Raw genomic sequence first — 1,153,433 nt, forward strand, 5'->3', positions numbered from 1 at the left:
ATGAAGTATCTGCGGTGTCTGACAATCTTATTTTGGCTCAATATTAATTAATTCAGAAAACTGAAAGCAAATGAAACGGGTTTCATCGGTGTCCTTCACGCATGTCAGAAACGGTGCTTAAAATCGCTCGAGTTACATAGCAGCAAATATTTACCGACGTGGTTACAATTAGAATAGTATAAAATCCACTACTTTGCAAGTTAAGATTAATTTTCCGTGAATGACTTGGTTTTATCATCGGTGTGTGACGACACCACCACTCATGGGAAATTATAATTAAAAAATAAGACGAATCTGGGGCACTAAGAGTGGCTGGGACACGTAGCTTTACATCATCGTCTCCCCTTACTTTGTTTCACAATCCAATGTAGATGGGAGTCAACTCTCTTATTCAATGGCTAGTATTTTCCACTGCTATGCATCTATAAAAGTTTCATTAAGTCAGGCCTTTCTCGATTTGCATATGAAAAGCAGTTTCTATAGTGACAGCTTGCCATTATGGTCTGAATATTCTCGATTCCTAAAAAAAGTGCTAAGGTACGTCAGAAGGGCGGCTAGGCTGTAAGCAGTAGGAGTTCAAACTCCCCTGGTGGACAGTCTTATAGCAAACATACCCTTGATGGACACATCCTATAAGCTTTTCCTTTAAAAAAAAAAAACTTGCTGCAACCTTGCTAAGCACAACCAATGCCCCAGTAATATGGAATTTGTGAATTTTTTTTAGCATTCTATTCACTATAATCTGAATGAATACCAAAATTGTGTATCTACCTCCATGAGTAGGTAAATGCCAGGTTTAATTTCTACCCTTCTCTTTCCTTATTTGCAATTTCATTCATCAACAATTCTTCATTAGCTCTATGATAAGATGAATCTAGAATTCACAATTGAGTCCTTGAGAAACCTGTCTGGAATATGGAGAAATAGGGCTTGAAACAATAAATTCTACCCCTTAATTTTGAGTGTTATTTGAACAATACACATATTACAAGAAAGAAACGATTACTCCTCTGCTGATGGTATTGCATAATATTTGCTTAAAAATAATATTAAGCACATCTCACGAAGGCCTTTCTGAGTTTTACTCATTCCATAGCGCCCATGGAAGTGTATCTTATTACAGTCAATCTGGTGCTATTAGCAACACATCAATACGAGAAGCTGCATAAGGTTACTTTTCGTGCACTTGAATTTACAATGAGTGCTTATTAACCATTTCCATAGGCTTAGAGATGCTGATTTATTACTACATTCTTGGACCTGATAATTTTGCAGGTATCACTGTTAAGAAAAATTGGAAAAAGCTGAGAGACTGCTTCCGTCAAGCTGTATCCCGACGAGTGACTGAAAGCGAGCAAAAAAATTGGAAGCCTTGGCGGTATGAGAAACAGATGGCATTTTTACTTCCATCAATGACATCAAGAACGTAAGTTTCAACCTAGCCAATCTATTAACATAACAAAAATTTATGGATAATAAATGTTCCACAGTATCTGCACATCAGAGTTCAGTTACTTAAAAATACTTGATGCTACTCAATTATTTATAAGGGTAAAGTTTGGCAAGCAAGTCAATTAAATTATATTTCTTGCATTATAGGCATTTATCTTTCACTTGAAATGTAAGCTATGACAGTGATGTCTGAATTTTTTGGGTATGCATCCACATGTGTTAATTTTTAGTTAACAATTTTGCTGACTATCATGTCGCAGGTGATCGATTCTGGTTCTCGTTTTGTTTACATGCAAGTGGTTATCAGAATACCCAAATTGTGTTGATCGGCCTGTCTCTTCCACTCTCCTCCATGAATTATTGACAAAGGAAGAAACTAATTTGGGACAACCAACATGCAGTATCTGGACCACCACCCGCATACAAATAAGACAAACACAGGACACAATCACCTTTGACCTAAAGGTACTGACAGAATAGCAAAACTTTTATCTAAAACCAACGGATGCAGAGGCATACCATAAAAATTCAGGCGTTAACTGGTCAACATCGTGGAAACCTAAGAGCTAATGTTGTGAAATATGTGGATTTAGGGGGAAGGCTCGCCCTCCCAGACGCTTAAAAAGGTAGAAAAGATATTTAATGCGGTTATCAATATGTTAGTTTTGTTATGTATATTACGAAGCCTTAATAATTTAATTTCATATCAAAATAAAGAGAATATTTCACATAGTAATTGTTGTACGCTGTTTTTAATCTCAAATATGAGGAAACTGATTGCCTGTCAGGCCCTTGTGGTACCCCACCCCCAAGAAAACAATCTGGCCTTGATCAGTGAGAGAAGTTTCGGTGGAGCTCCTTAATGCATCTGATTACAATAAATGGCATGTTATGAAAAACGAGAGTTGACTGTAGTATGAAGTAACAGATAAGAAAATAGGGGTGGCCAGGAGCAGAGATATATCCTACTATCTCTGGGGAGACATTCTGGCGACCATAGAGAATATTGTATTCCTAGAATAAGAGATTGACTCAGCTCTGGCACCTCTTAGCATCATATTTTGCATTATAACATTAGTTTAGTATATTTTCCTGATAAGGGGACTATGTTAGATTAACATTATTATATAGTATATGTGTATGTTTTCATTGTTAATGCCAAGTTGAACAATTTGAAGTTATTAGTGCCAGCATTAAGTCAGAAAAATTATTTAGTGGCAGCTCAATAGGTGTTGGGATGCATTTTGGGGGAGCTCATTTGAAGAAGGTAAACTCAAGGCCAAGCATTGCTGGGAATAGATAGGTTTTAACCAATTTACTTCCTCACTCCTAGAGATTAACTTTTCCTCATTGAATTTAAGGGAGGTAGATTAACTATGTATCTATTACTTCTCAGGATAGACTATTGGTTCATTCAATGGGGGATGGAAATCATCCAAGAGTAAGATTGAAAAATTAGAATTTAAAGTACTCAATTTATGTTATAATTTCTCAATATGAATTTACCGGAATTTAAGAGACTAAATAAAACTAATCATGGTTAGACTAAAACATGAAAACTAATGGTTAGACTTAAACACGATAAAAAAGTTAAATTCAGTTTTTCTGTTTACTCTTTACTGCACCTTGGCTCGTAAGAATTGAGCACAGTGGTTCTTAATAATTGAGATACAATTAGCAGAAACTTTAATTTTATTAATACAGATAAACACAATTTGAGGGCTTCCTTTAAAAAGTGGGAAAATTTAACGACAAGATATTTATAAAAAATCATAAGTAAGAATAAAGAAGAAAACTGTTTCCAAGGAAGGCAGGTACCCTTTATTCAATTTTGATGCTTCTCAAAAATTATTTTACTGAAATATTCAAAACCTACGTTTGCATTGCAAAATAATTTTTTGTCCCCCAAGTTGATTGCTTTGGCTAAAGAAAATGCTCTTCAGAGGCATGAAAGAAAGTGAAATCATATCCACAAGGTATTTGTCCATTTTTTCAAACATCAACTCAAAAGCACTTAAGATGAATTTCTCACCTTACATTATTCTACCGATTAAGGTATGTTTCCATGGTGTACAAAAGGGGCATTCTGGCAGCCTCCCTTTCAGTCTAACTAAAATTCTAACAAACTAACTCCGTTTTCAACATTCTTCGCCTAACCTTTTATATTTTTACCACTAACTGTTTATTACATCAATATTTTACATGAATAATTGGGCATTTTTTGACGAATTCACCCGATCAACCGACTTACATAGGCAGCCAAGGACCGAACGGTTTAGAGTTGTTGCACCACACCCTGTTCAAAAATCCTATCAACACAGTTGAACGACCTTCAGTCCTATGACTCTCTCTCCATATATGTATATCTAAAGGGGATTTGGCTGACGTAAATGCATGCATTTCTATGGGAAGTCACACTCAATTGTGTTATAGTCAACTCAAAAAATGCTATCATGATTAACTACATATAATGGTAACCTAGAATAACCATGTAAATCAGTATTAGTTGTATGATGCTAACTGCCGATAGAAACGTTGTGCATCCCATCTGGGCGCTGTCTCAAGTCTCATTTTAAAAAGCCTAGCCCCTCCTGTACATATGTTTTAATTACACAATATAATTGTATTTAATTAAATTTTACAATTTACTGAGGATTGCAGGCTTTATTTTACCTAGAAGTGCAAGGTAAGGTTTATTTTCTGCATTTATGACAAAGAGGCACGTAATGTAAATTTCTTGTATTTAATTTGTAATTTAAGAAAATAATATCAGTTTTGATTAAGACTGATAATTAGGTTGTGATTAGAAAAGTTTTTTTTTCTAACATAAATTTTGGTCTTAACTACACAGATTTATCTATCAGGCAACTTTAAGTACAATAATATCTGTTTTTCTTAAATTTGCAATAAACAGGTTTCCTGAAGCAGGACTTTCACTTTCATTTGGATTGTCACAGTTGAGGTTCCAATGAGCTATGATTTTTCTCTTAGTTACAGTATGCCACCTTTCTTCCCTCATAGAGCCATGGTTCTTCATCGGAATGGTCACAGTGAATGATCTTGACATTGAAATATTTCACACCTTACCACAACTTCCCTAACCTAGAAAGTTTCCATTTCACCCAATGGTTAGATTCCTGGCCTAAGGTTTGTTTTCTTGTCCAGAGTAATTTTTTCCCATGGCAATTCATTTTAACTCTTCTTAGAGGTCATAATGGACCCAAATATATAAAAGCACCTTCAAGCCAGGAAAATCACTAGACAAGGAAGTTAATTAGCTTGAAGCTATATATCCATTTTTTGGATGTTTCAGGAATCGTGTCAACTATGCCCAACATGATTGTGAAGGGACAAGTCAAGATGATCTCCCTCAGACGGAGGCACCTGGCGGACAAGCTTTCGTAATTGAGGATGTTATGACAGTACCAAAAGTGAAGAAACGCAAGAGCACCTCATCTGATGTGGATTGTGTGGTTGAGTACTTGGATGATAGTAGAAACAATACCTCCAAGCTGGATGACTTAGATCTGTTCTTTGCGAGTGCTTGTCAATCGACAAGGAAGCTTCCCAGGAGATTCCAGAATCTAGTAAAAAGGGAAATTTTGGACTCAATTGCAAGAGCAGAAGACCAGAATGAAGAGGCAGATTACAAATATTGAGCAGCATTGGCTAATATTTCCTAATTGAGTTGTGCAATAAAATGAAACACTTATTTCCATGAATGTATTGATTGGCGTGTGCAGACCATGGTGGTGTTCAGAATTGTGACTTGACTGCAATCAGGCTTATGTCTAATATGACGGGATGACAAATGGGTCACATGTGTTGCTTATGGTTCATTGAATTTTGTATATCATTGAAAACAACAATCACCCCTGTATACTCACAAATGTTCTGGTAAATTCATTATTTAATTCTAGCAATAAAACTAAGCCTGTTCCACAACTTAGGGCATTGCTACATAAATTTTTCTCATTATTGGAATTGTAAGAGAAAAATTAAATATTATATAATTGGTATAATAATGATAAAAAATCTTGAGAATGAGTTAAACTGGCCAAAAGGATATTGCAATTGATAAGGGAGAGAAAATCTTCTGTCACATATTAATGTACAAATAAGAGTATGTATGAAGATGTCATGATTAAGCGTTTCTCTGCTCATTCTACCAGTGTTAACAGTTGCTATTGAACTAATGCTGATTTTATAGAAAAAATAAAGATCAGAATTTCTCTGAAAATAAAAATGTATTTTTCACAATAAACAAAAATGTGTACAGAAAAATATCATAAGCAAAGCTGAAGAATGACCGATCTTAGTGCCATTGACAATTCAGTGCATGTATTCCAAACTCTTCTACGATAGGTCGAATAAATTATTTGAATACGTTTTTCTTAAGTCATGCAATGAAAAATGCACCTTATATGAAACAGAAATCACGAAAATTGGCCACATAATTCTTGCTAGAGCCTAACATTACATTCCAAACATGCAGGTGAACTAACCATTAAATGCAATGATTATTCATTATCATTACATTTAACCCTTTCCCTACGAATGACGAAAATATGAGGCAGGACGTTTCTTGACCCGGGAGACATAAGCAGCAAATTTTTGACGGATATTTCTACGCAAGCGATTGAATGCCAAAAATATGTACAAGTTACCTAGGTCTCCCCCTTTTACGTCGGTCAGGGGTTCGCAAAGTCTTAGTTCTGGAACTCAACAAAGCGGGACAGGTTGTACCCTCGAAATCTGGGAGCTGGTACCCAGACCTTATCTTATAATACCCATCTTTGTGGTAATGGTCATTCAATAGGATAGTTTCCTATTTTTTTAAATTGCCTAAATTGAAAGATTATTACTCCTGGAGTAAGTATTTCACGCTTTTAGATTTTTAAATGATGATACCCATTTTTCACAATTAAATGATAATTGAACATTTTCAAGCGCACGAAAATGCAATGGCTAAGTATGAATGCTGGGAAAAGCCCCTGTGACGTCATTCTGGTTTCAGCTGCCACCATGTGAGGCCACCTTGGTGTGAGGCTATGAGCACCACTGTGATGCAGGCTGCTAGCAGGTAGCGCTTGGCTTAAATGAGGATTATTAACCCTTAAACAGCGGAGTTTTTTTTCGGAGTTTTATTTTGTTTTTCCGTTATAAACTGCTTAATTACTGCCCAAGCATTCAGAATAACGCTTAGTTTTAAAGTTCTGTTGATTCGTTCTTGCTAGAGGGGGTGTGCCCATATGGGCACGCTAGCCGTTCCGGCCACCGGTCTGCATTCTGCAGACGAATCGCTCGAACCATCATAATTGTCATTTTTATTGTGTGATACGCCATTTATTTTTGCATTTACCTATAGTACTTCTTTTATTTGACAATTTGAAGTAATTTCATATCATTATACTTTATTTTTTTTCGGTTTAAACATTTTTTTGGCTATCCATAGAAATTAACAGTATAAAACTCAGTTTTGAATACAGTTATTGAATGAAAAAAACATGTTATCAATGAGTTTATTAACAAAATTAGTCCTATATTGCTGGTACAGTCTTTGACAACTATAAATTGGGTTTTTAATTGCAGAGTATGATAGTCAGAATTCCATTAAAGGCAAATACCTGGGCACTTAGCATATTCTGAGCGCGCGCGGGAAGATTATTTTTCACAAGAAAATCGGCGTCTATGAAACGGGACAAATTGGTTATCTCTGTCTTAATACCTTATGTCATCAGACTTTCTATGATTAGTTGCACTTGATAGGGAAGGTTAAATACGACCACCAGGTCTGGGAAAGGTACATCTTCGTTACAAAAACACTTGTGCAATCTCTCGCCTAAGGCTTCCTGCGGTATATTTGAACTAGAATTTTCCGTACAGATCCAGGCATTTACAATGACAGCCTCAAGGAGATAGCTTCATGTGGACCATCACTATTTTTTCCTCTGATAGCATTCCTGTACCTGTTGATATTTTGATCCGTGGGATCAGTTCCGCCCATCTAAATATTGTAGCTAGAGACCATTGCTGGCTGCCTAACTTGTACAGTTTTTGAGGTAACACGTGGGAATCTCGTGACCTTTGTGAGTGGGTGTACACATTGGCAAGGTGACTTGAAAGTCACTACCGAATAGTCATTCTATCTAGCAGCAACAATATTCCTTTCTTTCTCCCGTGCGAAAGCATGGGAGCAGCAGGGCTGCTTAGCTAGCTGTTTTTTCGATCAATGGGAAACTTTTGGGTATCCTTTTTCTCAGAACCCTCCCAGTGCCCTCATATCCTTGAGATTTTAACTGAATTATGAGAGGGAAGCTAGTAAACCAATTGTTAAAATAAATGGAAAACATTTATTGCTTGCTCTAGTAAATTGTCCAACATGATAAGCAAATACGAAGAGAATTTACCTACGAATTTATGGTAGTTATTTTTCTCTTCAACACTCAGTCCTTGCTATGTGCTGAAGTCCACCAAGTAATCTTGAGGAGTATTCAAGCACTCAATACTATATTTTAAAGCCGAAACTTTTAGGTTCACCCCGTATGAACTGTTTGCAGCCATGATTGCCAAAATTATTATCATGGATTTATGGTATTTTAGCTCGGGGGTTGGCACATAGTTTTCTGAACAAACGTACCGTATCATATTTATGAATGGCCTAAGTGTGCACATTTTTTCGCTGTTATCGTAGTGATTATCAGCTGCACAGTGAAAAACCCTCATTATATTTTGCAACCTTGTGAATGGCATTATACACCACAGTGTTTCGGACATCATCGCCACTCTCCCAAAAATTCTCTTACTGCAGACAGCAATAACCACTCAGAAAAGAATTGAATAGAATAAAGAAAAATAAATTTCTTCCGTCATGAACATTTCGGAAACCTCAACTAGGAATTTACCGGAAATTCAGTGAAATTCATTTCGAGGAATATATTCTCAGCGGATGACACGTCATCTCGTGCTTATGTGTACGTCTCGGTCATTTTACTGTCTCCTCCATCCTGCTCGGGACAAAACTGATATAGGTGCAATGGTTGCTTGTTAACTTTCGCCTTGATTGTCTCCTTGCGACTTACAACCAGGGATTGGACTTAGTTGGAAAATTTGACCACGAGTTCAATGTGGTCGATGTGATCAAGGTTCAATCAATCTACTTTTTATTGTTACGAAGTTTATATGCGATACAAAGCGGTTCACAATGAACTTCATCATTGTATTTATCAAACATCCTTTCCCCTTCCACCATGCCCTTGATTTTTGGGTATGTATACCAGTGGTAGAAAATAGCCCTATCATTATTCATACTACATATATAGTTGAGTAAAGTATAACGCAAGCACGATGAATAAAAGTGTTGAATAGTAAAAAATGTATTTTTTATACTAAAAATTAATGGAAATATTACAAAAAATATTGATGCCTATAAAATCAAGTGACATAAGAAAAAAATGAAAGATTGACAAAAACTTAGCGTTTTACATCGAAATTATTTGATAACAGACCCAATAACAACGTTTGTAGCGAAGGACACCCGCCAAAAAAGGCACCCCCGGCTACCGTTCCCATATGGGATCACCCAAAAATAAATTCAAATTCCTTGTCTCATACGAAAGATATTACTATGCTTGCAAAAGAAACCGAAGTTGACAACATTCATTATGAGGATAAGATTAAATACTTAGCCGAGTATAAAAAATAAAAAGGAAAAAAATCGCATTTACTGAAGACACATCGCCATTTTTTCTCTTTTGCCTCCTCGATCAGAGTGAGTAAGAATACCTATCCTGCCACAGTCAATTGCTGGTATAAATTCTGGCCGTAAGCACACGAACCGAATAAAGTGATACATTGTAATCATTTTAGGCGAAAACAGCATGCTCTATAATGTTTGGGTTAGAATTTATACGAAATTCTTTAGACCACTGCAGCTGTGCCCATATGGGCACGCTAGCCGTTCATGGGTTAATACCCTATCAAACGAAGGAAACTTTCCGACCTTAGGCAATTCTAATAGGTGATTATTAAGAGATGTTTTCCTGAGCTCTGTGCCACATGCGCACATTGGTAATTTCAGATGATGTAAAACTCCTGACTACTCGTATAGCATCTAGGTTCCTGTGACGTCACTTGTGGCATCGCATGGGTGCCAATCTGGCCTTTTTCAAATGAGGTTAAAATTGACCCTTGCCATTCGCCATAACATATTCATCTGAAATGGGGTTTCTAAAACCAAATGATTTGTATATTATGAATACACTAACGTTGGGTAACGAGTCGCAATCAATGCCTTTCGTTTTCTTTGATGAAGGAAACTACCCTATTGTTCATTCAGTCAGTTTTCGAGATAAATATTTGTGCCTTTACACAAAAAATATAAACTAAGAAATGAATTCTTTGTCTTTTGAGCAGCGATTACAATGTTTAACAAAAATTCTACAATAAATATGAACTTATATCTCGATTTCAGTATAGACATCAACAAGGAAATTGTTGCTGAATTAAATGCATTATTTTGACAGTAGAGCTTCAATCAAAATTTCATAATCCTCAGAATAAAATGAGGAATTCAATCTGAAGTCTGCAAACGCTTGCAAGCAACAATTATCCATATAGCTAATTCATATGAACACAGCATGATTGACAGCAAACCAATGCCGTAGGTAGGGTTAAAACCCCGAAAGGAGGGAGCCCAACTATCCTTGGAGTCCAAGGTAATGCGAAGTCCCCGCTAAAAACGGTCAAAAAAGGTTGGTGCTGAGAGTGCGTGACTATCAGTGAGACCCTTCTTAATGAATGACCTGCAAAAATGCTCCTTACGGAGAGGACGGAAGAGTCTCTTGGGGCTCAGTACAACAGTCAGGCTAATGCGAGAACTCCACCATCTCAAAAGGGTTAATGTTATCATATTCCTCATTAATCATACTTCTGTGTAGGATAGAAAAAAAACCCTTGCTTCAAAGTTGTGAAAATGTAAAATTACTAAGAAATACTATGTGGGAGAAACATCCCCACAGCAATTTGAACAGCCCATATCATAATACCTAGTTATAGCATGTTTTCTATGTATACAAGATATTTGCCTCTCTTAGATGTACTAGACAAGAATCTCAATTCATTTTACTTAGCTTGACACAAGTTAGGAATTATCACGCGTTAGAAGTTAGTCTTATATTACAAGCAGCATCAAAATGTTAAATCTTCAAAGCTCTCAATCAATTTCACTGATTGAGGTTCCTAAAAGAATTGAAATGAATGCCACAGTGATGAAAAACCATAAATATGGTCCTCCTACAGCTATTCATTGGCAGACAAAAGAAAATTTCGTAATGCTAAGATAATTTATGAAAGTCCCTTTCAATGTGTATTGTTTGTAATACCAGAACAACTATGATAAAAATGAAATATTAAGTATACTACCATACTAAGTTTTGAGCAATTAGCAAATAAATGCTGAAAATGAAGTAAAATCATATTAGATACTAGAAAAAACCACAAATAGTATCTCATACAACTTGAAAACTTAATAACTAAGGAAATGTATAAATTGCGTATGTATTCTTGTTTATAGCAGTGAGGCGATTCCATTGGAGGCCAAATTTTCTAATACAAAAGGTGTTTTCACATGACCCTTCTTCAGTATCACAGGCAAAATGCTTGCCAGCCAACAATTGCTTAAAAAAGGTCACACAGCTATATTCAGAAAGTATAATTGGATATTTACTCAGAGCTGTACAGGTGATACATGCATAACATGATTCAGTGCTCCACAGGAGGCAGTTGAATCCGTGAAATATCTAGGGGTTAGACTCAATAATGATCTATCGTGGAATAAACATATTCGAGAAATAACCGGTCAAGCTAATCGTAAAATGGGTTTTGTTAAAAGAATATTAGGAAAGTGCGACGACAAAGTGAGAGAAATTAGCTACTTTTCCCTCGTTAGGCCACATCTGGAATACACCGCCAGTGTTTGAGACCCTCATGAAAAAGTCTTAATAACAGAGTTAGAACGCGTGCAAAGAAGAGCTGCCAGGTATGTGAAAGGTCATTACGATAGTCTTGTTAGTGTAACTGACCTCTTAGATAAACTCGGATGGGAATCTCTGTAGATTGAAAAATAGACTAAACCTTTTAGATAAATTCAAGAGCAGTGTCTTTTCTGACGAAGTTAACCATATCTTGCGGACGCCAACGTACTACGGAAGATCAGATCATATAAATAAAATAAGAGAGATAGATTGCAGAACAGACAGATTCCGAATGTCATTTTTTCCACGATCAATAAGAGATTATAACAGCAGCAATAGAACTCGTAAATAGATTGCATGACTTGTAGTGTAGCCTACTAACCTATGTAAAACTTAATGCATGTTTCTGAATTTCTATTCTATATTCTATTTCTAACAGCATATAGTAGTATAGTTTGTTATTATACGGGACGTTTTTTGGACGGTGTGGTGTGCATGTGGGAGTCCAAATGCATGCTGCATGCTGGTGATTGATCACCCCCTGCCAAACACCCTAGAGGTGGCTCGCAGGGTATTATGTAGATGTAGATGAGAATTAGATTGCCCCACACTGAACTCTCAAATCACAGAATTCATGTCAGTCTTGTTAATACCATTGCTATTAGACATTTTTAAAAAGTTCATTTACTACTCAAAGTTGTGTTTAGCAGCCACTAGGTAGGCTCACCGAAAATGTAATTTTGTGCATTTGATGCCATAATGGGCAGTAATTGCTTACATGGACCTTGATGGCAGAATATGATGAGATATGTCCTTTTCCATTATGCCAAGGAGTGGAAAACATACATATTGTAAAAAGAAAAAAATACGACTATTCAACCAGGGGCTATATACATTGTATAGATACACACACATACTTATCAGCCAGCCTCATGAATTTCTCTGGTCCATTTGTCACACAAGCTGGTGATACCAGCTCTTAGGCGAAGAGCTGGTATCACAGTGAAAAGCAACATGAGACTGCTTGGCTCCCAGCAGCATCATAAGAAGATACAACTACATATAAATAACTCTTCTGCAATCACAGATTCCTCCACAAATTTCATGTGGGTGTTGGCATAGTTATTACTACAAGGGTAATCCCAAAAGTAATGCCTATTCTACATGCATGACTCGGCTCGTTCAGCCAAATCACTCAGCGTGAACCCATTCTTAACGAGTAGCCTAAGTCTACCCCTTGCCATATGATGCAAGGATTGAAAGCTTAAGAACACTTGAGAGCCAGCGAGTGCTGAAGCATTGTGTGGGAATAATTCTAGCAAAGCAGATAATTACCAAATTGATTTTGGCAAGTCGGTGAATTCCAGAGTTGATATCCAAGGCACTACTATAGAAGGAGATGAATTTAGAGTAATTGAAGATGATTTTTCACCAGTAAGGATGATAACATGTTTACTACTCACGTTTTGTAATGGATAAATTAATCTTAAATTAATCACTTAATCGTGACTTACATGATCACTCTTTCAATCCCTTGAAGGGGACTGCTTCAACTAGCACTTGAGTGATCACTTAAAATGAGTTTCAGTGATAGCTCAAACATTAGTTACTCTTATCACTAATTTGACCTTTGGGTACATCCCTCTTCAAATAGTGTTAAAATTTTGCCACAATCAAAAGCAGGTATAGAGGGCAATAAATAAATCATAAAACAGGTGCAGAAAAAATGATTAGATAGAAATTGACAAATAATCAGGAAAGGATACTATTCTTTGCCCCCATATGGTTAATGCTTGAGCTTACCCTCTGAGGTGTGGAAAAATGATCAGTGAGATTAAGGATGAAGCAAGATCCTCAACATCCTTACACAGGTGAGCTTCATATATAAGTTCTATGATATGAAAATCAATTTAAATAATTGGTCTTTAAGAGGACGAACACAGTAGTGAAACTGCTTTCAGTGCGTAGCAGCAACTTGTGTTATTTACAATATTCCACCACGAGAAACTGGAATCATTCACCATTGCAGTCACAGAAACTCCACGTACGACATTGTTAATTAAGTTTAATTCTTGCAGGTGCAAATAGTCTACTATCTCAATGTATGGTTACAGATACCTACGCAGTTGAACAAGTAGCAGCCAAACCCAGACGAGAAACAATCAAAACATCTCCTAGGCATAATGAATAGGGCCACCACAGTTTTTCACAGAGAACAGAATCTACAAAATTGAGTTTACTAGCAACTACTAAATTGAAATACCAGGTATATTTCCCAAATGAAGGCTGGAGTTATTCAATGATGTAATTTTCCATTGACATACCAGTATAATCATTGTGAAAAATAGCTTAATCTGATATTTGTACTAAAATGACCATAACCTCATACACTTATGAGATTCACTAAGCATTCAACTATTTCCCTGAGTAACATCAAAATACAACTGGAGAACTAAGAACGGCATAAGTCAGAGCTTCAACGAACTAAGAAACAGCATATATCTCATATCACCAACAACGTGAATTGAAATTCCCATCACTTTCGATTATATAAAATATGACTTGAATCCTAACGAAATTAAAAATGTTCCGTACTGTTTGAGAACACCAATGCAAGAGCTGGAAGACTAATTTTTTCTTCACAGATTATCGGTTCTTAAATCGTCAGCTCATAGAAAGAAAATCGAATTTCAAACGCTAAGAGAACAGAACTAAGGTAAAGACGGTCTGAGGAAACGGAAACTTAACGCAAAGCAAAGAATAAGCTATTTATCACTTTTTATGGTTTATTGACAAAACAAATACATACACTGTATTTAACGGTACGATTTCTGGTACCTAGCACGAGCACCTGGACCACCGAACTTCTTAGGCTCGCACCGCCTTGGATCTGCAACTAGCAGTGTTCTGTCGTATTGAATTAAAATGTCCTTGATTTCCTTCTTCGATGCCTCGTCAACATCTGCGGAAAAGAAGGGATAGCGTAAGGAAAAGCAGTTACATTGAAACTACGTTTGGTGTTCAAACTATACTTACATTTCTGGTAGTAAGAAACCAATGCCTTTGAAATAGCCTGCCTGATGGCATATATTTGGGCTACGTGACCACCACCATTAACTCGCACCCTAATATCGACTCCAGCGAAGCGTTCCTGTAACAGAAACTTATGTTAATAACGTCACAATACGCGAGTACATGCCGACCACCGATGTATGTAATCAGTTACACGAGGGTATATCATCCAAATTCATATTCGGGATAATTTGACTCATCACTGTTACGAACTATGTGTAATTACCATCGATATTACTCACCTTTCCAAGAAGAAGGATGGGTTCCTGTAACTTATACTGAAGAACACGGGGTTCTATCATTTCCAAGGGACGACCATTAACTTTCAACACGCCATTTCCTCTTTTACAGTAAGCAACCGCTGTGGCGGTTTTCTAAAATTGCAATGGATAGAGCAAAATGTTAACACGACGAACTTAACAAACATAAATATCCACACATGCATACATGTCAACGGGCGCCGAACACACTTCGCCATGTGGTTTATAAACGCGTTTCACAAGAAAAAACTTACCTTCCTACCGAAGACCTGGACGGCCTGAATAGGCTCCTTTGGTGTCTGAAATTAATAAAATGAGCAATAGAGACAAAAATGAATTACAAAAGCTACCGTTAAAAACATTCATTTCTCAAAGATTTCAATGCTCACCTTACTCATTTTGCCAAGTCGCTGAAGAGGTACAGGAAACTTGCTAACCGGAAGAGCAGATGGGTAGTCAAAACACGATCATCAGTTTTTAGTAATTTATTTATAAAATTTTTAAAAGAATAATTTAGCCAAATATTAACCTCTAATATTAATTAAAGTTTATTTTTATAGTGATTTATTTTGAAAATGCATTATGGAAACAATAAAGCTATGAAATGACCAGTAATAGCTAACACCCAATGACAACGCTGGAAAATCTCAAGAGAATGGCGCGAGTTTTAGGTGGTTAACTTTCGTGACTACATCCTTTGATAGAATTTCCTAGTTAATTGGCAATAAATTCGGGTACATAAATTCTACCTCACTGCAACGATGAGTAGAAAAAAAGTGTGTACTAAAGTTGCTTTTGTTTAGATAAACATCTGATATCCTTTTAGTTAAGTTGAATTGTTCCGTTTCGTTAAAATGGAAAATCATGCCGGTTTGGTGGCGGCACAATGCCAGTAAAAGTAACAACAAGTCCCCTCAACAAATATTGGTAAATACATAATGCTTAACTATGTTCGGAGATCATTGCTCTTGTATTTGTTTACCATCTGGATAACATCCATTCCGAAGAATCCTGAAACATTTGTACTGCTGATGACTGAATGTTGTTTCATTTTACAGTGGAAAGGACTTTTTTTCGTGGCCATCTCGACCTTCACCCGAAAGTTTTTACTTCAATTTTTACCTAGGAGTCGGCAATCTTACAGAAGCCTATCTTTGTCGCGGGTATGTGGTAAGTATATTTAGCATTCTTGTTTAATGGGAATGTGAACACTTCTTCATGATAAAAAGTTTTGAATGATTAAAGATGACTGCAGGGATGCTGTCATGAGCTGTTCAGCATTGTTTGAGTGGCATTAGCTGCAGCAGGAGGGGAGGGACCTCATTGAAAACGACCAGTGTGCCGGCACCAGTCAACTTCAAGGACTAAAGAATGTGGCCAAATAGGGTAGTTTCCTTCATCAAAGAAAACGAAAGGCATTGATTGCGATTTTTTACCCACCATTAGTGTATTCATAATATGCAAATTATTTGGTTTTAGAAATCCCATTTCAGGTGAATATGTTAATGGCCAATTTTAACCTCATTTGAAAAAGGCCAGATTGGCACCCACGCTATGCCACTCCACGTGGCGTCACAGGGACCTAGATGCTATACGAGTAGTCAGGAGTTTTACATCATCTGAGACTACTAATGCATGCATGAGGCACAGAGCTCTGGGAAACATCACTTAATAATCGCCTATTAGAATTGCCTAAGGTCGGAAAGTTTCCTTCGTTTGATAGGGTATTAATAATCCTCATTTAAGCCAAGCGCTACCTGCTAGCAGCCTGCATCACAGCGGTGCTCATATCCTCGCACCAAGGTGGCCTCACACGGTGGCAGCTGGAACCAGAATGACGTCATATGGGCTTTTCCCAGCATTCATACTTAGCCGTCGCGTTTTCGTACCCTTGAAAATTTTCAAAAGCATTAAATACGTACTCTAGGAGTTATAATATTTCGATTTAGTCTATAAAAAAATAATAGGAAACCACCCTGTTAAAGTCATGGTGTGGTTCAGAGGAAGTTTGTAACCTCTGGATGGACTGTGAATGCAAGTTCTTACGTAGATGAGCTTGTCAGGTTGAGCAAAGGTGTCTTCTGCGTGCAACAACAATCGACGTTTGTTGGAGGCATCACCACTACAATATGCCGTGCCACACCGCCCAGCTGGTGAGGAAGTTTTTGGCCAAGCACAGGGTTACTACATAGCCTAACCCCATGCAGTCCGCATCCGGTACCATATATTAGACTTCTTCCTCTTTACTCAGTTCAAGCAAGACTTGAGGGTAACTGAAACAGATCCACAGATTACGTCTAAGGGGCTATAACAGCATCTCTGAGGGGGATACTGGAAAGCAAGTTTGATAAGGCATGCATGCTGTGGGAATCACTGTATATGTGTTGTGTTGAAGCACAAGGGTGATACTTCTAAGAATACTAATGTTTTTTTTCTGATCGATTCGATAAAAAAATTAGAATGAATTCAGTCCTTCTGATTTTTGATCCTACCCTTTGGTGGCTGTTATTAGGGATTTAGGAAAGGTAAAGTCAACTCCAGATCATGTGCAGTGATGAGGACCCTAGCAGGTAAGAACTTAAGTTTTTTCCTGCTGGTCCTTTTACTTCTTAAGGACTTAATTTAACTTGGAAGTGTTACCTTACATAATATATTTTGAAAATGCATTTGATGGAGGTAGCTGAGTTGTGTTGCAATACATTCATAATTTTGCATAGCTATCCTATATTGTTCCGTAGTTTGGACTGTTTGCAAATAACTGTAAATGGTGAAATAAAGAGATACTTTACATTATGATCAATGACGCTATTTCAGTGACAGTTAACCCCTTCCACTTAAATTTATTTTGTGAATATTGTGCTCCTATCCTCCATTAATTTTTTCTGTGGTCCTTTTTATATGAAATGGCAGGTAATGAAATGATATTTTGTATTTGCAGTCAATGTAGAACAGTGAAATAAAAAGTGATCATAATTTTATTTTATTCACAAACTAATCTTCTTCCTGTAAGAACATGGAGAACACAGCTCTTGCTACTCTAATAAAATCATTTTATTCCTTTCAATGTATCATATTTCATGAAATATGAGTCCTTTATGCAAGATGTTTAGTTAAACTTTCAAAACATTGACATTGTTCCTCTAAATGGTAATAAAATTATGAAAATCTGATGACGAGCTACACACGTCATTTTGCGATTTGGCATCGTAAGTTCATGACAAGTTCAGTGCAAGCAGTTAATACCTCAAAGTCTCTTTGAGAAGAAATGGTAGTGCATAGAGATTTGGTAATTGCAGTGTTTTGAGAAGTCGGTTTTGAGGAGCACAATATTCAAATCAGGGTGGCCGTTCTTCTGAGGAACTTGAAAAGTCTGGAAATTTCCTTGTCTAGAAAGTCATGGAAAGTCGAGAGAAGTCATCATTATTGTAAAACTCTAGTAGTGATTTTCCTTACCATCTTATTATACATATATGTATATATAGTAATATTATTTACATTTTAACATATATACTGTGCTAAGCTCCTAGCACTTTAAACATTCATGTATATCCATTACATATTGAGTCCTCTCTGGCTATTAACACATTCAATGCGGATGATATTTTCACCGAAACCTCCAGTGACGGATGGGTGATTTTCCTTCATAACTGTGGTCTTGGAAGTAATACAACAGAATTTGCAATTTTTTTTGTTTCTAATTCAAGCAATTTGTAAAAAACCCTAATGACATACATGTATGCCACCTGTCACCAGTAATTGACAAGTCACGCAACCCGCATTACACACATGCCATTTTCCTTGTATGAAGGAGTGAACTTTTCATATTTCCGTTTATAATACTTCTTCTACCATTGATTCCTAAGGTTAATGACGGAAATATCTTGGAATTAGTCTTTACGTGTATTTTTTTTGTTTCAACGGCCGTAGATTTAATTTTTTCAAGTCACAGAAGTAGAACACACAATGAACGGCAAGAAAAATATAAATTTATGGGATAAACATTTTTTTAAATCTATACCTCAGAGTTATTGCAAAATTGAAACATTTCAATAAAAATTCTCACAAATGTTTATGATATATTTGAAAGCAAGGCCTTAGATAGTGCCCTGGTTGACCTTCACATTCTGGGCAAATTGCAGTCACTGTCCTACGGATGCCTTCACGGTTAGCGGAGAAATGAAGAGCCTGCATCATTCCTAAAAACCTATCACGGCACATTTTCTCCCGAATATCGGTACTCACACTAATTCTGACCTCCAATCGTTAGAGATCGTGTTAACCCTAATTGCGCCCATGTGGAGAAGAAGGCCCAGCCAAGTTTCCAGTTCTCCCTGTCCAACAGCTTCCAATCCATTATGCCCTTAGTGAAGGCCCTTAGTGAAGGCCCTTGGTGAAGGATTTCGGAGGAAAATGCTTTCTGCATTTTTCAACGTCTATGAGAGGATTAATTTCAAAGAAAATATCATTTGCAAGTTGAAATAATCTCTGGGAGTGCCGCTGGTAGGGAGGGACTCCAACCTTGAGCCTTAAAAATTATCCAGCAAAATAGTACTATTAGTGTAATGGAGTATTGCATATGTGATTAATATGTTAGTTTTTATGAAAATTAAGACTATATATGTAACTAACACTAGAATGTATTAATGACCTACAAAATGAAAACACCATAATGATCAGAGGACAAGTAATTGATGCGGAGCAATGACTGAGAAAATATGATGTAAAATTAGGAAAACAACCCAAATTATGTAAAAAACGTAATTTGCAATAATTATTTTAAAATTATTAATAAAGTACGACCTTATGGACCCCATGGAAACATTTTGGAATAAAATAGTAAGTTTTGAGACGGGAATACACGTTATTAACAAAAACTAAGTCTGATAATAATTTTTGTGGTTGCACATATGATATGAATAAATTAAAAAATAAGATAAAAATACTATTTCAAGGGAATAAATAATGGTTAAATGCCGTAATGCTTAAAATACCTCTGAGTCTATTTTTTTCCGCAATTTCGTTTACAAAGCTAAGGAAACAAATAAACGAGTAAAAAAATACAGACCAATACTGTAAATAATGTAGTGCAGTGTTGCATACGCCATTAATATGTTATTTTTTTATGACAAGGAAGAAAATCTGCAACTAACCCAACACATATGAATAACTCAGAAAATGAAATAAAATCGAAATGAATAGAGGATTGGTAATTGACCTAGGGAAACGAATGAGAAAATATGCCGTAAAAGTAGAAAAAAGACCGAAAAAAAAATCACCCAAGACAAACGTAATTTGCATTAATAAAAAATGTTCCTAGCAAAAGAAATTCAAATATAACATCATTAACTGAAGCACCGCACTAAGATAATTTTTTTATAATGTAGTGAGTATGAAACGGGGATAAATATCTTTAATAAAAAAGTTAGTCTAATCATAATTTTTGTGATAGCGCATAAAATATGAATAAATTAAAAATGAAGGTAAAAAAACAAATTAAAAAAAAATAATCCATATGTAAGACATGATTATGATATTTACGATAAGAATGATGAAAAAGAGACAATGAAAATGAAAAGAAAAATCTCAACCAGCCAAATTGTTCCAAAAACAGCAGTAAAGTAAACAAAAAAACACTAAAAATGAAGGAACACGTAGAACTAGAAACGGACACTTCCGCAATGGTGTAAGGTCAATCTCGAACTGCGGGAGGGTGAAAAAGTAACGCTAGGCGCGCTCGGAGCACCCTAGTGACCAGCGGAAAAACGTACTCCCAAAGACATACATTTATGTCATCCGCCTGAGTGGAAAAGCCCTCATGACATATATATATGTCATCCGCACTGAATGTGTTAACAACCTGGACAGTCCCAGGCAGTGGTGGATCTATGGGGGGGGGGGGGGGGGGGGGCTAAGGGGGCTGTAGCTCCCCTTGGACATCTAATTTACACTAGATAGAATGGTAATTTTTGTTTGGATCCGCAATACTTCAGGGAGTTTACCCTATACTTAGCCCCCCCTTGTCCCCATCCTGGATCCCCTACTGGTCCCAGGCATCTGTGTCCTCAGTGATAGAAAATTCTCAATAGAAGAAATGAAAATACATTAGGGAAGCAGAACTGGTGGTTCTTTCACGTAACAATGAGACTGTGTATCTAAGTATGTAATGGTCATAGGATTATAGAGGGTGGTGGGGAGGAAAGTCAATGAAGGGTAGCTTTAGAATTAGAAAATGAAATTAATTATCCTGGGACAAGTGTGTCCCTTAGGAACATACATGATCATAAACATTTTAGAGCCAAAATATTACGTACAATGTGTAGGTTTACATGAAACATCGATAATACAGAATGCAACATAATGCTTGACCAAATATGTATAACAAAATGTTTATCAGTAAGGCAAATGAATGAATACACACATAAATGAATGATTTTATTAACTGTAGAACAATATTCTGTTCACTTACAATATTTAATTCACGTGTAGCAATATTTCATTGTACACATTTCTGTTTGAATTGACTTGTATTTCTACCTTTTTATACATTGTCCCACAATTGATTCCATGCTATGCAAGAGGTGACATGGGAAGACTTAACATAGACAGATGTTCGATAGTGTGGTATGTATAGGTAAAGTTATTTCATGTGACGTGTTGGACATTTATTTGTTCAAGCGTTTTATTGTACATTTTGGTGTTAATATGTGGGAAGTTCTGTTGTCAGTAACTTGTATATGAATGTTGTCTTACTAAGTAAGCACCTGCTTTGTATTTTTAACCATATTAGTTTTTCAAAGTATGGTGTCACATGTTCATAATATGTGATGTCAAAAATATACCTTTTGCAGGAGTTCTGAATCCTCTGGAGTTTCATATTAGTTCATTTGTAAGGTCAGAATATACCACAGAGCAATAGTCTATATGTGGGCCGGCCCACATATAGACTATTGCTCTGTGGTATATTCTGACCTTACAAATGAACTAATACAACGAGAGTATCAACTAATTTTTGGCGAAGAAGGACTGAGATAAGGTGTCTAAATAGTTTTAACTGATATAGAGTCTAAAAGATCCTATGTGAAATAGATTTTATATATTCATACCATGATAAGGTTTTATTTAGTGTTACTCCTAAGTTAGTTACACTATCAGAATAATCAATTTGTCAGTGGGGCGTGAACATCAAGCATCTTTGTTACTTTTTTGTTGAAAATCTCAACTTTGGAACTTTGGAATTAACACAATAAGAATTAAAAAACTCAGTCCAGTTCAGTATTGGGAAATCTTCTCGGAGCTTACAGTGATCTCTGTGACCTATATCTTGTGAACTCAACTCTATAGATATCTAAACATTCAACTTAAACTAGCACTTGATGTAAGAAATCATGTTTAGAAAGAAATGAGATTGGATGCTGGCCATATTCTAAGACTTCATCAATATCATCCACAATAAGCAGATCGATGAAAGTACTTTTTGCTACATTATGAGTAAGTTTGAATTGTAACAGCGAAAGCTCACAGAAAAAAATTAGATCATTCAAATAAGCATAATCGTATGGTTTATTTAGCATATCACAGTTGAAATCACTACACGACATAACATTTGTGTATAATGGTAAAAAGGTCAGCCAACAGGTCTCGAACCCTTCACTCAGGTAACCAGATTTCAGGGGGAGATAAACCACCCCTAGTAGCACTTTTCCGTACTTGCTCACCAGTGCTGCAAACATGCACCTATTCAGGTTTGAATTGAGCACCTGTGAGGGCATTTAAGATTCGATACGTGAGGGAGTTCAGGGCGTAGACAGAGACACCACCACCCACTCTTCCAATCCTGTCATTACGAATCAATGCATATCCATCCAATTCAACTGCAAGTGAGCATATTTTAGTATTCAAACATGTCTCTGAGACAGCAATTAACACGTTGCATACCGGGGTATTTAAATTCCTAGGAATGCCGAAATTGGAAATATGTGCCTATTTGGTTTAAACGTGGTTAAAAAGCTAATGTTTAGAATATAACTTTACCCAATCAAACGTTATGATGCATCAATTCATTATGAATTATGAACAACAACTGAAAACATACTAACGGATACGTATTGTACGCTTTAAAATTGTTTAGGTTGATGCGCCTAAATGACGAGAATCTTCGTCATCCGTCCGGATCGTTCGGGAAAAAAATGACGAGAATTCTCACCATCCGTACGGAACGTGTTAAGTGGTATAGCTTATTTGAAAAATGCTCTCTAAATTCATCAATATGGCAGAACGGTGACTGAGCATTCATGTGGCAGGCCTTCATCAATTCATTTTGGTCACCACTCATTTTGAGAATATTGAGAGATCCTCAGGGCAAGTAATTGTTAAGAGTTCTTCCTCCTCACCTTTGCAAACATAAATTCTGCCATTTACTATCCATAGGAATTTAAATTTACCTGCTCTCTTTAGCTCCCTTGCTTGTGCACATAGTTTCCTAGAGAATGGGATGCGAGACTTGTTGGCATAAATACGGCTGCTATGTTCTTTAGAAAACTCAAGATCCATTGTTTTGAAATTCCACTTTACTCTCCTACCATTCACCAGGTCTTTTGCTATACATTGTTTTAAAAAGCGTACAATTACTGTGGGAGGCTGTAAGGTGCCATTACGTGATGTAATAGCATAAACATAATCAATATCTAAACAGTTCAATGTGATGCCAAGTGCCACCCCGATTTGACAAAAAGGGCTGTAAGTGATTCACTGTTTGTTCGAGAGCACCATGGATCTCCATCCCTTTTCTTAGTGAGTCTTGCTTAAGCTGGTCAAGATAGTATTTAAGCTGACTCATTTGCAAGTTAGCATGAACAGTATCACATTAAATTATCATATGCTCATTTATAGCTTGTATGCCAGCATGTAGTTCAGTAACTGCCTTGGTATTTTCCTCAATAGGGTGGTTTCCTATTATGTATTTTTAATTGCCTAAATCGAAAGATTATTACTCCTGGAGTACGTATTTCACGCTTTTAGATTTTTAAATGACAATATCTATTTTTCGCGATTAAATGAAAAGTGAAAATTTTCAAGCGTGCGAAAATGCGAAGCGTAAGTAGGAATGATGGGAAAAAGTCCGTGCAACGCATTTCTGGTTCCCCCTCCCGCCTTGTGAGGTGACCTTGATCGAGGCTCTGAGCGCTGATGGGACGCAGGATGCTAGCGGGTAGCTGAGTACCTTACTGGCTGGTAGTGCTTGGCTTAAAAAAGGTTTATTAATACCTTATCAAACGAAGAAAACTTTCCGACCTAAGCCAGTTTTAATAGGTGATTATTAAGACATGTTTCCCTGAGCTCTGAGCCTCATGCATGCATTGGTAACCTCAGACGATGTATAACTCCAATCCTCTCGTGTAGAAACTAGGTCCCTGTGACGTCACGTGGAGTGGAATCGCATGAGCGCCAATCTGGCCTTTTTCAAGTGAGGATAAAATTTGACCCTTGCCATTCGTCAAAACCGGTATTTCAAAAACCAAATAATTTGTGTTTTATGAATACACTAATGGTGGGTTACGAATCGCAATCAATGCCTTTCGTTTTCTTTGATGAAGGAAACTTCCCTATTGACTCCTTCCACCTTAAAAGAGTTTTCTTTGCCTCGCCTTGTTTGTCATGGATAGCCTTCATCCTTGCCAACAGCTCCCTCAGTAGAGACTTGGTTTCCCCACTAGCTTTGGGTCTCTGGTTTTTAGGAAGCTGCTCTCACAGGGGTGTCATCCACTTGGGAAGATCTCACACATGGGCGTACCTAGTGAGGGGCAAAATAATTTAAAAACTAATAAAGAACTGTTAGTTTCCTTAAAATGTTGATTACATTCACCTTTTCCATGCTTAAATCTTACCTACAACTTGAACAACCATGGCTTGCCACCATCTAGTTTTGATCCTGGGTATGCCCTTGATCTCACATTGGCAGTACAGAAAATGCAGTGCCAGGACCTTTGTTGTTCTTCATGAACATTTAACTCCACCTTTGTAACCTCAGCGCAGGTTTCGTGATACACTTCTTGACATTTACCAAATGAAATAAGTTTCCAGTGCTGTTTGATGGCAATGTCACATTTAGCACAGGTATACCAATTCAGCATTCCATGACGAGAGTGAGTTGCAGATATGTCCTTTCAGGATGAAAGCTAACTCAGAATTGTATCTTAACTGTGGTTTGAATCTGCATCCACTGCAGGGAAGCTGTGTAAGTTGTTCACACTATTCTGAAACTACTGAACCAGAGTAAAGTGGAAAAGGATGATATGGGAGCAAGCATATAAAAGTCATAAAGATGATATTCCAGCAGAGCTAATCAAATATGCAGGAGAAAAGGTCTTAACTGTATAAAACTATCTGCTATATGTACTCGACAGGAGATCTTTTGTCAATTGGTCATCGGTCAAAATTGGAAGGTATCCATATTATTCGTACTTAATCATTCTTTTGGGACAGAGAGGTTATAGCCAGACAGAGTGCTATGGAGGTTGAAGCACCGGCTGAAATGTGTGCAGTTTTGCTAATAGTCTTGCTTGCGACTGACAAAACACATTGTTATGCGCTTTTTGTGAAAGATTTTTCTTAATAAATATTTATTTTAAAATCTTGCAAAAAATCTCATTTTCACTAGTTTCAAGTGGTTTATGCACCTCGGGAATTTATCCACTTTGGGAATTTAATGGGGATGAATCACTTGTATGAGACTTAGCTCCCAACTAACTATCCCTAAATAAATTTCTGGGTATGTATCAGTTATAGAATGATGCAATTCGAAAGGATCGACTGTGAGTAATTATGAAGTCCTGAGGAAAGCAGATGAGAATCAAATCCTTATGAAAACATCAATAAGAAGACGGAACAATCTGCCATATCGTGAGGCACGATGGTCTGATAAAGATAAAGATCCAGGCTGAAGAGAATGGCAAGAACGTGAAAGGAAGGTGATAAAATATATGGAGCAGGTAGTCAATGATGTGAAAAAGAAGTAATATTCAAGTGTGAAAAGATTACCCAAGAGAAGAGTTTAGTTTAGAGCCGCGTCGGAAAAAATATTATGATTGTTGAACAGTGACGATGATAATGTGCTTGTTCTGTGGAGAATACCTAATGTTGAGTTTCAATCGGTGCTTCAATGTATGCGGGAGATTGATCCTGCGGTGGTGACTTCTCTGCAACACGTCTGCTCATCGTGACGGGGTGGCGGTCTTTAAATGGCACCTGTTGTAGTTTCAGGACTCCCGCGAGACAGCGCTGGCACCGCCTCTCCTGGCGTGGGAGGCCGGAGTGTCTGCTCCTCCATGACGATCAGTTCGCGTTCGCCACTCGAGGCTTGAGGGGCTTTCAGTTCTGAGGCAGTCCAAAGGGAAACAGTCTCGCTAGTGTAAGATCACGTGGTCTGAGACCTGGCGCCGGTATCACGGCATAGGGCAACAGGTGATCCCGAGTTTTCTCCAGAGCCGAGAATTTGGATTATACCGCTCATCATTCTTTTGTGACCGGCGCAAGCGCTCCTACCTAGCTAATTAAAGCTGTGAATTAGTGATATTTCCATCTATTTCCCTGAGTGGTGTGCGGAAATAATTTTATTATATCAATCGGGAATAGCGGTGAGGTGATGAGCGTTTGCGGTCCAAAATTTTCGGGAGACCGGCAGTGATTGTTCGCAATTACTCTTCCCTGGCATTCGGGCGGCCTCCCCTTAAGAATTTTTGGTGAATATTCCTCGCTGTAGAACAACTCAAATTTTCGAGGAAGAATTAGGAAATTGTTACGTTAAAATTTTGTTCTCCTGATTTTGTTTTTCATATAAATCGTTTTTGTATGGGATGTACGTTTTTATACGGCACATGACATTTTTAAGGTTTTCCTGACTCTGGATACTGATTAGTGGACTTAATCAGTGTCACGGATAAATTGACTGAAAATAAACATTTCTCTTCCAAACCTTACTTTCATGCCGGTGATTTCGACGGCTGTTATTCATTTTCTTCCATATACCCTCCCCCAGCTGTTATTTGCCATCAGAAGTTAGTGGCCCAGACTTATCGGAGGGGATTTGTTTACCGGAAGCCGGAAAAATCTCAGCCGGAGAGTGTAAAGAGAGAAGAGGCGCTTATCACTTATACGTCGAAGAACTACCCCATCCCGTTGGAGCGGCGCGGAGGCCTTCTTTTCCTCGGGTGCTGCCGATGCATGGAGCCGGCTAAGGTGAGCGGTCAATTGACGACCTTCATCTTCTTTTTACTGCTGTTAATGAGAAATCAGGGTGGCCGCTTTTTAGGAAAACCTGGAAAATCTGGAAATTTCATTTTGTCTGAAGAGTCTTAGAATACCAGGCACAATGACGAAAATATATATTTGCTCTGACTGTGAGTACTAATTGTAAGAGGAGGTTTTCTTTCCGCATCCCCACGCCGCCTGGGTATATATTCGGTTGTTTAATATATCCTTGAATATGTAAAATTACTTTTTATACCTGGAACTGACTAAAATTTTAAGGTTATTATTTCACTGCTACCAATCCTTTTTATCTCCCGTAAAGACGGATTTCCCTGGACATACATAAGATCGAATAGCCAAGAAAGTCTAAAAATAGCCAGATAATTTGAGTAAGATACTTGAGTGGCAACCCTGGAAATTTAAATAAACAAACTTAATAACATTTCACGGAGGATTTGAGGAGGGAGAAAAGGGGGTGGGGGTGGAAATGAACTTTTCCAGAGAAAATGAGGAATGTTTTCCGTCACAAATGGCAGATAGTTTTTATGTCGTTTCTACTTGGTTTTTGACTTTCGGAATCGAAGGCCGTTGAAGATGCGCAGAAAACTATTAATTAATCAAGGATAACATTTAGTCCATTTAATCAACGAGCGGGAGGAGGGGGGTCGAGGATGTTTGGATGGTACAGTTCAGGTGTACCCCCTCCATGTGAACCCCTCCCTCATCCGAAATGCATTACTTCCTCAAAGGATACATCCTCGGCAAATTTTCTGGCCGTATCCTTGCATTTTATCAATGGAAGTTTTAAGATAGCTGTTTCTTTTTATAACAACATTAAATAAGGGACCCACATTCATAGGCACATTTTTAATATTGGGAGTGAGACATTACATAAAGGAAATTGTAAGGATTTTACACGTAGATGCTCCCTCGAGAATGACTAATGAGAGGAAGCCTTGGTCGTTGTCGTTAAATTTCTGTTAAGCGTTATGAAGTTGGTTTATTTCAATTTCACATTAACAGGTAGATTCGTAATTTTATTTTGGCCTCTATCAAGTCTATTTAATCAATGATATTTTGGTCAGAGCCATGTGACTCCCCACCTCTAATTGGATAATAAATTATGATAAGTATTAGAATAAATTTGGAAATTGTAAACCCGGGTGGTTGGAAAAAGGATTATGTCGCTGGCATTATTGGGCTCCTTACGAAAGACGCCTCAAAGTACTGAAGTTAGTATTAAATAAACTCTAAATAAAATATTTTTATGCCAGGTCTTTGATTTTATACCTTTATTATGACATTAGTAAAGAGAGAACTGCATTAATAGCAAATTTGTAGTAATGGAAGTGACACATTTCTGTATGGGAGTCGCCAGTATTTGATCCCCTGCGTCGAAAGACTAAGATAACCTCTACGCTAATCCGTCCGCGATTGGTGGAAATTGATGGGCTCCCATCTAAAAGGTGTTTTTTTTTAATTTCATAATTGAATATTTTGGCGGGTGAGGTTAAAAATTGTGCGGCGTTGTCGTATTGATGCAGGTCTGCCAAACTACAATTTCCTGGACTTCAACCGTAGATGGTAGCATTTAAATTATTCGAGCGATATGGTATTTGGAAACCGCCTTACAAATGCCGTATTTTAAATAAATGCTAAAGTGCATTGAATTTATTACAGCGAAATGTCGTTTTCTCTTTCCGGAGTTCTAAGACGTGTTCTTTGTACTAACCAGTCATTTTTCAAAATTTAACAGCCGAGCAATTCTTATCGCCTCTTACCAGAGTATTTTTCCCTTTCTTGAGTTATGTAAAAGTGAAATCGAAGTGTTTAATCAGAATTTTTCTCGATAATCATCAGATACCCCGAAATGTTTGAACGTCTACGTAATACCCTGCGGGCCACCTCTAGGGTGTTTGGGAAGCTTTTGAGTCTACTCTCCCTAGAAAAATTGGCCTGATAATAATCATGCATCATAATGCGTATTCACTTCTTACTAAATAATATAGTAATTGATTGAGTTCTCTTAACGTCATCTTCTCGTGAATTTCACTCAGAATTTTTATCTGCATGTAGGTATTATAATTTATTTTGCTAAAAAATGTTCGTTTTTTAACTCATTACGCGATTTCACCTGACCTCGCATCTCCCCTAATTTAGTGATGCCTGCGATCCTTATCTAACTAATTTATGCCTCTAAGCCGTTTGTAACGCTTAGCTACATGTTTAGGGGTTTTAAACGATTTTGGAAACTTGTTTATGCTCGAAAGAAGTTTATTGTTTCGCGAGACTTGACTGTGGACGATCTGCTAAGGAAACATTATTTTCAAAAGTCCTCCCGAAACACGATATTTCATATTGATGGCGTTTGCGACCCACGCGTGGGGCATGGTGCAAATAGCGACGAGCTCTGGAGTAAAATCTTATTGAGGGGGAAGCGGTGAAATATGTCGCCAGCGTACCGGAGAAGGGATGGTTCTCGGCAGGGAAATCTCGTGGAGTTTTCTTTAAGAGAGCACGGTGTTCCACCCGAGAATATTGTTCGTTCCGTCCCATGTGGGAAGGCACCCTGCTGGGAAGTTGACCGTTCTCTATGGCCCGTGCGACATTACGTGAAGCCATTGCGACAGGCGCGTCACGCTCCGAAATTAATACTCCGGCTCCGTGAGGACCAAAACTTAGCGGTCGTGCTGTTCGATCTCTTCCCTTTAATTCCTCGCAGAAAAACCGTCGCTGAAACCCGTTTTCTTGTGAGATACTCTAATAACTTCTGACGTTATGTCTTTATCCTCGTGAGAAAGAAGCGAAGATTTGTATGGGAAGTTTCAAAGTTGAGTTCATGAGTGTGCTTACGTGGGTGTACCCCCTGTGGGAAAGGAAAAGTGAAATATCCAACTTTTCATTCAATTGGGACTCATGGAATTATGTGAAGTTCGTACGGCCCTGTCGTTTTCAGAGAGATTGGTCCTCCTCTCTCCTTGTAAGACGTTATGTTATTTATTGCATTAGGTTTTATGTGCAGAAATAATTTCTGGAATTCATATGATGAATTAACTTTTGCTCGTTTATATGTCATCCATTTTGCAAATGGAGGAAAGAACTATGAACTTTTTTTAATATGGGTGTGTGTTCAAGCGCGTCTACTAGTTGTTAATTTACTTAAGGAATTGACATTTGTATATGAACTTAACTTTACCGAGTAATCATGGTTAGGTTGATTTTTATTTAAAAAAAACTTATGACCATGGAATTAGCTTAAAGTTTTTTCATGCGGTTTTTAATTAGTTACTGAGTAATGGATATAACGGGCATGAATAATGATGGTCCGTATAATTTTCATTTATAGGTATATATTTTACTTAGAATGTATTCCTCGGCATATGGGTACCAACTGTAATTGATTTGATTTTATTGAATAAATATGCCAGTGAGTATCAGAGGTATATGTCACATTTCCTTATCAGAAGCACCCATCGGTTTTGATCGCTTTCGTCGGGTTGTACAATAAATAAAAACGCGGGATTGTGAAATTCAATATATCAGTTAAACCAATGAGAAAAATTAAAATTTCCACCCTAATTTTATTCTATTTTAATGCCAATTTTTCTATGTAAATTATTCCTTAGTTTGGATTTAATTGTATTGCAGTGCATCTAATGGGTCGAGCTACTTATGGGTCGTATATCGCATTAATTTTCATCGCTGTACTAATCGCATGGCTGGAAGGATTAATATCAGGGTGTAATATCTCCGACATATCGCATGTCGTAGTCCATGAATCGTGAGATTTGCCCACCCCGCCTACCGCCGCCGCCGCCGTGGCTTTGGAGGTGCGCTGGGAGAAGTGGGAGTCGGAGGACAGGTGTGCCCCCATCCCCTCCTTCCCTAACTTGCATCCCCTCCCTTTGAGGCGTAATTTCGTGACTCACACACCTAGGACTTCTTGAAGGTGAGAGAAAGTAAGGTCACGGTAAAGCCTTGTGCATTGAATCTGTAGGATCAGCGGGGGGTTAATGTGCCATCGAGATCATTGCCTTCTGTCACCAAAATCGGAGTAGTTACACATCTTCGCTTGTACAATGGGGGTTTGGGGCCTCCACCAAAAATTTTGGGTTTTCAAGACTCACTTAAGGCGGTTTTATGTTAGTGTAATATCATCATCACTGGTCAACAATCCTAGGATTGGTTTGACGCAGCTCTCCACTCAGTTCTCCTATCAGCTAATCTTTTCACACCTACGTATTTCTTCTCTTTCACATCTCTCTTTACTTGTTCCATATATTTTGTTCGAAGTCTTCCTTTTCCATTCTTGCCTTCCACTTGTCCTTCGACGATTGTCTTCATCAGGCCATCATGTCTCAAGATGTGGCCTATAAGGTTGTTCCGTCTTCTTATTAAGGTTTTCATGAGACTTCTCTTCTCTCCTACCCTTCTGAGGACTTCCTCGTTACTAACTCGGTCGATCCATTTGATTTTCATCATTCTTCTGTAGCACCACATTTTAAAGGCCTCTATCCTTGCTTTCTCCGCTGCGGTCATTGTCCATGCCTCACTTCCGTATAGGAGCATACTCCAGATGTAGGTTCTTATAAATTGTTTCTTTACTTCCATATCATAATACAAAAAATAAATAATTCGAACATATTAATATGCACAAGTAGTAGATTGTTTTATTCAATTTTTTTATGAAAGGGTTCACGGAGGTCATTAAGAGCCTGAATCGAAATACCGGTAATATGGTGGGTTATAGTCTACTAAGGCTGTGAATTTCTCTCGGGCTTCCCACCGGGTTAGGCGCTCCATTTCTGCCGACGTTTCGATAAAATACTTTTTCATCGTCCTCAGGCCTTGTTGATGAAGTATTTCTCCGAAACGTTGGCAGAAATGAAGTCGTCGGGAAAGAGTCAATTACTTCTACAGCCCCTCATGTTTCTTCCTTCCTCAATGGATCCGCCTCTCCATGTCTTCATCTTCGTAATACCCCGAGAGCCACCTCTAGAATTTTTGGCAGGGGATGGCCAATAGGCCGGCCCTTATTTTTCAGAATTGAGAAAAGTTATGTTTTCCTACTCTGATCCAAATTCCAAAGAAACTGATCCAAATGAGGTTAGTATTCACGTGTTAAAATTTGGTTACTTTAAAGGAACGGCCAAAGGGCCCTAAGTACTGAGGACCTTCAATTTAGTTTTTTGGGGAAGAACAAGTATCTATATGTATCTATATAGTACTATCAAAGTATAATACGTGAAAGTAAAGTCCTTTCTTTTGGACCGAATTTCTGTTTGTTTTTGACCTATCCCTAAGCGTTTATTAGATATTGTCCGTCGTAATGCGATCCACCTCCCAGGGCGGTATCCCATACCCTGGCGCCGCTGAGATGCAGTCCGCGCCACTTGTTAGAGACTTCCTCTCAACCCCCTTCCCGCACTCTGCAAATTTTTAAAAATTTATTTATTTCCCACTACCCTGTAAACAACACATAACGGCCTTTACAAAGGGGGCTTAAACATTAACAAAGCGCAACACAAACATCCATTCCCTGTTTAGGGATCACTTACCCAGGCGGGATTCGAACCCACGACCTATGGGTTGGTAGGCGAGGATATTACCCCACCACCATCGAGCTTTGCTCTTGATGGCAAGATCTAGCCTCTGAATAAATGTTATTATGTTAGAAAGGACTAAACATGACAACATTTCCAATAAAAAGTGATCAATTTATTTTAATTCAGATCCGAAAAAAATATGCAAGAATTTTAACACGGTCCCATTATCATTGCATTCGTTTTGTATTACGAGGTATCCTTGGTGGATCCCCCTCCCCAGAACAAAATACTGGATACGGCCTTGCTTTTGCCCCCCCAGAAAGAAATCCTGGATCCGCCCCTGCATATTTATAAACATAAAATACATTATCTCTGTATTTCTAATCTTCCACGGAAAAACCATATTTATAAATTGAAGTGTCTTTGCGCACGTTAGGGGTTGTGCTACGATGAAAATTTACGCTTAGTAATAAATTTTGAAAACTTTCTTCCTCCTCGTGACTGACTTAAAATCTTAAATTAGAATCTCACCCCTCTATTTGCACATTCATTTTCCTCTTGAGGACCCCCAATAATTTGCCAACTGTTCTTGTGGTCAGGATGTTCATCCCATTCTCGCGTGGGCACATCAAAGGATACAGTATATTTTCAATGTATTGAATAGCCTCCATCCTCTTCAGAGAATTTACTATCTATTAAAATGGAGTCTACTATGGCAACTGAAAATATCAGAGATTACTGTTTCATTGATTATCACCTGCAGTGGACTGCTTGACTCTCCTTTCCATATTCATTCAACCACAATACCTCTCACTCTGAATGAGATGCATTAAAAATGTCTAATTATTGGAAGAATCACCTGAAATTTGAAGCGATTCCTAATACTTCACTCTTATTTCACGCTACGTTTCTTCCCGCTGCAGCTTCTTCAGCAATTCCTGAGCAACTTTTCTACCTTTTTGATCATATTGATCTATTTCACCGATAACTGCATTTCGTACTCCTCTTTGATCGCGTTAGAATTTGACTTCATCATCCCAAGCACACTTATCCAAGAGATTAACGGCACTTTTTTCCTCGTGCATAAAAAGCTCAGTGGCTTTGCTCCTTACAGACGCAGTGTCGAACAAATCAATTTTTGATACGAAAGGCTTTCTTCTCTTCATCTCCATGGCAGTTCCCGTTCTCTTTTTATGCTGTCGCACGTTCCTCCATTATTTGTGTATTTTTCCTAACTTTTAAATCGCCTTTATTTCCGTATTCTCCTTTTGTTAAAAATGAAACACATTTCTGACGGTTTTTCTTGCACTAAGTCTAATAAATTTCAAACCCCTATTTCGAACCCGGCTGAAAAAAGCACACAGTACTTCTCTCACTGTAAGTAACTTTGAGCCAAGTATTTATTCACTTTATTTTCCAGTCATTTTAATAATCTGAATTTAGTATTGATGTAGTAATTAGCCTTTCCTTGTTGACCTAAACTTAAGCTGAACGTCACGAGTATCCATGATAAACTAGTTATTTCGCTACTAGGATATTTTGGCTATCTCGATGGCCCATTACCGAACTGAAAAATAACTTTGAGTTTTCAAGAAATGGGAGTACATCATTAGTACCATTACCTTCCTACTTTTTCCTCGCGGTGCAGATGACCTCAGCTGTCGGTCATCTCCTACACCTAATTCGTTTTTAGGTTTTCATGTATCTACTCCCTTTTTATGTTAGGGTTCGTATCTTCAACCACTACAGTTTATTAATTTTGAAGATAATAATTCGGTAAAACACATCGAAGACACTGATATTATTTAACATAGTCTGGATATTCTGTAAAATTGTTTGGATTTTTGGTTGATATTTGAGTAGCCACCCCATAGCCCTTTTATGTGAGCGCGCAAAGCCATGTTCTGTTTATTAACGGGAGGCAATAATTCTAGACTGGCATGGAAAAACCCTAGTTTAATTCGAGAGTGGGTACTTTGTTCGTTCTCAACAGAGTTGATTGGCTTCTTCTTGCATCTGTGTTTTTTTTCACCCTCGGCGCCAGAAATGCGTCCATGTCTAATAGTTACTCTCTCTCTTGGCTCTCGTAGCTTGACTTTCGAGTTGAATGGGCACTTATTTTTCTCCTGTGACTGATGCCTGCTCTGGTCCTTTCGCAACGAGCATTTTAAAACCGAATAAAGATCGCGGGCTCTTGATGGGTTCGTGATTTTTTCCAGCCATTAAACGAGCGAGTAGCGTCCCTCGAGTTGCGAGCAAGTGACTCAATTTTCATTCTTGCGCTCTTGTTGGTATTCTCTCTAGGAAATCTGTGCTCTTCGATCGAAGGCTTTGATTGCGGCGAGAGGCAAGGACGCTCCGCCGTAAAAATATGTGAGCGCTCGTAAAAACAGTTTAGAGACGTAGCTTAGACCCATGCCCCTTGCCGCCACCGTTCTCTTTCGAGCAACTTCGCAGAATTCTCTCCAAGGGGACTACTAAAACGAGGCCCTGGTGCCTCCCTCAGAAACATTATTTATTTATTTTGTTACTTTGGGCTGGGCGCTTTTTAATCGGATTTCAAAAATGTTCGCTGCGGGGCGAGGAGTGCAAAGCAAACAATTTATTATTAATATTTGCAATCACGAACAATATCATTGAAGAGTTATGAATTTGACAGGTTACGTCATCTCGAACATAAATTTAAATTTACAGCCCTAATTATGGCTTATATATCCGTGAAATTCGGTTAGCTCTGCCATAAGCGCGGCTTTTGTGAACTCATTCAAATGCGTAGTGGGTGACAACATATTCAGTGGCCTACTTGCCAACTCTCCATGAAAATAATCGTGATTCTCTCGAAAGCATTTCTCGTGAGATGAAATCTGTTTTATCCTTAGGTCTTCGCTGGCGGAGCGTAGCACTCCCGTTTTAACACCGAAACTGCAAGCGGACCATTACCTACTTTTCTTGTGTTGCGAGGTCTAGCGCTATGAAACCTATATTTAATTATATCTATTTCTGCTGGAGGCTTTCGCAGCGCTGGATTGCAGCCTCTCCATAGTTTTTGGGTTATCTGCGTCGAAGTTATTTTCAAGATGACGTTTAGTGGCCTATGCTGGCCGCATCTTTAGATCAGGTCCAATTATATATTTTTATTTTATACTCTCAATAACTTATTTTCTCATGCAAATATGCAGCTTAGTCCTCTCTTACGAGCAACATGTTAGGCGATCACAAGCATCAACGGCGGATGTAATGAAAGGCTACCCAGGCGGGATTCAGACCCGCTACTTCTGTTATGGCTGATGAGGACTTAACAACGCCACCACCGAGTCTGGTATTCTATAAACTTTTATTGTAATGGAAGCAAAGAGAATATGAAGCCACAATCACAATACCACAGATTTTTTAAAAATCCTTATAGGTGATTCATATTTTGCCATATTTTTCATGGGAATGATTTAATTCTTCTCTCTTAAACAGTTAATCCTCTATATTATTTCTACTGTATAGATACCTTTTTCTCAACTTATACGCAACCAAACTCTACAAATGAGGTACCAAAATGCACAGAATTTATCAGAGAACATGTGACGGCATATCTTACTTCCTAAATATTTGCTATTGTTTCCTAAAATTGGTTTTAAAAAATTAAAAAAAATAATCGATAAAAAAAAAATAATAATACATTCCGGCAAGATTGTACTCATCCCAACAATACAGTTAACGCCGTCGGATCCCACCATGCCTTTTAATTTGACTCGCAGACAATTTCCCATTAAGGTTTCCTATGCGATGACTATTAACAAGGCTCAGGGTCAGACTTTGCGAAGAGCTGGCTTATTCCTTCGAGACCCTGTATTCTCTCGTGGCCAACTTTATGTAGCATTCTCTAGGGTAAGATCTTTTCAAAATATTTTTGTAAATATTAAGGAAAACGCTAAACAAGTATTAGCAGAGGATAGTGTAATTACTTCCAATGTTGTGTTTAAAGAGGTCCTCTGGCCTCAATTTGTACATGAAAATTCCAATTAAATTTGTACATAAGACCCTGCCTTTTTTTTTTTTTAATTAGAAACGCGCCTATCCCTCTGTGGACCTGAATTGAAAAGAGCGGGGGAAGCCCGCTGGGAGCGGGCGCATCACGCTCGTGACAATTTGTTCTTCTTATCCTTTAATTTCCTATCTTTTACATATATCATTTTACTAACAGTTGCATCATTATTCATATAATGTAAGTCATATTTGCATGAGTATAATTCTCCATCTGAAGTTTTATGGCTGTGACTTCTTTTGATAATTTGCGACATTTTAAAAGAGTTACTTTCTAGGCTTTTCCATTCTCTATATCCCTCGAGGCACAAAGTAATAAGCTGTGTTAGTTTAGCTACTTTAAAAATATACAGGAATAAATATTTCCTCAAATGTAACGGGGCATCGTGACGATAGTTTTGTCATACCGAAGAAAGAAATGAGAAATAAGAAATTTATAAATACCGATTCTCCCAGAATTAAATTATTTCCTTGATAGAAAACGGTTTCCTTTTCTCTTTAGAGTTTCAAATTCTACTAATATATTTTTTAGACGGAAAATGTCTTCAAAGAGTCAGTTTTGGCAATTCAGAGTAGAATTTGTAACTGCTGGTAAAAAAGCGACCTTGTAGCTAGGGCTATTAATGCCGATGAAACTAGCCATAATTTTGAGTTTTAAATTGAGCAATTTTTACGATTCAGACCGAAATAGCGGCGCCATATTTTTCAGCAAGCTTGAAGTAAAAGATATTTTATTGGAATTTCCTTCTAAAAATAATACAAATCAATGTGCATAAAAAATAATTGAAGCTGTCGGACGATCATAATAAGGAATGGAGCCTCCACGTCGTTTCGCTGTGATCAAAAGACAGTCTTTCTCCTCGGCTCTTTTCTGAGAGCTCATTCCCTCAGGCTATTTGGAGTGTCTTGTTCCAAGCACCTTAATCTCAGAGAATGAATCGGATCGTTTGCCGATCCCAGGTTGGGACCAGTTGACCGGTTTCCATCAACCCTGATGGGTGTTTATTATATAAACGTGTATTCTATCTTATTATCATCGGCACTAAAGTGGTCTCAGGCCCATTCCGTGTTCGAATGTAACTCTTTTATGGCTGCTGCTGAGACTGTTAGAAACAAAACTTATTTATTTTCAGATGGTTGAAACGTGACAATTTAAATTAAGGCGTTTGAATTAAAATACTTCTTAAGTAATTATCCACAGCTTTAATTTCATGCGCGCCAAACCAGGTGTCGATGGGTGACCGTCATTTCCAAGGAGCAAAACGAGCAAAGTAATGTCTCAGTTGCTGCGGGGAAAAAATACTTCTGGGGTGAAGGATAGGGATTGAGGGTTTTGTATACGACACAAAACAAGCTTGCCAGGTACCGAAATGTCAACAGAAACCATGAACACAATCATGGTAAATGGCATTTCTTATATCTTCTTCAGGGCTATGAGTGATAATGGTTACAATAAATTGATGCATGAAGTCGTTAAAGAACGTGAAAATGTTTTTTTTTCACATTTGTATAGTAAAAATATGAAAAGTATTCAATTGTATCTACATAAACGAAAAAGAAGAGACAAGAATTTTGAAAAACATTATTTGCACAAATTTGTTTATTGTTTGTACTAAACTAGTACAACATCATAGTTACCATCATTTTGGATTTATTAAATAAAAATAAATTTTAATTAAATTGTCTGTTTCTTACATTTTATTGCAGCTATTTTGTTTTTAGAGATATGGATCATTCCTCTAAATAATCGATATTAAGTGTGTAAAATACTTCCACGCTAGTTCTCTGGTGTTAACCCGAGCGAGCACCACGTCATTCTTGACTGCAAGAACCCCCTCTCGGATCTCTTGCCATTCACTTACCTTTCCCTTGTTGATAGCCTTAACCCTCCCCTCTCCCTTCCGCTGGAATGCCCCATTCCAGTATTTCATGAAGGAAACTCCAATCTCTGCGTTCTCTTTTTCAAGCGAGCATCACTTTGCCACCCTCACTACGCTAATGGATTTTTTTACGCCGCTCATCATCTGTCGAAACCTCACTAAAAAGCATTCGCGCCATCTAATCTGCTGGCGGCTGAGCTCCTCGAGCTCAGAACATGAATCGCTTTTAATCCATCTGTTTCGAGCGGCGTAGAAAATTAAATAAAATATATCTAGCTTACATGGACGGCTGCTCACGCATTCGATAAATTCTTAGTTGTCTTGCTCCATTTGATATTTCATATCACGAAACGTATTCTCAAATGTTTTGTTCGAAGCTCTTCACATCCCTTTCATTTCTAACTGCTTCCTTCCCATGTTAAATCCTTACTGTATCAGACATCGTTATTAGATTACTGACTGCAATCTCTATCGTCATAGATTTTTACTTTTGCCTTGTTTTCAATTCGGTCAGCTTTTCGAGGCTACTCGATGGGTTGAATAAAACCCATTCGACTCGAGGTGGCATAAAGAAGAATGTTGAATTTATTATTTTTTTGCATTTTCATTGCCTTTATAAATAATTCGAACCATTAGTAACTATGACTGAATCCAATTAGGCCCTTGTTTGTAGTTTAGAATTCAAATTCTACTGACAAACATCTTCGTGCTAAAATCACTTATGGTACAGAGTGAAGGAGCGTTAAATGTACGCCGATCATGTACTTCGTATTTTTATTATTATCTTGGGTGAAGCTTGCTCTGACATATTTGTTGACACTTGTGGCAAGAAATTTTGCTATCATCCGATGTGGACCTTGTTTTAATTGAGGTAGACCAGATATGAACGATAAACATTTGAATAATTTGCAGTGGATCGTCAGTAGAATAACCCTAGCGAAGATGGCATTCCTGAAACAGAGAAGTCTCTTAAAAGCTGGGAATAAATGCGTTGATTTGAGGGCACAATTCAACTGGACTCACATTTGGGATGTCTTTATTGTAGTGAGGCATGGATCATGTCAGTATCGGAGAAATCAAGATCGTCAGCTTTCCAAATGTGGAAATAGAGAAGAATTTAGAATATCAAATTGAAATCGTGTTAGAAATGAGGAAATTCTAAGAAGATTAGGAAGGAAGAGAATTCTTTTGAAAACATTGGGTTGAAGACGGGGTAAATTAATCGAGTACATCGTTGGACACGATGGTCTGATGCAAGGGCAGGTGGAAGGTAAGACCGCCAGAGAAAGGCTTCACATGACATAAATAGAACAGATGATGAAGTATGTTTAGTAAAAGAACTATGTGATCGTCAAAAGATTACCTGATGAGAGAAATAAGTGGAGGTAGGTACTTCAGACGAATCTTAGGATTGATGACTGATGATGATGGAACACCCAAAAAAATAAATAAATTTGCCGCCATCCAATGGAGACACTGTTTTTTTCTGGTGTCTTACCGAATTGCATGCATTTATTTTGCGGTGTTTTGCGGTAAAAATCACCGCAAGAGCGTGTTTTATTTTTCATGCGAAAATGAAGGTCTCTCCTCCCACACGCCTTTGCGGAAACTGGCCGGGTTCCATGCGGACAGATCGGCCGCCGCCCGTGAGTGGGATGAGGGATTCTAATATAATTGCCGCTTCCCTGTGCGCCAGGGCAGTCGGAAAGTGGATATATCCTTTGGTTCTCCATCGGCCTCCGTCGGATGGCTTTTTAAGAGCAGGGGCGGATACCCAGGGGTTTTTCTCCGCGCTTCGCCGAACCCACTCCCGTTCATCACCGAGAGGCGGCGGCGGAATGTTTTGACTTTTTACCATTGCTCTTTTTGCCATCGCTCCTGCTTCGCTAGTTCCGTGGAACGAGACGGAATCCAAAAAGGAGGTACTGGAAGGATTCATCTTCAAGGCGAGGGCGCGCTTTTGAGGTTGGGTGATAATAAAAATATTGAAGGGAGTATATTACAATGAAGAATTCTCTAGTCGGCCTCTAGATCTGTTGTCAGCCACTGCGCATGTATAATGAATGGGTTTTGCCACTCTCGTAGTTGAAGGGGAGAGCGATCCTAATTACTTAGAGAAATAATCTAAAATTAGGCTTATTACGGAAATTTACATTCGTGATGCTATAATCTATCAAATTCACAAGTTTTCAACGCTAATCCATGTTATTTTAAATATTATATAGACAATATTGTGAATAACTTTATTGCTCCCATCTCATCTTCAGGGTTTCCGGTGACCGGGGAAACCGGGAGAATCGGGAATTATGCGTGAATTCTTCATGAATTTTTGCTCCAACCTGGAATTTCAAAATCTTTTATTTTAATTTCATTTCACAAATTTTGTCAGTTCAACACCCATTTTCTGGTTAAAATGCGCTTGCCGTAATTTGAAATACAGTAGCTTAGCACAATTTTATGAAAAAAATGTATTTATCTATCTAAGTCTTAAAATAACAACGAATGCCTTGAGTTACCAAGTGGGGCATTCATAAATTAAGTGTTAAATTTCCATTTGTTAAGGGCAAGTCTTTAAATTAGGAACATAAAATAATCCATAAATATAATATTACTCATTTAAAAGTATTGATAATTTTGGGTGTTTTAAAATTCTTATCGATCGCAGTAATCACGTGATATTAACCTGGATTTTGTAAAATTTCCTTGGAGAACCTGGAATTATTCATGAATTGTTTTGATTTGATTGGTTGGATATCCTGATCTGAGCGCTGCGGGCATGTTTGAAAACCGATTTAAATGCGCCCAAGGAAAAACCAAAATTGAGCTTCAACGGGACGGACTGGTGTCTCCTCTATGTAATCCCATTGGATAAGTATGAGTCGCGGCGTCTCGTCGGCTCAAGAGGCGTTATAAAGGGAAGTGCGTGAGGGCGGGGTGAGGATGGATGGACGTGGGTGACAAAAGATGGCGCGGGAGGCGTGTAATGAATACCCTCGATCTTTCCGATGCGAGGTGTATCCCTGGACCGAAAGGGGCTGCTTTGTTAGAAGTGTGGGAGGACGTCCGCTGGTTTGGTTTCCACCCTTCTAAAGGGAGGGGACTTCCTTCTAAAGCCCGCTCTCCGATATTCACTGCAATAATTGCTTCCTACCGACCAAATGTTTGGAAAAATATATCGGTTTGACGGCGGCTTCAAACGGATATTTAAATACAGTAGAACCTCGCTTTACGATATTAATGCGTTCCGGAGGACCGATCGCAAAGCGAATCCCTTCGTGTGTTGAACCGGCATTATTTCTGGAAGAGGAATCACTAACATCAACGCGTGTAAATGTTGCTCAGATAAAAAAGTATTTCATTAAAAATAGTAGACGGAGAATAACATAATTGATGAAATGCTGTGGGAGTGGAAATTGGAAATTTTCAAATGCATGCGCAGAATCGGCTGTGATCTAATGGGATTCCGTCGTAAGTTGGACTCATCGTGTAGAGTGATTTTACTGTATTCCTACTAGATCCGTTTTATTTTAGAGCTCTGCCCTGCTACTCTTTGTCAATTTGAAATAAATATTATACGCAAGGTAATAATGAGAAATTTCGGCCCTCCTAGTACCTTGTGCGAATTCTTAAGTTCTTCTTGCTTCCCATGATGAAGAATTTCTGTCGAATTATGAGCTCTTCGTTTTTTTCCAAACACATGTTAACCTTTTTCTTCTACCCCACTTCATAGATTTAGTCACTTTTTTGAAAATACCATTTTCCTAAAAACTCAAATCCGTTAATAATCTATTACCCTGTAAGAAAAATATTGATAAAAATGTTGTTATTGGGCATAATTCCGTATTCCTTATCTGTTCAAGATTTTATATAAATTCAATTAATTTTCGTGGTGTATTTTTTGTTTTTCCAACAAATTTTTCGCCGTGTATTTAAGTGAAGAAATAAGAAAAATTAGGGAGGATAATGAAATTATAAAAACGATCGATAATGATAAGCATGTTTACTTCCCTACATTCGTTTGATGCTTATCTGAAGGTTATAGTGATGCACGAGTGATAAAATTTAAGTGTAGGGAATTAAGTTTTCGGTGGGAAAAGGTATAAAATTTTAGGTATCAATGTGCATGAAAGATTTTTGGTGGAATGCCCCATAGCCATCGAGGGAATGGGCCGTTATTTCGTCAAAATACTCGTCTTCTGCCCTCCCATCACCCTAGGCATGCTCTCCCAGTTCACCCTTTATTATATCTTATCATGTTTATAACTAACCATATTTCATTCTGTATCAGCCTTCTTATAACATCATCGAGAAATTCCTCCTCGTTTCACAAGTCCAATTATTATCATATGTGAAGCTCTCTGTTTTCCCCTTTTTACGTCTCTCCTAAGCTCCATTATACTATTGGCATCAATCTGAGGTAGCGTAATTTAATCTCGTATTAATTATCAAATGATGGCAATTATTTCCAAACCTCGTAGTTTTGCAAAATTCGTCCCTCGTGAAATACGAGTGATACAAAATTATCGTATCGGCCTTTGATTATTTGGAATGAGAGTTTAAATGATTGTAATTATTAAGTATCTTCTGGTAGTGCGTGGAAAGTTAGTTCTTGCTCATTCGCGATAAGAATCTTCACATACATACGACCCCATGAGTGGTGTCAATAGGCGAAACATCTCTGGAATTTCATACCAAATATCTAATATTTATTACTACCTACAGATTAAAAATTTATTTACAATGTTCTAAACTCACATATTGGATGGCGTGATTTCCATTCCTCTACTGATTTCAGAGTGCCTACTCGATCCACACGTTCGCATTCGTTACTCCCTATGCCTACCCTTAGACTATATCTCGTCAAGCTCTCACTCCACCGCCGCCGTTACTCATTTATGAATTCATTGGCGGTAATATTGATCCATTTTTCTGCCCTCAAACTTATTTATCAATATTGCCATGTCCCATTTCCCACCGAATAAATAAACCTCTTTCTCTTCCTCCCTTTCCACTGTCTGGTATGTGTTATCTTTACTATTTTTAGCATGTACTCTTTGTTTTGATTGCTTGCATTTATATTTCATCTTTGTTAGTGCATCACTGTAAATTGTTGGGAATGCTGTATATGAGAAATTACTTAAATAAATAAATAAAAGTCCTTGTGGGCAAAACATTGCATTGAATACGAAAGTTAAAAAACGGGGACCTGTCGAAACCTGGGCCAGTGTGTGCTGCACTGTGACTAATTACTAAGTACATTTCTTCTGTCATCTTTTACCTTTAGTTGAGGCCAATATCATTAATACCGGACGCGGTATTCGGATCTCGTTTTTCGTCGAGCTCGTGAACTCCGGAACAACACCCGATTAGTGCCTTTCCCCGTTTCCTTCCTCCGCCCTTCGCATGTTTTGACTTTTACGCACCCGTCTGCTTTATATTTAAATTAATTCCGTGTTTTGCTCCTCGAGTAAAGCCGTTCGTCCCACTCTCCCTTTTCTTTTGCTCCCTGGACAATTCTTATTCGTGCTGGACCACCGAGTCGTGTCACGCGACCCATTCGCGCCGCCTCTTCTCCACGGTTCCTTTTTGCTCGTAATGTCTTCATTTAAAGCCAGTCTGGAATACGCTGGAAGTATTTTCCATATTCGATTTTGGATCCGGTTTCGTTATTATTTCAGCACTTCTTTGAGTGAGCTTTTTATCTCAAATTTCGAGTATCAGCCACTCAATTGGTTTTACTTGGATTCCTTGCATTCCCCTCCCCGTCATTTAGTATGAGTGATTGAAAATTATGGTTATTTAGGGTATCCAAAGGTCCCCGAAATACAGGAATCGTTATTGAAGTTAAACCAACGCGATTGAGCGAACTTTTGAGAGTATTGAGTCATCTGCCGAGAGTATAGGATTTTCAGAGGCAAATTTCTCCCTGTCCTGGACAGTGGGCAGTGTGAGAGGATGAAGTATTTTTCTTACGCTTTCAGTCATCGTAGATGGGCGGAGGACTCATATCAACGCAGTCGTCGTTATAGCGTCCGGGAGGGTTTCCAGAGGAGGAAACCAGTCCGCCTATGTGCTCCAACGATTTTGGTGCTGTTTCAAGTTCTATCGGAGATTTAGGGTGGAGGAGAATTAAGAGCGAGAAGGGAGGAGAAGCGAGTGAAAATATGACTAGGCGTGCAATTGGAAACGAGTGAAATGTACGCAGGGGACGAGACCTCATGAATCCTCAAGTAACGAATGCGTTTACGATTGTCAGATTGAATAATTACACCTGGATCGCGAATCGATCCAGAGCACTTGGTTGTATCCGTTCATTTCCCCATCCAGGATTCAGATTTATTGGTTTTAATGATTAAATACTGATTTTTTTTGGATTTCCCTATTATAGTCGACCCATAATTACGGCAATAAAGTGGTTGAACAGAGAACTCCAGCATTAAACAGCGGATGATGATTTTACAACGAATAAGATTATAATGTTCCTCCTTGTTTTACCCTCATAAGGTATCCTAGGTAGTATACTCTTTGTTAATATTGTAAAGTTATTAATCCCTTAGGCCTTTGAAGATACACTGAGGGGCAAGATTATATAGACTATGGGTAGAAATAGTTCTTATTTTTGAGAAGTTAATTCTATATTTTGATGGAGGCTAAAATTAGACTCCCCAAGAGGACAAAATTAATGGGCTAGTTATTTCAATCCCTTGAGCTCAACGTAACTAACTTCATCGTCTCTAGGAGGAAAAACTTTGAAAAGTATATCTAATGATTTTTTTGTTAATGAACTCTCTGTACTACTATCACAGGGAATCTACATATAAATTTATGCTATACAAATAACTGTGGTTAGAGAAAAAATGATAAACTTTACTGCATTGCTAGAGTATCAGTGCCAAGTTTGGACTAATCACGCTAAATTGTATTCGTGTTATCGAATAGTTCGTGTTGCCGACGAAAGTTTAATTTAATTAATAAGAAAGAGAAATTTAAATGGATATTTTCTTACGTGGAAGCTCAAACATAGGAAATAATTGGCGAATGAACCGCTGTCATCGATGCCAGTGATTAAAATCCGCCCTCACCCATTCCTTAAATTAGCGTATTCTTCTAATTAGGCCAAGAGTACGAATGAGTTAGGGCATGGAATTCCAGTGCATCGCCTTTCTGGAAGCAAGGGCATATTGTATCAGATTCGAACCATTCTTGTGCTTTTGATGAATAATTTCTTCAAGTTTTTAATAAATAAGCTTCTAATGATGTTGCTCATTGTGACTGAGCAAGTTCAAATAATTGGATATCAATTATTGTATTCACGACCCATAAGTACTCACAATTAGTATTTTTGACCTTCCCATGAGAGTTCTATTTTGCCACCGTATGAATCAGTAGATTGATCCATAGCATCCCATTACAAATGCTGGGCTTATTTCCACGTTTCTTACTGCAGCTATCCTTCGAAGAATTTAATTTCTTTCGTTCTGTAGTTCAGCTATACTTTATCCTTGGATATAAATAAAATGCTTGCTCCCACAATATTCTCGGAGTATTTTATTTGGAGCACGAATATGTTAGCCGTCGAACCAGGCTTTCATCTCGGCGTGCTCCTGATCGTAGATTTTAGCTCCACGTTTAATCCATTAACCTCGTACTAAACGCCTTATAAATCAAGAAAGCGTGTGAAATTGTGAGAGCGAGTAGAGCTGAAGGGGACATTTTAAGCAAGACTTCGTTCCGTTGAGGAAGACCAACAGTGAAACCCATCCTAAAAGGATAAAGTTAAACTATCGCGAGTAGCGAAAATTTATATCGTGGGTATTTTTAGGGCAAGTTAAAAAACGTATTCCCATATATTATCATATTTACTTACTTTACTTGTAAATACACCAATGGCATTTTCATTAGGTAAAATATTGTATGATGTAATCTCTGGTTTTTCCTCAAGTATTTTAACGCATCACTAGGAACCTACATTACTTAAAAAGTGCGCTATTTGTATTACGAGGAATGAGCATTGTTTGCAGGAAATAAGGGATTAAGCCCTCAAGGTAAGACAACGTTCGTTAAGACCCAATATCTGGGAACTCTAGCTCAGCGTTGAATTGAGGAGAAGATTTTTATAGCCTGTGTATAAAACACTATGTTCCACTCATCAGAATTGTTGACGTTGATTAAGAGATTAAGAAGGACATGAAGGACGCGAAGAGTTTTGGGATGCGGCTCAGGCGAAGGAAAGAGAGGGTAGGGGACACGTTACTCGACATTTACGGGGTACTGAGAATTGAATAACATTGAAAAAATATGATGGTTAGAGGAAACGAAAGAAGCGAGACATGGTGTTTGGGGTTAGATTAATGGGAGGGGTGGAAGAGGATGGAAAAAATGGGAAGAAGATTGATTGCCATAAGTCGGAAACAAATTACTAAGTGATGCAGCTAGGTGTACGGGATAATAAGACTCCTGTATAGTATTTACTAAACCATTGAAACCGTTTCCGGGACAGAAGCATGTATTAACTGCTATTGAACTGCAATTCAATATTTTACAATTGAATCAATTTTTCCTCCCAATGAAATAGCTTTCCTCCCGAAAGTTTAGTATCATTAAATACTCTCATAATTAGGCTTGATAAAATCTGTCGCTAAAGTCTATAAGACGTTACTTGATATGAGGTATGACTGTCTTTCATTGTTTTATGCTCGTGGACCGATGAGCGGGGAGCCTGCGTTGGGTATATAGGTTGTGAAACTGTAGTTTGAAGGATGAATGCGACGTATAACTATGGATGAATCTAAGTAAGTCAGCGTATAATTTTTATTCTTGGAAAAAAGATATTCTTACGGAATTTTTAAAAGGACTGGTGGGGGTATTGAACCGCTTGCTAGATGAGGTAATGAGAGTAGCATGCTTACAACTTGTTTTCATAGTCTCTGTTAAGGAGAGCACAGTGGCAGTTATGCAGCATGGTGGCTTGGGGTATAGGAAAAGGTCGGAATTGGATGATGGTGGTGCAAAATGACCTAGCCGTCGACGCACCCTAACACTCAATACCACCACTACTAACTGGATGAAGGAGAAAGGAAAGCGGACGAAACCGAAAGTCTGAGAGTAAAAAGCTAAGGTGGACACCATTCTGGGAAACCTGAAAAGTTGATTAAAATTAGTTTATTGGAGAGTTTAACTACTGTTTGATGTGGTCTCATTTTACTACACTTTCATCTTGATTCAGCCTGTGGAGTATCATCTTGAAAATTTGAATATTTCAAAACACTCTTTGTGTTTCCTTCAATATGGAACATGTATTTAGCTCACTCCGAAAAGCTCAAAACAAAAACCATAGGAATGAGAGAAGTTCTTTGAAATGTTGAAATAAAATCTCGCCGAAGTCTTAATCAGGCACAATAACCTCATGCAAAATATTATAGAAGGAAACATTCGTGGCAAAAGATAGAGAGGACGACCGAGAACTTCATACGTTGAGTATTGGCGATGGGAAAGGGATGCGCCACTTACCATGACATGAAGAGAAAGGCTGAAGGTAGAGTTTGTGAAGTCATGGCTGCAGCAACAAGGGTAATCTTCTGAAGAGAAGAAGTTTTAACGGCATTCATATGGCCCAGAGGGAGTACTGGCGGAAACCAATCCTGTTTTCCTAACCCGTCCCATGTATTTGAATATAACAGTGCGACTGGAGAGGATTTTATGGGCAGAGGGCAGGTGGGAGAAAGCTCTTCGCTAGATGTCGTTGTCGGAGTTGTGTTCAGGAGAGGACCGATGCATATCTAGGACCTTGGGGATGTACATTGGTCGACATAAACTTAACACTCGGGGACGTCGCTGAATCACATTTTATGGTGGACAAATTATTCTGATTCCCGAAAACGTATTAAGGCAAATTAAAAAAAATATTTTCACTTTACTCCGGTGAAGTATGCAATGTATCCTGTTAGTATTTAACTAGTATTTATGGTATTCTTATCGTTTTCCAACCTTTCTGCCTTATTTCGATGGAATATTTATAACCTTGGGCGAAATGGTTGTTGCATGCATGTATCGTAAATCACTCAAAAGTAAAGCTATGAAAATACCACTCATACAAAAAGGAATGTGTAAGTATATGTGCAAGTTATTGACGTTGTGGTCTTTTATAGTTTGAATTGTACACTATATTAATATTTGCAATGATAAACGAGCCTCATTCGACAGGAATGAGGCAATGATATAGGGTGAAGGTCCTCCGATCGCTTTCTCTACAGGTTGAGGTATCTGTTTACGAAAATAATTCGAGCGATAATCAAGTTCCGACTCTTCAGTTAAGGACAATGGCTCTTTTGATCAGTAATATCCATAGATTTTCTATTCCATCGAGTCAAGATAGGGATGCAAGGGGACGAGGTTATTGTAATATACTGCAGAATTGCTAACACCTTTTCATTTACCTTTGCGCAAAATATCAAGCCTCAAAGAGGCTACAAATAATGACGTCAGGAGTTTTTGAGGAAATTCTTAACATTCATAATGAAATGAGGGAGCTGTTAAAATTTCACTCTGAACGTTTATTAAACAACTAGCATTATTTCAACACATAGTGTCGTTATCAAGGTCCTACCTCGATTATGACACTCTATGGAATTTTACCAGCGTTATCATTTCAATATGGATACTCAAAAACGCTATCGAGCCAATGAAATACCTGAGGTTATGAATCACTCCTAAGCAAGTAAATTAAGCCACCATGCTGGGACAGTTGTAAGCTTGAACTCCTCGTGATGGGAAATTTCATGACTTTCAGAACTCCGTGGAAAATTGCAATTGGCATAGGGGAAAAAGAACTTGCCGCCTGCCGCAAGAAATCTACTTCCTAGAGCTAGGTGAGCTGTTAACATCACTCATCAGTCCAATCGTCATGGTGATACCCTGAGTGAGTGTGATTGGTTTAATGATGCCTATCTTCTTCTCATCCATCCAAACCTGGGCTGCAAATGAAAATGCTATGATAAAGGTTCCTTGATTGTGCCTTTTCAGATGATTCTGTGGTGAGGGGGCTTAAAGTCTGTCCGGGCTGTTCTTCGTTATTTGTTTCCTCAATAGATTAGAGATTCCATTCCCTGTGAGCCCTGAAAATTTTTTTTACGAAAAGTTTATGAGTGTTGCTGGCAGATTGTGAACGTGAGATGATACCGGAAGCTCAAATTTTATACTTTTTGCGGCCCAATTAAGATATTTTTGAACCATAAAATATGTGTACAAAGATGGAAAGGATCCAAAATATCAAGATTGAAATCATAACTCAAAAGAGAAGAACTCCTCTCAGTCAGTGTTATTACCTGAACGTTGGTTTGAGTACGTAAAGTCAGACCTCATCCCTGACTACTAAGTCGTACTCAACATGGGAGCCAATTGCTTTCTCAGGAATACTTCGCTCTACAAGGATATTTTGTTTTGGATAAAAAAGAATGAGAGATAATAAAATAAAAAGCCTAGAAATTTTAATCTAATTTAAAATAATCCATAGTTTAAGCATTAAGTCTCAGCATCGTTATTTCCTTCCAATGTGAGCGATAGCAATGTTGTCTCACGATAATGAATCTGGTCTCAGTTTCTCAGATGAGGTACATTTAAATGGCGAAAGAAGCATGTGTGAAAGTAGGTTTTTTCTTTGGAACGCTGCCATCGCCTTATTTCAGCACGCTGACGTTTTTATGAACTGCTGTAGTTTAAGATCTCGTGCAAGAGGTAAAGCCTAAGGACTGAAAGTGAGACGGAGATTCAGGGCAACTATTGCAATAGCTCAAGAAACTTACCTTTTGTACCTGGTAGCTTGTGCCTATAAAAATTATAAAATAGATCTAAGGTGAAATTTTTTGACATATTTTACCCAGGATAATGAGCCATAATTACGGTATAGTGGAGAAAAATAAAATCATGCCCTTTAGTAATCATTTCAAGGATTAGGAGAGGGAAGATTGATGCAATCATTTTACGATAAATTTGATGGAGGTAAATTGGATTAGCCCTTCATAGTTGAAGGGTATACTCGGTGTGTACTATAATGGAAAGTAAAAATTTACCGGAGAAGAAAAACTGATTTGGACGACCATTAAATGGGGAGAGGCGTTAGATAAAAAGCAGGCTTGTTTTTTGTTAGTGTGAGTGCTAAAGAGTGGAAGACTATCGGTAATGCCTGAATTTTAATTCTTTTGCAGTCATTTTAGTCGAGGAATAATTTTACAGGACACAAAGGAAAACCTACAGCTTGGTAGGGCATAGGATAAGGTGAAACAAAAATTCAATTTTTTGATTTAACATGTGACCCACACGCAATATTTTTTGGTAAAAATATAAAATGTAAAACTTGAAAAGAATGTGCAAAGGTGGGAGCAATTAATTTTTATTCAATATTTGTACTCTGTTAATAGGTCATGATGATAGAAAATTCCAATTAAGACGCACTCACATTTAGGATTATAATAAGTACAACAACGGATGATATTTTGTAATCGGAGTCCGTTTCGCAGTGATTCAGCTTAAGGTAGTAAGTATTATTTATGACGGCTTGAAAAATAAATGATCAAACACTATGAAACGAATTTGCAGATCATAACGAGGAAGTAAGGCGTATTGTACCCTATTTCTTCAGGCAGAAAAGGGGTTTGATATAGAATATTACTTGATCATCTTCGCTGATAGATCAAATCAAGACCTCAATCGATTCGTATTCTCTTAGCAACAGCTGTATAGCTGTCGAGCGTACTAATTAATTGCTATAGCAGTCATCATAGATGTGTAAACAAGGCTTGCATTCAAACGAGAGGAATTTTTGGCTTGCATTTAAGACTGGAATCGAAAGATCCCAGATCAGGTGATCCCTCACGTCTCCCCGTCCGTCGCGTTGTGGAAGGCCGCTGATTGGCTATACCGACGCAAGCGTTTGTTGGTGTACTGTTTATTTTGATTTGAAAGCTTATGGAAATTGAAATAACTCTCGCGGGGAAGGAAAGGTGTTAAATTTTTAATACAACTCATTGATCATAATTTAATTTCCCAAAATGTTCTATTTCCCATAATTACTAACTAATCTAATTAGAAGAAATTAAATTTAAAAATAAATTAAATTAACGTTAATCATTTCAATGCTGTCCTCATATTTTAGCTTCTGCGCAGTATTCATTGCCTCTGCATATATTCACTCTGAGGTCATCATTTCATCATTGGTAGTGAAAGCTATTGCTGATGTTTCCATTAATGAACGGCGAAAGCATGCATATCGTTCCATAGTGATCGCGGCATGCTCCGCATTTATTCATTTGTCTCCAATCCGAATAGCTAGAATCAATAAGCATATCACGTTTCCACATTGCCTTGCCACTGACCTTCTGGTTTAGCCCCTTGTGCACCCTCCCTCGGGAGTGACCGACTGGGTAGCGCAAAAGCGACGAGTCCCACGCGTTGGCCGGGTACTCGTTGCCGCCGCAGCATCATGGGGGCGTATTTATTATCTCCTCGCCGGGGAGAGACGCGAAGCTATCATTCTTTATTTCCTTAGCTCTTTCTCCCTCTCTCTCACTTTCACTGGCCATCCGAGGCCCATGGGGGACACATACAACGACCTCACCTGTTGCACGCTGTTTACGCTCACGAATGTTTTCCCCCCTTCTCATCCTCTTCGCCGCCGTTTAATTTTTATTCATTTTTCCTCAGCGACAAGTTTTCCACGACTCGACTTGGCGAAGTGTCTTCGAATTCCTTTACGTTCGAGCATTCTCTCGACCGGCTTCTACGTGGATACCTATTGAAACCTATTGCGGATACACGACCCCCCGTACCTCCAGCTCGTAAATCACTGCTTCAGCGATAGTTTTTTTTCCTTCTTTTTCTTTCGACGAATATCGTCGTGGTGTGCGCATAGGATGCCAGTCGCACTATATCAGGTTCGGAAAAGAATTTAAATGGATATATTGCGGATTTGGCGCGGGAAAGTGTCAAAGAAGAAGTCAGAATTTATAATGGCAATTCGATGAAAAAATTGTGATCTTGACGTACTCGTTTGATGATAAACGTTATATCCCCTCGGATTTTTACTCGTGGAATATTACCTCATGCGCCTATGCCTATTTTTCTAGACAATTTTTATAGCAAACGCAAAACTTCACACTGCAAAAGCCGTTGGCATGTAAATTTATTACTTTTTGTAGAAAAGATCGCGAGGCATTCTGTCTAGGGAAGCTAGGATAGAAATATAAAGCTTAAATTTCCGAAATAAATGCCAACCGTGCACTTCGTTTTATATGTGCAAATCTCTTTGATATTTGAATTTCATGGCTCCCATGTCCCAGTAGAAAGTCATACCCGGAAAATTATTTATTCGGCTCGTTATTTGCTTTCTTTCGTTTTCAGAACAAATTATATGGAATAGATAGCAAGCGAGAGTGGAGTGTGTGTCTAAAAACAAATTGATATGAAAAAGAAGTTAAGAAATAATTTATGCATTTATATTTACCGAAGACATTATTATTTATGTGTTCGAAACCATAGCCATAATGTATGCTACATGACTAAAAGCTCGATGAGCCTAGAGCCCCACCCTTATGGGCAATGATTCCACTAGCAAATCAACTGTGTTCATTTAGTCCTTGTATCAGCATATTTTCTCCCTCATTTCAGCGAGTGCATTTCATAATTCCATACATTAACTTCTCCGATCAATATTTATCTGAATCAAGAAAAGTACCTGGTATTTAAAGTCATTAGTTATCGTTGCATGATTTTGTGACCATTAATTGAGGAAGTAACATACTAGCCACTGCCGACTTAAGAATATGAGACATTAATACTGACAGCATTTCGATTATGAATCATACTTTCTCTATGCGAATGTGTTCTATACTGCTCAGACTTCTTATACTTGGAACATTTTATATGCTGTTCTTACTTATACAATTGACAAATATTTGTACCAAATGGTGTAATAATTTGGTAACTCGTAACATTTTAAACGATTTAATTTTTCCTGGTGAATTAAATTGATTAATTATTCTCGTTTGCAACCAGGTTAACTAAGTCGTATAGGCCAACTGACGACTGAGTTAACCTGGTTGCAAACCCAAGAAGATTTCATCATCAAATTTTGTTAACAAAATATTTTCAATTTTTCTGATAACAGTCAAGTGGATGTTTCCTAACTTTTCTCGCAGAAATTTCTTTCTTTCTTGCACACCTCATGCTATTGTTTACCCCATATTTTATAAAGACTAATTAAAAAAAATAAAGTTGTTCTTATAATGAAACATCCAGTGAAGTAAACATTTCAGTGGTGAGAAAGTTTAAAATTATCAATTTGACCCGGTTCACGTCCTAGTCCCACCGGCATTATGGTGGAAAGAACGCTCCTGACGTTAATACGGTCACTCTGACGTATTCATAGTTTACTGTACGTTTCGGTATCAATAGAAACATTTCGTTGCGTGGGACTCGTGAGCCGCTACCGCACTCTCGAGGCTTGGCAACCCACGCAACGGTAGTCCCTCACCCATGCATCCTCCCGCTGCAATGCCATTGCCAAGGGCTATTTTTCGTTCGCCCGATGCTGAGGTGCGGAAGTCGAGGTCTCAGGGATATCGGATGCCCCTCTTGATCTTCGTTTCTTTTATTTTGTTTTCTCTGTTTCATTCCTTGCGGTACAGAGTATACTTAATCCCGCCGGGCTCCTCCCCAATGGACCCTGTTGGGGAACGAATGTGTTTCCGGAGTGAAAAGGATTTTCATGGACTTCTTCGCAGAAAATTTCCGGGAGGGCGCGGTAAAGGTCGTGCATTTTTTTCGTGGTGAAAAGGACGATAGACTGTTCGCGGAAAAGCATATTCTCTTGAGTAGGATGCTATTTCTCTGCCACTGTTCATAGTGGCGAGATATATGCATCGCGTAGGTAATGCCAATGTTCATCGATTCGGGTAAATTAGGTACACAGGATGAGGAAGGATTGTTCGGGAATGGTGATAGTGTACTGAGAAATATTTCCTAGTGTGTCTTTATTACTCTTCACTAATGGGGGCAGCGTTTCATTCATCCTTTTCGCAAGGAAATGGGCACTTCAGAATATAGTTAGAGCGGTATCAAAATAGCTAGGTGGATAAACATGCTTATCTATGCCTACTTACTAGTCACTTTAGGTGCCCGGGTTCAAGTCATGTCAACTGGTATTGCAGAGTTTTGAGAGGAACGCTGTAATAAGTCGTCTCGCGGATGGGGCGTTTAGACGTAGTTCTCTCTCGTACTTTGTTAAAATCTGGCTTACGCCGCGGTGTGACTCAATTTCTCTCCTTTTATTTGAGGTGCCGATCCGAGCGAGGTGGAATTCAATTATTTATATTTTTATTTATATTCACTGCCCCGAAAACAGCGTATATTAGGCCCTTATATTGGGGAAATTTAACAAAAAACAACGTCGGACGATCTCTAACAGCCATTCCTTCTATAGGGACAGTTCAACCTGGCGGGACTCGAACCCAAGGCCTTCAGTTTGACTGTCGAGGACTCTACCCCGCTACCATCGTGGCGGGCTTTTAGTACGCGACGATGGGTATCGCATCAAAAAATATGGCCGCGAATGTTTTTAAAGTTTTCCTAACATTATGTAGCCCTAATTGGTAGAAGGAAGAATGTTCAATCCGTATTTCCTCGGCCAATTTCTTTACTCCCGCTGTATATCCTTAACAACATAGATACTTCGTTTCACGTGAGAAATACCTATCTTCGGGCCTGAAGACATCACCGGGAACCTCGGGAAAATATCGTGAGAAAATAAACGAAGCGGAGGAAATCCCGAAAAACAAGAAACATCAGTAGTAAAAATTGCTGTAGGTTAAGAGTGTCAATAAATATGACCACCTGAGGGTATGGGTCATATTCATTATGTATTTTGATTATTCAAAAAATTGCGATTGTTTTAACAAATTACTCCCAAGCGCATTGTGTTGTAAACCAAGTTGGGATATAATGAGAAGGAGAAAAATATTAATCGTTAATAACTCCATGTTAAGAACTAGCACCTTACCCAGAAGTACAAGGCTATTAGGTATGAAATGGATAATACTTTGCTTCTTTTCGAGGAATTTCTCCTATGACAGAGGATAGCGTTGGTGAGACGGATTGAGTGTTAGCTTCTCTCTCGTGGAGTTCCGGGGTTCGCATCTCAGTGATGCATACATTCTTAGTATTCAATTACCAACCAACGGGTTGATATACTGCAGCCTTCCATTTCTCCCTATCCCAGCCGAATCGGTACTGCCCTTTGTTCCTTCTTCCCAGAATTTTCCTGACCTTCCCCAAATACATGTCCCTTGGTATTACTCTTGGAACTCTTGCTTCAATTTTACCCTCCATTATGCTCCCCGAGTAATGGCTATCTCTATTGACATAGCCAATCCACCGGGTCCTACCCTTGCGTATGGTGGTCCACGGTACCCTATCATCTCCAATGCTTCGGTATATTGACTCATCATTTCTCATCCTATCCCTACATTTCATATTCGTCATTATCCAGCTCCAGGTCTCAAAGGGAAGAAATATTTCCAAAAGTTCAAGTTCCTGATCGGTAGAGTAGCACTGCTCGCCCAAATGTTTTCTCGTATGATTGCATTGCCTGCGGCCTTAAGATCTTCAAGAAGGGTAGCGGCCATTATGTCTAGCATTCAAGTCCTTGCTTTATCCTTAGTGATGGAGATGTATTAAAGGTGGTTCAATTTCAGAGGTTTTGTGCGCAGGGGATTCCAAACACAGTACACTCATCTGTCGGATGGGTATTCAAGATTTTGTCCCTCCGGCGCTTTTCGCTGAGAGCAGACTCACGCCGAGGTCAGATAACTCCACTTCTTCCCTCCTCCAAGACGCAATTGACCTTAGTTGTCGGTCACCTTTCGCCAAATTGCTCACCATACGCAGTAGATGCAACTGTAGTCATTTCACAGTGCTACGAGGAAGGAAGTAGAGACGGAAAACTTTCCTACCACCTGTATTTTTCTAACGTAGTAATTTTCGTGTTATGCGAAAGTCCAGACATTACTTCAGCCTCCCTATTACCTTTGAAACAGAATGTTTAATATTTAAACCCTATGTGTGGTCATGCTGTTACAATTATGGCATAAAATAATTATTTCTTTCCATTTTGAGTTGTTCTTGACTACTGCTTTTATGATCGAGAACTACATTATTAAGGTGACCGTTAAAAAAACTTACTTATTAACCTTTAGCCACCTTTTTACTCTTTAGTTGGTGCATCTTTGACGCTTTTAATTAAATCAGTTGTAGAAATTATTCGTATAAAATAAATGCATCTTAGTCATGTTATAGTTCTGAATTTACTTCAATAAAATAGTGAAACGTCGCTTTAAGATTATTCAGTGATATTTTTATTCCATCGACTCTCCATAAAATAATTCTGAAACACTTTTTCCGCAAAAGGGAAGTTTTCTTTATTGGACATACCTATGGGATCGTTCTCTCTATACCCCAAAATCGAAATTAATAAAAGGATTCGGTGGGTGGAAGGAAATAGTAAGTTGCGACGAAAAAAAATCTTCCCCACTAGTTTCCCCATCTTTCTCCCACAAGTTTAACGTAAGATAACTTGAAAGCTGTCGCCCACTTCTTGTGAGTTGATGACGTCATCATAGGTCAGATTCCTGTTCTCGTTCTGTTAGAATCTTTCACTGAGGGAAGGAATCGCTCACAAGAGCGAAAACAACGAACCCCACGTGGCCCATTCAAAAAGCCGAGGAGGGGCGGAGAAGCGGCGACACCTTCGGATCGAACTCGCTAAGTCTTCAACTTATATGCGAAAGGGTTGAGACCGTCGATTATTCGTCTCGAATCGCTCAAGAAAAACGTGAAAATATGGGCCTATTTATCTTTCAAATTCAACCACAACCAGCAGTAAAATTAATTGGTGAACCAGCCAATTCCAGAGACATAACCAATTGGGCATAAAAATTCTCGCATAATCAGCGGATATCCAAATAAGAGACGCGTTACGTATTCGCGCGTGATTGCGTGCGAGCATTCTCATTCGCCGGATCACATGTCAGTGCTTTCTTTCCTGCGCTGTGAGATCGAGGGGCAGGTCTTCCTTTTCATAGTCCGTCCGTATCGCGGCGTTCCATCTCGCATCATGTTCGGACCCTCCTCCTCGTCTTGCCACTATCTCCAAGTCATCTCGGACACGGCGCGTCCGTCCTCTCTTCTCTGGTTCGGCCCGTCACAACCGCCTCACCTTGCGCTAAGTTAACAGCCGTGCCTTTCCAGCAAACTTGGCCGATTCCGCTGAGGCTGCGGGGGCTTCAAGGGGTGGGTAAAGTGGAAAAAAAAGGAGTTATCTAGTCGCAATCCCGCTTCCGCAATCCGAGAAATTGTCGATAACGCCGATTGCACGCGATCCTCTGCCCACATTTTTTGCGTTAAACCTTTTGCTTTTCCGTATTTTTGTTTTGAAAGTTTCTGCAGCTTTTTTATGTATTACTGCATCTTAGCAAATTTGTGATGTTAGTTGGGGAAGGGTTGCTCTGGTTGATATAAACAAATCATTAATGATAAATGTGGTACTTTCTCAGTTTATTTTTGCGAATTACTCTTGCGCTACTGCGAATGACATGACAGTGGATGGCCTTCCTCCGAGAAAGTGTTCAGCAAAGCGTGTACTGTATACTAGCTGTTAGATGGTTTTGGTCTCAAATGAATTTCGCTACCAACTCAATATGTATATTCGAATTTTTTGTGTGACAGTTTGCGAAAGTTACTCGTACATCGCAGCTCCATTCAATTATCCGATGGATCGACAATACTTAATATGTCCTTGCTCTTTTATGAAAAGAAATAATTGAAGGCAAATAGCAAGTCAGCTACACTTGATGGGGATTCGCTTACGATATGAATCCACGCCGTTTAGTAAGGGTATCGTAGTGTCGATCTAAGACTGACAGCTTGAGTGTTCGTTCTTTGTCCAACCTAACTAGTCTTGAATTTTTTTTCACTAAGTTTCTTCTTTGCAAAAAAAATCACCAGTTTATCATTTATCATGTGTGCCATTTTCCTCCTCTCAAGGAGAAGAGTATTTTGTGTATTGGTACCTTAATCATTACTGTACATTACTTTTCCAATACATAATCACTCATGTACTGTTGGGGTGTATCATTCCTTAAAAATTACTATCAACATTTTTCATCAATAATTTTCATTTTCATTAAAAGAATTAAAGTAATCTTGTTCCGTTCATGCCATTTAAACTGCGTTGGTAAGGTATTGTAAAAATGATTATCTGGAGTGTGGTGACCTTGCCGTATAACCTGGAAAACTAGAATAGTTCGTACGCCTGGTGGAAGTAAATGAATTTCTGACTCTATCTTGGTCCAAGCATGTTACTGCAATGTTCAATAGAAAACCTTAGCTAAGTGTAAATATAAGCTCAGCTCCGAAGTAAATCTTGAGAATTTCAATGTGAATGATATTCTTGGGAGGGAAGTTAAAAAGTATAAGCAAATATATAGAACTTAACTGTATTATAATTTACCCTCATTGCCGTATTAAGACATTTATTAATTTCATCCCTTATGGAGGGGCACTTAATTAAAAGTTTTAATTAGTTTTACAGAAAGACAGGCGCCTCTTGCTGCATTTATGATATATCCGAAGGCTATGTGCAGAAAGTCTTTTCTCCCCCGCATTTATCGCCTTAGTTTTACGGCGCGATATTAATATCTCGAACGTAAGTGAGATTAAACATCCTCAGACTTTCTCACTCTCGTGAACGCCACTGGTCAGGGTATTGTAACCGGTGTATCAATTTATTTCCTCCTATTTGGGTCAAATGGGCGAGATACCCGCTTATTTCCTGATTCCCAGGCGTGGGCTGAATTTACGCAGCGCATATGCCGCTACTCCGAGAGTATTGAGTGTGGTCACTCCTCCCGAGATACTCCTTCCCTGGGGGAACAATTTTATCGAACCACTACATTTAAAAGCTAATTTGTACGCGGGCGCGTGTAAAACTGTGCGCAGAGAAGGAGAAAATTCGCTTTGAAAGCGTGACTGCGTACAAAGTCACTTGTTCCTGCAGTGCATCATTATTATTATTTTTTCGCCGCTAATTTTATCCTTTTTTGAAAATTTTATCACCTTTTCCTTCTTGGCTAATAAAACTCCCTTCCATCGGATATATCTTTCTGAATTTATCGCCTGTATTATAAAACGTTATTCCGACGTAAATTTGTTGCGTCCCTGTCTGAAATTAGTTATTTTTGCCCCATGGACCAGCGACATTATTTTGCTTTCGCTTATAAATCCTATCAATCAACGCAAACGACTTCCGTCCTCGGTTAAGAATAATGGAAGACGGGAATTTACTAACGGATAATGTATTAATGGATATTGAGGCTATTCGCCAGACTAGTCGCATCGTTTTAAAAAGCGAGTATGATTCTTTAATTTTGAGGAGATAAAGGATGAGAGAAATGTTGTTGTTCTCTTGTTTCCCAGTCTTCTATTAATGTTCGTCTCGTCATTGGTCGGTGAGTTTCCTGTTCAGCCAATCGTATCATAGTGTTCCTTTTCAGCCTAATAACTATCTCCGTTCATTGGTTCTTCTTCTTACCTCTATCTCCCACATCTGTATATCAGGCATCTTTCTTCCACTGTCCTCTTTTCGCACAGTGAATTTATTTCCATTGTACTATGCTACTCTCATTATTTATGATTAATCAGTCAAGTTAACTACTGGCTTATGTTCATGTAATTCGATTGATTCGTTTTACTATACTAATGGCTATCAAGCATTGGAATTTCCCACTCTCTATCTTCAGTTTATTATTCAACGAATTGAGGTAATTCAGAGTAGGTATCTAAGCTTCCCAGGGGTATTTCTAAACAATATAGCATAATTTTTTTAGCATCCCCAATGATACATGTCACCCTCATTTACTCATCAACAATATCGATAATAATTTTTCCTTTCCCCTTTGCCCAAAATTCTCATTGCTCATAACTTCAGCTAACAACTACTAGCTCGGCATCTCCGTTAGCTATCTACGCCATATATTGTTACAAATGTCGTATTTTGTCATCGATCGCCTTTATTATTGATGGAAATGGCAATTTCCATATTATTTCTTTTTATAACCCGTAAAACATCGCCATTATTATTTAGAGTGATCTCTTTGCATAATCACGATGCATTGCGACTCTAGTCATCTCTTCTCACAGTAGTAGGTAAGGTCGAAGTGACATCCCTCTAGAGCTCACATCCTGTTCTACCTAAATTATAAGGGCGTCTCATTCATCACGAACCCTGTGGTTGGTATCGAGCAATAACAACCAACCTTGGATGACGAAAATCCTCGTATCGAATAAACGGACCGCCCCGCGTTTGGGCTGATCATGATGGAGTCCATATGAAGTGGTTGAGGTCACATGAACAACGGTCGTAAGGCGCCACGAATCTTCATCCCTGGTGATGACGCCATAATGATAATTCTTGGACGCCATGCTGTGCCACTGTTTTAACCGTTTCATCCACGCTGGCGTGCACACCCATGCCTCTAATCCACATGGTCACCGTACCGTTCTTTACCACCGTGGAAACATAATTTTCCGCAAGGAAGGAACTGTGGTTTTGCAAAAGTAATGGCCTATTCTGTGGTGCCATAGTGCTTTGTGTTGGTGTTTTCATTGATGGCTGCCAACTAAAATATTGCATTTTTGATATTTGGTGGGAATTAGTTTGAAAATGAATGTCTTCAAAGCAAGATGGAAGCAAAATATCCGTTGTTGGTGTTTAGATGAACAGGGTGGTGTTATGTAAGATTTTACAGTCCGCTTAAAATGCTAATAAGATCTTATCGATATCCAATTCTGTAAAAATTTGGCGGGTAGTCATAAAGGGTGCGCGTTTTTCTTGCCTTGGCATTTGTGTTTATGATATTTCTTGGCATCAATAATATCCATTCTCAATGTGTCAACGATTTGATCGATGGATTTTTCTCATTTATAGGAAAATTCACCAAATCCATTGGCACATTAATGGCTTTGCCTGGTTTCGCTAATAGTAGGGCCCTCTTCGCTTCTATAGCGCTGAGGTGTATTTCCCTCTCCCGTTCCTTCCGCACCTTTCCTCTCCCAGAGGCGTCGTCGGGCTCCTATCGCGGCGGCGCCTCTTTCCTTTTCCCTTCCTCTCCTCCCCCTCCCCGGGTGATCGGGCGTATAAGCCACTGGCTTGGTTTCCCGGCCCCCGTGCGTTGTATCCTCGAAGGGCTCCCCTGAACCCTCATGCGTTCTGTCATTGGATCCTTTCAACTTCTCATTTTAATGAACTATTGGTGTAAACCTCTCCTGGAGAAATTGTGGTGAAAGTAGCGGATAGAAAATTGAATTGAGACGCTTTCTCATGCGTCTAAAAATGAATAGGAATGCTAAAAAAAATATGTTATTGTGTTTATAAATACCCCGGGAAGCATAGATACCTACAGTGCATCACCTCAAATAGTTGATAGTAAATTACCTACAAAAATAACTCTATATTCTTGCTAGTTAAAAGCATCCCGGGATTCCAACAGGGTGGCTATGATTGCCAACATTTCGGAGGGCCTCTCACTCTCCGTCATCGGAACAGGTGAGCTTCGTGACGGTTTTCATAACAGAGAGAGAATGGTTCTGCGAAACGTAAGCAGTCACAGAGCCTGTCAACCAGTTGGAATCCCGGGAATATTTTATGCTTATAATTTGCCGGGAATTCATTTGAACCTTCATCTACTAGTAAGTGCTTACATTTTTATTTCTACTTGTGTTACCTATTATTGTCATAATTCCCCTATTTATTGCTCATAACCCATAATATCACTGTTTTCATATTATTATTTAATATGTACTCGTAGGAAGGAGACCGCTGAAAAACATACTTTTGCAAAGCCGGAAAATTTTCGCGACTCGATCCTTAAATACACCCTAGGATTACCACACCTACCCTACACACCCTTTTTTATGATTTCATAGCCGCTGTGTGTTAAATGCGAGCGTTGAAGTTGACATTCGAGGGAGCTAAGCGGCGAGACGGTAGCAATGGCTAAAAAAACACACGTTAATGCGATGAAAAATGAATGCTTACGTGCTGGTACACGGGCGAGAAAAGGGAAGACGGAAAGGGAGGCAGAGTAGCGAAAGAGATTGGAATGAGATGATGGATGAATGACGTTGCTGCCTCCTCAGACTCTTGACTCCTTGGCTTCCTTGAATGTATTCATGCTTTTATTCAACGCTACATAAGGCCCATCTAAGAAAGACGGCTGCCTTCGTAGAGGAACCCGCGGAGCTGTCCGTAGCGGGATAACGGTTGCTGGCTACTTCCCTCCGAAGTTTTCTGCCGTTGGGAATCAAGGAAAGTGAATGGTTACGGTAGGTCTTTGCGTCGTGGACTCTACGGTCCTTCGATGCCTCGCATGTGATATCGGTAATGCAGTTAACCAGCCCCTCCAGACCAATGGCTCGTGCGGTCTAGTTTCAACGTGATCGGAGCAGGTCCTCCATGATCGATACGGGATGAATTCACGGCCTGTCTCTTTCTGGTCTCTTCGCGTAATACAATGCGTTGGACTTATTTCTGTCATTAAATTTTTTGTTCCGTTTTTTTCATCATTTATACTAGTGATTCAGAATATGTTATAGCAATTTGAAGTAGCCCTTTATGAAGAAATCTTAATTTGAAGTAGTTGTTTGGGAAAATCGCAATCGTTTCGTGCGATTTTCTTTTTCTGCTGTTCTAATGACCTAGTCATTTGTTGTATTCAATAATAGGGTAGTTTCCTTCATCAAAGAAAATGAAAGGTATTGATTGGGATTCGTTACCCACCATTAGTGTTGTCGTTTGATAAGGTATTAATAATCCTTATTTAAGCCAAGCGCTACCAGCTAGCATGGTACTCTGCTACCTGCTAGCATCCTGCGTCGTATCAGCGCTCAAAGCCTCGCCCCAAGGTCACCTCACTTGCGGCAGCGGGAACCAGAACGACGTCACACGGAGTTTTCCCGGCATTCATACTTACCCGTCGCGTTTTCGCGCGCTTGAAAATTTTCACTTTTCATTTAATCGCGAAAAATAGATATCGTCATTTAAAAATCTAAAAGCGTGAAATACGTACTCCAGGAGTAATAATCTTTCGATTTAGGCAATAAAAAATAATATGAAACCACCCTATTATTTTGCCTTCACACATAGACGGATTTAGGGGGGGGGGCAGACGTTTAAAAAATAGACAAGATTTTTATTCTGCCCAGTCACCATTACATTCGTTTTGTTTTGTGTATCACGGAGACTCAATCATTTAAACCTCAAGCTCAAGTAAAAAGACATTGGTCATTCGCTAGTCAGCGCTCGAAAAAAAACATCGCCCAAGTGCAATACGGTCTTGAAAACTGTCGTTACTATTTGCTACTTATTAATATTTTCATAAAAATAACTTATGCTATAATGAAGAGAATATTTTGCACAGTAATTGTTGTATGTTGTTTATAAACTCAAATATGAGAAGACCGTTTGTCTTTCAGACACTTTCAGACACCCAGAAAAAATCCTGGATCCACCCTTTGCTTCACAGCAAGCATTGAGCCTGAAAATGGGTATTTGCGCAAACAAAAGTTTTTCTTTCCTTTTGTGTTTTGTAAGATTTCATTTGATTTGCATGCGTTCTAATTAAATTGTATCATGCTCGAGAAATCAATTGATATGTTAGTTCAGAGATAGATATATTCAATCCTTTGTTAATGGAAGGGTGTGATGTAAAGGTGTGGGAGTTGATAACTCGCAAAAAATGTATTCTGAAAAAATGTAGCTCTCCCCACCTGCTACCGTGAGGATGTAGGGGTAATAACGGTGAGAAAGGGCTACAGAGCAATGGAACACAAACATACATTGACTGGAAAGTTAGGCTACAGAAACCGGAGAAATGGAGGCTGGGAAAGATGTTCTTCCTAACTATTTTTTTTTGATAAACATTCCTCTGAATCGTGATCAGCGATTGGAAACCACCCAATAGAGATCAAGGCTTCATTAATGGCGTTCTTTTGATCTCGCGTTTTTGAGTTCACGTTGCGGTGTAAATTACGTCATTTTAAAGCCATTATTTGATCTGCTATTCAAGCGCTGGCGTGAGAGATCGTAAATAACTGTGAATTTCAGGGAACTGGGCTTCTTTCACTGAGTTGTTAAGGCTTATACGATCTTATACAGTATTCAACTATTTGGTACAGTTTGCTAGAATTATCCTACGAACTCAAAATTATATTGTTCAAGCTAAAAGGCTAGGTTAAATCGCAGAATTTATATATGATTCCTGTGACATTGTGGAACTCAAGTTTAAATTGGAAAAAATAAAGACTGCGCTTAAGATTAAAATATTTATAAGCATCCTTGGCTCTGTATTTAAAAAAAAGATGTTTCAGAGACCGGATCAAATATATTTTGTTGGGACAGGATATCATAACATTTTATGAAAAATTTTTATTTCATGCTGAGCCATGTGCCAATAGCCCTTAAGTTATCGGTATGTGATGAGTTAACGTCTTAGTACCTCCTAGGGTGAAATAAAAACGTCGTTCATTCACCTGAAATCGAAAGAGTGTGAGTAGCGATGGATGATCATGGATCTTATAAAACAGCGATGGCTTCGAGGTCCAGGAGTAGCTTAGACGCGGTGACTCGCTCGACAGGAATTGGCTACCTCATCAGCTTACCTGTGAAAGGGTCAAAGACGCCGATTTTTTGCCACGAATAACTCGGGAATTAGCCTACGGATCGAGAAAGGGATAATAAGGGTATCTTTATTTTTTAATCTATCGCAATCGACATTATAAGAAAGTTGGCGAAGGTTCCCACTCTGAACGCCTGAAAATCAAGCGAACTAACCGCTGTCATCTATGTTTGTAAATAACCGCTTGTTGCGACTAGCTTGAAAACGCTGCCCCCGGCAGTGACTTTCCGGCCCTACCTCCATGACCGGTGGATATCTCACAGCAGTATAATGCATCATGGAGCCGTGAGCCATTAATTGATGTTAATAAATCCGCCTTTCCCCCCTCGAATGTGATAATTTTGCTGAGGTCTCAGCACAAGATGAGCCTTGGCTTCCCTTCTTCAAATCGCCCCTGGGCATGATAACTGTATTTGTTCCATGCAATGATTTAAGCGGAATTTCCTGTTCTGCCCCTCGAAGCTTGGGAAAATATGAGTTGCCCGTTTAAACTTCCGTGTGATGATTATTCCGTTGCCGTCGGCACTCTTATCACAGTATATTGGATTGCTGGAATAGTTTCTAGGGCTTGAAAAAATGATATGCTTCAATTCTTCAGTCTGATCTTTGGCTTTCCTGTTAATCTAAAGACCCTTACTCCCTCCGCGGGCATTGCGCTTAGTGTGTCACGGAGGTGAAATTGAATCTATTTTGCTGACGGCGAAATCGTTTGTATTTTTTTCTGTTAGTCTTTTAGTAGTATGTTTTTTACCCGTAAGTACGAACCATCCAAGCGTGTCCATTTACGAATGGCGTTGTGCGAGTTGAGGCATTTATTAGTCTCGGTATTTTCCTATGTTTATGTTGAAGACGTGAAGTTACTCCTGTCAAGGAATACATTTATTCGGTAGAGAAATCATTGATATAAGCTTCCCAGTATTTTCGCCTTTTTTCTAGATTAATTAATTTCGAATTCATCCTGATGCTGTCCCGGTACCTACCTTAGTGATTGAGTCGCTCTGAAAGCAGTTTATAATGCCGTTTTTTCTTCATATTTAGCGTTCCCTTTTCAAAATACGTTGAGATAGCTTTGCTGAAAGTTTTTAGGCCATGGAATGCTTGTTTCCTCTCAAGAGTAAAATCCAGCGTTGTCATTTCTTGGAGTATAAGTGCTTACTCCGTAACTAACCTTTGTATGAACAACGTTGTCGGTGGAATGCTATTTGTATATTTTGCTCTCAGAATACATTTTTTGCGAGTTATCTTAATTTTTTGTCAGTAGCTTCTTATACTTGACCTATCGAATAGTTTGATACTAGCGTAGTCGCAACTTTTATTGGTCGGGTAGCGAGGATTTCACTGATCTTGAGTCCCTACCATGTTCGGTTCTTATTATGATTAGATTCATGAAAATCCCTCTCCCTCCCCCGTAGTCCAAGGCAACAGACATTACGAATTTGAGTGACATGCATGGATAAATTGCTGATTTTTCATTTAGGTACAGGCCATGTAACCGGATACGAATGTAGAATTAATTATAACATTAAAATTTTCATTTAGAGATATTGAAAAGCTTTATTTAGCATTTGATTTTGAATGAATTGAAAATTTTCTCTTTTTAAAGGAATTAAATTATACATCTAGTCTCCATACGCTGTATCATTTCCGAATCAGTCTCTTGGAGTATTGCCTTTACAGTGCATTCTCCCCCTTACTTATAGAATACTTACTAATCTTTTACAAACTTATAATTTGCTATTGAAATAGTAGTCAAGCTATAGTATAGACCTCCAGCGTATTGGCATCCTTCTCCATCAATGTCCATGTTTCCGCGCCGTAAACCGCTACGCTTCAATCTAGCCTTTTCTTTCCTCGTACGTGAAGATCCTCACGATAGCTTAAAATTGACGTGACCGAGACGAGGATTAGGTTTCAGAAATTACGAGTGCTATAATGAGAACATGGAAGAAATGAGAACAATCTGCAAATGCGAGAGTCAAGTCGAACCAACCTTGGGATTGACGACTAGGTACGTATGACGAGCGCAGTGTCGAGGGAACAACCCTGGATGAGAAATGAAGGTGGAGCCAAAAGAAATCCTCGTGAAGGAGTTCCTTCCGTGAGGCGGCGCTGCTCCTGTCGCCGGCCGGGAAACGAGCCAATCTTGACCTCGCGATCTACCTCCCCCAGGCGGTTGCCCATCCCTTCCACTGGTCAGGTGTATTCTTATTTATTTATTTACTTATTCCACACCAGCTGTGTGTCCGCGGGTGAAACGTGGCTCGCACTGGAAGTAAATTATCGATGGATAGTTCCACCTATATTTGTTACTTTTCCGAGCTGTAAGGGAGAGTATGTTGTTCATGCGTCTGCAGATATGGGGAGGGGCCGCAGGTATGCCAGCCGGGAAATCATAGGAATTAAACGATAGAGTACTTCGAAAATGGGTAAATGGCGGACGGACATGACTGTGCAAGGCATTGAGGTAGGTGATAATTTATTTTTTTTTGTGTGGTAATTTTAACCTTATAAGCGACTAAACCGAAGAGTGATCACATATGCGATCGTTGCTACGTTAATTCAGGGAAACTTACGATATGGTGTTACACGTATAATACTTCTATCTCACCCTGAGATTTCTTTTTTTTAATATTGGGAATGTCGTTTTTTTAGTAGAATCTCGGAGAAGGTAAATAAATCCAAGTTTCACAGCATTTTTATCACATTACGCTGTGATCACTCTGAGTGATAGAGAATTAAATTCACCCTGATGCCCGATAGATGCTCAAGTAAAAGGAGGGGAAAAATCACAGAGTTATTTCAACGATGAAATGCCGTAAATCTTTGTACTTCCTTCAAACGTCGTACTGTCGAGGCTTGAGCCGTTTTTCTTTCAAAAAAGTATTTTTTTAAATCATTACTGCGTTAGTTTAATTGTGGGTCAAAGGTATCGAAATACAAGTTTGATCTTTGTAACATATTTCAAATAGATATCTTACAAATATTTAGATCATGCTTATGCAATATGACTTGGGGGTCAAAATTCTTCAACTGTTCTTGCCCTGACAACATATTTCATCTAATTTGCTTCCACAAGAATTAAATAACTTATCCAAAATTTTCCATTTCCAGATTCGATTGATCCAAATTCTCCTCTTGCGGGAATTTCCTAAGATTAAAGCCCTTCATGTTGTATGCATCACACGAGATTTCAAAATTCAAGCCATTTGAATCAGTGTACTGAATCTTCTACGGAGTGAATCGTATATTCAGATTTTATCATTTGAGGGATTTTGAATTTGTATATTGAGTGAATCTCAGTTTATTTTAAGCTCCTCATTGATTTAACTCAATTTAAGGTCATGCAAATGCATGATGGGCGGAACAATTGCCTGATGCCGGGTTAACCAAATTCTTATTACTAGAATTTACTTACTTCATGCTGGAAAAGTATATGCCTCGATTGAATATTGCTGAATAATGTGTGGTCGTGTTTATCTTTTTAAATCTCATTGCCTCCATAAATTTTGCCTCCATGAGTTAAAATTCACTGCAATCGGTACAATGAGAGTCGTGGAAAACCACGCATAAGTCTCCATGTGCGTCAGAGTTACGTGTGCGTTTCTATGTATTTCTTATGCTCTTCTTTTATTGGCTCGATTTGAGTGGTGGGCTATATCCTTCCGGGACTTCTCAACTCCTCGTGCACACCGGTAAGGCGAGTCGGCTCTTCGCTATTTGCACCCTTCTGCGAAAAGCCGTTATTCCATTGTTTGCCCTGCGAGGGGTTAGCAAAGGACATGGAAGCAGATGTTTATTGCGGGGTGTGTATAATAACATCTTGCGGCTCCTTCGTGCTTTAAAGGGGCGTAAGAGATCGTTGAGACTTTTGAGTTGAACCTGCTAAGGAAAAGCGAAAAACGAATTTTTTTTACCGCGTATTGTCGGGGAGTAGAATATGGATGTGTGAATATCGACTCTATTCGGTATCCATCGAAACACTTACTTTCTCTGTGCCCATTGCAACACAGTGTATTAACAGCTGATGGTTGCTTGATTAATAACTCGCCTCCGTCGCGTAGTTACCGTACAGTTCGAATGACTCAAAGTTTACATTCATTGACCTTTGTTTTTAAAATCCATACAAATAGGCCACGCTGCGAGAATTGTATTTATTCCCTTTTCAAAAATGCATGATTAAACTCTCAATCTATAATGAAAATAGAGCTGTAGGTGTTTCTCAATAGTTGGACATGCACGATTTAACAAGATTTTACAACTTTGTTGCTCTATTAAATTCATGTTAATTTATATAAAACTCTACAAATTGGCATTTGGTCGTCATTAATTGCAAGGGTCGTTAAATGTGCAAAATTTACAAGGAATCATAGAGGGCCAGCTTGAAATTTTTTTGCGTTTAATCAATATTTATTGTATTAGCTAATTTTTATTAAAGATTAGGGTAGACCCGATTCTTACTTCGATCTCTAGTCGGTATGGAATAATTTATCCCTCTTTAAGCAATTAGAGATATGTTATCCAATTATGCTGATATCATCCTCTTCTCGCTCTCTTCTCGATCTCTGAATTATTATTGACGAAATATGCCGTCAACTTTTCCACAAAAAAGTTTAATTTACTGATGAGTCATACGTATTGGGGCATACGTACTTCCTGTAATAATCCGGGGTTAAAATATCTTGTAAGTTTGCTTGAACGGTAAAAAATGCAAACTTTTTGACTTAGTGGGTATGAATAATTTGTTTGTACATGTAAATTTTAAATTTAAGAAATTCTGCCAGAAAAGTTATTTATTTTATCAAAAAAAGAAGCCTCCAAAATGTTGGCAGCAGAAATGCCCCGCTATGTCATGAAATTTCTGGGAGATACGATAACTTCAAACCTATCGTGGGGAACACATTTAAGAAATATTTGTGGCAAAACTCTGAAGGAGATAAGATTCTTCAAGTTTATTGTGGGAAGATTTTCGGACGAAATTAAAAGAGAGCTGCTATTTTGCACTCACCAGGCTACATCTTGAATGACAAGCGAGCATGTGGGTTCTGGCGCAGGAATGCTTTATGCGTGAACTAAATAAAATACAAAGGAAAGCTGCGCGATTCGTCAAAAAACTGCTACGGGCGCACAAAAGGCGTTATACGGTTATTGTAAATATTAAACTCAGAGCCGCTAGAGACTCGTAGGCTGCGTGCAAGCCTGTCGAACATTTAAGATTAGGTCTCTTTCAGAGCGGCCCGGAGAACATCATATTTGAACATCGCTATATTTCCTGGTTCGGTAGAAACACTAAATTATGAGAGATGTTTTGCGGAACGGATAGGTATGGGAATTCGTTCTTCCTTTGGACAATAAAGGACTCCTATAAATGCTAGATGGAACTTCATACGCGCATTTACCTTTTTTTTTGTTGATGGCTGGTGTCCGAACACCCCCCGTCATACGCCTGTTGAGGTGGTTGCTGCGTAGTATTTTGGTGCATGTAACTGCTTCTAAATCATACCAACGACTAGGAAATATATAGAAAATTTTACCATAAATATTAATTTTCAATCTCAGGAATGGGTTTTCCACTTACGGGCCACGGAAGGAAGGGTTTATCACAAAAGTTAACTAAAATTATTCATTGAAACTCGTGTTGGACAGGAAATTCCTGCAAATAGTATTTTTTAAATTTATATGTTTCTAAAGATTAGGAGAAAAAGGGAACTGTAGTACATCGCACATCAGAGTAGAACCTGCGGGATAAGTCGTCTTAAAACACAGCAATTATGTGAGGTGTGGAAAATGGAGGAAATATTCGTAGCAAGAATTTTCTTAGGAAAATTTAGAGATAAGCGCTTAGGTTTTAGGACATATTAAGATGGGCAGAAGGACAAAGGACATTAGGAAACTAAAAGTTATAGATTGGGAATGGAAAAATGTAGGGCTGCAGTGTACTAATCATAGAATTGTGGTACTAAGAATGACTTAATGTTTCTAAAAGCAATTTTTACATATTCGATGCGTTTCATGGTAATACTGCCTATCTTCAAATTTGCAAGTGATCGGATAGAAGAGATACTGCGAGTGGTTGTGAGAGAGTCTTGTTAGAGGGTGCTTCCTAGATGGAGGTGTCTATCTCGTTGCAAATCTAGGGAATTTCCTTGAAGATAAAGGCAAGGATCAAAATAGTACTTTAGTTGAAATATTTACGCGATTGGAAAAGTAAGTGATTTTGCTACCACTTTCGATTTCATCCCCCGTGTGTTGCACTACATTCACACAGCTACGATCTGGATACAGAATTTTTATTTGCGTAGGGTCTGTATTTTTCTAAATAACTATAAGTTTTTTGGCTTGCTATTTCTATTGCTGCTAATGCTATTTGTTTGAATTCTCCGATGCCGGAGAGGAAAAAAAATATATTTCCTAGATCATAGAACTATTAGCCAAATATCGCTTGCGGCAAAAATACTGAGCATAATTTACAGACGAATGGACACGAGGGTGAACCATTACTTGGGTTGAGATTTGTTGGTATCCTTGTCTGCATTTAGTTTTTTTTTACCTCAAACCTTGAAACTTGTTTTTCCTTTTGAAGCGATAAGTTGGAAAAATCAATTGATATTGGGGTGAATGCTATTCTCGTTAGCTAATATGATCATTTTCTCTACTGAATTTGGTGGCCCTCTGGTGAACATTTTGATGAAAAGTCTACATCCTTAGTTCTTTCTAATACCCCGTAATTTTTATGGCATTAATTCTGATCTTTTAATAATGAGAAGAAATGTTTAGTCTCGGGAGGAGTTTTTTCGCTTGTTTAGGCGGCAGGCTATTTCTTGGAAGTTGAACGGCGGCTGAAGTGACATTTTCCGCTCATAACCAAATGTTCAGAAATAAAGAGCCACTTTACCATGCATATTAATTTTTAAATTTCGGGCTGGACCTTCTTCTCCAGTTCAGAGAAAGTTGGCACTTGCAGGGCAGTTAAATTAACAGCATTGTTGAAGCACTTGTCGGTTTGGGAGGTCCTCTTTGTACATTTTCTGATGTGTGAGTATAAAGTAAAAGACATTTAGGAGGTGGGATCCGTGGAAACCAGCTCGTCTTTTCAGCATTATTATTATTTTTTTATGAATGGGGATGAAAGGCTCTTACTTTGAGCTCTCATTGATCCCAATAGGTACTAACTCCATAGCTTACTGGTGTTGAACCTCAGCAGCCTTATCCCTGCCGAGAGGAAGCCTATCTCCTATCTACCGTCACGCAGTTTGCGATGAGGAGATAATTATCCCGCATAAAATATAGTTTAATCTTTTTCAAGGACGCATTTAGAGCTAAATAGTGACGCCATGCAAAGAGATAAATAACTACTGCGATGTGATTTGTGTTAGCTAAGCAAATTCTTGTCAATCTAGGGGAAAGCAAGGTGGAAGTTTAGTAATTAAGTAAGGGGGAGTTTAGTGTACCCAGTACATAAAGTGATATAAGAAGGTACGTAGGGACTTGAACGCGTGGATGGACATTATATTACCTTCACCTTTACCACATTTTCAAAAGCTTCATTAATTTTAATGAACTAGATATTCATTCGCGTACGAAAGAATCCATCCATGGGAAAATATATTTCTTTAGGCAGTCACAATATTTCACTCCGGCTTAAAACGATACATATGCACTGAAGCACTTTGCTTTTATAACTTTGGCTATGGACCACATCCTAAAACATTTTTACAGCGGGGATTAATAATTTCTTTGGGAATAATTAAATACTACGTTTTATTCGGTGAATAATCAGCCAATTGAGAAGCTTAGCAAGCCTATTCTTTATAATCTCATGGAGCTTGGAATTTGGGTGATTTTATTCTGATGTAATAGACTGATATTCGGCAAAATCTGAATTTGGTGGAGTCTAGAGAGAGTATTTTTTCATCGATTTTTTTAAAATTCTGAATATATATGTATTTGCCGGGCTCCCTATTTTCATCATCCTTCAAGATTTGAATTCAAGTCCAGAGGACTGATGAGGGCTATTTGGAAGTGAATATAGACATTAGTCACATTCCTATCGAAACGTTTGACAAATCTATCTTCATTTAAGCCGACTGGAAAAAATCGATAATGTAGCTATATAAATTGGCTACCGGGGTTATAGGTACCACGATGTGTCTTCTCATCCTCCAGGATACCATTCAACGTGTTGAATAAAATCATTTTGGTTCCTCAATTCCTTTAGCTTATTTTTTTTTAATTTCCCGTATCTTCCTCGGCGAATCAACTATGGTAATGTATGCAAATTTCTTCGGCAATAATACTTCGCCAACCTCTCTATGTGGATCGATTTAAGAGGGCCTTGTCTTTTCAAAAGCATCCAATCATTAATTTTCTTCGGATTATTGCTCAAATACATGGACTCAAGAGTTTTTTCTTATACCTCTCGTCCTCCTGAGGTGGCTAAATCAGCACAAAAATTATAGCGTCGTGTTATTCAATGATCATTGGAATGAAAGTAAATAAGTGCCTACCAAACCAAATTGCGTATTCGTTTTGCCAACTAGATTAATATCACTTTAATCAATTTCGGTATCATCTGTAATGTCCTTCATTAACCTTATTTGTCGGTTTAGATGTCGTTTTAGGTTATGGATATGTTGTAAGTAAATCTCCCAAAGATGGGTGCTTTTGATTATAATTTAAAAACGAGTAAATTATGTTGCATTGCATTTAAGCTGTTGGATAAAAATACTTGGAATTGTTGTGGACTTTTATAATTTGGGGCCATTATAAAAGGAGATAAAATGACTTTGGGGCTGAAAACATCTATGAGAATCTTTAGTACGATAGGTTTTGCGCTATATGAATTGGATATCGAAAGGAATAAAATTTTGAGACTTCATTGATTGTAAATGGTCTCAAATTGTAGTCAGTCACTACTTAAGGGTGTTGCTATGGATTTTAATTTGGCTCAATATTATTAAATGAAGATTGATATATGTGATTTAAATATTTTCTGCCGCCTCTGTATTTTGTTTGCGCTTTGATAGCCTTTCTTTCTCCCTATGTTGCTTTTCCCTATATTTGCTTTTATTTATTCCTTAATGGTCCTTTGAAAATACATTTCATTTGGGTTTTTGGAATATTTATTAATGCGGAATTGCAATCAATACCATGGGAATATCTTACTTACTCTTTCCTAGTAAAATTTACTTTCATACATGATTTTTAATTAGACCTTTTCATTGAATAGCTTATAGTATTCTCCAGCATACTTTTTTACATTCATCTCACAATCAGTTATTTTTTACAATATGTGTATGTGTCTATCATTGGATATAGTGCAGCTTTTCCTTTTCGATTATCTGAAAACCTTGATTCATCGCTAGAAAGCGGTATTTTGGTCGATACCATAAAGAGGATATATTGATCTATATTGAAAGATGAAAGCATCAATTTAGTATATCAATTGTGTATTAATCAAAAGTATTATAACGCTTATTGACGGCAGTTGAAATTTTTCGAAATTTTTTACCCGCATTAGCACCGTGGCATTTACATTAACAACAGTTTTTAGTATTTCGGTGATGGACACAGTTTCGTTTTTCTCCTACAACTTCTCTTATGACATTCATCCGATTTCAAGGCGAGCTCATGGCATTATTTCACTGTTTACTCGTAAAGATTTTACACATCTCGATAGACCATTCGGTACGTATTTAGATAAATTTTGAGAATACTCTGCCGGTGTATGAGGCAATATAAAATTTATTGCAGCCAAACCGCATGCCTCGGCGAAACAAAGTTTGCGAAGAAAAAATATTAGATGGAGTACTTTCAAGTTTTATGGCATAACGCGAATATGGTGGATATCAGTCATAATAAAGTAATAAATCGATTTCTTTTCAGTTTCAGCGTACAGCGTGGTTAATCATGAGGTTAACCACGATTTAAGCTTAAGGTTGAGGTCTTCGTTGGATGGCAGTACATTCCTAAGTAATGATATCCCCCGGAAAACGTGAGCTGAGTTCGTGGAAGTGTAAACTTAAGAAGAGAAAATGTCTGAAGTTATCAGAAGCATAAAAGGACTTACTTATTTGGGATTTATTGATTTAATTCGGATTCTTACAGTATTTATGGAAATATGTATGAAAATATAATCCTTTTAGTTGAAGCTAAAGCGGAGCACTGTAATTTATCGTCTTATTTACTGTTTATTTTTTCACTTATTCCTCTGAAATTATTTACGAGTGATGAAATTCATATTTTTGTTTCATCATCGGAAGTTTCTACCGTAACTAGCATGTTTGGGGGCATTTACAGAGAACGTTATGTCTAGAAAAATTTGATTCCAGAGGAAGGTGAAAGATATATTCAAGCCTTACAATCAAAATACACCAGGGCCCGTAGGTTTTATGAGTACCGCTTATATGGCATGGTATTGGTGCTATGTGATGCCATCCTTGTATCATACCATCCAAACCCTAAAAAATTGCCCGTGGAAGAGCGGCAACGTAGGAAGGCATGTTCTCTGCGTGTGAAAGGATATTTTGGGTGCCATAAAGTTGTTCTCTTATGATGAAAATCATGAGGAAGCGCTTACTCGCCGAAGAGCATCGCGTTATCAATGATTTTGTTCGTTTTATAGGGTGGTTCCGATCAAAAGTGAGCCACTATGGGGGTAAGAGGATTGCTTGCCTACAAATTTATTATGTAAAGTTCCGTTACCAGGAAGTAAAGCCAATGCTTTTTGAATCTGCTTCGACTTTTTTTTGCGAAATAAAAGTTGCACTGGAGTTCACTATCCCCATTAAAGCATATTTTGGTCATTTATGCCAATATTTTTTTTTACCTTAGTTGATTCCCTTTGCTATTATGTACGTATTTCTTGAGCATCAATGTTCATAATTGGTAGAAGCTAGCAGTGTAAAATTAGTGGTCAATATTTATTTGATTGAGCAGTTTGGAGCCGTTACAGAAATAAGACAACATTTTCAATAATGCGAAAGTAATACAACGAATGAAATGGCCAGAGGGGATTCTAACGATAGAATAATGATCAACATAAAAATAGTTAAAAAACATAATTCAGAGTAATTAAGGACTGAATAACTTTTTGATGTGATAATGAAACTTTTATGAATTATTGTCACAATATAAAAGTATTAAAAACGTCTACGTATTCCTCGAAGGACGTAAAGCGACAAATAACTCATATTTTTTTCTTCGAGCTTGGAATATAATGGTGACAAATGAAATTAGCAATTTAAAGGAATCTTTTGCGTAGAGGATCACTGTTTCCCCATATGATTGAAACTGTATTGCTTCCATCGCTGAAACATAGCTTTTTATAGTGGATTAAAATACGGCCATTGTATGTTATATTAGGTGCATAAATATTTGTATTGATTCCCACAAAGTTATTGAGTGCGGAACAATTCATATTATGCTTAGAAAACGAATAATTTATAGAATAATAACGAAAAATACATTTCAATAATGAGCTTGGCCCTCTCGTTGAATGAAACAAAATACATGGAACAGTGGCTATGAATATGTATGTGTTGGCTTCATGCATTTTTATACTTTGTTCCATAAGATTTTCAGCTCATTAGATTCGATGATAATTTCAGGGGTAAATGGCACGGCCGGAAGAGCTTTTATTGGGGGTCCTTTAATGAACATCTGCAAAAAGGAAGAATATTACAAGAACTTAGCATATTTAATCTAGTATTTGTGGAATAAAAATGTGGACGTTCTTCATAATTACCCTCCTGTATAGTAAAGTGGCCCTAATGCATTAAGACCATAAAGTAATGGCACGAAGTGAAACCTGTTATATTTATATATCTTCTACTTGCATTTGTTATTATATAATCCAATGCGTCTAAGGGTACATGATCGTGCTTTTACTGTATAGTTCACCAGATTTATTTAAATTGAATTCAAATAGAGGCCGCAGAAATTTATGATTGACCCTATAGGTTTCATCAATCACTACAATTCTTCGGCTTAAGTCTCATTCTACCTTTTTCCCCAAGAAAATTTATTTGTCTTTATTTATGTGGTGCATTTCCAAATATGGGTATGGAATCCTCAGCGCGTTTTACACTCAAGGGAGAATGCGTAAACTGTTCGAGAGCAAAATTAGTTGTAGAAGGCATAAATCTGTTGAATGCAGTCACTGAAATGACGAAGAAATGACTTGTTATTTGTTATAAATATCTTATATATAAGCCTGGTGGAATACGCTGAGCTGAATCTTCGTCATTCATGTTCGATAGCATTGTCTGTTTCGCGGCGATGCAGAAATTTGTTGAATTTCGACGGCATAAGTTCCCCGAAAATCTAAGGAATGATATTGGAATCACCTTGTGGATAATGTTAGGTCGACGGGGAGATAGCAGCATGTGGGTGCTCCTCTAGGCTTGGATCGGGGTGAAAGGCGTGGAAAGTTCGTGAGTTGCACGTTTGTGTGCAGACGCAGCGACTATGTGTATGAGAGATGGAAGTAGAGGAAGGAAGGGAGAAAGGGGTCGTTTTAATAATTCATTACGTGACGGGCGCAGCCCCGCTAGAGAGAAGTTGAAAGACATAGGGAAAAGGAAGCCCATACCAAACTGGTTCCTTCAGCTTGCTACGATAAAGACTGACGAATGCAAAGTTTTAGCGGCTCCATCCCTTCCGATATAATGCTTATAGGCCCTGGAAGATACGCGTAAGGTGGATGGCTGCTCTTTCGATATGAAGGAGCGGAAGGGAGAGTATGGGTGTGGAGACGGAATGAGAAACAGAGGGAACATGATCTCAAATTGCGATTTAAGTCTGGTCGAGTGCAGTTCTTGGTTACCTCTCGTTGTCGTGGCACATGATGGAGTCATCTAAAAGTACCGGCTTTTTCTGGGGAACGGAAAGTCGACAGGGAGTTGCCATCTTCATATTTACTGAAACCTCAGCTCCTGGATTGCAGCAACTTTTTATAGCTCAGGGAAGCGGTGGGTCGCAGTACGCACCTAGATTTTTTTATTTGAATTTTTATTTGCATAGATTGAGGTAAATTATCAAACAGATATTACAATATTGGAAAAATTAGTTTTATTGATGACTAATTCAATGCGATATCGATTTGGATTGATTTATAGGTCCAGTATGCATTATAAATTAGTCTGTAAATGATGCTGTATCCCTTTAATTAAATTCTTCCATCCTACCTTCCAACTTTCGGTTTCGGACTTTCGTTTATAAATGGATAAAAGCCGCGCCTCGTCGAGATATCTTCCAATTGAGGTCACTCATGCCACGATTAAAGCCCAAACTTGATTCCTGATGTATCCCATTGTCTGGCTAGTCTCGCGTCACGAGGAAGCTGACAGGTCATTGTGGTCCGCATTGTGCCCGCCTACCTGTCAACTTCAAAGCTATGGAAATTGGAATCCAGTATCGGACACGGAAGTCGTGATTTCGACTACGCACCTTGATTTAAGGCGTGAGCGTGGTTTGGGGTGAACCTTCATGCTTCTCGAAAACGTGAAAGCCTCGATGGGAAATCCTTGGTCGGGTAGTGGAACTAAGCTTTTATACTCAAACATGGAAAGAGGGAATAATCTGCCTCTGGAATGGAAACTTTAAGTACATTTGTGATCTTACGAAGAATTACACGTAGGAACTGATTCGAAGTGTTTTATATTCGTCAATCTCGGCGGGATACATTAGGATTGGCGATAAGGTTGTTGCATCTTTAGGCAGATATACTCGGCGGTCTCACTGTTGGAACACCATGGTTGATGGTTGATGTGCAATTTCTGATTTTCTGTGGTAATGTGATCCACGCTAGGGTACTTCGGAGGGAGCACGCCTGCTCCGTTCTCCGAGCATACCGACGCCGAAAACAGGCTTTATTTTTCTGTTTACAGCCATTTCTACTTCTTCCTCTTCTCCAGGTTTAGTATGTTAATTGGTGGAGTCGACCGAATTCTGAGGTCATACCACTTTGAGCGAAAATTTTGGAGAGATACCCGGCGTCGGCTTTAGTCACTGGCCCACGGCCTAACTTCCAATCCGACGGACGAAGTGCTCTAGTTGTAGTGCCCTTTCTTCATAACCAACATATTCTTTCAGTTTAAGTCCAAAATTGGTGTGGAACTGGCATTAAGTTTAACGTATAGTTTACTGATAACTGGTATTTTATTTAGAGTGCCGTTGATGTACTCTTGGCATTCCTGAATATTTCAGTATAGGTAAGAGTTGTTAATACAGTGAGTTGGTGATGCCTCTAATTATGCTTATCGACCAATATCGGTTTTTAGTAATTATGAATTTGTAATTTCAGAAATTGCTGAATATCTTTCTCTGGTACTTTTGTCTGATACTAATTCTTGGACGCCATGTACTGTATCGATAAGAATTCACATCACTGTATTCCTGTACTGAAGGTCTGATTCGGAACTACGCTAATGTGAGGAATAATTCATTGAGACCCCTGTCCATTTTTTATTCGTTCCGTAAATCACATTAATGTTATTACGAATCCGATGGGACGTTTTTATTTTTTGTCAACGTCTGGGCGAGGGCGCCGAATCTATCTTAGCACTTTCACTATAACCTTTAAAGTGGTTTGCAAGACATCAGGTCTTTTTATCAATACGCCGAACAGTTGACTAGAGCGTACGTTCTAGAACGCGACACTATCTCATGCGTATATGTATACTCATGAGATAGTGACCATACTCTTATTGTAAGTATAGTATGAGGAATGCTGTCTATACTGCCATATGGATATGAACTGTAAAACAAGCATAACTCGGCCTAGTGTGGCCTAGTGGTTTTAACCCAGGAGTCTGTTGCATTTGCCCTTGTCCTAAATATACAAGGTGTTTCAAAAAGAATATACGTATCACAAATTATTTTGTCTAAACTGTCACTCGTTGCGCTTTGGCTCGGTTAATGAAGAAATGAAAGCATAGTCTAGTTTATATTAATGAGGCTAGATGTTAGTTGTCTTCTGTTTTACTTTGTTATCGTCATATGTTTGAAATAGCTACCTCGCAGAAGAAATAATTATGTGTCCTCGATTTTGCGAAGTGATATTCCGTGATTACAGTGAAAAGACGTTTCAGGTTGAGGCACCAAATTGATCTTCCAAATGGATGGAACATTCGCAGATGGTATAAAAAAGTTTTTAGATGAAGGATTTGTGCGAAAAGGAAATTGTCCTGGGCGCTCACGTGTTTCTGAAGAAAATGTTGTTCCAATTCAAACTGTTTTCCAACGCAGTCCGTAGTCCAAGTTCCAAGTAGGGAGTTAGAACTGCCTACAAAAACACTCTATGACTTCATCCTGTGGGCTTTCGTTAAAGACAACGTTTATTTACCACCACTACCACAGCACCTTGATGAGGTGAAGAACCGGATCAATAACGCCATAACATCAGTCATGAAGGACATGCCTGTTCGAGTAAGGGAGGAATTTGAATATGGTTGTAATATTGTTCATGTAGCTGATGGAGAAGAAATTGAACATCTGTAACCAGAACTTTAGAGGTTCGTAAATATGTGTGTGAATTTTCATATTCCTATGTCTTAAAGTATAATAAATGTATGAATTCGAAATAAGTATATTATTATTGAAACAACCTGTATATTTTCTGAACATTATTTTGTGCGTCTCAGTGCACTACTTTGGCGTATGAGAAATAAAATGAGGCAAAAGAAAGAGAAAGTCACGCTTGAAATCCCTTTAAAAATTATTGAAGATATTGTTCCGACGGCGTTGTTTATGCGTCTCCGAATAAGTATTTTGTGTTTTAAGGTTTAAGGTTTTTTCTCCAGAGTACATATTTTACTGGATAATTTTAACGAGATTGCCTGATTGATATAAATACATACAGGCATTTTTCTGAATTGGATAGAAGGTTAGTAGAAATATGGACTGAGGCTAGCTATATTTATTAATTGCGATCTCTTCGAATTATACGATGGAGCTAATGAATAAATTGCTTCTAATTATTACAATGATGTGCACATTCCTGCCTTTTCTGTAATGATTTCAGTTTTTAGTTGCCTTTTATACGGATGAAATATATAGAATTAAATAACAATTTGTGCTAACAAAACTCACCGCTCGTAAAGAATTGGATTTATCGGATTGCTCTATCCTACGTTAACTGGCTGCGTGTTTTTCAAAAATTACCTTTCGATGATAAAAGAAATCTCTGACGATTTTAATTACAAAACCTCGCGGGAGAGGTCATGAAATAGTTCCGGGGTCACCCAGTCTTCGTACGTGGGAAACGATTCAAATGAGAAACGCCGACTCAGAAGGGCGTTGTGGGTTACGTACTTGCGAAACTTTTTTAATTTTATTCTCGGAGCAAGAGAAAAAGCTGACCGGGTGAGTTTGAATCGTAGAGCTGGAGGTGATGTCAGGGCTTATCCGCTCGCTACCTCTCTCCTCCATCGTGAAACTTCCTTGCCAGATAGCCTCTAGTAGCAGTCGGTGGCTTGAAAAAGACTATCATTTCCAGTCCATCTTTGCGGTGAAAGTAACGTTTGTGCAGAGGAGAATGCTTTTCTGAAATGAACTACTGTACAGTTTCTCTGATATTCTAAGTATTATTATATGTCTCACTGCCAATATTCGTCCCACTGTCCTGCTGCCCCCTAGTACGATTGAGGGAGCTCCTTATCCTTTGCTCACTGGCGCAAATATTTCGCGCCATTTTCGACTAGTCGATACCTCACGTAATAATTCGTTAAGGGATTACCAAGATTATTTTCATCGCTAAGGCACATAAATTTTAATTGCTTCTATCGAACGTGCTTATACGGGTACAATACAATTTGTCATGTTTTTTTTAGTGCTTTAGTAAGGTAGATATCCGTGTGATCAGATGCTTGATTTTCTATTGAAAGGCTGAAATGCATTATTGAATGCTTTATGAAAACGATGCGAGAATACGGAAATACTATAAATCACGCAAACAATAAAATACATTATCAATGGGCTCAAATAGTTAGTATTATGATAAGATTGTTAGCGGAGGCTAGGGAGTCATTTACTGTCTGAGCATTACGTAAGAGGAAAGCAGTAGTTCTTGAAGCTCGTGCAGAGTGAGGGTTAGTGATTGGCACTATGCGTGAAACCAAAAAGAATAGGTTCATGAAGAGCTTGCTGGTAGGAGAATATATAGAAAGGCGGGAAGGGAACGGCGAGAATTTTATTGATATATTGGTGAGTGAAGGAAAGTTTTAAGATGAGGTAATGGGATCTCTTTTGAAGAGAACTGCGACAAGTGTGCGAGGAAGAAGAATTAATATAAGAGTCCTTACGAACAAGATAATAGAGGTAGCCGCAGATGGGGTTTTAACAAGAAATAATATCGGCAATGATGACTAAGAGAAATCGATTACGAACGAGCGTGCATACTACATTCTGTATCTTTCACGGCATAACCTCATTCCTGGAAGTACCATTTATGCCAGGGATGCTAAATACCAGGGAAATATCAGGTAATCTCATCAGCTAGTTGTCAGGACAAATAGTGGACACATGTTTCGAAGTACCTACTAAATGGATGGATTCCTTAGAAAAAATACATGAATTTTGTAGAACGTCGATATCCCGTCCAATTATTTTGTGTTCCTGCACGCTTTTGTGATGTATATTATATCGTATTCTTATCGTATATTGCATAATCTATTTAAATATTTATATATTTAATGCATGTATGCATTATTATATTTTCATCTAAGTTAATTCTTAATTTTTCTCTTTCTAGGTGAGTTTCACATCCATGGATACATCTCGAGTTTCTCGCAGTGAAATATTGGTGGCCTTACCTCATTCACAGATAAGTTGATGAAGTCAAGGACCCTTATCGAACGGGTTACTGCGTCTTAGATGCCTTTATGCCTCGAGGATCGGCCTACTGTTTTCGTTTTTATTTACCATCTTGTTAACAATTCCTTCTCCTACTGTAGGATTCTTTCTTAAACAGTAAATGAGTAAATAAAATTCCATTCTATTCATTCCTCTTAATCGCTTACATGAAATACATGATTTAGGGGCGGCGACTCTTTAAATATTTAAGGGATTCTTCCCTCTTACATTGCTTTTTAAAATCTCACCCCCGCTTTGTAATTGCTTCATCAAAGCATTGTCTCCTCCATATCTCATCTAGAAGCTTCAACTCCTCACCTACCATGTCCAGCGCTTTGTCATTCCACCTCTCTGTTCACTTAACCTTCTCCATGCCTTTCCACACCCACATCACGAACGCCGTAAGTCATGTATCGTCCTAGAAACTTTTGGGGTACTTGAATGACGAACGAGAGAAAAATGTTTACCCAAACGCTATGACTTCCAAAACGAAACAGCAAAGCCGCTTCATTATTGGATAAAATCTTAGTCTCTTCCTAAGCCTTCTATTATACTTACCCAAAATTTTTGAACGTAACCTCCCCGGTCTAAGTTAGTCTATCCAAACCTTCTGTCTCCTCGGTATCTTATTTTAGAAGCTGCCTCACCTCACCCACTACATCCAGCACATCATCATTCCTGTTCATCTCTGTCCACTTCATCTTCCCCATTATCGTCCTCACTCATGTTACTATCGCCACTTGTCTTTTCTCGTCTTCCTTTTAGGCTGGGAACCGATAGTGACTCGGAGGCTGCGAGGCTACTTTGATTGCTCGAACAATTGAGAATAGATATATTTAGGAGCGATATGGAGAGCATCATTTTAGAGTTCCACTATAAATCCAGGTCCGACAGAAGTGATAAATTAAGAGAGATATATTGCCGAACGGATAGATGTGGGAGTACGTTTTTCCCCCGAACCATTAAGGACTTTAATAAATGCTAGTCGTAATCTCGTTTGAGCATTTGCTTTTTATGTGTAGACGACTGGTGTCCTAACACCCCCTGCCGTTCGCCTTTTTAGGCGGCTTGCGGGGTAGTATGTAGATGTAGAAGTGTCTATGTTTCTGCACCATTTAGCCTTAGACTCCAGATCAGACTCTTCACTAGCCTCTTATTTACACTCTTACATAACGATCCTCTCATAAGTTCTTTCTTTTACGTAGCATATGCGGAAAGTATTTCTTTTGGCCGGCGCAGCCGCGAAACTACCTTCTTAACACTTGAAAGCAAGCGTGATACCTGAGGTAAAGGGTTATTGTCTTTAACATTGATGCTGGTGAGGAGGAGGCAAACCATTGATGGAAAGGTTCTTCCTTCCCCTCCGCTATCGAGTGAGCCACTGTTTCTTAATGACCTTCCTCTCGCCGACGTCGAAACGTGCGTGCGATCGCTTCATTTGGATGCCAATGGCTGCGCGCGGACGCAAAAGCCGGGATATGGACCGACGAGAGCACGAGTGATTGGTCTTCTCTAAATAGGCGCCTCAAAGGTGCCGCTCTTTCTCAACCTTGAGGAATTCCGAGCGTCGCACGGCGGTGAAAATGGTAGCAAAAAGGCAGCCATCGGATCAAAAACTAAAGTTACAATTTTAAAGATCTTTTGTGCTGGGTTTATGAGAGATATAATTTTCATTATAATTGGCCGTGAGTGGGAATCTTGGCATGCTGTCGATGTAACTATCTATAGTGGAGGTTACCGATACTTGAGTGGGCGCGCGCTGCAAAACAACATTTTCGCGCCGCCAAATTTGGATAAGCATTGTGTCTCTTGATTTTGGCCAATTTTCATTTCGTAAAATATTTACAGTATGGTGAGATAAGCAAAATTCTGTGCAAGAAATTGCTCTTAAATTGTATGATTGATTGCTAAATCAGTCCGTCTTTTTTGGCTTGGCATTCACTAATGTTGCGTAAATATCAATTGTAATTTTAAATAAGCTTTATGTTAAGTCGCTGCTGGATAAATATTCCTATTTAATATTATAATTAGAAGATACTGTTTTCTCATATTAAGATGTGCATCAAAAGGAATGGAAAGTTGCTGAAATTGTCTAGAAAAGTCGGGGAATTACAGCTTGATATTCGAGTGAGTACCAATGGTGGACATTCCAGCAGTAGTGTCTTTCTTTGCCTGGCTGCATAAGGCTTATTGTTTTCCTTATCACCGGCACAAAGGTTTGACATCGTGTATTTTTTGCCTTTTGCAAAGAACTTGTGATTCATTAGGTGAAATCAGATTGAACTTTTTCTCTTGACTCCGGATTTTGGTTAATCGTTTGGAGCTCGGAGATTTACTGGGAATAAATTCAAATAAAATTATTAAAAAACACACATTGAAGGAGGATAAAGGATAATTAATTATGCGTTATGACTATGGCATAATCGCTAAATTTCTCATAATGTCTATATAATGTATTTTTAAATTACATTTTAATTAATGATTTAAAAAAATTTAAAATGCTTTTAGAAGTAGAGGAGAATAAGTATATAGTTCCGGACGATTATCTAGGATAATTATATAGTAAAAGGAATAATTTAACATCTTGCGATAATTTGGCAAATAAATTTTTTCATAGGAATTCATTTTATGAGGCGACGATGATTAGGGATCGAGGTAGTAGTGTAATCGAAATTAAAAACTAATTTATTTTTCAATATTCGATGAAAATATCGTAGCTATACTCTTAGGTACTTACTGTTTTAATGCAAATCGAAAATACGTTTCAATTTCTGTGAATAGTAGCGGTTGATTTTTGAAATCATGGTCATAAAAAAATATTAGTTAAAAACATGCCTCTAATATACAATCGCAATTGTAGCTGGTATTTAGAGTGAGTCTCTTTGGGGTATATGCGCGGTATGAATATTGAGAAAATAATGCCTACGTACTTAAAACATGTTTTTATTGATCACACTTGAGCGCCGAACGTGGTAACATGAGAATAATCGCTTCATTGCCACGGTAATGGGCTGGTATTACCTTTGTGTTCACTGAAGTAATCAGTTCAGTGCTTCTATTAGAGTACATGTCATGTACATTATTAAGGATATAGCCGACATAATATTTTGCATTAAAAATTTTCCTTTTCCTTTATGACTCCATAAGGTTTGACTGATGGTGACGATATCCTCTGCCTTAGCAAGCGAAAAATCTTTCATAATCGCTCCCATTATCGTCCAATGTTTGACCTACGTGAGGTCTTAATGCTTTCATCGCGTAAAACAACTTCCGCATGTCAAATATGCTTTTAAGGAGTCCACTTAAGATTTAAAAAATTGTGTTTTTTTTTCAAAAATTATTCCAGAATTCAAATCTTAGAATATGCATGTTATCTCATTGCATAGTATGTATGTACACTGATTTTGTTTTTGACTTTCCAGGAGAATGTTTGGTCTTCAATAGGCGTCATTAATTGGGTTAATTATTAACTTCGAGCTTAAGTATCCGTTAAGTATTTTTAGAGTAGAATGGCCATTGCATTCGATTTGCACGTGCAAGTGAAGAAGCTTTACAGTGGGCTTTTGTGTGCAACTTTGAAATCGGTGGAACATAGCGTACTTATATCGTTTCCTTAGCGTACAAATCAAAATGAAGGCTCGTCGATGTAATGAACATTTGACAACTTTTGAATGAAAATTTTCCGTTTTTCATGTGATTATTAAGGCATTATTTTCTAGCATTGGAGCTGGTATTGAAACATTATGTGACTCTGGTTTAATGGATTTTAATGGATAAGGAATCGGAATAATTTTAAAATCAAAGTCATAACATTAACTAGGTCATAGGTGCTTGTTTTGTGCATTGCTAGTGCTGGCACCCCGTTTTTAAGGCCGTTTTGTGCTATTAATGGGGAGGTTTGAAAAAGTAAATAAATAACTTGGGGAAAATACCCGCGCTTTTCATCAGAAATTTTTTTAAAAGCGATATTGCCTCAGAATTTAGGTTTAATTTATGTAAGAGGTTAATTGCTCCCATTAACATTATTGTAAATAAATTCAAAATTATTAATATATGGCAAATTACTTGGAAAACTGGTATTAATTTCCCATACTGATATTATCATTTGTTATTTTGGAAATAACTCGTTTTTTTGACATTTTTGGAAAGTTATTGGTCATTCTCTTCCTAAATCCCGCATGCATATTGTTTATGAGATTCCTAATTGTACGTGTTGTATCCCGAATGATACATTTATTTAAAATGATCATGCATTATAACACTCACAATCATCTGCTTTGTTTCCGTCCTTAGGGAATATCACCATCCTAGAATATTTTACTCTCATTGGCGATAGGTATTGAGCAAATATTGATCGCAGACCATGTCAACAGAGGCGAATTCTTTATTCCCATGAGTGGTTTAGCGAATGCCTACCCGTTCTCTTTCCTATATGCTACTCCTGACTGCTCTTTAGGTAATTGAACTTTACTTCCCTTTATATCGTATTTTATTGCATCGCATTCCCAGTACTCCTCCATTCCTGGTCGTCTTAAGTTATGATCGTGAGTGTCATACGATAATGGGCCCCGAACAGTCGATATTGGCTGGTTAGCAGATTTGAATAGATTCGCAGTGTCGGGTGGAAAACGGCAATCCTGAACCCTCCCTCTAATTGCATAATTATCTTTATCGAACGTAAAGTACAGTCTCAAGATGAACTATTAAAGGGGATAATATATCCGTGGCGAATGATGCGTAACAGATTTACCATCTCGATCCACTTAGGCGTTTTGGTTTTACTTTATTTTCGAGCCGATCGGGTCGTACATGCGCAGATTCGTTCAAGAACAGCCACCGCCGGTGCTCGAGACCGTTTACCGACGTAATAATTCCCGGCAACCGACGCGACGCCGTTGGGCTCGTAGTTTTGCGTTCTGCTTTCCTACTGCTTGGTGGAAGAATTTAGTTTTTCGGGATGCGTCGATTATTGTTGGTACTAACTTATCAGTAATAGTATTTCTAATATAATATAATACTAATGGCACATTCATAATTAGTAAATTTTAATGAGTTACATGAGAATATTTGTTATTAAAATCAATTTTAATGGAGTTTTTAATTGGCTACTGATTTCAGATGTTCGTATATAAATCTTTCTCACTGTTAATAAGTTGTAGACAATTCCTATTCTTCACAGAGAAAGTGCTCAATCTATTTTTTCCCAGAGGGATCCCATTGTAAAATTTTATCTTGAGTACTTACTAATGGTGATCTTGAAAAGTGCATAGGTAATGACCTAATTTGTATTTAGTCTTGAGTGATTATCATTGCAGAATGTACTATTTGCCAAAGGATATGTTATTTACTGCCTCGGGTTTTTAAATGCCGTAAGGAACTCTTGGAATTTTTTGTGCCAGAGGTCAAATAGGACTCTCCGAAACAAATCTTTATAACATGTATTATATTTACGGGCGTGTTATTTCATCTGATCATTTTTAATCTAGATTTTATTTAGAAACTATTCCATTTTGCCGTCTAGAATGTCGTTTATGGATTCTGGAAACTATGGAAGGAAAGCTTCTGCTATATTTCATAGCGTGAATGGCGAAGTTTACTTGTCGAGGCTAAATTTATCAGGCCAGTATTATTTTTAACAGGCTGCGAATGAGACTTCGATTTCATACTTTCTATTGGTTCTTCTCGTCCCTTTTTTGCGGGCTAAATGTAGTCGTCTCATTAATATTCGAGACTCAACTTACTAATGTACCTAATCGGCTTGTATGCAGGACTTGGGGCTGATGAGTCAACTATATATCGGATAAATACCTATCACTGTTTAATTGCAAATCTTTTAATATGGTGCACACCTTCCTCAGTGGTTTTATTCCCATACCAGTATCGAACCTTTAATTTAAAGTGCTGAACGAGAATATTACTTTAACCGATATCTCGTTATAGCCATGGGAGAGAGTAGACCCTTGTTGGCCAAGGTCGCCTTCTGCACACAGAGCTTGAAGAAAATCGAAAGTGAACGACGTGGAATCGGCCATTGGGATGATTTTATGGAGCCGGGTGGTAAACCATGCCCTGGAGGATGATGCACTCGTAAGAATATTTGTAGTCTTATTTTCGTGCCAACTTCGCTTTTCGTCGTCTGTGTAGAAATAATGATCGCGAAGCCGACAATGATGCTGGAACTGCCATAAAGCTCGTTCAAGGTGAACCACTGGAGTTGGCATCATTCAAAAATGACATAATTATGGGGGAACTGTCTAATCATATGTTACAATAAAGGTTTAGAATACCATCGTTGTATCTTAAAGTACACCATGACATTGAGTTGTGAGATACATCTTCATCTTAGAGCAATAAACCATCCGCTTTTCCCTCAGGCTCGAAAGTGGGGTGGCTGAGAACTAGCTACGGAAATTAAGGGTGAGCGAAAAAAGGATTTTTGATGTGGTGAGGTCTGTGGTGTGCTTTTTTGATTGATAATCTATACCTATTTGAATTTTAATCGTGTGAACAGGGAGACGCCAATCTAATGTATTATCCCCTCTATGTATCATTACTGCTCTCTCTAACTTAACGTGTGCCTTTTGCTTAGTGAGCCTTGTAGCAAGTTAAAGTCTACCTTTAGGATCTAGCCAGGGATGATTCCTCCGGCTTTAGATAGTTCCCAATGTAATCACGATCTCGGAAGAAACATGAGATATTAGCTTGCTTTTAGCTGATACTCAGAGGTAAACCTGAGACAAGGCGTTGACGGGTCGATAGTTTTTTTTAACGTACTCAAGTGCATTTTTTTTGGATAAAGTAATTTCAACCATGTGAACAGAAAATTTAAATCACTGATTTGTAATTTGAGGCTCGCCTTCATAGTCAATGACTAGTCATTAATGAGTTGGAGACTGTTCCCCATATGCATGAGTTAACTTTTTTCACTTAAATATTAAAAATACTTTAGTCACGTAAATCTTCCGTAATGAAATGGATGTAATTTCTCTGATCTGGGTTCATATACCAAAGGCTTGAGATTAGGATTAATATTAAACAAATATCATCTTTATTCTATGTTTTTTATTGTGACTCTTAGTTAGTTTAGAATATTAGTTTCATAATTAATATGCAATTAGTAACCCGTTCGGAAAATGTTTAGAGTGCTTTCCTCTCGACATCAATATCGTAATATAATTGTGCCTTCGTTGGTATTCTTTTCGAATCGCTTACGCGATTTTCTTCCTATTCGATTCTCCTGGAGTTTATGTGATTAAAGCTACTAAATTTTTTCACTGCTTTAAGGGCCAGGTCTTTAAGGACTTCATTGTAGATTTCTTTCTATTATTAATACTTTTTCTATAAAATAAGGTATTCTCCTAACTGGTGTAGTTAACACAGTTATGTTTCGTGGATTTGGTAAAAATAAATTTTGACTAACAAATTAATTTTCTCCTTATCTTAGGTTGAAATTTATATTTTTTTTGCCCCTTTTAAACTTCGTGATATTGTATTCGCGAGACTCCCAACAGGCCACGGAATGTTGGTACATACTTACATATATACTGAGATTACCTACTTTCTTTGTAATTTGGGTGTGCTGTGAAAATTATTGTCTAGACTTAAATTACGTCGTTTGCATGGGGTGTACCTCAAATAAAATATTGCGAGTTTCAAGGCTATAGAGTATACTGCAAAAATAATGAACAACTTACCATGCTCCAGCAGCGGACCTCTTCTTCTGCGGTCTTCTTCTTTGGTTTCGGTTGGTACCCGAATTGAAATCGGTTCGTCGTAGGTCGAGAACACGAACACGCCCTAATTCCCCAGGCATTTCGTCATTTCGGCAGTGGAATCAATTTCTCCCCTTGTTACTAGTTTTGACGCATGAAAAATAATGTCCAATCAGAATAGATGAATTCAAAACTTATGTTGTGACAACTTTGGAGGTAAAATAAGGTCTCTAGGCTGAGAGATGGCGTGACAAAAAGCGAAAGGAAAAGAAACAACTTCGAGCGGGAAATTCGTCTCCTCCCACGGTTCATCTCATTTGCATTGAGTGGAACATATTTCCTCCGCCTCCGTCCACAATGCGTGGCTCTGAGAGATCATCAGAGAGGCATCTGACCGGACGATAACGCAAAGGAACGTCCACGACGATGAATTACCGAAAGGTTTGGATACGGCAGGAAGGATTTGTGACTGATATGCTGTAGATATTAGGATTACTACTTAATTGTTTGTCCTCGTGAACCAATTCAGTATATTCTTCGCTCTATTAAAATAAATTTTCCTCAAATAATATTTTTACTTGGTCAAAGTGGTGGCCGTGAGCGTAGAGTTCTTGGATAGCGATCGAGGGATATCGGGCTCAAATCCCTATTAAGGCTTTCGGACACCCTAAATGAGATCCTCGAAGGAAGGATTTGTGACTGATATGCTGTAGATATTAGCATTACTACTTAATTGTTTGTCCTCGTGAACCAATTCAGTATATTCTTCGCTCTATTAAAATAAATTTTCCTCAAATAATATTTTTACTGGGTCAAAGTGGTGGCCGTGAGCGTAGAGTTCTTGGGTAGCGATTGTGGGATATTGGTCTCATATCCCTATTGAGGCTTTCGGACACCCCTAATGAGATCCTCGAAGAGTGAGGTGGCCCAAGGAAAGGAACTGTCCCCGTTGTTCTGAATTTTTTAAGTGGCCTCCCTACCCTGTGGCTTGGACCGGGGTGAGCTCTGTCCTCAGCGACAGGTGGCACTCTATCCTTGGATTGAATATTTGAGTGATTTTTACCCTATCATTTCTCAGATCTACCATCGACCACTTCACCGTTATCTTTGCCCAATTTCTATCGTGTTTTTCGATCCCTTTCATACTTTTTCTTTGAATTTATATTGATATACGTTTCCCCTTGCAACCTTGTGAGAGCAAGTGAAGCCACACATTTAAAATTAAATATAGAGAATCGTTAACTGTCAGGATGTATTAGTTTGATGCTGTACTGCCACTCTGAATATGAATTTGAAGCGGAAGGATGCGTTGTAATCGTATGTATTCCCCTACGGGTGTTATAGCTGCCGTTGATCTCACCGCTTCTCTTTTCCTAATCAAGTTGCCAAGGGAATATCATGTCGGTCAGTTACGCCCACGTCCGTCTTCTTTCCCTCCCACCTCTCGTTCCCGTCCTCCTGTATCATCGGTAATTAATTCTCCCTCCCCCTCAGCGTCGTACTCCGTCCTCCCACTCTCCTTCCGACCCGTCCCATTCAAATCTTTCACTCCACTCCACCCTGTTTATGTCTCCTATTCCTCCGTTTCTTTATGCCGACCTGACCGTGAAAGTGGCCGAAAAGTTATTCGCTGAACTTTAACGACGGTGGAATCGTATCAAAGGTAAGCGATACCTTTGTACGGTGACCGCGAATTGTTTTCCCGTATTTTAATTTGAGGGTTTCACTTCTAGCCATTCAGTTTATGCGCCTCGCGAATGCCTGCCAACCGCCTTCCTCAAATAATAACTCTCCTTTGGTTCTCGGTGAGTTTCCGCATCGCTTGCGTCTTTAATAGGTGTGCGATGGTTTAGAACAAGAGTAGTTTCATTTGAAGATAGTGTGTAGCGGTGTGGGGAAAGGGTTCATGGCGAGCAGTTTTGCGAGCGTTCTTTGTCGAAAACTCCTGCGGACTTGAGCTTCTATACACACTTTTGTTTTAGGAATATGTTATTCGGAAATCGGAGGGGCATGAAAGAAAATGGGTTAACTATGGTCGACAGCAACGTGATTTTTTTTTTTTTTTTCAGTATCATTATAATAAAGGTTGTATTCAAATTAGCCCTTTAAATTAGCTATCATCAAACTGTCGAAGAATATGTCGGCCGTAGAAGAAATGTTGGTGATAGCAGTTGGTTTTTACCGGAGGAATACATCATATACCGTAGAGTTTTTAAAAAATATCATCAAGGTCCAAGATATATCTGGCAAAGCCTAAGGTATGACGGGAGATATCAGATAAAAACACCATGCAGATGTTGACTGGATGCATGTTTACCGGATAGGATGAAACGAGAACAAAAATCCGTTTCTGTTCCCCGGTAATCCTGCCCTTACTGGTGTAGACCTTATAATCATAGTATTCAAAAAGTTAGGGCGCGATTTGCTTATTGCTCCAGAGTCCTCAAAATTTTTAATTTTCCTAAGTCATTTGGTGACTTACTTTTTTTTACCTTTTATGCTGATAATACTCGTACTATGTATTTTTGTTCTTCAGCATTCAAAGAGGTAAATCCTGCGATTTTTTGTGGAAAAATCAACAACGGGCATACCTCGATGGGACCAGTTAGTTTGCAACAAAACTTTAGGCTCCACAAAAGCAGTTTAAGTGCATTACTGGTGGCACCATTTCTGGAATGATGTAATGAAGTATTTGTAATAGCATTTCTTCCTGCAGTTACATTTTCGGTCATATTTATATGATGTTATTATTTGTAATAAATTTTTACACTTACCTTATCTCTTGTCGCTGACTGACTAAGCAAGACGAGACTGACTAAGCATGATGATGCAGTGACTGACGAATACGGTCGTTTCTACACAATGACTTTGTGGATTCCACTAGGTATTGTTGTTTTCGCCGAATATGTTATCTATCAGATGAAATAAGTCGTTCATTAAAGTGTCTATGGTACTGGCACCCACCCATGGCTGAAACAAAAATTCTCCTAATTGAAGGAAAACTTGCTCTCGATACATTCAACCCCCTCCTTTTTACCTGCATTAACATTTCATGCTTTTGTTCAATCCGATCACCGCTCTCTGTTCTTGTTACTTTTTAATATAGTCGTATAGCATGGTATTGTGTGGCCGTAGCCATCACTGTCTGGGAACAATGTATGCTTAGAAAAAAAGGCCACTTATAATATTAAAAATTAAAGTTTGGTAAAGGGTTCGAACAGTTTGAGCTATTTGCGTTACTTTGTGAAGTAAATATAAAGCCCTAAATATGCAAAGTTAATGCTGCACAAGTTTGGCAAGGGGATTGGTTGAATAAAAAAAACTGATACCTATCTCCATAACCAGCAAGATATATATTAATTAAATGCTCGATAAATATTAACCATTCACTATATATTCCCTTCACAGCCTTACCTATACTTCCTTTCACCTGTTCATTTCTTTTCATCCGAGGATAGACCAAATATTTTACGCCGTATGGCATTGTAATATGTGGTCAGACCTATCACTGCCTTGGTAGCACACGAGAAAAAGGTGTCTCCTGTCGCATTCCTTGGAAAAAAGAAATCGAATCTCGGTTCTCGCCCAACCCATCGCTTTTTTCATCGAGTTCTGTCGCGTCCTTGGATGATTCGAACATACGTGTCGGTGTGTCGATTTTATAAAAAAAAATAGCAGGCTCCTTTTTTGCTACTCGGTTCGTTCTCACTCTAACAGGAGGTTACTTTTTCTGGTTCCGTGTCGTAGATGGTATGTAAAACGATCTAATTTGGAAGGGAATCTTCGGATGTTGCCCTGCTGGTTTGGGCAGTAAAAACACGTAATCTGTCAGTGGAAACGGAATTTCCGACGCAGCTGACGAGGAATACAGCTCACGTGTTACGAATAATGGAATGAAAGAATTTTTTTGTGGCCTTTTGATATCTCATCACTGTTTTGATTAGCTCTTCAATTATAAATGAGCGTGCATCAACCGAAATTTCATGTAAATTTAGTCATCTCTACCTATTTAGTTCACATCTATTTTAATCCTCAATCGCATAAAAATTTCAATATCTCATCTCATAATATATCGGTTTCTTATTGGATTTATGGTGAGTTTGCTTAAATACTCTGATGTTAAATCTACTTCATTTTGGCCAAAATAAAATATATTTATGGATCGTAGCACTTTTCCACAAGGTTTTTTAATGCGTACAACGCGTTACGGCTCACTGAGCCATGACCTGGTACACCAGACTGAGCCATCATCAGGTACTGGTGTACCAGATGATGGCTCAGTGAGCCGAAACGCGTTGTACGCATAAAAAAATCTTGTGGAAAAGTGCTACGATCTTTTATTTATTTAAATATGTCTAACTTCCACCAATTGAAGCCTGAATCTTTTGAACTTATATATTTATGGGTTGACTTTCTTGTGCAATTTGTGTTGAAAGTCTTGAGTATATATGTGGGAAAAAATATACTTTATTTATTCATCTCCGTCGTCCCGAAAAAAGCGGATTACGTGCCGTTTTAGCGGGGGAACCCAATAAATAACGCCGTAGGACGATAGCAAACACCCATATCCTGAATTGGGACAAGCCACCCTGGCGGGACTCGTACGCGTTAACTTGGCAGAAGAGGATTTTTACCTCGCCATCACCGTGGCCAGTCGTAGATGTTTACTTTTTTAAATAGCTCAGCTAATTCTTCTACCTGGAATATATTACGTCTCAGATAAAAATGAATGAAGTATACTCTTTCTTGCGAGATTTTATTTATTTTTCTGCCGTTTGTTTATCGTTACCGCTTCAAATGACATAGGTGATGAAAAAACGGTGTCATAGCGGAACATTACTGACCTAGTCTCAGGAATTATCATTTGGATTTCAAACACGCTGTGTAATCGTAAAATATTCGACGTTAGCATTCCTTTTCATCGTTTTCATGTTCCGCTTCCCTGGCCGTTTGTGTTTTCTCTCGCTATCCAATAGCACAGTATGTTGTTAGAAAGCGCTTCCTTAGGAGATGATGACAATTGTTAAGATTTTCATGCAGAGTTATTTTTTCGGGTTAGAGCGAGAAAAACTAATATATTCATGTATGGCATGCAAAACTATTTTTTTCGGCGTTCTTATCATTGATATATTTTTTTCAAGTGCAACGTAAATCGCGCCACGTTCGAATATCCTTTGATAAAATTTAAAAAAATATATGAACCTATCTACCGTCTTTGCGGCATCGCCGTGATCTGAAGCAATGAGTATCTAAAGTCTTATCTGAAAGACTCAGATTGAATGCTTGGACATGACGTGATTCTGGAATCTGGACAGAGATTCTTGGGAGCGGCTTGCGGTTACCGAACTGGTTTATGTCTGGCAAACAAATGGCTTATTCGTGTTACTTAAGAATATTGATGAAATTTTTTCTTTTTTGAGTGCATCGTTTTCATGAGGAAAGGCTCTCTGGGAATGTTCTGAGATTTCTCTTCTTTCCTTCTTATCAAAGCCGAGTTTTAATGTCATACGCATCAACTTTGTAATGAAAACCAGTATGGCAGGATGGCTGTAACGTCTGCTAACGAAGTGTTTATGCTCATGCATTCAATGTTTCTTGGGTCTTCATCGAGTAATATCCCTTCCATCGAGTAAGTGCTTTGCTAATGTTCCGTTGCGGATTCATGCATTTTTATAGCTTCTTAGGCTTTGTGGCAATCTGCAGGATGCAGTGAATTCCGGAGTTAGCTTCCACACAAAAGATAAGAAAGAACCGGGCGCTGCAATGCCGAGGTATTGCAGCGCCCGTATTAGGCTTCATTGGGCCAAAGAGCTTAAGATTAGCGTGTTGATGGTGATTATCTCGTCTCATCTGAAGTTCACCTGCTCAGCATATCAAATATTCACATGATAAATTGCTCTATCCCTTAAGTGACGCTAAAAATATTCACGTGGACATTAATTTTAAAATTAGGATAAACATTCATGTGGCATTCCTTGTATAAACACCCTATTTGAGTGAAAAATGCTAGCTAACAAGGTAAAAATTAAAATTTGCTAAGTGTTCTCAATTGAAAAAGATTTCGTAATTTCTTAGTAAAATTGATGAAGAATGTGGTTAGATGAACGCTATAGTTACACGGCCTGACAGCTATATGGACGGAATGTTTCCTAAAACTACTCTGCCGTTTAAAATGTAGGGGAGATAGAATTTTTTTCTGTTATCCCATTAACCATGGACCAAAATGCTCCTTCGTTGTTTTTAACTCGCGGAGCTAGGTATGTTAAGGTTCAGCTTCACCTTTATAATGGCATGAGTCAGCAATAAATTGTGAGTGAGGAACGAAAAAAGTGAGTTTTCTTTCCTTCATCCTGTTTCCTACCAATTCAAGCTAGACACTTCAGGCAGAGATTCAGAGGAACTTAATGTAAGTCAGTATAGAATGTACTGAAACTTATACTGAAAAAACAACAAATAACCTTTTTCGGGAAATTTTCTATGGCTAGTGCCCCCTAATTACATGAAATTAGGAGAAAAAGGATTATATGCGAAAGTAATAATTAATGAGAAGATCTCATCCCCGCTGGAAAGATAAGATGCATCTGATAATAATAGTAATACGTCTTTATTGGGTGAGATTGGGACTAGAAAGTCCCACCTTTTATCGAACCCCTCGTCAAGCATAATATTATTGCAGCTTAATACCTTGCTAAGTTGCTCTTGGAATTACATATAGTCAATTCTGGCAATTCTGATTGGTGAGTCAGAGATAAATAGAGCGGCTACACGTCGCCTATCGTAGTGGGAAGTGAGAAGCTTCCCTTCCGAAGTTAAGCAAGGCGCGCCTATTCCCCCGCTAGGGCAGAGGAGGCGGTGTACCTTCAAACTAGCCCACGACGCCATCCATATCCCATCGCAACCGAGGGGCCGGAAGCGAGAAAAGTTGTACCTACCTGCCGAAAATTAGGGACACCGTTCTTCTTGCGCAATGCGATGACTATGCCATCACGCCTAAGGAATGCTGTCGCAGAAATTTGAAATAAGTTATCTCCGTGTCGCCAGAATGTTTCTGGCCTTTGAAAGCTGTGTAATTATTGGTGATTGGCGCGACTTTTGGCATACATGCTGCTTTTCGGGGGTGAGTCAGTTTGGTTACAATATAGAGTTGGAATCATTGGCCTTATTGTAGAATATGCTTGAACGGAGCATGGCGTAAGAGGTTAGGTAAGCGAGAAAGTTAAGGAAGGGTGTTAGTTTTGTGAGCATAAAGGTCGTGAAAATGTGCCAGTCTGTAGGTTTTCATATAGAAGAATGGAATAAGCCGATCGCCTATAAAATTTTTAATGTTAAATCATATCTATTTCGCCCAGAGCTTCTTCGCTCTAGTCTCAAATTTTAACGACTGTCATAGTGAATGGCACTGTCCCAAAGATTTTATTTCCCATTCCAACCAATATCAACTGTTGCATCTTAATAAAGTCATTAAATGTCTGTGGGACTGCACAACGGCTTAAAAGTCAATATGGTTGATGTCATCACATCAATTGCCGCCGCCGTGGGCTATTCGAAGTATAGAAACTTCTCTCTCTATTGAACACTTCTTCAAATTCTTACTAGCTAAATTACTATGGCGCGGAGAAGTGCTCAACAGGGTTTGCGAGAAGAGAAAATTATTAGTTAAGGTAAAAGGGTTTTTGATTGGATATAAGCTGACGGTGAGAGGGTGCGGAAGACTGTGGAAGTTGGGAAAGTGTCTAGTGAAACAGAGACAACGGTTGGCATTTAGATTGGTCGGAGATGGTTGAGATGAAGAAAGGAATACATTATTCAGGGATGCAAAGCCCTGAGGACTGGTGACTTAAACTGGCGTTTACGATTCCTGTGAACCGTACCACAACCAGTGGATTAACTCTTGTGCCAACTACCTGCCTTTGCGATGAAAGCCGTGAAGGAACCTGCAAGTGATCAGTTTCACGTTCAATTGATTCATATGCTAATCAAGGCATTGATTTTCGCATTACAACATGTTATCGATCTGTTAATACTCTGTGTCTGAGAGACGTCTTGCCGTTGTAGAAACATGTCCTAAGCAATGCATTAAATATGAACCTGCGGAGAAGAACATTGAAGTTGATGAAATGCGCAAAGGGAGTTCAAGCGTAATTGAAAATGATTTGTGGTGGAAATTAGATTTTAAGAAATAAAAATAACATGTGCCTGAGTGAAAACAAGATGGTTTGGTAGGGAAGAATGTCTTTATTAGGATCAAGATGTGTTGTAGGGAAAGATGGTCGAGGCAAACTGAGGAGATGAGAAATGAGGGAGTGGCCAGGTAGATTTGAAAGGGTTGGGTTCACAAAAAAAAACTTTTAAAGCTTAAAGGAAGGAAAAAACCTTTCGTCCTAAGGTGGCGTGGGTAGCTGGGGCCAGGTCCGTGTGCTTGGAATTCTTATCTGCTTCATCGGGTGTAATCTGAAATGCTCTCCTCTTTGGGAACCCGGTAGTTTTCCAATTAGGTCCAGGGCGACGCTTATTATAATGCCATCCGCACTATTGTCGGCGAATGGTAAGATAGGAGGAGACGTGAAGGAGAGAAAGGGAAAATGGAAATTAAAAGAAAATTTTCTAGTCGTGTACCGTATAGGAGCCTTGGAATGCATTAACGAGCTACCCTTAAATGGTGGGCGCCACTGAGTCTCCGGTGTGGATGAAAACTAATGGAAGATGGGTGGCAATTATCCAAGTCGTAATTGAAAACATGATACGCCTCTTATAAAAACAACGTGATATAGAAGGTATACTTTTCGTCGGCGGTTACACCTTTAGTTTAAGGTGACGGATATAAGAAAAAAAGAGTCCCCCAAGGTTCTGATTTCTGTTACGAGTGACTTATTTATTCGCGAGGGTAAAATTGACTTTACGAAGTATTAATTGGGCATTAACCATTAGATGTCATGTGAATTCTATTAGTTAGCTATAAAAATGAACAATACTCAGTCAAAATAATATGTCTTCACGTGCTTCCTACTTAGTTTTCAAGGAAATTAAATGTTTAAACTTTTTAATCCCCTTCGGTCCATCTTGTGATTTCTTTCCTCTGACCGTGTACTTTTATATTAAAAAAGAAAAAAATCTGACTGAACAGTTGGTTGAGGTCGCTATGTCAATCTCAACGCGGAAGGACGAGTTTGGTCAGCGGTTTGGAAAAAAAAACTTTTTCAGTGGAAAGCGCAAACATAATTTCTTATCGGAGTATGTGTTTAGGAGAATATCGTCCTGTGCCGCCTACCGTGTTTCGAAAAACATCCATGAAATCACGAGAGGATAAAGTTCACTCATCATTATAAATCAGCAGCGATGATGAAATCCCTGAAAAGGTTTGCCCATCAGCCGGGGAAAATTCTGTGAAATCCCAGTGTATAAGAGTTTTAGTGGATCGCAGTAGTGTACCCAAGTATTTAAGAAATGAATGGCTGCATCTATTTTAGTAATTTTGATATGATTTTTATTCATTTGATATTACTAATAATTTGAATTTCGCAAGTATAATTTAAAGTAGATTTTCACTGCCGGAAGGATTCAATGCATTTAATTGATCAATATGAGGCTCGAGTAATTGTTAAATATTAAAAAGAATGAATCAATGGCTGTAAGAATTTATTCCTTGCTTTAACTTCTGCTGTGAAGGATGTACCAAACAAGCTGAATATTTAATATTTTTCATCAGTTTTTAAACAAGAAAAAACTGTCTCGGAAGGAAATTTCAAATATCCATTGAACCAAGGCATACATTGAATTGTAGTCTTCTGACCTTGAGAGTGAATTAGAGGTTTACCGCGAATTCCAGAATTACTGTGTTGAAAAATTTGCTGGATTATTTCCCCCTCGATTCGTGCCGTATTTAACTAATTTTACCTATTGTGAATCATTTGGAAGACTATATTCTTTTCTCTCCTGGGCTCAATTCCAAGAGTCCTTGTTTGTTAAGTCTTTCTCAAGCAGCGCATATTATATCCTAGCGTAACGTGCCCTCAGCTCTCTTGGCTGCGTCAGCTCTTACTCTTTTGCGTCCCTCAAGTGTCAGAATTTCCCGACGTAAACTTGTTGAGCTGCACATGCAGGTCCCATAACACTCAGCATTAAGATTACGGTACCCTCAGCGAATATCTCCATCCACTACGCGCCCTTACCTTTCACTTTGCCCCCTGGCGTCTGCCCCGATATTGCCTCTCAGCTATAAATGGGTAGGCAGGGATCTCAAAACAATAAAATTTAATAGCGTTCTTAAATATTTCACGGTTGGCAGTGTTGAATAATTATGGTTATCGCATAAAAATATATTATTCAAAATGCATCTTATATGTAGCTTTATTTTTTTAAATGGCACCTGCGAATATTTTAATTTGGAAATTACATTATCATTCACTAACTCACTCTGGGGTCTCTACCCGAAGGTTAGTTTGGATTGGTGGAGGTTGAGGATACCTCGGTTTATCCCACAGGCGTAGGAAACATTAACTTTCCATTATAGGGGACCAATTCCCTTCCCTGAGCTACTTTCTATTCAAAAACTTCTGATTCGTCTGGTTTAGAACCGGTAAATTTTGATCTGCAGCCAAAGCCTCTGATCTATTGGGAAACCATGCTTCCTACCACCGTCAGGTCTTCACGAAAATTTATCTAAAGACTGATTAGGGCCCGGTAATTTTTATATTGCATGAGTAATTCAAAATTCATCTAGGCGTGAAACAATAAAACATCTCTTGGGCCGACCAAACGGAAATGTGGCCTACTACTTTTATGGGGCTATACAAGCAGCATCCCTAGCTAAGGTAGTGCCCGAATTTTTGGAACGATATTGAATTTGAGAGGACGCGCAGTGGGGACTTAGTGGAAATATTTAGCATCAGACTGATTCATGCAAATACATGATCGTTATTTCTTTCCAGAGGTCTTTCTGACCAGCAATTCCCGTTTAAAACTTTTTAAAGGAGTCCAGTTGGTCTCCTTTAAATAGTGTTAAACGAGTTACTATTCCGAAAAAGGGGAAAAATACGGCCGTTCGAGAGGAAAAAATACGTCCTCGCAGTGAAAGACTCGGAGGACTTGCACTTTTTACGGGGAATAAATACCGCGTTAGCCGTATCATTCATAGTAAGTAGTATAATTATACTTACTATGGGTAAAAAAATTTCCTCCACATTTGAGTAGCGCCACTTGCTCTCTCGAACAAAAATGGTACTCTATAATTGTTTGCTAATTTATTTGCCGTGCACTCGAAGACTGAAATAATTTGCAATGCTTATCTTCTAAAATGCTGTTACCCTCTGGGATGGTTTTTATAAAATGTAATAAAATACAAAGAGAACGAGATCATTTACATTTGTCTTTTCTATTTTATATTTGGAATTTATTACTCTCTGTCATTTTATTAATAGATTGAAAAGAAAACAAAAAAATAGTTTATTACCATGCTACCCTGCTTCCTGTGTGTGGATTTAGAATAACACACTACAATAGAGAAAGTCAAAGTTTGTCCAATAGCATAAGTGGCGCCGCTCCATTTCGTAGGAAACTTTAATGTCCCTTGGTATAACCATCGAGTAGTCCACATTCTTTGCACCCATCCTTTTCTCATTATTTTCTTTACTCCCACGAAGGGATGCCATTAATGAGAGCAAAAATGTTCAGAATTTATTTCGAATCGATGAATCCTAATGGAACTTTATTTTATAGCCCACGAGTTTTCGAGAAACGGTAGCCAATCGCTAGCCTCCTCTCTCATCTCCTTCGACCCCCTCTCGCCTCGAAGTGTGACAGAAACCGGGACTTCCCTTCGTCTCAAGCTCCTCCTTCCTCTCTTCATTCCCTCGTCCCGACTGCCGTGATTCTTCTGCGTCTGTTTTCCCTCCTTGCCTCTTCGGCTTCCCTCCGCCTACACGGCCGAACTCGAGACAGCTACCGAGGTCGCCCACGGGTTGCCCGCTGCTGGCGATCGGAAATTCGTTTCCCTAACGAGGATCGTGTCTTTTGTCGTAAGTTGCAGAGGCTGCTGGAGAAATGTGTCGTAATTTTGGAATATGAATCGGAAGAGATTCTAACAGTGATCGATACAAATCTCGAATATGGACAATTTTAATATGTATGTTGGGATTTTGATGATTTTGATTAGTTGCTCCATTTTGTCGTAAATCGATCGAGGCAATGCCTACAGTGAGAAGAATTCATGCTGAGGAGTTTGAGAACTATAAAATTAAACAATTTTCAACTTACGGTGGATAGAGTGTGTCATTACTCAATTTACTCGCTGGTAAAGCTGTTCCTTACTGAATGGTGATGGGATTCTGTCATAAGCAGGGTCATAGATCAGCCAAACAGGTATTTCACCCTTGGAAAATATTTTTTAGAGTGCATCAGTAAACCTTAAATTGCATTATGATGTGACCATGGAGCTAAGAGGCCAATCCTTTGTTTTCCTATTTTAGTTGATGCTTTTAGGTTTAGATTGGGCTCCGTTTTCAGGCAAAAAAAACTTTATCCATCAATTGCCTTCGTAGTTACCTTTTTCGTCAAGAGCAGATGAAGGAGAGGCAATTGGATATAATTTAAAATTTCTGTTAAAGCTTTCTTTAAGTGTTTACATTGCTCAAATCAGCGAGCTCGTGAGTTGCAGTAATGTGCGGGTAGAAAACAATTCTTGTGTTGCGTATGACTGGATTTTTGATTTTTTTTCTAGTTGCCATTATCATCACTTAAATTATGTAATGAGTTTTCATGTTCTTTCGTTTGTCTAGATTTTTTTCGATTTTGCCATTAGGCTATTATTTCTTACCGTGTTTTCACGTGAATTTCTCTCGGTACTTCCCTCACACCTCCTTACATATTTCCTTTCGTTCGTCACTGTATAATCTATTTCAGCTATTGATTAGGCATGTGCAGCAAATTGAAAAATACTGAGTGAGTTAGGAGTATCACTTGGGCACTCAAATATCTATTTTAAGGGCATGAAATGCTATTCGTGAAGTCTTCATGTTCTTCAAAATTATTTAAATATTCCTAGGTAATTATAACCTATTTTCTCTTTGGACATTATTTCTTGGGAAGTAAAATATGGGACTATAACTTTTTCCAAACAAGGCGTAACAGATAAATTTATAAAATAATGTGTAATGAACTCAGTTCTTTTCCTTGCTCTACTGTAATTATGTTTGACTTGTGGGAATTCTCTGAAAAATTAAGATGTTATGGATAAGCACGGGATATTCTCTTTGATGGATTTTAGATTTCGTTTTACCTATTCCATACCTTATTCTCTCAATTCTATGCGGGATAAACGAGAATGAGTTATTGGTGGAAGTGCCAGAGTGAAATTGAGGGTTCTTGTTTATATCATACTGAGGCTTATCGGAATTCATAAGTGAGCTTTTCAGCCCCACTTATAGATATAAACACGCATTTTATTTCGAGAAGAATTCACTTGGACCCATTATATAAGGTCAGTTCTTTTGTCAAAGTGTGGTACAAGGGTGAAAATTAAGTTAGTTTTTTATCCGTCTGGAAAAGTAACTGCGCATCTAGAAATATGAACTATGTATGAACTGGGGAAATATCCCGTTGTCGTTGCACTAAATTGCAAGTGTAATTTACTTTGCGAATTCATTATAATTTGAGGAATGACTTATCAGGAAGAAAAAATGCTGTAGTTCTTGTTCTTGCTAATGCTGAGAGAACAACCGGGATGCTTTAGTAATGAGGATGCCAATGGATAAAGGGAAGGGTGAAGAAATCGAATGTACTTTCAGTTTCTAAGAAGCTATATTTGGGGGCGTTATCATGCTGAAACGGCTGAAAATATATTCAAGTGGTGTTAGGTTTCAATTTATTTTTCCGGGGTTTCCCAAACTTAAGCTATTCTTTTGAGGCAAGCCGACCCTTAATATCAGAAGCCATAAACATCAACAACAATAAATCTTTCTCGCCCACCTGTTGAGTCGGTGGTTTGGTTCAGAACCAGTTGCAAAGAAGAATTGCTGCGGCCAATATATCTGCTCTGACGCATCCCACATGAAATTTTTCTCTTATCAGATTTTCCGTATTCCTTTTAAATGAAAATACAATTTTAAGTAAAACTTCCGGAAAATTCTGTTTTTACCCAATTCTTTGGTCAGTTAAATTGGCTTTTCTATCAGTTGAGTCATCGTATTCGTTACTCCATGAGTCGAGTAGTTTGTTTACTGAGTACCGAAGAAAATTATGGTTCCTTAATATCAATAGTTAGATCCATAATTTGACCTCTCTAAAAAATTAATGGTCCTAGATAGCCACATAAACTCGCACAGAAAAGCATATGGTGGGTTTGGTTGACCGATTCTAACAAACTACAAGATAAGCAAATGCTTTCTTTCAGATTAAAGAATTTAAATGCACGATGCTAAATTCACTTCGTTCGACCCTCTCAGAATATTTATCTCAATCTTTTAGCCTGCTGTATCATAAGATTTTCCAATGCTAAGGAAATATATAATTTAATTTGAATCCAGTGCAATAATGCCACTATATTGAGGTTGAAAAATGCTCTATGCAATTCTCTATGCAGTTGCCACAATGCAGAGGTGATCTTGGATATGTGCTACATATTATTTCAGTTTGGTGGCCATCGTTGATGATTAAGGTTACTTCAAATGATATTTACATAAATATATCGTTATAATAACTCAGTGCCAAATGAGAAAAGGGGACATGTGTAAAAAATTGAAATTGTGAATGAGCTGAAAGTGATCGGATATTATCTGGACTAAAAATTCTTTACTCTAAGCATTTTATCAAGTAGGATATTTCACATAGCAAAGATGATTCACTTGCGGAATACCGTACCAGTCACTTACGAACAAATGCGTAGTAGTGTCTCCATTCCAGGCACATGTGACTCATCTAATTTGCAATGATACGCGCAATGTCAAAGTAGATGAGAAATAAAGGACACAACTGTACAAAAGACGTACGTGGGGTATGAAGTTTTATGAATACAAATGAGGAATAATGAATGCGAACGAAAAAGAATTGCAATCCTCGTAACCCGAATCTTAAAGTCGCATGGAAGGAGATAGATCTAAGAGATATAGAGAAGTTATGAGGACAGGAGATATGAAAAATCTCGTCTTCCATGAAAGTTTGGCGTGAATTCTGGTATTCGAAAATCACGCCATTTAAGTAGTAATATGCGAGAAAAGAAATTGCCATTTTCATGACATTTCAAATATGTTATATGCATGAAATTTCAAAAATACAAACTTGTAACTGTACTATAGCAAATGGCGGCCACAAATTATAGACTCGTTCCATGACGCCTGGGAATTGCATTCGAAAATCCGCATTTTTACATCGGCTCTTAAAGTAGTTCTGGTAATAACGTAGAAAAAAGTTAAATACTGCTACAATATGCATGCCATTTCTACAAAGAATTGATATAATATCTGTTATACTATAAGAATCATGGTGAAAATAATTTAGACTAGTTGCAGTTATAAATTTTGATGCAGTATGAAATAAATAGTTCATTTGAAGAATATCGGTTCAGTAAGTACGTGAAAATGGCGCTAAGGTCCGCCCAAATAACTGGAAATAGCATCATCTTAGCACTGTAAGGATTGAATTTTCTGTTTTTCCGATACCTAAGTGCCCTACGCTCTTCTTTAAATCTCGATAGATGTAGTCCAGGACGGTAAAACATTTTTTTTCCATTCCATTCGCGAAAAGTATCTTTTTTGGATCGCGCAGTCGCGTTCTTACCTCCTTAAGGGGGCTCATTGCCGCGATGCGCTGAGCATCGCTGCGGACCATCATGATTTCCTTTTTCGTTACTTAACCTTAATGTAAATACTTTAAGGGAAGTACTAATTTTGCAGTTTATTAGAGACATTGATCAATTTAGCGTTGGAAGTTGGGCAAATATATACCTAAAATAACGTTTCCCCCAGTTTTAAAAGAATTTTCTGCACTTACGACCCCAAACATGAATATATCACTTAATAGCTGCAAATATCGTCCTAAATAGTATCATTCATTTATTTATCTACATTCATTTGATACATTATTAAAAATGCTTACAGGTATTTCGAAAACTTTTACTGCTGTTTACACCGTGCTATCGGCAAAACTGGAAATATGGGTTTGTGTACTCTATTGCGTTGTTATGCTTATAAATTTAGGAAGTAAGGAAATAAAACTTTGCTTATAAATTTAGTTTCAGCGGAGAGGTTTACGGGATATGAACCGCGTGTGTCCATTTTCGAAGACGACAATTTCGCCTGCACTTCTGCTGGCTTTTTCAGGTCGATGAAGTGAAGGTTCCGTAAAGCTCTCCTCTGAATCTTCACCACTCCGTGGAAGCCTAAGCAAGGATATATAAAGTGTTGTTAGAAGTTTTTATGCAAGAATAGAGGGCGAATTACTCCTATTCCTTTTTAAGTGTTACGCTTTCCGTCGGGGTAGTGTGCCAGCCAATGAGTGAAAGCGTTTGTAGGAGGCCTTTCCATTCTTCCCAAAGGAGACGGCAATCTTCGCGTGCGCCCCTTCCCCGCTTGGGTGCTCGTCTTCTTGCCGCCCCTAATCTTTAACGCGCTCTCGCACACCCCTGTCCAACCTTGTCACCCGAAGCATCTTCCTCGGAGCCTTCCCGTCGGTGATATATCACGGGAGCGTCATCCCGTGATGACGCAGTGTGGGGAGGTAAGGTGAGAGACTTCTCCGATGGTGGATAAGAGGGGTGGCGTGGGAAGAGGAGTAGAGAAGTATTTTAGAAGTCGTCGGCAGTCGAGGTCCGGTAGTGTGGCCGACAGACATCTCGCAGTCGCCGCGCACATCCTGGCGTCCGATAACATCCCAGAAATCCTTCCGAAGCTTGGAATGAAACGTACCTTCCTGGTTCTTGGCGGGAAGACCGTTGAAGTTGTTGGATAAGGCTATTTATGATTGGTTTTCTTGTAATTATGATATGCGTTCCCTTTAAAAACCGAATATTCGTGGGCTGACGTATCTAAAACGACCATCTTTTTATGGCTTTCACTCGTATCTACTAGTGGCGTATGTTCCCATCAAGATAGTTTTACATGGTGCACAAAAACATCAACATTTTACTTATAAACCACCCGGTTACCAACTTGTCTTTTTTCAGCTCGGTTTGATGCGTTTTCCTCATTCTATCTATAAAGCGTTCCTTCCGTTATTTCTCAACACTCTTCCATTAGTCGTGGTTTACTTCGTGTTATTGTATTAATTCTTTAGCCTTTTAAAATGTTCATACTTACCGTTACTCAATGAATCTCTTTTTGTTCTTTATTTGCCAAACTATCGGAAGCCTTCCTCCATCATACTCTTCTCCTGATTATTGCTCTTCAGATAGGATTGTACAAATTTGTGCAGTGTTTTCCCTTTTCAGGGTTATAATCTTCTTTCAGAAACAATCAGGTGTTTGCCATGTATTCCAGTTTATATCCACCTGCAACTATCATTAATATACTATTACTTGTTTCCTGGCAATAAATTATGCTTTTCTCAATGCGTGCAGAATTATGGCCTCCTGGACAATGTAAAGAAAATCTCGGTCAACTTTAGCTTACTCATTGCGAAAAACGATTTATAATTGACTGTTCAGCATGTTTACGTGCTACTTAGCTTGGAAAGCTCTTTCTGTTTCACTCAAATAAATTCACGTATAAAAACAACGCCTTTTCCAACCGCCTTGAAATGCAGAAGCCCTGTCATGGGCTCTCGCCTTGTCGGGAAATTCTTGGACTTAAGCATATCTGATATGGGAACTGGCGCTGGAGCAGCTTATGCAGTCTGGGCAGCGGGCACGCTGGTTAATGAAAACTTCAACCTGAATAGCCACTACGCGGAGGAATGCCCGAAATCTTTTGCTGATCGGTTGATACGCGCGGAAACCGTTGCGCGATTGATCCCGTCTGTTCCTTATCCTTGCCAGTCCTTTATCCTTGTAGAGGATACGGAATGCTTACGATACACTGTGGTCGCTTATCCTCATTCCCATCCAAGCTATGAGGGAATGCTATACGAAAGCACCACCCTTGACACGACACCCAAGGTTTTGGAGACTCTGTGGTTCACGGTTCTTTTCGATCTCTGAGAAGATCGAGAGGTAAGGAAACTATGCATGCGTAATGTAATAAGGGGCGTGCTGCAGAGTTTTGGAGAGTGAGCGGGTGGGGTGGAGGGAAGTAGGGGAGGAAGAGCATAGTTGGCAGGCGGATTGAAGCACGGGGTGACAAGGAATTCGAGAATGGCTTGTGTGCGTGCCTGGAGGAGCCAGCGACGGCAGAGGTGACGTGACTGCAAGAGAGTGTTGTGTGGACTTGGCTTGACTTGGCCCCGCCTTTTTTCCAACTAACATCCTCCTTCACAATGTGCCATGGTAGCCAAAGCTTTCCAGCTTTGCTCCCTCGCCTGAATTTTACCCATTAACATGAAGATATCACAATTAATGGGGCAATACACGGCGAATCCTAACCTTCCACTTTGATATGCATGACGCTAATGATACGATCGATGATAAAATTTTTGTTTTCTTCCCGGCGAACAATTGGAGTAAAGTTTTCTAGGGTTTTTCACCGTGTCAGATCCTCCATGTCTCCTTCCAACGTTTCGATGAGCAACTCGGCCATCGTCATAAGGGATTCAGGAATCAAAGGGAATCCCTCATGACGATGGGCGAGTTGAAATCGCTCGAACTCGAAATCGCGAGTTGATGTTGAACTTTACCCCGATAGAATAAGTGGTACAATTCCCCCACTTTTAATCGTCACCCCTCCGGCCATGGTTTCAGCACATAATGTCATTCTGACACCTTGATATATTTCGTTTCCAAAAAGTCCATGACGATACGCCTTCATATCATTCCAAAGTGAGTTAATAGAACCAGAACCATGCGATTACCTAGAATCCTCATACTTGCGAAAGGCTAGATATTGTGAGACGCAGGCCTAATTTAGATTTGGATGGTCTAACGTATGCCATTTACCTCTAGATAGTCGTTTCTTTGCACGTAATTTAATTTTTGACCGGTGGATATCTCCTAATTATTTTGAATCTAAGCAAAAATCCACATTTCATTCTTTTCCTATCGCTGAATCGAGCATTTCTTTGCCCTTCAGTATATCCTTCATTAATTTCATTCGACATCATTTAGCTTCTACGTTTTGCCTCTCCTCACTTAAACTATCCACCTCCTCGATCAAATTCATTGACAACTGCTGATGCAATAAAGAAAGTTTATATTGAAATCGCTTCAAATCTTATTATAATTTAGGAGTATGGTCATTACAATTTAGTGTTTAATGTTGGCAAACGGAAATATAACCAGCCGGTAAAACTTCGAATATCTGGTGGATATAAATTGTGGCCAGTATGGCTGAAAGATTTCAGAGTAATCAGTGAATCAGGGCTTTAAATGGTAGCGAAAATTTCCAATTATTATCGATTTTTGCTGTTTCGAATTTTTTAGTTGTCCATTCCCATGACTTGCAGAATTACCCATACAAAATTTTTAAGGAATTAAGATAAGTGTTGAACTCCTATCATGTTTATGGTCGCAATGTTCCCGCGACTAGTTATTTGTAAGAGTAAGCCGACCAGTCTGTATCCCGTGTATCACGTGAGTTACGTTGTTGCGTCATGTATATGTATTGTTTCAATAAACCTTTTTATCAGCTACCAAATGGCATAGAATAACTTTAGAAAAGTTTATGGCCCCAAGCATAAAAAAATTGCGTACTGATACTGGCAGTGTGGAATGCAGTTTAGTGTTTTATTCAATTTGCTTTCTAAGTGGATTCATGGACTATATTCAGCGTCCCTGAAATATGCCATATCTGTTAAAGTGTAATTGTCTACGGAGAACGGCTACATTCTCTCTTAGAAAGATTTCAGATGGAAAAATTTCCTGTTTTTCATGGAAATTTCCATCAAGTGATACCATTCTTAAAAAAGAAATGATCTAGTTGAAAATTATATTGCTGTCTCTGAAGAGACACATAACTCGAGCATCTTTCTGTGGTCATTTACGAAATTTAAGAATCATTGTCACTGTTGTCAGCCACCTCCTTAGCGTGAGGAGAGCATATTTTTAAATCCGTGGCTATGGGTTCTAACAAAACTTCTGAGGTACTAGCCCGCAAGCCGCGTCTTTAGGCTTGTGATAAGTGTTGGAACAGCAGCCGTTGGCAAAAAAGAAAAGATTGCCAATGAGGAAAACTTTTCTTTAGCACACTGGGGTCCATTTTTAGAACTATTTTTTTCTTTGATGTGATGATCCTCTCTCCTATCCGCTAAGATTTTCATACTGGGTAAAAAGGCTAGCGGATAGGAGAGAGGAATGGTGAGATGCGTCAAACCAATCTTAGATTTTTGACTAACGATAATGACTGTGATCATGTTGCATTATAATATAAAATTCATGTGATGCAAATACCCAAGCGGCTCTCTATTTTTTGGCGCTTTAGTTTGTTCCTAGGCCTTAAAAACGGCATTTTTATCTGAGCAGAGAACCGCAGCGTAGTGCGTGAGTTGTATGCTCGTACGACTTCACTGAAATTTTCTGTCGAGAAATATTTATTACAGTATGATATATCCTTATGTATTGCATAATAATTCATATCACGTGCCGATTGCTTTGTATTGGCACATATGCCTAGGGATTATTTTTCACCACGTTTTTTACGAGCGAGTGGATTCACGGACTATATTCTGCGTCCCCGAAGGATGCAATATAAGTTAAAATGGAATTGTTAAAGGAATACGGCTGCATTCTTCCTTTCATTGCTTTCAAATGGAAAAATTTCCTGTTTTTCATGGAAACTACCGTCAAATGTTATTATCCTTAGAAAATAAATTATCTAGTTGAAAATTATATTGCTGTCTCTGAAGAGCGAAAAGATTTGGTGCTTTACTTCTTCTTCACTCTAACGGTATTACTTATGTCCGTTTTTCTCCTTTCATTATTTTGTAGACAAGCTGGACGTAATTCATGCCTGTTGGTTTCCGCACAGTCAGACAAAATTTTTCATCATCGGACAACTGCCTTATTCGGGAACGTTGTACTATAAATACTCGGGCAATAAACTTATGCTTCAAGGAACATCACTTAGTAGGATAATCTAGTTGAAGAAAAAATGAGCTGAAGTGAAAATATTAGGCGTTTGTAAAGTAGTTTTCTAATGTGTGGCGTTTTTGAAGTCATTTGCGTGTGTAGGAAATATTTAAAATGGAAAATTTATTAAATTTTACTGCAACGAAATCAGTTTTTGAATAAAGTAGTTTGCAATTTAGTGGGTGATTGTGCGAAAAACTCAATTCTTAGTGGAGAAAACGATATGCTGCTGACTTCGACGTAGAATTTAAAATGTTTGTACTCGTATGATGAAACTTAAATATAAAATGTGTGATTAATGTTTGAAATGAAAGTACACGCACTGTTCATGTGTAAATCCAGTATACATGCCAATCCAATCGCAATATTACATCGATTACATAATTAGATCATAGTCTTAAAAGCATACCTTCAGTTCCTCCTGTATTTTTTGGTGTCGTTTATCTCGCTTAAAAAAATTTCTTTTCGAAATCTCCTTGGAACTTCTCTTTGGAAGATGAGATTAATAAATGATTTAGTTTGAATCCCCTTTCATTTTTATTAATATCAATATTATTGCTATTTCCAGATAGTTTTTTTCAAACCAACACTGAGAATCTTCTCGTAGCATTTCACGGCCGGTAGACCTAACCTCTTAAATTCGATAGTTAATTTCTCAGCCGTAAACTAGGATATAAAGAGCAAGGAAATATAAAGGTTGAAATGGAGGAAAGGTCGTTGGGTAAACGTGGGGAGAGAGGAAGATGACAGAGCTTATGGATGTAATGAAGCCACAGAGAGGCAATGTATCCGAGCTTTATAGAGAAATTCTATCGACATAAAGAGATATATACATTGGATATTCGAGATCCTTGGGAGCGAAGACGAATGATATGACCCGAAACTCCAATTTCAACCTACCAAAAATGTCAGCAAGTGGCAAGATGCGTTAAAAACTTCCACGAGAGAGCAGAGATATTTACGCAAATTTTCCAAAATTTTAGCTGGGTGTCGTAAGAGACCCGGAAGTTACGCGATAATCTAAGATTGCTTGAGCGGTCGTCCTTGAACCGCAATATATTTATAGGTCCAACAGAAACGATAAAATAAGAGAAGTATTTTTCCTTGTGGATGATTGTAGGAATAATTTTTTACCCCGATCAATAAAGGACTCAAGTAAATACAAGGCCGATCTGAGGCGGTCACATTCCTCATAACGTGCACCTAATTTATTTTGTATTCTATTACTGGCCAACGGTATCCTTTAACTTCTCGCCATATTTCCTAATATGGCGGCTGGAAGGATTTTTATAGAGAGATAAATACATTTGCGGCTGTGGTTTTTGGATTTCTCATTTTTCGGAAACTATTTGTATCCAACCGACCGCGAAAATACTGCTCCCTCTCTGAGTCATTAATGACGGTCGTTGAAGTCACTCAGGGGTTATTGGCCCTCGGACCAACTTTGAGGACAACCTTTATTGATTTTATTTCGAAAATGGCATTGGCGTCTCAAAGCCGCTACACTTTCTTTACCGACCTCCTTTCTTGTCTTATCCTCCCCGCGCCAATGTTTCTACGATTGCGACAGTCTAACTGTCCATCCAGTTCGACTGTCAACCAGAAATCCATTTTAAGTCGCTTTTCCTGTCTCCTCTCAACCGTCTCATTCCAAGTCCTTCTTGCGGCTATTCTTGTCGTAACGAACCCTGGGTGCGTTGTCTTAGCCGAGCTTTAGCGGTTCCTAGAGACACACATTCCGCCATGACGTCAGCGTTCCCGTTGCACGAGCTCACAGATGAGCCATGCTTTCGAACTCGTCGCCTTTCGCTATCTTCTACCCTACCCTTCTACCCTTCTTCTATCAATACCGCACCTTGAATGACTTTTTATGGACATGCACTTTGAATGATTCTTTATATGGGAATATGAAATCTCAGTCCCGGGGTCTGCCGAAATGTGAAAACAAGGGTACTGAATAGAAGAGGTTATTACATCCCGTAGAAGCTTGCTTTATTGTTGCCACTTCTGGTGTATGCTATTCGGTTTTCAAAAACTGTCCGTAGCACGGCGAAGTGAGTAGAGCGATCTATTTATTCACAACATTTGCAAAAGAGTACACTCGCGATGGATAGCATTAAATGGTATAAATTTTTACGGAATAAATCATCGCGAACATACTTTTGGGCTGGTATTTCAAGATATGGCTAATTTATCCGTATAATTTGGATCGCTCTGCCTTCAGCGATATAAAAATTACAGGATAAGAGATATTCTGATGAAATTTGTGGATAATTTTGAATTGAGCTTCATAAATTGGCGTTTTGGAATTAATAGCATATTATCTTATCCTTTGTGATTAATGCTTATCACCTTGTATTATCGTTTCCCAGAAAAATAGCGAGGAATGCTGCCATTTCACGGAATTAATTAGATTTTCTTGCTCGCCTTTGCCACATTAAAATATCTCATTCTCACGATGCTTTGCGTTACCGAATACAATAGCTTGACGACATGATAATTAATGGAAATAAACTTGTTGCTAAGTGATTTAATGACTACTAAATGCCCCGTTTTAAAATTAAGTACCATCTATATCCGAGGTTTCTTTCAGTGATGAATGCGTAGTTTGAAATGTGAGAGACTTCTTATTGAAGACTTTCTATACTTCTTTTCCTTACGATTTCTTCTATTTTATCATCAAGCATTAAATCGGCATCTATTCATAATTTCCTACGGAAAGTTTGTATATTATCCCATAGCATTATCACTAAAACAAATTTGCAAAGATCTTGAATAAGTTATATCAATGTAGGTATTTGAGAAAATTAAATTTGATTACATGTGACAATGTACTATTTTTCTGATGTTGGTATTAACACGTTTTCATCAATTATCGCCATATCTTTTTTAACCTGATATGGCCTTAGAACGTATGAGCCTCTATGATCAGTGAAGTAGTCCGGAAAGTCATGCGCTCGATCGAAATCACGATTATAGCGTTGCACCTGTATCGCGATTTATGCACTAAGGTTACGACCGTAATGATTCACACCAGGACAGAGGCGGCACACAAGCGTCGAGTCGATCACTGGCGAGCCATATAGCTCTCCGAAAAATGTAAATGTAATCCGATGTAGCGCCCATCATCTCCGATGGAAAAAAATCAACTCGAAGACCGAATCCATTCTCTAGAGACATCTCCTCGCGTCTACCGCGTCCGTTCCCGCAAAGCCTCCGCTGCCAGCTCCCGGCAGACAAATTGCATTTGGCATCCTCTCAAGGGTGCCCGTTCCTCGCGGCCTACGACCAAAACGGGCGACTTGGGCTCCGTCATCTAGCCACGCTTAGGCATACATGTCCGTGGCGCCGACCGCTTGTTGAGACCCGTCTGCCGCGGCAACTCCAGAAGCTCTCTCGTTCCCTTGATTTGGTGTCTGCTGCCTTCGGAGAAACTCATACAATGGGGGCCCTTCGGGAGTTATTCCAATGCCAAGGCCTTTTCTCATTTCTATCTGGACAGCGCAAATTACACTTAGATTCTATCTGAAATTCCCATCATATTCTGCGTGCTCTTTTGTACCCCCTTGCTCTTTCCAAAGGCTATCCGATGTCCACCGATGAGAAGAGATCTGACATTTGCTAGTTTCTCCTTTTTCGTTTTCTTTCTTACTCCTCGTCTTCCTTTTATTCTTTTGATTTCCGACCCTTGACTCTTGATGATTATTTACACTAGCTATTCAACCAACAATGTTAGTTTGGTTGGATTCAAGGACACGTTTTTCCCTCTAATCTACCATTCTAGAAAATCCATGGAAATTATATTCCGATTTTGTTTCTGAAAAGTATTTAAAATAATTTTCCAAAATTTACGTATAATATTAAATTTTGATCCTGAGTGTGAAAATTTAATGCAGTATTTCTTAATTTGAAAGAAATTTTCATGCTGTACATTACCTAGTCAAAGATAATTAAATAGATGATTTTGAATCCTGCTCTTGTCCATTTTGGTTGCCCTTTTTTGTGAAATGACTATAGACCGTGACTATTTGTGGCCAAGATCCCAAACTTACCCATACGTATTGACTTAAAGTTAGCATAATTCTGCTTGTCAAACCGAGTGAAGCAGAAACCTAATTCAGTACTGGGATGGCTCAGAGGGGTTTTGTAGCGCTAGATATTATCCACGTCGTATTCTTCACTAAATGGCACCCGTCACTCTTCCTTTTTTTCATATGTTTTCAAGAGGCACTGAATCGTTCATGATGCTGTCGTGGTTTTGGGCAATCATGTGAGAGATTCAAACTGGAGTATTTAAATTTTTTTTCCAGTTCCAACCTTTAAAAAGCGGGAAGTTAAATTTGATTTCGCCCCACGTGATCAATATTAATAACCCTTCGACATTAGCCGCTCGTCTTTCGATTCGGCCCACGGGCCCTCAATATTTTTTTTTCGTTTGTCAAGAGGATAGCTTGCCAGGTGTCATCCGTGTTGGTTTCATTCGGCCGCCGAAAATAAAAGTTTGCTGTCACTGATATCCCTCTCGCTCTTCCAAAGCTTTCTCCTCGGTCACCGCCTTCGTTATCCCTTCAATGTCCTGCTTCCCATTCCGCATGAGGAGTTCTATCTTCGATATTCCATCCGTTCCCTCCCCCTGTCGTGCCTACATTCCTTGCCCATATTCTCCTTATCTTTGGCTCTCACATATCGACAAACATCGAGGTCTTATTTCACGGGAAGAGCTGCCTAACGAATCCTCACATCGGAGACCTTTTCTGGAACACATCCAAATGCAGCGCGAACGTCTTCAACGCAGTTATCTTTTATCCATATATAATTATGGCTCCAAATTTCGTCGTTGTTATCAAAGTAGCAGTTTCAGTTTAGCCTTTAAATTCCTGTAAAAATTACCTCGAGTACTAGGAATATGTATTGGTTTATAATCATGATGCTGTTCTTAAAAATTTTAAGTCTTTAGAAGAGACTAAGTGCTGTAAACTTTTTACACTACAAATTCGATAGGTAATAGTGATAAATTTCTAACCTGTGATGAATATTTTTTCCTAAGCTTGGTATATACCTGTTAGAAATGCCAATCTTCTTGAATAACTGCGTTAATATTGTTTATTTTCACTCTTCATAATTGGACGTTCGGATTTATTGGGAAAGTTCTTTGGTCTGTTGTATTCTGAGTCAACAGCATAAATTCTGATTTATTTTGGTAGAATATTTTGCATTGTATCAAGTGGTGGAGCTTTCAGATAATTAAAGCCAACGTTACCGCTTCCGTCTCTGAACTAACCTTTTCCCAATAATTACGAATTTATCATATTTCATATCGAATTCGCTGTTTCACATTCGCCTAATATTTAAATTTCTTACACCCTGGTTTTTCTAGTCTCACTGCCTCTCTATCTAGTAGGATCAGTACGGAATGAATTACTTTGTAATTTTTGGATAATATTTTATCCACCGTACGCATGAAATAAAAATTTCGCTATCTTTTTTCAGGTGAGTGAAGTTACTACTGGTTTGTCTTCGCATCCCTGGATTTTGAAATGATTACCTTATGGTGAGTTATGAAAAACTAGTAGATCAGAGATTTAAATCTGTAGATATTGGCGTTCAATTCTGGCAAGCGATTTCGTAGTGAGTTTGATAGTTTTAGCAATTGGCTGCTCCGGGCCTCGCTAATGCTGTTTATGAAATATTTTGCGTCATTTTATGTGACAGTTTATATTTGGCTCCAATTAACTTATGGGCCTAGTCTCATTGAGTATTTATTACAACGCCTTTTTGCTGAACTCTGAGGAAAATTCGCTTCGGGTGCATTCGATTAGATCTTACTAGCATTTAAGAAAGTAAAAAAATGCTTAGTTATGGCATAATGAGAGCTCTGCCAGTAAAAATTTAAATAAAGCGATATCCCTTGAAATTCACTCTAACGAATACCTAATAATGACTTCTAAAGAAAAATCAATGGAAAATATTCATCGAAGTTAGGATAAAGGAGTCCCAAGTGTAGTGAAGGGTTATAATGGTACTGCAAAAAAAAACGAAATGGCGCAGTTAGAAATTAACCTATATTTTAATTTCTAATTTTATATTTTAAAATCTACTCTAGTCTAGTCTAATTTAATCTAATCTAGTTTGATTAGTCAGTATTCTGACTAATGTTTTGTATGAACATAAGCGTCATGTTAAGCACTGTCATCTCTGGTGCTGAGTGCAGCCCAACCGAAATTATTTGTAAAATTCCAAGGGAGGAGCCGTCGGAGTTAGAGAATTAAATCACTAAAATCTTTTCACTAAAATGGAATTGAGTATGAAAAATAAGCTGCAACTCCTGCGATATTACGGGCTCTTTTTTTTTAGCTACATGAAGACGAGTATTAAAAAAGGAATTTTCCTCGCCTGAGAATCCTTGTTTAATCTATTGGTGCCCTTTTGTCCTTTTTATGCCGTTGCGATGGGAAAAACATTCTTTGATATGGGATTAGGGGAGAACAACCGCTGTTGCTTTTATATTTTGCGCACCACGTTTGCTAAATCGCTGGAATTAAATGCTGAAAGGAGCTATCCGTTTGGAGTTCTACCCGACTACCATCTTTTTACTATTCTTTCTCTTTTTCTCTGCCGGTTGCGCGTTTCTGATTTATTTTTCCCGTACACATGGCACTGTCTTCTCCCTTGAAAAGCGATACCCAGTGGCTGCAACCATAGCGTAACTCGTCGCCCTCAACCGCCGCTGCTCCTCATTAGAATTCTTTCCGCGGCGCTCATACCTCAGGGAGATGCGTCTCACACTCTTGAGACATCCACGCGGCGTGTACGTACCAACGTGCCGTGAGCTAGTGTCTTGTGTGAGTGAAACGGCTGGCAGGCATTAACGGAGATGTCTGGGGTAGCTCCCGGAGCCGCCACTCCGAGCTTTTGCCTCTGCCCACGGTTGCCAAATCTGTACTTTTACTTTTCTTAAGTAACAGAATTTAGGAAGGTAACCGCAAAACGAATTGACATGCCATTTTCACACTATTTCGGCTATCTATAAAAGTTTGTAATATGTTGTTGTGTTAGTTAATTCTATGTATAAAATTTTTATATGAAGAATAAAACTAGAAATTATAAGGTGTTTACTGAAATGGTTCTCAAAATGTGAGGAAAATGTATCAGCCATGCCGGGTATAAATTTAATTTTAACGTGAAAATTTCAACAAGGCGCTGATTATCACTTAGAATATGTGAAATAAATGATTGGGGACCCTTTTTACAATTGGATTTTCGGCTCTGAATGATTTAATACTGTAATAATTATCTAAGGACGTAGATTTATTATAAAATAGCGCTTCTCATGATATGTAGGTGTTATAAGACCTCATTTAAACAATCGTTGTCGACAAGTATACATATTTTGAATGTGATAAATCTTACTATCATCGTAAATAGTGTCTAGTAGTGTGCTTATTTCTTTACGTATGATATCTATGTTTTTCTTTATATTCATTCCTATTCGTTCTGAGATATTGCTATATCTCTATTTCTGTGAAAAATGTACAGTTAACCACGGCAAATCAGTTGGTAAAATGTCTTGGAATGTTTCAGGGAATATATCTCCTTGGAACTTTGAAGTCAAAGATTTTAACTGCTGCATTCTGGAAGTAACACCGATCCCTTCAATTCCAGTGATATTTAAGCATCAATAAAATTATTGTATCAAATTGTAGCTGATGTTCTTTTCATGCCTTATTCCGTAAACACCCTTTCCGTGGACCATATCTCATTACGATTACCCACGCATTAAAAAATGTATGAAATCATGCTGATTGATTTCCAAAAGCGCGTAAATCACTAAGTCTCCCTCTTAATGACTTCATGCTGTTCCCAAAAAATATTATATATTCATGGCCGATCACATCGGTCGATTATGTCATCGAGGTTTTCCCCGGTGGAAATTCTCACTTATACGACTCTTCCCATTATATATGATTTCCATTACATGTATGATTATATTTGGCGCTCTAAGATTTTCTTTCCCAAGTGGAAACCCGAGAAAATGTTTATCTACTCTTCCCATTGACTCTGTAAAAATTCACCGCTTATCACTTCCCAGTTGTGTTCTAAAATTTATTTTTCAATGGCTCATATAATAGAGGTTAGCTAGAGAGCTCTGGTAGGGATCAAGTCCAAAATATCAGCATTATTAGTAGGGCATTATAATCTTTTTTGCTATTGAATCCATATTAAACGTCGCTTTTGTATCGAGCTTTACCGAAAGTCCTACTTTTACTTAGTTTAGTGCGATGATAAAGGAATTCTAGGTTTTCTTCGGCACAAAAGTATTTTATGATGCAATGGCGACGGGAATACTCACTATAATCATTTTTTGCCCGCAAAAAATTCTTGTGTTCACTAGGTAAAATTTTCTTGCTCCAGTCATACAATGAGGTGTTTATAATCTTATCGACGGTGTACTTAGCGTAGTTGTCTGGTCATCGTTACTTCTCGGTAAGCCCCTGACTCCGTTGCTTCTTGCGTATTCCTTGCATCTTCTCTCTTGTCCCTCCACATTCCTCGTTCACCGAGCACGTCGGACATTGGCGTGAGGCCAAGGTTTCCTTTGGTGAGGAAGGATGGGATGGAGAATGGAGGGAGTTTCAAATCGTATGTGTATGTGTGTGTGTGAGAGAGAGCCTCGGATGACAAATTAGTAGAGTTTATGTGGGCGTGCTTTCGATGGGCGCACAGGATGGACGGCTTGGAGGTTGGGAAGATTTTTCGACTGCTCACACCCAAGGTTTTTCTTCGGGGCCTTAGGGATGGGTCGAGGATGAAAGATGGGTTGAAATTCGCCTGCCAATAAATTTTCTTGTCACCTGAGCGATGACAGTGCATAACGGTGTAATAATTCGTACGTCATTTTCACCTACATTTCCATGTCCGGTTTTGCCGAGTGAAGAGGTCCCTTATTGCAATAATTGGTTGCCCTAGAGCGTGTTTCTTGCTCTGAATTTAGTCTACATGATTCACGTGTGAAATATTTGCTGGTATTGGCGATATAGATTGGCTATATAAAATATTTTTCCGTAATACAACGACTAGTCAATGCGTCATAACCTGTAAATATCCTGTCTGTGCTCTTTGGGTTTGATATTTCTTGAGTTGTCCCTGCCGAAGGAACTTGATGTTTTCTTATTATTAAATATTGGTACAAGTAGGCTATTGCCTTATGGTTGCATGAGATTTAAAAAAATGAATGAAAAGTCTATCTTAGAGCATAAAGGGACAGAGAATAAACCTATAGGATTCAAAGAAATACAAAAATACAAATAATATTTTCGGATACCGTACAACTAACAAATGAAGTTTCAACCAAATAATCAATTTTCAAACTCATCCTAATAAATGACAATGACATCAACCAAGAATCGATGAACGCACACTCTTAAAAATTTTAGTATTTGCGGGGTAAATACTAAAAATATCTTCAGATAGGTCGTTCCTATATGTAACATCATGTGTATGATTCTCTGTAAATGGTACATTCTTGGCTCGCGTGAACTATGTACCTGACATGTGCCGCCACCCCCGTGAAGTATTTCCTCTTTATTCACATTTTGCTGTGTAGAATCAACGGAATTTACAAATTTCTGATGAACTGGTAAGCAGCTTACGTCGAGAGCTTTGTTTAAAAAAAAATGGAATTTATTTTTGCTTGAGGGACCTCGGTTTGGTGGGTTTCGGTTTTTTTGAGGCTGAGCGATAGAACTTATCTTGCATTTGAAACGGTGCCAAACTTATAAGATGGGCATGTAGCATTTTCGCAGGTTAGCTGGTTTTTCAAGCGTTTCCTTTTATGGGCACAATTGTAGTTATCTGATGGTATCACTCGTAATTCTATGTACAAGTAACCTACCCTCTCAATAGCATATCATGTGTGTCTAACCACGGTTCCTTGTATATTTCTCGCTATTTCCCCATACAAGCATTCTCTCAAATTTGTTTTTGATTTTAGTTGTAAATTAGATTGATCATATTCCTAGCCGTAATCATACTCCGTCAAGCAATAAACATCCTTGCTTCAAGTCCAACATTTTTGTAAAATGCTTACTTCAAGGCTGTCATGACTATGAACAACAGTTTCTCTTCCAAAAAAAAGAGCGATCGTGACATCCGAGTAATTATGGCTCTGATTGTGAGGAAAATAAATTCGGATCGGAATTGCTTTATACATATTCGCTGACCAGGACGAAAATTTTCTGGTATACGGATACGCTGGATTTCCTTCTCCAACACCTGAAAGGTTTTCATCGTGCCGCTAAAACGCTGGCGACTTTGAAAGTCTTCTACATCACATTCAAATCCAAACATTTGCCTTGCGAAAAATTTTCCCGCGGATGGTAACTAATTATGATGCTTTGTTAGTTGAGTAAATTTAATATGGATACAGTACATGCATGCATGCCTAAGTTTTGTCCAATTCGTAAGAAATTTCATAGTAACCTCATATAGTAATCGAAACGTTCTAATGCGTGTCCTCGCCAATAGCTTTCTCTTCAGTTATTTTTTGTTTCGATAGTATAGCATTACCAACTTCGCTTAAGATTTTTTTGACTGTGTATGAGACATTTAAATCGAAAAATAGTTTTCTGTAATGAATTATCAACATAGCCCTAAGAATAAAATACCATATTCTAACAGTAATGTCGAAGAGCAAAACTAAGTACTACGTATGGCTACTGAGTAAAGTCAGAACCTTTTCGAGAATGGCATTTCCCAGTCTGTTATGTGCCTTATATTTTCCAATGACTTTTGATATGAGTAATAGAATAAATTTTAGAGTGGGTGAAATACTTCTAAATACATTTGTTGTCTACGTAAGAGTTTTATGCACATTCCGAAGATATTGAACTGGGCGTAGGATTCAGCTTTTGCTATTGCGATCATAGATATTATTTCTTCCGTCTGCTTAAAATTTTGTCATTACGTTATAAAGCTGTAAAACAAAATATCGACTCTCAATCGCAACTTTTGTCGCTTATCGGTGACCTCCCACCCAGCCGCATCTCGATACGATCACCCATTAACGCCCAGCGCCATACTCTCTTCTTAGGTACCTGTTCGTGATTAGATTTGGGCCGTTCTCTGTGGCCCGAAATCGCAAATCATTCAAGGAATTCGGTTGGTGGAAATGTAAGGTGAGTTACGACGAAAATATTTTCCATTCATTTCCATAGTGAAATAAAAAATAATAAAACGCAGAAGTTGCCGCCACAAATTCGTGAGTTTGCGATTCTATAGAGTTTTGCATCATTAGCTTGATTTTGAGTGATTCGTTTGAGTGATGTGGCGATTAGAAATTGGCGACGAAAAAATATGATTCCAAAATAATGAGGAGATATTTCGGTATCAGTCCTTCCTCAAAGTCCTACGAGTCCCACGAGGAATTCACTCCGTTGCCTCCGCTCAAATGTTAATAGCCTATTCTGGAGAAGGTTTTTAGCGGCTTTGGTCGAGACAAAATAGCGGAAGCCGTGCGTGAGAAGTGTGGAACACATCAGTGGAAGGGGGAAAGGAAGAACTCCATGTTTCTGCTAAATGGCTTCTTGAATTTGCTGGCATGTTCCTACCTACTCATGTAGTTGGTGTATCGGCGGCACTGAAGGTGATTTTTCCGTCACCGGGCAGAAAATTTCGTAAGAAAAATATTAGTCGTCGAGTCTCATCACCGTTTAAAAAGGCTAATTGTACGTTTATTTGAATTATTGAGTGAAAAATGCATTGATTTTTGCTCGTTCTTATTCTATACTTGTATTTTTGGAATGTTATGTTTTGTAAGGAAAGTTTCCATTCTATCGGTGGGTTTGGATACTTTCTCTCTGTTCTCGCGCATTCGTATTCGAATGACTGTTTTCTTTTTCATTCAGAATCCTGGAGGTTTTTATCCAGGCAAATTTTTTTTTTGCTTTTTGTTAGTGATCAACTTTTTTAGCATTTAGTTTTGCGTAAAGAAATAGTTGATTGCATTCAAGGCCTAGGGAATATTAATCTCGCTTTAATAAACACTATTTATTATGTTAATCGTTGAATAAGTCTAAATTCCAATCCTGGGATAATTTCCTCTTTTCATAGTCACCTTGTTTAAAGAAGAAGGCACTTTGGGTATATCATTAATTCAAGATTGTTTGGCCGACTCATGTCCCGCTGCGATCGACTCTGACGCGTACGTCTCTTTTCTTTGCACTCGAGATTAATACTCAGAAAAAATAATTCCTCACTACCAAAACATGGCCCATTGTCTCACTTATCGAACTTAAGTTGATTTTCAGGTAAACAAAACAATTCACTTATTAATTATTTACCTTTTAACGTAAAGTTAATGGAATTATTCGATATTCCCAATGTGATGATAAAATGAAAACCCTACGCTGATCAACGTCTTGATCAATCATGATATATTCGTGTATTATGTTTGATAAGATCTTGTTGCTATCGCAGGTACCAATGCGTGTGTTGGTGTGATATCTCGGGAAAATACTTTCAGATCGCTCATTGGTAAATGCCTTTGACGTCACTTGCAGAGTACTATGTGAGTGATGAATTATTATGCCTTGAGTAAACCTTGTTTTTCTTATGAGTTCTGAAGAAAATTCAATTGCAAGCGCATAGTCCGACTTTGAAAAAAAGTTGGTGGGCAGGTAATAAAAAATGGGCATATGTAACAAGGAATATACGAGGGTGGTTTGAAAAGTTCGAAAAAGTTTGAAAAGAAAAAAAAAGAAAAGTGGAATAGAATATGAAAAATGTTCTTACATCACTGAAACTTATTTTATTTTTCAATGTAGTCTCCTTGTAGATTACTACATTTGGTCCTTCGATGTTCTAGTGCCTTGATGCCATCTAGAAAATGAGATTTCTCTAGGCCTGCAAAATAGTTGTCAACTCCGGCTATCAGTTCTTCATTTGAAATGAATAATTTTATCCACCAAGACCACCGTGAAAAAAAATCAGTTTTGGGAAGACGGAGGCACATCAGGTAAATAAAGCGGAAGTGGCAACAATTAATACCATAATTCGTGTTATTTTGCCATGGCGACAGAACATGTGTGCTGGCGCGCATTTTATTGATGGAAGATGACTTTCTTCCTTACTAAACCTGGCCTTTTTTCGCGTGTATTTTGTTGTAATTATTCCAAAAGGTTAGCATTGTATTACCTAGTAATTGTTTGCCTATTAGGAAGAAAATCTACAAACAGAATCCCCTTCAGATCCCACTGATGCCGTGACCTTTCCAGTCGAAAGAATTGTCTTTGCTTTCTTTGGTGGTGGATAATCATTATTTTTCCACAGATTTGGCTGTGTATTTGTTTCTGGGGAATAGTAATGCACCCAAGTTTCACCTGTGGTCACAAACCGGCGCCAAAAAAACTTGTTCGTTTATCCTAAAACGGGTCAAACATTGTTCCGATATGTCCACTCTCATGCGTTTTTGATCCAGCGTCAAGAGTCGCGGCACTCATCTTGCAGATAATGTTTTCACTTCTAATTTTTCAGTTAAAATATAATTTACCCTTTTAGATGACATCTGGCAAGCAAGAGAAATTTCACCCACTTTCAATCGGCGAACCTCCATGACCATTTTGTGCACTTTTGCAATGATTTCTGGAGTAGTGACACTTATTGGCCGACTTTTGCGCGGACCATCATCTAAGCTCTCCCGACCAAATTTAAATTCATTTGTCCTCTTGGCAGTAGCTGGCTATGAAGGAGCAGAGTCCCATAATGTATTCTAGAAATCGGCATGAATGTCGTTTGCTTTCATACCTATCTTTACGAAGTACTTAATCACTGCATTTCGATTTTTTCCATCTTCACAAATCACTATGCGGGAACAACAAAAAAGCCAAGTCACCGCCACAGTTTTCTTCCGCGAGAATTGACGTGGTTTGTGTTTACAGCGAACAGTCCTATGGATATCACATGAAAAGCTCGTGGCACTAGTGCTGACAACTCGTGGTCATTCCGAGAACTTTTCAAACCACCCTCGTAAAAGACGTTTCCCTAATTTTATATACAGTGAGGGAAAATAAGTCAGTGGAAAGAATTTCTTAAGCAATGAATTGAAGTCGTAAGTGCATAAACAGCGTTATGAAATGGGGTAATTTGTGGTCTTTATATTATTTCAAAAATTTGAAATTATAAATGTATCGATACAAATGCGGAGGTTGAGGATGAAGTTAGATGAAGCCCTGTAAGGTAGGGGTTGCACACGCAAGGATGGGAGAATAGTGGACGAACGCAAGGGAATAGGTCTACGCCCGGCTGCGATACAATAAGAAGGCAAAGAGGCTTAAACGAAGAAAAAAGTTCGAGGCCGTCTGATGAGAAACAAAAGAAGAAAGGAAAAAAATCCATGGTGCGTGTGCTCGTGAACCACCACAATCTGCTTTGCGTGTTCCGAGAGTCGATTGTTATTTCGTTCGTCGTTCGGACGTCCACTCTGCTCCCCTGTCCTACGGCGGTCGGAAAGTGAAAGGAAGGGGTTTACAGACCATGGGAAGGCGCGAGTGAGAAATTCGAAGTCTGATACGGGACTGCAACACGGAGTGTCAGGTGCTTGCCTGCTGGGGATTTTGTTCCTTTCAATAATCCTCTTTTTCGAAGTTATTATTATCGATAATATTCGTTGTGAGGTAATGTGAAGATAGAATTGTCTGAATCATTAGTGCTTAAAACAACATCTGATGTGGACTGGAACTGCGTTGATCGATTAGTTGGAGCTCGTCGAAAAGTTTGTAGAACTCGAGCAGCAACCGAATATCGGCTTATCTGAGTTTTATTTGGCAAATTGCAGATAGAATGTGGTGTGGCTGAAACTGATTCTTCTCTTCCAGGACTAGAAATATCTTAATTACTTTCTGTACTAGAAGAGGGAAAATTTTTTTCTCTCTTCTAGTACAATCCAGCCTATCTAAATTCGGGGGACTATAAATTAAGGTTGTCATCCAAATCAATTATTAGTGCTGGAACGAATGCCTGAAGACAGAAGAAATATGAATTTGAACTGTTTTTCGTAATCATCTTACTCTTTCTATTTCAATATTTTAGGCGTGGACGAATTTACGCTGAATCACTATTTGTATGCGTGATATGTGAAAAATACCTTGTTAAAGCTAATTTACTTAATGTATTAGTACCTTCAATGATATTATGAAAGCGTTGTATAATTATGACAGAGTTTAACTTTTTGAAGTGTCCAGCAAAAATAATTAGATAAAAACGTGTTTTATGCTTTTGTTAACGAAGATGAAAGCCATTATAGCCTTCATCATACACCGAAAGATAATTCATCTATTTTTTTCGATTGTAATGCGTTAATAGTTGTAGCCTCGACACCATGATTGTTGCATACTTTTTTTTTTAAAGAAACAGCTGCTCTATCTCACACGCAGCCACAGTTTGGAATCAAGTCCCACTATAATAGGTTTCTAAATACAAAACGTATCAGTTAGGTTTAACCAACAGCGCCAGTTCAACCACCCCTTAAGAGCATTTTTAACGAATTCACTCTCTGGCGGTCATCTATATTAATTATTTTCTTTCTGTATCCACTCCTTGATGTATATATCAGTGGTTTCTCTATAGTCGTGATTTATTGTTGAGTGAATTAATTTTCTATAATGGAGGACCGAAACATTTACATTATTAAATATTTTGTTCTAACTTTTCCTATGAGATTCATCATTGTGTTATTGCTGCTTCATTTATGAAGTTCTTGAATGAAGCTGTTATGAAGCATTTATGGTGGGGAAATGCAATGAAAATAAAAGCGATGCAGTCATCGGCGAAGCAGGGCGCTTGGTGTCCCATTAATTTCACGTTCGTTGCACTTTCGTGCATCTGCAAATCCCTATTGGCCTCAAAACGCCTCAATGCACTGAGAGCATGAGGAAATGTGGTTTTTCCTCTGTAAGGGGGGGTTTACGTGTGTGATTTTTCTCATTACTCTGCTTTTGTACGGGTTCCTTGTACCCTTTTTGTCTTGGTTTTTCTTTTTGGTTTTCTCATAGTTAATTGTGTATTGGCATATTTTATGCGTTGGAGTTGCCATCGAGAATCTTTTTTTAACCTCTTCTAATTTTCGATATGGTTGAGAAAATAATGGAGTATATATCAATTGTGAGATTCTTTCCCGGCGTATTAATTGAGTGAAGTCCTCTCGGGATTTCCACCGGTTGATTTGATTTATAGGCACCAACGTTTCAATGAACGCCTCGTTCATCGTCCTCAGGGTGAATAATAAATTTTGACTGATTAAAGAATGTTTATAAGTAACTAGCTGACCCGGCGAACTTCGTACCGCCTAACAATCAATGAACTTACAGTTTACTTACACCATTTATAAATCAAGAGCGGCTGTATCGTTTTTAATCATGTTTAATTTATTATAATAAAATAAGGATACAAATTCAATAAAACTACGTAAATGAGTACCAAAATTGCTTGTCAGAAAGACATTTTCTTTATTGAATCTACATAGGGTGAATCGGAGCACGTTTTTTCAACAAATTTTCTTACGTTTTAGCTTAAGAAATTTTGGGCATTGTGGTTTAATAAAGCAGTTCATGAAATAAAAATTATACGCAATCAGTTGTTGGCTATTTGCGTTATTAGCTGTAAAAAAATGTTTTTAGGTCCAAGTCTGTTGCATTCACTTGGCCCATTCAGGGGGCAGGTTGACACGACCCTAGACCGACGCTTGACTGATGCTCAAAATCGTGCAAGAAAAGCCCCTATGAAGCAGCATTCGCATTAAATGACTTAAGGCGCGCAAGTTTTAGTATCTCTGTTTGGAAAAAATGCACTGCGTAAACGTACTGCATGCGTAAACTCACCACGGTGAGCCCTACACATTCGGGTTTAATGTCTTGCGTCAAGCACCTTCTGAGAAACAACAGTTTTTGTTTTGTTATCAGGCGCAAGATGAAGCGGATGAAGCTAAATAAATATAGCGAAGCAAAGCAGTGACGCAGCGAGGGGAGGTTTTGGGGGATAAACCCCCCCCCCCCCAAGAGCTTAGAGAATTTTTTTAATGAAAGATTATGTTATTAATATTAGGGGGACGGATGACTAACAAATAAAACATATTTAACTATTCACACAGCCACAAAACTCACTATTTTGAACCATTTATCTTAAAAAATGTCTGGGGGAAGTGCCCCCACACTTCCCGCTTACCTTAGCGAGTTTTCTATACCCTACAGACCCGTGGTATTAGCTGCGCCCAAAACCCCCTATCCTAGCTACGCACTTGAAGCGAAGGAAGAAATACAGAGGATGGTTTATCGACTCGTGAACATAGCACGCTAAATTGACCATGAGAAAATCATGGGTTTTCATTAGCACATGAGCACAAACAACACAAAAACTGAAAGAATGACCATGCGATTTTTTAATCGTTATCACGAATGCAACACGAATTGTAAATTGAATACGTTTAAGCTCAAAAGGGCATATGAGTTGAGATCATGGAATCTACGGAATGAGGACTTCCTAACCTTTGAATTTTCCTTTGAGTAAAGTTGCGTGAATCACATTCATCACCAATTTTTTTAATGACCAAACACGTTCCGTTGGATAGTTATGGTTGGTTTAGGCTTCGAAAGATCATGAGCACAGAAACTACATTTTTCTGTAAATCGTGCCTTGGTAAGCCAGGTACGTCCAAGGACTTAAAATATTCAGATAGGTATTTGGTGATTTCGTCTTCGTTTGTTACACATTTGAAAGATTCGAATCCATGCAGAGTACGAACTATTTGAATTTACCTCGTTTTAGTCATCCACATCTTCGTTCTTGCTCGCTAAATCAACCATCTTTGATTCTTTTGGTGATCAATCATATTCTGGAACTCTTTGTTGATGAGCTCACCTCCCGCTGAAACTAATTTGCAATCATTCCAAGGAAATTAGTTAAAACTACTCGATTCGTCGACAGGAACACGGACATTACCGTTTATCAACAATTGCTTGGAGATTTGTTTACAAACACGGTAGTGAAGTGTCAACTCGAGCTGGGCCACGGCTGGGCTTACAATCAGCTCGAATTAAATTTTAAAAATGTTATTTCAATTTAATTAATATTTTGAATATATTTAGTAATTAAAATGTTATATTGTTACTAAATTCAGTTATTAAATTGGTAAAAACAAAACAAATTATTTAATTTGTAGTTTTGACCGACTTATCAATTGTTGTGTTACTATAACTCCTAAAAGCATGTCCATAGGAAAGAGATGAATTTTTTTTGTGAAATTATCCTTTTTTTAATGGCCTATATGTTAACCCCGCCTGAGACGAATCCAAAGAACCAAATCTCATTGAAATCGGTGCAGCCGTTCTCGAGTTATAAGTGTTCTAACTAACACGATTTTCGACTTTCTTTTATATATATAAGTAACTATAAACAAATTGCAACAATTAAGTTATCCCTGATCGGCCGGAAAAATCTGAATTTTTATGAAACGGTGGGGTTCTATGATTTTTAATTTTCTTTAAAATGGGATTCCACGCATTGCTAATTTTGTATCCAGTGTCCCTATTGAAATTATTTTTATTAAGCCTAATTTCAATGGCCTCCTTAGCGAGCCTGTCCCAGAAGTTGTTGGAACGGCAGATTAATTTGGCGCTATCCCATTTAATTTGGTGATCCCTATTAATACTATGTTCAGCCACAGCAGACTTATCAGGCTGTCCAAGTCTGAAATGCCTCCGATGCTCCTTAATCCTGGTGGCTATCGTTCTACCAGTCTCCCCCACGTAGATTTGGCCACATTCACTGGAAATCTGGTAGACGCCAGGTGTCATTAGGCCAACGGGGTCTTTTGCCTTCACTAATTGGTCCCTCAGTTTACTAATAGGTTTATGTATTGTCTCTATATTGTATCTTTTGAGAATGTTCGAGATCTTAGTAGATACTGTCGACATATATGGCAGAACGGCCCTGGCTACAGGCTTAGACTCTTCTTTCCCACCCGACAAATTTTCGTTAAAAGTTCTTTTCATGGCCAAAGTGATCTGTCGGTCACTGTATCCATTTTGCCGGAATGTTCTCTTCAAATATCTCATCTCATCTGGAAGACTTTCCGTGTCCGCGATGGCTTTGGCACGATGTACTAAGGTAGAAAGTACCGCCGCTCTGTGAGAAGGGTGGTGATGGCTGCGAGCATTCATAAAAATTCAGATTTTTCCGGCCGATCAGGGGTAACTTAATTGTTGCAATTTGTTTATAGTTACTTATAAACATTCTTTAATCAGTAAAAATTTATTGTTCACCCTGAGGACGATGAACGAGGCGTTCATTGAAACGTTGGTGCCTATAAATCAAATCAACCGGTGGAAATCCCGAGAGGACTTCACTCTATATATCAATTGGCTATTGGAAAATCCTTTCTTCACCAATAGGTTCCCTACCGCTACTTCAAAAGGCAGGGTAGCACATTTACGCGGATTTAGGTTTTTGTTTTTTAGCGTATTTTTTCTCAAAATTGTTTTGAAGACAACAAGTACACCTGAGCGCAAGGGGAACGTTTTGCTTACCTTTAGCTGAATTGATTTTTTTCTCGAATTCACCGTAGCCCTGCAAAAATGACTAGTTTGCCAAATTCAAGTGTGTAAACTCGCCCCGGGTTAAACTCTCCCCCTTGCCAAGGCGCTTACAATTTTAATAATTTAGGTTTGGAATGCGATATAGGTCTATGATTTGATATAAGTATGATATAGTCTTGTATGTTAGTTGTAAGCGATGAAAATTTATGTCTATAGAACTAAGCATCTAACTCTTATGAGAGCCTGCAAATAGTGTACATGTGTAAAGGTAACATATTTTTAGTATCCCTGCGTAGCATTGACAAAAACAGTATTGTACGACGCTATTGTGTTCATTTTCATACAGAGCAAGGTAATTATCATTAATAATTATTGAAATTTGCAAATTTATCCTAAAGTCATGTAGATGTTTCAAAATTATCGACGATACGTAAGAATACTATGACGTCATACTGTCTGAACTCACCTTGAAAAGTGTGTACACAAGTCCCTTCGTCATTATTTCTTCTCAGCTGAAGCTTGCATGATGATTATAACTTTTTCAGAGGTGTATGCAATGAAAAATTACCTATAATTGATCATTATCTCAAAATAATGCATTATCAAGTATAAGTTCCAAGTTATGGCTTACGGTAAATGGTAGACTATTTTTACGTCGTTACGGCTGAAAACTGGATATTGTCTCTTCAAACTAAGACCCTTGTGAAGATGGGGCTGCTTAAGTTGGATGAAAGCTTTAGAGTAAAAATAGTCTATAGATTTGTGATTCGCTCTAACTTATGTTTTTTTATTTGAGTAGACGTAACCAGAGTGTAAACGCGCCCCTCTCTCTTCTATCAAGATGACAAAAGTTCATGGCTCGGATGTAGCATGCTGCTTCCTCCCGGAATGATTTTTTACCGAGGACGCATGCGATCCAGTTTTATTTGATCTCGTGGTTGCAATATGGACTGATTTTCGCTGGTACGTGATCCTCATTTCCTTTTGCATTCCATTTCGCGAGGGGTGGAATCAGTTGACCATCCTACTCGTCGTCGGAGGAAAAAGGCAATTCACTCTCGTTACGCGGTGAGATAAAAAAATGTGTGGAATTTCTTTGCGGCTCTGCATTTACCTTAAGAGTTCGGATGGAACGTCTGCGATATAAAGGGTTTAAAGCAGATTAAAAAATGTGTAGGTGAGAGAAAGACCCATTTCCCGATTTCTTTGCGCTTGTTTTGGCTGTAAATTTCCTTTGCTAAGGACAAATCATAGTATAATGGATAAAGGGTGCTTTTATCTTGCGAAGTTCTCACTACATGTTGCTTACAGATGTGTGTTTACTTTTCTCTTTTTTATAATTCCTTCGCGGCATGTGATGTTTAAATCTTACGGTTCGGTTTATTCGGCATCATTTATCTGCATTTACTCTTGCCACCTTTTCATTACCTAAAAATGTTTTATGAAGCCTTTAAATATTGTAGTTATAGTTAGTGAGCCAGCCGAAAAAAGCTCCGGTTATGGTTTTGGCGTTTCTTCGTCATCATCTCTCAGGTGCCTGTACCTGATGGTTGCGCCGTGACGCCAACACTTCTCGTACGAGACAATGAAAAACATTGGGGTTTAAAAATGTATTAATATGTCCTTATTTGAGTGATTCTCCTCAATAATTCGCCTTCTGGAGCCGAATATATATAGTCGTTGCATGGGTTGGCTATAGATAAATACGACCGGCAGCACCGCTGGTAGCGTGCTTATAAAGAATGGTGTCACGGGGACCACGGCTCTTAGTCCCTTACGATTGATGTGTATGAAGTGCCCTCCGCAAAGCACACAAGCTGCGATGGCTGGAGTCTCCTATCCAACGGTATTTGAACCTGGTCTCACCCTGTTGAAAGCCAATACTCTAGGTACCACACTTATCCAATCATCACTAAATACGTTACGCTTTCTCACGTGGGTGGTTTATTGTGTAGTGGAGGGACGCCTCCCAGTCTGCAAATGATGTCATAGGAACCTGGGTCGAAACCGAAGCGGAACGGCCTTCGCTAGCTGGCTGCCACCCCACCACCGAACCCTTTTTTTTCTTGCTGCCCTCTTGTCTCTTGGAATCACGAATCACCGCGCGCCGATGGCCAGGCACTCTCCTGGCCGCGTCGACTTCCTCTGACGAGCCCACATTTTTCATTCTCTCGCAACCACTTAGCCCGCTCATGCGCATCTCCATGCGTTACCAAACGATTTTTCTGTTTGCAAACGTTCGCAGTGTCCTGCTTATTCAAGTTCAAGCGGTTGCTAGCATAAAAGTACGGCGCTCGGTGTGGGTGCTGGGCAAGGGATAGCCGAGTTCAACGTTGAAATCATTTGAATTATCAATGGCGCATGAAACGAAACAATCTAGGAAATTATTTTATTAGTATAACTATATTATTTTACCGGTTAAGGCAGGTTTTCATGGCCAATTATTCCGGCTGGAGGCCATTATAGAATTCCCGCCTTAATCCACAATGAGGTATATTCCCTTCCATTTATTAAATTCTATTATCTTCCTCCCTTCACCCCGCCGAATAAGAAGTCTTATCTCTAACACGGTTTTCACATCCCCTTACGGTTCAGTACTTGCTCCATCCAAACCTTCTATCTCCTCCATATCTCATCCTGAGGTTTTATCTTCTCCTGCACCTGTTCGAGCATTTCGTCATCCATCTCCCACTTCGCAAAATTTACCTTCTCCGTTCTCCCACTCACTCACATCTCAAACACTTTACATCTCTTCACGTCCTCCTTCTGCATCTTCCACGTTTCCGCCCCGTCAAGCGCTATACCCAAAATTAATATTGTGAATCGTCCAAACTTTACTTTGCCAAGGCTGCACAATTGTTGTTGAATTTTTGATCTGTACGTCATAGCAATTGAAACTCAGCGTTTAGTCAGTGATCAATGAGCGCGCCATAGAGTCATCTCGTACACCGTTCATCCACTCGTCTAAAAAAAGTACCTCCAGACGTCTATGCCGTATCACACTCGGCGCGCAGGAAAGAGGTACTGGTAATGCAAATCTCAGCGCAATTTGCTTTAAGGACTACCATTTCGTTAGAAATTATTTTTTTCCTAAGAGTTTTGGAAAACTATATCATCAGAAATAGATAGTACATCGGTCAAATGGTGCTTATTTTTTCTGTCACTGTCTTTGAAACTTAGAAACAAACATCTTTGTTTTGCAACCCGAAAATATCTTCTGAGAATTATATTCTGACATAAGTGTATTCCTAAAATCAAAGTATGCAATATATCAGTTTTGAAATTTGATTAACCGTTATTAACTACATTGAGACGAATTTAATGCTATTACCCTGTGACGAGCTTTGAGCATGGCATAGGTATCCAAGTATAGTGGAATTGTCTTTTTTAACTCCTTGATGGGATGGGATGATTATTTGATATCACTAAATCAATCACGCCTTTCCTTCGCACAAGAGGCTTTTTATGCATATTACTGAGAATTGGAGTAATGTGGATAGTCAGTATTTCAAGAAAAGAAAAAGGAAAAGAAAATTCAATTGGACGTTCCACGCTGTCTCTTTATTGTCGACCATGGTTTTAACACCTATTTCTGACATTAAATAGGTGAGAACTGAAAGTACGGTCGGTAATAAATTGTAGATTTGGATCATTCGTAGTAAATTTTATTTTCCTTTATGGTGTACTAAGTAGTTAATCAGGAATCGTTGGACAGTACCATATTCCAATAAAATCATGGAATGAATTCTTTTAAACAGGTATTGATAATTTTCAGAATTCATGAATAAGCTCAGTCAGAGGCTTGAATAAATTATTATTATTAAATTATTCTACCGGTTAAGGTTGGTTTTCATGGAGTACTTAAGAAATATTCTGGCCACCTCCCCTTCCTTCACGTACTTCCCTCTTCAATTCACAATGCGGCCTACCCCCTTTCATTCTATTTAAAAATCCTATTCTCTTCCTTCCTCTCCCACGTTTACCTAACATTTTACCCTCTGAAACTGTTTTCAACATCCCCTCCCCGCTAAAAACTCGCTCCATCCATACCTTCTGTCTCCTACGTGTCTCAATTGATTGAATCAATTGATTCCTTCAATTTTTCTTGCACGAGGAGATGCGAAAGATCGTCGGTTGCCGAATTATGTTGTAAAAAATAGTCTGTTACTGCATGCCTTGAGCTCATTTCTGACCTTCGTCATTGCTCTCCTTGTTGAAGAATATCTGTTGCCGACAGGGATATAAAAAAGGATCCGTGACCACGGACCGTGAACTATTTCCGCCTCAATTTCCGCTGGGTTGCGTGTCGCTATGTGGTCATTTGCAATTGCCCAGTAGTTGCCTTTGATAAACAGAAAGGAAATAGGAATCATCATAGTATAAGCGTTGTGAGACAACGAAACCCACTGAAGAACCCAATGCGTATTGACATCCTTACAAAATTTGAAAATCTTAACGTACTTGTAGTTGCAAAACTTTCAGACTGGCTCATTCCTGCGTCAATATTTTTTGAATTATTTTTTCTGTTCATGTGAGTAATTTTGCCTTCTAGGGCCAAAGTAGTTTCACCCTGCTAAAGAAATCTTTCAAAATCAGGCCCATTTCTTCTTTCCGATTTCACATTTACTGCGTAATCAATTTAATTGTATCTAATATAAAAGGTTTCGAGTAAAATGGTGTAATTGTAAGAATGACTGAGTGCATAAAATCAATGTCTAGGTGCGTTGTCAGTCTATGGTTTTATATAATAACTTATAACACCTTTGAAAAAGCCTGTATATGTTCTGGAATCGCTCTTATAACTACTTTGTATTCAGAGTGAAAACATTAATTTAATTATGGTTAGTCTTTTGATAATTTTTGGTTGAATTATGTACAAATTCTGAGTCACATGAGCTTAGAGGTAGAGTGGAGAGCGAACTTCTTTTCGCACATCGTTGGGCATATGGCCAAAGGACCATCAAGAGATATCCCGAGAAAGATATTTTTATAATTCCTTTGAATTTTTGTTCCTATTTAGCTGTGTAAGTTTTTTTTTCCTTTCTTCCATTCTATTGGTTTTCGGGAGTTTTACCAACCCTTGACTTAACGCTTTTGTGGTGGTGTTTTGAACCATTCTCAACGTTGCGTTGGTGCAATATCCATATCATTCCCGTTAACTATAAACCAAAAATCTATGGAAACGCCTTTAATTAACAGGGCGATTGGACGTGGAGAGCATAAACTCCCTCAGATTTTTTAGTGGCCTCGTCCATGTTAATAGTATTTCGTAATGTAGGTGAAGATGGAGAGAAAACTTAAATTTATCGTGAAATAGAACCAAATGAGTGCTAATTCAATAATTGCTTCAATGATTTGTTATCATGTTGCCAGAATTGCTGTATGTTTTCATGTAGGCCTATGTAATTTTTATGGGAGCTTCTTATACCTTCAATAATACTGTTTTTTCCCAGCTTTTTCAAATCTTAGCCACTACCCCTTAGTGATTCAACGCAAAGGTTGGTTTTGATGGGAAAGAGTAGAGCTCACTCCAGGATTACGGGTGTGTGAATTTCACAAATTCTGGTTAGAAGAGCCAGTTCTCCTCCACTTATTCCTTGTAAATCTCTATTTCAAAATGGCCTTTACATTGTTACGCCCACACTTCCATTTCCATGGTACCTTCATGTAATATACTTATGGTATCTCTTCACCAGTAAGTATTATACGTGTGTTTTTATTTATAATCCTCCTGGGTTTCAACTCATTGTCAGATTCACTTCGTCATCATCTTTGAATCCGACGAATATTGGTTCGATTATGAACGGATTTAATCGTTGCTGATATTTAAAGTTTTTTTTTCACTTCAAGCAATTTGAAAGCAACCATGCCACCCTGACGATCGTGATTATTCCATGGCACCTATTTCGAGGCGAATGCTGTCATACTTGTACGTAGTTATGGTCACCGCTCGGTATGTAAAGCTCATATAGGGAGGATGAGCATTCTTCGAATGCTTTTTCCCCTAACATTAAAATTTGCAGATTACTTTGGTCCATAATCGCAGAGTGATGAGTTGTAAAAGCCTCTTGGTCGCGGTGCTTTTATGCTCCCATAATAATACCGGGAATTCTTCTTACAGGTAGTTATTGCACGATTAGAAGTTTTTATGGGTCATTTAATCCCTTATTACTGGTGGAGTAGACAGATATTGGCCCCTTGCTCATCCGAGAGCACTTAATACGAAAACTTTGACCTCGAAATACAGTATTTACATCGATGCTATCCTGGTAAGTCCGGTTTTAAATGGCATGTTTTTAGAATTATCAACGACTATTTTTACTGTTTTAGTGTTGATGTTTGGTTGAAAACTAGTTCTCACGATAACCGATTCTCCTTCTGCAATCTTCTACTAGCATTTGCGAAATCATTTAATTTTTTAAACGAGAACGCTGTCGTAAATTGACTTGTAAATTGTACGCCTATTCTCTCTGAGATTGAGATAAATTTTCTTGTTAGTTGGTCGCACAAATATGATATGCATGTTATTGTGAGTTTACATAATAATTGTCACTGATAGTTTTAGTTTCTTCCAAATTGTATAGAATATTTTATCTATGTTTCGAATCAACAAAATATGCATCGAGAATTCGATATGGATGCGTGAAAGTTTCGTGGAGGAATCTCAACGCTTATATATTCGATTTTTTTTCATTTTACATTCAATTCTTGTTGAAATCCAACTGTGTTTTTTTGGTGTAGCCAGTCACTTGAAATCCCTTGATAAGAATATCATACTAAAGTTTCTAAGATAAAAATTTCAAGAGTTGAATATAGTTGCATATATTTTTATCGACGCTATGCTTTTAAATATTTATTAAACATGCTCAGTGACTTCAATGCCCTAAGTACGAGTCTTACCAATGCATAGGTCCGATATACTGAAATTCATGTTAAAGTGTATTCCAAAAAAAAATGAAAATAAGTAGCTTAGTGCAAGTGATTTTTAGACTTTTAGATGGATCAAAAACAGAGGAAACGAATCTCCTCATGTAGGCACTAACAAATTAGACTTAGGTAATCCATATACGAGCGATATCTACTGTAATCTGCACGTAAATTCCGATTCAAAATCATCTCAACCGCCTCCATGTTGTCTTTCGGTTATTTAACTACAGCGGGTTTCTCTGAGCCGAGTTATTTAATGACTGGGAATGTTTGTCTCTTATGCTATGGTTTCTGCGCCGACAATAGAATGCCATTGTACGACTCACCTCGTGCGACTTGTCAGGCCTCAGAACCCGCTCTTCCTCCTTAATCTGGAGTATCGGAGGGAACACGCTTCGTGCATGTAAAACCTATCGTCGAAGAAACAATGGAATATCACATCGAAGAGGTTTCCCTGAGGAAATGTACGCAAGGAATGAACGCACCCAAGGATGATGACGAAATATGTGCGTGCTTCTATGTGAGCGTTGTCTGGCTCTCTTAACGAAGATGGCGCTGATGTCAAGATGTTTCCCATTCTACCTTAATGCTACTCTCTCCCTTTGAGTTTGTTTGTCATTCGAGTTGCTGTGTGGGGGCGTAACTCAAAACTGCGTCTCTGTGAGATTCTGTGGAATTCTAAATCGTCTCACTTTTTTCTCAGCTTGTAAACGCCGAAGTTTTTGCACGAGAGTTCTTCTTGCAGTAAAGTTGCCAGAAAAAACATGAGAACCATTTCTTCGCAGTTATTGAACAAACATGATCGTGCCACTTATAGAAGCTGACTTTTCCAAAGAATTCCAATACTTTTCCGAGTTATACTTGAAGAGTTATTGCGCGAATAAATCCTCATGGGTAACATACTCAGTTACATCTCCCCATTCGTCTGTTGCTTAGTTTATTTCTGTAAGTAAGGTTTTCATTTTTTCCGGCGACTTTACTTCAAGAAAATCTCTCCCGAGCGATTCGGCGCGGCGGAAAAAACGAAACCTGAAAGAATTATGGGCTGTTATATTTCAAAAACAATATTTTTCAGGGTTTTATAGAAAATCCTCCTCTCTTATCTGCTATCCTCTTCAAGTTGATGTATTTCTTTTTTTCAAATCGCAGTAACTTTTTCGGGAGTGTCCGTTGCCTTTTTTTAAACGATAAAGTTATCATGTCTTCGTATTACGACTTCGACTTTTTGACTTCTTTGATCTCTAACTCTTCTTGGCACATCCTCATTACGTACTCGTTCGATCCATTTCATCTTTATAATTTTTACGTAGCAATTCATTTTAAATGCTAACTACGGACCACCTTGACAATTTATTATCATTTCTTCGTACTCCGTTTTCGTTCCGAGAGTCTATAACTAACCTTATTACACCTGGAAAAACTTGAGCAGGTAGGGCAATTTAACTATTAGTGCAGCACATTAAGGGAAAACGAATTCAACAACAAGCACATCAGGGAGTGATTTACGTTAGCAAAGGAGGCGTTTATGAACAGGAAGGAGCTCATGAGAGGACCGTTATGTAAACGTTTCAAGAAAAGGTGAGTGAAAAATCTGACATGGAGTGTAGCGCTGTACATTGTTGAGATATGGACACTTAGGAAGGAGGACGAGAGAAGATTGAAGGCGTTCGAGATGTGGGTGTAGAGAAGTATGGAGAAGGTGAAGTGGACGGAGAGGAGGAGAAACGACGAAGGTTCTTGATGAGGAAACGGAAGGTATGGATGGAACGAGTAGGTACTTAGCGGGGAGAGAATACTGAAAACTTTGTTAGAGGCTAGAGTGCTGGGTAAACGAGGCAGAGGAAGGAAGAGAATAGGATTTTTAGGTAGAATGAAGCGGGGTAAGCCTTATTATGAATTGACGAAGGATGTCCATGAGGGAAGGAGGATTGCCGGAATGCTTCGTGAATTCTCCATTCAAACCTACCATAATCGGTAGAATACTTAATAATAATAATATGCTACCTCCGCTCCTAGTTTTCTAATTTTTATGCGCATCTTATATAAAAAAATGAGAAATTATTCAAGGAAATAGGATAGGGGGGAGGAGGGGGGCGCGGAGGAAAAAAAATGAAAAATGAATAGGCCCAATACTTTTTTTCTCCCCGCGTCACAAAACTCGTTTTCGTGGTCGCAGGGGAAGATTATGAGGGCGAAGGAGGAAAGGGAGACTTATGCACGGCGGAACAAGGGGTTGGAGGGGTCCGGAGGATTTCGGGGTGGAGGAAACAAGAGGGGAGGGTGGGTGGTTGGCACTTTTCCTCTCGAATGACCGTTCCCCCACTTTGGCACCTCGGCAAGGAGGAGGAGGGGGAGGACTTGTGCGCGACGCGGTTGGTTTTTCATCGCCGGCACGGACAACTTCGGTGTCCGATTAGGGAGGGGGGGGAGGTGTCTCGGGTTGGTCGGCGGTGGGGGGCACTTACTGGGGCGGAAGGAGCGGGGCGAAGACGGTTTGATGAAAGACTCTTGAAGGAAACCAGATTTTCTCGATGTGCCTCACGTGTATGAGCGTTGTGGCTTGGTCGAATAGAAGAAAAAGGTCTTGCAGGCGGCATCCCCTCTCCGAACTCTTCCCCAGCAACCATGAGATCTCTGGTGTAACCTCTTAAAGTGAGCAGAAGAATAAGATCTTGACCTCTTAAGCTAAACGAAAGAACCAGGTGTGCCTGACTGCGGAGCTTTGCATCTCGCGGCACCATGTTGGGTTATTGTCCTTCGTTTTAATTCCCGATTACCGGCGCTGACCAACGGCATTGGCAAAAATTGAGAGAGATATCTAATTCCCAAGTTAAGCGGACACATACCATCCTCTCGATCGGCCTTTTTTGGTGACGGATTTGCCGCTTAAAAGTTAAGTTAGAACCTTGAAAACTGCAAGGCTAAAATAGCTCAAATAGACCAGTGTTAGCATTTGCCTGTATTAAAATTTTATTATTTTATCTCATCATAATCTTTGATGATTATTTTCTTTTTCATTATTGTTACTATGTTTAAGAAACAGGATAATTATCCTGTAGGTTTATTCTACATACTCTGAAAATTTTGGGTTTGAGAGAATAAGTTTTAAAGAAGCCTAAAGGAGTTTCTATTTGCTTTTAACGTCACCAAAATATACACAACACGACGAGGCGAGAAGGAGGGATAAGTCAACATAAAAATTTTGCGGCCAAACTAGATTTTGATGGGTGACGGTTCATACTTTAACCGTGGTGCTCTTGTCTGTAGTTTACATGTTACATACAGGGTAAACATGGGACATGGGGTTTGCAGAGTGAATCGAGAGAGGCCAAAGATCCAGGGCACCTGACGAAGCACTATGGACCCCCCTCCCTTCCATGTTATCTATCTAAGATACCAAATTAATGTGCTGCTTAGTACTTACAATTCAATATTTAGCTTTCTACTTTTTTCTTCCTTCTCTTATAATACCTTGCGAGATTTGCCAGTGACTTATGAAGTATTACGAAAAATGTCTATTAATCTGATTCCACGACATTATTTTCTTTCTGTACCATTATATACCTTACAATAGGTTAAGATGCATGCAGCTGTGGTTCGACATCCAAGCGGAAAGTACGCACAGAAATTTTCTTTACGCAAGCAATATTTCTGAAGCCGTGTGACATTATTTACTCTAAGTATATATTCCTAATACACTATTATGAAACAATTTTACATTATCTCCCGGTAATTTTACCTGTTCACTACATTTTCAACATCATTCACCTTCTTTTTCATTGCTGTTTTGCAGCTCTAACCTGTGCGCCATGTTGGCTCTCGTCATATGAACATGTTTAAGTTTACGCAAAGATGAGATTGTGGCGATGAAGCAAGGATCCACGCGTTCATTGACCGATTATGGTATCAATTGAAGTGAATCGTACTCCAGTGAGCCGAAGGAAATGGGTCGGTGCCCTCCGCATGCCTTATGTACCGTGGATTTCCTCACTTTATGCCGGGAAAAGGATATTTTATCTGCGAGCTGGATGAAAGTGCAAATTGAGAGCGAAAGGGACATACTCAAGGTTGCACTCTTGTTTTGTGTTATCCGCTGAACCAAACTCATTTTCCGTGCGTGACTTCTTCAAGCGTAATGGAATAGTAACATAGTCAAGGTGGTGGGGAATACTAGCATTTACTGTGGGTCCATGGGAGAGTTATTTGGAACATTGATTTTACTGTGGATATAAGGTTTTGTTATTGCTACGCGGCGAGAGATCTTAATTGAATGATAATATCGAACATTTAAACCCTCTAAATAATTATCTGTTATTGTTGCGATGTTGTTCACTTCAAAAAAGGCCCCAGCTAGTCAACGTAGAACTGTCCAGTTACTTTTGAAGTTGCAATTCTTTACAAGAATATCGTCAAGTGGAGGCAAAAGTAGATATGAGGAGAAAAAATCTTCCGCATTCAGCCATTCTCTTGTAAGTTTAAAATAAGATGTGATATTTGGTTCCCCCATTTTAATAGTTGGTGACGTAATTTGAGTGCTTGTCTATTTACTCGAGATCAAGAAGATCTTTCACTGATGGAAGGATTCGCTCTTATCAGTATTTAAAAAAATCACCACTACAAGCCGATGCACAAGACGGAGGAGTAGCTGCGACGCGGTGAAGCGCTCGGCATGATTTCGTGAAGTCATCAGCTTATCTGCGAACGAATTAAGGCCGTCGATTTTTCGCGGTGCATAGCTCGAGAATTATATGGTGGATCGGAAAACGGACAGCTCGGATCTATTTATTTTTCAATCTCTTTCACAAATGGCAAAACAATTGTGAACGAGGCCACTTTTCCGTTCATTTACGGTGGCATTTATTTTCTTGTTAACTCAGTCATTGACCTCATGGCGCAGTTATGTCACGCGATGAGCTTCCTAAAGTTTATGTATTGCTTATTTTTCTATAAACTAGCCTTTTGTTGCAACGCGGAAAGATAAAATGCATTATCCTTAGCGGGTCCTTGGTACCATCACCCAGAACCGTGAGTTGCCAACAACGAAATACTCCCTCTTGCGCCCTAAGTTTTCATCTTGCGGTCACTCTCGCTCTCTTAGCCCCTTTAAGGAAATGCAAGCTTGCCGGGAGCAATTTTTTTTGAGGATGGACCTTTCGCATTTGACTCTTCTTCGGTGCTGAGAGAAGGGATGCTGAAGGAAGGGGAGGAATTTCGTGAGAGCAGCTGCTCACACCACCCCCTACACCCCTCCAACTTTCATTCTCTCACCGCACCCCATCCCGCCCCCTCCCACTCCAGCCAATGTTGTCACTACGGGCTCTCACGCGAGAGATGAAGGCAACACCCTATCCCACCTCGCTGACCGCTCGGCTGTGTTGACTGGCATATGGCGCGCGAGTCAATGTAGGCACGCGAAGTGCTCTTTCTCTCCATAGCTTCGTGGGTTATTGGAGTTCTACCCTTGAGAATGACACAGTAACTGTCGAAACTAGTTGGGTTAAATAAAAGTTGTGTGGAAAATTATTAAGTCATTTTTACTCCCACTGATATCAAGTAGGTACCGCTTATCAAAGCTAGTCTGTAACTTGTTTATTCTGCATAGCTGTTTTCGCATTTCTGTCGCTCACTGCCGTCGTTACCTTTTTGTAACTTGTGCTGTATCTCGGCCACTGAGGATACAGTCTGTACTCTCGGTGGTCGTGGCTATAGACCTTCGCTTATACGAAGTATCCGGCATAGGATAGTGTCTTTTCTAACGAAGTTAGCCATATCTTACGGACGCCAACATACTACGGAATATCAGACCATATAAATAAAATAAGAGAGATAGACTGTAGAACAGACAGATTCAGAATGTCTTTTTTTCCACGATCAATAAGAGATTATAACGGCAGCGATAGAACTCATAAATATATTAGATCACTTATAGTGTAGCATACTAACCTATGTAAAACTTAATGCATTTTTCTTAATTTTATTATTATTTCTAACAGCATATGGTTGTATAATTTATCAGTATGCGTGACGTTTTTTGGACTGTGTGGTGTGCATGCGGTAATTTTCACACAAGTTAATTTAACACTCAACGACCGGTAGTATAATTTATTAGTACGCGTGACGTTTTTTTGGACTGTGGTGTGCATGTGGGAGTCCAATTGCATGCTGCATGTTGGTGATTAATCACCCCCTGCCAAACACCCTAGAGGTGGCTCGCAGGGTATCATGAGGATGTAGATGAAGTACCTGAGCTGATTCTGCGCGCTCTTCAACAAATTTCGTCGATTTTGTTGCATCTGGCACATTATGTCTTCAATAATGTCATTAATTCTTATTTGCAAACGAACCGCATTTTTGACATAGCAACATTCACATGCGCCGATGCTCGATAAACTAATTTCTCGTCCGGAATCAATGCATATTCAGCATACGATGGATGCGCTTTACAATTGGTCCTCTGGAACGCTTGTCGCAAAGCGAGGGTCTTCTTGTTGGGAGCTCTAACTACTATCATATCGGACGTAGGTCGTAAAAAGGCTCACGAGAGGTAGATAATAAGAAATAGGAGTAGAAAAGAAGGATTTACGATGCCTTACTAATACTGCAACGGAAGGTAATAACAGTTGTGGAATACCTTTAATAATTAGATAGATGTTTTCACTCGAACGTTTGAAGGCATAAAAGCGTTTCAGGCTTGATTTTGTGGAAGTTTACCATATCCATGGTAAACACACAAATGGTAATTTCCACACTATTTAATTTAACACTCAGCAACCGGCCAAGATTTCAGCACTTTGTGAAATACCTTGAAAATGACACAAAGTATTGAAACCATGGTCGGTCGTTGAGTGTTAAATTAAATAGCGCGGAAATTACCATTTGTGTTTTTATCATGTTTTGATTTTTTTCCTACTGTGTGATGGTAATTATACATTTGTGTTGCTGCCGTAGTCATTTATATTTTCTTTAGCTTGTTATTGGTTTATGCTTCAGTGATAAGTGATGAATGCAGCGACTTATTATTATAAACGTAAAATTATTCTAAAGTATGCAATGCATGCATGACGTCAGGATGTGAAGCATTGTAGAAAATTGTGTAACAAATTCATGATGCTCATCAGTACACATGGCGCACAAAATTACTTCTGGGAGATAACATTTGTCTTAGATTTCCAGTTTTTTTGCCAAAGAGACCGGCAAGGTTTAACATCGGAATAAACAACAGTTATACATTTATATACATATATCGCAATGAAGGTTTCGAGTGGTATGATTTCTTTCTGAGTTATACGCTATAAATTTAATACAATGTTTAATTGCGCTACCGTTCAGTATTTTTCATGTCATAGACTACATAGAACTGCAGACAACGAAGTCCTGGTTCTCCATTTTTCATTATTTTCTATTATGACAATGTGTGTAAAATGAGTAGACCTATATTTTTCTTTTTCTCGATCGGTAGCCTATTTCCTGAGCTATTCTTAGCGAAAAATCGACGGTTTTAACCATTTCGCAGTTAATTTGATGATTTTTCCGACTCCTGTCGAGAGAGTCTCAGGTACTCCTCATCATTGCGCATCGACGCGTGTTTCGTCGTTTTTTTTTCACTCTTAGGAGGGATTCCTTCATTCAATGATTGCCTCTCTCTTAACGAATTAATGAGCTGAAAGTGTATTGATGTCACAAGCTCATGAAAAGTTGTCGGCTACTCTCGCGATTTTTTATTTGAAAATGATTTGAGAATTTCGGAATGAGGGAGATTTCTTTCGTCCTTGCTCATCTTCTTTTCATCTTCCGAATCGTAACAATTTCGGTAATGAGTGCCCGCTCGAGTTATTTCAAGATTTCTGAATGAGATTTCCAAGTAACTCATCAGAGAGTGTCGGTGTAAATGTTTCGTTTCTATTTTGTTATTTTTAAATGCACTAATTAATGGAAAAATTTGTTTTTATCTGGAGGAAAATACGGGTATCAGTGGAGGACCGTCTTTGGTTTGGTTCTTTTGATAATGGTGCGGGAAACTTTCCGCACCATCCAGTGAGGACTTAGGCAGGTCCGTCTGTTAATTTCACGGCAGTACGGGTGGGATTTGGGTAAAAACGTGTTTCCATGTGTTCATCTAAAAGTGTAATCAAGTCTGTCTTGGTGCCTCGCTCCCCATCTCTCATTCGCCCTCAGAAAGGGAACCCTTCGGCAAAAACCAGTCCGAAGGATGACCTTCCCCCGCCCCCAAAACCCTTCGCCTGGCCGACGAGGGACGGAAAAGAGAAAGGAGATCGGCTTGCATTTGCTCTCGTATTTGATTTCACCGTCGCCTGGTCAAGACCCTGGAGCACGATGTATCATTTTTTCGACGGAATCGAGACAGTATGACGCCCCGGTAATTGGAGCATCCACGTCCATGTGGCGTTGCTGGTTGAATTAATTTTATAGAGGAGGCACGCCGACGCTGAAAACCTCACATCTACTCTTCAAACAGAGATGAATTTGACGTTATATTGCTTCCAAAATGCCTTGATTGCAACATAACTAGCGCTCTAGGCATTTTCGCTCATGTTTTAATGATGGGCATCGCCAAGATTAGTTTTCAACTCTCATTTGTATGCCAAATGTAGCATCCTTAGCTTAAGTGGTAATCCAAATTAGTTGTAATGTTTAAATTATTATCATAATTTTAAATTGTTATTTTGATTTAAGCGCCATACTCTAAACTCCGATTGAATTTACGTGAGACTCGCCGAGCCATTTCATGAATGCTTTGCAGGGGGAGTTTTTCCTAATTTCTGGCGTGCGATACGTACTCCAAAAGCGCACCTCATGATTAACGAATTATGCACACAACTAATTAGTTAAAAAAAGACACTGCAATATTTATACTGAATTTATTTTCGCATCAATGTGGAATAAGGCGCAAATATTCATGCAAGTGAAGAGAGCTCCAACCAAGCGTGCCATGCTCCATATAACACGTAGCTATGACAAAATACTGTTATAATGAGCCAAAAATCTGTCAGCGGTATATGATTAATGATGAGATTTATCAATGGAAGGTTAGAATCGAAGAAAGGATTCACCGCGAATATATAAAGTTTAAACGGAGCTATGCAGTTTATATGAGAAAAAATACAATGCAAATGAAAGGACAAAAAATGCTAGTGGGAAAAAAAGAATGTTGATAGTCGTCTTTGTGAGTGCCACTATTAATTTCATGAACTGCGATAACATTTCTATTCCTGATAGTACGAGGACATTTTAAAGCCCTCTGTACTGCTGTTGTCTTCTTGTTCTATTAATGTTAAACAATCTATTGACTTCGCTAAATTAATGGTTGCGCATGACAATCCGACATGGCATCCATTTTCTTGAAATTTTTAATGTGAAATTTTAGCTTGAGGGACTTAGTCTCAAATCCTCTCTGTTCGCTATATCAGTAATGTGAGTATAAAATTATTTAGGCCAAATTTCGGTCGGATATTACGTAGCATAACCGTTGCCGTTGCAAGTGAAGTCACCCCTACACGTTTTGTCATGCAATCCTGGACGCTTGATAGCAATTTTCACGAGAAAACTCGTGTCCGTTTTGCGCTCTTCGCTTTGGTTTGGTTGTAAGAGATGGGATTCCTTACGATTTCACGCATCTTCACTTTCACGGTCCATTCCAGAGTTAAGCCGTTAGATCGTTCTCCACTTATTCAGGATTTTCCCTTCAAGAGGGGACTGCCGCCGTTTCGGCTTCACTTCAAAAGCGTACCTAAGCTCCCATGCCAGAAGTCCGGCGCGCCCCGAGGCTGCAATCGTGCCTTTTCGCTTGTGCCGGCCCGCTATTCCACGAGATCCTTTTCCCTGACGCTCCAGGTATTATTCCCAATAAGTCCGATCGGCTCGAAAATCTCTTGCCTTCGCAAATTTCCGCCCGTTCGTAATTCGGAAGGGTCATTACCGTCAAAGTCTTAATTTTGTCCTGGATTAGTCTGGACATAACATCATCATGTCAACAATCCTAAGATTAGTTAGCCCTCCAATCCACTCTCCTTATCTAATAACATTTACATATTTACATATCTATCCTCTTTTGCATCCTTAATAACTTATCCTATAAAACTTATTGGAGGCCATCCTTTGCCTTTCTTTCCTCCCAATTGTTCTTCGGCGATTACGATGAACTATATTCATTGCTTGCATTTTTACATCTTGGAAATTTGGAATTACTATAGGGTCGTTCACACTGAACGGAAATCATTAATAATTGAAAGAATTCAGTGGACAAAAGGGAAAGATGAGAGTCGACGAATAAAATTCGAGGAATCAAGCGAAATGGAGTGTAATTGATTCATATTGGAAGATGATTTGCAATTTTCCACAAAAATAAATTTAATCCGACCCGAGTTTCGATGTTACTACATCATTGACCTTGAAAATGATGTAGTAACATCGAAACTCGGTCGGATTAAATTTATTTTGGTGGAAAATTGCAAATCATCTTTCATTATCGACGAATAAAAATATTCCTCATTCAGACTTTCTCGAATAAGTTACAAATAAAAAATACGCATAAGTTGCTTCACTCTTTTCATGATGTGCAGATGTCATTACGGTCTAAATATCTGCATATGGCCTAGACTGCGCAAGTGAGGGTAGCGGACGGGGAATCTTGGTGGGCAACCATTGGCCGAGGAGTGAGATAAGGCTGTCCCCTATCGCTGAGGTTTGCGGATGCTCAGGCTTTGATTAGCTAGTCATCGAAGGGGCTGCAGGCTCTAGTAGATGCGTTAGACAAGCGCTACGAGGAGCATGGCGCAATACTTAATCACTAGAAGGCCAAGATAATGCGTTTTTGTTGAGCATCGCGAGCCAGGAATGTGAGACTAAAAGTCGGTGGGGAAAACTTGTGCAGGTAGAGCAATTGAACTATTTGGGCAGCTCATTAGAGGAAAATGGTTACTTCAGTAAGGACATCAGGAAGAAAATTGCGTTAGGAAAGGAGGCGATCATTAACAGGATGGAGCATATGAGAGGATCACTATCAAAGATTTTTTAAGAAAAGGTTAGTGAACAGTCTGATCTGGAGTGTAGCGCTTTACGGTCCAGAAACGTGGACATTTCAGGAAGAGGGCGATAGCGCAATTCCCTTTTCATACCATGTAGCAATCCTATTCACTTTATTCCCCTTCTCCGGAACCAAGTTTCTTACCTCTACCACAGTTTTTAACATTTTCGCCCCGCTTAATACTCGCTCCACCCAAACCCTCTGTCTCCTCCGTGTCTCACGTAAAAGTTTTCCTTCCTCACACATCACGTCCAGCTCTTCATCATTTCTCTTCCTCCCTTTCAGCCTCATCTTTTCTACTTCTCTCCACAACCCATATTCAAAACGCTCCCAGTCTATTCTCGTCTTCCAGTCTTAATCCCCACGTTTCTGCACCTTATAGTGTTCCAGGTTAGTGATTGATGTCAGGGATTAAAATAATCTACCAACAGGAGGACATAGTTTCTCGAAAAAACATCGATTGAGGAGCTTTCTTCTATCCCCTACGTTTCATCTTATACTTAATTGAGATGGCCTCCCCTTACGTTTTACAACCTGCAGCGGGGAAAGTCCGCTCTCCTACGATTGGCACAGTGATTTTTCAAATCGGGTTTTATTCTCGCCGGCGATGAGTGCATCCGTTGACCTCCGTCATCATTCCAAGGTTGTGAGGTAACGGAGCGGCGGCTGTGTCCTTGCGGAAGATTAATGGGTGCATAGTTTACCGGCATTGCCGACACGGAACGGAAAAGGGGCTCTTAGTTGTGCTTAAGAAAATGCTTTAGCTAATGCCGCATAAAGACCGAATATCTCGTTCATATCTTCCGAGCAATTTTAATAGATGCGTAAACCTCAAGCCCTAGAATTGGAATACGTCCGCTTCTTAAGTAGCGTGCGATTTATCTCATCGTGTAATGACTGGATTCATGCGATATGATGGGTTCTGGTTCATTTCTATGGGCTGCAGTTATCATTATGGGAGAAATTTTGTCGGTACCGGCAATGTTTTCATAATATATGACTATTGGTAATATATTATTTGGGATATTGGAAAAAATACGAGTTGTTTGGACGTACTGTAGAAGCGATCATTTAGGTCAACGTTTTTTCCTTATTTTTTGCGTCATAACTGTCCCATACTAATTTATGTGGCTGTATGTGACTGTCCATCATTATCCATCGTCTTCAGTTTTGTAGATGGTGAGCACAGAAATATTCTTATCAGAGGATAATAAATTATATCTATGGATTCATCAGGAAATTTTCATGGGTACTTTATCCTGCGGATAGTTTAATCAAAAGGAATATAGAATGAATGAGTAAATGATATTTTACAAAATGGAAAAGCAATACTTCATTCAAATATATTTGCATCATATACTCACACACCCAACTAAAAGAGTGTGTCGACCCTAAAAATTGGATGGCGGTGACGTCCGGGGGTATTTTTGCGGAGCACGCCAGTTTTGATGGTCTACACGGCAGGAATTGGTCGTTCAAGATTAAAATTTGATTCCATTGGCGGAGGAAGTGCTAAACTTAGACTAAATGTAGAATATCGTATTATGGAGTATATTGTGGGAAATTTACCATCCTATTTTGAGCAAACTCGGAGCCGGTGCAGTGATGTGGACTAGTTATCGGTGTCTGTATAATTTTCCGGAATAGTCGCCTCCCGTCTCAATCGTGAGACCTGTACAATTATAAGATGAGGGAGGGGTTTTCACCTTCGTCATTGCGTCATTCATATTTTGCTCATTGTGAGACGGCATTTCTTGCGCCTTATTGCCGGTAATGCTTTGAAAATTCATGTTTTTGGAGGGTATATTTACTTCTTTAACCATGGTGGTTTTCGATAAATGCCGAAATGAAAGATTTAATATTTTGTAATAAATTATCCGGCCTTTACTTATTTATTAATATTATTTCTGAAGATTTATAACTAATACTGTGACAAATGTAGTTCGTTTGAATTAAAGAAAGTACTAGAACGCTACAGGACGAAGCTTTCCGTTGAAGATTGGAATGTACCTGAGGGACGTTATTCATCATGGACCACCAAAGTTTAGTTTAACTCGTCATTGATGTTTTGGAATAACTTGTCTTGGGAATGTAAATAGGGCTCCATGCAAATTCAAAGGTCCCAATTCCAAATTCAACCCTGGAGTCATATTTCCTGTTTTCATGTTTTTACTATTAATTCTTTGGAATAAAAGGCATATGATTCGCGGAGTAGATTTTTGAAATTCCTCTGACAACGCATTCCTAGCTTTCAATACGTATTCAGTCAAATTTCTCTTATTAAATGTAGCGTGAAAAATATACGCAGGAATAAAGACGGGAACCGGCCACTAGGCATGAAGGGAAATATGTTAGACCGTAAAAATGTCCTTCCCGTAAATTTCTTGATATTTTGAAGTCCCAATAAAGAACATTTACCGTCAGTTTACAGTGGGAGCGGGAATCCCTCTCCATTTATTTCCTTCTTCTTCGATGGCCATAAAAGTAATTTCCACTTTGAGTAGTGCCGCTATTATGAGTGGAATGGTGTTTATGAGTAGAAACATTCCGAGGAGAAACTGGAGAAACACTTGATTTAACTTCCCTCGAAATACATAAAATACTACGGAAGATCAGATCATATAAATAAAATAAGAGAGATAGATTGTAGAACAGACAGATTCCGAATGTCATTTTTTCCACGATCAATAAGAGATTATAACGGCAGCAATAGAACTCGTAAATAGATTGCATGACTTGTGGTGTAGCCTACTAACCTATGTAAAATTACTGCATGTTTCTTAATTCAATTATTATTTGTAACAGCATATAGTAGTATAGTTTGTTAGTATACGGGACGTTTTTTGGACGGTGTGGTGTGCATGTGGGAGTCCAAATGCATGCTGCATGCTGGTGATTGATCACCCCCTGCCAAACACCCTAGAGGTGGCTAGCAGGGTATTATGTAGATGTAGATGAAAATATTACTTAAGAATTGAGCAAAAAAGGAAGGTTTTCCCTTCACTTACATTCACAAGATCTTTCGATTTTCCGTCAACTAGTCTCCCGGGTGGGCATCATGGCGTAAGCTGGTTTTAGTGAGCAACGCCTAGGAAGAAAGCGGAAACAGCAGTAATGATATCGGGAAGAGTATTGCGTTATCGAAAGATGCATTGGTCTAAAGGAAAAGCCGAAATAACGTGGAAATGGTAGAAAGTTGTTTTTAGTGCCGAGGGAGCAGGATGATCGAGTGAATTTTTGTGAGTGAGTGGCTTTTTGAGTGTTACTGATCTGTGTAAATCAACTGATTAATATGCATTTTTTAATAGCGAGGAATTTAGAGTTTTGAGGAGTTTAACCAAGTATCTATCATGGGGTGACTGAAAAGGTTTGATTAAGGTGTTCTAAATTTCAGCTGTAGGGTTTATTTCATTGAAAAGAGATCAATTTTATTGCACAATATTTTTATATGTTCATAATAGTCCTTCAGGAATTTCTTATATACTTACCTAACTACCATTACTTCCATTCTTCAACGTTGTGTTTGTGACGAAAGCGTCACGTGCAAAATTTAGATGTCTTCAGTTTGCGCTAAACGCTTCAACCATCAGCGATTGCAGTTCTTAGATGGCAGTCACTGGTATTTTTTCCAATCATCAGTATACCGAATGATAGTGCCTAGTGTAGAAAAGTCACTCCTTGCCGGAAAGCCCTTGGCGTCTAATCATCAGGGTTCTGCATATGCATTTCATAAATCTTTGCCTTCCAGCAGATTATGAGCGGAACATGGTGAAAATCCAGAATCTCCTCCGATTAAATACGCTCGAAATATTCATTAAGGTAATTTGTTTGGAAAATACCCCACAGCAACATAATATACGCGCGCATCGCTGTCAGCGTAATAGGTCAGTCCCCTTACCAATCTCAGCGTCCGTGGAAATATCGTGGGGTTCATTTGCATCGTAGGGGTAGCGACCCCAGATCACCCTTCTAGCCGCCCCTCGATTCTTCAGAATAGCGGCTCCCTGCTATTCCCAACTGCGCAGATTTAGAATTTGACACAGCGACTGGAATGAAAGCGCGTTGCGAAAAAATGACTGCCCGAGTGGCGGAGAGGTGCTCCGCGCTGCTGAATCTTCCAAGCATTCACGCGGTCGCGGTCCGTCGGGCATTTCCATAGCTAATCGGCCGCCTCATAGTCCTCCCGCAGGGGTCTGCTGTGGTTTTTATCATTCAGCAGAGGCGATAGCGGTGCTAATGCGACGGAGCGACCGAGGATCCTTTCATAATATGATTTAAATTACGCAAACCTCAAAAAAAGTTAACCACACGTACCGGTAAGGTACTGAAATTGACTGAAATGAGTGAATTAAAACCTCAAGTCATCGCTGACGGGTCTTTGGATGAGCTCTAAGTTCGACGGCTACGATTGGCATGGCTAAAAGAAGGTGTGCCTTTTACTCTCGGCAAGTTTTTGTGTGGAAACTCTCTCTTGTTTCAGGAGCTTCTTTATAATGTTTCTCACGACCAAAACTTAATAGGATTGGATAGAACCCAGCGACTCCTGATTTATGCTGCGAGATGATGGGTCGTTAAATTTCGATGCCATTCTTCATTATATCCCTCTGGCAATCTTCGATTTATTACATCATCTTCAAGATCAGAAGGGAGTTGTCATGTCCTTTTATACTATGCTTGTGAATGTATCTATTTTTTATTTTCGTTGTTATTTTTCGATGCATGCTGAAATGCATATTGTTGTTCCGCCTCAGAGATACCAAATGTTTTCAATGTTTTTTTGTCCGCATATTTTGTGGAAATTTGAGAAAGATACTATTATAGGCTAAGTCAGTCGAGCGAAATTATAGTTGAATTGAAAGCCGTCGGTTGAAAATATCTACACTGCTTTGAAGGATGCTTTAATGATGACAGTCATCTTGCTTATTTCTGTCTCAGCCATCGTATTGCATTTTTCTTTCTTACCGCAGCATATTGCCGTGCCAAAATTCGGCAGGCCTCCTGTGGTCCGCGCAAAATTTATAGCTGTCACGCCTTACTTAACACACCTGTGATAATTCTCATGAATGGGGCAACAGTAAAGTTACTGGCGCCACTCCGGGATGTGGTGCGTTCCTCATGTATTAAAACCTCTGTGTGGGTGTGAAGTGCCTTGTTTTTCTCGTTATTGCAGTTGCCCATGATGTAGCCGTGAAAATTCGTGTGAATATCTCTTCGAAAAATTTGCACCAAGTGAAAATTGCGATACCTTTTTTTGTTCAATGTTTATGTATAGCTGAAAATTTTTATGCATATGGGATCGCTGAAAATATCATCTGTGATCGAGAGTTTCTAGGTGTTTTTTTTACGGATAAGGAGCGATAATTTGCCAATGAAATTGAAAGTTTGGCTGGAAATTCAGATTTCTTATGTTTTGGGTTCATTATTGATGCCTCTCCAGTCTCATATCGAGCTACCTACAAACATCTTTCCTGAAGTCTTTAGACATCCTCAAATATTAGAAATAACCGATCACTCATTGGTATCGCTTTCTATCTCTGCTGATGAATACAAAGATACTTGCGTAAACAATCCTACTAACAGCGTATGTACCACGAGAGTAAATCATGACACGCTTAAAAATTCCGTTGCGAATGTTAATTGGAATGTTGTTTCTAGTGAAAGCGATGCATTTTATGCATTTTCAATTGTGCTGCTATCTCTTCAAACTAGTCTTGAAACAGCAAAGTATGGTGTATCACACGAAAAAAGGAGGTAAATTGAAACCGTGGATTACTGGAAATCTCCTACGAAATATTGAGGAAAATATCTCCTCTTCAAAACACACAGAAAATATACAAGCAATGTTAGTATATAAAAATGAACATCACAAGTGTTGAAACAAATTGTGCGAAAATGTGCATCTCCTCACCAACTGTCTACCTCCAATTCTTGCCATCTTCTGTATCCTCCTCGCTGACTCCCATTATCTATCTATCAAACTGTCTACCTTATCCTTCTGCATATTTTTCAATCTTCCTGGGGGTCGACTTCCATCAGGGTTTTCTGTCTAGACTTACTTTATTAGAGCCTCCTGCTCTCTTCGATCGTAAGTAAACCTTTGCAAATATTGAAAATAAAACGATCGCTATTCACACATTGCGCTGCGCACATTTTTTAAAACCAATTAAGATGCACCCAATGTGACAACATAAATCATGCCTCTACGGGACCGACCTGGACCTCTTTAAGGTAGCCCCTTTTCATTTGCTATTTGCTTCCTTCGATGGCGTGTCCGTTTGTCTGTTTCGCCTTTCTTTGTCTGTGTGTTTGAGAGCAAGGCTGCGTGAGTAGGCACTTTTCCAACGCCCAACTCATTTCAATGCTCCTCTGCCGGCATCCGCCCCCAGGGTGTAATGGACCCCTTGATTCCTCTTCTTCTTCTCTCCTCCTATCCCCAGGCGCTATTTTTTTTTAATTTTCATCACTTCCACTACTTCCTCCGTCTATACCTGTGTCCACTGATATTAAATTGTTGCAGCGTGGTTATCCTCTTCTATTTGCTCGCCTACCTCTTCGTCCGCATATTCTCTTCCATGAAAAGCGAACGTCGATATGTTTGCATGACACCTTGCTGATTTATGCCCTATCAGTTGGAAGGGACGAGGTAATTTTCTATCAGATTATAGAATTGAAGTTGACTATCTGAGTCTATCCATATTAGTTACCATGCTCTCGAGTAACTTAGCAAGTGTAAAAAGAGTAAGATTTATCGGGTTAAAAATATTCCCACTCCTATGCTCCGAAACAGTTCACGCGGATGTGAATTCAGCTCTCATAATTTATTTGAAGTTTTTGTCCTTTCTGAATTTCATAAGTTTCCTCGGTTTTAAATTTAAAATAACTGTAATGTAACTGAGGGCCGGTTTTGCTAGATGTATTTTCAGTTTTGGCTCTGGCTATCTTGTCGTATAGGTTGGATAATAGAAAATCTGCATAGCTTGGGGGAACATAAATTATTTATTCCTTATAATCATATTCGAGCTAATCCTTTCGTATCATATTTATAATTAGTTCCGCTATTAATTATTAGGATATTTCGCTTATTAGCTGTAGTCATTGAGGATCATCTGGTCAGGTATTGTACCTGTTATCGCTGTTTGTTGGTAAAGCAATTTAGAGTAAATTGAAGTAATTTTTATCGGATAAAATCTACGTAATAATGCTGAAATTGGTTGAAATTGGTCTTTGGCGATATTTTGGCGAATTTACACCACTAGAGTAATTTATTCTTTTCGATTTAATTCAAGGCTGTTTCATAACCTTCACTGATTTCCAACTTTTTTCTCTTTTACTTTTCTTATGTTGACGGGATGAATTGCATGTTATCACATTTCACAAAGCTACTTCCAAATTCTCTCACCATTATTTGCTCTCACGGCCTTGCAAGTCACTTCGAATTCATATCATGTTTCTCGCCGCCTCTTATGTGAAGCGTTCCACCTCTTTTATTTAGAATCTCCTTCGTCCCATTTCGTTCCTCTTGTATGAATGACTCTTAACCGCGTTGGCAGATTTCTCTACCGAAGTATTTGTTTCCGTTTTCCACTGCATATGATCGCCAATGGCAATTGGAAAATATTTTACGCGAAATTCTTTCGCGCGATTTCATAGCCAAAACAATCGGTATGTACTCAGTGCGTATCGTGCGGCAAAAGATTTTATGTTAGCATCGCTAATTGATTTTAAAATCAAGCTTACGCCTAGAATTGACTTGTGTCTTTATTTCGTCTTCGCTCAGTACTTGTTCGAATACATTCTATGATGAGTTTGTTATTTTTGTCCCCACGTGTAGCCATTTTGCGCTCGCTCTGTTATCAAAGTACATTTCGTTGCTGTTCAAGTTATTTCAACATTGTGTTTATGCCGAGGTGTATCATACTCCCGTCAAGAGTATTTACTAAGGGAGATTGGTTGTTATATATTACAGCGGTTAGCAGATTATGCCGTTATTTATGAAGAGTAATTTATTATGAATTAAGTTTGGAAAATTTCGGAGTGGAGGAGGTGAATGTGGATTTTGCATACGCTCACTTTAAGTTGCCAAGACGGCTATCATTAAACTAGTCTGTCTCAGGATGGTGCGCTACATTTGATGAGAACTTCACCGATTTCCTAGGAAAGGTCACAAATTCTTCGAAAAAATTCTCAAGAGAGTTTTAAGTTGAACCCATGCCAATGGAAGGGTAATTGAGTACTTACCGACTTAAGGAAACTTGTAATTTTTTTCTGGTCGCTGCTGGTTCATGTATCTTCTCTATTTTTTTGTTGTTGCACTATTTATATTCTTTGACGGCCCTTATGCGTAGATGGCCTGTAGTGTGCATGATAAGCACGATACTTCTCGTACAAGTTTAAAAAATCTTGAAAACATGGATGAAAATTTCTTCTTCAGCACCTTTTTTGACGCAATTTCCATTTAATAACTTTGGAAGTAATTTTCGTCCTGGCAGATCATGTATTGCACGTGTTTTTATTAACTGCATTCATAAGGATGTATATTCTACGGAAATCGGAAATTGAATGGCTGGAAATGCATATAAAGGGTTATTTTAGGTATATGGGTAATATTTACATGTTATAGAAGGATTTCTAATAATATACTCGTTATTTGTGTGCATCAAAAAATAATCTAAAATAATTCCTGACTATAATGGATTCGGCAACAACGCATATTTTGTGGCTACATTATTATATTGTAGGTTAACCCATTATAACCCAATGTTGCTTCTAGGCATCATCAAAAATGTATAAATTTTCTGCTCTTTTTAGGAAATATCTAAACTAAGCATTATTTTGTGGTGTAAATTGTAATAACAAAATATTTAGAAGCCACGATAATTATGATTGAGAGCAAAATTTTCAAGTTTTCGAAATGAAAATTCTTGAAATTTGATTTCTCCCAGAAGTAGCTCTGGGTTGGAAAGGTGGCACATCATTTTTGCCAAGTATCTTAAGAGAGCATAAACTAGAGATTTGATTTCTGTGTTAAAATCTGTTAGTTTTGTCGCAGCATCGTGTAAAATCTTTGGCTTTTCTTCCTCCCTTTCCGCTCTTATACCCCAAAATTCTCTCTCGTCCATCGGATGCTTGAATCGTTTAAAAGGATGCATGACTGAGGAATGGCTGTGAGAAGGAGGTATGGGAACGATTGTGGTTAATTTCGACGGAATGAAGTCGTTTTCTCCATTCAGTCGTCTCATCCCCTTCCGATCTGTCTCGATCTTCTTTCCCATCCTCGAGCCTTTCATTCGTTTCCCTTTTTTTTCCTCTTTCCTTTTCCTCCCTTTTGTGCTCTACCACTCTGTTCCTATCTATCCCTCTGCCTCTGTTTCCTTGTCCAGTTAATTTTCTATTTCCTTTTGTAGCTCGATCATTTACGCCTGCTCCGAAATTTCTTCGGCCTCATATAATGGTGGTGGATCGCAAACGGACTGGCCTCTGTCCTCTCGGATTGACTTCTCTGGATCGCCCTAAGCGCTGACAATCATGGTTTATTCTTGATTCAATTGGTGGAGTGTAGGATTTCTTAAATTTTCCTGAATTTTATTTGTCTGTATCTCAATTTTCTCTTGTTGATTTGTTAATAATGCGAATATTAGGCATTTGAGGGCTAAGTAAGGGGTAAATTGCAGTTGATCATATTTTGGATCATTGCTGTCTGTTTATTATGCTTGTACTTGCACTGTCCATACTAATCAGAGTATGGGTAAGGATTAGTGCATTTATGGTTTATGCAACATTGAAATGACATGTATTTAAAGTATGGTTCACTGTCGTAAATTCGTTAAGGTATTGCAAATAACTTAGGTTTCAATCATTAGCCGTTCTCACAATCGATGTACTTTAAATTTCCAACTAAATATACCTATGAGATTTTAGATTCGGCGGATTAAGTTTGTTGTGCTGAATGCTTCATACGCCCATGTGACGTCAAAATTAATGTATTTACAACTTTTGACTACACCAAGTATCATAGATTTTCTAATATAATTTCCCTTCAATCCATTATAAAATTTGTATATTCGATTTTTTTTACATCATCATCATCATTATATTTCCATCTCCTGTATTTGGGAAGTCCAGGAAGTATGTAATTTTCCTCTCTGGTATTTGCGGATGAAAAGGAGAGTGATTTTCGAATTCTTTTGCTTTGGAGCCTCACCCTTTTCTTTATTGTCTTATTCTCGGCACCGGCATCCGGCAGGCGTCTTCACTTTCGTTCGCCCGACTTTTCAGGCTCTCATTATGTTTTTTGTAGAGCTATCTTCTCACTATCTCCTCTGCGATCCGTCTCAACTCAACCTCCTTAGCTTCTTACTTCTCATCCTCTCTATAGTGATTCTCCGCAAGCCTCGCCCTGCTAACCCATCACGATTATTTTACCACACTTTTTTTGCAAGCTGGAAAGCAAAATGGAGACCGGAATTTGTAGAAAATTTTATGGTTTTTAAATGCCAAAGCGTGATATTTTCTCATTAGCAGAGACCAATGGAGTCAATTTTTAGCTTCCAAATTGTTTAAATTGAATAACTTTCTTGAGAAACGAGCCAAACTTTAAAATTTTGACAAGTTTATGTAATCTCCTTCGGACGATGGTATCTCTGATGGTATCTCAAATCATCGTTGATTCCAAGGTATCTTTTCTATAATTTTTAACCTTCTCCGTCTCATTCTTTCAACCCATATTCATGCAAAGGGCATCGAGAAATTATTTTATGCGCAGTGACTTCAAGGTTGAAATTACGGTACTCGAGCGCGTATTGATAGCAAAACTAGCGATAGATTATGCACTTCTCGCTAGGTCAAATAAAGTTTTTCACATTAGTGCGTGAGGAGCATAGGCACTGTCCCAATTTTCAATTGCTGGAGCCTCGTAAATGCTTTTAACCCAAAGACGATGAATCACTTCCTCTCGGCCGGTCTTCTTTCGTGACGAATTACTCGTTTAAGACTTACCCTATCATCTTGAAATCTTCAGGGTATATGTCTATGGTTAGCAGTGCCTTACAAACATATGCAAGTAACTGAAATTTTCCCTTTTTTTCTCAGATGGAAAATTCGTGAGATTAGAGATACATGCAAATATTTACAATAGTCTATCTATAATGTACTCTGAAATAGTTAAGATGATAGCGTAAGTTTTCAGTTATCTATTCGTCGCGAGAATTATCAAAATAAGAGGGAGCGATGAATGCTCTCCAGAGACCTCCCGAGATGCACTTCCGGCCGCTGTTGAAGGTGTGAAATAAATGAGGAGTATAGGTTTACCTTTCCTAACTCTGAATTTATTTTTAACCATTGAAACTTTTTGATGAAACATTTCCCTTGCTATTTGAATTTTGTGAGTTAACAATGGAGTAATTTCATTTTTGTAAGAACATAGAAACAAGCCCATAGAAATCACATAGATGACTTACAAATACATTATTTTCTGCGTTCTGTACATCAAAACCGATGACTCCAGCTCTTTCTGAATGCTTATGCCATGGTACGGATTATGCCATTATCAAAATAATTTCCATGAATTTGTGATATATTCCTCGGCTATATGACTCAGAAATGGTATTTTTTGTAATTTTTGGACTAGTAATTCATATTTATGTTTAGCAATAATTTTATCAAGTAGAATATGCTGAAGGACTTGTTTACATGCATTTTAATATTACCATTTTTTGGAGGCTTTTACTGCTCAACTTTGAACCTTGGTTTACGCCATAACGTGTGGAAAAAAGATTAAAATGTATTTTAATTGTGATGTGATTTTTGTAATGCGTTTCACGGAATTATCGTATATTTACATAGACTGGGACTCAAGCAATCCGTCTTATATATCCCAACTCTGGTGTGATGTTCGTGACGAAATTGTCAGGGCATTAATATTGTTGACGTGAGTCTGCGTTACCTTTATCACTGTTGAAGACTAGTGTTAGAAGTGGCAGGAGACTGATCTGCCACAGTGACGAAGCCATTTCGAGGCCTAGAGGCCTGCTAGAAACAGTCTCGGCGCGGGAGAGAAAGAGATCTAATCAAGACCCTCAGGTTGCGATTCGTCGAAGACGCGTAAAAAATCTATAATGACAACCCATTCGAGTTGACTGCAGGGGATGGAAGTGATCGGAGTGGTCCAGCACCACTTCATCAAAGGCGGTGGCGGACCAAATACACTTGAAAAGAATGTCTACTTTTTTTGGGCGGCTTTTTTTACCCGCTCCATTTTTCCGCTATGCGGATGGTTTTTATTTTTTATTTGCTACTCGTTATTTTTTTAAGGTCTCATAGCCTAGAGGCGAGAATTGCTGCGAAGCGTCACGTCGCTACCATCGGCCACTTTTAAATGAAAAATATTTTCCGGTTTCACACGCCAGTTCTTCCGTGGGTGCGCAATTGTCGCATCTACCCATTTTTGCTTTAAAATGCATTTTGGCCTCAACCATGCAATTAGTCCGTTACGCATGCTTAGTTTAATACCGGCTTAATTTTAATGATTTCCGCAGTAATTTCTGTGGCATTCATCCAACAGTCTGTACAGAACTTATCTCACAAGAATTTTTAGAAGCAATTGCTCGAATCATACCACAGCTCAACCATTTTGAATCAGAAGATATTTTTTCAGTTGACGAAGACCCCAAACCATATGTCAATAGAACTTAGTGCCACTAATTAGTCGGAATGAAATCTAAGACGCTCTGAATGATTTTTTTCGTGGCTCTACATCTAATAAACCTTGGTGGGCTTTCGCTCTACCCCTGGCGATAAAAATTTTTCTCAGTCAGTAAAATTTAATGTCTTCCCAGATGGAAACCAAAAAAAGTAAATATTAAAAATCCAATTCCAATTGAAGAATCGCTGAGCAGCTTGACGATAAGTACGTTGTCCACACTGCCGCTTCCAACATAAGGGTCGCATACTCTTTCTCTCCTTCTGACTTGCTGGTTTGAATCTAGTACGAAAGATTGTAGAATGTAATTAATTGTATCACTCTTCGCGATATTTTATTTTTTATTCGGTCATTATTCCCATAAGACAGGAGAAAGACGACAGGAAGTGTCCTGGAGCTAGGTGTAGATAGTAATGGGAAAGATTAAGTGAAAAAAGAAGAAACGAAAAGTTCTATACATGGTGAGAAAAGCTGTAATTCATGAAATAAGATAGAGGCTCTGAATGGAGAGAGTACATGCGGCGCTGGCGGGTGAAATCATAAAACCCTGTAAGAGGGTATAATGCTAGGTAAGCGGATGTGGAGGAATTCTACGTAGTACTACTCGTCGAAAACGTATGCCATCACCTTAAAATTTGAAGGCATATAATAATTCAATAGTATTTCCCAATGACTTAAATTAGAAAATTATACCTCAGTGTAGGAAGTCACTCAAATTTATTCTTTTATTATATGAGAATCAGGCAAATGCTTACAGAGGTAAGACAGGTTTAAGAAATACAGTCGTATTCAACAATTAGGAAGTGGACAAGAATATGGCATTTTGAAAAACTGACACAGGTTAGATTGGAATATGCAATTTCTAGCTCAGCAGGCGAGAACTAGGGCTACAATAGCATGGACAACCTTCAGGAGAAGAAGAAAGAAAAATGAAATTTTTAAGTTAGTAAACCTCCACAAAAAAGAACCTTTTCGATTGGCTCTGCGGGTTCGATGCGTCCCCATAAAGAAGGATGTTCTGTGCTATCAGGGAGACAGGTCGGGTTGATTCGTAGTATTTTCCATTTAAATCTACCTTTCATCGGCAGAATACGTGCAATAGGTGTTCTTTGGTCAGTGACTTCTCGCTTTAGCTCATGATCTTCCTTTTCTGCGTTAGATCGGCAAGAGATATGAAATCGCTCTCGTATCGGAAGCCTCCCCTCGTGCCCTCCCACCGATTTCTTAATGTCTGTGATTTCTTCGACGGACAGGGAGGTGGCAAAGGGCCTATAGCTATGAAGGATTCGCCCCATTCGAAGCCCCCGAAGCCCGAAATAATTGCCCGAGATCGGATATCTCCGTGCAATCTCTAAATCGTGAAATCTTCCAGAACTACTCACATTTTCCTAATCTTTTTTTTTTCCCTCTGCCTCTTAGCCACATGGTCACTCTCTCGAGGGCCATAATTTAGGGAAACTTGTAATTTGGCTCCTGGGTATCTCCTCAACAATAGCACATTCACAACACTTTCCTTTGGATCTTCTCCTAATATACTCTCCTATGGCTCGAAATCGGTTTCGTTCTATTAGCATTTCTTTTTTTCAACAGTTTATTATTTGACCTTGAGGGAGTACATGGGGAGATTTTCCGGAATTGGATCGATTCCTTCCCATTTAAATGACTGGGGGTTTTTAAGTGGAAAATCAACTATAATCTAGAACAAATGATTGCTAAATCCTCTCCTAGCTTCTCATTCAGATTGAAATTATGTAGAAGATAAGTAATAATTGTCTTGGGACATTATCAACTCTTTAATGCTAAGGAAAAAAATTAAGTTTTCACATCAGCGTGTTTTTATTCGTAACTTTTCCTAAGGCAAGTTATCATCATGATTTTGCAAAGGCAAACCTTGGAACATTAATCGTCCTGCCTTCATATCCTAATGATTATCGAGAGGATCTTTCTCCACATTGATTACCGTTCAAATCTCATTTCCCTGGAAATCACTGGTAAATCTTTCGTACAGACGCACGTGCGGCTGTAAATTTTATGATAATGATAGCTTTTAGACCAAATTTATATGATATATTTTGCTTAATGACAGAAAATCATCATTAAGAACGTTCGGTTCAAAAAGTTTCTTTTGCACTTGTATTTTTTTAACTTAAATAACTTAGGCTGAGGCTTGAATGCTAATTATTATTCTCGTGTAATTAAATTTTTTACAATACTTTTCCAGTCGTGTAGTTTTTTAAAACTTCCTATAACGTCCTTTAAAAATCTTTGTTAATACCTTACGAAATAGTTTTTTTCTCTTGGTTAAACGTTTGTGATTTTTTATCACTTTCCCCGAGCCGAGGAATTATATTTCTCCACTTTAAATGTCAAGAAATATTATTTCACTGTTAATTCTAATTTTCTCTATGAAGTAACCACATATTACGACCCTTTTAGTTAAAATTCGGCGCTTCTAGCGGCTTCGCGGGTGTAAGCATTAATTAATTCATGTCACTATTTATCGTCCCCCTTGCGTCGCTAAAAACGCCTTTTTTTAGATCGATTTCGAAGAAATATACCTATTGTAGTCGTTCTATTTTATCAAACTGGACAGAAAAAACTGCTAGTTTCATTGGCGCCACGTTTTCTAGCTTTCTTTTTAAGGGAGCAGTAATAAGCCATATTGCCAATGCAATTCCTCAAAATTCAGCGGAGATTAAATATTTCAAATTAAGTACAAATAAGAAGATCTCCTTAATCGTGCAGAGAAAACAGCAGGGTTCTATATTGAATATTATACCCGTGGTCAATTTTTAGAAATGCGCATTCGGTTGTTCCACAGCTCCTCAAATACCGGAAAATTCCCCATCTTATTAACCCATTTATATCACACAAAGCCACTCGTATGCATATTCATTGAGCACTTTTTGAGATACACACTAAAGTTCCAAATTAATTGAATGATTTCGTTATAAGTGACTTATTATTATCATTACATATCCTGTGAAAATATTGATGGCCATGGCAAAAGGGAATTGTTAAGTTCAAGGGTAATCGAAAGTAATAATGAGATAAATATTTATTTTCCACCGGCAAGAAAAGTTGCAGTTTGCCATAAGTTGAAATATGGGCTACAGTCATTCCACCTTTTATTATCAATGTCTTATATCACCGTTGGACTGATCCATGACTCCATGTCACAAGAATCGCAAGCATAGGTAATGCATAGGGAGAATCATTACATGATTAATACACTTAAAACTTTCGGAAACCTTTTTCTGACAGCATTGACTCGAACTTTTGCTTTAATTAACTTCCTTTACTACTTCAAAAAAAAAACTTAAATAAAATTTCAGTTGTAACTTTGCTCATATAGAATACTTAATGCTAATTTCATTGACCACTACCATTAGCGAGGTATGGACCAATCGTACTCAATATATGCTATGGAATCTTTGCATCGATCAGGTTTGCGGGAATTTTACTCGTGCGTTGCGTAATTCTTTCCGCGATTCTCGAAAGTGCTCCGCGGTGAGGTCGAGTGAACGTTTTATTCTCTTCCCGTTCATATCTTTTAATGTTCCCGCATGCAAATCCACGGCGGGCTAATGGGGGGTGGTGAGGGAGGAATGAGAGAGGATACATTCACCTCTCCCCCACCCTTCCTTCCCCTGGAGAAAAAAGAAGAAGAGCTGAAAGCGTTCGCTGGATCGCTTCCCCATCCCGCTTCCCGACCGTAACATCCATCTCATTCTCCCTCCCTTCCGCCCCCACATCCATTCTGCATATCCTTTCCCTCTTCATCCTTCACTCTTACTCTCTGTCTGTCACTAAAGGGATGAAAAAACCCAACATACGGGTTTGAGTTTACTGAAACGAGTGGTTGGAGGTAGAGCGGAAGAGGGAGTGAATGCTGCAAGATTCGTGACGAGTTTGGGAACTAATTTTGACCGGCAGCACCCGAGTAAATGAAATTAAGAAAGAGAATTTGAGGCTGCAAGCGCAATTTTTGTTGAAATTGGAATCCGACTATTGGAAATGGGTATCCATTTATAGGGGAATGCCAGTAAATATCAGGGAATTTTAATTTTTTCATGGAAATATCTGGTAAAACTCAAGGAAATATCACATTGGCTTTAAAACTTTCTGTGGTATCTGTACATAATAAAGCAGCGGATGCAATGAGCCAATTTTTCTGCAATAATCTAAGCATAATTGCCCCTGTTCTTTCGCATTTTGTATTCCTTTAATCACCCAAGATAAGCAAATGTTTCCTATATAATTTTGTTTAAATGGTATAATAATTTGTTATTTTGGGCTATAGACTTATAGTAAGTGTTGTAAAGAATATGCAGAATATAAGGGAAAGAATGCGAAGTGTTACAGGTGCTTGTACGTATTCCTGGAAAGCATCCAGTCTGTGGTTCGATATTCGTTGCGAGGCATTTTTATCTTTAGTAATTAATGGTAGGGGAGCATGGGACCTATAAGGTAAGCGCTTGGCTTCTGGTCGGAGGATCCCAGTTTCAAATCCCGGTTGAAGACTTCGAACACTCCCAAAAAAGTTTTTATAAGTGAGAAGAGGCGAAGGGAAAGGAACTGCCCCCTTAAGCTGAATGTGAGAAATTCACACGGCTGAGGCATGGTCTAGAGTAGTCTTTACTCTTTCCTAACCATACCAATCTCCGGGTGGAATCACTAAGTGATAAGGGAGTCAAAGAATGACTATTTTCGATTGAAGTTTACTTCTCACGGAACTGCCTCATATTACTGTATCCTTTCTACTCAACTGATAGGAATCTCTTTGAGTATGCTAAACAATAGATAGAGCAGCTTTAGTACAGTAGCTTTGCGATCGATCCGGCTAACTATCTGAGCTAATATTGCGCGCGCCTTTTAAAAATTTCAGCGATTTTATCTCCACTCGTGCAATGTGCCGTCAACTATGAAATTTCTCGCCTGATTTGTTTACAACTCACATAATGAATATAATAACTGATATAATTAGTTGTTTCAGGCGTGAATTTATGGAATCTACTTAACATAATGAAAGTGAAAGAAAACTTTGTAATTCCACATAAATATTTAAAACACGTCTTAGGTTCATCAAACAATGACGTGCCACGTCGAAATCTAGGTCGTACATTAAATATTTATGTGGAATAACAAAGTTTACTTTACTTTTCATTATACCTAGTGATTCAAGTATACCGGGACTGTCCACGGTTATAACCAGACCATCTTTTCCGGTTTAGTCCACAAATTTCCACGGAAGGGAATGACACCTCGGTAGCTTTGCTGGCTGGAGCACTCACCGAAAATAGTGGGATGCGTGTTCGAATTCCAGTCTAGGGTGGCATTTCGCGCATTAGAACATGCAACCATTTGCGTGAGCTGATATTTTTGCACCGGTTATATCCCCGGAAATAATGTCGTTTAAACATACGGTGGAATTCGCTTTACGATAGGACCTCCGGGATGGATACATACCGTAAAGCGAGAGTCTACTGTACCTTCCTTCCATTCTTTCCTCTCCTGCTCTACCGACTACCTCTCTCGTTCCCTCTGGCTCTAGAAGGCCTTTCCCACTCTACGCACCATAGTCCGCCTCCTTCCAGCTTCCTTCTTCTTCTTCTTACAAGGTTGTCTGATCCCAAAAGATGCAAATTGTACTCGCCCATCCTCCTCCCTCTCCCCGAACTTGCCCCCCCTCTCTCTCTCTCGTTTTCCCAGAATTCTCGGTCGTTTTTCGTGGGACACGTAGAGAGGAGCCTTGCAGCATCGTTAATTCTTTCCTTCTTCCAACTTGTTTTGTCATCCCTTTCTCCTTTTCCAGCTCCCTTCTTCCTACCAACCACTTTCCTCTCTCTTGCTTCCCTTCTTTGCCATTGTTATCTCCACCTTGTATATGTTAATGCCACTAAATGCCTTGTATCTTTGCTTTATTCGTCGATTTGATGGAATAGATTGTAAATAGTACCTCCTTTGCTTTTTAATTTGACAAGACCTCCTAGAAGGAATACTATGGTACCGTGGAGTTACGTTTCTTCGATTTGGTTTGATGCTTTGTTTTATCCACAGATTTGATAAAAAGAAGTTATATATACTTTCTTTGTATGCTTTGGCTAGACCTCCGAGGGATAATTTGGAATTCATTTTAGGGTATTGGTATAAGTAGGAATTCTCATTTTCAGTGAATAATTTTTGAGTGATGTTGGTTAAGAGGAAACTGCCTGGATCGATACTTCTAAAACGTACAAGCAGAAAAAAGGATGTGAGAGTGCATTTACAAAAACTCTGCTTGGCAAGAGGCTGCAAAACATGAGTAACAAATTCCACCTGATGCTGTTTTCGAGACAATTCCGTTTTGGCCATAGTGTTAGCTTTTAATTGTTGACTGCTCTAGAGAGAGCGCATAATCTATGCCTTCAGTGCCTCAGTCTTCGCGAAAGATGGATGTTCAGCTCTGTCATCATTTGTATGTAAATAATTACATGAATCTATTGAATGTTGATGCTGCCAGGAGTGGGGGTTTGGGTATTAAATGAGTTATCAATCTGTGTATTCCTCGTGCTAGGAATAATCAAGAACAAAATCAAGGTTTACCTTAAAATTATAATTGAATGTACGTATAAATTCTTGTTCAGTAAAAAATATTTTTATGCGTCATATTTTGGAAGGTTGTTTCCCGTGGTATAAGTACATTTTTACCCTTAATTGGCATTTTACGATTACCTTGTCGTCATTCAGAACACTATGCACGGTACACTTTCGCCGCCAAACTTTTGTAACAAAAAGGACTTGTAACTATCTGAAAACGTTTGAAGAAATTTTATTCCCTGTCAAAGAGTTCTCGTGACAAAAGAAAAATTATTTCTGAGAATGGTCGGCAAATATTATCCCTTAATACTCCAGCCACCTTGTGAGCGAGCTTGACTCAGGAGGGACGCTTATAATCTCTAGGCTTTGAGGAAGTAAGTACCCGACTTGAAGCATGAGTTCGTCACCCTCCGCAATTTAAAAGACTCAAAGAATTCCTGAAATGCGGAGATATTTCTTTTCCCACAACATATCCCGTACTATAATTGTTTTTTGAGGAGTATTCGGCACTATATATACCTTTAAACCTTTTAGAGAACATTATACCGTAATCAAAAATAAATTCCAGCGTCATGGCTGAGTAAGCAAAAATCTTATGTATGCTTCTCTTAAGTAAATATTTGGACTTCTATTTATGTCCTTGTCCTCCTCATCACCTGCTTATATAGCCCTTAATTTGTGTGACGGGCTCTCGCGTTTGTATTTGCGAAGCTATCATATTCTCTATCATCATTTTTTTTCGTTCCATTAGCCTCACTTAATCGCCTGGCTGTCACCTATAAGTTGTCCGTGGTGTTTATTTGATGCCCAATTGGTGGTTATTTGATGCCATTACAATGAATTTGCTTCTCCTTTGAATTTTTAATATTCATCTTTCATGAGATTGATAAGGGCATTTCAGGTCGGTTCTTGCATGTTTTTTCACTGTAGACGCTATCTACCTACCACAGGTTCACACATTATGCCTGATACATATGCCGATATTATTTTCAAGTCCATGAAGCCTGTTTCTTGGATTCGTGGTGTAATGCTAGACTAACCCCAAAGTGTATGTATATAATCTAGGGGATATCTCACGCCTCATCATTCTTTCTTTTCACCTTTGATATTGTGAAATGAGGCAGCTAATATCAAATGGCTAACTTAAGGATATCAGCTAGTATTAGCTAATTAGTATGACGCTAGTTTATCAGATAGATACAGGATTTTAAATCGGGTTGGTATTTAACCCGCAATTTTTTATGACAGACCTCCTTTCTTTGTAAATCAATTGTGTGATTTTTTCATCGCATTTGAAAGCTCTGTAAGACCGGAATATTGTGAAAGGCTTACCTAATAAATCCAGCGCCAATACTTACACAGGGTTTTCGCCTTCATTTTGGATACTATTTCGTTAAGTGTTTATATTTAGGAGAAGGCATTTCCTCTTTTTTTCGCTGTGTATATTGAATGCCACCATCTTCTACTCATTGCATATTACCGTATTGAGTATCCGAAAAAATGTATTCCCTCACTGTATCATAGAAAATGAGACATCCTGACAAACTGACTTTCTTGTAGTCATCCATAAAAAGGTACAAAGTTTTGACTAAGTGCTATATTTTCATTAGCATAATGAATGGAGTATGTTAATTTTTATCGTCCTGGGGTTTTCTAGAGTTTTTGAACATTCAATTCCCAGTATATTATTCTGATACCTGTACAAAATCACCATTTGCCGCCATTTTACTTAATTGGTTTTATATTTTAGCTCAAATATCGCTTTACGGTATTTTTATCGCATCTAATACGATAATAATTCTATCTACCGTAAAGTTCGTGTATCAAAATATCTGGAATAGTGTGAAACTAGCCTAAAGTATGAAATGATGCACAGAGGTATCGCACTATCCACTAATTTTAATTTCATTAACTCTACGACGTGTTTCGATTGCCTTGCAATTATCATCACGTAAGTACCTGTAGGAGGGTTAAACACGTGTAGAAGAGTTTATTAAATTTAAATTAAGTCGACAATACGATATCTTTATGTATCATTATATATGCTGTTACACGATATCTCTTCGGAAAAAAGTGGACGTCTAGCCTGAAATGTCTGGAGTTTTCGGTTAATACAGGCATTCATCATTACTTTTTGGCGTTGCAGTTGAACTATTTATTTAATAAATTTATATTTTATGAATGAATTTTTGGAGTAAGAATGGGGAATATTTTAAATTTCGTATGTCGATGACGCTCGGAACTGCAGTTGGTGTATCAAACGTGCACTGCATTTGCAGTTTTACTGGAGATTGTCGTGATTATCCCCTTTGGCGGCCGCAGGCAGGCAGACCACGGAGGATAGTTATGCGTTAATTGTCCCAGCATCCGGCAGGCTCCGGAGACCATGTGCAGGAGTCGGTTCATATTGCGTGACCGTTGATCGCCTCAATCTTCCCTCCTTTCCTCCGTTAAATGGCCACCCCCTTTCCCCTCGTGGCATTCGTCCATCCATGCCAGCCTCGTATCCTCTCATTATCTCGTCACAGCAGTTCCCGAAGAATGGGATAATTTCTCGCCTTTCTTGGGGAAAAATCAGGCCTCCTGTGAGAACAAAATCTCAACTGAGTTCGATGGAAACCTTCATGGATTGATTTTGTGAACGAAAACCATGAAATTTTCGGCTCCGTGAAGCTTGTCTCGTGCGTCGCAAATTGGGGAGGGACGAATATTTTTGGCACGATCCTGTTCCCTAGCAAACGGACTTATAAATATGCAGGTATTTCGACCGCTTCCTGTTGCGGAACGAAAGATTTAGCTCAGAGGAAGATTATCCCTTCTGATATTCTTCGTTTCTGATATTCTTTGTGGTTTGATGCCTCTAAACTTACCCATTCGGAAGCGAGTACGGGTTGCTGCACGAAATACGTTTGCCAACTGTGGGAAAAGTTTTTCATTCCGCTGGAGTATTATAGGTTGACCATCTACCGCTTTCGTAGATAACCTTAAAATGTTTTTATTAATACCATTGCACCCGGAAAGGCACAAAAGGTTAAGAAAAATAGAAAACTAATGCAAAAAAGATATCTTCTGTACAATCCAAATTTGTGAAATTTTCTTATCTTCTCGCGCGTGTCGTGTCTTTCATTTTGTACATCTTATTTCCAATATGTCATTCTGTTGATGCTGCAGACCTGCCCAAGTTTATGTTGTAAAGTAATTTTACCTAATTTTTTTAGACAAATATTTGACTTCAATCTCACATTCATAAGCGCAAATGGAGATGAATATTCCATAAAATGCTTGTTATCAACCTATCTTGAATTTTGGTAAACTATCCCACTAAAGTCAGTAAATTTCGTGTTCCTTTTTCAGTGAAAAGCTCAATGAGTCATTGATTAAAGTCATCTTTGATTATTCTTCAATTCGATTTCTCAGGGGAGTAAAAATACTCCGTTTCTATTTTGTTTCTGGTGAAACTCTTCCTGTGAGTTGGGGTCGATCATTATGATAATATCTCCTTACTTTGCTGGTTTATTTACATGCTGACTTAAATGGGTGGATTGTTGGTAATACTTGGATAATTAAATAAGAATATTTCTTTAAGTTTTTTTCAATTGATTGGCAGTAATGCTGTCTTCTGATCGTGGTAAATTTGAAACCTTCTCAGTTTTACATGTCCGTCCAACGTTTGAAATCCAATGTATTTGATTTACTCAGTTATTTTTATTATTTTATTTTACAGGTGAGTGGTCCCCTTCCTTGCTGTCGCATGTCCTAAATCAAAATATGTAAGTACGCTTCCTATTAACGTATCTTGCATGATATTGCAATACGTAATCTCGTAATTCGGCTGTGTCACGTGTAATGTGCGTCTCATTTATGTGGTAAATACATTTCTCGTGACGATTGATAGGTTTATAAAAGGGTATAGTAGTGAGGCCTGAAAAATGGTTTTGGGTTGAGTAAGCAGGTATCCGTTGCCCTATTTCGTCAGCTTATTGAACCGAAAGCTATTGTCTTTTCTGTTATCTATTGGTCTTCTCTGGGAAAGGTCTATTATACCAAGTATGCTACTTTGTTATCGCTGCTGTACAGGGACTTTGATACTGCTCGGCAAAAAGTCCACAGAAAGTCAAGCGCGCCTGGTTTAGATGTCTGTGGACAGAGGCTGTCAGTTAATGGAATGAGAAGATTATATTGTTATTTTAGGCTGCTGTTTGAAAGACCATAGGTAACGTCCTATCGTTTCATAGAGTGTACTGTTGATATCTCGCTCGAAAAAAATGTTTCACCTTTCAATCAAATACGACCACAGCGAAAATGCAGTATCAATATTAAATATTTCGAGCTAAAAAAACATAGGACGCGTTGCACAACTATAATTTACTTCCACGACTATAAGTTTACATAGAGCCAATCCAACATCGAGGTTTCGATGTTTAAAGTAGCTGCAGTTGTCATAAAGTGTAAATCAAGCCAAGAGAGATGTAGTTTAACCTTACAAAAAGGCCTAACACGTAGCTTCCGAGATTCTAGCGGCTCCCAGTCTAACTCGTGTAAATGCTGTGTTACGCTTTCTATTCGCCCGTTGCAGTTTTTGACGAATCGCACAGCTTTCCTCTGTGTTCCTGTATTTTAAGTTCACAGATTTTAGTCTTTCATTTCTTTGTCGGTCTGGGGAAAAATTACTGCACCTATCCGTTTGGCAAAGTTTTATTGTTTTCATCGGACCTAGAAATATAGTATGATCTTAAGACGATGTTTTCCGTGCCCCTCTGAAAATCTCTATTCTCATTTGTTCAAGCAACCTTAGCACGTAGCCTCCGTGTATTTACTCTAGCGGCTCCCAGCCTAATTCGTAAAGTTTTCTCTCCGCTCGAAGCAGTTTTTAGCGAATCTCTCAGCTTTCCTCCGTATTTAGTGACTTTCACGGATTTTAGTCTTTCTGCGCTGGATCTCATATGCTCGCTGCGTGTTCAAAGTATGGACTGACGAGTGAAAATTTATTTTAAAAATGGCATGGTTTTTAAACCCCTTCACTTCGATTGGAGGCGCATTTGCTGCTGATCTGCTGTTGACCATTATTCAAGCGGGTGTGTTCCGCAGGGAAATGACTTCCGCAAAATGGCCGTGGGTGGAGTGATGCTTCCGTGCAATGAACGGGGAAAACATTCGGAGGGCTTTGCCCCTTGCAAGATTTCGCCTGGATATTTTTTTACCGTCCGTCCAGTCCCAATCCCGTGTTTTTCCCCGTGAGCCCTTTGGGGCCTCTTGCTCGCAGAATTCCTTCCTTCGCGGTCGTCTTTTCTGAGAAGGAATAAATCCGTAGAAAGAGAGAGGACCATGTGAAATTTTTGATTTGGACCCCAAAAATCCCAATTCCTCTTCCTTCCTTCTCAAACTGTCGCCCACTATCGCTTCCTAATTTCCCCTTGCCGTCGAACCTCATGGCCCGAAGAGTTGTGTATCTGCTTAACTCACCAATAGCGTGTAAATTTATTATTCCAGGACCTTGCCCTATTGAACATACATGATTTGTGCAATGTGACTCTGCGGTGAGAACAGAAAACGAAAATAGGAACTTCCAACCAATACTATAGTGTGCAATCAAACATTGGTTACAAAAATACGTTAAAATCTCGAAGCGGATAGATTGACCATTTTATAAATTAACACACCATAGTGCGAGTGGTGCACAGGATAGAATAATTAGCTTAATATCTTAACCTTCGCTCGCCCAGGTAACCCATTATACCTGGTATTTAATTCGGTTTAATAGAAATCAATGAATACGAGAAATATATCTGAGATTTCAAAGGCTGAATAACTCCGTTGATGAAGTAATGACTACCTCCAAACAGTTTTCATCGGTTACATAAAATTTCGCTTACTTTTTCAATTTCTTTTCAATCAATCAATACTTAACCTAATAACTGTCATAAGACCAGTAAATTAGAGTAAAGCCTGGGTACTGGCAAATGACTTTGCCCATATTACGTCCACAAGCTCTCTACTTGCATATTTTTACCAGAAAGTATGACCATTTTTTGGCTTTGACCCTCAGTTTTTTTTGCCTGCTGAATACCTTCTGCTATTACTCATCCTTCACCCAATCCCGTTTTTTATGTTAAAAGAATTATAAGAACATATTTTATTTCAATTCTCAAAAAAGAGAAGAATAGCCTCGAGCTCGCTAAGCTGGACAGATATAATTTTCTCGGCTTCCCACATCAGTGCCTAATTGTTTTTCTTTCGGAGCGAAGAAAGAGGCCGAAAGACACACTAAACTATTTAATCGCTACCCAATTATCTTTTGAGCTCTCTCACGCGAAGAGAGCCTCAAAGGAGTCAGCCTTGTGCGAGGTTTAGAGCCCAAGGCTGCTACTCCAAAATTGTCCCTTATCCTCTAATTTTTAGGAGCGAAATATTTCTCATCTAGCGTGCCTCCGGGTAACTTTGCGATTAATTGTTTAAAAATGACAGTTATTGAACAAAGCTATTCTATGATTGCAGTAATTTTTCCTTAACATTATTTTCCTCGAATATTATGAAGATATATACTTTTTGAATATACGAGTTCATATTTCCCAAAAAAAACACCTGAAAATAAGTGGACACTCGCATGCGTTATTAGCATTTAAGTGCTGATAATATAAGTTTAAGAATCTTATAAATGTAATTATGTATGTACTTTTGTTTTACATAGGATGAATCTAGCATCGTTAGTGCTACATTATATTCCTTCGATAAATATTTATTGATAATTTAAGTATGAAAAATTTACATGCTAACAATTTCAAAATATAATGATATTCTATGCATAGAGCTGGTTGCAGTCAGTGGAGTTAAGCGACTGCCGAACACTTAAGAATTCCAATCATTATGAAATTATGAAATATGATCCTCAAAGGAAAATTATTTTTTTAATTTTACGGAATGTTCATGCGCAATATGCTCGACGCTTTTTCCGTTATTTTAATAATTAAATCAGTAAAATATCGGCTATAATAGCCTTTAAGTAAATCACTATATTTAGCCGCAAAGGTAGTCGTAGAAATTAGTTTTTCCTCCGAAAAATAAAGGACTTCAATGGATGGTGTGCTCAACTCAGGCAGTCAAGTCTCTCACTACGCGCACCTAAAATATTTTGTTAGTATTCTCGTTCAGGGTAACGGCTGGTGTCCTAACACCACTCACCACACACCTGTTGCGGCGACTTACGAGAAAGAATATAAATATAGATGAATTTTCGGTATAAATACAACAATGGTTCAAAAAATAGCTTTTGAATTATGGCGGAATAAATCGTTTACTTACTCGCGTTTGAAGTTACATTTAGTGGTGTAGCCACTTCAAAGCATTTTGGAAAGAGCGAATACTGGCCTTTTTTATTGTGTAATTAATTGAATTTTTGTTATTTTTTTTTCTTTGGTTCATTGATATGAGATTGGCCGGTGGTGTTTCTGTTTTAAATTCGTTTTGAAAGATAACCAAGTTTTTTGTTTGGTCCACATTGTTCTTGACCAGTCGTAGACAAAATACCTGTCACTAGGGATGTGCGAGTACTCGAAAATTCGAGGCGAGTCGAGTAGTTGCAACTCAAATCGAGTGCTTCGAGTAATATTACGAATGTCGAGTTGAGTTGTCTCGGTTACACAGCAGTCGGGGCCAGTATGTTAAGAAATCTGCCGGCAGGAGGCGCTATGAGAAAACCCATGTAATAATATCGTTTTTAAAGTCGGTAAGTCGTTGAAGTCCCTTGGGCTAGGAGATTCAGCTTGCTGTGTACGTATCAGTCAACCACTACAATAATCGACGTGGGCTTCTATTACCTTTCCGTATCCGCGGCGGCCGACCGTCTTCCGACCCGGCTGCGTTATCGGAGTGGATCGCTGTACCGATCATACATTCTTATGCGATACTTTTGTACCTTAACCTACTTTCATTACTCATACGCTGTGAAAATGCGTAAAAATTGTTAATATTTCTATGGAAGAATGCAACTTTTAGGTTTTAGCAGACAATATCGGCTTTTCCAGGTGTTTGACGTCACAAATAGGTGCCATCTTTTAACCTTTTTGAATACTACGTTCTTCTGTTGTTAATTTTCGGTTATTCCTTTATTGCGTTTGGTTTTCTTCTTGAACTTACAATAAAAGAGTTACGTTGTTGACGTTACGTTAGTTGATTAAACAAAATAAGAAATGAAGAAACCATTTTTTGGTTTACAAAGCTAAAGCTAAGGTCAATAGTTCGTTCATTTATTGTCTACGAAGATTCAAGATCCATAAAATTCGTCTATATAACTTAATAAAAATTCTTAAGGTTCCCAAATCTTGCAACTTTGGTGATAAAGTATTTGTCCAGCCGCACAAGTAGGTTGCGAAAAACAATTTTCTGCAGGTAATACATGGATACGTCAAAACCTGCTGACTGAGCATGTGGAACAATTGGTTTTTCTGCATGATAATTTGAAAGGAGCGAATATTACACGATTAATTTATATTATATTATTAAATATATTCATATAATATTTTTTGAAACTGTGCAAATGCCGTTAATGAGGCCTCTTCTGAGTAGTTTTAATACATGTATTAATTAAATTGACGACATATTATTACAGGTTAATGCATTTCAATTGTGCTTATCGAACTGTTTATGACACATAAATCTTCATTCATCTCCTAATTCTGACACGATTTACATCATCGTTTCTCATTATCTTTTCCTTTTTACATTAAGCTATGCATTCAGAATAGAAAATTGGGTATAGGAAAAATGAGAATATGTTGGAGCATGAATTGCTGCACTGGTTCACATTTGCTGCAATTGACTCGACTCGGTTCGATACTCGCGAGTATATTTCAACTCGACTCGATACTCAACTCGAGATCAAAAAGCACTACTCGCACATCCCTACTGGTTGCTATGAGTTGAGTTCTATATTAGTTTGAGCAATGAAAGTTTTTTTGCAACTGGAGTTCCACATTTTAATGAAACTAAAAGTATAATTATACTTTACATCACCCTTTTCAGCGTTTGAGGTACCCTTCCGGAGTGTATATTGAAAATCCTATAACGCATCCTAAAATCGCATTTTTATCGTATATATCCGACAGTCACGTTGAAGCTATGGTTGTGCTTAATTCAGTTGTGAATAGCGCAAGTATAAATTCTACTTGCAACTTTGTTACTTTGTATCCATAATATTCCAGGGGAAATTAGTTTGCACAATATTTAATGCTTCCTCTTCCTCATTTTAAATTTTATTTTCGTTTTATTTCAATCGTAGTAAATACCTCACTGACAATGAGGATAATCATATGGTGAGCGGAGTGAATTTGTGGGACCAATTACAATGTTTGAACTGTTAATCAGAGTAGAAATTAGTAATATATTTTATGTCTTAAATACGTCATTGAGTATGACTCACTTGCTTTGACAAATAAATTTGTCAGGCCTATTATGCATATTTTCACTTTGTATCAGAGTTGTAATTACCAGAGTGTTATTAAAAGATTCTTCATTATAAACATTCGTGAGCTCAGAAAATAACACTGATGAAGGTTTCACGGATTCTCCATTGGGTTATTGATATTCTTCCAGATTCTTCATAAAAGAGTATTCTAATATTTGAGTTATTTTACAGTGTAAATAATTTAGTGATACCTCATGGGAGCCTTTAGAATCGATAGAGTAGATTGAGAAGTAGCCAGTTTTTCAGATGGGTTTCCCGGTTCGATGCCCTGCTGTTAAACATCCTTTGAGGAAACTTGCTCCGTTGATACATGAATTCCCTCGCGCCGCCAAGCGAGTCGAAGGGGAGAGTGGTGCTGAGCGCGCCGAATATTCAGATCGCCTCGACTGAGACGGGTTTCTTTCATTGTCTGCCGCCCCCTCCCCATCCCCTGCCCCTCCCCTTCGCAACCAGAGGGCCGCCGTCTTCTGGATGTCTGGCGGGAAATAACCTGCCCAAGAACCCATCCTCTCCCCCCGCTACGCCTTTGAAACTGGCCGAAGCTGGCATGACACGTGGGACCGCTTCCCTCCGTTTTACTGAAGAGGTCAAAGCGCATTGCAAAGATAATTAATACAACTTTTGACCACTTTGCGTCACGTGGTTCTTTTAATGTTTCTTGAGTGCTAGTCTAATTAGTATAATAGCCAGTGGTTGATGATGATGAAATTATAAGAAAAAAATGGCCGAAAGAAGAAGATATTTTTTGGCTTGAATGAAGATTTTGTGTTTTTTCCTATCAATTTCAGATAATTTGTTCGTAAATAGTCGCAAAACTAAGGATATGACGGTTTAAAAATTGAGTGCACTGCAAAAAAATCGTAACATAATTTTGCTCGATTTTTTTTATAGCAATTACTCCTTACTGAATACGTGCTGAAGAACTCCTGATTGGCGATTCACGCTCGAAATATATGTGATAGAAAAGAAAAAAAAAAGCCTATCTTGTCTTTGGTTTAAAAGGCTCGCTCAGTCGATCAACCGAGAAGACAGATGGTAGTTACTTTCTTCTCTCTCCCCCCAGATCGTTTTTCCTTTTGTGCGGGCGGGGGCAGTGCCATCCCCGAATACGGATTCCAATCTCCTGCCGGCGGGTCTCGTGGGGAAAAACATCTAGTGGCGGAGGTTTGCGCGCTTGATCTCGCGCGCATACTCTGTGATTCATTCAGTTCACACAATGGTGCAGGTTCCAAGAAAACCTTCTACTTCCACATGCTTGCCTATTCTTCTGCCACGCTGAGGAATACCGTTTCTTATTTCCCCCGCAGCGGCTCTGTATACAATTAGAAAGCAAGGAAAAGAATGCTATACGGGGCCATGTACTTGTCTCATGTTCTACTTGGCCATGAAAGAAAGTCCTGGCTTTCCACATGTCGATTATTCGTTCTTGATTTCAACTCAACTCGTATTTTTGTAAAGAAGTCCGGCTAAATCTGATATAAATTACCAATAGATGTTTTTGTAGCGAAGCGTTTCTGTTGTTGTAGGATGGGACCTCACCATTAGGCCGTTTCATTGTTTTCTTCTTCAATCAGATTGAGCCGATTTTCAATGTTTTAACTGTTAAGAGACGTCATTGTAGCAAACTCTCCTACTTAATCCAGGACTTTATAGCTGAAGCGCTGATGAATCTGGTCGTTTTTACTGTGCTTCTCAGGTGACAATTATATGGCAGTTGAGAGTGGAAGAAAAGATGAATCGTATAACTTATTGCTTCATGACCCCTTTCGAAATGACAAAATCACATGAAATTTATTTTGATATTTGTAAAAAAAAACGTTTTTCTTCGATAGTTTTAGAGTGAGAGAATTATGGAAAAAGTAGGCGAGAATGACAAGTAAATTATAATTATGATTTAGAATGATTCGACTCCAATTTTTCAGTTGACCATTTGCTAAGAACATATCTGTGAACATGTATATGTTTTTATTATTCGCTCAATTTGGATGATTTAGGATCCTTCCTTTGCGTATTTATGTGAGTTTTTAGTTGCTACCTATCCACATCAATCACTTCAATACCTTTACTTTAGTTTAATACTCTGTGGTTTTACGGAGAATTTTTGGGCTTTAATATAATTAATGATGTACATATAGTCTAAGGACCTCATTCACACTACAACTCTCTGAGACTGGATAAGAATTTTTGTTACCAATTTTAAAGGAATAAATGCTAAATTCTGGCCAAGATATAGTAAATAAATTGTTTTTTTAAATAAATTTAACGACAATTGTTTTAAACGTTTCCTCTAATTTTTACGTCATCTCCACCTTCGTAGCATTAAAAAAATGATCTCCGTCATGCCACTATGATGAGAGTTTTACGTTCCAATCTTATGTAGTCGAATGTTATTATTTTCCAAGATGTAATTATGCCATCTTATCAAGAAGGGCCATTCGCCAAGGAATTTCTCCCATTCTGTCCCCTCCTCCGATTAACTAAGCGGGTTCATTGAGTAAATTTTTTAAATTTATAGTAATGGAATAAGTTCCCGTTGCATGATTTTTCAACGCATAGTTTTCAAATTTATCTTCTTTGTTGTTCCCCAGTCGGCTCATAAAACTTGAAATTGGAAGTGTACTGGTGTTGTGTAGCTCCAAGAAGATTTATTAAATTTGTCTATGAAGCATTTAAAAATGTTTCCATCTACGCATTGACTTCGTAAAACTGTTGGTTGGAAACACTATTCTTTAATAAATAGTCAAACACATGATTAATTTCCGCGCGTGCCTCGCTACGGTTCTCTTAATCCGTTTCCCCTCCCGAGGCCTCCCACTGAAGATGGCCATTATTCCGTGAGCTCTTGTAAAAGTTGTCTCCTCCTCGGATCGACTCTCATACGGATGGTGCACATAAAGCATCGTAACCAATGGCAGCCGTATTTCACCTGAGTACCTCCGTCATCCGTCTTGCCTTTCCCGCCGAGGCGACCGCGGAGCCAATTATGCATCGCCGTCGATTCACGCCGACCCGCCGCCTCCTCGAAGACCATGCATCTCATTCAGACGATCATGACCCCGGCCTCCGCGAGGGACATATTTCCCCGCTATTTCTGTGGCGCGATACCTTTAGGTTTGTCGTGCGTCGCCAGCATCGCTTAGAGAGGAATATTCTGGTATTTGAGATTGTCTCCTGTGTTCTTTTGCCGAGAATTACATTTTTAAAACAATGTCCAATGAAAAAATCGCGGGAGAAAAACCGATATACTACCTCGTACGAGTTAGTACGTAAAAGCCTACTTCCTTACCCATTCAATCCGCCTCAAATGGAAAAACATTTATTATATAAAAAAAAAATTTGACGGTGAAGTTCTTAAGATCCCGGCAGGTTTGAAGAGAATCTATTATATTCATGTAGCTATTCCTGAGCTGGTTTAAGTTGAACAAAATTAGCGTGTTAATTATTATATGAACACAGGGTATCTCTAAAGTGGGAAAAAATCATTTCACTGAAATTATCGCACTTGCAGCTCACATATATCTATTCAATAAAAACGTCACTTCATGTCGAGTTCCGTAACCCGACCCAAATCGATCTCCTAATCATATTTAATATCAGTGGAGTGATGAGAATGAAATTTTCACGCATTAATTAAATTCGACACTAGTGTATCGTAGCTCAACTGAAACTGCTTTCGTCCATCGTCTATTATTATAATTCCACGGTAATTTGCAACTTTTTTCTAAATACTTGCAATTTGAACTTTCTCATAAAGGAGTTATTCACTCAGACCCGAATCGCAATTAAATTAAAGGAATCGTTACATGGAAAAGAAAGGTAAATTACAGCGGTTAAAGAAAAGCTCCCTATTTAGCCATTCTCTCAACAGTTAAAATTAAGAAAACTCAACAGCTGGTGCACATTTCTCAAGTGTTGGTTACATCTTTAGAATTTGGATCATTTACTTGCTTAGGGATAGCCTTTCACGGAAATAATGAATCACTCACAAAGAGTTAAAACAACTGTAAGCCACGAGTGACAAACGCGAGGTGGAGAGAAGAAGATGGGAGGTGGTGATTCGCTGGACATGACTATAAGAGTGCGTGACATCATCAAATTCTCTGCGAAAGTGTTAAGACTCGATTTTTCGCCGCGAACAGCTCGAGATTTTGGCAATGGATGAAAAAAGGAAACAAATTCTGAGCTCCTCTTCTTTCAATATCTATCAAAATCGACATTATAAAGATATTAATGAATGAGCCCATTATTTTGGTTGCTGTATTATTCAAGATCTAGCATTAAAGATTCTTTTTCTATATGCATTCATAGATGTTCAATCTTTCGTCCTAGAGCCAAGATAATCGGGTAAAATTAAATGGACCCCTTCTACTCACGTAGGTTACTTGGATCCCTTCCACTTCGGTCAACGGAGATATGATGGTACGAACTTTGGAGGAGGACGACTTGATGCGTCAGGGTATTAGGACATTCACAGTCGTTTCGACCGACAAAAATAATTGTAATATTATTATTTCTTTGTCAAAATTACGAAGAGTTGGGGCAGACATTGTGAGATTTGACATTCTCTACGAGCATTTTGCTTTTCACATTTTGCCGACACATCAGTGACGGATTATTTAGCATAGTCAAACAAAATAATGGCACACTAAAGCAAAATTAATAAATTATTAGCTAAATAAGTTGGCAAAATTTAGCAAAAAACTGATCATATAGAATTCACTTGCTAAAAAACATTACATATAATAATAGTTAATAGCCTAAAGAGCACATTAAATGGTACCTTACTGGATCGGTCCGGGGCCGTAAGACGGTGTGTAAAGGGGTATATACATACGAACAAATAAGGCATCATTGAAGTGTTAGTTTACACTAATTATGGTGCTTTAAACTTTAAAGGTGTACCAATGAGCCATGCTAAGAGTTGAAGAGTTGATGATTCATCGCATCTGTGCCTGTCAGGCACACGCAGCAATTCTAATATTCCGCCTTAAGGAAGGTTAATACGGGTTGGCGACTGGGAAAGATTTCCTCCGGATCGGTAACCGGACCGCGGACCTTTTCCTTTCCGCAAAACATTTCGCTATCTAGGTTCCTTGAATCCCATGGAAGTGTCATGCATGACAATCAAGTAATCTGTAAAGCGTAGTGGTTTGCGCAGTGGTCTGGAAAGTTATTTTTCCGTGGTTCCATTTCCGGTCCAGGGGAATATTTCCCGTTGCAATTTTTGTGAATTTCACCACCGTTCACTGGGCAGACTTAAAATATTCCAGACTGGCGACTTTAGCCAAGAGCTGAAATTCATTCCGAGAAAAAACCTTTTAATTCCTCTGAGGTTGGGACTGCTATTATTTAGTCCTATGATATACTGATGTAAATCCCTAATATATATTTGACCTGATGTCTTGATTACTTAAACATGTATGAATAAATCACGATTTCACTACTTCATTTTCTAAGAGTGCGTTTGAATTTTCATCATTTCTGTAATGCAGTGGATTTTTACGGTTTGAGGATTGTCCATTTCATATGTGAGGCGAATCGGTGAATACCCAGTGTCCAACACGGCCTGATAAATGCATGGAACAGAGCAGGGAAGGTACTCTAGTCGACACTCCCCACGGAATAGTTCTCGTTTGTCACGGGTAACGTAGACTCCGGTCGAGGGGGCAACCCGCTCGACGCGTACGTAACGAGGTGTTGCATACCGTGGGCGTCCTCCAGCGGAAGAATTTAATTTGATGTCTCACGTAGGTGGCGATGCGACGGCTATGTCCCCGTGGTTGGAAGGACGACATGATGTCACCGGATCACAGCACTAGCCTCCCCCTTCCCTGCGGGACCGGTTCAGTGACCTTTTTCCCGCGATAAATACCGGGAACGCATCGCTTTCCAAACTACATTTAGAACTACATTTCATACATTTCAGGGTTCTTGCCGGTCAAGGAAGTCAGGGAGATAAAATTGGGACGCAAAGCCTAAAATACATCAGGGAAAACTACAGAGGCGCAGCAAATATATGAAAATCATGGTTGAAGGCGCAGAGCATTGCAGCGTACGAGCGGTTGGGTGGGCGTTTTGTTCTCCGCTCTGGCGACACAGGGTAGCTCGGATTTGGCGCTATATGAATTTATATATGCTACTTATTCTAGGAATGCTGCTTGACTGAATTTCATATTATACCTTGCCATATTTGTCCTCAAAATTCCTACATGCAACTGCTTTGCCATTGATATAAAGTTTTATTTAAGGTAATTTAAAGCATTCAAACTGGAAGTAGTAGAAAAATCTAATAAATTTAAAATGGAAATTTAAGTTTGAATCCTGTATGCCAAGGTGATAGGCGGTGAAATTTTCTGGCGTTGCTCTTATAGAAGTATTACATTGAATCCAAAATTTCAAATGTATTTCCATATATTTTGACTGAAATTCCTTAGAAATGCATTATTGAAATATTGATTGGATAAGTACATGCAGTTTATTGAATTCAGGTTGGCAAAGACTTCGATTATTCATGATGATATAACTTTATTTGACTAACTGTAAGTTATCAAATACGTGATAACTTACAGTTAGTCAAATTGTTTTGAAAGTTTTTAGAATCACTCTGAGCATTGAGATACTCGGGTTACTTTCCTCATTTGATAAATACTGACTTTTGTTTCGATACCGTGTCAAATTCCTAAGGTTCTGAAGTCTCTTTCCTCCCTCGAAAGGGGTTTTTGAATGCACCATGTAAAGTGTTTATTTTTAGCTTAGATACGAAATAACGTAATAACGCTTCATCAAAATGGTGCTATGAGTGATGATTAGCAAAAAATCGCGGTAAGGGATATGCCAAAATTGCTCAGTGACTTTCGCTTGCATTCTTATCGAGCGACGCAAGAACTAATTCGCGAGGAACTTTAATCTTGGGCGCGGCAAAGGTCCTTGATGTATCTAGTCAATGCTACGCTCAGCTGGAGCGGACTTCACTCCGTGGATGACACAATCGTGCTTAAATCATACGAACACTGACATGGAAATTAGCAGTTTTACACTTTTTGTATCGCGTACTCCTTTTGAGGACGTAAATCAAAAGGGAAGGTGTATCATTTTTCAAAGCTGACGCTGCATTCGGTTTTAAGATTCATTATTTTTATTGCCGACGGAGAAAGCCTGGATTAAGTTCCTGTGGAATAACATTTACGCTTGTGAATTTTTAAGCCCTATATGATGAAACACGTCGGAAGGAGCACCGACGGGATCAAATGTAAAACAATGGGGTCGTTCACTTAGATCCGAAATCGCAATTCATTTAAAAATTCGGTGGATTGATGGGAAAAATATTTGGCGTCGGTTTAATGTTTTTCAATCAGCCATTCTCTCGTAAGTTTCATATACCAAAAACGCGAATGTTGCCACCAAATTTTCATGGTTTGTTGACGTAATCAGAGATATGGCTCGTTCAAGAAGACCTGCTCATTTCGGGAATGAATTGGTCCCAAGTGTGTAAGCAGCATAGAACCAAATGAGATAGATGACCGAGGCCGGAAAGACAGTAGATTTCCGCGGAAAAATATGGGTCTCTTTATTTTTAAAAATGTTTCTTAATCGAAAAAAATGGCGAAGGAGCCAAATGATGATTTTAAGGATAGCTCTTGGTGGAGGGCGTGGAGAGTGGTTTATGGAATTAGGGAAGATTAGATGGAAACCTTGTCTCGGAAATGATCAAATTGAAGGGTTCCTAGATCCAATATCTCATTCGATGATATGTTGGATTCTGCAATTCCATCCGAAAGACACTCAAGAGGTTGAGTTGCACATGAAAAATGTCATCTCCACCGGGGCTCAACCTCAGGCTTCATTAGGTCCATCCTGGGCTTTCCTGTGCGCTTCCCATGCCTCGTTCAAACCCTGTATCACAGTCGTCATTTGATCCTAATGAAATATACCATCGCGTGATTATGCCATGACATAGACCTAAGATATGCTACATGGTTGTGGTACTAAGATGTGCTACATTGCTACTTATGTATTGACTTATGCATAAACTATGCTGGTAGGAATTTAACTCACCACACATCGCTGTCTTTCATAACAGTTCTTACATCTGGAATGCTGAATTAAAAAACCCTTCTGATTCCTCTGACGTTGGAACTGATATTATTTAGTCCCATGATATAATGATGCATAGTCCAAATATATTTGACTTGATGTCTTGATTACTTATGTATGGTTTTGTGCCCATTTCAGAACTTCTTTCTAAAAGCGCTTTTACGTTTTCATCACCTCTATTATGCAGCGTTACAAACGGTTTAAAGACTAAGGACATTTCGCATGAGAAAAAACGTTATTCTTTTGCTTAAGAACTTTAAAGCCCAATCCCATGAAACGCATCGCGTCATGTTGTGTTGGAAAATTTAGTCGTGTTGGTGTTTTTTTGCTAAAAATTGCTGAATAATTGATAGTTTTTGGCTCCCATGTTTAATTAACCACGTAAAGGCATTGATAAGTTGAAAAGCAACTTTTATGAAGCTAATTCAGATATTGTAGGGCGTTTTCGATCTCCCTGCATGATTTGTTCCCACGGTCGGATGAGATAAAATTTTTCCGGCATGCTTGAACTCTGCACTTGGCTGGATTTTAGAATTTTTTCTTCTCCCAGTTTATGAGTCGTAAACTTCGATCTAGGTGAAAGTCGGGGAGAACTGTTACGAGCTATGAGCCAATTCTTTGGATAGGGAACCGTTATCTGAACATATCTTGTCGCTCAAACCGCCGGAAAAATGGACGAGTTGCTTATGTTTGATAATACGACCAGAACGGTCGTGAGGAAAAGATTTTAAATCTTTGTACTCGTTTGACTTCTGAAGAAACTATGGAAGTATGAATAATTCATGTATCATTTTGTGAGGTGCAGGTAAGGCGTGATTAAAGTTGGCCTTCACTGCTGCGTGCCAGTTTCACTGCGGAAATTTTATTGCGTCCTTATCTAGCTTCTGAATGGAACAGCCAATTAATTTATCCGGACACTGATTTTAAACCTCTTTTAATTAATTGGAAGTGGCAAAAGATTAGCTATTAATCCAAGATTTTTATTAGATTAATAAAATTCTCGTTGTAGCTGCTACAATGGATATTTATGGAGCAAACTCTGGGATTGCACGACTGAAAGCATTTACATAGCGGCCTTGTTATGAACCATTCCGTTTTTCGTACTTCTTAAGAAAAATAATCAACTATCGAAGGATATACATTTTTAATGTTTTGTGGCACGGTATCCAAATAATAATCGGCATATATTGTTAGTCTTACACTCATCGCAATCATAGTTGGTGATATCCTCAATGCCATGCCAAATATGATATTGCGCGATGTTCCGTGACTGTTTCGATTAAACCACCTTCAATACAAATACGATTGCTTCAATAGAAATATAATACTGCTTCCTGTAAATATCAATATTATGGATAGACCGTAGTACATATTTTCATGACTGCGTTTTTCATGAAATTTTATCGTACATTTTTTTGTTCTTTTTACTGTTTCAATTATGTTGAATATGGGCTGTTAATAATAGAAATTCCTTCCACACCGTTATCGTAATTGAAGATAGTTGGTAGTGTAAGTACCTGTGTAGGAACCCATTTTTCCGGCTGCAACTATTTTCTAGTTGACTATTTTGAGGGCAACGAATTGTCTTTCAAGACCTCCAAAGTGGATTACTAACAAAGGTAACCAGACCTGTGTGCAGTTTAACAAGCTGTCAGTACTAAAGCATAAGAAATATCCGATTTTTATTTATCTGATTTCTTCCGCTGTATGATTATGTGGAACCTACATCATTTAGGTACTTGACGACTTTTTCTAAATCACATTTTATAGGAAGGGACCTAGTATATTTCATTATAACTTTTTTTCTGTCTGCCAGCTAAATTTTAAAAGCCATCTAAAATGAACATGACACTGAATACTTTCGGCATTGTTATTCCGTATCCGTTGCGTATTATGGTCATTTAGTATATGGAAACAATCATTTGTAAATATTTACCCACTATCACTCAGTGGTTCAACCCGGAGGTTGTTATGGTTTGGTGAAGGTAGAGCTCACCCTAGACTGATCCACCAGCGGATGAATATAAAAAATTATGGGCGGTCCTTATAATTTTTTCCGCGTGGGTAATGAACCGTGGCATACCCTATCGTTTGGTTTGGCGAAGATTTGCCGTGATCGGAATCATCCTTGGAGCTGGAGCGAAATTCAGGCTCTTCGACAGTACTTTGCTGTTTAGGTTGATGACCAAATGTTTGGGGTTTAATACAGGAAAAGTCACCCTTGAGGCCGCCAATTTTCTATATTTCGTCTTCCATTCTTTTACTCTCTGTTAAGGAGTAAGCCAATCATCACCGTCGAGGCTCTTTCGTTCTGCTCCCATTTCTGGGTAATATGGCTGTTAGGCGGAGATGAGGTTGTAATAACATCTTTCCATTCCCATTTTATTTTTTTGCGAACACGTTCACAGATCAGAGGCAAGCCTTCAGGATACGCTGGACTTTCGCAAGTCATTACTGCCTACGTTTCCTTGCCTAGATTCTTGAGTACGCTGATGGAATCACTGGTAGTGGAAAGTGCCGTATCGATACGCTTCTTTTACATGTTACCGAGATAAGCGTACAAGATGTGTCCCTTGATCCGGAGGGATTGTTCACTTGCTGACATCACTGCCGTCGCTGCAAAGGCATTTTATAACTTTTGACAGCAGTCTGTAGATCGTGCCGCGATTGGCACTCCTGTGAGCTGGCACGAGAGAGAGAGAGATGGAGAGAGAGAGAGCGAGAGGTAGGATAAGGATGGTGTGATATGTGTGACGCTGTGAACACGATTCCCGCGACGCGACGACTTTGTTCGCCGCTTGTTCCGTCTTAGCTGGCGTCGTACGGGTTCATCGCGCGGCGGTTCACTCATGTTTCCTCAAAGCGCTTCGTGTACTGAATGGAAAGATCGGAGGCTGGTGCTTAAAATACATAAATCTCAGGTATCGAGAGTGTGTCTGGAAATACGGTGTTGAAAACGTGTCGTCTCTGCTAGATCCACCATTAAACCTTTCAGTAATACATTATTTTCTCCCCGTTCTCATGAATTATATTTTTGATATTTTAATTCATATTTGGTCTCATGAAGACTTATGCCAAAGCGTTTCGTTATCTTTTATACCGTAACTTTTGTGGCCTCTATTCGTTATTACCCAGATGGCACAGAATCCTCCGTATTTAATTCGTATGCAGATAGTATCCATTGACGAAAAGCGACGGAGCGGTAGTCAATGGATACTATCTGCATACGAATTAGATACGGAGGATTCTGTGCCGTCTGGGTATGGACAGATATACCTTTGAGGGAGTAAGAATCCCCTAAATGTAATGTCTATTTTTTGGACATATGACCGAAAGGGTTAATGGCGTGCGTAGATACCCCGAAAGCCTCTCCATTTGAAAATCGGTAAAACTAAAATGCATATCATCAAATTGATGATCGCAGGTTTAATTTCATTGAAATTTGGAAAATTCATGATGGAAGGACAAATGTTTGTGTTTTCCACAGAAATTTATTGAGATCGCGCCTGCATTTCATCGCTCTGCTTCTCGCTCTGCCATCGTTTTGTCCCTTCATCATGCGTAAGATATCATAGTTATTTCTCACTCATACTTTGTACAATAACTTTTTAAATCATTTATTATGTACAAAGGATATACACCTAGTGGCCATAGTTCATTTACAATATCTTGAAAAATCTTTCAAGATCTTACAATAGGTAACCTAAAACCTGATCAACGTAGGCGCTCAATGTCTAAGTGATAAAGAGCATGCATAAAAAGTTATTTTATGTTAAAAAGAGCTGATTAACTTGTTATTACAATGGAAACGAAATAATAATATACTAATGGTCAACGATTTTATTAATTACAAATATCATAGGATTCTGGATACGAGAGCACAGAACCTATTCTATTCCATAAAATTCTTTTTAGCGGCCTTTTACGTGAGCTTCAATGGATGGATAAATTCGTTTCATAACTTTTTATTTGTTTTTGTTGCTAATTTGATTTTGAATAGCTCCACGGGGACGCACAAAATTATTTTGTTTGACAAAATTCGCCAATTTTCATTCTCGCTACCAATCGGCGAGTCCATTAAACATTTAGGCATTTTGGAAAAAGTGGCCTTCGCGAGTTATGTATCTGTCGCGACTAAGTTATATTTTCTTCATAGAAATTGAATTGCTTTTACTCATTTCCTTCCCTTTTCATGACCTTGAATCATTCTTGTCACGGGCACCAAAGTGTGAACAGTCACCTGCTATTGACCTCGCCTTGAAAGTACACAACTTATGTTTGCACGTGTGAGTAGTTCATCGAAGTCTGTCTGCTTGGTCTCCAGTCTCAAGCGCGTCTGTGAGAACAATATTTTTTCGTATGGAGACAAAAAAAAGTGAAAAGCCAAGGAAAAAGAAAGAGAAATGTCTGGGTCGTGTGTTCGACGCGAGCGAGATCTTATCGGCGAATGGCTTCGGCCAAACAATACGCTTACATTGTATCGCCTTCGCCGAAGGAACGTCAAAGGACGCTAGAACCCCGCCGTGAGTTTGATTTTGCGCCATTTTCCTCTCACTAGCTCCCTTCATCCTTGTCCTGCAATATTCTTAGAACTTACCTACTAGATCCAAGGAGCAAATCGATGCCCAAGTCTATTGCTCTTCCCGACGGACCTCTGATTATTTTCCGCTTGTGCGATGTATTTCGGTCTGCTAGTCTAGAAAATTAAATCTTCTATCTTCGATTCATCCTTAAAAGCGGTTTAAATTTGTTCTCTGGTTTGTTTCGAGAAGTCATCCTGACATTTGGCTTAACCGATTTGCGGACTTAGCAATTGATAAAAATTAGAAGAAGACAGTCTTTACTTTTAAGCCATTAACAAGAAAGATGCAGCGTCGGAGCGACGTTTGTGTGCTAAATCAACGCCACCCAGAGTAAACTAAACCAAGAAATTTTTTCCCCAGGTTACTTACCAGTAAGTAAGTAAAGTTTACTTTAGGTGGCGTTGGCTAAATAGCCTTAAATAAAAAACATATTGGAGACATACATAAATACTTAAATTTCACTTGGCTTTGCTGATTATTGTTAAATCATGAATAAATAGAATAAATTTTGTCTCTCAGTGCAACACAATTTGAAAATACTTGAAAAAGCATCCTAACCATCGCACAGTGGGCTAGAATCGAAAAAAGCTGTCGTTTAAAAAGTTATTGTACAAAGTATGAGTGAGAAATAACTAAGATATCTTACGCATGATGAAGGGACAAAACATCAAAAACGATTTTTTTGAGTTAGGAAGGTGAAACTTTGCATATATATTCTCAACTAAATTATGCATAACTTTCCATATTATTTTTTTCCTGTGTTTACACGTTAACTATATATGTGAGGTCAAAGTTGAGCAAATTTAGCGAAAAATGACCACCCTCGATTTTTTCTGAAAATTGCCAACTTTATCCTCGTGCAGTGATTTCATGAATAGTTTTATCGTAAAAACTGTTACATCATCATAATTGGCAAATTGTTTTCTTCAATTTGAAGGGTTTTTAGAGATTTTATTTTATCAATAACCATAGATTTATAACAAAATGGCGGAGTCTGTTTTCAGCCCATTTTTATACATAAACGTAGAAAAAAAGTAGACATTATCATCGACTTACACTAAGTAACTTATATTATGTCGTTCTTTGAAGCTTTTATATTGTGAATCTGAAGTCAAACCTTGCACTAATTTGCAACCCCGAATGTTAAATCGTTTTTTCGAGCGTGCCGTCGACTCGGATTCTGGCCGCCGGCGGCGGAGAGTACGGCGACGCGGCAAGCGTGTGGATGAAATATGGCCAAATTCATTTTCATATCTGGATGATCGTTATTATAGTAATAGAAAATAGTCACTGGAAAATAAAATTAATAAAGATTGATGAGAATTACACATATTATAGAATCGCGGGGCACTGCAAGAGGTATACTGAAAGACTTCTTTCTTTGAGTTCATTCCATATTCTACTAAGGCTAAACGCAGGGAAACGTGCTTCCATTGTTGTCAAACAAACTCTCTAGGCACTAGCCGTCAGCTGTGTCCCATGGCCTCCACTTCCCGACCGCCCCGCCCCCATACCTTTTTGAAGGACTGCCGACAAGGGTCGTTTTATGGCACTGTTGAAATCGAGCCCTTCGACCTTGTTTTCGCTGTGGTCACCTGCTGCTGCATGCATAAAACGATGCATCGTTTTAATCTCTCAATTAAGCGGCCAGATCGAAAATAATTTCCCGTTTTATACGTAGAATTTTCAAAAAAACGGTTGAGAAACATTTTTTTAAGAGGTGTCAATCACTTGTTTATTCGAGAAAATCTAACGACTTTACTCTCTGAAGGATTATGTGAACGTACTTGAACGTCCCAATAATAAGTATTCCTGCGTCGTATCAGCGCTCAGAGCCTCGCCCCTAGGTCACCTCACTTGCGGCAGCGGGAAGCAGAACGACGTCACGCGGAGTTTTTCCCGGCATTCATACTTACCCGTCGCGTTTTCGCGCGCTTGAAAATTTTCACTTTTCATTTAATCGCGAAAAATTGATATCGTCATATAAAAATCTAAAAGCGTGAAATACGTACTCCAGGAGTAATAATCTTTCGATTTAGGCAATAAAAAAATAATAGGAAACCACCCTATTACAGCGAAATGATAACAAATGTATGGCTAGGTGAAGACACTAGATGTTACAAAACACGATATTATCCTCCTCTTTAGACTTCTCAGTGAAAGGACTGAGACAAGGAAAAGGTTATACCATGAGGAAATCATTGGTAGAACGCGTCATTTAGGTAAGCGGCTCAAATCGCCTGACATCACACGTTTTAAATGGGCTTTAAGAAGTGGGATGTGTGCACACGTATAAATTTCACAAACCAAGGATATGGCTAAAGGCCAATGTCCGGTTCAAAATATTTAAAGATTATATAACTGGATTTATTTCTGACCACTAGAGAAGTCGGACGAAAAAGATAGCACAAATTGGGATAGTCATTCATACCAAAAGCTGGGTAATTATTTTCAAGGCGTAACCACATAACGAATGGCATCCATGCTCTTTCCTGGGTATCTGTTGTGAGTTATTTTTAAATAGGTTTCATATAATACTGTTGCACTCCGAAACACGGAGCAACATTTTCGAACTAAAGTGTTAATGGTTAAACTTGGAAGAAGAAAAAAACCGCAACTTGAAAGAACCCCACGAGCCTATGAACTTTCCTGGGCGGCTCGAATGGAAGAGTTAACAATTAAGTTAACGATCAAAACTGACACTCAGATCGCTGATTGAGGTGACGCATTCAAGCATAGCATTGGTATCATATTCATAATGAACGAACTTCTTCTTAATCTAGAAAGAGATTAGGCAGACATCTTGCATTTGGAAAGATTAGGATTTAGATCCAATTTTTACATACAATTGAAACAACCGTCCGATTCATTTTGCAAAATTAAACAGTCATTCAAAATATCAATTCTTGCAATGATCTTAATTTCATCGGCGTGCAAAAGGCAGCTCGATTTAATACGGCCAGGTAAATTGTTAATAAAAATATTAGAAATAAATGGGATTAAAATAGACCCTTGAATCACGCCAGATGTAACGTTTACAGTAGAAGAAAGAGATTTTTCAACCACAATTCTTTGCGATCTATTGCAGAAATATGAACGTAACACTTTAAGCAGACTGCCACAAATGCCACAGGAACTAAGTTTATGCAGTAGATAAGGATGATATTCGCTTATATATAAGCAGTACAGGTATGAAAACCCAACTCAATTGACGAGGTAAGCACATTAAAATGAGCTGCTGGATTGGTAGCAGTCGAGAGGTGGGGACGAAAACCGTGCTGTGCACTTAAGAAGCTTCCATTATAATGAGCCGGGCATTGAGAAGCCTTTCAAAAATTTTGGAGAACGTGGGTGAAATCTAAATTAATCTTTAGTTACAGGCATAGGAATTGTGTTCACTTTTATAAACCGGTACGATTATTCCATATTTACCTCGCTAGAGGTAGGTGCGATGCTAAAAAAATTGTGAAGAAGAATGAACAATGGGACAATGAGTTCATTGACATTGGGCATACGATCTGTTCCGGAAGAATAACTGTTTCTCGATTCTTGTAGAGCCATGTGAATTAATATTATATTTCATGGTGAATTTTACGTTTGAGAGGGAGTCCAATGCATTGGTAGTTAAGTGTGGAAAGCTTTCAACGTCAAAATTAAGTTGTGACGTCCTAGTCTTTTTAAAACGCTAAATAAGTTTATGCTTTTTGCTGTTTTTCTTTTAATTTGCCAGCGGTAAACCTAAGCTGTAAGCTACGGTACCTCGTTGATACACTCTAAAAAATTAGGAAATATTTTCGTGATTTTGGGGATCCTCAATCGATTCCAGGCCAAGGAAATTTTTTTTCCGTGTAAATTTATCGCAGTTTGAAATGCTGATCTATTGGCTCCATTATTCAAAATCAGGTCATCGATCAATCTTGTCACACATGTCAACATTCAGAACCCTTTTTACAAGCATTCATCGGACTTGACAATGCGTTCGTTCAATTTTATCTTTCTGTCGATTTTGATAGAGATACAGCTTTCAACATTTAAATTCGCTGCCGCTTCGATCTCCCTTTCATGATAGCTGTGTTTCCACGTTCTCACTACCCCAATACTGTTTTATCATCTCCATACCCGCTTTATACATTTCCCTTTTCTCTCTGACTACTAACACTTTCGCCTGAGTAATACGCAGTCACGATCCACTATTGTTTTTATCTCCGAACACTTTTTTGGTTTTACAACCGACAAAAGTGATTGACTCCTATTTTCCTTGGTCGAGGCCTGGCTTCAAACCGTGATACTCGAATTATACATGGGTGTTCACTTAAAAATCCAGGGTAAAAATTCCCCAAGAACGGGGATCGAACCACGAACTTTTGGATTTCCGGACCACTGCGCGGACCAATGCGCTATCCAAGTTCATGGTGCTAGATGTTCCCATGGCTGCCCAGGGCCATTAATGTGAATGTCATCGCCAGCGCCGTTCACATGGTGTCATTATGGACTATCGTTGGTACTGCAAAAATGAAGCGCGTTATAATAGAACTTTGAGGCAGTTCAGCTCGCATTTTTCTCGGGTGAAAAATGAGCAGGTACGAATTTCCTTCCTCTTTCTCATACTCTATTTCTACTCATGAATTATGCACGTATTATATATTTATAACTTATTACATATTCATTTCGTTCAGTAACGGTTCATCTTATGTCCTCCGAGCATTTCGTTTTCCACTCTATTTCCTGATGTTTTTTCATTATTGTTTAGAGACGGTAATATTTACGACTTGTAACCTATGAGTAGGATTCAGTCAATCATGTGCTTGGACAGAAATGGAAATGAGAGTCTTGATATATACTTATCCCTCACTCATCTCTAGTTTCATAATGATGCAAATTTAAACTAGATGCTAACTAATCATGCAATGTCTAAACTAGATCATTGTTATAAGAATTTATGTACCGGCTTATCGTTTAGGCATCGCCCATAAGAGCTGAAGATATTTTTGCCCAACCTTAAACATCATTTCGTTTACAGTAATTGAAATCAATCAACCGTTTGTCGCTAACTAATTATAACCCGATTTTCGTTTTCCTATAGAAAAAGGTTTTGGAAAGCATTCATGTCTGTATTCCCTGAAGGAAACTGAAGAATTGGCGGAGCATACGATCAATAAGGAGCTTAGTTATGAATTCCCAGGGTTGTGGTTATTAAAATAGATTTAGTATATTTTTTTGGATATCCTGTTTTTCCTCTTTCAATTAACCTTGTAAAACAACAGTTCTGTGACTATGCTACCCACGACACGAATTCCAACTCGCCATCAAACATCACTCTTATTACGGCGCGCCGCGGCGTGATATACTCTTTTTACCTCGGGCAAACACTCATATACATACGTCTCTTCTTTCTTAAGTTCTGAAGTTTCCTAGCGGTGCGTGGAGATGATGCGTGAAATATATGCAAGAATATCGTGAATGACGCCACGAACCTTGCGCGAGAGCAAGAGAGATAGAGAAGGGAAAGATTAATCACGGACAGTTTTGCCGCGTGGCTGCACCCTCCTCACCTGGATGAAGACGAGCGGAAGCGAGAAAATCAGTGGAGGAGTTGATGCGAGGTCATTAATAGTCACCGAGATTGCTTATGAAAGCGGCCTCTTGAAGCTTTCCTTTAATCTAAGAACCTTTTCTGGTCCATCTCCATGTGATTTACCTTCACAAAGAATTTCACTATTCCATAAATCGTTCGTCGTGAAATCTACCGTTGTATGGAATGAAATTCCTAACGATATAAAAACTTGCACGACTGTGGAATTATTCAAGTACAGATGCTAGAGATACTAGCTACATCAGTAATCAAATTATTTATTTTCACTCAAATGTCTCAGTTACTTTAGGAGTGTGTAATGTCATATCTGTTCTTTATAATACATTATATTACGTTTGTTGTTGTTTTTACTTAATGTAAATTGACAATGTCATGTAAATATGCTTTTGTAGCCTCGAACTGGACTGGAGTATGGAACCCTCCCGTAGAAATGTTATATCTACGTGCTATTGCAGTATTCAAACAGTCTATTTTTTCTTTTATGTTTCAGCTGTTTTTGAGGCTATATTTAATGTATTTTTCCATGTAAATTTTGTATTACGTAATTTGTTCTTATTTAATTACTACTCATAATGACATTTACGTTATGCATTTTTTGCTTTTAGGGGTATGTACCCAGAACATGGAATACATCTCATGAACATCCGTGGCACTTCGCGCTTGCACTCTTTTTGAGCTCTATGCGGTTTTTCTTCTTGAGTGTTTACAGCGAATGGTTTGCGATCGATAGATTGGAACCTTGAGTCTTTTGAACCACATCATGAGGATCATCTTACAATATCAAATTTTTAAACTTTCATTCATATCAGCCACATATTGTGGACATGTATAATCATATCGTCGGTACTGTTTCATTCCTTCCCCTAGTTTTGTCATTAAATTTAGGAATTTTTTCCTGCCATCAGGTAGCACTAACATGTGCACTGTCAAATCGGACGCAAATATCATGGTAATGCTGTCCGATCTGGTCTGATTTAATCTTCTAATCTCCAATTACTATCCCAGATATGACGCAATTTTTTAATTTTTTAAAATGTCTTATTGGAATGTCATAATTTCATAATTCTCTGTAAATATTAGAATGCTTAGTTCTATTGGAATGTCAGTTTATTTATTCCGATTGGTATTACGTTATTATTGTCTGAGAGTGTACTTAAGTGTGGTCATGGAGGAAAATGGCGAAGATCAAATCGACGGAGAAGGTTAGTAACGAGGAAATGCTGGGCATGATGGGCGAAGAAAGCTCCCAGCAATAAGAGATGAGGTAGAGGCACCTAGAGGAGAATGGAATCTGAAAACCGTGATAGTGGTACGGCTGATGAGTAGGAAGGGATGAGGGCATGGGCGGAGTTAAGAGTTTTATGTTGAGGGAGGCTGGGGCAACAATCCTGCCGGGGTTTAGGGGCCATGGAATACCTCCCAGTGAAACGGGGGAGTCCTCGGGACCCTCCCCTGAAAATTCGTTTAAATTAGCCTTTGAAAACAGCATTTTCATTACAAGATAAGATCAAAATGTAATTGAACTTTTGATGATTTTGTTCTCATTGCGCTTGGATATACAGGTTTCGTACTTTTTTCGGACAAATTACCATTTAAGTTGGATGAGAGGGGCAGGCCCCCTGGTCCCTCTTCAGAACTCCGCCCATGAATGAGGGAGAAATAAAACTGCATGAAGGAGATAATTTTATATTTATTACCAAATTTTGTATTCATTTTCTTTCCTATATGGATATGATTATAGTAGTTCCTGGGACCTAGTGGCAATTTCTTTCAAATTTTATGTTTTGCCGACGGTTTTTAAACACTTTCGCGGGGTATATGCGCGCTCTTTTTTTCTTTGATCTCATCTCTTTATCCCCAGTGTTTTCGTTTTTTTTCCTCGTCTTCTCTTTTCGACGCTCACCACCATCCATCATCCAGGCCACCTCTCCATGTTTTCCTCTCTCTCTTTCCTTTTCCGGCCTTTCTTCGATGTCTACCAAGACAGCTATTATTCTCCGGCTATTATATCCAACTCCCCTCCTCTTGTATTAACCGCGCGCCCGGTTGAGTTGGCCACCCTCGACCTCTCCATTGTCGAGAAATTCGGCTCCGTTGCAAGATATGTTTGGGCCGCTCGTCAACGTCGCAGGAAGCTTTTTTTTAAAACAATCAGCAAGGCCCCTCTCGTGATTTCGTTTTCACTCATTTTTACTTTTTGTTTCATCATCCTCTCCTCATCCTTTTTCCTTCGTAATCCATGTACGAAAAGGAGCCGACGCGTCGCCTCCTTTTGGTTTATGGATTTACGATTTCATTTCTTCCCATCTCCCTGTTTTAACCGTAGTTTTCATGATCCGCCGCGCCCGCGTTTGCTTCACAATCGGTGGCAATCGGCCGAGTCGCTTTTCTCATTATACCATATCCGCCCAGAAAATTCTCTGCTTGCGATTATGAACATATTTAGGTACGTTGCTCCTTTGCTCATCTTTAGTGACGCAGCGAAATATTTTGGTGATGAATGAATTTGTTTCTTCAGAATGACCTGTAGTTATACAGCTACATTGGGTGGTATAACGAGGTCAGAATCTCATGTTGTTCAATTTATACGAGTGACCTTGATAATCTCTATAGTTTCAGGCTCACCTTTGTGGAAGTTCATTCCAACAAATTAAAAGAACAAACTATGTATTAATCCACCAATTTATTCTCGCGGTACAGCTAGTTTCGACGAAGCGGCGTCATCCTGTGAGAGACCTTGATAAAAAGGACGAATATTTCAGGGCAAGTGTATTTTTGGATGAAGTAAATTTAAAACAATGTGCACAATTTTTAGATACTTGCATGAAATTTACAGGCAGAAAGCGTTCATTTTTAAATTTTCGTTTCGCTCCTGTTTCTCTCCGTCAGTGGACTAATTTCAACCGGCTCCAAAAATGAAAAAATAAGTTCATTAACTTATTGCAAGCTTCATCAACGTTGTATTGACAATTCGACAGCAAAAAGAAATGCGGATTTTCTTCAAGAGCTTCAAATGCTCAGCATGGTAGGATGTAGCCATATGGCTACGGTGGGCGGTTTTGGGTTAATCTCGGAGGAGCTTTACCTGACGGATTATCAAGGAAGGGAACTTGAAAATTATTGGCACCTGGGGTGAAATATGACACGAAAAAAGCATTTGGATGAGTCGGGATTCTAATCTGGATCTCTCGTTCATTTACTTAGTATTAGCGGTTTCATAAAATGTCACCGGAAGTTAACCAATTTTCTTACTTGTGAAGGGAACTTTTTGAGTGCAACGAGTTGTAGAAAGTGATTACGAGACCCCAAATTTGAGTGATTTCTAAACCCTTTATAAGATAATGTACCTTCCAAGTAACATCAAAAATCTATACATATTCAGCTCTATTCAGGAAAGATACGTGTTCTCTTGTGCTATAAAGTTTAATGGCGAAATATGTAACTACCGCAATAATTACAGATGAATAGAAAAAATGTTCACATTTTCAAAATGATACGTCTTGAAATTTAACTTCTCCCAGAAGCTGTCCCGGGTTAGGATTGGTTAACAAATTCTCTCTCATACATTAGCGAAATGATATTTGCAGCCATAAGGAATTTTATGCATGAATAAATAAACATCTGCTACCCGTTGCGACGACGACGCGTCGTAATCATGTCAAGAGCATCATCTTTCGGTGAATTGATAAACGCGTGGTAAAATATCTTTTCTTGCCCAGAATTTTATCTTTGCCATTCAGACTCACTCACAGCCCTGACTAGACACTGTGTTTTGATGGTTCACGGAAAGGGAGGCCGTTTTGTACATCGCCCGCTCTTCTCCGCACGTTACACTCGTGGCTACCCATCTTGTATAAAATCAGCCCGGCAATCTTAGTTCCCTTACCGATAGCATCTCTTATTTCCACGCCGCATTGCGCTCGTCAGATTCCCAAGGCGTAACGACACCTTTACTCCCATTTCTTAGTCTTGATAACATTGCATATAAATGCATTCACCGTGATAATTTAGCCTTTTATCTCCGGGTAACTGATCCCATTGATGGGAAATTCATGATGATTACTGGATTCAGCATCGTTTTACCAATTTGAAAGTTGCACCCATTCGTTGGCCTAGGGGTTTAATAAAAGCGAAATGATTATGAAGCTAATCGCTCAAAATAGCGAAGATATACAGCAAATCATCACCAAGAATGAGAAATTTGACAAGCAAAAGAATCGTATTAACATTATTGAGTCCTATGATTCGTGGGATGGTACTTTATTACCCTCCATCATAGTCTCTCCCTACCTATTCCTTTACTCCTTTGATGTCATTTCGGCTCCCGTGTTAAATTGCTTCTGTACCTATTCCTAGATTGGCATCGTTATCGTGATATTTGAGTATTATTGTTATTCACAAGCATTTTTTTTCCACATGTATTGCTTATTTATACGTGATGTTCATCTCCACGGTCACATCAACTCAATGAACTAATTGTTATGCCAGCCTACGTTAGGCTTCAGGGTTGTGTAGAGGGTATTATGCCAAGCCAATATTTCCTTAAAATTCAATCATCTCAATCTTGTAGGTAACCTTAGTATTTAAGGGGAGACGTTCCCGTATGTTATGACTTTACATATGCATAGACACACAAAAAAATGCTAACGTGACTCCTGGAAGGCTGAGATATAAATATGATCGCTTAAGTTGAAATAATTATTTCGTTTTTGGCTTAACAAACATTTAATGGTGGTTTTTGCTGCCATTCATCTATCATATTTTGGGGCGAAAAAATCATGTAGATATGTAAGAGGTAGTGCGTCTACTCCTTATGCTACTATGTATGTAAAGTTATCTAGTTTTTATGCATGATACAGTAACCACCATTGTCACCTAGAAATGGTAGTTATTCATTGTTATTTGTGATTTTCTGGATGATTAAATAAACCACGTTGAAGATAAATAGTGTCCTATAGATGCAAGTTGGAATGAGCACAGGTATTCATTAAAAAGTTGTCTTCATCGTTTCCGGCTCGCATTATCTTCACATGAATGCAATCGTTTCTTATTGTTCATAAATCTATTAATGGTCTCCTAACCTTTAAAATCCACGTACAGTTGTCTCAGATAACCTTCCTTGGAAATTATCACGATGTTTATCTATATTTCTCCCTTGGTCTGGGATTGATATGTCAAGTTTTACGATCGATACGACCGCACCATCAAGAAGTTAAGTGCAGAGTCGCGCAAAACCGGACGGAGTTGACGAAGGATTCATCCTCGCGCATCGTTATGGTTGGCGTTCCAATCGGCAATTATTATCGCAGTGAAACTTATTGTGATTTGCCATCGGCCGTATCTTCTTTTATTGGCACTGAGGAAACCTTTCTCATTGCCCTGATATTTTTTTTAATCCTTGCTCTCAACTGATATCTAAAATTTCAATGGTGAATTGAAGAATGAAAGCAGGTAATTAATCCTTGCTTTCATACTACTTTCCATTGTCGCACCTTACCCAATTAAGCTGGATGGAAGCCAGTTATCGTGCTGTATTCTATTTTTCCATAGAGTTAGAGTTGTAATTCAAGTCCATTTCATTACTATGAAGCGGGTAAGGAATGACTTCCTTGTACATGTACGATTGCATCAGTTAATTTCAAGGGCGAAACACGCATGGTTATTTGAAACGTTTAAAGGTTGCTTTGGGACTGAGTGTGCCAAAGAATCGAAGAAAGCGATCATTTCATTGGATTGAGAAAATATCTGGTCCGGCGCATAACTGTTTACCGTTTACCTTTGAATTTTGTTATCGTATGCCAATATGGGATGAAATATTGCCTTCGATGAATTTTTTTTCATCTCCTTATTTTTTCTTTTTCTCTCTTGTTTTATCGGGATCAAGCTCATACTTTCTGTTTCGTTCGGGAAATCTGAGGTATGAATTATATGACAGCTGGTTGAAAATCATAACAGGTAGTCTAGTGGTTGGAAGGAAATTACTTTGCTTATCTACAAAACACACACTTTATTGCCGACTAGTTTCGGTTACACTGTACCATTTTCAAGACTAGTGATACACATAAGAATTTGCCGGGATATATACTCTGTGGTCAAAATCAAATGTGGTCACATCCCAGCAAATTCTTATGTGTATCACTAGTCTTGAAAATGGTACAGTGTAACCGAAACTAGTTGGCAATAAAGTGTGTGTTTTGTAGAAAAGCAAAGTAATTTCCTTCCAACCATATAATGAAATTCTACAAAGTAAAGGCCTCAACAATTCAGTGCAGGTAGTCTAGTGATTATGCAAGTCTTTAATATCTTCCTTTTTGTGTTGGCATAAAATTCAACACGCTAAATTGTTGACCCAATATGTTCTATGTAGATCTTTATTTTGAGATGAATGGAGTTAAAGGTTTTTTCAATCCTTTGGTTTTTAAAATGGGAAATGAATTTTAACATTACTGCGAATTATTGATGAAAAAGTGTGAGTTACCTTTTCAGGTCAAATGGGAGGTCAATTCAGTTCTGCTTTTTATTTCTGCTCGAATTTAAAAAAAATGATTGATGCATTACCGTCCATGGATTAGAGCTCAAACCCTTCCTACTCTTTGGCCATCCTCTCTATTTTCATCTTATTCGTATGGCAAGTCACTGAAAGTTGGCGTATTCCAATTTCATGTAATGTGGGCGCGGTTATAATAGGGTGGTTTCCTATTATTTTTTTATTGCCTGAATCGAAAGATTATTACTCCTGGAGTACGTATTTCACGATTTTAGATTTTTAAATGACGATATCTATTTTTCGCGATTAAATGAAAAGTGAAAATTTTCAAGCGCGCGAAAACGCGACGCGTAAGTATGAATGCCGGGAAATCTCTCCGTGTGACGTATTTCTGGTTCCCGCTGCCGCCCTGTGAGGTGATCTTGAGGCGAGTTGGGCGCTGATACGACGCAGGCTGCTAGCGGGTAGCTGAGTACCCTGCTGGCTGGTAGCGCTTGGCTTAAATAAGGATTATTAATACCTTATCAAATGAAGAAAACTTTCTGACCTTTTGAAAGTAGAGAAGGGCAAAAAAATGCATCGCAATGCAGGAGAATCGTAGAGAATAAAATTGTTTTCGAAAATACTGAATCACAATTTCAACTGAAAACTTGAATTCTGGTGAATTGAAGTGGTCGCCGTGAGAACTATTATCTCATTCATTTCCTTCAATAATTTAAGCGAAAATTAGAAATATTAGCGTTAAATTTCCAGTTATTGTAATATAATACATTAAATGGATAAAAGGGAACCCGTGTCATTTTGATACTTCTGGAGTTTTTACATAATACCTACCCGTAATCATACCATTGACCTCCATATTCCAAAACATCACACGCCTCATATGAACAAATCATTTATAGTAACCGCCTCACGAATATGGAACTCTCTCCCAGCCCAAATAAGAAGCAGTACAAATATCAATAGGTTTAAACATAGCGCATATGGGTTTCTAAAGAATGCCTCCTTAACCCCAAGTTAAATTTCCTTTGTTTATATACACTTTCTTATGTTCATATTTCTTGTTTATATTCACTTTCTTATGTTCATATTTCTTTTGTTTGTCACCTTAAATTTTGTAATTAGTGCGTTATATCTAAGTGCGATTATTTATTTCTTTTTTTTGTCGAAAATATTGTATTGTTTTTTTTCATGCACTGGGCGATATGCACTGTTCACATTTGACTGTATATATAAATATTTATTTACTTTTTGTCTTTTATTTATCTATCTCAATGTGAAATGTAAAAAGCTGTACTTATATTTTCTCATGGGCCCCAGTGCCTACGAAAATAAACGATACTATTATTATTATAATATTTATATAATATTACATTTTGTATTTTTTCCTATGTCCTCTATGTGTGTTTACAGTAACTAAGCTTTCTCATGAGTAGAATAATGTTATAATTTTCCACCTATATGATATTCGTTCAATATCTCTCGTACGAAATAACCACCATGAATCCTGGAGACTTTATTCTCGTATTTTCCTAACTGGTGACAATCTTAATCCACCTGCGAAACCTGCTCGCTTGATCGCGTTAATCCAAAAAATATTTTTTTTTACCCTCATCGCTTTCCCGGAACACGATACAGTTAGCTTGGGAGATAAGGAAATCGAGATCGAGAAGAAAACAATAATCGACGCATTGACGTCGAAACTCGATGGTTACAAGGAGAGATCTGATCAGGAGATGGACATCGAATAGGTTGGAATGGAATAGCAGCTAGTTGTTTTTACCCGCAGTTTGGAATGGTACACCATCCAACTGTAATCTGCAGGGTGTTTTCCGCAACGAGAAGGAGACACCAGGAATGAAGGCTAGGGAAAAAATAAAAGCAGCTCAGTTAGAGCGAGATGGCCGTTAAATGGGATTTGTCTCCGGTCATATTGGACTGCTGCCGCATAATATTTTTTTTTCTATCCCGTAGCTGCGAGTAATCTTAGTTCTCACAGCCAACCTTCCGGCATTCCCCACCGGAGTTAAGTGCGACAGAGGTGACCGGAATGCAATGCCTCGGCAGTAAACAAAGGAGCGAAAAAAGTAGTGGTAAGAAATCCTTTCCGAGAAGTGAAACTTTATCGGAGATTTCTTGGTCTTATGACTGTTCGCACTCGGTTCTAGGTTTTCGTATTCAGTGTAGTTTATTCCGCAACTAGATTTTTTTTAGTTTCTTTTCCCTGGTACCCTTTTGTTTTTCTGCTAGAATTTATTGTTTTGGGTCACTCCCAAGTTTTCCTTCCCGCTGGTGCGCTAGCTAACTTTCCCTTTGCAGGACTAATACTTTCCTGAAAGGGAAGTAACCATCAGTTATCGATTTCAAGGTTAAAACAGGTAGTGAGAAAGACAACAATATTGGCGGCAGTAACAGAAGATCCATTTAAGGTCGGGATAGTGTCTTTACAGAATATATTCCAATAAATATTGGAATGGTCAGCCACTGGTATTTTCTAAGTTGCTAAAAATAATTTAGATGAATTTTTTTGCTTCAAATATCGTTTTCTTATTATTATAAATTTATGGAATGGTACTGGAGCCGAAATGACCGAATATTGCGGATAATTTATGACTAAATACTAGAGGAGACTGGGAACCATGATTTATTGGTTTTTTGCTTTTCCCATAGAAACAAATGTGTGTCATTTGTTTCTATGGGAATTCATCAGATTTGGATACCTACTAACACTACTACTGCGTGCCTAGTAGGTTTCCTCATTTCTTCAATTACGTACTTAAGTGTCCACCAAGTTCTTTATTAATATACCTGAGGGACATTTGTAGATTTGTAAGTGGCTTCCATGAATTTTCCCTCCATTTTTCTCAAAATACGCATGAGATTTAGACAGTTATTCTATGCAAATTTTTAAAGCTGCGAAATATGTTTCGTACCTGCTCGCGAATATTTTATGTATATTATATCTACTTCCCTTAGCTCGGTTATTTTCCCAGCTCTTGTCTTCTACGATCCTTCCTGTTTTCGTCTTTCTGAATAGATTAATCTGTTTTTAAAGGAGGTTATTGATCTTGAAGTTAAACTTGTAATGGTGGGCTTCGCATGTAGAGAAAGTAATATTGCATTAAAAATCCTCCATTTCCTTAAGTCGTGTATTGAGCATTAATGTATGTAAACTTGTTGCATTGATCATCGCGATTAGTAAAAGTGTATGCGTGGAATGCTTGAGAGTATTTCTTTTATTTTCGCCCTACCACTTCCCCCCTCTCTCGCCCCGCCTGCAAACTCGTCCAAACGCTCCATCTCTCTGCGGACGCAAAAAAACGGCGTGAGTCATACAAGTTTTCAGCCGCACGCGCAGAAAAAATTTAAGACGCGGCCGTAATAAGTTGGAATAACGGGATGGAAAATACATCATCTCTGCGAAACCATTGTGCACCATGAAATCCTGATAGATTCATCCTGGACGAGTGAGGCTTCCTGCCCCTACCCAAACATCTCCCACCGCCTCGCCCCTCCGTATTATCAGTCAAAAAACGCAAATTTCGTGAGCAGGCAGGCAGCGGTCAAGCTGTCGACAAGAGAAGTTAACGTCCGGGAACGTAATGGCGTCAAATTCCCGCAAAAAATCGAAACGGCGCTCTCTCTATCTCTTTCTTGGATGGGTCCAATTTCGTCTCGTCCTCTTCACTTCCGTAGCGTCTAATCTTCCTTTCTCGTACTTCTTTTTCTCCTGTTAGGTATAGGGTAGGAATTATTGTCGATAGAAAGGCATTTCGTCCAACATCACGAAGACGGCATTGTGTCTTGAAAAGTGATGACATGATTTATCGCGTCTATCACATTGCAACATCATGTGGTGTAGTTGCCCTTTTACAGCGACATGTCGTGATATATTTCTGTCCGGTCATTAGGAATATCGCCATGTTATAGTGAGTTTGGTACATCGCGATATAAAATTCATTAACTCATTCTTAACTGTGTGGTATTCTAGTATAAGGTTCCTAAGATAGTTCACTTTTACACATACAACTACTTAACTGTGATGAACTATGACATATGACCTTTTTAACAGCTAAATCAAAGGCTTTATTTTGTGAATAAACTGGGAAAGAGATTTGAATCTATATTAACGATACTGACGGTCTCCAAGGGGATAGTAAGCCGATAACGCTAAGATTTCAGTATTTTTATGAATGTTTTCTTTTCAAAATTCTTCGGAAATCATGTGAAAAACGGAAATCAATGCAAGAATAATAATTTGCATTTATTTTTCTTTCCAATGATATATTTCAAGTATATGTGACCATTATCACTAATTTAAATGCGCAAAAGAAAAAAGGTCTGCAGGCACCAATAACGAACTTTACGAGTATTTCTTATGGAAATGATTCAGGTCCCATTTTAAGGCCTAATGGGCCTTGCAGAATAATATTTTCACCGTTTAAACCTTCCCTTAACTTTCAAAAATATTTAAAAACCAAAATTAACTAAATCGGTCCAGCCGTTCTTGAGTCAAAGTGAGACTAACGCACAGCAGTTCATTTTTACTACATAGATTTCATGAACATCAGTTCATTTTGAATAAAAGTCCTCTCTTGTCTTCAAAATTTTTAGCCTCAATGCTACGAATTCTCAGGTGCAATGCTTAGTTGAAAGTCAGCGTAATTTCAGTCGCTCGCTTAGAATAACTTTCTGAAAGTAAGCATGTAAGTTGAGGCATATTCGATGAAAGTGATATTTCTGTGGTGCTTTTAAACAGAAGAATTTTGGGTTTCAAGTAGAAATTTCTGTAATGCGCATTGGAATAACTGGATTTGAGATAAATTGGGAATGATTTCACGCGTTATGACGTGAACCATTATTACCAGTAATCGTGAAAACTTTCCTTTTTTCAAGCTGTTTGTCACGTAGTATCATCTTTCCTCCGCAACAAATGTCATTTACGCTCTTGCCAAGATATATGTAACTACCGTCGAAAAGCTAAAATGCTATATGCTTTTAACCTATCCTTGTGCTTTGGAGTTTCTCTGTGAACCTGAAGTCAAAGTGCGGACACATAGGATGTAATTTCCTGTCTCCTGTCACTTTCTCCTTTTTCGCGAATGCGAAACTTCCATATCATTTTACCATTGCTTAGGAGTCAGTGAACCTAAAAATCGAATACTTTAAGGAAACGTATAGGGTATGATTACCTAGTATCTGTCCTTTTTCCCCTTTTCTCACATTTTTTATTGTTTCAATTTGTTTCTTGTTGTTTGGATATCCCTATGCGGAGAAATAATGTGCAAATTATGTACCTCAATTGATAAAGTAATTTATTACAAATGAATAGAATAATGACTTTGCTATACTGTTCACTACCCTCGAATATCTTCCCATTTTGATCCTTCTAATCAATTGCGTTCGGCTCTAAAGATGTCGAAAAAATTCATTCCAATACTCGTATTCATGTATCCTTGTTCGCCATTTTACCTTCTCCCGTGGATGAGATTTCGTATACTTGGTATATGAAACTGGAAGTTACCTAATTTTACCATTCAATACTTTTGTGCAAGTAAAGTGGAAAAAAGTAATTCATGGTGAAGATACATTATGAGGATAATGATACGTTTGAATTGTGCATTCAAATATAGAGCCGTAGGTTAGAGTTTATTTCTATCGCTATTATTTTTTTCGTGTTGAAATATTTCCTTCTTCATACAATCCTATAGTATCATGTAGTATCCTATTTTCGTTGCCGTTGTATCCTCGAAAATCAGCATTTGGTGGCTCCTTCTGTCCAAAATTAATGTTAATATAGTAATATTTTGTAAATGTATTTGATAAACCTTTTGATATTATTTTAGTCTATTGAGGGGTTTTTATAGAATTTCTTTCGAATTTCTATGGAATTGCTGAAAACTTATCAGTGAAGAAATGAGTTCACATTCAGTGGACCTTATATACCAGTGGAACAGCTGCGACTCCTCGGGCTTAGTAATGTGGTGGTTTCTCCTTACCTTCCGTATAGTAGGACTACGGCTGCTAAAGTAAATGTTATTTCGCTTTTAGGGACAATGGTGTCGCTGCATTGACCTCTGAAGTCTCCACATGCGAAGAAGAGCCTTTTCCTCTGGGTTATGATAGTCGTAATAGCTTGCGACCTTCTATCGCCAAGTCACGGAATCTTAACAGTTTTATGTACCTTTTGAATGGCTTATGTTACCCAGAGATATACCAGTAACACCTTGGAATGCCGTCGCTTTTTGTGTGCGACTGCTTATTCGACAAATAAACTCACTTATCCTGTAGCCATCCTCTGTACGATTAAGAGGTTGACCCACCATCCGCAATCTGTTGCTTTACGCACTCGGTTGCTTTTAGCAAAACAGAGAAACACGCAATTATGAAAAGCCTGAATTGATCTGGTGTAGATTCCTAGAAGAATTCCTGAATATTATTCACTAGGATTAATTTAAATCGTTTAATTATGAAAATGCTCGCAGCGAGCTGAGTGGAGAGGTGCGTCAATCCAACCTTCGGATTGTCGACTTATAATGATTATGACCCTCCAGTAAAACAATTAGGTGAAAATATGATTAGCTTTATAGCATTATACCTCCTTCCAACGGAGATCATATGCCATAAAAATAATCTAAGGTAAGTATTCGCCTCCCATTCTTCTTCTCTCAACACAATCCCTAGGTCGTGCTCCTTCGGACGAGTCCTCTAACGATCGTGGCTGTGGTGCTGGAAAAATATTTCTATTCAGACTTTTTTTATCCCTCCCCATCCGTGAATCTTCCTGGTTCCATTCAGTCTCCCTTTTCCGTTTTAATTTTTCCTCGGCACCTAAAGGTTTTCATCCTACCCCACACCCCTTTATTGAGGCCGCGTATCAACCTCGTCCCCTCGTCGTGAGCATCTTCGCTGCGTCACCGCCTCCGCTTGCATTTGTCCCTCTTCTTCCGGGTTCCGTTTTTCAAAAAGTGGCAACGCGCCGAGAGTCGTCGGGAGAATCATCAGCGGCCCTTCGGAGTTCTCCCTCGAGTGGATGCACTGCATACCGATCCCTACATCCATCTCATGTTCCCTTTGATGTGGATACAACGGCAGTAATAGTTCAGTGACTTTTTCGCTTCTTTGAAGTCTGCATACAAAAATTAAGTAGAGTACATGTTGTATTAAAAACTATTAGTGCTGCAGAACTCGCTTCACCTGCGGATATAAAATGTATGGTTAAATGAATAATTTGCAATTTCGCTTTCCAAGAAAATACTTATTCGAGATTTTTGTGATGAAATAGGCACATAACGTAGCCATATTACGCATACAAAGTCGAATGTATGCTAATGCCTGATATGAGGAAAATAATGTTTACTGATATAATGAGGATTTAGTAAACGAAACAGTAGCCTTTTAAGTACTTAAACGTCTCAAGCTCTTGCTCTTGTGAGCGAGGAGTACTTACATTAGAGTAGGAACAGATATGCTAATCGGCGAAAACATAATCTTAAATTTGTTTGCACGAATATTTGATTCGTCTGTATGTGATGGGATTTATTATGAGAAACGAATGAAAGCAAAATGTATCCAATACACCTTTAGGTCACGATTTAAAAATGGTTTAGGCCATCAAGAAAAATATTTCAAGATTTTATTATTCTACTTCTATTCATTTAATTCGCCAGTAGCAGGATGGTTACTCAGTGAAATAGAATTATCTCGATTTTATCGGTTTTCGCGAGTATATTGCTCTTTCCCCAGTCATTCCGCAGCTAGATTTTATGGGCTTTCCATTGCACAGATGTCATAGGGAGGAGATGTAATCGTGTTTATGAACGAGTTGTCTACGCATCACTTGCGTTTAGGTAAAAATTGTTTGATGTGGAGAGTTTTTCGTGGATTATTTCACCTATACGTAGGTGAAATGAAGCCCTTAGTTATGCACCAAAGTGTGCATTTAAATTTAAAAGAACCTTTCATTAGTTAAATATTTCTGTTCATACATTTTGAGCACGTACGCTTAAAATAGGGAGGACACGTGTGCAAAGTTTCGCGCATATCTTTGCGTAGACGAGAATCACTCCATTCAGCTCTACCTCGCTCTCGGAGCTTGTTTACCTTTTGTTCGCTGCCCCCCACTTTCCACCGTAATCATTTCGCCTCGCAACTTCTTCTTCACGTAGTATTCTCAACCGGATTCCCTTCCCAAGCGAATCGGCCGACGACCCAACCCCATCCACCCGCATATCAAATTTTCCACGGTGAATCGCGGAAAAAATGCCTCATTCTCTCCATCATCTCATCCTCCCTGTGAGCTAAGGTGGCGAAGTGGGTGGGAGGGGAAAGACGTGGAGGAGATTCTTGTGATTTGAAAGTGACGAGCGAGAGATGAAATGAGTGATGAGGGGGTGGGGTCGAAGTGGTCACTTCCCTCCCTATGGGCCCGGATTCAAACCCCGGCGGTGGCAGAAATTTTTCAGTGGTTGGCAGATCTCTGCTTGATTGCTTTGTGGAGGGATTTTAAAGTACACCACTCCGTCCGCTCTGATGTGACGTTAAGCCTTGGTCCTTCAGGCTGAGCAGGCTAATTCCGACGCCGGGTTTCTCTCCACCCTTTTTTCCATACCTTTCCCTTAGGCGCGAAGGACTGTGTTTTAGGACTCGGTTGTTGGGCGCCTATTCTAAACGTATTCTGAGGTAATAATTGTTGGTAAATATGAGTAGATGTGTGAAATTAATTATTCATGATGTAAATAACTTGTTTTAAATCCACTCTGTCATTCATATGTCGACTCTTTCAACATAGTAGGTACTAATGTCATGATCCGTGGCCATTGTAAATATGTTGAAATCCGGGTCGGTTTATAAATGAAAGTGTGCATTATAACAAAGTTATTTTCATTATCAATGTCGCATTGTGACAAGCATTCACAAAGCCATGCCTGAAACTATTACTTATAGGACTAGAATTACATATTTTCTGCTGTCCACAATGAGTTTAATTCGGAGAACCTTAGTCGTCATCCATTTTCGTGAAATAGGTATGTTTTCTTCTTGGTAAACCCTTCATTAAAGACATAATTAGTTGAAATATTCAGCACTTAGCTAGCGATTACATTTTAATGTGAGTAATTGAACTTAGGAAATGAAATTTAATTTCAAATTATTGTTTTTTAATGAATTCTGGAGTTTACATCAGCTGACCGAGTCTACGGTTTTCCATCATGCCTTTGAATATCCTCATCTTCTCAAAGTAATCTCGAACTGTGAAGGGTGGATGTTGGTTAAACGGTAGGCATACAATTGGTTTTCGGGAAAGTAATTGGCCATATGACCAATTGAAGAAGGTAATTGAATATGATATTGAGAATAGGTAAATGAATTGTGTCGGGCTTAATCTAAGATTATTAATCTGGTTTTGGTCAAAATTATATCTATTCTCAAGTCGTAATCTACGATACATCACTGCAGCCAGCGTGGTTTGGATTAAACTACAGCATTCATTTGCTAGTAACCAGGGACGCCGACTTACAAAAAATATTGGGGGGCCCAAACCGGGATCTTGCCCCGGGAAATTTTATAAGTGGTGAGATTTAAGTTTTTTAAGCATTTTAGAAGGGTCATATGATAAAAATTAGAACCCTGATAACTCGAATCTCGATATCTGGACAATCCGGGGAAAATCAACAAGCCTGACACATTTTTTCCTCACACCTATAACGAATTTTTGAGGGGGCTCAGGCCCCCTCAGGTCCCATGGAGTCGGCGCCACTGCTAGTAACACAGAACGTAGTTTGGTGACATGCCCACGTTTTAATTCTATCATAATTTTGGTATCATGAACTTTTTATCCATTTTTTCACGAATCCAATAATTCTAGTTGTAGCCATTTTTTTCGTAAGCTCAAACAAGCATCCGCATTACAGCTAATGTAAAAATGCGGATATTCATATTCAAACTCTTTGAAATATATCATAGAAAGCCCAATGTATTTCAGCGCCGATATATATTACAAATAGCGGAAGGTATCCCGAAATTTTAATGGAATATAATTTCTTGGTGGCACCTCGTGAAGATGACGCGTCACTTCCTCTAGACCGGTATTTTTTCGCGACTTTATTCTAGCTTGAAAATTAACCTATTATCTTGTAATGTTCAGGATATTTATAGTTAGACCTCGTCAACAGGGCTATGATTTAAAAATTAAACACAACGATTTTCTATGGGGTAATTTATATATCTGAGATACAGGAAAAATTTGGCGGGTGTCTACTCGGAATTTTTCGTGAGATGATAGCGTTAGTGTGAAAGATATATTTTTTTGATGTGCTAATTACGGCGTTCAAAGATTTCCAATCTCTATGACTTCCGATTCTTCCACAGTTCTTTATCCAATCCTATTCAAGTCATTTCTTTCTGCACCTCGTTGGTCCAGCTTTTTCTTGGCGTGCCTCGCCATCATCGTCTTCTCTGCAACATTTGTTTCGGGCGTCTTTCATTTCCGATTAATTGCACGTGCCCGTACCACTTCAATTTCTGTGATTTTATTTCATTTTCTAATGCTCAATTCCCTGATCCTTGAGATTCTAATTCTTACTTTTTTTGATTTGTCGGCTACTCTTCGCCTGAAGTCCATTTTCGTGGTCAACAGCAGGTTTTCTGATTTTTCGGTTAGCATCCATACTTTCCTGCTAAACAAATAAATAGTGAAAAGAGAGATAGAAAATTTTTCCAGTTTAGCTGGTGTGACGTGTCCTCACCTTCCTGATGCGTCTGCCCCCTCGCGGATTTTCTTCGAGTTCAGAGAGCGTCGGGCGTCACCTCCTTCCACCGCTCTCTCACTCTCTCTCACTATCCGCTCGCCACTTATTCACTGGGTCCTTTCACTCGCTCCTGGAGCGGCGGCGTGAGCGAAATAAGAGGTTTTATTAACGCCTCGTGGTCGTCATTTCTCTCACGATTGCTTTTTTTCCCTCGTGCCTCAGAAGTGCCTCCCATCGTTCCGCGAGTGCTTTTCCTCCTTGTATCATTTTCCGGTTCCTTAATATCGAGGGATTTAAAGGGCGTGGTGAGTTCGACGCCGAACTATGGTTTTAATAACGTGAAAAATTGGGGTTGCCAGCATGTAAGCATGTAGTTGTGCAAGTAGTAATGTCATGAGTAAGTCTCCCAGAGTGTTAAAAGAGGGTGTGTTAAAGTATATGGTCACTAGTTTGGTTCTACTGTGTATATTTTGGCAACGCGTATCTAAAAAATTATGAAATAGCAGCCTATAATTTACGATAGTTGTTATATTTATGATGGTGAAACATAAGTTAAAATAAAATTGCAGCTGTTTTATGCTCTTTTCTAAAATTTCAAAAATTTCTTTCTGAAAATTAATTTCAAAAATAGCAATCACCGCTTAGTAATCAGTTCTTTTATTTGTCATTGTTAAACGCATTTTGTGAAAATATGGTGCGAATTCCATTTAAAATTATGTTTATATCGAAAAGCGTAGGTACAATTATTCAATAATTTTCATGGTATTAGTCATCATTATTCTCTCAGGCAAAAGTTTACGTGAATTTCCATGTGGTCCTATGGTGAATTTGTCGAATTGATTAAGTTTAGGTTAATCATTTTAGTCACTCACCGGTATTCTACTGCTTTTTGGAAAGGATCTAGCCAGCCACCAGGCCTGCTAAGAAATAACTCGCGTCTAAAACCAGTTGTGGAATTGATTCGAGCGGGTAAGTTCGTGACCATGAGCTAAGGACGGAGCGTGAGATTTGGTGGCGAGAATTATTCTGTGGGCTTGTATGGAGGTAAAATGTGTATCTGTTTTCCCTTTCAGTTTGCTGGGACGGGAATCGTTTCCAAGTGTTCGACCAAAGTGTTTATTAAGTTTGCTGTCGAAACGCGGAGAATTGGTAACATTCCGCGCTCGAATCTTGGACGCGCAAGAGAAATTTTCAGAAAGGGGTCATTTTATTTCCGTTGGTGATTCGCAAATCATACCCGCAGTGTTACTTCAGTTCAATTCCACAAGCACTCGTAGTATAATTATTTTGAAACAAGGCTGAGCGAGAGGAGCGCTTCTGATACCGCGTGCTTACTCCCGGGATTTATTTTCAGCGAATTTAAATCGATGCTCCGTGATTTAAAAATATAAAAAAAAAGATGCCTACTCCCGGGAACCACAAAGGTTGACGTAACATTTTTGCATCTTTAGAAGGATACACCAAGCCTTTGATGACGCTTACTTGTGTCTAAAAATGGAAGTTCTGCTTTTACTTGTTTGGAGCAAACCTCGAATATCGTGCTGGTATTTTCTGGAATAAAATATTTAATAAAATGGTTGTATTACGAATACGAATGTTGCGCGATTCTTTGGAAACCTCTGTAGTCTGTGGTTCGTAGCTTTTCGATGCGGTAGGCCTTTTGAGGCGATAGTCTTCGATTGAGCAATTCAGGACTTACTTATTTAGTTATGACTCTGGGAATATTATAAAAGAAATAATTTTTTCGCATTTATTTTAGTCTTCAGCCTTAACCATTACTTTTTTGACGTATGTTTCCGAGGCTCACCATTAGGTGTGAGACATTAGTTTCTATTAACTTAAGTAGAATCTTGTGGTAAATATTCATTCTATCTAGCTCTTAGGTGCGTATAAGTCGCATCCAGACTGAAAATAATGTTGTGCTATCAAATACAACGCAATAATATATTAATTTAACCCGTAAACGCCTAGCGGTACCATACGGTACCAGCTGGTAGTGCAATATTAAACGAACCTTTTTTGTTATTTATTGTAATTTGTTCGGGATTTTGAGAGTTTTAAACTGATAAGCATATCTATAATTACGTTTTTCAGAAAAGTTAACTTTTTTAAGCAAGATTTGACATTTTTCGGTAATTTTGGATGAAAATGACTCTTTATTTTTGCGAAAAATAGAAAATATTTATCGTTTTTGGCATTAAAATGTGAAATTCGAAATATTTAATTTCGATTTCTGGACCCCTTAAGGGGCTAGCAGTACCACACGGTGCCAATCTATGTCTTCAAGACAATATTTGTGCGAAAGCACCAGACTTTAATTGACTTTAATGTTGAATATTACGAAAAAGTTCGAATGAAATTTTTAATTCAGGCGTTACCCGGTAAAGTTAATAGAATGAGCAATGAGTCCAAAATTGGTAAATCAATCGCTTGCCTATCCGTGGAATGCAAAATGAGTTCGCTTCATTAATGACCCAACACCCTGATATCAGGAAAAATATCCATTTTCGTGGGTTTCAAATATCTTCGTGGTTACTAAACCCATTTTTGGTGTCAGGTGATTCAGGAGGACGAGAGAAGACTTCGAAGAAGCGTTCGAAATGCGGGTGTAGGAGAGTGGGAAAGTGCACGGAGAAGAAGAATGACGAAGTGCTACACATTGTGGGTGAGGAGAGGAAACCTATAGATGAAGTACCGAGAAAACATGGTTTTTATGGAACAAGTACTGAGCGGGGAGGAGGTACTAAAAATCTTGCTAGAAGATAGAATACCTGGCAGGCGGGGATGATGAGGAAAAGAATAGCATTAATAAACAGAACGAAACAGTGTAGGCCTAATTGTGAATATATAAGTGAAGTATATCATGGTATGGGAGAAGGCTGTAATAATTCGCAAATACGCCATGTAAATCTTTATTAACCGATAGAATACTTAAATACTCATATAACTTTACTTCTCTTTTACCGTGCACGAAGGACACAAAGAAGAAAAGCATCATGTAACTGAAGGAATTGTCAAGGGGAAGTGAAAAATGAAGGGCTGCAGTTAACCAATCGTAGGTTATAGTGGGTACTATGAACGAATGAATCTATCGTTTATTACCCTAGTATAGCCTTGATACACATATTTTGGAATTCATTGTTGTCGAAGAAGCCTTTAAACACGTTTTCTCTAGTCACCTCTAGTCCCTACTAGCTTCGAATGCCGTGGATTACAATATTCCGCATTCATTCAATTGCCTGAATATATACACCATATACCAATTTATTAATTCATGAACTCTCTAGGGAAGGGAAATTTGTGGTCAACTGAAACTGCCGAAAGAAAAGGCCGACCGGGGTCAGCCGTAACGAAAGTGTTAAACGCAACATTTCGCCGCTCTTCAATTTTTTTCATTCCCTTTCGACATAGTTTTCTGTGTAAGATGAAGATTGATATCTTGCAATCCCGCTGCTCACATGTTAGCTCGCTCAGCAGGCCACTTCCTCAGTTTCGATTCCCTTTCATTTTCACGCGTCCACAATTTTTTTATCTGTAATTTTCAAGCTGCTTTTGGAATATAGCAGTTATCAAGTTGTCATCTCTCCTATAAAAGCTGTGCTTTTCTTTGCAAACATATGTTCGACCACGAATTTCATGCAACTATATATGTTATCTCTTTGTTTGTGTTGTGATACTTTGCTGTGGATTGCCGGAAAATGAAAGGGATCGCTTCTTACCCACTCAACCGGTCGTGTTTTTTCTTTTTTGTGACTATTTTGTTAATTTAAAACTCAAGCCATTATGCTGCAATTTTCAGGGCGCGTAGCGTAAACCTTAGCCAACCTGTATTATAAAGTAAAAGTACTGCATTTTAAAATACATTGAGTGAACATTTCATAATCTAAATACTGTAAAATACTTTTTAAGGAGTACACATTATTACGTAAAAATTGCAAGTTGACAACTTGATCTTTATTTAAGAAAGTACTGATGGATTAGTCTGCTGCGTCCCCTTGCGAATCTATCTGCAGATGTACGAAATGTGCGTAAAATCCACTGCGGAAAAATCATTTTCCTTGACCAGGATTCAAACCCGGAACTTTAGAATTCGCGGCTGGTGCAAACTCCGCAGAGTAAGATATCGTTGAAGGTTATGACGTAGAATGCATGATACTAATTCGAGAATTTCGTGTTCAAATCCCGGTCAAGGCATATAACTTCTCCTCTGTAGAATTTCTCCACATGATGGCTTAAGCTTTAACCGAGCCATATGTCGCGCACGAAGACTGGTCGAGCGGTCGAGTGATGGCTACTCCTGAGAAAATAGTTTCGCTGAAAGCTTTCATCATCATTAGATTTTTTTCTCCGTGAATGGAAGAAAATTTCCTCGTTTTCGAATCCCTGAAAATATTGTTAGTGTCCAAAATATTATGAGAAGTATGCAAGCCATTTCAGGCTATGTTAAGCATCTGGTCACATTAACAGATAAGAAGTGATATTTATGCAAGTCGATTTTTGTTTTTAAGAAGAGTAGAAACATATCCTAATTAATATTTGATGAGAACGATTGGCTGAAGAAAAATTTTACATTTATTTTATCAATTACTCTAGCTCACATTTGATAAATTTTGATTAAATATTGTTCTCCGGCATGAATTGGTGGAATTTGTTGATCATTGCGAATTGAAAGCGAGTAGTTTCTTAACTCCACATAATTTATTTCAATGGGCATTGTTTCGACTTAGACATCATCATCAGGCACAAACACGAGTTAAAAAACACTCAGATCTGAGAGGCTGTACCTGCATATCTAACTATTCACCTTCGGTATTGACTTTTTGGAATCCCATAATCCCTTGCGCTCATCTTTGGTGTACCGCAAGGGCCCAGACATGAGCTGTGAACCTCGATGTTATCGCCATGAAAATTAATGAACCTAAATAGAGAAGTGGTGACCTTGCAGTGACCCGGAAAGCCAAAGGTTTGGCACTCGGTTCTGGAGATATTTTTCCCATGAAAGTTGATGTGAAGTAAATACTATGTTTTTTTACCTTGTTATCGTAATTGCTTTCAATACGTTTTGCGTCGAATCAATGGTTGGTGAAAAAAATTATATGGAACGAGCGTGCTGCGCCCGCTCCCAGCGGGCTTCCCCCGCTCTTTTCAATGCAGGTCCACAGAGGGATAGGCGCGTTTCTAATTTGAAAATTTATAAAAAAAGGCAGGGTCTTATGTAAAAATTTAATTGGAATTTTCATGTACAAATTGAGGTCAGAGGACCTCTTTAAACACAACATTGGAAGTGATTACACTGTCCTCTGTTAAACGCACATGATGACTCATACTTACGAATCAACAGGAGACTTGAATGTGGAATCAGCCGCATTTTGATAAAAGTTATTTTAAGAATCCGAGATATTGTTGCAAATGAACAAATGTATCAGTTTGTGCGCCGTTAACGTCAGGAATATTTACCAGTTTTTTTTGTTTTTTTAATTCTTTAAAAACCAATTTTAGGAAACAATAGCAATATTTAGGAAGTAAGATATGCCGTCGCATGTTCTCTGATAAATTCTGTGCATTTTGGTACTTCATTTGTAGAGTTTGGTTGCGTATAAGTTGAGAAAAAGGTATCTATACAGTAGTATTAATATAGAAGATTTCGAAGTCCTCGCTTTTCATTCACACTGATACCTCTTACTTCCGGTCGGAGATGTAATCACTCACTCTCAGACATTCGAAGCTTGAACTTCATCCGATATGCGTTTCGTAATTCACTACTGGGCGGTAATGATTCACAAGCGCCACTTTGACTTGCTCGGCCCATTGTTCCCTATTGCGCCATAGTATCATGGTGCGTCAGGGGAAAGAGGTAAGTATGCGGTTAACTGGGTGTGAGAATCGACTTGATGTTTCACAGGAGAGTCTCTAAGCACGCCCCGCAGGCGAATCAGAAGAGCACGTAACGTCGCTTTGTGCGCTCTTCCGTGTCGGCTGATTCACGGGTACGAGATTGACAACTTCAATGAGTCATTTGCAGCTTAGGGTATAGGTTTGGCGGTATCTATTGGCATTAGGAGGAGGTGACACGACAAATGGTAATAAATAAGTACTTTCAGTTTCTTTTGCGGTAATTTTGTCTTCGAGATGCAGAAAAAGTTATCCGTTAAAAATTTGTGAAAAAGCGCGGTAATGTGTTGATACTGTGGACATTATCACCTGCCAGAAATTTTAAGATTGATCTGATACAGGTGTTCACTCAGTCCTATCTGCAAATCTTTTATCACCTACACATGACTTCTTCACATCCATCATTACCTCTACCTTGTATTTTAACCTAGGCCTTCCTCTCCGTTCTTGGCATCCACTTGCCCTTACGTGGAAAATTACTCGGGATTTCTATCGGGTCAGGTTCTCCATCACGGTCGATGTTTCGATAAACGAGTCATCCATCGTCGTCAGGGCATGATGCCCTGATGATGATGATCGAAACATCGGCCGTGATGGAGAAACTGACCCGGTGGAAATCCCGAATAACCTTCCACGAAACAATACGCCGGGAAAGCCTGCGATCATTCCTCATTTGCCCATCGACTTCTGTCTTTGTCCGGCCTTCATAACTTAAGATATAGCTGATTAAGTTTTTTCATCTTCCATGTAGTTTTTCTAGTTTCTTCTCTTCTTAAAAATTCCTCATTTCTCGCTCGGTCAACATATTTGATTTTCATCATTCTTTAGTTGCACCTCAGTTCAATTGCCTCCGCCTATGAAGTCTCTGCTGCTTTAAATATTCATGTGCACCACAATAGAGAACTATAATCCAGATGATAATTCTGATGAAGTGGAATTTGTGATAAGAGTTGAAGTGCGTGCGAAAAAGGAACAATAAGAAAGGAAGATTTTATGATAGCAAAGGTTCTAGCTGATAAAATAGCTAAAGAGTCCAAATTTTCAGCAGAATTTAGCATATATTCACGCTCAGCACTTAAACCCTAAGGCTTATTTACATTGTTGAGAGTGGAGCTCGCCCCAGGTTAAGTCGCAGAACTTCACACATCGGAGTGTTGGAGCCAGTGCTTTTCCCTAGGCCAACTCGCACAACGGGGACTGTTGTTAGGGGTGTCCAAAGACCCAGCACTCATCCGTTAGTTGCCTCATCATTTGCCCACTAGCTGCCACGCATCCTTTCATCGATTAGCATTTAGGTAAACAGGTGCTCTTTCCGTAGAACTTGTTAGAAGTGGTTACTGTTATGCATGATTTACCATCTCATTGCGTGGAGACAGGACATTCGTCTAGATCATGGTTTGGGAACCAGCAGCCCTCGAAAGAGTTCATGCGCATTTCACTAATATTAGCTATACGTTATTGAAAGAATTCACGATAACTTCTAATATGGAGAGCCAACCCATTAACTTTAGTGCGTTGATTACTAATTAATTTTGATATTTTCGAATTTACAAATGCTTTTATCCCTTAGCAATGCCAATGTCAGCATGCTTCCCAAGGGCTTAATAAAGGTGCTAACTGTTACCAAAGGAGAGTCACTTGCTTACCTTTCCATGCTCAGGCGTGTACGACTTTTTTGTGCATAAGATATCAGGAAGGAATACGTGCTGAATTTTATTTCGGAGTAATATCTCAAGTGAATATCAGTGACGTAATGGTACTCGTTTTGAGTAATTAACTGATATACCTCATAATCAGTTGTGCGAAAGGTGATGCCGGCTACTTTTTGCCTTCAAAAGCATAACCCAATACATGTCAACTCAACGAAATGCCATTCGATGCTCGGTGATGATTTCTCGAGTCGATTCTCATCACTCTCGGGCCATTCTGTGGCGGCCTCATCTTCAATCTGTGATGTGTCAAATTAACAGACGCGGATAACGGTGTTTCTTTTTCGATGCGATGATGAAAATGTGAGCATTGGGGTCCCCTTGTCTCATTAAGACTTTCGAGTGGGGAATTCTCCATTAGGTTCTCTCAATTTTCCTTGATGTCTTCGAATTAGTAGTTCTGAGAAGCTTCACATGAGAGGGAAAATTATAGCTAATGTAATTGCTCCGAAATAATTTATCACTTTTTTTAATAACGGGGTATGTCTAACAATTAATTAGATTTTTTTATTACGTAAACCCGTAATTCTGTTAATTTAGCCATACTTATACTTCCATTCGAAATAGCCGTTGGTCTCAGAAGGAGACTTAGTCACAATTTTTCATGCGTTTCGTTTCTCTTTTCATGTTTGAAATTGTATGTGGTTGTTTTATTGTTTTTGTTATTTTATTTTCTCTGCTATTGTTAAAAATGAAACAAAATTTTGTTTGCGTTGCAATTATCAAGTAATGTAAGTTTTCAGCTTCATGCTGTAATTAATGTTTTATCCCTCTCTAACTCTTATCTAACTCTTATCGCAAATCAAAAGTACTTTCCTAGAAAGGAGAAATTAGGAAGGATATTATTTATATTTATTTCTTAGATATTCCAGTGCCAGTATTACTTTTCATGTTTGTTTATAAATTCTTCAGATCGTTTACTGCAGAATCACCCTTGATTTATAACTGTTATTCGAATTTTATCTCTCTTCACGCAGCTCTTATATCCTTTTATTAAGCACCTACGCACCTCTCTCGCCATAGTTTTTTATATTTCGGGAAGTAGCTACTTAGCACTTATCTCTTATATCTATGATTAGTTTACCTGTTAATTTTGGTGTGAAATCAATTGACTCGTTCAGAGATAGACGCTCATGAATGAAAGAAAACTCTCACGAAACTGTGAACAATTATGAACCTCGCGATACAGGTGTGAGGAGGAAAGGTTTAGCAAAGACGCGGTGACACTCTCGATGTGAGCACGTGAAGTCATCGTGTCTGTAAAAGGTTTCAGTGCGTCAATTTTTCCCCGCGAATACCTCGAGAAGTTAGCGATGATTTAGTTCAAAAAAGTGACTTAAGCTCAAAAAGCTCAAAGAGTTTCGAGCTCAAGCACTACCAACAGTAAGAAAAAAATGGTAAACAAGTTCATTTGCACCAGTGTCATTTCCACGAGAGTTGGTGGGTGTCACATGACCGCCATCGATCACATTCCTCCTGCGCACCATTCCGCTGTCCCTCCCGCGCCTCCGCCTCCGTGGGAGGAATTCCTACGCGTACTCGGGCACATCAGAACGCGTGTCCTTCGGCAGGGGCGAGTTCACGCATGCGACGACACGTCAACAGAGAATTCGGAGACCCGAGTCACCTCAGCAGCGGTGAAACGACGAAGAGCCGTTCCTCAGCACCAACCTCGCCAAATCCTCTTGCATTGTACGGTATTTGCAGTTGGCGACCAACTGATAAGGTCATTTGCGGCATGAGGGAAGGGTTTGGAAGGATGGAGAGAAACCTGGCGTTAGCATTAGCCTGCTCTTAACGAAAGGCACCAAGGTGACCACAGCTTAGCGTCCCATCCGACGGACGGAGTGTTGTGCCTGAAATGTCCTCCACACAACACTCAAGCTATGATCGGGCCGTATATGAAAATTCTCTGCCACCGCCGGGATTCGAATCCCAGTCCACGGGGTGGGAAGCCAGCATTTTAGCCGCCACAGCAACTCGAGCCCCCTCCTCTTACTTCCTCCGCATTAGCTGGCGAGGACTCGCATCAATCGAGCACTTGCAATAGAAACCATCGGTCGTGTTTTGTCTTCATTTCGTCACTTTTTTTATTATATGAATATTCTACTGGTTGATGTAGGTTTGCATAAAGCATTTTAGAATCACTCTGGCTGTATCCACTCCCATCTTGGACTAACGTAAGTCTCTGCAAGGATTTCGCATGATAAGGACCTCGAGGACATTGACGACCTCGCTGCTACCCACGACACTCCCCCTTTAAGGGCCGGGTCCCAAGATACCATCCGAGGCTCATTTGATTAAGCTCCATGTTTATAGGGAAGAGATAGTTGGTAGTGTTTCCCACCTGCATTCCTACAATGTTATTTACGTGTCACCATCACGTGGACTATCTATCGTCTGGCTCCTACCCTTCGAACCATCTGGCATGGGTGTCCCTGCTGGGAGTAATGGAGAATCCCTCCAGTGAAGCTGTAGGGGTCATAGGAACGCGCAGGCCTTTCCGCCGCGACGAGGTTGTTGCCCAAGGGAAAGGTTTCTTCGTGCATTACTTGCAAATAACTTCAGAGGGCGCATGCCTCCCTTGATTAGCTGTATACTGTATTTTTAGGTGTCGGATTACTCGTTTATAACTCTCACTGTCATCTTTAAATTTGCAAATACATTTATCATACGGAGTATACTTACATCAATTTCTGTTTCTCCAATAAAACAAATTGTATCTAAGAAAATGCGGATGTTAAATGTTTAAATTCGACCTGCAGGTAAAAGTTTGACAGAGTTAGTCCATTAAACTACAAAAAATTCATGGTGATACTTTAAGTTCTAATTGTGTTTCCTACCACCAAAAAGGAGTTGTCAAGCGGAAGGTATACGATTTTAACGTTATTATCTTGAAATTTCGAGGGTAAGTAGAGGATACATTTGCCAATAATAACCTTTATCTCAGATTTAAAAAAATACCGCCATAAACTTCAATGAGTTCGTGTTCAATTACTGCTTGCATACATTATACAAAATTCAGAAAGATAGCCTAAACTTTTAGTGAATATCACACCAGAATATCAAGACGAAATACGAGTGGGAGTAAGCTGAGTATAGATGTAAAATTTTACTTCTGTGATAGCTGCCCAAAAATTTGATACTAACATCAACATAGAAGTGTTTTAAGAATGCCCAATCCCTTTTTGATGGTTTAAATAGGGAAAAAAAAGGTTAGCTGTTGGCAATAAAGAAAGTTTCATCGCTTTTGATTAGTGAGAAAATCTCCTCACAAATATACTTCATTGTATTCAATTCATAAATATTTCATTGTTACCCCCTGGCAAATATTTTTAGACCAGCCAGTTTTCTCCTTATTGCCGCTTGCGATGTATCTATTGTCATTGATTCCATCTGTGCTAAAAGTCGAACTGCTTTAAATTTTCTAATTAATCAAATGTAGGCCGATCAGGTCCTTCATAGATTCGTAGCTCTCTGCATGTGCTGTCCTCATGCGCGAGTAGAGCAAAATATTTGTTAATTGACGAGTGGGTCACGAATAATATGCCGGTAGAACAAGAATTATAAGCACACACAGCCCCATTGAACGTAAGAGTTATAAGTCTTCTTAATGTTTTCCCTAATTTAGTCTGGAGGAGGAATAAAAAAACCTTATAAGGAATAATCTGTAGATCGATTGATCTCCAAGCACATTCGCCATGCTTCAAAGCTATCGGCGAAAAATAGATATAGCATTCGGAGGAACAAAAAAAGCATTTTACCTGCTGTTTTAACCCGCTTATTGCTAAAAACCGGCAATATTTTGAAGCCGGTGGGCGGGAATAGCTCTTCACGCACAGTCCATTCAATGAGATATTCCTTATCTCTACGGAGCTTGTGAACGCCGTCGCGACGTATCGCCCGATATTTCTAAAAAGGTATGACATTCCCTCTGATCATTTCCTGCCAACCTTGCGACTTAATTTGAATGAAGCTATCTTTAATGATCTAGGTTGCCGTCCCAAATATCCAGGTTTTTAAGATATTCGTGGTTACGTCTAAAAGGTTTTTCTACTTTTCCTGATTTCGAGCTCCATTCCGCAGGTGTTCCGAAATTTTTGGTAAATCGAAGGGGAAAGTGGCCTGCTCGTTTTCACACCAGGCCGAACCTGCCTTGAAGTGACCTTTAACTTTTTTTTAGACTGAAAACATCTACTTTTTCAGAGAGAACGCCTGACGAAGACATTGGCGAATGGAAATGAGCCTAATTTGAATAGAAAATGCTCTTTCGCTATCAAGTATAATACCAGGCATCCGCATTCGGGCTTCTTTATGGCATAATTTGGAGAAAATGTCATCATTATGTAAATAGTCATCTAACCGAGGCGTTTTCTGATTTTATAAAAAATCCCTATGCCCCTCTATAAGGTCTTTTTGCATTGGAATGTTTTCGAAATATGCGCATCAAGGTAGGACTATATTTCGTTTATCATTGCCGTCAATAGCGAATCACCGCCGTTGGGTGAGAGTTTGGATAGTTATATTGTCTTAATTATTAAAAGGATATCAATATTGTTGCATAAATAAATAAGATAAAATTATTCATGATGCATTTATGAAGTTATTTTGCAATCTAAATGAATTCTAGACTCAAATATTCACTTCTTTTTGTTTTCCATTATATTTATTTCATGTAGTTGATTGGGATTTTCAGGTCCCTTTCAAAGGTGCTTTAACGGTGGCTATCTCACGCGAAAGCGCGGAATAGGAATGATGGAAATATAGTAACATGGATGAAATGCTTGATTTGATTGATGAGGGGAGAAATATGGCTTCAAGAATTTTAGGGCTGAATCAATCACAGGGATAAGCAAATCGAGAGTTTCTGGGGTAATTAGGAGAAATTATGATGAAAATAAATTAAGCTTTCAAATTTCATAATATGAATATTGTTACACCACGATACGTACTATCCAGGTGATAAGCTGTATCAATACCTGAGGGTGACAAGATGTACCGAAACCCAGATATTGCTATAGTTAAAATTCATGTAGTGAAATCCACAAGTTTAATTTTGCTCCATGATGAGATAAGTTTTTTATGGGAATTTTCAAAAAGAAAAGTGTGCTGGATGAGCATGTCAAGAGCGCATGTTTAATAAGGTTGACAGGGGCGGATCCAGGAATTTTTTTGGGGGGGCACAAGGGTCTGACAGGTCTTCTCATATTTGGGATTAAAACAAAATGCAACAATTACTGCAGAAAATATTGTCTTTATTTTGATATGAATGTCATTAATATTAAATTAAATGCTTGAGGTTCCGTAATACACAAAATAAAACGAACGTAAAGATAACTGTATATAAATATCTTGTCTATTTTTTAAGAGTCTGGGTGAGGAACGTGCCCCCGCGCCCCCCAAATCCGCCTATGAAGGTTGATGGATGGAGTGAAGGACATATAATGAGATGAGTGAGAAATTTTTAAACAGTATACGTCCATCTGGATATTGTATACACATTTACACAGCCAGCAAGGCTTATCTTTACCAAAATTTCTCCTTCGGAATACAGGTCACAAATCTGTATCACAATTAGACTCGAGTTGTTACCGTAACGATTATTTCTGAAAGCCTGGGATTTAAAAAATGTTTTTATTTATGGAGAAATCTACGTAATACCCCTCAAACCTTCTCAATTGGCGAGTAGCGAGTTGTTGGGGCACCAATCGGGGAGTTCTCAAAATAGGGAGATAGTGGCTCGGGAAATACTTGTTTTCGTCCTCCCATCACGCTTATCGTTAGTCCTCTGTTTCATGCTCTTATTAATTAACATAATCATTAATATAATTCTTATTATTTAATTCATACAATTCATTAACGTGCTTCAGTTAAAAGTGGTATCTGTCTCACGCATTTTTTAGTAAACCCCACAATTTTAAAAATTTTCAACAGGCTGTCTTATCCTTAGACGCAGAACTTGTCCATTCTGTATGCTTCAGTGTGTGATATTTTCCTAGAGGCTCATGACCTTCCTACTAGGCAAGGGAAGTTACAACGAAATAAAGTCGGGGAAAACCAGGTAATTCAGATATTGGACAACGGCAGCTGCACTTTGTTTGCTCGAATATGCATAAAACATTAATTATGTGTTCTTACTCTTGCTTACCTTCCTAACTATCAAATATAAGTATATACCGCTCGTAATAAACATAGAGATAACTTTAAGAAATTTAGATCTCATTCAACAAATTTGGGTGGCTAGGACTTTTAAGAGCTTTGACGCACACTGTTTTGCATTTAATGCATTTAGTTAACAATAAAGAATTTCAAGGTTCGGAATATGTACCAAGGGTGAGTCTCCTGCAGTCGCGTTGCATTCCCTAAAGATGAATGGGGACTGCTTGTCAAGTCGCGGCATTCTTTCCCCCCCGCCATCATGAGAGTTTAGGGACGATTTTATTGCGGAGACGTTGGCCTGAACACGATTACGATCCATGTCATAGCCGGGGACGGTGGGTGGGCATCACGACCCTCAGCGCCAAATACGGAAGGACTCGGAATAAAGCCATTGGTATTGCAACATTGAAGAGCACGTCTGCCATCGGCGTGAACTCTCAGGATGCCTTTAGTCCATTTAAAATACTTATAAGTCCTTGGACGGTGGGCTTCTATGAGTAGCTTATTCCCCTTGATACCATAAGCCGAAAAATGTGTAAGTAAGGGGTCTTCAACCTTTTTGAATGCAAGGGCCAAAAATCGATTTCACATCTTCCGGAGGGCCACAATGCTTCACGTCGCTTTACCGCCGCATCAATAAAAAATATATAAAATTTCAAAGTGCAATAATCTTTATTGGTAAAAAAATTCAATCAATCGATGCGATTTTTGACTAGTGTGTCGATATTTGGTTCACGAAACAATATTTCCTTTGGTCTCTAGGGGCCGCAAGAAATTAACCTGCCGGCCGTGGGTTGAATCCCCTTGGTGTAAGCGTTGCAAAGAAATTCAGGTGGTAGGATCTCAACGAAGAGACGGAAGAGAGCAAAGAAAACAAATAAAATATTTTATTTCATATTTTCAATGCTGTTATTTATCAAAAATTGAAAACATACTGAGCCTGCATGGCCTCATATGACCATTCGAAGAATTGACAAGCGTAACAATCCGCACTGTGCATACATATATAAAATATGAATTGGGCATTCACAATTCTGAAAACCATTTTTTAAACATCCAACAAATATCTCGTAAAGACTCATTATGAAAAAAAGACAAAAAATATAAAAAATAATATGGGAGCTTATAAAAACATGCCACATGGCAATTTCGTAACCATTACTTACGGGATTTTCTCTACTTCCTATGATAATAGTTCCTTCAATATTTGCAAATAGTTCCACGGTGCACAAAATATCTTACATTTTCATAATTTCACCCATACTGGAGGCAATCACAACAAGAAAGTTGTAAGACGATCACTCTATTTTGTTGGAATAGGTACTTGCGACGTATTTGCGTATTGAAAACATTTGAAGCAGTATCCTGTAAGTAGTGAAGCCGCTAATGGCCGAAATTATCTCACAATAGAGAAAAACTGCGATGCCGCAACAAGATCATCCTTTTGAAGCGATCTAATGGAATGAATCAAATGCGAGTTTTGTGAAGGCTAATTGTGTAAAGTAAACAAGATAAAGCAAAAATTCTCAATTTGAAATACCTTTTCACTCGTTAATTTCTTTTTCGGTTTACTCCCACGGTCACAACCGGTACTTAGAAGGATTCCTTCCCTTAAATTATCAGTCAATAAAACGAATTTAATATTAATAGGGTCATCAAAGAATGATTTCTGTCAAAATATGAGGAGCCAGGAAAGTATCGTAACGAGAACACGCGAGACCGCCCAAATTTCTCAACTATGTTTTCATACATTTCTTCATCCATACTTTATCCTCCATACTTAATATTAATGTCACGCATCAAGTTAATTGTGGTGGTGCATATTATCTTAATTTCAACCTGATTTGACTTGTTTTATGCTATTTTTGTTGATAAAATACAAATTTTGTGTGTGTGATAACCTAAGTAGTAAACATTACAATTTTTCTCCATCTTGAAATAATTTTGGCGGCTAATCGTCTTCAATGATCGTAGTGTATTGCTTCAAACAATGCCGGTTACTCGTATCCGCTCCTGCATATTATTGTTTATCATTATTTGATGCCATTCCGCTACTACCGAGTGCTAAATCACCTCTGCACTTGAAAAGAATGGTTACGAAAGATCTAAGGGAAGAGCTGCAGTCGTTGCATTCCTCGGCCACACACAGTGCTGTGTAGGTTGCTCATAGTGCGTTATTTGACCATGTTTGGGAGTAAAACTTGAGTCTTAAATGGGAACAGCCACCTCCATCATCCCATTAAGTAGTCCAGCTCTAACTTTTATGCTTATTCCCGTCTTCTGGGGTCATTTTAGTCCCCCTCCGACTCGGGGGCCGTATCTTTTTGTAAATTACCCGTCTCTTCCGCCTTCCACAAAACGCCTGAGTATTCCTTTTCCCGTGGATTAGCTTTATCTTTTTCATGCTCCTTGGCGCGTTCCCTCTGCCCCAAGCAGTGAATAAGTCTCATTCTACGATGATGGGTTCTAAGCAGGGATGGCAATAGAAATTTAATGTGCGTCAAAACAAGTAAAATTTCAATAATTTTGTTCCTAGGAGCGAAATGTAGAAACGAAACGAAATCGATTAAAACCGGGGGAGCTGAACTCAGGGTCGAAACGAAATCGGAGTCATAACTACTTCGGGTCGAAACTAAAATAAAACTCTGGAGCAAAACGAAACATAGATAATGTTTCGCACCGGAGGGACCTCGTGCTTCACCTTCAAACAGCTTAGTTTCGACCCACACACCGAGTACGAAGCATGGCCTAATGAAGTAGAGGTTCGGCCTACCGCCATTAGATGCATGGGAAACTCATATTTTTATCACTAACAGGAGAACGGTGAACACAATCTGGCCATTCGATTTTTAAGCTCGATTTTTTAACCTCTCTACAAGTTTGTCAAGCTTAATGGGTCAAAACTATTCCCTCTAATCTACCTACACTCAACTTCTGGGATCGACACTTTGAGCAGCAGAGTTTCGATTAATTTAGTTTCGTTCCTGGGAGTAAAGTTTCGTCCTGGGTTGAAACTAAACTCCTTGATGAATTTAATTTCTCGCGGGAACGAAACTAAACTTAGGCCTCGTATTTTCATTTCCCTCCGGGTCGAAACAAAACATTTTCGTTTCGTTTCACTTGCCATTCCTGGTTCTAAAGCCTGAATCACACGATCATTTTTTTTCGTCGCGAAAGTGATCACTATCGAGATCACTTTTCCCGTCGCGAAAAGCAATCGCTCTTGTGATCATTTTTCTGAATCACACGGTCACTCCCGCCGTCGCTTTTCGCATCATTTCCAATATTACAGCTCGTTGTCATAGGACCCACATCACGAAATTATATAGCGTGTTTGTTTATTTATGTCATTCCCACAATTGTCAAACGTTGCGCTGCAATCGCTCCATAGGGGAATGCGTTCCGATTGGCTGATATGGGGTTTTAGTGACGGTTTTAGCGACGGAAAAAGCGACCGGACGAGTGATGAAAAATAGCGATGGGAATCCTCATCGCGATCGCGAAAAACAATTGCCGGCGACGATCATTTTGCGCAGTGATCACGATAGTCGATGATCGTGTGATTCAGGCTTAAGGAATATTTTTCGGATAAGATTCACGTGAAAGTTGTGAAAAATCTTACTTCTCCATTGAGAGGCTGGAGTTATCACATTCCCGTAGCACCCATGCCACTTCATCGTGAGAATTGTCATAATTGAAAGAACATAAATCGAAATATATCACTTTGTCTACGATCATACACGAATGAATGGGTTTCACTCAGCGCGAAGTTTTTCCATGCATGACATTTTGAAAGAATCTGAAAATAATTCAGTGCTGAAGCAATGACGGATTAAGGGGGGAGTCGCCCCCCTCCCGCCACCTTTAATTTCCAGAAAAATTGAAAAGCTGCCAATCTTTATGGTGGATCACCAAAGAAACTTTTTATTTTGCTACCTTAAAAAAATGTTTTAAGATGATTGATGAATATCTTAAAGCCTCCTGTCTCTCTGATCAACCATCGACCGACCGTCTCTGATCAACCGTTCCAAACGCCTCCGAGTTAAGTTGCTCCTTGGGAATACATGCCTACTTGCATCCCACTTTGATGATCTCGAGTTCAAATTTAGTCCATAATACGATCAATCTCCGGACATGGCTGACTCCTATTAATTTTCAAAAAGAAAATGCGCAATATTCAATTGTAGTGAATTTTTAGGAGCAAAAACTGTCGTATGAGAACCAATTACTTTATTTATCGTGTAAGTCGCACTCCCATCTTGTTTATGTCAACTGAGAAAAAAAGGTTCAAATTTGTGTGATTTCCCGTGTATTTGAAAAGATAAAGATTCAAGAGGACCTTCTCAAATTGGTTAGATGCGCAAATTTTTTGGCTTCACTTGAGGAGAGAATGTCAGGGTTCCGCTGTTTAGAGTTCACTGATTGTGGCAGTGCGGTAGTGGAATCCGTCTACGGTAGCGTTTCCCAACCTTTTTTTTCCTCCCGTACCCCTATATATGTATAACACTAATATCGCACCCCTAAAAATGTAACGTGCAAATTTTGTACACATATTTCCTGGTTAAGAGACACATAGTTCCGAGCGTCTGCCATTACCGATTATTTTCGGCTTACCTCCTACTGACGCGTTCGTCGCGTACCCGCAAGGTGCACGAATACCACCGGTTGGGAATCACTGGTCTACGGCGATTTTGATCAATGGAAAAATTGAGTGAGTCTATGCATCTATCAATTATTATAGATAGGTTCCATTGGATAAAAGACTCCTATAAATCCGTTGCAGCTGACAAGAGGGAGACTCGCTTCATTCACTACGCATATTTATTCGCCTCCCACCTCCTGTCCTTTTCTTCTTCAGAAAATCAGGCGATTTCGGCAATTTCCTCCCTCCCCCTTACCTCAAGACTCTCGAAGACTCATCACGATTACTTGCATTCCGTCGCCTAACTATGGTTTTACTACTGTCACTCGCGACCATTTTGTTTTCACGCTTTTGAATCGCTTGTTGACTCATTACCTGGATTAATTGTTTTTTCCTCATTTCTCCTTTGTCATCTCGTGTACTCTGGCATTCAAGTTGGAAAATTTTCATTTCATCCTAGAGTTGGACGAATCGTTTTCTCCACTTTTTCGTATCATCTGCCACTATTAGCCCCAATATCGGTTTTATGACCAACTCCTGTGCTGCCTCTTGTCAGACAACCCGATTCTACGTGCATAAATTATTATTGATTAAACTTACTTATCAATTTGCATCCCTTATTAAATATTACCATTTTTCTCTTGCCTTTTGTCCACCCATCTAAATTTCCTAGCATGTTGTCTTACCCGTTGACTTACGCGTGCATGGCAAGAGTTGGCGATGATCCTCGCCTATCCGTACCAACCTGTTGGTTGAATCATTGATTGAATGGCACAAGTCAGTAATGGGCATTTCCATGAAAATGTCAACTTTTTCTCTCAGATTATAATTTAGGCTGGAAATATTTTATCTTGATAAATCAACAGCTAAATGATTTAATTTTATGAAATGAGTATTGGAAACATTATGCAGAGCCTCATTAAAAGTTTTTCAAATTATACTTCGGTTCACAGAGTTTTGAAGATACTTGAAGTCATTACACGGAGGAGGTTGACCTGACAGTAATACTGTCACATGTTAATTTTGGGCATATTTTAGAAGGTATTTCGATGATTGATTTTGTTCCTGCACGTGAAATCACCTACACCAATATTTTTTGATCGTGCTTAGTTAGAAGTCTGATATTTTTTTATATTTTATAATTTTATCGAAATATCCTATTGAATAGTTTTCTCTGAAGGCAATTCCGTCACAAATAGAATTACCCTAATATAAACGGCTATTTTTCTGAACGTAGTTTTTACTTTACCAATTTTTACACTGTGTGTAATCACTCATAGGAAAATCATCAATGTTGATCCTATGAGAATGACAAAGTAAATAAGTACTCACCAAGCGAATCGCTCAGTCATGCATAATCTGTTTCTAAATAATGGGAATTTCCACAGCATTTGCTCTATCAGACTCATCATAGACGCTTAACCCGTAGAGAATAAGTGATTCTCTCATCTTACTGGCGACATGTGACCTACCTTACGGGTTTTCACTAGCGATCCCAAAGTTTTCAGGCTTCTTCGAAATTTAGATTTCTCATACTTGCGGTCGAGTTCCCGCTCAGCTTGTCTGAGCGGCCCAAACGGAAAGCGATTCTTACCGTCGCACAGTGGGCTAGGGAAAAGGGAGTACAATATTAGGAAATGACATTTTTCGTGGTAAAAACCTGCTAAAATATTCAAAATTCCTTGGCAATCAATGAAACGGATGTCAATTGCCATGTAAATTCCTCGTTTCTTAGGCCTGCAAACATAACAAAGCTTTCTAAAGAATGGCATTTTTCTGTTTTATCGAAAACATTACAGATTATGTTCCTGCTGACGCTGTTAGGCTAAACGTATCCTGTGCAAATTTCCGTTAATATTTCCTTTTAAGGAATAAGTGATGGAATGAAGATAAAAATCTTTATTTTACTTCCAGATATTCGGGTCAATTTTACGTAACTGCTTAGTTTATTACGCAGTCAAAGTCATGCACGGATTAGCCTTTGCTTTTTTTCATTTATGTTTATGCAAATTTTGTAGTTTCTTCTCGGTTTATGATATTCAGAGGATGCATTCTGTAGAAGCAATGTCTCTATGTACGCATCAGACATGATAGTATTACGAATAATCAATATGATTCGAATATTTTTAAATGAAAATTATAGTGATCGTATTTTTGTGTATGTAACTTGGCGTGAATGCAATTGTAAAATAGCATGAAACTATTCAGTCTTAATTTCGGCCTTGTTGCGTGAGAAGGTAATTTTGCGGAACCACTCATATATTTTACGCTTGGCAGTTCATGCTATGGAATTCTCGTTTTCTATGTAATGCGACCGATATACTTTGAGAATTTAAAAACATCTTGTTATTTATTTGCGCTTTGTTCGTGATTTTCCTACTGCTTCCATGGCCCAATTGAAAGTTGAGTCCTCGAAGGATTACGAGTGACTGATTCAGCTGATAAATATTTTAAATTTCCGAGTGAGGTACATAAATTTGCGCATGGTTGCCTGTAATTCATGAAATAGCTAGGTGGATTTGAGGTAGCTCTAACGCTCGTTGAAAATAAATTCATTCTTAGCGCAAGGTCGATTGGTTTCGCAAAAGTCTATGTTTCTTAAACGTCAGCCTGCCTTTGTTTGCAGAGGTGGTACAGATTGGGCGTCTGACGCTGGAGAACCAGGAATTCCGTTCGCTTTCGTGCTTTAAAATACCGTTGGCCATCGAAGGTTACGCATTCCACTGTTCTGTGTTCCATTTAGCCGTGAAAGTGGTATGATGTCGAGAGAATGTGATTTCTGTTATGTCTTCTATGTTCTTCACGAGAAACACGATACTCTCAGCGGAGCGCAGTGATACACGCCGAAGTTCTGTTAGTTTCGTGCGGTTTGCGCGTATTCATCGTGTGGTTGGTGACTTCGCGAGATTCAAAAAAAGCATTGGGCAGGTGTATCGAGGTATGCGCTCTACAAGGTTACTTTCTTGTAAATTAATTTTATCTGGAAGAATTCAAAGTTATAAAATAGTCTTAAGCAATGTCCAATGACACTTATGAGTTACTGGGACCATTGAAAAAAGAGAAATGTCTGTTTGAGAAACTGATCGCAAGAATTCGACTTGATGCAATAGTCTTTAGAGGACACATCATTCCCGATCAATATATTTTTCTTGGCGTATTATTTGTTTAAAACTTACGCTATCGTATTGAAATTTTCATCGGAAGTAGAGTGGACCTTCGTGAATATTTATTTTCCTCTGCCTCAAATTAGAAAATTCTTCTATAGTATTTTCCCAGGTATATATTCCTTGTATTTAAGATACCGATATCTTATGAAAGTCTATTCTATGTGTAAATTCTGAAATTTTGAAGCTGATAGAATAAGTCTCAAACGAATTATACGGTGCGTGAAAAAAACATATATAGTAAGATAACGCGTACACATTCTTGCAGTTGATCATGCAGAGCATCACTCCTTAAACAAAAGACTGTTAACTCATAGGTAGTAGTGTTGCCGCGAGACTCGAGACTTTCTCGTCTCGTCTCGAGTCTCGTCTCGAAAACGAGACGAGACTCGAGACGAGACCGTAGGGTAGAATTCGAGACGAGACTCGAGACGAGACCACCTTTTGACGAGACGAGACGATACTACCTCCACGAGACTCTCGAAAGTCTCGAAATTTAGATACACGTCCTTAATTGATATTTGGTATAGTTTTATGCCTAAAACTATATCCTTCAGTTAGGACGAAATAAATTTTACGTTTTTCTTAAGCATTATATTTTAAATACAGCTGAATAATAACTTTTCGATAGATGATCAAATTATAAACTAGAATATTTGCTGAAAAACCAATTTCTGAATGCATGAGCGACACTTATGGAGCAAAGTAAGGGAGTGTTAATGGCTGACTACTTTTCCTTGTTTCCCGGGATAATTCATTTGGAAAATTGGAGCCTTATTTTAATGTAAATAAGTTCGGGCTAAACTCTCGAGAGCAACAGCACTGTGTTACAAAAATGTGTTACGTTGGGTGGTCAGCCCCTTGCTCGGTATCTTTTGCTTTGGGTATTTCCTGCATTTATTTCCTCTTGATTTCTTCAGGACTCCAAGGTCTTTCTTCATTCTGCACTTGTGAAAGCATCGGTGTATCGTAAACAAAAGACTGCATTATACAAATATAAAATTAGGACGCATGACGAGACTTATTCCGCGTCGGTAAGCAATACCGCACAACATAATAGATAGTTACGAGAACGCCAGAAATCGTGTACGACTTTCGTAAATTGCTGTTTCCTTCTTCTTTCTACCGTTTTTTTAGCAATCCATCACAAAATTCACGTTTATATTACTTCAGTAATACATATTACTGCGCCCTTCATTTCTAAATTTTTCCTAAGATGGCAACGACAGTATAATTTTTATTACAGCTGAGAGGAATCCTAAATTACCTCTATTTCGATCGCTTCAACTCCAATGGTGAAAGGTTTTCACACGCCATGCTAACTCCAAGTTATACATTAAGTAGGAAAAATATATTAAAATTCTAAAATTTTTACAATTAGTGAATTTCATGAGAGACATAAACGTGTTTATAATTATATTCATAAAATTCATATATAGTTATTCAAGCTGAACTCCTCTAAGATCCTGCCAACTTCATTTTTTTCTTAACTATGAAGTCTGTGGTGCTGTCATCGGCACTAAAATCTCAGTAAGCTGAAGAGTCATGGTATCCTCAATTTTTTATCTCACTCATTTGAAGATACTCGGAGAAAATGAAAGTCGTGCCTCAGCATTTTATCTTTTCTGGGAGAAAAAATTCGAATCGGTTCATAATTGGTAGAGTGTATTTCGAGGTGGTATTAGTATCTTCGTGTATTGCTATCTCATTACTCTATTGGACCTCTAAGGCCATGTCCGGAAACATTTGATCCGCATGTAATTGCAAAACAATGTGGCTCGCGCGGCTGTCAGCAAATAATTATTTCAATATATTGCATATTGTAAGAACTTAGATCGATTGAACTTTGATAAGAAAATGGAGAGAAATTTGTTCTTAAATTTTTTACAATTTTAATAAATTTTTAAAATTGGCGGTGAAAAAATGTGTCGTACACAGTTATGCCACACTTGTAATAATCCTGGAAAAGCCTGTGGCGGCGGGCAGGAGGCTGCTGTTGGCCGCACCGCGATGCACAGAGATAAATATAGTATCAATTATAAATGAAAATATTCGAATTAAATATGACTTGCAAAGTCATTTTACGAGAATTTCAGCCAAATATCCTGTTCAAAATGATTACGTGTTTTGACTATGGCTACATGCTTGGCTGTTTTGACTGTTTATCACTATGGCCATTTCAGATTTTTTTAGCCAGGGAAGGCAAGAATTTCAATGTTATTGAACCGTACAATGTATATATTTTTCTAAACTAAATATAAATGTGACCTACACATCTAATTTTATTCGATCGCAGTATTTTAGGCATAACGAATTCCGATTCTAGAAATGTAAAACTACAATGTCTTCACGTGAGACAAGTGTAAAAATATTTTTACACACATAAATACAGCAGAAATTAAAATGACAAAAGCTTTCTCGGACACCAAGTGAGTGGTTGTTGTATAAGTAGCCAAAGTTTGTGTCGGAATGCCACCGTCGGGTGTTTGAATAAGAAGACGTTCTACTGACAGTATCTTTTTCTTGTCTGAGAGATCTTCAAATTTATCATTCGCTAGGAAAACACCAAAAATTAAAACGTATGCCCCGAAATCGTTTGTATAAAGTTGCCTTTGACAACTACATCGCTATCACCGTTCAACAATTCGATAATCGAGCCTCCGATGAAGTTTTCCGATGGGTTTTCATATAAATGCCTGTGAATGACTTTTTCAGTGTAATCGTCCCGTATAATAATCTAATTTTCGGAAACACCGGATAATTATAATACCTACATTAATACGAACGTTTATTTTCAACTTATTAACAAATTTTATAAGTTATGAATGTACCAGTATACCGGTATTTTTTCGGTGGTACAAACGAGGGAGTACTATTATTGCTATTTAACTCCTCTAGCGTGACTTTAAATGTGGTCGATCCCTTAGCGTGCGTCTGCGTCTTCTGAATGCCATGCTTCAAGCGTGAAAGACACACTGTATGAGTTTGAAAGTTTCATTAGGTATTCCTATCTCTTAATCTTCCATATATGTACTTTCAGTGAGTATATATGTGAGGCATATCTGCCTGATTTCGGTCTGTGCCTCTTAATTCCTCCGTTTGTGTGGTCGACTTTTTTTAGAATATTTTTTCCAGCTGATGCCAGGATGCTTCCTCTAGGAGCGGCGACTGGTGGACGCCCATGAAAGATAGTCCACCACTTACGCTCCGATTTATGTGCTTTCTTAGCGATTGTATGTTCAATGTGGGGACGCTGAATGCCTTCCTCTGTGGTTCATTATCATCTCATCTTCTGTCTCATCTTTTCCTTTCTCTTTCTTCGTGGCAATGATAGTGAAGGCTTGGACCGTCCAGGCATTGTCACTCAATAGTTCTCGGAGCCTCGAAGACCTGCCAGCATATGGTATCTTATTTATGACGTTGGAAGCTGAGGGTTGGAGTTTTTTCATGCTTACGTTTGCTTTGGTGGTTTTATTTTTTTCGGCCTTGGGCCCCTTCCGTATCTGAACCCCTTCTACTAACCAAGCCTTCTAGCTCTCGTGAGTGGTCCGATCAGAGTGTGCTTGACTTTCGGGAATAAAAGAGTGCAGAATGTTCTGATACCACTTCAGAAGTTTCAACTGGATACTCCTTTGACTCCAGGTTCGAAGATTTATAACATCTTATTTTTCGGTGAATTTTCAAGAAAATAATTGGGAAGAGATCGGCTGTGAAGACGCGCCTCTAACCTTTGCGTGTGATTTAGTTGAAAAGAAATATCGCCTATTCGTGTAAAAAGGATCCTTGGAATTGGAGTTATTTTTCGATGATGAAATAATTACAATTATAGTGACTGAGACAAACCGCTACGTGGCATAGTTTCTTTAAAACTTACAAAGAAAATTCCAAAGCAAAAAAATGCGCTTTCACTATAACATTTCGCCTATTAGTGAATATTTGAATCATAGAGAACAAAATTATAGCAGGACATAATTTATAACAGCACAAAGGACGGCTCTCGGATACCGATACGGAATGTGCTCGATCGACCAGACGGCATATTTTGCTCAACAAAACGCATATATTGAAACATATAGGGTTGAAAGAAGAAAGTGTGCAGTGAGTGAGATAAACATAGAGAGATACGAGACAAGATACAGATGTAAAACTGCCCAGGAACCTGGGTTTTGAGAAACCCCACAGACTTTTGAACTACTAGACACGGCATACAGGGAGCAGGCAAAAGTAAACGACGCTGAAAATTGTAAGTACGTATTAATAATAATCAATTTCAAACAATGTTTAAGATAATATATTTTTTTGAATTTTTCTGGTGATCGATTAGGATTATGTCTACATTCCATTTTTAGACATTTTTCGTTTTATGTTACTATTTTATTCATTGATTATCAATAAAATCAATGATTTTAGCACCAGTTTGATGCAATTGGTGTCCAGATAAATATGTGCTTGCAATTTATATTAATGGCTTTCCTATTTCTAAGACTATCGATTAAGCGATTAAGCACGCTAACGCATGAAAACGACGCTAAATGTACTGTGGGGGAAACGAGACGAGACGAGAGTCTCGCCCAAGACTCGAGACCGAGACGAGACTGGGGTTCACGAGACGAGACTTGAGACGATACCAGAGGTCAGGAAACGAGACTGAGACGAGACTTGCGAAAGTCTCGTCTCGTCTCGTCTCGCGGCAACACTAATAGGTAGCTAAAATATAATAACGGTTAGTGATTAGTATTTTCCTCCATGTAAGGGTAGAATCAGACTAGGGTTTACCGTGAATAAATAAAGACCAAACAACACTCAATAATGATTAGATGAAGAATAAATACAGTGAAAGCAGAGTCAGAACAAAACAATTCGAATGGGAAAAGAAGAATATGCCGTCAATAGTCCTAGCGATTACTGCTACTAATTTGATGAGTAAATAAACTATTACACTCCCTGACAGTACGAGGACAAGTGGTAAAATTGCGTTTCACCGAGAGCTTGTATAGAGAATACCTAGTTCTCTTCTCTTGCGCCAGTTCTAAGCCAGGAAATGGATTTCACATGCGTCCATCAAAACTGTTCTAAAAAAACTTGCGGAATGAAGGGGATGGGAACACTCCTATTGCCAAAAAGAGGGAGCGGGACAGAATACGAAAAAAAACCACGAAGGAGGAATGGCAGCTTTTCAATTAGCCCAGGTGAGAGAGGCGTCATCTTTGTCTCTGGCCGTTATTCACACCATCCATCTCCATTGTTTTTTTTATTTGCCTCTCTTCCCCCGTCTTCCCATCCCCCTGTCGCCTTATTCATCCTTCGCCCCCCTCCCCCCACTTCTAGAATCGCTAACTTTTTCATACACTCACCGCACACCATTTCCTCAACGCTCTCGAAACTCATTCAGACCTCGTCGTCCGAAGATGTATGCTTTTTTTTCGTTTTCATTTTCTCCTCTTCTCCCAAAGACGCGACAAAAAGGCTCTTTCCTCTTGTCTCCGCACAGATCCTTCTTCCTCGCATGCAATCTTTTTTTGCCTGTTAATATTTTCTTCTTTTGGCTCTCCGATGGATTTTTTTGCTCAGCCGCTTTCCGATGCGTAGAATATGCTTACGCAACCTATCACTTGGCGTTGTTGTTGCGGCGTTTGAAACTTCGTGTCTCCCACTCTCTTCTCAAACAGGTGGCTCTCTTGGTCCAGAAATCGCAATCCGTTAAAAGAATTCGATAGATAAGAAACGAAAAGATGAGGGACGGAGAAATTGGCCTCATTCAGCCATAATTTCATGAATTTTAAATTTTGAAAAATAGATAAGTTCCCTTCCACTTGTCATGAGTTGACGTCATCAGAACTCTGGTTTATTTATTCGTTTATGGAGAGGCACTCACCGTGGGTGAGAATACTCCGGGACTCAAGTGTTTTGGGGTAGTTAATGTAGGTAAAAAAATACTGAATGACTGACTCACGTATATTAAAATAGAGAATTCTCCATTCAACCGCCGCGCATTAAAATAGTTTATAAAGTCGCCACTCGCGTTGTTGGTAGCAGAGCGATCCCAGTTTCTGCGATAAATAAGCTATAAGTAGAGCTAATAACCATATTCATAATTGTGGTGACATGATCTACCAAAATTCATAGCTTTTTCTCGTATATTTAGATACAAGATGCTAAGTAATTACAAAAAATAGATCGCTCCTCGGATCAGTGGCGCTGCGAGGGATAAACCAGCAGAGGAATAAAGCAGTGGCGTTTTGAGGGATAAACCACCCCACCCCCAGGAGCACAGAGAAATTTTTATGTTAAATCCATTTTACTTAATTGATTTAATATTACTATTAGAATAGTGTAAGGATTAATGAAATATCCCTCAGAAAGCCGTAAAACTCACTATTTATCCTGAAATTTTTCTGGTGAAGGTCCCCGCACCTCCCACTTACCCTTCGGGGTATTCCATACCCCATACACTCCAGTATTAGTTGCACCTAAAACCCCTCCAAGCCGTAATACCTAGCTACGCCCCTGCCTCGGATATGTTTGAAAACCGATTGAAATACGTCCAAAATGGAAGCATAAATAAAGTTTCAATGCAACGGACCTGGACCTCTTCTACGTAGTCATCTTGGGCCGACGAAAAAAGCACCCCGGCAGTGAATATTTCTCGGGTCTCTCTCTGGGTAAGGACCTCCGTACTCCTATGGAGATCGTATGGAGTATGGAGGTCGTAACGTTGCAACGTTTCGATTTGCAGCTCGCCCACCGTTCTCAGGGACTGAGGAATCCAAATTGGATTCCTCAATCAAAAGTTCATTTGCGATTCATTGAATTCCTAAATACCTGAGGACGATGGGCGAGTTGCACATCGAAACGTCGGGAGGATATGTGCAGGACCTTACCCGGAGTGAAACCCAAGAAATCTTCACTGCCATTGATTGCCGGGGAAAAACCAGACACTGCAAAAAAGCACCCAGATGGCCACGGGTGCTCATTTCAAACGCGGAAGCCAGTTCGTGGGGTCGCGTTGATATCCATTAAGGGAAGATGTGGACCTAGGGTGCACTGGAAGGAGCCAGAAACTCGTCCGTATGGTTCTAAACGATTCTGGGTGGGCAGGAAGAGGATGTTGCTGGTCCGGACTTATATCCTCGAGACTCAATGTCTATGGATTATCGGGAAATCTCACTCCGAGAGCACGCTTGGCCTTCCTTCTTGGAGATCAAGTTCGGGCAGCAGCTGTAGTAACGTTCGAATGGGTATCAGTGAGCTGTTACAAAATAAGATCTCAGCATGGAGATTAGGTCCTACGCGTATGCAAGGGTTCCGATGCTGAATGGGTAAGGGAAAGCGTATGGCTGAAGTATCACTTTCCCTACTCACGGCTGTGGGTGTAACAAGTTCAACCTATTATTCTAGTTTCACCCAAGCCCATTCGGCATGGGAGTGTAAGATTTAGAATTTTTTTCGGAGATTCAAGCCCAAACTTACCTGTAAACTGTAAAAATTCATGACTTATTCTTTCAGCCACTCTAAAACCGCGCATCGGTCTTGAAATCGATATCGGAGATATTACGGTAGTTTATATAATCTCTTGAGAGGACAGACTTTATTTCTTTTTGCTGATTAATTTCAAAGCAAATTTGAACCTTCCTCAATTAATGACTTTTGTAAGTCAATTTACGCCGTTTTATTTTTTTTCTTTTTTTCATTTCCATAGTAGTGAAGTTGTTCCGAGAACAGCTTTTCTTATTGAGTCCACCTTTGTAAGTCAAAATAAATGTAAAACTCATCTTTTCTGGAGGAATAATGCGTTTATATGTTATTTAGTCTGCTGAAGAGGAGTGCCATTTAGCTATGGTATTCCCGTGATTACATCTTTAAAAGAAGTGTTTCAAGGTTATATCTTTCGGTTTAGGCGACTTGAGTGGTCACGGCGGACTAAAAAATCATTTTTATATACAAAAAAAATAGCTAATAGTTGGCTATTGCGTGATGGTAGCATTGAAATAATCTAAACGTGGTTTAGAATTTAATAGAAATTTAGAATTTTAAAGTTGCTAATTTAGAAAATATGCTTCAAATTCTCGCTCGTGAATGTTAAATGAAGAACCGAAAGCAGCAATTCGACTTTTCAATTTACTTACAGTAAAATTACAAAATTAGAGCCTGTGGAATGCTTGTTCTTTTTCGTGTTGGAGTCATTAAGAAATATATCATATTGTTTCATTTGTTATGTCATATTGTTTCATTTGTTCATATGTTATTGTTTCATTTGCTTCCTTTTTTCTCGTCAATAATGATATATCTTAGATTTGGCTGTATTTGATCGTCTTAAGACTCCCAGCCAAACACCTCAGCGGTGGTTCAAAGGGTTTAATGTAGATTCAATAATTATTACAAAAGTTGCTCTCCTTTTACCCTGTCTTCTCATTTATAGAAATACGTGTTAGCGAAACTGCTCTGCCATAAATCTTGTTTTTACGATACCAACGAATATTTTACATTATATCGTAATTTCAAAGCGTACACCTGTAAAGAGCGATTTCACCAGTTATCAAGACTACGTATATGCCTTAAGTTTCTGTAAACTCCTCATGAGTGATAAAGTAACCCTTACATGTATGGAGGAAAGTGCGATTTGTTCTATTAAGTAATTACTATTACCTAATTTACTTACGTAAATGCACTATTATTTTGTTCAAGGTCAATGAAAAAGTAGCGAAAGGCCTGGCAAAGTCAGAGAATTCATAATTCCAGATGCTTTAACAACTATGGCAGTGCTTTTTCCTCCATGCCTTTTTCCTTTCCGCCCCCATTTGTCTCTCCTTTCATGGCTTTCATGCCGCTCCATGGCGGACTCTCCCGAGACAAAGCGTCGATGCCCGTTCATCATCAGCCTCCGACGTCTTGGGGTCCTTTCCGCTTTCGGCGATGACTTTCCGATTCCTTGCCCTCACGATGTGACGGAATCACTTCCTGATTGGGTGTCGCCCTCTCTTCACATAAAATGATGTGGGTGCCCGCTAAATCAATCCCTTCAATGCAATAAACTTTCGTCAAAAATGCTCGCTAAATTTCTTCCGCCATTAATTTCTCCTCTTATTATTATTATTGTTATTAGGGTACTCTCACGAGTTGAGGTAGGTTTACATGGAGCATTTTGTAGATTACTCCGACGTGCCTCTCCTCTCAACTTGGATTTCCCTCTGAAATTAGAAGTAAGACCTGCTCCTGTTCATTCTATCTCTAAATACTATTCCCTTTCTTCCCTCCCTCGCTTACCTAACATTCTTCCTTCCAATGCTGTTTTCAACATCCCCTCCCGGCTAATTACTCACTCCACCCAAATCTTTCCTCCTGCGTATATCTCCTAGAAGCTTCCTCTCCTCAGCCACCATGTCCTGCACTTGGTCGCTTCTCCTCCTCTCTGTCCACTTCACCTTCCACATTCACCTCCACTCCCACATCTCGAAGGCATCCTGTCTTCTCCATCTTCCTTCCTTAGTGTACGTGTTCCCCCTCTGTAGAGCGCTTCACTTTAGACCAGTCTTTTCACAAGCAATTTCTTTGAACTCTAACACAACGGTAAATCCTTAACCGCGTGAAACTTTTTCACCCCGAATGCCTATCAAACATCTTCATTCATTCATGCATTTTCATATTAGCAAAAATTTATAGGCCAATTTATGCAAGCTCAAGGAAGGAGGAGTTGATGGGTTGAGTGGGTAAGGATATGAAACTCTTATAGAAGATTAGTGTGAGCTATAGTATTTGGATGCGGCAAATACCGAGAGAGAAGACTATAATTCAATTCGCTTAATAGGCAATGATTTTTGCTAAGGAGGTAAGATCGCGACTGCTCGATAGAAAAAATAGTTTTCACCTATGTTATCGAAAACATGTTTTGCCACTATGGGCGACATCCATTGAGGTCAAAACTAAAGTAAGGGTACAGAGATTGTGGGCAATTAAAACCTTAACTTCCCTGATTTGACCAATTATTACAGGATTTACGTACTGATAATTCGAAAAGTAGTCCGATGGCGACCCTAAGTAATATTTTTATCATATTTATTTAGGACTAATGAACATGTTATCGTTTTTTCAAAACGACACATCAAATTCATCTTTGACACGTCAACATTTTTCGTTTTCCTACCCTAGTATTGCCGTAATAATCTGAGTGAAAATGTGTGTATATTCTTCTCAGCTTAATTTTCTTAATTTATTTTCTTTTTTAATGTTCAGTTACCTGGGTAGTACTAGATGATCACTATCAAAAGATATAGTAAATAATGTAATGGTCTTTAATAATCTGCAAATGTCTGAGGTTGAAGGTAGGATAGTAAACGGAGATTAGATAAAGGAAAGCATTGATTGAGGTGCGAGACAGGGTTGCCCATTATTGCCTTTTCTGTTTAACACGCATGCCGAGGAAATAGTGTGGGAGGCATGGGGTGAGTTAAAGCTGAAGGATTTATGTTTAAATGAATGAGACTCACGGATAATCAGGCATTGATCAGTCACTCGGCCTAAGGGTTGTAAGCACTGGTTGGAGGAGAGGAAAAACGACACCCACTCGTCGTCAGTGCACATAAAGCCGTTGTCTCATTCAAAAGCGGAAACGGATTGGTGCGTTATGATGCGTCTCTCGGTCATAATTTACAATTTTAAAAATATTGATGAACGAACTTGATTCTTTCCTTAAGTCCGGGTTTCTTTCCTTTCTTGCATCCCAGACTGGGCCGGGGTAAGTCCCCGACGGCCACCCTAATGGTCGTGGGCCCGAATCTCGCTTGGGTGGATTTACAGCCATCCAGAACATGGATGTATGTGACTTTCAAACAAGTTGATTGTAAGAGAAGACTATATAGTCTTAACGTTAGTTAGTCGGGACATTATTATTATTATCTAAATCACTGATCAACCCTTCCGTGACCGTACCATAAACAACTCCCAAAAAAGCTGTGTTTGGTACTCGGTTACCCCAATGCTTTTTTTCGTGAAAATAACAGGAAACGGACTGATGCGCTAGGATCCATATCTCGATCATAATTTCTAATTTTTTTAAAGAGTTCACGTACGAACTTACTTCTCTCCCCAAGTCCTGGTTTCCCTCCGTGCGTGGAATGTGAGGTTGCCATTGTGGTCCTTCCTCGTCGTTGTCAGGGCACCGGCTCTTCCTTTCGCTTCCTCTGTCGAGGGAGACGATGACTCTTCCATTTCTGTGCACTCACGACGAGTGGGTGTCGCCGTCCCTCTCCAATCTATTGATATTGGCGGGTCAAGGGAGAGGGTGGGTGGGCGGGCGGAGGCGCGCGGTCCCATAGGCGTGCCCCTCCATCGTGAGACCCGCCGGCTCTCACGTATACTCCAGCCCTCATCATTGTGATGCCGTGATGTTTTTTTCTCCTTAGGAAATACTCTTTGATCGGTTCGAGGTCCATTTTATATCCAAATTTATCAGACCATACTCTTCCTGCATCCCATCTAAACGCTGCTCAACCCTTCCGTGAATGTGAACTTAAAACTCCCAAAAAAGCTGTATTGAGTAGTCGTATGCCTCAATGTTTTTTTTCGAAAATAATGTTATTTTTTGTTTTTCTTTTACTTGCCCTGTAAATATGTGTACTTAATGCAGGTAATATATTAAGATGTTGGCCAGAGAAACTTTTTAACTACCCACGTGCAATTTTATTGAAAATTTTATAATACGAGTGTAGCCTTAAAAATACTGTCTTCTTAAAATTCACCAAGTTTTGTTTATAATTTTGTTTTTGATTTGCTTGAAAATAAAGAGACACGTATATATCCATTTTCCTAGCCACCGCTTGCTTATTGACGGCCTTAACTAACCTGCAAAAAACTTGAAATTAATGCACAATAGAAATGGAAAACATTTTAAGGCACAAAGATATACCATCTTCTTCCTCACTCCGCTTAAATTTCATACAACATTTTTTAAGGTTAACTGATTCCGTCGATGCTGACAATTTTCGTTCTTAAAGGTAAAATTCTTAATTGGTAGTTGCGAAAAATGCCTGTCGTGATCACCATATCAAATACTTCAATTTGTAATAAGGAATAAGCTAGTTATCATTCCAGTGAAATACTTGTGCACGGTGGTCCCATCTACCGCATTGCGTGCGATGACGGCTGCCTATATTTTCTCAAGAGGGAATTTACCCGAAAAAACTTTCTTCTGATTATTCATCTAAAAGGAATTGCAAGCGCTAATGATCTCCAGATCATGGTTGACCTTTATCCAATTGTTGTTGGATGAGTTTAAGTTACGAAGTCGGTAGAGAGTCTGAAAGTTTGTTCTTCACGGAGATGGGTACAAAAATGCTTTTGATTATTCTGCGGAAACCTGAGATTGTTTGCTCAGGCACCACAAGGCCGGGTCATACTATCCTCATTACCATCACATTTGAACTTATGAAAATGATCTAGAGATTATTCTGCCTTGGTAGTGACGTTCTCTTTTATATTGTCGCTCGGTATATCTAAAAGAGGAATTTTGATTGAATTTCATTTTGAGATCATTTTTTTGCCTTAAGATTCCGTATGGAATTGATTAAGGAACCTAAAAAAGGAGAGTTATCCTCGTTATATAATTATTGCGGAGTATTTTGCTAGAAATTATGTGGAATAGGAACAAAATTTGCGTTTGGTATATTTTTCTGGCTATTTTTCAAATATTTTTTTTTACACCTGACTTGCAGATCTCAGTGCCGCAGTACATTATGTGAGTATTACAAAATAAATCATACTTTCCAACGCCAAAAGATCCGTTGTTGAGGAACGAATGTTGACCATGAGAATCGCATTGCCCATTGAAACTATTTTCCATAGTTGATGACGCATGTGTCTTTCTATATCGTACAGCTAGCGTGTAGGTGTAGAGATGCCATTCGTGAAGTTTTAGATGCATTGTGAAGAAGATAACTGGGGAACGGCAAAGAGATTCAGAAAATATTCATGGAAGAGGCGCGCCATTCTCATCCGATGCTCTATTGTTGTGCCGAATGGAGTTTTTGAAATGGAAATAGCTGCGATTCTTATCTTTGACGCCATGTAAAAAGTAAAATAAAAATCGTATCGCGGCTGTAGCACCAGGAAAAACGATGACACGGTCTGAAATATTAGATAAATTTCTGAGGCCACTTATTAAACACTTGAGTGCCAGAAAAAATTGTTTTGAATATAACATAACGATTTATAATCCCACGGGAAGTCTGAAAATTTTCTCTGGGAATACTCTAGTGAAAGGTTGTCAAAAATTCTTGATAATTCTAAAGAATTATTCCGCCGTTTTAGTTTCGAGCTCGAAAAGGGTGGAAGAGATGTATCCTGTGGCCGTGGAAAGAATACTTATTGTATTGCCCCTGGATCAAATTTCGGGTTAAGCCTAGGGACTCCCCCAATCAAAAAGTACCCCAAGTGCGAGGAGGTGACCCATGGAAAAGGCCCCCCTTCCCAGAATGTGTACATAATATCGCACGCCCGCCAGGGGTAAAACTACTCTCAACTATTCATACCAACCTCACTGGATTGCTATATGAGTGATCGGTGAAATATATTAGTACTGTACGATATTAGTGGACGGAGAGGAGACGGAACGGCGAAGTGCTGGATATGGTGGGAGAGGAGAGGCAGCTTCTTTACGAGATACGTAGGAGGCAGAAAGTATGAATGGAACGATTACTTAGCGGGGAGGGGACGATGGAAAGAGTGTTAGAGGTTAGATTGTTAGGTAAAAGAAGGAGAGGGAGGAAGAGAATAGGATTTTTAGATAGAAAGGTAGTAAGAAAGTAAGGAAATGAAAGGGAGTAGGCCTTATTGTGAATTGAGGAGGGAAATCCATGACAGGAGGGGGGACTGCGGGAAGGCTTCGTGAATGCTCCAATTTCTTCATGCAAACCTATATAAACCGGTAGAATTCTTTCATAATAATGTGATATTAATCATTGTGTATAGTATGGCATCCCTAATTAATGCTGCACTCACTCGAGATTATCGTGTTTCTCCCTCCTCATCTTTGTACTTTGACTCTTCGCGGCAGGAGACGTACCTATAGGCCGATAGCGATAGAATGGGCCTGGGTTCAAATCCTGGGTGAAGCCTCCCGACGCCTCCAAACAATAATCCTCGAAGGGCAAGGTGGTCCAGGGAATGAAACTAGGCCCCCCATCGTGATTGTGTGAAATTAACACGCCTCTGTCTTAGCTAGGGGTGAGCTCCACCCTCACATGTTCAAACCAGCTTCAATGAGTAATTAATTGGTGAAATTTGTCGTTAGTAGATTATTTCAATGTCTGAGTTTATCATGCAACCAATATTTTCGTGAACCTTTGTGAAGCGTCCAGCTTTGTCCGCTGTATTGATTTTCGAAAATGTAATACCGGCTAAAAGAAACTACTGCAGACTACCTAAAACATTTTCATATAGTGTATGAATGTTTTCGATTATGTAAATGAGCATTGTCGAACTTGACTGCGTTTTTGTGGCTCTACCAACGGGTCATTCGAGGTGATTTCTCTCGAGATCGTTGAGCATCTCCCTCCTTATCTTTTTGCTTTGACTCTTCCTGACGGATAGATGGAGAAGGGAAAAGCGAGAGACAGACCCGGACAAGAAGGTGGAGAGGAGGTAATCGACCCTCGGTCTCAGAGAGTTCATTGTGTTTGGAGCACGAGCGGAGGTACAGAAATGAGGAAGACGTGTGCGGATGGAGAAGAGGAGGGAAGAAAGCGAGATGGCTCTGGCCTTTGTCATCCACTTCTTTCTCTCATGTCAACCACCGTTACTCGGAAGCCTTGACACTTTCCCTTCAATGTCTCCTTCTTTTCTGTTCGTTTTGTGACCGTGATGGGATGGACCTTCTCTTTCTTCTTAAATTCTTCTTATTCTTCTTTGTAGCCGTATCCGAATTTAGTGCTTCGCCAAGATAGCACGTTTCAGCCTTGCTCGTGCCTCTAGCATGCCTCAGTTGTTTCCGAGTGCACTCGATGCCTGTGCTTACATCGAAGTTGTTTGCCCAAGTATCTAGCCTGTCGCCGGAGCTCGCAGAATCCATTGGATTAGGCTTGAAGAGCGGGCGGAACTATGAAGTATTAAATCGGCGGATCGAGAAACGTAAAACAACAGTACAGTCTCTTTATTTTTCAAACTATCGCAATCGACTATAAAATAAAATTATGAAAGGCTTATGAATATCCTTGAGCTACTTTTATAATGCAGACTCACTTTTATTTTGCACACAGGTAAGATGGATGGGAATGGTTTTTAACCACAGAATTGTTCCAATCGTTTCCAAGCGGCGAGTATACTTTTTACGAGTTAAAAAAGCAAGAGCCTCAAGAAAATTACTTGAGTCGGAATAACTATTTAAATCCCTTGTGGCCAGGCTGCCAGCTCATCTAATTAGCAGTCTCTCTTTCTTTCTTTCTTCCTGTTGTTTCTCGCGCTGTTTGCGTTGGCTCCCGCTCCACTGACCCTTATTTGCCTTTCATTCGCTGCTTCGTCGTCGTCTTCTGCAAACAACAGGGTCTTAGCCGGCGCGGCATCCGCCGCTTTCTCAAGAGGAGTTTTTTTTCGAATTGCGCGTCGACCACGTCGAGTTCACGGCCACCGACTCAAATATTTGCCCTTCCTCGGTGCCCAATAACTGCTGCCTGCGAGGCGTTCGAGACGAAGGGTAAGGCGATGAAGTCAAGCTGTTGGTATATTTTATTCTGTTTGATCGTGATAATCTCGAGTCTCGTTTCCCCAGGAGTTCCGTTTTAGCTCAGCCTTGCCAAGATTTTTTGTGTAAACTTGGTTTTGAGAATTGAGTGATTCGCGTTTAATCTTTCGTCCATGGTGCGGAACTTCATTCCCTGTAATGCTATCTTTCTTTTAAGAGGCTTCGCTTTAACGGAATCGTTCACTAATTTTATTTTATTATTAATTTTGATAGTTCGAAATCTAAATAGACCCTTATTCTCCGTGGGAAGTGGGAGTGGCTCGATGAAAGGAAGTGTACCCACCTGCCCAACATATGTGAAAGCCACGCGCCTGTGGCTTAGTCCGGGATGAGCTCTACTCTCACCTATCCGAATAAAATTCCGGGTTGAATCACAGAGTGAGTGAGCTGCTGCGCTTTCTTCTCGGAGTGAGATAATTTTGTGCTCAATGATTGAACTCAGCGCTTGAAGCTCAAAACCTGTGGATTAAGTTCCGTCGGCATTATTAGATAAGTAGTATTGCCTACTTTTATATGGAATTATTAGCTTAACAGAAAACATTTTCCGTGGGTATGGTGCGGTTTAGATTTATTTATGTCTCTTTATGCCATTTTCGAAATGCACGTCAGATGTACCCTCAAGAGCAATAGAATCTTGAAATGTAGGGATTTCTGCCATATTAATTTGGAAATTACGCTTTTTGAGAGCTCACCCAATAATGAGTGAATGTGCTTTTACATTCATTCCTAGTTTCAAAATCGGATCGTAAAAAAGAAATTAATGAATAAAAACGACTGAGTTTCCTCCGTTTTCTCACCGATAAATGCTTACACTCACGACTTGTCTCACAAACTTTCTGGTTTTCAAATGGAGAAATTCCCATAAATTTCTGTAATGGAGAAATTTAGCACTATTATCTTGCAGATGTATGTGTTTTTTTTGCTTCGGATAGCCGGGTGATTACCGCCAGTTTTCTATCCCGAGCTCGCTCTTAGTGCCCGTGAAATATACTTATACTGGCTAGCCTATGATGGTGCTGCTAATTCTATCGCTTTGCCATATTTTTAACGCTCCCTTAACGTCGATTTTTGATGGATATTCATTTTGATATGTGTAATGATAAGTCTTGTCTGCGCTCAATCAGTTGAATGTATATCCTAGTTGAAAGTAAATCAAAGGATGCCACTGTTATTTTGTAGTTCTTTTTTAATATCCCCTTTTTAACTTTCTGGAATGGATGTTAAATATATTTTTCTACTTGATACACTCAAATGTATTAAGCAGAGGATTAGTATATCTCCACAATATGCATTATGCTCCGTGTAGATGATCTTTGCTGCACGCTCTCTAAATCAGTTAGTTAGGCTACCTCCTGAGAACCCGTAGTACTGGCGTCGCGTCGTTCTCCAAATGATGTCTAGCAAGGAAATAGTCGCCCATTTTCCTTATTCGTCATCGCAATTTCCATTAAATCTTTTCAGGAATCGTTTCTTGCGAGCAGTCTGCCCCGTTATCACTTTCTTTTTATTATGCGTGATGCAATTTTTTATCAGTTTTTTTTTTTCAGTTTTAGTTGTCATTTATCCCTCGTCTACAAACTTATTATACGTATTTGCATATTTTGTTCATTTTTGTTGCCGGCCGGCTGACACCGGCCTGGGAGCGAATTCCAGTAGGTTTCAAAATACAAGTACTTAGTTCAATTATTGAAACACAGGATAATTTCACTCTAAGAGTAAAGCGCAGCAGTTCAGTTTTTGGTATGTACTTGAATTATTATTCTTTTTATGTGAGAAATCATGTTAATATTAAAAAAAAATATCATCTCCTGGTAGAAAATTAGCTAAAAATATAATCAGCTGTAGATAGAGCAAAAAATGATGAAAAAACTGGTAAGTGTGATTTTTTTTCTTCTTTATGCTTACAAATTTTCCCTCTTTGCGTATAAAAATTTGTGTTTTTTTTCTCTGTCATTCTAGTAGAAAATTTTCTGTACGCTGTGCACATTTTCCGAACTCAATGCGGTCTTATTTCCATACATATCAAGGTAGCATTTTAAAAGCTGTGTCATGTCATGAATTTCTGATTGCTTCGAATATTTAAACAGTTCCGAATGGCTTTAATTGAATTTATCACCGTCACCACTGTCGCATTATTTAGCAGTTGCCTCAATGTAAATTCTTACGGCCACCTCGCCAGTTGAGTGCATCAGATGATGCTATCCTCCTGAAAGACTATTTTGGAGCATCCGCACTCCTTGCCGTATGTATCATTCAAATGATGCGGAATATAGATGCAAATCTCACTTCATTCCTGGTGAGCCTTGTAAAATTGCAAAAAAAAATGCAAAACTCTATGCTACTTGTGAACGCGGTGTATTCGTCGAAGGTCTCTTGGCCACCCTTTTGAATATTTCATTTATTATTTTTACTTCGAGAAAGATATGCCCCAATCGAGATTATTTGTACTGCTGATTGCGTGGAGTTTATTTCCGCTGGAGCTCTTTTGACTTCTAAGTAGACGTCTTCTGTTAAGTAGCTGTAGGTGGGTTCTCTTCTCAAAGAGCATTGATGGGATGGAGGCAAATGTTTCCCGAGTTTTTCCGTACGGAGAGTGTAATCCACGATATCTTAGACTTAACGCCCGTGGCCTCAGCATTGACATTGACCAACCTTTACCTCGCAAGCTAGAGTGCGGTGCTGTTGGCGAGTGTTTTGCTCGTGACTGCGCGTAAACCAAGTCTTATTGATTTGTTTGCCTTTGAGCTCGGAGTCTTCAAAGAGTTGTAATACTTTAAGAAATATTTACATATTAAAAATAGTAAAAAAATATTTTATTGGCCCTACGCGTCAATTTGGATTTTCACATTTTCTCTCCTCTGTCAGACACGTGGATAATAATTGTCATTAATGAGATGAGCTATTTTTGGCGGTTATTATTCAGGGAGGGATTTGGTTTGATCGCATTCACATTTTATCTTCAAGACTGACATATTCTTGAAATCATCGTCTAATAGACTGTTGTGCTCTATTTGCATTAAGAATCGCAAAGAGATTCATTTGCCAATGAATTTTTGTATTTATTCTCTTAGTGATGCTGTTTCGAAGGCCTATTCTTTCGTTATCTATTAAAATCTTTCTCCATACATTACGTTGCGTAAACATATATTTTTATTTGGAGCTTTTCCAATGCTTGCAAATTGAAATGGTAATGATAGGACATTATAGTTTTCACATCGTCATGTGCCGTGAATCCTCATTATCTTAAGATACAAAAGGGTAAGTGAATGTTTGATGATGACTTTACAGATATCGGTTTCGCAATCTTTTGGTTTGGTAATGTTGACTTATAAATGAGGAGGCGCTGTATGTGGTGCAGAAAGGATGAATACATTCTGAGGTACTGCATGGTTTGACGATATCATATGCCACATTTTTTGTCACAATTGTATTAGAAAGAACGAATGATGCGGCGATTTTAATTCAAGTAAATGCAAATTTCATGCAGCCCTTTTACCAACGAAGTGTCTTGTCTTATGTCGTGTCTTTTTTGTCAAAAAATATATAAACCAGCTATTGCCGAAAAATTTACTTATATTGAATTTAAGTTGTTGTCATCCTTGATTACATTACCTGGTTAGGTTTACTTATACTTTCTTGCCAGACCCTTAAGTTTCATATCTTCCTTTGTTCATTTATGCTTCCTGTCACTCGCTAATAGACCTCCCTCGCGTATTTATAATTCGAATCGTTTTCCGTCTCATTGATTATTTTAAAATTTTCGGAAAAATACACACTACAATATTTTCATAGGATTAATGTCTATTAAGTTCTAATCATAGCACCAGATTTAATGCTTTTCTTTTACTTACCACAGCCGAGTATACTTCCTTGCCAACCTTTTTAGCTTACTCGATGGCTCTTCTCTAAAAGCTGGTTGAGTGTTTTCCAAGAATTTGAGAGGAAATGAAACAAATGCATGAAATCTGTGAAATTTTTTCACGGCGTGTACATGCAAGCTAAATACTATTACAATGGTGTAAACAGTTGTATCGCGTTAGCTGCAGGTAAGCAGGAAGTTTTTAGTTTTATTCGATTACGTCTTTCATATTATCGCGCCTGGGATCGATAAGCGAAGACTCTTTCGTCTCGAATTCTTCCCTCGATCGCTGTTCAACCACAAACACTGCTATCGCGCCGATAGCGTAGCAAGAATTTCTTTGACGCGGCACGGCGGTGAGTCACCTCCCTCCCGCATTCCCTGAAGCCGCGTCTTGGACGCTGCACTCTGGTGAATCGCAATGAATTCACGAGCGTAAAGACGCCTTCGTAGGCACTGGACTCAGCGCCAAGCCGAACAGCTAGCCTTATCATCGAGACCAGCTGCGTGATTCATTGGATTTGAGATTGGAATGGGGAGTTGGCTTCGCTGAATATTTTTTTTTCTATCGTATTGTTGGGGGGATGTGCATTTGGTTGGCAGTGGGAGGGTGACTCAACGCCTAGAACGACTCGTCGGAAGGAAATCGTGCATGAATGGTAGAAGACGTGAACCTGATCAATTATCGGTCCCGTAGTGCATTTCGCCATTCACGTTCCGAAGAGGAAAAAAGATCGCTGCTTCTCTGTTATGTTGCTGAATGAGTTCAGTGTAATCGCTGGCGGTGTAGGTGCCGCTCGTATATTTTTTGGAGACTAATTTGTAATGCTGGGAAAAGGACGCAGGAATCAGACAAGATTTGTAAGAATGTGGGGAAATCCTTTCTAATTAATATTTTGAGGACTGGCATGCATTTCGTGGGGTGCTAGGGACTTAAGTTTTTTTGGACTGACATGCCTAATGTAGCCTCGGTAGTGTATTGTAATCATGCACAAGTGTCGTAATACTGCTCTTAACATTGTGACCTGTTTTATAGGTATTCTTCAAGCAAGTCTCCACTATGTGGATAATTCTAGGTGAGATCACTTCCCACGCTAATGTTGAACAATGAAATAAATATCATATTTGAGAACATTAGCTAAGTATGTCGTTGCAATGGTTTGACAACTTTCCAAAATTTAGTTTTACTAAAATGAGATTCTGCGGAAAACTATTCCTTATCTTTATTCTGGCGAAAATTAAAGAGTCAGGAGCGCCTCAGGTTGGAAGATATTTATTGGTAGGTGAAAATATGCCATTAATGTAGTGATCTCGCAGATACTTGGCTGTGACCATTAAAAAGAAACTTTTTTTACCGGTCAGATTCCTATTTCTTATGATGGCTCTCTGGTATATGCATACGATACTCCTTCTCAAATATCTGTATTCTTTGAATGATTTATCAATTTAAGCATCTAACTGATACTGTACCTACTCAATGATGACATCAATACTGCGAAGCAAACCAATGGATAGCAAAGGGACCTATGAATTTTCTAGTCCATTGCATCAAAAAAATGCAACATCATCTACCTATTTTTCACTGCAAACTGAAGTGCAATTAAATTAGTTTGGTCCAGTTTTGTCTAAAATATCCCTGTGATATATGAAATTTTTACTTTCAATTGTAAATACGGTATAATTTCTTTACTAACTTCGGCTTTAATAACATAATATGGCCTTATTTATTTTTGTGATTTTCATTTCTTGCATTTTAATTGCGCATTCACCATAATGGTTTGGAATTTAGTGTGACATATTGTTTTAAGAAAATTTACTCACACATCAAAGGCGGATGATAACGATGAAGCGTATGTGGGCCTATGACTGTTTTGGCTACGACTATCTTGTTGACGCTGAATATTTTTCTACCTTATGCCAGCTATTTCTTTTATCTCCTTTTTGTTTGGAGAGGGCACAGTGCTGAAACGATGCAATTCAGCAGCTTAATGTTTGAATTCTCCGGAGTGGAATGCGTGAATCACCCCAAAGGCGTGTAGATAACCAGGAGACATGTTTATCTCTGTTTGCTGCCATATGAGTTTTCTCCCATCATTGGCCCGGAAACTCTTACGACAGCTTGTTCTTGCCTTTGTTCATCGGAATACAAAATTCTGCCCACATGACCTGACATGATTTATTTTTTAAACGACCGCAGCAGATTTATATCGCAATTTGAATTCATAGGCATCAACATTTGGCTCCCTTTTCATTGTCATTGAGCACTGTTCCGACGAATGGGATATTGGTTATTGTTGGGGACAATATTCCACCTTCAGAAAAAAATTGTCGGTTTTTCGAGGTAATTATTAACTACGTTTGCTAATGCGTAACTATAATAGTTTGAAACGCTGATCTATTTGATAAAACTCCGTGCGCTGATACTCAAGTGGAATTTAAATTACCTCGTAATTTGTGTAGTTCTCGTTAGTGTGAACTTTTTGTATGAAGTTTCGTTTTCACTACTGCCGTGGAATACTTATGCAAATGTGAAATTATCTTTTATTGCGATTTCCTCTTCTATATGAAGTTTTACTCTAGCTCAGTACGTAGCATAGAGCGTACTGTCAAACGTTTTGATACTTGCACTTTTTGTCCTCAGGCTTGAAACAGCACCTTTCACCTTTAATTAGGAAATGAATAACACCAACGGAACAGCCTTTACGAGATCCATTTATTTACAATGAATGAACACTAAAGGTGTAGCCGGAAAAATTAATTTTTTAAAGTCTAGGTTGTTTTGAAACTTCATTAATGAGAATAAGCTCCGTCGATTTCATGCGGTGCTCAAAATCTATACACTGTTTGTCTGTTTGTAGCGAATTCCTTTACTTAATAAATGTTAGAAGAGAAATAATTCATTTTTCTTAGCGTTCAAAGCATTCTTTAAAACTTATATTCCGTGCCATCCCCGTAATTACATTTATATTAATGTTTACATCTTCATTAATTCGAGGAATTTCCGTTCTTATTATTCTCTTCACATTGATTCCGTGCGTTAAATACTCTAGACATCAATTTAGTGATGTTCATTTGAAAGGACTTTGATGTAATATCTGGTTGCGATAACACGTAATAAATGGAATCAGTATGTAAGATTTTCGTGACTTCTTGGTATCTGTTGGGTGACACTCGAACTAGTACATGCCAAGAACTGTCGTGATGTTGAAGCGCTGAATCGAGTAAGCCATTAGCTTATCTAACCGTGCTCACTTCCTCCTTCGAGCAACCTGCTCATCTATCCACGGCTTATCTTCGCCAGTCTGTAACCTCCTTCTTCGGTGAAATAGTGGCTTTGCTCTCACGAGTCCTTTACCACGTCGCGCCGTGATAACGATATGTAGCAGTATTTTTTGCCTCATGTAACAACACTTAACTTTTTAGAGCTACAATTTTCCTAATGTGCACGTTATGTAATGCTGCCTTGCTTAAAAGAGCGATGGCCGAAAAAAGAGGAAAAAATGTATTTGAAAATATAATTGTTTAATTAATATGAAATACTTCAAAATTTAATCGCCATTTTGCATCACTTTGTCCGCGATAGACTTTTAATCCATTAGCTCGGTAAAATTAAATTGCATTTGTAAAATTACTTCAAGTTAAATTTTCTAAAGAAAGGGTGATCCCATTTGGTTCTAAATTAGAATACATATTCTATCTATTTTGATAGATTTTCCGTATGTTGATCCAAGCTTCCTTGAACGCTTTCGACATAGTTTGAGATCGTACTGTACCTTCATCGTTTTAAGAGTAGTAGATCATGTTTTACTTCGCTCATCTCGCTGTAAACATTCACCGCAATCGGAAAATTCCATCCTCAAGTTTTCACTCTTATTTTCTCTTGTTTTCCGTCACAATATCTGTCAAAATTTCTAATAATTGGAACTTTATATTAGTAATTCACGAGAATTCGGCGTTAAGGGGCAGCTCACTTGTCAGGCGCGCAAAAGAGCACTTACACTCTCCTAATATTTCGTTGAAGAACACTATATAGTCGTATAGGTTCGTATAGTTGTAATGATTTATTTCAAATTGTCTCAGAAAAAATGTTGCTTTTTACGTATTGCAAGACTTCCTCAGGCCAATCAAATTGTTTGTACGATTGAGTTCTTTTAAAATACACTAATGAACTCATCGCTGGAAATTTGGTTATTCATTCAGTTCTACATATTCTGCGTAGGAATGTCAGTTCCTTTCTCCAGGTCACCTTGAATGTAAAGTAGTGTTTTTGTGATATTCCTCGCCATTACGTGGGGTGGTCTTTTAGGCACAAAAACTATTAAGACCGTTTCACACGGTACACGGAATGGCGCAATCTGACGTACGTGCGAAGGCGCAATCAAAATTGCGTCGTGTAAAGCGGTGAATTGCTAGAACACATGCGAGAATGCGTGGATGCGAGACGGCAAAATAGCCCCTGTTTTAATTTCGTTCATGCATTCGTGCAATTCCACGCCATTTTAGAAATTAATGCAGCTCTAACCTGCGCAATTCCGTGCCCCGTGTAAAACGGCCTTTACAATTGCTTTGCGCACGATATCCCCTCCATGCACGCCCCCATTCAACTTTACTTTAATAGCGCCATTGCCGAATTCCACGCCCGTCTCTTGTCACGGTGTAATCTCTCTTTTGTGGGACCGTGGGCGCAAGATTGATATCATTCCTCCGTAATTGAATACGGTTGCATTCGACCTTGGGGGAGTCACCATTCGACCTGCTTGTCTCGCCGTCCCGGGATTCCCTCCCTCACTTCTAAGGAACCACCGTAATTGACGGAGTGGCTATCAATGCAGGGCCTCAGCGGGGTACCTCTCGCTGGCCAGACGCCTCGATTTTTCGCGGACCAGGAGGAATTGCCTCCGAGCCATTCGGTGGTCCGCTTGAGAGGCCGCCCTGCAGTCACCCGGGGGTGACTCTGATTGATTCCATTCGTCTGACACCGCCTCTGGCGAGCTGCCAAGGTCTACCGCCGCCGCTTGTCCGTCTCCCAGCCGTCCATCCCTCGTCCCCGCCCCCAAATAGGCCTTACGAGGCCGTGGAGAACAGTCGGAAGGACCGCGGTTGGCAGCGTCTTCCCTTAACATCAAGGCCGTAGCCAGAAAACATTTTCGGGGGTGGGGGGGTTTATGGAATAGTAGACAAACATAAAATTATTTTTATAAGATAAATAAAATAGCGTATACGGTTAAATATACATATTTATGAAAAACACTTTAAGGAAAATATAAAAATATTATTATAAAATTGAATTCAGCCTTCTAGCTTTTATTGCAGCGACCAAATGAAATAACTCCTCGGTGTCGATGTCAATTCTGCGGTCCCTCAGGAGGCTCATAAGTCACTCACCTCTCTACTAATTCACAGCACTATTATTTCACACGCTGCACTACAACTACACACACTGCACCTACAAATTCGCTCAGATAATTATTGACTTAAGTCGCATTGGACTACTAGTGGTCCCTGTGCCGCTATATAATATCGTCGTGTGAGCACCAAGCGAGCATAAAGTATCTATTTAATTTTTTTCATTTCGGGGGGAATCAATCCCCCTTGATCCCTCCCCTGGCTACGGCCTTGTTTAACATACACTGGAATCTGCATTCTCCTCACTTCGGTAATGGAATGCACCTTGAGATGTGGCAATCTTTAAACCGTAAACTGCCATGGATGGCTTTCAGTTGTAGCGAGATGGTATTGCGGTAAAATTTCAAGCTGCAGCAACTTAAAATACAACCTAGCTCTTCAGAAAATGTCAGTAACACTAATTATGGTTCAAAAACGCTTAAACAACTCAATTAATGCTTCTAGAACTGTTGAAATTATATTAAAATTAACGTTTTAGATAAATAAAATATCAGCCGTTTGCCATACATCGTAGTAGTGCTCAAGATAAACGAAACGCCTTTTTCATATCATATTAACTGAAGAAATTGGGGATAATATAAATATCTTAATTTATATATGATAACCACTAGCATGAGCCAATGACAATCGGTCACATTTTGTCGGATGCTGTAACCCGACGCGGGTTAGACCGATTGTTTCCTAAAGATTTCGTAGAGACTCGTTTGTTTGCCCTCAGCTTAGTTGTAATAAAGTTCTCCTCAAACTGCTTGAATCTCTGTCGTTTTAATGAATCATCCTTTGATATGTGGTCTGGTAGATGAGGGTTTTTGAATCATAACCGCAACTCAACAGTAATTACTATTTATTGAGGGGAATACGGGTGTTTTCTTCCATAAACGTTCTTTTTATTTTTCCATAATTGTTTTCTCGAAAAATACTTTAATTTTCCATCGTATGTATTCTGAGGACATATGGCATTATTCTTTAATGCACGTACTTTGATCCTCTCCATATTAATTTGTTGTAATATTACTCGATCCATTCAGCTCATCTTGTATTATATTTGGATTTTTTGCTCGTCTACCAATGGAATACTTGGTCGTATGCACTTGCGGTGAATTGCTAGTTTACGCTGCCCCTTTCTTAACGCTGGCGAAAGGCCTTGCATATTCCCCGCCCATTTCAATTACATGCTCGTATGAAAAAACATATTGCGGATCAGTAGAGCCTTAAAGCAGAATTCTAGGCGTCGGCTGATGCATCGGTGCTGACATTCGTGGGTAAATGGGATCTGGGATTTTTTTCTGTTGCGGGCATAGTAGCCGGGAATAAGATGCCTTTTGGCTCCAGAGGTGTCGGTTGCCATGCACAAGGCGGGAAAAACGTGGTGGAAGACATTTTTCAACGACGGATTTATCCTCATTTTCGTACAAATTATTACTTTTATGCTGAAAACTCATTAAACATCTTTGGTAAATTTCAAGCAGCACTATCAACTACGAAGTATCTCCCTTTAATTTCAACCATCTCTGGTTGTACATTTTGGCATTGTGTTATCTTGAAAGCCGAATAGAACACTTGCAGTATGCAATTGAATCGCAACCAAATGGTAAACCAAAAGTTACAAGAGTATCAATATCAATACTGTTTACGAGAAAATCAATTAATCACTCCACTCATTCACTGAGTGATACTACCCGAAGATTGGTTCAGTTAGGTCAGGGTAGAGCTCACCCCAGATTGAGGCACAAGCGTGTGAATATTACGCATTCAAGGTAGGAGAACAAGTTCCTTTCCTTGGGCTTCCTCCAGCGTTGAGTAATAACAAGAGGAACTCTCGCTGTTAGTTCGGTTTTCCAACTCAAGGAATGTGGTTACAAGAAAAGACTTCGTCGGGGAGTAAATATTGGATTTTTTTTTAAATCTCTTTCACGGTGGAGTGAGCGACCCGCGGGCGGGTGACCCGAATCGACCGCCTTCCAACTAAACGGATTAGCCGTCACCCACACCTCAACAAGAGTGAAGACCGCACGTGACGGGCTCGGAGTCACTTGATTGGCTTCCCCGTCCCCAATCGACTCCTCGCTTGATACTCCACCTCTGTTCTCGCGGGATTCACTTTTAAGCTCAGTCGGTGTGGGAGTTGGCGCAGCGCGAGGTGTGCAGTTGCGAAAAGGCAGACTCTCGAAAGGAATCGCCGCGCCGAAAGGATTACGATTGTTGTAGCTAGTTGTGTCGCGTTGTCATATCGATCGTTCATCTCTCCACGCTTCGCATCCACGTGTTTGGCTTGGATCTCGCTGATGTATAAGCTTTTTAAGTTAGCTCTTTTTGTAATCATCCCGTACTATTCGTGGATGTGTGGTGTCGTGATGTGATAAGTGCATAATATCCATGGATATAAGTAAGTGCAAAACCAGCATTCCATTGCGATCATAACCGAAACTGAACGTATATGTACTTTGTCTGCGAAGAGGGTGTGAAACGTTCTAAATCCGGGTGAGCAAATGTGGCTGGCCCAACATGTATTTTCTTCATGTCTGAAGGAGAATATAGTTTCGTTGGAAAGTTCCTAGTTCTTACGGTGTTTTGGAGTGATATTTTTTGTTGAGAAGATCTAGATTGAAGGTCTGGGTAGAGAAACATTACCTTAAAATACTGGGAGAAAAACTATATGTGACCCCTTCTCTTGTACTCGTGATAAGTTAAGTTTGTGATTATTTTAGAAAATGTCATTTACCTGGAGACTAAAGTTATTTGTTTCGTAATTCCTGTCGAAGTTCATGTAATAAGTGTAAAATCAGCTATCCCACCATTGTGTTGCTATCACAAGCGAAACTGAATACTTCGTTTTCGAAAGACGCTCTAAGTCCTGAAAAAAACCTGGTTGGCCGTACAAGTGAGTTTTCTTATTATATAAAGGTGAATATAGTCGCAAAGGGCAGCAAATTGGATCAACGAGGTGAAGTGGAAATGTGTGGAAAATAAACCCATAATGATGCCCTGAGTGATACTGGTGTGTTTCACCCTAGGGGAAAACTTATGAACTGGGTGTGAGAATGTATCTGTTTTTATGACCTCTGTGGAGATCGAACTGTCTTGTGATCGTCGTTAGTTTTTCGCCCGTGACTGTGTGAAGATTTTCTCGGTTTCTTCCTGCTGCTGGAGACGCCGGATTTTGATTACTGGGTTGCGGCGTGAAATTTCAATCACCGCTCACTCAGGTGAGAACTCCACTTACCGTAACAATTACGTTATGCGGAACCGCCGTATTGCATCCAACCAATTGGATTATTTAATGAGACCGTTCCATGGCGCATATTCATTTATCCCTTGTAACTTTGTTTCCTCCATTATCTCGTCTACCATGGCGCTAATTATCCGCCCAATAAAAAAAGCCACCAACGTAACACAGAAGTGATTCATCCGCCTTTCGCCTGGGCAGTTGGAAATTATAATTTATAACACTATTTATCACGCTCACAATAGGGTGGTTTCCTATTATTTTTTTATTGCCTAAATCGAAAGATTATTACTCCTGGAGTACGTATTTCACGATTTTAGATTTTTAAATGACGATATCAATTTTTCGCGATTAAATGAAAAGTGAAAATTTTCAAGCGCGCGAAAACGCGACGCGTAAGTATGAATGCCGGGAAATCTCTCCGTGTGACGTATTACTGGTTCCCGCTGCCGCCCTGTGAGGTGACCTTGAGGCGAGTTGAGCGCTGATACGACGCAGAATGCTAGCAGGTAGCAGAGTACCTTGCTAGCTGGTAGCGCTTGGCTTAAATAAGTATTATTAATACATTATCAAACGAAGAAAACTTTCCGACCTTAGCCAGTTTTAATAAGTCATTATTAAGACATGTTTCCCTGAGCTCTGTGCCTCATGCATGCATTGGTTACCTCAGACGATGTATAACTCCTATCTTCTCGTTTAGGAACTAGGTCCCTGTGACGTCACGTGGAGTGGCATCGCATGGGCGCCAATCTGGCCCTTTTCAAATGAGGATAAAAATGGACCATTGCCATTCGTCTAAACCGGTATTTCTAAAACGAAATAATTTGTATATTATGAATACAGTAATGGTGGGTAACGAATCGCAATCAATGCCTTTCGTTTTCTTTGATGAAGGAAACTACCCTATTCGCGTGCATTTTACAACCTGTTAGGTTAAGTCTCGCCTCCATAATTCAGTCGGCTAACATTTGGAATTTCTGATAAAAAATAATTTTATTCGTGTAATTTTAAATTGGTGGACTTGTAATTTTTCTCATTATTCATTTGGTGGCCTCTATTTTCCGTAACTTGCAATAATATTTGGCTCATAGATTTTGGTATGGGTTTGCATATGCAATGAATTCATCGCCTGGAGCCTGATTATGCTGGGAGTTACAGGAACACTTGCTATCGATATAAAATTTTAATATCGATTTTCTTTTTTCCACTAATTGGATACAATTGAGTTTCTTGAAATTTGTTTGCAATTAAAATATTAATCTCCTACGTCTATATTTCGTGAAGCCTTTAAGAAAGCTCATAGTATTCCTATTCAGGCCCCCTCTGGCTTCATAGGTATCGCTCAATATTATTTTAAAATTCGTTTTGTGATATTTTTACTATCATCCATACCTTCAATTTATAAACAGCAAAATTAATTTTTTTCATTGTGCTCCCTTCTCCCACGTCTAATTTTTTCATTACTTTTTGAAAATCTATTCTCAAAGGTAGATGCTACATCCTTCTCCTCTGCCTCCTCCGCTGCTTATAAATGTTTATAGCCACGTTTTTTTCCATTTATCCCTAGTGAAACATGCGAATGGGAATTGTATTGATTTTTTTCCTCTCCACCTAGCGCGGTTTGCGCTCCATTGTCTCTCTCATTTGAATCTACTGCACTCGAATCGGAAAGAGACAATTTTAGTATACTCTGCGTCATTCACTATTTCACTAAACATATTTACCGATTGCATCTTGGAGACATAATCCATACCACCTGTCCCAGCAACGTTAAAACTCTGGAGCGCCCTCAAAAATCCTTCACCTCTATTGCCAGTCACTGTATTGCAAACTTGAGTAACTTATTCCACTCTGAATCCTGTCGATGCAATAAATCCCTTCATTATCATACGACCGAAAAAATCCAAGATTTAAAATTGTTTTTCTACCAATGGCTGTAATTTTCGCTCCAAAGAAAGATTTCCTTCTACATGTCCCAAGCCTTAAAGCCCGCAGTCTCTCTTACTTGCAGTGACCTTCTACACCTACCCAAATTTAACTTTTCCCTCCCTTTTTTTTACTGAATCCCAACACTGTATGACTCATTTACTTCTGCCCACCCTAACAAAACCTCTCCTACATCTATCACTGTTTTCCTCCCGTATCAAAAAGTCATATCTACCTTCATAATATGACTGGATTCACCTCCATAGTTTGTGATTGTCAGGAAATTATTTTTGCCAAGTTTTCTTGTGTTTGTGCCATGTAGTTGCTTGTTCATTAGTTTCTAGTTTTTTCATTATAAAAGGCCAATTCTGGCTGTTATAGATTATTTAAATTAAATAAAGAATCATAATAGCTTCTTATTTATTAATGTTAAAAGGCCACTTTAGGCTGTTTTAGATTATTTGAATAATATAAATAAATATAATTCGCGAGGATATTTATGTGCTTGGCGTCTCTCAATCAGTCCGGCGTCAATATTGCATTTTTTCCGATGATTGCATTCTTGTAGTCTCCTTCCTCACCGGATGCGTTCGTAATTGTCTCGGTCCACGGCGAAGGGGGTTCGGTGTAGGGTTGCGGCTCTCTCCTCCTATCGATCTCACCGCAGCACACCCCCGCAAAGACCCTTTCTCGTCACACTCTTTTCTTTCCCGTTCCCCCCTCTCCATCGGAGACCGCATCCAGCTGACCACACCGGCCCTCCCACGCCGCCGACTGCGTTCGGCTTCTCGTTAATCGAGGCGGCGGATGGGAAGCGGTAAACGAACCCTCCCGCCAAATAAGCCCTCCTCTCTATCCGAGGACGGCGGGAAGATCGGTCATTCATTTAGCGGAGGAAATGGAGACGGTGTTTCCCAAGATAGTATCCGAGTTGGCTGTGTACATCTTCGTCTAACCGTCGCAATAGCCGGAGTAAATCAAGCTCAGGCGTGGAATGTACAACTGCTAGTCGTAATATTGTAGTCTGGAGCGCTTTTCTCATTATTACCATGCTTGATGATTTTATTCGCTCTGTCAATGGTTTAACCATGTCATTTTTATTTCGATTCGCGGTAAAAAGATTCATTCGCGGCGAAGGCCTACCTTTGGCATCTACGTATTAGCAACTAATGTGTGAATAACTATACACTGGTGAGTGTCCCTAGACTCCATGCTAGTTGCATTGCTTGGAATTTGGAGGAGGCGTCTGAGAGCTGAAGATGCCCAGTTGAAGAAGCAGCAGGAAAGGGTAGTGAAGGAAGATAGAGAAACCCGGCGTCGGCCTGCTTATAACGAACATTCCAGTGCGTCAGATGGAGTGCTATTCTTAAAGCGCCCTCCATAATGCACACTAGCAAGAAGCGAGCAGACTCTGAAAATTCTTCTCGTCGTGATTTGAACCCGATACCTCCTGTAGGGAAGCCATTACTCTTGCTATCAAATGACCCAATCTCCCCTGAAAATTTATAGAAAATCTTTGTGAAGCTGGGGGAAATGAGGCACTACCAGTATTAATATTCACTGTATTCATGAATTAATACCCGGCCGGTTTCAAAGATACCTATTGGTTCAGGTATTGCGTGTGTTCCTGCACTCTCTTCCACTGACCATTGTGGATTTATTTCTTTACTTCTGCGCCCTTAACTTTGAGTAATATCGTGGTAATTCAGTGAGAAATGAGGCGCTTAGTAATTTTGAGTACCTATTTTTATAACTATTTAAATAGGGATCGTGGTAGTCTAGTGGGTGGAGTTCTTAGCTGCTAATATCTGGGGTTCAAATCCTGCATGATATCTTCGAACACCTGAGTGAAGACTACGAAATCAAAATTGAGAATTTAAGAAAGTTATAGAACGAATGAATAAAAGAGCCGCGAATATATAATTTGGCTTTAACAATTTCCTGCCTTAAAATAGTTATATCCAGTTTCAAATACAATGTTTTTTAATCAAATTTTAAAAATCATTAACGTAATAAAATTATTGAATATGATACTAGTATTAAAAAAGCATATTATTAACGAAAAAATGAAACTTGTGAAATTTTAGTTGGACCGATCATACCTTTCATAGAACTAGCATTATCGACTTATTGTTTAGCCGAACTTGTGTATTAATCTCATATTTTTGTCCTTTCAGGTAAAAAAATTTTCATCCTCAGATCTTCCTCTCGGTCACTTAGTAAGTAAAATTTATTTTTACCTAAGGATAGTGACCTGATGAACCAATGATTAAATCCGTGAGCCTTAATAGAAAAATAAAAATAGAAAAATAGAAATCTTGCTTAAAATATTAACTTATGCGTCGATTTATAACTCCAGTCTCAGTAGTTTGTCATAGCCTTTATAATAATTACTAAGACGGTAGAGAATACTGTGAAATATCATCCGAACTATACAGTAGCATTTGACTTCTTTCTCTCTTGCTAGATGTTGCATTTGATACATATTAAGTATCTTCTATTTACAAATACCACGCATTTAAGCAGTAAATGGAGTCATTCAGGCTGAGAACTTGGCGGGCATTATCCAGGTAATCAGATGCAGATCTTCCCGCCCTTCTAGATCGCTCGCTTCTTGAATTGTCAATTACCTATGAATTAATCATGATCCCACAGGGAATCAGAACGGTTGTATATACTTGTATTCAGCTACTAAATGTCTTTTCCTTACCAGGAACCCAAGTAATGACGGATGAGTTTTAAAAGAATTTAGTGTGATTGATGCATAGGTAAATATTTTATTGCTATAGGGCACTGTCCCTTAGTGTAACCAGGCACGTGAAACACATTTCAATTCATCAATGTTCCTGGAAACACAGCTACAGAAAGAAAGCCATCTTTCAATTAATGTTGCACAATAAAAATCAATTAAAATTAATAAATCGTATCATTTGCTGTTCAACAAATTTTACGTAGTAGTAAAGACTACTTACGGACCACTGTTATTTTTAATAAATGTAGGTATGAATTATTGAAGCTTCGTCATCTAGATTGTAATTATTCGTCGTATTGGTAAAAACGTTTACGAGTAATTATAATCTAAATTACCTACGCTAAATAACTAGTATAAATTATTTTTAATATTTTAAGAGTATTGTACGAGAGTATGCACGCTGATGACTGTGCAATTTACAGCGTAGTTCGGATATTGCATGTAAGTAAAAAATAGGAAGATTGCATAGTGAGAGAGAATATTAACCTCTCATGAACGATTCTTATCGCATCAAGGTTGATTGGACATCGGCGCGTTCTTTTTCTCTCGGTGTGGAAGTACCTCTCTTGTCACTTTTCCGCTGGCCAGCCAGACATCCTGCTGATTCCTTTCAATTTCACTCGAGCGATGATGTGCATGAAGTGTTTCGCGTAACGACTCCCGCCGGCGCGTTCCTTCCAGCTGCTATTTGTCCGTCTCGTAAGAGCTACTCGTTGCTCTGCGCGTCGTGTTTATGGTTTTAGCCGAGTCACACTGGCTTCTCAGCATGCTTAAGAGAAATGATCTCTTCCTGAGATGTAGGAACACCATAAGAATTTCTATTCCATCTACCGCTAAGCAGGCTGGAAAAAAAGAAGTTTGGGATTTTTTGTACGATCTGCAACATTTAACAAGAAAATGGAAAACCGCCGTTCCATAGAAAGTATTGCTATATTTTCATGCCTGTATTTAGACAACGGCGCATTTAAATGGCAGTTGAAATCTTTTTCATTGAATTCCAATCATTTTTTAGCGTTGTTGCGAAGTTTCAGGTATTTAACGAGAGAAACCTCATTTTCTATTTTTTCCACTTTTTCAATTTGAGCCCGTTGTACATCGGTGAGAAAAAAACTTTCAATACCGCTGCTTTGAATCCTGAAAGATTCTTTTTTGGTGAATGTGCATTTTATAAGTTTTTCGAGACAAATGGAACTATCCGCATATTGTTAGTATTTCTTTTTCTAGTTATCTTAAATGGAACTATGAAATTTGCTACCCTTTCAAGTATCATGATCTAAATTCTTAAATCCAAATTTTGGGTAGTCTATTGCTCCTAGAAAATTCAATCGCTGTTCTTCACCTCTTACTTAGTTCGTAAAATAGTATCGTGTATAAGCAGATGGAAGGGTGTAAATATACTTAATAGTGATTCCTTGTGCCTAAATAGATAATATTTTAACAAATATTTACTGTTATCGGAGTAGTGTGGTAGTCCATGGCTTCCCATCTTGTGCGAAAGATCCAGAGAAAAAATCATTCGCCTTGACCGGGATCCCGGTCAAGGCGAATGATTTTTTCTCTGTGGATCTTTCGCACGATTGTGCATTGCGGGTGACTCCCGTAAAAGTTATCACCGCGGCTAGTCCCGGTATACTTTAAACTGCCCATCTTGTGTTCAAATTCCGGCAGTGTCCGACATTTTTCAGGGACTCGCAGATTCCTGGTTGAGTACTTTATGGAGAGCATTCCATGCACAACGCTCCTTCCGTCGTACGAGACGTTAAATCGTGGCCCTCTTGGCGCATTTATTTTAGAGAAGCCCAGTGTCTGGTTTCTCTCCATTCTTCATTCCCTTGTAATGCATTACGGTATGACTTCAGCTTTCGTAGGCCTTCTCCAAATATCATCAAACATATATGAATCACATTCAATAGATTTTTATTTATTTTTACGTGTTTTTGTGACTTCAAACTCTTCTACTGTTTTTAGGCTTAGATTTTAGTTGTTGATCCATTATATCCAATCTATTTCTTTCTCATTCTTATACAACCATGAAGCATTAATTAGGAATTAATAAGGGTGGAGAGAAACCAGGCGTATACATTAATATGCTCTTAAATAAATGCGCCACTAGGTACCTAGCTTAGCGTCCCATGCGACGGACCGATCGCTGTAAGCATGCATCACGGAGCCATTAAATATCTTTTCTTACCTTAGTACCGCATAGTTTGTGGAGAAATAGAGGCGTCGGGAAATTTTAATTCTGTGTTCAAATTATTACAAGTGCTTTATATAGCTTTGCTGACAGAGTGTTGTCATTTTATTTTTCTTTCTTCTCATGTTTTCAATTTTTTTTAGAAATGCCTCTATTCATGGATACAATAAAATCAGGTGTAAATTGAGGATAGCTTTGAATTTGAATAATTGATGCTCTTCGCATCGTTTTGTTGTACCTTTACATGTATTCTTTTCAAGAATTATAGGATCCGAATCCTTTTTTTACTTGATATCGAAGTTTTTCATGTTTTTCCGTGCGAAAAGGTAAATTTATTCACTAAGATGTTGTGGCCTTCTCGAAGTTAACGCTTATTTTTGGTATTCTCCCTATAAGCGTCATTATGTTATGCGGCGTCGCTTGAACTTTGAGATTAGTAAATACATTGGAAATTATTTTTGATAAGTCCTGAGGTGTTGTTTTGAGTTTTAATGCATCACATTTCAATTTATTTAGGATTCTATAGCAAAAATCTCGATAAAAATATTTTTCCTTAAGTACAAATGTTGATGGATGGTATTTAATATGATTGGCTATACATTTATAACGAGATTCTAAGTTTTAATTTATCAACTCCAAGCCGCAAGGAAATACTAACGTTTTTAATCCATAAAAAAATCCTTTCTCAAAATCGAAATTTAATCACAGTTTCAAATTTCAGTCATATTTTCCTAAAGCCCAAATCTCCTTTAACCTTTTCGTCAATTAATTTCTCAGGTTTGATGGACGGTGTTTCGCAGTTTCCAATTATCATACAAATTTAAAATAGATAAGGGTATCTCCGAGATGGTTTTTCACTTACTCAGGTAACACTCAGTCAATGAAATATCATGTAGGGTCGTATTTTTAACAAATTTATCATGAGCCATAGGATGTAGGTACGTTATATTTGATAAAATGTAAAGCAGAATTATCCTGTTTCCCCGTCTCGAATATTTAGATGAGTTCCCACTGCGGAAGAGCGCGGAAAACCAGGGAAAAACAGGGCAACAGGTTTAGACGAGGAATGCCCTTCGGGTAAAGTTTCCCAAGAGTTTGGGAGTGCTCGACTCATATAAAAAATCAGACGACACTGCTGTTGCATTCAGTTCACGCACGAACGGCATACTTTAAAGCTCTTCATTTGACTCACAAACGACCTCCTTATAAGGGATGTAAGATAGATGGATTCTGTTGGTTACGAGTGAGGAGACAGTGATATCGAAAGTGATTCCGGCAAACATTACCATTGATTCCATTTTAGCGGTGTCGAAATAATTGTTGGGGCTACTCAACTATGGGATGGACAATTGAAAACGTGAGTCAATAAATAAGAAACTAGTTTAAAAAACGCAGTAGGTTACCAGGCTCCTAGGCGGCAGCTAGGATTATTAGATGAGTACCGGTTGGTTTAGTATGAAAAAGCAGATGTTACCGGCGGTGATTTTTTTTCGTCTTTGCTAACAAGAATCTGGTTGTGAATAAACCCTTGGAGGGTCTTAGAATGTAAAAAAATGTGATGGAGTGAGAAATACAAGGAGCTGCTACATGTTAATTTTTTGTCTTTTCTATTCCACGGGGTGAGTTGTGAAAGCGTACAAGTCGATGGGAGGGTGTCGCGTTCGTGTAGCGTGGTTGTTGGGAAGCCGATCATTGCCTCTGCCGTGTTGTGACAAAAAATATGTACGAACTCTTTGGATAGAATTCTGAATGGCGCTCGTTGTTGCCTATAGATAAGATTTGAGGAAAATATCGTTACAACGTTGCATTTTGCCTGAAATGGTATTGCATGATGGGGCTGTTTAAGAATCTATACGACGAACTTGACTGTTTTATTTCCGCTGTGACTTTCATGATGGATACCTTGAATATCTGTCTTTAGATATTATACTTTACCATAGTAATCTTTTAGCCAAAATTACCTTTAAGATTCTCTTATCTAGAAATGATTTTCCTCTTAACCATTGTAAATATTTATAGTTTTCTGACGTCATTGTATACCCTCATTGACGCATCCGTGATCAGACAGACTTTATCCATACCACTATTTTTCCACACCTCCTTCGACTTCATTGCTTGTACGTTGCAGCAAAGGGTACGGCACTTCGCAAAGGATCTAATTTAAGGATGAGTTTATGATATAAAATTGTTTTGTTGGTTAATAATTACTTAATTTAGAGCAATATTTCGCATACTAATATAGAAATGTAATTATGAAATTTTGAATTAAATAAATCATCCACTGGCAGAAGATTAATTGTATCGACGAAATCTAAGATGCGGGTCCTGAAAACCCATACGACACACTTCATGTGCCACTACGATTCTGGTAGGGTGAACTCTTGAGACCATTTTAAAGCAAATTAAATACATTTTAATTGATTAGATAGCATTTATTCAGTACCTCAACATGTGGTATGCCCATGGATTAAAAAGTTATAATGGATCCCAGTTCCTTTCCATAACGATTAATTACTCTTTTACTCATAACTTCCCTTCTTTAATTTCTTTTCCTACATATATGCACTTTTGCCCGTATATGGTATGTGTTCTTTGTGTTATCCTAATTAGTTTTTTGTGCAACTTCTTTGGTTATTTTTCTCATTGTTTTTTCGATCGCCTTTTTTTCTCTGTTTTGTTTTTTTTATTTTAAAAATCTATTTTCTCTTTTCAATTTCTTTCTCTCTTTTTATTTATAACTTTATCGGTTCTTCGATATTTGCAAATTATTCTTCCGCTCTGACTTTTTGCATACAGTTTGTAGAATACAGAGACCCGTATTTTCGATCCGTTGCCTACTTCTCAAGCGATTCGCGACAAAATAATCACCGTTCTTAGCCCTTTCACAGATACGCTCATGACGTCACAAGCTCAGTTCTTGTGGATAACCGCTTCTCAGCTGTTCCTCGACCTTCTGAATGGGCCTCTTGTGTTTCGTTGTACTTCACACTCTTGCTAGAAATTTCTTTCCTCAGTTAAAGACTCTCCCGCCGTGGGTAAATGAAATAGAACTCCAATTACGTCACTGAGTCATGAAAAGTGGGCGGCAATTATCAAGTTTATTTTTATTTTAAATTTATGAGAGAATTTAAGAATGGAGAACATTTGTTTTATCGTCGCAACATATCTGTCCCTTCCATTTACTCAATTCTTTTTATGATTTGCAAATTTTGGGTCTGAGTGAACTACCCCATTATTTTTGTCATTCCCTCCTCCTCTTTTTCATCCCCCTCAAACGTTCACGGAAACTTGTCTCTCTCCTCCACCCGCGGACGAAATACAACTCTCACTTACCCTCCTCCTCCTCCCAACCCTTCTTCTCCTCACTGCTTTGCGGAACTCTTCATCCCCTTTCGAAGGCACGTGCTATAAGCCATGGAGGTCACTCACGGGACTTTATCCCACCGAAATGTTCCATGCTTGCTTTAAATATACCTACCTGACCACTAGTTGTGCTCAAAGTACATCGCAAAGAAGAGACATGTTAAGAGGGGGCTAATCACTTCTACTCGACCGGTTTTATTTTTTATTTTTTTTCCGCGACGTATCACTGGTTTAAAAATAAGGCTTTCATCTTGAAATATTTAAGGTATACCTAGTTAGCTCTTGTCAACATTTGACTATATCCCAATCATAAAAGTTTTACCTATGAGAAACTTCTGAAGTAAAGTTTTCAAACTTGAGAAAGGCAAACGTGAAGTGCGGTCAAATCTGTACATTCAAAAATTTCGGTGTGAAATCTTTAATATTATTAAAAATACATCTCGCTAAAAAGTGGGGCCCATATCCACATACTATCCGCAAGCCGTCCTTCTTTGATAACAATGAAAAGCCATCTCCGGCTCCTAATTCTGAAACACTTTGCCTGTTACTGTGGCGGTAGACTGTCCTAATTACTGGTCTAATATGTATTAAAACAACTCAGTTTGTTTTTTTATCCGTGATAAGTTTCATGCACTGCAAATAAAGTCGTCAAGCCTGGTCATTGGAAAAGTGATTGGTTCAATAATTTTTTTCTTAGTTTTATTTCGCAATGGATCAGTTCACTCTGACCCAAAATAGCATTTCGCTAAGGAATTCGGCAGAAAGATAAGTTACAGGTTTAACGAATAAAAAACTTTCCTTTCCCAGCCATGCTCTCATAAGTATAATATTAAAAAATTGCGAAATTTTGTCCAATTTTCATGAATTTGAGACGTCATTAATGCGGTGGAAATTGGGCCGTTCAGATAGAATCTTACATTGTTGAAAGGAATAACAAGGTAGTAAGCTCAAACGAACCTAGCGAGGCTCACGCACGAGGCCGAGAAGTAGTTGAGAAGCAGCGACCGGCTCGGCATGAGTTCATGACGTCAGCAACTTTTTTGCGTGAAGGTTAAAGACCATCAATTTTTCGTCGCGAAGTAGAAGTAGGCGACGGATCGAAACGCGGAAAAATATGGGTCTCTTCATATTTAAAACACTACCACAGTCGACAATAAAATAAAATTGTTGAACGAACCCATTCGATATTCTTCATCGAAATTCGAAATTTCGTTCAAGATCACAAAAGGTTTTTCGTGTTTTATTTTTCGGAAATTGTATTCGAATATCCGCATTATTAAGGCCGTTTTACACGGTATACGGAATTGCGTAATCTGACCTACGTGCGAAGGCGCAATCAAAATTGCGTCGTGTAAAGCGGTGAATTGCTAGAACACATGCGAGAATGCGTGGATGCGAGACGGCAAAATAGCCCCTGTTTTAATTTCGTTCATGCATTCGTGCAATTCCACGCCATTTTAGAAATTAATGCAGCTCTAACCTGCGCAATTTCGTGCCCCGTGTAAAACGGCCTTTACATAGGTTTTTATGGCGGTACTTGCCCATTAAAATCTAGAATTTCGTTCAAAAGGTAGTTCTTTATTTTTCTAATCCTGCAGCGATCGACCGGAAACATTTAGCAACGGCGTCGCATTTGCAGAGGAGGGCAGTACAGCCATATTTTTTCGCCCAAGCTCGCCGTGTCCTCCCCCGCGTACCTTCCCGCCCCGCCTCCGCTGTATTTTTTTCCTCCTCCCCGAGCATTGGGCATCCGATTCCTCCCGCGCACCGCGGCGACATTCCGCTCATTCGGGCCGGTTCTTTTTCCTCCCGAAACTCTTCCTCCTCCAGCTCTCTTCCTTTCTTCCCCTTTGGCCCGTCAGTCCCTCGTCTTCACCCGATGCTACCCACACCACTGGGACCGCCGCCGCAGAGGAATGTGACTCCACCAGCGCATAAATTAATGGAGTCGTCACGGCAAGGAGGAAGACGAGGGCGAGAGGGCTTTAAAGGGAGCTCCTGCTGCTTTGCCCCTCTTCCTTCGTACTTTCATTCCTGCACTTATTCTCCTTTCTCTCACTCGAAATGGTCCAGGGACGAGAAGTAACTGAGTTGGTCCGAGAAACGGAATAAACTCTTATTCCCGAAAATATAATAATGTGATCTCGTAATTGTTCGTCATCGACTAACGGTGACTAAATTCTTTTAGTGTTGTATTTTTCGGAAATTTTGGATTTTTATTAATAGTGTTTGTGGCGGTTAATCCCCAGAATTACAGGGAAAATGTTGGCTAATGCTAGAATACACATGTATTTTGACTCGACTTTATATAATTTTCGTTTTAGATTTTAAAACCTACGGAAAAAAATATAACTTAGGTTCATTAGAGGACTGTTTTCTGCATTAATAACAAATTTATGCTATAACTGATGTCAAATACCATTAGTTGCATGAAAATGGCGTCACCTGTGACTCAAATAGGTGGGGAAAAATGTTGAACTGCGCGGTGGTCCGGAAAGCTAAACGTCTATGGTTCGATTTCCGGTCCAGGGGATTTTTCTCATGGCAATTCATGCATATTTCACCGCCGCTCACTCGACAGGCCTAAAAATATTACCCGATATAGAACATCTACCAAATAGTACAATTAAAAAAGTAAGTTATTGGAAATCTCTGAAAAACTGCTTGAAACTGCATCTATTCTCTTTTTTTAATTGTAATTTTGATTCATACATAATTATAATTCCTAAAAAGTAGGGATAACTATCGGTGCGGATACATGGACACTAAGGGTGGCGGACGAGAAAAGCCTGGAAGCGTTCGAAATGTGGGTGTTAAGGAGAGTGGAGAAGGTGAAATGAATGGAAAGGAAGAAGAACGACGAAGTCCTGGTCGTGATTGTTGTGAAGGGGAAGCTTCTAATTAAGGACAGAGGAGGTTTTAACGGGGCGAATGCTGAGCGGAGAAGGGATGTTAAAAACGGGGTTAGGCGTATGATTTTTAAGGAATAATAATAATAATAATGTCCACTTTATTTCACAAGCGAATTTAGGACTACATAGTCCTCTGTTACAATTAACTTGTTTGATAATCACATACATCCATGCCCTGGATGGTGGTCAAACCACCCAGGCGGGATTCGAACCCGCGACAACTAGGTTAGCAGTCGGGGACTTTGCCCCGGCGCCACCGAGGCCGGCAAGGAAGAAGGGCGGAAGGCAGAGAATAAGATACATGAACATTGAAAGGAAGACGGCCTTATTTTCAATGAATTGAAGTGAGAAGTCCAATTTAAGTGGGGGGACAGGCCGGTATAATCTGCAATTAGCTCCATGTAAACCTATCTTAGCCGATAGGATTATTTTTTACTGCTGTACCACCATCAACCTTTTAAATCGGGGTTTTTAACGTTAAGTTTAAACGTGCACGAATATCCATGCCCTGGATAGGGTAAACCTACGCAGGTGGGACTCGAACCCACGATTTCTTGAGTGGTGGGCTAGGTAGTCTGCTGCCACCGATGCCAGTGGGGTAAAGTCCTTTGTAAAATACTTTTAAAAAATAGTAATAGCTATAAATAAGTCCCGTTATTTTTTTATTGAAGCCCCGCCCATCTCCAAAATGATGGTTGGGGGCACAATCCCTTCCTTCAAACTGATTCGTGAGGGAAGGAGGAGAGCTTTAAGATGGTCAAGTTTCTTACTTTCTTCTTGCTTTTTCGTCCTGTCTCCCTCCATTCCAACCCCACAGTCTCTTCTCCCTCCCTTGTTCTTTTTTTTGCTCGGGTGATTCCGCCAAATCTCCTTTCCTTTTCGTTCGCCCGCTTCTGGCTTTGCTTCACGACTAAAGGAATTGTACTCGAAAAATAACTGTATTCTCCAAGAGCGAGGAGCTCCTTGCTCCGCGAGTGGAGTGTACTGAAATGAATATCAAACATATTTACATAAAGCGTCGAATAGCTCAAGCTAAGACGGCATTGATGGCAAAAATGCAGCTGTTCAGCTCTAAGAGTATAAAACCGTCGACACGAATGAAATAAGTTTAAAAATCCCTATGAGTAGTAGCGCTCTATTGGGGAATCGACGAATGCAGGGTTCTTTAACCTTTTAGTTCAATGACCGCAAATAACTCCGCAAAGAATTTTTTGTGGTTATACGACTTTGGATGAACGCATGGGGTTTCAATATCTTCCCTCACCTATGCATCAATATAATGAAATACATTTGTGTGCCTTATCTCTTCTTATACGTGAACCTTGACGGATGTAAAGCAATTTTTCATGTTGTGCGTACAATATATTCATAAGTAGTTTGTGAAGGACTTCTTGGAAGCTTTATAACCCGTGTAATAAAGATTTAGTCGAGAAAAAAGTTAAACCTCGCCAAATGAATGCACCAATTTTTTTTCGTCTACCAGCAGCATTATTTTTTGAATGTGAGGAATATTTCCTCCTGGTGGACCTCAGAATATTCCGACAAATGAATTTTTTAAATTATTTTACCCATCAAGTAGACTGACATGTGGCGCTACTTCCTTCTGGATGGGATAGGAACGCAATTGAGAAAAAATAATCGAATTTGAAATTGCGAACCCATACCTAATTGGGACAGAACCTAGCAGGGGTTGGAAACTGGTATTAAAGACATTGATTTCTCTCTTTCAATGACAAAACATAAGAAAATTAACTATGAAAACATTCCGCAATCATCTCTTTGACATGTTTTTTTATTACTCCTACTTTTACACTATAGTTATTCCTTATTTGCGCTCTTCCAATTGTACTGTTTCTTTATTCCTTAAAAAATTAAACTGTAATTTATTACCTATTCTGAAGAATGGGTCCAATGGCCGTAAAAAAATATTACCTGCCATGGTACCCCGACTTCATAGGCCTCAGTTCATCAGCGTATTTTCTCTTGAGGAATCAATTCCGAAACGCCGCCGGGTAGAGTACAGAATTTTGCTTTAGAGTGAAAGCGTCTGCGGTTGTTGAGGTTATACTCAGCACCTCCAAACTCGGCTTACTCTCTTTTTTTCAACCCGTATTACATAAATATATAATTAGAAAAAAATCATGTTTCTTATTCCTTTGAGTCGCTGTGATAGTATTTATGATGCGTGCACGTGCTTTCAGTATAGGATACGTGAAAGACCTGAAACCAATTTCATTTATTGTATCCTCACTCACAGTTTTCATTTCCCGCTCTTTCATTCTGAAATATGAACTGAAATGGAAATAAAATTCACTTTGTATCCTCACTGAATATTTATTAACACCGAACATGGTTAAGGCACTGTTATCTCATTATTAAGGTATCGCCTTGATAATGGCACGGCAGTGTTATATACAGCAGTAATCGTATTCCATTTTATCGTGGTTCTTCAGAGTTAAGACTGAAACTTTAAACAATCAACAGGAATCGTTAAAAATGAAAGGAGATAAGTGTGTAGGCATACCTTCTAAAAATATAAAGACATATCCGAACTTCAAAAAATCGAGAAATGTAATAATTCCGCTACTAATATAATTTCATGTATTGAGAAAAAAAAAGCTCTCATATCCATATCTCTGTCGTGTGATGCTTCTATTTCGGTAATTTCTCTGTGAAATAAACTGACTCACTGTTTGCGCAATTTTCCTAGTGGCAGTTAAAAATCACACCGAGACGAAAAATTAAATTTTTCTAAAACTAATCGCAATACACATGGATTTATGAAGACCAATTTGTATTCACCTCTCCATTGATTGCTGAAATAACCCTGCTAAAGCACAGAAAGTGGAGATGTTGAAAATATTCTCGTTTAGATATTATTATTTCTTCTTTACCGACGAATCAGTCTTAAATTGACTTAAGGCTTTATGTTTTAAAAGCATTCACCCGAAATCCTGCGTTTGTATGGCTGTGTAGAACTCTAATAGTAATTAATCCATATTTAATCGGGGAAGAATTCCGTTCCACCCCGTAAAACGTCCTGCGCGTAAAATAGCAAAATTTAAGTTTTGAAGCATTGCGTTACTTCTTTCACAGCCTTAAACTATTTCTCTAAAATATTTTGTAAAAATCATATAATATGGTATACATTTCGTTATTTGCTCAAGAAAATAGAGTAGGGGAAAAATTTGGAAAACTTGTATTCTGACAAAATTCACGAAATAAGTGGCTGTTAATCACGTAATCATTTATGCATGGCGTCGTGAGCACGGAAAAATCGTAATTTGCGGGGAAAAATGCCGTTATGAGAGCCATTCAATATCTTTTCATTACCAAGTGGACTTAAATGTTAAAACTTATCCAAGTTGCATCCAAAAATTGAATAGCATTCTCGTCAGAATTATTCTCAACAAAAGGAGAGGGAACGAAGTTGAAGGTGTTACTTCGTGGAATCTCTCGATATTTCATCGCCATTGTAATACCATAATCGTCAGCGCATGCGTTCAGTATGTTAATGTTTAAGCGGAATCCGAACCATGATTTCATCTTACATCACCGGGGTAAACATCCTTAAATGAGAGCATTATTTTTCAGCCCGACGCAACACTTCGTTTCGACTACTCGAGTCGCCAGAACCTCATTAAAACCGCGCCATCAACAATTTTGGGGCGTCCCATACATTTCCCCGCACAGGACCCCATTTGCATCGGCGCTGCAAACTTGGTCAGCAGCTGTGCACGGAGGGAAAAGAGGTTGGTCGCCCGCACGCCCCTTCCGCTTTTGACTTTCGTAATTTGTTTCCAGAGCTATCAATCCTCCTTCGCCCTTTGTGTGTGTGCCTTTTCAGCGGGACCTCGCCTGTACTGCGTGGGAGGGAAAAGCAGCGCCGTCTCCCGGGATTAAAAAAAATAAAGGGAAGAAAAAAATGAAGGAAAGAAGGCGAAAAGTATATGGTGCCCGTTTATGTCCGAGGCATGAAACTGCCCTCTCCTCGTGCAGTCGTTCCTTCACTCTTTCCGAGTCAGTTTGTGTGTGTGCGTTTGAGTGTATTCCCTTTCGTGAGGTCCAGGGATGCCGTAATTATCCTTCTGTAATAAACTTATCACTGTAATTGGCGGCAATTTCGTTCCACCCTACCCCCACTCCGACGCGGTGATTACCGCCCCGCAGCCGATTGACGACGGAATCTCCGCCAGGTCGTGCGCGGGATGATTTTTTTTCCGGCGTTTGTTTTTACCGAGGGGTTCGAAAGGGAAACTAAGGATGGAATCAGGGCGATCACCTTTCTGGCGCATGCTAGCCGGACATGGATCGGTATGCTGCTGGCTGTTGTTTGCTCTTATCCTTTTATCGAGGATACAGGATGCGTCTCCTTGAGGAGCAGCGTACATCGGGTAGGTGTCGTGGCTAGTGTGTTGGCTTTCCTCTCTATACAACGAAATATATAACTCATCCTGTACCGGTGCTGCGTAGCTTGGAAGAGTTATTTTTGGTAAATGTGTATTTTACATATGTTTATTTTATTTTTATTATTTGAGAAAATGTATTTATTCTTAATAAAAAGAAGAACAATATGGTAATTTCCACACTTTTAATGTCACAGCTCAGCAACCGACCATGGTTTCAACACGTAAGTGTCATTTTCAAGGTGAAAAATCCAGTACTCTTTCGGTATATATATGACAATTGACACTTGCGTGTTGAAACCATGGTCGGTTGCTGAGTTGTGACATTAAAAGTGTGGAAATTACCATTGTGTTCTTCTTTTTATCATGGATATAAAGAACTTCCACAAAATCGAGCCGGATACGATTTTATGTGTATTTATTCTTATTTATTTATTGTCACGCCACCGAAAATAGCGCCTTTGGATAGGAGGATTCATTGTCATCAATATCAAAATGTACACGAACATCCATACCCTGGATTGGGGCAGCCTACACAGGCGGGACTCGAACGCGCAACCTTCGGTTTGGAAGGCGAGGATTTACCCCGCCGCCACCAAGAAAATTTGTCCGTACAGAACTTGGTCCGTGTCGCTAATTCTAAATCTCTACATTGGAACAATGAAATTTCTTTATTTACCCAAACATCATATCTTAATTCTTCCATTCGAATATGAGATTTATCATTCTCTCTTGAAATATTAATGACCGCCCTTCTCACTTATCCTGATTTGGTGAAATATTCTTGATTTTAAGTGAATGAAAGGGTCTTCATGAGTTTAAGAGCGTAACCGGGTGCCAAAAAGAAGAATATCATATCAATATTTTTAAAATTATTATTCGTAGCTGACCATGACTCTTTTTATTGTCTACTTCTTTGCTTTTTACTGTAAAGATCTAAACGTTTCATGCAGGCCCTTCAGGGTTAATATTGTCTGAAATTCCTTAATTATCCTGAATTGGGATTTCTTTTTCATAAGAGCTGTTGGACGTAGGTTTTGTTGAAAGTCTTGTCATAATTTAATTAAGTACGATTTATATTGTAGTCACCTTTAGGGCCGTTCATTTTTTGACACTATGACGCTTAATGCTCCTGATTTAATGATACGAGCGTGCTGCGCCCGCTCCCAGTGGGCTTCCCCGCTCTTTTCAATGCAGGTCCACAGAGGGATAGGCGCGTTTCTAATTTTAAAATGTAGAGAAAAAAGGCAGGGTCTTATGTACAAATTTAATTGGAATTTTCATGTACAAATTGAGGTCAGAGGACCTCTTTAAACACAGCATTGGAAGTAATTACACTATCCTCTGTTAAACGCACATGATGACTCATTCTTACGTATCAACAGGACACTTGAATGTGAAATCAGCCGCATTTTGATAAAAGTTATTTAAAGAATGCGAGATATTGTTGCAAATGAACAAATTTATCAGTTTGTGCGCCGTTAACGTCAGGAATATTTACCAGTTTTTTTTGTTTTTTTAATTATTTAAAAACCAATTTTAGGAAGCAATAGCAATATTTAGGAAGTAAGATATGCCGCCGCATGTTCTCTGATAAATTCTGTGCATTTTGGTACCTCATTTGTAGATTTTGGTTGCGCATAAGTTGAGAAAAAGGTATCTATACAGTAGAAATAATATAGAAGATGATATTACGCATAATGCGCCCATATGGGAGGGTCATCTTTTCAGGAGTGTAAGGCTCGAATTTAATACTTCCATCGCGCTTGAGCTCGACTTTTTATTGATGGTTTCATTGCCTATGCCATTAGCACCGGAATCGTTTCCAATAGCTCCGTTATAAATACTCAAGAACTCTTCCAGAAGGTATCGTGATAATGGTGTATTCCGGTCTCTTACATTCGTTCCTGATTAATCGGTATAATCCAACTGAATTGGATATCACCGCAGGGCACTCAGTAGCTAATACGTTATACTGTCTGAGCAAATAAAAATATTGAATTTTAATGCTAAATGCTTTTTATGACTGTTAGTCGACCGCTTGTTACAGGAGGAAATTTAAGCAATATGGGCAATTATATCCTTCAAAAATGAGTGTCTTAAGACTCTAATTGTTATATTTATGTCTTTGACATTAAACAACATGTATATCCCAAGCATTTACTCTCCACTCTATAATCGCGCAAGTTTAACTGGGGAAGAAATCATTTGCATTGACCGGGATACCCCGAACTAACCACTGAAGTTGCCGACGAATTTTCCTTTTAATGATTTTTGGTGGCATGATCGGACACGGTGGTTTATGTAGCCATGCGTACAACTTCACTACGGTAGCGTGGTAGTGGCAGGCGTAGCGCTGCATACCACGAAGCTAAAGTCGAACTTTGGAATCTGAATGCGCTTGCTGTTAGCATATTTGGAAAATCACCGCGGACTATCCAGTGCTAAACCTTATTGCAGGTACTGGAAGTGAAATCAAACTTCTTAGGTGCTTGTGAGGACTACATATCTGAGTAAGAGTTGAATGTAACTGTAACATGAAAACTTGTTCAGCGGCACAATATTTGTGCGAGACATGCAGGAATACTTGCAGGATATCAGTCATCTTCCCTCATTTTCAAGAGTCACCCAATAAGTATTCACGTTTACGTCCAAATATGCTCAATAGACTTATCTTTTCTCGAGCGAATATTTATTAATTAAAATTTTCTTTCCTCGATGAAAATTAAAATTTTTGCTTACTTCTTCTAAATATCGAGCGTTATGGTCACAGAGACGAAATCGAATCGCTGGAATATCAAATGTATCGTCTTCGTGCAAATATTTTTTTTTCATAAAACCATCAGAAAGGTATGGTTCTCGTTATGGGAAGCTGCCGCAAGCCACTGCTGTTATTTCCTTGTTGAATTTTAGAATTTTCTCGTGGTAAATTATACTTAAATAATATTTTTATCCGATCTTTAACTCGGTTAATTATGATACCTAGTGGATATTTAAAATACACAGTGTTTTAACAATGACGCTAATCCGCACTGTCATAAAACGTCAAATTTCACTTTTCAATGAAATTTCACTGCATGTAATCATAGTCGGTGTACTTAAGTACAGATTGAGCTTCCTGAGAGCAAATCTAATTCCTAGTATTAGCTCTAGCGCGCCATAAATCTTTACTTCTCTCGAGTCTACGAATTGGCTAGTGAAAGGTCTAATTAGGTGCTCGCCCTTGCTCGGAAAACCACTGGTCTGTTGGGTATTGAACCGGCACCGCAAACGGTTATTTATGATTTGGATGAAGCAGCGTTCGAGGTGGTTTAATTTCCTCATTCTTCTTTAGCTATTAAAACTTGTTAACCACAACTTCCATACAAATATGGTTAAGGATTTCTAGCTCCTACTCATTGTTTCCAATTTTAGATCGTTGAATTAATCGTGTCTATAAAATGCAATAATGTCAATGTCAGTGCACTCGGGACACAACAAGGAAGTTTTTTTAAGTGAACGTATGAAAATGCTATTGAGCATTATAAGCTCTCATGCATATAGATCTTGCATAAAAGAAGATGTCTACTCAAAAACGTACAGCTTGAAGTACTTGCGTACAAAAACGTTTTTCAAGGCAAATTTCGTTTTCGATTTATAAGAGCACCATGATGTTACTTTTGCGAGAAGAAATTTTGGGGCTGCTTTTTATGACTGCAGTAGGTAAATCTTCGAATTTTGTGCAGATCTTTTATTTTCTTATTTTTAATTTTATTACGTACAAAAGATGAGATGAAAATTCCTATCATTTCACGTGAACTGACTGCTGTATCTCATTATTTACGTACGTACCAAGCAGGTGACGTTACGCGCAGAATGGACTCATGGAGGTCACGGGAAGAAACTGCTTTGCACATGTAGTGCCATGGTTTTGGGTGTAGGGGAGACTGTTGTACCTTGGACCACAAGGCGTGGTGCCCGGGAAGGCGGCCATCCCGGGTATCTTTCCGGCGCCATAAATTTATGGAACGGGGCCGGGCCGAGTTGCGTGTAAGTGGGATGTGTGGCCAAATGAGAAAGCCCGGCTCCGTGGAGTGGTCTCCCATTGTGACGGCCGGCATCAATCAGCACTGCGGAGCCCAGCGGGTAGCGTCGTTCGGGACCCCTTTCGGGGACCTTGGTCATTTCTCCACAGCCGTACGCCATAGGTGCTAGAAGAGGAACGGCCGAGTGGATGAGAGGGAATCCCATGAATGGAAAGACTCAGGACAGTGGGATTAAAGAGTCTTCTCTTTAGTATGGAAAAATTACTATCCCTCTCAATCGAGGGGGAAAAAGGTACGGCCAGCGATCGTCTATATGAGTCTCTTCATCTTTCTTTTGCCTCGTTTTCTCTCCATCTGAATGTGCGATATTGCGATGCAACGTCCGATTCGATTAATATAATGCACTGCTGTTTGAGGTAAAGGGTGAGGGAGCAAAGTTACCGCCATACAATATTGCATCATTTGTTGCAGCTGATTAAGGGTGAGTTGGATTCATGTTGTGGTAAATTTGGCAAACTAAGGAAAGAGCTTTAATTCATAACTACATGGAGAGATTTTTCATGGGCAATTTGAGGGTCATTCGATTATATGAAAAACTGTTTTTTAGCCATTCTTGTCTCATGAATGGAAAGATTCTTGATTGTGAAAATAAAGAACTCTTTCTGTTGTAAGGGAAAATGACTCTCCCTTTCTATCGAGGGGAGCAATATACAACTAGTGATCGTCTAAATGGGCCTCTTGACAAATCTCATCCCTCGTTTTCTATCTATACCAGGCTCTGCTCTATAGCGGCAAAACATCTTAGTCGGCGACATTATGGCTTCGCTTCTGCCGTTGCTTGTCGATCCGCGACTTCGTTTTTGTAGTGAAAAGTGCAGAGCAGTGCAAATTTACCGCCATACGGTTTTAATGTATCCCAATATTCTGTGAATTGATAAGTTCCTTTTTATCCCTCCATAGTCAATATCACAAACGTGAAAGGACAAACAAAAGTAATGCTTATTGTTAATTGATTGAAAATATTTACGGTTATTATCCCTTAAATCACGGTTGAAATGAAGCAATGTCCGAATATATGAAATGGATATTGAAAATACACTTGCCGTATTCTCTGACGCATATGCATCAGGAGGAAGGGTACGATTAATTTAGTTATTACCAAGATCTGAATGGCCATTTCTCTTCACTGCCAGTAAAGTGAGGAAACATTAAATTAAACATGCTCTTATTGCGATCGGCGTGAATCATTTTTGTTTTGCCTGAGCGCTCAACTCAATCGCCCCACAAATTGCTTTTTCGTTTTAATATTTAATCTTATTGGTTCTTAAAAACGTATAATAACCTCATTTTCTTTGCTATTGATTAAGTGGGGATACCTAATGGAATATAATAACAGCTGGAAATTAGTTAGATTGCATTTTCCTTCATGATTACCACTGATCGATCTTATTTTCCCCATCCTGATTTAGTCATTCATTTATATTGAGAAATCCATTGCCATCCCATTGTCTTGAAGTTAACACTAATTTATCCTTTTGTTTACAGTCCGTTACAAGTCCGTTCTATCTACTAATTAGTGAGTGAACTCTAAGTATGAGAAATATTGAAAAAGGAAATGGATGGGTTTCTACGGATGAATGTTAAAAGCCGAAGTATGGGATACATATATTTCGTCTTAAGTGGCTGGACTTAAGAAGATTCCCTTTATGGATGCTGCGTGATTTGGCCGAAAATATCGTGGTCTATTGGCGTTGGGATGGGTCCCAAAGTGGGAGACAACCTATTCAATCTCTTTCATTATCATGAGAAGTTTTATTGCAAGCCCTTACGGTGTTTGTCACGTGTCCACCAGGGCCTTTAATCAGCGCCCACGCTATTTTGGCCCGCAATAAGCCATGGCTCTCGTCCGAAAGGTATTCGTGTCCTCGTGACGGTAACAACTAATCGGAAATGAGATGTGAGGAAACGGAAATGGAAATAGCTTTTTTTTTCAAAACTCCCATTGTTCGGTGAAAACGGTCATCGTGAATTTAAAAAAAATATTTCTTTAGCTTAAAATGTTTTCTTGGAGTGAGAAAGGGATTGCATGTGTAAAGCGCAACCTGGTGATGGTTGTTCACGTCGAGCCCTTGGGAGATATTCAGAGGCCCCAGTTTCAAGTTTTGAATTACTTTTCGGGTGAACTTGTGTAACCTTAGTGTTGTGTGTATTATTTATTTGAGCCTTGGTTCCATTATATTGAAGAAAAGTCATTCGTGGAGTACAAAATGCATTAATCGCATTACCCAACTGAAATTTCTGCATTATAAATGTCTAGTCCTACTTTTGTTAATTTGATTCGCTCGTAAGAAGTACATAATCAATCAGTATGAGTAGGATCTTAAGGAGGGTAGCAAAAAAGTGTAAATTGGTTAACAGCGTGCTATTTATCATTATTTTCTTCCTTTACCACGTTCCAAAATTGTTCTTCTATTTCGAAGCCTGTTACTAAAGTGTTACATGACTCGAAATATGCAGACTTAGTCCCATCATAACTGCAAACTTACTCCTCTTACACAGAACTTGGTAGACCATATCAAGTATTTGTGTAGGAGTATTTTTTTCTGGACTCTCTTCAGGCGCTTTTAATACATGCTGTATTTGATACCCAAACTATCTGGTTTCGTTATAGCACGCTCCCGTTTCTCGATTCCTGATGTATGCACAGGATGGGAGCGCATGGGAAGGAAATCGATCATTGTCTATTTCTCAATCCTAAGGAGCCTAAACAAGGTGTGGTGATACATTAGAGCCTACCTCGAAGGAAAACATACGAGAGAGAAGAAAGCTTCGGCCAGGAAATACATTTATTTCGATAGGGTTGGAAAACGAATCAGCCTGCTGCTAGACACTAGTGTTTCAATTGGCAAAACCTGTTTTTTTTTTCGGTTTCGAAGACTATTGTTACTCTCACTATTTTCATTACAGAATCAAGATGTGAATATTGAGGCTCAAATACTCTTTTACGTAGCATTACTGAAGTACCATGTTTCTAAATATATTAGTTATGGTTTTAATATTCTACAGTTTAACGACCTATATTAGGTATTAATTTTTGTTTAAACAATCCATGCGTATTAAATAGTTACCATAGAGCGTAATAGGAGTATTTCTTTCTGGACTATCTTCAGGGCCTTTAAATACTAGCTAAACTAACTAACTAGCGCATAAAAAACTATTAAACAACAATACTCTTTAAATGCTCTCACTAGGTTGTTTAAAATTTCCAACGTTCTCTTGGTTTCCAAATAAAATGATTTTGTTCCCCAAGATTAGCCAATTTTCACAATGCGCGCTGATTTAGGTCAAAACAATATTGTTCCTAATGTTGATTTTCCTTTTGGCTACCTCATATTGGCTCTGTTATCGAAGTATACTAATTTTGTACAACACCTTCAATTTATTTATGATTTTCGGGTACATTCTCGCTATTAGACATAAAAAATTAACTGCAACATCCCGTTGCCAAATTCTGTGGGCCTCCTAATATTTGACATCGACTCTTACTAAAGAGAAGGTTTTAATGGTCTCATATGGATATATAGAAGCTATGAACATTGGTGATCTCTACAGAAGCACTCGTGTCTATTAAGTTCTTTTAAACGTCTTTTGGAATTACTCGCCAGCTTAAGTGTAGTCAAAAAGGGTGGTAAGTTTGGTGGCGGGGTAATTTATTTACATCCAAGTATTTTTGTTTTGAAGCAATATATTGTATAATTTTCTAGACTATTGCGGTCGGAGGGGGAGCTGAGGCCCCAATCCCCTCATAATGCTCAAGATATGCGGTTTTAAGTGTTCCTCTTCATGTGAAAAACGAACCTCATCCTCTTTTTAAAAAATTGAAAATTTGTTTCTAGCCAGGATCGTAATAATCGTTGTCACCAATTCCCAAGTAAAAATACCACGTAGCAATTTGATAATCCTACGTTCTGTGCCAGCCTACTATTAAGGCCGTTTTACACGGGGCATGGAATTGCGCAGGTTAGAGCTGCATTAATTTCTAAAATGGCGTGGAATTGCGCGAATGCATGAACGAAATTAGAACAGGGGCTATTTTGCCGTCTCGCTTCAACGCATTCTCGCATGTGTTCTAGCAATTCACCGCTTTACACGACGCAATTTTGATTGCGCCTTCGCGCGTATGTCAGATTGCGCAATTCCGTGTACTGTGTAAAACGGCCGTTAGACAGGCAATTTCATTACTTACCTGTAGTCAGAGGTTGGTGATGTCATTGTGCGGTGTACTTAAAAAGATAGTGGCTGAAAGTCGCCCAGTCCTAACTTATAAAGTATCATACTGCACTGGTTGGAAGCACAATGGGATGATTCGTAAAGAATATTCAAGCGTGGCTACCGTGGCGCAGGGATTGGACGCCCACGTCCTTCTAGTGATGCATCTGCATTCCTTCCCGTCCCGCCGAGGCGACCGACCGTGCGAGATATGTCCATTGTTAGGTTCTCGACGGATGGCAATCAAAAAAGATGAGGGACGTATAAGAGGAGAATGGGCGTGCCAATGGTCGTACGGCACCGTCAGGCGAGGCGAAGTTGGTGTCATATTGGATGGATGACAAAGCTGGACACGGAGAGGGCAGGAAAACATTGAATCAGTGCATCAAAATATTTATTGGCAATAATAAATAGCATTGAAAATTAACTGATCACGTTTTCCTGTATTGTGGCGTGTGAAAAGAAAAAAAACGAAGAAAAAAACAAGTTGTGGAAGGCTACACGGGATTTCCACCGGGTCAGGTTCTCCAACTCCATCTCGGCCGACGTTTCGATGGGCGAGTTGTCCATCGTCTTCGTCATGCCCTGAAGACGATGGACAACTCGCCCATCGAAACGACGGCCGAGATGGAGTTGGAGAACCTGACCCGGTTGAAATCCCGTGTAGCCTTCCAAAATTCAATACGCCGGGAAAGCCTACGATCAAAAAACAAGTTATTGATCAAATGAAAAAATTAAGCACGTGGGTCCAGTTTTTACATGACTGACGCCGCTTCCTACAGTGTATTTGAGAATAGCGTCTAAACTATTAGTTTGTTCTCAAGTGTCATTGCAATAATATACTCATAATGCATGTAATATTCGGAATATAACTATGCGTATAGTACAATTACTTACAATTATGTATTTTAAAACGATGTTATAACCAATTGACTGCATTGCTTATTTTTTTTGTATTCGATCTCAATTTGAACCTTATTCTAAGATGTTACGCAAGGGATTAGCATCATTTATTTGAGCCTTTCAATATTAAATTGTGTTTTTAAAGTGTTTGTACTGGTTTGAATTGTGAAGCTGGATTGGTCCTGAATAAAAAAGTGAAATCGAATTATGGCTAATTTGCTTTAGAATTCTTCAAGTTAAACGCATCTTTAGCCTCTTCTTTAAAAAAAATAAATTTTCAGTTCCACTTCTCTTTCTTTTAATATGGAAAATTTTAGCATTTTAAAAACAATTTGGGTTTTAATTAGATTTAATTTATTCATTATAAGTAGAGTGGCAGCGAGCTTTCTCTTCTTATTTGCGTAGTATCATCCTCATGAAATCATCTCGGGCGTTCTTTTTATGTTTGTTTATTTTTTAATGATAAACTTCTTAAAATACAATTGGGAGATGGAATTCGAGGTTTCCTCGAAGGAAATGAAAAATATGCAGTTATTCCACCTTATAATAAGATTACTTGGCCACCAAATATTAAAGGTAGCCGTTTACTTGGGTTAATTCTCCAATCAATTACGGAAATACTGTTTAATACGAAGTTTTCTCCGGTTAATTAGAGCCGTTTCATCGAGCCCCACATCATTCCCAATTTTGAACCCATTTTCCCAGTATTTGCCCTATACTTGAAGATATGCAAACTTTTAGACATTAGAGAGCAATTTTTACATTCTATTCCACCAATGAATGAGAAGGAAAGTGCGACGACAAAGTGAGATAAATTAGCTACTTTTCCCTCGTTAGACCACATTTGGAATACGCTGCCAGTGTTTGGGACCCTCATGAAAAAGGCTTAATAACAGATTTAGAACGCGTGCAAAGAAGAGCTGCCAGGTATGTGAAAGGTCATTACGATAGTCTTGTTAGTGTAACTGACCTCTTAGATAAACTCGGATGGGAATCTCTGTCGGACCGTAGATTGAAAAATAGACTAAACCTTTTAGATAAATTCAAGAGCAGTGTCTTTTCTGACGAAGTTAACCATATCTTGCGGACGCCAACGTACTACGGAAGATCAGATCATATAAATAAATTAAGAGAGATAGATTGCAGAACAGACAGATTCCGAATGTCATTTTTTCCACGATCGATAAGAGATTATAACGGCAGCAATAGAACTCGTAAATAGATTGCATGACTTGTAGTGTAGCCTACTAACCTATGTAAAACTTAATGCATGTTTCTGAATTTCTGTTCTATATTCTATTTCTAACAGCATATAGTAGTATAGTTTGTAATTATACGGGACGTTTTTTGGACGGTGTGGTGTGCATGTGGGAGTCCAAATGCATGCTGCATGCTGGTGATTGATCACCCCCTGCCAAACACCCTAGAGGTGGCTCGCAGGGTATTATGTAGATGTAGATGTAGATGAATGAATGCTGAATACGTACCCTCTTTCATCGTCCCTACCTAAGCTAAGAGGGGGCTTACAGAAATGTTTAGAATTTTAAACTTACTTCTAGAGGATCGTGTACTTGCTTAAGTTATATAGTATTTCCCGTAATAATTGTTTAACTATGAGATTAGAAGGAAATTAAAGAGACAATTTTATCCCTTAAGTCTATTTTTTTACATTTTAATGTCCATGTACGCATATTTTCGGAATGTTTCGGTTAAATAGAGCAGACGCTTAGTTTTGGCAAATAGCACCGGTCCCGATGTGTCCCAATTAACCGAAACGCGCTATACAATAAACTCATAGCTTTCATAATAGAGTTTTTAAAATGTACGTTTAACATTTAGGCACCCAAATGTTTTTGATAGCCTTAACTATATTATGGCTCTCCACGGGCATTGATAAGTACTCTTCAGAACAGATGATAACCTTTTTAACACCATGGGGATTTAATTTTTTTATGGCAATGTAGCATTATCGGAAGTGCTGAGTTCAAGAGGCCTCCTGAGAGAATGATTTGATGCTAATTACCTCACTTGTATTTTTCGCTGGAAACACTGACTTCTGCTCACAATAAAATAAATCATACTAACCAATACATCCATCACAGCTTCTATTTAATTAAGTTTCGCCTTGCTGGCAAATCCGTCTCTCTAGTTTTCATCCTTCATGCTTACTTTTTACTTCCATTACCTCCATAGAGATGGCATGATAGCAAATGGGGCTTCAAGCAGACCAAAACATAGTTAGATTTTGATAATCTCTAAGATTATGCCCGTTCACTCAATGCTGGTAAAAATCCTTTTCCTTTATGTGACGAACGTCTCAATTAGAATGACTTTATGGGAGGCATGGTACTAATCGAAATAGTATATCGGAGAATAATGGATTTAACAACTCGGAAAAACCTCTGTCTACTTATTAGTTCTTGTTCCCCATTAGTAGTTTATTTTCTAAGGTTTCTATCGAGATTGCCTGATATGATATGGCTAGTACTCGTAATATTCGTCTCTCTCAAACTTGTAAATGTTCTTGTACTCTCTAAACTCGTTCATGAGAGTCGTCCAAGTATTCAAGTTTGGACCATGTCCAAGGCTGAATTCCAAAAGAAGAATGGCCCATAACGTAGTCATTATGATTCCCATTACTCGCTTCACCTAGGTCTACACTCTTGAGAGATGATAAATGGCTTTCAAATTTCCTCTTTCATGTTTAAAATTACCTCAGTTTTAACTCAAAATACCTCTAAAAACCTTTCCCATTTCATTTCCACTCTTAAAATCCCTTAACGAGCGGGAACTAATCTCTCGAAGGTTACTTCTGAGATAATCGTTGGGAGGCCCCATTTTCCTCATAGGTCCGCAGAAAGAATGTTTTTTGTTTTAACTTCCATTAAATGTGTGGTGGCGCCTCTGCATACCTAGTTGATTGTCTCCAATTTTTTTTCCTTTCAGAGAAACCCGTTAGTCCCCTCCCCAGGTACAGCAATACAAGAAAAGACGCTAGCAAGACAAATGGCTAGGACGGCGATGAGCTTAAATTTTAAAGCCACCATTTCCTTGTCTCCCAACCGCCAAATGAATACCTGCTACAAAGACAATAAATTCCGTGTTCAGGCGGATTGTCGGCGTCAGAAAAGGGGAGGGAGTCGTGAGTTTGTGTTTCTGTTGTTTTTTGGAGGAAAAATCCATTCTTTCTGTGAAGAGCACGCCTTGGGAAAATCCTGGCCTTCAAAAACACAACGCGAGCTGAAGCGACAAAACCTTTGTTTCTTTAAGTGTCCCAAACATATTGCTGTCCATTTGAACCAATGCTAGCGGGCCAATGTTAAATTTGAACGAATCCTCACGATTCGAGATATACGTCGCCTCGCTTCGCTATGTATTGCCTGACTAGCAATATTCCCTCTGCTTTTCTCAGTCCAATGAAGAATTCTTCGGAATTTAACGAAGAAAATTATCTCCGTATGAGAGAGGAAGATCTCATAAATAAGTAAAGATTTTTTCAGGCAGTTATATCCAATATTCTTCGTAATTAATGTTATTTTGAATGCAATTATCAATTGATTCGTCTTATGAGGTAATTTTAATCGACCGTTGTCATGAGAACGAATAAAAATTTTTGCGTATCAACAATCAAACTGGCATCAATCAGGTATCAAAAAGGTACCGTCAGTCAAATCATGGAGACTTTCAGTATTCAATTGTGTTTTGATCTATCTGTAGTCTCATTTGCTTTCATGCCAATACTTTTGAGGTAACGGAAAGTAAAACTACGCACCATTGGTGAAAATTAAAAGGTGACAAAATTGCTGGCCGAGAGATGCATACCTAGCGAAAAAAGCAGAGACAATTGAATCATTTGGTATTAGTCCAGGAAATGAAGCTCATAAAAGTGAAAAACCTTGCAATTTTTTCAAACTGAATCGATTTGCACCAAAATTTGGGATTAGACTAATTATACCCCCTACTTCAAAATCTATATTATGCCGAAGGGCGCTTTTTATTTTTTAGGGGTGAAAACTACCCCTAAAACCTGGAAGTTAAAAAATTATTTTTTAAAGCTAAATACGTGTAAAATTTAGTTTAAATTATATGTACAATTATTTTTTTGTTTGGAAAATAATTTTAAGGTGTTTCAACCCATAATAATTAACCCTTATTGGGGGTTTATGTAAAAAAGAATTTTCAAACTGAATCGATTTGCATAAATATTTGGGATTAGACTAATCATACCCTCTTCTTCAAAATCTATATTATTCGGAAGGGCGCCTTTTATTTTTTAGGGGTGAAAACTACCCCTTAAAGCTGAAACTTAAAAAATTATTTTTTAAAGCTAAATACGAGTAAAATTTAGTTTAAATTATTTGTATAATTATTTTTTTTGTTTGGAAAATAATTTTAAGGCGTTTCAACCCATAATAATCAACCCTTATTGGGGGTTAATGCAAAAAAAATTATTTACCCTAAAAATAAAAATTATTTATCACATTGTATCTTCTTATTCACTTTCTTACTCCTTTTATTATGTATTCACTTTTTTCTCTCATGATTTTAATTACAGCACAGAAAAGATATAACAATTGGATAAACAGAACAAACTTCGCCATGGTGACATAAACAAATAAATGCACATTTATGTAGACATTACATGAAACACAATCAAACGGAGACTGTATGGCTTCCAGTCTTCCCCCCACATGCATGCTCACAGGTCACTGTGAGCGAGAGCACACATACTCACATATGTGTATCTATACATACATCTTATGGGTATGTGTGTTTATTTTGTAGCAAATTTGAGTGTATCGTTAGCTTCTAACGTAAAGTACACAAAGTATATGCTGATTATGAGGAATATTATGCTCTGAATTGTGGATTTCGAATTTTTCGAAAATAAATTTGATTGGTATTTCAAACATAGCTCCTTTATTTTTTATGATAGAAAGTTCATTTAAATTGTATTTTGTAGAATTTTTACTGACTACAAGTTCATGTGAATTAAATTTTTTTCGAGTCATTAATTTTGAAAGGGGAGGGATTTAAGGGTTTAAATAAGGTGGAGCTCCCTTGGAAATAGAGGTTTTAACTATCAATATCTCACCAAATATTTATTGTATAGAAAATTAAAACACACCAAAATATTTAAAAATAAAAAAGCTACAATTTATTACTCTTGCATTTTTTTCATATCTCTAGTTTTTTTGGAGTTATTTTGAAAAAAAGAGCATTTTTAACGAAATTGTAGAAAATGACTTTCACTTTTTCCTCCATTTTTTCAAAATTTAGCGTTGTAAATTAAAATAACTTCTAGGATCAATTAACAATACTTAAATAAAGAGAAATACTGAAGGGCATTGATCAATTTTGTCTAGTGTTGTAATACGGTGTTGTTTTCAGTGATTTTTTCGTACAAAAAAGTAGGGACTGATCTTATTTTTAATCATAACTTGCTCAAATTTCATGATAAAAAATATGTTTTTTCATTATAAGAAAGTTTTTTAAAAACAATTTTAAACAGATTACATATTTTTCCCCGAAAATTACATTTTTCCCGCTATTTGGTATTGAATGTTTCAAATTTAGCGTATGAAAACAATAGATAACCATCAACAAGTTGTAGCTCGGTCGGAATTGGTCATAAAGGAAATATAAAACAAGATTTGTATTTAATTTTGTACAAGCTACAGCTTTGTTATTCACAATTTCCTAATAAAATTAATACTTTTCAAGTTATTTGCCTATAATCGATTAAAATCGTTGATTTTTCCGTCAAAAAACAGTTACTTTCATTCGCAAATAACTCGAAAAATATTAATTTTACGCAAAAAATGGTAGGAACATTTTATTCTTAGAATTCATTTTTCTATCGATTCCTGTGGTCAAAATATAATTAAAATTTTCCACCCCCGAGATGGGGTGGAAACCACCCCCAGGGTAAAAGCGCCCGTCGGCATGATATAGATTTTGATTCTTGGTATATGCCCTACTTATTGTGAAAATTTCAAGAAAATCGATTCAGTTTGAAAAAATTGCAAGCCAAAACGCTTCATTTCCTGGACTATATGTCTTGGTTTAGTGTTAATGGAAGTCAACATTTCGATTCGGGAGATTTGAGGACACATATCAAAAAAGCTATCTGGCTCAGGATCACTTTCTGTATGCGATCTCCATTCTTATGGTTGAATGAATAGAAAGAAAGGATTTCCCTGGTATAATCTCTTTTCCCGGAGGTTTTCGTTGCATGTGTTTCTTGGGGCGGGGGTCTCCAAACTATGGCCCGCGGTCACATCCGGCCCGACACATGAATCCATCCGGCCCGCCCAACAAATCCGTGTGTGTTTCACAAACGGAATTACAATTCTTACAATTGGCTCATCAAATCTGAAACCTGAATTTAATGAAGTAATGAAGTCAAAACGACAGTATCATTCTTAAAAATAATTTGATTGCATAAAACTTAAGGCAGGAATTCATTTAGTTTACCCTGATTATTTCCGGCAAGATGTTTTTTTTTCCATGTGTATACTCTAATTTTTGCGGAATTAAATTACTGGCTCTGATTTTTTATTTTTTATTTCTTCGTCCAGCACAAATATGGGAAATATATAATTTGGCCCTTTAACTGAAAAGTTTAGAGACCCATCTTGGGGCATCGTAGTGCTGTAAGAGGAAATGTTGCCCACGGACCATTTTGTCGTCGAAGAAAACTCGCCGTGCATTAAAAGCGATTTCTTTCCATCCTGCGCGCTCGGCAGGCCGTAAACCAAAGCTCCAAACGGGCCATTTCTTTACTTTATTTTTTTTTAATTCACGGTGAGGCCGAGAAATGTTCCAGTTCATCTCCGGCCCAAATCGTGATTCCCCTTAAAGATGGCATCCAAGCACGGAAAGCGAGAGCTACCGCGTCGTGTCATATTTTTTTTCGAAGTGTAAATCACTGCTTCTTACCCATCATTTTAGTAAAATACGATAGTTTTCAATTACATAATCCCCGAGGCTGAACGTCTTGGAGGAAATATCTCCTCCTGTGGACTGCCCAAGTTGTATTTCTCGGCATTCCTGATGTAAAATATCTACCCCCAGCGTCCATACAATTTTGTGTTATAATCAGTCCGGGACAACATAGTTTAGTTGATGCAGGCCTTAGCCTTTAAAATATATCTATAGTTGATGGCTTTTACAAATAGGCTGCGCATATTAGAGATTTATACAATTATTCATTATGATATGAGCGTCACGCATTCTTCGACGATTAAGCCAATATTCTTTTCAGTCGATTTTTTTTTCCAGGGCGTCTCTTTAACGATGAAGTCCGTAGTAAAATTGATTGCTTGGATAAAAAATTGCGCCCTTGTGGCTTTGGGTGGTTATACGAAGCTATTGGGTCTTGGAAACCTTACCTCATTTCTAATTTAAGTGGAGTTTTCTTTGTGAAAGTGCTTGTAATCTGTGATATATTGCGTCGTACCACAGCATCTACAACGAGTATCAAATAGACAGCCCCGAAAATTTTGTTTCGTTTTCCTGGAGTTTTCCCATTCGTATTATTTTTATGAACAATATTGGGTACTCCCTTACACTTGTTTGAATGAATTTCTTATTGCTCTTTTTTATTTTTTTACGCGGTGCGTTATTTTACGTATTTTTTTCGCAATTGTGTGGCTTAAAATAATCCGCATATATATCAATATAACTTTTGGTGAAATGGATCAATATTATTCATCCTGAGCACTGCAGGAACAAGTGACTTTGTACGCAGTCAAGCGAACGGGTGCAAAGTAAAATACACCAATCGGGAGGTCCGGTTTCGGATCCCGGCTAAGTCAAATATTTTTTCATGGGGAACTTCATCCGTTGGTGTATTTATTATTCTTCCTTTTGGTGTCCATATTAACTACCTTGATTGACGTCGACATAATTTTATATAAATGTAGACACCAAGATGATGGAGGGTAATGGGAATAAAATCGTTTTCGCGGTGATACATATTATCATTGATTGTGTACATGCGATAGCATTTGGTACGGCATATTCGCTCAAATTATTCGATTTTCTTAGTGGTAAGTTGATTTGGTATATGAGAAATCATGCTAAATTTCTCAAGGTTTTCTATTCTTCTCCTTTCTAGGTTAGTTGAAGTTCACCAGTCTTCAGCCTCTGTACCTGAATTTCAGCATTTGAGTAAGGATAATTTTAATTTCTCTTTTTTTACTTTAACCTTTCGTGTCTGTATAAATAAAGGTATCTTCGTCCATAATTCGTTTACATAGTGAGCTCAACGGATTTTTCTATCGGGCAAGATACCCGGTACAAATGGAAGGGTTTTAGAGGACGGATACCTCCTGCTCGGCCGGTCTTTTGTGATGACGGATTCCTAGCTCAAAACTCATTCTATTATTCTACGGTGAATATAAATTAAACTCTCGTAAGTATTTGTGTCAATATACGTATTGTCACGAGGAAAAAATATTTTTTTCTTAAAAATTTTTCCTCATGGCAATTCATGTATATTTCACCACCGGTCACGCGGCAGGCTTTGAAATATTGCATATTTGTCTGTATGTCTCATTTGAAAAAAATTCCTCAGTACTTTATTCCTAAGTCTAATCGAGTAATTCGTTACGAAAATATGCACCACGACCGGGGGAAGGACGTTAATTAATTAGGGCAATGTGATTTTGGCATTAATTGGTCGCCTCTAATTTATGCCCTAATCGTAGTGCATCGTTCTCCATGGTGACCTACCTCACTTCTCTTCAGCAACAGGTATTCTGTTCTTGCAAAACCATGGCTGTAAGTTTGATACTCTGATCCTCATGGACCTTCTAATTTGGAGAGACTTCTCACTCGTCGATTAAGCAGTCGAGTTATTTACTATTGTTTTAGCATTTGCGGAAATAAGAGTGCATGGCTTATGCTTTTTGCATTAATCCTTAAATTAAACTAGTATTTCAAAAAAACCTTAGGTGTTCAAGTGTCAGACTGCCATGAAAATTCGAGAATGAAGACCGAGTGTTTATAATGGTTATCCGTAATTGAGTTAAATGGAAGTTAAACTTCCGCAACCGATTTAGAACAGTTCATTGCTTTTTGATCTCTTTGCAGATTAGATATGAAAGCCTGATGAAGACAACCTTCCATAGCCAGTTTAATGGGAAGAAAGGCAAAGAGAAAACGTGGAATGATGACATAGGATATGATGTAACATTTCTAATTCTGCCGCGTGAACGGCGGTGAAATATACAAGAATTGGCATGAGAAAAAATTCCCCTGGACCGGGAATCGAACCACGGACCTTTGGCTTTCCGGGGCAATGCGCAGGCCACTACGCTATTCAGGTTCTTCAATTCCCATGGAAATTAAACCGAGGCTCATGGTACAAGGTGTTAGGCCCGGTGGGTCCGTGGTTCGATTCCCGGTTCAAGGGAATTTTTTCTCATGGCTATTCTTGCATGTAGGACAGGATATTATGCATTATAAATAGAAGAATTATGTAAATATGAAGGTGTTGGCTGGTAGGAGAGTGGAGACCTGCGTCAAAACAATCTTCGGTTCGTTGACGTCTATGATATTCATAGGAATACTCCCCGAGCAAATTCCTGGCTGCGTGCCTGGTGGTGCTGTGTGCATTCTCCGAAAATGAGTCTCATTGGGGTATGCATATATGCTTGCCCAGTGTGGTGTAATGATGGCGTGGGTCATCGATGTTCTCTTGCGAAGCTGTGCATTATAGTGTGTGGAGGCGTCTTCGATAGCGCGTTGCCGAGGGACGCACGTCCGACGATTTCATCGTCTCCTTGAGGCGCGGATAATTCCGTCAACCACCGTGGTCCCTTATCTTACCGGGGGCGGGGCAACACAGGGTTCACGTCCCCTGCCGCGGAGGTGGCGTTCACTCAAGGCAGAAATTCTCGGAAGAGTCTGCGACCCCTCTTGTGCTGTTGATTTATTTATTGAAAACGTCCGATGGCAAAAAAATCCAAATGCCTGTGGGCTGTTTCAGCAATGTTTTGTTCATCATCATCATTCATCATCGTTACTAGTAAACTATCCTAAGATTGGTTTGACGCAGCTCTCCACTCAAATCTCTTATCAGCTAATCTCTTCACACCTACGTATTTCTTTTCTTTCACTTTCTTCTTTATCTGTTCCGTATATTTCATTCGAGCTCTTCCTTTTCCATTCTTTCCATTTACTTGTCCCTCGACGATTGTCTTCATCAGGCCATCATGTCTCAAGATATGGCCTATCAGGTTGGTCCATCTTATTATGAAGGTTTTTATGAGGCTTCTGTTCACTCCTACTCTTCTTATTCGTCATTGCTAACTCATTCAATCCATTTGATCCTCATCGTTCTTCTGTAAGATCACATTTCGGGGGCCCCTAAACCCTTGATTTATCCGGTGCTGTCATTGTCCATGTTTAAGTTCCGTAGAGGAGCATACTATAAATGGTTGTTACCGATTTTTATAGTGTTTGAGAAATAAGGAGGCCTATACTTTTCCATTTTTCTATTCTTCGACAAATTCTCGAGATGTTCGCGGCGAATAATCGTCGGCCTAAATCCTTTCTCACATGATGACGTCAAAAACTCTTGCCATCCGTGTCACCGCGTTTCAGCCACACCTCGGTCTGGTGCATTGGCCTCGCATGGTTTGTTGTTGCTTACATTCTTGTGAGCGATTTCTTCCCTCAATGAGTGGTTCACCCTGAACGAGTTAATGAACCAAAACACGTAAATAATGTGCGTGCCTAATTTCGGTCTCCCGCCAAATGATTGAATGCAGTTACTTCATCCTTTTGCGCAAACTGTTTAACTTTCATCAAAATGGAAGATTTTATTAGATGCGGTAATCGTGTGTATTTTCGATTGTGTAGAAGCTGTGTTTTCCGGAAATTGTTTGGCTTAGATCCTCAACTCTAATAATCTACTATTGAATCGAAATCCCAATCAGCCTCTTATCTCATTTTACGATATAATAGTAATTAATTTATGGTCACAATTATTGATATTACGTCTCCTTTCCTTTGATTAGCTAATAGCGGTATTACCATTATTGCCATTGCCATTTCAAAACCAATTTGATTATTAAAATATTATAGCTCCACATATGATGAAAAAATGTCATAAAATAACTCTGTGCATCGATATTTGATATCACAGCCATTAATAAACAGTGATACTAATTAAATATCCCCTGGTAAATTAATAGTAACTGGCGTAACTTTGGCCAGTTTATGTTTTCCTATTCTCATGCCAAATAAGCTGAAAATTAATAGCTTAATGGTTTCTTTTTTTGCCGTATATAGTTAAAGCTAATTTTTGAAATGATAATTTAACCGGTAAATATCACTGGTAAACATCACTTATCATAAAATGATAACAAAAAGATATTGCCGTGGTGCTTGTGATATTTTGTCACAAATCGACGCTTCCATACGGAAATCGCAAAGCGTATTGCACAATCGCAAATGTATTGCACATTTCGCGGAGATCTTTGCGTCTTCTCAATGGTGCAGTGTAAGTAATTTACCACTCCCCCCACCTAACTTCATGGTTGACTATTCACTCGCGCTTTCGTCGATAAGTGGGGTAGCGTGATGTGTATTTTTCTCCGCGAAAAGAAAGGAAAAAAAAGGAAGCGCATAACAGCCCACGGCTCGTGATTTTCGATCCTTGTGCTTTCCGTCAGCGCTTGTCGCACCCTCTTTGAGTTCATACCTCCCCCATCTCTTTCCATCACCCTGAGGTTTACCTCACCTGACAGAGCTGGGCTCCAAGAGGTATCCGGTTCTCCGGGTCTAATTGAATGAAAAATCACCGTGAGATTCCAGTCTTTGGCGGATTTCCTTCGCTTCGCGGAGGAAAGAAATTGCCTGGCGAATTCTGTAATTTTTCATGAGGTGATGCGTGGGTAGCCTATTGTGGATAGATTTTAGGGTTGCTGGCCGAAGAAGCCGGATTCACTTTCATACTTCCAGCCGTAGATAAGGTGGACGTGATTTTATACGCACCATCTTGTTGGAGAAACACTGGTGGTTCAAGTATCCTCGGTCGAAGACATGCCAAACCCACGTCGTTAAGCTCATTGCTTGATCACGCTGATATTGGTTTGAATACTGTATTTAATGACTGTTGGAGCTTTTCTACAAGAAATCACCAGTCTTACATACCGAATTTTTTTTCATGAAATCTTCATGCACAGTTTGAGTTTAGAGAAAGAAATGTTTTGAGATTATGGTACTCCGTTGATTGTACTTAATTATACCTTGTTTATTATGGGCAGTACTTACCAACGGGTTATATTTTTAATCAGAACTATTTATTTCTTTCTTCTCAGCTTTTGTCTTAAATTTGATTGCTTATAGCAGATTTTTTGCTACACTCCGTGAAGTGTTTACTCTATGATATTCGCTCATTCTTGAAATTTCCTATTCCCGCAGCGATTTTTTCATTTTTCGTTGGCTAACTTTGAATCGTTTGCGCATACACACTTTTACTCTTTTGTATGTAAAATTATCCATGATTTTTCTCCTAGATGTATCTCTTTGAATTACTCATTACGGCTTGCTTGGCAGTCATTTCTGCATGGGAACACCTATGGGAGAGAATAGAAAATACTTGAAGTGATTTATCGAAAAGAATGTTTTGAGCTTTTGGATGTGAAAAACCGTGAAAAATGGAAAGATTTTTAGTTAGGTGAAAAGTGAAGGAAGAGATTATGCTTGGTGAATTGAAAATGAAAAGGCTAGACCTAATGCTGATATCAGGAATTAAATCATGTACGCGCTATTTCTGAGATCGCGAATGTTTCTACTTCCATTCAATCCACCAAAGCGGGTAGATTATGTCTCTTAAAATTTAAAATATTAAATCATCATCAGTTAATTTACCATTAAATCTAGGTACTTCCTACCTCTCTGGATGCCCTATACTCAACAAGCCTTCTCACGAGAGAAGAAATAAGAAAGTGAATCACGAAATCGAGAGATAAATGAGAGGTTTCAAATGAGAATGGATAAAGGGAGGGGAAATGGTTGTAACAGGGGTTGTGGGAGGAGAAAAAAGCCGCCTCTGGGAGGTGGCAAAGGAAGAGGAAATTGATGTTTTTGGGGGGACTGCCGTGCTTCGAAGGAAAGTATGGCCACGGGAAACCGGAGTGAGGGAAATGCACGGGAGAGAGAATTCCTGTCAATGTTTTTTTTCTTCCTGATCTCCCACTTCCCTTACTTTTTATCTTCTTTAAACCCTAGAGTTCAAGGTCGGGAGGGACCAGGCTGGTGACGTAGCTTGTGTGTTGCCTTCTTATTCACCGGGCATTGGAATTCGCTGACGCTTGATGATTATTAAAGGTTTTATAGTGGTTATGGTAGGTTTACATAGGTCATTTTACGAATCACCTCCCTATTTTTCCACGTCACTCTCTCCGTTCTACTCAACACCCACATCTCGAGCGCCTAGTGTATTTCATATTTTTCCGTCCGTCTATCTTCCTCAGCGTCCAAGTTTCCGCACCGCAACGCGCCCCGCTTGAGATACTTTTTATTTATTTTTTGCAATGTGGCGAAATTGGTAGCCTAATATGGCTATGTAATTTTTTGGGCTCTCCTGACTGATAGTATACATATATAAATGAAATCATCTCGGAATGATATCCGGGTTTCCATTTTCAACTACTAACATTTCAGTGGCGTGCTGTACTATCGTTATTTTGGGAATAGAGGTGTAATTTCTGAAAGTTTGCGGCGCTGGTTATCAAAACTTAGGATAATTAGTTATTTTTTTTATTTCTTTGATAAAAATGACAGGAGACGCCGTCGAAACGTTGAAGTTACAGAGTGAAGGTCTTCCCTTGCAATAAGGCCTATTTGAAAAATATAATTTTCATTTTAGAGAAGATTCGGCGGTGAAATTTTCAAATTGGAGTTGCAAGTTAATGTTGACAAGGGCCTTCAGTATTTACTGAGGAACGTCTCCTCCTTTTATTCATTCCCCATCCTTTAGAGCCACATCTCTTTCATCTCTAAAGATTCGCCTGGTTCTTGTTTCCTGATCTTAGTGGTTTTTTCAAATCAAGCTTTTTCTACCTTGCCTAATAATCCTTTCAGTATCCCCATGTATTTCGGGATGGTATAGCACTTTTCCCACTCTGAGAAAGGAAACTGAAATAACATTTTACTTCCACCAGAAAATTGTTACTCATTTCTACGACCAGTTTCACTTTATCTCCCTGCCACCTATTTGCACGTATCCACTTATATTGTTTAGGGAAAATGCCACAAGTTAAACATTTTTATTTCATGTAATTTATAAATTCTATTACAATTTTTACATTTTGCGTCTAATTCGGTTTCTTATCGTTTGTGCTGTCGATAAATGTACTTTGTATTCAATTCAACGGTGTGAAATATCGTGAGATATACATAGGGGAAACAGGATTAAAATTGTCGTTGGCTAATTTTGTCATTAAATTCTTTTTTCTCTTTTGCCTCTTTAATTTCCTTTTCCTAATTTCCCCATGAGTTCAAGGTCAGTGGGATGGGCGGAAGAATCTTGTAGATGACTGGGGGAGAAGAACGGTGAGGCCAAAGGCATTCGGCTGAGAGAAACCTCTCAATTATTCATTTTTTCGCCAGTTCTCGTTAGTTGCGTGTTTCCATATTATTTTTCTCATGGAAGAATAAATCGTAATTCGCTTTTGTTTATGTTCGGGGAAAGTTTTTCAATGTCATAAGTATGACTTTAGCGGCTCCTCTTCACTCTCGAGTTGGTCGCTATCTTGCCATTAATGTTTACATCTCATAGAGTCTGCGACCTTTCGAAGTATTCTATTCATACTTCATTTTTTGGGCGAAAAAAGAGAATGAAAGGAATGAGTTTGTAAGAGACTCTTTATATAATTCAGTTACTACACTAAATGAATAATAAGACAATTTAAATTTTCCGTTCCGTTTGTTTAATGCAATGCACAAAATGCCATTTTATGATAGAAATTTATTCCTTTTAATACTTCTCTAACGTTTTTAGGCGCATACTATATGACACTTTTTTGGTGATTATTTTTATACTGTTTCTATGTTTTTGTTTACGGAAAATTTATTATTCATATTTCGGTTTTATTCGGTTATTATTTATGTAAGAGTTTCTCACTATTGATTAAGAAGCTATGTAGGGGAGACCGGGGCACGTTGGCCCGATTTTTTTACATTTTTAAATATTTTTTATTTATGCATAGTTAACTTTATGAAATTATTGCTAAATTATAGAACAGTCTTTCTAAATCTGGATGGCAATAAATAAAATTGAATAAATGACTAATAAATTTTAAAAAATAAATAAATACTGGGCATATGACAGGTGGGCCAATCTGCCCCTACATCGGGGCAAGTTGGCCCAGCGGCTGGGGCACGTTGGCCCATGTATTTTTTGATAAGCTGAACTAGTATGATTTTAGGAATTCAAAATAAAACTAATAGTAATCAAGAAATATATTTCAGTTTATGTAACCATTTTACTAAAACAACGGGAAAGCTTTAAATAATTAGGATTTCTGGCGTGCTAATACAAACCAGTTGACTTTTGTGACTGTCCAGATACAAAGGATCAGCACAATTATTGCTCTTGTGAAATAGTACGCGGATTTCATTGTTCACACATGTCTAATGAGCACAACGCTTGCAATTTGTGCACTAAATACATTGTGCTTCGGGCTGACCGTCGAAAAAGGCACACTTTAGGCACAGTGAATCTTCATCTTCCTATATCGGACGCGCGTATTTTATTTTTTTTAGCTCCAGTTGACATGCGTTACATTGTGATACTATGTTACGTTCGAATAGATGTCTGTCTTCACCACTGCGCTTATAGTTTAGTAGCCTCTTTGAATTTAATTGAGTCTTTGTGTCTAATCAGTTCAGACGCAACCCAACGCTCCCAAAGACGACTAATCGCAGACCCAGCGGAACCTCTGGAGTTGACTATTGATGAAAGCTTACCCTCAAATGTAACAGAAAATAATCCATGTAAGTGAGGAAAGGGTAATCCAGCTTTCGAGCTCAATTTAAATTGTAATCCAATTCTTCCTACTGTAACGGTTCAAACCGCGAGAGCCGCCCGCTCGCCTCCCGTTCGATATCTCCCCGTACATGTGATTGTTAACTCTCCACTCCCCCAAAATAGAAAATTGCCCCTACGGAGACTTACCGTATCCGGGCTTAAAATCAAGTTCCCCAATTGTTCGTGCCTGCACGCACACTCACTTACAACAGGATCTAAGGAAATCGTGGCAATAGCAAAACAAATAACTTCAATGATATCCCTTTTACAATTGATTTTAATAATTGAACTACCAAAGGTTCCAAAATTTACACTTACACTAAAGCATTCCCAACACACACAATAAATCCCCGTTCCAAAATCCATCGGCGTCACCTCCAACATGAAATATTCACCTTCGGCTTCTCCTTCCAAAAATGACAATAGCACTTTCTCAATGATTATCAAAAAATTGATGTTTCAAACAACAAAATGTACTCACGCTCTTTAGCGAATAAGCAACGTAACAAATAGTGACATCAAACTTACAAAAAGAACTTTCCGTGCAAAGCAATTATTAATTGGGCGTTACTGTTCAAATGGCCACCCGTTTTAACTCGGGCTCAATGATCCGCCAAGTGACACTAACATTCAGAAAGTATGCTCAAACTTCACCACGTGCCGCACTTAAGTCTTGCAGGGCCGTGACTAAAACCAGCCAACAGTAAATTCACTAGGGCCTTATTATGGGGAGCACACTTGGGACTTTCAAAGGGGGGAACCATCTGGACACCAAAGGATCTATTTGGGCTTTGGTAATTTCCAAGCTTACTTCCTTTATCCGATGTTCTCGCCACCCCTGAAGAGCTGTCCGCGTATCGGCCTCCACCACGTGCCGTAGCTTCTCTGCTGCTGTTTGCCACCGCACGCCACTATGACTTATCTTCGTGTCACACCGTGAGAGAGAGAGAGAGCTATCCTTCTCGTCTCTCTCTTTTATAAATTCTGCACTACCCACAATCACCTCTGGTGCACTTCAACGCCCTCTTTTTTCCCCGGCCGTAAGGCGGGTTTTCAAACGTATTCCGGGAGAGAACCACTGCGTCGCCTCTCCCGGAAATCCACTCTCACACCATGTCACATCCATCAAACAAAATATACTACAATGGAAAAACAAAATAAACCCTTTACATAACTTCAGGATAGAACTCCGTGAAAAAAATGCTAAAAATGCGAGTGTGCGCGCAGACGTAACCCCCCCAGCCGCGATGTTTTAAATGATGCGTCGGGCCGGCTCCGGTCCGTACCGCTACACTACTGAAGAGGTAATCAAATGCGTAAGTCCACTCGACTTTTTTTCATTTTTCTCGGATAAACTGCTTGCACATTTGCATAAACAGTGACTTATATGCTAACCAAAAAAACGTAAATCTAGCTTTGGAGAAGGAGGAGCGTATGACATGATAAAGTTAGATAATATGACATGTAATGATACTGTCATGCTACGATAAATTCCCTAATAAACGTATGTGTTGGTCCAAAAAGGTAACAAAACTTAACAAAAGGTACTTCCCCACACTCTTATTGGCAATCATGCATTGTAACCGATTTGTAACAGTATTAAGTCGTTTACACCTGAATGACAGCTCAATTGATGATGCAAGTGACCGTCTATTCAAAATTAGGCCATTTTTGACGAAGAAATACATAGGACGGGGCTCGTTGGCCGGGGTGGCCAACGTGCCCCGTCGTCGCTGGGCCAACCTGCCCCATCGCCATGTTTACAATAAATTCTATTCGTTACAAAACTCACTGAAGCAATTTAGATTGTGTGCCACACTGAAGTTATCCTGAAACTATGAGCTTTAATTATAGTACTCAACTATTAGGCCCAATTTGATCAAAACTTAAATAACACACATTTAACCTGGGAGTAGAATTTTACTGAAACACGCGCAAATACAATTAATCGCTATAACTTGTCAAAAACTGCTCCGCCAGTCATAATGGTGTTGTGAAGAAAGGGGAAGTGTGCTACCAACCTTCTGATAGATTCCTAGCACGATTCAGTATCTATTGTATGAATTAACTCGACTGGGCCATCCTGCCCCTATGGCCAACGTGCCCCGGTCTCCCCTACTCATTATGTGGCAATATCAGGGACATTTTTATATTCTTCGCGAAGAATTTTACTTCTTTCATTTCACTATACGGAATCTAAATGACCAACGCTTTAATTTACGAGAATGAAAAATTAATAAATTTAGTTCGTCTTTAGGGGCACAGATAATATTACGTTTAGGAATCCTAAATCCAAAAAGTGTTCATATGGGAGGTGATGATTATTTTGTGCATTTATTGTGGTACGAATGATGTCGGTATAATGGACGTCCGGGTTATGAATCGAATTGAAACAAAAATAGTTCTTACGACACGAAATCGGCAAAATTAGTTAATTATGATGATCTCAGGTTTCAATTTGTTCAATTTGCTTATTTGAGCGTTGCAAATTTTTTAGTGCATTGGAGCCAGGACAGAGATGCATTTGCCAGAGTCGCAGTCGCGTGCCCTGAATACCGCCGCGGCTCCACCGCACAAAGAAAAGATTTATTCGCTCACTTCAGGGAGCGAGTGGAGGTGGGAAACTTGACGTAGCTCGTGTTCCGATTCCTCTATCGGTGGTTCTGAGGATAGATTTGCGTTACGTTATCGCACTAAAGCGCGATTTGCTTTTCCCCCTTGTGTGGGCGGACGAAGGATTGCGTGTTGAGAGGGCAGTGAAAGCAAATGCCCATTGCCTTGTGAGTTGCCTCGTACGCGTGTTTTCAGGAGTAAAGACCCCGGTTCAGAATAAATGAGGGAATAAATAATAAGGAGGTGCAGTTCGACATTATCTTCTCCAACATGTTTGTATTCTTTCCCAATGATCGCTTTTGAGAGCTAATCGCTGGAGGACTCGATGGAATTGTTTTCCACGTATAACCATGGACCGCTGCTAAAAGCGTACACAAAAATATAAAATACAAAATTGACAATTGTTTGTCAGCCCCATGTAAATTGTGGCTCTCAAACATGAATAAATTATTGAGCCGTCTCGAATGGCATTACTTTCCTTTCAATCAGTCAAGTTTTTCATCTTCCTCCACGTTCGTTTTACCTTCTCTATACTCCTTCATAGCCACATCCTGAAGTCCCGAAGGCTATTCCTGTCGATTCGTTAGCCACTCGATGCCATGCAGACCCGTTCTGGACCCCTTCCCAGGGCGGTGGATTGCCATAGCCAGAGGGCGCCAGCAGTAGGCAGGGGTAGGACTACCGGGGTGTGGAATACAATACATAAATTATGAAAATTTAATCCTTACCCTCTTGAGATTGTATTAAATTTACAAGATTGAAATATGTTAATTTAAACTGCTCAATGTTGGTATTCTGACTGGAAAATTTGTCAGTTTCGGAATGGGAAGGCGCCAAAGATTTACAGGCTGGAGGGCGCACCGGGATACGTCCCGGCGGCCCAGCACGGGTCTGATCTAATACCCATGTAATCGATTTCCTTGGATTGCCATAAAATGAATCAATTTGAGTTTAAAGCTAACTTAAGCCAATTATGTATTGCATGCATATGTCAATGCTTTTACGCGTGAAAAGATTATCAAGAAGAAGTTGTAGTACACGCTGTCGTAATACTCGTCCCAGTCGGCCACCATGGAGGGTATGCAAGCGAAGGTAAGAGATTTCCTGTGAAAACATCACTTGACTGGGACTCGGACCAGAATTTCCTAGCTCGATATGCTAACTGTTGCACCACCAAGTCCTCTTCCCTGGAAGTGAATAGACTAACCATTTAGATAGCTATCAGGGCACAATTTATGTGAAAAGGTAAAAATTCTTTAAGAACGAAGGATTTTTAGTTTTGCAGTTCGCTACGGTTGGAAAAGTCACGTCTTCAGTTATTAACTTAACAAAAATACTGTCCATTAAAGTGACATGAAATATAGGCGTTGGTGAAAACTCAACCCCATTGCTAACTAAATACCTGCCATTGAGGTAACCCTCAGTGAATTATTCAGATGTGGATGTTTTCAGATTAAATGCATGAATTGTTGCATCGGTCACGTTTTTAAATCGATTTCTCGAACCGAATGACCTTTCCGTAGGAATTTTCTTATGCACTCGAATAAATGTGTTAAGGCCGCCATGCACGGCGAATGATAATGCGAATTGTCATGCTGAATGATCACGTGATCATTAACAGGATCATGCGAGAAAAATAAAACATGTTCTAATGTTCACTGAATCATCATGCGCATGAAGGTTCATTCGCGAATTTTTCCGTTATACACGGCGAATGATTTCATTCAGCATGATGATGCGCATGATTATTCACCGTGTGTAGCGGCCTTTAGATCACTCAGATGTTACCGAGGTATCTAATAAATACTCGAGCTCCCAGATAGGTATTCCAGTACATCTACATACTACCCAGCAAGCCACGTAAGAGGCGTGTGGCAGGGGGTGTTAGGACATCAGCCGTTTACACATAACAGGGAAACGCGATTAGCATTTGTGGTTCATTTATGGTTTATAGCAAGTCATTTATGGTTCGGGGAAAAACGAATTCCCATATCTATCCGTTCGGCTAAATTCTCTCTTAATTTATTGCTTCTGTCGGACCTAGATATATAGTGGGGCAGTAATATTATGTTAACCGTGTCACTCTTAAATTCTCAATTATTCAAGCAATCTAAGCCTAGCGCGCAGCCTCCGAGTCTCCAGCGGTACGCCCGTAGCAGTTTTTGACGAACCATGCAGCCTTTCTTTGTATTTTATTCAGTTCACTGATTAAATCTTTCTGCACCGGATCCCATATGCTCGCTGCATATTCAAGGTGCGATCGGACGAATGCGAAATAGCACCTTTCTTTTACTTTCTCAACCGAAATTCTTCCCACAATACACTTGACGAATCCTAATTTCTTCAGGGCTTTGCCGCAAATATTCCTTATATGTGTTCCCCACGAGAGGCTCGAGGTTATCGTAACTCCCAGGTACTTCACTTCGTCTGTTGCCTTTATTTTGATACCATCCACAGCATAAACATGGTAAAAGTTGGACGAACTCTGCAAAAAATGTACCGCCGTGCATTTGCTCAGATTAAGTATTAGTCCCCACTCTTGGCTCCACAGATGAATGTTTTTTTAAATCCGATGGTAGAATTTCATAATCAGAGTGACCACTAATTTCACGATAGATGACAGGGTCGTGTGCAAATAAACTTTTTTTAATGCTAATTCGGGAGAAGAGGTCATTAATGCATTTAATGAAGAAAAGGGGGCCGATCATGCTTCCTTGTGGAACCTGATGTCTGCATATCATCAATAAACTCTCCTAACTCTCGCCCTTCCCGTTGCGGAAAGGGGAAGAGAGGATTTAGAGGACCAAATTCTCTTTTTCCGGCGGACTAATTAGTCTGCCATCAGAGCTGATTCCGTCAAGGAATATTTTTGTTTGATCACTCAGAAAGTCGCGCGTCCCAGTTTACCACTGTTTCGTTAAATCCGCGTGGCTGTAATTCGTATAAAAGTTTGTTGTCTGGTACCGTGTCGAAAGATTTCTTAAAATCTATAAATAACGCGTCAACTTGTCTTTTCGATTCTCCAGATTTGAGAACGTCTTCTCGGAAGCCGTTCTGACCTCCATTGAGTTGCGACTTGCGACTGTCGAAGAAAGCCGTGATATTGCTAACGACGATATGCTCAAGTATCCTGCATATCATCAGTGATAATGAAATTGGACGATAATTGCCTGGGTCATGTCTGTTTCCCTTTTTGAATATCGGTGTAACGATGAGAAACGAGGTGTACGAGAACAGGCCATACTACAAGGCATTTAAATTTCATAAGGCATTTATAGGAGGGGAAATCTGTTGAATTAGTCTGCCGATGAAGAGCTAGGGACATGCACTTACTAGATATGTGTAAAGAAGAATACAAGGAAGAAGAACATCATAGAACTGAAGGAGCTAGCTTGGGAAAGGGAGAAACTGCAGTATAAGAATCGCAGGATTCGTACTCGAGGATAAGATAGGTACTCGAGTACCAATTTGTGTTTATAATACGTGTCATTTATTATATTGGTTATACTCCGGACCTTCCTGACTCTCCTAGCCTCGGAGCTTGGACGTATTCAGGTCATGAGCAACTGATGTGCTGGCCAACCGCGTCTTCCTCGCCGGCCAAGAGGTCGCGGCGGGCACCTCACGACCTCTTGACCTCTAGCGCTGCATACTCGTCACTTCAACCTCCCTCTCGCCCTTCCCGTTGCGGAAAGGGGAAGAGAGGATTTAGAGGACCAAATTCTCTTTTTCCGGCGGGCGCCTTTCATCTTGCCTTTGCGTCTCGCCACGAGGAAAAAATATTGAAGAGATGGGAAATCCTCCTTAACCGATGGGAAGAAAGAAATATAATGGCTTTCTTTTAAGCCTTCAACTCGGGAAGTCTCTGTTACCCTGAACTTCTTGAATTTTATATTCATATTTTATTCCTCTCCGGCTAAGGCCATAGTATTTTGTGCTGCCAAATCTGCCTCAGTAGGCACGTGTTAGAACACCAGCCTTTAGCTTGAGTGAGAGAAGGAAAAAAAATGTGCGCGTTGCAAGAGATTGGACTGCCTGAGTTTGATCTAGCGTTCATACCTATTCTTTATCCAAAATATTTCTTTAACTTCCTCATTTTGTTGAAATCATAGTGTTTTTTGCAGCGATGTCTATATCTCGGAGCGTCGCGGCGCCACGAAGTCCTAGGTAGTGATTGAGACAAGTTCTGATTCTCACACGGAGTACTTGCTCACATTTATGGAGTAATCGCAGAGGCCCATTGGGCAATAAAAATCATTTGGCTATATTCTGAAGCAGGGGTCTCCAATTTACTAGGCCACGAGGGCCACATTCCAAGTTCCGAATCGCCCCGCGGGCCGGATAGCAAAATTTGCCGATGTCTGAAGTATTCGTTACCAACGTCTACTGAAGAATCCGGTGGCGTATTTCTTATTTACGAACAGTTGAAGGCGACTTTGACGTGCAGTACAGCGCTGCAATGCTCCTAGCGGCATCTCGCATAGTTAAACGAGCGAGAATCGCGCGCTACTTGAAACGAGTGCGCGGGCCGTATTTTGGAGACCCCTGTTCTAAAGAATACGAATACAATTGCTCTAACTATATAACTGAAGATTTCAGGCGTAACCTTGTGAAACCTTTCCATTAAGGAAAATGAGTTTAGTATTTCACTATCCATATATATATACTTTGTTGTCAAATTTCGAAAATTTGACTTTTGGCTAGCTATGTGGCGCCTGGAATGGTTAGAAAAAGGCGCGGTACTTCTCTATCCTTTGTTATGACCTTAATTTTCTGGGAATCCCACGCTCTCTCCCTAAATAATCCTCCTGCCGTGCTTGCGGCGCCGGAGTGTCTCAGGCGATCAGCTATGGCGATCTCCGAGTCAAGGCAGGGAAACGGTGCCGACCTCGTCCCCCTCGCGAAGATCATTTCTCCTCTAATTGACGAAATGGCTGCGTGCGGTTTACGACTGTTGGTCTTTGGACTTCTCACGGGCGCGATCAAAAAAGGCCGTCGACGGATCGTGTCCATATTTGGTATAAATGCATATCAAAGAGAAAGTGCGCTTTCCGGTTCCTTTTCCTTTTCGGGGTTCCTCTTCGTTAATTGAGGTCCATTCAGCTCTTTTGGAGGTTATATATTTTTTCTTCATCCCGAGTAATTCCCATTACTTTTTCGATCTGAGATTGCGAGTGATGAAGAAAAATTGTAATGAGTCCGATGCATCCGTAATCTGCATGCATATTTTGTCTTAATTTTTTTTGTTTTAATTTTCTCAGAAGTTCAGCTGTTTTTTTAAATGAAATTATTTCAAACCCGATGTTAATATTTACGTTACTCTTCAGTGCTTTTTTTATGGACAATCTCTGAGTTTTATGTTGTTTAACTGCAATTTACTTTTTAAATTTCGCTCATGTTTATAGCATGATCAATGGAACCCTTTCAAAGGAGTTTCTAAGATAGGTATTAAGCAATCATGTATGATTTACTGAATATCTTTATTGTTTTGAAGGTAAAAGGCAGTCTCCAGGGTTAGCACTCGTGTAATCCGTTTATCCCTCATCAACCAGCAATTATCGCGGCATTTTGCGTTCCTTTCGGTGCTAAAAGTTACCTGTCAATGCTTTTGCGGCCCAAATTCTTTCGATTTTGATTTAAGTTGCTCCAAGGGCTTAGGTCCTTTGACTTACGTATAAGTCATTCCAGAGAAAATAATTAGCGGAGTTCCCACAACGCATAACAGCTCACTTCAAGGTCGCTTCACCTTGAGCATCAGTCTCTATCATGGTGCTAGCTTTGCCTGAGTTCATGTTAGCTCTTTGAGAGTTATTTTTACGATTTAAGTGGTCGGAACTTGTTTGGGACGAGTTTTTTTACTTGTTCCCTCGTCTTGGAAGAGTTCTTTCATCACCTAAGTCATTAGCCTTGACGGATCTTGTGTATTTTGCATGTATGATGTACTTCATCGCGTTCTTGGATCATTTGACCAATTTTATGATCGAAATGAGAGAAAACAGTTTGATTACTTGGCGCAAGGGGAATACTAGCCTAATTCATGGATATAGGTGTACCATATTCTCGAATTAAAATTGGTGCGTGTACATTTCGATAGTATGATGGGGGAAACTTATTTCGAAATGCATTCTTTTATGAAAGCTCGTAATTCTCTAAAGAAGTTTCTATTTTACTGGTTTCTTTTATTTTACAGTAATGATTTTCAAATTATTATTTTTTAAATTAATAAGTGGTTGTATTACATAATTACCTAATTTTTAGAATTGATGTAATCCGAAAGCCAGCGTTGCTAGATTTATTGCGGAGACTTTCCCTTTTTAATATTATATTTTATCAATTAATACCAAACTTATTCAGTATGTACTCATAGAAATACTCATTTAATCTTTTAATAGTTCATCGTTCATAATGCATTAAAGTGTAGCCAATGGAGCAGAACAAAATTGTGAAGATAATTGAAAATTGGGGTCGTTTCTTAGCATCTACTTCGAGGTACAAAATCGAAAATTATTGGATGCAGAGGTTTCTAATTATTTAAAATATTTTCCATCAGAACTGATGGTAATTGGTGTGATTTATATCGTACCAACCGATCTCCAGTTTCACTTCTAAGACTGTATAACAGGCGGGAAGACCGGATTCATTGGCTTATTGAAGAGGTGGATGGAGACTTTGAGTTTTCTCTTAGATTCAGAGCAAAAGAAAAAAAAATTGTCTCTATTCCTAAGCTGTTCGTCGTGGACTTGTGGAGGAAGAGAGGTTCTCCCGCATCCGATTCCGATGCCTCCGTTACACCGTCATTGTAGAGAATGTACTGGAGAAAAATAAATTAATTACGATTTAGGATGCTTGTTAATGCTGTCACATGAGTTCAACGTTGATAATTTATAGGTATAGAGGTTTCTAACTATTTTCTAGTAAAAGTGGTAATAATTGCAATGATTACGACGGGGCTGAAGACACTTCCAATTTATTCTCAGATAAAGCGGAAGAAAGTGAGAAAAAGGGAGAGAAAGTGCGGGTAGCGGTAAAAATAACTTACAATGTAGGCGACACGAATTTCGCTAAGTGACAAGATTTTCCCGTCCAGTGACAGAACTTGGATGCGGCAGATAATAGAAATGAACTCAAGTTCTACTCTGAGTTAAACCGAAAACGGGAAGCCTTAAATCGTAAGCCCCGAGTATAATACGTGGGTGACATGTGACGCGGGAAAACTCATTTATTATAATCCTAATTTGTTGATATTTACGAGTTGTTTGGTGATGGAGAGTTAACCCTTAGTTACACGCTAAGCGGGGATTTTGCCGTATGCTTCGAAAATTCTAAATAGCGCGCTTACTGCGTATGGATCACTGTTGTCACACTTTGGTATTCTATTTCTGTACTCTTTCCTCGACCAAGAACATTATCGCCTGCAATTCCTTAAGAAAAATTATTCAAAGCATTTATCAAGAAATTTGCATATTAGTGTGCTTTATTTTTGTTTATAAATGAAAGAGAAAAACTTTTTTTGCTTTTAATTATTAAAAGTTATCTAAATGCGTTAATATACTCTCAGATTTTAATGTATATTTAGGAAAACCAAAAACATTAAGTGCGACAAAAAAACGGCAAGCGTGTACTGGCGCTATCATCGCGAGCGCGTGTAGATAAGGGTATAGCAGTTTCAGTGGCTTCGAGTGAAAATTCCTCAAAATAGGCTCCGGTGGGTGGGCCAGATGCATCTACTTGATACCCTTCTCGGCACCTGCGGGGTGTATGGTAAGGGGTGAGTATTTCTTCCCAGGATACTCTAAGCTACATATGGGTGCGGCCATAGTTACATGTGCAATTATGTGGCAGGACTTAGCTCTAACCTGGTATGCACCATTCATTCTGCTACCTACGACAGTCAGGGGCGCCGACTTATAAAAAATATTGGGGGGCCCATATCGGGAGTCTTACCCCGGGAAGAGGTTAAATTCAAAGTGTGTCTCAGCACCGTAACACTATCATAATTCACACCACTTGTTTTCAGTTAACCTGCTTACTACCTTAAAATTATTTGTTTTAACACATTATTGAATGCATTTTAAAAGGTATCTATCGTCAAACATGGGAAAATACCAATATATTTTTGTGATTTTCCCAAAGCATAATATAACTTAATTATTTTCTTGAATTATTGAGGGGGCTAAGCCCCCCCTAACGAATCTTTGAGGGGGCTCGGGCCCCCTCAGGCCCCATGGAGTCGGCGCCACTGACGACAGTACTTAGGCCTAGATGGGCATGGATCACATGCGAATGGCGTGCAAGTAACAACCAACTCATAGAAGTTTTAGATGGGGAACTTGAGCCCCACGGGATTTAAACAACGGGTCATGGGAAAGAATCCGTCTGTTTCTATTTTTGAGCGGCTCATCTTGGACTTAAGGAGAAAAAGACGTTCTCTCGCGGACTTCCAGAGCCGACCCCAGCGTCCTACCGTCATATCCCAAGGCACTTAGCCGCGTCTCAAGCACTTGACGCCAAAAGCCACTTCACCCCTGCGAGGCATTCATGTGTATGCGTCTGGCGCGTTAAGAAGCATCTATTCGTTCTTCTGCTTTTTTATTGCTCGTCCGTGCTTGTCTTCTGCTTCACCTCAAGGTCCGCGGTGTCCCGCCTTCCGCCCGCACATCTCGTGGCAGGAATGTTTCTCGTCATTTATGAGGGCTGAAATAAAAACTCTGAAAGCGTCGCCCTTTGTTTAACAATATCGTTAGAGGTTCTGATTACTTCATTTGTCGGCAGTTGATCCCCATACCGAACATGTGAAGTCAATAGCGGTTCGTATCTTTCCATGTGTTGAAACAAAACGCTTGATGGTGATGTCCCGTACTCAATCCTCGTGGCAGTAAAATTGGTAAAAATATTTTACTGAAATAACGTTAGAATTGATGCAATATCAGCCAACACTACTCAAGAGATCTCATCACTCCTCTCGACCCTTCATATGCTTTCTTTGTTCGTGTCGAATTATTCCATTCAAACTTAGGTTGTCATCTTGCGATCTTCTGGGTACGTAGTGGATCTTTTTAATATATGCCTCTATGTCAAATATAAAAATATTACACCTGAAATTAGTGATGTCAAATTTTCAAATTTAAGAACAAGCAATGCTTGGAATCTTCCACTCTGTATACTTTGCAAATTGGAATATAATAGCGTAAATTTTGCAAAATTTCCTTTGAGTTATATTTTTAAATCTATTATATTTTATATAAAAACACCCCATAGTCAAATATTATAATATTTCATTTTAAGTGTAGAATTACAGCAAAATAAATAGAAATCGATCCCTTTTTTCTACGTTAATGAAGCAAATTCATGTTTATTGTTTTATCGGTACGGTGAAAGAAAGGCATAGTATTAAAATCGACTCGCGTTCAGACGGAACGATTTCACCTTAGCTTCATCATTTGATCTCGGGTAGGAAAGAAACAGTTGCAAGTATTAGGTATCACAGTATTATACCGATCTACATTTCGTGTATTTACATCTATCTCGAGTGATATGAACAATTTTGAGATTTTAACTCTTTTATAATAGCATTACGTTTATTCCTCGCTTGTCAAACAAAAGGACGCGGGTTTGAGTCCCGCTTGGATAGGTTGCCGCTATCAATGGCATAGTTGTTTGTGCACGTGTAATTATTACATTTATTGAAAACCCCGACCTAAAAGATCAATATGTGCTGTTTACGGGAATAGATAAATAAAAATATTAGTCTACCACGAAACTTTTTGCTTCTATGAATTTTAAATAAGTTTACAGAGTAAAGAGTGCAATGGGTATAGCTCATTTTTAATTTTTGCCAAATTTTCTATTTCAACCTCTTTAAATATAGAATGGGAAGTAAAATATGGATGTGATAAAAAATTAAGTTGATCGTTTAACATTTGGAGGTCGCTCAAAAGCAATAAATGCGAGATAAATTTATATTCTCTCGGATTAAAATGAAACTTTGGAGTTCATTCGGGCCTAAACTCACTCCGCTTATTTCATGTATTCAACTGTCATCAAGATATATCTTGTTATAGTGTGGAAAACAGCCGTGCGCTCTACCAGTGCAAATAGGACTGCACCTGGTGTTGAGAAAACTTTTTCCCCGAGAAGGTTTTCATGTAATCTTTGGCAATATTTTCATTGATACACGTACCTTGCCAACTTCAGAAAGGTAATGCATTTGTGAAAGAATTTCACCTTTTGAATCAGTATATTTGATGTATCATTATGGCCATAAATTTAAGGGCAACTGTCTTAAAGCTTGATTTCGGCCCTTGAAATGTTATTTTTCGCGAAGATGTAAATGGCGCCAAGTGACAAACTCTTAAAAAAAAGGCGAAGCAAAATCACAATAAGTTTGAGAAGTAAAGGCGATTCTTATTTTTAGAGGAAAATTTTTATGGCATACTTGTCTTCTTTAAGACCTCTTCGAGAATCCTATAAAATATTGAGGCTATTAAATACCATGCGGTCGAACCCTCATCACGTGCCACCATTTCCTCCGAGCTATTTCACGTTTAACTGCAAAGCTGTTTGGAATGAAATCCAGGCGGGGGACTGCATGGAAAGCCATGATTCCAAAACTTGGTCTTAGGAGGAAGATGAGCGGTAGAGATAGTAGGGTTTGAATGCGTGCGAACCTAAAGAAATGTTTTCTTAAAGACAGGATTGAGGATCAGCTGGTAACCTAGTGGTTTGAATTATTGGTTCCCATTCTTCCCATTCAAGTCCCTGGTTCATATCTCGTTGGTCGCGTAGATTGAAAATCTCCCTTGCAATTGGTTCCCAATTCAATCTGGATTGAATTGATCAGCAAAAAATATTCACATGTTATTAGTTGCGCACCGGTATTAGAGTTTTATGGTAACGAGTAGCAATGGTCAGTCAGTTATTTCTGATAAAAAACTGGAAAGCTCTTTCGGGTTTTCAAACCTGTTGATGATGACATCGTAATTTGAAGCTACATATTTTAAGTTTTGAGGAATCTCATGACTGATTTGGTTAGAACAATCCATGAAATATCGTACTCACGCAGGCAACTCTTCGGTTGAGCAGCTTAAAAAATAGAAAAACAATAGAACTTGACGAAAGCTAATAATTAGCACAAGAAATATCACCCTCTTTATTTCGCCATGAATCCGTCCATGTACGGTCACTCGACTCTTGCTCCATAATCATAGAAAACTTCCCCGCCCCATACGCTTCTCTCGAGTTCCATTCATCTTTCGTATAGTTATAGTCGATTATCCTCTCCGTGGATGGTCGTGGGGTCACGGCCGGGAAAGTGGGTAACTTCCCTCTAGGTTAGAGGTCTCATCGACTTATGGTCAGATGTGGTGATGGTGCTGCTTAGGTTGAAACTTTGCTTTCAACGCATCATCAATATCAAGGTAGCAACACTTATTAAAAACCTGGGAAGCCGCGAAATGTCAAATAAGTCTGGAAAACAATCTTTACTGTGTGATTCATACGGGGATATTTTTCTCATCCCTTTAAGCAAAGGTGTGTCTTCAGTATTTTAACATCCTATATATAACTTATCATTCATATGATACCAAATAACTGTAAAAATCCATTAAATCCTCACCCTAATTTTTCTTCACTTGCTTTCGCGTTGCTCATTATTGTTGTCGTCCCTAGTTATAATTTTTATCACCTACCAAAATGAACATGCTATTGAATTAATATCATTAAAAATCTGAAAATAATTCGTTTGTAGCCTGGTAAGTCGGTGAATTTTAGATTCAAAATGATAATTGATATATTTATTCAGCGGTAGGGACAACACAATAATGTATAGAAATTAATTCATGTGATAATTCTCAAAGCTGCCGCGTTAACGGCGATGAAATTCACAATAATATACATGCAAATAAATTACTGTGGCGAGAAATATTGACTTCCAAAAAGTAATCCTCAACACTATTTCACTATGTAACTACTTTATTTTGAGTGAGGGCAATTTCATCGTTGGCTTTTAAATGAAAAAAGTTGGGAAGTGAATTATAGAGTTTAATACTGATTGCTGTGGGACCTAAGGAAGGACTTTGAAGTTTTATTGAATCAAATTCAGATCAGTCGTTTTTCTCGCATAACAGTCGTATCAGCAGTCGTTTTCAACACACAAAAGCATACTTTCCCGATAAAATATTCCAATAATGTGAAAAGATGATACAATAGTATTGCTAACCTAACTTTTTAAGCAAAATTCGGCAGTGACTCTTGTACTGTGAATTTCGTATTGATGTAGTAATATTTAATTGAATTAAAAATATTCATTATCAGTGGAGAAGAACCAAAATAACAATGCGAACGAGACCCTTTTGAGAAAAATCACTCTGTCACGTTTTTTATGATTGGATAAAATCAGGAAAGATATCGCGCATTTTTTAAATTTGTAATTGTTTTAAAGAACATAAGGGTACGTTATGTAGTTTTTAATTATATTTTTGATAAAGCTTCAAAGCCTTCTGTTGTTTTGTTGGGCAATATTATATATTTTACATATAATTTTTCTTCGAATCATCGCCTACTTTAAATGTCACTGTTAACAATTGGTAGCAATATTATGTTAAAAAAGCATATAAGAATAAACTATTATCATCTATCAATTTTTAAATTAGATCATCTGCATTTTTCAGCACTTGAAGATGCATGGACTCTAGAAATCAATCAGTAGACGAAGAGCAAACATGAAGTTAATGGAAATGGACAAGGTCGATGCACCCTTCCTTTTGCTGGCTGGGCGGGTATTTCAAATTGAAAAGACCGCTCGGGAATCCTGAGCTAGAAGAAGGTTGAAGATCCCGGACTCTTCTAAAAGAGTCAGGATAAACGGTGGGAAAGCATGCGGCGCCGTCAAGAACCAAATGGCTGAGTGATCCTTAGCAGGAACCTGCAGCTCTAGCTGAGAGCACGATGTGTTAAGGATGCCACTGTTAAGTGCGCTAGTACTTGGAAGCCGAGGGTAGTTTCTTTTTTCTTTCGAGTCTACAGCGTGTTTGCGTGTCGCGGCGATTTAAGAAGCAGTGCCCCGATCAAACAAGCCCGCACCCCTGGGGGGTCAACTCTAGAGATGCCGCTTAGTGCGCGGTCTCTTTACGAGCCTCGCGGGAAGGTATGTATCGCGGAGGGAGGAAAAAATCCAATCCTGGCAAAGAGGGAAAGAAAATATTGTCCGTCAAAGTGAGGAGTGATGTGTTTCGCGCTTGAGACGAGAAACTATCCGGAATATTCGTTTCTTGTTGCTTGTGTAGTTTGCCTTGCCTGAAAAAGTGTCGTTGGGAAAGTTTCTTACTCTCTTAAAAAATGGGCATGGCTAATTTTGAAGAAAATGAATCATTTACGAGTAGTTTGGTTTCAGAGATAAGTGCGATGCGATATTCGTGGCTAACGCTTTTATCAAGAGTCGTGTGTTCCTACTATTTTATGTTTATTTGTATGCTGTGAGTTCAAGACAGAAAAAAGCTATTTAAATGAGGTATCAATGAAAAATGTCAGTAATAATTTAGAGATTGATTATTCGTTAAGTTTTCCGCCCTCATTTTTGTGTTTGAGTAATCAATTCCGATTCATAAATTCAATCCCCTCTTATATCTGCTTCGATGCATGAAACGTAGAAAATTAGTTGTTGGTCAATTCAAGACATTTATTTTATCGGGCTTCTAATGATACGTAAAATTAAACATTTATTTTTATCTGTGTACTCGCTAATATCTTTCATAGACTATGAAAGGCTGACATAATACTCAAGTGAAACTTTGAAATATAAGTTTTATGGCAGATTTAATGCTCAAATAAATCTCTTCCAAAGCTATAGAATATATTTAGTTCAACCGATTCAGGCGTGATGTGGTGGAAGTTCGACGAATTGAAATAAAAGATAGGATGCACTTTTTCACAATTATTTAAGTTCAGAACTATAGTATATAATCTACACCAGCGAATGGGCAATAGCGCATAGTTGAATAAAATAATATCACGTTTGGTGATAAACCTCGTTAATGCCATGTTAAGGTTCTGCACAGCATGCACTATAAGTCGGATTAAGGAAGCGGGAGAAAACGTTTTCATCGGACTTAAGAAATGGGGTTTTATTTTGACTCCTATGCCATGCACTCCTAGTAAATCATCATCCCCATAATCTCCAGTAATCCGTGGTTTTCATTGCTGTCATTTATCGCCTGGCGACTGGGTACGGAATTAGTGGCGTGGTTAAAACGTCCAACGCCACAGGTGGTTACTCTTTTAATGATTGCATGTAATCACCGAGGACTTGGTGCTTGCAGAACACCCTCGTGCATCCCTGTCTCTACCTCATGATCTTATGCGGCACTGGATGTTTCTTGTCATACATAGAACGGGTTACTTTCAATAGTTAGGAGGTTTAATACATGCCGAACGCTTATTTTTCTTAGAGTAAATGCGGTTACAATTTTATGAATACAACTCTATTGTAATTTTACGGTGTTTTCTCCTTTATGATTGCCTTGAGACCATATTATTGATAGTTTAACGTCAGACGTTTGTTTTAATTGCTGAATCCTCTTAATCTTCTTAAAGATGCAGTTCCTTTTTGCCAAACTACTTTGAGTAACTTTCTCTTTTGTCTGTCCTCAACAATCTCCCCTCTCCTCCCATCAACAGCTCCCTAACAAAATCAATATCATCATATATATATTATTACAGAAAGGTCTTTTTATACCATTCCTACAGTGATTACGCATCGTAATAACGTATGACGTATCATTTTAAACGATGAATCACAGGCTTATGACAAAAAACACAATCTCTCAATCTCAAATTTCACTATTTATCGATTAATTTGACATATAAATTCATATTTTATGCCCATTTCTCGCACGAATTATATCCACTCCTAACATTTTTTCTATTCTAAGATTTTAAAAAATGTTTAAAAACCCGTTAAATCCATAATTAAACCAAAGACACGTAACAAAAGCAGGCAAAAATATTAAAAATAAAATCAAAGTAGCATGGAGAAACCCACCTATACCGTTTCCTTAACACATTCCCTGATAGCGTGAAAATTAGAAATTTTCGCACAGGTCACCAAGTCAATAATTAAATATCAAACGTTACAACTGTACATATTAACCTCATACATCCATTTTCAATCACTCTAATTTTTATGTTCTACTTTTTTCTCCTATCTCTTGTTCAATATTTTCCTGTTCCACTCCGTCCATCTTTCTCTCTGCAATGATTGATGCAATTGATTTTTTTTTCTCGCGAAATCTCGTAGCTTCCATTCTTACTTTGGTTCTAGAGAAAGAACAAAATAGATTTGTTTATCCCTGACCCGTCGCGTATTTTCTCTAGGCCATTAGTAAACAAGGTGCACGTTAAAACTGTTCCCTTTTTCGAAGTTTTTACGCGGCAGGTATTACTTAGGGTCATAAAAACATTTTTTCCTGTCTGTTATTATTTTGAGATGCTTGCCTTTTTCCAGGAAGATATTGGGCTGGTACTTTGATCATATACTTCCACTTGATGCCGTTGAAGTCTCATTTAGTGGCCAGCTAGAATTATTAGTGACGACTCCAAGTCGATGAAAAAAAATCTAATAGTTTGATGAAGCGCACTTTTTTATTTGATTTATGATAACGGTTATTTTCTAGGAAATTTCTAAAGAAGAAGCTCGAGTCTTACACAAAATTTTTAGTGATTAGTGAATAGCTGAATGAAAATTAATTTAGACAAAGTATATATTGACCGAGAATTGGCTGAAAGGATATAGCTTTCGTTAATCATCGCATTAGAATGCTTATCTAAGCTTCACATGGTTTCAAATATCGGTTGAAGTCCTGGTCTATTCCTGAAATATTTTGGTTGAATTTTATTGCTTCCTTCACTGTTTAATCCTCGTTTACCTTCGGAAAATAGCATATTTTCAGGTTTAAGACCGTTGTGTGTGTGTGTGTGTGTGACACCGTTCGCCCTTGTGCGAAAAATCCACAGAGAAAAAATTATTCGCCTTGACCGGGATTCGAACCCGGATCCCGGTCAAGGCGAATGATTTTTTCTCTGTGGATTTTTCGCACAATTGTGCATTGCGGGTGACTCCCGTAAAAGTTATCACCGTGGCTAGTCCCGGTATACTTAAATTCGTTAAAACCGTTCGCCCTATCCTTGACTCCCTTGCGACCCATTTTTATGCCAAAAATATTGTTCACCATAAAGAATACGTATAACGGTGCCTTTATTTATTGTCAAATGAACTCATATAAAGAAATGTAAGCACTCGTATAACTGAATGAATATTTCGCTCTTACCAGAAGATAGTGTTTATTTGCCAGTTTGGTTAACCCTTAACCAGTGACGTGCAATTCTTGTTAAACTACCGGTGACGTGCGGCCTGGGAGACCGCAATGAAACAAAAATTCGTAAAACGTTGCAAAGTCATTTTTATTGCTTAGTTTAATATTTCATTGATTTCTCAACTATTATAAAGCTTACATTTAATATTATGCATTCCCAATACGAACCAAATTTTTCAGTAAAAATTGTTAATTGAAATAGGATCATATATCTGATATCGAAAACACCTGAGCATCAGATTTTACTTCACTTGGGTAATTATTTTTATTATGGTACTTTGTTAATTAAGCACCTAATTATCCACGTTATGCAACTAAAAATACTTCCTTACATATTATTATTATTCTTGAAAAATCACTAGGAATTGTTTTTAACAAGATAGGCTGAAAAAGCTTAGTTACTTTTTTTTATAAATTGCCTCCAATGTCTTTGAGCCTCCCATTGACATGTTTATGGCTTATGGTCATCTTATCTTGTTATATACCTCTAGCGTTCATTCTCAACTCTATCCCCTCATTCTCCTCTGGAAAAAGGTCACCTTCAAAGCTTTCGACTGCTTCGGCTATTTCTAGACTTTTAATTATAAATTAAGAAAAATTACTTCATTTTATAACGTGGAAAACACCTGTATCAGTTTTTGTTTACTTCATTTAATTTTAAGTTTAAATTTCTATCGATTTTTACAGAACAATCATTTCTAAACATATTCTCCGTTAATTAATTGACAATTAGGAGGTAGATTTGTCCAAAAATCGTCTTATTTTTACTCGTATCTGTATGAGGAATATTTGTGGCTAATTTTTGCTTAATTCAAAGATATGATTTTAAATTGCCCAGTAATTACTTCGCTCATAAGACTCTCTTTTTAAGACCATCACATTAAGTTTGACCCACTCCATGGTGAGAATTTAGTCCAATTTTTATTAAGATATCATATTTTCAGTCAAGTTCTATGATTGTCAGGTTAATATTCACTTTATAAAAATGTACTCTTAGTAATGGCCGTATCATAAACAAAAAAGCCTTTCAGAGATACTTCGCATGAATATTTTTAAATATAAGATAATAGTTCAGGAATGCATTACGCATGTATGTATCGACGTTTTTATGCTCACAGTCTTTTATGCATAGTTCATTTTTATTTGTTACTAGCTGACCCGGCGAACTTCGTACCGCCTAACAATCAATGAACTTACAGTTTACTTACACCATTTATAAATCAAGAGCGGCTGTATCATTTTCAATCATATTTAATTTATTATAATAAAATAAGGATACATATTCAATGACACTACGTAAATTAGTACCAAAATTGCTTGTCAGAAAGACATTTTCTTAAGTGAATCTACATAGGGTGAATCGGAGCACGTTTACGCGGATTTTTTTCAACAAATTTTCTTACGTTTTAGCTTAAGAAATTTTGGGCATTGTGGTTTAATAAAGCAGTTCATGAAATAAAAATTATACGCATTCAGTTGTTGGCTATTTGCGTTATTAGCTGTAAAAAAATGTTTTTAGGTCCAAGTCTGTTGCATACACTTGGCCCATTCAGGGGCCAGGTTGACACGACCCCAGACCGACGCTTGACTGATGCTCAAAATCGTGCAAGAAAAACCCCTATGAAGCAGCATTCGCATTAAATGACTTAAGACGCGCCAGTTTTAGTATCTCTGTTTGGAAAAAATGCACTGCGTAAACGTACTGCATGCGTAAACGCACCACGGTGAGCCCTACACATTCGGGTTTAATGTCTTGCGTCAAGCACCTTCTGAGAAACAACAGTTTTTGTTTTGTTATCAGGTGCAAGATGAAGCGGATGAAGCTAAAAAAAATATAGCGAAGCAAAGCAGTGACGCAGTGAGGGGAGGTTTTGGGGGATAAACCCCCCCCCCCCAAGAGCTTAGAGAATTTTTTTATGAAAGATTTTGTTATTAATATTTGGGGGACGGATGACTAACAAACAAAACATATTTAACTATTCACACAGCCACAAAACCCACTATTTTGAACCATTTATCTTAAAAAAATGTCTGGGGGAAGTGCCCCCACACTTCCCGCTTACCTTAGCTAGTTTTCTATACCCTACAGACCCGTGGTATTAGCTGCGCCCAAAACCCCCTATCCTAGCTACGCACTTGAAGCGAAGGAAGAAATACAGAGGATGGTTTATCGACTCGTGAACATAGCACGCTAAATTGACCATGAGAAAATCATGGGTTTTCATTAGCACATGAGCACAAACAACACAAAAACTGAAAGAATGACCATGCGATTTTTTAATCGTTATCACGAATGCAACACGAATTGTAAATTGGATGCGTTTAAGCTCAAATGGGCATATGAGTTGAGATCATGGAATCTACGGAGTAAGGACTTCCTCACCTTTGAATTTTCCTTTGAGTAAAGTTGCGTGAATCACATTAATTACCAATTATTTTAATCACCAAACACGTTCCGTTGGATAGTTATGGTTGGTTTAGGCTTCGAAAGATCATGAACACAGAAACTACATTTTTCTGTAAATCGTGCCTTGGTAAGCCAGGTACGTCCAAGGACTTAAAATATTCAGATAGATAGTTGGTGATTTCGTCTTCGTTTGTTACATATTTAAAAGATTCGAATTCATGCAGAGTACGAACTATTTGAATTTACCTCGTTTTAGTCATCCACATCTTCGTTCTTGCTCGCTAAATCAACCATCTTTGATTCTTTTGGTGATCAATCATATTCTGGAACTCTTTGTGGTATTATTTTACAAAAGGTACAATCCGGATTTCGCCTTCAAACCTTCACTTTCCTGTAGTGTTTTTGCCTCCTGATTAACGTGGTGACATTCATTCCTGGCGGAAATCAATAGTTTTCGAGATATTTTAACTTTTATGGATAGCGATTTTCGGGTTCTGCGCATGCGCGGCCATTTACGATCTTCACTTACTCACCCTTTACTTTACGCACTTCACCTTCTGCGCATGCGCAAACATTACCATGCCGCCCAATTTAAACTTTCATTCAATTTGGTCCTTGTCGGGACATCTGGGCAACCATAAGCACTGGAAGGTAAGCACATTTTACCCACTTCTACCTCCCACCCTACCAACTGGACCAGCTCGAAGGATATTTTTTTCTAGTTGACCAACTCGTACATGTGCCCGGAAAGTGATTTACCCGCTTTACCAACTGGACCAGCTCGAAGGATATTTTTTTCTAGTGGACCAAGTCGTACATGTGCCCGGAAAGTGATTTACCCGCTTTACCAACTGGACCAGCTCGAAGGATATTTTTTTCTAGTTGACCAGCCCGTACATGTGCCTAGAAAGTGATTTACCCGCTTTACCAACTGGACCAGCTCGAAGGATATTTTTTTCTAGTTGACCAGCCCGTACATGTGCCCAGAAAGTGATTTATACACTTCTACCCCCCACTTTGTTATGTATTGGACCATCACTAGGGATATTTTTCTCTTGTTTACAATTTCAAACATGTTCCGTGAAACTAATTTACCGCCATTCCAATATGGCCGCGCATGCGCAGAACCCGAAAATCGCTATCCATAAAAGTTAAAATATCTCGAAAACTATTGATTTCCGCCAGGAATGAATGTCACCACGTTAATCAGGAGGCAAAAACACTACAGGAAAGTGAAGGTTTGAAGGCGAAATCCGGATTGTACCTTTTGTAAAAATTTACCCTCTTTGTTGATGAGCTCACCTTTCGCTGTAACTAATTTGCAATCGAAATTTTCAAGGAAATGAGTTAAAACTACTCGATTCCTTGACAGGAACACGGACATTACCGTTTGTCAACAATTGCTTGGAGATTTGTTTACAAACACGGTAGTGAAGTGTCAACTCGAGCTGGGCCACGGCTGGGCTTACAATCGGCTCGAATTAAATTTTAAAATTTTTTTTCAATTTAATTAATATTTTGAACATATTTAGTAATTAAAATGTTATATTGTTACTAAATTCAGTTATTAAAGTGGTAAAAACAAAACAAATTATTTAATTTGTAGTTTTGACCGACTTATCAATTGTTGTGTTACTATAACTCCTAAAAGCATGTCCATAGGAAAGAGATGAATTTTTTTTGTGAAATTATCCTTTTTTTAATGGCCTATATGTTAACCCCGCCTGAGACGAATCCAAAGAACCAAATCTCATTGAAATCGGTGCAGCCGTTCTCGAGTTATAAGTGTTCTAACTAACACGATTTTCGACTTTCTTTTATATATATAGATTGTAATAATTATGACAGAGCCTTATGTGGCGGACACGTCAAGTATTCTTAATCATGCTTAAGGGAATGCCAATTATAGCACCATCAAGTGGAATCAGTACGGGCTTTGTTCTTAAATGTGTATTTATTTGAATGCTGTGTGCCAAACTGTGGCTTTTCTTTCTTATGCTACCTCCCTCTCGAACTTTGTAGTTTTAATGGCATACTATTAAATTGCCTTTTTATAAGCCCTCAAGAGTCAAATGAAGTATCGGCAGTTTTCTGGTTACAAATTTATGTCTTGAGGACTTGAGTGTGGCTGTCGGTGCATCAGGCCATAAAAATTAAGCGCCGCAGGCAGCCGGTGAGGATGGGTGTCGCGCCCTTTCTGTTGATCAAGCCTTCATGCATATGCTAGCTCGGCGACGAGATCTGAAACTCACTCTCGAGCAGGATTGTGCCAGCATCCGAGTTTTCGGAGCCATATTTGGAATCCTATTCGCCGGACGAAACAATAATGCACCAGAACTGCAGGCCGATCTCTGTAAACCGGCCACACAGTAATCCGACACGTCCAGTAGTGGCGGATTTTGGGGGTGGGTGGTCACATGGGTCATGACTCCCCCCAATTTCGACAAAAGAAATTTATTTTTGGTAGCTTTGGTTGCTATCATGGTAGAATTTCTGATCGGCCCTCGGGAGATCCGGGTTCAAATTCCGGCTAAGCCAAATAATGTGCTCGTGGCGAATTACGCCCTTGGTTTAAATGAAGATTTTGCTTCTTTTCATCGATATTTAGAAACTTAGGGGCATAAATTCTATCTGAAGATATCAATTGATTTTTTAAACAATACGCTGCTCTAGTGCGAATTCGGATCCGGAACTTTTACTCGAGTACTTCTATTCCCTCCGAAAAAATATTATACAAAACGAGGGACCAATTGGGGCAAAGAATCTCTCTGAAGATATTAATTGATTTGTAGAAATAAATACTGCTAGAGTACGAATAAATTTGGATCCGCAACTTTTCCTCCCATTATTCTTCTATCGGTAATTAATCTCCGAGAAGAATTTCTAAAAAACTGGGGATTATTTGAGGAAAAAGTTCTCTCTGAAAAAATAAATTGATTTAAAAGAATAAATACCTCTTTAGTACGAATTTTTGATCTGAAACTTTTTCTCAAGTTTTCTCTTCTCTACGAGAGGGTATAATATAAAATGAGGAATCCTATTGGAGACTCGAGATGGTGTGTAAAGGGAGTTAATGTGGAGTTTAAGGAGTTGCTTAGCATATCGGCCGTATTCTTTGCGATTCTCTTCTCACAGCTACGCAACCCTTCCGCTCGCTGGACGCCTCACCTTGCCCGACTTCCGCGGCATTCATTGCCCCTCAGCCGCATTGCAATGCGCCAAACAAGCTCCATCCAGCTGTGGCCCCGCCTTCCTCCTTCCTGCCGGAAGCCCAAAGCCGAATGGGCGGGCGGGCCTCGTCTCTTACTGTCTCCTTTCCAGACTCGGCCAGCTTCTCATTCGATCGAGCTCTCATTCACTTCCCTCGCACGTGCATATGTCGTTCAACCTGGCTGTTTACTTGAGTGACGAGCTGTGGCAGAGATTTTGAGGAAAACATGCTTTCTTCTCCTACTCACTCTCTTTTCTTTGATCATTTAAGAAATTGAATCGGCTTTTCAACAATCTTCTTTTATTATTTATTCTGATAGTGTTTGGAACATAAAGAGACCCGTATTTTTTATGGATATATATAGAATTTATAGATATAATATGTACATGTATGTATATATATAAGTATGTGGCCGATCAAGGCGAACGAACAAAAATTGTACTTTCACCTTCAGCACTGAGGATAGCGGATCAATCCGCTGAAACGTCTGAACGTTTTTTCGTGAGTGTTCCTTTTTTACGTGTGTCTATGTTTTTATTAGTACAATTTTTGTTCGTTCGCCTTGATCGGCCACATACTTATATTTTCGCTTAGTGCGCTTTCATCAAGATTTTATATGTAGAGATATAGAGATATATAAAAAATCGCATCTGAGGTAAAATTTTCAAATTTGAGGTACTGGAAAATGCTGAACATAGTCTCTTTTAATACCCTGAAAATTTCAATGTGATAGTAAAATATTTTCGGAGTAATACAATACCAGTAAAGGCCGATTGTGAGGAAGGTATGCACTATGCACCCTCTTCACCTGGACCATACATTTTTAGGAATAATTGAGGAGCCTAGAAGCCAAGGCATACAAATCAACTTTTATAATTTTTAAGATTAGTGCAGATAATGGTTAGTGCGGTACACAATATTGTTGCGGCAAAGTACAAGGAAGTCACTACATATATATACTTATCAGTGATTCACTTGTCTTAGTTAAATGAGACATTGCAATATTTGTCTTTAGTTTTCCATTTCCGACTCGTTTCGTTGTTACAAACCATTATCAAGTACCTCGTTTTTTGTTCGTAACTAGGAGAATTGAGTGGAGATAGGAGAATTGAGTGGAGAGCTGCGTCAAACCAATCCTAGGATTGTTGACCAGTGATGATGATGAACTACGAAACTCGTCGTGTTAAAATAAATCCAGTGGAAATGTTGCAATGCCTCATTTAACTAATAACTTCCACCACATCGCGCCGTATATAATACAAGAAATGCTAATTTATTCTATAGCCACAGCAATATTGTGTACCCCACTAACCATTTTCTTCACTTAACTCCGAAATTATAAAAATTTTCGTCCTCTAGGGTTATACTCTGAAAGTCTACCACTTAGAGTCCTCACTGAATACGCTCCTTGATGCACAAATCCGCTGAATCTCTTCCCTGACACGATCCTCTATTCGCTGCTAAGTCGCACGTGCGTATTTCGCTTCAGCATACTTGCCAAACCATAAATTCAATCTCCTCCCCTAGGGCTCATCTTTGGTCGACACTTTTTATCCGCCATGCTCTCTTCCCGGAGGTTTCTTGCCGTCTGGAATTCATATTCGTGCGGCTAGCGGAAGTGCGGGTTGAAAAGGTATATATACATATCTGCTTCGTTGAGGGGCGTAACAAACCTCATGGAGTCCCCTCGTAAATCCTTTTACCCGTGTTCGTCTCTCAACGCGCCGGGTCGCCGCACAACGACCGATCTCCTGTTACACATTGGTATGCATTTTTTTTGCTGCTCAAAATCCAGTGGATAATGCACGTGCAGACTTCGCTCGGTGAAGCCAGTTCGAGTGGTTGCAGAGTGGATTTCAATTTTTGGCGCGTCTCCTAACGTTTGCGCGCCCCGTGGTTAAAGTGAGAAGATGGGGTGGAGCCATAAGAGATCGCGTTTAAGTGAGAGGAATGGAAAAACGGTGATGTTTCCGCGGCATCAGCGTAGTATAGGAACTCTTAAAAGGTGAGCAAGGTTCATCACAGCATTTTCGCCAACAGGGCCATCTACCTTGTATCACAAAGCGTATAAAACCGTGTTTTTTTCGGCGAAGAGGTAATCGAAACCTGATTGAAGTCTAAATTTAAACCTTGCGGCTGCAATATGATGCCAATAATCTTATGGTAACTTAAGAAATTAATGCAAAATTATAATATTTGAAATCAGTTACACTTTAGGTATTCGAAGGACCCTTTAAAATCGATATTCCCAAATTAACTCATTTGCCTTCTATCAGTCTTATAATCATGTATATTTCTTTATTTCAAACGTTTTTCACTTAAAGCAGTAACGCCAACTTACAGGGAAACATTGAAGAATATATAAAAGACCACAAAATACAATAAAAATATATAAATCAATAACATAGTATCCTGAATTGAAGAGAAGATATTTAATTTTTTAGGAGATTGAATATGGTTTTTGTGCGGATACTTACGTGATAGATAAAATGGATCGCCTAGCTGAGACTTTTTAAGGAGAAAGAGAATTTTTAAGGAGAGGTGATATGATGGTGTGCCTGGTGAGGGATATCCTGCGAATAGTAATGTGGAGTTGAGAAAACAGGGGGTAGAGTTGATATCCTAAAGTTAAACAAAATAACAGACCAAGACACTCTATAGTCGAGTCAGGGGTATTATGAAGTAGTTTTACATCCATCTATACAAAGATTGGAAAAAGATGAAAGTGTTACTTCGGGTGGCTAACTTCAGTAAGTGGACTCCTGCAACGATTTTATTTTCGTATATCACCGTCAATACGATGGCGAAGTCAAATAATGAAACATGGGAGCTACTTATCCTCAAGTGATTCAATATGACGGTTGGATTAATTGTTTCTTAATGACAGGTTATGGAAAACCCTGATACTATAGCAATTATTGCCGACTAAAACCACCAACACGTAATTCCTAAAATGTAAATATGTAATAAATATGAAATACATATATGGTGAAAGAAGACAGCCCCACATCTGAGGACAAATTGAGGAAACTTGTGCGTCCTTGTGTCTATGTTGCTCAGTATTGGCAAAAACTTGAGTGCGTCGGCACCCCATTCGCTGTACGCATGCAAAACTCTATGCGTTTTTACCTCTGGGTTGGGTCAAGGGAAATGGGATGGGTAATGGCCAGCCACCCCTTTCTTCTCGACCACTCCATCCTCGCGTACGCTGAAAGCTCGACCATCGTCCAGGGTCCGCGGCGCCGCGGAGGAGAATGTTGGGAGGGGGTGGGGGAAAGTTGTCACGGTTGTAATTTCCATGCGGGCGTCCGTGAAACGTGACCGAGGGCCGCGTCACGTTCTCCATGTATCGCATCCCAGCATCATCATCATCTTCTTCCTCCTTGAGAGAAAAAAAATATATTTTAAAAAGGCAAGGTAAGTGGAAAAAATAAACCAGGCTCTTTTTTTCATCCTACCTTTCTTTCCATAGAGCCCCTCTACTTTCTCGGGAGGGAAGTTATCTCGTCGCATCTCGTTGCAGAATCTCATACCCATGACGGGCTGCATTGAACAACGTTGGTCAAAATGTTACCTCGGGGTGACTAACTTGAGAAAGTGGACTCCTGCAACAATTTTATTTTCGTACGTTACCGTAAATACGATGGCGGAGCCAAATATTGAAACATGAGAGTTTATTATCCTCAAGTGATGCACAGTTACAGTTGTATTAATTAATTCTTAATAACGTGTGGTGGAAAAATAACTAGTAATGTAGCCATTATTACCTACTAAAACCGCCAAAATTTCATTCCTATAAAGCAGAGAATAATATTTTCTCTATTTGTTGGTTCAGTCTTTTAGTGATAATGCTCGGACTCGACCAGAGCAAATTATGGATTGCGTCCCTGCAACTTGTGCAGATACGTAGACTCGGATACGGGCCTTACTTATTAGGTGATGTAGCTGATGCTATGCGCAGAATGTCGGTCTAATGAATGAAGAATAAAAATGGCGGGGAAAAAGTGGGTTAAGAAACTTATGGCATAAATAAAGAGACTAGAAGTAGATGGTTATTATCGCCAAGCAAGGGGAGTTATTTTGTGCTGTTTTAAAATGGAAATTGGGTCAGAAGCCAAGATGTATTAGCTAGATAAGGTCAGGGAACACTTACGTCGAGATGAAAGCAAATCGTTCACAAAAAATAAGTTCGCAAAGGCCAAAGTTTTAAGGGAGTTAGTATACTTTCTTCGGAATATACCGTAATAGGAATACCACTTTTGAATCGAATATCAACTCAACGACCCTGTGCCTATTATTCTATTCCTCCTAGAGGAAACCAGGATGTGCAAGCCGCGGGAGAGCTGTACACAACCTGAGGAACATTCTCAGCCGCATACCGCCGCGATTTAAAATGCGTGCTCGCGAGCTGCTTATCCATGGTCTCAACCCATGTTTCCTTTCAAAAGAGCACCAATCAGGACGAGGAGCGAACGGTAACTCTCGTGTTCACAGAACGGTCCACGTACCCTGAGGCGTCCGGAAACGTCGAACGAAAAAATGACGCCGGAGACATTAATCGGTCCTCACACCATTTCGGCTTGCTGTAGCAACGAGGAAGCCATAAATTTCGAGAAGAAATGCTCGTCGGGGGTGTTCTTTGACCGTGTCTGGAACTGTAGCATCCGGTAGTCAGTTCAAGGCCCACCAAATAACAATATTCACCGAGGCACGCCGCTGAAATGCTTTGAGAACTTCTCTATGAGCTCGAGTTAATTTTTTGAACTACAATAAATGCATCTGAGATTTATTTTTTAGTAAAAGCTAAATTTTATGACCAATTTTAGGACTTTACATCTGGATGAGTTCTCCATTTAGGCTCCCGTTTCGATGGAATGCTTCTTCTGCATACTTGGGGCTTGGATGACGCTACAATATCTATTTTGGCGTTAATCTGATCTCTCCCTCGTCATATCGTACCATAAAGAGAAGAGAATTTCTAAGCATGATGTGTTGGTAAATTATTTCAGCAAAACGTCAGTAAGTACGGATAAATTGATCCGCTGTGAAACCTGTAAGGAATTCACTTCATCCATCCGCTTGAAAAACCTCAATTGTTTCCTAATGCTTACCGTGGAAACTTTTTATGTCAAGTTGACTGGGTGCTCAGGAGGGAGAGGACTCTAAACCCATAATTGAGGTACGGTGTTTGATGGATAAAAGAAAGACCATACGAGAAAAAAGAGTTCATAATGCCAAGGATGAGGAAAGATAGGTCATAATCGTATTGAAGGAGAAAATGAACTGATAGGTACAGACATTTTGCTGGAGGAAAGCAACAGGATGAGTTTTATGTGTTCTTTATGTTCAGTACTTACCATAGATTTCCTTTAAAATTTCTCGCAAAACTAGATTTCTCGCTTGTGCGTCATCACCAGGAATAAATAATGAAATTATAAATAAGTCAGCGAAGACTGCACCTATTGCCACTAGTTAATACTTAACTTGTTCAGCACTCATTCTACCCATGACCGCAAACGTGGTCCATGCGATATTAAGGCATGAGCATTTAAGTGTTGAGTAGGTTTACGTGTACTTGGTAATGCTCAGCTTGCTTTAATGAAATGTTTCATAAGGCTGATTATTTTTTTATGGTTTAAAAATGCGATATTCTGAAGAAAATAACTCTCTTATGCTAATATGTTAAATGGGAATTGATTCTCGTCTAATCCGTGAAATATTTTCACGTTATTTTTTTCTCTCATTCAAAGATGCTCAATTTCCCGTAAGATATTGTTTTTAAGGCTCCAATTAAAATACCATACCCAGTGGATAGACTGGATTGAATAGCGATGTTGTTCAAAACTTTCTGAAGGAAAGTGCTTCATTCGAGATTTTCTTTTAATTTAATACCGCGTCGGGTGGCTCTGGAATCCAGAGTATAAATATTGACCATAAAATCAGTGTATAAGTTTGAATTTTCAAGCAAGAGGGGACGCGGCGAACCAAACACGATCTTTGCGTAGGAAATAACTCAGACGTGGATAAACTGCAGGAAGTGTAAGATCCCCTCCACGAATTCTCGTTAGATTCGAGCGATCGCTTGAATGATGGTCGAAGTGTAAGCGATAATTAAACGATAGCCCTTGGGGGAGGGAGTTTTCATCGTTACAGGCCACCATTTAACCCGGACGCCGCCGGAGTCCCTCACTTCTTTCATTCCTCCATGACCCTACCCTCTTCGTCGAAGCCCCATGTTGCTTCCTGGTGTTCAGTCGGGACATGCGCGAATTCGAAGAGGGTGGTGAGGATGAAGGGGACTAATGATACATCTCGCTTCGCTGGGACTTCAATTAAATTAAACTCGAGAAACTCGTTTCACGTGTTTTTTTCTCAAGCATAGCATTAGTCAAATTCAGTGAATATGCCTAATTGTTATGCGTATCTTGTACCTTACATTCTTTCACGAGTAGATATCCGCTACGTATTGTATCCAAATATGAAAAATAAAAAATATTTTCTGTTAATTTATCGGTTTTAAAAGCAACCAATCATCACATTTACATTGGTATACATGTAATTAAAATTCAGTTTTCATTGATGATTTTTATGTCGAACGAAATACCATATTGTACTGATTCCTGAACTCTTATTGTTGTTTTTTATTAAATTGACCGTGAACCTTAAATACGTATTAGCGTTGAAATGAATTAAAATACTTCCTGTATTTTTTTCGCCCGTCTTTTATGGTCTTTTGCCATCGATAAAGCCTTGTTGTATATTGAGCGTCTGCTTTGCAATAGCCTTTTTTCATTGACGATATCAAATTTTCTTCAGTTATTGATGTCATTCATTTTTACAATTTTAAGTTATAAGCGAAAAAAATTCGATAAAAAGTCCCCTCCCACATGACTGGTGGTTTGCAAATTCCTCGGAGTGGCGATTGTCGTGGGAATCTCGGAAAATATAGAATTTTTGGGATTTTGTAATTGGTGGAGAATTTTCAAAAAAGCCAGCAAATTTGTGTCAGTGAGGGAGGGATCGGAGTGCGATAACCTCATCATTGTCTTTGTCGGGTTTCAGTCATCGAAAAAAAATGATTTTTAGTCATTTATGACTAATATTATTTAAGAAATGGCGAAAGAACGTTTTTACCCATTTCATGCAGTTGAGCGTCCTTTAAAGGTTTTTCTTTCAGCGTTTAATTATTACTAATATATTACGAGCTTGACACAAATTGAATAATGGCATGATATTGTTCCGGGAATAGTTGATACTTGGTGGTGTGTATTTTTGTGCGGAAGTTAGGAATATTTATCCAGATGAAGTCAGGGAAACGTTTTTTTCTAAATGGCAGCAGCTATCTTAGAACCTTTCCATCCCTATCAGCTCGTCTCTTTTCCCGCCATCTTCTCATCTTCACATCGGCGTGTTTCTCTCCATTCTTCCCTTTTTTCCCATCACTATCATGCTCCCCATCATCAGCACGATCATTTGCGGAAATCGTAGCATGCATGTATGCCCAAACAGTCGTAATACATAGTTCATAATGCTGCCACTTCATGGTGATATGGCGCTGTGGTGCCGGAAGTGGAAATGAAAAGTTGAATTTGGCCGAAGCGGATATTTGAAAAAAAAAGCAACTGTAGAATAATTTTTCCAGCGAGGCACATGATTAAAAATAGAATTCAATGCTTAAAGCGTTATTGACGCCATTGTGAAACGTTCTGCTTTCCATTATCAAATGGAGCACCACTGCCGTTGGGCGCTTGAGGGTGACACAGTTGTTATCATCACTTGTGAATGCACGAATATTACAAAAGAGGATCCTCAAGTTGTCCTCTAAATGTGTTGTCATTGACCGCACATTTAACGCTTTCTAACTCAGAGCTGCTTCTAGGAGAAATCAAATTTCAAGATTTTTCATTTTAAAAACTTGAAAATTTTGCACTCAATCATAATTATGGTGGCAGCTAAATATTTCGGTATTACTATTTACACCAAAAGATAATTCGTAGTTTAGATATTTCCTAAATAGAGCGGAAAATTTATGCACTTTTGATGTTGCATAGAAGCAGCATTGGGTTATAATGTGTCTAATGAATAATAAATGCATCGCAAAGTCGCCATTCGCTTCGCAGACGGACGAAGTGATCCGAGTTTCACGGGGAAATAAGGTATGGTTAGGAGTGTTAACCGAAATTTATATGCAAGGTGATGTGATGTATCAAATTCAAAACTTTTCAGTGCTATTCCTCGCAATAGCAAGCATTTTTCTGCAAAATATTCGAAAAAGTGCATCGCATTGCACTCATCACTGCGCTGCGGACATTTTTGAAAACCGAGGTGGCAATAGAAATCGGCCTTCAATGGGAAGGAATAGGGTGGTTTCCTATTATTTTTTTATTCCCTAAATCGAAATATTATTACTCCTGGAGTACGTATTTCACGCTTTTAGATTTTTAAATGACGGTATCTATTTTTCGCGATTAAATGAAAAGTGAACATTTTCAAGCTCGCGAAAACGCGACGGCTAAGTAAGAATGCTAGGAAAACTCCGTGTGACGTCGTTCTGGTTCACGCTGCCGCAAGTGAGGTGACCTTGGGGCGAGGCTTTGAGCGCTGATACGACGCAGGATGCTAGCAGGTAGCAGAGTATCCTGCTAGCTGGTAGCGCTTGGCTTAAATAAGGATTATTAATACCTTATCAAACGAAGAAAACTTTCCGACCTTAGCCAGTTTTAATAGGTGATTATTAAGACATGTTTCCCTGAGCTCTGTGCCTCATGCATGCATTGGTAATCTCAGACGATGAAAAACTGCTATCTACTCGTATTGGTCCCTGTGACGTCACGTGGAGTGGTGGCATCGCATGGGCGCCAATCTGGCCTTTTTCAAATGAGAATAAAATTGACCATTGCCATTCGTCTAAATCGGTATTTCTAAAACCAAATAATTTTAATATTATGAATATACTAATGCTGGGTAACGAATCGCAATCAATGCCTTTCGTTTTCTTTGATGTTGGAAACTACCCTATTGGGCCTTCTCCTAGTACTCCCCTTGAGTGAATGCATGCATGATTTGTGCGATCGTGGTGAGAATAATAATGAGAACGAGGCATTAGGGATGACGTGAATACGGTCGCGCAACGTCTCGCTCGGGCAGCCGCGAAAACACGGCGACGCTGCGTGCGGGCGGAAATGTTTTTAGTCGACTCCTTGGAGAGATGGCGGTCGGTGTCTGTCACTTTGGTCTCGGGCCTCTCACTTTCCACCCTCCCCCTATCTCTCTCTCCTCCTCTTAGCTCGCACTTCAACACCTCTTCGAATTCGTCCGGGACAGTTTCTTTATATATCTTTCTCCCATTTTTCGTTCTTTGAATACGATACAACATTCTTAATCCCGTTTCTGATGAAAGGATGTTTGGAACATAATCTTCTCGACTTTAAGATAATAAACTCCAAGAAAATCCTGTGAAGAACTTGTTTTATCTTGCAAACTTTCATCAGCACCATATGGATGTGTCCATGCATGTACCCCTTTTTTGTGATTTATTTGTACCTTTAAATGGTTATAAAGTTCGAGCGCCGGGTTACTATCAGTCATAGGCTTCCAGTTTGTATAAAACATATTTGGGCGGGCCTCTCATCAATAATGTGTGTATTTTTTATCTGATGAGAAGTATAAAGAAAATTAAACTGTTGTGATTCAAAAGGAAGACTACCCGGGTTATTTCGCAAAATACATGTAAATCTACTTTAATAGTTAGAATCTTTGATTTAAATAATTATCTCGAACGGTTGATGACATTCAATATAGTTACTTTGTCTATACGCATTTTTAAGGCTTCTATAACGATTGCTTAGTTTTAAAACACCAAGAAAATACCCACTGTAGCAGTGAGTTTGTTTATTTTGAGCGTATTTTTATGCCCTGTACACTAGCAATTATACTGTAGAACAAGTATGAGGCTCTTAAGTGTTACTGATTTGAAGCCTTTAAATATGCACTATTTTTGTCAGTCTTTGTCTAATTATCGGCATCATATCGAATCAAGGTGGTTTCAACGTTGTGTGAGATTCTTGTTACGTGTTAGCTTTAAAAAAAACTGCCTTGTCTCCATTCTGGAACACGTTTCAGATTACCGGGTCGCATAGCAGTGTGGTAGAGGTCCAAATCGTCCGTGATGAAGGGGACGAACGCCCACACAATTGGGAGCGTTTTGCGGGAGAGCAGTTGGAGGCGACTGGCTGTCTGAAAGGACGCGTGCTTGCTTGTGTGCTCAGTGTAGCGATGCGTCGGCATTCGCACGCGCCCCTCCCTATCCGGGCCACCGGGCTGTGTCGGCGCGTGCCTCCCTCCTTGTGCCCACGCGACCATCCGCCCGCTCTGGAACCACCCTCGCCCCGTGGCGGGAGAAGTCCTTTGTTGCGTGCTAGGGCGCTTGCCGACTGGGCCACCCCCTCGGAAGCACCCGAGTGAATCGGAACGAGCCCTCTTCACATGCACGCATCTACTTAATACCCCGCAAGCCGGGCGTGAGGTGAGGGATTTAGAAAAGGGGAAGAAATGGAATTACGCGTTGAAGTTACTTATTTGTCTCACCTTATCAAAATTTACTTAAGCCCATTATTGTTCGGGCGACAAACGAATTCCCATATAACTCTCCGTTTGGCAAAATACCTCTCTTATTTTATCATTTCTGTCTGACCTAGGGGCTAAGTGAGGTTCTAAATGCAAGGTGATGTTCTTCGTGTAGTTTTAGGATTCGAGGAATTAGATTAGGTGTCATTTACGATGTTTTCTACAATTTACAATGGTATTCAATTGTTCAATCTATGGGAATTTAAAATTGACTTCACTTCTCCATTCGAAAGATGCAAGCAATAAATAAATCGCGAAAAATCAGGGAGTCCTATCGATAAGCAAACGGTTTCACAGATTTTGCAGCATTGTCTGAATTTCAACATATTCCTTGTGCAATAATATTGTATCATTTCCTTATTTCAGGACTGGCCTTTGGATTCCGTTTAAATAGTATTGATTCGCTCCGGTCAAAAGACTGCGAAGAGCTCTTGAGTGATTTCAACGCGCGTGCATGTTTCGTCGCTGGCTCCGCTCGCTTAGCTGATCATATCTTCGAAAATATATTTGGGAATTTTTTTATAGGTTTTGTGGCTATTTTTACTATTGTAAGTCATTAGTTAATTGGGATACTTCTTAAAATACAGTAAGGAAAATGAGTTAAGCGAGTTTAAATTCTTCTCGAGTTTTAAACCGGGTTGGGGTATGAATGATGGATGTTGACGTTTCGTTGGAAGACTTTAGCCCGGTCAAATTAGCCCAAGAAATAGGGGTAACCCTTGCTTAAATTCCCAACAAGCTGAAAATTTACAGGGCCGTTAGGAATACCACTCTAATAAAATCCTGAAAAGGTCACATTGATCCCAAGTGTTCAAAAAATTTTATTCAAGGTCAAAGGTCACAAAATAGGTTTTTTTAATATTTTGGTCGAGCGATTTGTCAAGGTAAAAAAGTTTTCAGGCCAAAATTGTAGATCAGGAAATTATATGCAAATTGTCACGATACTATTTTCTCTAAGATTTACCATTTCTGAGTAAAAGCCAGTCCAAAGTTAGCTGGAACTGTATTCTCCGTAATGTGCATGACTATATTGTTGCACTCTCCGAACATTATTGCTCAGCTCCAGCTAACTTCCGAGTGGCTTTGTCTCAGAAATGGTGAATCCTAGAGAAAAAAATAAAATGACAATTTTGTAGATAATTTCCTGATCTAAAATTTTGGTCGGAGAAAGTTTTATCGTAAAACTTACCGTATGGTTAAAAATGCAAAAAAAAATTTTCGTGGCCTTTGACCTTGAATAAAATTTTTTTCACGGGATCAATGGGGACTTTTCAGGATTTCATTATAATGGCATTCCCGGCGTTCCTGAAAATTCTCAGCTTGTTGGGAAATTATGCAAGGGTCAATGCCTATTTTGACCGGGCTACTTTGCCAGCATCGTCAGGGATGATGATGCTTATGTCTGCCGTTTTTTTCTCGTAATGTAAGATAAAACGTGTTCTAAATTGAAATCACATTTATTGGTTATCATAGTAATCAGGTTAAGTTTGAAGTTCTTTGATATAACTTTTAATTGCCGAAAATACTCCAAGAGCAATCTCTTCTTTTTTGTGCCTTGTCATTACTTTCTCCAGCACCTCTTCCTTAGTGCCTATTCGTGACTCTCCCTCCGGGCTATTGGGTGTGTTAAAATCCTGCCTCGGTCCCGCTTCTATCGCGGCATCTCGTGGCTTAAAACCCCATACACCTCTATTCAGGCCACATCTCGAATATTCCACCTATTTGTTCGGGTCGTTAAGGAAATGGTGTGGAACCTGAACTTGAATGTGAGTACCATGCTCTGATCTTTTTTAATCTCTCTCCCTTTATCTTTACAAAAACTTTATGCTTTTCGGGGATCAAGAAAAGAAGCATTTGTCGGGACGAGAAAGAGAGAACATTGTTTTGTAATGGTGCAGACGTATATTTCAGTCGTAATTCGCTTTCTATTTGTGTTGCAAGACATGGGTGAAAATCAGACTGAGGACTATTTCTGTCAATATGAAATTGACCAGGAGGTGATTAAAAATAAGGTTGCATTTGTGCCATTCAGACCGCAGTAAATGAATGATGAATGCTAAGTTGTGATTTAGTCCGCTCCGGATAGCATATTTTGGTAGCGTGTAAGCATTTTTCAAAGCCAAAGAAATGCTGCTCTCGAAAAGGTTATTATGGCGTGTCGCGGGTAACAGTACTGAAAAACATTGAGTAGGGAATAAGGAAACACTTCAGAAATTTTATGCATAAGAGAAGAAGATTGGACATGTAGAAAAAAGTCATTGAATGGGCTAATACGGAAGTGCTCGTCATATGCATCAATTGAAACAAAAACATGTTGGTCCAAATACACCCCGGGCAGTGGGGTCACATTATACCATGCTTAGGGCTAAACTGTTGGTTTATATTTTAACCAATTTCAGAATTGCTAACTAGAAATGAGATAGAAATGTTGAAAATTTTCATCGGTAAACGTGTTCTAAACGAAAAAATATACACGCAAACTTTATAAGCGAAAATCTTGAAAAACTGGACCAAAGTCACCTCGGTTTACGTTTTTTTTAAGGAATTATACGGCTTTAAGGAATTTTATGAAAAAATAAAATTCCTTAAAGTTGACTGTACAGTGTGCAATCTCCATTGGTGCGAATGATATTGTTTTTTTCAAAAGACAGAAGCTATAATTTAAGGGGCCATTTCTGGAGTTTCGTACCAATGGTTGTATGCGTAAGCCAAGCTCTACGCAGTCTATACCTCCCCTTCTCATTTCATCCACTGAAAAGATATCTTCCATCTGATTTTCTCCTGGTATGAGTTTACTCGCCAAGCTTTCGCGACAGTGTAACAGTGTATTATGACACAATTCCTAATTCGTTACTCGAGTTCTTTCCTTTTCCGTCAACTGCCGTGAGGATTAGAATTCCCGCAGCCCTTATCTGATTTCCATCTTCGACCTCATGCAAATTGTTACATATTCCTAATATTTTCAATGTCTTGTGTTATGCTTTCCATGCCGTAAGGAATACAGGTTCTCCCGTGCACGTTCCTTTCTCGATTCAAATCTCCGACCTCATGCAAATTATTACAAATTCTGAAAATCCAGGATTCCGGTTCCATTGAATATTCCTCGCCGCCGCGAATGGGTGTCGTAAAATCTCGGGATTGAGATAAATCTGGAATCACGGTATTTTAGAAGGGCGAGGAAGTTATGGATAGGTTCGTACGAGAGTCTGGATTCATGATAAGAGGGAAATGGAAAGGTAGTGGAGAGGCAAAGTTTTTTTTTACGCTTCACTTGTGACCACGTGACCGATTTCTCACCTGTGTATTTTTATTGGATTCACGTCGATGGATACCTGCTCGGCGAGCCGAAGAAAGATTACTGTAAGGTAAGGTTTGGCTTGTTTCACTTCCATATCGCACCGCTCGGTAGGCCGCAGTCATTCATTGGATCAGCCGAGTGCCCGACAAATCGCCGTTGTCTTTCGAGGTGACCCGAGTATTACGGGGCGATACAAATTTTGAATGGGCTCGTTGCACAATTTACTTTTGCTGTCGCTTTTGGTGGAATTTGGAAAATAATATGAGCCGTATTTTTCCCTTTCTCTATCCCCAGATTACTTGTCGATCTATCCACTGCGAATAATCTTCAGCCATAACCCTTTCGTAAGTTGATGACGTGACGAACTGCCAACAGGGTCGTCGCTTCTTCGCTGCTTCTTGGTCTTGTGTATGAGGCTTCGTGTGGTTTGTTTCTGTTTACTCTCTTGTGAGAGAATCCTTTTCTCATTGAAAGGCTCTCCCTCAACGAGTTAATCAACTACAACTCTAATGACGTACCCACTCTAGTAAAGTGGGCAGCAACTTATTAAAGTACTTGCTTAAGTTTTTTTATATTTTAAACTTACGATAGAATGACGGATTTTAGAGGTTTTTTTTTCGTCACACCTTATCTTTCCCTTCCATCTTCCGAATTCTTATAATAAATTGCGATTTCGGGTCTGGTTGGACGACCCAATTGGCCCATGAGAGGTGATCCGTTAAAAATCGTAGGGTGTGCCACCATTCTGGAAAGCTTAAAAATTCGGGGAAAGGGAAGGATTTTCATTTTGCTCGTAATGCCGTCGTGATATATCAGGCAGAATCAAAAATGTATCCGGTAAAAATACGTTTGCTATATAATTCTAATGGTGATTTTTCCTTCCCCACTTACGTGTAGGTTGTACTTCTGTCCGTGATATTTGATAATCCTATTCCCAATGCGTCATTTGCACGAATCTTCGTTGCTTTTAAAAGCACTTATTTTACTAACTTACTTCATTTACTTAATTTTTTCTTTCTGTTTGGACACAAGCATCACATTTTATCATCACCAATATATCATCATCATTAGTCAACAATCCTAAGATTGGTTTGACGCAGCTCTCCATTTCTCTCTCCTATCCGCTAATCTCTTCATAGCTACATATTTCTTCTCTTTTACATCCTTTATAACCTGTCCTATGTAACTCATTCGGGGCCGTCCCTTGCCCTTTTTCCCTTCCACTAGTCCTTCAACGATTGTCTTCATCAGAACATCGTGCCTCAAAATGTGGGCAACTAAGTTGTCCCTTCTTCTGCATAAGGTTTTTAGGAGGTTTCTCTTTTCTCCCACTCTTCTTAGCATTTCCTCGTTACTCACACGGTCAATCCATTTTATCTTCATCATTCTTCGGTAGCACCACATTCCGAATGCTTCCACTCTTGACTTCTCTGCTGCTGTCAACGTCCAAGCCTCGCTTCCATAGAGAAACATACTCCATATGTAGCATCTGATGAATCACCAATATATATCTATATATAAACTATCCTCCCCTGAATCCCTAGGAAATGTGAGGAGGTAGTTTTAAACCTGTATTAATGATTCACACAAGCAACTATACTTGATACAAAGAGCATCAATTTTAGTTGCCTCATAAAACTGGATATTTTCATCCTCCATATATATTTTTCTACCTTTCTCGCTTCAATCAACCATATTTTCTAGTTTGATTCTAACTTCTCCGATGATACTTAAATTATTAACATCCTGAGATATCAAATTAAATTCTTTTGGCATAATTACTATATATCAGAGGCAGATCCATGGGGGGGTTGAGGGGGTTACACCCCCTTGGGTATCCAATTTACTCTAGATAGAATGGTAATTTTGTTCGGACCCCACTACTATCGGGAAGTTATTTCCACTTAGCCCCCTCCCCCCTTGTCCCTATCGTGGGTTCGCCACTGCTATATGTATATTTATGTACTATAGCCGTATTTTTTATACTGCAGAGGTGCAATATAATATCTGGCCTACATTTTTTTAATATTTCAAGCCTATCTACTGATCGAGATGTCTTATAACTGTTATTTCAGTTATTTCATAGCATTATCAAATATAATATATATTTATCAGTCTTAGAATTCCTGGATATTTAATTCTTTCTCCAATATTTGAGGTTTTGTCTCTATTTTACTATAGAGAGTCTTGATGAATTTGATTTTTTTAGTAGTTAATAGGTGATAGAACGCATTGTTAACTTACCACCAAATATTTAGGCAAATCGTATTAGGTTCTCGACCAAGCAATCTCCTTTAAATTGAACTGGTAAATTTTCCAGTATTTTATCAATAGTAATGATAGAAATACCAAAACTATATCTTAATTTTTATTCAAATTTTCCCTCGTATAAACTCAATGCAAGCAAACTTATCTTTGATTTGTGATATGAATAAATACACAACGAGGGCCTCACCGTGACCTAAATACCCGAATCTACAAGCCTAGAGGCTGGAGGATTTTTTTTCGTCTAACGCTGACATAGAAAGAATACGCCGGTGAGAGAAATAGAAGCATGAGGTATTATGGTTTTGTAGCCACAGGAAATGGGACGTTCAAGCGCGATAGTTAATACGCTCGCCTCTCACGTCGTGGGCGTCGGCCTTACAATCCGAGTTTCAAAGGTTCCATAATGTTCGCGGAATGAGTGAGAGAAAGTCGAAGCTGCTTTTGCATCCTCCATCATCTCTCTCGAATAGCTGATGTCTTACTTACGGACCCAAACCTAACGTTCGTCTTATTTCTAAAAATAATAGTCAAAACATTGTAAAGGCTATGGTAGGTTGTCATGGATCATTTAACGAATCATTCCAGTTCGTTCCCCTACCTATGTTGAACTTGCCCTATTCTCTATCGTTATATCTATTAGCTTTAATTTATTTTCCTCCTCCATCCTCCACGCTTACCTTACGTCCTTCCTGTTTACATGTTTTTCAGGATCCCCTCCCCAATTAACCCTCGCTCCATCCAAATCCTGTGTATGCTTTGAATCTTCTCCAGAAATTTCCCCTCCCCCAACCTTGCCTGGATCTTCCTGATTTCTCTTTGTGTGCATCCATCCCGCCATCGCTACTATACTGCCATTAAAATGGGATCGTTTACCAGTTGTCATTTATTTTTGATATTGAAAAAGTGGGGAACGTGGCATCTTTGTGGGTAGACGGTTTGCTTACTGATCGAGCGGTCCCGGATTCAAATGTTGAGTGAAGCCGTAGAATAAGCAGTAGGATCCATCGAAGTATAAGGTGTTCCAGGGAAAGGAAGGGACTACCCTGAATTGGTGACATTCTATTTAGATGTTACCAGATCATGAAAAACGAATGGCTACTTAAGCGTTTTTTTTTTATTTAAGCCAATGAAAGAATAACCGAAGGAGGAATATCTTCTTCGCGTCATAACTTATCTTTTCATTCCATCTATCGCATTTTCTTAATAATTTCCCATTTCTGGAGATATTGACGTGCATTTGCTACTATAATGATATTCATTCATATTTGCTCCTATATGATGAAAAAGTTCCACCCTCCTCTGCCGTTAAATGCTCAAAGTCAATATTTTCAGATTCGTCTTCTTGTTTTGCATCCTATCGGTTTTTTTATCCTGCTCCAGGTATCTTTTTTGCTCTTAGTCCATTCTCCATCGCAGTATTTAAATTCTGAACGATTTTTTATTTAGTAATGTATACTTCAACGTGCGCAGCCCATAATTTCTTTGTAGCAATACTCTTCAAGAGCCATTTCTCTGCATTCCTTCAAATAACTATCATAGCGATGGCTCAATCCTTTCCTCTTTTTTTACCTGCAATGGATCTTAGCCACCTACTTTCGGTACTGTTTTGATATTGTTCAGCATCAATTTCAGTTTAAACTTTTTTTCTCTCGGATATTTGGCTTTCAAAGCTCTTCTCGCAATTGAAAGAACCAAGGTATAAAAGTCAAGCAGCTCAATTTCCCGATTGAACTGATTCCCGCTTCATATTACTATGTAACATATATTTCCTTTTCAAAACGTTTCCTGAAAATAACCTGCATTTCCAAGCAGTTTTTAAAAAATCATGAAATAGATGCATGCTTTATTGCAAATTTCCGCCGCTTCCTCCTTTTTTTATTGACGAGAGTTTTGCTGTGCTTGCGAAAACTTTGGAAAATTAGCTAACACAATGCAGCATAAATTCCCAAAAAATAACTACGTTTCTTGCTTGAGGAATGCCGTGAAATGATGTAAATGAATGCTTTCAAAGCCCTAGCATAAATATTTTATGCGGTTTGAACTAATTAAATGCAGTTGATTAACATTTGTCAACATCATGGATGGATTTTCATTATTACTGCCGCTTTTCACAATTTATAGTCCATGCTCTAGTACTTGGCGTTAATACCATTTTTGCATTATGGAAATTGTACGCATAATTCATTTTTGGTCCCTTTCTGTCTATTAGCTCTTGTTTTCTTAATACTGAAGAGATCACTGTAAAAATACAAAATTTCGTTTGACCCGTTAACGTCAGGAGTGCCGAATTCGGAACATACCTCCAGAATCATTTTTCCTCAGTAGCCGTGACGGGAATTCCCAATGTATGAATTAAGCACATACCTAAATTTTAATCACTTTTGAGAAAAAATAAATACAAAATGGGTGTGTGTGCTTTCTATGAACTCCCATAGTTGAAATTTGGGAGGAAAACATTTTTTCGTAGGTAAAAAAATTGTTGTCCAGAAGGGGTTAAGATCATGCAGATCTGCTTCTAGAAAAAAAACGAAAATATGGCTAATTTCTCAAGTTGCTTTATTTACAATCAATGATATAAAACTCCTAAGCAATCATCATCGATTGTCCACTTTTGACAACCTTCTTGGACACAAGGTGCGAAGCTGTTATCTTTTCACTATTTTCTTGGATATTCTCTGTCTCCACCTATTTCGCACTGGTCTTCGCTTGAAATTTTGGCTATAAATAGTATTAAGTTAACGGTTGAACAGCCTTGTTTGTGGCCTTTTTTTCTTTTACCGGTGGGCATCTTTGTCAGGAAGCGCTTGGCTGGAGATATGAGGGTGCTAAGAGAGCGCTGGGGTGTGACTGGCTGGGAAGCAGTTGGCCCCCAACGGCGATCATTTTAGGGGCGACGGTTACACTTGCCGCTCCTTGGAGCGAGGAGACGCAAGGATGGTGTGATGACGGCGGGTGTTGAGAAAAATTCGGTTATAACCTCTGGAGACATTTTTGACGTGGCGGCGCGACGTCTATCTCCGGGACCAGCAGGCCGTCTGCACGCCCCGCCTAGCAATTCTATTCCACTCGTAGAACGAGCAGTTATATTACCTATGTTATGCTTTTAATAATAACATTGGATAGTAGAAATCTGATTTTGGATCATTTTGTAAGAGCTGGAGAAAATAAAATCCCAGTGAAGAAAGTATTAGGAAGAAGTTATTTGGAGGAGGCCACCGACAGCTGTAGTCATTTGTGTTATGAGGGAAGAAACCCGACGGCTTCGGCATTGGCCTGCTCTTAACGAAATATTTTAACCACCAAGTTTTAACGTCCAATCCGATGGATGGAGTGCTGCACTGCTCCCTTCAAAGTACTCAAGTATAGATCGAGTAGTTTAAAAAAATGTCTGCCACCGCTAAGATTTGCTCCCGCATCCACTGAGTGGGGAGCAAACACTCCCGCCCTTACACCAACCCGATCCAATGCTGGTGAAGAGTCTGTAGAAGAGAAGTAATCTGTAATGTAGCTCATCATGGTGAGGATTCGTTGACGCTGTGGAAGGAAGACGTTAAAAGTTCGAAGGCGTTCGAGAAGAGGGCACGGGTGAGAGAGAGAAGATGAAGTAGACGGAGAGGAAAAGTAACAAAGAAGTTCTAGATATGGTGTACTAAGAGAGAAATCTTCTTACTGAGATACGTAGATGACCGTTTGGATGGCGCTGATACTTAGCGGGGGTTATATTAACCATGTTAGGGGGAGGAGTATTAGATATGAAGAAAAGGGGGGTAAGTAAGATCATTGGATCAAATGAAAAGAACCAGGCCTTATTGCTATATGTGAAGGAAAGTCCATTTGGCAGTGTAAAAAGGCCAGAGTAATCCCAAAAATGCTCCAATTAAAGCTATCTAAACCGATAGGTTGCTTTAAACTGGAATGCATTACGATACGGAAACTTGAACGCTAAAGACGGATGACGAAAGCAATGGAAGGAGGTCGTTAAAAGACTGGAAGTCTCCGAGATTATGGTGTGGAGGAGAGTGAAGAAGGTGAAGTGGACGGAGGGAAAAGGAACGATTAAGTGCTAGACATTCTGGTCCAAAAGAGGAACTTCTTGAGGAGACCGGAAAGAGATAGAGGATCTATAATAAGTGAGGACTATGCTGAGAGGAGATACTGAGGAGGAGGTAGGAGGAGAACCGTGGTAGTAGAAAGAACTTGCGATTTGATGGGTAAGGATTGGAAGAGCACGCGTAGGATTTATGGATAGAATGAAAGGAATGATAATAAATGAAGATAAATAAATGAAAGCGCAAGTCCCACTTAGGAGGGAAGACTGGCCGGGGTAGTTCGTAAAATGCTCCATGTAAACTTACCTTAACCGGTAAAGTTATTTAATAATAATTAATGATACACAATGAAGAAAGGTATGAAGTTTGGAAGTGAGAGTGAATTATGTTTTATTTTAGGTAATTTCTATTGTTGTAATTTAACTGTAAAAAAATCTCTAAAAATACGTCACCAAAACGGATTGGTCAAGGGGAAATTATGTGCCCTCTAAAACTCTAGAAACCGAGGACGGCCCATCCGAAAGCAAAGGAGTGTTTGAAGAAAGAGGTTCTGATCGTGCCGTGGGAAAACGCGGAACCACTGAGCCGTGGAGAGGAAGGTTTGAAAGAATAAAAAAGTGTGAAGTAGTGGGGGTATGAGTTGAAGAGCAATACAATAATTTCCCTCGAACCACAATTAATTGAACGCGGCGGCTATCAGCGTTCGGATATGCATTTCTCCTCGGTCAAATGAGCGAGGCCATGCAAATATCTCCAGCTATACCATTATTTGTCTAGTTCCTGATCAATTCTCGGAATATTACTCGGTACCCTGCTGCACTGCTGCATTATAGACCTGTAAGATCTGTGGTTGCTTAAATATCGCTTTTATCCGTCGCTCATTAGTGAAACGCGATCATCTGGAAAGAAGAATTATTTCCGGGGTGGCTACAGTTATGCCTCTAATAAAATTAGAGAACTACGGCGAGCCTTGTTTTACGTGGCTTTCTTTAGTAATTATGTTTCCTCAGATAGAGAGTTTCATGAGAGTTGTATTTTGTTTTATTTGTCTGTCTACATCAATGTGATCACCAAATTGAAAGTTGATAAAGAAGACAGTTGCCTCGATATAGAGTCCTAACCGTATTTACACGCGTAACAATATCTTCTCAGGCTCCACTTCGGGTGATGACGCACCTTTTTCGGGGAAAGTGAAAGTAAAATCGAGCTTTATAATTTGAATTCCCTCTCGAAGACCGTTACATAGTTCAAAAGTGTATGTTAGCTTCATAGCCCTCAACAATGAAATCCTTTCAATCTGCTTCAGCCTGTTTGTTTGATATCCGTATCTCTCTTACAGCAGGGAGAGCTCGGCGTGAGAAACGATTTCAGATGTTCTCAAAGTTTCTATCGTGTCAATAGGCTGTCTTGAAATATTTATTCTATTTTCTGTCCAAAGAGTGAGGCCAAATACCTTTCAGATACGGTACCTCAAGAATAGATCGCTCCGACCTGTATTATGCCGCTGGTGAATAGTATTTATCGCACTATTACCCTATGACTGAACTATCTTGCTTCTGACCAGCAGTAGCAGCTCAAACATCATTCATTGATCATTACACGAAATTCACTGCCACATACCATGCTTTTGGGTTTCACTTTGTCAATGTATTTGCAAAAATACATTATTTACCTCACTAATGAATGAATACCATCGCATTAATCTTTCGCAAAGAACAAACAAAGATATACGCAATTCGTAATATCGGAGAAACCATCTCATGTCGAAGGCCCTTAGCGTTTCTTGACTATTCCGGGTTGGAGTTGTTTGACTTTATACTCTGTCTTATGAGAATATTTCTCGCACTGGCGCTTAAATTAAGGCAGGAAGAAACGAGCTGATATCCATGCACACACCTTAGTTATAGCTCAGACGGGTCTATAATTTTATCCAATCTCCATGCGAAAGAACGTGATTTACTTTCACTCTACCGAGTCAATGTTCTCATTAAAACGTAGCATTGGGGCGGAATTTGAATAATTCAGAAATGCATGTGGTAAAATGATGGCAAATACTCTTGTGAGAAAAATCACGGTAGTACAAGAAATTATTTCTATATATACACCGTTTGAGCAGCAGTGGCTGATAGCATAATTTTGAATTGCCCGAGGCATTTTATTTGAATATATACCTTTCAATTTGATTATCAAGTTAGTAAATTAAGTTTATTTTGGGGATCAAATTAATTCTCTTCAAGATTAAAGTACCTATTATAATAATCTATTTGTTCGGAATATTCTTGTCTTGACTGCTTTCCGACGTGACGATGGTTACCTTTAGTGCTTAGTTATTAAAATTACTTATTCATTCGGCGGGAAAGGAATGTGTGAGGACTTTCGTCGATTCCTTGAAAATTTCGTATAGATTAACATTAGTTAAAAACTAGAATTAGCCGTATCTACTCTAAAAAAAAAACTAGAAAGATAAATATGTCAAAAATAACTCATTTTGTCATAGATTCTAGTGTTTTATTATTATTGTCTACCCAAAATGGGCTCGTTCAATAATTATTTTTCACTATCGTTCGTGATGGAGTTTGAAAAATAAAGAGGCTCGTTTTTTTCAGTTTTCGATGCGTGGCCTTCTTCTCAAGTTATTCGCTAGTAAAAATCTACGGCCTTGACCCTTTCGCAGATAGTCAATGACGTTAATAACTCACTCCGAAGTTGTCGCCGCCTCTGCGCTACTCTTCTTCCTCGTCAACGGGCAGCGTGTGGGTCGCTTCTACTAACACCCTAATGAGCGATTCCTTCTCTCAGTATGAGGTTCCCTCCCTGATCAAGCAAATGGGCCATATCTTTATCGTCATCAACTCATGAGAATTGGGTGGAAACTTTCGCGTTTCCTTCTTTCACCCTTACGAGCGAATAGCTAAATGGGGATGATTGTTTTAGTTGTAACTAATTTTCCTCTTCCATCTACCGAATTTAAAAAATGGCTATTTTGGCCTCAGTGAACGACCCCATTGCTATGATTTTAAATTTATCTCTCGAGCGGCTGAGAAAGCACTAGAAATGTATGCACGAAAAATATAAATCCATCAGAATTTGTAGCGTTGTATCTCCCATCTGCGATGGCCGGAAAGTACTTACCTACTTCGCTAACATCCTCGAATTGATGGCGTTGATGCGGGCGGTACGCATCCCAAAGGGAACCTAATTTCTCCATTTCGGTTTCCATTTCCGAATCCATCACCCTCTCTGTTTCCTGTGCGCGCCTCCACTATAATTTCCTAATTTCGCTGTACCAAATGAGACGCCCAAAACTGTCCGCGGACAATTTGACCCGCTGGCCGCAAAGCGGAGAAACGATTGAGGTCACTGGCAGCGAATGGGATGGAAAACTTGGTAAAAATTGCTAGTTTTCAAATAGCCGAAGAAAGGGGGCACGGGTGATATCAAGGCGTGATGTTTTGTTCAGCTAGTTGGGTTTTAAGCCCGATTTCTTTGCGATTCTATTTTCACTCCAGCCGAGAGAAACTTTTTTCTACCGAAATAAGCGTTTCAGTCTTTTTTTTTCTAAAATTGCACGGCGTCACCCAGAAAGCTCCATTTCTTTATACGATTGGCCCACGATAATTTGTGGAAATTTATGAGTAAATGATAGTTTCACGAACTGGATCAACTGAGGATAGTAATTACGGTTCTTTCCTACGATTTGGCTCACTTGCCATAATGAAGGTGTTTTTCAAGAGCGACCATCCTTCGAGGCCAATACTCAATGCACAGCGGTCCTTTGACAATGTATTCAATACGGTTAAACTGTTCTCGAATATGATCATCTAAGTTTCCTTCTTGCTTGGGCATTAACATGCGATAGAAGGCGAAAATTTTCAACTCTTCGGTCTCGTCCATTCCACTAGGCATAGGTTTATCTCCATCATTCAATATTTTAATAATTTTGTTTCGATTCGTCTTTTATGATGCGATTTCGTTCGATTAGTTATTTGCGATTGATTTTTTCATCACCTCCAAAACGTTTATCGAAAAAAAAATCCGTAACGTTATGGTATTCTGTATTGCTATTCGCCTTTTTTAAACAGCTTTTGAACGAAATTACATACTCACACCTGCCACAATTTTACTGCCAGCTAGAGTACTTTTTATCGTCATTTAATCACCGCAGTGAAGAAAATAACTGGTTGAGTAAACGTGAAATTAAAATTTAAAACTATTGTTGTTATATTCATAGTAAAAATTTTGTCCTTTAGCAAGGTCTTTACTTTTTCTGGCATAAGAGGTAAATCACGTCTCGAACGCGGAATAAACTATGACTATCAAGATACACATTAATTTTCTTCATTTATAAGTAATTGCTTATTAAGTCTATGGTATTCTTATTAGATTATATGCCAGCGCCCTTAATGGTAGAGCGATTTTATGTTTTGCCTCTATAAATCACTCCGCGATTAATTGAATTTATTTCCTACGTGACTCACCATTCCGACACGGTTTAACGACCCAAGTATACGATCGTCATGGGGAAATTTTACTCCGTATGCAAAAACAAATAGGCGTAACCCCTTTGATTAAACGTTCTAACGCGGTTGCATCTTTTTTGAATTTATAGCCTATTCATGTCATTCACGTGAAAACCCTCGGAAGTTTTTTGTCCAACGTTATTACCCTGCATTCGTGATCTTGGGTGCAGGTTTTTTTTTACCACGGTCTTTCTAACTTTCATCGAGAGTGGCGAGCTTTTGATAGGCTGAGTTCTCCGCCTAAGATTGTTTCCGAGAGAGTCGTGCGTTTTCCGCGCGGTTTATCTCCAAGCGGCCGGTGGCTGTCACTTGTTTCAGCTCGCGATTTGATTTAGAGGGGGCGCTCCCGCGCAGAGGCAATGAGGCGGAGTCGGCGCAGCGCGTAGAAAGGGAAAGTTAGAGCGGGAAGGGTATGGATGGGAGGTCAATTGCGTATGCATTCACGTCTGCGGGTACGATCTCGCGCGGATTGGAGGAAGCACGGCCGCAAGGGTTAAGAGGTCCTGCCGCGGAATAATTTACTTCTTCGCGGATTGATTGATTCGGGGAAACTTTTACCTATTATTAAGGTTATGCATTTCTCTAGATAGATTGTTAACCGAAGGAACGGGATTGTCCGAATGGAATTATTTTCACTGGGTCGGAAGGGTCTCGGGAACTTTACTCCTGGGTCGTAAAAAATATTTGACTTCCCATATCGATCTTAACTTCTCAAAGACCAAGGGAATTCGACATGCGCCTTTTTTCAATTAATTCAACTTATATTCTTTCAATTGTTTTGACAATTGATTTGGTACTTGCTTATTGACTATCGAAGTTAAATGTACAAGAAACGGTGACTAAAAGCGTTTTCAAAAAGATTTTGTGATTTGTTATGGGTTAATTCTGTATATTTTCTTTTCTGCTTCTACTTAAATATTCATCCTAAAGGAAAATTACTCATCTTGGGTTTGTTTTTATTGATCATCCCTCCCTCGTTATCTCTCACATATTTTCTTATCGTTGGAATTGATTTCTACATTCTTGCTCTTTTTTTAAAAAACGATAAAAATTCATGTTCATTTACCTAAGAGAAAAATATTTAATTTTTCCAGGAAATTGCTTTATGAAATGCTGCCTATTGGCTCTTGCGTAAGATTTTTACCAAGGCTCCCACGATCTCTATAAAATGATATCCTTCAAGTGACTGTTTTTAGTACGTGATGAATGCCGATCCAGGTTCTGTCAGACATTCCCACAGGCTATTGGCTTTGTAGGTTCCTATAAAAACTCCATTTTTAGTATTTTTCCGTTGATTAAGGTTGATTGCCTGATGGTGATCTAATGAATTTCCCAATTTACTTGAACTTATAACCCTCTCACGTATTACTAGCTCTCCCATAAAATGTTTTATTCCTGTTGGCACTTTGTTATCATACTTACATATGTCGCACTTTTATATGTCCAATATACCGCAATTTTTTTCAGCCTATTATCTCCATGATGATATAAAAACATACAAACTTTGTAATTCCACACTTAAACCAAATTTACACCGACGTAAGTGTCGACGGATAACATCATTCTCGAGGTTATTCGTCGAAACTTAGGTTGGTATAATTTTGATTAAAGTTTGGAAAATTGCAAAAGTCTGCTTATTCTTCCATCATCATGATTGAAATATTCCACTGATAAAATATGAGTCTATTGTTTTTGCTCTTATCTAGATTAAGAGTATGGTTTCTCGCCTTAACCGGCGTAGTTGAAGGATCGGGAAGAAAATGTTGTAATACCTTTAAAAGGGGGAAAGGAAGTTTTGGGAGTGCAAATATATTCTCATAGAACTAACCGGACCTATCGATCTATCTCAACCGGCTGACCACTGCTAATAAAAATTAGAAAATTTCTCCCTTATCGGAATATATCTTCCTTGAAAGAGAGCCTTTGTTTTAGGGCGTGACGGATTTCGGTGGAAAGAAATATTGCTATTATATTTACTCTTCATTCAGCTCGAAAAAATATCCTTAACGTGAGGACCAGGCGTAGATGAAGGATATACCATAGACCTATCAAAAGGAATGCGATAATAAGTACGATCGCTATACCACTATGTGTACCAAGTTATGTTTTCTTTAAAATGAAGCATCTCCGTTTATTCTACATTAAATTAAGTGCCTCGAACGGTATCCTCAAATTTTTTAAATCAGAATTCATTATTACAATAGTTAAGGTGATATGGTGATTAGCTTTAATAAAACCCAGGTAGGACTGAAAACACCGAACGCCAATTACTGTCAGAAAAAGTAACTGCCTACGAAACTGGCTTTTCGATTGACTTGGCAATCATATACGGGGAGGAGAATAGAAGTCAACCAGCCAAGGGCTAAACAAACGAGTCTTCACTCATTCTCATTCCCGTAGATTAGTGAACCGGAAAAACCGGTTTCCAGATATTTATTTTTTACAACTATTATTGGCATTTCGATTTTCCTGTGTCCCAACCGTTTCAGAGCTTTCGATGATGAGCAGTAATCATTTGATTTGAGTCACATTGGCAGTCTGCCGAATAAAATAAGTTTTGGTCAGTCAACCTAAATTCCTCCATCTGTCCTCACCGACCACCTAGTATGCCTGGTAATGTTTCTTCGATCAGGGAAAATAACTTAAAAGGAGTTCCGGTGAGGGCTCGAGGGGGGAACTCGAGAGGTGTTTTGAAAAGCATTGAAGAGTTGCAAAGGTGAGGGAGTCCGTTTTTATGGGAAGATAACAGTCGAGTGAGGTCGGTTGTCGAGCCCACGCGCCGTTTTAATGCCCGTACAAGTCGGGGGTGGTGGTGTTTCTGTGGGGGTTCGGAACGTATGGGGCACGCGCCCGTAAACCACGGAGCCGTGACTGAGGCAACTGCCCGCATTTCCTCCGCTCCCGCCGCGCCGGCTGCACTCGGATGGCTTTGCGGCGACACCTGGGGGTCTGGTGGACTACTCTAAGCTGGTAGAAGGGGGGAGAGATTAGGGTCTCGGGGGGGTCGTTCCTGGGGAGGGGCAGGTGATAGGGGAAGGGGGCACGGAGGCGGTTGCACTTAGGGGATGGAGGGGTTGTGTTAGAGGGGGGGAGGGTGGAGGGAACATCTGCTCCCTATCAGGGGCCAATGGCGGGAAACGGACATCGTATTGGGGTAGTGGGGTCTCCGGGACCCCCCACCGCACCGGCAGGGTAGTCTGAAATCCCTAACGGAATCAAGGGGTCCGCTTGGGGATTGGTTTGCGGAGTGCAAAACCCTTTTAGTCGGCACGCAAAACCCTCGCCAATGTTTTAAATGAACGGTTTGTATGAGATCCTCCAGCAAGTCGTGACAAACTGTAGTGAATAATCGAAATTGAATTTTACTTCCAAGTGATTTAGATTATTCTCATCGCAAATTAATTCTTTGATTTGTAAAGGAAATGGGTCTTTGAAAAATGCTGTTTTGTTCTAAGAAAAAAAAAGTCTATTTCTCTATCATTCTTTACCCACGTGGGCGGATGTTGATACCAGATGTTTCTGGATGGTTCTGTTTTTTTTACCTCATAAATTCGTGGCATCTATTTGCGCGTTTTATTGTGGTTCATGATTTTATAATTTCTATTAATTTATCAAAGAAAAATACGTTTTTATAAATTCTGCCAGTTATATAAATTTAGATGTTTTTAGTTTTGGTTCTATTTTGCCTTGTTATACTTTTTTATGGAAATTTATTTTCATGTGAAACAGTATCTTTGGCATTATTTAACTAATTAGTCCTATTGATCAGAAATAAAGGGCAAAAGTACCTCCAGGTCACCCATGAAAATATTTTGTGCTAACAAAAATGAGTATTCTACTCGAAAAGAATACTGTAGCAAAGCTTTACAGCCAGTGAATAATGAAGGAAACACTTTCCTCGGAAACTTTGTTAGGTAATTCTCTCCATTATTAGCAATTTTATTTTTTAAATATTCTATGGAATTGTAAATTAAGTTTTCCCGTCATAAAGACTTACTGGTCGTAACGTGTCAACATTATTTAATTTTTTCTCGCACTATTTACATCTAGAATATTTGACTTTTCAAAATAAATGTCATTTAAATGGCATTTCTTTCGTGTGTGCAAGGTTGATACAGGAAGTATTTTAGCCGTTCGTACTCGCACTGTATCTTCGTAAGTTACAGCATAGGCATAATTCAACAGTCAGCTATTTTCCTCTTTTGGGCCGCAGGCACACCCGATAACGGAGAAAATGAGTGAGAAATACGATCGGAAAGACTCACGTACGTGGAAACGAGCGCATCGGAAGGCTTGACAGCTGAGTCAACGCCTTTGATTTGCACAAGTTTGGCTGACGCCCCGCGTGGTATGGGCGAGGCTTTTAACGGTCGTCTTCCCGCATGGAGAGGGGGGAGCTATCTCGTAACTGTGGGCAACATTCAAAACGACAAACTTGTCTCATTGACTTCGTTCCCTTGAGAGGATCCTGGTCAAGTGACTCGATATCTTGTTCTATTTATGCCTCTCTCACCAAAGTTCTCTGATTAATAAAGAAATGTACCATACGGGTGCATTAATGCTATTCACTTTTTAATTAGAACCGCACAACCAAGATGTTATAACATTTACAAGTGCAACTTTGATAATTTTTTTACAGCAATCCATGCCAAGTCCTCGATTTAAAATAATAAAATTGCGAAGGTAAAATTTTGCCTCATGAATATACATAAATAATTTTACTTATCACGGTTGCGGATGAAATTTTCATAGAATTGTGAAATTTACCTTTTTTACTCAATTGAAATAGAAGCCAATGCTTTGCCGTTTCTTCTTCGCAAAAAATCGTGAGAAATTAATTGAGATAGCGGCACTGATGACTTTTTGACGCAGGTCGATGAGATTATTGTTAAAACACTGAAATGAAAACTTAGGATTTTCTAGCTGATCATGTCTTTAACAATGCGTATAATCGAAAATCGTAAATTACGAATGTAATAAAATATTGTCCCGGAATGAGATGGAGGGCTGACTTATTTCAAAGCCTTGAGTGTTTGGAAAAGCGCTGAAATCGCTCTGCCTCTACGAATTCCACAGGAATTATATGTTTTTATGTGACCCAGGCACAAAACTCAGAACAGAATTTTAACGAATTCCACAGGAGTAATTAAATGTTTTTTCTGTGATCCAGACACAAAATTCAGACTGTAATTTAAGTTGCTACCACAAATTTGAGTTTGACTCTTGCCATATTCCTACATGGCGGGTGCTTTCGAAATCTCTCAATCGCCGTTTTTTCATTTACTTAGGTCATACTCAATAATATTCATTTTTGTATCATGTATCAAAAATAATAATGTCTACAGTTTCGTGGTGTAAATCCTAGCATCTCTTAGGGATACTGTGATGATGCGGAAACCAAATTAAATAAAAAAGTGATCTAAGACATTAAAAAATGCATTAAAATTGTGCTTTCGGACACTAATATAAATTAACCTTATTGTTATCATTATTATCAAAGGAATATACCGAAGAATGTACGTTCTCTTGCAGCTTCTTGCAATGAAAATGAAGGGTCAATATTTTGAAATATATATTGCCGTCGAACTCTTTACATCAGGTTTCTAGATATTGCGAAAGCTTATGTGAACAAAAACAGAAGCCCATGTCAGTAAATATTTGATAACAACTTGGAAAGAAACAACCGGAAATATTTAATTTCTCCATTCTAGTACTCTTCAGATTATGCACTGTTGTTCTTGTAAAGGTCTCGGTTACCCAACGTAATCTTTGAGTGGCCACACTACTCACTCATTATAATGTAACTAGAAAAACTAGTAAACTAAACTAGTAACTCGGCTATTTTTATAGCGGGAAACTTTCACGAGAATTACTTTTTTCCTCTCGATTCATCGGTTGATTTTTTCTCAGTTAATTGGTTTCAGTCCTTTCTCTTATTCTCCTGTCAATGCCTTCACGCTGCCGTTAGATTCATCAGGTTGGATAAGGTAAATTTAAAATGTGCCTCAGCAGCAGGTTGCCTGTTTTAAACCCCCTACGAGGTGGATTTTAACTCCCAAACATCAGCCTCCCGATCTCCCAATCCCCAACAACGCTGTCTCATATAGCCAACAACGGCTTAATTTCCCCCTTAACCGACAGGCCACTTCAAGCCCACCTCGCACGTGTCGCTTGGCAATCTAGGATATGACAGCACCACGCACAAATACACGTGCGTTCTGGCGAACTAATAACCGAGAGGAAGATCTGGAGAGAATGCAATTAGTCACCTCGTGAGTGGCAGTCGATGAAGCAATGGGAATACTCCCTCTCTCCTCGGGAGTGAAATTATAACTTCTTGGTCCGAGCTCAAAGAAACGACATATTCCCGTTTTTTCACTTGTTGCCACTTATTACGGGTCATACGAGATGAACGTGCATTTTCTCGTTTAAGAATGCATCAGCGCGGGTGATGGATAGTTCAGTGGGAAGCTATTATGCACAATTAGGAGTTCAGTCTTCGGGTTCTCACTGGGGGGCTATTTACGTATCATAAATCTTTCATTCAACGCCCATCATGATTAGATCTTAGGAATAAGTTCATGTGTTGGATCAGTACTGCTTTTCTGAGGTATAGTTTCATGTACCGTCTATATCAGCTTTGAATAGGCCCAAGGTTTGGCGAAGTTCTTCATATACTGGGTTGGAAGCTATTAGTATCTTAGTAGTTACATTACTAATACCTCCTTCCATTCAGGAAAGATTAAAGCTTTTAAAGGCATTAAAATTCTCTGGAATAAGGGAAAACTAAGTAAAATGCGTCGTACGTTTGTCAATTAATGGAAATTTACTGTTGCAAAGGCGATTCCGTAAGTTTAGGTAAATATCAAGCTCATTCATGAGCGTTTATCTTTTGGTTTTTAACCATCACCTTTAAATTTTAATTATAGTTTTATTGTTCACCAGTTTTATCGATAAAAATTGTTTCAAATCAAACACTTTATAAACTTTACAATCATCTAAATAACTTTGAAATCATAAAAAATATATCGAATTTCTTTTTGTATAAAGGCTCATTATTTGACGCGCAGAACATTCCAGGTATTTTTATAGTGCAACAGAATCCACAATGAGGAATAAATGATCAAAATTTCGGTGTTTACTATTAATATTTAGCCACCAAAAATCAAGAACTATAGTGTCATAATTTATATAATACGGGTCAATGATTGGAATCTTATGATAATTCAAAAGTTATTTTTTATTATTATAATAAAATACAGCATTTAACCGTCTCTTAAGAATTTTCTGTTTGCCAAGCGTTATACAAGATATTATGGACATTTTTTTCTGTTCGTCTACTTTGTATTCGTTAAGGACGTACTGTTACGGTGATGTTATTCTGCGCACTAAGTTGAAGGGAACGGGCTGCAACGATGGTAATCATCATTATATATGAGGTCTTTTCTACTCCTTCGAATCTTTAACCATCTGACAATGACAAAAGAAGTCATGATACCTTTCTGCAGAAAATTATATTAGCGACAGATAATAGAAAATGCTCCGTAGAGTTATCAGAATATGTATATTCTGCGGATCATTCCAAATCATATGAGCCATAAACAAAATTTTAAACCAGGGGTCTGTTTCCTACGTACTAGTATGCAAGTTGCACTTATATTTCATACTATTCGCTTCGCTTGTATCTTACATATATATTTCCCTTTTGATCCATCTGAAGTGGTTCCTTTTGTCACCCTTTTGGCTGCTTACCATTTCAGTAACTGTAGAATAATGGTTGGGTTTTAAGTTTGGGAAGAGAATGAATTGCCTATTTCCTTTGTTTGTGGAACACCTTTTCATGTAAACGGCCAAAGCGGAATTCCATAATTAGGAATATTCCACCCGTTTTAGTGAATGCCTCCGTAGTCACCGCATGGTCAATGGGAGCGTAAATTACCCATTTTATAGCTTCCATCATCAATAAGGTAACTACAATAGCCTTCTTGGGCTGGACGTTCCTCTCTGTGGTGGCATCGTAAATTATATTAGAAGGCATTGCCGACGGATACAATGGACGTTTTGAGCGCGGAGCTAGTAGTTTTATGCAGACTTAACTGATGATCACATCCTTAGCTGTCTTTTCAGATCACCGTCATCACAGGTGCAGCATCCATTCGAAATTAAGGGTATTCACCGTGAGAAAAATCACTTGATTGCCCCGAGATTGGGGGCCAATATATTCCATATGGTAAACCAATGAGCCAGCGGATTAACCAGGCTTCCGTAGGCATTAAATCCAGCAACTCTATTATTCATTATATTCAATTTTTACAGGTGTATGTAGCTCCATCAATATTTTGTGTTTATACCAGAAACATGTATAATTCTATTAAATCAATCCCCTAACTTGGTTTTACTGAATCCGTGAACTCTCGGCGTCATGCCAAGTGTCTCAGATAGTGCTGTCATCAATGAAACCATCTATCTATTTTTCGCAGACTACATTGATACCCCGATTGATTATAAGTAACCGGTGGAAAACACAAAGCTGTGTTTTTAATTTTATAATACTATATATATGATACTAAATATGTTTAGTATTTAATGGTATGACATTGCATTGCACTGCTTTCCACGAAATAGAAGTCTGCCTAAAAAACGCTATACTTTGAAAATTTCTTGTCACCCTAGTAAGATTTGATACGTGAGTTTAACTTATTTCTTAGTTTCAGTTTGCACAACTCTTCTGATTGTGTAATTTAATTGACCCCTTGAAAATTATATACTTTTACACCTATTTGATTCTTTTTGTTTCAAATCTCTTCTTTACTGCGCCCAAATACCAGAGTATTCGCTCTTCCATCAATTGCTTCGTATCAAAATCGACGAGTTTGAGTGAGCAGTGATTGACACTCAATCATAGAGAGAAGGGTATTTATCGTGAAAATATAAAGGTCGAGGGAAATCCCATGAACCCCTCTTCCAGGCCATATATCTACCGTTGAAGTCTCCCGAATGTTATTGTAGAGTTTGTATAGAGATGCTGCCGATGGAAAGGGAACCCATACGAAATCGTTCGTAGAGCCATAATTATCCTCATGATCGACATAGGTCTAACAGCCCTTCCGAGATTCTGATGTGTAAATACTCAAAAATAACAAAATACTTGTTTTATGTCACCTATGGAATCATCGTTAGCTTAATAGACTTTGCAGCGAATATTAGTCCTCCGATAAATCTAAATTTGAGCAATAAAATTTGAAAATTTCGTAACTTATATCTTATTTTTTACCAAAAGAAGCGAAATGTGTTATTAAGCTGTATGAATTTCAGACAAAGGTGAAAATTAGCAAACACTGTAAATTGAAGTTGAGCGAACGCAGACATTTTACTTAGTACTTTTACTGACGAATTCATGGAACGAAGGTAAAATGAACATAAATATGCATGTATTTTTTCATTGTAGCGTGCGTCAGACTCTACCCGATTTTTCATTATGCAATTTTCCCAGATAGCTTGTCAATATTCCCATGCAGTTCGATAATTGCTGTTTGGTCGGAGGTTAGCTCTACCCTCATCTACCTAATCATAATTCTAAATTAGAGCACTGATGTAGATAATTATGTAAATAACAGAGTAAAGGGCATGCCATCATGAACCAGTCACATTAGCATTGGTCTATCAAATCGTTTCAATTCATTTTTCGTAAATTTTAACTGGTAGGATTAAGAGGTTAAGAAAATTGAAACGAAGTATCGCCCATTTTCTTCTTGTGTTAAAAATTGTCACTCTAACAAAATCCGATTCACTTCTCAGGGTCATATCGTACTACATCCTCGGGAAAACCGTTTTTATTTCATTTCCCCTGTGGCTATCCCCCTCTCCAAACCCGGATCCTTTTGTACCCTCACTTCCGAAGACCCTCACTCATCTCAACAGTCATCCCCTCCTCACTCGAAGTGGGGGAAGGGGATATGCGGACCCTCATACCCTACCCAACCCCACACCATACCTAAAGCAGCCCTCATTTCCCCCTTTCAACCTTTCGTGTCTTTCCCTTACCCTCCCCCCACCGCCTTTCCTACCGGGTACACAATCACCAACCGAAGTCGAGCACATGCGGTTCGGTTTTTTTTTTTTTGAAAGTTCGATTCCCGACTGGGAGAAATTTCAAATTTCTCCCTCACACTCCTCCGTTCCCTTCCCTCTTGAGTGGTTGTATCCCATTCCCATGTCCCTACTGTCCATTCTCAGCTAACTACTTGCTGTAACCTCTCTCATCCCCTGCTCTTTCATCTCCGTCTCGTCTTCGTAGCTCCGTGGCTTCGAGACTTTGCCCATAATTAGAGAGGGTTTTCCGATAGAGGAGCAATATCTTCATGAAAATTTGAAAATATACTCTTCTAGTTGAACTTAATCGATAACGGCCAAATAAATAGGTTTACCTAACTGCATCCTTTGGGAATTGCATTTGAAAATACGAATTTATGTATAGGCTGTTATGGCGATGTTCGTATAAGCATACAAAAAACGTTGCATAAAAACTGAATGCCGGATTGGGAAAAAATTATATAAATATCACTGTTCCTTTAGAAACACGATAAAATTAAACTTAGTCTTGTCGCCCAACTAATTTTTGAGTTATTAGAAAATCCATGCTGCAATTGAATTCAAATCAATATGGTTTCATGAAAATGTTGCCACGATAGGCTCAAATAGCTGGAAAAAGTGATTGCTTGACAACATATGAAATAAATCGTCCAAATCCTCGGCGCCCCTTATTTTGATTTTGAATCTCAAAAGAGTACTTAGTAAATGCCATGATCCACCCGTCGGGTTGGTATTAGTATTTCAAGCCGTATCTATGGTGGTGTTAATGCGACATTCGTCGATAATCCAAAAATTATTGCGTCCTTCAAACATGTTCGTCGAAACTAGAAAAATACCAGAGATTTGCCTACTGCTTATAGAAAATTTGAGGTCAGGTAAACTTAAACTTTATGTTTCAGCTGGAGCTAATTCGAGTTTGGTAATGAGGTATGTATGTATGCTCTGCGTACTCATCGTTATGCATTTGCTTTTTCATCGCCGAAATATCTTTGCATGACACCTGCTTTCCCAAGGATTTTAAATGAGGATTGATGATAATGAAAAAAAAAACTTGTCAATTACAGACCAGCGTCAGAAATATTGTTGACGTAAGAACTTGAACTTTTGAGAAATGGCCGTGACAAAAGAGTGCTGTTTTTCAAAACTATATTAAAAAATAAATCTATCCAGAGGTGCTTGATTGGAATTAATGAAGGAAATAAAAAACATGTTTGGTAGGAATGCAAGTTTAAAATTTGAAACGTTCCTTTTTGGTTTCCATGCTAGTCATGAATATTGTTAGAGTGATGAAATATATTTCTAATAATTTACAACTCTGAAACAAAGAGACCAGGTGGTCTGTTAGGGATTCCTCCGTCGTTGGCTCGAAAATTAGCTGACGTGAGTTTTTCATTCTTATGAACGTGAACTCCTGCTCTCTCGCTCTCAGAGTTTGCGAAAGATTTAATTCTACTAAATTAACGCTGAATGGCCACTTTTCTCAGTTGAAATTTATGCCAATTTAAGTTGATAATTATTATAAAAATAATCAACGTTTTAAATTTCTAAATATATGAGATGCCGTTCAGGTTAATAATGGATTCAGAATAGTTATTAAAGAATCTGTTATGATTTTATCATTGCTGGAAATTGTTATGATTTTCTAGAGTCGCGTTGTATATTAAAAATACCGCGTTTGTTAGCGAAAGTTATCGTGATATATTTTGGAGTTTCCTATTGATTTCCTTCAGCTCCATCACTATTTATCCCTCCGTAGCGCCCAACACCTCTCCAACTCTTCGTTCAAATCCCCTCCACCCTTTTATATCTCCCTACCTGCTTCTCTTTCCCTTCCTTCACCTCCCTTACTTATTCGTATCCTTGTTGGTCTCGGGGTCATATCTAACTTCCATAAAGGTTCTCACGCCCTTTTTCAGGTTTCGATAAGTTCGGATAGGTGATATTTGAGCGGCTGTGAGACACTTAACTAAAATATTGCACGTATATGATGAAGATGTTATATTCCTTATGCCTACCCCTGCTCTGTGTATTCTTAATTCCTCCTTTAAATATTCAACAAAATTAAATTTATTTTTACCGGTAACATTGATTTTTCGAATTTTTCAATATTTTAAAAGCCATTTTTTGTTACTTAAGGGGAATTTTTACCCATTTCCATCGTGAAAATGACTTCAATTAATTTCCTCACGCTCAAAAATTTCAGTATTTTGTATAAGAAGCTTTAATATCATTTAATTCAATTTAATTTAAATATTATTCTTCCTTCATTACGTAACTAACATTATATGCCCAAACAATGTATTCTGCTAATTCGACTGACTTTCGTAGTATGCGATCTTCATAGTATTACTCAATTACTCCATAACCCTTATCGACATTGGAGTTCGTCAATTAATGTTGGAATTTACTGCTCAAAATTTGCTATTGCCTGGTGGCTCCTGGATGCAAATTATTAAGAAAATATTTGAAATTTCGAAAGAAGCTTTAACAACTCTGATTTTAAACCTGTATTTTTTTACATTTCCTTTCAGATATATTTGTCGAGGAATACATTCCATTTCGAGATGCCGGCTGTTTTTTTTTTCTCATTTATAGTGTGGAAATTTTAAAGTAAAGATTTTCCATAGTCATTTTTCTCTTTCCCACGTCCCAAACACTTTCCTTTTCCCTTTTTGTGGGTATTTCCCTGGCTCATCTTTCAAAGTCCTCTTATTTCTCCTTCCCACAAGCCTCGAACCCTTTTCCCACCTGCCCCTCCGTCACCCCGTCCATAGTATAATCCCTGCTCCACGTTTCCTTCAATCTTGTTGTGGCCATTTCTTTTAGTTTGAGCAATCCCTTCTTCGTTGGACACGCCCTCACGCGTCTCACGCCCTCTCAACTCCATCTTACCATTGATTCGCGTTTATTCGCTCGTAAGAATTTACACCCAGGAAATACAGTTGATACTTTTTTCAAACTGGCCGAGGAACGCGAATAGTTTGGTGAAGATCTATATTTTTCCAATATATATTGTGCCGAAAAGCGTCTTTTAAGATGGTTTACGTTGAATCCTGGTTATGGAGGAAGATGGCGTGTGAAAGAGGTGGTTTTATGATTTTATAGAGCTAGAAGCCCAAATCATGCGTTACATTCTCCACAAAGTTTATGGTCTATTTTGTATCATAAATTTGAGTGACATTTTCGTAATGAAAATTATATTTTCTGAATTTTTTCATAATGCAGCTAAATTAATGTAAAAGTTAATGTCAGAACCTTAAGTTGGAAGATCTGAAGCCAATAGTGCCTTATAGTCGATAGCTTAAATTAAGCTTCGAGATTAAGCAATTTTGAAGTTAAAATTATCACTCTGTTTGGAGGATATTATTCGTACAAAAATTGACAAAGCTGTAATATTTTTTCGACATTTTTGCATAATTATTTGTTAGTCATACATAATTCTTTAGAATGGGTGAAACGATTGTAAAACCAAGAAAGTATCTTGACATCCCGAGCTTTTAGCAGCGGGTGATTCACTTTTATCATTGACAATTTGATAAGTTTATAATATCATAATCTTAGCTGCTCGCGGTATTTTTTACTGTCTTACGCTTCCTTCACCACAAAGGGTATATTAGCATTATTTTTGACTAGCCAAATCGTGAAAATTCGCGTTATTCCATCGCAAATGCAGCTTAAACTTCCTTTTTATGGTTAATTCTTTTTCACCCTCCGCTCATGTCGGAATAAATTACTATGTTTTTCGAAACCCCTACCCCTCATCCATGGCATTGTATTCGTCGTTTTGGGGTCTGATTATGATACATTCCCACCTATATTCCTTAGCGATCTGCTCTTCTAACCCTAGAGTTGGTAATCATGGAGGTGGTATTCCGTCCCCCTTGTGAGGCTCCTCACCCTTGTCGTTCGAGCGCAGCTACCTGCTCCGTGGTACCTACGCGAAATACGCCACTCCTCGCTTGCCTCCCTGGAGTTTTGTCTCACCTGATTTTCCCACCGACCCGCGAACTTCTCCCCTCTTGAAGTATCTCGCTGTTTGCTCCACTTTCCCACCCCTTCCACTCTTTGCCACCTCTGTCTTACTCACCTCTAGTGGGCCGTCCGTCCCTTTGACATTTCTTTCTCCTTTCCCCTATCCCCGATTCCTCATATCCGGCCTTACCTTCCACCTCAGCTTTTCCCACCCTTCAGCCCTGCGGAATCAGTTGGGATGTGGTGAAACGGCACTTTACGGAAAGAAAAAATGCTTCGTGCTCACAAATGAGCCTTCTCTGAGAGTACCGCAAGGGTCGCTCTGACGATAAGATTCTGCTACTTGAAGCAAAGGCGGTTCAGTGCCATGGAAAACATGGAAAGGAATGTCGTATTTACCTCATCTACTGTAATACATTGGTTTTAATTTTGTATTTAAGTTAGTGCCAACCGTGGTTAGAATTCCGATATGAGTGATTGCGTAATGAGAATTCTTAATCGTAATAAGAACGCCCGTAATGTATCTGCGGTTACTCAAAAAATCATTTTATAGTTCAAAATCTCGGTCCATGAACTCAATGCTTAACGAGGGTTCTCCTGAAGGAGTAATCGTATACTCAAATTGATTCTCACGCTTTTTAATCGAATTAAACATGTTTCACCCTTTTCCAAACTTACATCGTATATTAATCATAATTTTGCAACTTGCCTTTTATTATTTTTAGTACCAGTGCTGATTATGAGCGCTATTTTTTCTCATATTGATTTGAGAGGAAGGATATACCAAAAATTACACAGTTTATCCCCGTATCCTAATAACAGTAATGCTTTGCCATATTTTTTAACTTGTGGTATTACTTTCTGGGGTATGATGTGTAGTTTTATCGTTTTTGTGAGCCAGGTTTTGCTGGCGTAATTCGTATATTTATTTAAAAAAACATTCTTCTTAAAGCATTGAATAATGATTAGTATTAGTACAATTTTTCTGATAGACGGCCAGGAAATATCATGGGTAAAATGGAAAATTTTTAAATTACAAGTTACGCCAAGTGGACCCTGCCCCATGGCTTTCCCGTCGTTAAGATTCCTTTCTTCTGTTTTCCCGCCCTTTTTCACTCAGATGACTCCCCTCATCCTTCCATCGCAACCCCTGCCATTCACACTCCGTCTCCCCTCATTCTTGTCCCCATCCCATCGGATCCTCGGTCCCCTACTCCTCACTATACACCCCTCCCTTTCACATACCCTGCTACTCCGTCTCTCGCCACGCCAGGAGCCGTTATACTCCCGTGGTCCACGGCGGAGGTCAGAACGCGTATTGTGCGTGCGTGGTCGTTGTCTGTCCGTGCGTGCAAAATGCGCGTGGAAATCGCATCTCGTCCTCGAAGGAGTGGTCGCACTTTTTTTTCATCTCTCACGGTTTCCATTGTCTAGACGTTTTTCCCACGTTCGCCTCTCGGGAGAGCGTCACCGTGATATGTTATTGGCTGCTGATTGATTTTAATTAGTCGTGAGATTTTATTCGAGAGGACCACATCGGACTTCATTCCCCAATTATATCTCCCACGGGTATTCTCGCCTCTTTCGTATTTTTTAATGCGTGAAAACTGACGAAAAGCTCCTTTCATACGTGTTTGCCAGTCGAGTTGACGTGATTATCCCGGCTTCAATCGCTCCTGCTATTTATCCTTCCATTATCTTATTTAAGGATTAATTAAGGTTCATAACGAGATTAGCTCATGATCTTGTTTTGGAAGGGGGAAATTTACTCTTCGAATGGAAATGTAGATTAGTATTGCCTTTGGACGCAAAAGAAGAATGACAACAGTTTGCGTACTTGAGGCGAAAGGAAGTATTGAGCATAATTATTCGAAGTTGGAAATTCAAGTATTCTTGAATTGAAAGAAAAAGATAAACGAGAAAGAATGAAGGGACTAAGGATTTTATGAAAGAGTTTATTTAGAAGTTTAGTTTACGCATTTAGGTATTCCATTAAAGTCCAGAAACTTACCAAGCTAAGGGATTTTTGACGAATTAGTCTGCCTTGAGTCATATCTAATTTTACCGTTTTATAACATGCACTCTGTACACTGTAATGATCTTGAATCCCATTATTATTCAAATAAATACCTGCTAAGTTTGTGCATTTGCTTGCAAATGTCTTTTTACGTTGCAGACAATTTCGCTCGCTTTTGCTGGTGTCTGGAATCAAAAATTTACTACACTATGTACATATTAACAATTAAATTAATTATATTTCTTTGGTAAAGTTGTTGAGGGTTTGGTCAACTGTTAAATAAATTGTGGGGAAATATAAAAAGGAAAAAGAAGAGTTCAATAAAACTATCGCGGGTAGATTAATCATGCATATAAAGGCATTATTTTAAACCTGGTTATTATAAAGCATTCTCTGAACTTGGTGAATGGGTTAGATAAGCTTTTGGTAATGTATAAAAAAATTGTATTTAACTTTGCTAGTTAAATACTTTTCCAAATCACAAGCGCAAGCTTCAAAATATCTTCTAACGTTACCTGAAATGTTAGGTCCTCAAATGTGAGATTTACTTTTGATCATCATGTGCATCATTTTCTGAATAATTTTATACATTTGGAAGGGATACATGGTAAAAAATTCTCCACATCTGATATTGGTGAATTCTAAGATTTCCTATTGTTTGTTCAAATATAAATTAGGTAAGAAAAGCTTACATGAATATAAACGTGGTATTCATACCCTGCTTCATTCGTTGGGGAAGTATCTTTTGCAAAAAAAAATCAGGGATAGGTATCCTCAAAGGTTGTCCCTCGAGGGGCGTGGATGAGTGTGAGACCCCTTCTGCTCTCCCCCTTTTCCCCACCCTCCGAATTCTAGCCAAATTGGACCTAGTATCGAATCGTTCGCGGCGGAAGCAGGTGAAATCAAGTGTGAGACCGGATATCGTGTGAACATTTCTTTCCGCCCAGAGGTCAGAGGAGGGACACGATATTCCGGTGACCCCCTGCTCTATGCCACGCCTCGTGTGAAAAAAGATGGACGGACCTGAAGAAAAAGATCGGACCCAAGGAGTCGGTACGAATCGTTACAGGTAGACTTTTTAAAATGAAAAAAAAAATTCGTAGGAATGCCAGTCCCGTGGACTTAGAAACTATCGAATTTTCCCACTCTTGATGGGTAGTCAGTGCATTTGCGATAGAGAATCCTCTGAACCCACCATTCTTCTCATCCGCTTTACCGATCTCCCCCATCCATGCGTGAACCCTCACGAGTGCCTAGCAAAACCGTCGTTCACAGCACTGAAAAAAGTTTAAGGAGCTTGTATTGCGTAGAGACCCACACTGAAGGGATATATGAGGGAAAAGGGGATCGGGTTGGTGTGGTCCCCTTGGCGCTTTTCGTTAAGAGCAGGCTAATGCCGACGCCGGGTTTCTTTCCACCATCCCTTTCACACCCTTTCCTCATGGCGCAAATGACCTCAGCTGTCGGTTGCCTCCTCCAAATACCATGGTATTTGGAGGAGGGAAACTATATATGGGAAACATATGGCCATAAATTTCCCAAGTAGGGGATCGAGGTATTTGGCGCAGTTCATGTATTTTGTATGCATGGAAATTCCATATGTGTGATTATTATTTAAGTATTCTACCGATTAAGATAGGTTTCCATGTAGTGTTTAGGAATATTTCGGGAAACCTCCCCTTCCTTCACGTACTTCTCTCTTCAATTTGCAATAAGGCCTACTCCCCTTTAAACTATCTAAAAATCCTATTCTCTTTCTTCCACTCCCTCGGTTACCCAACATTCTACCCTCTAACACAATGTCATGTGTGGATATATATTCTCATGGAAAACACATAGATTTCGCATGCATTTTACCTATATATTTTCCGTGTATGTGAGAGGTATTGATGACGTATGCAAAATTTGTATATTCCCCGATATCCCCTTTATATAGGACTTAGTTCGGGACGTGAGGTCACTTCTCCGGAAAATCTGGAAATTCAGGGAATTTCGAACAGATTATGGAGTGTAAGATGATCACTTCTGGAAATACACGAATAGCAATTATACAGTGAAGTAAATATCCACAGTAATGTTATTATACCTGTACCTATCTAAGTTTCAGAAACTGAGAGACAAATTTAAAATACCTTTACCTATCATTACGTCGATAATGTGTCTCCGTGTCTGAAAGTAAGATTATGTCTCTCATTGCGAAATCATAGGGGAGAAATTTTGTAGATACTATTGGTAGCTCGATAAACCTAAATTAGGGGAACACGAAATTTTTTTGCGTATCATGAAATCTTAATTTGCTTTGGATCCGATTGGACATTAATGATGGCAGTTGTTTGGTTGAAATGGATTGCTTGACAAAAAAATCACGTAAAGGTTTAAAGTTGTAATGTATCGCTTCCAAGACGTCAGCCAAAAGTAAATTATAAATATCACTTGCATACGATATCTTCATGAAGTGAAGTGATGTAATTCAATTAAAGTCGGGGAAAAGTACAAAGTTCTTAATTTTCTACGGAAGCTATATTTAACGCACCCCGGCTGACTTGTGGCCAAACTGAACTTGTGTATTTCTTTAATAATTCATAAAAATTTCCTATAATAAATGCTTGAATTATAATCAGAATAACTGGATAGTAAAAGCGTGAGAAAAGTTATTCATATCGTGGCTATGAAAATTTAACACATATAACAGTCCCAACCTCATCTCATAGCTCTCCTCACCCTCCGTAAGGAAACCATCGCCTAGAAACTCCTTTCCCTCCCCCCTGTCTTTACTTTCAATTGTTGTACCGCTCCTCTCCCTGTATGCACGACCCTGACTACATCCCCTCGCCCTTCCCCACTCTCACCCCTCCCAGCCCTTGACAACGAAAATGCGCTCCTATTCTCAACGGTCGCCGCTAACCGTTCTAACGTGGGGTGGGATATATAGCGCCAGTAGTCCCAGGTATACGAGTGTTTTGGGATGGGGGACGTAGTATATCGCAGACTTGCGGGGGGTCGCCCATTGGCGGCGTATCGCGGCGGCGGCGGAGGAGGGGAGGTGTTGGCGGGGGGAGAGGGGAGGTAAGAGCGGGGGGAGGTCCGGATGCATCTGCGTAGGGATGGGGCGAGCCGCCTCTCGCGTTTTGTTCAGCAGTTCGTATCCGAATGGCGAAGCGGCAAGACGTGCGTATGTGGTGATAAAAGTTTCTCCGGCGGGTGACGAGGACTGGGGGGGACATTCGGGTTATTCAAGATGATCCCGCAGTGAATCTCCGTTACGTAGATTATTTTCTAGAACAGTGTACTAGGAAGCTAGGATAAGTGGTGATTATATCTAGTGTTTTCCCTTAGATTAGGCAACTATAGGCATAGTCTTTCGTATCTCTCTAGAGTTAATTTCTTGTGGATCGTCATAGTGTACTTTAGTTCACCTGTCTTACGTATAAATTGTGTATTAGGATATTTTAGAATTAGGTTCTTAGGATCTGATGTTACTCAAGCTCCTTAGTCAGTAATTGTGCTACGAATTTAATTGATTTAGGACACTGACCACTTTATTTAATTTAGAGTCTTCATCGTATTGGAATCACAGTGTGTGTTTTACTAATTAGGCCCCTCGTAGGAAATACCTTCAGCTATACGTCTGTGAAGAATATCAGTAACTTCAGTGTAATTGATCAATATTTTCCTCTGGAGAAGATACTACTTGCTGTTCTTGTTGAACGTTGTGAATAACTGTGGACAAATCGAGCCCATATACCCATCGATAAGCTTTGAAAGGAACATTCAATGAGGAAACGCACCTGTGCCATAAGTTCCCTGTGTTGTCATTGACAATTATATTCCATCGGAGAGAAGACAATTAGCTCCGGGAATTTCTCCGTGTGAATACCTGTGTCGTTGCGCACGCATATCCTGCTGTTTGCGTAAGAATAAAAAATAATTAAGCTCTCGTGACTCGTGTGCAGAATCTTTCCGCACGCCGGCCGGCGGTGTTGTTTCTGACTCACGCGGGAAGTGTTGTGTTCCACCGGGTGACCTCCGCACGACTGACTGACTGTTCACGCTACTCACTCTTCTGGGAAGCTCGGCCGGCTGCGTTCCTGGATTGCCGGTGAATCGTCTCCGGCGGGCCAGCGCCAAAGTCGAGGGCGCGGAACTAAAGGGCACTCTCTCCTTTTCGGCGAAAACGTCCCCGATTTCTCGCTATCATTGATTCACTTACTTTCGGTGACGTATTCCGGTGAGTTAAAAACTTTTATCATATCAAGATGTTAATGCTGAGTATATAGTTTGATAATTTACTGCCACGGTGATTTCGTCCTTGATGTAATGGCAAGAACGAAATCGGTACGATTTCAATCGATTCAACGATAATTACGGTCTCATATAATTTCCTAAACTCGTTAAAAATTTTCACTCTGTTTAGGCTCTTGGATCTAAGCTTGCATTGAGTGCCTCTGGTTTATCAGAAGCGAGGGCGCTTTCATCTTTCCTATTTAAATGTTTGCTAAATATTTGTAATTTTTAACACTTTTCGCTTCGAATACTGTTGAAAATTAAGGTCTATCATTATTCTGCCGAATTATGTCTTCCAAAACGCTGCAATCCGCATCACTTTTATACGATAAATAATTTCTTATTTTGTTTCTAGATGTTGAATCGCACATGTGATAAGTGAGTCTTGAGTTATCCTGTAGATATATGTCAAATTATGTTTTAAAAAATGCTCTAATCCGCATTTATCTCTATTAATAACTTTTGTCTTTATTTTCCTACCCGTCGATTTTGCCACTTACAATTTTCCTAGATATTTAATAAATCTGCATCTACGTATTTTTCCTGCCTATCACTTCTTAAGTTTAATTTTTAATGAATAATTACCATTTTAAATTCATGTGTGTGCAACTATAATAGCCTAGAAGATAATGTATTTCAGATGATATTTTTTTGTAAGTATAAGTTGAAAAAAGTAGTAAAAAATTCGACTGCCGACTCTCTGACGTCACGGTGGTCGCGTCATAAATCGTGACGTCACAGTGGGTGTTGACCGTGACCTCGAATCGTAACGGGGAGACGCATTCCCAGTCGAAAGTGATGACGCGCCGGCTGCTCAGTGGCCTCCTTCGTTTTATGTGCGTTTATTCGGATTTTTGGCATATAAAATACCTAGTAAACAATGCAGTTAGTTACTTACTTCAGGTACTGCATAAATTTCCTTTGTACGAAAGGATAATGAATGTGTTTCATTGCTGTGAAGAAAATCGCAGAAAATTAATTTCTTGTTATCGCGTATCTGGAAGATTATGGATGAAAAAATTCGTGCACCAGGTGCTGGCTGATGGGTGGGTATTGCCAATTGAAGTTGGGCTATTAAGTAGTTCTTTGATAACTCACGAATGATTCACAATCGATGAGTTTTTTAAGCCAATAAATCTGATGAATTTTTTTTCGTATGGAATTGTCTTAATTGATTTGAATATTTATCCGTAGGTAGCCCAAAGGGTTCTGATAGTATTGTAATGGTTTTCGACTGATTTTTTTTCGTGAGTCTTGGAGCGGTGTAGGAAATTTTCACCGAAGGTACATTTCTCCAGATGTATCTTTGTTCTCCCAAATGTACGACATTTGTTTTCTTTTTATCCTTAATTTTTATATTATTGGATTGTTTTATTTATTTCTGTGGATACTTCAAAATTATTCTGAAGTGCTTTTGCGAAGGATGAAGCGATTCTTATTGGATCAACTATTTTCATCTCCATCGTATATTTAGTTTTAAAATCTGCCCTTAATAATCAAAATTCTAATGCTAGTCATTAAGGATTATCTTCCGTCTACGAATTAGCGAATGATGCAACGGTTAATGATATTTTCAAACTTGTCGCTAGAGTACTCATTGGATCAATAAGTAGAAGTCCTGGATCGAGGATTAATTCTTTGGTGTTGGGCATTGGTTATTTGTATATAAGAAAACTCATTCAACGTTTTTAACTACTTACCGAGTTATTTCACACCTGAGAAAGTTAGCTAGTTGCAAGCACAGTGTCAAACCTATCTATGTACTTCATCTCGCCCGTAAAATATGTGAAGAACTCTTAGTTTGATTAGGTGTGAATATTAGTACTTACATCGTGAGAGAACTCATTTCTCATCCTATGATTTTTCACTTTGAATGAAGATATATCTCCGACTGGACGAGGATCTGGCATGAACAATGAACATGCGTTGAGAAAAGCCATGTTTATTTTCCGTTAAATATACTCGCCTCCATCCCCCAACTCTCTCCTCACATCTGTATCCCGCCTTATTGGCGATTGTCGGGCTCTGCTCAACCACCTGTTGATCATGCTTGGATCCCACCCTTTCCTTCGTCATATCTTCTCTACTCTCCCCGCAAATCAGCGCCTTACAACAACAATTTCTTAATTCATTACATTAATAGCAGCATTCGCTTGGACGACTAATTGCATGTTTTATCTTATTCCAATCGCATTTTTTTTGTTCCTACTGCAATTTTACTGCGTTTTTTCTTCATATTTCATTTTCTTCGCAACATTTTTTATTTTCGCGGCATTTTTCGTTTGTAAATACGGTTTGCGTTTTATTTATTTGCGGCAAAACCTTTCATCTTGCAGGGATACATTATAAGAGTTATATTTGTAATTTATATATTGATAATTATTAACCGTTATCAAATCTTTTCCTTCTATTCATGTGTATTGTTGCTTTAGTCTCGGGTTGCATGGATCGATGCACTCTTGTTGGAGCTCACAACATTTGCATGAATATTTGCGTGTTAATTTTATAATTGTAAGTCTTTTTATGACCATGTGGGTAACCTGTTGCATACCGGTAGCCACCCCCTACCAAATACCCTCGCGGTTGCTCGCAGTGTATTATGTATGTATAGAAGACCGATATCGTAGCCGTAAAAAAATTCACCTGTGTGAGGGGTTCCTTTCGAGGGAGGGATTTATTCCCGAGAAGGTACATTTAGGTAGGAGTAAACTTAAAAGTGTCGCTCCGAAAAATTTGGGACACTTCGATTAACTTCTTGCGCGATGTATGGTCCAGTATACGAAAATAATAAACGACGTTAGACATCCAAAAATATAATTGCGAGCTAAATCATTTTATTTATACCCATATCAAAACTTTCCGATTTTAGTTTAGTCCTTAAAGATGATTTTGTGTGAAAGCAGACTCAGTTGATGATCAAAAGCTGCATGCATACAATTCTCATCATCCACAGTGCCATCCTAAAATTATTTTTTATCAACATTAAGAGTTACTTAATGCCGTTTCCCGGGTAACCTAATTTTTATTCTAGTATTTCGTATCACCTTTTATTCATCCTTTGATTGAATTTAATTTTAAATAAAGGCACATCTGTGTTTTATTAAATATTATTAGCCGATAAAAATTGAGTGATACTTCAAAGACGAGGTTTTCTCTTTAGAAACTCCCTTTTATTCCTGAATTTATGATGGTATCTGAAATCAAGGATGTCATTTGCGAGAAGAGTAAAAGTTCGCTCATTGTTGAACGTAAAACTGTAATTCATATAGTCATCGGTGTTACTCAATCGAAAGGGCATGTCGAGGTATGAGTAGGCGAACACAAATGAGTTAAGAAAAAGTAATTGGACCAAACAATGGAGGGTGTTGAATGCATATTCAACCGTCTAAATTGAATTCTTACCCCTCACTTCATTTTTTCACTCTCTCCACATCCATCACCGTAGAGAAATGGAATTTTGTTCTGAATTATAAATGTCAGTGCCATTTCCATAGCAATTATGGGATTTCGTAATATTCCACAGAATGTACGCTTAGCCCTGTCTGAAGAAAACTTTTTCTTGCCATTACTAAGTATTTTTTTGTCAGTGTCTCCTTGACATCTTTTCAACGATTAAAAAAATCCCATTGAGTTAAAGGTATTACTTATCGACCAAATCCTCGATAGATAATTCTTTTAATGGAAAGAAAATATATCTTTATTGCTTGCAAAAATGCCATTCCTTTTTTCGCAATCTGCTTTCAGTTGCCACTTTGAATTAGATAGTTAGATTATTGAAATAACATTATACCCCTGTACTTATATGGTGGAATCATTAAATTGTACACGGTTTATCATCTCATTCAATTCGTTGTTGATGGCAATAAAATTCTTGATTCGATGCCAAGGGTTGTGACTTAATCTTAGATAACTACTGCTGCGTGTTACAAAGAGCAAAATAGGCAAAGAAAACGCGTCTTCGTATTCATTCTCACTCCGCATATATTAATTGATGTATTAATTAGGAATTCCAATGAAGTTCCGATAATGATGCAACGCATTGTTTGGAATAATTCGTTAAAAGTTGCGGTATTAACGTGAAACAAAAGGGGGCATCATGGAGAGTTGCTATTTTTCGAGTAGATTAATATTATCAAACTAATAGGAATTACAATCAGAATTGAAGTAACTTTAGGTGTTTATTTCCCTCTCAGAAATGGAGTCACAATTACTGGAACAATTCCAAACCGACCGATCTTGATGGTATTTTTAGTTACCTGTACTTTGGCTCAGATGAAGTGCATGTTATTTTAAGAGTAAAATTTGGAAGGAATACTCGAGGATAAAATACCTCTTTCAGTCTTTCATGCCACTATTGACGTCTTCATTGTATGATCTCGATTATAACTGTTACTTGCTCAATTTATTTTCTCAATTGCTATAATTATGTTCATGTTAACTATAAATTTGATGCTAGCTTTTTAAGCGTGCATACTGACTCGAAAAAAACTAAATAAAGTGAATTATGAATAAACTGAACAATACAGTTATCTCCTAGCTCTTGCTCTTTGGTGGAATTCACTAGCAATAAGTCTTGAGTGGATATTTGAGCCTTACTCAAAGCATTTTACGTTCTGGAATAAGACGCGGTTGCTTTGATCTCTTTATTTATGACTCATATTCTTTGAAACTGGTGGCACCGAGGAAATTTGTATTGAGATTATATTTTTCTTCTTGTCGCTTTTCATCATAGAAGAGGTATAGAATGATTCTTGTTTCGCCTCGACGCTCTCGGTGAGAATTACCCTGTCATCTTTGTCCTCAATGGCCATTCATCTTCGAATCGGCTGAGTCCATGAGCCTTTCAATCGACTCTAGTATCGCTCATTTCTCTTCGCATGCATCTTCAGTCCCCTCTTTTTCATTACGTTTCATATTACGTGTCTCAGATCTCCAGTGGAGGATGCTATGTATCTATCTACCTATGAAACTCGAGCACTTGGAATGATCTGAAGTGGATATTCGATTTTGCGTCTGCGTATTTTTATTTTGGTGTCAGTTTTATCTGTCACTTTCATACTCTTGAAAAATTAATTCACAAAGTAACCATATATCCATAACTTCCCATTATTTCTTATTTGCTCACCACCCAGTGACCTTTTTGTGCTTTTATATTCCAGTTCGTTATGGAGTTATCGGAATTCCTTTCGTTTAATGTTTCATTAGTCATTCAGTCAGACTGACTAGCATCTTATTCCATTTTCTACACATGTTCTGAAAATTTACATTAATAATTCCATTTTTCCGTTGACTGCTTTGCAGTTCAATCTTTTTGTTGTGCTACTAAGAGTGATATAAAGTAGATTATATCATTTGAGAAGACATTTAGAAAATTATTCATTAATATTATTTTTTCGATACTTCTGTCAACTTTTAATATTCTCCGACATCTTGGGGAGGACGCCCTTACCTGAGGATGTTAAAATCAATGTCCCAGTACTCCCAATCTCCTCTTTTGATCACGTTTTATGCTCTTTCTACATATTCCGGCAAGTATATTTTCCGATCATTATTTTAAAATCAGAGCTAATTTTTACGATGCCTAAATAATATCAAATTTTGCCCTAAAAACTGGTTGTCGAATTCTTTGTCGTTCCGAATTCTCTGAAGCCTCAAAATTGTTTATTCCAGTATTTTTACGTCTGATTTGCAGTCATTTCAAACGGCAAAAGACTCGTTTCATTGGTTTATTAAATGGAGATTTTATTCCCAACGGATTGAAATTAAAAGCTCATTTCTAAATATGAAATCCTTTTAGATGGATGATAAATATCTTTCAGTTCGATTATTAATTTTATTACTTGGCACGAGCCGCATTTTGTTATTTTCTAGGATGTCTCAGTCATACTGCTGTCGATGTACTTGCCTCATATTGTCCGCAATGTTTGCGATGCCCGCGGTCGGGTGTCATCGTGATTAGGTGCGGTGAAAGACGGTAATAAATTCAGTATTCGCGGTGAAAGGTTTTGTGGCAATGAGTAACAGGCGTTGAAATTTCCGGGGCCGCGCAGTGACGCATTGCTGAGCTAGCTGATAGGAAGGAGATCCTTTGCTTCCAAGAAGGTTGTTATTACTCACACTTGAAGTAAGAAATCTCCATTTCAAGAATCGTCTGTCTTTCAAGTATAAATTTTTTTTGCCTCGGTGAAGGCACTAATCTCAACTTTGAAAATTTAGTTCCACTTCTGTGGAAATTTTTCTTATTTGAAGCACAGGATATTCCTGAAAAGGTTCCGCCCAAGTTTCATGTAAATATCAAGGTGTTGAGCTTTAAACAGGTAACATGTCAGAAAATGTAGACGAATACGACAGTGTGAGATGCTTCCCATTTTTTATGTTTCTTATAAATGCAATATTTTTTATGGATATATGCAGCGGTGACTTGTATGAAAAACGCCGGTATACAAGGAAATACAGCAAGTAATTACAGTCGTAAAAGATTAAATATTTGCGAAGCTGCTATTTTTATTTACTTACGCAGTCATTAACGGCGAGGAGAATAACTGTTAGTCCGGCTAGGACAAATGTCGGAAAGCAAGAAAATTTAAATACTTATTAATAAATAGTGGCACTGCAAACAAAGTGACTTTGTACGCAGTCACGCGCACGGGTGCAAAGTTAAATACACCAAAGGATGAAGTTCGCCATAAAAAATATTTGACTAAGCCGGGATTCGAACCCGAATCTTCCGGATCGGGAGATCCGGCTAAGTCAAATGTTTTTTCATGGCGAACTTCATCCTTTGGTGTATTTGATAAATAGTGGTTATGGCTTATTTTTTAATTTTGTCAATAATAATTAATTTTAAAAAGTGGACCAAGTTACATCATTGCCAAGGCTATAAGGTAATGTCACGGATTTTTAGGGCCAAAATTCACTCTGCTTTTACGTCCGAGTCACCGTTTTCGAGGAATATAATATTTTATCGCCCAACACGGCCGCGTGCTCCCCCATCAGTGGCGGATACAGAAAAAACTCGAGGGGTGGAGCAAAAGATAACTTGAGTTACCTTTACTTTTATCCTGATATGTATCCGCCACTGTCCCCCATAATCGCTAATTCGGGTGCTCGCGAGCCGTACTAACGGTCAGACCGTAGGTTCTGCGCCCCCCATTGCCTGACGTTCTCCTCGCGACCTTCTTGGCAAGGACCAAGGAAAAAAATTCTCGTAGACAACTCCGGCGGAATGTCAATTGTTCGCAAAACTGTGAAAACCGCAACAGCTTTAACTTACTAATGTGTGTATTAAAGTCATGCCATATTATAAATTTGTTATCAAGATGAACGTTCAAAGTTTTTTATTTTGATTGGGAAATTACAAAGAAGCATAGCCTTCTCATTGAAAAACTATATGTTTAACATTAAGTCGTAATAAACGCTCTTAGTCCGAGTGACTAGTTGTTGTAGTTGGAAAAGATAAATATCTCCGAAACCAGTTTTTTGATCGGCTTTGACAACTATCAAAAGGGAAGAGAATAAGTGCTATTCCGCCGAGGACTAGACTAGGAGTGAATTCACCTATGTATTTTGTGAATTAACCCTTTTGTTCTCGGGCTTTTGCAGGTGTCTCCGCTGAAGTGACCGGTCGATCTCCCACCCATCCTTGCTGACGTTTCGCGTCGACGGCCGCGCTGATTCCTCCGGGATGAGCGCCTCGTGTGACGGCGGCGGCGCCTTCCGCCGCTCCCGCAGCCGCGTCTTCCACGAGTCGGAGTGGGCCGAGGCGCGGCTCATCTCGCGCCTGCGCACCGCGCCACACCACTCCCTGGCGCTAAACTGCAGCGCAGAGGCGGCCATGTCCCCTTACGCCCGGCCGCTCCTCGAAGAGGAGGAGGAAGAGGAGGTCCAAGTGGTGCACACGAGCACCACCATCACCGCGGTGACCAAGACCCCGGTGGCGGCGAGGGGGACTACGACTCCGGTGGCGGCTAGGGGACACGGTTCCGTGGTTGAGAGGACGGCTGGCGAGAGGACGGTGGTGGAAGTGTCGGGGCGGGGCGTGGTGGTGATGGGTGAGGAGGAGGAGGAAGACGAGGAGGACGTGGCGGGGCTGATGCTGCCCCGGGCGAGCCTGGGGGGGCGTGGGGCGAGGCGCGGGGGCGAGGACGAGTGGGGAGGGGAGAGGAGGTCTCCGAGCCACAAGAGTCAGGACTCTGGTTTCTCCGACTCGGAGCCGGAGGCAAAGTCTCAGGGGACGGCGACGCCGCCCGGAAGCGGGGCCGGGGTCGAGGGTACACTGCCGCAGGAGCTGTCTCCGCCGGCGCACACGTCCACGCCCAAGGCGGGCTGGCAGTTGGCGTTGGAGAGGAGCGAGAAAGCCAAGGAGGTCCCCCCCAAGAGCGGTGCGGCGGCGGTGGCGGTGACGGAGGACAGGGGGACGCCGACGACGCCCCTGGGGACAAGGGGGCCCAACGCGAGGGCACCCACGAATCTCACGCACTGGTTCAACAGGTGAGTTGGAAAGAGCGCTTCACTGATATTTTTTTGCAGGCTATCCCGTATCCATAAAAATATTTCGAGGTGTCCCAGGGCTCAATTTATAAAATTCATTTTTTAATGAACATTTACAGGTATGTACCTGTATGCTCTGGAACGCATACCCACACATTTTACCCACACATGATTTTCAAATATAAGCCACCCTCCTGCTAAAACTTCCGAATATATAAACTTGTTGCGAAAGTTACGATGAGGAATCATTTTAAACGAGGCATAAAAAAACGATGACATAACCCATTTTTTTCTGAGAGGTGCCGGAACTCCGTTCTGGTGCGTTCCGGCATCTATGTGTCCCCTGGCAACAACATATGCCATTTTTTTATTAAAAAGATATCTTTATTTAAAAAACCAATATGAAATTCAAGTTTCCTCTCTGGGTGATACGAAAGTGAAAATCTTTCCCCCGCGTCCACCGAATTCTTTTAACGAATTGCGATTTCGAATCTGAATGAAATACCCCATTGAAACGATCGCATCTTTCAACTCTGCCTCTCCCGGGAGCCCCACGTGCAGTAATCATCTGTCATCTCGGTAGCCATGGCGATGATTCTCGCCTTGGATCGGCCCGCATCTTCAAGTAGCCTGCGTCCCTCATCCTTCATTCCGTGACGTTCACCTCTCCTGCTTCCTCATCCCAACAGCCTTATTCCACCCTCTCTTGCGCCGGCCTGGATTCCAATCGGATCATTGCCTCATTTCACTCAAGCCATTCACTCTCGTCATCATCCGAGGGGAGAATCCTTTGTGCCCACACACCTTTCAATCCCAGTGGATCCTCCTCTCTTCGGCGCTTCTATTTATTCCTTCCCTGCCCATTACTCTCTCTCTCTTTCTCCTTTCTACATTATCTCATCCTCCTCCCGCTCCAGTTCCACCCAGGCCATCGAACTTGATGGAAATAATTCCAACCTACCTTGACCCAACGTTCTCACTAATTTTTCGAGCAATAATTTGCGGTAGTGATAATATATTCACGGAAAGATTTTTTTTAGTCTCCAAACAGATGGCTGATCGTTTTTTGTGGCCTATCATTTGTTTGAAACTAAGGCTATCATCGTGAATTTTCTTACAATATTACGTAGACCCTTGTTGCCAATTCCGTGCGTATAGTATGTCCAAATTTCTTACTCTTACTACAGGCTTGCTAATCAATCAACTATGTGCTAGTGACTATATTTTGCAGCTAATGTAGTTTTCGCTTATTTATTTACTTACCTATAATTTTGAAATCCGTTGTTTCTTGGACTCCATGGGTGCACTAGAACTCTTATTCCTTGAATTCCCTTAATATCGTTACATCATTTCCTATTCATGATACATTTGCCCGAAGGAGTTTATTGCGAGATAATATTGACTGATTGACAACGCTATCTGGAATTAAAAGCAATTCTATGACACCATGAACACATTCTCGCGTCTTGGATTACCACATCATTATTTCTTCTCAATCTTCAACCTAATGGCCATGCAATGTGCTATACAATACGATGTGCTCCGTCGAAGAGTACCCGTGAGCAACCGTGGTTTCTTTAAGACTGGAATCGTATTTCATTTTTCTTCCACCTTTTGGCCTCTATATGTCCTTTGTACGTAGAGGCCACAATAAAATTTTCATCTATGCCTTTGGGATATATGTATGGTGTTTCAAACCCGTCTGGTGAACCCGGAAACAGTCATGGACGAAAAAAGGATAGCTTTGATTTATTAACGTGTAAGAATGATTTTTTTCAAACAGAAGCAAGTTTCAAACGTGGTATTCTACTCACCTTTTCAGTGAGAGTTTTTTTTTCGATTCCCGTAGAGCTCAGCCGTTCTCTTCTATCCTGTCAATGGATTGTGCACTTGGTTTTAGTTCGTGGTCGAGGCTTCCTTTTGCGTTGCTTATTTCATTCTTACGAATCCTTCCTGGAAGCAATAACGTGAATTAGGGCCGTACTGTTTATTTTTGCTGAGTATCTCCTTTGTTCGGCGATGAGGAAAGTATGCTGCGGCCGATTGGGGTGGTGGAGAGGAACTTCCAGTTCTTTTTTTTTTGCTCGAAAATTATGGTAGTCTCTTGTTCGAGTTTATACGACCCCTGTTTGACGAATCCCTATTATCCGCTGGAAGAGGAAAAGGAACGATTAGTTACTCCATCCCTCGTAGCGGAAAGCGTAATAAAGCTATTTTAATATTTCGAATCATTTTTCCAATAAACTTTGCGTGAAATGCAGTAATTCGAGATATTACTGTCGAAATGATCTGTAATAGCTTATGAAAATCGCTCGGATTTTAAGTACCTAGACTGACCCGAGATCTTAGCCATTCTTCCCCTTATTAAAACGCTAATAACTTGTTGTAAATGCTATTTATATCGTTTTTTTCTGGACTCCTAATCAATTTCAAAATTTTCAATGGATATCATAGGTTACGCTTTGTCTATTAGTCTATTTATTTTGGTTGCACTAAATTATATAGCTATTGTGATGTGTTCGGTGAGGATGCTTTTAGTTTTTTATCGCATTTTCATTTTTACTGAGAGGGTTGGCACAAAATTGTCGTGGCTTGTCTGGTAAATAATGAAAACTACCCCATTGATGCCTAATGTAGAATATTTTGCATTAATTTTCATGTGCTAATAACATTTGTTCTTTCGCATTTGTTCATAATTCGTGATTACAAGCACATTTGCATATAAAATATAATGCATACACTATAATATTTGCATAAGAATGGAATAAGTATCGAAATTATATGAAAGCCAGAGCTTTCTTTCCTCATGAACTGGTCTCAAATCCTATAAATGGGATAGTTTTTTTCCTGAAGTATCTCGAACCCTGTTTTTGGGCTCAATTCAAGTAGATATAAGACTATCCATTCCATGAGACCTTATGCGGAGATTTCCCTAGTTGGGGTACTCTTCAGCAATAAACAGCTCCCTTGGATTCCTAGGGTCCGAAACTTTCACAACACATCCGCTCAGTTATTTGGGAGACAGCTGCGTCTGGCACATTGAATATTCGTTTTTTCATTCTAGGGGAAAAGGGTTGGATAGACTTCCTCCTCTTTCGGAGCAGAAGAAGGCAAAGGTTTCGAAATATCCTTGAGCGCTTAAACGTGGCGCAGCTGACTACAAAGTGGACAATAGGGAACCCCTCCCAAAAAAATCTCAAGGGTATCCCTATTTACCTCTATGCTCTTGTGAAACACCTTAAAACCGCAGATGTGCACCTCATAGATTATCATCGGCCCTTGCTAGTATAGTTTTTACTGCTTTTCGTTGAAGGATTAGGTATCTTTCCACGTTGTAATCTTTGTGATTATCCAAAAATGTATTCATTCTTGCCAAATTAGTCTTTCAACTTCGGCCTTCGTTAAAAATAGGCCTTAGGGTGTCTAAGTTGTGAAACCTTTTTCATTATATCTGTTTTCTACTGTGTAAATATATCTATGTCTAGGCTTTACGAGCCATCGCAGTGGAGGTGGGCTGTGCTATAATAAGGTTCTTGTCTGAGTGGTGAAAGAGACGAATTATTACAACTTTTCACTCTCCGCTGACGAGGAACGGTTATCACTTCGGCTTTTTCAGCTGATAACTGCACTTCCTTCTCTTTCCTTTTCGCCTCAACCTTTGTTATGATAACCCTTCAAGGAAACCATGCCGATAGCACGTTTTAAACCTTCAAAAGACTTCCTATTCTCTCCTCCTACCCCTCCTTTCCACTCCTGCAATCTGCCAATCAGAGGTTATCCTCCCGATACTCTGTTGCATTTGACGACGGGCACGTGCAATTCCTTCCGTGCCTTGTACTATCCAAAGAAACGCGCGTCGAAGTCTCCGTAATTGCGTTGATGTCGCGATGATTTTATATTGGTATTGGCTTTGAATACCGTCATGGTCAAGGTTGTGGGTATGTTCTGAGAATTTCTACGAGAGTTTCCGACATTTTCTCTCTCTCCCCTAGCAGGCACATAGCAGTTTCAGTCTTTTTCTCCATAATTAATAGATACGCGCCTTTAAGTCTCCGTAACATGCCCTATTGCGCTGGTGTCGTAATTGTCTCATTGTGGTCACGGCTTTGAATAACGTAATGGTCAAGGCTATTGATATTTTCTCAGCATTTCTACTATAGTCTTCCATAGTTTCTTTGTCTCTTTCCGTATCAGGCAACCTCATGTTCTCATAATAATATCCTCGTCCTGTGATTCTTGGGTCTAATATTCGCCACCATCAAGTTCCGCCATACACGCATCGCCCCTCTTCAACATTTTTAACGTACTCTTCGTAGAAGTTTTGGCAAAAACAGTCAGCAGCAAAAACAGCAGCAGGACCACGCGTTAAAGTCTCCGTAACACGCCCAGTTGCGTCAGTGTGGCTATGAAAGACACGGCTTGAAATACCATCATGCTCAAAACTGATTATATATACTCAGTACTCTGTGAAAATGTTCCGCAGTTTCTCTTCCTCTCTCCATATCAAACAACCTTATACCCTCGCTCTGTTTTCCTCATCCTTTACTAATTAACTTTAACCATTAAGTTCCAAGTTCCATACAACCTCTTCTTTATTATTTTAACGTTGTCATCATAGCCGTATCATTTTAATGGACCTTTGAGCGTTAGTAGTAGCGTGCGTTCAAGTCCCCATACTCGCTCGCGTCGAGCTGTAGCAATGACAAACAACTTGTAGGTCACGGTTTCGATTTCGTCATGGTCAAGGCCGTTCACATGTTTTCAGAATTGTTACTGGTATGTTCCCACATTCTCACTATCTCTCCTCAGTTCAGATCATTCCATGATCACATCACATTAAATTATCACCTTTTTCTGCTTTTTGAATGTAATATTCGTTACAATTAAGTTCCACGTATCATATGTTGCTCATCTTCTATACTTTTTTGAGTTTCATCTTTAGCCGTCTTATTTTTGCTCGAATTCTGGAATATTACCATTAGATTATGTGAGGACGTGAACAGATTCGAAGCTTCGATTACTTCACCATGGTGGGATTTGGTCCCAACATCAACTCGAACTATAAATATCTACTCACGGTTGCTGATTATGAATAATAACCGCGATCCTGTTGAATTCTTGTTTTAATAGGGAAAATCTTTTGTAACTTGAATTTATCTAGCCTCATCTTCATCCTAAAATTTTCATTTATTAGACTTTAAATGTCCTAATTACATGTCTTCAAATGCTTAAAAAATGCAGATCCTTGAAGACTAAGCCAGCGGGGTCCAGTACAAACTCGTAAATATTAGAAGATCCTCAAGCTGTGATGTTGGGATTACACCTCTTAAGCTGGGACGAATATTTTCCTATAGCAACGCATCTCTGTATGTATGATCGACGGCTGGACTCAACTTCGAGTGCAGGTGGACGCTGGTTGAATACCCTCGCCGCTTTGCACGCGTCGCCCATGGAGGAATTTTCGCCGCCCTCGGCCATCGGCTCCCCTCCCACATGCCAGTCGAACACCTTATCCATCGGGCGATACCCTTATCCCGACTCGAAGTCTGCCCTCCCTATCCTCATCATCCTTCACACCCGAGGTGATTTAGTTTCTCATTAAAGCGTCTCCCTTTGTGTGGTGCTCTAGTCTACGCGGGATGCCGTCAGTGTTGACTTCGCTCCCGTCACTCTCCGCCGTGGAACGTTCCTCGTCATCGCCCGTTCATCCTCGCCTCCTTCCATGCATTACATTTCCTCAATGCAGCATCATTTCTCCTCTCTATCGCCCTCTTTCAGTTCATCCTTTTACCGTTCATATTTGCTTTCGAAGATATGGATGGAGCGAGTACTTAGCGGGAAGGGGATGTTGAAAACAGTGTTAGAGGGTAGAATGCTAGGTAAACGAGGGAGAGGAGGGAAAGGAATAGGATTTTTAGATAGAATGAAAGGGAGTAGGCCTTATTGGTGGATTGAAGAGGGAAGTGCTTAATGGAAAGTGGGGCTCCCAGAATTCTTTATAAATACTCCATGGAAACCTACCTTAATCTGTAGAATACTTTAATAATAATTTGCTATCGGCTTTGCCTACCTCTTCTGACAATGATTGTCGCAAGGTTTGATACATCACTACTCTGATTTAAGTGAAAAAGAATAGTAAATTGGCTGATCCGCCAATGCGTTTTCATTTCCCAATGAAATTCTTTTCCTCTATTTCTACACCTCCTGCCACTCCGCCTTCACCTATCTCTTCTCCGCCTGCTATGATTTTTTCTGGTTTTCACCCATTTTTTTCGAAATTGTATGAAGTTATCAGTTAATTGGTAAAACATCTTGTGCCTACCGTGGGCCCATAATGTGTGTATTTCAATTTTGTGTTCCGTGGGTGATGTATAGCTTCAGGAATTTGAACGCCATTCAGACTGAAGTTCGGATTTTCCTTCTATTATGTTTATGGAGCACTTATCATCTCTCAATAGCACGCCGTAACCCGAAGAGATCTGGGTTAATTTGCGGTGTTCATTAATTATTACTCGAGGTAATCCAGGTGAATTTCATCCATATTTTCATTTACTCGTATGCTGAGATTTACATTAATTACGATCGAATACAATGGGTGCTCAAATCCCTCGTGGTAGGTTGATTATTTTATCGGTCTTAATTGTCTGATCCCAGTCTGTACATCATTAAAGCTTGCTTCTCTTCATATTTTCTCCAATCACCTTCTCTCTACTGTTACCTTCCTCTTTCCTTTCGCTTTTTGCTTCTATTTCAGCTCGCTCAGAATTTTTTCTTTTACTCCTACTCTCCCACTGGTCAACGAAAATGAGATTTTTTCAGGGTCTATCCTGATTTCTCATAGCGCGGGTGGCTTTGCCGAAAGTTTTTTTTGTTTTAATCTAACCCCGTCTGTTTGTTTTACTTATTTCTAAAACGTTTACTGGGTGATTTTCCACCCTTCTGTGCGATTGTGTTTATTTTGGGCCCCCAAAGTTTGTCTTTTCAGCCTATAACCATTCGTTATTTCGGTATAAAACGTTTTGATCATCATCGGGGAGTATTATTTTTAACTGGCGCAGTGGTGCGCATCAAAAGAGGCCTAAACGCTTACTAATTTTCTAGCGGTTTTTGAGTGTTCCGCGATTCGCAAAAACTGTGAGTTGATTTTGAGAGCGTTGATGCTTTGGAGAGATGAAGCGTGCGTAGCCGAAGATTAATGGTAACTGAATGCTTTGGACTATGTTCCCAAATTACTGAGCGGAAAAATTCGCAAATATTTCGCGTCTCATAATAATGCAACATTTGATCGGTCAGTGCTCTTTTTAATGAGTACTTCGTAATCTATTGTTATCTTTTGTAAACGTATTAAGCCAAGTTGAGCCAAGATTTTCGTTTTAGTATTTAATGTTACCTGTGTTCCAGCATTTACTTATATAATTGATTCTATGTTTATGTGTTTCTATAACCATGAATAAAAGTTTTCTGCAGTATTTTTACAATGTTGAGATCGAAGTAAAGGATAACGGAACGGCTCTGCCTTTTTAATCAATACATTTTTATTTTTGTATGAAGATTTTCACAGCTTCTTTTATCAATGTTGGTGGTTGCTTTCGGGAAATGCTGCGAAGTAATGTAATGTTAATGTTACCTACGCAGCATTTCCCGAAAGCAACCACCAACATTAATACATTTTTATGTCGCGTTATACATTATTCGCCGGATAATATGTACTCTGTGCATAATGGTGTTATGAGGAAAAAAACATCTCCATCACAAACTTCTCTGAATAGAAGATTAAGAGAGGCGTTTATGTATTGTGCGCATCGTCGACTGTGGTTACTCAGCGTCAGACATTAGTGTCATCTTGGTCGAGGTGCTCTGGAGCCGAAAGTATGGGCCACCGTCCGTTCGTTAGGAGGCATCGCACCCGTTTGACTGTCGCAAACGACATCGTTCGTCATCATGTCGATAAATTGATGTTATTTTTTGAGTAATGTATCAGTCGGATGGCACAGAATTCTTTCTGGTGGGTCGTTAACTTCCGTGTCTCACAGTATACATAGTTGGTGATGGACGCCCAGCTTAACACTTTGGCTTGAGTTGCTTAGTTTTTCCCCGCTCAGAATGAAGGCTGCGTTAAAATTTTTCAACATCGGGCAGCCGTGGTGAGTAGCAGCCTAGTTTAGTTATATAATTATATTTTTCGGATATTCATTCTATCTTTTTCCAGCCAATATTTGTGCTTGGCTTTGGTTTAATTTTGTGAACCTAGTAAATTTAAAAATTTTACCGAAATACAACTCGCTCGCAAATGATTAACATGTGTACTTGGACAAATTTTCAAAGTATGAAAAGAAGGAAAATAATTTTTGCGATAGCTGGAGCAGTAACAATTCTGAGGACTTTGAGGTTAGAATGGATACAGCGGGAAAGTTATTTTTCGAAAGATTTGTTATTGGGTTGATTCATGGTAATTGGAGAGAACTGAGGTAATTCGTGAGCTCTAATCCCTAGAATAGGACGTAGAACAGTGATATCCTTGGCATACTTCGTTTTGATTTAGCTGCACCCGTTACGAGCCTAGTTCTTCTACCCTCTCTAACCTTACCAGCCGGGCCTAAAGGGGCTAGGAAGCTTGGCTATCAGTAGCCCTCAAACATAACTTAACGAACTATGTAGAATAAATCTCTAAACCCTCAAACGATTTTGTTGTTTCAAAATTACGAAATAAAAATTGATATCACTCCCTATTTGTCTACGCCGAGTTAGATATATGTACCTACCGCCGATATACTGTTTATGAGGTTTTATTAATTGATGAACGAAAGGCAAGAAAGAAATCATGTTGTTCCGCCATTGTAGACTGATAGATAGAGTGACAGGTGTTTAATAGGAATATTTACACATTATTTCCCGGTTTTGATGAATTGCAAATGATGATAGCCATTTAAAACTTACAGCGGAGGTGGCGTACTATTAAAGTAATATTTGAAAAATGTAGTATTAGAGCGTCTAGGAATTGAAATCGGTCAGGATAATTGTCTTAGTTATTTGTACGCCATGTCGGAAACCACTAATTTGAATGGTGTTGCATCATATTTGCACGTCTGAACCTATTGGAATGGTATCGTGCCATTCCGTCTTCAGTTGGCTTTCATACAAAATGTTTTTCCCGGAAAATTCTCTCTATCAGTCGTAGATATTCCCCCCAGTGGCGTGTCTCGGAACAAAAGGGAAACTGAATGAAAGGGAAGGTGGCCGAACGTTTCTGGGAAACCCACATTTCGTGCCGTCTCATTATATAATTGTGGTGCCCGGTTTTTCACCCGGGGTTACCTTCCTTTCCAGAGACGCCCGAAAGGTCTTGATTACAGAGACCCAGGCGTTCCCTCGGGCTATACCCGATAGAGACGCACCCTGCCCCGCGGAGATTATTCAAGAAAATTTCAGCTCTTGGTTTAATCGCGATCATTGCTAAATTTAGCTCTTGGCATAAAATATAAGTAGTATGAGAAAACAAATACAGTGACGATTGTCCCATCCTTTGTTTCAGCACAACACCGACCGATATCCACATTAAAAATGAGATTTTTCAACTTTTCTTCTTTCATGAGTTCGAATAGCATCAGTTATTGAGAGACATATGGTCACTTAAGTTTTTTCTTTGCGAGAAGAATCTGATCCCAAAAATTCTGTATCTAGTCAAGTGTGCTATAAGGCCAATGTCGAATAAGGTATCCTCGCGATAGCTCACGTCCTATAGATGCCCATAATACGAGAGGCTAAAGCTGTGAGAGGGGTTATGAAAAGAAACGGAGATGGTGAGTGTATGGTAGACAGAATGAACAATATAGCGTCTCAGCATTAAAGTGCGATTCTGAGCCATCCGAAATCAAGGTAGATCTCAAAGAGTATTTCAACGGTGCATGCTACATTTAAATTGTGTCCTGGAAAATTACACCATGTAAGTTAGAACATTCTCGCCATGTGTTTCGGCTCCTTCAGCCTTCCATGTTGGTAATAATTGGGCATTATGTCATTTCATTGACGATTGTCTAAAAGGGATATCCTTCGGTAAAACACTAATTTAGCAAGAGAGTATTTGTATGTCCAATTCAGAACGTCGAACTAAATCGTCCAAATCGTTGTGCTGTCTTTTGTTAATAAAATGCGTGGATAAATTACAAATTTTAGTGATTTGAATACGTCCTACAACTTTGCCAGAGTAAATTCATCGTCGCACGAATTATCACCAGGGTGTCTTGCCCCTCTCCTCGAGTGCCTCACCGAAGGAATTTGTGAAGTGGGGGGTGTTTCAGGTAGCTGCCCATCCTCTTCCATGACGCTCTTTCAGTATGAAGGAGCCGATTATGCTTGGTCCTCTTTGGAATGCAATTTCGCTCGAGTACTCTCATGGCGAGAGGGGGTAAAGCTTTCGGCCTTTCCGGCCATTATTTTTTCTTTCGTCTCTTTTCAAATTGCAGCCCACGTCGTTCCGCCCAAACGGAAGCCAAGGTCGACGCTGAGTCCATCTCCGTGCCTTCTACGCTAAAGCCTGAATCACATCATGGGCGTACCCATGGGGGGGGGGGAGGGGGAAAGAGGGGCATGCAGCTCCCTCCTAGCAGCGAAAATAAATTTTGTTCAAAACAAAAGCCATGAATAACTTTTCCTTGCGAAGAAAAATGATATTAGTATAAGACATGGGACTAAAATAAAAATCATTATTTTTTCAAGCAAATAATTATAAAAACTAATAAATTGCTGTCATAGTTTCCTTAAAATTTTGGTTTCATTAACCTTTTCTGCGCAAAAAAGTTACAACTTGAACGACTACAGCTAATTTTGCCCCCCCCCACCCCCTAGTTTTGAATCTGGGTACGCCCATGAATCACACAATTATATTTTACGTCCCTCAGAATGATAGCTCCAGCTATAGGTTTTTGGGGACCTAAAAAGTGATCGCTCGACCTATCATTTTCTGATCATCAAACGGTCATTCCCACCGCCCGTTTTTCCATCGTTTTTATCCGTCACTTTCCGTATTTACAACTGTCATTCTATTAAATGCGAATCGTAGAGACACTGTCGCTGTTGGAGGCCTTGAGTTCTGTTTGGCTGAAGGACGGTGCCAGATATGGTTTCAACTACGGAAAAAAATACCTGCCGCGTGATGGAAAAAGGGATGGAAATCCCATCCCTCGATCCAGAGACGGTCATTTTTTCCGGCATCGCTGAAGCGGTCGCTGTAGCTGTCCCTCCAAAAGGATGGAAAAAATGATCGTGTGATTGAGGATTAAGATATCTTAAAAGGTGCCGCTTTTATTGTTCAATCATGCTTGCCTCTCCGAATAAATGCGAGTTGCAAACGCTTTGTTCGTGTTTTAATTGGATAAATTGGCTGAACACTTTCTTCGCTTTGAGCTAGCTTGCGTGCGCTTTTGAATATGAAAACTTTTTTGCGGGTATCGTTTACTCCATCATCACTGAAAAGCAGCTCAACTTCTTTGGAAGCGTGCTGGCTTCACCCGATATTTTACTCAGCAAACCTATTTTTTCGTTGTGCTTGACACCGCAACACGATCATGTGTATTAACTTGCGATATGGGATCTCACCTGGGGTGAGATACAGATTCACTGCTCTTAGAGGGTAAGCTTGCGTTTGGTGGGTGGTTTTCATAAAAATGAGATAGAATTCAATGGCTATCGGAGTACCATTTGAGCACGAAATAATCAATGTATCGTTTAATAGCTTCTATCACATTAATCTCTTATTTTTTTATGAAATCTTTTAACGAAAGGCATTGAAATTCTTTTTTCATCAAGTGCCATCAGTAAATTAATAATAGCTATAAGTTTAATCTATCGTTTTGTCATAAATGTTCTGAATTTTGATCTTATAACGGGAAGACCTCAGAAGGTGGCCTTCAATGTTTCGGAATGTTGCGCACGAAACCGAAATAAAATTTGTGACATGTTCAGTCATTATTCAAGTCAATTGATGCGTCTAAAGGAAAGCGAGTGGAAAGGCGTAGTTACCCCTTTCGCATTCGGGCTGCGCGTAGGTGGGGCTCCGTTCCCAAGTACGGTGGTATGTGAAGCATCCGAGATAGCAAAAGAGTAAGTGCACCGGACTGAAATCGGAGAAAACTAATCCAATACGCTGAATAGTTACGCATTAAAAGCGCTCAAGCCGGTTCTCGGAAAAAGTAATTACTGTAGTTAAATTCAAAGGCAGTTGCGGCGACGCCAAATCACGTCTCGTAAATTTTTGTTCATGCACCTCGCCTCTTTTTTTATGGTTCCTCCCCATTTTTTTGTCATTAACATCACGGCCTTTTAAATCTCAGAGGCAGATGACGATTTGCTAAATGCGATTCATGAAAGTTGGCATGCTATTGGGATCCCACCCTCTAGTAATTCAAAACCGCCTTATTTTATCGTCTTATCCTCTCATCTCAAGTGTTCCGCCAGCATCACGGAACGTAGCAGCCCGTTAAGTCATAACTTACTTGATTTATGGCTAGATTCATGTCTTTAAAAAATCAGCAGGTCAGATACTAAGTAAGCTATTTAATCTCGAAGTTTGAGCTAATTTTGTTAAGAGATCTGATTTGAGATCGTGAAATTGAGTTTAACTTTTGAAACCGATATTTCGATCCGCTGCAGGGATGCTAGGTGTTAGCCAGCGAGTTAGTGATCTGGCAGGGGAATTGATTTTGGATGGATTTACGTAATGCATTGGTTTGGATGGATTACACGTTAGAAACCTTTCAGATCTCCCGATTCAAACATTTCAGAGGGGTATGAGGGTTTGAACCCCTTCCGCTCCCTGTGGCCTTGCCGAAAAGGGCCAAACGCACAAATCGTTAGCCTCAGTGGCCGCGGAGTCAAGTCCTCGCCTGCTAAAGCAGAGGTCGCGGTTTTGAGTTCCGCCTGGGTAGGTTTCCCATACCCAGGAAATGGTTGTTCGTGTATTGATAATTTTTTGAAAAATAAACATGTAAAAGCCAATAGGAATTGTTTTCGGTGGTATGGAAATAAATTAAAAAATACATTTCTCAGATTCACTTTGGGATGAATTGCCATAAATCTACTGCATTGGGTTCTTTGAGTTATCTTTGTTTTCGATTGAATGTTTTCAAGCATCATTTTTTTCGACCATGCGTGTTTTCCATTATCCGTGGCTCGGATTCATTTGCCCGGAAAAGCGAGACTTGAATTAATTTTTGTGCATGTGATGAAATTCTGTTTTTTTTTCTCCGCAGCTGCCGGGTATCCAGGCCGTCGCCACGCCAGGACCCCGTGGCCGTGTGGCTGTCGGAAGTGGCGGCCCTCTGCGAGCCCGAATGCATGGCGACGTTGCAGAGCAAGTCGCTGCTGCCGCCGGGAGCCGCGGCCTTACCGGGTGGGGCCGCAGCCATGGCCTCCGACCTGCCGGCCCTCACGCTCGTCGCCGACGCCAGGGACGCCGTCCGGTCCCTGCAGTTGAGGGCGCACGTCATCTCCGCCGAATTCGTCAAGCTGTGCCAGTGAGTTTCCGTCGCGACGGCGCTCTTACTTTTAACGTAAACGAAGAAGGATCCGCATTCCTTGTCGGAGAATCTTCACGGTGAACGTCGCCTGGACTTTCCGCCGATTAACGATCTCCGATTCTCCTGAAGCTTCCATGGTGAAATATCCTTTGGCTGCTGATGCGTGAGAAAAATATACTCACTCATCACGAGCCTTTAAAGTTCGGGAAAATTGAAGAGATCCGGAGGCAAGTCCGGCGTATTCCACGTATGGTACGAAAGATAGGATCTATTTGGTGTGATATATGGACTAAGGGATTCACATCCTGTGAGCCCGGGTTAAATTCCCGGCGGTGGCGATGATTTATGGCTGGAATCGATCCCTACTTGGGGAGCTGTGGGATGAGTTGGTGCTTCAAGGCACAAATAGTCACAGAGAACCCTTTAGAACCCCTAGACTTCATGAAGTTTGACTTGCAAGCTGTCGCTCATCATCCATTTGGGATGGAAGAGGAGTATTGGAAGAGCGGACGGTGAAGGATGACCAGCAAAATATGGTGAACTTTATCAATTACCCTGTTTCTTAGGAAAACTATGGAATCATGATGGAAGGATTAAAGACCATTTTTTCAATCATTTCTGTGTGGAGGGCGCTACAAGTCCAGTGCTCTCCAAGTTGAATGCTACTCTTGTTTTTGCCTTGAATGACTTCATTTAGAGCAGGCTAATGCTATCAACACCAGGTTTCCCTCCCGTCTTAGTCTATTTTTATACCACCTAAACTAGGTGCACTAATTTTTAAAAGTTATCTGGCTTGTTGGTCATCTCCCCAAAATTACTTACTAACCTTGAGGCAGATTACCCAGCAGAAGACTTCTCTGAGCAGCTCACCATATGAGAAAAGAAACGAATGTAGATGGCCATCTAAGCAGCTGACTGAAATGGCTGAACTCTCCTAAAAAATATTTAATTCCCCCAGCTGCAATTATTGGAGCAAGTCAATAATACGTTTTTTTTTCATTTCCCAGGCAAATGGAAACTGGGTGCTTGGATCAAGCACCTCCACTCATCCAGAGCTTAGTGGGGCATATGACAGAGTTTGTCCGAGATTGCCATGGTGGTGCCGATGTCCATCCCAAAGATTGTTGCAGTTCTGAGGAGTCATCCCTTCTAGTTGCATGTGACAGGTTACGCCTTGCGTCGGCACCCTCTCTTGCACCCCTCGACCCTGAGGTGCTAGCGGGCCACATCGCCAAACTGGGCCATGCATTCACGCACGTGGTGGATCTTGTTCTCAGCAGAGAAATTCAGGTTTGTACCTTGATGAACTTTTATACAGATAATCTTCAATGCATTTTATTTTAATTTATCTTAAAGAAAATGGTACACATACAGCATGATTGTCAATTTAATGTGTACTTACAGCGATGAAAAATGAAACAAAGGAGCTAATAAAATTAAAAGTCAAATGCTAACTAAACAGCAAACTGATACATTGGTCGCATCCTGAGTACATATTTAGTAATTTATTGAGCTATTTTGAATTAAATGGTAAGTCAGTAAAAATAAGGCTATTGAAGGCCGGCATTTCAATGAGTAACTCCCTCATATTCATCAGGGCTTGAGGCTGATTGAAGTCTTCAATTGTCTTACCTGGTGCCTAACCAGGCATTATTTTACAAAGCTTTTTATGATTTTGAGGGGCAACGGCCAAGCCTTATTGATAAACCATTTCTAGTGAGATGAAGAAAGATAGAAGTTGAAGTGGAATAGGCGTTGGATGGATGACCATTCACACATAAACCCTGGTGCTCCTGTCTGCAAGTAAATGACAGGTTAAAAATAGGGTTGGCCTAATGGATCAGGAAAGGTTGAATTGCCTCTGTACTTGACAAAGGCTCTCCCAACTACATGTGATTAGCATATGTAATGTGTATGGAGGAATGATATCGCTTCAATGGTAGCATTTACCATTTTTCATTAAGTACAGTAGAATTTCAGTTATTCATTTTTCAATTAATTATTTATAGGATTATTCAGCTATTTCTTCTTGAGTGTGTGCCTCAAACACTCCCTTTCCAACCATATTCCATTCTTCCTATCCTATCTTTCTCAACCTCAAAACAAATATGTAGTTTCCTAATGGAATGGGTATAAAATTTTAAGGACATTATGCCACTTTAACCAGAAAAATGGCATTGTAAACACTGTATTTACTCATTGTACTTATAATCATAGTAAATTTTTCTCAAAATCTTTTATCATTTTGCTCTCTAACTCATTCAGGTTTTAGTGACTGTGCTGGAAGATGCTGGATCTGAGCTGGCCCAGCGCTCTGCTCTCACTGGCCTAGCTGCTCTTGGACTTGAAGGTGCTCATCTAAGTCGTCTAGTTGCTCAGTGTGGTGGAGTCCGAGCACTTTTAGCTGTTGCAATTGACTCTCGATCTAGTCCAATTAGAGCTTCTGCTCTGAGAGCCCTTGCAACTATATGCTGTGTGTCTGATGCCATCAAAGAATTTGAAAAGGTGTGTTGTACAGTAATTCCTTAAATGGCTAAATAATTTAGTTTTTACTCCATGCATTTTGAATAAACTGTAAAATTTATTTATACTTAACCCTTTCGCCTCAGCAGTAAGCATGTTATGAGAAGTTAAAAAAAATCTCATTTTACTGCAAAAAATTTAAGTTATTTTCCCATTATTAAATTAAGTTTTTGAGTCCTCGGTTGATACATAGTTACCGTTAAAGAAAGCATTATTCAGCCCCTCAAGGTGTCAACTGCTTTGGTGAAGGAATTAAAATATCACATCAAATTGCTTTTCTATACAATGCATTAAAGCATGATTTTTGGAGAGGTTAAAAAAATCAATGTAACCATTCAAGTCGATGTAAATATACAATGACACCCTTCTCGCTAACTAATGTTTCTCCTACTTTTCTCTTAGGCTGGAGGAATTGAAATAATTGCTGATATTTTAATGGACAGTGGTCGAGAAATTGCACCCGGGAAAAGGTGTAGGCCAGAACCAGAGGCATCTGAGGCTGCTGCTGTTTTGGCCCAGGTCACTGCTCCATGGCTGGAAGAAATAGATAGTGTGGAAGGACTTGTGGAATACATCAGACCTATAGTCCATTCGCTCTCTCGTAAGTAGAATCCTATCCACAAATTCTCCAAATGATTAGTTCCAATTTCTTATTTTCATCCATAATTTTTAAAATGAACAAATCGCTTGAGGCCATTTTCTTCTTTTTCCTGAAATAGATAAAATCTCTATGACACTTAGTAAAATCTATCAGAAAGCTTAAGGCACATAAGCAGAAACCCTTTTTTCACCTGGATTAGTCACATTTATTGAATGACAGAATATGGGGGTTTGGTACAATTTGGTGAAATCCAACTCCTACCATGATTATGTCACCCTAACTGAGCACTCTTAGCCTGACCCTTGATGTGTTAGCACCACATCATTCTTTAGTTGATGAAAGGCAAGCAAGAGAACTGGTTGTTACACCATTGTGAACTGACGGATAGAGTGGCAGGTGGTTAATTGGAATTTATTAAATATTATTTCCCAGTAATGATGAATTACTGGTGAACATCAGGGATAATCTATAACTTCCACAGGAGTTGGTGTGGTTACACACATGAAGGAATAAATGCAGTGAGAAAAGTGATTTCTGGAATAGGGAGAGGAAAAGGCTTAAATATGACCATTCAAGGAAAAATAGCAGAGAGGAAAGTGAAAATAATGAATTCTTTGATAATTCTTTTGGGGAACATACTCAGAAAAGAGGGGACATTTCTTCCTGGAAATATTCATCTAACAAAACATGGTTAAAATTTTAGACCAGTTTTGTAGATGTTTTTCTTCCAAATTTAATTAGCATTAAAATTTCCTGTCTTCATACATTATCTTATATCTATTAAGATCTCAATTATTCCACCCTCATGCCCTCAATTCCTATTCAATCTCACTCCATGGACTCCCAACCTCACACCTTAAGCTGACGAAGGTAAACATACAATGGAAGTTAAACTTAAGTGGTAGGTGGCAAAGGGAAAGGAACTGACCCTCTTACCCTTAATTTATAATATTCACTTGCTTGTGGCTGGCACTGGGGTGAGTTCTACCCTCACCGATCCAAACCAACATTTGGGTTGAGTCACGGAGTGAGTGAGGGAGGTCCTCGCTAAATCCCTTTCTCTTTCATGACTCACGATTGGGTGGATATTTCTTCCTAATGGCACTGACCACCCTGCCGACCATGACGTTCTTCCATTCAAAACCGAGAAAGGCTGAAGTATGCTTTCCCCACAAAGTTTCATCCCCAAGGTGTACCTTCCTTGACACTCATGGCTTTTCTGCACATTTAGGGCCCATGAACTCCTTAATGCACTCCAAAAGACAATCAATTCTGTCCCTGATTTTCATTGATAATAATCTATACTTTAACAGTAAAATTCAAATTGGTCAAAGTTGAATTTTAGGAGAAAGATTTGGGATGAAATTCAGGTACAACATGCAAAGTAAAGTACTAACTTTATGGAGTTTGCTATAATTCTTTCATTGAAAACTGCATTTCAGGCCTAGTAGAAGAAACACGTTCCACTGAAACCCTGCTGCTGGCAGCTGCTGCTTTGGCAAACCTTACATTCATGGAACCCCGAGCAGTGTGGCCATTGGTGGAATGCAGTGGAGCATCAAAACTACTAGCTGCAGTGAGGGGAATTGGACCAAGGGTGCCTGCCTCAGTGTTCCTGCGAGAGCAGGCTGCAACACTGATAGCGAACATGGCTGCAGTCCCAGAAACAAGGACTCACTTGGGTGGCAGCGGAGAGGGAGACGAGGGGAATACTGTTGCCGCATTGCTGTCATTCTTACAAGTTCGCCTATCTCCTCTGCAGAGGGTCAATGAAACTGCTGCTGCTGAGAGGCTACAACAGAAAGCTGCTATTGCATTATCTAGGTATGATCTTTAATATCAATTATTTTCTAAAATGGTTTACTTTAGACTAAAAATTATGCAAAACACTCATCTAGTAGCCCTAGTAGTGCTAGATGAGCGGATTTGATTCAGTGGGCGATTGTTGAGTGTTTGTGCAGTGGAGATATGAAAAACCTTGAGATAAAATGTATTTTTTCCTTTTAAAAATTAAAGTATTCTCATGGAGTTACACCCATAACAGAAACTGAGAGTAAATGCATTTCTCTCTCAAAGTATTAGAAAAATGATAATGATAAATAAGCAATGATTAATTCATATGACAGCGAGGATTGCAATTGCGAGTTCTTAAGACTTCAGTTAATATTTTTTTTATTGGAACACTGTAAGTGTTCCCTTACTTCTCATGAATTAAATATGGATTTATCCTTATAAATCACATTTTTTTCAAGCCATGAGGTGGAAAACAGATAAAGGATTTTCAGCAAATATTAGCTATCAGATCTTCCTAAGCATTATTTATGCACTTTATTGATTTGTTTCCGATTGCATCAAGAAGGATTTAAATTGAAATCTGTACAGATGCAATCACTGCAACTCGGCTAAATGTATCAGAATTGGCTGTCTCCTTCCTGTAAAGAGATTGATTGTGATTATTTTAATTTTCAGACTATGCAGTGACCCACTTGTTGCAAAGCAAGTAGTTGAAATGAAGGGAGTAAGCCAAATTGTGAGGCTTTGTGTTGACGAAAAAGAGAGGAACCACAGTGATGGAGTTTTAGTTGCTTGCTTGGTAAGTCTTAAGCTCACCAGTGTTTTTGGCCAGTGCGACTGAATTAACCTATAGTAGAGCCCGAGAAGAATTCATGAATATTATTCACCAGGAAAAATTTAAATTGTTTAATATTCACTAATTTTGGTTTGAAAATTATTCTGAAAATTTGATAATTTAAATGATGCTACCGCAAATGGAATAGAATGTTGAATAAATTCATAATTTCTCTATACATGATCACTAATTTTTAATAATGACTGAATATTATGATGAATGGGATGTTCTAATTAAATGAACCTAAAACTGTGCTAACTTTAATACAATTAAACTGACTAGAACTCATTTATTTACAGGCTGCCCTGAGGAAAATTGCAGCGAATTGTGGTACAAAAGTGATAGAAGAGCTGGGAGCAATGGATTTGGTGGAGCCACGGTTGCTCGATTCTTTCCTGGTGTACTCTTCACGACAAGAGAGCTACGTTTGAATAATTATTCATCACCAGGCTCTATTTTAGTTCCTAGCCCTCAATTTCTCAGAGCCATCACATCTATTCATTTGTAAATACAAGTTTGATGATCCTATCCCAGGATGATGCTTTCATTTCATCACTTGATCAAACTTTCATTTTTACTGTACATATGTATTTCTTTTCTTACTCTGTATCATTCTTCTTCATCATACTAAAACCTTCTTGTCTCTTGTGTCCTATTGTTGATATAAACCATATTTGATAATAATTACTGAAGTTTTATTTGAATTTTGAAATGAGAATGATATTTTGAAGCTACATCTGAAAATTATAATGACCTCCTATGGGTGAGTGTGGAATCCTCATGAGGAGATCATTTGGTTGCTGATTTAAGGGTCCCAGGTTCAAATCTAGGAATGCCTTACCCTGAATGTGTGAAATTCACATGTCTGTCGCTAAGTCTGGAGTGAGCACAATCCTCACCTATCCTAGCCTACCTTCAGATTGAGTGAGTGAATGACAAGTTCATCTGGCAGACTTATCAATCAATTTATAAATCAATATATCAATCATTTAATAATAAACTGATATTTCCTCCTCTAAAATAACCAGAATAAGAATTTAGAAAGATACTACTTATTAAATTACATTTAATAAAACTGAAAATGTAGGAAAAATGGTAGAATGGCAGATGCAAAGGAGATGGATCGCAAGAGTGATGACCTCCACCCTCAATCAAGACCAAAAGCTTATGGTGAATGGGAAGAATAACAAGCTATGTTCCCTGTCTCTGGCACTTGATTCACAACACTCTTGTTTGTTTTCAAATATGGTGTCGAAGTTAACCCCGCATGTTTTTTTTTCTGCCATGGTGACAGGTGGCCAGGTGATGCCAACCACTCTCCTTACTCTTTAGGCTTGGCAGAAAAAAGTTCTATTTGTGCTATGTACTTGATCAGGAACAATTCAACCTTCATTTGAGGGAAGTAAATGTACAAAATGGCTCCAACTAAAATACATATGGATTTAAGGTTCTCATTTAGGAGGGGAAAAGGAAATAAAATGGCAAATGCGGTGATATCTGATGAAATGCCTTTCTACCATAAATTTTAGGTAGGTATTGATAAAAAGGCATATGCCAGATTTGAAAAGTCTTCATGACATTCTAAGAAATCAAAAAACAATATTTTAGGTAGCATTATTTATTTTTTGCTACTCCTTGGCAGTGGCATAGCCAGGGTGGTCTGGGGGGTCCGCACCCCAAAATATAAAAATATAATTAATTTTCTTCAGGAAATGTAACTAAATACTGGAAAATCATGACCTTACAAAATATTTCTTTGAAAAATGAAGTTTTTTTCGATTATGAAAAGTGCTAAAGTCAGTTCAAAACCCTCTACTTATTGTTAGTACCCTGTCTTTAAAAAATTTTCCCCCTGGTTTTGCCTCCTCCCCCACCACCCGAACTAAATTCCTAGCTACCGCACTGACATTAGCCACTGATATTCAGGGGCGCCAACTTATAAAAAATATTGGGGGGGCCCATATTGGAGGTCTTGCCCCAGGAAGATGTTAAATTGAAAGTGTGTCGCAGCACCGAAACACTACCATGATTCACACCACTTGATTCAGTTAACCTGCTTAACTTTACCATTATTTGTTTCAACACTCATCGTTGAATTTATTTTAAAAGGTAACTATCGTCAAGCATGGGAAATAAAAATCACCAATATATTTTTGTGATTTCACAAAGCATAATATAACTTAATTATTTTCTTGAATTATTGAGGGGGCTCCGCCCCCCCAAACGAATCTTTGAGGGGGCTCGGGCCCCCTCAGGCCCCATGAAGTCGGCGCCACTGCTGATATTTAAATTAAATAGAGTAAAACAGTAACTAGTCCATTTTTCAGTCGTTTATGCAGAAATTCACTGAGTAATTTATGCTTGCATGTATTTAGTGAGAATGAGCTATTCATTTTTTACTTTCTTTTAACTGGAATTAATCTTACAAAGAGCATTCCAGGATGAATAGATGATTTCAGCTACTCTTAAAATGCGGCAATGTATTTTTACGTTTTCTGTGAGTAGGTCACAGCTTTGGCTTCAAATAATTTTTTCATTCCTTGCCATATATGGAACAATATGCCTACTTATAGAGAGGCTAGAAGGGTTTATTTCTTGTTTATTATGAATGAATGGAGAAGATTTTCTACAAAATAGAAATAATAAAGACGTGATGTTTAGAAAAATAGATGACAAATATATTTTTTGATGAAATTTTCACTAAATACATATCATAAAATTACGAAGAACCTCAAAAATGAGGAACAATCTTTGTGTACAAAGTTATATAAGATTATAGATGGCTAAGTCATTTTCAAAAATCACAGACCTTATCACAGAAGTACATTTACATAGTGAGGATTTCCACCATAAGAGTGAATACGTAATGATTAAATGCTCTTGATTATTAAGGCTTGGCTACATTATGCATTACCATGTTTAAGTTAATGTGTGAATACTGAACATACATGAAAGTGAAAACTCTCCTTGTAATTACCAAACTTGTACAATAGTATAAAGAGAAAATATTACCAGTTTCAATTCGGTATACGTGTTTCTGCAACTGCATTTCAGTTTAAACTGTTCACAAGCATATATATGCACTTGAACATGTTATTGTACCATATAATCATGCCTTTAGATCATTAGATTTTATTTTACCCTTAATGCTTAAAAGTGATCCAAATATCTCTAAGATAAGGTATTTCTACAAGCTGGTAACTTTCATTCAACATACCTACACTGACATAAAAAGGCACAGTAATAAATTATGATCCTCTCGTAGTTTTACACATTCTATAAATCTTGATATAGATTTTTATCATAATTGATCTAGTGAAATATTTATAAAGTCAACACCTTGAATTATTGGAAGGCATAGGAAAACCATCACATATTTATCCTGAGGAGTCAAAGCAACTACACTAATTTACTTTAAGTTCATCATGTAATTTCATACATCGAACAGGTGGTCAATTTTAAAAAGGTCTAAAAAGGAGACCATTGTAAAAGAGAGGAAATTTATAAATAAGACATTGCTTCACTTCATAAGTATTCACTTCAAATGCTAAAAGGAAATAACTCATATTATTCTCATCAGGAGAATTTGGATCAGGAAACAGATTCACACTCGAGGGGAGTATATCTTCAAAATTAGGATTCATTCGAGAATTGGAAGCTCACTAATTGTAAGATATATATTCACTCATAGCCATCCCATAAACCTAGTCATGATCACAAAAAAATACAAAACACAACTAGCAGAAAAAATACCAAAGATGGGTGGCATTAGTAATAGGATAAAATAAACATCTACCATCACTCCAATGCATCCCTAATGTCATTAATTAACAATGGATTCTTTTTTCATGCTTAACATATGGTTCCTCTATTTCTTTAACCCACTATGGTTGTTAACTAAATGATTACTGACTAGCAGCTGGAATATATATTAAACTAGGAGATAACTGATTAGTCTGTGATCAGACAGTAGTCAAAATTTATTGATAGTAATTCGTACTTAAAAAGTAATCTATGAAATCCTCACTCTCAGTAGTTAGTACAATAAATTTAGAATGGGGTGAGAAATACACTTTTATTTACAATAACAAGGAAGTAAAGAGTTGCAACAGAACAAAAAATTTTCTCATGTAGTCACAACAAAGGGAACTTATGCATCCCAGTAATAGGATAAAATACTGGATGTATGCATTTCAAAACGAAAGCTTTCACAATAATTTTTCAAACGTTAATTACATTTCAAAAAAGGCTATTCGGGCTTCCAGCCGGGTGGTCTCCCTCCATTCGTACATTTGGTTAATTACATTTCTTTGTGCGATACCTAGAAAATTTCCAAAGGTGATTTGATCATCCATAAGAAAGTTTCACATCTTTCACATGAAAAACATCCACTACAGTTTCTTTGCATGGCCTTAAGTCCATATCAAAGTAGCCCAAAGCACATCTTCCATCTGGAGGTTTAAAGTAGTCCAAGCCTCTTCCAATTTTTATAACCCAACCATTGCTCAACCTGAAAGTGTATTGGCACATTAAATGCAGTAAAATTCATCACTTATGCAAAAAGACAAGATATCCTAATTTTAAGTGCCGTATCTCAGTAAATAGTCAATAGGTTGCATTGAAATTAACTGGAAATGAAAGCAAATTTGTTTCCTCAATATCATCAGCAACTGATCTCAGACTAAAATTTTTAACACGTCATTGTATAGAAAACAGTAGGACTTTTTACCCTCAGGAAATTGTACCACCACTTTAAATACTATTTTCATGATATTCTCCATATATTGGACCATAAAACAGAAGGACAGACACTTATAGATGCATATCCTAGAACAGAACTATGTGATTATTGCTTATTTCAATTTATTTAATAAAACTGATTGAGTAGTTACCGAGATACAAACACTTCAGACCCGAAATACAGAAAGACTTTAAACACGAGTGTCTCAACTTCTTGCTACGACAGCAGACAACCAAATTTGATCAGATGGAGCCACTTTTAGAGAAGAAATAGGCTTCTTGATTCCCATGCCAATTTACAATGGCTCAGAAAGCGAGAGATCCATGGCCCGATCCCTCGCCATACAAATTCCTGAGCATTTGTGCATTGGGTTAGAAAGTCAGAAATGCGTGTTTCGATTACAAGTGCAAGGGAATTTTTTCTGATAAAAAACATTGTGAAGTGAAAAAATGATGGGAGAATGAAACTAGGAACCCCAGAAGGTGTTAACATTCAACCCTATACTTACAAAAAGCAATTATTATAATCTAATTCAGACAACATTTATGCAAAAAGGACCACTTGGCATTGATGGTGAAATTTGCTTGCACTTCATGTGGCTTAACTTAAAATATATATGTAATGATATAAAGTTCTTGTTGAGGGATTGGACTAGGAAGAACCATGGAAGAGGTATGAGGAGAGAAACAAGTCCAGTTAAACTATGGACACCAACAAGCAGTTGAGGATCTGCAATGCACACACAACCAAAGGATCACACATTTATTCAACGTCTACTCCTACATGACAGCCTAAAATATAACAACTAGTTCACCTATAGCCCAGGGGTTGATCTGGCCACAAGCTTCTTCCTCCTGATACTAATGGAAGTAAGCATTCATCTTATATGAAAAATTTCCTATTTTAACAATAATTCGACATATCTGCCCCTGTTCACAGAAGCTTGAGAGGGGTCAGTATCCTGTGTCAAAGTGTCAGAGGGGTTGCCTGAACTATCCCAGTTATTCTAAAATCAACTTCCGGCAAAAAATAACACCATAAAGATTTTAGCGGGGCCAATAAAATACTTTTATACAAGGCAAATGATTTTTCCTTCATGGAAATTTTGCGCATATTGTTTACTAGCAGGTGACTTCATAAAGGTACAATACCAGCTACTCAACTTTAGTTCCCTTTAATTATCTCAAAGTATTATTTATTAGAGCTATATATTGAGTTTGAATGAGGATGAGCAAGGCAAACATTATTTAGAGTATTATTTAGTTATATAATTGGTAATATATTTGATATTAATTAATTAATTAAAATATAACTAGAAAATAACCTAGGCCAGTAAAACATTGGTGGGTTGAGATGCACTAATTAAGTAAAAATGAGAACAACCGATTCTCACAATTAAAACATATCCTAAACGGTTCTCAACTTAATTTCAGCATTCATGTCAGTCTGTATGATATAATCACGGAATTCGATCAACATCAACAGTACCATGCACACTGACAAACACTTTTCAAAAGGTTAAGTAAGGGGAAATAACACAAGTAACAATACAAACAAATTCTTACCTAATTTGTCTGTCGTGAAGGGTATCTGAAAAGTCGACTTCTAAATCCACGTTGTACTTCTTCAAACTCGTTTTTGTCATGTCTAGTGAACTTGCTTGATCTTTTGCGCCGCGATCACTAGATGTGATTAAGCGAACCTTCCTTAAATTAGGGCAGGTTTTTACCAGCAGTTCACATAGTTTTACGAAATTCTCGCACTGAAATGAAACAGCATCAACTGTTAGACATTTAATGACAGTTTTTAAGCATAGTTAAAACACGTCAAGTTGAAACACATCACCTGATGAAAACTTCTAATGTAGGGATCCTCCACGGACACCTGAGAAATTTCCTCGTCTAGAAATCTTCCGATTAGGTTTTGGTAACTATGGCCAGTCGAATCATTTTCAATTACTATCTGCTCGTGGTAGCTCCCTTTTTCTTTCTCTTGCTCAACGTAATTCTTGAGTTTCTCGGCCCTGTCCATGAACCCCTCCACTTTCTCCCTGAGTTTAGCTTTCTTCAAAGCGCAATTCGAGCCTAAAATTTATTTATTTTTAATTAAATAAGCATTAATTTAATACCATAAATAACATGTTCACTGGATAAGTAATATTACCTTTCATCGCTTTCATTAACAACTCCAGCCCCTCTTGATAACACACAAGTGCCTCAGTATACCTCTTGCCAGAGTCTAACTTGACAGCTCGGGTGATAATTGAAACTGCAGCACTTTCAACGTCAGTCATGATGGATAATTACACACACAATTCACTCTCTAAATGACAAATTCCATAAAAACATTAACAACACAACTTCACGGATTCGGGTTGACTTGTACACAAATACATGTTTTCTTGGCGCAATTTCGCATTTCACTTTTAAGAATCATGATATTCGAAAGTCGATTGTTTCCTCCAACTCTCGCTTTCCCATCGTATGAAGAATTGTCAAGTAATATCCGCAAGTGGTGCTGTTTTTATAAAGGTGTCTATTTGAAAACTACATGAGTATACTGTGGTAGAAAATACTTGCCTTAGGAAAATTAACCGTACCAACGTCGGAAAAATGGCTTGGCGTGATGTGTTTCTGGCGTGTTTACTTGTGTTTTTGAATTACATCAATGCGGTATGTTGACATTTTATTTGGAGGTTCACTTGGTCTAATAGGGAATAAGCAATTAGCGGAGTTTTAGAATAGTATCTTAAAGCCTGACTACACGGTACATTAGCACGTACGATTTAATGTGTAAATGTCACAGTTTCTTTTTTTCCTTATTCTTTGTCAGAAACTGATGGCATGACATTTACTTTTCTTTAGCTGGAAGTTGATTATGATGGGCAGATGACTATGAAATTGGAACACGCTTTGGCGAATGACCCTAACCCTGAATTTAAGGATAGAGGTGTAATTGACATTCTAAGTATCAGAAACGCTGCTGTGGTAATGAAACAAAATGTTTTCACTGACGAAGATAGGAATCAGCTTAAGGTAAGGAATTAATTGTCTTTTAACTGATGCATTAATGTTAACATTTTACCTACCCGAAGTTCCAAGCTTAAAAGTCTAATTACTGATTTTCGAAATGAATTGGAATTCTAGGATAGTGAATTTTTGAGTATGTTGTACTGTACAAGGAGCTGTGTGTAGACTCATTTCATATGAGATTACCTTTGATTGATAGGCAACGGTTTTGGATAATTAACTCAAATGAGTTACAAGCATTTTCAAAGAAGTATCGTCGAACTGAAAAACGGGTAATATTCCTAGAAAATAGGTTCCATTTCTGTTAACCCGCACTATTGTCTGTTTCAGTGGTACGGCAAACTTATTCTCCCTTTTATCATCCTCGTTGAGGTCAATAGGATTTTCTGCAAGTTCTTTATCAAAAGAACTAAGTCTTTACCATCCAGTGGCAAATCAACGGGCTTTTCAACTTGTAAAATGAAAGTGAATGTTTGTATGTCCTATTTACCTTTCATTCAAATCCACAGTTTAGATACAATCAAGCTGAAATTTTGCGGGCAAGTAAATCACTCATCATCATCAGTCAACAGTTCTAAGATTGGTGTGACGCAGCTCTCCATTCCTCTCTCCTATTCGCTATAGTCTTTTCACAGCGATACATTTCTTCTCTCAAACATCCTTTATAACCTGTCCTATGTAACTCATTCATAGCCATCCCGTGCCCTTCTTCTCTTCCACTTGTCCTTCTACAATTGTTTTCATCAGGCTATCATGCCTCATAATGTGGCCAAACAAGGTGTCCCGTCTTTTCCTTAAGGTTTTTAGAAGCATTATCCTTTCTCCCGCTCTTATTAGCACTTCCTTATTACTTTCTCAGTTGATCCACTTCATCATTCTTCAGTAGCACCACATTTCGAATGCTTCCATTCTCGACTTCTCTGCTGCTGTCAACGTCCAAGCCTCGCTCCCATATAGAAACATAATTCATATGTAGCATCTGATGAAATGTTTCCTTACTTCTATGCTTGTATTCTCAGCTCTAAGAAGATTCTTCTTCTGTTAGAAAGTCCTCTTTATCTGCACTACTATATGTACTGACTATTTCTTTGCTTTGTTGTTGGTAATTCGGCTTTGTACTGTGTTAGAGGGTAGAATGCTAGGTTAACGAGGGAGAGGAGGGAAAAGAATAGGATTTTTAGATAGAATGAAAGGGAGTAGGCCTTATTGTGAATTGAAGAGGGAAGTGCTTGATGGAAAGAGGGGCTCCCAGAATTCTATTTAAGTACTCCATGGAAACCTACCTTAATCAGAAGAATGCTTAAACAAAAGTAACAAAACTCTTTCACCTGTCAAGATTTTGTTTTCCTAGCTTAATGTTTGTCCTAGCGTCCTTTCTTTTGGTGCACACTAATATCTTAGTCTTCGTTTTGTTGATCTTCAGTTGACATCTGGCTATTGTCCTTTCCACATTTGTCATAGTCTTCTTCAAATCATTCTCTGTCTCAGCTGTGACTGTTATGTCATCTGCAAATCACAGCATATGTATTAATTTTTGTCAGTGGATATTGACTCCTATAGCCTTCTCCTTGATATCATTGATGGCTTCTCAATGTAAATATTAAAAATTACGGGGACAGTGCATACCCTTGTCTTACTCCTTTTCCTATTCTTGCTTCAGCACAGTTGGTTCCACATTTTATTACAGCTATTTGCACAAATATACAAACTGCTTATATTTTGCATATAATTTTTACAAACTGTGCACTATTCCATAGTCATTGTAGAGCGCACCAATTTCTTTCAGAATGGGGTCATCAACTTGCATGGGTCATCGATTGCTATAAAAAATATTTTGAACAGGTAAAATGGATACATTAGCTCGCAAAAATACCTAAAGGTTCTCCATTCATCGTCAAAAGAAATAAAAAAATTGACTTTAAAATTGAGAAAAAAATCTGAGCCGACCACTGCGCGAAGACACCTGAGCTCTGCCGAAGCAAAGCGTGACATCAAAGGTGCCTAAACTGCCGTAAGGAGTCGGGAAATACAATGAGTGCATGCTGTAAACATTGTTTTGAGGGAGTATTTAGCCGCTCATCATCGCTTGTGTATGTGCTGTTATTCTTGGTAATTTTCCAATGTTATTGTGCCATGATTATTACTCGTGATACTAAAAATGTGACATCGGGATGATGAAGTACAAGCATTTCACTTCAAGCAAAATTAAATCACACCAAATAATGAAAACTGGTCAGCAGCTTTTGCTTTTCTTAATTTTCAAATGCAGAGATAATGGCTCAATAGGGGGAAATTTTTTTTGCTACTTACCTTACTCTTCTCTACTGCATTATTTTAATGGATTGCAATTTTATTCATACTAAGCGACCCCATTCTTTTATACTCTATTATTTTGATTTGATGGTAATAAACATGGTGATAATGCCCTGGATTGAAGTCTTATGAGCTATTTCATTGTAACTGAAGTCCTTTTAGTGGTCTGTTACTAACTGTGATAAATAAACTAACTAATATTATAAACTGAGAGAGTTACCACTGGATTTTGATGCAAGATAACGACCTAATCCAAATTGATTATGTAAAAAGCTCAGCCTTCCATCTTGATATTTTCTATCCCATAGAAAATGGGTATGTCAGCTTTTTTTAAGTACATATTTTTGCTGTTGCTTCATGTGTGCTTTTCCAATGATGTCAGATGTCATGTTAGCACTTCAGTATTAATTCTAATCTTCATTTTTATCTCAGGCCCTTTCTGAAGCTGATGGATGGTATTTACTGAAAGCCACATTCACTAGTGGAGATTCAAAAGAGGCTAAACTTAGGACATTTGTGAAAGGGGTAAGTTTATGTACTGTCTCTCAAATTTGTGATTGTAATATGACTTCTAAACATGAGTTTAACCTTAATGTAATGTCTGGGAGAAATATCTGATAAGACTTGTAAACATAACTCAAGTTTACCATTCCCTACACTGTCCACTTTTGCGGCCCTAGAGATGGCCTCCTTACAGCCACTCCTACCTTAACTTTCCATCATGTTAAAGACTTGTGTTTGAAAATAATTCATCACTGCTAGAGCCATTGTCCAAATGAAGGTCGGGAGGTTAGATCTTTATTTTCACTTTCTAATGCTAAACTCTCTGACCAGAGGCTGGCAATCTGATCAGGGCTTATCAACCCAATCAGCAACTACTTACCTCATCATTTGCTGCTAGTTTTTACTCCAGCACTGGGGCTGTTTTGCAGAGTATGGCTCCAGGAACATCATTTCTACACTGAACACAATGAATTTCTCACTATGAATCTTAGGAGTCCTCATTATCATGTTAACCATCAATCTTATTTTCTGAATACTGTAAAATTTCAATTTTACGATGTAGGATAATATGAAACAAAACTGTCTGTCCCAACAAAGAACCTATGCTAAATGCACAATTCATCTGGAAACACAAAGTTTCAAAACATACAATTCATTTTTCTAATTGCTCACGTTGACCTCAATCTCCAGTATGAAATAATATGTAATTGCTTTTACAAACAAGGTTGAAAAAAATTTATAACCGAACTATACATTTTTATGTATTAGTGATGGCAGTTTGTTTTGTTTAATTTTAACCAAATCTCGCATGGGATGGAAAATCTAGAAAATTTTAAATACCCAGAATGATAGACAGCAAACATTATTGTAAAAATTATGTTATGCTTCTTAAAACTTCTTTGTGACAAACAGGATTATCACTGACATTATGATCACATTCATTGCTATTATGTATAGTATTATCAAGAGTGAAATTCTTCACACCTTAATGACTGATTTCTGTGGTGGCTTACTCACCATTTTCTTGGGTCAACCTCAATTATGGAAATACCTGATGCATACATTAAAAGGAATCGACTCTCCATATTCTTTGGAAATTTAAATTTTATACTGTATTATAAAATTGATTTCAATGCCAAGAATTATTGAGTTTAGCCAATTATCATTATTGTGTCATATGTAACAATTCCAGGAAAGGATTGGTGCTTATGTTCCTCATGGTGCTTTATTGGGAGTACAGTGGAAACAGCAGAACTCTGAAGCATAAGCATTTGTTTTGCAAAATGAGATATGTTACAAAGAAAGACAAGTACCTTTAAGACACGATACTTATATAAAATTTATGGAATAGTCTATGGCAAAAATTAGTGTCAAATAAGACCTTTGATGATTGTGAAATGGTTTGAAGATTTACAATATGTGAATAGAAAAATTGCTCCCTAAAAAAATTATAATGTGTATGTATTTTAATTTGTTTAGTCATTTAATGCAATTCGAGAAGTACAATTTTTTTAAAGTATAAGAATAGCCTTCTGAAGTTATTCATATTGCTTTCTGTGGGATATTTAGCCAGTTTTTTATTAACCTGTAAGTTGCTGGCTCTTTTAAGTAGCGAGATAGATTGGCAAATCACTGGCTCTTTATCCACATGGGTTAACATGTTCAGCCCAATGGACACAAATGTGTGTCCAGGCTGCATTGGCAAGACACCAAGGAAGGTGTATTAGAATCTCTGAAAAACCCATTCATTTTACAGAAATGAACCCTAAAATATTTTGGGTTGAATGGCATAAAGCAGTAGAGGCTCTGTTGGTATGGTAAGAGTATAATTTCTGTTCACAGAAGGTACTAGCAGCAAGGAAAGTTGTCAATAGGGAGGGAAGTTAAAAAAGGTTTTAATGGTAGAGGTGCACAATATGTCATTGTTAGTGAAACATTTGCTTATGATTATTTTCGTTCCATTTTGGGAAATGCTGCATCTGATATTGTGAGTCATTTTTGGCTCATGTTTTACTGCTCCACCTAGAGGCATTATCAGCATGTCTCATTCTTAAGTAGAAGAATAAATATTTATTGCCCCATTGTTGTGCCAATTGGAATTTTGGCCCGAAAACATTGACCATTATAAGGAGTCAGTAACCCGAACTCATTTTTTTTTGTAAAAATGGGAATTTGGTATGAACCAGACCTGTCAATGGCTCCAAGTATTAGACATGGAATATAGTCCTTTATTTTAGCTTACACTCATGTATTTTTTAACATAATGTTATATCCAGGGATTGGGGTGTTATGTTCGGCCACCATTGGCATATCCCATTTAAGAAGGTCCATTGCCCTCTTGCATTCTTTGATCCTTTTTGTATGGTTTGCTTGTTCTGGACCATGTAGCTTCTGCCGCAGTAGTATGGATCCTCGAACATACCCATCTATTGATGGCTATCCTTTGGCTAGAGTAGAATGCAGCATAATTGAAGGGAATAAATGTACACAATTGATAACCAAAGCTGCAAAAACTTGAAAGAAAATGTTTACATATTAGCTAATAATGGCATTGCTTCAAATTTCAGTGTGCGCTGTATGAGTCTGGTCTATCTGACACTTTAACCGTGTCATTGGATCACACAGGGTGGCCAGTTGGGATTTCTATGCTGACTAATCCATCTCTGTGTGATGGACGAATTGTGTATCCAAGTGATTTAATTAGTTTCAACACCACTGTATTTATTCGTCACATGGAGCAAGGACCAGTGTAAGTAAATGTCATTTTTATCATCCCCCCTATTCAATTGGATACAAGTACTCATCCAAAAAAATGGCATGTGAGTTGTTTTATGCTATGTATTATGAAATTGAATTCCTTTCAAGAAAAAAAATAATTCTAATAGTATCCACGAATATTCGAATACTTTGAATTTTTCACCATTCACTGACACATGCACATCTTTGGTAGTTGACTCGGAAGAAACGTAGAGATGTAGAAACTAGCCATTAAGTGCATGCAGAACCATTTTAGGAATGTTGACAAATTACATCAAATTCGCAGATAAGAGTGGTGAATAGTTATCGTTCGACGTGGGGAACCGAAAACGATCGGGGAAAATATCCGAAAACCACTGGTTTCCCCCTCAAAACCCGCCAAAAAAGTTGAGAATGGCGGGAAAAAAATCGACTAATGAGGTACCTTCTGTGAAGCATTCAGCTAAAGCTCCCAAACCGTTCCACTAATCAGAAAGATCATCACAGATTCGAAGATATCAAAGATGTGAGCTTCCCCTGACATCAGTTTTGTTTCTTTATAACAAACGACAGCTCTACAATGACGAACTAAAGTTGAAAAAGGATCGAAATATGTATTAAATTGTAGTAAAAAAAAAAACGGGCGTCTCGTCGGAGACTTCAATGATGGCACATGCAGGCCCCTGACAGTACGCATACCATCAATACACCAACATTCAAAAAATTATTTTCGCCGCTTCTCATTCTAAGCTCATCCAGGATGAACCCACAAGATGGAACTCCCTTTTGCAAATGATGAGGTGTATTGTGGAACAGAAGCAAGCAATAAAATTGGCTGCCTCTAGCCTAAGTTTTAATGTTGACGTAACTCCACCACAGTGGGATGCTATCAAGCAATTGATTGATGTTCTGGATGTTATTGAAGGAGCATCATTTCTTGCTAGTGGAAGTTCAGTCGCAGTTTCTTAAATTATCCCCCTTGTGAATAGCATTTTTAATTTCTTAGAAAATAAGGTTTTGCATTGTCATCAACAAGGTTATGTCAATGATTTGCTGTTTTCCATTAAAAGTAGGTATGAATTTCTGGAAAAAAAAGAATCATTCCCTTTGACATTATTCTTGATCCATGGTTCAAAAGCAGTGTATTTCAAGATTCAAATAATGTTTAGATGATAAAAAATCAGTTTGCTTTGGATATAACAAGTCTGTCTAAACAGTATCACCCAACAAAAACAGATAACTTGGGAAAAGTGCAACCAAAAATTACGTTTTTGCCTTATATGCCTTTTTATTTATACATTCATCAAATGAAATAGAAGATTAACATTCAACATCGTCAAAATTTGAGATTTTTGAATATTCGACCTTAGATTTAGTATTCGAATTCAATATTCGAGTGTGTGTAATCTGCTATTCGACCCATCTCTAATTCATTCATACACTTTTTCTTACAGTCCCTTTCATGATCTTGAAATAATGTCTCAATTTCAAAATGCATTTGTATTGTGTGTATGGTTTAATCCTTTGAACAAATGACAGTGATCGATTGGAGGGCTTTTGGAGTCGATGAAAAAATTATATAACACTGTATAAATATGTCAAGATACCTTGAAAACTGCTTTCATTTTTTTAAGTGATATGTTTATCTTTTTTATTGTGAAAGAAGAATCCAGCTTTGTTCTTTTATAATCATCTCTTTCAATTTTTATTTTGCTCTGATGAGGCATCAAAATGCCATAAAATGATAGTGTATAATATCTAGTAGTCGTATTAAATCGTTGTAAAAAAGTATGGAACAATTCATTTAACAGCTCGCAATCAATAAGCCCGTTTAACTTGAAGAACCTTACCAAACTATCAAGTACTCTGCTATCCGTTCCTTAATCCAACATGCTCAATAAAATAAGAGTAGAGAGTTCTAAATATTTCACAATGCCTTCAAACTTTTTCTCTTTTTTTCTCAAAGCTTGCAATTATATTTTTTGCAATTTTTTACTAATTTTCTTCTTTATTTGCATCTCACTACTGGTCAAGATGCATTCTACTAGAAAAATTTTCGCACAAAAGGAATACCACCACTTAAGCTTGTTTTCTTTTGGTTGTATTATTATGCTGACTTCCTATTTTCAATGAGAGAAATTCAAGCTTTGAAATATCACATTTATTTTTTGTCATCCAAGTTGGTGATGGATTATTGACTGTTTATCTGTCCTTAGGATGTTTGGTGCTGGTCCAATGGATGGAGGCACATAAGATGAAATAAATGTGGTCATTTTATGTTTTAGATTCTTCTAGCTTATCTCTGTTAAGAATTGATCCTATTCATTGATTTCATTCCTAGAACATTGATGGAATAGGGTTTGCTTGGTGCTGAGGGATGGACAGCAATTCCATAGAAGCACAGATGGAACAGGAATTATAATGCATTTGATTTCATTAACCATTAAGTTTCCCCTGCTGCACTAGACTCCATTAATGGTATTTATTTGTAGGCTGCATGTTTGTGATGAACATGATCCAGCTATCTTACTTGGCTTTATTATTCAATAATTGAAATAACCTACCATTAGTTGTCACACATCTTTCTGATATCGAACCACTGAGATCATTGTGATGAACTATGTACTAGTCTTGCTGTTCTGTCATCATGCAGTCAGTGATGCCAAATAGTGTAAATTGGGAGCTACAAAGAGTGCATACATTTATTATTTCTGATAATTGCTTTCCACTAGATAAATATTGACGTGAAATTCGGAGTGTATGTGTCTCTGCATATATATTAATAACATTAATAAATGCTTAACATTGATGCTTTTAGGCTTCCCTGTGGTTGATGTTGGTAAAATTTTCTCGGGTAACATCCTGGGTCAGTTGTTTCATCCCCCCCTCAGTCTGAAAGCTTAACCAACATATTATTAATATTAGTGTATAGAATGCTTACACATAAAGCTTTTAGAGGCTGTATATTACCATTTAAGTTAGTCTTCATGAAAGTTTAACACATCTTTCAACCCTGTAATGGCTGCAGCTCATGTTGCTTATCTCCCTATTCTTCCTAGGCCTGACACCGCAACTTATATACAAAAAATTGAACGGGAGAAGGAAGCGAGAGAGCGAGGAGAAACTAAGGACAATCGTTCTTTCCTGGCCAAATATGTAAGTAATGATTCTTTTACCCTCAAGTCTGCTTGAAATAATACCAATTTGCAGACTTGGGTCTTATTAATATTACTCGTGAAGTTTGAAATGCTATGCAACAAACTCACTAAGTTTTGTGTTGTGATAGGTAGGAGAAATCGGAAATCTTCAATCACAGCGGAAGTGCTTGAAATTTTTAATGTTGAGTAAATGCTACTCTCGGGTGGTCCTTATTTTTCAAATTTCTTTTGGGACGCCCCCTCATTTTATGCCAAATGGTGTAAAAACATATCCTGTAAAATATTATTGCAATTGGATAACAGGAAAACGTGCCGCATTGCACTCAAAGTTAGGAAATTTTGGTATTTTCGGCAGTTTTTTGGATATGAATGGTGATAAGAAGGTGCTGGTATTTTTCAACTGATTTCCTATGTTAACTAACAATACACTGGACATTTGGAAAGCTGCTCCTAAAATATTTTCCTTGGCATGGCACTTTTTTATTGCATGGCAAGTTATAGCCAACAATATGTTCTCATAATGACCAAATAAGAATATTTGATCGGCATTTATAATTTCCATTTCCAAATTCTACCATGCCGGCACTACATATACAAGCTAGTTTTAAAAATTGTCTTTGACGTGAAGATCAGGAAGTCGTCGGACACTAATGTTCCTCTGGTTCAAATATTTCAAAACCTATGGAGAATAAATCACTAAGTCCAAATAATACCCTGTTTGGGCAATAAACAGTGATAAATATAGCATTAAAGGTTATATTGACGAATTTTAAAGTAAAAGAGAAAGAATTTAAAGAATTTAATGGTTTTACGTGGAGTGAGAATGATCAACAAATGTTGAGCGTATGCAACCCGCGTGCCACCAAAAATGTCTGCCTGGGGTGGGGCGCGCTCACTCTTGTGGCCGTATCTCGGGAACCACTGGTCAAAATTGGAAAATATTTTAGGAGCAGCTTTCTAAATGTCCAGTGTATTGTTGGTTAACATAGAAAATCAGTTGAAAATTACCAGCGCCTTCTTATCGCCATTCATATCCGAAAAACAGCTGAAAATACCAAAATTTCTCAACTTTGAGTGCGATACGGCACGTTTTCCTGTTATCCAATAGCAATAATATTGTACAGGATATGTTTTTACACTATTTGGCATAACATGACGAGGCGTCCCGAAAGAAATTCGAAATATAAGGACCACCCTAGTGCTACACATTTCTCATTTGTAGTACTTACTCAATTATTATCAGTACCTGAAGTATATAGGACATGAAGTGTTTTATCTGAATAAATATATGTCATTTGAGTGAAAATATCTGGTACATGAGCCTGGAATACCAGGGTGTGGCATGGAACAATTAAAGTGTCAATCTTGTAAAGAGTAGAATGCCGTAGGAGAAGAAGAAGGCTGCAATTTAAAATCCGCCCAATCCACTTTGGGATTTTGCCTGTATTTTTTGTGCCTTTTAATCAAGCCACATTTACAACTCATCAACTTAATAAATACTTGCATTTCGTCAGGTGAAGATTGCTCACAATTTAGTTGTCCTAGTAGCAGCCTTTTTATGTACAATCCAATGGCAATACCTTCAATCTTCAACTATATTCTTTTAAGATTGTATTTTGATATAACTGATGCAAATTTGTGGATGTTCTTGACAATGATCACCTGAAGGCCAAAAAAAAATTTGAATTCCTTAGGAAAAGAATAGGATTTTTAGATCGATTGAAAGGGATTAGGCCTTACAGTGAATTAAAGAAGGCAGTGCTGGAAGGAAAGGGAGGCTCCCAGATCACTTCTTGAACACTCCATGGAAACCTACCTTAATCTGTAGAATACTATTTTTTTTAATGGAGCTTTATTAGTTTTTGATAGTTATATCATTATTAAATATGTGTAATTTTTATCCTTGCAAGTTGCTTCTCTGAATAATCAATTACTATAAATAGCTCTTGTTCTGAATTAAATACTCATTTCCTTTTAATTTCTCAACTCTGGAACATAGTCGTAATATAAATGTTGACCAATTGAGAAGTGGTTGTTTTCCATTTAAGTATGTGTATTTTCCTTTGCAGTGGATGTATATTGTGCCAGTGGTGATATTTGTGCTGCTAACAGGAGCAGTCAATCCTGAAGGTGCTGCCGGAGGTGGGCGGTAATGATATACCAAAGTTTAGAAATTTCAATTTTTGGATATTTATTTTTCCATCGTGATTTTAATGAACATTTCTCCATATCTTGTTACGTTCATTTTTGGTGAAATGAAAGACTTTTTGTGTAGTGACTTGCCTTCATACACCAGATGTGCCATCACTTCATCCACAAAGTATCAATGTTTGTTGATTAATTTTATTCGTTTTCATTCTTCATTATGAATAAAGTTGTGTAATTTAGGAGAAAAATTCAAGTTGTTCGATTCTTATCTAAAAGTGTGTGTGTGTGTCTGGGAAATCTTCTAAAATAGCGGATGTTTGCTTTTATTTAAAATGATGATTGCATGGGAAACTTTGGAATGGGAACATGGAAATGGAACCATGGGAATTCTGTCTATTCAGGTAATATTTTTCAATTACATAATACTTGTTTCAGCTGATGAGATACAACTAAAGTAACTTACAGATTAATGTTTCAGATCAGTATTAGTAATTTATGTGAAGGTGTGCTGATGGTTTGTGACATTATTTGCTGCAACATGAAATTGAACTAGATTTTTCTGAAAAGTTGGATTCAATTTTTTGGAAGTACAGCAAACTACTGATTATCCAGGCAAATGATGGGGAGAGGCGGTCGGAAAACACGGGTAATCCTAACGTTTACTTTAATTTCTTGTTATATTCATAATTTACATAAAATTATTATTTATGAACATAGTATGTTATTTAAGATTGCTTCCTGGACTCATTGAGAGCTTTCTACACCTAATTTTGATCTTTTTAGCGGTGATAATGTGATTTTACTCGTTCTCCCACTGCTTCATGCACTCCAGCAAACTGTCTGCATTGGTGAGCACCTGGCTGTCACTCATGCCATCTCTGCTTCCTTCGTCTCTGCTTCCACTTCCCCCACTACTTTCACTTCTTCTGTTCTCTTCCTCTCCTGTTTGAACTTGACTGGTTGCAATGTAAACATGCCTGTGTGTGACGAAGCTCCAGTTCCTGTGGGTTGTATTCAACCGCATAGGAAGCCACGGAAATAATTGTACATTTGCGTTATGAAAAGTACATTTAAAGATCGTAAATAACATTTTTCTTAGTTTACTATTGGTTAACGATTGAAGAATCTTCTAAAATTAATCAGGTTTTTTTCCCACCGCTCATCGCCTTTTGCGATGCTAAATCAGACACCCAAGTAAACTTGAAACATCCCTTGTCAGAAAGTAAATTAAACAATGCTGTTCTATGCAGGGAATCTAATGGAAATAATAAGCCTGGTGTAGCTTTGCATTAAAACGCAATAATCCTGGTGCTTTTGCATCAATTTTTTTTTTTTTTTTTTTTTTTTTTTAAGATAGTGGAAAATATTGAAGGAACGTGAAACTTGTGCATGGATAATCTGCAACACATATAATCTGCAACACATGTAATCTGCAGCTGGATAGTCGGAGTTTGCTGTATGGTGAATTCTTTGTCTGTATTTCTCCTTTATTCTAAACAATTTTAAAGTAGGAGTAAATTGAAACTATAAAAAATACGGGGCAGTCATGAGAATACGCAATGGTAGTGGCAGCATTATGATTTACCGAGTATATACAGTGAATAAGCTGTCGAGCTAATTGTACATCTTTTTTACACTTTTAATCGTGAGATTTGGTAAGAATGCATTTTTATTGAAGTCCTTAACTTTACAAAATGCATTATTTATACTGTTATGACCAGCAGCTAACAGTTGAAACCATTTTGATACACTTGAAGTCTTGATGTTAGCTGTATTCGCCAATTCTCCTATGTGAGGTGTTAGACTGAAAATTAGTGCACCAGTTTTTCATCTGAATTACAAATATTTACTGTAGCTATTTATTTTTGTAGATGTGAATATTCCTCCATAAGGGTTGAAATCATATTTTACTGCATATCTTGTTACCAATGATATATATTTCTTGTTAAGATGATAGAAAATGGAAACATTTGAAAATTTAAAGGTCAGTTAAAGAAAGTTTAATGAAAGGAAAAAGTACTCTCTACTAATAAATAACTAGTAACATAAAATCTCTCTGGTATTTGGATTGGAAATAAGTTATTACATATTAAGATTGAAAATAAAGCCATTTTTTAGCCAAAGCCAAGTTTATAGCCAAACAATCATTTCTGTCAATTTCCTAAAAATCATTTAAAATTGACAGTGATCAAAAACTGGCCTTGACTTCATTTCTTGTACTTTGGAAATCTTGAGATGATGAATTGACAATTGGATGTTTATTTAGACATATTTTCAAAGAAAATACAAGTTTTGAGAAGAACAGTATGAAAAATGTATTTTTAATCCCATAGCAAAATTTACATTCTTTTTATGGCGATTTATAAGTTATAAATGTGTACAAGTAATTCCATAGTGTTCACAGCCATCTCAAAGTATAAATACTTCTTACAGGTAATACTAGAATGAAGACTAGATTATTAAGAGACAAATACATGCATACAGTTACAGGACATGCACAAAATTTCATCACTTACGTCTTGGCATATATTATTATTATTTAAGAGTTGAACTATGGCACTAAGTAGAAATGTGCTGTACCAAAAATTTCCTAAGTCTTAAATATTTGTTTCCTAAGCGGCTGTTAACACATTTCACTTCAATGGCAGGAGCGCTTATTATTCCATCTTCTCACCACTTTCTTGAACTAATGTGAAATTATATTAATCACTCACATTGAATTATATTCATATGTATATCTGTCTTGTTATCAAAACTATATTCACTGGGTGGACTAAACACTCATCCATTTGATACTTATTAGGTAAGATATTATAACCTGACTAGGTCTCAGTCTAGAAGGAGAGAACATGAGCAATGATTTCTGCTAAATGGGAAGCATACTTTCATACAATCAAAACAAACAAATATTCCAAACTCAAAATTAACAAAATATTAAATGTCTACATTCTTTGACATTTTTCTTAAGTTCCCAACCTTTGATGGAAATATACACCACATTGGATGACAGGTAATACATGTGTAGTGGTGGCCATCAAATGAGGATTGAAGAATTATTCTGAAGAAGCATATTAGGAAGAATCAAACATGTAGCTGTTGAGCTGACTGAGGTGACACCATCTCATGGTATTGGAAGTTCAGGTCCTCTCCAAAAAGATTGTCAGAAACTATCACTTCTCCATTCTCAATGTCAGAAATCACTCCTGCTGGGAAATTTTCATCAGCCACTATAAATGAAGCCACTGTACCATCATCAAGGACAAATAGGCCAGACTCTTCTACCACTTCCCTTTTTGATACTGGATTCAAGAAGTCAGCAGGAAAAGGGATGTGTCCTGTCATTTGAGAAATTAATGGTATAAATTGTTAGTATAGACTATGAAATAACTTAGAAAAGTGAATGGATTGCTTGGGAAAAAATAGATGTGTGGGGTGGTAGAGAACCCTGGTTTGCTGAAATTGCAGGCATTTTCATTTGAATGTATTACTTTAGTCTTCTTGCATATTTAAAAACTATATGTATTGGCTAATATGATGGTAAGAATGAAAAATACTTCAAATTCATTTGGGAGAAGAATAGAGGCTAAATTCTAATTGGCCTGGTCACATTCATGTTTGTTGTTTAATTTATTATACTATTGTACCTAAACTTTTAATACCAAATGGCCATTTTTAAAGAATTTTATCATTATTTTGTAAATATGTAGTGCAACCCTACATTTCCCTATTAATATAGTAAAAATCTTGGACAGCAGCCTTGTTGGAGGGAAAGATATGCATGATCCAATGACCAGTAAGGCTATTCTGGCTGGAGTAACGAGCGTGGTTTGATAAGTCTGTCTCTTTTCGAATGAAGGATTTTTTTTCTGCGAGAAAGGTTTTTATTCTCTACATAGTCTCCTGGGTATCTGCAGTTAGGGAATTGATTCTGGGAATTAATTTTTTTTTCTTTCGTGATTGGTTGATGAACCAAATTTTACTCAGCAATGACTACCTATTCAATGGAATTGGTGCATGAAAAATGACATTCAAGTGGAAGTCAATGTCATTCTGTTATCCATTTGGTCTCATCATTTGGTCCCTTTCATTAGTATTGGCATTCTGCAGGGATATTTCTTACTTTCCTCGTGCATCTATTTCAGTAAATCAAGTAGAACTCCCATTACACTAGCACTATGCCAGGGAGGATTACTCAGGTGCTATACCAGGTCATATCTAAGTATAATAATAATAATATAATAAGTCACAGAATTAAAAAAAAATAATCATCCTCAGTTATCTGGGAGGTATTTTTTCTGAAACATTTGCAACCATGGGTAATGACACCAGATGGAGCTCTGACAGTTTACACTGGCTTACCTTACAGATGTGAAAATGTTTACCATTACTCTGAGTAATAAGGTCTTTTTTTTAGCCGTTCTCTTAATCTAAAAAAACTCTTACCTGGATCCCGAGAATTAATTGTGAAGGAGCTAGATGCTGCCGCTGAAGCTCGCTTCTGCTGAAGTGGAGTCAGGTACTGAACCTCCACCTCTCTCTTCACTCCTGAAAGAATTTCTTCTGCAGATTGCTCCAATGACACAATATGTGGCTTAGGACCATTGTGAGTTACGGGGCAGAACACCTGTAAATATTTATAGTTATTTTACAAATGTTTGTGTCAAGCAAAAATTACTTCATCCACTAGAAAGAGACAACGCATGTGTTTTTAGGCCACTCTCACAAGGGATGTTACTTGCTCTGGTACTCTTGAGGCCTAGGTCATTGTTTACTCTTACCAGCTGATCTCAAAGTTTTTATGTAGGTGTTTGGATTGTCTGCAGGTTATGCGTTAGTAAAACACTTCCCATTTTCCTTGACATAGTGGAACTACAGGGAATGCAGCAATTAGTGGGGTATGTTTCATGTAGAGGTGAAAAAAGGAAAGTCATATGGAATCGTACCTTTTCTTCTTGCAAACGGAATACAATCAATAGGAAAAATCAAGTGGCTGAGCAGAAAGCCCTTAGAATAAATTCTCTTTTCTTTTCCCATTCCCAAATGATTATCGCACTATAAAGTAGACCACCTATAGTAGGTTGATTACGGAATTGCAAAGATTTGTTCTTCTATTTTGGAATTCATTTGAATCAGGAGTAGTGATACATATATAGCTGGGTTTTGCATGTCGATTGCAACATTATTCTGAAAATGATGACATCAAATAGACTGCCTTTCAGTATGCTGCCATCTTTTAACAATTACCAACCTAACCAAGTCATACATATTGACATCACTGGTCCAGATCTATGGGTCGTTGGAACATACATATGCATGTATGTTCCAACCAAGCCTTGATTCTCCACTTTGAAAGCCAAGGTTTTATCTGGGTGAGGTCAAGGCTTCCTTCACAGCTGTTTTTCATTATTTTATCTGTACTCCCATCCTGAGAAGGAAATGTAGGAGTTCAACTTCATTACTGCTTAAATTTTGTGATAACCACTCACTTCAACTTATGTATGAAGTTGGAAGCTAATTGTTTTGTGAATACTGCTACCTTTCTCACTCCAAAACGTCTAATGGGTATGTACATATGTATATGTTTTGCATGAGACAGTTTTTTGTGGTGTTGAAGCCTATTTACCACAATGCTGTATTTGATTATCCATTGAATATCTTTGGAATTCTAATTTTGTTGTAGATTACTATTGATTTTACGAGTGTTCAGTTATTGCCATTTGGCATCAATAGTTTTCTTAGTATTTTGCAGCTACATCCTGAGCATGATATTACGTATACGTTCTTATTATCTTACTTGTGGTACATATATCCTCTTGTCAGAATTCTCCTTGTTCTCTTCCATGGCCACAGTTATGTCCCCTTTTATATCTTCCATTATAGAAAATTCCATTTTAGGACCCAGCGATGTACAGTTGACATCTGTTGTATCTTCTGTCATGGTGATTGACTCCACAGCCAAGGTGGTTGGAGATGATCTCCCTGATGTTTGAGGATGGCAGCATTGCGTTTGAGCCCAAAATTGCTCCAGTCTTCTCTTTCTCTGTAAAAAATAAGGAACAGTTAGAACACCCTTTCATCACAGCTCTTAATAACACCGTGAAGTTGGATATGTGTAGTATGCAAGATGTAGATATGAACAAGAGTTACAGTAAAACCTCTATGTAGTGAACCTTCTCGTATCATAAATCTCCATACTTCTTATCACCCCTAGGGTCCCGTCAGATTTACATGTAAATGTATAGGCAAACCTTTTTGTATTGAACCTCTTTATCTCATAAACTCCACTTATCATTACAAGGTAGCACCCCCAGGACTGCCTCACTACCTCCGAAAATTGTACTGAGACAACTAGAGACCATTAATGCAGCTGCGATTACGTACGTGGAGTGACATGTTTCACGCTTATTTTCTTTTCTTTTGCACCTTTAATATGCTGTAATTTTCACATTTACCATTAGTTATGGCCATTTTGTTCCATATGAAAGCATACCTAACAGTAAATAAGAAAAAAGATATCCAACTACCCTAATCATTTTAAGTGACTGTTGAATTAAGAGAGATCACATCGTTTTCTCTTGAATCATGGTAAAAATCATGTGATAGCACTCGCTCAGAGTTATCATTAAATAATAAATATATGTTCACTAATGCATGCATATTTGTTTATACGCATAAATATAATGGTAAAAAGACAGTAGTGCCTTTCATTTCCAAAGGATATGAAAAAATGGTGCATATCACTAAAACCTCTCTATAGTGAACCTCCATGCATCAAAATGTCCAAATTTTGGTCCTCTCTATTATGATATAAAGAGGTTTTACTGTATTTGTAAAGGTGCACTTTTACCTTAGTGTCCTTTTCAATTGAAGGTAGTGTTTATTGTCTAAGCTGTCTTTCATATGGTGGAGCTATGGGTGGGGTACTATTTAAAGTCAATTTAAAAATCCATAAATGGTTGCAATGTTTGGAAAATAGTTATTTAAGAAAGTTTCAAATTACCTATGTACTGCCAAAAGTGGTGGCACCTAATTTTTTAATAGAAGTGCAGCCTGAGCCATACTTCCTCCTGTAGGCCCTTCTGAGTCTCTTCACAGTTTGGTAGACATAGATGGGGCTCCGTAATGTTTGTGAGCGTGAATTTTCGTGATTTTATGCTTAATTTTGGTTTTTATGCAATTTTTGTTTCTTTTTTTAACTTATTCCAAGATTTGGAAAGGTTTTTCAATCGTGTTGCTACTTTTTCCATGTCGAACCACAAATAAGCATCTTTTTTTTACCAATTCCGCAATATATGTAATTTCATTTGTTTAAAATGCTGAATTCTCACTGCCACATCGCATCATTCTTAAAATCCCTATCAAATTATAGAAATTACTGATAGCCTACTCTGAATACTTAGAATAGAATGCATTCAGGGAGTAACTTAGCAGCTGCTTGTATTGAGAGTTGCAGGCGAAACTGAATAGGTAATTGAGTGAATATCAAAATCTGGTGTCACACCTCTTTGACTATGGCACTAAAGATGTGGTAACCTAAACTGCTTATGAAAATATGAATAATGACTCCATTCTTAGTGTTTGGAACTTCAGTTTTTTTCCGCTTTGAACTATGGTTGTTTGCCTTTTTAAAATTGTCACCTATATTTTGAATGTTGTAGAGAAACTGTCACATTGTTTGCTCATATTTCTAAATTCTTGGTGATTTGATATTTTTCATTATCACAGTCTAATTGAATGACTGCTTAAAATTAACCATTTTCCTGTTTTATATAAATGGTAATATCCTGTGCAATTCTTTTTAAAATCTCTTGTAATCTAAGTAACATCGTCATCAGAAGCACACCACTGGTTTTAAGGAAAAGTGACTTCTCATTGTTCATAGCTATTGCAGACCTTGAGGACCTATCTTCCTGTATTTCCTTTTTGCTGTGGCCAATTGCTTATGTGACATCGTCCAAAATTAGTAGTTAATTGGCATAATTATCCACTACCTAGAAATATAAAGAAAGGAAGCTAAGGCCCCTTGATGTGCATTTGTGGAAGATAGTCAAGTAGTTGATCACTAAGGTTGCTGATTATGAGCATCCAGTGATTAGCAACCCTATTAAGATCCAGGTGATGTCATGGGACCACTATAAGCTAGGTTGGATATCACATCAACTCCTATGAATAATATGGCTCCATTCAGCTGCTACATCTCATGCTCTCTACCAGGGTGAAAAGGAGTCATGGACATCACTATACCCAGAATGGAGAAACAAAACCACGGCAAGGAGACCTGAGGTGCCCATGGTAGGAAAGCCCAGAAAAACTTGCCAGAGAGGTAAGAGTCCATTGTCATCACCTCTTAATTTTTCTCTTCTAATTGGGTCACACCTAATTCTTTCATAGAGAGTGGAGGGAGGTTAGGGGGTGCAAACATAGGCCCTAGAATTTTTGGAAGATAGGCTCTTAGATAGCGAACTCCTTTTAAAAAATTGCATTTTTCATAAAGTTCTAGCACAAAGGCACTGAAAATGAGGGCTAATTCTATTTATTTTTTAATGTAATGCTATTTTTTCCTCCGCCTAAACTGTACCCATGTTTGGTGGGTTAGGAGAGGAATTTGTGGGGAAGGAATAATGTTGCTTCAGGGCGTATTTACTATTTTTTCTGTCAATTAGGCATTCACTCTATTTCAAACTTTTTAAGTGAGGGAAGGAAAGATTGAGGCATGGAGCTGTGGACAATCCTTCTCAAGAGCGGAAACAATTAATGCTAATAAAGGATGAAGGCTTCCGAATGAGAAAATAATTCATTATTACACTTATCCACTTCAACAATTTCCTACATTAGCCACAGAGTTCTTATAAAAATAAGTTTCCACCTTATTTTATTTGCTCTTTCCATTTTTATTGTTTTATTATAATTTTATGTTAGGGTACCTCCTAAACAGACTTAAAATTGTATTAAATAAGTATTTCATGTATTATAACCTCATGTAGAAGGCTATTTTAATTCCCAAATTATTTTAATTTTCCAAATTAGAATTTTACTGTAAGTCATATCTACCCTTAATGATTCACATATCAAATGTGTAATTACTTAAGGAAAGGTGCCTGCAATCTTGATGCAATTACTTTTTCTGGTTCACACATTTGAATTCTATTGATAGAGCTTATAAATAATAAAAAAATATCCTTAATGCTTCAGTTTAATATACTTGTTCCTGGTTTTTTTACTTAGAGAATTTCGCAAAGCATAAAAATGTTCTTAAATCTAAAAATATATATGTGGAAAGCTATTTTCCCTGCTTTTTGTTTTTATCAGCACCAGCCCAGGTAGAAGTCACTGGAAGGCACAATGATTTTCATTTTTCACTAAGCGATTTCAGTCTCATCCAGTTAATACATTATTTTCTACTCTTGTATAAGGTATCATTAAGTAATTATTATTATCCTTTCACATCACTTCTCATTGTCATTGGTTGCTTAGCCTTCTTTTTTTCATAGCCTTATCGTAATGCAGCGATAGAATTAATTTTCTTATCACTACTTACAGTTTATTCACATTCTTTATTCTTCCTCTTAATCTTTTGACGTACAAAAATTATGAAACTTCCGTGTTTTCTATCTTTCATCAAAATCCACAACAACCCATTATTTTTTTCCATGACAACTTTTATATTTAAAGTTATTGAGGGTTTTCTATTCCATTTATAACATATGTACATGCAAGTAATTATTTTTGATTATTTATTTAATTATTATTTTCACTTTAAGTCATTTTTATTTGATTATTCGGGGAGAGATGATTGATATCCACAAATTTAACTTACCTGGGATTCATTTTATAATTTGTCATGGTAATAGAATTTACTTCATTCCTTTAGTTTTCATTTTTCAATATTTAAAGGTTTATCTGTTAAACGATTCTCAGTTAAGTTAGAAAAACTTGAAATTATTTAAGAGTTGTAGTGGGTTATTGAGCTCTACTACCCTCTAGCGCTATGTGCCTGCTACGGTAAGTGTATAGCATGAGTGGGGTTTCACGGAGATAGATTTTCGTTTTGACAGTGCATAGGTAATTCTCTCCGAGGGCTTTTTTCAAAAATCTGGTGGTGGTGGACATTTTTCTGTTGAATGTCGTTCCCATCCTGTGTGGTGTGTGGGTAGCACTGCAAGTACAAAATATCTGTCCGTCGCATGTGACGTTCAGACCCTTGGCGCCTTTAAGAACAAGAGAAAGCCGATGCCAGCTTTCTCTACTCCCCATCTTTTTTAACGTGCTCAGAACGCGCAATTGAAGTTATTTGTCGTTCGCCTTAACACAGTACTTGAAAGAGGATTCAAATATTGGCGAATTCCTTATTTCCGCCATCTTTAATAATGATATATATGCAGGGGTGCCGACTCATAAAAAAATATTGGGGAAGCCCATACCGGGAGTCTTGCCCAGGGAATTTTTATAAATAGTGCGTTTAAAAGTTTAATTTCGAAGCTCTATTTTGTATCCCTAGACTGAGGTTTGTGGTGGTGAACACTGTGCTTTATCTGGTGATGGTTTTCCGGGTCTCAAGAGACGTGTGATAAAGCATGGTGCTCATTGCAGAAAATCATAATAATCAACAGTTTCTAAACTAATTTATGCAATAATCAACTGCTAGGTATGACCCTTCATCGCCAATCTAAAATCACTAAGTTAATACCAACGCTGGGTTTTAATGCGCCCCTTACCGTCGGGTTACGGTTACCCCTTTTGCAAATCCCTAACGTTCAAAATGTGTACTAGCTATCCATAAAAATGATACGTCAACCCTTGCCCAATTCTTAACTTGTATATCACCATTTACCATTAAAAAAAGTATATAACGGTTACAGCGAATTTAAAGTATTTGAAACCCATTATTAAATGCAAAAGGAGTTACAAGGAAAAAAAATGTTGAGTTATTAATTCCGAGCAGGGGAATCGATCCAACAACCTTTACTATGACGACGTCGTACTAACTCCACTACGCCACCACGGCTTCTGACATTAAGATTTTTGTAATACATAATAGCAGACCAGCAGTGAAAACCGGAGCAAGGACACAAAGTGTGCACACGAAATTAATCATTAAATCCATCAAAGATCGAAACAAAACGATAAATTTAGCAAGTAACCTCTCCCTCTTTGTTCATATATCTTCACATGGAAGCGAAATATGTGCAGTGCGTGAGCAAGGAAAACAAATGGAGTAAGGGAAACTAAATTTTCTTGAGAAGCAGAAGTGGCGCCACAAACTTTGTCCTAAAACTTTTGAAAGTGACTGTACATATGTCAACCCTAATACGTTAAAAATTTATTAAGATCTTCAATTTAAATTATCGAGAATATAGCGTAAATTCCAGTTGAATTAGGACTCAAAATTAGCAATAGAGTAGAAAATGGACAAAATATTTAGATCGCCCAATGAGAGGAAATCTTAAAGCTCATTTAGAGACCTTATCTCATAGTAAGTGTATTCCTATGCTAACATGGAAAAACAGCCTTTTTGCTCCACAATGATATTATCATAATATCCTGACACTTTTACATCTCCTTGTTTTATCATTAAAACCTACTTTACGCATTCATTAAAAGCCAGAAAGGTTTGCAAAAAGTAGGACAAGGAGTGTGGCACACTATGGAAATGTGGACGCTGAGGAAGGCAGAGAAAGGACTTGAGACTCAGAACCCGAAATGGTTTCTTCCTGGGCTATATGCCAATGTATTTTTAAATCTTATAGGTTTTACTTAATCTCATTTTTTCAACCTTTAACGGTGAGATCCCTATTTCGATTAGAGGCAGTTGCAGATTAAGGGGTGACACCCTCCCCCATGATTTCTGGAAAGGTTGTAAAGATGGCAAATTTCAAGGGGGCTCTCCAATGTAAATTTTTATTTCACCAGCTTAACATATACTGTTTAAAACAATGAATGCATATCTAAATGCCACTCGATTGTTCACATAAGACCTCAGGTGCATTCTCGCTGCACGGTAGTGCATATTACCAAGGCACTGTGGTAATGAAACTCCCCAAAATAGGGACCTATCCGCCCCTGTGAAGAGGTATTTCATCCTCCCCGGGATGCCTATTAATGTAGTGCACCAATGGAGGAGAAGAAAGAAGGTCAAATAGGCGAACAGACAAAGGAACGAAGTAGTTATTGTTATGATGAGAGAGGAAACTGCTTGAGAAGATAAGGAGGATAGGGAAGAAGCGTTTCCTGATGGGCAGAGCGATGGTGAAAACCGTTTAAGGGGAGGATGCTGGGAAGAATTCGTAACGCGTAGGAAGAATATAAGCCCTATGCGGGGTAGAATTCGCGATTTTATGTGGGAAGAGGGAAATGCCAGGATGATAAGCAAAATGTATCAAGTAAACCTAATTTTAAAGGAAAGGTAAGCTCGAAGCTTATATTTTGTTTGACTAAACAATAGCAAAGAAAGGTCCTTGAACAGAGTAATTCTCAAGGACGCACAGTGGGCTGAAATCGGAAAAAGCTGGACAAAACCTCGAAAATGGTTTTTTTGAGTATGGAAGTTGAAACTTTGCACAGTTGTTGCCAACACATTAGTGCATTTTTTGACGCAAAATATTTTTCTTAGGCTAATTTTTTGTATAAAACACATAGCCTCAAAGTTGAACAAATTTGGCGGAAATTGCCCGCTTTGAATTTTTTTCGAAATTCAGCATGTTTAAACTAATGTCACACCTTTAGTAGTAATTCAATAGCAACAAAAATTTATAAATTTGTTAAACGGTTTGTTATCATCGATTACCATCAACTTTCACGACTTAATTGTTGTATTTGTGACCAATACGATACAAAATGGCGGACCCTGTTTTTCGTCGAATTTTTGTGTTTATGTAGGATTTTAAAAAAAGGATCACCGAGTTACCTCGAGATATTTACACCACATATACAACAAAGTATATAGATTATGATAATCGGAAGTACAGCTGCGACCACCTGCGACGCCGAAATTAAGATCGATTTTTCGAACGTGCGGCACCGCCCGGAGCTGGCTGCTGGCTACGGGAATTGCCGTACTCGACGGATGTTGGATAGTGAATCATTTTAAATAAATTTATTGAATAAAAGCTATGATATATTATTACTACATTTATTTTCCTTTTGTTGTAACCCGATTTCTTTACTGTCTTGTAATATTTATCACCGATGCAGTACAAAATGGCGGACGCTAATTTCAGTAACATTTTTGCCCGTGTGTGGCTGTATAAAAAGGAGGACACCGAGTTGCTCTCAGATATTTACATCGTCATTGCATCAAGCCTTTTAGAGTCTTCATCCACGGAAATAATCTGCGACCGTTGGCAACAAACTAAATAAAATCGATGTTTTTACCGTGCCGCGCAGTCCGCGGCTGCTCCCTGGGCTCATGGATTGTCGTGACGCAGCGTACATTATAAAGCGCTATGAATGCAAAGCCTTTGCTGAGGATGTATTTAATGTTATTATTAACTGTATAGGCTTTTAGGCTTCTTTCTCAGTCCTTCCATTTTTGATAAAAGGTTATCAATGAATATTTAAATGAACCCTATGTACATGTAATAGCATCACTCCGAGTCGGTTGATGAACTGTCGCTTTCACTTCGAGGCTGCAGGATTTCTGGGTCATCATCATTTAGTAACAGTAAATTCCTCACTTATATCGGCATTCTTCGGGATTTCTTTGTAATTAGGGGTGCGGCGTTGGATATTACTGAATCTGAGGTCAGGAGGAGCCGACGAAATAAGTCATCGTTGGTAGATATATTCTAGAGTGCTTCCTGCTAAAGCTTTCTCGATATTTTCTGCTATCTTTATTGCGTGCTTCAATTGCTTCTTCACATAATATCCCTAGAGGAAGAATCATCTCTGTAGCTATACCTGCTCCGTGTATTAGGACCTTATGAACGGTTTGGGGCACCTAGAACTCCTACCTACAAATATTCCTCCGACCTAGGCTCTTGTTGCCAAACTTGATTATACTGCGAATGCTCATAACTGCCGTCGAAACCATATTTACAAATCAGAGTGCACTTCAATTCACTTCTTGCATCAGGAACAGTTGCCACGCAAGCTAGAATCGGTGAGGCAGTGTGCGACAGGAGAGTTTGTTGATTGACTTCGCACGATATTTCTATAATCTCTATGCCATCAGGGTACGCAGTATTTTTAGCAAACCTCACTCTTTCATAGTTCGGGTATAATTTATGACCATGGCTTTCAGCTATTTTCCGAAGACACTTGTTGTGGTTTTTCGTCAGGTGCATCGATATGATAACAGAAAGAGCCTCGTCTTCTGACATTATGGAGGAACCTGAGATGGGTGTCTTCCATTTAGCTAGGACTCTCCTTGCTCTGCTTGGAATGGTCGTTGTAATGTCCTTCACTAGTTTGGAGGCCGCCTCATCTCCTTCCTCTCCAATTGTCATCGATGCTGCGAATGATAAAGTTGCCGCCGAGTGAGAAGATCTAAGACTTTCAGTCTTCCTCCTCTTAGTTCTTTCGCTAACTTTGTCATTTTTTTCCGGGCGTCCACCAGATTATTATGGGATCAAAGTGAGTAAAAAATCGCCCTTAAATCCATTGAGATAATGCAACAACTCAGGTCACTTATTAATCGCATATACTTATCCAAAGAATTAGAAGCTCTTGTCAATTCTAGAACGTTTTCTGGTACATATATAGGTGCTTTCAGCCGCTCAATATTTCTCCTCAAACATCTTTCATTGTTTCTACTGCAGGCTTCCCATTTCCTTTGGTAGCGAATCAAAAAATATCGTGTAAGAAAGTCACTAAGGCCCTTCGTAGCTTCAATATTACCTTGCGCGTGAAATTTTTTCGTCAGATATTAGGTACATTAAAAATTCATATCTCTGCAAAGGATTTACATCCGGATTTGACAACCTTTTTATGAAGCAATAGACGAATTACCTCGAGACCAGACATTTTTAAAATGCTCCAAATTTGTTGTTCAATTCAACACTGGTTCTATTTCAGGCGAACGAGTTTCCAATAACAAGTAACATACATGAAAATTAAAGAAAGGGTCAATTCTAGAGGCGTTAATGGTAAATAAAAAAAGGGAAATTTCTTATAGCACGAGGCAAATATAAAGAACTACAAATGAAAATCTCTTACCAGTTTGGATGATAGATGCCTGGTGAATGAGTGATTGACACCGCCAATGCAGTTAAAGCAGAAAACCGATGATATTCCGCGGAGTTCTCAATATCTAAAGCGCGTGTATCCAAGTGCATCCAAAATCACCACAGCAAAACTAACCTCTTTCACTGTATATTCAAAACTAAATTCATATATGAATTTCTTTCTGGAAACGGAATTTCCGAAAAAAGGTAAAAGGGACCGCACACGAGCAACGTGGGGTCATAAAAAGACCCTTTTCGCGACTACCGCATGGGGTGGACGGGCAAATACCAACCAGCTGCAGGCTGGTCGCCTGGTTGTAAAATCTATTTTGTCTTTGAGGTTAGAAGCAGGCTAATAGAGCCGTTTTACCCATCCAAGGGGTAAAATGCACGAGCGGAATTGTCAGAGTTTCAAGTCAGCTAGTTTGTTTTCAGGAATTTTCTAAATAGTCACTAGTCAGTAAAAATGGATAGAGGAATGAATTCATTTACCTAAAGTGACAACAAACCAACTTGAAATGAAATGGTAATAATTATGTTAGAATAAAACATACCCACAGCAAATATTTCATAGCGCTTTATGATGTACGCTGTGTCACGACAATCCATGATCCCAGGGAGCAGCCGCGGACTGCGCGGCACGGTAAAAACATCGATGTTATTTAGTTTGTTGCCAACGGTCGCAGATTATTTCCGTGGATGAAGACTCTAAAAGGCTTGATGCAATGACGATGTAAATATCTGAGAGCAACTCGGTGTCCTCCTTTTTATACAGCCACACACGGGCAAAAATGTTACTGAAATTAGCGTCCGCCATTTTGTACTGCATCGGTGATAAATATTACAAGACAGTAAAGAAATCGGGTTACAACAAAAGGAAAATAAATGTAGTAATAATATATCATAGCTTTTATTCAATAAATTTATTTAAAATGATTCACTATCCAACATCCGTCGAGTACGGCAATTCCCGTAGCCAGCAGCCAGCTCCGGGCGGTGCCGCACGTTCGAAAAATCGATCTTAATTTCGGCGTCGCAGGTGGTCGCAGCTGTACTTCCGATTATCATAATCTATATACTTTGTTGTATATGTGGTGTAAATATCTCGAGGTAACTCGGTGATCCTTTTTTTAAAATCCTACATAAACACAAAAATTCGACGAAAAACAGGGTCCGCCATTTTGTATCGTATTGGTCACAAATACAACAATTAAGTCGTGAAAGTTGATGGTAATCGATGATAACAAACCGTTTAACAAATTTATAAATTTTTGTTGCTATTGAATTACTACTAAAGGTGTGACATTAGTTTAAACATGCTGAATTTCGAAAAAAATTCAAAGCGGGCAATTTCCGCCAAATATGTTCAACTTTGAGGCTATGTGTTTTATATAAAAAATTAGCCTAAGAAAAATATTTTGCGTCAAAAAATGCACTAATGTGTTGGCAACAACTGTGCAAAGTTTCAACTTCCATACTCAAAAAAACCATTTTCGAGGTTTTGTCCAGCTTTTTTCGATTTCAGCCCACTGTGGGACGGCGCGCGGGTACGCTGGAGGCTTTCTTTCTTTGATCTCTAATATCAGGGGCGGTCTGGCAAGGTCGGCAATCGCCGAGGGCCCTAAGCTAAGGGGACCTCCAAAACTCGCGTCCATTGTGAAGCGTGTATGAAATGTGTAATGCTAAAAGACTCAGATTATTTTCGCCAAATTTTTTTGCGATATGTATTAAAATTCTGAGTTTGCATTAGTTTCTTTATTTACAGTATGCTCAGTGTAAAGCTTTATATAAAAAAGTAAATAAAACGAAGGTGTTATGAAATAAAAGACCTGATGCTTTTTTGAAAGGGTTATTTTAGAGTTTCATTTTAGATTTCAGTACAGTTTCAAGGATCAAATTCACTAAATAGATAATAGAACCGTAATGCATTATTCAATTTTTTAAGCTGTGAAGTTCTCTCTTTTAATTGTATTTTTCCTTACGAAATTGCTATTTTTTATTAACCTTAATCTAGTTATTATGAGCCAGAATAGCGTCAAAATCAATTTGCGGACATTCAATTTCCTAAAATTTTGCGGGGGAGGACTCCCGAATCCCTCGGTAAGGGGGCCCCACTATGAGCTACAGCCGAGGGGCCCTAATCACCCCAGACCGCCCCTGTCTACCATGTTAAGTTCATAGGGGAAACGTATCCTGGACCTTTTTCGGCAAATACTTCTGACCGACCAAATTTATGCCCAAGCGCAGGCCATCTCTTTCATCGGTTGCTATGAATGAGGATAGTTTTTTTTCCCGAGGAATCAGCGTCAAGCCATTTCGTGTAGAAATGATCACGGGCGAAGCTCTAAATCCCCCTTTTATTTGGAATGAGTCATCGTCTTGCGTACTCCTGTGCCTGGTACGTAGCCTTTATTTTTCTATTCCCGTCAGTCCCTCACGCACTTGACGGGGGTAACTTTTGTGTCTGCTTAGGGGGTGAATAGTGAGGTGGGGAAGAAAGGTATTAAGATAAGAGTGCTCAGTTTTGATCGGTAATAACAGCCGAGTACCTAGAGGTTAAATGTTGCCTTCGCGCTCTGTTAACCATGTGACCACGGACCGCTGCGGGCAATATTCCCACTGCAAAAAAGAATCTAGTCGTTGCCCTAAAAGATTCATTTGAAGAGAGGGCAATTTGTCAGATTCTATCATCATTGAACGTAAAAATGAATCGATCGTATCTATAACTCATATAGTGATGCCTGTATTGATATTTGCGGATCCAGAGATGAATTTATTTTGATATTGCATAATGTATAATCGAGTTCATCAAACGCATAAGATTGGTTAACACGGGAACCATCTCGCCTAAGCCACTCCCGCATGCATCCGATATTGCCGGCCTCGGTGGCGCCGGGGTAAAGTCCCCGACTGCCAACCTAGAGGTCGCGGGTTCGAATCCCGCCTGGGTGGCTTGACTACCATCCAGGGCATGGATGTTTGTTAATGTCTAACAAGTTAATTGTAAGAGAGGACAACTTTGTCCTAAATTCGCTTGTATAATAAAGACATATTATTATTATTATTATATTCTATTGCATTTCTTTCTGCTATTCTCTCCCTCCCCATTCTCTGCTAACCTCTAACACATTAAACATTCCATCCCCCTTCAGTACATACACAATTCATTCACACCTTCTACTCCCTCTCCACATCATCTAGCTTCATAGCATCTAGTGTAATACTCTCGCTAATCATTTCCCGCTTCTTTTCCATTCTGCCCGTCTCCATTCAATCGGCAACCACATTCGATTGGTGAGAGCGGCCACCGCTCCCCTCCCCGAAATTTCTGGAAATATTGACTTTATAGTAATCATGAAGTCGGATCTACAATCAAAAGTTTTTTTATTTCAATATTTTATGTAAAAATGATTAAAAAATAGCGATGAATATTAAAAGCCACCTTTTAACGCACATCAGACGTAAAACGCATTATCGCTGAGAGGTAATGCATACCACCAAGGCGCAGCGGAAAATAATGAAACCCCTAAAACATTGGCTTTAATCTACCCCAGTTAAGAGACCTTTATGAATACTCTAATTTAATCTTATATTTTTTTGCCATGAATTTCATTAAATTATGGAATAGAAATCCCATTTAAATACAATTTTCACAATACTTTTCGTTGCAAGCTACTCGTGAACACTGCACTTTTTGGGAGAAATCTGTTTATTGTATAATGTAGTTATAAAATAGTAATATACCCCCAAACAAAATTCAGAGATCATTAAATATTTTCAGTTGAAAACTATGCAGAAATCGTGAATTTATCGATTTTTACTATCGTAAAGAGACACTGTTGACAGATAATACCGCGGCACAAAGTATATGGAGAGTCGAATCGTGGTATTATCGTGGGTGTACGTAAATTTTTTTTTGTCATTTCTCTAAAAAAATGCTCGCCAAAGACGATGCATTTTCACCGAAATATTGTCTGTGTAATAATATATAATCTACTATTATTATTATTATTATTATTATATATTACTATTTTTCATAATAGAAGGTATAGTAACATATGTAGTCTTATTGGATCCAAAATCTGTAATAGGGTTGTTCACCAATTTTTTTTTACTATCTTAAGTGAAAGTGCACACCGAGAGGATACCGGCGGCAGTTTCAGCGCTTTTCTATTCAAAAATTTAATCCCAAAAAGGGTAAGCGAAAAGTGTGGAATCCGAGGGCCGGCTCAAACGCTCCGAGAGCGCACGATGGTTGCCGAAGGCATGCTGACGTCACACACAGCGAACTTCTCGCGGAACCCGTCAACCCCGTCGAAAAACCTGTGACCCTGCGTCAGAGAAGACACAACGAGGGTGAAAATGGAGGAAATTAGGAAGAAGGCGTATATACTATATTGCTTTCTACCGCTTTGTAATTCTACCACAATAAGAAATCCGGGAAAACGTTTTATTGCTGTGCCTCTTAATTCTCGTGTGCGAAGGAAATGGTTAACTACAGCAATGCGAGATGACCAAAAACATCAACGGCAAGACATCTTATTATTGCTATGAAGGTTATTTTAATGTTAGTGTTAAATTTATACTAAATGCCAGCATTACAACGTCAGTTAACGTGATTTATTGTTTTACCTGCGGTCTTCCAAAATAAGTCGAACGGACGAAAACAATTTTAATTTAAGTTATTTGAAGGGAAATAATTTATGAAGATTAAGAACAATGTTTATGCTACTATTCAATGAACACCGAAGTTAATTGATCCTAACTTAGTCTTAGATTTAATACACTAGATATTGCCATACAGTAACCAAACATAATGTTTATTGATGAAATATTCTCGAGCACATTCTCAGCCGAGAGTTTTGGAGTTGGTGAAAACAATAATATAACTGACTTAATAATGAAGTTACCCCAAGAGGTACTTAGAAATACCTAATGATCCAATGTACGTCGTTGATTTGCCCTCTGGAATATTTAAGATTGCCACCAGAGACATTTTCATCACCATCATCAAAATTAAATTAAATGACAACTTAAAGAGGTTAGGAGACCAATTACAAATCAGTAAGACAAGAGTTTCTTCTACTATCCACACAATTTTACCTCTTATTTCACATCGCTTAAAAAATTGAATATTTTTTCCGAAGCATAACAAATTTGATCTACCTTTGTCTTTTAAGCAAATTACAGCAATGTACAGTATATAATTGAATGTTTTGAAATTCAAATTCAAAATCCCTCTGATCCAATAAATCAAGCTTTGACATGGAGTGAGTATAATAATATAAAAATGTAATGCTATCAAGTATTTAGTACCTTGTGAACCAAATGAATTTGTAAATTTTGTTCCGCTGGGTATGGCGGAAGAATAAGTGACAAAAATTATTTTTCCTATGGTTTCTTCTGATTTTGTGCTCAGGACAAACTCTCTCTTTCATAGTGTATATATTATTCTCTTTTAAGTTGGATATAGCAAACTGCTGAATCGCCGTATTCTTTTCTGGCAGCGCTGAAATAGTTATCAACCCTTAGACCCATAGCACACGCCGATTTTGGACGGCCGTCAACATTCCAATGGTGAACAATGGAAGGGTATGGGAGCTTGCACACTGACCGACCGCGTACCGGCACCGGTAAAAAGTCGGTTAGCTACCGGCCAATGCCACTGCGGATCCCCTGCGCCAGCTCAACAACAAAGCAACTTATCTTTTGACCTGTGAAAATCCGGCGTGTGTGCAAGCAGCGCTTCACCGGTAAAATATCGGCCGGTATTGTACCGGCCATCCAAAATCGGTGCGTGTGCAAGGGGCCTTATAGTAACATTCACAATAATAAATATTTACAATAATTCGCCATTCCATATCATGATTCAGACAAATCTGAGACGAACGAAGGTGATTATTTTACGGTATTAGTTCCCTAATGTCACCTAAGTTTTTATAGGCTATAAATTATCAAAAGCCTTTATAACTAAAAAAACGAGCATTGCGTGACATGGATTTATGATATAACGAGTCGATGGGCGCTTGAATTCATCAAGCGGGTTTTGGAGAGGAGTGGGAACATATTTGTGTCACGTGCGTTCAAGTATTGGGTCCATAAGTTGCTTAAAAAGGGAAAGAAAACACTTACAATATCGTTGTAATAGATGAAATAGACGGAGGATACGCTCTTTTGCTCTCAACAATACTTAAGATATAATATGAAATGTCTGGAGAGCCATTCAGCGTTTACTAGGGGATAATTCGAATAAAAATGGAAGCCAAGGTTGAGTAAATCGTAACAAAATTAAGTATTTGATGCAAAATATACTCATCAGTACGATTAACATATTTAACAGTGCTATCATAATTAATATGCATTGACTCCTAACTTGCCTGCTTGACTCCTTGAATTTCCGGAGCGCTAAAAATGTCATTACTGCGTATTTAGATATTTTTATTGCCTTGCCCTCTATTTATTAATGATGAAAAATGAGCATCGGAGCACTCATATTAGGCACAGTATTAGAATTAGCCCTCACAAAACCACAATCCGAAGGCATTTCTCACTACGGCATCCACAAATTCAAGCACGGCTCGGATAACGGCGTTCACCGAAAGCGTGCAGTCAGCGAAGTAGCTGTGTGTGACGTCACAGCCATTCGAGCCTGACTTCCCGCCGAAACTGGCCGTTTCAAAGGCGCACAAATTTCAACGGAGCACTGAAGAAAATGTAATGCACCTATTGCAGAAATTTTTTCACCAATGTGAATTATTAGCCAAAACTCACCGTTATCATCTACTTAAATGGGTATTTTCGTTTGAGGTTAACACCCCTATTGCTGTAGACCCCTTTCAGCGGAGGATATTGTAAGGACTTTGCACTGGTCGGCAGTGAAACTGTTTTGCAGCCGACAGAATTACCGACAGGTAGATGTGTTTTTGTCTCTCTGGCCTATAGTTTCAACTTTACAATTGTTGCGCATAGAACTAGAATGTTTTTGTTGTTTTGGGTCGCCTACTTCGCACGTTGTTTTATGACCATCCTTGTCGCATCTAGTGGGCTGGGTAACCGGCAGACTTGGTAGGGTATCTGAAGGTGTAGGGGAATTCTTTAGTTTGGAAATATAAAACATAGTTTTCGAGCTTTTTAAACGTTAGGTACCTTCTATGTTTCAATAGATTTCTTACTTTTGCCCTTAAAAATAAACTGAATGATTAGAATGTAAAAGAATGTACTGGCAGACTCTACTCTGTACTCTCCTCGATGAACCCAAGTAGGGGTTGGATCACCTCTGAAAGATTTTCTCCCACCACCAGTAACCCGTGCCCCCCGCGCGGTCAGTCCTCTTAATTGATTTATCTCTAAGGCGCGCTGTGACCACTAATCACTCTCAACCCACAATCCGGGCTAAAAGACATTTAGTGGGGCTGCAAAATTTTCTACCTGCCTCGGTAGAAAGAGAAGGCAAGAAGGGCAATATCCCCGAGAGCAGAGGGGTGAAGCACGGGCTCAGCCGGGGGTAGCTCCCGGCCACAACGAGGTGTTCCGTAGGATCTACTTGTACACAGGCTCATCCGTATTCTGCACAATTTACCTGGTAGATAAGGACGTCCATTTTCCATTCAGTGCCCAAAGCTGCCTTGAGCGCAACTGTCTATATTCCGCACATTACCCAAAACCCAACTTTCTGGACCACGAGCGTCCTAACTTCGCATATTTCTGCTTAGCCATCGGCGAAAGGTCGTCTATTGGATCGTTATTTTAAGGTATATAGTTATATATGTCTGGTATCTATAGGCAGAAAACATCTTGATTTTTTTGTGAAAAAAGTTTTTGTTTGTTGGTCGATGCATATATTAGACAAGATCGACCATATACACATAGAGTGTTTAGCGACAAAGACAATAGACAGCGGCGCGCCGAGCGTGTGTTGGTTTCCGCGGCCGTGTTATATTTCATTTCTTTCAGTTTATCATGCTGTCTAATTCAGTTTCTCTAATATGTCACAAGTAAAATAGCATCAGTTTAATTGTAACTGCTATTTGCACATCCATTAACGAAATTTAAAAAAGAGCCCCCGAACATTATAATAGCTGATGAGTCCCGGGATATCTCGGATATATTGGGGAGAAATGTCGGCAATGCGTGATACTGCGTGTTTTCCGGGAGTAAGTTAGCCTTTATTTGGCCAGTGCGTCATGAATGAACTGCGTGTATTAACTTCAGCTTTAAAAAACAGTAAAATGATTACGGTGTGTTTGTTTTTATTGAAAAGCGGTATTTTTATGTGATACTGGATTTCGGAATGGAATCCTAACCAAGGAAACAGAGCACTTTCCCTTTACCTCGCAATTTCATTGTTTTATCATAGCAGTAGATCAGTAATTTTTCTTTTTAAGCCATTATTACGGCGAAAAACGAATTAAATTTGCACGCATTATAAAGTGTACGACCCCACATTGATGTAGTAGATCTTATAGATCGTAAAGAGTTTTTTCAAAATTATACGCAACATTTTCGCGACTTCTATCGTGTCACTAATTTTGTATTTATAAAATCCAAACTCTTCCTCATACCTCGAGGAAATTTTGCCCGAGGACGTTTGAATCGAATTCATAACATTCGCATGCTTTTTAGATTTTTATAGCTTTTTTAAATTATTTTTTTATTATCCCATTTCGGATAAAAGAAACTTTAAAAGAAATAAAATTTTACTGTGAGAAAATTCGCGGTTTTGAAGCATCTCCCGTAGCCAAAGGAAAAGCATTAAAAAAACTAATAAACTTCTTCGGCATTTCTTGTCAAAATTATCAAAATTTGCATTGGCGATATTTCCCTGTCATATACCTACCGGTGATATAATTACTGCGGGTGTACCTTTGGTGACGTGTAGAAATTTCAACTGGTCATTAATAAATTATTTTATTGCCATAACGATCGTCAGTCATCAATTTAGAAATTGGTTAGACGCAGCTCTCCTTCCATCAGCTAGTCTTTTAACATTCACATATTTTTCCGTTTTACATTCCTCATCATTTGCTCTATATATCTCACCTGAGGCTTTCCTCTGGCGTTCTTTCATTCCACCTGTCCGTCGATGATTATTTTCGTCAGAAAATCGTGCCTCATGATGTGGCCGATTAAGTTGTCCTCTTTATTTTATGAACAGGAAAAATTCTCGCACAGGTGGAATGCAGAGGTCAATGCGTAATATTTTGTGAAACCCAGTAAAGGCGCTGTTTGGGTCATGGAAATGGGTGATGTGGTTCGTACAATAGCAGTCCTACGCATTAGAGTTAAGTAGATTATACAATAGACAAGTACTTAGGATTCGAAGGAGACGCGCAGTCAATGGTTTCTTGAAATATATAATTGAAAATTGTGATTGAAAAAATAATACCTTATTTTATCCTTCTATATCCAACCCTCTCCTACATTGGGCTTTAAGTTTAAAAAGATACTCGGTTATAAACTTTACTTAAACTTTTACTTACCTGTTCAGGTTACATTATTGCTTTATAAAATAGGTACTTGCCATGATAAAATATCATGATAAAATCTCTATGCATTTGAATTACATCGACTCGATCTCCAAGACGCCGGCGACAAAGTTTTAACCCGGTCACATTTTTAGGAGAGTCGAAGAGCGAGGAAAATACAATCGTAGGTAAGCTATCAAAGCCTACTTAAATTTTCAATTCGCCTTCAAAAAAATTTTAATTTCAAGGCATCACTTTTTAATACTTCCCTCGAATTAAAGTATTATGAACTCATCTAATCTCTCTTTTAATCTAACGTTTTAGAGGTGTGTAAGTTTCCTAGTATTCATTTTCGAGGAATCGCTCGCAGAATTAATATGATAAGAATGTCAGACCCACCAAAGGGGATCGTATTTTCGGAGTGAATCTCTCACATTCATCACTCTCTCTCATTTGGGTCCCACCTCCTCGCATGTCGATAGTGGGACGGTTCAAGCTCCAGGCTTTTGGTTTTGGGAACCGATCCGACGGAGGCATAAAAACTGTGGTTAGTTAATAATCATTACCGATGCAGTGCGTGGTCTATCCTCCTGAGTGGCTATTGTCCAAAGGTGCCCAGCGCCGTGGCGAGCCTTGCTTCCTTTCTTGAAGTGAGGGTTGATGGAGAGGTTGTGCCGCACTGAATTTTTCCACCGATCATCGTTGGCCTTGTAGAAGGGGAAGTGCTCCCTGCGGGGAAAAAATACCATTATCAACGTCGGTTTATCCAACGGATGTATATTCCGTATTTTATCCAAGAAAAAAGTTTCAATTTCAATACACTAGATAGTGGATGGGGCACAGATAGCACAGGTAAGGGGCTAATACATGATGAGTGAAAAGATAATAATGTAAAAATATTAACGTAACGATAGTGAATCTGCGAATTCTATAAAGCGGTAGTCCTATATCAGATACGCCTAAGACTATTTTTGTCGACAAATGTCGAGTTTATGATGACGAAATCGCCATTTTCCATAAAGGAGGAACGGTTACGATTAAGCTGCTTTCGTAGCTGAATGCTGTTTTTAAGGAAAAGTTATTATTTTGTCTAATAGTCTTAATTATGAATTTCAAGATACAAAATTAAGCGTTTTTTTTATTATGTTTAGATATCCTCAAGAATGCAAAACTGCCCGGTGAAACGCCCACCGCTGTGGTATTTCAGATATGTGCTAAAAACAGTAACTGTGATGATATCTACGGTTAAATTTGCTTTCTTTCAACTTTTTAACTAGCTCAAAGTGCCAATTATTATTTTCAAAGTGTCTAGTTACCTAATGTTATGAGTTCCTTTACAGCTAATTTTGATAAAACTTTTTAAAATTCTTCGAAAAAAAAAGGTTGATGTACGATAATAATTTATAAAGTGGTTGATGTACGATAATAATTTATAAAGTGCTTTTACTGTTGCTATCATTCTGTTTAAATAATAGTTTAATCTAACTGGTTATTACCCTCAAAAACCAATGAGTAGATTACAATTTACACTAACAATTTTGAAAATGTAATGATTAAAGGAAAAAAAATATGGAAAACGCTGTCGTTACCGTTATTTTGACTCAAGTGACCTCCATCTCTAAGGTGTAAAATTTTTGTAATGCTGCGGAACGATATTACTTAATTAACCTAATTCTGAGTCAGATATGGAGCCCTAAAATGAGAAATAAGCAGGAAGTTTTCTAAAGGGTGAGGAAGATAACGAAAGATGTGAAATGGACGAGCAGAAAGATGAATGAAGAAGTGCTAGTAATGATGGGAGAAGTAGGGAAACTGCTGGATGCAATATGAAGGAGAGAATGTGTGTATGTAGCATCTGCTTCGCGGATTTTCGTAAGAATTCTTTAATGTGTAAGAAGCTTATCAAGACTGACTTAGCCTCTTTACGGCTCACAACGGGGACTAAAAAGTCGAATACAGAAAGTCACATAAAGACCAAAACATGCGTAATGCCCATAACAAAAGTAAACTGATTATATTGAGAATACGACAAAGGAAAATAACAGCCGTTCTGAGCAAACCTACATCTAAGTAAGAACCTACATCTGGAGTATGCTCCTATACGGAAGTGAGGCATGGACAATGACCGCAGCGGAGAAAGCAAGAATAGAGGCCTTTGAAATGTGGTGCTACAGAAGAATGATGAAAATCAAATGGATCGACCGAGTTAGTAACGAGGAAGTCCTAAGAAGGGTAGGAGAGAAGAGAAGCCTCATGAAAACCTTAATAAGAAGACGGAACAACCTTTTAGGCCACATCTTGAGACATGATGGCCTGATGAAGACAATCGTCGAAGGTCAGGTGGAAGGCAAGAATGGAAAAGGAAGACCTCGAACAAAATATATGGAACAAGTAAAGAGAGATGTGAAAGAGAAGAAATAAGTAGGAGTGAAAAGATTAGCTGATAGGAGAACTGAGTGGAGAGCTGCGTCAAACCAATCCTAGGATTGTTGACCAGTGATGATGATGATGATGATCTGAGCAAAGAGAAGGTAATAAAGACCGTGGTAAGGGAAGAATGTTGGGTGATTGAGGAAAGAGGAAGGAAGGAAAATGAGTTCATAAATGGAATTAAGAATAAATATACTCCCTTAAACGGAGTTAAGAACGGATTGTCAATGCACGAGAGGGAAGAAGCCAAGGTGAATAACATAACTTACCATGTAAACAAACTTTTAAACGGTAGATTCATTTATTAGAATAAAGCTACTTCTGAGGGGAACATTCACCCTGGGTAATATTATCACTTTATTTTCAACCGAACAAAATTTTTAATTACTTGCATGGCCGCATGGAATTAGCATGGCCGCGTAACTTTTAGAGTTGAAATTTTGACCATTCGGTGAATATTTTGTAAGAAATTATTTTCAAAATCCTGGGGGGTAATTCATTTTTGGTTACGGAAAGAGATGAGTAATAAAATTATATCCGAAGTCTATCATGAACTGCATTCTAGTTTAACTAGCTAACTGTCGATTACAATTGGAAATACAGGCGTCATTATTCATAAAAAGCTGCCCACCAACTACGAAAAATTACGTTTTCACTCAGAAATTTGTTAATTTCTTTCCGAATCACTTGAATATCATTGATGGAAGGGGAGGGTATTTCATGCTGTGACTCATTTTCAGTGGCTATTGAGTAATTTTTATACTGCATTAGAACTTTCAAGATATTAGAATATTTCCTGCGTGAAGTAAGAGCTTGCTTTGAAGTTCATCAGCAGTTCCAGAGGACGCGTAGTATATTATTGTTCTGACCGGGGTCTAAAATTCACTATCGGACTTATTTATAAAGTATCCCAATAAGCGAAACTTAATAATAATATAAAGTTAAACGCGAAAAAATTCCCTCAATTCAGGAAACTGGACCTTATTCTTAAAATTTATGATTAAATTTCCTTCAGTAATTATTCACTGTTCGAGAATGAGTTTGAGGATCGTTTTGACCATTTTTTTAGGAGATAAGGTGTGGGAGCGTACAAATAATTGTGAAAACAAGGCACTATGTAGTTATTCCGTATTTTATTCAAGAAAAAGTTTCACTTTCATTGAACAAGGTAGTGGATGGTTCCGAGAGGGCATAGATGAGGGACTAATGCGTGGAAAGTGAAAACATAATAATGCAAAAATAGTAACACAATGAGAGTGAATCTGCGAATGCTGTTTAGCGGTAAACGCGTCACAAAAACGCCCAAGGTTATTTTTTTCTTCAGATGCCGAGTTTATTATAACGAAAACGCCATTAACCATCAAGGAGGCATGGCTACAATTTGCGAATTCACTCCGTAGCTGAATACTGGGAGTTTTTTTTAGGAAATGGTAGTATTGTGTTTTATAGTCTTAAATTTGAGTTTCAAGGTATTTAATCGTTTTGTAATTCGGTTTAGACATCCTCAAGATCGCAAATATCCGTGACATTAGTGATTCGCTTAAAAATTTAGTAGTTATTCACAAAAAAATGCTTGGAAGGAAAGAAGCTACATAAATACAAACCCAAGAAAAATAATTTTTTATGATGAATTTAGTAAAGAAAGAGAATTTTAGAGAGGGTTCAAGGCTTTAGACAAATCTTCATCAACAATTCAGTTCTTATAAAAGCGTTATCTTAGGATATCAATTTGCGATAGTCATTCGATCCATTTGCGATAGTCAACTGTGCCATCATTTTGAAACTTCACTGATTGATTCGGTGCCGGGAAAATGCGCTCCAAAAACACCACTACTCACTTTTGCCCGAACATTAATCTGATTGTATACAAGAGAGAGTATTTTTGGCCGCTTATTTTTGAACGTCCCTCCCTATATCGCACTTTTTGAATGCATAAAGTGAAAAAAATGTACATAATCACATCGAAAAATATCTCTCGGCCGACGATAGTGCTGTATTGGCTTTTTTCTTTTGTTTTCAATTTTGGCTATTTATGTATGGGTGGAAGCTGTGCAGAACCGGTAAAAATACCTATAATGGCTAACAATAAGTGCTAAGATGGGTCGTAATGGCATTTGTTCCCGAATATTCTTGGTCGCAACTGAAGCATTTCTAGTTTATCAGAACAATATTGCGAGTTTGGTTGCAGCCTTTATTCGTCACACTTTCCACACACCTTCATTCGTTTCGGTAAACCAAAAAAATATTAAAATATTCGCGTTTCATCATAACCAAAAGGTGAATAAAAGTTTAAAATGCTTGACTCTATATTCCACAATCCATTTTTAAACAAACAACCTACAGTATACGCTCCCTAAAAGGTACCTAACATCAGGGGCAGATTAATTTCGTTGTTTTAAGGTGATCGGTTCATTGCCTTAATTACCATCTCTTCGTTTTCCTAGAAATTAGGAGGGGGTGGTACTCCTCCTTAATCTTTCACTGTATGATATGGATGGAAAATTATGCTTCATATTAACATTTCTTTATTAAAAGGCAGGGAGTCAGATATATCAGTTGCGTTATATTTCGCTGTCGAAACTGCAAAAATTATTTATCTCAGGTCTGAGTAAAGGGTCCACGATCAGAAAGGTATCAGAGTTGGTAATTACGCGAAGACTGTTTTGTCAACTTGATGCACGAAATGTGATGTCTCATATAGGTTTTTACACACAATAATAATTTCCTCGAGCACAGCTTTTCTATCCTAGTAGAATTAGAATTCAACCCCCCTTATTCGAAGGCTTTAGAGACATGTTAAGAACGTCTCCTGGTAAGCTATTGCTTGGAAGAGTAACTCGGTTGCTTTTAGACTATTGCGTCAATAAGCTCATGCAGTCGATCGATAGCACTTGACCACCTTGACGTAGACTTTAGACTATATTCATCGGTCTGGCCTTTTTCAAAGTGATAAAGAAAAACAGACCCCCGCAATAATCCCCCGAGGAAAAGAAAGAAATAAATACGGACGCTGCAAATTTTCCGTTTCCGGATAAATTACATAACTTCCAGATTTTTCTTACGTTTCGCAAGAAAAATCTTGCATTACGATTAATTTTTTTTATATACCCTCCACCTCAAGATTAATTTTTTTTGGTACTATTGAAGAAATTATTTTAGTTCGCGTGCTGGAGGGAGCAAAAGATACGTTTATAATTATGTGACTAATCTGTTCAATGAAGCTTGCTCGTATTTTCAGTGTCCGTGTTCATGCGTTCTAAGAATTCGGAAGAAGCCCTAGATTTATTGATTGGTTCAATGAATTGGATTCATTTGTAGCGAAACTCGTTACATGAAACAAATATTCATAAGGTGAGAGAATCATGAAAAATTACCTAGGGCATTATAACTTGGTTTTAAATTGGTTTGCCACGTTTTGCTAGTTTAATGTATTAGAAATCTACGTAGAACCATCGGAATTTATGTGTTTATTAATATTTTTATTTCAATATTACTTCAACTAATATGTGATCGAAAACATGTTTTGATAGTGACAACCAAATAGATGTTAACCAATATTGCACTCATTGAAGAATTGAATGATATTCCTGATGATGTATAAGCCATTTAAATAGGGAATTTCCATAGGGAATAAAATTCAAATGTTTACATTTTTGTTTCCGAGAGTTGGATCATCCCTTCCTCCTCTTCCCTGGATTAGCCATCCGAAAAAGGGTAGAATATTTGGTGGTCATTATAATTAACGTATTCTACAGATTAAGGTAGGCTTCCATGGAATGCTTAAGAAGAATTCCGGGAGCCTCCCCTTCCATCATGCACTTCCCTCTTCAATGCACAATAAGACCTCCTCCCTTTCATTCTATCTGAAACCCCTATTCTTTTCCCTCCTCTCCCTCGTTTACCTAACATTCTACCCTCCACCACTGTTTTCAACATCCCCTCCCCGCTAAATACTCGCTCCATCCATACCTTCTGTCTCCTCCGTATCTCATCAAAAAGCTGCTTCTCCTCACCCATCATGTCCAGCACTTCGTCGTTCCTCCTCTCCGTCCATATTCTTATACGATTATTAAAATGTTAAACAGCATCGAAATGGGGTTAACGTAATATTCATTGGTTATGTTATTATATTCAAACAGAGGAGGACTAATTAAGCTGTCGTCTTGCTGTCGCGGTATGAAATGTAAACGCGGATATCGATGATATATGATTGCAATGCCAAATCAAGTGGAATTTTTCATGGAAGAAACGGTGACTATTATTCCTGGCCACAATTACGACGTACAAATGTTATTTTCTGATATGTATCCGCAAAATTATCATTATCTCCTTAGAGCCCGTGGACGAAAACATATTTATGTGTATTTAAAATCATAAGATAACAAAAGCATATTTCTTACTCACTGGAATGAAAAGTACTGCATGATACAGTAGCATCATAATATTTTAATAAAATTAAGTAGGTTCTCTTGTTTGTATAAATGCCATGTAAAATACATCTCAAAAATTAACGGTAGATTTAATATATATTTCAATTACTGAATATGAACGACTCAATTTATTCAAGTAGGAGGATTTAAGGTCCTGTAACATAGAATATAGATTACAAAGTTCCCAATACGTTCTTAAGGTTCAGAGAATATTTAGAAACAAAGTTCGGCATCTCCTTTATTATATCAGCAGTAATTGATAATGAATGTGTATGGCCATTTAAGGCGAGATTAGGAATTCCGAGTCCTCACACAGCCGTTGGCACCTGGCACCCTTACCCATTGGAGGAGAAAGGAATTGATACTGTAGTCAATATACCAAAGTGTGGCGCACGGGCCCGCTGGCTACCTGAGTCGGTCTCATAGTTTTTATGGTTGGCCCTTTCCTCCCCCCGGTGATCTCGGCTCGCGGACCGACTCAGGTGGCGGGCCCCTGTGCTGCCCTACGGTTTACGGACTACAGCATATTCCGGTAAACAGTTTTCGTATAAATGTTTTTAAATTGACTTTAAATCCAACTCATACTTGGTCGCTATCTTATTATTCTGATATGTGTGACTTATTGACTATTTCCAAACGTATAAAGTGAAACTATTGACTTCCAGGCATTCGCGAGCACAAACAAGGTAATTCCACTATTGATTTGCCTTGTATTACCTTTTTTCTTTATAATAACACCAATTTCATCCATTGCTGTCTCTGTGGAATATGAAAGGCCCTTTCTGCCCTGTGGAGAGAGGTGTACATGTACAGGGTTTAAGCGAGCTACCACTTGCGGTCACAAAGCAACGTCCTTCCTCGCTGTTTAAACACAGACCCCCCTCTCATTTCACCCCTTGGTCGCTTATTCCCTTCGCACCCCATAGACTACCGCTTTACTCCCACGTTTTTTAAATGCATACCCCCGCCGCCTCCCCAATCTAAAAGTCACCGGCCACGGACCGCTGCCTCCACCTGTCTATCCGGAAACTGAATTCGCCCAGAAGAGGTCTTATTGGCGGGAAAGGGTGCAGCTTGTGCGTTGCGGTTCACTTACGGTGTCATGGGTCCGGTCGTTTTTCGAGCACCGGCTCTCATCTACTTTAGAAGAGATATTCGGTCGGAATAGTCAACTTCCATAAAGAAAATAAGGTCACGATATTGAGGTTGGTCATACAAAATGTGTCGTTTAAAGGTGGTTTACTGCGCAGAAAAATTCCTATCCTAAATACCTAAGGTCTAGAATTAAAATTTTATCGACTTGTATTTCTTTTCTCTGCAGTGAAAATTTGGTTGTTCGCAAGTAAATTTCATTATTATTGGCACAAAAGCCTGAAAAAAGATTACTAGACAAGAAGCATGGAAAAGCTGGTGTCTCGTACTGCCTACGCACTCACCGAGATCTTGAAGACCGGGAAAAAGATGATACGCAAATACGATGAACCAGGGTTTCGCGGGCATTTGTGTATTTAGTGATTGAGATTTAGAGGGTTAATAATTGAAATTTCTCTCCCATTTGTGAAGGATTATTATTTTTGTCTCGTAAATATTTAAAGTTAACAGTAAAATCTTGTTTTAACAAGTTAGTTACTTTATTTTATTGAGCAAACAATTATTAAGCTCTGCTTCCCGATTTGTCTATGTTAAATTTATGAGACGTACTCTGAGAAAACCTCAGAAAAATCAGCGTATTTACGTAAATCTCGACTCGAAGCAACTCACAAATTATTGATACCAATGGAATACATTAAATTTGAAAGACTGAGTAGCCGGTTTTAGGCATTACTCATCACAATCCCAATGGTACGGTATTCTGCAGCATTGCATGAATGAAACTTGAAAGTTATTTAGCTAACTATCTTTGAAACCTTAACCTATATATTCGCATACTACGATATTCCTATTATTTATTTTCGCTCATAATTAATATCTAAGCTCTCTCATACCTCCGGGCTCAATATGAAACACAATATTTCATTTTCTAATGATCCAACTCTCAGTTTTCCGAATTGACTGACATTTCGCAAAGTTAGCCAAAATATTGTCATGACGAATGCAATGCACTCAGTAGTAATTAAAGTCAAATTTCCCTACATATTTTTAAGGAGTATATAAACGAGCAACTTTTTTTCAAAGCAAGATTTTTAGGACTATTAATATGCCGTATTTCTCTCGTTCTTTTTCTGATACTCAAATTTTAGTACTTAAAAACTCATGAATATTCCGCAAAAAAGAACAAAATACGTATATTACCTACATACTGATGGGCTGGGGACCGATCTTTATCAGATAATGATATTTTTGATAACATTTTTAACTTAAGACTTTGATAAACGAGGAATTTCTTTCAATTAAAAATTCATCACCGTAGAGTGCTGTCTCGTAAAGCATTCATTGTTAAAAAATAACTGCTACGAACGATCGATTGACTACACACTAGAATACAATGCTAAAATTGGAATTTGACACTGGAATCAATATAATGGGTGACTTTAGAAGAAACATATTTTTATAATGCATTCTGGATAATTACCAGTTTCCCCTTGTTACCAAATTGTTCCTGGCTCCATGATCTACTCGCGACGATTCCTTTTTTCTTTGTATCCTGGAAAATTAATTGAATTTCGCAGGCATGAAATGGCCACCCCACTTGGCTGGTGGTCATAACAAGATACTATTCACAAGCTAGGGAAGTGAAATATTCACTTTACGGCTTTGACTATAGAAAAATGGGCAGTAAATGAGACAATGCAAAGAACTTTTGATGATATGAAAATTGCAATAATGAACATGTAGTAGTAGGTACCTGTTGACTACTCCACTATACTGAATTTATTAATTGTGAAAAACAAGGTATTAAGCCTCGAGAGTTGATTAAGTTCAGAATGGCGAGCTATCTAAGTTAGGAGCAAATATTGAAAGAATGCAGTAACGGGTGAACCTTATTCTGTCGCTTTAAATTGTCAGCGCTTAGGACTTCATTGCCATTCGCACCTCAGGTATTTCACTATATTTGTCTCAACACTATTCCCCTTGGATTTAAAGCTTTTCGCTCATGTTTTTCGTGACTCGCATAGATTTTTTCGTAAAAATTATGAGTAGTACGGTCCCTTCATGAGCATATTTTCTAGCGGTACCGGTGTAGGATTTTGGTGAGGGAGGGGGTCTGGTTGGAATAAGCGTTTCGAACCACAGGGGTGAGGTACCGAAGATGATGGAGGGAATTCTTAACTCTTGTCCCTTTGATGGAGGCGCGTGCAGCAGATGTCGCTGCCTGGTCTCCGAAAGGGGGAGGATTTCTTAATGCGCGTGACCCTTCGAGTGAGGACTGCCTCCGTGCCTGGCACCACCTATTGACCCACCAAGTCACCAGGGAAGCTAACACAGTACAAGCGCCCCCCCCCCCCCCCCCCGCAATCTTTTCTCTCCACCAGCGTCCCAGTCCCCACCCACTATCTGCAGAGAACCCCTGCAATCTTGCCCACCATCCTCGGACACTAGGATTACTTAGCCATTTAGGCGGAGAATGCTGATGTCATTGAAGGGAAAGTCATTGGCCCGTTGAAGAGGTAGCATCTCTCCCGCCCGAACGGTCTTTTTCCACGTGCACTCATTGTTTAAACTTAACGCTACCATTTTGAAAATTTCAGGTTATACATATTTGAACATTTTTAACAATACCTTTACTTCAAATACGAAGATTTTACCTCATTTTTTTCTCCGAGATAAAAATTACATGCATTAGGCACAGCAGTGGCGCAGCGAGGGGAGGGTTTGGGGGATAACCCCCCCCCCCCAGAGCTCAGAGAAATTTTAAGTTAAATCTATTTTATTTAATTGGATTAATATTGCTTATGGAATAGTGTGAGGATTAACAAAATATTCCTCAGAAGGCCGTAAAACTCAACATTTTGAACCATTTATCTTAACTTTTTTTCTTGCGGAGGGCCCCCGCACCTACCGCTTACCCTGGAGAGTATACCACACCCCAGGCACCCCAGTATTAGTTGCGCCTGAAACCCCCCTAGCCTCGATTTCTAACTGCGCCCCTGAGGCACAGCAAAAAGGTTGATAAGCAAGCAAGTTTTCACTTTATTTTCGGGGTCCACTATTGCATTGAACGAAACGTGGAATGAAGGAGACTGAGTTATTCCCTGCTGAAACGTTTCCAGCAGGAGGAACAAAATACCCTGAAATTTGCAATTGGATAGCGTGATTTTTAAAGAAGTAATAGATATTTAAATATTATTATACCAGTTAAGGCAGCTCTACGGTACTGGTGGAAGATTGGGGTCAAGGAATAGGCGTTTCGAACCCCGAGGGTGAGGTACCGAAGATGATGGAAGGAACTCGTAGCAATTGTTCCTCTCATGTAACCGCGCGCAGCAGATGTCCGGATTGAAAATTTGCAAAGTGCCTCGGTCATGCACCCCTCCAAAATTGGAATTCCCTTTTCTATTCACAATAATGTCTATTCTCTTTCATTCTACCAATAAATCTTATTCACTTTCTTTCTCTCCCTTCGCTTACCTGACATTCTTCCTCTAACATGTATTTTTACATGCCCTCCCTTCTTGGAACTCCCTCCATCCACATCCTACCTCTCCTCCGTGCATCATCCAACAAGTATCTTATAAGTCAAGGAAAAATGGCATAAGTATGTGGTCGAAATCATTCAGATCTCGGGGGTGAATGTTTTTTTTTCTGACGACTAATATTTCTGGGAGGAATTATGGATTAAAGCGAAAGTGGTGGAATGTTCGTATGGTAAATGATTACTGCCTCAAAATAGCAACTTAGGAGCATAGGAGAATTAATGCATAAATTGGCACAGATAAAAGAATCAGTTGTGGAAAATCCCTTCCTTCCCTCTCTCTCTCTCTATGAGGACGTAATTATCAATCGTTGAATTAAATAATTTCATCAATTTTCCTATTTCATCAATAAATAGTTTCCAATTGATTTTATTATAATTGAGGGGTCAATGCGTTTGAAGAATGAAGAAAACTTTCTCTGCCTCAGAGAAGACGATTTCCCCCCCCCCCCCCCTTGAATCCACGCGATATAGAATCATAGGTAAAACCATAAAGAAAGGACTTTTTTTCTTTCTAATACTTAAATTTACAGCACTTTAAAAGGTTCTGATACATATGTATTATTAAGGCTATAATATTTCGGAAATTTGAGGGAGGAGAAGGATGAAAAGGGAATGCTACTGATGGATGAAAAAATGGGATTGGTACTTAGTTCGAATGAAAAGAGAAACATCAATAAAAAGCATACGCAGAGAGTGAAAGAGACTTGAGGGACTTGGCCAGGTGGCCAGTCCGCAAGTGACATCTCGAAAATGGGAAACAGAAGGTTAACAGCTCGAGGAGGGTATGGTAGTGCGCAGAACTTGATGAGAATCTATTTGTGAATACCGACTTATGGATGAAATTATATTTTTTAAACCTATTAATCTGCGTGCAGTTGGAAATGTTGTATTTTGGGTCGTCGAATGATCTATTTCAATCGTAAATCATTGTAGAATATATATGTGATGACGATCTTTCCCCGAGGAAAATAATAAGCAATTGTCTTCACCATAGCCGCACGTATGTATGTACTTCTAGAAACGCGACCACACCGTATGGATTTTGTAGGCTTGGAAATAACGTTTACCTCTGGGAATTGCTAGGTCGAGGTCGTCCCAATCTAAATTTAGACGAGGTTGTTTGAATTTTTGTACTTCTGAGCCACTGGAATGCTCCAATAAGTATATATATAAATCAATAAATATTTCCGAAAACATACCATCTTGACGTGCCATCATTCCCTACTGCTGCTGCGGGAAATAAAGGAAACATTCTGAAGGAATTTTTTTAACTTCAGTTCACGAGTTCGGAATTCGGAGTTCGGACCTCTCTTTGATATGTAAAAGGAATAATTTTGCACCAACAAGTGGAAACAATGTCTGTTTAGTGTTTTATTGTTAAGGATCGATCAGCTACGCCGATTTTAACTTTAGAAGGACAATAGATACCTTCAATTCATGTCAAAAACAATAAATTTAGCTTTTATCAACAATGAAAACGCACTTCTTTCATATCTGTGCTAATAAGAGTGTTGCATTAACATCCATCCTGGACGACCTTGAAGGCATGCAGTACCCGCAAGTGACAGGTGAACTCTATGGTTCCTTCAGATTGTGATGATTCCAATGGCATGGAAAATCGTAATAATGTGGTAAGAGTGATTATTCGTATTTACCTACTATTTAGATGTTTACGCCTTCATGTTCCGAATGTAAATTTCATTTCATATGGTTATAATGTAGTTCATATTGCTTGACGCAAGCAAATTATCGAGAAGAGACGGAAAATTTTACCTCAATCAGAAAGTTTATCCATGAAAATAACCACCGAAACAATAAATGACGATTCTATAGGAGATAGATAAATAATGGTAACCCGTCCGATCATCACTTCCTGAAGATATTCACGAACTCATCAACGAACGACCCAAGAACGACCTGACTCCAATTAAGGCCATTTACATCAAAACCTAATACTTGTACATAAAATGTATATCTAGATTCCGGTAATGATACTGGACGTTATGCCTTAGTTTCGAAGACCCCTTGCTTTCAAACGACTTCAATGTCATCAGGGACGGTTAAAGCGGTAAGCTAAGTACGCGGCCGCGAAGGGCGCCAGGCAGAAGGGGGTGCCTAAGCGCTCAGTCCAATTTTAAGTACTAAACCTACAACATCTCATCTTATTTTTTACTTGTATTTACGGGGGGCCCATATTGTTCGCTTACCCTAGAAAATATATAGAACCGACCCTGAACGTCATGGTCCCCTGGTCATAGTTGGTTCTTATGGCTATGGTAGAGGGGTAGTCTTTAAACTGGGACGCGAGAATCTTGCGGAATGAATCGTCTATGGAATCTGCCCATGACATAGGTCTTTCAATATCGGAATTGGGCTCGAAGCTAGGATTATGAAAAAATGACCCCTTTAACTTCTTTAAATTTATGAAAAAGTAAACTAGCTGCTGCGGAAAGGATTCTCTTGGCAAGAGGTTAAGCGGGCGGTCGAAAAAATGAATTGGAGAAAAATTCATCACTGTGCTTACTTATGAAATTAATAGTTTCTAGTAAGACAAGAGACTCGATAAATTTACGTACTCTTGAAAGAAGTGCGAGTATCGTTATATTTCTTAAGGAAGTAGTTAAAAATCAAATATTAAAAAAATAGCATAACTTACGATATCCAGTTGTATATCCCGGAAACAGTGAGTTCTCCACTTTCTGATAGAGCCTGTTCTATCATTTCTGTGTAGGTGAATGGTGGCTTTCGAAGAGCGTTGGCACAACCATGATGATTGGCATGCGAATTGGCTGAAATAAGCGGAGACGTTGAAGCATGCATCCCCGTGGTGCCGTTGACGTTCCCTAGTGAGCGACGGTAAAGGGTCGCACCAGGCCCTCGACGGACTTTACCGCTGAACATCTCTCCTGAGTAAATTCTCGAGCCGAACATACCTCCGGGCATACCTCTTGCTCCAATACCATCTGTGGATAAACGCAGATTTTATGAGTACTACACAAAAATCTTTAACACTTAGGTTTCATCATATCAATAATTGCAGTAGTGAAAGAATAAAAATATTTCCGTCTTCTATTATTTTCCTTTTCATTGGTGAATTTACAGACAAACTTCCATGCGATATAGAAATACCGACAAATGCCTTAATAATTAAAATCATTATTAATTATTGATAATCAACGGCAATCTAACCTCTGAAAGTAGTTTTCCCAAATTCGTCGAATTCATTGCCTGGGTAGTTGTGATCATGGCCAACACCGTCGACATTGAACATGGAATCCAGTCTGTAGTTCAGGAGCCACATAAGATTGTTATCCTCATTATCCGTTTCACTAACATCGTCTGCCAGTGGATCTTTATCTACCGGAGCAGGCACTCCACTATTATTTAAAATGAATTCTTTTCCTAGCCCATGCCTTCCCAGTCCATTCCCTTCTATTCCTTGCACGATATTCGTCGTGCTTTTCCCATTGTTGCAGTCTACTGTTTCGAAATTATCAAAAATATCTGACGTTAAGGTCAAATTAGTGTTTTCATCGGATTCATTCCATGTTCCTTGGACAATTACTACTTCCAGCCTCGTTGGTTGGTTTTCACTATTTAATTCTGAAAATGATATAGTGTTATTAGCGTCAAGTATAACGATATTTTCTTGGGAAACTTCTTCTTCGTGGCTCAGTCGGAATTCATCATAGAGCCTTGAGGTTGATGTAATGTTCTCTTCCTGTCCTAACGATGGCCCAATCATTTTAGCCCTCCCAAGCCTTCAGCAGAAATTAAAGGAAAAGTTAATAACACGAAATTCATATGAAATCTTCCGGATTCTTCAGTCAAATCCAAACATGGCTCAAATCTAGAATTTGTGCTAATTCAGGAATATGCTCCCAAAAGTCGGCGCACAAACGGATTTATTAAAAACATACCGTTTTGAATCCCATGGGTCACTGGTGGAAACTGCACCACTAGGCTCACTTTTAATTCACTAGTTTCTTGGTCCGTTTTCTGGGTAAAAACTCCGTTATTATCACTATTTTAACCTCAAATGCACCTTGATACTTCAGAATTGTTAATATGAGGTCTAAAGAGATGTACAGGGCCTTTTAAAAGCACTTCCCTTACCATCTGCCGCACGTTCGACAGAACGGTATTACGAACTTCCCTCGAATGAAGCAGACGACATTCAAGTTAATTTCTTCTCAACGATTCAGCGTGACGTCATAGCAGGGCGCTGGTGTCGAGATTATATTATTAAATGGTCAGTGAATGTTTGTGGGACGGTTAATGATAAAGTGACTCATGATTCAGTTTTCTACGCGTAATTACGTGTAACAAATAGCGTTTAGTTGTAGTTTATGGTTGAAATTCAAAAGTTATCTGTGGGAATACATGACTGGAGATGGATGTTGATGAAGTGGAGCAGTCTCTCCTGCAGCAATTTAGCTGTATGGGGACAACAGATAAGGATGTCTTAATAACACAGTTAAAATTTATCGTGGGAAATCAGCTAAATGAAGCTACGGCTGCTTTTTTTCTTGAAATGAGCAATTGGTGAGATTTGAAATCGTCCATTCGATAATCCTCTCTTGATCGTGTTTACCTATTTTTTATTTCGTCCCTGTTGATGATTACTTGAGCTGAGATTAAAATTTACTTTTTCTTAATTTCAGGAACTTGCAGGCAGCTGTATGTTCGTATTTTGACTTCGAATCCCCAAATAAATTGCCATCAATGGCGTTCATTAAAGATGTCACGATAGGCGAGGGCGAGAGTGTGCCTCCATGCACCAGGTAAAGCGATAAAATATTTTTTGCTTTATTGAAAGGTTTTGATATTTTTTGCCTATAAGTAAACCTATTTTTCGCTCTTTAGATTCACCAAAACATGGAGGCTTCAAAATTCAGGCGATGAGAGTTGGCCCCCTGGGTGTTGTTTACGATTCACTCATGGGGACCAACTCTGTGCTCCTGATAGTGTGTTAGTTAATGTTTTGGAACCGGGGCACTTCACGGATGTTAGCGTAGAAATGGTCAGTCCTCAAGAAGCAGGCATATACCAAAGCAAATGGAGGATGTCGACAGCCACTGGCACATTTTTTGGTGGTAAGTTATTGCAAGTTGCACTTATGTCATTCAAATATAGTACTTCAGTTTAATTGCTATACTGTCTTTTATTTCAGAAATAATTTGGGTTATTCTTACCGTGGCTGAAGGTGGCACGTTAGCTGTGACACAGCAATTATGCCATTTGAGTGAGCTAGGATCTCAACCTAGGAATGAGGAATCAAGCATAAATCCTTTTGGTTCCCTTGCTCGAACAGCTGTATCCACTAGTCTTAGCCCTTTTCAGGTATGAGTGTATTTTCTTATTCCTTAGTGAAAGTAAAAATTCATACTTTTAGGGCCATTATTCACCCAAATTTCGTTATTTCTTGAGTGTCGAACGATCCTTAACTTGAAACAGTACTATTTATATGATCATGCGAATAATTTTCGATGCTATCGTTGCCCCATGTACGTACAGAATTGTTTGTATTTATTTGAAATGCCCACATTAACGACATTATTATGTGGAAATGATAGTGAAATCTTTATATCCTTCGTTTTTCTCAATTCATTATTTATTTTTAAAAATATGTATTCGAGTAGATGGGATTTCAAAAATGTGAAGTTCATTACATATAGTACATTGGACCATATAATACACGTGAGCCTACTTCATGTTCTGTTCAGTTCGATAGTGATACCATAGCACTTTTCGGTACGTAAAAAATTATATTTCTCTCTCTATCGTGCATATTTCAGATATGAATGCATCCTTAAGTCTTATTTAATGGTTGCCAACCATTATTTCCAGTGGTTCTACGTCTCATATTGTCACGAAATCGTTAGTGGGATATTGAATTAGTATATGCGCATGCAACTTGTTTGAAGGCATTTTAATCATTAGATTGTTTGAGAATTTTCCTGTCATACCCAGAAAACAGTATCAACACATCTCATTTGATACCAGTTCCAAATTTATATTTTAAATATCAGAGTAGATTGGTGTGTATCTATAGATAGACTTATAGTAGGTAAATCTCCTCAAGGTCAACAAATTCCTCTCATGTTGCATAACAAGCACCTATATGACAACCACTCTTTTGCTTGAGCTGATAAACTTTTATGAACGTTTTTGCTCGATTAATGTTTAAATAGTGTGTCTTCCAAAAGACAGCCCCAACTGTGATGTCTGAATCTCCTGCCATCTCGGGGTGGAACTAAAGAAATTTTGATATCATAGTTTTTGAATACTGTGTTGGCATTTTGGTTGAGAGAATTAGTGTAGATACTTGGATATAAGAATTTTGTGGCATTTGATACTGATATTTTGAATATTGGGCCCTTGACAAAATGTATAAGCAAATTATTAAACGTAGGTGTCATTATTTTCCTCAGATTTTTAATTTTTGTTTGCAATGACCTTCCCAGTATGTGTTTTTTCTTCATTTGAAGGATCACACTGTAATTTGAGCCTCAGACACAGTGAATTTTTTTAGTTCCGTCTGACATTTATGATATAAGAGTTTGATATTTTGATCATAACCATCTTCAGATCATTTTGCCATTTGTGTTTAATTGTTTTGTTTTCAGTGAGCCTCAAAATTTGACTCTCAGCAAAACAAGGAATGTTCATGCAAAAATTTTTGTGCCATAAATTGTTCTTACCTTTGACATGGATTATGAAAGCATGAGTTGAATTATCAGCTTACTTTGACTTTTGGGAATGAAGCCCCTACATTTCCTCTGTGAATTTCCTCATCAATGACAGTCACTAATATCCTTAAAAATAAGTTGTCTTGCCTGGAAACAGCAATGCAGTGCAAAACTGATGCCATATGGCATTAATTTAATTAGCAATTATAAAACATTGGAAAATTATTTAGATGTTTTTTCAGAAAATCCAGTCATTTAGAAGCATGGCCAATTGAGGAAGAAAAAACGGCGCGACCGGAGTTTAAGCCCCTTATTCGCCAATTGGCGTATTGGCGGCGGTTTCTAGAACTATTTTTCCCGCGTGCTATGGTTACAAAATTTTTATCAACAAATCATAAATTTTATCAAATTTTATTTGTTATTAAAGCAAAAACCGACCCAACCCAACCCAAACAAAAAAATAGTTCTAGAAACCACTGCCAATACGCCAAGGGGCTTGAACTCCGGTTCACCCAAAAAAACTGTATATTATTATTAATAGTATGTATGGTTTGAAACCTTTTCTAGCCAAAAGTAGACATTAAAATTAGGAAAAAGTCACCACTGCCAGGTTATTATTAATTAAGACTCTGCAATTCACACTGTACATCTCTAGTTTTAAAACTGACCATTTGAATGTTAAAATATCAAATTTGTTATTATTATTCTGCAAAGTTGTAATTTGGTGGCATAAGACTCTATTTCTTCCCCAATGTCAAGAATAAATTATGTGGACAGTGATTTTTGTCTGGAGAAAATGCTATTGATGCATTCAAAGACATATCCATTGTTTGGATATGTTTGTAGTGGAATGGAAATGGTGCGAGGCAATTGGTTCAAACTCATGCACAAGTGTATTAATTACGTAGCAGAACAATTGGAAATATAATAATGTTATTTTCAATTAAAAATCAAAGTACACCTTTACTATTATTCCTTCAAGTATATATATGTACTTCATGCGTACAATAACTTTTCTCTCTCGGAAAGACTGAATTTTAAACATTATCTCCGGTAATGATTAGGCTAAGTGATGCCTGTGAATGTGTGGGAGTTTAAGTATACCTTGAATTGACATAAATTGCTAACAGGAATGGAGGGCAGTCTGGAACATTTTCTGGAAACATGGTTTTCATTTGTTTAGCATATTTATTTTGGCGCATCAATGGTGTGTTGACCCAAGGAACAATTTTACTCCTGAGAAAGTTTCCTCCCTTACAATTCTCCTGGATCAAGTCTGTAAATTGGTGAAGAAATAACATATCAGATGGTGATATTACTTAAATTACATATATCTATCTGAAATGCAAGTTAACATCCTTAGTATCAAATGAAATAAACCAATGAAAATGTTTGCATTTGCACAAGTCGGTTTTTTCATGCAAATAACACCTACTGCTGTCGGTGTTTACAAAAAAGGGGCAAGTTCCCTCGATTTCCCATGCATAATGTCTTCATTCCTAATCCAATAGTATTCACATCTACAGTTGCTACTACTCTGTACCTGGTTTGCAAATATTCCGTCTATAATTTAAAAAAATATAAGATCATAATTGCAGTAGGATGAATATTTTTGTATTGGTGTCATTCATGTTAGCAGGATTGCATTTGCAAGAAATGGTTATCACTCCGCAATAGCTTGACTGAAATCACCCGAATTGGAAAACTTGTTTCTTGCTCTATTTCCATGTTGTGCAGTTGATGAACTGAACCAAGTAAGATAGCTAATGAAGTAATCCATGAGTTAAAACTGGTCAGTAATGAAGCATATAAGCACCCAATTCTTAGTACCACAATCTAATGAAAGCTATCAACTGATCAATGCAGTGGTAAAATTTGGTATTGACAAAGTCTTCGCTCACTACCATTTCATGGAAATATGTCGATTTGTCACCAAATATGATCATACAGCTGTATTGGCGTAGTGCAATTGATAGCATTTTCAGCAACTGGATATAATGTGCTGCTAATAGCTGTTTGATTGAAGGTGCAAGGTCTCTTCTTTCCGTTCTCCTTCTTCCAGAAATACTGCTGTTCACGTCTGTAAGTTACTTAAAAGGACGATAAGCCCTTGAATTCTTCAATGAGGCAATAATAAGTGCAATTACATGATTATGTGATGTGAATGGGCATAAAACACTCACACATGGTTTAGCAAATGAAAAAAAGTCTAAATTTAAGGCATGTTTCTAGAAGAAATTTAGTTGGAATGTAAGTGCAATATGCTTGTTCACTATTAAAATTCTGGTGGTCTCGATAGCAACTATTTCCAAAATGGGGATAAAATAGTTGAAATAAGTAATTTGTGAAATGGAGAGCAGGAGAAAAGAAGTGACTGATGAAATGAAGGAACTTCACCGAATTTTCCTCATTGTAGTCTATGTATAGAGATTTTAGCTTTTTTTAATTGAAAAAATAGGCACAAATACACAGTAGTCCACAAAATCCCTTGAGTGACATAATGCATATGATGTGTATAATGCACTTCCCTCAACCTGTACACTTTCTGGAGCTAGCTTTCTGGGATCACCTTCAAAGATGTCATCATGGCCCCTTTTAGGTCTCGTACGGAGCTGTATCAGTTTTCCTTGAGGTCATGCTAGAGGCGAGAGAAGAGGAAGAAGTCGGGCTGTGCCAGATATGGACTGTTGGGGGTTTGGCCGTGTGCGATTAGCGAAGTGAAATACATCACTTATTGTTAGTAATGTTCCACAAAAACTGGAACATTGCTAACAAGGGGAGACCACATACCTTGCTCTGCCTTTTTCAATGCTGTATTTATTTATGGCCTTCGGAATGGTGGACACATCTCTAAACTAGTAGTGGTTCCATTGAATGGGCCTTAGTTTGGCTGTAATTAATTAATTTTCATGTGTTACTTTTCAGAGGCCATATATAATTTCAAAACATCACATTCCTAGACAGACGGGTCAGGTGGGATAGTGGTAGCGTATATGACTCCCACCCAGGGGTCTAGGGTTTGAGGCTTCGTCGTGGCAGTATATTTTTGTTGTCTTCATTGTGATCATATGGAGTCAAGTTTTTCATTACTTCTAATTGCAGCAAGCATAGACATGAGACGATTTTTTTATCACCTGACTCGTCTGAGTAGGAGTGGGATGTTTTGGAATTATATACAGCCTGTGAAAAGTACCGCATGAAAATTAATTAATTACAGCCAAACTAAGGCCCATTCAACGGAACTACTACTAGTTCAGAGATGTGTTCACCATTCCGAAGGCCATAAAAAAATACAGCATTGAAAAAGGCAGAGCAAGGTGTGTGGTCTCCCCTTGTTTGTAATGTTCCAGTTTTTGTGGAACATTACTAACAATAAGTGATGTATTTCACCCTGTTGATATGTGGTTCCACCAAGTGAAGCCTGAAAATTTGACGTTTAGCAGTTATGTCCTGTTTCCATGAGATGCCCTCCCTCCACCCCCTTTATTAAGATAGCATTTGTGTTCGGTTACCCTGATGATGAAACGACAAACCGTTTGTCCCACATAAGCAACATTGTACGATCCACATGAGACCTTGTATCCCCTTTGTCCACTTTTACTATGTATGTCTGTTTTGTCCATAGGGTTTGACAGTATTCTCTCCATATTAATTGGATGTGTAGAATGACGCTGTATTTTTCCCTCAGAATAAATTTTGCAATTTGGTAGGACAAGGGATTTATAAACGGTATTTTGCAGCTTCTGTGTGTATATTAGTGCTGTATTGTATCCATTGTTGGTCACTGTTGTTGTGATTGTGTTTAGTTCTTGTAGGAAATTTTCCTCTGTTAGAGAAATATTCAATAGCCTGTGAAACGTTGATCTGGAAAGGTGGAAAGTTCGTGTGTTATGGAATGCTGAAAATCTGAGGAAATCGCTCTATTGGTGCATGTGTTGAATTTCTAGGATACTTTCTCCTCCCCACCTATAAATTTCTTTGAACTAGGTAAGAGTTACGCTAAATATATAAACAGATATATTGCGACTATAGCAGGAAATCTAAGCTTGTGGATTTAGGGATAGCAGCCAATGCAATGCAGGTACACCTTAAATGGGATATTCTAGAGAAACTAACCCTTATATTAGGGCTTTCACAGTGAAAGCATTGTAGGCTTCTAAGGATTAGCCTTTTTTGTTTTACCACACATGCAATGTTCTCTTTTATTTATTGTATATCATATCTTGCGATTTATCTGCTGCTATATGGTTATTAGCAAAAAAAAATTATTTTCAGCTCTGTTTCGTCCAATATATAAAATTATTCATTATTCATGTGTGGAGTAGGGAAAATATTATTTTGGTAACTATGTACTTCCTTTTCTCTACTAGTTATGTCAATGTTGATGTTAAATAGGTCAATGATAGGGAATGGGAACTCAAAAAGAGTAGATACTCATTACAATTTTATTAAATATAGTTCAGAGTCACTCCTTTGTGTAAATAGCCATTTAGCCATGTTGGGTTGTAATAATGTTCTCTTGAGGTTTTATTTATTCTTATAAATATGCAAATTTTTTGTAAATTGCATTTTGCAAATTGCATAAAAAGTATTTGAGCCTACAAGTTAACTTTATGCCCTTCCTTAAGGGTGGTTTGTTTATCAAACAATGGATTCTTAGATAATCTCTCAGTACCTATCTCCGTCAGTTATTTTTGTATTAAATACGTATTTGACGGAGGTAATGTACTGTTCTAATTTGGGGGGTACCACATTACTTGTAGTAGGGTTGACTATTACAGTAAAATGCAGTACTTCATGTTTGCATACATGCTTACTTTATAAATATCATGTAATTTATAGAAAATATAGTAATCATTAGACACAACATTGCCAATTATCACTACACTTTTATGATAATGTACCTATTATGTTGCTATTACGGCCTTCTCTTAACAGTTGCTGGTTTTCCTCTTCAATACCCCCATCCTCATATCTGTCGACATACGATAACATATGGTAATTTACCTTATAACCTAGGTATCAGTTAATCCTCTTAAGAATCGCCTTAATATACTTTCCTTCCTTCATGTGTGAACTAATATGTACCTTGCAGTAGCTAACTTTAAGATTTGTAATCTTCTTACAACCTTTTTCTGCAGAGTAATAATTTTGGATTTTATTTAAAAATATTTCAAACTAAAATAAAAATCTTCATTTGCAGGAATCAGTACAGCAGCAAGATGGGGATACTAACATGACTTGTTGACATTATTGTGATTTATTGCACCCTGAGAAAGGGAGCTGTAATGTGGACATCTCAGACACGTCAAAATATTTAAAATTTTGACTTGATTGTTAAGCAAAATAAAATTCTAAATGATTGTGTGAATCAAGAAAAATAATAGAGGGTGCAGTGTATTTATTGCGTATGGTGCAATTTCGGCATAAATTACGAGTGTAATTGCAAAGCCTGTTCACCTGAGATAGGGAGTGTGTTTCAATGAGTGCGTGTTCTGGTGGCCTCAGAAAATTTTGTTCCAGTTGTGAGTAAAAGTGATTTAATTGTACAGGAGTTTGATAACTATTGTGTTTTTTTGGGTGAAGAAAAAGATATTGGATCATATGTGTACTTAGCCTATCTCTAACATATTGTTTTTTTAATTATATAGTTTGTGGAAATTAGTTGGTTTGGTTTTTAGTGATGCTTTACTCAAAACGTAGAACTGAAGTTTTTTCCATTTAGTTTTGTTTAGACAATTAAGTTTCACTAAACTTTGTTTTACAAGTGTTGTGAACAATACTTCATATGAATTTATGAAAATGCCCAATCAAGGTAACAAACCTTATCATTCAGCAAGCGTTTCTTCAAAGAAATATTTCTCTTTTCAGCTCTAATACAGCATTTTATTTTTCATCTTGCAGTTTTAAAAGTCAGAAATCTTTTTTATAATAGTAATTGCACTTGGTTAATGCTTTCACTATAATGTGCATTGTGTACATAATGTCTCCCTTGCTGTAAAATTTATCTGTATAAGTAATGCGTAGCCTATGATGATGAAACTGAACTTAAAGATAATTTTTAAAAATCTAGAAAAAATTCTCCTTCTTATTCATCAAGTTCCTTATTGATAAGCACAAAAATTAAAGCATTATAGGCCAGATTGTCATAAACTTAAACAAAGTAATATGAAAAGCCATTTTGAAGGTGCTTATAATTTTGACTAATTCATTGTAATGTTCTTACTGAGATAGCAGAGTTGTCCATTAAATAGTTTTCCTCATAATTTCTGTCACATATCCCACCCATTTTTCAGGGAAGAGAATTATATAAATGAGACTAGTTCGACTTTAATCTTGCATTTGATTGATGTTTTTGAGGGTGTTTCCGTTGCATATTGGCAAGATATTTTAAGGCGATAATGAATATATTTTTATGCAACTAATATTGTTTTCTCTAATGTATGAAGTAACTAACATATAATATTTGTTACCATGCTGTTCTTGTACACACTAATGTATGTACTTGGTAACACCTGCCAAAATTCTTCGCCTCAAATAATTTCTAATCATTTTCCAGGATTGAGTACTTGATTAGGCTAAAGTCAACGTATATACATGTATTTGGCTTCAAGCCTTAGTCCCAATTTTTAGCGTTTCCATTTATTGCTGAATCATTTACCACAACAACAGGCAATAAGACAATAGGAGCATATTCAGTGGTGTAGCAACAGTTTGGCCACCAGGAAATTGACCTGGAACTCCAACTTTAAAGATCTTTGAGAGACTTGTACTTTTTTAGGATAATGCTATGACATATTGTTAGTTGGAAGCTTAGCATGCAGGGAGTGAATGATTCAAAGGGTATTATGGCTTATTCTAAAATTTGCAGGTTCTAAGATAGCCAAAATGGGTCCTAAATACCATATCTCTGTCATCACTGAACTTGATAGAGGTGATAATAATATAAAATAGGCTCTGCTATACTTTACTGCAGTTTCCCAAGCTTATTGTTTGTATGGGAGTTGATATGTTGCCCTTTGGTGATGAAAGAATTGATGCGTCACTACTGACAGAAATGTATGGAAACAAGAGAAATCTTAATTCACCCTCATTTTTAAGCTCAAAGTCAAATGGTTACTTGTGTGTTTAGCTATATTAGAATATGAATGTTGTCTTCTTTCTAGAGCAAGTCGATATAGAACATGTCGAACTCATCACAATGCAGGCTGATCCTTTTCTATGTCTTTGTAAACTTGCACTTAAGTTGCCATTTGTCCATTATAAGAAGACCAATCAAAAAACATGTATGTCATTCAGTAGGTGGTCTTCATGCTCAATATTAGTGACCAGAAAAGCGCATTATATTCTCTGCTCACACAACATGTCTTAAGAATTTTCATCGAATTTGTTGAAGTTAATAGGCTGTTTATTTGTTTCTAAATGTATCCAACCGGAGTACAGTTGTGCCATGTATACTCTGATAGACAGTTTGCCTTCGTCATAAGTTAAGCAGTGAATTATTGAATGAACCTTATGTTCATTCACGGGATCATGCGAGCAAAGTAGAACATGTTCTAACTTTCACTGAATGATCATGTGCATGACGGTTCATTCGCAAATTTTTCCGTTATACACGGCAAGTGGTTTCATTCATATGATCTTTCACTGTGTTCAGCAGCCTCGAGAAGTTCAATTTCTTTTGTACCCAGATCCTAAACTTGGCAGGTGTTACTGTTTTTATTCTATCCACTTTTAACAATTTTATTCAAGGGATGTGCTGTGAACAACTTCTCTGCCATAGCCTGGTAGGAGGAGTTACCCCTACGTGATTAATTAGTATTCGTATGGCCAGAAATGTTTATGATCTAAAAGCACCCTGTGGATGATGTACAATCTCATATTTTAATCAAGTATAGCAAGTGCAAATACATTGCAATAAAGAAACTTTTCCAAAAATATCAAGCTTTTTTTCTTAGTGAAGGCATGATCTGGATTTAACAATTTTAATAACTTTGGTGCCAATAATTTTATCCTCAGAGCACATTGTGAATGCACCTTAAAACTATTTTGGATTGTCTATGCAAGTGATAATTATGGTAACAATTGCTTCTCCAGCCATCATCAGGTCTCCTGAAGCCCATGTATGGAGCCCCAAATTAAGCGGAAATTTGAAAGTTGAGGGGACATCTCTATTATTGTGCGTGAATGTATGAAGTAACTTCCCAAAAAATTTTGAGTTCAATCAGACAATATTTGACCCTGCTTCAATGCATTCAAAATTCATATGCTTCATTTTTTTACGATGTCTCCCTCCCAGGGGTCCAAGTGGGTTTGAACTTAAAAAGAAAATGGTCTCACATTATTAAACCGTCGGTCCTCATTCCAGGACAATGGGAATAGCAAAAAAATGTAAGAAACTAGTTTTTGCCATTTTCATCACATGGTTATACATACATATATACTTATTCCTTGTAGTCCTATACGGATGCTGTATGAATTCGTCACTACTTATTTCATGGAGGTACAGCCACTTGAAAAACACAAAAATTAGTAATTTTGGGGAGTGCAAGGAATACAGCCATTCTTATATATTGATATGGAGGACAACAAATTCAGATTTGGTCAATAATAAGGCTAGATTGTTGAAACTTTCATTATCCTGAAGTGATTTGTTACTACTCACTACTTACTGTAAGAAATCAATTGTAAATATTTTGAATTGAAAGTTGATTGTGAAGCATTAATATGGTTTTACAAATGCTTATTAAAAAAATAGACCTTTGCTAACTTTCGTAATTTCTTTGCAATCACGAAGAGTCTAGAACAAAAGTCACAGATTTAGCACTGCACAACTTACTAATTTCTCTTAATGTTGTTGCCCTTCTATGAAATGCTTTTCCTCCTCCAAAAATATTGATACTTATTCATCTCCAATAAATTCAATAGTATTGGACATGTTAAAATTCGTGATTCATTTTCCAAATGCTTGTTGACTTTTTTGTAAAATGCTGTAATTCAGGCCACAAACTTGAGCATTCTTTCCGTTTAGATGTATAATTATCATTAGCAAATCCAATACTATATTCTTCGACCATGGTCAATATGACTGCTGGCCATGGCCACATGAGGTGACACCAGGCTCAGGGGCGCCGACTTGTAAAAAATATTGGGGGGGGCCATATCGGAGATCTTGCCCCGGGAAGAGGTTAAATTCAAAGTGTGTCGCAGCACTGAAACACTACCATGATTCACACCACTTGATTCAGCTAACCTGCTTAACCTTATAATTATTTGGTTTAACACATTGTTGAATTGTTTTTAAAAGGTAACTATCGTCAAACATGGGAAATAAAAATTACCAATATATTTTTGTAATTTCACAAAGCATAATATAACTTAATTATTTTCTTGAATTATTGAGGGGGCTCCGCCCCCCCAAACGAATCTTTGAGGGGGCTCGGGCACCCTCAGGCCCCATGGAGTCGACGCCACTGACCAGGCTTACCCATCCCTGGATCGTCAACCTGTACAGGAGGTTGGCTCATCAGCCCCTGACTCGTATGTGTAAGGGGCAATTACAGATAAGTAAATTTGCTCCTCTTCACCAGTAGACAGTTGGATGGATTCACATTACTTAGATTCAAAATTATCAGACTGAGGAAATTTTTTTTCCATTCAATCTTCATTTAACCCACCGTAGATTAATTTTCCACTTCACCAATATGGACCTTCCCTTTATTATTTGATTGAGTGCCATTGAGTTTGACTAAGCATTGTTTCATGCCGGAGGTTATATTGGATTTTTTGTTCGTAAAAGGTGCTGTTGATTCTTCCCAGGCGTTAAGGATGAGTATTGTAAAGTTTCTGTGGGATTTTAGGATACCTTTCTGAAATTTTGGAGTAACAGGCTCAATTTTAAATGGCAACGATAGAGAAATACTTTCATGCTTACTCTCTCCAATTTTAATTTCAATCATGTCTCATTTTCTTCACAATTTTGAACACTATCCAGCTCTACTTTCATACAACTGTGGACTTTGGCCAAAATGGAATCAATATTATGGAGGAGTAGGGTGTCCCAAAAAAACAGAAAGTTTGAAAGTTGAGGGGGCTTTTCCATTTTCCTATGCAAATGCATGAAAAAACATCCCATAAAAATTTTCAGCTCAATCGGACAATATTTGACCCTGCTGAAACGCATTCAAAGTTTGAATTTTTGAGTTTCCCAAATTTCATGCAATGCTGCCTAGCTCTAAGGGTCTTGGGGGATTTAAAATTAGAAACCTCTGAAAGAAAATGCTCTCTTATTATTATACAGTCACAATTCGGATACAAATGCACTGTGAACAACAAGCAATATGAAAAACTAGAGTTTTTTGCACCTTTTTTCATGCATTTTCCTATGCCGCTTAACAACTAGTAACAGATGTTGCCTCTGAGCCTCATCATTTGTCAATTTTTTCTTGACTAGAAAATATTTTATTAATTGAACTCCTCTCTCTGCAGTATCATTAACAACCTTAAGGTGTTGAACTATAGATAGGCCCTTCTGATAGTCTACATCACTTTTCCATGTGCACGGATCTCGCAACAAAAATGTTGGCGAAATACCAATAATTTTGAAAAACTTCACAGAATTTTTCGAAGCGAAGTCAGTGAGAGTCAGCTCACTAATAGGCCTTTTAGGCGGAAGAGTAGCCCGAGGTGCGTCATCATCAGACCCCTCATTGTCTCTGATTGCTTCCGCAATGTCTCTTTTCTCGTCGTCAGAAACCATTTCATCGAAGAGGGCCATACAATTCAAGTTTTTGAAAGTTTTAACCATAGATGGTTACAAAACTTGGCCAAAGCTGCTGCGTAGTGAGGGTCTTTCTACCGACCAAGGACTTTTAAGTAGCTCAAGATCCATTCTCGGAGCGCTCAATGCCATGGGACAGGTGTACCAATGTTTCATAAATGCAATTGCAATGAAGCCACACAATTTGAATAAATTGTCACTGTCATGTGTCGGCAAACGCAATTGCTTGCCAAAAATCTACGTTTTAAAAGCGTAGAGCTCCTTATTCATCCACCGTGATTTGTCAGTTGGGCCTGGGGGGCGAACCATATTCTTCTCTTTCTTGGGAACCACACCAGCCAACCACACTATACACAACTCCAAAAGTTGATATCTGGTGATTTTTCCGGGTATTCTTCTGCATTTATCCATATCCATACAAAGGATAAACGCGGAAGAATACCCGGAAAAATCACCAGATATCATCATAATCTCCACGGAAGCCTACTTGGAAACTCCAAAAGTTCTTTGTAGTCGTCTCGAGGATGGTGGTTCTAAAATAATATGGGGCATAATTTTAAATACTAATCCTGAGGATCACCCTGAACATCCTGACATTTACCATTTATGAACCTGCAGCTGAAGATTACAAAATTTGATAATGTCATCTACATTTGAAATATCCTTCAAACAGCCTCTTGTCGTCTTCATTGCTTGGAAGTAATTTCCCATCCCAGTGCACTGCTAAAGGAACTTGAGGGTGAAAGTCTTGCTTGATAAGCCTTACTGTCTCGGTCCTTTTATTCACTCTTATTCTATGTAGATGAGATTTGGAAGATACTAAATGGATTTCATCCCTTTTAAAACCCAATGCAGATGCTGTTGCATTGGCGACAGCCTGGACTATCATAGACCCAGCGGCAGAGGACGTCTGAGTCCGATCTAGGGAAGCAGTCACAAGGCTGTCGGATATTATACTTACTCTACGGCGCTTTCCGGACCTTGTCCGGAGTTCAAATTCTGTAAAAATAACAAAATGTTCTTTCTCCCTTTCTTCCGCCATATTGGTCACCCTTCCCGCACCCGGAAAAAATTACCTTCCTCCGAATCCGACGAGCTTGTCGTACTCTCTGCAGACATCTGTCGAACGAGGTCAACTTTCTCATCTAATATTTCCTTTTCTTTTTTATGCCGTTTTTTCCTTAAAAAATCCTCTTCTTGAAGTCTCTTACGCTTTTCCTAAACGCTTACACCACTTTATATCAATACCATATATCCTTTTCAATCAGTTTTTATAGATATGTAAAACAACTTGTCCTCCTCCATAGTAATGTTTGAAAGGGCATTTTTGCAGCCGATGTCAAACAGACGGTCGAGCACTTTGCTGAATTCCTCTCTTGCGGACACTGACTTCTCACTAGTTTTATTTTAATCATTCCCAAGGGCACAGTAGTTCTCGTAAGCTGTCAGGAGCTTCTTAATGGCTGCTCGAACCTCCTGCGTAGGAATATTAGACTTTCCCCACACAACAAGTAACTCTTTGATTGCAATCCTTGCTGCATCTGCCGCTGACATCGATCCTGGAGAACAGTGTAGGTTGTAAAAGAAAACTTTGAGAACTTCACCTTCACCTTCAGCGTTGGGAGTTTACCATTGCCGGGCAAATGTTTGGACTCATTACCCACCAACCACACACTTGTCGCACTTCGCATAACCGGCGTACCCTTCGACTTCACGCTCATTCTGGCCACCGCCGAAACAGCCTCGACCTCGAATCACAAAACAATACCTCACGTTCTCAGTTAGTGCACAACACTAAACTCAACGAGTGACTGATAGACTAAGCCGGGATACTTTTAACATAAACAGAGCGATGTTCCGAAAGCGCATAACTCGAATCTCAACACGACGCGGTGGGGCAATATGCACTCGACTGGCGCCTGGCGGCCGCAACGGCGAGCGGGACTTGCAAACACACCGAGTTGTGGCTATGAAGCTCATTTTGACTCAAGTGTTGCTGTCAACGACTATAGAGCAAGAGGAGATGGTTTGAACTTAAAATTGGTTGTTTTTTAACACTCGAGCCTCCTGCAGGGTAGGCAACATTGCATGAAATTTGGAAAACTCAAAAATTCAAACTTTGAATGCGTTTCGGCAGGGTCAAATATTGTCCGATTGAGCTGAAAATTATTATGGGATGTTTTTTCATGCATTCGCATAGGAAAATGGATATGCCCCCTCAACTTTCAAACTTTCGGTTTTTTTGGGACACCCAAATGGAGGAGGAATCTCTGGTTTTCTGATTTGCCCACAAAATGATGGTGCAGATGTATATATCACACCTGGGAGAGACAAAACTTTTTTCCTCATAAATTGAAGAGAGATACTGTAATTATAGTAGTTCTTTGTGTATCCTCCCACAGCGTTTCAAGTGGAGGGTTGGCAAGGATAGGCAAGAATTCAGCTCACCGTAGACCTAGCAACAGGCATGTGATTCCACACACAGAACGTTGGAGAGACTGTTCCTTTCCCTCCTTAAACCTCGAGGACTTGTGCTTCCAAAAGACTAGGGGTTTCCACTGGCTTCACCCAAAACTGTTTTGGCCAGAAGCCAACCACTTCCCCAAATGCTACCACGCTCCCGAAATGATGATTTTTCAAGGATTTGACTTTGTAGAAAAGTAAATTGCACAGTTTGAAGTCGCCATAATTTTTTTTCTCTAAGATATTTAGAGCGAAAATGAGAGGGGGCTAGAATGATAATTAATAAATACTTATTTAACTTAAATTCTATTTAAAATTTTTTAATAACTATGTATGCATGAAGAAGGACTAATGTACTCATTACATAATAACTTAGAGAATTTTCATCACAGTATGAATATATACTAGCAAAAAAAATTACCTTTGGGGTTCGCAACCATCGTGGATCTCAATGAGCAACAACAAAACAGCAGACCAGTCTTAATTATCAGGATCATTATGAAAACTTGGTGGACAATGGTATAGCTAGCTGGTACTTACAGTCCATGGTACAGCCTGTTATTCCTCATCTATTTACGTATATAGCAAAATTGACAATAAAGAAAATTAAGCTATGATATGAAAATTGCTAAAATGTGAATGAATAAAATTATGAACAGGAAGAATATTTTCTAGATAAATCAAGCATTAAGTGTGCACTTCCTCTAGAAACATACCCTCCCTATATATTTTACCCTAATGTCTTTGCCAGGGCCTACTTAAATACACATCCCCAGAGTAATCCTAGGTGCATTTTCATGAAAACATATTCCAATCAGAGATCCGTTCAAACAGCCATCTGCATGTCCAATTTAGGATGTGGTTGGTAATTTTTTAATTCAAAATCCTCATACTTGAAATCTTCTATTTTTTCAACATCTCTCTTTATTTTCAGCGTGGGAAAAGGCCTTGGTGTACGCTCCAACTGCTTTTTCAAAGCATCAACATGATTTGAGTATATGTGACAATCCCCCATTGTGTGCACCAGATCTCCAGGCTGCAAATGAGGTAAAAAAGTTAATGATATAATTAAGAAATTTACACAGGTACTAGATTACGAGAGTTTATCTCCACTTACCTTGAGTTTAGTGATGTGTGCAATCATGTATGTTAGTAGAGCATAGCTAGCAATATTGAAAGGGACACCCAGGCCCATATCAGCAGATCTCTGATACAACTGGCACGACAACTCGCCATTAGCAACATAAAACTGCACAAGGCAGTGACATGGGGGAAGAGCCATTTGAGGAATATCCACTGGATTCCAAGCACACATCATTATCCTTCGGTCATCTGGATTAGTTCGAATAGTTTCAATGACTTGGGCAAGTTGATCCACACCCTCTCCAGTATAGTCAACATCTTTCCCTCGGTACTTGGCACCAAAATGCCTCCACTGGAAACCATACACAGGACCCAAGTCACCTGCCGAATATAGGAGCAAATTCTTTGCATCAGAAAAGGAAAAATTAAAGAATCAAAGAACAAGAATCAATATCATAGGGGCCCAAAAATTAGGGGTATGTAATCCACAATGATCGTAATCAGCAAAACAAAATTGTTCGACTCAGATTTTGACAAAACTTCGTAATTTTCATCCTATCACGTAGTCATGAAACAATGTACAGTGCAACCTCGATATAACGACACCCCACGGTGCACTAATAAACACTCGCTATAGCGAATTGTCGCTTTACCGGAGGTGGAGCAAATAATAGCCAATATACCTGTTGCGAACAGATATACAGGAACAGGAGTGGTGCGGCGACAGATAAACATCTATCCGATAAACGTAAGCATAAATCCAGACGAAAGGCGATGTTTTTTTGCATCACTAAATTTTCTTACTCAAATAACGACTAACTATTCAAACAATTTATAAGCGCCGCACTGAATAAAAATCATGCAAAGCATTGTTTCGTCAATCATTATATTTATCGAACGACAGTTTACCACATAAATTTGAGACTGAGCAATCCATTAACTTCATTTCTAACAGATCGCTAGCAATTACAGAGGTTAAGGAGTCTTGATGAAAGTCTTCCGGCGGTGAAACCCTCGCTATGGCGAGAGCCAACACCGAAAGGGTCTCGTAAAAACGAATTTTTTAACACGCTCATTATAGGGTCAAATGACGGTGCATCGGCTATATCTCGTAATAGCGGGGGTGTCGCTATAGCCCGTACTCGCTTTAACGAGGTTCCACTGTAAATGTTTACTTGGTAATTTCCACTGGTTCATTTCTCACTACCATTTGGAGTTAAGTGAAATCGCAGTTTTTCATATTATACTTTTCATATCTTTGAAGGCACTCATACATTCATTCAGTCAGCCCTGAAGATGGAACACGACTCGAGTTCCAAAACGTCGGTAGAATGGAGAGAGACCACCCCACTGAAAGCCCGAATAGCCTTCTTTGAAAATAAATTTTCTCAGACTTGTTTTTCATGTTATTCTTATGAAACTATGCACGTATATCATACAAAGCATGAGAACTCCAAATAATACTTTAAAATATCCTCTAAGGTATTGAAAATTTTCTAAACCCTCACGTCTCAAACATTTGAGAAATTTTATGTTGAAAATATAGTTCTATAAAAAATGAAATATTGACCAAAGGCAATATGTTAATGAGGCTGATTACTTCTTCTAGTAATCTTAAAGCATAGTACCTTCCCCTGCCACAAATTGTTAGAAACTCCCCAGAGAAGATGGGCACACTCAAGGAAAGAAGTAAAACTGTGGGGTCATTCCACGTCAAATCACCCAGAAATTTTCAAAATGACACCCACCGACTCGGATTTTAATGAAATTTTTGTCACTAGCTACTATCACCTATCTAATGACCCATGTAAAATATTTCCTCTCTCACTCTCATAGTTTGCAAGATATGAGGAGTCAAAGTTTGAGATGTTTGCTCAGAAGTGGCGCTAGTGGGAGTCAAATTCCAGAGTGCAGGGCACAGCGTAAAAATTCATAACTCAGAAACCACATAATATATTTGAATGAAATTTTGACCCCTTGTCTATCCAAGTGCATAGCTTCCATAGTAATGTCTTTTATTCCCCTTGCATTGTTATGTTAGCCAAAATGATGTCAACAGTTGTTAATTAACCGATTTTTTTAGCTCAAAAACATTACTTCATATTTTCAGAATTATCACCAAAAGGCAGAGCAGTTAACTCATCCAATTTTTTTTTAAATTGAAGGTTAATATGTGCTCCAATATACTGTGAAATAAAAATGGTGGTGTTTTGACTGCCACTATGAGTATTTCAGGTTTTACTTTTTTTTCTGCCCCCGTGAGAGGGATTTTGGACACGTACTGTAAGACAATAAGTATAAGTGTATCCATACCTTCATGAGGATATATTTGAAATATTGGTCAGTAAATCTAAGACCAAACATGTAGTCTAGTGAATGTGGCTCTTGTTCATACAATTTTTTTAATAACAATACTTGGCTTGTGGCAGCTGAGGGGAAAAGAGTCCAAATGGCTCAGAAATGTGAAATGATGCTTTTTCCTGGAATTTACCCATTTTTTCAAGTGTTTAGCATAGGGACAAATTGGTATCAACATACATTAGACTCTTACTGTGCATTAAGAGGATAAATGGAAATACTAATTTAAATAAAATTATTTAAATAATACACTTCAATGTGTTTAAGGCATCTCCCGAACATCTCTGGAGGCTCTCTCGGGCAACTAAACGCTTTACAATACCACCAATTCCATCACATGGGGATTTTACATGGCTTGTAGCAAAGAATGTCCATGATGCCATTAAAGAGAAATCCTGGTAATGCTTGCAAAGATTGAGAAATTTTTTGTAGTTCTTGTACCGTCCTGCACAACCATCACTAAAGTAACTCAATTTTTTGACTAACGTAAAATTTTCCTTCACAAAGCAAAATATTATTCTTTGGGTTTCATAAACAAAAGCTACATCATGCTCCAAATCATCTGACAAGATGCATAAACTGGAAATAATAAGCTGTTTAATCAGGTGATCTCGAGTTTAAATCACAACAGGGTGTACCGTACAACTATCCCTTGTCCAGTGATACCCTTGTGCCTCATCTTTGATAACATATGAGTAGTTCTCATTGAAGTCAAGGAGAACAACTGCATCATGGGGTCCAAGATTTTCTTTCATTTTGTTAAGGTAGTTTGCCTGTACCTTCGTAATAAATGAATGGGGCACCAGTTTTTCCACTCTTTCAATTAAAGTTAATCGGTACTCATCAAATGTCGCAGTGAAGTTCACCAGTTGAGATCTGTCACGGGAAACCCACTGACTGTATGAAACTTCATCTCCGGGGTCACATTCTTCAAGCTTTTTCAGCAGTAAGCTTTTCAACTTTTCACGTGAAGGGCACTGAGAGCAATGTCGCAGTATACAGTCCCTATTTTTTCTAGAGCACACTAAATAACCAATTAGGTCCTGGCTTGTTTCCTCTATATTACAGGCATTAAGCAGTAAGTTGACATTTTAATGAATTGTGCAAACACACACTGAATGCGTTCCAGGAGATCCTGCTACCACAAACCATTTTGGACCTAGGTTGCAGAAGTTAGAAAAGCCAATTTTAATTCTGGGGAAGTCAAATTTAAAAGTGGAATACAATTCCTTCAAGTTAGCAAGTAATAATCTCTTCTGAACATGTACATTTTTGGAGATACTAATGGAATCTTTCTTTCCAGGTATCATTCTGGAGTACTCTTCACTTTTATAGAAAGTCCTAACTAATTGTAATGTTTTATATTTGCCTTCCCTTTTCTCAATTCAGGTGCAGCCAATTTTCCATTGTCTCTGAAAAGTTCTCTTGCTTGGCGGGCAGTGTACTCACTCACATGAAACTCTTCCATTACTTTCTTCCTGCTCCATGAAGTTGGTACCAATGATAACAGATGTACCTTTCCTTGACGAGTGCTTGATGTGTCAACTTTTTGTTTGATTAAGTCTATGAGCACATCCATATCATGAACTTTCTGAAGTAGTTCTTTTGGCAGTTTTGGGTCATCCGTTTCTGGAGATAATTCTTTATCAAGAACTCTTTTAACTTTCCTTTTAAAATTACTGCATGCTGACTCTACTTTCCTTTTAGCTAGGTTGACCTTCTGTGAGATGATATGCCATGAAATTTTAAAGGTGACTCCTCTCTATCTTGCAGCGTTCTGTTAAGTAGCTCAGTTGATTTTTCTTGGGATACTGTTGTTTCAAAATTCAAAATACTATCATTGCTGTCACTATCTACTTCTTCAACATCGGAAAGCTCATTTCCAAACCTGGAGTGTTTCTGTACTTCCTCCCTACATGGCTGGCATATTTTCATTCCTGGCACTAATTTCCGAAGAATTGGGATTTTACAGGCCTTTTCTGCAAATTCAAGACTTACATTTCTCAGTGATTTTGATATTTTCTTCTTGTGGCTCTTAAAAGGATCAAGACAATATATTTGGTAGGTTTCATACTTTTTCAAATAGTATATTCTGCGATGTTCGCAGACATTGGATAGGACTTCCCCAGGTACACCACTTCTGAGAGATAACAGCTGTTTTTCAAGCATACTCATGATCTCAATTTTGTTCAGTTGCACCACTGGTGTGTAGCTTTTTTTGAGGCAATCAGATGCAGTTACTTTTCCAATGCTGCACAGTTCAACAATTTGCTCATTTTGAAGCATAGTGGAGACACTAACCTTTTTTAATGTCGAAGTTCACAATGAGCAGCTTTGCCTAACTCATAGCACACACAATTAATGTACAGGTAAAAATACACTGATCGTACACACAGAATAAACTTGGACACCCATGGAGCATCTTTACACAAGAAGACTTGGCAGAAGACTAAAAGTGGTACCCTAGAATCTATTTTGATTTATCATGCCCTCACTGTGATACATGGTAACATTTTATTCTTCCTAATGTAGAGGTTGCACTTAATTCTCTTATTCCTTGGGGAGATGGAATAACACTGAAAAGTGATGCTGAATAGGTGGGATTGTATTACCTTCTCAAGTTTGTCATGTAATACAATCATATGTGAGGCAGGGGAGAAAACAATGTGGCACATAATGTCAGCATTATCTCTCCCAGTGAAATAGAAATTTAATACTCCAGTTGCCATCAAGGAATGTGGATATTGATGACAACCTGCTGCATATCTATAAGTAATACAATTGCTCTGCCAGCTCTTCCATCACCAAGGGTTTGGAAGACCATACTTCTTCTGTGAAAGTGAGGCTAACTTTGTACAACTCCAGTTCAGTGGGACTCATTTAATCACTTTTTCACAGATCTTAACAAACTTGAACATTGCATGTGCTTATGATGACCACTGGTTTTTTGGATTAGTGATTTCTAAACACGAGGAAGAACATGATGTGAAAGTGAAATTTATGCACCCATATGGAAAATCCCCATGTGATGGAATTGGTGGTATTGTAAAGCGTTTAGTTGCCCGAGAGAGCCTCCAGAGATGTTCGGGAGATGCCTTAAACACATTGAAGTGTATTATTTAAATAATTTTATTTAAATTAGTATTTCCATTTATCCTCTTAATGCACAGTAAGAGTCTAATGTATGTTGATACCAATTTGTCCCTATGCTAAACACTTGAAAAAATGGGTAAATTCCAGGAAAAAGCATCATTTCACATTTCTGAGCCATTTGGACTCTTTTCCCCTCAGCTGCCACAAGCCAAGTATTGTTATTAAAAAAATTGTATGAACAAGAGCCACATTCACTAGACTACATATTTGGTCTTAGATTTACTGACCAATATTTCAAATATATCCTCATGAAGGTATGGATACACTTATACTTATTGTCTTACAGTACGTGTCCAAAATCCCTCTCACGGGGGCAGAAAAAAAAGTAAAACCTGAAATACTCATAGTGGCAGTCAAAACACCACCATTTTTATTTCACAGTATATTGGAGCACATATTAACCTTCAATTTAAAAAAAAATTGGATGAGTTAACTGCTCTGCCTTTTGGTGATAATTCTGAAAATATGAAGTAATGTTTTTGAGCTAAAAAAATCGGTTAATTAACAACTGTTGACATCATTTTGGCTAACATAACAATGCAAGGGGAATAAAAGACATTACTATGGAAGCTATGCACTTGGATAGACAAGGGGTCAAAATTTCATTCAAATATATTATGTGGTTTCTGAGTTATGAATTTTTACGCTGTGCCCTGCACTCTGGAATTTGACTCCCACTAGCGCCACTTCTGAGCAAACATCTCAAACTTTGACTCCTCATATCTTGCAAACTATGAGAGTGAGAGAGGAAATATTTTACATGGGTCATTAGATAGGTGATAGTAGCTAGTGACAAAAATTTCATTAAAATCTGAGTCGGTGGGTGCCATGCCTGGGTGAACTGACATGGAATGACCCTGTGATATAAGGAGAATTCATAATAGAAGAAAAACAGTGGCTAAATGAACAGCTATGCGGCGATGGCACTAAGTGTACAACTTAATGGGAAATGGACAGGGGGAGAATTGCCCCTAAGCACGATTGTTGGGGGCCTATATCCCCCCAAGTAAGCAGAGGTGTGGCTCAATTTTTAGGGCACAACCCAATGCTTTGCAAAATTATTTGCAAATTGGGCAGCGCTATTCTGAATGCTATGAAAAATTTTACCAGGAGAAGATGAAATGCTCCCTCACTCCTTCATATAGAACGGAGTTCACGAAAATTAAATTTTCCCATTTATATGATCCAGGGGCACAAAGATAGGGTGGAAATTGCTACCCCCATGGCATGCAAGTTCCCCCTCCAAAGATTGGGAGGTTGTTGCATTGCTGAACATCACACCTAAACTGGTAAGGTAAAAGCAACTGGGAACACACTTCATTAAGTCCCCATGAAACACTGTTGGTAGTGGGAGTGCTATCACAGGGTTCCCACTCCCACTAAATTTCACAGTTTTTTTCAGGTTTTCACGGTCTTAATGTCTCCAAATTCATGGCTCGTTGATGAGCCATATTAGTCAGAAACATTGATCACGTTGAGAAAATTGAGGGATTAGGTTGGCAGGGAAGTGAAGAAGTGTCCAGGGGCGGATCCAGGATTTTTTTTTGGGGGGGGCACAAGCAAGGCCATATCCAGGATTTTGTTCTGGGTGGGGCACAAGGATACCTCGGACTAGAAAACGAACGCAATGATAATGGGACCGTATTAAAAATCTTGCATATTTTTGAGGCCCTGGGGGGGGCACGTGCCCCCGTGCCCCCCCCCTGGATCCGCCTATGGAAGTGTCTGATTTATCGCCAGGGTTTATGAACACTTAGGTTACCTGTCTTCCAATCAAAGGTCAATGTGTCGTCATTGCACACGAACTGATACTTGCGCTTCAAATGTACATGTGCAGATAGATTCGTGGACAGTGTCTGCGCGTGACTGACCTTGAAACATGATCGACGTATCGATTTTTCTTTTGATCTGTCAATCGTAGTTCTACAATCAAGTTTGAGAGATTTTTAAGGTTTTATGACGCAATTCACGGCTTTTTCCAGGTTTTTCACAGTATTCAAAATTCACAGCTTATTCACGGTTTTAAGGCTATCACGGTTGAGTGGGAACCCTGTATCATTAAGTGATCTTAAAGTGAAGAGAGTGCCATTAAGGATGCTCAGGGATAGGGAAGTGACAGGGTAGCCTGGCATCTTGGTAGCATAAACCTAAGGCCTGTCGCTCAAAAATGTTTACAATGAAGTCTTCACCCAATCACTCTGCAGGTGGTGAATGATGGTGAGGAGGCAAAGGCCCAGGAAGAACTTTTATTTCCCCAGTTGAGGCATGGAGCCGAGGCAACACCTGCAATACTGACAGAGTGACCCAAGTGCAATGGGACTCAGCAGTCCGTAGGGCAAACAAGACTTGTGAGTCTTTAGTGGATATGACCCAATGGTTACTTCACTAACTAGCCTTTAAATGTCTCTTCCAACTTTTCTTCTAATCTAGGAGGGTTGAAAACGAGGTGATGAGAAGTTACCCAACCCATTTACATCCAAGAACACCCTTAATTCCACCAACATAAACTACACACCATTATCAGATGGTCTCTGAAACTTCATATGTTACCATTGAGGCCTAAATGCCATGACTTAGCTCCATTACTAACATAAATGAATCTCAAAACTAACTTATGATGATACTAATTAAAAATTAAAAAGCTGCGATAACATGTTCATGAGAAAAGGGATGGAAATTTCAATCTCTGGAGCATTCATAGAGAACGATCATGTGAAAAGATCTTTTTTCCACCATCATTGGAGCTGTTCAGGCTTTTTAAAAAAAGATAATTTGCATAGAAAGTATAAAATAAATTCAAAAACAATAATCCATCATTTGAAGTTAGGCCTTACTGACTTACAATAAGGTTTTAATCTGAGAAGACTCCTAAGGGAGTGCGCCATTCTCTTTAAAAAGTTCACTTAAACTTACACTTCACAGTAATGTACCACTAACATAAGTTGAATAACTTACCTACTTCCCGATCAGTGAATCCCATTTTGTCTAAGAACTCTCTAGAGCTATTTCCATCCCAAATGTTGATTCCTTTATCATGGAGCTCCAATGCATTTGTAGATCCATGAATAAACCAGAGCAATTCTTCAGCAACTCCTCTCCAAAACACTCGTTTAGTTGTTAAGAGAGGGAACACACCTGAGATGAAAAAGGTAAGTTTCTTTGTCAGCAATGAAGAATGATGATCATTAACTACTCAAATGACAATCAAAACAGTTTTTTCATCTCCCACCTGACATTTCCATTTCATAGTAGTCACTCTGATTTCAGAGTAGAGCACAGGCCAACCATCAAGGACAAGCATCATGAATCATCAAATAGGATGGGAGTAAAAGCAACTTTTTAGTATTCCACACTGTTTATTCACCAAACCAGTTTCAGCACTTACTGTGCTCTAGTCAAGGGTAATCCTGATAATGGCACATTAAGTTCTGAAACCACTTGGGACAGAATCAAATTCACACGTGAAAAAGAAGCAAGTGGTAAATTGAATTTCCTTGATGTGACTATTTCCAAAAGTGCCAAGTGTCTTGAATTTGCTATTTTCAGAAAAACCACCACCATGGATTATGTAATCCCCTCTGACTCCCGCCATCACATTTCCCAAAAGTTATCGACATTTCTCGTCTTGATAAATAGACTTCTGCCCTCTCCAAAGAAAATTTTAATAAGGAATTGGACACGATTAAAACATTAGCAACAACAAATGGGTATAACAGAACACTTGTGGATAAAATGCTCATTAAAAAATGCTCCCTAAGAGCACAAGATATGTTACTCAGTCAAATGGAATCAAAGGACAATAAATTTAAGTGGAGTAAATTTACTTATTATGTTTTTTTGTCACAGAAAGTAAGCAACCTCTTTCCCAAAAACCTTTTCAAGATTGCCTTTTATAACAACAACAACATGAGAAGAATATTTAATAACAAAGAGAGAGAGGTGACCCATTGGACAACAGTGGTGTTTATTTACTGGAATGTAATGAGTGCCTTGCTGCTTATGTTGGACTAACGGGCCGCACTTTCTGGCAGAGAGCAGAGGAGCATAAAACGAGTTTCCGGACTTGCAACCTGTCCCAGTCCCACTTTGCACAACACTTATGGGAGGAGAACCACAGCAGTTATTTCATCCCAAGAATTCTACCCTGGGAAGAAAAAGGTAGAGGAATGGACAAGAAAGAGGAATTGGAGAATAGGAAACTCATCAAGAAAAGTCCTCTGCTTAATGACATTCTATTTGAAAACCTTCCCCCTCCTAACAGCCTCTTCAACCATTATGGAAAAACCAGTACCTCCCCTTACTGACACCCCCATCATTGCCTTAGTAAATTCTTGGCCAACGATCTTCCATACCCCGCCCCTCTTCAACTCTCACCACTCTTTCACAGCAACACATCACCTCCTTGAGATTTTCCCAAAAAAATGATGTGATACATACTTGCCAGGACCACCCCTCACATCCTTATGAGATTGGGTGAGGGTCGGCTCAGCCCCCAGTCCCCCCTAAACCCCCACAATTAATGGATGCCCCCTGAGAGATGTATGCTAAATACATGTGAACATTGCAACAAGGTAATTGTGTCAAAATTTGCAACAATATGAAAGATAAGCTGAAACAGCTGTAATATTCTTTCTTCAATTTTCCTCCCAATTACATGATAAATCACTCTGATGGTGTGCAGGATGGGGACAGTTTCACCAATTGAGAGGCTGGGGTTTGCTACCAGCAGTAAAACTGTACCCATCTGACACACCAACAGTGTTTCAGGGTTTAATTGCAAAGATCATAAGAGAAAGAATTTTTTCCAGCAATTAGAGCTTGCCTTTCTTATTATTCTCTATGTAATTATGACCCTAATTTTTCATTAAAAAAAATACATTGAGCAACTTGATACAAGAATTCCCCATGTAATATATCATATTATTTTTAGGTGCTAGTTAACATCAAGTTAATTATTCGAAAATAATGTTTCACTTGTTGAGGTGTACACAATATTCACTCCAATATTTAAAAAAATTTACTTTATATACACTATGCCTTTCCATAGGTTTTCATTTCTTGAACTAACCCACGATTCCGAAGTACATAGTAAACAGATAAAATCTAACACAAATTTTACAATACATAAAGCACTTACCATTCCTTAATGAGAATCTCATTTGAGTTCCAAAAACACTTATTGTTCCCACTCCAGTTCTGTCATTCTTCCTGCACCCTTTTGAGATTATATGGCGAATCAAATCTAAATACTGATGTTCTTCGTGTCTATCAATACCATTGGTGTGACAGCCTGGAATGATGCCATTTAGAGAACACAATTATTGAAGGAAGTTTCTTGGAAAGTAGTGGTAAGCATGAGTTCACAATAGAATTATATTCCAAAAATAAGCTGGTTTATAGGACAAGAGGATTGGTTTTTTGCTATCACGGAGAGAATTGACATAAGATATAAAAATGGAAGATTAGGTAAGGAGTAAAACAGGGCCTCAAAATAGTCTTCTAACACTTGAAGTTCTTCCCAATAAATGTTGCTTAAGATTAATGAAGAAAATAATTTTGACCCTCCGAAACTGTAGAAAATGAGCATCACTCCTGCAAAATACTATATTATGAAGTTATCTCACAAATAAATGGAGAACTTTTTCCCAAAGAACTTCAGGATAGTGAATTCACCAAAAGCAACATCAGGACAAGTTTGACAGACTGCCCCGAGGAGCTAAGGGAGACTAGTGTTTACAAGTGGGGTGTATTGATTGCAGGACATTGGGCACACAGGAGGATCATGAGAAGGAGAAGGGGAGGAAGATGGATTGCAGCCTAAAGGGCTGGAGATAAGAAGACACCAAAATAAAAAGGAATTGGCAAACTAAACTGTTTTCCAGAATGACTCTTCTCTCCTTGATGTACTCCTTCAGCTTAGGCTTCACCTCTCAACTTCCATTCCATGCCCTCAGCAAATACCAAACCCCTGACATGCAGCACATAATTTGGCATGGACAACTCACCAGTCCCTGGCCTACACATTATTATTTTTTTTACAATTTTATTCTCAAACCACCGAATACAACTCAAATTGGCCATTTTACATTGGGGTATTCAACAATTTTAGCAAGTAAACGTACACGAACAATCATGCCCTGGACAGAGAAATCTACCCAGGCGGGACTCGAACCCATGACCCCTTGCTTGGAAGGAGAGGACGTTACCCCAACACCACCGCGGCCGGCATTATTAACTTTCTCCTGCATTCCTCCTCATCATAATGCCTCATACTCTTCCCTCCATCCTCCCTCAATTTTTGTCTGAACTGCTAGGGAAACATTTGTATCTGGATGTTGATGACCCAAATTTAAATCAATAGTTGCTGCCAATTGAATTAAAGAGTGGAAAAGCATATTGATCATATAATAGGGTGGTTTCCTGTTTTTTTAATTCCCTAAATCGAAAGATTATTACTCCTGGAGAACGTATTTCACACTTTTAGATTTATAAATGATGATATCCATTTTTTGCAATTAAATGATAAGTGAAAATTTTCAAGCGCACGAAAACGTGACAGCTAAGTATAAATGCTTGGAAAAGCCAGCGTGATGTCATTCTGGTTCCGGCTGCCGCTTTGAGAGGCCACCTTGGTGCGAGGCTATGAGTGCCGCTACGATGCAGGCTGCTAGCAGGTGGCAGGGTACCCTGCTAGCAGGTAGTGCTTGGCTTAAATAAGGATTATTAATACCCTATCAAACGAAGGAAACCTTGCTGACCTTAGGCAATTGTAATAAGTGATTATTAAGACATGTTTCCCTGAGCTCTGTGCCACATGCATGCATTGATAATCTCAGATGATGCAAAACTCCTGACTACCACTGTAGCATCTAGGTCCCTGTGACGTCACCTTGAGTGACATCGCATGGGCACCAATCCGGCATTTTTCAAATGAGGTTAAAATTGACCATTAACAATCGCCAAAAAAGTTTATAGAATTTGTCTTAAATAGGCATATCTGCTCCCATCCTGATATATACCAGAAAATAACAACAGAAACTTAAAGAGTTTTCTTTAATTTTTTCTTAAGTCCTCAACACATGTCCAGACCATGATCAGAGAGTGCATAAAACACATTTTGGAGATGCTGATACAAAATGCAGTTTAAAATTTGCAATTTCCAAACCTATGCATTTTGGCTAATAGAATTATCATTTAAGTATTCTACTGATTAAGGTAGGTTTGCACGGAGCATTTACGATGAATTCAGGCACTTCCCCCTCCCCACCTGGACTTACCTCTTTAATTCATAATAATGCCTACTCCCTTTCCTTCTATCTGAAAATTCCTATTCTCCACATTCCTTTCCCTCATTTACAGAGTATTCTATCCTCTAACATTGTTTCCAACATCCCCTCCCGCCTCAGTATACTAGTTGTATTCACACCTTCTGGTCTCCACATCTCATTAAAAAGCTGCCTCTCCTTACCCACCATGTCCAGCACTTCATTGCTCCTACTCCTCTCCATCCACTTCAACTTCTACATTTCTTTGCTTTCTCTCCCCTGTCTTTCCGCATTCCCAATGCAAATTCTTCTATTTTGTTTCCATCCCTCACTGAAGCGTTCCAGTCCTCCATAACCACTAGATGTTTCTTGCCCGTGGTTTCCCTTATTATTTCCTTGAACTGTTCAGACACCTCATCTACTTCTTCCCCCCTATGATTGTTAGTGAGCACAAAAACTTAAACCACCACAAGGTTGGTGGGTCGTGCCTCAATTTCTACCGCCAGAATCCTATCACTTCCCTGATCTATTGCTCTCTTACCAAGCTTCCCATTTAACACCATTATTTTATACCTTCCATTTTATATACATTTGGAGGAATGCCCATTGTGGTGTTACACGGCAGCAATTCTATCTTTGGTCCATGGATACAAAAGAATCAACAAATAACATATAATTCTGGGGGTTGTTCAACCAAATACATATGCTGTACACAGCAGTATAGTACCTAACCATTTGGTGATGAAAAAGCTGGCACATTGGAATAACCTCGGAAGTTATAATAATGGGGTTTACAATAGGCATAACGATAAGGATAACTACACATGCTTCCCATAAAATAATTACTCAAGGCAAGCGGATTTGACACTTCAAAAGATTCAGAATGGTCCCATTATTCTCCAAAAGAAATCCAGCATAAGAGTATTTCATATAAAGCATGCCACCCAATCCTTGATATTGATAAGAGGTTATACAGACGATGAGTTCTGCCAAGGAATAATCAATAATTACCAGAAAGTATACAATTTAAAACAGTAACAGGCTGTGTAAGTTACTTGAGGCGGCATAAAGCTTCAGCACAGGGAAAATTATTTAAGCAAATGATCAGAAAAGAGACGAATAAGAAGTCAACATGTTACCAAGGTTTTATAAAAAAACAGCATGCACAAATGGATTAGGTTAAAAAAAGGCTGGAATGCACTGTCACACACATTTTTATACATAATTATAAGCAATAATTAGGGATTTAGTATTATTACATAAAAATATGAGATTGGCAATAGGAGGCGTATGATTATTTCCTCGCTGAGGCGCGAAATTGTATCACATCACAGCATCTGGTAGCACAAGCTATTTCAAGAAATATCTTACCATTCACTGTATCCCCTTCGATTTTGGTATTACAAGAATCATCAACGATGATTACTGGTGGAATGGATGAAGTCATTTTCGATTGCTAGGTATAAATTAACTTAAAATGGTGAAATCATACGATAGAATCACATTCGCCTAAGTTAGAAAAGGCGGGAAATATATGTTCATAGCGCAATACAATCGTCGAATGTCAATTTGAATGGCCAGTGCTGCCAGTCGTCGGAGCATAGCAGCACCATCGCCGTTGTTTTGGTTTCTCGGGGGAGGCGAGCAGTTGGTTTTGTTTAAATGAGTTCTAAACATTCGGCAACTTATCTAACCTTAAAAATGTCTTCACTTTATATCTGCCGAAGAGATGCTATGGTAGGCTGCTTCAATCAAAACGTTTAAAGTGGATATGAAAGACCTATGGGTGCATATCGTTGGTCGTTGTGTGGGAAATCTCGTACTCGGAGATAACTTGTCAATGACTCTGTTTATATAATATCTGTTATAATTCAGAGAAATGGCTGCTATCGGCAGAGATGAGAGAAAGAATTATATACTTACTACGGCAGGTTTGTAATTACTGCTTGGGAGATCGGCCATTGGACTTCCACATTTCTCACTTCACTATCATTAAGTTTTATGCACAGTGATATCACATGCATTGATATTAATATTACAAAATTAGTAGTCTTAGCACAGTTGCGATCTGCATGCCTTCATAACAACTGCTTTATCGACGTACATAAAATGCCAATGATAGCCGTTAATTTTTTCCATGACTCCTTACACATGATCGTCTTTTGTGACATCAGAGCAAAATTGTTGTGCGAAACTACTTGTGTTATTATTAGAGTAATTAATTTAGGATGTCAAGATTTTTTATTTACCTTGATGGGAGAGATGGACACTGGTGCAGTGGCATATCCCAGAATGTCGCTCTGGGGAGGGTCCAAAACCGGGGGAAAATATAGAAAAAAGGGTACTAAGTAGAGTTTTAAACTAATTTTAACAACGTTCATAATGGAAAAGCTTCATTTTGCAAAGAAATATTTTGTTAATTCATGATTTTTCAATACTCTGTTTTCTTTTATGATGAACCCTATTGGAAATATTCAATTCCGCTCAATTGAAAAGTGACATATATCAATTGAATAAATGGAAATTCAATATAATATGGGAAAATTCAATTGGATTCCATATATTCAATTGAAATATGTCACTTTTCAATTGAGCGGAATTGAATATTTCCAGTAGGGAAGTGAAGTAATTATGTTTTTATATTTCGGGAGAGGGGGGGTCCCCAGACCCCACCTTCGCTATGCCACTGCATTATGGTAAGCAGGAATATCCTACCTCCACCAAGAGTTGCATTGTTACATGATTGTAGTACTTTCATTTAATTTTACAACCCATCTCTCATATCATCGCTCTGCATAGACCCATTGATATTTATTCAATCCCTGTCGTCCATTTTTGCCTCTGAAAACTAAATCTGATCTTTCCCTTATTCTGTCCATCTACCCAAAGAAATTCTGTATTAACTTTCCTTTGAATATTCTTGCAACTTTTAGTTAAGTACTCTTTTCTTTTGGCGTGGTTGTCAATATGTTTTTACGGTATGAATGTTAACCACACTGTACTACAGTGGAACCTCGTTAAAGCGAGTACGGGCTATAGCGACACCCCCGATATTACGAGAGATAGCCGATGCACCGTCAATTGACCCTAGAATAAGCGTGATAAAAAATTCGTTTTTACGAGACCCATTCGGTGTTGGCTCTCGCCATAGCGAGGGTTTCAACGCCGGAAGACTTGCATCAAGACTCCTTAACCTCTGTAATTGCTAGCGATCTGTTAGAAATGAAGTTAATGGAGTGCTCAGTCTCAAATTTATGTGGTAAACTGTCGTTCGATAAATATAATGATTGATGAAACAATGTTTTGCATGATTTTTATTCAGTGCGGCGCTTATAAATTGTTTGAATAGTTAGTCGTTATTTGAGTAAGGAAATTTAGTGATGCAAAAAAACATCGCCTTTCGCCTGGATTTATGCTTACGTTTATCGGATAGATGTTTATCTGTCGCCGCACCACTCCTGTTCCTGTATATCTGTTCGCAACAGGTATATTGGCTATTATTTGCTCCACCTCCGGTAAAGCGACAATTCGCTATAGCGAGTGTTTATTAGTGCACCGTGGGGTGTCGTTATATCGAGGTTGCACTGTATTTTAGTGCTCAAGGAGTGCTATCTTCAGCTCGCATTTAGTTGCACTCATTATTTACTCTGTTGCATATAGGATTTGAAGTATATCGTGGAAGTTCTTTAAATTCTGATATTTATTTCTTATGTTCCGAGTTGTAAAATATGATCTTGATATTTTGACTTTGCCCTTACGAAAGTGGTTTCCTTAAATCTCTTGTGTTCAGCATTTTTAAATTGTCCTTTTTATTATCAAGTAAAGCTCAACCAATCTGTAGTGCAAGGCAAAGCTTGGAAACGATTTAAACTCTGGTTCTCACAACTTGGGAGGGCATGATTGATTTGTAGATACATATTTAGAAATAGACCTCATCTAGTCTTTCTATGGAGGGATTTCTGGCAGAAGACTGAAAGTTATGGGACATGATCACTGGAAGCTGTTTTCTCACCACCATTGCTTTTATTGTTAGAACAGTCAAACAGATGTCTCATTGACACAACAAAGCAGAGATTTGGATGCATTTCAAGTCCTATATCAAGAAAACCTATGTTATACCTTCTGCAAAGGAGGCATTTAGCTCACATTAAGTCTGAAGATTTTTATGAAATACCATGCTCATGTGAGGAATTCTGTTGGCTAGAGTGGACACTTAATGGCAGGCAGAATACCAGAGCAAAAGAAAGCCAGTTAAGAGTTGTGGGGTAGGGAGGCAGCCGTCTCCTGTCTCCCTAATTTCTGAAAAAAATTGAATAAGTGGTAATTATTAAGGTGGCTCCTATTTTATATTTCACCAGTTTAACCTACAATGTTTAAAAGTTAATTATGAGTATCTGAAAGCCACTTGTCTATGAGTATGAGACCTCAAATGCATTAATGCTGAGAAGAATTGCGTATCACCAGGATGCCGAGGAAAGTAATGAGCCACCTCCCTCCCCCAAAAATGGTCTTTTCCATCTCTGTAGAAGCCATTCCTGGTGGAAGCATACAGGGATTCACAATGGCTGAGAGCAGCAATTAGAATTCTTGGAGAAGAAAAGGAACATCAGAATAAATAATGGCATAAGTGGTAAAAACATAATGATGGCAATATCTCTCATTTGAGACATAGCCACCTAACATTCATCTTTAAAGCAAAAGCAGTAGGAGAGAGGCTGGCCATCTTCATCAAGGATTATGGTGAAAGGTGTTTGGAATAATATTACATCCACCAGAAACGTTATAGATGGTGACTGAACACCTGTGTGATCTACCATCAAATTATTGAGAGATAAAGACTCACTTAGTCTGAAAAAAATACCCCTTGCGAACTGGGATGAAGGCCTTGAAGGTACTAGACAGAATGAAGGTAATTCCTCACTTATTATGTTGGATGGTAGAGACAGTAGAACCAAGATAACCTTATTGTTAACATTAACTTTTTCTGATATAGTTAAGGTGGGGTCATGTGAAGTGTTGATCAGTATATTTTATTTCATTATATATAATATTACTTGGGGAGTGTGTAATATAGTGGGTAGAATGGTTGGGTGCCGAGTGAAAGGTTCAAATCCCGGATGAAGCCTTCAATCAGCTCCAAACAAAAATTCTTATAAGTGGTGGTCACCCCTACCTTGAAAGTGTGAATTTTGCATGCCTGTGGCTCAGAGTTCATTTCAAATATCTTTGCAACTGAAAGGCATGCCCAAGTTTATTTGGGGTTAATGGCGAAGGACATGTGACTTCCTGAAAACCAACATAAATGCGATAGGCAGAGCATAACCTCTGTTAAATTCAGTCACTTTCAGACCTCCGTGTATGCTTCGTAAGGTAGTTGTGTTGCCTAGTGGGAAGAGGGTTTTTAACACAGTCTTTCATTTCCATGCACTGGAAAAGTCTCTTGAGAAAACATGGCAATGCCTGCCTCTGTCTCTCCCCCTCCCACATCCCTAATGTTATAGGTCCCACCTCTTGCTGCCCGAAGCATGCTGAGCTTGCATGACTGGCCAATCGCAAAGATATTTGAAAAGGATCATACTCTTGTATGACCTCTAAACTTGCCTAGCTATACCAGCCTTTGAATTGAGTCACTGAGTGAGTTATTGGGGAGCATATATCACCGTTGGTTTCCTCAAATGTGGGCTACTATGCAGGTTCAGCATTGGGGCGGATGGGTTTACTGAGGGATAATTTCATACCCTCCGGAACCCTTTGCTGGTATCCTCAAAGAAATTCCCCTTGACTGCTGTTGATGTGTAAATGCTATTGCAGAAAAAAGCAATAAAGGTTGTCGGTGGTTTCTACTTATCTACTGAAGCTGAAAAAATTCATTTTTGATGGTTCTGCAATACCAGTGTTAATATTCTTGTTACTGGTTGTGTAAGCTGTAATCATGAGATGTATGAAACCATTGCGAAACAAAGGTCTTGTCCAGTACCAATGTCATGTGTGTATAATTTTTGTCGGTTGTTCAAGGTAGTAGGAATATGTCAGATAAGTTAATGGTATATTTTGAGAGCAAAATGGTTAAGTCGTATAGGAAAATGTCATCAAACTAATCACAAAAGTGATGACAAACTCATTCCATTTAAATAGAGTTTCTTGGTGTGCTGAATACCCACTAGTTTTGTGAGCATCTGGTGGGTCAATCACTGAATGATATTAAGTGAGATTAGTTTTAATATAGGTTAATAGGATATTTAAGTAGGTTCTGAACAAATGGTCTATGTATTGTTACACGCTACTTAATGATTGAGTATTGATCGAGAATGAATAACAAGTGTTATTGTCTTTGGTCACTTATGCCACTTATGAGATTTTTGGGCATGGAGAAAACAATGGAACTATATCCTATTTGCAAAATTCCAATCATAACCCATATAAGATCACGGGAGTGGCCACCACCAAGTCAGAGGGGTGGCACAAGGGAAGCTTAGCTTCCAAGGTGTCAAATTGTTGATTTTCAAGGGTGCTCAAGTCAGTGTTACGGTCTCCATATCCATATTATGAATTTGTGGATGTCCAAGGGTCTTTCATGGGTTGAATATTGCTTAGGAAAGTTCTGTTCCATCTGAACAACAGGCATGCCTAATCATAGAGTTTTCAAGGTACAAAAGTCACTGACTAGGCCCTTCAATCCTTTTCGTCAACTCGATGATCCTTCAGAGGCTGAAGGCCATGGAAGTAAGGAGGTGGAGTACCATCTAGCATATCTTGGTACCATTCCATTTCACTACCAGCAAGTTAAACTCAAGGTTTGGATGGGTCCTAATTCCAATGGTGAGGTCCATGGATGCAATTTTTTTACCTGCAATGGCTATGCTGTAGTCGAAGGTCGTTCACAAATGAACCAGACTCTGAGAACAACCAAGGCCCCTGATCACAGTTTTTAAATTAGCTCAATTTAATGTTAAGGTCCACACATCAGTATCTTGAAATTGATATCCTCCAAGGGTTTTAAAGGGAAAAGGTCACCAAATTATGAATATCACTCAAGAAATTGCATCATGCAGTGGCTACCTCTAGGGTCCAACTGAGTGGCATAGTGACTGACGATATCATTTCTGAATTAGCATTGTGAATTCATCATCCCTGCAAATAAAATACCTGAATCCATGATCATAGCACAACCCATTTTGCTGGCACCGATGTGTGATTCAAGGAAACCTGTGCATAAGGGAGGGTGAACCAAGAGAAGGGGCTTCATCATCTGCATTGTTATAATAATAAATAATAATAAATTTTATTGATCCTGAGACTGTTAGGTTACAAGTATAGGACAAGTCAAATATAAATCTTAAATCATTTGTTACAATACACATACATATATCACAACATAGTACAATATTATACTTCAGAAACCCGCTTAGCACATATGAATTTATCTTACAATAATCAATTTCCTAGGAATTCATTTATATCATAATGACACTCATTTATCAATAATAAATTTACTCTTTTTTTAAATTTTTCCAATTTCTCCATTGATTTTATATTTTCGGGTAATTTATTGTAGCATTTCAGTGCCATTTTGTATGGGCCCTCAAGGTGTAATTTTGTATGGCTTTGTGTGGTGTGAATATTTGTTTTACACCTTGTGTTATTGTAAATGTGTATATCGCAGTTCTTCTGTTGTGAAGGAATGAGGTTTTCAGCTGGGAAGGGTTGGAAGCATCCAAAAATTCATTGAAAATTCTCTCTTTAGTACATGTTGAATCTAAAACTAGTACTGTAAATCATCCAGACTTTTACATATATTTCCACTTGCTGGCTCTGGTGGCAGCGGGGTAAATTCCTCATCTGCCAAACTGAAGGTCATGGGTTCGAGTCCTGCCTGAGTAGGTAGCTCCTATCCAAGGCATGGGTGATTGTGATAGTCCATTGTTGTTGGTCATTAGAGTCCCCTGATGTTAAGACCATTGTGCTGTTTTCAGGATGCTGAAAAAAATTTAAAATTAAAGTCACCACTGTGGCTGTTTAAAAAAAAATGTTTTGCCATAAGTTTCCCATAGAACCTCTCACAGGCTTGATGCTCCTTTATTCCTTCTTGAAATTTCTCCATATTTTATCCAACATAAAGTGCTGCCAACTCACATTTTAATAGACAGATGGATTTTGCATATGATCTGCACTGATTTTGTGCAAGATTTTAAAAATGTATAATTTCAACGATTTTGTTTCTACCCACACAATGTGTCATAAATTATGTAATTAGATGACTTTGTTTGTTTTAAAAACTTTTAACGAAGCAACGTTTACATCTGATGATACTTTTTAAACTGATTCCTAATCCAGAAATAACACAATTTATCTGACGATGGGCATTGCTTTATGATCAGTCTTCTGAAATGGGATAAATATTGTGAATTGTGAGCCTACTGTATTCACTCTGCTAGTTCATTTGTTTGAAAATTTATATTTTAGGTGAGTCAGTATATTCCTGAAGTTTAAATAGCATCCTCAATTTTCTCTCCTAATGTCTATGTATAATTATTTTCTTAGCAATATTTGATCTGTTTCATACTGGCTCTGTTCTTGTTTTACACATTCTATTGGTGAACTAGATTGTTGTTATTAGGCAGGAATCGGACAGTGGGGAATTGTTTTGAGGAAACTGCTAAGAAAGTGAAAAACAGATATTGCAACTAACTGAAAATCGAACTAGGATAATGGGCTCATTTTCCAAATTTTTCTTATTGTTGTTTTTGGTAGTTTGAAGAATACAGTGACCTGTATTTTTCTGGTTTTTGATTCATTGCCTATTTCTTAAGCGACATATGTGGCAAACATTTGATATCCTTATTCCTTTTGCAAATAAGATGATGACATCACGAAGTCAAGTCAAGCCAGCTGCCACACTCTTTACACTCTTTCTTTGTTTACACCCTAGTGAGCGATTCCTTCCCTGACTGGAAGGTTCTTCGTGAACGAGTAAAAGTGAACCAGAGCAGTAATATGTTGTCACCAACTAATGAAGCGTGGGCTGCAACTTTCAAACATTCTTATTTTCAACTTAAAAAGAGAATGGTTAGATAGGGGAGATTTATTTTTTTATGTAACCTATCTTTCCCTTCCATCTACTGAATTCTTTTAACGAGTCACAATTACTGGTCAGAGTGAACGACTCCATTGAGTCTCTACTGTACATACACTGTGGATAGAAGGGAAACATGGATGAGGGTTGGGTAAGAGAGGCCACGCTGGAGAGTAAGGAGGGGGGAGGGTCAAGGAAGGTCGGCCTTGCTACTTAATTAAACAAAGAAGTACATATGTGCCCATTAACCTTTAAGCTCCTACCATAATTTTATTTTCATGAACCATTGGGTACAATGTTAACACAGTATTAAATCACATTTTAACCCTCTTTTAGGCAAATTAACTTCCTCTTGGTTAGACTTTTCAAGACCATTGTCAGTCATTTATGAGGAGGTCAAACGTGCAAGCTAATGTGATTTCCCAATTCAAATTCAGTTTCAAGTAAAATAATCAAAGTTATAAGTTTTAATGACTTATATTTTATGCTTTTGTAGTATTGAGTTTCTATTGTTTCTACTTCATCTTTGCACCATTTTATGCTCTGCTTCACATCTGATGTTCAAGTTGTGGTATGCAAGATCAGTGGAATTCATGAAAATAAATCCACCGCTATCAGAAATTCTATGTTTAGAACTTAGCCATGAAAACTAAGGATCCTGTATTCTATACTGATCTGTACATTTGCTGGAAAGTCATTGATTTGTGGTTCAATTGTGCAGTAATATTGGCTTATTTTCTTGTAAAAACTCATTTAAACAACTCTTTACATTTGATCATATATTCATTTTATGTTTTGTGGTTAATTTATGATAGAAGCAAAAGAATATTGTTTGTAATATCTACTGTCTTTGATCTGAAATGGACTATTAATTTTTCAGGAAACTACTTCAGGCTCACTTTTCCCAGTGAAAGTTTGGAAGCTTGTGAAAATAATACGGACTTGAATAATTTCTTGGATGATGGGAGTTGTTTCTCTCTTTGTATTACTATTGATGAAAAGAATAACAAGAAGAATTTAGTGCTCAGTAATCAGGCAAGTTCATAATGTAGTGGTATACTGCAAGTAGCAATTTCACAATAAGGGATGAAATTTACGTGGCCCTGAGTTTGCAAAAATATTTTAAAATTTGATAGTTTAGAGGTAAGTAGATTTTCAGCAACATTAATATTATCCTGAACAAAGCCACACTTAATATTTTAAAAAATAAAGGAAGTTTATTTACCTTTCCGTGATGCCCGATGAGTTCCGAGAAACTTGAAGGAGGGCCGGGCCCAGTGCCCTTGATTAAGCAATAAGAGCAGCGAGTGACTTCTGGTACTTTCCCACCCATTTCAGAGGGAGATCTTAGATCTTATAGGTACTGCATGTTACTCATGGAGGGTTAAAAAAAGATTTGATTGTTTTTTGTTCAACTCAGACCCACCAATGAATCAATTTTTCAAAGGAAGCCTTTTTTTTCTACTATGCATAAAATTCAGTGAGTATGTACATTTAAATTATTTGCTCGATTAACAATGCTTAAAAATATATATACAAGAATCTACATATCTCAAGGATAAATCAGGAAATTTTTGGCATCCTTTAGAAAAGCATTAGTTGATGCAAGCAACCTAGGATTATCTGGTTTGACGTATAAATACCTTGCTTCACATGAAGTGTTGCCTGCATCCGGGAGAAACTATGTGAAAAATGCGACTTCCAGGTATGGATGAAAAATAGTGTGGTACAGTGGAACCTCGTTAAAGCGAGTACGGGCTATAGCGACACTCCCGCTATAACGAGAGATAGCCGATGCACCGTCAATTGACCCTATATAAAGCGTGTTAAATAATTCGTTTTTACGAGACCCTTTTGGTTTTGGCTCTCGCCATAGCGAGGGTTTCACCGCCGGAAGACTTTCATCAAGACTCCTTAACCTCTGTAATTGCTAGCGATCTGTTAGAAATGAAGTTAATGGAGTACTCAGTCTCAAATTTATGTGGTAAACTGTCGTTCGATAAATATGTAGTTAATTTTGGTGAAAATATTGTGGCATTAGCATTCGCGAATGCTTCATCTTCTTTTGATCCTCGGGCGGCAGAAAGCAGTCGGCAGCATACCCGCACGTCCGTGAGTTGCGTGAATAGAAAGCATTTGATGGCAGTCACCATGGCCAAAAAACACCAAACACGTCTAAGCAAGAAAGTAAAAATAAAGGAGTAATATGAGAGTGTCGAAATTAATTTATCTTCCCATTCGCTCTGCAAAATTAAAAAAAAAAAACAAAAGCGCCCAAGAAATGCAGACGATGAAGAGTTATAAGGAGCTTTGTTCGGGTGGTTTTGCCCATTCAAATCTGCGGGAACTTCTGAGAAAGGGGCTACGCCCAAGCCTAAAGCGGAGTATTTCAGGGATAGATTGCGAATCAAGAATGTTAAGAGTGCGGAAGGATGATTATACTAATGCGAAGCATTATCTCCCCTCATAATTGCTGGTGATGCCTGCGGTGTAAACCCGAAGTCGTGGAAGAAAGGACTCCGAACATAAGTATCTTTAGAAGTATTCCCCGCGTCATATAACATAGACGAAACGGAACTTTTTTACATACAACTCCCCGGCAAAACTCCCTAGCAGTATGAGGTATTTCTTGCAATGATGCCTCTAAAGGTAGGTAGTGCGTCTTAGCGATGATGTAGGATGTACGAAGAAATGATACTCAGCATGAATAGTCCGGATTGACGTATTTATTCTCCGTTGCGGATTTACAAGGGTGAACTATTCGCGTCAGTGGTCGGAGTCATACTGGCGCTCTCTTTTGTCACGCGGGTAGCCGAGCATCCCCTGGTGGCCGTTGGAGGAACTCACAGAACAACTAACTCTCGTTTGCAGTGCCGTGGTAAACTCTGTGTATTATTTCAAATAAGTCGTGAGCGTAACACACAAAAAGAAACATTTTTCAACAACGGCAATTTTAATCACATCATTTTTCAAGCTTAGCAAACTTTTTACCATAGATGATGAAGATATTACATTATCTGATAGAAAAAGTCTTCCAAGGCGGGAACGTTATACAACCTTCCACCGTTTTCGCCTGTGTAAACAAATGTAATGCGTTATTTCACTTCACAGCCGCTTAACGTACAGAAACAATAAACATACACCAATGGAAACATTTGAGGCATTATATAACCGCGATACTGTTTTATCACTTAATTTTTGAATTTTCAGTGGAAAATACCAAAATAATAGATTGATCACGTAAATGAACTAATTAAGTGCATATAAAAATGGCTTCGTCAGTTGTGCATTGGCATAATGATTGACGAAACAATGCTTTCCATGATTTTTATTCAGTGCAGCGCTTATTAATTGTTTCAATAGTTAGTCGTTGTTTGAGTAAGGAAATTTAGTGATACAAAAAAACATCGCCTTTCCTCTGGATTTATGGTTACGTTTATCGGATAGATGTTTATATGTCGCCACTCCAATCCTGTTCCTGTATATCTGTTTGCAACAGGTATATTGGCTATTATTTGCTCCACCTCCGGTAAAGCGACAATTCGCTATAGCGAGTGTTTATTAGTGCACCGTGGGGTGTCGTTATATCGAGAGTGCACTGTATTTCATTTTTCCCCATCTTCTGATAGTATTACAATTTTCTACACATCATAAAAGTAAAGGTAGAAACTTATTGAACCAATATTTCCCTAGAATTCTACAATGTTTCTTAGTTTATAAATGGGTAAAGACTCTAATTACCTCTGGTCAGAGGTAAGACTTCTCCTCAAGAATAGAGAAAGGGTCCACATGACTATGTCCCAGTTACCATAAGAAAACTCTAATTATTTGCCTCTGTGGAACACCAAGTAAGAGCCAACCATTGGAATATATGCAAATAGATTCATTCGGTTTACAATTATGTATAAGTGATAAAAATCTGTAAAACTTATTTTTTTTACTCCCTTAAATCTCAACCAGAAGAAGATGCATAATTTTATTATTTATATTTTTTCATTCATATGTCCCTTGCTCCAACTGAAAGACTAATATTTAAGGACTGTCCTGGTGGTATCTTTGGCTATAATTGGGCATTGATGTGATGGAAATTAATGAGAGAACCAAGGCACCTACTTTATAGTTAGGTAAAATATGTTAAATTAGGTTTTATTTGCACATATATTTTCATAATATTTTATAAAGACCTATATGTAAATGCTGTATGTCAAGTTGGTTTGATTACCTCTTTGTTAATGGATTTGATTGAATAATTAGCCAATTATTAATTAACTATCAATTAAAATATTAACTTTATTGACATGAATCATATATAGCTCTGATTACATTTTCAAAAAAGGAATCGTTTATGAATTATACTGCTGAAAATTATTGTATATGTTGCTACTAATCACATAAACGCTAGTCGAACCATCAAATGTTAAATATGTGATGTGGTGCTAAAATCAGTGTATGTATGCCTATTGAATTTTCATTCTCTTGCAATGGGCACCAATATAAGGTAGGCAAATATTTGTGATGGCATTATTATTTTAAGTGTGAAGTTTTCAATGAGAATGTTGATGTTTTTAGGCAATCAACTTGGAGAAGAAATGCAATGCTTTAGTATTTTTCAAGCTGAAACCTGTGGTAATAACAGGAGATAACATTCATGAAACTGTGTTCATATCATCAATGTTTGATTCTCCAATATCAACCCTTTATCACACCATTCAAAAGGTGTTTGCACCTTCTGTTCTTAAAGTAAGTCTGAAATTTTTTCTAGCTTTAAAGTGTGAATGTAATTACTTTATGCTTATAATCCTTTTTGTCTGTCTCAGGATGATAATTGGGGGCAAAGTTTTGATCCAAAATTACAACAAATAATTAGTCAACTGGAGCAGAATTTGAAGAGGGTTATTATGAAACAGAATCCTCAAATTAGCCAGCCAGTGGAGATTTTGAACTTACCAGGTACATATAGTGTGCATATGTCTTTTTCCACCCTGCTCAAAAAATAATTGATTACAGCCTTTATTTAAAATTTGAAGACGTCAGTCTTCAACGTGTCAATGACACCAAATTTCTTGGGCTCATCATTAACGAAAATCTGTCCTGGGACTCTCATATTAATCATATTTCATCCTCTATTGCATCTGGATGCTATCTCATTAGACGCATGATGCAATTAACCGACTCACGAACAGCTATCACTATTTATTTTGCTCATATCTACAGCAGGCTAAGATATGGTATTTTAGCCTGGGGTCTATCCCCTAAGGCTGTTCGTATTTTTAAATTACAGAAATGGGCAGTCAGAATCATCTGCAAAGCTAGGAAACGAGACAGCTGTCGCAATCTTTTTAAAAAGTTACAAATCCTTCCCCTACCTTGTATTTATATTTATTGTGCTGCGATGCTTATAAGAAATCACCATTCTCACTTGACACTTATAAAGAATCTTGATATTCATAATCATAACACGAGAAGCAGAGACAATTATGCTGTGATACAACATAACCTTTGTATTTTTAATACTGGTCCTGTCACCATGAGTTGCAGGATTTATAATAACTTACCTGCCTCATTAAAAGATGAAAAGGTGAAAGGAAATTTCTCCTCTAAATTAAAGATGTACCTTTTAAACAATACCTTTTATTCTATTGAGGAATTCCTCAATTCTTAATTGTTTTGTTGTAACTGTGTAACATTCTTTTATGTATTGTTCACTCAGAATCTCTTGTGTAAGTGTTTATCCTTTTTGACGGGTCCTATATATGTTTTTGCATATCTTTTGGCACCAATAAATTTATTATTATTATTATTATTATGCTTTTTCTTAAATTTTCTTCAGTTTTCACTGAGTAGCTTAAGTGTTAAGAGCACGGGTTTTCACCAAGGTAACTCTTCACTATTGAATTGCGTTGAGAAATTTTCTCGTGATATGACAGGTTGAAATTATTACAGCCTTTTGCAGTTTGATGTAAGTATTTGGATGGAGGTTGAGTATTTTGAAACTATTTTGTATGTGTTTTGGGATGATACCGGTAGCTGAGATGACAATTGGAGCTATATAAACCTGTTCCATATTCCATATTCTTTTTATTTCTATTGCCAGATCTTGGTACTTGTTAATTTTTCCTGTAATTGTCTTTTCGATGTTATGCGACAGTGGCACGGCAATATCAACTATGTAGCAAGTTCTATATTTCTTGTCAATCAACACTATATCTGGTCTATTATTAACTATAGTTTTATCTGTTTGAATAGGCAGATCGTAATAGATTTTAAATTCGCCGTTTTCAAGCACTGTTTCAGGGTGGTACACATAATATGGGGTCTTAGTATCTATTAACTTGTGTTGGTAGGCCAGTTTTTGGTGGATAATTTTTGCAACTTGATTATGTCTACTTAAATATTCTGTATTAGCTAGCATCTTACAGCCAGATATAATGTGCTGGATTGTTTCAGGTACTTGAAAACACCTTCTACATTTGTCATCTGTTATGCTTTTATCACCAAGGATGTACTTTGCATAATTTTTAGTGTGGATGACCTGGTCTTGTATTGCAAGCATGAACCCTTCGGTTTCTCCATAAAGTTCACCCAATGACAACCATTTGTTTGATGAGATTTTATCAACATATGGTTGATTGAGGTCATTGATGTGTCGTCCATGCAGTTCCTTCTGGGCCCATACTTCTACCTTTCTATTTAATAGAACAGCTCCTGTGTTGGTTGCTTCATCGGTCGTGCCATTTTTTAGATTTAATGGTGTTAATTTGTTGTCGGCATATACTATTGATTTGTGAAGCTTCGAACTGTTTGATTTATCGTAGAAGAAATGTTTTAGTCCATGAATTTGGTTTTTGAGGAGCTGTTGTAAATCTATTAACCCTCTACCTCCCATATAGCGGGGTAGCGTTAGCCTTTCTATTGCAGCCTTTGGGTGGTGTAAATTAAATTTTGTGAATGTTGTACGTATTGATCTTTCTATGCCTGCTATTTCGGTTTTGGTCCAGTCAATCACTCCAAATGTATATGTCAACACGGGTACCGCAAACGTATTGATGGCTTTGATTACATTTCGTGCATTTAATTCTGTTTTAAGGATGGATGTTAGTCTTTTATGGAATTCAGTTGTTAATTCCTTCTTGATCTGTTTATGTTGTATTGATTTTGCTTGCAGGAATCCAAGGTATTTGTAGTTCTCATTTGCTTCCATGGATATTATTGACTCGTCATCTGTAACATTGAAGTTACCATGCTTGATTTTCCCTTTTTCTATGTGAAGCAATCTGCATTTATCCAATCCGAATTGCATTTTTATATCCGCGGAGAACCTACTTGTGACATCCAAAAGGTACTTGAGCTGTATTTCATTTGAGGCATAGATTTTAATATCGTCCATATATAGAAGGTGAGACAAAGTAAAACTGGTGTTTGTACTATTTTTTATTTTGTATCCATATTTAGTGCTATTGAGGGCATTTGATAATGGGTTCAATGCCAGGCAAAACCAAAGTGGACTCAATGAGTCTCCTTGGAATAAACCCCGTTGTATATCAATGGTTGGTGTTATAAAGCCTTTACCCGATATATTGACCATTAGGGCTGTTTTCCACTTTGCCATAGTTGCTTCTAAAAACTTAATGATGGTGCCGTGGATTTTGTATGTAGTCAGAACTTTTAAGAGCCAATTATGTGGGACACTGTCAAACGCCTTACGGTAGTCAATATAAGCAACATGAAGGTTTCTGTTATTTTTGCGTGATTGTTGTAATACTACAGAATCAATTGTCAATTGCTCCTTGCATCCCATATGGAACTTTCGGCATCCTTTTTGCTCTTCTGCAAGTATATCATTCTGGTCAATATGGCTATATATTTTATTTGTAATACAAGACGTGAGTATTTTGTATATAGTAGGTAGACATGTTATGGGTCGATATTGTGTTGGATCTTCCGTATTCATTGTTTTGGGCTTCATGTATGTTATCCCTGTTGTGAAGAAATCAGGGAGGATTGTTGGGTTATTAATAATATCATTAAAACATTTGGCTATGGCTCCATGTAGAGACGTAAACTGTTTATACCAGAAGTTTTGAATTCCATCAGGACCTGGTGATTTCCAATTATGTGCCTTTCTTAAAACTATTTTGATGTCCTCGGTTGAGATTTTAGTAAACTGCATTTCAACTAAATTGAGGTGTAAGTTTTCTTCGTTTCCAATCCAGCTTGCACTCGAATTGCTTTCTGTTGGGGTCGACCATATTGAGGACCAGAAGTTGTACACTCCATCCTGATCTGGCAATTTACCTTCGATGTCAGTTGTTGCAGATGATCTCAGCTTCTTGTAAAATGATTTTTCGGAAGTTTTAAATTCCCGGTTTTGTTCCTTTCTATTGAAAGACTTATTGTATCTTTTAAGGCGCCCAACTTTAACTGCTAGTTTTTGTTTATTAAGTTCGAGCAACTCTTTGACATACCTGCTGTGGTTTTCATTAGCTACATCTATGTTGAAATTTTTGAAAACACATTTAAGTGATGATACTAACTTTCTTGATCTATTTCCATTTTGATATTGGGTCAATTTACCAATTTGCTGCCTTAGATGTTTTATATCGCTCTCTAAGCGTTTTCTCCATGGTGGAATTGTTTCTTTTCTTACTGGCACTGTTTCAGATCGGGAATTCGGTTTGATTTTGAAGCCTAAGTGTTTACTAATGGTGATAGAAGCAGCATAAATCAATGTATGGATGTCGGAAATATTGCTTAAATACTGGGTTAGCTGTGGTAGGATATTATTGACCATAGCGACGGTTTGCATAAACTTCGTTGATGTATTAATTTTTGGAATTTTCGGTCGCTGGCTGGGATCTGAACCGTAATATTCTATTACCGTTTTGGTTAGCAATTCTGATATTTCAGTCTCTTCAAGATTTGTCGTTTTGGACTGATTGGTGTCAATATGTTCTTCTTGGCATTGGCTATTGATGATTCCTGAGTTTCCTGTTTTAAAAGTTTCGTTCCTAGATTCCTCTGCGGGACGTGGGGTTGTTGACGGTTCAGCTTCGCTAGATGTAGGTCCAACATTTAAACTGATTTCATCCTCATTTATTGGAGGGTCTATAAGGCTACTTCTGGACAATTCTTTGCTTACTTGATGTTTTATTTCTTCAAGTATTGGAACTGGTAAAAGGTTTTTTAATACAATTGCACGTCTCTGGTCAGCTACTCTTTGTTCGGTGACTACACATTCTGGGTAATGCTCTTTAAATTTCTCAAAAATGTATTTTCTATAACTAGTTTTATCTATTTCAAGCCGGGTTATGGTGTAATACGCATGCATGACACATTTATTCATTTCGGGAGTCCATTTCATACGCACACGATTTTTTCCTGCTTTAGTGGTCCCTCGATTTTCTACAGATGTAGATTGGGAAGCATCTAAAGCAGGTGTTTGCAGGTTATTTATTATTATTATTATTATTATTATTATTACATACTTTTCAAGCTCTAGCCCCTTTAGTTGATGTAGTCAGTGAAGCGCCTCAGCTTGCTTTCTTTGTTCCCATCTTATTTAAACGTATTTAATCTCTTTCTCTTTTAAATGCAGTGTGGTCAGACTTTTCTGTGGCTTTCATTAGGGAAAAAAAGAAATGGTCTATTAAGGAGGTGGACACTTGGGAGAGATTACAGATGTTAGATTTCACAAATGGGTTGTAAATTTAAAAGCCATTCCTGTGTATATTTTTTACCATGCAATTGGAGTACCACCATTTATTTAATGTTATTGAATACACCAAGGATGAAGTTTGCCATGACTAAATATTTGATTTTGCCATGATTCAAACCCGGATCTCCCAATTGCCTGTCAGAATTTTAATGCAATTTTCATTTCACTCTCACAATGGAGGTCATGCTTAGGAAGCATGACCTCCACTGCATATGAAGCCACTTGTTTCTTGCAGAGCTTTAATGTTATTCTTGGCAAAAATTGCCTTTCAAAGTTAGGTGCGATCGTAGTTGGTCCCCCTGATTGGCGCACGATAAACTTTTTGAAAAATGCTTAGGAAGCATGACCTCCACCTTATGTGCCACAGTGTGGACTTGTGACGTCAACACCTTGTTCGGTAAAACCAATCCCGAAGTTCATTCTGCGAAAATGGATTGGTGGTGTAACTGGCTAACACACCCGAACGGCAATCAGGAGATCCAGGTTTGAATCCTGTCAAAGTCAAGTATTTTTTTCATGGCAAACTTCATCCTTTGTGTATTTAACTATGCACCCGTGTGCATGACTGCATATGAAGTCACTTGTTTCATGCAGAGCTTTAATGTTATTCTTTGCAAAAATTTCCTTTCAAAGTTAGGTGCGATCGTTGTTGGTCCCCCTGATCGGCGCACAATAAACTTTTTGAAAAATATATAAAATTACTGCAAAAATACAATTTTAATACAGAATTTTATTTGCAGTTACACAAAAAAATCACTGAAAAAACAATTAATTTGCCTTCGATTTTGGACGATTGTCATCATCTACTTCATGATCTCTGTCCCAAGGGGTATAAACTTTGATGATGTCATTCTTGAAGACTTCAAAAGCATCCGGACCCACCAAGTGACCCTGGTATTTTTGCCAAACATATTCGAAAAGTAACAAATCAAAATAGTTGGCTTGAACGTGGGATGATGGGCTTGAACAGGTGCAGACACCGTGAATTGAAAAGCGGAAATGAAGTAACGGTAATCCGCAGGATCTGAAGCTTTAAAATTAGCCAATCACAGAGAAGAAACCTATCCAGAAAATAGTTCTAGACACCGCCGCCAATCCACGAAATGGTGAATAAGGGGTTCCAACTACGATTCACCGCAAAGTTATTTATTTTGAAGTAACATGTTTTACAGCCCACTATTCAGAAGGGCTTTGATCTGTAATGTAGATGGGCACATTTCATTTACTTACAACTCTGTATGTATTTTATGAAGCTTTTCTCTTTTCAGGGCCACATAGATATTTGATGAAAATTGTGTCACTGAAAAAAATTGTGGGGGGCTACATATTTTTAAAATGCACACAATTTACTTGCAGGGAGAGGTGATTGTTGCTTTTTATCTTGGGGTGAGGAATGGCACCTTCAGCATTTAGGGGGATGGGTACTACCTCTGTTAAGATTGAGGTTTCAGTTTATGTTTATGAAAACCCTTCATTAACATATTAAGGTTCAAGCTAGTCTTGTGCACTTGATGTGAACGTCCACTTCATGGCTATTTATTCATAAAAATTTAATGTATGCAGTCTAAATCTTTGATTTTCTTGATCTCGTATTTTTTTATTATCTTCTTCATTTTAAATATGTATCAATTTCTCATTGAGACTATTACCTTCTACGTAAATTATTGTATTTTTCCTTTTAATTCCCTCCACTCCTCACATTTAATGTTGTAGATCCTTGTAACAACTTCGGTCTCCTGCTTTCATTTTAGCAATAATCACAATTGAAGATGAGCTTCAGTTTTGGTCTGCTGTTGCTAAAGCTACTGATTTGAAAGAAGAAAAATTAAAGGCTCAAAGTTTCATGAATATATTGAAACTGGTTGATAAAGATGTTAGGTAGGTGGTAAAAAATTTCTAACTTCATTAAGTTTTCTTAAACTCAATTTATTTTATTGAGACCGTGGTTTATAAAACTGTATCTTTTTGTTGTAATAATGAAACCTAAGTCAAGTTTTTATTGCCCAGATCAGTATTTAATTACTGTTTAAAATTTACTTGATAAAAGGTACATATTGTGTATTTGTTTTGCACCACCATGTTTGTTTGATTTGTTAAGTATCATCAGCCCACGAGACTGAAACCCTCAGTTTTATATTATTTTAGTTTTTTATGTTATGAGCCTTAAAGGTTTGCAGTAACTTAAGCATTTATTGCATGTAACTTTCATCTTTTAATTTTCTCTATTTTTTCAATCCAGGTCTTTGGAATCGGTGTCCTTAATTGACGGAGAGAGAATTATAGATGACGTACAGAATTATCTGGATGATCTCTGGAAATTGGAAGACATGTATTATCCTCAGCCACGAATGGAGCACTTGATGGAAATAATAGGTGATTAATTGTTTTGAGAAATATTTCCTCTGTCTTCAATTAAAGTTACACTAAAAAAATCTCTCAGTTTCAGATTGTTATTGCCTATATTTCAGAAAACTATTGGCTATTAGAATATAGATATCCCTATAATAGCTAGTGTAGACATAGGCCAGAAAATCTGGTCTGTGGGCATCAAATCTTTTTTCATCATGACTATTATTCATCAAAATTTCATGTTCAGCATCACTTTTCCCTCATAGCAGTAAGACATCATATCAGATTAACTGTCACATTTTTTCCTTGCACAGGTACTGAAGTAACTCTCTGTGTTCAAACAAAATTCAAGCAAAGAAACCTGTGGAGTGATTCATTCATGGAAATGGAGGAGCTTATGAATCAAGTAGGTATCAAGTCTGGAGGACTTTAAAATAGATTCCTTCCCTCGGATTGAATCTGTCTTAGGAGCAGGAGAATACTTAAATATAGAACAAGAGGGAAGAGAATGGGAAAATACCCAAGCTGCCCAAACATGAAGGACCTTACGATCCCCACATTGTTATGCCAATGTTTATAGTACAGTCATGGGATAGCTTAATATTACCCTTTTAGTTGTAGTGGGGTGACTAATCGGTCAGGAAATTTCTTCCTCTATGAATCTTGTTCTTAGTTATTTGGCAAAGAAAACAGTATGAATTCATTGCTTAGTCCTCTTAAGTGTTGAGAGTATCAACCCTTTATCTGCGGTAAACAGTGTATCCGTATGAATGTACTGGTGACTGCTGGAAAAACACTCATATGCATTTGATGTCTCTTTTTTCTTGTCTGCTCTCCCAGGCTCGTATTATCTTTATGGCTCAAACTCTTTCATTCATGGATTGCCAACCTTCCCTTCTTACCTAAACTATAGTCCCTTCCTCACATGTTAGCAATCACATTCCATTCATTTCAGGTACTATCCTGCCCTTCAATTTTCCTATCAGTGTGCTCTAGAGATGTGAGAAATCAAATTTACAGAAAATTTTTAACCAATGTGGTTAAATATAAATGGATATTCTTGGTGTTTGGTATAAAATTTAACCTAAAAGTACAAAGAAACTTCATATAATATTTCTTTTGTAGCTGTTGGCTGATGATATAATTTCACGAAATGATCTGGTTTAATACTGTCCTCCCTGTGTCCTAACTGTGTCCTCCCTGTGGACACTCTGGAAAAGGTCCATTAGGGAATCACGTGGGTCTTTCATAAATTTTTGAAATCAAACTTAAAAGTTCATCAAAAAAGACGTGGCATTATACCTGGTGAAAGAGGCCGCCAACATAAAAGTTGGCAATGTCATCAGGTTTTGAATAAACTTTTTATGCCCCAAACATGTGAATGTTTTAATTAAAATAATCATGTTGTTACTCATGCTAGAGGGTGAACTCAATAGGCGAACTCCTAGAAAGTTGATGCATGCCACTAATGTGTCAGTTAAAAAATTTGGTCCTTATTACTCCACTAAACATATGGTGTTAATAATAATAATAATAAATTTATTTCACCATTGGCAAATTATACATCTGCAAGGCTAAAGTCAATATGAGATACCAACATACATACATGATTGAATATGAGATACCAACATACATACATGATTGAAAATTTTCCAGGTTCTTGGGAATTCTCAAGATAATCATTTCACTATATGTACAAAACATTAGAAACAGAGCTGAGAGGGTTATAAACATACTAACAGAAAGTATGGAAAATTATAGGCATTCAAGTTGCCATCTAGAAAATTTCCTTTATAATGCATCCTCCAGGTATTCATTAATACTGTAATAGCATTTTTCAGCTAGGAGGCTTTTTAGTCTCCTTTTGAATTCGGAAGGTGATTTGCAATTTTTTATTTCATCGGGAACTTTATTGTATAGGATCGAGGCAGAGTGGTAGGGACCTTTTAGGCAGAGAGAGCTGGAATATTGGTTGGAATGGATGTTATTTCTAGAACGGGTGAGGTGATCATGGTAGGTAGAGTTTTGAAGATAATGGGAAGGGTTTGCTTTGACAAAACAGGCACATGTAAGGATATATAAAGAAGGGAGGGTGAGGATTTTAGATTTAGCAAAGAAGATTTTACCGGGAGTGCAAATAGGGACATGGTACATAGCTTTAACCTGGATCCGCCCAAAATATTTTTTTTGAGATTAATAATTCATATTCTAGGGGAATGGTAAAGGTCTCATTTTTACTACATTCTGAAAATATTTCGTTGCTCGGTTGTGTAGTTTCCGAGATACAGGCTGTGACATAAATGTCACATTGGGCGGATCTGTTGTCTTTTGGTGCAAGGTAATATTTCCCCAGAAAAAGCAAATATTTTTCGCATTTGAGCTGCACTGTTCATTTAAATGATAAAAACACTAGAAAAACATATTATTAATTACGTACACTATTTTCAAGCTTTAGTTTAAATTTAAAGTAAATTGTTTAAAAATTTAGCAATAATTTTCAGAGTTCCATTGCCCGCGATTCATAAATTTTTCGATGTAAATTGTGATTTTTTAAGATGTAGAAGTGTTTTGGATTTTTTCAATGCTATTTCACAAGTTTGGGGTACATTTAAATTTATAATGTTTATATTATAAACTTGTCAAATACACATCAAGAAATATTATTTTAAATTTATATATAAATTTAAGTTTTGGGCAGTATTATGAAATTACAGAACCTTGAATTGACACAATCAATGGATTTGTTGAAGGTACATTTAAATAATATTTTTACATGGCTAATAAGTAAAATAGTTGAAAATGAATTTCCCAATTTTGGAAAATACATAGAATAAATATACATGTTTGAAAAATATTCTCACAACATATAAGGGTGTTATACCTTATAAAATTGAATTAAATTTGAATCAATTTGTTTCATATAAACTAAAGATTGCTTTAGAGTTCAATGCCGGTGTATACGTACCATTTTGAGTGGTAAGTAGTAAAGCAATATTTGTCCATATTTCATGCATCGCATGCAGTGCATTTGACGGAAGCGCAATGTTCTCCAGCACGGCGACGCAATCTTTTGAGACTAATTGATCATTAGCATCGTAACATATTTCACTGTCTGCCTCTGTTGAAAATGACGTAGTACGGCGGCTATACTTGCCTTTGCATCGGTGTATGGTCAGTAATGTTTGCATTATTACACGCCTGATCTCTAATTGTGACATGCAATGACCAGATTTCGCTCGTGAACAGATTGTGAACAGCTACATCCAAAAGTCGAGGAAAATATTCCACCATTACCACCAAAACTGATTGTCCTCCGCCGAATGAATTACATGCAAGGATGGATACCAAAATACTCCACAATCATACTCCTGCCAAAAGAGAGTTTTTTCAGTGGGAAAAATCCCTCTGAAACGTTCTTTCAATTTAGTGATCTACGGCGAAGCTACCACAATATGTCTATTATGTCGGGCATCGTATTGTCTGCACAGTGAAAGTATCTACTCATCACAAAGAACCTATTCCTTCGCTAGGCTACGGTAACCATTGAGTTGTGAGCACCCCCAGAATCTTCCCAGGAGCATCGCTTGGATGGAAACCAGTTACAACCTCATAACAGTAAAATCCCAATGAAAATTTTCATCTCCTCTTTACTGATGCTAGAAGATGAAAAAACAATAGAAGTAGTATAATTATCTAATTCTGCCATGAGAAAAGAGAATGTCATCCGGAAAAACTATTTAAAAAATTTCTACACCTAATTTTTCCCTCTATTCAGGAAGATCTGTTTCGGGGAATAACCTATTTCTTACAAAATGACCTTCTTATCGCAAATTGGCAGCTTCTCTTTTTACTTTTTTCTATTGGAGAAGTGATGAAAGCTTCGTTGACTTCGAATCCTTTTCCTTACATCTAACTGGTACCGAAATACTTCAGGACTTCTCTTGAAATTCATTAGTATTATCATTATCAAGCTGCAAAACAAGCTCCACTCTTGCCCGAAGTTGTCTTCCCGTTAAATTTTCCACAAGTCCACCAGCCTGGTCATCTGCAATGTCCTCATCAGTGACAATTGCTGCTTCTGGTAGCTCAAGGTATATTGTACTTCGTCAAAGTCTTCGTTTTCCGGAAGCTATTTGGCTTCACACAGTGTAATATCTCTGAGATATCGATATCCCTAATATTTAAAAATTTAATTCAAAAGTAATTACCGGAATAAAAGTTAATAAATGCAAATTTATCGACTAATTGATAAATAATAAGTCTTTTGGCGGGAATACGAAGGAAAAAACGTTGAAAATGGAATAAATTCTAACTAGAGCATAAAATTCGAAACTTTGAAGATTTGCATAGGGATCCGCCCAATGTGACATTTATGTCACAGTAACATTTATCAGAGTATATTACAGAAATGGAAAGCAATACCAAACATATTAATGTATTATTAATAATTTTGTATCATTATGTTGATACATACCAAAAATTGTCGCTGTAGCGCATATAGTTAATGAAAAAATTAAATATTTACACAAAGCGAACGTCCATTTTTAGTGTCTAGGGAAGGCGCATAAGTACCAGGGGTACTCAAAGGATAGGTCTTCACTCTCACTTGACAATTCTTACCTTGAATTGAAGCACTTAGCTTCCTCTTTCCAATAAGGTATAAAACACAACAATATACCGTGCCCGAACGATGCAAGAGCCATTACAGTGGAGCGATACAGGGTGTGACATTTATGTTACATTGGGCGGATCCAGGTTAATGGCTTGTTTTTGGGCTGAAAAGGCTCTTTTTGCTGCAGGTGAGTTTCCCCAAAACAGAATGCCATAAGAGATATGGGAATGAATTTTTGCGAAGTATACCATTTTTAAAGTATCCATTGATACAATCGGATACAACCTTCTAATCATAAATATACCCACGGAGATTTTTTTGAGTACGACCAGTACGTGAGGTGCCCAATCAAGGTTGGTGGAGATTTGAAGTCCAAGGAACTTTGTGGTGTCAACATCAGAGGATTGTGAGATTTTGTCTATGTGAGGGATAAGATCCTTTTTGAAGGAGTTTTTATGTAGGAATTGGAGGAAGACAGTTTTCTGGTTGTTAACTATCAGTTTGTTCCTTTTACACCATTGATGCATTTCATTGATTGTGAGGTTAGTCCGGTCAACAATATTTTGAGCATTATTTGCAGTAATGATGGTCGAGGTGTCATCCGCGTAGAGAGTGATTTTAGAATGAGACAAATGAGTAGGGAGATCGTTGATGTAGAGCAGGAAAAGTATAGGGCCAAGGAGGGATCCTTGAGGCACTCCCCTTGTGGATTTCATGGGGCTCGATTTGATACTTGAGTTGGTGCTACTGCATTGATAGCATACTGTTTGATGCCTATCTCTTAGGTATGACATGGTCCAATCCTGGACTGGACCAGTGATACCAAGAGCATTTACCTTATTTTACAGAATGTTGTGGTCGATCAAGTCAAAGGCCTTGGTGAGATCAAAGAAGATTCCCACTGTGACTAGTTTATCATTGAGGCCCTGTAGGATATTATTTATCAGCTCAAAAGAGGCCGAGTTAGTAGATTTTCCAGCCCTAAAGCCATGCTGGTTTTCATGAAGTAAGTTACAAGTAGTTACCGTTTAAGCGCGTGTAAGAGGCGCACCTTTTTTCCCAGGTATTGCAGCCGAAAATGGGGGTGCGCCTCTTACACAAACTTCTTATCTTCCCCCCTCCCCTTCACCAGTTGCAAGTTCAAGGGGAACTGAGTGGCCTTGGTTTTTAGCGTGAGTCAGTCATCTGAAACCCTGGGTCAAAATCAAGCGGCAGGCAGGGGATTTTCTCCCTTAGTGACGTATTTTTAAAATGCTCCTGTTTGAATTTCTTGCAAGCATCGCGCCGTCACGTCGGTACCCCAGAGGTGAACATTGAAAAGATCGCGCGGGGTGATTCGCTCCGGAGCGCGCGCTAAATTTATTGCCACGAGTGGGCATCCCGCGGCATTTATATTGCATATAGTAATATTGGTGTCACAACCTGCGGTTGAAAAAATTCGAACGAGTGTGCTCATTGTTGGACTTAATGGTGGATAGAAGAAATCGGAAATGCTTATAAGTGAAGAGCGCTGAAGGAGAGGTCTAGGGGAAGAGGGCTCCCTCCCCTCCGTATTTAAAGGTACGAGCGAAGGAGCAAGGGAAGAACACGTCCGATCTTGCATGTGACGTCGTTGCCTTTAAAGCGAAGGGGCGAAGGCGCAGCAATGTGATATACGCAGTTTGCGTTGCCTGAGTTTCCAGTCCGTCTCGTCTTGTTTGAATGCGCATATGCTACGCTTGTTTCTTCCGAAATTGTGCTGTTTGGACTATGTTGAATATTAGTAGCCTTATTTTAGCTAGAAATCTTTGTGTCAATCAATTAGAGCTCAAAAAACTTAAATGCTGTAAGATATACGTCGCGTCAGGTCTAATTCTTTTTAGAACCTCGTGCGTGTCATACAATTGCTGAAAGATGTCGAGATATCTTCGAGCTCAGAAGGTGACTCACGTAGCATTTGACCTCCAGAAACTCGGGGAATTGAACCTGGTAGACCGAAAAAGGTAAGTTGGTGGAATGGGGTAGGGATGAAACACGTTTCCATTGTTCCCCTGTAACTTGATATTTTCCTTTGGAGTCTCGGAAAGGAAAAAAACGGTAGAGGCATTAGCTGATGGCGAGCCGAGTGTAGTTCCGTTAGGCCCCTTGCACACACACAGATTTTGGACGGCCGGTGAAATATTGGCCGATATTTTACCGGCGAAGCGATGCTTGCACACACGCCGGATTTTTTCCGGTCAAACGATACGTTGCTAAGTATTTGAGCCGGCGTCGGCGATCCACAGTGACAATAGCCGGCAGCTAACCGGCATTTTGCCGGTGCCAGCGTGTGGTCGGTACGTGTGCAAGCTCCAATGCTCTCCCATTGTACACTATTGGAATGTGGACGGCCGATATTTTACCGGCCGTCCAAAATCGGTGCGTGTGCAAGGGGCCTTAAATCTACGACGTGGTTATTATCCTACGGCGCTGAGATTGCCCCGATTGTTGTTCAATCTCTTGGGAAAGCTCATGCCATTTGCCTATCGTGTTTTGCCTTAAAATTTTCCACGGCTGCAATTCTACTGCAATACTCCTGCGAGAGCTTTTAAACAAAATTGTTCGTGAGTAGGACAAGCAACGTAGAGCGATGGCGTATGCAAAGAGGATCGGAACTCTTTCTACTCCCTCTTATGCCGCCGCAGTTATCAAAATTTCCTCTTTCAAATAGTATTGAAAGAGGACATTTCAATAACTGTCGAAATTCCCGGCATACGTCAGCAACACCGCACGATTGGATAAAAAAATTTTTTTCTTTATAGCTTCGATCCTCAAAATAGGGGTGCGCCTCTTACACGTGTGCGCCTCTTACACAAGCTTATAGGTAAATAGTTGTGCAATCGCTTGAGGAACACTTTTTCAAACAGCTTTGAGAAAACAGATAAGATTGATATGGGTCTATAGTTATCTGCTTTGCTGTTTGAGCCTTTTTTGTGCACAGGGATTACGCGCGAATGTTTGATGGTAGATGGGAACTGGCCTGAAGAAAAGGAAGAGTTTACTATCTCAGCCAATGGTGTAGCAATGACATTAGATGCCGCTTTTAGTATGGGCATAGGGATATCATCAAGCCCTGCGGAATAAGAGTTATTAAAAGAATTTATAGTCTGTACAATCTCGGAAGGAACAGTTGGAGAGAGGAACATTGTGAAAAATTTTGCTCTCCGCTTCGGGAATCGAACACTGAGACTTCCCTTCTGCAGCTACATGCGGTAGCCACTGGGCTGTTATCCGCTTGATTAATACAAATCAAGTACTGTTTTTGGAGATGAGAAATGGTATTCCTACTCATCAGTATCATAACTATATGGGAGAGGGTTAAATATTCTGTAGATGGGATGAAGATTCAATAACTCTTGTCTCCGGTATCTACATATTATGGTAGTTCCTGTACAGTTTGTGAAATAAACTAAATGGCTTGTAAACTTTCCAAGACAAATATGAAATGTAGCCAAATGTTTTTTCTAAAATAGATTCATGTTATTAATCAACATTTTGTGTGTATTACCCAGTGTATTGTGCTGCTCAATCTGATTCAACCCCCCCTCCCCAGCCAATTTACATCACTGGTATAACTCATTATTATTTAAATTGAATTCATAAATTACTGACAGCCAATTGTGTAGTATGCCAAGCACACTGTCAAGAAATTGTATGCTGATCTCCTTCTCACCAGTTAAAATTTTAGTGGGTGGTACTGTATAATTCAGTCATGGCATGGGCCAATATAATTGTGCTAAACTGTCAAAATTTATTTTTCAGGCCATTTCAGTGTGTGACAAATGGATTGAAGGCTGTCAAAATCTTACAACTTTATTTTGGCCTAATTACAAGTTTCATCCATGGAGAGGAGGTTCCTTCACTCCTACTTTTCTTGTGAAGCTGAAAACAAGACTTCAAGAAGTAAGAAAATCATCTATGTATTTTTACCCTTTTATTGGAGTCAAATACAAAAAATGCCATCCTCTTTCCACTGGCCGCCGTTCATGGCATGGCACACGGCATGGTGAGCCTGAAAGCGGCGTGAATCTCACGTTGTCTTACCGTGAATAGAGCCCGGCAAAAATTCGTTTCATCTGAAAGTGGCCTCTATGTAGCACTGCCTGCATTTCATGCCGTATGGTGAAACGGTCAGGCCGGATTGAAATGGGCACCATGGTGACCACGGCGGCCGTTGACAGTGCCGTGCCGTCAATGGCGTGATTCGTCGTGCTTGAAGACATCCATAGACACCTACACATTGTTATTTGAAAGCATGAAGCACTAGCAGTTGGGGGAAGGGAAGGAAGGAACAGAAAGGATAGGAGGAGAGGGGGTGCTAATTATTAGCGGACGGATCGTCGGATATTCGGTGTTCCACTGAGCTTGAATGCAATATTAAATCATTTCAACATATATATCTATCATATATAGCTAGATTCAAATATCCGTGAATGCAATTGTGGTTAGTTATGCGTGCTTCTTCCTCTGCCTTTCTTAAGAGATTGGCAACAGCTGTAATTAATATACTAAGCAATTTTGTTGAATCTAGCTGTTACCTACCTTCCCTCGGCACCTGGGTGAGGGGCATCAAAAGGGAGCCCTTAGCTTGAAAAATTTTAGCCAAAATGTAAGTTATACATTACTCATGGTTATATCACAGCTATCCAGCACTCGGTTAGAAAAGACTCATGATTGGTCGTGATTCGTGCTTGAACTGTTTTTATCACAGATAAGGCTTTAAATATCAAATGAAGGAAAGGAATTTTAAAATGCCGAAAACCTAGTGTTACCGATCCTACCAGGGCGAGTGAATTTGGGTCAGAAGGATTTTATGTGAAAGACAAAGCATTACTGGGTAAATTTTGCGATAAAAGACTTTAATCTGTAAGAAATGACTCTTTGTTAAAGGACATCAGTAGCAATACACATAAACGTGGGAAAGAAAGGGGACCCGCAAAGCGACGGCTGTCATTTGAACAGATAGTTACTCAGTCAAAGAAAGTGAAGGAGGAGAAAGAGGAGTTTGTTGTCACTACTACTGAAGCATTTTTAAATGCTGGCATTAGTGTAGAGAAACTTGATAATCCAAAAATTTGGAAAAGGCTCTCTAAGTACATACATGAAGGGTAGTGGGGATTTGCCGTATGCCGATCGTATTTGATGCAGATCGTATGATTATAGGGAAAAAGAAGCAGGCAGAGCTAAAATATTGTGTTATTTTCTAAATTAATACAATGAAACTGAAAACAAATTTCAGTACTCTTTTTGTCAATTTTTGCTCTAGTCTTCCTCACAAAGACAATTAAGTGAAGTGTTCACGGTGCACCTTTTCTTGCTTGAACCATATAAATGCTTGAACCATTGATATACCTTGAACCAATATAACTTAAACCATTTCCTTCATTGGGTTTTATCAAAATTTTTTTAAGTTGAAATTGTATTAAATGTTATGTAAAATGCTTAAAAAAGGGAAAAGAAATCATGAAATGCGTACCAAAAAATATTAAAACACCTAGGAATGTGCAAACATTGTAACATTATAATAACACCGCCAAGATTTTCTATAGCACCAAAATCACGTAGTTTTCAAATGAATTTTAGCAAAAAATAAAACCACTTTCACGGACCTCTACTCATTGGGAATTATTTCCTTCCAAATGATATACATAAATGTTATGAAATGGTAGGTGAGGAAAGCCTCCTTTAGGTTATTTTCACAACTGGGAATTACTTGAGTGCCCTTCACCTCCCACGAGGCCGTTGACTAGAAAATATTCGGAGAGTTCACTTGGAGAGGGGCTACATTTCAGAAGGGAGAGCATTCATTATGAGTCAAATTTTAAACTTGTATGTGCACCATGATCAGTCATTATGTCTGAACGGAAGACAAAAATTTTGCTCCTCTTCTATGATAGGGAAGCAATGGATTGCCATCTAATTGTTATTTTGATATTTTTTTATATTGTTTAATCATCCACTAAATGAAAATGCCTAATATCTAATGTTGCTCTAGTATACATTGCAGAAACAATAAATTTTGTAATTGCTGCCATTTTGTGTGACGCTAAGTTGTGATCTTGAATCTTCTCTACCATGTGAATACAGTAAAACCTCTATGTAGTGAACCTCTCTACATCGAAAACCTCTATACATCATACCAACCCTCTGGTCCCGTCAGTTTTACATGTAAATTTATAGGCAAACCTCTCTATAGTGAACCTCTTTATATCGTAAAACCTCTATATATCATAGCAACGAGACACCCCCGAGACGGCCTAATTACCTCCGCATTTCGTACCGAGACAACTAGAGACCATCAATGCAGCCGCGATAACGAACATGGAATGACATTATCAGCGATAAATATTTCACGCTTATTTTTTTCTTATACACCTTTAATAATTTTCACGTTAACCATTAGTTTGGGCCATTTTGTTCCATATGAGAGCATACCTAACAGTAAATAAGAAAAAGGCATCCAACTCTCCTAATCATATTAAGTGGTAGTTAATGATGATGATGACAGAAGACATTGTTTTCTCTCAAATCATGGTCAAAATCTTGCGATAGCAATCGCTTTCATTTACTTATGGCTTTATTTTCTTGTAAGTGCCTACATACAATGTTCAGTTAATAAAAGAGGCGACCAGCGCAGCTTATAATCACTTGCTGGCGAAAATATTTCAACCAACTTCACTCCCATCCATGGAGACAGAATTACTCGACCGCATTGCTACTTCTGCTTCTAAAATGAAAATATTTCATGAATATACTGCGACTCGAAATAAATCAAATACAATTTTGCAATTATTTCATTCCCACATTTCCCAGTGTAGCACTTTCTTACTACCGCCTTGGTAATTTTTTCGATGCTTTCGTGAACGATCGTAGTTTATAATTTATTGCGCTTAGCGACATATGTCTTGCCTGCGTATTTATGCCGCAAAATCTGACTCTTCCATCGGGAGTCCGGGATGTCAATTTCTAGCAATACTGACAAACATCAATCCATGCGCGACAATGTTAGGTGAAGGAGACAGCTAATTAGCTGATATGCGGTAGGGCAATGAAATTTCTTACGTTGCCGCCGCATTCTAAAGTAGTTCGCCCAGCATTCTCGCCGGGAAATCACGTCCTTTCGCAGACCTAGCATTTTTGTGTGCCCCTGACAGATTTTTTCTTCGGAACTCTACTTGCATTATATTTTGGGGAGAGAGAATTCAAAGAAATTTTCAAAATTGTGCTCAATTTCTTGTCTATTTTTTGCAGTAGTCACATGTTTATTTATATTTTTATAATTTTTAACAAGTCACATGTTATAAGAATGATAAATCAGTTCTCTAAAAGATATTATCAGGAGTATTTTCAATTATTGCCCATAAAATATAAAAATTACTTAATTAATCATAGGCTGATGATGGATTCGAGAAATAAAAGAAGGCGACGACTTGGCATTACCACATAATTAGCAATTTCTCTAGCCATCAACGAGGGCTGGCAGAAGGAAGATGTAGCAGTGAACTTTGGAAAGCCATCATTCACCCTGACATCTATTTTAAACAACCAAGGAAAAACATAAGAAACTGTCTATCTAGGCCGCACAATTAAAACACTCAGGCAGTGAAATACGAGGATGAAGAAATTATGTTGAGAAATATAAAACTATTGTACTTTCCTCCGAAAACTATTAGTAAATTGAATAATTTCTTAGGTCAAAAGGCATTAACGAAAACAGCAAGTGATTTATTTATAGTGAAAATGACATTAAAAAGTGCTCATGTAATTGAAAACATTATTTCGAAAGAGTTTGAAAAAAAAATTAAGCAAAACGAATAACTAATTTAATTTCTAAAAAGGCCTCTTTAACTAGTTACTTTACCTTTGTGTAATCCTTTTCCTAATGTATAACTGTAAATATATGTTTAAATATAGTTATTTAATGATTAAAAAGACAGTAGCACCTTTCATTTCCCAAGGATATGAAAAAATGGTGCCTTCCACTAAAACCTCTCTATAGTGAACCTCCATACATCAAATTGCCCAAATTTTGGTCCCCTCCATTACGATGTAAAGAGGTTTTACTGTATATTGTCGTGGTTAGTGACTAATGATAGGAAGGCTACATTATATAGCAATTTTTTGACAATACCTAGGAGCTGAGCTAAAGAGGCTGATATTAAAACATTGAAATGACTGTTTTATAAGTATTTCCCTCTCTGAACTGGTAGAATCAACATTGGGCTTGTTCACCAATTTTATTATAATTTTTGATCGTAATAGAATTTAAAAAATTTAGATACCTCAAGCATTTTCTGTTTTAAGAGCAATCATCTTCTTCTCAAGCTATTTGCAGTGAAAATTAGTTTGGCCTAACCTTGATCCTAATCCTAACCCTAACCCTAATCACTGATAAATTAATGATATCCCTGATTCTTGCGGAGTGGCTCACTGCTTTTCTGCTACTCTTCAGCCTTGTATCTCATGTTATTCTTTTTTTGTCTAGTTAGTGATTTATTCCGTCAAGCATCTGATCTCTTTAAGTGAAGTAATGAACTTAAAATACAATGACATCATCAATTCAGGAAAAGTGGGTGGCAACAATCATGTTTTCTAATTTTAAACAATCAAGAGAATGGGAGAATGGGGGTTATTATTTTGTCTTCACAGCGCATCTTTCCCTTCCATCTACCCAATTCTTTTAACAAATCGAAATTTTGGATCTGAGTGAGCAACCCTATTATCAGACACTTCATGAATCTTTGTTTATAATTTATTCTGTTAGATCTTACAGGTTCGAACGATGCATCGTCAGCTTGTAAGACTGCTATCTTCAAATGAGCAAGAGAATCTTCGGACCAAGGATGCCTTTCTCCCTTTTTCAGGTACATGTCTTGTCTGTCAAAGTTGCAATACATGCTGAGGACTTGTTACTTGTGATCTGGAAAATTTATGTAAATCGGTATATTCCAGCTTATTTGATATTTATAGTTACTGTGTAAGTTTGGTTTAATGATTGCTCATAATCCCCATAAAATTCTTCCTTTTATTGGGTGTTCATTATGTCCATTGTTTTCTGAAATCAATCAATTGTCTCATAATTTTGGGGTAGTGGGAAGTCTGGTCCATTGGCCCCAATGAAACACTGATAAACATAAAAATTGTGAGTTATTTAAATTTGCTCAAATTTCTTTGAAACGTTGCCTTAAAATAATGCTTCATGTCATAACTTATTACCAACATCCTAGGTTTGAATCCTGTTCAGTTCAATCCATACACCGACCCTCTTTGGCAAGTAGCTAAGAAGCGCTTTGAGGATGTGCTGGCACCTGCTGAAGCTAAAGTTGCCTCAAAGCTCAAGAGTCAATTGAACAATTTGGCTCCTTCCTCACCATTGCAGTTATTTCAGGTAGTAATGCATTTATTATTGCTTTAACTAATATATGAAATAAAGCAATACTGCCCAGGACATTTTTTTCTTCTGAAAAATGGCTAGTTGGAGAAAGGTTCCCTCATGGAGCTCTCGTTGGATAAATGTGGAAAAATAGCTGTGCGCTTGAGTCTTCTACCTTTGCGGAGTTGCCTCTCAGTGTAAACATTACCCTGAGGAATAATCATCTGCCTTGACCCATACTCTAACCCGAATCTTTTAATTTCATGCCCAGTGCTTGAACCAAGCTATTGCTTTGCTGTCATGTATAAGTCAGAGCATATATCAGTGGCAGATACTCGTACGGGGGATGCAATGGAAGCATGCCCCCCCTTGCGGGGCTGCTGGTATTGCCAAACATTGCAGAACCACAACTGTAACCTTTTTATATCATTAAATGGCATTGTCTTGTTCATGTGTATAATCACTTCAATTAAAACTTTCTTAAAATAGGAAAAAAATTGGTTTAAAAAATTTAATAATTCTTTAAATGTTTGATATTTAGCTAATAAAATTGGTAAAATGATTCTGTATAGCATTGATGATCCGTCACTCCATTGAATGTTCGTTGATTTATCTGTTTAAAATCCCACAATTTTGCCTTCCAGCCCTCGCCCACCTTCAAATACTCAGTAATCAAGGTGGTACAAAAGAATTAGAAGAAACCTGACGTTTGAACTATGGCTAAAACTAAGGATAATGATCATGAATTCATTATCTGGCTCTTTCAATTAATCACTCAGGCTTTCCCTTCCATTGGGATTGATAATCAAATCTCAATTGTTTTTTATTTGGGAAATTATTGCAGTAGAACCATGATATTACATGTATGGATGTTATTTAAACATTTGTAAATGAATGTAAAAATTTACAGACAGGTTTCTGCGTTCCTCACAAAATTTACATGTTAAATTATAGGTAAACTTTTTTACCAAGAAAAAATCACAGCTACGGATGATGTCAAACCCATGCCAGTTTTCATATTGATCGTTGAATGTTGAAAGAATGACAGAATAGAGAAGAGATAAGGGGTGAGTGTGCATAGGGAATGAGACCTAGAGAGGAGAGGAAGCCTATGCTCCGGAATTTTTTACGTCGTGATGAGGCAATTGTATGAGTTTACTAAAAAAACTAAGTTCATTGTGATTGACCAATGTGGAGTAGTTGGGACTCACCATAATTTTCATTTTGATATAATTTCTGTTGTTTCGTATTTGGTATGGAAATCTGTGTTCAAGTAAAACAAAAACTTATTTAATGTGTAAAAAAAATATCTATTCGTGAATCAACAAGATATGTGGAATTAGAGAAATAGATGTGCGTTATTCCCAAACTTTTCAGAGAGGTGAACATGTACTTTGAGGCTCTACTGTGGTTCTTAATTATCTGTCCAGTATAAATTATTTAAATTCAAAGGATCCAAAAAGTCTGCTTTGATTGCATTTTTAACCTCTGGTCATCTAATCATCCAGCCATCCCTTTCATCCAATGATAGTTAAACCTGTTACTGAGTAAGTTCAACAGATTCAGGCTTCAATTTGTGGAAGTTAGACATATTTAAATAAATAAAAGATCGTGGCACTTTTCCACAAGAATAGTCTGTGGAAATATTCTTGTGGAAAAATGCTACAATCTTTTATTTATTTAAATCTGTTACTGAGTGTTACCTATCCTTCATTCTCTGGTAATTTTTGATTTTCCACTTGTTCTTTGTTGGGTAAGTGGCATCTTTAGTCTATATTTTTCTGTGACTCTAGGAGTTCAAGAGGTATTTAGGAGCCATTGAGAGGCCTGCCATAGCACGTGCCCTTTTGCCCCTGAGGGAGAATCTTCTTGCTGCCTTAATGGATTACATCACCAATGTGGAAGCAGAACTCCGCAGAAGTGAATCTCAGTCCTCTGGAGCTCAACTGGCTCTCCCTCATATGCCTCAAATTGTTTCAAACATCTATTGGGCTCGTCAACTGGAAGCAAAGGTTAGTACAAGTTATAGGGATCATCATTTCTTATTATTATGGTTGTTCAATAAAAATATTTTAATCATAGTCAATATCCTCATTATAAATTGTAAGAAAGACTGAAATATGATCATTCATATTGTTTATTTCCATCCAAGGGTGAAACTTGCCATGGAAAAATCATTTGACTCATCCCTTTGGGAGATCTGTTTGAATCCAAGTCATGAGTCTATGGCAATTTATGTGAATTTCAATGCCATTCATGAGGCAGGCCTAAAATGTTTCACATAACTACCATATGGGGATTTAATGCAAGTTTGAGACTCTCAAAGTTTTTTGACTTCTTGGAAGTCCTCTCTTCTTTTGTTCTGACATCTTGGATGGACCACAAGGACCTAGCACCCAGTACCATGAGTCTTGGTCAATTGCCTCTGGACTTCAAGAATATGGATAGCTTAGTAGTTTGCACAGTAGCCCATAAAGCGAAAGATCTGTGATTCCATTCCTGATCCTGGTCAATGTTTTTCTCAGGGCAGTTTATGTGTACGCCAGAAGATTTTTTAATGGTGAATTCATGGCATGATTAAATTTGCACTTTGCATTTGACTTCATACAAAGTCACTTCCTTTATACATAATTGTAATATATAGTGGAAGATCAATAATTGAGAATGCTTGGGACTGGACGCATTCTAGATCAATGATATTTCTGTTGAGCATATTAGTAACCTGGGTGTAGGCAACACTGTAAATGGGAATATATGTAAATATTTTTTTTTTGAGTGTGCATTAGCACAGGGTTGATTGATTTAAATCACTTCGATTTAAATCATGATTTAAATCATGATTTAAATCACGATTTAAATCACTCGATTTTTATTTAAAAAAATCAGGTGATTTAAATCATAATGTGATCTATACGTTTGATTTTTAAAGAGTCAAGAAAAGGAAGCTGTACGTGTATAATTTTGATTTTTATGTTTTAATTCATACAATGATTTGACAATTATCAGCACAGTGGTAGCTGTTAAATACAGTGAGTCCTCGTTTAACGTCACTTATCATTCCTGAAAAATGTGACGATAAACGAAATGACGTTAATCGAAACATAATATCCCATGAGAAACAATGTAAAAAGTGAATGTTTGCTCCTAGACCTCACAATTAATACGCGAAAAAATTTAAGCGTATCATATCTGGGGAATTTTTTACAATGGGAATGCCAAGCTATGGCATATATACGAGTTCCTGTCTTCATTGACGACAATAGCAGCAGTGACGTAAATCCTTCTCCATTTTTGTATCTCCCCGCATTTGCTCTTCGGCTTCGTTATGGTGGTCGCCCAAGCGAGCGTCGCCTGGGCATCATCAACGCTGAAACATCGTCGCAGTTACAGGAACCAAAATTATAGTGAACACGGCGAAAAAAGTGGCAACAAAAACTCCAAGTTACACACGGAAAAATTCCTTGAAATGACTTTTTAGGTTCCTGAAAACCATTATGTCAAGTAAAACCTTGCGCACCTACCTAAGAATTCATTTTGCAGAAAATTTTGCTAAAACCGTAATTGCAATTAACAATAAACGCACCGTTTTCCACTTCGTTTAGACTGACTGTATTACCGCCCACAAAACGAACAGCCTGCTACGTCCGCCGCTTCGCGTTTTTTCTCGCGTGAAATTTGAAAGCCTTGACGTTATCGCGAAGCGAAGGTGCGATAAACCAATGACGGTCTCAAAATTTTCGTGACGTTATCGCGAAATGACGTTAAACGGGGTGACGTAGAACGAGGACTCACTGTATAAATGATACTGTAGGAATGCATGTAACATGAAAATTTTTAAAAATCTTACATTTCAGTTTTTTAATAGAAAATACAATTAGCGCAAAGAAAATCATCAGTAAAATTGACAGATAATAAATTGAGCCACATTTTATTCTAAGAAAAATTCCATGACCTGCGTCAATTTTTAATGAGAGTGAGTGTAAGTGAGTAGTCGGTCTGTCAGCCCAAAGTAAATGTGGGATCAAGGAAAAAATTGTTTTTTCTTCTAATTACAAGGGGAAGGCAGTGCACTATGTCACATAAATGAAGGCACAATAAAGGAAAAAGACAACATTCAACAATTAGATTAAACAAAAATTTTACAACGAAGTTGCATATTTTACAGCATGAAGAGCAAATATAAGTTGTCATGCACTATAATGATTTAGCCAATTACAGACAAAGTGAGTGATATAGGGTATTAATAAATACCTCATGTCACTCACTAATCATGGTTAACAAGTGTTTTTATATTGGGAAGTTCGTATATACAAAGAGAAAACCATGTACTTATCATATAGTATTCCTATCAACACTGTGCAATGAGGACACCTACATTGGATGGCTATCATTTAAATGCTTCTATAAGACAACTAACGTTGCAGCTTTATTGTGTCCTAATTTATTCTGCAATTTTGAATGAACTAAGTTAAAAGTGGGTAAGACTTTCACCTCCAGCTGATGATGCTGGGAAAATGAAAAGCTGTTCAATTATTCTAACGATAGAATTTCCTTGGTGCTTATCTGGTTTAGAGTATGTTGCCTCTTATTGTTTCTGCAAACGATCATTCTCCAATATGCTGCCCAAAAAATTAGTTTTGCAAATAACTGAATTTTTGGTGAATGGAGAATCATAAAGATACTGTTACATTTTGTATTTTTGGGTATTGGAGGGGTGAAGACTTCATATTGCATCACATAGCTAGTTGGGGCCAGAGATCACCTTACTTCGTCTCCCTCTTGATTTCTTAAATGCTGAGATCACATTATCTATACATTGTACTGCTTTAGCATTGCCATTTCAACCCATACTACTGGTTCATGGCTCACAGTCGAAGGCTTTGGTTAGAATACTAGTGTATCCATTGAAAAAAAATTGTTTTCTGATTTAACTTCTAAGCGTAGGCACCGTACAAAGTTACAATAACAGAATTTTTCTAAACTTCATATGCTTTAGAACCGCGTAATATGTATAGCACATTTGATACTTCCAATGACAATTTTGTACTATGCTGGCCTAATTTGTAATTTGATACCATTTGCATTTCCATAGTTCTCTCCCCTGATTGACTAAATGTTGTATCAAGTTTAGAGTCTGTTGCCTCTTATTGTTTTAGCAAACGATCATTCTCCATTATGCTGCCCAAATAGTTAGTTTTGTAATTAACTGAATCTTAGATGGATGTAGAATCATAAAAATCTCATTTAAATCAAAAAAATCCGATTTAAATCAAAAAAATCAGCAAAAATGATTTTTTTGAAAAAAATCATGATTTTTATCAACCCTGCATTAGCATCAGTGGAAAGGTTCAAGTGAATAGAAAGGCCCAAAATCCACATTTTCAGGATTTAGGGGGGAGATCATCTCCCTGGGCCACTTTTCACTTCAAGCATTTTTTATTGAGGGTCCAAAGGCTTCACCCAGGATTTAACTTGGGACCCCTGTGTTAGTCGTCAGCCACCCTCCCCATGAGGTATTTATCGTATGTATATTTGCCTATTTCCTATGCACCTGCAATACTTCAAACAGTAGTATTTTTGCCTCATAATGAAACAATATAAAAGAAGATGACTTTTTGTACCAAAGTTAGTGCATAGGTGCATCTCAAGCTCCTAAAGTCAGTAGTGCTTCATCTGGTTGTTTCAAATTCATCCTCGGCATTTTTTCTCATTACCGTTTGCAAGGGCGCACCTGGGATCAAAACTAGACAGGGGGCAAGCCGTGGTCGTTCAAGTCTTAACATTTTTGCTTGGAAAAGGTGAATTAAATCAACATTTTAAGAAAGTTATAACTGCACTTAATTAATTTATAAAATTATTTTCTTGAAAAAAAAATATTTTAGTTACATGTCTTATTCAAATATCATTTTTCATGGAATAAAAGAAAATTTGTTGAAAACTTTGGTTTCGTTCCAGTCCCGATTTCCCTTAGAGACTTTTGCGATTTTTGCCTCTTGGGGGTGGGGGTGGGCAGCTGCCCCCCGCTGGGTACGCCCATGACCATTTGTTATATAATGTCAGACAACTTCTGTGGTTGGATATCCTGCCAGGTAGGCACACCCCTTGACATGCAGAAAGGGAAAGCATAAATCCAAAGCATAAAGAATTCTATGCTATTAATCCTCATGGTGCAAACCTTGGTATTAAACCAAACCCATATGGTGCTGGGGTTGGTGCGAAGGCTTCCGCGGTGCACTGGTAATGTAGGCTGCACTTTCCGGGTTACACCGCATTGTAGTCGTGTTGGAGACAACAGTTTCTCCTGCATTCCAGCAGGCGTCTTCAAATATTCTTAAAATGCAGCCTACATTACTTCTTGCTGGGGTATGCATTCACTCGACGTTTTTGGTTTACGTACGTACGGACACACATAATAATCAGTTTTGTGGAGCAGAGTATTAGGTGATCTCATGTGGGGTATACAGAAATCATTTTTTCCATTGTTTGCTGTTACATGTGTTGTATACCATCATCATACCTGCTTTGTTCCTTTACCTAAAAATCCTGCTATGTGACCATGAATTCCAAGTTTCTCACTTCTCTGTGTACTATCCTTACCGAGCAATGACTGGTGGCGTGCAGGTAATGAAATAAAGAATTCTATCAAGGTGTGATTTTGCCATGATTATTGGTACACCTAAAATTTTCTAATGAATCCCTTAATTTTACAATTTTGCTGAGTAATTTTACTGATTTCATATGGGCCTGCATAAATATTTTTACCACAATATTTCCTCTGGATGTGCGTGTAGGTGGTTGATGTGGAATCTACCAGCTCAAAAATACTGACTGACCTGAAAGGCTATAAAGATCTTCTTGCTAAAGCTAGTGAAGTGTTGAAGGAATTGAGAGAATACTCTCAAAACCTTTTTGATGAATGGGTGCGGGACATTACGTATGAAATGCAACAGAAAACACTAAGGTAGGTGAAACTTGGTTTTCTATGGTTACAACTGGAATTGACTTTAACATCACCACTCATTTTTTGTTCTCATATAAGTAACTCCTGCTTGTATTTCTTTTTCTCCTTGCAAGTTGGGGGACTGCTGTTTATATAGCCCTGAATGGCTTCCATTTATGTTTATTGTAGAGATGTGCGAATAGTATCCGCGAATACTCGAATACCTCGAATATTAGAAAGTATTCGATATTCGAGGTTTCGAATAGTTATGCGAAAAGTACCGCCTCGAATACCTCGAATACTTTGAATTTCGCGTCATACACTGTCGCACGCACGTCGTTGGTAGTTGACTCGGAAAAATGTAGAGAACTGTAGTCATTTAGTGCTCGCAGCGCCGTTTTACGCAAGTTGACGAATTACATCAAATTCGTGGATTTTAGCGGTGAAAAGAGTTCGACGAGGGGAACCGAAAATGGTCGGGTGAAAAAATCCGAAAATCCCCGATTCCCCCCACCAGGAGAACCTCAGTGCCGTGGGATAGCATCCTTAGGGCATTTCCCACGATCCGCTATCCCCCTCCATTCAGCACTCGCCTCACCCACTCTGAGGCTTTCCTCTTCTCCGAAATCAAACAAAAGGTCCCAGCTCGCGCAGGGATCGCATTACGAAGACCCCTGCTTCGAAAAAAATATCGAGTTACGAGAGCAATAAAAACGTGTTTCTCGCCCTCCCCCCTTTTCTCACCCACTGACCTTTTTATGGCTACCTGCTTCGAAGTTCCCCATTTCTGGAGGTCAACTGCTGTGTGAGTACCGTGGGATACTTACATTAGCGCATTTCCCAAGATCCGGTATCCCTCTCCATTCAGCACTAGCCCACCCCTCTGAGGATTTCCTCTTCTTCAAAATAAAAAAAAGGTCACAGCTCGCGCAGGGATCATATTACGAAGACCTTAGCTTTGAAAAAATACTGGGTTACACGAGAACAATATACGTGTTTCCGGCCCTCCCTTTTCTCCCCCACTGACCTTTTTTTTCCTACCAGCTTCGAAGTTCTCCATTTCTGTGGAGGTCAACCGCTGCATGAGTCATCTATTAGCACAAAAGGTGTCTAAGGATGACTTTCGTCAATTGATGTTACACCTTTATTGAATTGAAATATTAGTAATGTGCGCGTAATTTCAAAAAGAATAAGACCAAACACGACGTATTTCTGAGTTTATTTAAGCATTTTACGCAAAGAAATAAATGTCAAAATACGACGGAGACTTAGCATTCTGGTGAAACTCGATATGAGCAGCAGAGCTTCTCGGAAGTTGATGCGGTATTTTTTTCTGAAAGCATATATCAAGTTACAATTAATGAGTGGTGCTATAAATCTTTATTGTTACAGTCGCAGACAAAGGGATATTTTCACAGAATATTTGGTTTCTCCCTGATAGCAATTCCAATTCATCTCCTTATCTCGTGAGAACTCCCAAAGATGGACTGAAAATAATTGAAGAAAATCCGGTGGAAAAGAGCTTGTATTTTGCAAAATGCCTCAGATTGTCAGCTAGCACTTGGCAGCAGGAGTGGGGGTAAAGCGATGTTAGTTGAATTAATTATATGCCCAATTGTTTCCATAAAATTAAAATATTCATTAATCAGCTAAATTCCTGTTTGAATCATTTAAAGTAAATCAAAATTACTCCCCAAAATCTTGTGTTGCCTGCTGCATAGGCAACCGAGTCAAACATTCCAGCATTCATCATTTAGTATTCGAGGTATTCGAAATTCGAGGTATTCGAATATTCGAGCAATGATTTAATATTCGAATTCGATATTCGAATTCGAGAAATCTGCTATTCGACCCATCTCTAGTTTATTGTTTTTATATGATTCAGTATAAAAATTTTCAAAAATTATCATCGAATTTAACTTCTCCAAAATGATGAATTCAGTCTTTTCAGCCATCCTGTAATTTCTCCATCACTAAGTGGCCCCTCAGCAAAAGCAGTTGCCAACTCCTTGGACCCTCCATAATTTTTGATTTTCAAAGAGTGTCCCGAGTCAATTTTGACATTTTGTCTAAGAGCAAACTGAATTGCAATTTTTGGTAGTGTAAAATCAAGCCTTTTTTTGTTGCTTGAGGCTGAAGTCAGGCATTATGCCCATAATTCACAAAAGTTCATTCATTTTCACAACTCATCCATCATTAGTTTGTAAGATAGTTTTTTTATTTTGTCTTATTTTTTTGTTATTATTTCAATGTAATGCAAAATGCTATCAATTCATTGAATACATGTAGAGTTGTGAATTAGAAATAAGTGATGAAGGCTATTTGGTGTCTCCCAGGAGATAAAAGGTAATGAACTCTCAAACTCCACACCCAATCTGCCTAACCAAGAGTATCTATTCCTATCAATCAAACCCATTCAGAAACCCTCCCACCTACTCAGGCCATACCCATTGCTGGCCCCCTTATTTTTATTTTTCCAATTTGCATGTACATACATAGTTTTTATGATCTCGATGTTGCCCTGACTTTTGAGCCACAGTGTGTATGGCATCAGGCGGGCTGGGTCGTCACAATACTGACATCTATTTCATTTTGAAATCCACTCAGAAGACCTAACTTCTCAAAAATGCTAGTTCTGAGTCTTCTATGGCATTCATCAATATCTGCTCACCACTCATTCCTTGTTACCTCACTCAGAATTTTTGCCCCTTCAAAAATGGAATCTTAGGCAGAAGCTGAAAAAACTTACTCAGGACCTCCATATTATGATAGCCTTAAACAAAAATGTCACCATATTTCTGGTCCGATCAAAGTTTTTACGGGACTTTCTGATGGATTATTTTGTTCTAAACTGATCAGTACATACTTAAGTAAAAACCTGAATACATTCTAGTTTATTCTGGATTGTATTATCAATGGTAACTTAACTTTAAATTTTGTCTTAAACTAGAAAGTAAATAGTCATTTTATAGATTTTTTACTGCTGTACATACCTATATCCATTAATGCTCTTTTTTATCTACTTTTTGGCCCTCTTAGCCTCCGCACTGATGAGCCAGTGGTGACTTTTGAAGAAAACAATCAATTCATGCACGTTCAGTATAATAAAAGACTGGTTGGACTTATTCGTGAAGTGCGACAATTATCCCTTCTTGGTTATAGAATCCCTCCAGAAATTAAAGCTATATCTGAGAAGGCTAAGAAGTTCTCCAATCAAGCCAAGGCTCTTGAACAGGTTAGTATTTAATGATGGGTTGAATTCAGAATTCGACTGAATCTGAAATCATTCATCCAAATCCTTATTTTCATTGAATCCATAATCTGAATCTCAGTTACTTTCTGATAAATATGTCTAATGGAAATTTCTCTGAAGTTCAGTAGGTTTGCATGTGCTTTTTTTCATCTTGTTTAGGTTGCTAATTTCCACAACACTATTGGTGACAGAATGATCCCATCTCAGAGGCCAATGATGTTGAAGGCAGCATTAGAGCTTTCTCAGCTTGTCCGTGGTGAAGGCAATGCTATGGAAAAAGTGACTTGGAGTGATACCGCTGCTGTTAGTAACTATCTCAACCAACTTAAGTCGGCTGTTGATAGATTGTCAAAAGAGAATAATCGCCTTGCTGCATATCATTTGGAGATACAAGAAAAGGTAATTTACAATGTCATCATCTTCAATATCTATTTAAAGTTAGCATTTACTTTTTATGTGCTCTTTAAAGAGCACATAAAAAGTAAATGCTAAGGAATTAATTTGTATGTCTTAATCAACCCAATGTGTGAGTAAGGAGACAAACATGTTTGCATTGCTTGCCTGATAAGTGCTACATATTTTCTCTTTTAGTTTGATTTCAAAGCTTTAAATTATAGTAAATTATTCTTGCCCACATTAATATTTTCCTTGCAATAGTAACACATTTTTCTCCAGTAATCATAACATATTTGGTAACCATGAACTTTTGATTTTTGGAATGGAACTTAAACCTTTATACGCCCAGCATGCCTGCCCAGGCTCAGGAAAATAGCTCCACTTGGTGCCTGGCGTGCCAGTAGAGGAACAGTAATTTAAAGGTGTTCAAATAAAATATATTATTATTTTATATTATAATCGTATGTAATTAAATATAAATAAATGACACTCGATATGCAAGAATGAAGTGTGCGGGGAAAAAATTTGTTTTGTTGTTATTAAGTCATGTAAGTGAGGTATTTTCTTTCATATGCCTAAAAAATGGTTTACAACTGTGTTAATCACATTAATGAAAGTTTCATAAGGGAGGTGTGAAGTACATGGAGTCATATAGGGTTACTCAGTGTACCAAAAGGTAGTGGTGTATAATGGAAGTCGTCATTTATACAGGGGTTGCATAACCGAGGTTCTATTGTAATTGCCAACTGTTGACCCTAATCATTGGATGAATCATTTTTGAAAATATGATATTTAAGGCCTTTTTCGGAATCCCTTCCACCTGTATTATTTTGCCTGAGTAGCTATTATTCAGGTGGGAGTAAGAAATACTTCTACTGATATGAAACTTTATTTATTGTTGCTGCTATTTTTACGTATTTGTGGAATAAATATGATTACATGTGATTTAGTTTTAGATTGGATTTGTTTTTTATTTTTCTAGGCAATAGCGTTAATGTCTACAGATCTGCTTCATCAACAGCATAAGTGGAAGGAAGCCATTTCTGAAGTAAGAAGTACAATGAATCACGTGGAAAATCTGGTAAGGACTTGTCAGTGTTTGATTTATTTGTGAGATACAAGGCTGTAGCCAGAAAAATATTTCAGGAGGGAGGGAGAAGAAATTCATTTTGGTGGGTGAAGTATACTCTTGTGTTTTTTGTGGTGAGCGTCGTGGAAGGCTATGCAGGTTTTCTGCTGGTTCAATGGTGACATGGCTGCAAACATTTTGGAAACTGAGTGGGTTTCCATCAGGCCCGTCGCAAGGGCGGGGCAACCAGGGCATTTTGCCCTGGGCGCAGCAAGTTGGGGGCGCACCGTGTTCGCCGACTAATTTTTTAAAAAATTTTTGACTAACAACGTTATCCGCTGTGTGGCGCTCTCAGCTCTCTTCAACACAATGAAAGAGCTCCGAGTCTCCTTCACGTCGCAAAACCAAGACATAACATCGGCTCGTGTCTTACGCGGTCGGCAAAAGTTTTTTTTACCGAAATTTTTAAATATCCTTGTATGTTTTACTTTCATAATAAATAAAATATCTTTATTATGAAAAAATGTGTTCAATTATATTTTCAAATCTCCTGATAGCAGATGTATTAATGTTATGGGGGGGGGGCACGATCCCGGTTTGCCCCGGGCGCCAGATCAGCTAGCGACGGGCCTGGTTTCCATTTGTGGGGCTGATTTGTGTTTCAGTTAGCTTAAATGGGTTGAATTGTTGATTGTAAATGCTTTGCAGGAAATGATTCAGATGCAAGGAAGTAGAAGACGGGTATGTGACGATATGCTGCGAATTAAAATTCTGTAATTTTTCAAGTCTTCTCGCTAACATGGCTTTAGATGTAGATCATAGTTATTACTTTTTCTGTTTCTCATTTAATGCAAGGTTATAGAATTTATAAGACTTTGAAAGCTAAGCTGAGATGCCTACGTATGAAAAATTAGCTTTTATTTCTTTTCACGTTCAATATTGGTTTGCAGGGATCATATGTGATTAGAAATCAAGTTTTCTCTAATTACAAGGTTCCAGTGGCATAGCCAGGAATTTAGGTCGGGGTGGGGTCCAAAACCAGGGGGGGAAATTTTTGAAAAACAGGATACTAAGTAGAGGGTTTAAACTAATTTTAACGCTTTTCATAATCAAAAAAACTTCATTTCTTAAAATAAACATTTTGTAAATTCATGATTTTTCATTATTTTGTTTTCTTTTATGAAGGAAAATAATTGTGTTTTTATATTTGGGGGGGGGGGGGGTGGAAGTATTTTAAGTTATTAAAATGCACTGCACAGGAAAATATTACTGGAAATATAAAATTGCAGCAGAGCATTACAATACTGAATTAAAAACAGAAAAGTGATTTCTCCATAGCTTCAAGGTGGCTTAAATATTTGCTTTCAATCTGCTGTGATGAACTCTAAAGAGATTTCCATTGAAAGGGATGAGGAAGCAGAGGCTGTGATACATTATGCATGCAGTTAATGGTTAGGTGTACTGAAAGAAGGTCTGGACGACAAGATAAAGGTGGTCAAAATTCATGCGACAGTCAACTACCTTAATGACTATATGTACAAGGTAGGAGTTAAATCTGAAGAACTATGTATGTGCTTTAGAATTCAGTAGTAGTGCGACATCCTGTGGACCTCATATAAGGTCCTGTGAAGTTTCAAAGAACTGAAAAATGTCCACATTGTGTGTGCAACACTCAATTCCCAACTAAGATTTGATGTGTGGAACCTCTATTCTGCAGCACGATACTTTACCCACTATACCACTAGAACAATAGTGCTCTTAAGCAGTTTCAATGTCCAAAATGTGTGTTGTATTTACAGATATCCTAATGAGAGGAAATTCCATTTTAGGAGAGACGTTGGCAAAAGCACTGTTCAGAAGTGCTATAAGTCTATTTACAAGCAATTAGAAAAAAATTAATTATGCTTAATAATCTTCTTACAGTAGATGATATCATGACATTTTGGTGACGTTTATTTGAAAGTGGTAGGCCTTGGAATGTATCTTCGAAACATTCTAGGGAATGAGGGGGATCTGAACTCGACCACCCCACTTGCTACATCCTTGGCAGAATTGCTTATACTCATTCTGTTATAGTATAATGCATTTGAAACAAATGTATCTTATCATGTTATCTAGGGGCGTGCAATTAGGAACTCAAAATTTGAGTTTAATCACATGTGGCATTCATAATCTCTATTTACAAAAAAATTTCAGGGTTTTACCAATATGAAATCCTGGAGAATACATTGGGACCGGCAATTTTATAAAGTTCTTGAATATCAATACCAGATTGGCTTGTCAGCATTGAATGATCATCTCCCAGAAATTAAAGTTGACTTAGTTTTTCGGTGAGTATTCCAAAGTTATCAATATGTTTGAAAAATTACAGCGGAAGCCAGTGGCAGATTAAGGTGGGGCAGCTGCCCCCCTGTAATTTCTTGAAAAATTGAAAATATGGTAATTGTCAAGGTGGCTCTCCAATGTAAGTTTTTATTTCACCAGCTTTACAAACAAAGCTAAAAAATAATTGATGAATATCTAAAAGCCTATTGTCTTTGCCTATAAGATACATTAGCACTGCAAGGTGTTGCATAACACCATGATGCTTCTGAAAGTATTGAATCCCTCCCCTTGGTACAACAACCTTAATCAGCCCCTGGTGGAAGCTCCTCATAATGTATGCTCTCAATAGCTGGAAAATTAGTTGATATTTAGGGTGTTTGTAATATGTGATGGTGCTGGATGAAGCCCTACAGTTCACATAGTTATCCGCACTTTCCATTTTTATTGCATTTCAATGCTGTTTAATCCACAAGCAGTTGCAGTGCACAAATGGATAAATTTTTATGAGTAACTTTTCTATTCATTTTTGAAACCAACCAGAGTTTCTCAAGTCCTCGTAACGTTATGTTTTCTGAGTAGTAATCTAATTTCACATGCATAGGAATCAAATTACTGCAACAAGGAGTATGTACTTTTGTAAACCTAAGTTTTATAATATGTAATAACTTTATTATGTATTCAGTTGGTCAAGTGTTAACATAGAACATGGTCAGAAAGATTTAATATGGACAAAAATCTATCTATGTTCACATACAACCAGTGGCAATTTTGGAAATTTGGGATGTTCAAGGCTCAAAAACAGCTATTTTAGGCTAATTCTTAGACAAAAAAAAGACAAATATGCCCCAAGTTTAAAACTAATTTTTAATTCAAATCATGATAGTAGGTAAATTTACCTGAAAATTTAGCTAAAAATTTTTGTTCTTATAGTGATAACCTCCCAAAATTTATAATTCATCTATTGTATGTTTCGACTTAAGTTTAGTAAAGCTACTATTTATCATCGCTCTATAACATTTGTCATTACCTGTCTTTTATTTTCTTAGGAAGATCTAAGAAATCAGATACAGTAAAATCATTGTTGCTAATGATGATTTTGAATATTTGCATTGTCAGAGTTCTTTGTCTGATAGAATTATTAGAGTTTTGGATAAAGAAATGTCCAAGAACCATGGCAGCTGCTTTAAGACAATAATTCTGTTGTTAAGTTTTCCTTAACATTGCCATTTATTTTTTTAATGATTCCTCCTTCTTAGAAAGAAATAGGGTAGTTTCCTTCATCAAAGAAAACGAAATGCAATGATTGAGATTCCTTACCCACCATTTGTGTATTCATAATATAAAAATTATTTGGTTTTAGATATCCCAGTTTAGACGAATGGCAACAGTCAATTTTAACCTCATTTGTAAAAGGCCAGATTGGTGCCAATGCCTTTCCGCTCCACGTTAAGACGTCACAGGGACCTAGTTTCTATACGAGTAGATAGGAGTTTTACATCGTCTGAGATTACTAATGCATGCATAAGGCACAGAGCTCAGGGAAACATGTCTTAACACTTTGCGTACCGGGGTTTTGAAATCCCTAGGAACGCCGAGATTGGAAATATGTTATTATTAGGGCGTAATGCCTTTGGTTTAACCATGGTTAAAAAGCTAATGCTTAGAATATAACTTTATCCAATCAAACGTAATGATGCATCAATTCAGTATGAATAACCCACAATAACTGAAAACGTACTAACGAATACGTATGGTACGCTTTAAAATTTTTTAGGTTGACGCGCCTAAATGATGAGAATCTTCGTCATCCGTACGGAACATTCAGGAAAAAATGACGAGAATTCTCACCATCCGTACGCAACGTGTTAATAATCACACATTAAAAATACCTAAGTTCGGAAAGTTTTCTTTGTTTGATAGGGGAATAATAATCCTTATTTAAGCCAAGCGCTACCAGCTAGCAGGGTACTCAGCTACCTGCTAGCAGCCTGCGTCTTATCAGCGCTCAAGCCTCGCCCCAAAGGTCACCTCACAAGGCGGCAGGGGGAACCAGAAATACGTCACACACACTTTTTCCCATCATTCCTACTTAGCCGTCATGTTTTCGCGTGCTTGAAATTTTTCACTTTTTGTTTAGTCGCGAAAAATAGATATTGTCATTTAAAAATCTAAAAGTGTGAAATTCGTACTCCAGGAGTAATAATCTTTCGATTTAGGCAATAAAAAATAATAGGAAACCACCTTATTCATAGGCAGCCAGGGTCAGTCCATTATGTATGTACTTAATTTTGCATTGTGAATTCCTTATTTCTCTGGTGATACTCACTTTTGATTTTTATGCAAAATTACCCTTTTCCTATATCTCTGCCATTTTGGTACTGATTATTGTGGCTGCTTCTAGTATTTATTTTGCTAATACAATGTAATTTCAGACAGCAGAAGCTGCAATTTCAACCACCGATTGAAGAAATTCGCACCCGTTATTATGGACAGATCAAGAGGTTTATTTCCATTCCCAGCACATTCCGTGGCGTTGGAGGTGAAGAGAACCTATTTTCAGTTATGATAGAAAGGTAAGAATGGTGAATTTTTACATGTGGTGCAAAGATATTACCAGCTACTTGTGTGTACTCTTAATAAATTGTTGCATTGAAAGAAGGTTTTTTTTACTGAATTTGTACAAATCCATGACAAATGTCATTTTAAGAGAGCCCTTTTGTAACTTTATGCATAAAAAATTATTTTCAACACATTTAGAATTGAGAACTTGGATACCAGTAATGAAATCAGTGCCCTTTTATCCATAATTCAAAACAGTCCAGTCAGCTCTAGTAAATTGGTGAACATCTGTCATTTTCTGTAACCTTGGAGAATTTTATCTTGTACACATTTCTTTAATTGATAATCATGTCAGCATAAATTTTAGTTTCATATTATTTTATCTTGAGCATTATGCTTGGTTTAATTTCAAATCTTGGCCCAATTATACTATAAGATATGCTCATCTTAAACTTTTATTTTGTATAACTTCTTTCAGGAATGCACATTGTTTTGGAAAGGTGTTTGAGAAAGCTGAGATCTTGCTTAGCAAGCTTGAAAGCGTCAAAGGAAAGTTTTCCCATTGGGTGGCTTTAGGAACTGTTGATGTTGATCGTCTTGTCAGAGAAAATTTACTGACCTGGCAAGATTGGGACATGAATTTTAAAGCTTCCAAAGCATGGGAGCAGCAGATTGCCAAGCTACCATGGTATGCATACATCTAAAAGTTCTGTGTAATAGACAGTGTTGAATCTGCAAGAGACTTAGTCCTCTTAGACATATGTCAACTCCCAGATCAGCTTCACTATCTTAATCTGATTACTGACAGACATATTGCTGACTTTGCCAGACTTAATCCTAAATTATTTGCCGCTGGTTGGTTGCATATGCAAATAATGTTTTTATTCTCTATTACGTTTGCTAATAACTAGTGAATACAATTGATATTTAATGTTGCATGCCTACTATGAACACCGTCCTCAATATCAAAAATATGATAATTAATATATCGATGGCTAAGTTCTAACAACACGTATCTCAAAATTTGGCCGGTTCGAGACAGGCATCTTAAACAAAGTGTAGTGACATTTAAAAAACAAAATTCAAGCTAAAAATGACTTTTTGTTTGCAAATGTATGCTTCTTTTTTGGTTTTATGAATTTTTGGTCTTTAATTTCAATGTACAGTTAAAAATATAAATCATTGCTTTTGCTCTCCTGAAAAGTTGATATTTTTGAGATACGTGTTTTTAGAACTTAGCCATCGATATACTTTACATTAGGCTTCAACAGAGTATATTTTTGTAATTTTATTAGGGATGGACCAATACCAGAAATTTCCGATAGGTACCAGTTCTACTCCCCTGATACCATAACCTATACTACTAAATTCTAGGAATAATACAAACTCGGCATTTCACCACAAGCACTTTAAGCTGGATCGAGCAACTGAGAAACCAGATTATGGAAACGACCATTATTACACCCTATGAAACTGTCTCTGTCTTACAATTAGATAACTTTACTGATGGCATTTGGTATCAGAGCATTCTGGTGACACCTCGTTTGACTGGCCATATTGGTGGTAAAAATCTGAAATTTGAAAATATTGTAAAAGCACTGACTTTACTTCCGATATCGATGCTACCAATACCATAAATATCAGCCAATACTTTATATCAGTGTTGGAATAGGTCCATCCCTAAATTTTATGTTTCTTTGCATTAGACATCATGTCTAAATTGGTGGCCTATGGGGCAATGACCTGGTCGAATTTAGGTGGAATGACCCAACTATATCAAGTAATTGAGTATTATAGGGTAGATGTCCCTGGGCTAATGCTCTCCTCAGTAGATGTGTAGCAGGTTGTTGCCACATCAGAAAAATTTGAGGGGGGGAGGGCTTGGGGCCCCCAATATCTTTTGTATTGTAATAAGTTTTGGTCATGTACATGAGAGACCATTCTATTACCTTCTGAATTCCGGCACCTACATCTTACCCTTTGCAGTAATGAAGAGAGAATTGAATGCTTCTGTGTGAATGTGTTGCCAGTAAGAGCAGATATTGAAGTTCATAACCGTCGTTTCTGGGATTTATTGGCATCTTCTCTCCAAGCTGCTATTCTTCATGATGCAGCCAGAGTAGAACAGTTTGCCAATGGTGCTATTGAGGTATTGCAGCATTCATCGCCATCCCTCAAGTTGGAAGATGTCAATATGGCTAGTGCTCGCCATGCTCAGATACTCAAAGAAGCCCCTGAGGTAGGTTATTTCTATTATATTATCTGTGTACCTGTACAATAATTTAGCTTAAGCTTTGTATGTGGTTATGTTATTGTGTTAATTTACATTTGTTCACTTAAACCCATGGGCGTAAGGGGAGAAGGGGAGGGCCCAATGGGTCTGTGCCCCTCTTCGCTAAAATGAAGGAATAAATAATTCAAAGGAAAGATAGAAAAGTCTGCCTAAATTGTCTAATGAATATTACTGAAGCAACCATATGGGCATGATCACCTTATGTTACAAAGGCTATGCTCTGCATTGAAAATAAGCGATATCAAAGGCAAAATGTTGATTTATGCCATGTGTTTTTGCAAGTATGTAGTCACAAAAATGTCTATTGAAAAGAAGACTTGGCACACCTGAAATATTCCAGTAAGTCTATAAATACAGAAGAGGATGTCTGTTTGTCTGTTCACTATGCATTCCATATGGCTGCATGGATTGCAACCAAAGTTAGTATGTAGGTGCATCTCATTTTTCCAAAGCCTACAGTGCTACATCTGGTTGTGTCTGACACGTCCTCTATGTCATTTTCTCATTACAGCTTGTTGTGTCATTTCATACAACATCTATGGTTGGTTATCCTGCCGAGTAGGCACACCTCCCTGGTGAAAATGAACTGTTCACGAACCGTTCAAAAAGCATTAAACGAAGCGTTCAGAACCTGTTCACTAAGTGTTCATGAACTGTTCGGGAACCGTTCACGGACTGTATTTTGGCCCATTGAATCGTGACCAACCGTTCCAATAAGCTGTTCAGCAGGCGTTTCCCAGCTGTTCATGAGGTGTTAAGCTGTTCATGGAGCGTTCTGTAACCGTGCAGGAAGCGTTGCACGAAGTGTTTAGAACCTGTTCCCGAAGTGTTCATGAACTATTATTGTACCGTTCACGGACTGTATTTTGGCCCATTGAACCGTGACGAACCGTTCCAATAAGCTGTTCAGCAGGTGTTTCTCAGCTGTTCATGAGGTGTTAAGCTGTTCATGGAGTGTTCTGTAATCGTGCAGGAAGGGTTGCACGAGTGTGCAGAACCTGTTCCTGAAGTGTTCATGAACTATTATTGTACCGTTCACGGACTGTATTTTGGCCCATTGAGCCGTGACGAACCGTTCCAATAAGCTGTTCAGCAGGTGTTTCCCAGCTGTTCATGGAGCATTTTGTACATGTTAAGGTAAAGTTTAATAAGGTGTTCAGAACCTGTTGTTGAAGTATTTGTGAACTATTAAAGAACCGTGCACGGATTGTATTTTGGCCCAAATGAAGTGTTGCGAACCGTTTAAATTTAGCTGCTTAGGTAATCTACAGTTATAACTTTTCAGGAAGCTGTTTATGGTCTGTTAACAAAATGTAGTTTGTGTCAACTGAAGCGTTTCATGCCAATCAAATAGCACTGCTCAGAAAGCACCCTCATGGAATTGGGAAAGCATTCTCAAGCTTTAATATAAAAAAGTCATTGAGTATATTACCCTGATTACATTTTTTTTTTGCAATTTATGCAAAATTCACAAGGTATTCATCACGAACAGTCATGAAAAAGGAATGAAAACTTTTGAATTCCAGAAATTTCCAAACATATATGCACTTATTTTAAATGTATTACCTTAAAATGCATCTCAAATTTCTATCACTCAGTATACTTTTACAAGTTAAGGGAGGGATTCATGAAAATAACTACACAAGTTTTCCAGACAACTGTTTCTAATGAATAAATATTTATTTTAGACATATTTATACATGGCACACATTTTTATACACGGCATTACAAATCTCTCATCTCACACTCCTCATACTGCCCTGAGGATGGATTTAGGGCAAAGAGTTTACCGGTCTTTGGGTCAAGGTATTGCCTGCAATAATGATATGAGCTATCAATATAATTGATCAAGATATTCCATGGTGAGACTGATCTTTTAATGTATTTTTTCGTATCGCATTTGCGCAATTATTGTCACGGCCTCGCATGCTATTGATTACAACACAAGGCCCGGGGATTTTGGGGATTTTGTCGCGCTCCGGCATACTAGGTAGCGCGGAACACCCGTCCTTGAAGTGTTACATAATGCCCTAACATGTGTTATATTGAATTTCTCAATAGGAGGCCTCAACATCGACGCAGTCGGATGTTGACTATTCCGGTTTAAATGACGGCTATGAAAATTTATCAAGCGATGAGTTCTGCTTAGTCGAGGAACATTCACCTTCTCAATTTGACACTATTAACTCCACCCCCAGCCAATGCCAAGTCCAACCCGAGGTGGAAAGTGACAGTAATAGATCATCGATATTTGACACTGTCTTGTGTGAATGCACCTCTTCAACATCAGGAGATGCCCTGTTGATGTGCCTCGCGTTAGGTTTAAGGCATAATTTAACTTGGGTAGCTCTAGTGGACATTTAAAAAATGGTAAATGTCCTTTTTGGGAAGCCATTGGTTCCTGCTACCAAGTATTTTTTATTGAAATATTTTGAAATGGGGAAAGAGGAAACTTATTTTCATTTTTACTGTCCTTCATGTGAGGCTTATTTGGGTAAAAAGAGCAGTAAAACAGCAGAGAGAAACATTAATTGCATTTGTGTGGAAGTCATTAATACCTCAAAGACACCATCATATTTTTTGTCCGTTGGCCTAAAGACTCAGTTGGAAGATCAGTTAACAAATGATAAATTTATTAGGATGCTAAATTATAGATTTGAAAGACAGAAGGAGAGTGACAATGCTCTAGAAGATATTTATGATGGTGCAGGATACAGAAAGTACAGTGCTCCTGGTGAGATTCTATCCTTTCCTCTCAACTTCTCTTACACTTTCAACACCGATGGCATTCCAATGGGGAAATCTTCAAAGAGGAGCATTTGGCCAATTTATGTCCAAATAAATGAGCTTCCACCGAAGGAGCGATCTAAGCATATGCTCCTGGCTGGTATTTGGGTTGGGAACAAGGACCCTAATATGTCCATATTTTTGAAGCCATTTGTAGAGGAAGCTAATGTTCTAGCTACCGAAGGTGTCAACTGGACACTGAAAGGTGAGGCAGTCAATAGTAAAGTGATACCCTTATGTGTGAGCGTTGATTCAGTTGCCCGGTCAAGGATCCTGAACATGTCTCAGTTCAATGGCTATTATGGATGTACACTATGCTACCACAAGGGAGAATTCACGAGGAAGGGAATGAGGTACCCCTTGTCATCAACAAGGTATCCTGACAGAACCCATGAAGACATAGTGCAGGGTATGGTTGTTGCATTTGGCAAGAGGGATGAAAAAAATTACAGGAAAAGGTTAGTGAAAGGGGTTAAAGGCCCAACACCTTTGATGCTGCTGAAGCATATAGATCTTTGCGTAAGTTTCCCACCTGACTATATGCATTCAGTGCTCTTGGGTGTTGTGAGGAAGCATGTAGATCTACTGGTTTCATCGGTTGGAAGGAAATATTATATTGGTGGGGAAGACAAAATCGCTGTCATTGACAACTGCCTGCAGTCTATTCATCCTCCCCATTCTATCACAAGAACCCCCAGAGGTCTGAAGGATATGTCCCTATGGAAGGCTTCAGAGTGGAGATCGTTCATAGTTTTTTATTGTATAGTTTGTCTTGATGGAGTTCTCAAGAATAAATACATAGCTCATTTAGGAATGCTCTCAACAGCCCTGTATTTATTACTTCAAAAGTCTGTCAGACCAGAGGATGTTGTCATAGCTAATGACCTCATCATGAAATATATTTTTTTATTTCAAGAGTTTTTTGGGAAAGAACAAATGGTATACAATACACATCTATTAACACACCTTGCTAAAGGAGTTTTAAATTGGGGTCCATTGTGGACAGTCAATACCTTCCCATTTGAGGGTCAAAATAGGTTTCTGCTTCAATTGCAACGTAGCCCTAACCAAGTTGCCTGTGAGATAGTAAGAAAATTTATTACCTTTAATGCCTTCCCAAAACTCTGTGAAAAATATTTGCCATCAGAAAGTGTGTTAGAATTTTCTGAGGAAATGATTGATAAAAGACTTAAGTTTCTCATCAATGTAGGTGAAACTGTACTTGTTGGCAGAGGTACCCCTCATGCATTATCAACAGAAGATCTAGAGTGCCTTGCAAGTAATAGCCTCTATTTACAAAATTGTAAGATCTATCATAAATTCATTTACAGTGGGATTAGATTCTCCACTGCTGAGTATGCCAAAGGTTTAAAAACAAATGATTCTTTCATCTTTGCCCAATCAAAATATCTTAACATTCTGAAAACTATTTCTTCAGAAGATGAAAGTGGTGAAAGGGTAGTTGTATTTGTTAGAGAGGTAATTATTGACACTGCACCTTTATTGAGAGCTGAGCATATAGAGATAATGCATGTTAAAAGAATAGTTGGGTATGGAAGATTACAAGTAATTGTGCCTAAAGATATTAAGTGCCAATGCATGTATATGAAAGTTAATGAAAATGAATTTATATGTAAAATGCCGTTTGGATGTTATGGTGATTGAAATGTCTGCTTTGAATGTCAAACAGCATGTCAAGGTGTACTTTTTTAAGGATTGCTAATTAGGTCAGGTGCAGGTTAAAATAATGTAAAATGATGTGAATTATTACCCAAACATGGTTTACAATGTATGTTCGAACTCAAAAAGTTACCTAAATGCTGTGCACAAACAGAAAATGCTCATATTAAGCTAGAAATTCTTACTTTGTTAGCAGTAAAAATTACAGTTTCATGTTCCCTAAAGGGGACACTGTCTGAGGATGTTTCTGTGAAATAAATGTTTTAGCCTAAGGCATGTCAACTGAAAACAACTTGACTAATAAATTGTCATATATGTTGTGAAAATAAATTGACTTTACAATTATTGAGATGTTTTATTTGTATAATCATCTGTAGTAAGTTGTAAGAGAATATCTGATCCAAATTTTGCTTAGAAATTTATTAGCAAAATGATGGTTGTTTCCCTTAATTCACGATGATAATTTAATGATCATCATTTACTTAAAATAGTGAATAATGGATGGCATGAATAAAATATTACATTTAGTAAATGTGGAGGTGGTGTGCTGAATTTAATGATCTGTCCAGGACAGGGGCACAGCTAGGAATTAAGGCTGGGGGGCAACTAATACCGGGGTGTGTGGGGGTATGGAATACCCACCAGAATAAGCGGTAGGTGTGAGAGTAATAAATCGCAGAATTGTAAGATAAACGGTCCCAAATGGTGAATTTTACGGCTTTCTTAGTGATATTTTTATTAATCCTTACACTATTCTGTTAGTAATATCAATCCAATTAAGTAAAATGGATTAAACTTATAAATTTCTCTGAGCTCTTGAGGGGATTTTATCCCCCAAAACCCCCCCCCTAGCTGTGCCACTGGTCCAGGAAGCATTCATGGCCAACCATGCACAAGGCGTTCCGTTCATAGGCCGTTCGTGGGTAGTTACTATATTTGAGCTGTGTAAACAGTTCCCAAACACTTCATGAACGGCCCAGGAAATTTTTCAAATTGTAAGAGAATATCTGATCCAAATTTTGCTTTGAAAATAATTAACAAAATTCCTTAATTCACGATGATATTTTAATGATCATCATTTACTTAAAATAGTGAATAATGGATGGCATGAATAAAATATTACATTTACTAAATGTGGAGGTGGTGTGCTGAATTTAATGATCTGTTCAGGAAGCGTTCATGACCAACCGTGCAGAAACCGTCCACAAGGCGTTCCGTTCATAGGCCGTTCGCGAGTACTACATTGGAGCTGTGTGAACAGTTCCCAAACACTTCATGAACGGCCCAGGAAATTTGTAAACCGTTTGCACAGTACGTGCACAGCTTATGAACAGTTAAGCGAACAGTTCATTTTCACCAGGGCTCTTGACACACTCTGAAGGAAAACATAATTTATAGGATTCTATACCTAACTATTAATCCTCTTGGTTTAAACCTTTTTGTTAGGCTATGAATACACACAATGTTTTTGGTCTGGTCTTGTACAGACACACATTATGATCTATGTTTTGGAGCGGTGTATAAGCAGCCCATGTGTTGAATATGAAAATTGTTTTTACCATTGTTTGCTGTTATATGTATATGTTTGCCATCCTAGTACCTGCTTCATTTCTTTGACTAAAAATCCTGCCATGTGACCATGAATTCCAAATTTTCCACTTCTCTGGGTACTATATCCTTCCCGAGCAACACCAGGTGGCCCACTAGTCTCTAATATCAGTCTAATATATGTAATATATGTTCTTTGTAAAAAACAATTGGTGAAGATTTTTAGTCCTCCCTTAAAAAAATCTCAATAGACTGATTCAGCAGTAATTTTCATTCAAACCTTTTTTCCTTCCACCATTCCACCAACATGTCCAACTATTGAGGAATATTTCTCGGGTCTCAACCATGTTAATTCAGGCATATTGGCCTGTTGCACCTGGCTATCCCACCTTATCTTACATTTCTAATCCTTTGTATTCTTTTAATTTTATGTATACATGGAAATTATATTTATATATTATAGTCCATATTTTCCTTGTAACATTGTATAGTTAGTTTTATGACAGTTGGTACTCTTGAATAGATTTCATACATTTTAATGTTTTTAATGCCATATTCTAAGTAATGAAACTGCCTTTTCCCTGACGATATCACTAAAAATTGGCAAAAGTTTGGATCTTGAGCTCAAATCTCGCACAAGATTCAAGATATTTTCAACTTCTTGCTCAATCTTGCTCAACAGAAGAAATCCCTGCTCTTATAGCCTTGCAATTGGGAAGGATTTGAGTCTTAGGAATTATTTACAATTGAGTATTTTTTCATTTGAGCTTCCTCTGAACATAATGGATTTGTGGAAACTACGTTAAGGCATTTTTACTGTACTTTAATACCCATTAATTTACATTTCTATTAGAGTACTGCTTTAAGGAGAAAAATTTGCTGAAGCATTGCCTAAATTTGCTCAAAAGTAGATTCTTATTTTGAAATGATGGACTCTCCTCTCTGTATTTTCAGATGCATGCCTTGCTTCTTGAGACTGAAAAGAAGAACAAGACTCTTGCGAGTTGGACCAAGGAAAGAGTTGACAGAGTGAGGCATGTTGCTACACTCTGGGACAGTGTTCAATCTCTCTTGGACAACTATGAAGTCATCATCAGCAAACAGGTTTTGATTTTGAATCACGGTTTTTATTCACTCTTCCTATGCTATTAATCTTTAAAGTTCAATTATAATATTATTTCTTCAGTAATAGCAGCTAATTAGGAAATATAAATTTTCCCTTCTACGTGTTTTGCAATGGGAGTAATTTTGTTGTAAAAATAAAAGAATGTGCTTGTATTTGATTAAAACTAGTTGGGGCATCAGTGTTTCATTTTCAAAAATATATACAGAACACTAGCCAGCACCTGCTTTTATTTATTTTCATATGTTTTGCCGTGCATTAAAACCTCAGCCTTGTAACATTATTCCCTTATTTCAATTAATTTTTCAAGAGACCATAATTTTTGCATCTTTATTTAAAGGGAGCTAAAGAGGTTACCCACCCTGGCATTTTTAAATGGTTATAAGTTTAGCAAAGCTGCATGTGCATTATGTATTTATGATAGCAATGGAACATCGCAATAATGTATCAAATAAGTCACTTCAATGCTCGTGTAAATGTTAAGAATTTAGAAATTACTTAACTGTTAAGTACATATTTAAAATTAGAGTCATGCAGAACACTTTTATGGAAACCTTGTGTTACTCCATACATATTTCTATTAGAAGCTTGTTATGTTTAATATGGACATTCCTACATACCTTTAAAATTCATGTGTAAGGTGTGCTACAATGAAGCACCTCACATCTTGAGTAGCAGATGTAGAAATCACCACAAAAAAGACCGCTATATAGAAGTAGAGAAGTAGCGAGGTAATGATTCACCATCGGGTGTGGTCAGGATCTATGGATGAAAGACTAGGAAGAGGTACTCTTTGAAATTCAATGTGTAATGATATGGCTTAACAGTGACAGAAGTTGTTTATTTGTACAGTATGTTAAGGTGAAAGCATAGTTATCCCACCACATATGCTATGCCTACAATATGTGCCTACTGTAAGCTGTTACGTACATATATTCTTTATGTAGGAAAATATCTGGCCCTCTGTCTTTTACTGATTAATTGTCTTCTCTTTTTCCTATCCCACATAACCAGTATATTTCCTTTAACATGGATTTTGGGAATCCCTCTTTCTTGCAAATCCTCAAGTGCTTTGCTGTTCCACGACTGAATGAATCAGTCTGTCAGTGTAGGCTGCTTGATTTAGGAATGTAAGAGGCTCTAAATAGAGAGGTGCTTGCAATTATAGTGCACTGTGTGTGGCTGGAGCTTAGTAATTAATTCTTTATCAAGAGGCGTCCAAATTAAGTTCTATAGGTCACAGTTTAACTGCACTCACTTGAATATTCCTGGCATTAGGTGTTATATAGCAAGGAGGAAATAATGAACTGATTTGTATTAGAAAATTTTCCTTTTCAGTTGGACACTCTTAAAGCCTGCTTAGTTGGCCAAGCTGAAAATCTTGCTGGTGAAGTCAAGCGATTTGCTTTGAAATGGGAGCAAGTTCGCCCACGAGAGGAGTCGCTTGTTAATCTAGGTGCTACGGATTCCAGCCAAAAACCATTGCAGAACACTCTCAATCTTCTCAGAGAGAAAAGAGATGAATGGAATTCACTGATGGAGACTGTTGAAAAACTAAAGTATGTTGGCCTCTTTATTTTAAGATTAACTGAAATTCCTAAATTTGTGTTTGCTAATGATGGCTAGTCATTTAAGGTCATGATGGCATCATCATGAGTCACAAAGGATGTAATTTCATGGGACTATTATCATGTCACCATGACTACCCAGACATCACTTGAAAATTACATCAGGATGATGTCATAATAACTATTCATTCCACCTTGGAAATGCTCTGAAGATTAAAGATGAGTTGAACTTTTAAATGGCGACCATAGAAGGCTTATCCTTTGACCTGGTATGGCGGAGAGATCTTAATTAGTAGTATTTGTCTGAAAAACACTCAATCTTATATCGATGCCTGCTACTTACATGATTTTAACATTTTACTGTAAATAGTTGTTTAACTTTATAATTATCTTTGGGTGCATTCTGCCAACAGAGCAACTTTAGAGCTGTTCCTGAGCATTTTTGGCTGAATACAGGTGCTCAGGGGATACTGAGTGCGAGCAGTTGGCAATATTTCTGAGTAGAAGAAATTATACCTAAGTGCTTGTAGTAACATAATGACCCCCAAAACTAACTTACTGCTCCATATAATAGCAAATGAGCTCCTAATTCAGTAGAATGAGAAAATTTCAAGTTAAAAATTGGTTGAATGCACCCTGCATCTAAGTTTATAAAGGATAAACCAATCAAATGATAAATGCAGTAATACAAATATTTTTCAGTTCTGACTGCAAAAGTATGGGGATGGAAGCTGTTGATATTCCTGAGTGTTCAGAAGTTGAAAATGATCTCAAGAAATTTGAATCCATGTGGTCATTATTTGATGAATTCAATACAGGTTTGTATATTTTAGCTTTTCAGTTTCATGACACCATATTTTTTTCATTTTAGGATAGTACTGATCAGTGACGCAGCAAGGGGGGTTTTGGGGGATAAAACCCCCCCCAGAGCTCAGAGAAATTTTTAAGTTAAATCCATTTTACTTAATTGCATTAATATTAGCTATAGAATAGTCGAAGGATTTGTAAAATATCCCTCAGAAAGCCGTAAAACTGACTATTTATCCTAAAATTTTTCTGGGGTGGGCCCCCGCACCTCCCGATTACCCTGGCCGGTATGCCATACCCCCAGACTCCCCAGTATTAGTTGCGCCAAAAACCCCCCCTAGCCTTAATTCCTAGCTGCGCCCCTGGTACTGATTATCCCCCATACAATCGACCATTGTTTGAACTAACTGATTATCAATCCCTCAAGGAGTTCACCTGCTCTTACTCTCCCTTTCCAGCTCTGTTCCCAAAGTAACTGTAACTTTTGACCCGTAAGGGGGAAAATGAGGTATGTGGCGAAGGCAAAGTAGTAGGCTGAATTTTATGCCCTGACGTTACTCTGTTATGAAGCAAAATGTGGTGCAATTATTGAGTATACATTCATCTAATATGTGTGAGAATGCTAAGAGGAGACAACACTCTACTATATTAGACTATTTTTACCCAGCCACTTCAGTTTCTTGATGAATTCTACATCAGCTGAAAGTGATATCATGGTTTGTAATATGTATTAATCAGTTATTGCTCAATGTTACATAAAATGCAAAACAGTTTATTGTTAGCCATATCAAATTGTTAAAATGAATGCCGACATTAGTCATTGCACCAGTATCCAGGGTCCCTGATTTTTCTCTTGTCTGAGTGCACTTATAACCTTTATTAAGGTGTGGATTTCTTCTCAGCTCAAACAATTTTGATTTCATTTTTCAATGGCGTGCCCCTGAACTATGTGGGCATTATTGCTGTAAGTGCAATGAAGCAAATATTCTAAGGAATCAAATTTGCTGATAATGACAATTTGGATAATTAATATATGATGCTGTTGGTGATTTTCCCATCATATAGTGGAATGCATGTAATGGCATATACTTGCACATCATTTGACCACCAATTGTATCAATGAGTCTTAAATTATTGTAAATTCAAACCTGGGTCACTTTATGTGAAAAAGTAGTGGTGTTAGTAAAAGTTAAGTATCCAAGAAACCCTTTGCATTGGATCTTGTAATCTTCATCATCATCATCTCTGTGATCATTGATTATCGGACACCCTGTCGGCCATTGTTTAAAGATCTACGAATATTACCTGTGCCCTGTCTTTATATATTCACCATACTTCTCAAAGTAAAGACTAACTTCCAAGACTTTGTCCCAAACGCCAGCATTCACACTCATTATACGAGGCAGCACAAAGATTTGCATGTCCCCTATGTACGGACTAAAAGTGCTGCCTGTGGTGAACAATTTATGAGTCTACTTTTGTACAATAAGCTCCCTATGGAGCTAAAAGATCCCATGAGTCAAGGGGTATTTAAAAACAAGCTGAAAGACTTTTTACTTTCAGGCTGCTTTTACTCTATATCAGAGTACCTGTGACAGTAATATTATATATGCTCACCTCACTTTGCTGTTTGTGCCTTATATCTTTTATTTGTACCCAACCTGTGTTTTTGACGTGCCTTATACAATTTATGTATTGCATATAATTGTCTTTCCGGCAAATAAAGATTATTATTATTATTATTATTATCTCGTCTGAGATATCTTCGTACTCATAGTCAGTGTTCATATTTGCATTTGAAATCTGGGGCCATACATTCATGATCGAGATAAGTTCTTCTTTCAGCTTTTCTTCATCAATACCAAAGAGTAATTCTCCTATTGTCTTCAATGCTTTGGGAGGAAGATTTTCTTGGAATACGAATCTTTTTGTGTCGGAACAGGCCAGATCCAAATAGAGCAATTTCTGCTGCTCAAAATGGCTTTCCATAGTTTGGATAGCTCTACCCACAATTACGAAGAAGAACTTTATTTTAAATTCTTCTTTGAGAAATAGTCCAACACTGTTGTTTTCAGCTAGTTCTCCTGCCATTTTCTGTACCTTCTTTTTTTTCGCAGTTATTGCTTTGCCATATGTCATTGAGAGTTTCATTGGTCTTTACTCTCTCTTCAAGTATCTGCGTCATTTTCAAAATGAAGTGTTGGGCAGCTTTCAACGTTTCAGCAAACTTGTCTCGTAGGCATTTTAGTCTGCTAAGAAAAGACTCAATATTCCTCCATGCATGGGCAGTCTAGATTCTTTCTTTGGAGATAATCCGATAGTGGCATAGTGATTTTGAACACTTGAAAGAATACCATGGCAACAACTATTTTTTTCGAAATCCAGACACTTGTTAAGTAAAGCAGTTGCTCCTTGTCTCACTTTGGCGTTGAAGTCAGCTGAATGTGAAATTTTGAACAGAGCCAATAGTAACTCCAGATAGACGTGTTTAGGTTTGCCTGCGTTTGAAGACTGTTCTTCAGAAGAGGTCCAGCAGTCATCTGTTCTGCGGTATATTTTCTTTGCTGTGTTGCTGGCAGACAAAATTGAGATAGCCTCGGCAGACTCATTCCACCCCCTCTCCCATCACTTGCTGAGGTGCCATGCTGGTACCTACTAGAAGAATCATAGTCCACTCTTTAGTAGCATACAGTTGCAACACTCAATGCGCCTGGTTGGCAATATCAACGATAAGCCCCTGTCTTAAAATGATCAAGATTGAATTGCAATAATTTAAATTATTGTTTTGTTTACTCAAGACGGTGTTGATTATGCTGTTAAATGAGACATCTATGAAATCAAGCTAACTGCTCAATGTTGATATTCCGACTGTAAAATTTGTCAGTTTTGGAATAGGAGAATAGGAGGGCACCAAAGATTTCCAGGCTGAAGGGCACACCAGGATACGTCCTGGTGGCCCAGCATGGGCCGGGTCCACTCTAATATGGTATCCATTATGTACCAGTTAACAATTATTGTCATAATATTTTTTGTTCCAGCAAATTCTTTGGAGTTACTGCTTTGCTTTTACATATTTGTCAGTTATGAATTTTTTTATTATCCCTATACGAATCCATGTTTTTTAAAATTCTATTTATTAAGGTGTGATAGTGTGAAATTTCAGTGTATTTCACCATATAATATTTTAATTCTTGTGTGCAAGAGTGTCTGAACACATTCAATTCAGAATGCCATTTTTAAACGTTTTTCCAAGTATGGGCTCAATTTTTGTCTTATCTGAAATAGGTTGAAAATCAGCTCAGAATCAGGCTGCACTCAATAATAGAAAGAAGCCAACTGATGGTCACTACTATGAGAGTTTCTTGTAAATTTGAGGTGAAGAAAGCTCATACACATTGGATAAGAGGACTGATGTGGTTCTCACAGTAGTCCATAATCCAACAGTCGAAATGGTTGATTACATATATTTATTTTTATATTAATCCCTTCCATTGCTTGTTTGCTATAGCTATGAAAATTTTCAGGTCTTCAAAAGTTGGGTGAAGAAGAATGGATAGTTTTTCGGAGTCGGAGCTACAAATTCGAGGAATTCCTTCTATATTGGTGTGACAAGCTAGATTTGCCTGAAGGTGGTGCAACATCGTTGACAGTTAGAATCTATCAAGAGATTGAAAGTCATAAGGTGACAATATCATTTTTATTTTTAGTTGGTATGTGAATTCTTTAAAAATAAAGATTTACTATGTCTCCTAAAATGCTCACATTTCCTGGATGACATGCCCCTGTATTTCTTTGCGTATTGAGTCAAATTATGGTGAATCAAGAAGTTACATATGCATTAGCCTTTACTTAAAGCCTGAGTGTTGCCTGTCTTTAAAAAGTTTTAAGTGTTACTGGTGACTTTTGTTCTTCTTATGACTCATAGTAGAGCTGTTTGATAGGGATATTGTAAGAATACTTTGGAATTATCTATTCTTTTCTGAAATGTGACACTGCTATATATGTATTTGCTTCTTCATTGAACCTGTTAACCCTTGAACGGCTAGTGTGCCCATATGGGCACAGCTGCAATGGTCTAAAGAATTATGTATAAATTCCAACCCAAACATTGTAGAGCATGTTGTCTCAGCCATAAATGATTATAATGTTTCAATTTATTTGGTTTACAGCCAGCGTTTTATACCAGCATTTGACTGTGGCACGATAGGTATTCATACTCACTCTGTTCGAGGCGGCAAAAGGAAAAAATGAAGAAGTGTCTTCAGTACATGCGATTTTTTCCTTTTTATTTTTGATACTCAGCTATGTATTTAATATTATCCTTATAATGAATGTTGTTAACGTTGGTTTCCTTTGCCAGCATTGAGATAAATTTCATATAAGACAAGGAATTTGAATTTATTTTTGGGTGATCCTGTATGGGCACACTAGTCGGTCAACGGAGGTGTCTTTTTTGATGGATTTTTATGGCTACAAACGTTTTTATTGGGTCTGTTATCAAATAATTTTAATGTAAAACGCTAGGTTTTTGTCAGTCTTTCATTTTTTCCTTATATCCTCTGATTTTAACGACTTCAATATTTTTGCTTTATTTTTTGTAATATTTCCAAAAATTTTCAGAACAAAAAATACACTTTATACTATTCTACACTTTTATTCATGGTGCTTGCATTTTACTTTGCTCACCTTTCTATTATTAAGAATGTTGGGGTTATTTTCTACCACTGGTATACCTACGCAACAATCAGGGGCATGGTGGAAGGGGAAAGGATGATTGATAAATACAATGATAAAGCTCATGTTGAAGCGCTTTGTACCACGTATAAAACTTTGAAACTAGAGATGTGCGAATAGTATCCGCGAATACTCGAATACCTCGAATACTAGAAAGTATTCGATATTCGAGATCTCGAATAGTTATGCCAAAGGTACGGTCTCGAATACCTCGAATACTTTGAATTTCGCGTCATACACTGTCGCTCGCACGTCGTTGGTAGTTGACTCGGAAAAATGAAGAGAACTCTAGTTGTTTAGTGCATGCAGCGCCGTTTTAGGCAAGCTGACGAACCACATCAAATTCGAGGGTTAAAGCAGTGAAAAGAGTTCGGCGTGAAAAGAGCAAGCATTGGTAATCTCAGACGATGTAAAACTCCTATCCTCACGTGTAGAAACTAGGTCCCTGTGATGTCACGTGGAGTGGCATTGCATGGGCGCCAATCTGGCCTTTTTCAAATGAGTATAAAATTGACCATTGCCATTCGTCTAAACTGGTATTTCTAAAACAAATAATTTGTTTATTATTAATACACTAATGGTAGGTAACGAATCACAATTAATGCCTTTCGTTTTCTTTAATTAAGGAAACTAACCTATTGTGTACATAAAATTAAAATATTCCATCAATCAGCTAAATTCCTTTTTGAATCCTTTAAAGGAAATCACAATTACTCGCCAAAATCTTGGGTTTCCTGCTGCATAGGCCACCTAGTCTAACATTCCCTCATTCATCGTTTAGTATTCGAGGTATTCGAAATTATTTGAAACTATAAAAAGTAGATTTTTTAGCATTCAAAATATAGGTACACTTGCTACTGTAATGTGGTGAAGCCTGAAATAGTCGATCATATTGTGACGATAGCATTTCTTTTTCAATTAACATGTCTTTCGTTAAATTTTCTACTTCATTAATCCATGTAATATAAAAAATGATAGAAATCAGAATTCGACACACAAATTTACCGTGGTCCTTTTTTAATCAAAAAACAAAATAAAACTACGAAAATTAACTCCGCTGTTAAAGGATTAAAGCTTTTAATGATGCTTATTCTAAATAATCCTTATTTCTGTGAAACATAGCCTTATTTGATTTGGATAGTTGGGACATATATTAACTTTAAATTGTATCCTAACCCTAGTATGGGGTGCCCTATTATTTGCAGGAATGTGTATTCCTGGTCAGGAAACTATTTCATCACAGTTCATCATAGTTTTCTTGTGCCATATTTACTCTATCATTTTTATGCATAACCACCCTCCTATTTTACATGTAAGTTGCCTATTTATCTAAGGTAAACTAACCACTTTGTTGATAATTCTTGAGTTGAAAAAATATGTATTCCTAGTAATTTTTCATTCTTATCCACAGGACTTAATCCCACTTCTCAAGTATATTAGAGGTGAGACATTCAGTGAGAGCCATTGGCATGAATTGCTGAAACTTCTTGGTATCCCAGAAAAGCCAGTGGAGTCAATCATATTTGGTGACTTTTTAAATGCAAGACTAGCAATTGTGGAGCATGTGGAAGCTCTGAAGGTAAATATCAATTATTGAATGACCACCTCAGAGCATGGAGTCTGATAGATGTTCAGTTAGAAAAAAATTATCTTACAAATTTTCAGATATCTTTTTTAGTAGAGGTAAGTAAGTATTTGCATTCTCTGTAAACTTAAATTTTGGAGCAAAGGCATAAATTAACAGTGAATTAGGTATATTGGTAGTAGATATTTATGCCTTTTTTCTATTTAAAGCTATAAATGACAGATTGCAGAAACTCAAACAGTTTTTGTTACACTTGAAAATGGTCATTATGAGCACCAATTGTCACAATGCATGAAGCTTGTAAATACAGGTGAACATGGAGGCCATCGGAAACATCATCCAGCCCCTGCTGTCCACTCCAGCAGTTATAACAAGGCTGTTTAACCAATTGTGTACTGTTTTTTCATTGAGGGGGAGGCCCTTCTAGTGACTACATAATTGAGTTTACTAGGTACACATAATCTCAGTTTTCATGAATTCTTTCCTCTACCTGCATAAATGCTACGTCTATATCACCTCTTTATGATGAGCAACCTTAAATTGAAGCCACCAATTTTCTGGTTAGTTATTTGTCATGAAGGGGTTTTATTGTATTTTTTTTTGTAGCCAGTCCTGTTTGAATGGTTTCATAATTGTCGATTTGGATTGGAGTTGGGCTGAGGAAAACCTTATCTATTAATTTTTGTGTGTACATATTATGACTTGAAAAAGTGTCAAAAAAACCTGTACGTTGATGACTGAGCATGAATGAGTGAGTGAGTGATGTGGTGAAAAACACGCCTAGAGGAACATCAGAGAACAATTCCACTGAGGCAGTCAACGAAGCCCGCGGTAGCCTAACATGCAGCACTGGATCACACAATCAACGGTTTCAAACAGAGACTCATCAGAGAAGTTATCAAAATAAGAAAAGAGGAGAAGAACAATTTTGAAAGGGACACCAGCCTATAAATACGTCGTATTTGGCTACCCGTAATCTGGAAAAACACTCGACAACCAACTCCTTTAACCTCCCACTCCCACCCCGACATGAATACTTATATATACATATATGAATAAAAATTGAATATATGAATCAGGTTCCCTTGACCAGCATCGGTCGAGAAATGTTGGTACCACCCGAAAATTGATGTGGCAACATAGCCCAAAAGTTTGTTATCCAACATAAGGAGTATCCCCAAAAGTTTTAACGAAGATTGACGTGGTGTTTCCTTACCACTCCACCCCATTTTTGTACTTCGTGACCGAGTGTTAGCAGCTGGGAAAACTCTCCCATCACCCATGGTAGAACATGAAAATGTTTCTTCTCCCCATTCTACCCCCCCATTTCTTTTCTCCTCTCTGAAAATAGTAAAAAGGAGGTGCTCATGAGAAATTAGGTCAAAAGGTTACAAGGGGGCAGGGCATAAACTCTCCCCTTTAATTGTAGGCGGACAAAGCTGAGGAGAGGAGGTGGGAGACATCAGTAAAAATTTATTTGAGGACAGAGAGTAGGTAGGATATTAGAGGAAATAAAGAGCGAATATTAGAGGGGAAAGTAGGCTCTAAAACTCTGCCTGCCTTATAAGCAGTGATCACAGTCACAACCAGACACAGCTGGTGACAGAACAAAAGGAAGTTCTAACAAGGAAAGTCCCTCAAGTGTCACCACCAGATCTTGTTCAAAATTTGCAAGGTGATAGGGAATGGAAACCCACGAGGTGTAGTTTCTGTTTCAGTTGCCAGTGCTCAAAACGTGAGAGATATTAATGACAGAAAGTGAAAGGAAAATGCCGAAATGTATGCAACCATCTGCGCAACAATAGATTGTCAGTGCTCTTCATCCTAGCAATGGAGTATAAGGGGCTATTTATGCACTGTGGGTTGCATAAATTTAACAATTTTCGTTGAACTTTCCATTGCTAATATCTCGAAAAGTATTGAGTGTTGGCAGCTGAAACAAAAATACACCTCATGGGTATCCATTTCCTATCACCTAACAAATTTTGATAGAGATCTGGGGGTGGCACGTGAGGGACTTCCCTTGTAAGTCTAATAATTACTATTTTCTGCCATACATCCCTTCATTGAAGACAATTTAAATTTCAAATCATTTCCTCTCCTCCACTGTTATCCCTTCTATAAAATTGCGGTGTGTACAAGTGGGTGTGCATGTGTAAAGAGTGTTCATTAGTTGGGCAAATTGTATTATTTCTATTTTGTTTGGATTAGTATGTTCAGGTCTTATTGAATGTCAATGGTGCCCACCAAAAATAAAAATAAAACGTTCTTTGTTTTAGTAATGATAAATCAGATAATTTTGTTTAGTTCAATAATTTTGCGTAAAATCTGCATCTTCGTGGTGACAAAGAGAATCATATTTTTGTGTTTCCAGTGATTGTTGTATTTAAGGTTTTGTTATTCTTGAGTCATAATTAAAGTAGATGGGTCAACCTCCAAGTATTTCGATACCTTTTCCCATGTTCACGTATTTCACCCCTGTCCTTGTTTGCCCAAGCATCTCAAAACCCTCTATCTTTAAATTTTCTCTGGTCATAACTTGCCTCGCTGAGAGGAACGGTTAAAGTATGCAATGCAAATTCAGTATCTTCGATAGATTATCATTTATCATTTAAAACTTTTTCTTGTCTGTTTGTAAATTTTTTATATGAAATAAATTTTGAGCATGATGTATGAGTTTCTGCTAAAGAGATGGTGTGGAATGGTACTCAGGCACAGCTTGGAAGTTGAGTTACTTCCCATCCATATCATTCTTTGCATATTTATGTACTTATGGATGCTGCTCATTTTACTTTAAAGCTTGTATTCTGCATTTATACTTACCTCAATTGAAATTTATTGAGAATGGATTGATGATTTTGTGGAAGACATCCTCAAATTTTTTAATGCCATATTTACTGCACTCATCCTACTGTTTTAAGACTGAATTTGAAGTAATTGAGCTTTGATTTTTTTATTTGAGGAATTGAATGCAAGATCAGCCAGTGAAATCGTCATTCGGCAGGCTCTGAATGAATTGGATATTTGGGATGTGGAAGCAAAATTTTCTTTGACTGAACACAAAGATTCTCAAGGGAAAATAGTGTATATTGTAACTGATTACAAAGATATATTGAATAAAGTAAGTATGGAATAGAAGATAAGATATCATTTTACAATATGCTTAGATTGGAATTGTTTAATAGTTGATGCCTAATTATGTAATTTATATGCCATGGTTAAGTGCCTCATTTTCTAGTAACTTTCATTGTATTTCCTTAAGCAAATTAATTTTTTGTTGGCTCCCAATTTTATTTGTACTTTGAAAATTTATGTGATGGAAATTTCATTGAATTGCAAATATGTATAATATTTCAGGTGGGCGATCATCAGTGCTTACTGCAATCTGTCAAGAATAGTGCAAATTTTGAAGGATTTTCTGATCGTGTTTCAATTTGGGAATCAAGACTTTCTGATTTAGATGACTACCTGCATCAGCTAACCATCATTCAGAGAAAGTAATCTCTCTTTTTATCTTTTTGTTCATTTGTCACGGAGTTTGGAATTTACTTTTAATGATGAGATCCATCCAGGCCATGAGATCATCCTGTGGCATTCTTTGCTCATAATCCTCAGGCCCATAGATTGGCTGGCTAACACTTCAAGGGTTGTCAATGCATATTAATCTCAGTTGAAGTACTCTTTTTCCATAGTCCACCCTGTTTTACCCTATTGTCTGTCAAATGAATTTATGAAAAGACTAATGCCGGTGAGGAGCTAGAATGCTGATGATGCAGAAGAGTTCTCAGGCTTCCATCCGGGTGATAAAGACCATAGCTGCCGATGCTTCTACAATAGAGTTATCCATCACATTGAAGGAAAAAATAAGGAAGGTGCATATTAGTGAGCAACTTAGCCTACCCTTGAAGTGTCAGCCGGCCAATCTATGGGCCTGAGGAGTAAGAGCTGGCCTCATATGAGCAAAGAATGCCACTGGATGATCTCATGGCCTGGATGGATCTCATCGCTAATGCATTCCTTGTGTCCATTCAGAGAAACATCCAGAGTAATGACAAAATGGAGGCCTATTTTTCAACACCTACTTAGATATTGTTATTATTCTATCATTATATAGAATTAATTTAGGTACATAAGTATGTATTAGAATTATGTTTCCATTCTTGGCACTTCTACATTTTAAGGAGAAATAACATCATAAGACCATGATTTGAAAGTCATTTCCATTTTTAAAGTGATGACTGTAGGAACCACGGTTGTTAGAAGGAAACATGTACAAATAGCGATGCATGCTATAAATACACCAGAAAGAAAACCCTACTAGCAATAATTTAATTGTCAATTTATGTAGGCAAAAAAATAAAATAAATATCAAATTGATTAGAATTGATAGTTTGAGGCATGACTTGGTGAAATTGCTTCATGTTAAATAATAAAACTTTGTAAATTTCTCATATGATTTCAATAACAACCAATTTCATCGGTGAGCAACATCGTCAGGTTCGAATTCAGGATACAGGGAGAGTACAACCTTATATTCATTGAGTACACTAATGAATACACATTGATACACTAATGAATATAAGGTATAATTGTAAGATGACTCAATGAATGTAAGGTCATACTCTTCGTGTACCCTGTATTTGAACCTGACGATGTTGCACACCAACAAAACTGGTTGTTATGAAAATCATATGTGATTAAAAATTTTTTTTTATTCATTAAGATTGATTGGACCTTGAATTAAGTAAGTTTGTTTAATACTTGCAACATCAAAGTTTTGGTTTTAGGATTACTATCAAACTATTTTTATCCACTCCATTATTTCATATCTGAAGCTTTGGTGTAAATTATAGTGTTGTCAGATAGCAAAGTACACGTTTTGCTGCCTTTGGCTTTCATGTGGCATGAGCAGCTTATGTTAAAGTGTGGATATTTGACTGCATTCTTTACCTATTCTTCCCTAAAATCTTATTCTTGCCTACGTTAAACTCTTATCATTAGGCATAAAGTCATATCCTTACCAAGCTGCTCAGCCATTTTTTCCATATGAAACAGATGGGTCTTTTACTTTGTGCTATCCGGGTTGAAATCCAGATGACAAGGAAAAAACTTCAATTGTAACACAGGGTTACAGGTAAGCAAAATCTTGAACCCGATCATAAAGCAGATTGATCAATCAACTCCACACTGGCGCTTGTGTGGTATTATGTATACAATCTGTCAAACCAGCACGAGAAGCCCTGATGTTGATGGATACCTCTTTTGTCAAAACATCAGCAGCTAAGGCCCTCATCATGAGGAAGGAAACTCAGGAAACTTTATGTGTATTTATTTTCCGGGAAAAAGTCTTGTCATGCCTGATTATGTTTGTTCCACCCACAATCTTTTGACAGGTGGTTGTATTTAGAGCCCATTTTCGGCAGTGGTGTGCTGGCAAGTGAAGGTGCACGATTCAGTCGGATTGATTCCGATTTTCGTTGGGTTGCTAAGGAGTTAGCCCAGGAAGGTTTTGGAGGTAGTCGAGGCTCTCGAGTTTCTACTCTCTGTCGAATTCCCGGCCTTCGACAAGTTTTGACATCTTTGGTAGATCAGTTGGCACGGTGCCAAAGGAGTCTGAATGAATTTCTTGAGGTGCTAAGTTTAACTTAAATTGCATTTGGCACTTAAGTATTGTCGTAGGCACTGTGAAAATGTTTGGATGTCCTCAGATGTGAGAAGTTGAGAAATGCAGAGTTAATATATTCATCTACTGATTGTTGTTCTTGCTTGAAGCAGCACTGCTCTTCTTTCCTGCAAAATATTGATAACTTCTTTTCTGCATTTTTCTGTACAAGAGGTTGAAAGTAGTAGCACCAATTGCAGAAGAAGAAATCATCACAAAAATCACTGGATTGCATTTTTAATCACACATGTATTTAGAAATTAAATATATTTGATATGTCACATTTGTGCTGCTTCCTCTGAGATGTTTTCATTTCTCTCACTGCTCTTTGGGTGTAGTGTTGCGTTCAATTTGGCCACTTGAATTTTTGAACAGGGTTTATCCCACGTAAAATTTAAACATTCTACTCTGTTGAAGAAATTTAAAAACATTTGATAAATTTCCGCACTCTTACTATTCTAACCTTAACTGGTTTTAAACATTTTCAAATCTGTTTTTAAGAGGCTACTCTCAAGTAGTTGCCTTATATATGTGAAGAAAGGATGGGTGGGGTTGTTGTGCAAACATTCCATTTCCCTCTCCTTATTCCTTTGTGGCTGTTTCTGTTGCCATTATGTTTGCAAGGGTCCTCTACATATCTGCTTTAATTGTTAGCCCAAGCACTTGCTTTAATTCATTTGTTTCCAAATGCAAATACATAGTTGTTAAATAGATGTGCCTATTGAATGATAAGCTTGAGAGACATCAGATGCACTTGTGTAGGTATTTATTTATTTTTTGCTTTTCTCTCAAATGCTTCCGTAAATTCTCAACTGTTTATCGAAAAAACTGACCAAAGATTCTATTAGAGTGAGATGTTGGGGTCATAAGTTTGAGAGAATGAAAACTGAATGCATTTCATGGTACTAGTATCATATCCTAAGGGCCTAGTTACATTCTTGAGGTGTTTTGCATTTTTTGTGCCATGGCAGTCCTGCACTGCCTTCTGATGAATCCACCAAATGGGTGGAAAGTAATGATAAAATCTCATCTGTACCTTTGTTTATGATGTGCTTATGGCAAGCCTCTCAGTAATCACCTTTTTATTATATTTGATGCATCCTTAATCCCATGCCTACCTATCTTCTCATTGTAAGGGGATCAAGTTGTTTTTTCATCTTTCACTTCCTAAAATAACCTTAAGTCATGATCTCATCACTTAGTAATGGGAATGGGCTGATTATCAGCCAATATAGTATGCACTTAGCTTGAAAAAAGATTATGATTCTTTTTATGGTAAAAGGAATGAATTTGACGTTATGAGCTTTTATTTTTGTAGCATTTCCATTAATGAATTATATTCTACTTTACTTTCCAGGAAAAGCGGTCTTGCTTTCCCAGATTTTATTTTCTTGGTGATGAGGACTTGCTTGAAATATTGGGGCAGTCTATGAAACATAAGGTTATCCAAGCACATTTGAAGAAACTGTTTGCTGGCATCCACTCTGTTGTGTTTGATGAAAGTGGCAATCATATTGTGGCAATGAAATCCCAGGAGGGAGAAATTGTCCAACTCAAAAACCACGTAAAAGTTTCTGGCCAAATAGAGGTAATTTTCATGACTAATTTAATGCTAATGTTGGTATTAGAGATGCGTTAAACTTTCCATAGTGAATAAATACTGCTGAAAGTGGTGTATGCTGCATGTATTTATTCTCTTAGAAACTTATTCATAGTTACGGACAAGGGATCAATCCTTCAACTCTCCACTCTTTTCCATGCTTCACAATTTTAGCTTTATAGTCTCATTGTAATTTTAGGATCAGACTTTTGAAATGCCTCTATTTGCTACAAAAACGAAGAAGGTCCCTATAGGATATAACATTAAACGGCGCACAAAACTGAGCCTGCAGCTCTAAAAAAAAGCTGGTCCTTTAGCCAGTCATTGAGCAGCTAAATGAATAAATTTAAAATTTTAGGTGAGATTACAGAAATGTATTTTCAACATCATCTTTAAAGCGAGGAATTGAGGTAGCTGTCAAAATCTACTTAAACTATTACAAACCTTCTAAATTCTTTCCTTTACTTATACATGTTCTGTGCAGCAATGTTAATTAGATATTACAAACCTTAGCTGTCTAGAATCCTGATGTCCATGATTACCCTTGAAGAAGTAAGATGACCATGCAGGTAGACAACACAACCTATCTCCTATGCTGACCCTGTCAATTTGAGTTGTCTTCGAAAATAAATTATCATTACATACAACTAAAAATGGTAAGGCAGCAGTTAAAGCAAAATTATGAGTAGTGCGTTTTGGAAAACTTATTTTTATAGATGAAGGTAGTATTTCAATAAACTCTATATGTAATTTGGTAACATTTTCTTCTTTCATTGTGTATCTCTTAATCTGTATTCTGTATATTAACATACATTTTTTGAGTCCATTATATATGACCAAACATGTACACCCATGTCTCGTATAGCGCAATTTCGATATAGCGCAAATTCGTTCCTCGGGGAAACACTGCAATGCAGTGTAGCCTAATCAAAAATCTTAAACGCTCTCGTGATAAAACGTGAACTTGCGCTAAGTACACACGAAATTTCTATCAATTTACGCATATTAATATTATTTCTTGCCTCAAATCTTCTTTTTGATTTATATATTAATCGAAATTCATTGCTGCGCAATTGCCAAAAGTATTACTCGTCATTGGGTCTAGATAGCCGGCCTACCGAAGATTTATCTCGTCTCCTTAACAGAATGATAATAAATAATTTAGATCGTTAATTAAGCGTGGGGCTAGTGGAAATGAGTTTTTTTCAGCAATACGGTTTGAGACGTATTTTTGCCGTCGTAGGTTACCGGGCGATTGACTTCCAGGTAGAGAGTCTACGCTAAAGCCTTCAAGGTCATCGGTATTCACGGGGGAGAAATGGAGCGGTGACCGAGTTGCGCATGAATAGCATCAACACATAAAAGGGTCCGCTATAGAGTCTTAAACACAATGGCTTCGTTCCCTCCCCGCAGTCATAGCCCTTCTGCGTCTCAGGAATACAGTTCAGCAGAAGAAGGTAATTTAGATAGAGCCATACGTCAGAGTAAAAACCAAGAGAATATGGCAAAAAATAGGAATGCGTGTAGAAAAATCAAGAATTTATCAAGAAAAACCATTAACCTAGAAGAGGACTTGAGAGAGGTCAATTGCTTTGAAAATGGAGAGCGTCAAAGCGATATTGCACGGAAGTTTAAACTCACGATGCCTTATTCTGAATAAAGACGAAGCTAAAATATCAGTGACCTCAGCCGCACCAACTTCAACCAAGCGGTCTACACATACGGAAAGTTCATGGTGAATCAGTACAAAAAGACGAGAGTAGTAATCGCTCCGAGACATTAAGTGAAAGCTCCGGTTGGTTCCAGAATTTAAACGGCAAGCAGGTATTTTCAGTGCGGCGATATCAGGTGAATCTGCAAGTGTTGATAGCGCAGCCACCACAACATTTTCTGATGAACTCCAAGCTGTTATTGAAAGTGGCTCCTTTCCCCCTCAACTAGTTTTTAGTGTTGATGAGACGATATTCTTTTGGAAAAGAATGCATTCTCGTTCATTCATTTTCAGGGAAGGAAAACCTGGGTCAGGTTTCAAGGCATTTAAAGACTGTTTCACGTAGCTGCTAATGACTCGGAGGACTTCAAATTAAAATGATTTATCATTCATAAACTCCACTAGCTATGAAATGGCATTTAAAGTAGCATTTTCCTGTCATTTCGATGAGCGACAAAAGGGCCTGGGTGACACAATAGTTGTTTTTAGACTAGTTTGAAAAATCATCAACTGCCGGCAACGCATTACGATCCCCTGAGATAGCAGATGTTAGCCCACCTGCACGACAGGATGGAATTTCGAAAGCACGTAAGCATTTTTTTTATCGTGAATAAAAGTCTTTGAATGCGTGAATACTATCTTCAAAGATGTTTTAAACTATATATATTTATAGAAATAATGTTTTCTAAGGCTTTTTATGGGAATATAGATGTTTAGAGGAAATTCAATACAGGCGGTCCCCGACTTTCGTACACAATGCGTTCCCGAAAACTTGTACGAAAGTCGAACCATTGACTTCCATACTAATAAGGAGTTACGTTCCAAAAGAGCGGAATATACATACTAAATCCTTTTTTTTTCACAGAATTCATTTCGATTGACTTAATTTTAATAACATGTTAATAAAACTCCTCAAATCATCTAATTTCTTTCGAAAATACGCAGAAAATGCAAATAAAAGTTTAAAAAACAAGAACTCCGTTGGCTATCGAGTGATACTTCCTCTTGGGGTTTAAGTTGACATTCCACTTATTACGTCCACTCTAAATAAAAGGACATACCAAGAAGCATAACAAAATGTATTTGTTGAACCCGCACTCTGGATACCTTTTAATTTTTACACCAAAATTCGATATTTGGCAGGTGACTTTCGTGATCGCGTATATTCCGCATGTAATTCAAAAAAGACGAACGGAATTCGGGTGATATTTCGTGCAATATCGTTGCTGAAGGTTTACATGAATTAAACAGCACTCAAATGAAAAAACACAATTAGAAAGAAGCTCTTACTAGTTTTATTGAAAGTTATTCGATGATGTCTAGTCAACTTCTTTTGAAAAATATCTTCAATGAAGGCTTTTTTCTTCTCTTGATAAAGGAGCCTGTAGCAGGCAGTCTCTCTCCCAAATAAATCACCTAGATTAGAGTCAATTACCAACAATTCCCTTCATTATATACGTTCGTATTGTTCGCATATACTGCTGATACTGCCATCTGAAACAATTGAATGTTGGGATGCGCTATAAACATCGCGGGAATTTTAAAAAATTACAGACCAACGTCCGAAAGTCCGAATTTAGCGTACGAAAGTCGAGTAAAAGGTGTCAATTTTGAACGTACGAAAGTGCGAATTGTACGAAAGTCGAGTGTACGAAAGTCGAGGACCGCCTGTACCCAAGACCTATGCTACCAGGAACGCATCCCTATCATCCCTATGTTAAAACGCTCTCGTATAACGCAAATTCGTATAGCGCAAAGACCCCAAGGAACGCATCCCTTGCGCTATACGAGACATGGGTGTACCTATGTATATTTTTAAATTTATTTAACTCATACTTTACCTAAAGGAAGTAATTGATGTGAATTACTTTTTAGGAGTGGCTCAGTGGTCTTCTTGCTGAAATGAAAACAACCTTAAAAAACCTGATGAAAGAATGTGTTCTGCACTGTGGAGACCTTCACGATAATATTCTCGATCCTCTGCGCTACCCTTCTCAAATCCATTGCATTGCGGAGTACATTGTATTTTGCCAAAGGTGTGAACGCTCAATTATGGATGGCTCATTACCAAGCCTTGCTTCATCTCTGAAGGTGAGTTACATTTTGTATCTGGCATTTTTGGATTAGAGAGGGAGACATATTTTGAAAATGCTTTCATCTGAATTCCTCTTTATGATTATTTCAATTCTTTGATTCTTTTGTATAGGCCAAGATTGATGCTTATACCAAGCTAAAATTTAATCCAAGCGGTAATAATTCTGCAACTACGTCTTTGTTTAATATCAAAGTTAAAGCACTTGTCCTTGATGTGATTTACTTTTTGGAAATTGTTGGAGAGTTGATTAATAGCGGAACCACTTTATTGAGCCAATGGTCTTGGCAGAAACAACTGAGGTAAACACTATTTGAATTGTTTCTTTTAACATTTTTTATGCACATTTGAATGAAAAATATTTTAGGGTAGGGTAGGGATAATAGTTACTTAATATATATTTTCATGTTTTTTGTATATTTCAAACATCAGTTTGTACTGGCTGCCTAAATATATTTTGGACTGAATCTCAAAGTGAATCTCCTGTTTTAGCTTAGCAATGTTGAGTTTCCATTTGACATTGCCACCATTAAGTAAACTCAAATATTTTATGTAGTTCATGCTATGCAATTTTTATACAGATTTCACTGAAACTACATACTACGTATTAGTATACAGTGAATACCTGTAGTAAATAAAATCTAATTCATTACATGTTTTACTTAAATTTAATAGTTTTAGTTTGTGCACTATATCATCTTGCAATTATTTGCTATATCTGCCTCGCTGCGTGGGTGTTGGAATATTTTCTTCGCAGACGCACACTGAAATTTGGCATTTTGTGGTTTAATGGTGGCAGGTACATCAAAATGCACAAAATGTTTGTCTTGAAGGGCAGTAAATAGGCAAAATCTATAGGGAATTAATATAACCACTCATGACCATAATCATTCCCACAAATTTTTTTCATTGGGCCAGATGTATTTGAGAAAAATTGATTTTCCCACCTTAATGGTAACCCTAAAAATGGAACTTTCTTTGTGGAAGATAATTATGCAACTCATACATTACTGAGCAATACGTTGTTTCATGTTACCCAGAGGAATGAAGTTTATATTGTATTATATTACATTATTCACATCACACCATATTATGTTATATTACTTAGCTGGTTTTATTTTCATATCCTAGTTCATATTTGTTGCCTTATTAAATATTTTAATACCTTGCTTGGTTAATTTCATGCTTAGGGTCAACTTATTAGATTTTCTGAAAGTGAAATTCTGTATGGTGGTATTCATAAAATTTCTAGTGCATTTGTTTGGTTAGCAAATATTCTTGGAAGATTGTGTTGTAATTATTTCAAATAACATTACATCTTTGAGTTACGTTGCCATTGTATAAGATCTCATATTTCAGGTTTTATTCACGGAAAGATGGTTCAGTCCATGCAAAAATGGTCGATGCTGAGTTTGAGTACACATTTGAGTACCAGGGTAACTCATCGAAGTTAGTTCAGACTCCTTTGACTCACAAGTGCTTTCTTACCTTAACTCAGGTAATTTATTCTCTTTTCAATCCAAAGTTTTTTTTTTAATTTAGCATATACATTTTCTCTGCTTTTGCCTCTACTACATATGTGGTTACTTTGGGGTTGGATTACTTATGAAAGGGCACATACTCATTTAGCAATTTTTACATTGTTGATAGGTAGTTAAATTACCAATGCATGCAATATTATGACTTAAAGTCTCGGACTCCACTTACTGTTGATATTAATAATTAATTAGTAGCTGTCAAAGCTAAGCAAAAACTGCTTAATAATTCAATGTGGAGTGTCTCTGCTTGTAATTTGCTCTTCCCTGATCTGGTTCACTCACTGTGCCCTTCAAGGTTAGCTACTCCATTAGAAGGAAACCTCTACTCTCAACCCACCATAATTGTGTATGAAAAGCATTCATTTTTCCCATGGAATCTCTAAAATTCTTGGGCATGGGGCTTATGGCAAAGTTCTGTGCTTGTGTGAACTGCAAACTGAAAATCCCATAATGTGTCTGTTGTCAAAACTTGTACTAAATTTTGTTTGGTTCTGCTGTAATTGTGGTTTTTTGTTCATAATTTTGAATCATCAAAAATTTAGTATTGTCATTTATTTTACCATATGTTGGCATACCACTTTGGCTGGGACCAATATTTTACTTTGTAGCAAGGGAAATTTTTTTATTAATGTCATTTGTAGGAATGAGAGTCTACTGTAATTAATATCCTCGTGCACTCATTCATAATGGTTAAATTGAGGAAAATTAATGAGAAAATACTATTTTCAGCAGTAATGCATAAGTGATAATTTGTAAAATGTAGTGGATTGAAGTCATAAACGATTTTTCTATAAAATTATAGTTACTTCAACTAATTAATTATATGCTAATTTACAGGCAATGCAAATGGGATTAGGTGGAAACCCATATGGCCCAGCTGGGACTGGTAAGACGGAGACTGTGAAGGCTTTAGGGTCATTATTTGGGAGACAAGTTTTGGTATTTAACTGTGATCAGGTACGTACACTTGCAAAAGACGGAATACCTTTGGTATTCTGAAAATGATAAATTGCAGTTGACCCATTCTTTAAGATGGGTTCGACTTAAGATGGATTCACAACACAATCTGAGCTGATCCTGTGCATGCTTTTTTAAATTTTAAGCTGTCGTCTTTCATGTCATTACAGATTTAAAATTTCAGTTTGTTATGTAAAATGCAATTTTATGCCATATTTTAATGCAAAATAAATGTTAGCATCGCAACATTTACATAAATGCTATTTAAAGTGCTTCCTCATTCATAAAATACTGCAGATTCAGCATTCGATGGAATTTGCTTTGCAATCATTTTTCCTGAATGGATTAATATCATAAAGTAATGCATGCAAATTTTACTTTTGACTATTTTATTATGACCATTTGAACTTAGGAGGAAAGTCAATGTGAAAAGAGAATCAGACAAGAGTGATTTGTAAATAAATTCCTCATGTAAACCTGCCTTAATTACAGAAAATGGAATAACATATGATCTGGGTTTCAACTACTTATGTCCTCTAAATGAGGTAATATTGGCTGTTGCTTAAAATGGGATATCAACTGCTCTCTATCTCAAAACAGTGGGAAAAGTAGTTATAGAAAACTACTATTACTACTTTTCCCACTGTTTTGAGATAATCATTTAGGCATCAAATGAGTGTAAGTGAATGGGGACTTATAGTTCTCAGTAAAAGATGAAATATTTAAATTAATGCACGTATTTAATTTACATGATTGTTCTTCTTTAAACATTAAACTATTGGAATTTGAAATTTGCTTCTCATTGTTTGCTATGGTATAGTAATTGACTTGAATTTCATGAGAAAGAGGTATATAGTAGTACATATTTGGTATGTTAAAGTGAAGAACAAAATGTTTCATACAATGGAAAGAAGGAATAAAGATTGGATTAAATTTAGGGTTTAGCCATCAGTGAGGCAAAAGGATTTGAAGTTGATATGTAGGATTAAATTTGATAAAATTTTAGATACAACCCGTCATCAGGGAACATATTTGTCATTCTAGAAACTGAAGATATCTGAAAATTGAAAGTTTTTCATGTATTGGTGGTTGTTAATGTATCATTATTGACTTAAATTACATGCTAAATTTCTTTTATTCTAGGGAATCGATGTGAAATCAATGGAGAGGATATTTGTTGGGTTGGTAAAGTGTGGTGCCTGGGGATGCTTTGACGAATTCAACCGTTTGAAAGAGGCCACCATGTCTTCGGTTTCCTCTCAAATCCAATTGATCCAGACTTCATTGCGTGGCGAAAGAGCCTCTGTGAAACTAATGGGACAGGAGGTAAAAGTGAAATATGTACATGCGTTGTGAAAACTTATTTATCCTTGATTAACTCAGTATAAACCCATCTCTTGGAATTATGGTCTCACCCTTTCAAACGTATTTTTTCTGGCATTCATTTTTCATGAAATCAGATTTTCATGATTCTCTTTTTCATCATTCTTTTATGATGGTCTTCAATGAAAATTATGGCAGCTAGTAGCCTTGCTTATGAGTACATATTTTATTATTTTTGATTTGGAATACTGGGTATGCTAAATTTCTTGGCATTAAATTCTCTCCTGTACTTTTAAGGTTCACCTTGACCACAACTGTGGGATTTTTGTCACGTTGAATCCTGCTGGAAAAGGTTATGGAGACCGTCGCCAGTTACCAAATAACCTGAAACAACTATTCCGTCCTGTTGTCATGTCACAGCCTGACAGCAATCAGATTGCAGAAGTTGTTTTACAGACTGAGGGATTTAAAAATGCAAGAGTAATTGGAAGGAAATTGGTAGAGGTTTTCTCTTTAGCAAGGTACTAACTTATTTTTATGTAACGTAATCTTATATAACTTTGATCATGGAAAATATGTATTTCTTGTTATTTCATTCTCAATAACCTAATTTTGCTTTAAACAACGTGGTGAGAATATTTTTGATATATTTTGTTTAAAGTTGTCCGAGCTAGCGTGTACCTGCATGATTACTGTGGCAGTTATTCTCCCCACTGCAAAAGAGCACACTCTTTCCCTATGGAATGGCATAATAGGACTAATTTTTGCTGTGCAACTATTGCTGCTTTTGATTTTTGATGTGGGAAACTGTCATTTAGAAATTATTTGTGGGAAAGAAATTTTTCTATAAAGCTTAAGGGAATGGCAGCAATAACTCAAGTTCCAGAGAACTTCCCCCCGACCTCCTCCCTGAAATTTTAGCAAGAGGCGATCTTAAGTATGCCGCCTCATAATGAATCCCTCTCCTCCTCCTTTCCCCTCTTTTCCCTCCAAAAAAAAACTCTGACTGCGATATTGGGCGAATGGAAAAAGTTCACAGTATCTTTTTTAAGAAAAAATAAATCCTTAATCTTACTCGTGAGGTCAATTATAATGCTTTCATGTTAACTCTCCTTTATAAAGTAATTATTTCTTCTGCATTTTCATGTACAGCTTTATTGATTTTGAACTTAATTAATTAGATTTTTTGTTATATTTGCCATTTAATGTACTTAAAATTTGAGCATTAATTAGCTTGTTGTTTACAGCTCTGTGTTATCACACCAGCATCACTACGATTGGGGTCTTAGAGCTTTGAAGACTGTTCTACATGGCTGTGGTTCTGACCTGAAAAACTTAGGAGCCATTAACCATGGAATTATTGAGAATACTACTAGGATCCTCTCAGAAGAAAATGTGGCAATAAGGTCTATAAGGCTGCATACACTCTCAAAGCTCACCTCAGCAGATTGCTCTCGATTTGATTCTATCGTTGCAGATGTGTTTGGTACTAAAAACTTAGAAAATCATGGAAGTGAAGGCTTTCAAGAAGATGTGGTCTCTCAAGCGATCAGAAAGTGTTTTCCTCTCCTTGGACTTGTAGAAAATGATAAACAGGTAAGCTAGCAGAGAAGCAGAAGAACATTCCAGAATGATGGGCGTAGTGGTAGTGCTGATATTCTGATAGGACTGTGGGAGTCTCTACTTTTCTAGATTCAAGCGAGATAAAATTACTGCTTGACTTCCTCTCAATTTTGAGACCAAAATGGTTGTGTAACCAAGTCTCAAACTTGTCTCGAGATGGTTCATGATCTCTGTTGTAGTGGACTTTATTTTTCTGTGCCTTGCAATATTATGCAACATAGTAAATTAATATTAATTCCCTATATTTTTTTATAATTTATTGAATTCATGCCACAAAATATCAAGAAATCTCTTCTAGACCTAGAATTGAAAAGATAGCACAGCCTTGATCTCGGCATTGGGTCTACTAACAATGGACCCACAAAATTTGCATGTATGCATACAGGCTACTTCAAGCACCAACACACGTAAGTTAGTAAGATATTTTCTGTTAATATAGGTCTTTGATGATTGCTTAAGCCTGTAGGGTTAGAGGAGTTAAGAAAGAGAGTAGAGGGGTGAGGGTGGAAAGAAAAACTTTTCCAGGAGTATAAAAAGGCAGCGCAAATGCCTGTGACTTGGGAATGAAATGGGAGAACATGGGTAGATTTTTTGGTGTTGGTCTTTCATTGAGGGATTGGTAAGGTTCAGCGGCGAAGATGTGTTTTGGATCTTTGTAATGAACTCAATGGTGGGTGGAACAAAAGGCGAGTAGGCCAAAGAAAGTGTAAGGGAGGAGCTGAGAATTTCAAATGGGAGATCTTATGGTAAAGAAGGAAGTGAGGAATTTTTTCATTTAGGCCAGGATGGGCAAGGGTAAATGATGGGAAAAACCTCCAGAATGAAGTTAAGAAAAGAATATGGAAGAGCTGGGAAAACCAGGATAGAAAGGGGTATTTTTTCGGGCTCTATGGGGGTCAGGATAAAGCGGAGGGCTAATGGTTCACTGTCTGCACTGAGTGTTAGCAATGGGGCGGAGCGTAAGAGGGCATATCAAGGTTGATGTTAATATTGAGATACAACATCAAGAGCAGGATGGTTTCTTCCAGAAAGGGTGAAAGAGAAGAGTTATTTTTCATTATCAATTTGTTGGCAACTGGTCTTCAACCATAAAACTGTTTGCATTTCCACGGTATTTATTTACCATACAATGTATTTCAACTCATAGAACAACCCTCAGAAATTTACTGTACAAAAATACGGACATATTCCCACCTCCTCCGGTGGGGTGTTTACAAAGTCAAGTGCCAAATTTATGATCTTCATTGGACAGGTAAGAAGAAATGTTGCCTCCTGAATAAAAGAATTAGAGCATAGCAGCTGCTGGCAATCACAAAATGATTCATTTCTCTCTGCAAAACACCTGATAAACTTGTAGCATATATGTGAATTTGCAAAGGAGTACGGTGCAAAGTCACATAGATGCTGAAATTCTATACAAAGTTTGCGTTAGAGGTAATTCATCTGGAGAGAAAGGAGAAAAAGTTTGGATGTTCTAGAGGAACATTGTATTGCACAGTCTCATAAACTTAATTTATTAAATGGTCAACTTTTTGAAAACCATCCACGTCTCCTCAACGTTGCATTCTCAAATAAACATACTTCTTCCCCAGACCCTAACCTACCGTAAAATTATCCAATACATATCAATTCTCATACTTGGTTTATTTTGTGCCTTCTCCTAACCGTAGCCTCTCACTTCTCGCGTTGGAAATCCCAAACCCCTTCCACCTTATTTCATCCTTTCTTTTTGCCTCTCGTCTCTCCTAAACCCCTTGGTTTTTCCCTCTCATCATCCCCAGCCTTTTGCCCACTTCACATTATCTCTATAACTATGCCTTCACCCAATGACCAAACCTTCTCAAACAACCCCTTGATCCTTTCTTAAAGAGTGGACAACCCCAGCGTGTGCTGTGTAATCCCTCAATATAGTCCCAAAAACAGACACTCTCCCTCCCCTTCCTTTTTTCTCCCACGCGGAATTCCCCAGCTTGCTCCCTCATTCGAGTGGCCGATGACCTTTCCTCGTTTTTCCCTCCATTCCCTGTTTCCTAGAATTTTTATAGATAAATGTTCTTCTTCCTCAGCCCCTCTTCACTTTTGAGTGAGTGAGATGTGAGATCCAAAACTATATTCCACTTTATGGTACGAAACTATCATGCCTTTTTGGATAGGCAGTGTTTTCCTTAAATTGCTATTTTGGATTTGATGTGGTTTCGTGCCATCCCATTTCGTGCCATTTTGGTATAGTGCCTTATCAGTTTAGTTCATTAAAGTGACAGGGGTCTGAAACTATTGAAATTTCATTCTTTAAAGTGCTTTTTCGTATCGGATCAGATCCCTGATTAGTGGCATTTGTGAATAAAATATTTGAGAAGGGTTTGCAATGAAGTAAAATCAAAGATTTTTCACCCAAAATGAGTGATTGCTTTAAAAAAGAAATTATTTTTATATACTCCCGTACGAAAGTGTTTGACCAAGTGTTCTATTAATTGCAATAATAATAATCCAATTGTTATCCTAAAAGTTATACTCCTCCTCATTACCGACTCTTGATTTTTTACACAGTGCCCATATTTTGGTCCCCACCATAGGCGGATCTAGGGGGGGGGGCACGGGGGCACGTGCCCCCCCCAGACCCTTAAAAATATGCTAGATTTTTAATACGGTCCCATTATCATTTCGTTCGTTTTGTATGACGAAGTATCCTTGTGCCCCCCCCTGAACGAAATCCTGGATACGGGCTTGCTTGTGCCCCTCCCAGAAAGAAATCCTGGATCCGCCCCTGGTCCCCACAACTACGTAAAATCAAAGTTTTACTGTACTTCCATTTACCCAAAAACTTCATGGCTCTTGTCACATTCAAATATATATCACTTTTAATCGGTTTCATTCTGTATCAATTTTTTTCTTTATTCGTTAATCTTGGTAATCAAGCTTGAGCTTAACTTTTTACTGTTGAATAATAAAAGTTCTTTGTTATTTTATTGCATTCAGTTAGTTAAGTAATGGAAGAACTCTTTTATATTTAGGTGAGAAAGTGCATGGAAGTTTATGAACAATTAAAACAGAGGATGGGAGTTGTGATTGTTGGCCCTCCGAGATCGGGGAAGTCTACCATTCTTCGCCTTCTGAAAGCTGTGAGTTATCAAAAAATAATGGATAATTGCATTAATTGATTTGCCAGCATACATCAGAAAGCTTGTCCTGTAAACCTTTTTGGTCAAATGCTTGTGGTAGTTTTGCCTCTGGACTCTCTGTTCTTTATAAAATTATCCTGTGTGAAACTAACAAATATCTTACTGTCACTGTGGTAAATAAATGATGAAATTGTAATGATAGAACTTTTTTTACTGCTTTAAAAGCTAGTGTTACTCTTGTTTTAAAAGCCTAGATCAGTACATAAGTGTTTCTTGGATGTTTACTATACCTTGTTCACTTAATCTCTGCAGGTGAGCTGGTGTGGTTAAAGCGAGTGGGGGTGAGAGGAGGGAAAGTTTCTCTACACATGACTTTCCCTTTGCCAATCAGCAGACAGTAGGTGTGGCCTTCGACTTTGGAAATTCAGTCACTCTCAGACCCCTGTTGCGTTAAAATCGTGAATCTGCTATCTGTGTTGCCAAACCTCGCGCACTCCGTTGCACCAGGTTCATCAGAATGTTTCGCCTATGTATGCCTTTCACTAGCGGTCCTGCATTCAGCATGGTAGCGGACAATTTTCTGGCTTCTGTGAAGGGATTATCCTCAATCCCCTCCAAATGAGTAGATATACATTGTGTGCATTGTTTCAGCGCCGGGCCCAAAATATCTGAGGCCACATGTGAGTCACACCTTTTCAGTGACAAACTAGGGCGGCTACATACATTTGGCAATGTTGAGTTCACTCTTGCTCTCTCTCTCTCCTCCCCTTCAGCGAGGCCCTCCGAGAGTGTCCGGGATCTCACGAAAGCTCATCCGCAGAGATAAAGTGAACAAAGTATTGGCTAAAGATTTACATGTTGCTTTTATCGAAGTTTTTGGATCCCATGATATCTGTTTTGAGTAAATGGATATTTTCTCTGTTTAGGCTCTTGTGGAATCAGGTCGTGTTGTTAAGATGCATGTCCTGAGTCCTAAGGCAATGCCCAAAACACATTTGCTGGGGAGCATTGATCCAGATACCAGAGAATGGTCTGACGGAATCCTTACATTGACTGCTCAGCATATTTATGCTGAATCATCAGGTACTGAAATCATCTATGATTTAAATAACTACATATGTATTCTTATTTTTATCATTAAAGTCAGAAATTTGAATTGAAATCATTGAAACATCTTCGGAAGGACTTCAACAAGGCAGGGGAAATGTTGAATGTTTATAAGGTGTTTTTTTATGCCGATGGGAAATGTGGGAGTTGTCTGAGGAGTAGCATAGGGTGCAGTCATTCTCACACTCATGGTCATGATTACTGGTGAAAGCATACGAAATGCGATACTTCATAGCATGACTCTCTCATGTTTTCTTCCCTTCTGATTTTTTGGTGATAGGAAGTGAGCTTAGCGTTTCTGTGCTCACTAAAATGGCGACTGCTCAGTGCCGTTATGTGATTCTGCTCAGTCCTATGACGTCAGAGTGACATTTGCTGAGTGACCAAAGATGAGTGCTCAGTGTGGGTAGTACACCCAGAGAGTTTAATTTGCGTGAATTTGTGGCTCCTAAACTCCTGTGGACATTTGTAGACATATTTTAATAGGGACAAAATATTCTTTCCTTACCAATGAAAAATATTCTTGCTTAACCAATATGGCTGTTCATGGAAAAGAAGAAGATAAAATTATTATTAGCATAACTTTCAGGTTTGCTTCATGGTTGGTGAACATCTTAGTCCATTTTCCTAGATTTAGAGATAGTTTAATGTAATAATAATATTCATTTTGCAGTCAAGTGTCCTTGTACAAATATTACAAAGCCAAGTAATTACATTAGGAAATAAAGAATTTAAAAAAAATATTAGGTATCTTGAATAAAATGTTTGACTACCTTGTGTGATAATTACAAAATATCTGTAGATTTGCAAAGACTACTGTAATATCTCATTATTCTTAAAATTGGTAGGTAATATTTAATTGTTGTAAATAAATTTGGGAAAATGAAGTAGATAATGAGATTTTGAATGAGCAATTAGAATCCTTAAATTAATTAAAGGTGAAAGATAAGAACACTCAATATGATTTTTTAATAGATAATATAAGAAGACATTAAATATAAGATAACTCTTTTGGAATAATGAAAAGTGCTGGTAATGAATCCTTTTTATGATTAATAAATTGCTGCCTAGTTTACTGATGTAGAATCCTCAAATGTGATGATAATTAATTATTGTCTTACTTTGTCACTTTGAAGATGTATGGTCTTGGCTGGTCCTTGATGGTGATGTAGACCCAGAGTGGATTGAAAGCCTCAACTCTGTTTTGGATGATAACCGGCTGCTGACTTTACCATCTGGTTGGAGGATCCGATTTGGGCCTAATGTCAATTTCCTTTTTGAAACCCATGATTTAAGCCAAGCCTCTCCTGCCACTGTATCACGTATGGGTGTCATTCTGTTAAGGTTAGTATTCTCTGAAGATTTTATTAGCTTTAAATTGCAGAATAACTGAAGACATTGTTTGAGTGTCAAGGTTTTTCTTATCCGCTTTCTTGAGCTCTAAATTATCTTCCCTTGCTCTAGCTGATTGACTGATTCATACTTTTAGTTTTACTGTTTCTCCTGTGGCTTTGGCCTCACCAACCACATGCCTCCATGTCCATCTATCTTCTACTGTGTACAGAAAAGCTCTTATTTTTATGAGGTTCTTCACTTCATCGCTCCAGTGCATTTTTAGTCTTCCTCACGATCTGGTGCCTTCCAGTTTCTCTTTCCATATTTTTTTTACCATTTCATTGTCACTTCTTCTTAGGAATTTATCCTAGCCATCAGGGGCGGATCCAGGATTTTTTCTGGGGGGGCACCAAGGTCTGACAGGCAAACCATCTTCTCATACTTGAGATTAAAACCATTATAAAGCAATTATTGCACTAAATATTCTCTTTATTTTAAAATGAAAATTATTTATATGAAATTAAACGATTGAGGATCCGTGATACACAAAACAAAATGAATGTAATGATAACCGAAAAAAAATTCTTTTTTAAGCATCTGGGGGTGGGGAGGGCACGTGCCCCCGCCTAAATCCGCCTATGCTAGTCATCTAAGTCATCTATTCTGATTATACCCTCAATATCTGATTCTTTATACATTTCCCTCTACTCTTTGTAGTTCCTTATTCTCCATGTCTCTCTCTTTAATGGGGTCAAATATTTTTCTCAACGCTTTGATCTCAGATGCTATGAGATATGTCTGTGTTATTTTTGTGAATGGCCGTACTTCAGAACCATCTATTAGCAATGGTTGTACAATTATTTTGTTGATACAAATTTTTGTGTTTCATGTTAGGGGTTTGCATATGAGCAGTTATAATTGGCTCCAGTAGATTATTTCAGCTGTTGCTAGTATGCATCTAATATCTCAGTCCAATAAAGGTATAATACCAATTCCCGATTGTTGTTGTTAGACACCTTTTGGGCCAATAGGTGACTCATGCAAAAACTGACCTCAAGAAATGAGGAACTTTGAAGCAGGTTGGCTGAAAAAGTTCAGTGGGGAATGAAAAAGGGGGAGGCATGAAACATGTTTCTGTTATTCTCATGTTACATGATATTTTCTTTCAAAGCTAATGATTTATGGTCTTCATAACATGAACCCTGTGCGAGCTATGATCTGGCGTGTCTGGGGCCTTTTGATTGGTTTTGGAGAGGAGGAAAGCATCAGGGGGGGGGGGGGGGGGTGAGGGCTGATGGGAGGGGGATAGTGGATTTTGGGAAATGTGGAACGTAGTTAATATCTTACGTCACTGAGCTTCTCCCTATGGTCGTTTTATCTCTTGGGGAAGATTCAAACTATGTGCCTGTGGTTATTAGCCATAAATGACTTGTAAATATTTAGTTTCATTTTTGTGAAACGATGGTTGTGGGAAAATGATACTTCGGGAAATGATAGGTGCAGCTAAGAATAATGTTGTCTGTATGGGACTTTATTTGGGACCAGGAACTGCAAAGGATGAATGTAGGAATGAAAAATCGAGGTTCCACTGTTTATGAAATAAACTGCCTTTATACTTTTAGTTTTACATTGTATTTTTATTATTCCTCCAAATAAGAACACATACCATTGTCTTTTGTTGAGGACTATAGTTGAATATTTTAAAAAATATTTTCACTCTAGCTTTTCCTATTCTGATTATAGAGTAGTAGAAGCTGTGAAAGTGTAGTAAGAAAAGTGATTGATATTTTATTTCAGTGATGATGACATCTGCATAAAGGACATTGTTAAATCTTGGCTGAATAAAAATGATGTTGATCGCATGAGGCTTCTACCTAGATATATTGAGGACTATTTCTACAAAGGTACAGTTTAGTTTTCCTTCTGATTAGTGTACTTTTGGCTTTTGACTATGTGTGATCTCTGAACGATAAAAATATCAACTAGGGTAATATGAAAAATTATAGATAACCCCGTAAAAATTCTAGTGATCAGAAAATGGTTTCTATTGGATGCTCTTACTTAACCCTTTCGCGCCGAATGCCACACCAGTGCGTCCTGAATGTTCTTACCCTAACCAACGAATGCTGTGCCTGTGCGGCACAGGTCGAAAAAAGTGACCGTGGCGGACACAATAGACCCACGGACGTGGTCACCCCTCACGATCCGCCTTAGCGCGAGCCCAGTCCCATCTTTGGCCGCTCAGATCGACCCTTTCCTATCCTCTCCACGCGGTCAACTACTGTTATTTGCAGTGTGTTTTCAAAAAAATATTTGTTGCTTACTTTTGAAATTCAATGCTAGAAATGAATTCATCTTTTTTTGCTGACCACATGGAAATTTCAAACAAAATTCTAACGTTAATATCAACGGAGTTATAGACCAACTAGTAAATATACTAAATCCGTCTATATCAACGTTAGAACTTCGTTTAAAATTTCTGCACGCTCAGTAAAAAAACACAAAATTCATTTTGAATGTAAAAAATCGATGGGAACAACAAGTATTTGCATATATTTTGCATTAACATTTTAACCAGTTGACCGCGAACTCGTGCTAGGAAGGGGCTTTTAATCCTTCTAGGGTCTGGGACAGAGGCCGAGGAAAGGGATCGGCGCCCTCTGATTTGGGTCCAAAAATGGTTAGGGAGGGAACCACTGCTTTCAGTTGATGCGAAAACGCTTCATACAAGGGAGTAAAGAAAACTTTCAAGAGGCTCGTTTTGAGGAAGAATTTCCCTGAACCAAGGTCCGGCGCGAAAGGGTTAAATTTGGGCTTATTGAAGCTTCTGAAGTTTTGCTTCATTACCTTGTAAAATTTCATGGAAATTCTTCTTATACATATTTTACAGTTATTATTAAGAGATAATTCGTGCATATCTCAAAATGATTTAATCCAAATCTTTTCTGTTTTGTTTTATGCAGCGATTGAATGGGTGACTAACTCAGGAGAATTAGCTGTTGGGAGAAGTCTTCAGGGTGTTTCCCTTGTGACGAGTGGACTTTCACATCTTGAGATGAATATGAATTCCAAGGCTCACTTTGCAATTGCTATGGTTCATGGATTGGGGGCAAATCTCTCCTTTGCCAGTCGAGAAGCATTTGCAAAGCAGGTAATTTTTAGAGTGCTGTATTAATTCATTCCATGCCTGGAAGTGATAAGTGTATTTGATAGTGAGGACAAAAAAAAGAAATTATCATATATATTTTAATAAATAAGGGTAACACTGGAGTTGAAGCAGGGATTCAAAGATTCAAATGAAGATGATCAAATCCATTGATTTGGGATTCAATTGTATCAGTCGATTTGAGATTTGATCAATCACTTGATATTTGATTTTTATGCTTATCTAAATTTGAAATGTTGTCGTAAATTTGCCAACTGTGGATTCAGTGGCGGCGACTCCATGGGGCTTGAGGGGGCCCCAGCCCCCTCAAAAATTCGTTATATGCGTGTGAGAAAAAAATGTCAGGCTTGTCGATTTTCCCCGGAGTGTCCAGATATCGAGATTCGAGTTATCAGGGTTCTAATGTTGATAATATGACTCTTCTAAAATGCTTAAAAAACCTAAAACTCACTGCTTATAAACTTTCCTGTGGCAAGATCCGTGGTTTGGGCCCCCCCAATATTTTTTGTAAGTCGGCACCCCTGTGTGGATTTTATTATGTTCCCTGTCCAACTCCCCTACCATGGTCAGCATGTCCATCTACACATGTTTGTGGACTGCTATTACATTTGATATGTGGAACATTCACTCAATATTTTTCTTAGTTTTTTGTGCAAAGCTCTGCATGTTACTTTGTAATTACTCATGCTCAGGCGTGCAAGGTTTGCTTATTTGATGGCAATAGTTTTTTATGCATTTTTTTGCTAAAATGAAGTCACTTGTAAGTCTGTTGTTCTTAATAGGTTGGTTTCCTATTATTTTTTTATTGCCTTAATCGAAAGATTACTACTCCTGGAGTACGTATTTCACACTTTTAGATTTTTAAATGACAATATCTATTTTTTGCGATTAAATGAAAAGTGAAAATTTTCAAGCGCGCGAAAACGCGACGCTTAAGTATGAATGCCGGGAAATATCTCCGTACATCGTATTTCTGGTTCCCCCTCCTGCCCAGTGAGGTGACCTTGAGGCGAGGCTTAATGGTGATACGTCGCAGGCTGCTAGGGGGTAGCTGAGTACCTTGCTGGATGGTAGCGCTTGGCTTAAAAAAGGTTTATTAATACCTAATCAAACGAAGAAAACTTTCCGACCTTAGCCAGTTTTAATAGGTGATTATCAAGACATGTTTCCCTGAGCTCTGTGCCTCATGCATGCAATGGTAACCTCAGACGATGTATAACTCCTATCCTCTCGTGTAGAAACTAGGTCCCTGTGACGTCATGTGGAGTGGAATCGCATGGGCGCCAATCTGGCCTTTTTCAAATGATGATAAAATTTGACCCTTGCCATTCGTCTAAACCGGTATTTCAAAAACCAAATAATTTGTGTATAATGAATACACTAATGGTGGGTAACGAATCGCAATCAATGCCTTTAGTTTTCTTTGATGAAGGAAACTACCCTATTCCAGTGGTGTAACTATGCGGGGAGGAGAAATAAAAAAAAATATTGAAAACAATTGTCTAGTTTTGACATAAAATAACTGCATCTGCTTTAAGTTAAATATCATCGATTAAAATCATGGCAGTGAGACAGGCAAGCCTGCGGACCCCCCTGCCAACTGCCAACTGTTACCTGGGCTATTTTATAGAGTGCCTCATTTGCTAAATCCATTGGCTGAGGTGGGGGGGCTGTCGCCCCCATCCAGACCTCCCATCCCCACCCCAAAGCATATTCATAGATATATCACTGCTTCATTCAATATTTTTTTTTGTGAGCTAACATATCTAAAATAGAACTTATGTGTCAATTACAGGTCTTTGAATGGATTGGTGAGACTCCTTTAGCCCCTGTTGACTATTCAACTTTGTCAATTCATTGTTTCTTCAACCCTGAAAGAGACTGCATTGATTTACACCATACAGAGAGATGGGATGCAGGGAAAAGACTTCCAAGTCCAGGAAATATTCTCTCGTCAGGATCATCCACCCCCTCAGCTTTGACCACCACTCTTCCTCTAGTTTTGACCGCTGACATTAAGGGTGCTCTGGATCAAGTTATGCCATGGCTTAAGTCAGAAAAGAGAGATCCTTTTATTATTGTGGGACCTGCTGGATGTGGGAAAAGGTAAATGGTTTGAAGAATTGGTGTTTTTCTAAAGAATAGCTTGAATTAAAATAAATAAATACACCTGTATAAAGACGTATATGAACTCTTAGATAATGATATTCTCATGTGTTCTTTGCTGTTCATTAGTGCCTCCAATGCTAAAGCAATTCTCTTCCTGATATCCGCATTGCTGTGATTAAGTGATGAGGATGTACTCTTTCCTTCAAGTGTTATGTCACTGGTGTTTTTCATGATGAGTAGTTGTGGAGTTCTTAAGTCATGTTTTCATAAGGATAACTTTTCATTTGGTTCTTCCTAATTTTGACTCCTTTAAAAGGTCTAATCAATGTCTTTTATGAAGCTTTTATATTTTTATTCACAGCACTTTACTCAAGTACTGCTTTAACCAACTAAGGTCCACTGAAGTAGCAGTTATACACTGTAGTGCGCAGATTACCCCACAACATGTTTTGCAAAAACTGAGTCACGTAAGTTTCTCTGAAATTACTTGTTGTACATTAATGATATACAGCAGACTCCCGATTATCCGGCGGTGGTATATCCGTGTTGCAGATTACCTGTGGATGATTTTCCTTCTCGCGCAATATTTTCCGCGATCTTTATAAAAAAATTAATCAAACGCAAAATCACTGGAATTACTGCATTTGAATGCTAGGATACACTGGGCTTATTATTTCCATTAGAATCCCTGTCATAAAACGGAAGTGATCGCGCGCTAGCTAAATTCACTCCGTGTTGCTGTTTTCCAAGCCTCGCAGTGCGCGATTGCGCTCCACGAGCACGGATACACGTCTCGTATCAGTTGCAACCTGGGCAACTTGTGCGAGACGCAGCAACGTGGTGTGGTGCCTGAAAGTTTTTTTTTCCGACGTCGAGCAGTGGTTTTGAAGCAATCATGCAAACCACTTTTCTGTATCTGTGATCACGCAGCCTCGGATGCGTAGTTCTTATATGGAGCCGTAATAATATGAGGAAAACCTTATTATTGCCACTAAAAAGATCAAGGTCTGGCAAAGAAAGCTCTCAATGAGTCCGGGAAGCACTTTTTAATAACAGAATAACTGCATAAATAATAACACATTGTTTGTTTTACATAAATTATGAACATTACAAGACATTTAAGCAAAACTTTGGGTTATCCGTGTTTTCCGATTATTCGTGCCATCTATCCCCATCATTAACCCGGATAATCGGTAATGTGCTGTACATTGAATCATTCGTATTTATGTGTTGCTGAAATTCAAAAGGTAAAAAAACAAAACTTTATTCGATATTGGTGGAAAAGCTCTGATTGATGAAAAAATCAATTCTGAATTCATGTTGACCACTCAAGAGAAAGTAAGAATCTTCAGTAAGTTGGTGTGTTTACCTTAGTTTCCTGGCCTTGCTTTCTTTATTACATCTAAAGTGTCTATTCCATTTATAAAAGGCTATTACCTAATTTTGCTCAAAACGAGATTGTCAATCTCCGAAAATTTGCTTAGTGCTATGATGTTTACCCATCATTTTTTAATGTTTGAAGCTCAATTGTCAGCCATCTGGCGTAGATGCCAGCACTCTGCTGCACTCAGCAAAAAATATATCTGGATGCCACTGCTTTCAAATTATTCACTTCATGCCAATGTTTCAATTCATACTCTTGATATTGAAGAATTGCTGTAAAGGACCCTAAAAATGTGAATTCTAATCTGTACGATTTGAAGTTCATATTTTCAAGTCCCTTAAATTTTGAATAAATGAGGTTATATTGTTATCAACTCTTATTATCAATAATTATCTATTTTCTTTGGACGTAAATGTTCTTGCTTGAATAAATGGCCTTGGTTTGAATTGTGTTCATGGTTGTTTTCATATGCTTAAGCAACTTTCTGTGGGATTAAAATTTCCCAAATGTTAAAGGACTGCTGAATTTTTTGGTGGGTATAGTGAATTATGTGATTAAAAAGTAGATCAAATGTTTCATTAATTTTTTTATAATCCTTTCTAATTCCTTTTTCATATTAAAAAGGTCTGCATGGCCATCTCAAATCCCTCTGGAAGGGTTTATCGGCCAAGGAGCACAGAAAGCTTGATTCTCTACTTTAAAGATCTGCACATGGTGAAACCTGATAATTGGGGCACCAGTATGCTTATTGCCTTCCTGGAGCAGGTGAGAATTTTTTTCTATATGAATTTTAATATTATCCTGCCAATTATAAGCCATCAGATTATAGCTCAGCATTTTTGCTGTCTTTGCTAATGGAAGAATGAAAAGGATAGTAATGTATATTCCTAGTGTGTGTAAATGAACTGCGGGTTGAGGACTTGTACAATGTTCAGCTTGTTCCATAGGTTTGTGAATGTGGTTATTTTAAAGAATCAAAATACAGTGAAACCTCTATTTTACACTTTTGAATGGACCACTTACAAAAAGTGCAAAATTGAGGATATTGTAAAATAGAGTATCATTGTTTAAAGGCGGTATTGTTTGGGACCTGATAAAAACTGTGCAAAATCAGGGAAAATGTATAATGGGGGAGTGTTAAATCGAGGTTTCACTTATGTATGGAGTACCATTTAAAGTCAAACCTCCTATTCTGCTTTTAATATTTGTAGAAGTTTTATAGATTAACCCGTAGACTGTGGGAACTTTTTCATATGTTTTGCACACTGACTGTGTGAAAAATGTTGATCATTGCTTGACTTAATTCAGCAGTTTCCCAAAATTTTTGTTGCTACCTGGATAGTGCACTTGGGTACTTTCCCTCACTATAAAGATACCTTAGTGGCTTCACTCTCCTGAGCCAGCCTTCACGGTAGGGTGTGCTCCTGGGGGGGTTTTGGGGGATAAACCCCCCCAGAGCTCAGAGAATTTTTTAAAGTTTAATCCATTTTACCTGATTGGATTGATATTACTAATAGAATAGTGTAAGGATGAAGGAAATATCCCTCAGAAAGCGTAAAACTCACTATTTTGAACCAAATATCTTTAAAATTCCACAATTTATTAATTTCGACCTGCCGCTTATCCTGGTGGGTATACTATACCCCACACACCCCGGTATTAGTTGCACGTAAACCCCTCCCAGCCTTAATTCCTAGCTGCGCCCCTGTTCTTTTGTGTCTGTATTAATGTGCCTACAACAAGAGCCTAATTGTAGGCCCTTAGTAAGAAAGAAGGAGAAGTCCCTCCAGATTATAATGGTTCATTCCCTGCAAGACACTCGGCCAATTGTAGGCACATGGTTAAGGCTAGAGGGGAGAACTATTTCTTGCTTCTCTCCCACTCGGGCTGATAGCTAAAATCTCAAACTCCCGCAGCCCCAGTGTTAATAGATCAGTGGAGCCTGTTTTTAGCAAAGCTGTTGAGGAAGGTGATAGAAAATTAACCTTATTGTACCCAGACTTCATTCTGTTTGAGCCTCTTTTATGGGCCCCATTTGGGAACACATTGAGGTAATGTTGCAATGATTATTCAATTTCTAATGGAGAGGAAGAAAGAGGAGTGTTGGTAAACTCCAGAGTTGCCAGTAAGGCATTCTCTTTGCAAAAATGATCAATAAAAGCTATTTTTGGGGTATCAACTAGAACTCTCAGCAGGTGAATATTTAAATGTCTCTCCTAAGTCCTCACTTTTCCATGTATATGCAATTTGCAATGTTCTTTTATTGTAAAAATAACCTACTTTATTTTCTGCAAATACCTCATTACATTTATATGAGATATGATGCCTCGGAAGCTTAACTGGCTAAAGCACTTGACTGGAATCGCAGGATCTGGGTTCGAATCCCAGTCAGGGCGAATGATTTTTTCCCCGTGGATTTTTTGCACAATTTGTGCATGGCAGGTGACACCCATAAAAGTTATCACCGTGGCGTTGTTATACTCAAATGTTCATGTAGCCCTCATTCCTTGTTATTGCATTGTGATTGGCCATATTCTATCACTGCTGTACTGTGATTGGCCAGTTTCTGAAACTCTCTCTTCCCAGCATTAGTTAAATTATAATTTAATTAATGCAGTTCCATGAATGCTGACCTGTGGTGATGAAAGTGGGAAGAGTAAAAAATTAAAAATTTTTTTAATTTATAATTTTTAATCCTTTTTGATCTAGGTCATATCATGCAATGGGTTCCACGACAAAAATCTGGAATGGATTGGACTGGATAGAATACAGATAGTTGCTACCATGAGTCTAAATTCGACTGAATCTCAGCGAATTTCTTTGTCTCATCGTTTCATGTCATTGGTTCACATATACAGCATGAAGTGAGTAGATAGTCGAGACTGAAGCTTAATGGATATATTATCCAATGTCCTGAACATGCTCATATTTAAGTATTTATTTTTCTGTTAGATATCCTGACCATGAACAATTGACAGCTATATATACAACATGCTTATTTGACGTATTTGAGGATTGGCTTCCTAATCATCCTTATTTGAAGTCCTCCGGAAAATTATCATTAATTGTGGAAACTGTTATGAGGATTTATCAGGAGGTGAGTACAAACCTTTAGACCTGAGACTGAACTTTGTTTCTCTCTTGTTTTTATAATGAATCCATTTTTACATGTGAGTGTTTATGATATCTAGTGTTAAGCTTTAATACTGTATGAAAAAACTTATGAAGTAATTGAATACTGGTATAACTTTTACCTCTTGTCTACAATATGTGGATTAATGCCTGGCATTTATATTGTAATATGTTGTGATTTATCATCCATATTGTTATAGTTTTCTTAGTGGCAGACTTATTTTGAAGAATGATCCTGTGATTGGATTGTCATTTTGAAGGTTGTTGTGTAATTGTTATAAAATTTTCTTGTATAAATTTCAACTGAAGGCCAGGATTTTAATTTACTTATGCTATTTGAACATCAGCCTAAATGCATAATTCCTTTGAAATCATTTGTTCTCCATCATGGTTCTTTTGTTTGTCACTTTCCATTTACGGATACTGTGTCTCCCCACTCTTCCCCCATTTACGGATACTTTCTCTCCCCACTCCCCACTTACTCTTTTGTGGCAGATCCAAGGCTTAATCATTCATTAAAGATATTTTTGGATATGCAGTAATATTTGAAGGTATTTTTATTAGATGTTTGCCTATGTTTTTACAATTATTTACTGAAATCTATAGTGGGCATCAAGTTCTTTTTATCTCCCTATCTGCTTACTCACAGGTAAAAAACACCTTTTCAACAGTGGAACATAACCATTATGTATTTTCTCCTGTGGATATCACGCGATGGTGTTTAGCATTGAAGAGGTACCATCTTATGGAAAAAGATTTTACATCATCTATGGATCCTATCCTTGAGGTAATGTTATGTATATTTTTGATGTGTAGCGTATTCATGAATATGGTAATCAAAGTAAATATTGAGGATAAAAAAAATTTCATGTGATGTCATGTCAATACAGTATAAGTCCGCTATAACAAGTACAGTGAGGAAAGCGCTATTGCCAGTGATTTTTTGTCCTGATTAGTACTTTGGGGAAGCATAGGGAAATAATCCATCTATAGCATGTGCTCATATTTGTGCTAGCGCTACAGAGTCAATTTTCCTGTGGAAGTCACCTGGGATGCATAACTCTCAGGATAAAACCACTGCTAGACATCAAAATGATTGGCAGAGTGGTTGTAAACTTATTTCACACGAATTTCACTAATTCCAAACATTTGGAGCACCTCAAAGTTAGATGCTGATGAAAAAGATATCGCACCTGAGCGTCACTTGCAAGATCAGATGTGTTTGTCCCTTTCTCCTTCGCTTGTACCCTTGTTGCTCAAAAGACAGAGGAAGCGCGCTCCTTCCCCTCTATCTCTCCTTTAGTGCTCTTCACTTACAAGCATTTCTGATTTATTCTATCTGCCATTTAGTCCAACAATGTACACACTTTTTTTAAAGCGCAGGTTTTAACACCATTATAATTTTCAATTGTAATAATCCTCATAATAGTGTCTGAAGATGATTTTTGAAGAATTTGAATATTTTTTTTAAAGAAATTTGATTTTGTTTGATTGTGATTGAAAATATAAATGAATAAAATATGAATTTTTTTTAGCATCAGTGTCCTGGAATCTTTCTTTGTGTTAGGGATTATGTCTACACTATAATGCATATCTTTCAGGTTCTCATATTTGAAGCTAGTTGCATTTTTCGAGATAAGCTTGTTGCCAAAGATGACAGAGAAAAATATGACGGTATCATCGCCGGTGTCCTGAAAGAATATTGGAGCAATCCAAATTTATTGAATAATTTGAAAGGTCAGTGGCTAAAATAAGTTATTATTGTGGTATATGGGCGAAGAAAGTTTTAATATAATCATTCTTAAGATAGTTATGCATTGTCTCAAATTATTCTATTAATATAAGGCTCCTCTAGATTGGTCTGGTATTTTTTTTGTTAATTACAACAGAATACAGGGAATGTTACTATCATGTATGCAATGACTTCATTTGTACACCCAATTTTTTGGGTCCTGTGTATAACCCTATAAGAATTCATGTTAATTTTTTAATTGATTGCATCAGAATACCGAGAATGCAACCCTCATTTATTCAGCAACTTCATCTATACACTGATTTTTTGGTCCTGTGAATAGCCCTATAAGAATCCATGTATTTGCAACCTCCTGATGCTATCTACTTCTGTTATGAACCGATTCCTTTTGGCCCAATAGTAAGAGGTACCATACTGATATGACTTAATGGTTATTAAACTAAACTACGAAATGACATCTTAATTCTTGTCAATGAAAATTATCACTCTCATATTTTTTAATTTAAGTGGGATGCAAATAAAGCACACTGAATAATTTAGTGAATTACTCCCTTGCATGTCATTTTAACTCATTTACCTGCTTTGTGTGTACATTTTATATGAAAGGCATAAATAATATCATACTCATAAATTATTTAATGGAAATATAAACAATCCGTAACTGAGAATTTTACGGGAAAAACGTGTTGATAATTCCTATTCAGTGGATGGAAAAGATATTCTGGATAGGTAGCTCTGAATTTTTTGTTTATTTTCTTAAAATGTTTTACTTTATCCTCTCTAGGTATCTACTATATTACAGCTGGCCAAACATTAAATTCTCATTCTGGTCACAAATCAAGAGTTCTGTCTGATGGATTGCAATTGGAAAAAATTAACTCAAATGATTGGTTGGAGTTTATTAAAAAAGCCATCAGTCAGTATGGTAAGTTCCTTCGCTAAAAACGCTGGTATCCTTACCACCTAATGTAAAATCTCCATGTATTGAGTTCTATGGAGCCAAGAAAATGGTGACTAGGGGGTTTGTGTGGTGAGATACTTTGTGGGTTGCGGGGTGGCAGGATGAGCAAAGATTTCACATAAATTGAAGATTGGTCGGAAATGCAGCTGCTGCAGAGGACTCCTTTTGGGATGTTTTTTGAAGAGACAATAAATTCTGGCTGCAGTAACAAATTAAGTATTTCGATTACATATAGGAACATAACATAACTTATTGACTGAGTCACTGATAGATCCACTCCCAGAAGAGCTGGAGGGCAGAAATTTTGAATGAAGTGGGAGTATGAAAATGATTAGGAGAAAATTGTGATAAACCTAACTTTCCTCGCCATTAACCAAAAAAAAATTCAAAATTGTGCAAATTTCAGTTTTTCTGCGTATGCCTCTGTTCTTTGGGCCTCAGATGCCTATGGTACTTGGGTGGTATTTATCAATATTAAATTTTCGGAAAGAGATAGGTTTGGTGCTCTGAGTAGTAAACTTATTAAATCTTGTTAGCCCCTGGAAATAGAAGAAACAAGTCTACAAACCTGAACTCTAATGCGCTACCCATATACACCCATGTCTCGTATAGCGCAAGGGATGCGTTCCTTGGGGTCTTTGCGCTATACGAATTTGCGTTATATGAGAGCGTTTTAACATAGGGAAGATAGGGTTGCGTTCCTGGTAGCATAGGTCTTTGGTATTGAATTTCCTCTAAAACATCTATATTCCCGTAAAAAGCCTTAGAAAACATTATTTCTATAAATATTTATAGTTTAAAACAGCTTTAAAGATAGTATTCACGCATTGAAAGACTTTTATTCACATTAAAAAAAATTCTTACGTGCTTTCGAAATTCCATCCTGTCGTGCGGGTGGGCTAACATCTGCTATCTCAGGGGATCGTAATGCGTTGCTGGCAGTTGACGATTTTTCAAACTAGTCTAAAAACAACTGTTGTGTCACCCAGGCCCTTTTGTCGCTCATGGAAATGACAGGAAAATGCTACTTTAAATGCCATTTCATAGCTAGCGGAGTTCATGAATGATAAATCATTTTAATTTGAAGTCCTCCGAGTCATTAGCAGCTACGTGAAACAGTCTTTAAATGCCTTGAAACCTGACCCAGGTTTTCCTTCCCTGAAAATGAATGAACGAGAATGCATTCTTTTCCAAAAGAATATCGTCTCGTCAACACTAAATCTAGTTGAGGGGGAAAGGAGCCACTTTCAATAACAGCTTGGAGTTCATCAGAAAATGTTGTGGTGGCTGCGCTATCAACACTTGCAGATTCACCTGATATCGCCGCACTGAAAATACCTGCTTGCCGTTTAAATTCTGGAACCAACCGCTTGCACTAAATGTCTCGGAGCGATTACCACTCTCGTCTTTTTGTACTGATTCACCATGAACTTTCCGTATGTGTAGACCGCTTGGTTGAAGTTGGTGCGGCTGAGGTCACTGATATTTTAGCTTCGTCTTTATTCAGAATAAGGCATCGTGAGTTTAAACTTCCACACAATATCGTTTTGACGCTCTCCATTTTCAAAGCAATTGACCTCTCTCAAGTCCTCTTCTAGGTTTATGGTTTTTCTTGATAAATTCTTGATTTTTCTACACGCATTCCTATTTTTCGCCATATTCTCTTGGTTTTTACTCTGTATGGCTCTATCTAAATCACCTTCTTCTGCTGAACTGTATTCCTGAGACGCAGAAGTCCTATGACTGCGGGGAGGGAACGAAGCCATTGTGTTTGAGACTCTATAGCGGACCCTTTTGTGTGTTGATGCTATTCATGCGCAACTCGGCCACCGCTCCATTTCTCCCCCATGAATACCGATGACCTTGAAGGCTTTAGCGTAGACCCTCTACCTGGAAGTCAATCGCCCGGTAACCTACGACGGCAAAAATACGTCTCCAACCGTATTGCTGAAAAAAAAACTCATTTCCACTAGCCCCACGCTTAATTAACGATCTAAATTATTTATTATCATTCTGTTAAGGAGACGAGATAAATCTTCGGTAGGCCGGCTATCTGGACCCAATGACGAGTAATACTTTTGGCAATTGCACAGCAATGAATTTCGATTAATATATAAACAAAAAAGAAGATTTGAGGCAAGAAATAATATTAATATGCGTAAGTTGATAGAAATTACGTGTGTACTTAGCGCAAGTTCACGTTTTATCACGAGAGCGCTAATCGAAATTGCGCTATACGAGACATGGGTGTATTCTGAAAGTATACTCAACACTAGTAACAAAATTGTCGAATCCCCAAAGCATATATGTCTATTGATTTTCAATTGCCTTAGTTCTATGTTGAATGGTATAATTATTTTAAATTCATATTTCAACTTTTTAAGCTTGTGTCACATGTTGCGAGATTCGTCAAATTCAGAATTTGGTGCAGAGATTATTCTCTATAGAAAGACCCATAAACCTCATATTTATTGAGTTAAAGAATTTAAAAATGTTAATTTCCCTCAAAATGGTGGTCACTGAATGTGTGTTCCAGAAGCTTAAATGCTTTCTTTGTAATTTAATGCATATATGTGAGATGGAAAATTTTTCTTGTTTTCCTAGAGCGAGAGAATCATCCTCTCGACCTGCTATTGATTCCTGAGCTTATGGAAGGTGTGGCAAAAGCAGAGAGGGTCCTCTCAATTCCTGGAGGGTCTTTGATTTTGGCTGGAAGATGTGGCTTTGGACGTAAATCTGCTGTTAAGCTTGTTGCAACCTGTCTAGGATCCAGACTATTTTTCCCTGGGTCTGGGCTACGCCGATTTTCTAAGGATCTCAAACAGGTTTGTGTTGAAATGATGATATATTACTCGCACTGTATTTAACATTATTTAGCACACTCTGAGCTCTGGTATTTTCAGCATTGAGTTTTGAATTCTAATCTTTTTGTCTTTTATAAAGGTTTGATTTTGAAATAGTGAAGGACCAGTTTTTTGATACCTTATTGTTTTCTGCTATCACTGTTCATGGCCTATTCCAAGTCCAATAAGGATATTTATATCAATACTATATTATTGTCATAGTATTTTGCTTAGAGACCCTATTTTCATGAATGCATTTTGAAAGTTAATTCCATGACTGATTGAACATGAGTTTTTGGCAATTGAATCAGTATCAATGAAGACTGTCTCATCAAATAGGCTGATGAAAAATTCTCTCCTGATCAGAATGCTAGTAGAACCTTATAGTCATAGAGAGCATCAAGTTCTGCTTGCATTCAAGTAGTGTGAACAGGGACATGGGATTTCAATCCAGGAAAACCTCTAGACCAGTAATAAAATGCATTACAAATGCAGGAGAAGATGAGGAAATATTCCAACTGCCCGAAGGACATACCAGCAAATCAGAGGGTTCTTGAATGTCTTTGTTGGGAATAGAAAATATGTACTTTGAATCAGTACAAATCCTGACAGAGCAGGGAGAACACATCCTTATGGTCTAAATCAATGAATGAAAAATGAAAAAGCAGGAGCAATTTCCACAATTTTAAATTTATTGGTACTACCGGTTTCGCTTTACAGCATCATCACCTGTGGAAAAATTGTGGAAATTGCTCCAGCTTTTTCATTTTTCATTATGTCATGTTTCCCCTCCATCTTGCTTGAAACCTCAGATTATAAATCAATGAAGTTGTATTTTGAAACATCAACGCTATTGAAAAACATTACCATTTGCGAAGCTGGAGAAAAATTTTTAGATGTAGTAAGTTGACTTATATTAGCAATCAATAATAAAATATCTATAGATGGTTTCAAAATTGGAGGATTGCTTATTATAACCCTCACTATGCCGTAGTTTATACCCAGGTAGCCATGTTCAGGGTGCTGAAGTTACCTATATGTACTCAAATATTGTCATCAGTATTAATTTTCTCTCAGAAATGCTTGTGAATAGTGCATAATCAAATCAAAGAAATATAGCTCATGTATAGTTAAATTTAAAGACCTTATTAGCCATCTGTATTTACTGACAACAAATTATCCTATAATCTAGTTATGCACGGATCTTTCATTAACTATCGTCTTAGTTGACTCAACTTAAGTTTTGAAAAAGTGATTTATTTGAGTTTTTTCTTCAACTCAAATTTCAAGTGACTTTCATAGTCCTAAATTTTACAGAATGCTGATGTTTATAGCTAATTCTCAGTGTTCATAAGAATTCACTAGGTAATATTTGAATGTGTGTGTGATGTGTTCCTCTTGGTATGGCCGTTAAAATAAAATAAAAACTAATTATACATTGTGTTCTGTCATTCTACAATAATAATATATTCAGCTAATCATTGCTTTATTGAAAATTTATTTCTCCAAATTAATATCTTATATTTATTTTTTCCATTTATTAGACTATGCAACTGGCTGGAATTGAAGGAGAACAAGTGTATGTTATATTGGAAGATTATCACCTAGAGGATTTAGTCGCCTTGGATATGGTAAACAGCCTTCTTTCATGTGGTGAGGTAAGATTTTAACATTATTAGTTTTATAAATTGGTAGAGAGTTTTGTGACCTAGGCTACTTGAATATATGTTTGCTTTTAAGACAAAATAAAGCATTTCGTCATTGAAATCAAAACTTTATTTGAAATGGCCATTGTCATTGAGATTTTTTACCCATGTGAATGTATTGGTCAAAAATGCTAAAATGTATTATTATTGCTGAACATTTATGTGTAAAGACAGATTTACAGGGTAATTTTTGATGATTTTTTACGATCTTCAGTCTTTTTCATGCAAATGATACATCTGCCTCCATAGCCTTCTGGCTCACTGATGCTGCAGCGTAAAAGTTTCTCCTCCAGTTCCCTTACTGCCCAGGGGGCTTGTCTTAATGATATGGAATAATTTCTTCGGCATGAGGGTCTTACTTCTTTGACTCAATTTAGCCATCCTACCCTGGATTCATGGGCATTGCCCCAAAAACAAAATTCTGCCTCAACCACTTTGTTATGTGGTGGCTTTGTCCTCTACAGATTTTTCATCATATTGAAAGCATATTATAGCATATGCGGTTAAGATACACAGTAGGACCTCTAATAATTCCCCATACAGAAGGTGTTTATTGAGTCTTACCTTCATTGTTTGTATAAGGATTACATTTTCTTGGAGAGCTTTGTGTTTTCCTTGGGTATAATTGTATACATTCTTTCACACCCATATCTCATAATTGGGAATCCTTAAGGTAATTTTTATTACTTGACAAAATACTATGCCATCAGAGAACTGCCTTGATCAGTAAAAAACTTGCCCTCCCCATCAGTATCACAGGAATCAGTTTTAACCGAATTTTCTCACTTAGCTCAAACTGTTTTGAAAAGCTTTCAAACCACTCCAGAAAACCATTGGTACTTTTACAATCCAAGTTTCATTATGTAGTCACTGGTTAGATGCTGACACCATTCCCTCTATAATGTTCTTAGGCCAGAGGTTGCACCTTGTTCTTTGAACTTACAAGCATAGTTCCCAATTATGACCTCTTTGGTACTTTCTTTCGATGCTTGTACCTAGTCATGAATACAATCGCATAAACTTTCCAGGTTTTATCTATCATATTCAAATTATCCTCTCCTAATTTTATACACCAGACAGTAGCATTGACTTTCATTTGGTCATTTACTCACATGATTCCTGGTAGCGGATTTGCCATATTACTATGCGCTATTAACTGCTCTCGGACAAACTACACTCTACTACCTTTTATGATCAAACTATTGAGCCTTGGATATAGTAGATAAAAATGGTGTTATAGTCATAATGAACAGTACAGTAAGTCCTCAGCATACAAACAAGATGCATTCCGAGACCTTGTTGATTAGTTGAAAAACCTATGCAAGGCCTTAGAAAAGTGTGGTTATCCTTCAGAATGTGACACTGCATTACAATTTTACTCTGTGTTAACTCATGATGGTGATGAATTTATCTAGCTTCAGTGGCGTAGTTAGGGGGAGGGTCGAGGGGGTCCCCCAAAATATAAAAGCACAATTACTATTTTCCTTCATAGAAGAAAACAAAATACTGAAAAATCATGAATTAACAAAATATTTCTGAAACAAATGAAGTTTTTTCGATTATGGAAAGTGCTAACATTAGATTAAAACCCATTGCATAGTACCCTGTTTTTCAAAAATTTTCCCCCCTGGTTTTGGACCCCCCCCAAATGAAATTCCTGGCTACACCACTGTCTAGCTTAGCAAGTGACGTGGCTAACTGAAAAAATTTTGTATCCCTGAAAGTTTGTAAGTTGAATTTTCATAAATAGAGGACTTACTGTTTTTAACTAAGCACATTACAGTAAACTCTCGATTATACGAAGCAGGATTTTACGAAGTTTTCGATTATACGAAGTGATAGTGCGGTCCCGGCGAAAAGCCTATGGTAAATACATGGTTCTATTCGATTATACGAAGTTTCGATTATACGAAATATTTTGAATTTACGAACCTCGGCACGGTCCCCAGGAGCGAAAGGCATTCGTTTATACGAACTATGGCGAAATATTTGTCAACAAAACTAGTTACGCCGGCGTAAGTAGCTAGAAAAATCAGCGCCTCCAACTGTGGTTCATCAAAAGTGTGAAATCGTAAATGATAGTGCAACTTTGGAGAGAAAGGGTTCGCCTAAAACCTCACGGTGGGAATTTAGGGGAAGTAACAGTTAAGTAAAATATCGCGACTGATATAATGCCCCTATTTTCGTGCCTATTCGTAAACATCGCATCGACAATACTTCGTAGTTTAACATGTCAGGAAGGTCGAGCGGGGTATTTCGTACACTCCTAATTAACCCTTTGCACTGCTGTGAACTTACCTGGTACGCTCGCAAGGCAGGCTGCTGTGAACTTACTTCGAAGACTACTTGACTACTTTTCGCCGAAGCACTTCGAAGGGTCCCTAATCCGGGACCCTTTCCTCGACGAGCTCACCCTCGCTGGCCCCTCTCTTCGACCCTCCGAGCGTGGGGCCTTTCTCCCCAAAAGTGACCGCTCTGACTGCATTTTGAAAATCTATCAATCAATGCCATCAACAATAATAATTGTTTGCATCGCACTCCTGCCTATCAGGCATTCAAGTACGTCTCTGAACCGTGTTTCTGCGATGAGGAATAACGACTTTGTTAACTTTGCTAAAATGGCCAAGTTAATAAAATTGTCATTTTTCATCGCAGAAACACGGTTCAAAGACGTACTTTATTTCCTCCACTACAATCGCAAATTGCTGGAAATCGGCCGGATTCCCTTTGATAGCGCATCATGAGGATGTTCTCGAGGTTGGTAATTGATACAACTAGCCTACTAGTAATTCTAGTGCTATAATATCACGGCTATGGTTGATTCGTTACGCTATACATTCAGGAAGCAGCAGCGGATAAAATCGCGGAGGAGATTAGAGGCTTAAAAGATGATTTTGAAAAATTCTTGGAAAAAGCAGGAAGAGCACAGCGCGCAACATCAAACGATTATATTGCCCTTGACGATGAACTCCGGGCTTGCGACAATGGGACGCTGGTACATGCGTCGGAAGAAGCAGCGGCCGGGACTAGTCATAATAGCAGTGACGACGAAGATGAAAGTGAAGTAATTTCACCAAATAAAAAAGAAGTACCCGCTGCCCTCCAAACATTAAGATATATTGATCTGGCTGACGAGTTAGGTCCCCAATTTCATTCCCATTTATGCAAGTGAGAAACCATGGTGGAAGCGGCGATGGAGAAGGGCAAAAAGGAAAAAAATAATTGATATTTTAGTAGTATCCTTTCGTGTATATAATAGCCTTCCTGAATAAACAACTTCAATATCTTAAGTATTGGGCTCTATTAACCACCAACTTATTTTTCAGTCTACTCGTAATGAAGACGCACTTCTAACCGTGAACTTTCTTCTCGCGCGTCTCCCCGTTTTCCCATGCCGAGAGATCTTTCTTTCCAAAGTCTTTGTTTACTTCCTCCCGCGGCCTTCTGCTGATCTTGCTGACACCCATCTTACGCATCCCAAACCCCTCCTTCCCCAGCATTTCCCATTCACTCCCTCCCCCCTAAGGTGACTGAGGTCGAGTGCGTCGCAAAAAATACGGCCCCCAAACGTAGACTGAGGCAGAGCTGAAGGCCATTTCACCACCCTTCTTTCTCCTGCCCCCTTCACTACTGTTCACCACTCCTTTGTGCTGACCACACTTCTTTCCTCAGGCGATCCCCATCCCACTCTTATTCACCCCACCCACTGGGAACGTTCCCCGTTTGTGGAGAAGGGCATGGTTCATCTTTACCTGCAACGGGGGTAAGTTATTAACCGGAGAGAGGCTGAAGAAGTATCTTCCTCTATCAGGGAAATGGTGCCGCGCTTATAATTCTCTCACTTCTTCTCTGCTGACGTTTCAATTGAAATTATTTTCTTTGCTCTTTCCTCACTATATTTATTTACGATTGTCGCGCGACTATTTTTTAGTGCTAAAGCTAAGAAAATCTTTTCTCTACGTCAATGATTCTTTGCATAACTTTCAATACGGAGGAGAAAGGGACACGAAAACAAAATGAGGAGAATGTACAGGTTTTCGCGGGTCATTTTTGGGAATTCACGCAAGTGAACCAATACTTCACACACGTTGAGAAATGATGAAACATCTCTTGTAGAAAAACAATCAATGCGGATAATAACGTTTCCCTCTTTATTTCTCCGATAATGGAAGATGTTTCTCCTGTCGTTTTCCGGTTGGAACCTTGCTCCTGTCGGCATAAAAGAAGAGAGAGAAATACTATATGAACATAGCACTTCACACCCGGTATGAATAATATGGTCCGGATGAAGAATAAAGTCTTTCGTAGCAACGTCTGCGAAATTTAGAATCGTAACTGAATCTCAACAAAAATAACCAATGGAAAAGATAGCACATTCAACTGAATATACAGAGTAACTCGAAATATTAACTTACGAAGGTTATTTTGGAAACGGGTGGAGGCCCTCGTTTTTCTTTTTTTTTCTCGTCACTGAGCGATAGAGGGCGACATAAATGGCGGTTAGGCCGGCTGCCGCTAACATTCCGTGGGTGCTGGAAACAAATATCTATCATACGTGAACTTTATAGTTGTTATTCGCTCCTAACCACATATTTATAACATTAAATTCTTATAATAAACTTTGCAATTCATTATTTGATTAAGTTTTCTAAACTTGTCGAGAATTTCTTAAGCGATCGTTGATGTTGAAGTATGAACAGGAAATGGGAATTTTATGGTGGTATAATTATTTAACGATTTTTCACATCATAAATCGATAGCAAAAAGCCTTTTCTATGAATTATACCGAGAATAACCACCGAAAACATTTAAATAAGACCACTAAAGACAAAAAACGGCGGAAGAAACAAAAGGGAACATTTTTTTCGTGACTTATGAAAAAGGTTTGAATTTACGAAACTCGATTTTACGAAGTGCCGATTTTCCGGTCCCACTGACTTCGTAAAATCAAGAGTTTACTGTAGTTACAACTGCGCAGACCACCAGTGGGAGAGGTTGAGGAAGGGTAGCGAATGGAGCGAGAAGAGAGGCGATTGGGAGAGTCCAATGTGGGGGATTGGGAGGTCACCACAATAAACAAATATAACTGTTTGGATGGTTAAACTTTCACTAATCATCCTGGCCTGCCCCCCTTAATTCTCACATTGAACTTCTCTATTTAATTTGGAAGAAGAGCCCTTACTAATTCCATTCTATCTGTGAATTCTGTTCTCTTACTTTTTATCTAGTATCTTTTCTTCGGGGGGATCGGGTTGGTGCGGTGGCTAGAGTGTTGGCTTCCCACCCGGTGGGCTTGGGTTCAAATCCCGGCAGTGGCAGAGAATTTTCAGAGACTGCCCGATCCCTGCTTGAGTGTTGTGTGGAGGACTTTTCAAGTGCAACACTCCGTCCGTTGGATGGGACGTTAAGCCGTGGTCCCCTAGGCGCCTTTCGTTGAGAGCAGACTAATGCCGATGCTGGGTTTCTCTCCACCCTTCCTTCCATACCCTTCCCTCATGGCGCGAATGATCTCAGCTGTCGGTCGCCTCCTCCAAATACAATACAATCTTTTCTTCTGTCTTATTTTTAGCATCCTCTTTCTCTGATTAGTACTTGCTCAGTCTATATTGCTTGTCCCCTTATCTTCTCAGTTTCCTCTCCTTGCGCACATTGGCCATCTCCACAAAAAATCATGGAGAAGGCCGAGACCCTTGACTCTCTCCCTACCCAAGGGCTTGTTCCTCAGCCTAATGGGCAAACTGATTTGAGATATGAGGATAAATATTTATATTTTATATATTATAAATATTTCTTATATATTTTGTATTTCCTAGGTACCTGGACTTTATACGGCTGAAGAATTTGAATCCATTGTTTCTCCTCTGAAAGAATTGGCAAACAATGATGACTATCCTGGATCTGTTTCATCTTATTTCACTGAGAGTATGTAATGAATGTGCATTTTATTATAAAGTATAGAGTTTAAATAGGCAGTTTTTCCTTTTTCAAATTTTGTTTTAGCATTAGCATGCATTTGAGGTTTATATTTGTGCAGCCGATAAAAGTATTTAAAAAATATTCACTCTCATGAAATCTTAAAAATGGTATGTTACTACACTTTAATGTGTGGAATATTGTCTGAACTGCCACCTGACCTTCATAAATTCTTTTTCAGGGGTCAGGAGTAACCTACATGTTATTTTAATAATGGATATCACAGACCCTGGGTTTGTCAGGAAGTTGGACAACAATCCAGCCCTAGTAAGGCAGTGCTCAATGCAGTGGCTTGATGCTTGGAGTGAAATAAGCATGGCCTCAATCCCACGCATGATGTGTGAAAGGTACAAAAGATTTTGTTATGAGGAGTTTTGTATTTTTTTCTTTTGCAATTTCTTGGGATCATGAGAGAATTAGGCCCTTATTAGACGAGGTAGCCAGGCGGTGTTGCCAGCGATAAAACTGGCTACTCAGCTCGTCATGGGTCATTGATTCTTATGGACCTTATTACACGAGGGTAGCCAGCGACGTAGCCACACTTTGGCGACTGACTGGCTACCGCGCCCCATCGCCACTACGGTTGCCACTTGCTACCCATACTGGCGATGCTGCATTGTAGCATGTGAAGCTTATTACACTAGGTCACCAGTCTCAAGTCGCCACTCGGTCAGATTGCACGACAAATATTTTTATCAATACGGAAAACATTTTGGCTACTAAACTGGCTACATAACTGGCTACTAGATTTGGTAGCTACTGTTGCTGGCGACGTCGCCTGGCTACCTCTTCTAATAAGGGCTTTATTCTTTTTGTATTATCTTTCATTCTGTGATTTTTTCTAATTTTCACAATTAAGTATTTGTATTTTAGCAGAAAGAATTTTAGTAGCATGAATTAAAATGTTTTTCAGAAATTATTGCATTTGATATCTACACTTACACCTTTGCAAGGAGCCATTAAGACAATGTAAATGATGGAATTATCTTTGGAGATAGAATGCTATTGGGTATTTGTTATTCTAATTCACCCAATAGGAGGATGCATGCAAGCTGTTACTGATGTATCAGCTGTGCTCAAGAGAGTTTCATGAATGATATTGTTGTGTCCGTAGACGTCCAGCCGCGCTCGTGGCGGCTCGTGAGTGCGGACGCATGCAGTGCGCCTGCACCCACGGGTACCAATGTACGATAAAGGACACACGGGTATAGGAGACGACTCAAAGTCACCTCCTCGCGACCTCTACACACTTGGGCGGACGCAGCGGTCGGGCTATCGCGAACCCCATGCATCAAGGCACGGCTTTGCGAAAGCGGAGCTGAGGTTGTGGTTTCCATCGCACGACTTGGGCTAGTGCTAAACAGGATGCGTTCCAAGTATAAAAGGGCGAGCATTCAGCTCAACAATTGTCAGTCTTTGGCCCAACGCTGGATCGTACCCTGTGGAGCACTAGCCTCCCAGTGACTACAGAGAGAGAGAGAGACTTGAGCTCAGATGGTAATAAATCCGTTACGTGTTCTCAAGTCTTGACTCTGATTTCTCCTGAGCTCCCCTGGTTGTAGCCCGGACGGTCCACGATCCCGATTTTCAGGGTCCTGGTCGCCCCTAGGGATGCAACAATACGTTTCATGTAAAAATATACATAATGTTTATTCATTTAAGTCTGCTTGGCAAATGAAGGATCATGAGTAATGTTGATTTATGAATTGTTCTGTACAAACATTTCAGAAGTGCCGATGAGATGAAGGGTAAACTAAATGAACTAGAAGGCAAAGTTCCATGGGAGTTATTTGGTGCTATGCATTCATCTGCTCCTAGAGGCTTGAGCACTCCATGGAGGTTCTTATCACTAATCAAAACGTTTCTTCACATTTTTGTCTTCAAGAAGGAGACCATGTCATCCAGGCAAGAAAGACTAAAGGTTGGTAAACTTTTTAAATTGATTTGGGATGTCGAAGGAGAAGGTGGGATAAGAGGAGGGTTTTAGGATAAGGCCCTCAAAATTTTGAAATTCTATTATTGCATGACTTTTTACTTTAGGTTGTAATTTTATGAGGTACGTTGTTTTTCCCTTGTAACCCTTCCTCCATTAATTAACTATGTTGTAGAACTGTATAACAGGACTCATAATTCCCAATTCTCTTCAGCATTAGGTCTTATATTGCATTAAAAATTTTCATTTTTTTAAATTGTAGGTTGGTGTTGCCAAATTAACTGAGGCGAGGTCAGTTGTGGATGGGTTGAAGGCTAAAGCAGCTGCTCAGAAAACTATATTGTCTGAGAAACAAGAGAAAGCTGGAGAAGCACTTCAGGCCATAGCTGACACTATGCGTGGTGCAAATGTTCACAAGGGTGAAATGGAAGCATTGCAAGAGAAAATGATTAAAGAAAACAAAGTCCTTGTCGAAAGGTATTGTGCATTTTAACCCTTTGAATTTTCATTTTTTGTAGGGCATTTCCAAATGTAGTAGAAGACCATCATACTGAGTGCTGTGACAAATAAAAATAAAACTAATAAATATGAAACCTGACTTTAATAATATGACTTTGAAGTAGGGAAGTTTCTCCAAAATTTAGTGGTATGGGTTGTTTGCTGTATCAGGGTTTTACTGTACATGAAAATCACTCATTTTAAGGTACATTAACTATAGCCAATGTCCATCATGGTATGCCTCTTTTTTAATTCATAGCATTCAATTGTGAGGAAAATTTGAATCAGTGAACTTCAGTAGTGTCTGAAATCCATTATATCCATTGTACCTTTCAATTTCAAAAACTTAAGCCTTAGTAAAATGACAAGGAGAGATGACTGCACGTGATTACATGTGTGATAAATGAAGGCTCTTAGATTAGTGGTACAGTGGAACCTTGATCTATTGTTTTTCAGGGGATGGATGAAAAAAATGATGAATGTGGGACTGTTAGGCTAGGTTTCCTATGTCTCAGGAAATGCAGGATTTTGGTGAATAATTATGATATTTGTTTAAGAATTCAAACAAGATTTTAGCTATTTACAAGAGTACAGTACTTTATCGAAACACTTAGGTCATATTGTTAATTCGACTAATAGCTCTTTCAAATATCCTAAAGGAACAAGCCACCTCGCTAGAAAATGTTTGCTCTCCACTAGGCATTTACTCTGCTATAATGGATTTCTGTCTGATGTAAAATTTCTTATCCATTAAACGCCATTTCCAGAACACGTATTCATGAGAGCGATTTGCATGTTATGCCTAAAACAACCGCTTTTGCTGGTGCGGTGTTTGCTTGTGAGATGGATCATAAAGGCCAAAAACCCTATTATTTCAAATGTTCCTTTCTAATATTATATTTTGAAATAAATGATGAATGCGGGGCCGATAGATCAGGGTTCCACTGTATTTTTTTTTCTCACTAACTTTTTTAGTTCCTGTTCTCTAACTACAGGAAAGCTGCAATCGATAACGAACTGTCGGAAGTGGAGCCTCTTGTAAGAGAGGCAGCTAAGGCAGTTGGTGAAATTAAATCCGAGGCTCTATCAGAGATTCGATCTCTGCGTGCTCCACCAGATGTGGTGAGGGACATCTTGGAGGGAGTGCTCAGGCTAATGGGCATACAGGACACATCTTGGAACAGTATGAAGACATTCCTGGCTAAACGTGGTGTGAAGGAAGAAATAAGGTGAGCTTGAATGTTAATTTAGGAATGGCATGGTTCTGCCTTTGCAATTCTCTGTTCCTCCAGCTCTTGAGCCTGAGTCGAAGACCTGAATCAAAGCTTGAGCCATGTAGAATCACTACCATAGTAATCTATGCAAAAAAAAACCTGATAACTTTTCTTGAGCAAAACTTATGTTGCTTACAATTGTGTAAAGTTTTAAATGAAGTGGTAGGAATCCAATCCCTTTGTGGATAACATGGTGTAATAACTTAGGTATTTTTTGCTATCACTTAACGATTCAACCCAAGAAGAAATTGTATGAGATCATGAAATAAAAAAGTGGTAGAGTACAAAGTTTTTCCTTACCATGTTTCCTGTAACTGAAGTACGCAATATCATCTACCCGACTCCTTCACTATGTCAGTAAGAGTACTTATAATTAAAGTATACCAGGGATGGCCTCGGTGATAACTTTACGGAGTCACCTGTGATGCACATATTGTGCAAAAAATCCACAGAGAAAAAATCATTCTCCTTGCCCGGGATTTTAACTCTGATTCCTCGATTTCCGGTCGAATGCTTTACCCACTTAAGCTACAGAGGTGTCATTTTCCCCTGTGGAACATTGAGGACTATATATGGTCTATACTATATATGTGGTCAAAGTTCAGGCTTTGCTCTCCAGATGTGGTGCTGTGCACACGATTTGGCCTGCTTGTGGCATCATTAGCTCAGCAGTCCATACCACCTTTTCCAGTATAGTCCCCAAATTTCCACAGGGGAGAATGAAGCCTCAGTAGCTTAACTGGCTAAAGCACTCTACAGAAAATCGGGGGATCCGGGTTCGAATCACAGTCAATATAACTACTAAAGTGCCACCTGAAAAATTTTAAACTTGAATTTTTAAAATCAGATTTTATGTGTAGAGTTAATAATTCGACTCCAGTGGACCCCTGTGTCATAGTCATCGTTAATGTGAAAGAAAAACATTTTTATTCTGTAAAAAAGTATAATTCAAAAAATGTTTTCTATGTTATTGAATCTCTCATGTCTACAGAGCTTTTGATGCACGTACTGTGCTCCGTGACAACCGTGAAGCAGTAGAAGAATTGCTACGAGAACGTGCAGAGTCATTCAATCCCAAAGTTGCCAAAAGGGCGTCTGTAGCTGCTGCACCTCTAGCTGCCTGGGTTCGAGCAAATGTGCGATTTGCCCATGTTCTTGAGAAAATTCGTCCTCTAGAGAAGGAACAGGCAGTGCTCAGCAAGTAAGCAAAATAAATGGATCAGTAGCCATTTGAATAGAGTAATTTTTGCATACTCCTTTACATATTTGTAAGTCATGGATACGAAAAATTTTGTGCGCACAAAAATTGACAGTAGAAATATCCTGCTAAAGAGATAAATCTGCGTTCAATAGTCACTGAAGAAATATTGTAATACAGTAAAACCTCTTTAAACTGTAGTGGAGGGGACCAAAATTTAGGCAATTTGATATATGGAGGTTCACTACATAGAGATTTTAGTGATATGCACCATTTTTCATATCAATTGGAAATGAAAGGCACTACTGTTTTTAAATCACGAAATTTATGCATTTAAATAAACATGCATGCATTAGCGAACATATATTTATTATTTAATGAGAATGCAAAGTGAGCACCATCACGTGATTTTTACCATGATTAGGATAGTTGTATTTCTTTTTATTCTTATTTACTGTTAGGTATGCTCTCATATGGAAAAAATGGCCATATCTAGTATTTAACATGAAAATTACAACATGATAAAGATGTATAAGAAAAAAGGGTAAAAAATAATCACTGAAAGTGTCAATCCATGTACATAATCGTGGCTGCATTAATGGTCTCTAGTTGTCTCGGTACGATTTGCGGAGGTAGTGAGGCTGTCTTGGGGGTGTATCCTTGGTATGAAGTATGGAGGTTTCACAAGGTAAAGAGGTTCACTACATAGAGGTTTTACTGTATATATTTCTGTGGTCAAAATAAATCAGTCATCAGCATAAATTTGAATGATTTTAGTGACAAGTTTTATTGAAATGGTGTTCGTTTGCAGAAACTTGAAGTTTGCTGAGCACCAGCTTAGTAATTTGGCCTCTGGATTAGCAGATGTTGAGGGAAATGTTCAGAAACTTCAGGCTCAACTGAGCACATTCTCAAGAGAAGTAGCAGAAACCGAAGTTCGTCTAGGTGAGGCCCAAAACACACTAAAAGCTGCTGAAGGATTAGTTTCTCAGTTGGAAGACGAGTACCAGCGTTGGAAAGAGCAGGTATCCCACATTTTTGTCTAGAAGTATACTTGTTCTATGTTGTTTTGTATTTTCGGTGGTGATGTGATGCATGTTGCTTGGCTGATTCAGAGTTGATACTGCGTTTAAATCTTCCTTTGTATACCAAGAGAAAAACCTGCCTGCCACATTGTCAATGCTGGAAATGATCAGCTGGTAGATGACAGAGCAAGCCCTTTCCAAGATAGGATGCTGAGATGTACAGAATTAAACATATGATGGTTCAATTCTTGACCCAAGGATTTTTTCCCTTTGCCAACTAATGAGAATTTAATTGCCATTCACCCTGCTGATTATTTGCGGCTTGACCAGGGTAATCATGCCGTGTGTAGGGAGTTACGGTGAGGGAGGATCAAAGAAGCTGCCACATCTGTCAACTGAAACAGCTATCAAGTGGGCTGCAGTAACTCATGGTCTGTCATTTGCAAATTGTGCCATGTACACCGTGTGGCACTAAGGACAGAGGGAATTTTTTTCCATTTTAAATCTCCATTCTGTCAAATTGCATTCAGTTCCCTTCCTGTAAAAATATCTTCTCTATCTTTTGGACTCAAGATGCATGTTCAGCGCATGTGTCTGCTGCATGGTGCCAATGGAGGGGTGGGGAAAGGTCCACCTTGTTTACAGCTTGCCTCACGTTTCCTTAAATTTTTAATTTTTATGTATACATTCTATTTTTGCTTTGTACATGTTAAAAATAGAAAATTTAGTGTGGAGCCTTTATGGAGAATTGCCCCTGGCCTCCATTCATGTTGGCAAATTTCTTTTTGAAAATAAAAAACACTTGTCCCACTATGGGGTGTCCCTTATTGTCCGACTTAAAAGGTTAAGATAATGAGCAGCAGGAAAAACACTTGATTAATTTTTGAAGATTTCTTCGACAGATGACCAATCATAAATTAAGAAAATGTTATCTATGATCTTTAAGTGTGAAATATTATTTTATGCTTTCCCGGCGAATAATGTGGGTAAACTTTTCTCGGGATTCCCACTGGGTTAATGTTTTTATAACGGCCGACGTTTCAAGTACCGTCTCGGCACTCATCATCAGGGCTGGATATTGATTTATTTAATGTTTTATAAAAAACTTATCATTGTAAAACATTAAATAAATCAATATTCAGCCCTGATGATGAGTGCCGAGACGGTACTTGAAACGTTGGCCGTTATAAAAACATTAACCCGGCGGGAATCCCAAGAAAAGTTTGCCCATCTTTAACACTTTGACTGCGACTATTCAGGTGCCGTATGATCCAAAAATGCGGAAATTTTTTTTCTCGCCAACAGGTCTGAAATTGGATGTAATGAACAGCCAGTATCGCCAAACTAAAATTTTCAATTTTTTTTCGGTAAAATTAGATAATTTATTTTCCACGTCGATCGACGTGGTCCGCCGTTGACGATGGTCCGTGGTTATGCAACCCGCATCACAGAGTGTTGTGAATTCACTAATGCTTAAATGCATCTTATTTAGACGCTATATATGGATTATTTAAACAATTAGATAGTTAATTTGTATTGAATTACTAGCCTCGTACCATTTACTGAATATTTGAACTCGGAATCCCATCTGACGTTCTTTTTTATCGTACATTTTTTACACAAAACATTTTTGGACGTTCACCTTAGCTTGGGGGAATATACATTTTGATGTTGATCTTCTGCACATATTTTAGGTAAATACCGGTATTAGGTACTTTTTATGACTAGTCTCATTATACTTACCTTGGAAACCAATCTTAGACCTTTAGATCTTTTATACTCCCCACTTGAATGGTTATTCACTCGACGGTTCTTGAAGAGTGGTGGAAAAGAGTAGAGGTATAATACTATTTATGCACTCCTCTATGTTGAAAATACAGTAATAAATTGGTAAAAGTTTAATTTCTAGGATAATATGTATTTAACTCGGATTAAGATTAACAATTTGCATTCTTAGCTAATAAAGTAATAAAAATTGAAGGACTTTTACAAATTGTTTATCAGGTTTTATGACCATTAAAAAAGAGATCGTCAGTAAATATACAGGAATATGATAAAAACACTCACGTAAACAAACAAATCTGAAACATATCCTCCAAGCATGAAACACGTAATTTAATCCATCCTTCCGTGAAACACTTTGAAGCACTTTTCTAGGCAAAGAGGAGGATTTTCTGCGCAATCAGGGCAGTGGTATAGTTTGCTGGCGTTTTCCTTTTTTTGTACGCACCCGGCAGTTTTTTGTTTCCTTCTATCCCCTTTAGTTGTCATGGGGTTGAACTTGGGAAAGTGCATCTCTAGTGGTTGGGTATTTATTTGGGAAACAATGACATTTTCCTGAGTCCGGCCAAAACTGACAAGTTTTCCTATAATACTGAGTCTATAACTCTGTAGACTCATTTTCTCTCCCTTTGAATAAATTTTGTACAGCTGAAAGCTGTTTAGTAACATTATTTGCATAATATGGAGAGCAACCTTTTTATACCAACGCAGTGTCTTTTTTGAGGTTATGTGGTAGGACAAGAGTTGATCTAACACCACCCATGAATTTATTATATTCCCTCACCGCTTCTGGAACCCACCTTTCAATTTTTCTTTTTCTGACACAATTCACCAACTTTCCCGAGTGCTGTGTACTAATCATTGCCACCTCCCTTTTGTCCTTCCATTTTAGCACACAAACCCTGTCGTCCGACCACATTTCCACCACTTCTCCATTGTTTATTTTTTTCCCAGTAACTTCTGCGGGATTACATTTCCGATTACTCCTCAACGTGCCAGTGCACAAAATTTTATATGCTGCTGAACTTGCAACAATGTCCACACTGGTGAAGTAGTTGTCCATAAATACAGTGTCCTACTCCTCCATATGCCTGCAAAAGTTTATGAACAACACAGCCCGCGTGCCCAAGTCCTCCCTCGGAGTTTTCCCCGGCTCCAGTGTAAACGAAAATTTTTGTGACTAGGCCAGTGGGTTCAGCCAGCATGTATAGCTTTACACCGAACTTATGTTTTTTTTCCTTTGATGTACTGCCTGAAAGACAGTCGCCCCCTCCATAAAATCATAGACTCGTCAATACTCAATTCTCGGGAAGGGTAATATATTTCATCCATTATGTCATCAAAATGATTTAACAGCGGCCTTATTTTCTGAAGGCGGTCACATAAACGTGGTTTTTGTGTCCCTTCGGCAGGTGCAAAATGTAATATTCTTAAAATTATTTGAAACCTGTCCCGAGACATGTGTGAAGGAAAGAAAGGGATGTTATAAAACTTGTCTTTCCGCCATTTATCCTGAATCTGGGATATTTGGATCAGTCCAATGTGCAGTGGTAGCCCCATAAACACGTAAAACTCATCCTTTGTGACAGGTTTCCAGCATCCTATGCGTGCGCAAGGAGATAGCCTCTCTTTCAAGAAACGGTCCGCGTTATTATTTGTTTCTTGAATAATTTTTTCTACTATTTGGTCAGTAAAAAGCAGACGAAAAAAATCCCGTTGGGTGTCTCCATTTGGTTTCACTTTCAAATTTCTCTGTCCAGTGAAAGTCATTTCCGGCAATGCGGGTGTTTCCATAGACCAAGTGCGGTCAGTGCGGCGCGCGTGGATAGGCAAACCCGGAGTCACAGTTGAGCCATGGGTTAGGGAACTTGAGGAGCTATCACACATACCTATGGATGAATCTTCGAAAGCATCATCATCCTCTGGATACACGCAGTCTTCGGATTCGGTGCTACCATCCATAGGCGGATCCATGGGGGGGGGGGCATGGGGGCACGTGCCCCCCCCCCCCAGACACTCAAAAATATGCGAGATTTTTAATACGGTCCCATTATGATTGCGTTCGTTTTGTATTACGAGGAATCGTTATGCCCCACCCAGAACAAAATCCTGGATCCGCCCCTGCTACCATCATCCTCCATATCGTCGCTACTCAGAAGAAAGCTGTCATCACTGTTCTCTGAAATATCATCTTCTAGGATCACTTCTTTTTTTGGTAAATTTCTATCTCTGTATACCGAAATTGCATTGGTTGAAGGCATACCTACATTCGTTGACAGAATAAAATATATTATATAAATAAAAAATACACAGGAGGTGCAAATTTTAGCAGGCAGATACTTTGTCATCAATTTTTGAAAAATGTTTCATTTTCTTACCAAGTATTGATAAAAAGGCATTTGAAGGACCAGCTGGAGACTCTTTGTTTATAGAAACAGGATCCAACGACGGATCAGAGCCTAAAACGTTACTGCAAAGAGTGAAAGAGCTAATCGTTTGCTAAGTGTTTTGCGAGCGATCTCAAACTGACGAAGGAATAAAGCAATAATTACCTGGAGTTGATTGCACTTCAGGATGGATGACAATTTGTTTTTGGCAATCCTTATTTTTTTTAATTTTTGTTTCGATGATTCCTCTAAATAGAAAATTCGCTTTTGAGAATAAGCACTGTACACAAACTATTAAAATAGGAAAAAACTTAGCTAGACATTGAGGAGATATTTCTACTTGACGTCTTCTTTTCCCCATTGTGGATACCACTGACCTAATGTACTTGAGCTAAAATTGCACTCCCCGATATCAGAACGTCTCTCCTCCACGTTCACGTCTGTTCTGCGTTATCGAATGTTATATCTTCAGGGCAATTTTCAACCGTGCCGTCACTTGGTAGTACATTGCTTCTGAGTTGTTGCTCACCGAGTAGTAGGTCAGAAGCACAGCTAATGTAGCAAAATGTTGAATCTGTCGTGTAGTTTTCTGATTACAACACAGAATGTGACACCATCAAATGTTTCCTTTATGACGTAATGGTATCCAGTTCCAGAAATATCAATTACAGCGTATTTATACCGACGTCCAGTCTCCATATACTCATCTTTCCGTTTCAGGTCTGAATATATTTTCGGCAACATTGCTTCTTCATCACGGTAGAATTATTTCTAACGAAGTTTCCACTTAGTATTCATTGTGTACCGATGGGTTCTTTAGCACTCATAACATAGCTGTCTCAACTACATCTGAGAAAAAACCTCCACTATATACTAATGATGGCAAAAAAAGATGTGCCGTTGTCTCTAAGAGCATCAATGTTTATTATTTATGTATCAGCATACCACACGGTATGAAATGTTCGTTAATATAAATAAAAATTGCATAATATTTCATTTATAAGGTTTATTACGGATTTTAGGGTAAAGAAAATATGCGAAGCGCCAAGTTCCTCGCAAAATGCTTATATTTAATCTGAAAGAGACCATAGGAAAATGATAAAAGTAACTCAAGATAATGATAAACATAACTTTCAATCTAAGAAAGGCATCTTGAAACGGCTCCGAATATATGATGCCTGGACCATAAAAAAGAAGAAGAATAAAGGACATGTCGGTATATATAGAAATAATACAATTAGAAGCCATATCTTACGAAAATGACTGAGCACGTCGATCGACGTGTTCCGCCGCTGGCAGAAGATCACGACCACGTCGATAGACGTGCTCCGCAGTGAACGTGTTAAGTGTATTTTTCATATTACAAATGTACAATTATTGCTGTGTCCTCGCATGGGATTGAATACAGCCCAAAAGAACCAGTGATTTCATTGCACTTAGGCATGGTTATGGGGCGACCAGTCAAGGTCAAACAGAAGAGGGAGAGAGTAGTGGGAGTGAAGGCAGTGGAAGGGGAAGTGAAAGCAGAGATGAAGGGAGTAGAGATCCCATGAGCCACGGCCAGGTGCTCACCTGCGTAGATGGTTTGCTGGCATATAGCAGTGGGAATATGAGTATAATGACATTATTGCCTCTAAAAAGATCTGAGGTTTGGTGAAGAAAATTCTCAATGAGTCCTTGAAGCAATCTAGAATAACATAAATTGTCTGTGTTTTCTGGTAATTTGTGCTGCCTTTCCCCATCATTAACCCAGATAATCAGGAGTAAACTGTATGTTCTGTAGCTAAGGATGAGTCAGTTCTTAAATTTTTTAGGTTTTGGTTACTGATCCGGTTCTCCCCCATTGGTTCTCTGTTCTTGATACTCAGTTTCAATGATGAACTCTTATTACCTGAATTAATGGCAAATTTAAATGAACAACCGCCAGAAGTGAATGAAAATAATTTCATGAAAGATGTAAACAAGCAGGAAAACTCTATTAAAAAAACTTATCATTATCCCTATCTTTTTATTTGCTGAGTAAAAAAGTTTGATAATGTGTTAAAAATGCATGATTGACCAATATGTCACATTAAATTAGACAGGCACTGGTTCTTTCTCCAATTTTTGTTAAAAAAAATCAACATTTTTACCCTATCTGGGTGTAATCTACTCCTTTCTTGACAGATATATTGCTTGCAGTACTGATCAGGATTTCCTAGAAAAAAAGTAGTAGTCGATGTTGATTTGTAAATTTGCTTGGAACACAGTTTACATACTGCATAGATAGTTTCATCAGGATCAATCGTAAAAATCCCTCAACTTCTGACGACAGCAACCATTCATTTTTGTTCTGATTTTAATTTACTAATTTACTGTTGGTACTAGGTTTACTATTTTATTCAACATAAACCAATTTCACCAAGTCACGCTTCAAACTATCAATTTTACTAATTTTAATGTTTTACAGGTGAAGGAGCTATCACAAGAATTGGATGATCTACCCATGAAAGCTCTGCTTGGAGCAGCATTTGTCACATACCTATTGCCCTCATCAGAGGAATGCCGCATGAGGTTTTTCAATGATTGGGAAGGATTAGTTATGGAATGGAGGTCTCAGCAAGGACTATCACCCATTTCATTTGATTTGTGCTCATTTTTGTCTTCAGAGAGAGAATTACTGCAGTGGCAGTCTGAAGGACTCCCAGCCGACAAACTTTCCTCTGAGAATGCAGTTGCTATTCTGAAGGTAATCTTTCCTATCATTGCTTTATTAGAAGGGGTTGGCAGGATTCCAGACTTAGGTTTCCTAACATTTTAGACCAGGGGTCTCCAAACTACGGCCCGCTAAGGGTTTTCATCCAGCCCGCGCACTCGTTTCAAGTTGCGCGCGGTTCTCGCCCGTTTAACTCTGTGAGATGCCACTAGGAGTATTGCAGCGCTGAACTACACGTCAAAGTCTCCTTCAACTGTTCGTAAATGAGAAATATGCCACCGGATACTTCAGTAGACGTTGGTATCGAATACTTCAGTCATCGGCAAATTTGCTATCTGGCCCGCGGGGTGATTTGAGACTTGGAATGTGGCCCTCGTGGCCCAGTAAATTGGAGACCCCTGTTTTAGACCATCTCAAAACTCAACTCATGATATTAAAAATCTTTCCTGAAAATATTATTTTTTAAAAATTATATTTAAAGTAAAATTCTGAGTTTCAGTCTTGAAATTTGTTTAAGTATTTTTTTTCATATGGTGGATCTTTGAACAGCAATACTTTTTTTTTTAATCTCTGTAACTGAAACTTATTGAACTTTTCAGGTATGGAACTTTACAATTTATGGCCATCTTTTCTAATGTCCTTGCTTCCAACTTAACTGATGAAATTCACAATGAATTTCTGCTTTCATCTTAAAAAATTCAAAAGAAAACCCTGTATTCATCAAATTGTTGTGTAGAATCAAGACATTCATAAATATTGAAAATGTTAATTATCGCTGCAGTCTCCAAATTGTTTTTATAAAAATGCATCCAATTGACATGGCCATTCAGGCCCCACATAAAGAGCTGTCGCATCCCACCAGTAAACCATGCTCCATTGAGCATATTAATTGTAGATATAGTCATTATTATATTAATTACTTTGTGTAGAGGATTGAACCATGAAAAAATTGGTCGAAATATGGGAGAAAAAATTATGCCAACATATTTTGTGCTACCACTATGGGTTGGTGAAAAAATCCTTTTCCTTTCTGATGGCATGTTATTTAAAGGCCAAACTCAAGATGAGGCTGATTCAAACACGTGGTATTGCTTTTCCCCTCTCAAGTCTTAGATGGCTGTAATTGGATGTGAAGGCTAGCTATGTTTACGTCCTCTATGATATGTGGAGAGTTTTACCTTCACAACTTTCACTAAGATGAAAGAGCGTGAAAGCTGTCCACCTTTCCAAAAATAAGTTTCAGGATTTGCTCCTGACCGCGCACCACTTCTACTTAATCAATGTTTCAAATTGAGAGTTTAATTCAATGAGTGAATAAATGCCATTTTAATTTATTTGATCGTCAAAATTCTTCTACTTGTGGCAAGAGGGCATTCTGTAATTCTCTTTGAAATCTCAATGCTAGTTTAACTTGTAGTAATCCCCATTTTCTCTTGAAATCCTTTTGAGTAATGCTTCAACCTATTGAACAATTTATTTTACAGACACCATTGTGCGCCCTTCTAATTGACCCTGGATTTGTTGCTCGGGATTGGCTGATCAAGCACATGCAAGAAAAGACTGTTGAGATAGCTTCTCAGGAAATGGATAGGTTTGGTACTACTCTTGAAATGGCAGTGAGGTAATTTTTATACTTTGTCACAGTATGTTGGGGTTTTATTTCAATGATATGTATGTATATGTATTTTCATTTCATTTCTGATAATGCTGCTTCATCCTTGTAGATTTGGGAAAGTGCTGATTGTTGAAGATGTTGAAACCATTCACCCAATGCTCATACCAATACTCAGAAGAAACTTCATTTATCAAGGTAAAATTATGTGTACCTACATAAAAAACTTTTTATGTATTGCATGGTGTTGATAAGGAAGTATATAAATTCAACTGCAAAACAAAGAACACCTGAAAAACAGTTAATGAATAAGATATGTTTTGTATTTGAGTTATCCAAAGACACAACTGAAACCTGTATAATTTGCCTTGACAAGTACCATATTTCTCGAAACATATATTCCCCCTCTTAATTTTGAGGCTTCAGCTTTGGGAAATTTTTAAGAAATGCATTTGAATATGGAAAAAAGGGGGACTATATTAAGATAAATATGGTATTTCACTCCATACTTGCTTATAGTAGGACAATCATGTGGTGTTGTCTAGACTCCCAATTGATGCAATTGTGTATATCTGATTTGTGTGGTGGCTCGTAATAAGCCAGTAGATAATCTTTCAATGTTATTATCATATATCTTTGCATGGTGTCAAAGCTGTAGATTCTTTGTCCAGGAGAGCACTACCCAGAGTTGACCCTGAAACTCATGTCCGATGCACTGAATCCCTTTTTTAACCTCATTGAGTCCATTGCTGAAAACAGCACCCTCTGAAGGATATTTCCTCCCATGTTAATTATTAATTTTACATCCAGATTACCAAAAGAAGGCAAAAATATGTATTCCTCTCTAAATCCTGTCCCGCGAGTATATCTTTCCCTCCAAGCATGGTCATCTGTTGCACCTAGGGTCCTTGAACTAATTTTAGAGACATAGATACAAGAGGATAAAAAGGTGTCACCAAGGTACAAAGTTGGCATCTTGTGAGATGTTTATTCTCACCTGCCCCTTCTCTTAAATTAGGTGTGGTTTAAGTGGGAATTGTACTATAAACTTCCTCACTTATCCCTTCACATTGTGACTTTGAGGACCTCAAAGCCACAGATGAGCAAAACTTCTTGGAGATAGCTGTAATGCTACAAATTTTACCCCAATTCTCATCAAGTTTGTATTTCTTAAACACTATTTAAGTCATGGAATTAGCAAATTGGCATAGTTAAGGGGTAAAAGTGAAGAAAAACACTAAGGATGCAACACTCTTTATATAATCTGAGGTTTCAGGAGAGATCCCCCATCCTGCCTTTCCTATTTAAGACGTTGCCACAGAGTAGATATATACAGAGGGGACATTAGGTTGGAATACCATAGGTTTCTCTGTAATGAAAAATGCGCACGCGGCCATATTGAAAATAAGTAAAATTATGCGGTAAATTCAAGCCAAATAGTGCTAACGACTTACCATGCAGCGAAAAAAGAGGGTTTAAAATTCAAAGTAGCCTAATTATTTCTTTGCTAATAAAGGTAGAGCAAGGAACGCTAAATCGCACGCACTAATCCGGCAGTTATTATGTAAATAACTGACAGTCTTGTTTTCTAAATTCGACCGACGACATCGAATCACCCATTCCTTGGACCTGCGCCAACACCACAAGTTCTTATTAAACTTTTTCGACAATTTCATTTCTAATGCAAAATAATACTCGAATATTAGTTTAGTTTCTTCGATCAGCAATGTAACTCAGAAAAAATATGAAATTACTTACCTCACAGGGTCTTTAGGGAAACTGAAGAAACTCAACTTTGCTTCCGTCATGCCCGCATTGTTTTTGCAGTTAATGGCTGAAAACCAAGCAAAACCTTTTCTTCTCGTCTTATTTTCCACGTTTCTTTAAAACACTAGCACACTACGTGAAAGCATTGAAGAGTGGAGGAATAAAAAAATATTTGTGCGACAACACTCCACGCCAAGCGCGAATGATAGCAACGGTAGCAACCAAATAGCAACTCAAGCCACGTTTCCTTATTTAGAACATGGTGAAATGCGCAATGAGCTGATTACCGCTTTCAGCCGTTTTGTCCTCTCTGTATATCCCTACTCTGTGACGTTGCACACTTTCATATATTGTACCTGATGATGCTGTAAGCGAAACCAGTTTTACCAATAAATTTAAAATTGTGGAAATTGCTCCTGCTTCTTCATCATGATGCAACACTCAGTGATTTATATGAAAACTAACCAAGTTTGGCCTCCTTCGTCCTCACAAAAGTTTTTGGTGACCGAAATTCTCCATTCTTATCTCAATAATTTTGTCAGTAACTTAAATTGTCACAATTTTGATTGTTTTTTTTTAAATAAAATTAAATTTACATTTTTTCCTAGGCACAAGACGAGTGGTGCTCATTGAGGATAAGCTGGTGGATTTTAATGCAAATTTCTGTATCTTCCTTATTACTCACAACGATTCTCCAAAAATTTTGCCCTGTCTTGGGTCAGTCATCTCGTACGTCAACTTTACTACCACAGAAACAGGGCTTTCTGGTCAAGTGAGTTGCATTTCTTTCTTGCCTTTTGAATATTTTTGCTTCATAAGTGCAGGACATTCAAGTTTTCATGACAAATCTATGAAGTTATGTAAATTCTATATTGAATCCTCAATGTTGTCTAAACAATCACTAGATATTGTTGTTATCATTTTTATCATCACTGATGCCAGTGAAATCAGGTAAATTGCTATTCAGCCAACTGTTTAAATCTCTACCACATATGCTATAGTAGTGCCTGTTTTCTGAAATGTCAGTGTTGGGAAAGAGAAGAAAGGGAAGTGTTGGTTTGGGTTGCCACTTCTTGTGGACTAGTTTTTGACAATATTCTGGAAACCATGGTACATATTAAGGCCACCAGAATATTTTGATCTTGATGAATAGTTTTCATGCACATTTTGAACGTCAAAGACCCTAAGCTTTGCTGAAGTTGATAAATTTTATGAAAGCTAGTTTGCAAGGTGTGGATGAAATATAAATTTTTGCTTGAAGTTGCTAAATGGAGTGCTGCAGCATGAAAAACCTGAATTGGATGCTCGACGAATCCAGCTTCTGAGGGAGGAAGAACAGTGGAATGTGAAGTTAGAGAAGTTGCAGGATAATCTCTTGCAAGAGTTGACTGCTGCTCAAGGCGATATTTTGCAGAACAAGGCAAGTCTACTCTCATCATACAATGCATTTATGTTGAAGTATTCTTTCAGTTTTATTTTGTTTGCCCCTCAGTAATTCATCAGATCATCATCCATTTAGGGTCTTATTATGAATCTAAAATTGTGTATTATGAATCTAAAATCGCAAAAGAAATGGTGGAAGTAAGAACTGAGGAACTGAACTGTCTGAACTCTCCCTTAATTATGATAATTTCTTGCTTTCAGGAGCTTCTCCACTCGCTTAATGAGACTAAAGTCAGCAGTTCAGCTGTGACTGAATCTCTTCTTGCATCTTCAAGTCTTCATGCGGAACTGAAAAAAGAGTATGATATGTACTGTCCATTGGCAGATTTTGGCAGTAGATTGTATTTTGCCACCAGTGAACTGGGAAGGCTTAACTCCTTGTATCAATTTTCCACGTCAGCATTGATGTCTTTGATGAACAAAGTTTTGGCAGATAATGAGGTAACCAATTGCTTAATATTTAGGTGTAATTATTTTTCAATTGCAAAGTTCTGTTTAAAAGTATTATATTATTATATATATATTAATGGCATTTTTTATCATGTATATTTTGATTTAAATCAATCCAATGTAGGATAAGGAAGATGTGTTGGCCAAGGACCTTCAAAATAAATTAATTGGCCATGCATATTATTACATTAGTCGCTCATTGTTCAAAGCTGATAGACCAATGTTTGCTCTTCATTTGGCTCAAAAAATGTTTCCACATTTCTTCGAGGACAATGTGAGTATACTTTTTCATTTTTGTCCCTCCTGTTTTATTTCAACCGTGCATTCCTCCTATTTGACCATCATTTTTATCAGGAAGCTTTTCTGGGGGGAAATAAACCTGTAAATCCTCAGTATTTCATGTATGTTTATGGATATTTTAAAACATTGTTGGTTTATTATAAAATCCTAATTATCCAAATGAAAGTGAATGTAAATTTGTGAAATGATTTTTCACTTATTCTGAATGCTACTTGAACACTTGGCCATAATGAGAATGCTGATTTAGGGGGTCATTTCAAGAGAAATGTATCCAAATTAATTACAAAAAATATATTGTGAACTCCTGATCATCCAGGCTAATGATGGGTAGAGGCGACATGAATTATCAGAAAACACGGATAATCCTAATGTTCATAGTTTATGTAAATCAAACATATTTTATTATTCATGCTCATAGTCTGTTAATTTAGATTGCTTCCAGTACCCATTGAGACCTACATATTTTCACCCAAACACTATCTTTTTAGTGTTGATGATTTCATTGTACTCCTTCATATTCCCAGTTCTCCAATGAACTGAATGCTGTCATTCTTGCTTACTATCAGTAATAAAAATTCCTAGTTTGGGTATTATGTAGTACATCTTATTACTTAATTTTGCCGTTAAATTTCAGGAGTGGGAATTTTTCACCAGCCAAAAAGTTGTCGATGTCAAAAGTGAAATGGCCAAAGTGAAATTAAGCCTTCCAGAATGGGTTGAAGAAAATCGGTTATATAATCTTTGCCAGTTAAAGGTGAGCTTACTTTCGTTGCACATACTTGTGATTCAGCAGTTTGTTGTCTTATGAAACAGCCCATGAGACATCCCTGAAATCATGAAACATTCATTTATCCCGTGTTGAGGATAAAAATAATTACACCATTAATTGTTCATGCCATAAATCATATCATGTGCCATAGATGATGTTATCAATTTATATGTTAATTTTGCATGAAGAACATAAGGTATCATCATCATTAGTCAACAATCCTAAGATTGGTTTGACGCAACTCTCCATTCCTCTCTCCTATCTGCTAACCTTTTCATAGTGACGTATTTCTTCCCTTTTACATCCTTATAACCTGTTCTATGTAACTCATTCATGGCCTGAGAATGGGGTGTAGTATGGTGAAAATCATAGTTTCACTCAAAGGTGCCCAGGACAAAATATTCTCTGTATTATTCATTTAGACTTGCTTCAGTAATTCATCGAGACACTATTTGCAATATGAAGAAAATGATAAATCTTTCTCTTTACAAAGATAAATTTTCCCGCCTAAACCATTCGGGTTGATAGCAATACAAAAAGTTATTTTTGAGATGAGTGAACAAGAAGACCTGTTATCAGTTGTGGATAGAAATAAAGAAATAGAACTTAGTAAGGCTCACTAACATTTAATTATTGTCATTACTGTCATTTAGACATTACTGAAGTGAACCTTACAACGTTTAATTTCTTTATGTCCAATATGGAGAGGTTTCACAAAGTAAAGCCTGAATTTATCAGTTATATTGTGGATAGAAACTTGATTGAAATTCAAATCTTGCATGAATGGTGCTTTTCTCAATCCTCATAAACAAATTTTCAGATGGGTTGGGACCCTTATATTAAATGTTTGCCAAAATCTCTTAAATAAGTCTGTTATCATGGGTTAATTATTTAATCCAACTAGCAATTGATTTCAATTGTAAAATTTAGCTCTAATGCTCTGAGAATGTTTCTAAACCATGTGTAATGCATGTAATATTATTTGTAAATTGTATTTTCATGTGGTCAACTATTCAAATTACCTCTGGTATGAATTTATTTTACTTAGTTTGCATCATTTAAGTATTATTCACTTTATTAAAAGTTTTTTTGATGAATAAAATTTGCCTATTTCCCTCTAAATTTATTCTCTGTAGGCTGTGCTACCAAATTTGTTTGCTAAATTAAATCTCAACAAAGATACTATGAAACCAAATTTGGACTTATTTGAGATGGAAAAGAATGAGAACAGAAGAGAAGTGAGCAAGTTGACACCATTTCAGAAAGTACTTGTAGCTCAAACTTTAATGCCAGACCAATTGTACACAGCCATTACTCAGTTTTCTCAGCATGCTCTTGGTAAGTACATCAATTTGTGCATAATGTGTGCAAAATATGCTTTATTTAAGAATAAACTCCCAGAAAAAATTCCAACACTTATTGGGAGTGACCAAAATCAAGGACTCAGAATTCAATCAAATTTTGAAGACCTTCAGTCTATCAGCTGCTGTCTGCAAACCACCCTCCATATGGGGTTGTATAACCAATAGTTTAAACTAAAAAGCATTTAAACAATTGCAGGTGTAATTTTTTCTCTTTCAAAAGCTGTCATCGTGTATTTGTTAGGATGTAGTCCTGTGGCTATGATACCTGGGATATATGGAGGGCATGAGTTTGAGACTTGCTCTAAGAAATCATTTCTTCATATAATTGCCATTTTTCTTTCAAAGCCTGAAATGCAGCATACTTTCTATGGTTCATTCCCTCAAAACTTTATCTTTTGCCAGGAAAAGTATTTTATTTGCACTTTTTGATGTTCGAAATTTTCTCATTTTTTCACTAAAAGGCAGCTTTTGAAAATTTTCTTCTTTTTAACAAAATTTGTTTTTTTTTACAAAAATGATATTTTTATATTATAAAACCTATATATTTAGTTAGTCCCATGTACCTTTTTCCTTGGAATATATGCCTGAGTATCATTTCAGTCATTATTTTGTACAGCCTTTGGATTGCTTCTTTTGTTCCTTCTAGTTCTGAACTCTGTTCCACTTTTTATACCTACATGCCATACAACAGACTAAATCTAGGTATTGTCAAGAAATGTTAACTTCTGCGGTTAAATTTTTGTGTTAATCAGAAATCAATTTATTTTCTCAGGATTGAGTGACCTTTCCCCCCCTCCTGTCAGCCTGCGAAGGCTTCTGAGAGAGGCTCTCCCCACAGAGCCAATATTGTTCGTTGTATCTCCAGGAGCAGATCCATCTGAGGAACTAAGAGCATTGGCTCATGATGTGGTCGGAGAAGGACATTATCATGAGGTAGTCAAATCGTCTGCTTGTTTATTCCTGTACTCGAGTGGTGTAACTATATGAGACCAATGATAATAGAAAATTCCCCCAGTATCTTAAATATAGAAAAAATATTTGTATGGCAGCGATACTATTAATTTCTTCAAATTAGTGGTATTTTTTCATATAATATGATTCATAACAGGTTCCTGTAACTAATTCACCGAATACAAAGTAAAATGTCATGTATTATTACCCTGAGTGTATTGTTACTATTCAACCTGATTCATCCCCTCCGAAGCTGAGACCTAGTTATGACACTGCTGTTCTTCATAGCTATTTATGATGATAGTTTATCCCATGATGTCATATCTAATCTAATGACTATTTTATACCACCACTTATCCATTTGTATGAGAAAGAGAAGTTTCAGTAGCTATGCTGTTGTGCTGAAAATGCTTATGGTTCATAAAACCCGTGAGTGCTATTGATTTTTCTTTCTATTAGAGTGAATTGAAATGTGGGTCAAACGTCATGGATGTGATGCATGGTACATGTTCAGTGAAACTAGTACAGTACATAATGAATTTGAAGGGCCTGGGAAGATGCTGACTTAGTTCTACATGGGTTTGGTATATGGGGGTGGTTAGTGGGTTGCATGCTCACAGGATGAGAGAAAAGTTTATGTAGGCTATCACTGTGTCATAAGGAGAGTTAAGTACAATTTTCCTCTATAGAGGTTTGTTCTTACTGGAATGATTTTGAACATATATACTTGAATTTTTTATTTTTCCAGGTTGCCCTTGGACAACAGGGAAGTGTTGGCTGGAGTGCATTGGCTGAACGCCTACGAGAGGCTTATGGTTTGGATGAGTGGGTCTGCCTGAAAAACCTTCATCTGGCCACCGAATCTCTACCATTCCTAGAAAGGGAATTGAGGTCCCTGTACTCATCAGAAAAGAAAACTGTGAATTTCAGGCTGTGGTTGATTACAGAACCTCATCCAGAGTTCTCCCTGACCCTAGCAAGATCATCCTTGAAAGTCACATTTGAGGTGAGGGTAGTAATTCCATAAGAATTAATATTTCATGCTTACTGTCTTCAAGAAGCTTCTGCAATTATAAATATTTTGGCATTAATGAACTGATAGTAAATTAACTAAAGGATATACTGCAGCTTTTCAGCTTGATAATCATGGTATGTATTTGATATCTTTGGTGTTTCTCAGTCTCCTCCAGGAATTAAGAAGAATGTGCTCCGAACCCTGACGACTTGGGGATCAAATTTTCTCTGCCCAGGTAGAGGTGGCAGCGGGGTTCTGAGAGCCAGAGCTCTCTTTACTTTGGCTTGGTTTCATGCCGTGGTGCAGGAGAGAAGAAACTTCATTCCACAAGGGTGGTACAAACATTATGAATTTGGTGATAGCGATTTGCGTGCTGCATCTTTTATACTTGATGGCATGTTTAGCAAAGGTGAGTGAAATATATGCATATTTTGGGTTTCTAATGTATGGGGAGGCCCTCCTAGCATCGTAACAAAATCTGAAGGTCTGAGGACTATGTTGTAGGTAAGTAAAATGGCATGTGCGTAGAAATGATGGCAATGCTTACTGACATTCTGTTTGTACAGAGTTTCTTCGTTTGGCTATCATGGCATCTCTGTGGAGCTTTACAATTTACTTTTTAAGCTAGGCAACTAGGGGAGGAAAAACTTTAATAAGAAAATAGAAGATAAATTTGTAGTTCCATCCTATAGAAACCTTTTCTCTTGGATTTCATCCTAGTTTTGATAAGAGTGCTTGTGAATTCCTTTGATGTCTTGATTTTGACTGGCAATAGTCAGAAACTCATATTCGGTTGGTCATCATAATCAAACAAAGTCAATCAATCAACCAAAACAATCATCACTCAACATTTTGTTGATATGAAGATCAGACCCTCAACTGTGTTAAGAAGGAAATCTTTGGTTTCGAAAATGGTCCACATTTCTCGTATGGGTTACCTTACCGTCGCTTGTACCTGAGCATTTTCTCCTGGAGTATAGCCTTAGGAGTGAGTGTGGTATGTAAAATTGTGTGTTTTTATCAGTGATATCTTAGCCAAAGCAACCTTAGTGATGTCCCTTCAACCCTCGCAAAGTTTCCTTCAAGTTGAGTGAGTGCTTGTGAAGGGTTTTCAGTTGAGAGGTTTGGGTTGGTCACTACTGCAAATTTTCTCGTTCCAGCAAACCAACACAGTACATGTTTGTTTTGTATCCGTGATGTGATCCCTACGTTATGACCATTGCATACTATTTTCTGTTTCACGATTGAGGCCACAGAGCTCACCTTACCTGTTCTTTCTTTAGTTTACTTACATTTATCTGATCATGATTGTGTTGGATTTATTTAAAAACATAAGTTGCGTAGTTATTTTTACAGGAATTAAAAGCTATTTAGAACATACTCTATAATCTTTGTTGGAAAATCGAACAATAAAATAGTTCACACTTCCTGCAATTTAAGGCTGTTTCAAGCAGAATATAATGATGTGATATTTGCTTAGATCCCAATCTGAGGCTCTCGCACGAGATTGGGGGAGGCTGGGCTCAACCCGTCCCCCCTGAATGCCTTGTAGATTTAATGGATCCCCCCTTTTTCTGAAATATTGGTGATCATATACAGAATGAAAGCTAGTAAATGGCTTTCATTTTTTGCCTAATGGCATTGAAAAAAATCTTTGTAAAATTAATTTTTATATTTCAAGTTTTTCATTTTAAAATTTAAATACATTGTTACTTATTTCCATAAAATATGTCCGATGTTATAATAGATGAGAATTTATCTAAAAAAATAATAGGAATCATGATCTAAGGGGCACAATTAAATCAATGCTGTAGTTCCTCTTATTTTCATTTGATTTTTTTTGTTATTTTCAGAAGTCGAGATAGAGCTGGAAAACATTCATGGACTCTGTGGAACAGCTATTTATGGAGGTCATATAGATAATATCTATGATTTCAGAGTTTTAATATCTTACCTTCAAGAGTATTTCGAACACAACATGCTCATGGGTAGGGGCCAAAAAAAGTTACTTGGCCATAACTTAGATCTTCCCTTCAAGGAAGATTATCGGGTAAGTTGATCTGAAATTTTTTGGTAGTATTCTACAGAATCATGATTCTCTTTCCCAAATTTTGTTGAATAAACCATTCACTTGACCATAGTTTTGAATAAAATTTAAGTTAAACTAGGTGTATTGAATTATAATGAAAAGTATTGCTAATCATGGAAATTTAATGGCCAAAATGTAAGGAGTTAGGTCTAGTGAAACACCCAGAAGTATTTTATGGGGTAAAACCTGCCATCTGCCCAAGGGAGGTGTTGGTACTACTGTGTGACTGACTTGTAAATTTACTCTTTGAGGTGCAAAGGGGTTATTTTTACCATTTTTTAATGTGCTTGTTCATATTAACTTTTTAAAGTGCTAAGGGGTTATTTTTACCCTTTTATAATGTGCTTGATCACCAATTTTTTTACTATTGACTTCGACAGTTTGAACTGTAAAGAGACTTGTATTTTTCCATTTTTAAATCAATTTCCAACTTCTTGAGCTATCTGTGGGAAAAAAATTGATGACCCTTTTGCAAATTAGTTGATGACATTATTGATTCATGTGAGTGGGTCACAGCATTTCAGCTACTGGTAGGCCTCATGTGATTCGTTTTTGTTTAAACTCTTACGAGTGATTCCTTCCTTCAGTGAGTGGTTTACTATCAGCAAGTTAATGAGCTCAAACTCTAATTATGCCCACCAACTCATGAAAAGTTGGCTGAACTTTCAAAATTTTTTCATTTTAAAATCAGGAGTGTTTGCATAGGGGAGATATCTTTTCGGTCATAACTTATCTTTCCTTTCGATCTACCAAACCCTTTTATTGAATTGCAATTTTTAGTCCAATTGAATGACCAAATTTCTTTTTAAATTTTTTCTCTCTATTTATTTCTAAGTTAGCATTTTTTGACTTAATTTCAATTTTATCCCTTGCAACTTTGGCCTCATAATTCAATTTTTGTGGAAGCCATTTTAACATCGTTGCCTGAAGGGACGAAATGGATCCTTTTGGGTGGTAATCCTCGTTATTTCCTTTCATAACCACCATACATTTTCTTATGCTTCCCTTTTGGACACCCCCTCCCCTCCTTAGGTATCTGTAAAAATGAAATCAATCTTTAATTGTCAAATCGGAGTCACATGGTAGCTGATTCCTTTAATTCTAGGATTGAGCTCATACCTTACCCCATCCCTATATTCCATAATTCAATCCATTGTGCTTTAATCACTTAGCATTTCAATTTTTGGAACATATCTCTTGTGTTGAATGAGACTTCCTGCACCAGTGGCGGATACATAGGGGGTAATATGCACATCTGATGCTTTTTCACAACCCTTTCATTAGCATATGTCTAAGCTCTTCTGGAACTACTTTCTCCTTGAAATGTGGAACCATGTGTGTGTGTAAGTAAAACTGAAAGTGATTTTTTAAAATGCTTGTGTGTACATTTGCCAACATGATCAAGCATCCTCTACGAGGTCTCTTCAGCCCTGTGTAATTCCAGGTAGCCTTAGCGGGGTCCCACCAGCTCTTACTAAGGATCCTATTTTGGTAGTATATATGTATATGTTTGGTAATTCGAGTTGGGAGGCTGGGATTTGGCCACTGAATTGTAGATATTCCCTTCCTGGGAATATCTACAATTCAGTGGATTCAGGTTATTGGGATGAGTGTTGAGAAAAATAACTTTTACGACCATTTGAGCACGTATTTCATTCTCTATTTCTCTTTTTGATACAGGAATTTGTAGAGCTGGTTTTGAGGCTTCCGGATAATGATGACCCATCGCTATTTGGCTTGCCTAAAAATGTTGAATGCTCCTGGCAAAGAACTGCAAGTCTCAAGATAATAGATAAGCTGAAAGGTATCATGAATTCAATGTATTCTGATATTCTGAGACTTGTATAACTGCGTAACTTGCAGTAATACCTAAAACAGAGTGGTAGCTATCAATGATAATTCTTTAAATTTTAGGGCTGATACATTCATCTAAAACTGAAATTGAATATGATAAGGAAAAATTAAGAGCTCAGATGACTCCCATTCTAACCATGTGGAAGAAATTAATTCAGGTAAGGTTAAATTTTATTCTCTTGAGGAATTAGATTATATACTGAGTTACATTTTTTGTGGGAAGTTTTTGAATTCAAATCCAAGGGCGTACCCAGGATCAAAACTAGGGGGGATGGGCAAGCCATGGTTGTCCAAGTTGTAGGTAAGACTAAAGCATGGAAAAGGTGAATGAAATCAACATTTTAAGGAAACTGTAACAGCCCTTTATTAGTTTTTAAAATTATTTCCTTGAAAAAATATTAATTTCCTGAAAGACATTTGCGATTTTTGCTTCTAGGGGGGGTAGGGGGCCAGCTGCCCCCTCCTGCCCCTCGCTGGGTACGCCCATGTTCAAATCATGACAAGGGTTAAGGTCATTGTTGATTTCTTTTTGTAGCCCCTTGGGGATATGCAATTCTTCTCATCAATGATCATCAGAGTGTGATACGCGTAGAGAAATGGCTTATAGATATTCATAAATTATTTTCAATTATTGGTTTTGAGTCTAATGAAATAAATACTTTCATGGGAGACCCACCTTCAAAATTGCCATCTTTTCAATTTTCCAGAAATTATAGGGGTGACCACCCCCTACCTTTAATCTGCCACAGCTCGTGACCCCATTTTGCCCGCCCCTGCGAATGAATAGCCATCCCGTTTGAGCTTGGTTTGTTGTTTTTAGAGGCCTTTTCAGTATTTGATTGAAGTTAAAAATTTCAATCTTTTTTATGTAAAACTTGAACATAGATTCAATTTTATGCTACTCTGTGGTCAAACTAGGTCATGTTGTCGGTGCAATGAGTGGCACAGCAAGGGGGGATTTGGGGGATAAAACCCCCTCAGAGCTATGAGAAATTTTGAAGTTTAGTCCATTTTTTTAATTGGATTAATATAACTTGTAGAATAGTGTAAGGATTAATAAAATATCCCTCACAAAGCCATAAAACTCTTTATTTTGAACCATTCATCATAAAATTTTTCTGGGGTAGGACCCCTGCACCTCCCACTTACTCTGGTGGATATTCCATACCCTCCAAACCCTTAGTATTAGTTACGCCTAAATTCCCCCAAGCCTTAATTCTTAGCTGTGCCCTGGGTGCAATAATGTATTCATCAATAACATTGGGAAATAAATTCTCCATAAAATGGATATATGTAAAGGTAAAAATGAGAAAATGGCATGGATTTGAATACATACATCACTAAAGCCAGAGGTAACTTAATTTTTGTTTAAGCTGAATGAGGAAAAGGAATTTTCAAGTGCTAAGGAGACAAGAGTAGGAAAAAAACATGTGTAAAAGTAATGTCCACTTCGCACTTAAAAATATGGCAAGTGTTGTGATAGGGCTCGGATAAGTATGGTCATTTATTATAGAGCTGCCAAATGTTTCTAGCATAAAATGTTTTTTATTCATGAAATATATTGAAAGGAATTATTCTTATTGCAGAGTAACTTGAAGATATTTTCCAGCAAAGCAGTTGCCAAGGCTGAAAGTTCTGAGATTGCCAGTGATCCTATAAGAGATTTCTTTCATGTAGAATATGCTCAAGGTGTGACATTGGTGCAGGAAGTTCACAGATGTTTGACAAGTATCAGCAAAGTTGTAAGGGGAGTCACAATGGCTGACTCTGAAACTATGCTCATAGCTGATTCCTTAATGAGACAGCAGGTAGATACAATTTATTTGTATCTTATCATGGCCATTTTTTCACAGCATAAGAAAATTTCCCAGAATTGAATGCTTTTCATACTGTACATTGATTTTTGAAAGTTGCCACCATCTGAAAATGCATCACAGGTTATATCGTTATTTTTCCTTATTTCAGATTCCATCATCTTGGTTGGCTCAATGGGATGGTCCCAAAGATCCCTCTCTCTATCTTCAAGGGTTACTTCTTCGAACAGCCATTGTGCAAAAGCTTAATAAGGACCTTGAATTTTCTAGCCTATCTGGTTCAATTGATCTTTCAAATCTCCTTCGCCCTGGTGGATTTTTAAGTGCACTCAAGCAGAAAAGTGCCAGGTAAAGTAAGACAGTGAATTGAAGTGGTAATTTCAAAACACTTAAAATTTTTTTTATCTTGGATTTGATTTATTATGGTGCCTGAGATTTTTAAAGGCCTACTCAATCGCTGCTTGGATCCATATGTGAGAGGCACATCAAGCGGAGGTCTTCCTTTGTTCAGATTAGACGTTAAGCTGTGGTCCCCACCATAATGTCTTTTGTTAGAACAAGCTTATGCCTATGCTAGGTTTCTCTCTTCCTTAGCTTTTAGTATTTCGGCAAAGATAAGCCACAAAGATGTGATGAAAAAACAATCTTCACTTGAGAATCAAACACTCTCAAATTTCTTTTCTCACTGGTCCACCTCATCCATGAATGTTGCTGCAAGTGAAGAGTAGTAAAAGTTTAAATTTTTTAAAGTAAACTACTGGTTATTTAACCGTATGTAGGATGATCAATTAATTGCTTTCAAAAATTGTAGATGTGGACTTTGAACTAATAAAAGCTTTTCGCCAGGATGATTATATTAGGATGAATTTTTACCTTATGCGTATTTCTTTTACTATGGAGATATTTATTTAAGCAACCCCTGTTATTTTCAGGGAGTATGGCACCACAGTTGATACTCTGGTATTAGTTAGTGCCTGGGTTGAAAATCCAACTGGCTATACTTCATCTGCTAAGCTTCCCGTTAAAGTCACAGGTCTTCAGATTGAGGGGGCAGTTTTGAATGACCAAGGACTTGTTCCATGCAATGAAGACTCTCCGAGTGTTTCTCTAGCCCCTGATTGTTACATCGCATGGGTTCCAGAGGTATGTATAATCCAATACAAATTTCTCATTTGTCTCAATGTGAGAGGCTAAATTTAGTTGCACAAGACAAAAATGCTTGCACAGTTGAACACCCCAATTCCACAACCATTGGTAGTTTGGGAATACTGTGTTTGGATTTTGTGTGCTGTGGTTGTAACCAGTGTAATATGGGGATCTTCAATGTTTTTTATGAGGGAATACCATAAGTTACTGCAAAGTGGGATGAACTTCAAATAAAATGTTTAACTCAAAAATAATTTATGATTAAGAAGAAAGTAATTGTAGGTACAGTAACTCCCGATTATCCAAATGGGGAGATGCACCTTGCATAATCAGATTACACAGATAATCCATACTTAAATTTAATTTCTTCTAATTTTCATAATTTACGTAAATCAAACAATCCATTATTACTTACGCACATTGTCTATTACTTTAGGTTGCTCTCCGGAATTGTCAAGAGCTTTCTCTTCCCGACCGTGATCTTGTTTTCGGTGATAACGTGATTGTACTTGTATTCCTAATCTTACATGTAATACCTGGTTTCCAAAAAACCACCACGCACCTGTGGCTTCGAGGTCATGGATTCTGGTAAGTGGTTTCCATGAATGCTTCCGAACCACTGTGCGACGTCAGAAACTACACTGAAAGCCTCCATGCCGAGTAGTTGCATCTCGCACAAGTTGCCCACGATGCAACTGCTGTGGGACGCAGATCCCTAACCAGCTCTGAGCTATGTGCCTCATGCATGCATTGGTAATCTCAGACGATCTAAAACTCCTATTTACTCGTATAGAAACTAGGTCCCGGTGACGTCACGTGGAGTGGCATCGCATGGGTGCCAATATGGACTTTTTCCAATGCGGTTAAAATTGACCATTGCCATTCGTCTAAACTGGGATTTCTGAATCCAAATAATTTGTATATTATGAATACACTAATCGTGGGTAACAAATCGCAGTCAATGCCTTTCGTTTTCTTTGATGAAGGAAACTACCCTATTAAACATTGTACGTAATATTTCTATGATTTCACAAATGATTAATTATTGAAGAATCTTCTAAAATTAATCAAGTTTTTTTTTCCCTCTGCTGATCATCATCTACAATGTTAGAGCAGACATCCAAGTAAACTTGAAACATTCCTTATCAACAAGTAGATTAAATAATTCTACCTCAATAAGGGGACTCTAATGGAAGTTATTAGCCTGGTGTTGCATTACATTAGAAAAAATGCAAATATCTTGGTGCTTTTGTGTCCGATTTTATTTTTTTATAAAGATCATGGAATACTTCCAAGTACCATGAACTCATGCAATGATAATCCATAACCCGGATAAACCGCAGCCGGATGATCGGGAGTCTGCTGTATCTAAATTTACTAACAGTCATATTCAACCATTGGGTAATATTCCAAAATGGCCGAGGAAAAAGAATGCACATGTGTATATATCGTAGAATATCAAACATTAAATCTTATTAGTAAAAAATATGGTAAATAAAACATTTTAAAATGGTAAAAGTCATTTGCGATCGATACAGTGTTTAATATATGTAGTTCAATGAGCTGTCTGCAATCTACGTCATCAATTCTGTCAATGCTTGCCTCTGCACAAGAGCTTCTGTATGCCTCCATATATACTGATGGAGGAAAATACTTGCCGGCAGAAAAAGGATTTCTTTGCATGGGCTGCAACAAAGCAAATACTTTCTCCCCATTTCTACTGTCCATCTCCGTGATGTGACTCCAGTGTCTTGGCGGCAAGGCATCAATGCAATACTCTATACATAGCTGCATCTTCAATTTTTTAGCTGAGATATTTGTTGTATAGTACTTTCCTACAGTAATTTTTACAATTAGTAATATAGAGAACATAACTAAAAAGTCGTCTGTCTTTTCCATGGTGAGTCAAACCTGCCGGTGCAGTCACGCTAAGTCCTGCCTGGGCAAGTCGAATCATCTCCGCTTAATAAAGTGTTATAAGAGTAACTGTGTGTCGTATTGTCGGCAGATACGACAGCGAATATTTTTGTATAGAGTGGGAAAGTTTCAGCTGGTGAAAACAAATGCAATTACAGCAGACTCCTGGTTATCCGGCTGCGGTATATCGGTGTTGCGGATTATCCGTGCATGATTTTCACTCACCCTCAATATTTTCCGCGATCTTTATATAAAAATCTGATGCAAAACCACCGGAATTACTGCATTTGAATGCTAGGACACACCAGGCCTATTATTTCCATTAGAATTCCTATGGTAAAACGGATGAAATTGTGCACTAGCTGCATTCACTCCTTGCTCCTGTTTGCCAATCCCCGCGGTGCATGCTCTGTGATCACGGATACACGTCCTGCAGCAGTTGCAACCTGGGCAACTTGTGCGAGACGGGACTATGTGGCGTGGTGCCTGAAAGTGTTGTTTCCGACGTCACACAGTGGTTTTGAAGCATTCATGTAAACCACTTTTCTGTGTATGTGATCACGCAGCCGCCGATGCGTGGTTTTTGAAACCATTTCTTATATGGAACCTTAATAATACGAGTAAATCCTTGTTATCGCCGCTAAAATGATAGCGGTCTGGCAAAGAAAGCTCTCAATGAGTCTGGGAAGCACTCTAAAATAACATAACAAGTGCATAAATGATAACGCATTGTTTGTTTTACATAAATTATGAACATCACAAAACATTAAAGTGAAAGTTTGGGTTATCCGTGTTTTCCGATTATTCGTGGCGTCTCTCCCCATCGTTACCCCGGATAATCGGGAGTGTGCTTTATTCAGAAAAAGTTGTTTCCCACTTAGTATGCCTCAGAAACATTGTTGGATAATGGAATTCTGGATTTGAAATTTTGAATTTGGGGTGCTTAACTGTATTGTCGAATAAAGAAGTGATGCAGTACTACCTCCATTAAAAAAATTCGACGGGACCAGGAAAATGGCACCTTTGTTGTAAGGGGGTTAGGTATATACATAGAGGTGCATAGTTGCATGATAAACAAAGAGTTCATGTTGATTGAAAGATGAGTCACAAATATAGCAGCTGCAGTTGGCTGATTGTAGCGATGTTCTTTTAAAGGATGAGGAATTCTGACTAGAGTAAAAAATGAAGCATGTCCATAACGTTACTTAAGTACCTTGCATGACTGACTTACTCAGTGATGGTTATGAATTCGTATTCGTAATTATTCTTCCCGAAGAGCTTCTGTGGATAGTTGAAATATTGCATGAAGGAGGGGGAATGAAAATAATTGTATGAATATCCTCTAAAGCCTGGATTTTCACACCCTTACCCTTCGAAAAAATTAAAAATGCCTGAAATTGCTTTTCCATATGAGCCAACAGTAGATGGCCTACTATGGGGATGGCAAACCCTGGGGATCTTAACCTTGGTTACTTTTTTTGGATACAGGTAGAATTTGTGATTTTCTTGGAATTGATTGGAGTACATTAAATTTCAATGAACCTCTTGAATCTGGAGGACAACTCTACTAACCTGAACTTCCTGTCACAGTGTATGCAACCTGTGTGACAAAATTATAGATATTTTTTTCTGAATGTCTTCAAAATTGTACCTGAAATGAGGACACATTCAGAAGAATTTCAAACTGGGCTAAGGTCTGCATAATGGATGGCAGTGTTTATTTGGAAGACTTTCCCTACATCCTCTGGGCTGATAATGCTGTGGTCTGGTATATTAACACCTACGATGTACAAGACCACTGCACACATCTGCATCATCAGACCCGATGAATTTGGAAAGTCTCCCAACAAAATATCAGTTTCCATTCTGTCAGTGGCGGATACAGAAAAAACTCATGGGGTGGGTGCAAAAGATACCTCGAGTTACCTTTACTTTTATCGCAATGAAAAATAATCAAGTCATGCAAATTTTACGAAGGTTTCCACTTAAGTGATTATGTAAAAACCAAAACAATGCCATCTTTTGCTATAAAAAAATTACAATTGTGGCTCTGCAATGTTTGTCAATACGGGCAGCCCCACAAGGGGGGACGTGCGTCCCCAACCTGTATGCCCCACTGCATTGTGTAGACCCTAACCCCATTGGAAGTTCAAGAAGAGATCAACTGAATACATAATTCACCAGGAATGCCTTTGATCCTTTACCAATAGGTCTGTTTTAAGTCCATTGTTCGCTCAACTTTTCTTTAAAGTACAAAATTACGTTCCTCACATAAAAAATAGATTTTGGTCTCATTTCTAAGACCTTCTGATGTCCAAATTACTCTAAGTACACCCATATAATTCGTCTATTCAGTCCATGCAAAAAAATTTTTGCTCATTGTGTAACGTTCTAGTGCTTTCTGCTGATTACCACTCTTTTTTTCAGCAGTAATTTCAAATGTTTTCAGGTAATTCTTAAAGGCTACTTATAACTGGCATTTCATTATTACATTTCAGACTGCACGGAGTAGCTCCGAAGAAAGTATTTTTCTTCCAATTTATCAGAATGAAAGGCGGGAAGTGGTAGTCACTAATGTTAGTATTCCATGCAATGGAGGAGATCAGCCGAGATGGATTCAGTCTGGCGTTGCCTTGTTCCTTCATTCCTAGAGGGTATAAATCAGCATTTAAATTTCTAGTTTCTGTACAAACACATTGTATGTAACTGATCATATCAAGTAGATATTTGATCAGCTTAAGCTTGACATCTCTTGCTAAGTACAAGAAAATAATAACTGTAACTCATCTCCTACCAAAATAAATAAAACAACCATTACCAAAAATGTTTATATTTTCAGAAGATATAATCTCTTTACAAAATCCTCTCTCTAGGCATATTTCTTGCATGTATTTTCCCAGTAAATTTTCTTTTTCTTTATCATGGTTGTCCAATGAAAGTGTCACATAGAAGCAAGGTCAACTTGCTATCACTGAATATCATTACTAGGTAATGATAATTTATGGCTATTTTCACATCCTTTTTCACAAGTTACATCATTTGATAGTGATCACAAACTGTAATATGATTTCATGTACATAATTTTGTCATATATTGCTCTGTTGCCTAACAAATCTATTGAATAACTTACTTATTAGTTATACTCAAATATCAGTCTCAAGAAATAAAGTAATTTTGCCACCCTTTGAAATAGACAGCTTCAACATGCAATAAAATGATCCTTCACATCATTTTAGACCAATGCTGGTAGGGCCCAATAAACTCCACGAGATTCTTCATAATTCAATGAACTCTGGGTTCCTTTTAATTTTTTTAAGTCACAAGTCACCCCAAAGTTTCATTAAAAATAAAGCTATTTCTATATAATAATAAAAAAAATATAGGGAAATATTCATAGTAACTGAAATAGAAATAAAGAAAGTAATTGAAGGCAAGAATTTTATTTCTTGCATTCTCTTGATCATTATATTGGGGTCATCATGTACCCTAAAATCTAATGTGATATTTCATTATATCATGCCACTATTAATGCCAATTTTGGCAGCATATTTTTTTCATATACAGAAAAGTCAATTTCATAAAGTTCCATAACTATGCAACCAAGAATTTTTTTATGTACACAAAATTAAGTATGATATTGAATTGTAGCTACAAAACATACAGACTAAAATCCTAAATAAAGTGATGTTAAATACGAAAATATACTGAGAATAATGATTTTTCATTACAAGCCAACAATATTGGCCTTTGGAGCGAGTATTGTGCTAAACAGAGGAATAACTTAGCCTTGGCAAGTTTTGGTTTAAATTACATGGATGACATGTAAAGATAAAAAAATGTGGCTACACATAAAAGGAAAGCATCCTTTACATACAATGAACTATGAATGATGCGGAAGACATTTCAAGCAAATATCAGGAACAAATGGTATAACCCTGAATGCGATAATCCATGCAACAAGGTATGTGATGCACCCTGGCCATAAAACTGTCAGGGAAATATTTATCTACTCGGGATGGAATCTGTAGAAACTCTTAAGCAAAATTCATTCCTTACCATTTGTGGTTATCCATTAATTAGTTTCCATTTTCTTCATCAAGAGCATTTCTAGCACGTACTGTCAGCAGTTTTATCTTTGACAGAACCAACTCACCAATTCGAAAGGCCAATAGCCTCCTATTATCACACATATTTTAGAGATTTGTGGTGATTACTTCTGGCTTTCTCCTCCTACCTATACTATGTAATGTTGTGGCACTTGTGATATTGGAAAGGGAAAATTACATACTGTTTTGGGATTGCACTCCCCACATCCCTTTCTTGGACGGAGAGTTCCTAATTCTTTTTCCTCATTTTTTTAAGACTGCAAAATTCCACACTTCCGTGTGCCTCCCTTTTTTCCACTTTTGATTGCAACCTCTCTTCCATGGCCCTTGCGGCACGGGGCTCCAGACGGGGTAGCTTTTTGGCACTTGGGAGTGGGGAGAGGTTGACGCTATGACATATATATGGGCCATACATAGAGTGTGTTGGCATTGTCTCTTTGCTCAAGGGGATCCCTTGCGTAATGGAGAACTTCCTGAACCACTTGTTCCGTCACTGAGGCTGACAGATGACCCTGTTGAATTGACACGCCTGCTCGGCCTGGGACCAAGTTCAAGTCGATGGGCTGAGCAGAAACATGCTGTGAAACTGTGTGCTGAGCAGATGTTGCAGCTGAGGTAACCACTTGATGGTTCTCGAGGCCATCATCAGGCAAGATGCTCTCAGCTTCCTCTTCCGTTATCTGCTCTGTTTTGCTAGTGTCTGTGGTCACCACCAGTTCTGTACCTAGGAGGGTGCCTGAAGGGTCCATGGTATGGTGTTGAGGTGACCCTGTCAAGCTGGAATGGTGAACCTGGTGGTCCTGGCTATCCGAGGGCGGGGATGGATCGCCATCTGATGCCAGGGTCTGGCTTCCGTTGGATGCCAAGGGGTCGGTGGTAATGGTTGTTACGGTTGTGACGGTTGTCTCCCGGTTGTGCGTCTGCATGTGGCGCTTCATGTCAGAGCGCACTCGGAATGGCTTGCCACACACTTCACAGGGATGAGGCTTTTCTCCTACAAGAACAATCAAATAAGCATATTGTTAGTACTTCACTGCTTACTGATGAAGTAAAATCATGGAATTCATCTGTTTCAATAATACAGGAAATTATGAAGGCCATGCTTATTCTTAGTTATATATATTTTAATCTTTATGCATGAAATGATGCTGCCATGAAAAGAATTTCAATGCAATCTAGATAGCCCTATGTTGATAAGCAGGAGTTCACTAGTTTCGTGCATGCAACTTTTCGGTAAAAAAAGATATGAAGCACAAATTCTCAATATTTTCAAGAAATTGCTCCGAATATAAAAGCTAATGGTTGACAGTGGGAACAGAATTATTCATGATATACCTTCTACATTTATTATAAGCGGAAATATAAATATGTACCAAAAACCTAGATTACAAGGGAGTGAGGCAAATTGCATAGTACAAACTAACACGAAATTATAACAACTTTTTAAGCTAACTTTTGCAGTCTAATAAAGGAATAAATGCCATATGTATTACGGATATTAAAATTAGCGATAGAAAGCATTGTGGACGTTACAATTAAGGCTATAAAAAATTTGGGTGATATCATTTAGACAACCAAAGTCTACAGAGGCATTGGCAAAAATTGGTTTTCATGGAATCATTATCTCATCATCGTCAACAATCATCTAAGTAGGTGTGATGCAGCCCTCCAATCAATTCTCAAATCAGCAAATCTCCATCACCAACACAATTCTTGTTTTACATCCTTCATCACCTGATCTACGTATTTCTTCAGAAGCCTAACACTGCTGTTCTTCCTTTCATCTGTCCTTCAATGATAATTTTTCATTATTCCATTGCACCTCATGACGTGGCTGATAAAATTTTCCCCTCTTCTACCCAAGGTTTTCAAAAGATTTCTCTCTCTCTTCTTTGAACTTCCTCATTACTCGCATGATATACTCTACTTGATCTATATCATTCTTTCGAACGCTTCCAACTTTGATTTCTCCGTTGCTATCATCTTCCATGCTTCACTACCATAAAGTAGCAAGCTCCAAATGTCCAGTGGATCCATCACATTCGACCGATATACCCTCTAGAGAAATCCCTGATCAGAGATCCGCATGAGGGTCTAGTTTACTACCATAATATTTTACTCAAGAGAATGCCACCAAGTATTTTATATGAAGCAGCTGCCCTCATTAGGATAATAATGTGGTAGTTTCCACTTGCCTCCCACATATCAGTACTTAACCCATTACAGCAAATGTTACCACTCCTGCAGTGATATGAATGTTACTGTACCTACCACAGCGGTTGCTAACTTCACTCACATCAGTAAGAGCTGCAGCCCACCCCTGCGGGTGTAGGGAAGCATAATTGTTGGCAGCCTTCCGTCACCATGTCACCGCTTCTCCACAGGTTTAGGTATAATTTCAAAGGCCTACCCAACCAAATGATAGACTAATATCCCAGGGGTCACTTTTGACCATGACCACTATTTGAGCAGTTAAGTCCCTTAAATTGCAGGTAACCTATATAACTAGACATCAAACCACCATATGCAACCCTATGGATGCACTAGGTGGCTTTGAGCTTAGCCACAAGTGGATAATATGAATTTATGGTTAGCAAATTTCAGTTAATGACCTCTTAAGACCTATTTTATCTACTTCCCCTCACAAAATATCAGTGATTTTGAGCTCGATTCACTGCTTGGACCAAGTGTACATTTTCAAGCAGTAAATTATGCAATACTAAATATGTAGAAATACTGTAACTGAAATGAAGATTATCTCAGAAACTTTTCTTTAATATCCCAGGAATATATCTTGAAATTTCTCAAATTGATCCATGAATTAGCGAATATTTGACTTGTTAAGGTGAGTCTAGGAGGAACAAATGGACAGCAAGAATAGCAAAGGATGGCCTCAGCATAAAATTATATGACAGGTAACAAAGGATGAGAAAGAGAGGTACTGACCAATTTTGAAAAGATAAGCTCAAATGAGAATAATGGAGATCTGCATCAAACCAATCTTAGTCCTATCAACAACAGACTTTCACATGAATACAATTCTTATCCATATATGTTTGCAACTTTTCCATTACTATTCTACAATAAAACAATTTTCATTAGGGTTACAAGTGTAAATATTGCAAAACTTCTCCTAAGAGTAACCCTACACATCAACAGGATTAGAATGAATAAATGCCAATTGATTGATAATTGATTTTCAAGAAATTATCAAACAACATAACCTTATTACACCTTGAAAGGGCAATTAAAATACTATGACAAAGTAAATAGCAAAAATGATTCATACCTTGTCTTTACCAATAATTTACAAAAAATGTTTTCTAAATTTTTGGTCATTACATTTTGTTCCTCAGAGAAATGACGTTGCCACAGACAATACATATGAATACTTAAAAGGAAAACAAATATGAAATAATTGCTTCAAAATGGTTCAACAATAAACAATGGACCTTTAAACCGAGAACCAATGAAGTAATAAAAATAAAATTCATATCATTACATACAAACAAAATCAATTGACTTTTATCCCTTAATTGATAGTTTTCAAGCTCGATGATAGATGGGAGAGGAGAAAGAAAGTAAGACAAAATATAGTGAGTGATTACAGTGGGAGAGAAGTGAGGACTGAATTTACCACATGTGAAAAATGAAAGACATGGGATTTGGTTACTATCTAAAGAAAGGAGTTAAAGAATCGAATTATAGTAACACTTATTAAACAAACATCACATGGTCTTTGAATGAATATGGAAAAAGTATATAATGTAATGATGGAAATTAAAGACTCACCAGTGTGGATGCGGCGATGATTTTGAAGGTAGCTTGAAGCACGGAAGCTCTTCTCACAAAAGTCACACTTGTAATTCTTTTCACCGGTGTGGATCCGCCGATGGACAATAAGGCTGTACTTGCGAGCAAAATCCTTCCCGCAGTACTCGCACTGGTACTGCTTCTCGTCCGAATGGATGGATATGCAGTGGTACTTGAGGTCGCCCCATTGCCGAAAGTGACGGCCGCAGTACTCGCACTTGTACGGTTTATCGCCAGAGTGAAGACGCATGTGGACCTTCAAGGCACTCGCCGCGAAGAAGCTCTTCCCGCAGACTTCGCACTGATGAGGCCGCTCCCCGGTGTGGCTCCTCATGTGATACACGAGTGAATTGCGGTGGTTGAAGACTCGCCCGCAGGTCGGGCAGGTCATGTGCTCGATCTTCCGGACGCTGCCCCCTCCACCACCCCCGGAACCACTACCGCCACCCTTCCTCGCCTTCTTCCTCTGGTTTCCGGAGTGGGCCGACTCCGGGTGTTCCTCCTGGATGTGGTGGTTGAGCTGCGCCCGACTCTGGAACGCCCCTCCACACGCCTCGCAGACGTGCTGATGCACCCCTATCCCCTGCCCGTCGGTTGAGGCGTCGTTCACACCGTCCCCAGCCCCACCGCTGCCGGGGTTATGCTGCCGTCGGCGAGCCGGACGGTCCAGGACGTCGCTATCCCCCCATTCCTCATCGTCTTCTTCATCCTCCTCGTCGTCCTCTTCCGCGAAAAACGTGGGAATCCACTCGGTCTGCTGCTGATCCTTCTTGGTCGTGACGACCACTGTTTCTTCCAAGACGGTCCCGTGCGTCGTGATGGTGTGGTGCGGCTGCTGCTGGTGATGTTCCTCTTCTTCTTCCTCTTCGTCCGGACCGTGGACAAGGTTCATGTGAGTCTCGTACGCTTTCTGTCGTCGGAATGTCTTGTTGCAGTGGGTGCAGAGGAAAGCCGGTAGCTCCACACCTGGGGGTTGGTCTTGGTGGTGGATGATGTGAATTTCCTTTTGCGGCATCTCTTCCTGAGCTCGCGACACGACGTGTTGGCTCTCGTCCACTAAGGTCATCTCCACAGTTTCGACTTGAGCCAAGGGTTCCTCCTCGTGTTTGACCTCCGTGTCCTCCTCCTTCACTTTCCTCTGGGATCGTTCGTTTTCGAGCAGGGGTTCGTAATGGCACTTGAGGTGCTCGAAGAACTTATACTGGCTAGGGAACGCCTGGCCGCAGAGCAGACACGTGAACGGATTCTTCTTGACGCCATCGACGGATTGATCCTGCGGATGCATTTGCTCCTTGTGGGCTTCGTAGTCGCCTTGCGAGGCTAGCCCCTCACCACAAATCTCACATTTGTAGCACTTGACGTGCACCTGGGACAGTTTTTTCTTCTCCTCACTATCCATCACCAACGTGTTCCCTTTAAGTTTGGGCGGTATCCTCTTTTTGTGGGGAAGACTTCGATCAGAAGGGCCCAATATTCCCTCTGAAGTTCCTGTCTCATAGTCTAAAGCCTCGAGTTCCTCCCTAGTACAGACCTCTTCCATTTCGTCTTCATCCTCTAATTCCTCCAATATTTCCTCCTCTTCTCCCTCCTCCACGATTCCCTCACCAAGTTCATCCGCTTCCTCACCCACCTCCATCATTTCCATCACCTCACCATGCTCGTTTTTCAAAGTAGTACCTAAATTTGAGACAGTGACGTACTGAACACCATCGACAACGGGGGAGTTCGTATCTAGCATATGCACAACAGAAGATTCCTCGATTTCAGTTCGAAACCTTTTCAGCCTGTTGCGCACTGCGGCACCCTGACCCATTATGGCCTTTTTCGGATGCGGCAGAATCACATGGAGCTTTGCATAAGAGTTGTCATCCTGATGGGGTTGACCATACGGTCCATCCACATCCCTGGTGCGAATACGTGGCGAAGATACAACCAATTCATCAGCTTTGTCATGACTGCTACTAACTACACTACCATCTTCCACAGCCTGTATGTAATCTACCACCATTGTGGACGACACCGGTTTATCAGTGGTCACAACGACATGAGTGTCTTCAGGGTGCAGACCCTTGCCCACCCCTATCAAACCCTGAATCTCGGCGGTATTCATTATGACGTTAGTTGCATCGGATACGCACACTGGCAAGTGCTGCTGGGTTGGTTGATGTTGCTGCTGGTGTTTCTGTTGCTGCACTAACTGAACTAAAGCAGCTGCCAACCTACGATCCTCTTCCGTTAGGTGCGGCAGCATTATATCTTCTACCACACTAGTAGCAGCTGTTTCGCTGTAATGACCACTGGTAGCCACAACCATACCATCTGTGTCTGGAATGTAAGCCCGCGAAACGACAGGCAATGATTCGGTACTGTGATGCACGGAATGGTGTTGGATATGGTGGTGGTCACTATTTCCTGTTGAGACAGGACTCAACAACGTAACGCGATTTCCCACTGAAGTTCCACTGGTAGGAACTGTCGTATAATAGGCACCTTCCTTGAGCTGCGACGAAGAATGAGTCTGATTTTTGCTTCCATCAGCAGGCACAGCTTCCATAATATCAACAACAAGTGCATGTTGCCCTGAAGGCATCTGCACGACGTGGGCAAGCATTTCTTCCCCTTGACCCCCATTTCCCGACAAAGTAGAGGCTGTCAAAGTGTCAGACTGAGAATCACAATCACCCAGGTGTTCTTGTGGCTCTTTCGAAATTGTTTGCTCCGACTGAATGGTCATGTATTGCGTACCGACATCATCTGACGAGATGAGACTAACTTCATCTCGACCGCCTTTCACACCATCGTGGACTATTTTAACTTCCTCATCAAGGTGAGATACAAGCTGTACATTCGTCATTAGCTCGCCTGATCTCTCAGGATTATCCATTTTGATGTCCTCATTCCCATTAAAAAGTGAGAATTTTTTTAAAGACACCTGCAACATAAAATCCCTTGCGTCATACATCGAATAATGTTCACTAACATGTAAAATCAACTGCTTAAATATTGTTTGAAAATCATTGTACTCTTGCCATCATTCATGCAAGACGCTTGAAGCTAACAAGTGATTGTTCACATATTATCGGTTCAAGGTAAGGAATTCAGTAACACCATCTTAGGTTGGCCATAGATAGCATCTATTGTCAATGATCATAAATTACTGGAAAGAATGGCCAAAATCAGCATACGTGATGTAAATTCAAAGTTTATTTAGGAATTCATAATGTAAACATTGACATAACGTGTAGAGGACTCCAAAGAAAGCCATCAAAATGAACAATTGACAAACGAGTGCAGTTGCAAGGTCACACTTTGTGTAAGATGATCACTGAAGCTGACACCATAGTTTACCACAACAGTTGATACTTACCCTATAATTCACAGCACCATTTATATTAAGAACATTTGCCGAAGTTGTTTTCTTCTTATTTCACCCAAATATCGGTCCGAATGACCACACAATCCATTAGTACCAGAGCACCGATGCAAAATATGACAACAATGCCTCCATTAACCGGAAGTCGACAAGCTTCGTAGGTGGCAGGGCTGTTCTGGTTTCGTTCAATTTTCGTCAGAATTCCGGTCGCAGCCGTAAGTGTTTATTATCATATCTAATGCATGTTTGCTGAATTATTTGATTGGAAAAGTTAGTTGTTCTTGCTATTAAATAAGTTAGTGGAATTGTTTTGCGACTTCATTTTGATTTTGTATCAATATTTTCGAGTGTGGTGAGCGCGGTGATAGTGTGACAAATGACTCCCATAATTTAATTACATTCAAAACTGAATGTGAATCGTTGTTTTGTTGGCTTCACGGATATAGTTTGAACAAGGGTTTTACCCTCTCTGATTTACCTCCATCAGAAAACATCATGCCTTTAGATGACCTTAGCCACTTCGATGAAAAGAGTGGAATTGTTCCGTGCGCAACACCATGGGGTAGATGGTGGCAGACAGTTCAAGAAGTAAACATTGAAGTGACCATACCTCTTGGAACCCGGAGCAAGGATATTAAAGTGAAACTTGTCTCCAATGAAATCGAATGCACTGTTTTGAATCAGCTTATTTTCAAAGTAAGTCATGAAGCTCTACAAAGCAAATGCTACTCGACAACTACTCGGAAGTCATTTTCGAGGGAAGAGGATCCAGCCTCTTATGAAAATTATTCATGAATTAAAAAAATAACCGAATTAGCGTGTATAGATGTCGCGTAGAACCTAGATTTATGAACCATTGGCAATAATTAATTCTTGCGAACCATTGATTTTCTTTGGAAATATAGCATCATTTGAAAATGAATTTCATATGCTTACATAATCCTTGGATTTATGTAATTACAGGGGAAACTGTTTGGAGTTGTCCGGTCGGATGAAATGATTTGGACAATAGAAGATGGAAACAAGTTATGGATAGTACTATCTAAAATTCCTCAGAAAAGGAAAGACGAAGTTTGGGAAGCCCTTTTAATGGATAATTATGCTGCAGACCCTTATACGTTCCATGAGATGCGGAAGAAAATGGACCTAGAATGGTTTCAGATAGAAGTGAGTGCATTATTGGTAATACGAGAGCTTGCAGTATCTGGTGTTCGTGTTACTATTAGGGTTAATGAAAGAAGTATTTGATTATTCTCGCCTCATTTTAAAATTGCAGAGTTGAAACTGCCCCTTTACCAAAAGTTAACGGAGATGCAATGTAAGGATTACCTACTTTCCTGGCATCTGCGAGACTTGCTTTGAGATGTTGATGCCAGTAAGTCATTGCTCAACCGATATTACAAGGATTATAAGTAAAGGTACGGAATAATGAAATAAAAAATTGGGTTTTTATATCAGCGACATTTCCGCTGTAGCAAGGGTGGGAAACCTGGAATAGAATTGGGCGCCAAATGAGGAAAATTGTTATGTAGTTGTACAAGGTGAAGCGAAAGGGCTATCGTGATTACTTAGGTGGTAGATCCCACGTAGCACAAAATATCTACTAGATGTCAATCAAATATCAAGAACGTCTTCAGCTTCATCTAGGAAATATCTTGTAATATCTTCTGGGCGTCTTCTAGTCATTTTCTAGATATCTGAATGCCCACTTTTCTGATAGACAATATATCTTGAGAAGATATTTTCTAGATATTCATATATTCAAATGGGACCCACTGCAACAATTCAGTATAAAGGACTCGAATATAATATGTTTCGGTATAACAAGAGTTTTTTTCAACTAACAAGCTGCTAGTGGAGCAGGAGGTGATGGTAGTGCCTTCTGGAAATTCTTTCCGAATATTTGAACTTTCGCTTCTTTCTAGTGGGCCATTCCACCGTTACGTACGGGACATATGTACTAATTTTTACAGCTTTAAAATATTATTTCTGCTCTTAATATTTTCTGTATTTCATTGAAACAGCTATAAATTGTTAGGTGTAGACCTAAGCTATTTTTCAAGCTACAGTTTTGGCTTTAGCCCTTTGTTGTAACTGTTGCAAGAAAAAATAAGTGCCTGTTACGTACGGGACAAGCTGGGTCAACCACTTGTTTGGCTCATGTTATGAAAAATGATATTTCAGCTCAATTAGAATTTTCATAATGCTGTGCTATTTTTTTTCATATAGCTTAAAAAGGATGCTTCAAGTACATATGTTTAACATTATTAACAAAAATTTTTAAACTAAGTTACAATTTTTTTACCTTTTGTTACGTACGGGACAAGGGTGTTACGTACGGGACATTGTACACTTCAGGTTAAAAGTTATTGAAAACAGGCAGAGATAACATGGTCAAAAACACATTTATCAGAAAAGGTTGTTAAGCCAATTACAACATAAGAAGATCATATGTTTATAAGCATTATTTTCTTGATCAATTAACTTGTATTTGCTTAGCTTAATTATAATACAATTAAGGTATAAAAAAATTATACAGCTTCTTTAATCTTGTTACTATGGTATTATTAAAAAAAAGGAGAAAGATACCTGAGTTCATATTTTAAGATCTTTAAAGTTAAATTTTCCATCGTCTTTTTTTGTTCAGCACTATAGGAGGAGAAATAGCTTTAATCACCTCCGTCTCTCTATTGTATACAATACAATCGGGCAGCATTGGCCATTTATAATGTTCTGGGGACTGGTGGGTACCATCAGGGGTACAGCTAGGAATTAAGGCTAGAGGAGGTTTTAGGGGTGACTAATAGTGGGGATCTGGGGGGGTATGGAATACCTGCCAGGGCAAGCAGGAGGTACGGGGACTCTCCCCCAGAAATTTTTTAAGATAAATGGTTCAAAATGGGAAGTTTTACAGCTTTCTGAGGGATATTTTATTAATCCTTACACTTTTCTATAAGTAATATTAATCCAATTAACTAATTTAGATTTGGGGGGTGTTTATCCCCCAAACACCTCCCCCCCTCGCTGCGCCCCTGGGTGCCATGACTGTAACTTACAGTTGCTTCTCTGAGACAATTTCTGTGATTTTGCCTCAAAATAAATTGCCATTTTATAGCACTAGAATCCACTGACCTCTGAATTCTGTCTTCACTTCAACAAACAGGTCTAAATTCAAGTTGATATCTTTAAAATGTTTCTGTCCTGAAAAAATTTCATTCGTATTGCATATCACGTGAAAGCTAAGGATATCTGGTGCTGCTTGAACATTGTCTCAAGGCTTTACTTTGATGATGGTATCATTTATTAATCTTCTCCAGCATAATATGCCTTAAACAAACAAATATTGAACAACAATACAATAAAACTTGTCTTTGAACAAACTACTGAAGATTCTGATGCAAAATCCTTGGCAGATTGAATAGAGCATCATTTTCATCCTCACTACTCTTAACATTCAGTCAGTTCTGCATTCAGGAGAACTGATATGAGCTTAATTTTTTAGCCTAAGTTTGCCTGCTATTCACTGTCATTTTTTCCCTTTCATACTTTTTCTTTGTCGGTAATATTTTCTCTTCGCTTTTTTCTTAATTAATTTATCCTCTTACTTTTTTTTTAAGAACCCATCATGATCAAATGCATTTAGTTTACTACGCATTCTCTTTACTCTAGCAGCAGCAGTTGCCTAAGGTTTTTCCACCTCCATTTAAATTCTGAAAAAGCATCAAATTTCTTATTTTCAAAGTTTCAGGCATTACTCAGTGGTGCTTATGTAAACTTACTTAAATAAAAATACTTCATGTAGTCCACATTGATTATTTTCTGACCTTGATTCCCTCGTAGTAATCAGTCACAAAAATAACATATGCTATAATCACTCACGCACTGAAACATGTATTACGTGTTGGCTAAAGGCGACTGTAAATTCTAGTATCATCAAACATCTAATCGAGAACAACTATCTTAGTGATTTCACATCTGAGATCTACCACACACTGAGACAAAAGAAATTAAGTCCCCACTTTTTGTCATGAAGAACTGGAGATTAATGAGGTGACAAAATCAAATGAAACGCAGGAATTAAAAAGTCATGTTTTACCATTTCATTCACCTTACTTTTTCTAACCTTCTCTACCCGCCCTCTATGCACCTAAAATTTTACTTGTTCTTCTGTTTACTACAATGCATACTTTCAACCACAGCACCTACTCCTCTGCCACTTTGTCATTTCATGACATAAACGTAATACCTGGCCCTTCTATTAACCGATGCCAAACTCCCCAACCCTGAGTGCCCAGAGCACAATTTTAAATTTAAATTACCATAGGCCTAGACTTTTCTGGCCTAAATGTAAATAACGCTTCATTTTATGTTTTAGAATTAAATATTATCAAAATTTAGTAATGATATGACATAGTGAATTCATTTTTATGTATATTGCATATTATGTTATGTAGTGTCCCGTACGTAACGTTACGTACGGGACAGAAAGAAATTGAACATTAGGGTATGTTTAAATTTAATTATTTTTTCACAACATCATAATCATTTAGTTTGACACAAAACCTGTTTAGAAAATTGTATTTTGAGTAGCTGTTTGTCAAGAAACTTGGTGAAAAAATAAATTTATCTATTTTATGTTACGTACGGGACAAAGAAACAATCTATTTTTAAACATTGTCTTTTACCATTATATTATCGCAAAATTAGGATAAATTTGTGATAGAAACTCTTATACTGTACTATATTTTGATATTATAATTACCAAGACAAATAAAAGTAGCATTTAGTCAAGCATTGATATGGCAACTCAACCTATGAAAGTGGCAATTTTTGAACAGCTGATGAAGAGACGACTTTGAACCTAGGTTACCAACATATTTAAACATATTTGACTAAAATTCTTAGTAAATACTCATAATATAACCTTATGAGAAGACAATCATGACATAATAAGTTAAATATAAAAAAATATTTTTATTTCCAAAAGTTACCTATTTTCATGGAATGGCCCTAGTAGGGACTTCCTCCTCCGATGAGTACATAACTGTGATGGGCGCGACTGGATTTGGAGCCCCTTATTCGCCAATTGGCGGATTGGCGGCGGTTTCTAGAACTATTTTCCCTGCGCGTTATGGTTACTAATTTTTTATCAACAAATCAAAAATTTTATCAAATTTTATTTGTTATTACAGCAAAAATTAGTAATTAATAGGAAATTTTACAGAAAAAAATACTTAATTTGATTTTGGACGATTGTCGTCATCCACTTCACGATTACTGACACAAGGGGTATAAACTTTTATAATGTCGTTCTTGAAGGCTTCAAAAGTGTCAGGGCCCACCGAGTGACTGTGGTATTTTCGCCTCACATATTCGTAAAGGTATGAATCGAAGTAGTTGGCTTTGTGAGGAGTATTTTTCAAAGTCCTCTTGATAGCCGACCATGTAGCTTCAATCGTATTTGTGTGGGCACCTGTATCCGAATCCTGGAAATGCACATTGTGTTGGACCTTTAAATGTTTAAAAGCTTCTTTTTCTAAACAATTATAGGCCTACCAGCAATCAGAAATGATCTCAGTTCCAGGCAATACCCATTTCTTAATAAAACCAAGTAATTCCTCAGCTGACCTATTAGGAACCACTTGGAAAAAACATTTTTTCGTCCCCCTTTCAATTCCACCAAACACTCATTCATCCTTCACATACCTTCCTCTTCCATACTTCATTTTTCCAAATTTACTTTCATCAATTTCAACAGTCATTCCCAATCCTCCAATTTGAGTACTTTCTTCAATCAATACAGTCTCATACACTTCTCTACAAAAACTATACCAATCCATCACTGTTTTATCCGTCACTTTCAAAACTGCCATATTGTACTTTTGCATACACTGCCCTAACCATTGACTAGTCAATTTTAAAATTTGACGTATACTTAGATGACTACATATTGAAAAACCAAGAACCCTTTCTTACAGATCGTGAACATTCATGCAGATTATTTTGAGTTTGATTTTTACATACCTATTCATACCCATCAGTCATCTTTGTTCTCTTGGTTAATTTTATTTGCCTTTCACACTTAGGAAATTCATAACTTGACGCAATCAAAACTTCATTCATACACCAATTTAACACACACTTTTGTCCGTAAACAGGCAATAAGGCGAAATATCCGCTAGAATATTTAACCTCTCTTAAAAAACATTCATCCAAATTCTTATTGTAATCCACTTCCATCAAAGTCATGTTCGAACGTTTTATGAAATGGTAACTTCGATAATCCGATTTGTTGATAAAAATTTAGTAACCATAAGGCGTAGGGAAAATAGTTCTAGAAACCGCTGCCAATCCGCCAATTGGTGAATAAGGGGCTCCAGCTCCGATTCACCCCTGTGATGTATTAATGGTTTTAGCAATGTTTGTTACGGTAGTACAAAAAATTTATTTTAAATTAATTAAAAAGAGACTAGAATTTTGACCTACCTTTTATTACTCTGAATTCGATTTATTTATTGATGGTAACTAAGGTGTGACAGTTCACAGTTGCGTATCAATGTGGACTAAATAAATAATAAATTTGGCTTAAATTGTCAATGTCTGCTCTTTTATCGCAAATACTTTTGTTTTTCAAAGTATGCATCATTTATTTAAATATTCTTTTTGTTAAATTACTTTCACTCTAAAATTCCGGTTTTTTTATTTGCTAGAAGAGTTGCCTTTGCTTTTAAAGTGCACGTGTGTGCAATGACTTTACTATCCTCCCACCAAAAAGCATAGCAGTTACACTTTTTTTCAAGGTTCGGGTGTTTTTTGGCTAATTTCAGTGGACAAATACAGCAAGAGTCTCCTCAGAAAAGATGTATTCTAGACATATAGTAGATATTTAAAATATCCAAGGCATTGAAGATATTTTCTAGACATCTAGTAGATAATTAAGAATTCCTAGGCATTGTAGACATGTTCTAGGTATCCAGAATATATATTGTGCCATGTGGGGTTGTGCATCATTTAGCGAGTTATGATCAGGATAGCCTCGTAAATAAATGTTATTCAGTTGAGAGGATAGCAGCATCATTGAAGTGAGTAGGATTCAGTCCCCTTGAAATTAAGCTCTCCAAATTCATTCTATTGGCTTAAAATTTTATTTAATCTCAAGAATCCACCGCATCTCATTGCTGGAAAATCATAAGAATGGAAGAAGGCAATAATCTAGTGCCTTTGTAGTCTACTCAGACTCAATAAATACTCAGACTAATGCAATGCGAGAATTAAGGGAAAACAACTCAATGTGATGTTGGTTATGTAGAATTCTATGTGAAAGTTATTATTAAGTTACACAACAGCCTATATTTAAACTTTGTAATGATGTCTTAACTCTTTTATGCTGAACGTCTGGTGGAGCTGATGAGCATTTTCATATGCAGAAGACCTATCGTCAGATGTAGCTGGCGTGGATTTTTCAATGTAAACGACTGGACGTTGGCTATAGCCGGTGGAAGGAAGGGAAGTGACTGCTGAGGTAGCAGTGGTTGGATGCATTCAGGCCCTGCCTGAAATCCAGCTGAGAGAGATCTTAGGGCTACCCCTCGGCAATTAAGCCCGACTCCCACTCATTTATGATCCTTCTTGCTGCAGGAAAATGTTGTGAAGTGGTTATAATTTCAATGGTTTTTACAAGGAAATATTTTGTTGCATCCTCCAATTTTTTATAATTTGAAATGAAATGTTCGTTTTGCTCTGTGTGTAAGCAATTTTTACAAGAAATTTAAGCGTTACTATAAATAGAATTTTGGATTTAGAGCCTTAGTAGCTTGTGTTCAGTAACTTTGTTATTATCATTGTTAGAAATTTGTTTTAAACTCCACCAGACATAAAAAAAATTGTTATTCTCATAGAAGAGTAAATTATTGAAAATCATAAGCAATATTTGGTTTAAAAACACTGATAACGTAATAGGTTGACCGTGGACTTATGCTAAGATAAGGTTAGATGGTCTAGTCCAGTGACCCGGGCAACCCATTGTAGCTCTTGTTGAGTTGGGTCTCAAATCAGACAGATAAGAATACCAGGACAACTATTCCCCAAGAAAGAGCTCTTTACAGATAGGTTTAAAATATGTTTTCTTATGTAACTTGGTGCTTGATAAAGGTTCTTCTCCTGTAGGCACCGGCAAGAAAGTGTAAAATACAAGTTTAGCCACAGTTTAAGGCCCGTATTCTTAGTTGACCCTGTAGGGCCAACCGACCCTGGATAAGTCATTATAAAGCAATCTCGCCCTACATATGCCACATCAAGCCCTACATATGGCCGTTTTTGGAACTAAACGGGCCCTACTTGATGTAGGGTACCGAATCACCCCTACACCCTACAAAAACATGGCGGCCAAATTTCGTCCACTGATCACTTTGATTAAAGAATCTATGTTACAATGGATATTAAGGGAGACGAGCTCAAACGAACCATTTTAAAATGTACAGTAACACAGCAGAAAGGTAATAATACTACCACATTATACCCATCAGGGGAAATAAATAAAAAAATTGGCTGTAGTATAATAAGTACAATATAGTGGTATACATCACCTTGTTTCTGTGGATATATATTTATATTTTTCACATTTTGGTACTTAGTATGCTTTTGAAAAACCAATATCGTTTACGTTCAACCATAGAAAACAAATTTTCATGCTGCTATTTGCCACATAATAAACTTAACTACGAAAGGTAAAAGCGAATGACGAACTTTGATGATGCAACGTCAGTTCTCATGTTTATGATCATATTTGTCCTGTACTTATCACTATCTTGTACAAACAGCTTTTGAAGTAATTTAAAGACAATATGATTCTACTTTTGGCCAGACATGAGAGCGTTTGTAGCGATAATTAATTTACCGACAATTAATTTTCCTACATGACCTGGCGGACAACACCGATTGTTCATTTACCTTGAGCCGTTGCCCTAACAATATGCCCGAAAATTATTGGATGTCTTTTCTTAGTTTCACTGTTAGGATTCGTTACGCAACCAGAGTGGAAAACTGGCGCTGTGCCCTCATCTACGTAATTTCTGAGAACTTGACGACAGGATTGCCCCCCACCACTTATGTAGGGTTGACTGAGAATATGGGCCTAACAGTCTGGAGATATTGTCTATGGTTGAAAAAAGTATGCAAATGGTATTCCAATTCTCCTTTCTATAGAGACCCAAGAAACTTCTTTATGTGTTGTTTCTTTCATTAATTATGCTGTGAATATCCAGGGATAAAGAATGTAAAGGATATCAAAATTATTAAAATCCAATACTTCATGCCACGTAAGAGTAACTTAACACACCCTTGTTTATTCCAACATGCAACAATTTAGGTAGTGGGGAACTCAATTACAAGCAAGGGATAGCACCATCTACATAAAAATTAATGATATTAATATCTCCTGGTGAATACCTACTATTGATGAATTCTTCTCGGGTTCTCAGCCAGGTTAATTATGTCGCATAAGCCGACGTTTGGAGAGATGACTTGTCTCCCATCTTCAAGGCCGTGTTACTCTTTGGAAGTCCAATTCCAAAATTAAGGAAATTAATTAATTTAATTAAATTTATTCAATTTTAAGCAAGTTCGGTTCAGTGTGAAATTGGACTTCCAAAGAATAACTCGGCCTTGAAGATGGGAGACCAGTCGTCTCTCGAAACATCGGCTTATACGGAAGAATTAACCTGGCTGAGAACCCGAGAAGAATTCATCAATACATAAAAATTTGTTACTGAATTAATTAAATAAATCCTCATAGGGGAAAGTGTATGTATATTTAAAAATATAGCTTCATCCTGAATAAACCAAAGGATTCCCTTTTATTTGTCGATAAAAGGTTTCATCTTATGTATCCTGTTGAATAATTTGCTCTAAAATGCCAAACAACTTCAACCACTGGTGGCTAAAAAACAGTAACAGAAGAGTATGGAGATACTTGCAATACCTTTTATATGAAATAACATCATTCATTGAAGTTCTTTATTAGTTCTTGAATATGATGACATCCCAAGATTTAAGTGTTTGAGGCTGCAACCAATGAGAATTTACTTATGATTTAACTGGCACAATCTCTGAATACAATAATGTCACTTGAAATTTCAATATTTCCCTCTGATAACTTCTCCTCAGAAGAGGTGATATATCAGTTTTTTGTGCTCAGGAGTAATAAAAATGTAATAAGTAAATTACATTTACAGGTAATAATAAATGAAACGAAGGAAAAATTATAAAAGAATCGTTTCTCATGAAATATCTATAATCGACTCTTTAAAATGCCCACATGAAAAAACATTTTTTTTCCCATCAAAAAGTGACAGTCTTGTGTATCACAAGAGTGAGATAATAATTATAATGTAAAACAGATGGTCATCAAGACATGAAATTTCCTTAAAATTGGGGTGTCATACTTTGGTTTGGGGGAAGGGTGGGGAGGCTACAGGCAGGCCTTTAAGGGAGACAAAGATTTGAGTTTAAGGGTGTTCACTTCAGACATTATTTAAGGAAATCACTGAGCCTCTGTTGATGTGCATGCAAGCATGTGATCCCATGATATTGTGTCTGGCACCATGAACACCTTGTCCTGCAAAGCCAACTATCGTCTACAAAGGAAGGATATTGCCTTGATGGGTAAAGTGGTGGAGCACCTGGGGAAAATTTGGGGTATCCAGGGTTGAATCCTTGGTGAGGATAATATTTTTCTTTCATGGAATCATAGGGCCTATTCTAAGAGCTTCAGTGATGAAATTAGTGTAAAGGTTTATTTGTAGATAAGTCCAGTTTTAAGTCTCATGTATTTTTTTCAGAATCCTGGGTTTGACTTCAGCAAAGCAAAATTGTCGAAAGCATATGATCGGTTGCCTGGTATGCCTTTTCCTAGTCAGATTAATGAGGAGTTGGAAGATAGTGAAGCTTCTGCATCTACTAAGGAAGAAAGATCGAAGGTAATATTATAGGCTTTTTGTATTGCATTTTGTATGCAGTTCATTATTGCGGCTAAATAATTTTATTTTTTTCAAATTCTGGAAAATGATTTAAAAAAATTCTGGTCCCAACTACTGTAGTTCTATTTCTACATCTGCATAATACCCTACAAACTACCTGAAAAGATGTGGTATGGGTATTAAGACACCAGCTATCAATTTGGTGTGATGAGTGTAGGTGCCCCTTAAGTATCCGACATATCCTTACAGTGTGTGACAAATACCGTGACGAGTGGCTATGGTTTAACATGGGGGGGGGACCTTGAATCCCTTCTAGGAGACCACGCTACTAATTTGAATAATGTAGTATTATTTCTCAAGGAAATTGGTCTGTTAAGCAAAATATAAAAGTTCCTACTTATTTTATGTTAATAAATTATGCATGTACGACCCTTTGAATAAACGATTTGAATCAAATGAGTGAGCTGTGGTGAAGAATGACCTAGCCGTCGACGCAACCAAAAACTCAGTGCTGCTACTACTACTACTACTACTACTACCAATTTTAACCTATAATTTACATATTACCTTTGTTGTTCAATGAAAATCAATTCCTAGGTCTTAGTTTGGCATATTATCTCTTATTTTATTGTTTCTGTCGAATCTGGAAATGCAGCAAGGTTCTAAGATGATGTCAAATTACTAAAGGTTTCGCGGTCCATGTTTGTAGATTTATGGTTTTTTTTTGGGAATATCCTGCGTCAGGTTATTAAAATGGCCGACGTTTCTTCTCCTATGCCGGAGACCTCATCAGGGCAAATGACCGTGTTGTCTTTATTTCGCATCAATTTATAGGTGGTGGGTGGTGGTAGGGAGTGGGATATAAAGACAACACGGTCATTTGCCCTGATGAGGTCTCCGGCATGGGAGAAGAAACGTCGGCCATTTTAATAACCTGACGCGGGATATTCCAAAAAAAAAACCATAAATCCTCTAAGATGATGTTCTGTGTTTCATTCTGAAACGCATCTTTTTTTAATTGCTCAAATAATCTAAGCCTAGCACGAAACTTCCTCCAATGCAGTAGTGTATATCTGTATGCTTTGTAAAATTTTCTAGTTTCAACAGTTTTTTTTTGTGAATGTCAAGAACTTTTTGATCCATTATAAACGAAGACCTGCTTTAAGTTTTACTTCTTTCTGCCAATGCTATGACTGCCACTATATTTTACTGTGATTTGCTTTTGATGAACCTAATATTTTGTATTTAAAGTAACTTTTAGCTATTTCTTTGGGAATTCCAGCTAATATGGGGTACATATGTAGTTACATGTTTTCTTTATTTGTTGTGATTTTCTGTCCTTTTCTATATTTTGCACGATGGATGAATGCTATTTGTTTATATTTTGCACATGTGTGTCATTTTGCTTCATTTATGTGAAACAGAATGTGTAGAATTGTAACTAGTTAAATTGCATCTGCAGCTTTTTCTTGTTATTTATTTCTACCAGAGTGATTTTGAAAAATGCTTTACTATCTTTGCTTTTTTTTCAACTATAAATCAATTGAACAAATGTGATGGCTAATAACAAATTTGTTTTTAATGGAAAATAGCCAGAAATTCTTTAGTTTTTAACTTTTTGCTCATGCCAAAATGCTCCTCATTAGTGTGACTCTCCATCAAAATTCACCACTTATGGACTTGATTTATGGCTTTCCCTTGAAATTTAAAAAATAAACGTACTTAATGTAACAACTCTGACATTAATGATATGCTGCTAAAGATAGGTAATCTTGAATTGAGAGTTATTGGTGCACAATGGCTGAGAATTTGCTCATTGCTCTTGTGTTGAAGAATTGTGGAGCAAGAAATCATTGTTCTCAAGCCAGAAATAAAGCATTTACAGTGTTGGATAATGCCTTGAGTTGACTGTGGTTTAATAAATTTTTATGTGGAAAGTGCAAAGTGTTTCACTTCATATCTCATAATGGATCTCCACAAAGTATCTGCCTCATCCATTCAATTTATTAATATTTGAGACAACATAGTTATTTTTAACTTTTATCATTGATTTTTTGCTTCATACAGGATGTCCACGCAGAGGAGGCAAGTTAGATAAGGAGTGATGGTCTTCTGTTGATAATTCCATTTTTGTATTCTACTGGTTCATTTTCTAGTCATTTCCTGGTCAATAAGTTTTGCCATGCTTTGGAATTTAAATTTGTAATGTAATATTTAAGATATGTGCCAGTGTTAAGTTCAGGGAATTGGGCATATTAATTGTTGATTGAAACCTTTTTCAGCAAATATGATAGGTAGGCTAATTACAATTGATATAGGTAAAAAGTTATGGTTTGTCAGAATTTTGGTAAAATAGTTCATCTAAATTCAGTTCCTCTGAAGTTCACTCTTAATAGTGCCTGCTTTTCCTCTAAATCTATCATAATTTTCAACTCAACAGTTTTCAGATTTTCAATTGATGAAAAAAAATGATTTGTTACTGCTTATATTAAATGTTCATATTCCCTAGTTAATCTTAGATTGGAATCTGTCTTACAGCTATTTGCATCCAATTACATACATATTAACTTATTTGCCCACTTAAAGTGAATTGGTTTGGAAAAAGTTGAGTTACTGTGACATATTTTCTTCTGCTGGCAATTTTATTAGTAAGATGGGGTAGTTTTTGGAACTTGAAAAAAATTGTGTGTGTAACTATGTGTCTTAGCATTAAATGAGTTTATTCAATTTAACTTACGATATATTTCATAGATGTCTTTAACTCATATCTATGGTATACAGAGGAAGCTTGTTTTAATGAGTGTGGCATTTAGTGGGAATCGTGTGATAAGGAGTGATTGGCAGTGTACCCTCAAAAGGCCTATGGTTAGCATAGAAAAAATATGGATATAGTGAGGCCAAAAAGTCCCTGCATTCGATATCGTGAGTTAAAGAGGTATCTTGTAAACTTGAAATTAGATGAAGGCTCTTTTACTGGTCATGGCAAAAGTATTAATTCCAAAAACTACGAATGACGCTTATTTCGGCAACCACTGAGTGTGTAAGCATGAGGAATACAATCCAATTAACCACACCAAATATATAACTAGGCACTACTCAACTGAATAACTATCAGTTCTTTATGAGAGACCCGCTACATTAATGCTAGCGTAGCTTCATGAGGTGAGAATACCCAGTCAGCATGCTTGGCTCCTTGTCATCTAGTGGGGGAAACGTTGAGAGCTTGATGGAATCACAAGTGGGACTCCTCGGCACTGCGCTGGGTGGATCAGTGCCACGATGGATCTGGGCAGATATTTCACCTCAAAATAATTTATTTTTATCAGTATTGTTAGTCAACTATGAAATACATATCTACGTCCTTAAGCATTTGTATTGGAGAACAGCACATATGGGCCTGCGTGAAGCACAATACCAAGATTGCATGTTAGGGGGCATCGATTAATTATGTGAGTTATTAATGCGTGGTAGGGGAGTCTCTAGGGGAGGAGGTAAGATGATTCTCACCCAATCTCATATGGGGGAGAAGGGAGATTCTGGAAGAATCACATAATTTTTTTTCTGCAAGAAACAGTGTAAAATTGTGATATTAGTGATCCCAAATACTAATTTCAACTAATCTTAAATAAAAATTAATTTAAAAAATTGCTTTTTTAAATGAATCCAATGCAATGAAGAATTTATTAATGTATTTACAATGGAAATATGAACGCATTTTGAACAATCACACGTGAGTTGGGGATGGGGTAGGGGTCAAACCAAATGTCACAATATCTCACTGAGGGGAGAAGGGTGGTCCAAAAATCGCCAGAATCACCTCATATAATTAGTGGACGCCCCCATACTTCCATTTGTAAGAGCTTATGTTAATTGTTTCTGAGTGCTGTGGATGACGTGTCTTGTGCTCGCTAAATTACTTCCTGCTATGACTGCCTCTGGTGCAACTGTTTGCCTTGAAACTGTTTGGTGTTGTGTGTAGAATATGTTTTCTGCTGTTGCAGAGTAATTTAATGCATCTTACCAATCCTAGATAATTTTAGATCTGTGATCATGTTGCTACAAGTCACACAACACAAAGCCATGGATGTATTTGGGATAAAGCATCAATAGGTATTTTGAGACATTTCATTTGTAAAATTTTACACAAATAGTTACAGGTACAATAGTTAAGGTAAGTGCAATCTTATTCCTATATGAAATAGCATCAATACAAAAGAAAAGAGGGAAGAAAAGGTGAAGACATACATGAATTAAAGGGGCTTTATCCTTCCACCTTCAGATATGTAGAGTTCTCGATATAGTGAGCGATTTTCCTGATATTATGAGCACTCATTAAAGCTGACTTCCACTGTATGTGTAACCTAAATTCTCAAGTATAATGAGAGTGTTATATGTACATGGTTTTTTAGTGTTGTATTTATTTGATGCAATTTGAAAATATGGTAAACAAGTCCATGTTAAACATTTATACGTAATTACCTGGTTGGTACTAATTGAAAAATGCTTAAAGCACTCAAATATTAAATCAGTGAAATCATGTTTTTACTTGTGAATTTGATAAGTTCTGCGGGTATCCTGTGTACTCATTATATTTGAAATTTCGGAGGCATGCTAAAAACAGCCTATAGTTGACCTGTGCATTATGCATGAGTACATGTTATACTTGTTAATTTTGAGTAGTTTTGATGATCATGTTTGATGGTAGCAGGATAGTTAGTTGGTTGGCCATATGTGTTTGTGGGTGAAAATAAATGTGTACCTACTCACTGTGTTGTTATTGGGTTTGTGCATGGAATTTTTTTTGCTTATGCATGCGTAGTGGTGTGCAATAAATTGCATTCATTTATTTTGAATGTTTTTATTTTATTTGGATAATTTTTTATCAATAAAATTCTTTGATTGATGAAATTGCTGTTTTAATTTTGTTTCCACCTTTATTATATTTCATGTGGTAACAGTGTAATGGGAGATAAATTTTTTCCTTGGTTACTTGTTAATTCGTGGTTCACATTATGCTAACGTTCAGGCATAGGCCTTGTCCTAATAGCCTGAAATAGAAATAGTTTCAAGAATCGGTTGTCTTGAAGAGTGTTGTTCGTGAGATTTAGTATATGTACATAGTTTTATTCGTTAAAGTGGAGTAGATGTTCCTCAAAGTTCAAAGATATAAATAAGTCAACGCAAGTGTCTCAGGGTGGCTGAACTGAAACTATGATTTTAAATCCAGTCTATACTCAAGCGGATTGGCTCATGGCTTTATTTGCCCTTGGAGCAAAAGCTCATATATCAGCCCGTGGTACTAATAGGGCTAAAATATTAAAAAACTTGGTCAATCAACAGAATGTTATCTAGTTATGGACTACAGTAGACTCTCGTTATTACGAAGTTCACAGGACCGAAAAACCGGAGGTTCGTAATAACGAAGTTCGTAAGAACGTTTCTTTTAGGAATCGTCGAAAAAAATAGTGTATTATAAACGCGATTAAATTACGCGGGATTATATATTAACAGGAAAATCGTTTCAGTTTTTCAACAGAAGACTACGCCATGACGCAATCGAGGGTTGATATCTTCCCGAATACATGAACTCCGATATTCATACTAGATGCGTCCCAAGACCTTGTTCCTAGGTTGATAAAATTACAGTCCGGCCACCAAATTTGTCCAATAACAGACAAATTGGTCTAGGTCTGAGTAGGGGGCAAGGCTGCCAGGTAAGAAAGGGAAACGCTTACAAATTGTTCCGTGAAGAAAAGAACCGGAAGGGACGACGAGCGTGAAGTACCTAGAGGAATAATCACTTGTTCTTGTGATTCGAATAATGGGCTTATTTTGGTAGATCAGGCTTATTTCGGTGCTCGTTTATGCATTTGACAACGTTGAATGACTAGGCGAGGGTGTGAGGTGCGCTTGGGGGACAGCGATTGGCTTTAAACCGTGCTGGCGCAGGATTATCCGCCCCTCTTATTGTGCCGTAATCAGACAACCCTCGCCAGCCGGATTGTACGCAAGTTATCGAGGAGTGCTGTTATCCTGCGGAATGCAACACTGCATTACACGTATGCGCTAACTCACGATTGTGGCGAACTGATCTAGCGGGGCATGCGATGCATTCGGAGCCGTAAAAATAGCTCCCCACGGTGACGGAGAACGGGCGAAACGCTGAACAGTTCCTAAATTCACCTTAAATGATACCTTATTCAGATTGTGAACACAGTGAGAGTTTCCCAGCGCCACACCGCGTAGTATCGGCCAAATTCGAAAATTTTGGGTGATCGTATCTCTGAAAATTCGTAAATCGAATGTGCACTATGTGGGTGGGTCACTATGACTTCACAGGAATGAAGCTTGTTATATAATGTAGCGTATAAACTGAATAAAGAACCGTAATTGACGCTCTTTGGCACAGTACACGAGAAGAACTTAAACGTGGCGCGATTATTAAAACTTAAGTGTAGTGAATATCCACCTAAATGCCGTGACTTGTGCGTGGAACTTCGTAATAAAGTTCATATTGTAACCGCCGGGACCGGGAGTTAGGTTCGTAATTTCGTAAAAACGAAAATTTCGTTATAACGTTTCTTTTACTTTAGCTTGGATAGGCCTTTTCGACGGGACCAACGATTTGCTTCGTAATAACGAGAACTTCGTAACAACGTTGTTCGTATTAACGAGAGTCTACTGTACTTTGGAGTTAATTGAAAGTCACCAAACCCCATCATCCTCAAAGTATACTGTGGAAGAGAGATCTTTTAGGCTTTTTACATTGGAGAGAAATGTCCTGTCTGTGGTTTTAGTGCTGAGGAATTTTTTAGTTACGAGACCACTTTCAGCTACTCTAAATAAATATTATTGATATTTTCTCATAGATTAATGCATGAGAGTCTTCTTTAAACTTCATTTTAAGAATAATTTTAAACAAACCCCATTGTGTATATCTAAGAGTGAATGTATTAAATCTCTTATTCCATAATGAAAGTATATTTTAATTACTGTGGATAACCATAAAGGCATTCTCAGTAGAAGATTGACTGCAAAAAGGTGAAAATTCAGGGAGGGATTATAAAAGAAGAATGTTCTAATGTGAGATATTACCAGGGACGTGATAAAATATTAGTAAAATTGGGTGAAACATTACACTGAGGGTTGCAAGAGAGAGGTGTCATTTTTCACTATTACATTTTTGGAAACACCTTCATTTTAATTGCTGCTAGTGATGCAGTTATTATCTTCAGTTAATTTATTCTGGTGCTAAATTTATTTATTTTGTACTATCCTTACAAAGTGGATTTTATTAAAGGCTCCTTATGCATGATGGCTCTCAGTGTGACTTACGAGATGAGCAAGACATATTGGAAATGAAAGGCTTCATTGGAGTGATGCCACACTATTAGATGTGCTTTGGAACTTCTACCAAATGTGGCCTTACCAACTGTATGATGAAAAACTTTGTTTGAATCTAATAGTCTCTCAGCTAAATAAACTAATCTTGCAGGCAGGAAATGAATTAATATTTAAAGCATACCATTAATTTTTCTTTTGGCCGTTTTACACGGGGAACTGAATTGCGCAGGTTAGAGCTGCATTCATTTCTAAAATGGCATAGAATTGCGCGAATGCATGAACGAAATTAGAACAGGCTATTTTGTCGTCTCGCATCCACACATTCTCGCATGTGTTCTAGCAATTCACTGCTTTACACGATGCAATTTTGATTGTGCCTTCGCACGTACGTCAGATTGCGCAATTCCGTGTGCTGTGTAAAACGGCCTTTTGAAGCTGGAAATGACTCAATTGGTGAAAATGCTGGGAAATCTGCATTACTGTAGTTAAAAATTGCAATGCTGCTTGCAATTAAATTTATCGTCGGCTCAAGTTGCTTCGACCTTCAGTTGAGCTGACCATTCATGATAGGCGGAAGGGGTGGTTGAGGGATCAGTTGCAAGGTTGCCGGGTTAGAATAGAAAACATTTACTGCCAGATATAAAGAAAGGTCTGGCAAAGACAGGGTATTGTATGACCTTATGGTAGAAAGGGTAATTCTAAGTATGTATGTATTGACAGAGATTCATGTTCTATTGCCAATATTGTTTAGGAAGGCTAGGCTGCGGGGTTGTAAATGGAGTACAGGGATTGGCTGTGTGATGTCTGCAATCACCAGGGTTCTCTGCCCCCTTCCTTCTGTCATGTGACGACCTTGGCTGGGTAGACTTCAGATTTAATTGTGATTTCACCCTAGCGACCGGGAAAAGGAAGGGCTACATTCACGGGAGGAATTCGGAAGGTAGCCATGAAAAGATTCTCAACAAAATTTTGTTTCCCTTTTATTCCCCTCTTTTGGACCTCCCTTGCAGCCTAACCTCCACCCCCACCTTATCTTCACTTCCTGCTTCTAACCCCCACCTATGCACCCTTAATCCTCTCTATGTTACCTAACAATCAGCCTCCTCCCAAACTTAGATGGCATCCAGTAATTACGTGAGACGTGTAGGGGGTAAAGCCATTTCTCAACCAATCTCACGTGAGGGAGAGGGGGTGTCCTGTCAAACATCGCATAATTTTTTGTGTGCAAGAAATGGTGTAAAATGTGATTCTAGACTACAATCTTAAATACAATTTTTAACTAATCTTAAATAAAAATAATGAAACAAATTTTATTTTTATAAATCCAATGCAATGAAGCATTGATTAATGTATTTACACTGAAAATACGCATTTTGAACAATCTCAGGTGAGATTAAACGGAGGGGTCGAGCCAAATCTTGCATCTCACTAATCAAAAATCAACAAAATCACCTCACTTAATAAACACAGGTATAAATTGGAAATGTTCTATGTCTTGCCTGTGATTATATGGTATGTGTCTGTACCCTTTTGTATTATTTGGTGATGGTATTTCAGGTCAAAAATATTGTTGGTCTTCGCTCGTCGTGGTACTTAACACAATCTATCAGGATATGTCTAATATTTAACGGGCACATACAATAATTTTCTTTCTCTTCAGTAAAGAGATATGCATGGGTCTAAGGGCTGTGCCCTATCCTCTGATTAATCTAGGGGGAGACCTAGAAGCCCTCTTAGGAGACCATCCTACCAACTTAAATTATACATTTCAGTTCCTCAAAGAAATAAATATTTTTAATAGAATTTAATTATGCTATATCTTTGATCGGAGACATCGTATGCAGTGGCTCTCTTTCTACATAAGTTTTGGAATTAAATGACACAGTAATGGTGCGAAATGGCCAAGCCGTTGAAGCACCCTAAATTTAAATACTACTATTACTAATATTGTTGGTTTGATACATTTATGGGGAATTATAAAGTACTTGCTTTCCATTCACCAGAGCCTCTACGCTCATGTGAGTATCGTGGTGATACAACATTTAGAAGTGACATGGATTAGGGGAATTGTACGGCTGCAGTTTACCAATCTTAGGATTGTAATACTGTAATAAGTTGCAACATTTAGAAGTACCATTGCTTAGCCCCATTTGAAGGAGCCACTTAAATTGCCCATTTGGTGTCTACTAGGTATTTCAACATTTCACTTACCAAAATGTTGCCTTCCTCCAGTCAAAAATTCTGTACTCTTCTGAATTTTTCAAGACTTTTCTTTTATCTTCAGATGGTTATAATTGTATGGTAAATATTGGTACGACATGGTCGTACATGCATTTTCTGTATTGTATTAATTATATTCCTTTACTTGAATTCCAGGCCAAAGGAGAATGGCTGTAGGGATATCCATCACAAGATTTAACGAAGTGTTCATTAAATGTTCTTATACACCTAATTTATATATTTTTTTCAAGTTTTCATTTTCTTAAAAATATTTTCTTGTACTATTGGAAATTGTATCGAGAAAAATAAATGCTGCAGATTTGTTGTAGCAGTCTTAATTTTTTTATTCTGCTCTTGAATAGAGAGGTTGAAAGACAATTTGCAGAGCTGAAGGATAATTAAATCACGATTTTCTGATATTTTCAGGATGGTTTGTAAGGGTTTCCTGGAGATTTCCACCTTCCACTATCATTGTTTTTTCAATGCAATGCATTATTTATATAAAGTCATTGTATACACATGCACTAAAAAAGCAAAGGCAGCTCTTCTAGCGAATGCTGATAAAAGCGATTTAAAGTTACGGTAGCTTGTTTTTTAAATATCTACTAGATGCCTAGAATATGTCTATTCTATGAAAGTATGGCTGCTTAGCCTTGAAAAATATCGGAATTTTAGATACTGAAAGTAATTTAACACGAAGATTTATTATTATAATAGTATTCTACCAATTTAAGGTAGGTTTCCATGGAGTACTAAAGAAGTGATTTGGGAGCCTCCCTTTCCTTCCAGCGCTGCCTTCTTCAATTCACTGAAAGGCCTACTCCCTTTCAATCTATCTAAAAATCCCATTATTTTCCTTCCCCTCCCTCGTTTCCCTAGCATTCTACCCTCTAACACCATTTTCAACATCCCCTGCCCGCTAAGTACTATTCGCTCCATCCATACATTCTTTCTCCTCCGTACCTCATCTAAAAGCTGCATCTCCTCGCCAACCATATCCAGCACTTAGTCGTTCCTTTTCCTCCCCGTCCATTTCACCCTCTCCATACCCACATCTCAAATGCCTCCAATCTTCTCTCGTCTTCTTTCCTCAATGTCCACGTTTCCGCACCGTAGAGAGATACACTCCAGATCACTCTTAACTAACCTTTTCTTTAAACTCTTACTTAACGATCCTCTCAGAAGCTCCTTCCTGTTCACGAACGCCTCCTTTGCTAATGCAATTCTCTTTCGAATGTCCTTACTACTGTATCCGTTTTCCTCTAACGTACTGCCTAAATATTTGAACTGCTCAACCTGCTCAAGTTTTTCACCACCCACCTTTATCTTAAGTCTCACATTCCTCGCTCGTGATAATTTACAAAACTGCATTACCTTGGTCATCTTGTGATTAATCCTCATCCCATACTCCTCATATAACGCATCCACTAGAGCCTGAAGCCCCCTTGCTGACTGGCTAATTAACGCCTGATCATCCGCGAATCTCACTGATTTGAACATCATTCCTCCCCTTTTATTCCAGCTTCTAACTCATCCCACGCTTCCCTTACCATCTCTTCAGCGTACACGTTAAAGAGCAGCGGCGATAGAGGACAGCCTTGCCTCACTCCTCAGCCTATGCTTGCCCACCCAGATTCTCCGTCCGCTACCCTCACTTGCGCAGTCTGGGCCATGTACAGATTACGAATCAGTCGCCTATCCCTCCAATCTACACCTATTCTCTTGAGAATATCCATTAACTTTCCCCATATCACTCTATCAAATGCTTTTTCTAAATCCACAAAGCAGGTATACACGTCCTGGTCGTATTCTAGGTTCCCCTCCACCAGGGATGCCATTATCGCTACTGCATCACGAGTTGACTTTCCTTTCCTAAAACCAAACTGATCTACGCTCAAATACTCATTTGCCCTCACCTTCATTCGTTTGTTCAATATCCTCAGTACCACTTTTGCCGTGTGCGATATTAGGCTAATAGTCCTATAATCTTAGCATTCCGCAGCTTTCTTCTTTTTCGGTAGCGGAAGTAGAATCGTCTTCACGAAATCCTCCGGCCAACATCCCTCCTCATAGATCCTGCGCACTAGTTCGAAAAACCTTTTCTTACTATCCCTCCCTAGGATCTTCAGCAGCTCACACGGGATATTGTCCACGCCTACCGCTTTCCTAGCTTTCATTTCATGAAGGACTCTCTCGATATCCGCATCCGATACCCGGTCCAAGGTTATCCTCCTCCACTGCACTTTCCTCCTCGGTCGGTTTCTCCGACCTGTTCTTCCCGTCATACAGATCCTCCACGTATTCCTGCCATCTACTCTTTACCTCTTCTCGCTCGGTTAACATCCTTCCATCAATAGTCTTAATTTTCGACATGGCTTGCCCCCTTTTGCCGCCCGATAGCGGCTTAACTTTGGCGTACAGCGTCCCTACCTCTCCTTCCCTCTGAAACTTTTCCATTTCCTCACACTGCCTTTTCCACCAAGCCTTTTTTGCCCTCTTAGTTGGCACCGTAATCGATTGTTTATTTCCCTTTCTTTCTTTCCCTTTCTAATCGATTGTTTCTTTCTTTTTCCCTGCTCTGTGTCCACGTTCTCCCACTTCCTTCTCTCCTCCATTTCTTTTACCGTTGGCTCTGTAATCCACGGCTTCTTTATTCTTCCGCTGTCAACGTAGCCAATTGACTTCTCCACCCTTTGGCCACTCCTGTTTATAATTATCCCACATTTCCTCTACTGTCCACAGTCCAATGTCCCGTATACTATTTTCCACAAGTTCCTGATATTCTCTCCTCATAGTCCCCTTAAGCGCTTCTACATTCCATTTTCTCGCCTTCTTGACTTTCATGCCTTTTGAATCTTACGTTACATTTCATGAGTACTAGGTTTTGGTCTGAATCCGCATTCGCCGCAGGGAAGCTGCGCGAGCTTTTTACAATATTCCTAAACCTCTGTCTTACCACGATGTAGTCTATCTGAAATCTCCCCATTCCCCTGGACTTATCCATGTGTACCTTCGCACATTAAGATGATTTAACCACGTGTTTTTGATGAATAATTTGTTGCTCCTACAAAAGCCTCTCCTTTTCTCTCCCCTGTCGTTCCGTTTTCCTAATCCAAATTCTCCTATTTCGTTCCCATCCTTCCCTTCCGCGACTGAAGCGTTCCAGGCCCCCATCACTGCTAGATTTTTCTTACCCGGGGTGTCTTTAATTATTTCCTCGAGCTGTTCATACACATCATCTACGTCTTCCTCCCTATGATTCAAGGGCGTACCCAGGATCATAACTAGGGGGGGGGGGGATGCCATGGTCTAGGGGGGCGGACATGCCAAGTTATGACATTTTAGTTTGGAAAGTGTTTGAAACCAACATTTTAAGAAAATTATAACAGCGCTTTATTAGTTTATGAAATTATTTCCTTGAAAAAAAAAGTTTTATTTTAGCTACATATCTTATACCAATGCATATAATTTTTCGTGGTTTTAAAGAAAATGTGTTGAATACTTTCGTTTCAATTCAGTATTGATTTTGCTTAAAGACTTTTGCGATTTTTACTTCTAGAGGGGCAGCTGCCCCCCCTGCCCCTCGCAGGGTACGCCCATGTTAAGGTTTTTGTTGTTCGAAACAGTCTCCACGAATGTTGACGACATAAGTTGGCTCGTAGTTTTCCGTTGCATTCTGGATTCGTGGGTCTCTCCACCTTCCGGGTTGTCTCCATGTTAGTTATCAGAGGTTGACAACAGTTGCGCCGATTTCAACGGTGAAGTTGGATACCACCTGGCTAACGCTTGGAAGAGAGAATCAGAAAACGATCAATCATAGCATAGTAGCGAGAGAGCCAAGATGCCGATTCGGCACTTTGTACCGGCGAAATTGCCGTCAATCTCTGACAACCAACGCGACGAAAATCCGGAAGACTGAGCGTTGACGACAAATATTCCATTTTCTCTTGAAAATTTGCATTGTATTGGCATATTCCCTAATCTTTATCATTCAATGGGCTATAATGTATTAATTTATTTAATTGTCGATTGAAAGTTACCTACTAGGCGGAATGCAAAAAGTATTTTTTTCATAAATTCCACGTATTTTATGCGTAGAATGCACGCCACTCATTCGCGCTTTATTCATAACGTTAAAAAATAAAAGGAGGAAGTTTTTATTCAGAACTCCATGCGCACGCTCAATTTATATTACGCTGTCATGAAATCTTTCATGACGAGTCCCTAGGAAAAAAACCGTTCCACGATTACCAACTGTCGGCGAACTAATGAGTTGTAATCTGGACGCATAAGCATACCCATTAGCCAAGGTGCGTATAATAGGTCCTATTATACGCACCTTGCCCATTAGCAATATTAGTCGCAGCTCAGGGAGAGAGAAAAACGAATATCTAGGCATCGCATTTCACTTAGCTGATGGGATCGAGTTATAGGCTCTGTCATGCTCTCGACTCCATAAAGGATTCCAGACTCGAGATACGACTGGACTTAAACGTCTGCAATAATTTCGTTTCTAAATCATCGGCCATGATGTACGGAGAGAAGAATTCAATTAACTATCCCCACGGGTATTTTCCTGACTGCTTTTTATAAACAGAAAACCTGAGTGGTATCCCGCATTTCCAAAATAAAAGGGGGTTTCATCATCCTCAATCGTCAATTCGGAGATTGATTTGCCGCAGCTCTCCATTCAAGTCTCGCATCAGCTAATATTTTCACACCTAAGTATTTCTTCTTTTTTGCATCCTTGTACCTAGCTCATCTGAAGCCTCTTTTGCCATTCTTCCCTTCGACCTGTCCGTCAATGATTATTTTCTGTCTGACTGTGGTGCATCATGATGCGGCCAATTAAGTTGTTTCGTATTCTGCCCATGGATTTCAAACGACTTCTCTTCTCACCTAATCGTCTAAAAAAATTCCCATCACTCACGCCATCCATCGATTTGATTCTCATTATTCTTCTGTAACAGTGCATTTCGAAAGCTGTCAACCTGTCCCACCCTTGATTTCTCTGGCATCGTCCACGCCTCAGCACTCAGAGACGGATTTGATGAAAAGAAGCCCTAGGCTATTCCACTTATGTAGCCTATCACCTCCCATGTTTAACTTTGTAAATTACACGAGAAATGACAAAATAGATAATTGCTGTGATACATATCAGTATGTTAAATGAACGTTGTGACTGGTACTGACCTGCAGTGTCGGATCCAGGGTAGGGTCAAGGGCTAAGTGGTGGGTAACCTCTTAGTGGTAGTGGGGATCCGAACAAAATTACCATTCTATCTAGTGTGAATTGGACTAGTTTTACCCCCTTAGCCCGCCCCTTAGATCCGCCACTGCTGACCTGTATAAAATGTGGCGCGCATAATAAGTAAAAAAAGGTCGAAAATTTAGAGTGAATGCAAGCTCCTCTTGATATTGAGGCCCTAGGCTGAAGCCTAATTAGCGTATTGGAAAATTCGGCCCTGTCACTCTCATTTACCTAGAATTCTCCAAATACAAGTCCGAATGAATTGATCACTTAATTCAAAAATTATGTTCCCAGCGGTTACGATACTCTTCATTTTGATGAATGCCCTCTTCGCTTGGGCTTATCTCTTGACTATATCCGTCTTGCTTCGTCCACCGCTGGTCACTAGATACCCAGAAGGCAGAACTGCTTCACTTCCTCAAGTTTACGGTTTTCTAGTTTAATTTTAGGCTTGGCCTCTTCTTTTCTTCTGCAAACCAATATCTTGGTTTTCTTCACGGTGATTTCCGGCTTAAAACTAGCCATTGTATTTTTCATATTTATTTTCTTTCTTATTTTATTATTTAACTTTCATAGACCATTGATCCCTGCTCTGCCCTATCTGTCTCTGCAATGACTGCTATGTCATCGGCAAATCGCGGGATGCCAATTTGTTCTCCTAGGGTTTTTAGTCCTGGCGTTTCCTCTTTGTTTGATAAAGCTATAGCTTTCTCTATGAAACAGAAAATTATGAGGGACCGTGAACAGCCTTGTTACTTATTATTGCTCCTTCTGAGCCGGGTTCTGATAATATCACAGCTACTTAAATAATAACATGCTAGAAATTTTAATTAGAAGATTTCATTCTTGTTTTTGTTTTGTGTAAGTGTGTTAATGCGGAAAAGGTTTATTTACAATGCCATTGCTATCTCACCCTTTTCTCTAGTATAGAAATTCATTGTTTCCGTCTTAATTACTTTCTTTCTTATTAAGCTTCAGGTTTTTTTAAAAAAGTAATTAATCTTCCTTAAATAGAGCCGGCTTTTTATTGACTTGTTCCGAATTTATTCGGAATATCGCACGTTAAGAATGCCATCATACTATCATCAACTTCGCCTAAAATTCCTTCTCTTTCCTTTCTGTGCCATATAGTAGTAGAATTGACGACTTACACTAATAATGAATGCTATGAATTTGTTTCCATCTTTCCCATCGTCCCAGCGAACTTTTTTCTGTCAAGATTTGAATTAAAATCTCCAAAGAAATAATTGCCATCGTCTCATCTCGCTACGACCATTGTCATATGTCATTGAGAGGAAGCGGAAGAATTTCGGTCATTGTTTAGCTTTCTCACTCCCTAATCTGATATCCAGTAAACGCGCATTCTATGTCGTTCGCGTGCCGAAGAATGCGTCAAAATGTAGGGTATCGTCTGTTTTGTTCGCGTAATAGTTTACCTTCTCACCGTACCGGTGGGGCACCATCTGTCGATGTTGTTTTCAAGTTGCTGTGGCTGTTCCGCGCCGAACGGCGCCACTGTTTATTGATTCATTTCATTAAGGCACATGGCTCTGCTCCTGGTTGTGTTTGAATTTCTCATTGTCTCTCACGGCCTTTGGCTTGGATCGTGATATTTTTGGTCGAAGGCTATCGAGGAAATAAGACAGGGCTTAACTGGACACCTGCCCGCCAGGATAAACACAGCCGCCGTTGAAATTCTCTCCCGCTGACCCTGACACGGGAAAGAGTAGGCGTGAGAAATTGCTTCGCTTGAGGAACCTGCCAGAGAAAATGAGGTTCAGCCGTGGATGCTATCCAGGTGGATAGTGCGTATTTCATCCTCATCGCTTCGTCTTGACCGCCTGCAACTGGATAATCCCTCTTCCGTCAACGGTGCTATTGTCTGGGCTTCCGCCGATTAATTGGAAAACAATGAGCTCTAATCGAATTACATTTTGTTTCCGATTGCGATACTATTAAAAAAATAAAAATACCCGTATTTTCTCACTTATCGATGCGTTGTCTACTTCTCTTGATATTTGCGACGAAAAATTGATGGCCTTAACCCTTTCGCGGATAAGTTGATGACATCATGAACTCATAGCAAACGTTTTGCATTTTCCTCTCGTGGTTCTCTGTTGTTTACATTATTGTGAGCGATTCCTTTGGTCAATGTTAGATTTTCTCTAAAGAAAGAAATAAACTAAAATTAATGACAGCACGTAATCACTTACTCATCCACATAAAAAGTAGGACGGCAAGTTTACAGTTTTTTTTTGTTTTAAACTGGAAAAATAATAACTTATCGAGGAAGGTTTGAAAAGCGATTTTGGGCCTGAGTGAAAGGCAAAAACTCATGGCACTGTATTCATACTTTATACCCATTTGGGCGGAGCAAAAATATCAGAATTGTATTCTTAAGTCGAAATGTTGCGGAAATGTTGCAATTACTGAAAGGCAAATACTGAAGGCACTGCATTTATACTTTACATCCATTAGAGTGGTGCGGAAAAAATCAGGATTGCATCTAATGCCGAAATGGTGCGAAAAATTTGTAATTGGTGAATACATTGAAAAACAAATATTTCAAACGGGATAATATCAACTATCGCGCAAACCGAGAATTCGAAAAGCGGTAAGTTTCCTGGGTTTTTCGTAAAATTGCAACACTTTCCCACAAAATATATTTTGATTCTATGGCTCAATATATTGCTACTCGAACTGATGAATCATTTATAAATAATGACCATCAATTTCATTGATATTTTCGATGAAACTAATCCCTCAGAAATCATCAAAAAGGCAAAATCAAGAGATTTTCGTATATTTTAAAACGAGTTTATTTTGGTTGATTTAGTCAATTGAGGGGGTGAGAAACCAAAATGTTCAAGTGATTTCTAAGAAGAGTCAGGCACAGGAATTAGGTAAAAAAACAAACGAGATCAACTAGACATTTAGTAGTGCATTTGATTTTCCACTCGATGTCAGCACAGAGCAGAGACTCACTCGTATCCCTTGGCCACCAGGTTTTTATGTATTTCTTCCATCAATTTCTACTTAACTCCACCTAAATCTGTTTAGAAAATAAATCACTTGCAGGGGTGCCGACTTATAAAACATTGGGAGACACATACTGAGGGTCTTGCCACGGGAAATTTTATAAATAGTGAGTTTTAAAGTTTTTTTTAGCATCTTAGAAGATCATAAGATCAACATTAGAACCCTGAAAACTCGACTCTTGATAACTCGACATTTTGGGGAAAATCAACAAGACTGACACCCTTTCCCCCCACCCCCCATAACGAATTTTGAGGGGGTTCGTACCCCCTCAATCCCCATGGAGTCGGCGCAACTGATCACTTGTACCCCTTGGCTTCTCACCTCCTCAATTATGATTTTATTGTCAAGATTCTCTGGAGATTTGTATAGTAATAAGCATACATCAGGAATAACTTTAATAAATCCTTTTTTCAATAAAGCTTTTGAATGCGTGAATAAATAATTTAAATTATGGTTTGCCTCCTGCACGACATTCTAAGGTGGTGTGGCCGTGTTGAACGTGTGTCAGCCGAATTGATAGTATATTTCATCATAAAAACATGTCAAATGTGGTGTATAAAAGTAAAAAATAATATTTATTACTTTATTGAAAGAAGTAATTACTTGCGAGAGCGAGTACTCCAACCTTTAAAAAGTACTCAAAATGCGAAGGAACAGATGTTATTGCGCCGCAAAAACTCTTGTTCCTGTTTTCCATGGGATTGTCTACCTTCTTTTATTTTCCTACGTAATGCAGGTTAAGTCGCGCGCGAAGCTCCGAGCCGTTTTCTGTTTTTTCTTCGTGTGCAGTGTTTCGCGACTGGATGGTGGCCGCTCTGTAATATTACGAGTGAGGGAGTGTATGTCAAGGCTCGTTTATCGATTTTTACAATCTCAGCTCTTATGTCGTCGCGGTGAAATTACTCCAATTCTAAACCAATTACTATCGCCTCTCGCAGTATGAATATGGTCTTAAGGGACAATCAAGTTTCTTTTTTATGAGTCCATTCTATGTCTGTAAGGTGTATTACCTCCTTATGGTTTTAGTATTTCAATATGATTGCATGAAGTATGAAAAAATTTAATGATAATAAAATCAATTTGCAATGATGAAAATGTATAAATACGCCTATCACGGTAAAGAATATGTCAAAAGAATTAAAACATTATAAAATAATATGTGATAAAAGAATATGTACGCCAAAAATTAAAACAAAAATATATTCTGAAATTCCATAGTCTTAAAATAATTTATGTTTTATTATTGTGTGATGTAATGATGATTATTATAAAATGTGATCAATGTATAGATATTATCTGAGTTTAATCGTCGAAGTTAAACCGATCGACTGTTAGGCTCGACTCATGCGTGTGAACAGTGGCTGTGAAGGACGTGCGTACTTCACGCAGTACTCCGAAGAGAACACGGTTCGATTGAGGTCTTCATTCGATCTATTCTATCGAGGTTGAAGCAGTTCAACTTAATCTCTTAATAATCACCTATTAAAACTGCCTAAGGTCGGAAAGTTTCCTACGTTTGATAGGGTAATAATAATCCTTATTCAAGCCAAGCGCTACCCGCTAGCAGGGTACTCTGCTACCTGATAGCAGCCTGCATCGTATCAGCGCTCAAAGCCTCGCCCTAAGGTCACCTCAAACGGCGACAGTGGGAACCAGAATGACGCCACACGGAGTTTTCCCAGCATTCATACTTAGCCGTCGCGTTTTCGCGCGCTTGAAAATTTTCACTTTTCATTTAATCGCTAAAAATGGATATCGTCATTTAAAAATTTAAAAGTGTGAAATTCGTACTCCAGGAGTAATAATCTTTCGATTTAGGCAATAAAAAATAATAGGAAACCACCCTATTGTGGTTTATGATGTTATTTTGACGGAATGTAGAATATTTTTACGTAATGAAGATATCATCGCTCGTATAGTTTTCGAAACAGAGGGGAAAAATGGCTAGCAAATGAAAAATGGAGAGGTTTCTCATTTGAAATATACTTACGCGGAATATATTCCACTAACATAATAAATTATTAATAAAATGTAACTATATATGTCAGCTAGCTTGCTTGAAAGTCCCACTTGGATGCGAGAAACAATGGTTACTAAAGTTACAGCTAGAAATATTTTTTATTAACACCAAAGAAAAGCAATAAAACAACACGATGAAAAAAATTCTGTGGGAGAGCCGAAACCTGCGTTTCAAGACATAAGTATTAGTTAATAAATAGTTGAACTTTGTGTCATCATTTTTTCTGTTATAACGCTCATCATAAATCACCTCGCAAGCATTTTATATAAAAAAAATGCAATTGAAAACATGAAATTATATAGGAACCATTATAAATTAACATAAATATTTAAATAATAAATAAATCATTTGCATTCAAGGGAAAAGTTGACCCCGTGATCATCACTGAATCTTGGCATTGATGCTATGATGCGCGAGGCTATGTGGTTCAGAAGCCCTTGAAGGTCCACTTTAAATTTTTTTCTTCCACTGATGTCCCCTCTGGGTATGAAGATTGGTTTGCGTCTAGCCCTTTCATAACTAGAATAAAGCTGGTGGCCACAGATCTAGGCAGTCTTACGAATGATTTTGTATAGAAATTTTGTTAAATTGCAATCATTAATCGGCGAAAGAGCTTCTTCTGGCGTCAGTTCATTTTGAGTTGCAGGTATTTTCCTCCATTTCTGTAATATCAGTTTCCCTCGGGTGGGGGTGGTCGTGGTCATTTCTGTGATTATCTTTGCTGCCGCATCATTCCCTTGCGAGCGCAGTGTCATAGATGTGGCTAGCGATAGCTCAGCTGCTGATGCTTTCTCAAATCAGTCACTTTTCTGCTCTTATTGTTAGACCTATCACTAGACCATTTAAAGTCTTTCTTAATGAAAAAGCAGGAAATAGATAGCAATAGAGATATGAAATCGCCTTGGAGGAAAGTAAAGCCAATACGAATACGTTAAACAATAATAGTTTACAACCTGAGCAAGGAGTCTCAAGGAGATTATTATGCATGTCAGCTGGGTATATCCTTCTCTAACCAACATCGACGTTTAATTAAAACCTGTCGCTGGTTCTCTTGCATTCGTGCCATTTCTGGAAATACGTATTGAAAAAGTATTTGTTCACGACAATCTATATTATTTCATTCGTCTTCACTTCTACCTCCAAGTTAAACTTATTAACAAGATACTGACGGCAAATTTACGTCTTGAGGACAACGAATTTCCACTTCCATTTACAATAACGTCATGTATTTCTTTTCGTGTTACTTTCATGTGCTCAACTTTTTCTTACCCGAAATATCAACAATCTGAATCACTGAAGACGAAAATCGAAATTAGAATAAAATTCCCTGCATAATACAACGCACAAAATCAGTGAGATATTTATTTTGGAAAACTTAGGAACCTTTTTATCACTGCGAGATATCCTCCAGTAGTGGTAGTTCGTCCTCAACGCTGAAATCTCACGCTCTAGGGAAAATAAACCTTGGTTCTTCGCTTCCGTAGCACAACCACTGAGACCCTTTGGCACTCACTAATTGAAGCTGACTAATTTGCTCGGTAAAATCGTGAAAGGAATGTTTTTCAATCCACCGGGAAGAAGCATAGGTGGGTGTGAATCTCCGTGCGAGCCATCTCGTAGAAATCACCCGTATCGAAGAGAGGCGATCAGTGGCGTAGCCAGGGGAGGTCTGGGGGGTCCGGAGCCCCCCTGAAATATAAAGCCAAACTTATTTTCCTACATAAAAGAAAACAAAAAATTGAAAAATCATTAATTTACAAAATATTTCTTTAACAAATGAAGTTTTTTCTACTATGAAAAGTGTTCAAATTAGTTAGAAACCCTCTACTTAGTACCCTGTTTTAAAAAAATTCCCCCTCTGGGATTGGACCCTCCCCCCGAACGAAATTCCTGGCTACGCCACTGGTAGCGACCATCGAAGTGGCAAAAACCCTTCATATAACGAGGCAATGAAGCAATAAGCGGCATTTCTACAAACGGACATCTTGTTGATCAAGGCTTAACAGTGAAATGCAAGGCAGCCAGTGCACCAACTATCGTTGCCATGTTAAGTGAAGCAAAGGCATGAATTTAAGACTTTTCAATTCAAATTATTAAGAAACTATACCACCTTTTTCGGATGTATGTCTCTTGGTAATGTTAGATAGTTGGCTTACTATTCTTTGTGTTATTGTTATCCGGACGCTATGTTTTAGAAGGTTGCCCCAATTGATGTTCGTACCTGGTAAATTTTCTCCCATGCAGGCTTTCACTGTCAAACTACAAACGATCCCAAATAAGACCCGCCTCGAGTTCTCTTAAACCAGTGAAGGCCGGTAGGCCCTTTGTGGCTTCCGCATCTGCCGACTTGAGCTCTCAAAAGCGATAGGCGCCTCAAGGGATATCCGGAAATCCCCAACATCTGAAGAATGCTTTATGAACGTTTGTTTCACTAGTTCAGAGGCGTTATTCTTTTGAACGTATCTTTGAAGTAAATAACACACAAAAATACAGATGCATGATATCAGGGTAGCACGAATCTTATTTTTTTCCTTTACAGTTGCTATGCAAACTTGGGAGAAAACAATCAAGAGTGAAAATAACCAAAAGACGGAATATGCTGGAAAATAAGGGAATTCAAAGTAGCATCAGCATTAGCATCCTTAAAAGCTGAATGATTAGCAACTTCCATTTTTACTTTTAAAAAATAGGGATCAATAATCGCGGAAATTTGAATAAACTCCAAGGTCGACATAAACTGATTTTGATGAGGTACTTAAAACCGTTACTGGCCTTATTAAACACTTTTTCAACACCACAATAGCAAATTTCCATTATTCAGTTTCACCGACACAAAAATATAATCTTGCAATAGTCTATAATCCCAAGCGTATCTGTCGTCGAGACAAGAGACACTTCGATTACAGTGCGACTAAATGTTTACCATTATGGCTATCAAAATAATGCTGAACGTATTGACAAAGGCTTAGATTATGGAAGCTCTTAGTGTTGCACAATTTTATCTCCATTTGAATATTACAATGCTAAGGGCAAATAAATAATATGCATTGTACGGAAACTGTTTTTTTTCATTTTCACTCATGCTCAGTTGAAGATTACAATCGTGTTAGGCACCTAAACTTGTAAGGCCTTAAATTAACCTTTGACGAGCAATCTTATTGCTTCGCTATTCTGCCATTGACTCTCATTTCTTACTCCACCTAATTTCCAAATTCAGCATTTATCCGCCATGGGCCGTCTGTCAAGGCTCAAAATACCTACATTCAAATAATTTCAGCAATAACAGTGCAGCGTTTGTCTAAAAAAATCATTATCGATGAATGTTAAACTAATGCGTAGAAAGGCAAATGCTATATGCTACCACGGCCATATGTAGCCACGGCGGGGGCTTTCCAGGTTACAATGCCCCCCTCCCCCTTTGAGCTTTTAAAAGAGGCTCTTTCATCTCATTCATATACTTTATTTTTAAAAATACTCGTACAAAATACCTGTTTTTGAATCCTAAAACGTTTTTAATACCAAAAATCCCAAAATTTTCCCGGACCCTCTTTTCCCTTGGGTGTTTCCCATACACCCCGTAAAGGCCCCGAAATCTCCGGTGAACCTCTTCTCCATTTCAAAATCCTGGCCACGCTACTGGTGATAAATTCAGTGCTATGCATACATTTTTTATCATGTCCATAATTTAGTGGTACTGAAGAATGATGAAGTTAAATGGATAGACCGAGTGAGTGATATTAAGTCCTAAAAAGAGTTGGAGGAAAGAGAAGCCTCATAAAAAGCCGATGAGCAGGGCCGGAACTAGGAGTTTTGTCAGGGGGGCAAAGACCACTTTGCAGCCCCCTTCCCCTAATCCCCCTCCCTTATTTACCTCCCTCTTCCCTAATCACTAAAATATAATACCTCTGTAAGCTATTTTTGAGATGCTGCGATTGAAATTACACACTGTATGCTTGCTATTAAGAAGTTTAATTAATATTATTGTCTGATATTTTATCAATACATATAAAAGAGGTTGTCTGTTTGTTATATACGTAGATATGTGTGTTGATGTATTATCGGACATGCTAGATGATTGTGTAGAGGAGTTTGAGAGCTCAGATAGGAAAATTGGTTATGATGCTGGTGGAAGACAATCTAAAAGAAAAGCTGAGCAGCTGTGACGTCATTCTGGTTCCCGCTGTCGGCATGTGAGGTGACCTTCGGGCGACGCTTTGAGCGCTGATACGATGCTGGCTGCTAGCAGGTAGTAGAGAACCCTGCTAGCAGGTAGCGCTTGGTTTAAATAAGGATTATTAATACCCTATCAAACGAAGGAAACTTTCCGACCTTAGGCAGTTTTAATGAATGATTATTAAGACATGTTTCCCTGAGCTCTGTGCCTCATGCATGAATTGGTTATCTCAGACGATGTAAAACTCCCATCTACTCATATAGAAACTAGGTCCCTGTGATGTCACGTGGAGTGGGATCGCATGGGCGCCAATCTGGCCTTTTTAAAATGCGGTTAAAATTGACCATTACCATTCGTCTGAGCTGGGATTTCTAAAACCAAATAATTTGAATATTATGAATACACTAATGGTGGGTAACGAATCGCAATCAATGCCTTTCGTTTTCTTTGATGAAGGAAACTACCCTATTCCCTACTGAAATTTTATTTTTCAATTAAGTTTTATTCCCAAACCACCGAACCCATATTGAGCCATTTTGTATTAGGTATTCGACAAATTTAACAATTAATTACATGAACTACCAAGACCTGGATAGGGGAAACCTATCCAGGCGGGACTCGATGCCGCGAATTCTTGTTTGGCAGGCGAGGACTTAACCCAGCCGCCACCGAAGTCGGCGACGTCATTCTGACGAAATGCCTGCTTACATAATGAAGATAACATCGTCAGCAATTTCGGAAAAGGTGTAAACTCAATAGGACCTTCGCATTCACAGGCCTATTTTTTCAGTGCATGAGAGAGGAACGCGGCCCGTTGGCTTCTACTATTTGTAATTGATTCGCCGCCATTTAGGTGTCACATATCAACTCCCACTGCGTACCCTGTTCCAGCGACCCGTATCCAATTTATCATGAGTATCAAATTTCTCCTCGGAGTCTTCGCGGGCGAAGTTGGGAGGGGAGTTGCCTTTCCCCCCCTTTCTCTCCCTCGAGGCGCTTCGGCTCTTTTGCAAAACTCTAGCAACGAGAAATAGGTGGAACACTGACAGGCAACAGTGCCACAACGTTAGGCGACGAAGCAATGACCGGCAGCGCAACAGTCTGTGGAACAGGCAGGCTGGCACTGCCTATCATTCCATTAAAATCCAAACGTAGCCTTACAATCGCTTTTAGCGGCCTTGTGATTCGATTGCCTGAATGACGATGCCAGCGATGTTTTCAGCGACGGAAAAAGGGACGTAGCATGTGATGGAAAAAGGGATGGGATTCTCCGTCCCTGGAGCCATCGTGGAAAATGATCACTCGAAAATGATCATTTTTCATACGTCATCATTGGAAAGAAGCAATCACTGGAGGTATCGCTCGAAAGGGACGGAAAAAAATCGTGTGATTTAGGCTTTATCAACGAAGCGGTTTTGTCGTAGCAAAGACATTTTCTGCTTTGATAGTCCTACTACGAACCACAATTTTTAATTTGCTGCCAAAATGCTTATTTTTCATATATGTACGATAGAATTCTTTTTATATTTTTTATTTTGTTACTGTAAATATTTTCATTTTAAAAATCGTTCATCCCCTCATGTACTAATATATTGTAACCATTTTTCATAGCCCTGATGAATATATTATATAACAAAATATCGAAACGTCGGAAAACATTTTGTATATGATTTCCCTAACCTATACTCAAAGGCTATATCAATTACTATATTAATTGAGGTCATCAAGAAGAAATCGAATTATTTTTAACTTTCATTATACCTGTCTATTACTCTACGCCTCTATCTCAAAAAGTATACGAGTGAAAAGGAGGCCACAAGTGCCCAGAAAACTTACTTAAACTCTGTGTTCATGTATTACTTTGGGTTTTATTCTGCCGAGGTTTTTTTCTTGCAATGAAAAACTTAGTCCAAAGGGTGTTCTTTATTCTTTAGCAAAATTTATGCTCGGACATTTTTCTACATAGAGGAGACCCTAGTGTGTCCCTTAGATACTTAGTTTATTTTTTTTACTCGAGGCGCATTTTAAACGGTTTTCGAAAACTCGTATCCCGACGATGGGTATAATGTGATCCCATATATTTATTCCCATCATATTTACTATAAAATATACGTAATCACGAATTAAGCTATGGGAAGAAAATGGATTTGATAGATTTTATCATCTCTAATATAAATTTCGGCTGTCATCCCCAATATTAGCGTATTTACTGGTGAAATCGCCCAGCCACTTTTGTAAAGCCGTTTAAATTAGAGGTGAGTGGCAGCTGAATGCAGAATCTTCTATTTCGTGACATTCGTGCCTCTTACATTAGAATTTTCCGAAGATTTAACGTTCAAAATGAATGGGCCGAGGTCCTTCCCACGTGTAATTCATACTCTACTGTCCTTTGGTAAGTCTCATGGGCGACTACGCTTCAGCTGATGGCGAAATATAGCGATCGTTATTCCATTGTATGGATTTATGAGTTCTCGCTTTCCCTCATGCTTTCAATTTTGAGTGGACTCTATCTTATGCTGCGGTAAGGGCTGATCTTTTATACCTCGCTTCGTATTATATTTGGCACTGCTTTCGAAAGGAAGAATTACATTGGATTCCGTACGAAGCCATCATGAATAATCGCTAGCATTTATTCGTACGATTGACAAGACGCATAACTCCTACTCAAACGGTATTATTTTTTTATTGTTAAGGGACTAAAAAATGTGAAATATGGTTAAGCAATAACCTTACGAAGAGATCGTGTCTTCAGACCTTCGGCATGGCGTAATTCTGAGTTGAGAGTGCAGAAATTTTTGAGACGGTGCGAAGCCGCTCAGCATATAGTTCAGTCGCTGGATAACCATGTGATGTGTGATGTATTGAATTTTACTTCTGTTTGGTTTGCCTGTTCCGTCGTGTGAAGTCATTATTCCTAATTTTCAATAACATAGCACGTAAATAGGGTGGTTTCCTATTATTTTTTTACCGCCTAAATCGAAAGATTATTACTCCTGGATGACGAATTTCACACTTTTAGATTTTTAAATGACGATATCAATTTTTCGCGATTAAACGGAAAGTGAAAATTTTCAAGCGCGCGAAAACGCGACGGCTAAGTAGGAATGATGGGAAAAAGTCCGTGTGACGTATTTCTGGTTCCCCCTGCCGCCTTGTGAGGTGACATTGGGGCGAGGCTTGAGCGCTGATACGACGCAGGCTGCTAGCAGGTAGCTGAGTACTCTGCCAGCTGATAACGCTTGGCTTACATAAGGATTATTATTCCTCTAAAAAACGAAGGAAACTTTCCGAACTTAGGTATTTTTAATGTGTGATTATTAAGGGTTGTTTCCCTGAGCTCTGTGCCTCATGCACGCATTAGTAATCTCAGACGATGTAAAACTCCTATCTACTCGTATAGAAACTAGGTCCATGTGACGTCACGTGGAGCATTGGCGCCAATCTGGCCTTTTTCAAATGAGGTTAAAATTGACCGTTGCCATTCGTCTAAACTGGGATTTCTAAAACCAAATAATTTATATATTATGAATACACTAATGGTGGGTAAGGAATCGCAATCATTGCATTTCGTTTTCTTTGACGAAGGAAACTACCCTATCGCTCGTTACCCATTCTGAAGAAATGCATTGGTTTGTATGGAGCGAGAAAAAATTCTGAATTTGGAAATCACTGGGTCAGCGCATGGTGTGGTGTTAAGTGTGTACGATGGTGTGCGAGTGGAAACTCCTTGTCGTGATTGTGTGAGTGTGCAGCTTGTTCGGTGTCCATGAGAGTATCAGAAGAGTAATGACAGAGACAATAACAAAAAGATCTTAAGATTTGACTTCATTCTCGTCTGTTACGCTATCCAGGGTGAGACCCAATTTCGAAGTTTAATCCCTATACGAGTAAATGAGATAATGGCAAAAATAATTGACTATGAATTAGTTTCTTACAGAAATCGCAAATACAAGGCTATTTTAGGGCCATTTTGGAAATGGAATTATTTCAATTAAACTGAACTAACTATTCAAATGAACACGTTACAGTCCAGGTATTTAAATCCAATCTTCATCTACATCTACATAATACCCCGCAAGCCGCCTAAAAGGCGTGTGGCAGGGGGTGTTAGGACACCAGCCGTTTACAGCTATTAAAAAAAAAGAAGTGCTCTAACGAGGTTGGGACAAGCGTTTATTAAAGTCCTTTATTGTTCGGGGGAAAAGCGAATTCCCATATCTATCCGTTCGGCAAAACATCTCTCTTAATTTATCGCTTTTATCGGACCTGGAAATATAGTGTGGCTCTAATATTATGCTCACTGTGTCGCTCTTAAAGATATCCATTCTCAATTGTTCAAGCAATCTAAGCCTAGCGCGCAGCCTCCGAGTCTCCAACGGCTCCCAGCCTAATTCGCTGAACATCTGGGTAACACTGTCTGTACGCCCGTAGCAGTTTTTGACGAAACGCGCAGCCTTCCTTTCTATTTTATTCAGTTCGCGGATTAAGTCTCTCTGCACCGGATCCCATACGCTCGCTGCATATTCAAGGTGCGGTCGGACGAGAGCGAAATAGCACCTTTCTTTTACTTTCTCATCCGAAAATCTTCCCACAATACGCTTGACGAATCCTAATTTCTTCAGGGCTATGCCGCAAATATTCTTTATATGTGTTCCCCACGTGAGGTTCGAGGTTATCGTAAGTCCCAGGTACTTCACTTCGTCTGTTGCCTTTATGTTAATACCATCCACTGCATAAACATTGTTAGTGTTGGATGAATTCCGCAAGAAATGTACCGCCATGCATTTGCTCAGATTGAGTTCGAGTCCCCACTCTTGACTCCACCAATGAACGTTGTTTAAGTGCGATGATAGATTTCCATAGTCAGAGTGATCACTAATTTCGCGATAGATGACAGCGTCGTCAGCAAATAAACGTATTTTACTGCTAATGCGGGAGCAGAGATCGTTAATGTATATAATGAACAACAGGGGGCCGATTACGCTTCCTTGTGGAACACCTGATGTAACTTTTACAACATCAGAGCTAATTCCGTCAAGAACTACTTTTTGTTTACGATCTCTGAGAAAGTCGCGTATCCAGTTTACAACTGTTTCGTTTAATCCGCATGACTGTAATTTGTATAAAAGTTTTTGGCGCGGGACCGGGATTATCTTTTCGCGTGGGACCGGGCATTCAAAGGAGCATTAAGTTAAATGACGTGGATAAATGAAAACTGTTCTAGAATGATTAATTTTTAACGTACTTTAATAAGCTTTGAAGCGTTTTACTCACCAGAAAATTTAGTCCTTCGTAATTGTACGGTACATGGTGAAACATGGCCCTTTGTGCGTGGTACCTTGCGGAATCCACAAACATGTTTCCTTCCTAGCTTTATTTGAAGAAAAAATTGACACATCCGTGATGGATATTTCTTCTTCCAATACCCCACTATCCTCTCTAGTGTGTGTTTCACCATTCCGCCGCCAGCATTGCCGGGATTTCTCGCAGAGGGGCTCGCTGAGTCGGCCTCTCTCTTCGTGTCGTCATCGCTGGAAGACGCACTTCTTCCCTCCTCACAGTTAGCCCAATCCTTGGCTACTTCTACAAAGTATTTTTTTAAAGTAACACGGATAGATATGCTCAAAGTTTATCACACCACAATAGCATTAAATAGGACACTGCTGAATAGCCACAATCCAACGATTTGATCGATGGATGTTTTCATTTATAGGAAAATTCACCAAAATCGTTGGCACATTAATGGCTTTGCCTGGTTTCGCTAATAGTAGGGCCCTCTTCGCTTCTATAGCGTTGAGGTGTCTTTCCCTCTCCCGTTCCTTCCGCACATTTCCTCTCCCAGAGGCGTCGTCGGGCTCCTATCGCGGCGGCGCCTCTTTCCTTTTCCCTTCCTCTCCTCCCCCTCCCCGGGTGATCGGGCGTATAAGCCACGGCTTGGTTCCCGGCCCCGGTGTGTTGTATCCTCGAAGGGCTACCCTGAGCCCTCATGCGTTGCTGATTAACCACAACACATTAAGAAGAATCCCAAATTTGTTCAATTTACTAAAAATGAGGATGTGTGCTCTTATACTTCGTGATCGAATCTTTATTGACTTCCTCCACCGAATTAGTAATCGGGAATAAAAATTTCATCTCTCCCACCGTTACATTTTTTCACTTCCGAGTTTTCTGCGAATACTTGTTTATCTGAAAACAAGTGTAATACAAACTGGTCTCATTGCACATCATTTCAAAAGGTCATACCCGAAAAACAATTTTTCTACTTCTAAAACAAATTCATTTTTTGCCACTCCCAGAAAATCTTCCACCCTACTTAAAAGGTCAACTTTATTTCATGCCAAGTGAATGTCCTTCACTAAGCTGCCATCGCTGTCGCTTACTTTAATATCACTCCCGTCAGTGTAAATCAGCTGCTCAGCTTTTCTTTTAGATTGTCTTCCACCAGCATCATAACCAATTTTCCTATCTGAGCTCTCAAACTCCTCTACACAATCATCTGGCATGTCCGATAATACATCAACACACATTTCTACTTGTATATCCTTCTCCATCTTTACACAAGGTGCACCGCTTCCAGTTGAAGCCATTTTTAATGATAAGGGCTTATTATTAATGGAGTGAGTTTTCAGTAGACAAGAAAGACTAGAAGAATAATAGAATTTTTGCTGAATATTATTGAAATATACGTGGATTAAATAGGGTATGCACTGTCGTAGGGTAAACGTACAAAACTTTCATCTAAGGATGTGCCCTGAATATATGTTGTCCAGGGTCACAGAAACAGGCCAAAAACTTACACCCGGCGTAGCGTCATTCACCTCATTGGAAATTAGTATACGCCCTTAAACCCGGTCTAACCTGAATAGTGAACTCACGTAGTCATGAGCGATGTAGAACATTGAATATCGGATGACGATTGTTTTTTTAATATCGATAATTGGCGATAGCTATAGATAATATGAGGATGATACAAATCGTAACTGTAAAATTACCGATTTGCATGAAAGTATGGGAAAATTTGAAATATCGGACACGCTAAACAATTGAATCCGATGTTTTAACTGTTATCATATTTTTAATCTGTATTGATATTTTTATCTGTTCCGATTTGTAATATCCCCATATAAAAGTGGTGGTTTCTGGCGATAATTCGTGCAATTTGCTGAACATTTTGGATAGTTATATTAAACTTTTTTTACATTTTGACCAGAGGATGACGTTTACCGTCGAACCCATGGCAGTTTTTAAATAAAAGTTCTATCCGTTTAATTTTATTCATCCAAAATTGTATCCACATCTCAATACCCGAAATTTCTTTACGATCTTGAAGTGTTAATCTGCACCCTGTGGCTTCACTTTTTTTAGCTGTTTATCTTTTAAGGGAGTATACATGAAATATTTTTTGTTTGCCGTCTCGGCATGTCCTCTATTACAAATTTAATATCCTTCTTAAATGTCGTCTATTATTCCTCATTCCACCCTGGAACCAAGTTTTCTCCCTTCTATTTCCCCACTTATCCAACAATATTCCCTCTATCATAGTTATCAGCATACACTCTCCCCACATTGCCACTATGCGCTCCATCCACACACTCTGTCCCCATTCGTGTCTCCTCCAGAACTTTGATATCCTTACCCACCATATATTGCACTCATTAGGTCCATTTTCTGTCCATATATCAAACTTTTCCGCTATTCATAACCTCATTTCGAACGCTCCATGCCTCTTATCATTTTCCACATCATCATCATTAGTCTACTATCCTAAGATTGATTTGACGCAGCTCTCCATTCCTCTCTTCTACCTATTAGCATTTTCATAGCAACGTATTACTTATCTTTGAAATCCTTTAGAACCTGTCCTATGTAACTCGTTTGAGGGCCCATGCCCTTCTTCCCCTTCACCTGTCCTTGTACGATTGTTTTCATCAGGCCATCCTGTCCAATGATGTGGCCAAATAAGTTGCCCCGTCTCCTGCTTAAGGTTTTTAGAAGACATTAATTACGCGGTCAAGCCATTTTATCTTCTTCATTCTTCGTTAGCTCCAAATTTCGAACGCTTCCACGTATTCCTGGGGCTAAGTTCATGGTTTTGCCTCTTCCACAGCGTCCATTTTTCTGCCCGAAGCGACCACAATAGTGCGTTGCGACGCTCCATTTTACACTTACAATTAGTGAGTCTTGATTTTACGCTCTTACACAGCGTCCCTCTCATTAATTATTTTATATCTTGGATTTCAGTGCATTATTTGGCCAAAAGTAAGTAAATAACAACATCTACATCAACATAATACCCCGCGAGCCGCCTAAAAGGCGTGTGCAGGGGGTGTTAGGACACCAGCCGTTTACAACTGAAAAAAAAATGAAGTGATCTAACGAGGCTGGGACTAGCGTTTATTAAAGTCCTTTATGGTTCGGGGGAAAAACGAATTCCCATATCTATCCGTTCGGCAAAACATCTCTCTTAATTTATCGCTTTTATCGGACCTGGAAATATAGTGTGGCTCTAATATTATGCTCACTGTGTCGCTCTTAAAGATATCCATTCTCAATTGTTCAAGCAATCTAAGCCTAGCGCGCAGCCTCCGAGTCTCCAACGGCTCCCAGCCTAATTCGCTGAACATCTGGGTAACACTGTCTGTACGCCCGTAGCAGTTTTTGACGAAACGCGCAGCCTTCCTTTGTATTTTATTCAGTTCGCGGATTAAGTCTCTCTGCACCGGATCCCATACGCTCGCTGCATATTCAAGGTGCGGTCGGACGAGAGCGAAATAGCACCTTTCTTTTACTTTCTCATCCGAAAATCTTCCCACAATACGCTTGACGAATCCTAATTTCTTCAGGGCTATGCCGCAAATATTCTTTATATGTGTTCCCCAGGTGAGATTCGAGGTTATCGTAAGTCCCAGGTACTTCACTTCGTCTGTTGCCTTTATGTTAATACCATCCACTGCATAAACATGGTTAGAGTTGGACGAATTCCGCAAGAAATGTACCGCCATGCATTTGCTCAGATTAAGTTCGAGTCCCCACGAACATCATGTTGAATGTATATTAAAAGGTATTTCTGGGCTAGTAAAATATTAATTATTTTCATTGATAGCATTGAAAGATACAGGGTGTTTCAAGAGGAATCTGCAATACTTCAGGAGGTGGTAGGGGAGGAAATTTTAAGCATTTTTTTTGTCCCGTAAACATGGAGTCTTAACTCCTTAGTTACTGAGCTATGGCAACGAAAACATTTTTTGGGTGTACCTACTTTGCAATTAACACGATTATTATTAAGATAAAGATTTATCTTAGTTATCCAGCCTTTTCGATATTTTATTTGATACTTCGGATTTTAAGGATATAAAAAATGAAGGTCGGACGAAAAAGTGCAATTTAAATGGTCTGAAAAAAGTTATCACAACATAGGTGAGATTGCGTAATCGTATTGTTAATACTCGCTCAAAGCTCTCGTTTAATTAAACCTAATGAAAATTTGGGTGAGCGAGGTTCACTACTAGGCATTTGCGTGCAATCAATGCGGAAGAAAAATACTTAAATAGGCTCTGAATTCTGAAGAGTCAAATAAGTGGCGTCGCGTCGTGAAGAAGCCGCGGTTGAGCTAAATGACTGATCTTCGGGAAATGCCCCTCCTTCGTGACGAGTTCGTAGACATTCATTTATTCGAATGCACTTCTCTCACGCCATTTCATTAGGTGAGGGACTTGCAATGGTTAATTCAGGTCACACAGTTATTTTCGTTCTGCTCCAACAGTCTGTTCGGGATTTTTGGAATGAAGCCCGGAAACCTTTGGATACTTCTAAGCCGTAAAATCGCTTTGCGCGAAGCTCTCTCATTGAGTAAACATTCACGTGAGTACCTGTGGTTAATTAATGGGATTGGGATATGCGGGCTAGCAATTCATCTGTTCTTAAATCTTTTTTTGTTGGTGAAAATGGATCTTACAAATTTCGTTTATAGTGTTGAAAATGTGTTTAATAAGGTCAGGAACCAGTTTAAGTGCCCCAGCTAAATCAGCTTTTGCCAGCCTCGGTGTTAAGAAGTTAGCAATTGGGAGAAAGCGGTTTTTTCACTTCTATACCCCTCTATCGTTGCCTTCCTTTCAGATATGTTTTATTTTGATAGTCTTTTTTTGTCGCATTTTTCTTAAATTTTGACCATGGAAGATTCTTAGATAAAAGATAGATAAAGAAAGATAACGACAGTGAGAACTGTATAACTTTCTATGGGGTGAGTTTTTCTCATTAGCATACTATGGAATTTTTACTAGATACAAGCTGCAACTCATGAAATAAAGCATAATTCAATTCTTCAAGTCTGATAGCTTCCATTGGAGACCGATGGAGGGGGAGGGATGAGTCCTCTTCAGTCACATAGCAGCTGGCGCCAGGGACGCGGGGCCGAATTCCGCTCAAGCAAAATGACTTTTCTCTGTCGACTTTTTGCACTTAATATTTTTCCCTGTGAATCACGAGTGAATCTATAAGGTTGGGCCTGAGACATTCTTATAGGGATGTAACAAGTGTATATTAAGGTGTTTGCGAGCTGACTTTATAGAACCTACTAGATAAATGGATTGAAACTGTAAATTTCAAATATTGTCTTGGCAAAGCCGTTTATGTAATAAGTAATGCATTGAGACGGGGCGGTAAGAATCTATGTTTTTATAATTTGTCAACATTTGGCCGCTTGTTTTTTAACTCAACAAACAGTTTGAAGAGAAAGGGGTTGCATATCTTCATGTTGAAGTGTAAGCAGAGGGCTGCAATGGCTTTCGTGTGGGACAAATGGGCTGAAGCTTTAGTGCATGGAAAATAGAGCATTTTGAATCTTTAATCAACGGTAACAAAAAATATTGCTTTTCTAGTAATTTAATGAATTTTAATCATATGCCTGAATTTAATGTGGGTGTTTTACAAATGGCTGAAAAAGGTTCTGAATTGGATTTTATTGAAAACTTCGAAGTTAGGACACAAGCCAAACTGTTCGATGAGTAATTTTAAAGGAACTGATATCATTACACAGTTCTACTTTTTACCAAGTCCCCTTCTTCCCATTTCAGATAATATTTGGTCTCGCTTACCCCCAGGCCGTAGGCTGAAAAGAAAATAGGCGTGAGACAAAGACAAAAGATATTGGGCATTCGGAAAACTCGATTGAAAACATGCAAGAGAACACTGGGATATATTTATGATTTTACAGCGCTGGATTGAAGTTCTCTCCATGATTTTCCGGTTAACTGCGTCGAAGTTATTTTCAAGTTGACGTTACGACGTGTTTGGTGTGACACTCTTTGCCTTTGGTGTGGCCTATGCTGGCCACATCTTCAGATCAGGTCCTAGTTGTTATCTGAAGATGTGGGCTGTAAAGGCCACGAAACGTCATCTTGAAAATAATTTCGAGCTATCTAACCCGAAAACCGTGGAGAGAACGGGGCAATATTGCCTGGAAGAGTACAGCGAAAAAAGCCGAAATACCTAGGCGCCAGGTAATATTTTTAGTTCGAGTGGGAAACAATGAAATGGAGTATATCCATTAGGTTGATCACGGCTGTATTTTCCGGATAGAACAAGGTCGAGACGCGAGCGTAAAATCTGTTTGCAACGCACAAGTCGCGTGCGTTCGCATTCAAGGTCTCGCCTCCGTGCACAGCTGCGCGAGTGTGCATCCGAAGGATCGCCTCGTCTATTTCTGGCGGTCTTATCGCGAGGAAGTCGATCGAGTCGGGAAGGGGGAAGTCCGAAAGAATGGAGGGGGATGGAATGCAGATGGGTTGGGGGTGGGGGAGGGCGAGCCACGGTATTGCTGGAAGGGTGGAGGGGGAGGTAGGAGAAACTTTTGGGCGGAGTGGTGGTGAGTAAGGGGGATGTCCCTAATGAGGGTGGGAGTGCATTGCTCACGAGATGTGGAAGGGGTTGTCACCGAGTTGGCATCGAGACGGACTCCACAAGACTCACTCATTTCTCACCCCTGCTCCACTGACCCCCATTTCTCCCCTCCGATGCACTTCCGTCTGGTTCCTTTTACTTTCTTCCCCTGAGACCTGGGCCTTCATCTACATCTAAATAATATTCTGCGCGCCATATCTAGGGCGTTCGGTAGAGGATGACAAATCAGCAGCATGCATTAGGCACTCCACATGCGAATTATAGAATGGTTAAAACATTATAAATTACTCAAAATGATACGTGCACATTAGAGCAGGCCGTGCGAGTCTCACCAATCTTGCGTCGCTCTATACAATTGAATACTATTATCATAAACGTGAACATCTGAGATATTCTAACGTTAGTAATAAAAATTAGTCCATTCTTGCTAGGTTAGAAACAAATTTAGTTTTCTTTAGAGAAAGGCTTTCTTTAGAGCAGAGGTGTCCATGTACGAAGATTCCAAATTTCTTATTTCGAGTCGAATCATCTTTGGTCACTATATTTTAAAACTTTTTTGAAATGGCTCTCTTGCCTGGTGGCATGATAGCTACCATTCTTTTTTCTACGGAAAATTTGTCCTGTCACTAATTTTCCGGGAACGCTTGATGAAGGCATTAAGAGCTGCGTTTAGCTTTACTTGATGAGTTTGCGTTGAGCTAACGGGTGTTGGAAGAGGTTTTAAGGAAACCGCATGAGAGATTCATTCATGAATCAGGTTTTCGTCATTTTTCTTGTCACATATATTACCCAAGCTGTACATTTGCCCTCGTATTTCATCTTGTTTTAATACAAATACAAGTTAATTGTGCTTTCTGTCTTTGCGTGATGTATTTCTATTTGGTGCCAGAAATGTCATGAGAGCTTGAAGGAAAGTAAAAAAGTCAGTACAAATGTACTTGAAGTTTAGTAAAGTGGAGGTATGTTTTCAATAAATACATTACATAATAATAAGTATAATAATAAATACATTATAATAATAGTATTTCATACAGACCATTTTTTTCTTCAGAATTCATCAAAAACTAAGAGAGGCAATCGGCACCAAATTTGAGGCTCGAAGATGGATAGTGATGGACTGCAAAGACGATGGATGACCTTTCCGATCTCACCTTATCCTTCTAGATTTTTGACACAGCACGCCAGGAAAGAGAAGCGTGGATCTACAGAATGAGTGAGGAAGGTGGTAAAGATCTCAACGTTGTGAATAAGAAACCGAGTTTTCTATTCCGAAATATTGGGAGAATCGTTCCATGATAGAATGTAAACCATTGGTTGAACTGACGATCGATGATTTGACAGTAGGGACATTTTTCGGCATTTAATGCTAGAATTTAGAACTCTTATGCAATAATAGTAGTAAGCATTTATTCAGTCTGAGACAAATGGTATTTTATGAATCTAAGGATTATTCTCACAATTTAGCAATGACAAGAATGTTATTTGTCGTATAAACATCTTAAATTAAATTTGTCTCCGCTAAATGTTTAATGCTTATTTTCAATCTTGTACTTCAACTTACGATTACCTATATATTTAGTTAAATGTGACGCAATCAAACGTATTCAGCGCGCGCTACTAAGTAGGTACTTAATTCTTGCGGTTTTATCGGCACAAAATTAGTAGAACCAGGTTCGAATCAGGTGAAGGTGAAATATTTCTCTCCTCTGTATAGTTTACCCGTTTTAATGCTGTAATAACTTTACAAAAGGTAAAAAACAGACGCTAGGATAAATTCGTTGTTTCAGGATCCTCTTTGTAGAGTCCATGAAAATCCCCATTCAAAATTATTTTCATGACTGAAACCAATATTGATTTCAACTGTTAATGAGTAAAAAAGGGATTTTAAATGTGGATTTGAAGATTATTTAGGATAGTTTGGACAATCATACCTAATACTTTGATAGGACGGCGCCCAATATTTTATAATTTAAATTTTTATCACAAAAAATTAAATAAAATAAAAACACGATGCATGCGATGTGATTTTTGTTGGAGGTGTATTATCATTCGTAATTTTTCTTCAACATAGTCAGAATTTATTTATTTTCTTATCTCACCCGTGGGAGTCAAAAATTCCCACCTCTATTTTGCTCCTTAGCGTTTTGACAGCATCAGGTACCCACGTTCTTCGTCATTTTTAGCGTTTAGTCATTCGACATCCCATTAATTTTTATTCGCGTATGGCGAGACGCCGCTGCGAAGAGGCAATTGAAGTAAGTAGTGCAGGTCTTAAGTAAGCGGGCATATTTAATTTTTTTTACCTCGCACAGAAATCCACATCGTCCTCGGCGGTATTCATGAGGAGTCGAGGTGCATTGTGTGTCCGACCGCAAAATCGTCGCTCCCGAAGCAAAAAAGAAAATCCCCGTCTCAACTTGAAAATTTCTCGCAAGTGCTCTCTCTCCCTGAGGACTTTTGGAGAAGTGTGGGACTACAAGACCTTGGACCATTCTCTTTTGAGACATTAGATCCCTTTTGCCTCCTCGAGAAAATCTTGAACTCACCCACAGAACTTGCTCTCCTTATCCGCATGCTAAACCCCTTTATGTTTCTTTCCGCCCGTAACGAAGTCAAGTTGGACATTTCTCGAGAAATAAGATAAGGTTTTATGCAAGCTCGATGTCGCATCTGAGGGTAAGCTTTCCAATTCGGGCTCTCAAATTGCAAAATTATCCTTAACATAATGGTAATGATGGTGAAATAACTATCGTGTCATGACTATAATTGAAAAATTTACAAGGAAATTATTTGAGTAGTTACTGGAAAGGGACGTACGGAATAGCAAGAGTTACTAAAAACTAGAATACATAGGAGAGACAATGAAAGCAATAAAGTATATTAAATGTGTATGGACAAAAATACAAATTTTTAGCATCATTTTGCGGTTTTTGCTTTTAAGTCACATTATTAACTCTTCAAATCCGTTTTCCCCCTTGATGAAAAATGTATTCATTATATTTTCTCTTTTCTAATAAATACGCCTTAAAGCTTCCTCAACTTGTCTATTGGATAAAATGGGTCCATAAGTCCATTTCACGCACTTTAAAGTGAATTTACATAGGTGTTCTTGCAGTAGTGAAATACTGTCGTGTTTAATGTTAAGCACTGCCAAAATAGGCGAAGTGCGTTTATAAATGGAATAATTTTCTGGGAATATCATGGGAAAAATTCTAACAAAATCAATAACCCTACCGTATGATGTATTTAAGTATTTTTTTCATAACATTGTTACATTTTAGGCGATGTATATTACTCTGTGCATCACATATAGTTCCATTTGAGAGAACAAAGGAAATTATATTCAATTCTTGAAGAGAATTCTAGGGAGGTTGAATTTAATTAAGGAAATTCAAAATTCCATTTTTTGCGTTTTTGTTGATATCCATGGTTTCCCACCAGAGAAAATCTTGAACTCGCCCATCAAGAAATTAGCATTCACGCCCAGCTCAGCTAAAATAAGCTACGATTGAAATTCTTGATTTTAAAGAACAAACAACGGTGAAAGTCCAAATCGGCGGTACAAATTTATTTTTATCATTTGACGAGGTGAGATAATTTGTTGAAATCAGTCAGTTAGGTTAATCGGATACACATGAACAGTAAATAGGCCGAAGTGATTAGCTCACATTTTATCTATGAAATAAGATCATGACCATTTAATTAAAAATCAGGTTTGAATATCGAGCATGGATAGTGCAATTACTCCATCTTATTGGTATACATGATATGCGAATATTTTTACCTTTACGAATCGCCATAAAAGTAGTCGATTTAATTAAGGTTATCGTTGTTTTAGCTTATTTGTGCGTTCTTCATTATTTCTGAGTTTGCCGGTCTCAGTTTTTTTCGTTTCGTTTTTGTTTTTCTCTCTAGAGCACATATATCCTTCGTCATTCATGCATTTTCATTCGAGTTGAGTTTTGAAAGAGAGAGCGTACTTTAGTTCAATAAAGAGATTAAATTTTATCTGTAATTTCTAGTGTTCTTCTTTTCGGCAATAACGACGACGAAGTAAGGATTCACAAAGTACTTTTCTCAATAATATTTTATTCCCTACCGTATGTACGAAAATATTGTCATTCTCAAGGTATACAATTATAAATGTGGGATATAGGGAGGGAACGGCCACGTGAGCGGAGTTGTTCATATTTGGAAGGATGGATAGTGGCATGGAGAGGAAAAAGGAGGGCGAACTTACAAACAAGGACAGCTATGACGTCAATACTAAGAATAATACATACATTTACTCACTTTGCCTCCCTCATCTGATTATGAAAATTAATATCATTTAAGGAATGGAGTTTTATAATTCAATGCCTGATGATGGCATAGTTTTATCGAAACCATTGTCGGGAAAGAGTAGTTGGGCGGAATGTGTAAAGTAAACTTTAATTTTCTCTTTAACTATTCCTTGAAATAAATCCGCTGACGTTTTTATTTGTTTATTTTTTTGGGGAAGAAATTATTTGAACTTGCGATTTCTGGTAAACTTGTCATTTATCACAGCTTGAAACTTTTTGTGTCTCTTATTTACTGTAATGCATGCGTTAGAGAAATTTGATAAAATTTTGCTTTGTTAGCCATCTTCACTTGATATTCCAGAGCTATCTTTAAATTTGTTTGGATATTTAGCTATTCAAGGTAAATATATTTTTTTCCTTTATTTCTTCATTTTTTTGCCTGGTATTTTCATGTAGTAACGCATTACACCACATCCCATGTATTTTTAAGGGCATGATTTAAGAACATTTGTCCCAGAGTAATAAATAATTTATAATCTACTATTTTCTAACGCTAAATATGATTATCATGATAATTTCAAGCCTTGATTATCGGATATGCCTTAAGTTATCATTCCTCCTAAATAGAATTCATGACCTTTTTACCTCCGAGAGCCGCCATGAAAACAACCGATGTAATTAAAAGAGGACACATAAATAGTTCGACTGCATTTTGAGATTACGTCGGACGCGAGGATTAAGATATCAGATCTGCGCGCTCCGCTGGTAGCGGATGACGAATCGCCTGTGCCTTCCTTGTGTGCGGCTGCTGTTTTCGCCCGTGCCTAATCTTAGACGGGCGCTGAAACACGTTACGCCCTCAAATGTGCTCTCCCGTCTTGCTTAATGAGTGTGGTTTAACCTTTCCTCGCTTCGGGGGAAACCGAGATTACCACTCCGGAACATTGGCGGGGGTGGTCGAGGAGGTGGACGATTTGAGTGTAGGATTACAGTCTCACTACCCCTCTATTGTGGTATCACCCGCCTGGAAATTGCTTAAGGGATGGAGGTACGAGAAAATGCTAATTTCCTACCTTTTTCCATATCTCGCTGGTGAGGGATAATTAACTTCAAATCGAAACTGGTGGCTTGGTTCCGATTCAATACGTAAATGGCTATTTCGTAGCCGACATCTCGTAAACGGACAGCTCTTAACCACGATATGCCGTTACCGCGACAATGGTTAACCAAACAATTCGTAAATGTATATTTCGTAAACGCGACAGCTCGTATAAGAATTTTATCACATTTGACCGATCAACTCTCTCGGATGGTCCCCGACCGGAATCCGATTCTCTCCTAGTTCACCTCCGGAATATTTGCATAGGATAATTGATAGGATTGTCGGGCTCTCCACCGGGTAATTGGATGCATTTTTCTCCAAGTTTAAATGAGCGACTAATTCTTCATCCTCAGGGGATCTTCTGAATGCCGTCTCTCAAGGTCTGTCATCCCTTCGTTTCCTTCCTCCTCGATGGCCCGCTAGTGGCTAAAACATAGCCATGTGAACCTTGTTCATCAAGGAACGTAGATATCATGGTAGTACGCGCTGTGAAATGGAAATACAGTAGATTCCAGTTGATTGGGACATATTGGGACTTGTGCATTTTGCCCCAATTAGGCGAACTATCCTGTATTTTCGCATAAACAAACGTCGAAATGATAGAAACAAGACTAAAGAGTGTTTATAATGAAACATAAGGTTATTAAACTATTAATTTGATTAATAAATCAGCGAGTTTAGTTAATTTATTATAATTTTCAAGAATTATAACAATTTAGCTAAAAATATTTTTCACAGCCTTGGGCGACGCTGTATGAATGTCTTTTACTAAGTCCTATTAAAGAGAAGTCCTATCGTCTTGCAGGTAGTATAACAACAAGAGCTTTCAAAATGGGGCAAGAATAGGAACATTTGTGAAAAATAAGAGTAAATCAAAGGAGGAAAATATGAAAAAATAGTATTCTGAAAACAAAAAATTTTAATTATAAATATAATATAATAAACTAGTATATAGTCTATATCACCGACTCATGGCCCAATAAAGCGGCATGATGTACCAATTAAGCGGACAATACTCTGAGATATTCCTCTATTGGGTTCTGTTCTTCAAGATCTGCCCCAATTAAGCGGCTGCTCCAAGTAACCGGTGGACCCATTAAGCGGAATCTACTGCACCATGTTTTGTGGTTTGATTCCCAGTCTACAAAGTTTTGCCCAAGGCAATGCGTGAGAGTTGCACCACTATTCACGCTACAGGATTGAGATGTATCACAATTACCATCAAGCAGCGTTGGCATGCCGTTCGCCACTTGGTAAAGGATTCTTGAAAGGCGAATCTACGGTTATTAATGGAGGTAATATCTTCAAAATTGCTGCTTCAGAATTTATTTTTCTCATATTCATTTATTTAATTGAGTATTTAACTTCGCTCAACAATATTACGAAAGTCAAACCAAAACCTATTCATTCCTCATCATATATTCGGAGGAGACATACCTCCCGCCCGGCCGATCTTTTTTGGTGACCGCATACTAGCTTAAAACTTATGTCATCATCTTCAAATTTTCAGGGCAAGCAATAATAGACCTTGTTCAGCATCCACCTGTCTCTCAAAATTGAACATTTTACCTAATTATTTTCTAAGATGCCAAATATATATAAGGAACAGGAAAATGTTGATTGAGATTTACTCTATGTATCTTTAAAATTTTAAGATAATATTATTAGTTTTAATAGTAAAAGCATAAAAGTAAGGAAACAATTCACCAGATGTTACATCTGGAAGCCACATTTGTGCATGCTATAATGTTGTTGCATATTGAGCAGTAGAGTCAACAATTTTGAGAATGTTGGTTAATTTGGCCAGTAACTCCTTATGATCACCATCGCGGCAAGCATTGTGCATTATAGTTAATTGGGACAATTCAGGACAGGGGCTCATTACCCCAATTTAGCAGCTGCCAGTTTATTCCTATGTACCCTGTACACATGCATAATAAAGCATTGAAATGTAAGAATGGAGAATAATTAAGAATTAGAACGCAATATTGCTTCATTAGTTAAACAACCTACTGGTAGTTCGACTTGCGGAACAAATGATGCTGCATGTACAGAAAAACTCATCGTTTTTTTATCACTATACAAAAGCACTAAGAAAATGACGAAAAAAGATAGATGCCGATATTGAGGGTCAGATCAAAGAGTAAAGAAGTATGCAAAAAATCGTTTTCTAGCGTGCATATTATTGCATAACTTAAAATTAATGTTGTGAAAATATCAACAATGCTTGGTCCGTTAAAACAGTTTCCTGTCTCAATGTAGCTAGACAAGGCAAAACTCATATAGGTTAATTCTTCCTTCGGGTTTGCTTGTTGTAGATACGCCCTGAAAAAGACAGGCCCCAATATCATGCATCTCCAATAGCCAGAATCTACAGTGGTATGTAGCTGTTGCAATGAAGAGATTAGATGATTTCCCGGCTGTGAAAAGATCTCTGAACTGCCAGGAACTGGAATGCTGCCAAAGTACCGATGATCGACTCAGGGCTGATAGTGCAATACAACATTATCAGACCTGATGCGATATTCTGTATGTCTGAATGAAAATGGAGAGTTATAGTCTTCAAATGAATTGTTCATTGAGTCATTCCTTGGTCGAGGAAACAGCACGATGGAAATGAATCAATCTCGTCGAATGGAGTCGTAAGCAGTCAGTCGCGCACCGTTCACGGTCATTTATCTTACTTCCAAACAATGCCTATGTTTGACTAAATCCGTGAATTCATCCGCATTGGATCCCAAATTTAGAAATACAGGACAACGCTGTCCTGTATGTGATGTAAAAGTAGAACGCACCAGAGCCAATCAGGTTACATCTGTCCCTTGAACGGGGTGTATGTATACCAGATCAATTTGAGAGACGGGATTCTGAAGATACCCTTTGGAAGAAAAGCAAGTCGTTCTTCAAAACGTCGGGAGACGTTCAATTACCCGGTCTAAAACCCGAGAATGCTTTCTACGCTGTTCAGTGTGCTTGACCTGTGTCCGGAAAGCGAGCACGTGTCTGATTAAGGCTAGGATGAGTGTTGCATGCCTGGTGTGGCATAACTCTGTGCCTCACAACCTGGTGGTGACTTGCAAGGAACCTCATAGATGTAGATGAATAAGCCCCCTGGCTGTGTCGGTCGACAACGCTGCTTCGGCAGAATTCCACAGGGGCGCAGCTAGGAATTAAGGCTTGAGGCTAGGGGGGGGTTTAGGCGCAATTAATACTTACGGGTGTGGGGGTATTGCATACCCATCAGGGTAAGCAGGAGTTGCGGGGGCCATCCTCCAGAAAACATTAAGAATAATGGGTCAAAATGGCGAGTTTTACGGCTTTCTGAGGGATATTTGATAAATCCTAACACTGTTCTATAAGTAATGCTGATCCAAATAAGTAAAATGGATTAAACTTAAAAATTTCCCTGAGTGCTGGGGGGATTTTATCCCCCAAAGCCCCCCCTCGCTGCGCCACTGGAATTCCAGTCCCTTACCCCGAGGAAGTTCCAAGAGATTTTCACTGAACTGTTGATACTTATGTTCGTTCTCGCACGTAGTACTCGTTTCATCCTCTACTGGCGCAGCTTGGTTTTACACATTGAACGTCTGTTTCAAAAGGGTTTCGGTGAGATATGTGCGTGCGAGTTGCAGCCTATTTTCCCGCCGCATTGCATAACATTCTCTCTTTCCGTGCGAAACCTTAAACCCTATTTCTCCCTCTTTGCCTCGTCATGATATACTGTGTGTGTCTGCACCACCAACCGACTCCCTCCTCACCCCCCCCCCCCCCGCACCCGGTCCGACCCCGATTCCTCATCCCAACCCGCTCTAATTACCCTCTCCCTCCCCTCTCTCCCTCCTGCGTTCTATTCCTCACCTCGTCGCGTAACTCTTAATGACGCCATGGCTTTGGCTCGCTTACGAGAGGAGGGAAGGAAGCGCAGTCACGGATCGGAAGTTGAAATGAGGATGGAGCTCAGACTTCGTTATTGTTTAAAGAGGTTGCTACGAGAGACGGAGCGCTTGTCGTTTTCGAGATAATTTCAAACTTTTTCTCTTGTAATTATGCTTCACCGACCAACCTCCATGAAAAAAATGTTTCCTGTCCTATCATTACTTAACTATTCTACCGATTCACGTAGGCTTACATCGAGCGTTAAGCGAATTTACCTCGGTGTGTCTTACCTCCCAACTTGGAGTTCTCCCTTGAATTAATCTTTTCATAAAGCTTCACCGATCAACCTCTATGAAAAAGAGGATTCCTATTTTTATCATCTAACTATTATTGTTATTATTTAACTATTATTTTTAATTATCTAACTATTATCTAATTATTATCTAACTATTCTACCAGTTTAGTTAAGTTTTCATTGAAGGTTCTGTGAGGTTACCTCGGCCTGTTTCCCCGCCCAATGTGAATGTCTTTTTCCAATAAATGAAAAGGAAATAATAACTTTTAATTCTATTATAAATTCCATTATCTTCCTTCCCCTCCAAGCTTATCTAAAATTACCTCCTCTAACGCGGATTTTAACATCCCTTATACTCTCTTACGCGCTCCATCCAAACCTGTCCCCTCCATATCTTATTAAGAAGTTCCTTTCCTCGCCCACCATGCCTAGCACTTCGTCTAGTCTCCTCACACTTTATACCTTCTCCATCCTCATCCACACCCACATCTCGAAGGCCTTCAGTCTTTTCTCGTCATCATTCTCTAGTATCCTTTTTTCCAAACAGTAATTTCTGTTCTATAATGTTGAAAATTTTCATATAAAAATCCCCATGTTTACTGTGATTCGTATGGCGATTCTTGTCTTAGCATAGGAAAAAATATTGATAACAGTTTCGCAGCTGTTTAAGACTTGGAGAAACTTTCGCACATTCCAGCGCGTTATTGAAAAAATCATACTTCGCCCTGTCCTGCTGCAAGCTTCATCAGCCCGGCATTTCCCAGTCATTGCAGCAAATTAATGTAAACTGAAAAACAGGACGCTGGATAGGTTTTCGGAAGTGTAAAAAGTCCACTGTTTACGATCCAACGCTGGGTATAGGCCCAGTAATTGCGGGCTAACTTCCATCTCAACGTATCTTGAACAATAGGTTACCTGTTATTCAAGGTAGACTTATAATAATTTTATTTGGTCAAGTAGTCTTATAATGTAAAAGGAAAATCCCCTGTTAACCCATTAATCCCCAGAGAAATTTTTATTGACTATTTCCATTCAAATTTAGAATGTTTCTCTACATAGGTACCTTATTTTGGGAAAAAATATTTTACAAAATTTTATGCAAGTGGAACAATGTTTTTTTTATGGAAACTTAAGTTGCCAGAAAAGTTCCTCAGCTTATAAATTACAAGTGCAATATAGGAACAGAAAATATTTTTACGGTGGCATTAAACGTATGTTACGTATGCGCATACCACAACAACATTCAGAAATATGGAGAATATATCACGAGAGGGAAGAGTGAAAACTTTAATGTCAAGCTCAGAAATGACCAATTGTGTACCTTTCACAGACTCTCCCTCATAGATGCGGTTAGGTTTAATGGCAAGGTAAAACGCCGAGCTTGCTCGACAAATAGGGAAGTAGAAATCATAGAAAGGTACCAATTGGTAGTGTAAGTCGCATATTGGGGGAGAAAGGAATTTTCAAAAACGAGCAAAAATTTTGGCAACTCAGGTTGCCAATCGGTATTAATGGGTAATATTAATACGAATCCTACCTTGCTAAGGGATATTTTGCTAATGATGGATTCTAGTCCTTATATCTCTCTACCCTGAGTAAATACCAGTGTTTACCCTTCACTTCAATCATCGGCATATCTGATAAATTTTTTCTCAATTACTGTGTCAAGCTCTGATTTGTCGTAATACCTGTCTATCACGTATTCACAAAGGGGTAATGCCTTGATTACTTGCCTCGCTCTTACGTATTATTTTCATGTTTTTTTCAGCTCTATCGTACGCAATAGTAAGATATTAATACGAATCTTTGACTTAGGACGCAAGGGATGGGTCAATTATATCACAATTATTGAATTACAGGTTTGATGCGAGGTAATTTCCGAAGACTTGCGCAGAGTACCTTTACCGAGTTACTCCCAAGTGGATTAAAAATTCCTCAGAGAAAAAATACTTACCTACACCAGGATTCGAACCGGTTCTCCCAAATCCTAGCCATGGAAGAATACCTACCCTGTCGCCTACTCTAAGACAAGTATAATTTTATCAGTGGCATTTCCACTATATAACTGAATTACAGGGTTATGGAAACTTCTATATCTCATGGTAGGTTGATTATTCTTTTTGCTTCAAGCTTCTTTGGTGAGTCTTCGCGGCGTATGAATTGCCGTCTCGTTGGAACATATCAATACTTGTTATTTAGAAATTCATCGTGGGGTACGTTTTAATCAGGCATAATTAAATGGAGTTTTCCCACCTTTCAAATACAGTAGATTCCCTTTTTATCTCTGTGCGCCTTCCAAATAAGTTCATTATGATCTAAAGGCTAATTTTCTATGATTGAAAATCACCTATTAGAGGAATATTTCCAGTGAAAATGAAAGCAAGTACACCGACGCTTAATATTACAGTCACAGATTTTAGATATAACAAATTACCTGTATATGTGGCCTAACTATGGTGCATGAGTAGGATAGGACCCCCACATGAACCACAGCGAACCAACTTGTGTGAAATACAGTAATTGACTGTTTTACTTTTAATTATTAACTTTTTTAATAAATATTAGATGTAGCCTTGTTATTCTAAAATACATTAATGTTACGAAGAAAATTTTTGTATACTATTGCCCGGTCTGGTGTGCTATTCAATCTGATTCATCCCTCAAAGTCAAGTGCTAATTACCCCACTGCTTACATGCATCATTTAGAGGACGCTTACCTTCTTCTCGTAAGGTAGTAATTTGTCTTTTTAGTGACGCAAAACGCCTTTAAAACTAACGCTATCATCTTGTTAATTCCAGAGCATATATTAGGGTTTGACCATTTTCAATGTTTGACTGTTTTTATTGCATGAAAACTTGCATCCAAGGAGGTACTGAGGTATTTTCGAATTTGAGATACAGGAAAATGCTGAAAAGGTTCTGATTTATGAATTATGGTATTCTATCAACTAAGGTAGGTTTCCATGGAACACTAAAGAATCTAGGAGCCTCCCTTTCCTTCCAGCACGACCTTCTTCAATTCACTGTAATGCCTACTCCCTTTCAATCTATCTAAAAATCCCATTCTTTTCCTTCCTCGACCTCATTTACCTAAAATTCTACCCTCTTAACACCGTTTTCAACATCATCTCCCCGTTAAGTACTCCCTCCATCCATGCCTTCCGTCTCCTTCGTATCTCATCTGAAAGCTGCCTCTCCTCACCCACCATGTCCAGCACTTCGTAGTTCCTCCACCTCTCCGTCCATTTCACCTCCTCCATTCGTTCTGAAGTCTACATTCCCTGAAAATTTAAAGATGACATCATAATCTCTATAGTCTCAGGCTCAACTTTGTGAAAGTTCATTTCAATGAATAAAATCGAACTAACTTTGTATTAATCCACCAATTTATTTACGCGGTACGACTAGTTTCGACGCAGATACCACATGATATATATGGATGTTTGATTGCATGTAACCTTTGTACCTGAGGATGACGCCGCTGCGTCGAAACTAGTCGTACCGCGTAAATAAATTGGTGGATTAATACAAAGTTTGTTCGTTTTTATTCAATGATATCATAAGTTTTTAGGTAGTAATCGGCCATCAAATTGACCAATCGAGAGGGAAGCGTCCTCTTAAATCGTGAATATGACGTGAGGGAAACCATATCACATTCTAACAGAGTATCATCAAGCAGGCGTCTCCAACTGTTTCCACAAGTACGCCGTTTTTTCCGTTTCGACTAGAGCAAGCGTCCGATCAAGTCCCTCGCACGGCAGTTTTTTCTGCTCGTTCCTCGGCACCTTGGATCCTCTTGAGCTGCGCTTAGTTCAGTGCGGTCCTTGCTGAAATGCGGAAGTTTACGTAGCCTCTAAATAATGCAGTCGTGCCTTCGCTCAGAAAAACTGAGAAGAGGAGGTGGAAAGCAGTAGACATTCGTGCCCAGAATGAATGGCCCCGTGCGGACTTCGCTTTAAAAAGTATGCCCCTCATGAAAATGTTTTCATGCCAAAAACTCGGGCCTTTTTAACTCAGTCCGTGACTCGTGTCTGGGTCGTGAACCTTCTTGAAAATCTCTCGACTCCTTCTCCATTTCGCCCCTAGAGGACTTGGCCCCAGTCCGTCTCGTAGAGGCTTAAGTTTTGCTGCCATTTAACGTGCTTCGGTTTGCAAAAATGTCCCCATGAGCCCACATCGATCCATTTTTCTATATCTATTTACACTCCTTCATTCATTCACTCGGCGCCATAAGCGCAAACATGCAAATAAATTCATAGGGTAGGAAAAAAAGGGATAGGAACATGTAATGGACAAAAGGATAATGCTGGTCTAAGAGGCAACTTATTAAACTTACTTAGATCATACTTGCGTCAAAGAAAGCAATATGTTGTATTCAATAAGTACTCTTGTAATGAGTACATTTTCACTGCCGGAGTGCCTCAGGGATCCAATTTAGGACCCCTTTTGTTCTTGATTTTCGTTAATGATTTACCTAAAATGGTTAATAACTCAGCGTGTTTAATGTATGCTGACGATGTTAAGATATTTAAAGAAATTAGTAATGAAATGGATTGCTCATTGTTACAAGATGATTTAAATGGTCTGATAACATGGTCAAATACATACACTCTAACTTTGACAAATGTATAACTATGCCTTATTCAAGAAAAAACACCCTATTAAGTATGCATACAGCATGCAATGTCACAATTTGAACGCAGTTAATGAAGTCAAAGATTTGGAAGTTACGTTTGACGTAAAAATGACCTTTGTTCCTCATATATTGAATGTAACCTTGTCAGCCAGTAAAACTCTGGGTTTTGTTAACAGAGTATCAAAGTACCCAAACTCATGCAAAGCTCTGAAAATACTGTATTTCTCTTTTGTTAGAAGTAAATTGGAATATGGATCAATGGTTTGGGCGCCATATTCCAAAAAATACATTGATGAGATTGAAAAAATTCAAAAGAAATTCATTAGGTACTTGTATTATATTTGTTTCAGTATTTACCCCGCTCGAGATAATTATGTACCGTATACAAGCTTGTTGAAACTGTTTAACTGTCAAAGTTTAGAAAAGAGAAGGCATGTTAAAGATCTCATGTATTTATTTTACATTATAAATATTGGTGAATGCCAGTTTTGTTTGGCGAGTTTAAATTTTTATGCTTCAAATGTTAATTTGAGGCTAAAATCTTTGTTTTACTAAAATTATGCGAAACATGATAATGCAAAAACTTCACCATTACGTAGAATGTGTAAGACACACAATAAATATTGTCATGGACTTAATTTGTTTCAACAAAGAAATGAGTATTGTAAGGCTCTAATATTGTTAATGAACTATGACGACTAAATTTGATGTGTTATATTCTAAAAACTGGGATTGCATTTTTGTATTATGTTTATATAATTTCTATCAATTGTGTTTTTCCTGTAATTATGTTGTTGGGAAAACACTAAAAACCAATAAAAAATAAAAGGACAAGGACTAGGGTGCTGTGGTAGATGGGGAAAGCCAGAAATCAGAGGGTAAAAATGCGGCCTGACATTAATAAAAGAGGAAGTCTGTGTTTCTGTCCGCTATGCATTTCCATACGGCTGCAGGGATTGCATACAAAGATGGATCACAGGTGTACCTCATGCTCCTTAAGCTCGTAGTGCTACTTTCGGTCGTATCCGATGCGTCCTTAGAGTAGTTTTCTCATTACCGTTTGTTACGTCACGTCAAACAACTTCTATTCGTTGGACATCCTGCCGGGTAGGCACACATCTCGACACGCTCAGAGGGACACCATAAATCAAATAATACTACTCTTCTCGGTGCAAACTTTTTTACTTGGGTATGATTTCACAAGACGTTTTTGGTCTACAAATGGCGATCAATGTTGTGGAAGCGGAGCTTATCCCGTGCTCACTTTACGGAAATAATTTTTTTCCCATTTTTTGCTGTTCAACGCTACTAAAAATCTCGCCGTGTGATCATGAATCCCAAGTTCCAATTTTCCCACTTCTCTACGTATTAAGTCTCCCGAGTGACGCCAGGTGGCCTGCTAGTTCCCAATATTTCCATTATTCTACTCCCTAGTCATAAAACCAACCCAAACCCTTTTTTCTTCATTCATTAATTCTATTTGATTCATTGGCTATATTAACTTAAATGTCAAGGCCTAAAATTCATAAAAACTAGTTATAAATATAGCTAAAAATTTAAATGCAATTTATTATCAAATCCCCCAACATATTTGATTACCTTTCAGTTGTGCGGAATATATTTTGATGTTACGCGGAGGTTGAATTATTGGAAGAATGACCTGGATACCCATGCGTAATCCTGGAGATCTTTCATTATCAGTCAATAGAATGGAGGTAAGGATTCGATATATTATGTCATCAAAAATATCATTTTCAGTCAACAGCCCTAATCATAGCTTATTTCCTCGTATAATTCGGATCGCTCCACCATGAACGCTGAGGGTGGCAACTTTTGTTAGCCCATTTTAATCTGGGGTAGGTGACAGCACACGTAGAGGCCGACTCAAGGGGATTGCATAGAGGAGGCCCAATTCCATCCAATAGAAGGCTGATTTCTGTTGCCACTGCGGTCGCATTTTAATCGGTATTCAAAAATGTCCGCGGCGCAATGATGAGTGCAATGCGATCCAATGTTTGTAATTCTGTCGAATACCATTGAAATGTAATGAATTTGATAGATCATATCATCATAAAGTTAAATTTCAGTTGACACCCTTAATTATACCTTATTTTCCCATGGAATACGGATCAATTTGTTCGTCAGCGACGCGAGTGGCGACTCCTCTAAACCGATTTAAATGAGTGGTGGCGGACGGCACATTTTGGGGCCGATTTGAGGATCCTCTTTTGTAATATTCGTGGACCAACTGAAGAATCTTCTATTTTACTGTACGCTTTTTCTTAACTTCCTTCGTCAGTTTCATAATTGGAATATTGTAATTGATTTTTTAACTTTACATCTTATTGTTGGATCGGGTTGGAATTTTCAGTACAGATCAGAAAAAGATAGCAATGCTTCCTTGGACTATTCCTAAGCCAAGGTAGAATCATGTAATTTATTTGTAACCCACTTCCCATAGTTGGATCAGCTTGAAAGCTTGAGATCAGATCAGAACCAGATGATAATGCATTGTTACACTATTACTAGGCCAATACTTACACCTATTAGGCTCTTCCACGCCGGTAGCGGATACAGAAAATACTCAAGGGGGGGCGCAAAAGATATTTTGAGCTACCTCTACTTTTAAAGTAGGTAATGAATAATAATCATGTTAAGTGCACAATTTAAGATACTCATTATTCGCATATAAAAAAAGCTATCTTATGATACAAAAAAGTTACAATTGTGGTTCCGCAATGTTCGGGAATGCGGGCAGCCCCGCCCTCTGCGCCCCTCTCATATATCGGCCACTGTTCCACGGTCATTTCAAAGAAACACAATCAGCACCCACACTTTATTTTCCGATTGATTTAAACATTTTTTTACTTTTTTGTGTGTTTTAAACTGTTTTAGGAAAAAAGTCTATTTTAAAAACTTTTTATTTAACTTTTGTTAATACTCGCACTTCTAACCCTAAACTTGTTCTGTCCTCCCTTCCTCTCTCGACTTTGACTAATTCACTATCTCCTCGGAAGCAAGTCTTCGCCTCAGGTCCTCTCGGGGATCGCCAATCGGGCTGACGGTAATTGAACGGCGTTCGTCTGAAACACTTCGCCTCATGAACCGAACCCGCGTCTGGTTTATTCATTTCCCCTCTCGCTTATTCCTCACCTTCCCGGCTTTACGTGCGCGCGCGGGCAAACACGCTGTCTGCACCACTGAACTCTACCTACCTCGCTTCGTTTGCTGAAGCACGGTCGGGTGGCACATACATTCGCATGAGGAGGAAACCGAACACGTTAAAACCGTTTCGAAATTCTGTCTCCCGAGGTTGTTGCTTGATATCTCGTGATTAGCGCAATGGCATTGAATCAATAAGTCTGTAAATACAATTGAAGTGTGTCAATTCGTACATCCTGTGATTTTTAAACGCAAGTTTTTTTCATTAGTTGTCATAGGTCGGAAATTATTGGGTTGGTCAGACGCCGCATCTCCATTAAGTTTTTCAATAGTGAATTGCTTGCGTCATTGTGGTAGCACCTACATGTAGCTTAGTGCATGCTGGAGAGAATACTCACTCCCTGCCTAAATCCTTAGCTTTGTCTCGTGTCATGTTTATTAATCAGCAAACCTTTTCATCTTCACGTATCTAATATTCTCTTTTACATAGTCGGTAACTTTTCGTGTATAGTTCATTCGAGGCTTTCGTTTGCTATTCTTCCTGTCCACTTGCCATTCTATTTTAACGTTCAGCAAAGCAACATAGCTTCCCCTATGGAAACATGGGAAATCTATACTACTTGGCCTTTATATAACCTTTATTTTTCGTATAAAGGTTATTTTGAAATATAATTTATTAAAAAAACGAAAATTTACGCATTACATATGTTTCGGATGTAAAAACACACTGCATGTGGTGTTTTTGCCGTATGATCGTGCGTGGCACTTACGACGAGATGGCTCGATAAACATCTGCGTGTTAATACAGAAAAGCCAATGAGGAACTCTTCGGCACTTATCTTTTACGAAGAAGTTACTTTATCTGGTCTTCAACGGGAAATTATAATGGCGGGAGAGAGTAAGAATGAGGAAATGTAGGGGATTGGTTGAAAATTAATGAGTTAGGAGGAAAAGTAGAGGCCAAAGAAAAAAGAGGCCATATTTATCGAGTAGTTTCCACTGGGTTAGTCTTTTTATGCTGCCTGTGTTTTGATTTCATCTCTGTCTTCATCATCCTAGATTCTGGGTCGAAAATCTCTGTTGACGAACTGACAGACTCTTTGCTCGAAATGTCATCAGTATTGAGTTCTCTCTCCTGGTAGAATATCAGAGAGAAGTTCATTCAGGGGATACGTGCGCGAAGCACGAGATCTTGATCATAAGATGAACTCCTTTGAGGAATTGGGGGGCGGGGGTGTAGCCACCTCCCCCGGGTAACTTCATGCAACCTATTGCATGTTACTTTTACTATTTTAGGCCTGAGGTGCATTGAGTAATCTTAAAGAAGTGTTTCATTATCGGTTGTTATTCGTGATTAAATTTTGAACTTATATTTATGTTTTTCTTTAATATCAGCATTCCTTAGAAATGTTCTCTCAGTTACTCCTATTTTTTGCAAATGTTTTCAGAAAGTGCCTATTTAATCAACAGTTGTTTAACTATTCTGCCGTGCATGGTGTGTCCTGTAAAACAACAGCCCGCCGCCGATTTAACAGTGTAAAGCCATTTTGGTTTCCAATTCCTCTCTATTAAATTAATCAGGATGCGATGTAGAAGTTTAAAAGAGAGGAATGCGTGGTTTATTCATATGTGCATGCGTGAGTACCTGCATCTTGTAAACATGCCTAACACATTCTTGGGTATATTCGTTCTCCTAACATCGGCATAATTTTATTCACGCTATCTTATAGAATAATGCACGGAAGATTTTACATTTTGACTTAAACTTTAAATTTTAATTTCAGAAACTGCATACACTTGTGCTTAATTTCACCACTTACCTCTAAATGGCGATTATGATCTTCTTTTCAATCTCCCTTTCCCTGGATTCTCATAGCTGGATTCAAGGAAATTATCGCGGACCAGCCATTTATGTAATAGCTTCATGAAAATAACTTGAAGGATCTAATTCCTAAATCCGAGATCTGAATTAAGCTCATAACTCATTGCTTTGATGAATAGAAAAACTGCAGTATTATATCCTGGGAATTTTAATAATTGCCGCCCTGGGAAAATGTCGTTATGCCTGAATTTGATGTTTATTGGTCAATTTGTTACCAAAATAATATATTTGTTCTCAGAGGAGGTCTGTAATTTTTTAATTAAATATTTAATAATTTATGTAAAATTGTATAACGAAATATAAGTCTGGGAACATAGAAGATCTATTTTTACTGTTATGCTCACCTTCGTAATGGAAGCCCATTCAGTGGCAACGACAGAATAGTATCAGCTTTAATGTCTGGTGCGGACTGAAGTGGAGCGGCCTACTCCCATTACCCTCCCGAGAAAGAAGAAATAATGATTTAAAATAGTTAACGTGTTAAGATATTGTTATCAGTAATCGCAAAAAAGTACAGTGTTTGGAAGGGTATGGACGTTGTCAGAATCTGACTCACTGGAAAGAAAATTTAGTACCAAAACGTAGAGGAAGGTCCTGTAGAATATGCGATAGTTTCAGCTTTAATGAGCCCTCATTTCACGTGCGCCAGAGTGGAAAATTATCTTCTTTATGGTTTGCTCAGCTTCCCCTTCTTCACCATTCTATGAACATCTGTTCAATGACGCCACTTTTTTTAGCAGCGTTCCTCAACAAACTTCCCCCGTTAAAAAAATTGCATTGGTACTCGTCGTAATGTGTTTAAAAATGACTTCGTCTTTGTATTTTCCATTAACTACCCACAAAATACTTTGTGAATGGTCTGGGGAATGGAAAGAGCGGAAGAGTGTTTTTGTTCACATTAAGTGCAGGCACGTGTATGAGTGGCCTATCACCATAGCTCACATTTAGCGGGCTTCAAGCGGGAGTCTTTTTTTCTCGCTACCCCCATTTAGTCCGATTCGGATATCAATATTATGTGGATTCCCATATTTATATCCATGGGCGTATCCCAGCGGGGGGCAGGAGGTGGCAACTGCCCCCAGAAGATAAAGTAATTTAATTCAAAACGAAAGTTTTGTACTAAGTTTCTTTAAATCCAAGAGAAGTGATATAAATATAAAAAATAAAAAAGTAATTTAAATAAAAATATTTTTCTCCGAGCAAATAATTTAAAAAATAATAAAGCGCGGTTATAATTTTCTTGGAATTTTTTTCCATAACATTTTCTGTGTGACAACATGATCGATCTCGGCTTTTTCCCCTTTAGTTTTGATCCTGGATACTTCCTTATTCATATCATACATTGTTTGGAGTAAAACATTAAAAAATTTACATACATTTTATAGAAATTATAAAATGGAAACCAAGTTAAACCGTGTAAATTTACACGAAATATGTGTAAAATTACATAATGTTTAGCCAATTAACACCTTTTAAATTCACACAGGGTTTATCGTAAAGTCGGTAGGTAATTCTCAACCATAATGAAGCAATGATCGCTCGATCGCTCAAACACGAAATCGTGTTAATTAAATACTTCTGAAATTTCAAACAAGATGCCAAAGGATTAATTATTCCAGGATTAAAAAAATATTTTTTCCTGTGGTTTGTTTCCTAATAGCTTACATCGAAAAATAATCCGTCCTTGTAACTTACAAAAATATTCTCGTCGAACACTCCAATTGACGGACTCGTGTTATTCAAGGTTATTGATTGACGGATGAAGGATATTGACGGGTGGAGCTCAAGAATACACTATAAAGATAGTGATGACATTTAATTTTACATGCTAGGAAGTATAAATTTTTATTTTGCCTCGGCAGCTTAGCTGGCTAAAGCACTCGACCGGAATTTGGTGGATCCGGGTTCGAGTCCTAGTCAAGGCAAATTATTTTTTCTTTGTGAATTTTTCGCACACAACGGAAAAAAAAGGTTAAGTAGTTAAATCCGTATGATATTTTTGACCGTGTAAATGTTGTAAAATGGAGTAAAACAGATAAAAAATTGTTTCTCACAAAAATATATTGTTCGCGTGAGTATAGAGTATATCATACCTTATAGAACAACGGGGGAATTATTATCGTAATAGGTATGTGATGGTTCTATCATCTATTTTTCAGAGTCCACTCTACTCCACTGATGAGTGTCACTTCCTTGAGCATGAAGATACCGTTTTTCCCTCTCTTAAGAAGATGAAATGAATCCCTCTATTCATTCATAACTTAAAATTTTTCCGCTATTATCTACCTATGCTGCCCCATGTGTGGAGTGCTTGCAAAATAATTGGTTGAATGTTTACATCATGTATTCAATTGACAATATTGCTTACATTTAAGCAGACGTAATTCTGATCATCAGTATTGTATTGTGGAGAGTGTTTTCGGACGTAACCTCGTGAAATTCTGAAATATTAATGAAGTAAATAGCACTGGATATTTTCCACAAAAATACGCATATATTTCCCGTGTTGGATCTAAAATTTTATTTCTGATCTATTCGCCGAGAAAAATCGACGGCTCTTTAAGATTAGGTTGATGCCGTCATGAACCTATATCATGTGTGAATATCATGCCTAGCGAGTTATCACGTCTTTACTACACCTCGGTGTGAATGGTCTTCATGTGGTTTGTTGTCCATTAAAATGTTTTGCTAGCGATTCTTCTTCTCGGTGTAAGGCACTTCCTGATCGAGTCAATGAACCAAAACTCTAATGACGTTACCGGCTCATGAAAAGCGGGCTGTTTATTTCGCGTTTTCTCATTTTATGCCTAGGAACTGGCCTCGTGGGAAAGATTTTTTTGTCGTAACCTAACTTCACCTTCCATTTACCGAATAATTTTATTGAATCCTGATTTCGGAAAAGATGAATGACCCCATTCTGTACATACCTTCAGTATTGGGGTATTTAAAAAAAGGATGCGAACCAGTGGCGAAGACAGGAATTTCGTTCGGCGGGGGGGGGGGTCCAAAACTGGGGGGGGGGGAAATTTTTGAAAAATAGGGAACTAAGTAATGGGTAAACTAACTAATTTTAACACTTTTCACAATCGAAAAAACTTCATTTGTTAAAAAATACTTTGACAATTCATGGTTTTTCAATATTTTGTTTTCTTTTATGAAGGAAAATAGTTGTGTTTTATATTTCGGGGGGGGGGGGGGGTCCGGAATCCCCGGACCCTCCCCCTGGCTACGCCACTGATGCGAACGGTCAATATTTCTCGTTAAACTAGAACAGAATTAGCAATAAAACATTGGAGATGTGTGTCATTATTCCAATCATTCAGGTGACTCGAGTCTCGCTTCACAATTAGGGACATTTTGAACGGGTTCATAGTCCCGTGAGACGATGGACAGTGGACCGAATAGGGACCTGCCGGAGGTGTACATCTCTGTGGATGCGAGTGTTGACGAGAGATGGCACGACGAGCGGTCTCCCAATGGATTACGTCGTCAGGGCGTTTGGGAAGGGGTTCATCAAAACTTTCCACCCCTCCTCATCCCATCCCCCACCCATTCCCTCGCTCCCCTCTTACCCTGTTTCCTCTGCACATGCGCCCTGCGAGATGTTCGAATTCCTTCCCATCTTTCTCCAATCCCTCGCCTGAAGGTGGGGTAGGGCTTGAAATGTTTGACGTGCGGCCTGCATACCTTTGCGTAACCGTGAAATGCTAAGGTGGTTGGGCATCAAGTCAACACATTTACCTCTTTTTATTATCTTGCGTATATTTTTTCTCTAAATGATGACATGAAATCTTGATATAAATTCTAACTCGTCAGGAATTAGTAGTGAAGATTCCTATCATTTCTAGAATTTATTTAGGTTCTCAATGAGTACGAATAATCATGATGTACGATCGTATTTAGGGGTCTATTAGGGGCTAGTTAGGGAAATGATTGCGGATTTGACAGCGGCGATCTTTCTTGGAGTCTCCTGTAAGTGCACGCAAGGTGCAAAAATCCCACTGAAAAACTCACAGAACTTACACTCAACAGAAGAACTCAAATTCAACACACGATTTTCGTCCGGGATCCCGATTGTGAGGTGATTGAAGGCAAATTCCTTTTATTTATGTAAATTTCGCACAAATGCACACTTGAGATTTGATAGAGAGTAGGATATTGTGTGAGTTATATGCAGGAAACTGACATGATTTCAGGTGGAGTGATAGAGAAAAAAGGTTTTTCGCCTTTTTACCTAGGAATACGCTACCTTTAATTTAAGATATTTTTATTTTATTTTTGAAACCGTCACCATCATCAATATTAGTCCGTTTTGAAGTTTTCCTTCCTTTGACACTTCAATTATCCCTCCGAATACTGTTACTTCTGAATACGGTTTTGGTGAGTCCTATCTACCCATTCACTCTGGGAATTTTTAATAATAGGTCTTCTTTCATCATGATGTAAATAATTCTAAATATTACTAGGCACAATTAAATATTCTATCCAATTTTGAAAGTCAGATTTCTGAAAATAGCTCTTGGGTTGACTTAACTGCCTACGAGGAGAAGGGATTATGCTAGTTGTTAGCTAGCCCAATATTTATATTTCAACCAGAAAAAGGTGGTGGTCTTCTTTTACGCCTAGTCGTGTCATACGCTGGAATATAGGGAGGATGTTAATAACTTGAAAAGTATAGTGAGGAACACATAGTACAAGAAATGTTTGCGGCAGAGCCCTTCAGAAACACAGATTTGTCAAGAGTTTTGTGAAATAGTTTTCTGATGAAAAATTGTACTCATTAGGCCGCAACATTAATACGTAGCGAGAATATGGGATCCAGTACTCTTAAGTTTTAGCTCTTCAACTATCTAAATAAAACATATAGGAAAGATTCATAAGAAACTGCTGCAAAGGAACCGGAATCGTTATATATCAAGTTTTACTATTAGTATTGACTATTTAGTTTGAAAAGTAAAATGACCCGTATTCTTCCGTTTTCAATTCATCGCCTACCTCTCGGGTTGTCCACGACGAAAAATCGGCGGTCATTCATTTCATTGAGTCACGGAATCGTTCACAGAAAGGTAAACAACAACCCAACACGTGAGGCTCAAGCACAACTTCTCTGCGGAAGGCTTAAGGTCCTCTTATAGAAAAAATAGCGATAAATCATTCCCACAGATCACTTAGCGTGAGATTTGAGCACCTACCTGTATGAAATTAGCGCAAATGAAATTACTTTAACGCGGAACTGAGTGATATTAACGCGACTCTTCTATATACACCCTAAATTACTCATACGGGGCCATCCCTTGACCTTCTTCCCTTCCAACTTCCGCGCTAGTTTTTTTCGATGAAGCCCCTTCCGCAGATAAGTTGATGACGCTACGAGTATATGCCGAGCCATTCACCACTTCTTACTCTCTCCGCTACTCCTCGAACTTGTACGTGGTCCTCGCGTAGAATATTGTTTACTCTCTTGTGAGCGATTCTTTCTCTCCTTGGACATCTTAATGAATTAATGGATATTGACACTCACCTAGTATTTACTTAGTCCTTTACTGTTCGGAAGAAATACGAATTCATACGCCAATTTGTTCGGAAAGGTATCTCTCTTATCTCATCGTTTCTGTGATGCCTAGAAATATTGTGTGGTTATTAAATGATGTTCTGAAATATAACTGTTTTACATTTATCAAATAATATAGGCCAAACAAGTGGCCTCCGAGTCTATAGCTGCAGTCAGCCTAATATCAATTCAAAAATAATTATAAATTGTTAATCGAGCCCATTCCTTCCCTCAACCTATAATCCTGGGGAGTGATTTCCATGTCGTGAACTTCTCATTCCCCTAAGATGCACTTCATTGTCTCTTTGCACATCTACTTTTAATCTTGCAATGCAGTGAATACGTTTACTCTGTTATACTCCAAACACGATTTTGTACAATTTTTCTTCGGCTTACTCTCTGTAATCATTTTTTCTCTACTTTCAAACGAAAAATCCTCTCAAAGCATAGCTCCAACATCTCATTTGTGTTGATCCAACGGTAATCACTGAAAATGTAACCTGTTTTACCGCAATCATTACTTCATTTCATCAACTTCCGTAGCTCATACTTCTTTGAGAAATTGAAATTTCAGAGGAATGCCACCTAAGTGAATCGATTTCCTTTATGCTAAGTCATTCTCAAACTAAATTCAGACTAGGGAAATTCAAACACATGGAATCGTCTTCCTCTTTTCCACAAATATTAAGAATGGGGATGCTCCAGTTGGCTTCTAAATTTGTTGCCATTTGATGAGCTAGTAAATGGAAATACATGAGACGACTATCGCGTCGTTGGTGGGTAAAGTCATCAAGATTTTTGAGGAGAAGTTAACCAAAGTTTGGAATTTTATCCAAAATTCATAGTCGTAATGGTGTTTCCCATCAAATTTAGAACTTTCCAATGCTATCACTTGCTATTTTTAATTTTTGTAATTAGTAAATATTGAGAATAAATGAATCTCTCTGCACTTCTCGTCACGCTTCGGACATTTTTGAAAACCGATTAAAATGCGCCAACAAAGCGGCGACTGAAAGCCAGCTTCTATGGGATGGACCGGCACCTCCTCTATGTATAATCTCTTTGCTCTTTTCATCGCAAGAGTCAAGGACAGAATACATGTAGCTTGCCTGCCCCGATTGCCACTCGCAATGGTCACCTAAATGGTGTCGCAGTAAATGAATGACACTGGGAAACAATTCCCAACTTATTTTCTGTTCACTTTAATTTTTGAGCTGTTTCGGGTTAAAACAGGCATGCTGATTTTAAAATTATGATTAGTTTTCTTCTACCACGTAAAGTTTGTTCACTATTCCTTCTGTAAGTGTGATTACTCTCAGCTTGATTGAGCGTCAGTCGCAGGAGGCATCATTGCTCTCCCATTGGCTGACATTAATCTTATGCGACTGTTGCCGGGTGACTGACGCCGTTTAGGAGGCCAGCGATATGTGCATAGTTGTGAAGTTATGCAGGAGATATTATATTGAGACGCAGCACAGGGGGCGGAAATCGGAAAAAGCCGACAAAATTACAAAATGCCTTTTTTCAGTTAGAAAATTGAAATTTCGATGTAAACTCGAAAATACTCAAAATTTATGGAAATATACCTGATTTGACATGATTTATTCCCGTTACCGAGATACAGAGGCTCAAACGTGAGCAAATTTCCATAAAAATCCCCTTATTCAATTTTCTCTCAAAATCTTCCAAATGAAGTACATAATGAAGTTAAAGGTGGGTTATTACAGAATCAAAAACTATATTATTGGTTGTTATGGTATTATTTCTTTTAATTTCAGTAATATTAACGAGTACCTTCGATAAATTCTTACCATGCAGTTACAAAATGGTGGACACTGTTTTTCGACAAAATTTTACATTTAGTAAGAGTTTCAAATAGTTTTCGGCAAAGTCACGCGAAGTAACTGACATCAGAGCATTATTTGAAGATTTATAGAGGTGTATATGCAGTTAACTTTGAAATAAGTTTGCGACGCCGAATATTAAATTGATTTTTCGATCGCGCGGCACAATTCATCCCCGCCCGTCAGGAGCTGGATTTGCCGTGACGCGGTAAGGTTATCGGAACTGCATGGATTTTAACGCTCAGCATTCACCGTTTTTAAGCTGTGCGTCAAGACATTGATCCTCAAAGGGTCCATGGCGAAGGAAACGGAAGATTTTCAGACGAGGTAAGTGCACGTTTCATTGGAGTTACGCGCAGGCACTCAGTCCGAAATTTTCTCAATACGGAGTTCAAATGTCGAGCGGGTTGCATACACTTATATTTTGCTGTCAATCCATATGCATCGGTAAACCATCCCTTTGAATGGATCACCTATAAATTTCGTTTGATTACTGCTGAAAGTTAAATTCATCGTTTTTTTATTGGCAGGCATTATAAAATGTTACTATGTCAAAAAGTGGAGGGTCAGAGTACAGGTGCACCTAGGCTAGGTTCTGACGTGGTGTGACGTGTATTCTTTTTGCGATGTTAGCAGTGTTTAGTTTTCATCCATATGACCTGAAAAATTTCCTTTCTTCAATTTTTTAATTTCAATATCCAAAAATCTGTATTGATGGCTTCTTTGATATTTTATTTATTTATTTCTATTTCCAAAACTTCCTCCCATATTTCCTCTTCCCCTCTTTTTCCTCCATATTCAGTCTATATTCGGCCAGGTGTCCGGCATCAAGGGTGATGAAGGAAAGAGGATGGAACCTAGTTTGAATCCTAATCGTCCGAATTTACGATGCTATCAGAATGGAAACCAGTTTTTGGCATGACAAATTTCGGCCCAAACTTGGTGGGAGCACCTTATCTCCCGCAGTGAACATTTTAAGTACTTATATGCTAGTACAAGCACACTTAATTATTTTAGGCATTTATTCGATAGAATTAATTTTTTTTAAAAGAGCATTTTTTTCCGAGCAAATTTTTCTGCCTCTTACATAGTGTCGCTGGATGATTTATGGGTTCAATAACAAGTGCGGCCATTTTCAAATGTTAACAGTATTTTTATACACTTATTCATTTCATTAAAAATTGTTGCTGCAATTTTCAATATTTTGCTCTATTAATAATTTTTACATTTCAAAGTAAAGCCTACCACTTACCACCAGGAAGCGCAATCTAGATATTCTTGACCTATGGATAGCGTGCGGCGCGGAAACGTGGACGCTGAGGAAGGACGTAGAGGTGTTCGGGATCTGGGTGTGGAGGAGGATGGAGAAGGTGAAGTGAAGAGAGAAGATGAGGAATGACTAAATGATAGATGGGCGAGGAAAGAAAGCTTCTATGTAGATGAGATACGAAGGAGACTCATTTGTATATTTGATGGAGCGAGGACAGAGAGGAGTGAATGTTAAAACCTCGTTAGAAGGAAGACTACTTGATCGCGGGAATGGGGTGGAAGAGAATAGAATTTATAGGTAGAATGAAAGGGATTTAAGAGTTATTGTGAACCGGAGAGGGTGGTCCACGGAAGGAAGGGAGACGGCCGGAGTAATTTTCAGATACTCTATGTAAACCTCTCTTGACAGGTATAAATAGAATCATCTACATAATTATCAACAATCCTGAGATTGTTTTGACGCTGCTCTCCGTTCCGCTCTCCTATCTGCAAGCTTTTTCATAATGAAGTATTTATTCTCTTTTTAATCATTAACAACCTGCCCTATATCACGTATTTGGGGCCGTCCCTTGTCCATATTCCCACCCACCTACACGTCGATTGTCATTATCAGGCCATTATGCCTAACGATATGGCCGACTATGGCGTGACGTGGTCATTTAAATATTTGTAGACGACTTATATTTTCACCGGTGGGATACCCTATTTTATCATGTACCACGCGCACCTATTTTTCCTTTCTATCGGGGTAAACGGGGTAAGGAGAGCATATCTATTTTAATGGCATTTGAGGGAACTACGAAACTTGAACCCCAGAAAACCAAAACATCATTGGACTTAACCATGAACGACATGGACGTAGAAATGATAAAACATATGACGAACGAAATTTAATGTCAACCGCACGAGCAGTGAAGAATGTGATCGGAATTATGATGGGTAATTAAACTGACGTCAATTTTCCGCTATTTTCAAAGGCAAGTAATAGGCCTATAAACAGTATAGGTGTTACTGTTTTCCCTTTATTGATATTCGCTTCTTTGTAATAATAATATGCCTTTATTCGGGCGAGGTTGAGACTAAGAAGTCCCCTCTTCTACCTAACCCCTCGTAGCGTCTGTAATGATTTTTTAGAAATTATCTTTGCCTTAAATCGCTCTTAAAACAATTTGCGCGTCTTACACGAGGGCGCGCGGTACGTGAGAATATATATTCTCACACGTATGATGCCTCTCATGTACGTAGCCGCCGCGATGAGAGCCCGACGACGCCTCCAGGGATAGTATAGGGTTGGAAGGCATGGGATGGGGAACCTCACGCCGTCATTAGGGCAACGTGGGCCACAATAGGGTGGTTTCCTATTATTTTTTTATTGCCCAAATCGAAATATTATTACTCCTGGAGTACATATTTAACGTTATTAGATTTTTAAATGACGATATCTATTTTTAGCGATTAAATGAAAAGTGAAAATTTTCAAGCGCGCGAAAACGCGACGGCTAAGTATGAATGCTGGGAAAACGCCGTTTGACGTCATTCTGGTTCCCACTGTTGGCGTGTGAGGTAACCTTGGGGCGAGGCTTTGAGCGCTGATACGATGCAGGCTGCTAGCTGGTAGCGATTGGCTTAAATAAGGATTATTAATACCCTATCAAACGAAGGAAACTTTCCGACCTTAGGTAGTTTTAATAGGTGATTATTAAGACATGTTTCCCTGAGCTCGGTGCCTCATGCATGTATTGATAATCTCAGACGATGTAAAACTCCTATCTACTCGTATAGAAACTAGGTCCCTGTGACGTCACGTGGAGTGGCATCGCATGGGCACCAATCTGGCCTTTTTCAAATGCGGTTAAAATTGAACATTGCCATTCGTCTGAACTGGGATTTCTAAAACCAAATAACTCATATATTATGAATACACTTATGGTGGGTAACGAATCGCAATCAATGACTTTCGTTTTCTTTTATGAAGGAAACTACCCTAATTGAATGTTTTCACAGAAAGGAAAGATTTGCCTCTGAGTATTAGAGATCCTACGATTTTCCGTTGATTGACCGGGAGGGACACTGTTGCTACCAGAAATACGAAAGCGAAAATGTGGTTTTGAGTTCGCGTTTCCAGTGTGGTGTGGACTTGGCAACCACACTTTCCGCCTTCCCCTCCTCCTCCGGCTCGTCATCAATCCTTACGCTTCCGCACACCCTGGCCGAGATCACTCCAACAACACCAGACACTCTCTCCCTACCTCTCGACCGCGTGGTTCTTCAGCCGGGGGAGCGGAAGGGGTATCTGTGAGGAGGGGTAGGCCGCGCAGGGGATCGATCCCGTGCCGGCTGGGGCGAGTGAGGGGAAAGGGGCAATCCCCCCCCCCCTCCACTCTATGACCACTCCCCTCCACCACCCTCGTATACCCCCCCGTCCCTCCTTCCCTCCGAGGCGATTTTCACGCAGACTCGCCCGCCACTCGCGGTTCCTCCGTCCCGCTGATTATTCCGAAAAGGAGGGAAATTTTTAAGAGGGCGCATCCTTACCGCTCAGTTTTTTTTCGTCACGTATTGCTTGTTAAAAACCTTTTCATATTTACTTATTCGTACACTTTTACATCCGTATTAACTTAAATATTTTTTTGCTATCGGGGAGGGGATGTTGAAAAGGGTGTTAGAGGGTAGAATGTTAGGGAAACGAGGGAGGGGAAGGAAAAGAATAGGATTTTTAGATAGATTGAAAGGGAGTAGGCCTTACAGTGAATTGACGAAGGTAGCGCTGGAAGGAAAGAGAGGCTCCCAGATCACTTCTTTAGTACTCCATGGAAACCTACCTTAATCGGTAGAATACTGTAATAATAATAATAATAATTTCCCGGTGAATAATAATGGGGAAACATTCTTGGTTTTCTACCCGTTATGTATCTTATAGGTTTCGCCGACATTTCGAAGGCTATCTGTGCCATCGTCCTCAAGGCCTGAGGAAATCCTGTAAAAATCTACTTAAAATGATTTAATCATAAATGCCCATCAATTTTGGGATAGTGGTGGTCCCGGGGTTATAGCGGTGGGTAACTTATCAGAAAGTCCCGGGTTCAATTCGCGGGTGAAACCTTCGGGCACGTCCACAAGTAAATCTTCGGAGTGAGAGGGAAAGGAACTGCTCCTCCTGCCATGAACATGTGAATTTCATAGGTTTGGGTCTTAGACATCTGGTGAGCTCAACCCACGCGTATCTAAAACCAACCTCCGGATTGAAAAATTAAGTTGGCAACATTTAATTTATTATTATTATTATTTTTTCTTTTCTTGACCTTATTTAATATATAATATGGTATTTCCTGGAGTATAGGTTGACCTATACTCCAGGAAATACCATATTATAACATTTAATTTAGTAATATTATCTGTGGTTTCAGGCGAGATGGAGTGGAAACGGAACATGATGAAGAATTGAAGAGAAATATTAGAATAAAGAAGAATTGCTCCTGCTTCTTCATTATTTAATTTATTTTTGGAGTTTTCTGCTGATAACATGAATTATTAACTGGGTTGTGACAGATTCGGTCACGCTAATATTTAAGTACAGTGTTGGCTGTGACTAATTATCAGACTTCATCTGCAGCTATGTGAATCGATTCGAATAATTTACGCGGAAATCTTTAACAAAGTGCATATACGAATTTTAATATCTCTGACTAATATAATTTTCACTGACGTGTGCTTGATTTTGAAGGCAAAATAACTGTTATTACTACCATATCGCGTTAACGGAGGTTAAATCAACAGTTTCTGCCATGGTGTAAATTCCCCTGAACCGGAAATCAAACTACAAACTATTAAAATTAGAGTCAACACATAGACCTTTACGGTATCCATGTTCCTTTATTCCCCTAACAGTTTGTATTGGCTTTCATGGTGATAGTTGCCAGGTGTGAAAAATTTCCCCTTGGTAATTAGCTAGATTTAGATTCTGGGAAATATAATATTCACGATAATTTCTCTTCGCCCCAAAAATGAAATTCAGATGAAAAATATTCGTGGAATGGTATTGAAATTTCAATCAATTTCATCCGAATTTTAGATGAGTGAAAATAAGGGCTCAGTCGGAAATAACTATTTAAAACTGGTGTCAAACATGTTTTCATATCCAATAAATTTGTTACGGCATCAAAATATTTTTCTCTCAAATGACTTAATTCAGCTGCCTGGATTTTTTTGTTCTTATAAATATTATCAAAAATAATGATACAGTAATTATTTACTCGTTGAATGTAGTTTATGATTTAAAGCTCAGGTAATCCTCATACAGATATGTACCTTCTCTTACGCCTTATTCTCTCATACAGGTTGATAATTATTTTTTTCCCTGCCTCCTTCACGCAGAAAATCCAACCTTATGCCATGAACTCCTATTTTTTGCGTCATTCTTCTATGCTTTCTTAGAGAGCCTTTTTAGTCTACCAATTTTCTCCTACCGTTTCCTCTAGTTTAGAACTTACGTACATGCGTTACTTCCAGGTATTTAATTTTTATTATAATTTTTTATTATTATTTTTATTATTTAATTTAATTTTTATTTTATAGGTGCCTTTAATTGTGGGAAGCAATGGAGAAAGGCATTAATAGAAAGTGCTTGAAGTGTTTGACGGGCCCAGGAGAAAGAGTAGGAATAGTCAAGCGGTTGAAGAATGTATGTTTGGATCAGAGAACACTTGAAATAGTAATAGAGGGAAGTTCCTGGGTAAAGAAGATAGGAAAAGAAGAGAATAAAGTTTAATTATGAATATCACGCGTCTTAAAAAATTAGAATTTATAAATCACTGCATCCTGGCAGGCTTCTGTATCAGTTGAATCCTTACCTTACGCATCATCCTTACCATTAGCTCATATATTTATCCTTTAATCAATTTTTATGCTACTAATTCATTACGTTTAAACCTATTAATCTACTAATTGCAGCTGTAAATTAGGTAAAATATATCCTCACGTAACTATTCAACTTTATGAACTGATGGGCAACGCTACATAATGAAACCCCGCCAACCAAAAGTGCACCACCGTCAGGTGTGCAATCGATTTGACTAGGCCTCCTGTAACACGCTTTCCTCAATTCCAAATTCCAGAGTAAGAAATAGCTTGTAACCCCTCTGGCGAATTGGTAAAATAAATTTGAGCATTCTGGGAAAGCGCTCTCCTATTTCTTATCTAACCACACTTAACTCAATAATTTCCATAGACAACAAGGTATTTATGGTATATCATGCGGATAATTAAACGTTGCAGTTTTTTTTACGATTTTTAGAAACGATCCCTTCGACAAATTAAAAGGAAGTGCTTTGTCATGCATTGAAACATGTACATTTGGTAAGAGATTTTACACGTTTAAATCGGATAATTTCCGCTCGATTAGGATCGGTCACACTACAAATGGATCATTGCACATCAAATGAACGCAAAAAAGCAACATTTAACACCTGGCCATCTCAGATTCCTTTCATATTTAGTGGCTCCTGCAAGCAATGAAAAAGCTAAAATTCATTGAGTTTTTCAAAAACAAAGTTACAGGATTTCAAAATTGTAATATTTTTTTTTTTAAATTTGAGCATGTCCACATTTTGATAATAGAATATTACTCTAATTTTAATGGAGCTGGAGCAGTGACAGATACCTGCTTGGCTTGAAAGATAGTTTTTATTAAAGCATTCTACCGATTAAGGTAGGTTTCCAAGGTGTAGGTACTTCAGAAGCATTTTGGCAACCTCCCCTTACTCCATGAATGTACTTTCCCTCAATAGGGTAGTTTCCTTCATCAAAAAAAACGAAAGGCATTGATTGCGATTCGTTACCCACCATTAGTGTATTCATAATACACAAATTATTTGGTTTTTGAAATACCGGTTTAGACGAATGGCAAGGGTCAAATTTTATCCTCATTTGAAAAAGGCCAGATTGGCGCCCATGCGATTCCACTCCGCATGACGTCACAGGGACCTAGTTTCTACACGAGAGGATAGGAGTTATACATCGTCTGAGGTTACCAATGCTTGCATGAGGCAAAGAGCTCATGGAAACATGTCTTAATAATCACCTATTAAAACTGGCTAAGTTCGGAAAGTTTTCTTCGTTTGATAAGGTATTATTAAACCTTTTTTAAGCCAAGCGCTACCATTCAGCAAGGTACTACTCAGCTATCCGCTAGCATCCTGCGACGTATCAGCGCTAAGCCTCGCCTCAAGGTCACCTCACCGGGCGGGAGGGGGAACCAGAAATACGACGTACGGAGATATTTCCCGGCATTCATACTTAAGCGTCGCGTTTTCGCGCGCTTGAAAATTTTCACTTTTCATTTAATCGCGAAAAATAGATGTTGTCATTTAAAAATCTAAAAGCGTGAAATACGTACTCCAGGAGTAATAATCTTTCGATTAAAGCAATAAAAAAATAATAGGAAACCACCCTATTGACAATAACTACCTACTAGGCCTACTCCCTTTCATACTATCTAAAAACTCAATTCTCTTCCTTCCTCTCCCTCGTTTATCAAATATTCTATAACACTGCTATCAACATCCCCACCCCGCTAAGTACTCGCTCCTTCTGTCTCCTCCGTATCTCATTTAGAAGATGCCTCTCCTCATCTACCATGCCCAGCAGTTCCTCCTCCTCAGTGGCGCCGACTCCATGGGGCCTGAGGGGGCCCGAGCCCTCTCAAAGATTCGTTTGGGTGGGCGGAGCCCCCTCAATAATTCAAGAAAATAATTAAGTTGTATTATGCCTTGTGAAATCACAAAAATATTTTGGTGATTTTTATTTCCCATGCTTGACGATAGTTACCTTTTAAAATAAATTCAACAATGAGTGTAGCAGGTTAACTGAATCAAGTGGTGTGAATCATGGTAGTGTTTCGGTGCTGCGACACACTTTCAATTTAACCTCTTCCTGGGGCAAGACCTCCGATATGGGCCCCCCCAATATTTTTTATAAGTCGGCGCCCCTGCTCCTCCTCTCCGTCCACTTCACATTCTTCATTATTCTCCACACCCACATCTTATCTCGTCCTCCTTCCTAAGTACCCACGTTTCCGTACCGTAAAGCGCTACACTCCAGATCAAACTCTTCACTAACCTTTTCTTTAAACACTTACATAACGACCCTCTCATAAGCTCCATCCTGTTCATAAACGCATCCATTGCTACAGGAATTCTCTTTCTGATATCCTCACTGCTGTATATATTTTCTTCTAATATGCTGCCCAAATAGTTGAATTGTTCCACCTGGTCAATTTTTTCAAGATCAAGATTTATAAGCTAAAGCTTGAATAAACAATTGTACGTGTTTTGCTGGTAAATTTTAATGCCCAAGGTAACATAATAGCTTGATAACTAAAATTCGGTCTTTAATATTTCTCTCTTCTGTACCGTTATGAGAGTTAGTGCGTTGGAATGGAAGATTTCTCATGCCAAGTACTCGCTCCATCCATTACTTTTATGTCTCCAATGTATCTCATCTAGAAGCTCTAGCTTTAAAAGGTAATTATGCGTGTTTTGCTAGCAAATTTTTATGCCCAAGGTAACCCATTAACTTTAAACTTTGATCTTGCATATCTCTCTCTCTCTCCTCTGTCCCGTGATGAGCGTTAGTGCGGTGGAATCGAAGATTTTCCTCTGCCACGTGAGTACAGCCGTTTGGTTGCGTTTGCGCCGTAAGGGGTTGTGGAGTGAGGGTGGAGATAGAGGGTAAAGGGTTCGCCCTTGAGGGGAAGGCCGGCGGTTGTCTTGTGGCGCGGGAAGGAGGGAGAGAGCCACCCCTGCCTGGAGGGGGGCAGGGCCGGCGCACAGGTGCCACCCCTCCTCCTCCCATGGTGTGTCGGAGGAGCCCCCACTGTGCTCAGTGCAGCCGGTCCGGGAGGTTGTCCCCGTTTCTCGCCCGCTCGGCGGCGCTGCCGAGCCGAACTGAAAATCCCTCGCCAAGAGAGGGTGGTGGTGGGGGAATGGTGGGGGGTTTAGGGGCGAGGGAGGGTGGGGGGACATCAAGAGGGAGGCGTGTCCCCTCTGACATAAATGGGTGGGTGGGGAAGGGGAGGTCGCTCACGAGTGTTCTCTTGTCTGTGTGTGTGTGCGATATTGTCCGTGCTTTTGTTTTCGCCCTTCTAGGATGTGTGAGTGGTTGATATGGTGGCGCGAGGCTGATTGCGCTGGGATCGAAGCGTGCTGCTATATGCTTGATTGAGCCGCAAGTACCTATTGGTTCCGGGAAGAGAAGTGAGTTGTTTACGCTGTTTCGTTCGCATCGTAGAGTTTCGTCCGCGATCAGAGAAACGCTGAAGAGGTGAGCTTTTTTTAACTTTCCAATCGAGATCGAACCACACACTTGAGGGATTGATTCTTTCTTGAGCCAGAATAGGATCACAAAATTATCTTGATAACCCACTACGTTTCGTTAGCAGTAGAATGGATTCGCAAGAGTGTTTCTCGTTTGGGTCAAGGTTAGCGATCGGAGCTCAAAAAACCACGTGCACACTTGGCTAAGGCGCGACAATTGAACAGTTTAATATTAAGGTGTTTACTTCGCTCCTGAATTCTTCCCTCACCAGGTAACTTTGATAAAGCATCGGGCATTGGAAACACGCCGGTTTATGGGAATGCAGTGACTCCAGGACCACTGATAAAAAATTTGTGGTGTCCGACAATTCCTTTAATGGTACGAGTTGACGAGGCTGTCCAGATCTGTCAGTCTTCGGCCTGTTTGTCATCTGCATCTATACACTAAACCTCATGCCGCCGCAAGCAATTTGTGTTTGAATTTGGGAATGTTGGGACACCAACCGTTAAGAAGAAAAAACGAGAAGAAAAGTAGATGCGAGTAATTTTACTAATTAGTGCCGCCTAACATTTAATAAAGGCCCTCATTGGTCGGGGGAGAAACGAATTCCCTCACCGAGCAAAATATCTCTCTTATTTTATAGTTTATCGTTCGTCATGGTGTGCCAGCTTTCTCAGCGGCGAGGATATTTCGCCCGGTCTCGGCCGGAGGAGTCAATCCCCGCGCGTGGGCGTCTACGCACCCGTTTGACCGCCGGGGTGTTCGCCGGCCTGATTTCAGTCGTCCCAAACGTGGAATTCTGCCCAGGACGCCGGCTTTGGGACGCTTTGTGATTCCAGTCTGCTGCACACGAGCTGCATCCTCGTACCTCGCGAGGTATTGGTATAGAAATCGAGTCAAGTAGGACTGGCGAATGGAGAAGCCCGTATTCCTGCATCGGACCGATCAAATTTGAAATACGGTAAAAAGCTCAACCCATTGGCTCAGTTCAAAATGGAAAAGAAGCATGGGATCATTGCAGTATTTACTTTAATTAGTCTTCTCGCACAATTGTTGAAGTTGTAGCCGTTTCGAATGTAATTTCGGCTGAAACTCATAGTTTGAGACGAGGACTACGATAAGAGACGAAGAGCTTGGCATTAAGACTCGCTTGGTTGTAACGAAGTCCTCAATTACCTTCATTAATCTAATGTGCACCAATAAATGCTGTCGTTAATGTTGGAGGTTCGCGGATCTGACGGGGAAACTGGGAACATACCTCTCGCAAGAAATACTCCTTTTCATTAAACGTCGTGTAATATCTGTAATGATTGTTTTGAAAGCTTGTCCCATTACAGAAATAAAGTCTAACATTATCGAGTTATCAGGCTTGCACCCGTCGCAGTGCCGTATGACATTCTATTAACCTTAATGAAAACAGTGCTAAAACAGCACGAGTGTCAAAAGTGAAGAAACTGTCTCTCAGGAGCCGTCGCCGGTCGACTCCTGAGTCGTGACTCCCGCGCGCGAAACCGCTCCCCTGACTCTGCAGGACGTGCCTTCTCCCGCGGCTGGGTGCCGCGACTGACACCGCTCCGTCCCGCGCGCCGACTCACCGTTCCCGCGCTACCGCGGCTCCCCTTCCACGGCACCCTTCCTCCCACCCCCTCCCGGACGAACACGCGCCTCGCTCGCGCCCTCCCCGCCATCGCCGGGAGCAGACGTCGGCGGGACCCTGATGCCTCCGCTGCCGTCAGTTCCCTCCACCTCCTACGGGTACGTACGGCCGCGCCACCGCCGAGTTCGCCCGGCTCGTCGACGTGCCAGCGGGCGGCTTTCCCGGCGTGTCTTCGCGGGGGAGTGTTGGCCTCGTCGCCGGTGACGAGGTGAGTAGTGGACCGGCACGGGTTGACGGGACGTCTTTTTTTTACTTTGTATCGGGCTCTTGTTCTCACCGACATAATATTCCTTATGCGATTGTCTGGGAGTGATCTGTGGGCAGGGTTAAACAATAAGGAAAAACCATAATGTACTACGGATGATCTTAGTGTGTAGTTTCATTTTCAATTAAAATGTTCTGGTACCTTGTTACAAGCGTATTTGTGGCCTTTTTCAAATGCAAACGATGCTTTAAATTCCTACTTCTTTAACTTCCGACATTTGTTTAAAGACTCATTGTATTTGCACTTAGAATGCCGTAATTGACTGTTGGTGATCTTAGTGTGTGGTTAAATTTTCGAATCCATTTAGCTAAAAACTTGTCATTAGCATTTTTACTCTCGAATATACTCTGTTGCATAGTTCTACGACTTCCAAAATAGTATTTACTAACAATACGTGTGTAGCAGTAAAAAATTTCACCGACACAGAATTGGAATGGGAGATGTATCGTTATCGATACACGAGGGCGATAATGAGAAAGTGATTAGGGGTTGACCTTGAGATTATAATTTTTGACTTGCATATCTTGGTTGGTGGATTAGTTTTCAATAATATTTTTACATTGGGATTTACAGTTAAAAACCTCTTTATACTATAGATGATCTTAGTGGGCGGTTTAATTTCAAATGCGTTCAGGTGCAACTTTTTTACATGCGAGTTTTTAAAATTTCTTTTCTCTTGCAAACGATTTTGCATTGTTCTGCAAGCCAAGAGTTGGTACCTCCCACGTGTATTTGCGGTATAATTATCGTAACGGCATAGTTTTTGATGTGAGATATATCGTAATGGATGCACGAAGGCGATAATGCGGGGGTGATCATAAAATGAACGTAATTTGACAATTTTTTTACAGATCTGTGCAATGGTGTGTGGTGACGTTTCAAAAAAAAATATTTGGAGAGGGATTTAGGCCATAAAACCTATTCAGAATGTTGGTGAATATATTTCTTTAGGTTTAGATTTGTAGGTTTGACATAGTTCTATAACTTTCCACATAGAAATATCCAAATATTGTGGTGTAATTAACTCACCTGCATAGCTTTGAATAGATACTACCAACGAGTTTTTTTTGTTATTTTCTCATATATACGACTTTGCATTGTTCTGCAACCCCTGACGGGGTACTTTCAACGTGTGTTAAGTATAGTTATCCTACACTTATAGTTTTCGATTTTCGAGGGTGATAATGCGGAAGTGATCAGGCATTGACAGTAAGAATAACTATTTTGACCGTTTTGTACCATGGTATGAATGTGCATTCTAAATAAAATGTAGCATGAAACCTTGTGCAATGGAGCGTTGGCTTAGTTCAATCCTTTAAACGCTTTAGATAAGTTTTACAGCTGTACGCCAAATGGGTGATTGGCTGTAATAATCTCACCGGTTTCCGCCTCTGTTATAATTGAAAATATATTTCACAATTTTCAAATGTATACCATTCGATGGGCTCTATATCGTTTTCGATTCGGAAGGGTTATATTGTAGAAGTAATATGACGTCAACTTGCTATAGTATTGCAATCCCAGGATTGGTATACCTCAGCACTGCATTTCTTCCTATCCTAAACGAGTTTCTTTGCTTCCCTGTGGTTCCTTATCCTCCTATCTGCCCCAAATACTTTATATTTTGCTGAGACAAGTGAAACAAATCAAAATAACCAAAAACTCGGAATCTTCTAGGGCATATTAAGGTTCACGTCTCATGAGAACCTGCATACTTTGATTTGGAATGAAATAATTTTGTACTTTTCAATAAGATTTTACTTTTCTCTACCAGTTTCAGCGCAGTAGCATCATTTGATAGGAAGGTAGGTATTAGGAGTAGTCGACCGATAGCTGAGATCATTTGCGCCATGAGGGAAGGGTGCAGAGAGACCTGGTATCGGCATTAGCCTCCTCTTAATGAAAGGCACCAAGGGGACCACGGCTTAACGTCCCATCCGACGAACGGAGTGCTGCGCTATAAATGTCCCCCACACAACATTAAATAAGGGGTCAGGCAGTCTCTGCGAAATATCTGCTACCTTCGTGATTAATAGCTTCATTTTCAAGAGGTTACAAAACTCTGAATCCACCAGTGTAACTTATGTAAGCCATTATTTAAGTTCTACCGAATTTTTTCAAGATACTACCCTGTCTTCATCCCAGTTACCTCCCAAATATTTCACTTTACTTTTCTCTCCACCATTTTCCTTATCCCCTGCCTCCCTATCTTCGGGGTATAAATGTGTGACACGGATGGCTTTGGTGTATTGTAATCCCTTGAAAATGACGCAATTGCATTGAAATGTGAAAAGGTACAATGTTATTTCATTCAAAACCATGACAAATTCTACTCAATTAGCCCATCGACGATTAATTTTACCTGCATACTTTGCCTTGCGGGTAATCCGGTGCTTCCCTAAGGGACATCTAAGAATAGCAGTCTTTAAGCGACACGTGTTGTTAAATGTTTTTTTTTCTGTTAATATCGGGCTTCCTTATGCCTTTTAGGTCTTCAGCTTAATTGTGTCAAAATGGTCAAGAGGCCATAGTGTTTACTTGGCTTCAATACGTCACTTGCAATCGAAATTAATGCTACTTCCTCAGTGAAACGAGGGGCTTGGTAGTCTTGTGGAAAGAGAGCTGATCAAAGGGAATCAAGCTTAAATACCGTGTGAAGCTTTCGGACACCCGAAAACTAAAAACTGACCTTCGTACCCAGGTTGATTTGAATTCACACATCCGTGTCTTATTCAAGGTTGGTTTCAACTTTTACCTATCCAGGGCCATAGCCCCCCTAGCCCCTTTCTGGATCCGTCACTGGATTTTGAGGTGGTTTTGAATGAAATAACGTTGTTATTGAGGTATCTAATTTACACGAGACGAAATGTTAATTTTGTTAAGTTGTCGAATATAAAAAATTAATACATTACAGAAACTTAGCATGTGGAAAAATTACTAAAAATGTACATACATTTTTATTTTAAAACTTTTTTCTTTGGAAAAAAATCAGCATTCGGGTAGAATCACTTAGAGCGAAGTAGTTCCTTGCGCTAGCGGTGATGCAGTGTCATTCGGGTGACGTGGCTACATCCTGGTAAGCGCAATGATTGAAACTTTCGGTAAGATTTTTGTGACGAGAAGTCTGTTTTCTTATGGCAAACAGTATAACAAAAAATATTTTTCGGAAAAAATAATACTTATAGCTGCGATAAATTTTCAGTACGGCGGTTTAGTTCATGATATATTTTGTAATCACGTAGAAAAGCCCTTAAAACCCCTAAAATATCCTTTATTCCGCGTGAGATATTAAGAAAAATGCTTGTCTTATTTATCGCAATACGAGATCACTGTTAAATTTACCTGAATTTGGTGCGTTAGTAAAACTATTGGTTTGCTTAAGTGCTTTCTCCCACACGTGTATTCCTACCGAATGATTTCTGCCGAAAGCACTACATACGCTGAATTGGATGCCGTAAGTGCTGCCTTTTTTAGTGGGGTAGTATTTTTTCCAAGGTTGTACTTCTGTCTGAAGGAAAACGAAAAGAATAGAATTGCAAATATTTTTTTATTTTGAAGAAGTACCTAAAGTATTAAGAAATTTAAAAAGTTAACATTAATTTTGAAACTTTCTTACTCTTTCCATATGATTAAAACGTTTCCGGCAAGCACAAAAGATGTCTGAATTAGCTCAAGTGTAGAATGTTCATGCAGATCTAGATATCGGGGAAGATTAATGCAATAACGTGACATTGATTTCTTTTAAAGAATTTTTTATGACAATACTATAATTTTCAAGTTTATAATTTGAGAAGTCTTAATATGACATATTAAACGCAAGAAAAGAAACAAATCGGCTTTGAAAGGAATGGCTTCTCCAATTAAATCAAACAGCAAAGTATAGGGGAATGTGAAAACGGTAAATATGATTGTATTCTATTATTGTTTTTTCTAATCCTATTTCTAGGCATTTTATGCATCACATGTAGCAAATATGTTTCCTTAATTTCGATTCATTCATAATTATCAATCCTTAAATTATTCTGCTTAATTTTCATTACGTTCATGACTGGTTTGAATATACTCTTAGAATCGCCATGTACACGTAATTCCTCTATAGGCGTGTGCGTGCGTTTGATGTGCCAGATCACCACCAATTGACTATTAAGGAAATAAAGAAATAGAAACAAAATAGGCACTCTTCACATTTCGCCCTTTTGATATGATTTCGACATAGCATAGTTCAAGGGAAAACGAATTCCATAATCTATCCGTCTGGCAAAATATGTATCCTAGGTATATTGTCGTTCCTGTCGGACATGGAAATAGCGAGATATTCTAAGATGATGTTCTCCATGCCAATCTGAAAGATATCTTTCTTTTCAATTGCTCGAGGAGTCCAAGCGCTGTCTGTTACCTTCGCGGTTCTAGCAGCTCCCAGAGAAATTCCCATAGCAACGTTCTCTGTTCCGTCGTATCGGTATTTACCGAATAGCGCAGCCAACCATATTATTTTATTTGGCTCGGGTATCCGGAACAGCGTTATTAAATGCAATCAGTTGATAAGTGAACCATTTGCGAGACATTTCACGAAGGTTAACAGGGTGCTGTGACTTGCTTTTCGACTAGACGATAGTGATGGGGCGATGCGGGTTGTTATACAGCTCCGTTTTTTACGACCTGGGAAATTTATGGCGAATCAGACCGTGTTTAACAGTCATTCGCCTCTGTTTCCGTGTAAAAAAAAGAGGCTCTGCTAACGCTCCTAAGGTGTTTGTGAGATAACGTATAAGGTGCTGAGCTGTATATTAGGACGATTCTCACTTCGACGCTTGGCGGAATAAAGGAATTCGTTTTCCCTCGAACAATATATGCTGTGTCGATATAAAGCTGAAATTAATTAACTGTACAGTAGTCCTTTCTTGGTTAAATATCAGCGCCTTTGTATTCAAATCGAATTATCAACAGTTATATAACTATTAAGATATATATTATTACAAATAGATCTTTATATGTCATTCCGCATATGCTACATTAATACTGTTCCTACAGTGATACATGAGGTATCATTTTGAACACTGAATCACCGGCTTCTGACGAAAAATACAATTTTAATCTTAAATATCACCATTTATCGATTAATTTGACTTGAAAATTTCGATTTTTCCATATCGATTACATATTAAAAATCAGCGCCTTTGCGTTCAAATCGAATGATCAACGGTTATATTATTATCATCATATATATATTATTACAGAGAGGTCTTTTTCTATCATTCGGTGTATGCTCCGTTAATACTGCTCCTACAGTGATAAATGAGGTATCATTTTAAACAATGAATCACTGACTACTGACGAAAAAAATACAGTCTCAAACTCAAATTTCATCATTTATCCTTCAATTGGACTTAAAATTTTCGATTTTTCCATTTGGTTACTCGCTCGAGGTATATCGGCTCCACACATATTTTATTCTTAACTACAAAAACAGGTTTAAAAACCCGTTTTACGTGGTAATTATGTTTGTGTTAAAGAAACTCATACCTAATCAAAAAGTTACAGACGACAAAATTGTTACTTATAATATGGTATTCAAAGAAGTTTTATAAATTGGGTGCCATTATTCAGTAACATACGTCATGATTGTTCCTACTGGTACCAAACTCTCTTGCCTGCATTGTATTCATATGTTTCGTGTATTTTTGTAAGAAAAGAAGTATAAAGAAACTACTTTATGGTACACCTTCTTCTCTATTTATAACCAAATTACACCGATTCCTTAACATAAGTATTCTTTGATAGCGTGGAAGTGCTAAAATTTTTAACGGGTTACCTTGTTAATATTATTATTACTACTATTCCAGAGTGGGAATTTCTAGCTGCCGAGTATTAAAACAAATTATTTAATTCATTTTCTTCAAATTACTTACTATCCCATTATTCTTGTTATAATAAAAGACCATTTTGTCTTATTTTACTAATATTCTAAATCAAGGAACTTTTTTTAATTTATCACAAGTTATTGAGTCGATTTGATAATCCTTGTAGCCCCAAAAAGCTAAATATTCTTTTAGTGAATCACGAGCTTGATAGAAGTTTTCTTCAGACTTAAGTATTTTTAATAATTTATTTCATAGGGATTATTAGCCTATTTTCTTAAAAGAGTTCTAATAAATATATAAACATATCGGACTTAATTAAATATATATGTTGTTTAAAGTTTAACCAATTCTTTTGCTATCGTTTCGCAATCGCACTTTTTGCATTATCAGGTCTTGAAAGTTTTTTCGAGTTAATACATGGCCGAAAACGCTCTAATACTCAGCCAAACTTGAACCTCTAACCAACCTAAGTAGACCTATATCCAATGAAAATGACCTATATCAATAAAATTAATAACTGAAGAAAGGCTCAAGATATATTCAACCGTTGGAAATGGTTTTATTCAAAATACTGGAATATATATCGGGGCATTACAGTGGAAAATCATTTATGCCCATCTAAATAGTCTACGAAGTCTTGAGACACAAGTCGTCTATCAGGAAACTAGTTACGAATTCGATGGGATTCAGTTGGTAGCTTGCGATTCCTGCTCAGTCGCAGTGAAACGGGGAAATAAAGAATGATGAGGGATACTCACGACGACCTTAAGAAAAAGTAGCGCGATTCAAAATGAAACTGTTGACCGCACTCTTAGTATAGGATCTTAATTCGATTTTTTGAAAATTAATTTGTGCTATTAGTGACTATGTACGTAATGAAATGGAAGTAAGGTTTTTTAGCCATATGGAATTGTCTATTTCAATTATTTTTTTGGTAAGTTTCTCAAATTTTTTAATGTGTCTTTGTTTCACTTGATTGAAATATTTTTCATATAACTGTTCCTGATGTCTAAAAAAGGAATTGTAAAAACTATTCGGAGTTAAATTTGAAAATGATTTTTTATTTTCTTCAAGGTTTTTTTTAGTTTGGTCTATTTCCCAAATGCAAATTCTTATTTCAGTTATTAATATTGATCTTTTGAATTTGTAAACTATTTTTTCAACATCATTAGAAAATGGATGAACTGAATTAAGCAGTGAGTAGGTACATTTAACGTTATTAACAATATGAGTTGGAAAAAAGTTTGATTTCTTACATTTAAGTAAAAAAATGAGACTGTTTTTTTTACTTGCTAAGCGTCTCATAAGTTTGGAAATTTCATTAGCGGCATGCGTAGCATCAATACCAAATCTTTGACGGAAATATGCGTAAAAACCTTTTACTTTAGTTAATCAAACTTATGAGACGCTTAGCAAGTAAAAAAAACAGTCTCATTTTTTTGCTTAAATGTAAGAAATCAAACTTTTTTCCAACTCATATTGTTAATAACGTTAAATGTACCTACTCACTGCTTAATTCAGTTCATCCATTTTCTAATGATGTTGAAAAAATAGTTTACAAATTCAAAAGATCAATATTAATAACTGAAATAAGAATTTGCATTTGGGAAATAGACCAAACTAAAAAAAACCTTGAAGAAAAGAAAAAATCATTTTCAAATTTAACTCCGAATAGTTTTTACAATTCCTTTTTTAGACATCAGGAACAGTTATATGAAAAATATTTCAATCAAGTGAAACAAAGACACATTAAAAAATTTGAGAAACTTACCAAAAATAATTGAAATATGTACGTAATGTTTTTATTATCTGGAAGATTTAGTTGAATTCAATGTTGGCAATGAGTCATTGCAGGAAGAACCACCAAATGAGCAGTCAAGTTTTACGTAGTCACCTATAGCTGTACACAAGGCAATAAAAATTAATAAAAAGATTGAAAAGTACTCGTCTTGTAACTTTTTCCGGGGCCGTGGTAGCCCAGTGGGTAGTGAGCTTGACTCGAAGAGTCCCAGGTTTTAATCCTGGAGGAAAGCTTTCAGATCTTCCTCGAAGTTCTCGGAGGTCTAGGGCAAAGAACTGGCCACCATACCCTGAATGTGAAGTTCACACGCCTGTGGTTTAGTCCGGGTTGAGCTCTGCTCTTACTGTCCAAACTAAACTTTAGGTTGAGGCAATGAATTAGTGCGAATAAATTTTTAACTTTCGGAATCAGAATCGAAATTAAAAAAAGATAGTGAACGAACTCATTGCAATATTTTTATCGCGATAAATCCCACGAAAATTAAAATAGAGGATTTTTAAGACTAACTTTTTTTTCTAAATGTATTGTCAAGCACCGCGCATTTAAATGGGTTTATTAAAGTGGTTAGTACTTAAGTCATAGACGGACAATGTGATTAGAGTTTCACGGGGAAAAAAGGTTTAATTAGGAAAGTTATCCGAAATTAATATACATGATGATGTGATCTACCAAATTCATAACTTTTCAATGCTATTCTCGGAAATTACAAACATTTTACTGCAACATATTAGAGGAAAGTGGAGGAAAGAGATTTCATTGCACTCATCACCACGTGGAAATTTTTGAAAACTGATTAATAAGCGATCAAAGTGGCAACAGAAATGAGCCTTCTTTGGGTTGGATTTGGACCTCCTTTATGCAGTCTCATTGATAACTCCTCCGAGGCCATCTCTGTTTTCCGTTCATTCGCCAACGCAAACTCGTCCTTCTCCGTGTTTGCTTCCTCCTGATGTCAGAAGCGAACGAGTCACGTATATCGTCCATATTAGCGTGTAAGATCTACGCAGGGATTTTTTTTTCATTTCCTACCCGCGTGACGTCAGATGGACATCGACGCTTGAATGTGATAATGTAATTTCAACGCTTCTTCTCTCCCCATCCGTGACTTGGTGGTGGTAGTATTCAAAGGAGGGGACGGATAGCTTACGTTTTATCGCTGAGGTAATTTGAGCCTTAGGGTAAGATATGGTAATGGTAGTGGAGAGAAACCCGGCCTGTTGTTAACGGAAGGCGCCAAGGGATGACGGCTTAACGTCCCTTCCGACGTACCGAGCATTGCGCTTGAATGATCTCCACACAATATTCAAGCAGGTATCGGGAAGTCTTTGCAAATTTTCTGCTACCGCCGGGATTTGTACCTTACACTACGGGGAAGGAAGCTAACACAATAGCTATTACACTAACCCGATCCCTATGTGACTTGGTGAAAATAAAGAGTAATAGCTCTGATCGAATTTTTTTGTGATGCGTATTTTTCTGTTGGTTTTGCTAAGTTCATCGGAGAAAAAGGAAGAGAATTAAAAAGTGCTATTTAGAAAAAATATTTGGAGAAGAATTAAAGCAAGAAAACAGAAATTCGATTGAACTCGATTTGTTAAATGTTAAGTAGTCAATGTGATGGTTAATCAGTTAATTATGAAGTCTATCTTCAAGTGCGTTGTCATCGGAATGAAAAATTATGCTTAAGTTTCTTGATTTATTCTGACTTTAAAACGTCTTTAATCTTCTGCCGTGTAAGTATGGCAACTTATAGATAACGTTCAACCGTATATAATTCATAATCAATGCTACATATAATTGTATTGTATAAAACGCATAGAATGCGTATAGAACACTCAGGATCGTATCAGCATTGCTAACTGTTGATTTGAGGTATTTATTCACTTTTGTATGGCCTTCACAACCTTTTAGTCCCATTATCGCTCGATCCTTATCTTTAGATGGTCGGTGAACTAATGATTTTAAAATGCGCGTACAACGTGCTTACTCCGCTCTTTAATCTGGATTGTCACAGCGGATTAGTGGTGGAAATTTAGGATCCGGAAAATTTATCGCTAAATATTTTCAGGCCGAGAATCCGAGATAACCGTCGCCGGTGATTAAGTTGTGTGCTCTCAAAGTTTCTCTCAGTGAATGTTGGCTATCGCGAAGTGGAGAACCTTTTTCTTGGGAAGTGTAAGAATCTACGGCTTTTTTCCACTAGCGAGGCTTATTCTAGTTGTTATTTGGTTATTTTTGGCCAGTTTAACATAAGCTAAAAGCGATCCTTTGACAAAGGTGGCTGAGTGCTCAAAACTATCATTGGAAATATTCTGGACTCCTAAATTTCTACTGCTACGGTAGCAGTGCTTCCACGTAAGTAATCTACATATATACGAGATACCGTGCAAGCAACCATTAGGGTGCGAAAAATCCACAGATAAAAAATAATTCACCTTGACCAGGATTCGAACCCAGATCCCCCGATTTCCGGTCGAGTGATTTAGCCAGTTAAGGTCAGGATCCGGGTTCGAATCCTGGTCAAGGCGAAAGAATTTTTCGCTGTAAATTTTTGGCACAATTAGTGCTTTGCGGGTGACTCTATAAAGATATCACCACCTTGCCACCTTGTCTGGTCCTCAAATTTTCACAGGGAAAAATGTTATCTCGGTAGCTTAACTGGCTAAAGCACTCGACTAGAAATTGGGGGATCCGGCTTCGAATCCTGGTCAAGGCGAATGATTTTTTCTCTGTGGATTTTTTGCACAATTTGTGCCTTGCGGGTGACTCAGTAAAGATATCACCGTGGTTAGTCCCGGTATTCTTAAATTACCACCAGGGTGTGTTGCCCGGCGTGAATCCACACTATGCACGCAGCAATTATCCTAGCCTTAATCAGACACGAGCTCGCTTGCCGGACACAGGCCAAGCACACTGGACAGCGAGATGCGGTCAAGCCAGATACTAGGAGAGTGATAATGACGCGAACGTGCTACTTTGTAAAATAAAACTATTATTCAGTGGTAGAAAATGAAAAGTGAGCGTAGTAAGTAATGGCGTCGTTCACTCAAGGCCATTTACACGATACATTAACACGTACGAGTTAATGTCTGATTGCATGAACGATTTTGGTGGACCGGAACGGAACATTTACGAATGCATGAATCAAATTAGAACGGGTTCTATTTTTGTTCATGCATTAGCACAAGTTGGGTTGTCACACGGTGCATTTTGACGTTCATTCTCGCGTTAACTGGCGGTATTCCACAGTTCAGGATAACTGAATTAAATGCGCTGCGGTATTCTACCGCGTGAGTCCTATGCCATAGACGTTTCGACCTGAAACTCGCATAATTCCTGATGACGATCAATGAGTCGAAACGTCTGCAATGCTCGGGAAACTCATGTGGTGAGAGCGATTCGTGAGCATTTTATTCAAAACATACTCCGAGAAAGCAAAAGGTCTTCATTCTTCATAACTTTCGAACGGCTGAATTGAATCATTGGTCAGATTTTCCCCTCTTTTTTATTCAATATTTATCAGAAAAGGATTGATTTTCTCCATATAGAGTATATACTCTACCTGACCACCTAGGTAGAGCAAGAGCAGTCTAGCGAGCATACAGGGCCATGCTAGCGAGATACACAACCTTTCTGTTCCCGCTATCGCTCCAGCGTGAGAGAGGCTTTACTACAAGAGCTGAGATACGCTCTTGCTAAAGTGTTCTCAAAATTGTAGACTGCTCTCTCTAGTGAAAATATAGCGAAAACCTACAATGTATACGCACCTTTAGTGCATATAGACATTAACTTGTGCGAACTAATGTACTGTGTAAACAGACCTTCAGACCCGAAGTTACAATTCATTAAAATGATTCGGAAGGCGGAAGGAAAGGATAAGTTACGAGGAGAAAATTTCCGAAAGCACTCTTATAACTTGTCGACTGCATTCCAGAAGTACGTGACGTCAGTAGTTTTCGCTCATTAAATCGTTCAGAGGTAGCTCATTGAAGGGAGGAATCGTTCACAAGGGGATAACTCAACTAAACAACTCAGAACCACGCGAGGTCTAGGAGAAGCGGGAAACAGTTATATGGTCGGCATGAGTAGATGACGTCATCATTTTACCTACAAAAGGGTTGAGGCCATCGATCTTTCGCTGTAGAAGTAGGCGACTGGTCGAAAAAGGAAAAATATAGGCATCATGATTTTTAGGCTCTTAAAGAATCGATAATGAAATTAAATTGCTGAGCGATACTGAAAATTCTGTCTTCTCCATAATTTCCGGCATCTAATAGGACGGATGAACCTTGCTCTCGACTGGTTAATTTTATGGTTATTATGATATGTCCTGATGCCCCTGGCTGATGATAGACAACAAATATGAAAAATCTTAATGCCGATGCGCGGCATGCAAATGTCTTCTTTCGATAATTTGACCCGGTGGAGAACCCGAGGAGAATACCTTCTATCTATCTAACTATCACGCCGGCAAAGCATACGACTTCAAGGATCTCGGAGTCTACGATGCTATTTTTAACAATCCCTGTTTCTATTTAGTAATATATTGCCCTGCAAATGTTTTCTATCGTTATTTCCAAGGTAGGAAATTTGAATGTTGTTGAATTATTCCATTCCTTGGATTGAATTCCTGGGACTGAATGCGAGCAAACATACTCTCTCGAAGTAAACATAAGAAGGGAGGTTGGCGATGTGAAGTCTTAATTCTCTGCAATCGATTTGGCTTTTTTCGCTGTGTATATACGGAGTAGGAGATTTTCGTTACTGCATGAGGAGACGCGAGTTATCTCAATTTCAACCGCCATCTTTAATTAAGGAAAGAGCCCGTTCAATTCGGGGTCGAGTCGCATCGACATGTCATCCAATTCGCACGTGCCCGAGACCTTGAGGAAAAGAAGTCTTCTCGAAGTGGTGACAAACACCTGCGGCTATTTATGGAAATATTTCCTCCTGGTTTTTGTGCATCGTCAACAAATGTTTGGCCACGTCATTGTGTCACTTGAGACGGCCATTGTGGAGGGAGAGTTAAGCCTTGTCCCAATTCGTTAGAGTACATTTCAAATATCTTTGGGACTGATAGGCTGTGCCTAGTAGGGGAGAGGGCAAAGTCGAATGGTTAAGCTTTACTTCATAATCAGTGATGGTATGCATGTTCTGGATGAGGAATTTTAGTATCATCTGTTACTTCAGTCTGTTACCTACCATTTTGGAATTTATGGAAGTGGCTCAGGCATGTAATAATACACCATTACGTTTTTTTTCAATGGCTGCATATTTTTCACTTTTCCCCGCATCGGGGGCAAAGTGAAATTGTTAAGGGGGCTAAGTGGAACTTGCTCTTGGAAAAATTAAAATAGGTGGAACATACTATCCTGCAGCTTTGAAAAAAGTTCGGCTGTTATCAATAAACCACGTTCTGTAGACACCAAGGTTCCGACTTGTTTTTTCCATTACGGGCCTATGTTCAAGGCCGAAGAGTAACGGAGAAGAGGCTATTCGTTATGTATATGCCGCCATCATATTAGGCGGTCGATTTACGTCGCAATTAGCTCGATCAATGTGGCTCGGCCATGAAAAACAGAGTTATGCGTGAATTTTATTAACTATTGTTTTTATTGCAATTAATATTGTTTTCCAAGTTAAACTGGATACAGTCAATGATAAAATTTGGATCATAATTTCAAATAATTCTCAAAGAAGTCATTTCATGTTCCTGGGCAAAAGAAAGGAGTTTATGTCAGTGTAGTATTTCAATGCTTGCCTCGTGAACGGCAGTGAAATATACATGAATGAGAAAAAAATTCATGGGAAAAATTGCTATGAGAAAAAACCGGGATTTGAACCACGGACCTTTGTATTTCCGGGCCATTACGCTGTTAAAACCTGAGCTATCATGGATAGACAGATCAAAGATAACTATTTAGTTCTGTATACTTTTTAGAAGGAATTAAAATTGATCATATTGTTCCACCATATTTCGCCTAACACATTTGAATTGTGATATCATCTTGAAATTACGAGGGCCGTTTTTTCGCAAGCTCCGATGGCTCATGAACAGAGGAAAAAGTGATTGATTAAAAATTATTTCATTGCTAAATGTTGGGCACAGTTGTGGTATCCTTTCGATATAATTGCCGCGGCGATTGAGGAATTGGTCTTGCCTGTGGACAAGCTTTACTATACCTTCTTCATGGAATGTTGCCGCCAATGACTTTCAATGAATTCTGCCTTTCTCCTGAAGCTCATCACCCGTTTGAAAACGCTTCACTCCTAGCCACATCTTCATTTCAGCGTTAAGATGGAAGTCACACGGCACTAGGTCGTCACTATACGTAGGGTGGTCGAAAATGTCCGATTGAAATTGCACAAGGTGCAATTGGGCTGCATAAGCGCTGAGTTAACGGGCGCTGTCATGGATCAGAATACTTCCAGAAGTCAGCATGTCTCTTCTTTTGTTTTGAATGGGAATGGGAGTTATGTTTCACACTGAGAAGCTGCATTTACTAAAAAAATTTTCTTTTATCGGCATAAAGATGAAGACATGTCGACGCTGAAGCCATTCGGCGAGTTTTCTGGCTATCGCTCCGCAGTGCTCACTTGGCGGGAGAATCAATTGAGGCAGTGTAGTTAATGAGATTGCCACTGACCTTAAAATAACAACTTACGGTCAGAAATGACTTCAACGTGTGGTGTGGAGGATGCGTAGTTACCCTATGTGCGCAGTTCTCGCATGTCGCTTGTGCGGTGTTTTTGCCGAGCGATCGGAGGTAGAAAGAAAAACCTCCCTAGTAGACATCTAAATAGCATAATGTAAACACCTAAATATAAAACCATAAGCCTCAGTACAATAAATAAGGGATTTAAGGAACCTGTATAGCCTAGTGGTCTGTGCAATAGTACAGTGGTTCGATTCCCGGTCCAGGGGAATTTTTTTCTCATGGCTATTCATGTATGGAGTTTATGTCGGGTTTTAAGGTGTGAATGTGAATTATTTTTGGGGGATGTGAAAAGAAACATGAACTGTATAATTTTCCGTTGATTAAATTTTAATAATGTTTCAGCATGTGCCAGCGCTATAAGGTCCATTAAGATATACCACTGAAAAAGTGAAAGATTGAGTTTTTCAGGAATACGAGGGGGTACCCAAAAATAACCGGACAGAAATCGCTGCGCACCTGACTCATCTATTTTTGGGCTTCTCCCACTAGATGGTGTTATTTCATCATTAGTCAGTATGCAAAAAGACGTGGCGGTAGACGGTTGTAGCGAGCCCATGTGACAGTTTACATTCGAAGAGTTTTTTGAAATGGCTGATATTCGAGAACAGCGTGCAGCGTTGAAAATTTGTTCTCTGCTGGGAAAAATTTACTCGGACACGGTTAATCTTTTGTCTGCGGCTTAAAAAGAACACGCCTTAAAAATAATTGAAGTGGACGAGTGGTATTCGTAATTAAAAGCGCAATTAATTAGTGATTAAAAATTCGTAATTTAAAGGCGGCAACATGTCGATCGAAGACAATCAACGCCCGGACCGGCCTTCCAGGTCCAGAACTGATGGAAATGTGGAAAAGAATTGTACCCTTGTGTACGAGGATAAGAGGCGTATTTACAACGCTACGAGGCTAATATTTACGAATTCGCTGAAGAATATGGTCTTTCTTTGAGTTCATTGCAGTGAATGTAAGCTGAAGTTTAGTAAACGAGACGAATCGCGGTGAAATTCATCTCCCGTTTGCTAACTCCTGATCAAAATGCGGCACGTGTTGCTGCTTGCCGCGACTTGAGGTTTTGGTAAAAAAATTGCATGATACTGCTTTCTAACTCACCCTACTCACTAGATCTCGCACTTTGTGATTTCTTTTTGTTCCCCCGGATGAAAATGGTGATGGAAGGAAATGTTTTCATCACAATACGGAGGTGAAAATGGAATCGAAGGCGGTCCTGTAAGGCATCAGAAACGAGTACCAAAGGTGTTTCGCGCAGTGGAAAAAACTTTTTAACGAAAGTATCAGTTTAAAAGGAGGGTACTTCGAATGTATCTAGTGTTTGTAACACAAAAAATTAAATTTTGAATAAAAAAAAATTGTCCGGTTATTTTTGGCTCCCCCCTCGGTAAATACCCTAATGATTCGAAAAATCCAGATACGTATAGCCGAGCCCTGAATGCGCGATACAATTTACAAATATCAACTTACTTGGGCTAACCGCGGTTTTCTGGAAGTTACACCCACTACAGCTACAAAATAATCTTATTATCATCCACCGTGATCGTCGGAGAATTAGCCCTTAAAACCAAGATGGTATCAGTACTTTGAAATTTCTTACGGGGTACATCTGTTATCAATTTGTTAATACGCCTTTCTGTACGCTCTATATAGAGCAAAACTTAGCGCCTTTTCAATAGAAAACTAGCTCGAATCTGAATTAATCTGAGGTATGAAATTGAAGAAAATTTATATTGAATAAACAACGCGTTTTTAGCAATTTGCCAGAAAAATATTTTTTTAAGAAAATGCAAAGAGAATTATAAAATTCATTTGTAAACAAGAATGATGACTATCACTAAAGGAAAGTTTAATGGCGAAATAGGGAAAAAATCCGAGAGAAATGATTTTGATTTGATCAGGCGAATGAAACTAATACCGAGAAAGGCCTAAATTGGAATATACAGTCAAATGAACTGCAGTAGGTACCTCTGCGGCGCTGAAGAACCATCCGCGTAACCAAATTCGCAAATCCATGAAAGGGATAAAATGATGTTTTTTCCATGTTATTAATTAATTCGCGTAAAATTAACATATGCCTCTTTGTGACACAAGGGCTCCAAAATTCTGTGAAAGAAAATCCATTTGAAACTACCGAAACTAAGTAAAAGTAAATAATTAGCATGATATCAAAAAGCGTTCCAATGTCATTTAAAATTTTTTTCCAATTGCGTCTGCAGCTATTTACTCTGTATTTTACTGAGAAAACTGTAAACTGCTGCGACACGCCGTTCCTTAGGATTGTCATGTTTGCTTGCCTGTTTCTAGGGAATGGCGAATGAACATGGTTATTGAAATCTCACTAATTTTTAACAATTTTTGGTTGCAAACAGTCATTTAATAATTTTGCTAACCTTTTTTGATACCACCCCTGAAACGTCAGATGATTGTATTTTTCAAAAAACCTCTTTAATTACTTCAAATTACAGTTTTTTATAGTCTCACTCCTTCAAGCAATTTTCCGCGTTGCTTCTCTTCTAATAAATCATCAATAATTTTTTTGATAAACAATTGCATGACAACAGTAAATAACGGTTTTTAAATTTCAAACGGTACACTTCAGTGTGACGGTCAAATTTCCAGTCAGTATGTGCACGATTTCCCTGGACAGATTTATCAAAAATTATTTTTCCGGTCTGCGTCTAAGGTCTAAGTTATTGCATTGCATTATTGTTTGAAGAGTGGTGACATTAAATTTAATTCGACTGAAATATCCATCGCGTGTGTAGTCGTCCAAAGAAATGTCCACGGATCCTGATGGACAGCCATGGCTGTTAAATGGAAACTGTTTTATACCATTATTTCGATTTTGAGTATTTAAAAAAAACACAACCTAGTTCTCAAATGTATTTTAGTAGCAAAACGCAAAATAATTTTAGATATTGTATTTTTCGATGCAATATACAAAAGCATCGAAAGTACGTTACTCAAAAACATTTATTTCCCATACTATCCGCCCTCGTGTGTAACTACTTATCACAAAATGATGCCATCCAGTTTAATCTTCCTAAGCAATTAATCGATGTGTAAACAAATTATTTTCAAATCACATGATGTGTTTCCACATGATCGTCAGATGTTTTAAAAAATTAAAATAGGAAAATATTCCGTATAGTGCTGATTTTTCAGCAAAACTCGGGTCGATTATTGAAAGATTTAAGTGGTTTCCGCTGAAATGAATTGTATTTATTTGACACTTTATAGTGCCACTTAATGTAATTCCCTTTCGATTCTTCAAATTATATTCTCTAAATTATTGAAAGAAAGAAAACTTAAAGACTATCGGAATAGTTGATGAGGAGGGACAGATTTTGCCAGAGATAGATATACTTTGCATCCGATACTCGCATTGGACCATACAAGGATTACCTTGAATAACTTATCTACGTTCTAAATAGTGCTCATCATCCATCTTGGCTCTATCGCGTTGCATTTGAAAGGAAATGCCTACATCAATCTTGTTCTATGTCACTGAAGAAGTAGGCACACAAATAATAGAAAAATAAATTGTTTGCATGTTTCAAACTTTTATTAACTTTTACAATATGAAGATCGACAAATATAATTAACTTTACATCTGCGAAGTTTGCGCAGAAGTACAATTATATCATGAATAGTTGACGTTTCTAGGAAATGAAAAGTAGTCATTTTTCCAGTGGATTAGAAGTGCGATTTGGGAGATATCGATGAATGTGCCATTTTGTCTTGGTTTCATAGATTTTATGAGAAAAATTTACGTAAGTAATTCCACGTCAAAATAAATCAGCGGTTTTACTAAAGTTTACTCGTTTTCATTTAAGTTGAGGAACTTGAGAATAACAGTTATTTCAAAGATGAATACATAAAATTGAAAATTACATAAATGTATAAAATTAGTTCTTAAAGTACTGCTGAATTGTCACATGATTTGAAAATTTAATGCCTGAAAAAGCCTTATCTTCACAAAGATAAGGCATTCCTATTGATATTGCATTACCCTGCTATTACGGGTGCAGGATAAAATTTGGCATACCTATGAATGAAGGATTGATGAAGAAATAAATTATATTTCCCATGCATTTTTGAGATGATATGTTTTGATATATTTCAGGTAAATAAGTTAAATGAAGTGGGCGTAAAGTGGGCTTTATCGCATCCAAGGAAATGTAACGTCATCCGATGATCAGAGTGTGAAAAATAAGGGGCTAATTGTCATTTATCTCAACCAAACCAAAAGCTTACAGCTATGATTTTGTACTAGAGTTCAGACTTAACAAAAATTATCAATTTTTGATTGCAATATTGCCTATTCAATTAGTATGAGTTGGTCACAGACATAAGCAAACACATCTTAAACCTGAATTATTGCGTGATTGATACCTACAAGGAAATTTGTTGTTTGGAAAATCTACATTATGAGTGAGTTATCTTGAGAGAGTGTTTTTTACAGTCTTTATATCAACTCACCAACCTGTCTGTTTGTCTGGTACAAATCTTGTAACTGAAATTTGACTCACTTCCTGTGAAGCAAAAACGCTGAAATTTTGCACACTTCTTCATTTCCGATGACAATACATGAAAATATAACTTTTTCTCTCCAACCCCCCTTTAACCACCCCCCAGTCAACCTATAGCCCCCCAAAACATGTTTTTGATCAAAGAAGTTCCAAATGGTCGATTTTCGTGTTTTGCGACCACAGTAAAAGTTATCCACCATAAAATTTCCCATCGACTCAGCCCTAGCTTGGGGGATTCGTCTTGCTTTACTCGGCGAGACCCCCGCTTTCGAAAATTTTTCAAAGTCCCTCCGTCGTCTCGGGTCCGGCTTCGGACTTGGAAAAATTTCGTCCGAATTCCGTCGTCCCAGGTCCGGACTCTGGACTGAAAATTTTCGGCACTTTTTGACGATTTTTTTCGAAAATCGTCAAAAAATTTTTCTTCCCTTCGAGCGCCTGCAGATTCGTAGTAATAAATATAGTGACTTTTTTAATACGTCACTTTTGGTTTTTCGGGGTCAGTGAGTTTTTTTGCTTTGTGTCATATATAAACGTTGCTCATCTCTCATTTTTTTATAAGAGCTTATTTAATCGTGTTTTCAGTTTAAATTGTTTCCTTTCACTTCACTGGCATCGCATCTAACTTCTAATCCCCCCTTTTTTGCCCTGCAAAGAGTACAGACTTGGGGAATTTATTTCTTCCAACTATTATACGGCTGTAGAACGTTCATTCACTTATATTACCGTACCAAGTCTATTGGGAATTTGTCAACTTTAAAAAATATCACTGGAGTAGGGAAACTATAACAATAACTAGGAAAAAATAACTCAAAACATGGGAGTGTTGGTCACTATACCCCACATACTGGATCGGTTGAAGCCAGGCTGAACCGCGTCCGAGGTTATTTAACCTGGCCGACTTCCATGTATTTTACATGGAGAGTGGGTAAAATTGTATGGTAAAAATGTTGTCTATCCTGAAGTGCAAAAACTGCCCTATGAGACCCACGTAATTTATCTTTCAAGCCGCAATCATCCGAATTTTATGAGCCGAGAAAATAAAATTTTCAAATTGGGCGCTTTCTATGGCTGCTTTACATGGGGCATGTTATTGCCCTGGTTAGCACTGAAAACATTTTCGAAATTTCGAGAATGCGAGCTCGGAATAAGTGTTGGGGCTATTTTGCCATATCGCATCCATGCATTCTCGCATGTGTTCTTACAATTCACCGCTTTACGCGACGAAATAATGACTGCGCCTTTGTACGTACGTAATATTGCGCATTGACGTGCCCCGTGTAAAACGGCCTTAATGTTTGCAAATGGAACGCTAATTCTGGAGGTCATTCGCAAGATGGCTAAGTGCGCAGGTTCATGGCTTCATGTGTGGCGCAGTGGCATGGTTCATTTTATTGCTCAATTAATTCCAGGGTTCAGGGTGAAAAATAAAGCGATAAATCTGACCTGGAATTAATCACATTCATGTGTTCTTTACCTGCCCTGAAAACGCTTTTGCTCTTGGAGGCCGTACAGAGGCGCAGTCAAAAATGCTTCGTGTAAAGCGGTGAATTGCTAGGATGCATGAGAGAATGCATGGACGTGAGATGGAAAAATAGCACCTGGTCTTATTTTGTTCGCGCATTCGCACAATAATGAGAAATTAATGAAGTTCTTACCTGAGCAACTACGTACCCAGTGTAAAACAGCCTTTAGGTGACGCACGTCGGCTACCGTGACCATTTTTGTTTGGGGAACGACGGAAATGTTTCTTGGAATTTCTTATCGAAAATCTCTTTAAAACGGCGATTTACATTATTCTGTCCTCTTGTTTACTCACATATGAATCCATGCGTACTTCCATGGCACAGTGGGAGGGAATCCAAAAAAACTAGCCAAAACTCATATCGTCGTTATCATTTGACGTAAAAACCTTGTTTATTCCACTATTAACTATTTTTATCTCCGTAAGCCGGATATAATTTTTGTTTTCACCTAGATAAAGGAGAGACCACTATAAAAATGTCGGAAAACGTAAAGCACTTATTTCCAAAATTAAAAATGGCACTGCACTATAATTAATAAGACGCTGTACAATACCTACAGAAATCCTGAAAGAGCTTTAATCGAGTCATTCGTATCGATAGATAATATTAAAATACTATTCTGTACGGTATATGATACGCGATATTTTTATTATATTGAAGGTTATTATTATTAAAACGATTTAAATTCAAATATTTCACGGAAGTAATGTATTTTTATCTTTCCATTAGTCTTAAAACGATACATCTGAAATGAATTAGTTATAAAATATAGACTACGTTTAATACAGATGAAAGTACCTTTTGGTCCTACCGGACTCCGCTTCATTACTCGATCCGTCCAGCTTTTTAACTTCATCAATCTTAACAAAATTCCTTATCTCTTTGTACAATTTCATATGATTCTTACCTGTTCTGTTTTTTTTACAGAATACATGTCCGGTTCGAAAGAATGGAGAAGCCCTAAAAAATAATTTTTAATAATGAAATTCGTCAAAATATTCTTTGCGGCTCTCGGAATCTTTGAATATCTATCTGTTTTGATTTTTTAGATCTTTTACCAAAAGTGGTAAAAATATTATGGTTTTGGTCAGCTTCCTTCGATTCCTGCCCACTGTGAATTGGTCCCACGACGAAGTTTGTTTTGCATTTCCTAACCCCTCTACTCCTTACTTCTTAGATATTGGAAGGGCGATTTGGTAACGCGAGACATGAGAAGGTACTGTCATTATCCATAAAATCAATCACTTTTAGATAAATTTACAAAAACTTTATTTCATGATTAATTACACTTCAGAAATTTTCACATTACAGATTAGAGATAAAAGGTTACAAATATAAGTAGACCTAACCTTAAAAAAGTTAAAAGTAAAGAAAGTATTTCAAAACTATGCATCAGAAGAACTAGGCCATAAATGTGAGAGTAAAGAACTATATTATGTTCAATACCCACTACAATTAAATCAATCATTCTTAGTCGAGAAAAAAAATTGGCATATGGCCAATACAAGGAAATGATATACGTTAGAGCAGTTTGATTTATGGTTACTATTCGACTTCATGTAATTTTGTATATTATCTGTAGATTTTTTAAAGAAAGATTGAGTACCAATGCTGTTGATGCAAAAACACTTCCTGGAATAATTACTTGCTTGTAGTACACTAAGTTGTACACCATAGGTGCTAAATATGGCAACATTAGACATTAACGTGCTAATAATCATCCGGAATTGACCAAGAGGAATAAAGTACATGTGATCAATGCTCCATATGACAAATGAGGCGCACCTGAATTTTCCTGACGTTGGAATAGTCCCCAGCACCTTATTCGTGTGTTGTGACTTTATTTTGGTTCAATGGCACACCAAAATCCGCTGAATCCGTGGATAAATTCTCACGCTTCCAGAGAAGTACACTTCGGGCCGCGAGACTAACCCGTCTGCGCACTTATTTTAGTATTTGCACTTAAAATGCGTTTGAAATTCCGACTTCTATTATCGATTGAAATTTCTATGAAACAATAAAACTTTAAATATTTGTAACATATCCATCATTTGGCATCCAAAACAATAGAATCCGCCTCCGCCGATTGTTGCTCTGTCATTTAGTACTCAGAAGTTTTCGAAAATGCATTTTTTGTTCCTGCGCTAACGCGAATGAATTTTGCCTATGCGGTTACATTTAAATGAAAACAAACATTTTTGATCCTTTCGATCAGTATATTTTTGGAAGTCATGAAATTTAGGCATTTTGATCTTTTTGACGAAATACTATAAAATTGTTCGCTCTTGTCCGCAATTTCGGCTTTCATTCGTCCAAACTAAAATGTTAAATTCATTACGCAAGTGAAGCATTAGAAGTATTCCTTTTTTCCTCTTGTTTACTCTTTAGAAATGTGAATTTCTTCAATACAAGAGTATTGCATGACATTTTGAATGAATTTAAAGGAAATAAACTGGATGATAAGTTTTCGCTGGTGGATGAAAAACTTGCAGGAATGGCAAACGCACCTGTCACTCATACTGTTTGTAACATTATTTTGAGATATATCAAAAGGGACTTTTTTGGCCGGTTTTTGAGTCTAGTTACTCATATATGCGGCGAGCTATTGGATACCTACCCACCAGATTTACTTACGAAAGGTGTAAATATTAGTTTGGCTGGGATTCTGAGCATTTTAAACTGACATTTCTGAAGAGATAATACGAATCATACGCGAGAAATTACGATTATTAATGGTATAGTTTCACTCCACAGTTTCTGACGAATCGAGTCGTTGTTGTGAGACCGGTATTATGTGGATGATCCATATATATTTTATTCGTTACGTATCACTTAAAATTTACCCTGTGAACATTATACATGAAATTTTCTTGGGTTCAGATAGGGTACGAAAATTGTAGGCTGCCAAAGTTTGTGGCTCGACTCGTCTTAAGGCTACTGATGTAAATTCGGAGTGACCTCTGAAAATCGGCGTTAGGAGATTGTTCAAGGTCAATCGGTATCGCGGTTGACCTTGATTGACCTCGATTGACCGGTTCACCGATCTAGTATCTGGTATTTAAACCGAAATACCCATTACTCGATCTCCAAAAGAGGAGATAGAGATGAGGTTGGAAAGGAAGATTTTTAACCAAGTTCCCGGTTATTCGTTCAGCAGCTCTTGAAATAGGATTCTGGAAAAATCAGATAGGCAGAGTAAAGCATCCGAAAATCTCCGCGGGTTTTTCGCCTCTGCAATTGTGTCTGACCAATCTCGCCCCTCCTGATGCCGATTTTTAGTGGCCAGTTGATACCTGCAGCAGCAGCCTTTAGTATAGGCGCCGAAATGTTGGAAGCCTTAAAATATTTAGCGAGTACTATAAAATTTTACGCATAGTATTCCTGTTCAATACTTTCATCAAATATAGCCAGAACAAACGTTAGACAAAAAATTAAAACTAAACTTATAACTAAATTTGAAAGAGATTCTGAAAAAAAAAAACCATTAACCCACAAAAAACTGCTCAGCATGAGGCACATTTTGAATTTTATTTAAGATATTTTCTTTTGAGAGACTTAAAATAACAGATTAAATTGACTCTGTTGACACATAATGAGTAATTGGTGGAGATTTTTACGTATGAAAACGTGGAACAATAAAAAAACTGAATTTAAAGGGATTTTGACGGAGAGCCCATAATGATTCCTCCTTGTCACCTTGAAATTGTTTGGCAAATTATATTCTTAAATTGTTATAAGGGATGAAATTGACTATATACTTCGAGTAAACCATTGAGAAGACCAAGGGAAATGAAAATATATATTGTGTGTAAATACTGATTGTATTTAAATAATAATTTTAGAACCAAGGGCCGCTAAAGAAAAATAAAAATGAATTTTTATGAGGCTTCAATATGTGAATTATTTCAGAGCTGACGTAAGGCGTTGGTAATAACATCACCATGAGTACCAGTTATACTTCCACTAAGTGTGTATGATGAATGAAGCCGTCCCGTTTCTAATCCTTTTCTTACTATTAGCTTCCTGAACGCCATAATGGAAGCATCTAGTGGAACATCCATGTTGAAGTCTCCGATAAACACAACTAATAGAGAAACGGATCGTCTCTGATTTGGCATGTCGTATATCCTCATATATCGACTATTTTTACGTGACCATTCCCAACCAAGACCCTCGTAAACGTTACCGTCGCCTCCGATGAAGAAATTTACGCTCTCGTCCCCACGATCGTACGCTCTTCGTGACATTGCTGTGCACTCATTCTTGGTACTGCAATCAGGTCCTTCATTAAGAATAAATATGCTGGAGAAATATGTTGGTCGGTAATAAGCTTCCTGATAATTATATGTTGGATTTCTTGCACTCCACTCATGTCGCGCAACTAACTCGTTGTTAAACGGTGTACAGTCGTCCGTGATGCTTATTTGTTTACGCCAGTTTTTCCACTTGCGCGCCGCTTCGTTCAGAGAATCTCCAATTAGCGAAAGGTTACTGCATAGCTGACGGATTGAAACTAATTTGTATTCGGGATTAATTTTTCCCCAGCGGATTCCACTCTCTAGCAGATAATTTAAGGCCCTGATCGCATTCGACGACGGTAAGTCGTCTTGAAATTTTCCCAGAAACCCAATGAACACCATGGTGCAGTTTGGACAAAAGTATTCACTGTAAATGCTTGCGTGCCAACCTTTTGCTTCATAAGAGCGTCCATCCTCGCCGATGAAGAAGTTCTCAAAGTTGTCCTTTACAGAGGGCAGGTCATTTACCTGGCTGAGACATTTTTCACGATCGAAACAGCGATCTCGTCCGTCGGATATGACAATGTATTCAACTGAAGTAAGAGCACTCGCTCCACTGATGGAGCTGATGGAACGGTATTTTTTTCTAACATTAGGGACAGTCATGAATGGAACATAGGGTAGGGACTCCGTAGCAATCGATGGAATGGTCTCGTCTGAATAGTGATCCATGCTCTCCATCTCCTGCTGAAAGGCCTCACCCAACTCGTCCGTGCAGTTGCATAACTGTCGATAGGACATGATCTTGTAGTCCTCCGAAAGTTTTCCAGCATTTAGCCCATATCTCAGCAACGCATTGAATGCTGAAATCGCTAAGCGGGAAGGAATATCTTTATGGAACTGGCCAAAAAATCGCACAGATACAGCTGTTTCCTTTTTATTGTTGCTCGTATCGGGCGGGTATTCGAGCCAGCCCAAGCCTTTGTATATGTTACCATCGTCACCGATGTAGAAATGGTCGGCGAAGGAACCACATACATCTATTCCTCGATATTCCTGCTCGCGGATCTGACGAGTGCATTCAGCCAGAGAGAAACATCTGTCTCCTATTCCTCCTACAAGAACGTAAAGAATGCTGCTGTTTATGGAGACAAACTTTTCATTCTGGAAAGTGGCGTTCCACGCATCGTAATAGACTACTGGCAGAAGATTCCAAGACTCGACATCCTCATCATCTTCAAACTCTGTTTCTCTCAACCACTGAGGTTGTCCTTCAGCGTATTTGCTAAGGGCGTCTCCCAAAAAAGAAGAGTCGTTGTACACGTGACGTAGAGAATAGATCTGGTATGAGGGAGATATCTTCCCAAGATCGATGCCAAGTTTAATGAATGAGTGAAATGCTTGGAGGGTTATATTGTTTGGCATGGAATCGTTGAAAGTTCCCAAGAAATTGATGGTGATATACGATCGACGGAGCTTTTTGAAGTAAAGTGGTGGCAAGTTTTCCCAGCCTCGGCCTTCGTACACGATGCCATCGCTGCCGACGTAAAAACTATCAAGGTTACCGTATCCGTATGTCCTTTTCTCTGAAACGACTTTGCTCATACAATCCTTTACGTGGAAACATTTGTCACCACCATCGCTTAGTATGATGAATGCGATCGGCAAAGTCGGCTTGAACTTAGCTGTTGGAACTGCTGATTTCGGACTATTATCAGACCTTGTTATCAGAGGAACGAGTTTGGCTGTCATTCGTCCTTCAGTTGACTGAATATCGAACCTTTTCGCCCAAGGGGTCCATTTCTGAACGTAGCTGTGTAACGCGTCCCCGAGGAAGACCCGATCGCCATATACTAGACGGAGAGAAGTCAGCTCATAGTAAGGAGACAGTTTTCCAAGCCGAACACCGGTAAGAATCAGGTGTTTAAAAGAGCTGATCGCCCTGTCAGCTGGTATTTTCGAATCGAACGTGCCCAGGAAACTGACGCTTACGTAACTGTTTCTCAACCCTTCCACGTGCCATTGAGGTAGAAAATCCCAACCCCGGCCTTCGTAGACATTGCCGTCCTCACCGATGTAGAAATTGTCCAATAGGTCACCGTAGTCTCTCATTTGAGACTGCTGCAGAGATCGCACTCTGAAGATGCATTCTTCGCGGGACAGGCACGGCTTATCGACATTGTTTACCAACACGTATGTGACCGGAAGGTCTGTTTTCTTGTGCGCCGTCGTGGGTTCTGTTGCGTTCCACTCCCGGCGGAAAACGAAGTTCAGGAGGTCGGGCTGTTGGTATTCCCACTTCGACGCTGGGGACTCGTCACTCACCCAACCTGCCCACTTCTCAACGTTTCCGTGCAGGCTTTTTCCCAGGTGAGTATCGGTGTTTGATAACTGCCGGATTGAGACGATTTCGTAGCGGGGCGACAGGGTACCCATCCAAACTCCAGAGACGAGTAAGGATTTGAATGCTCGCAAGGCGTCGCGTGATGGGAGCTGTGAATCGTGGGAACCCATGAATTTGACCGTGAGGGATAGATTCCTGATTCCGTGAAGGTACCAATACGGCGCAATATTCCACCCTCTTCCTTCGTAAACATTGCCATCCCCACCAATGTAGAAATTCTCGCGAAGCTTGCAGTCTTCACCTAGATTTGAAAATTCTTCTCGTCGAACGACATTCATGCAGTCGGCTTTCGAGTGGCAGTGAAGACCACCATCGAGCACCACAATGTATTCGGGTGGATTTTTGAGGGTAATATATCTGTTAGCTTGCATTTTGTTCCAATTTTTCCGATATATCAAGTCGTACTTCAGTTGATCTGTAGAAAAAAGTGCAATATTTACTTGTTAGATATTTATAAAAGAATGCCTATGTAGTTCTAAAAGGCATATAATTTCAGAAGAAATGAAATAAATATTTAGAGCAAATGTTTTGGGGGAATATGGTGGATCAAATTCACGCATGAAAATTACAGGATATGAAATGAAAAAGGAGAAATAATTTCAGCTTGCACTTTTTGTAGGTATGTGGAAGAAAACTTATTTGAAAATATAGTGAAGAGTGAACGACGCATTTTCCCGAGCGGAGAATTGATGATGAGATATTATGTAAATATTGACAGAGCTGCTTGTAAAAGAGTTTAATATGCAGCTCCGGTCATTAAACTCGGGACTTTGCGAGAGGGTCACAAGAACAAATTACTGTTATAGGGAGTAGTTTAGATGGCGAGAATATATAACATAGAGAAAATTAAACTGCTATTCATATGGCTAGATTCTGTCATCATACTTTTTTCTAATTGTAACCGCTAAAAGGACAGAGTGGGCATATTGAAAGTATCGAGTAATATTTTTCTTTTTTACATAGATATTGCCATTGTATGAATATGCATTTATTCATTACAATAGTTAAATTTTATTATCGGATCCAATTCAAAACAAATAATCGAGGTGGAATTTAGCGTGCGTTTCCTTTTTTGATTGGTGAAACTATTTTTTGTAATGGATTTGATATTTCTCTGTGGTAAACTCCATGAGAAAACTTACCCTCGTAACATTGAGCATCATCCGCATCATCTGCATCATCGTCGACTGGATATTTCTCTTCGTCTTCCTCCTGTGAATCTAAAAGAGAGGAATAGAATGAAGTTTGAATTTTTTGGTGAGAGATTTTAGTGAGAAGGATTTTAAAGCGTGGCTATCCGCACTCAAGTCCGACATATGGGACATATACGATAGATATCTAGGATATCATTATCAATACTTGGTATGTATGGAAATTGTAGAGTTAAGATGAATGAAAAAGTTATGCATAATCAGGTGAAACCGTATGAATACCAGTCAACCGTAAATAATTTAGATTTTTAATAATTGTAGTATTAACGAGGATAAACATAGTATATGGAAATAAATTACAATTTATCAAAGTTTTACTTCTTTCATTTCCATTAAAATTGATTTTCCGATGATGATTGACTACTTTCAGGTTATCTTCCGCGTCTTAAGTGAATCTGAATTTTTTTATCTCATTATAATAATTTTTTGAACACCTCGAACTTAATTTTAAATTGACCGGATTGACTTTTAACACTTTGAACGCCGGCTTCTAAATTTAAAGCCCAACTGAAAAATCCAGCCATTTTTACTATATTCGTAAAATCTTTTAAAACATTAGCATCAAAAATATATTTACATCGATGTGCATTTCAATAAAAATGGACTTTGCTCTTCTTTATGAATGAGTTGAATAAAATTTACTGCTAATTTTTAAATATATAATTTAACAATGAAAACCTACTGTTTTTGAAAAATAAAAAAGTTGCAACATATGATGTACCGCCATAACATGCATAATATTTTTTTTAATACGCTCAATTTGAACTATTTAAAGCATGGAAATCCTAAAAAAAGCATTGTTCCAAGCAAAGCATTATAAATCCTGGATGACAAAAAGGGTCAATGCACCCTCAACGAACGATTCGATTGGCCCAAAGAATTTTCACACTAAGTGGCCTAAGATGAGGATGCCCGTAGCTACAGAGGGCTTTTCGTCCTCAAGACATAAAGCGAACTCTTTTTCCATCGAGCAGTTGATTTTTGAAAAACAGAACCCCTAAGCAGTAAACTGGAAAAGTACCACGGGTGAAATATTACGGCTTCACGCATACAAAGCCAACTTAATGGAAAGACGTATTATTACGTCCATGGCAATCATCAGAAGGATTAGCAGGACGTAATATTACGTCCATGGCACGCAAAGTGTTAAAATATCACAGTGTGTACCCTGAAAATGCGTAACTACTGCTTGATGGGTCGGTTAGTTTAGCATATGCCGTTTTTAGGTTTTACCTCCTGGAAGCATGTCATATTGATCTAACCGAACGGGAATTTTCCAAAAAACTTTTTATAACTCCTCCATTTCCCCCAACCACGCATCCTTTCCGCACGTTACCCGTGATTCGGTGTCGCGAAAAAAGTGCACAGTTTACCCTTATGTAGTTACAAAAGGAATCTTGCCCCTATTTTCTTAGAAATAAGGAATGCCTGACTATTAATCCATATATCTTCCTCCTAAACTCCCAATATGCGTATCCGTTATAATGTGCTTCGGGCGTATCCTTGTCAGTAATAATGACTTGCATAACCAAACCAAGTAAAAATACTAAAAAGAATTCAAATGTTTAAAGCAACAAGTAAACTAGTAAACATAAATTGAACACAACTAAAAAGTTAAAAGTAAAAGTATGAATTTAAAATATTGTAGCGGACTTCTGCTGCTTACAAAGTGACTTACAGTAATGACGAGGATGGAGTGGGTGAGATGGTGCGTATGCTTGGGAGAAATATACTTGAGCTATTTTAAATACAACGTTTTTCTTAACTTACTTTCGTGTCTGTCTGTTTGTTGCGGTGGAATTTTGTAACTCAATTTTAACACACTTAACGACTAGCTAGACCATTGAAACTTTATATCTAGCTCAGATCTAGATGATAATGCATATTTATATGCTTTCTGCCATGATTCTGGCTAGATTAAAAAAAATATTTACAAAATTAATTTTGTATGGAAAATTAATTCCACATTTTGCCACCGTTGCGCCGCAATCACATTTCTGCGAATTTTTAGTGTGACATAATGAATGTTGTGCAACATATAAGCGCATTTTTCAGAAAAATTTTATAAAAAAATTAAAATTTTATAAAACTTGAATTTAAAAATCAATAAAGTGAAGTAACTTGCTTTATTGAATTCAAAACTATAAATTATTAGTTAGTTGAGTGGTAGTGACATGAGGGAAGAGAGAGAAAGGTAGTAGAAAAGAAAAATTAAGAAAATCTTTTAAAACTAAATAGAAGAAAATAATATTTTAAATAAAAAAATAAAAACAACGTTTTTCTCGCCAACCAAAAAGAAGAAAATAAATTTTTCTGTCCATATTTGAGTCTCGATATGAATTGTTACTCAAACGGTGATAGACTTTATGAAAATCATTACGACCAAAACAAAAAACTTTGGGCGCATATAAAATTAAATTTAATATTTGCAATAGGTGGCATAACTCTTAAAAAGTCTTACTAAACTGCGATTTGATTTACCAACCATATTCTTATCTAAAATCAACACATTCACATAGTTGAAGACTTTGCTGATCTTTGAGAACTGAAACAGAATCAAAAATGCACAGATATTAAATCTTTAAACATTGCGTGTCAGGTAATAACACATTCATGCATAATTTCTGAATACTTAAACATTAAATGATGACTTCTTGAATATTAAAATTAATCAATCAAACCATTAGATGCTAATTTCTAATACGTTCAGATGTTAAGTACTGAGCGTTACCTTCTCATTCAATATAAACTGAATTTTAAATAACCTTAATAATAGTGAACGAGCGTGATGCGCCCGCTCCCAGCGGGCTTCCCCGCTCTTTTCAATGCAGGTCCACAGAGGGATAGGCGCGTTTCTAACTTTAAAATGTAGAAAAAAAGGCAGGGTCCTATGTTCAAATTTAATTGGAATGTTCATGTACAAATTGAGGTCAGAGGACCTCCTTAAACACAACATTGGAAGTAATTTCACTATCCTCTGTTCATACTTGTTTAGCGTTTTCCTTAATATTTACAAAAATATTTTGAAAAGATCTTACCTTAGAGAATGCTACATGAAGTTGGCCATGAGAGAGTACAGGGTCAGGCAGGAATAAGCCAGCTCTTTGCAAAGTCTGACCCTGAGCCTTGTTAATAGTCATCGCATAGGAAACCTTAATGGGAAATTGTCTGCGTGTCAAATTAAAAGGCGTGGTGGGATCCGACGGCGTTAACTGTATTCTTGGGATGGGATGAGGACAATCTTGCCGGAATCGATTACTTTTTTCATTTTTTAAAACCAATTTTAGGAAACAATAGCAATATTTAGGAGGTAAGATATGCCGTCGCATGTTCTATGATAAATTCTGTGCATTTTGGTACCTCATTTGTAGAGTTTGGTTGCGTATAAGTAGAGAAAAAGGTTTCTATACAGTAGAAATAATATAGGGGATAGTATCAATTAGTAGCAGGTACCATCAATTTACATAACGATGGAAAAACCAACTGTAAATTGTAATAATCCAAATTCATATTTATTGCAAACACTAAATGTAACCTTACATGCGCCCAACGTTTTTCGTTTTGGTCGTGATGATTGTCATAAAGTTTGTCGCCATTTGAGTAAAAATTCATATCGAGACTCAGATATGGACAGAGAAATTTATTTTCTTCTTTTTTGTTGGCGAGTAAAACGTTGTGTTAGATTTTTTTAATTTATAATATTATTATTTCCTTCTTTTTTAGTTTTAAATGATTTTTTTAATGTCTTAAAAAGGTCATATCTTCTTATCCGAAGGAACTTCCCTAACATCGAAAAACCAACTTATTAGCCTAGCAAAAATAGAAACACTACTTTTTCTTTTGATAATGCGTTAAAATAAATTCTTTAATAGCCATTTAGACAGGCAAAGTAATCATTCGCGGTAGTTAGTAGAATAGTAACCGCGGCCATTTGTTCTGTTCGAATAGAAAAAAATCGCTTTTTTTCAACCGACTATAACTTTTTAGACGTTTCGTTTTTTTCGTGGTTCCCATCACTAAATGATTGAGCATGCACAGCCGAAGCCGGTAGGAGACGGAGAAAAGGCAGCACGAAGGATATTAGTTCGAATTAATTTTTGAATCACAAATAATTATGAGTTTCCCCTGGAACTAAGCATTAGGCTTCAGCAGTTTAATTTGATTTCGATACTTTGGTGATTAATTGAGAAACAAATGTTTTTTAAGAGCACTTAGTCTTCAAGATGGGCTAATTAAAAGTATGCAGAGAATAACGTTTTGCTGCATTAGCTTTTGCGTATTATTGGGCTCAATACTTAAGGAGGTAAATTAGGCGCTAATGGCTTAATGGGATTGTTTAACGTGCTAATACAACCAAGCATGCTTCATATTGGCGATATTAATAATATTCCATAACAACTTACCTTTGGTATTTCGAAAAAAGGTTGCCCAGTCCAGTGGGCGAGAAAAGGGTTGTTCTGAACGTGACGTCACCATGCTTCCAATCTCATTAGATGTTTCATTGGAAAACATGGGAAGCGTGAATCACACAATAGCATTTTGAAAGGAACTGCACTAATAAATCGAAGATAAACTGTGTTTATGTGCACGTTCTGGTACCAAGAACACGAAAAAGAATTTTTCCTTCTGGGGCATAAACACGGAGGTGACGCTATCGATATGCATGAGTTTAGTATTATTAAAATCGATTCCCTTCACTTTTATTCGTCTTTGCTATGATAAGTACTCTAGAATATTTATCGGTATCTTAGATTTCCTACATAATTTATCGATATCTTACTTGAATGTTCATTTACTTAATCTATTAAGTATATTTATCGGAAAGGTGTTATTGCAATAATAATTAGCACAATTACTGGGAGGAAAGTTCATGCATTTTCGATTTTTTTCCTACGTACAAAATGAGGGTTACACTCATGGAGTGTACTATCATTGTACGTGAATGTAGTAGGTTTCGAATGACGAGATTCTTTTTTACCGAGCGTTTCGAGCCGCCCTCCATAGGAAAGGAAAACCAGTTCATTTTATCTAACAGAAATTTCCGCTCTTGCACTAACGTTTATAAGGATATAATGTTTATATTTGAACTGAATACTTCCAATCATGTCTCAGTAGAATATATTATCGAATTACGCCATGAAAAATCAAAGGGAGGGTCAAAGATAGAAGATCAACATGAATAGAACCAGCGGTAACTTGATCAATCACCGTTCGAGTAGAAGCCAACGTATTTTTATTTTATTAACTGTAGTAATCCTGTTTCCTGGTGGTGAAATAATTTCAGGGGAATTCCTTTGATATTCAGTGCCCATAGGCATTTATCTCATTAAAAGTATGCTTCTGTGTACGCGCTCTCATTGATTATACAGTATTTCAATTCGTAAAATCTTATTGTTTTGGCGCCAACTAAGGTTCTTTTTGGCCTATTATTCGGCGAGTAACTCCATCATCATCAGAGTGAAGACTGAGCAGTGATTAATTACTTAAATTGATAAAAACTAAAAAAATAAAAAAACACACTGAATTTGAGTTTTCAATATTTATTGCTACTCATCGTAACGTGGGTTTTCAAGAGTCTTACGTGGTTCAAAATCCGAGAAGATTTTGCAGTTATGTTATTTGCTGGGAAAGCCTTCAATATTTTATACTATCTATTAGAGTCATAAATTTTACAGCTTTAACCCCGTAACCGGTGACGTGCGGTCTCAGAGACCGCTGCGTTTCTAAATTTATGAATGTTTTCAAAATTCAGATTACAAAATATCTATAATTCTCGTTAGCTTCATATTTTTGCATAACAAGGACATCCCACTCTTAAACTTTAACGTTCCTTTTATTAATTTCTGCAAATTTACAATTGAACTCGATTAGCGGTCTGTGAGACCGCACGTCACTACTACTAAGAATGCATCAAGAAAAGGAATAAGCGGGATAAATTTCATGGCTACTTACTACTTAGCCTTCCAACTTCCAACGCCTTTTTTGAATCTGGCGAAATATTGATACATAAATATAATAATTATAACTCAAGTGTTTTTGGCATCAGTTTATTGATCCTGCTTCAAACCACAATTTTTTATGATAAATTGGTTCGTATTGGGAGTGTCAAAGTTTTAATATAAGTCTTAAAATAGTTAAGCATTCAAAGAAAAATTAAACAAAACAATAAAAATGGCGTTGCAATATTTTATGAATTTTTGATTTATTGCGGTCTCCCAGACCGCACGTCACTGGTAGTGGAACAAGAATTGCACGTCACTGGTTAAGGGTTAAACTAAGCGTAATCAGGGTAGGTTTCGAGGGTTAGCAGTTATACGCATCAGAACGGTTGGAGATTATCCTAGGTAATAAGATGAAGAAAATAGAACTGTTGAAATGTATTGGTTTCAAATTTCCTTAACTCATTCTGTCATTTAAATGTAAAAGACCTATTATTCCTCCCTGCTTCCATTCCTCAACAATTTTATCACCTAAAGTTCCCACTTCACTCCTCCCATGTCACTCTACTTTACCACCCACTTCCGAACATTGACTGACCTACTTACTGATTCATACCAATGTTTGGGGTGAACGAGATGAGATGCGACAAAATGTAATGGGAGCGACCCCCTCTAAAATCATCTGAAACCCTAGGGGAATTGTAGAAACACAAAATTTTCTGTCTAATCTACAGTTTTGCCAACTGCCTCTACGCCTACACTTTTTACGAGAATTTTGGGGTTAAAAAATCGATATTTCAAAAATGTCATTTTTAGAGTCCAGACCGCGTGATCAGTGGCGGATACATATGGAGGGCGCAGGGGTCGCGCCCCCCTCCCTTGTGGGCCCGTCCGCATTGCTTAACATTGCAGAACCACAATAACAACTTTTTTATACCATATGGTGGAATTGTCTTGTATATGCTTATTATCAGTTTAAAATAAAACTTTGTTAAACTTTGCATGTGACTTAATTATTAGTAATTACGATAAAATTAAAAGTAGATCAAGATTTCTTTTGCCCCCTTGAGTTTTTTCTGCATCCGCTACTGAGCGTGATGCGTCGAGAATTCAATTTTATTTTCAGAACGATCGGAACACTTTAAATTTTGGACTAATCGTGCAATTTCAATACTTCGTGAATTATTATCTCTATGGCTAAGGGAGATACAGTGTTGCGTCATAGGGCTCAACAAATTGTAAGACCTGGCAGAGTGACCAGTAAAGGCTGCAGTCCGCAGCGAGAGGGAGTTCCTTACTTTAACTTGTCACAACCGGGACATTTATATTTGAATATAAGACCTTTAGCTGCACTTCAGGACCCCCTTCTCCGCTTTCTTTCATACTATTGAAAAGTCCTGTTGTCTATGAAGTAATTAGTTGTCCAGATGAGGACGCCATGGAGTCGTTGAAACGAAAGTAAGATCGTGGACAATGCACTAGCTTCGTTATTTTATCTACTTCTACATACCCCGCAAGCCGCCTAAAAGGCGTGTGGCAGGGGATGTTAAGCCTGAATCACAAGATCATTTTCTTTCGTCACGAAAATTGCCCACTAGAGCGATCGCTTTTGGCGATCGTAAAAGTGATCGCTCGAGTGATCATTTTTCTGAATCACACGGTCCCTCCAACCGTCGCCTTTCCCATCATTTCCGATATCACAGCTCGTTGTTATACGACCCGCATCACGAATATATAGCGTGTTTGTTTATTAATGCCGTTCCCATGATTGCCAAATGTTGCGCTGCAATCGCTCCATACGGGAATGCGTTCTGATTGGCTAATATGGGGTTTTAGTTACGGTTTTAGCGACGTAAAAACGACCGAACGAGCGATGAAAAAAAGTAATGCGAATCCTCATCATTAAGTGATTTCCATTCATCGACACACGTCAACACAAGTCGACTTGCGTCGCGGTTTTCGTGTTCCTTTCAATCGGCGTCTGTTGTGACACAAGTCAACAAACGATTACGCGCAGGAATGGGAGACTTATAAACAGTTACCGCGAGTCGACACTAGTTGACGCGTGAGTCGCATGAATGGAAAGCACCCATTATAGTGATCGCGAAAAACAATTGCCGGCGACAGTCATTTGCGAGTGATCACTCTAGTGATTGCCATAGTGCTCACTCGGAAATGACGGATAAATGATCTTTTAGGATACCAGACGTTTATATATGAAGAGGAAATGTGACATTACGATTAGCATTTATCAAGGTCCTTAATGGGTCGGGAAAAAAACGAATTCCCATATCTATCTGTTCGGCTAAATAACTCTTTTAATTTATCGCTTCTGCCGGACCTGTATATATATATAGTGGGGCTCTAATATTATGTTCTCCATATAGCTTTTAAAGATATATATTCTCAATTGTTCAAGTAATATAAGCCTAGCGCGCAGCCTTCGAGTCTCCAGTGGCACTCCATTTATTAGTTAAATATGCTTTACCACCATATATCGCTTGATGACATTGAATTGATCCTTACCTGGAGGTAGAAATTGGCCGTTGAAAATAAGAGGATGATCTAGAGGAGGCTTCAATCTGGTCAACGATGCTGTCAAGGGGAGAGCAAGTATCAGGAACAGTAAACACTTCATTCTGACGTCGATTTCATTCAGCCAGGATGGACTGGAGAATAATCCTCCTCTTCGGGTGGCTGATCCTCGTTGAGATCTCAGAGAAATTCTTCAATACTGGAAAGGTAATAATCAAACTTAATAGGTATGCAATAGGTAAGAGATAGCAAGCAAAACGTTTTGCTGGACGGAAGTGGGTTGACGGGGCTTTGGCCAATAATCCGGAGAATAGGTGTTTTTATTATTCATATGGTCATGTGCATTCATATTTTAAGGTGTTTTGTTGTCCTAGTGAAACTGTTTTTTCTTTTCTTGTTTTGATCATTTATGGTGAGTCATAATCCGCCTGCCTATTTTTGAGAAAACGAAAAATTATTAAAAAAAAACAGAATTATCAGTAAATAAGTATTCGTTTCGTGTGCTTACTCATTTAATATTTAGAATAGAAAAGAATAGAATAGATATTTATTATGCTCTGGGAAAAAACCCTTGGAGCGAAAAACACAATTTACAATAAAATGGCTCATCAAAGCAAAAAGTTCCTGTTCAGCAGTCGTGGTGTGCGATATATTATATATTTAAGGCGAAATATTGAATATTTAAGGAGGATTTATTTGGTGATTAGATGAGTGACGTGCCTTAAGCGTTTAAGAGAATAAAGGTCTCATAGGACTTTCGGTATTCCAAGTTTTTATTACAATCGTTTCAACATCAATATCTATTTATTCAATTGAAATTTCGACGTTATTAAATCATTGAGCTCAATTGAATTAGATCTTTGAGCGAGTATCAGCAAAGCGATTGCGCAATCCTCTCTCATTTTGAGATTGTTTCAGTCAAACATAATCGGACATTTTGGTCCAGACTTACAACTATTTCATGCCCTTAAAAAAGAGGAGTATTAAATAAAATGTTGAAAATGCTGGATACCCAAGAAGAACAGATTTCAAGGTAACAGCAAAGTGCATCCAAAAACCTGTTTGCTTTGCCACAGCTCAGTGACTAAGGAGTCAAGACCCCATGTTTATGGACAAAAGATGCTTAAAATTGTTTCCCCTACCGCCTCTTGAATCATTGCAGATTCCTCCTGAATCAATCTGGAAACAGTTGGTGGTTTGCGACTGTACTTTGTGGAATTTGCTGAACATTTTGGCTGAATGACTTTAACCCTCAAGAGTGTGGGAACGTTTTTAAGGTTGATTGCGGCATTTACCCAACATTTTTATTGCTAACTGGATATATTGCACATGGAAACTCTCTCTCACCATAAGGGGTTAACTCTACCAGACCAGCCCTCGTGGCAGGGGGTGCCTCCTGCACAGGGGGTCTCTTCTGTATTGGCTGGCAGCTAACATCGTGAACTCCCGCAGCTTAAGGGTTAAAATTTGTTTTTTCTACAGAATTTTTTTAATAAAACATGGCCATGGTTTCGACGGCTAACGTCATCTTCTGGTGAGGAATAAAATTGGTCCATAGGTGGTGCCCCAATCTATTTCTCACCAAAAGATGACGTTAACTATAGAAACCATGGCCGTGTTTTAATAAATAATTCGGTAGAAAATTAATATTTAAATTTATTCATCCAAAACACTCTGTATACAATACTTCAGCTAAAATTCAAGACTATATCCAAGAATAGCCAGCTTGATATGACAATTCAGACTAATTACTTTCCTTTCCATAGGGAACGAAATCCAAAGGCATAGGCAACGTTGTATTCAACTTTGCATCTTTTAACTGTGACTGTGGAAATCCAAATTTGTGACTTCACACAAAATTTGGCTTTTCTTTGATGACATTTGCCAATTATAGTATAAAAATCTTATGAAGAGGAATTTGGAAAATATTGTTGTATTCTAATTGCTATAAATCAAATTTTGCACATTCAAGAATAGTTAAGCCTCCTGAAACACCCTGAAAAAGATTATATCATAAGTTTTAGGTAGGTGAGTAATCCGTGCCATTACAAACCGGTCGAGCATCAGGTATGTGTCCTCTTTAGTGGTGTTAGACTGTGCTTTGATGAGTGAATGAATCGGTCAGTTAACCAGAGCACTTTTATTTGTATAAGAGATTTAACTCACGGAAAAAAGCTTTTCGCGCCGATTCCCGCCCAGTTAAAGATGTATCAGGTAACGAGGTACTCACGTTCGGACAGCAATCGGCAGGCCGTCTTCCCGGGGTAGAGACTGCTAATCGTCTGATTTTGACTGTCGGTCCTCCAGCGATTTCGACTATTCCCTCTTTAAGATAAGGTGGTACGTTTGGTTTAGGTGTGGGTTTTGCGCGTCCAATGAAGCGTCGTTTATCTCTTCTTTGCGGGGGAAAAAGGTTGGGACAGCCACTAACAATGGCTTGCCTTGAATTGTTACCCTCCTTTGCACACATCGGTTAGGGAAACATTCATATCGGAAATTTCTCGTTTCGTTCATATTTCTTATTTTTATTGCTGGATAGCGCAAGGCTTCGTATACGATAAGAGCCATCTCGGTGTGGCGGTAGGAGTGAATGAAATTCACGAAGTTTTAGATAAATATTACATCACTTCAAATACGGGGGGCGAACGAATGGGATCCGGTAAAGAAAGACTTAATTCTTCTGAAAAACTAGCCGGCCACCTGGCATTTCTCGGGAAGGATAGTACCCAGAGAAGCGGGAAACTTTGAATTCATGGTCACACGACTGGATTTTTAGGTAAAGGAACAAAGCAGGTATGATTATGGTATACACATGTAGCAGCAAACAATGAAAAAAACCATTCACATGTACCGCGTATGGGATCAGCTTATACCCTGCTCCACAACATAGATCATTGTTGAGTGTCCATACGCGTGCAGACCAAAAACGTCGTGTGAACGTACGACCCAGCAGCAAGGTTTGCCTCAGGGGGATAATTATTGCCTTTATTTATTTGCATGTACATACTTGGTCCTTCTAAGCCATATGGCTTTCGGAAGGTTCCAGTTATTCAACATGTGGCACATTGAGAGCATAGCATTTCAGATTAAAATAAAGAAATTACAAGTTTACAATATCACTTATTAACCAATCTTTCACTTTTCTTTTAATGTCGGCCAAGGATTTGAGATAACATAAAGCCTTTGGCATACAATTAAAGGTATGAGGTACAACATACTTCAGCAACCTTTTACCGTACATGTCATTATAAAGATAAGTTTTCAACAAAGGACTGTTGCGTTTGTCCATAGAATGTGTATTATTGCATTTAATTTTGTGCTCATTTTTGAAATAGTTCTCTATAATAATGAGCCAATTAAGCATTTTATTCACAGTTAATATATTATATTTAGTACACAGTGATTTTAGGTAAGAATTACAAAAATAGTTCAAACCATCTGTATCAATTAACTTCAATATTCTCTTTTGGTTCTTTGCAATTGTGTTTAACAGAGTATTATACGCCATTCCCCAGACAGTGATCCCATATCTTAATATACTCTCCACCATTGCAAAATAAATCATTAATTTTATGCTAACAGGTACTATGTCCTTTAACTTAAATATTTGATAAGCTACAATTCGTATTTTTTTATTACTTTAAAAAAATTAAATTAGTTAAGTGAAGATAACTTTGAGATATGCTTTCCTTTTTACCGTGTCAAGAGATGTGCCTACCCAGTAGGATGTTTAACCACAGACATGTGACGTGACGTAACAAACGGTAATGAAAAAACGACACAATGGACGCGTCGGACGCATTCGAAAGTAGCACAACAGGGTTTGGGTGCATAAGATACACCTGTTTATAAATTTGGTTGAAATCCGTGCAGCCGTATGGAAATTCATTGCGGGCAGACAAACAGACATCCCCTATTAGACAGCCTTAGAAGTGCCTTGTCCAAAATATACTACTTACGAAACAAATGTCCACTTCCGGTAAAAAAAACCAATTACCATGATCTTTTTCATTCCAAAATCTCTTATGGTATAGTATGCTGGGGCAGTGCATACATGAACACATTCAAGTGTCCACTCGTTTTGCAAAAAAAATAATTCGGGTAATATTGTCCAAAAATTCTTATGAGCTCATATTTCCGTTGTTTGTGGCCCTGAAATTGTTGCCACTAAGGCATTTGTATTTTATTTAAAGTCCTAAAATTGTTGTCCTAAAATGCCAGAAGTGGCAATTTGCCGAGTGGATGTGATAAATGCAAATATAATTTAAGGAGTGAGTCACTGAGTCATGTGTTGTATCAAATAGACCAAGGTTAATATCGTGTAAATGTTGTTTTATTTACATGGAGCCAAAGTTATTTCATTTACTGCCCGATACAATAAATAAAATTATATCACCAAATAAAATGTTAAAACTTACCAAAGACTGTTTTTTTTTCACAAGAAATAATTGAACATTTACTTTGGTGTTGTGTCTTTAATACACTCATGGATTACTTTCTGCATTATTATTTTCTTTTTTTGGCATACATTTTTGTTACTTGATAGTGGCTCAATTCTGGTCCTATGACGTAGGAGACCACCTAAAACTCCTTCTCTTTGTTATCTTGTATTCAGATGTAAAACCAAAATGTAGGAGTAAATAAATTATTATTATTATTTATATACGTGTAGATGAACTTATCTGAATGGTAACAATCTTGTTGTCATTCATCAAAAGCTGCTTCGGGCTCTCTGAGAGCGTTACACAGATGTTACACGGGTTAGGTGAGGAGTCGCTGGAGACCCTATCATGAGAGGTTTAAAATGCTTGAAAAGTTAAGGGCAGACATCTTTCAGAGAGGTTCTAAAGACATCATAGCAGTACTATTATTATTAAAGTATTCTACCGATTAAGGTAGGTTTCCATGGAGTACTTGAGAAGAATTCTGTGATCCTCCCTCCCCATCAACCACTTCCCTCTTCAATTCACAATAAGGCCTACTCCCTTTCATTCTATCTAAAAAAAACCGTCTTTTCCTTCCTCTCCCTCGTTCACCTAACATTCTACCCTCTAACACTGTTTTCAACATCCCCTCCCCGCTGAGTGCTCGCTCCATCCATATCTGCTGTCTCTTCTGTATCTCATCTAAAAGCTCCTCACCCACCATGTCCAGCATTTCATCATTCCTCCTCCTCTCTGTCCTCTTCACCTTCTCCATTCTTCTCCACACCTACATCTCGAATGCCTCCTGTCTCAAATGATCCAAGAGTAGGTTGAAATCATCTACATTTCCCGGTTATAGGCGGAAGAAGCAGCTATGAGCAAGTAGGTTATGTGGTAAAGATATTTGGACTTTTCCACATAAATATTTATTAAAAAATGTGTCAAAATATTCCACTGCATAACGTTGAAGTTAACCATGCCAGAATTAATAGCAACATAAGGAGAGCGGAAGGATATTGTCCTATTCTCACGTTAGAAGGCACAATAATAGGACAATAGGACAATATTCTTCCACCCCCACCATCCTTAAATGAATATTTATCCTGGAAAGGCTAACTTTTATGTTAGTCCAAATGATTTTGCAGTGCAGGGAAGCATATTGGCTTATTTTTAAATAAATATTTGTGTGGAAAAGTGGAAAGTATCTTTACTGCATATTTATAATGGACTTTTACAAAGTATCAGCCTCCACCATTCATTTCATATGAGAGGGTGAGAAGCCGAGGAGTACAAGTGATATTTTATTCAACAGAGTTAAGTTAAGGTAATTGTTAGAAGAAATGCACAAACACTTGGTTACCATGGGATGTGACTGAGTCTCTGCTCCGTGCTGACGTCGAGTGGAAAATCTAATGCACTACTAAACATCTAATCGTTCTCGTTTGTTTTGTATACCTAATTTTTGTACCTAACTCTGGTTAGAAAAAATCACTTGTACCCCTTTGCTTCTCAGCCACTCATATCAGCAAGTATTTCTTCGCCTGCACCCTTATTTCACCTTTTTCCCCCCGAACGTTCGCGGTCCATGCGTCTCTCGTGCTATTTCAACCTCTCCGTGGAAAACGCTGCAACGGAGACATGATAATCGTGAAATCCAAAGCGAGAGGCTCAGATGCCGGTAGCCACCTGCTCCAATGTTTTCTCTACTTCTCTGCTATTCCGCTAAAAAGGCAAAAATGTCTGTCGAGGGCGTTGTTTGTTGTGTAGTTCCGTAGATTGAAAAGTAGACAAAACCTTTTATACAAATTCATGAGTAGTTTATGTTTCGACGAAGTGAGCCATATCTTACGAACGCCAGCATACTACGGTTGCTCAAATTACACAAATAAAATAAGAGGGATAGACTGCAGAACATTTTCAGAATGTCGTTTTTTCCCACGATCAATAAGAGACGATAAAGGCAGCGTTAGAACTTACTAATAGTTTAGTTGACTTGTAGTGTAGCCAACTGCCTTATGAATTCCTTAATCCATTTTCTGAATGTTATAAGAATTTATAACAGCGTATTATGTGTCCTAGCTTTATCAGCAGATTGCCTTCACGAGTAGTTACTAAGTTTTGTCTTTGCATGAATGCGGAGGTTTAAATTATTAGTATGCGTAACATTTTTATGACCGCATGATTTGCGTGTGGGAGTCTTCTTGCATGCTGGTGATTGATCACCCAATGCCACACATCCTAGAGGTGGCTCGCAGAGTATTATACAGGTATAGTAGGAATCATTCATAGTTATTTGGAGGACATTTCAAGCGCAACGCTCCATCCGTCGGATGGGTGTTAAGCCGTGGTCCCCTTAGCGCCTTTTGTTAAGAGCAGGCTAATGCCGACGCTGGAATTCTATCCACTCCTCCTTTCATACCCTTCCCTCATGTCGCAAAAGACCTTAGTTGACGCTCGCCTCCTTCGAATACCATACCAAAATCATTCATGTCGGCATAGATGTGGGCTTAACAATTTTGGGGCATAAGGATAGATATTCATGGATTTGAATAGGTACTTGTCGGTTTGCGCAATGGAAATTCTGCCTCAGATTAATTATAAATGACTGATTACTATGAATTGTTATCCAAATAGTGATGAATCGCTGGTTGTGCTGAAAAGACCTAGGAATCTTACGTGACCTATGGATACGGTGAGTTTTCAATGCATTGTGATGATAGGATCGTTCAGAATATCTTCTGTTATAAGAACTACGTCCCTACCTACTTTTTATTTATATAACTCCTCTTCAATATCAAGTGTAATGTTTAGCAAATAGCTAATATTGAGAAAGAATTTGAATAACGATGAAAATTGCCAAACAAAAGAAGTCTCAGATCCTTAGAAGCCTCAGTGTATTCCATATTCATCTTCTAATCATCATTATAACGCACCTATGCATTTGGATTGTTAGATATAGGAAAGCACGCTTTATTCATAAGATAAAGTTGCCGATCAATTGAGCAACATTCATTTAATCAGTTACAGATAAGTAGATACTGATTTCATAGACAACTTAGTTGGCCATATTATGAGATATGATGGCCTGGAGAAAACAATCGTAGAAAGACAGGTGGAAGGGAAAAAGGGCAGGGGAAGGCCCCGATGAGTTACATAGGTCAGGTTATGAGGGTATAAATGGGAAGAAATGTGTACGTCAGTATGAAAAGACCATTGGACAGAAGAAAGGAATGGGGAGCTGCATGAAAGAAATCTTAGAATTTTTTTGTCTAATTATGACTGAGTTAATGCAAATGTTTCAGTTTAAACTACTTGAAAAATTATTATTTTTGGCGAGAATAAGTTTTTAAGCCTTAAATTTCCGGTTAAGTCCATTCTGTGATCAACATCTAGACGCAGATAATTTTCCGTTCAGTATGGTGCGAAGTAATTTCGCACCTAATGCAGATTCATTGAAAATTTGGAAAGTGTTGGTGTCATGAAAAATTTTGCACCTGAGTAGTTGCGACGAAACTCATAATAGTAATAAAAGTATCTCATAAATATTTGCCGTTCGTTCTTGCTCTTTGCTGCAATAATTAAAACTGAGTGTTTAGGTACATTGTATAGCTAAAACTAATTCTGTAAAATTAGCAGCTTTACCGATTAAATCTCTCAAGGAAATAGTTGTATGCAGCCTCCAAAGTAACCTTGACTGCACTGAGGTTCTTTTGGAATAAGCTATATGCGAGATAAGCATGATCAATTTTTAAGCTGAAATTTACGATTTTTGAATTTTTTTTGCGGCTTCAGATGCCATCACGTAATGTGAGTGTCTTCCTTTTATCATGAAAACATCAACTTTATTTCTCTCATCCTATTCTGTGTGACATTCATGTATATTACGTATCATAAACCTAGTATCTTACCATTTGCCTTGGATGAGTTGCTTCCTCAGTCTCACCGGTTAGCTGACGTAATGGTTGTCATCAAGCCTTACTCGTCTTCCCTCGAATTCAATCTTGAGTTCTTTTGAAGTGTTAGGAAATGTGGTTGGCTGATCTGCACAAGGTTTAAGATGGTAAATATGGAGTGGAAATACAATTTATTTAATCGTTCAATAACAAATGGTGTAATATATTTCTTTTTCAATAAAAGTCATTGCTGAACATTATTTTATAATGTTTAATACAATTTTTATTCGTGAACTAATACATGTGTCAATTTCATCGAATTTACAAGAGGAGAATATTTGGACATTTCTCACCAATTAAACATCAATGATATACCTTTTTATTTAATTCTTCAATAGCATGAATGGGTTTGTTCTAACCATAGAAATATTTAAAAACAGGATAAATTAAGGACTGTAAACTGAAATTTATACTATGGGTGTATTCCTTCTTTAATTAGAAATTCTCGTGTGCCATTCTTAATTTACAACAGCGTAGGAATGGGATAACAAGGCTATAGTTTAAATTTTTTAGCAAAGATATCAGTTTCCTTGCATTCGAAGAATGTAGTCTTAGAGCGACAGCATGACTTAGACGTAAAAGCGATTCTGTAAGTATTGCAGAGTCCAGGTTTCAAACAGGAAGAAAAATTGGAACATAATATCGTTTAAGTTTCTGGATCCAGTTTCCCATGTGAGTTTCTTTTAAGCCTCAGGTGGCCAAGAGATCAGAACTGTTCCTTCAACTATAAAAGTGTGATATCTCTCTTACAAAGGCAAGAAATGATGAGGTATAGCCCCACGCATTACATAAACCTACGATTTAGTAAAGGGCAAGGACGAAGGAGGTAAATGTCTCCCTTTTGAGACAAAGCAAGTGCAATATTGACCTAAAATGTAATACAATACTCAGAGATCTGGAGGTATTTCCATCCCCAAAAAATCCTCTGATTTATGGAAAATTGTTGAATTTATCGCCTCCGTACCTCCTAATGGTCACTCAGATATCTACTGACAGTATTTGGCGCCTTGTACGATTGATGAGTTATGATAGTACAAATGATAAAATAAATCTTCTTGAACTCTTTGGACCATTGAACATATTTCTGTGAACATTCAAATGCACTATATTTGAATTGACCTAAACAGCAGGCGTATGATATGCACCAAAGATTTCTGTCTTATCGCGTTACTCAGTAGGTACCATTGAAGCAAATTGTCAGTAATGCGTTGTTTGTGGTATTTTCTAGTTTCCCTCGACCTGCGTATCCATTATCAGTATTAATAAGCAAGTTGTAATTTTCCATATTTTAAAGTTTATTTACCTTCAGCGTTTCCGTCTCTTAAGTAATTATTTTTGAATAAAATTTGGTTAAGTGACTTTATCTCTTAAAAAACTTGAATAATTTTAAATTTATTCTACCTTTTTACGATAATACTGAGAGAATTAATGTAGATAAGTGTGAATTTATTTTGGTACAGGCTCACAGCCACTTATTGCACTCACAAATAATTAAATTTATCTGCAACATTGAGAGTCATGTGGGTGTTTTTACCATCGCAATTGTACAGATGTCGAAGTTAGATGTGCATCATTTAGTTGGCTTTAAAGCGAAGGAAATATGTTGACAGTGCAGTCGTTATATCAAGAAATTCGGTTCGAAATGAGCCGAAGATAAAGTTCTGGAGGTTATCGCACAACTGGGTCAGTAACTAACCGAATCACTTGAAAACGAAGAATGACATACGCGGTATGGTGTTATTCTTTTAGAGGGCCTCGAAAATAGTGACACCGCAACTTCCCACATCCCTTAATGTGAAATTAAACAATAACGATCCGCACTTATCCTAAATAATTAGTTTTATTTATCGCCCTTAAATAAGAGAGAAAGAGAATGCGAGCTGTTTGATGCAAAAATATAGGCCATGCTATTTTTAAAAGCGAACGTTCGTAATTAAAAAGATACCATACTTCCATTACGCAATGATTTTGTGAAACAAAATGGCGAGGTGCCGATGTAATTTCACGATTCATTGCCATTATACAGCTGCATCTCTCCTTAAAAGTCCGGGAACATACAAGGACAAAGTATTTGTGTCCATGAGTACCACGTTTTTGCTATGGACTTTAGGCACAATACGTTCAGTGTATGTAATTTTCTGGGACTGCCTCATTATACTGAAATTTTGTAAGCGTAATTATCGATACTCTAACCTTATTAAAATCATGTAAACATTCAAAATCTTTCAATAAAATATATGCGCCATTTTAACTTATTTTTTCGTGTTTTTTAGTCAACACTTAAGCATTATAGTTTTTGAAGAAGGTGGAGAATATACATGTTTATGTGATTAATGAGTAAGGGATTTCATGAGCATGAAATAAGACCTCGGCAACAGGAATATGAAGGATATGACATCCATTTCCATCCATACCCTCCGGAAATGGATGTCATATCCTTCGTATTCCTGTTGCCGAGGTCTTATTTCATGCTCATGAAATCCCTTACTCATTAATCACATAAACATGTGTATTCTCCACCTTCTTCATTAACTATAATGCTTAAGTGTTGACTAAAAAACACGAAAAAATAAGTTAAAATGGCGCATATATTTTATTGAAAGATTTTGTTTTCAATCGTTGAAGTTTTGCAGTCTCATGAGATAGAGCAGTGAAAACTGGAGATAAAGTATGTAATGGGTGAAAATTCTAACAAACGAATAGATTATCATCATGGCTGCGGAGACTATGTATTACCGATACAGAATGAGAATAAAAGATATACCAGAAGACCTTTTTGTGGGAAGAGCAGTCAATTTTCATTTATTAGGGAATTTTGTTAATTACTGTAATTACATTACGGTTGCAAATACAGTTTTGGTTTTAAAATGGTATCTGATGCTACCGTACAGCGTAATGCATTCTTTTGGCCATGATGAATGTAATTTTAGCCTTCGAACTTGACTTTAACTCTATGCTTGAAAAAAATATTTTTATCTGTCGTATTAGTCCTTTTATCATCAAAATAACCCCTTTTCAACATTTGTTATTATTTATAAAACTTTAAACCATGAAATCTAAGATGATTTAAGTCACGTGGCAAGATTTTGATATTAATATTTCAATGTATATTTTTGAGGCTAAGTCGCGATTTTTTTTCCATTGATGAATATTACATAAAGCTACATATATATTCCTGAAGAGAAGTCGAATTGAACACTTAAGTAGTTTTTGCAGCTTTTAATTGACACAAAAATGGTTTCTTCTCTCAAAACTTAAATAAACTTACACTGTTCCGGAATGCACGGCTTCAAATTTTCAGGTAATGATAGACGTAGAGTTTGAAGACACTTGATCACTCAGGTACATATTTAAAATGAACTGTTAGCGCTGCAGCTGGATTTTTAGGCGTAAGGCAATACGCGAGTCCGCCCAAACTCTCCCGTATCTTTACAATGTCATGCTCAACCTCCCAAGTTTCCTTCACCAGGGGCCTCACAGCCCGGACTACTGTCTAAGATCCTCGAATGTTCACACCAAAATCATAGGGGTTTGTGTTGAATACCGTGAAATATTAATGCGATAGGAGTAAGTTCATACTATCCTTCAATTTTCTGCCAACGTTTATCGAATAGGTTCCATCTGGCACCGCTCGTAATTTGAAGTTAGGTTTCAGGAAGCCCAGATTTATGCCGGTTCTAACGATCAAATTTTTAAATGCCTCTATTTGAACATCCGTTGGATTCTCTATTTCCAGTGGTCCGAAGAAAAGAACGTTTATTGATGTAACCTGCTCTGCTGGCCTTTCATCATCGTATTCATCAGAATCGTCGTCCGAATAGTACTTAGGGTGAAATTCATATTGCGGTCTTCTGGACCACCCTCGGCCTTCATACACGTTGCCATCATCTCCGATGTAAAAGTTTTCAAGTACGCCAGTGTAACGCTGGACCAGAGTGTGTTCCTTCACCATGAGAGAACTGCATTCCTGATGCGTAAAGCAACGCTGGCGACCATCCCTTACGAAAATGTAATCGACAGTCCCCTTTCTCAAACCGCCATGAATCGCTTTAGTGGCACCCCAGCTCGCCCGGCTGATGATTCTGCCGTATAGCATGTTGCAGTCAAGAGGGAGGCTTATTTCAGGTGACCAGTGCTTCCACTTCTTTATCTCAATGCCAAGAGCGTCGTCGTCCAGGTTCGTATGATTGTTGCAAAGCTGATCGATCGAAACTAACTTGTACTCTGGCGATATCGTCCCGACGCGCACACCCCAGCTCATTAAGAATTCGAAAGCCTCAACTGCAGTGGCTGAGGGTGCTTCACTGCTGAAGTTTCCTAGGTAGCTGACGGTCAGAATTGAACAGTTTGGGCAGCTGAATTTCCAAGACGGATCACTACCCCAGCCGGAGCCTTCGTACAAACGACCGTCTTCTGCAAAGAAGAAATTCTTGTCGCGTGAGGTTTTTAAGGCGCCTTTGATTATATTCCCGCATTCCTCCCGATCGAAACATCGTTCTCCTTCCGCCGACAAAACAACGTAGTCTGCCGGTTCTTTTCTCTGTCCTGTCGACTTAAATTTCGTTTTGGGCTCAGCATTCCATTCCTCCCTCTGTACGATGAGATGACGGACATACGGAACTGACCCCGAAAACGTGAGCGGGTCATGTTCTGGCTGGTACCTTTCCCATTTCTCCATCTGTCGCTGAAGTGCATCTCCCACTCCATCATTGCAGTTGCATAACCTCCGCATGGATATAATCACGTAGTCCCCGGAGAGATTCTCTGTATTTAAACCGTATTTGATCAATCTATGGAATGCCGCCTCGGCCAATTTAGATGGTGCGGCTCGATGGAAGTTGCCGAAAAAACGCACGAATATTGCGTTCTTCCCCGTGTCTTTGTCATTCACGGAATATCCTGACCAGCCCAAACCTTCGTAGACATTGCCGTCCTCACCAACGTAGAAATTGTCTGTGAGAGAACCGTAGAGATCCAGGCCTCGAGTTTGTTCTTCTCTCATCCGAACGAGGCATTTCTCGTGTGTTAGGCAGCTATCACCTGTGTCTCCGACAAAAACGTACTGAGCTGTACCGTTTACTAAATCGATAGTTTTTCCGACGAGAGGATCATCCCAATCATCGCGAGGTACCATTGGCAGTAGACCTTTTGATTTACGTTCCTCATCATCTTCTACTGCCATCTCGCTCGACCACTGGGGTAGTCCTTCAGAGTATTCACTGAGGGCATTCCCAAGGAATGAAGATTCGTTGTAGATGTGACGCAGGGAGTAAATCTGATACGAGGGAGATATCTTTCTGAGATCAATTCCAAGTCTGATGAAAGATTGGAAAGCTCGAAGGGCTAAATTATTGGGGATATCGTTTTGGAAATTTCCCAAGAACTTGATGGTGATGTAAGAATTGCGGAGATATTTGATGTATAATGATGGTAATGAATCCCAGCCTAGGCCTTCGTATACAATCCCATCACTGCCAACGTAAAAGCTATCCAAAAGATTACCATATGTACCCATGTGAGTGCGCATTTCCGTATTAAGTATATCTGTGCACTCAGCTACATTGTAGCAATTGTCACCGCCATCTTTAAGTATAATAAATTGAATTGGTGAACTGACTTCCTGGATTACTGGTTTAGGGTTGGGTAAACCTTTGAGCGACGACCTGTACATTATTGGGACGAGTTTGGCTTCCACTCGCTCCTGTGGTATCATTTCATCGTAATCTCGCGCCCAAGGCGTCCAATTTTCCGCTTGAAGTTTCAATGCGTCACCTAGAAACGATCTGTCGTCGTAAATAAGACGAAGCGAGAGGATTTTGAAGTCGGGCGAGAGTTCTCCTAGTTTGACTCCCGTTTGGACGAGTGCCTTGAAAGCGCTCAAGGCTCTTTGAGTCGGAAGTTCTGTCTGGTAAGAACCGAAGATGCTGACGCTAATGTAGGTTTTCCGTATTCCCTCCACCTGCCAGTGAGGAACGACGCCCCAACCTCTACCTTCGTAGACCGTTCCGTCGTCTCCGATATAAAAGTTGTCCAAGAGGTCGCCAAAGTCATCAAGCTGTGTTCTTTGGAGTGTGCGAAGTTGATGTGAGCATTGCTCGCGAGTATTGCACCGGTCGTGGACATTGTTCAAGAGGATGTAGCGTGCTGGTTTATGGTACTCCAAGAATATCTTGCAGCTCCGGGATGAATTCCAACTCCTCCTCGATGCTAGCGCCAGGACTTCGCTATCGTGATGCTCCCACATTGATGTGGTTTCGGAATCGTCCACCCAACCTGCCCAGCTTTTCACCTCGTTTTTCAGTGCCTCTCCAACACACTTCTGGCCACTGGTGACCTGGTCGATGGTGAGGATTTTGTAATGCGCGGATAGCTTACCCGTCCAGATGCCCAAAGTCATAGCAGAATGGAAGGCGCGAAGTGCTCTATCCTTTGGTAGCTGTCTGCTAAAGTGGCCCATGAATTTTACCGTGATTGAATAGTTTCTCATGCCCTCCATGTACCAGTACGGTACGTAATCCCATCCTCGCCCCTCGTAAACATGCCCATCTTCACCCACATAAAAGTTTTCCTTAAATTCGCATGGAGAGCTATTGTCCGCAGTATTTTGCGTTCTTAGGTTGGATAGGCAGGATATTTTGGTGGTGCAATGCTTCCCTCCCTCGCTGATAACCACCAATTCTGCTGGTGCATCCCTGCTCTCAAGTAGCTGTCTCGGGCTCTGTAGATTCCATTCGCGTCGGGAAACCAAGGGTACATAATTCGGTTTTTCTGAAAATAGAAAATGTTAGAAGGGATGAGCTGCTAATTCGAGTTTTGCATTTTGGCGTCCTTAGTACCTTGAAATCCTTCTGAATGTTTTGCATCTCATGTTTATGCCTCAGAATGCAGAATATATACCTGTGATTGGTCAGGAATTTAATTTTTCTGATCACAGGGACTTTATGTTAAAGGAAGAATGCCTGCAATCAGGGAATTTTGCGATAATGTCGGAGTATTTCAAGAATCATCCCTTTATCAACGAGTTTATCACTACATGGTGACCTCAGAGATCTTAAATTTATATAATATAAATGCCAACCAGATACAGATATTCCGAATTTGACTTAAATTACCTGAAATTCACCCGAAAAATTATTTTTGTATCCGATGCCGTAGTTTTCATGACAGCGACGACAATAATGGGTAGGTTACTTAATTATTCGTAGTTTGCATGCTAATATAGACTGATTTTCATATTTCTGTGACTACTGAGACATACAAATTCTCTTTCTTATCTATTGCATTCATTTGGGTATCTTATTGTTCATGATTCTTAGGGATCTGGTGGTAATGACGATAGTCAATCTCTATTAACCCATTTACGGCCATTATTGAGAAATGCAAAAAAAATGTTTCATTTGAATTTTAATCATGTAGAATTCGCTTTTTTCGATAAAAATAAGTTTAAACTGATTTTTAATGAGATTATAATGACATTTAATAAGTATTTCGATATTTATAAAAATACTCAAAATGTGTCAATTTTCGAGTCTCCTCTCAAGCAAGATAAATAAATTTTCCTAAGAGTAACTATTCCCTTTATTTAGTTTTTTTATTCGTCCATGTGGACTTAGAAATTTCAATTTATAGAAATTAAAGCATATATTTCGTCAGGGAATCAACATTGAGCGAAAATCAGTTCCGGAAAATAATGTTGCGCTTTCGCAACTTAGGCCGAACCCGGTATCTACAGGCAGTGATGCAACCCGCATTACCAAATATTTCTGTCTCGTGGGAATATGCCGTTTTTACTGTCAGATATAATCCTACGCCTTTTTATGCCTCGTATTTGACATATATCGTCATATTTGATAATTAAAATTCTTAGATATTATATTTCCAATGACATGCTTCGTTATTTTACCTAAATCCAATATAAAATGGAGATGCATTACGGCTTGAAAGAAATGAGTCAAAGTGAATATTTTTACAGAAGATAACGTATTTTCCAATTTTTAATTTACATTATTATCAAAACAGATTGAATTACAACAAATAATGACTATTTATGAATTACATGAAAGCATTTAGGGTGCAATGGAACACAAAACTTTGTACATTCAATCAGAATTAGGCCTTCCTTACTTCACGATTCAGCGATATCACCAACTTCCACAACAACATATTGGGCGAAAGAAGACAATAAGGCGTAGGTTTGGTTCGGAAATGATTGAAACAAAACATATTTTGATTAATAAAAAATAATTTACACTTTTCAGACAATTCCTGTCCGGACAAAAATGACAGATTTGTAAATTATGACCTCAATTTGACGTCTTGAATTAAAATTATTACAATTTGAAATGTTTGCGCACAAATTTTGAAATAATGAGCAAATGGTACCTTACTTTGGTCACTACTGTGCATAAATTTTCTTTTAAAACAAGCCTTTTAGATTTTGCTTTTAACTTTGGTGCTTATGTTATTCAGACGGTTTTAGGGTTCAACCAGGCGATAGAAAATTACTTCCATCGAAATTTAGGCTTGGAAGCAAGTGTTATTCTGGAATTTCTCAAGGTTTTCCCTGATCCCTCGAATCATCGTATGTTTTTCGATTACTTCTTTTCATCTTGAAGACTATTTATTGTTTTGAAAGAAAAAGGATTATTTGTCATTGGAGCCAACCGTGAAAATATAACGGAGGAGTGCCTGATAGAATATAATAAAACCATTGGCGTGATACCGAGAGGAACATGAAAACAAACATTTGATAAAGCCGAAGGTCTTAGTATTGTTCGATGGAATGATAACTAGATTGTCCCTGTAGAGAGCAATACAAGTTTTTTGCTTCCATTCGGCATAGGGAAAAGTTTCAGCATAAAAAAGAAAATACAATTTCACACACTATTCTATGTTAATAAAAGGAAATACTATTCGTGTTATTGGGGAGTATAGTAAATACATGGTAGGTGTGGACCTACTTGATAATGAAAATGCAAATTACCGCACTAGAATTCAGGGGAAAAAAGGTCCTAGCTCATCAACTTACTGGACAGCGTGTGCACTAACGCCAGGAGATTGTACAGGTAATGCAACAGAAGTGAATTTCACTGGAAGACTTCAAATCGTATCTAGCAGGGACGCATCTAAAAAGTGAAGTGAATCAGTCAGTAGATGACGTACCCCTATAAAATTCGCGTCCATAAACATAGAAAATGGTAGGCCATGTAATTCATCCCGGATTAGTTGAGTATGAAAGGACGAATTTGGCCATAGAGTTAAAAAAATTCAGTAGTTGCCGAAATGGTGTAAAAGCCAAACCATGCATGAATGTACAAAATTTTATGTTCCATTTCACCCAAAATGCCTCAGTATTTCAAAACTAGCCTTTGATTGTTGTAATTCAATTTGCAATGATAAAATTATATTCAATTAAAAAATGTGAAATACAAGCTCTAAAAGCTCACAAGCCTGATGGTGATAAACGAAATGTCGCTTCGGCAGCTATGGTGATTTTAACCCGGTGCAAAACCCGTGAAGAATTTATCCAGACCATCCACCGAGAAAACCTGAAACCCTTCGTCATTAATGTTGGCGTCAAAATGATGTGCTGCTGTACTTCACATATGTATACTGGGCTTGTGTGCGTGTTAAAGTTATCAATCTTGATCAATATGTCATTATAAAGGAAATTTTGTTATCAAATCTGATTTATTTTTCGTTTCATGAAAAATTAAAAAATTTAGATTTACCAATGCAATAAATGACTCCGCGCACCGTAAAATTAGCCGTTTTGTCGACTTCATGAACTTTATAACTCAACCTATGGAAAACTACCGCGTCTACAGCATCCATCTTTCACAATAAGTTGCAAAAATTAATGTAAATAAATAAAATGGCTTTGGCGTATTTTTATGACGAATAATTTGTCGTTAATTTACAAAAAAGGGAAGTTGTAGAGGGAAGGCAGTTTGTAAAAACGGAAGAATGAGGGGAACAGAGAATATAAATTATGGATTACATGAAAACAATAGAGCTTTTAGCGAATTAAAGAGGGAAATTCAGTATGAGATGAGGAATTGGCTGTGGAGATTTGTTGAATTTTCCATGTAGGTATATTGTTGTCCATAGATTTATTTTAATAATGTTTTAAACTATTTTACCTTCATAGCAAGTTTTCAGCTCCTCGTAAATTTCTTCTGCTGCACAAACATTGAATTCTTGTTCAGTAGCCTCCACTGGAATACCTGTCATGAGAGAAATATATTCATAAGTTGCTATATTGGAAATTAATTAATTTCGCTAATTCATGCCTGAATGGTTATGAGTAGAGATGTGCGAATAGTATCCGCGAATACTCGAATACCTCGAATACTAGAAAGTATTCGATATTCGAGGTTTCGAATAGTTATGCGAAAAGTACCGCCTCGAATACCTCGAATACTTTGAATTTCGCGTCATACACTGTCGCACGCACGTCGTTGGTAGTTGACTCGGAAAATGTAGAGAATTGTAGTCATTTAGTGCTCGCAGCGCCGTTTTACGCAAGTTGACGAATTACATCAAATTCGTGGATTTTAGCGGTGAAAAGAGTTCGACGAGGGGGAACCGAAAATGGTCGGGTGAAAAAATCCGAAAATCCCCGATTCCCCCCACCAGGAGAACCTCAGTGCCGTGGGATAGCAACGTTAGGGCATTTCCCACGATCCGCTATCCCCCTCCATTCAGAACTCGCCTCACCCACTCTGACGCTTTCCTCTTCTCCGAAATCAAACAAAAGGTCCCAGCTCGCTCAGGGATCGCATTACGAAGACCCCTGCTTCGGAAAAAATATCGAGTTACGAGAACAATATAAACGTGTTTCACGCCCTCCCCCTTTTTCTCACCCACTGACCTTTTTCTGGCTACCTGCCTAGAAGTTCCCCATTTCTGGAGGTCAACTGCGTTGAGAGTACCGTGGGATACTTACATAAGCGCATTTCCCAAGATCCGGTATCCCTCTCCATTCAGCACTAGCTCCCCCCTCTGAGGCTTTCCTCTTCTTCGAAATAAAAAAAAGGTCACAGCTCGCGCAGGGATCATATTACGAAGACCTTAGCTTCGAAAAAATACCAAGTTACACGAGAACAATAGAAACGTGTTTCCGGCCCTCCCTTTTCTCACCCACTGACCTTTTTTTCCTACCAACTTTGAAGTTCCCCATTTCTGTGGAGGTCAACCGCTGCATGAGTCATCTATTAGCACAAAAGGTGTCTAAGAATGACTTTCGTCAATTGATGTTACACCTTTATTGAATTGAAATATTAGTAATGTGCGCGTAATTTCAAAAAGAATAAGACCAAACACGACGTATTTCTGGCTTCATTTAAGCATTTTACGCAAAGAAATAAATGTCAAAATACGACGGTGACTTAGCATTCTGGCGAAACTCGATATGAGCAGCAGAGCTTCTCGGAAGTTGATGCGGTATTTTTTTCCGAAAACATATATCAAGTTACAATTTATGAGTGGTGCTATAAATATTTATTGTTACAGTCCCAGACAAAGGGATATTTTTTCAGAATATTTGGTTTCTCCCTGATAGCAATTCCAATTCATCTTCTTATCTCGTGAGAACTCCCAAAGATGGACTGAAAATAATTGAAGAAAATCCGGTGGAAAAGAGCTTGTATGTTGCAAAATGCCTCAGATTGTCAGCTAGCACTTGGCAGCAGGAGTGGGGGTAAAGCGATATTAGTTGAATTAATTATATGCCGAATTGTTTCCATAAAATAAAAATATTCATTAATCAGCTAAATTCCTGTTCGAATCATTTAAAGGAAATCAAAATTACTCCCCAAAATCTTGTGTTGCCTGCTGCATAGGCAACCGAGTCAAACATTCCAGCATTCATCATTTAGTATTCGAGGTATTCGAAATTCGAGGTATTCGAATATTCGAGCAATGATTTAATATTCGAATTCGATATTCGAATTCGAGAAATCTGCTATTCGACCCATCTCTAGTTATGAGATATTTTTCGGGAAAATAGATTGAACGGGTGAAACACTGACTACGGGACAAACAGCGCAACCTATGAATGTTATGGTTTCCCAAAACACGTGACTATTCCCTCTTTCCAATTTTAGGAAAAAGTGTACTACGAGGGCCGTTTTTTTTTATTCTCCGATTGCTCAGCAAAAACACCATGCAAGCGACACGCGGGTACTGCGCGGACAGAGCAACTGCGCGTCCTTTGCACCACACGTTCAAGTCCTTTCTGATCGTAAGTTGATAGTATAAGGTTAGTAGCAGTCTCATTAACTAAACTGCCTCAATTCATTCTCCCGCCAAGTGTACACTGCGTAGCGACAGCCAGAAAACTCGCGGAATGGCTTCAGCTTTGACATGTCTTGAACTTTATACCATAAAAGTGAATTTTTTAATGCACTCTGGCTAAAGTGTGAAACAGAGTGAAGAATTACGTCCATTCCAATTGAAAGCAAAAGGAGAGACATGCTGACTTCTGGAAGTGCTCTAATCCATGACACCGACCGTCATCTCAGCACGGATGCAGCCCAACCGCTTCCTGAGCAATTTGAATTGGACATTTTCCATCACCTGCCGTGCAGTGCCAACCTAGTGCCGTGTTACTTCCATCTTAATGCTGAAATGAAAATGTTGCTGGGAGGAAAGCATTTTCAGACGGGCGATGAGTTTCAGGACAAAGGCAACATTCATTGGAAATCATAGATGGCAACATCCTATGAAGAATGTATAATAAAGCTTGTCCACAGGAACGATCAATTCCTCAACCGCTGAGGCGATTATGTCGAAAGTACACTAGAAGTGTGCTCAACATTAAGCAATGAAATAATTTGTAATCAATTAATTCTTCTTCTGATCATGGCCCATGGTAGCTTGAAAAAAACGGCCCTCGTATTTGATTGTATTTGCGACGTTTTACTTTGGTTTATTAAAGTTATTCGTGGATAGGGTCATCGTAAAAATGTGTATATTTATTTATAAAATGTAATGATAGTGGAACTAGTTTTTAAAATATTGCTACTTGTTAAATAATCTATAAGTAATTCTTCACTGTTGATACTTCTTTTATTACCCGATCAAACTGTATTCCTTTTATATTTCGTTTAGATGTTTAGCTATACCAACTAAAATGAATGTTTCGTATCGCGACTCAGTAATTTGAGACTCAAGGTATAAGTAGGGGGGGAAGAATTAAGCAGATGGAGATATTAAACTTTTGGGACAGCTCATTAGAGGACAACGAATACAGCAGTAAGGACAGCAGGAAGAGAATAGCGTTAGCATAGGAGGTGCCCATAAATAGGAAGGTCCTTATGAGAGTATCGTTACGCAAGAATTTGAAGAGAAGGGTAGTGGAGAGTCTGATTAGGAGTGTAGCGCTTTACGGTGCAGACACTCGGGAAGGAGGAGGAGAAAAGAATTGAGCCTGCCTAGATATGGGTGTGACGAGGAATGGAGGTTGAGCGGACGGAGAGGAGGAGGAACGAAAAAGTGCTAGACATGGTGGGTGAAGAGAGGCAGCTTCTTTGTGAGATGTAGAGACAAAAGGTGGATGGAGAGAGTAATTAGCGGAGATGGGATGTTGAAACTAGTTTTAGAAGGTTGAGTGTTAGGTAAACGAGGGAGAGGAAGGAAAAGAATGGGAGTTTTATATAGAATGAAAGAGAATAGGTCTTATTGTGAATTGAAGAGGGAAGCCTATGAAGGGTGGGAATGCTAACAGAATGCTTCTTTAGTATTCCTTGGAAACCTACCTTAATCGATAGAATAATTAAAGATTATTTAATTAAATTCTAATTAAATTAATTAGAATAATAATGAAAATATAAAGGTTAACATTCTAATGAAATATCCATCGATCGCTTGCGAGCAAAAAAAAAAAATTATTCAAGATGAAAAGTATTTAAAAAAAATACTTTTTCGGATGAACAGCTTAAGCGGGCCAATGAATTTTACCGTGATTGAATAGTTTCTCATGCCCTCCAGGTACTAGTATGGTACGTAATCCCAGCCTCGTCAACATCCCCGTCTTCCCCCACATAAAGGTTCGGCTTAGGTTTATGCTTTCGCATTGACGCTAGTGGGTCGGCTTTAACCAATGATCCCCAAACACCCACAAAAAGAAGCTGACCACTAAGGGGCACGGTGTAATTGCGTGTGCTTTTGTGGAGTTGAGGTGTCAGCGGGTGGGAGAGAGGCTATGGGTATTACGTGTGCAAAAACGATGTCGCCATTCTAGTGCCTTAATCATTCTCGTACACTCAGCGGCGGCGTCAGGATGGACCCTGGCCCACCCAAATTTTTTTTCAGCCCACCCTAACGCCCACCAAAATTAGATGGACAAATTTCAGAATCGAAGTCCAAAGTTAAACTTCATTTTATAAAATTAAAATAAATTGTATGCAGTTATAAGGATATGGTAAACCACTCTGTTAATTTGCTAAACAATATTGTATTGTCCTTATAAATTAATTAATATTTCACAGTTTTTTGCTTAATATGTGGATATAAAATAAATGTACTCTCAAAGATGCGTTAAGGCCCACGGCATAATTTGTTTTTGTTGCGTGGCATGTCAGGGTTGGGTACCATTCGTGTGAAGTCAGTAAATAAAAGTTTTAAACTATATTTTGACCGCCTTATCTATTCACGTTAACTAGAGGTCAGGGCCACCCATTTTATGATCTGGCCCACCATTGGCCCACCCGCGTGACACCAGCAGCGTGGCCAGGATTTTGAAATGGGGGATTTACCGAAGATTTTGGGGCAAACCATAGGGCAGGGGTGAATCTGGGGGAAATTTTTCGATTTTCGATGTCGAAAACGTGAATTTGAGGACTCAAAAACAGCAATTTTGTACGAGTATTTATTGAAATAAAGTATCGTTTATTTCAAATGTCATCTTACTCGTTTTTGGCGACTCTTTTTAAGGCACAAGGAAGGGGGGCTGTAACCATGGGCGTGCCTAGCGGGGGGCTGGAGGGGGCAACTGCCCCCCTTAGAACAAAAGTAAATTTAGTTCAAAACGAAAATTTTAAACAAATTTTCTTTATATCCTTGAAAAGTGATATAAGTATCAAACATGTAATTCAATATAAAATTTCTTTTCCGAGCAAATAATAAAAAAACTAGTAAAGCGCGGTTATAATTTTCTTGAAATTTTCGTTTCATAACCTTTTCTGTGTTACAACTTGAACGACCACGGCTTGCCTCATCTAGTTTTGATCCTGGGGTAAATCCTCGACGTGGCTACGCCATTGTGTGAGACAAGCTAGAGCCGCTGCTTCTTATACTATTCCATCGCCTATGTTTTGGGAAGAGAGTTATAGCCTACTAAAAAAATAGTTGTAGTATTAAATCGAAACTTGAAGCTTTTACGTGGTGGAAGGGCTCCATATTAATAATGAAAAACACTTTGTTACTTCCACAAATTTCACAGAGTTTCTATTTTATTACCGGTTTCGGCTATTACACCATTTTCAAACAGGTATTTGAAAATGGTGTAATAGCCGAAACTGGGAATAAAATAGAAACTGTGAATTTTGTGGAAGTAACAAAGTGTTTTTCATTATTAACAGTAGTAGTAGTTAAGTAGTTAATGGTGCGTTTGGTTACTAATTATTGAGTCTCGGGTTTGAATCCCGGGTGATGCTTTCCCGAAAACACTCTCACCAAAAACTCTTCGAAGTGCGAGGTGGATCAAAGATCGCTTCTGCTGACATGAGTGGATTTTTCATGCATACGGATTGGCTTGGAGTGTGCCTTAACCCAGAGCCGGTGCTAGACATTTATCTATAGTGTAAGCCAACAGCACTCCGCCCACCTCCCTCAAAAATAACCTGTGAGCTTGTAGGAATTCTTTCTGGATATATATATTAAAAATAAATAGAAATACTTTAGGAATAAGGGTCAGGACTTGAATTTCAGCGTGAAGTTATAACGTGCTCGCTCTTATATATTGAATGTGATATTTTTTGAGCTTAAAAAGCAGCGCCTAGGCGCCCTTTATTACTTGGCACCCTACGCGCCCGCGCAATTTACTTACCGCTTAAAATGGCCCTGCATTAAACTTTACTATCCAAACTAACCTTAGGGTGGAATTACTGAATGAATCGCTACAGCTTCAGAAACAAAAAAAATATTTCATGCATGTTAGAGTTATCCAGTGGCGGATCCAGGAACAAGGGGTGGAGGAAGTAACATCTCAGCGGTAGTGGGGGTCTGAACAAAATTACCATACTATCTAGTGTAGTGTAGACTGGATACCCAAGGGCGAGTTATAGGCTCCTATAGCCTCTCTCTGAATCTGCCACTGGATTGTAACATACCAAAAGCGTGTATAATATGCCCTAAGTTTAGAGCTAATTTGTATTTTAATACGTTAAATTAGGTAAATAATAGGAAAATATAGCTAAATACTTATGCACAAAGTGGCAACCTCTAAAAATTTCATTAGGGAGGTTTCCTATTATTTTATTATTGCCTAAATCGAAAGATTATTACTCCAGGAGTACGTATTTCACGATTTTAGATTTTTAAATGATGATATCTATTTTTCGCGATCAAATGAAAAGTGAAAATTACCAAGCGCGCGGAAACGCGACGGCTGAGTATGAATGCTGGGAATAGCCCGTGTGACGTCATTCTGGTTCCGGCTGCCGCCGTATGAGGCCACCTTAGTGCGAAGCTATCAGCGCCGCCACGATGCAGGCTGCTATCAGGTAGCGCTTGTCTTAAATAAGGATTATTAACACCCTATCAAACAAAGGAAACTTCCCCAACATAGGCAATTTTAATCGGCGAATATGAAGAAATGTTTCCCTGAGCTCTCAGCCACATGCATGCATTCGTTATCCCAGACGATATAAAACTCCTGACTACTTGTATAGCATCTAGGTCCTGTGACGTCACGTGGAGTGGCATCGCATAGACGCCAATCCGGCCTTTTTCAAATGAGGTTAAAATTGACGTTAACATTCGTCTAAACTGGGATTTGTAAAACCAAATAATCTATCTTGTGTGTGTTTCGGCCCAATGGGTGGGGCGAGGCTATAACCCCCTTAAGGCCCCTTAACCCCCTTCCCCCCCATAGATTCACCACAGGAGACACCTGTATCGTAATTCATACTGTCTTACATTAGGCATGCATCTTTAAACACGAATTAGGTAGATATATATCCTAAATTTTCTTCCTCTATATTGCATTCAGTAAAGTGCTGTTATCATAGGATATTATACTTTCAAAGTTAGTATATATATTTCACTTCTCCATTTTTAATTTTTGGCTGCAATATTCACAATGTATCATTCCTATCGAGCTTTATTAGTTTCTTAGGTCCTCTTATTCTCTTACTACTTACCCTCTGTTGGGTTTGTGGTGGGAATACGTGTATAGGGATCCACATCATAAGCTTCTGTCGTTACCGGTGCGGTTCCATGGCAGCTCAACACCAGATGGAGTATGAGATGAAGAAAGAATGCCACTTTCATATCGTCCGTAGATATATGTACTCCACTTCAATGCACTCCGTCTTTTTCTTTAGTCTTCATCAGCGACAGCACTCGTCTTGAAGCCGCATTTGCTTCTCCAATGCTTGATTTCCACCCTAAAATTTTAGTAAATTCATACGTAAGTAATATCGTGCGAAGAGATTGAAATATCAAACGTATTCAATCTCGTTTGAAACTACTTTAGGTGAGCACATTAGGTAAATATCTACCTACTACGAAATGAATTTTTATCTGCTGTGCTGTCCATATGAGAGGTTCAGAAGATAAGAAACATAATTGGCTCAAGGGTCGTATTACGGGATCAAAGTGAATGCTCTTTTCGTTGCAATTCCTTATAATTGCCGGTCTCGGTGGTGGCGGGGTAAAATTTTCGCCTGCTTAACAAGAGGTCGCGAGTTCAACTCCCGTCTGGGTTTGTTATCCATATCCAGGGCCTGGTTGCGCATGCTAGTGAAATTGTTAACGTGTCGAAAAACCCCGATATGAAGGACAATATGAGCTGTTTTCGGTGGTATGGGAATAAATCAAAAAAATAATAAGCCTAAAAATTTCTAGTTTTTAAAAAGTGAGCCGGTAATGTCAGTTGCCAGTTAAGTATACGAAAAAATATCTATCTAAAATTATAATTAAGTTAATAAATCTAAAAATTTCTAGCTTTTAGACAAAAGTGAGCCAGTAATGTCAGTTGTGAGTTAAGTTTAAGAAAAGCTAATCTAAAATAATAATTAAATAAATATATATGAAGAGTTCTAGTTAAAAAAATGTGAGTCAGTAATGTCAGTCCCCGTTAAGTGTAGGAAAAGCCGATCTAAAATTATTATTAAATAAATAAATATAATAATTTCCAGTTTTTAAACAAAAGTGAGCCACTTATGTCAGTTGCCAATTAAGCTTAAAAAAACTTATTCTACAATCCATTGCTTTATTTATAAGAGAAATTTTGGTATATTTTCGTTTTTTCCCATAATTATTAATCCTGGGAGAGTGTGTTGGTCACTCGCTAATGTGCCAGTTTCCCAATATGCGGATAAGACGGTTTATTTTTCCCAAAAGGTGGCTCCATTTGCTCTCGCATCCGGGAAAAAATCTTTTTCGAAAGGGTTTATCGTATAATATTGACCAGAATAATAGTTCGAAAGAGCACTGGATAATTGTAAGTAATAGTCGTGTCGCTTGGTTATTGGCTTAGTTATTGACACCATGTATTGGAGAGAAATTGGAGTGTTGTCTTGGTTAAGTCTTCTGGCAAGGAGATGATTAGGAGCTGACACATTTGAGACAACTGGTGGAATTAGGATTCCTGGTTTGTGCACTTTTGGGTATCCGAAATACCGCGGAGCGGACGGATTCATTTGCGCTAATTTTTGTGAATCATAGTGTGAGAACAGAGTAGGGCAGGTTTTGATCACTGATTTGATGTCCTTCTGAAAATTAGCTGTGGGATCTTATTTCCAACTCTGAGATTCTGTTATCTCTAATAAACTGATCATATTTCGTGGCCCGAGAAGCAGATGAAGGAAACGCAGTGGTGATTTCGAAAAAAAAGAAAAATTATAATACGAAATATGAGTAGTTTATTAGAGATAACAGAATCTATAGTTTCCCCAAGTCCCCACTCCCTCTAGTGTATATGTCAGGTATTTAAGATGATGGACCAATGTACTCCTCACCTGACGATGACGCGGATCGTCGAAACAATGGCAGTGTACTTATAAAAATATTCTGTGGAAAAAAAGTTTAATATTTTTTCGTGATAAAGGTAATTTATGTCAAAGTTTGTTTTTGGGATTTCTTAGCGTCAAATTTAATATAGGTTTCTTCTTCCCTTCCGGGGACGTGGCCCGGGGTAACGATAAAATGTCGTCTGAAGCTGTTCGTTAATATATCCTCTGACTGTAGAAGGGTAGGTGGGAGTGGTCCTGACGGTACAGGAAGATACTGGGATCCATATACTATGAAATGTCACGCATGAACGCCACCCGTGCGAAATTTAACCCTTCACTGCATTTTGTATCATATATGATACGCTACACTAATTTCCGGTTATTTATGAGGGGCTCCATTCTTCCTCTTTAATGGTGAATCAGACATGACACACCCTGCCGTTATATTATGTGGTTCTCGAAGCAGTCTGTAGGTGCCAAAGGCGATCGGCTTCTAATTATGCTGAAGGATGTCACCTCCCCGAATGAGATACCAGTATGAGGATTTACCCGAGTGATGCATATATATATATTAGTGGGTGAGAAGCCATGGGGTACAACTGATTTCTTTTTTCTACCCAGAGTTAGGTACAGAAATTGAGTATACAAAACAAACGAGATCAATAAGATGTTTAATTGTGCATTAGATTTTCCACTCAACGTCAGCAGAGAGAAGAGACTCACTCGTATCCCATGGCAACCAAGTTTTTGTGTATTTCTTCTAAAGGCCGTTTTACACGGAGCACGGAATTGCGCAGGTTAGAGCAGCATTAATTTCTAAAATGGCGTGGAATTGCGCGAATGCATGAACGAAATTAGAACAGGGGCTATTTTGCCGTCTCGCATCCACGCATTCTCGCATGTGTTCTAGCAATTCACCGCTTTACACGACGCAATTTTGATTGCGCCTTCACACGTACGTCAGACTGCGCAATTCCGTGTACCGCGTAAAACGGCCTTAACAGTTAACTTTACCTAACTCTGTTGAGAAAAATATCACTTGTACCCCTTGGCTTCTCTCCCTCTCATTATGTAATTGGAAAAGATACGGGCGCGAATGAAAAGCTTTCAATGAGTATGTGAATTGAAAACCTCTCGTGGAAAATTTCCAAATGTGTGATACATATCCATTTAATGTAAAAGTTGTCTATAACCATAATGATTAATTTAAAATTTCGCGGGTGATCGTCATGTTAAACAAAAAATTTTGGGTTTTGTCACCGCGTATTAATGATGGAAGGACGCATTGGGCGTGTCGCCGCCGACCAAGTATTTTTTTTGGGTGGCCCTAACGATTCTGGTCCCGACCAATGCTGGTCACTTTATCAAGAGCCAGAAAATGACCGATGCTGGTCGCTTTCTCGAGGGATTCTGTCCCTTTAGAAAGTGACCCTTGAGAAAGCGACCGGCATCGGTCGGGAAACGTTGGGGCCACCCAAAAATTGACGCGGCGACATAGCCCAAAAGTTTTTATTTAATATAACCATAATGTATAAAATGTAATACATGTTAACATTTTTCCTTAAAAATGAAAAAGATAGCAGAAAAAGTTATTTGAATGTAATGAATGAAGCGTTTCTGGATATATTTTATAAAGAAAATTTTTTTGGAATGTATTTAGAAATTCATGCTGTTAAGGGTCAATAGTCTAAAATTAATATTTATCGGGCAGGTTTACTTGGAGAATTTACGTGGCCCACCCTCTTCCCTCTTGTCTTTCTTCCCTTCACTTCACTTCACTCTCCCATTCATAATACCTAACTCCCTTTAGTTCAATCTATGAATCCCCGTTCTCTTCCCTCCCCTTCATTTTTACCTAGCAGTCTTTCCTCTAACACTGTTTTCAACATCCCCTCCCTGCTCAGTACTAGCTCCAGCCAAACCTTCTGTCTCCTCTATATCTCATCTAAATGCTTGAACACCTCATACACCATGCCCAACGCAACCTAATACACTATTACTTGGGAATAACGTCATTTAAGGGACCACACATTATTGACGCTGTATCAGAGTGAAATTATAAAAGGGTTATTTAACTAATTGATCAATAACACAGGAGAAATAAAAAGCTAAGAATATTCATGAAATACATACTTAAATGACATTAATAGTGTAAATACAAATAAATTTATGAGTAATAGTGTTGTGCTTTTTAAATTTTATGTAAAAAAGTCATCAAAATGACGTGATTTTGTGCAATGAATGCAGTATTATGTTTAAGTGAAAGCACAATACAGTGTGTTAATAAAAATTCAAAACTTACAAGCGCGTTTAAATGGAGTCCTACTGCTGAAAGAAATTTGTAATTTTCTCTTGGACAGTCCTTTGTTGCTCTGAGCCGGATTTTGTTACCGTTATACACAAGGTTTTGAAATCTATTGATGGTGAATCCGAGGTTTATAAAATTTATATTGTACAGACCAAGACCTCATTGAAGAACAGGGAAAATATACGAGTCTTTGAAGTACTTAGAGTCTCAGCCAATGATATTTACTCAGGTCAGTTATGCTTAATTTCTTATTGTATCAATGCTTTTACTATAAGTTGGCAGGACTTAGGGACGAATGACATTATATCCGTGTTTGCGGTACGGCCGAGGCCGTAATAACCAAGTTGCACTGTAATAATATGTACCAATAACCATGCGTTCAGTACTTACTTGCTCCGTTAACTGCCTTGCTGTCGTGATCCGTAATATTTTCTTAGTGTGGTCGGAGAGCGGTGTGTAAATATTGTCTGCTGGTCTTTCCTCAAGCGCAGCTCCTCGGTTTAGCTCTGGATAGATACTGTCTCTCTGTGCCGTGCCTTGGTGCGTCCGAAGGAGAGATTAATCATCCCTCTCAGCACTGATAATAGCAGCTTCTGCCTGCTGACCTCGGAGATTCTCGACGGACGATGACGACTCCGCGTTATCTGCTCGCGAGGTCTTGTGAGACTGTCGCTTATCGCGCTCAAAGGGGCTTTGTTCAATGGGTTCAATGCTAGATGCATACAGTTAATGCTTTCATCAAGACTATTTTGAGCGAATTTAGTCTATCATAATTCAAGGAAAAATATATTTACTCGGATACGGAGAGAGAAATGGAAAGTTGCGTCAAACCAATCTTAGGACTGTTGGCTAATGATGATGATTTTACTAATTTCAGCGGGCGGCTTACGTATGCTCCTGACACTGTACAAGTGGTTGCAGTTGGTTTTGGGGTTACTGTTACTTGAACAGCTAAGGTCATTAGCACCACGTGCAATCTAATGCATCATATTAGTATATTATTTCCCATTTTAATACGGCAACAGTTGAATAAATGAAAATAAAAGTGTTGCCAATTAAATTTTATTTATAGGGCCAGTTTATTTTAAGGAATTGTGTAACACGGCTAAGGAAATCAGGGCCATCGCCCAGAATGCATTTTTGGCTGTTATTTTTGTAGGCCAGTGGTAAAAAGTACTGATTATGGACAGATCTGGAGTGTAGTTCTTTTGGTGCTGAAACGTGGACAATTTTGTAGGTGGACGAGAGAAAGCTCGAGTCATTCGAGATGTGGGTGTGGCGAAGAATAGAGAGGGTGAAGTGTACGGAGAGAAGAATGAACGTCAAAGTGCAGAACATAGTGACTGAGGAGATGCAGCTTCTATATGAGATACGGAGGGGGCAGATGGTATGGATGGAGCGAGTGCTTAGCGGAGAGGGAATACAGTGTTAGAGGGTAGAATCTTAGGTAAACGAGAGAGAAGAAGGAAGAGAATGGGATTTTCCTTAGATAGAATGAAAGGGAGAGGAACTTTTTATGAGTTGAAGAGGGAAGTCTCTGAAGGGTGGGGAGCGTGCCAGAATACTTCTTAAATACTCCATGCCAACGTGCCTTGATCGGTAGAATACTTAAATATTATAATGAGGCAAAGCGTATGAATTTGAACTTATCATACTTATAGTAAACAGAAAGAAATGTTCTTAAAAATGTCATGTGTTCAGGCAGAAATGAGTAAAGGGCTGTTGGTAAGTCCTTAGAATGAAAAGCAATATAAACAGGCTCAGGTATTCAGTTAGCCACCTCAGATACCCTGATAGTGTATTATATCATTAAAAGTTGACATAATTTTCCATATCTTTCATATTTAAATTTTGAAATCTACATCAGTTGACAAAGAAGTGATCACGGTATATTGAAATAATGAAAAATTCTTAAAAATGGATTCCTTAGTACATATATATTACATGCCAAACCTGCCCCGCTATTCCGGCTCCGCTATGTGGACATTCCTATTTCATACCTTCCAAAGTTTTCATTCTGGTTGCATGTATGAATTAGGCAGTTTTTGTAGAATATTCAGGAAATATTCTAATGATCATTTACTAAGTTTTAGGGTAATTGTGCTATTAATAGCCTCGGCGAATGAGGAAATTGCAAACGTTTTGAGCATCGCGACGCATGGCCGGAGGCGAGTTTTTTTTTGCGGCATTAAATCGTAGTTATTTACATTTGGCATAGATGTTTTATTTCCTCTCAACAACCGTGACGCGTATACGACGATTGACTTAAAATATATTAATGTAATTTTAGAATTTAAGGCGTTGATTTCTATAAAACACCAAAAGTATCGGTGTCCCGATTGAAGCATATCCGTATGCGAGAAAAAACTCCTCACCACACCTAGTGATGTTTGGTTTGTGCGTCGTTGAAATGTGTCCAGGTGCTATCTTATCACCTCAGGTGTAAACATAAGCATGAATGGGTGTTGGGGATAAAGGTATGCGCATTCCAAAGCTCGAATTACTTCAATACTGTCCCTTGTTATTTCCAATCTTCCCATACATATTAGCTTAAGCGCGGCTCAACGATGACCGAAGGTAGATAATGGAGAAATCCGTGATAAAAATCGCTTACTACAATGCAGCACCTTGTCCTTTCAAATTTTACTCTGCTAAGTCCTTTTGTAGAGAAAATCTAACACTGTGGAGAAAAAGCGATGGAAATGGAAAAAGCTTATAAACAACCACAGTCAGAGTAGGGCCTAGGCAATTGAAGTTTGATACATCAGCAGTTTTTTCAGTGTGAACGTAGGATAAAATGTTTTGATTGTTATTTTAGCTTTAATAATTATAAAAGACCTTTATCTATTGGTAGCGACATGAAATTATCTTAATATGTACTCCTTGATTTATGAATTTGGTCATAATTATGAAGGTAAATTCTTTGTCCATTCTCCGTCCCATCCGTAAAAACGTGTTTGCGAACAATGATAATGAACTCGGGATTTTATCCATATCCTTTACAAGTGTTTTAGTGTCATGATTGCTCAGTATATATCTTTGCATGGGGGTGATTTGATATCTTCCCAGTGGGAGTTTATTCTGTATGTTATTTTTCAAAAAAATAATGTATTACTGCTTTATTAATTTATATATTAAATTAATTTTCCTCGTTGACTATGTCTTTAACTAGTATGCATCAGAGCTTGCAGATATTATAATCTTACCTGCGTAATCATATAAATAATTTTAGTTTACATTTTTAAATTAATTTAAGTGAATAATTATTCATTTTTTCCCACAGGTAAGCCTTCTGGGGATTACATTATTCAGGTGAATACTTGGACCATGAGTAATTACAGATTATTCCAGAAGAGAACGGTCTCTATAGTCGTCTTTTCTCGCTTTAAATATTACTCCTATCGTTCGATATTTTTCCCCATCTTGCGTGCATATTTTCCTTACATCATGAATTTTATCAATCGTAAATAGATTTCTGTTTTTTGACGACTTGGTCTGAGACATCCATCCGCCAAGGGTTTGGAGAAGGAATTAATGGAAAATGAAGTAGCTTGAATTAATGAGAAAAAGATTCATTACATGGGTCTATTATTTTCGACTTTTTTATGAGCAATGTAAATTTGAGTCAATTAATGCGATGTCATTATGTATTTTGCGTGGTAGCAATTCTAATGAAAGAGCTAGAATTTCGTTAGTAAACACGACGCTTTCCCGGAAAATTAGTTGTCTGTCGTGTTCCAGATTCTTCATGTTCGTAACATTGGCCAGTTTTTTTGACTGCCTTCAATCTTCGTCCTCAAGGATGGCGAAAAGGGATTTTAGTACCAAGGTGGACTCTCTTTCATCTCGGTCAAAATCAGCAGCTGCGGTCATACTACGATGTAGAACAGTGGTTCCCAAACATTTTTTTCCTTCTGTGCCCCTCTTTATGCATATAACTAATATTGTGCCCCCTAAAATTCCACGTGAAATTTTTATAAGATGATTTCACTACGGGTTGGTAACAAATTATGTTAAGAATAACTGTATAAATAGAGACTTTGTTTTACATACCCCATGCAAGGCATATACATATTTCCTGTTTAAGAGATACATACAGGGTCCGTTCAATAAGTATCGGGACTGGTTCCAAAAATCAAAATTTATTGCAGTTATCATAATAGTTACTTAATAATCTTCAAAATACATCGTCGTCTGCCACTGATCAAAATCCAACTGGATGTCGGTTTCCGGAATACTGTTCAGAGCCTTTGTCGTCGCCTCTTGAACCGCCTCTATGGGGTCGAACCCATGTACTTTGAACTCCCTTTTTATTCGCGGAAACAAGAAAAAGTCGTTAGATGCTGTAGTTTCTGACGCCGGCCATTACCGATTATTTTCGGCGTAACTCCGACTGGTTCGTCTCCTATCCGAAGGGGTTCGCGTAACACCGGTTAGGAATTGCTGACGTAGAATAAAGGCATATGATATGTGAGGGCGAGATGGCTCAAAGCAGAGTCGTGTCAGTTATCAGGGAGTAATTAGTGAAGAAAGAAAGCTGTCATAAGTTGGCTATTCATAGATTTCTCCTGGTGAAGTTTGTTTGTTACAACTTATCATGTGCAATATGTTGAATTCACACAAATACCCAGTTACACACATTAATTAAAAAGGATTCTAATGACTTTAACTTCGATTTACGAATATGTGTTATAGCCATGCAATGAAATAGTGCTATTCAATATTTCTTACCTCACTTTAATCGAACTTTCATTTGTGAGAAACTCATGACTAGGGTGAACTCTTCTTGATGTTAAAGAGTACTTTTAAAATTTTCAAAAATTTTGCTCCGGTAATACTTTATTTATCTCTAAGGGCATAATGGGTAGTTTAAGCTAAAGATTCACAAAAAAAACATTTTTTCAGATTTAAAATCTCTATTGTATGAAAAGTACGTTGCCAGCAGTGATTTCATAGCTATTAAATATCTGTAATTGAAATGGGACAAAAATTACTTGTTACCTGACAAATTAGTCCTTGAAACTGTATCTTGGGAGATAGACCCGTGATTGAGCAGGCAGAAAAAAATTACCATATGGGGTATAAGTTCGAGGAAAACCTAATGTGAGCCAAATATATTCGGAAGAGAATACAAATTACGCTATGGTGTGTAGGCAAGAGTTGATAAGAGGATCATTTTTCGGGAGTGTTAAGAAAAGGCAAGCAACGACTCAGTGTGATAAGGAAGGTAATAGGGCGCTCGATGGATCGTGGGTATTTATTGTTGGTAGATGAAGAAAAATAGGGGGTGATGGACAGTGGGGTAGCCAGGAATTTCGTTCGGGGCAGATACGAGTAATTAAAATACAGTATAACTTGATCATGGCGTTATTTCAGGGACACGTTATTATCGACGCTATATCAGAGTGACTTTATAAAAGGGTTGATAAAATAATCCATCAATAACAGAGGAGCAGTGGCGGTCCCGGGGGGTCTGGATCCCTCCCGAAATATAAAAACAGAATTCTTTTGCTTCATAAAAGAAAAGAAAATATCGAAAAATCATGAATTTACTAAAAATTTCATAGAAAGATGAAATCAGGTATATCATCAATGAAGCAGATCAATTGTAGGCAAGAGAGAAATATCGGAGAAGGCAAAGATGAGGGTGTACAAAACGATTTTCCAGCCAGTACTGATGTATGGAACGGAGAGCCTTATCCTACTAGATAAACACAGGAGTAGATTCCAATGCTGTGAGATGCGATACCTCATACGTGCAGCAGGACGCACTAAAAGAGATCGAGTGCGAAATACAGCCATCAGAGCCCTATTCCAGCAAGACTCAATCACAGAAGAAATGGAAAGGAAAGCACTGGGATGTTATGGACATGTGGTAAGGATGGAGGAGGATAGGAAGCCAAGAGAGGTGATGGAAGCAAGACCGGAGGGAAGGCGAGGAAGAGGACGGCCAAGGCTGGAGTGGGAAGGTTATGTGGAGAGACTGGCAACCCAGCGCGGGCTGAGTATAAACGATGTGAAGCGGCTCGCTCAGAATAGGAGGGAGTTTAGAAAGTGGCTGGTGGAACCCGACGCTTAACAGCACAAGGGGATAAGAGAAAGAAGAAGATGAAAGATTTTTTCAATTATGAAATATGTTAAAATTAGTTAAAAACCCTTTATTTAGCACCCTATTTGCAAACATTTTATCCACTGGTTTTGGACCCCCCCGAACAAAATTCCTGGCTACCCCACTGCTGATGGGGTATATATATAAATATCATGTCAGGTGAGTGCTGACTCTATTTCTATGCATGAAAATAAACGCATTTTCGTATCTTACGTATATCACTGATTTCAGTGGAATTTATCTTTTTTGTTAATTTTGTGTCGTTACACGTCTTTTGCTTTTTGTCTGTTAATTTTAGTTAAGCCTCTATGGTATACATTAGGATTGCTTCAAAATACTGATTATTCCACGTAAAATTTAAATTATATGTTTAAAATTGAAATTAGTAATAATTTTAAATAATTTTTAAAATCAGTTCCAAGTAGTCACATATTTTCTAAGTTTCCTGTCAAGTTTTATGGGAAAGGCGTCTGGAACTGGTCGCAGTGTGAAATTCGGACATAACTTTCCTAGACGTAATCCGTGTTTGATGAGAATGTTTTCAAAAGCAAATATTGCAATTGGTGACGGGGGTTCGATATCAAATTTTCCAAAGAAAAGAACACTGATTGAGTTTACGTAAAAATTAAACTCATGATTTGGCCTTCTACTCCATCCACGGCCCTCGTAGACATTTCCGTCGTCACCTATGTAGAAATTCTCTTCAACTCCGCCATTATGTTCTTGCTCAACCAGATGTTCATATCTGATGGTATCCATGCACTCAGCTTCACTATAGCATCTATCTCCTCGGTTGCTAACGAAGATGCTCTCGATTGGCAGATGATTCCTGTTGTACCCTATGATATTGTAGCCTTTCCATTCACTGTTCGTGACGAGTCTCTGCCTTGGGTGACAGTCGGCTGTCAAGCCAGCGTTGACAGACCAATGTTTTCCGCTACTCACATGGCGATGGAGCGCATCTCCTATGTCAGTTGTGTTCCCACAAAGCTGTCTAATAGAAAGGACTCTGAAATCGGGCGATATCTTCCCCATACCGACTCCCCACTTGACCAAGAAGTTGAATGTGTCTGTGGTGTTAGGAGAGGGTGATTCATCGTTGTAATTGCCGAGGAAGACCACGGTAAGGAAGCTGCAATCGACGCAGCTCACGTTCATAATCGACCGCAGGTCCCAGCCCAGTCCCTCGTACACAAACCCGTCTTCGGCAATGAAGAAATTGTCGACATGCCCATCGTATTTACGAACCGTCATGTTCAATGCGACCATATCGCTGCATTCTTTGTGGCTGAAGCAGCGGCCGCCCTTGCTGGAAACGATAATGTACTCTGCAGGTCTATTTTCCTGTGACCCCTTCACATTACACCGCTGTGCTACGTCGCTGTCAAGTCTGGGAATCATCATGAGTCGTGGCATGGAATTTCGTAGAGGCATCAGTGTCTGATTCAAATCACCGGCCCATCTATCCCAGGTCATAACTTGTAGGTGCAACCTACTGCCCAGGAAATCAATTTGGTCGAGAAATTGTCTAGCCGAGAGTATCGTGTATTTCTCTGATAGTTTTCCTGTGCTCTCCCCATATGTCAAGAGTCTTCTAAAAGCGGACATTGCCAAGTCTGTGGGCAGGTCTTTTTCAAAATTCCCGATGAAGCTGATGGTTATCAATTTACGAGCGATTCCCTCTGCAAACGAGTATGGGTCTATTCTCCATCCCAACCCTTCGTAGACAATACCGTCCATGCCGATATAGAAGCTGTCCGGAACATCACCGTACAGCGAATTTGTCCTGTTTTCTTCTGATATCATTTCCAAAAGGCACTCTTTGCGACTGAAACAACGTTTTCCCACTTCACTGATCACTACGTAGTCTATGGATTCGCTGATCTTTTCGAGTTTTTTGACTGAAGGTCGCGAGCTCCAATGCTCGCGCAATAATAGTGGCAGTGACCCTATGACAGCATGCTCCTCGTCATTAGCAGTTTCCCATGAAATGCTCCAGCGCTCTTCGCTCTGTAGATGGTGACTTAGGGCATCTCCTAAGTATGAGGGCTCGTCATAGATGTGCCGATACGAATAGAGCTGGTACTCTGGAGATATAAACCCGCTATGTATTCCGTGGTTTATTAGAGCCTTGAATCCTCTCATTGCAATCTCATTGGGGATACTATCGCTGTATTTCCCCAAAAACTTGACGGTTATGCATGAATCGTTTAAGATCATAAGTCGTAAATGCGGGGTAGATTCCCAACCTCTACCCTCGTACGCGAAGCCATCGCTGCCGATGTAAAAACTGTGAAGTAGGTCTCCATATATTTTCCTGTGATGTGATTTTTCTATATTCATTATCTTACTGCACTGAGAATAAGTGAAACAGGACACTCCTCCATCTGTAACTATGGCATACTTGATTGGGAAAGTCATATTCTGATATAGATCGTATTTAGATTCCCTACTCCACTGATTCTGATAAATTATCGGAGCAATATTGTTGTGTAGTAATTCGAAGGACGACATTGCGTTGTATTTGTTTTTCCAAGGTGTCCAGTTTTCCATGTAACTTGCGAGTGCATCTCCTAATAGGCCACTGTCATTGTAAATCAGGCGCAAGGAAAGGAGAAAGAACTCCTCATCCAGTTTTCCATTACCTATACCAGTGTTTACGAGGGCTTTTAAAGCATATTTCGCCTGTTCTGGCGGAAGTTCATTTTGATAGTCGCCAAGGAACCGAACGCTGACGAGCTTTTCTAGATTTCCCAACCTCCAGTGGGAGCTAAAGTTCCAGCCACGTCCTTCGTAAACGCTACCATCGTTTCCTATGTAAAAATTCTCCAGAAGGTCCCCGTATCGGCTCAATTTGCTTTTTTGCTCTTCTTTCATCAGTGCGATGCATTCCGAACGGTTATGACACGGACTTCCGCCGTTGCTTACAACTACCAACCTCACAGGATGATCTAACGTTTCCAATTTCCTGGTCACCCTAGAGGCATTCCAGTGTCTTCGGAATACGAATTTCGGCCGTTTTGGTGCCAGATATTCCCAATATGATGAGTAAACCGTGTTGTTTACCCACCCATCCCAATTCTTTAAGCTGCCATGGAAGCTGTTCCCTAAGTATTCGCTTTGGTTGAGAATGTCTCTCATAGAGGCAATCTTGTAGTCTGGGGATAATTTTCCCATCCACACCCCTCCTGTGAGCGCAGCCTCAAAACCGGCTTGAGCCTCTCTCGTTGGAGTGTCGTTGTGGTACTCCCCTAGGAACATGAAAGTGATGGATATGTTCCTCAAACCTCTTAAGAACCAGAACGGAGGATTAGTCCACCCTCGTCCCTCGTAGATTGTTCCGTCATCTCCCACGTAAAAATTTTCCCTGAGGTTGCAATTAGTGTTTGTTGTATTCATGCGAAGAGAGAGTATTTGTCTCCTGCACTCCTTTTTGGCTTGACAACGACTGCCTCCGTCCCTTATCACCACAAACTCAGTTGGCCGACGTTCTCTCATTGATTCTGTAAGTTGACACATGTTGTGATTCTCGTTGGCGAACGGCTCAGAAACAGTGGTATCTGCAATCGAATGAAAAGATATACATCAAGTATATATATCAAGTGTTTAGGCTTCACTTGGTGGAACCACGTGTCTATAGTGCGAAATAAATTTATTTTCAATGTTATTGGTGCTCCACTACTTAATGTAAAGTAGCTGTTCGATTAAGTTTCGGAAAATTAAGGGACTGAGAAAATCGTGATGGCATACGAGCAATGCTAAATCATATGGGGAATTAAGTGGCTTTTGTAGGTATGGGCAAAGAGGTTGATTTTAATTCCTGTTCCGTTTACCAATCATCGATTTAAAAAGTCAGTTATTTCGCCAACAGGACGTCATTATAATATGTATAAATTGTTAAGTAAATAAATATTGAACCCTACGTATTGAATACTTGGATTTTTGGTGAAATATTTAGGGACAAAACAGTTGTTTACCTTGGTTGCAATCGTCTTCTAGGCTGTAGGTGAGCTATTTTCTTCAATTAGGCGAGTGTCATCAATATTGTTCACTACCTCTGTAAGGATATCGAAAACACTCTGTAAGCATGAAAAAAACGTAAGAATTCGTGTTAAACTGGATTGGCATTCGTTTGGAGGTAAGGATCCAAAGGTAAGTGGGAAGGTGAAGGTCCAAGGCGTAGCCTAAATGATCTGCGAGTTCAGAAGTGCCTCGAAGCGACGCGACGTTTGTTTAGTGCTGTCATCTCTTGGATGTAATGTATACGAGAAGCTGAATATCGAGACTTGGAAAGTCGCCCGATATTAAAACGAGCATGGCGTTGAATGTATTCAATTAAGTAACATTATGTGTGTGACTAATGATTTTCATTTTTATTTTAATTCCGAATTGAATTGAGAATAGAATCTGCCTTCCAAAAGGAGATAAAGACGTATTTGTGTTTCTGGTGCAAATATTCACATTTTTAGTATGCGTTTCTACGCAATAACTTCGTCCTTGAATGAACTGAAGTCTCAGTAATGAAGGAAATTTTATTTTTACTTCTAATTATCCTCTGTTTTGACATATGCATTTTGGTGTCGCAGATAGATGCGTTTCCTTATATAACCTAATGAATGATCATTGATTGAGTTTCGTTGCGGTTATTTGTTCCTCTGACGTTTTAAAAGTCAACTGTTATGTATCAGTGAATAATTTTCATTTTATTTTTGAATGGTTGAATTAACGATTAGAAATATCGAAATTCTTCCTGAGCCTTAAATAAGTCGGTGGGAAATATTAAAGGTTTCGCTCAAACGCATTACTACAACTATAGTATTACCATAGGCAGAATGAACAACGAAATAAAATTTTCTACCCACGGATTTGACTATCAAAGCCACTCATTTTCCACTCCGAAATATTAATGCCAACATTCGGAACACTTGGTGGGCAGAAATAAATAATACTGTACTACATTTATCATATGACTACCTTAAATAGCTATAATACGGAGTAATTTTAAATCTACTCGTGCATTATTGATCAGGGCACTTGATTTGACACCTTTCGTCCTTCTTGGCCTTTCCTCTTACGATTTAGACTTGACTAAGGCTGCATGGCGATAAAGGCAGTACAAGGAACAGCAGTCCTAGGGAAGCCTAGCCCCGTCTTGGATTGCCTGGCATTGAACATCCCCATTTTCACACTCTTACAATTAGTTTGGATAATTTAACTTTGAATCCAGTGAGTGTCACAGGTGACGCATCAGATATCTGTTATGAAAGTCATTTGTTTTTCCGAAAAATCATTACTAATAACCACAATACTTGTTAGGGAATGGGTAACCCAAAAATTATGACTAGTCTCTAGGTTTAAGGTGACAAAAAGGATAATTCGAAAAATCGAACTCACGAATTTAGTTTTAGCTTAAAGAAGAAACTTTCAGCGAAAATATTTATCTTGAAAATGTCTATCATTCTAATTCATACCTTTATTGTGTCTGTAAATTTTTACGTGGTGATTCGTGCGTATTTTGACACGATACCGGATGTCATGCTTGTCAACAGGACTTGTTTCATTTTATATCTCCTTTTAACTTACCAGCACCTTGATCGTCAAATGTGATATGTAAATATTTATTTTCCCAAAACTTTGTTATCCTCTGTATATCTTCCAGGTTTTATCTTATTCCTTTCCTGCTCTTCGTTCTCCAACTGTTGAAATACCATCACACCGCTCGCCCATTTTATCAACTTTTAGCTCCGCCTTTCGTGGAAGAATTTGATTAAAGTTAGAGAAATAATTGTACTTATCTTATTTCATTGGTATTCATTTTATCTTTCTGTGAAATATTGAACTACTATTCTTCGAGGGGATGGTTCGTTGTTTGGAATGAAACAGAAGATTTAGTTTTGTTGGTGCAATTGTGGCGCTTTTTAAATGGTGCGACGGCGTAATTGTGTTTCCCATTCATATCCGGTAGCCGAAGAATGATGAAGATAAAATAAAAGGACCGTATAAGTACCGAGGAAGTTCAAAGAGGACTGAGTCAAAAGAGAAGTCTTCTAAAACCAATTAGGAAAAGACGGGGCACCTTAGTTGGCCATATTAGGAAGCATGATGGCCTGATGAAAACAATAGTAGAAGGACAGAAGGGCATGGCACTATCCCGAATAAGTTACGTTGGAATTGTATGTAAAAGGGTAGAAATGCGTCGCTAAGAAAAGGCTAGCGGGTAAGAGAGAGGAAAGGTGAATGCCTCAAACCAATCTTAGGATTGCTGACTCATGATAATGATTTCTACCCTGACTTTGCACCTGCCCTACTGTCGGCGTCAAAATGATGTGCCGCTGTACTTTACAAATTCATATCTAGACTTCAGTGCTTGCCACAAAAATAAATAATACGTCATTTTAAAGGAAATTTTAATTTCAATTCTCATTAATTTTTTATGAAAATTTCAAAAATTTAGACACGCGAGTGCAATAAATGACTCTGCGCAACACTAAATTAGCCGTTTTGTCAACTTCATGACCTTCGCAACTCACCGTAGGGAAAAATACGACGCCTACAACATTCATCTTTCACAATAAGTTGCGAACATTAATTGTAAATGAATAAAATGGCGTTTAAGTATTTTTAGAATGTATACTTTGTTTTAAAATAACAAAAGTGTTTAAACACTACCTAGTCCTACAGTTTACCCCGAAAGAAAAATAAAATTGATAGGAACACCTTTCAATATATTTGCAATTTTTTTACGATCCATAATCTATAAAAATATTGATATTTGTGAATGTTAATAACTACTTTTAATGCCATGTTGCCAAACGGGGCCACGCCGGGCCAGTGCCGGTTACTAGGAAGCTAAGTTTCGCGCGCAAGACGTGGCAACGCAGCACTAGTTCACTCCGGCGTATTTTTTTAATGCCCATATGTAATCTATATTACATACAAGTCATGTTTTTTCGGATCATTGAATTAATTATTAGATATCTTATGGAATTAATATTTCGATACAATTCTTATAGCATAACTAGAAATCTTTACTCAACTTCTCAAATAATTGTAAATAAAGACTAATACGTGACCTATAGAATGTATGCGAAGACTGACATAATTTTATATGCTGTACTGCCTCATTAGTTGTTAATGATTGAAGTGTTCAAAAATTCATTTCTTTTGTTATTAAGTTTTAATGCTATCATCAGGAAGATTATGCTGTATTATGTTAAACATTTCCTGCATTTAAAATGATATCAGACCATTTTAGAGTAGGGGAGACCGGGGCACGTTGGCCATAGGGGCAGGATGGCCCAGTCGAGCTAATTCATACAATAGACACAGAATCGTGCTAGGAATCTATCAGAAGGTTGGTAGCACACTTCCCCTTTCTCCACAACACCATTATGACTGGCGGAGCAGTTTTTGACAAGTTGTAGCGATTAATAGTATTTGCGCGTGATTCAGTAAAATTCTACTCCCAGGTTAAATGTGTGTTATTTAAGTTTTGATCAATTTGGGTCCAATAGTTGAGCACCATAATTAAAGTTCATAGTTTAAGGATAACTTCTGTGTGGCATACAATCTAAATTGCTTCAGTGAGTTTTGTAACGAATAGAATTTATTGTAAACATCTCGATGGGGCAGGTTGGCTCAGCGACGACGGGGCACGTTGGCCACCCCGTCCTATGCATTCCTTCGTCAAAATGGCCTAATTTTGATTAGACGGTCACTTCCATCATCAAATGAGATGACATTCAGGTGTAAATGACTTAATATTATTTCAAATAGGTTACAATGCATGCTTGCCGACAAGAGTGTGGGGAAGTATCTTTTGTTAAGTTTTGCTACATTTTTGGACCAACACATACGTTTATTAGGGCATTTATCGTAGTTTGACATTAGCATTATATGTCATATTACCTGATTTTATCATGTCATACGTTCCTCCTTCTCCAAAGCTAGATTTAAATTTTTCTGGTTAGCATATATGTCACTGTTTATGCAAATATGTCACTGTTTATGCAAATGTGCTTAAACAGTTCATCCGAGAAAAATATAAAAAAGTCGAGTGGACTTACGCATTTGATTGCCTCTTCAGTGGGAAGAATTGGATTACAATTTAAATTGAGCTTGAAAGCTGGATTACCCCTTCCTCACTTACATGGATCATTTTCTGTTACATTTGAGGGTAAGCTTGCATCAATAGTCAACTCCAAAGGTTCCGCTGGGTCTGCGATTAGTCGTCTTTGGGAGCGTTGTGTTGCGTCTGAACTGATTAGACACAAAGACTCAATTAAATTCAAAGAGGCGACTAAAATATAAGCGCAGTGGTGAAGACAGACTTCTATTTGAACGTAACATATTATCACAATGTAACGCACGTCAACTAGAGCTGAAAAAAATAAAATACGCTCGTCCGATATAGAAATATGAAGATTCACTGTACCTAAAGTGTGCCTTTTTCGACGGTCAGCCTGGAGCACAATGTATTTAGTGCACAAATTGCAAGCGTTGTGCTCATTAGACATGTGTGAACAATGAAATCCGCGTACTATTTCACAAAAGCAATAATTGTGCTGATCCTTTATACCTGGACAGTCACAAAAGTTAACTGGTTTGTATTAGCACGCCAGAAATCCTAATAATTTAAAGCTTTCCCGTTGTTTTAGTAAAATGGTTGCATATATTGAAATATATTTCTTGATAACTATTAGTTTTATTTTGATTTCCTAAAATCATACTAGTTCAGCTTATCAAAAAATACATGGGCCAACGTACCCCAGCCGCTGGGCCAACTTGCCCCGATGTAGGGGCAGATTGACCCACCTGTCATATGCCCAGTATTTATTTATTTTTTAAAAGTTATACCTCATATATTCAAGTTTAATTATTTCCATCCAGATTTAGAAGGACTGTTCTACAATTTAGCAATAATTTCATAAAGTTGTAAATTTAAAAATGTAAAAAAATCGGGCCAACGTGCCCCGGTCTCCCTATTTTAAATACCTGCCATTACTGTCCCTGGGTATGGTCGGTTGTGATACTTATCATTCATTTTTACAACTTGGTCCTATGAGCTAACCATTGCGTTCAGATATACAAATTTAATATCCATACCTATAATAATGTAAAAATTACTTAAAGAAACACTCCTTGTCCAGCTTAGTAGCCTACTTGAAGAATTAAGGGTGATGAAATGAAAATTGTCACAACCGTACCCAGCCTCCCCTGCCAACCCGCAAGCCGCCTAAAAAGGGGTGTCAGGGGGTGTTAGGACATCAGCTGTTTACATATGAAAAGCAAATGCTCTAGCAAAATTACGACTAGCATTTATTAAATTCCATTATCGTTCGGAGAAAAAACGAATTCCCCAACCTGTCCGTTCGGCAAACTATCTCTCTTAATTCATCGCTTCTGTCGGACCTGGAAATATAGCGGGGCTCTAAGATGATGATTTCTTTTTTGCTCTTAAAGATGTATATTCTCAATTGCTCAAACAACCTATGTCTTGCGAGGAGCCTCCGAGTCTCTAGCGGCTCTCAGCGTAATTAGCTTAACATCTGGGTTACGCTGTTTGTACGCCCGTAACAGTTTTTAACGAATCGCACAGTTTTCCTTTTTATTTAATTCAGTTCACGGATTTAGTCTTTTTGAACCGTTTCCCATATGCTCATTTTATATTTAAGGTGTGGTTGGACGAGTGCGAAATACCTTTCTTTTACTTTCTCATCCGAAAATCTTCCCAAAATACGCTTCACAAATCCCAAAGAATCATCGAACGAGTGCAACTACCCCGAGTCCAGCCCTTAATTTTTGTTCAAAAACCATGTTTTCAAATTACAATTTCCTCGTAATTTTTTTGGTTAAGTTACCGTTGAATTTTTCGACTAGTACTTCGTAACAGAAATTTAATTGAGACATGTATGTCAATGAGAGACAGGGAAAGATTTGAGATGTAAATTATTTTATTATATGTAAAGAAAGATGGAATCATAATATGTAGAACACAGTTGGAAGGTCAATGGATACGATAGGGCCTTAGGTTGACGGTAGACAAAATTCGTTATGGTAGACAAGACCTTGGGCTTTAATTCAATTATACACTGTTGCACTCCTCTACAATTATAAATGTACCTTTCAACGTTTTTTGTATTAATTTTCATTTAACATATTTTTTATGTGAATAACAATATTTAATTGTGGAAAAGTTCTACCTAATGTGGAAGTTTCCCCCACATTATGCAGAAATGAGCTTCTCCTCTCCATTGTCAACGGCGGTAAGTCGAGGAAGGGTTGAATATTGCGTCATATGACAGATTGACCACTGGAACTAATTTCTGTAAAGATGGAATAATAGTATACTCTATACATCGTGCACTATACAAGCTCACCAAAATCCACTCATCCGCCTGCCTACGAAAGGCGAGATTCCGCAATTACTAGATTTTAGGGAGTTGAATTGGTCGAGTAAAGGACCGGTGTAGATGTGGGGTAACTAGTGGAAATAGATCTTTACTGAAAGCCTACATCTATTACATGCTTTTACGGTTTATTGTCTAATTACAAAATAAATTTGAAAAGTATTTAATTAAACTGATAAATTTCATGAGTGATATATCGAATAGGTGTGTTGCAATGTGATAAATACAAAAGCTGTTTTAGTCAGATGTATCGTGTAACTTATGTATAGAATATATGAATACAACTTGTGCTAGATATATCAGATATCTACAGTAAGAGAGTAGAAATTCACCGACGTAAATGCTAAAATGGTTGTTTGAAGGGAAATATTTTTTTCTAAGTATTTTTTCATAAATTTTCATAAAATGTCTTAAATTACTACTCTAAAATGAATTGAACTACAACTAAAATGAATTGTAAAGCTAATGATGAATCATTTCATTATACCCTTACATATTATTATTCTGATTGCTAGCGTAAGTAATTGCTTGCAAGGAAAAATTTGATTTTGGATTGAAAAAAAATAAGAAATATGCGTAGATTTCAATATTTTCATCAAATAGAGGAAGAATGGAATGTTTGAAGCCCGATCTAGGTAAATTTTATTATCAAGACATAATCATGTATGATCAATGTAAATGATCATTCATAGATTTCCTTCTTTGGAAGTTTTGCACAATTCATTTTTTATAAATATAGCTGGACCTATGTATGCGCACCTGATATGCGTTGTATTAACTGAAGTTACAGTAAAAAAGTGGGTCATGAAATCCAGCTTGGCAACCGAATTAACTACGTCATTGAAAAATAAATTTTTAAGTTTTCTTGCATTAATATATTTCAAGTGTGAGGATTAAATGAATTTTATTGTCGGATTTACTAATTTTTAAGCCAGTTAAATGTCCAATTACGAGTTTTGAGTCAGTCATTAAGAGGTATGACCAAAAATAAACCGGCATTTCTCTCTGCTGTTTTATCGTCAGTGCACAGCACAGTAGGCATATTTTATGAAACTATTGATAGCCCTTTTAACGTCTCTTTAAGCTTTATTCCGTTAGCATAGTGAGGAAATATGCGGACTTCGAAGTCCTCCAATATGAGTTGTGATTGCAGACCTTGTTTCAATAAAATGTTCCGAAACGCATCCACGGCGTGATTCGAGGGATGTTCATCCTCAAACCTTCCGAAGAAGACTACATTGATTGAAGAAGAACCGAGTGAGCTGATTGTATGCATAGGTCTCAAGTACCAGCCTCGCCCTTCGTAAACATTACCATCCTCCCCAATATAGAAGTTATCGGCCACCCGCCATTTATCCAAGCCCCGTTCTTCGTTTTTAACCGCTAAGGTGCACTGGTGAACAGTATAGCAGCGCGTTCCCCAGTTTCTGACAAAGATGTAACGGGTCGGTCCTCGGAACATGTATTGTCTGACGGTGCTAAACGAGCCCCATTCTTCTGTGGGTATTAACCTATTCTGCAGGAGACCGCAGTTTATGGGAACGTACATGTTCTCCCACCTGTGGTCCCAGGCTCTTATGCTGTAGTCGAGGGACTCTCCGAGAAAATTGTGGCTTCTGCAGAGTTGGTTAAGGGAGACTACCCTGTAATCTGGTGATATCTTCCCCATCTCTATACCCCACTTGACCAGCAGTTTAAGGGCCCTGACTGCTCTCACCCTGGGCAATGACGTCTTGAAGTCTCCGATGAACTTCACAACCACAAAGTTGCACTCTGTGCAGTTGGCGCGGAAGAAAGGTCTAGAGTCCCAGCCGAGGCCTTGGTATGCCCGACCATCCTCCCCCACAAAGAAGTTCTCCAAGTCCACTCCATGTCTGGTCATGCTTCGTGCGAAGCGGATTTGTTCCACACAGTCTTCGAAGGAGAAACAGTTATCTCCACCATCCATCATCGTCAAGTACTCTGCAGGCGAGGCTGGTTTGTTCTCTGTGTCGTATCTATCAGCGGCGTGCCAGCGTGACCTGGGTACGAGAACGATGCGTCTGGAAGTAGTGCGGTCCGCGTCGAAGGTCAGATTAGCATTGTCCTGCCATCGGTCCCACTTCGTGATTTCATTGTGTAGCCTTTCCCCCACGGCGGCGGTGCAGTTGCAGACCTGGCGGGAAGAGATGATGCGGTAGCTCGGCGACAATCTGGACGTGGATAGGCCGTAGTTAAGGAGGCGGCGAAAAGCAGCTAGGGCCATATCGTGCGGTAGAGACTCATTGAATGTTCCGAAAAAGCTGACGAAAATAGACTTTTTCTCCGAACTTCCTAATTTAGCATTCGAGTTGATTTCCCATCCAGTGCCTTCGTATGCATTGCCATCATTGCCTATATAAAAGTTATCCGAGATGTGGCCGTACAATCCTATGGTGTTATTTTGTTCTTGTCGAATTTCAGTGATGCAGTCTTCGTATTCGTAGCATCGTGTTCCAGCTTCTCCCACAACAACAAACTCTACTAAATCATTTCGTTTCTCGACTTGTTTGTAAGGCTCCATGGCCTTCCAGTCTTCTCGGAATACTAGAGGCAATAATCCAGAGGCAGCCCGCTGGACATCATCCATCTTGTCTTCTTCAACTGACCAATGTTCGGAGATCTTTACGTATTTGGATAGTCCTTCCCCGAGAAATTGTGTGTTATTGTAAATCTGCCTAAAGGAAAAAAATCGATAATCAGGTGCCACAAACTCAAGATCTACCCCTATTTTGATGAGAGATTTAAAAGCAAGAATCGCTAACTTAGAAGGCTCCGTTTCATTATTTGATCCTAAGAAGTTTACTGTAGCGTAGGATCCTTGGAAATATTTCAAATACGGCAAAGGATGTGCTTCCCAACCCCGACCCTCATAAGCCATACCATCGCTGCCGATATAAATATTATCTGTGACACCTTGATTATTTGGTCCGCCGGTTCTTTCATGAAGATTCATCGCTCGGATGCACTCTTTGGTAGTGTAGCAGGCTGGACCGCTCTCCCTGATTATTAAATTTTGAATAGGAATTTTATTGACGCCCTTCTTTAATCTGCGAGGTCTTTCACTCCATTCGTTATGCTTCATGATTGGCAATACCCCGAAATAATGAAGCTCACTCGTTGTTAATGCGTGTATCGCCGATTTCCATGGCTCCCACTGCTCCACGATACTCGTAAAAGCGTCTCCGAGCAAGGAGGAGTCGTTGTAGATTTGCCTGAGGGATATGAGATTGAAATTCGGGGAGACCCTTCCCACGCTGATTCCAGCCATGACCAGGGATTTAAATGCCTGGATAGCCGGCTCTGGAGGTGACTCTGTTTGGTATTCGCCGAAGAATCGCACGCTTATGTAATTCCTATGAAAACCTCGTATGTACCAGTGGGGTTGAATACCCCAGCCGCGTCCTTCGTACAATCTCCTGTCGTCACCAATGTAAAAGTTTTCCAGAAGATCGTCGTATCGGTTTGCCGATTCCTCCTCTTCCATTTTTAGCTGGAGGACGCAATCTTTTCGGGAGCTACAGCGATAGCCTCCGTTGCTGATAAGGATGTACTCCACCGTTCTAAGTGTGTGATTGATTTCCTTTATGGGTTTGAAAGTACTCCATTGTTTTCTGGTTACAAACTTTAGCGCGCGAGGCTCACTATATTCCCACATGGATGCCAGGAAAGAGTCGTTTGCCCATCTGCTCCACTCTTCTATTTTGCGCTGCAACCCATCTCCTGCGTATCGACCCTGCTTCAAGATTGTTCTCATGGTGGTTATTCTGTAATCCAGAGATAGCTTACCAATCCTCAAGCCTGCGGCGATGATTTCTTCGAAGGAATCTATGGCCTCCGGTGATGGAACGTGTGACTGGTGAGATCCCAGAAACTTCACCGTTATTGACGTGTTTCTCAGTCCATTGAGGTACCAGTAAGAGGACACGTCCCAACCACGGCCATCGATTACTGTTCCGTCGCCTCCTATGTAAAAATTATCTTTCAGAGCGCACTCTTTTTCCTGTGTAGGCATTTTCTCTGAATGCACAAGGTCGAAGCACTCTTTCTTAGTTGAGCAACTTCCTCCGCCATCTCTGACCACAACAATCTTTGCTGCTGCCGTTGTGCGTATAGTATGTTGGTTTCCGCCCTCCCAATTGTACCTTGGTAGGATTGGGATGTGCGCCTGGTGAACTGGGAAGAAAGAAGATCGAGTACCGGATTATGTTCACAACCTAAGGCTATAGGTCGAAAATAGAGCCGTCGTATAAGCTAACATTTGTGGAAAATGAAATATAATTGGTTCTCAGAAGAAAATCATCAAGGAAACGCAGCGTGTTTTCAGGATTTATTTGATGATAAGTTTCGTAAATTAAGAACAGACTTCCTATGTAACGGTTTCGATGCAATTCGTGTCATCGTTAGATCAGACTTCAGTGCCAGAATTAACGCAAACAATGTCAAAACCGGTATTATGAAACTTTTTTGGCCATAAATTTGCAGCCTGTTTCTTGAATATCTTACGGATACGTCTTTTTTGGGCAGGATTATAGAAATAATCAAACGAAGCGATGCTACAGAATATTTCTTGCCATACCTTTTAAATTAATGATACAATTGGTTGATTTGCCAATTTAAAAGTGAGGAGCAAAGTCCTAGAAACTATGAAAAACATAAATTTTTAATCATTAATCGACGAAAGTGTTTACATTTTCTTGTGAATGCCCTGGAATTTGAGAAAGACGAATTTCCGTTATATCAGCTGCTATTTTCACGTGCTATTGTGATACGATTCAGGTAGGAACACTGCAGCTACGAAATTTGTAACACAGAATTAATGTATGTATTTCATTGCATATATGAAACAAATTATTTGATATAGATAGTGGGTTATATCGGTAAACTTCTCTTGGTATTATTGTATAACTGGTAATATTATCGGAGGTATAGTATTAAAACGAAATTTATTAGTAGTTATGTAAATGGATGCAATCGCCAGAGGAAAAATCTCTCCTTGCATTTGTCATTTGATGTGAGTACGAATAAAGAGAGAAGACCCTTTTCAAAAGTGTAAATTCATACGTACGTGAATAAAATAAATGCGAGTGCGGTGAATGGGTTTGTTCTAGCCAAAAATTCCCCAATAATCAATTTCTATTTCTCTCTTCATCTCGGCCTGTCAATGATCTCCCTTTATCTCATCTTAATTACTGTTTTTATCCTTCCCTTTCTGCACAGCCTTCATCCTTTGTTACTGTTTTCAACTTCTATTCCCCCGATTGTGTCATCCTTTAAGTTCTTCTGACTCCTGCTATTAGAACTTTCTCACCCTTTCTAAATGTCCCCGGTACCTCCTACTTTTCCCATCGATCGTCATTGCTTCATTTCGCATCGGTTTTCTTGTATACCTTCCAACACTTTCACCGAGTTCTCATCTATGTAATTCCTTAACGTCACCGCTAAAGTACACTACAGTGTTTAACTACAGGTGGAGCTCATAAACAGACCTATCCAGAGTCCTCTATATTGCCATATAATAACTTATGAGAGAGTAGTGTTGAGAGAGCAATCTAGACGACTCTGGACCTATCTCTCGGCTGTTTTTGAACACGGTTATTAAATCGGGGGCTCTCAATGATGCATTATTCCTTCTCGAGCGGCGTAATTTTAGCTCTTATTTTTTGCTTAGCTTCTTGGGATATTCTCGTTTAGTGAAACTCATCGGAGTGATATTTTTCGGAATAGCGTATTTTGACACGATACCAGTTAGTATGCTTGTCAACAGGATTTCATTTCATGTCTTCTTTTACCTTATCGGCCTTTCTATCGTCCCAAATGTGATGCGTAAATATTTATTTTGTCAAAACTTCGTTACCCTCTATTTATCTTCAAGGTTTTCTGTTATTTATTACTCTGCAACGTCTTATTTTTTTCCTTGCCTACTGGGCTGTCCCAGTTTTGTTAAACTCATCGGAAGATATTAGTGATGTATTTTTTATCTTCTACGTGTTGAAATAATTGGGAAATTTAAAATCGAATAATTCATTTGCTTGTAATTAAGTTTTGTTTACATTTTCGATCACCTAAATGGCTTTTGCTGAAATTAGCAGTCACTAATTCAAAATTGGTAACGTTGTAGACATTATTCGATTATTCAATTGCTTCTATCGTGAGATGGTTCAAATTAATAGCCAGGTAATTGAAACCATAACTTACGCTCGTAGCAGCTCTCTTTCTCTTGATCCTCTGTATATCCATCTTCAGCTGAATGGCTTGCTTTGGAATTAGTACTGCTTGCCCCATCTGGAATTTAATATGATCGAAAGTCGTTGTTAAAAAGTTGTTGTCGTCCAGGGATAAATACAATGGCGCAAGCGTTGATGCATTCAATACCGTTTTCTCCGGTGGGACTATCCTTTCTAATTTGTTCATGCGTACCCTATTTTTGAAAAAGAAGTTCGCTAAAGAAACGATCGGATGGGATTCAACGGAATATTATTTTGGTATCATTAATTGTATTTACTCTAAAAAATGTGAAAAATATATATCATGAAGAATATTTTGCTTTTACCCCTCTAGCATTTAGTTTAAAAAAATAGGCTACCATAATTATAAATAAATATCCTTTGACAGTAAAAGTAACTTACACCATGATTTTTTATATGTTTTTATTTATACATTGCTTTTTCAACCCAGGCCTTTCTTTATATCGAGTACTCCATGAATTTTCTTTAGATTCTGAAGAGAAAAGTTGGTTAATTTGACAAGGATCGCGTTGGTTAAGTGGTACCTCTACAGATTTTACTTTGGAATGCTGTGGATGGCAACAGAGGAGTGGTAGATCTTTTATTTGATGCTAAAACCAACTTGGGAGTCACGTACCAAAGAAGCTCCAAATGATTATGCAACATGTAGAGTGCTTATATTTTGGTTCCCATAGAAAGTTCATATTATTTGTAGGCTGTCTGCTTTGCAGTATATATCATCTTGAGATTAATATTTTTGTGACGGATATTGAACTTACCTGCGTATTTATTCTGCAGTCCGTCTTCCAATTCGTGAAGCGTATTTTCATCTACGTCGGTTATTTGTTCTCGTGGTGCCGGCAGTCCACTATCGGCTGGGCAACAAGTTAGAAGTAGTAGTGGCAAAATTATTGCGCAGTATGGAATATAAATTCTTTTTAAGATGGTAGTCATCATATTAGGGCTCATTCATCGGGCACTGTATTCTTTTTATGTTTTCTCCTCCGTTATTGCTTGTAACTTAAGGCAAATCTTCCCGAAACCTGTAATGGTGAGTTCAGTAATTAGAATAACTGTTATTTCTCTCGTACATCGATGTTAATGGACATTTTTTTCCATGTTAATCTACCTTAATCTGTCGAAACATTGTAATATAATTTGTTTTTGAAATCCAGATACTGTCACCTTTATAATGAGAAATTATATCACTTCTGTTCCAAACCTGTTGACAAAAATATAATTAGATTCGTAATATAATTTTAGGCTAAAATGGTTCCTTACTAAGCTTCTAGTCTTTAATTCAAATTACTATTTGGAGGAGAGCAAATCAAGAAGTACTGAGTGTATGGGAAGAGTGTTGTCTTGATTATGCAACTTCATGGAGCATTGGCGCCTTTATAGCATTCAGTGGAGAGCAAGGCAGTTGATTTTAAAATGTTTTTTCTTTTTGTTTCAAGGGGAGAAAACGAAGCGCTCTTTAATTGCTTTGCATTATTCAGTGAGGAAATTACCAGTGTTTTGCTGTAGTTTTTTTTTTGCTGTGTTTTGCTAGTAGTTTAGAATGCCGTTACATCTTTATTTGTTTCTTCCTTAGAAACTGGTCATATTGCTAGATCTAGAGCGATTTAACTCCAAATTCGAGGCGTTCGAATGAAGTGAGTTATCAAAACGGCACGCTAAACATCAATTTTATGTTGTCTGCTTCATCACTAAAAAATTTATTTTCCCCAAGTACTTATGATGAAGGATGGCAATAGAAATTTAATTTAGGCAGATTAGTCAAACAATTTCAACCGAAGTCTTAAAACTATTAAAAATAGATTTTAGTACGCACGCATTTTTTGGCTAAAATGGGTATAGTTTTTTTTAATCCTGGACACGGCTCAGATTGAGTGGAAGTGACAGCCAATGTGATATAATGAAGAGCAGTGGCGTGACTAGAAATATGCCTTGGGATTGCCTGGGGTGGCGACTCCTCCCCTCCCTAAGGCAAAATCTGGTACAATATTTGAAAAATGACATGCCTGTAAATACATTTGACATCATTTTGGCGACAAAAATTGAACTTTAAGCAAATGCAGCTATTACCTGTCAAAACTAGACAATAGTTTTAAATATTTTTTTATTTCTCTGAGGCTTTGTGGGAGGGGATCTATCCCCTCATCCCCCCCTATTTACGCCACTGGTGGAGAGGACTACGAAGCATTTACATTTATTCTAACTATACCTTTGATGCCGCAATTAACTTTAAAAATATGTAAATCAGCTAAAAAAATTTACAAAAAATTACTATCTTTTCGATTCACCAGATTTGAGAACGTCGTGAAGAAAGAGCGTGAGCTGTGTTTCTCATGATCCACCTTTTCGGAATCCGTGCTGACAGTCATGGAGGAAGTTACGACTGTCCAAGAAAGTTATGATATTGCTAACGACGATATGCTCAAGGATCTTGCCTATAATCGACCTCAATGAAATTTGACGATAGTTGCCTGGGTCATCTTTCCCTTTTTGAATGTCGGGTTAGCGCTTGCAATTTTCACTCAGTGGTTGTGATACATACGGTTAAAACTTGAAAATCCGTGATTCATCATTAGTGCTTCCCGATTTTTCTCTGCTGACGATGTGTTGTTTAAGCTAATTATGAGGAATCTTAAAAATAAATCACTGTTTCACAGCAGCTTAGAAAGTGAAATTTAAGTTTAGAGCCGCCAGAGATATTTATCTTCTCAACGAGGGGTATTTCATGTATACCTCTCTTCCTACTGAACTAAGCTTGTTGTATAAATAACATAAAAACGCCCTAAGACCGTAAAGGGTAAGGATTGAGATATATTTTAGGGCATCCATTAATTACGTGGGGCGTTTAGGGGAAGGGGGTCCGGCCGATTCTCACTCAAACTTACGTGAGGGAGACGGGGGTCCTGGCAAGTATGACGTAGTTTATTTCATCAAGAAACAGTGTAAAATTGCGAGAAAATTGGGTTGAGTTGAGCAAAACGTGTTCCTCTGTAAAAATACATATGACTAAATTCTACACAATAATATTTAACGCCACAAAGTAGCACGGTAGGTCTTCAATTGTTTGTTTCCAGCTAGTCAAAAGGTGGGTAGACACTTATGAGATACACTTGTGGCATGATTTCAACATGTTTAATTTCCATCAAACAAATTGTTTTCCATTTGATGATTCCATCGCAGTGAATCATAGATTAAGGTATTTACACTGAAAATATGCACTTTGAGCAACAAAAATATCACATAAGATTAGAGAGAGGACGAGGGGGTCGAATCAAATCTCATGATATCTCACTAAGGGAAAAGAGGGGGTCCAAAATCGCCAAAATCCACCGCACGTAATTAATGGACGTCCCCTTATCCCTTTCTCACATTTGAACTCCCCTTTTATTCTAATATTGTACGAAAAGCACTTATTCTAGGACTGCAAAGTGTACAAATATTTTAAGTATATGAAGTAAGCTAAAAGCTCGATGGAAGACGCATGGAATATGCATTAATAATATTCGTCCGCTGGGAGCGGGCAGAAAGCGGGAACGGTCCACTCTTAATACCCCCACGCCGCGCCGTGACGCTGTTGAGAATAGGTTGCCTAGTTTTTGTCTCCAGCGCGCTCTAAATAGTCAATTTATGGCTAAATGGTCACAGACACGATAAAAAAGAGATGCAATATACGATCGTAAGGGCCGTAACTCGTGATATCTGTTGGGAATGATGATAAAGTCATGTATCTTTAGATTTTCACACTCCTACCCATAAAATTTCACGGTGCGAGGGTCAAGGGTTGTGCGAGTGTCAATTTTTTTTGGACATAATTTTTGACATTTTTTTTAAGGAAGAGATTTACCCGAAATAAATCGATATTTTAGACATCTCACCACTGGCTTACCAGCTAGACGTCATTAATCACACACGAAACCTTTAAGCAGGGAGAGAAAAGTATTATAGGTCAAAATATCACTTACCTCAATGATTAATCCCACAGGGAGATTGTAAAGCTCTGGTGCGGTTCCTCTGAGATGAAAGAGATGGGTTTGTCTCTGACTTGATGCGACGACGGGTTATCTACTTGTGACGAGAGAAGTCACCCAAGTCTTCTTTGAATGTTGTTATCAATTTCCCCCACTAGCGGAGATCGAGTTCAAGGACACGAGAGCTATATGTTTTGATTCACTTTTGACATGCGAGCCATAGCGCTTCATTCCATCGAAGGATGCTGAAGTGATTTGGTAGGCCAATATTTAAGCCTAAATCGCGTTCTATATATTGTTTTTGACGGTGGGCGTGGTATCCTAGTTGGTGGAGCGCTTGGCTAAAGTAACCATATAAAGTCATTGAATCCAATATGTTATACTTTCTACTACTTTGTGGAAACATAATGTTTTCATTCGGATTTAAGTATAGTATGAATCAGTGTAGTTGCTATTTTGCCTTATTCGTAAGTTTTATTCTAATTCAGCGGTTATCTTATCTTTAAATATTTATATTTGATATTTGGAGATTTCTAAGTATTTGATGGATTATTATTTGGTAAACTATTGAGTTTGCAAAATTTGGTATGAATTTTCAAATTTTTCTATCGATTATTGTCTCTGTTTTTCTAATTTCGACTTTATTTTTACTAGATAATTACATTAGAGGAACTATTTGATGATTTTTTTCCATCATTATTTTAATATGCACTCTCTACAAGGTTTTAGTCGGGGAACTAAATTTTTTAGGAAGTTTTTCACATTACACAGTCCTTGGCTGTGGTTTATTTCGCATTATTTACTACGAGAAATTATTTCTAAATCGGGAATCGAACCACGGCTCTTTCCAAGAACCAATCCTTGATGGACCACGAGGTTCTAACGAGGCACCGTGAACCTCGGTAAAAATACCCTGGTAATTAATTAAAGGAACTGGATTCTGCGCGGAGACCCGGAAAGCCAAAGGTCCCTCGTCTAAATTCCGATCCAGGTGATTTTCTCCCCGCGAAAATTAATATAGGTATACAGTTCTTACTTAATAATAATAATTGCCTTTATTTTCATGTAAAACTTGGTCCTTATAAGCCATAAGGCTTGTAAAAAGGATACATTTATCCTACATAGTGGCACATTGAAAGCATAAAATTTATATTGCATTTGAAGTTTTAACTTCATAAGCAATAAAACACAACAATACCATGACACAAAACGTTTTAGGAACTTCGAAACCAAAATAGCATAATGTATATTTTTTAATTAAACTTACTTTGAATTAAAATGTCACTTAATTAAACTGTTAGTGACGGCGAAGAAATTTATTTAAATTTAATGGTAAATTATTGATTTAGCAATTAATACATGTATTTCTGTTACATCATAAATCTTATGCATTCCTATAGCCCCCAGTATCCTCCATCTGTTGAAGATGTCATTTGTTGGGCCCTGAGACCATTAAGATGTTATCGCTTAAGCGATCGATAATCGCCGTCATTAGCTATAAATTTTTAGCAATTATAGCTCTGTCGTTTTAAGTCTTATCTCTCTTTCTTTTGTTCCGAGGTAATTGCCTTTTTGAATTGCAAATGAGACAAATCGATGAATTTCCCTCTCAGTTGCACACATCTCCCTTTAAGCTCTCTTAAAGACATAGTTTCGAGTGAATTGCAGAGCAAAAATTATTATTATAATTTTTACCCCTAACTGCACGAATTTCTAATTACGTGCTAAAAACATTTTTTTCTTTATAAAATATAAAAAGACACGCTTTATATACTACATTTAAAAAATTTTCTGCTATATTTTAATTTTTAAGGAAACTTTTTCATATGCATCTCGTACAGTGGCGCAGCGAGGGGGATAAAGCCCCACTCCGAGCTCAGAAATTTTTTAAAGTTAAACCCATTTTACTTAATTGCAATTAATATTACTCATTGACTTTTGTAAGGATTTATAATATATCCCTCATAAAGTCGTAAAACTCACTATTTATCCTAATTTTTTCTGGGGAGGGCCCCCGCACCTCCCGCTTACCCTGGCGGGTATGCTATACACCCAGACACCAACGTATTAGTTGCGCCTAAAACCCCTCCTAGCCTTAAGTCCTAGCTGCGCCCTTGATCTCATATGATATATTATGGTTATAGACAACTTTTACATTAAATGGATATTTATCACCGATTTGGCTATTTTCATCAAAAGGTTTTCATTTCAGATACTCAATACAAACTTTTCATCGGCACCCGTATCATTATTAATTACACATATAGATTTCACTCGCGTAAATCCTCTTACTCGTTCCCCATGTGGGGAGCTCACTTCCTCCAACATAAGTAGAAGCTGATTACCTTTGGCACCTATTGACTGCTTCGATCTACTTTTATATTTGAAACTATTTACAATTGGGTAAATGAGTTAAAGCATTGCCGTACATCCAAAAAATGAACATTGTTCCGGACGCCCTGTGGAATTGTTTACCTCCCGAAATGATTGACAAAATACACGGTATGGTTTTAAGTGCTAGACAAATTGAAGTGCGCGATAAAGGTAATGCAACTGGCATATATTAACGCACAATGTCTTCAAATTTGCACGAAAATTTGAGTGTGAAAAAAATATCGGCAAGATTGCTGCCGCATTTTCTCACATTGGAGAATACACGCGATCGTTTGGTCAATTTAGAGTCTGTTTTGGCTCTTTTCCTCCGCAATCATGAGGATTTGCCGCATCAATTCATAACTTTTGTTGAAGTATGGATTCACCACTACACCATAGAGACCAAATAACTGGTACAACAATGAAATTTTGAAGATGAACGGGCTCCAAAGCAGGCGAACATGTTGAAATGTTCCGGTCAATTCATGGCAACGATACTTTGGAATGAATGCGGAATTATCTAGATCGAATACTTGGAAAGGGAAAAAAAGATTACAGGAGAGTATTATATATCGTTATTTGACCGTTTGATGGTAGAAAATAAAAAAACGCCCTATTTTGAAGCATAAATAATTCTTCCTCCAATAAGACAATGCAGGGTTGCACACCTGCTTACAGTAAATAGCCAAAATTACAGTATTAAAGTTTCAATTATTACAAACTTCAACGTATTCTCCATATTTGGCCTCCAGTGACTTTTTATAATTTCATAACTTGAATAAATAGCTTTGCGGACAAAGACTTACGTCTAAGGAGGCCATAACCCAAACCAATGCCTATTTTTAGGAGATCCTCCAACATTAGTCCGTGGCTTAACGTCGGTGATGGTATGGGAAATGGTGTGTCAATGTGGCTAAGCACTTGCCCTTGCACTATTTTGTAGTGTCTTATTTAAGTAATTATATATGACGGGAATGTTAATGGCTCTAATTCAAGCAATGTTTTTTTTTTCTTTCTTATTTCTAGGCGCGGCCGTTGGTGGTGGTGGTTCATCCTTCGTTGCCGGATCCCATCTCTCAAAGTGTGCAAATCACTGCCACTATTGTCGACGCTCGACTGGAGCCCACGAGGCCGGATTCCATCTTCCCGCCTTCCCGACTTTTTTGCTGCTTTCCCGACGAGAATATTCGCGCGTGTCGCCTCGTCATCAACTGGCACAAACCAACACCGCTGTCTTCTTGGTCGTCACCGCAGGAAGTGGGGAAGGATCAGCGATTTGATGGCATGGAGGATTGTGATTGAAGGTGAGTACCTTCTCCGTAGAATCAAGTAGGTTGGAACATCTGGAGGCGTTGTTTTCAAGTTTTTAGCTCGGGGAATAGAAAGAGGACCGAGTCCATCCCATGGACGCTTGATTTCTGTTGCCGCTTCGGTCGCATTTTAATAGGTTTTTCAAATAGTCCGAAAAAATTACCTCAGAAATAATTTTTTTGTTAAAAAACAAATATTTCTGCGTTAATATAATTTGATGCCATAGAAATGGATGAGTTCACTTTTTATCAAAGCGTTTCCTGCCCGTAACGATCGTACCATAAGCGTGAATTTGTACTTCGCGGGGAAAAATATCCCAAAAAGTTTGTTCTGCCAATGTCGATCTCATAGAAACTTGGTTTCTCTTTTGGTGGTTTGCTATAAAGGCATTGATTAGGGTTAATGCGCCACCTTAATGGTGCCTCATTGAATGTCTTTGAAATTTGATGTTTAACTCTGGTGACAAAATTTCCTCTTCCCCTAAATCAGGCAAATTCCAACCATGAACCACCGCGAATCACACTCAGGCTAGTGAAGCTGCGTGTACTCAAGTCTACGAGTCGTGCGACGAAAGCAATGCGACGTGATTTAAAGTTCCTCGTCGGAGTTTGGCCTAAGAGTAAAGTTCCACGAAGAAGGAAACATATTACCATGCAGACTGATAGCGGCGCCACAAACTTTGCCGGAATACGTATTTCCCTCCTCATTACATGCACGAATATGAATAAAAGAAAAAGCTGAACATTTTTTATGATTATGAATTGGTGGTTAAGTTTTTGTAGCACTTAAAGACTCTATTATTAGATAAACGAGGGTAGCCATGGAATTAATGGTAAAAAGCATTGTACCTTTCATTTATTCGATTGGTAATTTAGATGGATTTTCCTATGCCTTGAAAAAGAAAATGCTTCACCACACTCCTTAGCTTAGGATGTTATAACCGGTGAGTAAAAATTTCGCGGTATTGGCCTTCTTATTCTAGGTTGGTATATATGTGTAAAAGGGATGTATTGTTAAGTGCACTCATAAGCCGAGTTAAATACCATTATTCATAATAACTTAAGAACTCTCTCGATCTTTGGGCGATGCTAATAATATTTGGATAAATAAGCCCACATTTATTTTTTAGAATTTCAAAACGCCCCAGATGCGTTGCAACAAAGGCAATTTTTGCAAAAGCCAGCTTAGCTCCAATTTTAAATGACAACTCGAAATCACCCGAAATACGTGTTTACGTCTACAATAAGTACCAAAGGCCAAAACTAGCATATATGCAATACCATTGTGGATTGGATTAACTAATTAGTCCAACCGAGATAAAATAAATATCACGGAGCGAAAGTGCTTGAGATCAATTTTGTATATGAAAAGGTAACATGACAATAATAGTTATTATAGTGGCCTTATATAAAAAGGCTGGGATTAAAAGTATCGCAGATATTAATCACCAAGAGCTTATCTAACCCGAAAAATAATAGTTGGAATAGATATAAAAGGACGAAGCGGCGTCTAAATTTTAGGCAAGCGTAGCCTAATACGGGGAAAATCAGTGGAACCGGAAGAAAAATCGAATAACATCGATAAGCGGAAATAGAAGCTTCTTGCAGCACCTTCACACATACGATGTGCCACATATTTCAGTTCTAAGACGAGATGTAAGAAACATTTAGAGAACAACTACAGCTGATGACATATTTTTGTTAGTAAGAAGTCCGTATCTCCTCGAATGCAAAAGTTTCATCGAAAAAAGGCATCTTTGATCCCCCCTCCTTTTTTGAAAATACTTCCGATATGAAGTCTAGAATCTCAGTAAGCGGAAATATCATTCGGTTTGCTTTAAATTTTAGTTATTACTCTTGGCGGAGGGATCGTTTCCCGGAAAAACTCCCCGGTCGCCGCTTTCAAAACTCACTTTATCTTCTCCTGGAAAATCGTCTCTCGCGGAGTAGATTGGCCATTTAGGCGATTATGAAGATGGATGGCTTGGCTGTGACCACCAGAGGGAAGTTTGGCTCGGAGCGAGCCTATCTTCTGCGGCCTCATACGAGGCACATTTTTCCTGCTGAAATGGAGCAGATACCGCTGATATGGCGGCCAATAAAATGGCCATAGTTGCACTTGGTTTTCATAAATTCTTCCTTGTTTAACTCCTTGCGCTGAAATGACGAGTGTAGTTCGTCGTAAACTTCCGTTTCCAAATCACGCAATGTAAATTGTAGCTCGTCATCAGGTTTTCATACTTTTAGCACTATTTTGGGGAACAGTATAATTATTTTGAAAGTTTAACAATATTAAAACATAACAAACTAATTTTTCATGAAATACGATGAATTGGAAGTAATAAAATGACTTTATACGAGTAGCGATAGCCGAGTTCTAAATTTCCTCACGGTATGTCCGTTAATAATATAAAATAATGGTCATTTTTTATTTCACCGTTCTTCGTTGATTACTCACTACAAAGTATCATTTCATTACATACGATTATTTTAAAAAGAACCACAGAATAAGTTAATAGAGTATAGAAGCACGTTATTCAGAAAATAAATTGAATTGAAAGGGGCTAAGATGACTCCCGCTTGACCCGTCGTTTTTGGTGGCGCCACAAGATTTGTCCTCATACGGTTTTCTCTTTTAGTTCATGCATAATTAAGAATAAATGAAATATATGAAAAACAGTTGAATGATTTACAATTGATGAATGAGTTTTTGTATCACTTAAAAACCCTATTGTTATTTGAGCGAGGGTAGCCATTGAAAAAATGGAAAGAAGAATTTTACCTTCCATGTACTCGATTGGTAAGTTAGATGGATTTTCCAAAGCTTAGAAGATTATTATTGCTATTAGTATTTGAAATATTTAAGCGGTATCATCTTGAAATATTTGACGTACATATTGTAGCCACTTTTCAAAATTTGCTTGTGTCTAAAATACAAAAGTTTTCCCCAGTATTTTTCCAAGTGACAATTTTGTATATTTGTGGAAGAGATATATGCTGACTAAGGTCGACTGAAAGTGCTCTGAAATATGGTGGCCTGATTTTTAACGCAGTATTACGTAACTAAAAAAGACAAAGTACGACATTCATAAGTAGATATTTTCCCTAATAAGAATTATCTTTTACTTATCGATCGGTGTCCTAAACTTTGAAGAATAGTTTCGAGTCACACTTCAATAATTTTAGATCTATTTTATTCTTCGCCTTATTGGTAGATAGTATAGTATGATGATGCCTTTTTGCGTGTTTTCAATCGTTATTCTAGAATTTAAGGCCTGCTCCCGCGATAAACTAAAACTTAAGAGTTTTATATGAAACTGCATGAACGCAAGGAGGAAGTCGAAAATGCATCGTGTAACCAACCATCTTGTATTAATGCATGGATAGGAATTTTAGCTAATATCCGGAGGTTTCGCAAGATATAGCCTAAACCAAGTAACGTTTATGGTTTTCTCTCGTGTTATGTTTTTAATTCCATATCCTATTAAATTGTTTTTGCACGAGAGGCACTTAAACGTGAAAGTTGTCATGAAGTCTTTTCTATCGCCTAATTTTGTCTGCACAGCTTGCCATCTAGTTCTAAAAAATCTTTTCAGGCTTTCCTTGATGGAAGTTCGATATATCCATGATTAAGAACTACAAATGATAATTTCCACATTTTAACACAACTCAACTACCAAGGTTTCTGCATATCATGTCATTATTACCTCGAAAATGACATACTATGTTAAAAACCATGGTCGGTAGTCGAGTTTTGTATTTAAGTGTGGAAATTACCATTTTTGGCTTATGTCATGGATATCTAGCTCTATAATTGGGCTTGAAACGTGGAAAGAGCAGAGGAAATGTTGTTTTAAACGACACGGATGCATGGCAGCTATTTGTCATACACGTTGACTCACGTAGTCTCCAAGCACCCATCTGGATGGAAACCTCAAAATGGCCTGAATTAATGGCTTCCGAGTGTAGCACACAGTGAGATGCATTGCCGTGATTTAAACGTCGCGTCATCTCCCGGGGTATTTACTGGATCACAACATTCTGTGGGTCACGTGCTATTCTCTCCGCTCTTCCTCGAGCAGTTTTTTCGTTAAAATTTGTGACTCTGCTCGCTTCTGTACGCGTTATTCCTTCCATAAGAATCCACTTCCAGGCTTTTGTGTTTGCGTACTCTCGACGTTACGGCAGCTGATGCTTCCTTGTTAAAAAAAACTAGAGTCGCTCTGGGCGTACACCCCTCCCATTGAACGCAAGGTGAATCACGGTGGAGGTTCGTCGCCTCTGTGCATAAAACGCAACTATAAAGTAAAGTAATCAAATCTTATTTGTTTAGTGTTGAATCCAGCTCTGTTTACGAGTGAATTACAGTATAAGAAACTAATTGAAATAAAATTATGTTTAGTGCATTTTCGTAGAAGTTTTGATTGTGTTACTGGGAGCGGTTACTTTAAAGTTTTTTACTTAAATTTTGCGGTAATAAAATGGGTTCTTAAGGGAGGTTCATTGCCGCATTCATTTGAGTTCTATTATATATATCTCAAAAGTATGTAGCTAGTGACAAATACAGATCAATTAATCTCAAAATGAGTGAGATTGAACTATCGTATTATTTATGCACGGTCAAAGCTGTCGTTTAATTAAGCTCAAAGATTCTTTCATACAATTATAATCGCACATTTTCGTCCAACCTTAATTATTTAATGCCCCTAAAAATCCAGAGTATTAAATAAAATACCCAAAATGCTGGATACTCAATAAAAACAGTTTTCAAGGGAAATGCAAAGTTCAAATAAAAATGTTTGGGTGCCGTGACTCTATTGTTTTGAAGTAACACCCCTCTTTTATGGAAAAATTAAAATTGTGTCCCCTACCTCCTCCCGAAGTATTAAAGATTCCTCCTGAAACACCTTTTATATTTTTTAAAATGTTTATCTTCCACGTTAGCTAAGTAAAATTCAAGAAATAATTGTAATGAAGAACAAAAATTGAAATTGTTTTATTTAATTTTTAATTTCGGTTTTAATCATGAAGTTAAGAGTTTTTTTATGCAGCTGTAGTAATGAATGTTATAATGTTTTTTCCAAAAAAATATAGAAACTAATGTGCACCCTGGCAGGGGTGCCGACTTAAAAAAATATTGAGGGGGCCCATACCGGGGGTCGTGCCCCTGGAAATTTTATAAATAGTGACTTTTAAAGTTTTTTAAAGCATTTTAGTAGAGTCATATGATCAACAGTAGAACCCTGAACTCTCGACTTTGGATAATTGGACACTCCGGGGAAAATCCACAAGCCTGAAACTTCTTTTCCTCACCCCCACAACGAATTTTTGAAGGGGCTCGGGCCCCCTCAGGCCCCACGGAGTCGGCGCCACTGCACTTTGGATAAACAGCCTATGATTCTCACTCATTTTCAGTATTTCAACCCGAAGATTGCTTTGGTTAGGAAAGTGTAGAGTTCAACCCAGAATATTACATATTACACATTCAAGTTGGTTGGGTCTTTTCCTTTCCTTGCCCCACCTTGCACTTATAGGCATTTATTTAGGAGCATCGGAAGACTACATGCGGGATTTCAACGCAGTACTCCAAGTGCGCTATCCGCTTTGCTACCATATGTTGGTTTTAGATTATATGAGCAATTTTCTCCTCCCTTAGCAGTTTGACAATATTACATTGGAGGAACAGAATCAACTGTATGAATCTAAAAAGGAGTGTTTTTCCTGGCACATCTAATACCACCTTCATCTGTCTGTTACAGTTGCTTTACATCAGCTTACAGGACTATCACAGTACTTTACAGGGATATTTCTCTTCCAAAATGTAGAGTGGTGTCGCTTGTACTGCTATGTCTTTTCTCCTCTCCATCCCGAGCGCCTCATCCCATAAATTGATCCCGTTGTCACCTCTTGGAAATGAAGATCCTCATTAGGAGCGCGCTCGAGTTGGAAGACTGTGTTCTTACTTACTCACTTCGATGGGTAGGTATGAGGATGCTAAAGCGCTCTGATTGTTTGTCACCCGTTCGCTTGCCCATTATTATCACCGGAGCGATAGAAATATTGTTTGAATTTGAAAAGTTCAAGGTGTGTCGATTGTAAGTATGGGTGTAGAACACCGAGTGAACTCGTGAACACGTATAACTCGTTTACATTCCGCTATGCTGAAGTAGGCACGAGCTAAAATAAATGAGTAACTACCTAAAAAGGGTTTTCAATGTAATATACTGTGCGCACGATTTGGACTTCTTGTCGAATCATATGCTCAGCAGTCCATACCACCTTGTCGGGTATAGTCTTCATTTCCACAGGGGAGGATGACGCCTCGGACTTAACTGGCTAAAGCACTCGGTCGGAAATCGAGGGATCCGGTTTCGAATCCTGGTCAAGGCGAATTATTTTTTTTTCTGCGGATTTTTTCAAGAGGTACTCTCCGCTGAAGTATGTTAGGAATTGCTTTTCCAATGCAACATTGAATCAAGCGAATCACTGCTCAACTTTAATTAGACCATTACTGTATTTTAATCCATTCGCACTTCTTTGTTTATTCAAAGTTTATGCATATTTCTCTTTTAAGTTGCCAGTATGCTTGAAACTGAATATGCTCCTCTATCTCAGTTTTGCATAGTGGGTTAATTTCGAAAAGATTTTATAAATAATAAGAAATCCATTAATACTATTCATTTAAACATTAACTCATTGCAAAATGTATGCCGTTAACCATTGTTTTTTCTAACGAACATAGTTGATGCAATTTAAATTACTGTACTCAACGCAATGGGTAACATATATGAAATTTATTTTTACTTACCGGTACCAATGCTTTTTTTTTAACCAAATGTTTTTGAGATTTGATATCTTAAAGCAGGGAATGTGAAAATATTTCGCGTTTATCTCGGCAGTTTTTAAATGGTGGTATCCACATTATTTTGCGAAGAATCTAGCGTTAAATTTGTACAATAAAGCCAAGCAATGTGTGCTCACATAAAATTAAATTTACTTACTATCGCATTCCTCACATGCTTCGTGGTCTTGTTTGCGCGTAGCAAACTGACATCCTTGATAAGTCCTAGTAAATTTTTTGCCTGATGAATGGGACGAGAAAATCGCGTAGAGCTGATATTCCTTGCATTCTTCTCCAACACCTATGTATTCCGCACGTGGCTTGCTGAGGGAAAACCGGGAGGTATTCACACGAGAGACCCTTTACAAATTTTTACGAGGTGCTGGCTGAAGCCGGAGGTGTAGCTATAAAACACTGTTTACTGAACCTTTCCTCGCGGGTCGATGGATTACAAAAAAGGGGCGAATATCGTAAATCTGCATTCACGCATGAGACAAGCTGGCTTCCGTAGATTCATTCTGTGCAGAGGAAATGATGTGTGTTAAGTTTCTGATAGGTGGTCATAAATTATTGCTCTATCGTTTTCACGATGCATATGTATTGATTCATGAATTGTTTAATGAGATGACGGGTGAAATATGTGTCAGAGTTTAAGCGATTTTACGGTGTTGTTTCTGAAACTTTAGGCCTTTGTCCGTGAAAAAAATCTAATTGAGTCTATTCGATCGCCTGTGAGGAAAGTAAATTAATATCCTATTAGTCCAGGAAATGAAGCTCAAAAAAGTGTAAAACCTTGCAATTTTTTCAAACTGAATCGATTTGCACCAAAATTTGGGATTAGACTAATTATACCCCCTACTTCAAAATCTATATTATGCCGAAGGGCGCTTTTTATTTTTTAGGGGTGAAAACTACCCCTAAAAGCTGGAACTTAAAAAATTATTTTTTAAAGCTAAATACGAGTAAAATCTAGTTTAAATTATACGTATAATTATTTTTTTATGTTTGGAAATTAATTTTATGGTGTTTCAACCCATAATAAACAACCCTAATTGGGGGTTAATGTAAAAAAGAACTTTCAAACTGAATCGATTTGCATAAAAATTTGTGTTTATACTAATCATACCTCCTTTAAAAATTTTTTTCAAACCTAATCGATTTGCATAAATATTTGGGATTAGGCTAATCATTCCCCCTTCTTCAAAATCTATACTATGCCGAAGGGTGCCTTTTATTTTTTAGGGGTGAAAACTACCCCTAAAAGCTGGAACTTAAAAAATTATTTTTTAAAGCTAAATACGAGTAAAATTTAGTTTAAATTATATGTATAATTATTTTTTTATGTTTGGAAATTAATTTTATGGTGTTTCAACCCATAATAAACAACCCTTATTGGGGGTTAATGTAAAAAAGAATTTTCAAACTGAATAGATTTGCATAAAAATTTGTGTTTATACTAATCATACCTCCTTTAAAAATTTTTTTCAAACCTATTCGATTTGCATAAATATTTGGGATTAGGCTAATCATTCCCCCTTCTTCAAAATCTATACTATGCCGAAGGGTGCCTTTTAATTTTTAGGGGTGAAAACTACCCCTAAAAGCTAAAATTTAAAAAATTATTTTTTAAAGCTAAATACGAGTAAAATTTAGTTTAAATTATATGTATAATTATTTTTTTGTTTGGAAAATAATTTTAAGGTGTTTCAACCCATAATAATCAACCCTTATTGGGGGTTAATGTAAAAAAAATAATTTACCCTAAAAATAAAAATTATTTTTCACATTGTATCTTCTTATTCACTTTCTTACTCTTTTTATTATGTATTCACTTTTTTCTCTCATGATTTTAATCACAGCACAGAAAATATATAACAATATGATAAACAGAACAAACTTCGTCATGCTAAATAAACAAATAAATGTACATTTATGTAGACATCACATGAAACACAATCAAACGGAGACTGTATGGCTTTCAGTCTTCCCACCACATGCATGCTCACAGGTCACTGTGAGCGAGAGCACACATACTCACATGTGTGTATGTATATATACATCTTATGGGTATGTGTGTTTATTTTGTAGCAAATTTGAGTGTATCGTTAGCTTCTAACGTAAAGTACACAAAGTATATGCTGATTATGAGGAATATTATGCTCTGAATTGTGGATTTCGAATTTTTCGATAATAAATTTGATTGGTATTTCAAACATAGCTACTATATTTTTTATGATAGAAAGTTCATTTAAATTTTATTTTGTAGGGTTTTTACTGACTACAAGGTAATGTGAATAAAATTTTTTTCGAGTCATTAATTTTGAAAGGGGAGGGATTTAAGGGTTTAAATAAGGTGGAGCTCCCTTGGAAATAGAGGTTTTAATTATCAATATCTCACCAAATATTTATTGTATAGAAAATTAAATCACACCAAAGTATTTGAAAATAAAGAAGGTGTAATTTATTACTCTTGCATTTTTTTCTTATCTCCAGTTTTTTTGGAGTTATTTTGAAAAAAATAGTATTTTTAACGAAATTGTAGAAAATGACTTTTCACTTTTTCCTCCATTTTTTTCAAAATTTAGAGTTGTAAATTAAAAAAACTTCTAGGATCAATTAACAATACTTAAATAAAGAGAAATACTGAAGGGCATTGATCAATTTTGTCTAGTGTGGTAATAAGGTGTTGTTTTCACTGATTTTTTCGTACAAAAAAGTAGGGACTGATCTTATTTTTAATCATAACTCGCTCAAATTTCATGATAAAAAATATTTTTTCTCATTATAAGAAAGTTTTTTAAAAACACTTTTAAACAGATTGCATAATTTTTCCTCGAAAATTACATTATTCCCGCTATTTGGTATTGAATCTTTCAAATTTAGCGTATGACAAACAATAGATAACCATAAACAAGTTGTAGCTCGGTCCGAATTGGTCATAAAGAAAATATAAAATAAGATTTTTATTTAATTTTTTATAAGCTACAGTTTTGTAACCCACAATTTCCTAATAAGATTAATACTTTTCAAGTTATTTGCCTATAATCGATTAAAATCGTTGATTTTTTCGTCAAGAAACTGTTACTTTCAATCGCAAATAACTCGAAAAATATTAATTTTACGCAAAAAATGGAGTGAACATTTTATTCTTAAAATTTATTTTTCTATCGATTCCTGTGGTCATAATATAATTAAAATTTTCCACCCCCGAGATGGGGTGGAAACCACCCCCAGGGTAAAAGCGCCCGTCGGCATGATATAGATTTTGATTCTTGGTATATACCCTACTTAATTTGAAAATTTCAAGAAAATCGATTCAGTTTGAAAAAATTGCAAGCCAAAATGCTTCATTTCCTGGGCTATATGTAAATTTTTGAAAGTAAAATGATTACATTTTTCCTCTAGATTCCTTGCCATAACGTATACTATTTCGTAAAAAATAAGTTATATTTAAATTATTTTTTATTTCATATTCACATCTCTACGAATGAGTAATTTTTATGGCTACCAATTGGAAACATAACACAACTCATTTCCTCGGAACAAAATGAATCTGCAAATAACCTCCGAGACACGGGGGCGGAGGGTAAATGTCTTCGCGTGCGAACATATCGGTCGCGGGATCGAATCCCGCCTGCATGAGTTTACACCACCCAAGGCGTGAAGTGTGCGATTATCCAAGCTCTTGACAAAGGAAAAGGAGAATGCTGGAAAAGCAATCGAAGTCATGAGGTAGTGGCGATGCTGGGTTTCTCCATCCTTCTTTCCTTACCCTTCGTCGGCTACTACCACGCCAATTCAGATTGATAATTACACCTATCTACATCTACATAATACCCTGCAAGCTGCCTAAAAGGCGTGTGGCTGGGGGTGTTAGGACACCAGCCCTTCTTACATAAAAAGGAATTGCTCCAACGAAGTTGGAACTAGCGTTTATTAAAGTCCTTTATGGTTCGGGGGAAAAACGAATTCCCATATCTATCCGTTCGGCAAAACATTTATCTTACTTTATCGCTTCTGTCGGACCTGGAAATATAGTGTGGCTCTAATATTATGTTCTCCGTGTTGCTCTTAAAGATATCCATTCTCAATTGTTCAAGCAATCTAAGCCTAGCGCGCAGCCTCCGAGTTTCCAACGGCTCCCAGCCTAATTCGCTTAACATCTGGGTAACACTGTCTGTACGCCCGTAGCGGTTTTTGACGAAACGCGCAGCCTTCCTTTGTATCTTATTCAGCTCGCGGATTAAGTCTTTCTGCACTGGATCCCATACACTCGCTGCATATTCAAGGTGCGGTCGGACGAGAGCGAAATAGCACCTTTCTTTTACTTTCTCATCCGAAAATCTTCCCACAATACGCTTGACAAATCCGAAATTCTTCAGGCCTATGCCGAAAATATTCCTCATATTTGTTCCCCACGAGAGGATCAAGGTTATTGTAACTCCCAGTTACTTCACTTTGTCTGTTGCATTTATGTTAATACCATCCACAACATAAACATAGTTATAGTTGGACGAATTCCGCAAGAAATGTACCGTCATGCATTTGATCGGATTAAGTTCGAGTCCCAACTCTTGGCTCCACAAATGAACGAGAGAGCGAATTAGCGAGTACTCAATTAATTTTGTCTAAAAATGCAACTGTTTATCTTTTAATCAGATATCAAAACACATTTTAGGAATGATAATTCTAAGAGAGTTCTAACTGGAGTTGCGTAGGTGTTATCTTCTCAGTCACTGTCATTATTTTTTGAGCCTTGAGTCTTCTTTCGTGTTTTTAAACAATTTCATCGTGTGGGTAATAATTCAATCTAGATATGCTGGGGTTATTGTTTCGCTGAGAGAGTGTATTCATACACATGAGGCAATAAATCTGCAGTAGCTCGGAAACGGGATCAGTGGAATCCGCCAAAAAACTTTGGGCGCCCTCAATATTTGTTCCCGCAACATATTTATCTCTGGTTCCCAATGGAAACGTTTTCTCTGGTCTGTTCCAAAATAGGATATATTCTGGATGAAGGTCCTCTCCCATGCATAGCGTGTGGGCCGATCGATAAGTCACGTTCTACTTAACCGGGTAATCGAATTCTAAATATATCAAATCGAATTGTTTTGTGAACATTTTACGAAGCACCATCCAGTGAGTCTAATGGTGTAACCTCGTCTCCTTGGAGGCTTTGCTATTGTGAAAAAATATCGTGGGGATTTTTGTTGACTGATTTTTGCTTGTTCATTGGGGATAAATTTTCCTTTGAGGATTTGATTTAAAAGATTTAAGTTTCTCAGAAGATAATAGTATTTTGTGTGCTGAAAGATAGTTTTTTTTTCTTATGTGATCGTTAAGACAGTGTCGAAAATTGTGAATTTTCATGGCAAATGAAGGGGATCAAGGAAGTAATGATTTTATTTACTTCGAAAAAAATAGAGGATGCCCAATTCCATCCCCTAGAAGGCTGATGTCTGTTGCTATTTCGGTCGCATTTTAATCGGTTTTCAAATATTTCCGCGGCGCGGTGATTTGTGCAATGCGAACCATTTTTTTCCATATTTTTGATATACATATAACGTTCTTCATTGCGAGGAATAGCATTGAAAAGATAAGAATAAAAAATAAATATGGTAGATCAAATCATCATGCGTATCAATTTCGGTTAAAACACCTAATTATACCTTATTTCCCCGCGAAACTCGGATCGATTTGTCCGTCAGTGACGCGAGTGGCGACTTCTGTAAACCCTTTTGAATGCGCGGTGGGTGACAACACATTTGGAGGCCTACTTGAAAATCCTCTTTTGAAATATTCGTGCTTTTTTCTCTACCTCTCCATCATGGCGCAAATGACCTCAGCTGTCATAAGTCTTAAAATTTCAGGTCAAATAGTTCCAACGCTATGTATTCTTAAAACCCCTAAATTGATTTTGAAACAGCCTGCATATTGCATGCGACGCAGATGCAGCCGCGTTATGGTAAATTTTTACCATTATTTTTATTTGGAATCGTTTTCGTAGAGCGCCAAATGCTGCAATACATTTCCACTGAAGCGTTGAAAGGCAAGATATAATTCATCCTCCTCATCGCATCGAAGCGATTGAAGATCTTCCTTACCTTTGTTATTCGCAGTTCACCATATTCCCGAGCGACTTTTCGCATCATATATTGCGGATGAGTGCTTAGTGAGAACTCGTCCATATTTTATCATTTATTCCCACGGGAGCGATAGGAAAAAATACACCCCTGGGATTAATATTTTTAATGGACAAATTGAAGCGGAAAATGAAGGCCTTCGCGATCAATAGTTAATTAATTAGCGTAGCCTGCCAACGTTTTATTACTCGCTTCAGTTATGGAGGGATATTGGGAGGAAAAAATAGAATAGGCACCTCAATAATAGATTTTCCAGGAGTCATTGCATCCGTATAAAGAGCATAATTACTGAGAAATCCACTGCCAATGAATACGATGGGGAATTCACATACCAATCTTTACTCTTCGTTGTAATTCTGATATATTCAGAGACTCTCCATCACCTCTGAGGAGGTATTCAGCCTGATATGTGATGCATAATTGATCACCAGTATCACCAGGATATCCAGTCAGGCATTACACTCGTAGATCATATTGCAATCATAACGGTGACCACGTGCTACCTACAAGGAATGTATGAACTGATTGGAAGAAATCAGATAAAAATACTTCCAATTAATGGAGATATTGAATTAAAGACCAATTAATACTGACCAAAGTGGAGGCTAGGAACTTAGCGAGAATTTCCTGCGACAGATTTCTACTAACAATTGTAAATAGTTTTCATTGTATGCTAAATTAAGGTACTGGCCGCTATTAGTATTCTGAGACCTGATACGGGTCTCAGAAGAATGCATTTTTTTCGAACTCTTAAGCATCTTTCACACTTCTCGAAATATCTTGTATCTCGAAATATCAAATATCTTCAACATCCTCATGAACCATAAAATGGTATTCAAGACATTCGAGACGGTCATTCAAGAGTGGTTGTTCGGCATATCTTGAATCGAGTTGAACGGCATTTCACACTGTTGTAAAAATCTTGAATTCCCCTGAAGATAGAAAACTTGATCGACAATGGAACAGCGTAAAGAGAGACGGAGAAGGAATTTTAATCATAATTTTACGTACAGGCAACAAATTTGTATTAATTTCTTGTAGTACTGAACTTCTCTTCTGCTTCGTGTAGTAGTTCACTTAATATAAACTCCTTTGCTCCTCATAAAAATCAAATGATGATGGGCGGCCATGATGTCAGTATTTATCCCATCTTCAAAGAGCGCTATGAGGGATAGAAAAACCTTCTTTGATCGTTCGAAAAGCTTCAACATCATTTGAGATTTAATAGAAATTAAAATCCTCAGAGGTTTGCACGAGATCTCAGCTACAGTTGCTCACATTCCAATTTGAATCATATAAAGTTCAGTATACCGTGTTTTTTTATTCACTGAAAGTCATTTCATGATCGATTCCATTTAGGATTAAGGCAGTTGTCCATGCATTTCTTACGCCTCGGGAATTGTAAAAATGAATCATATACAATTAAAGTGAAAAAGAAAGAGTATATGATATTACGTAACATATAAATCATGTCTTAAATTTTCTAAAAGAGCTCCGATATTGATCCAGTTAACCATTGATCCAGTTAATCCATAATATCCCGATATCGCTTCTAAGTAACATCAAAAATGTATACACTTTCAGTTCTGTTCAGGGAATTCATGGTGAAGCAAAAACCCATTACTATTCCAGAAAATTTTATTTGCTGTCGACTAGTCTCGACGGCTAAAGCGTCATTATCTAAGCAATTGACAATAATTGAAACTAGTCGACAGCAAATAAAAGTTTGTAGAACAGTACAGGGTTTTTTGCTTCACTATGAATATCTCATCGTTCCACCAAGTCACGCCAAAATCATTTGAACTATTCAGGGAAGATTTAAACTTCGTGTTCTTTTGTGCTGTAAAGTTTAATGGTGAAATATGTTGCTGCCTCAATAATTGTGATTGAGTAGAAAATTTTGCCATTTTTAAAATGAGAAGTCTAGAAATTTAATTTTTCTCAGTCTGCTCTGAGTTAATAAAGGTCAATGATCTAGCCCTTAACATAGGTTTAGTTTTTGATGAGCTGGCCATGTCTCGTATCCTCGGCTCTCCTTTTACATTTGTGTGTTATTGGATTCATCCGAGGCTGAAATTTAATTCTGTTAAAAAAACGAAAAATATACATCTCTCAAAGAAAAATATCTCATGGAGTGTCCATGTCGATATCAAGATATTGAAAAACAACCTGGAAATTTTATCCCTGCAAACTGTTCAATGATTTGAGCTAACAGACTCATCAAATACGGGAGGGAAATAAAGTATTTTCATTTTAAGTCAAGAATCAAAATTTATACTCATTCTTATATTATTCTTCCGGCAGAAATGGAAATATCAGGTCTTGCCATTTTCAGATTTTCCTAACCTTGCACCGTTATAGGCATGTTGAGAAAGATATTATTCATAACGCAAAAGTCAAGCTTTGCATGAGTCTAATAACTTACTGGCATACCTGAAATTTAAGTTGTTCGAAAGAGAATATTAAATATAATACATTGGATCGGATTTCACGGAAATATATCTTGAAAAATTATCGTCTTATATGTTATAATATAAAGGAGTATTTTGTAAAAGCCATTTCACACAATAAAATTTTGTTGCTATAATGCTAATGGAGATAAAATGGTTGTCACAGTATAATTCACATATTTGTTGAGTAAATATTACGTCCTCATTTTCACTACTGAAAAGGGAAGGGATTTTTTGTCACCAAATTATTTATATGTCAAAACAACATGGTAGCATCATGAATATTAAATTTATTATTTTTGTAATTATTTTGAAAGAAACACATAAGTTTTACAGAAGGTAATCTGATGGGTTGAGTCCTGAAATAAGTACCAATGTAATTTAAATTTAGCTGACGCCTTTGGAATCCGCCAAATAAATTCATGCGCCGGGAAAAATTTCGATTCATGAAAAGATCATCAGAAGTAGAACTAAGTACGTCGTAGTGAATTTTTGACTTTCTCTCACAGGTGGCTCTGCACGGTCTTGCATCAACCCTGATCCATAGAAAATAGCTTTGGGGTGAAACACGGATTATATTGCTATATTTTTGTTGCGATATTTTTCTCCATGATATTTGTTACGAATTGGCAGGTGATCGCGATTTGGTCTTTTATCTTCGGCTCTTTTATCAAGATAGTGCCGGATTGTATTCGCAGGGGAATACATATAATAAAACCGAAAAAATATTCTCACAAAGAGGAAAAGTCACGGAGTGGTCATGACGATATCTGGGTGTTGAAATGTATCTCCGGGATTTGGATCTCATAAAATTGTTCAATGACTCATATAAACTTACTCAATGAATACTGAATGGAAAAGTGCAAGTCATGACTCGTATTTATTACTACTTCTTAAACTACTGTTCGTAAAGAAATGAGAGCTTATTGTTTTAAAAATTTCCTATTGCTATGTCATTATGTGTATATAGGCATTTGATAAAGTTGTTACTCGGAACGCAAAGGATTTGCTTTGAATGCGTCGCATAGCTTTGTCAAATATTCAGTGAAATTCAAAAGAGAACGTTTATCAAAATTTAAAAGATCGGAGTAATACGCAGTTAATTGAATACTGAAGGAGTCGTGTAAAAATGTGAGAAGGCATTTTCTTATGAATGACGGAAGGAGCCTATGTACAATTGAAAAATAAACAATTAATTAATTAATAAACAATTTGTAGAACCTATGGTTATTCAATGTCCTAATGAGTACACGGGGAAGAACGTGTGGTAGTTGTGAAACAGACATGAGTAATCAATAAGTCAAAGTAGAACTGAGGGTATGATATACATTTAAAAAACGTAGAAGTTCCCGTGGAAATACCCCGTTAAGACGGTCAAAGACTCCGCTCCGCGGTGTCATAAAACGACCGTTTTCTGAGTAGAATCCTGGGGGTCAGGGATCGGAGAGTAAAGAAGGTATAAGAGTCTCAGCTGGTTTCTTTCTGGTAGATCTTTTTGTGTGAATCCCCGGAAAACAACTCACTTTTTCGAGATTTGAACACTTTTAATAGAAGCATGGTCTTCGATCGTATCCAAAGATAACGTAATGAACTTCAATGAAACGTGCACTTACCTCGGCTGTAAAACCTCCACCGTCTTCACCATAGACATTTCGATCGTATCCAAAGAAAACGTAATGAACTTCAATGAAACGTGCACTTACTTCGGCTGTAAAACCTCCACCATCTTCACCATAGACCATTTGAGAGAATGAAGCAAAACATAAAAACGGTGAATGTTGAGCGTTAAAACCCATACAGTTTCAATAACCTTACCGCGTCGCTGCTAATCCAACTCCCGACGCGCGGAGACGAACCCTGACGCGCGGAGGCGAACCCTGCCGCGCGATTGAAAAATCAATGTAATTTCCGGCGTCGCAAACTTATTTCAAAGGTAACTGCATAAACACCTCAAGAAATCTTCAAAAAATGCTCTCATATAAATTACTCCGCGTGACTTTGCCGATAATCCATTTGAAACTCTACCTAAATGTATAACTTCGTCGAAAATAACTTTGTGCCCGCCATTTTGTAACTGCACGGTAAGAATTTATCGATGATATTCTTTAAGATTACGAGAAATTATATAAAAAACCCTATTCCAACAGATTATGTGTTTTTTTGTTCCGCAAGAATCCACCCTTAACTTCACATTCTACTTTGGAAGATTTTCAGAGAAAATTGAAGACGGGTGTTTTTATGGAAATTTGTTCACGTTTGAGCCTCTGTATCTCAGTAACGGGTGGAATCTATTTCAAATGAAGTACATATCCATCAGTTTCAATCATTTTTGAGTATATCTGCAAATTTTCAAGTTTATAACTCAAAAAAAGCCATTTTGTAATTTTGTCCGGCTTTTTCCCATTTCCGCCCTCTGTGCACCGGTACATCGGCTTAGTGAAGGAATCCATGCTGATTCAACAAAACGTCAACGCGATCAACAGAGACTATGGCTACAACTTAAGCTATATACACCTCTTTAAAATGCTAGGGGACCTGCAACCAATCAGGACGCTGAACCGCCCTCATCCACGGATTTTGTATGTATACCCCGAGGCTTGGAGAAAATGGTATTGGATTCCTGAATCCCTGAAGACGATGGGCGAGTTGCCCATCGAAACGTTGGAAGGAGACATGGAGGACCTGACCCGGTGCGAAACCCGAGAAAAGTTTACTTCAAACCACGGGTTTGGTTCTCGGCTAACCAATTTGGCTCTCCAGGCCATTGCGCAGACCACTACGCTATCGAAGTTCCTGATTTTTCATGGCAGTTGTGCCGAAGCTCATGGTACTAGATTTTAGGTCCTCGCGGTCCATCAAGGAAGGAAACGCGAGGGAGAAAGGACTTCCAAGAAGCCACAACCGGTTGGGAATCTCAAACCTGCGCTAAAGCTGCGCAAAACGGTATATATAATATTTCAAATCCGACCGCTTCAAATCTTTCGATTCCCGGTCCAGGGGAATTTTTTAAAATGGCAATTCATTTATATTTCACCACCATTCACGCGGCAGAATCTGAATTATTACATATACTGCTTTTCGCAGCTTAAGCGCAGGTTTGAGGCTCTCAATCGGTTGAGGCTTCTTCAAAGCCCATTCTCCCTCGCGTTGCCATCTTGAATGGACCGCGAGAGCCCAATACCTGGTTAGCGTAGTGGTCTGCGTAGTGGCCCGGGAAGGCTAAGACCCGTGGTTCGATACCCAGTCTAGGGAAATTTTTACTCATGGCAATTTATGTTTACATATTGTACTTTTAGAATTGCCTTGCGTTAAGTATCTAATCAAGGCATATGATGAAGTAAAGAGGTCAAAATAGAGATCTGGTTTGTGAAAAGAAATTTAATTTGCTCAAACCTCCAACTAAGCGTCTTCATGGCAACAATCCTACCTACCAGAGAAGGGAAATCTTCATGCCCCTGACGTAATAAGCTCTTGATAACTACCCAGTTCATTATGCCGCCAGGTTTACGGGTGGTAATAGCGCTCGAAATCTATCCAGCGGAATATAAGTGAACGAGCGATTTCATCTCGTAATTATGGAGGATCTCGGCTCCGTTAATGCCATCATCGGAGTGGCAAAAGGAAGATATCCAGGCGATGCGGGCTCCAATGGAGGAGTATCGGATTGATTGGAGAGGGGGCAGTTTGAAGCCTTTTCAGTAGGCTATTTCGCGAGAGAAGTCTGTCGCTATTAATTCCGGAGCTCAAGAACTCGCGCGAGAGCGTTCGCTTCAAAGTCGTAGGTACCCTTTCTGTTCCCTAATTAAAGCGCTCTGAGTGAGGAAGGGTGGGGAGTGGGGCGGTAGGGTTGTGGAGCTTTCATTGGTCCTCCTCTCGAATGATGGGAACTCCTCGCACGGGGCGAATGGCAGACTCTCGTCTGTTTTTTTTGTTTCGGAGAGGCAGGACCTCATTATGAGCCGATTGTCCCATTTCCCCTTCAAACTCGGTCCTTTTTGTGATGGCACCCGCGTAGCTTTACTTCCTTCCGTACTCTTGGCTCTCTTTGGTTTCCGATCAATCTGCACCTAAAATAGGCTCGAACTGAGGTTCCACCCCGGATCTATTGATTGATAACTTTGGAGCCCACTTTACTATTTGGTATTTGCTCGACGTATTACGTATTATTCATTAACAATACTTGCAATAAAAAGTACAAGATGCTTTGCAGATTAACTTAAAATATTATTTACAAACTACATGGCAAGTTTTGACGCTTTCACATTAAGTGTCACATTGTCCTATAGGAGTGATTGCATTAATTTTCAAGGCCACTAATTACGATTTATGACCTCTATTTTCTTTATTTTTTTTTCGGAAGATTTCACATACAAAATCGCAAATTTCCGTGTTCTTTTTCCTCAAAACCAACAACGACTGTCATTTTCATTTTCTCCATGGCAACTTCCACACTAAAAGGTATTGAGTGTTTTCTTCATCATTAAGGCCATAAGTCGAAATATGAGCATCGTAAGGCGTCGCTTGATGAAAGCATTGTAACGCGTCGATTAGTGTTGTGCGTAGTTTTTCAGAAGGGCCTGAGAAATGTCTTTCAATGATAGTAGGGCTGTTCCTCTTCATATCACCTAAAAAACCCCGTTTTATTGCTAGTAATTAATAAATGTAGCCATCATATGATACATAAAGAACGGTAACATTTATTATTCTGTAGCATAATGTTAATAGTTACCAAGATATTCACACTTTATATTAATGACGATATTATCAACCGTTAATTTACAATAAAACTATCAGGCACTTTTGCTTAATATAACTCAAGTTTCTATATCAACCGTGCAAATAGTGATAGAGAAATTTTTTTACTGCAATAAATGACATTTTGCTAAGAATTGGCTATGAAATGTTTTGTTATCTCTGAAAATAAAGGTTTTATCGTAAAAAATACAGATTTGAAAGTTGAAATGTCAACGATTATTCGGAGTCCATAGTAAAAATAAGCTACCATTCTCTTTCGGGAAAGAATGAAATAAAAGAAGCATATCTCAACCACAATCACCACAAGTTTCAGATCCCTTCCATCACTGCAGATTACGTTATTCAGCGTTTTCATGGCAACTTCAAAGTGCATACAGCAAATTTTTTGCGTTGCCATAGCTCAGTACCTTTTGAAGTTGCGACCCCATGTTTATAGGGCAAAGGATTGTCTTTCCTACCACCTCCTGAAGTACTGTAGATTATTCCTGAAACCCCGCGTATACACAGGCTGAATTAAATTTCTCTTGATATTCAATTGTTTTAAAGTTCCCATTATGACCCTTTCATTTTACCTACAAGTATTATTTTACTCCTCACCATCTCTTCTCGAAAAATTTCAGTTCGCTTCGGCTCTATATCAGGATACGAAAGGCTTTTAGTCCACTAATTGCTCTCAAAAACGTCATGTTAGACAGGATTTAGTACGATAAACCTCGCTCAGTCAGATTTTCAATGCGAAAACTTTTTAATGGGAGTCAGATTTTCCATCTAGAATTTATTACAAAAAATATTGAAATTTTCCGGAAAGTCACTCGTATTTTCAACCTAACTTTTAATGATCTTGATAAATAGAAATCAAATAAGTTGAATTAAAAATAAAAATCAATAATATATGCGAATAATTTAGAATAAGCTAGGAAGTTAAACTGAACCCTATCTTTTGAATTATAAAGGAGTGCAATTTTGTTATTCCTCTGCCAAGGCTATTCGTGCCATTTCTTCCCTTGGATAATTGTAATAATGGACTATTGAAGTAAAATACATATGTCATGGCTTTGATGTGACTCGTGAAAAAGGAGGGAAGAAACAAAGGGCTTTCGTTGAGAGAGAAAGATGATTCAACCCTGAAAGATCTCTCTCTCTTTCTCTGTGGAGAGAGCTGTAAGAAGCCTATAGGCGCCTTTTTTCTCTCTGGGAGATGAAAGAACGGACGGATAATAAACACGTCGAGAGATGATGAGACCTCCCTTTTATCCACGCTGTGGTAGATTCGTCGGTGCGTTGCTGGGATCGGCTTGTCTTCCCGTGCGGAAGCTGCCACGTCTCGCGGTAACCAGCTTGCCTGCTTGCCGCCGACAGCCTTCCGTTCCTGCGACTGACGGCTCTTCGCCTCTGATCTTCTGGCCTTCGATGCCGGCATAGGTGCGGCACCCGAGGGTATAAGTATTGAGCCTACCGTTGAAATGCCTTCGCGCTCTCTCTCTATCTCGTGTAAGCCGTTGTTTATCCTGTCCGTTTTCTATGCACGAATAGGGACTTTGCCCTTGCTGGTTAGAACCTCTACTAGTGGTTTTTCTTACATGGATACTTCACCGATATTGGGGAAAACTTTTGGTTAGTCGTTCACTTGAATCAATTGACAGGGAATTGAAGGAATTTTGGGACGATTGTGATCCATGAAAATAAACCCCTTTTTCAGGTTATGAAAGCACTTGAAGGTGCCTGAAATATTCTTAACTCAAGAAAAGAAGTTTGTTTCTTGAATGTTGCCATTGAATGCATTGAGATTTAAATCTGAATACCAAGTAAATATTCAATAAACTTGTGTAAATCTAATGGCCATGGAATGAATTTGATGTGGCGTGAGCTAAGTATGTAGAGGTAGTCAAATATCAATGTGCTACTTCCTCACGCAGCGTCATTTATTGTTAGCTGGCACATCAAGGAGTCTCCCGACTTTAGTCCTCTTTTGCGGTTATTATTGCAGTGAGTACCATAATGCATACATGACCATGATAGACAAATATTGCCCTTTTTGATTGATATGTGAATGAAAATTCACGTTTGAACCTTCATTTTTCCTATGATTTTAAAATATCTGAAAATTTCACTGCTCACCAACTTCATCGTAAAACAATAGTTTCATGGGAATTCACGAACATGTTTTCACCCAAAAAAGAGAGTGATGTACCACATATCCTTCAATATACATCAACAAGGAGAATAATGAAGTTGGTCAGTCAAGGGAAATTTATATCAGATTTAAAAAAATAGTTTCGGAATGAGAAATACCTAAGCACAAATTGTTCGGGGCTTAAGAGTTTAACTCGCTTTCGTCTGCGACCCTTTCTGGTCACTCTACCACTTTATCTATTACACAATTTTATCTCCTGTTTTTTCTTAAAGCATCGTTTTTTATTCGGTGACATCTAACCTTCTTAAGCTTAATCCTACTTAAATTGAATACCAAACAGTTCTTGGCTTCAAGACTTAATGACTATTATAAGATATGGACTAATGGCTGCCACAATGGCTTTGGTGCCATTCACAAGCTTCTTTACGATGGTCAAACTCCTCATTACCATCTATTGTTTGACCCCCAAATACCCCCAAAATGTAGAGGCATTGGCAACACAGAAATATATTGAACATTTAGTGTTTCGTCAATTATTCCTTGACTTTCCGAAGATTTTCGTGGGGGTCGATTGTAATACCAGTAAGATGCGTCAGTGGTCGGAAGTGGGTTTTATAGTATATGAATGATAGAAAGAGATTTGAAATGAAGTAAAGATAATCGAAACCGGATAAACAAAATTTAAGATACAAAGTATTTTGCAAGTAGTAAAAATATATATTGAATACCATACAGTGAAAACAATACCATACAGGAAAAATGAAGCATCGGCTAATGGCGGTTATAAATAACGGCCAACATTTTGGTCTTCCACGGTATTTGAAATGATAAATTTCGGCGTTAGCTTTCACCATTCAGAGAGGCATATTCCAATGAGGACGTACAGCTCCTTTGGTGCACAAATCGCTCTAATATTTTATGCCCTTTGGTCCAGCATGTCGTGTCAACTCGCCGCGTAGTTGCAGGTGCGCGGCTCTTCGCAGTTCCCAACCCCGCCGGCCGTTTTCCTGGATTATCTCCCGCCCTCCCGTGGAGACGGTCCCCCAGGACGTAATCAAGAACTCCAATTCACCAAGGGGTTGCTCGCTCGGAAGGAAATTAAGAGCTTTTGAACCTGCAGAAGTGAGTGAGAAAAAGAGAGAGAAGTCCAGTCTTAAGAGACGGAAGGACGGAAAGGGAAGATTATCTTTTTCCTTTCTTTTAGGCGGAATTAATCCATTATCCTCCTTTCAAGGACTTTTTGATTTCTTTTGTCTCCAATCCCCCTCCCAGCATAGAGATATCTTTGCATGAATGTCTGACTTTGGTTGTGCAGTCGTCTTATTTGGGTTTTATTTTGCTCAGAAGTGTTATCATTTCTTTAAGAGGTGTAGAAACAGTGAGAATAGCGCAAGGAATAAATGATTTGCGTAAGAGAGAATGAAATATTTAATTGGATAATTTCTTTGGTTATTTCTTAGTTTGAGTTAGCTCCTATAAAAAAGAACGCTAAAATATTTCACTTTGACACGTGTACGTATTTTAAAATTGACTTAAGTTTCATCCACTATAACTTACCTCTGCGTAACTTGGCTTTTAATGGAATAAAATAAATAATATATATTAAATAATAAAATAACAATAAAATAATAAATAAGCAGTTTATTTTTATTCATGAATGCATACAGTATATGCTATGTACTTATATGCTAGTCTGAATAAATCATTTGAAATTGTTAGGATTTGAACAAAGCCCACATTGTAGCACATGGAAAGTTAAGCCTGAATCTCTCGATCATTTTCTTTCGTCGCGAAAAGGATCTCTAGTGATCATTTTTCTGATTCACACGGTTCCTCCCGCGATCGCTTTTCGCATCATTTTCGATATCATAGCTCGTTGTCATAGGACCCGCATAACGAAAATGGGCGCTTTCCATTCATGCAACTCACGTGACGACTAGTGTCTACTCGCGGTAACTGTATATAACTCTCCAATTCCTGCGCGTAATCGTTTGTTGACTTGTGTCACAACAGTCGCCGACACATATAGAATGGAACACGAAAACCACGACGCAAGTCGACTTGTGTTGACGTGTGTCGATGAATGGGAAGCACCCAATATATAGCGTGTTTGTTTATTTTTGTCATTCCCACGTTTGTTAAACGTTGCGCTGCAATCGCTCCATACGGGAATGCGTTCTGATTGGGTGATATGGGGTTTTAGTGACGGTTTTAGCGACGGAAAAAGTGAGCGGACGAGTGATGAAAAATAGTGATCGTGATCGCGAAAAACAATTGCCGGTGACGATCATTTGCGAGTGATCACTCTAGTGATCGCGATAGTGATCACTAGGAAATGACGGATAAATTGATCGTGTGATTAAGGCTATAGTCGCGCTAAGCCATTGTTGGTGTATCCTTGCTATACCAAATGATATGTTTAAGGAAATTTAATCCATGGTGTAAATAACCTCATGCTAGCGCTCGTGACTGCGTACGAAGATGCTGGTTTCGTGCACCACTTTCAGCTTAAGTCACCTTTCATTTGCCACCACTAATTTATCCAATAGCTTTTTCATTAAAATGTCAACTTTATTACATCACAATTCAATTGATCGATAATCATATTTTCTGGAAGGAATCATGATCAAAGTTATTCTTGAATGACAAAATAAATTTTTTACATTCCACGAAAAACGGCAGGAATTTTAAGGAATTTGGTGGATAGCCTCTATTTCTAATTACTATTTTTTTTGCGAAAAATGCCCTAGTCATGTGGTGTGTGAAAAGAGTTTATATCCTTATTGCCTTTCCGCAAAGTTTCCCTTCCACTCCAACTCGGCTTTGATTAATTCGGCAAAAAGGATTATGCAAAAGTTTATCCTGTGTGGGAAGCGAGATGAAAATGCTCCGAATGCCATTTAAAGTGATGAATTCCGTGGTCGGTATTTAATTTTATATTCCCGAACTTTTGAATGCATTTTTTCCGTTTTTAACATTTAATTGCCCCTTTCGTTTGGTTGAGGCAGGAGATGGAAGGAAAGAGGCTATATTTGGATTTTTTTCACCTGCGTGATTCGCTTTTCCTCGAAATGCATTTGGAAAGCGGCCGTCTGTGTGTTGGTGATTTTCTTTACACTGGAGCCATACTTCCTCCCACATAGCCATTAAATAAAGTATGCTTTTGAGAGGTTTAAAATTTGTTTGGCTTCTACGCTGATGGCCATATTAGAGGGCTTGTCCTAAAAACACTTGAAAATTATGAGCAGAATTAGGTGTATGCGGGGATAAGATCAGGTAAATTATATGTTGAAACGAATAAAGAAATATAAACTTGAAAGTGTGAGAAGGTTGAAGCACAAAGGTAAAAACTGAGAGTTCTTATTTGTGTGAATCTACAATTAGCAAGTGATTACCGCTGCCAATCAGGTTCTCTTCATCAATCTTTCTTTCCCATTTTCAATCCCCAACTGTCATTTAAATAATGAAATCCTCGATTTGGAATGGAGAGCTGCGTCAAACCAATCTTAGGGATTGTTCACTAATGATTATGATGCCTTGCAATTGCAAAATCATACAAACTCACCCGTATGGATCCATTCTAACAAGGAGACTACAGAGAGGAGATTCGGTTCGTCAAATAAAAGCTGTCACTAACGGCAAATTTTAATCGGTTTTCAAAACTTTTCTCACCGATAAGTGAAAAGCGATCCATTCATCCTGAATATTTGCAGGAGAGCATTTGCACTCCTAAGAAATAACATTTTACAGTTATGAATTAGATAGATTATATTAGGAATATTACAACAATGATCCCCAAGTAATATTCGCTTCTAAATATGTTGTCACCCACCGCGCATTTAAAAGAGTTCATAGAAGGCGCCACTCGCGTCGCTGACGGACAAAGCGATCCGAGTTTCGCGGGTAAATGAGGTATAATTATGGGTTTCAACCAAAATTTACATTAACGATGATATGAGTTATCAAATTCTTAGCTCTTCATTGCCATTCCTTGCAATAGCAAACACTGTACTGAAAAATATAGGAAAAAGTGGGTCGAATTGCACTCACCAACGAGTCGAGGGCATTTTTGTGAGTTTTAATACGACCGAAGTGGTAACAGAAATCAGCCTTTTATGGGATGGAATTGAGCCTCCTCTATGGAGTATCCTTGGATTATATTATCATCAGAATACATTTCGGTTAATAGCCCTAATTCTAGTTTATTTCCCCGTAAAATTCTGATCAATTCACTGTCAGCGCTGCGAATGGTAATTTTTATGAACCCATTTAAGTTCACAGTTAATCAGAACGAACAAAGAAACCGAATAAAGGAGCCTCTATTGCTCTAATGTGCACTACTTATTGATATGCATCCTAAATATAATCACCTCCGCCCTCCCGAAGTAAGCTTATTATATATTGTTTTCGAAAGTCCTCAACAATTTCATAAAAATACGAATTCTCAAAAGAAAAACAAATTGTCAGTTCCTTGAAAATTGCAATTGGAAAATTAATAAATTGACAGTTGCAGGCTATTTTTCACCTATGCATCAATCTCATAGCTAGTTTAAATAGCGGACTTGAGACGAGAGCATTTGTTCAAAATGTCAGTAACTTTCAATTCCAATACAATATATTCGAATTCTGCGAAATTAAACCCGAAAACACTCAATATATTAGATAATGGGGGTTTTCTGAAGCTGAATTTCATTTACCTACATCCACCGATCCTCCTGCACTCGTACCGAATGCAATAAATTGCTACGAACGGCGCCTCCGACGGCCGAACGGATCTTTCCCATGCCCGGCCGTCCAAAATGGGCAAAGTCGGTGATGGATCTATTTTTAATGCGGCAGTTCATTAAAGGGAAAAGGTCGGGCCGAGCGCCTCGCCTTGCCCTTTTGTCTTGTCGTCGTATTAAAGATGCATTAGGGCAAAGGGCCGGTCGAATATATTTGCGAAGGGAGAGACAGAGAGAGGACACGAGCGCGCGGTAGAGAATTGAAAAAAAAGGTCAGCGAAAAACTGAAGCGCCAGGGAGGGGAAGGTTGAATGGAACCGCCCGACCATTTCATGTTTTCCATTGGCATGGGTCTGGATTCCACGGAAAATGTTTCTTTGAACTCTAGCACCAGATATGAAAAGGATAAAGCCGCGTCGCAAGCAACATTGGTTGGATGTAGCATACCGTCCCCTGCGTTACTCCGTGGAACTACTTCCTTATAAACAAATAGAACGTGCGTGGATGTTTGTTCACAGTTTATTTTAATGGTACGGAAGTAGAGTAATACGACTCGGCAAAGCATCCTATCATCAAGGTCCCGCAAACAGTGATGACCTTAAAAATATTAATGAGTAATATAGAGACTTCGGTAGAATATAGTGGAATATATTATATACTTTGTTAATTATATTTTTTGGCCACCAAGTATACTGACGTATCTTTTATATACTCTATAGTGTTGTTAAATAAAGTAGTTGTAAGTTGGAGAATTTATTTTATCACCAACGTTTCGGGAAATACATTGTGATACGCAGGGCTTGGAACTTGAACTTGTAGACAAAAATCAAGCACTTACTATTTGACGAAATATATATTAAAAATTTGTGAATATGAACATTATTTATCATTTTCTGCGCAGTCATGTTTAATATCTCAATCCTTCCGCGAGAAATCTCCGCGTATGGATCGTTGCGTGTGAATCGGGTTCACCTGGTACACCTGGAGGGATTGCATCACTTCAGCTTGGCCGGTCTCATCTCCTTACTGATACTTACTAAAAAACCAATATTTTTATTTTGAAAACATCAAGGCATATACAGTATACGTACACACCTTTATCAATATTTAATCACCTGTGCTGAGTTGTTAACTTGATTCCGAAATTTATTTGATTGTAGATAAGGGTACACTCTATTGATACGGAAAATTACCAGGTTGACTGCTTTTTTGTGTACAGTTACTAGCTTTGTGCCTGCGGTATCATTTTGTTATTTCTAGAGTGTTTAGAGTAACTAAATAGAATTGTAAATTTTCATTTATAGTGAAAGCTAGCTTTATTTAATATGGGCTGAATGAGGTCAGGTGCTCCTTTCTTCCCCTCTCTCGGGCTCAACTGACACGAAATTATGCATTCAAAATATATGTGCGTATTAATAATCATGTGAGAGTCAAACAAGAGAGGTTATAAAAACATGTCCATAAAAATATTTGAAAATTGTTTTTAAAATCCCATAAATAAAGAAAAATTCTGTTTAAAAATCGGACCGTGGAGACCAGTATAATAAACAGTTGCGTTTCAAACTAAGGAAAAACAGTGAAAAAATCTGGTGATTAAGGAATTCATATTAAAATGTATTACTAAATTAGTGAATATTTTACTTTTGCATTTTATCCAACGTGACAGTGTTATATTTATATAAACAGACAAACGGTTTACCTTATGTATCCTGAAAACTTCATTGAGATGGCGTAGATTTTAAATTAGAAAAACGTGAGGGTGTGACGGACCTGTTTAAAGGCCTGTGGTTGTACTTTGAGAAAGGACTCAGGTGACGATAGCACTTCTGTTGGATAGTTAATGCAAGTATTGATCTAGAGTTTGCCTGAAATGGGTCACGATGGCTAGACTGAAAATTTTGCAAACGTTTTTTAGTTTTTCCATGATGCCTAGAATTATTCTAGTTTAAAATGTTACGAGGCGTATCAAATGAAATGGCATTAATATCTACTGATATAAATTGAAAAAATGTGTTGGTATGTGTTTTCAATTAAATTTTATTCAAATTTGCAATCTTCACCCTTAGATTGGTATCTTTAGGTCATAAGTACAAGAAAAATGTATTTATTTCCTACAACGAAATTCTATAAGTCATTTGCAACCAAGGAAAATAACGTATGAAACTTTGAACTACTCATTGTTATTCTATTCGTGAGTGTTTTGTATCAATCATTTTACCTCATGGAAACAATTTTCCAAAGGAAAGAAATAATTTTTTTGGGAGATTTTCTTCAATCCATGCCCCATACAATTTATGATACCCTAAACTCAAACGAGTTAGTGAACAGGATGAATTGCAAATACAGCTGTTTTGCGCTGCCTCATGGGATAGCCGCGCAGCAACAACGCGCGGTACGAAAGCATTGGACGTTATCAGCACATTTCGAAACCGATATACCACCTTGGTGTTTAGCTCATTACTATCTATATTATTGCATTAAATTACTCAGATTGGTAAACGGTTGCCCTCTATTTTCCCCTTTTTCAAGCTGATTCCTTAACTTTCTTTCTTGCTCCTTTCTTTTTCTTCCACAAGTACCGATCTTCAGGCCATCTGCGGGGGAATTTGCTCAAAATTTTCCCTAGATTAGGAGCTTCCGAGAGGATCGTTATCTAAGCGTTTAAAGAAAAGGTTAGTGAAGAGCTGATCTGAAGTGTAGCGCATTACGAAACATGGACACTTAGGAAGGACGAGAGATGATTCGAGGCGTTCGAGAAAGGATATGGAGAACAATGAAGAAGGTAAAGTGGGCAGAGAGGAGGAGGAATGACGAAGTGCTCGACATGGTGGGTGAGGAGATTAGGCTTCACGATGAGATGTGAAAGAGAAAGGAGGGCTGGATGATGCGAGTATTGAGAAGGGAGGTGATGCCGGAAACAGTGTTGAATGTTGAGTGAAATGAAAGAGTGAAGAATGTTGGGTAGGTACACGATAGAGAGGAAGGAAGAGACTAGGGTCTTTTGATAGAATGAGAGGAAATAGACCTTGTTGTGAATTTAAGAGGGAAGTACATGAAGGAAGAGAAGACTGCAAGCTTTTGCAATCGTCCAAGTTTCTGATCCTTAAATTACCACTGCTCACATGAATGTTATCAATTGCCATTTACGCGTTTCCACTTCTAACATTCTTGGCGTGGAATAGTGACCTCTTCTCCATGAAATTTGCCTTAGCTTGGACTATGGATCGCTTTATGTCTATTTGGCTTCTTACAACTCAGGTTTAGCTCATAATTTAATGAAATAAAGAGGGAGTGTTCCATTTTCTGCCACCACGTACTCCATTTTCTTGCTTACTTCCTCGCTCTGTTCCCTCTAAAATTGAGCTTTTTTAAGTTTATGGGATTTCCAATTCGTTCAGTTGGGTGAAAGCGATGATCTGCCGCAAAAGCTGCTAGCCTCCACCTGTGTTTCCCACGCTACTAGCCTTTCCCACCGTCAGTGTTATACTCCGTCCCCAATATCTTTGCGGACGAGGGGGCAGGAGTAAAAAAGTGAGAGTGAGCTGAGAAAAAGTTTCTCGGCTGGTGGCTTTCCCAGAAGCAATCCGATGACAGTATGGAATTTTCCCAGCTCCATCAAGATATACTTCGGGGCTGTGGAGATGAATTTCTTTCTAATACATATCTATTATGTATATCTTTAATATATTCAGCGCGAACACAGCAATAGCTGTCCCTCCATTTGGACCTTGCGTGAGCTGTCACCCACTGCACACTCAAATGGGTTTATAAAAGTTAACGCTCGAAGTGCCGACAGTATAGCGGTCCGAATTTACGGGGAAATACGGAAACAAATGATTCGGCCCTGGGAATTTCAGGCGCTCTCCAACTTTGGTCGCGTTAACTTCGTGACTCTACTCGTCTTGCAGCATAAACAAAATTTTCCTAAAAGGTATACGATATCAAGAAGATATGCCTTTTATTTTTCACTTTCTTTCGTTTGGGTAGTAACTATATAAGTCAGGGAAACTATTCCAGACAGGTATTATGAAAACCACGTGCCCACCAGCACTTAAGAAGAAATATTTTCAGACAGTTTAATGCTCATAATTTGGCAAAGTATCTTCATAAACATTATGCTTATTTAGGAAATGTCGGTAACACTGTAATGCTATAAGCATCATAAGACTCTATCCTATGAATTTAATTAAATTTAGGCAGCTGGCCGACAATAAGCCTTTCGCTACCGATACCCCAGGATTTTGCAGGAGCTTTTGCAGCACGATGGCGTTAACCGTGACGTCACAACTGATCCCGTAGCGCTCCTGAGAGAATAATGGACCGCCTGGGAGCTCCTTCGAGCGCGTAGAAGCATTGGTTGTGTCTTAGACCATAAAAAACTATAACTAATAAAAGTACCTAGCTTATATGGTCTAAGTGTTGTGTTCCTTGGGCCACATCCTTAGGGACCGGTTTCTGCGGGGTAGCCGACCTTTCTTAGGCTGATGAGATGAGGTTGCCTTTACTCCCCCCATATGTGGACCCTCGTATGTACGGGAATATATTAAGGAAAGGCAATGGATGCAAATTTTACAGTTACTGTTTTTCCTTAAGGATCGGTAATCCGTCATGTATATTTCAAGAGCACTGCCGGATTGCCGAAAACGCCGGATTACTGGAAATCACAAATAATGGCGCAATTAAACGGCAGGAGCTATTTTTTATTGTATAAATACGTGTACATAATATATTGCATTATAAACTTATTTAATAAGTGCACGCAATTGAAGTGCCAGCGTAAAGTGAAACTACAATAAAGAAAAATTCAACTTGCACTACAGTGTTGTATTACCTATTCTGTATCAGTAGTCTACATTATTCCATTGAAATGGAAGGCTCCCCTCTAAGTAAGCGCTACTTCCCCTATTTTCTGAGATGGATTAGGCTCACTTGCGAAGTAGAATACTCGAAATTACCGAGCTACTCGCTTCGCAGTTGCCTATATAAAAACGCCGGGTTACTGGCAGAGCCGGAGAAGTGAAGTGCCGGATTATAGAGGGAGTACTGCAGATGCAAGTATACACGTTTGGTAACGTCAAGTGCGGTCCGTATCTTAATCACGATACTAGACCTCCCCTACCTGCAGAGCCCACCAGCAGTGTCCAAACTTGAACGAGGAACACCCTCTCCAATCGCTTTGGCTCCGCCCTCTCACCCACAAAGATATTTGGAACAAAGTATAGATCTCCCCGATGAAAGTTTCTGAACAGGGAAGTTGGAAATCGTCTCAAACTTAATCCAAAATATTCCGAATTTCACGTCATCGTCAACCGCAAAGTTGATTACCGATGGCTAAGTTCTAACAACACGTATCTCAAATTCGGCCGGTTTGAGACAGGTATAAAGGGCAAAATGTAATAAAATTTAAAAAATAATATACAAACTGAAAACAACTCATCGTTTGCAGAAGAATGCTTCTTTTTCAGTTTTATGAACTTTTCGTTTTTAATTTCAGTGGACAAGGAAACAAAATCAATCGTTTTATTTGCTCTCCTGAAAATTTTTGAGATACTGGTTGTTAGAACTTAGCCATCTATATACGCCGCCTTATGAAGAAAGAGAGAGAGCTACGTTTGGAAAAATTTTAACGTAATATTCCTCTGATGTGATCATAAGAACCTTGGAGAAAGGATTGGAAAGAGGGGGATATATTCGTGTTAGTCAAGAGCCAATGGCTGCGTATACTTTTTCTTTTTATCTAATCCTTGTTTTCATTTACGGGTTCGGCGTTTCCTTCTTTCACTTTTGTTCTCAAGCTTCCGCGGCCCAAGACTTCCTCCCGTGTCAAGCCTTTCTCCTTCAAATCCTCCTCCACCTTGTCTTTCTATCTTAGCTTGGGCCTCCCACTTATTCTTCTACCTGCTATCTCATGTTGCTCCATTCTCCTCTGAAATAATAATCACTATTCCGACCCTCATGTTCATACCACCTAATTTTACTGTCTTGCCAATTTTTCCCTGGCATCTTGCTCGTCTGTTGACGTCATTTCTTACTTAATCTTTGCTTGTCAGTCCACAAATCCAACTTAACAATCAAACTTTTGCTACTCCTATGCTTATTTCTTGAGCATGTCGTTGTTTATGTCACTGCACTGCCTCACAACCGTTTTAAGCAGTCTCTCTTTCACCCCACAGATTACTCTTATTTCGCATAGCATTCCAGTTCATCTGCCCATATGAGATCTAATGCGGGATCAAATATTTCAGTTTGCTAAGTCAGTGGTCACGTGAAGATGTATATTTTTCTATTTTTATTGTTAGCTGTAGTAGCTAATAATTAAGATATCGAATAACATTAAGCCATTTCCTTCATTTTTAAGCCAGCTTAAAACTGTCGTGAATTTGATTGCAATGACACATGAAATATGAATAGTATGAGACATATAAAAAGGTTAGTTAAGAGGCAGGGGTTTCGTTTCTTCAAGAGAAATGTATCACTACTTTTAAATTTTGTTTCACAACTTCATATAATTAATAGTAATAGGAGAAACTTTTGTTTTCACTGAAAAAGCAAAGTACGTGAATTACATGTACCACTCAATTTCTCCCCTTTTTAATTTTTTCAAATTTGGTTTATTTAGCGACCCTTGAAAGTAATACAAAGAAACCAATTTGTTGAATCCGATATTAATTAAACAAGAATTTAAAGGTCACGAAAGTCTGCTAACTTCGTAAAATTTGAGCGTGTCCATCTTATGAAGGATTTCCACCAGTAGTGGCGTATTCTAAAAAACAATATATTCGATGTCTAAGTTTATTTCATTAAAATTATGTTCAAGACATATAAGATTTTCTAAAGCCTGTCACTCAGTGTCATGGAGGCATAACTCCTCGGCATTTCGACGAAATTCTAGATTTTATGAACAAAGGTCTAGCCTGGAAACCCTTTTATGACACAGCTATCCTACAGTTAATAAAATTTAGTTTAACGCCAACTCATCGCTTTCACAGCATGGAAAATATCTCTCTTAAAAGCTCGCGAGGAAAATAGATTGCTCTCCACGTGGATTCATGGAGATATGCGACCCCAAAACTTGGTCATCAGTGTCATGAACAGCGGGGACTCATCTGTTTGAACTCAGCCTTGGGAGAAGGACGTATCTGTGTGCGCGTGAACTTGTATTCCGTCGAAACGGCGAGCCAAGCCAAACTCGTCGTGAATGCGACCAAGTTTCATTCCGCTGGATTTAATCTCCCCAGTGCTGGATGTGCAGGCTGGAGCTGGAAAACTAACGAGCCCACTTTTTGGAGTTGACGTTGAATGTGGGGCTTATATGACCGCGGACACACAAACCGGACGAGGAGGTGAAGGCAGCTATGCTGCGCTTAGCGCACCGCAACGTGAAAAGGTTCGCCTCAAGTTGACGACGTTGAATAAATTAAAGGGCGGAGTGCTGTCTCATCGCTGGTGAGGCTTGGAAAATTTTCAGTGGACGATTTCCCATGCACAAGGATGGCACTGAAACAGCACGCGCCATCATTTTACTCATGTTTTTGGAGGGCTTTCACTCACAAAGAGATTTCTGCATTATGTCTCAGTGTATCATTTATCCTTAAATTCCAAGTTATTTTTTAAAGGAAAGACTTCCTCACGTTAACTCGAATGGGATCCTACATTATAATTCACTCTTGTTGAACTAACCTATCCTATCCTTTATCTTTAAATTCCAAATTATTTTTTAAAGGAAAGGCTTACGTTAACTCGAATGGAATCCTACATTATAATTCACTATTGTTGAACTAACCTTGAAAAAAAGAAGTTTTTAAAAGCGTTTGAAAATATATTTTTACAGACAACAAAATGACTGAAAATTTGCATTTAATAAATATGTGAAAAAATGTAGGTGGCGTTTTATCACTTTCCATTGGGAAAATGAATCCATTTCTAATTAATAAGATCGAAGTTTTTAATAAGAATGTAATAAGTTAAGTTCTCGGAGAACGATGGTGATAAAATCGATCGATCTGGTAAGTAATGAGGAAGTGCTGAGAAGAGTGAAAGAGTGCTAAGAAGTGGGAGAATAGAGAAGTCTTACAAAAATGTTATGGAGAAGAGAGGACAATTTAATTAGCCACATTATGAGGCGGTAATAGGAATGAATTAACGCGGGAAAATTGAACGAAAGTTCAATCACAATGTTTTTGAAGTTTTTGTTGTAGTGAACTATCATTTACTTTGTCCTTCACAGTTATTTTTATTGAAGTTAAGTGTACGAAAGCAAAAATGTTACACTTAGCACAGTAGTCGACTTGAATGGAGAGGATGGGTGAGCGAAATGAAACGAAGCCGATATCCGAAGGCGAGGGAGATATTCCATTTTCTTTTGACGATCGCGTTTGAGAAAAAGGGTTGGACGAACTGACTCGGGTGAGTTATGGGTGACCGTGCCCAACGCGGGAATTGAAAAGGCCCATCGTGCGGTTTTGCAATCCATTTTATTGCTTCTTGCGTTTTTTTTTTCATTCTGTGACATGGCCGACGGGTTAATCTTTTTTCATATGGGTTAGGATTTGCGTGAGGTAACGAATCTGTGTGGCGTGATTAGGGTGTACTCAATTCTTTACTGGTTGAATTTATTTTTTGCAACCTGAGCAAGAGATGCTTTGTCGGTTCCACAGTGAAACTTTATTTATTTTTTCCGACGCGTTTTGCCATTGTTACAGCAACGTCAATTGATCCATGAATTTAACTAGATATTGATAAAGACTGTGTTGCTAAGCATCCTGAGTATTTATTCCGGTTATCTCGCCACTAAGGTTTCACTAGTTGCGGCAAATAACGTTAATTATCACCATAAGTAAACAATCCTAAACTTGGTTTGACGTAGCTCTCTATTCCGCTCCCCTACCCGCTATCCTTTTCATAGTAATGTATTTCTTCGATTATATTTGATTACTTATGCCTCATCATCGTCATAAGTCAACAGTTCTAAGATTGATTTTACGCACTTCTTTTATCCGCTTTCCTTTTCATAGTGACGTATTTATTCTCTATTACATCCTTTATAATCTGTCGTATGTAACTCATGCGGGGCCATCCAATGTCCTTCTTCCCTTCCTTCTGTCCTTCTACGATTGTTTTCATCAGGATATCATGCCTCATTGTTGGTCAACTAATTTATTTCGTATTCTCAATAAGTTTTTAAGTGGCTATAATCACGCAATGCAAGAATGGAAGTGCGAGTCGTCAATTTCTTCGCTCTCTTGATATTTTTTTGCGACAGCTTTTAACAACCAGGATAAACATTTAAGTGTCAGTTTTATAACGCCTCTTTAGATTTAACCGGAACGTGATACTGTCGTAGCCTTAACTTAAACATATTTGAAAGTTAATGAAAAGTAGTGTGGGATTACGGTTAGAAAAACAGGTGACTTCAAGTGGGAGACATGGTTAACTCTGATTTTTATGCTCCGTAAAAAATTAACTTGACATTATAAAACCGGTCCTTGGTGTGTTTTTCTGACTCTTTCGCCGAGAAGGGTGTATTATAATATCAAAATCATCGTGTAGCGGCGTAATTGTAATTTAAAGTGACAATTTAGCCGCAAGAACCAGCACTTCAGTGGGAAAAATCTATTTTTAAGTGACGCTGGAGCCAGTAGGTAGAAGCGTAGTAGTGTGAATTATTGAAACAATAGGAGTAGGCAAGAATCGGGGTTGGGATTTGAATGACATGGTAGCTGGGGGAATGAGAGGTCTACATGTTCGAAAAAGGGATATCACTTGATGGCTAGTTTGTACTTGTGGATGATTAAGGATCAAAGAGGGATGAGATATTGTTGGTGTGGTTCTGTTGTCTTATTTTAGGCTCAAAACAAAAAAAAATGGAGGGGAAAATTTGTATGCTCAGTAAGTGCAACGCTGGAGAAAAAGTGACATGTTAGTTTGAAAAGTTTTTGGTTAATTTTGAATTGAAGAGCGTGATGGAAATTGTGCATGGAAGTTTTGAATGAAATAGTCTGAGGAGGAATGAGTAGTTGTGTGCACGATCATTGTTTAATTTTTAATTTCTCTTTGGGAGGAAAGTTTTACATAATTTGTATGGCTGATTTAAATAATTTGATGCTAGGAATTATTATAGTTAACAACAACTGATATTCGGTATCCATTAGAAGGAACTACAGTAAATAACCAGAATGAATGTCCTGAACGTTTCTCTTACAATAAGTTATTATTAGCAGACCCTAGTCAGGGTAGAGGAGAAAATAGGGACTATTACTGCAATTTTTGTATTACCTTCTTATGATAGCAAATTTTCAGTATAAAATTATAAATCACTCTTGGTGACTAAAGACTGATTTAGACCCGGTGTTTCCATTTCCGGATACTATACTCAGCCGGAAATGAAGAGAAGTTACGTTACCAGGAGAGACGAGGAAGTATCTGAATGGGAATTGGAGGAAATCTATTGTGTACGGTAGACGGCACTAGGTATTAATTCCTTGCAATCATTCTTCGCCGGTGAAGGAATGTGAGAGTAAACAAATATCCCTTACAATGTCGGAGGAGAAAGCAGTATTTATATTTCTCTGACAAAACTTAATGGCCTTAAGGAATGGTAGTCGTGCGATGAAATTTCGGCTCCGGAAAGGAAACCTTGTCTGTCTCATTTATTATCCCCGGGCAACAAATTAGCCTTGAATGATCAAGCCCGTGAATCTTAAGCAGAGCACGCCACGAAAGTATTAATAGCCAGAAATTTATTTTTTGTGAATAAGTTCAGTGTGCTATTCAGATTATCATTAAAGTATTTTACCGGTTGATTTATTTACCGGAATATTTACTTGGATCATTTTGCGAATAACCACGACCTTTCTTCCTTTCCAAACTGATCTCCCTTTTCAGTTATTATTCCTTTTCGTTCAATACATAAATCATTCTGTCCTTCTTCCCATCATTCTACTCGTTAACACACATTTTTAGATTCCCTTCTCACTAAAATATAGAAGTTCCCTTATCCCGCCTACCATGTCAAGCACTTCTTTGCCCTTTTCTTCCATTTCAACTTATCCATTCGGCTCCTCACTCACATCTCGAACGCTTCCAGACTTTTCTCGAACTCCCTCCTCAGTTTCCACGTTTCCTCACCGTGGTATTTATTTAGTCATTTCGGTGATAATTCCTCTCAGGATGCTCAAATTTGATATTATATTCGATTGCTTGAATATCATATTTTTAATAACATAATATTTTTTAGCAATTATATGGTATGTATCGCCTGAAATTGAGGAATAAAATGGGCGAGCGTGATGTCATGATGATGATAATTTTGTACTGTTGATCAAAGAGTTCCATATTCAAATATTCAATACGCGTAAATCGGAGAGAATTATCCAATGAAAATATTAAAATTGAATCCCGGACCTTTAACCATGCTGGTATGGGTCACCTTCTTCCCGTAAGATAGTACTTAAACTACACATTTTTATATTTCTATCTAGGGTCATCATCACTGCATGGAATATGCTCTTTCTCTAGGTTTGAGCGTATATCGTTGACATAAAGGATATATGAGAATCTAGAATAAAGATTATTGCAATCATGAATGGAGATATTTTTGTACAGATGTACATCATAAAAGAAGTTCGTTCAAACACTATGGAATATGAAGTGTTTCCGGTCTTTTCACTCTCGAGAGAAATATACGATATACATGATCGGTATACGTTCAATACTGTCCCTGTGGGGAACCGTTTCCGGAGGAAGATTTAGGGTGGTCCTTTTTCAAGAACACAAATAAGGGATTCATCTTCTCGAGAGTTAAATCGATGGGGAGAAAAAGAAGAGGGTCGCTATAACACCCAAAGGAATTTAGCGTGGTTTCAAATATCCGTTTCCTCTTTCTCTGGCTGTGCCTACAAGGATCACAAACACGAGGTATTTATAAACTCTTTGCTCACACTTTTTTTTTAATCTCAAGGAATCCCCAAATAATGTAATATGGTTTTTGTAGTACATCATTACATTAGTGCTTCAACCTGACGATTAGTTGTGGTTAGAGCTCACCTCCAACTAAGGCATGGTTATGTGAGCTCAACAATTTTGCGGTAGCGGAGCTCATCACTTAAATATTGTATGATGTTGGGCACGACATGGTGGAAGTTCTTAATATTAGTAAAATTAGATATTGCAGTATTTCCTATGAGTTTTATTATGGCACTACGCGTTTTGTTGTTACAAACGACAATATCACAAATATCATTATTACAAATATCATGACACACTTGATAATATTGTTTTTTAACGAAGAAACGCGTAGTGTCATAATAAAACTCATCGAAAATATTGCGATGCCTAATTTTACTCATTACTTATCTTGGGAAATATATATCTAAGAGCGCGCATGATGGCTACACAGTTAAGCCTGAATCACACGATCATTTTTTTTCGTCGCGAAAGTGATCACTATCGAGATCACTTTTCCCGTCGCGAAAAGCAATCGCTCTAGTGATCATTTCTCTGAATCACACGGTCACTCCCGCCGTCGCTTTTCGCATCATTACCAATATCACAGCTCGTTGTCATAGGACCCACATCACGAAATTATATAGCGTGTTTGTTTATTTATGTCGTTCCCACAATTGTCAAACGTTGCGCTGCAACCGCTCCATAGGGGAATGCGTTCCGATTGGCTGATATGGGGTTTTAGTGACGGTTTTAGCGACGGAAAAAGCGACCGGACGAGTGATGAAAAATAGCGATGGGAACCCTCATCGCGATCGCGAAAAACAATTGCCGGTGACGATCATTTTGCGCAGTGATCGCGATAGTAATCACTTTCGCGACGGAAAAAATGATCGTGTGATTCAGGCTTTACCAATAGCGGAGGCATATATATTGGAACTTTCGTGTTATTGTGGGAAATAAAAATGCAATGATACTCAAAGATATCGAACTGCCAACATAATTTTAATTTTTCAAACACAATTACTCACAAAAGGTTATTCGGGCTTCCAGCCGGGTGGTCTCCCTCCATTCTGCCTTCTGAACCACAGGCAGAATGGAGGGAGACCACCCGGCTGGAAGCCCGAATAACCTTTTTCGGATATATTTGCCGGGAAAGCATCAGATTTTACTTCTGCTACTCATATTTTGATTGTATTGCAATCAACATCAGTACCTGAGAGATCAGGCTGAAGTACTTGATGATGATACTGAAGTAGTAGAGTTTGAAAAGTTATGATTAAGTGAACAGTACGATTTATTTGTGTATCATTTATATGCCGTTCCGCGATATCCCTTCGGAAATATGTTATTTCATCAACAAACCAGCAGTTTATTCTAATAAAATAGTTTGTATTTAAATCCTCGAATTTTTCCTTCAAAATGAATACTCTTCATTAGGAAGTCACTTGGGTGGCCGTCATTTCGATACGGAGTATGCCATAATCTATGAAGTTACACGTTAACTGTGACAGCAACCAAGGGACTTCATTGCTGCTGACTTTTAAGGACTTGTAAAGAGATGGGATAGATACCTGAATGTGCAGGGTGAATATGTGGAAAAGTCAAATAAATTTCAAAAAGTTGCTTTCATAATTTTTGCCTCAATTTAGTTTTGCGAGTCATATACTGACTCGCCCTCGTAATATCACTACTGAGCTTAAAGACGAGTGCTTCCATCGATTTAGTGAATTGGATTGATCAAACGGTAATGAGAAAGACCGATAGTTGTTGAGAGAGAATTTAGGCAAAATTCAGGGGCAGCCTAATCGCCATCACAGTGAAAAATGATAGACCATTGTAGGCAGTTATTGAAAATGGACGATGAGAAATGCAAAATTAGACCTCAACTTCAAAATGTGGAGATAATTTGGGAAATATGCGAGATCACCAGTCCTATATAGCAGTTTATAAGGGCAATTGCATTTACGGACCAAATTTAATTGCTCTTCGAGGTGGTCTTCGTACATCCCTTCGAAAGATAGGACATTTGAACTGTACTTGAGAGAAACAGTGAATATCGCTCAAATGAGAAAAAGGTGGATGTATTTACTTTAGGTATGCATTTACGAGCCATCTACTTACCATTGTAATGAAACGTAAACATTTTAAATGTGCGTCGAAAGATATTTTCTTCTATTCTATTTCATTGATTACGTGATACAATTCGTCATTTATCTCTTATATTCAAGTTCTCGTCGTGGTGGTGAATACCGGTGTAGCTTTCTTTGATCAATCTTTTTCCTTACTCCCTCATTTGAAGTTTCTTGAGAACGAGAACCATTATTACCGAAGGTTAAATAACATGTATTTCTTCCTCATTACTCCTCACTTGAACATCCAGAACTCCTGAAGGATACAATCTCGGCTAAAAGCCCTGGAACTTAAGTTCTCTAGCAAGTGATGGTGATATGAAAAGGTAAAACTGACGAGGAAATGGATTCCTGTTTATACTAAGAAAGTAAACAAACGAAAACCACGCTCGAAATCCATCTAAAAACCATATGCTGGGGTTGGAACTCATATGAAAGCCTTTTAGCACTTTCTAATATTTTTTTAACCGATGTTCGGAGCATTGCCTGAAAAGTTGGTCTTTACTCATTGAAATCGACACTCATTTAATTTCATAAGTGCTTCCACCTGAAGGTTAGGCGTGGTTCGAGCTCACCTCAATCTAAGGCATAGGCATGTGAAGTTAACAATTCCATGGTAACGTGGCTCAATTCAGTGCACGTATATATGCTGTATAATTGCAGTGCACGACCATTTTTTTACGCAGATATTTAAGGCCTGTTTACACGATGCATCAACACGAACGTGTTAATATCTGTTTCATGAACGATTTTTGTGGATCGGAATGGAATATGTACGAATGCATGAACCAAATAAGAACAGGTTCTATTTTTTTGTTCGCGAATTCGCATTAGTTGGGTGTTTACACGGTGCATTTTCGTGTTCATTTACGCGTTCATATATTTAGAGATTAATTCGTACGAACCGTGTAAACAGACCTTAATGACTTGATGGGTTTTAGTAAATTTTTGGTGATACATAAGAAAGCTATTGACATTTAGATTGTTCTTGAAAAGTTAGATATACGAATTTGAGTAGTTGAACTAAATAAACCGAATAATTATTTCTTCAATACCGAAGTGAAAATCACTTTTTTATCCTCTCAAGGAGACCAAATTTTACTGTATGGGATCTTATCAATTTAGAATGGATGTCAATAAAGTTATCACTTTTGCAACAAACTGGATTATAGCGAAAATTTGAAAGAGAAATGGGGAATACTTCATCGATTGTTTTTAACCACCTGCAATAGTACTTTGGCTTGCATACAAGCTTTACAAGTGAAATGAATTTAAATTTTATTTGTCCTGAGATTTTCATTTTGTATTCACAGCTGTATAAATGTGGGCATGTTTTATAATCCATACCCTCCTACTGTTATTTTCGATCAAACTTCTTATGTAAAGAAATGAATACGTCATTGAAAAATCTAAGTATTCCTATATGCTGAAAGGAAATACAATTTTTAGGAAATATACATACTATATTTTTATTATTATATTATAATTATTCCATTATCATGCCTCTTGAACCCTGATTTTAATTCTACTTCAGTTTTATCGATTTTAGGTCTTTCTCTGTTATTATCATTATTACCTTCCAGTGATCTATTGTTGATGCTTCCTACTTTATTATGCATTTCACATACTCTATGCGAGATTTTTTAGCCGTATTTATTGCTTGAAAAAGTATCTTAATAACATATGATTTTAGTCACATAATTTTGTTCATGTAATTATAAAGAATATTTAAATTATTTTTGTGATTTTCTAAAATAGGTTTACCAGAACATTATTCCCGAAAGGTTGATAATTTTAAGCCACAGGAAATCCTATCCTAAACAGATTTCCGAGGCCTCGGCAGTTGAGTGCACTCCACCGATTCCACGCATTAACAGCGTAATATGATTCCACGTAGATGGAGAGGCTGACTTGATGTGCACTCAAGGTTTGTTTTCTTGATGTCCTGGCAGGTGTCACCTAACCTAAGCAGCTGTTGTTGAGCTACCTCCTGCCTCTTGTGGATAAAAAGTCGAAACCGGAGCGGAAATTTTAAAGCTAAGCGATCGATTCGTTTCATGTTCCTATTTGCCTCCCACCAGAGGTCTATGGCACGTCTTGCTCATGCGCAGTTATTTAAATTGCGAGACTCATAGACATAATTGGAAACGGGACTGGGAAAAAATAGATCGATTATCTGTTTTCTGCATATTTGAAGGCAGTCATAGGTTGTACCTCGTTGTGGACTCATTGCAAATGGAGACAAGTGCGCATAATTTTCCCTAATATGTTTCGTACAGAAATAAAATATATTATATGGTTTGCTAAATTTGTTGTTTAATCGGTGACTTGTTTAGAACCATGATTTGGGTAGCTTGAAAGGCGACAACAATTGGACACATCTTCATTGAACTTTTACAGTGGTGAGTGACACATTTGGCATTTAAGGAGTACGATTCAAACGTGATGGTTTTATGTTTGATCAAAATTTCGAGGCGTTTACTGTGTAACTTTATGAGAGAGCTGGGATACAATTACTTTAGCGTGATGGTATTTTTTGGGATAACCAACTTGTTTAATTTTATTTGGTGCTATATGGGTGAATATTTACTTCTTTCCTTTTAGTTTTTACCCTCGCGGTACCATACACTTAATACCTTCTTTTTTCTCCTTAAATTGATGTGCTAAGGTATTGCAGTAAAGTATTGGACTTACGATACCGTATTCTATTTCACTCATATAGAGTTTCCATCAATGCTGGGGATTGAAAATTACAGTGGACCACATATACAGTTTTCGGCTATGCTGAGAATGCTAAAACAATGCTAAACCTGAATGCTAAAACATTGAGCGATTCCAAGGATAAGGAAATGTTTAGTTGCCATGTTGTTGCATAAGTTATTTATATGCTTCTTTTAAAATTTGATTGCACGTAACAAAAACGACTTGTAAACATTGAATGTATGTTTGTTTTCGATAACGTTAAAACTTTAGGCTAGCCTAGCTTGTTGATTTCCCACTGTAAGGTCTGAAAACGTATCTCGCAGTTGGTAGGCAGCACTTTTTAGAATTCACATTCTTCCTTGAAGACACTACTTGCAAAACTGGCTGCTGGCTAGTTTCACCAGCCGTCAATTCCTTGTTTCAATGCATCCCCTAAAAGAGAAAGTGATGAACAACGGCTATACTATCGCGATTAGCGAACCAGAAGAACATTCCAGGGTCTTTAAGAGAACGCTTAGCCCCCCGCTTGATCGCTTGAATGTCAATTTGATTATATTACTTGCTCAGACGAGTTAGTTTTGTTAAAAAACAAAAAAATGATAAAAAAAGGTTTACTCTATACGCTCCAGAAATATCAAGATGATAAAGTACTTTTCAAAGGATTAATACATTGCCGAAAAAGACAAATTACGACCGGTCTAGAGAGAGGGATGTGACCGTCCTCTTAAGAAACTTCCCCAGAAGATGAGCGCCAATCAATTGCTTCCTCGAAATTGGATGCGGTTGGCTGGAGGGGTCCTTTGTGAAATGGTCCGACAAACGAGTGGGGAATTGGGCGCCCAGGTGCCGCAATTGGAGACTTGTTTTTCCCCAACTTGAAAGTTGTGCGTGGGAGTTTTCTCAATTGCATGTTTCCTCGGATCTAAATGTTATCCTCATTTTCCCTTTCTCCTCGAGTCGTTTTCACGTGGGAAATACTAATGATAGATAGCGTTTGTAGGAAGGCTTTATTCAGCAAGGAATGCGATCGTTTACTTAGATGCAAAATTGCAATTCATTTTTTTTTAATTGCAGACGTGAAGGAACATAGGTTGCGACGAAGTAAGAGTTATCCCTGTACAGTATTTCCCTCAATTGTTCAAAATCGGAAGAAAGCTTAAGTCTCCTCCCATTTTCAATGTGCTGGTGACGTTATTATAGTTCTGTTTTATTTGCCCATTCCGGGGAACCTTTCACAGAGGGAAGGGATCACTCCCAAGTGTAAACAATAACAAACCGCGCGAGCCTAATTCACTGGGCCAAGGAGAAGCTTATTAGTGGAGATTAGCTTAGTATGAGTTTTTAAGGTCATCAATTTATATACAAAGGCATAAAGGCTGTATAAGTTTCGTCTTGAATGGCTTGAGAAGGAGATGACAGGTCAAAAAGCGAAAAAACTTCTTACGGGAGAATCTTTTTAAAAATCTTTCCTAATCCAAAAATAATAAAAAAAATGTTGAAAGAACCCTTTAAATGTTGCCCATTATCCTTCACTGGGAATGAATGAAATGTTACCTGAACTGAATTAACGTAAAAGAGGGTATATTTGAGTCAAATTCTAGAAATACTCCATAGGAAATAAAAAAATCTATCCTTTATTCATTTATAAAATTAAGGTTATAAAATTTCTTACGTTGTCATGCATTAATACCCATCTAGCAGATTCCTATGCATACGGATGTGCTGTGATGTTGATAGCATTTTTTGGAATTTACTTTCCTCAAAAATTGATGAGCTGCTGATTTTTCTTTAGTCATCTCATGGCGTTGAGGTATTGATTTTAGTTCAGGGATTTGAAAGTTTATTATTCTTCTATTGAAATTAAATAAAATGAATAACCTATTAAATGTATGACACCATGGATGAGTCATGAATCTTTAATTACGGAATAACTATGAGCCACATATAATCAAATTTGTAGACGCTATCAGTTGGCACTTCCCATTTAAAAAAAAAGTAAGGAAACTCTCCTTCCTTCTCGTTATATTGAACGTGCATGTATCTATCATTCACGAATAAATTTAATGCTTGTATTAGAGTGATGTTTTTTCTACTATATTAAAGTATTGTTTTATTTAGATACTTATTTGTCTTTCTCTTCAAATCTTTTTAGGTGAGTTCCCGATTCCAAACGGAGTAATTGGCATGGATGTGGTTCTTCCCTACCCGTAAGTTGTGCATCATTTGGATGTAAAAATAGTATATGGAAACGTTTTTTGCAGTAATGGACGATAAGTAATTAGGTCAGTATTCTAGCACCCTTAAATCTTAACTCATAGCAGGCTTGTATCTTTTTTCTACTCTCTGTTCTGAGTATTGATTAGTTAAAAAGAGATATCGTCACTGATTTACTTTGCTGTTCCGCTATTATACACCAGATGCTAACATATTTTTTCAATCTCTTTGAACCCAATAGTTGCATTGAATTCCCTCAAAATCCTATTTAAAGCATTTTTATGGAATTATGAGTACCTTGATGGTGATCTTGATGAGAATCGTACTTCGAAGAATGTACTTAAATATTTCATTCATAAAGTATGCATTGCCGTAAATGTTTCTGAATAATATTTTATCTACAGCACAATACGATTTTGTCTCAAACTTTAACATTTTTGTAAAGTTTGAACTATTTGTAATTAACTTTATGTACAGTTTATTTGTTTTCAACATAAATATTATTATCTTCCTTCCCCATCCTTTGCTGATAAGTCTGAGTTATTTTGTCTGGTTGGGAAGAGCAATGGAAGATTGCTCCCTTCTCCACCTCCAGTCCCGTCGGAATAGGATGGGGAACTTTTGGAATTGGATCCTCTCTCGCTGTTCCTCTGTTAACCCTGCATAACCTCCCCCTAAGTCCCTCCCAGTCGTAATACCTTCATCTAGTTCTCTGCTACACCGCCAAGGGACGTTCGGAGCGCGGTGAAATTTTCAGGATATTATTCTTTTCGGGGTAAGGGAGAGAAAGGATTATTTCTGTTCGTCGACCTGTATCTGTATTCCTCTTGCTTGCTAGCATTTCTTCTGATTGGTCGTTTAAGAGAACGATCTTCGACTAAGATCATATCCACCGTTTATGCTTGGTGTTTATTTTAGTGATATGTATTGTCACCGTCCAAATCAAGCAAATGTATAATTATTTTTGATTGTTAAAGACAAAGCACTCAACTTATTGTTTTGAATGATCCATTGCTATTTATTATTTTCTTATTTAAATTAAGGTTAAGTATGAATGCTCTAGGTTTTTGACTTCTTGCTTTCAATAAGTTTCAAAGGTGACGAAGTATGAGGAAATGCAAAATTTCGGGTTCACGGTGTACGTTATTCGATCATTTTATCAGTATCCCTAAATCCATTGTATACATGAGCATGTATTTAAAATGGAAAAAATACCTAAACATTGTGTGAACCTCATAAAAATTTCGTTCTAATAGACCAAGCTACAAATGTTTGGAGTTCAGCAGTAAATCATGTTGACGGAGAAAGTGGTAGGCGTTTTTTGTGATTGAATGGAATTGACTGGATAGGGTATTTATGCATAGAAAGCAGCATATAGCTATCAAATAAATCAATAATTTTTCTTTATGTGATTCTATATCTTTCTCCATGCCTGAATCTTGACTACTTTACTAATTCTTATGAATTTAACATCTCCCAACTTTTCCATGCACAGGAAGGAGGTACAGTGAACCAGAATAGAACTAAGCTATTGATCCATTTCTAAAGACGCTTTGCAACTGATTGGCGGTAGAGGAAGTGGAGCAGTTCCTAATTTATTCATGTTTTGAAGTAGCCAGCTCTTATCATAAAGGTAATATAAGCCTGGTTTAAGAGAAGAAGATGATCAGATTACTTGTTCTCCGGCAATGCCATTTACTGCATTAATTCTTTCCGCATGCTGCCAAGATAGCGTGCAATATTTGTTTTACTAAAAAAGCTCATCATTTACTTAGCAACATCAGTCTGGGTAGGCTGATTTGAGCGAACACCGATATATTTTAGGGATATACGTTTTAAGGTGAGCGTGCGGCAATTTGATGAATGAAGACAATTCAAAATCAAGACAAGTTTAGAATTGAGGCGTCCATTTTTTGTCTTCAGATTCATTAAGTCCAGGGCTCTTGTCCGTTCTATTGATATAGGCGTCGTTTTCATTACGTCCCGTGACCATAATTTTTTGTCAAGAAACTTTTCAAGAATGTCAAAAATGTGTTTTCTTTTCCTTTAAATCTCATTTTTCTTTCTCGCTTTTTTGGCCTGCGGCAGGAACAGCTGAGCAGCAGGAAGGGGTAGGGGGGGCATAAGAGTTTTACCCTCAATGGATAATCTTTCTTCTTTTTTCTTCCTTGAAAAGTATAAAAAACAATTTATGTTTTCACTCTTTTATATGAGGAGAAGGAAGCGGAGGCATTCTTCCTGCCTCTCCAGGAGGTTTGTCGATTAAACCCAAAATAACCAAGAACTGGATGATAAATAATACAAACTCCTCCGTGAGACCTTCTTTCACTTCAGAATAACAAGTGTTGGAATCGAATCGAGTTAATTCTGTGTGTACATGACGGTTTGTATTTTTTTATTGGAATTTTTTTCTTTTGGTGGAACATGGGTTATAGAATTAGTTGTGAATATAGAAAGTTCATGGCTTAAATCACGGACATTTTAAATTTATGTTACATGATTTCCGGAGATCAGTGCTACATTTTCTATGTTAATTTTTAATTTCTTGGGCGTGGTACTGATGTAATTATTTTGTATGTCCGTCAATCGTTTCTTAGACTGCTATTACAAGCAAGGAATCCTATGATTTGAGCTAAAACCATCTATTTAGAATGCGCATATTCAGATAACGCTGGAATGGAATTCTTTAGAGTCAAGGAGGAAGAAAGCACGCTTGAAGTGTGTATTTAAAACTTACTGTGGTGATCCTGCGAGGAGGGAGCTAACGAAGCGGTTAAAAGGACCAAGTTATCTAGGGAGGAGGGATCATAATTATAAGATTAAGGCCTCAAGGCAGCTGACAGACAGACTAAAATTTTCCTTCCTACATCGGGGGACAGAGGATTGGAATGGCTTACCGAAAGAAAATTTTTTTGAGCCATTTCCAACTCACGCCTCTATATTTATCAAAGGGATAGATAAAATTGAATTTTGAGGGCTTTGTAATTGTATATGTTTTAAATTTGGTGTGTCTTGTCTTTTTTTCTTTGGTCTTAGTATATTATTGTGTAAAAATGGATTTTGAGGGCAATGTAAATGTAGATATGTATTGCATTTTTGCTGATTTGGTACTATGTATTCGGGGACATGTATTGTGTAAAAATGGTTTTTTTAAGGGCTTTTTAAAAATTTTGTGGTACTTAGCATTTTGTTTTGCATTTTGGTTTATGTATATTATTTTGTAATAACTTTATGTTACCACCCGACTTTATGGTCGACTTGTAACCAATTATTTAATAATAATAATAACAACATATTTTATGCTTAAATATTATAAAATAATTCACGATAGTACAGATTGATAAAAAAACATATTTACTCTAAAGCTCTCGGGTATAAACTGTTTGTTCTTATGTTACAAGAGATATAAAAGCAATAGAAATTCAGCAGGAAATGCCTTAATACATAAAATAAGAGGAAAAACATCGCCAAATTACGATAGTACAGATTGATAAAAAAAATATTTACTCTAATGATCTCGGGTATAAACTGTTTGTTCTTATGTTACCAGAGATATAAAAGCAATAAAAATTCACTAAGAAATGACTTAGTAGATAAAATAAGAGGAAAACATTGCCAAATTAACTTCAACGGAAATTAAAACTAATAATTCGTTCATTGCTGCGTCTCTTTTGCATCCCGCTTTTATTTTGCCATTCGGCATCGAACACCAAGCGAACAGTGGTCGGAAAGGCTGGTCTGGCTGGACAAAAGTCAAATATTTAAGTTCGGGTAAATTACGTGGAAATGTTCTTAATGAATATGCAATGATTTGTTGTTTTAGATAATATTCTGTTTTCACGGATTAAAAATAAATATAATCCACTGTAATGCATATTTACTTCGATTCGGGAATGTCATGATTTGACAGTGCCGGTAACTGACTTTTAGGCGTCACTATCAATGATACCGAAACCATAATGATGCAATATTTTCATGAAAATTAGAAATAAATAGACTTATCTTTATATTTAATCCATCCTTTGGACAACACCTATTGCTATAGCGAAGAAATTCATGTTGAAAACAAACTAATCAAAATTGTAATCAACGGAGTTTTTTGTTCGATTTTAAATAAAGCCTTGCAGGGCCCCGGTGTAATTTTAACTCACTTTTGTAGGTAATAGTATTATAAAACGTGCTGTGCGAAATTTGGCTAGGCGGTTTTTATGAGGCTATGCTACTTCACGTGACAGGAATGAAAGTTGGGTTGCAGATCTATACGGATATAATAAGAATATTTCGTTGCATACTTTCAGCACCCCATGTAACCCCTATTTCACAAGTATACATGTATATGGATACATTTAAATTTTGAAAATAATATTATTTTAATGTCGCACTTCCACCTTTTGAATGGGAATAAGATTAGTCTTTTAGGCGTGTGAAATTTGGCTCGTTTTTGCGTAAAGAATACTATTTGTATTGGCGATTGATCCAATCGCTAAAGCTTCGGTTGATATAATGATCATTTAGCATACCAGCTGGCAACTTGAATTTTCAAAAATATTTATTTTTTTTCACTTTTGACCTTTTCACAACTTCGCAATTTAAAAAAAAATCTGCAGTTAATTTCGGTTTAGCATGAGAATAGTAACGAATAACAACGGAGGGTCAACCCTTCAGTGGGCTCGTTAAATTTTTGTTGAGCGGTCGGGCCGCTCTGGTGGCCCAATTTCAATTTTTTATTTCCTTTAGTTTTCAAAGTTTTGTAAAATTTTTACAAACAATAAATTTGGACTTTGTTTATTGTTTATTAAACTTTTTGCCACTAGGGAACACATTTATAATTAATAGAGGTAGAAAATGCACCCCTGCCCCTGGCCTGAGAAGGAGGCAAATAAACAAACATTTTCTAATGTTCCGATAAAAGTGACATAAACGTGCCGAATATTGTTGATATGTCAAAGCAGACAAATATCATATGAAATTTGCTGACAGCTCTAAGTGATGGTGAAGAGAAATGTTTCACAGTTAGGCGCATGGGCCACATACGAGGCCCAGTCACGCCTACTTACATTCGAGCGCTATTAATTGCTAATGTTGTGACGATTACTAACGAACAAATATGTGAGGCCTTTGAGGACTAAATAATGTGAAGCTACTGAAAAGCATATGTATATTATGCCATTATAAGAAAAACGCCACACCAATGAAACACAAGCAAACTGAAACACCATTGCGGCCCACAGTGATGTGGTTAAATGGAGGAGGCTTCAAGTGGCAGCTCATGGCCTTTGACTTCTCTACGTTCCTTTACTTGACGATGGGCTCATTTTCCGTCCGCGTGTCGGATTCGTGGAATGCTTTCTCTTGGCGGTCTATTCCCATCCCCTTGTTGGTTTGACTGCTCGATTCACTTCTGTGATCTTCAAACACTTGGAAGGGATAGTATTCTTTTCGGAGGTTTCTTTTCACTGCGTTCCCCAAAAAAATACTCCAAATTGTATCCAAACTAACGGTTTTACTGTGTGTTTTTCATTAAATATATCCATTATTTCGTCAAATTGGCGATGTGAGCGATTTTAAAATTTATAAATACATTGCATCCCGCCACTTAATAAAATTATATTAATGTTACATCAGATTTACAAGTAGGTATCGACCATCAAGTAGCTGTCACTTCGATCTAAATATAGGCGGAAGATTGAGAGGGTTTAGGGGCAGGCAGCCAGTTGGAAATTTGTATTACGTAATGAGCATTGTATGTCAGTGTTTTGTTGTAATCTAAAACAGCTATAAATTGAGTGTTTGGTTGTAGCGAGTACTGATAGGGAAGGGGAATTTAAAAACAGTGTTGGTGGGCAGAATGTTTGCAAAGAGAGCAAAACGGAAGGAATAGGGATAAAAGTTGATTGAAAGGCTTGAAAAAGTTGAATTATCAGAAGTTTGCTCCATGTAAATCGACCTCAACCGGTATAACAGTTAAATTATAAAATAAACATATTTGGGTCCACCCAATAGTTTCACTTCAAGTCAGACAATATTTGAGAAAGATGCTTCCGACAAGATATATTCTTTGGCCAATTTGAGTTGACTATGTTAGCTATGGAGGAAAATGAATTGGCTTATGTAAATATGACCATCAAGTGAACTTTAACATTTAACGCTCCAATCCAGTGGCTTAAATCCATTTCAGTGAATGGTAATGAAATCAATATGTGTTGGTTCATGATGCCGATGGTGTAAACGTTTGCTTAATCTCGGTCATCTTCACTTTAAAGGTAGTGGGTTTTCCACAGCATAATGTAGGCATGAAGAAAATTATGGAAAAGGTATGCTCGTAAATCATTGTCGCATGCAATCCTAGTCGAACAGAATGTAGAAATTTGATTTGGTCTGATTTAGTACCAGTGAATTAGTTATCTTGTACTGTAGGCAAGGGACCACTCATTGACTTGCAACACTTCAGTAGGCTGTGTCATGAGGTATCATGTTTAATTGGTGGAGACTGCTTGTGTAATTCAGGCTACAGGACTATGTAAGCATATTTAAAAACTTATGTGGCAACAATATATCTCTTTATTATCAAATTATGGTACAAAATCGATTAAATATATTTTGAATGCAAGGATACCAGATGGTAACGGATTATCTTTCATTAGGAATTATGCCGTATGTAAAAGTGTAGAAAAGGTGTTTTGCAGTAGGAATAATTCCATTAGTTCTGTGTAGATGACTTTGCTTTCGATCTATTCTCTGGCCGCTTCTACAATATAATCCTCAGGTAAATTATTGTGTGGGCTGGAAAATTTCTAAAAAATTCTGAAAGTTGAGATATTCTTATCTGGAGAATAATTAAGCATTCAATTCAAGCATAATTTTTTCTTCTTGGAGCATGTATGGAGTTATTATCGCAAATAAGGTTTGTTTTGACGACGGAAATGCCAGTTCCATTGTCGGCAAATTTCATTTGAGGTCCACTCTCTTATTCAAGCAATATATGGGCATTATGTTCCAGGAATAATTATATACCTAGTTTTAAGCAATGGTATATCATTACTTGTCGTTCTGTAACTTCTTTATTTGATAAAAGTCTATTCAGTAACGTTATGAAATTTTTATCGGTCTGATAATAGCATTAATATGATGATTTGCAAAGGATACTAGCAGGGTTCCCAGTCAAATTGAAAACCTTAAAACCGTGAATTAGCCGTGAATTTAGTCTACCGTGAAAAAACCTGGAAATAGCCGTGAATAAAACCTAGGAAATCTCTCAAACTTGATTGTAGATCTACGATAGACAGATTTAAAAAAAATCAATGTTTCGATCATGTTTCAAGGCCGAGTCACGTGCAGATACTGTCCACGCATTTTTTTGCACACGCGTATTCCATGCGCAATTATTAAATGGTCCGTGTGCCATGACAGCACATTGACCTTAAGCCTGCGATTGGAAGACATTAACCCTGTCAAAAAATCAGGCACTTCTTCACTTCCCTGCCACCCTGCTCTCTCCATTTGCCCACTCACACCCTTTAGCCGGACCTGCTAACTTCATAAGGGATAGTCGTCACTTTAATTGCTGCGTTTGCATTCAAGGCATCTGTTGCGTTTGTTACATTTTTAGTTAACGTGCGGCTGATAATTTGTTACGTGATCAATATTTCTGCCTAAAATGCCTTATCTACAAACCGTGAATTTGATGACATATATACCGTGAAAACCTGGAAAAAACCGTGAATTTTATAATGTAGTTAGAGCGGGAACCCTGACTAGGATCCACCTAAAATTAGATTGTCATTTCTTTGGCCGGTTCAATCAAATGTCAGCGTTTTTTCTTAACCTCCTTGTCTAACGTAAAAGCTGTTTCATTTTTTTTACGATAAAATGAAGTTAATTGGATTATGGAGTTGGTTGAATTTTCTTCTTAATAAAACTCACCCACACTTTTTCCGCCCGCTATTTCGCTGAATGCGAGGTGGTTAAAAAAATCTCAAGAGTTATTATGCTCTGAGAAACATGGAGAATGCATAAAATTCTTTATTCAAATTAGTTGTTACGATGTTAGCAATTTTGAACGTTTCCATACTAGCTAAAATTGTCGAACTCTTTTATGCATCCTCCTAAGGTAATTTTTCAACACCTTGGCTTTTATTAATACCTATCGATCTCTCTTCTTGCTTATTCTAATTATAATCTTCTTAGTTTGCATTTAATATCGTGACATTTTCTCTACTATTCTCTACTTTAACGTCAAATGCTCCCACAAAAACTTATTGTATCTCTTTCTTCACTAGAAGTGTTTTCATTGGCTTAGTGATTTTTAAAATTCCTTTCAATGCACCACCTTTTCTATCATTGTACTTTATTGTATGGTTCATATTTTTTTACACCACCTCTTTGATAATTTTCCTTGTTTTTTCATATAGTACTAAAACTCGATATGAATCGAAAACTAGAGTAGAACAGGCATTATTATTTTTCCATTTATATTATTATATAAAGTAGTGTACGTAACAGTTAGTTCTAGTGACCGTCACATTTCGCAGTTCAGAGAGACAGAGGTTTTTTAAAATCGTGAAAGGGATCAAACATTTTAATTCTGAATGAATCTATTTCATGGAGACATGTGCATCAGATGAATTACTGATTGCGTAAAATCCATGGTGTGCAGCGGAAAAGGGGCAAATGTTGATCAAAGGATTGAGTGCCTAAGCTGCCGAATCGCGGATTAAGTCTTCCATTTGTGTAACTAGTGGTTGCAAATGACGCGTAATCATGCAGACGCCCTGTCACTAATTACCGAAACAACAAATTGAAAGGATCATTCCGTGCATAAGCAGGATGTCACCCGTTTCAATTTGAGTTTGCACTTATCATTTGCAATTGTGCGCTTTGTTTTCTCCACAAGTTCTGAAAGCGTATCCGTAATAACTTCAAACGATCAGTTTTTCCAGCATTCTGTTTGCGTGTTCATTAATATGTAAGCGTTGATGATGCGTGATATCATGGTCGAAAGCGTACTCAAATGAGCGGCAGAGGTTACTCATGCACTATTTTTCCAAAACAAATCGCAGGGAGAGAACACGTGCATAAAATAGGCTACAGTCTGTAACTCAAATATTAATGTTCGTTGTTAATTTAAAATTTTTCGCTCAGTAACTTTTTTTTAGAACAATAATGGGGAACTTGCATGAATTTGTTTTGTTTCATAGGCGGTCAGAAAATTATTTTCTGAATACAACAAAGAAAACCGTATGTAAATCTGAGTTTTCCTTCGCGAGATATTTAATGATAAATATAACGAATTTTAAAGCGCGGGAAAAACTCCCTCACCCCCCAAGCCACTGCCGACGAAGCCTCGATGACGTCAAAAGTGCCTAAACATCACGCGAAGCTATTGTTGTGATTGTTTGTAATAGTTGCCAGCAGTTGTGAGAGCTTCGTTTGTTAGACGTGTTGATTATTTTATATTTTAAGATAAATATCCGACGATAGAGGCTTGGAAGCCCTCGTATTTTGCATTATTTATAATATTAATATCTGAGTAAGGTCATAAAATATAAAACTGGAACAGTTAAACCAAAAATTTGATAATACCTAAATAACATCGTTGCAGGAGTCTGAGCCACGGCCATTGGAAGGGGGATACGTTAATTGTAAGTTGATGTTATCGACGGCATATCATTCATTTAAGTATGTAATTAGAACGATTTTGATGTTTACTAATGTCCGCTTAGCTTTCATATACAATGACTCCATCCGTTTATTCGTAGGTACCGGAGAATTCGTCGTTTAGGACTGTCTGTGCTTGTATTATGGGGTGAATTCCAGTCAATGCAACTTTTGCTCGCTGGTTGGAGACATCTAGGAACATTTTTGTGCCAAAATAGTGTTATTTTCAACGTGACATCTCCCGTTAAGCTACTGCTAATAATCACTGTGCCAGTGGTTGTAATCCACAAAGTTTGACAAGGTTGAAAAATATCGGCCAAGAGTTATCAGTGTTCCATCGTGATTGAATTGTAAAAAGTGCTATTACGCTATCGATAAATGTCTAACAGTAGTGTAAAAATTGTCAGAGGCGTGCTAATCTCCGTTGTTCACCGTAGATATGACATTTCACGATCACGCTATTGAAATAAAAACTGTGTGTGAAGTTTGTTATTCCATTATTTCAACGAATAGTAGTGAGAAATGTCACCAGTGTCATTTGTGTGGGCTAATTTAAGGGTTTAAATCAGTGAATAAATAGTTGTATTCATCATAACGAGTTCTGTTATTGTAAGTTGTACGTGATGAATATAAGAATTGACAGTGACTTCCAGTTTTTGATAAGAGTATTTGCCTATTTCCCACTATATTTTTATGGTATATGCTAGTATATTGTTTATGGATTTACGTATATTATTGAAATAGGTTGTAGCTTGTGTGTGTGTTGGCAGCGGAACCGATTCGCGATCTCACATGTGGATTGTGTGCAGACTGTTTTGCTGTGAATTCGTACCGTAGGACGGATAGGACTACCTTCTCCGTTAATCCGGCGTTGCCAAATTCAACAGCACAGCTTACTCTAATGTCAACAGCACAGCTTACGATCGTTATCCTCCAGTATTACAAGTTTCTTTTACAACTCGATTTGCCGCCGACGTATAGCAATAATTTGTCTTAACAAATTCCATGAGGGTCGTGGCATCAATTTTTGGTGTCCTAAAAAAAGGCTGGTGTCCTAACACCCCATGCCACACGCCTTTTAGGCGGCTTGCGAGGTATTATGTAGACGTAGATGAATTTCAGGTGTGCTATTCGAACGAGTGGCAACGTTATCATCCATTTTTCTGATAACCAAAACACACGAAGTGAAACGCTTGTACTTCATCATCCCGATGCCGCATTATTAATATCCCAAGTAATAATCTAGGCACAATAGCAATAGGAAAACTTGCCCAAGAATAACAGAACAAAATAAAGCGACGATGAGCGGCTAAATACTCCCTCAAAACAAATTTTACACCATGCGCTCAGCGTATTTCCCTACTCCCTACGGTTGTTTAGGCACGTATGACGTCACGCCTGGCCTCGGCAACGCTCGGGTGTCTTCGCGCAGTGGTCGGCTCAGAGAAATTTTTCTCGATTTTAAATGCAATTTTTTTTTTTCTTTTGATGTTGAATGGAGAAATTGAAGGTATTTTTGCGAGCTAATGTATCCATTTGACTTATTCAAAATAGTTTTTAGAGCAATCTACGACCCATGCAAGTTCCTCATTCTTTGAATGTTTGATTGATAGAATTGAAATCGATTATTAATTATTCCCAATACTTTTCCTGAAATCATAATATTCTATACTCATATATTTATCATGCTTTACAATTACATTAGCACTGTTTTTCTAGGTATAATGCACTGCCATTATCATTGCCTAATGGAGGAAACCGTAATTAATTTTATCAAAATGTGCAAGATTTATGGTATGTTACATTTTTAGTGGATTGATCAGCTGAAAAATTATACTAAGTAATATTTTATTAGTATTTGGTATATTTTATTCGTTGAGAATGCTTCCTAAGAGTGGCCTGTAGTATTATTATCATTATCTAATATTGGAAATCATAATCCATTGCAACTAAATTAACTCTGGTTTTACATTAGTGTATTGCATTTTTTCACTTTTATTCCATTGTAGAAAAAAATTACCTTACATTTGACTAATGATTTATGGCTATTATTTGGCTGTATATATTTTCCTTAAAAGTACTTTAGTCTGCTGCAATTGTTTGCACCAACATATTCTTAATAATTGGGAGTGTCTTCGTGTGGAACATTTTCTGCTTTTATTTATTAACTCGCTTAGCTCGCTGGGGGGGCTCTGCCCCCCCTAGGCCCCCCCGAAAAAGGCCTTCGGCCTGTTATGCTCGTTGTGGGAGGTCTTACACTTTTTGTTTGCTACTTGTTACTTAAGGATCGTTTACTTTTAAGCTGGCTAGCTTAGGTATAAGCGATATTTCCACTTTCACGTAAAACGACGCATGGTACGTAGGCTACAACATGAATGTAAATATTTATAAAGAGAAAAGTTTTTCTGAGGGGCTAAAAAAGTAAAATAAATTTCTACGAGTTTCTTTAACTTATTCAATTCAAATACAAAAAACGTTGAGACCACGTTCCACAGCAACACCCAATGCATACGTAACATCATAGCATAACGACTTTACGAATTACAATGAAAAACACGTTTATTAATTATTTTCCACAAAACTCAACCAAATTCTTGATATACGAATAACATGTAACAGCTGTTCCCCTTCGTAAGCGAATTACGTTGGGACTGAATATAAATATCTAGAAACAAATGCGCCTTAGCATGAATTGGGGCTAGTATAACGAATTTTATCGAAATATTATTTATCGTGATCGCGAATGATTTCACTTCAGAAATACCTCTATTTAAAGTTTTAATGAATCGGGATACACAAATATCTCAGCTTTAATATCCAACGCAATGCGCAATAAATCTGGTGAGTAACGGATCACAGCCTTTGGTGTACAAGACATTGTGAATGTCAAGATTTCGATAATTTTTACAGTTGAATAACTTAGTCACTCAAGGAAACGTGATTTTCGCAAGACAAATAATTGAATAAGAAATACCTTTATTTGCACTTATCTTCCATATTGTATTATTCACTGCCTATTCACTCCTGCAGCTCACGGATAACATTGTACATTAAAAAGGAAATTAACGGAAAAAAGAACGTGAACAAAAATAAAAAGTTATCACCATCACAAAACACGATAATAAAATCATTTTTACCAACCTATATTATGTAAGACTTGTTTAAAAGTCTTTCTACTACAATCGTGTATCGCCAACAAGATACGAACTATAGTCAACAGCACGAAACATATTTCTAATATGGCATTTAGAGCACTTGTTAACTTTGAAATTAATAACCACCACACTCTCGATGTAATATACCAAAAACAACAACTAATTTCTTACCTTACATTTCTCCGCTTTTGATTTGAATGCGCCTTGATTTAAACAGGTGTTTGTTCTTGCGGAAAGAAGACGCAAAGAAATAGACACTTCAATTATTACTTTCTTAATTTCCTACCTTATATTTATCAGTTTTTCGTTTCATTTCCTTTATCTTCTTTCCCAATTTAGCTCCTCTTGTTTGCATAAACAAATACGTTGCTATGATTGCTTGCTTGTATGACTGCCGCGCCGCCATTGGAATTTGGTGGCCATTTTTTGAACTAATCCCCATACACTCAATTATATATGAATAGACGGATAAATAATTGTAAATTTGGTGTTTTCATAATTTTTCCTGGGGTTTCAGACAATTTTAGAGGGGGTCTTCATTAGACTTTTTGCCGTATCTCGTCTCGTTCACCCCAAACATTTGTATACGTGAATGAATGAATGAATGAATGAATGAATGAGTGGTCGTTAAGGGGCTTCATGTTATATAGATTAAGAGTTAATGAGTTGCAAAATTTTCGAATAATAGAGAATGATCAATGGAGAAACTCAGAATATCGTGCTGACTTCCAAACTTGCATCATTAACTTTATATATGCGTGTTTCTCAAATCTATACTTTACTCTTAGTCTTACGCTAAATAGCCCTTGGCCTCTAATTAATTCGTGATTTTGACCTTTTTGTAATTTGCTATCCTAATAATCGAGAATTAGTCAGTGGAATATCAATTATGATTCAGTTAATCCCTTTTTGTGCAATGAAATACAATGAATAAAATATTTTCACTATTTTGGTGGAATATCTTTTGGTCCTGCAACGTAATACCATCCCGGATTTAAGGAACATTTCATTGTTTGGCCTTATATTTTTATGTGATTCAACAGTTTAAAAAATGAATTATTCTGAATTTATTTATGAATTTATTTTTAATGCAAGACAAATCACTTCATCTTTCGTATCCTCTTTGCAGAAGAGCAAACCCCTGGTAGTGGCTCCCGTTGTTTCGGCCTCATTTGTTAAATACTTGCAATAATTGGGGTCTTATTCATTTATTCCTGTCTGAAATAAATGGGGAAGAGATGGTATTTGAGGCTTTGTGCGTGCATGGGAGTCAAATGACACGCAAGTGCTGTTTATCATAACGCCGTATCTTACGTGCGCCGGAACGATATAGTTCATGTGTATAGCAGGAATTTAATTTTAAGGAACTTGAGTCTCTTTGAAGCAAGATACTTGTCCAATCGGGAATTACCCTCTGCTCAACATGAGCAAGTAATATGACTTTATTTTCAGATGCAGAGTATATTTAATTATTTTGGAAAAATTGTTTTTGTCTTCAAAGTGAAGGCACCGAAAATTCGTGAATAATGAAATATCAGAGTTTAGTTAAACGATTATATTTACGCGGTAATGATGTTGACTACGTGAAAGGTAATAACAATTGCTTTGTAGGCATGATTTGTACGTTTTCTTTACCATTATGGTTACGAATAGTGTAGAAATTGGTACTCGCTGAAATTCACTCTGAAGCTACGAACGAATTATCTCCTCTTTAAAGCTACGAACATGGAGATTCTAAAACTTTCGTTTACCCATTTCTTATTGAAGCTCTGTCACATAAAGGATTGCAGCCCATTTGCACTCAACGTATTCCTCCTGCAACCAAGATTGAGTTATTTACTCGGGAAAGATCCACTTTTGGTAGCTCCGTTAAACAGGTTGAAGTATGCTTAAGAATAGGCCACTAAGATAATATATTAATTATAGGCATACAAATACGGAACGAACTCTAATTTGATATTGGGTTACAGATTTGTCGGCCAATTACGCCTTTTTAGCTTCCTTAATAATCTAGGAGCGCGGTCAGAGGGACTTACGTAAATTCCGTACTCATATTTTTATTAGTGATTATTAAAAGAACATAATACGATACCTCCACTTCATAAACGCTCAACAATCGCCCACCGAATTACATCTGCTCATCTAGTACTGCTAGGGATACTAGATGAGCGGATTTGATCGGGGGCGATTGTTGAGCATTTATACAGTGTAGATATCGAATGGTTTTAGATTGGATTTTATATCCCCATTCCAATTCCTGGTATAGCTAAGTATTAAACCTATTTAAAATATTCCTCTTTTGTGACATAACAATTCGAATGTTGCATTTTGACATGCATCGAGGCAAGGGCAAGCAGAGGCGATTGCTGCATAATAATCTCCAACAGGCTCTTCTAATTTAGGTCCAGGATGGTCGATGCAAAAATCAATGGCCGAATAGCGTGCCTGTGTTACTCATTATTATGCACAAGCTTAAGGCGATAGCTAACGATTTTTCACTCTTGTCTCGTAACTTAAGGCATAAGTGGAATGAGAAATCCGGAGTTGGAGTAAAAGAGTTTCGCACATCTAACCTGTTATACTCTGCCAAATACAGTGAAGGAGAAAAATAGGAATGCAATGAGACCCAGGTTAATGTTTTAACATTTAGTTATCTTCTAGTTTAAGGTATTTAATATGGAGAATTTTTTCAAATCATCCCCATTTTCTCCGACTTTAAATTGAACTTCCTCTTCAATTCTCTGTGAGGCGTATTCCCTCTCATTCTAATTACAAATCCTATCCTAATTCCCCTTTCCTCTAAATCTGGATTCTAATACCCACATTGCGAGGTCCATTCAAACCCTTTGTCTCCTCCTTATCCCTTTTTAAAGTTTCCTCTCCACGTCATAATGTCCACCACTTTGTCGTTCCTCCTCCTCTCCGTTCTCTTCATCTTCTTTATTCTTCTCTGCCCCCATATCTCTAACGCCTCCTGTCTTCCCTTATCCTCTTTCCTTAACGCCAACGTTTCCGCGCCTTGAAGCGCTATACTTCAGATCAGACTCTTAGCTAGCCTTTTATTAACAAGCTTACATAATTATCATGTTGTCAGCTCTTTCCGGTCCATGAACTCCTCCTATACGTGAAAAAATCTCTATCTAATAACCCCGAACCTGACCAATCTGGAATTCTTACTTCTATATCAGTTTTCCTTTAATATTCCCAACTATAGTACTGAAGAACTGCAGTAAGAAATTGTACAGTGATTTCAGGATCTAGCCTTTGGTACCGTTTCATACCCTATTTCATACCCTTTTTTAATAATTTCGTATCTAATTATTATTGTAGTGAGGTCAATATTACTGAATATCAACCCATCATCTTGCCATCGTTTCGCAAATTTTATTTTTGGATCAATATGACCTTAGGGTTTTTTTTTTATAAATACACATAATTCAAAATGTTATCTAAATTTGAATTTATAGCAATTGGTATTCCAACTATTAAAATATTCGTATACTATCGTAAAAATATTTAAATATTAGTAAAAATATGCATAATTGCATTATGTATGTTTATGAGGATATCAGGTCGTGCGGAGCCATTAAAAAACCTGGAAAACGTCTTGAAGAGGATCGGTTAGTTAAAAAATGATAAAATATTTCTAAATGCATTAAATTTAATATTAATCCATGAAAATCACCGCCCACACGAGGGAATATATTTAAATTATTTGGATTAGCAAGTTACATAATAATATATCCTGTCCATGAAAAGCTTTACTCTGATGGACTTCCCAGGAGTGATATTATTAGAAATCGATACAAACTGAACTCTGGGTTTGTGTGAGTGTCGCACGACAGTGAAGGAAAAGTTGCGGTGGGACGAAGTTCCTTGAAAATATTGACCGGTGTTTGGTCAAGGATATATAGAGTCGCAGTAGGTCTGACATGATGGAGATAAGTTTCACTTTATGAAAAGTCGGTTTTTGAATGGAAGATTTGACGCCATTCAGCATCGACATTTTTGTGACGAGGAAACAGTGCGATAGCATTTGAAAGGAAAATATAATATGCCTTGAGTGACAGAGTAAGGTAGTACACCTTCCACGTCAGATTGCTGCCGTTCAGTATTTTACTTGAGTTTCGGTAAGCAGTTAATGTATGATTGATTTTGGGAGGCTGTTTGGGTCATAGAAGTTTCATTTGGCTTCCCTCATATGCATTAAAAAAATATATTATCTTTTTATTTCTTCCGTGTTTTTATGTCAGCTTTGACATGTTGCATTTAGTTATATTTTTACTAACTTTAAATGGTTTTCAGAGATTTATCGGCGAAAGAAGCCGTAAAAGGTGATAAAAAGAACTTATAAAAAAACTCCATTTAGCTCGAACATTTTCTCACTCTTTATTAGTAAAATTGGGTTTTCTGTTAGTTTTGCAAGTCATGTACGTTTACCTGTAATGAATGTCACAGAAATTATCCTCTAAATATAGAGAACCACGCATTTTTGCAATAGAAGATTTGCACTCGCGCTGAATTGCATAGAAATGTTATAAACATCATAGTTTATATCACCACGGATACTAATTACCGTTGGTAAACCTAATTACACCTTATCTCCGCGTGAAATTCGGATCTCATATGCCAAAGCAGCGATGGAAATGGAGACTTTTGTATACCCATTGAAGTACGCCGTGGGCTATAACGAATCTAGCTTTTTTGACTGAACGATCCCCTGTTGTGGTATTCGTCATCCAAATAATTTTTATAATCAGATATGATGATGTCATTAAATACTTTTTCATCGGTAATCAATGAGAATTTTTCCGTGGAAGGCTTCACATCTGAATGCGGTTGGGAGTTATTCTCTCCTTATGTCCAATTTCGAGTTGCCGACTTCTCATGCGTTATTACATTTGCCATCGCAGCAGCTGTCATTGGCATCGTTACAAAAATTCCATCTGTATATATACCGAATTTCTGTTTTTTTTTTTAATTCCTTTCGCCTGTCTCACATTTATATACACCGCCCTCACGTGCTACCTCGTGCTCTTCCCAAGCTGTCATCAAGTCCGTTATTTTCATAACGACATCCAATCCAATTGGTTTTCCGACATTCATTCAAATTCTTATAGCCTTTCCCGTCCACCTCATCATATATGTTTTGAAGCAATCAATTCATTTATTATTTCAACGATAAAGGTTCATCTACACACCAAGCCGAAATCCGCCCCAAAAATCGTGTATATACCAATTATTACATAAAAGAATCGAAAGGAAGGTGTGGATTGAAGTTATTTGAGTGTTTGATTCCGGCCTAACATTTATCAAAGTCATTTGCATCGGGGGAAAACGAATTCCTCCACCTATCCATTCGGAAAAATATCTCTCTTATTTTATTATTTCTCTTGAAACAGTGGGGTTTTAAAATTATGATCACTATGTCACCCTGAAAAATAATTGTTTTTTATGACTCAAGAAATCTAAGCCTAGAATGCAGCCTCTTGAGTCTCTAGCGGCTCCCAACCTAATTCGTATAGAGATTTTTAACGGTCTCTGTTCGCTCGTAAAAGTTTTCACAAATCGCCCACTTTTCCTTTGTAAACCTTTTATTAAGCTCGAGTGCAACATCTCTCTATGCTCGGTTTCATATAATCGCCGTATAATCGAGGTGCGGACCAACCAGTGTGATACCTGGGGGTTGGTTCTGAGGAAGGAGCTAGAAGTTTAGTGTCTTCATAACTATCTTACTTGTTACAAAGTGACTAGATCACGAATATTTGCAATGAAAAACTCTTAATTCGGCCACTAAATGTGATGCGACTCACCTTGCTAATATGAATAGATTTGAAATATTTGCCTGCTAACAATTTAGAGTGATCTCAATTTATCGGGGCAATAAACTATAATTAGAGCTGTTAGCCAAAATTTATATTTGTTATGATATGTTGTATCGAGGGCATCATTTAACAATGCTATCCCTCGCGAGTCCTGATACCTCATATTGCAAACGTTGGGGGTGAAAGGATCTGTATTCTTCATGCGGCAGCTATTTTCGAAAAGCTCTTAAAAAACGAGTTTTAAGGCAGCATATCGATTGCTAAGTTATAATAACACGTATCACAAAAATAGCAACTTTTCAGGAGAGCAAAAGGAACGATTTGTATTTTTAATTCTACGCTGAAATTAAAAACCTAAAATTCATAAAGCTAAAAAAGAGGCACACATTTGCAAACAGAGAATTGTGTTTGGCTTGAACTTTATTTTTTTAAACGTCCTTACACTTTGCTTAAGATACCTGACTCAAACCAGCCAAATTTTGAGATACGTGTTATTAGAACTTAGCCATCGATATATAAAATTTAACGTGACGACCTGGGGATTCCTCAATGTGGGAATATATGGCAAGGCGCTTATTTCGTGCTAAAGACGTAATTTATTATGCAATAGGAAGGACATATACTATACTAAAGAACGGGTGGAAGGGTAGGAGAGCAAGGGACGGCCCCGAATGAGTCACGTAGGACAGGTTTTTGGATGTAAAAGAGAAGAAATACGTCGCTATGAAAAAATTAGCGTATAGGAGAGAGGAATGGTGTGCTCCGTCAAACCAATCTTAGGATTATTTGCTAATAGTGATTGATACTGCTAGTTTTTCGTGGTTTGCAAATAAATATAATGAGAAAAAATACTTGAGAAAAATGCTTTGCTTCAATCGTGGGTTAAAGTAATTGATCAAGGTAGTCACCTAGCTTCATTGGAGGGGGGAAAAACGATCAATCTAACTTTCGCTCCCTTTATTCACCCCATGCAGGTCTCCACTGACTGCTGCTCATTTCGTTCAACTTCCCGCTTTTCTTTTTCTCCTCCGCCGCTCCGCTATTCATCGCAAAGCACAGAGAGCGTGAGTGCGCAGTCGGCCCAGACGCACACAATTGGCGCCACCAAGCGGCTCCGGTGGCGCCTCCATAAATCACTCGCACGTTCACTTTCATTCTCTCTCACCTTCTTCGCGCCACACATTTTTTTTATAATTCGCTCTCGCCGTTCTCCTCCGTTGGCGAGCGAATCGAAGTTTGTGTGTGGGTCGATGTATACCGGCGCGCGTGGCGTAGCTTTCGACTTTCTCCACCGGAATTTTGATTTTTCTTAAAATTTGTCTCCACTACAATTCAATAAATCCCTAACATGAGTTCCTCAGCCTACACTTATTTTTAACGCTAGTTTTGCTCTATTTAATGCTAAAAATACCGTGAAATTGGCGTCCACTTTTTTGTAAAGTAGAGGCACATAAACTTATGTTAGTAAAAAAAAACTTTTTGAGCCGCCGCGTCAATGTTTGGGAAGCCCCTACGTTTAGCAACCGATGGCAGTTTCTTTTTCAGGGCAATCTGATGCAGCAGAATTTTTTTTCATACATCTAGGTATTTGTATCAGGGTTGGAGGTGGGAGAGGTCGGTTGTTGAGTGATTTTCAGGATTACGGGTGGCCAAGTACGGTTTATTTTGAGGCTGATTTCCCTGTTAAAAATGTTCTGCTCATCCTTTTTTATTTCAATTGCTTCTGTGACGAGTCTGTATAAGAACTTTCGCTTTGGCGGCAATTTTTGTCTCCTTAAGATCGATTGCATAACAAACTTAAGGCACACAAACTTAGTGCAGCATCATCTCTAAAAACCAAATTAAATTAGAGAACAAGTATTATATTAATAGATGTCATTTTTATTACCCTATGGAGAAATTCCAATGTTGTTAGAAGGTAATCTGAAAACCTTTGCAAGAAAACTGAAAAATATTGTTACTTAGAAAGTTTTATCAAGTGTTCATAGCTGAAAATGGAAAATAGCTCGACATTTGACATGCTTTTAATTGACTACCAACTACCTTTGAATATTGCAGCAAAGTTTTTGGTACCTATCTTGAAAAAATGTCATTTCATTATTTTGTGCACTTTTTTTAGATCTTAGCCCACTATGCGGCGTCCTCAATCGTAACTAAGTTAACGTTCCATACCGACATCGCTCCGTCCCGATCTGCATCTTGATGTCTCTGCCTAGTCTGTATCGTGGGCCGTAGTGAGCACGACGGGGTGAAAGAGAACTTTACAAAGTGATAACGAGAAATTATTTAAGAAAACAGTGGAGATACTGAATAAGACTTTGGGCAGATAAAAGTCGCTGATAGAAAAACGAATGCTAAACACGCGGAGAAGGAGAAGATTTATATTTTTTATCCGAAAAAAGTGATGTATGATATTTAAGAAAACATAAATTTTCTTCTAAGAACTGGAGCTTTTCTTGGAGTTGTATTTCTCAGCTAATCTTAATTCTTCCCTTAATTCATATCGGATATCTATATTTTTTGGTTACATCAATTTATGATATGAAATAAAAACCGCGAATAATTGGGATTAGATGTTAGGTGGCAGGGTATATTTGGAGCTTAACAGTGAAATTGGGTGAGAAGAAAGGAGAGTTGTGGTATTGAATGCTTTTGATAAAAACCTACGTTTCATGCCTATCAAATTTAACTGAAGGAAAAATATCGTTCATCCGCCAAAATCTGCTAGATAAATATTTCATGAAGCTTATTCGTAATTTTATATAATTAATTTGTTACCATGTACCGACGAAATTGATTGATATATTCCCAAATTGGTAAATAATAATCTATGCATCCAATACCTGAAATTCAATCTCAGTAAGAGGATAATGGAAGAATAGACAGTCTGCTCAAGGGAATGGAATGTGACCGCTAACAATCAAATGACGACTAGTTAGGGTAAGAAGGGAGGTTTGCCAACTGTCTCATTCATTAGAGACTCACAGACTACCCGGCGTTACTCGGGAAGAATGGTACCCGGAGAAGTGGGAAACTTGGAACTTGAATTTCATGGTCACATAGGATATTATTGTTTTCTCTATGAGCACATCAAGAGATGTGCCTACCCGGCAGCATGTCCAAGATATATACGGTGTGACGTAAAAAACGGTAATGAGAATAATACTCAATAAATATATAATAATAAAGGACAAGTCGGACGCAACCAAAACTAGCACTACGGGGTTTAGAAACATGAGATGCTCCTACGTATCAACTTAAATTGCAATTTTTGCGACCGCATGGAAATGCAAATCGGACAGATAAAGTAACATCCTCTTTATATATACAGAGAGATATATAAATTGAGTATTTGAGATATTTGTATAGATTGAGTTTGAGCCATGAAGTTAAGAAGGGCGTGGGATAGGAAGCAATAAAATATGGTAGACCGTATTTGTAAGTTTTTCTCGCAGTCACCAGAGCAATCGAACATATACATATGCCACAGCTGGAGGCTGGCGATAATGGCCCACGAAATGTATCTCTGCCAATTAAATCGCCGTGCCTTCCTCTCCGACTTTCTGGCAACTTCCAGCAGTCGCTGTCATCACGGGATCGTCTATTCGTTAAGCTGTAATTGAGTTCCTTCTTCCCGCGGATATCCAGCCCATTATTAAAGGAACGTTGGGGATTTTACCCTCCCCAATCTTTCGCTAATGAATATGGACCGTAGCGCCAAGTTTGCTTAAGGACGATCGTTTCGTTTGGAAAAAATATGATTCACCGCGAAGACATGTCCTCGTTTGAAGGCGCGAAGGCTATTGGTTTCCTTACCCTAATTTATCCATCAGATATGGTGCGGATCGTTTCATCCAAAATCCATTTGGGTTATACTTATTTCCTTGGTCTTCATGAGTATCGTTCAGGTATATATATGGACAGATTGTATATAGCATAGTTTCTTGTCCATTTGTACCCATTGCTCTAAAGAGGTAAGATCTTTTAATTTCTCTGTTAAAAAATTCTTTAAAATTCTTTAATTGTTTTAAAATCTCTAAAAATATTGAAAGATTTTATGTTAAAGGTTCTAGTGGATATATAAAAACCGGAAAATAGCATAGTTAATGGTCTAGTTTTACACCCACGAGGCATTACTTTTTATTTGTTCTATGAGCTGCTAGGGATAAAAATGCAAATTAGAGAATACTGCTTATATACTTATGCTATAAAATAATCTAAGATTGGTAATTTATTAAATTATTTTATATTTGCGGAGAACTCAATTGATGTAAAGGTTTTAAAATGACCCTTACGTATGCCATAGTTGAAGCACTAATGCTTTTGGATGTATTTATTTCTAAATTTCTATTTATGGATATTCAATTATTATATTTTTCTTCAAATTTCAAAAATACTCCACAATACTCAAATATTTGTCAATATTATGCTTTATCATATATTTCTCTTTTATTCATGAAGTAAAGGATCGCTTCCATCACTTTCACGTAAATTACTTACCCATCTTAACTCTGTATTTTATTGTGCTCTGACATATCCCATATCTTCTGATATCTATGCTTATTTAATCTTTTAGGGGGTGTGAGCATACCAGTGTATCGATTGATCGATAGTGTGTCGATTTTAAAAATGTTGAAGGCTAAAGTTTCGAGTTATAGCACATATACTGTCATATTTTTTGAGTCATCAGGCAGAGCCGAGAATAAAAATCGACTTGATATACGTATGTTGCTTTGTTTGCATAATCGAAGTTTAACTACGTGGGATAAGGCTTAAAGCTTGTGGTGCAGCCAGGTGTGATTAAAATGTAGAAAATGGCATAAATAAAAATACCTCAGTAAAATGATAAAGCTACTATTTTTTGAATCAGAAAGAAGTGATGGATTCTGTAAAAAATATACATCAGTTCCCTCTAAATAATTATAGCTTTACTTTAAATTGTTTTCTGCAATTAAGGTACCTCAGTCCTTGAATTCATATCGAGTAATTTTTTTTGGTTAATTCAGTTTAATTTCCAACGAAAATTTTTTACGGATGTTCTGTTGTCCAAAAAAACATTTTCTCTTGGTAATCGATGATGTTTTTACCTAATGTTATAAATTAATTACGCGCTCGTGAAATTTTTTGTTCACTAATTTTCATAACAACTTCCATAAAAACTATTTTCGGCAAATGTTTCCCCACATTTTTCTCAGCCACGAATAACTATAAATGATTTAACTATTGAGGGGTTTGGCATAAATCCATCAATTTGAATGGTTTTGACAGACGTTTATTCAGGTAATGCAGATATCGTGACCAAGCGAGTTTCAATTAATTTTTTTGCCAAATATTTATCATGTTTACGTCGCACATAATATCGTTGAAACTCGAGCTTGTACGTAATATCATTAATTTAAAAACATAATTTTCTGGACAGGTCAAATAATGGACTGGTAGTTATTTTACTCATTTGTCACTCTCTAATTTTGGGTGTGTCATTGTAATCGTGAGCATGAATTCTTGATTTATTTATTATGATAATGTAGTTCCATTACCTGATATTTAATGTGCGTACTTGTTCAACGATCAGTTACAGAGGTCAAGTGAGAAGATTAATTCACTCGTTTCACGATATTCTCTGTTCTTTCTCGTGGAAAAATTACGGCTGGATAAAATCATAATTTATATTTATTTCCTTTCCTTTTCCGAGGTAAATCCCTTCAGTATTTGTGGCTTCGTTTCTTTGTGAAGAGTTGCGTACCAGGGAGGGAATTGTATTGAATAGGGATATTAAAAATTGAATGAAGACTAAAATTTAAAGGTCTTTGATTGAGTTCCACGTGAAGACCACAGGCACCCACATACTAAACCCATTTAGGTGGCAAATGATATGGCCCCTAAACTCGTTCAGTGACTAAATCCAAAGATTGGTTAGGAAAAGCTGAGGGTAGAGATCACGTAGGACTAAGTCACATGCGGATAAATTAAGCACATACAAATTATAAAGGGCAGTGGATTTCCCTGGGTCACTTGGCACTTTTAGAATTTTTTCTGTTTGGGGTTTATCCTTTTGCTCCTTTCCGGGATTTTAGAGTTATAACCTTCGTTCAAAAGACATGTGATATTTAATATTTTCTTCTTTTGTCAGTCTCTAATTCAGGGTATGCCATTGTAATCGTAGGCATGGAATCTTGATTTTTTTAAATTATGATAATAAGGTTCCATTATATGTTTAATCCACGTAATTTAGCAGTGAGCAGATTAATACTCTTATCTAATAGACACCCACCCAACTCACTATCCTGAAATTTACAAGATCATGGGATTAGCTCTATTATCCAAACCACCACTCGGATTGAATCACTGTACGAGTGCTTGCTCATTGTAGACTTATGCCTTTATTTATAAATATGGATTAATATGTACCAGAGTTAATATTTAAAAAATATTCATGTATACAAGATGTGAGGGCTCAGGGGAGCCCTGAGAGAATACAACACACAGGGGCCGGGACACAGCAATCGTGCTGATTCACCCGATCACCCGGGGAGGGGTTTGGATGGGAAGCAACAAGGAAAGAGGCGCCTCCGCGATAGGAGCCCGACGACGCCTCTGAAGTAGGGCAAGGGTTGGAAGGAATGGGACGGGGTAAAACGCCTTACAACTATTGAAGCGGAAAGGGCCCACTTACTAGCGAAACCAGGAATCATCCAGTATGTGCCAACGATTTTGGAGGGTTTTCTTACTAAAGAGAAAAATCCATCGATCAAATCGTTGGATATTCATGTGGACAATGGGACTCTACAAATTAGAAAGTTGGAAAAGATGACCATAAAAGACTCGAAGTCCGCGAGACTTGGTGCCAGAGGCGCTGGAACCGAAGATCGAATGGGAGAAGAGTGTTAGAAACGAGGCTTACGAATGAAAAGTGAATAACGAAAAAACAACGGCGTACCACCATGTGCCAGAGGAAAAACCACGAATATTACAAAAGGGGAAGCTCAAGTCGGCCTCCTACCGAGCCACCTACCGCGCAACCTACCGCGCATTTAAATGGGTTTGCAAAAGTCGCCACTCGCGTCGCTGATGGACAAATTGATCCGAGTTTCACGGGAAAATGAGGCATATTTAGGGGTATTAACTAGAATTTTGACACATGATGATGCTATCTATCACATTCATAACTTTTCAGTGCTATTTTTCGCAATTACAAACGTTATACTAAAAAAAATGGAACAAAGTGAATCGTAAAGCATTCATCACCGAGTCGTGGACATTTTTGAAAAACGATTAAAATGCGACCGAAGTGGTTAAAAAAATTAGCCTTCTTTTGAATGGAATTGGGCCTTCTCCATGTAGTCCCATTAGGAAAAACCATTGGACAGACGATGTCATAAGGCGTGAGAAATATGGTTGAAGGAAAAATTGAATGACGAGTTCCTCGCGGAAAACCTAGAGATCAATACAATGGGCTGAGAAATGACACAACGAAGAAGAATATCACGGAAGTAAAGGAACTAGTATGACAATGAATGAAATGTGGGGCTGCTGTATACAAATCTTACGATTACAGTACAGTAATAATAATATTAGTAACAATGATCTTCGGAAGAGAGACATAAGGCAGTGAAAGAGTCAGAGGAGAAAAATTGAAATATGAAACTCACCCACTGTAAGTGAATGCGACGTCTTAATTCTGGTTACTTGCACGTAGAGAAGGAGTGAATTCGGCTTGAAACGTGCGATCCATCTCTCTTCTGAGGTGGCTGGAGGGAGGCGCATGATCAATCAATGGAAGGGATTAATTATGGCCAAATATCATGCAAAGCCGTCGGCATTTATCATGCGCACAAAGGTGTCCCACAGGTACGGTTCCCAGTATTGTGCCTCCAGTGGCGTGCCGGAGAAAATTTGCAATTCTTTATCTCATCACATTTAAGACACCTCATTCACCATATCTGGAGATAATTAAACGTTGGACCCATTTCAATTTCATTTTCCCGTGTAAAGTAATCTGTGTAATCAGTCTTCTTTGCCTCGTAAAAATATAAGTAAATAAGTTTTCATGGAGGAGATATATTACAAATTTGTCTTTACCTACTGTTCCTGCTGAAAATATTCGACTGATTAAGTTTACGGAAGGGAAGGGCAAGGGGTAGAGGTAATGCTAGATAAAGAGTACTCAAAGATGACGTTTTGGGATAATTTAAAAAAAGTAGTTGTGTATTCGTTTTGGTGCTTTTGTTCGTTGCAATTAAAATCTTTCCTTTCTGGTAATGGCAGAGGTATTGTAAAAATAAAACCATAGTTCTTTACAGAACTAAGTGCATAGAATTTTTGTTTATATCTGTTATTGACTGAAATTATAAAACATAGTAATTAATGAATTAGTAAAGGGAAATTCCCCTCTTAAATTGTTAATGTTTTATATATGATTCAACGCTATTCTCTTACCGTATCATACTTAACGTTTTGAATGTGATAGCTTTTATTATGCTATTTTAAAATGGCTCATCAGAATTATATTTTTTGTCATTGGTACGTTAAAATAATTTTTTTGCCTGAATGTTACTCTAGGAATTGAGATATCTTTTATAAAATCCAGTTTTATATCATTTATTTTCTGTTCCTAGCGTATTTTTTTAATGATTAAATTATGCATTTCTTCGCAGTCACTTTTCGCTTTTATTTGATCCCCCTCTAAAATAGCTTGGTTGATTACGTTTTTCTCGCAAATATCAAATTGGTCCGTTTCCTTCAAAGCCATTATGAAGAATTGATTAGAATATTTTTTATTAAATAATCAGGATTATTTTGTAGCATAGCGTATGATCCTGTGAGCATTTATATTTAGGTTGGGATGAGAAGGAGGGCAAGGGATTCAAGGGTGTCACATAATCCCACTGTTCTCGCTATTAGGGATTTTATGCCGAGAGACGGCGTTAGCGTTAATACGCACCAGTACTCGCACGATTATCCGGATCTTGTCGGTTGAGGTTTTTGCCTGCCCCGACGCGTCACTATTCCCAACTTGAAAACAACTTTGGTAGCATTTGTGGGCCGAATGTAACCTACGAACTTAGCCCTCAGTGTGGTGGTTATAATTTATAATTGAATGGGTGAGAAGCCAAGTGATTTCTTTTTCTAAACAGAGCTAGGCACAGAAATTAAGTAAAGAAAACCAACGAGATCAATTACATATGTAGTAATGTACTTGATTTTCCACTCTATGTCAGCACAGAACATAGACTCACTCGTAACCCTTTGCAGCCAAGTTTTTGTATATTTATTCTTACAATTAACTGTACCTAACTCTGTTAATAAAATCACTTGTACTCCTTGGCATCTCACCCCCTACATTAAAAATAATTATAAACGTCTTAAATAATTTCCATTCTCCATTGTCCATTTTTAGGTATCTAAAACTTGGTCAATAGCAAGAAAATATTTAAAAAATATTTATATGGAAGCGATTTATTATATTTACTAATTTAAGCTAAAGTTTAAGTTGTGAACGGTTGCATAGGGTCCTTTCATGATCCAATTTCCAATGTGATTCATTTACCACTTGGTACAATTTGCTTTTACGTCCAACGAAGTAATTACAAATATCCAAATTTAAGATCTCACTATACTCAATAGGGTCAGTCAGGTGTTTGAAAGTTTGTGGCCATTGCGTAGAAACCCGTTTCTGAACCGGTCGAGTCTATTTCCTCGAACGGTCCGCTCACAGGGTGTAAAGCCTCATTCCACTCATTCTCCCTCGGGACACCATTCTGATCGTTTGCGTTCGCTGCCAACCTCACTGCTTTTGCTGCCTTTTTCCACATTTCGCTTCTACGCTTTACTTTATTTTTCGTCGTTCCGATAGGATTAGTTTTTTGATAGCTTAGTATTACCTTAGTTCTTTTCAATTTTTTTCTTTAGTTTTTGCTTCTTCTTTAACTTTCGCTCATTTTTTTCTTCTAGCACATCTTGTTAATAGGTCACACTAGCTTAAAGCTCTTTATTACTTCCAAGGAATTTTGTTAAATCGGCGTATATTCGCTGTAGGATTTTAGGTGATTGGATTTTTAAAATTATATTTGCTATAATTTGTTCTTTGGGGAAGGTTCATTGAGAATTGAACATTCTTTCAAATTTGGTTTCATCTGCGTATAGTTGTATTTAATTCGTTCGTTCTATTTAATCGTCCTACTTGACGAGATTTCTCAGCGAATGGGTGAATACCAACAAACAGTGTCCGTTGACAATGAGTAGGTCGAAATGCGTAAACAGATGAAAGCGTGATTTGGATTCTCGGCAATTTCCTTTCACTTCCGTGAATCACTAGGCATGCATCTCTCCTAAACTGTGTCGGCCACCATGCAGTCCGCCATGTCTTTTCCTTTTCACCCCAAGGAACCGACCGAACGCAGGGGTTTGCCTCACCCTCCTCCCTAGTTTCCTCCCACAAGCGCACCCTTGCCTAAGCTCGCTACCCTTCTGCGGATTTGCGGGCCATAAACTTTGAAAAGACCTATAACACGTTGGAAATCATCCATAACAGAGGTAACAAAAAGAACCCTGCAATTTAACATTTAATTTTAAATATACGACCCAGGTCTCACCACAGCATCGTCAGCTGCCACGCTGCTATGTTCCTATCTCCATAGTCTCTATTTATGATCTCGATTTTTGTGGTTTAATTCGATTGCAAGGACTAGCGGCATTGAAATAAAAAAGAGGATTACAGTACCTTCATTCTGTGAAAATTTTTAGAGAGACATTAATTTAGAATCCTGGTGATTTTTGTACTCATGTCTGAATAGTCGCCTTGGCATACACGAAGCAAAAATGGCCATCAGCGCCGTCATAATGACTTAAATGCCAGCAGTATAATTTCAGAGCGGTCGCCGCGAGAGGCGTCATAGAAGCTAACAATTTTATTAGGGTTATTAAAAGCGACGCGTATTTAGTATCCTTTCTTAATGGCAGATGGATGTTTCACTGCAGAGGAGGAATGAGCACCATAGATTTCATGGACGTCGCAGTGAGAAACAACGCAACGTCGCGACAAACTTTATATTTCCGTATTTATTAGGATTTATATAGAAAATAATAGCATAAATATCATTATCTTATGGTTTTTTACTTAATAACTTCAAGCTAAATTTGTGGAATATTATCGTACATTCCTTTTTAATCGATTTTTTAGTGGACAATTAACCGATTATGATTGCCCGTTAATTTGCAACACATTGTTTTGATGTCTTTGATTACCTCTAACATTTAGAAAAGTAATAATCATGGCCATAATATCCACTTGGAATGAAAAATTGGCATAATGCTGTATACTTAGAAAAATGATTAAAATATTTTTATTATCATCATCATTAGACAAAAATCCTAAGGTTGGTTTAAGGCAGCTTTTCATTCATCTCTCTTATCCGCTTTCAATAATATGAATTTGCTTCCGACTATTAAGCTAAACATATTCCAAAATGATGCAAGAAATTTACTGCTGCTTATAGATATTTTAGGTAGATATATTTTCAAATTTATGTCATTAAACTATTTTTAACCATATTTGTATCTGTGTTTTTCCGATTGTCTACGGTTTGATTGTAATTTTGTTCGAAGGGGTAAGGAAAATCGATTTAATGTAAATAGTAAATTATATAAAACCATCCATTTTCCAAAAGATTTTGCGATTTTGTGACCCATGATAATGATGAATTTTGGAAGCCCAAAAATACTATATGAATATGCTTAGAATGATTGTCTATTTAATTAATAGAGCCTAAAATTGTCATTAGGTATCTTACTTATTTCTCTTCTCTGGTATTGCGTGATGGAGATTATCAGAATCGTCTTATGGGTTTTCTTATTGTTTTTTTTTTACTTTTTCAATAATTACGGTGACAATTGCCTTTTTATTGCTAAATCATCGCCATATATAATCTGATGTAGCCAGTCTATTTAGTCCCTTTTCAAGGCTGTTTCAGAAGGTTGCCGTAAAGGCAATTCGTTTTGACTGACTAATTTTTTTTTAGATATTCTTCAGCGAATGTCTGTTTTGGATCTCAGTTAATGGTTCAGATTATAATGATAGGCAATTAGGGTACAAATGCAATATCTTGGAAAGTGATAGATTATAATTGGTTCAGGTTGCGTGCAGATCAAGATATATACACATATTCTGCTCTTCAAAAAATACTTTGGGGACCCAAATTATCAAACGGATAAATTATTCTCTAATCCAAGAAAACTTTTGATAAATATTTTTTGGCACAGTTTGTTCTTCTTTGATAATACGCTGCCCATTCTTGAAGAAATCTTAGTTATTTTGTTAAGGACATGAAGAGAGTTTCTTGATTTATTGATATTAGCATGAAAAATTGCATGATGGGCGTCATTGAAATAAAGGAAAATGAGGAGGTACTAGAGATGGTAATTGGTATTTGCGAATATAAAACATTATTCTTAAAGATACTCTATCGATAAAATAAGGATTACATGTATTTTAGTGAATCATCCCCGAAGGATATTCCCTCAACGCTTCGCCTCCAGGCTTCTTGCCTTTCATTTTATGCAAAATCCTATTTCTTTCTTCCAATCCCATTTACCTCGCATTTTTTCCTTAAACACGAATTTTAGCAACTCCTCTCAACTTAGTGCTAAATCTATCCGAACTCTCTCTTTTTTCTGTCATCTCCATTCGAAGTTTTATCTCCTCACCCGCCTTCTCTAGCACTTCCTCCATCCTCTTCTTGTCCGTACACTTCACCTTCTCCACATACTTAGAGCCAAATTTCGAAAGCTTACATTCTTTCATCCTTTTTCTCTAGCGTCCAAGTTTCCGTAAGGTACGCAGCAACATTTCAAATCAGGCTCTTTATTAGCATTTTCGATACTCTACAACGGTCATCTTATCAGCTCTTTCCCATTCATAAATGTCACCGTTGCCAGCGCTATTCTCTACCTAATATATTTACATCTGTGTTGGCTCTTCTATATAAAATTGCCCAATAACTCTCCAACTAGCCATGGTTGTGGCGGTATACGTTTTTATCAAGTATCACATTTCTTAACAGTCATTATTTGCGGTACCGCATAACGTTGGTATTCAAAGTTTACCTTTTCTTGCAATAATTGAGAATGTTGACCGTAATTGTTGGTACCAAGATGAACTTATCTGACAAAATCTAGTGAGTGAAACATAATCAAAATTGCCCAACTTGGCAGAGAAAAAATATTGATGACGTAGAGAAATAAGGAAATGGATACCTTTATAGTAGGAGCTGTTTAGAGCGGCGGTGGAAACAGGTGTTGATTGTGAGTAGATAAGGTTTGTGGGTGAAAGAAATTTAGCACAGCATGGAAAGGTAAGTGAACACCGTCGTCGATGATCACGGGTGTGAGGTTTGTTGTTATGGCATTTATTGTCATTTAATGAGGTAACACTAAGTATGTTCAAGTCATGCGTGTCAAATTAGTTTTTCCACTTATGTTTGTTAGAGAATTTCTCTGCAACCTAGATTTCATAGGCTCTTCATTATAAGGCACATGGGTGAAAGAAAACATCGAATTTATGGTCATTAAATTTTGGGGAGGTTGAATAAAGAGTAACTAAAATGTTGATAGTTAGTAATAAATTTATGTGAAACAACTTATTACCCATAACTTACTACTACTTATCCATACTTATGTTATCCATTCAAGAACGCCCGAAAGAACATAATTTGCGTTTTATTATTGTGTTTAATTATGAATTGAAGAGAGTTTGTTGCTATTTTGTACGGGGCCCCTCGAATCTTTTGAAGTATTTTTCTTATGTTACCCTTAGGCTGGAACATTGATGAGCCAGAGGGGCTGCGGATGTTTGGCAGACCATGGATCAAAAAGGGGTCGCAGCCGTAATCGGTCGGTTTGGCTGAATCAATCGAACTACAAATTTGATAGTTTAGCAATAAATTACTTGGAAGAACTTAGTAATTTCCATTATTTCGAAATGACAAGTAAATTATATTCAGTAACGCCCGACACACAAGAATTTGTGTGGTTTAATACTGCGTTTCATTATGAATTGAAGAGTGTTTGTTGCTATCGTTTATTTTTGTCCAGGGTGCATCGAATCTTTAGAGATTTTTCTTACTCTTCACTTAGTCTGAAATGTGGATGAGTCAGCGGGGACATGGTTATGGATAGACCGCGGATCAAAAAGGGGTAGCAGCCGAAATATATCGGTTTCGCTTGCTCGATGGATGAACAAATTTGATATTTAGGTAGTAAAATTACGTGGAAGAACTAGGCCATTTTCATTATTTAGAAATTATGAGTAAATTCCATGCAGTAACGCCCGAAACAACGGAATTTATTAAATTTTGTGCTGTTTAATACTGTCTTTCATAGGCGGATTTTGGAGGGGGACACGAGGGCGCGTGCCCCCTCCGTAGACGCTGAAAAAATAGACAAGATTGTTAGTACTGTTAACATTACGTTTGCTTTTATATTGTTGAGCCTTAATTATTTAATTTCATATTTATAACTGTCGTATTAAAGTAAAGAGAATATATCGCATAGCAATTGTTTATGTTGTTTTTACTCTCAAATATTGGATGACTGTTAGCCTGTCAGGCCCTTGTGCCCCTCTACTAAGAAAAAATTCTGGATCCGGCCTTGCTGCCTTTCATAATGAATATAAGAGTGTTTGTTGCTATAGTTTATTTTTTTCCGGGGCGCATCGTATCTTTTGAGGTTTTTCTCGTATCCTACCCTTAAGCTGGAATGTGGATGAGTCAGTGGGGACACGGATGCTCGGTAGACCGCGGATCAAAAAGGGGTAGCTGGCGAAATCGATCGGGTTGGCTAAATCGTCCCCGTTCCATCCGCAACATTCCCTTTCGTTAAAGAACCCGCACTCACTCTCCCCACGTCCTCTCCTCATTCTTCTTTTCCCAACCACTCCTCATTCTTTCGGCCCAGTAATTGAATTTCCATCCTCTGTCCCTACGTCGGAAGGATTTCCCCCCATATCCTGCCCGCTCTTCCCAACACAGCCATGCTTCCGCCTTTCCCTTTTCGTCTTCCGGAATGTTGAAAGCCGGCCCTTCCTCTTCCTCCTCCCTCACGGCTATAAAGCTTTTTCCTCCGTCCATTTTGTTCCACGTTTTCGCCCTTTCCACAGCAGGAGCATGCTGAAGGCTCGGGCGGTTGTGTGCTCCCGTTGCCATCTGACCAGCGTCCGAGCGAAAATTAGAGGGCCTGATCGAAGTGCGAAAGATAGCGGGATAAATGTATTGATAAAAGAAATTGCGTTCAGGTTTTTGAGGTCACCGATAGGCTCGCTCAAATTAAAAAAAATATTTTTAATGATGGTTGTGCTTGAAAGGTACTATTCTTGAAAGGTATTATTCCCACAATCCTAAGATTTACGTCCTGAAACTTTCCATTTCTCCCTCTTCCAAATTATGGACTTCACTTCTCCGATGTTCATCCTCCTCGTATCTGTTATGCGCTCCAAGTTATTATCTCTATGAAGTCACGTAATGAGAGCGAGCTTTAACCCTCCCCACGAAATATTTTGCCTTGAGGAAACTCTCCGCGATACATCTGTCGAGAGAACTATCCTTTGGCCACATTTTCTCTGGCACCCCATTTTTCGATATAGTTGCTATCATGATATCCGCACATCTGACTGAGCGACAGGGAGACCATCATCCTAGAACCCTACTGTGTTTTATAGTCCGACAGAACTGATAAAATAAGGGAAATATGTTGCCGAACCCGTTTAGGAATCCCCGAGCGATGAATGAGTTTAATATGCTAGGTCGAAATCAGACAGACAAATCTTTAGCAACAAATATTTTAATATAATAATATTTTCTGAATATTTTCTGTATTAACGTAGAAGTAAGCGGCTAGTGTCCAAACACCTCCCACCTCACGCCAATTTTGGCGGTTTGTTGGGCATATGCAGATTTATGCATGTGAAAGTACTAATGTAAGTAATGATGTGAAAAATTTGTTCTTGTCAAAATATTTCTTGTATGTAAATGCAATATGGAACTAAATAGTCAAACATCTCCTACTTCTAGAGTGTCTCCGCCACACGACCTATTGAGGCGTCCTGTGGGATAATATGTAAATGTTGATGATCGGCTCGACAGTTTCCACGTAAACCTAACATTATCGATGCTATAAGTGCAATAAAAGTTAGTACAGAGCACGAATTTTGTTCTTGATGACTAAATATTATTCTCTAAAAACTCTAAAAAGCTCAGGACTATGATGGAATCGCAAGCCGAATTAATTTCTTATAGGAAAATTCTCATTAAGACGAGTGACGCCTATCAAGGCGGCTTGCGGGGTAGTACTTATATGTAGATGAATTCTGTTTACTTTCTCCGTATCTCATCGAACCACCGAGTATCATAACTGTTCCCTAGTCAAATCAACGAAATTATTGAATTCCCTCCCGGTTGACATGAAGAATAATTTCAGCATGCAAACAGTAAAACAAGCTGCATAAAGCATAATGCAGTAGTTCAGTATACTCAAAAACTGATCTTGCGACGCTTTTGTTCAGTATTTGTTATATATCTCAGATTACACCAATAAGAATCAGCGGTGATTTTTTTACTGTTTTGCTATTTGTTTATTATTAACTATAATGTCTTTAATTGGATTGATTTACAAATGTGTTATACATTTTTTCTTTCTTCAGTGCTCTAGTGGAGTTTCTGTCTTTGGTCATGTCCCTAAAGAAGAATTATGTCATTTATTTATTACTGTATGTACAAATGTGGTATCTTAGATCTTTTGTACATGACATATTGTGATAGTGTGTTTATATTTAATTTTCAATGCCCTTCTTATTTTTTTCATAATTAATTTAATACGATATTTGTTCTATAGAATGTTAAAATACCTTAAGCAAACCAGTATATTTAAATTGGTGCTGTGCGCACATTGTACCCAGATTCAATAAAGGTTATTGTTATTGATGTGTTTAGGGAGAACCAGCCATTGTTTGTCTGAGAAGCTCGGAATCCTGTTATCGATGTTTCCTTCAAAGCCTTCAGCCAGCATCCAGGTTGTGGCTAAATTTTAAGTCCCTGCCCCTGACAGTGTCATATGGCTGCTTCTTTCGGTCGGGGTCATCCCTTTCCCGACCACATCCTTCTTCCTCTCTCTTCTTTCCTTTTTTGTTCCCGCACTCTCGTACAGGGCTGGGCAGTATTTCAAATAAATGTATTTTAGAATACGTATTGGAAATACATTTTGCATTTGGCATTTCAAATACGTGACCTGAATGTATTTTTTACTTTGTATTTCAAATACAGAGTTTTGGTTTTTTCCTATCCTAAAATAAAAAAAGCACATGTGTAAAATACTTTGAAGTTACTCTGGTAGTAATTCTGTAACATTATGCTTCAGAGATTACTTCGTTTCCTTTAAAATCGTTTCCTTAAAAATGTTTGCAACTGTCCATAACGTGCTAATGTAGGTTATATTTTTCTAAGATCTCTTACTTTCCATACAAAAGTATTTTGTATTTTAAAAGGCATTCAAAATAATACTTTGTAGTCTGTTCTTCAAATATCCAAAGCAAAGGTATTTTATATTTCGAATTTCAAATACATTTGGAGTGTTACTTTCTATTTCAAATACTCCCCAGCCCTGCCCTCGTATCACACGCATTATTTTCCTCCCTATCCTCTTACCACTACGTTTCCCGTTAAACCACCCGGTCCTTGCCCGTTCCCTAACGTTCTCTGAGTCACTGTAGTGTTTTTTTTCAACTCAAGAGACATATGCAAGGGGGCGAGAGGGATTTCTGCTCCTCCATCTGGAATACTCGGGGGAGATCTCTGAGTTCGTCCGATTAATAGCGGTCGCTCCCTTCCAATTTTTTTTCGCTCCCATTAGAATAAAAGCACACATAAGCGGGGGTATTGCGCCAGCTAAAGATGCTTTTACGACCGGGAGAGAGAGCTGATGACGACCAGCTCTTAGTGCAAGTTATAATGGAGGAGGGGCTTGGGAATAGTTGTTTTACTCGCTAAAAGGCTGCGAACGATGATGTAAAATGCTCATAAAAGGAGATTTTATCATTGTTAGTGAGTCACAGGTAAAATGTATTATTTTTTACTTTGAAGCGCAATGTGTTTAACTTGTATTTCAAGGAAACATTCAATAGACCCTTCTGCATGAATCTCGTCGGCAGTTTTCATAAGGTAATATGAAAAGTAACTGAGACTGTACTTGTAATTGCAACTAGTTACCTTTTAAAATTGAAAGTGCTAATTGTAACTGATTATAAAGTAAAAAAAAGGTTCCGTAATTGAGCCTAATTCTTTTATTTGGCACTCCCACTAACTCTGATTCAGTGCATGCACGGTTTGGATATTAAAGGTTTTATAAGAATGTTTAAGATAAACGGGAGATACTTTTGGGGTAGCAACGATACTGTGATTTTAAGCATTGTCACGATCAAAATATTTAGGATTTGAGCCCAGAGAAGAAATGATTGGATTGAAAAAATAAGGACTTGAAGGAAAATGCTGTCAACAGCTGATTAGAAGTTGGCACGGGAGGTTGAATAGAAATAGACATGGCTGTTATAGATGGGCTTGAGAATAGTTGTTTTATATATAATTTATTACGGTTGGTTTTATGAAATACGAAATGGGGGTAAAATACTTCTGAATGCAATATAGGACTTAATTAATGTTTATTTTTGGAATGATTGGTTTGGTATTCTTCCTAGTTTTCGTATAATGTAATTTTGTAGATTTGTTTCAGGCGAATTTCAGCCTAAGTGTAAATTAGGTCGTTTCGTTCCTACTGCTATGAAAACTAGTGAAACCTGAAGTGAGGCATGATTTTTCGAGGTTGTGGTGTTTGATGTTTTGTTAGTTCAAACTCGTTCTGGTTAAAGTCAACTTTCTTAGGATGTTGTGGAACATAACTAATGGTAATGATAAACGAAGATATCGTATTGCCCACAATTTATTAACTGAGTACTTCACGTGTTTCAATTGTTATTGAATGGCATTGATCTTGCAGATGAGTGTATAACAATCTGGTTGAAGATGAGTGTATAACAATTGAAACAGGTGTAGTACTCGATTAATGAACTGTGGACAATGCGATATCTTCGTTTATCGTTATCTTTCCAGTTACGTAAAAAATGGACAAGTTATAGAAGCTAGGTAAAACATTTAGAAAATTCCCCTAATCATAATGATAATGCACGTGACTGCGTGCTAAGCTATTGTTTTACTTTTACAGTGGTTTTGCTTATGAGCACTTTTTGGGTAATGTTTCGTTTTTTTGTATCGTAAACACGCGGCATCGTTGGTATTGATCCCGCGTTCCTTTTAGTTAAGCGCCCCAATTGATTGCCTCGTATTAATCCTCGCCATCAATGCCACTCTACCAAGCCCTCAGCCAAAACCCCTTACTTCCTGTTTCTTTCACTTATCTCGTATTTCATCGCCATGGCATCTTGTCCGTTCCACCCAAGGCTTTGTCTTCCCCTTCCCCAGTATCACTCACCCCATCCTACCCGCTGATCGTCTTTTCTGGGCCATTCTATTCGCCATCCCTCTCTTCTCTTTGAAGAAAAACAATTTTTTTCAACACATAAAAACTCTGTTCTGTTAATAAAGATATAGCGTTGTTGAATGCCTTTTGCTTGCATTAGTAGTAAGCATTGAGACAAATGAGAAATAATTAAACCCTGATAAAAATTGATTTCAGGCAAATGTCTCCTAAATTGTGATATTATTCTCCCAGTTACATTATTTATAAAAAGTGTATTCATCACTCAGAAGACATTGAATTTTAAATTGTATGTAGGCGATAAATGTCCAGGCAAATTTTCTTCCATATTTCAGAATCGCAAAATTCACATGATGTTACAACGAATTGAATTCTGCCTGCGAAACGCAAAACAAATATGGATATCATTATTTTTCAATCTATATTACACAGACAGATATAGACTCTAAGAAAAGGTGGTACACGAGCCCACTGTTGAAGGAAAGAAACACTGAAAGTATGGATTTCGAAACTGAAATTTTCAAAGTTCTACTTGCATATTTTTTTTACATTCGATCCAGTTGTCTCCTTGAAGTCCGTCTGTGAAGGGTCCTACCCTCTCCGTTTGATAAATTGCTTCATTGTGTTTTCTTTCCTCTCGATTGAATTCCTCGTTCTGTCGCTTTGTTTTTCCTCGTTGTTTTCTCATCTCTTCTTGTCTCGTGTGTTTCCAGTTCCCCTCGGATCCAAGGGACATCGCAGGCAATCGCAGCTTCAAGGACCACGGGGAGGAGTGTTTCTTCGAAGCGGAGCTTTCTGACGCCTTTATCGCCATTTATTTGAGCTGTTCACTACTCGCGCTTTTTTCTTCGACGTCGGAAGGAGGTAGGTGAATCTCTTCTGATGCGGAGAATAGTCTCTTTATCTCAAAGATGCACTGTCTTCTCTTTTTAGACGGCGCTATCGATTTAGGATGTGCTTCGAACCATGATTTTTTTCCATGTTTATAGATTTAGGTTAGGTTTCTACTTTTGTGTGCGGATTGAGTATTTTGTGTAGTCTTAGATCTTTCCTTTTTTATTTAGGTAAGTAGGTTCTACTGGGCTGGGTTACTTAAATTATTTCCTTACCTAAAATGGACCTAAAATGGGCTAAAATCGGAATACGATAATTTCAATGAATACTGCAAATATCCGCATTTTTGGACGTATAGGCCATTTTATCTCAAGATATAAAGGAAAATATACCCAAAAATTGAAATACAATGTACATAAAGATATAATTAATTGTTAAACGTTTTTGAGAGGAAATTTTAAACCGTAAATAGTTTAAAAATTAATCACCGTTACCACGGCTTACCAACATGAAGTGCATTGCAGTGTAAAAATGCCTGTCAAAAAATTTTTCTTCCTTGAAATTTAACTCTAAACATGACATAAGGGTTTTCTTTGTGTTTCAGAATATACCACAGAATAAAAGAAAGAATTATCTTCGACCAAAGTAACTCTGCTGACATTATGGAATATTTTGTGCGTATACAAGTAATTGTTTTATATTCTTAATTTTTCAAATAAAAACGGTTTCTAGCCTCGCTTTTAGGAAAAATATTAATGCTCTTGAGAAAGGAGAAATTGCCACTTTTAAAAGAGGAAAAAATCATAACTATCTCTAGAACGTTCATGTACGAGGAACTTAAATATTTCCGCTTGACTCCACGTAAGGGCCGGCTGAAGGTAATTTAGGTAATGCGATAAGCCATTTACATGCTAATTTTAGTGGCTTTTTTATGTTAGTCTTAATTTCCCGAGTCTGCTTTGTACTCAATGCAGAAGGAAATTTGGGCTTATCAGAAGTACTGAGGATTCTGATTTATTGTAACCGGCCGTCTCTTGGTAAGTTGAGGATTGGTGTGTTAACTGGGTAGATGTTTTTCCCTACAACCCAAATAAAAAGTGACGAATAGATCAAAGAAACATTTATTGTTTCTGCGGCTGCGCTTAGGTAGGGGTAAGGTGTATTCTGATATTTATGACGTACCATACTTCTGATTTCGTGAACTTTTTTTTATTTATAAACGGATTTTACCTTTGCATTATTACAAGGGTGGAATACCGAAATTTTCACTAGGATAGGATTAGATTGGGGAGATGACAGGAATGGAGCTGAAAAAGCAAGCAACATGTCAGCAGTTACTCAAGAGGACTCATCGATCTCACTTGACTGGTCGTACTTTATTTATTTATTGCAATCATTCTTCACATACAGCAGTAAGGCCTAGTTACAGTGAAATTCAAACGTTAGTATGAAACGGGACAAAATCCAATAGCAATATAAAGAATACTATTAAAAGACCAGAAAAAAGGAAAATTATTAATTTTAGCTGACGGATGGAACATAGCTTGCACAGTGAAACTTTTGCGTGGTAAACGAAATGGGTCGTTGGAGTGAGGGAGTGTAATAGAAGGGAGGATATTTTTAAATCTATTTTGTAACGTATTTCTCGTTCATCTTAGACTATCGAATTGGCATTAAAAGAGTATTGAAGTAAACCGTTGCTTCCCTTAGTCTATTTTTCAAATAAAATAAAAGTATATTCGAGAAAATGTTGAGTTGTAAATTTGTAATTTTAGTTTCGGAAGGAAAAACAGCTGACGGGTTTCTCTATGGGTTCGCATATGGTCGCTGCATATTCAAGGTGCGATCGGACGAGAGTGAAATAGCACCTCTCTTTTAATTTATCATCGAAAAATCTTCCCACAGTGCGCTTGACGAATCGTAACTTCTTTAGGCCTGTACCACAAATACTCCTTATATGTGTTCCCCACGATAGGTTTGAAGTAATCGTATCTCCCAGGTACTTCACTTTGTGCAAATATACTTATTTTACAGCTAATTTAGGAGCAGAGGTAAATAATGAATATAATGAACAAAAAGAGGCCGATTACGCTTCCTTGTGGGACACCTGATGTCCTGATGTCACGTCCTCTACAACAGAGCTTATTCCAATTGTGTGTTTCCAGATTTTCTTGCATATAAGAACGCCCAGGTATTTGCGCGGATAATATATGAGATATTCATATTTTCCCGACAATTTATATAAATTCCAATGTCACCATTCTTCCGGTGCTATCGCGTCGGTTGTTGAAGAAAACAGTTTTGCTGGCAGCAGTGCCAGCGAAACTGTTTTCTAAAACCAACAACCGACGCGGTAGCAGCGGAATAATGGAGACATTGGAACTTCAACACTGCGGAAACCTACGTAGTCACAATTTATATAAATTTTCTTTCGAGATGAAATATCGTTATAAAATTTTATCACCTATCATATTTTAACGATATAGTTTCTAAATTTTGTTGTTAATATGTGAATCTGAAGGCGGGCGATATATTTTCAACTTTACACATCGCTTTATTGGTGGAAAAAGAACTGAAAGACCAATATTTTTTTCATCGAATTATTTGAAATATCACAAAATAAGATGAATATCCCTGAAAATGTTTCATTGGTAGAAAATTTTTCTGACGTTGGAAGCACTGACCCTAATAATAATAAAGCGCGCCTAACTCAACAAAGATTATATTCCATTCATATTTTGTGCCTGGGCATAAATAATAATAAATAATTAAATAAATAATTGGCTTTCTCTTTTAGCATTATTTTATATTACGTGTTTATAGGAATAAATAAGATAGATAAAATTGAAATATCTTTGGAAGTGCAATGCAGATCGCAAAAATGATGTTAATGACTATTGACGCTCCAAGCATGTATTATTCCTTGCTGCTAAATAATATATGGCAATCTGAAGAGGTTTACATGGTATTATTTGATGGCAATATGACTTGCTGTTATATGAAATCATTCCCAGGTTTTTCATTTCCTTAAAATCATTCTCCATGGCGCTCCCAACCCCATACATTCCTCGTGTGGGCAACCTTGCCATCGGGTGACTAGCGGTAACGGGCACCGTCGGTGGTGCCTCTAATATCGATTCGCATTAAGGGTGAAGCCGGTTGGGTGAGAAGCGGTTGGGAATGGGGAATGCCGTCTCGCCGAATGTAATGGCAAACGTCTGTGATGTGCTGGTGAGCGCACGGTCCAATTCTAAGAGCCGGGCGTTGTTGTGAATATCCGAAATTGCATTGCGTGGCTTGAATGAGAAGCTAAAATGAAAGCTACCTGAGGGCAATATACCTGTTAAAGGTGTGTTCTAATGGTGGATGTAATTCTCTGGTTCTTTTTCTGTTTTAAACTCGAAACAGCGACTACTTATTTTATTATATGGTTCATGTTAGCATGAGCTAAACATATCTTGCCCAGTTACCAAAGCATCGTGGGCATGAAAATTATTAATTGTCCTGTCGTCCACTGCATCTGATGTATTATACTGTACATATAAATACGTTTACAAAAGTATTTACTCAAATTGTTGATAGAGAGAGTTTATTCACTTTTAATCTGGTGAAATTCTAAAATATTGAAATTTAATACTTACTGGCAATTTTTCACAAGCAATTTTATTCACATGATCGTTTTCAAAACATATTGCATTATCGTCACGTGGATCGTGTAGTATAATGAGGATAATACGAAATATTTTTAAATCGGTTGTGAGAATGAAATTATTTGTGGATAATTGCAAGTAGCTTTGCTTTAAATTAAACATAAATGATTGTGGAGCGAAATGAATCTCACCTGCGGATTAAGCTTCTAATTAAGAATGATAACTATTGTTTAAATTCGCGATGATAAAATCTATCAATGCTTTAATTATCTAGTAGTATTCCTCGCGATTTCGAATATTCCTTAGGAAAAATCGAGAATTAATGCTTTTCTCTGCAGTTTTCGCCGCGCAGAGTATATTTTTGAAAACTGATGAAAAAGCTCTTTTAGTAGCAATGTAAAGCGAGTCTGTACTTAATAGTCCCATTGATCATATTACTAAACCATCAGTCGCCCCTTACTCCCACTAACAGCTATTCTACTCCCGTAGCGTTCGATTTCATACATTTACGGACACAGCAGTGAGGATATCAGGAAGAGATTTGGGTTGGAAAAGGAGGCATTCCTGGACAGAAAAGAGCTTATGTATAGTTGTGAAGAATAGCCTTGTGAGAGTCGGATTTTGAGTGTAGCGCTTTTCAGTATGAAAACTTGGACACTGTGGATGTAGGACAAGAAAAGACGAGAGGCGTTTCAGATGTGAGTGCGGAAAATAATGGAGCTGGCCAAGCGGAAAATTGGAAGGCTTGGTTGGAAAGGAGGGAATCCTCTATAAGCAATTTGGCTTTCGATGGAACGAGTACTAAGTGGGGATGGATGGTAAAAGCTGGGTTATAAAGAAGATCGGTTAGAACGATGGTTTCCGCGCTAATGGCTTAATCTCTGCACTTTTCTCGCGTTTTCTCCGCGTAAGTTGGCTTCAGGTTCTTCGACCTGATAATGCATTCCTAAATACTCTAGTAAAGATATCAGGTACAGAATTGCGTTAGCAAAGCTGGCGTTCATCAACAGGAAGGAGCTAGTGAGAGGATCGCTATGTAAGAGTTTATCGGAAAGGTCAGTGAAGAGTTTGATCTGGAGTGTAGCTCTTTATGGAGCGGAAACGTGGACACTAAGGAAGTGGGACGAGAGAAGACTGGAGACATTCGAGATGTGGGCGTGGAGAAGAATAGAGAAGGTGAAGTGGACGGAAAGGAGGAGGAACGAAGAAGTGCTGGACATGGTTTGTGAGGAGAGGCAGCTTCTGGATGAGACGCGGAGGAGACAGAAGGTATGGATGGAGCGAGTACTTAGTGGGGAGGGGATATTGAAAACAGTGTTGGAGGGTAGAATGTTGGGTTAACGAGGGATAGGAAGGACGAGAATAGGATTTTTGGATATAATGAAATGGGCAAGGGGACCGCATAGAGGAGGACCAATGATCATGAGGGTTCTAGGTGAACCCTCTTAAGGGTACAACACACCGGGGCCAGGAACCAAGCCTGAGGCTTATACGCCCGATCACCCGGGGAGGGGCTGGAGAGGAAGGAAAAAGGAAAGAAGCGCCGCCGCGATAGGAGCCCGACGACGCCTCTGGGAAAGGAAAGGAGCGGAAGGGAGGGACGGGGAAAAACACCTTAACGCTACAGAGCGAACTTTTACTCAGTTGGATGACCCTACTACTGTATTGGAACCTGGGTCGGTTTAATTAAAAGAATGTATTTTAACAAATTTGGTTTTCATTACGGGAAGAATGATCTTACTTTCAAGAGACTCTACCCTCAGAGGAGGACCAATTCCATCCCATAAAAAGGCTGATTTCTGCTCTCACTCCTCTTAATCAGTTTTCAAAAATGTCCACGGCGCTGTGATGAGTGCCCGCCGTCCACATTTTTCCAATATTTTGCCGTTTAATGTTTGTCATTGCGAGGGATTGCATTGGAAAGTTATGGATTAGATAGATCACATCATCATGTACATACATTTCTGTTAACAGCCCTAATTATACATTATTTCTCCGTGAAACTCGGACCACTTTGTCCGTCAGCGACGCGAGTGGCGACTTTTATAAACCCATTTAAATGCGCGGTGGGTGATAACACACTTAGAGGCCGACTTGAGGATCCTCTATGGTATATTTTCGTAGAAAGGTGCTTAGGTCTTATTATGAATCAAAAAGAGAAGTCCATGAAGGGAGGGAAAACTGCGGAAATACTTCTTTAACTCTCCATGAAAACCTACCATCTTCGGTAGAATACTTTAATAATTATTGATCATTCTACTATTGAATGAAGTTCATCCTTCACATTACTTTGCAAGCAAACCTGATACAGATTGAACAATATTCTCTCTGGATCATAAATGTACTGAAATGACCATGATTGATTCCTTCCTTTATGCGAAGGTTTTTACCGGCAGTGCAATCCGTATAAGTTTTTCTCATGCTTATTTTCATTTAATGTTCCTCTCAGGTGCGCAGTTAATTCGTCGAATACTCTTATTTTACTCCAAAATTTTTGTAATATATTCTATTTTGGCCAGGAAAACTTAATTCTTTAGTTTTATTACAGCTTGCTGCCGCATCGAATAACTAGCGATACCATTTGATAAAATGATGACTAAGATTAAATATTATGAATATAAATAATGCTTAACTTTGTCGAAGCTTGTAATATTCATAATGAAATATGACTGAACTTAAAATGTGATTTAGAACTTTTACTCAGTTGGATGACCCTACTACTGCATTGGAACCTGGGTCGGTTTAATTGAAAGAATGTATTTTAACAAATTTGGTTTTCATTACGGGAAGAATGATCTTACTTTCAAGAGACTCTACCCTCAGATTGTAGCTTTCAAAGTCTTTAATTTGGGGTCAGTATCCTTGACTCGTTTAAACTTACTGAGCAAAGTAAAACACAAGAATAATGTAATATAAACATAGAAAATTAAAAAAAATACTACATACCACCATCATGGGGCTGGTGGCCATTATGGGTATGCAATTTAAGGAATAGTTCCCCTTACCTACCACTTAAGCATCATTACCCACCCGCGTAATTATGTACGTAATACCCTCCCACACGTACCTGTTTTTTTATTCACAGCCACATTTTCTCTTTAGGATGAACATAGGTACTTATTTTAGTTTTAAGGTTTTCGCAGCGATTAGATGCACTATTCTAATCCATTTTCGGGTGTACGTCTGCGTGCTTAATATTTGTCTCAACGTTTCATTCCACTTACTGGGAACGTCGTCAGGTAACGACGAAACGACGACGACGACGACGAATTTTCCTGACGACGTTCCCAGTAAGTGGAATGAAACGTTGAGACAATTAATAACCACGCAGATGTACACCCGAAAATGGATTATAATAGTGCATAGGTACTTATGTTTCTTGGGATTCCCTTTCATGAGGTCTTGGAGTGTTATGGATGTTGAAACTTTGATACAGATGGATATTTCTGTAGACTATATAGGAGACATTTATCATAAAATTTATGTATTCTAGCTATTTTTACTGGAAAGTACCGCTAGAATTTTCATTTTAGCGTGATTTTCGCTGAAAGTGCAATTCTTGAAGTAATACTTCCAATTACTTATTTTATGTAGCCATTAAATGGTACTGCGAATTTTTAAATTTTTTTGGTGCATGTAACCTTTTGATACTATTATCTACACTTTATATCTCTCGGTACTAATCCCCAGTCCTCCTCTGTGCAAATTAAGTTAACCATCCACTCTCCTTTGGCCTTACCTAACCTTACGTACCTAACCTTCTTCCTCATGCTAATGCCTTTGAAATTCCACTCCCTTCTCTTATCTTTTCCTCACACCTTCTCTCCCATTGAAATTCCTTGTGCGGCTTACTTCCTTATCGCGAAATGCGTGACGGTTCTTTGTTTGCCTTTCTCTCTCACTCACCACCCGAAAGGCAGCCTTACCCCACGGAGCTGATAATATTTTCTCCATCATTTCCCTGCCTTCGAAACACTCAGTATTACGTGTCGTCCCTGCCATTCACTTGCGTTAACCGCTACTAATTTCCTTCTCCGTAACTTAATCCTATCTCTCTGCTCAATCAATGCCGTCTTCGAAACAACTTGGTTCCAATGGGAATACGTAAGATCTGAGGTGTAGGTGGATGTTTTTCTAATGAACATCGGTGGGTGGTATTGCAAACTTTCTCTCATCTGGTAGGTTTTTGTGGGCAACTGGTAAAGTTACGGATTTTCATGAATTTACTGTGGCCTTTTTGGTATTATTATTATTAATGGTATTCAAACATGAGATCTTATTAAAAATGAGAGCATTTGCAAATTTACAATTCATCCACGCATTAAGTTTCAAAGTTTCCGCACCGTAAAGAGCTCCATTTCAGAGGAAACTCTATATTATCCTTTTCTTTACATTCTTTCGTAGATTTTTCACTTTTTATTGGGATAATTGGGGTTAACCTATGTTAACACTCGACTGTCTGTGAGCTTTTTCTGGATCTACTTTGTTTCTACTACCTACGTCTTCAACTGTATCTATCTCACCATATGCAAATAATATATTGGTGATTTTGGTTGGTTGTCAATATTCAGCTCACAGCGTGATCTTCATTGAGTAATCGAGTGGGGAGTTACATCTGAGAATGTGCTTCTGACCGTTCAAAATGCGCATTGGGAAATGTGAGATATTATTGCGACGAAAAAATCGCTATTTTGATCAAGAAATAGACTTTACCCAAGTCATATTTGTTAAATTTTTAGAGGCCAAGGGAACAAAAATATGAGTGCAAGGGGTATGTAAATAGCACACGTTATTCTGATATATTTTATTTGTACATTTATCATGTGTTTACATATTTTTTTGCCCCTACCAACAACGTAATTGCTATCACTCAAGGCATATAATAATGCCAATTCTTGGAATTAAAGTTCCTTAGAATATTCATAAAAAGGTACATTTTTTGGAAAAGAAAGTAAATTAATGCGAAAGAAAATTGCTGTCCTTAACTAGCTATATACTCTTAATCAGGTTTGTTTATAGAACTCGTTTTAAGGATTATAAATCGGGTAATTCTGAATTCTAAGCCATAGCGATCTGCGGAATGAATGATAAAATATTGGTGGACATTTCTTTTCTTACAAATTTAAAGTTGAAATATCTCTAGCTAACAGAGTTTAAATTATGGAAGTTAATTCCTGTTACATAAAACATTACTTACGGTAAAAAAGGTACAAAATACAACTGCGGGACATATTTTGTGATTTGGCAACATTTTCTGTAATAATGCCTTATTCTGAATTATATTCCTTGCAGTTTCTTTCCAGTATTTCTCTTGGGAGTGCAGTTTCCAGGTATTTTTTCACTGGAATAAGCGGTTATAGTGTGGCCAAGTTGCACAAAAAATACTATAGGCACGCCGTGGCAAAGGAGGACACTCGGAAAATTGGATATCGGAAAATAGCTCGCGACGTGGTCGCAGTCCTTACGGAACGGGGGTTGTAAATAAGCCCTTCTCGCGAGTTTCGAAGTTTTTTTTTATTTCCACCCCACGAAAAAAGTGTTCCTGGGCTTTTTGCGGTCGAATCCAAGCTGGAACGTCAAGTGATGTCACCGGATGCCGCCTCTACTGTCGCTCGCTGCAAATCCGGTCTGAGAGGGGAGGGTTCCATCTTTTTTTGCCGCCTCAGGCGAATGAAGAATGCTAGTAGTCTAATCTCGGCTAACAGAGCGTCCAGATCTTGCTGTTTCACCCTATATTGTTGTTGGTTAAATTGACGGAACTGATGAACTTTGAAATAAAATTTTTAACCCTGATTTTGGTGTAGTTTTACAAGGGCAAAATATGACTGACTTTCAGTAAAGTAATCCCAGATGAGTAAGTGTTATGATACCCATTATATTTTACAATATTAATTCGAACTAGGTTTTTCGGTTGACGCAAGCAAACATGAAAGAGGAAATTAATTTTTAAAATATCGCAAGTTTCATAATGGAATTGTCCCTTCCCACTAAAACTATAATCCCCTTCAATAAATCCTCCTCTATATCTTCTTTTTCAACAAAAGAGTATATTATGGAAAAGTTATTTAAGTTTTACGAAACTTCGTCAAGCTCCATCTTGGACGCATGCGATGATCTAATCTCACAAAACCTCTCGTGAATAAATACTCGTCAGCCGTAATATAAGCATAAACATGCGTTGGGAATGCTCCCTCAAATGCCTACTTACTCCATATAACATAAACAATGTATATGCAAGAGTCAGTTAGTGCAAATTTATACTCACTGAGTTTGCCAGGCAGCGGGATCGTTCGCAAATTTTACATTATTTTTGATTGCAATAGTGATTGATAGATGAAGAGGCACGTATGTTTCCGATTTTCTTTCCGTAGCCTGCTTTTGGCTATATCCCCGGCGGAATATCGACGGCCTCAACCCTTTCACTGATAAAGTGATAATGTTACGAGCTCATTCTGAGTCTTTCACCGCTTCTTATGTAGTACTCCACATCCTTGTGCATCGGCCTCGCATGGGTCAATGCTGTTTTCCCTCGTTGGTGGGATTACTTCCCTCAAGGAAAGGTTGTCTTGAACAAATAAATTAACAAAACTCTAATGACGTCACCAACTCATTAAAAGTGGGAAAAGTGGGCTAAAAATTGCCTTGTGCATCAGTATCATGGGAGTCATTGGTGTTTTCACTCTGTCGAGCGATTCCTTACTTCAAAGAAAGTTTTTCATGTACGAGATAATAAATAGAAACTTTAATGACGTCACGAACTAATGAAAAGAGGGCAGAAATCTCTAGGTTTTGTTATTTTAAACTTAAAAGAAAACGGCTGAATAGTTAATACTTGTTTTTTTTTGTCGTTACTTACCTTTCCCTTCCTCCATCTACGGAATTAATTTAATGGTTCGGGACTTCGCGACTGAGTATACGACCGCATTATTCCGATCGACTACAACTCGCGTTTTTAGCTATTTTTTTTAAAGGTAGCTCTCGGTCAAATTCGGATGGCTTGATGCCTCGCTGACTGATTTGTTTCGTGTTTCGCGATAGTTCATCTCGTGCGGGTCCCACGATTACCCCCTTCCTTCGCCCGCAAACCTACAACCACCGCCTGATGTCGCGTGACTCAACCCCACGCCGATAACTCACAGACACACACAACCGCGTTCTCCCTTCGCCCGTTCGTTTCGTGACCTGGATACGTTCCATCTCCTTTGGGTTGGTTTTGCCTCATCCTTTTCTTTTTACTCGTTTGAGGTCGCGGGCTCACACAGAGCAGAGAGGGAGGGAGGCAAAAACCTCGACACGACCTGCAGCATAATTTAAAATGGAAATGGCAGAAGAATATTTCGACTCCTTTTCGTCCATATTGAGATATCCCGGCAGATTTTATGCGAACATGAGAGAAGTGCTAAATTTAAAAGACTTTGAATTTCACTTTGCCAAAAAAAAGTAAATGAAATTAGTCGTTGTCAGATAGGATTCATTCGAGAAAAGAAGAAAAAACTGCAAAATTAACTCATTACTAACTGTGTGGTATTCCATCATAAGTTTTCTTAGATATTACACTATTACTTATACCACTTCCTTTTTAAAATAGTGCTTAAAAAGTGGTACACGTCATAATGTAATATCCAAGAAAACTTAGAAAAAAACTGCATTAACTTCCAGTTTACGATTGCTTAGCGATATAATAGAATTTAAATATTCCCTGCCATCTTTATGAAAAAAATGATATGAAATTTATTATTTGATCCAGGGCTCCCACTTATAAAAAAATATTTATACTTTTGAGCAAAACAAATGGAAAAAGTCAACAACTTCGAGTAAACAGCGAAAACAATTTAACATAAATTAATTCAATTTTCAAAACTAAAACAATATAAATGTATTTAATAACAAAATAAAATATAAATTAATGTAATAATACAATACCATATAAATAAATACAATACAATTTAAATATGACAAAATGCAATCTCCAAAAAATTTAGAACAAAATTATTAAAGTTTAAAGTGTTTTTATGGTTAAAGATTCAATTTATAAAAATATTTAGGAAATTATTAATCAAAAATTTATGTACATACTTTTTAAAGTTAAAAATAAAAGATTATACGAAAATACAATTATCAAATGAGCAAATACAACTACTACAAGAAAAATAACAAAAATAAAAGAATAACAAATCAGTGGTCTGATGGTAACATATTGTAATAATTATCTTATCCCTCGATGTATACAGAGTGTTTCAGGAGGAATCTGTTATAATTCTGGATGTATTGGGGGGGAAACTTTTAAATAATTTTTGTCCATAAAAATGGGGTCATAATTCCTTTGTTACTGTGATATGGCAACGTAAATATGTTTTGACTGCTCTTTGCAATTAACATGAAAACGGTTTTTATGGGTATCCAGCCTTTTCGACATTTTATTTAATGCTGCATATTTTTAGTGACATTAAATAATTCAGATTGGATCAAAATGTACGATTATAATTGCGTGAAACAATTAATCATTGAGCTTAATTTAACGAGTGTTTTGGGCGAATGTCAACTAAACGGTATCGATACAATATGCGTTGTGACACCCATTTTGAGGTGTTCTCAATATTTCTAATTCATTGTACGTATAAGCTATGATGCGCCCTATGTTCACTCTTCGCAGTTTTTTGACGAATCGCACAGCTGTCCTTAGTATTGCACAAAATTCACAGATTTTGCATTTCTGTGCCGAATCCGATATGTTCGCGAAGCACTGAAGATGCGGCCAAAAAGGTCCAAAGTAGCATCTACCTAGTTGAAATAATTTTTCTGTGTAGTTCTTGCTATAGGTTTTAAGTTTTCGTTACTCCTAAATGTTTGACTTCATCTATTGCCTTTACACTAATACCATCCACAGCCAATAAACGGAGACGACGACGACGATCCTCAATTTTCATCGGGTTACATACCCGTGAATGGTGCAGCTGCTGGTGACTAATTATACCACCTCTTCAGCGGCGATGATTGTATGCAAAGTGAGTACGTGGGACAATTTTGACAAAAAAAGTCGGAAAAGGGACCAATTTAACCTTTTCAGTGTTAGTGAAGGAGGCCAATAAATAGAGATAGTTGGGCGTCCTACGTAAGTTATGTGCGGCCGCGGATTTCCTCAGATTTATTTACTTCGCCCATGTTCTTACGCATGAACCTTGTATATGGCGATGAATTTTCTTCCATAAGTACATGTTGAAAGTAGTTCACTGGTAATAGAATCTCTAAAATCTTTATAAATACTTTTCGAACGTGAACGTATATGCATTAAAGAGATTGGTTTTCACTGTGAATCAGCAACCCCATCACGTGTGGAACATATATATATAAATGGTGAGCTTTCTCCGTTGGCTGTCGACTTGGGATTGGTTCATGTTCCTCTCTATACCGAAGGGACGAGGATTGGTGGAAGTGGTGGTGGTGGCATCGGAGGTGGCGAGTGTCGGTGGTGAAATATTTCGTGGGGCTATTTATAGATTTCCTGGGTGAAACAACGGAAGAGCGAAATTTACGGGCGCAACCACCCCATCCTCCGCTGGGTGACGTGGGATCGGTTTGTCTTTGAGCTCGAAAGCATCGCCCTGCTGTCAGCATGGTTGGAAATAAAAAAAAAGAGAGGCATACAATGGCGATGGAAGGATTTTCTTTCTCTTTTCCTAGTTTCTGGAACAATGACTTGCCTTCCTTTATGCGAGAAAGAATGCGCACTTTTTCTTCATGGTCATTCAGTAGTTTTGATCATTGTTAAAGTTCACTGCCAAGCTGCTGCTGGCCTACGTATTAATTGAAAAATTTGATAATAGTGTTTTTTTCCAATAAAAAGATCGGAAAAGAGTGGGGATCGTTGCTAACCCACTTTTCCCATAAAATTTTATATTTTTCAGGGAAATAATTATATTCCCCTGAATATTACACTTGTGCAATGAAAGTAGTGAAACAAAATTGGATCTAACCTTATATTTCAATTTTTTCCTAATATCTGCTCATGGCCTATCTGTGTCCATTATATAAACTGAGTTGTATGTACTCAGTTTTTTCCCCTCAAACTCGTTTACCCAATATTATTTCCTCAATTATGACCATGGATGAATAACGCCAATAATTATGTAATGGTATGCCTTATAGTCATAAGAATTCATCTTCCCAGCACGTTAGGGCGATTCATCTCCCAAGATCATCTCAGGAGAATTCGAAGCGTTCAAATCGATTCGAGCACGCATTGCATGCGCTTCGAAGCTGACCGCTGTAGCATTACAGTATTTTGCACGATCTGCGTGTGGACAGTGACTGTGAAGCGAGTATGAGCCAGTTTTAGACTTGGTCGATCTTAATGCGATCTATAAGCGAAGTTGAAGAATTTCAACATTGAATTTAAATCCAAACTTGAAGCTTGTACATGGTGGAAGGGCTCCATATTATCAATAACAGACACTTCCACAAAATATTTATCAAAATTTCAATTTTTATTACCGGTTTGGGCTGTTACATCATTATCAATAAAAAAAATATCATTTGCCTTATACGTTGAACGCTGTAAGAATCGAAGGCTACGATTAAATGGTAGATTTCAAATGTTGATTTAACTATACAGGCAAAGAATGCGACTTGCTTTTTTCATCGAAATACTTATAGCGAATAATTTTTAGACCAAAATTTATGTTTTATTCTCTCAAAGAAGAGGATATGAAACTGTTCCTGTTAAGCAAACTTTACTTCTGCTATTTTTCTACCCCTGCTATCACGAAGTGAGTTGACACTCTTTGGACCCTTCTGTGTAGATAACAGTTGCGAAATTTCGTTTTTGAGCTACCAGCCTTTGACTTTACCAGTCAACTTTGTGGCGTAAACTAAGATTAGAGGGATCAGGAAGTGATAAAATGAGTTTAAAAAAACCGATATTGGTGTAAATGCTAATGCCCCTGGTTACGCTATTGGAGCACGATAGATTATTGGACGTGTGGATAGATCATAGCTCAATCCCTCACTCAATTATTTCCCTTAACGGCTAGTTTGAATGTTTGTTTAGAGTTCATCCCGGACCAAACAATGGGCATCTGGGTTTCACACATTCTATGCAAACATCCCCCTAGTGCTACCTCGCATTACGAGATTATTTTTTTGCGGATTCGCAAAAGCTTTATCTAGGATTTGAAACAGGAGCTCTTAGAGCAGAAGCCAAGCGTTTTACTAGACTAACACGTAGCCCCTGCAGTTAGTGTCACTGAAATTGATTTCCTTCGGACCCTCGGTCATAGGTTTACACTCTCCAGAAAAATGTCCTCCCGATCCGAAATGTGGAGCAAGGTGCAACGGAAGGGAATCCATATATTTATACTCTCGCAGTTTATACATACCCATTCGGTTTGGCTACTGTCAAGCGAGTTTGTTACCGTTGAACAGAGGTACCAAGTTCCAAATATTTATGCCTATCAATTTTCTCCTTAACCTTTGGACCGTGCTCAAAATATGAACTGTCTCTGGAAGTCCATTTAGTCGGCACCCTGGGAGGCATAATAATTTTTGTAAACGCTTAACCAATTTCATTGACGTTATCAACGTTATAATTATATTTCCTGTTAACGTCCCGAGTACATCTGAAGTATGTAAGTTTCAATTTATTTTGCGCCCAGTCATGAATATAACGATATAGGATTCTGTAGTCGGCCGCTAAATGTACTTAATACCACCGGGAACTAAACTTGAGCTAAATAAACTCTCCACTGGCGGCGTTGATGGCAGAGCGATCCGAATTTTACGGGGAAAAGAGCCATTGAACGTAATTTATGTTCGTGATTTATGTTGGTACATACATTTCGAATGACCAGCTTTTCAACGCTGTTTCTCGCGAGTGCAAACTCACTATTCGCTAATTCAAGTATCAAGAACAAATGGATCGCGTTGTACTCATCGCCGCTAGGGGCATTTTAAAAACCAATTAGATGCGCCGAGAGTGGCTATAGGGTTCAAGATTCTAAGGGAGGGACTGATGCCTTTTCATTTTGGCTTCCCTGCGACCAGTCAAATTATGCTGTTTAATATGATGTCACTTGTTATTTTATCTCCCCCTCACGTCTCAGTGTGACAATAAGTAAGTGTCTCATTCATCACTGAGCTGTAAACCAGTTTATAGTTCTTCATTTTAAAATGTAATAGTGCTATTGTAATTTATTTAATCTCGTATCTATTATGTTTTCAATGCGATGCAATGGTTCTAATTACGCGATACATTTTTCGGATTAATGATGTATTTTTCTTCAGATATTTTTCATCGGTTGCAAAAATTTATTTTGCATATTAAATATTTATTAATCACGCTATTTAATTGAGTTTCTTTTTTTTGAATAGGAATAGAATATAAAAATTCTTTTCGTTATAAAATTAATTTTATGCTACTTTGATTGATGAATTCGTGAATGGTACCTCATTTTACTTGATGTTACATCTTTGATAGTTCCGTAAATTCAATTTGCGAAAACAGTAGGCTATATACACCCATTATTTTATTTATACGTAGAATTATGTTAAAACGGGAATATAAAATGAAGACGAAGGAAGTATACTATCTTGTTTAAATTTATAGTGTGATGTATATGCTTCTGAATGTTAAATGCTACAATCAGTGCATCAAAAGATTTCTTGACATAACTAACTTCTTCAACCAGAATTATCATTTCATTTTGTACAAAGAAAAAAAAGGTTTATTGTACATCTCTAGATAAATATTTTACGAGCGTTCTGGTTTAATAGAGTATACTCATATTTAAACAAATATTCTCATCATATCGCAAATAAAAAAATCTATTGGGTATGTAAAACTATCAATTCCTATGTCATTATCGTTGCTATGCCGATTTTTGATGCTTGAAAATGCAAAGCAAACAGAATTGTATCAGAATATTAAAAAATCTTAAATTTCATGAAGAGAATCGTCTATGTGGATGGGAGGAAAGACAAGAGAGGTCCAGGATTGGTTATATGGGATGAGTTATTTAGAATAAGGGCTCTTTACACGGGGCAAGTACTTGTACAATCGGATGTGATACGCTTTACACGACGCAGTCAAAATTGCGTCGTGTAAATCGGTGAATTGCTATAACACATGCGAGAATGCGTGGATGTGAGATGGAAAAATAGCCCGTTCTAATTTCGTCCATGAATTCGCGCAATTCCACGCAATTTTTACACCACATGTAAAACGGCCTTAAGAAGAAGAATAATGGCAATAACTTGAAATGGTTCGCTGATTGGAGAGAGTAGAGTAGAGTTGCTTTAAACCAATCTTCGGATTGTTAAGCAATGATGATGACACAAGCTATGACATGGTGGAGGTATTATGGCATGTGAAATATCTCATGGATTGTAAAAATGGCTTGGATAATAGTCGCCAGTGGCGAGAACGCTTCGAGCATCAATATTTGGATTTAAACTAATAATGAAATTGTATTTTATTTCGACAGACGGGAAATTGAATTTATGATGCGCATCTGCCAGAGGTCTCGTTTAGTTGTTCTGTGCTTGGAATCATCAATTTTCGCATCCTTTATTGCCTTTTAAATTATTTATTGTCATTACGAGGAAAAATTGGAATGATGGTAAGCCCTATGCGCAGGAAGTTGCGGCACTTAAGTCGCCTTTATTCCATAAAAATTTGATGCTCCGTTGGTTGGAAACGTTCTCCCAATTCTTGGGACCTCGAAATGTGGAAAATCCTATAAAGGGGGAATGGTGGTGGGGGTGGTGGAAGGGAGAGGTATATCCGAAATCGATCCCGAGACAATTTTGGAAAATTGAACGGACCGTATCTTTCTCCCACGCGCTTCAAAAAGATTCGCAAAGCATGCAAAGGACGGAATGTTGTTCTGTGCATCGTCACCATGCGTCGTGTTTTTCCATCATAATTACATTACCAACTGGTTTCAACACATCTGTTCCAACTTTCAAGCGACCAATACCTCTGAAGTATCCTAATACCTACTTCCCCTTTTTAATAGAGCAAAAGTGGTGAAACCGGTTGGGTAGTAAAATTATTTTTTGAGCATTAAAAAGTAAATTCAACATAGTTTCGTAAAAAGGATGACTCAGGAGCCAAAAATTCTCATTTTTTAATTTGATGGGGTGTTTTCGTGGGTTTAAACTATATTATAATAAGTGTATCTACGTTTTGATCGAGTCAAACTTTGACCTAACGTTAGTTTGTAAAAGTTGAACCGAAAACCACAAAAACTACAGAAAAATAATGAAATTCACTTTGTTTATAAAATGTTTACGTCCAAGTTTCCTCATCTTAGAATCATAGTAAGCCATTTAAATTGAATTTAAAAAATGGCGACATAGCATGTATTCTTCCGTAAAATTACTCTAGGTACCAAAATGGCTGCTGCTCCTCGTCATTCTCAGCAATCAGTTTCAGCCCTGGCGATAATACCACAACTTTAAAAATCCCTAAATCTGCAGAGAATAAAAGGAGTGCTAAGAACTATCTTTCGTCGAATTAAGGAAGCTTTATAGTTCTAAAAGTCTAAAATCTCATTTAATTGCTCATTTGTTCCCTTGAGGCGCTGTTGACGTTAATGACGATGCACTTCATCACTGGCCTCCAAGAATACCTTACCACATCCCCCGTGATTTTTTCCGATGGATATACATGTATGCTATGGTATGGTGTTTCGACCATATCTACCATTAAGTATTGATGATATGAAGCAATAAATAACAGCACTTGTCCAAACTGTTACGCCCGATATGCTATTGAGTGCGTGGAACAAGTATGAATATCGGGTTAATATCGCTCGAGTGTCTGGAATAGGGCCATAATGAACATTTGTGAACTTAATTTCAACTTTGAAAACTTAAAAAAAATACTATTTTATACTGAATATATTTACTACAATACAAATTTCTTTTGCGTTTATTTGATTATATACATACGTATTTTTAAAGTTGTCGCATTCTTTTTTATCACACTTTATTATTTACCGGTAAAAATTTATTATTTTTTATTAATCATTTTCGGAAATTACAGTCAAATTATTCAGTTATATCCGGAGTGACTGCCGGACATAGTGACTGCCGGACATAGTGACTGCCGGATTAGTCTATGTGACTGCTTAAGTTTAGAAAGAAAGCTATCAAATTTAGACAAATGGGTATGCTAATATAGTGGGTTTAAAATTGGAAATGATATTATCATAATTAATTCTGACGTGTTGAGAGAAATCACCATTGATATCTGAGCGTAAGTAATTTTAATGGGAAATTTTTTTATTACCTACTACCCCTCTCTTATTTGTGGAAGACGCTCTACATTTACAGTTTTACGTTTCCACAGCTGGCTGATATTCTGGTCAATAAAGTATTTGAGCTTAATTACAGGTTTTATGGGCAAACTTTCATTTATTTCAAGTGTCAATGTCTTTTTAAAGAAGCGATCGATTTCCAGTGCGTAACGCATAGATTACTTCTAATATTTTCCCACAATTCATCAAAAGATTATCATTACAATTTCTATTTATTCCAGCAACCTTATGTCACTAATTTTTAGTAACTGAACTGTATTTTTATGCCATTTCCAATAAATTTTCTGTAGAAATCAATCAGTCAAGCTAATCAATCTCGCAATCATACTCATTGCATTTAATACAAAATTCATTAGTCCATAATGCGACTCTAGCTGCTCTAATATCCCAAAAGCCATAAAGGGTAATTTTTTATTGGACTCCAATTAAAGGTACTTTCTTAATTGCGGTCACACAAACTAGCTCCACTAACTCAAAGTAGCAGCGTATTCGGTAAATTTCTTCGGCAAGGTGTCTAAGGAGAATTGTATCGTCGACATTAGTGACGACAGTAATATCTCCTTCAAAAGCACCGGATATTATCTCATCATTGATACTTTGTCTTACATGCATCGATGTATCACTCAGCCAAAACATCAATTTGTCTCATCGTGGAAGGGAAAAAGTACCTAAGCTGACTCTTAAACAGCGGAATCTCAAATGTAAACTCCGCAAAAAAACTCATTGCAGACAATTATAACGATTGATTACATGCAACAGTAACTCTAATTGATCAAAAAGCTAATTATATTTAAGAATGCCACTCGAAATACTAAAAAAGTAATCATTATCGGTTTTAATTGCTTAACATAAAATACCGGTAGGATCGGATTAGAAGGAAAGAGAGCCTAGGCTATCCCGTTTATGAGGCACTTTCACATCGCATTGTTAAGTTTCAAAATTACATTAGAGATAGTAAAATACATCATTACTGTGATATATATCATGTTAAATGAAACATGTTTTGATTAGTAATAACCATAGCAATGCTATTGCAATCAGTGGACCTATGAACTATACTTACGTATAATCTAGTACGTAAATGCGAACGAATATGCCGAATGAGCCAATCGCGTTGATCCATACCAATATATTTTTTTTTATTAATATGACTAGAATTTCTCCTTGCTTTTGTTTCAGTATTTTAGTTTTCCAATAGTGCAATTTTAATTTTGCAAAACATTTGAATGTAGGCCCTGCTCGATATTGAGACTCTCGGTTTAATTCTACTTAGCCTTTTGAAATCCGGCCTTGATTACCGGCAGTCACTGGAGGTTATCAATTTGGCTACATTATGGGGCAATCTGTTCAAACCGAATCGCATTGTGTGAGGTCATAAAGTCCTCTATAAATGTCAAACGAGGATCTCAAGATAAGAGATCAAATTAAATGTCTGCTATCGTGTTTTAATTCACGCTTATCTAAGGTAAACGTCATTAGATAGCAGCGAAAATGGAAGAATAGGCAATCACAGATGGCTAGCCGAGTAATTTTATCGCTTTATCTGTGAGCTAAACTCTGAACTTTGCGATGTTTCCCCAGCGGAAAGACTTGGCGTTTTATTATTTTTTCAATCCAAAGTTTTATCCGAGTCACTTTTGATAACGTTTTGATAGAGTGGCTGTCCCTGAAGTGGCAGGGCCGTTTAAGCCGCTGGAAGTGCCCTTCATTGGCCCTCTAGACTCCCTTGACTGCTGATGCGGATTAAAACTTACGGTCTGCATCGTTCCCCTCGATTTGATCGCTTGTCAGTTTCTGATTTGAATCCGCGGTCGGGATTTGGATTTTTTTATTAGAACTCAATATCCTCGTGGCTCGTTCGTTTCGACGATGAAGGGTAAAGAAAGGACACTTTTTAGAATAAGTTAGTGTGGGAAGGATGGAAATTATTCTTTTTTAAAATTTGCCTGTGGAAGGACGAGTTTTTCGTCACTTTCTCTCCTGCTAATGCTAAACTTTGTTTTACGTTAAAAAATTAAGCTTGTCAATATAAGGAAACTGCTTTTCTGCGGCTAAAATTAGATGGATCGGTGAATTTAAAAAATGTTCCAATTGAATTGGGGTATTTCACTCGGACTCAAAATTGCAATTCGCTCACAGAATTCGGTAGATGGAAGGGAAGATAAGTTAAGATGAAAAATTCGCTAATTGTGCTTGCTCATTAATTGTCTGTTATTTGATAATGCTGTTGAATAGTATTTTGTTCATTATTATCTACGTCATTTTTACTATTAATTAATTTTTTTAATATTATGAGTCATTTGTAATTGATCGTGTACTGTTTTTGGACTGCATAAAATAAACAAATAAAGTGTTACATAGAGAGAAGGCTAAAGTTGCCGCCAACTTTTCATGAGTTGATGTCGTCATTATGCAGGTAGTTCTGTTGCACATACTCTTTCACTTTTATTTACCCCCTGCATTACCTTTTTATTAATAGAATGAATCATTCACAAGAGTCCTTCTGACTTCTAATATAAAAGTCCATAGAATTAACATCATTCCGCCATAAGCCATTTTTGGAATGCCGTCTTGTCAAAAATCTAATAAATTTCAAACCGATATAATGCAGCGTTTGGCTTTCGCTAGTCGGTATGTTAGTACTATTGGTAATAGAAACTAAAAAATTAATTAATTAAGGGGAAGGTGTCGTGATACATCCGAATAAATAAGAAAAACCCGAGGCTGTTAAAAGGAATTCATGGTGCACTTAAATATAGCAACCGTTTGCAATCAATGTTAATTTCACCAGCTTTGAAAAGCCTTCGTACTCAGTGGCATAACCATCTACACAGTGTATGAAAAGAATTTAAGAATGAATTCCGGAAGTTTTCTTACGGCCCGTAAAAAGTCTACTGACATGTTGAGCTCGATATCGTTGGCGAACAAGGCAAAATGAACTCTAGAAGATCATAATTGGAAGGAAGCGACCAAATAGGATGGAGGTTTTTTTTCGAAAAGAACAAGGGATGATGAGCGAAAATCGGTGAAAGGGAAAAGGGTAAGGGGGTCTGCAGCTCAAGGTCACTCGTCCGGACACGTTTACATTCGCTTCATCCAGCTCGTGAGATGGCAGACCCTGGGCTGATAAGGGTTCGTGGGAGGTGTGCGCCAAGGGTTTCAGGGTAAGACAGGAGGGTTAGTACGCCAAGCGGGATAATGGGGAAGGGGAAATAAGGATAGGGCTGGAAGTTACCCCCATTTGGTCCAGATAAAAGTCTTGTTTGGAAGGAGAACGATTCAGGGGTACACTTGTTCCGGCGAGTCTCAGAAAGGAAGCCACTTATTTTTTTTCTCCATCCCATTGCTATCCTATCTCTTGATCCTTTCTCTAAACTCCACATCCTTGGGTATACTTTACTCCGAATCTTCCTATCACGTTAGCCCATAGAGATAGTGGTGGAAGAATCGATTTCGATTAAAATCGAAAGTCGAGTTTAATACTGAAAGATCGATCTTCAAGTTTCGATTCAAACTCGATTTCTCAACTTCGATTGTGACCATTTAATTTGATCTCAGCAGCGTCACTACCGGCCTATTATGATACCTACCTGCCTGCCGGCCTGATAATGTCAATCGTCGTATGTGTAAGAATTTTCTCTAAAGCCAATAAAATTGTAAAGACACGCCCTCAATCATTAAGGAAGCGTCTCAATATTTCTTAAAAAGTTAAGTGAACCCGATTACTTCCAAACGGTTATCTACAAAACTTAAATGTGCGTGCATTTTAGATATATTTTTCTACCAATATTCTAAGAATGAATTCTAATTAGATTTTTATCCTACTCAAATGTGTGTTTGTATTTTTTAAAGAATGAATGGTATACATGTTTTTGTAAAATTTTTTTTAAAAGAACCTTCAATTTGTTGGATTTATCGATATTTTATTCAAAATTTCGATTTTTGTAGAAAAGTCTTGTTTTTCATTTTGATTTCAACAGATTGCTAAAAAAATTGATTCCAACGGATATTTTTCAATCACTATATTAAGTGATATTGTACAGTTTGTCATTATCGCTGGTTTTCAACTATTGCAGCGCATCAGGTGGATGCACCAGTAACGACATTAGGTAGAGAATTTCGCTCGCAAAGGTGGCGTTTATGACTAGGAAAGAACTGATAAGAATATAGTTGTGTAGGAATTTCAAGGAAGGCTAGTTAGAAATCTTATTTAGAGTGTAGCTCTTTACGGTGCGGGAGTGTATACGTTGATGCAGGGCAAAAATAGGCTGGAGACATTATAAATATACTTAGGCGCCGATCTCGGTGGCGGCGGGGTGAAGTCCTTGCCTGCTACATAAGAAGTCGCGGGGTCGAGTCCCACCTGGGTATGTTGCCCCTATCGAGGGCATGAATAATTGTGATCGTTTAATTGTTACACGAACAACGCAAATGTAAAAGGCCCATGGTGTTGTTTTCGGAGTTACAAGAATAAATAAATGTTTGTGGAGGCGAAAGGAGGAGGTAGACAGAGAGGAAGAGGAACGACGAAGTACTAGATATTATGGGCTAGGAGAGGAAATTTATAGATGACCTAAGTAGGTGAAGGATTTTGGATGGAGCGAGTACTGAGCGGGGAAGGATGCTGAAAAGAATAGTATAGAATATAAGAATTATTGGTGGAATAAGAGGGAGTCGGAATTATTATGATTTTTGAGGGGGATGTCCATTATGAGATGGAGCACGGCCAGCATAATTTGCAAATGCTCCATGTAAATTCGCCGTGACTGGTAGAATACTTGAATAGCATTAACTCGTGGGTAACAGTGGCGGATCCAGAGTGGGACTAGATGGGACTATAGCCTCCTCTTGGGTATCCAATTTACATTAGATAAAAATGGTAATTTTTTCGGACTCTCAATACTGTTGAGCTGGTGAGAGATTACCCCCTTTGTCCCTATCCTGGATCTGCCACTGGCGGGTGACACTGTAAATGTACCCTGCTTGCTACTGTCAAAATGATATTCCGCTGTTTTTTGCAAATTTTATATCTGTTATTGAGTGCACGATAAAATAATGAATCGATGAATAGTAAGTTATTTTAAAGATAATTCCATTTTAAATTCTGATTTATGTTTTTATGAAAAATTAAAAAATGTGGACTCGACAATGAAATAAATGACTTCGCGCACAATAAAATTAGATGTTTCATGAACTTGGTAACTCAGCCTAGGGAAAACTTCTACGTCTAGGGCTTTCATTTTTCATAATAAGTTGCAAGCATTAATTGTGATAAATAAAATGGCTTTGGCGTATTTTTAGAGAATGTTTTGATGTTAATTAACGAATATGTTTACACATTATCTAGTCCTACAGTTTAACCGGAAAAAAGTATTATGATAAAAAACACTTTTTAATTTATTTTTAATTTTCTATTATCCGAAAAAACATAATTTGTATGTAGCATAAATTATTCATCGAAATTATGAAAATACGCTGGAGTGAACCATGGCTGTGCTGACACGTCTTGCGCACGAAACGCAAAAAGAATATTCGGGTGAACTGCGACAATAAGTATTGCAACCCTTTTTTTCACGGCCAATTTTGGTTGAAAAACTTGGTATCTCTTGTGGAACATTTTCAAACATTCTCGCTTCGTTTCGTATAGATGCATTGACTTCCGATAGGTGACCGCGCTGCACGAAGCTGTTAAAATGGCGTCTGTAACGGATGTGTGTTCCAAACAACGGGCAGTGAATGAGTTTCTTTTGGCGGGAAACCAAGGTATCTCATATATTCATAGGCGCTTGCAGGATGTCTACAAAGACATGGTAGCGGAAAAAAGTACGGTAAGTCGTTGCGGAACGCGTTTCCCACCATCGCCGCTACGACGATAACGAAGAAGTTATTGAAGCAGAACTACAACATTGGCTCCGACATTGACCACTGGGATGGTACCATACAGGCCTACAGGCCCTCCCTTTAAGGTGGCGTAAAGCCTTGAGTACTGAGCAAGATTGAGTAGAGATTGCGTTGAAAAAGAGTGTTTTGTAGCTAAAATATTGGTGGAAAACATGGTGCATTTGAATACCGAATAAAATATCCCCAGATTTAGAATAAAATGTATTCCATTACTTATTGATCTCCCCTCGTTGCTAAGTTTCAGAATGCAAACTCTTAGGTATCCTCTTAACCCTTAGAGTGATAGGAGCGCGATAGCGCTCTTCCTGCAATGTCACTCTTAGTTCTGACAGTTCACCATTCATTCATTAGTCAATATTTATTTTATTTTAACCTTTACTTTTTTCTTTAAGTTATTTAAAATTAACTCATATTACCCCAAAATTTGTCAAATAATACAATAAAAAGCTGAGACCACACGTTATAAAGATTTCCTTAAGTTTTTGAATGTATACCTTTAGTTGTTTTTGGGACCTATTTTTTTCCTAACCTACTGCAAAATCAGGAAAAATGCCTCGGTACTTTTAGCATAGTATCTAGAAAATCGGATTGCACTCAAAGGGTTAAAGCTGTGCGTTTAATAAGAAGCAAATCGTCACCCGTTTTTTTTCTGCAGCCTCTTTGCCTCTTCCTCACTTAATCCGGCCACATGGGACACAAAACCTTTTTCATGCTCCGTATCGTCGCGTCCCGGATGCAGTGACGGGACGTGTAATGGAGGGACACATAAGGGGCGGCCTTCTCTCCTCCCGTCCACGGCCTTAACTTTTCACTCGGCCTTTATCCTCTCTCTCTACTTCTCTCTTTGACATTTCGCCCGGCTTCCTGTAGTCTTCCCTGCACACCGGGGGAGGAGAGAGGAGGTAACGTGACTCGCCCCCACCCTCTCCCATTTCCGAAAGGTCCGTCGTTGGCCCGATTCCGCACTCTGTCCGACTATGTCTCCATCTTTGGTTCATTTCCCCCTTTCGTTCTGTCTCGTATGTACGGATTATATATTGCAGCGTGAGGGGATCCTCTGGATGCTCTCGGCATATGAATGCTTCCTAGGTCGCGATAGAAAGTCGAGGGAACTTAATCAATAAATCGATACTGATGTAGGTTGCTCAAATCCAGGTCCAGGTAGAACAAATTCAAGAAGTTGAAAGTACCTTTTTGCAGCTAGAGGAGTTGCTGCATGAAATTTAGGCTATAATTCATATACCTAACGTTTCCATTAGTTGGAATTGTATGTATTTTTTTATATATAATTCAGATTGATAACACAGGCCAACAATGAAAAAACTTTTTTGCTGAAAATACCTTATCCTTATGTTTTTAAAGTTGCTGAATCCAAATATGATGGTTTTAAAGTTGTATCACCCACCATTTATTCACATTTTACAGTTAAATTTATGAAATCAAGCAATATTTTATAATTTAACAGCTTTTTTATAGTTATAATAAAATTGAAAAAGTAGGTCTAATGGACGAAGGCAATGGCGATTACTGTTGGTACTTCACCGAGAAGTTCAGCATGCGATTCATCGCAGGAAAAGCTACACAAGAAGCTTCAAGGAAAAAAGGGAAAGAAAATGTAGACCAATTCCAGTTGACAGGTGAACCCTGTATTATCACGCTGTAGTAAATACAAACAATTTTATCACGATGTAGTGAACAGTAAATACGAACAATTTTATGATGTAACACAGTGTTTCATTGATTTCCTTGTATACCATATAGGGGTTTTAGACTAAATATTAAATGCATATTGCTTGGAAACTATGGGTGATACAAAAACACAAAGGCCAGGTTTGGATTCGGCACATCAAAATCTATAAAGACCAGCTATTAAAATAAAAAAAGTTTTCAAACGAAATTATTTTGTTGGCCTGTGTAATTTAACTTTCATGAAATTTAAATTTGAAATTGCAGCTATAAAAAAGTTATGCAGGAAAATATATGTGCCAATAGACTATATAAAGGAAATATTCTTTCCAAATATATTTTGTTTCATAAATAAAATACTGCAATGATATCAGGTAACGATATATAAATATAGCAAAAATTCTCGGGGTGAAAGTTAATCTCGTAGGATGTGTTGATATTGCATAGGAATGATGTATTACATGGAGGAGGTGACCGTCAGATGAGGTCATTTACGCCAATGATGGAAGGGGAAGAATGGTAGGGTATTGGGAGAAAAATAATGCCGGCTTTGCCACCAATAATACGTTAAAATACAAGAATTATATGGCCATCGGAGTTTTCTAGTATTTTAACTTTCTCTGCCACTGGCATCATCTATGCCTCACTGTGTTATAGATAAGTATACTCCGGATGTTAGTTCTGATAAATTGTTTTTCCAGCTCTATGCTTAAAAGTTTCTTACAGAAGATAGATCCTTCTTTTCGTGGGAGGCTGTTTTTTCTGGGCTATATTCCACTGAAAGTGTCTTTCTTGCTTCTTCCATCGCTGGTTATTCTTACTTCAAAATAATAAATCCAATTTAATCACCTCTTCCTTTTTTTGTTCCCTTTTTTACGTTTGTCTTGAATTACGTTAAAAAGGGAAAAATGCATCATATTAATATCTTAAGTTTCTTCTTATTGATTTTCAGCGGATATCTGCCTATTTTCCTTCCCATTTGTACTAGAATTTTATTCATGTCCTGCTCAGTCTCTACCAACTCTACTATGTCATCGATAAATCGGATAAAGAAATTAGGATTCGTCAAGCGTATTGTGGGAAGATTTTAGGATAAGAAAGTAAAAGAAAGGTGCTATTTCGCTCGCGTCCGACCGCACCTTGAATATGCAGCGAGCGTATGGGATCCCGTGCAGATAGACTTAATCCGCGAACTGAATAAAATACAAAGGAAAGCTGCACGGGCGTACAGACAGTGTTACCCAGATGTTAAGCGAATTAGTCTGGGAGCCGCTGGAGACTCGGAGGCTGCGCGCTAGGCTTAGATCGCTTGAACAATTGAGAATGGATATCTTTAAGAGCGATACAGAGAACATAATATTAGAGCCACACTATATTTCCAGGTCCGATAGAAGTGATAAATTAAGAGAGATGTTTTGCCGAACGGATAGATATGCGAATTCGTTTTTCCCCCGAACCATAAAGGACTTAAATAAACGCTAGTCCCAACTTCGTTTGAGCACCTCATTTTTTTTAAAGCTGTAAACGGCTGGTGTCCTAACACCCCCTGCCACACGCCTTTTAGGCGGCTTGCGGGGTATTATGTAGAAATCGTATCATGCTAATTCTATCGCCGTGAGTTTATTCTGAAGACTATATATAGCTATAACAATGTAAGTGTATAATATATTGTGATGTCTCGAGCTGGGAATGGTCCCTTATTGGAGTATGGTGTCATGCGAGGTTGTGTGCATGCTTGCGTGTGTGGGAGTCAGGTGTGTGGTGGCCGGTGTGATGGCCCCAGTCAACAAGGGTTACCTAGGGACCAACGTATCCCCGGCCTGAGTGAAATCATCCTCTCTCCACGCAAACCCCTTTCCACGAGTGATATTTCCCCTCCCGAGGGGTATATAAACCCAAAAAGGTGTGCTTCGCAAAGCAAGTAGCATTTTATAATAATAATAAATAGTAATAAAATGCCTTTATTCGGGCGAGGTTGAGACTAAAAAGTCCCCTCTTCCACCTAACCCCTCGTAGCGTCAATGTAAGCATATTAAAAAATGGTATACAAACGTTTACAACACAAAGAATATACAATATACACTATTTGTGAAATGTCAAAAATATAAACAACTATATGTGAACATTTTGTGTAAAAAAGATTTCTGTTTGTGGGAAAAAAACATGAGGATAAGGGTGTAGTATCCTTCAGCGAAAAAACCCACTGCAGGAAAACGCCCAAACAAGAAGGGGGGCGTGAAAAACCTGCGAACACCTACTGAGTGAAAGCTAAAGTCTTGCTATTTGTAATATACAACATAGTTAATGAGGTAGAAAATATACTCAAATATTACACATGCAATTAAGATATAAAATATAACATATATAGATATAAGCATTCAGTGATACATATCACTTTGTCGTAGGCGCTGCTCATGGAGTTTTATGGAGTATTCTGGCGGTAACCCTTTCCTTCATAGACTTCCTCTTCAATTCACAAAATTCCTACTCCCTTTCATTCTATCTAAAAATCGTATTCTCGTCCTTCCTATCCCTCGTTTACCTAACATTCTACCCTCTCAAACTGTTTTCAACATTCCCTCCCTGCTCAGTACTAGCTTCATCCAAACCTTCTGTCTCCTCCGTATCTCATTAAGAAGCTGCCTCTACTCACCCACCGTGTCCGGAACTTATCCATTCCTCCTCCTCTCCGTCTACTTCACCTCCTTCATTCTGTTCCATGGCCACTTCTCGAACGTCTCCAGTCTTTTCTGGTCCTCCGTATTAAGTATCCATGTTTACCCACCGTAAAGCGGCAGTAAACTCCAGATCAAGCTCTTCTCTGGCCTTTAGGTAATAAATACTATGGTAAAATACACAAAGGTATATACTAAATGATCAGCGATTTTGGGGAACTCACGAGTGAGACAACATCATTCACTTCGCTCCATTTCCATGTAAAACATTGATTAAAAAAGTAGTTACTCATATTTATGGTATAATTTTCACTTTATTCGTGAAACTTTAATTCTGAATGGAGAATAATTTGTAAATAAACCCTGAGCAAGATTTTTTGAACAAGTGAGCAATGGAACCTATTTTGCAATTTAGCATAGGGACGATTTGCTCTATTTATGTGCATTCGACTGAGTCACTAAGGTTGTCCTCTAATAAAATTCCATAGGCAAGTTGTTACAAAAGCAGATGGACAATATTCGAGTTACACCCGTAATGGGAAATGAGGAAAAACCCCTCGTTTCTATCCTCCATGGACTTGGAATTTGTTTGTGGATGAGTGGACGATTTTGGCGAGCGACTCATGATACGTTAAATGTATTTACCCTCCCTCCCTGCTGGAAACGAGGAAAATTTTAGCACGGATGAGTTCTTCGCTAACGGGAATCCGGTTTTTCGTATAATGAGGTGTGTAGGGCTTGGAGTGGAAATGAGGCGAGACACTGAGGGACATTATGGGATATATTTTCCCGGTTCAGTCCCGTGCTCTTAACTCTAGCTATATTTGCACTAATTTCCATACAAAATTTTTACGGGCAACACTTGTTCTCATTAACATTTTATGCAGTGATCAAAATTGAGTTTGTCTAAATCACAAAAACGAAGTTATTATCAGAGATTAGCGTATCTTGATTAGTTGCGAACCGCATGTTTAACTAACCGTGACTTCTTGGAATGCAAGTTTTTATTTATTTTTAACACATGGCATTTTAACATATAACACATTCTCAGTCTTTCCTTCATGGTATCACATTACGATGCTTGGAAATAATTTCAGTCTGTTACGTTTTACAAGAAGTTAATACTTTAAATTTAATTTATGCTTATTTTATTACTTTATTTTTTAAAATAGATTTAAGTTTAATTTTCCGACATCGCTTTCAGCTTTCAATTGAGCATACTTCTATGGAAACTACAAATACTCGTATTTTCACGAGTTATTTTTAAGGATGCATGTAAATTCTATGCCTCGTAGAGTACAAATTATTATTATGAATAACTTATTGAAGAGCTAAAGTTTTTATGAGTAAGCTTTCTCTCTGCTAGGGAACTCATATTTTTTTAAAGTATCAAAATAAATAAAAATTTACTTTCGGTGCGGCCCGGGGGCACATCGTTTGTCGAATACTCCTCTCTAAATGTCGGTCTCGAAAAAAAAATTCGAAAAACCCGATATTCCCCACCACTCTGTGGCTAAACTCGTGCCCTCGTTTGCAGGAAAAGAGTAAAAAGAAGTGAGAGCAGAGAGAGAGAGAGAGAGAGAGGTATATTTTGGGTGTAATATATTTCGAGCCCGCAATCACCGACCGACCGTATTGGAGCGTAAGTAGAGAGGACTGCGGAGCCCGCGCGGTTGGTGGACTTTGGTGATTGTATCTCGTTGCCGTGCGGTCTGTACCATCGGCACAAATTTTGGCGCTCGATACGATGCGGTTCAATATGACGCCGGCGCCTCTGATCGCTTTCCACGTTTCACTGTGCAATGTCTCCCCATTCCTCCTCCCTCTCGCTCACGTCTGATTCTCCAAAACCGCTGCATTTTAACGACCGTCCTATGGAGGGAGATCGTTTTGGGGCGGGGGATGTAGGTGGCGCGGTTTGGTGGGAGAAACGAGATGTAGGAGTCGTGTTGAAGCTATCCTCGACCGCCACGATTAACGATAGGCGCCAAAGGGACCACGGCATAGCGCCCTATCCGACGGACGGAGAGATGCACTTGAGATGCCCTCCACAAAGCATATAAGTATGAATTTATAAGTCCTCATTTATTTAAGTATACCGGGAATAGCCACAGTGTAAACTTCACGGAGTCACCTGCAATGCACAAATTGTGCGAAAAATCCACAGAGGAAAAATCGTTCGCCTTGACCGGGATTCGAACCCGGATCCTCTATTTCTCGATTTCCGGTCGAGTGCTTTCGCCAGTTAAGCTACCGAGGCGTTATTATCCCCTGTGGAAATTTGTGGACTATACCAGACAAGGTGATATGGACTGTTGAGCATATTATGCGACAAGCAGTCCAAGTCGTGTGCACAGCGCCACAGCCGTAGAGCATAGCCCGAACTTTGAACACAAAGAGGTGTTCGCTCTAGACTTAATTTAAGTATACCGGGACTAGCCACGGTGATAACTTTACGGAGTCACCCAAAATGCACAAATTTTGCGAGAAATCCTCAGAAATCGAGGGATCCGGGTTCGAATCGCGGTCAAGGCGAATGATTTTTCCTCTGTGGATTTTTCGCACAATTTAAAAATTCTCTTTCACCGCCGGAATTGAAACCGGACTCGCTGGATGGGAAGGCAGTACTCTAACCACATTATCAACCCATAATGCTTATATTTACGCGTGTCCTTACGTGCTTTGACAAAACCGTAGTACGAACGGCTATCCTTTCGTGGATAAAACACTATGGCTAACTATGTCGTATGATGGTTATGGCTAACGCTGTCGTCGCATTCCAAACAGTAAACGTAAGCAATGGAGGGTAAGTGACAGACGATATCTCAAGCGTGTAAACAGTGATCCGTTCGAGGTTCGAGAAATCGCCTAGAAGCTATGACCCGCTCACAGGAGTGTGTAACGTCATCAAATTATCTTCCTTAATGATACGGTCGTCAGTTTCCTTCGTGAATATCTCGAAAAGCGAGCAATGGGTCGAAAAACAAGAAAAGTGTCTCTATATTTTTAAAATCTATAACAACCGATAAGTATTAAAGTGGAATTGGTAAACGAGTGATTCGGAAGTATACCGTGAATATATTGTAATACTTAAGCTTAAATAAACGAGAAAATCGCGATAGTAGTAGGGAAAGGAAGGGACATGCCGAGTACCATACAAAAGACATCAGGCAGGACCCTGTTTATTCTGAAAAATTATGTTAAATGAAATGAGGGAGAAAAAAACCAAGAATGGGTCCTCCATGAAATTCAGAGACGAGAGCAAGGGTATGGCTGAAAAAGGATATATTGAAGAGTGATGACACGTTTTTCTGGCAAAATTTAATGTAATCACAGTATGTTAATCATCTTTATTTTGATTAACCTGCCAAAACTTCCATATTTGTCGTTTCTAACCATTTTCCCCTTATCAAGATCAAAGATTACTCCACCAGCTTTCTTTGAGATTGTCTTCCAGAGATTTCTCGAATTTATTCTTGAAATCAGGAAAAATGTAGTTAATTGATACATGGATAGTGACGATTGGGTAGAAAATAAGTAGATTTACTTCATCATAGAAATATGATGAGTGAAAAAAGCACTGAGCCTGGAAAATTCGATGCAGCAATGTGGTCGGCAGTTGAAAAAACTGGTACTCTTATTAAAATAAAAGTGTTATAAAATGTGGTTATATCCATCAAGAAATATCTGGAAGGTATAAGGATAAAAATCTCGGAGCGACATGATATACAGCAAATCCTTCTATCGACAGTTTTCTCGGGCCTTGGTCCTTCAATTTATGTAGGAGTTAATACATGCATTCTTATTTCCTCTATATTATTATTGTAAGAGATGGTATGCATCGTGAAAAATATTAAAAATCAGCAAAATTGAAGCTGTTTGGTGAAAAGTTTTGGAATTATAACCTTACGATTAGTTGCTACTAGTCAAAATAGTGGTTTTGGTCCTTATAGTGTTCACCTTCTAATTAAATAAATTCTAGCTCCTTTATAATTTCGCTATCGATCTCTCGAGCATCGATTCTCGCTAAAGTATAGAGTCTGGTGGAAAAAACGTTCCTTCGCACACACCGTGATATGTGCATTTCAGTGTAGGTAGCCATAAAATCAAGAGCGTTCGAACCCTTTTTGCATATATGGCCCGAGCTATGCCCACATTCATTATGTTTCGCATATTTTTTAGTTCAATATCAAAGCGAGCTCCAAGCTATATCGTGCAACACATTTCTAGAAAAAAACGATGGTTTTTCGATTCTGGATACGGAAAAATAAATTGGATTTTCACAAATATTTCGCTGGTGGGTATGGTGTTTTGTGGCGCAGCAAAGCGAGTAAAAATTATCAAAATATATCGCACTGACAAGTGGAGTTTGCTTCGATATGAGGTAGAAAACGGCTCTTCGATTGATTCTGCCTCATTAGTGTAATATGGATTTGCGTGTTTTGGTTTGTAGAATGGGCTCTTTCAACTATTTAAATTTATTGCAAGCTGTGATAGTATTTGAAAAATAACTACATCATTATTTTTTAGTTTTTCAATATGTTGACCACAATGACGCCATAAAATATGCCAAGCATGCGACTCATGCTCAGTAACTCCTCTGTCTGGCGCATCGGTTTCGCGTGGCTCTTTGTGGCTTACACTTTGCCTTCACTTCACAGAAATTTTCTTCTTCATCGAATAAATAGATCGGAACTCTGATGACGTCAAAAACTTACGGAAGGTGGGTTACAACTTTCGTGTTTTTTTGCTTTAATCTTTCAAAATAATGGCTGCGTGATAAAAAATTTATTTTCGTTTTACCTAAATTATCTTATCTTTCCCTTACGTATAAAATCGTGTCAAGTTTTACGTCGAGGAAATACGATATATCCATGAAAAAAATACGAGAACCAAATGGTAATTCCCTCAGTTTGGTAATTAACTCCATCACCGACCGTGGTTTCGGCACTCTTTGTCATTTTCATGATAAAATATAGGCTAAAAATAGTACCACAAAAATGGCATTGATTGGCGGAATCATGGTTGGTAATGGAGTAATATATTATTATTATAGCATTAAACAGACTAAGATAGGTTTCCATGGAGTATTTTAAAGGTATTCTGGCAGCCTCCCCTTTCTTAAAGCACTTCCCTTTTCAATTCGAAATAAGGCCTACTTCCATTCATTCCATCTTAATATGCAACTATTTTCCTTCCTCTCCCTCGTTTACCCAACATTCTACCCTCTAGCAATATATTAAAGTGTGGTAATTACCATTTGTTATTAATTTTAAACCATGGATATCTTTCCTTTAATATCTATCGAAATCTGATTTGTGAATGAAAAACTTTGCTGTTTCTACAATTTGGAACTTTATTTTCCTGACTAGTTTCGATACACTGTATCATAGTCAGGAAAATAAAGTTCCAAATTGTAGAAACAGCAAATTTTTTCATTCACAAATCAGTAAGATGGATTTCTACAACGTGAAGGCCTCTACTATTCAGTGCATCTATCAAAATCGTTTACTGACTTTCGATTACCGGTCCGAGTAGACGAAATCACGACTGTTTCCGAGATTTTTGGTTGTATAAAAATGCAAACCCCTGGTTATCTCGCACGGAACATTGCCAGAAGCGTAATGGGTTATTGGTTATGAAAGCAAAAAGTATATTGGAAATATACGAAAATGTTACTGAAGAGTATGGTGCGGTGTGGTGCAGATGAGTGCGTAAAAAATTATCGAAAAAATATTCTATTAGGCACCAGAGTGTGCCTCGAGATAAGGGAGTAGACGGCACACTGGAAGCTGCTAATTTTTTTTATTTTCAACCTTGTGATTTGCGTCGTGTGGGAGGAATATTTAATAAATCTTTCTGCGTACGTTATGTTACAAAGCCGCGAAGCATTGTTTTTTTTATGAGTGAGGATGCCATAGATTCATCTGCGTATTCATTAATTACGCTAGTTTCAGTTATTTATATATTTATAGCCTAAAGATTTGCAGGTCGGATATTTTTCAAGTGTTAATATAAAAAAATACATTTAGTCCATCGCCAAATTAAAGTATAAGAACCGAAATCCGCATAATAGTATAAAATAAAAACCAAATAAATCGTCCAAAATAAATTTATCTCCTAAAAAATTAAAATACTCTCAAAGGATTCTGAAAGTTCCCAGGAATACGATTCCTATGTGAAGTCGAAAGATTCCCTGATGAGGAATAATGTTTTTTTAATCGATCCTTTGCGACCAGTGTTTTACCTTGTATTGCAAGTTGTACCTTGGTTTACCTTGACCGAAGTTTTACATAGCAATCCCTGGCAGTGTAATTCGGATTTTCAACCCTCAGTTGCTGTTACCCCATGATTTTCCCTCTTAAGGGAGTGAAACAATGCATAGAGCGTATTTATTTTCTTTTACGTCCTAGGAGTTCCCATTCCACTGCTTGAAGAATGTTATTTATGCCCTCATTCCTCTTGCGCATCCTCATTACGTACCTTAGTTCCTTTCTATACCAGTTGATTTATTTGGGCCGTCTTCATGTAGGTCCCTCAGTACTGTTGCATATTTTACAATTTGTGTGATCAGAGCATTACGGTAATGCACCGCAATGTCGTCCTGTCGTCCATACTAAATCAAAGTGATGAAGTTCCTCCACACGCAGCAATGCAGGTGCAGAATAAGCTCGTTTCAACTAAATAAAGAGCAAGCAACCTGCGGTTCTCAGGCCACATGTGGTCAACGAATCAGTTTTTTGAGGCCCAAAAAACTGTATCCATATTTTATGTTTGATTCTATAAAGAAAAGAATAGCAGTTATCGATACTGTTTAATTATTTAATTGACTAACCTTAAGTTTTTAATAACTATAAATGGGAAAATAGCATACGAAACCCTTGAATACATATTTTATTGCAATACCTTTTCATTTTGAAGTACCCATGAATTTCGTAGTTGGAGAATTTTTCTACCTTCAAAAAACATATTGGGTATTACGCCTACTTGGTGTTCCTATTCGGGTATATCCTTGATACTCCAAGTAGTACTGAAGCAGGCCATTCCTTGCAAGGAGTACTATACTACCGCACATATTGAGAGTCAAAAGAATTGCCCATGCAGAAGGAAATGATAATGGAATTCATCAAATATTTGACAGAGTTTTTTATTTTTCTCTTATCAGTCTCTCCACAGCCTCCTAGCATACATTGAATAGCTCATAGCTTTTTTTGAGGGGCTGGAATTTTATTTAAGGAAGTACTTCAAGCACTTGGGACAAATTTTCTGTCCTCCTCATGCGCTCCATTATGTTCGAGCAGTTTTTTTTATCACTCGTGGCATGTATTGCCTCATTAATTATCGCTTTGGGAAATGGGCAGAATTGCGGTCGATTAGATACGCTTTTGAATCGGCGTTCGCGGGGAAATCGTTGTCCAAATTGAATCTAGTCCGCAATATTGGATTAATTGTTCACCTCGCTAAAACATTGGTTTTGGGGACACATTTTACCAGGCAAAGAATCAGCGTTTTATCAATAAAGAATCATTAATTGCTGAATTATAGCATTTAAATTCTTCCGGACGGTGGAATGATATTTTTCGCACAGTTTTCACTGTGGAATTTCAGTAAACGATTAAATTATCGCAGCTAAGTTTATCTCCGATAAAAGGATGAAATTCATCGTGTAGGTGTGGGAATGAATTGACGGCTAAATGGTTAATTGGCTAATTCATATACATTAAGTTCTTAGAAATTAATTGTCGATGAAGAATATTGATTGCATTGATTCTCATGAAGGGCAACTGATTATTCTCTGGTTAATTGCAATAGAAGGAAATTAGATTGTTGATACATTCCACCGTACAACGGATTAGAAATTGTTTCTACAACACAATTACGGGTATGTGTTGCGAAACAATTATGGATACGTGTTATGCTTCATTAGCTCATTTACTTGCCTCAAAAGCTAATGAGCTTCATGAATGAAATGATTTTATCTTCAAATTGGTTAACCCTTATCCTTACTTTTCTTTTACTTTCATATTATTTATATGGGAATGAATTCCCGAGGTAAATTTAAAAAAATAATAAAAGATCTGTTGTAAAAAAGATCAATTTTAAATCGCGCGTTAAAATGGAACAGTGTAATTACATCGCGCAGTACGGTGACGTGAAGCACTAGCCATTCTAATTTTAAAATATAAAAAGAGTGCAACTGATCCATAAATGAAATACTTTCCTAAGATTAGATTAGATAGACTTTGAATACGAATGTAGACTCTACACCGATATCTCGTTTAGTCTACCTTCGTAGACTAGTTAACTTTATATAAATACGTTAAATTGGCCTCTTAGTAGAGGTGTTTATTCAAATAACCTTATATGTGAATCATCCGCTGTGTATGCTTTGAGCAATGTAACCTAGAAATATTAAATACAATATGGATCATGATTCGATCGGTTTCTTCTCCTGACCCATCTAGGTCTGGCTTCTCTTGGTCTCTCAAACTCCATTATTGGAGAATGATTTGGGGGAGGCTTGGCGTCAGAATACAATGATGCGAACTGCAGCAAAGACATCGTGAATCGTAATGCGCATTATTCTTACTCCGCGTCATCCCCATTCTGAAAGGTCATAGCCAGAAATATTTTCTGGAGGGGCTCTTGGAGGAAGGAATATATTTTTGGTGGATTATTTTTAACGGGGTATTCTTACGACTAAATCTCCCAAGCATTTGCAGAGGGATATGTGCATATGTGAAATGCATGTCATGAATGACCAAAAAAATCTGTTCGGACCTAATTGAGCGGATGAAAGGAACGGAATATTGCCCTCAAAGCCTAAAGCACTACGTAAAATAAAATCCCAGCCCTTTGAAACTAAGCTATGTGCTATTCTATATACGGTAGGAAACTGTGGGGACACCACCTTGTTCATTGCAGCCTTTGTATGTAGAGGTAATAGTTGTTGCCTAGAAGAGCATGTGAAATCCTGACTAATCAATAATGGGAATATTATTTCACACTTTATTTCTTTTTCCACCACCGAAATTCATAGCTGTGAGATAATTTTTGAAGAAATAGAACTCGATGAAGAAGTCGTTTAACTAAATTTTCGGTTAACCCACTATCCTTGCAAGAGAGATATATCACAGAACGAGACTTTTTAGAAAATTCCGTGAGAATCATAAATACAATTTTAACAGCGGTGAAGGATAAAGAATCAGTGGGCCCGGAAAGCAATCAATAGAAGAAAAAATACCGCCCAGAGTATTCGAAATACACTCCCGCATCCAGATATATATTGGCGCGCAACATCGACGAGATTATTATAAGCCCTGACAAGGTCTCCGGCATAGGAAAAGAACGTTAACCGTTAAAATTTACGCGAGACAACCCTAGAATAATTTCGTTTTGCATACGGGGGAAATTTAGTCATTTCTGAAAATTAACTTTTTATTTTTTTGATCTCCTAAAGCTATTATCAGGTTATTATCACCTGCTAACATTTTTTTAATCAATTGAGGTGGTGAGAAGCCAAGGGGTACAAGTGATTTGTTTTCGAAACAGTTTGGTACAGAATTTAATACGAGAAATGTACAAAAGCTTGGTAGCCAAGGAATACGAGTGTCTCTCTGTTCTGTGCTGACATCGAGTGGAAAATCAAATCCACCGCTAAATATCTAGTTGATCTCATTTTTTCATCTACCTTATTTCTCCACCTATCTCTGTTTTAAAAAAATTACCAGCACTCCTTGTGTTATCATCTCCACAATTCTAATCTAAGTCCATTTTCATTAATTTACCTATCGAGTTCGAATTTCATAGGTTATGTGATGAATGGTGCAGTGGCATTACCAAATAGTCGGGCTCAACTGTTTTTCTGTGGTGACAAACCTCTCTGGGATGGAATTTTGGAATTGAACTGGGAATTGCCGGCCCTTTCGGATGAGTTTTCTCGACCGTTTTTTCACAGCTTGAAACTATTTCTCGCGCTTTTCTCAATCTGATATCATGATGCACTAATATTTTCCGATGGGGATATATGGGGCCAAGTGTTTATCAAAGGATAAGGTGAATGGGCGCTAGTGATGGACTTTCGCTGGGGGAAACGAGAAATTAATCATGATCAAGCAGATTTATAGACTGGATTGGCCGTACTGCTTTTTTTAGCTACGGTCTGAAAAGTTATAGTCATAAAGGTATAAAGGTACTAAGTACATTCCTCCTTCTGTGTAGAGCTCTGTAATGCAAAGTTTTACCTCTACCACATCGAGAAATTATTTTTACTTCCATATAATTCTTTACAATGGCCATTGGTAGACATTGATTTTGGACTCTCATATCTGAAAGTAAAAAAAATACGAATTCGATAATGGTTCGTATAATGTTTGCAGTTCCATTTAGATTTCCTTCTATATTAAACTTATAATTACTCTTGTTTATGCTTCTGGAATTTATATCTTGTGTTTTCATCTATTTCAGGTAAATTTTTCCGTCAACATCCATTGAAATGCGGACTTTCTGAATTCATAAGGTCCGGTATCAGAATGAAATTCTCGCTTTCCAGTATGGTCTTCAGGAAAAACGTTTAAATGGCACCAGTGATCACCTAGCGGCTTATGGTAAGTCCTTTGACACACATTTTTAGCGTATTGGGAAACATTAAAAGTATCTTAAGTCCAAGGTTTCTGCCATCTCCAGGATGCAACAATCCCATTCAACTGGTTTATTTTAAGTGATCTATTGCTCGTTAAGAGACAGATCTTGTCACCTTGAAATTACCAGGGTTAATGAAGTAAACCCTTGTCAGCATTTTCCTGGGACTCAAATTTGTAAACTTTACCTCGCTATTTTCTGTTACGTGAATAAATTTTATTTTGAGCAATATGAAAATATTATAATATATTTATCTCATTTTCCATGAAAATTGCAATGGACTGATTTTAGTTTTGAGCAAATATTATGTCACCAAAAGAAAACAAATTGGGACCTGTTGAGAATGAGAGATTCACTTTCCTGAACTTATCTTTCATAATGGCCGGGATTATGCAAGAAACTAATGCGAAAATAATAGAATTTTATCTATTTTATCTGGAAACGGCAAAATGTGAAGGCTTTTGCAGGTTTTATGTATGATTTACTGGTTGAGTTAGTATTACTCCTAATGGAAAAACCTGCGATATGATTTTTATGTTAGCATCTCTCATCTACAGTCAAATATGCAGTCTTACATGTTTCAATGTTTTTCTGAGGTAGATGAGTATTATATTTCTTCATTTTTACATGTAGCATTGAAAATCCCTCATATTAGTACATTTAAACATTGAAAATCATTCACATCAGTCGATAACAAATGAATATTGAAGACAAATTGAAGGTGGGTGCGTTAGCCAGCATTTCGAGCGCTAACATGGGAAAACTGTGAGATGTAAAACTCAGAATTATTCGTACGTGTCTCTATTGGTAAGACTAATGGCAAAAGGAATTGAAAAAGATCTTCTGAAAATTTTAAGGTAACATTCTCCGCACGAAAAGATTTGCTGCTTGTCTGAACCGGAAACATTCTGACGGCCGGCGGCAATTTTTTAATTTTCTCTGCTTATCTTCCGACGATAAAGAGCGTGCTTTTTAAAACTTCGAGATTAGCAGAAAACGCCGTGTTAAATTTCAAAAGCAGAATATCACACGATATTATGCGAAAATTTCCCTTTGGAGTTCGTTCCTTGTACCTTGGAAGAAAACTTATTATAATGTCCATACTTTTAGCCCTAGAGATTTCCAAGGAACTAAGTTATGTTAACTATAGTTTAATAAAGTATATATTTCTTGAGATCTGTATATTTTACGTGATTATTTCAGAAACCTTGAGATAATTATCTATCAACCAAATCTATTAGAAATCTACCTATAATTACCAACAAAATATATTAGAATGGCCAGTTATAACTACCCATTCTAATAGATTTGGTTGGTTTTTGCTTCAAGTTGCTTCAAAATTATTACAGATATACGATCTATGCGCATCATAATTAGTATGCAATTGGTAGATTTGAATTCTTTGGCAAGACACTTAGATATTGTAAACTTTACTGTACCCTACTTAACAGAGTTCTTAAGTAAAACTGAAACAATTGTCTACTACCAGCCTTGGACGGTCCACTAGTGTACATATTCTTAACCTCATACATTTCAAACTTTCTCAATCATTCATAAAAACTTCTATAATGCATTACTTGAGCTCGCCGGCGAAGATTTTATTAACCGCTTATCTAATCAGTTTGTTAACCGAAGTGAGTAAAAATTATCGAAAAAATTCAGTTACTTTCATTCGTATTCTTGCGATTCATCGTATCTACTATTTAAAATTTTCAGAAGTATTTCAGTGGGTATTCAACTGCGAAAAACACGAATTGTAATTTTCCTTTTAAAGCGTTCTTTTTATGTGTTTTCGTTACAATTTTTCGTCAAAGTTTTAAGTAGGTAGGGTTTGTATATGAGAATATACTGTTTTTACAGCTGGTGAGTACGTGATATTAACCTAAAGGCTAACATGAAGTATTGAATCGTTTGAGTGCTCAATTTTCCACATGAGTCATAATATTGTTGATTAGACGTTACATAGTACTGAACCATCATGTTAGCTAATTTTTCAAATTGTGGAATAATCGAAACCATTGGAATGTTAGTCGAATAAATATTATAATAAAGTAAAGTCCTTGCTTTTAATGCAAGACAATTATCACATATAGCTAGCCTAGTGACCTTATTAATGTTGGCTCTCCGTTTTAAACTTTAAAAGCTGGTAGTCCTCTTAGTTTTTTGTAGTGAAATCCTTGATTTATTTCAGTCAAAGTATGATGAAGTACATTTCCCACGTTTTCAAACGAAGGCGTAAATTTCAAGCGAATTACTTTTTGATTCATCACTTCACCGATGGATATACGTCAAGCGTACAGGAATGAGTAACCAGTAGCGAAATGAGTACAAATGCCTTAAAAATGAAACTAATCTAGCTGGAAGCTATCTCGCAAGAAAGAACTCACTTTTTCCTCGTCTCTCCGAGAAAATAGACAATGTGTAATGAAGACAAATAGCAAGGCTTACCATTGTCGTGGTTAGCTTTCCCTCATCTTTCTCTGAAAACCTATTACAAGTGCAGCGTAGCGGTACCAATTAGGCATAGAGGAAGGCATCAGTCACTATATAAGAGCAGAGAAACAACTTTGCATTATCTTTTTACAATGATTGAGCCAGACTCTCGCATTGAAGGAAGCTAAAATTAACTTAGTCTTGATGCACTGTGTGCCTGAATATCTAACAGGCACGCCCGTGCTTTGAAGAACATTAATGTTTTCACAGAAGACGCGATAAGAAAAAATTGAGCATAGAAGAAAATTTCTGGATGAAGGTGGATTAATTCCTCTGAAAAAATGAGATGAGACGTTGGAGAAGGATGAGAGGACACTGTGCCGTTAAAGAGGAACGTGGAGAAGGCTTTCGTCTGTAAGGAAAAGGAATTCTGTGAAGCGGTGTAGCGATGCGAGGATGCACAAGCTGGGTAGCATGTTAATGGCAGAGATTAGTATTATAGCTGTACAAATTTTCCCTCCCAGTATATTCAAAACATTTTCTTCGCCATTCTCCTAAGTTGCCTTCATTACCTTCAGTTGGCATGCCCCACTTGCAATGTACTTAAGCGGGCGCATGATGTCATTTAGTACGCTAATGTGAATTTGTTTTCTATCTTCGCGAATTATCTTATTTCACTGTTTGATTTTTTACCATTCCTATTTCACTAGATCGTTCAAACAGAAATAAAGCATTTACCGTTTTGCACAGGATTATAAAAGTTTTATATAAATGTGATTGATCCATTTAATTAGTTAATTGGATACTTCGCCCTAATAATTTATATAGTGTAAAAAATTTGCAGTTAGAAGGAAATATTTCTTATTAGTATCTGAGTGAACTGAAGTTCCGAGTTCGGACCCTTGAGATGTATCTGATATGTCCTCGAAATGAGGGTGGGGCTAGAGTGATAAAGGTATTTTCGCTCTCATATTGGAAATATTTCCATTCCATGCATCTATTAATGCCCTTTCGTCAGCTATTTAGTTATTTCTCCACATAGTTGATAAGGAGATTCGGACACTAAGTAGGTTTTAAGGGTGTTAATGTAGTGAGAAAATGCATTTAATTAAGTATCGCGAGTTATGTGTTCCAAGTGAACTGCGATATGATTTTCTGATTTTCAATAGCAGTTCCCCTGGAAATAAATTTCTATTTTCCCCAATGGCATTTATGTTTATTTTTAGCAATTTATTTAAAGTATACTTTACATTTGAATTTATTTTCATTACCCCGCGTGTGAATTATGATTTTGAATGAGCCACAAATAATTGTGGCATTGGCCAGTCCGTAATACTTGGATTGCCGAAAGATACTCATTTAGCCTCACGCAGACGATTTTATTTGTGCATTCTTTATCAACCAGTGGGATTAGAGAAGATATGGTTGTAATAATTCCAATAAAATCGTTGTTTAAATAACTGATTCATTTATTGTCAACCGGTATTTTTAGCATGGTGATAAATCATCGGTGTGCTGCAGTTTCAACTTTGGAATGTATATCAGCGGGAAAAAATTACAGACATTTCTGATTTAATTCCCATGAAAATTGTTTTTGCAAAATGATGAATGTGCATCTAATTTTTTGTGCATTGAGTAAAAATATTTAAGCCACATTACGTTTAAAATATAACTTATTTAACGGTGTTTAAAATATTTCAGAGAAGAAGAAGACCCTGAATTCTGGAATTCGAAAAATTCCAAAGTAGATCATGTTCAGTTTAAAAAAAATAATTCGCATAAAAGTAAGGAGTTCGTATGTTGAAGCAAATATTCACGTCTATGTTCGACTCCAGCGAAACGTGCATGGGTGCTTCAATATCGGAATCCAAGGGCTAAACAAGGAATACGAATTTTCGACTTTCGCCGAACTGGAAAAATTATTCTCTCCCTCGCTCTTTTGGCAAAGCACTCGGTAGCCCGTTTTTCTTTCTGCTGTTTTCCTGCCTGGTAAGTTCCGCTTGGCAAGTTAGACTCTTTTCCACCATTCAGAATCTCACGCAAACAACGGAGGCCTCTGTCACCCCCTGCCAACTCCGCGGTTTTCACCCTTCACTATCGATTGCCAAGAAAAAAATCTGCGAACGCACAGAAAAGATGGAGGAAGTGGAATTCGCCAAAATCGATAAGTATGCGTACTAATAATTCTCGATTGTGATTTCTAGCCAATTCAGAAGATATATTAATTGTTTACGGAGTTCCTATGCTAGAATTTAATTTCATTCCCCTCTGAATCCTTTACAAATTCTCGGAACAACTTAAGTACCCAACGGTTTCCTAACTATTCACGCCATCGTTGAATAGATTTTGATGCTAAGTGTGTGTGTTGTCGTGGTAGAAAAATTAGAAGCTAGAAGCATAGAGGAAAATCTGTAACTACAGTTGAGATGAAAATCCATGAAAAATAATTTTTAGTTATGCAGTTAAAAAATGCAATTTTTAGACATGATTCTCTTATGGAAAAAGCGTAGTTTCCAGGTGTTTCATAAATTTTCACGCCATCAAACGCATTTGGCTTAAAGTGTTGTCATAGAAGCAATTATTTTGCTGGAACAAATAAAATGGTGCAGCTTTACTTTGAATGGAAAACCGTCAAAACCGTTTATTGAATGCGTCATTTTTAATTTCATGGCTAGATGTGATAAATATTTTCGAATACTCACTGTTAGATAACTACCAAAATTTTAGTGACTGCTATCTACAGGAGAGACAAAACCCCTCTATGATTTGCCTTAACTTTTGAAATTCCGTGTAAGCTAACGAGAATGCCAAGCTTACTGAAATCGGTAAGCCAACATTCAGCTATATACAATTATGGCTTCCTCGCACAGTATCTGTCATAATTTTTGTTAAATGTACGTGGGTAGCAGCTATTAATTTCATGAATCCTATAATCCTTCGTTTAATGGCAAATTGTCGTATTTTCACTGAAACCAGTAATAAACTAATGTTTTTCGAAAGTAGAAAGATATAATTCTCTGCCATTTTATAGCATATATACATCCTATTTCATATTTTTTTGTATCCATGAATTAATAGTGAGAGTGCTTAGATATATACACGAACCTCTATAGTACATTTAACGTAAATATATTTTATGGCCATTGAATTATCTCCATTGGAGCAACGAATAGAAAGTGGTCAGGATAATTTATTCGGCAATGGATGAAGTTGATGACGATGGAAGTTTTCGAAAATTCTATCTTTGGCTTAGAAAAGGAACTCAATATTTTTTTAACTGTTTCCTCATATGTGGGGAGAATTTTGGTTCTGTCTCCTATAGAATGTCCTCATACAAATAAGTAGATACACGGGGCCAATAAAGGAAGGGAGAATGGAAAATGTTTCTAAATGTTCCGCTCTTTGGCACCCTTGGGAGTTAAAAACAAGACATTTATATTTACCTGATATTCTCATACGCGGGAAGAGTTTTATGCGCTGTTAATGTGGAATCCAAGAGGTATCATGAATAAGGATAGATGAAATTTCGCTGTAATTTACCGCTATATTTTTTACATTTCCCTTCATAATAACTGCTCAAAAGCCTTAACAACTCTTATTAAAATAATGGTGTGATTTTTTAGACCTCATATATTTTCTGACAAGTTAACAACTAATCGTACACAGAAATCCAAGCCCTGGATAGGGGCAGCCGACCCAGGTGGTACTCAAACTGGTGACCTTTGGTACGGCTAGAAGCCTCATGAAAACCTTTATCAGAAGACGGAGCAACCTTATAGGCCAATAGGCCACGTATTGAGACATGATGGCCTGATGATGACGATCGTCGAGGGAATAGTGGATGGCAAAAACGGAAAAGGAAGACCTGTAACAAAATATATGGAACAGGTAAAGAAAGATGTGAAAGAGCAGAAATACGTAGGTGTGAAAAGATTGGCTGGTAGGCGAATCTAGTGGAGAGCTGCGTCAAACCAATCGTAGAATTGTTGACCAGTGATGATGATGATGATGGCATGGAATGTACCACTCATAATGAAAAGAGTCATCCATAATGTAAGAAAGCAGCCTTTACTGTGAATTAAGATAGAAAGTACAATTTGGGATGAAAGACATACCAAGGGCTACCGAAAAATCTATCCTGAAAAACCTACCATAACGTCTCTCTTTTAATGGCACCACATCCCTTAGAGAACCTTGGTCTCCTACGAATTTGACTCCAGTCTTCCTTATTCTTTTGCTCTTCTCCTTCCTCCCTTCATCCCTCGATGCTAATTGGCTTCGTCTTTGTAATTACGTCATAAATTATCTGATTTTTGATCTTAATTTCTCTTTAGGCAGTGAAACTCTTCCCTCATTATTTTTTGGCATCAATCTATCTTTTTCCATTCATTTAATTTGTTCTAGCCACTCTATTTTCCGATAGACTATACCTGACGTATCCAAATTGCAATAGTTATGTTGGGCTCTCGCACCGTGGGAATTTTGTTTCAATAGTTGGCAACTGAGTGGTAGTGAGGGTAGTCTCTGAACACAATGAGCACCGGCAACCATCGTTGGTACCGAAAATCACGTCCATAAATCTCACATCGTAGTTGCCGCTACTGTGGAATTCGCCGATAAGCAATCCCACCTAGTGCGCGCCGTCATAAGGTCCATTGTCGAGGGAAGAATTTTTGTATTGGTTTGGTTGATACATTTTAAACCACCTTGCACACTCCCATGACTAGGCGCCTTTGTATTTGCATCTATTCACCTTCGTAAAGACTCCCATGGGTAGAAAATGTTTTTCAACCAGTGACGAGGTGAAACAAGAGGTCTGTAGGGGACAAAAGAGATGACAGGAGAGGTCTATGAGGAAGGAGTTAAAACACTTGTTTCATTGCCTAAAATCTGCATAGAATGGGAAGGTGACTACGTTAAAAAATAAGTAAGATATTTTCATTCAATATTACGTAATTTTAAAAAGGATAATTTTTAAAATAGAAAAATTCATTACTCTTACTTTCTGGACATCCCTCGTATCTGGCTGTTATCACCTTCAATGAATTTACCCAGCTCTGCAGTATATCTTATTCTCTACTCCCCAACTGTTTAAAGGATTAAATAAACATTTGATGAAAGAGAAAGACTGCAATTTTACACAAATTAATTGAATAGTTTTCGACGCGTTACGACAATGTACAAAAGAATGACCTTACGTTCGAAAAGCATCGTACCTTATTAATTAAATTTGTGGAAAATTACCATCTCTATTTTTCGTTAAATTAGGATGTCATTTCACTACATCTCGCCTACGTCAATTACTTAAAAATCCTTTTATCCTTGACCAAAATGAAAGTTGCCACTGAGGTCAAGCGTTGCATAGGTTCGACGCACCCCGTATATGGTAATGCATGTATTTCCTTCGTGAATTACGAGGCGCGTGGGACGGAGACAGACGCGTGGAGGCGGAAGAAGAGCGTTGTGGGAGCCAGGTCACGGCCTGATGATGAAGTGACCTTTCCGGGTAAACGGGCCATTGTTGAGTGGGCGCGGATCAAGCACCGAGGGCAACATGGGGTGATCCGGTGTCTGCGGCCCGTGCTTCAGAGCGGGGGCACTTTTAAAAAGGTCACCCGAGAGCTAATGCCTCTTGATCCCGGGGTGGGCAGCGATCATTACCCACGCCTAAAGTAAAGGCTTCACGCGATCATCTCTCGAGTCATAATCAAAGTATTTTTAAAGCCTGGTTGACTACAGCTTAACTGAACCAAACTTAACCTTCTCGGTGGACACTAGGGTGTTTCGTTTTGCCTTTTTTTTTAGGAGCGAATTGCAATACCCGGTTGCTTACCTGGATGGGTATTACAAGTATGATTTTTTTCCAAATCGGTTCATATCTTCTGTCCGCCATGTTGTCTTAAATCGAAATTTTGAAAGAAGCATGTTAAAAATGTAAGTTATTTAAATTTGGTTTGAGCGTGCACTCATTTTTTAAACTTTGGACTTTGGTTGAAATTACAGACCAAATGCATAACCGCTTATGGCAACCGCTTTAGACTAGTTGTCAGAGTCCGTAGCTACCACGCGGGGGACCCACGTTCAATGCTCTGCGCAGGAATAATATTTTGCCGGCCTCGGTGGCGGCGGGGTAACGTTCTCGCCTGCCAATCAAGAGGTCGCGGGTTCGAGTTCCGCCTGGGTAGGTTTCCCCGGTCCAGGGCATGGTCGTTTGTGTACGTAACATGTTACATTTGTTGAACACCCCGGTGTAAAATGGCCAATAAGAGCTGTATCCGGTGGTTTGATTATAAAAATAAAATAAAATAAAATAAAATAAAATAAGCTTGCTTTTATTTATCGAAAAATGACTTTTATCGTGTCCTTGAAAGCAGTTTTGCTTGGGTAGGTTACCCGCAACACGTCACCTCATTTTTCGCTATGAGTGCGATGAATGACACGAAATAGATATGTTTTCAGTAAAAAACGTCTACAAGACATCCTGGGTGCTACCCCTCCTCAGAACGCTCCGTATAGCCAATAGACTGTTCACATTTTCTCCTACCTTCCCCTCTTTCTTGACGTGACGTTAGGGAATCGCTTCGGTTCAGTGGCATTGTAGGAAACAGAAGTACCGCGGTCTGGGGTATATAAATTGCATTTTCAGACAGTTTTTGACCAAGATATTCGAGGAAAAGGTGATAACTACTTTTTATTTTTTAGTTCCAAGGAAGTGGATTAATAACAGTAACTTGCGTTTAAGGCTACGACCTACGTTACCTTAGCCGGGCCGTTCCCATTTTCAGCACATTGGATCAGGGTTCAAATTGGCAATCCTTTTTTCTCAAGGAGGTTCAATGAATCGGAGAAAAGCGTTGCTGCAGCTTTTGTGATTTCCTATTTCATTTATGTATCTTGGTCATGATGAACTTAAAATTTTCACCACATCACTAGGTAAGAATGCATTGGTACATTCATGAAGAAAAATGTTCGTTTTAGCGTTGAAGTTAAGGAAAAATAGACTTCAAACCAATGACATCTCCAGTTTTACAACGTAAATTTATGCGATTGCAATCACAAAACTGAAGATATCGTGTAATAGCTACATATACTGTTCCCTTTTCATCAAATGTAAACTACCTGAATTACTTCATTGATGAAGAAAAGGTACTACATTACTCAAAATGTTACGGATATCATCACTGATGATTACAAGTCGCCATCGTCAAAACTCATTGCATATATTTGTTCCATATTGTACCTACATATATTTTGATTCCGTTAATTTAACATTTTCTTTAGAGATTCTTCTCTCTTCTTCTAGCCCAAAGCGGGACCCTTTTATGATGCGCGCCGAAAAATGCGGACTCTTATGCTCTCGATTTGATAAAATAACATCATTTTCAGTCCTTAAAAATTTTATCAAACATCAGTAGGAGCAAAAAATTTCTCAGTAAAAACTTGATATATCTGGTAATGGTTCTTATTTAAATTCATTTTTGGTCAAACCTCAAGCTCGGGACACTATTTTTCCGCCAAAAATAGAATCCATACCAAGAATATGGAGGATATATTCCATGGTTGTAACCGGAAAATATTCTTAATTTCTGGGCATTAAACAAAAATTTCTCATTAATCAATGGTCAAATTGATATTAATAATAAATTGTTGCATTCTTTTATTCAATTTGTGTAAGTTTCACCCATATATCTGATATGAAAACAATTCAAATAAATTAAAAAAAAATTAAGTAAGACTCAACCTATATGAAAAGGCAGGTGATTTATGGTTTTTAACGATTCAGTTTTTCTGTGTTTTAGCTAACAAAATATCAGCATTAGTATCTTGTGAATTAGAAATTAGAAAACCTGGGATGGGTGGAAGGGCGATATTGTCCACAAAACGACGCTTATGCCCTTTATGCCGATATGCGTTCAGATGTTCAAATTACGATTGTCCTAGCGATCGTCCTAACGATAGTTGGCAGGACTAGTTGTGTGAATGCATGTCTGGACAATTGTTCACGTAGTTCCTATCGTTGCCTCTTTAGGATGATTAGGCACTGCGAAACCGGAAAAGGAAGCAATAAGAGAAGGACGGAAAGTTTGTAAAGCTCCCATCGCTCTATTTTTTTCATTGATACGTCCAAGCAAGGAAGAACTTATTCTTCCTTGCTAGCGGAAGAAAGAATATAAAAAGGCGGAAGAAAAATTATTCCTTAAATACACGTTGAATGCAATAATATCTTAACCCTCGACAGCTTTGCTAACCATCAGTTTCTCGTTCACTTTAGATTTCCGCTCTAGAGGGCTGCACAGGTTTTAACCATCCCTGTGTGAATTCACGATAGGTCCAACGATTGCTGGAACAATCGTAATCTCAACGAGGTATTAGCTATGCTTAGTATGTGCAGTCTGATCTGTGATAGGTGAAACAGCCATATTACGCCGTGTTTAATAATTTAATTATATAATGAAAATAATAATTTTAATTAATATTTGTGAGTATTGTATCCCACAAGGCGATTTTTTTCGTGTCAACAGTCGCTCTAATTTACTAGCTATAACGAATATATCCCTAAAATTGTTGAATTTAGGGTCGTAGTTCATCACTTAGGCACATGTACACAAACACCACATTCATAGGTGGTGGCAACCATTTTTGATAAGCTCCTCATCTATCTGTATCAAATTTGACTTGTAGGTTCATATTGAACTACCGATATTTTTTAATTAACATTTATCTCAAAAATAAAGATAATTGAGTAAGGAGTTGTAAATTTAAACAGATATAGATCACCTTACCCACTCATTAGAAATATCATGATATCCTGGGATCCTTATGAAACCCAAAACAAAGTAAACTTCAAATTTGAAATACGTATTTTTAGGTGTATATTTTATTTAAAATATTCAAGAAATATCATACATAGTAATGCCTTCCTCGAAAAATATCTGCCACATGTTTGATACGGAAATTATATTGATCATGACGTTCCAGATATACATAATTTATTTTAATTCATCATCCATTCAAAGGAATTCATTCTTGTCCGCCCTCTCGTTAAACGATAAAATCTTTCGGAAAGCGGTCAAAAATTTCCTGTTCATTTTCTTGGCAGAACATTCGAAATTAGCTTGCGACTGAAAGATGATAAATGGCTTTCGTTCGACTCAACAAATAAGGTGGCCTAATATGTGCTTGGAATATCGCGTGCTCTGCCCAAGAGAAACTCTCTCGTGTAGTGCTGAACTAAGGCCGACATGTTGTGAGAACGTGAGACTTGGTTGCCGTGCCTAATCTCTTCCCTTGTCACAATATTGGAAAATATTTTTAGTGTTTTAAAACCTCGCTTCACCTCTTCGGGAGGTGACTCGTAATTTCATTTCATGTGCTTCTGTATGATATAATCGTAGGCGTAGCAATGTGGGCGCTATTCATATTCGTAAAAACAGGCTTTATAAAACCCAAAATATTTGTTGAATATTGTGGTTTCCTATTATTTTTTTATTCCCTAAATCGAAAGATTATTACTTCTGGAGTACTTATTTCACGCTTTAAAAATGAAAAGTGAAAAGTTTCAAGCGCGCGAAGCTCGGGTGACGTCATTCTGGTTCCGGCTGCCACCGTGTGAGGCCACCTTGGTGCGAGGCTATGAGCACCGATACGATGCAGGGTGCTATCAGGTAGCAGAGTACCCTGCTAGCAGGTAACGCTAGGCTTAAATAAGGGTTATAAATACCCTATCAAACGAAGGAAACTTTCCGACCTTAGGCTATTTTAATAGGTGGTTATTAAGACATGTTTCCCTGAGCTCTGTGCCTCATGCATGCATTGGTAATCTCAGGTGATGTATAACTCCTATCCACTCGTATAGAAACTAGGTCCCTGTGACGTCACGTGGAGTGGCGTCGCATGGCCGCCAATCTGACCTTTTTCAAGTGAGGTTAAAATTGAACTTGAACATTCGTCTAAACCAGGATTTCTAAAACCAAATAATTTTTATATTATGAATACGCTAATGGTGGTTAACGAATCGCAGTCAATCCCTTTCGTTTTCTTTGATCAAGGAAATTACCCTATTGTGACTAGGTTTTAAAGTTAAGATCACTGTTAAAGTTTTTCCTCGGGTATTTTTTTTTCAGCCAAATCAAAGATATCCGTAATCATGCAAATATTGATCATCTCTTGTTGCGTACACTCGTCAAGCCATTTAATAAGCATCTCTTTAGCGCAGTGTTAGTAACAATGAACATAAATCGATAATAATCACTCTCATAAAATAAAAATTTTGTTCCCAAAAATAAAGCACAAAGAATTCAACGAATACAAGTTAAAAACGTCAATTGAAATTATTGTAGTCTGTATTAACGAACCGTCCCCCACTGCAGCCTGCCTTCATGAAAACGCCTGGTACACTATCTTTCTAACTGCTGACTACCACCTCAACTAAGCTCGCTAGGAATTAAGCAAAGATTATAATATTTCTATGTAGTCTTTTTTGTTATGTTTGATTGTCCTAAATTATTGTACAACTCTTTTTTAACTAATTTTCATATCAATATGTTCTACAAAATATCGGCTAGAACGGTTTAATGCCTGTTGCAATGACCAGCGAAACTGTCATGCGAAGATGAATTGACGCGGAGGCAACCCGAAGGCCACGCTGTGCCTAAGGTTTTTTCATCATTAATTTGTCAAAGAATTAAGTTTTTTAAAAAGATATCTCTCCTCCCCTGTATACATTCGACAACTTAATTGTCATTTTATCTAGGGTAAATTGGATACCCCAGAGGGGGAGGGGTATAGCCCCTAGGCTCTCTCTGGATGCGCCACTGCTACTGTATGATTTGCAGTTTTCCACTCGTTAAATAAAATTTAATGAGGATTAGTTTAATAAACTGTGTCTTTAAGTTCCGATAATGATTCAATGTATCGAAATATTTGTCAGTAAATTCTTGAAAAAGGTGAATTACAAATCATTCTGTAGCAAATAGGGGAAGACGAGGCAGAACGGCGTGGCCGGGCGGATAAGGGTAAGCGATTTTTTTAAGTGTGAAAAAAGGTTCTGCGCATTCGGCAATAACTTTATCTAGTCCTGATTGGTGTTGCTTAACTTATAAACAACACCAATCTTGACTAGGTATAGTTATTGCCGCTTTTTTCGTACTTAAAGATCACTTATCCCGTTCCGCCCCGGGTTCCCCTAATACTAAAATAAATATCATTATGGATTGGTCCTTCATTGTTGGTAATTAGAGAAGGCGACTGATAGCTGTGGTCCATGAGGGAAGGGTAGGTAAGGAAGGCTGTAGTGAATCCCGGCTTCGGCTTTAGCCTGCTCTCAACGAAAGGCGCCCAGGGGACCACGGCTTTACGTCCTATCCGTCGGACGGAGTTTGGCGCTTGTAATGTCCTCCATACATCATCCAAGCAGAATCGGGTAGATTATGATTATTCTCTGCCACCGCAGAGTCACCAAGGGGCAGGGGCGCAGCTAGGAATTAAGGCTGGGGGGGAGGGGTTTAGGTGCAACCATAGAGTAAGTATTATACTTACTCTATGGTGCAACTAATACCGGGGTGTGTGGAGGTATGGAATACCCACCAGGATAAGTGGTAGGTGCGAGATTAATACATCGCCGAATTTTAAGATAAATGTACAATATGGTGAGTTTTACGGCTTTCTGAGGGATAGTTTATTAATCCTATCACTATTATATAAGTAATATCAATCCAATTAAGTAAAATGGATTAAACTTAAAAATTTCTCTGAGCTCTGGGGGGGGGGGTTTATCCCCCAAAACCCCCCCTTGCTGCGCCACTGCCAAGGGGACCACGGCCGACCCCATCTGCCGGTCCCATCTGACCGACCGAGTGTTGCACTTGAGAGGTCCTTCACACATTATCCAAGGAGGAATCGGTTAGTCCCTGAAATTTCTCTGCCACAGCCGGGATTTGAACACGAGCCTACGGGGTGGTAGACCAACACTCTAGCGACCACACCAACCCTATTCCCTACTTCGTTGTTTCCGATAAACTTGACATTATTATCTTCGTCCTAGATTTGCCTCTGTCGCAATGCAGCGGATATTAGGTTATGCCTGGGAAAAAAGTCATCCGCAAAAGGGGATAACTCCCAGTTCACGCCGCGTTTGCCTGTGCCGAGGTCAATCAGCCGTATATCTGGAAGCATCGGGGGCCCGGCTGCGAAAAGGTCGTCGCCGAGGGGACGCTGCTGCCGCGTCCCCTACGACCCTGGCCTCATTGAAGCGTCACATCCCGAGCGACAGACGGCGAACACAAACACCAAGTCTCGTCTCTTTTGCGGAAACGCGACCGCTTTTGTTTCGTATCTCATCCGAAACCTGCTCCCATGGAGAGTCATCTCTTTTTTGTGTGCCCTGGTGCGGTGGACGAGAGAGATAGCGGCTGTTTGGCAGCGGGTGGTGTCTGGTTTTGGATGAGTTCTGTATACAGTCGTATCGGGGGAAGTGGTGGAAATACGGCGAAGAGCTGGGAGAAATGTGAAGTAATTCCTCTCACATGGAGTTAAATTCAAATATCTCGGTTCATTTAGGTCTACCCAACTTATGCGCAGATTTTATGGACTGATTGTAGCTATGAAAAATCTGTTGCAGATCCATTGTCATCTAATGCTTCGACTCATCATAGAGAACTCCCTGCTAACTGCAGAGGTTAACGCACCAATTACATACTACTAATGTTTAAAAGAATTACTGCGTAAATAAATCAATCGTCTGAGTCCTTCCAATGTCTTCCAGGTCTTCTTCCATTCTGTTTTGTTCATTGAATGAAATGAGTTATTTGTTCAATAATTAAGATTCTTAGCTTCCATTTATGAAATTAATGAATCCGGAAAATGAGAGGAAATAGCATTTGCGACAATGAAAATTATAAAAAATTTATGATTACAAAAAATATGCCTCATTATATGCCTCTTTTTATATTTTTCGTCGACTCATCTGTTATATAATTTTTGAACAAAAATGTAAAAAAATTTATTTTTTATGTAATCAGCACATTGACTCTCCCAGCGTAAAAAATGCGCAGAAAATTTTGAATATCATTCGTTTATTGGCTGTTTGGGATTAGTTTTCGGCTCATTTAAACGGCTCACATATCGGAATCGCGCCTCAGGTGCGTTCAGTATTTACGAGTAAAGACCAGATTTGATAGTCGTTTCCACTAATTTGCAGTCTCCTAAAACAGAAAATGTAAGAAATTTAATATATTGTCTGTAATTTGCTTCGTAATTTTATTATATTATATTAATCAATTACTGAAAAATTGTTACTCATATTCAACAAAAAAAATACAAATCATTACTCGTATTCAATCGTATTTTAGCTTATTTATAAGTATGTGGTGTTGGGGAAACTATTTTCCACCACCTTTTTTGTAGATTTTCTTAGAAAATAGTATGCCAGGATATGTATTATAAAAACATTATATCGTAGAATAGACAAAATACTTTATTATTGACCCTAGTAATGAAACCCGGAAGCTGTGTTTTCTGTTTTCATTCTTTCAGTAGTGATTTTGGGGTAAAAATTACTTTTTCTATCTCTAAGAAATTTATTTAAATGAAACCCTTATTTTAGTAGCAAACATCATAATCAGATGCTGCTGTCAAGATCGGTCTCCGTTTCTGCTAAATTACGTGAATGTAAACAAAGAAATTTTTTAATGAATATTCAGATCTTTATAGTAGGACAGATTAAAAAAAGCTAAGTAATGCCGGACTTGATTAAATATTTTCAGCAATATATTTTGCAACCTATTATTAATCTGAATTGTCTGTTTTTAAGAAAATTTAATGGGAAAATTTTAAATGAGAGTTAAACCAAGGAATAAGCTAAATGAATATCTTACTATTTGGACATTTCTTTCTGATTCAATATATATTTTTTTAATTTAAGTACCTATTGGGTCTCAATTATCTTTAGAGGAAATGGATCTAAGCACTTATAACTTATTGAGCCTAACGGAAGTATTTGGTGCTATTTATAAGTTGAGGACTCGCTTACGCTCGATTTTAGTGGGGGTCGTCACAAGACTTTTTGTCGTATCTCGTCTCGTTCAGCCTAAATATTTGTGTTTGTGATTAAGTTTTACTCCTGGGACTCCTTTGTGCGCAAATTTCCCACGTCACATGATGCATATGATGGGTGCATGTGTTTGCTGAAGAGGGTACTAGCTACTCGCCCTTTACTAATCATTACTCTAAGATTTTTTTATACTTCAAGGAAAAGTTATCCCTGGTCGAGTAAACCAGAACTCTAATGACATCATTGACTCATGAATCACAGGCGACAAATTTTATCCAAAAATAATGAGGAATAGCTTGATGGGATATTTTTACCATGAGTAACTTTTGGGTGGTCCTTATTTTTAAAGTTTTCGCATTATATGTGGGACCCAGTTTTGTTCTATTTGGTGAGAAAGCATAATCAGCCAGCCTCATTGACCTGTTACTAAGCCCGTTTTGGCAATAAAAAGTGATAAATATAGCATTCAAGGTTTTATTGACGAAATTGAAAGTTTATCTTAATAATTTTATGGTTTTACGATGAATGAGAATGATAAACATATATTGGGAATATGGAACCCGCATTTCACCTAAAAGTCTGCCTTGGGTAGCGCGCGTTCACTCTTGGTGCCATGTCCCGCGAACCAAAGGGTAGAAATGAAAGATATTTGAGTTGATACACTAAAAATATCTAATGAGTCGTTGTAGATAACAGAAAAGTGGTAAAATAATCCGAGAGGGACATCATCTTCGGTTATGTCCGAAAAACACCCAAAAATACCAGAATTTCAAAACTTTAAGTGCGATGTGGCACATTTTTCCGGTATCAGATTGCAAAAATAATTTTCACGATTTATTTTCTCACCAAATGGAACAAAACTGGGAGGCGTCCCAAAAGAAATTTGAAAACTATAAAAATAAGAACCACCCTAGTGTGACTTATAAATATAATTTTTTACCGTGTTAAAAAATAAATAAAATGCCGTTCCGGGTCCAAATAAACTACCCAATTACTCCGTATCTGTCTCCCTTGGGTTAGCGAGTGGGGTTCAGCACGCGTATGGATGGATAAAGGGAACTACACGGTCCACATAGTGGATCGTTCGTTCATTTCGTTGCGTTTCAGTGTATCCACTCGGGAGAACGCGTTGCGAAACCGAGTTATGCAAATGACTGTCTTCTGTATGAATTTACTCGTGCGGCGAGCGTGGTAACATTTGCCTCGTTAACTCTGTGTGTTTCCCGGTAATTTCTGATTAGGTGTACCGAATCATAGATCGAGGTCAGAAGTGGACATTTGTCTGTATCACTGGTTTTATCCAGTGCTTGACGGTATTGGCTGTGTACAGGTTCAGTGAAGATCGGTTATGGAGAATGCTAGCCCAGCGCGATGCGAAAGGATGCATTCAACATACGCTCAGGTCACGTTTGTCGATTTCTTGCAAAGTCAGCTGTCAGGCACGGCATGAATTCATAAGCTTTGTCTTTAGGTGGAGTAGTTACGGGTTCGTTACATACCTATGATTGACGGAGTATTTCACAACGGCACATTATTATAATTTTTTTATAAAACCTTACCGGATTATATTTCGGTCGACAGTTCACGATCTTTAATAATAGCTAACTACTATTACTTTCAAGGATGTACTGTATCTACTATCGGCATAAAAAAAGGTAGAACGATGTACTTAAAGCATTTGTATGAAGTTCTGCCGAAGCTCCATAGGGTCGTCTCATATAACGTTTTACTCTTCCTTTATTTGCCTACAGCATTAAATCTATAAATTGATTATTAAATTAAAAATGTGAACGAGTCCACTAATAATAATTACAATGGTAGTGGTGATGATAGTAATAAATATGGCAATAATAATATTCTATTTATTTATCGACCAAATTGAGGAGTTTTCTGTACTTTCTAACGATGAAGTGGGTGAGAAGCCAAGAGATACAAGTGATTTCTTTTTTTATACAGAGTTAGGTACAGGAATTAGCCACAGAAAACCAACGATATCAATTAGATACTTAGTAGTGCATTTAAATTTCCACTCGATGTCAGCATAAAACAGAGACTCACTTGTATCCCTTCGCAACCAAGTTTTGGTGTATTTATTCTGACAGTTAACTTTATCTAATTCTGTTGAGAAAAAAATCACTTGCACCCCTTGGCTTTCCATATCTTCAAATAACACGAATCCATTCATTGAATGTACGAGGGGAGATCAATAAGTAATGAACAAATTCAGCAATATTTTTAGTTTAGTTACTTTCTTTATTTTTTTAGTAGGCAAAAGTTAAATTCAGCATTCAAATACACAATGTTTTTCCCCAATCTTTTAGCTTCACAGCATTATTTTTCAACGTAATCTCTATTCAATGCAATGGCTTGACGCCACCTTGAAGGGAGGGTCTGCACGGTGCCATTGTAATGGTCAATGTCGAAAAAAAAACCGTGCTGCATTAATAACTTCTTCATCATCCCCATAGTGGTGATGATGGAACAAGCATTGCCCAACGACTGATTGTCACTGACACACTGAAAGCGCCTATAAATATCTTAGATACCCTGGCTTTCCGCCGAAAGAAACTCAATCACTACCCGTCATTTAGAACGCACCTCGTTTACAGACGTCATTTTAACAGCTTCGTATAGCGCGGCCAACAATCGGAAGTCAATGCATCTGTACGAGACAAAACGGGAGTGTTTGAAAATGCTCCACAAGAAATACCAAGTGTTTTCAACCAAAATTGGCCGTGGAAAAAAGTATTACATTACTACTTGAAATCCCCTCGTTAACACGCCATGCACCATGGCTTGCATGGGATAAAATCCAATAAGGTGGGATTTGAACCCGCGACCCCTGGATTGTAAGGCTTTATTACTTGCTAATACAATACTTATTGAAGTATGAATCACACGATCATTTTCTTTCGCCGCGAAAAGTGATCACAAGAGCGATCGCTTTTCGCGACGGGAAAAGTGATCGCTCTAGTGATCGTTTTTCTGAATCACACGGTCCCTCCCGCCGTCGCCTTTCGCATCACTTTCGATATCACAGCTCGTTGGCATCGGACCCACATAACGAAAATATAGAGCGTGTTTGTTTATCTATGTCGTTCCCACGATTGTCAAACGTTGCGATGCAATCGCTCCCTACGGGCATTCGTTCCGATTGGCTGATATGGGGTTTTAGTGACGGTTTTAGCGACGGAAAAAGCGACCGGATGAGTGATGAAAAATAGTGATGGGAATCCTCATTGCGATCGTGATAGATAAAAACAATTGCCGGCGACGATCATTTGCGAGTGATCACTAGGAAATGACGGATAAAATGATCATGTGATTCAGGCTTAATATTCACAGCCCTGGGGATGATGGCCGAGTCGGACATCGAAACGTCGCGTCGACAGTTAAGCAGTTCCTTACCCGGTGGCGATCCCGAGAACATTTTACGTAGTACTAAGACAATACCCCAACGACACAAGGGCCGACAATTGCGAGTGTGACTGAGCAAGCCCGCTAATGACACCTTTCTGGCTTTCCATCCATTCGCAACTGGTTCTGCATTCCTAGTATGTATAGTGACTGTATACTATAATGCATCAGTACGCGAAATTGAGTTGGTATACCGTGCTCGTATGCAAGATTAACTAGATGGGGAAGTCGGGATTTTTTTGTTTTTTTAACATTTTTTTTCAATCTCATCTCTCCCACACGCGGTGCATGAGGCGTTTTCCGAGTCGCGGTGGTTGTACGCGGTGGTTGGTTATATTATCGATCGGTCGCAGTCTGCGCGACGGCATTCACGGTCGCTCTTTTCGAGCGAACACTAAGCGGGTTTCGCGCGCGCTCGCTTTGCCGCGCCTCGCGCCTGCTCACGGGGCTGGCCCTATTATTTTGCTCTTTTTTCAAATTTTTATTCTTGTTATTATGGTTCTTTCTTTGCTGTAGCATTTTTTATTGCTTAAGTTGGGAATACAAGAGTTTTTATTGTGTTTATATCAAATATTGCTTGGTACATAGCTCCATTTGCCGTTTTTTAGTCTTAGGTTTCATGCATTTTTTATGTTTTTTGTTTTTTATGTTTTTTATATGCTATTAAATGGAAAAGAATTATGCGTAAAAATTTCAAAACGATGAAAAGTTTATCGTTTCTGTTATTATCTATTTTGTAATTAATAGGCCTGCAAACTGTACTATTTGATTTTTTGTTCTTACGAATTATTTTCCTGAGCAATAAATATTTTCCTATCTATATAATTCTTATTCACATAATCACAGGAGAGTTTTTGTCACATGAAAGCATGAAGATAAGAGGAGAGGATTCCATTTGACATGAATGATATTACTTTGTTCTCCCACTTAAATTGGATAAACGTCGTAAACTGCAGAAGGCTTTATACTTGCTCAAGCTCCTAAAATACAAAAACCAATCCTATTTGTTTGAAAATTTTCTATGTAATGAGGATAATGGAAAAACACCTGCTCGTGTCACAGTTATTCTTTGTCTCAAAACTTCATATCCTATTTTTTGAGCACCCTTCGTGTAGGTTATGGAACTGTTAACCCGTCTTAGTTAAAGCCTCTTCCACAACTTCAATGTTCATGAGAGACTGATTGCCCAAGTAAAATTGCTTAGTTTTTAGTGATTTTTCAGCCACACAGAGTTGACTGCTTTTTATTAATTACTATTTTTTAGCATAAAATTTTTATTATTTTAATTTATGCATTAATTTTGGCAATATTTTTCATCTATATTACAAAGGACTAATTATCGGAACTGCATTTTTAATTGTAATGGCAATTTTCAGTTTAATTTTTGAGACTATGAACCCCACTGTGAAATTATGAATAATAAAATTTCTACAACTGGACAGACTGCTCGGTGGTAAATAATTACAATGAATTCGTTTTTAAAAGTCACTTAATTCCCAAAAGAACAAGGAAAGAAATAGGACTAAGGTGTAAATTTCTAATTTATTTCTAGTTTTCTATTTTATCATCATAAGAGCTATCAATGAAATTAACGAGAAAGCGCCCCGAGTAAAAATACATGGTAAAATAATACATGTGATTTTCCTATGTAGTAGCAATCACAGCAGAGACAGAGAGCGCTGAGGAAAACCATGAAAAATATATAAAGGGCAGTGGCTAAATGCAAGCTGACAATACAACGATAGATTGATCAACGGTGTGCAAAGCATGAATAAAATATTCCGTAGAGTAGCCCAGACGAAGAGGATATTCCTCAGAAAGATGAATCTCTTTACAGCTGGGACCTTTAAATTAACTGGTACGAGTCCATGTCTAAATGCATGAACACGCAAATGAGCGCTTGATGCTCTGTAAAGCCACCCATATTGTACATATGCATGAAAGAAATAGAACTCGTTATAATTTGATTCATGCATGTTTCGTTCCGGTTCACCAAAATCGTTCATGCAATCAGACATGAACTCGCACGGGGTTAATGCATCGTGTAAATTGACCTCATAGTTTATGATTGGAGCCCGCTTCTTCTTTACGATAGTTAACCACGGATGATGATAGCAACACATGGGCGTACCCAGCGGGGGAAGGAGGTGTAAGGTAGCTGAAGTATTTTTATTCCAAAACGAAATTCTTAAACATTTTTTCTTTAAATCCAAGAAATGTGATATTAGCATAAAACATGCTATTAAAATAAAAATGTTATATTTTCGAGCAAATAATTTAAAAATAACTAACACTTTCGCTGCTGACGAGTTTGATGAAAAATGTCGCCACGAGCGGCAGTAGTGTTTCTGCATATCCAAGTAGATATATCTCTATGGATACCATTAAAAATTATAATCATATTTTTGTTTTAAACAAATTAAACGGAGGACGCACAGGTGCGTCTGCCGCACACAGCTTTGGCGAAGCTATGCAACCCGTGAAACGTTTATTATGCAACCCACAATACATTTTTTCTCACCACTCCTTAAAGCGCTGTCGTAATTTTCTTGAAATTTTGGTTTCACAACCTAATCTGTGTTACGACTTGAACAATCCCGGCTTGCCTACCTCCAGTTTTGATCCTGGTTACGCCCTTTTAGCAACAAATTATGGTTGCAAGCGTTCGAAAGGCGATGTTACAGAGTAATGATGTTGATGAAACTGATAGATCGTGTGAGCGTTGAGAGAGTTATAAGATTAAGCCCGATGAAAGTTATCGTTGAAAGAGAGGTGGGAAGGGAGAAAAGCAGAGGCATCGTTAGATCAGGTGATTAAGTAGAAGTGCAAAAGGGAAAAGTTATGCTAGTGTCAAAAGACTAGCTGATGGCAGGATGGATTTGAGTACATTGTCATACCAATAAATGCATTGATGACTGATAATAAAGACCAGACCCCATTTCCGATCAGGGAAGCTTAAGGTTCGCTTAGTCTTCATTCATTTTGATAAAAAAATGGTCGCTCCATCTATTTTCTTCGATATGAATGTTGCGTGGATCGCAGTGCTCGGAAACCGTGTGACGTGTATTTAGCATGCTTTTGTGCTTGCTATGCCCTCTTGGAGGGCTCACACCGCTAAGCACGTCTCTTGTGTTTCGTGTGCGGTCGTGCTGCGACCGACTTAATCCCGTCCTGAATATTTGCCGGGATGGATCGCGTTCACCAAGCTCAGCTCCCACGACGCAAAGCTGATTGCTTTTGCGGAATCATCTGCGCAGTTTCCACCAGAGCCTGAGTTAATCCTGGACCGAAATGAAGACGACTTGAGCGGGGAACAACGGCTGCGGGGTGGAAAAATGTATTACTCCCAAACTATAGTTTCTATGCGGTGAATTGATAAACGTGAAACTGGAGTGATGCTTTTGCTCCACCTGGTTGTACCCAGAATAGGGAACTTGTCTAGTATGCAGTTATACGGCAGCAATGGGTTTATCAGGATCGTGCCCCTGTTTCCATAGGATCTAGGGAATCTATGCGGGATTGATAGGTGAATTCCATTCCCATCGTAATAAGGTAATGTTTGGAAATTTTAATTTGTTACTCTTTGATGATGTAATACGAAAGATAACGTCCTAATTTTTTAGTGGAGTTTTGGCGACCTATATTTCAAAGATTATTTGACTCAAAACTAAATTCTACAGCATAGGTAGGTAGTACTATTGAGTTGTTCTAAAATATATGAGCGAAGTGTAACAAAAGTCGCACTTCTTGAAGTTTTAGTACTTTTTTCCCTATTTATTTGTTTATTTTAGATGTCGAAGCCTCTGAGAAGGAAAAATACTAACCGAAACGTCGGCAAATAAATAACTTGACTCTTTTGGATTAAAAAAATCTAGAGAATGATATGTACCAATTAAACGTAACGTAAATAGAAGCTGTCTGAGTTTCCCAATGGTAGCTAGGGTGTCGAAGGACACGTTACTTTTCAGATAGAAGATTTTTGTTAGAAAGTGAGATTTGTGATGGAGTTTATAAGAGCTGAGAAATGATTATAGAAGAACTTCATATCAGTGTCATATTCCAGGATGTAGGAGTGTAATAATTGAAGGAGGATGAACATTTGCAGTATCGCCTTAGTTTTCTGTGGCACTGCGGAGACACTATAGGAGCAGAGTTTTTTAGATCGTATTTTTCAGGATTCTAGTTATACGGGGATAAAATCTCGGGCTTGGTGTTGGTAGGTTATTGAAATGAAAATTGCTGTTCATCGTACTATTTAAAAATGGATCGATCTTTTACTAATCTAAATTAATACCTTCTTTTTGTTGTGTAAACAGTTATGCATTTGTATCAAGAGTCAAAAGTTGAAAGAGCTAAAAGAGCTAAAAGTTGAAAGAACATTAAGGTAGTCTGCTGGCCAGTTCCTTTGATCTCTTTTACCAATAAAACCTTTCCCAATAGAACCTCCCCTATCGTGCCCTAATCAATCCATTCCCATTAAATTTGAGTCGTTTTTTATGTGTTTAGAGCTACTTAACATTTTTTGCTAGTTTCAATAGTGAAAAATAGTTCTCTGGCATATTAAACTGCATAATGACATTGTTGAACGATGAGTGTAATGGTGTTTTGATCAAATGATTAGCCTAATTTATTGTAAAAAGATATGCATGATAAGGTTGTGGAACTTTAATTCCACGCAAAATCTAAGAAAAAGCTACAGTTTAATTCAAACTTTCCTAGCATTGCTGCATTCTCTTATTTTATCAAGCTATGTCAAAAGTGAATTCCGAGCATTGTTCATTTTCAATGGGGTCGTTTTACCAAACCTGAAATCTCAATTTATATCAGTAATTCGGTATATAGAATGGAAATATAAGTTTTGAGGATAAAGAAAACTTCCTCATGGGGCCATTCTCATATGGTTTAAAAGTTAAGGAACAGGAACGTTGCCGCCCAATTTTCATGAGTTGGTGACATCATATGAGTTTCGGCTCATGAAGAGAAAGAATCGCTCGCATTGGTGTACACTGGATCGGATCACGTAGCATCGATGTGCTAGTTTGAGGAGTGGCTGCGACGCGGTGATACGACCGCAAGGAGTGCGTGACGCCATCAACTGATCGGCGAAAGGTTTAATACTGTCGATTTTCCGCCGCGAACAGCTCGAGAAGTAGGCGATGGATTCAAAAATGGAAAAATACGTTTATTTATTATTTACGCTCTTTATTTTCTAAATTGTATCACATTCGACAGCATTCAAGAAATGAATGACGGGTCCATTGCTGCATCAGTGCGTAGAAGAAATGCTGTATTTTTCGAGGCTGACGCTATGAAATGAAGGAATGATTTGCACCAGCTTTACTCCTGCACGCTTGCTGGTGACCATGAACGTTAGTTTGACGTCATTTTTAGCCGGGTTTAAAAAAATAGACATGAAAAATTCCAAAGTTAAAAAATTAGTTTTTTATTTATTTTGCTTATTGCCGTGAGTGATGAAAGCACTTCGCTTATGTGTTGTTAATGGGCTTCAGTAGTACTTTCCTTTCCGCGCTTAATCCAAGGCTGTATCTCTGTACATTCCTGCGAGCTGCCGGTAATGGGAGTGCTGTTTTTAAAGTAGCAGGAAAGGAAAGTGGGGAGCATGGGAAGTAATTTCCAGAACTAAGCGAGAAAAAGTTATGCATATTTCATCAAAGCATGCCAGTGAATTTTTTATGCTTCGTCATTTTGTAATCAATTTTAAACGAGAAATGTGAGAAAACCCGAAGAATGTCGTGTGTGTTCAGGGTAATATTTTGCGTCGTATCCTATTTGTACTTGAGACTTCGTCTTATGTGAGAAAAGAGATTACCGCCGTGTGCGATTAAGTTCTTCTTTTTCAGTTACTACCGCTACGATGCGAAGAAATTCTTCGATCTTCGCCAAAGCGGCCTACGCGGTCGTAACTGATAAAGAAGAATTAGTTCCGTCAGAAAAAATAATATTGGCATTTTCATAAGCCCAAAATCTTAACGCTAGTGTTGGAAAAATAATTAGAGAACACCGTGAGTGAGTAAGAACTGTCTAAATTCACAATATTTAGATATGGTGTGCAGAATCTTTTGGGGAACACAAATGGTGCAAACTATTTTAGTGAGTATGTACTTGAATACTAAAAATCTTGAATGTAATAACAGAGTCAGTTTTACTCTCGTCATGACCATAAAAATGACTCTCCTGGCCATCGAATTTGTACACATGTGATTATAGCGATTATGTCAGGATATCAAAATGGAAATAGATAATGAGGAAAGTAAGCTGTGCACACGATGGCCAACTAATATTGAGAAATTTTCAAGAATGAATGTTATGTTAATTTGATACTGATGATTTAGCCACGTTTATCTGTTTTGATAAGTTATTTTCAGCGCCAGGAGTACGTTAACATTCGTTTAACTTGATGCCGTGGGTCTTTTTCGTGAAAAAGTTTCGATCTGTAGATTCCACGTTTTTACTTCTATGATAAAGCCTGAATTGAAATTGTGAACGTTTTTTTTTAATTTGCAATAAGAATTCTTTCAGAACAGTTATTAATTTCAAAACAAACAAAATCTTTCGTATTATTGTGATGCTTCTAATACAAAAAAATATAAGGTATTGCATTAAAGCTTTTGTAACCTGCCCTAAGTAACTCATTCGGGGCTATCCCACTTCTCGTCCACCTATCCTTACATTGTTTGCATCAAGTCATAATGCCTCATGATATTGCCGACGTTGATAGAAGTTGCCCCCTCTTCCTCTGAGGGTTTTTAGAATACTTCCCTCTTATGTCACTCTTTACTTAATAAGAATCTTCCACTCATCTTCTTCTTTATCTCATTTATAACTAAGAATGCCCAGCGTAAAAGGCTTATTTTTTGTACACATTCATAGTAGAGCGTGAGCGTTTAGATTTCGGTTATAAATCCATAAAATGCCGCTCTGTCTTGACGAATGATGGATTTTTCATGTGTGTACATTAAGCCGTGCCATCTCTTCCGCCGCGAAATGTCTTAGATTCATCATTTGCGTGGTAGCACAGTATGTCGTCTTCCTGCGGTTTCCGCATCGGGGCACGCGCCCCGTTTCTCGAGCAACTGGCTGCACTCAAAAGCGACTCGCGATACTCGCGAAAAGGCCACTTAATTGCCTCCCTCCATCAATTTTCGTTCCCGCGGCCCAAACGCCAACAGTGTTTTATTTTTTATCGTTTACTACGCCGGCCTTGACCCTCCTCATAAACAGTGGCGAATCACTCGCCGATGTTCAGGTTTTTTTCCCCCGTCCACCTGTGCTCCGCCTCGATGCCTCAACGTAACGATTGACGTCACGACAACCCCCTTTGCTTGCCACGAGCCAAAGGCTCTGCAAGAAAATGTATAATCAGGGGCAGAGATCTTTAAAAATTTATTCCTTCCTTAGCAAAATCAAGTGGATTTCTCTATGGCAGTGAAAAAGACTTTTGATTAATTTAGCATACTTTAACACCGTAAGTACAAGATGGGTTATTTTGGCTCAAATGCTGAGTTCAAAATTAAAAACAGGTTTTTATGCTCATGTGATTATTATTATATAGAATTATACTGATTAAGGTAGGTTTCTATGGAGTACTAAAGAAGTAATCTGGGAGCTTCCCTTTCCTTCCAGCACTGCCTTCTTCATTACACTGTAAGGACAACGCCCTTTCAAAAAAAGGTAAAAAACAATTTATAGTATGTACTTAATTATTATTATAAACTCTACGTTAACGGAACAATATTTAAAGATGTAAAAGAAAGTATTGAAAGACTGCATGTAGTGTATTAGAGTTACATTTAGAGACTAATTTTTAGGGCCATGAAATATTAACGGCTAAAAATATCATTGAAAAACACTCATTTTAACGACGTGGTTCAATTGCTTAAATTAGGAATAAAGTGAAAGCTTGAAATTCATTTTTTAAGACTTACTAATATTATTTTACTTAAATAAGTTACACCATTTTATGCTAAAAAGCATTGAAGATGTCTACAGTAGGTATGCATATTAGTTACGCTTTCCTGATCACAAAACAATTGTCCACACTTTGATTTGGGTTTTGGCTACTATCATCACCATTTGAATTAAAATATAGATTAAAAATGATATTAATTTTGAGTGGGGATACTTTTTATTCTCAGGAATTATTTCTTTTAATTTAATTTGTGAATGATATGCGCTTGAATTTGAAGCATAATTGCAAATTTTTGGCAATGGTTCTCATTGTACTGGATTTAACCTCAGTGAAATTAATTTTCACTTAGCGGGAAACAATAGCTAAGTAAGGCATAGCTGCAATGATTATGTTCAGTAGAATAGGCTTTTTAAAATATAGAAATCAATAGAAAACGGAAAAATTGGTGGTGACTTCTTTTACAATAGACCCGTCTTAATCCGCCGCTTTCTTCCCTCACAGCCCTTTTAGTTATCCGACGTCACCCAATCCAAACCTCTTTCCGCATAGGACGTCATTCGCTCACACCAGGCTGGACCAGAATCCCGGTTTAATGAAGGGTGATGCTCTGGCGTTGGCCTAAGCCTCGGTTCGAGCCGATGTCTCTGCCCCAGAGCAAACAAAGTACCCGCTCAATATGTGCTGCTCAGCGTTGGGGTAGTGACGATGCAGGTTCACTGCCGAGGTGTACCTGCGTCGTCATTAATAGGAGAATATTCTTGTCTCTTACCCATGGGGCCAGTCATTTTACAACACTTGGAGATTAGATGGACCATCAGTAAGGCATTCTTTTTTTGGCATATGTTTTATTCGAATATGGTAGAAGTAGTAATATTCATCCGTAGTAGTAATAGTATTCAACGGGTGAAGGTGGATTAGCATGGAACATTTTGCGAACTTCTCCGACCGTTTAACGCATCAAATTGATTGTAAAAACTTAAATATCACTTAAAAATATGTTTTTTTCTTTATTTATTACAACTCAACATGGATTCTGGTGCAACAATCCTTTGTTTTAAGTCCTCTTTCCAAGGCATCAACTCCACCAAAACACTAAGGGAAAAATAAGGAACTAAAACAAACAACAAATGAACATAAAAAATGAAACAGAAAGACAACTTATATAAAAACACGTATAAAAGTGATTTGAGTCATTCAAAGAATATGAATCACTTTCCATCTTCCCAAATTGGACCAAACTCTTCATTTTACCGTTAAGACACATTCCCTTTCATTAAAAAATATTAATCCCTTCCTTTTCCTTCCCCGCCAACTTAACGTTATTCCCTCTAACTCGATTTCAAACATCCCCTACTTGCTCAGTATTCCATATCCAAAACGTCTGTCTCCTCCATATATAATCCACCCACCATTTCAAGCACTTCGTCGTTCATCTTCCTCTTCGTCCACTTCACATTCTCAATTCTTCTCCACACCCATATCTTCAACTGCTTCAGTCTTTTTTTGTACTTATTTCCATGTGTCCATATTTCCACAACGTAAATCGCTATACTTCAGATAAGTGTCTTTACTATCCTTTCCTTTAAAGTCTCAAATAACGAACCTCTCACCACCTCCATTCCACTTTTGAAACCCTAACGTAATTCTCCTTCTGAGGGGATCTTTTCTGCTGTTTCCTTTTTCCTCTAACATGGTGATCATAAAGTTGATCTGCTCCACTTCTTTTACTTCTACACGTTTATAATACACCCCAAGAATAATCTCTTAATACCTCCTATTCCACTGCTGGCCTCTTTCATGATGGCTGTGATGATGAGAGATTTGTTTTACAACTTAATTTTAAGATTGAAAAGCCTGGCGGATATATCATGCATTCAAAATGATTTAAATCCTGTTTTAACGTAATTAGAAGACCAAAGGTGATTACTTAATCGAAATTCATTCACTTAGGGATTTCAGGTGCAATTAGCATAATCTCACTGAATCAAATAAAATACTTGAAAAATTAGTCTTTTTATTTTATACTTCACAATACTCAAAGGATTCGAATTACACTCATTTACTTAGGAATACATTTTACTGTTATGAGAAACTTCTCGCTGAAAGGTGGTAGCTGTAATGAAAATATTAATGGCTTGAATCTGCACTTTGGAGGAAAAGGATAGTACTTAAATGTTTTTCTCATTTTTCAGGTGAGCTGTTTTAAGATTTAAAAAAAATTAACCAGTAATTACTAGAAAATTAGGTTACTATACCAATACAATTGTTATATATAAATGTTGTAAACTTATTCCTTAACCTTTTACAAAATATTTTACTATTTCTTTTATTTTTTGTGTGTAAAAGAATTATTTTACCATTAATCTTTGGCAGTAGGCTTAGTAATAAAATTCATCTTAATATTGAAAAGTTCTCTCGTTATAGTCACATGAAAGAATTTCATTATTGGAATTAATTTAAAATAACCTTTGAAGTAATTATCCTCTGGCATTTTCATTTGCTGATCTTGATGGCGTTCGCCTATATTGGTGGTCGAAGAAAGCCTGACTTCTGAATTATGATTTATGGCTTCGTATTGGGGAACGTAGCCTTGGGTTACAACTTAGTCATTCTCGGGTCCTTAACCCGATAGTAGTTTCCTTTTTTCAAAATATTTAATATTTTCACAGTTATATTTTTTTGCTTACATATTTTTCTATTAATTCAATCAGTCAATTTTTGTATTGGCTCGAGAGAAATATTCTTGGTGATAAATCTTGGTTCAAGTCAGTACGCGCCATTTAAAACATTCAGGACAATGATTTAAATGTACTCAATTTTTCTGAATTCATTCCCCTTTCTTAGTGCTTTGGTAGAAAGCTCAATTATCGAAATTTTCTAAATTAAGTTTTACTTCGGTATTCCCATTCCATAAACCCTAATAGCCTTTTTTCTATCATAGCGTTCGATATCCTCCGTAACTCATCACGTGTAAGCAATTTCTTCTCTGTCACAAGCCATTCATCGTTACTGATATTTTTGCGAGCACATTTTTTCAACATCATCATATGTCAACAATTTTAAGATTGGTTTGACGCAGATATCCATTCCCCTCTCGTGTACGCTAGAATTTTCAGAGTGACCTAACATTTTTTTTAGAAACCGAAAATTTTTTGAGATGATGAAAAGAGGTATATTCGTGTTACGCGTGTGTCAAAACAAAAGGCAGAGTGCTTGAGAGCTCTCCATGCCCCCTGGTGGTAGGAGTTGGAAGCGGAAACGTCGCTTGCCTGACAAAAAAGGATTGCTTTTAACTCCCGCTCTTCTCATCCATCGCTCGGAATTCGCTGCGCTTGAATTATTTCCCATCCCTTTTCACAGCCCCACCCGCGGCCGTATACCGCGCTCGCGCTGTCATCTTGCGTGGCGCCGCCCTGCGGGCGAAAATTGAAGCTTAATGTCCACATGCGTGCTGGAAACAAAAAATAAATTAAGTCCGTGACGGCGCACGAGGCTGTGCAATCGTTGATTTGAGCGAATCCGAGCCATTTGAAAAATTTATTGTTGCTAGAAGTTCGTTGGGTGGGCGAAAAAGAGGAATTTTGAAGTTGTATTCGCGTCTCCTTTAGAGGTGACGGATTAAGCTAACGCATCACTACCGCTCGAATAGTATTTTTTTGGTGATGGTGGCTTAAAACTCATGCTGTCACCTTGAAATCTCTAGCGTAAGTAAGTGGACAGTGATCAACATTTGGCTGTCTGTCAAATTTTTAATTTTTTCGTCGTTATTTTCTCATATTAAAATATTTTATGCTGGTCAAATACTAAAGGATACAACTTCTGTACTGGAAATATCCAGATGGTGGCATGCATTTTAAAAGAGTAATACCTCACCAAAAATGCTAAATAAGACCGGTAGGGAGTAAGGTATGCCTCTCTTTGAAGTATAGAGGATATTTATTTTAACAATTTACTCTCCAATTATGCGTTGCTAGTGGTTCAGTTATTTGGAAACAACTTCGTTAGTTTTAACAATGGAAAATCATATTACGGAGGCTTCCGCGGTGAGTTGATTGGTGATGGTTTTCCGGGTTTACACCAACGCGGAGACCTATTCGTTCCTCCTCCTCTCTGTCCACTTCAACTAATCAACGCGGTGTAAACCCGGAAAACCATCACCAATGGAAAATCATGTTGATAACGTTGTTTATCGATGCTCGGCGATGACGATGTAGCAGTCATAGCCGGGACGGAGAATGATATGAAGAAGGATTTCATAAAGATGGAAGGGACAATGGCCAGATATCAGCTTAAAATCAACAATAAAATGACTAAAAAATTAGAATGTAACAAATGGAGTATCCTATGACAAATATTATTGCTTAAGTATTCTACTGATTAAGGTAGGTTTGCATGGAGCTTCACGAAGCATTCTACCAGCCTCCCCTTCCTACATGCACTTTCCTCTAAAATTCACAATAAGGCCTGCTCCCTTTCATTCTATCTAAAAATTCCTATTATCTTTCTTCCTCTTCAAATTTCACTTAAAATTCTACCCTCAAGCTATGTTTTCAACAACCCTTTCCTGTTCAGTACTCGATCCATCCATACCTTCTGTCTCCTCCGTATCTCATCTAGAAGCTGCCTCTCCTCAACTTCCTCAAGTATTCTCTCAGCATTCCTATTCTATCAATGTCACGGAAATTACTCAAAACTTGGTCATACAACATGACCCTTGCTTTTTTTACGTATTTCACATTCCGCCTCTCAAAATCATAGTATGCATCAAAAACCAATGTACTTCATGTAGCAAGATAAATTTTGATATTTTATAAATATTCTTCTTTATCTCATATTAACTATACTTCAGCAGAAATAGCCAATTACTACACTCCACTCAACGTTTTTTTCCTTCAGTAGAGCGTGAAAAATGTTTTTTTTCAACGAAAAAGGTCATTTTTACACGGAAAAAATTGCATAGAATATAGTGATAAAGGAGGAGAATATTTTAAAAAGTTTTCTCGCAATGCAAAATGAATAGATTTTTGCACCATGAATCACAGTATTAGACAGGCACTCAAGTTTAAAAATGTCGTAAAAGAAGAGGAATTTAACCATTACTAACTACCAAGTATTTTAAATGTGTAAAGGCGCGATATTCTATTGCGATGATAGTGTAATTGTAGGCGCAAAATTATCGCACGGGGTACGAGCAAAATCCTCGGTCCGTGGCGGAGCATCGGTCCCATTGGCGCTTTTCCTTATTAGGCTGCCCTCAGTAATACAATGTTGTAGCGGCGGACCCAGGAAATTTTATTCTGGGGGGGAGGGAGGGCACTGGGGTCTGACAGGTCTTCTCATATTTGAGATCAAATACAAAATACAACAATTACTGTAGGCAATATTCTCTTTATTTTGATATGAAAGTTACTAATAATAAATTAAATGTTTGAGGCTCCGTAATACACAAAACACTTGGGGGGACACGCGACCCCGTACCCAAAATACCGTACCCCACCTAAATCCGCCTACGAAATGCTGGTTTCTTTCAAACCTCATTCTTCATTCTCTCAATAGAGCCAATTATCTATGGTATGGTTCACTCCCTTCAATGACGCCGCTTGCTCAGACCTGAAATCGCAGTTCATTGAAGCACTTCGGTCGATCGAATGAAAAGATAAATAAACGATAGCAAAAATCCTCCTCTTTCAGCTATTATCACACAAGATGAAAATAAAAAAACAGAAATATTGCAGCATTTTCCTTGAATTGGTGACGTTGTTAGAGCTCTGGCAAAGAAAGTTAGAACCAACAGAAAACATTAACTATTGCAGTAATCCTTAAGAAATCTTGGTGAAACATCATTTACAATTTGTAGTACTGCTATAATTTATGAAAGGAAAATTTCGAATAAAAAAAATAAATTTTTAAATGAAAGTGTTGACGAATATAACATGATGAGTACTAAATATTATGTTGCAATAAGTCATTAAACCGAAGAAAAAATATCCCGAAGGAAAGGTTTTCTCTAAGAATTACGATTCAATAATGTTGCGTAAAAGCAACACTGAAGATTATTGGGTTAGCTCGTTCAGGAAAAACCCCTAGTTTAGGGCAAGAATTGCTCACGAGTGCGTAAACGACTGCGAACCACGCGAGGACGATAGGTAGTCGTGAAGCGGTTGCCCGCTCGGCAGGAGACGTAACGTCAATATCTGATCTACCAAAGGATTAAAGGGGTTGATTTTAATGCCGCTTGTAGATCGAGAGATCGAAAAATAAAATGTATCAGTCTGTTTTTTTGTCATTCTAGAACGATTGACATATGAGAAATTGGGAAACGACCATGTTGGTATAATCTTTTGTTTGCTACAAACTGGGAATCCATATCGCTTGTAATGAGATCCCTCATCCATATTAATGATTTTCTACCCTTGGGATATGGTTCACTGCATAATAATTTCCATAAATGCGAGGATTCCATAACATTAGCATGAAACTGTCTAAATTGCCATGTTGCGATCTTACCCACGAGTCCTGCATGTTATGATTTCACAACTCTCATATCTCGTCTCCTGTATTTGATTGAAGCGTGTTCCCTATTGAATTCCAAAACCGATAAGCATGCCGTGGTGATTTTAATTCAGACTGTGGTGGAATTAGCAAATTTTGCTGTCATTAATGATGGAGCCGCGTCATGTTAGTTGCCGTTGAGGGAATTCGGTCGGCCTTACAGTCCTTGCACCCGCCCATCACGGATGCTTCCGGAAGTGATCGTTTTGATATTATTTGTATGGATTCGTTGCAATGGAGCGTTCACCGTCACGTAATTTATGCTGGGTCAGGATAATGGGATGAGGATATTAGAGGCGTGGAATATCGATTAGGGGTCATTTACGTAAAGGAATCTGTAAATTTAACTTCACACTTTGAAGTCAATGGTGAAAGGATTCACTTGGTTTATTAGCTCTTAAGAAATTTGGAATTTATCATATTTATTTTTAAAATCTTACACCTTAACTTTCAAATTAAAAATTATTGGGGTATGACGTTTTTTTATACAGTTGAATTTTATGTTAATATTTCCATGAACCAGCTTCTTGTTGACTCGATATGTCCCGCACGTAAGAAGGGTATATTTGTATATTCCACGCAAACCACGATTTGAATAGGTACTTACTTAAGAGAAAATTTGGAACAAATATACCATAAAGCCAATTACTTATGATTAAATCATATTTTACTATCAATGAGAAAATGTATTACAAAAATAAGGAAATTGAGTAAACATGTTCTGCAAGTTCTGCTCCATTTGGGGATCCTGTTGCATGCTGCGAATTGGTCAACCCCTGCAAAAAACCCTAGAGGCGCCTCGCTAAGTAGTATTGCGTAGATGTAGATAAATTGGTAAACTTGTTCATTGCTCTCTCACTTTAGCGCCTTAGCCTAGCGCCTAGCGTATTAGAATAATATGAAAGGTACATATGGTAAAGTTGCTCATTTCACTCTTGCTTCAGTGCCCTAAGAATACAAGAGTAATTTGAATACTTTGGAAATAACCGTGCACAGTCTTCAATGAGGGTGGAGAGAGAGGGAGAGACAGAGTAGACACGAATGGCATTATTTAACGCAAGAGCCGAGTTGGAGCCGCAGCCGTGACGCGGTGCCGCTTTGTTTTATAATGGATGCGAGCACAACATGGGCACGGCTGGCCGGTAGCCCCCGTCCCTTCTTTACTCTTGCAAAACTCAAACTCACTCGGTAAATCTCTCCTCTTTGTTTTCATTCATAAGTTACAAGTGGGTCAGTCCGCTGGGTTTTGGAAACATCTGCGTCGCGGAATTTATCCTGCGAAAAACAAGTTGATATCGTTCAGGGCACGTTCCGTTAGAATACATTAATAAATTGATTTTTCTTGTTGATTGCTGCATATATCAGGCGCATACGGTGTTTCGTTGGGAACATAAATTTGAAAGCATGTGTAAATCTTGCAATTTAACGAAATGTGTTCGTTTGTTCAGCGTGCACTGCAAAGGGGAATGAATGTTAGATTTTGTTCATGATAAATGTAAAAAACTTTGTAATACACATGACTATATTACTGCACGACCTAGGCTTCAGCGTATCACGTCACCATATGATGGTATAATATATTTATGTGGAATTACAAAGTTTTTTTTACATTTCGGTGTGTAAAGTTGATTCCATGAAGTTAACGAATTATTCTTAGCTTTTTTCATTTCATTGGAAAATGCTCATCCAAGATCTGATCTGTGGTAATCTATCATGTGAACCTTTGACCAATATATACGCACATTCTTCTTCCTGATTATGCTCTTGACCACGGAGACTGCATGGAGAAGGCCCCAGTCCCTTCCGTGTATGCTATATTTAGGCTGCCACTTAGGGCTCATTGTAATTGCTTTTTTAAAAATGCCCGTAGCTTGGCGATGAGGCAGGAGCGATCGATTTATTCTTAGTATTTGCAGCATTGTTTTTGTTATTACGAAGTTTGGCAAAACAAATATAAACTCAATAGATTAGATCAGCATCGGTACAAATTTCGTCAAATGGATTTAATTATAGATTCTTCTCCGTTTAATTCCCGTCACTCTATAGCGACGCGAGTGGAGACTTTTGTAAACCGATTTAAAGTCAAGGTGGAAGGCCACGCAGCCTGAGGCAGACTGGAGAATCCTCTAGTGTATTATTCGTGTTCTTGACATTCATTCCCGACGTCCACATCAGTGAACCTTGCCCCTAAACAACCTTCTTAACTTCCGTGGCGGAAAAAATTCGCATTCCCCGCTTCTCTCCCAGACCTGCTTCCACTCGAGGAGGTAGGCCCATTAGACTGGGGGCGATTTTTCCTCCCTTCGTCCACTTTCCCATTCGACTCCCTCATCCCCGACTGGAAGTACTCTCAGTGGCCTCACACACGCGATCTCTCACTGCAGTAGTAAGTCTCCGGGACGCCTCTTAAATATTTCACGGGAGCTCGCCACTTTCACCTCCGCCAGACGCTACCCTCTCCTCCCCCCCCTTCCCGAGTCTTGCGTCATTCTTTCGTCCTTCCCATGGAGCAATTGTACACAACCAGCGTAAGAGTGGATGGGGTATTTTGTGGAATCGTGTAACAGGTAACATTCACTGAAAAACGTTTCTATGGTCCACAGATTTTTATTTACCGGTCCTTTTGTCGAAAACTGTCGAAAAGTTTGTCGAATCATTTTGTCATTTTAAAGGCAGAACCGCACATTATATGAGTCGTGTGTTGCGGGGCTGTGGGAACACCTATCCCGGGCAGCAGCTTTCGGGGAGGTGGCAAAATTTGAAAATTTTATTTGAAAATGTTATTTAATATTTCTAATTAAATTATTTTATAAAATTATTGATTTATATATCTAAACAAATAAAATTAATAAAACTTCTTCATATTAAACATAATGTGTGTAATTTTAATTACAGCACAAGAAAACAATAGCTTACGAATGTATTATATTTTAGTGTTGGGAGAGAGAAGGCGATGGGAGATCAGGGGAGGGGGGCGGCAAACTGATCTTTGCCCCCTGACAAAACACCTAGTTTCAGTCCATAGTCCAGTTCCTATGTTGCAGTCCATACAAATGTCAAAAATTTTTATTTTATGTCAAAATGTTTTGTGTATTCTATTCTGTTCTTATATATATGTGTATACTTTAAATTATATTACTGGACAAAAAACGCGATCGTAACATTTTTATGTAAAAATATTGTATATCGTTGTCATCTTTGTATTTTATATTGTTCATGTTTTCACTTTCATAGCCCTGAGGATGATTTTACATAAATCGAAACGTTGGCTATAACTTGGTTTCAATTGACCTAAACTCCAAGAAACATCATAAAAAGTCCATACAAACGTATGGCTATGATTATGTAACCTAGCAATACATAGCAAACCTCGCGAAAGCTAAGGGCCCTTGAAAGGCTTGTCTCCGAGACAGCATTTACTACGCCCAAATAAGTAAGGACAGGTAAGTTGAACTCGGGAATCATTAGGGAAAGAAAATTCAATTGCACGTTTCCCAGCGGCACTAAATTATCCACCATAATTTTGATACTTAAGTCATTATCATGGCATCACATAATAATTGATGCCAATTGTTGGACATTCAATGCTAGAGTGGAACGAACAAACGGAATTTTGGTTCTTATGTATTGGTTCCACTAATTGAAGATGCAAACGTTAGGGAGTACTGTAAATAATTGATATCGGACAATGGTGCAGTGAGGGGGATATAACCCACCCAAGAACAGAGAAGTTTTAAAATTTGTTCCATTTTACTTAATCAGATAAATATTACTCATAGAATAGTGTAAGGATTCATAGAATATGCCTCAGAAATCCGTAAAACTCACCATTTTGAACCCTTAGTCTTAAAAATTTTCTGTAGGAGGGCACCCGCACTTCCCGTAAACCCCCCTCGTCTTAATCTCTAGCTGGACGCCTGATATCGGAGCAGTGGAAGCCGCGGAAAAATTATCTTACGTTACGGCTTCATTGTACTAAAAGCTGTGCATCGCTCTCGATTAGTTCGTTGTAGTATATTTATAGTTCTCGCCGCTTTCCCCTATAGAATTATTTAGCTCTTGGTTTAACTCATTCCGCACAATTTTCCAAATGCTTGCCGCGTATTCGAGTCTTTCCAGATGGTTCATATTATATGTATTGCATAGATTTTGGCCGATAGTTCTAAATTTAAACTTAGTACATTTCTATTTAGTGCAATGAGTCGGAGATGAAATCTTATGTGGTCCCTTTAGGAATGAATAACTCCTGCCGAAATGCACTTTGGGTTGTTTATGTCGTTTCTCCTCATCCCCAAGTCTATTTAGCAACTTTTAGGGAAATGTATGAATGCATGTAACTTTTATTGCCATAAATTAAAACTCCTTAAATAAAAAAGAGATATCCTCCTGAATTCTTTTCAGCCCGTAATCCTAAAAGAAGTTTGAAGGTATGAAAATTTTTAAAATGGGAAAATTTTTTATATTTCATGCCCAATTACTTCTTTCCGGAATAATCTTGTTGAGTACACCCCGGGAAATAGTTGTAATTCATGACTTTTTCATCACTAGCTACTTAAAAATTAGCATATTTAACAGATTTTCATGAGTAACCCTTTTCCGAGCTGCAAGATCTCAAGAGTAAATTTTTCCTCTTCTGCTTGAAGTAAGGTCATATAAGGTTCACAAAAATTGTAGAATATCTTAAGCAATTGGGTTCGGTAAGTGCTTGGGAAGAGGGAGTGTGGGAGAGGGAGTATCTAGGAAGGGACGAGATTATCATTTTAAATTTGGGATGAGAGCCGTGCTCAAGAAGATAGGATGGGATAACATAAAAAAGTTGAATGATAAGCGAGGGCACCGTAGAGGGAAAACATGATTTCATGTGTTTACTTCATTAGGTATCAACTACTCTTTTGAATTTCAAATAAAATTGGCGATGAGTGCCTCTGTTCTTGCGCGCCTAATTTTGGTGGTGTATAAATTTCGTCTCATTAGAATTTTGCTCCATCGCCTTAATTTAAATATTGGCGGGCCACCCGGCGTCGTTAGGGCAGGATAGTACCCAGAGAAGTGGGAAAAAATTGAAGTAAGACGGTGAGCGGAAGACGCTGAACAGAAGACAATGGACATAATGATTTCCATAAAGCGCGTACGGGATCAGCTAATACCACCTTCCACAACATTGATTGTTATGTGTGCGTACGTGCGCAGACCATAAACGTCGTGTGAAGACACATACCCCAGCAAAAAGTTTTGCACCGAACAGGCGAGTACCATTTTAGGATTTCCCTTTGCGAGTGTCATGTGGTGTGCCTACCCTGAAGGGCTCCCAATCGCAGAACTTATACGAAGAGAAATGAGAAAACGACCCGTCCGGACGCTAGCGGAAGTAGCACTACGAGGTTTGGGGATTATGAGATGCACCTATGTACCAAATTTTATTCCAATCCATGCATTGGTATGGAAATATACAGCGAACACACAATCAGACATCCTCTTTAAGATACGTATTTAGATAGATTAACTAGCGAATTTAAGTATACCGGGACTAGCCACGGTGATATCATCAGTACCTGATCGATTGAGTTAAGATGGTTGGATAGACTTCACTTTAAGTCAACATTTAGCTTGATGCAGTTTAGTTCCGCTAGATTTTCAAGCTTCTAATTGAGGGATATTGTTTTGACTAGTAAATGTGTATGAGTGTTTATTAAATGCTTGCTTGATTTTTTGGTTAGTCATTTGGCCATAAATACTTCGATAACTAAAGCGCTCTTCATATAAGATATCTAAAGTTATTTTCTGTCATTCAATTTTTATACAGTCATTGTGCAAAAGAAATGAAATGTATTATATATATACCGGCAAATTCTTATGTGTATCACTAGTCTTGAAAATGGTACAGTGTAACCGAAACTAGTCGGCAATATAGTATGTGTTTTTGTAGAAAAGCTAAGAAATTTCCTTCCAAACATTAAATGTATTAGTATTGTTTATATAAACTTGAATCAAGAGCACTAATAGAATTAGACCTCAAGGATCGTCTTCCAATTTAATTCAATATCTTTTACCTATTCATGTATCAATTGTTAGCATAGAGCCGTCTGTTCATGAGAAACATGGAAAAAATATTCGAAGTTTCATTTAAATACAAAATATAAATTTCCCTAAATTATATTAGTTGCAGTGTTGGTAAAAGTGCTGATAAAAATAAACGGGACAATTACAGCTATGTCGTGCAAAAAATAATCAATAAGGAGTACGAATTATTTGTTTTAAAAAGTAATCAGTAAAATTACAGTAACAATTATAATTACTTCTTCTAACATATTCCACTGTAGAGACCACCTGGAAACTGTTGAATCTTTCTATAAAATTGAGGAATAATAGTCCTAAACATTGCTAATTGCAACTTTACTTGCGATACATACAATTAAAACTGGTGTAACAACTCAAAGGGTGTCATATTTTGTACCCATCATAAGTAGGCTACAGAATAAGTGTAGCTGAACCTAAACAAGCAAGTTATGTTGCTCAGGGACTCGAAGTTACCTGTAGACCTAGGTAAATCGGTGAAATCAGTTAGGTAATTGTCGATTACGACCAAGTAACGATTAAAACGAAAGTAACGATTTCTCTTTCGCCGCATGGGGTAAATTTTTAAAAAATTGCAGTTAAAAAATCGTTAAAAGTAAAAATTAATGCAAAAGTAATCGTTACAAGTCAAAAACACAGAAGAAATAATCGTTACAAGTAATCCGATTACTTTTGCGCTATTACTCACCGACATTGATTTGTAGTTGTTAGTATACTTATTACTTCAATTCATAACTATTGCTCTCAATTCATGCAATCGTCAATGAGCTAGATAGGTGCTGGTTTGGCCTATATTATCAAAAGAGTTTACTGTGAAATCAGTTGTAAGTCTCTGTATCATGTGAAAAGTAAAATTTTATGCCAGAGTTTAATGCCATCATGAAACGAAAAAGACAGGATATTTGCAAAGGTTTTCATCTTTGGATTATGTAAAACGAGCTGCTTTTTAGTAGTAGGTGTGGGGGATTAAGTTAAGTACCGGATGACATATTCGCCAGCAACGGCAGCAAAAAGTACCAAGTCAATCTGCTATGAGATCAACGTAATGGGAAATCTTGTTCCGGACTTTACCCAGCCCACGGAAAATTGGCCACATTTGTGGTAACATTGAGTGATTTTTCCCTTGTATAGTTGGACATTTAATTTCACTATTTTTTCAATTCAAAAATCCTATGATTTAATATATTATTTCTTTACATTACAATTTATGTTGCATTTTTAGGGAGTGTATTTTAAAGATTTTATTTTTGAAGGTTCTCTGTTATTTATATTTTTATATGCATTAACTCCATTTTACACAGTGTTACAATTTTTTATTACATAATTGTTTATTATTCTATCATATTACCTATAATACTAGTAGTTTAAATTTAGACGGAGCCTCAAGATGCAGACGCTTAGATACTTTTCCATGCGTCTAGTAAATTTATTTTCCTAGTCGACCTCCAACGTACTTCTTTTCGCTCCATGCTTACGGCTTTTTCTTCCGTCTCTTCCTATATGCGTTTGCTTTCCTTCCCATAATCATAGGGAAATATTTTTCTCATCCAAGCAGAAAAGATTCGAGATCTTATTTGGAAAGTGAGGAAATATTGTCTTGTTCCGTTCTATTTCCACACTTAAAAGTGATTATTGCCATTATATATACGTATTTTCTGTTGTCATTTCCTTCCTAGATATGTTTTTCTTATTTGTCCGAATAAAAGTAAAGCTAGTCTTCGTATGCTAGGGCATTCTGGTTTACATTTCCTACCGTGAAATACAAGATATTTACCTAACCTTAAATTCAGCCATTTAACTTGATTGATGAAAAGGAAATTCGGGGCCAGCTAACCTTTTCGTTTTAGAAGATTCATTTGCGCCACTTGATGAACTTTGTTTGCAGCAATTCCCCAGAAAATGGGTTGGCGTGAATTGGGGTAACCTGAAAACTCCTACTCCCGTGAAATACACATCGGAGGTTTCTTCGCCTCTTGTTCCACTCTTTTTCTCGACTGTAGTAGCACTTGACCTAGTTCTAAATGGTCTCAATTCCTCTTCAACCTGGAGTCCAGACCGACCTTAAATCCTATTTGAACTGGGATCACGCCATTGTTTACATGTTGGAAGGAATTAACGATCCTGTACCACGCGGGTCGCGGTTGGAAATTGGCTCCGTTCCAGGGTGTTACAGCGCCTATATATGTTTAGTTTATCCGCGATAAAGCGTTTTCTTAGGTAGTTTGGAAATTTCAGCGTTCTCGAATTGGAATTGAAGAATTTCACAGGTGTGAAGGGACTGAGCGCAGACTTATACAGATAGTATTCCTCACATACGAGTAAAATGGGCAGCAAAGAGCACATTTGGGCGCTAATGTAGGCTCATCAGTGGATTATAAATATAATATATTCTAAACTTAGGAGTGATGATGGCCTAAATGAAGCAATTCCTTCAATTTTTTCTATCCTATATTTCTTTTCCATTGATTTAATGATTCTAATGGAAGACACAGAGTAACTGAATTCTGAAATGAAAGTTGATAATCATCATCATCCTCATTATTATCTTCGATTTTTGTGTATTGTTTAAATCTATGGGCAAAATCGTGAGTCCTAGTTTATAGTCATATAAATTATAGCATAGGAGATCTAGCAGTTTCGAGTTTGTAAAATCAGCCAATCCTGTTCCTACAAATTTCCGTTTTATTAGCTATTACTATTTCTTTGACGTTAAATTAGCGTTCTTTTATCGAGACCTTAGCTGTAGTCATATACGTCACAGGGCACCCACTAACATTCTATCTTATATTCTCCAAAATTGTCAACATATTTGATTTTGAGCCAAATGTAGTGATTTTATTCACATTTAAAATTTTTTTAGACTGACTTCGTGGAACATCGAATGTTACGTTACATCAACGCACTTGCCACGGGAAGCATGCTCTATTTCCTTAAAGAATGACTCGTAAGTATTGAGACCATTCGGGGTACACCAACTCAATTAAATTTCGCGTGCAATTTACCAAGTTTGAAACATTTAATTTGGAAGTAAGTAAATTTATTCCTTGAATTTTTAATTTTATTTCCACATTAATTATTTTGAATTATATCTTAAATTAATGCTAGTCTGGCATTGTATTGGATTGTTTCGGATACAATATTGAAGAAAGTAATTGTTTCGTTGCACTGAAAATTTCTCTGATTTCCAGCGTTTATGTTCGTGACCAACAATGGACCTATTTTGTAGTCGTAGAAATACTTCGACGATCATCAAGAATGAATCAAAGCCCAGCCCAAATTAATATTCCAATCTGGGCTATTTCACCGTTTAAATTGTACCGTTGAATCGACTCTCTCTCTCGATCGATATTTCACTCCAGTATCGACATTTTTCACTCGTTTTCACTCCTCTTTCCATTCTCTCGCCCGGAATGTCAGAGACCAAAAGCCACTTGAACCTTTCTTTTGTAATTCGCCTTTCGGTCCTTGTATTCCGACCACTTCCCTCCCCATCCCCTGCTTCCGCCTCGACACCCCATTCCCCTCCTCCCAAAACCTTTCTCTCCACTCTGAGAGGGAGTGGTGGTAGTCTTTTTTTTATTATTTTGGACTGACTCCGCAGGTTTTTTTTAATACGCAGGGTCGGGGAAATTTTCGTCTCCTGTTTCCACCTTTTGTTCCATTATGCGTACCTCCCCTGGTACCTCACGGCTCATCTTCTCCCTGCATTATACGTTAGGGCATTTTTTTTCGTCCAAATTATACCTTCTGACTAATGAGAGGCCGAGACACATTACTCTAGGTTATGTGGTTGATCCTGTCACGACTAAAAATTAATTATATTTTTATTGTTATTAAAATAAATTCAATAAATGATCGCGTTATAAAAATCCTGTTTGACTGCGGTTGGGTATGAAAATTATTTTGAAAAACTTTTTGAAAATATATTGGCATGGATAATATATTAATAACATATTGTTTTGTACTTTTTATCGTTTTATTTTTCTATCCAATACTGTATTTGCCAAAATTTACGCCTTTTCTGAAGTACATTTCTTGGATTATTTAGGAAAAATGTCTTCTTTTTTGTAGCGAAAAGTACCCGTTAAATTTTAATGGGTTATGAAAATTAAAATATTGCCTTAACATTTTTAAGACAGTGGTATACTCTCCGTAGTAAGTTTAGGCAAAAGCAGTTTCAATATGATTACTTAATCGGCTCCTTCTTGTGTTGCATGCTTCCATTTTTCGGTGGCTTGATTGGCTTCATTGACAACAGTTTCATCCCTCTTACCGGAATAAAATAGTGTCTATAACATGGTAGCTTATGATGTACTGCATGGTGGAGGGTACGACCACGATGAGGTATTTCACTCAGACCCGAGGTAATTTATTGAGAATATTCGGCCGATGGATAGCATAGATAACATAGCATTGCATAGCGAAAAAAAGTGATCTGTCTCCTTCAGAAATTCTCTCATTTGTTTAATATAAGAAATCGCAAAATATGCCATCCACAGTTGGTGACATTGTGAGAGTCCTGGTTCATTTACTCGTTCAGGGTGAACTTTTTACTGGAGGAAGGAATCAATCAAGAAAGTGTAAAAAAAATGTGTCACTCCCCTTGTTTTCCGATTAGTTCTCCATTTTTGTCACTGGCGCCACTTGTTCATTCGTCCCTCTTCAACCTTTTGTTTGAATGGTAAGTAAGCGTTTTCGTCATGTTTGACATAAACCATATATTTTTTCATTTTTTTCTTCAAATAAGTATATTTCGTGTTTTGAGTGTGCTAGAGTTTTCATGAGTTTGATGAACCCATTTTTCATGGGTTCTTGACGCTTTGAGAGTTCTAGTTCATATACTCCTTCAGGATGAGCTTTTAATTAAGGAAAGGCATCGCTCAAGAATGAGTTAACAACAATAACCACGCTAGCTCCTATGCGCAAGGCCGCGGAGTAGTTAAGTAGCGGTATATCACTAGGTAAGAGCTCGTAACGTCGCCATGTTATCAACAAAAGCGTAAAACTGTCGATTTTCGCAGCGAACAACACGATAAATAGCAAACTAACGGGAAACGCAAAAATTCTCTAATCTCTTGATTTTTCAAGTGCTATCATAATCGGCACAGATATAAAATTTGCGGCCGAGCCCATTGATATCTGCCAGAATGAAATGAAGAAGTCGAATTATCCGCGAAAAAGGCATTGGAAACAGACATTTGTGCTTAATCGCAGTGTTATAAAGTACTTCTATGCGTTGATTCATACTCAACAATTGCTATCTTTTTCACACGTTGAACTTGGCACTTTTATATGAATAATCAATTTACAAGTCCAAAACCATGTAAGCATATTTTCAACATATTGCTCATCGAAAAATTTAGCATCGATAAACGCGCAGTCTTTCGTACACTTCGTCTACATTAGCTCTCAGTTCTATTTGTGAATCTGTGTTCTGTGTATATCTGTGTTCTATTAGGTCTCAGTGCCGGCCTCGGTGGCGCCGGGGTAAAGTCCCCGACTGCTAACCTTGGTCGCGGGTTCGAATCCCGCCTGGGTGGTTTGACCACCATCCAGGGCATGGATGTATGTGATTGTCAAACAAGTTAATTGTAAGAGAGGACTACCTTGTCCTAAATTCACTTGTGAAATAAAGACGACATTATTATTATTATTATTTATTTTTATCGTCATTGCTGTCTTCCATTCTTCCACATCCTCTTTTTCCACCTTAATTACTTTTGTTCCGACTCGGTTCCCAACCCACTTTCATATCCCACATTACTCCTCCCTGCATCAGACCACAAATTTAGCGTGCTTTTCATTTATTTAACTTTCTTTTGTGCCGTTAAAAAAGTAAAACTCCTTAAATTTTTTCTCTCCCTCCTGCCACGACACCTGCAGCAATATAATTTCGCTCTCGCTCCGTCGTCGTTCTTTTGTTTTGCGTCCCTCTTTTTTCCCTTTCTTTTTCTCTCTCCCCACGTGCGTTAAAGCTTTTCCCCTATCTCGGAGGCACAAATTCTCTTTCAGTATTCATTTCTCTCCTCGTGAACAGCTCCGCGACGCGACGTCCGTTCAATTTTTAAGTGCACCATCTAATTGGTCGACGAGGATTTACGCGCAGAGTTGGTATTCGTCTATCCGAGTGCGTTTCCGTACGCCTTGGACAGCATCTTTTGCCTGGAATTTTATCATACTTTTTTTACCTACCACAGTCGTTTATAGCAGTTTTTCCTCCGTATATTTCATAAAGATTATGTACAAGGCTCGTCTCAGTTAATGCTATGTTTCATATAATTTTTTTCTTAGCCTTTTTGTAAAAATATTGTCTCCCGGGATTTTGGATGAACGAAGCAAACGAGTGGACTTAATGAAAACGATCAACGCGAGAGAAAACTTTTTAAGCTAATTAAAAAGGCAAAAAGCGATTTCGTGTTTTATTCTAGTCTTAAAATTGTACATTTAATGATTCATCAAAAACTTGGTGCCATCTGTGCACCCTGTAGAGTAATATTTTTCTTGCTTATACATGCAGTTTAAAAAAACAGTGGCTCAAGTTTTTGACGAGGGTATCGTGGCTTTGGCTGAATCACTACGTTGTTTTTCGAGTTTAGTCCGCGTTCTGTTCGTGTTGTTGGCCGCGTTTCTCCTGCTAAGCTATAGGCATTCATATGGCAAGCTGGAATGCAGATACGTTTGAATCTGCCGTTGTGCTCATATACTTCATACCCCGGTCCTGCCTATCCTTACCTGGTCAATGTTCTGATCCCCGCCTGCGGAATGGTGGAACTTATATGTTCATATTAAAATCAAAATTAGGTTAACATTCCGGTCCCCATTTAAGTGATTGTCACATGCTTATGTGTCCCTCATATCATTATTGATGGTTCTTGATCATTTCCAATGTTTTGAAAAGGTGAAGAATTTGTTTCACTTGTTTCAGTTTTTGATCACGTTGCTTTATTCAACACCCTTTCTCTATCACCACTAAAATAGAACACTCTCATCTTAGCTTTATAGAGCCAATCCAATTATGTCGTCTCCATTTTCTCACTTTCAAGGTCTTCGGAACTTGAAAAAAATAATGTTACTTCAGCTCTTCCTTTCCGCGAGTGTGCGTGCCTTTGCGATGGAAATGAGAGGCCTGAGGTACGATCGTAAAAGGAGGTAATTTTAGAATTGATTTATTTCAACATTATTTTTTTTCTGATGAGGGTTCTCACACACACCAAATATTTCTTTGTCTCATTTTTGCCTTACTGAAAATAGTTTTATATTCATATTTTCTATATATTTTACAAAATTTCACCAACAGATGTTAATGAATGCTGATTTTGTGTCTGTCGGTTTCTGCTAAATAATATTCAGACTTAGACTCAGAAAAATCAAAGATATCAATACATATTTGCATAACAATCATGCATATTTTAAAATAGTTTTTGCCTTAGCCCGCCAATGTAGTCCATCACAATATCTCCGAAAAGGCAATACTGTTATTATAATGGACGTTGAAGATGATAAGTTTTGATTAATTTGGTGTCAAAAATGTTAGTAGGGTGAACAAATTGGTATCTAAATCGCATATTTATCATATGATTGAGTGTTAATGATTTATATATTCTTTGCATTGTATGACGGCTTCTTTTTTTCGAAGGGATTCCAAAAATGCTTTACACGTACTACACGTACGTAAAAAAATTTCTTCCTCTGTATACAGATCATACTTTCATTTGCCTGAATTTGGTTTCAGTGAAAAGTTGGCTAAAGTAAGCAAATGCCAATTAACATTTTTTAAATCGCTGTTGTGCGTGCTTTTGGAAACGAATAGCAAACAAAAGCTAAATTAGCGTAATTAAAGAGGTGACTAATGAAATGTAATGTTTGATTAGCTGCGACGAAAAAATATTTCTCGCACCCCCGAGATTTTGAGGAAATATCTCCTGGCACGAACTTATGTGGGTACATGTTTAACGGTCTGCCATAATTCTTTCCCTTGCCTGTTGTTATCTGGATTATTTACGCGTACGAGACTACATCCACGAATTAATGTACCGTGTAATGAAGATAGCTCATAAAATATTTGGAATCATGTACACGCCAATATGGTGAAACTTTGTTCACAATCAGTTTAAAAATTGGTCAAATAAGCTTTTAATTATCTAGCACAAAGCGTGGATAAATGATTTGTTAATTATTTCAATTTAAGGTTTTTGCAATTAAACGTTTTACTCTATCAAAAATAACTCTACCATAATGCAATTTTCAGAGTACGTAGAGTGAAATTTTGTCAATTTTTGCCTGTTTATTAAAAGTAAAATGGTTTGAGCTGATATTAATATTTTTAAATGTGAGATAAAATTTCCTTGTATTATTATTATTTTTCCTCTTCTATTCTTGACCTTGTTTAATACATTTTATGATACTTCTTGGAGTTTTGGTCAATGTAAAACAAGTTATAGCCAACGTTTCGATTTATTTAAAATCATCCTCAGGGCTATGAAAGAGAAAACATGAACAATATAAAATACAAAGATGACAACGATATACAATATTTTCACATAAAAATGTTACGACCGCGTTTTTTATACAGTAATATAATTTAAAGTGCACACATATATATGTAAGAACAGAATAGAATACACAAAACATTTTGACATACCTCTTAACTTTGTACATATTTATTGATGTTGTGTTACTAAGGTGCCACACCTAGTTACCATTAATTTTTATTAAATTAATGGTAACTAGGTGTGGCAATTAGCATATTAGCATATCTTTGAACGTAGGTTTTCGCAGCGAGGGGCATCGTTGACGCAGCTGCACCCGGAAGCCATTATCAACGAAGCATATTAGCATAATTAGTTTTAAGTAAAATATCCGTCAGCATTAATGCTTACCCTCGCCGGGGGTGGGGGGCTCTGTTCCCCCGGTTAATCCGTAAGTTCTTATAATTTTCGTCTGCCGTTTGATCCTTAAGGATCGTTAAGGATCTCCAAAAAGTAGAAGAATAAAAGCAGTTGGCAAAAATGTAATTGATAGAAAATAGTGTTTCAGCAATTCTCTCTCTTCCAGACGATTTTCTGGGGTTGATTCTATTACTTTTTCGTATCTCGTCTCATTCACCCCAAACATTTGTACGAATCACTCAGAACTTTAATAGAATAGTGATGGAATTTGAACGCACAAGTGACTCACTTCTCGCTCACTGTCATTTTCCCCTTGATTTCCTTCTGCAAGCTGACATACTCCAACCTCTCTTCGTAGGAGACGGTTATATCATGAATATAAATATCATCATCCCCTTGTTGATCCTTGTATTGTCCAAGTATTCGATGTTACTCCTCTGAATCTCTATACTCTAGGCTAATTCCATGTTGAGTTATGTGTCGAATTTCAAGTGTTTTTTCACCAATTATAGTCCATCCCGTCTTCGCCATTTGCTTACATGCCAGTTCGAGAAATGCCTGTTAGTTGTCATTCTCTTTCAAAATTTTAAACCTCACGGAGCTCTCGGCAAAATACTGCATAGATATTTTTTTACAGCAGCCTTTTTATTACGTACGCCATCAGAGTTGGCCCACACTGTCAGTCCATATCCTAAAACAGACTCAACCGAGGCATAATAAAAATTAGTGTATTTTGATTTTTAAATAGTAGTTGGTCGACGGTGAATAAAATTAATCGTTTGGGCTCTGGGTCCTTAGCATCGTTGCACCTGCTACTGTAGCCGAAGATCGCGCGCTTCATTTTCCCTTCTACCTCTGGACTCGCTGAAAACCACGCCAGCCAGCCGTCAGCTGTCGTCCCAAACGCCACACCATCCAAAATCTCTCCCTTCTCTGCCGCGTAGTCCATGTTTTTCTTCTTTTGTGCACCTGATTTATGTTCTTCCGTCAGCGGTGCGGAATATATATTTTTTTGCGGCTTTATCGCCTGGCGCGGTAGGCAACAAATGGCCTAAGGAGAGGGCGGGGAATAAATTGCTTCCAAACCCGACTTTATCCTCCAGTCCTCCCTACAGCCAGCATTAGTCTAATTCGCGAGTTAAGCTTCTTTTAATTAAACATCCCCTCAGGTGGAGCTCTAGAGAATGTTTTTCGTGTTATTTTATGTAATATAAATTTCTCTAAAATATTTTATTTTTCACCATGGAATGAGCGAATTGTTAGTAAGCAATTTTACCAACTATATCGTATTTGTTTCGTTTTTTTGGCCTTTTTGCTGACTTAAATCTTCCTTCTTTATCTCTGTGGGAAAGTAGAGCTTTTTTCCACTCCTCTGGTTGGATGACTTTATACAGTTTAAAGGCATTTTTGTGAAGCCTCTAGTTTTTTTTTTACTAAGTGAGCCCTCTCAGAATTTTTTGCACCATAATGCTCGTTGCTGCGTCTCTCAATTTTTTTTAGGCGCGTGGTAATCCTTTGGTCGTGCAACTGATCGCATGTTCCTAAGCTTTCCTTCCACCAACGTTGCTCTAACTTCCTTCCTCTTTGCTTAGTTTTTTTTTCATTTCATCGCCGAGGATTCTGCAATCGTCATTCCAAACTTTTTACTGTCCCAGGTAGTTGGATTTAAATGGAAACACAACATTGGTGACTTGGGTTTATATTTTTCAGTAGAGTATTTCCCTTTTACCTCGGATTATTATGTATGGAAAGAATATATATGTACATACGCTGGTGACTTGGGTTTATATTTTACAGTGGGGTATTTCCCTTTTACTCCGAATCATTATGTATGGAAAGAATATATATCTACATACGTGATGTCAATAAGACAAGTCAACTTGGTGTACATATGAACATTGAGAATAATTTCAATTTCATGAAATTGAAGATAACAGACTCGTCATGACCATAGAGAAGATTACAACTGCCAATGAGATTTCTCAAAGTACCCATTTTCTGTAAGGCGACTCCAAGGCTCGTATCGTCAGTCCCTTCTTTAGCCATCCTTCATCTTCCTCGGCTCCTAAAGGATAGATTTCAGTTCGAGAGACGTCCGAAGGCCTTCTTCAGCGCACTTTGCTGGTGAAGGACTCCTCGCCAGCGTAGGTTGGTCTGGCCCAGCCTTCACATCCACTTCACAACCATTTCATCACTTTAAAGATTTTTAAACAGGCCTTACATAAAAGATAGGTTGGTAGAAATGATTTTGTTTTTATTATTTGTGATGGCGATAACGTTTTAATTTTGTTTACGTTCATTTTTCTGTTTATTTCTGCTTTACATTGCAATGTTATCCGTAAGCCGGTGCATCAAAGGCAATGATTGAACAGCGTATTATCATGGATGTTAAAGCTGTTAGGAGATGTTTGTGTATTTCGACACATAAAAACCTTAATTAGAGGTATTCCTGAGGCATAATCATTCGCGATCATGTTGAATGACATGTGATAAAAGTCGTCATACTAGACTCAATCCATCACCCAGCACGTTAAAATCATCTCTACATCGATGTAAAAAGCCTATAAATAAAGTTTTCTTGCGCATCTGCACTAGAAATGGAGTAACTATAGTTAACGTATACGTATGGATAACGTATACGTAATGCAATTGTGTGCATCAAGTATTCCTCTTAAGCTTACAAAGGGAAAGTTTAGTCACATCTTATTCACATTTCAACGCAAAGGTTGATTATTTACATTAATAAAATATTATTGCCTTTGTGTATGGACATATTATTGTAACCGATTTAGCCCAGTCGTTAGCGCTCGTCGCTTCCATGCGATACTGCTTACAGGTGAATTTTTTAAGCTTTTTTTTGTATTTCTTTAGCATAAACTTACGTTGAACTATTAATTTTATGATTTTAAATCAGAATAGTGTTTTCTGGATTGAAAATCTTTCATGCGCACTGTGCACGCTACGTCGTTTTTATTATCTTTTGATTTTGATAGTTTTTATCGAACTGCTGTGGCCATTTCGGTATCAATTACCAAACCAGTTTGATATAATTTATCAAACTGGTTTGGTAATTGTTACTAAATTTTTCAATGAGCCATATGACGACCGAAAAGTTTGATAAATTTCATCAGAATTCGATAGTTCTAACTAAACCTTTTCATGTTGGCTTACGTTAATGCTGGATTGTTTAGGTGTACGTTTCGACTACTAAAGACTATTGTTGATATTTACTAATCATCTAACTGAGGAAACTTGTTGCTTTTTTCCCACGCTTCGGTCTGTTGTATATTTGAAGCATGAATTATCTATGAATTTTCGGTGAATTTAATTTCTGATTCCAATGCAAACTGTCACTGCGTCCGTTTTCTTATTTTCTTGAATATCCCTATGTTTGATTACCAAATTAAACAGAAAAACTCTTTCCGCGTTAACCATCGCTCCATTTTGGCATATCTTGTGACCCATGTGACGCTAGGTGAGGTATGCTTTGTCTTTGTTTGACTGGATGAAGGGATCTCGGAACGGGACATTCCATGAACAACGAAAATGATCCAAAAGACCAGCTTAAGTCGGAGGATGAAGAAGAGCTTCACTGAGGATCGTCTCTCGAACGTAATCGCGTCCTTCACGAAGGAGGCCGCCGAAGGAATCCTACGTGAAGACGAGATCAGAAGGAGCGACTGACAATATGGGCCTTAGTCCATTATTGAGGTGAATGACAACTTATTTCGAGTTAGAAACTAGCTCCTATGAAAAATCTATCCTAGTGAAAATCGGAGATGACTTCCAGCATTTTATGTTGCAACTTTAGGAAAAACCCGTCCACTGCACGATTTTTCATATTTTTATTTATAGAACCTTTTTCAATATTATGTTGATATAATGTGGCACTTTGACTTTAATGACAGGGCTACGGCACAAGTTATTCCTTGCTTCTGATGGTTGAATTTCAAATATTTGCTGATTAAATTTCAATTTCTCAATCTTAATCCTAAAGCTCCTGCCAATTGGACCCAAATTTAGAAAATAGGTATCATGAATATTCGTTCCTGAAATGATTTGATATTGATGTGTTATTTTCCAAACAAAACGCTTAGCTTTTTTCACATATAGAATAAATCGCTAGCAAAAATTCTTACCCATTAAAACATATATTCCCTTCCGTAAAGGATCATGCGTTTGCATATGACACCGTAAGAGTTAGTTTAGAAGAATGTGCCCATTTGGAGGAGTGTAGTAACATGCTAAATATGGTAATATTGCCTAGGTGCTTAGAAAAAGGGGATGGTGGCAATTAAGGTAGATGTGAGGTACTCTTTTCATTACTGATTACAGAGTGTGTGGAATCCTTTTTTTTACAATTTTATTTATTCTTATTAAATTAAAGAAGTAGATGAGTAAAACGAGAATTAGATTTGGATAAATTCATTCGTACGGGGAACAATTACTCATAGGTACTTACATTTAAATCGATATAATAGTTAAAAGTAGATATAATAAATTCTGTAACGTAGAGCTGTTTCAAAGATATTTTCAGAAATTTTAGGTGTTTAGGATTGATTCAGAATGTATGAAAATTCTTAGTTTAACAATTGCTAAAATTGCATTTCCTTGAACATAAATGTGTGAAAATACTACAGTTTATGCAGAGAAGTTACGGAATTAAAGTAGCAGTTACAATATCAGCGTTATGTATTCGGGGGTAAAAGTGTATCTCAAATATTATTAACTCGTTATTAACGCAGAGCAGTTTAATAATCTTTGTTGCAATTTTCCAAATTTGCAATTACGTATTCTTGTATTTTTATAATTTGACTTTTATCCTAGCATCAATGTGCAAACGTACTAGCCTCTACTTTGGATGGTATTCAATATTGCAAATTATAGATTCCATGTGACGAGAAACTAAGGGTCGTTATGGTAATGAAGAAAGGTATACTGGTGCTATCATGAATCTTAATTACTATGGATTCCGGAAAAATAAATATCCGACGAATAATGGCGGGAAGTCGGCTGGAACATTAAGGAGTCATGTGGAGATTTTTTTATCGATGACGTTTCTCGCAAACTCTTGAACACTCAAGTATGGTTTTATGGATGCTAAAACGATACTTTAAAGTCCATTTTCTAATGTGTTGGTCATTAAAGTTTCTCTAACTCTATTATTCTGATTTGAATAATGTAGAAATACTTACCATAACTCAATGACTGGAATTTAGTGGGTATATACGAACTAATCATGTTGGAATGTTAAAAAAAAAAAAAAAAAAAAAAAAAAAGACTTTCATTCAGCCACAAATATCCTTCAATTGTACTTCAGGAAACTTTTCGTTCGCATTGTGGCGCACTTTCTAAGCACCATCTCAACTTATAATACACGTCCCAACTTCCAAATTTCTAAGCTAATCGTTTTAAGATCCTGTGAATATAATCGGAAACCTTCCTCACATAAATTCTCCTTTTTCAGCTAATATCATTTCGCAGATTCCTTCCACATGGTAGTTCCTGTTAATGCAATCTGCTGTACAGGAATAGTTATTATTTTAGCTAGTATCACTCATTTAAATTAATATGAATCAAAATACGTCCTTACATAATAATGTAATGAGCTATGCGTTAAATGTACCCAGTACAATAAATGAACTTCTCTGGGGTTTGTGCACAGGTGAGAAAAGTTCGGATATTTATCGGGACAGTGTTAAATCACATATACCCAGTGCAACTTTTCTAGTTTCAATATATTTATTTATAGAATTTTCTGGTTTTAATTTTTTTAATACATAAAATTTTCTCGTTATAAGTTTTTTATAAATTTGGTTTACATATATAAATACATTTTCATTTGGTTTATATTACACGCATAGGTATCTACTTCTTTCACAAAACTAATTAGTCAGAAAGCACTTCCTACTACTTCCTAAATTAGCATGTATTATTGCCAGTAAGTGATTTTGTCCTAGGAAGTCACAGCATTTTGGAGATTAAAGGAAAAAAATTAACAAGAGTCTGAGAGGCCTGTCTTGCCCGGGTAAATTGGTTATCTCCAGGATATTGCATAAAGGTAAATGAGCGAAACATCATTTCGTTAAGCTTGCTCATTCGGATTCTGCCGTGCAGGAATACTCAGCGATATTGCGAGGTGTAAGCATTACCTACTCTAGCTAAGGGCTCTATACCCTGCTGCAACGCTCCCCATCTGAAGCACTGCCCGGATGCACTTCAGAATCTCACAACGCAAAGCGGGATAGTAATGAGAGATAGCTACCTACCTCACCAGCAGTGGAAATCATTGAGGGTTGAACATACATCCATTGCACATAAAATTAACGTATAATACTTTATTTCGATAAGGTTACTCTGATGCAAATAATTGCATACTGGCTAAATAAATTGTTTCTTATAACTAAAAATAGCACTTAATTGAAAATATTTTATACGCATTGTATTCAGTTATAAGTTAAGTCAGTAAGTTAAAATAAAAGTTAAAAATTGTAAGTGTAGGAATACATAAGCAGAACGCTGGGGATACACAACTTTTAAATGTGTTTTCAAAATTACAGAACTTTTAAAAAGTGAGAACTAACACTTGAAATATAAAAATTCAGACAATAGTATTAGCATAATTAAAGTAACTTACTTATCAGGAATGTATAAATGATAAATTAAGTCAGGACAGTAAAGCGGTAAGAAAAATTTATTCCAAGAAAGACATGACTTTGGATTTTTATTCTAACATAATTGTTTTACGAATATGTCTGCGTTCTGTGAAATCACTCCCAGAAAAAAACTAACTGTCGCAATATAGAGTTATTAATTTCTGTTGATGTTGTATCCATCTTGTAACATTATTGTCTTTTATGATATAAATCGCGCCGTAGTGGCAGTGGAGTGCTGCTTCAAATTGATATGCAACAAGGCTATTTGTTGACTTGGTAATAAAAGGATAAATATCTCGAATTAAAAAAAGTACTTCAAAGTATATTTCAGTGATATACCATGTGATTTATTCTACCAAACGTTTAGAATGACAAAATAATGGCGAATGAAATTGGCATATGGTGTCAGCGTGTTTTTAATTAGTTCATTTGCGTTAACTTCTCACCATGGGGGTTCGGGTTGGTGTGGTGGGTAGGTTCTTGGCCTCCCACCGAGTGGGCCTGGGTTGTAATCCTGAAGGTGGCAGAAAATTTTCAAAGGCTATCCGATCCCAACTTGGGTGCCTTGTGGGGGAACTTCAAGTACAGCACTCTAGGAATCATTCATTGCTATTTGGAGGACATTTCAAGCGCAACACACCGTCCGTCGGAGGGGACTTTAACCCGTGGTCCACTTAGTGCCTTTCATTAAGAGCAAAATAACCCCGATGCCGGGTTTCTCTCCACCCTTCCCTGCCTACCCTCTCTTATAGCGAAAATGAGCTTAGCTCTCGGTCACCTTCAAAGGTAATCCATATCATCATTAAAAAATTTTAATTCTAGGTATTTAACTATTGAAAAATTCAGCTGAATAGTTTGAATCTCCAGCAAAGCCGCTTCTAAGTATCATTGTCTTGCACAAATATCAAAAATTTCCTTTGGTCCTGCAACTAGAATAACATTGGCTAAATGGCGGGTATTACAATAGATGCTGTTTCCCAAATGTCCCCATTGTACAATCAAGTCCAGTCGGTCTTCCCATACTACTGAAGGTAATTAAAACCGTCGTTGTCATGACGCAATTTTGACTGGAGTCCCTTTTGTTCCTCCTGTTTTTTGCTCATCCCTCGGACTACCCATTTTTTTCGATTGCCCATTCAAGCTCCCTTCCATTCGCGCAATTCCCTTCCACGACTCAAACGACCAAGGCCTGCATTTTTTTCACATCCGTACTTTGAAATCTTTTTATTCTCTGGCTTTATACCTTTTACTCGTGTTTCATCCCGGCTAGCGCCATTACCCGAAGGTCGAATACGAAGAGGTAGGATAAACGTTTTCTTTATGGTGTAGATTACAATAGTCACTGGTGAATTTTAGCATCAAGTAGTGACTAACGCAATAGTAATTCCTGGTTTTATTTACTTCTACTGACGATTCCTTGTTCTCTAGTTCTACCCATACAAAGTTATACATTGATTTAACTATGAAGTATCTTAATTTTTTCATCTTAAAAGGCGAGATTTGACTCATTTTTATTGTTAATAAATAATGGGACCATATCTATAGCTAGAATTCCCCACTTACTTCTGCGGAACCTTTTGTTTACTCACACCCTGCTCTCTCAGATAATCTTCAGTCAGTCATTTACAAACTTTTTCAAGTAAACAGGGTATTTCATCGAACATGCAAGGTGATAGGGAATATATAAAACGTAGGGAACGTCAATGAATTCATAGAATATCAGGGAGAGTGAAGTAGAAATAGAAAATTACCTTCGCTATTGAAATCGAATTATATTCAAAAGCTGAATAAATTGTGCAAATATAAATCAATCTCCTAGACTAGTGGCAGATTTATCATCAAATTTGAGGGGGGTATCATGAACCGCGGGTCCGAGGAATATGAAATGCCCCCGGAAGAGAGGGGCGTTCTTTGTGTAAAATTTTTTAAATACCCAGTTTTTACGCATTTGGGAGGCTAAAATTTCATTTGTATTATTCGCAACAGATGAAATTGAATAAATGCAAGCATTTAAGGATGCAAAAATTATTAAAATAACAAAATTCAATAAATTTTGAAAAAGGCTTGTTTGAGGTGGGGTCACGACACCTATGACTCCCACCCCCAATTTTTAGTAGTTTTTGTATCCAAAAATTTTAGGCATTTAAGAATACAAAAACTATCAAAATAATAAAAATTTAAAATTATTAAAAGACTTTGGGGGCCATGACCCCTGCGCCCCCCCCCCCCCCCACCTTAATCCGCCCCTGGCTACTACGGGGCAGACTGGGCTTCCTTCGCGTAGCCCCCTTGCACCACATATGTCGTCATTGTGCTTCATTTAACTCACGTTCCTTCTCTATTTGACCGTTCACTCAATCGAATATTTCGGACGTCCCATCCGAAGCCACCCGTCCATCTCACTGCGACACCTGTCGGAAACATTCTTCCTTCATTTCATTCTTTCTATTATTGCAGAGCGTCCTCTCTGGCGTTTGAAAAAAATCGTAGAGGTAGGTACGTAGGAGCTCTCCACTGGCTTTCAAATGGGAGTGGGGAATTCGCCCATATTTTTCGAACACAGATGGTAGTGAATTTTTGAGTGAGGGACGTGTGCGCTGAGGATAAATGCTCGTTCTTTGTTTTGGCCGTTTTTCTTTTTTTCCCGATATTTTTATTTCAGGAAGCCATGTTATTTCTTTTTTCCGCAGGGACTGGATGGCAGCCCTGCACTACTCTGCCCTTCCTAGAGTAGTAGTAGGTAACTGAGGAAAGTAATTGAATTATTCACCGATTTAATTTGCGGTCGATTATGATAGAATTTGAACAATAAAGACAACCCAATTTTTGTTTTTAAACATGTGGCTTCGACTACTTCTCGAGGTATTCGCGGCGAAAAATGGACGGACTTGACCCTTTCACAGAAAAGCTAATGAAGTTACGATCTCATTACGAGCGGCTCACCACATCTCAACTACTACTTGACCTTATACATGGGCCTCACTTAGTCGATTGTTGATCATAATCTTGTGAGGAATTCCTAGAAATAGTGCTCTCTTCGTATGTTGATGAGATCAAACTCTTAACGACGTCACCAACTCCAACCAGAGTACCAATTTCTCGTTGTTTCATTTATAAAATTTTGATTGCATTTATGTTCACAATGAAATCATCTACTTCACAATGAAATTGCTAAGAGCTAGATTTGTCGAAATAGAAGAGCGCAAAAAGGGTATTTGAGCTTCAGTGATTTTATTATGTTAAATATTTACAATTCCTATTGAATTTCACCGGAAACTGTACCTTTTATTATGAGAGATGGCTAAAAGAGGATAATTTTTTTCGTCGTAACTCAACTTTCAGCTAAAAGGATGGAGTAGACGGCATAATAATTTTCGTAAATTATTGTTTTAAATGTGTTTTGAGGAATTTTGGTTTCCGCGATTTAAAGTGATCCAGTGTTTTCGATAATCCGGCAAAGTCAAGGTTGCATATTTGTTGGATCAACGAAATCGCTCTGTACTCTCCTATGAGGTTGAAGAATCCGTTTGACTTGTAGAAGTAAATTCGATTCCTTTTACTGCATTATCCTCTGCCTAACTTCTACCTTTCTTTTGTCTCTCCCTCAGGGACTTAATTCCTTGGAGGAAGGTAGCTTTCGTAGTGTGGACGGAGTGAAATTGGAGAGAAGAAAGTGACCTTTGCTGAGAGGCGACCCTCGCAAACAATGCTGCTACAGCTGCCTTCCTCTCCTTCAAGCGGACCACGGTAAATCTTCATTTGCCCTTTTCTTCGCCTCTCTCCATACGCACATTGGGCTGCCTCTTACTTTCATTCCTTCATCCACTTTAAGAAGACGCATACCTCTCACTCGACCGGCTGTATTTTGTCTTTTTTCGGCGCTGAATGTCCTCATTTACCTAAAGCTTATGCTCACTTGCGATTCAACGCTAAAGTTGGTTTTGAATAGGTGAGGGTAGAGCTCAGCTAATTCTTAATTATGGCCAGAACGCACCGGAACATCCAGGGAACATATGGTCGGATAAAAAGTTTCATTTTCTTCTTGTATTTGGTAAAACAACATTCCTCATTGTAAATTTTATTACAAGTTTAAAAAAATCTACATTTTTAAGCGTGAACTTATAATTGAAAATCGTCGGTATGAAATGTTGGTAAGCGTTGCGGTACCTAAAATTTTAGAAATTAAGCCCTGAGATCATCCCAGACTTATCCATAGGCTTGTGAATATCATGTATTCAAGGAAGGGGTCCAATTCCTCTCCCTGGGTCACCAGGCACTTTGACGACTTAATTTTCGGGATTCCGAAGGTTTCACTAGGGACCCTTTGATCAACAGCAGCAAAACGTACGCTATTAGCTTGAAATATACTCGATGAGTACAGTAAGTCTTGTCAATATTTGCCAGTATTTCATGTATAGAAAAGTTAGATCTGAGTAATTACTGCGAGAAAATTTTCAGAGTTGAGATAGATTTATAGATCATTCGATCATTAAATAAAATCTATAAAGTATTATGATGGAATAAATGGAAACGGGGAGGATGATGGCCCAGTTGGTTGAGTGCTGGGCGGCTGATAGGTGGTGCAGGTTCCAGGTTCATATCCGGGGTAAAGTCGTCGGAAGCACCGAAAAATAATCCTTGAGGTGCGAGGTGTCCCAGGGAAAGGAAATGGACCCCCTACCCTTAATTTGTCAAATTTACATGCTTATAATTTAATCTGAGGTGAGCTCTACCATTATCAGAACAACATCCGGGTTGAAACACTGATTGACTGAGGAGTAGTATAAGTGAAATGGAGGCATATAACTTCAATAAAATTAATAAAAAGTATCAAAGCCTTTTACTTGACAACTTTTGCGTAGATGTTAATCATAGATATAGGTGATTGAAATTCATAATATTTAACTGTATAATTAATGCAATATTTTTCACTGTGAATTAAAAAAAATAAACTGTCTATATAAGGGTATCCCATTACATTGATATATAGGATATTGCCGCATACAAAATGAAACTGTTTCCTAAGTACGGATGTTTCTAATTCCTTTAGATCATAGAGCATTTAGATGTTAAATTAATCTTCTGTATGATGAAATAGTTTTCCCATAACTTATCACAATCACGATGAAAAGCTATTTTGTTTCATTTTTATATTTTCAGTTTCGTTTGCACTGTAAATGCGTGCAGAGTGAGATTTTTTATTTCCACTGGTTTGGAGTTTTTTCTTTATAGAGCTCGTTAACTCTTAAACAAGAGCGTGTTACTCTGTGAGGTGTATCTCCATTCATATTTTTCGAAGAATTATCCTGCCTGTGTTTTCGGTCGTAACATCTTCACCGGCGTTCTAATGTCCACATGCAGGTTCGTGAATTTCGTTTTTAGCGCTGATGTTATCGGAAAACTCGGCCCTGCCTCACAGTCTCATCCGTTGCAGGAGTTATCGCTTCAATCTCGTCTACCCTGAGCTCGTTCCAATTATTTCCATCTAGATATCTGTCTGAAAAATTACTCGTTCCCTCGGGTCACTTTCATGAATTACTTTTGCACTCTATTTGTTGGGAATGCTGTGTTAATGATGATGTAAATAATTGATTTTTTTCAGTTGAAAGTATTGGTATAAATTTCACAATTGCATTCTTATCCCTTTTGGCTCTCTTTATTTACCGCATTAAAATATTTCGTTTTCCGTAAATAGCAACTGTTAAATGCCTTGAACGCAGTTTTGCGTCGTCCATCAGGAGAAGTCAAGCCTATTGATGTAGTATCTGTCAATTTGTTTGGTTGAATTTAAGAATTATTTGATTTTAAAACAGTTCACAATCATCCAGGGGAATTTCAGCGAAGAGTACATGGGATGATAACCAAACATTTTTTCTCGCAATCACATGTTGAAATTGTTAAGCCTGCGACTTCTTAATTATATTTTGTTTATTATGCATGAGTACTGACGCTAATATTTGTACTATGTTTTCAGTATCTTTAGCAAAATTCTAATTTTATTTCAGTAACTATCGGCAATTTTTCGAAACCATAACTTATTATCATTTCAAGAATTCCGTGGATGATCCTGCCGAAAAAAATTGCCTCCGTATAAGAAAGTAATTTCAGGGATGAAGTATAAAATAAACAATTAAAAAATTATACATCATACCTTCGGCTGCCGTTCATTTCAAAATGTAAACGTTTGAGAATTAAAGGTCAACAACGAGGGAATTCAATACAACGAAATTTTTTCCGCCGAAAAATTTATTTTACCACCCCATAGGTAGGATTTTATTGAATACAGGAGTTGAGAGGTAAAATTGAGGGTTTTACTTTCTCTCTTCTCGGTGTAACGGCAAACCCATTAGTCACCCGCGTCACAAGGAGGTCGGTGACGGAGTGAACGTGGGATGCCGGGAGAGGACCGCCGACCGTTGACGGAAATACTGCCTGTCATTCAACTCCCAGTCTCCCGGACATGAGTATATAGGAGGAGAGAGAATAAGGCGCCAGGTTAAGCCATTTCACAACTTAACTTTGGTGTACTTGACGTTGCTCTGGAGTTGAATTGTCCGAAAAAGTCATACCCTAGATCCCTAAAAACATTTTTTTTTGCATTTGAGTCGCACGACAAAAGTTTTCCTCACAAATGGGTCCAAATCTATGATTATAGCATGAAATTGCGCTAGATAATATCAAATTATTATAATTAGGGCAAAATTATTCGAATTGGATAATATTCATGAATCAAACGATGAGTACATCTCAACGATATTCCTCTAAAAGTCATAACTAAACATACTTGGGTTGGAGCATTAGAGTGTAGAGAATACGTTTTGCATGAAACATCTGAGATATAATCCAAGAAAAATCCGCCACCACTGATAAAGTATAACTTGATTAATTACGATGTAATGTGCTAAGTAGCAAAAGGTACAAAATAAACTGCTATGAACAACAGCATTGACTCATGCAACAATGGTTTATGGTTAGGTACGGAGATGAAAAAATGGAACGGCTATTTGTTATACGGTTTGAACAGCTAGTTAACTTATGTAATACGATTAGAATAATCATTAGCTACTTCCAAAGCTTCAAATTATAGAGGAAAAATAGTAAATTCTGAACCTAGTGATTGCTCAATAAGCTTCAGTTCAAATTCATTGGTACTTCCAATAATTCATACCAGTCTGTACGATTTGCCAGAGTGTTGCGGCGTGAGGATGCAAAACTTACATATATATTGATTAACCTATTTTTTCAGCCTCTTTTCTAGTGTTAATAAAACTTCAAAGGAAGGTAGTGTTATCTATAGAGAAAAATTATTGCACGAATTCAACAATGGATTTCATGATTTATATGAGGTCTGTTCTGTCATGGAGGTACGTAATATGCCGAGTTGCTGTGAATAGATCTTGTGAACACCTCGAATCTAAAGCTTCCGAAGTAAGCCTGTAGCCTCAGAGGAAAATAAAGACGGTGTGCCTCAATTGGCCTCGCTGTAATAAAAAACTGAGGGCATCAATAACACTCACAGCTTCTCAATAATACCTCAATTAACATTTTTACCATTGTCAGTGTTTAAAGGTAAACAATTCAATCTCCGTAATGCGTCATTTGGTGATATTTCAAGAAAATTTTCGAAGAGCATATTCGCAACATTGACCCCATCCTTCCGGATGCTATGGTCAACTGATTATCTCGAATGCTTTTTCTGCCAAAGATCGCGGTGCATTCAAGGCAGCTCGCTAGCTCTAGGGTGGCGCGCCGACAAGGTGAACTCCGCGTCAATTGGAGGGCTTTGAGCAAAGTTTCAGTAATTCTGAAAGTAATCTAATTTTAAAGTAAAAAGTAAAAAGTAATTTTGGCTCATACTGGCATCGGTTATCCGGAGTTAGCACTATGTGACACAATTTTTCTCTTCCCAGGATTCTCTTACCTACACCTATTGTATTGTTCCCTTACCACTATACTCATTATGTATCATCATTTGTAAGAGGATTTTTCTTTGCGTTCAATGACCTCTTTTCCTGTACTATTCTAGTGACTCTATCTATCTTGCTTCGTGTAACGCTAATTTTTCGGCTGCCCAAGGAGAGAAATACTTTTATCCCTCTTTGCCTTAGAAATATCAAGTGTTAATCTTGAATTCAATGAGCAATAAGCCGTAAAAAAGATAAATGTGACCTTTAGAGTGTGAGGCATGCATTAATAGTTACGTTGTTTTGAACGAGGAGAAATCACGGCTATTCTCCACGTATATCCCTTCCGCTGTTTCCCTACCTCATTGACTTACCATGGCCTCCTCTCGCCCTACTCTAAGGCTTTGCCGTCCTCCGTGCCGTGGTGTGTGTCTGTGCGTGTGTACACATCCCTTTTAACTCCGGTCGTCCCTCTCGGCCATCGGAACAGCATTCGTCATTTCCTCCGACACTCCTCCATCTCCTCCTGTTTGGATGGTAAACGGACAACAGGGGCCATTTGCCCCGTAAAGGATCTGTTTGCGGGATGGTAATGATCCGTTCGCCTCGCTAGGGATGCGTAATGGCCTGCAAGGTGGTCAAATGTAACCGTACTATCCACGAATTTCCGACTTTATTGGGAAACATAAACGTATCTTTAAGTATGAAATCTATTAGCTAACAGGTCAATATTTGTAATGAAATTTTTCAAAACCAAATTTTTAATAATACCGGAAGAAAGAAGCAAGATGGAGCGGAATTTTTCTATATTGAAAGAAACATGCAATTTTTCACAATTATAAACTTTTATTCCCGGCCTAGGTTTCGATGTTACTACACCATCTTCAAAGTATAAAATCGAGTCATTTCGTACCTTGAACATGATGTAGTAACATAGAAAACTAAGTTGGGAATAAAAGTTTATAATCGTGGAAAATTGCATGCATTTCTTTCACAATTTCTGATAATATTTTTTTCTAAAGTATTTTTTCTAACACTCGTTTCCAAATGCATTCTCTCTAATTTTAATTTTCTAAGCAATTAATTTTTCTGATACCTATATCTAACTATAATTGAATATACATACCTTTTATTGAGATACGAGTTATATATAAACATTTATTGTACCATAGCAGTATACTGTGGAAAGAAAAGCTGAAGAAGCCGAGTCACGCCCAGCACAGATATGAAAAAAATTTCACACACTAGGTTCAGAAGTTGCAACTTTTTCTCTCTAATTTGAAACTTTGGTGGTAGCTACTGATGATTATCATAGCTAATACTAAAGTTAACTTGTAATCTTAGGTTGTAAGTTAACTTTAATAAAACTGGCTCCTTCTTTTCATCTACATAACCGTATACTATGAGCCAACACTGTTGTCCATTGCAGTTAAATATAAATCTTTCGCTACTAAGCACATTGCACCCTCATTTTAAAGTTAAAATTTATCGGTAGTTTTAGATTTCTCGTGGGTATTACCTTGTATTTTTAATGTAAAACGAAAAATATGCAGTTTTTTGTTCCATCCCAATATGTTTATTTATGCATTTTAGTCGAACACTCATTTTTGGACTCATATTTATTACCCGATCCGAATAAATTTGCCCTAAGTTGTATAGTTTCAGTGAGTCTAGCGAAAATACACGGTATTTGTGTAGATTTTTACCCATTCATGAGGAAAATGTGCATAAAAAACGATTCAAATGCAGAAAACCGTAATTAGGAAGTACTTACGCAATGTGGGTTACGTGATTGCCCGAAATACATTATTTATTTCACTGTCCCATTTGCGTTTAAACTTATAGTAATCTTTATCATGTTGTGTGTTACTGCAACTGCAACTTCAACTGCAAGATGTTACTGCAACTTTCACCCTGTGGAGGAGATAACCCTTTTTTAAATAATTTATCTCGCGATACATTCGACTACGTTATTATTGCGTCATTGTCAAGTAAAAACAGACAGGAAGACAAATTCACGAGCCATATTTACACTATGACATACTTCTGACAAAAGAAGTCGGGTTTTGGGAAGAGTAAAAGGTGGTGAATGGTCGTAGTTCAAGGGTTGTTGCCGTTGAAGGGCTATTGTATCATATGCGTGAGGATGAGAGGATAAGACCGGAGGTAATAACATCACAGGGATGAGGTTGTGGAATATAGTTCAGATTTCATAAACATCATGAAAAAGGGTGACAATTACAGAACGGCATGCTATTTGTAACATTGGAAAACGTATAATTACTTTAAAGTTGTAAAATTTATCCAATTTGATTTTTTCAACAAAACGTTAAAATAATTAACATTGAAATAGCACCTGCATACATTTTCATAACAGTGTTTGGCAAAGTGAGATTTACTGTCTTTAGGTTTAGCAATTCTCTTATGTTATTACATGGCAGTTTTAAGTATCTGTTTCCCAACGTAAACAACAATGCATATGAGGGCAACCTACTCCATTTTAATCCAGGGGAGTATTTTTCTGGGTATCTCTGGTACGCTGGTTGCAGAAGTAAAGTTTTTTTTTTACGGAGACTGTAGGTGAATACTGCACTGAATTTTTCTGCTACGTAGAAACCGAGGTATCTTGTACGGGACGTGATTTCACCTCTAGGGACATGCAAGAATCTCCCAAGGTCGCTCGTTGGAAGTGAGGTTGAGTAGTCCGTGCACTTTCGCTGGCTTCATAAATAATTCATGTATCCTATTATCCTTCCTTTTGACTAAAGCAGTTTTTATCAACGATACCTGAAGCATAAGATAAAAGGTTGTCGCTGTGATCCTATCTTCCTAAAATTAAATGAGATGAAACGCTAGGAAGAAAAAGAGATTACTTGCTAACGCACATGAATTCTTTATATTTTCCAGAACTAATCTGCTCCGCGAGATACCTAAAAACCACCAGCCGATTTTGATATTTTTCCAGCATTTCAGTGTGCAAAGGTTCGAATCAGGGTTGAAAATAGTCAAGTTGACCACTGTAAATACCTTTAAAAATCAGTCTTGACGTTTGCATTGTGCTGAGGTGCCAAATTTACTCAAATTTAATTTATAAATGTATTTTCTTTTGTTTCAATTTTTTAGTAACTCTTTTGCGTACATGATAGGTAGCTTGAGTACATCACTTGACTTCAGCCAATGCCGCTCTAACTACCTTAATTGATGTCCAAAAATCCCAATCCAAAGTTTTATTGTTTGTTCCACGCACTTGTTTACTGCGGTGAGAGGACCGTTTAAAAAAATGAAAGTAATGAGTGCGTCGCAGGGAAAGAACTTTGGGGAACCCATGAGTAAGTTGGCGGTTTACAGCCCTTCCTCTTGCATTTATGCCTGCCCTCGACAGAGATTTTACGACCCCTGCTCCCATTCCCACCCGTGTATCGCTCGGCTATTCATGGGCTGAAGCCGAGGGAAAGCAGTTTTTGGGCTTGAGATCAAGCTGGGCTTATAGGGACTTCGAGTCGTCGGCTTCATAAATTTTGCGTTTCGTCCGCCGAGCTCACGTCCATTGGTAGCAGTCCTTTTGCAATGCGAAAGAATGATCCCACCATGCCCGACTCCTGTCACGCTGTAATCTTGATGGAAACGCTGCTTATGTTTATGCATTCGCGTTTTGAGACGTGTGGCGTGTTCACATAGGAAAAATGATTCGTTGGAAGTCCGTGGTGCGCATGTCAGCCCTACGGGCTTCCGAAATGAAGCGTTCCGATTATCGAATGTGCGGTAGACCTGTGAGTTTGCAAGGATATTCGGGTTCGGAATGTGTTCCTTGACCTTTACAATTTATAGGGCTCATTCAACTTACCATGAATGTGCGTGTACATAAATGAGTTCTTTTCCCATGATCAGTACAGTTATGCAAGTGAAACGTTGAAGCAGCAGAAGCAAGTCAGGGTCGAGAGGTAACAATAGAAAAGGACATGCAACGTGTAAAAATATTGTGTCAAGGTTTGCTTATTTTTCTGTTCGATACAAATTTTTTAACAATAATATCCATGAATAATGTACCTTATAATTTAATTAGGAAATTTGGAGACAAAAATCAACTCTTTTGTGTAATAAAATTGCACAGCAATAGTGTAGCGAATGGTAAACAGATACCACATTCATTTTAGTGAGTATATAATGCTGAAAATTCTACAAAAAAAACAAGTAAATATTTTTATGAATAAATAGTAGTATATACTTATAAGTTAATAAACAATAATATTTTTTCTTAATGAAACAAATATAATATATAGCTAAGCAATTGAAGCTTCCTCAACTACAACTTTGTGAAAGTTTCTATTAGCAAAACTTGATGAAGAGCATTACTATAACGATACACATTATTTTTTAATTATTTTAATGTATAAAATGTCGTAATTCACATAAAAAATCGTTATCTATGTAGTGTTGCATGTGCTTTTTTAGTGGGAGGTGAGTGGTTGCTTTGGAGGAAATGGAAGGCAGCTGCTACCGCTCAATTTTACGGATTTAAAGTTAATAAATAGTTAAAGCCAAAAATACTGATATTATAATTAATTAGACGGTTTGAGCTTACCGTATAATATGGTAATCGAAGAGACTTCTCCTCACAACAGCATCTCCAATATCGACTGTATGTATTGTTCTCTTCAGCTTAGGTAACCTTCCACAAAATTATTATTTAATTGTGTGGAAGTTTGCCATTTTATTTTATTCTCATGGACATAAAACATTTCCACCAGATATCGCCGGACACTGTGAATTATTATCTCTTTATCCTGCTTATCGGTCCGTTAATGTGCTCTTATTGTCTTTCTACTGATTCTACCACTTAGGATGACTGATTTCTTTCCCATGTCATAGCCTCAACTCTTTGTTAACATATTGTCACACTTTAGTAAAAAAACTGGTCCTAAGTAATTAAGTAAGTTCGCGAGTAGCATCATAATCCCCATTGAATACTACATGGTTTTATGGCACCGGCGTTATCATTTACATAGAAGCCAGTATATGAATATGTGATTTCGTGCAGAATTATACCGTTCAACTACGACTACGCCCACTGCTCAATTGTATACATTAAAACTTAATATATGGTACTTTGTATTTGAAATTTTTCCCTTCTATCTGTTTAGCTTTTAATTATATTTTCCTAGACGTATCCTATCTTTTTTTTACTGTCAATGCATAGTACTGGTGGGGAAACCATATTTAGTGACATAAAAGGTAGTTTTACATCTTTTCTTTAACTAAATTATCACTTAATTGATAATGAAATCTATTGGATGAATAACGTCGACAATCACCGCATAGCAGTTTTCTCAAATGTTTTTGAAATTCGAAAAATACTTTGCTATCTTCATAGTTTATCCGAGCATATCGCATCTTTTGTAAATACATGAAAAATATTAAAAGCATCTCTCCTCCGTCATAAGCGGTAAAATATTTACAGCACTTATTACTTTTATAGCTGAAGTGAATATTGAGCTGCGGAAATTGAGTTCTTAAAATAGCTCCATGAGGAAAAAGTGCCTAAAAATCCCTCATAAAATATACTACTTAATTGACTCTCTTTTTTCTGTTCGTTTTTTTAAGTTTACTCTTTCAAACCTTGACAGTAAGGTCTAAAATAATTTAGCCTTTGATACCGCCAATCGATAAAAAAGAGAGGATAGTTGCAGTTATTAGAAATAGGGTCACTTCAATAGGTGCTTATTTGGGAATACTTAAGTATAGATTCTAGCTCCTTTATATTCGTTTACAGTATCATCATATGTGTTCTATATGTTTTCCTTTAATTTATTACGTGCGCTACTGCTTTGTGTTTGGTGGGTTTCCCAAGTTTTCTCATGTTGCATGTCTCGCAAAGTTTCGAAGAGCGACTTGTTTTTCATCCTCAGGCTATCATCTGATTACCGTCTCTCAAATTGATTTTGCATAAATACATACAAACCGTTAGACAGGTGTAACCTGATTAGCTCGGGCGTGTTCTGCTTTTCCCGCATGTTTTGGTTGAGAGACGGTATTCAGAAGATCCCCGGAAGATGAAGAGCAAGTCATTCTTTGAAACGTTGGGAGACATGTAGCCAATTACCCGTGGAAAACCCGAGAATCCTTTCTTTAATTGATGTGCCGGGAAAATCTAATATCATGCATTTGAAACTTCCTATTTGAAACTTTTTATTTACTTTTCATTTAATTTAATTTGAAACTTTTTATAGGTATAAAACCTGGTACAGATAGGCTTCCGGGTTGTCTTCCACGTCGATTCATCTTCTAGACCAGGGGTCACCAATTTACTAGGCCACGAGGACCACATTGCAAGTTCTGAATCGCCCCATGGCCGGATAAAAAATTTGCCGATGACTGAAGTATTCGATACCAACATCTCCTGAAGTATCCGGTGGCATATTTCTTATTTACGAACAGTTGAAGGCGACTTTGACGCACAGTACAGCTCTGCAATGCTCCTAGCGGCGTCTCACAGAGTTAAACGAGCGAGAATCACGCGCTACTTGAAACGAGTGCGCGGGCCGGATGAAAGCCCTCCGCGGGTCGTAGTTTGGAGACCCCTATTCTAGACGACAGCTTCGCCGGCATTTCAATAGGCTTCTTCAGGTTTGAAGTATCGGATGCAGGATTTTTCTCGTTTCATTTGGGCAATGCTTTCGGCCAGGCGCGTCCTGATTGGTCAGTTTGTGGAAGTTTCTTCCAGGCGTTGGAAAGCGAGTAGCTGTCCTCCCTATTGAAATTAGATGTTTCGGCTATTTCAATATAGCCTCTCCTGTTTACACATAGTGTGTTCACATAGAGGTGAAAACCTCTATGTGTTCAAAGTTCGGCCTCTGCTCTCAGGCTGTGGCGCTTTGTGCACGATTTGGACTGCTTGTCGCATCATATGCTCAACAGTTCACACCTCCTTGTCCGTTATACTCCTCTAATTGCCACTGAGGAGAATGACTCCTCGTTAGCCTAACTGGCTAAAGCGCTAAGCTGGAAGCCGGGAGACCCGGATTTAAATCCCGGTCAAGGAGATTAATATTTTCTATGTGGATTTTTAGTGCAATTTGTGAATTGCGGGTGATTCCGTAAAGTTACCACCGTGGCTGGGCGTGGCGTTATTCCGGTATTCTTAAATTAATTTTGGTGTAAAGCTATTTCATTTTGGCTTTCTCCTTGGATTAATATAAAACGAATTTTTGAAAATGGGTCCATCATTTAGAATGGCCCTGCATATTGTGTGGTGACGGACCGTGCGCTTCGATGGTTAGACCCTCGTGGGCGTGCGAAGTGACCCTCGTAATAGATTGGCTCTGTTCCTTTCACGGGAAGCAATTATTTGCACTCCCTGGAGGGTGGGACGGGGATGAGGGGGAAGCTCGGCATCCGGAACCGGCATACATTTTGACTAGTGGCGCCATTTGGACACTCCGCCTCACACTTCCTCGCGGAAGTCGGCATGACCCTTGATGGGCGCTCTCTGACAAACTTTGCGACAGGGGTAACACGAAAGTTTCTGAATCAGTTTCGCCATTTCCGGATACAGCTCCCCGCAGTATCAAATTATGCATGGAGCCGTTCTCTCGACGATAGTTTGGAAAATTACCGTTTATACAGTTGTGGTTGGATGGTTTGAGATAGCATCGTTAACGAATTACATTATAATTGACCAATTTTGGTAATTTGTTCTCGGTCATACCATCGTCTCCTCCGTCTATGTTGAACCTGCGACCTTTTATTTTATTTTTGACTCTAATCACGAAACGTAATTTTGGTCTGTTATTTCTTGCGGGTTAGGCGTTTAAAAGAATTTCTCATAGTGTTACTTCCACAAAATTCACAATTTCTATTTTATTACCGGATTCGGCTATTACACCATTTTCAAATACATCATGTATTTGTATACAATATGTATTTGAAAATGGTGTAATAGCCGAAACCGGTAATAAAATAGAAATTGTGAATATTGTGGAAGTAACAAAGTGTTTTTCATTATTAATATGGAGCCCTTCCACCAAGTATATGCTTCAAGTTTCGATTCAATTTCTCATAGTATTTCCATGTTTAAAATATAAATATGCTATATTGTTGGATACGTACATGAAGACCTCATGAATATTTTCAACGTGCAGCATACAGATTCTGAGATTCTGAGTCCTTTCAGATAGTTCATAAGAGAAATTGGTGTGTTACATGAAACCATCCAACTGGAAAATTTACAGCATATAAACATGATAATGAATTTACAGCAATAGAATATACACTGAAGGAATGGATTAAGAGTACAAGAAATGAAAACAGGTTGGAAGAATATAAATTGAACTTCTCTGGTGATACTACTGTAAAAAACGATATTTTCAAGCAAATAATATGAAATGCCTTTAAATATACAAATCTATATGCAAACAAAAAGCGCAGTGAAAAAATAATAAGTTTTCAATGGAAAAACGGAGATAGATAGGCAATAACTGTAATTTAAAATTTTAATCAAAAGTTGGAAGGAATAGCGTGCTGATATATGGAAAAACACATTGAAAAATATGCAAATAGAGATCCTAAAGTTAATCTTAACTGATAAAAATATTTTTAAACAAATAGAGCGAGATGGCGTTGAAAACACAAATACATCAAAATAAAAAGAACTATTTAAGGTTCCGGTATCCAGTAGCGTAATATTTCCAGGGAATATTGTCGAGTTTATTCTTTTATTTAGTGCACGCAACTCTAGGATCGTTATAAAATGTGTTGAAACCGACAATGACGTCAGCTGTATCACATCAGCTCTTAGAAAATTAGATTTATCCAGGGTAGAACTGATAGGAAAGCAATTAGGGGGCTAAAAAATACCCCTATAAGTCTCCGACGAAATTCATCATTCTGGTCCTTTGAATGAAGGACAAGGTGAGGGTGGAAAGCAATTTATTAACCATCAAACCTTTTCGATCCCTTACGATAAAGGAGTCCAGCGGAATCAATGGTGGCTTGCGTCATCAATCAACAGAAAATCTCATGATAATCAGGGTACAACTCAATTGATCAAAGTAGAAACCAACGCCATTCCTTTTCGTGAAACGCTAATGTTATCGAGGGGTCAACATTCAAGTAATGTCATCGTCTCATGTCTCTCATCCAACTCTAAGTACTTCCAGCGAATTTAGAGCCGAGAGTAGAGTAGAGTTTTCAAAGATATGAACGTATTATTGTTCGAATATTAAACGATGAATTAATTCGAAAATTCAATGAAGGTATTCTTCATGTCTTCAATACATAAATCATCAAATTCTTCCTACATTGCTGCTTTTTGAAGAAGTGATTATAGAGCAAAAACTCAAAACTTCTGTAAATAAATCGGTCATACCGTTCCTTTGAGCACAAGAGTAAGGTGAGTGTAGAAAGCGATTAAGCTGCCTTCGCACTTCTCTATTAAATTTGTAATGTAGTCAAATTCTATAATATATACATTATATTTAATTTAATGTTACTCGGCCAACTATGTGCAGTGATGTGAAAATGGTGTTACTGTGACATTTGGCTCTTTACGGGGTGAACACCATATTATTTCCCCCATTGAAGGAATTTTATTTGTGAAAAATTACGTAATTCGAATGCGAGCGAGCAAGTATTTACACTTAAGTAATATGGCCTGCGTCTGCAATTTTTACCTGTTCACCAAAAAGTGTGACCGTTTGTGGGTCATTTCAAGGTTTTCCAGCAATTGGTATTAGTTATTGGTAACTTTGAAATTAGGTTTGCATGAAGCATTTGCCAGATTACCCCGGCTTGTCTACCCTCCCAACTTTCCTCATTTGTTCAAAATGTCTACTCAGTTTTTTCATTCCATCCATAAATTCTATTTTCTTCCTTGAAGTACCTCGCTTGTCTAACATTCTTTCCACTGAAAATATTTTTAACATCCCCTCCCACCCAGTACTCGCACCATCAAAACCCTCTGCCTCCTCCGTATCTCATTTAGAAGCTGCCTCTCTTCACCCACCATGTCCAGCACTTCGTAGTTCCTCTTCCGCTCCGTTCACTTTACTTTCCTCATCCTCCTACCTTTTCTATTCCTCGTTCAGAAGATTTTGAAGTGATAATTCTATGATATACGTAAAATCGTACTTTAAAATTGAGATGAGAGAATACTTGCCCAAGCAGCATATTAATATCTTCATGATTTTTTTTCGACTTGAGTCATGTTTACCAATAGCATCCTTCTCACCAGCCATAACACGCAGTTACTATATAAAGTATTTTATCGATTAAGGTAGGCTTACATGTAGTTTGCCAAGATTCTGGCAGTCTCTTCTCCTTTAATGGAATTCCCTCATCTTTTCACAATAAGGTCTACTACCTGTCATTCTATCTAAAAATACCATTCTATTTCTTCCTCTCTCTCATTTACCCATCATTCTAGCCTCTTACACTGTTTACAACATCCCCTCTTCGCTTACTCCTTTTAATTGTCCATGTTTCCGCACCATAAAGCGCTTCACTCCAGATCACATACTTCACTAGCAGTTTCTTCAAACTCTAACTTTTCAATCCTCTCATCACTTATATCCTGTTCATGAATGCCTCATTAGCTAACGATATATTCTCTTCTTGATGACTGATCTATCAGTTTTCTCTAGCAAGCTTCCTGAGTATTTGAACTGCTCCAGCTTCTGAATTCAGTTAGCTATGTTGCATTTGAATTTGACGTTTTTACGTTTCCTGTGAAAAAAATTAATGGCTCTGGGAGTATTGAAGCTGAAAATACTGGCGGCGACGGTAGCCAAGAGGACGATTAGGGCCCTGGGGGAAATCTTAGCATGCGTGAAGCCATAAAGAATCTTGAGAGAGTGATGAAGGTAAGAACTTGGGTGTTTTTTTCTCGAAAAGTCCCCCCAAACTTGAGGGATGGATGACTACTTTTGAAGCTGCAGAAAAATTAGGGAGCTAATGAATATTTCATGGGGAGTGAGGACGGAGAGCTTTTGAAAATAATTATGCCTACCATGAAGATAAATTTTTAACTTGGCATCATATGCGCATTATTCAACACTTCCGCAAAACATTCATCATGGCCACCGTTCAACAATTCTAGAACTGGTTTGATGCCACTCTCTATTCAATTCTTTTATGTGCCTATCCATTCACACCAACTTCGTTTTTCTCGTTCACATCCTTCATTGCATTTCCATGTATTTTGTTCGAGGCCATGCCATCATCATTCCTATCAAATACTGTGTTCTCCAAGCCTTATGACGGGGTCAAGTTCAATCTCATTCACAAGGTTTTCCGTACAGCATCTATGTTCTCCCACTCTTCATTGCAGCCGCTTGTAGCTAATTTGGGTAGTGAATTTGATAGTTTACTGGATATCAGACAATTGCTTATACCTATTATTTTTTATCAGAGCGCAACCCGGGTTTCAATGAATGATCATCACCTTCAGGCGCAAATTATGATTTGTTCATCTTATTATTGATACCTAGTTGCTTGATGAATTTTAAAACGGACGCCAGAATAGGGGAAAAATATGGGTAGAAATATTCATTTATAAGAGTACTGTCCTGACTTTCAATAATTTTAAAATTCATCAAGTAACTAGGTAACAATAATAAGATAAACAAATCATAATTTGCGCCTGAAGATGATGATGATTCATTGAAACCCGGGTCGCGCTCTGATGAAAAATAAGTGGTATAAATAATTTTCTGATATCCAGGAAACTAATAATGGAATGACACAAAGGAAAGCAAGAGTTAGTGAATTTTATTAGTGAATTTGATTTTTATCTTTTCTTATGGCTACAGTAAAAAAATTGATTCAATTAATATCTAGAATGAGATACAACGTCTGGAATATAAAAAAATCGCTCCCATAATCGCATTTATATATTGACGCGCAGCAAGGGTAAGATTAGTATCCCTGCAAGGTCTCTGACAGAGTAGAAGAAATATTGGCCGCTCTTACAATTGACGCGGAGAAATGAAAATTTTAAAAAACTGTTATAATTAAAGACTCCATCCGATGAAGTTTTTATATTCTGACTTAGTCTATCAGGTGTTGCTAAATAATATTATACAAAGAATCTTGAGGTATATCCACCATAAAGGAAATAGAGTAGCAGAAATGAATGGAAAGGGGTACTAACTAAATTTTTCAGCAACAGAAGGAACACAAAGCCTTTTCAAAGCGCGTACAATAAGATAATGGAATTCAACTGGAAAATTATTCCTACCTCTAGAGCCCTCATGGAGACAATGAAGCAAAGCTTTACAAAGGAAGATGAATAATATCCTCAGGATCCATTTGGTAGACTGACATATATTGGAAGCTCTACAGCTGAACAAACAAAAAAATATATAGGGAGAAATTTATAGGAAAAATATATAGGAAAAATTGCAAAGTGCATTTCCTTTATTAGTTTTTGTTTGCGTGAATCTAATTTGATACTCAAGAGAAAGGTAGCTTACATTATGAAATTATTAGAGGATAGAGATGATTGATACTAATGAATGAAATTCACGTAAAAATACTCGGCAATGCACTACAAACGCTCTAGAGATGAGAATGTTGAAGGATACTTTTTGATGTTATTTTAACTTGTTTCTATTCGATTGCTAGAATAATAGTCGTAGATTGCTAATAAAATATATACCGAAGTAATAATACCGATAGAATTTATTCTAAATCAAGTGCCTCTGAAATGCACTAAAACAATGTGAATTCTTTGTAGAGACGTTGATTTGTTCATCTGTCTGTTGGTACAAAAGACACACTGAAAATCACGACTGAAAAATGGATTTGGGTAAAAAACATCACATTAAATGAAGATACTAAACTACTTTCTACTGAGCTACTTAATTGATTCTACTTAACTACTTTCTCTGATTTGATGTCGGGAAGCACAGGTTGATTACCTAATGCATGAAAATCCCTTTATTTATTTCTTATAATAAATGATCACACTTCTCTTATGATTTTTTGACGCATAGGAAGGAGCATACTTTATATCTTCTCTCGTGAATCATAATATTGGCTAAAACTTCAAATAATCATTACTAGGATAGAGCACCCGAGGTAGTCTCCGAAAACTTCAATGAATAATGTATTTAAGACTGAGAAACATGGGGTTTTTTTGGCCCTTTGTTTCCAGGGATTCTCTGAGGAAATTATGTTGAAGTATTTGCCTCTTGTGAATAATCTGAGGTTCTCGATATCTGCGTGATATACTTGGGCAGCTTGCTCAGTGACTGCCGATTTTCTGCTTAACTAGTGGAATGGCTTATAGAAGAGAGACAAAATGTTTACAGATACTTTTGACTGTTCTTTTTTATTCTTTGAAAATTACTAAGAGCTTGTGAATAATGTCTAGGTAAAGGATCGTAGGCTTTCCCGGCGGATACTACTGATAAAAGTTTCTAGGGTTTAACCCCGGTTTCAGGCTTTTTCGATTAAAAAAACTCCTAGCAAATCTCGTATGCAGGCGTCAGAAAACGAATACTTAATATATTTCTAATCATTGTCCAAATAACCAAGTGCAGCACCATTAAATCTAAGGTAAAGTCCTTGTGACTTTAAAAATATCGCTTTAAATTGTAAGTCACCCCAGGTTGCAATAAAAATTGCAGCCTCACATAATATTCAAAATAGTTTTATTATTGGCGTTAAAATTGAATGGAATCTGTATGTCATTAAAACCAAATGTTCAAAGGGCTCAGTGTCAAAATTAATGTTTACCGCATTCATTCAGAACTACACCTTCCTGATGTATTTCATGAAAAGTGTGTAGGCGATATGAATCACTAAAAAACTTAATCAGCTACAATAGGGTCGTAGTTTCACATGTAACATTTAGAAACTCCTCCAAACTATCCATTTTGGTAGTTCTTGGCACAAAAATTGGAAAATTAATATGAGAATTTTCTCAATTGGTAGCCTCACAATAGTGATGGAGCTGCTTTTATCTTTTTAACCGGTGTGAGGAAGACACCTCAAGGTAGACAAAGTCTCCCCAGTTGACGGTACAGTTTCATTATAATGCTTTGAAGCAGAGTACTGGCCTTTTTGTCATAAATTCCATCTTAGTCTTGGGTTTACAACGCTTTATACCTTTATGCTTCTTCCATCCAGGTAGCAGTGCTTCGAAGGTGGGTTAGTGATTTCATATGATCTAATCTCTCTCATACGGTGTGGAATTCGGCCAGCTCTTTCAGTTCGAGGAATAATGTAAGGAATATTATCTGATATAATATTTCTTGGAGTTTAGGCCATTTTTAAAATAAGTTTCAGACAACGTTTCGATTTATTTTTAAATCATCATCAGGGCTATGTAAGAACTTATTTTAAAAATGACCTAAACTCCAAGAAATATTATATCATATATTAAACAAGGTCAAGAAAAGGAAAGAAAATAATAATAAAAGGAATATTATCCACATATCGTGACCTCTATTTGGTATTACTTATTTTGAAGGAGGTAAATTTTTAACTTTTTTTTACAGTGGAACGAATAATATCCCTGGTTTGCCAGAATTAAGGTCAAGGAAATCGTTGGGGTGGATATGAATGCGAGGCAGGTTTCTAGATTAAAAACTTTGGGAGAACTTTTCCCCGGTTCCGGAGTCCCTACTTCAAATTTTCGAAAATAATACGTAAATACATTACAATGGGAAGGTGGCATTTGAATATCATCTTCCTTTAGGAAAAAAAGAGGGCTGGATAAAGTTTCGGCGTAATTTTCAATACTGCCCAAGGCAATTGAAAGCAGTCGATTTTCCCGCTGTTTTCATTTAATGGGCGCATTTATGATCAGTCATTTGTCAGAAAAAGTACGAAAATTTTGTTGGGAGTTACTTTAGGATATCAATAGGCTCCATCATGGCCCAAAGGGAACGAATTGTTCTCGTGAAAATTGGAAAATCACTGTTTTATTAAAAAAATGTTTTTATAATTCGAAAGAATCAAAGAGCCATTTATCTAGGAGCATATTATTCAGATAATGAAGCAGTGTCTGTGCTTTTCTTTGCAACCCTTCGCAATTTCACAAAATCACATCGTGATTGAACGGTTTGCTTGTTTTTTCACCTGACAAGAGTTGCTCACCTGGCTGGAGATGAAGAGACATCCAATGCAGCGGCAAATTGGAGCCTCTGATGATGCCCCCAGAAATGATATCTCCCGGGTAGTAGCGCTGTAGTGATTATACCGTGGAGGGCGTCCGAGAAAATATCCACGTTCTTGCTCAGAGAAAGGATCAAACAGCATAAAGAGAAAAAGGCGCCCTTGTTGGTGATTTACCTCGAGGCTCATTCAAGTCAGATGTAATAGAGCTGCCATAAGAGAAAAAAGTTCATGCATGCGTCATAATCTAAATATTGAAGGTGAAAATGTACTTTTATATTTCGTATATTTCGTTGAATTTTAAATAACTCTGTCGAGCGGCCAAATGGAAATATAATTTTCAAAATCTGCTTCGGGCAAATAAAAATCGTTACGTGCAAGGCTAAGATTTCTTGAGCTATTAATTAAATGTATTTAAATCAGCGGCACCGAGAATATAGCCGTAGAACCTCACAGTATTTTCAGGTCAGACACGAGCAATAAATTCGGAGAAATATTTTTCCGAACGAATACGTGGAGGAATTAATTTTTCCGCCGTACAATCGGGGATATCAACGAAAGTTAGGCGGGAATTTTTTTGTTGATGGTTGGTATATTAGCATCCCCACAATTGCGCTTGTTTCATTTTACTGGAACTATTGAGAATGGATATCTTTAAGAGTAAGACGCAGAACATCATATTAGAAACGCAGTACATTTCCAGGTCCGACAGAAACGATAAATTAGAGAGATATTTTTTCCGAACGGGTAGGTACGGAATTTGTTTTCCCCCGAACAATAAAGGACTGTAATAAATACTATGCGGAACTTCGTTAGAGTTTTTCCCTTCCATTTGTAAACAGACATCGTAACACCCCCGCCACACGCCTATTGAGGCAGCTTGCGGGGGAGTATGTAGAGATGTAGACATGTCTATTGAGGCGCGGTAGTCTGTAGATGAAGATGTGTTTTATGCAAAGTTATAAATATATTCAGGAATTCTTCTAGTGCTCTACACCAGGTTAATTCAGTCGCATTGGCCGACGTTTCAGAAAAAAACTTATATTTGATTCTCTAGGGGTGTTGCTGTCTTAAAGTACAATTTCACATTTTCAAATGTGAAATTGGACATTCAGACATCAACACGCCTTGAGAATCGAAGACAAGTCTTTTTCTGAAACGGCGGTCAATGAGACTGAATCGACATGGTGCATAGAACGAGAAGAATGCCTAAATATTATTCACCAGGTACAGCTGAAATCGTTTATTATAAATCTATTATTCTCTTAAACAAGAGTAGGGGAGACCGGGGCACGTTGGCCCGATTTTTTTACATTTTTAAATATTTTTCATTCAAGCATAGTTAACTTTATGAAATTATTGCTATATTATAAAATAGTCTTTCTAAATTTGGATGGCAATAATTAAACTTGAATAAATGAGTTATAAATTTAAAAAAATAAATAAATACTGGGCATATGACAGGTGGGCCAATCTGCCCCTACATCGGGACAAGTTGGCCCAGCGGCTGGGGCACGTTGGCCCATGTATTTTTTGATAAGCTGAACTAGTATGATTTTAGGAAATCAAAATAAAACTAATAGTTATCAAGAAATATATTTTAATATATGTAATCATTTTACTAAAACAACGGGAAAGCTTTAAATTATTAGGATTTCTGGCGTGCTAATACAAACCAGTTGACTTTTGTGACTGTCCAGATACAAAGGATCAGCACAATTATTGCTCTTGTTAAATAGTTCGCGGATTTTATTGTTCACACATGTCTAATGAGCACAACGCTTGCAATTTGTGCACTAAATACATTGTGCTCCGGGCTGATCGTCGAAAAAGGCACACTTAAGACACAGTGAATCTTCATACTCCTATATCGGACGCGCGTATTTTATTTTTCATAGCTCCAGTTGACTTGCGTTACATTGTGATACTATGTTACGTTCAAGAAGATGTCTGTCTTCACCACTGCGCTTATATTTTAGTAGCATCTGTGAATTTAATTGAGTCTTTGTGTCTAATCAGTTCAGACGCAACCCAACGCTCCCAAAGACGACTAATCGCAGACCCAGTGGCACCTCTGGAGTTGACTATTGATACAAGCTTACCCTCAAATGTAACATAAAATACTCCATGTAAGTGGGGAAGGGGTAATCCAGCTTTCGAGATTATTTAAATCGTAATCCAATTCTTCCAACTAAAGAGGCAATAAAATGCGTAAGTCCACTCGACTTTTTTTTCATTTTTCTCGGATGAACTGCTTAAGCACAGTTGCATAAACAGTGGCATATATGCTAACCAGAAAAATGTAAATCTAGCTTTGGGGAAGGAGGAACCTATAAAATGCTAATGTCAGGCAATATGACATGTAATGCTAATTTCATGCTAGGATAAATACCCTAATAAACGTATGTGTTGGTCCAAAAGGGTAGCAAAACTTAAGAAAAGGTACGTCCCCACACTATTGTCGGCAAATATGCATTGTAACCGATTTGAAACAATATTAAGTCATTTACACCTGAATGACACCTCATTTGATGATGGAAGAGACCGCCTATTCAAAATTAGGCCATTTTTGACGAAGAAATGCATAGGACGGGGCATGTTAGCCCGGGTGGCCAACGTGCCCCGTCGTCGCTGGGCCAACCTGCCCCATCGCCATTTTAACAATAAATTCTATTCGTTACAAAACTTACTGAAGCAATTTAGATTGTATGTCACACAGAAGTTATCCTTAAACTATGACCTTTAATTATAGTACTCAATTATTGGGACCAAATTGATCAAAACTTAAATAACACACATTTAATCTGGGAGTAGAATTTTACTGAAACACGCGCAAATACAATTAATCGCTACAACTTGTCAAAAACTGCTCCGCCAGTCATAATGGTGTTGTGGAGAAAGGGGAAGCGTGCTACTAACCTTCCGATGGAGTCCTAGCACGATTCAGTGTCTATTGTATGAATTAACTCGACTGGGCCATCCTGCCCCTATGGCCAACGTGCCCCGGTCTCCCCTACACGTAAATGGAATATGCATTATATCGGAAATTAATATTTAATTTATTTTATGTGGCCGTTAGTCGATAAAATACGGTTGTAGGTGCATGTTTCGAAAGTTTCATGAGTATGTAAAATTCCTCATTTGTCGCGCCGACCTCATTGAATAAATGAAATTCCTAACGTGCATGAAATCAATCTACTATTCCCTTAAACAAAAGTACACGTAAATGGAATTTGAATTATATCGGAAATTAATATTTAATTTATTTTATGTGGCCATCAGTCGATAAAATACGGTTGTAGGTGCATGTTTTAAAAATTTCATGAGTCAAATTCCTCATTTGTCGCGCCGACCTCATTGAATAAATGAAATTCCTAACGTGCATGAAATCACAATTACCGACTTGCTCAGACAATTTGAGAGGCCCATTGTTCGAATACCTCTCACCTTCCGTAGTGCGTGCGAGCTCAGCAGAGAATAGTAGAGAAAAATTGACTGACGACGGGCGAAAAGGGTGGCATTTGCTGAGAAAATTGACGGAATACCTCGCAATCATCCCTTCATCGCAGCGGAAGTGGTGCGAAGGGTTCGGGATATGTGTGGGAGGAGAGATGTGGAGCTTCCTCGCGGGATAATTTGACGCTGCACCCACTAGAGACACGGTTGGGTGAACGATGAGATAGCGGAGGAATGGCACGTAATATGGGGGGATTCGGATGGAGGCGAATTCTCGATAGGGGTTTTGAGGGTTCGATCCAATGCAACCCGGAGGCGGGTATACGTGAAGCTTTGTGCGATGACGGAGAAGGGTGGCAAAGGTTGATTGCAGGTGGAGAAGGGGGCGAAAGCGTCGTGATAATTAAATGCCATGAGATCGTCTGAAGAGTCTCGTCTTTTAAATCATGTCTTTTAGATAGATAATGTCTTAAAAACCAAACGTATCCTCAATACCAACGGAAAAATAGCTTGATATATTTATTACATTCCATTTTTTCCAGTAACCGAAGGACACACGTAAATGGCGCATACATTCAATCGGAAAATGATATTTAATTTTATGTGGCCGTCAGTTGATGAAATAAAGTTGAAAGCACATGTTTTCAAAATTTCATAAATATGACAAATATTTCATTTCTGACAGAGGCATTCGATTTCATAGCATTACAATCGATCTAGGCGAGTATTATTTCTATTTTTTTTGAGAGATTTTTGATAGTTTGGTCAACTGATTACAAACGAAAAAAAAAATTTTTTGTTTTTTATTATAATTTTTTTTATACTTTTGTGTGCCACATTTATGTCGCTAGCTTGGTTAATTAAGCAAAGGAATGTGGATTTTTTTCCATAGTTGCCGAGTTAATTTGAAAAATAAATTTTCGATCAATTGATTGTGTTAGTGTTGAGCCTGTGTTATGTGTGTTTTTATTCGGTCTAAATGTGTAGCATGCTATTAAACATGTTGTATTTCTAAGCTCTAATTTTTGGTTTGTGTTGTCGTTTTGGGATACAAAACCTGGTGATGTTTTATAATTACATAATTCAAAACGTTTGTAAGGCGAGTTTATGAATCATTTGAATAAACCTTCAAAAACTTCGAAAAATAAGCGTTGAAAAAATGAAAAAAGAAGTTTTGAATGAAACGAAAATATTCAGAGATATATTTTTTTTATTTCCACACATCAGTGCGAATACACAAAGGTCATGCAAAATTGTAAGGTTACGTCAAACGATACAACCAACGTTTTGCAAAATGTTTGCAAAATCATAAATAATCAAAGACATTGGAACGCATACAAGTAGATACTATCTTCTGCCAATAAAATGGCAGTAATGGCGCACATCAAATTATATTACCGCTTAGGTACATTATGTGTATCATTTTCTGGCGGGTACTTGTAATACTGACATGCTAGTAACACATCTATATACTACCCCGCAAGCCGTCTCAATAGGAGTGTGGGAGGGAATGTTAGCACACCGGCCGTTGACTAACTTATGAAATTGTCTTCAGACATTGTTTCGCATGCAATAAACCGAATATTAAAAAGGAAATGCGTACCTATATGAAGCCCCGTATAGTATTTATTAAAGTCCTTCATTTTGCTGAGGAAAAAAATTCCGAAACATATCCGAAAAAATACCTCGCTTAATATTTTGGGGGAATTGGAATCTACTTAAAGCATAAGTAACAGCCTATGAAGCAGTTAAGAAAAATTCATTGAAAGTATTTCAAAGTTTTTTTGGGAAAAAATGACAATTAGTCTCTTTTGCGACCATTTATGGCTCTAAACGGAGTCTATTAATCCATTTTCTCCCTCAGTCTTATCGTGCCAGCGTGGTTCCTTATTTTACTTGAAGAGCAATGCTTGAATAAAAAATAATGAAGCCTTAAAAAATGTTTATCAGCGAAATTCAAAGAGTTCCAGTGACATACAAAAAGTGCTTTCCTGGTAGGGTGAGTTGCTATACTTTAGCTGAAAAGAGTTATTATTTTCATCTATAAGGGGGAATTTTAATGCACTAAAAGCATAAATAACAGTCTATGAAGCAGTTTTAGTACCATTCATTGAAAACATTATATAATTATTAGAGAAACAAATGCCTAAAGTGTCCGGCCCAGCGATTTAGATTCGGAACCTATCACGCAATCCCGTGCGATGTGAGATTTGAAGGAACGTTTTAAATGCTTTTCCATCGATTATTATGCCTATTATTATGAAGATAAAATTGGTCTCGCATTCAAAACGTCTTTGAATGGGCATTAGCATTTTTGACTGCAGTAGAACTTGTCCATTGCTATCCATTATGGTTTTAAACGCCGTCCATTCGTCCATTTTCCCCATCAGGCTTAGCGTGCAAACTTGGTTCCTTATCGTACTCGAAGAGCAGCGCTTAAATCCGGTCACATCCGGTTTTGACATGCATTCAAGGTCTCGGTGAAGTGGGGGAAAATTGCCGGGAAAAGAAGCAATTTGGTCCCACCTTGAATGAGCATGTGCCCTTCTGCCGAGTCTCCCGCAATGGAGGTTGACGGGCCGTTGGGTTTTTCTGCATGTGCTTCCTCTCTCTCCAACGTTCGCTTGGCCCAATTTCCTCCTCGCGCGAAAGCATCTCGGCGTAATACGACCGTCACCCCTCCACACTCCGCGGAGGTTGAGCACACACAAAATACTCGAGTCTTCCTCTCTCTCTCTCCCTCCTTCCCCCCTCGTAGGAATGGACCGTTCCGAGGAGGGAGGGTTTTTTAGTCACCTCCTCTCTCCTCCCCCTATATGCCCCCCCTCCATCCGTTCCCCTTTTTACCCTCCTCCTCCGAAGGATTCCCCTGGCCCCTTCCTCGTTCCGCGGCCTTCCGATATCCTGGCCCGGCCCAGCGATATGGATTCGGCTGCCTCTTACACACTCCCGTACGAGTGGAAGAAATAGAGATATTTTAAATGCATCTCCATCGATTAATATACCTATTATCATGAAGATAAAATCGGTCTCGTATTCAAAACATCTTCTAAAGGACATTGGCATTTATTTACTGAAATAGTATTTGTCCAATATTATACAATTCAGACTCAATTCCTTAATAATCATCCCCAATTCCTGGTATTCCTTGGCCATTATTCAATAGTTTTTTTGTATTTCTTCTGAAAAATTCTTTACCTAGCACTGTTCAGAAAAAAAAATCCCTAGGTTTCTCACTCCCTCTATTACGAAAGTGAATTGCTACATTTTAGCTGAAAAAGTTTTTATTGCTACCTACCAAGGGGAATTGGGATATAATTACAGCATGAATAAGTCGTTGCAGTAGCTGCAAACACCATTCATTGAAAATATTATTTTAAAAAAATTTTAGGGAAGAAATGCCAAATATACCCGGCCCAGCGATATGGATTCGGTGCCCCACACACACACTCCCGTAAGAGTGGAAGAAGTACGGATATTTTTGATGCTTTTCCATCGACTACCATGGCTATGATTTTGAAGATAAATTCAGTCTCGTATTCAAAACGTTTTTTAAAGAGCATTACAATTTATATCAAGTGATCAGGCTTCACTTGGTGGAACTACAGGTTAATAGTGCGAAATTAATCACTTAGTAATATTCCACAAAAACTTTATTGTTCCAACCCTGGGTTTAAACTACTGCACAGTCCAACTAATATATACCTTGGTAATAACTACATATTAGTTGAAACCCAGTGTCGAAATAATAAAGTTTTTGTGGAACATTACGAATTGATTTATTTCGCACTATGCATTATAATATATTTAATGCAGTACCTATTATTTTTTCGTCTTCATCCAATTCCGACTGAATTCCTTCATTGTGAGAGTGAATTGCTTTATTATAGCTAAACCGAGCTTTTATTGTTAAGGGGAATTGGAATGTACTTACAGCGTCAATACGTCTATTCTGTTGTGGAAACTCCATTCATTGAAAATATTATACAATTTTAAAGGGAAAAAATGCTCGATAATTCTTGCACAGCAATTTGGATTCAAGAACCAATCACACACTCCCCCACGTGTGGAGAAATAAAGATATTTTAAATGCTTTTCCATTGATTATTATATGCCTATTATTACAAAGACAAAATCTTTCTCGTATTCATAACGTCTTTTAAAGAGGAATTGGAAATTATTTAATGCAGTCGTATTCATCCGTCGTTACCCAATTCGGACTGAATTCCTTAATTAAGACGGTGGGTTGCTAAATTTGAGCTGAAAAGAGTTTTTATTGTTACCTTGATGGGGTAATTGAAATGTACTTGAAGCATTAAGAAGAGTCTATGAATAAGTTGAATACATCATTCATTTTAAGTATCAAATATAAAATTATTGGATTCCAGTTGAAAAGGATATTTGAGAACCAGAAATTGTAGAAAAAATAAAGAAAAATACGAAGTAACCTTGTTGAAAAATTTCTCAAGTTTGAAAGAGCACCAAAAACACATTAACAAAGGACAGTTAAATACGCCAGAAGCCATACCAGCGATGAATCCTCAAAGTCACGGAAATCCAAGTTTATTTTCAAGCACCTTCCCACTGATGATTATGAAGTAGTCGTAAAGCATTGAAAATGTAATACAACTGAATTTTTAAAATCCGGACATGCACAAAGAAGCTTTTTGCGAAACAAAAATCAGGTTTTCCCTGCTACCTTAACAAAACGTCACTGTCACTTGTTAGTATTAGCTACGTAATTACCTTTGCGTTTTAGATGTAGTAGAGGACTCCAACTTCCACACTGTTTGCTTTACTCGCTTCATAAAAACCCGGCGAAGATTGGCTTTCTAAGCGAAAAGCATGTCGTTTTTCCATAGGCTCTAACTCGACTTTTAAACTAAACAAAGTTATTGATGACTAAAGTGTATGGGTCATTGTCCTACGTTTTATGCGAATGATGCCATCATTTTGAACGAAAATATATGTTGATTATAAATTATAGTTTTTTTAAAGACTTATATCGGCTAATAACACGTACCGTGCTAGTAAACTATCATCTGTTGACAGGTAAATAAGGAATTAACATTACTATTCTAGCGTCGTTTTCCTTTCTATTTTCAAGTTTTGTGCAGGATACTATTTTTTAAAAAGAAATACTCAAACTGAAATGCAATTTACACGATCAGATGTGAAGGCCAAGTTTTGTTTAATACCATTATGAAATATTGATGCAAGATTTCATTGAGCTTTATAAAAAAACACTTTCGTGTAAGGATTTTGCTTGGAAAGATAATGTATTTCACAGTTGATATACATATACGTTAAACATCAAAATAAGGATGCATAGAATGTGAGCGGTCAAATGATTTCATTTTTGGATTGATTCTTCAATGCCGCATGATGAATTACGCATTAATTCGACTACGGACTCCAATAGCAATTAGATTATTAGAAGCATAGGAAGAATTAAGAAAATTATAGAAAGCCTCGGTCACGTGAAAGCCCACTGACTGCTGAAAAAGTAACCAGCCAATGAGTAGACTAGCACTTTTGGTCATGTGCAATACGGAAATTTTACGATACATGTTAAATGTCCCATAGGAATTTAACTACAGAAAAAAATACATACTTAGTGCAATTTTCGTTATAAACTTTTAAATTCGTTGATGATACCCAATGATGTTGAAAGGAAAATAATATACATGTACATTCGGATAATAGGTTCATTCGATTAAGCATTCGATGCTTATATTTTAAACTAATTATTTTAAATCTTTATGTCCATATACTAGTACCTAACGTGATTTCTATTCAAATATAGCAGTGATTTGTTAATAATTCAAAGAATACTACAATTTCATCCCAACAAGTTCCAGTCAAGAATAATAAGACATGACCAACTAAAAACCCGTTATTTTTCGCGATAGAGATCATATTCTAGTAGTAATCAACTTAGGCATTGTGAATTTGTAAACTCGCAGCTTAGGCATTGTTATATAAAATTTCAATTGCAAAAAACTGCAGTTTTTCCGAAAATAAAATATGAAAATACCGATGACGACATTTTGGTGTCTTGATGAAAATGGCATTCCATATTTTCACGGCGTACCCTCTTTAAACATCTTGGATATTTGACAAGCGTAGCGAAAAATACTACTCCTGAGGAGTTCCCTTAGAGGTACGGGAGGAGGATGGCGTCTTGAGGAGAGTCACCGAGGATTCTTTGTTCCCTCATTAACTGTGAGGTGGTGCTCCGACCAACAACCCGCAGCATAGGAGTAATTGGGATTGCTTTACGCATGGAACTGGAAACTTAGAAGCTGTGGCGAATTGAAGGCTAGGAGAAACAACGTGAATGTTCTAGATTAAGAAAAACGCGATTGTGAACGCGTTACTGTCACTGAACACAGAGATGATGGAAAAATTTCAGTCGAAATTAATTTTTTGAACAGCCGATTATTAATCGAATTGAAAAGCTCATCTTTTCAACAAAAGTCGAAATTCGAACCGAAAGATGTATTTATCGAAACAATGTGAGTTATTCATTCTAAAAACACTAAAATACACAGTTAAGTAGTAGAAAAAATCTTCTTAAGGCCGCTTTACACGGTGAATGATCATGCGAATGATCATGCTGAATGATCACGTGATCATTCACACAGTCATGCGAGAAAAATAATAGAACATGTTCTAATTTTCACTGAATGATCATGCGCATAAAGGTTCATTCGCGAATTGTTCCGTTATACACGGTGAATTATCATGCGCATTATAATGCTGAATGATCATGCGCATTATCATGCTGAATGATCATGCAAATGAAATCATTCGCCGTGAATGGCGGCCTTTAGAATACATGCTTGAATTATTAACAGAAAAATTTGCAAAGACGTGCACATTTAAGTTTTGGGATGACCACCTGGAAATTTCAGCTTCACTAAAATGTTTAAGGAAGATCAACTTATTGAGATGCTTGATGATCGAGAGTATGCTTTCTAATTTTACCAGCCTGAGTGTAAATTCTTTCAGAAAGGATTGATTACGATATCATAGGTGCTGCTGAGATCAAACAAAGTGGTTTAAATCGAAGTCGATAAATTTAGTGGATCAAAACCCGAAGAAAATGGCTCGATCTCGATTTCCTCGATTTTCGATTTTAATCAAAATCAGTTTTTCCATCACTATGCCACAGCCCGCAAACATACTTATATTTTGGCCATAACTTTGGCCTAATAAAATTTAAACATACATAATGATTTACCCAGAACCAAAATCACAATCTAAGTAACGAATGCGATCGATGGGCGCGCAGGGTAATTATTGACGGTAACAAATTTCTTCTTGTAGCCATTCTGTCGCAATTTTAAAATATATTGAAGCTGCAGTCCGCTTTTCATGAGTTGGTGACGTCATATTGAGTTTTGGTTCATTTCCTCCAATGGGATGCAACTTTCATAGCGAGAAGAAATCGATAGCGAGTGTATGAACAATATCAAACTACACGTGGCCCATGCCCAAGGCCCGAAGAGTACCAGAGACAAGCTAGCCTTGAGTTCTTGACATCATCAACTAATGTGCGATAGGGCTAAGGTGTTTGATTGTTTGCGAATGATATGAGCTCAAGAAGTAAGCGTCACACAAGTGCTGCGGGTTTGGAGGGTTCAGAAAGAAAAGTCTTCAATGGTGGATTCTATTGAGTGCTTCCTGCTGACACCTCAGAGGTATTTTCCTGCATAATTACTTCGTGCATCTTATGCCCCTTCAGATAGTTGGCCTTGAGGAAGAATTACCCTTGAAGCTTTATCTTCTTCTTGTGACCTTATGAACAGATACATGTAGAATGTAGAATGTAGGGAATGTAACATGCAGAATCATGGGTAGAATTTGATGTATCGGTTTCCATGCAATACTATTTGAATATATTTTCGTTCACGGGCAGATCGCTGGAAATAATATTCAAGATCTTTGAAAATCTTACAATTAGATCATCATCAATGTCCATAACACGCGGTTTAACATAAGTTATGGGGTAGAAAAACAGCTTTTGAGAGATATTTTGGTTGAGATTCTAAAGGAGGAGTCCTGCGCTTTCATAATAAAATTAATTTAAAGATTTTTACTTAATACTTCAGACTATGCTGGATTTCATAAGCTGCGAGCGGTATTTTCGTCGTTTTTAGTTTCAGATCCTTATTTTGTTAAATCAGCAATCAAACCCATTTCCTCCGTAAAGTTATTTTCTAAAATAAACTTTTCGGTTATTTAGTAGTTGTTTTTCCTCTCCTCGGGCCGTGGCTTTCAGCTATTTTCCGAAGACCATTTTATTGGCTTATTGTTAGTTTCATGGATATAATTATAGACATAGCCTCATTTTCTGACATCATGGAGGGGACTAAGATGAGTGTCTTCCATGTTGATAGTACTCTCCTTGCTCTGGTTGGAGGGGTCGCCTATACATTTCCTTTACTAATTTGGAGGCCGTCTCATTTCTTTCCCCCATTTATTTTATCGATGATGCGAATGACAATTTTCCATCGATTACAAAGATCTGAGACTTTTTCTTCCTCCTTTTAGGTTTTTCGCTAACTTCTACTAAATTATTCTCCGGGCGTACTTCTGAGCCTTATCAGATAGCAAAAAATCAACCTACAATCTATTGAGATAATGCAACAACTCAGGACAATAAATAATCAATTCAACATGCTAAGACAAAAGTGCGCTTTGCGAAATATTCCACTATTTGAGATACAAATATTTTCAGATAAATCAAAAATTTTCTTTTGGATTTGAATAAAAAAAGATAGCTTAGAGAAATCACTGAGGGCTTCAATGTTGACTTCTGTGTGGAAACTTTCTGTCAGATAATTCATTAAACATTCGTATCTATCAGCAAAAGAATGACGTCCGGATTCAACAATTTTTTATCGAAGCAATAAACGAGTAACCTGGACTCCATAACATTTAATGAGTGTTCCAAATGTGTTTGTATTTCAAATCAACACTGCGTCTATTTCAGGGGAGCGAGCAACCAATAACAAGTTATGGAAATTAAATTGTAGTCAGTTCGAGAGGAATTCATAATAATTCGCTATAAGAAAATTGCCTGATCCGCGTATGTATTGCGCAAAAAATATGAAGAACACCGAATGAAAATCATTTTAGATGGTAGAAGTCTGGTGTACGAATAAGTGAAGCCACCAAGACAACAGTTGTAGAAAACCGATGTGAACCCTGAAAATATGAAACAATAGACATGTAAACTCTACACCAGACATTTTAATAAATGCTCCACTTATTTTCTATCTCGAATTAACCTTAGATCTATTTCAGAGGTACGAGTAACCAATAACAAGTATTATATCTGAAAATTAAAGAAGGAATTTGCCACCTCCACGTATGTATAGCGAAACAAAATATTTGGAGCACCAAATGAAAATCAATGATGAAAAAAATGTTTGGATGATAGAAGTCCTATGTATAATAAGTGAAGCCATCGAGGTAGCTAGAGCAGAAAACCGATGAGATTCCTGAAAATAAGAAAGCCTACAATAAACAACTCTCATATTAAAGAAAAAAAAATAAATCTCACATACTATACTGGAAAGCGCCTGTTTCTTTGTGAGCGCGGATTCAGCATGAGACCAGACGGCAATATATACCCCCTTTGAGTCGCGCCGAAGGTGAACCCACTTGGGCCAGATTTAGGACGCTTCTGTCGATGGAAGGGCGGCAATTTAGCCTCCTATTCCGCCTTCCTTCCTTCATCCTCAAAAAGCTTTCAACTCTCCGGAAGGATCGAAGGGAGGGTGGAGAAAAAAATCTCTGGGAAGGAAAAAGATGAAGGAGGAGCGGAGCTTCAGAGAGTACAAGTGATGGGGAAGCCTTATCGTAGGAGGACGACCTCGGTTCACCTTTAACTCCGCCGTCCTTAATCCACCTTTTTTTCCCTTGCATTTCCTTCGCTCCACCCACAAAACCCTACCATTTTAGCCATCCTCTCTGTGAAGATCTTGGATGTATCTCCCTGTTGATCTCCGCGAGATACGTCTTTTTACTGCTTCGAGAGCAAACTTTCCGAGGAGGTTCCTCTGAGATTCGAAATAAAATGTGTATTTGATCGTAAAAATTCAAATGAATATGATCTCTTAATTATCTGTTCTTTGCGGCCTGAAGATGAAAAATTGGGCTTAAAGTCTCTTGCTGTCTGCATAACGCATTGAAAACAGCATTAACTCGTTCACTTATTCGTTGTTTTTATTCGTACACTTTTTTCACGTTTAGGAAGCTCCAATAAGAATCGAAATAAAATGTCATTTAGTCATACAAACTCAAATAAATATGTTCTCCTAATTGTATGTACTTCGTGGCCAGAAGATAAAAAAAATGGACTTTCCGTCCCATTCTGTCTGCAAAATGTATCTAAATAGGCATTAACTCAGTCATTTATTCGTTTTTCTTATTCGTATACTTATTCAAGTTAAAGAGGTTCCACTGAGAATCGAAATAAAAAGATATTTGCCCATAAAAATTCAAATGAATACAATCTCCTAATTGTCTGTAGTTTGTGGCCTGAAGATAAAAATTTGAGCATTCCATTCCATGCTGTCAGTGAAGTGTATTTGAATAAGAATGAACTTGACCATGCTTTATTTTTTTTTACTTTTGATTGTGATTGAAAAGAAAGACTGCCATATTTTTTCGTTTTCCAATCCATCACTTACTCCTCGAGCTATTCGCGGCGGAAAATCGCCGGAATCGATCTTTGACCTGCCCAATAGGATGCCGGCGTGCACAGGGTCTTCTGTCACGGCAGACGACGTCTCGTTGTCCTGATCCCAGTGGTGGGCATCACTCGAAGTGATTTCACTGTATCACAATTTTTATTGTTTTTCATACTTTCCATAAAAATACGCATCTATGTGAAAGAAAAATATGTTTGCAGCCCAGTTGCACAGCTTGAAAAGTTTCTGTTCTTGTTTGTTTTAGACGTAAGCAAATGAAGATTGAAATACGATTCTTGACAAGTTTGATGCCGTTCGACTCCGGAAAATAATTAATGAGAAAATTTGAATGCTATCCCAGCATCTTTATTATTTTTAAATTCGAAAATTTTGTGTTTCGCAAAATAGTACACGTCTTGTTAGAGATCTCTTTGATATAAATTGCATTTACGCTAAGTTTTATCGTTCTAAGAGGTCACCGTCACCCGTATTGGAATGCAAAAAAATTATTTGTTCTCATCATCAAAGAACGGAAGTCATCGTTGGTAAAAGCTACTAAAGAACGTTTCTCATGCATACTTAAGCATTGCGCATCTTTTCCGCGTGGTTCACTTCTATGAACGCCTAAGATTCGGTTAGCTATCTCCATCTCAGCCGGTCGGATGCGTTTCAGGTGAATTAATGCAGAATGAAGGATAGCAGAGGAGTCGTAAGCAAGGATCGGCTTCGAAGTGGAGGTGCACAGCAGTCATTAAGCTACGGAGAATAGTATTGATGTACAAAATTCACTAACTCTTGCTTTACTTTGTGGCATTCCATTATAAGATTCCTGGATATCAGTTATGATCCTGGATGACAATTACTTATACCACTTATTTTAAGATAAGTGGTATAAGTAATTGTCTGATATCCAGGGAAATTATAGTGGTGATGTAGTCTTTGGAAGGGGGTGTAACGCGGTGCTGACCCCTGTTGTTCTTTTGACGTCTGATTTTATAACGCGATACGTCTTTTCTTCTTCGAAGGGAACATTTAAAATGCTGTTCCGGCCCGGCCGTGAGGTGCCGCATACCTTCGGGGTCGGAAGTGGCACGCATAAGAGGCGTAGTAGCATCATAGCTTGACGTCGTTGAGAGAGCGGGGAATGAGGGCTTTCCTTTTCTCATCTCCTTCTTAATAGCGACCAATAAAAGAGTAATCCCTATCTCCAACTACGCCATCAAAGGGACCACCTAATGGCCCCAGATCTTCTTTAGGGCTGATTACTTACTTTTTCTAAACTAGCGCACCAAGGTCTGGGTGGCATTTTACGACGGAGAGATTTACGATTAAATGTTATGAGCATGCGTATTATTGTTCGCCTACCAAGCTATATGTATGCAATAGCAACGCACCACAAATGCATTCAATCGGCTGAGAACCTGGCCGAATCATAGTCGCATCTGGTTCATAAGCGATAGAAATATCAGGAAGGACTTAAATATCATCCCCTTGTTAATAAACGTAAAAAAGTGCTTTTAAAATATTTAACCAATTATTTTCCCCAACCGATAATGAATAATTAAAACACCTGTAAGACTACAGCACTCCACATGTTATTCTAAAATATAAGCCTGTGCATGTACTTTCACTGTGGAACTCCACCAAGTTTTTCTTTCAAAGTTCTGTCACAAATTTCCAGGCCGAATCGTAGAATTGGTGGACAAGGTATCTTGGCGACTCTTTGTGATGGAGACAAGGCCGTCGCGAGCGTGAGAGTTGAGAGTTCATGCCCCCCCAAATAGATTTATAGGTTCAATCTTTAGTTAACTCCCTCAAAATGAAATAGATACCCTTTAAACCCCACCGTGAAAATTATTTTTAAGTATATGGCCATGCATGGAAAACTTTACGATTGAGAGTGATGACAGTACCAAAAAAATAGCTAAATGTTACTGAAATCTGTGGGTTGGTCTGAAAACTTTATATGGACATTTTCAATATGTTTCTTACATAATTTTCTGTCACAATTTACCAGGTACACTGCTGAGAAGGCATTTTTAACTTTAATGTTTTACATAGGATCTTTGACTCCTGGATGAACCCGGTGTAGGAATTATTATTGTATTCTCCTCCGGGTGAAGTTTTCCATATACGACATTTCGATGTCCGATTTGCATAGCGTCATCGGCGCAGATGAGAGATGATCTCAAGTTTCTATAAAATACTATTAAATCCTCTAAAAAATACGTTAGTTGGTATTTTATCGTATAAATTTGGATTTGGAACCATTCTAATCGACAAGATGTACCATGTACATAAGCAATTTTTTATGTGCGAATAAATAATGAATAAGGTAGTTTAATCTATAAATATAATTTTTAATGGAAAATTTAATCGAAGAGACACTCCTTACTACCCGTTTCATCCGGGAAATTTTAGCATAAAATCTTATAAACTTTGTGCTAAAGTACAGCAAAAAGTGAATCGTATCAAATGAATAATTTTAGCAAGATGCAAAATTTCTTGAAAGGGAGCCGGCAAAATTATCTCTAGTTTTGTTTGCTTTACAGTACCAACGCTGGACCACGTAGACATCTGCATTCATCAGAGTACATTTACGTTTAAGAGCCTCGTGTTTAGTGGGCTAGATAAATAATCGATTTGGTTAGGAAAGATCATATCATCTTTACAAGGATCGCCTACAGTACAATGGCGGAGCATGTACTTACGGAATATAGGGTACTCCAGTGTAAGAACGTGCTATAGTGTAAGTCAGGCAACACATTTAGTGAAGTAGGGCGGCAAACACGAGAGGCCAAAACACCGTCCTACTCGGTTTCCATTGAATTATTCACCCACTTATCCAAGAACCTCTTTCGCACCTCCGCCAACATTTCGCGAACGCGAGAGTCCAGCGCCGGGCGTGAATTAGAAATGAAATTGCTTCTGCATTCTAGATTTCCTCTTGGGTAAGAATATAGTCATCATCTACAATTGCATCTACATATTGACATAAAATAAATAAATAGTAAAGCAATATATAAACATAAATAGCATTAAATTTATTAATTGATTCTTAATGAAAACTTCAAAGTGACAATAGGATTTGGCTCTTTGGTTTAAGTTTAATTCATTTACTTAGCCCTTCATTCTTATCGGTAACTAATTGCTTTTATAAATTATATCAGCAATTAAAATGGAAAATGGCGGAAAGAAAAAAACGTTTTTTTTTTATTTAAACACTGCTTGGAAAACATTCTGGTGAAACAATTAATTCTGATCTTGCTCAGAAAATATTTATAATTAATTAAAAATTGAGAATGAACCATTAAAAATTATTTTCTCTAGTAAATTCTTATCGAGAATCCTAAAATGTGTGGATTTGAAAGAGTACATACAGTACGACAATGTTTTCTGCTATTTCCCTTATCTTATTCAGTAACCCTGAAGACGATGGCAAAACTCGTCATAAAAATTTCGGTGCAGTTTCAACTGAAAAATCAATGGAAAAGCCAATAATTGTTCATTATAAATGTTTTAGATCGTACATTTGTGATAGGATGGCATTTATCTATAAATATTGCTAGTCCTGTGCGTGGTGTTTGTGACTTTGTGTGCATCCGCGAATTCGCGTTTCTTACTGTCACATCTCCTAATGTAACCCCTCGTAATGACTAAAAATCTCAGTCCATCTTTAAGTCTACCCTAAAAAATATTTGCAAATACGCTTGTGGTAAAAATAATGCCTTAAAAGAACAAATCACACCCAGCACTCTATTCTTATTTTGTCATTCTTGATAAATTGTTTATGACGCATAATTTTAGTATTTGACATAAAGGCAAATATTTACAAGGGTATACTCTGAATTCCTATTATTAATCCATTTAGACTGACAGTTTCATGGTGAGGGTGCAAGTTTTTAACAAGTAATGCGTCCGAAAATCAGGCTTGTTGAAATTGAGTTAATGGAAGGGACGAACTAGCGTGGATGAACCCGTGGTGTTAGTGGTAAGGGGCATAAATAGAAACAGTACCTTACGCGAGTACGCAAGTAAGAATGGTCAATTACATCCATAATAATCCAGATGATTAAAGGCGAGCTATAAAATAAGAGGTCAACTCAGTGGAACAAGGATAGATACACAAATTAATGAAACCGTGGGGAGAACGCAAATTGTTATTTATTAATGTGAAATCAGATATTTCGGCGAAAGTGATGCGGCTTGTTAACTGATTCGGATCACTTTTAATGGCAAACGAGGTGGAAAGTTCATAAGGCCACCATAGACGGGAAGGGAACTCAGGAGCAACCTCTTACGCCCGAAATAGATTTCGCCGCGACGCCAAAAAAAAACAACCTGCAACATCAGAGAGAATCGAAACCTTGGGCGTCGGTGTTGTAGCATGGACTTGAGATGCTCTAAAACGCCTCGCCGTCATCCTCACTTCTCGTTAATAAGGACACTCTAGAGCGTCAAGTGGGATGTTAAAATTGGCCGTGAGAGAGAGAGAGTGTATAAGAAGGCTCTCTCGGTGGAGGGCGTTGTGGTCTTCCTTAATGTGGAAGACTCCATTCTCTCGCACGCGTCATTGTATCGACCTGAGTGCAGTCATTATATTACTCCAGAATTCATTACTTTCACTCGTTTCATTTTTCCTCTCGCGTTCTCTCTATCGGCAGCTCAGAATCCGGCGCAGAAAGATTTGAAATCGTTTCAGGCTTGACGAAGTGGAAATGTGATATATTCATGATAAAATATTATAAACAAATAGTAATATCCACTCTTAAATCCGCAACTCCTCCACCCTTATATACAACTCGAACACATGTTCTCGATGCGTTATGTCATTTCCAACCCTGAAAATTACATTTTTAACCCTGAAAATGATATTGAGTGTCGACAGTGGAGTAACGTATGAAAGTGTAGAAATTACATTTTTTATTTATATTTTACTATGGCGGAAAGATTTATAACGTGAGCTAAATAAAATAAAGGAAAGAAAGCTGTTTTATTCGTCCTGAACTGCTGTACAGCGTCACATATTTTTTAGAAGAAATTTTACATTTAGTTCCGGTATAATTTTAGTGATGTCCGTGGTCCAACAAGCAGTCGAGTGGTATTAACAGTAGGTGTGTACAAAACAAGAATAGGGTAAAGATAACTGCCATGTTAGGTCGGTTTGATCTGGGTTCGGTTAACAGAGACTTTATATTATTTATGATGTTGTCACAAATGACTACTATGGAGTAAAATAAAATCCTACTATTCCAATTGCTGCTCCCGCACGATTGTCAATTGGAGATTATTTAAGTACATCGATTTTGAAATATTGTAGTTTCATCAAGATTTAGTGAGTAGTCGAAAATACCATACAGCTGAAATCTGAAATGCAGGAAGTTTGTAAGGATAGCACAGAAAAATAAGGTTTCAGAATTAAAATACGATTAATAAGGTGAAAAATGCAATCATTGCCTACAAAGAGCAGGGGTTTTTGGGCATAACATTTTCTTTTATAATAAATCATTCAGCACTAAAATTGGCATTTAATTGGCTCAGTAGATATCATATCTTTTTACGCTGTTTGAGCGTATTTAAAGAACTGATAAAAAAAATTTCACGCACAATGTCGGGCAAAAATGAAGAAACTAACATATTGACCAGTAGAGAAATTGAATAGCAGACAATCAACGTCATGTTCGACTAAGTGATTTAAATCATCCAAAGGCTCGTGACGGAGAATTTCATGATGATTAAATTATACTAGATCTGCTACTGCTTTTACATTCGTGGACAAAAATACGCTCGCCGTGGATGAAGTTCATGTTCCACAGTCTATGCAATCACTTGAACAAAGCTGTCATGGAACATCGTCAATCAATGGCGTGTGTTATTAAATTCCACAAAGGCGCAAACTAATCTAATAGCGTTATGTACGTGACGAGCCAATAAGGTTTCAGCCATTTCAAACCTTTTATTTCAAACTCATTTGTACTATGCTAACAGCAGTTCAATTAATCACATTGTCACCGGGGATATATAAACTGATGACAAGAGTTCATAAAGCCTATAGAGTGCAGCCATTCAATTGTAAATGATTCTATTGTTCACGAATTACTTCCATTATTGGAAATTGCAGGAACAACACGTACATCATTAGTACAGAGTACAATCAACGCTAAAATTTTATTTTCCTGCTTGATTCACGCAACTGTCCACCATGGCCCCGAGATTAGTGTGTTTGTTCCATTTGGTGTTCCGAAACCGTTGAGAACATGACATAAACCGATAAAAACCACCATGGCGAGGAAAAGACAAGCAATTTTGATTTGTTATAGTATTGAAGTGAACAATGATTTTGATCTCTGGAAAAAATATTCGATAGTTTATTTAAAAAATTGGACTGGAAGATATCACAAATATTAGCTTACTCGGAGACGAATTTTGAAAATGACTTAATGCAATAATGATGCAGAATTCGCCGGTAAAATTGTAGGAAAAAGTACAGAAGTTTGAAGACTCACGCCTTAATATTAAAATTAGTTATTATTTTATACCTGTTGTAAAAAATGGTACGGGTCTAGTTTATTATCCTCACCTTTCCATATTTTTGTACATCAACACCAAGGAGCCACCAAAACTCTCACCATTTTTACTCAAATTTCTATGAGAATCCATTTACGATTTCATCATAAAAATTCTCGAACTCGTAAACTGTTAATTAAAAATTCTGGAAAAAGAACTGTGGAGAAGTTCAGAACGAAAGGTAATCTGAATCTATTTTATATTGTCTTTAAACCAGGCAGTCCTACAGCTTATGCGAAAATTACCTGATACTTCCAAGTTATATTGATATTATTAGCGCAGGGTACCTTTAACTTTGAAACTTGGCAATGAATCGACGTCACATCCACAATCTCGTAAGTAAAATGAAATAAATTGCGAAATTTTCTGCCCACTTTTCACGAGTTTGTGATGACATAAGTGCATCGGTTTGCTAATTCGTTCAAGAAGAACCTTTTATGCTGTGCCAGCCGTTTACATGTTAAACACCCTAACCACACTTGGTATCCCACAGCAATGAGATCTTTAACTCATGCCGAATATAGCAATATATTACAAGGATTCGGCGAGTAGAATGGAGAATATAAGTCACGGGTCAAAAATATATTATCCTTTCAGCCATTTTCTCGTAAGTTTATAATTAGACAAGTTTCCATCTACTTTTCATGACATGGTGATGTTATTACGAATAGTGATGATAAAATCGATTTAGATTTAAATCGAAAATCGAGGTTCAATAGTAAAAAATTGGGGAAATTGAGATCGAGCCGTAATCTTCGAATTTCGATCCAAATTCGGTTTTCTAACTTGCATTTTGCCCATTTCGCTTGATCTAAGCAGCGACAATATCGGCTGATGGCAACGTCATACGTCCCGTGTGAAAAAATTATCTCTAATGCCGGGAAAGTTGGAAAGGTATGCCCTCGATCATCAGAAAAGCACTTTAAATAGTTTATCCTTCTTAAAAGTTTTAGCTGAGCTGAATGGTTCCAAGCGGTGATGCCAAAACTTCAATATGCATAAATCTGTAAACTTTTACTGCTGACTATTCAGTCATATATTCTCAATAGATTTTTAGGATTCTTTATATCACCGAAAAGCGTACTTTGAGGGTGTTTCGAATGAAAACTCAGCATTTTGTGTACCAAGTGATTTTTTCAGAAAAGAAACGTCGATTTTTTCGATTGTTCGATCTTGTGGTTCAAATTTTGATCTCGAGTGGCCATGCTTTTACTTTCGATTTAAAATCGATTATTCGAAAAGTCGATTTTGAACGATATTTTACATCACTAATTAGAAAGAGACTTTATGTTGAGAGTTGAGAGAAAACCTTTAATTGAAGAAAGGAGTCGTTCAAAAGAATTTAAACAATATAGAACTTCACACCAGCCCTTGCACTTCGCTGAGGAAGGGCTGAGAAGAGGTAACCTGTCCGGCATGAGTTTCTGACGTCATTACCTCATTAAGGCTCTCTATTTTTGTGGGAAATAGCTAGAGAAGTATTCAGATCGGAAAATGTAGATACACGAGTCTCTTCATTTTTTCAAATTCTGTCACTTTAGACAGTAAGTTATAATTGGTGAATGAGTATATTGCCCTAAAATTATTTGGTATCATTACTACATATATTTTCTCGTAATTCCCTCGCTAAAAGGTTAGCGAATATGAATTTTATAGTTATACGGAATGGATATCATTCTTTACTTCGCCTCTCAATTGAAGTCCAAAAATGTTTTATTTTTTGTGCCACGGACAAAATGCACTAAATTATATAAAAAGGCTGTATTTGATGTATATTTCACACGTACTTAAAGATAAATTCAACCATGACATTTTGAATTCAGATGGTATACCCTCGCGCTTCGCGAATATAAGGCTGGGGAATTTATATTGCATACGTGAGGCTGAAGAAAATAAAAGCCAATTTTGTCTAGGGTCTACATTTTCCACCTTAGAGAATTATTTTTCCACCCGAATGTCTATGCATGTACATATATATCCTAGGTATACGCGTCTCGGATCCTTTAGGAACAACAGCTTCCTGCGATGCCTCCTAATAAGCAGTCCCATCACTCGACGGCCCCTCCGCATATTCTTCATTCCTTGCTTCGCTCAAATAAGACATTCCTTCATCCTCACTCCACCGTCCCTCTCCCTCGGATCCCTCCACCAGCATGTCCCGTGAATACCTCTTCAACTTCTCTCATACCCCCATTCCGTAGTCTTGTTTCTCCAGGAGATCCTTCCTTGGAAAATACAACTTTCAAGAGGTCCCAAAAAAGGCATGAATACGGAAATGCCATTTTTTTATTTATTTACTAGAATATTCTTACAGTTAAGGTAGGTTTCCGTGGAGTATTTTGCAAGTTACCTGTGCCAATCCAGATTACACCTCTCTCTTTAGTTTACAAGGATTCTTAAAACTGGATATAGAACGGGATTCTTAATACTGAATGCACAAGCGATAAGATAATAAATTTAATCACTGAATCGAATTAAAGAAAATTTGTATCACATACTGATAGCACCAATTCTGTTGGAACGATGTATGATGGTAGCCCCAAACCAGTCTCATATGGGATACCTATACATTCCACTGCTTTTGTAAAGCGGTATAATGTAATTTTGTATGAATGGAATGAAGTTATATTATTACTACCGTATATTTTATCAATAAATACTACTCCTTTCCTTCTCTTCCCAATATTTTTCCTTCCATCACTGATTTTAGCATCCCCTCCCCGCTCAGTACCTCCTCCCAAAGCTTCTGTGTTCTTCGTATATTGCCTAGAAGTTCCCTCTCCTCGGCCGTACTTGGTCTTTCTGCATCCTATCTGGCCTATTTTTCCATATCTCAATAGCCTTCAGTTTTTCTCATCATCCTTCCACGTTTTGGCTACTTTTAATTCAAATTGGAATACAATCACATGAATCCAGTCTTCCATCAAAGTTCGTCCTTTCAGAAATTAACGAGCGTATTTTATGTCTTTTAATTTGCAATATTTTTTCTCAATTCCCACATTCCTCTTTGATTTTGTGTGCTTTTAATTAAAGAGCACAGCAAATTACAAGTTCACGAATATAGTTGGGAATTCAAAAATACAGGCGTTAACTCAAACTTTTGCGTATATAGGAGGTTCTTTTGGAGTAATTTTCGTTAAAATTAATTCATAATAGGATACAGGAAAGCTTTCAAGCCATTAATAGGTTTGTATGAATCGGAGAATATATGAAGTACCTCAAATCAGAACATGCTCACTAGAATTTCCTTATGTCAACTACAAATATTTTAATAGGACGCAAATGACCTACTTTAAAATTTCAATGGTCTTAGCTTATCAATTTTGTATACTCGTCTCTAGGAAAACCATACAGTAAAATAATTGCGTCTGTTAACAAAAAAATTATTCAGCACCTTTTGTTCTTTGACGCGTGCGGTTCATTAACTTGAGAGCAGATATCGCGCGAAAATATCATTCTATTTTTTCATCTGAACCAGAGAGTCAAGGCAATGGCACACGAAATTCTCACCCACCCGACTTAAAGCCTTTTCTTTGCTCTGAACCCAAGATTTGTAGAGTGCCTTTCACTCTTCGAGGCATTCAATCAACATTTCGATACTACATCTTGAGAGAGAAATCCGGCCTTTATATACATACGTACATAGATATGTATATATAAATATATATTTTGCCGAAACTCTTCCTTCAATACGGCCCGGGGATAATATTTAACGAGAATGCTGGCTTCGCTCCCCGTGAACCCTTGACCCTTTGGAGAACAAAAGAAACTCATCACCCAGATCCCTCCTTCGGTAAAATCTTTCATGGTGCCGCCCCCTCTTTTGACCCCTAGTGGGTGGAGCCCTGGCCTCCCACCGTCCCCAAAACCGTTAAGGATATCATCCAGTGTCTTTGCTTCCACTCTTCGTGATCCTTATTTTTAAACACCCGAGAAGTTCCCCTTCAATGTAATCACCCTCTCCTTTCTCCGACCATTGGAAAGGAATACCTCTTACACCCTCTGATAATACCCACCATTCCTTTTTTAGTTCAGAATTTTTACCGTGCGATGGTGGTTGTGTGAGTATGGAAGGGATCCCTTTATGAAGCCACAGCTATCTATGATAGTTAAATATTGAAATACGTTGCAACACTCTTCATTCGTCGTTTAAGTTATCATACCTTGCTCCCACTGCCGGTTTAAGCGGCAAGCAAAGTATGCGGCCGCGTAGGGCGCGAAGGAAAAGGGGAAGCTTTTTTTGTATGAAGATTTTCACGGCTTCTTTTATCAATGCTGGTGGTTGCTTCCGTAAAATGCTGCGTAGGCAACATCATCTGCTCGACGTTTCATTCTTCCTACTGGGAGAGTTTTCAAGAGATTGGGAGGGAAAGTTTTCTCGTCCCGACCTTATATAGGTTAGCCATTAGCATACGCTAAACTTCCATGTCATCTCCGGGGTCACCAATAGATTCGCTAGAATCCTTCAAAAAGGTAACATCAAGACTCGCTTCTGCACGGTGAAGAAAATTAAAAATATCCTACCTTCACCGAAGGATAGCCATCGTCCCCTTCAATCCATGGGAGTGTATGAGGTTCCCTGCTGCCGGCAGAAGCTACGTGGGACAGAGCAAGCGTTCTATCTCCCAAAGACTTAACGAGCATGAAAGAGCGTTGAAACTACACCAGTGGGACGCATCAGCGGCCGCTGAACACGCCTACAGCCTTGGGCATAAAATAATGTTTAACGCTACACGGCGAAGACGGAAGAATATCATTCGCGTCTTATACGTGAATCTGTCGAGATAGCGAAAAGTCCAAACAACTTCAATAGGGAGGATGGATATAACCTCAGCCGCACATGGAGAGGGTTCCTGGCCCAATCTACTGACCAACGACTATCGCCTTCCGTGAAAATTCAAATCGGGTCAACAATAGGTTAACGAAACTTACATAAGATCGCGACGAAAACTGTTTCCCTCCCATTCTCTTGAAAACGCTCCCAGTAGGAGGAGTGAAACGTCTAGCAGATAACGTTACCTACGCAGCATTTCTGGAAAGTAACCGCCAACATTGATAAAAGTGGAAGCCTAAGCGCTCAATCCAATATTCAGTACTAATCAGACCGATGTAACTTATTCGGATATTCCTTGCCCTTCCTTCTAACCTTACACTTGTCCTTCTGCGACTACTTTCATCAGGCCATCATGCCTCATAATGTGGACAACTGAGTTGCACGGTCTTATTCTTAAGGCTTTTAGAGGACTTCTCTTTTCCCCCACTCTTCTTAGTACTTCCTAACTGTGGCGCAGCGAGGGGGGGTTTTGGGGTGATAACCCCCCCCCCCAGAGCTCAGAGAATTTTTTAAGTTTAATCCATTTCACCTAATTGGATTAGTATTATTTATAAAATAGTGTAAATATCAATAAAATCGTAATCGTATCAGACCGTAAAACTCACCATTTTGAACCATTTATCTGAAAATTTTTTCGTAGGGAGGGCCCCCGCACCTCCCGCTTACCCTGGCGGGTATTCCACACCCTCAGACACTCCAGTGTTTTGGGCCTGAAACCCCCCCTAGCCTTAATTCCTAGCTACGCACCTGCTTCCTAACACTTACTCGGACTATCCAGTTCATCTTCACCATTCTTCGGTTGCGCCACATTTCAATTTCTTCCACCCTTGACAATTTCTGATGCTGTCAACGTCCAAGCATCTCTTCCATGGAGAATCGTACTCCATATGTAGCATCTGATGAATTTTTTCCCAACTTCCATATTAGTATTCTTAGCCGTTAGAAGGTCCTTCTTCTTTTGCGTGCGATATTCTACTGACTATTCATTACTTGCACTGTATTTTATCGAAAGAAAAATTTCGCTATTTGACAAAAATAAAATATATTGCCGCGGGTCTATTATATATTCCAAGAAATTTTCAAGATAGGAAATTAAGTTTTAAATGAAGAGCATGTCACAAAAAGGAAAATATATGACCGTTCCAGTGGGAGTAATGAGTCCTCTTAAAATATCCTTTCCCGGAAAAATAATATAAATCATCGACCTAGAAAGTGAGAAGTATACAATATATCCCATTATGGCGACAGAATTCTCACCCCGTTATATATATTTATATATATTTTGTGCTACTATCGTTTTCAATATGCCATGTCAAATAAATAAACTCTCGGGGCACATTGAAAAAGGCGCTATTGTGTGGAAACGTGGAATATGGACGATGAAAAAGTAAAACTTTGTCTTTTTCTCACTCTTTATTGTTCGCAATGATATAGCAGAGTTGGAAAAGCTTAATTATATTCACCGCTACTGAGCAAAACACTCTCTTGTTAAACTGACTGCAATGACGAAATTTAATTTTTTATACGCACATCATTAAGCGCGAGACGGAAATTCTGTTAAGAATTTTCGCTGTCGAATATTTCCAATGAATCTTACGGATCAAAACAGGTCTGCAGAACTACTGAATTTTTTCTATTATCTGTTGAATCTCTTAGCTGTAGCGCATGAATACGTGGACTTTTTCTGGCATTTTAAATGTCTGTCCCACAACTGCCAACATATTCCATTTATCACTTATAGTCGATAAGAGGAGGTAAATTTCGCAGGATAGATACCATTCGTAGCCCTGTTATAATGAGGCCATACACAGTTTCATGGTATCTGCTAATGCGGATTCAATTATTATGTTTTGTTTTATCCTGTGGCATATTCCCCATGTCAAAGGATATTTTTTCACTTGAAGTAAGGTAAAATTCCTTATGGCTATGTATAAGCGTTGGGGAAGGTGTAGATTAGTCATATTTTTTTCAGTTTAGACAAATTGTTTTTCATAATCAAAAACAAAAATGAAGAACCTTATTTTTCCCCCAAGCTTGTGAAGATAATCTTTTCTACTAAATACGCTGTTGGTACCTACAAAAGAGCACCAAGGCGTTATTTTATGCTATAGATTTGGTATATTTCCATTTTTACCATCATAAGAGGTAGATTTCCTATTTACCTTCACTTGGAATTATTGTAAAGTAACAGCAGATCATATTTTAAGGTCTTTGACTTAGAAAATAATCGCAATGTCAACTTCATCCATTTGAACTTAATCATATTTTGTCTTTAACAATTTGATCGTGTAGACAAAAAGTGTCTAGTTTTACCCTCACTAGCATTACTATGGTGTATGTTTCCAGATAACTTTAAAATTCATGAAAATTAAAACTGCTGAATAATATATTTTTCTATTCTTTACTACCAATCACATCTCAGTTTTTTTTAGAAAAAATTAATTTGAATTATGCTGTGGCTCATATGAAGTTCAAAATATAACTTATAAGTCTCATAATTTAGGGAACTATTTCATATTTCGTTCATTTTTACTAGTCCTTCTTGTTATAGACTAATTAGTGATTTTTTTAGTGTCTGTTTTACACTATCCCAAAGTTACTTCTGGACGTTTACTGCTTTTCAGAAAGCAATTATATTTTTTATTCCACAATTATTGCATGCAGGCGTATCTGTATTGTTGAATGCACGGCAATCTAGCATTTATAGGAAACATCAATCATCGTGCAAAAGTAGCCATTTTAAATTGCATACATCATTTGTTCGTTCACGTAAGCTGGGAACAAGATAATGTCTTAGAACTTGAAAGTTGAAGGAATCTCGTGTGATCTTAAATATGACAAGTGATTTTGCATTGTAATACTATGGGAGGTACCGAGCAAGTTTTATCAAAATTTATTTTAATTCGTATGTTGGGTACTTTCCATTCTTCGACACTAAATTGACTAGTGTTAATGATAGGTTGACTTGTGTTATTACGATAATCTATGTGTGTAGCTATAATTATGGAAAGAATCAATGTATGTACATGCAAAAGTAGGTGTTTTTATTGCAAATAGCATTTTTTCGTTCTCGTAAGCGAGGAATTAGAAAATATCTTTGGGTATTGATTCGACGGTGGATAAGGGTTAAACATGAAAGTTAAAGCGACCCCACGACCATTCCGCCTGATTTTAAATATGCTGTGCGGGTTTACTGATACCAGTATTAAAATTGCAATAACTCGAGTCTGAATCCACGAGTGCTCGACAGAGATCACACGATTCATTTTTCTAAGTTATTAGTGACTTTGATTGGAAATTTCCGAATGAGTCACGCAAATGGAAAGTACCATTGACAATTTTAAGCGACAACGCTGTGTTTATGTTAGATATCTCTTACTTTTGAATCGGTTTATTAGAATTTGTATTGCCCAAAATTAAGTTTTCATTTAAAACTAGGAGAACCACCCTCAACTCTGTCATTCCCTGTCGCTAAGGCCGTTAGATTGAACTAAGTTTAAGCCGCTCCTTCGATGCGCAAGAGCCACTTCATGCCATACCCGGCTGTATTCAAGGTCCCACGACCATTCCTCGTGAGATTAAATAAACGTGCTGTACGGGTTTACTGATATCAATTTTCAAATTGCAACAGCTCGGGTCTAACGCAAGAGCTCGAAAGATAATTTACATATCCTGCGAGCTTTCCTGGAAGAGCAGACAATGTATGCAGCTGTTTTGTATGCATTTCTGAAATGATTGGAAATATTTACTAACATTTCGCAATTCCCCTTGTGAGTGTCAACTTTTGTTCTCCCTTATCTAAATCTTTGAAAAACTATTTAAAGTTTAGTGCATTAAACTTGGTCATTAAATAATTCCGGGCAAGGAAATACATTTCCCAATAGATCAAATTAAATTAAATTACGTTATTGTAGCATTAACTTGTTTAGATTGAGATGACAAATATGGAGTGACATCTCTTGAGTTCCATGTTAACAATTGTTGCTTTTTCTCTCTTTTTCGCAGAAATTATGTCCGCGAGGTATCTGACTTGGAGTGAGAACGGATGCTTGTTATCCGGGGAGAGAAGAGGATGGCACAGTAAGTCAAAGTTTGTTTGCTTACTTTTTTTCCCCTGCAGTTTCCTTAATGATTTTGACGTCCTCGTTTCCTACGATATTTGCTGTACGTCAAGAGCGGAGGAAGTTATGGGTGAATACCATTGAGTGTCCGAGTTATTTCTCGGCCTTCTAGGGCGTGTCTTTAATTAGAATTTTCCAGAACCTTGCGATGTGTCTCCTTTTGAATCGAGGACTTCGCTGATTGCAGAAATGTTTTAATTACCGTTTCCCATTCTTCTGATTCCACCCCCAAGAATCGCGTTGTTAAGGAGCTGCTAATTAGAGCTGTGAAGACGTCATGGAGAAATGATGAATACACACCCGGCTGTCTGCAGAGCGAGAGAATTTTGCCTTTAATATGCTTTGCGAAATTAAATCCTGTCCAAGGCTAAAAGATGATAAATTCATCTGATTGCGCCATCTTGTATTCCAACCTTATTAACTTGTTTTGTGAACCTTAAGCCCTGCTCACATATAAATAAGAATAGCTTAACTCTGAGATACTATGAAGTTGAAAGCTCTAAAATAGCGTCTGTCGGTTACAGCTAGTTAAAATGGCATCAATTGAATAAGGACCTTAATTACATTACAAATGCTCAAATTTCGCATAAAAGTAAGCAGTATCAAGGAAGTTAGTATTTTTTTATCGAATGGCCTTAGAGGAATCTATTTAAATCCCAATTGATACGGGGTTCATGCTATGATTGATTATATTTGCTATGAATTAATGTGGTTCATTGTATTTCAAGCTACGCATAGTTGAGTTGTAGTGTACGCGGCTTTAAACGGAGACCGAATACTAAAAAAGATATATTTCCACCTAAACTGTAGTTTATCTCCAATGCTACATTTATTTAAAAGAATTAAGTTGTACTCCATCTTGGAAATATAGTGTTCCAAACGCTTCACTATCTTGCGGAGCGCTGTTCTTATTTTATCTCAAATCTGAATGAAAGCACATAGAAGAAAAACAAACCAGTCAACTTATTGAGGTGGAACCATCCTGATCGGTCATTATGATTGGCCAGCAGTCTTAGGGTTAATTTGACGCATCCCTTGATTTAACTATTCCATTAGCAGATATTTTCTATTTGACTAAACCAGGGATGGCAAGTTAAACGAAAATGTTTCGTTTAACTCTTTTAACTATACTCCCGGGAATGAAACTAAATTAATCGAAACTCAGCTGCTCATAGTTAAGTTTCGATCCCAAAAGTTGAGTTGACGGGGGGATAAGAGGAAATAATTTCGACCCATTACATTTGACTTACGTGTAGAGAGGTTAAAATATTGAGTTTAAAAGTCGAATGGCCAGTTTGCGATCACCGTTCTCCTGTTAGTGGTTAAAATATGAGTGTGCCTCGCATCTAATGGCGGTAGACCGAACCTCTACTTCATGCAACCATACTTCGTACTCGGTGTGTGGGTCGACACTTAACTGTTCAAAGGTGAAGCACGTGGTCCCTCCGGTGCGAAACATTGTCTGCGTTTCGTTTCGTCCTAGAGTTTTACTTTAGTTTTGACCCTAAATAATTTTGGCTCCGATTTCGTTTCCACCCTGAGTTTAGCTCCCCATGTTTTAAATCCATTTCGTTTCTACATTTCGATTCCTGGAACGAAACTTTAGAAATTTTACTGCTTTTAACTTTTGTTTTGTTTCTATTGCCATCCCTGGACCAAACGTTTTTTTTAAATCTTATTTACCACAAACATCTCAGGATATTAGTATAACGTGCGAAACCTTCACTTGCTTTCTTCTTCTAAATGATTGCCTCCACTACAGCATCACTATCTCATGATGTGGCCTATCAATTTGCTCCGTCTGTCTCTGAGAATATTAATTAGACCTCTATTTGCTCCAAACTTTTTAGGACACCTTGTTATTCCTACTAGCGTACCTTGCTGCTCTTATTTGACGGGCGTAACTCCCCCCTCCCTTCTAACGCAGAAACCTTTTCCTTAAGCCCTGGAATCAGAACCTGAGTCTCCTGCATGTTAAACGATCATCAATATCTTCACTAAATAAATAAAAACCAACAAACTTTGTATTAATCCACCAATTTATTTTCGTGGTACGACTTGTTTCGACGCAGCGGCGTCATCCTCAGGTACAAAGGTTACAAGCAGAGACTATGAGGGTTCTAGGTGGATAAGGATACAACAACCTCTTAAGGATACAACGCACCGGGGCCGGGACCAAGCCCGTGGCTTATACGCCCGATCACCCGGGGAGGGGGAGGAGAGGAAGGGAAAAGGAAAGAGGCGCCGCCGCGATGGGAGCCCGCCGACACCTCTGGGAAAGGATAGGAGCGGAAGGGAGGGGACGAGGGAAAAACACCCCAACGCTATAGAAGCGAAGGGGGCCATACTATTAGCGAAACCAAGCATATGCAATTAATTTTCTACCAACCCTAGAGGATTTTCCTATGAGGAAGAAAAATCCATCGATCGAATCGGTAGATAAAGGTTACAAGCAATTAAATATCCTTATATATTTGGCGTGTTCTGGAATAACTCCTTAGGCAAGGCATCTGTTGTTGAAGTAGATATTCAAAGACTCCACCCTTGATTTGATAGTCACTGTTCGGTAGAGTTTGGCCTTTAGGAGTTACTCCAGAATGCGCCAGATATATAAGGATATTTTATTGCTTGTAACCTTTGTACCTGAGGATGACGCCGCTGCGTCGAAACTAGTACCACGAAAATAAATTGGTGGATTAATACAAAGTTTGTTCGTTTTTATTTATTGAAATGAATTTCCACAAAGTTGAGCCTGTGACTATAGAGATTAATATCTTCACTATTTTTAAGCCTTCGACGTATTGTTATTAATAGATAAAGTTTGTAATTTCATTCAACTCGGCGAATGCTTCTGAAAACCGCTGACTACTATTTCTCATGCGACTGCATAGATGAGACTCCAGTTCGTGCAGAAGTGCTGCTACCACTCATGCTGTCTCTCCGAGCGCATTTTAAAAGCTTTTTAAATGTGTCAGTAGAGGGGCGATAGGTGCAGACCGATCCTTTTTTTCTTATTAAATTGCAGTGGACTGTTAGCTATCGCGAGGATTACGTTGACAAGTTATGAATTTTATGCATTACATCAATGTAAATTACGGTTCACAGTCCTTATATCCCGTTATATTCGGATCATTTATCGTCAGTGACAATAGTACAGTACATTAATCCAAGTGAATGCGTGGTAAGTGACGGTACCTCATTTGGCTTATTGAGGGGGCTACCTATTCTAAAACTCGCTTTCTCTCGCTCTGCCCCATCTTCTGGCTTTTCTGGTCACTATTACAATTTTTGTTGAACCACATGACATATACTTTATCCTTCTCTGTTGTAATCCTATGTCGCAATATCGTTTCTTCCTCCGTTGTTGCGATAATAATTCACGAAACTGAAATTGCAGGATTTTCTCAAAATTAAAAGAGTTCCGATCGGTCTGAAAATTAGTTTCCCGACATATCGCATGGCATAGATTCGAAAAATTACATGAAAAAAATCGGTTTTTTGTTCCCCATATGCACCTGTACTATTTATGCTATATATTACGTATGTACGAAAATGTAGTATTTCGAAAAATTTTCCATTGGTTTCGGACAATATTAGAGGGGGTCAATTCTATGACTTCGTCTCGTCCACTCCAAACATATATATGAATGAGACAGTCCATTAGTCAGTGGTCGGAATGTTGCTTTGAATTTGGTTGGAATGAATGGTTTTGTAGCATATAGATTCTTGGCTATGTCATTTCCTACGGAAACCTTAAAAACAAACCTCTGAGGTTTTTCGTTTAAAATTCGCAAACAGCACATCCCCCTTAAAAAACGCCGGAATAATCCTTTCATGACGTTATTTTTTCCTCCTTCCGTTTTATTCCACTCACTGTCCTTGACCTTGCGAATCAGTGACACTTATTTAAAGGCGAGCTGCATCACGGACCGAGAGAGCACGTGGTGCCGCGAGCTGGACGCGGACAGAATTGTAACTTATGCCTCCATCTCCTCCTCATGCACTCGTTTTTCTTTTGTTTTTCTTCCCATCTCTTCCGTTTGGGGGTGTCGTCGCGCGAACGTGATTCCCAGGGCTTTGTCTTCCCGTGAGCGTCTCATTTTCCTGTCGGCTTTCCCCGGCTCTCTTGCGGGGAGCCCACTTCCTTCTCCTCGGATATATCCTCTGGCGACTCGCCGAGGTCTGCTAAAGGGTCGGGAAGGGAAGATGTAAGGCGAGAGATCTTTGTTGAGAGGTGGCCTGAAAGGGCAAATAAAGAGACCCTAGGAGGGAAGAATCCGAGGGCGGGGTGATGAGAGGGAAAAGTAGGGGAACTCGCGGAAGCTAGTGGCAGACTTATACACTGAAAGCTAGGTCAAGGAGACAACGATCATTATAGAATTGATGAAATATGTACGATCAACGGAATACGCCGGGAATACGAAATCTCCAAAAGTTATTGAAAGCGGGCTTTCAGAAAAAGAGTAGAAGAGATTTTGAGTGAATATTGATTTATTCGCATACGGCCTAAATTGGTAATGATATCTTCGTACCTCGCGTGACAGTGTAACTTTTTCTTTTCTACACACCTTTAATGCTTTTCCTCTTCTAGTAATACTTCTTTTCTTCTTTATACTTCATCGTGAGACCCCTCCCTTACCGTTTCGGTTCCCTGACTCAATAGCATAATTTGACTGTAATAATGAGGTTACGTTATATGTTGTTTATATCGATTGATAGTTTTATTTCCATGCTGGCATTCGAGATGCATGCAGATGCATATCATCCTGCAAGTCGTCTAAATATTTGTGGTTACGTGGTTGCCAGGACACCAGCCGTTCACTTATTTAATGTAACTCGCATGGTAATTGATTTGTGAATTTCAGGGCCAAATAATTTATTGAAATAGAAAAATAAGACGTTAACATGTTTGTTAATTTCTTGATTTGAAGACATTGTGAATAAAGGATGAATTATATCTATACGGAAGAGAATGGATAGGTCGATTAAGATGGAGAGGAAAAGGAGCGACGAGGTGCTAAAAACTGTTATGAGAGAAATTTTATGGAGGATAATCGGAAACAGAGAGGGCTAGTACTAACAAAACAGTAGGGGGTGTTTAAGGCCGTGTTAGTCAGAAGAATATTAATTAGCGCGGAAGGGAGAGAAAATAGGATTTGTGTATGCAATGAAATGAAAAAGGACTTACTGTGAATGGAAGAGGGAAGTTCAATTTGGAGATCAAGGACCGTCGCGTCGAAGTGATTATAAACATCCTCCACGTAACCTATATAAACCGATAGAACGGCTTTAGTAAAAATTTAGCACTCACAAAGAAACAGAAGTATGAGGATTTGAATAAGTTTTATTTTTAAGTCTTTGGCGTACTCATTTCCTCGGTTTTCCAAAATTTTGCTAGTTCTAATGGATTAAATTATGTGCGTAATGGAGTGTAACTATTCATGTAATGTTTGATGACAGAGTACGTATGTGGTGTAAAGTTTGTCCTCAGCTTTCGGCTTCCGAGCAGTGACGTCGAGCACTTGGTTTATGCATGCTATGATTACGTCACGTCATGAAATGTTGACGGAGATTTCACGCAACTCCAAATTTAACCGACTCACTCTGAGTATTCTCTATGGCTTTACGCCATTACCAACTTTTATGGAAGGCGTACCGCAGCAGTAGCAGGGATGAGGTAATTGGGAGAGTGACGTAGAGATGTCGCTTTAACTCCCTCATCCCTTCCCTTTGTCTTTTCCCCCCTTTCACTTAAATCCTCCTTTTATGCCCTGTGCTTCCATTTCTCTCCATTCTCCTTTCTCTTCGCCTTCCTCTTCCCACTCCGCCTCTCTTCTCGCTGGAGTGCCACCCATCAACAAGAGCAGTAATTAATTCCGGTGGGTGGCGGGTTTCGGTGTCAAAGGGGCTGGAAAGGGAAGGATGTGGAAGAGAGACGTCGCGAAGGAGTAATGATGGTTCTCCTAGGTTTCCTACGCTCCGTAAGAGAAAGGGACAGGCTATACCCGCCACACTAGACGAGGCAAAGGCATAATCAGCAGCGAGTATATAGTATTATTTGTGTTCTCCAAATTTTTTCCATGAGAATGAGATTTTTAGATAGAATGAAAGGGAGTAGGCCTTATTATGAATTGAAAAGGGAGGTCCATGAAGGTAGAGGAGGCTGCCGTAATACTTCTTAAGTACTCCATACAAACCTACCTTAATCGGTATAATAATTTAATAATAATATTATTCCAATATAACATAATATAACATAACAATAATAATAATAATTTTTTTATAAATAATTTACTCATTTATTCATTTTATAAGTATGTACATACAAGAAATAATGTTTATACAACAGTTTAAATTTTCAAATGAAAACAAACATTCTGGTCCCGCTAAGCCGAAATTGGCTTGTCAGCAGGTGCCAACTTAAGCATTACAATTTGTGTCTTGTAAAAATTACTAAATTAACAATTTCATTAGCAAACAAATTAAACATTAAAAAAAAACATTCTTAATAGCAAATAAGCATATCATAATATAAAATACTTTTACATTCCATTATCAACAACCAGTCAATATCCATGTCTTAATTTTTCTTTTTACTTCACTCAACGTTTTTAACTCATATTCGCTCATCAAATTATTAAACAGTTTAGGTACAACAACGTTCAATTGCCTACAACCCTTATGCGTATAACATCGCGGAATCTCATACTTTCCTAAAGCCCTTAAATCGATATTGCTATTATTATTTCTTTTCCTTTTGTATCTATTATTAAAATAATTATCAATTATTAATATGTACTGATACAATTTATCAAGTGGTAATGTACCAATGTCTTTAAAATACGAGTCACCTGAATATCCGCCATCTTCCTCAAAGTTTGTTTGATGAATCATTTTTAAAATCCTTTTTTGGTTGGACTTCAATCTTTTCATATTAGTCACACCACATGATCCCCACACAGTAAGGCCATATCTGAGAAGGCTCTCAAAAAGACCGTGATACATCATTTTGAGTACATTTTTCGTGACGCTGTCCTTCAGATAATAAAATTTGTACATAATGCATCTGAGCTTTTGGTTCAATTTTGATACATGAGAATTAAAAGTGAAATTACAATCAACTATCAAACCCAAATATTTATATTCGTTCACTTGTTCTAAAATATTACAGTTACAAGTTATCATGTTGGAATGTAGACATTCATGACCGTGAGATTTAATATGTATTGATTTAATATTAGAAGCAAGATAAGTGATGTGCAATAATAATAATAATAATTGCTCACCACAGCGACCTCCGACGTAAGAGAAAGGGACAGGCTCTACCCGCAGAGCACTAGACGAGGCAAAGGCATTATCAGTAGCGAGTATGAGGTATTATTTGTGATCTCATTGATTACCATGAGGATAGGATATTTAGATAGATTGGAAGGGTCTTATTATGGATTGAAGAGGGAAGTCCATGAAGGTAGAGTAGGCTGCCATAATCTTTCTTAAGTCCTCCGTACAAATCTCCCTTAATCGGCAGAATACTTGAATATTAACAATCGTTCACCATATTTACCTCCGTTAACATGTGATCCTTATCTCGAGGTATGGTCGCAAATTAAAAAAAAAAAATCGTCACACGTGTGTCGAAATTCCAAATAATCTATCCTAAAAGCTATGATTCGGCACTTGTACGTACATATGTATCGGTTGGCTGAAACACACTCTAGCACAATTCAAAATATAAATACTTTAAAAATGGTATATCAAGATCATTCAATATTTACATTGTTCATGATTATCATAGCATGATAATGGTACCAGAATCGCAGTTTATGTGAAGTTAACTATTTTAATGTTAATTTAAGGTCATTTAAATATCAAATTGTTCTGATTTACTGTTTTTTTATTTTTCTTTGCATACAGCCCCAAGTATGGAACAATTATAATTCCGAAAATTTGATAAAGAATTACAGTTTTATTATATTTTATTAACTTGACCTTAAAAAAGCATCCCTTATCATCACTATTGTTTTTTTCCCTTATAAGTTAATTTGAAGGCATGATTTTCTGCCGCGGTAGTTTATTTTTAACCCACTGCATACTCTTCTGCCATACAGTTAAGCAATTTTTAAATCATTTTTCTCCAACTTTGCTCTCCTATACAATTCTATCAACTTCAATTCATTTTCCTACTAAAGTGCTTAACCTATCCTTTTTTCAAATAGGAAATACACCCATTTCATGCCCAAACAGATAAATTGCTTCATCCAGTTCTATTCCTATGTGGACATATTTTCTTGTTTTTTTTTCATTTTTTTAATAATTTGAATAGTAAACTCAGTTATCTTACGTCTTCATGTTTCCTACTAGGGCTAGGCTAGAAATGGCAGAATATTTTGACATCCCTGGAAGTGAAATTTGGTCATTTGTGAACAGTGGACTCATGGAGAGTACTTCAATTAATATTTCTGTGTGTTAAATTGCTTTCTCAAATAAAAATGCCAGTGACGGTCTGCAGACAGCCTAAGCATACTGTGATGCGTTTTTTTCTAATATCTACGGAATTTTATAATGTCTTTTATGAATGGCAAAGCTCTCATTACTTACAGTTTCCAAGTAGGCTTCCGCGGAGATTATGATGATATCTGGTGATTTTTCCGGGTATTCTTCCGCGTTCATCCATTTTGTAGGACAATATTTCGCCAACGTTCCAGTTGGCTTCCTCAGGTCCACTGAAGTGTTGATGCAGAAAGTTGTTCATCTTATATACACCCCGTTTGCCGCCTTTTTTGTGGAGGTGTGCCCTGATTGGTCAGGATCTTTGAAGACCCTTTTCCACGCGCTAGCGAGATTGTAGCCGATTGTAGCCCGGCAAACGGGGTGTATATAAGATGAACAACTTTCTGCATCAACACTTCAGTGGACCTAAGGAAGCCAACTGGAACGTTGGCGAAATATTGTCCTACAAAATGGATAAACGCGGAAAAATACCCGGAAAAATCACCACATATCACTTTCATTACTTGTTTATTTTGGTATTAAATATTTGATATTGCTGCTCTTGATGGCATATTCTTGCTTAAAATGAACGTCACATTCAGCAATTATTGCAATTTGTCAGGACATAAATTCATACCCTCCATGAGATATTGGGTTCAATATTGGAATGAGCGGAAAGGTGGATCGAAATCTATTTATCGATGAATTATGGCCTGTTTTCCATTTCCCTTTTGGGTTTCTGAATGCAAGATAGCACTCGAGAGATTTATTTCGGCAAATAAAGTGTTGAAAGTGAGCATCCACGAGGACGAATGACGAAATTCCCAGCGGTTGACTTTAAATTGTCACTTTATTCCCTTTTCCCATCGAGGAATTAAAATATTTATGGCATCCTGCCCCATAAACTGAGTCATTTCCCGCAGTTAAAAAAATGTAGAAAGAAATAAAAATTGTTTTCATCCCTGCGTTGGAATAGCGAGATTTCCGCGATTCTGTGTCCATTTAATCTTGAATTAATAAATTTCTTGCCCTAATTAATGTCTAGCAAGTTAGAGGAAAACGAATACAGAAGTAAGGACATCAGGAAAAGGAGCATTAGCAGAGGTGGTGTTCATTAACAGGATGGAGCACATTAAAGGATCGTAGTATAAGAGTTTAAAGAGAAGGTTAGTGAAGACTTAGATCTGAAGTGTAGCTCTTTTCGGTACGGGAACGTGGAAATTTAGGAAGGAGGAAGAGGGAAGACTTGATACATTCGAGATGTGGATGTGGCGAAGAATGGAGAAGGTGAAGTGGACGGAGAGGAGGAGGAACGACGAAGTGCTGGACATGGTGGGTGAGGAGAGGCAGCTTTTGGAGAAGAGTCAGTGGAGACAGATGATATGGATCGAGGGAGTACTTAGCGGATAGAGGATGTTGAAAACGGTGTTAAAGGGTAGAATGTTAGGTAGACGAGGTAAAGGAAGGAAAAGAATAGGATTTTTAGATAGAATGAAAGGGAGTAGGTCTTATAGTGAATTGAAGAGGGAGGTGCTTGAAGGAAAGGGAGGCTCCTCGAATGATTCTGAAGTACTCCTTGGAAAACTACCTTAATCGGTAGAACAGCTTAATAAATAGCAATTAATGTCTAATAACTCCAATTTCATTTAGAAAATTTTCTTCTCCAATGAGGGAGGCGTAAAAAAGTTATAATTTGCTCTTATGATCGCATTTGTCATTTATAGGAATTGGGTTTACTTCGCTGTCAAAAGAGAAGAAGTCGAGTAATAAAAAGCCTACTTTTAAGAGCAAATATTATTGTCCGCACTTTCTGATTCAGTCCGTAATATGGTGTCACTTTATGAACTCAACCTGAGAACTAGATCGTTTCACATGTGTTATGTATTCTAATTATAATAATTGGGAAGAATAATGCTGAGAAATGTAAAGATACCGTGACATGGCTACGGTAGGCCGCCAACAATTAAGTTACCCATCTCCCGAGGGAGAGATGCAGCAGCTCTTTTTCATATGAGTGAAAGTGAATACTACATTGGTAAGTACAGTTACACTCATTTAGCTGCAAGCGTGCTTAAACTTCTGTAGTATTCCGATGAGGAAAACTAGGAGAATCCACCGCATTGCCATCTCGAGGAGTCTAAGATACTTTATCCATTTTAAATACATGGTAGAATTCTCTCGAGTAAAATAATCCCGAAGTACATTAATCCGTCCCATATTTGGATCTCCGAGCTGGATTTTACTCGAGAGGGTTCATCGGTCGAAGGTGGAAAAATTCTGAGGATATGAACATGGTACGTAGGAACCCTTATGATCTGCGGAAGGCGAGCGAACTTGAAGGTGGAAATGTGAAGATTAAACCTCGACGTGCTAGGAATGCACGAAATGAAGTGGTCAGAAGAGGGAGACTTTTGGAGTTGAAGTTATAGGGTTACACTCGCATACTATCTAGACGGTAATAGTCCAGTTGGGACATTCCTGCGGAAGAGAGCCGGAATGCGGGTGAAAAGCATTCTGCAGTAAAATGAAAGGATAGCCATGGAGAAACCGATAGATTCTGAAGAAATACATATTTATATGCCAATGACGGGCTGTGAAGATGAAGAGCTAGGAGATTCGTTCGTAGATATCGCAGGAGTGTTCAGGTAAAGCCTGAATCACACGATCATTTTTTTTCGTCGCGAAAGTGATCACTATCGAGATCACTTTTCCCGTCGCGAAAAGCAATCGCTCTTGTGATCATTTTTCTGAATCACACGGTCACTCCCACCGTCGCTTTTCGCATCATTTCCAATATCACAGCTCGTTGCCATAGGAACCACATCACGAAATTATATAGCGTGTTTGTTTATTTATGTCGTTCCCACAATTGTCAAACGTTGCGCTGCAATCGCTCCATAGGGGAATGCGTTCCGATTGGCTGATATGGGGTTTTAGTGACGGTTTTAGCGATGGAAAAAGCGACCGGACGAGTGATGAAAAATAGCGATGGGAATCCTCATCGCGATCGCGAAAAACAAATGCCGGCGACGATCATTTTGCGCAGTGATCGCGATAGTGATCACTTTCGCGACGAAAAAAAATGATCGTGTGATTCAGGCTTAAGAGGGAAAGAGAATCATATTGTTTTAGGAAACTGGAATGCTGTCGTCAGAGAAGGCCAGGACGGAAGAATAACCAGAGAATACGGATTAGGGAAACTAAGTGAAAAAGGAGAAAGATTATTTGAATTCTAAACGGAATGCAGGCTTGAGGTTGCTAAAAGTCGATTTTAAATAGTTAAATGAAGAAGATACACTTTTGAAAACCCTGGGTATTAACTCATGTGGCCAGTAAAAACAATTTTACTAGCCACATGAGAAACGCATCGGAGACGTGAGTCCGATGAAAATTAACGTTGAAGGTCAGGTAGGAGGAAATAGCGGCAGAAGTAGACAATCATAGGTAGGTGGTGCAGGTGTTGGAGGGTGTAAATAAGAGGAATTATGTGGGCCAATTAAGTTTACCGGTACTAGCCACGGTGATAACTTTACAGATTCACCCACAATGCACAAAAGTGCGAAAACCCGAAGTAAATTTGAACCCGAATTCCTCGGTTTCAAGTCAAGTGCTTTAGTCAGTTAAGCTCCTGAGGCGTCATTCCCTTCTGTGAGATTTGTGGACTACACCGGAATATATGATCCAGATTGCAGTATAATATCATGCGACTTGCAGTCCAAGTCGTGCGCAATGCGCCACAGCCGGATAGCGAAGCTTGAACGTTAAACACAAGAGGTGTTTGCTCTTGACTAATTTAAGTATACCGGGACTAGACACGGTGATAACTTTACTGTGTCACCCATACTGCACAAAATGTGGGAAAATTAAACGAAGCAAAAATCATTCGCCTTGACCGGGATTCGAACCCGGATCCCCTGGAGTGGAATGAAGTGGAGAGTGTGGAATTTTCGCTAATTATGTAGGCGTTAAAAGAGTGGCCGATCTGAGGACTGAGTGTGTAGTTGCGTCACAACAATCTTATTGATGGCTACGGCTGCTGATGATGAAATAATTCAGAAGAAAAAAAAGTTGATTTCAACCTTTTCAGAATTGCAATCATAGAAGAAAGGTAAAAAAGCTCCACCCTCACCTACCCAAACAAAACCTTCAGGTTGAAAAGTGAGTCAGTGACACATAATTTGTTCAAGTAAGTGGTTTCCTGCGATACTTTGTAGAATTTGCTTAACATCTTGAATGAATTACTTAAACTTTGTTTTTCCACAGATTAAAAAAAAATTAAATCAACCCCTTATTACATCGCCGGTTTCTTTCTAATCCTCGCCCGCCCTTCACTGCAGTTAGCCAGCTTGGGGAACTTCAGCCCTACCTACCTCCCTATCCCTCAACATTCCTTGGCTCTTACACCCTGGGAAAAAATCAGCCCCTCCACCTTTTCAACTTCCAGCCACCTCCTCTCACCTCTATAGTCCCCCAACTCCCTGTAGTTTTAGCCTACCTCAGGTATCACCCCCTTAGTATGTAAGATGGTGCACCAATGTATTCATTACCAGAAGGCGTTAACTCCAAGGCATTGGAACGACTCTACAAACGATATTGCTACACAAGTTTCACGATAGCGCCCTCTGCCGGCAGATTTCTGAACTTACTGGCCTCGACAGCTCTGTAACCGAAACTGCTCGACTCGACATTCGTAATACTACTCGAATCACTCGAGTTGAGTACCAACTACTCGACTCGACTCGAATTTTCGAATACTCGCACACCCCTAGATTTAATAAAAAATTCTGTGGACAAACAAAGCTCAAGTTGAAATCAACTGATGTTGGCGTGACTTGGTGGAACGAGGACATATTTATGGTTGAACAAAAACACAACACAGTTTGACAAAATTTTTGTTACTGTCGACTATTTTAGGCGGCTATAGTGTCATTCTCTGTTCCTCTTGTGAATGACGCTATAGCCGTTGAAACTAGTCGACAGTATCATAAAGTTTGTGAACTACCTACACTGTGTTTTTAGTTCTACCATGAAAGCTTAAGTTATTCATTCACAAAAAACATAATTCGTTTCTCGGACCGGCCTCCTTGAGGAACACATCTGCACTCGACAGGATTTTAAAGAGTGTATCCCAAAGGATTCCTGAAATAGCCTCCGTTTCGCCTATAGCCTTGAATCTTTCTCTCCGTTCATGAGGCACCCACTCGACGGTACTGGAGCTGGAAAAGGATTACACCGTTGTGTTCGAGTGTGCAGCTCGAAACGGCGATATTGGAATCGGTGGAAGGCGCCTGGAGCTGCCGCGGGTAATGTGTTCCCGTGTGGCAACGAGGGTGAGCTTGGAAGAAGAGACAAAGACCTAGAGGAGTGTGCTCCGCTCAACTCTCGGCGCTATTGTGTATTTTTTTCCGCTGAGCTCCGTACCGTATCGTCGTTGCCTGTACGGAGTGGTGAGAGGAAAAAACTTAATATTCCCTACTGCACCCAGAGTCCCATAGTGAGGCAGAAAAATATTTAGACTCCGTCATCGTTTGAAAAAGCTCTCGACCCGAATCAGAGTGGTTTATCAGTCTACGGAATAGGGATAGAGTTTTTCATCCAGCTACTGCGTGGATAGGCGTTTAGCATGGGTTGCTTAGGTGTTAAATTGGAGTATGTCAGGCGAATATAGTATAGGGAAATAGCGAATCTCCAGCCGAATATGAGATGTTTATTAAAATAGGAATAGAATGAATAAGAGAGTCCATAAAATAGGAGTAGAATGCATCAATCGCGAAAAGAGGCGTTTAGCCTGGGGTATTTAGGTGTAAAATGGGACTAGGTTTGGGGTAGATAGAATAGAGAAATTACAAATCTCGCGCTAGATCATAATGGTTTATTAGAACTTCGAATAAAAACAATTTCTCATTCACCTACTGCGAGGAGAGGCGTTTGAAATGAGGTACTTGAGCGTTAGATTGGTGTATGTTAACCGTATATTCAGGGTCGGATCCAGGATTTCTTTCTGGGGGGGGCACAAGATTTCCTCGCAAAAAAACGAACGCAATGATAATGGGACCGTTATAAAATCTTCCGTATTTTTTAAGGATCTAGGCACGGGGGCACGTGCCCCCGTGCCCCCCCTAGATCCGCCTATGCGTATATTGCATAGGGAAATGGCGAATCTGTTGCCGGATAAGAGAAATTTATCATTCCTTAAAATACGAGTAGAATTTCTCATGAATCAGTCGCGAGAAGAGGCGTTCAGCATGGTGGTTTAGGTGTAAAATAAGAGTAGGTTTGAGGGGTATGGGATAGTGAAATTCCAAATCTCGTGCTATCATGCTAGATCACCAGTTCTTAGAATAAAAGTAGAATTTCTCATACATCTAGTGCAAGAAGAGGCGTTTAAGGGTATTAAGGTGTAAAGCAGCAGTGGATTAGGGAATTGGAAAGTATAAATGTGTCATTAATCCGTGGGTGGATCGTAAAATTCAAATAATTAAGTTTTGGGTTTGGATTGTCTTTGTGAGAACGTTATTCATTAACAGATAGAGGAATGGAAAACTCTTTGATCAAATACTATGATGCTGGTTACTATCATCTGATCTATTTTTGATTCTTACCCTATTCATACTTTAGCATTTTTCAAAAAGAAAACATTTCTTTCCTGCCCGGTTTTTTCTGATCCCCGTTTCGTATAGTATTTGGATTTTGGCTCTACAGGCTGTATGAAGGAAAAAGAAACATAACATTTTCCACTTATTTTGAGCGGTGTGTCGAGGGAGGAAAATATTTAGACTCCTTCATCGTTGAAGGATGATCTAAACCGGTATCAGTGTGGTTTAGCAGTCCTCGGGATATAAATAAAATTTCTCATGCATCTACCGCGAGAAGAACTTGTTAGCTTGGAGTTTTTGGGTGTGAAGTGGATGTAGGTTTAAGGATTGGGAAAGTAGTACTCGAGCCAAATATTGGTTTGCGTGACTACAGAATAGAAAGTAGGAATATGATTTGGGTTGGCTTAAGTGGAAGGTTATGCGGGATATAAAATAAAAGTAAATTATGCAAACTAATTCTAAATTATTTACACTGGCCATGGAGTTAATTGGTAATCATTTGAGTAGAAGCATTATGCCATTATTATCACGTATTTTTATTGCAAGCGTGCTTCAAATTATTCGAAATCGAAATTCTTCAATATCCAATGCGACATACAATGCTAAAATCACCAATTCATTCATTGAAATACAATACATACATTGGCGATTTCAGCATTAAGATATTATTTTCGCTGTATACATTGAAAAACATAATAGAGTTAACGTAAACGTGTCACTATACCTGTTTGCTCCCCCCATTCATTGTTTAGTTGATTTTACCATGTTTATAATGTATTTTGTGATAAAATAGCGATTATGTAAAACATTGCACGTTATCACAATTTAACGTTCCTAGCTAGTATCCTATTCAAATTGAAATTTTACAGTCTCCTGCTTACATAACTCAAATAAAGGATTGTGTTCACACTTTTTTCTATTGCTCCCACTGAGTGTCATCTACTAGAATTCTTTCTCCAGTTACGGCATTTATGGCAAGTTATGGTATTAATAAATGGACCGATTTCTGGTGCTTGCGGAACATGTACTCTATTTTCGATGGAGTAAATTAGTCACTTTATATTATCAATTCAATCCCAAAAGAACTGTAGATGGTATTCCTGTTAACAGACAGGTCGAGTAACACCTCATGGATTCTGATTTTATTTATCTAGTTTAAAACCGATCCTACCACAAGGAAGGTTTTCACGGGCAGTTGTGCACCTCCAAATTGAACGAGTTGAAATGAGACAAAAATATTCGAAAAACCTTATAATCAGAAAAAATTAAATAGATGATAAACTTTGGAGTCGGTAACAAAGTATATTTGTAATTGTAGGGAAAAAACGAAACCGTAAAACCTATCACTGAGGGATTCAACCCACAGGTTGTTTACCAAGGTGAAGGTAGAGCTCAACCACAAAATTAGTTACAAGCGTGTGCATTTTGCACAATAATTTCAATTTTCTGTGGAATAAAAGTACGAATATGAAAGTTGTAATTCATGGGAGGCTAAATAACTTTTGCAGTACTCGTCATTAATCTTGGGAACATGAAAATTATTGAAATTGTCGTGATAAAAAATCTCCCTATAGCTCAGAACGAAGATTACATGAAATTGCAAGGAAAAATTTCACCCAGAATATGAGTGTACTTGTGTGTATGGGTATACTGTACTACGAACTGGGGAATTAGTACTACGAACTTCTGATGCTTGCCGAACGCATGAAAAATCATTTTTTGTGATAGTAATGATAGTAATTTGTCTATGCTTTCAAGTCATGGGTTCAACTTCAGCGTTTGAATCCTTTTTCAAATGTAAATTGAGTCCTTCTTCCTCTATATCCGGAGAAATTATTGACGCGATGTGGCAATGATACTGCTCCTCTCTAGTACCTTCTCTTGAATTGTACTTAAATTGAATTATTTGTCTTCGGAGACATTAGCCTGAGCTTTCAGAATAATTTTCTACCAATAACTATTGCACTTTAAATGCTTGAATTGGCATTGCTTAAATTATAATTTTTCCTTCATCTCTGTGCAATTACCTTGAAACAGGTTTATTGCATTATTCCATTAGATTAATTGTCTGATTCCGGGCTAAAGTCGAGTTGAACGTTTGTATTTCATTACTAATGCCTCATCATCATCATAAATCGATAACCCTAAGATTTTTTTTATGCAAATCTCCATTCCACTCTCCTATCCACTATCCACGGTGAAGAATTTCTTATTTTTTACATTCTTTATTGCCTGACCTATGTAGCTCACTCGGGGTCGTCTTGCCTTTCTTCCCTTCCACTTCTCCTTCTACGATTGTTGTCACCATGCCATCAGGTCTCATAATTTGGCCAATTCAATGGTCCCGTCTTCTCCTTAGGTTTTTAGAAGACTTCTCTTTTCACTCACTCTTCTTCACTTCTTCATCCTTGTTACCCTGAAGTAGTCCTAAAAGCCTTATGATTTGCCATGTGTTTCCAATTATGTATTGATCTTGGCATCGGAGTTGCCCAGTTTGTAGTACAAAAAAATGAGGGACAAGTTCGTTCTAGTTTTGAATAAAGCAAATAGTTTTACAAAAAAATCTCAGGTTTTACTTTAAATTTAACGTTTTTTTGGCTATAATTGAGGCATATGCACACCATTTTCTATTATATCAAATTGATTGAATTCAGTATCGTATTGAGTATCATTTTTACGAAACATTAAAATCTTATTTAAGAACCAAAGTCCATTTATAATCGTCAAATGTACTGATAGCCCCAAAAACATGAATAATTTTTTGTTGTTATCCGTATAAACCGTCTATTAAGTGTCCGTTTCATTTTCTTCCTAACCTTATCCCTCATACAAAGTATTTGTGATATTTACTTGTAAATTAAACTCTTTTTTTTATTTTTAGATCCTATCCCATGTCTTACGATTATGATTTCGGTGTACCCTCAGCTTTTGCCCTCTGCTCTTTCCACATTTTTTTACAAAGAATTTCGCGGCCGTAAATTGAGGTGGGTCCCGTCTGCCAAGCCTCTACCGCGAGGTTAATCGCATTTTCGCTGCGCCGGACAGCTTTTCTAAAAGGAGATTCTTTGAATTTTCTTTTCCAAATCCCGTACCTCTTTGAATTTTTTTTCCCAAATCCCCTACCTCTTCCATTTCACCTTTACCTACCGCGTTGCAGTATCGTTGATTCTGAAGGCTTTATAGGAGTGATGTGCTTTGCTTAAATCATTAGTAAATATAAGCTCACTAATACAGGTTTTCCTCAGATGGGAGTTTAAATGAATGAGTTTTCATTTAATGGGAGCATAATTCAAGAAAGAAATAGTAGAATAGCGCAGGCGAAGAGGGCTATCTACAAAAAGTAGAATCTTCTTACTGCTGAGAATACAAGCATAGAAGTAAGGAAAAATTCATCAGATGCTACGTATGGAGTATTTTTCTCTATGGAAGCGAGGCTTGGACATTGACAGCAGCAGAGAAGTCAAGAGTGGAAGCATTCGAAATGTAGTGCTAACGAATAATCATGAAGATAAAATGGGTTGACCGTGTACGTAACAAGGAAGTGCTAAGAAGAGTGGGAGAAAAGAGAAATTTCCTAAAAACCTTTAGCTGAAGACGGGACAACTTAATTGGACACATACTGAGGCATGATGGCAAGATGAAGACAATCGCTAAAGGACAAGTGGAGAACAACGAATAATCATGAAGATAAAATGGATTGACCGTGTACGTAACAAGGAAGTGTTAAGAAGAGTGGGAGAAAAGAGAAATTTCCTAAAAACCTTTAGCTGAAGACGGGACAACTTAATTGGACACATACTGAGGCATGATGGCAAGATGAAGACAATCGCTAAAGGACAAGTGGAGGGGAAGTCGGTTAAAGGATGGCCCCGAATGAGTTACATAGGACGGGTTGTAAGGGATGTGAAAGATAAGAAATACGTCGCTATGAAAAGGCTAGCGGATAGGAGAGAGGAATGGAGAGCTGCGTCAAACCAATCTTAGGTCAATATTAGTGAAAAATCATTAGTTAGTTGGTCCAATTATGGTTGATGATGATGGAACCATAATTAAATATGTTAACTTTCATTATAAAACATTTTTGTTACCCTGAGTTTTACAGAAAAAATAGTGTTCGCAACCTTACTAGGCTTCAGGTTTTCCCGTAGAGTAAGTTGGATGGGACTCTCTGGCTTTCAAATGCGTCATAATTGGCTGCATAGCGACGTTTCGACAGCTGACTCTGCTTGTTAAGTGCCTCAGCAAATTTGGTCACATGGTTTGGACTTCTACAACTCTAGTTAGCAAAGAAGGTGCCGCCTGGTTGGCTAATGCAAACTATGACTAATATGTAAAATAAGCTGCTGACCTCAAGTTGGAGGAGAAGAAAATGAACCGCGACATTGGTATTGTGCTGTTATTGTGCTTTAACTCTGTATTTCTCAATTGAACCTTGCAACATGTTTTCATTAATTGCAAATATCGTTAGTCAATTTCAACATAAAAAATAGAATTTCCGATTATTGGAGAGAAAAAAGTGTAAGAATTAACTTTGGGTTAATATAATATTAATATCCCGAATCATTATAAATTTTGCTGCCTCATGCAAGATTCTGAAAATATTCGCGACAGCTGCTTTAGCTGAGAGTAATGTTATATTCTTTCACAAATTCAATTCACTTATTTTGAAGTCATACCTCGAAATTTTCCATGTCTACCACTGATCGTCTACTCCATATTTTACTTTTTTTGCTGAAATTGTTTACTGTTGGATGTAATAAGGAATTTAAAGGAGTTATGTAAGGGATATTAATTATTTTACCTTGTGAGATTCATCCTCAGAAATTCCAACAGTGGTATGATGCAGCATTTAGACATAAGTTTAGAAATGATTGTAGTAAATTAGTGATAGATTTCTAAATAACTGAATTAGACACTGCACACGAATTAGATGTTGCTCATCTTTCTCTTGCCTTCTGTGGTCTAACCACTCGGCACTTTTTTATTTTTTATGCACGCCACGTCATTATTCCCAAAAATTCGCCTCGGTAAGAAGATGCCCCTAATTTGCCTTAGCAGACCCTCCCAGCCTCGACCCTTTCGAGTTCTCTCACCTTATACTCTTCCTCTCCAGTTCTTGTCTCTTTTTCTGTCCTTCCTCTCATTCCATGGTCCTGGTGTAAGTCCTGAGTGCTTTGGTAGATGTCTCCTGGCAGAGCTGGTAAAGGGTAGGGCGGGGGAGTCAGGTCGCCCGAAGGGTCATTAAGGTCTCGGCGTGAAGGGCGAGTATAAGGGAGCACTCCTACTTCTGCGGAGGAAAATGGTTTCCGTCGAGGGTACCTCTACCTCGTGTCTGCGGGATGAACTAGATGTAGTGGAATGCGGTGATATTCACTATGTAGAGGCTGATAACTGGATGTTAGGTGGTCTAATGCAATTGTCTTGCTTTTTTCGTTTTTCATCTTCATATAAAGTGATTTTAGTAACCAAACATAATGTTGAAAATGAAATGGCTCCCGAGAAATATAATTTTAAATGGCAGATTGCTACTTTAGCGTGTTAAAATCTAGCAAATATGTTTTGCCTTTTCTGGTTGTATCATACGACGGAGAATTATGGTCAGAATCTTTTTCGGTATTCACGTCACATGCAAACTTTAGTGTTTTTGATTTCGACAACGTGCTGACCAAAATTCTCTTTCTACATTTTCTCTCCCTCAATTCATTTAAACCAGGCCGGGAATATTTTGATGATGACTTACAAAAATTGCAAACATTTTCAGTTTTATGGATCTGAGTAATTAATTTTGGAAATATATATTTATTTAATTTTGGTGACGATCATTAATTCAACAAAATAATACAAATTTAAATTTTTAAAAAGTGAAGCAAATACAAATGGAAACCTGGATATGGCTGGGAAAGTCGATATTTGAAACATCTATTAAATTACCTTTTTCCGTGTTATGATAAATACTTGTCGTGCACCTTATTAAAAAAATTTTCCTTCTTTTGATGAAAGCTATTACTCTGGTACGCAAAAAAAAGTTCAACTTTTATTAACTTTTTAAAGTTATACACTTACAAGCTTTATGAGCCTAATTTCTCATGTAAATAACAGGATTTGGCCTTTGTTACTGCATATATTTGACAAAAACTCAACATTCACTGCAATGCCGCGGCAAGTTTTACTTTATCATCGATTTTTCTGTGTAGTGTCTAGGGTTAATAAATTATTGGTCAAACTTTTACATGTATTCTATAGAATGAATCCTTGTTCTTTTCCTAACCTCTAAATTTAATTATAAATTTGAATCCTGTGTGTTGGTCATAAGACTCATACCCAAAAATTCATAAGCTTTTGGTTAAGCATTTTCCAATGCTTAGTCAAAATCGCCATAAGGACTTGATAAAGGTAATGTAATAGACATATTGAAATACACAGACACATATAAAGACATAATGAAAGCACATTTCTATTTCCATACTTCTTTATTTCTACCGACCCAGGTTTCGGCACTTAATGCCATTTTCAACGACTTTTAAAGAAATAAAAAAGGTTGGCTCAAGAAAAAAAAAATAAGAGTAAAAAAAGGCAAGTGCTTTCATTATTTTAAAAATAAAATATTTTCACCGAATTACGCCGGAAACTATATCTTTTATCGATGTAAACTGATATCCAATTCAATGGGCATCATTTTTTAATCAACCGGCGTTTCATAATTGGTACATTTTTACATTACTTTGACAGCAACGATTTTAGTCTTACATTTGATTCAGCACATTTATGAGAGGATATTTTGACGCTTTTATGGAAATGCGATTTTATTTTTTTGGGTGAAAAAACTACCCTAATTTGAGGGTGGGCCATTGGAAGTGCGAGGAGGGTCTGGTTTGGAAAGTGGACTCGAGAAAAGGTTTTGCTTTTTCCTCTCTCTCGCACTCTCCATTCTCGGCCTCCGTATTGGTGTGTCCATCGCGGCCGAGCCGCCCCCTCCCTGCCACCCCTGTGTCCCCACCCCCCATCACCAGGGCGACGCCGCACCGCGTCCTCTTTAAAAGCCACTCGAAAAGATTTCTTGAAAAACGCGACGACCCCGGGCGACGAAAAAGAAAATTAAGCCAACACATCAAGGCCTCGTGATGTACCTTCACGGGAAATCACACTGGATCCTTAAAGAAGACGCATTACGATTTCCTGACGCATTGCATGGGAAAAAATAAAGAAATTCAAATGAATTAAACAGATTGTGTACTTTATCCACTCATTTTTATTGTACCCGGACCGGTTTAGTCGTAAAGGGGACATTATCAATTACAATAAATTGAAAATGTGTGATAATTCTTCCGATAATTTTTCTCTGCGCCTTTTGTTTTTTTGTTTGGCTTGTCGGTGGTGGTCCAGGTATTATAGACATGCACTTCGCTGTGAAATTACACCTATATTAAGTTCATTATGGAAAATTAAAATGGAGTGGAGCAATCTCACACTACAGCTTAATGGATTATTATCACAGGAACGCTTATATTGAAGTCAGTTCTATAATTTGTAATTTAATGGCGCTCCTCTAAGGATTTAAAATGAATGAATTCACACAATATTTATGACAAATCTGTATTTGAATTAACACAAAATTATCGAAATTGTGAATGCTCAAACGAATTAATACAATATGCACTTTCATAATAAAAAATTCATAAAAATTATCGCATGGAAAATCACACGGTAATGTTTCCCAACGGTTGTTTGAATTTAATGCGCATCAACAGAAAATATGTGATTTATAATATTAAATATTGTCCACATAATCATTAGTTTGGTGAAATTACTATGGTTCTGATGTTTTCATGTTTACCTTGAATTTGAATTCTGTTTTTTTAATGTTTGGCTCTAATGAAGGAAAAATTTTTAGTTCCCGATAGCCAAGTATATTTTTCATTGCATATGACCTTATTTCGATATATTGGCTGAATTTTTGAAACAATCATTCATAAAATATTGAAATAAATGTTTTTCTTCCGAACTTGAGCTTCTAATTAACGGAAATTAAGACATGGTGGAGGATTAGAACTTTTTCATTTGCGTTTTAGTTTTTTAAAAATTCTCGAGCCTTGACGCAAAAACAAGTTTAGCTAAAAGTTGGAAAGATTATCCATGATTTTAAAAAGTAACGAATTTGACCAATGTCTTAAAAATCAAGACAAAAAGTCATCAATGATCAAATTGGGGCGCTACAAAGAGATGTTTCACCTCAAAATCAATACTTTCATACCATAATGAACGAAAACTGTATTTTTAGATATAAAGCATTGATGGAACCTCCATAACGTCTATTTCATTTGGAATTATTTTCAGAATTCCAAACTTTTAAAAGATTAAATGTCGAGGAACTTAGGAAATAGGATTGGTATTTTATAAAAATATTGGTCTTAATTTTTATCCACTACATAAAGACATAAAATTATTTATCATCAAATTGAAAAGGTAAAAAAATGGTCCATCGGCTCAAAATAAAGGCTTATATTAAGAAAAACACGTAAAAAGTAGTTCTTTTGATTTCTTAAGTCGTGATGTATTACTTAACGTACCTTCCAGGTGGGAAAATTTTTCGCCCCCGTTTGCACGCGTGAACACTCATCCTCAGCCACGTGATTAAGGCGTGACCTAATTAGATATCGAATCGTGTGCGAGAGTCTGTGAGCCTCGTGCTCTGCACCGTATAAATCGTTGGGGGAACCGCACCACTTCCAAATCTCAACCCTCCCTTACCTCCACTGTGGACGGAGAGGCAAAAATGATTCACAAATCTGCAGTGCAATTCTTTGCCATCTCCTGTTGCCGTGAAAAAAATTTTGCAATGTCGTTAGGGATGATTTGCAATTTTCACTTGCCTTTATCTGGGTCAATTGGAGCACAGGTGGGTTTTTCAACTGATCTTAGTCTCAACAAGTACTATCCACTATGTAACCTTCTCTGAAACATACGTCCACGTCTACTGAAATACTTGAGTCCAAATTCTTACGGAAAACATTATTATTATTATTGTTACTAATTTTAATGATGCTATCATAATAATACCTTCGTTTATTTTTACTTGTTAATAATGATGCAAAACACGTATCTTTTTCTTGAATTTTTGCGTATTTTGGACAATTTATAATACGCTGAGGAAAAGTAGGAAATTAAAATATCCTGAGGGAAGAACTAGATGGTGGGCAAACAAAAGTTTGCGGGATTGCATGAGGCTTTGAAAGGTAAAAAATGTTGAAAAAATCATTATTAATGCATCTATGTAATTTAATGTTATATCACCGATTCATTAATCAAACTCCAGGGTAAATTTAACAAGGATGACGAAGGTTTTAAAACTTTGTTCGTGCTGGTTGAAAAAATTCACTAATCTATGTCATTTTCCATATTTCCTACTTTATATTATTCTCAGCTCTAATTTTCTACTCAATTGAGTTAAAAGATTAGCTTGAAAGAGGCCAAACATCCTCTAGGAAAAAATAAAGTCTACGAATTGGGAAGTATAATATTGCTTTGAGCTGTCACGGTGCTCCATTATTTACCGTTGGATCCTTTCATCCACTGGGAAACAATAGAGTTCAGGAATGGGGAAGTGCAAATTTGCGCTGAATACTTACGGTACTTCAGTACTTATTGCTGGATTCCTTCAACCGCTATCTAAAGCGAGAGCCATGGGGAGGTGTATTCTTCAGCATTGCAAAAGAAATGGATTAATTTAGAATTTATTTTTCCACCACGTCCTAGTTAAGGGTAATTAAAGTATAAATTTCAAGCCAATTTATTTAGAATATTAATTTATGCTTCTTCTGTGAGGTATGATTTTGCGTCAGGCTACAATACGTACGCTCAATTCAAATAACTGGGCCATACGCTTGTAAAGTAGGCCAATAAGTTTCAAAAATTGCCCTCTTTGCGCCTAAGAATCTTGATTGAAACACGCGAAATCCATGGTCCGATACGAGGCTGGGCGAATGGGGCTTACAGGCCTTCAGAGTCTCTAATATCATGGAGGTAGAAGTGAGCCCGGTCCGACCATTAGAGCGTCCATTATAGCAAAAGCTGGGAAGAACGGAGCTTATGCCTTGGGCTATGGATATCTAATATGAAATCAATAGGAAGGATTCGCGAGGAATATAATCAATACCTTGGAAAAAACCTACATAAGCCATCTTATATTCCTGGCGAAGTTTCCAAACTGCTGGTGAAAGATCATGGATAGGTTAAATATTACTTTGAACTATTAGGTGAGCACAAGGTAGGAGTAAGTATCTGGCTATCTTGAAGTTAGTCGGTCCTATCCTCTATAAAAATATCACGCACAATTTTTATGCATGTTAGTTAATGCTCCTACGTACATTTGTGTGAAAGCTCAATGCATTTTATGCTGAATTTACGCTGCAGGAAATTGCATAAAAATAATATATGAGATTTTATGCAGATTATATTATTTACATACTGATAACAAAAGTTTAAGAAATAATATTTTGCTCGAAAAATTTCGCATATTAAAGGTAATATTACTCTTAAGTAATTATTTCTGCTTATTTTAGACGTATGTCATATTGTTTTAGTTAGTTCTTTTCTCAGAATGTGCAGAGATGTAGTGTTTGGCAGAAGAACAAAAGACAGTAGAACGAAATATATGAACTAGAATGGAATCGTGTAAAGTATTTTGCACACATTACCACCAAATTATTCTAGTTAGAGATTCTAAGTGTAGGAAACACTTGAAAAGCATTGGAGAACAAAGATAAAGCAAATGTCTAATTAATACGTAGCATTTATTGTAAAATTAGGTGGCGTCTCTTAAATTTCAATAAACAGTAGCTCATATAACGCAGATTAATATGCACGAGTTATTTATATTTATACATATTCACAGAATACTGAATTAATCGTTTCTCGATTTACTATTTATCTTAACCTTTCAAAGCTATTTTTTCAAGCTCTTGGTATTCTTTTATATCCACTCTTTTCACTTTCCTTTGTAATTCACCGCAGGCTACTTTTGTTTAAGAATCTGTTCATAAGAATCTGCTCTAAATTTGCGCATCCCTCCTAATATGATGACGAAACTCTCTTAAATCAATTATACCTCATGGAGTGTGTTAGGAAGACGATTTGAAGCTGACTTGAGTTAATAATTCAGCATTAGAGGCAATATCCTCCGATGCTTAAATACTCGGTGAATAAATAAAATGAATACATATTTATCAAGGTAATATTTCCGTTTGAGTCGTATGATACTTTGAGTATTCAACTAACTTGGAAACGATTATGATGAAGCAATGCAGCTTCTCATTATCTTTATTTCTTTTTCCTCTCGCAATACGGTAGCAGCGTTATCCACGTAGTTTGAATGCATGGGCGAAGTTTAGAGTTTTATGTTGGGGGAGCAGCAATTCTGTCGGGGGTTTAGAGGCAATGAAATACCCCTGGAAAATTTGTCTAAATTTGACTCTGAAAACATCATTTTAAGTCCTATCTAAGACTATCCAAGCAGCAATCGATATACCGACAACATGCAGACAACATTGTCGGCCTTAATATATGAAATCCGTGCAATATCCATGTTAATCCAATTAACGTCATATGGATATCTGTCAAATATCCAAAAGACATACCAAACGACTTTGCAGCGATGTTTAACTGTGAACATGGAGGTCGATATTAAAACATCTCTTAGATATCTTCACAGCATGTAATGAGTAGATAATGGGTGTGCTTATTGTGGTTTTTGGTAATTCTCAGATATAAAAACAAAAACTATGCGCTCTTCAGTTTAATATAGAACGTATGCCACCTATGGACACTGTTTGGAAATACAATTTTATAATATCATGGATATTACAACTTGGATGTCAATGTAGCATTGCTTATACAACCCTGCGTGGATGTTAAAAATAGGATATATATGTAACATACTCAAAATATCCATTGTGTAATAGAAATTTGTTTTGTATATATCAACCTTATTTAGATATCCGATGGATATCGCCTACTGCTTGGGTAAAATTTATTTAAAATTTTGATATTTTTGTTTTTATTGGACTTAAATTTACAGGTTTCGTACTTTTTTCTGACAAATTACCATTTACGACAGGGGGACGAGGCTCCTTCAAAACTCCATGCATGAAAGGTACCATTTGAGCCACCGCAACCCTTCCCTTCAGGCACCCCAAATGTTCTTCTCCCTCGCCTTGGACGAGCTCTGCCGGAGTCAAACCGTCTTACGGGAGGGCGTCGGATGAATGAGCTGCCTTTTTATGAATAAAACAGGAGGGAATAGTCCCACGGGGGAGGTAGGGGAGAGAGGGGAGGGAAGGGTGGGTATTTTGAGGAGGCGTTGAAAGAGGTTTCGAGAGAGAGAACGTCTGTTTGATCGATGGGGCGAGGCAAGGAAGCACTCACGGACGATTGGGAAGACCGGAATGAGCGAGCGATTCCTCGCAAAAAAGAATACTGGCGGATCGTATGAGGAAGAATGCGCTCGATAAGGTCTCTAAGAGGAGTGAATCAAATTAGGCGCCCTTTTTCAATGGAGTGAAAATCACGGTCGCGAATACTCCACACCCTTCCCCACGATGACTTGGCACGTTAGTTAAAGGACTTGCTTCCTGGTCCTGGTGCGTTGTATCCTTCTACTACCCTGGTCTTCATCCGCTGTCATGAATATTACCAACGCCGTCGTCAGAGCGACACGGGCATTTACTCGCGAAACCATGATTTAATGATTCTACATAAATGGAAGAATATTGTACATATAAAAATATTCCACAGATTTTTCTGTTTTCTTATCTAAAAAATCTGTAGAATATTTACATTTTACAATATTCTTCAATTTCTATAGAAATATTAAACCATGGTTTTGCTAGTGGTGGCTCATGTCACCCTGATAACGACTAGGGGTTTCCCTATCCTTCCCTGTTCCCTTCCATCCATATCCTTACCCTGGAGGCGTATCCTCTCCATACCCCTTCCGAGGATGTCTGGTCGTGTAAGGTTTTGGTACTTGATTCCTGGCCCTCTGGTTTTGTACCCGTTTATGTACCCAACCTGGGTCCTCATCTGCTGTCATTAATATTTAAGCGCAGGATTTTCCAGACGACCTCAAGATGTGCTATCCCCCATCGCGAATTCATTGTACTCGCCACTCGTTTGCGAGAGGCCAAAAGTGGAATGGGCGATGACTTACAATCGGAATCGTGTAAAATATTTTGCACACTTTACTAACTAATTATGATAGTGAAAGGGATTACGTGAGTATGAAACGTTGAAAAACCTTGCTAGATATGAATAAAACATAACAGCAGATACACCTGAATTCCTGAGCGAGAAGCTGGTCATATGGCAATATGCGCGCGTTCACCATTTTAACTTTATTGTATTGGAGTTTTAAAATAAAGGCACCCTTTTTCCTTTTCCTCGATTACTTCTTGAATTATGCATGACTAACAATCGTCGGCTTACCCTTTCACAGATAAGTTAATGACATCTTAATCCATGGTTTACTCAATGGATCATCTCACCAAGGGCATGTTATGGCGTGTTACGCCACGTGATTACCATCGGAACGCCATTTTTTGTCCACATGATCCCTTCATCTCTGTGATCCCGACAAAACCAACCTCGCATCATATTCACGCCATCGTATTCATCCTATAATATTTAACGACGCAACACGCCACACAATAAAGCACTAGTGTGTTGCCTAAATAGTTCGGAGGCGACGAAAAAGGGAAGCGTGGGTGGGAAAAAGAGTAGCGTGAATATTAAAAATGAAGGCTATACAATCGACCGCTAGATGTAGTCTCACACACTGCTGATTAAAATGAATGAACCAGTGCGTTTTCATAAAAATTTCCCTCAAATGGTTCTCATGCAATCTTGAATTTTTTTTGCCTTTTGTTCGGGCGAAATTCAGTTATATGCATCGCAATGTGACAGCATAATTGGCGTTCTCATTACCCACACAGGGAATCAACGCGAAGGGCGATATGGATAGGTATGGTAGACTTGAAAAGACTAAGGCACAGATGCGAAAATGTCACATATTCAGGTCCGAGGCCCAGCTATTTTCCGTTGGCCACCTCATTCAGCGAGGATATTTGTTGGGGGTGTGCAAAGATGTCTGCCGAGTGTTCTTAATGAATTGCAGTCGTCAGTCAGAGTGAGCCTTCATTATTTGCTATTTCAAAATATATTGAAGGTAAGGGTGGTTTTATCTTATTTACTAATACATTCCAAATCGTTCGCTCGAGTTTTATTTGCGGTATTTTAGTCCAAAAGTATTTAATACGCTGGCTGGTTGGCATAGCAGTAATACCAGCATGGCCCTAGGATATTGGGTCCCTTGATGAGGGCTGAAGAAACATTTTGTGGCACCCTCAACCAGCAGGTTGTCAAGTAAACAATATTGATCACTGCAATTAAGATTCTTAATTTCCAAATTATCTTTTTATATTTAAAATAATATTGGCTTTTTATTAATTTTAATGCAAATATAATTCACATTAAACATTTTAAAATTTAAATTTTGATCATTGAATGGGCCTTTTAAAAGAAAATTACTCTGATTAAAATGACTTTGACACCAAAGGAGGATGTTTTTATATTGTTTGAATAGTATTTTCATCTACACTTCGACGAAAAATTCAGCGAGGAGCTTATTCCGTCATTTTTACCTTTCCGTGTGGTGTAGATTCTTGGAGGGCTTTGGAGATCTTCAGGTGCCCTCGTTAGCTTTCTCGGAAATATTCCCTTTGGAATTTTGTATATTTATTTCCGTTTTGTTCGCTCCCGCGGTAATGCATATATATGTACTTTCCCTCGTCATTCCTTCTTCATCATAAGAATTTTCATTAATCATATTACATATTTTCCCTCTTCCAAATTTTATATTCGCAATCCCCTTGTCAATTTTATTTTTGGGGCAAAATTTCCATTTTACCATTTTTACGGTGGAAGAAAAATCGTATCACAGAAATGAGCTTTATGATAATTCAAGGCAGCTGTAGCACCAAAGTAGCGGCGGAGCATCATTATGTATTCCTCTTGAATTTACCTACACGAAAATGCTCCTTCATCTAAATTGCATTGAATTTTTTTCCATTTATTTAACTTCTAACCTGATGCTGATATATTTGGTAAGACATATCACACCACTCGTTGTAGATGATATTTACTCTAAGGGCTAGTAAATAAATTCAATTTTAACTCGAAAAATGTTCGTATCAAAGCGTCCACATTCATTGAATTGTTATTTGTCCCATTAAAAATGTTATTAAATGTCTTATTTTGAGGAAAATAAGACTTGTACTGTAATTATATTGAAAAAATATTTAGGTTATTTAAGAGAACATTAATCAATATGCTTAATTTTGGAGTCATGCATCATTACAAGATCTTTTTTTGAAATTAATTCAAATTTTAAAAATTGTTGCTTTTTTGCCTGTCAACGACCACACTAACTACAATCCCGTCTACCGACCAATCTTGTTCCTATATCTACTTTCTCAACCGGAAGAATATAAAACCATCGCTTGCGATTATAAGACATATCTGTCCACTACCCCATCCCTGATCAAGTGCCTTATGGAGAGCACTTCAAGTTTAACTCTCCCCACGTAAAATAGGACCTTAAGCTGTGAATCCCATTGTGCTCTTCGTTTCGTGCCCAATTTTGTAATAAGAATGTGAGATATCATTGCTATCTGGTGTGTGTTGTGTGCGCATGCGCATGCTAGTTGTGGCTGAAAGGCTGTGAGGTTAGTGAGCAGACGACAGTCACTCACTAGCCTGCGTTCCGTTAAGTAGGTCTAAGATCCGAACGATCTTTGTGCTGCACAAGGCAATTCTTTAATTAATGAAAACGGATATTTAGCTTAACTGCATATATTATTTCTCGCAAAATCATACCTTTTCCAACAGATTCTGACGACGGCGAAAGCTTTCTTCTCACACACTACCCAAATGTTTGCTCCTGCTGCTCCATCTGTTTAAAATTATGGCCATCTAATTTTGATTAATGTGAATTTATTAGATGCATTGCAGCCTAAATTTTCACCTCGATCAAAAGAGCACTTATTAAAATGTTAGGTGGGACTCGGCGGTGGATTAGGCGGGTATTTGGACTACACTACTGACTTGGGCACACTTTAAAACCAATGACTGGACACCTTTGTTTACATACTACACTTTTGCCACTCCTGTGATCTTGTGAGTGACCTTATTGAGTAAACGGTGGAATTTTCGTTAATAAAAGCGTTATTTGCATTTTTATACTGTCCGATAACCTAAAAAGTGACATATTTGTCAATGAAATTCAAGCTTTTTGCTATCTCGATTTTTTTAACATTGAAACTCCATTTGGCGAATTTTAGATTTTGGTTTAGACCCACACCGTGAGGTCAAAAGGTCATAATTGTAAAATTTTGCTTGCATCGAACGAAACATACAACTATTTCCAATATGTATGCCAATTTTTAAGAATCTAGCTCGGGGGAAGCTGACTAAAATTAGAGGTAAAAAAGGATACCCGATAAATGGGACGCGCATTCCATTTTAATTTCTTTTTTTATTTTTGTCAATGGTCGGTGTTTTAACACTCGCCACAACTCTTTTTTTTTGGCTAACGGAATGGTATTTAGATGTAGATCGTCTATACATTGGCCTAAAATAGCATCACCCATTGTCATGCGCCATCGTTGGAGCAAGAGGGCTGTCACTCCGACGTGGAGGGCCCCCCCGGGTCGGGCTGGCACAAGAGCGACTACTTGCTCTTATCGGTGCCTCGGGAGTAGGGTTGCGTCAACAGGGTGGCAAGGAACATCTTGCACGCCAGGTTAACCCCTCGGGGATGTTTGTCGGATTCGTGTGGCATCGGCGCTCACCTAACTACAGGCGCTCCGCCTATTTCCCACAAAACCGTAGCGCTGGTTGGAAGACCCGGAAAAAATTCCTCTATTCCTCTCGTTTTATACATTAGTTTGCCATACCTCGAAAAACTCTCGTTTTATAGATAGAATGGGCATGTCTTAAAGGTTAAAATTATGCGAACGTTCCGCACATTTCCGCATTCCAGGATCATAGATACAAAAAAACAACTGCACACGGCAGCATACATTTTAGAGCTGTGAGTGTTGAGTAAGTATTAAGCTATGTTTCCAAAAAAACGAGAAAGTAGTTCTTGTGCCCCTACGATTGTAAAAGTATTATTTAAAACGCAATAAGTACCGTTTGCATAGAAGTACAATTTTTCCACGTCTGAACTTGAAGAGTTTGGCTAATACAAGCTATTTTGAAAAGTATCCGATTCGTAAAATAACGTTAGTCTTTCCAGATTGGCCAAAGTTTCCAATGAGTAGCGAGTCAGTCATGAAAAAATATTTAGCTTCATCTATATTGTAGTAAAGACGCGGCCACTAAATAAATTGCCTATTGTTGATTAATAGGCTTCTTCTGGTACCACGTTATTGCACTATGCTCTCCCCAGAATATCTGCTGTTAATAAGTAATAAAATCAGGCCCATCGAGTGGAACTGGTGCATTCTCGTAAGAAGATATGACTTGGTGGTTTAAAATTTAAACCATGCCCATTTTTATGTATTAACGTAGTAGAAGGATCGGTGAAATAATTATTATGAAAGTAGGCAATAATGAAGGCCTTTATTGAGGCGAAATTTGGATGAAGAAGTATATTTTTCCATTCAACCTCTCGTTATTTAACGAATACGTAATATTTATAAATATTTGCACCATCAGCCATAAAAGTATACATGAAAAAGTATTAAATACGATGGTATATAAAAAAAGAAAAATGGTGTCAAAAACATGGTTAATGTGTAGAACATAAAGGAGACAAATGCACTGAAATAGCACAAAATGGTTAAATAAATGTATGAAAGACTATGTATATTTGTGTGAAAAACCTAAGGATTGTGATTGACTTATCCTTTTCGAAATAAAACTTTGCAGGAAATCCCAAAAAAGTGAAAAACCCGCTGATAAAAAGCCAATGTGCTCGCGGTGAGCGTATTTACGGAGATAACCTCTGCAGCGGCTATATATAGCCATGGCATCGGAGTAATGAAGATGAGTGATGGAATGGTAGGAGAGGGAAATTGGGGAAATGGGACGAGATTACCGCGGAGACGGGGTCGGAATTTGAGAGCGAGGCGGAATTAATCATTAAGCGAGTCTGCGGTGGCGAAGGGCGGAGAATCTGACGAGCGTCTTGATCCCCTCGTCTCGGCGACAAATTTGAATGTTCACGTGCCACAAAGTTCGCGGGAGAAGAAAAATCACCCGGTTTGTCTCGAAATCAATGTTCCCCTCGCAATGTACCCCTTGCGTGGCCTTGTCAATGCATCCATTCAGGTTTTTTAAGAGCTGATCTCTGAGAAAAAATTGAAACGAATCAGAAGCAAATGTAATCACTGTTAGATTTAACTGTAACAGCGTATGAATGAGATTGTTTACCAATTTTGTTTTCATTTTACCAATGTTAATATTACCTATTTTACTCTAATTTTATCAATTATTATTTAATTTTACCAGTTTTATTCTACTCAATTTTATTTTTTCGAATATGTTGGAGCATTAAAAATAAAAGGGCCCCTACTTATTCTTTTCTTGTTAAAGTCGTGCAAACGTTCATCAGGGCCCGTTTTAGCCTTATTTGGTGAATATTTGAGTTTGCTGTCCTAATTTTTTTCTCAATTTCGTTTTCAAACGTAAAAGGTACTACTTAACTTTGATTTTTTTTATGAAATCTGACAAAGTTAAATTTAATGCCATTACTAAGGGAAACAGAGATTACTTCTTTCAAATTAATTCTTTCAGAAATTGTTCATATAAAGAGAAAATGTTATAAGTTAACATAATATATTACATTGCATATTAAATAATTTGAAAAATATATTATATTTGTTTAATTTTTGAGCTTTAGCTGTGCAAAATATGTTGGTCTTAAATGGATGGCGCCTCGGATATTTAGCAGTATTCTACATTTTTAATGATATGTTTTTTGCTTTCTTTTGTGATATTCATCATGACCTGTCGACTTCCGAGCTGCTTGTCAAAGAAGTACACATAGAGAGATGATCAAACTTAGAACAATCACCTGCACTAATTAATATCAAGTGATCAAATAGTTCCGTAAAATTTGATCGAAATAGTCCCGAGATATACACTCAGATAAATTCAGTAGCCTTATAAATTAGTTAGATGACGATTGCAAAAGACTCTTTTTATACGGTCTAATAGACGTTGTATAAGGTAAGAACGTCTAACCTTATTCGAGTAGATCAAGAAGCTACTTTCTGCACCTGAAAATTGATTTTTTTAGTGTTAAAACTTTTTTTAAGGATTGTCCAACAGTGTTTACCGCCATTAGCTTCCGTAAAATCTACCTTGGACATGAGTAGGCAGTACTCTAACAACATACCTAAATCGTAACCCTTTAAATTTCATCGGGCATATCTGTCAATATGAACGAAATAGCTAAGGTCTACCTTGTAGCTATTTACAAATATTGTTGACCTTCATCTTGTTCTCTATCCTATCCTTTATCATTTGCCTGCATCCAAATTTCCATTTATTTGTCCTACATTGGTAATTTATCCAATTATATTATTAATTTGCTATTATTTCTTCCTCCTCATCATTATAAAAAAGTTATGATCACCAACATCATCATAAGTCAGCAATCCTAAGATTGGTTTTACGCAGCTCTCTATTCGTCTTCCCTACCCGCTAGCCTTTTCAAAGCGAAATTTACCTTGTATTTTACATCGCTTATAACCTATCCTTTATCATTCACTCGTTCACACATTCGTGGAATTTCTCCCTATTTACAAAATATTCTGATTTATCAAACATTAAACAGTCACTCGCCTTTTCTTTACAGCTTGAGGTTAAAGTAACAACCATATGATATTTATAAAACTAATGTTTTGGGTTACCATCAAAACAAATAATGCATGACCCCGCCCGTTGGTTGCCCGGAGGGAGGGTTGCTAAATTTTTCATTTCAAAACAACCTTTCTCATCATTTGGTTTTTAATTTATATTTCATGTTCCAATGCCTGTCGCGTGAGTGATTCCGTTAAATATATATTTGAATCCGCTCAACAGGGGAAATTACAGTAAATGGTGGTTAATGATATGTGGAAAACGCTTCGTTATCGAAGCACAGTTTAGTCGATCGTGGCCCAGGTTTGAATAATCCAAGTGCTTCGGGGAATCAAGGGCTTTTAGTCGACAATTTTCCTCGTTTAATTATAATTTGAATCCTGGATTAGTCTCGTGGGAAGTAAAGCGCCAAGTTCAACATACTATCGTTCCATTGGGACCATCCTGTTTTAAAGGGTAATCCCCTGGAGCATTTTCAGGCACCGTGTTTGACATGCATACAAAAGCTTCCTGTGGTTCAACGTAAAATAGTTTTAGTAGAAGACTTCAATAATTAGAGGCTAAATGGAGAAGAGAAGCGAGGTGATGCTTATAATGAGATTACATGGCTTTGATGTTAACAATTTCGTTAGAAAATCGAGTGTGTGTGAAGTAAACCATTTAATTTTTAAAAACTATTCCCTGGGAAATAAATAGCGTATGATATGAAATGAGCACCAATCATATTTATAGAAATTCTATAGAAGTAAAAATATGTGACAAAAGTAGTGACTCAATGTTCATCTCCTACGAAAATTTACGTATCATTTAAAATTTACTTTCTAGGAAAAAGTACCATTCCATAGATAAGCAAATTGATAGTACTAAAATTTGAAAACAAAATTTCTGTCAACCGATTCGTTTTAACGAATTGCGAATTTGGGCCAAAGTGAACAACTCCAGTCTTTCTTTTTCTTCCTGAGAGTACTAGTTTCCGCACCTCAAAGCTTTTCAATTCACCATCTAGTACTACTGAGTTTTCTCCATCTATCTTATAAATAGACTGATATGCTAGATTAGCATTTGGGGAGTATCGGACTACTTATATCGCAATAGTTATGTGTTGCAGTTGGTGGAGTATTAATACGATTTCAGCCACATCAGCTGGATTGAATAAAATGATTAAGCTGAATTTATCCATAGGTTTTGCGTACAATCTGAGAAGTCATTATTAATATATTAAATTAAATAAAATGCTGACTAATATTTTGGATTTATAAATGGATATCAACATGGAGTGCATATCAAAATGTTCTTAAGATCAAATATTTTATGAAGTGACACTAAGAATATCATCTTAACTCCATAAAATATATTAAAATCCGACAGAAAAAATGATATAAGAAAAATATTTTGCCGAAAGTTTAGGTGTAATACGTTTTTCCCCCAGATCCCACATATTTATGACTTTAATAAAGGTAAGGTCCAGCTCATGCCATCTATTTTCTCACGGCGCTAACATTCTTTTATGTATTTTTATACACGATAACAGCTAGTATCCTGGCACTTCCCGCCACACGTATATGGAAATGGCTAGCGGGTTTCCGTGTAAATGTATTCATGTAAAAGAACCAATCGAAAAACTTAAAGTGAAAATCTCTTTGAAATGATTGCCGAACAATAAGTACTTTTCTGAAGAATCTGATGCCTCTAGTTTTCCAACGAGTAATAGAATACACAGTACTTGAATAAGTATTGGTGGCATATGTACCATACTCGCTTTCGCTCGCTGGGGTTTGGAGTGACCAGAAAAAGGCCGCATCCCTTATCCGGGGTTTCTCTGTCCCCAGAGAAACTTCGGATAAGGGATGCGGCCTTTTTCTGGTCACTCTGCCAGTTCCTACTATTTTTGTTGAACTGTATGACGCAACACCGTATCTCGCTTCTTGACGGAGATAATAATTCACCACATGGTGGAATGGCACGATTTGGCCTAAATTAAAATTGCTCTGTTTGCTCTTGATTTCTGGACGTATCACATGACCTAGATTCGAAAAATGGCACCGCTGAAAATTCGATTTTTTGACCTCCAAATGACCCCAAAAAATAGAAGGATAAGGGCAGGTGAGAACACTGTAATAGATTGAAAATTTAGTGTTTCGATAAATACCTAGGGTTTCACACGATTTTAGAAGGGTTCGATTCTATGGCTTTTTGTTGTATCTCTCCTATTGCACCGAAAATGACTCCAAAAAGTAGAGACATATTGGCAGTTGGCAAAAATGCAATAAAAAATGGGAATAACTAGTGTTTCTACAATCTTTATAGCGTCTCACACCATTTTAGATATGGTCGAAGTACTCCAAAAAATTAGACGTAAAACTATAAGGGAAAAAAGTGAATAATTAGTGTCTCGACAATATTGACTAGGGTTTCAGACAGTTTTAGAGGGGGTCTATTCTATTAGTATCTCGTCTCATTCACCCCGAACATTTTTAGGAGTGAGTTAGTCTGCGGTCGGTTGAGGAAAAATAGATTATAAGTATTTTAGCGTACTGTGCGTAACTGATTATGACTCCTGGCTACTAAAACATTCATTGCTTCACCGCTCGACGGTTCCTATCGCGGGGAGCGGCCTCTTTAGTTTACGCTTCCCTTTTCTGCATGGCGAATGGCCCTACGCCGCAGCCTTTCGTCCATATTGTCACAAAGCATTTGCACACTGAAACCACTGGAAAGCACACATTAGTCACAATGCGGGCTCTGCCCAATTCAAACGGGATCTCGTTGGTGAAAGGAAACGACTCCTTTGGGAATGCTTCCTGTTTTGCGTGAATCGACGCAATGGTCCTGCTTACGTGCCATTATCATCCGAAAACAAACCTCGTTCACCGCTTTCATTGTTGTCGGTATATCGCTTGCTGACCCTGTGTGAATCAAGAAATTCCCATGGTTTCATGCCATCAAGAACTACTGTCAACTCGAAGTTTAAATTTGAAAAAGAGTTCGTGAAATTGATTCATGATACTACAATGAAAATTTGTGTATTTTCTACATCTATCTACTTCTACATACTACCCCACAAGCTTCCTAAAAGCATGTGGCGGGAGTGTTAGGAAACCAGCCGCTTACAAATGCTCTAATATACTATGCAGGAGGGTTGTTCGATAAGTCTGTAGAAAAAGGTTGAAAATCCATTTATTTTGGGTCAATTTATAAAAATTTTTCAACTTTGTCTTCTTTCAGCTCTGTACATTTTTATTGTAATTTTTCCAAGAAGTCCTTGATTTATTTCGGCGTTAACTCTTTTAGAAACAACTGTTTCATCACCGAACGTAACTCACTTTTATCCATTTTTTATAAACAAATGAAATTTGCTCACTACAATCAGCAACAACAATGAAACTATAATATTACTATAGCTGAAACTCTAACAGCTGGCTTGTTGAGGGTGCTGCTTTCTGGGAAAAATTAATTTTTGACATTAAGAGTGCAATCTCTCGGAAATTCTAAGGAGTTATTGAACGACTCTCCCATGTGATTAAATGTCAGTTTACACTAAAGATAGCTCAGCGCTAAAGTAAAAATTGACTGAAAATTTTGGGTTTGATTCTAAATTACGGCCAGGGTTGTACGTATTTCCGCATTTTGCCTACGCCAAAGAAATATGCATTCAGTGCGATTTTGATGTGATTTATTGAAAAGAATTCATTTTTTGTGACGAGTATTTATTGTTTTCTTGCTTTTCTCCAACAGAAAATGGCTTTAATTGCCAGGGTAATTTTAGTAATGTACACACAGGAATCAGTCACCGAAACGGCGAAAAATGAAGCACATTTTATCTTCCACCGCGGTGAAACGTGACAGAAGCAAATTCCATCGTTTATTAACGCCAGGATACGTTCGGTGCCCGTTGTAAAATTTCAAATCCGTAAATATTTCATAGCTGTGCCCTTGCTCTTGTATTTCGTCATTTTGGGTAATCCATGGTTTAATTTACATACCTTCTTCTTTTTAATCTGTAGCATTGATGACCCGTCCATTGCATACTTCATGATGCCAAATTAGAATGTTTAGTATAACTTTGGCTTATTTCTAATGCAGTTTATGCATTCAATAATAATTCTGTGCAGACCACGGCTTATACTCACTGTATTTCATGGATGATAAACATTATTTTCATCGACAGCTGGCATTAAATAGTTTATAACAATCCAAGCTGCGCCTCGAGAGTTTTAAAAACTTTATATTTAACCAGAGCATAGTTTTGAACAGCGAAATTTTTGTCCTTTGAAATAATATTTCTCGAGATTAAGTAAAAGATTCTGATAATTTTATACCGATTTTGATTATTATGTGAAAAATGTATCGGGAATAAGAACTAATTAGAGATATTGTATCCTAACTATTAAACTTATTTCAGGTTTATTTGAGTAGGGTGGGAAAAGTTATAATGAATCCTTGAAATGGAAATTTTTACAGCAAACTGTGCAATAATCACTAACGCCACTTAAATTAGAAATACATTCCGAATTTTTTTTTTTCAGAATTTTTTAGGCATAATTCAAAAACCTCTGGCCAAACTTTACAGAGAATTTATGTCTCTCCAATCAACCTAATTATTTCTCTTTATATCTTTCTATCTTAAATCTGTATATTTAATATGAGGCTTTCCATGTCCTTTCAACAACAGCTAACATGTCCTTCCACGAAAGTAATGGCTACGAAGATCTCTTATGAAAAAAATCATATATCACTGACTGCTGTATACGTACTTACCGTGAAGATGGATATACATATAAATAAAAGTGGTAGAGATAGGGGTTGAGAGAAATATCTCGTGTATCTGAAGAGAAGTTTTTGGTATTTTTACGTTAAATCTATGATTAAAAATATGGGATAATAATTGGTGAATCTGGTGGTAGGTAATCCTTTGACTAATATAATTATTCCTTTCACCCTAAAAGTAAAGCAAAGTTTATAATATTCAGGAAATGTGTCTGAATATGCTGAAAATACTGACTCAAATACAGGGTTTCCTTGGGCTTCAATAATGCTACTTCTTCACTTACTTTCTCTCGTTAAGACTTTTTTTCTTGCATTTAAACATATTATTTATAATTCTCAAACCGAAAATGATGACATCGCGGTGAGCGCTTTCCATAATGTAGCGAACCCATCACCTATTTTTTTCATCATCATAATCATTGGTCAAAAATACTAACATTGGTTGTATTCTTTTAATCCATCAATAATGCTATCTGAATAACCTCTGTTCATTGAATTATTTTTATTTCAGAAGGTAATTTTGAGTGAGTGCAAATGGTAAATATTGATCAATCGATAAGGACTGAAGCCCTTGAGTATGCGGCCCCCCATCCCCATATTTTGTAGAGAATCTATCTTGCGCTAAAATTAACCCCGTCCAATAGAATTTTGAAGTACTTGTAGTAATGTATCAATATTTTAATAAAATACAAAATTATATTATAAACAATCCATTGTGTACTTTGAAAATGGCTGGTAAAATAGTTTTATTGACTTTGGAAGAAGGTAAACTTCAATATTGCAAAATGGGTCTAATATCAATGGATCAAAATTATCTCACTTAACGGTCGTTAAATGCTATGAATTAATTATATCAGAAGTTTTATTCTAGGTAATTTTTCCCCGTAAATGCTTTTAAAATAATGTATTTTTATGTCCTTTTCCATCGAAAATATCTCTAAACTGGGGCTATCACGATCTTTCAAGCAGTTCAGGGCCAACTCCATAACGGCTATAACTCCATACCTTATGAATGAGTGGTCATACCGAATCGCAAAGTTCCAGAACTTTTTGCAAAACCGCAGCAAAAATGTGGCTTGAAAGCCTTGACCCAGAATACACAGCTTGCAATGGGAGTTCTACCGTGAAGATTAATTGCATACTGGAGATTACAGGATGTGGCATCTTCCATGTCGAGCAGTCGGAATATCGTGTGTGCGTTCGAGTAAGAAAAGGTAAACAATGAAATCGATAGCTTGAATCGCTTCCCAACGTATTTCTTCCCGCTCTTTCCCGTGAACAAGAAAAAATAAAGTTCAGGCTTGATGCCTCTGCACATCCAGGTTTTTCATTGATTTATCTCTCATCTTGGATGATACCATGTTTCCTTTGCTCCACTTCTCTTTGAATGGCAGAGTAAATCACTTCCTGGCTCGCAACAGATGCTGCGGCCTAGCGTGGAGATGAAATCACCGTGTGACTCCGAGTCCTTAGAGCATATCGGGAATAAAAAGCTTGGCGAGGGCAAATTATGGAGCAAGGAAGACTTCTATAACAAAGAGAAGGACACAATGAAAGGAAGCGATATATCTATGTAACAATAGGTAACAATTATCCTGTTTTAGCAGCAAAAGTTACATACTAGATGTTAGAAAACAATTTGCCAAAAGTATTGCAGCATACATCCACACAACTGAATTAACATACACTTTCTTAGATTCATCTTTCCTAGGTAGAAGAAAACATAACTTTCTTAATTATCCACACTTTCATAAAACATTTATCACCCTAGGTTTCAACTAATAATCGCCATTTATCAAGGTCTTAAAAGAATAAATAAGTTTCACGATGTTGATGAAGTCAACGCAACTATCGACCAAGTAGCGAGATGATGTCATGAGTGCGTGATTACTGTGGGACTAGGGGTCACTCAACTTGGAATATAATTTAAAGCCCTTACTAAGTAGGAAATGAACCTATCCTTGACATATTCTCAATGTGTATCTATGTAAAAGGATCCGAAGTAGTGCTAATGAGTAGTGTAATGGTAATTTTTTATCAAAGGCTGTCGGCGTACTGAACCATACAATACTTGTATTTCGTAACGACGGGCGCACAGTGGTCCCAAATCGAAAAAAGCTGGCCAAAAGTCGTTTTTTCGAAAATTTTCAAGGAATTTTTGAACCTTATTTTCGGATTCTACAGGATATGGTCTACAAAATACACTACTAAGTTAGTATTTTTGTTCATCAGAGCGGCTGCAGTGATCCGTCAAACATGGAGCATTCACCGTAAAAATCACAGTTGCGTGAAATCGGTCGATTTTGAGGAAGTTCAGCGTCATGCAGGACAACCTTTACGCGATATATTTGGCCAAAAACATTTTTAACTACAAATATAAACATTATTACATAGTGAGACATAAATTTTATTCGGATTTTACTATGTTTACTATTTTATATATATTTTGTAACTTTTAGTGTTTTTTACCCGAATTTTCAAATAAAATGTACAATATCGTTTAGAAAGGCACGTGAATGCACGGTGTCTTTTGCACCAATACAAAGGGAAAAGTATATGCAACGCAGTAGTGAAGAAAATTTTTGCTACTAGTTGCTACTCCGACCTCAGCATTGATTTAACTGTAATGATGCAATGCGCTGACGCGGGCGGCGGCCTGGCTGGCGCGTGGTAGGGCTCGAGGAAATCCAGTATTTATGGGTGTTATTCAACATTGTTGGATATTTTATTTCTACAAAAAATATTTACCCTATGAATAAACATCTCTTGTCATACGTAGAACGTTTTATCATTAATAGTTTCCATTTGACCTTACCTTTTATTTACGCGTGCCCATGCTCTCATAAAAATTGCTTAAGGACTCGAGCGGAAGGATATATTTATGGAACGAAAGTTCGCAGATGTGCTTATAGTATAGTAAGTAAAATATGAATGCATTCAAAACAAAAAAGAATCCCTCAAATGCTACTCCACCCTTTCCTTCCGTTAGACGGGTTAGTTTTCGCCCTCACGCGGCACATTGTCCCTCTGTCGCCTCCTTAGCGGCCTCCTCAACCACATGCAGGGCAAACTAATTCCGAAAAGGCCTATTAGGCTATTTATTGCGCCCATCGGGAAAACACAACCACCGCTCTCTGTACACTTGTTATGAATTGCACTTTGGCCACCGGGGATGAGCGGAGTAAGCCTTTTCACCTTTCAAATGTGATATTTCCTCGAAAATGGAGATAATAGCATCGAGAACCTCACACTGTGGAACCCACAAATTACTTCTAGACATCGCTTGCCCGAAATTTTCTCGCCAAAACTCAGTTTTACTCAGATTTTGCCAAACGAAAGACGTGAAAGTTAGTTTCCTCAAGCGTGAAGATCGAGTCTTGATAAAGTCGAGTATCCTCGAACTTTTTAAAGAAGACTTGTGGGGTTGAAGAAGAGTGCCCATAGTGTTTTAGTTCGATAACTCTGAAAATTTTCACGCGCCTTGAGATGCATGAAAAATTTCTTGAAAGTGGAAAAGGGTCCGTATCGTTTAAAAACCAATACTTATTGGATTGCTGGAGCAACAAGTTAGAGTTAGATGAGGACGTTAATTCAAAAGTTACCCTAAAAAAATTGCGGAGAAGTATTTTTTCTCTCAAATTATCTTCGCCGGTGGAAGGAAAGAAAAAGAAATGACAGGTTTTTTAGAAGAAAGTTCGCTGACTGCCTAAATGAGAATTTGAAATTTCCTCCGCCTTTATTTAAACAATTTGAGAAGTCCAGTGAAAGGGCCTAGAGAAGGAAAACGGAGGATCTTAGAGCTGGCACATCGCCAGTAGAGCATCCATGAGTTATCGAAGCAAAGGTGATGAGTTCGTGGCGAAAATAATAAATGAGGTGACAACAACCACTCTCTCAAGAGCGCGGCGAGTGTTATCAAATTGGAGAGCCAAGGATGTGAGGCAAAGTAAAATCTCCCACGAAGAAGCCCTTTCCATGATCGTTTCTGGCAATTTCACGAAACATCAGTACTTGCTCCTCAATAAGACGGACATCTAAAGAAGCTGCCCTTCCTATTGTCCACTTGTCCGAGGAGGCAATGGAGGCGAGGAATAAGGACATAAGAAGATTCAGGAAGCACCATGCAAGGAAATTTTCCTGGATAGCAACGAATGAAGACCTGTTTAAAAGATTACTCCTAACTTCAGATGCAATGATATCAAGTATTTCTAAGGCTCAAAGAAGGAAATTACTTCAATTACCAGTCGAGGTTTACCAGAAGAGTTTATTAATCCTGGAAGAATTGAGTGGATGACGACTGTGATGAGGATTTGTCGGATAGTGATCATGAATGTATTTAAAAAAATTTCGTAACAATGACTGAGAAAGATAAGGAGAAATGTTAACTTATTTTTTTGATAATTAAAAAAGCCCAAATTAATGGAAAATCTCATTTAATTTTTCGTACCAAATCATGTGCTCGTTAAATTGATGCCTCACTTCGTAAAGAGCTTATTGCAAGCGTATCAATAAATTTGGCGTTTAACTTGAGTTATAGGAGTTATGAAATATTGTTTATAACATTTCAATGATTGTAATAATGCCTCCGTTGAAACTTGTGAAATACGGAACCCCGTTTAAAATTGCTTCCAAATCCATTGGCACGTTACAAGGAACTATAAAATTGTCTACTTAATTAGAATTAGATATTATAATTTTTAAACAATTAATGCAGTTCAATAATATAAATAATATACTTATAATATAAATTTCCAATTAATATTAACTTATTTTTCGTATCAAATACGATCAAACATATGAGAAAGTAGAAAATGTTCTCTTGGTTCATTCAAAATAAGTTGTTCAAAATTTGTCCAAAAATAAACAATGCAGTCATTTTATATGCATTTATGTATGTTTTAAATAACTAATTCAGTTTTATAATATGTATAATTTTAATTTACTATCACCAGTATAATCTCAAATTCCAATGTTAAAAAATTAATTGTTTAAACAAAATGTGAAATAGCAATAAAATTATTGCAAATACATAAAAAATAGTTATAAATTCAGAATAAGCGGGTCAAAAACAATAAGAATAGACCTTTAGGTCAAATATATACATAATAACAACGGCGTAATTAATTTTGGCCAGCTTTTTTCGATTTGGGACCACTGTGGGGCGTGATTTATGCAAACCACAAAGTTTAACCTAATTAGAGTCATAATGCTTGAGAAAGATAATATATTTTTACATGAATAGCCATGAGAATTTATTTCTTAGGCAAACTTTGGAGGAAAATAATTATCCCTTGCCATGAATATCGTATTATTTCGCCTCAGGAGTTGGTATAGGTCTACTTGAAAGATGAAAACCTCGTTTTTTCAAGAGCGGAAAGCGGAGGAAATTTCCCGTCCCCTTGTCAACTTCTGCTTGAAAACTTCGTCGAAGATGAAGAAAATGAATCACCGCCAGCGAGATGGGAATATTCATCCGTATCCAACGTTTTCAATTTCCATCAATCCCAAATTTTCCTCGTTGGGGAAAAAAATCAATGCGTTCCCTCTCTCTCTTTCTGATGTCTTTCGCGAACTTTTTTGATTGATTTTTAAATATTATATCCTTCAATGTGTATCTCACTGCATGAGGAAAGTTCCCAGCAGTGACCCGGCCCCTCGAGCCGCGTTGGTTGGCGAAGTGTCCGCGGGGATTGGCGGCGCGGCGATCGGAAGGAGAAAGTGACCGTAGTATCCTATAATGAGGGAGTAGCTCAGAGAGTGCAATTTAATAGACTCCGAAGGATGGCAATTAAGTCGCTGAAATTAAAATTTTATCATAAATTTTAAAATAATAAATTTTAAAACAATACAGTTTCCGAGTTGAACCTTATTTTTCCTACTTAAGGTTGGATGGCGATACTTGGGGGGACTTGGTGACAGGAAACATAATAAAAGATAGACTGCCATATCTTCCATAGAACTTTACTTAAATGACCCAGGTTTCGACATTACACCATGTCATTTTCAAATGTGTACAGGTTTCGACATTACAGTGTGTACACTTTTGAAAATGATATAGTGTAATACCGAAACCTGGGTCGGCTAAGTGAACTTCTGTGGAACAGTGTGAACAGACAACAGTGTATCCTTTATTATGTTTCCTATCTTTCCAAAATCATCTTCATTTTTATTCGTTTTTTTCGTGACTAGTTTATGACAGCTTTTCGAAATGCGAGAGAAAACTTCACGTAGACACATGGAGGAAATAGAGGCTTTATATGTAGGTAGTAATTAATAGTCTGGAAGGAGATACCAAATGGTTTTGTTAGAGGGAAAAAGTTGGGTAAGCGTGGATGGGGTAGGAAGAGTATGATTTATTGAAGAATATGAATGATGGAAAATAGAAATAGTAACTTCAAGTACTTCGATCGATGTGGTAGTAATGTTCCATTATTTACTGCTGAATGACGTGTAATTTTCCTCAGTGAAAAAACATTTATTGAGACGACTAGTTTCAACACCCTATATAATTTTCGAGTCTATACTCGAAAATGGATAGGATAACGTGATATTTAATTCAACTGCAATACAAAAATCATGATTTATGATGTTTTTTCCTAGTAAATTCCTAGTAGTTCCTAATTTTTATAGGTTTTTGCGATTTGCTCGCTGAATTTCTTACTAGAACCGTAGAATATACGTCAGCATCAAGTGGGTTAAGTAACACTCAGCCATCTATTCACAAATTCCGCGCAACATTTTCGGAACTCCGTTTTTCCAGCCAGACCGGAGCTGTCCGGTCTCACTTCAGCAATACGACCATGGTTCGTGTTCCTTCTAGTCCTCAGTTATGCATATCTTTCGAGAAGCTATACCTACCGACGAAATTCAAGGGAAGACTAGTTTTATCTCATTCAGGAAGTCATTCTAAAGATTCTGTTGATTTGGGTCGTGGCCAAGATTTTGAGTACCTATAGATAACTCAAGAAGTTTTTATTATAGCCACCGGGGCACGTCTACCAAAATAGTAGGCTTATGTTACCACGACGATTTATTGAAAAACTTATTTCCACGTGTATTCCTGTCTTGTTTGAAATCTTAACCAATGGATCTTGAGCCATTAACTCTGTTGAGTGTGCTTTAGAAATCGCTCAAAATGTAATCCAGTATAACTTTTGACACAGTTTGTAAGCTGCTGTCACTGCACTAAGTTTGGTTACTCTTGGGAGCTTTTTTACCGTGGAATATGCTGCCAAACCTCCCATGATTGTATGTTACAATCCTAAAAATCACAGTAGCTGTCAATGCTGAAGTATCAACATTCATTCTCAGTGCTCAGTTTTGTATTATACTACTCTGCCTTGACGTAACTAGGAATATGCTTTAGGGGGACGAGATGGCCTGGGATGGAGATGGTGGTGGGGCGTGGGGTCAAACAAAACTAAAAATATGCGTCTCTAGGTTCTGCATTGTCGAAGTATATTTATTCTTAATCCAGTATTGCAAATTTTTTTCATAAAAATATTAAAGGACTAGCCACTACCATAAGTTTCTTCACAGTATGTTTTCGACCACGGTATGTTGTCCCCTTAATTTCCCTTGCATTTTTGTCGATGAATTTTCCTTCTTAAGGAAATAAGTTGTGTTGAATAAAGCGATGAAGTGACTCTAAAGAGGTACGCTTGCAGGTGACTTCTTAAAGTTACGCTACTGACAAATACACAGTTGTTTCCCTCAGCGCCTTGGTATTTCAAGTGGTGGAACACCTGGCGCGAATTTGGGAGATCCGGGTTCAAATCATGGACAACAAAAATGATTTTCCCTCTGTGATATTTTCGAACACCTGTAGTTGGAGAGAAAAATGAGTTAGGGTTTAAAACTCCAAAAACTCTTCCGTAAGCCAAAACCAACTCCCTCAGATGCCTGTGACGTTCTTTTTCCCATACCTACCGATTTACTTTTGAGGAAGAAATGCGATGCGCGGCTGGAATTTTCCAGTGAAGAAGATGGTATTGACGCCTCGAAGTTCTTGAAACGCCATTTGAGGAATCCTATCGGACGCCGTGTTCGATGAAGCGATGAAATTGATCATATTGGTGGCCTGGTATCCCTCTTTGAGATTCTCCGAGGCAGTCTCTGCAAGAAATGCGGAGAACTCTTTCCGGTTCTCGATTTTATGGAGGAAAGCTTCCGCCCACAAAATAAATCGCATTTTGTGGACGAAATAAATCGCATACATGCTCACAGATGTGGATGAGTAGCAAATATTGCTTGAAAAACACGCCGTTTCACTTTCTTTTATATCATAATGGTACCTGATGCCAGAGTATGCTAAAGCTTTATTTTTGCAAATAGCGTCAATGCGGTAATTTCAATGTGTCGTCACTTCATATAGGGCGTTTCAGGAAGAATCTACAATACTTCAGCAGATAGTGGGGGAGGGAATTTTCAGCACTTTGTGTCCATAAATATGGAAATTCAACTCCTTAGTTTCTGAGGTTACGCAAACTTTTTTGGATTCACTTTGCAGTTACGAGTACCACGAAAGCGGTTTTTTCTGGGTATTCAGCCTTTTCGACTTTTTATTGAATATACTGGATTTTTAAGTCCGTTATATAATTAAGGTTGGAAAATAATATGAGGTTATACGTAATTTCCTGAGACAATCTCAAAATGAGTGTAATTTCGCAATCATATTGTTGAGAATCGCTCGCTCTCGTTTAACTAAGTTCAAATGTTAACTGTTTCAGATTATAATAATCGCACATTTTCGTCACCTTTTCTTGTTTTCCTGTAGCCTTAATAATTTTCTATTCAGGAAAATGCATAAGGAATGCATTGAATGAGCAAGAAATAACTCTAAAATCAATTTGATTTCATGTGAGTACGAAGTCTGCAGCTACTTTAGCTATACATTTGTACAGTACACGGAATTGAAATGGTCTGTACATGAGGCAAAGTTCTTTCCATTCATGTGTGTTGCGTAAATTACTTTGCTGGAATTTGCTTCTTCTATACAGAGTTTAATTAAAGTAAAGGTAATTGTGGATTTCATACACATATTTCATATATGTGGGACTATACAAAGGAGTTTTTTCCAAAATTATTAGTCATTAAAACTTAAGGAGGTAGAATTCTGCTGACTATTAGGCAAAGAGATTATGTGAACTTCAATTTTATTTTTTTTAGCAAATCTCATTAGATAACTATAGTGATTTTCTTCTTTCGAGAGTAAGTTCCATTGCTTTTTTTATTTGATAATTAATTTGTATGTTTTTATAACATATGAGATAAGGTGCCCTTTGCTAGATTCTCCTATTCCAAGCGAGCTTAAGTGAGCGATTAATCATTGATTTCCTGATATTCCACTAAACAGAGAGAAATGAATAATCTTGGTAGTTGTAAAGACTTTGCTAACTTCAATTACACATTAATCGAAAGGATATAACTGTGGTTCTACGATCTTGTAATTATTCAAACTTTTTCGATCTAAGTTAAGAATGTTGATGGAACATGCGAGATAGCTCAATCACAAAAGCGGAGAAGAAATAAATCCAGGAGATCTTAGAGTTGGTAGTTCTTCTCTCGGGCAGAGCCTTTTGGCGATTTCTCGTTTTTATTTTTTCTTTGATTTGCGATGGAATGAATCGGTTTGAAAAAAATCGAATGATGAAAAAGGCGCGAACCTTTCAACGAACGATACCATTCCGTTTGATGGAGATTTTAGAATGCCAGATAGGAGGCATCAATGCGCAACTTTCGCTGAAGGAATTCTTCTCCAATATTTTTCATCACTCCAACTCTGCCGTCTGTTTCGTGGCGTATCACTTGCAAAAAATTTATGACGTCTTCTCAAAAATTGTCAAGATGTTTAGTGTAGACCATTGTCAATACCTGATTTTATCTATAATTTGATTGAAATTCCTCTTTATGTCATTGAAAGTTATGACTATTTTAACTCCATCGCATCGCACGAATTATACGAATTGAATTCCATGGCAAATGTTTAAAATCTAAATTTAAAATATTAAGTATAATTTTATAAAATCAAAATTGTTTTTGAATACTTTAAAAAATGTTTTTCCATTCTAATTCGAGGAATAATGCGTCAGGCTGCATTTAAATAAAATTAAATGTATATGCCAACAATCTAGATTGATGTTAAATATAATATTTTTATATATTTGGCACAGGCAAATGTTGAAAAAGGTATTCTCTAAATAAACTGTAACCAATTAGTGAAATTGGATAAAATCAAAATATTTTATGTATGCTCGATTTTTTTAAACCTTTTGCTAATCTGGTGAGAGAAATGATGCGTAATGTAGTACAAGAAAATGTAATGGATATGCTAACAAATTATATTAAAGTCATTCATCGATTCTTTGCATATTTGTTACAGGAAAATGTTGACATCTACATCTACATAATACCCCGCAAGCCGCCTAAAAGGCGTGTGGCAGGGGGTGTCAGGACACCAGCCGTTTACAGCAAAAAAAAAATTAAATGCTCAAACGAAGTTGGGACTAGCGTTTATTAAAGTCCTTTATGGTTCGGGGGAAAAACGAATTCGCATATCTATCCGTTCGGCAAAACATCTCTCTTAATTTATCACATCTATCGGACCTGGAAATATAGTGTGGCTCTAATATTATGTTCTCAGTGTCGCTCTTAAAGATATCCATTCTCAATTGTTCAAGCAACCTAAGCCTAGCGCGCAGCCTCCGAGTCTCCAACGGCTCCCAGCCTAATTCGCTGAACATCTGGGTAACACTGTCTGTACGCCCGTAGCAGTTTTTGACGAAACGCGCAGCCTTCCTTTGAATTTTATTCAGTTCGCGGATTAAGTCTTTCTGCACCGGATCCCATATGCTCGCTGCATATTCAAGGTGCGGTCGGACGAGTGCGAAATAACACCTTTCTTTGACTTACTCATCCGAAAATCTTCCCACAATACGCTTGACGAATCCTAATTTCTTTAGGGCTGTGCCGCAAATATTCTTTATATGTGTTCCCCACGTGAGGTTCGAGGTTATCGTAACTCCCAGGTACTTCACTTCGTCTGTTGCCTTTACATAAATGCCATCCACTGCATAAACATGGTTAGAGTTGGACGAATTCCGCAAGAAATGTATCGCCATGCATTTGCTCAGATTAAGTTGGAGTCCCCACTCTTGGCTCCACAAATGAACGTTGTTTAGGTCAGATGATAGAATTTCATAGTCAGAGTGATCACTAATATCGCGATAGATGACAGCGTCGTCAGCAAATAAACGTATTTTACTGCTAATGCGGGAGCAGAGATCATTAATGTATATAATGAACAACAGGGGGCCGATTACGCTTCCTTGTGGAACACCTGATGTAACGTTTACAACATCGGAGCTAATTCCGTCAAGAACAACTTTTTGTTTAAGATCTCTGAGAAAGTCGCGTATCCAGTTTAAAACTGTCTCGTTTAATCCGCATGACTGTAATTTGTATAAAAGTTTGTTGTGAAGTACAGTGTCGAAAGCTTTCTTAAAATCTAGAAATAGTGCGTCAACTTGTCTTTTCGATTCACCAGATTTTATAACGTCGTGAAGAAAGAGCGCGAGCTGTGTTTCGCATGATCTACCTTTTCGGAATCCGTGCTGACAGTCATGGAGGAAGTTACGTCTGTCCAAGAAAGTCATGATATTGCTAACGACGATATGCTCAAGTATCTTGCCTATAATCGATGTTAATGAAATCGGACGGTAGTTGCCTGGGTCATGTCTGTTTCCCTTTTTGAATATGGGTGTAACGCTTGCAATTTTCCAGTCTGGCGGTAACTTCCCTTCGGAGAGTGACTTCTTGAATATGATCTCTAAATATGGTGCGATCTGTGGAGCTAACTCCCTGAGGACACGCGCGGGTATTCCCTCCGGACCCGGAGATTTACTATTCTTAATCGATTGAAGTTGTTTAGTTATCCCATCACGATGTATAGATATTTCTTCCATCGATTCCTCAGTATAGGGGATGTCTAAATTGAACTGAGTATCGTCAGTAGTGTATACACTTTCGAAGTGGGAATTTAAAGTGTTAGCTTTGTCAATATTTTCGGTGACAAGTTTACCATCTTTATCAAATAAAGAATCTAAGGTTGAAAGTTTTCCCTGAAGCTCTCTCGCGTACGACCAAAAGGATTTCGGATTTTCTTCGAGTAATTCACCGAGTACTTTTTTCTTAAACTTTCGCATTGCCGTTCGCATTGATTTCTTGGTCATTGAGCGTTGTGCAGCGTAACTTTCTTTAGATTCAAGTTCCTTCGATTTATTACGTGACGTGATGGATTTTTTGTACAAGTTATATAGTTTTCTCTGTTTCCTAAGTTCCCTATAAGACATAAGACATAGGTGTACTGTATATATCCGGGAAACATTAAAGTAATAAGGCAGGTTTTAAACTGATAAGGGATCTATAAAGTAACGAAATTCGGCTAATTGAACGTCAGGGATGCGTCTTCTGAACAGTGTTTAATCTCTGTCAACATTTTTGAGACAAAAGGAAATTAAGGTTTATCAGCAGGAAAATAATATAAGATTTTTCATCCACGGTAGATATAGAAAACCCTAATAGAAATTGGAAGCTGAAACGATGTATAAAAGGTTTTATTTACGTTATTTGGGATGCTTCCAGTTAAGGGAAAGTAACGAGATTGGAGGAGCTACGAAATCATAAACATCGATAGTCGCGAATTTTCGAGTAATCGATGGTTGTCAATATATCTCATTCATTAAGACAAATACTGATGAGATGTTTATTTTAGGCCAATTTTATCCTTTATTTTGATGCATCTCCTCGAATTCACGAGTAATAGCCCCTTAAAATTCAAGCCACTCGCCATTGCGCTAAGCAGATGTTTAGAAACAATAAAAAGTATAAAAAAGTGGATCGCCTCTTCAAGATAACAAATAGGAAAATTTCATATTCTGAATACAAATTTTCGGAAAAAATTGTATTTTCAATGGAAAAAAATACAGTTGAAATTCCAAAACTCTATGTTAAAATAAAAATGGCATAAATCTCTTTATACTGTGCAATTCAGTTTTTAGTGCTTCAAATCAATAACTATTATCATTCCACTCCTTTGAATTGGGAGACGCAAATATTCTTAGCTATCACTTACAGCCGGTGAGTAGAATCTTTTTAAGGCAAAGCTTGTTCAGTCAGAGAGGTGTAATAGTAGTTAATTGACGAGCTTAAACTTCTGAACCCCTCCCCCCTCAACTTTACATGCGGCTGTTCAGCAATAAGAAAAACAGTTGTACAGAATTTATAGTATTCTGTGTATGGCAGATAATTTGAGTGAAAATGAAAGCTGTGAAAGTAAAGGTTTAAAAGGCATAAATATTTTTTTTAATCATCTCCCTGGGGAAAATATTTGGAGTCACATCGCCATTTCATTATAAATGATTTTTTGCCCACTGTTACATTACAAACACAAAATTCTTCTCCACCTCCTCCTTTTCCGTGCCTCCTTAATTTCCTTACACCTTCCTTTTACCCTCAATCTCCATCCCTCTTAAAATATGCCCCACACAAGGCCCCTTTCCCTTTTGTATAGCTCTTAATAATGTTCTTTCCTTCCCACCTCTTTCCAGCACCTCCTCATTCCTCAATTTATCCACTCCTATCAGGGATCGGGTTGGTGTGGTGGCTAGAGTGTTGGTTACCCACCCCGAGGGCTCGGGTTGAAATCCCGGCGGTGAAAGAGAATTTTCAGTGACTGCCCGATCCCTGCTTGAATGCTTTGTGGGGGACAATGCGAGGACAACACTACATCCGTCGGATGGGACGCTAAGCCGTGGTCCCCTTGGCGCCTTTCGTTAAGAGCACGTTAATGCCGACGCCGGGTGTCTCTCCACCTTTCCTTGCCTACCCATTCCCTCTTGGCGCAAATGACCCAAGCTGTCGGTCATCTCCTCCAAATACCATACCATTCCACTCTTATTCACTCTCTCCAACCTTCTTCACACTCACATCTCAAAAGCGTTGATCCCATCCTTATCTCTTCTTCCGAAGGTCCACGTTTCTAATCCATGCAACAAAACACTTCACTCATAGCATTTTACCATCTTCTACCTCAGCTCTAGGTCCATCTTACTACATTGCACTTTTCTCTTAATTATAGTCTCCTTTTCCATAGATATTCTTCTCTTGATCTCTGTCTCACTTCTCCAGTCATAAGTCAGCATGCTTTCTAGATATGTCGATATTCTAACTCACTCTATCTTTTCACATTGACATTAATATTCATATTTCCGACATCATCCACTCTCATAACCTTTATTTCTCAACATCCCATAGGCCCGTATTAATTTTAATCCCGTACTGTTATCAGATTTGTACGCCACACGGCCTCGTTCGGCAATGGAGAGTGTTACAACGAAGAGGGTCACGCGACAACTGGTAGGCTCCGAAAGCATCTCCTTAACTTGTAGATTTCTCAACATTTATTTCAATCCCATTTAATTCTCTCCTCTGAACTTTTCATCGTACCTTGAAGTGCCCGAATGTCATCGACTAGGATAACCTTGTCGTCGACAAACCTGAAGCATTTTATCTCTCATCCTCCTATCCTTTTTTCACTTTCCATGGGTTTACTGACCATCTCATGGGTTTACTGACATATATATGCACATGGAGGAGATATATACATGTATATATTAAATAGGGTGGGTGAAAGAGAGCAACGCTACCTTACCACCCTGCCCAGGTCCATCCATTCCGTCAGTTTTCCATTAAATTTAATGGCCACAATCTGGGTCTTGTACAATTCCCTTATCACCTCACCTCATGCATATAAAATATAACTTTAACTAAAAAAAAGTCCTTACAGCATGCTGGAAATAAAAATCGCTTTTCTATCATCTCTTTTAAAAAATATTTCACGGTTATGAAATTGAATATTTTGCTCCTTGGACGAAGCGTCTCTAAGAAATTTAATCTCCGTTAGGAATGCTAAAGTTTTCTTTAGAGATCTTGAGAAATGAAAACAGCCCTTTCTACTTGGCTCAAGATATTAATTTCTGAAAGCTATTATTGCTGCTTTGATCAAAGGGCCCTTATAACACTTCAGAAGATTGGAACATAAGAGTAATATTTAGCTGAGGCAAGGAACTCCCTCTGATACGTCCATTGAGGGATAGGGAGTGAGAAAAATAAAACATATAAATGAATACGCATAAACATTTCATCTGTCGTACGTAAGCTACATGATTAAATTCAATGAAAATAAATTCAATACAAATTAATACATTTACACCATTGTCGCTGCTGATCCAAGGACCTAAAGAAATTCATACGATAGTGCTGCCTGCTTTGAATTACGTTTCAGTGAGGAGATACATCAGTTCTTCGCTATATTCTGTAAAATATAATATCAATACAAATTTTTCACTTCTGTCCACATTTATTTTCGATGTACTTTCAGAGTTTTTAGAATGTCTCCCAAAATCAACCTATGATTTTGCCTATATCACCATTCCAAGAAAATTTTCAAACCATACTCCCCTAGTTTTCCCGAATACCTGTTAGTTGTGATATATGTTTCATAGCAGAACAATTACATTTCTGGCGCTTCATAACTTATCTTTCTCTCGGCGAAGTTGGCTCCAAATAATATTCTTTGCAAATGTTGTCTTTTTTTATTACCATCGCTGCAAAAAATACTCTACAAAATTATCCCCCCTGAACATATCCCTCTAAATTCTATCTTATATTCATATATTATTGGAAAAATGCCGTAAATGCGAGAAAGATGGATGAAATAGCTCAAAATCGAAAAAATAATTACATTTGTGCGACACTCAAAGCAATACCACTATTCTAATGCGCCAAAGAATACACTATTTCATCAAATGTGGGTTAGAATTGTTCTTATTTTAGGTACCAGCGTGTACTCTATTGAAAACAGAGAATATCTCCAATCACAATTGATAGTATGACTTTTCGTAGGAATAAATAAACATACAAGGATATTATGCATCACGCAGTCACCTACAGGTCTCTGTAACGAGTTGTTGATACCAATGTGTCCTTTTTAATTACAAGACGTCAGTAATAACTAAGAGTTTGAATTGACAACTTACGTATTCATTATAATCTTTTACAACATTTAATGAAGGTCCATTAATCCCTTTTAACTTCACTATACGTATTTATAAGAGATTATCTCTATAATATTGATACCATCAAAGGCATGGAGCAAACATCAGTGTTAAGTAAGCAATAATTCAAATGACATACGATTTTGAGCCAATAGTGTTTAACCGGAAGAGAAGAGTACCTACCTACTCCCTTGGCATACTACATAATACGAAAAGCAGATAAGCATAGAGAGGACTTGATTCATTACGATAAGCCTAAAACATATATCTACCTTTATTGGACAGCATCGTAAATTTCTCTGTCGAAATAAAATAAAAAACAAGTTTTAATTCCCAAATTACGCAGGAATAACTAATTAATATCACCAGGATTTTCAGGTACTTCAAAATGATGTAGAGAGCTTGTATTTATTAACGAGTCGTACATACATGTACAGGCATATACAAAAACACCATATAAACTTTTACGGATCGGAACGCAACAGAGCAAATTGATAAACAAGTGTTTATACAGGCAGAATATGATAATTTGGGCTCAGAATTTTGAAATTGATGAAGTTATTGTGAATACAAATTATACTCGTAGTTTAAAGGATATAAAGGACTGAGTGTAATCAAAATTTATTTCAGTGCATGAAAAATAATATAATATAAAATGTAAATTAGTCTTCTAATCAACATTTGCAGCGAAGGATAATTAAAATATTTTATTCAGTTTTTACATTTGTTTCCATAATTTTTGAAATGGACCATGTAAATATGCAAATGTTTAAAGTGAAATAAAAATAACCATGTCCCTAAAAATAATGCTCCCATTCCAAAACTAATTATTTTATATTTCACTTATTAATTAGCCATGGCAACCTAAAGTTATTGAGCTAGCTACTGAATTATGACGCTTGGCCGGGATTTCGAGTAATAATCAAGGCAAACTGGAGTTACACTTACCAAATTTGAACAAAAATACACTTTACGAGTAAATATTGGGAATTTATTAACATCTTTCCCCATGACATATCCTGGTAAACTTTAGATGATATAAACACATGCCTAAAGGTATTGCAAAATTTACGGGTGGGACGGGTGGGATAAAACTATGGGGATGAAATATAAAAAATCTCCTGCTGTAAAGTAAATGCTGAAATAAATTAAGTGATGGGCTACTAAGTTACGGAATTCCTAATATGTTCAGCATTCTTAATTATCAATTCAGGCATTCTATGATCACAATTTAAATATGATTTCAAAAATAAAATAGATAGAATTAAATAATTAATTCAGTAAGCAGTATACATTAGCTATTGCAGATATGTATGGTTTGTTACTCTATTAATTTAATTTTGATGCAACTGCGTTACACATCATTACTCTTGTCATTACGCATCATTAATGCTCAACTCGCGGGTAGTTATGCAACTAAAAATTTTTAATACCAGTATGTACAGTAATCTTCGATAAGATTATTTGGAAAATTGGAAAAAAAATTTCCTATTTTTAAAGAAAATATCCGACATCCTAAGGCTTGTCCTTGTCTTGTACTTGATGGGTTCAATTGCTTGAGAAAAAAATGACAAACCGCGCATCATTTACAATTTCCCTCGCTTTTTGTCATAAAATAGAGAAAGCATTGTTCTTTTAATACCTTGTTTACCCCTAACCTCTGCGTGCCATGAGTTTAAATGTGGAGAAAAAATGCAATAAGAATTTTATATTTTATGTTCTATCTGCCCTTATTCCCACGGGTAGGTGCCTTTTTTATTTGCACCGAGTTCTACCAGTCATTTGCTCCGTTCCCATGGCTCTTGCTTCTTGAAAAGCCCAGGCTGCGGCCAGGGAGGCGAATGGTTAAATCGATAGGTAAGTCGTTTGTGTGAAAAGCATCTCGTCGAGTGATAAAACCGTCCAGGATCAGTGTGTGAACCGAAAGATGCTTTCTCTCTTGAGTGCTGTGACTCGACCGTAGGATATTAAAAATAATGTTTTTTTCCTCTTTTGATGGCGTGTGAAACGACCATGTCCGTTCTGTTCTTTGTTGTTTTTGATGGAGTATTAAATGGTTTTTATGCGATGGAGGTCAAAATTCGGGTAAGGAAAGGAAATAAATACCACTTGATTATCCCTAATATGTATTCAAATTTTCCTCACATTTTTATTTCGAATGTAATTTAGGGTGGTGTTGCTGCTCAGAGTTACAAAATTACCCTCTCGTGAATCCTCACACTTTCCTCTGTAACATCCCATCAATTAATTTTCCAATAATTTGTAAGTATTAATCGTATGTCCCGTGGTTATTCCGAAATGTTCCTTAGTTAAACTGTAAATAGTCTTTCTATACATAAACATAATCACTCATTATTTTCTCAATTTTCAAAATTCATGGTAAAATAGTTCTCGGAGTATAGGTCAAATGTATGTGATGAAAAAAGTTTTAGCCAACGTTTCAGTTTAATTGTCATTTTGAACTATCATCAGGGCTTTGAAAGAAAACATGAGAACGATATATAATACAATGATGCACAGTATTTTTACATAAATAAATGTTACGAAAGAGTTTTTTTACATTAATATAATTTAAAAAAATATATACATAAAAACAGAATACACAAAATTTTTGACATACATTTATTTTTGCACATATTTATTGGTATTACGTTACTAAGCTATTACCAAATTCCTGAAGCTTAAGTAAGGAATTAATAATTATTTAATTCGTTATTAAGCTTTTACCATGAATTAAACGAGGTCAAGATAAGAAGAAAATAAATTAATTTTCAAAATGTAATCTCTCGCTCGTGATCAAAGTTAGTTTTCCAAAAATAATTATGAACATTGAATATCAGTGGAAAAGCGCAAATTCCGTTAATTTTTTTCTTTCATTTTGAATATGATTTGATTAATTAATACTGCGCTTTGCGCTGTAAAATTAAGAGGGGAACAAACATTAAATTATTGATTTACCTGTGCTAAATATCTAATTGAAATTTTTTCGACCGCTTAGGCTTTTTTTAAATTTGTAATCGGAAACTTAGGGAAAAAATACCGCATATGGTTTTGCAGGAATTGGTCATTATTGGGGTGCTGAAATTTTTAGAAATGTGGGCTCCGAACATATTCCAACGTTGAAATTACTTTTCCATTGAATATACTGTTGTCCTCATTTGAATTTCAGACGGAAGTTTTCTCTCCACGTTTTACTAAGAGGAGGAAAAGGCAAAGGTTACGAATGTTTTTCGTGTATTGCGTGGCACGATCTGCTTGGCGATCTATAGAAACGAGGAAAACATAACGGATTGCTATTGCTCTAAAAGGAATTTGTGATTTCTTATTTATCGCTTCCTTTCGTCCGAGGCCATCGTAGAGGTAAAGAAGCATGTTTTCCGTATCCATGCCTAATGTAATAAATATTGAGGACTCTTTATCGTATTCTCTGCCACAGGTTTCAAAAAATTGTTTTTCGTGCTTCCTTGGAGACAAATGTTTTCTGTGCATTTGTCGTATACAAAAGCTCCTTTGGTCAATTACGGTCTATTTCTGTGGTAATGTTACATATGGCTTAATATCTCTGCGTTGCCAGTGTCAGAGGCCGCGTTATCAAATGGAATAGATTTAACTGAATTAATACGAGATACCATATATTCGTCATTTATTTTCGCAGATATGACCTTTTTAATCATCGTAATAGCTTTTTTCGAGTGTAGAGTCTTGTTTGAGCTTATTTAATCCAATATCGATTCTCAATCACAATTTGGCCAAAATTAATTGCTATTAGGAGAATACTATCCATTTTGCTCGCGTTTGTTTTCGCAATGATATCTCGTTTGATTGATACGATAAATCCTCATTTTATATCCGATAAGACTGAAGCAATGTTAAAAATTAAGTCTCATAGCATTCTCTTCTTAATGCAAATTGGTCCTTGTGCATTTTTTTAAATGTTTTTTTACGGGAGCCTTACATTATTTTAAACCTCGGTAACTCATGAAAACATTTTGCTGTCTTTCAAACAATTGCTATGGACGACATATTTTCAAATGGTCCGTGCATTACTTTTGATGTCATTTACTTTAAACTTAAAAATTTCGTTTTCTTGTGCTTTTATTATGCACAAAAAAGAGGTAATTTGGGCATCCCGTAAATGAATGAAATGTTTTTTTACATTTCAAGTCAGTAAGTACCACTTTTTATTGGAGGAAGAGTTCTCCGCTTTTCCAGCCGAGTCCAGGGGTTTTTCAGCACCGACGTTTCGCGGGCGAAGTCTGCCATCGTCCTCATTCACCCTGAAGACGATGGCAGACTTCGCCCTCGAAACGTCGCGTCGGTGCTGAAAAACCCCTGGACCCGGCTGGAAACCCGAGAACTCTTCCTCCGGTCTATTCGCCGGGAAAACCTTAGATCCTTCACTAATTTTTATTGCTTATTATGTAGGTGTAAATTTTATCTAAAGAATATATCAATATTGCGTAAAAACATTTTCAAAATAACTTATTCATCACAATATCATTATACATTAACTCACTGAATTCCCAATTATATAATTCGCTATCAAGATCGTGCCCATTAGTTTCAGTTTCCCTCGATAAAGTTATACAGAATAAAATAATTTAATGACAAACTTGCTTTGTAAGTTGGTCGCTTTAGTAATTTTAAGAGCGTTAATTAAAATTCCATATCTATTTTAGACATCCGTAGTCACATTCATTTAACTCGTGTGATTTGACTTTATTTGCAGCGCACATGTTGAAGTATTAGTAATTCATTTTTCGGACCTACGTCCTTACGATGAATGAAAGGGTATGCGTAGTGATATTTTAGGCATTTTTACTAATATACCTTTATTTAGAGAGTTGGAATTACATAAAAATAAAATTAATGCATTATATTTCTAGAAACTTTTCCTTCAATGTTAGAATGCGTACAGAAGTATAGCCATAAAAACTCGGAAAAAATGCTCATTTCTGAATAAAATTTAATAATATAATTGAATAATATATTGAAAGGGATGCCTATTTTTTCTGACTTTACTAAATACCCTTTGAGGTACTATTAAAGGAGTATGTTGTGTAATTTTCTTGAAAATCACATTCACCACGTTTTTACAGGCTATCATACTTAGAGGTCGCATTCTTCCCGCTTGACTAGTCTTTTTTGGTCCCATTTAAACTTTTGCTTAATATTTTCAGGGTGTATCAAATTGAAAGATTTTAATATTCACAAGTATTTCAAATCTGAAAATTAAGCCGTAGCATTTTTTTCGTGTATTTTATATTGTTCAGACAAATGTCCACGACAGTCTGCTCTTCCTAAGCTGACCATTTCATAATTGGATCGTAAGTTTTAAAATGAGTAATTAGTTAAAATTAAAAGTCAAAATATTACTGGAATGGGTTATTTTGCTTTGGATATAAAATGATTTTAGTTATGTTGGAAAGAGTCGACAACTTTTGCAGCATTTAACGGTTCCTTCAGATATTGAAGCGGTAGAACGAGGCAGGATTGTGTCCTCGCTTTTTTTTAGAGGCTATTATTTCTCTCACATCCATCCCTTTTATGGGATTCTCCTCCGATGAGCGCAGGAATTTGGTGGGGATATGTTGAGGAACTCGGGCAGTGGAAGGAGATTGCAAGATACTGGTGAGAAGTGGGATGAAAGGGTCGGGAACATCTGCTGACCCTGAGTGCTTCTCATCGAGTTGTCTTTCGAATCAGAACTCGCATTCCCAGGACAAGAGCACTCAAGGCCATTTCAAATCGGTTGTGAAACCATTTCCGCGGACAAGGATAGCTGGAGATGCAATTTAGTGCTGTGCCTAGGAAGAAAATTAGGCTCCTTTCGGGAGATTTATTGGAGTTGTTGAACTTAAGACCAGGGATAGCAATAGAAACTAAACAAAAGTGAACTCCAGTAAAATTTCAATAGTTTCCCGGAGCGAAATGTAGGAACGGAATGGATATAAACTCGTGGAGGGTCGAAACATTATCGGAGTCAAAACTACTTCGGGTCAAAACTTAGCTAAAACTCTGGAACGAAACGAAAGGTAGATAATGTTTCGCACCGGAGGTACCACGTGCTTCACCTTCGGGTTGTTTAGTTTCGATCCACACACCGAGTACGAAGTATGGTTTAATGAAGTAGAGGTTCGGCCTACCGCCATTAGATGTATGGGGAACTCATATTTTTACCACTAACGGGAGAACGGTGAACGCAAACTGGCCATTCAATTTTTAAGCTCGATGTCTTAACCTCTCTACACGTCCCCCTATGCCAAACATAATGGGTAGAAATTATTCCCTCTTATCACCCTCTACTCAACTTCTAAGATCGAAACTTAACTAGAGCAGCGGATTTTCGATTAATTTAGTTTCGTCCCCGGGAGTAAAGTTTCGTACCGGATCTTAACTAAACTCGTGAGTGATTTTAATTTCGTGCGGAAGCGAAACTAAACATAAACTCGTATTTTCGTTTCCCTCCGGCTGGAAAAGAAACATTTTCGTTTCGTTTCACTTTCCATCCCTGCTAAAAACGTGTATTTTTAATTTCACAGAACAAACCTTCTAGACCATCACGTCTTTAGCAGGAAAGTTTTCCTTAGCGAAACTTTTAATCAAGGATCTATACGGCTGTTTGTTTATAAATGTTGTGTTTAAACCTAGGCCTCGTATTTTCGTTTCCCTTCGGGTGGAAACAAAACATTTTGGTTTCGTTTCACTTGCCATCCCTGCTTAACCCCTAAACGTCCAAGATTCTCTTAAACTAAACTTAAGCTGTTTACCCCTTAATTATATATATATATATACTAGGCGGGACTCGAACCTGCAAACTTTGGCTCGGCTGGCGAGGGCTTAATCCCGCCACCACCGAGGCCAGTAAGGTAATTGCTTTCTTTTGCGGGGAAGAGTGAAGAAAAGACATGATTTTAAGACCGTTGGACCAAGCGGTAAGGTTTTTGGAGTAGGGCTGGAATTGTTGTTCTGAGTGAGCATCGGGGATGCAGTGGTTTTCAGCGTGGGAATTGGGGTGCCTGAATCTTCGAGTCTCTCATGAAAGTGCTTCCTTCCTGCCGACCAACTCAGTCATCCCCTTTGCCTAACGGTCAGAGCGGCGAATGAAAAAAATACCGCATCCCTCTTTCCATATACATCTAAGAAGGCATATTGGTTTTCCTTTCGAAACTCTTCAAACCATTATTAACGAGCATAAAACTCGGTTTCATCTACGCATCTTTAATATGAGCAACAGATGGTATAATTTGTGCCTGTACTTGTATATTGTTCTACGAGAAATCCATTTTTTGTTAGCTTCATGGGGTAATTTTGGCCAAACTGTTTTAGCGTTCTAAAAATACGAAATTTGCATGTATATTTTGTCTTTAATTTAACAATTTATCCTTTTGTTCGAAAAAATACGATATATTTTACCCGCTGTATCAAGTTGTGATCTACCCAGTAAGGTAAAGAAAGTAGTGACGAGAAGTAATCAAAACGATACATTTCCCCGAGGAAATTGAGATTACCTGCAAAAGTCATCGCACGATGATTTTCCAGTTAAATAAATTTTGGTGACATGTTTAATGGAGCTTTTTTGTTCTGAAGAATAGGGCTTAAAGTCATTTTCTTCATAAATGATCGTGCTCGGATGCCTAGGGCTTGATATCACGTTGCCTCAATAGCTTGTCTGTGGATTTTCTATAGCAAGGCCTCTTTGCGTCTTCGAGATCCAAGGGAATGGAAAAACTGCTTTGTCCTGAGCGGAATTTCTCCCAAGCTGCATGGGTGCATCGGCTGAGATAAACGATCCGGCTCTTCGCGCCGAAATAACTTGTGAAACGTTATAGCCTTGGGTAAACAGACTTGGCGTTGAATTATGCAGGCCTCACTTTGATTTCAATCTCGACCTCCGTGCCGCGAGCGAACTGGCGCGGCTTCTTCAAGAAGTTCGCCCACAGCCACAAATATCCTTTGCGAAGGTAAGTGCATTCTGCGAGGCTTGCACTCACGAAAGACTCGAAAATGATTTATTCGCCTCGTGCACACCTCTACTTGTAAAAGTAGTGATAAGATAGGAGAGTGAGGGAATCAAAAATGAGAACGAAATTTTCCTGGGGCCGGGGATGAAATGAAAAATAAAAAGAATGATTTTAGGTCCTATGTATATAGATATTATTACAATTTTCGATTTTTACACTTTCCCACCTGATTTTCACCAAATGGAAATATTCTCCTATCCTAAAGGCGAAGAAAGAGATTTCACCCTATCCTACACTGTTCGATCATACCGGGCCCATGACGTTTTTTTTTTAATCTGGCAAGTCTGTATTAAAACAGCTTCTTGCCCGAGGTTTATGAGGTGTCTTTGAACTCTCGGGTCTTCAATTTATTTTTAGAACCTATTTAGTAACACTCCCTCCGAAGAGATTATTAGTACCGTCATTGTTATTATTATTTTATTATTTTTATTACTAAAGAGTTCTGTCTGTTAAAGCAGGCTTACGTGGAGCATTTTGTGAATCACGAATATCTGTTACTGTTCCCTAATTGGGCTTCTTTTTACAATTCACAATAATGGATATTCCCCTTTTTTATCCATTAATGCTATTATTTTTCCATCACTTCCCCGCTTGCCTAAAATTCCTAAAACACTGTTTTTGACATCCCCTCCCTGCTAGGTGTTACTGCAGGCGCACCTTAAGGATCTATATGTTTCCTGAAGGTGGCCTTGTGGCCAGAAATTCATATAGTTATTCACTCTGCTATGTCCCCATAGTCTATCTATAGCCAATGTCTAATATTTACCTTACAACAGTGGATTTTATTCTAGTATATTGAAAAATTCTATGTGAACCGGAGTTGGAACCTCTTATTCGCCCATTGGCGCCGCGCGTTATGATTACTTCATTTTTTTCAATAAATCCCGGATTTATTATCGATGTGACCCATTTATAAAACGTTCGAGCATGATTTCGATGGAATCTGTGGATTATAAGAAGAATTTGGATGATTGCTTTTTGAAAAAGGTGAAGTATTCTAGCGGATATTTCGCATTGTTGCCTGCATACGGTCAAAAGTATGTGTTAGATTGGTGTATGAAAGAGGGTTTCATCGTCCAAAACCGAAGTCAAATTAACTGGTTTTTTTCTGTAAAATTATAAATTTCTTATTAATTATTTATTTTTGGTGTAAGTACAAATAAAATTGTGTATTTAAATTGTATTTTTGCAGTAATTTTACATATTTTTCAAAACGTTTATCGTGCGCCGACCAGGGTCCAACTACGGTCGCGCCAAAACTTTACATAAGTAGGCTTGGTGCAGGAGCATGACACACGACAAGTTCCCTCATGCTGGTTATAGTGAACTTTGTCTTTCACTGAAGGAAGTTGGTCTCAGATTTATATGGCTCTATCGAACCTGGCAATAATGTCATATATTTTCAACTTTCTGGCAATTTTTTTCACTAGTTCCTCGAACGCATGGTGTGATAACTGTCTCTTCGGCTCGCACATATCGGTCAGTGTGAGAGGGATTTCTGTACACTGCTTGTGCAAGGCAGTCGTCCCTGCTTTTCATCACTAATAGGCTCGCGGTCCGTCTCACGCTTTAAACCTATTGAAGCACCACCGCTGCAAGGGTCAGTTCGCTTCATTTCTTTTCGCAAGAGTCCTTCAAGCACATTTTGGAACAGCGGGCCTTTCGACTTGGGTTGCTAAGGAGTTGTTGAAAGTAAACATTTCTTTGTAAACATTTTTGGGAAACTTACCTTTCAAGACACGATTGTACTCTTCTTTTCCCCATAAGAAGCGCCTTCGTTAACCCAGCCATCATTAACAATTATTTCTATTTTCTTCTCCGTTACTTTGAATTACTTAATAGACTTGATACATATTTCTCAGCTTTCAACTCCATTGAGTTATTTATTTATCTTACGAACACATTGTGATTGTGATAATTACACAGAGAATTAGAGCAATTTCTCGAACGAGGGCAAACTAAATATTGCAGCCGCTCCAAACCCTCCACCGAAATGCTGCAGCGTTTGGAGCTATCAAACTAAGCCAATTATTCTCGCTTCCGGGCCCAAGCTTCTGAAGTTCACTGCCTGTGAAACCTGAGGCGCTTGAATCGTGAGGCGGACCACAAGGGAATGGGACGAGTTGTTTATCTTCCTCCATCTCCATAGTGAATTGCGTGGCAATATGCAAGTTCATGTGTAGAAATTTTTGAGCTGATGTGGTCCCTGCCATAAGGTCACATGACGAACGTGTCATCTGGATATCTATGTCATAGGGAGGACATTTTGTTGTGAGCGTCGAGGGCATTCTTCTTGAAATTATCCTCGTGGACATTGACTATGGCAATTGATTTCGGTGAGCTCATGAATCCGTTTGTTCGCAGCATTGTGGAATATTTTGTGGAATGGCCTTTTGGATAGAAATTTAGTCATATAGTTATTTACTCCGCTATATACTCATGGCATATCTATAACCAATGTATATCCATTTACCTTATAGCTGTGGATTTTATCAGTTCAACCGATTCAGGCGTGATATAGTTGCAGTTCGACATATTGAAATGAAAGATAGTTGCACTTTTCCCCAATTATTTAATGTGTACGGCGCGTTTTGGCTCACAGAGCTATCATCTGGTTTATAAATGTGATTTACTCATGTACTACAATGTCTTGTACCAGATGATGGCTCTGTGAGCCAAAACGCGTAGTACGCATTAATTTATTGTGGAAAAGTGCACCTATCTTTCACTTCAATAGTGGATTTTATTTTAGTATATTGAAAAATTAGATTGACTTGAAAAAATTATGATTTAGATGTCTCACAATAATTTTGATATTGCCAATAAATTAACCTTATGACAAGCAGAGATTGCCAGAATTTCTAAATGATAAGTAATTTTCATCATGGCAAACACAATAAGTAAATAGTGACTCCAAATCGACAAAATTTGATAAAGTGATAAGAACACAGTTTCAAGCTTTAAGTTAACCAAATTTTTGTGAATACTTTTACGCCTCTGGTAATAAAATTTAGAAGGAAATTATTCAAGCAAAGTATTTGAATAATTTTATATGCAATGAAGTGTAATCACTAGTGTTTTCGGCCTGCTTACTACGGAGTTTTGATCTTTCCCTACGTGTTCGTTACGACTCACGTTATCATCCTGTACCGATAATAATCAATTTGGCATATTATATGCCCTCGTTAAAGGCCTTCATATCTAAGAAAAAAGATGGAATTTTTAATCAATGAACTCTGATATAATAGAGATATATTTTTTACATTTATCACCCTTTTTATGCAACGTACAACCAATTACAAAGTTAATTTCATTTTTTCTCTGGTATCCAACGTCCTACGAGGCAAGTAAGAGTTTTTGGCATTGATCAGAGGTTCATATCCCGGGTGAAATTTTGGGAATCACTCAGTGAAAATTACCCCTGTGCCAGGCTGTGATCCTGGAAGGGAACACCTGGCTACCCTCGTTTTTTTTATATTCATCTCCCTGTGGTAAGCTGAGGCGAGCTTTACCCTCAAATTGTGAAACGGACCCTTACGTTGTAGGGTAGCGATGGAATTTCCTTAGGTTGCCCAGAGAAATTAATTGGCTATTTTACCCTATTGTGTGAAGTACACACTCCTGTGGTTACGTGTGAGATGGGGTCTACATTAATCTTTCCAATTCAATATCTGCACTGAAGTACTTTTAAGAAGCACTGAGTGGGTAATCAGTCTTCAGAGTAATTGGTCAAATCAATTGATTTCAAATAGCAATAAAAAGAAGCTCTCCGATGATAAAGATTAAAAACTTTCACTTTCAAAAAAATGCACGGGGAATTTACCAGGTGGAATTAGCCATCGCCAAAATTTTGCACCTTGCCATTTCAAAGTTGTGGTTCAAAAAGCACTTCACCAGTGTCAGCCTATTCGAGCCAAAATGGCGCGAAAGATGCTGAAACCGGTATGGCAAAGATAATCGGAATTACAAAGAATCACAAATTGTTTGATTACAATAAATTTATATTTTAGAATAAAATACTTTTACCTGGAGATAAAATATATTGGAATTGGTGAATCAAATTGATGAATTCAGGTTTGAATTGGTGAAAATATGGAGAATTCATAGTGAAAAAATTGAAGTTTCAATTTTCCACGGCAATGTAATTTAGATCACACAACTTGTTTCAGTACTTTGCAACATAATGACTAGGGCAGTGCGCATTATTATGACTAGTGATGAGCGATATATCGCTAACTGTGATTGAATCACCGATACTGAAAAGTAGCAGTCACTGTCGGTGATTCAATGTTCGAAATCACTGTGATCGGTGATTCGATCACTGGATTTGGTGAAGATAGCTCTGGCTGCTACCAAGTGATATGCGATATATCGCCACCTGTGATTGAAGAGAAGTAGCCGATCACTGCCGATGACTAAATCACCAAATGCTCGAAATCACTGCGACCGTGAATACGGTGAAGTTAGCTTCGGAAGCTACCATGATGCTACCAATAGTAATATATGGATGTCTTATTCATCTTTTATGATAAATAAGACATTCTGTACGAAATATACAGCTACAGCTATGAATTATGATGGTTTGATTATAAATATGTTTAAAAAATGATTGCCCCTTATCAATTATTTTACCACATCAAATTTACTTAATTATTGTAATATAACCTCGGAATCAGAACTATTCCCTCAAAAAAATATTTTGCCTAATTTTACAATTTTCTATGAGTTTATTCGTTCCTATTAAGGAGAGCTCATTCCTTGGAATTGGGCAAAGTAGCAGGCATTACAGCGCCACAAATCACCGCTGACTTCTAAGAGTGATTCACCTCGGTGATCGCAATCACAGTTAAGAATCACCGTTACTGATGAGTAGCAGTCACAGGTAACGAAGTGATCGGAGAATCACAGTTCCGCTCATCACTAATTATGACGAAGGGCTGTGAAACTCGTAATTCGGTCTAAAGAAATTTCTGAGGAAAGTACAGAGGTTTGCCCTTTCGTTGTGAACAATATTTATTGCGTGAATTTTGCAGTGATTAATAAGGTTTTCATTAACTTATAATTTTTATCAATTTTATATTTTTAGCGTCCGTGAATGTGTATGACACCGTCAGCTGCTAGAGAGGACAAGATGGCGACGGAGGCGACGCTCCTGTATACACGGTCGCCCGGATACCGACGTCACGTGACCCTTGACATGTCGCCGCCCCTGGCCAACTCCGTTCACCACGCCAAGCGGAAGTCCTCGTCCGGCAGCCGGAAGTCGAGCTGCTGTTCGCCCGTACGCGTCGAGGCGAGACCGAAGAAGCCGTCGCTGGTCGACGCCCTCTCGTCGGAGATTGCAGAACCAACGCCCGAAGTGCCTCAAGCCGAAGGATATTCGAGGATACAGCTGGAAGCGGAGAGCAAGAACCTCGTCATCAAACGTGAGTTCCCGCCAATATTTTCATCCATTAACTTAAGTACATATATTAAGTTAGGAAAAATAGCGAACTTTACTTTTTACAACTTAACTTTTAATCGTCGACTTGTTTCGATAAACTCTATGATTTTCAAGGCTAGTGCTACAAAACATATTTTCACCACTAGTCTTGAAAATGATACTGTGTATAATAACTTGTCGACAATTAATGCTTAAGTTGAAGAAATCAAAGTTTATTATTTTCCTAACTTAAAATGGAATTATACAAGGAAGGCCTAAAAAATTTAGTTCGTATATATGTAACCCTTATGTGTTGCATTTTCTAAGGAATATATCACCTTGATCTCCCGATGGCCCACTAACTTTTTTAATTAGACATACTTAACTTTAATAATAATACTTAATTTTAATACTGAGTTTTTTTAATCAGAAAAAAATGCTTCAACTCCTCATTTTTATGATAAGTATCTTAGTTTCATGTTGGTTTTTTGCTGTATTATAATACACTTTGGGATAAAATAGTAATAGCATGTATTTTCTTCCACACACATTACATACAGGTAATTATTTCCATCCAGGGAAGTAAGGTAACCTGTGAAGCAATTAGGCGGTATCTAGGCTAACGTCAAAATTTTTAAATGCGGAAATAAAAAAAAACTTATAACCGAAAGACTCATTACCTAAAGAAAAACATTGAAGGGAATTTTGTGCGTAAAAATTCAAAACTGTGGTGACTAAAATAAAATACAATATATATAACGTATAACACATGTGAAGCTAAGCATAAAATACACAATACATATACAGATCCTTTAAAATAACGTTTCGTCAACGTAATCATCAAAAGTTATTTTCATAATTATTACAATTTTTATCAACCTTATGTATTTACCACTTATTTTTCCGGGAATTTACTTTCTTTAATTTAATTGTATTAGGTAGGATAGTATACAATTTTGGTCCCATGTAGAAGAAAATCAATTTGTACATAGTTAAGGTGTAAGCATAATTGGGATCCAGGAGCACCAAAGAAAATTCAAAGATCCAGGAACCTAGGCTAGGCATTTAGGCTAAAAATGGTTTTGAAACGTAATGCACCTAAGCCTAAAAGCCTCATGTAGAAATCTTATCGCCTTACTTTTGACTCATATGTTTACATGGTTTGTACGGGAGCTTCCAAAAGTTTTGACTAGAAATATGATGTTTTGGTGGAATTTCATACGTTTATGTTTGTTCACGCTGTGCTGATAATTGAAAATGTTGCTTCAAAGTGAAAGTGAGCATAGTCTCTTTCATTATTTAGGGTTTTTAATGTATTAACAATGTGATAAACGTAACGTATTACAACATAATTGAAGCTCTTCGTCGGCACATTTTATCCTCTTTCTCGCTACCGAATAAATTCCTTCTACCTTCCCATTACAATGATTCTTTAAGCAATACTAAAATATGCTTATGCGGCTAGTTTTTAAGTATAAAACAATGCATATCTTTCAAAAAAACGCAGCGCTGAGCATTTTTTTATGGTTTATAGCTTGTTTTCAGGTAGCAGATAGCTATAAACCATACATATGTACATTCTACAACCAGTGACGGAACTATAGGGGGGGATGAGGGGATATATATCCCCCCTAAGCCTCAGAAAAATCAAAAAAATATTTAAAACTATTGTCTAGTTTTGGCATGTAAGGTAACTGCGTCTGCTAAAAGTTAAGTTCTGCTTAAAATTAAATGTAAAATGTATTCCCAGGGATGTTATTTTTCAAAAATTTTATCAGATTTTGCCTGGGGTGGAGGGGTCGCCGCTCTAGGCTATCCCATCCCCCAAAGGCATATTCCTAGGTACGCCACAGTGTCACACAACCATACATATGTAAGAATTTACCCACAGCCATGGGTAAAGTCCTCGTCTGCTAAACCGAAGCCCGCGGGTTCTATTACCGCCTGGGTAGGTTGCCACTATTCAGGGCATTGGTGCTTGTGATCGTCAAACGTGGTTATTCGTTAGATTACTCCGCTATGAAGACCTAAAATGCGCGGTTTTCTGGCCGTTGAAGATAAAAAAAAGTCTTTTACAGGCCACATTGATATACGATCGTTTTGCTCTTTCGCTACTTGAGTTAGCACATAGTATATACTAAGGTGGTAAACTTGGGCTGGAATTCGGCATTTGCCTCGTCCTTTGTAATGCAAGCCAATACTTTTGTCTTCTTTGCATTGATTGCGCCATGATAATGAACTAAGGAATTGCACATGATTATGCCGTAGAATAATGAAACGCTTTGTGCGATTTGAAGAAATTTCTGAAGAATATTGCTAAGTTTTGCCTTTTCGTTAAAGATGGCATTGGTAATATGTGTTATTTGATTTAACTCCATAATATATTTGCTATACTTTACATATTTTCTCATATCGATAGCATGGTAAATACATAAAATTTTGAGAGTATAGTAAATATATTTTCTGGTTCGACTCCCAATTGGGTAGGTTGCCCCTAACCAGGGCATGGATGTTCTTGTACGTCCAATTGTTAAATTTTGTGAAAACCCATATCTAAAGGCCAAATAACACTGTTTACGATCGGATAGCTATAAATAAAGAGAATATATCTACCAAGCATATTAATTAATATTCTAGAGCCATTATTATTCTGGCCGGGAAAAAAATTTATGCGTGGTATTGGGTGATTCGAGCTGTTTAGACAAATCGAACTCACCACACGATTCATCATTAACGGTGGCCCTGCTTCTCATATAACTTTAAAATTTATTCAGCAGTTCACGCTTGCATTCGTGATTAATTATCACGGTTGCTCTTACCAAATAATTTATTCCATTAATGAATTAATAATGATTTTTAAATTATTCAGCTCTTATTTAGGACCAGCAATTAAATAAATTATTCTCTTGTTGATTGGCAGTGGATAGCATTGTCGCAGAAAAACATTAGGTGCCGGTGCGGTCTGCGCGATCTAATGTTGTTGAATAATAGTTTTTTTCATAACAAACGACTATGTTTTTCATACTTTCATCCTTCAGTCAAAGAATTTATAATTCAAGTTTCGAGATAACGATAAGGAATCGCACGATCAAAATTGCTTAAAAAAGCAGTGGTCTTTTTATGAATAACCCTTAAACATTTAAGGCCTAGAAATCACATTAATGCAAACAATACGAGGAAAAAACTGTTTTTTCCTCGTATTCTTTTGTCTCCCATTCCTTTGTCTTTAATGCAATGTGTCAATTGAAAAAAAAATGCTTTTAAATTCTGTGATGTGGCTAAAATTATCAAGCGTAAATGTAATATAAATGGATTTAAAGAATAGCACGGAGGCATGTGCCCCCCACCATCCAGACGCTAGAAAAAATAGACAAAATTTTTATACGGGTATCATAAAGTTTCGTTTTGTTTCGTTTCCTTTTGTTTTGTATATAACGAAGCCTTAATCATTTGATTTCATGTTAATGAATTTCATATTAAAATAAAGACTATACTCACATAATATTTTTATATGTTTTTCTAAAAAAATCTCAAATATAAGGAGACCGTTTGCCTTTCAGGCTCTTGTGTCCCTTCCAGATAAAATTCTGGATCTGGCCTTGATGGAAATCGTTCTAACAATATGTTTTGTGTGGTAGAATTAACTTTCTATATTTTATCAATAAATACAGCATATGAAAATGCTACAGCCAAATTTATACAATCCACCTTTTCATCCATGTTTACGGTTTAATTACTCCCTGCGATTCTAGCATCCTCGGATCATTAACATTCGCTCGATCCGAGCAATTTTAGCCCGGTTCTATATTTAGCGCCTCCTTTGTTAGTGCCCACACTAGACAAAAGATGCCGCGTCCACCCGCAGCGAGCGCTTGTTCCTAGTTTTCTTTTTTTGCAATCTAGTTCGCGTCGTAAATAGAGAGGAAGTTGCGACGAGGAACTTCAGGAGAGTTTCCGACCTCCCGGCTGGAAAGAGCTAGGGATGCATAAATTAGCTTTGTGCTATTTCTGGCTGATTAATTGCCTCGTAGGTGTACCAACTTAAATCGCCTAATTTTAAGAACTGAGATAATTGCTACCTAGCCTACTGAGCTAGGTCATTAATTTGATAAATAATTATTAATTTTATTTAGTCATTGTATTCAATCGATCGTTTTATTGGTTTAGGTTTTCATACATACTTGCCTAAACTTGACCCTCCGTCAGTCGCGTCTCATTTTGGAACGCTAATTGTCACGCGGCGTCTCACGGACTCCATTTTAGAATTGCTAAACAAAATGCAAGACAGTCGAAATAACATTTTCAACTGCAATGAACCATTCATTGAATACTTAATTTCATGAATGGACAACAACTTTATGCATAATAACTCGCTTTTGCTTATTGGTGGGGCTGTGACCCGCCAGACCCTCCCGTAAAAGGCCTGCGGCCTGGTCACTGTGGAAGGTCTTATACTTTTTGCTTGCTATTTATTACTTAAGGAGCGATTACTTTTCAGTTGGCTAGATTAGAAAGAAGCTATATCTCCACTTACATTGAGGCATACCAATAATTTTAATACATGGATACCATACTTTATTAACAGTACTTCTCTAGAGACATTATAATGTTGCAGGTTTTCCCAGAGGTTGGTAAAGATAAACTATTTATGGGTGTTTCACCGAGTTAAAATGTCCAAAGTTGCCCAAGTTTTGTTATATTTGTTATCAAACGTTCTCGGGGGGTTATAAGCGTGATAAGTTGGATTTTAACCCGTTTTACGAATAACCGGCCGTTTTACAATGGTGATTTTAACCCGGGCTAAAACCCGTGAAAATTTTATCTTTAACCCCAGTGACATTGATGACATCGTACTCTCCCTTCAAACGTTCTGGGGGGTTAAAACGATGATAGATTGAATTTCAACCAGGTTTTACGATTTACCGGCTGTTTTCCAATTGAGATTTTAACCCGGTATAAAACCTTTGAAGAATTTCTCTTAATGAAAAAAAGATCCGATGCTTTCCCGGCGAATGCTAATAGTGAAGGCTGTTCGGGTGATCCACCGGATTATCTTCTCAATGGTTCCCATTGCGGAGATTTCCCGGTGAATCGCCCGAACAGCCTTAAATACTGATATGTCTTTATCCCCAGTGACATTGACGGCATCGTATTTTCCCTTCAATTGCAGCGTTGGCGCGACCGGAGCGACTCTTCCGGCCGTCGCCTGCTCCTCCCCCTACGCCCTCCGCCGTGCACTGCGGCGGCGGGGGTGGTTCGGGTGTCCCGCCGTACCTTCGGAGCGCGCCCGTCCGTCGACTGCGCCATCCACTGGAGGAGAGTCCGGTGTGGGGCGCGGCGGGTGGTGCCCTCTCCGGGGCCCTCTCCCTCGCCGTCGCCCTTCCCGGCCTCCTGCTCCTCTCCCTCCTCCTGCCTCTCTGCCTGCTCGCCAGGACCATGGCCTTCCTGGTGGCCGCGTGGGGACGCAGGACCAACCAAGGTGAGTGGCAGGGGCAAAGCATGTCAAAATCTACGTACGTATTACCCCGCAAGTCATCTAAAAAGGCGTGGGCCAGGGGGTGTTAGGACAGTGGCGCAGCCCAAGGGGGTTTTTCTAGGTTATAACTTCCCCCCATGAGTCAAAAGAGGAGCCAAAAGTGATAAGCTGCACACATCACATTGCTGATGATGTGGTGATTTTAGCTGAGTACACAGATTCACTGCAGATATTGATAACAGGGTTGGAGGAAGGAATGGAAACATATGGAATGAAAATAAATGTTAAGAGAACTAAAGCGATGAAAGTGAACAATGTAGATGGTATGAGAATGAAGAGAACAGAGAGCGAAATAGAGAATGTGAGAACCTACTGCTACTCGGGAACTTTGTTAATAGGGAACTACAAGAGTATAGGAGAAATAAAAAGAAGTATAGGAATGGCGAAAGAAGTTTTTAAGAACAAGAAAATAGTGTTGTGTAATTAGGGACTAGACTTAATATTGAGGAAGAGATTAGTGAAGTGTTATGTGTGGATATTTATGTATGGATCTGAGACTTGGACGACGGGGAAGAGAGACAGGGAAAAGATTGGGACGTTGTGAAGTGATAAAAAGCAGTAAGTGTTGTGACCCGGGAATCCCCCCGGGTTACAACACCCCCCTTGAGCCTTTAAAAGAGGCGGAAAAAAACGAGTAAAATGGCCTCAATTAATAAGTTTTAATGAATACTCATTCATAATTACTGTTTTTTATTCCTAAAAATCACGTTTTCAACATCAAAAAGTCCCCAAAATTTTCCGGGGGAGGACCCTCAATTGCCCTGGATTATTTCCATACATCCCGGAACGACCCCCGAAATCTCCGGTAAATCATTTCAAATTCCTGGCTAAGCCACTGTGTTAGGTCACAAAACCTTTTAATATGAAAAGCAAAAGCTCGAGCAAGATTACGACTAGCATTTATTAAAGTTATTTGTACTACGCGGAAAAAACGAATTCCTTTAACTATGCGTTCGGTTAAATATCTTTTAATTTATCGCTTCTGTCGGACCTGGAAATAGCATCATCATCATCTGGTGTTCTACCTATCGGCAGATCCCAAGAAACAATGCTGTCTCCATTCTTTCCTATTTCCGGCCATTTATTTTAAGTCTCTATATTTTCCCATCTTTAAATTGCCAATTAAATTTAGCCTTCTCCTTCCCCTTCATCTTCTCTCTCCCACCGTTCCCTCCAAGGCTACCTTCAGAATTCCATTACCTCTCATCGCATGTCCCAGCCAGTTACCCTTCTTTTAATTAATTTTAGCCAATGTTCTTTCCTCATCTACCCTGTTCAACACTTGCTTATTCCTTACTCGATCTGTTCTCCATCTTCCTCCAAACCCGCATCTCGAACGTCCCAATCTTGTCCCTGTCTCTCTTCCCCGTCGTCCAAGTCTCAGATCCATACATGAACATCCACACATAGCACTTCACTAATCTCTTCCTCAATTTTAAGTCCAGTCCCTAGTTACACAACACTATTTTCTTGTTCTTAAAAACTTCTTTCGCCATTCCTATCCTTCTTTTTATTTCTTCTATACTCTTGTAGTTCCCTGTTAACAAAGTTCCCGAGTAGCTGTAGGTTCTCACATTCTCTATTTCGCTCTCTGTTATCTTCATTCTCATACCATCTACATTGTTCACTTTCATCGCTTTAGTCCTCTTAACATTTATTTCCATTCCATATGTTTCCATTCCTTCCTCCAACCCTATAATCAATATCTGCAGTGAATCTATGTACTCAGCTAAAACCACCACATCATCAGCAAATATAATGCATCTTATATTTAATCCACCAATACTTATTCCTTCTTCCCTTCCATCCAATTATCTCCATTATCATATCTTCAACATGCATAAAACATATTGAGGCTCTAATACGATGCTTTCTGTGTCGCTCTTAAAGATATCCGTTCTCTATTGCTGAAGCAATATAAGCCTGGCGAGCAGCCTCCGATGTGCTTCATTCAAAGTACAGCTGGCCCGCCACTACCAGCTTTTTTCTCCCTTTGGAATATTCCTGACCGTTTAGACTGGTTTACTCATTGAAGTTGGCCTCTTCTTAGGCCCTCATCATTACTTACTCGGTCGATCCATTTGATCCTCATCATTCTTTTGTAGCACCACGTTTCGGAGGCCTCTATTCTAGATTTCTCAGCGGCTGTCATTGTCCATGTCTCACTTCACTGTTATAATTAAACTCATAAACGATATTTCTCTATTAATATCAACACAGAAGTTGTCGAAGAGTGCCAATACTCTTCGTGATGGGAGAGATGGTAAAACAGAAGAAGTTATTGGTGCGAAAGAGAAGTATTTTCATCTCCTAATAGTGCAATCTACTTGACCTATTCTCCCATGAAAGTAAAACAGATACTACTGTTACTATGTCAACCTGTGACAAAAGTTAACTTGTCACAAATCCGTATGCATACTCCACCACCGCGTAATACTCGAGTTCGCGTGAAGTTTCTCTGATACCATATTATTAATTACCCAGATTGTAATGGTGACCCTTACCAATTAGTCTTGAAGCAGTAGGGCTCTGTGGAGAAATTTCTTTCATGAGTATTTGAGAAGTTTCTTCATATTTTCAGGAAACCATTCATACTATTTCTCTTTCCATTCTTAGCTATACGTTAACCGTCTTACTGAAAACTAAAATTCTTGAATGTTTCTGTATCATTTCTCTTAACTTTTTAGGTTTCTGCGCATTTAATGCAGCATTTTATGTTTAAAAGATGACTAGTGTGTGATTTATGCGCTATGTCAAATTTCCCGTTCTTCAATTCCTCCTGGCGATATAACCCTTTTCCACACCTATTCGGCTCTCCTACTGACTCAAGAAGTTGTAGCAATACGTATGATTTTGCTTTGTTTGTTGGCTTCCACTTTTATACAAAGATCGGCTGTCTTTCTTCAGAGCGTCCAGCACAATCGCAAACCTTATGACTTTTATTTTGAGTATTAAGCCCCGTTTTCAACAACTTAACTTGGCGTTACTCGGCGTCATTGTGTAGTTGAAGGCTTGAGAAGAGCGGCTGTTGGTTAAGAGCAACTTGAAGTAGCATGACTCAACTTAGAATGACAATTTAATGAAGAAAGATAAAATACTTCTTAGGAGTAGCCAGTAACAAAGCAAATAATGATATAGACCGTCAAAGTGACTTTTCAAAATTATGCGAAATCGATTTCACGATTGTGTCATGGTCTGAACTTTTTGTGATGAAATATTTCAAGAATAGGGCATAAAGCCAAGTTAAGCTGGGGTTGTTGTTGTGAATGGGGCATTAAACCATATTCCTGCCGTAGCATCAACATGATTTGATTGTTAAAAGGGATGGGAAATGTATTTCCTGCATCCCCTTTCGATGGATATATTTTCGAGCTTATTGATTGATTTGCTTAATCAATCGATTCATTTACCTCTCATCTCTTCCATATTTCATTGACATCATTGGCCTGAAAAAAACTCAAACTGCTCCAAATTTTGTCGGATTATACGCGTCATTCCGGGTATAAAAACCAAAATCCCGATTTTTCGCTCTTGAGAACAAAACAGCTGACGGTCTCATATGAATTTTCCCACCCGAACGTAACGCATGGATTCCCGTTCAACTCAAAATAACTCCCTCGTATTATCCGTGCTCCCTTTTGAAACTTTTGATGCGACCAATTCAATCATCGGATCGAATTGGCCTCATCGAATTACGACCGTGCCCTGAGACGCGGAATTGCACGCGATAGTGCGGTTGAGAGTTTCCAACTCGATCCGCAGCCAACCTAGTCTTCCGTGCGGGATTTTCTCCGCTGGCGGCGCTGTGTATGGTCTCATTACTCCCTGGGAAACTTTTCTGACGCTTCCAATTCGTCTCTCCCACCACGAAACTCGCTTCTCCCTCTCTCTCTCCCTGGTGGTATCGTCTCCTTGGAAGCACTTGCTCCCTTCTCAGTGGCGTCACCACTTACAAAACTCTCTTGCCGGGAGATGCTTCCCGAATACACGTATTGACGAAAAATTGGGGGCGATTTTTTGAACTATTTAGCATCACTAAATTTTTTAATAAAGATCAACTAAGAGTGATGTTTGCTTTATGGTCGGAGGCGTGATATTACAATTTTACCGGGTTAATTAACATAATTGCACAAAAACATGTATATTATACATTTAAAACATTCATAATACGCAAGTGAGTTAAACAAAGAATCTACATAGAATATGCGCTTGAATTATAAGTAGTAAAAATTTAAATATCCACGCATATTAAAGTTTTGGGGTCAACGAATAGCACCTATTGGCTTCGCTAAAACATTCTTGAGATAGATCAACTGTTTGAGAAGACGATTGAGCCCGTGCCCTTCCAATTTATCGATTTTAGAGAAGAGCCTTTCACGTGGATCGGATTACGTTATCATAGGCCGGTAGAGACGCTAATGAGATCAAATGAATTGGTCAATATCGAAATAAACAATCGAGTTTGGATCGGAACTCGAAGATCGTGTCTCGATTTCGATTTCCTCTATCTTTGACTATTTAAACTCAATTTTCGATTTAAACCGAAATCGATTTTCCATTATTGAATACACAGAGTCTCTCCCTACTGCTTCAGTGTCTACTTCAAAAAATTCACACTACCTCGCACGCACGAAAAGTTATTGCAGGGATTCATCATCTCCTCTGTAAGAATAAAATATTCAATATGGAACGATACAGACAGAGAATGTAGGGTAATATTTGAGAAACTTTTGGTGTATTTAATGCCGATTCATAGTTATATTCCATAATGAAGCCTTATATTTGCAACCCTGTTACTGATATCCGCAGATTTTTCCCCTACCCAAGAAGTTGTACTGGTGCACATGATTTTGTTTCATGCCTTCTGCGTTTATACTAAAGGCACTCTCTTTCCTCAGAATGTACAGTAAAATCGCCTAATGTGACTTTTACTGCGATTGATAACCACTCAATAAGCATCGATGAGCAAAATCGTTAAGAAAAAATTACTGTCGTCCATAAGATTTCCTTATAATGCCCGTAGTCTTAATTCTGTACCAGAATGTGTATTAGAAAAGTTAGGCTACATTAAAAAATAATCTTGACTCACCCGACAAGTACAGAAAAACTTGAAAGTTGAAAATTTTAACTCGTGCAATAGATCCCTCTCATGTCAAAGCTGACGCAAAGCAGATATTTAGCTGTCCTCAGAGAAAAGTGAGGGTTGCGACAAAATTTTTTCAGTAAACTTCACAATATAAATTTTAATAACCTTGAAACGTGTAATACTAATCGTAAATCGTAAAACTTAAAAAAAAAAAAAAACGTAAAAGAAGACTGCCACATAGTTTCATTATGCATTCTTTCTTCGAATCATAGCCAAACGTTGTTTGCAATTCTTATTTGAATGCTTGCTTATCAATTAACCACTCGTGAAGCAGAGCCCAGGGAAAGGAACACGTAACGTCTTTCTTTGTTACCAACTTTTATTAGGCGCAAAAGACATGGCTACACTTTGATGCATGCGCAACACAAGCAAAAGAATAATTATATGAAGTGATAGAATACAAGGAGGTTGTAAATATTTGGAGGTACTGTTTCCGAGTTTTTGGCGTGGTCATAGTTCCGCCATCTTAGTTTGAAAATTTTTGGATTGAGTCTCCGACTGATATTTTGAGGTGACTAAGTTTTGTTCTAAAAATGAACTAAATTAAGTGAATAATGCTACAATAATCATTAGCAATTCGCCGATGATTGCCACAAGATTTTTCTCATCATTCACAATACTTCTAGCAATGTATAAAATCTGTGTTGTAAGCCACTTATCTGGTGGGGATATCCTTAAATATATAATTAATTACTGTAATTGTTAGACATCCGTTAGCTATAATCCCTGGGAAAATATGTTTGAGTCATCTCATTGCGAAGCCTACCAATGAAGTAAGAAAAAAAGTTTACATTGTGCCACCCGTAGTTTATTTTAATGTATTAACGAGTTATGGCCAAAAATTTCACCAAATAGTGAGCTTTGATCCTTATGGAATTGTCAATGTTTTGGTCAAAGTGGGCGTGGCTTGTTCTACCCAAGCACCCCCATTCCGGCCACACTCTGCTCCACGCTCTAAACCAGTGGTGCCCCCTCCATGTACTTAAAACCTCCTCGATACAATACGAAACTATGCTTTCCAAACAAATGACGACGATAATCCGAATAGACTACTTACTTGATATCAATGTAGATCATATAAATGCAGGGACAATAAAAATCACACACTCCAACAAATTATTCACCTGGTTTTCGGCGAATTGTTCTTTCATATGGAGTCTGGCGCCTTCTACTCAGTCATTCTCGTGGATAAGTCGGGGTTATAGCTTGAGATGATCATAGGATTAAAGGCGACCCTCTTCACCCCTGTGACCCTTGCCGCCCTCCCAGCAAACCCCTAAATAGACGGCCTCCATTCACCCTCCTCTCTTATCTTCCGAGTAGTTCTCATTCAAATGTTCGGGTCTCCGGCGATTCTCACGAGCGGCGCGGCGGAAAGTTTATCGAGTCACAAAAGGGGAAACTTTGATTGCAATTTTCCGCTACGGTGGTCGCTTTCTTCGGAGCTAATTTGAGAAAATCTATCGGCACACAGCTGCCAAAGCCCATTCATCGATCCAATGAGCGCATAACGACTAAATAACGTTACGGTTTAGTTAGTGATAAGAATGCGTTTGTAATTATTGAAGGCATTAAAATTTAAAGACTCTTAAATAACATCATCAAAATATCTTAGATTTTCTTCTCAGTGGAGTTGATAAAGAGGAATTAAGGTCGTAACGCGGTGTCTCTTGATAGCCCATTGGTCTTATCAATTAAAGGTAGAAAGCTATGGGTATTATCTAGCTTGAAAAGATGCCTTTAGTGTTGCCCTCAGCATAGTAAAACCTACAGGTATTTTCATCCCCCTAGATAGTTGCATAGTCAGTGGAAAAAACTGTGTCGGTGATTAATTTCACTTCTTTAATCGGTATTTAGCGTTTCCAACATTAGGGAGATTATACTAAGCCAATTGTTATTTTACTCAAATATTCACTAGAGGCAATAGAAGATTGTAAAAATGCATCAATAGGGTAGTTTCCTTCATCAAACAAAACGAAATGCATTGATTGCTATTCGTTACCCACCATTAGGGTTTTCATAATATACAAATTATTTGGTTTTAGAAATCCCAGTTTAAACGAATGGCAATGGTCAATTTTAACCTCATTTGAAAAAGGCCAGATTGGCGCCCATGCGATTCCACTCCACGAGACGTCACAGGGACCTAGTTTCTCCTCGAGTAGATAGGAGTTTTACATCGTCTGAGATTACCAATGCATGCATGAGTCAAAGAGCTCAGGGAAACATCTATTAATATTCACTTATTAAAATTGTCTAAGGTCGGAAAGTTTCCTTCTTTTGATAAGGTAGTAATAATCCATATTTAAGCCAAGCGCTACCTACTAGCAGGGTACTCTGCTACCTGCTAGCAGCGCGCATCGTATCAGCGCTCAAGCCTCGCCTCAAGGTCACCTCACAGGGCGGCAGCGGGAACCAGAAATACGTCACACGGACTTTTCCCATCATTCCTACTTAGCCGTCGCGTTTTCGCGCGCTTGAAATTTTTCACTTTTCGTTTAATCGCGAAAAATAGATATCGTTATTCGAAAATCTAAGAGCGTGAAATGCGTACTCCAGGAGTAATAACCTTTCGATATAGGTAATAAAACTAATAGGAAACCACCCTATTATAAAAGTAAAAGTTATTGTTTATACTTTCATTGCATTTCTTGATTTAACTCTTCTTCTCCGAATGATAATGTTGAGTGAATGATTGAAGGTTGAGATACTTAAAATGCTCCCCTAAAAAAATGATAATATTTATAGAAAAAATTACGTATTGAAATAGAAAAACGGAAATTAACTTATCCTGAGTTCAGCCGCGTACCCAGGGTGGAAGTTAATTGAAGTACTCCTCTTGCATTCTCTGAAAATGAATGCGACAGAAATCTTGGAGTAAAAACTAAGTTACCCTTGCTAAAAATGCCAATAAAACCAAATGAAGAGTGTCACTCACTGCATGAAGTAGCGCAGAGAAACACGCACAAAATGGAATTGATGATTCTTTGGGTTTACCGGCGTCCTCTAGTTTAAACTAGGAAAACGTTTCCTCTACCATGCGGGAGACCTTTTCTGAGCATACAACACTCATTTTTTAGGAGGTAAGGGTGAGTTATCTATTTTGGGGATATGAGGGTTAGTGGTAATGGGGCAGTTGAGGCAAGGAGATGGTGGGCACTCCTGCTGACTAAAATTTTGATTTGAATTGGTAAATTGATCAGTATGACACTTATGCAACGGTTTACATTACGATTAAGGGCTTAACGGTTTTCATCGATAAGCCTTAGATCACGCTTAAAATACTCTCATCCGCCACTTTCATTTGTCATTAATTTGTCTTATTGAGATTTAGCCTTTAAATGAGGCCTTATTTGCGAAAAAAGCTTACTTTTAGGCAAATTTATTTTCAAGGGTCAGAAATGGCTTAGCCATTCCGTTTTACTATACAATTATAATATAACTGTGACTCATAATTGTTAAAAATATAGTTAAATTATATGTAAATATTTTGGAATTAATACCTATATATACCGTTATGTGTGCATTTAAGCTCAAAAGAAATTGCGCTCTTTCCGGCAAAATGAAATGGGCACATTTCAACGTGAGTAGGTCAGTAGGAGACGGAGTTAAGTCCGTGACGGGATTCACTCAAGGGAATGGGGCTAAATGCCTGTTGGAAAGGTTTAGGTCATGTATCTCAGGTAGGTTTTGTAGAAGTCCCACAAGTGCGACTCTCTCAAGGGTTTATGAATCAGAGCGTTTCCCTAATCCCTTCTCAGTATTCTTTGCTCGATTTTTCCGAATTTTCTTTTCCCACACGGTCTCGTCTACTTCCTCGTTCTCTTTTTTAATTCGCACCTCAACCATTCATCATTCATTCTATCACTGCCGGGGAACTCGGACACTATGACGACAAGGAAATAAAGCTCCTCTATGTTTTTTACTGCAATTTGTATGACAACAGTATGGATTCTCTTCACCATCATTAATTCAGCAATCCGAAGATAGAAGATATATTTTTGACTTTGGACTAATTAATTTGAATTCATTCAACTTCACTGAATTTCTATTTGAAACCATTACTTGACTTTCCTTAAGACAAGGGTTTCATTGATTATGTCAATTGCTTATATTCTTTTACTTTCCTACGAGTAAAATTGGTTATAATTTTGTCAACAATAATTTTCTATTATTGTACTCTTGTAATATTTTGCTATGGATTCCTTCATATGCTCTTATTCATAATATTCGGGAACATTTTACAATGATGAGTCATGGATGAGCCACTTTTGTTTAAACCTTATTTGTAAAATGCACTGCCGATCATTGCCTTATTTTCATTGAATGTTTACCCCTAACAAGGTTGTATCTTCTGGGGTGCCAAATCTCACTGATTTTGTATCTATTTTGGTGTCATTTTTGGGTATCGAAATCAATATCTTTATTATCATTCCTCTCCTTTCAACTCTCATATCAGCTAACTTTTGCACACTTACAGAATTCTTCTACTTTACACCCTTCTTTACCTTCTATATATATCTTATCCAAGGCCTTTCTCAGCCTCAGCACAGATTGAAGGAAAGCTTTTACCTGTGCTTCAACGATTGTTTTGATCAGGCCATCTTGCCTTATGATACGGCCGATTTAGTTGCTCCGTCTTATTCTCAAGAATTTTAGAAGCCCTTATTTCTCCCCACTCTATTCAAACCGTCTAAATGACTTCAACTCTCATATTTTCCTCCATTATCGAGCTTGTCTTTTGCCCTTGACGTCGTGTAACTATTATGTCTTCAACTTTATTGCGAAATATTTTTTTGGTAAGGGAGTACCTTTATGTGAAGGATCAGGTCTATAGGGTGGCTAGCTTCGCTATTTATATTTCGGAGCAGATTTTAATTAACTGCAATACATGTTAACTCTTTCCGACATATTACGAATGTGATTTACTTCAAAATCGGTTCGTTTCCGAATGTATCCATCGGATTTGGTAAAAATTGTGAAGCCGCCCTTTTTGGTCAATGTGACTATATTTTAGGGGAGATATTGATTATGACAAATATTTACATCTATACATCAATATACCTAGTGAATTGCAATTTTTACGACTAAATGTATAATTCGATCACAAGTCTGACTGTTTGGAGAAAGAAAACCGCAGCACATATTAGTCTTCTTTTTTCTAATTCTGCAGTAAATAGTCCGACAAAAATGTAACTTAAAACTTAACAACGTTAAATTTTGGAAAAGAATCATCAGCTAAAGGCAAAGAGATACATTTACTTGATATATTGCTATTCTGACTTCACAACATGCACTTCTCCCTAAGATCATTCAGAATTCAGGTTTACCCATGGCCTATTCAAGAGACTTTCACATCTCAAACTTCGTCTTCTTTCGACAATTTGTTTCTCCGACGAGATATAAGATGAGATAAAAAAATCCAGTTTGCCGTTCGCTCCGCGAAAATTGGAAAACGAGGGATCTGAGTAAAGTCCTCACCTAATAAATTCTCGCGTCGCTTCATTCTCCAGTCTCTGAGAAGTCTATTGTGATGTAAGGGAGCAACCGATGTCTTTATCGAGCATATTGTAATTTTTCTCAGTAATTTTTTTTTAGCATCATTGAATCCCTACAAGCACCTATTAAATTCATCTCGTGTAAAATGCATTGAATGAGCGGTGAATAGTGTTAGAAAAGCCGGTCAGAAAAAAGAAAAATATGGTGGAGCTAATGAGTTTCTGACGTCATAGAGTAGAAGTAATTATACCCATTTCATGAAAATCTGTCTGAAACGGTAGATTTCTTTGATTGGTTGGCCAGATGGTCTTCAAAGTTGAATAAAAGCTGACGTTATTAGCGCGATGGAAAATAAGTTAGTCGGCTTGTGAGGAATGAATTAAATGAACGTACGAACCTTTGTGCTCTTAAATCTGCCAATTGGTTCGTTCTCCAATCCTCCTCATTTTTTATTATATACGTATTCTCCATTACTCTCTAACCTTTTATGGCCATTAGTCTTTACTCACGCATCGTGTGGACAGCGGGTAACCTCATTTGTCCCGCCTCAGTCTGAAGCCATTATAAGATTCGGAAAGGTGCATCAAGGCTTCGATGACGAGTGACCGGGGATATGACCCATTAAATGCCATCTGCCGCCCCTCATATGATATCGGTCCACCCCGTATGATCTGCTAATCGGGGCCAGATGATGAGGTACTTTACTTGGACCCAAGGCATTGATTTATGAAAGTAGTCTTTTATTTGTTAATTGTTTCATTTTTCTGTTTAATTTTATGCTTAACACCAAGCAAACAATTAGAACAAAAGTTCAGAATAGTTTGGACATTTTTTGAGCGACTCAGGGCGCACATACTGACATTTATAGTGTGAAAAAACTGTTAGAGACAACGAATTAGAAAACTAAAAAAGCATATAATGTAGGTAATTCTATTTTCATTTAAAGCATGGTGGAATCCGCACTTTTTATGATAACCCTGCATTACATGGCGATAAATCGCAAAAGCCAGAGTTATGCACCAGATTTTCGTTAGGCAAATGTATCCGTTTTAAGGGAGACCAACAAATCGTGTGATTTGAAGAAAGACTGGTAGCTCGATACAATTTAATTCGGACCTTACTTAGAGTGGAAGGGATTACTTCGGGAGAGAAGGGATGGCTGCCAAATGGAATATTTCCCTAACACCGTATCCGAAAAGAATTCGGTTGACGGAAGGAAAAGGTATGTTACAATTAAAAACATAAACTTTCCCTTTTAACCATTTTCTCGTTTGTTCAAATTAAGGGACCAAAAAATTTGTGGCCTACTTTTCATGAGTTGATGACGTCATGAGAGTTCTGGGTCATTCTGAGTTCATGGAATTGCAAATATTTGCTACCGTTTCGTGAGAATTGGAGGGCTATGTACGTAACCTGGAGCTTGCATTGCCTGTGATAATGCGTGTGAACAATATTTACCCATGTATTTCATTCTAAAGGTTTGCTATTGTTTAAAGGGAATTAACAATGAGCATTACACAACCATTCCGGTCTATCCACCTTCCACGTTCAAATTCATTAAAAATGTATTATTACAAATTAATACGCGAAATGCCCCACGTTGGGCGCCAAAAATGTAACAAGAATTTTTTTTTTGTTTCTACTTGGTATTATGCCTCACGTTGTGGAAAAACATCTAACATGAAAAACTTTCGATTCTATTACGTGGAAAAAAATCAAGATTGCGATATCTTCTCTTACCTTATATTTTAATTACTTTTCCCCGGCTTGCTCGTCGGAAAAGAAAATACATGAACCATTGCAGGTCTAGAGATACGTTTGCAATTTACTTAAAGTGAAATAATAAATTGACAGACAATTTAAATAATCATAATAATTCCTTATACCCTTAGGTCATGACCAACTGTATATTCTAATTTAGACATAAATTGGTTGGTTTATGAATAATTATTCCTTCTTTTAAGTATATTGTCTTATTAATTATTTGCCACACTTCATCACTTAAACTTTTCACCAAATCCATTACTTGATGCAAAGGGATATTAGTCACAAACTTAATTCTGGACCATTTAAAACCCCTCGCCCTATGGCTTCTTGTATCTTGTATGAAAGTAAAAGTTTATAGTTAAAACATAATTATTCGACGACGTAGGTTGGTTCGTCCCTCTGTGGTCTGGAAAATCCTCTCAGCCTGCGTGGTGTTCGTCCTTGGCGGGCCTTCAGTTTTTGGGTCTCGTCCTGTTGTAAAATCTCCCGTTCCTCTCCTTAATTCCAGCTCCTTTGTCAATTCTACTTTCCTACGTGGGCTATGTCTCGCACAATGCCACACTCTGGAA

At 38.0% G+C, this 1,153,433-nt stretch overlaps 15 protein-coding genes across 23 annotated transcripts in view; 7 read left to right on the forward strand and 8 right to left on the reverse strand.

Moving 5' to 3' along the window:
- The window catches only part of LOC124162684 (transcription factor Adf-1-like), a 6,493-nt gene extending 801 nt beyond the window's left edge, over positions 1 to 5,692 (forward strand). Inside the window, exons 2-3 of the mRNA XM_046539282.1 lie at positions 1,276 to 1,426; positions 4,766 to 5,692. Of these exons, the coding sequence (XP_046395238.1) occupies positions 1,276 to 1,426; positions 4,766 to 5,111 (497 nt within the window). The 3' untranslated portion in view covers positions 5,112 to 5,692. The remainder of the gene's footprint in view (positions 1 to 1,275; positions 1,427 to 4,765) is intronic.
- An 8,506-nt stretch (positions 5,693 to 14,198) lies between these two features.
- LOC124162680 (40S ribosomal protein S16) lies at positions 14,199 to 15,237 on the reverse strand. Its single transcript, XM_046539279.1, has 5 exons — positions 15,148 to 15,237; positions 15,013 to 15,057; positions 14,741 to 14,872; positions 14,463 to 14,577; positions 14,199 to 14,388 (listed from the first exon to the last, which is right to left on the reverse strand). Exons 1-5 carry the CDS (start codon positions 15,154 to 15,156, stop codon positions 14,243 to 14,245), a joined length of 447 nt encoding a protein of 148 aa, XP_046395235.1. The 5' UTR covers positions 15,157 to 15,237; the 3' UTR covers positions 14,199 to 14,242.
- Positions 15,238 to 15,517: 280 nt separating this feature from the next.
- LOC124162342 (protein inscuteable homolog) lies at positions 15,518 to 404,497 on the forward strand. Of its 3 annotated transcripts, XM_046538845.1 has the most exons (11): positions 15,518 to 15,685; positions 15,817 to 15,928; positions 26,793 to 26,992; positions 383,659 to 384,546; positions 397,794 to 398,057; positions 399,068 to 399,350; positions 400,326 to 400,565; positions 400,986 to 401,184; positions 402,627 to 403,008; positions 403,654 to 403,777; positions 404,113 to 404,497. In XM_046538845.1, the coding sequence occupies exons 4-11, from the start codon at positions 383,741 to 383,743 to the stop codon at positions 404,242 to 404,244; spliced, it is 2,430 nt and encodes an 809-aa protein (XP_046394801.1). In that variant the 5' UTR covers positions 15,518 to 15,685; positions 15,817 to 15,928; positions 26,793 to 26,992; positions 383,659 to 383,740; the 3' UTR covers positions 404,245 to 404,497. The 3 variants fall into 3 exon arrangements, with proteins under 3 accessions (XP_046394801.1, XP_046394802.1, XP_046394800.1); XM_046538846.1 differs by lacking the exons at positions 15,518 to 15,685; positions 15,817 to 15,928; positions 26,793 to 26,992 and adding an exon at positions 262,445 to 263,511; XM_046538844.1 differs by lacking the exons at positions 15,518 to 15,685; positions 15,817 to 15,928; positions 26,793 to 26,992 and adding an exon at positions 374,926 to 376,000.
- A 1,972-nt stretch (positions 404,498 to 406,469) lies between these two features.
- LOC124162613 (MIT domain-containing protein 1-like) lies at positions 406,470 to 410,952 on the reverse strand. Its single transcript, XM_046539201.1, has 4 exons — positions 410,718 to 410,952; positions 410,400 to 410,638; positions 410,120 to 410,316; positions 406,470 to 408,323 (listed from the first exon to the last, which is right to left on the reverse strand). Exons 1-4 carry the CDS (start codon positions 410,845 to 410,847, stop codon positions 408,161 to 408,163), a joined length of 729 nt encoding a protein of 242 aa, XP_046395157.1. The 5' UTR covers positions 410,848 to 410,952; the 3' UTR covers positions 406,470 to 408,160.
- A 77-nt stretch (positions 410,953 to 411,029) lies between these two features.
- LOC124162615 (ER membrane protein complex subunit 10) lies at positions 411,030 to 425,582 on the forward strand. Its single transcript, XM_046539204.1, has 6 exons — positions 411,030 to 411,226; positions 411,419 to 411,589; positions 414,329 to 414,421; positions 416,968 to 417,149; positions 420,196 to 420,292; positions 422,364 to 425,582. Exons 1-6 carry the CDS (start codon positions 411,167 to 411,169, stop codon positions 422,445 to 422,447), a joined length of 687 nt encoding a protein of 228 aa, XP_046395160.1. The 5' UTR covers positions 411,030 to 411,166; the 3' UTR covers positions 422,448 to 425,582.
- On the reverse strand, positions 424,740 to 462,722 carry LOC124162612. The gene is made up of 6 exons (XM_046539200.1): positions 461,753 to 462,722; positions 461,220 to 461,526; positions 447,634 to 447,796; positions 428,237 to 428,482; positions 426,886 to 427,066; positions 424,740 to 425,777 (listed from the first exon to the last, which is right to left on the reverse strand). The coding sequence occupies exons 1-6, from the start codon at positions 462,306 to 462,308 to the stop codon at positions 425,524 to 425,526; spliced, it is 1,707 nt and encodes a 568-aa protein (XP_046395156.1). The 5' UTR covers positions 462,309 to 462,722; the 3' UTR covers positions 424,740 to 425,523.
- A 79-nt stretch (positions 462,723 to 462,801) lies between these two features.
- On the forward strand, positions 462,802 to 473,195 carry LOC124162614 (protein ILRUN). Its single transcript, XM_046539202.1, has 5 exons — positions 462,802 to 463,108; positions 463,228 to 463,347; positions 463,430 to 463,659; positions 463,737 to 463,906; positions 470,459 to 473,195. The coding sequence occupies exons 1-5, from the start codon at positions 462,957 to 462,959 to the stop codon at positions 470,501 to 470,503; spliced, it is 717 nt and encodes a 238-aa protein (XP_046395158.1). The 5' UTR covers positions 462,802 to 462,956; the 3' UTR covers positions 470,504 to 473,195.
- Positions 473,196 to 478,802: 5,607 nt separating this feature from the next.
- LOC124161971 (thymidylate synthase) lies at positions 478,803 to 493,911 on the reverse strand. The gene is made up of 5 exons (XM_046538254.1): positions 493,729 to 493,911; positions 490,230 to 490,382; positions 488,048 to 488,227; positions 479,616 to 479,962; positions 478,803 to 479,534 (listed from the first exon to the last, which is right to left on the reverse strand). The coding sequence occupies exons 1-5, from the start codon at positions 493,802 to 493,804 to the stop codon at positions 479,325 to 479,327; spliced, it is 966 nt and encodes a 321-aa protein (XP_046394210.1). The 5' UTR covers positions 493,805 to 493,911; the 3' UTR covers positions 478,803 to 479,324.
- Positions 493,912 to 493,967: 56 nt separating this feature from the next.
- LOC124162973 (cytoplasmic dynein 2 heavy chain 1) lies at positions 493,968 to 641,365 on the forward strand. Its single transcript, XM_046539753.1, has 78 exons — positions 493,968 to 494,288; positions 502,311 to 502,465; positions 506,000 to 506,170; positions 506,248 to 506,380; positions 512,897 to 513,023; positions 513,385 to 513,518; positions 513,809 to 513,900; positions 521,887 to 522,027; positions 526,889 to 526,988; positions 527,352 to 527,512; positions 529,291 to 529,509; positions 534,289 to 534,458; positions 537,477 to 537,672; positions 537,850 to 538,089; positions 539,069 to 539,167; positions 541,352 to 541,485; positions 543,913 to 544,053; positions 544,518 to 544,727; positions 546,026 to 546,278; positions 548,394 to 548,693; positions 548,931 to 550,685; positions 553,302 to 553,451; positions 554,809 to 555,029; positions 555,741 to 555,856; positions 559,370 to 559,527; positions 561,991 to 562,158; positions 565,127 to 565,285; positions 565,522 to 565,661; positions 567,558 to 567,795; positions 569,184 to 569,414; positions 573,013 to 573,228; positions 573,344 to 573,531; positions 574,589 to 574,727; positions 575,605 to 575,724; positions 576,868 to 577,050; positions 577,345 to 577,568; positions 578,295 to 578,643; positions 581,682 to 581,789; positions 582,716 to 582,872; positions 584,033 to 584,240; positions 586,029 to 586,135; positions 587,195 to 587,382; positions 589,193 to 589,503; positions 589,868 to 589,973; positions 591,515 to 591,655; positions 593,600 to 593,754; positions 593,843 to 593,987; positions 594,672 to 594,809; positions 595,624 to 595,759; positions 596,560 to 596,700; positions 599,341 to 599,561; positions 601,124 to 601,237; positions 607,099 to 607,207; positions 607,440 to 607,605; positions 608,987 to 609,179; positions 609,454 to 609,668; positions 610,685 to 610,918; positions 611,955 to 612,164; positions 612,973 to 613,186; positions 619,805 to 620,083; positions 621,535 to 621,671; positions 621,775 to 621,860; positions 624,038 to 624,201; positions 624,691 to 624,849; positions 625,074 to 625,313; positions 625,447 to 625,596; positions 626,257 to 626,376; positions 627,528 to 627,729; positions 628,528 to 628,688; positions 629,455 to 629,712; positions 629,887 to 630,130; positions 631,575 to 631,771; positions 633,491 to 633,614; positions 633,725 to 633,822; positions 635,251 to 635,472; positions 635,630 to 635,826; positions 636,411 to 636,621; positions 641,040 to 641,365. Exons 1-78 carry the CDS (start codon positions 494,237 to 494,239, stop codon positions 641,190 to 641,192), a joined length of 15,102 nt encoding a protein of 5,033 aa, XP_046395709.1. The 5' UTR covers positions 493,968 to 494,236; the 3' UTR covers positions 641,193 to 641,365.
- LOC124161970 (zinc finger protein 236-like) lies at positions 641,356 to 649,914 on the reverse strand. Its single transcript, XM_046538253.1, has 3 exons — positions 649,828 to 649,914; positions 646,440 to 649,392; positions 641,356 to 643,641 (listed from the first exon to the last, which is right to left on the reverse strand). Exons 2-3 carry the CDS (start codon positions 649,342 to 649,344, stop codon positions 643,037 to 643,039), a joined length of 3,510 nt encoding a protein of 1,169 aa, XP_046394209.1. The 5' UTR covers positions 649,345 to 649,392; positions 649,828 to 649,914; the 3' UTR covers positions 641,356 to 643,036.
- A 49-nt stretch (positions 649,915 to 649,963) lies between these two features.
- LOC124161972 (nudC domain-containing protein 2-like) lies at positions 649,964 to 670,706 on the forward strand. 2 transcript variants are annotated; one of them, XM_046538257.1, is made up of 5 exons: positions 649,964 to 650,048; positions 650,321 to 650,529; positions 650,797 to 651,000; positions 660,672 to 660,809; positions 670,530 to 670,706. In XM_046538257.1, exons 2-5 carry the CDS (start codon positions 650,329 to 650,331, stop codon positions 670,548 to 670,550), a joined length of 564 nt encoding a protein of 187 aa, XP_046394213.1. In that variant the 5' UTR covers positions 649,964 to 650,048; positions 650,321 to 650,328; the 3' UTR covers positions 670,551 to 670,706. The 2 variants fall into 2 exon arrangements, with proteins under 2 accessions (XP_046394213.1, XP_046394212.1); XM_046538256.1 differs by lacking the exon at positions 670,530 to 670,706 and adding an exon at positions 662,877 to 665,656.
- Positions 670,707 to 734,569: 63,863 nt separating this feature from the next.
- The window catches only part of LOC124162275, a 452,031-nt gene continuing 33,167 nt past the window's right edge, over positions 734,570 to 1,153,433 (forward strand). Inside the window, exons 1-8 of one of the 4 annotated variants that reach the window (XM_046538753.1) lie at positions 734,570 to 734,833; positions 831,677 to 831,954; positions 916,883 to 917,033; positions 956,700 to 956,839; positions 1,016,483 to 1,016,621; positions 1,065,464 to 1,065,538; positions 1,134,581 to 1,134,920; positions 1,140,087 to 1,140,395. In XM_046538753.1, coding sequence (XP_046394709.1) covers positions 1,134,590 to 1,134,920; positions 1,140,087 to 1,140,395 — 640 coding nt within the window. In that variant the 5' untranslated portion in view covers positions 734,570 to 734,833; positions 831,677 to 831,954; positions 916,883 to 917,033; ... (2 more) ...; positions 1,065,464 to 1,065,538; positions 1,134,581 to 1,134,589. Of the gene's footprint in view, positions 734,834 to 831,676; positions 831,955 to 916,882; positions 917,034 to 956,699; positions 956,840 to 1,016,482; positions 1,016,622 to 1,065,463; positions 1,065,539 to 1,131,669; positions 1,131,831 to 1,134,580; positions 1,134,921 to 1,140,086; positions 1,140,396 to 1,153,433 lie in introns of those variants that run through there. The other 3 variants (XM_046538752.1, XM_046538755.1, XM_046538754.1) reach the window with 3 other exon arrangements.
- On the reverse strand, positions 757,773 to 773,979 carry LOC124162274. Its single transcript, XM_046538751.1, has 4 exons — positions 773,893 to 773,979; positions 771,654 to 771,861; positions 763,120 to 763,197; positions 757,773 to 762,392 (listed from the first exon to the last, which is right to left on the reverse strand). The coding sequence occupies exons 2-4, from the start codon at positions 771,763 to 771,765 to the stop codon at positions 759,241 to 759,243; spliced, it is 3,342 nt and encodes a 1,113-aa protein (XP_046394707.1). The 5' UTR covers positions 771,766 to 771,861; positions 773,893 to 773,979; the 3' UTR covers positions 757,773 to 759,240.
- On the reverse strand, positions 780,231 to 802,316 carry LOC124162272. The gene is made up of 4 exons (XM_046538746.1): positions 801,919 to 802,316; positions 797,406 to 797,651; positions 790,182 to 790,265; positions 780,231 to 786,807 (listed from the first exon to the last, which is right to left on the reverse strand). Exons 2-4 carry the CDS (start codon positions 797,533 to 797,535, stop codon positions 783,593 to 783,595), a joined length of 3,429 nt encoding a protein of 1,142 aa, XP_046394702.1. The 5' UTR covers positions 797,536 to 797,651; positions 801,919 to 802,316; the 3' UTR covers positions 780,231 to 783,592.
- On the reverse strand, positions 807,671 to 828,361 carry LOC124162273. Of its 3 annotated transcripts, none has more exons than XM_046538749.1 (5): positions 828,272 to 828,361; positions 825,421 to 825,513; positions 825,071 to 825,334; positions 824,263 to 824,349; positions 807,671 to 811,197 (listed from the first exon to the last, which is right to left on the reverse strand). In XM_046538749.1, the coding sequence occupies exons 3-5, from the start codon at positions 825,258 to 825,260 to the stop codon at positions 808,049 to 808,051; spliced, it is 3,426 nt and encodes a 1,141-aa protein (XP_046394705.1). In that variant the 5' UTR covers positions 825,261 to 825,334; positions 825,421 to 825,513; positions 828,272 to 828,361; the 3' UTR covers positions 807,671 to 808,048. The 3 variants fall into 3 exon arrangements, with proteins under 3 accessions (XP_046394705.1, XP_046394704.1, XP_046394706.1); XM_046538748.1 differs by lacking the exon at positions 807,671 to 811,197 and adding an exon at positions 817,694 to 822,240; XM_046538750.1 differs by lacking the exons at positions 807,671 to 811,197; positions 825,421 to 825,513 and adding an exon at positions 817,694 to 822,240.

Source organism: Ischnura elegans, chromosome 7 (genome assembly GCF_921293095.1).
Source record: "Ischnura elegans chromosome 7, ioIscEleg1.1, whole genome shotgun sequence".
Lineage (NCBI taxonomy): Eukaryota > Metazoa > Arthropoda > Insecta > Odonata > Coenagrionidae > Ischnura > Ischnura elegans.

Bases quoted from the DNA above. Each gene is read 5' to 3' on its own strand.
- LOC124161970 (XM_046538253.1), bottom strand. From the start codon at position 649,344: ATGGATAATCCTGAGAGATCAGGCGAGCTAATGACGAATGTACAGCTT. The intron at 643,642-646,439 runs GTGAGTCTTTAA...TTGTTCTTGTAG, and splicing joins TCATCGCCGCATCCACACTG to GAGAAAAGCCTCATCCCTGT.
- LOC124162612 (XM_046539200.1), bottom strand. From the start codon at position 462,308: ATGATTGGGCCATCGTTAGGACAGGAAGAGAACATTACATCAACCTCA. The intron at 461,527-461,752 runs GTTAGATTGCCG...GTTTATCCACAG, and splicing joins TGGGAAAACTACTTTCAGAG to ATGGTATTGGAGCAAGAGGT. The intron at 447,797-461,219 runs GTAAGTTATGCT...TTTTCCCCGCAG, and splicing joins GGGATATACAACTGGATATC to GGAGCACTTCCCCTTCTACA.
- LOC124162680 (XM_046539279.1), bottom strand. The intron at 14,873-15,012 runs GTAAGTTTTTTC...TTGCAATTTTAG, and splicing joins TCCAGGTCTTCGGTAGGAAG to AAAACCGCCACAGCGGTTGC. The intron at 14,389-14,462 runs GTAAGTATAGTT...TCTTTTCCGCAG, and splicing joins GGTTTCTTACTACCAGAAAT to ATGTTGACGAGGCATCGAAG.
- LOC124162614 (XM_046539202.1), top strand. From the start codon at position 462,957: ATGGATGTTGATGAAGTGGAGCAGTCTCTCCTGCAGCAATTTAGCTGT. The intron at 463,109-463,227 runs GTGAGATTTGAA...TCTTAATTTCAG, and splicing joins TTTCTTGAAATGAGCAATTG to GAACTTGCAGGCAGCTGTAT. The intron at 463,348-463,429 runs GTAAAGCGATAA...TTCGCTCTTTAG, and splicing joins AGTGTGCCTCCATGCACCAG to ATTCACCAAAACATGGAGGC.
- LOC124162613 (XM_046539201.1), bottom strand. From the start codon at position 410,847: ATGACTGACGTTGAAAGTGCTGCAGTTTCAATTATCACCCGAGCTGTC. The intron at 410,639-410,717 runs GTAATATTACTT...AATAAATTTTAG, and splicing joins GTTAATGAAAGCGATGAAAG to GCTCGAATTGCGCTTTGAAG. The intron at 410,317-410,399 runs GTGATGTGTTTC...GTTTCATTTCAG, and splicing joins ACATTAGAAGTTTTCATCAG to TGCGAGAATTTCGTAAAACT.
- LOC124161972 (XM_046538256.1), top strand. From the start codon at position 650,329: ATGCCTTTAGATGACCTTAGCCACTTCGATGAAAAGAGTGGAATTGTT. The intron at 651,001-660,671 runs GTGAGTGCATTA...TATTTTTTTCAG, and splicing joins TAGAATGGTTTCAGATAGAA to AATCCTGGGTTTGACTTCAG. The intron at 660,810-662,876 runs GTAATATTATAG...TGCTTCATACAG, and splicing joins CTAAGGAAGAAAGATCGAAG to GATGTCCACGCAGAGGAGGC.
- LOC124161971 (XM_046538254.1), bottom strand. From the start codon at position 493,804: ATGACTTCATCCATTCCACCAGTAATCATCGTTGATGATTCTTGTAAT. The intron at 490,383-493,728 runs GTAAGATATTTC...GCATCATTCCAG, and splicing joins CGAAGGGGATACAGTGAATG to GCTGTCACACCAATGGTATT. The intron at 479,535-479,615 runs GTAAGTGGAGAT...CCTCATTTGCAG, and splicing joins CACACATCACTAAACTCAAG to CCTGGAGATCTGGTGCACAC.
- LOC124162615 (XM_046539204.1), top strand. From the start codon at position 411,167: ATGGCTTGGCGTGATGTGTTTCTGGCGTGTTTACTTGTGTTTTTGAAT. The intron at 411,590-414,328 runs GTAAGGAATTAA...TTTTTATCTCAG, and splicing joins AAGATAGGAATCAGCTTAAG to GCCCTTTCTGAAGCTGATGG. The intron at 414,422-416,967 runs GTAAGTTTATGT...TTCAAATTTCAG, and splicing joins TTAGGACATTTGTGAAAGGG to TGTGCGCTGTATGAGTCTGG.
- LOC124162272 (XM_046538746.1), bottom strand. From the start codon at position 797,535: ATGAAAGTGGCATTCTTTCTTCATCTCATACTCCATCTGGTGTTGAGC. The intron at 790,266-797,405 runs GTAAGTAGTAAG...CTCTCATGACAG, and splicing joins CACCACAAACCCAACAGAGG to GTATTCCAGTGGAGGCTACT. The intron at 786,808-790,181 runs GTAAAATAGTTT...TTCTATTTTCAG, and splicing joins GCTGAAAACTTGCTATGAAG to AAAAACCGAATTATGTACCC.
- LOC124162274 (XM_046538751.1), bottom strand. From the start codon at position 771,765: ATGAAGTGTTTACTGTTCCTGATACTTGCTCTCCCCTTGACAGCATCG. The intron at 763,198-771,653 runs GTAAGGATCAAT...CCTCTCTTTTAG, and splicing joins CGGCCAATTTCTACCTCCAG to ATTCACAGGAGGAAGACGAA. The intron at 762,393-763,119 runs GTAAGTTTTCTC...TTTTTTCTACAG, and splicing joins TGATGCTCAATGTTACGAGG to ATCAACTGAAGTACGACTTG.
- LOC124162273 (XM_046538749.1), bottom strand. From the start codon at position 825,260: ATGAGCCCTAATATGATGACTACCATCTTAAAAAGAATTTATATTCCA. The intron at 824,350-825,070 runs GTAAGTTCAATA...ATTAAATTCCAG, and splicing joins ACTGCAGAATAAATACGCAG to ATGGGGCAAGCAGTACTAAT. The intron at 811,198-824,262 runs GTAAGTTATGGT...ATTCGATTGCAG, and splicing joins GAAAGAGAGCTGCTACGAGC to ATACCACTGTTTCTGAGCCG.
- LOC124162342 (XM_046538845.1), top strand. From the start codon at position 383,741: ATGAGCGCCTCGTGTGACGGCGGCGGCGCCTTCCGCCGCTCCCGCAGC. The intron at 399,351-400,325 runs GTTTGTACCTTG...TAACTCATTCAG, and splicing joins TTCTCAGCAGAGAAATTCAG to GTTTTAGTGACTGTGCTGGA. The intron at 401,185-402,626 runs GTAAGTAGAATC...ACTGCATTTCAG, and splicing joins TATAGTCCATTCGCTCTCTC to GCCTAGTAGAAGAAACACGT.
- LOC124162973 (XM_046539753.1), top strand. From the start codon at position 494,237: ATGGCTGCTATCGGCAGAGATGAGAGAAAGAATTATATACTTACTACG. The intron at 537,673-537,849 runs GTTAGTATTTAA...CATCTTGTTTAG, and splicing joins AAGCCAAGGCTCTTGAACAG to GTTGCTAATTTCCACAACAC. The intron at 624,850-625,073 runs GCAAGTCTACTC...TCTTGCTTTCAG, and splicing joins GCGATATTTTGCAGAACAAG to GAGCTTCTCCACTCGCTTAA.